Below are 1,153,433 nucleotides of genomic sequence, written 5' to 3' on the forward strand. Positions count from 1 at the left end.
TTCTGCTCTATGACATATTCTTTAAAGTATGCTAGAGCTTACATATGAACTATTGACCCGTTCTATCTCTTTCCTGCTTTTAGAAGCCATTTTCTGCTAGAAAAGTTTTATGGTTGTTATTCCTTATCAGGGAGGGTTACACTGTAGTCAGACCCAGTCCTGACCCAGACAGAAACTGTCACTTAGGCCTGGTGCACACCAAAACCTGCTAGCAGATCCGCAAAATGCTAGCAGATTTTGAAACGCTTTTTCTTATTTTTCTGTAGCGTTTCACCTAGCATTTTGCGGTTTTGTGAAGTGTTTTTGGTGTAGTAGATTTCATATATTGGAACGGCAACTGGAGACTGGGCAATTGTACAAAGAGACCGTGAGACTGTTTTGTGTATTTATATACACTATATGCTTATCACTACTAAGGGTCCCTGTCAAAAGGACCCCTAAAGTAAGATATTGTATATGTGTTACTGTTTGAAGCTTATTAAAATTTATTGCTTTTAATGACAGTGAGTGACCTGTTGGTGATTTTTATCCTTGGTGACGGTCACTGTCTGAGAATATACACTGTGGTGTCTACAGATAACAGTGTGATCGCCTAGCGCTGTGGATATACATTTGGAGATTTCATATATTGTTACAGTAAAGCTGTTACTGAACAGCTTCTGTATCAAAAACACCTGCAAAACTGCTCTGAACTGCCGTTTTTCAGAGTGGTTTGCGTTTTTCCTATACTTTACATTGGAGGCAGAAACGACTCCGCAATCCAAAAAATGCCTCACCCCGGGAGTATGCGTTTCAGCAAAACGCCTCCCGCTCTGGTTTGAAACCACCCCATTGAGATGCATTGACCAAGTGTATCCAAAACGCCGAAAAACCCGCTCGGTGTGCACCAGCCCTTAGGGCCTGTTTCCACTACACGCAGATTGGATGCAGTAAAACTGACTCCAATGAATGCCTATGGAAAAATCTGCATCAGAAAAATTGCGTTTAGTGGAAACGGGCTCATAGACATTCATTGGAGTCAGTTTTTCTGCATTCAGTCTGCGTGTAGTGGAAACAGGCCCTTATATACCTGATGTTTAATTCTTTCAGGCAGAGAAATAAAAAAAGGAACACAGCATAGTTATTAGTGCAGTTGGCACTGTATGTACACATGTCTATCTCATCATCTCATATGTCACCTCAGGTATCCTTTAAGCTATTCTCACAGAGAACTCTCCTCTGATGGGCAACTAATAACCCCCTGGAGGGAACTAAACCCCACCTCGATGGGCAACTAATAACCCCCCTTTGGTGTGTCCAAGATGTTTAAGGACAGGGAAGACTCGGACACACCTCGTTAAATAGACAACATATTTATTCATGCATCAAGGGCCGTTGATACAGGCATCATCAGAGTAATGCTACCGATCATTAGCACACAGCAGATTTTATAGGGTTACAAGTATGCAAAAATATACATGCCTCTGGGCAGTTCAGGATGTCCATCAGTGTTACAAAAACCAATCACAGTTCAATAATCAGTGCAGACATAAAGCAGTTAACATTTAATTCTTAGAACTCTCCACCCATATTATAATGAGTTTCACCACCCACTGTTCTCTTACTCAACCTTCTGTTTAAGGTCACAAGGGGAAGTGGTTCAGTCTGGACAACACATCACTTGTCTAAATCTGTCCGTGGGGCCCCTTTTCCACTAAAAGTCAAGGAAGCTAGGACATTGCAAAATAACAGTAAATCTACTATTAGGACATGTTCAAGAGTAGCAAGTGTCCCTGAGCACGTACACATCATGTGGCCTTTTTCTAACAGAAATTGTTTATATATCACCAAATGGAGCTAATTTAAAACAAAGTGTCCTTTATATAAACCAGACAGGTATCACAGCTTTGTCACTCCCTCCTCTAGTTCATCCCTGTGAACTACTTATATTAAAAAGTTTTTATCACAGTATTCTTGTAGTCAGGGCCTCCAGCTATATCACCTCTGGCTCTATTCTTGTAGTCAGGGCCTCCAGCTATATCACCTCTGGCTCTGTGGTACATATGTTGTAGTGCCATCCTCTTCACCTTAATAAGAGCCACCTTTTTGGCTAAGAACTCATCTTAAGGCAGTGCATCCTCTTCACCTTAATAAGAGCCACCTTTTGGCTAAAAACTCCTCTTAAGGCGGTGCATTCTGGTGGAACGTTTATTATGGGTCCTGCCAGGATGTATCAAATAGATTCCTTTTGATCCTTTCAAGTAAAGCAGGTGATGATGTCAGGACAAGAGTGCTCTTTTAACGATCTGTAGTGATGCAATCGTAGAGCGATGTCTTACTAAGGATTCAGCCGTCTTTGTCTTTCCCAGCTGGGGTCTTTCTTCCCTTGCACCCTTAGGACCTCTTGCTTTTTATTGTAAAACAGTATGAACATGAGGTAGATTTCAAATCAGGAGGTAGAATTCATACCACAGGCCTTAATCCATAAGTGTCTTCTTGGTGATAAGCTGAGGCACAACATGTCTTGTTGAGGTAGAAGGGTAGAACCATAGGGAGATACAACAATAAAGCATAAAGAAGGAAAAAGGTTTTTTTTTTTTTTTTTTTTTTTTTTTTTTTTTTTTTTTACACATTGCAAATGCCGTCTCTTTTAATCTCTTATTATTATTTTTTTTTTTTTATATATATGTTTGTATGATTATTATAAAGTATAACACCAAGTAAGTATAGTAGCAATTAAATCACAATAATAAGTTGATTTAGTAGGGGATTACAATACCTAACAAACCTACCCTTTCATCCATGACAGACTTCTCCCGCCCCTCACCTGGTAGTCTGACCACCAGCTGCATAGTTCAGGATAAGCCTGTATTGATTATATTGGTTTCATTCATACCTAGGTTATATGGTTCTCTCCTTTCATGGAGGGCTTCTTCTACTTCCATTGACTCATTTCCATGCACTTCCTTTTAACTAAGGGAACATGAGAAAGTTTATACTACCCATATAACATTTAGATATATTCTTCATCTTGTGAAACTACCACCAAAACATCCCTGAGTTTCTGTTGTTTCTTACTCATTCTAGCACCTAATCTTTTGACTTTACAAAACACAAGTACCTGGAAAATGTATAGTACACATGTAAGGACAATGAGCACCACTACTGGATGGAGCATGAGGTTCAGAAAGGCACTTGCCTTTGGACTATACCCAAATAGACTTTCCCACCATGATATTTTAGCATCCTGTTCTAGAGCATGTGAGACTTGCACTAGTTTCTCACGATCGTGCTCCAAACGCACTGTTGCTTGCCTTTCTGAAGCTCTGAGTGTTTTTATGATCTCATCTTCCCTCCCAAAATCCAATAACCATCCTTTCAATTCTGCTCCAAATCCTAAAGGAATTTTTTGTAAACGGACAGGTGTATCAGGCTTGATGTCTAGTCTTTTTTTCAGGTGTTATGGGTGTACGTCCCTTCTGCTGTGCCAGATCAACTCCCAGGACTGGGCCAGTGGTACAGTACACCCCTCTGGTCAGTGTTCCACTCTGAGTACAATTGAATGTATATACTGCATAAGAGGTGGCATTTTCCATTTGATACCAGCACCAATAACCCTGTCCTAGGTACTTCATCCGGCTCGGCACCTTCTCTTTTGCATCCATCAAGCATGATCCTTCCTCATCCCAACATTGTTGCCTTATAATCCTGTTTTGCTGTCCTTGACATAACAGTACATTTTCCTTTCTCCAACACCCATCTGTGTCTAACAACCTGGGCTCACCTTCTTCATAAATCATTATGTCATGGTTTACTCTGGGAAGCAAAACTACACCTGCTGACAAAACAGAACCCAAATTTACCACTGTATAAGCTTGATGCTCCTCACCTGCAACTGGCACTAAGGACGAAATAGTGCATGTGAGGTTTTGACACCCATGGAATTGAGTAAGCCACCATTTTTCATGCATCATTGCAAATTTAGGAACAGATCTCTCAGCTTGTCTACGCAAATTTATGGGAAAGTGACCAGCATGCAGTGAGGTTATCATTAGCTTTAGATCCTGTGATAGTTCAGATTGAACCTGTGTACAAGATAATGCTAATTGGACTTCTTCCTGTTGTTTAACCAGACCTGCTACTAACCCTTTAAATTTCTGCTTCATTACCTCTGACAGTGAGGCTGTAGCATCAATGTGATCATGTTGTAGATTTTCTAACACATGATTTATATCTAACTGAGTTTTCACTCCCTCCCCCACATGTTGAGCCAGCCCTCCAAGTTTATTTCTTAATACTTCTAAATCCATAGTGTTTAAGGCCCCTAGACCAAGACCTCCTGCCCCCAGAGCTTTACCCATCAAATCCCTTTTAGACTTATGGTGACTATACCCCGATTCCAACCATCCTTTCAACATGTAGATCTGATTTTTAATATATATACCACACCTCTTGTCCCACATATCTACCCTAAAATCAGTTAAAGTTACTCTCCACGTGTACAAAACAAACTTTGTATCCAACAATACTGCCCAAGGTGAGGCCAGTTGAGGGACTATTAGGTCTGCCATCTTGACAGCTGGGACTTTACATATATTTGGATTCATTTTTACAGGGACCACAACATCCTTTTCTCTTTCCACCCGGACTATAGTTGCACATACCTGGCCTCTCCCTTCCCATGTATACCACCCTCGTTTATTTATTGATGGATTGTTCACACCAGGGACTGGACTTTCTCTGTTCAACTGGACAGATTGGGTAAAAGTCCAGCATCCTTCATCTGATTCGTCGCAGAAAGGCCAAACAAATGGTCCATCCAAGTTTAAATCCAAATCTAACTCATAGCCATGAGGGTCTTTCCAGTCTGTGGTGTGATACAATCCTCTCAATCCTTCAGACATGGGAACCCCATACATCCATTCATTTACCTTTGGTGTGTCTATTCCATTACACAGTACTTCCCATTTCCACGGGTTTGGTCCATTAAAGACAAGAGATTGGTTGGATGCCCAATGTGCTGTGTCAATAATATAGTGCCCCTCAATGTCTGATGTACAAGCTTCTCTCATGATCCTCATCATATACTGTTGTACTGTTACACCTTCTTTTGGAGTGATATGCTCAAATCTCTTATTTTTAGCATCTGTTTGTACGTGCAACACCAGGGTGCTTGCATATGCATTAAGTCTAACTTTCTCATTATGTGTGTACCAAGTGGCCTGTTGGACTATACTGCAGTTGAGTCCAAATATAATTCTCTCTTGCGTCAGGTATGTAAGTGGATCTACAGTTCCAAAGTACTCAGGGGCTCGAGTAAGCAAGAACTCCATGATTCCATCTGCTGGATCATAACATTTATTTAATAGAGTACCTTGCACGGGTTCAGGTTGGTCATAGAATATTTTCCTATATTGTCTTGTCTCACCCACATTATATACCACATATACTATATACCAGTCATCATACCCTCCTCTTGTTGGGTCCTCAGGATGTAACCTGTCTTTCTCACACCTTACTACCATCAAGTCATCTGATCTCCCATTGTCTAAATCAGTAGATAAGTCTTTTAAATCGTCACTGTCAAGTATCTCAGAATCTGGGTTGTCTGTATCTGCAGTAAAAATCCCTGGCATAGTACATGTGTCTATTTCTGGGTCCTCATCTGCCTCACAGTCAGGGACAAGTCTATCTTGAACATATGTCAAAAAGAAAGTGATCTCTGGTTTCCCACCCAGCCTTTTTTTTTAAATGCTCCTGAAACGGAGGAATCATTCTGTGGTACATGGTATTACACAGTTCGTCCAAGGTATGCCAGTATGTGTCTATCACCAGGGGTGGATGAATTGGCCTAGCGTGCTCAAAATAGTGCAGGCTAGTAGGACTCATTCCCTTAGTACCATGTACATGCATATACCCTCGGTAAAAAAGTGGATATCTTGGCACTAGTCTCCCTTGTTTACATTCAACCTTATGCAAGTGGGCAGGATCCCAGCCTTGTGGTTTCACCCCCCACTTACCATATGATGCTGGTGGCACCCAAGGTTGCTGGTGGTGGCTAGAGGTAGTTTGTCCCTCAGCACCTTTGAATGTACATGACAAACAACATGCAAGACAGACCAACATAAATGCCCCTGGTGGCATGTTTGCATTAATCACTTTTGCGTATCTTCTTGCAATGAGAAGCATGGATCCAGGGAATTTTTCCTTCCAATTTTACTGAAGTAGAGGTGGTTAATAGGACTTGGTAAGGTCCGTCAAACCTGCTTTCCAACCCTTTCCTTTGGAATCTTTTTACTACCACCCAGTCTCCAGGTTTCAGTGAATGGGATCCTGTATCGGACTCAGGATCTGGAATAGAGGAGAAAACTTGTCCATGCAATTTTGTAAGCAAATTATGTAACTCTTGTACATACATTTTCAGTGAGCAATGCATCATTTTCATTTCCTGTGGGAAGAATAGACCCGTGGGTGCTGGTCTCCCAAACAAAATTTCATAAGGGGTGAGTTTCTCTGGACCCCTAGGTGTATGCCTCATTGATTTCAGGACCAGTGGCAAAGCATCATCTGCCCCGATCAAAATGTCATCTACATAACTTAGAAGTGTAATTCCCTCTGGGCAAACCCACCTGTCCAAGCATTCTTTCATTGCTCTACTGTATTCATTCGGGCTGGATACCATACCTTGCGGCAGCCTGGTCCACGTGTACTGCTGACCCTCAAAAACAAAAGCAAAAAGGTACTGGCTATCTGGGTGCAGTGGCACAGTGAGGTACGCATCTTTCAAATCGACCATGGTGAAACACCTGTTGGAGGGCCTAATGTTCCCCAAGATGGTATGTGGGTTTGGGACAACAGGGGTATCTTCTTGAATTATTTTATTTACTGCGCGTAAATCCTGAACCATTCGGTACTGGATTCCAGTTTTCTTCTTCACCGGATACAATGGGGTCTGTGCAGGTGAAGTAGTCTTCACCAAGATACCTTCTTTGAGGTAATGCTTTATTTGATCCCTAATCCCATCCATTTGAGCCATTTTTAAAGGATATTGGGGCAATCTCGGGATAGCTGAGTTTGGTTTCAATTTTATTTTAACTGGTGAACTGTTTATCATGAATCCTATCTTTCCCTCCTTTGACCATACCTCAGGGTTCACTATTTCTGACAAATCACTTGGTAAACTTTCTTCTGTCCCTGTACGCTGGACTAAGGAACAAAGGGCAATGATGCTATCCCAGGTTTCTCTAACAGGGTCAAGCTGTGTTTCAGACACTGAGGGTATGGTCACTTCCACTCCATTTTCGGTGAAAGATATTTGTGCTCTCATCTGGGTGAGTAAGTCTTTTCCCAGCAAGTTGCAGGGAACAGAATCACTCAACAATAGGGAGGCTTCAGTATGAAAAGGCCCAATTTGTATTTTTGTGGGCACTGTTTCTAACAATGGGTATGTAATCCCTCCTAGTCCCACAGCATTTGTTGAACCTTGTATGGGTAGTTCAATTTCATTAGATCGCAGCACTGATCGTGAGGCTCCTGTATCTAAAAGACAATTTACAGTTTGGTCATTAAGCTTCATTTCCACATAAGCATTTCCTTTGCCTGTGGTGGAAATGACAGGCAGAGCGGTTAGTCAGTCAGATGAAGAGTTGGGCACTATGTCAGTGTCCTTATTCTTCTGTGTCATGTTATGTTTTCCCTGAGGTGTGTAGTTACACTGTTTGATGAGATGTCCTGGGTCCCCACATCTATAGCACACCCGTGGTCGCCTACGGGGTGGGGGTGGCTCCCTTTGTGTCTCCCTCAATTCATCCCCTCCACTTACAATACAAATTTTCTGAGGCTTTTTTCCCTCTGCATCCAGTATGTTTCTCTCTATGGCTGTAGCCAGAGATAACAAAGAGGAGAGCGGTTTGTCTCTCCAATCTGGATTGGCAATCATCAATTTTTCTCGAATTTTACCTTTCAGCCCTGTCATGAAATTATGCAGTACCACTGGTTTAAGGTCTTCACTAGTGATGTTACACCCAGCTGATTCGATTGCTTGTTTAAACTTATTGTAATAAGCCATGCAATCCTCATTTGCAGCTTGGGTCACAGAGGATACATTGGACCATGATTGAGGAGGGTAAACAGTTTTGATCAATGTGGCAAGGGCACTTGTCCAAAAGTGTCCTTCCTCACTTGAGTCCTGTGCTACCTCCCTTGGGATAAATGTTTTGCTGACTACTTCCTCAAGATCCCCCTCCCCACACACTCGTTTGATAATTTGGAACATGTCACCCCATGTAGCTTTGTAGCATGTCTGAGTATCTACTATTTCCTTTGCAAACTTAGCTGGATCAGTTCTTGGATGGGGTATGGTACTCAGGAGTCCCTTCATTTCTGCGGGAGTCCAGGGTATATGGTGTCTAACAGTACCTGTCTGGTTACCCTGATTATCTGATAGCACTTGCTCTCTAACGGGGAATAAAAGCTCAGGTGAACAAGGACCCTCTTCCCAACTAGGAGCAGCAGGAGATCGTGACAGGTTGACACTGCTCCTTGGCCTACTTGAAGTTTGCTGTATCTGTGGTTGATTAAGGAGACTTATGTCATTTTTAAAAGGGTTAGTGTCACTTACCCTGCATGGCTGGCTGTTGGTGTTGCCTGGCTGTTGCTGCGGTGTTAAAGGGATTGTATTTGGATTTAACTGTAAAGTGCCTTGAAAAGTGCCGCTTAGACCACCAGGGTGGGCCATTTCCATACCTCCATTCCCAAGGATGGGTGTGGGTGTAGATTCAAGATCAATGAGAGGGGGTGCCACCTCCCCTCCTGGGTAGTAGTGGTTCAGATGTTGTTGCCACCCAGGTGATGGCAAGCTTGGTAGTCTCACCATGCTAGTGGATTGTGAGGATAGTGGAGCATGACAGAGACTAGATTCATTGCTTGTCTGGGATGGAAATGAGGGGTAAGCCAGGGGTGACAGTTGAAATTGCCAGGGGTAATTGCTAGCACCATCAATATGAGCTGGCATTCGCCCATAAAGGGGCAAATATGGACTACCATTCAACATATGCTGAAGGGGAAGTGGCCTGTCATATGGGGCTGGGGTATATTCATGGGGAATACTCCCTACTACTTTACTTGTTCCATACGCTGGTGGTGGTGTTTCCTCCCTTAGCTGTGTAGGAGCTGTGGGTTTGTTTAACTCATTAGTCAGTCCTGAATACAACGAGGATTGGCATACAGATGTAGAGTCATCTCTCTCTCTGTCAGGTTGTATGTGGGCCAGCCTGTCACTGCTACTGTGTGTTGTCTCTAATGAGGTCTGCGTTAGCTGTCTGTTGTCGCTGTGTGCCTGTACTTCCTCTTTCTTAGTGAGATCACCTGGTGGCTGTGTGTCAGCACTGTCATCAAGAGCTTCTGCAGCAGCTCTGTGTTTCACATGCTGAGACACGGCCTTATCAGTCCGCCTACGAGAAGACCCGGACATAAGTGCTGTCCAAGCCTGGTGTGCTCCCATATCCAGCACATCAGTGTCTTCAGTCCCCTCATCTTCTAGCCGTGGTGACCCTCCTGTGCCTGATTGTTTTATTGTCATGATGGTGACGTCTTCGGATCGGCGAATAGCCTCCATCATCCACCTACTCCATGCTTCTCGCTCGTTTGGGCGAGTCATCCTCACCCTGTGGACATCCCACAAATTTTCCCACATCTTTGGTTTAAAAGTTCCCTTTCTGGCATATTTCTGGTTAGTCCATCGCTCCCAGTCCTCCAAGTATCGGGAGACCCACGGTCCATACTTGCTACACATCTCTTCTCGCGGCGTCAAATGCTGCGGCTCACCGCGATTTGACGCTCGCTTCTGAGCAATTGAATTCCCCATAGTATGGACTATGTGTTCCCCTTGAATTCCAAGCAATTCTCACACCAGAGATGGCCAATCTCTGGTTTCGCCTGGGAGCAACTTGAGCAACAGGTTCTCTCCCTGTTGCTACCGTGTGAACCACTAAGCACACTGGAGTCAGCCAATCCCGTCACCCCTCTGTTGATTTTCACAAGGGTCAGCAAGGTTTTACTGATGTTATTCAGCAATATTGTGCTCACTCCAGCACGTAGTAGAGGGAGTCACAATAGTCACACTGTCTCACGTGGTCTGGCAAGTAGCAAGGTTTTATGTTTGTCCTTGCTGCCCAACAGGTCACCCGATCCTTTACTGTCGCCCAGTAGGCATTGGTCTGGTGAACATTGCCAACCCTGAAAAATCCAAACTGCAATAATTGTGCGGGTGACAAGCACTTAGATCTGGCTGAGTGGACCCTTCACTGGCTTGGTCTGACAGAGGGTCCCCTCCCGATGGACTAACCTCAACACCACCATTTACAACCTCTATTGAATGGCAACTGACCGAGTCTAACTGATTGGGCTCGTTTCTGAAGTGGCACTGAGTTTGCTCTCCTGATGCCCTGATACCAAAACCGAACCTCAATGCTCTCTCTGACTCAGCCCTGGTTCCGTATACTTCAACCAAATCAGGACAACATAACTCCCTCCAGCGACAATAACACCAGGAAACCACTAGAAACACCACAGCGCAGGCTGCAACAGCAAACCCATAAGTCCACACACCACAGCCTTGCTCAGAATAGGGTGTATATTCTATGGTCATTTAGTCAAAGGAAGAAACCTGCTAGTGGCATCACCAGTCTAGCCAGTAATTTATGCAAAATTCATATTTACAGATTTTCGGGTTTTTGAATTATTTGAGCCCGTCTAGCCCTTAGGTAGCGCTCAACACTTTCCTGCACCTGTGGGATAGGGTGGTGGCAGGGAGCAATTATTGGCAAACTCTCAAACTCGTCAGATTCCTCTGAGCTTTTTGAGTCCTGTGCTTGTTCTCCAGGTATCTGGGGATTGGATAGGTTCCAGGGTGCATTCAGCACTTGCCAAAATTTAATGCCTAATTCGCTGCACTCCCAGGGCGCTGAATACAAAGAGAATGTATAGCTGACTGGTGGCTGCAGCGAGCCAGGTGGCTTGTAAGATTCTATCACAACTGGCTTACGTTTATCTAGAAAGGTGTTTGGGATACCACAGGTTATTCTTCTTCTGACCAAATAACCAACAATACTAAATATTTTTCGTAACGGTGTGTCACTGTCAATATGTTCACATCCTCTGATCTCCGGATGGACTCCTTCATCCATCTACTCCATGCCTCTCTCTCATTAGGACGACTCATTCTCATTCTGTGTGTGTCCCACAGATTTTCCCAAATTTTTGGCTTAAAGGTACCCTTTTTAGCAAATTTGTGGCTCGTCCACCATTCCCATTCCTCTAAATATCGTGACACCCATAGTCCATATTTGTCAGACATTTCCTCTCGAGGGGTCAAATACTGTGGCTCTCCACGATTTGACTCTCGTTTCCGGGAAATTGAGTTCCTCATAACAAAGACTATGTGTTCACCCTGAATTCCACGCAATTCTCACACCAAAGGTGGCCAATCCTCTGGTTTCGAATGGGAACAACTCAAGCAACACTCTCTGTGTTGCTTCTGTGCAATACACTTATTGACACAAGGGTCAGCCAATCCCGCCAATCTTCTAGTGACTTTCACAATAGCCTGTGATGCCTCACTTAGACCCCTTCAGCTACAGTGAAGGCCTATAAAGCTCCCACTGTGCTGCCTGGTTAGCCTGCAAGACACCAGTACCAGTGAGGTTTCACAAAGGCTCACTTGTCTGCTTGAGTGGCCTGGGGAGCAGCAAAACCCTTAGTTCGGCTGCACTGCCCACCTGGTCACCCAATTATGTCTAGCAGGCAGTGGTCTGGTGTGCATCACAATCCCTGTGAAGTCCCGACTACAGTCACAAAAGTCTGCAATGCCCCACTTAGACCCTCCAGCCCCAGTGAGAGCTTACAAAGCCTCCACCTTGCTGCCTGACTGGCCCGCAAGACACCAGTACCAGTGAGGACTCACAGAGCACCCACCTGTCTGTTTGAGTGGCCCGGGGAGCAGCAAAACCCCAAGTTCGGCTGCACTGCTCACCTGGTCGCCCAATTGTGTCTAGCAGGCAGTGGTCTGGTGTGCATCACAATCCTTGTGACATCCAGTAATCTATTGATCGGCAATGAATTGGATCTGGCTGAGCGGAGACTTCTCTCTCGTGGTCGGGAAGCTCCTCCCCCGGTGGACAAACCTCAAAGCCAAACCTCAAAGCCTCCTCTAAGGCAGCTTGAGTCTCACATATATATTAGCCAAATCAGGACAACACAAATTCCTCCACCAGATATAACACCACTAGACTATCAGAATGATTATACTGTTAACTGTAGCAATGAGCCCATAAATCAGTGTCTCACAATCCCTCTCAGGGCAAATAACAGCACCCTGTGAGAAATTTACATTTATTTGATCAGGATAAGACCTTTTGAGCATGCGGTCACTCCCTCACTCATCCAGGGGTGTGCACAGGCTATACTGTCTCAGATATGTAAGCCATCAGAGTCATCTGAACACTTAGAACCCTCAGGTAGTGGATCCAACCTCTCCACTAACTGAGGGATTGGATAATTTATTCCAGATCCTCAGAATTGTCTGAGTCTTCTGAGTTGTCGAGTCCCTTCCCCACCCTCTCTTAATAGTTGAGGGATTGGGAGGTCCCAAGGGGGCGACTAATTTTGACAGAAAAAAAATATAATGCTGAGCGACTATTTCAGGCTTTGGCTGGTATTCAAGACCCAATTTTGCACACTCCCAGGGTGTTGACTATAAGGGGAATTGAGTGCTGCCTGGGAGGCGTGGCACATAGGGCCTTATTACAATTGGCCTGTATCTGTCTAGAGAGATATTGGGGATGCCGCAGGTCACTCTCCTCCTGATCAAATATTCAACTATACTGGGTACTTTTTCCAATGATATGAGACACTCTGGGCACACTCTAAAGTGTTTGTAGAGGTTAGTACAAAAACAGCATAGTTCAGGCAAGTTTAGTTTTCTCCCTTCCACACGCCAATTAAGTAGGCCCCACCGATGAGCCCCACTATACTTTATGTATTGTGACGTAATTTAATGTGTATTCCACCTTGGTGTTTGTTGGGAAGGAGAAAACAGTTGCCTACACATATAAGAGAACACTTAGTCAAATACAGTTATCTCTGAGCTGCACACACTAGGTACCTTGCAGACAATAAAACACCATTAACATCACCATAAGTTTAAACATATGTTCAATCTCCCTGCTACAAGTATCCCATCCAACGTTATGTTGTCTCAGGGGAGAGCCAGCCTACAAGTTCTCTGCTTTAAAGGAAGCGAATCTCCCCTCTGTCTATGATTTATGACCACGGTCTAGATTTTCAACCTGTGGTTTCCTTCTGAAAACTTTCTCCACAGTGTGTATCCTGTGTGATAACTGCATGTTGCAGCACCCCAGGGCTATGCACACAATAGTATGCTGACTCACAGAGGTTATAATCTAGATTGGCTCTCCACCATTGACTCCCAATACTCAGGATACCACATAGAATGTTCTCTTCAGAAATATGACATTACTCAGCATGAATCCACATATCATATACCATTGTAATGAATTCTAGTTACTCACACAACACTATACTCCATACAATAGCAACTAAGTCAGATTCCATGCACTAAGTTAATCACAGCAGACAGACGGCATGAATAACACATGTTAAATCTCAAGCGACAAGTTAATCAGAAGAAAGAGACGGTATGCATACAGGGTACAGAGTAAGAAATAGAAGATGACATACCACATATCAGGAGACCGTTGTCATGGGAGATCCTCACGGAAACCCTGCTGAGCGGAGTAGGGTTGCAACCAGCAGGGAGGTGCAAATATCAAGTAGGTGATCAAGTCTCACCTGGTACAGCGCTGTTTAAGGATTTGATATCTGGACCTCTCCACGGCTGTTTCTCCAAGGTTCCGCTCCTCAAGATGTCCAGGGTCCCTCCAGAGGTGTGCCACAAAGTCAATCGTTCATTGCCCGCGTTTCTCCACCAAAACTGTCCAAGATGTTTAAGGACAGGGAAGACTCGGACACACCTCGTTAAATAGACAACATATTTATTCATGCATCAAGGGCCGTTGATACAGGCATCATCAGAGTAATGCTACCGATCATTAGCACACAGCAGATTTTATAGGGTTACAAGTATGCAAAAATATACATGCCTCTGGGCAGTTCAGGATGTCCATCAGTGTTACAAAAACCAATCACAGTTCAATAATCAGTGCAGACATAAAGCAGTTAACATTTAATTCTTAGAACTCTCCACCCATATTATAATGAGTTTCACCACCCACTGTTCTCTTACTCAACCTTCTGTTTAAGGTCACAAGGGGAAGTGGTTCAGTCTGGACAACACATCACTTGTCTAAATCTGTCCGTGGGGCCCCTTTTCCACTAAAAGTCAAGGAAGCTAGGACATTGCAAAATAACAGTAAATCTACTATTAGGACATGTTCAAGAGTAGCAAGTGTCCCTGAGCACGTACACATCATGTGGCCTTTTTCTAACAGAAATTGTTTATATATCACCAAATGGAGCTAATTTAAAACAAAGTGTCCTTTATATAAACCAGACAGGTATCACAGCTTTGTCAGGTGGCAACTAATTGACCCTCAGGAACATGGTTTGTGCTGGACTATTACTGCTACCTCCACACAGAGGACACACAACTTGCTTCATACAAGCGTAGATTGCCACTCAATGGCTATCATTCATAAAGCATTTCCGCATGCGGAAATGCTTAAAACAGCTGACTTTACCGAACACTCGGCAAAGTCAGCATTCATAAAGGCTCTTACCGCATGAAAAAATGACACTACCGAGCAGAGTGATAAATCACCGCCTTGTGCGGTGATTATCGGAACAAATGTAGCAAAATGTTAATTCATGAAGATCACCGCAAGCGGTGTGAGTTAGGGAAGTACCGCTCACTCTGATGTGGCGATAACAATGTAAATGAATGGAGACACACAGACCTCCCAGGCAGTTGCAGCAGAGCCGAACACGGAGAAATGTATTAACTCGGCAGCTTCCGTGTCTCCGCAAGCCTACCGCCTGCCTACCGCCAGCCTAGTTCGGGGAATCTCCGCACTGCTACCACACATGGATACTTTTTTATGAATGCCCACCCAGAAGTCTAAAACACCGCCAGTGGTGTTTTCCCGCATTGATTCCCCTTACAGACAGCTCCTTTATGAATGATAGCCAATGTGGTAATCAGATCGATAACCTCTGATCTGAATCTGATTAGGGTCCTTGCCCTCTAGCTAACATGCACAGATCCGACTTCGTGCACGCATTACGCATTGCAACACACAGCGTGTCGGCGGGCAGTTGCTTTTTAGTGCGAATCAGCGGCGCTAGTTCTAATTAACGCCACAGGAAATCACTTGCACCATGCGATTAAATGTTCTTGGAGGCATTACATTGCAACGCACAGCTAGAAGTGAAAGGTAAAATTAAAGTCTGTGGACTTTTAGCTTACCTTGGATATCGCACACGATACACGTTGCATCAAAATGGGCATGATCATGCCTGCTATGAAAGGGCCCTTAGAGAGTGAATAAATCCTCCACGCACTGTAATCTATTGAACCATAGCATTGCACTGTTCAATACAGTGCAATCCTGTGGGCCATCAATCTGCTGTTGCTGATTCGTTCAATATTTTCTTTCTGATCACTAATTTAGATTTTTTCACAAAGTGAATGAGAAAATTGATGTATGTGTGGATTATGTGCATTATGCATTCTCTAACCCAGAGGTCCCCAACGTTTTCGGGCAAGGGCCAGGTCAACATACTTCAGACTGCTGGAGGGCCGGAACATACATAAAATGATGTTGAAAAACATTTAATTGAATCTAGGTATTGATTCCCCCCAGTTATACCCAGAGGAGAACTCCCAGCAGCAGCCATTCAGTCATGTGGCGCCCAAAGAACATCTTTGTGCACCAGACAGTGAAGCATACCCAGGTGACAGCCTGCCATCCAGTTGGAGCAGTGTCACCTGATGCAGAATTGGATTGGAAGCCAGCAAATTACGGCTCACTGGCTTCTACAGTATGTGGATGGATGGGGCCAGCACTGCTATTCTATATGCGGGCCACCAATATTTAAAGATGCAGCTGGTCACATCTATAAGTTATACATTTTGTGTTTGAGGGGCCAGTGAAAAAGCCTCGGCGGGCCGTATTCGGTCCACAGGCCTTAGTTTGAGGACCTCTGCTCTAACCTGTGCAGGGCCAGTGCTTCCATACATAGGGTCAACCTGGACTGTTCCCCAGGGGCATAGGTCCCCTCTAGTAGCATTGCAATGAAGTATAAAGAGGTTATAAATAATGGAAGGGTAAATGGACTCCTTATCATTGAATGCAATGTGATATAGCTATAAGAGCTTGCTTTTGTCCTGATATATGTTTATGAGCCGGCCACCCCATATTGCAGAAAGAACAAAATGGAGACACCAAGAGCCCAATATAGTGTAGTAAGTACTGGTAAATGGATATGACAAGTAAGTATGTATTTATACTCACAAACATGGGTTACCGTCCAGGTAACCACTATATCAGCAAGTGAGGAGATTAGACCTGTCCCCACTCAGGATTAAGAAGTCGCTCTCTGTAGATAGGAAGTAAGGGGCAACACCCCTCCACCAAGGGTGGACTCAGGAACTATGTAAGCAGACAGAGGCGCCAGAAGAATAAAATATACAAAACATTTTAAAACGAGAAGAGGCAGTAGTGGGCCCCCCTCCTCCAAGCAGACACATACGAATGTTGTGTAAATTCAAATAAAAAAGATTTATTTGTATACTCCAGAAAGGCCAACCCATATTGGTTATGTAAACCAATAGGTCTAGGGATAGGATTTCGCTAAACAGAGTTTTAACAAAAATGTCTTGTCCAGAAGGATTTGATGGGGTCGAGAACCTTACACTGTGGTTAATTTTTAAGATATAGAGCAAATGCAGTGTACGTGTAAATTGTGCGATAAGCACATCCACTCAAGATGTGAGCGAAAGCTCTTGCACCATTCACTCTGGCCTCTGCATTAGCATCGCCACCAATCTGCTCACCTGTCTTCTGGTACTTCTTCCACTTTTTTCATCGTCCACGCCATCGCCACTTGTCCGCCACTCACCCGGAGATCAGGAAGCATAGGGCTTCCTGTTGGTTTGTGAAAAAAAAAAAAATTATGTGAATCCTACCTAGCAACAGGGAGGATTCTTATTGGTCTACATGAACCAATGAGAATTGTCTCTGCTGCACGAGGATTCCCATTGGTTTTTTAGCAAACCAACAGGAAGCCTTACACTTCCTGGTAACCGAGACGAGCAGGGACGAGTTGGGACGGCATAGCCGGGACAGGTAGCATTTTTCGTGTTGCGCTAAGCCTAGTGGGAATTGACACTGTTCCCATAGGATTGCATTGTGTCCAAATGCGTAATTGCGGTTGGCGTTTTGCATTGTGGCTGTGGAAAAATGCAGCAGGCCGGGACCTTTCAATTGCAGTTCGACGAGCACATTTTACATATGCGTTTCGTTTAACTGTGTAAACGCATCATATTAATAACATAGGATGCATTTACCATCCCGACTTACGAACGCCCACCAATACGAACCGCTGACCCCCTCCCGCTTGATTTCAGGGACTCTGTATTGTCCCCGTTTCCTCCTCTGCTCTCCCTCTGAATAGGTGAAAGCAGCGGAAATAAAATAGAAATTCACAGAAGTCACCTGCCACAGTAAAAAAATTAGAGCGTTAACCCTCTGGGTTAGCGAGCTAACAAGCAGCACGTCTACTAAGTTTCATAGAACAACATAGCAAATAGCTGTCATGGTAACAAAAAATATCAGCCCTTGACTATATACATTTTGTATAATTTTTAAGTTAGCCAAGCTTTTGTACCAAATTTGGATGGCAGCACCAAGAATTCTCAAAGGTCAGGTACAAAGGTACAAAACTGGAAATCACATTTTTAAAGTGTTAATTGCAAGGTTTTAAAGCTTAGCTCCTTTGTTTTATTTATATATGCGTAATATATTTATTTTATAAGTTTATATATTTATCGTTATATTTTGTTGGGAGGGCAGAGAGCAGAAGAGATTGGCGAGTTTGGAGTTAGCTATGTTAGAAATTAGTTATGTTGGCACGAGCAGCTAATCATTGTAAATTGCTAGGGGATGTGGAAGGCATCTGCACCTGGTTTATTTTAAGTGCTCACCTTTGCCAGTGAACAAGAAGATGTGTTTTCCAGTTATCAACTCTCCAGCTACACTGAACACTTTCATATTTGACACTTGCAACAGTGTACACCAGAAGCTCTAGTACTTGTGCACACTCCAGACAACGGTCCATCTTATAATCCCTGTAGTCATGGAGTCTTCTTCCTTGAGGTTGTTGGTATCCAAATTGGATCCAACATACTTGTTGACCATTGATATGCTTAAATTACTACCAGACCAGGCCAGCTGTTGCCTGAAGAAAGTTTGTAACGGCTTTCACTGCTGGTGGTAGTGCTATTGCTTCCTGCTTGTACACCATGGGTAGGTTGGGGCAATAAGTAGAAGAGACATCCCTGCAGCCAAGTTTAATATCTACATGTAAATGTTTTAGGTTCTGATGTACTAAATAGCAGTAAAATTAGTAAGGTGTGTTATGACAGCAATGCTTGCGTTACCCGAGTACCACTGGTCACTCTAATAGCGTAATTCGTGGTACACTGCTGCGGTAGTACCAGTAATATTGCTGTGCGGTTTCTCTGCATGCCAATATTACTGCTAGTTAGTGCATTAAGCCCTTAGAATCTTATCTCTGTTTTTATTAATTTATTCATGTATGCATTCTTTTAACTTTTAAAAAAAAAAATACTGTAATAATAGCACTTTTTATATCAAAACTGTATTTTATCGTAATCAATAGTGTCAGAAATAGTCACTAGTGGAATATCGGTACATTTTACCGATATTTAAGTAAAGCTAAACCTAATCCTATTCTCACACAGAATCTTCCCTCTACTGATGCCTAATCACCACCCCTGCCGATGCCTAACCCTAACCCCTGCACCCGATGCCAAATCTTATAACCCCCCCCCCCCCAATGGCCACATAGAGCTTTGACTCAGTAACCACTTGACCTGTTGGTAGTGGTTTGCACGTGTAAAAACACAATTTGGTCCCATTGGCTTTTTTTTAAATATGATTTGGGATATGTTTACACGAGTGAACATGTAGCCTTTGATTGGACTAACCAAGGACATTTTGGCTCTGCTGGTCCTATTATGGATATTGGATAAGTGGATCTAATAATGGATATACAGTGGGGTGTGGAAGTTTTGGCAACCTTCTTAATCATCATGATTTTCCTGTATAAATCGTTGGTTGTTACAATAAAAAATGTCAGTTAAATATATCATATAGGAGACACACACAGTGATATTTGAGAAGTGAAATGAAGTTTATTGGATTTACAGAAAGTGTGCAATAATTGTTTAAACAAAATTAGGCAGGTGTATACATTTGGGCACCACAAAAAAGAAATGACATAAATATTTAGTAGATCCTCCTTTTGCAGAAATTACAGCCTCTAAACCCTTGCTGTAGGTTCCAATGCGAGTCTGGATTCTGGTTGAAGGTATTTTGGAGCTTTCCACTTTACACAAAATCTCTAGTTCATTCAGGTTTGATGGCTTCCGAGCATGGACAGCTCTCTTTAACTCACACCACAGATTTTCAATTATATTCAGGTCTGGGGACTGAGATGGCCATTCCAGAACGTTGTACTTGTTCCTCTGAATGAATGCCTTAGTGGATTTTGAGCAGTGTTTAGGATCGTTGTCTTGTTGAAAGATCCAGCCCTGGTGTAGCTTCAGCTTTGTCACTGATTCCTGGACATTGGTCTCCAGAATATGCTGATACTGAGTGGAATCCATGTGTCCCTCAACTTTGACAAGATTCCCAGTCCCTGCACTGGTCACACAGCCCCACAGTATGATGGAACCACCACCATATTTTACTGTAGGTAGCAGGTGTTTGTCTTAGAGTGCTGTGTTCTTTTTTTTCCATGCATAATGCCCCTTGTTATGCCCAAATAACTCAATTTTAGTTTGATCAGTCCACAGCACCTTATTCCAAAATGAAGCTGGCTTGTCCAAATGTGCTTTAGCATACCTCAAGCTTCCTCTCCTCTGCATCACTCTCACATACAGCAACTCCTTGTGTAAAGTGCGCAGAATGGTTGAACGATGCACAGTGACTTCATCTGCAGCAAGATGATGTTGTGGGTCTTCGGTGCTGGTCTGTGGGTTGACTATGACTGTTCTCACCACTCGTCGCTTCTGTCTATCTGAGATTTTACTTTGTCTGCCACTTTGAGCCTTAACCTGAACTGAGCCGGTGGTCTTCCATTTCCTTAATATTTTTATTTATTTATGTTTATTTATTTAAAGAGACTATGTAACAAAATTTTCATCCTTATTTCTTCTATCCTATAAGTTACTATACCTGTTCTAATGTGGTCTGTCTTACTGCAGCCTTTCCTACTTGCACAGTGGCTGTATTATCTCTGTTATCTAATCTTCTTTCCTCTGAAGGCTTTGTGGGGGTCAGGCACTCAGGCTGGAATGTGCTGTTCTGCTTGTGATAGGATATAAGCTATACACACCCTCTCCAGGCCCCCTGCAGTCTCTGTGTGAGTCACCCACTGAGCTACTCTCAGCCTATCACATGCTGTTAGCAGCCATGTCTTGTGTTTGTAAACACTGCCTAAAACTGGCAATTACAAGCCAGGATTTCAGCAGGGAGTGGCAGAAACGGCACAGAGGGGCCCAGGAGAACATAATGAATAGAATGGTATGCTTTTTATTGTAAGAATTTTAGAGTACAGATTCTCTTTAAGTAATTATCTATGTTCCATAACTGTGGAAACAGACAGCTAAAATCTCTGAGACAGCTTTCTGTATCCTTCCCCTAAACCATGATGGTGAACAATCTTTGTCTTCAGGTCATTTGAGAGTTGTTTTGAAACCCCATTTTGCTACTCTTCAGAGAAAATTAAGAGGTTTGAAACTTACAATTGACCCCCCTTAAATACTCGTTCTCATAATTGGATTCACCTGTGCATGTAGGTCAGAGGACACTGAGCTTACCAAGCAAATTTGAGTTCCAATAATTATTTATAAAGGTTTTTTAATCAATAAAATGATTAAATATTTGCACCTGTCTAATTTTATTTAAACAATTATTGTGCACTTTCTGTAAATCCAATAAACTTCATTTACTTCTCAAATATCACTGTGTGTGTCTCCTAAATGATATATTTAACTGATATTTTTTATCGTAACAACCAACGATTTATACAGGAAAATCATGACGATTAACAAAGTTCCCCAAACTTTTGCACCCCACTGTAAGCACCAATGGCCCTGTAAAGGATGTTTGTGCAGACGGCCCTGTCGTTAGTCAGTCATATTGTCGCCCATGGTTAGTCATTCATATTGGGCTTGATTCACAAAGCCGTGATAACTCTTATCACGGTCGTGCTAGCGTTATAGCGCGTGTAACGTTTTCACGTTTGCACTCGAAATTGCAGCCGGCTGTGATTTTTGCGTGCAAATTTGCGTTTGCGCACAAAAACGTTACGCGCGTTATAGCGTGCGCAAACCACTAGCGCGACCGTGATAAGTTGTCAAAGCTTTGTGAATCAAGCCCATTGTCCTCATTGGCCTTACATTATTGTTTAGAAATCCTAAAATTGTCTGTGAACAATTCACAATTGGTATATATCAATGACCTTATTTTCTGTTTCAAAGATTTTATATTAATTTCTTTTACAACAATATGTCATGGAAAAACATAACAAATGTCACCGTTAAGTATCGTCATATACATTAATTATAGAAAATAACAATGTAACATGTATAAGTATAAACAAGGGTCGGAACAGTTCTGCCAACGTGAGCTTAATTTATGCTCCAGAGGACTACAGCCTGCTGTCTGGAGCATGTAGTGGGTTAGGTAGGGGAGCTAGTCCAGCGTGAAATGGACAAGTGTGTTCTGCCTACTGCAAATAGGCAGAAAATCTACAAGAAGGTGGGTCGTCCAGTTTGGTAATGGAGTAAAGACATAAGAGAAAGGAAGTAGGAAAGAAAGAAAGAAAAGAAGTGTGTGTGTGTGTGTGGGGGGGGGTCTATCTCACAGCATCCTCCAGTGAGGGGTGTTCCAGTTTAACCCTCCTGGCGGTTTGTCGAAATCCGCCAGGGGGCAGCAAATACGTTTCTTTTTTAAAAAAAAATGTCTTCATGTAGCGAGACGAGGTCTCGCTACATGATAGCCACTGCTCAGCGGCATCCCCCCAGCCCCTCCGATCCCGTTCCAAGAACGGGATCTCCTGGAGGGCGTATAGCGGCAGATCGGCGGGTAGCGGCGGCGATCGGGCACTGCGCGCAGCGCAGCAAAAAAAAAAAAATGATGCAAATCGGCCCAGCGGGGCCTGAGCGGTGCCTCCCGGCGGCATAGCCCGTGCTCAGCACGGGCTTACCGCCAGGGAGGTTAAGCCAGGGATCCCAGATTTTTTCAAATTTCTTATTAGGCCTCTTTCACAGTAGGACGTTGCGGTTTGATGTGATGTTAAAGTTGCAACGCAAATTACAGCACAAAGCCCCCATAAAGTCGCAACACAACTTAATGCCCCGTTACGATCACATACAGTAGAGCATACAGGCAATGAAAAGTATGTTTACAAGTCATTACTGAGCATGTGCAAACAGTCCATTGCATCTAATAACGTAATATAATGCACTGCATGCAGTACTTTCATTTAACGTGCAGCATTAGTCACCAACGCAACGTGTGCACTGTGAATGGGGCATTGATTTTTCATTGCAGTCAGTTATTCTGCGTTAAATGCTGTTTTAACGTGCGTCTTTAACGTCGCACTGTTAAGGGGCCTGAGTCTCTTTCAGGATGCTGGTCAGCTTTTTATTGATCATAAAGGAATTTATCCTGGATTTAACTTCCCCTGAAATAAAGGCCCCATTCACACCTAAAAGCGCGAAACGCTGGCGTTTACCGCTAGCGGTTTGTGGGAGTGATTTTTCCGGAAAATCGCTGGACACTGCAGCATTTTGGGAGCGATCGCGATTAGCGGTGCTATGCAGGCTATACGCGATTGCTAATCGGAAATCAGCAGCAAAACGCTGCATGTTACGCATTTCCGGTTAACGCTTACTGCAAACGCAGCAGTAAGAACACTGCCATAGGTTTACATGGGCTAGCGGTTTTTAAAAAACGCTAGCGTTTTGCAGTGAGCGGGAATCATGCGATTCCCGCTCAAGTGTAAATGGGGCCTAACTGAAGGTATTTTCCAGTTCCTTGCAATGGTCAGGGTAGCTGCCGAGAAGATGACAGAAGCCAATTTATTCTGTAATTCTGTCAGGATCTCTCTGTCAGGATTTTCTCATGTAACAACTGTATTTTGATCTTTACAGTGAGAAAAAATTGGTCCACCAATGTCTATGGGAAAGATCTAACCTCGGTTGGCCCATATATTTTTTTTTATGACAAATGGGTTAACTGATGAAATGATAACTTCAAACTATGTAAAGACCTGCATTTATATTATATCATAAAATACATATGCTATTTTTTTAATGTTATAGATGGTAGATGTTATACAAGGTATTTTTTAATCTAGCTCTAGTTATGATGATCTGTGGGGTAGAAATGTGTATATCGATTATCATAAATAGAGAAAAAAAAGGAAGGTGCAGAAAAAAACAAGAGGGATATAAATCACAAGCTATACAATGGATTATAGACCATTTAAATTAATGGATTCCTATTGCCAAACTAGGTTGTCCCTTGTCCCCCATATTGTTTAATCTTGGCATCGAAACAATTATTCAAGCCATTCAGCAAGATGATGAAATTAGAGGTATAAAAACTAGGCAAGGCGAAGTGAAGATTTTGGCCTATGCCGACGATCTACTCTTAACTTTGACAGACCCACTCAATTCAACTATAAAATGCCGAGATAAACTTAATTTTTTTGCAAAACATTCAAATTTTAAATTAAATAAAGAAAAAAACGGAGATCCTAAATATAGGCTGTTCAGTAAAACTCATGGAGGAGATAAAACAGGGCAGTGAATTTAGGTGTAATAATTATGCAATTAAATACTTAGGTATTAATCTTACCAACAATCCCGATTTTCTTTTTAAAAGTAATTTTTTGAAAATAGTGGGTGAATGTAAAAAAAGTTGAGATCTTGGGACCGGCCGTGCTTCAACCTAATCGGTAGGATCAACATTATTAAAATGTTGATCCTCCCGAAGCTTATTTTTTTGTTGCAGAGCTTGCCAATAGCCATCCCTAATATATGGTTCCAGAACTGGCACAAGATATTCCAGAATTTTATTTGGAACAATGCTAAGCGCAGAATAAATTATAAACTAGTTATGAAAAGAAAAGACCGGGGCGGACTTGCCGCTCCAAATTTATACAACTATTATAAAAGTGTACATCTGGCAAGAATCCTGGAATGGAAAATAGAGACCACTACTGTTGTAGAGAATAAGATATGGCCGCGGCTAGAGGAGGAGGAATCAGATTTTGATCTTGTTTTTACGTAGATCATCAAGAATATCAATAAAGTATATAACTTATCGTCCCATCCGTTGATTAAACCAACCCTAAAATCGTTACTCTGGATAATTGAAAAATGGCAAAAAAAAAAACAGGGTTTTCCCCCTTAACAACCCTACGAGATAATCCAGACTTCCCCCCAGGTCTGGACCCAGCTTGGTTTGGTAAACACAATATAAGTCGCGAAACACGGGTCGTTAACATTGGGGGAAACCCCACTCTGGGAATTAGACCGATTTCTGAGTGTGATGACCAGATTAGTTCATGGGGTTCCTCCCAGATACATAGTTTCTTCCATAAGTTTATTGCGCGGTTTGCTCAGAAGAGGGATTTGAATAATTTTGAGAAACATTTTTATCTGGGAAAAAAAATGAATAAAACAATTTCTAGTTTGTACTCAGATATCTGCGCGACAGAGTGTGACCAGGACTTTCCTGCGTACTGCAGGAAATGGGAAATTGAGCTGGGGTCCAGCCTGGAAGGGTTATGGCCACAAATCTGGGTAAATGCCTTTAAAATCCAAGATCCAAGGTTGCAATTGACACAATTTAAAACAATTAGTAGATGGTACATTACACCACTCCGTGTTGGTAAGTTTGCAAATCGCAAGGTGATGTGCTGGAGGTGTGGACAGGGGGACGGAGGTACTTTACATATGTGGTGGGGGTGCCCGATAGTGAAGAAATTCTGGGATGATTTCATTCTCCTGGCTGAGAGATTACTAAAAGAAAAATTTGAACTTACACCGAATGAAGCAATCCTTAGTTACATAGCTAAAAAAGAAAGCCCTGGATGCTCCATGATTAAAGAATATGGCACGATAGTTGCTAAAAGTATTATCGCTAATAACTGGAAAAATCCGGCTAGGTTAGATATAGGAGAATGGCTTGTTAGGATGGATGAACTGTGTAAGAACAGGGATCTGGGAAGGGCGGCTGGAGTAGAAGAAATATGGAGAAGCCTTATAGCTAACCTCAGTTAGGTCTACCTTGGGGAGATGCCGGAGCTGAGAGTTGGGAGTTGCTGGCGGGGGTTGTTTGGGCTGGAGGGAGGTGGTGTTGGTTGGTGATAGAGGGAGATGGTGGGCCTCTGGGAAGGGGCGGATGGTGGGATGACTGTGTTGGGTCTGTTTGGGGTTACCTGCTGTTTGTTGGATGACTCTGTAGGGTATAGGTTCTCTTAAAGAGAGAAACTGGAGATATGAGAGGATGTTGATGGTGTAAATGTATACGATTGTGGTACGAGAGGGATAGGTGGATAGTTGTCTCAGCAACAGTCGTTTAATTGGGGTGGAATAGGGGTTTAATGGTGAAGACAGTCACAGATATGCATATTTAGCTCTTACCAAACTATGACGAAAAAACTATGATGAATAAACTATGATGATCACACATTTCAGTTCAGGGGTATGGCAAGAAAAGAAACTGCTAATGCCCCAGGTAACTGATTACTCATGAATTTGGGTCTGTGTGCTGAGTTTAAAAAAAAAACAAAAAAAAAAAAAAACTAGGCAATGCTTCTGAGATATCTCCACCATTAGGCACAATTACAAATATGTTATGTGATACTTATGAGCTGCCATCAACACACAAGGCCATTGTTCCCCTCCTAAACCAGTCCTATGAAAATGCACTTTGTAAATTCCAGCAGCCTGCTTCCATAAAGAGACAAAATATCATGAGATTGTGACATGCACAGAAAAGCCTATTTCTGTGGAGCAAGAATGAGCACAGCATTACAGAAGTTAAGGTTATTATTAAAACATCAATACTGCTGTAATGTGCATATTCTGTACTTGGAAAACAAAGGAGGCTTTGCTATACATGAGGAAGTGAGGCTTATAAGTTTAACACCCACCAACACCGTTGTAAACACTCACCTCTCCACACTGGGACACTAATGATCTGCAATACAGGGAGTCCAGTCAAAGTATCTTTGATCCTCCCAGTGAGACACGCCATTTGGTCCACGTTCTGATTCAATAATATTCTTCCCTGAGGATGATTGCTCATTGCTCCACAACGTGGACCAATGGGAGGCCCCAGCAGGACAATCAAAGATGCTTTGAAGGGACTTCCTGCACTCAAGAGTAAATTTTAAATGAAGAAAGAACAAAGCTTTAAATCCCTTTTTATAATTCAAACCACGAGTATGATGTATAGTAAAATCCATGTTTGAACAATTTATATAATCACAGGATACCCCAGGATTAAAAAAAAAATGAAGATTTATTTAAAACTACAAATTGAGCACTTGTAACGATTGGTGTAGCACACAGACGTCTGATTATTGTGTGATCTGCAGAATCACCAATAATACAGACTCTATACCCGATTATGTGGTGATTTGCAGTATCACCAATAATACAAACATAGAAGGCTGAGAAACAGAGGTGTAAAGTGTCTGGTGCAACAGTAGAATAAATGGATAGATCTCACCAGAGAAGCTGGTGAGTACTATCTGAAACAACAGTGCTAGACCTCACCAGGGGAGCTGGTGGGTACTAGCTGCAACAACACTGCTAGCCCTCACCAGGGGAGCTGGTGGATACTAGCTGCAACAACAGTAGTATAAATAATAGGTCTTACCAGAGAAGCTGGTAAAGTACTAACAGCAAGAGTGACAACAAAGTTTGGCTGAACCTTACCAGGGGAGCTGGTAAGGTACTATCAGCACAAGCGACTGAATAGTTTAACTAGACCTTACCAGAGGAGGTGGTAAGGTACTATCAGTCACAGGAGCTGTATAACGTAAACTAAACCTCTCCAGAGGAGCTGGTGGGTATTGGACAGAAGAGCACCTCACCAGTGGCAAGGGCCCACTGGTGAGCGGAGGGGTCAGACAGGCAAGGTTCGGCAACTGAGAGGCTAATACAGAACAGAAACGTGAGGCAGAAGAATAGTGAGTTATCAGGCAGAGGTTCAGCAACTAAGGTCAGATAGGCAGAAGTACAGAATCGATAAGCAATAGCAAGGTCAGAGTATAGCCAGAATCATACACAGGTTATCAGTAATACAATATAACAATAGTCCTAGTCTTGTGTGAAATCCCTGGTTTCCTCCCAGATTAAAGCACACCGGATACTAGTCTAAGGTCTGAGCGCTAACACGAGTGTATTCGCAACAGCAGACAAGTTGCAAATGACCAGTGAAGGCTTAAGAAGCCGAGGAGAGCTCACAGCCGCGCCCCTTACCAATCAGCCAATCCGAGTGGCTTGAATCAACACCGACGTCAGCCGACCGGCAGGTCAGCTGATGGGCCTTCTACCAGCATAAAGGTCCTGTCTCCGCGATACAGCGACCCTATGAGCACGAGACAGTACCGTTCCCGGGGTGCTAGACGCCAACGGAACGGATGAGGCCTGTGAACAGGGAACAAAGGCGGCTGCGGGTATACCCTGCGTGTCCGCAGCCGCCAAAGTTGCAGATGTTACAGCACTGTTTTTATTTTTTATTCATGTTTTTTTTTTTTTTTTTTTTTTTTTGGGGGGGGGGGTGGGTACTTCAGCTTGTTTTGGCCAGTTCAATATTGCATATTTAATAAACATTTTAGAGAAAATCTCCAAGAGAAAAATCTGGATTTGGCCAGCTAACAAGGGAGAGCACTGGGAACTTTTTAATATGGTTTTGTACATTGTAAAGTGCACATGGCTGTCCTCATGTAGTGTTACTGAATAACCTTGGCCATTATATTCCCTCCCATACAGCAGTGTTTGTGCTTAATCTCAGACAAACCCAATAGCAACATTTGTTATCTTTGTCACCTCCCTCTTCCAAATATCAATACTAGGTTTTCATTATCTACCAAACACAAAAGATATCGTTTCCATGGTTGCCCTTTTTTTCCTTCCTCATAACTGCAGAGAGCAATGGCAAACTTCTTATCTACAATGCCCTTTGCCATATCAACTCCTTTCTTCACCAGCCTGCTAGAAGACAGCCATCTTGCAGAAATGAGGAAGTCACCACCATCCAGAAATATGCACTCCCTTGCTCTCTGCATTTACTCCCGGTAAGTCAGCCTTTGCTGTTGACATATAGTATATGCTGTACCCCCACACCCCTGCTATGCCTCTCTTGGGTATCAATAAAGGGTATCAATTAAGAGGCCCCAGAAATCTCTAATGCCCTGTACAATTGTCAAGGCTCTAATTTGCTTTGTGTTATTTTCCTGGTTGTTCAAAATGAAGTGCCAAGAATGACTAGTCTTCTATAATAAAACCTATCTGTCCCTGCTTCATCCTCTTTCTCTGTCTGTGTGTCTGTGTTTTTTTGTACTGCGCATGTGCGCAGTACAGTCAACCGTTGGGACAGGAGGACGGGCCAGGGAGCAGGGCAGGCGTGTGCGCGGTGGGCGGGTGCGCGTGCATGCGCACTAATATGCAGCGGCAGTGGCGGCGGTATCACTACCTAGAGCCCCTTTTAAAACGGGCTTAGGTAGACTAGTGATGACTATTTTGCCTTGGAGGCAAAATTAACAGTTTATAATCAACTTGATTTATGTATTTTCAAGGATCAACTGTATGTTTTTCGAGGACAACAGTTTAAAAATGTATATTTTAGTTTATATTTTCATTGTTTTTAGGTAAAGGGAAAAAAGATAGTTTGTGACCCACTGGGACATGAAAAGAGACATACGGTAAGAGAAAAGTTCTGACTAATTTGATGTAAGTTAAACATTAGAATTAGCTTTTAAATTAGCATTTTCTGATTTAAATGTAATCTGTATTTTGTTTTCTGAGGAATATTGAAAGCATATACAGGTGAAACGCGAAAAGTTACAATATTGGGCAAAAGTCCATTTATTTAAGTAATTCAACTTAAAAGGTGAAACTAATATATGAAATAGAAACCCTTTGCAGGGGTATTGGATTACCATAATTAGCTGATTAGAGTCTGACACACTGAGCCTAGGATATTGATCATTTTACTAATATTCTAATGGTCTGAGATTTTGATGTTGGGGTTCTCATAAGCTGTAAGCCATAATCATCAAAATTATAACAAATACAGGTTTGAAATATGTTGCTTTGCATGTAATGAGTCTATTTCATATATTAGTTTCACCTTTTAAAGGGAACCAGAGATAAATAGGGGAAAAGATTTTATACATACTTGGGGCTTCCTCCAGCCCCATCTACCTGGATCGCTCCCACGCCACCATCCTCCGCTGCCCGCAGCTATGAGAACCGGGTCTCGTCACTGATGTCATCGGAGCCAGCCTACGCAGGAGAAGTGCGCCCTCTACGTATCTCTCCAGCAGCTGCTGGAGAGATACACAAACAGCGCACTTCTCTTACTCTAGACTGGGTCCAACTGACAGAAGTGCAGGGACCCAGTTCTCCTAACTGCATGACGGCATGGGAGCGATCCAGGCAGATGGGGCTGGAAGAAGCCCCAGGTATGAATAAAATCTTTTCCCTTATTCATCTCTGGTTCACTATAAGTTGAATTACTGAATTACAATCCATCCTGGTGAATCTGGGCTCTGCTGGTGGCAATGTCTCAAGGCAAACAATCCACTGGGCACTGCACACTGCTGGGTTCCACAGATGCAGACCAAGGAGGATGCTGCTTCTCCAGATAAGGCACCCAAAAGCTCACTTCGCCTTTGCAAATGCCCATCTGGACAATGAAGAAGACTTCTGGTCTTCTATGTTATGGTCAGATGATACAACAATTACATTATTTAGTTACAATGATGTTTCCTTCATTTAGCATAAAAAATGAGAAACTTTCAACCCAAAGAACACAATCCCCACTGTCAAACATGGAGTTGGGAACCTAAGCCCACACACACAGCTGAGGGAGAAGGAGCCAGGAGGAGGAATAATAGATGGCTGGGCCAATTAGCAGGGGAGGGGAGTGACTAGCAAACAGTTACTGCTAGCTACACCCTCCCCAGTGAAATGAATTCGGTTCAAATGATTCGGTTCATGATCTGGTTCTTTTTAAGGAATTGAATTGAATGAATCAATTCATTGAAATGAACCAGACTTCCCATAACTAGACTGAAGTGTCTGAAGAGAGCAGAGGAAACTTATCCTTATAATAAAACCTAACTGTCCCTGCGTCATCCTTCCTGTCCCTGGCTGTGTGTCCGTGAGTTTTTTGTACTTCGCATGTGCACAGTACAGACAGCCATTGGAACAGGAGGATGGGCCAGGGAGCCGGACAGACGGTTGCGTGTAGGTGGTTTAGTGTGCGCGGCAGGCGGGTGAGTGCGCGCACTGTCTGGCGGCGGCATGAAGAGACCTAGAGCCCATTTTTAAACGAGCTTAGGTCAACTAGTTTTATATATTTTTGGATGCCTCCAGCCAACTGTACCTTTGAATTGGGATTTAGGGCCTCACAGAGCTTATCCATCCAACATTGCTTAAAAGAAGATAAGCAGTTGTGTCACGTACGAGAGATATCGGCGCGGGAGACTTGGGCGCAGGATACAGCCGTTATATGGCTGATCCTGCTGCTGCACAAGTTCCCAGCCGTGGTAAATACTATTCCCCCTCCAGGCTGCCATGGATGGTGGGGAATGAAATAATTTGGCTTCCAGCTATTGCTGGAAGGTGAATTATTGTGTTTTAAAAGTAACTTCAGCTCCGTCTTCTGACGCCGCCGAAGTTATTCCCTGTGCACTGCTATAGCCGTAATTCCTATTACGGCCTATGGTGGCGCCGGCTGCGCCCAAGTCTCCAGCGCTGGTTTCGCCGTGTTCGTAAGCAGACCTGTAATTGGTAGCACATGGTCAGAAGGTAAAGTGTCCTCTCTGAAATTGGGGGGCTCCATGAGTTCTCACCACACTTCTATGTGAACACCTGAACTTAAATACAAGATATACAGCCTCTCACGTTCCATGCTGAGGCTTTTGTAAAAGAGGCTCTGAGCGTATCTCACAACACAGGTATGACTCTCACATTTATGAGTATCAAAGAAGTAGAACAGCATAAGCTGCTTATTCAGGGAGAATGTGTTTTGATAGTAGGAATTTTAAAATGAAAACAATGACCCCTAGTGGTCAAAATATGCAATTTATCCTGAACTGTTTTCTGGTTTGTCTTCTGTAATGCTGGTGGGTTTATTTATAATATAAATATTTTTACATTTTATTATATAATTAGGTTTTTTGAATAATATGTTTATGTTCCTAATAGAGGTTTTATGAATACTTTTTGTATGTTATTTTGTACATAAGGCTTTAATTTACTAATTGAGCAGCATTGTACAGGTTGCTGTAATTTATTTTAGTAATTTATTTAGGACCATTGTAGTCCCTTACACACTCCAATGAGTTCTGGGTCACCATGAACTTGCTGGTTAGTCTGTCCCTCTCGGTGTTACAAGCCCTACTGCATAGAGCCAAATTAATTCATGCCATGCACTGATGAGGATCAAACAATCCGAAACAGTCTGTATGCATGTTGGATTATTATGGCTCTGTACAAATTAACAAGCTGACACATCATTGCATTCCAGCGGTTCTGGAGGGGTGTTTAGCTTCTAAGGGTACAATGGTTAATTTGCATATATTCAGCAGTAATGCACTGGGAGACATCTCAAACTCACTCCAACCTGAATTATCGCAAATTCTTTCTGTTTTAAGAAAGCAAACTTATGTTTTTCTTAACATCTTAGTAAGGGGGCTTTTAGGACCATTGTAGTCCCTTACACACTCCAATGAGTTCTGGGTCACCATGAGCTTGCTGGTTAGTCTGTTATTCTAGTTAAAGGACTAGGAAATGAACTTTATGTACAATGTGTATAACTTTTCTCATCCACCAAAACCACCTTAGGTGTAGGTAGAAGTAAATGAATAGTTTGATAATAATTGGCACCATTCAAAGATGATAAGTACCACTAAAGCACAAACAAATATCTAATGCAAGTGACTGGAGCAGGGCTCCATGTGGATCTCTTAGGTCCAGGTTGCCTGGAGCTTGTTTGGCCAATATATCCCCTGTGCAACACCACTGACATCTGGTTGCGCGAATCAGCATGTGGACATCCGTATGTTGTTGCTGCCAGAACCATGTAGATAAGTGACCATGGGCCTGATGTACAAAAGGCCAGTCATTTTACAGTTACGAGGGAGCACACAGCAATTTTCCTGGTTCAAGAGCTAAGGAATCACCACCCTACTCGTATTAGCACCACGCAAGTCATTCCAGTTGTTATGGTAACATTCATTACCTTCGCAGCACACACATCCAGGTTACGTCTGTGGCGCTAATAATGTAACAGGCGGTGGTTCTCTGGCATTACCCTTCCGTGCATCAGGCTTCATGGCACCTATTAATATGATGATTTCAGAAATATGATTCTACTCTATTGACTCTACTATGTTTCCAACATAAGAAACTTTAGAAGAGAAACCTGTTGATACATGTTGATGTATGATTAATGTCCACAAATATTACTGAACCTTATGTTTTTCTACTTGTACTGTATAAATCTCATGAGTACTGCATTGCTGCCTATGTTTAAGCATATTTTTGTGTTTTGCCAGTCTTTGCTTTCAGCCTTTCCTCGCTAGTGAACATCTAGTGACTTTTTAAGCTTAAAGGACCTCTTTCGCGAATGAGGAAAAAAAATTAAAAGTGGTTTATGCATAAACTATTAAACACCCTTCTAAAATAGTGTCAAAAGTTTTTTTTTTTTAAATGAATGGTTTCATCAAAGCAACATGTAATCCTCTGTGTTTGTAAACACTGAGGAAAAATCACTGAACACAGCGGCGATTTTTCCGTGATCGCTTTTAGCGCTTCTATAGCACTGAAACACGATCACTGGGAAATCGCATGAAGATGGTGCAGGCAACTCGTTTGCGTTTCGTGATTTTGCCAGATTTGCGGCGATTAGCGCAAATCGCCCAAGTAAGAACGGGCCCATAGGGTTTTATTACACTAGCGCTTTTAAAAGCGCTAGCTTTTGAGCGTTTTGCCGAAATCGTGGCAAAACGCTCTGGTGTGAATGGGCCTTAAAGGTGATTCCTGCCAGCAGTGGATTACACCACTGAAAACTAGGTAGGCAGGAGTTATGTTTGTGAAATGAAAGTAAAAAAAACTACCCCTAACAAATGGATTAGCCTCCCAGTCAGTCATCCGTCAGTGTTTACAAACACTGAGGATTACATGTTGCTTTGAAGAAACCATTAATTCTTAAAAAAAACTTTTTACGCTATTTTGAAGGATGTTTAATAGTTTATGCATAAACCACTTTTTATTTTTTTTCTCATTCGCAAAAGAGGTCCTTCAAAGGACCTCTTTCGCGAATGAGGAAATAAATAAAATGTGGTTTATGCATAAACTATTAAAAATCCTTCTAAAATAGTGTAAAAAGTTTTTTTTTTTAAATGAATGGTTTCATCAAAGCAACATGTATTCCTCAATGTATGTAACCACTGATGGATGACGGACTGGGAGGCTAATCCATTTGTTAGGGGTGTTTTTTTTTTTACGTTCATTTCAAAAACAAAACTCCTGCCTATCTAGTTTTCAGTGGTGTAATCCATTGCTGGCAGGAATCGTAATGGCTCCATATGTGTCTATATTGTTGCCAGGCAACCAGACTCCCGGTCTGTGCAGAGAGTCATCTGTTATCAGCTGCTGGGAGAATCAGCCAGAATCAGCCCCATCTACACCATATGATTCATTGTCTGATTTGATTCGATTAATTTATTCGATTCAATCTGACCTGTCCAATTCATGATTCGATTCAATTCGATTCAAATTGAATCAAATCATGAATTGAACATGTCAGATTGAATCAAATTAAATCAATGACTCGAATCAAATTGAATCGGACAAAAAATCGTATGGTGTAGATGGGGCTGATCCTAGTTGATTCTCCCAGCAGCTGAAAACAAATGACTCTCTGCACAGACCGGGAGTCTGGTTGCCTGGCAACAATGTAAACACATACGGAGCCTATTATAACAGCTGTAACAGCTATTCCCGCCAGCAAGGGATTACACCACTGAAAACTAGGTAAGCAGGAGTTATGTTTGTGAAATGAAGTAAAAAAAACAAACACCCCTAACAAATGGATTATCCTCCCAGTCCGTCATCGGTCAGTGGTTACATACATTGAGGAATACATGTTGCTTTGATAAAACCATTCATTTTAAAAAAAAAAAAATCTTTTTACACTATTTTAGAAAGATGTTTAATAGTTTATGCATAAACCACTTTTTATTTATTTTTTTCCTCATTCGCGAAAGAGGTAGCAAGAATCTAATTGTACTGGCTTCACTTAAAGCGGAACTGTAAATACAATTTAAGCACAGTGTTCCACTTACCTGGGGCTTCTGCAAGCCCCCAGCAACCGCCCTGTCCCGCGCCGGTCCTGCCTGAGCTGCCTTTCTCCCGCCGCCAGCTCCGTTCCGTTCCTAGACTTCAAAGTCGACGCCAGCGCAGCCCTGCCAAGCGTATCCTTTCTTCGCGTTCCCCTCTGCAATAGCAGGGGACGCGAAGAAAGGATACACGTGACCAGAGCCGCGCAGGTGCAGTGGCCTGGCGGCGAAACCAAAACTAGCTGGCGGCGGGAGAAGGGCGGCTCGGGCAGGACCAGCGCGGGACAGGACGGCTGCTGGGGGCTTGGGGAAGCCCCAGGTAAGTGAAACAGTGTGCTTAAATTGTATTTACAGTTCTGCTTTAATCCTAAATTTGCATTTAACATGCAACCAAATATTTTTTACAGGGCTTGGGGTTTTTTTGCTGGCGCGGCCAGAACGTTAGACTTTTTGCACTTATTGTAGTAACTAGTGGCTCAATACAATTCCTTAAATCATTGGGGATAAACGCTGGCGAGTTTGTAGAATAGGCAACAGGTCCATAGCATAAAAATCCGATAAAAGCGTAGCTGCAGATTTGTTGCTGAACACCCTTGTCTTCCTCACCACCGCAGTGCCTCTCTTCTGCTGAGGACCCTCAGCACAGCCACTGCCCACCGGGAGCACCGTCACTTCTCATCAGCTCTTGTGCACTTATAGTATGCAGGGAGCCCCGGCAAAACATGTTTGAGTGTCATTTGGGGTCTCCAATGGTGTAGACCAGTGTTGGGTAAAAATACTTTTCAAACATTACTTTGTTTTTAATGAACTAAACATACTTATTCATACTTATTTATATATAATATGTCATTTTTTGAAACCTCAAGCTCAGTATGATAGACTCACTACAAGTTCAATTACCCCCTGAACTAGAGGCCTGCAATGGGTCGGGTTGCTGCGGGTAACGCAAAATGCAGGTTGCATCTGGGCACCCGCATTGATTCTAAATGGGTTCCTGGTTGGGCGACGGGTAGTTAAAGCAAGCATAAGACAATATTGTTTCTTTTGCTTCCCAAAATCTGTGATGAATGCTGGGACCAGAATACTTATTTGCTGACTTGTTTGCTGCTGCTCATCTTTAATGCCAACAGACTAATTCCTGCTCTCAAGCTGAGACCTCCCTTCCTCCCTCCCATACTAGTACATATAACAGAACATGCCAGTGTGAGATTGAAGATGTGTTTTTTATAGATGGCCAGAAATGCACGCACTATTAAAATGAACGTGGTGGAACGAAAGCTCTGTCTGTTATTGACTGGGGATATTTGATTGGACAATAGCTCAAGAATGTTCTAGGCATGTTCTCTAAAGCTAGAGGGAGGAGGCACAGAAGCACAGGGAAGGCAGAGAAGCAGATGCTACATGCCGCATGGAACAAGATCTGCATCCACCGCCATGTACCACACACAGGTATGTGTTTACATTGCCGCATGTGACAAGAATAATTAAAGACTGACTTTTATTATCAGACAGGTACAAGGCAATGGGGCAGATTTATCAACAAGTGATGCAAGTGCATGGAAAATCCCCATAAAGGAGATTATCTCCAGGCCTTGGAAAGATTTCCAAACAGAGAAACCAGGCATAGCTAATGCATACGAGTAAGCAGACCTGTAATTGGTAGCACATGGTCAGAAGGTAAAGTGTCCTCTCTGAATCTGAGTAAATCAGGAGTATCCAAAGTGACATTGTAATCTCTATTCAGTCCTTCTGGTATTCTTCTGTATTCCTCCGATCATAATCACTTTAAAAGTTTAAAAACATGGCATTGTAAGAACAGCTTTGAATTGGATAGAAGCGCTCATTTCTGTGTACCCCAACTGTTCAGCACATTGCTATTATTGACCTGAGAAAGCGGAATAGACTAGTGAAACACATTGTTCTTTTTTTTGTGCAATAAAAACTGAGATTGTGTCGTAAGTGATTGGCATATATCTTCAAGAGAGTTAAGCCAACAGTAACTTTCTTTTTAAGTTGTTATTGATTATTCTCTATAGCAAAACCTAACTGTCCCTGCGTCATCTTTCCTGTCCCTGGCTGGTTGTCCGTGGGTTTTTTTGTACTGCGCATTTACACAGTACAGACAGCCATTGGGACAGGAGGATGGGCCAGGGAGCCGGTCGGACGGTTGCGTGTGGGTGGGTCGGTGCGCGCGCGGTAGGCGGGTGAGTGCGCGCACTGACTGGTGGCGGCATGAAGAGACCTAGAGCCCATTTTTAAACGAGCTTAGGTCAACTAGTTTTATATATTTTTGGATGCCTCCATCCGACTGTACCTTTGAATTGGGATTTAGGGCCTCACAGAGCTTATCCATCCAACATTGCTCAAAAGAAGATAAGCAGTTGGTTAGATTAAAGGACAAATTACCCAAGAGGGATATAGAGGCTGCCATATTTATTTCCTTTTAAAGAATACCAGTTGGTCTGGCATCCTGTGGATCTTTCATGCATAAGTATTGTCTGAATCACACACCTGAAACAAGTATTTAAGGCATGAGCATTGTTTTCCCCACTTACCCTGCCTGCCGCATACAGTCACTCCTGCGCTGCTCCACCTCCCCCATAGAAAGTAATATGTTGCTCACTTGCAAGTGAGAGACATGTCTGCAGAGCAATGGAAAGGGTCTCAATCCCCATCAGGCAACATTGATTGAGTGTGTGTTTAAATGCTGGAAAAATACAGATGATCACACCTTAGTTTCACACTGTTGCAGACATGAGAGCAATACATGAAGAATGTCTAATGTGAAGCAGGAAATGTGTGTGCCTATTATCGGCAGAAATTTGGGCGCCTCATTGGCACTTATGCAAATTATCATTTATATTGTGAAATTTGGGCACCAATAAGTAATGGGCACTAGGGCAGCCCGCTATGAAATCTGTAGCTACAAATAGTGGACGCAAGCACCTCCTCAAAATTAAATATGCACGTTAATTATGTGACCACCTAATATGCTCATATTAAAGTGGAACTGTAGTGAGAATATCCCAGAGGTTTCATTGTACCCATAAACAAAGAAGATAATGTTTTATTCATAGTTACATAGTTAATTTGGTTGAAAAAAGACATACGTCCATCGAGTTCAACCAGTATAAAGTACAACACCAGCCTGCTCCCTCACATATCCCTGTTGATCCAGAGGAAGGCGGAAAAACCCTTACAAGGCATGGTCCAATTAGCCCCTAAAGGGAAAAATTCCTTCCCGTCTCCAGATGGCAATCAGATAAAATCCCTGGATCAACATCATTAGGCATTACCTAGTAATTGTAGCCATCAATGTCTTTCAATGCAAGGAAAGCATCTAAGCCCCCTTTAAATGCAGGTATAGAGTTTGCCATAACGACTTCCTGTGGCAATGCATTCCACATCTTAATCACTCTTACTGTAAAGAACCCTTTTCTAAATAAATGGCTAAAACGTTTTTCCTCCATGCGCAGATCATGTCCTCTAGTCCTTTGAGAAGGCCTAGGGACAAAAAGCTCATCCGCCAAGCTATTATATTGCCCTCTGATGTATTTATACATGTTAATTAGATCCCCTCTAAGGCGTCTTTTCTCTAGACTAAATAAACCCAGTTTATCTAACCTTTTTTGATAAGTGAGACCTTCCATCCCACGTATCAATTTTGTTGCTCGTCTCTGCACCTGCTCTAAAACTGCAATATCTTTTTTGTAATGTGGTGCCCAGAACTGAATTCCATATTCCAGATGTGGCCTTACTAGAGAGTTAAACAGGGGCAATATTATGCTAGCATCTCGAGTTTTTATTTCCCTTTTAATGCATCCCAAAATTTTGTTAGCTTTAGCTGCAGCTGCTTGGCATTGAGTGTGATTATTTAACTTGTTGTCGATGAGTACTCCTAAGTTCTTCTCCAAGTTTGATGTCCCCAACTGTATCCCATTTATTTTGTATGGTGCTAGACCATTAGTACGTCCAAAATGCATGACTTTACATTTGTCAACATTGAATTTCATCTGCCATGTATGTGCCCATATAGCCATCCTATCCAGATCCTGTTACAATGTACTGTAATAGTTTCCTGAATTAATTTGATAGAATATATCCATGTAATGGAGTCAGAACAAGTAGCATTTCATTGATAATGTCTAACTACCAATAGACTTGATTAGTAATTATATTGTTGCTATATTTGTTGTCTTGCAGATATATCTTTATGAGTTACTTTCCTCAGCAGCTCTAATTCCTCTATCAGGCACTTCTCTAATTTCCCATATCCCTTCTTCCTGGTGTTGCTGCTATTTGATTGGTGCCTCACTCAGGGTTATCACTACTAACCATGAAGATTTGATTTTATGAATGCTGAGATGAGACTTGGGCCCATATGCAATTCACTTTTTCTTCTGAGTTATCTCCTAGGAGATAATTTTCATCTTCCCTTTAAAATAACATGAGTATTTTGCAATTGCAAAAAAAATCTAAAAGTTAGTGAAAAAGTGCTATCAAAATTATTTACTTGCTTGCTGGTGGTATAAAAGACATGTTATTGACAAGTTTGAAAATATCACCTAGGAGAAAACTCAGGAGAAAAAGTGAATTGCATATGGGCCTTGATGTTTTGCATATCTTATGAACAATGTTTAGTTTTAGGAATAGCGCCTAGTAGACCATAAGGTGGCAGCATAACATTGTTTTTGAACTATTACTTCAGAAGTACATAGAAAAAAAGAACTGATATTTTGGGCATGATTCACAAAGCTTTTTCAACTGTTTTCCTTTGTTTTCACTTTATCTATGTTCGATTTTTAAGCTCTTTAAGAGCAAAATTATAATATAATTAACGCAAGAAAAGTAATGTTGAAATTAAGTTAATCAGGAACAACTTAATTTGAGTGATTATTTTGCTTGTAACATGCGCTGAAAGGTTATTTTTAGCAATTAGGTGACAAATAAGTCATTTATGAGAAGTTTTGTAAATAGAGCCCTTTGTGTCAGATAGAAAAGTAGTTGTTTTTCTATTAGGGTTAAAGAGACACTGAAGCAAACATATTTTGCCTATTTTACCTTATAAGTCGCTTCACTGCTCTAATGCCAAGTAATCCACCGTGTCCCTGCCGCTAAACAAGGGCTGCAGAGCCCGCAAATCCCTCTGCAAATATCCACGACCAACTTGGTCGTGGATTTTGCTGCGCTGAGGGGCAGAGCTTCCAGCTGTAGCTCTGCCCCTCCTGACGTCAATCGGCGCACGGATCTCCGCCTCTCCCCGCCCCTCTCTGTGAACGAAGTGTGAGAGGGGTGGGGAGAGGCGCCGATCCGCCACGATTGACATCAGGAGGGGCAGAGCTGAAGCTGAAAGCTCTGCCCCTTCCAGGAAATGCCTGCCGGATTGCCCCCCGGGGATTTGGGGGCTCTGCAGTCCTCGTTTAGCGGCGGGGACACGGCGGATTACTTGGCATTAGAGCACTGAAGCGACTTATAAGGTAAAATAGGCAAAACAAGTTCGCTTCAATGTCTCTTTAAGTATATTGATTCCCAAACCAGGAAGATCTGGCAGCTGTGATCATTCTTTTCAGTAAGTCATAAATTAGCTTTAATAAAGCTGCATATTGTGGTAAGCTAGAGAAAGTAAAAATAAGAAAATTGAATGACAAATAACTATAAAGCATACTAAACGTTTGCACAACTGTCTGCTGGTATAATTCTTACAGGCAGAAAACTCGCCACAGATTTCATTCAGCTAAATGCAACTGCTAGCACAGATAGTTAAAGCAGAATTCCAAGTATAATTAATGTGGTTTGCCTTTTTAAAACAGAAGGTATTTGCGATAATTCAGATGTAATTGTGTATCTGTGGTTATCCATAATGCACCACTACTGAATATGCAAATTATCTCTTTATGCCCTTGAAGCCAGGCTTATATCTAGAACCGCTGCAAGCCTATAGCTTTAAATTTTACAGTACCACATCAATGGACTCAATTCTCCTCAGTGCATAAGAAACAAAAAGAGGGACACATGGAGCCCAATATAGTGTAGTATGCACTGGTAAATGAAGGTATGTGGAAAGAGTATGTGCAATATACTCACAAGTCAGGGTTAACGCATAGGTAACCATTTAAAAGCAAGTGGGGAGATTAGACCTGTCCCTACTCAGGATTAAGAAGTCGCTCTCTGTAGATCAAGGAAAAAAAAAAAGGATAACACCCCTCCACCAAGGGTTGATATGTATAATGTAGTATGGATACAGAGGTGCCAGAATGATAAAAAGATCTTAAAAGTGGGGAGGTAGTGGTGGACTTGAGTAAAGCACAAACAAATCTGTCTGACTCTTGGGTGCATGACTTTAATTACTCAAATTGCATAAAATTGTATATAAACAACAAATAGACGCATCACATATATTTCTAAAAGGCCACATAAATAACCCAGAGGTACTCAGAGGCTGCAGTCCTCTATTAAAGAAACCAACTTGCACGTGCAAAGTACAGTACTGCTGTTAAATGGCATGATTGCAGGAGTCCAGAAAAGTGATATATTTGAAGCTTCAAAAAGATGCATATAAGGTGCTATTCCTGGACCCAATCACAGAACAGGGAAACATAGCACTACACATGTAATTGCATTTAAAGGTAGCACACTGTAGATGTAAATCCAACGGACCCAGTCGCAGTCCGTATAGCTGTACATATAAGAAGTTTTGTGGTATTAGCCAGGTATATAGGGTTCAAAAGCATCCATTCGTTGCACAGCAAAAGCAGCAAAGTTCTCCAAGATATCAGTGGCCAAAGCACAGGCAAAAAGCAGGCTGATTATTAGCTCAGATCAAGTCAGCAAACAATCAAGCAGTAATATAGTCAGCAGCTCAGTGACCACAGTTCATAGTTACCAGACCAGCAGGCAGTTATATTGGTTTCAAAGTCCATAGAGGAATCTCTCTGGGGTATACAGGATCTTCTCAAAAAATTAGCATATTGTGATAAAGTTCATTATTTTCTGTAATGTACTGATAAACATTAGACTTTCATATATTTTAGATTCAAATACACACAACTGAAGTAGTTCAAGCCTTTTATTGTTTTAATATTGATGATTTTGGCATACAGCTCATGAAAACCCAACATTCCTATCTCAAAAAATTAGCATATTTCATCCGACCAATAAAAGAAAAGTGTTTTCAAAACAAAAAAAGTCAATCTTCAAATAATTATGTTCAGTTATGCACTCAATACTTGGTCGGGAATTCTTTTGCAGAAATGACTGCTTCAATGCGGCGTGGCATGGAGGCAATTAGCCTGTGGCACTGCTCAGGTGTTATGGAGGCCCAGGATGCTTCGATACCGGGCTTAAGCTCATCCAGAGTGTTGGGTCTTGCGTCTCTCAACTTTCTCTTCACAATATCCCACAGATTCTCTATGGGGTTCAGGTCAGGAGAGTTGGCAGGCCAATTGAGCACAGTAATACCATGGTCAGTAAACCATTTACCAGTGGTTTTGGCACTGTGAGCAGGTACCAGGTTGTGCTGAAAAATGAAATCTTCATCTCCATAAAGCTTTTCAGCAGATGGAAGCATGAAGTGCTCCAAATTCTCCTGATAGCTAGCTGCATTGACCCTGCCCTTGATAAAACACAGTGGAACAACACCAGCAGCTGACATGGCACCCCAGACCATCACTGACTGTGAGTACTTGACACTGGACTTCAGGCATTTTGGCATTTCCCTCTCCCCAGTCTTCCTCCAGAGTCTGGCACCTTGATTTCCGAATGACATGTAAAAGTTGCTTTCATCCGAAAAAAGTACTTTGGGCCACTGAGCAACAGTCCAGTGCTGCTTCTCTGTAGCCCAGGTCAGGCACTTCTGCCGCTGTTTCTGGTTCAAAAGTGGGTTCATGCTTCCATCTGCTGAAAAGCTTTATGGAGATGAAGATTTCATTTTTCAGCATGACCTGGCACCTGCTCACAGTGCCAAAACCACTGGTAAATGGTTTACTGACCATGGTATTACTGTGCTCAATTGGCCTGCCAACTCTCCTGACCTGAACCCCATAGAGAATCTGTGAGATATTGTGAAGAGAAAGTTGAGAGACGCAAGACCCAACACTCTGGATGAGCTTAAGGCCGGTATCGAAGCATCCTGGGCCTCCATAACACCTGAGCAGTGCCACAGGCTAATTGCCTCCATGCCATACCGCATTGAAGCAGTCATTTCTGCAAAAGGATTCCCGACCAAGTATTGAGTGCATAACTGAACATAATTATTTGAAGATTGCCTTTTTTTTTGTTTTAAAAACACTTTTCTTTTATTGGTCGGATGAAATATGCTAATTTTTTGAGATAGGAATTTTGGGTTTTCATGAGCTGTATGCCAAAATCATCAATATTAAAACAATAAAAGGCTTTAACTACTTCAGTTGTATGTATTTGAATCTAAAATATATGAAATTCTAATGTTTATCAGTACATTACAGAAAATAATGAACTTTATCACAATATGCTATTTTTTTGAGAAGATCCTGTAGAATGGCGGCCAGACGCCTTTATCTGACATGTTTCGCCATTTCCATAACGGTCTCTTCAAAGACTGGCATGTTTTGAAGTCTCTGCCCAACAAAAAACTAGAGAGGGCATTTCAAGATCGCCGTGCAGCCACGCCCACCGCCCCCACACTGCCCTTAGCCAACCGCAAAAGCGGCTGAGCGATGACAACGTCATCCCGCCCAATGCGGAAGTCACGTAGTGGTAGACTTACCTTCTCCGGGCAGACACAAGAAAATGGCAATCAATTTTCAGCAAAACTATTTATTTATATAGTCCAGTAAAATACAATGCGTTTCACGGGAGTGATCCGCTTCCTCAGGCAATAAGATGGAGCATATACAAAAACAGGTCTGGTACTATGCCATGTGCCTCCTCAGTGCATAGCAGAGATTGATATGGCTCTATGGGATATGAGTTGAACCAACCCCTCACCCCCTGAACATTCTGACACTAGTGGTAACAATTAAGAAAAGAGTAAAAGATTTATCTGTCTGGACCACATCTCTTTTTCTACAGGGCTCAGGTTTTTTTTGTTTTTTTAAAGTTTCTTTTTATTGATTTTTGCAAGCATTTTTACAAACCACATTCCCAACACGCACAGGTGTAGGAATGAGAGCAAACAAGACAATGGACATACAATACAGCACATCCTGATTCTTTCCTCCCCCGGCAGCACATAATGAGGCAGCAGAATATAAATGATATCATAATGAAGGCTATGTAAGATACTCTAGGTAGCTTTTAAAATTAAACAGCAGTGTTCTTGTTAGTTATCCATATTTTCGAGATCTTGTCAAAAAAAAATTCCGTGCATCCCCTAACCATATAAGCAGCTTTGTATACATGCAATGAGTTATTAATCAATTTCTTCCAGAATTACAGTGTTAGAGGGTCACCTTGTTTCCAATTAAGAATAATAGCTTTCCTATAGTAAAACAAGAGAAGTCCAACTAATGAGCGGTCCTTGTATGAACCAGTGTAGTTGTGAGACCTAGTAAATACCAAGTGGGGTTTAATGAGACCTTTATCTTGGTCACCTGCTTGACGTAATCACACACCTGTTGCCATATCTGGACCAGTTTCGGGCACATCCACATAACGTGTAAAGTCAGCGTTGATGGCACCTATAGGGCTCAGTTTAAAGTGGACATGAACGCTTGCACAGGACAGAAGGAAAACATAGAGAAATGCACTCTGTATGCATTTAGAGAGTTTATTAGATAAGCTCCTTTGAAAGCACAGGATGTTAACATGTGCATGCCCTTCAATGCAAGGAAAGCATCCAAGCCCTTTTTAAATGCAGATATAGAGTTTGCCATAACTAGTTCCTGAGGTAAGATGTTTCAGATTTTAACTACTCTCACTGTGAAGGACCCCTTTCTAAATACATGGCAAAACTTTTTTCCTCCACCCGCAAATCATGTCCCCTTGCCCGCCATACAACCCTAGGGACAAAAAGCTCATCTGCCAAGCTTTTGTATTGCTCTCTGATGTACTTATTAGAGATGGCCCGAACCTCCGATTTTCGAAACCGGTTCGAGAACTTCCGCAAAAGTTCGTTTTGGCGAACCACAATAGACTTCAATGGGGAAAAGAACTTTGGAAACTAGAAACACTTATGCTGGCCACAAAAGTGATGGAAAGGATGTTTCAAGGGGTCTAACACCTGGAGGGGGGCATGGCGGAGTGAGATAAACGCCAAAAGTCCCGGGGAAAAATCTGGATTTGATGCAAAGCAGCGTTTTAAGGGCAGAAATCACATTGAATGCTAAATTGCAGGCCTAAAGTGCTTTAAAACATCTTGCATGTGTATACATCAATCAGGGAGTGTAATTAGAGTACTGCTTCACACTGACACACCAAACTCACTGTGTAACGCACCGCAAACAGCTGTTTGTGTTGTGACGGCCGTGCTGGACTGGTGCGCACCATGGCAGGATTGCTCTTCCTCAATGATATCGGGTAATGTCTGACTGCCTTATCAACTTTCGATGGTTCTTTCTCTACCATTGTTAAAGCTTACATCTATTTTTTTAAATACTTGTTCTGCTTGCTGTTCAGTACCTGTGAGAATCTGTTATGGAGGGCAAGTCTGCCATTGTGAGTGACCACGGGTAATGGCTGGGGAATCAAGGTTGGATTCCGGTCCAGAGTGGGAGCCTAAAAAACGGCTACCACCACCACACATCAAAGGAAGGCAGCAGGCACCCTGTGGGCAAAGGAGCAGGAATGGCTACCACACATCCAAGGAAGGCATCAGGCATCAGGCATGGCATGGCATGCACGTCCCGAGGTAGTGACCAAAAATAACAATACAGGAGGACTTTCGAGGCCCTGCTGTATATGACACTGATCGACTTTACTACCTGTAACGAGAATCTGTTATGGAGAGCAAGTCTGCCATCCATTCAAGTGAAAGATATGCACTGACTGCCAGGTATAATACAATGTGCAGTCACAGATGCAGTGAAAGGTATGCAGTGACTGCAAATAGCTGTTTGTGTAGTGACGGCCGTGCTGGACTGGTGCGCACCATGATGAGAGTGCAGGTGATGGCGGCTTTCCAGCCCATATAGTCGCCGGGCTGAGGTAGCTGAATGACAGAACAGTGACTGTCCAGCTGATCAAATTTGGTCTGTCCACAATGAAGCAACAACCTTATTATCGTGGGTGTGTTTGTTGTTGCAGCTGCAGTGCAGCCAGAAAAATTAGGCAGGCATGCACAAACACCAGAAAAATCATTATAGCAATTCAGGAATCCACCTGGAGTCCTGGACCCTGTTGGTGGTGGCGGAGAAGGCAGTCAAGTGTCCTGCGGGCAGAGGTGCTGTGTGTGGTGCGACTTAGTCTTGGGGCAGGCAGTCACACGACATGCAGGCAGAGATGCTCTGTGTGGGGACTGACTTAGTCTTGGGGCGGGCAGTAGGCCTCCGGGATCCATGCCTCATTCATTTTGATAAAGGTGAGGAACTGATCAGTTTTGTGACTTAGGCGACTTCTCTTCTCAGTGACAATGCCTCCTGCTGCACTGAAGGTCCTTTCTGATAGGACGCTTGAGGCAGGGCAAGACAGAAGTTGGATGGAAAATTGGGACAGCTCTGGCCACAGGTCAAGCCTGCGCACCCAGTAGTCCAAGGGTTCATCGCTGCTCACAGTGTCTACATCGACACTTAAGGCCAGGTAGTCGGCTACCTGCTGGTCCAGGCGTTGGTGGAGGGTGGATCCGGAAGCGCTAAGGCGAGGCGTTGGACTAAAGAATGTCCGCATGTCCGACATCACCATGAGATCGCTGGAGCGTCCTGTCCTTGCCTGCGTAGACATGGTAGAAGGATTACTGGCAGTGGTACCTTTATTGCGTTGTGGTGTGACATCACCCTTAAACGCATTGTAAAGCATAGTTGCCAGCTTGTTCTGCAAGTGCTGCATCCTTTCTGCCTTCAGGTGAGTTGGTAACATGTCCGCCACTTTGTGCCTATACCGAGGGTCTAGTAGCGTGGCCACCCAGTACAGTTAATTCCCCTTGAGTTTTTTTATACGGGGGTCCCTCAACAGGCTGGACAGCATGAAAGATACCATCTGCACAAAGTTGTATCCAGACGTACTATCCATCTCCTCTTGCTCTTTCTCAATGACGTCAGGTAAGTCCTCCTCCTCCACCAGCCACGAACAATACCATGGGAATGTTGAGTAGCACAAGCCCCCTGCGACGCCTGCTGCGGTTGTTCTTCTGCCGCCGCCTCCTCCTCCTCCTCCAAAGAAACACCTTCCTCATCATCCGAGTCTGACTCCTCTTCACCACACGACTCTTCCTTCCTCCTCCTCCCCCCTCTGTGCTGCCGCAGGTGTTAAGGAAACATCTGGTTCTGATGAGCATTTATCCCACAACGCTTCCTCCCGTAACTGTTCCTCTTCACGCTCCTCCACAGCTTGATCCACCACTCTACGCACGGCACGCTCCAGAAGTAAGTGTACGGGACCGAGTCGCTGATGGTGCCTTCACTTGCGACTCACCAGGTTGGTCACCTCCTCAAACGGCCGCATGAGCCTGCATGCATTTCGCATGAGTGTCCAGTTGTTGGGCCAGAACATCCCCATCTCCCCAGATTGTGTCCTTCTACTGAAATTGTAGAGGTACTGGGTGACGGGTTTCTTCTGTTCTAGCAGGTGAAAGAACATAAGGAGGGTCGAATTCCAGCGAGTCGGGCTATTGCAAATGAGGCGTCTCACCGGCAGCTTGTTTCTCCGCTGAATCTCTGCAAAGTGTGCCATGGCCGTGTAAGACCGCCTAAAATGCCCACACAACTTCCTGACCTGCTTCAGGACATCCTCTAAGCCTGGGCACTTTGACACAAATCTTTGAATGACTAGATTCAGCACATGTGCCAAGCAGGATACATGTGTCAGCTTTCTCAAATTCAACGCGGAAAGGAGATTGCTGCCGTTGTCACACACCACGTTGCCGATCTCCAGCTGGTGCGGGGTCAGCCACTGATCCACCTGTTTGTTAAGAGCAGCCAGGAGAGCTGGTCCAGTGTGACTCTCCGCTTTGAGTCAAGACATGTCTAAGATGGCGTGACACCGTCGTACCTGACATGCAGCATAGGCCCTGGGGAGCTGGGGCTGTGTAGCTGGAGAGGAGATCGCAGCACCAGTAGAGTTGAACTGCCACTCAGCCAAGGAGAAGGAGGATGACGACAGTGAAGAGGATGTAGTAGGAGGAGAGGAGGTGGCAGGAGGCCTACCTGCAAGCTGTTGAGGTGTCACAAGTTGGTCTGCTGCACAGCCACGTACTCCCTGCTTGCCATCGGTCACCAGGTTGGCCCAATGGGCTGTGTAAATTGACAGGAACCGGCCCCGCAGCAAGCCTGCAGATACAGTTCCCGACTGCGAGTTTGACCAGATCGAGAGGGGAAGCAGCCTTAGTCGAACTAACACAAGGCTGTGACCCCTCAAACACTTCTCAGTGCCACCACTAGCTGCCACTAGACACTTCCACTCTGCTGTCGAGTGATCTGCACGCAATCCGCGTTTTGTATTTGGGTCAGCTTTGCGCTTTAGGCCGAATACGGGAACGCCACACACACACACACACAGTACAATCGTACAGTAGCAAGGCACAATCAGGCACTGACTTTGTAACGCAAGTTACACTGCAGACTCTTCTAGGCTATGAGCGTTAGGTTAGTACAGCAGAAGTCAAACTTATTAAATAACGATTAAATAACGATTATACGAATATTCCAGAAAAAAGTGGAACAATGCAGAAAGTAATATATACAAAAGATTTACAAAAACAAAGTAAAAATTACAAAATAAAAGTTACAAAGGTGCACACAAGACAGGTTGCAGAAATAAAAGGGAAATAAACGTTACCAGCGTATACAGAGCGTTGTTTGCGGGAGACCAGTAGTCGGGGCAGCTCTAGCGTCTTTGCTATCTCCGAGGAGCTACCGGTTGTGGAGGACCTGTGCGGGTTCTTATAGGCCCATTTGGGGCCTGGGGGTACAAGTCCAACCTGCCTCCGAAGGTTTGCACAGAATGCTTGTCATATCCTGTGATATGCAAACTTCAAAGGTTTTTCCTGTCCCACTTTTGATCTTTCAGAGATTTCAAAACACTTCCAGCAGGCTGTCATATGTAAACTTCAAACGTTCCTGTGTTAGCTTCCAGCTTGTATTTTGGGCTTGTTTACATATACCCAAAGTTCAAAGCAATGCAACACCTTTGCAGGATGCAGGACAAAAGGCGGAAGTTGTTATGTAATTACCTGTACCCAGAGGAACTGAATGCAAATGTAGTTTCACAGACCATCACATTAGCAGCTTATTTGAGCCAGGTGACAATAGTACATATCTGAGACAGTATTTCACAGCAGATCAAAGGTGACTGGCTAGTGGCCTAATGAGCCATTTCCTTGCCCGGAGCTAGCAACTCAATTTAGCAGTTCCTGCTCTGCTGTTCACAAGAATTCACCTTCAGATGCAAATGTACTATTTCCAGGCGACACCACAATATGTCATAGCCCCACACATGTGAAGTAGACACACAAGATGCAGGCTACCTTAGATACTAATAAAAAAAAACGGTACCCATGTTCTGCATATTATTGTACATATCATCATCACCACATATATCATCACACCTCCCCTCTTTAAAATGGTGCTGGGAGGTGACTCCCATGAATCACCTTTCCAGCGCCTACACTGCCGGCCTGGCCTGGTGGGGTAACTCCTTAGCATTCTCCCGAGGATTCCCCTCCTGGCTGTTAGCTCCAAGCTACATGGCTGGAAAACTAGGCCAGGTTGCTGCAATGTGTCGTTGCCCCCGGCAACCTAACGTAACCAACCAGGGGGATGATGGTCAGTGATGTCCAAAATTCGCGACCATAGAGACAGTGCTGCAGCTGAGGAAGGGTTCCGACAGTCACCAAACGCAATTTCTCTATAGTGGCAGGAGCTATATCTCTGTCCCTTTGGGGAACGATTATCTGCCGGTCTGCCTCCTCCACTTTGGACAGCTCCGAGGGAATAACTTCCCAGAACCCTCTCTGCCTGCCCCTCCCAGCTGGAGACCTGCTGGCCAGCCCCCTGAGCTCTTCCCAGCGGCTGTCAAATCGAACAGCCCCAGAGAGCTCAGTGCTGCCTGTCACACGTGCCAGGGAGGCTGCAAACTTAGAGGCTCCTGGGCCCTCTGGGCCCAGTTCTGAAGCGAATGCCGCTGACCCGGCAACATCTGCCACTTCAGCGGACAGTCCTTCTGCTGTAGACCCGCTAGCGATGCGGGTTACCACTGCAGTGGAGGGAGTGTCCGCATCACACATATCATTGCTCATACATTTGATCTCAAAAACATTTGAAGGGGAAAGGTCTGGCCTGGTGCCGTCTACCCCTTCAGTGGGCACTTAATCTGCTGCAGCCCAGCGAACACTGCTGGTTACTCCTGCATCTGACGGAGTGCCCACATGACACACAGCATTAGGTAGTACAACACATATGATATCAGCATTATCAGCCCTACACATAATGTCATTTAGAACATCACATACAACATCAATATTGTCTGCATCATTGCACCCATTGCTACTCAGCACTTCACAAGTAGCATCAATAGTTCCTGTATTGATTACCTCGATAGTCCGTGCATCATAAATGACATCAGTTTCTGCATTTTCTGTATCGACACGTCCCACTCCAGGCCTAGGCACTGGAGACTCACTAGGGCTGGCTCCTAGTATACAGTCCTTAGCCCCTGGAGACTCACCAGCACCCCCCACTTGCACAGAGTTATCAAACAGTACCTTGCAAGAGTCCTGAACTTCTGCTGGGGAGGCGGGCTCCACGGGGGTTGGAGTAGGCTCATACCGGGCCACTAACTGTCCCAGGTCAGTACCCAACAACAACAAACCTGAATACACCAGAGCTGGACCAGCCCTAAATCACTGAATGAAAGGTGGTCTGGGGGGAAATCGCCCCCTTCCCCCTTGTAATAGATACTTTGCTCCCCCTCTGCTCCGACTCTGCAAATTGCATCTTTTTTGCTGCCAGGTAATACCACAGCGTGTCAAACCAGCAAGATTCACGTCTGAGCATGGCTGTGGCCACGCTCAAGTATAACTTGGGTGATAAAACTAAGGCTAAATGATTATGCTATATTGGAAGAAAAAATAACTACAGATGTACCTGTAGCCTTGGCCCTGGCTAGCAAGTAGTTCTGCTGTTTGTTTTCAAAACATTTTTATTAGTGGAGAACTCTGGACAGAGATCACACAAATAACATTAGCCTGCGTCTGACAGCTAAACTAAGGAGGGGAGGGGGGGGGGGGGGATCCAGGTGGAAACACTGTGTGTATGTGTTATTCTCTATGTTACGGAGAGATTTCCTGAAGACTTTGTTTTTAACGGACCATTAAGAATTACATCAACAGGGGCAATACATCTTTATTGGGGCTGCCGGGGCCCCTGACCTTTCACTAGATTAAAGCAACTGCCTCTGTTGCCTGGTGGATAATCCGGCTCTGCTTGAAACCAATCTACATGAGAGTCACTTGACTCCTCTCACTGCAGTTTTAAGTAACTAGAGAAAAATCCAGAACAACCTTCATACTTCCTACTTTCATCTCTGATCGGAAGTTAACTGAAACTTGTAGTTCCTGTCCTTTGTGTCTTTGCATTTCCCGTGATTTGTATCAGCCATTTGTTGGACTTTTTTGTCCTGTTACCTCTTCAATAAACTGTAGATTTGTTCTTTTTATTTCTGGTGTGCTTTGAGTGTCAATAAGGAAACTACTTAGTGGACTATTCACCACTCTGTCCCACACTTCTGTTACATTTCATCACCGGCCTGCCAAGCGTTTGCTCAGTACATGGCAACCACAAAAGAGAACGTTATACCAGCTCACCCAGTTCTCATTTTAACATATTAACCAGACTGGAATTGCTTCTTTGTCCCAACCCTCATTTTCTACAGTTTCATAGACTATACATAAACAGTTTATTAAAAAGCAAAAATTAAAGAAAAGCTTCCTTCTCAGAGTGTAGTTTGCCTTTAAGGAATCTTACAATATTTGTATTGACTAGGTTCTTGGCAATAAAAGCTGCTGGCAGCAAGATAAACATGCTCTATGGAATTTTTGAGCATTTTATGCCTGGGTCGCTGGTTTTACACCAATAATTGCCAAAAATAAAAAAACAGTCTAATTTAAACCATGTGTTTAAATAGGAGTATAAGTAATTTATGCAAAGTGCTGCATTCTTAAGCTCAAAGGATACCTGGGGGCCTCAGAGCACATTGCAAATTAATACTCTGCAGGTTCTCCTAATGCCAAATGTATCCGTCTATATAGCATATGATTGTAACTGTCCCAGGTTCCCTACAGAAAGTTTAATGATTTAAGATTAAGTAAACACTAACAGCCAAAGTCTCTCGCTAGAGACTTCACAGCAAGGTGAGATTGACTATCTATGAGCTTTTTCCTAGTACTGTACCATACAAAAGAGGACGCACGCATGGATTTTTACTGAAAGAGGAACTCCAGCCTAAACAAACATACTGTCATTAAGTTACATTAGTTATGTTAATTAAAATAGATAGGTAATATAATCTCTTACCCACCCTGTTTTAAAAGAACAGGCAAATGTTTGATTTCATGAGGGCAGCCATCTTTTTGGTTGAAAGGAGGTGACAGGGAGCATGAGACACAGTTCCAACTGCCCTGTGTGCTGATCACCCCTTCCAGTTGCTAGGCAACATGAATAACAACATAGAAAATCCCATCATGCTTTGCACAGCAGCAGGGAAAAAACGCCCGGCAGTTTTCTTTGATAGGTGGAGCTTAGCTAAAAATGCAGATAAAAATGATGCTTTGGTAAGAAAAACAATGTTCTGATGCTGTGAAACTGTTAAAGAAACACCAAGCCTTTTCAGTTCTGCTGAGTAGATTTTTAGTCTGAAGGTTCACTTTAACCTTCCTGGCGGTAACCCCGAACGTAGTTCGGGGTAAGCCGCGCAGGAGGTTTTCTCAGGCCCTGCTGGGCCGATTCGCGTAATTTTTTTTTTGCAGGACACAGCTAGCACTTTGCTAGCTGCGTCAGCATACCAATCGCCGCCGCCCCGCGCCTGATCGCCGCTATCCGTCGCGCCATGCCGGCCCCCCCTCCAGACCCCCTGCACTGCCTGACCAATTAGTGCCAGGCAGCTCTGAGGGGTGGGCCGGGACTCCTAATGACGTCACGACGTCGCTGACGTCATCCCGCCCCGTCGCCATGGCGACGGGGGAAGCCCTCTAGGAAATCCCGTTCTTTGAACGGGATTTCCTAATCGGAGATCGCCGAAGGCGATCGAAGAGGGCGGGGGGATGCCGCTGAGCAGCGGCTATCATGTAGCGAGCCCTGGGCTCGCTACATGATTTAAAAAGAAAAACAAAACAAAAAAAACTGCTGCGCTGCCTCCTGGCGGAATTTTTTATACCGCCAGGAGGGTTAAGAAGCTCCTCACTTGGATGAAGAAAATGATTTGGCAAGGCAATCCTCCAAAACACAGTCAAAGGTACAGCTGTGCAATGCATAAAATAATGCATGATAAAGTTAGAAGCGTCAGTTAAAATTCACATCACACTCCAGAATGGGCAAGTGTGCCTTGGATGGTAAACTTACATGTCGCATGTAACCTCTTGGCCTGGGACATTCCATCAATCTCTTGGTTTGGTAGAATAACAGTGGTCAAGATAACCCTTCTACTCCATTTCAGTTATTTTTTTAGAGTTCTTCCCATCCCAGTTACTGCTCTCACTGCAACAAGCCATTTTTAAATATATTTGGGCCAACAACAACAACAAAAAATCTGATATTACAAGGGCTATAATATGCTTTAATATGCTTAAAGAGGAACTGTAACCAAGGATTGAACTTCATCCCAATCAGTATTTAATACTCCCTTTCCCATTAGAAATCTTTACCTTTTCTCAAACGGATCATCAGGGGGATCTGCATGGCTGATATTGTGGTGAAACCTCTCCCACAGTGTGATGTCAGCACCAGGGTGCTGACATCACACTGTGGGAGCCTTTTTGCATTGTGGGAAATAACAGCTGTTTCCAACTGCCAAAAAAACATAGTCTCTTTCCACAGACATCACCTGTCAGCAGTAAAGATGTCACCATGTGAAAAATGTCAGAATGTAAAGCAGGGAGAGGAAAGATTTTACAATGGGCAACACTAACTAAATCATTTATACATAATTATTGTAAAAATCAAGCTCTTTTTTCATTACGTTATTTTCACTGGAGTTCCTCTTCAAATATTATAAAGCATCCCAGCAACCCCAACTGCTTGTGGAGGTCTCATTCCCCATCTTGAGTATCTATTACCATCACTGTAGGGGGTCGGGGGAAAACGAGTTGAACTTACCCGGGGCTTCTAATGGTCCCCCGCAGACATCCTGTGCCCGCACAGCCACTCACCGATGCTCCGGCCCCGCCTCCGGTTCACTTCTGGAATTTAAGACTTTAAAGTCTGAAAACCACTGCGCCTGCGTTGCCGTGTCCTCGATCCCGCTAATGTCACCAGGAGCATACTGCGCAGGCCCAGTATGGTCTGTTGTCTACGACATCAGCGGGATCGAGGACATGGCAACGCAGGCGCAGTGGTTTTCAGACTTTAACCACTTGCCGACCGCACACTCATAACGTGCGTCGGCAAAGTGGCAGCTGCAGGACCAGCGACGCAGTACTGCGTCGCCAGCTGCAGCCTAATTAATCAGGAAGCAGCCGCTCGTACGAGCGGCTGCTTCCTGTCAAATCACGGCGGGGGGCTCCGTGAATAGCCTGCGGGCCGCCGATGGCGGCTCGCAGGCTAGATGTAAACACAAGCGGAAATAATCCGCTTTGTTTACATTTGTACGGCGCTGCTGCGCAGCAGCGCCGTAAGGCAGATCGGCGATCCCCGGCCAATCAGCGGCCGGGGATCGCCGCCATGTGACAGGAGACAGCCTGTCACTGGCTGCACAGGACGGATAGCGTCCTGTGCAGCCGGATCTCCAGGAGGGGGCCAGGTAGGAGAGGGAGGGGGAGGATTTCGCCGCGGAGGGGGGCTTTGAGGTGCCCCCCCCCGCCACCCACAGCAGGCAGGAGAGATCAGACCCCCCCAGCACATCATCCCCATAGGGGGGAAAAAAGGGGGGCAATCTGATCTCCCTGCCTGCACCCTGATCTGTGCTGGGGGCTGCAGAGCCCACCCAGCACAGATCACTCAAACCAGCGCTGGTCCTTAAGGGGGGGTAAAGGGTGGGTCCTCAAGTGGTTAAAGTCTGAAATTCCAGAAGTGAATCGGAGGCGGGGACGGAGCATCGGTGAGTGGCTGCGCGGGCACAGGATGTCTGCGGGGGACCGTTAGAAGCCCCGAGTAAGTTCAACTCATTTTCCCCCGACCCCCCCTACAGTATCCCTTTAAATCCAAACTAGCTCCTATAACTCATATTGCCCAATTACAGCTTATAAGTTAATTGGCCCTTATCCAATTAACTTTTTCACCTGAGTTTAGTCCCAGGAAATCATATTTCAATATGCATAAAAAATACTCACTTTTCAGCACTTAGTAAATGAAAAAGTCCTAAAAAATTAGGTAAACAAGTAATATTAAACTTATTTTGAGTATTTTTTTTTATTTTATTTTTTTAGCACGGAAGGAGCGTTAAAATTATTTTATTAGAAATGTTGGAATGCTTCTCAGTGGAGACAACCTGATCTCTGTTTTAAAGTTGTCCTTCAGCAAACTGAAAGAAAAATTTCTTATGAATATATTAACTAGTGTTGGGCGAACAGTGTTCGCCACTGTTCGGGTTCTGCAGAACATCACCCTGTTCGGGTGATGTTCGCGTTCGGCCGAACACCTGATGGTGTTCGGCCTTTTAAGTTCGGGTTCGCCCCGAACTACTAAATGGCCGCCGAACAGGGCCCCTGTTCGGCCGAATACTGCCCCCCTATGGGATCGCAGGCATAATAGGGGAGCATGCCCCGATCGCGGGGGGGGGGGGGGGGGTCGGAAATTCCCCCCACCCCCTCCGCTAGCGCTCCCCCCTCTGCCCGCTTCCCCATACAAAAGTTTCAGGAAGTACCGGTCCAGTGGTAGTGTGTGGCTGGCAGTGGGCGGCACTGTGAAGTGAGTGACTGAGGAGGAGGAGTCCGGAGAGTGACACGTTGAGGGAGGCCGGGCAGCGGGCGGTTCAGCAGTAGTACCGTACTACTGCTGAACCGCCCGCTGCCCGGCCTCCCTCAACGCGTCACTCTCCGGACTCCTCCTCCTCAGTCACTCACTTCACAGTGCCGCCCACTGCCAGACACCCACTACCACCAGACCGGTACTTCCTGAAACTTTTGTATGGGGAAGCAGGCAGAGGGGGGAGCGCTAGCGGAGGGGGTGGGGGGAATTTCCGACCCCCCCCCGCGATCGGGGCATGCTCCCCCCTTATGCCTGCGACCCCATAGGGCCCCCAAAAGCGGGATGTTCGGGGAGTTCGGGATTCGGCCCGAACATGCCGAACATTGCGGCCATGTTCGGCGAACTTTCCCGAACCCGAAAATCCAGGTGTTCGCCCAACACTAATATTAACCACTTCCCAACCACAGTTTTTTCCCCTTAAAAAACCAGAGCAATTTTCATATCACGCTCCTTCCATTAATTCGCTAATAACATTATCGTTATTAACCTTCCTGGCGGTAACCCCGAACGTAGTTCGGGGTAAGCCGCGCAGGAGGTTTTCTCAGGCCCTGCTGGGCCGATTCGCGTAATTTTTTTTTTGCTGGACGCAGCTAGCACTTTGCTAGCTGCGTCAGCATACCGATCGCCGCCGCCCCGCGCCTGATCGCCGCTATCCGTCGCGCCGTGCCACCCCCCCCCCCCCTCCAGAGCCCCTGCTGGGACTCCTAATGACGTCACGACGTCGCTGACGTCGGTGACGGCATCCCGCTCCGTCGCCATGGCGACGGGGGAAGCCCTCTAGGAAATCCCGTTCTTTGAACGGGATTTCCTAATCGGAGATCGCCGAAGGCCCCTAGGCTCGCTACATGATTTAAAATAAAAAAAAAATAAAAAAAAATACTGCTGCCCTGCCTCCTGGCGGAATTTTTTATACCGCCAGGAGGGTTAACCACATAGAAATGATCTATATATTGTTTTTTTTCGCCACCAATAAGGCTTTCTTTGGGTGGTACTTTTTGCTAAGAATTCTTTTTTTTGTACATGCATTTTAACAGGAATATTAAGAAAAAAAGGGAAAAATTCATTATTTCTCAGTTTTCAGCCATTATAGTTTTAAAATAAAACATGCTGCCGTAATTAAAACCCACACATTGTATTTGCCCATTTGTCTCAGTTATAGCAACATTTAAAATATTTCCCTAGGTCAATGTATGGCGCCAATATTTTATCTGGAAATAAAGGTGCATTTTTTAAGTTTAGTGATTTCTAATTATATATATCTAATTAAAATCCTTTATTTGCAAAATTAACAGTAATATTACTTCCTGACATTAACATATTAAAAATTCTATAAGTTAACACTTTTTTTTAATTATTATTATTTTTAAATTGTCTTTTTAATTTTTTTTATAAGTGTTTTATTTGGGTAACTATAGGGTAGGAATGTAATGAGTTAAAATGTATTAAAATGTATGTATAACAATATATAAAGTGTATGTGGGTGTATGTGGGTGTATGTTTGAGTGCATTTTACTTTTTGGCCACAAGATGTCACTGCACTTAATGTCAGAGTACGGTAAACAGTATTCGGAAGTAATTGGTGTATCTGTTTACTGAATGAAATGCTGGCGTCAGCGTGATGCCGGCTTTTTATTTATTGCGGGGACAGCGATCGGGACAGGAACAAGCTGTTCCCAGTCCCTGAGCAACTTAGCGGCGGAACTGCAGCGGAAATGAGTGGCGGCAGTGCGGTAATTGTGAGCGACGAGGTAGACAATGCGGGTACGGGTACTTACGCCCCTGCTTGTGAAGCAGTGTGCAGGGGGGCGTAAATACACAATGCGGCGGTGGTGTAGGGGTTAAAGGATGACTATCAAAGTTAACTAAAATTCTAAATGCCACATATATTTCCATTAATTACTAGCAAACAGCAATACAAAGGCTTTTTTTCATCTTTTTATGTTTTATGTGAAGAAAATATGACATTTACAGAGAGCAGTTTTCACTGTGGGCATTACTATGGAGAATTGTGTCAAGCACATCCAGCATACAGAAACAATCTTCACTGACTGTAATACTATGAGTAAAATGTGTTCAGAATTATAGATAGCAGAAATATAGCTGCAAACGTATGTAGATAATCATCAGCTGCAGCTCCGTGTTCCTGATCCTGTGTGTCTCTCTCTCTCACAGCGTAGAGTAAACAGTTTCCAACCAGGGAGATCTCATTCTGAATGGGGAGAGGGAGAAGTATCAAAGTAAGGAAAAAGTACAGGTCCTTCTTTTCAGATCCTTCTCTGTATCTAAAATTCCCACAGCTGGTCTCATGATCTGTCAGAAAGCAGGTAGGGCAGAAACAAATAGTAAATCATTCCTTTGTAAATAGTGACAGAAAAGTGTAACCTAGCTACATGGTATAGCTCTAGCATCAACGCCCACACAAACTGTTACAAACAGCTAGTAAACAAGGCATTTTTTCACATAGGCTGTATTGAGATACCTCTGAAAAGCTTTCTAGTGTTGCTGGCTAAAAGCTATATAGGTATGTGGGGTTTACAGAAGAACAGTTTCTTTGATAGGTGTTCCTTAATGCTAGAATCTCAGACACTATTGCACTCAGACACTCATTTTGAAAAGGTATGGAGACCATGAATAGGTTACAGAGGGCCGTTCAATGTTTTTTTAATTAATGGATGGACATTTAGGGTGGTGTAGAATTGTGCCATATTGACTTATTATCATATTTACAACTGGAGTTTCCCATTAAAGCTTCTTGTCTCAGGTTCCATACTTACTTGGGGCTTCCTTAAAGGGATACTGTAGGGGGGGTCGGGGGAAAATGGGTTGAACTTACCCGGGGCTTCTAATGGTCCCCCGCAGACATCCTGTGCCCGCGCAGCCACTCCCCAATGCTCCGGCCCCGCCTCCGGTTCACTTCTGGAATTTCCGACTTTAAAGTCAGAAAACCACTGCGCATGCGTTGCCGTGTCCTTGATCCCACTGATGTCACCAGGAATGTATAGCACAATCCCAGTATGGTCTGTGTCTGCGCAGTACGCTCCTGGTGACATCAGCGGGATTGAGGACATGGCAACGCAGGCGCAGTGGTTTTCTGACTTTAAAGTCGGAAATTCCAGAAGTGAACCGGAGGCGGGGCCGGAGCATCGGTGAGTGGCTGCGTGGGCACAGGATGTCTGCGGGGGACCGTTAGAAGCCCCGGGTAAGTTCAACTCATTTTCCCTGGACCCCCCTACAGTATCCCTTTAAAGAGAATCTGTATTGTTAAAATCGCACAAAAGCAAACATACCAGTGCGTTAGGGGACAACTCCTATTACCCTCTGTCACAATTTCGCCGCTCCCCGCCGCATTAAAAGTGGTTAAAAACATTTTTTAAAAGTTTGTTTATAAACAAACAAAATGGCCACCAAAACAGGAAGTAGGTTGATGTACAGTATGTCCACACATAGAAAATACATCCATACACAAGCAGGCTGTATACACCTTTCCTTTTTAATCTCAAGAGATCATTTGTGTGTTTCTTTCCCCCTGCAGCTCTCATGCACTGAAGTGTCAGGCTGCTCATTTCTTTTTCTTCCTGCAAACAGCTCTGCCCTTGTCTGCAATTCTTCAGTATGTGAAAGCCCAGCCAGCTCAGAGGACGATTTATCCAGCTTGTAAAATATAAGAGAGAAAAGAGAAGCTGCCGTAATCTAAATAATACACAGGCAGTGTGCATAGAGGGGACTGGAGGGGGTAGTGCATAGCAATACCACAACACTGAAGAACTTGGCAGCCTTCCAGACACAGGGCGACAAGTCCGACAGGGGAAAGATAAGCTGATTTATTACAGAGATGGTGATAGTAGAAAGTGCTGCAGTAAACCAGAGCACATTACAATAGGTTTTGGAACTTGTAGGATGATAAAAAACAGGATGCAATTTTTGTTATAGAGTCTCTTTAACATGGATCCGAGATGAACTTTTATACAATGCACAATTGTGTTCCTTACATATAGGTTATAGGGCATTCTTCAAGCCAAATACTTTTTTTAAAAATGTTGTTTTAATACCCTAATTCCCTATGAACTAAACAAGCCTCGCCCACAGCTTCTCCAAAACACCAAGGCACTGAGACCCATGTAGCAAGGGCTTATGGGAGCTCAGTCTGGGCAGGAGGAGGAGGAGGCAACTAGCCAGAGATTTCAGATGCAGAGGGGAGGGGGGGGGTGAATTTTTCACAGGCTGAGGGGTAGAGATGCAGTTGCAGATTGTCTGTGTAATGATGACAAACAGAACATCGCTGCTCTCATTGTATCACAGGAATAAATCATCTTAAACTGTTGAAACTGTAAGCAGCCAGATTTTACATAATTTTACATAATTACAGATTTTACATAAGATACATCAAGTTGATTCTGATTCTGATAAATAGACAAGTTACTTGTTATAGTTAGTTTTTCATCTCGTATCCGCTTTAAGCCCCCTTGAGGCCCCTTATCCCTCGCCATCTCCCAGGGTGACTTCTGTCACCCGCAATAGTGTCCGGGTGTCTGGCCGAGTCGTGATTCATCGTACATGCATGGCCCGGCCAGGCGCGCTCCCATCCCTGCGACTGGTTTGCGCCTGCACAGAAGTACTGTGCACAAACACAGAACGCACCGAGCCCATCCATACTTATATACTTATATAGGGCTACTGTTTCTTTGCTCAGCAGGCATCTGTCAGAATTTAATCTCACTGTACTAGTAATGATGTGTGTTACTTTCTTCATCTCACTTGACTGTTTTGTGAAAAGATTGTTGTACCATTTTTTTTACCTGTTGGCTTATTAACTACTAGGTAACCACTATTTCCCCTTATAGGCCAGGGTAATTTTCACATTTCAGCGCTCCTCCCTTTCATTCGCCAATAACTTTATCACTTTATCACTAATTATCACAGAAAAATGATCTATATCTATTTTTCCCACCAATTAGGCTTTCTTTGGGTGGTACATTAGAATGATTAGAATTATTTTATTCTAACTGCATTTTAATGGAAATAATAAGAAAAAAATTGAAAAAATTCATTATTTCTCAGTTTTCTGCCATTATAGTTTTAAGACCCACACATTTTATTTGCTAATTTGTCCAGGTTATTACAATCTTAATATGTTCCTAGTACAATGTATGGTGACAATATTTTAGTTAGAAATAAAGGTCTATTTCTTTATTTTGCATCCATCACTAATTATAAGCCCTTATTTGGAAAAGTGAGTGTAATATACCCTTATGACATACATATTAAAAAAGTTGAGTCCTTAAAGGACCTGTGTCGTGAAAATCTTAAAATATAAAATACATGTAAACATATACAAATAAGAAGTATGTTTCTTCCAGAGTAAAATGAGCCATAGATTACTTTTCTCCTTTGTTGCTGTCAGAGTAGTAGAAATCTATTAGGGCCCGTTCACACTGCACGCGTTTCCAGCCGCGTTTTGGAAACGCGTGCAGGTGGCCAAAACGCACGACATCAGACATTGCATAGAGTGCAATGTCTGATGTTCACACTGCATGCGTTCCGGACCTGTGCGGTCCGGGAACGCATGCTGCACGCAGATTTTGCAAAAACGCGTGGCTGTCCCATTCACTTTTCAGTGATGGGATCAGCCACGCAACGCACACAAACGCGGATGGCCATGCGTTCGTATGCGTTGCGGTCCGCACGCGTTCCGCACGCATGGCCATCCGCATTTCTGATCTGAACGGGCCCATACCGACAGATTTAGACTAACCCATCTTCTCATGGAGGGTTCTCAGGGATTTCTTTATTTTTAAAAGCATTAGTGAATGGCAGGTGCTCCGTCCAACTGCCAAATAAGTGTGCAGCGAGCAGGGAGGCTGGCCAGCATCTTTGTATAAATCTTTTTCAGGGAATGTCTTTATAATGAATAAAGGCCATGCCGAGAATCCCCCATGAAGATATGGACCAACCCAAATCCTGTCAGTAATGTCAGATTTCTACTACCTACTGTAACTGACAGCAACATAGGAGAAAAGTAATTCATAGCTCATTTTACCCTGGAAGAAACGTACTTCTTATTTGTATGTGTTTTAAATTTTAAGATTTTCGCAACAGTTCCTCTTTCACCACTTAAGCCTTCAGTCATTTTTCACCTTATGCGTCCGAGCAATTTTCACCTCCCATTCATTCACCAATAACTTTATCACTACTTATTAAAAGGAATTGATCTATGTCTTGTACATTTTGCTAACAATTATTTTTTTTTGTAAATGCATTTTAACAGGAATATTAAGAAAAAAAGGGAAAAATTATTATTTCTCAGCTTTCAGCCATTATAGCTTTAAAATAATACATGCTACCATAATTCAAACCCACGTACTTTATTTGCCCATTTGTCCCGGTTATTACACCATTTAAATTATGTCCCTATCACAATGTATGGCGCCAATATTTTATTTGGAAATAAAGGTGCATTTATTTAATTTTGTGTCCATCACTTTTTACAAGCTTATCATTTAAAAAATATTAGTTGTATATACCCACTTCACATGCATATTACAAAAATTCAGCCCCTTAGATAATTTTTTTTTTTTATTGTAATTTTTTTTTTTTAGTTAAAAATTTTATTTGGGTATTTTTGGGATGTGGGAGGTAAAAAGTTAATTTTAAATGTAATCTATTGTGTCTTTTTGTATTAAAAATGTATGTGCATGTAGTTTTACTATTTGGCCACAAGATGGCCACAGTGAGTTTTTGTTTTTCTATCCTACAAGGAGGACATGATTAAGCCGTTGGTTTTTCTATCGGGGACTTAGATCGATGAATGTTCCCATTCATTGAAAACCGGGCTTCCGGGGGTCGGCACGGGAGCGCGGCAGCGCACGAACGTGCACAGCAGCCATTTGGACGTGAAAGTCACGTCCAAAAGGCGAAAATAGTTAAGGTAACTATATATGTTTTTTGTTTTTTTTTAATTCATTTTTTTTTATTAGTGTTTTATTTTGGTAACTATTGGCGAGTAGGGGAGGTAAGGGATTAATTAATGGGGGATTTTATGTATTTTTATTTAATTTGATGTATGTAGGTTTAATTTTACTATTTAGCCACTAGATGGCCCCCACTTTATTCCTCCTGTGTACTGTGAACAGTGCACAGGAAGTGGTGTGTGTATGTTTTACTTTCACTTTGACAATGACCACTGCATCTTATTGATGTCAGTGATCATTGATCATAGGCGCTTTGATTGGTGAATGGCAACTGTTTTCCCATTCACTGATCAGTGTACAAATAGGCAGTGACAAGAATGCACACGGGAGCGCACGCTGCTGCGATCTCGACAAGATACGTATATCTATACCCCTGGGACTTTAGATGCAGTCCAGCGGGGTGTAGATATACTACCTGGTAAATGGTAACTAGTTAATAAAGAATCATTTGAATTCTAAAAAAAGGGCATTTACTACCCTAACTGGCATGCTTGAGAAGTGAATGTGTATGTGACAGATGAGATCTTCTTGATCTAGAACACCTGCCTGTTAACGTCAGTGCAGCTAGGGGTACATTACTATACCACATGGTCAGCAAGGATGAATTTAAAGAGTATTCATTTTAAGGGTACATAAGACCACCAGAATTGGACCATATTTGAACCATATTTGAACCATACAAGAACACAGGAGAACTAGCATAAAATTCTGCTGCTGTTCATCTGCTGATGACCTTGGTATACCTGTTTTTTCTTGATACAGTACATACTTTTGTTTTGCCTGACTTCTTCCATCGTATGGTCTTCTGCATTATATTAGTTCATATCTATTTAACCTAGAAATACTACCACTGCCACCTTCAACATACACTAGATAAATTCTCATAATTTATATTACATCCTTTATGTTTGTCACATAAGATCCAGTATCCGATCAACAGTTATCTCTCATGTGAATCAAAGTATGTCATATACCTGATATCATACCCCTGCCGGCTCCAGTACGTGGGGCGGACCACCGAGACGGCACGTAGCAGAATTGGTCAGCACAAAAGGAGTATTATAAATAAATTTCCCCTTCTCAGCGTTTCACGTCACTTCTGCGCTCATCACAATCACGACCCTGACTTCTTCCAAATCACACTCATTGATTCAGTGCGTGCACTCCTTCCGGATGCCTTTGATCGCCTCAAAAAAAACGAGATGTATTGGATCCAGGCAGGGCCGGGCCGGGCCGAGGCAGAGGCTGGTGAGGCTCCAGCCTCAGGGCGCAGTGTAGGAGGGGTCGCACAATTCATTGAGCAGTCATTCCCAATTGTGTTTGAAGCAGAAAGAAATAAGAAAAGGGGATACATTACAGTGACTGCAAGCCAGATAACTAGAGATGAAGGTGTTGGGGAGGTTGGGGGCCCTGGGGCACCTATTAGTCTAATAGCAATCAGTGTGTGAAGGCTGGGGTGGGAGGGATGGAGGGGCGCACTTTGCTGTCTCAGCCTTGGGTGCTGAAGGACCTTGTCCCGCCTCTGGATCCAGGTGTTGAGGACCCTTGTTCCGGAGGGCCTCAACGAGCAACTGGAAAAAATATACTAACTAATTAACATTTCCTATCCGTTATTTTATTCCTGTCGCTCTCTTTTAAAATAATTCCCTCATCATACTTTTATATTTTTATAGTTATTTTGTTGTGACTGTCATATCAATTATAGGTCTGATGTTTGTAGAAAGGCTGCACCCCCCTTTTATATTCGATTAGATCCATGTTTTTAATCGATAACATATAACATGAACTATGACCTAATAATAATACATCATAGCAAAAAGTCTTATAATGCTAAAAAATGGCCTATAATTTTGAACCGCTGTGCCTATATATATATATATATATATATATATATATATATATATATATATATATATATATATATATATATATATATATATATATAATATATTTGTTTATGTATTGTTGTTCTAATATTCTACCTGTTCTTCTTGTGTATATATATAATTCTGTAAATACCCTCTTGTACTATTCACAGATGCAAAAAGATGCAATGTTTATTATAGCCACTAGATGGCAGCATCACACTGATCAATAGATAAATCGCCCCTCCGTGGCTTTAACACCTTGAATTAAAGCGGATCCGAGATGAAAAACTAACTATAACAAGTAACTTGTCTATATATCTTATATAAAGTTTAGATAGTTTACACAGTAAATCTAGCTACAAACAGTTTTAATAGAATATGATTATTTAATCATGTGATACAATGACAGCAGCCATGTTGTTTGTAAACATTACACAGAGGCAGGCTTATCTGCATCTTGAGCAAAAAAACCTAATCCCCCTCCTCCTCCCTTCTCCTCTCTGCCTCTGAAATCTTTGGCTAGTAATACCTCCCCCTCCTCCTGCCCAGACTGAGCTCCCATGAGCCCTTGCTACTGTCTGAAAGTGCCTTGGCTCTCTGAAAACCTGTGGGCGTGGCTTGTTTAGTTTATAGGGAAATAGAGTATTAAAACAAAAAAAAAAGTATTTGGCTTGAGGAATGTGCTATAAACAATAGAAAAGAAGCACAATTATGCAATGTGTAAAAGTTCATCTCGGATCCACTTTAAGGTCCTTTAACGACATGGCCACTCCTAGGGTCCCCCTCCCCTAGTAGCATTCTATTACCCACAAAATAGTATACTGATACAGAAATTTGCATCCCCCCGTCCCCCTTCCCAGCGTTCTCTCACATTTCCCATACTCCTTGCCCTCAATCAATATGGCCGCCCCGGGCGCTCCCGCTGTACTGCGCATGCGCTCGTTTATTGTTCATGTACATCCGGCCTCATCAGCGGCACAAATGTATAATTTACATATTGTCATTCCTACGTTGGATGCGCCGTTTGGGACGCATCATCCACATCCCTTTCAGCAATATATGGCGAAGAACAGATCGCCGTTATCGGCGCACACGCGGCACGCTTTTACACATGTCAGCAGCCGATTGGCTGCTGACTCTTCCCTGCCCACCACTACCCCGTTCCCTCCACTGATTGGGAATCCTGCTACCAGATACTACACTTAAGGCACATAGCGTCCTCAGCTCTACACAGAGGTGCTATATATGCTGTATGATAGCTACTGGTAAGTGATTTTGCATTTATCTATTCCTTCCCTCTCTAACAGCCTGTCATTCTGGCCCATTAAAAACACTGGCAAAATAATCTGATCTACAATTATTGTTGTCCCAGCACTCTCCCTCTCATATCTATTGTCCTCTGGAATGTCCACTTCATAGTCAACAAACTGGCCCACATCTGTCATCTGTTTATCACTAACTCCTTAACCTTGTTGGAGCTCACTGAGAAATGACTAACTACAAATCATACTGTGTTGTGTGAAATCATTCACCTCCTCCTACGACCTCTCCCGGTGATCCTCTATTTTCACCCACATGGATGGCCACACTCTAGACTTTGTCTTTACTCAACTTTGCTCACTTTCAACCTTTAATAACTCTCCATTCCTCATCTCAGATCACAATTTTATAACTTTTGTAATTTGTCCCTCCCTGTCTCTTTCAGCCGCAGTACTGCAACCTACCCACTTATGCAGGAAATATTGCAACTTTGACCTCTGCTTCCTGGATGATTCTTTGAAACCCCTGAGCTCCTTATCATCCCTCACTGACCCTTAGACAGCATCCACCTACTACTCCACCATAGTCTTTGCTGTCATGAATTCAGCAGCCCACCTCACCAACATTTGTCCCCGCCACATCAACAGACAGTCCTGGCTGACTGAACCCATTAAACAACTGAAAAGTCGTGATGGAGGAAAAACTCCACTGCAGATGACTTCCTATATTACAAAAATGTGCTGCGCCAGCTCAGGGATGCTCTTTCGCTTGAGCAGTCATACTTCTCCTCACTCAGTTTCGAGCATTTTTTTTTTTGTTTGCTGGTGGATTAAAGGGCATTTCATGACACGGTGTGACAATATCACCTAGGAGAAAACCCAGGAGAAAGTTACTTGCATATAGGCCCATCCCTACTGTCATGTTCCTTTCTTCATTTAAACAAGTAATCATAACACCGCTGATAAAAAAAAACCCTCCTTGGACCCTACAGCCCTCCCTAATTACCATCCAGTCTCACTTTTCCCCTTTGCTTCTAAACTGGTGGAACACCACATTTATTCAGAACTGTCTGACTTTCTCTCTGCCAACTTCCTGTTGGACCCTTTACAGTCTGGCTTTTGCCCTCGTCATTCCACAGAAATAGTCCTTACTAAGGTTGCTAATGACCTCCTAGTTGTTAATTTCAAAGGCAAATTTTCTGTACTAATACTTCTCCATCTTTTCTCTGCATTTGACACTGATGATTATTCTGTGCTTCTCCAGACCCTCTCGACACTAGGTAACAAGGGCCTAGCACATTCCTGGATCCGATCTTACCTGTCTGGTGGCTCCTTCGCTGTTTCCTATTTCATTACCAACTCCTTTCCATGCCCATTGACTGTTGGAGCACCAAAAGGCTCTGCCCTTGGACCTCCCCTCTTTTCCATGTACACTCATGGCCTGGGACAGATAATAAGGTCTTTTGGTTTTCAATATCACCTCTATGCTGAAGACAAGCAAATCTTTTTTTCAGCCCCTGACCTCTCCACACTATTATCTAAAGTCCCTGACTGTTTATCCGCTATATCTGCATTCATGTCATCCTGTTTCCTTAAACTTAAAGTGCGACTGTCAGGCATAAAATCAAAAATCAATTCTTTATTTTTATCTGGTAAACAAGTAATAAGTATGATAATCAGGCAATCCATAAGTTAAATTAACTCTTACTTTTCTTCTCCATAAAAGATCATTCCCCAGTTTTCCTGGCTCTTATCTGGTACATCTGCCACACAAAGGAAGTTGCAGGGCATGCTGAGTTTTTTTTTTCTTTTTTACTTTCCCTTCAGACATAACTAATGCACCCTGATTGGCTGAAGTCCCTTTCCCTCCCATTTTCCCCTCCCACACCTCTGTTCTAGAGATGGCCCAACCGGTTCGCACGAAAACTTATTTACGCGAACTTCGTGGTTCGCGTTTGCGGTGAACCGCAAACTATATGCGAGTTCAACCCGCCCCCTATACTACATAATTAGGGTCAACTTCGACCCTTTACATCACAGTCAGCAGACACAGGGTAGCCAATCAGGCTACACTCCCTTCTGGAGCCCCCCCCCCCCCCCCCCCTTATAAAATGCAGGCAGTGTCAGCCATTTCACTCACTCGTGTGGCTGCAGTAAATAATTAGAGAAGGGAGAGAACCTGGCTGCTGACATAGGGAAAGCTTAGTTAGGCTCTTGTGTTAGGCTTGCTAGGTTGCTCCTTCTTGCTGATCTTATTGCTAAAAAGCACTCCTCATCCTCAACAGCTCTTTTGAGAGCTAATGTTGTTCTTGTGATCTTTTTTTTTTTTTGTGTGTGTGTGTGTCCCACAGACACTTGTGTTGCATATACAGCCCTGTCAGTCAGTCGCAGCTGCTGGCGGGACCTTGGCCCCTTAGTAATTCCTACTGTGCTACTGCCAGGCCCAGCACATTCAGTGACTACCTGTGTGTGTGACAGCTGCACATTTGTAATACCAATCACTGCATACCCACCTGTTCAGTGCACCTACCTACCTATGTGAGCGCACGCAGTGTCACTGCACCTGTTTACGGTACCTGTGTGTGTGACAGCTGCACATTTGTAATACCAATCACTGCTTACTCACCTGTTCAGTGCACCTACCTACCTACGTGACCGCAAGCAGTGTTATATACCAGTCACTGCACCTGTTCACGGTACCTGTGTGTGACAGCTGCACATTTGTAATACCAATCACTGCATACCCACCTGTTCAGTGCACCTACCTACCTACGTGACCGCAAGCAGTGTTATATACCAGTCACTGCACCTGTTCACGGTACCTGTGTGTGTGACAGCTGCACATTTGTAATACCAAGAGGCAGGCCACCCAGCAGGTCTGTTTGAGGTCGTGCTGATGTGATTTCGTGCGGCCCTGGCCCAAAGTATAGTGCTCAGAAGAAGGCACGTCCCATCAACTCCCAAGATTGTCAGGACGTGGTTGACTATTTAACATAGAACATATCATCTTCCGCAGCCATCAGCACTACTACAAGCACCACATCCGCTGCAGGAGTTATTTGGTGGGTCAATTAACTGATTCACAGACATTATTGTTACAACACGATGAAGGCACTTAGCAAGTTACACCACCTCATACGTCTGAGTTAGGCGACACTATGGACATAACGTGTGAGGAGGAGGATGATGAAGTACCTGCTGTTGGTGCAGTTTATGAGGTGTCTGAGGCAAGCAAAGCTGGGGAGGATGATTATGATGATACGGATGCCACGTGGGATTCTAAGAGAAAAGATGACCAAGGGTCAGTTCAGAGGGTGAGTCAGAGAGGAGTAGGAGGAGACGAGTTGCTGAAAGAAGCAGGGGTAGTTCGTCTTTAAGAAACAGCTGGTGGCAGTGTCCGGCGCCATGTATCGCCACCTATGGACAGCTAAGCCAACATGCCCTTCAACGTCAGCTGCTGATGCCACCATAGTGCCATCACCCCAGGGGGGCTAAGCGGTTTGGAAATTTTTTTGTGTGTCTGCCTTAGATCAGAGCAATGCCATCTGTTCTCTCTGCCGCCAAAAATTGAACCGTGGAAAAGCCAACTGCCGCGTGGGGACAACTGCCTTATGAAGGCACATGGAGAAAAGGCACAAACTGCAATGGGAAGAGCACCAGAGGAAAAGCAGCACACAAAAGCAAAGCCACCCTCCTTCTCCTCTTCCTCCTTAAGGTGCATCATCTTCAGCCACTTTCTCCATTACACCTTCACAATCACAGCCACCCTCCTCCACTCCGCCTCTCACCTTGAGCGGTTCCTGCTCCTCTGCACACAGCAGCAGCCAGGTGTCTGTGAGGGATATCTTTGAGCGGAAGAAGCCAATTTCGCCAGTCGCCCCCTTGCCCGGCGTCTGACGGCTGGCTTGACGGAACTGTTAGCTCATCAGCTGTTACCATACCAGCTGGTGGACTCTGAGGCCTTCTGAAAATTTGTGGCCATTGAGATATCGGAGTGGAAGATACCAGGCCGCAATTATTTCTCAAAAAAGGCGATACCCAAAATGTACAATGAAGTTGAAAGGCAAGTGGTGTCATCTCTGGCACACAGCGTTGGGTCAAGGGTCCAACTGACCACGGATGCCTGGTATGCCAAGCACGGTCAGGGCAGGTACATTATTTACACAGCCCATTGGGTCAACCTGGTGACCACTGGCAAGCAGGGAGTATGTGGCTGTGCAGCGAACCTAGTCATGACACCTCCACAGCTTGCAGGCAGGCCTGCTGCCACCTCCTCTCCTCCTGCTACATCCTTTTCGCTGTCATCCTCCTCCTTGGCTGAGTGGCAGTTCAACTCTACTGGTGCTGCAATCTCCTCTCCAGCTACATAGCCCCAGCTCCCCATGGCCTATGCTGCATGCCAGGTACGACAGTGTCACTCCATCTTAGACATGTCTTGCCTCAAAGCGGAGAGTCACACTGGAACAGCTCTCCTGGCTGCTCTAAACAAACAGGTGGATCAGTGGCTGACCCCGCACCAACTGGAGATCGGCAACGTGGTGTGTGACAACGGCAGCAATCTCATTTCGGCTTTAAATTTGGGAAAGTTGAGACATGTACCCTGCATGGCACATGTGCTGAATCTAATAATTCAGAGATTTGTGTCTAAGTACCCAGGCTTACAGGATGTCCTGAAGCAGTCCAGGAAGGTGTGTGGGCATTTCAGGCGGTTTTACACGTCCATGGCACGTTTTGACAATATTCAGCGGAGAAACAAATTGCCGGTGAGACGCTTGATTTGCGATAGCCCGACTCACAGGAATTCAACGCTCCTGATGTTCAACCGCCTGCTACAACAGGAGAAAACTGTCAAACAGTATCTCTACAACTACAGTCAAAGGACACGCTCTGGGGAGATGGGGATGTTCTGGCCGAAGTACTGGACACTCATGCGAAATGCCTGCAGGCTCATGCGGCCGTATGAGGAGGTGACAAACCTGGTGAGTCGCAGTGAAGGCGCCATCAGCAACTTGATCCCATATGCTTTCTTCCTGGAGCGTGCCATGCGCAGAGTGGTGGATCAAGCTGTGGAGGAGCGTGAACAGGAACAAGAACAGAAGGAAGAGTTCAGAGTGAAGTCAATTCTCAGCAGAAGCAGATGATTCCTCAATACCTGCAGCAGCACAGAGGGGGGAGAAGGAGGAGGAAGAGTCATGTGTGGAAGAGGAGTCCGATGATGAGGAAGGTGTTGTTTTGGAGGAGGAGGCAGCGGAAGAACAACCGCAGCAGGTGTCACAGGGGGCTTGTGCTGCTCAACTTTCCTGTGGTATTGTTCGTGGCTAGGGGGAGGAGGAGAATTTAGCTGACATCACTGAGGAAGAGCAAGAGGAGATTAATAGTATGTCGGCATCCAATTTTGTGCAGATGGCGTCTTTCATGCTGTCCAGACTGTTGAGGGATCCCTGTATAAAAAAACTCAAGGGGAATGAGCTGTACTGGGTGACCACGCTACTAGACCCTCGGTATAGACACAAAGTGGCGGAGATGTTTCCAAATCACCAGAAGGCAGAAAGGATGCAGCACTTGCAGAACAACCTGGCAACTATGCTTTACAGTGCGTTTAAGGGTGATGTCACAGCACAACTGAATAAAGGTGCTACTGCCAGTAATCCTCCTCCTCCCATGTTCACGCAGGCAAGGACAGGGCGCTCTAGCGATCTCATGGTGATGTCGGACATGCGGACATTCTTTAGTCCAACGTCTCGCCTTAGCCCTTCCGGATCCACCCTGCACCAACGCCTGGACTGGCAGGTAACCGACTACCTGGCCTAAAGTGTGGATGTAGACAATGTCTGCCATTCAACTTCTATCTTGCCCTGCCTCAAGCGTCCTGTCAGAAAGGACCTTCAGCGCAGCTGGAGGAGTAGTCACTGAGAGGAGAAGTCACCTAAGTCACAAGTGTTCAGTTCCTCACCTTTATCAAAATGAATGAGGCATGGATCCTGGAGGGCTACTGCCCGCCCGAAGACTAAGTCAGTCCCCACACACAGCATCTCTGCCTACACGCCGTGTGACTGCCTGCTCCAAGACTAATTCGCTCCCACACAGCATCTCTGCCTGCAGGCCGCTTGACTGCCTTCTCCGCCACCACCAACAGTGTCCAGGACTCCAGGTGGATTCCTGAATTTTTAAGGCTGCTGCTAGCAGCAGCCACTATAATAATTTTTCTGGTGCGTGTACATGCCTGCCTAATTTTTCCGGCTGCACTACAGCTGCAACAAAAGGAATGTACATGTGTCAATTCCCCTTCGTGATCGTTACCTTGCCGCGGTGAAGGGACTTGCGTATCACAATGAAGCAATGACCACCGGTTATATGAATGTGGACAGACTAAATTCGATCAGCTGGACAGTCGGTGTTCTGTCATTGAGCTACCTCAGCCCGGCGACCATATGGGCTGGAAAGCCGCCATCACCTGCACTCTCGTCATGGTGCGCACCAGTCCAGCACGGCCGTCACTACACAAACTGCTGTGTGCGGTGCGTTACACAGTGAGTTTGGTCTGTCAGTGTGAAGCAGTACACTAATTACACTAACTGATTGATGTATACACATGCAAGATGTTTTAAAGCACTTTAGGCCTGCAATTTAGCATGCAATGTGATTTCTGCCCTTAAAATGCTGCTGTGCATCAAATCCAGATTTTTCCCCGGGACTTTTGGCGTGTATCCCACTCCGTCATGCAAAAACTCAGATGTTAGACCCCTTGAATCATCTTTTCCATCACTTTTGTGGCAACATAAATGTTTCTAATTTTCGAAGTTCGCCTCCCCGTTGAAGACTATTGCGGTTCGAGGAAGTTCGCGCGAACTGAACTGTTTGCAGAGGTTCACGTTCGAGGTTCGCGAACCGAAAATCAGAGGTTCAAGCCATCTCTACTCTATTCCTCTCTGGCCAATGTTTCTCATGCTGAAAAGCTGCAGAGTCACACAATGACAATGTACTTTCTAATTCAGAGCTGGATGGGAGTGTCTGAAGACTGGGATAAACAGAGTCAAAATGGAAAATCCTAAGAAGGATTTTCTCTTTTTTACTATAGAAAAATCACTAAAATAAAAAATTGGACAGCGCAATACATATTTTATGTAAGTAGAGCAAGAATTTATCTACTTATATATGTGTTTTTTTCTAAAATAGAATGGTTGACAGCTCCTCTTTAACATGAACATGGAGATTGTGATATTTTCACCTTCTTTCTCTGTTCCAACCCCTATAGTCACCATCAATGTAGAAAACTCCCTACTAACCTCAACTTGTAAAGCTCGTTGTCTGGGGGTAATTCTGGACTCTGAGCTCTCATTTAGACCAAAAATTATCATAATTACTACCTCTTGTTACTTCCATCTCGAAAACATTTCCAGAATTCAGCCATCCTTTCACATGAAGTGGGAGGGTGAGGAATGGCACACCTTACCATATCAATTTGGGTGCATAACCATGAATGCAAAGTAACATCCCATGTCAATCAGGTAGTCGAAAGGATTGGTGAGCACACCAGCTTCTCATCTATTATTCTTCAATTCATGTGTGAATACACCAATAAGTTCATAATTGTTTTGAATCGGGGCCACATAGGGTCCCTATCTTCCGAACAGTGCAGACATACAGTATAACGTTATATGTCTGTTCTGAAGATGGGGACTCTATGTGTCCTCGAAACAATTATCAACGTATGGTTTTGACACATGAATATACGATAGCGATTTGATTTTCAGCTTCGATTTCTCTCTCATCTAATTTCTTTTTTACAACTTGTATTGCACTCCTTATAATTGCTTAATGCAGCCTCGGTCCCCTCCTGTTTTTGGACCTTATAGGCATTCTTTTTTCACTTCATTTTATCTCTAACCTTTCTATTCATCCATAGAGGCCTTTTTTTTATTCCTAGATGTTTTATTTCCATATGGGATATATTTACTACAATATTTACTACAATATTATTTGAGAATAATTTTAAAAGTTTTCCATTTCCCTTCAGTGTCCTTCCCTTGTAGTACATTATCCTAGATCACCAAACGTAGTGCCTGCCTGAGTTGATTGAACTTTGCTCTTCTAAAATTCATAGTTTTAGTTGTCCCGCTGCTCCGCAACCTATCAGTCACCAGATCAAATGTTATCATGTTGTGATCACTATTTCCCAAATGCTCTTGAAACTGCACATTAATACATTATCTGTTCTATATGAAATGATCACATCCAGTAATGCATTTTCCCTAGTTGGTTCAGTTACCATTTGAGTCAGGTAACTGCCCTGTAGTGTTGCCAGAAATCTGCTGCTTTTACCAGAATGGGTAGCCTCAATACTCCAGTCAATGGGCTTGATTCACAAAAGAGTGCTAACTTTTAAGCACGGCCGTTTTCGCACGAATTTTTGGCGTTTTCGCGCGAATGTGCGCGTTTGCGCGCAATTAAACGTTTTCGCGCTGAATCGTTATCGTTTTCGCACGCTAACGCGAATTTTCGTGCGAAAACGGTATCGATTTCGCGCGAAAATTCGCGTTTGCACGCGAAACCGTTTAATTGCGCGCCAACTCTGGAAAGTTGAAGTTACACATAACTATGACCTCATTTTTACTTGCAGCTTTTACAATCTGCTTTAGTTATTGCAGTTTTGCAGCTTCATGAATATGTGGTGGCCTGTAGCACATCCCAATAAGCAATTGGCAACAGTTATTTCCACCATGAATATTTACCAAAACGTCCACATCTTCACAATCTTCAACCATCTCATCGTTCATGGCATCTGTAAAAGAGTTCTTAACAAAGAGACAAACCCCTCAACCTTTTCTCCCTGCTCTATCCTTCCTAAGTGGTAACAGGAGAAACAAATGAGAAGTCCGGGCACCAGCCAACAGGATACGCTGCACACAACACCTTTAATACATCCCCAAGAGTCCTGACAGATTATTGCAAAGCCTAACAGCCGTTTCACAGATAAAACTGCTTCTTCAGAGGCAACAATAACTTTAACCGTTATTGTTGCCTCTGAAGAAGCAGTTTTATCTGTGAAACGGCTGTTAGGCTTGCTTCTTCAGAGGCAACAATAACTTTAACCGTTATTGTTGCCTCTGAAGAAGCAGTTTTATCTGTGAAACGGCTGTTAGGCTTTGCAATAATCTGTCAGGACTCTTGGGGATGTATTAAAGGTGTTGTGTGCAGCATATCCTGCTGGCTGGTGCCCAGACTTCTCATTTGTTTCTCCTGTTACCACATTGTATGCTGTTCGATCTGGAGGCACAGCTCCTAACTCCTGCTACCCCCTTGGGTCTGCCCACCAGGGCATTTAGTGCCACCCTACGTGTCTACCTTCTACTCTATCCTTCCTAAACACAATGTATCCCTCTAAATTCGCTATCCCATCATGGTTTTCATCCATCCATGTTCCTGTTATTCCTACAATGTGAATAACGACATAAAGTTTGTCCATTTTATTTGCAAGGCTCCTAGCATTGGTTACCGTGCACTTTATATTTTTACCACTACATTTTCCAATTTTGGTTACATGAAATGGGCTACTTGAAGTTTTACCAACCTCCTAATCTTTACACTGCCCCCCCCCCCTTCCCTTTTCCACCCCCCATAATTTTAGGCTCCCACTGTCTTTTTACCTTATCTTGTCCACGTAGTGAGACTTCACCCTTCGCTTCCCTGAGATTCTAGTTTAAAATCTCCTCCAACCGTTTAGTCATCTTCTCCTAATTGTCATCTGATATCTAATTAGGGAGCTTCTCACTTACCAGTGATACAGTTAATGGAAAAGAGATGAAAGTAATCTAATCTCTGCTCCACTTTCCTCAGTTTTAAAGGACCAATGAGCTTGTGTCTTAAAATTTGCTAATGCACCCCTCAGCACTGCTGACTGAAAAAGTAAATTGCAGTCCCTTTATTACAGCTGCTGAGTTGGCCATTCACCACATCCTATATCCCTATATAAGCAGCGGGGTACCAGCTGCTTCATGCCCTGTCTGAGCCCTGGGAAAGTAGGCAGGTGGCAACATAAGCATACATGCTCCTGGCTTTCATACAGTGCCATTAGCATGTGATTATATGTGCTTTGTGACTGATCACTCAGGACTGCCTAAATGGTGGGATGGGATGAAGGAGAAGAGCGGACAGTTCAGCAGCTGCCAGAAAGAGTAGATAAGTGAAATTTTAGTTACAAGTTAACATATATTCAAATGTCAAATCAAGTGGATCATTACATTCTTTTACAATTGATATAATAATTAATGTTAATATAGTACCGTTGCTGTTTACATTTTGTTTTAAAAAGTGCCTAGTTACATGAAATTGCAATGCTTTGACTTTAAGTGTTGCTCCTTCCAGACTGACAGTGACAGAATTGGCTTGGCTAACATGGGTGTATATGTGATTCACTGTTCATAGAAATACATAGTTTGTGTACACAAAGGTCCACTGGAGTTATAAATAATCATCACTGGAGTTATAAATAATCATATGTTTAGGTAACAACATCCTCTTGCCTCCCATTCATAGATATTCTGATTCTATTTCTGAAATGGGAGAGGTTTACGTGAAAATATATGTATGGAAGTATACATTCCTTTAGTCCTGTAGTATGTGTTCCCTGAGGCAGATATTCCCATGACATAATAACCGGAAGTGGTCAGGGAGGTTCCTGAGTATGACAAGCATTTTTGTATTATGTTGCTGTGGATACTGTAATACAGCATAATAATAGGACCAGTCTACTAAATTACTGTTTAGCTGAAATAGTTGAGGATTTCATTTACATCTATAGTACAACAAATTCCCCGTTATCCGAAAGTCTCAACTAACAGTCATGCTTGACTGGAATAACAGGGGCAGTTGCAGTGCATTGCAGGGCAGAAACTACTTACCAATTGTCTGGGTGCCATCTTCTACCCAACCTGCAGCTCCCAGCGGCTTTCCAGTGTCCATGCACGGCTCCTGGTGTGTCACCTGACCAGATGTGTGTCAGGCGTCACTTCAGGAGCCATGCACAGAGGCCGCCGGTAAGCCGCCGTGAGCTACAGGAGGTGTAGTGTGAGAAAACGCGGAAAAGCCGCCGCGAGTGTTCAGAGCAAGGCGGCTGATTCCGCGTCCAACGCGGCAGGTTGCGCGCATGGGCCTGCATCTGCTGGCATGACTGAACGCGGAAAAACCGCAAGGTGGCGATTTCCGCGTCTGACACGGCAGTTTGCACGCATAGGCCTACATCTGACAGTATGGCGGAACGCGGAGGAACCGCCGCATGCTCTGATAGCGGTGCGGCTGGTTCCGCGCCCAACACAGCGGATGGTTTACAGCATAGGTCTGTTGTGGCTGGGACTGATAGTCCACACAGGTTTAGAAGGACACGCGCGCGCGCTGAGAGGCAGAGCTTTTATGACAGCCAGAAGGGAGTCAGCTGACCAAGCCGGTCAGCTGACAATTCCACCATTTCCCATTGGTCCAGCACTTAGGGGAGGCACTGGAGAGCGCCTTGCTATATATACTGGGTGCTGGTCATTCTCTGGTTGTCTGCCGTTGCGATCACTACGTGGTAGCACTCAGACCTTGCCAGTATCTGTGATATTATCTGTGTTATTATCTAGACCAGTTCCTGGGTGTTGACGATCAAGGACCTCACACCTCAGTCTATGGAAAACTGTATATTATCTGTGTTATTACTGAGACTAGTTCCAGGGTGTTGATGATCAAGGAGCTCACACCCAAGATTAGGCATTGTTGATTATTTGTTATGACCTTCTGCTTTCCTGACTACTCTTCTGATCTCTGATTAGGCACTTCGCTATTTCTGATACTCTGTTGCCGATCTCTGCTTGTCTTAGGATTTCGCATCTGTCTCCTGTCTCTGTCCCTGATCTGTCTGTCTGTTGCCGACCCGGCTTGTCCGACCTTGAGAGCTAACTCCCCAGATTAGAGATAGCTCACAGACCTGGGGGTGACACCCTTCCTTGGTGTCACTCACACTCTGTCCTTCCTATTCCTAGCCTGACCCCTCCCTCGGGAGAGTCTCAGGCTTACGGAAGGAACGTGTTACTGTGCAGTACTCCTTACTGCTGTGCACCTGCTCCTCAGGTGCAGTCCTCAAAGTATTTCTGTTGCACCAAACACTCTTATTATTCCGGAGTCCAGAGGTTAGAGAAATATCTGATTATCGGTGATACTGCAGATCATCAATAATCGGGTATATATCTGTATTCTCGGGGGTGATACTGCAGATCATCGGTAATCAGACCCTCTCTGTGTTACACCGATCGTTACAGAACGGCAGACCAAAAAATGCAAATGGACGCACACACCGACCGTCTGGGTGCACTTACCACTTCGGTGGATACCATCAACCAAGTGCTGGGTAATCACCGGGCGTTAATTGACGCTTTGTCCGGGTCTTTGCAAACCCTCCAGACGGCTGTGGATGAAGTGCGATCTCCTCCTAGCACAGACATACGTATGCCTGTACCTGAAAAATTTTCCGGTCACAGATCTGATTTCCGAAATTTTAGGAGTAGAGTGTTATCATACTTTGAGTTGAGACCTAGATCTTCAGGAACTATGGCCCAAAGGGTCACATTTATTAAGACGTTGTTATCAGGCGATTCTCAGACTTGGGCGTACAGTCTACCCGCTGGAGACTTAGCCCTAACCTCTGTAGATGAATTTTTTAAAGCTATGGCAATCATTTACGACGATACAGACATTGCCTCGACTTCTGAGCGAAAGCTCAAGTTGTTACGTCAAGGCAAGAGTCCGGTCGAGGAGTATGCTGCTGAATTCAGAAGGTGGTCAGTCTCAGCCAGGTGGGTCACCTTTGCCCTGTTAGATTGTTTCCTATCAGGGTTGTCAGATGAGGTTTCTGATCTTATGTTAAGTCAGCCTGAACCTAAGGCCATTGATGAGGCCATTTCATCGGCCATCAGGATCGACCGTAGGCTACGCTATCAGAGACAGACCCGAGGTAGAGACCATGTAAGGATGGTGTCCTACGCTGCGCCTCCTGTGACTCCACCTCCTCCTGTTTCGCCTCCACCCGAACCAATGCAGATTGGTCGGTCAAAGTTGTCTCAAGTGGAACAGAGACGCAGGATTTCAGAGCAGTTATGTCTTTATTGTGCAGAGGGGGGTCATAGAGTACAGAATTGCCCTAAAAAATCGGGAAACGCTACTGCCTAGGAGTAGTTGGGGGTAATACCCTAGGCGTACAACTTTTACCCCTAGATGATAAAAGGTTGCTTCTTCCTTGTACGATTACATGGGAAGATAAATCTGAAGTCACTGAGGCTTTCGTTGATTCAGGCTCAGCGGCTAATTTTATGGATTACGAATTTGCTAAGAAATTGGGTATTCCGCTCACCCCGGTAACACCACCTATCCAAGTTACGGCAGTGGATGATTCCCCTCTGCAACGTAACCGTCCTCTGTCTCAGACACCAGAGGTGGGAGTCACTATAGGGGTGCTGCATAAGGAGAAGTTGTTTTTTTTGTGTTACACATGACAACCTCCACTATCATCCTTGGCATGCCTTGGTTGCACCTTCACTCCCCTCAGATTAATTGGGCCACTGGTCAGCTAACAAGCTGGTCAGCCCATTGCCTTCATCATTGTTTAGTGAGGGTAGCCTTGGGTCAGACCAGGATTCATGTGGAGGGAGTACAGGAACAATATTCTGAATTTTCTGATGTGTTTTGTCCCAAAGCTGCAGAGAAACTGCCTCCACATCGCCCTTTCGATTGCCCCATCGATCTCCGATCTGGTTGTATGCCCCCTAGAGGTCATCTTTACAATTTGTCTGGGCCAGGAAAAGTGGCCATGCGAGAGTACATCCGTGAAAACTTAGCTAAGGGTTTTATTCGCCCTTCCCGGTCGCCTGCTGGAGCAGGTTTCTTTTTTGTAAAGAAAAAAGATGAAGGCCTTCGGCCATGCATTGATTAAAGGGGCCTGAATAAAATCACAGTAAAAAATCGCTATCCATTGCCTTTGATAGACGATTTATTCACCCAGGTCACCAACGCCAAGATTTTCTCGAAATTGGATTTGCGGGGTGCATACAATCTGGTGCGGATCAGAGAGGGCGATGAGTGGAAGACGGCCTTTAACACACCCGATGGGCATTACAAGTACCTGGTGATACCCTTCGGGTTGTGTAACGCCCCGGCCGTCTTTCAGGAACTCATTAATGAAGTATTCAGGGAGGTGTTGGGTACATTTGTTCTGGTATATCTGGATGATATACTAATCTTCTCAGATAACCTCTCTGAGCACAGGGCTCATGTCAAATTCGTGCTGCACAAGTTAAGACAGAACATGCTTTATGCTAAATTGGAGAAATGCATTTTTGAGGTAACATCTGTCACTTTTTTGGGGTACATAATTTTCACCTCGGGCCTTTCTATGGATCCTGCCAAAGTCTCTGCTGTCCTGGAATGGCCTCAGCCTGTGGGACTAAAATCTCTCCAGAGGTTTTTAGGATTCGCTAATTACTATAGAAGGTTCATAAATGTCATGCTTACCGTCCTGGTTCTCTCCAGCGTCTCCGCGGGCGGGCTCTTACGCGCGCACGCGCGAGCTCGCTGGGATTTGTAGTCCCTGCTTCCTGTCATAGCGCGCACGGCATTGGGCGGTGCGCGCGCAGCGCCTGTGCGCGTGCGCGGTGCGCACACAAGGTTGTGCGCATGCGCGCACAAGGTTGCGCGCACGCGCCCTCTGCACGGCGCGCTGCGCGCATGCATTAATTTTGGCGCCCAAGCCTCTATTTAAACAGCTCTGCCCCTTAGAGCAGTGCTGTTTGTTCTTGCAGCTTGTACCAGTGAACCTGCTAGTTATTGTTGTCTTCCTGATATCGACCTTGGCTTGTGACCCCGACTACTCCTGATTGCTGCCCGTCTCGACCCTTGGCTTGTGTTACCGATTACGTCTGTCTGCAGCCTGCCCTGACCTCCGGCCTGTCTCCGATCTTCCTGACCTCCGCTTGCCCTGACCTTGGCTTGTATTTCTACCTCAAGACTCAGTTACCTGGCTCTCCACATCGAGTCATCCCCTGTTCTCCAAATCACTGTGGGGCTATCCCGAGCGCAACCTGGTGGGCACTAGGCAGCGAAGTTCCACTTCCCTCTCAAAGGGTCGTGGTCCTGCTTCCCCCTCAAGGGGTCGTGGGTGAAGACCCGTGGTCACTTAGATCCTGTGCTTGGGTGGTCCGTCAACATAGTGGTGCGGTCAACAGCTCCCATCCCGCAATCCTAACAGTAACAAACAGCCATTATGGAAGGCTCTGGAGAGCGAACTCCGTTTGATGCCCTTTGTGATCTGGTGCAGCAACTGACCCAGTCTGTGCAGAGTGTCCAGAGAGACTGTGCCGAGATTCGTGGCCAATTTGCAAACCTACCGGCCCAAGGAACCGCAGCTGACTCTGCCTCGGCTCCAACTCCAGCTCCAGCTCCTGCCGTCATTCTTGTTCAGCTACCGGCAATCCCTGAGCTACCTGCTCCTGAACCTAAGTTACCTCTTCCGGAGCGCTTCTCTGGTGACCGAAGCAAATTTCGACTTTTCAGAAGCGCTTGCTACCTACACTTCTCCTTACTGCCCCGAACTTACGCTGATGAAGGTATTCGAGTTGGAGCCATCATCTCCCTTCTTCAAGGAGAACCACAGGCCTGGGCCCTTCGATTGATAGAACAAGGTCATGTGTGTTTGCAGACTTCCGTGTCATTTTTTGAAGCGATGGCTGAATTATATGATGACCCTAGTAAAGAAGCCTCAGCTGATGCCGCCTTACGTGCCCTTCGCCAGGGTCGAAGATCCGTAGAGGAATATGTCCTTGATTTCCGTCGTTGGTCTGGTGATCTGGACTGGAACGACTCAGTACTCAAATCCCAGTTTCGTTTGGGTCTGTCAGAAGCGGTAAAAGATGAACTTGCCCGTGTGGGAATTCCAGCCACCCTCAAAGAACTTATCCAGCTCTCCATTCAGATCGACCGACGCTTGAGGCAGAGACGACAGGAAAGAGCCGGAATGTCTCGCACCTCTTGGTTTCCTCCCACTCCATTTTCTTCTTCCCCTTCCTCCGCAGCCTCTAACACCCTGACAATGGATGAGCCCGAGCCCATGCAATTGGGTCTTGCCCGTTCTCCGCTGACTCCCGAAGAGAGACAACGGCGTCGAGCTGCCAACCTCTGCTTGTACTGTGGAGCTACAGGACACTTTCTTCAGGATTGCCCTGTCCGCCCTCTAAGTAAGCCTGATTCCTCTCATCCAATGGAGCTCCACAGTCCTTTAGCCTCCTCGGCTCACATTCCTCTTTCTCTCCTTCTACAGGGTCCCAGAAGAAGGAACGTTAAACTCAAGGCCATCGTTGACTCTGGAGCCTGCTCCTGTTTCCTCGACCTCCACCTTGCTCAAGAACTTCAACTACCCATTCGCCAAAAGAACAAACCTTTACTGGTCCAGCTTGCCGATGGATCAGCTATTCATTCCGGTCCAGTTACCTTAGAGACATTCCCTCTGCTAATCACTATCAAGGATGATCATCAGGAATACCTCTGCTTCGATTTGATTCCTTCCCCGCTGTTTCCTGCCATTCTGGGAATGCCGTGGCTCAAGAGTCATAATCCACTGATTGATTGGGCTTCCGGGGAGGTGTTTTTCAACTCCTCCTACTGCTCCCGTTTCTGCTTTCCAAGCATCGGCCGTCTACTCTGCACTAACTCTGAGAAGGCCTCCTTGATCCCTGCAGTCTACCATGATTACTTAGATGTGTTTGACAAGAAAGGGGCCGATTCTCTTCCCCCGCATCGTATTTATGACTGTCCGGTGAACCTGCAGCCTGGAGCAGCCATTCCTTACGGCAGAGTCTATCCTCTTTCTGAGCCAGAGTCACAGGTACTCAAAGAATACATCGAGGACAATCTCAAGAAGGGTTTTATCAGACCCTCCACCTCCCCAGCGGGTGCAGGTATCTTCTTCGTGGAAAAAAAAGACGGCTCTCTCAGACTGTGTATCGATTACCGAGCCCTCAATGAGATTACCATCAAGGATCGCTACCCACTGCCTTTGATGTCTGAACTATTCCAGAGGTTACGGTCTGCCAAAGTCTTTACCAAACTTGACTTAAGGGGAGCCTATAATCTAGTGAGGATCAAGGAAGGAGATGAATGGAAGACTGCCTTCTGATCCCGTTACGGACATTTCGAGTATCTGGTCATGCCTTTTGGCCTCTGTAACGCTCCAGCAACTTTTCAACGTTTCATCAATGACGTGTTAAGAGACTTTATTGATGATTTTCTCGTGGTTTATCTTGATGATATCCTCATCTTTTCTTCTTCATTAGAGGAACACCGGATCCATGTCAAACGAGTCCTCTCTCGTCTACGCATACGCGAACTTTATGCTAAGCCCGAGAAGTGCGAGTTCGAGCGAGACACTATCCAGTTCCTGGGTCTTCGAATTTCTGCTGAAGGTATCGAAATGGATTCCAAGAAAGTGTCTGCCATCTTAGACTGGCTAGTACCTTCAGACCGCAGGGCAGTTCAACGTTTCATAGGATTTGCCAATTTCTATAGGAGATTCATTAAGAACTTTTCTAAGACTGTTGCTCCTATTACGCTCCTGACTAAGGTCAATCTTCCGTTTAGATGGACTTCTGAAGCTCAGTTTGCCTTTGAGGAATTAAAGTCGTTATTCACCTCTGCTCCCATCCTCAAGCATGCAGATCCTTCCCGAGCATTCGTCCTGGAGGTAGACGCCTCGGAGGTTGCAGTAGGGGCCATTCTCTCCCAACGATTTGGCCCAAAAACCATCCTTCATCCGATAGCTTTCTTTTCTAGGAAACTCAGTCCTTCGGCGAAGAACTACAATGTTGCTGACAGAGAACTTTTAGCAATCAAAGCAGCCTTGGAAGAATGGCGCTATCTGTTAGAAGGGGCGATGCATCCAATCCTTATATTTACTGACCACAGGAACTTGGAATATTTACGTTCAGCTAAGCGATTGAGGCCTCGACAAGCCCGCTGGGCCTTGTTCTTCTCCAGATTTCGTTTCCACTTAACTTTTCGTCCTGGTGCCAAGAATGCCAAAGCGGATGCACTCTCACGCATGTTCCCTGACGATCCTGCAGCCACTTGTGCATCGGATACCATCCTCTCAGCCAATCACTTCCTCCTTCTCCAGACTGGGTTATTGGAACGAATCAAACAGATCACCTCTACTTTACCTGCGCAGGAAGTTCCTTCTCACCTAGTTTTCTAAGATGGCCTTTTTCTTCACGAAAATAGAATTTTCATTCCTTCCGAACTCCATCAGGCTGTGTTGGCCAGCTGTCACGATCACAAACTAGCAGGTCACTTTGGAGTTACAAGAACTTTGGAACTTCTCAGGAGGAGCTTCTGGTGGCCAACCATGTCCAAGGACTGTAAACAGTTTATTCATTCCTGTGAGACTTGTGCCAGATTGAAGAGTTCCAGGTCCAAGCCCTGGGGTCTACTTAACCCGTTACCCATTCCAGAACGACCTTGGGACAAGATAGCCATGGACTTCATAGTCGAGCTACCTCCATCTGAAGGGTTTACCACCATCTTGGTAGTGGTGGATCGTTTTACCAAGATGGCCCACTTCTTGCCTTTAAAGGGACTCCCCTCCGCTGCAGTAACGGCTCAAGTGTTCCTAAAAGAGATTGTCCGTCTCCATGGACTCCCTTCTGAAATTGTGTCTGATCGAGGAACACAGTTCACCTCTAGGTTCTGGAAGGAACTTTGCAGACTTTTGAACATTAATTCTTACCTTTCTTCTGGTTACCATCCTCAAACCAATGGCCAGACAGAGAGGACTAACCAAACACTTGAACAATATTTACGTTGTTTTTCCTCTGCTTCCCAGGATGATTGGTCAAATCTACTTGCCACAGCCGAGTTTGCGTATAACAACACCGTCCACGCTGCCACAAAACAATCTCCATTTTTTGCTAATTTTGCCTTTCATCCTGTACACTTACCTGGAATCATAGCTGAATCTTCAGTCCCTACTGTTCAAGACAGGCTAATTTTTTTAGTAGAAAATTTCAAAAAGATACAATCTGTTCTACTGGAATCGCAGGAAAGGTCAAAATTTTGGGCTGATAAGAAGCGTGAAGAAGGTCCTAGTCTTTCCCCTGGTGACCTGGTTTGGTTATCTACCAACAATCTACATCTCCGTTGTCCTTCCAGGAAACTGGGCCCTAAGTTTGTGGGTCCTTTTCCCATCGAAAGAGCCATTAATGCAGTGGCCTTTAAGCTGAAACTTCCGAACTCGATGAACTTACACCTAGTTTTTCATATCTCCTGTCTTAAGAGAGTGGTCTCTGATAGTTTTAATCGCTCTCCTTCTCCTCCTCCCCCCGTACTACTTGATGGTCATGAGGAGTATGAAGTAGAAAGGATCTTGGACTGCAGAAGAAGAGGGAGATCTCTTCAGTATCTGGTAAAATGGAAGGGTTTTGGTGTTGAGGAGAATTCCTGGGAGCCCTCGAGAAACATACATGCACCAAGACTAATTAAGCAGTTTCACACCAAGTTTCCTGGGAGACCTCGTCCAGAAGGCACCCAGAGGTTGCCTCTAGGGGGGGGGGGGCAATGTCATGCTTACCGTCCTGGTTCTCTCCAGCGTCTCCGCGGGCGGGCTCTTACGCGCGCGCACGCGCGAGCTCGCTGGGATTTGTAGTCCCTGCATCCTGTCATGGCGCGCACGGCATTGGGCGGTGCGCGCGCAGCGCCTGCGCGGTGCGCACACAAGGTTGTGCGCATGCGCGCACAAGGTTGCGCGCACGCGCCCTCTGCACGGCGCGCTGCGCGCATGCGCAGGCGTTAATTTTGGCGTCCAAGCCTCTATTTAAACAGCTCTGCCCCTTAGAGCAGTGCTGTTTGTTCTTGCAGCTTGTACCAGTGAACCTGCTAGTTATTGTTGTCTTCCTGATATCGACCTTGGCTTGTGACCCCGACTACTCCTGATTGCTGCCCGTCTCGACCCTTGGCTTGTGTTACCGATTACGTCTGTCTGCAGCCTGCCCTGACCTCCGGCCTGTCTCCGATCTTCCTGACCTCCGCTTGCCCTGACCTTGGCTTGTATTTCTACCTCAAGACTCAGTTACCTGGCTCTCCACATCGAGTCATCCCCTGTTCTCCAAATCACTGTGGGGCTATCCCGAGCGCAACCTGGTGGGCACTAGGCAGCGAAGTTCCACTTCCCTCTCAAAGGGTCGTGGTCCTGCTTTCCCCTCAAGGGGTCGTGGGTGAAGACCCGTGGTCACTTAGATCCTGTGCTTGGGTGGTCCGTCAACATAGTGGTGCGGTCAACAGCTCCCATCCCGCAATCCTAACAATAAAGGGGTACTCCACAGTCCTAGCACCCCTCACCAGTCTTACTAAGAAAGGGGCAGATGCCCACCACTGGTCACCCGAAGCTCTGGCTGCTTTCTCTACTTTAAAAGAATTGTTTTGCTCAGCACCCATTTTGAGACACGTCGACACCTCCTATCCCTTTATTGTGGAGGTGGACGCCTCGGAGGTCGGGGTAGGGGCTGTGCTGTCTCAGCGTTCTGGGTTGCAGGGAAGATTACACCCATGTGCCTATTTCTCTCGTAGGTTTTCACCAGCAGAGAAAAGCTACGATATAGGCAACAGGGAGCTCCTAGCCATTAAATTGGCCTTCGAAGAATGGCGTCATTGGCTAGAAGGAGCAGAACATACGATTACCGTTTACACTGATCACAAAAATTTGGAATACATTGAGGGGGCTAAGAGATTGAGTCCCCGTCAGGCGCGGTGGTCACTGTTTTTCTCGAGATTCAGATTTGTAATTACGTACAATCCGGGTAGTAAAAACATTAAAGCGGATGCTTTGTCCAGATTCTTTGAGCCAGAGACAGCACAGCCCTCAGACCCAGAGACAATTATCCCACAGAGAGTAGTGTTGGCAGCCACAGAGACCTGGAAAAACTGGATGGAGACTTTAAGTCCCTTCCAGCAGGATGTCCCTGAAGGAAAGCCTGAAGGGGTGATGTTTGAACCCCTGCCATTTCATCTCCAGATATTGCAGATGTTCCACTCACACTTCCACAAAAATGCTGGACATCCTGGGGCCACTACAACACAGGACCTTGTTGCTAGGTGTGCTTGGTGGCCTTCATTGGCAACTGACTGCAAGGAGTATGTTAGAGAGTGTGCAGTATGTGCAAAAAGCAAACCCTCCCGTCTGGCACCTGTGGGAACGTTGCAGCCTTTGCCCACCCCGAGTGAACCATGGACCTATTTGTCCATGGATTGTGTGGGTGAGCCTCCGAGGTCTGAGGGCATGTTGGTCTTTTGGGTGGTAGTCGACCGTTTCAGTAAAATGGCCCATTTTGTGCCCCTGAAAGGACTCCCCTCAGCTCAGGAGTTGGCCGATCTTTTCATCATCCACATTTTCCGGCTACATGGCATTCCAGAAAACGTTGTGTCAGATCGGGGAGTCCAATTTGTTTCTAGGTTCTGGAGGGCATTTTGTCATCAAATGGGCATGGAACTGTCATTTTCGTCGGGATTTGACCCACAGACCAATGGTCAGACTGAGACAATTAATCAGTCGTTGGAACAGTTTCTAAGGTGTTATGTTGCGGATGCGCAAAATGATTGGGTCAAATTCTTGCCGTTTGCGGAATTTGCGCACAATAATTTGAAAAGCTCCTCCTCTGGATTTTCGCCATTTCAGGTGGTAACTGGAAAGTTGCCTAAGTTCTCCCCACTGCCAGTAGCTTACACTCCGTTTCCAGCTTTGGAGGCTTGGCAAAAGTCATTTAAGAACATTTGGGGGATCGTGAAAAATAATTTGGAGAAGGCTTTTCAGAAAGGTCAAGCTGACAAAAAACGCTCCTTAGAGTGGAAGTTCCGGCCAGGAGATTTGGTCTGGGTGTCAACATGTCATTTGACCCTGAAACAGCCCTCGCCCAAGTTAGGACCCAGATTTGTGGGCCCTTTTCCAGTGACCAGGAAGATCAACAATGTTACTTATGCCATTGATCTCCCTGCCAGCATGCGTGGTGTAAGATCCTTTCATGTGTCCCTGCTTAAGCCAGCAGTTCATGTAGGTTCCACTCCTCCTCCTCCTGTGATGGTAGATGACCAACCTGAGTACGAAGTAGAAAAGACTTTAGACTCACGTGTTGTACAGAACTCAGTGCAGTATCTAGTTCACTGGAAAGGGTATGGTATTGAGGAGAGAACATAGGTACCTGAGTGCCGCATGCATTCAGATCAATTGAGGAGGGAGTTTCACGCTTTATATCCTGAGAAACCGGGTAGGAGTTGTCCGGAGGCCACTCCTCGGGTGGGGGGGGGTACTGTGAGAAAACGCGGAAAAGCTGCCGCGAGTGTTCAGAGCAAGGCGGCTGATTCCGTGTCCAACGCGGCAGGTTGCGCGCATGGGCCTGCATCTGCTGGCATGACTGAACGCGGAAAAACCACCGCATGTCCTGAGAACAAGGCGGCGGATTCCGCGTCTGACACGGCAGTTTGCACGCATAGGCCTACATCTGACAGTATGGCGGAACGCGGAGGAACCGCTGCATGCTCTGATAGCGGTGTCGGCTGGTTCCGCGCCCAACACAGCGGATGGTTTACAGCATAGGTCTGGTGTGGCTGGGACTGATAGTCCACACAGGTTTAGAAGGACGCACGCGCGCGCTGAGAGGGAGAGCTTTTATGACAGCCAGAAGGGAGTCCGCTGACCAAGCCGGTCAGCTGACAATTCCACCATTTCCCATTGGTCCAGCACTTAGGGGAGGCGCTGGAGAGCGCCTTGCTATATATACTGGGTGCTGGTCATTCTCTGGTTGTCTGCCGTTGCGATCACTACCTGCTACGTGGTAGCACTTGAAAATTATCATAATGCATATGGAGCAGAATATGTAGCACAAAGCACATACAAATTAAAAAGAAAAACATAAAGGTACTGTACTCTGCCACAATTAATAGTAAATCTCATTCCAGCAGTCGATAAAGTGAAAACAGTGCTGCATGTGCAATTTATTCAAGTATTACACACCCAAGCAAGTGAGAAGTAAAAATTACATATAATTATACCCTATGAAGTACCCAATATAAATATTCCCTATATGATTATTTATATGATGTCTCCTAAAACCGCTCAAGCAGATTGCCAACAGTAAGAGTAATATAAAGTACTACTTTTGCGTACATTAAAAAGCGCTGCAAAATAATTTGCGTGCGGGGATGAAACCCCCCTAAAAAATCGTTTTAAAGGGTGCAGGAAATAGCGGTAGTAGAATATCAGTAAATTTACATATAGTCTACTGCTTAATTCATATAGGGAAATATCAGTAATATAATTTTTCACTATAACCTAACCTCTCCCTACTTTCTCACAGAGCCGCCTAACACTTAACCCTCCCTTGGTGGGCAACTAACTTTAAGTCCCCCGATGCCCAACCTTCACCCCTTCAGTGTTGCCTAACCATAACCCCCCACTGATGCCTAACCCTCAGCACCCCCGTGGTGCCTAACCTTAAGCACCCCCCTGGTGGGCACCTAACCTTCATCTCCCTCCACCAAGCAACTAACCTTAACCCTGTGGCCACTCTCCCAAACCCTGTCTAACCTTAACCCCTGAAACAAATGTGGGTGCCCACTTTAGTGGCACCATTTATAGCATGCCTCTTTTAGTTGTTCCGCAACTTGTCCTTAGAAAGCTCAGCTCAGCGGATCGTTCAGAAACAGCTTTATCAGTCTGCAGACAGACTGTACACACGCACTACTGTCGGGAGAACGGCCGCCCAGCGGGAGGGTCTGACGGACCCGTCGTTCTCTGTAGTAGTGCGTGTGTACACACCTTTAGACCACAGTCAGGAAAACCCATTCTATGTCGTGGCTGGAGTTTCACCTGGGATTCTGGGGGAGGGGTTTGTTTGTGTGACCCTGAGGAGGTGGATAAGAAAAATAAACTCTTAGCCATCATTTTAAAGTACAGAAATCTATATACATTGCAGTTTTTCATTAATACATTTACCATATATTAGTTTAGGTTCCTTAGATTCAGTTACATAATTTTTGAAGGGATTTTTGGGATATTGACAAGTAAAACCGTTGACTATAAATGTTTAGGCAAACATGATAAAAGAGCATTGTAGGTGATGACAAATTGCTATTTTATCATGTTTGAGTCAGTACACACCTTTATTCAGGCCATGAAACAATTAACAGCTGCATAATAGTGGCAATTATTTTGATTGTTACAAGAAGTAGAAGTAGGGGGATTATTTGTACTTGAAAAAATTCCTAGTTGTGCGTGGTCCGATATAAGTCATGCAGAAAATACAAAGACATAACAACAAGAGGTGTTTAGGTGGTACTTTAACTGCTTCTGGACTGCGCTAATTGAAATCTACACCTTCTTTGGAAGCTGTTATTCCTGCCGGTGGCAGACGTGGATTTCAAATAGCCCGCCACACGCTCTCACCGCTCTCACCACTACCACCTATTATGGTGCTCTCCCTCCGCTGAAGCCCATACGCTCTGCTGTCAGTATGACAGCAGAGCTCTGTGAGTCGGTTAACAGACGATTTCATTGGCTCCTAACCCCATTATCACTGTGAGCCAATCTTATTGCTCACAGGGTCAGGAGCCAATGTAATCGTGTTATAATTTGCATGGAGTTTGTGCGCTGCACCTGGAGCAAACAGAAACCAACGCACAAACCCGCAACCAGGCAGAGATGTCACTGTTTAGGAAAAGACTGCCAAACCAGGAGTAAATGAATAATAAGGATTTATTATTAAATGAAAATAAAGAAATACTGTGCATTCACCTCATGCACAGAAACAATCAGTATCAACTTGCAGGCAATGTATTCTACACACATACAACACACTGCATCAAAGAATACTGGCAGATATATACAATAAGCATACAAGGTATGAAAATCAGGGTTTATACAAGGACCTCTCTGCATAAGCGAGCTATGCAGAGTAGATCCAGTGTATAGAATTGTGTGCACACAGACCCTGGATCCAGAATAGTAATACAACATAAACCTAGGAATATATATACAAAATACAGATTACAATCGAGGAGGAGACACACGGATAGTCGGCAAGCAGAGGTCATACACAGGAGATCAAACAGTACAGTAATCGCTAGGCAAAGAGTAGTCGGTATACAAGCACAAGGTCAAAACACGGGAGATCAATACAGCAGGGAATCAAGGAACAAGGTAATCAGGAACAGGGAACTCCGGACAGGATGGCTAGGATCAGGAACAAAGAGCTAGCAACTAGCCAGTTCACAGGTGTGGCTTAAATGCCATGCTGAGAGACCATGTGACAGTCCAGGCCTCCTCTCTGTCTGTGGAGAGATCTCTAGAGAGTCCACCCTCTGCTGGTGGGCAGAGGAAAGTTCAGGCTGTAACTTCATAGAGGCTGGTGACATCTGCTGGTGAAGCAGAGGTAGTACATACAGGAATCTACCAGCAGATGCAGATTGTAACATTACCCCCCCCTCAAGGAGCAGCCTCCGGATGCTCCATTTGGACTTATGCCCACCTGGGTCCCAGAAAATACTGGCAAAGAGGCAGGCCATAAATCGGTCAGCACATGAGGCCACAACCCGGGTATTACCAGGCTGACTGGACAAAAGGACCCAGAGGCAATAGGACATGTTGCAAGTCCCTCTGAAGACCTTTGGGTGAAACAAAAAAATGAAGGACACCAAGAAGAGCCATAGATTGGACATCCACAGGAGCAGGGCATCTGAGGTCATCAAATAAAACAGAAAACTGGATGCCATCAGGAAGGGATGCATAATGGCCATAAACAGGAGGAGCAGGATACCACCAGGAGAGGCACCAGACAGGAACTCATCAGGAGAGGTACCAGACAGGATCTCATCAGGAGAGGTACCAGCAGGAGCAGCAGATGGGAGGGCATCGGCAGAAGCAGCAGACGGGAGGGCATCGGCAGCAACTGCGGACTTGCAGGCAACAGGAGCAGGAACTGCAGACTTGGAGGCAACAGGAGCAGGAACTGCAGACTTGGAGGCAACAGGAGCAGGAACTGCAGACTTGGAGGCAACAGGAGCAGGAACTGCAGACTTGGAGGCAACAGGAGCAGGAACTGCAGACTTGGAGGCAACAGGAGCGGGAACTGCAGACTTGGAGGCAACAGGAGCGGGAACTGCAGACTTGGAGGCAACAGGAGCAGGAACTGCAGACTTGGAGGCAACAGGAGCAGGAACTGCAGACTTGGAGGCAACAGGAGCAGGAACTGCAGACTTGGAGGCAACAGGAGCAGGAACTGCAGACTAGGAGGCAACAGGAGCAGGAACTGCAGACTTGGAGGCAACAGGAGCAGGAACTGCAGACTTGGAGGCAACAGGAGCAGGAACTGCAGACTTGGAGGCAACAGGAGCAGGAACTGCAGACTTGGAGGCAACAGGAGCAGGAACTGCAGACTTGGAGGCAACAGGAGCAGGAACTGCAGACTTGGAGGCAACAGGAGCAGGAACTGCAGACTTGGAGGCAACAGGAGCAGGAACTGCAGACTTGGAGGCAACAGGAGCAGGAACTGCAGACTTGGAGGCAACAGGAGCAGGAACTGCAGACTTGGAGGCAACAGGAGCAGGAACTGCAGACTTGGAGGCAACAGGAGCAGGAACTGCAGACTTGGAGGCAACAGGAGCAGGAACTGCAGACTTGGAGGCAACAGGAGCAGGAACAGCAGACTGTGGGTTATCAGGAGCAGGAACAGCAGACTGTGGGTTATCAGAAGCAGGAACAGCAGACTGTAAGTCATCAGGAGCAGAAACAGCAGACTGTAGGTCATCAGGAGCAGAAACAGCAGACTGTAGGTCATCAGGAGCAGCGGACTGGAGGCCATCGGGAACAGCGGACTGGAGGCCATCAGGATGGATAAACTGAAAGTCATTTTTCAATAGAGCAGGCAAAGCAGCAGACTGGACAACAGTTTGTAAATGCAGGGTATCTGGAAGAATCTGTGGGAATTGAGTACCAGAAAATGTCTTTGAGGACAAGCCATCAGCAGAAATGAGTGTGCGCTTAGCCTCAGCAGAAGACTGTGGGAGCCCTCTTTCAGCCGAGCATTGAGGAAGCTGGATCTCAGCAGGAGTCTGTGGAAACAGGGCATTAACAGGGGTCTGTGGTGCCTGAGTGTCAGACATCTGTGCGGGTTGAGCCTCAGCATAAGTCTGTGCTCTAGCAGAAGTTGAAGGGCAAAGGGCATCAGCAGAGACTCGAGAAAGCTGGACCTTTGGCTGAGCGACTGGCTGGACCACTGGCTGCATAGCTGACAAGACCCTTGGCAGAGCTATTAGCTGAACCTCAGATCGAGCAACTGGCAGACCAACTGATCGAGCACCCGGCTGGGCCTTTGGCTGAGCTGTGGAGTACGATTCTGCTGGAACGGCAGACTGAGACTTTGCCGGAGCAGCTGGCAGGAGACTTGCTGAGACGTCTGGAGGACCCACTGCCGGACCAACTGACAGAGGTTCTGCCAAGCTGTCTGACTGGGTCACTGCCAAACTGACCAACAGGGACACTGCCAAGCCGACCGACAAGGATACTGCCAAATCTTCTGAAAGGGAAAACATTGGGCCGACGGACACTGGTACTGCTGAGCTTACAGACACTGGTACTGCTGAGCTGACTGGCACAGGCAGGGCTGAGGAGACTGGCACAGGCAGGGCTGAGGAGACTGGCACAGGCAGGGCTGAGGAGACTGGCACAGGCAGGGCTGAGGAGACTGGCACAGGCAGGGCTGAGGAGACTGGCACAGGCAGGGCTGAGGAGACTGGCACAGGCAGGGCTGAGGAGACTGGCACGGCTGAGGAGACTGGCACGGCTGAGGAGACTGGCACGGCTGAGGAGACTGGCACGGCTGAGGAGACTGGCGCTGGCACGACAGGAGTAACTGGCACGACTGAGGTAAGTGGTACAGGCAGAGCTGAGGTAACTGGCATAACAGGGACAGCAGGCTGGAGTGAAGATGGATTATGTTTCGGTAAAGATACAGTTTGTGGATCTGCGGAAACTGGCAACATAACTGTTGGAGTCTTTGCGGTGGTAACTGGAAGGATGGAGGCTGTAGGAAAATATTTCCGTTTGAACTTAGATTTTTGACTCAGTCTGGAAGCAGGGGTGAGTTTAACAAAGTCCTGATGTGCAGAAGAACAGGGCAGGTATGATGTAGGTAGCTGGAATGACCATGGAGTGGATCTAACCGCAGTTTGTAAAGGAGCAGTTCTTTTATGATTTTTGGATACAGGTAATTCCAAGTCCGTGGAACAGGTTACTGAGGACAGAGAGCAGGTCTCTCCCTTGATGCCTGGGGCAGAATTAACAGGTGGTGTGCTCTGATAATCATAAGAATGAGACAAAATTCTTTGCCAAGCGATTACTAGACCAGAACCTGATTCATATTTACAAGTCTTGTGATCAACCATAGACTGGACAGCACGCATGCATGCAAATATATATGAATCCCCTTTTTCTAGATAGAACTCAAGAAACCGATCCCAGTCACTCTTAAGGTAACCATACATCTGATCAATCTGTTCAGGATGGAATACTGGATCAAAGCTGACAAACTTATTGCTGGAACTGACAGGGTTAACATTGGCTGCTGAATGCTGCACAAACTGACTACCAGAAAACTCAGAAGGATCTTTTTGATGCAAAATCTTTTTCCATTCATCAATCAAAGGAAGTACACGGTCAGACTTGCAAACATTCAGGTTCATCAGAGAAGTTGCAGATTTTATACATGCATCCAAAAATGTCTTTTCTTTTGTGGAATAGAATTCATTAAATGATTCCCAATCATACTTTAATTCATCATTTAGTGCATTAATTTCCCATCTACTGAATGGGGGATCCCAATCACTCTTAATGGGAGCTTGCAGATTACCCTGAGCATAATTGCAGGACTGAACTGTCTGTTTGGAAGTGACAGGAATATGATTAGTTTTAATTGGCTTGGTTTGGTTTATTACTGAAGAGGAGTTGTTATTGCAATAGACAGGCAGGGATCTAACTTGAGTCCAGGAGGTAGAAGGGTCTCTTACTGCAATTAGGGTTTGCAGAATCTGCAACAATGCTTGCATCTCAGATTCTGCAGAGTTGCCCTGCTGCATAAAAGATTTAACGTGCATAACAATTTGCATTAACTCTTCACGGGAATATGCTGACAATTCCTTATAACACTCATATTGGTCTTCCTCTGCTAGCAAGGAGTAGAAGTTATTGTGCTGAATAGTCCAATCAACTTCCATAGCTGAAACAAAAGAGATTCCAGTATTAATGGAAGTAGCAGGATTATGAGTGGGCTTAATTGATTGAATCTGGTTAATTACTGGCCAGGATTTGGCTTGATTCAAAGGGGCAGCAGGACAATTAATGGGGCCTGATAAATTACCCGGAACATGCATTCTGGAATAAGCAACTGAATTTTGTTGGGCTTCAGAACAACATTCATGCAAAACCGACAAAAAGTCTTTTAAATCATAAGGAAAGGTTCTTTCATTACTCACAGACTGAACCCATGAAATCAGCTGCTGCAGATCCTCAAATGAATCGTCTGCAAACGTATAATAGCAAAGTTTCCTTTTGTCTCTTGCTAGAATAGCATATTCAGACAGGTGCTTTAAATCCATGTCTATCATGGCTGGAGAAACAGGATCTCAGACCTTTTCCTAGTGACAAATTGTTTGGCTAGCTCTTCTGTTATAATTTGCATGGAGTTTGTGCGCTGCACCTGGAGCAAACAGAAACCAACGCACAAACCCGCAACCAGGCAGAGATGTCACTGTTTAGGAAAAGACTGCCAAACCAGGAGTAAATGAATAATAAGGATTTATTATTAAATGAAAATAAAGAAATACTGTGCATTCACCTCATGCACAGAAACAATCAGTATCAACTTGCAGGCAATGTATTCTACACACATACAACACACTGCATCAAAGAATACTGGCAGATATATACAATAAGCATACAAGGTATGAAAATCAGGGTTTATACAAGGACCTCTCTGCATAAGCGAGCTATGCAGAGTAGATCCAGTGTATAGAATTGTGTGCACACAGACCCTGGATCCAGAATAGTAATACAACATAAACCTAGGAATATATATACAAAATACAGATTACAATCGAGGAGGAGACACACGGATAGTCGGCAAGCAGAGGTCATACACAGGAGATCAAACAGTACAGTAATCGCTAGGCAAAGAGTAGTCGGTATACAAGCACAAGGTCAAAACACGGGAGATCAATACAGCAGGGAATCAAGGAACAAGGTAATCAGGAACAGGGAACTCCGGACAGGATGGCTAGGATCAGGAACAAAGAGCTAGCAACTAGCCAGTTCACAGGTGTGGCTTAAATGCCATGCTGAGAGACCATGTGACAGTCCAGGCCTCCTCTCTGTCTGTGGAGAGATCTCTAGAGAGTCCACCCTCTGCTGGTGGGCAGAGGAAAGTTCAGGCTGTAACTTCATAGAGGCTGGTGACATCTGCTGGTGAAGCAGAGGTAGTACATACAGGAATCTACCAGCAGATGCAGATTGTAACAAATCGGATTCTGACCTGCTCATGGAGGTCTGCCGCTGAAGCCCACTTGCTCTGCTGTCGGTATGACAGCAGAGCAAGAGGGCTTCAGCTGTGGATCTGTGTTGCGTGATGTTGGTAGGCCCCGTTTTTTGGTCGTTAAGGGGCCAGAGACTGCTGGTACCAACCTGGTTAATGACTAACAAGATTTCTTTGCACGCTTTCTAAACTTTTTTTCTTCTTCAGGTATGTTTCATGGTTCAGATCCATTTCTGAAACATGCCTGAAGAAGAAACTTAAAGAGACTCTCTAACAAAATTTCAGCCTTATTTCTTCTATCCTATAAGTTCCTATACCTGTTCTAATGTGGTCTGTCTTACTGCAGCCTTTCCTAGTTGCACAGTGGCTGTATTATCTCTGTTATATGGTCTAATCTTCTTTCCTCTGACGGCTTTGTTGGGCTCAGGCACTCAGGCTAGAATGTGCTGCTCTACTTGTGATAGGATAGAAGCTATACACACCCTCTCCAGGCCCCCTGCAGGCTCTGTGTGAGTCACAGACTGAGCTCCTCTCAGCCTATCACATGCTATGTATTTTGTTTGTAAACACTGCCTAAAACTGGCAATTACAAGCCAGGATTGCAGCAGGGAGTGGCAGAAACTGCACAGAGGGACTCAGGAGAATATAATGAATAGAATGGTATGCTTTTTATTGTAAGAATTTTAGAGTACAGATTGTCTTTAAAGTTTCGAAAGCTTGCAAATGGTATGGAACTGAAGATGTTACTCTGAAGGGCTGATTAAACATCTAAAACTGAAATACGTATCCAGCTTGAAGCTGCATTATTTTTCTTTGGATACCACCTACAGTACATTCTCCAGTGTCCTCCACTGTCCTCTAGCCTTAGTCAATCAGGGTCCCAGAAAGGTTAGTGAAATGACTACAATCACATCCACAGACCTACAGATAGAATTTACTTTTAATACATCCGGGAATTGTATTTGCTTTAGCTGCTTCTGCTTGACATTGACTATGGTTGCTTAACTTACTATCAGCAAGTATCCCACGTCCTTCTTAGTTACAGATTGCTCAGCAAGCTCACGGTGAACCGGAACTCCTAGGAGTGACTAAGGGGCAAAAAAGGACCAGAAATCCCTCTTAATAAAAACGCTATGCAAAACAGAAATTTGCCTTCTTAAAACAGATTAGTGATTGTGATTAGTGATTTGTGATTAGTGATTTGTGATTAGTGAGCTATATTTTTGATTAGTGAGGTTCTAGTGAGCATATGAGGTCTCCCACAATGCATCACTGCTGAATATGCAAATTGTCCCTTTTCTGTCTCTGTAAGCTGAACACAGCTCCAGAACTGCTAGAATGCAATGAGGTGTCAGCTTGTTAATTGTACAGAGCCACACTAATCCAACATGCATACAGACTGTTTCAGACTGATTGGTCTTAATCAGTACATGGCATGTATTAATATGGTTCTATGAGGCATGCCATGTACTGATAAGATGCTACATTTTCCTTCAAGAGAACTGGACCCAGTACTGACTCTTATAGGGTGCCACAAACAGTTACTCGTTTTGAGTATGATCCAGTTACTGCCTCTCTTTGCCTTCTGTCTCTCATCCAGATCTTTATCCATGTGCACACAAAGTTTTGTGGGGAACAGTGTGAAGTCTAAAGGTGCGTACACACGCTGGACTTTTCCAAACTACGGGTCGTTAGACCGTCAGTCAACATCCATCTTATCAGTCTGATGACAGCTTGTTCTCACGTGCAACTGTCGTCAGTCTGACAACCCGTAGTTTGGAAAAGTCTGGCTGTATACGCGCCTTTTTAGTATACTATGTTTATTGCTTTCACAGTATGTAGATTTGCATTCACATATTCATAAAAGCTGAGCATACTGATAAGACCTATCTTTTGTAAACCCATATTGATTACGTAAGAGGAGATAATTCTATAATTTTGTATAGTTTTATCTTAGGATACCTTCAGTTTATATACAACTGATGTTAAGCTGGCAGGTCAACAGGTTCCCAGTTCTGAAACTTTTTGGAAAAAAAAGCCAGCTAACCAGTCATATGTAACTAACCTACTTGAAACAGAGTCACAAAAACTAAAGTGGCTGGTCAATGACTAAACGTTCCACAAGAAAATTCCTTTTTTTAATTATAATCCTATATTCTTTCTTTTTGAATTGAAGTGCGTCTAGGAGGGTCATTTGGAAAGTAACAACTGTTGTCATTTATTAAGCACCATATTGTTGTAATAAATAATAAATGTGGGTTCAAAGGAAATATTTTTTTATTTTATTTTAGACACAAATGCCCTTATTCAATTCGTTTTCTCCTTGGAGATAATTTTCTGTTTAAAATAACTTTTCACCACTCTGCAATTGAAAAAGTACCAAAAAGTAGGACTGTCAAAATGATTATTATTCATTGGATTTATATTGTATAGCGCCAACATATTACGTAGCACTGGACAATAAATAAGGTTATGAATAGTGATAATAGAGGTGAAAGACAACGCAATACAGGTAATAAGCATTAACATACACAATGCCAGATCGTGCACTGGAGAAGTAGGCCCAGTAATTTAAGTTCAGGTTATTCTGTGGGCTGGATGCATAATCAAGTATGATACAGAAGGAGGGAGGGCCCTGCCAAAGGCTTACAATCTAAATGGAGGGGGACTGCATCAAGAGGTTCTTAGCAGAGAGAGTTAGGGCATCTGTAAGGTTGGGTAGGCCTTCTTAAAGAGGTGAGGTTTGAGCGCTTGATTGAAGGAGTGGGCAAGCCTAATGGACACTAGAGTGTGAGATGCATGGTGTGATTAGGAGCAGGTCGTTGAAGGATCGGACTGGGTGGCCAGGTGTGTATCTGTTGACCAGATTGGAAATGTAAGTCAGGCAGGACTTGTGTATAGATTTGTAGGTCAGGGATAGAATCTTGAAGCTGATTCTGAAGCGGACCAGGAGCAAGTGGAGGTATTTGCATAAGGAAGCTGTGGAGACAGTGCATTGGGAGGAGTAGATGAGTCTGGCTGCTGCGTTCATGATGGATTATCAGGGGTGAATGTGGTTCAGAGGGAGGCCTGGCAGAAGGCTTTTGCAATAGTCCAAGTGGAAAGGTATGAAAGCATGGTCAAGTGTCCTGGGTCAGGAAGGGGAAGATCTTGGAGATGTGCAGGCCCTAGTAATGGTTTTGATGTTGGGAGTGAAGGAGAGGGCTGAGTTTAGTTTAGGACACCCAGGCAGTGGGCCTGTATGATTGGGCAGATGGTTGTACTATTGACAGTGACATTGATACCTGCGGCAGGTGAGATAGCATTGGGTGGGAATATTCCATTCAGTTTTATCCAGGTTCAGTTTTAGGAACCTGTCTGACATCCAGGATGAGTAGAGATGGCCCGAACCTCCGATTTTCAGTTTGCAAACCGCGAACGTGAACTTCCGCAAAAATTCGGTTTGCGCGAACTTTCACGAACCGCAATAGACTTCAATGGGGAGGCGAACTTTGAAAACTAGAAACACTTATGCTGGCCAGAAAAGTGGTGGAAAAGATGTTTCAAGGGGTCTAACATCTGTGTTTTTGCATGGATGAGTGGGATAGATGCCAAAAGTCCCGGGGAAAAATCTGGATTTGATGCAAAGCAGCGTTTTAAGGGCAGAGATCACATTGAATGTTAAATTGCAGGCCTAAAATGCTTTAAAACATCTTGCATGTGTATACATCAATCAGGGAGTGTAATTAGAGTACTGCTTTACACTGACACACCAAACTCACTGTGTAACGCACCGCAAACAGCTGTTGTGACGGCCGTGCTGGACTAGTGCGCACCATGGCGAGATTGCTCTTCCTCAGTGATATCAGGTAATGTCTGACTGCCTTATCAACTTTCAATGGTTCTTTCTCTACCATTGTTAAAGCTTACATCTATTTTTTTAAATTACATTTTCTGTTTGTTGTTCAGTACCTTCAAGGAGAATCTATTATGAAGGGCAAGTCTGCCATTGTGACCACGGGTAATGGCTGGGAATCAAGGTTCGATTCCTGTCCGGAATGGGAGCATGAGAACAGGCTACCACCACCACACATCCAAGTAAGGACCCATTTCCTGTATAAGTAATGTACCTGCCCTGACCGTGCTTTGCAGACCAGGCATCTGTGGTCAGATGGACCCTTGACCCAGTGCAAGACGAACCAAATCGAAAGCATTTGCCAAGAATGTGTTATGGAGGGCAAGTCTGCCATTCATTTAACTGTGTGAAACTTTCAATGGTACTTTCTCAGTACCATGGTGACCACGGGTAATGGCTGGGGAATCCTGGTTCGATTCTGGTCCGGAGTGGGAGCCTAAGAAATGTCTACCACCACCACACATCCAAGGAAGGCGGCAGGCATGCTGTGGGCAAAGGAGCAGGAACGGCTACCACCACACATCCAAGGAAGGCAGCAGGCACGCTGTGGGCAAAGGAGCAGGAACGGCTACCACACATCCAAGGAAGGCAGCAGGCATGGCATGCACGTCCCGAGGTATTGACCAAAAATAACAATACAGGAGGACTTTTCGAGGCCCTGCTTTATATGAGATAAATCAACTTTAAATCCTTTAACGAGAATCTGTTATGCAGGGCAAGTCTGCCATCCATTCAAGTGAAAGGTATGCACTGACTGCCAGGTATAATACAATGTGCAGTCAAAGATGCAGTGAAAGGTATGCAGTGACTGCAAACAGCCGTTTGTGTAGTGACCGCTGTGCTGGACTGGTGCGCACCATGACGAGAGTGCAGGTGATGGCGGCTTTCCAGCTCATATGGTCGCCGGGCTGAGGTAGCTGAATAACAGAACAGTAGGAGAGATGTGTAAATTCCTGCGCTGCTGGGACACTCAGTGGTTTTGGAAATGCTCCCAGGTGCTGCTCCGAACGCTGGGTGGTGCCAGCAATCTGTGCAAAATTAAGAGAAGAGACAGGAGCGTCTCTCTGATGCATTAACCATTTAATGTATAAAAAGCGCATTAAAATTACACTTACAGTGTATAGAAGAAAGTTAGGCATTTCTCAAAGCCTGCCGGCAGCTCCTCTCCTAGCTCTCTCGCTTGGCCAGAGCGAGGAGATCGATGGTGCAATGTGGAGCGGGTCTGGTGGGCGATGCCTCGTCACGCTGTTGCCGTCTGACGTCACTACGCGTTTCAGCATTAACCACACCTTCGTCAGGTCACGAAGGCGTGGTTAACGGTGAAACGCGCAGTGACGTCAGACGGCAACGGCGTGACCAGGCCCCGCCCACCAGACCCCGCTCCACATCGCACCATAGCTCTCCTCGCTCTGGCCAAGCAAGAGAGCTAGGAGAGGAGCTGCCGGCAGGCTTTGAGAAACGCCTAACTTTCTTCTATACACTGTAAGTGTAATTTTAATGCGCTTTTTATACATTAAAATGTTCATGCACCAGAGAGGCGCTCCGGTCTCTTCTCTTAATGACAGAAGAGTGACTGTCCAGCTGATCAAATTTGGTCTGTCCACAAGGAAGCAACGACCTTATTATCGTGGGTGTGCCACCCTCAAGACACTCATATAGCCGGCAGTCATTGCTTCATTGTGATACGCAAGCCCCTTAACCGCAGCGAGTTAATGATCACGAAGGGGAATTGGCACATGTACATGCCTTTTGTTTTGTTGTTGCAGCTGCAGTGCAGCCAGAAAAATAAGGCAGGCATGTACACGCACCAGAAAAAGTATTATAGTGGCCGCTGCTAGCAGCGGCCTTAAAAATTCAGGAATCCACCTGGAGTCATGGACCCTGTTGGTGGTGGCGGAGAAGGCAGTCAAGCGGCCTGCGGGCAGAGATGCTGTGTGGGGAGTGACTTAGTCTTGGGGCAGGCAGTCACACGGCGTGCAGGCAGAGATGCTGTGTGTGAGGAGTGACTTAGTCTTCGGGCAGGCCTGAGCGTGCTTTGCAGACCAGGCATCCGTGGTCAGATGGACCCTTGACCCAACACTGTGTGCCAAAGATGTCACCGCTTGACTTTCAACATCACGGTACAGTTTAGGTATCGCGTTTTTTGAGAAAAAATTGCAGCCTGGTATCTTCCACTGCGGTGTGTGGCTTTGCTTTTGTGTGCTGCTTTTCCTCAGGTGGTCATCCAATTGCCTTCATAAGGTAGTTGTCCCTATGCGGGTCTTGGTCTTTCCACGGCTCAATTTTCGGTGGCAGAGAGTACAGATGGTATTGCTCTCATCTGAGGCTGACACATAAAAAATGTCCACACCGCTGAGCCCTGGGGTGATGGCACTTTGGAGGAAGATATGTCACGCTTCCGTGCGGAAGCTGAAAAAGATGAGGTGTTCTGTGTTAAATAGTCAACTACGTCCTGACAATATTGGGGGGTGATGGCACGTGCCTTCTTCAGAACACTGTACTTTGGTTGAGGGCCACACGAAATCACGACAGCGCAGCCTTGAACAGACCTGCCAGGTGGCCTGCCTCTGGCTCTGCCTTTTGTTTTGTCCATATTGGGGGGGATGAAGTGAAAGGTATGCATTGACTTGACTAATACAATGTACGGTTACACAGGTGCAGTGAACAGGTTGCAGTGACTGTTATTATAAATGTGCAGCTGCCTGTCACACACACACACGTACGTACGTACCCTGAACAGGTGCAATGACTGGTGGTATTAACAATGCGTGCGCTCAAGTAGGTATAGGTAGGTAGGTGCACTGAACAGTGAACAGGTGCAGTGATTGGGATTACGAATGTGCAGCTGCCTGTCACACACACACAGGGACTGCAATGACAGGTGCAATGACTGGTGGTATTAACAATGCGTGCGCTCACATAGGTATAGGTAGGTAGGTGCACTGAACAGTGAACAGGTGCAGTGATTGGGATTACAAATGTGCAGCTGCCTGTCACACACACAGGTAGTCTCTGAATGTGCTGGGCCTGGCAGTGGCACAGTAGGAATTACACCAAAGGCCAGCTGCGATTGACTGACAGGGCTGTATATAATGCAAGTGGGCCACACAAACAAAAAAAATAGATCACAAGAACAAGATTAGCTCTCAAAAGAGCTGTTGAGGGGTGCTTTTTTAGCAATAAGTATCAGCAAGGAGCAAGCTAAGAAGCCTACAAGAGCTTAACTAAGCTTTCCCTATGAGAGTCTGCAGCAGCTCTCCCTTCTCTAATTACTGCAGGCACATGAGTGATTCCAATGCCTGACGATGCCTGCCTTTTATAAGGGGGGAGGGGCTCCAGGAGGGAGTGTAGCCTGATTGACTACAATGTGCCTGCTGACTGTGATGTAGAGGGTCAAAGTTGACCCTAATGATGCACTATGGGGGCAAATCGAACTTCCGGAAAAGTTCGTGGTTCTCCGCGATCACAAACCACGGAAGTTCGCCGGCTAACCGTTTGGGCCATCTCTAAGGATGAGATGGTTAAGAGGCAGAGTATACCTTCTCCAATGTGGTTCTGTAGGATGTCTTTGGTAATATAGGTAGATCTGGTTATCATTTGTGTATAGGTGCTTATGTAAGCATTTATCATATATTACTAAGTTTCCAATCCCTTTGTTTTAGTAGCATAGCATCCTACTCCTCACCTATGAGTTGGAGGGATTGGGGATGGGAGGTTTATATTAATGCTGCTAAACAAATTTCTGGCATTCTGCAGTTCTGTGACAAGCAGTGCACAGAGAGAAGAGATTAACCTGATGGATACAAGTTAAATTACATTGTAAGAATACCTTCCATGGCAGATAAGAGCAACGGTTGTTACTTTCTGGATGACTCTCGTGTTTTTGTTAGTCTGATTACTTCTTTACAGTTTTGCAGATTCTGTTGTCTCCTGTTTTAGAGCTCTAAAACATTTCTTTTACACATGTTTAAGGCATCTGCATTTATCTATAATGGCCTTTTTATATTTATATTTTTCCCCATGAGGGAGGTACATAATACAATGCTCATTAAAAATGTGTTTTAAAGTTTAACATTTACTTTCAGTACCCTCGCTTTGTAATCCGCTATTTCAGTCTACAAATCTTAGTAAGTCCCTGAGCTGTGTAAACGTAGCTTTTTTTTAATTCAACGTTTTATTTGTTCCCTTGCTATAAACTCTACTAAATGGTAAGTAAAAAGTTACTATATTGTACTGAGCTGAGATCTGAAAAAAGAAATACAAAAAAAGTTGCTATACTGTGGTCACTACTCCCCAAGTGTTCCTGAACTTATATGTGGTCTAATTATCAACAGGGATATGTGAGGGATCAGGCTGGTGTTGTACTTTGTTCTCTGGTTGAACTCGATGGATGTAAGTATTTTTTCAACCCAAATAACTGTGTGTAAATAAATGTAACTATGTAGTAAAGCAGAGGCTTTCCCCTGGTTGGTTCACTCATCATTTGAGCTAAGTGATTGTAGTGTTGAAAAATTCAGTCACTTTTCTTAGAGTGAGAAACTGAAATCACCCATAAATATGGGCCAATATTTAGTCTGTTGTAATTAGAATTAGAATTTGTCATGTATGAGTGAAGGAGTATAACACACTTCAGTAAGCAACTGACATCCTTTGCTTTCACCATGACTATTTACCCATACCTACTCCAAACCATCATAGTGGTCAGCCATTTCTTCATTCATAACAGATGGTAAAGAAGCTTTAACAAACATAAAAAAATAAAAACTAATAATCTCTGCTTAGCAAAGTACTCTTGGCTTCATCAGCATACTGGACATTGGCTACATCATTGTTGGCTTAGTTCAATTGCTCATTTTTATTTATCAAATCCACAAATCATACAAAGCAGAAATGAAAAGGCTCTGTCAATCATCAAGGACACACAAGACACACAGAAGGTTACCGAGGAGGTAGAAATTGGGATAGCTCTGGAGGAGAGGGAAAGAATGGTTAAAGGACACTTGAGATGACGTGATATGATGAGATAGACATGTGTATGTACAGTGCCAAGCACCCAAATAACTAGGCTGTGTTCCTTTTTTACTTTCTCTCCTGAAAGAGTTAAAAATCAGGTATGCAAGTGACAGTTTCTGTCCAGGTCGGGACTGGGTCGGACTGTAGCGTATCCCTCACTGATAAGGAATTACAGAATTAAACATTTTCCTGGCAGAAAATGGATTCTGAGAGCAGAAAAGAGATAAAAAGGGAAATTAGTTCATAGATTTTAACTCTGGCATACGTCAATGAATGTGTCATTGAGAAGAGGCCATGAAACAGTAAAAACTTAAAAATTATATTTAAATATAAAATAAAATTGTGGGATAACAAAAAAAGTCATTTTTAGGAGAAGGATGATAGCTAAAATTGTCTATCTCATCATTTTTTTTTTCACCTTGGATGTCCTTTAAACAAAGATTCCTTTTACTAATTAGCCCCTGGTTGCAAGACTGGTTGCAAGGGTCAATTGTGGGTTATTGGAAAGCCCCTGCAGTAATCTAAGTTTGCTGCTAAAGAAATCATACATCAGATTCATCCATTCAATGAATTCTTGCAAAGTCCAGCTCAGCCAAAACATTGAGTTTTTTTAGTGAATAGTGTGCCCACCGGGGCCGGATTTCTGGCAAGGCCACATAGGCCATGGCCTAGGGCGCCAGAAATTCAGCTCTGCTTGGGGCGCCTAAAGGGAAGAAAAGTATGTTCTGGCAGGCAGAGAGTTAACAATAATGGGTGCCCAAGTAGTACAGAGGCGCCAACAGGGTAAAAACAATATTTCTTTAAAATGGATAAAATGAAGTAGGTAGCGGTGGACTTACCCCTCCAAAACAGACACAAAAATTGCTGTTTTAAGCAAAAATCAGTTTATTTACATACTCCAAAAAAGGTGCAACGCGTTTCGCGGGTATATCCCACTTCCTCAGGCAATAAATAGGAGCATATCACCAATGCGGTCCGGTACATAGCCTGGCGCCTCTGTGTCACACACAGAGGCGCCAGGCTATGTACCGGACCGCATTGGTGATATGCTCCTATTTATTGCCTGAGGAAGTGGGATATACCCGCGAAACGCGTTGCACCTTTTTCGGAGTATGTAAATAAACTGATTTTTGCTTAAAACAGCAATTTTTGTGTCTGTTTTGGAGGGGTAAGTCCACCGCTACCTACTTCATTTTATCCATTTTAAAGAAATATTGTTTTTACCCTGTTGGCGCCTCTGTACTACTTTTGCAGTTGTTTCCACCCCTGGTGGAGGGAAATTCCTCTTTTTTCCCTATCTACAGAGAGCGACTTCTTAATCCTGAGTGGGGACAGGTCTAATCTCCTCACCTGCCTTCATAGTGGTTACCTGGACGGTAACCCTTGTTTGTGAGTATAATCTACCTATACTTACCTTCCATACCCAATTTACAGTACATACTACACTATACTGGGCTCTCGGCGTCTTCCTTTAAATAATGGGTGCCCGTCCTTATTCATTTATGCCCGTACGCGGCTCTCCGGGCCGCCAGTTTCAGCCTGTACGCTCTCTCCCCCGCCCCCTGATTCCTCTCTGCTCGTCTAAGTTACCTCTCCCCCTCCCTCCTCAAACAAATCCTCGCACTCTCACAACAGTGTCTGTTTCGTCCTCGGCCGCATCAGACAGTGGCTGGCAGCGGGGACGGCCGCAGGCAGGCTGAACTTAACCTGTGTCGCCTAACTGAAAATGTATGGCGTCCATCCGACTATGGACAGAGCTGCTCTCCCCTCTCCTGCAGTATTGCAAGTGGCAAAGCACAGCAGCCAGAGAGTGCTGTGCACAGGGGGGTCAGTCTCAGGCAGCGACACAGCTCATCAGCAATCATTGCTGGTAAGGTATTAACAAGATTGATTAGGACATGGGCAGCCACCCAGGGATCAGTGTTTGGGGAGCTATGGGGACGGAGGTTTCACACTTTAGATGGCCAGGTTGGGACAAGCAAATAAACAAACAGATGCAATATACTGTCCGTAGCTGACTTGGCAGCTGCAGCTAAATGCTTTGTCTCAGCCTGGCTCTCTGATTTATTCTATCTGCATGAGAAGAGTCTCCTTTTTTCCTCCACTTTTCTTCACACACTCCCTCTCTTTTCTTATCCTATCTTGTTTTCTCTCTATCTCTTTTCCTTCCTTCTAATCTCTCATTTCCTTCTGTTTTGCTTCTCTTCCTTCCTGTCTCACCTTTCCTCTCAATGTTGTGTTTGGGGAGCAGGAAACACATAGCATCAGCTAAGAAACTACCCTGATATCTCCTCTCGCTCTCTGTCCCCCACCCCGCTCCTCTCTACCACTGTCCCTCCTTTCCTCTACTCTGTGTCATTCTTTTCCTCTCTCACTCTCCTTTCCCTTAGCTACCCTCTTATTTGCGATAATTGTCCCCTCTCTTGTACTTTTTGTATTCCTCCCTTCTTGTGATCTCTCTGCCCTGTGCTCCCCTATATTGTCCTTCACTTCCTTGTCTCCACTATTTTGTTCTCTCCCTATCTCTCCCCACTTCTATCGCTGGAACCAAGCTGAGTAATGTTTGTGAAGGGTGCTAAACTATTTTGCAAGGATTACACGGAACCCTCATACACGCAAAAAAATATTCCCGTAGTGTTATTATTAAGAACATAATGCTTTATCTAGCTTCCAAATGCAGTAACAACAGACAGTATATCTCTGCACATGCCATGTTTACACATTACACTGAAAAAGCAAATCTTTGTTCACAGATGCATCTAATCTCAACATACTGTGAGATCTAGAAGTTCTTCATATCTAAACATTATAAAATAAATCCAATGCAGTGTAAATGTTGTTCTTTAGTGTTTGAGAAAAGTCTGACAAATATTAGTGCTGCAGGATGTCACTGTTCTTTTAGAAAGTACACTTTTCAGGTCACCAACACAAACAATTATCTCATTTACACTAAACTCCCTGCCCCAATTATCTGCAGATGGTAAGCTATTGAGAACTTTCAGCTGACATATCATCTGCAAAAACGCCCATTGACTCTCTGGGGGTGAAACAGTGGGAAGTGGGAAGGGGTGGGTAGTCATCAGCTTCTGTTGGGGGCATTCATATCATTCCTTGCCCCTGTCATGGTGCTGAAATAACAGGACCGTGCAGATTACATGCATGTCTGGGGTCATACACTATGTAATTATATAAAATAATATATATCAAACGTAACCGCTTGTTGAAATACCAACGTTATATCGACGCCCCGCGGGAGGATTGTTCCCATTCCAGGGGCATAGATATACGTCTCCTGCTGCATTTGGCTGCCGTGCCCGCAGTGGCGTAGCTAAGGAGCTGTGGGCCCCGATGCAAGTTTTACAATGGGGCCCCCCAAGCACTCTATACATAACAATTGATATGGCGCACCAAAACCTGCCAATGGCAACTACAGTGTCAGAGGTCCAAGAAGGGGATGGGGAGCAGTTTGATAATGATTCCCACTATAGAAATGATTATTATGAGCACAGGACTAATAGAGAGCTAATACTGCAGTTGAGGGAGGGCCCTTCGGGGCCCCTCTGCCCCAAGAGCCCTGATGCGGCCGCAACCTCTGCAACCCCTATTTCTACGCCCCTGCGTGCCCGCTCCCTTGACATTTTCATTGCTGGCCGTTAGTACACAGATCAGTGAATGGGAACACAGTTCTCATTCACCGATCTAAGTGCCTGCGATCAATGAGGTCCCGGTGGTCAGTGAGAAAAGTGAAAGTAAAGCTTACACATGTTACTTCCTGTAACGTGTGTATGCTGTAAACAGAACACACTAGGAATAGAGTGTGTGTGTGGGGGTGTGGGGGGGGGGGGCATCTAGTGGCGAAATAGTAAAATTACACCTAAATACATCCCAATAAATAAAAATACATAAAATACCCGATTAATTAACCCCTTACCTCCCCTCCCATTGTTACCAAAATAAAACACTTTTGTGTAAAAAAAAAAGTGAAATTTTTTACAAAATACATAGTTACCTTAGGGACACAACTTTTTTAATATGTATGTCATGAGGGTATATTACTGATATTTTTGAAAATAAGGGCTTGTAATTAGTGACAGATGCAAAGCTGAAAAAAATACACCTTTATTTCCACATAAAATATTGACGCTATACATTGTGATAGGGACATAATTTAACCACTTTAGCGCTCTTCCCTTTCATTCCCCAATAACGTTATCACTACACATCACAACTAAATGATCTGTAGCTTGGGTTTTTTTTCACCACAAGTTAGGCCTTTTGTGGGTGATTTTTTTTTGTTATTCTCTTTGCATTGTTAAGGGAAAAAAGAAAAAAATACACCATTACTCCATTACCATCCACTATGGTTTTAAAATAAACAAAGATACCATACGCACATATAAACCCAGGCATTTTATATACCCATTTGTCCTGGTAATCCCAACATTTAAATTATGTCCCTAGTGCAATATATGGGCATACTATATTATTTTGAATATTTTTTCTATATTGTGTTTTTCATTTTCTCATTGTTCCCTAGCAATAACTGTAAGCCTTTATTTGCAAATATAACAGTTATATACCCTCATGGCATACCTATTTAAAAAGCTGAGTCCCTAAGGTAACAATTTATTTATTCTGTTTTAAATTCTGTCACTTTGTTTTATTTTTACAAGCTTTTTATTTTGGTACTAAATATATGGAAAAAAATGCCTTTGCTTCAGTTTGTCACTAAAGGTAATTCACAAGACATAGGCCTCAACCCAATAAACCCTAAAATCTATTCTACAACTTGTCATGGTTAAAAGGATACCAAATATATGTAATCTGATAACTATCTGGGCATCTAGAATGCCATTAAAGGAAACCAGAGCTTTCCTGTAAATAATTACATAGTTACATAGTTATTTAGGTTGAAAAAAGACATACATCCATCGAGTTAAACCAGAGAACAAAGTACAACACCAGCCTGCTCCCTCACATATAGAGATGGCTCGAACCTCCGATTTTAGGTTCGTGAACCTCGAACGCGAACTTCTGCAAAAGTTCAGGTTCGTGCGAACCGCAATAGACTTCAATGGGCAGGCAAACTTTCAAAGCTTCAAACATTAATTCTGGCCACAAAAGTGATGGAAAAGATGTTTCAAGGGGTCTAACACCTGGAGGGGGGCATGGCGGAGTGGGATACACGTGAAAAGCCCTGGGGAAAATTACGGATTTGACGCACAGCAGCGTTTTAAAGACAGAAATCACATTGCAATGCTAAATTTGAAACATAAAGTGCTTTAAAGGGAACCTAACCTGAGAAGGATATGGATGTTTCCTTTTAAACAATACCAGTTGCCTGGCAGTCCTGCTGATCTCTTTGTCTGCAGTGGTGGCTGAATCACAAACCTGAAACAAGCATGTAGCTAATCCAGTCTGACTTCAGTCAGAGCACCTGATCTGCATGCTTGTTCAGGGGCTGTGGCTAAAAGTATTAGAGACACAGGATCAGCAGGAGAGTCAGGGAACTGGTATTATTTAAAAGGAAAAATCCATATCCTTCTCAGTTTAGGTTCCCTTTAAAACATCTTGCATGTGTATACATCAATCAGGTAATGTAATTAGTGTACTGCTTCACACTGACAGACCAAACTCACTGTGTAATGCACCACAAACAGCTGTTTGTGTAGTGATGGCCGTGCTGGACTGGTGCGCACCATGGCGAGAGTGCAGGCGATGGCGGTTTTAAAGCCCATATGGTCGCCGGGCTGAGGTAGCTTAATGACAGAACAACAGCGGATGTCCAGCTGATCGAATTTGGTCTGTCCACAAGGAAGCAACGACCTTATTATCTTGGGTCAGGTGTGCCGTTCAACACACTCATATAGCTTCCGGTCACTGCTTCATTGTGATACGCAAGCCCCTTCACCACAGCAAGGTAATGATCACAAAGGGGAATTGACACATGTACATGCCTTTTGTTTTGTTGTTGCAGCCGCAGTGCAGGCAGAAAATTAGGCAGGCATGTACACGCACCAGAAAAAATTATTATTGTGTCTGTTAGCGGCCGCTGCTAGCAGCGGCCTTAAAAATTCAGGAATTCACCTGGAGTCCTGAACCCTGTTGGTGGTGGCGGAGAAGGCAGTCAAGCAGCCTGCAGGCAGAGATGCTGGCTGGGGACTGGAAACTGACTTAGTCTTGGGCAGGAAGTCACACGGCGTGCAGGCAGAGATGCTGTGTGTGGGGAGTGACTTAGTCTTCAGGCGGGCAGTAGCCCTCTGGGATCATGCCAAATTAATTTTGATATAGGTGAGGTACTGAACACTTTTTTGACCTAGGCGACTTCTCTTCTCAGTGACAACGTCTCCAGCTGCGCTGAAGGTCCTTTCCGACAGGACGCTTGAGGCAGGGAAAGACAGAAGTTGGATGGCAAATTGTGACAGCTCTGGCCACAGGTCAAGCCTGCACACCCAGTAGTCCAGGGGTTCGTCGCTGCTCAGAGTGTCTACATCCGCAGATAAGTCCAGGTAGTCGGCTACCTGCCGGTCCAGGCATTGGTGGCGGGTGGATCCGGAGGCGTTGGACTAAAGAATGTCCGCATGTCCGACATCACCATGAGATCACTAGAGCGTCCTGTCCTTGCCTGCATGGACATGGGAGGAGGAGGAAGATTACTGGCAGTGGCACCTTTATTCCGTTGTGCTGTGACATCATCCTTAAACGCACTGTAAAGCATACTTGCCAGCTTGTGGTGCAAGTGCTGCATCCTTTCTACCTTCTAGTGATTTGGTAACATCTCCGCCACTTTGTGCTTATACCAAGGGTCTAGTAGTGTTGCCGCCCAGTACAGGTCATTCCCCTTGAGTTCTTTTATACAGGGTCCCTCAACAGGCTGGACAGCATGAAAGACGCCATCTGCACAAATTTGGATGTCGATGTACTATCCATCTTCTCTTGCTCTTCCTCAGTGATGTTAGGTAAGTTCTCCTCCTCCCCCCAGCCATGAACAATACCACTGGAAAGGTGAGCAGCACAAGCCCCCTGCGATGCCTGCTGCGGTTGTTCTTCCGCCTTCTCCTTCAGGACCTGCTTCAGGACCTCCTGTAAGCCTTGGTACTTAGACACAAATCTTTTAATTATTGGTGCAGGATGCATGTGTCAACTTTCCCAAACTCAAAGCCGAAATTAGAATGCTGCCGTTGTCACACACCACGTTGCCGATCTCAAGTTGGTGCGGGGTCAGCCACTTATCCACCTGTTTGTTCAGAGCAGCCAGGAGAGCTGCTCCAGTGTGACTCTCAGCTTTGAGGCAAGACATGTCCAAGATGGCGTGACACCGTTGTACCTGGCATGCAGCATAGGCCCTGGGGAGCCAGGGGTGTATAGCTGGAGAGGAGATCGCGGCACCAGTAGAGTAGCACTGCCACTCAGCCAAGGAGGAGGAGGAGGATGACAGCGAAGAGGATGTAGCAGGAGGAGAAGGAGAGGAGGTGGCAGCAGGCCCACCTGCAAGCCGTGGAGGTGTCACGTACTCCCTGCTTGCCAGCGGTCGCCAGGTTGACCCAATGTGCTGTATAAGTAATGTACCTGCCCTGACCGTGCTTTGCAGACCAGGCATCCGTGGTCAGATGGACACTTGACCCAACGCTGTGTGCCAGAGATGACACCCCTTGCCTTTCAACTTCATGGTACAGTTTGGGTATTGCCTTTTTTGAGAAATAATTGTGGCCTGGTATCTTCCACTGCAGTGTCCCAATCGCCACAAATTTTTGGAAGGCCTCAGAGGCCACTAGCTGGTATGGTAACAGCTGGCGAGCTAACAGTTCCGCCAAGCCAGCTGTCAGACGCCGGGCAAGGGGGTGACTGGCAGACATTGTCTTCTTCCGCTCAAAGATTTCCTTCACGGACACCTGGCTGCTGCTGTGGGCCGAGGAGCAGGAACCGCTCAAGATGAGAGGCGGAGTGGAGGAGGGTGGCTGTGAAGGAGCAAGGAAGAAAGCGGCTGAAGATAATGCACCTGAAGGAGGAAGAGGAGAAGGAGGGTGGCCTTGCTTTTGTGTGCTGCTTTTGCTCAGGTGGTCTTTCTATTGCAAAAGAAAAAAGCAAAACAATCCTGCGCTCGTCTGACCAGTGTAGCCCTTTAAAAAAAAAATATATGTATGGCTCTATTCACTTGGGTGCTGCTCTCTCAACAGGGTGGTGCCAGTGGCTACGTAGGGAAGACAAGAAGGAGGGGGGAGAGAGAGCGCTCCAATGGTGCATTACCTTAAATAAAAATAAAAACATGCTATGTGTTACACTTATTATTTGGGTAGTAAATGAGAGCGCATCCAAGCCACCGCCTGCGGGTCTCCTCTCCCTGTGACAGCCTGGCCAGGGGTGACAGTGTGATGGAACGATGAGCGGAGCTTCTGCCAGAAGAAGGGCAGAAACCGGTAGTGATGTCAGACAGCAACCACGCACCACTCCCCGCCGACAGAAGTTCCGCTCATCAAATAAAAACACATAGCGTGTTTTTATTTTTATTTAAGGTAACGCACCATTGGAGCGCTCTCTCTCCCCCCTCCTTCTTGTCTTTCTATTGCAGTTTGTGCTTTTTTCATCATGTGCCTTCTTAAGGCAGTTGTCCCTACGCGGGTCTTGGTCTTTCTACGGCTCAATTTTTGGTGGCAGAGAGTACTGATGGCCTTGCTTTCATCTGAGGCAGACACACACAAAAATTTCCACACTGCTGAGCCCTGGAATGATGGCACTGTGGTGGAGGCGTCAGCAGCTGACGTTGAAGGGCATGTTGGCTGGCTGTCCATAGGTTGCGATACATGATGCTGGACACTGCCACGAGCTGTTTCTGATGACAGCACAGAGCTCCCCCTGCTTCTTTCAGCAACTCGTCTCCTCCTACTCCTCTCTGACTCCCCCTCTGAACTGTCCCCCTGGTCATCATGTCTATTAGGATTCCACGTGACATCCATGCCAATATCATCATCATCGTCATCATCATAATCATCCTCCACAGCTTCGCTTGTATCAGACACCTCATAAACTGCACCAATAGCAGGTATTTCATCATCCTCCGCACACCTTATGTCCATAGTGACACCTAACTCAGAAATATGAGGTGGTGTAACTTGCTTAGCACCTTCATCTTGTTGTAACAATAATGGCTGTGAATCAGTTAATTCCCAACCAAATAACTCCTGCGAAGTGTCCAATGGAGCGGATGTGGTGCTAGTAGTAGTGCTGGTGGCTGCGGAAGATGAGGTGTTCTGTGTTAAATAGTCAACTACATCCTGACAATCTTGGGAGTTGATGGCACGTGCCTTTTTCTGAGCACTGTACTTTGGTCCAGGCCCGCACAAAATTACATCAGCACGACCTCGAACATACCTGCCGGGTGGCCTGCCTCTGGGTCTGCCTCTGCCTGTTGTTTTGTCCATATTGGGGGGGAAGAAGTGAAAGGTATGCACTGACTTGACTAATACAATGTGCAGTCACATAGGTGCAGTGAAAAGGTATGCGGGTACTGGTATCAATACAATGTGCAGCTGTCACACACACAGGTATTACAAATGTGCAGCTGTTACACTTACAGGTACTGTGAACAGGTATGCAGTGACTGGTATATAAAACTGCGTGCTGTCACACAGGTGCAGTGAACAGGTATGCATGGACTGGTATCAATACAATGTGCAGCAGTCACACAGGTCAGGTGCAGTGAACAGGTATGCATGGACTTGTATTACAAATCTGCAGCTGTCACCACACACAGGTGCAGTGAACAGGTATGCAGTGACCTGTGTATAAAACTGCGTGCTGGCACACAGGTGCAGTGAACAGGTATGCACGGACTTGTACCAATACAATGTGCAGCTGTCACACACACAGGTGCAGTGAACAGGTATGCACGGACTGGTATTACAAATGTGCAGCTGTCACACACACAGGTACCGTGAACAGGTATGCAGTGGCTGGTATATAAAACTGTGTGCTGTCACGCAGGTGCAGTGAACAAGTATGCACAGACTGATATTACAAATGTGCAGCAGTCACACAGGTCAGGTGCAGTGAACAGGTAGGCACTGAATGTGCTGGGCCTGGCACAGTATAGCAATTAGCAAGGGCCAGCTGCGACAGACAGGGCTGTATATGCAAGTGTCAGTGGGCCACACACAAAAAAAAAAAAACACATCACAAGAACATTAGCTCTCAAAATAGCCTTTTTGATGTGCTTTTTGCGAACAAATATCAGCAAGGAGCAAGCTAACAGACATCCTAACTATTGCTTTCCCTATATCTCCAATGTCTCTCCCTTCTCTTACTAATACAGCACACAGAGTGAGAACATGGCCAGTGCTGCTGCCTTATATAAGGGGGGGGGGGGCTCCAGGAGGGCGTGCAGCCTGATTGGCTACCACGTGTCTGCTGACTGTGATGTAGAGGGTCAAAGTTTAGCCCAATGAGGTAGTATAGGGGGCGGGTCGAACTTGCATAAAGAAGCTATACACACCCTCTCCACGCCCCCTGCAGGATCTGTATGAGTCACAGACAGAGCTTCTCTCAGCCTATCACATGCTGGTTAGCAGCCATGTCTTTTGTTTGTAAATACTGCCTAAAACTGGCAATTACAAGCCAGGATTGCAGCAGGGAGTGGCAGAAACAGCACAGAGGGGCCCAGGAGAACATAATTAATAGAATGGTATGCTTTTTATTGTAAGAATTTTAGAGTACAGATTCTCTTTAACTGTGAAATTTTAACACATTTCCACTTTAGACTGTGGAAAGTTTGTGGCTGAATTTAACCACAGATTATATATATATATATATACTGTATATATATATATATATATATATATATATATATATGTCCAAGGAATCAGCAGCTCCACAAGCTCACCCCTATAAATGGGGTATGGTGTGCAGGCAAACAGAGGATTCCCCACGTCCTCAAGGATACAACAAAAGTCCACTGGGTTTGCAGCACACAAACGTTCTTTATTTGAGCCAAACAGCAAAAGGTATAGCAACAGTTTCTGGTGACCACACCCTTTGTCAAGCTAACACATGATCGGAAATCAATGAATACTTATAGCCACCCCTACAGGAAATGACATCACAGTTGCCTGGGCAACAGGCTAAACAAAACAATGAAAATAAATGTCCAATGCATGAATGCATTACAATAAAGCGCACTTATCTGTGCGTTCATGCAAACAGTCAGTCCCAATCATATCTTGCGAATCCATGGCGGTGCGATACCAGTAGAGACCTATAAATCACAAAAACAAATGTAAATCAAAATCCCTATTTAAACCTGAAGGAAATAAAGTCCCTAATTTATTGATCCAAAACACTTCACGTTGTTTCAATTTTGTGATCCTGTCTCCACCTCTCCGTGGTTTTGGAACATGATCAATGATCATGAATTTTAAGTCGATATCTTTGTGTCCCATCTCGACACAGTGTCTAGACACAGGAATTTCACTTCGTGGATGCCGAGCCGAGCTCCTATGTTGTGAGATCCGATCGCGCACTTTCTGCGTCGTTTCGCCAATGTAATACAACCCGCAAGGGCATCGCAACAAGTATACAACATAGGAGCTCTGGCATGTAAGAAAGTGCTTAATTTTATATTTTTTGCCCGTACGGTGATCTTCAAACCATTGACCCTTGATCAGATGTTGGCATTCACTGCAGCAAAGACAGGGATAACACTCGAGCCGTGGAGTACCCAGAAAGGTAGTATGTTCTCTCTTATCTGGAAGGAGATATGATTTCACCAATCTCTGACAAATAGTGGAATTTTTGCGATAAGCTGAAATGGGGGGGGGGGAGGCAAAATCATTAATCTCTGGATATGTATCGGCCAGAATATGCCAGTGTCTCCTGATGATAGAAAAAATCTTCTGAGACTGGTCATGGAACTGGCACACGAATGGTATTCTCTTGCCTCGATCTGGTCTCGAATCTGGGACGGCTATAGACTGGGGTTCAGTGCTAGAAACCGTCTCAGATAAGAGATCCAGGGGATAGCCCTGCTCCACAAATTTCTCAACCATCTGTGCTCTTCGAGTGGTGGCAATCTCTGGATTAGAAACAATTCTGTTGATCCTCAACAATTGACTTTTAGCCACAGACCGGAAGACCGCAGGTGGGTGGAATGATTCAAAACGGAGTAATTGGTTTGTTTAATCTGTGTACCCGAAAGGACATTGTCCTGAAGCCGGCTGACAAGGGATCTCTTATCTGAGACGGTTTCTAGCACTGAACCCCAGTTTATAGCCGTCCCAGATTCGAGACCAGATCGAGGCAAGAGAATACCATTCGTGTGCCAGTTCCATGACCAGTCTCGGAAGATTTTTTCTATCATCAGGAGACACTGGCATATTCTGGCCGATACATATCCAGAGATTAATGATTTTGCCTCCCCCCCCCCCCCCCCCCCCCCCCCCCCCCCCATTTCAGCTTATCGCAAAAATTCCACTATTGGTCAGAGATTGGTGAAATCAGATCTCCTTCCAGATAAGAGAGAACATACTACCTTTCTGGGTACTCCACGGCTCGGGTGTTATCCCTGTCTTTGCTGCAGTGAATGCCAACATCTGATCAAGGGTCAATGGTTTGAAGATCACCGTACGGGCAAAAAATATAAAATTAAGCACTTTCTTACATGCCAAAGCTCCTATGTTGTATACTTGTTGCGATGCCCTTGCGGGTTGTATTACATTGGCGAAACGACGCAGAAAGTGCGCGATCGGATCTCACAACATAGGAGCTCGGCTCGGCATCCACGAAGTGAAATTCCTGTGTCTAGACACTGTGTCGAGATGGGACACAAAGATATCGACTTAAAATTCATGATCATTGATCATGTTCCAAAGTGGTGGAGACAGGATCAGAAGAGAGGTGGAGACAGGATCACAAAATTGAAACAACGTGAAGTGTTTTGGATCAATAAATTAGGGACTTTATTTCCTTCAGGTTTAAATAGGGATTTTGATTTACATTTGTTTTTGTGATTTTTAGGTCTCTACTGGTATCGCACCGCCATGGATTCGCAAGATATGATTGGGACTGACTGTTTGCATGAACGCACAGATAAGTGCGCTTTATTGTAATGCATTCATGCATTGGACATTTATTTTCATTGTTTTGTTTAGCCTGTTGCCCAGGCAACTGTGATGTCATTTCCTGTAGGGGTGGCTATAAGTATTCATTGATTTCCTATCATGTGTTAGCTTGACAAAGGGTGTGGTCACCCGAAACTGTTGCTATATCTTTTGCTGTTTGGCTCAAATAAAGAGTGTTTGTGTGCTGCAAACCCAGTGGACTTTTATATATATATATATATATATATATATATATATATATATATATATATATATATATATATATATATATATATATATATATATATATATATATATATATATATACATACACAGTGGGTTGCAAAAGTATTCAGCCCCCTTGAAGTTTTTCACATTTTGTCACATTATTTATTGGAATTCCCCGTGAAAGACCAATACAAAGTGGTGTACACGTGAGAAGTGAAATGAAAATCATACATTATTCCAAACATTTTTTACAAATCAATAACTGCAAAGTAGGGTGTGCGTAATTATTCGGCCCCCTGAGTCAATACTTTGTAGAACCACCTTTTGCTGCAATTACAGCTGCCAGTCTTTTAGGGTATGTCTCTACCAGCTTTGCACATCTAGAGACTGACATTCTTGCCCATTCTTCTTTGCAAAACAACTCCAGCTTAGTCAGATTAGATGGACAGCGTTTGTGAACAGCAGTTTTTAGATCTTGCCACAGATTCTCGATTGGATTTAAATCTGGACTTTGACTGGGCCATTCTAACACATAGATATGTTTTGTTTTAAACCATTCCATTGTTGCCCTGGCTTTATGTTTAGGGTCATTGTCCTGCTGGAAGGTAAACCCCTGCCCCAGTCTCAAGCCTTTTGCAGTCTCCAAGAGGTTTTCTTCCAAGATTGCCCTGTATTTGGCTCCATCCATCTTCCCATCAACTCTGACCAGCTTCCCTGTCCCTGCTGAAGAGATTCACCCCCCCGAGCATGATGCTGCCACCACCATATTTGACAGTGGGGATGGTGTGTTCAGAGTGATGTGCAGTGTTAGTTTTCTGCCACACATAGTGTTTTGCATTTTGGCCAAAAAGTTCCATTTTGGTCTCATCTGACCAGAGCACCTTCTTCCACATGGTTGCTGTGTCCCCCACATGGCTTGTGGCAAACTGCAAATCCCTTCTTATGCTTTCTGTTAACAATGCCTTTCTTCTTGCCACTCTTCCATAAAGGCCAACTTTGTACAGTGCATGACTAATAGTTGTCCTATGGACAGATTCTCCCACCTGAGCTGTAGATCTCTGCAGCTCGTCCAGAGTCACCATGGGCCTCTTGACTGCATTTCTGATCAGCGCTCTCCTTGTTCGACCTGTGAGTTTAGGTGGATGGCCTTGTCTTGGTAGGTTTACAGTTGTGCCATACTCCTTCCATTTCTGAATGATCGCTTGAACAGTGCTTCGTGGGATGTTCGAAGCTTTGGAAATCTTTTTGTAGCCTAATCCTGCTTTAAATTTCTCAATAACTTGATCCCTGACCTGTCTTGTGTGTTCTTCGGACTTCACGGTGTTGTTGCTCCCAATATTCTCTTAGACAACCTCTGAGGCCGTTACAGAGCAGCTGTATTTGTACTGACATTAGATTACACACAGGTGCACTCTATTTAGTCATTAGCACTCACCAGGCAATGTCTATAAGCAACTGACTGCACTCAGATCAAAGGGGGCCGAATAATAATGCACACACCACTTTGCAGTTATTTATTTGTAAAAAAAAAATGTTTGGAATCATGCATGATTTTCATTCCACTTCTCATGTGTACACCACTTTGTGTTGGTCTTTCATGTGGAATTCCAATAAAATTGATTCATGTTTGTGGCAGTGATGTGACAAAATGTGGAAAACTTCAAGGGGGCCGAATACTTTTGCAACCCACTGTATATATATATATATATATATATATATATATATATATATATATATATATATATATATATTAGATATCAGGCATTTAAGAGAAATATGGTCAGCTGAAGCAGTACAGACAGAGAATATGATTTCAGAAAAGACTGTTGTATAATTTAATAAATTACATGTTGTCAAAATGTGGCTTGAAAATTGAGTATGGCAAATATTTTGTTACGGAGCTTCTTTTGCTATAATTCATGCATATTAATTTCCATTAATAAGCAGTACTTCAATGCTCAGTAGGAAATTGAATATCATCTTTCATCAGTTTCAAGTTGTCAGAAAATAAAACCTCAGGGCTCATTGATTGGTTCTGGTTTGCACACATTGCACATAACTTTTATATCCCCACATGGGAATGCATGTGTACACGTAATAATGCAAATACTAGCACTTAACTTATACTATAATTTCAGACACCCACACACTAAATTGGCATTAACAGGCCTTTACAGGCCCTTTGTCTGTTGGGGTTTTTTAAAACATGATCTAAAATATAATAAACCAATATTATCCAACCATACACTTGACACCAAGACCCTGGTCACATGACTCTAGCAGCCACCATAAGTTACCGCAATAAAATTCACCATCAGGATCCTCAAACTTCAGTGGGAGACATTAATCAACACTATCCACCCACTTTAGTCAGACCTTACGCACTATGAAATAAGTGAACTGGAAAAAGTAAAAAAATCATAATTGAAACAAATGGGAGGGAGGGTGATAGCTGCTCCAAACCTCCGAAATCGATGTCACTGTGTATATGTGAGAGTGATATGAGGTAACTTAAAGAGAATCTGTATTGTTAAAATCACACAAAAGTAAACATACCAGTGCTTTAGGGGACATCTCCTATTACCCTCTGTCACAATTTCGCCGCTCCCCGCCGCATTAAAAGTGGTTAAAAACAGTTTCAAAAACTTTGTTTATAAACAAACAAAATGGCCACCAAAACAGGAAGTAGGTTGATGTACAGTATGTCCACACATAGAAAATACATCCATACACAAGCAGGCTGTATACAGCCTTCCTTTTGAATTTCAAGAGATCATTTGTGTGTTTCTTTCCCCCTGCAGCTATCTTCCACTGAAGTGTCAGGCTGTTTCTTCCTGCAGAGTGCAGACAGCTCTGCCTGTATGTAATTCCTCAGTATGTGAAAGCCCAGCCAGCTCAGAGGAGGATTTATCCAGCTTGTAAAAGATAAGAGAGAAGCTGCTCTAATCGCTGCTCTAATCTAAATAACACACAGGCAGTGTGCATAGAGGGGCCTGGAAGGGGGAGTTCATAGCAGAACCACAACACTGAAGAACTTGGCAGCCTTCCAGACACAGGCTGACAAGTCTGACAAGAGAGATATAAGTTGATTTATTACAGAGGCTGTGATAGTACAAAGTGCTGCAGTAAGCCAGAACACATTAGAATAGCTTTTGGAACTTGTAGGATGATAAAAAACAGGATGCAATTTTTGTTACTGAGTCTCTTTAAATCAATTGTGATTGCAGGAGCACTTCTGGAGGGCAAATTGGATCACCCAATCACAGGTTACCACTTCTCAGCTGCCACAATAGCTCCTCCTCCTGCAGTATCTGCCAGCTGATGAGAATTTTCACCTGAAATATAGAAAAGGAAGAGCGAGAAAACAGCACACGACCTTATCACACAAAACAATTAGGTCCACAACATTCATATGTGTACTGCAGCCCTATGTCAGACTGCAGTCCTTCCATTCTGCTCCTCAGATTGGCAAGTAAGGGTCACAGAGTTTCTTTTGTGGCATTTTCCTGCATATAGGATGTTTTAGTTTTTTTGAAGAGTTGGAAATTTTCATCACATTAATGATCAAATGATCAAGGACTGAAGATATATCACTATCACATTCACTGTATATGAAATTGTGCAATACTTATCTAATGATGTATGTTCTGTATTATTCTGACAGTGGACACATTTACAGAATGTGACTCAGTCATGACCCTTTTCTTTTGTTTTCTGACTTCCTGTTCCTTGTTAAACATTTTTTTCTGTTAACACCCGAGGATTTCCCCTTTCCTAAATGGTAAAACAAATTAGGCACCAGCCGCCAGAAATTAGTCATCATAATCACAGAAACATCCAAGTCATATAAAGGATAGAAGAGTTCACCCTACGTCACAGGAAAGTTTCTCTTCTCAGTGTGTCAGGTTGTGGCGTGACTATGGGCTGAAAGCAGTTATTTGCTGCCTACTAGTTATTTTTTATACAGGACAATAAAAAGTAAAAAAAAATGTTTTATTAAAGAAAACTTTTCAGAAATTAAAAAGCACAACTCCAAGCACAAATGTTTTCCTGGTTGTGTTTTTATCTGTGCCAAAGTTCATTCCTTCTAATGTATGTCAGATCACTTTTGAACTACCTGGTCAGGAGGCCTTCTAGCAATTGGGTACTTACGTATTATACCGTCTACCAAATTTGACTGACCCCTCTTTAAAAGATATTTACTCCCTTTTGGAAAGCATATTGTTTGGAAAACTGAGAATCTTGGCTTTAATTTGCACTATGCTCTGTCGGTACGATAAACCATTGCTGGGTTAGGGGGTGTTAAATGAGGGGTGTCCACTGCACTTGGCTGCCAACGGCACTAACCTGGTAACCCAAAGCCCAGCAAGCAAAGTGGGCAGACAAGGGTACTGGTGTGCAATGTCCACTTTCCAAGCAGACATAGGGCCTGATTCACAAAGCGGTGCTAACAGTTAGCACCCTGGTGAAAAGCCCTTTATCACGCCTAAACTCTGTTTAGGCATGATAAGTTTAGGTGTGATAAGTTTAGGTGTGATAAGTTTAGGCATGATAAGTTTAAGCACCAACTGGGTTAGCACCACAGTGCACAGCTGATCAAAAGTTTTGCACTAGCAAAGTCTGGTGCACTTTGCATAGAGTTTAATGGCGCTGCTTTGCGTGCGGGACTTTGCATGTGATCTAAACTTATCTAAACTTAGCATGCCTAAACTTAGCATGCCTAAACTTATCACGCCTAAACTTATCATGCCTAAACTGAGTTTAGGCATGATAAAAATGGTTATCACACCTAAAGTCTTTAACTGGGTTAGCACTGCTTTGTGAATCGAGCCCATAGAGTTAGAATAAAAAGATTTCCAAGCGAAGCAAGGACCAAGACCAAAGCCTAGCGAGAGAAGTAAGTTGGCAAGGGGAAAATGATTACATTAAAGTAGGTAACATCACTTTAAAAGGAGTGGACAACCCCCATTTAACACCTCCTAATTAAGGAACGATGCATTGCACCAACCCAGGGCATAGTGCAAATGAAAGTCAAGATTTCTAAAGGGGAGTAAATATCTTTTAAACAGGAGGCAGTCAAATTTGGTAGATGGTATAATACATAAGTACAAGCCTTAGTGCATTGCAACACAGACTTCGAAAGCTGCTGGCAGTAATCTTCTCATAAAATCTCTGTCTTACCCTGGGGTCTAGCAGTCTGAACAACATTGAAGGTGGAGAGCCAAACAGTGGCACATCCCATAAAGCCTACTCTTTAGGCCTTTTTCACAGGGGAGGTTGAAGTCGGTGACTGCCTGTCTGCTGCCCCCACGCACTGTCCGCCACTTGCTAGCGCTCAGCATGGGTGCTGGAGAGGCTGTCCCCCTTTGGGGTCATACCTGACTTTATGGGTGAGGGCTCAGCTCTTTGCCACTGGGTAATGCCACTGTGTATCACAAGATGAAATTCATGGGGTTGCTAATGCTGCCATTTGACACTGCAAAGCAGGAGTGCATCTACTATGCCACCATGCTTTTAGTGGATAATATAAAATAATAAATATAAAAATAATAAAGATGGTAAGAAAATGCTTCATAAATAGGGCATAGCATATCACCGTGTGCTAAGCCAGGATTCCAAAGAAACCATTTTCCAGTAAAAAATTAACATTTGTATGTTGTTTTATTCTTATTTTTCTTTATAGTCAGCGAAATTTACTCTGTTAGCAGTACAATTCCGTGTTGAGTAAATGGCAAAATATACTCCTGAAACAGCAAACAACTGTGTGGAACTCATTTTATGTGTTGTGTTGTTTGCTCAATACATTTCATAACCTACTTGTCTAACATAAAGTAGTTTGGAAGTATTAAAACAAAAACATATTCTTGCTGTGATGTCCTCTCCCGGAGAGACGTGAATGGTGGTTTGATGTGTTTGGGGGCAAAGACTACGCCAGGGTGAACACGGTAACATTTTCATTAAAAAAAGATGACAGCGGCCTGCATTCTGTTGCTCTTATTGTTTGACCTTTCCCACATATTATTTACAGTCTGTTGTTTGTTGTAAAAGCAATAATTTTTTTTTTTACTTTTATTTGTTGTTTGGAACTTTTGTTGTAATGGAAGTTTGGCCTGACTTAAGTGAACAATGCAGAACACTTATGAGAGTTGTTCCATGAAGAGCACTTAAATTTCCTTCCCTTATAAAAAGTGAATCAATGAGGAGGCTCAAATTTAAAACATATTGCGCATCACCTTGTTTTATGACAAACGTTTTCCCAGATGTGGCTTATAGAGAATTTTCTGAAAGGGAACCAACAACATTTGCAGATAACATACCTGCTATGTAACCTAAATAATTATATGCTCAGTCTTTTATTGAAATTCAGCATCCAGTAAAAAAAAACCTGTTATCGTACATGATCAAATATTTCATTAATATGCAGTACAGAACAGACTGTGTGTCCCCTAATATAAGACACTGACTTATTCTTTTTGGGAGAAAAATATGTGCTAAGGCTTATTTTCGGATGAGGAAGGCTTATATTTTCAGGAGTGGTGGACGCTGTGAGTGTATGGGGAGGTGTGCAGTCTCTTACCGCATCTCCCTTTTGGCTGCATCCCCCCTCCATTCACATATAATGGCTCAATTATCATAGCTAAGATACTGAGATGGTAAGAGACTGCACACCTCCCCATACACATAGCGTCCCATTCAGCTAGGGTTTATTTTTGAAGGTGGGCTTATATTTCAAGCATGCTTGAAATATAAGCTAGCCCTTATTTTCGGGGAGTTCTTATTTTAGGGGAAACACTGTACAAACCACAGCACTGTGAGTCAAAGATGATATATAAATACCATAAAAAGTAAATGACAATATGAGTGATTCTCTTTATAGAACACTAATAGCTGTTTACAGGATCAAGTTATGCAACTATAAAACCGGGGCCTGAATAACAAATTAATACATCTAATACATTTCACATAAACGTTTAATATCATTTTTAGCAAACCTATTCAATTTGCAAAGTCCCAGTAATCTATTTCCTAGACATATGATGGAAGGCAGTGCCTTAGGAGTATGTAAGCTAAATTGTGGACTAGAAGTAGAAAGCTACTAATGAAAGTTTTTTTAAGTATTTCCTCTGCAGCCAAAGAGGAATGAAGAGTCTGCTATCTTTATTTCTATACAAACAATGCCAGTTGCCTGGTCCCTTAGTTGTTTTTGAGTTCGTGCCGGTTCACACTTGTTTTAAAAACGTATCCGTGGGATATGTTTTTAAAGCTCTGCAGAAACGCTGGAAGCAGATCCTATGTTAAAAATAGGGCCCGCTCCCACACGTGCAGAAACACGGATCAGACACGGATCCATGTTGCACGGAAAGAAAACGTTGCGGAGAGTCCGGATTTTACACTTCTTACTGGACTGGACGGGAAAACATGTCCAATGCAAGTCTATGAGAATGGACACTGTCCGCTCTTACTAGGCTAGTCACGGCATCCGTGTCTCTCGTTTTGGACGCATCCCGTTGCCGTCATGATGTCATACTCACACGTCCCACTGTCCATCGCCACCGCTCGGCCCATTCTGAAGAGCCCAGAGCCGACAGAAGCATGGGGATTCTCCACTGGGCTGCAATAGACCAATGGGAATCCTCAGCAACAGAGAGTATTCTCATTGGTTCATGGTGAACCAATAAAAATTCTCCATCTTCCTGTAGCAGTCTATAGAGAGCCACGCTTCTGCTGGCCTCCAGGCTGTGGAAGGGACTGAGCGGCAGGACCAACAGCGGGATGAGTGGTGGTGGCGAGAGGTGAGCAGCGACACGTAAATACCAAAGTGATCGACGGAATGTGCCCTACCATCCAGATCAGATCTGTGTCAAATGGATCCGTTTTTCAGAAAAACTGATCCGTTTGACACAAATCCGATCTGGAACAGGAGAAGTGTGGACCGACCCTTACACACCTGCTACAAGCATGCTCATTTTGGGCCAGCAACTTAAAATATTAGAGGCAGAGCATCAGCACAGAAGGAAACTGGCATAGTTTATTAGAAAATGAAGAATGCAGGTTGAGTATTCCTGGCTCGATAAGGCCACTGTGTATTCATGCACTTGACCAACTCCATATTATTGTACATGGTACCTGATTTATCAAGCAGAGGGACAGCAATTTACAATACATTGGCTTCATGCAGCTACAATAACCTGGCTGACTGTGATAGCTTCCTAGCTAATGGCACATATGTTAGAAAAATAATTTATAGTTGTAATCTGTAGTCCAGTGTCTATCTTCCAGAAATCTTTTCTACTGCTCTACTTATGTAACTTTTCTATCTTGACTGCAAAATGCCAATTTCACCATTTCCTACCTTTTGTAGTCTGCTGAACACTGACCACAGATTACAACTGCCTTTTGCACATCAGGAGCAATACCCTGCTCTCACCTGGTCCCATTATAATGAACAGGGTAAACTTACGTAGTAATGTTTCCCTGTTCATTGCCAAGTGTTGCACTATTTGGTGCACATGTCATTTGCCTTATTTATCAAATAAGTTGTATTTTTCAAATTTAGTTTAAACAAATAAATAAAAACAGTCTGCCCCCCCCCCCTCCTCTCCTCCCTCCCCAAATCCCAGCTAATCCTTGTGCAATGGCCAGCAATGTTGCCATGGTGAGAGGTGGCCTGCTTTTATTTTATAAATCCACAATCAGGATATTACCGAATTGCAGATTTCTGCAATTTTGATTGGGGTATTCAAGATGTGAAAAATATTTTTACTGAATATGATTTCGCTATTTCTATGCTGTGAAAACAATTATTGTTAAAATAAAAAGAAATACAACAAAAAAACAAAGAAGAGACTACTTAAACTATCACCTTTTTATCCACCAAAAAGTAAGAAACGTCTTGTTTTTAAGATTATAGTAGTTAAATAATATAAATAAATGCATAGAGCACATAAGTACTGTAGTTATAGTCAATAAAGTTTTGGAAAAATGAGGAGACCTTTAAGTATATTTGAACAGCAACTGTATTTCCTGTAGTGCAGCAGTTCTGCCCTACTGAGGAAATCTGCCTAGACACGAATAATAAGCGAGTAAACAGTGTGCTAGGTTTGGCAGAGCTTGTGTCTAGCATAAATTTCAAGTCATTCTCAGCAGTGAAAGCAACAGCTAGTATAAGATTTATGACAAGTGCTTCCTTTTATTAAATGATCAGTTGTCTGATGAGCTGGCCAAAGAAAAGAGGAAAAGAGGTATATATTCTGCCCTTTATTTGTCTGGGAGTCCTGGGACATCACGGAGTGTGGACGTCATTTTTTTTTCATGTGTCTAGCATGTCATAAAGCTGCTTACCAGCCTTTTTTCTGACATGTTGCACCACACTGCATTCTTGTGAATGGGTGCTCTAGATCTGAATAGAAAACTCTAGCCAGAAGCCTACAGTGCCTGCTTGTGACAATACCGTTGAGTGCAGTGGTCCTATTAACTCCTTTGGCTAATTATTTCCAGAAATAATCAGCCCCTCAGTTTAGGTAGCCAGAGAGAACCCTCCAATTTAGGTAACCAGAGAGTACCCCGTTTGGGTAGCCAGAGAGCACCCAGTGTAGGTAGCTAGAGTGCTCCATGCCTCCCCATGGTTATGGCTATTCAGAGATTTCCCCCCAGTATAGGTAGCTAGAGAGATCCGCCAAGTATTGATAGGCAGAGAAGGCCTCCCCCCCGCTACAGGTCGCCAGATAATGTATATGTACTTACCCAGTGAGCCGGTTACAGGGTGAGCTGAATGACAGTTTACCCTGCTTCTACTCAAATCCCCAGCAGTGTAAAATACTGTTCCCTCTCAGAGTCGTCACAACGTGTAGTTCGGAGTCTGGCGCACCCAGTATAATATTACTGCTAAGTTGACATCTAGTTCCGGCAAAACCATCTGCATTGCCTCCCCCACCCCTCACGCATCACAGTCTTTATTTTGTCAAATTTTAGTAATTATATATTAATGCTATTTTTTGTCTGTACTAGAAGTATATTGTATATTTGGGAAACGTTGCCATTTACAGGAAGTAGATGTGAGCAATTTAAATTCCTCAATTGTAATATGAAATAAGGTACACAACATGCATTTTCCCATCAGATCAACAGGTCGAATCAAATATTTCCGACATGTCCGATCTGCACCCGATCAATAATGGTATCGGTTTTCAGAATACTACTGCACAAAATCAATCCTATTATGAATCAGATCGGAGCAAATCAGACATGTCGGAAATAATCGATTCAACCTGTCGATCTGATGGAAAATTGCATGGTGTTTACCTAGCTTCAAGTCTGTATAGCTACATAGGTGCTGGAAATACAGCTACATTATAGCTTAAAAAATATTGAGCTACCTAGCTAATATTTCTAATTTACACAAATTAATGTTTGCGTTCAGGATTTGCAGTGTACAATGCTGGGTTTATCCTGGGTTTTAATTACATGTAATTTCTGACAGCAAGTAACTGTATTATTTTTAAATCTTATGGATTTGGGTCTTATTTTGGTCTGTATCCCTGTTTGGGAGCATTTCCCTCACTCTAGTGTCTTGACACAAGCAGGCCTGGTCCACCTATGATTTCAAGTGAGGCGACTACTTCAGGCAGCAGAAGTCTGGGGGCAGCACCAGGCAAAAACAGGAAGTGAAGATAGTGCCTGTCCAACCTATACTGGGGGCAACTGTACCTGTCTAACCTATACTGGGGGCAACTGTACCTGGCTACAAACCCTGGGCGTACCTATACCTGGTTACCTACCTATACTGAGGGTGTTTTGGGGGGGCTCACTGCAGCCATAACGTGTGGTTCAAATTGCCAGGACGCATCTACACAAGTTTGCCTCAGGCAGGAAAAAGTCTTCAACCAGCTCTGGACACAAGCTGGATACCTCTTCAACAGATGTAGAGGCAATAACAAATAAAACATGACGTGAGGGGAAATTTCCAAAACATCTGCTTTCAAATTGATATCTAAGTTTAAAACCAATATATTAAGTAATTCATTTACATAATGCAGCATTACTATTGTGCCAAGTACAGTAACCAGATTAAGATGAACATAAACTACTGCTTTTCCATAATAAAATGTAATCAGTACACCTTTGGGACCTGGCAATGAAATGGTTAAAGAAAAGTTCATATTTTCAGAGCAGCATCATTTAATTGTGCTATTTCATGTCTGAAGTATGAAGAGGAGGATAAAAGTATTTTAATAAAGTTTTCAGGAATGGGGGAGGTTGAAGACTGACGCCAGGGAAAAGCTATGGATTTAGAAGATCCTGTTTTATCAAAATATGGCAAGTACATGAAAATAAATACACTATATTGTGCTGAAAAAATGCATTTCTTAAAAGAGGTGATTTTCTAGCTGATATAATATAATGGAATGCAGTAAATTATTCAGGATACCCACTTTTATGGTAATTTTCCTGCTTTCAGTATCAGAAACACTACCTATATCTACAGTATATATATTGCTGTGTATTTAATGCAGCCTTCTGCCAGGCATTATTTTTTACCGGCTTCGGAACCTTCAGTAACCATTTTGCAGAGATCACCTGACAGGACTAAAGATTTTGCCACCTGTCATAAATTCCAGATTGTAAATCAGGGTGAGGAAAGATTTCACAATGGGCAAACACTCACTAAATAAATTATAAAATAAGCAATTGTATTCATTACATTATAAATAACTATGCAATAAAGGTTATTTTCAAATAAGCACTACAAAAGGTCTCCAGAATTACCTTTTTTGATTTTCCTCTCAAACACTCTTGATAGCACTCCACATGTTGTATGCACTCCTTTATCTTCTCAGGCAGACCCGCGCCTGCAGCAGTTTGAAGTACCTGTTGTGGTGTCACAAGCCACGTACTGCTAGCGAGTTCAGTGATTGGCCCAATAACGGGCACAGTGGTCCAGCCGGACACAACATCGCAGCCAATCAGTTAGCTGCAGCCATGACTAACAGGGCTGCCCACTAATCAGCAGCAGTACTGTCAAGAGCCTCTCTCTTCCGGTTTGCCTGTTCAAATTGCAGCCTACCCGATACCGCCCTAGCAGAAGACCACTGCAGGTATGCGCCTTGTGACATCTGAGGACATGGAAAGACAGAAGGGGACACAGCGAGACAGAAGCGAACATAGAGGGACAGAAGGTGACATGAAGGGACAGAAGGGGACACGGAAGGACAGAAGGGGACAGGAGGGACAGAAGTGGACAGGAGGGACAGAAGGGGACACGGAGGAACAGAAATGGGCACGGAGGGGCAGAAGGGGACACAGAGATACAGAAGGGGACATGGAGCGTCATAAGCAGAAACGGAGGGACACGGAGGGACGGAAGAGGGCATGGAGGGACTGAAGGGGACAGAGAGATAAAAGCGGATGCGGAGGGACAGAAGGGGACACAGAGGGACAGACAAGGGACAGAGGGGGGCACAGAGGGACAGAAGGGGACAGAGAAGGAGTCACAGAGGGACAGAAACATAATAGTTGGGGAAAGAAACTTCACAAAACACCCCTGCACAATAGACGCACCAGGTTTAGTATATTTTTTCACCCTTATATTTGTCCTCTAAATCTAGGTGCGTCTTATGGTCCTGTGCATCTTATGGTCTGAAAAAAACCGGTAATTGTTTCTGCTGATGTAGGCTCTCCTTGTGCTCCAGAGAAACTATAGCCTTCAAATAGTGTTTCAATAACACTGCCCTCTTAACCCTACCTTCAGCTTCCCTTCCCGGGAAGAACCCTACCTGGTCCCTGTGCACCAGGGTCGCGAGGACACCAATTTCTCACAGAGCCAGAATTTTACATAATAGTTTAAAATGTATTTTTATAGTTTATTTATTTTAATAGTTTACAATATTTTTCCAAAATTGTGCATAGTTGCCTTTAATCATCAATGCATGTGCATTGTGTGTCTGTACATTTTGTAATATTTTAATTATCTGCTGCTTTCATCCATGCTGCCAAATATTGCAAAGGGGTGTCATATTTGCTGGCTAAGTAAAGTGGCTAGAGATCACTAAAAGCATAGCTAAACACCCTGCTCATAAGATTTGTCTTATTTCATATGTGTGATCTGCAGAAAGCACTGCCACTTCAGACCTGGATTGCAGGCCAAACCTTATAATTTATAACTAGACTCTGTGGTGGTGAATCACCACTGACTTTTCAGGCAAGAATTTTCAATATTTTATATATATTTGTGCCAGTGCAGTCAACATTTCTAAAATCCAGGTGTATAGCTGTGAAAATCTATCTAGCCTAAAAGAGAACTTAAAGTGTAGTAAAAAAAGAGGCAATTTTACTTACCTGGGGCTTCAACGGGGCCCTGTGCCCATGCCGGTACTCAGGATCCTCCGGTCCTCCGCTGCAGCTAAGTTTCAATTTCCCCCGACTAGCCAGTCAATGGCCACTTTGCCTGCGTTCACACTCCCATTGCCAGGATCCTCCTGCACAGGTGCAGTAGTGATTTTCTCATACTGTACAGGATGCTCCCAGTGATGGGAGCATAAACGATTATGCGCACAGCCGAGGACACGCCCATCTGCACATGCGCAGTGGCCATCGACTGGCCAGTTGGGGGAAATTGAAACTCAGCCACGGTTGGGGCCCGGAGGATCATGAGCATCGGCGTGGGCAAAGGACAAATGCAGGGGGCTGGTAGAATTCCCAGGTAAGTAAAACTGCCTTTTTTTTTTTTTACTACACTTTACGTTCCCTTTAAAGCCATTGTTACCCGATATAAAAAAACAAAAGTCAGATACTCACCTAAGGAGAGGGAAGGCTCTGGTCCTAATGAGCCTTCCCTCTCCTCTCCCGGTACCCTCCGTGCTGCGCTGGCTCCCCCGTTCCAATCCCCCGCTGTGGGGGACTTAGGAAGTCTTTGGGAGCACTCGGGCTCCCGAAGACAGACGGCTCCCGAAGACAGACGTCATAGAGTGCTCTCGCGCATGCGCAGCCCGAGTGCTCCCGAAGACTTCCGAAACCTCCCTTCGGTGGCGGAAGTGGCAGTATTTGACTGAACTGGTCGAATGATGCTACATGGGATTCTGAGCGGGACCGGGCACCAGGAGAGGAGGGGGAAGTCTCATTAGGATTCAGAGCCTTCCCTCTCCTTAGGTGAGTATCTGACTTTTGTTTTTTTGATCGTGTAACATTGACTTTAAGACAGTAGTTTATTGTTTAGTTCTCTTTTTCTATTTCTTATTGATGTTTTCATTTGGATATAACAGTCTAGTCAGCTGTACACAACATTCTGAAGGAAGAATGCTCAAAAATGTTAGCACTGAATAGCACAACAAAAGTATATGCAATAAATGGGCCTATGCGAAACACTCATCAATGTTCAAATATAACTTTTAATAATAAATGTAACAAACTGACATTGAATTTAGACACAAACATGATTAAAACATTGCATGGGACAGAACATCATAGAACTAGCGAGTACAGTAGATCGATACAAAAAAGGGGTAGGTACCGTTGGTATGACCATAATCCAGGATGTTCATGTGAAGAAGGAGGAAAAAAGCAAAGCAGGTAAAAAGAGCTGTTAAAAGACAAAATTAGCGACTATAAATGGTAATTTGGGCATCTAGATGTGCCCAATAAAATAGCGGGCGTTAGACATTTATAGTTTACATTTATATTCATAACTGCTATTTACCAGTTTATAGCCGCTATTTACTGTTTATAGCAGCTAATCTCCTGTTCTAATGTTAGGAGTGTGTGTGGGTACTTAGGCGTTACGATTAAGCACCATCAAGGAAGGGGGGTGTCATAGGGTTAGGCGTCAGTAGAGAGAAGGTTCCGTGTGAGAATAAAGATATATTAGGTCATAGTAAGATACTGGTAAAAACTACCTATTTTACTAATGGCTAAATCCAGGCGTACGAGAGATAACTGCGCCGGAGACTTAGGCGCAGGACACAGCCTGTATATGGCTGATCCTGTTGCCCCACAAGTCCGGGCCGTGTTAATTACTATTCCCCCTCCAGGTCGCCATGGATGGTGGGGAATGAAATAATTCGGCTTCAAGCAATTGCAATTGCTGGAAGCCGAATTATTGTTTTAAAAGCAACTTCAGCTCTATCTGCTGACGGCGCTGAAGTTACTCCCTGTGCCTGCTATTGCGGTAGTTCCTATTACGGCCTATGGTGGCGCCGGCTGCGCCCAAGTCTCCAGCGCTGGATTCAGCGTGTTCGAACTCCAGAGCTCTTTTCACCGGGCGCCTTTTTTAACTGTATGAGGAGAAAAAGACTCCAAACAAAATTATATATAACAGCAAATAGAAAGAGTCTGTAGCAAGCTGTTCAAATTGAGCTATTGATTTTGACAGTGCAGGGCCCCCACCCTTCCTTCTCAAATAAAATAATATACTAGATATATCACAGATGTGTCAGCCTTCACCCACCAGGCAGACATAGAAAATGTCAAAATATAATAAAAATGTCAATAATTATCATCATATTTATCAGAAAATCAACTGGAATGTGTGGAGTCACCAGACTGCCAGCTGCAGTGAAGAACCCATGCAGAGTGAAAAAAAATATAAAAAAGAAAGAGAGCAAAATTGATACTCTTGCCTCTTTCACATCAGGACGTTGCGTTTGATGCAACAATAAGGTCGCAGAACGTGCCCCTAACGCAACGCATTGTGCACTATAACTTGGACGTTATAGTGCATTCTTTAGCCCTGCATTTGGTGCGCCATTTTCGTCGCACAGTGATAGAACAAAAATGGCGCATGCGTTACATTAAAAAAAAAAACATTACTGAGCATATGCAGTCTAACGCAGCTAAAAATGTGTATAATGCATAGCATGCAGCACTTTCATTTAACGTGCAGCGTTAGACACCAACACTGTGAACAGGCCATTGATTTTTAATTGCTGTGAGTTCTGCGTTACATGTAGTTTTAACCTGCGACTTTAACGTTGCACTGTGAAAGAGCCCTCAACATAGCAAAGCTAATTTAGTGATTAAGTCCTGAGGGTCTTGTTGCTGCTAAATAATGTATAAATCAGCCTTCTTTTTGTAGAAGGGTACAATCATCATTGTTTCTAGCCATCCCTCCCCATATTGGAACATTTAGTGGCATTTATAATGATAATGTGTTTTTTTATGGTGCCTATCAAAATGCAATTATTTGTTGATAGAGATACCTGTGCTTATTTGGTGAAAGCGTAATTAACCCATGTCAAGCGGAACACTCACATGTTTGAAATTGCAAGTAACAGAAAAAAATGGTTAAACTTCAATCCATGATTGCAAGATCTTTCCACACCTAAATAAACACAAACACCTGTAAAGCCAATTATCCCAACCATTACGGCGCCCTGAAGTGCTTTCAAGTCTGGAATATGCACTCACATCAAAATTTACACTATAAATGTGTGTTTGTATTAACCTCCATAGCGTTCTGAACGAGCTGAGCTCGTCCAGTAACGCCGGAGGGCACCACTCCGATTTGAATATTTTTTTTTTAAACACATAGCTAGCACTTTGCTAGCTGCGTGCTTCTCCACTCACCGCCAATCTGCCGCTACCTGCCACGTAATAGGGATCCCCCGGAGACCCCGTGCGCAGCCTGGCCAATCAGTGCCAGGCAGCACTGAGGGGTGGATCGGGACTCCCTGTGACGTCACGACGTCGATAACTTCATTCTGTTCTTCGCCATGGCGACGGGGGAAGCCCTTAAGGAAATCCCGTTCAGAACGGGATTTCCTGATGGGCATGATCGCAGGCGGCGATCGGAGGGGTGGGAGGGACGCCGCAGGGGGGTATCATGTAGCTAGCGCTAGGCCAGCTACATGATTAAAAAAAAATTAGGTTAAAAAAACCACCCGCAGCCGCATGGCCGCGGGGATTCAGAACGCCAGGGAGGTTAAACATGATAGAGGGTATATACTGTATATGATGTCCACATCTGTACATATGAGATTGATAAGGAAAATATATGGGATTCTTTTATCCTTCCATGTGCCATGCTGGGCTCCCCTTATATGCTTTATTGGTTGAAATTACGGTACACACGAAAACACCTTAGCGTTTATAAGAACACAATCCACTCTGTGGGGAAAGTCATAAGTTATTGTGTGCCGTATACGATGCTGGCAAGCAGCCAGTTTGACAACGCAGTTCTTTAATGCCTTCCAGATTTTAGACATAATGCATAATACTCTTAACTTCAGTGTTAGCAGACAATACACATAAACCCTAAGTATTATAAAGGCAGAATGATGATCAGGGAGTATACAATTTGCCTGGGAACCTCACATGTATTCTTCTGCTGTAGGCGGCTTCAAACACCATCTTCTGCTTGGCTCTTCTAACATCTATTTTCCAGACTGGGTTGTTCGAGTCTCGGCTCTACCTGTTCAGTAAGCCAGCACCTATTCAGTAGGAGACCTTGGGCAATGACTCCCTAACACTGCTACTGCCTATAGAGCGCGTCCTAGTGGCTGCAGCTCTGGCGCTTTGAGTCCGCCAGGAGAAAAGCGCGATATAAATGTTCTGTGTTTGTTTGTTTGTTGTTTTGTTTGGTTGTGCCTTGCAGATTTAAACATGCACCTCACATTCTCAAATGCATGTTAGCCAATCTTCCATCATAGCTGTCATAGAAAACCTGTGCACCATCTCCATTGCCTGTGAAGAGATCTGTTTCAACACCCCACATAGTGGCCTAGCTGCACAATCTGGGAAGACATCAAGCTCTCCTCCTGGGTTATCTCTACTTTGTCACAAAGTCATCATACAACATGGGGTAACTCAGCATAACCCTTGCCCTGCCTTTAAAACAGACTAGAAATTGCAGTTGCCATATTTTGAGTTCTGAAACGTTCTCCCCTTCAACAACTGTACATACTGGATGTAGGCAAACAACAATAAACTGTCTGATTTAAAAATATCCTCAATTAGTCATGAATTAATTAATTAATCAGTTTTTAGTGCGTTATTATTGGGTTTTTGATATTTTGCCTGTAATAACACAATGGGCTCGATTCACAAAGCGGTGCTAACCCAGTTAGAGACTTTAGGCATGATAACCATTGCACCACGCTGGTGAAAAGCAAGTTTAGGTGTGATAAGTTTAGGCATGATAAGTTTAGGTGTGATAAGTTTAGGCATGATAAGTTTAGATAAGTTTAGATCGCTTGCAAAGTCCCGCACGCAAAGCAGCGCCATTAAACTTTATACGAAGTGCACCAGACTTTGCTAGCGTAAAACTTTTGATCATCTGTGCACTGCGGTGCTAACGCAGTTGGCGCTTAAACTTATCATGCCTAAACTTATCACACCTAAACTTATCACGCCTAAACTTATCACACGTAAACTTATCACACCTAGGCCTCGATTCACAAAGCGGTGATAACCCAGTTATCACGCCTAAAAGACTTTAGGCGTGATGACCTTTTCACCACTGAGTTATCACCGATTTTTCCTGCTCTTCGCGCGAAGTTACCGCGCGTAAGCGCGTTCGGGCGTACGCGCGTGAGAGCGCGCGCAAAGTCCCATAGGGCTTAATGGGAGCTTTGCGCGAAGCGTCGGGTGTTGCGCGCGCACTTACGCGCGTACGCGCGGCAACTTCGCGCGAGTTTCTTCTTATCATGCCTAAAGTGACTTTAGGCGTGATAAGGGCCTTTTCACCACGGTGCTAACACTTTGCACCGCTTGGTGAATCGAGCCCCAAAACTTATCATGCCTAAACTGAGTTTAGGCATGATAAAGGGCTTTTCACCAGCGTGCTAACTGTTAGCACCGCTTTGTGAATCAAGCCCAATATCTGTATTAGCAAAAATGTTTCATACATAATCAATATGATTGTTTAATTATGCAGCATGGTGGCCCTCTTGCCTCACAGCACTGAGTCCCCAATTCAAATTTTTTCTTCCACCTTTTATCTTCCGGTCTTCCAGCACCAATCTTTTTTCAATACTTCCTGTGTATAAATGGAAAGACTAACATGCAGTGTGATATTTTGGCTTACCTTTTGCTGTCTTCTATCCTAATCTTCCTTCAGATTACTGCATATTTATTTCTTGTACCTTCCAGCTTGTCTCTTCCGATCTTCCAGTGACAATGTTTTTCATTACTTTCTGTGTATAAATTGAGAGACGAACATGCAGTGTGATATTCTGGCTTACCTTTTGCTAGAGTGACCAGACGTCCCGGATTGCCCGGGACACGTCCCGGATTCGGGGTCCGCTGTCCCAGGCTTAATAAGGTCCCGGGAAACGTCCCGCTTTCAGCAGCGGGACGTCCCGGCCTCGGGACTCTGGCCACTCTCTCCTCAATGAACTGGCAGCGGCGTCTATAGACGCCAGTTCATTGCCTCCTCTTCTGGTGTCTGCTCCGACACCGGCAGGCGAGCAGGGCTACGGCAAGATGGCTGCCGAAGCCCTATTTGTGTCTCCAGTACAGGGCTTCGGGTGCCATCTTGCCGTAGCCCTGTCAGCGCGGGAGAGAAGAGCAGGAGGAACAAGACGGTCCCGGGACGGAGCAGCGCGCCAGAGGCCAGACACTTCTGCCAGGTGAGTAAATGCTTTCTTTTCCAGGTGAAATGTTTGCCCGCATTAGGTTTCTTTTCCAGGTGAAATGTTTGCCCGCATTGTTTCTTTTCTAGCGAAATGTTTGCCCGCATTGCGTTTCTTTTCTAGCGAAATGTTTGCCCGCATTGTTTCTTTTCTAGCAAAATGTTTGCCCGCATTGTTTCTTTTCTGGTGAAATGTTTGCCCGCAGTGCTTTTATTTTCTAGCGAAATGTTTGCCCGCATTGTTTCTTTTCTAGCGAAATGTTTGCCCGCATTGTTTCTTTTCTGGTGAAATGTTTGCCCGCATTGTTTCTTTTCTAGCGAAATGTTTGCCCGCATTGCGTTTCTTTTCTGGTGAAATGTTTGCCCGCATTGTTTCTTTTCTAGCGAAATGTTTGCCCGCAGTGCGTTTCTTTTCTAGCGAAATGTTTGCCCGCATTGCGTTTCTTTTCTGGTGAAATGTTTGCCCGCATTGTTTCTTTTCTAGCGAAATGTTTGCCCGCAGTGCGTTTCTTTTCTGGTGAAATGTTTGCCCGCATTGTTTCTTTTCTAGCGAAATGTTTGCCCGCAGTGCGTTTCTTTTCTGGTGAAATGTTTGCCCGCATTGCATTTATTTTGTACCGACATGTTGCCCGCATTGCGTTTATTTTGTACTGACATGTTGCCCGCATTGCGGTTATTTTGTGCTGACATGTTGCCTATTGCGTTTATTTTCTGGTGTCCGGGGTAACTGTTACTACATTTATTATTTAATGGTCATAGATGGCTATGTTTGCTGCTTTGTGGTTACGGTATACTATTAGCATCACACAGTTTCTGCACACCCATGATGCAAAGTCTCGTTTGTCCACATCATGGCGTAAACACTGCTTTCTTATGCCTCGCTGTTACATCATTACGTTAGCTCCGCCCATACAATGTCATGGCCACGCCCATTTGGGCGCGGCAACACCCCCCCCCCAGTCTTCGCCGCTGCGCGCTCAGTCCTCCCCACTTTTCGGCGCGCACGCGCGCCGCCCCCCCCATGCCCCCCCCCCCCACGCCCCCCTCCCCGTCCCAGGTTGGACCCACAAAAATATGGTCACTCTACTTTTGCTGTCTTCCATCCTAATCTTTTTTCAGGTTTCTGCATAAATGTTGTCTTCCACCTGCCACCTTGTATCTTCTGATCTTCCAGCAACAATCTTTTTCAGTACTTCCTACATATAAATGGAGAGACTAACATGCAGTGTGATATTCTGGTTTACCTTTTGCTCTCTTCCATCCTAAGCTTCCTTCAGATTCCTGCATATTTCTTTCTTGTACCTTCCAGCTTGTCTCTTCCGATCTTCGAATGTATAAATGGAGATGCTGGGAATACACAGTACGTTTATTCCCGCATAATCAAGCCACTGATGGCTCGATTGATCATCTCCGTCGTGTCCGATACCCCGCCAGATCTATTCCGCGCTCGATACCGGCGGGCAGGACAAAAGAAGAAATGAGCGGAAGATAAGGAAGCGCCAGCGGGGACGAGCAGGAATCGATCCGGGGGCGCCCACGGGGATGAGCGAGGACGCGCCGGAATCGAGCCAGCGGCCCGATTATGCAGGAATAAGCGTACTGTGTATTCATAGCATAATGCTGGTATTACACCATATCAATTTTCTGTTAGATTTTTCTGTTAGATTCTCTAAGTTCAACATGTTGGAAATTTATTTATCTTACCATCTATCTGCCGAGCAATTAGGCATTGTTCTACTCAGCAGGAGATGACCAGAAGACAATGCACCAGAGATAATGACCATTCTCTACAGAAAATAATCTAATTATGCATTCTAACAGAAAATCTAACAGAAGAATCTAACAGAAAATTGTATGGTGTAATCCCAGCATAACATGCAGTGTGATATTTTTGCTAACATTTTGTTGTCTTCCATCCTAAGCTTCCTTCAGATTCCTGCATATTTCTTTCTTGTACCTTGCAGCTTGTCTCTTCCGATCTTCCAGCGATAATCTTTTTCAGTACTTCCTGTGTATAAATGTAGAGACTTCTGGCTTACCTTTTGCTGTCTTCTATTTTAATCTTTTTTTTTTTCAGGTTTCTGCGTAAATTTTGTCTTCCACCTTCCAGCTTGTATCTTCAAAATTTTCCAGCGCCAATTTTTTTCAGTACTTCCTATGGATAAATGAAGAGACTACCGTGCAATGTGATATTCTGGCTTACCTTTTGTCCATCATCTCCCTTCTGATTCCTACATATGTATTTCTAACAGCATCCACCTTGCATCTTCCTTCCTCTTTGCGCACAGTGTGAATCTGAATATCACTTGTAGAGTTCCAGCTTGCTGTGAGTGTGTTTTCAGTGCAGACGTTTAATTGTTGTATGTAAGTTGACCACTCTCCTCAGCACCTGTGCTCCTTTTTAAATGGGCATGGCTACTCCGCAAAGGTTAGCATGCGCCATTTGGTAATGCACAGCATCCAACGTGTTATTCTGATGGAATCTGCCACACCATGCCACTAACGCGCAGATTTGAACTTACCATTGCAATATAATAGTGTCCGTTGCACCGCACCACAGTGGGGTACAGTGTGAAAGGACCCTTACAGTTACTTTACTGAAAATAATTCTGTGATGTTAAGGTGCATACACACATCCAATTTGTATTGGCCAATTTTACCACTTCTATGTAGTATGAGAGCTTACCTACACAATCAATTCATAGAAATCAAAATCTGTTGGCCCTCCTACTACGTAATAGTGGTAACATATCAAAATTGGATGTAAGTGGCAGGCTTGAATCTACTGATATGTTACAGCATTAAGCCTGGTACACACTTCCAACTGTTGGCCCACTTTACCATCCCCATGTTGTATGAGGGACAACAGATTCTCAATAACATGAGTACATTGTGTAGGTAAGCTCCCATACTATATGGTACTGGTAAATTGGTTTATTGTTGGTAAATTAAATTAAAGTTTAAAGTGAACCTTAAGTCAGAAAAAAAATGAGTTTTACTCACCTGGGGCATCTACCAGCCCCCTGCAGCAGTCCTGTGCCCTCGCAGCCACTCACTAATCCTCTGGTCCCCCGCTGCCAGCTAGTTTCGTTTTTGCCGACAGGCCCGTCAGGACTGGCCACGTGTAGCTTTTTCCCCATTCCCAACTGTAATTAGCTCTATTGCGGGCCGCAACGCGTACAAAAATACACGTTGCCGCATATCTATGCATTTGTAATGCGTAATGCGTATTTTTGTATGCGTTGCGGCCCCGCAATAGCGCTAATTACAGTCGGGAATGCGGAAAAAGCTACGCGTGGCCAGTCCTGACGGGCCTGTCGGCAAAAACGAAACTAGCTGGGAGCGGGGGACCAGAGGATTAGTGAGTGGCTGCGAGGGCACAGTACTGCTGCAGGAGGCTGGTAGAAGCCCCAGGTGAGTAAAACTCTTTTTTTTCTGGCTTAAGTGTCTCTTTAAGGCATGTACCAGGCTTTAAACTGTTAATAATGGTAGAATGAGCGAGTGAGTGAGCGTGTGTGTGTGTTTGTTTTGGGATGGGGGGTTGAAGGGTGTCCTTCTGCAAAACAGTGCTTGGCTGAAGGTATTAAACTGAACAGATTGCTGAATATCAAGGACGACACCATTAGGGGACACCTGTATTCATATTAGACTGTCACCAGAAATGATCAGGAATAATGCTTTCATGTAGTAAGAATCTAACACATGCTTGCATGGCCATATCTGAAACAGACCACGGCCTTGGCCTAGAGGATCTAGTTCCCAGAGGAGGAAGGTTGGCCATGGAAAAGGGAGGATGCAGCACAGACAAGGCAGAATATAGAAATGGAAGGACTACATATGGAAAGGAGGAACTACTAAACTGCTAAGGTGAGTACATGGAATGCAGGGGGGTCTGATGCTGCACAAGAAATAGTGTGTGTGTGTGTGTGTGGGGGGGGGGGGGGTGGCTACACATAAATAGGGGGTGGGGTTGCTACTACAGCATATCTTAATATTTTGGATTGGATCAGGGGCAGAACAAAATCACTGAAGCTGGACAGTGTCACTGACACACTTTCAGTTATAAATCTGTGTGGTTTATGATTCATTTTAGGATATCTAGAATATGTTTTTAAAAAGCAAAGAAATAATTTTAAAATATGACATGAGGTTTTCACACTTTTTCTATTTAAAGGGGAACTGAAGTAAGAGGTATACGGAGGCTGCCATATTTATTTCCTTTTAATCAATACCAGTTGCCTGGCAGCCCTGCTGGTCTATTTCTCTGCAGTAGTATCTGAATAACACCAGAAACAAGCATACAGCTAGTCTTGTCAGATCTGACTTTAAAGTCTGAAACACCTGATCTGCTGCATGCTTGTTCAGGGGCTATGGCTAATAGTATTAGAGGCAGAGGATCAGCAGGGCTGCCAGGCAACTGGTATTGCTTAAAAGGAAATAAACATGGCAGCCTCGAATACAGTACCTCTCTCTTCAGTTCCCCTTTAAAAGGCCAATTTAATTGCCAAGATGTGTGCAAACTTAAAGAGGTTCTGTGGCCTTTTAAAAAACAAAACAAAAAGTGTCCTATGCTGTCACTGAAGCCCCTTCCGTTCCTCGCCGCAGGTCACCTGCCAACTATTCATCCAACTAGATGAATAGTACTGTGACACGCGTCATTTGGAGCTTACTGCGCAGGCGCAGTATAAGAAAACTTCGTACTGCGCCTGCGCAGTAAGGTCCCGTTCAGATCACAAATGCGGATGGCCACGCGAGCTGTACGCGTGCGGACCGCAACGCGTACGAATGCATGCCATCTGCGTTTGTGTGCGTTGCGTGGCTGATCCCATCACTGAAAAGTGAATGGGACAGCCGCGCGTTTTGACAAAATCTGCGTGCAGCATGCGTTCCCGGACCGCACAGGTCCGGAACGCATGCAGTGTGAACATCGGACAGTGCACTCTATGCACTGTCTGATGTCGTTCGTGTCGGCCTCCTGCACGCGTTTCCAAAACGTGGCTGGAAACGCATGCATTCTGAACGGGCCCTAAGCTTCCGGAGACATGAGCAGGAACGAGAACGCGCACAGCCATGGCCTTGCAGCTGCAGTGCTATTCTTCTAGTTCAGGGGTTCCCACACTTTTTCAGCTCGCGAGCTACTTTGAAAATTGCCGAGTCCAAGAGATCTACCAACAATTTAAATGCTAAACTTAGCATTTATAATGCTGGTATATTACTATATAAGTCTTATATAGTAATATACCAGCATTATAAATGCTAAGTTTAACATTTGAAATGTTGTTAGATCTCTTGGATTCGGCAATTTGAATTGCACCACAACCATAAATATTGGCATATACAGTTGTGGAATCTCCCCCTTCCCCTCCCCCGGACCCACCACTGAAACCAAAAATGTGCCCACCTAGAAAGCTTTCATTCTCTCGGTTTCCCCTCCGGAGTTTCAAGGAAGCGCAGGACCTGGGAGGGAGTGGCCACATCGCTGTGCATGTCTCACACAGCGTGAAGAGGGAGGAGATGCTGCCTCACCATTTGCTCCTCTCCCCTTCAGCCACGCCTCTACCCTTTGGCCGCGACTCTCCCCTCTCCTCGATGCAACCAGGCATTGAATTCCAATAGCTGCGGCTGCTAGGTAGCATATTTTGACAGGAGCGGCTACATGGTGGTAGCAAATTTTTACAGACGCAGCTAAGCGCCATCAAAATTTGACAGGATGCAGCCTCGATCTACTCAGGAGACGGTTGCGATCTACAGGAAGGCCTGTTTTAGTTAGATGAATAATTGGCAGGTGACCCGCGGTGAGGAACACAGGGGGCTTCAGTGACGCGCGGGACTTGTTAGCTGCAGGGGGCCTGTAGAAGCTCCGGGTAAGTGACACTTTTTGTTTTTTTTTAAAGGCCACAGAACCCCTTTAAAGTGTACCTGTAAGGAAAGTCCCAGCTGCTTACCTGTAGCCGTGTTTCGGCGAGTCCTCCAGAATGGCTGCTACTGAGATATTGATTGGTCCCTCCCCAAACGGAAACATCTGAAAGAGTATAAACTAATTAATTAACTACATAATCCCAATAAAAGGATACCTCCTCCCTATCTCTCCAGTTTAAGAAGAGAAAAAAATATCCCATTTCTCCATATCCACTCCATAATTAATAGGGCTGGGACGTAGGCAGCCATCCTGGAGGACTCGCCGAAACCCGACTACAGGTAAGCAGCTGGGACTTTCACCCATCGTCCTCCAGGATGGCTGCTGCTGAGACCAGTGAGAAATTTACCTTAGAGGGGATGATGTTCTGTAAAACTTTTCGCCCAAAGCTTTGATCTTGGCTTGGTTCCACTCTGTAGTGTTTCATAAAAGTTGTATGTGGAGACCAGGTTGCTGCCTTGCAGATTTGTTCTAGGGTAGCCCCTGATCTTTCTGCCCAGGATGCTGCCAGAGATCTCGTAGAGCATGCCCTAACCTTGGAAGGAGCCATTTTGCCTAAATATTTTTAAGCCCAGGTGATAAGTTCCTTAACCCACCTAGCTAATGTGCCTTTTGAAGATTGCAAACCCCTTGAAGAACTGCGCTGTTCTTTCCAGGTATGTAATAATAGCTCTCCTAACATCTAGCTTGCTCCATTCCCTTTCTCTATCATTCTGAGGATTCGATAAAAAGAGGGTAGAACTATCTCCTGCGTCCAGTGGAAGGCTGAAGATACTTTTGGAAGGTAAGCTGGATCTGGTTTAAAGACTACCCTGTCAGAATGAATCACCATATAAGGATCTTTTATCAACAAGGCCTGGATCTCACCTATCCTTCTGGCTGATGTTCTAGCAACAAAAAAAAGCAACTTTTAGCGTTAAGTTCTTTAAAGGAGTAATCTCAATCGGTTCAAACTTATCCGATACCAAAAATTTCAAAACTAAAGGTAGATCCCAAGGAGGACACAACTTTTCAGGTGCTAGTGGGATCTAGAAACTGAAATTAAACAATTCTTAACCCTCTGGGCGATACAATTATATCGCCCAGGAGGTGGCGCAGCACTATTTTTAATTTTTTTTTATTTTTTAAATCATGTAGCGAGCCCAGGGCTCGCTACATGATAGCCGCAGCGCAGCGGCATCCCCCCACCCACTCCGATTGCCTTCGGCGATCAGAGTAAGCAGGAAATCCCGTTCAGAACGGGATATCCTGCTGGGCTTCCCCGGTCGCCATGGCGACGGGGCAGGATGACGTCACCGACGTCATGGACGTCGTGACGTCAGAGGGAGTTCCGATCCACCCCTTAGCGCTGCCTGGCACTGATTGGCCAGGCTGCGCAAGGGGTCGGGGAGGGGGGGGGGGCTGCGCGGCACGGCGGGTAGCGGCGGATCGGCGGCGAGCGGCGGCGAGCGGAAGTTACACACAGCTAGCAAAGTGCTAGCTGCGTGTAACAAAAAAAATAATTATGCAAATCGGCCCACCAGGGCCTGAGAACTCCTCCTGCGCGACATACCCCGAGCTCAGCTCGGGATTATCGCTCAGGAGGTTAACCAAAATTTCTGTAGACAGACGCCTGTTCAAAAAAATGGATAAAGCAGAGACATGGACTCTTAGGGTACTTATTGACAGTCCCATGTCCACCCCGCTCTGTAAAAATTCCAAAATTACTTTAAATCATTAGTAGTTATGCAATTTTTTTCTTTCCAGGAAGAGTAAGCTTTCCAAATCTTTACATATTTACATCTTGTGGACAATTTCCTACAACTGACCAAAGTGGACGCCAACTTCAGTGAAAAACCCTGTTTTACTAACATTTCTTCCTCAATATCCAGCAGGTTTGGGTGATGGGCCCACCCCTGGACTAATAGATCCACCCTGTTGTCTAAATGCCACGGACCCTCCAGGACTAGGGATTGTAGATAGGGAAACCATGACCTTCTCGGCCACCAAGGACCTATGAAGATCACAGTTGCTTGAGCCACCTCTATCTTCCTTAGAACCTTCGGGATGAAATTGAATGGTGGGAAGGCATAGAGTAACCCCGCTGGTCATTCTACTCCATTTGGTTTACTGGAACTGACAGGTGAAGAGAGCAAAAATCCTTCGTTTTCACATTGGATGGGGTTGCAAATAGGTCTAGGATTTGACAACCCCACCTGGACACAATTTGGAGGAATACTTCCTGATTTAGTTGCCACTCTGACTCCTTGTGCTGAGATAGTCCGCCCATACGTTGTCTTTCCCCCGTATGTGGACTGCTGTGAGGGAGAGGAGATTTTCCTCTGCCCAAAAGGAAATTTCCAGAGCTAGGTCCCTTAATTCCTGATTCCGGGTACCCCCGTTTCCTGACATATAAAACTGTGACCATATTGTCTGAAAATATCAGAACTTCTTTCCCTACAATATGGTCTCGTAGTCTCTGAAGGGCTAATTTCCCTGCCAAAAGCTCCCTGAAATTCGAGGATCTGTGAGTCATCTGTGGTCCCCAAACATTCTGAACCTGGTATTCCAGATAATGGGCCCCCAACTCCATGCACTGGCATCTGTGTAAATCTTTGCTGGATCCAGCTGGTTCCAGAGCCGACCCTGTGACAACTGGTTGGGGAGTATCCACCAATGTAAGGAGTGGAGGATATAAATTGGGGGAGCTACTAGACTGTCCAGAGAATTTTGTTTCCTGTCCCATATGAACAGGAACCAAGATTGCAGATTCTGGAAATGGACCTGAGCTAATTGGACTATGCCTTGTAAGGGGTTTTCACCTTCCTCTGGATCAACAGGGATATGTAAGGGAGCAGGCTGGTGTTTTACTTTGTTCTCTGGTTGAACTCGAAAGACGTATGTCTTTTTTCAACCCAAATAACTATGTAAGTAGGGACATCACCTCTCTCAATGTTACTTGAGCTGTTGAAAGGAAGTGTTGAATTTTCCCCACTAACTTTGCAATTTTGTCCTCTGGCATATACACCTTTCCACTTACCGCATCCCACAGGAGACCCAGAAAAATTATTTGTTGGGCAGGAACCAGTTGTGATTTTTCTGAACTTATTAGCCAACCCAGCCTTTTTAACATCTGCAGAGAAAAATCTAGCTGCCTTTCTAAAGCTGATAGATTGTCTGCTAGGAAAAGAAAATCGTCCAGGTAGGGTGGAACCCTCACATTGTGGAGATGCAAAAACACACTTACTTCTAAAATTATCTTGGTGAAAATTCTTGGAGCCGACGATATGCCCGAACGATAACGCTTGATATTGATAATGACAAAGCACGTCGCTGAACCGAACTGCAAACCTCAGATATTTCTGATAGGCTGGATGAATTGGAACATGGAGATGCACATCTTCCAAATCGACGGTGGTGAGAAAGGACCCTGGCCAGATTAGATTTCGCACTGAGGTGACGCTCTCCATGTGAAATTTCTTCTCCACAATGTGAGGGTTCAGGTGCTTTAGGTTCAATATCATGCGATACTTGCCCGATGGTTTCCTGATCAGGAACACTCTTGAATAAAACCCCTTAAACAATTCCTGAAGTGGAACCCTCTTTATCACATTTTTCTGCAGTAGTGACACTATCGATTCTGAAGCCTCGAGATCCTATTGGGGCTTCCCTCCTTGCTCTCATGTCCCCCGCCGCTAAACACCCCCCCTCCCCCAGGAAGATTAGCAACAAGGTATTGTCGCTAATCATATTGGGGCCGTGCAGCTCCTGTCCCTGCATTATGGCTGGGCTCCGTCCTACTGCACATGCGTGGATAGGCTTGAGTGGCTATTGCGCAGTCATGATGCAGGGACAGGAGTTGTGTGGCCCCGATGTGGATGGAGAACACACTAAGCAATAGAGGGCTTCTGACAACCAAGGAAAGCCTCAATAAGATCCTGAGTCTTCCCTCTCTTAAAGCTAATACCTTTTTTTAAAAAACCCGAGCTTCAGTTTGGGTTTGCTTTAAAGACTGTGTTCCATAGCTACCCCAGGGTAAATATACTTTCAATTACTGTATTTTAACATTTAATACAGAGTTCATGATACGTATATAGAGTGGGGTATAGTATTGTATTAGCTAGGCTTATTTTTAAAGAAAATCTGTATTGTTAAAATCACACAAAAGTAAACATACCAGTGCGTTAGGGGACATCTCCTATTACCCTCTGTCACAATTTTGCCGCTCCTCGCCGCATTAAAAGTGGTTAAAAACAGTTTTAAAAAGTTTGTTTATAAACAAACAAAATGGCCACCAAAACAGGAAGTAGGTTGATGTACAGTATGTCCACACATAGAAAATACATTCATACACAAGCAGGCTGTATACACACTTCCTTTTGAATCTCAAGAGATCATTTGTGTGTTTCTTTCCCCCTGCAGCTTTCTTCCACTGAAGTGTCAGGCTGTTTCTTCCTGCAGAGTGCAGACAGCTCTGCCTGTATGTAATTCCTCAGTATGTGAAAGCCCAGCCAGCTCAGAGGAGGATTTATCCAGCTTGTAAAAGATAAGAGAGCAGAGAGAAGCTGCTCTAATATAAATAACACACAGGGAGTGTGCAGAGAGGGGCCTGGAGGGGGGAGATGCATCACAGAACAACAACACTGAAGAACTTGGCAGCCTTCCAGACACAGGCTGACAAGTCTGACAAGAGAGAGATAAGTTGATTTATTACAGAGATGGTGATAGTAGAACGTGCTGCAGTAAGCCAGAACACATTAGAATAGCTTTTGGAACTTGTAGGATGATAAAAAACAGGATGCAATTTTTGTTACGGAGTCTCTTTAATACTGAGTCAAACAAACTGAAAGCACACTTATCTGGCATCAGCTGATCCCCATCAGTGGCGGGTAACCGAGACTCTATTGTAACAGGAATTTAAAAATTACTGACAACAGCACTTCTACTACTAAAAACACCATGGGGTTGATTAGCAAAATGTATCATGTGAATTATCTCACATTATTTGTTTTTCACATCATCTATATAATGTATATTATAATATACACAGTGCAGCCCATAATTATTCCTACCCCTGGCAAATTTTGACTTAAAGTTACTTTTATTTAACCAGCAAGTAATTTTTTGACAGGAAATGACATAGGTGTCTCCCAAAAGATAATAAGACGATGTACAAGAATCATTATTGTGGAAAAAAAACATTTCTAAGCTTTTACCTACATTTGAGCAAAAAATGTTCAGTCCAAAATTATTTATACCCTTCTCAATAATCAATATAAAAGCCTTTATTGTCTATTACAGCAATCAAGCGATTCCTATAATTGCAGACCAGCTTTTTGCATGTCTCCACAGGTATTTTTCCCATTCATCTTTAGCAATAAGCTTCAAATCTTTCAGGTTGGAGGGTCTTCTTGCCATCACTCTGATCTTTAGCTCCCTCCACAGATTCTTAATTGGATTCAGTTTAGGACTCTGACTGGGCCACTCCAAAACGTTAATGTTGTTGTCTGCTAACCATTCACCACTTTTGCTGTGTGTTTTGGGTCATAGTCATGCTGAAATGTCCATTGGTGGCCAAGGCCAAGTTTCTCTGCAGACTACATGATGTTGTCGTTGAGAATCCTCATGGATTACTCTTTTTTCATGGTGCCGTTTACTGTGATTAGGCTCCCTGGTCCATTGGCTGAAAAAACAACCCCAAAGCATTAGGTTCCTACCACCATGTTTGACAGTGGGGATGGTGATCTTTGGGTTGAAGGCTTCTCCTTTTTTACACCAAATGAGTGAAACATCATAGTGACCAAACAATTACATTTTTGTTTCACAGAAGACCAGAAGTCGTCTTCTTTGTCCAGACGAGCATTTGCAAAGGCCAAGTGAGCTTTTGTGTGCCTTATCTAGAGAAGTGGTGTCCTCCTTGGTCTGCATTCGTGGAACCTGTGGAACCCAGCAGTGTGCAGTGTCCGTTGAATTGTTTGCCTTGAGACATTGCCACCAGCAGAGCCCAGATTCACCAGGATGGCCTTGGTGGTGATCCTTGAATTCTTTATCACCTCTCTCACTATCCTCCTGGCCAGCACAGGTGTCACTTTTGGCTTCTGACCACGTCCTCTGAAATTTTCCACAGGGCAGATCTTGTATTTTTTAATACTACTTTGCACTGTAGCCACTGGAACTGGAAAACATTTAGAAATGGCCTTGCAGCCCTTTCCTGAATTGTGAGCAGCCACAATGCGCAGCTGCAGATCCTCACTAAGCTCCTTTGTCTTAGCTTTGACTGTCCACAAACCAACTGCATAGAGCTGCTGTTTTTTACCTGTTGAATTGATTAAAACAGCTGTTCCCAATTCATCAGGGTAATTAGGATGCTTTAGAACAGCTTGGACTATTTGGAATGTTATAGAACTTTGAATTTTCCCATAGACTGTGACAGTTAGTGAAGGGTATAAATAATTTTGGACTGGACACTTTATGCTCAAATGTAAATAAAAAGTGAGACATGTTTTTTTTCCACAATTATTATTATTATTATTTAGTTATATATAAAGCGCCAACATATTCCGTGGAGCTGTACAATGTAAGAAAACAAACAAGGGATACATAATGATACAGACAATGATATACAGTACATCAAATATGAACACTGATACAAAATACAGAACTGCTGATTACAATAGCAAATTTAACATGATGACTAAAATGTATAAATGTCTAACAGAGTGCAAGCAATTAAATAATAACATTCAATGACACAAAAGGGTGAGAGCCCTGCCCTTGTGAGCTTACAATCTAAAGGAATGGGGGGGGGAATGCCTTTTGTACATTGTCTTATTATCTTTTGGGAGAAACCTGTGTCATTTCCTATCAAAAAATTACTTGCTGGTTGAATAAAAGTAACTTTATGGGTAGGGATGGTCGGAATGCCAATTTCCGATTCCGCGGTAAATCCGCATTCCGTCATTTACCAATTACCGATTCCGCTTTCCGCTACCAATTTCCGCATTCTTATGCGGAATTTCCGCCGGAAATCGCGGAAATTCCGCCCAACTTTAACATCGATTTTCTCAAAAACTATAAGGTCTGGGGGGCGGAGTCAGCCATGGCCGCGTGAAGACGCTTTCTTCAGAGCTCCTCGCCCAAGATCACAATTTAACGCTGACTGAAGTGCTCCTACCCTTCTACTAAGCCATAAGGGGATGGCCAGTGGACCCCGGAGAAGCAAGAGACACTCTAAACACACTGGCAAGGCACATCGGCGAACTTCCACCGAAAATACACTCCCGCGGGCCCTCAATCAGACATTAACCAAGATGGCCGCCAGCTCTCCACCCAAAGATGCGCCCGCCAGAGAGGAAGACTCGGCTGCCATGATCTCTAGATCCCTGAAGGAGATATGGGATTACCTGCATAATCTTCCCACCAAAGAAGATCTATCTGATCTGGCAGATAAAATCACCTCTGCCACGAGGGAGGAAATAAGAGGGATCCAAGACGATCTTACCGTCCATGACGAGCGGCTCACAGCACTGGAGCGAGACATGGGCCTACTCCAGACCGAGGTAGGGAAACTAAAAGAAGCAAACTCGCAGCAGCGCTCACTGAACATTGCGCTGCGGACGGGAATGGAGGACCTCCAGAATCGTAGCCGCCGGAATAATATAAGGCTCCACGGCCTACCAGAGACGGTCTCTCCACAACAGCTTGAACCTACCCTGGTAGCCATCTTTAATGGCATCCTCCGGAGACAGGCGGATAATCCCCTGAAGATTGACCGGGTCCACCGCGCCCTGAAGCCCAAACCAGCGGTTGATGAACCCCCAAGGGATGTCATCTGCCGCATCCACCATTTCGCAGTAAAGGATTCCATTATGAGAGCGGCACGCCAGTTAGACTCCATCGACCATGAGGGATCTGCACTCCTGCTCTTTCAAGACCTGGCGCCTAGCACCCTGGTACAACGCCGTGCGCTCCAACCTTTGATCAAGATGCTACGGGACAAAGAAGTCACCTATCGCTGGGGCTTCCCTTTCCAACTCACTGCGACAAAAGATGACAAATCAGTTACCATCAAATCTCCGGCTGATCTCCCAGAGCTCTTCCAGACACTGGGCCTACCGACGGTTGAAGTGCCTGAATGGCAGCCAGACGCAATCTTCACTGGCTTACCCCAGTGACCTAAACAGCGGAGACAATTCCGCAATCAACGATGACTCCTCTCCAACGCATCGTGATTCTTACCGGGACTATACCCTTCACTCCAGATAAGTGATGAATAGCTTTAAGTTGTCCTTTTGCTACGAACATGGATCCCCGTTTAAAAAATTATACTTAAAAGTTCTGATCTATAGTACGTGTTGGTGACTCTCTCCGGGGCGGCAGTTGCTCGCGGGCCTGTCTATGTTGATATGCTTATCTTTACTTTCTCTACAGTTACCTACTATTTAGTTCTGGCCGGAGGACATTAACTGTTTACATATACGTTCGTGGTATGTGTGAGGGGGGTATGTGGGGCGGTGATCGATAAATGGGTTAATGTGCGATACTTAAACAAATGCATGTATATAGAGGCTGTTGCTATTTATATGGTTACCCCTCAATAGGATTTTACTACGCATTAGATATCTAGGGAATGCTGCTGATGAGGTTTAACTCTTGGTGTATGCTTGCTATACTTCTAACAAAAGGTCTTTAGAGCCTATATGAGAGGCTCCCTGAACCTGCGCACAGCCCCCCTTCCCGCTCATCCTTGTGTTAGTTTCACGCGCCCAAGCCCCCTGACACTGATAATATTTGTGTGAGGTATTGATATTGCTAATAATGATTTACAGGACTAATAATGGTATTCTCCGTGAGAATGATATAAATAATTTTGTGTTTCCCACTATGTGGGACTACCCCAACTCTGCTGCCGGAGATATAGCCTGTGTCCACCCACATATCCCTCTCCCAGGTGTATTACTGACGCCATGCGTAGGGTGTATGCATCGACATGTGACTCGCTTGCGAGTTAATTTCATATCATAGCCTTTCCCAGCCGGGCCTGTGGATGTACGCGCTCTGTGATGATGTGCGCATAGGAGGCCTATAGCGGGGAGAGACAACCTCTGACACCCTCAGACTATACTGCTATAGCTAAACAAGCACATACATACGTCCTAAACTACCCTGCAGCATACCCGCACACTAACAAACAGGTACGCAGAATGCTTGACCCTATGGCCTTAATAGTGAGACCGTGGCTTTGGTCCTTTCGCCCACCTATTATTCTCTTTTCCCCCTCCCCTCCCAGTGAGGACATCAGACGAAGGGTTTCTACATTCTTAACTGTATAAGCGGAGTCTGTGAACATCACTGGTGAGGTATTGCCGGTTTTATATTCTTATCCTCCGTGAGGAGTAGGCTAAAAGCTACATTATTCCCACTATGTGGGATTGTCTGCCATGCGCTGCCATGGGTGTAGTGCAAAACATCCCTATACCCCCCCGGACCCCGTATGTGCTGCTACCCTTAATGGGGTGTAGCGTAGACGACCCGTGTTATATGGAGCTGTAGTACTCCAACCCTCAAACAATGCCACGCCACACAATCTATAATTCTTTGCTAATCCAATGCAGTAGAAGGTGGATTTACAGTGATCCGCGCACTGCTTGCTGCTGCCTCCGGAGAGAGTTCACACACTCTGCTTTAACTAAAGCATCAAAGCTACTCTATACTAAAGGGGATCCACCAAATTCGTGTAATCTGGACCATGGTTATAGGACGGATCCCGGGGGTCACTGATATGAGACATGAGGCACCTTCTTTCCTGAAGTAGGGTAGGACACTCCTCTTACTTAGATATCTGATTGGGTGGGGGGAATCTGGGCTCTTTGGCGACAATGGTTCCCTCGCACCCACATAGGATAGTCCCTAGGGCTAAGTACCTCCCCAAGGTAATACTTAGTTATGGGTGTGACAGTTTCACACCTATGCTTTTGTTTATAATGTTTCTGTTAAGTTTTAGGGTCTGTTGTGGATGTCCGACATACGTTCTATTCACTCCAAATCAATGGTGTCCTTAAAGGTAGTATCCATTAACGCTAGAGGGCTTAATATCCCGGAGAAGAGGTCAATGTTATTGCATGATATGCATAAACAACGAGCAAATGTTGTGTTAATTCAAGAAACTCATTTCAGAGGGGCTAACCCCCCCAAATTAAAAGATAAACACTATCAATCGATTTATATGAGTAATTCCCCTGACTCCAAAACTAAGGGTACAGCCATATTACTGCATAAGGACCTTCCGGTCAGCGAAGTGGAAACAAAAACAGATGGCAAGGGTAGGTTTGTATTGTTAAAATGTAAGATTGCCGACACAAGATATACTCTCTGTTCCGTATACGCCCCCAACACAGACCAGGTATCTTTCCTGCTACATTTCCTCTCGACACTAGATGCCTTTGTTGATGGCAGTGTCATCATTGGAGGTGACCTTAACATCCCATTAAATCCAGCCCAAGACACCTCCCATGGTAAATCCTCCATCTCCTATAGCAAGCTCAACAAACTTAAAAAGGCAATCCATGAGCGACAGCTGGTAGATGTGTGGAGACTCCTTAACCCGACAGCGAAAGACTACACTTTTTTCTCCTCAGTACACGCAATCTATACTAGACTGGACTATATCCTCATCTCCCATAACTTGCTCTCTGACTCGCCAAGTGCAGACATAGGGATAATGACATACTCTGATCACGCACCCATCTCATTGTCGTTAAACTGTAGATCACGTAAACACCGCCCCTTTAACTGGAAATTTAATACCTCTATGTTGGAGGATGCTGGGGTGGCCTCCAAGATTGAAGGGGAAATCGAAAGATATTTTACTAACAACAACAGTGAAGATATATCCTCACCTATTCTATGGGAAGCACATAAATGCGTGCTACGGGGATACCTAATACAGCTAGGTTCAAAATTAAAACGGGAAAGAGAACAAAGACTGGCAGACCTCTCCTCGGAAATACATATACTAGAACTTAAACATAAACGCTCCCTAAACCAATCAGATTTAGACAAACTCACTGAAGCCAGAGAGTCGATAAAAAAATTCTGAGTGATAGAGCCCGACTTGCCGCACATAGATGCCAAAACTTATTCTATACACACGGAAACAAATCTGGTCGCCTACTGGCCAGGGCCTTGCGTCAACAGCAGCGTAGGAACTATATACCTCAAGTCATAGATACTCACTTAGGAAAACATATACGCAGTGAATCCATTGCCAATACATTCAGGGGCTTCTATTCGTCACTCTATAATCTTAAAAGCAATCCTACAGAAGATCCACACGCGATGAGGGGAAAAATACGGGATTACCTGGCAGAGTCTGGAATGCCTCGCCTCCTCCCTGAGACAGCTGAAACAATAGATGAGCAATTCACCGAAGCAGAGGTGCTAACGGTGATAGCACAAATTAAACCAGGCAAGGCACCGGGCCCAGATGGCCTGCCCATCGAATACTATAAAAAATACAAATAGACCCTCCTTCCACACCTATGCAGAATGTTCAATGATATTCTGGACCCTGACAAAGTAGCTTCCTTTACCCCTCAAACTTTAGAATCGCACATCTCGGTAATACATAAGCCCGGTAAAGACCCCAATGCCTGCTCAAGTTACAGGCCTATATCCTTGCTCAACCTAGACTTGAAAATCTTCGCTAAGCTGATAGCCAATAGAATAGCGCCTTTAATAGGGGATGTGGTAAACTGGGACCAAGTGGGATTTATTCCCGATAGAGAGGGACGTGACAACACTATTCGAACATTGGATCTGGTCCAGTTTGCCCGGTCGAGGGATATTTCATGTATGCTTTTATCTACAGATGCGGAGAAGGCCTTCGACCGGGTAGACTGGACGTGGATTAACGAGGTCCTCGGGCATATTGGCCTGGGCCCTAAGATGTTACGTGGTATATCCGCCCTCTACTCTAGGCCATCGGCACGTGTTAGGACCAATGGGGTCCTCTCTAACTCCTTTCAAATATCCAACGGCACCCGGCAGGAATGCCTCCTCTCCCCGCTCATCTTTGCATTGTCGCTGGAACCACTCCTGTGCCATATTAGAGAAAATCCAGATATAAACGGGATAACAATTTCCCCAAAAGTACAAAAAGTGGCCGCATACGCGGATGACTTGCTCTTTTACATCACGAACCCCTTGATTACCTTACCTAACTTATTGTCTGAATTTAAAAAGTATGGAGACCTAAGTCTATTCAAAGTCAACTATGATAAATGTGAAGCTCTGAATATATCCCTCCCACAGGGATTACAGTCGCACTTGGCGACGCAATTTCCCTTTAGATGGTCCTCCACTCATATTAATTATCTAGGTACGAAAATTACCCCAGACATAAAAGATGTTTTTCAAATGAATTTCCCACCCATACTCGAGACCCTAAAGGCAGACCTGACTAGATGGAACTGTCCACACTTTTCCTGGATGGGCAGAATTGCGATTTTAAAAATGAATATTATGCCCAGGCTCCTATATCTATTCCAGACTCTGCCAGTACAAGTCCCTAACTCCTTTCTGAAATCTGCTCAAACGACTTTTGGTAAATTCATTTGGAAGGGGAAACCCCCTAGGCTCAGGAGACCCATCTTACATAGACCTAAACAAATGGGCGGGCTAGCTGCGCCTGACATCAAAAAATATTACTATGCAGCAGTGCTTACCAGAATAGTAGACTGGCACAGACATCGTACTACTAAACAATGGGTCGATATTGAGCATCACATTTCGGAGTATCCCCTTACTAATCTGCCCTGGTCCTCTCCCACTCCGCAACGCGACTGGACGGACTCACACTTAATATATAATACCCTCAGAGTGCTTTCTGTCACCAGGCAAAAGGAAGACATTTTACCATGGCCTCCCCCCAGAATACCCCTATTTGACAACCCTGAATTTAAGTTGGGCTGTCATGCTAACCACTTTAGTAACTGGAAATTGGCTGGTATTTTGCTAATAATCTTTGGAGCCAGGGAAATTGGCTAACAGTTAAGGAATTGAGAAATAGTTCCGGAGTGCACACCTTGGACTGGCTGGGTCTGGCGCAGCTTCGTTCTCTGTGTAGAGCGCGTGGAATCTCGCCGGGTCTCTCTAGATCTAAATCTGCCTTCGAACTGCTATGCGGATCAGTAGGCCCATCTCGGAAGACTTTATCAGCAGTGTATTCCTTACTGATTAGTCAACCACTTGGCTCACTCTCATACTTCAACAAATGGGAAAGAGACCTTCGGTGTACATTCTCTGACGCTCAGAGAGCCAAGATGTGCATACTCACCCAGAAATACTCGATAACGGTTAAGCTGCAGGAAATTAATTTTAAGATCCTGTCACAATGGTACCTTACTCCACAGAAATTACATATTATCTTTCCAATTAGAGACCCTCAATGCTGGAGGGGCTGCTCCTCTGTAGGATCCCTATTACATCTGTTATGGGAATGTCCCCTGCTTATCCCCTTTTGGAGGAAAGTAGAACACATAATCAGGAAAACGACAGATAGAGAGGTCCTCTTTACACCACAATTCTTTCTCCTTCACTGCAATAACTGGAGTATAAGGGCTTGCAAAAATTCTATAGTAAAGCATATCTTAAATGCAGCTAAGCTACTCATAGTACGTAAATGGGGAACTCCTATTATACCTACCTTAAAGGAACTAGATAAGGAGCTATGCCACACTAACGGGATGGAAAACACAATAATGACCCTTCAAAACCGAACTGAACAATATGTCAAGACATGGAGATTCTGGAACTATTATAGAGAATCTGAGGAGTTCAAACTTCTCTTGGTGTAGTCCTTAGAGTTTCAGGTAGCGACCACCCTTCTCTCTAGCCCTCTAGCGTTGATTAATTGACAACTGCTTATACCTTAAATTTAAAGCAGTGTCGGATGCTCCACAACTAGACCCTACGAGTTCAATCCTTTCGTTATCTTTCTTCTCTTCATTATCTTTCTCTGTCTTCTTCCTTCCAGAGCTATTGTATAGCTCTGTCTCTTTTCTCTTCTTTCTATAAATTCAATCTAGTGTACTGTCATATTGATAGATACTTGATGTGTTATCTAGAGCTACACACTGAATATATCTCACTTGTGAGATCTGTCTTATAATATATGGAATCTAGCACTGCTATATGCCAACGTGATATAAGAAGACATTCAATGGACACCACCTCTAACAGACTCTAATCTTATACTCACTCCTGATACTTCAACACCCTGTTGGACATGGCGGGCCCTAACAGGGAGATTTCATCCCACAAGATTGTATATACCCTCCTTAGTCTATGTGTACACTCCTTTGTGTGACTACATGATGACACTATTATCTGATTGTAAATATGTATCCATGTGACGACACGATGTTCTCTTCTTCTTTGTTGTGTATAAAAACTTTTGTACAAATAAAAGTATTTGAAAAAAAAAAAAACTATAAGGTCTTTTTGAAAACTTTTTTCTGCATCTTGTTAAGCAGATTCTGTTTAAGAAACCTTAAAAATATGGTGTTTCTAGGACTTACTGGGGCTTTGCTATTAACCGCTAAATTTGGCGGATTTTTACTGTAATGTAAAATGCAGAAAATAGGCAGATGCAGATTTTCTGCATTATATTACAGTAAAAATCAGCCGACTTTAGCGGTTAATAGCAAAGCCCCCTTAAGTCCTAGACACACCAAATTTTCAGGGTTTATTAAACAGAATCTTGTGAACAAGATGCAAAAAAAGTTTTCAAAAAGACCTTATAGTTTTTGAGAAAATCGATGTTAAAGTCGGGTGGAATTTCCGCAATTTCCGGCGGAAATTTCCGAGATTTCCGGCGGAAATCCGCATACGGCACTTGCATTACCGATTTCCGCATTCCGATGCGGAAATGCAATTTCCGATCGGAATTTGCGGAATCCGAATGAGCATCCCTATTTATGGGCAACAAGTGCTAAGCATCTCTGGGAACTCCTTCAAGACTGTTGGAAAACCATTTCAGGTGATTACCTCTTGAAGCTCATCAAGAGAATGTCAAGAGTGTGCAAAGCAGTAATCAAAGCAAAAGGTGGCTACTTTGAAGAACCTAGAATATGACATATTTTCAGTTGTTTCACACTTTTTGGTTATGTACTATACTTCCACATGTGTTAATTTATAGTTTGGATGCCTTCAGTGTGAATCTACAATGTTCATAATCATGAAAATAAAGAAAAAAAAAGTATCAAAGCTGAGTTAATCAAAAACAAATCACTTTTTTCATAATTTTGTTGCTTTAAAAATGCTGAATAATTATTTTATAGATGAAAAGAGAACATAGATAAGGAGAGATAAGTTATGGCTGTCGGATCTTTAGGCATGATCAGGGCTTCTTTTACACTTGCTAGATTCTTCCCTATGTAGTCTTTATCAAAGCAAGTGCTTTCGGTGCACACTTGGGCGTGCGTCAGAGCGTGCGTCAGAGCACGGGTACATAAGGGTTCAGTCAATTCTCAGACCCTGAATTACTTCTCCCTCTGAGTTGCTACGACTTATAGGGGAAATAGTATTTTTCGCTCCTGGGAATTTGACCGGCAGCGGCTCACCCTGCACCCAACTCATCAGCGGCTTACATATATGTACGCATCTTTGAATCTTTATCGGCTGCCCTGGCAGAGTTTAACACACACAAGCAATAGAACACAGCAGTACATGCATCCAGCTACATTTAAGTGGTCAGCAGGTGCTCGTCAGCCAATCAGGATGCACTGTCATACACCCTTTACCTGCCATACCACATCTAGCAGCCATTAGCATTCAGGTGGGAGGCTTCAGTTGGACGCCATCGCAAGATTGCGTCGCTAGCAGGACCGCCCCGTGCAGGCATCCCTCCCACAGGGGTCCCTCCCTAACCGCTCACCTGTCCACCATGTCCTAGAGCTGAAAGAAAACATTTAAAAACACACGATTGGTTCGCACGATGACCAGGGGCCCCCGGACCTCTCTCACTGGCCGGGGCCCCAAGGCCAACATGCGATACCTGGAGGGGAGTGCAGGTGGGCCTGGACCTCTCACACCCAGGCTCTGGACCTCTCACATCCAGAAAACCCACCAACACTGCCTCCATACAGAATGCTAAATTCAACACACACAAGCAATAGAACACAGCAGTACATGCATACAGCTACAATGAAGTGGTCAGCAGGTGCTCGTCAGCCAATCAGGATGCACTGTCATACACCATTTACCCGCCATACCACATCTAGCAGCCATTAGCATTCAGGTGGGAGGTTTCAGTTGGACGCCATCGCAAGATTGCGTCGCTAGCAGGACCGCCCCGTGCAGGCATCCCTCCCACAGGGGTCCCTCCCTAACCGCTCACCTGTCCACCATGTCCTAGAGCTGAAAGAAAACGTTTAAAAACACACGATTTGTTCGCACGATGACCAGGGGCCCCGGACCTCTCTCACTGGCCGGGGCCCCAAGGCCAACATGCGATACCTGGAGGGGAGTGCAGGTGCATCCTGATTGGCTGACGAGCACCTGCTGACCACTTAAATGTAGCTGGATGCATGTACTGCTGTGTTCTATTGCTTGTGTCTGTTGAATTTAGCATTCAGTATGGAGGCAGTGTTGGTGGGTTTTCTGGATGTGAGAGGTCCAGAGCCTGGGTGTGAGAGGTCCAGGCCCACCTGCACTCCCCTCCAGGTATCGCATGTTGGCCTTGGGGCCCTGGCCAGTGAGAGAGGTCCGGGGCCCCTGGTCATCGTGCGAACCAATCGTGTGTTTTTCTGGCAGAGTTTAACCCAGCATTTGTACATTGCTTTAATTTAATTTAATTTTTAGTTTAGGTTTAGACCAATTGAACAACTAAGGCTGGTTTCACAGTGGGACGTTACAGGCGCACGTTAGAGCAGCCTGTAACGCACCCAAACGCACAGCAATGAAAAATCAATGGGCTGTTCACAGTGCCCACGTTGCGTTACATTGTAACGCAGTACGTCTACATAACGTACTGCATGCAGTACTTTACACGCGGCTAAGCAGCGTTAGACCGTTTGCACATGCTCAGTGGGGGGCAAGAGGAGGCAGGGAGATGCCGCTACAGTAGCCGTGCACATGACTACTTAATATGCACTGCACTGGCGGCTGCTGATTGGCCGGCGGGACCACGCGATGCGGAGTGTCTCACTCCGCATCACGAGGTCCCGCCGGCCAATCAGCGCCACTCTGGGAGACCTTATGTGGATAGAGCCGCGTTAGGCGGCTCACTCTAACATCCTCTCCCGCACCACCAGGCGTTGCGTTAGGGGCGCGTTATGCAACCATAACGTCCCCTAAAACGCAACGTCCTGGTGTGAAACCAGCCTAAAGGTTGTAAAAACAAAACTTTAACCTATTGCATTATGCATATGTTTGCTACTGTATACACATTTGTTCCTCTTTTTTGCGATCAAGTAGATGTCAAAAGTGTGTGTTGAGGAGGGAAATGCTATTTGTTATGTAGGGGTGTCTAGTAGGACGAGATCTGCATAGAACTCCCGTGGCTGGAAAGAGAAAAAGACCAGCAGAGAGAGCAACCAAGAGCACCAATAGTGTAGTATTTAATGCCAAAGGGATTGTAAGTACCTAAATTACCAGGTTGCAATTAGGCAACCACAGTTGTGAGCATGTGGAGAAATCCATTTACTTTCGGATGGAAAGTCCTCTCCCAGACTTGGGTTGCACTACTAAAAAGGGTTAACTGGAACCAATAGGCTGCAGGGATAGCCACTAGAAACGGAAATTGAATTATACTGGGAGGGAGTAAGTGCCCCATTGATGTGTCAGGATAATGGCTGGTATAATAAAGAACAGTCTTACCTTGTTTTTTTACAGAGTAATTGGACACCACAAACAAACTGACACATTTTTGGGGAATCACCTGCTTCTTCAGGTTAATAATAGTGTTTTAGTAATCACAGCAACAAGCCAGGAGCGCCTGCCAGGTGTTCCTGGGTAATTACTGTGATCACTAAGACACAGTATTATTAACCTGAAGAAGCTGGTGAATCCAGGGAAACGCGTTGTGTGTTTGTGGTGTCCAATAAAACTCTAAAAACCTCCTGATGAGGTAAGTTCTTTAGTATACATGCCATTATCCTGACATATCAGTGGGGCACCTCCTCCCTCCCAGTATGCTATTTGTTAGCTTTTGCTTGTTTGCTTTAGATCAGAACACTGTAGCTTAATTAGGATGGTTGGGGGTCTCAGTTAAATTATATCAGAATTACTGTTTGATTGAAGGCATATTTTGCACAAATTACTCCTCTATTAGAATGTGTTTGGTAAAATTGCATTGCTTTCATTACTTTTAGGGTATCAACATGAAAGTGCTTTATATGTCAGTTTCAAATTTGAGTTTAGCTTGACATCAGTTGTTCCCCAATTCTCCATTCACTGAAATTGAACTGATGTGAAAAGCCATGTATTTACTCCTTGAAGTTATCTCCGCTGTCACCAGTATCTTATTGAGTTCAAGTGAATCAAGAAAGTCACATTGAAATCCAGTCCAAACTACTTTCATGCACCTCACAATACATAACTACTGCTAGATGTCTGCATTGGTACAGATGTTGTTTAAATGCATAGCCAGGGGTAAGGCCGTTACATAGCATAGCTATTGCCAAATGAAAACATGGCTATACTGTATAACCATATATGGAAGTCCAGCTAAATTTAGGAACCTGCTGGAGCACAAGAGGCTGGCAGCAGGGAGCTCCTGGGTTACATTGATTTTGAGTGGCCCACTACTCGCGCACTTGAAGATGTTGTTCATTTGTTCTGACAAATCGCCATTAGTAAACAACCCATTTATGATCTCCTTCATCCATCATACAGATTCCATTCCATTATAGAGCTCCCACTCTTACCTGTAGCTTCATAATGAGTAGTTTTCTCTTTCCCCTAAACTCCACCAACCCAGCAGGGATGGCCATCACTGTGTCACTATTGGCCTCACTGATTTTTAGGCGTGACTCTGGTTTTAGTATAGCATTTTTCAACAGCTGTTACAAACATAGCCAGCAGCATCTGATATTTCACATTAGTCCTGTCCTGAGGAGACTGCTGTACCGTACAGGAAGATGCAGCTGTCACAGACACCACAAAATAGTCTCATCCATAGGGTATTTCTTTGCGGTAAAACAGCTTTATTTTTACACAGAAACTTGGCCCACGAGCAAAATGAGGTGTGATGTCATGAATACAAGATGTGAAGCGGAAGAGTGATGTAGAGCATAACATATAAATTATAACTTTACATGGTCTCATTCACTTACAGCTTCTTAACTTGGCTTGCTGCACATAAAGAGTGATTTCATTGTTACTACAGCTGTGTATTTCTTAACTGCAGACAGCCATAACACCAGGATGATACGTCACTCCTGCAAAATATCAACACCCCAATAGGGTTATAAATAAATTCTGACAGACTGTGGGGAGTAAAGAGAAGCATGTGCTCAATGACTGAATTACAACTCTTATTCAGTTTCCATCGCTTAATTCCCCTTTCTTCTGCCTGTGCTTTTAATTTAATGAAATAAAAATCATTGCTGCCCAACACCCACCTCAGCTGTTCCTATGTGCTAACCGGTTGTTAGTCTTGGTTTGTTGCAGAAAACTAAAGTCTAAATATGTGGACATAAATTAAGGCTGAGCATGTGGAGGGATCCTCTTATAAGGTGACCACCAGCAGGTGGTGTTACCTCACTCAGTTTTCCCCAGACCTCTCATAGGACGACAGACTAGTGAGCCTCATGGACACTGGATATTTTGCTGCATAAAGCTCCTTAATCACAGCCCCTGAGCTTACCTAAGAAGAACAGGTGAGACTGCAACGTGGTATGGAAACAGAGGCACTAAAAGGATAAAAGTATCTAAAATGTTTAAAATCGAGGAGGCAGTGGTGAACTTACCGCCTCCAAGCAGACACAAGATAATGCCGGTGTATCTTTAAATAAAGCAATTTATTTACACACTCCAGAGAACAATACAATACATTTCGCAGGAGTGACCCGCTTCCTCAGGCAATAGGTTGGAGTATATACAATGCAGGTCTGGTACTAAGCCAAGCGCCTCTGTAAACTGAGACTGGGAAGAGCACAACTGAGGCAGAACAAGATAGTAAGATAAAGAAGGTTCAGTAGCAATTAAGCAGACTACAGAGGAAGGAAACAAGCTGGGTCAGTAGGAGAAAAGAAGACTAGAACATGGTCAGTCAAGCCAAATGAGGTGTAGCGTTGTCCATGCTGTTTGTTACTGTGCATGTGCGCGGTGGAGGGAGGCGGGCACGCGCGTGGCGGGTGGCGACAAACTTAGAGCCCCTTTTTAAACGGGCTTAGGTCTACTAGTAAGATATAATTGTTAATAGAGCCACAAAGGAGGACAAGGTTGCCACACTTTCCAGCTTGAGAAGAGAAAGGACACCTTCGATTACAAACATGTTAGCGCACACCTCTCTATCACACATCCAGTCACAAACCGTATCACCCTACAATGAGGCACATTATGAAGACTGCATGAGCAAAACACTATAGGATCAGCCAATAAATTGAGTGAAATGTAGGGGCAATAGAGAACTCATTGGGAGTTTTCAAACACTTAAGGTGGCCACACAGCATACATTTTTTTAAAATATCTGTTCAATTCAAGAATAGCAATCAATTTTTTTGACTGTAACAATTCAAAAATATGATCAATGTACCACACACCTATGTTACATTTTTCCCCAATTATAAATATAATAATTCAAAGCTCAGAAAAAATTGATTGGAACTGTACATCAAGTAATTGACAATCCATCACACACCATACAATTCTTGATAAAGTAGGTCTGAAATTTCCAGCATGTCCAATATCTTCAAAAAAACAAACAAACAAAAAAAAAAAACAGGAAATTTCGATTGGATTTATCAATCAAAAAAACAAAAACAAAACAAATCTCGGTTTTTCAGGACAACTGATCGAAATTATATTATCGAATTGGTGAAAAATGTTATCTTTTAATTGTATGGTGTGTGACCACCTTAACAGTTGAATCAGGCGCCTGATTTATTTTTATCCTTATACCTACTTTGTCTTTTATTTTTATCTAGACTAACTTCTACTGAATTGAATAAGAGTGGCAGTGCAAGTGGTGTGTGGTACTGTGCTTTTTGATTAATCTGTTAGATCGGTTTTAAATTCTGTATTTTCAAACATACATTTGACCAAAAATTGTTAAATTGAGTACTCAGGGATATCTATGGATAATGTCAGTTAAAGATCAGTCCACCAGATATCACCCCTTTGTGTGCCCTGCCATCAATCCTCCTACCTGACCCATAACAACAGTATGCATCATTACAGTGTTCATTCCCCACAGTATCCCCTGCAGGATTGAGCTCAGTCCTGACAGGCAACAAACAGTATTGTTACTTGTGTACATACCTTACTTGGGCACAGTGGTTACTGTCCGAAGGGATTCCTCAAACCACAGTTACAGGGACGAGTTCTGTACAAACACCTCACTCTGCTTTCACAGAGCAAAGTATCTTTTATTATAGGGGAAATAAAAGAGGCAAGAGGATGGTGAACAATGGAGCAGCAAGGAGGGAAACAATGCACTTGGGTGTCGCTGTTGTTTACATATCCAACAATCTGCATCTTTAAATGAGCTTGGGGACAATTGTTATCATGCTCGATTTGTGGCTGAGGTAGCCACAAATGGCCAGTCAAGTTTGATATAGGTAGTGTATGTACCTTTAGAATCAGTGACCAGATGAGGTACTTCTTTGTTTTCTTATACACAAAAAGCTTAGCTACTCAGAATCAGAATCTTTTTATTTCGCCAAGCATGACTGGGTTATGCCCGGAATTGGGTTTGGCACAATACCGAGCGGTACATATACAGAAAGGCAGGGAATAGAAGAAAAAACGTCAGAATATGACAGTAATACAAAAAGTCATACTCAAATATACATTCACAATATACATTCAGCGTCAAATATATGAATGTGCATTCAGCATCAGTATGCATCCTTCTGAAACACTGCTGAGGTCAAAACGTATTGTTTTCCAGTCTGCTACTATGCAGGTGGTAGTAGGGCACTGATAGAGGGTGGGAGAATGTTAAGAGAGTTTAGGAGGCTAACGGCCATAGGGAAGAAAGAGTTCTTGGTTAAGGGCTCTGCCTCTGACACAGGAGACCTGGGTTCGAATCTCAGCTCTGCCTGTTCAGTAAGCCAGCACCTATTCAGTAGGAGACCTTTGGCAAGTCTCCCTAACACTGCTACTGCCTATAGAGCGTGCCCTAGTGGCTGCAGCTCTGGCGCTTTGAGTCCGCCAGATGAAAAGCGCGATATAAATGTTCTGTGTTTGTTTGTTTATTTGTTCTTGTGTCTGGTGGTCTTGGTGGGGATAGCCCGGAGTCTCCGGCCCAATGGAAGTGGGGTGAAAAAGCAGTGGCCCGGGTGTGAGGGGTCACTTGATATCCTCAGTGCCCTGGCACACAGTCTTGTATTATGCAGGAGGTCAAGTGTAGCTTGTGCCTGTTGCTGGCGGTGGCTTTTGCGTACCAGACCAAGATGGCGGAGCAGAGGATCAATTCAATGGTGGCAAAGTAGAAACATGTAAGAATCTCCTGCGCTATGCCGAACTTCCACAGTTGACGGAGGAAGAAGAGTCTCTACTCCTCTCCCTACATCAAAGCAACAGTAAAGCCTTCTGCTCATGCCATGGTGAACTCGGCTGAAGGAGCTTTTAGGTGCTGTGTCAGCCATGATCTTATGTGGTGACCCATGAGGTCCCTTAAATAGACTATAAAGTCTAAAATAGACATGGTATGCATGGTATTCTTCTAAAAAATTATGACTTCAGTGGTGTTTTCAGTCTAACTCACCCTCTGAGATCACGTATGTGCTGACTTCACCCTGCCTCCTTGCATGTTGTGGCACTCTGTATCTCCAACACCGAGAGTGGCATGGCACTCGTCTGCAAGGGGGCAAGGTTAAGCACCAGACGTTGGCGCACATGTGATCTTGAAAGGTGAGTTAGACTGACAACACCACTGACGTCATTATAACTTTTTAGAAGAACACCATGCATATCATGTCTATTTTAGCCTTTGTAGTCTCTTTAAAGACAATATACAGGGAGTGCAGAATTATTAGGCAAATTAGTATTTTGACCACATCATCCTCTTTATGCATGTTGTCTTACTCCAAGCTGTATAGGCTCGAAAGCCTACTACCAATTAAGCATATTAGGTGATGCGCATCTCTGTAATGAGAAGGGGTGTGGTCTAATGACATCAACACCCTATATCAGGTGTGCATAATTATTAGGCAACTTCCTTTCCTTTGGCAAAATGGGTCAAAAGAAGGACTTGACAGGCTCAGAAAAGTCAAAAATAGTGAGATATCTTGCAGAGGGATGCAGCACTCTTAAAATTGCAAAGCTTCTGAAGCGTGATCATCGAACAATCAAGCGTTTCATTCAAAATAGTCAACAGGGTCGCAAGAAGCGTGTGGAAAAACCAGGGCGCAAAATAACTGCCCATGAACTGAGAAAAGTCAAGCGTGCCGCTGCCAAGATGCCACCAGTTTGGCCATATTTCAGAGCTGCAAAATCACTGGAGTGCCCAAAAGCACAAGGTGTGCAATACTCAGAGACATGGCCAAGGTAAGAAAGGCTGAAAGACGACCACCACTGAACAAGACACACAAGCTGAAACGTCAAGACTGGGCCAAGAAATATCTCATGACTGATTTTTCTAAGGTTTTATGGACTGATGAAATGAGAGTGAGTCTTGATGGGCCAGATGGATGGGCCCGTGGCTGGATTGGTAAAGGGCAGAGAGCTCCAGCCCGACTCAGACGCCAGCAAGGTGGAGGTGGAGTACTGGTTTGGGCTGGTATCATCAAAGATGAGCTTGTGGGGCCTTTTTGGGTTGAGGATGGAGTCAAGCTCAACTCCCAGTCCTACTGCCAGTTTCTGGAAGACACCTTCTTCAAGCAGTGGTACAGGAAGAAGTCTGCATCCTTCAAGAAAAACATGTTTTCATGCAGGACAATGCTTCATCACACACGTCCAAGTACTCCACAGTGTGGCTGGCAAGAAAGGGTATAAAAGAAGAAAAACTAATGACATGGCCTCCTTGTTCACCAGATCTAAACCCCATTGAGAACCTGTGGTCCATCATAAAATGTGAGATTTACAAGGAGGGAAAACAGTACACCTCTGTGAACAGTGATTGGGAGGCTGTGGTTGCTGCTGCACGCAATGTTGATGGTGAACAAATCAAAACACTGACAGAATCCATGGATGGCAGGCTTTTGAGTGTCCTTGCAAAGAAAGGTGGCTATATTGGTCACTGATTTGTTTTTGTTTTGTTTTTGAATGTCAGAAATGTATATTGAAGAATGTTGAGATGTTATATTGGTTTCACTGGTAAAAATAAATAATTGAAATGGGTATATATTTGTTTTTTGTTAAGTTGCCTAATAATTATGCACAGTAATAGTCACCTGCCATCACAGATATCCCCCTAAAATAGCTAAAACTAAAAACAAACTAAAAACTACTTTCCAAAATATTCAGCTTTGATATTAATGAGTTTTTTGGGTTCATTGAGAACATGGTTGTTGTTCAATAATAAAATTATTCCTCAAAAATACAACTTGCCTAATAATTCTGCACTCCCTGTACAGAACATTAATATTTTGCCCCACTCCTTACTGTTTTGCATACTGGTTTGAGCTGGCATTCGAATCCTGTTCAAGGGCTCAAACCCTACATCAACGGAAACAGCCTTACCAGTATGCTATTCAGCTTTGGTCTAGGCTGCTGTATCTTTCAGTGGTGGCAATGGCTGAGTGTGCTGTTCTCTTCCTTACCATGTCCAGTAAAAGCAGCTCCATCATCTGTCCACCCCTCTCCATAGAGTACGTTCTGAAAAAATTCATCTGTATGAACTCATAGCCAGACTTGCCACCCTATGTATTGTGTCCCAATCATAATGGGTGACAGATACAGTGCACATGTACACACCTTAAGAAGGGCTGTGTGTGGCACAAACATAATCATGCGATATGGCTACCAAGAACTCGAAAGTACAGCAGTACAACTTTAGATATTACATCTAAGTACTCTATTCTTAGATGTAATAATATTGTGGAACATTACTGATGGAGGAGAGAAATTTTGGGGTGTAATTTTGCTTTAAATATTTTAAAATAAATCTGTACTTGCAGATTCATATCAATCTTATTTTTCAACATAAAATAAAATAAAAGTTCAATTAAATCTTAAGACACAGATATTCTAAAAACAATATATATATATTTTTATTAGAGCAGAAGTGAAATATTATTTAGTATTTACAGAAGATTTTTGTTGGTGCCAAAAGAAAACAAAAAAGTAGACTGCACACATGTAGACTGCGTTATTAAATACAACAGCAATGGAAAACTTAGGATAGTTAATGCTTAAGTGTTACAAACCATTCCACAATGCTCTCTATGGATACTGTGCTTAGCATAATTCATTTAGGAAGTACAAGAAATATTCTGAAGCTATTTTATAGTCTTTTTGCTTTGATTTTATGGATAGGATTTGAGTAATGTCTTGTCTTCGACATGTGAACCACTTAATGCGTTAATTGCAGGAGGGCTTCTGAAAATATTGCATGGTAAGACGTGATAGTGCTCTCCAGCGTAAGCTCTCGATTGGTTAGTAAAGTTCAACTTTAGCGTTAGGATACACGGCCACAACGTCGTATCCCTCAGGAGGCTTGACTCTCTCCTTAGCATGAGTCTCGCAGTACAGCTGCTCTTCAATGAAGAAATATCCTCTCTGTTTCAGATTGAGCCCGCAGTCATCACACATGAAGCATTCCGGATGATAGAGCTTGTCTCGAGCCTTAACTATTGTACCACTGTGGGATAAAAATAAGGCAATGACTTATATACAGGCACTCTAAATAATGGTCCTACAAACATATGACTTGTTTTTTAAAGGACAACTGTAACCTCCTAAAACAAGTTACTCGCCTAAGAGAAGAGAAGGCTCTGGATCCATTAGACCCTCCCCGTTCCTCTCTGCATTCCCTTGTTCCACCGCCGGGGCCCCTTTCACATCTGCTGCTGGCTGCATCTTTGGATCTCCTGGGAAGTACTTGAGTCTCCGTACTGTGCATGCTGTGGCTGAAACAGGGGGCCAGCGGTGGAATGGGTAGGGATCCAGAGCCTTCCCTTCTCTTAGATTAATATCTAACTTTTATTTAAGGAGGCAACAGTTGTCCTATAACTGATTCAATCTTTGGGTGTAAATACTGTAAAAAAAAATATACTGAGGGGAAAAAAACAGTGATGGTACAACTGAGGAGGAAAAGCTTAATAAAGCAATTAACTAGTTAAAATCTTTTTAGTAGTGGGAAATGTTAGAAAGGTACTGATTAAAACTTAGTTTAGGGTTACCTGACTAGCCTAGGTAAGGCATGATGATAAGGGTATATTATAGAAATTAACCTACATGCATTATTTGTTCTTTGGACAAACGTTGACCTTCATAAATGTGGATCCTGATTTGTGCGATTTATTGCAGAGTGCAGTGGTTCTGTAGCGGCTGTGTTCGTATGCTCCCTACAGTAACCTGAAAGGGAGAGCCGCTGTGAGAGCTGCTGCACAAAGCTTGGGGGAGAGCCACTGCAGAAGCAGAAGCTTGGATGGAGAGCTGATGCAGACCCGAACGTAGCTGATATCAGGTGCCCAGCACCCAAATTTCCTGCCTGGCATTGCCATATTGGATAATTACATTGTAGACTATGGTGGCTCCCAAAATAACAGGTGCACTGTGCACTCTTTTTAACCGCTTCGTATCCAGCAAGTCAAACTTTCTATTTTCCCAGTAAAAATGGCACCACCATAGACAGCAATAGTAAAAGCTGCTATTGGTGGCAATGAACAGTAATTAAGGTGCCTGATAAATAGCGGGTGCCATAATTACTGTTCATTGCTGCTAATTGCGACTTTTACTATTGCCATTGCTAGGTGGGGGGATTAAGGTTAGGCAGCTGGGGTGGTTAGGGTTAGGTACCAGGGGGTGGGGTTAAGGTTAGGCCACACCAGGGGGATCTTAGTGTTAGGCAAAAGTAGAGGGAGGGTTCTATGTGAGGGTAGGGTTAGGTTAAGTTATAGCAAAATATTGGTAAAGGGTACCAATATTTTACTATAGTACTTAACTGGTAGAATATCAGTAATTTTACTACTGGCCATCTCCGGCAACTGTTTGTCTACTACCGGCAATCTCCAGCTCACATTACTCTCATTAAATTTTCTCCAGTCCTCCACCGCTAAGCATTCTTCAACTAAGTGTTTTTCAAAGCAGTTTTCACAGAGGATCTGTGACTGTGTATATTTTTCATAATTTCTTCATTTTCACTTGTTCATATTTATTACAGGTGTGTTACCACAGATATGTTTTCAAATACAAATAAACAAAAAGTCTAGAAGAAAATTTATATTTAATTTCTGTGCGTTAAAATACTTACACAATTCCATTTCCACATCTGGTGCATTCTGGGAGCATCTGTGCGCCACTCATTGGACTGCTGAGTTTAGAAACTGGTGATCGGACATTTCTAGAGCTGGCTGGTCTCTCTGACTTCTCACCTGTCAAAAAAGAAATGAACAAGCATAAATAATAAATTGTTGCAATATGGGTGCTGCTCACTCACATACTGGTTGGGGCTGCTAGTAAGAATCTACTTATGAGGCTTGTCAGACGGCACAAACATTTCTGAAGGGTCTCCTGAGGTGATGACATAAAACTCTATTGTTTCAGATCACTTTTACCTGCTTAGATTCACTAAGCTGCATATTACTTTCTAATGCTACAGTTCATAATCAAAGACATACTGTCATAAAAATGACATTTCAGGGCTTCACTCCAACAGTGTCATATGATACAATAAAGTATTTTGCATTACAGACTTGGTGGATATCAAGCTCACATCTACTGGAAGTGTAGAAAATGACATTAATATAAACATTACTGGTGAGGGCTGTCAGCAAAATATGCAGTAGCACAGAGGTCTCAGCACTTTAACATGTTATGTTATAACAATATAAGATACAGAGACAGGATCAATAGACTTGAATCCAAAGCAGTTTAATAAAAAAATAAGTTCTTACTGCCTTTGAGCATAAAGCTTGCTTACCGATACCAGGCTCCCCTGGTGCTGGGCACCCACACTTTAGGTTCCTCTCAGAGATGTGAACACAAGGGTGAGCATGGAAGTTAGAAAGGGGTTCTATATGGGAATGGATCGGAGGATAATGACTGTACCAGTACAGTGACTCCTATCGTCTGGAAGCAGCTACGCACACACACTTCTCAGAGAAAAAGGAACTGTAGAAGTGTAGGAAGTCAGTGTCCGGCAGTCACAAAGTTAGAAAGCTTTTGCCCAGTAGAGGTAAAGTTATACCTATGAGGCTGATTGGTAATACAGTAGTGATTTAAAGAGGCACTGTAGAATGCAGTTAATTATTCAAGATAGCCACATTTATGGTAATTTTCCTGGTTTGAACATCAGAAACACTTCCTATATCTATTGTTGTTAATTGGTATGTAACCCCCCCCCCCCCCTTCCAGTGATGCTACGCCTAGGCTGTTTACTCATGCAGAATTCTCCTCCCAGAGCATTGTGGGGAAAGCAGGCACTATTTACACTGGCTTCAGAATTCTCAGAAATGAACAATCCTGTGGAGGTGCACCTGACAGAACTAAAGATGTCACCACCTGTGAAATTTCTGAATGTAAATCAGGGTGAATAAAGCTTTTACAACAGTCAAACACTGACTATAACATTCATAAATAAATAAATAAATATTGTTTAAAAACACAATTTTATTAATTATGTTGTTTTCACTACAGTTCCTTCTTAAACTACTACCTAATTTTAAACTGCACACACATGGTTATGTGATGTTTCTACACGTGGTTTGCTGAAGTTAATTCTGTAATACAAAAAAATGACAAGATAGAATGCATGCATTTCTTAATACAGAGCAATGTGCCTTTCTAGAAATGTGACTGAGAAACTGACTTGGAGAATCAGAATTCATCACCCTTATCTGTTTGTAAAAACTTTTATTTACTTCTTTACCCTAAAGGTGCAGACACACCTTCGCCCATCGGCAGTCAAGATCCAATTACCTTGGGTGACTCCGCTGGGTCGGGCTGCACAGAGGTGAGTCAGCTGTGTTGCTGAAGATGCACTTTGTTACTTTGTGGTGAGTTAGAGGGATGACAGAGTGGCGCATGCATGACGTCACACGGTGGGCGGGGGGGCGGGGGGGTGGTAGTGTGCACAAAAGAATCGGCTCATGCTGGGGGTGAGTTGATCCACTAGGCGGATCACTTGCAGGTTGGGGGCCTCTGTACACACATCTGAATATCGGCTGAGGCGGTCATTATCGGCCGCCTCATCTGACTTTAATCAAAACATGACAAGTAACGTTTATATTGCACTTTTCTTCTGGCAGACTAAAAGCACTTGAGCTGCAGCCACTAGAGCACACTCTATAGGCAGTAGCAGTGTTAGGGATTCTAGCCCAAGAGCTCCTTACTAAAAAGATGCAGCCTTACTGAACAGGAAGAAGCGAGAATAACACCCTGGTCTCCTGTGTCAGAGGCAGAGCCCTAGCACTTAACCAGTAAACTATCCAGCCACTAATCAAGCATGTGTATGAGGCTTTAGACCCACATCACACTAGTGATTTTGCTGTAGCAACTGGTCAATAGGGGATATGATTAATAACTAGCAATAGTCTTGCATTGGGAGCATCAGTTGCTAGTCTTCAGATGCTACTGGTAGTCTGCCACTATATGTCAATGTTATAAGAAGCAAAGCTGATGATAAGACTATAAGACTAGAACCAAGCTAGATCAGCTACAAAGTCTACAGACTACTTTCATACTATCAGCCACAGCATCTAGCTTCCATAACTAAAGTGGGTGCACATGCACTTTTACTGCCACCCACAGGAATCAGGACTCAATCCTTATTGTGACAGTTCTGGCCTGGAACGCATATAGACACTTCCTTCAGCTACAGCCAAATGATGGGTGCTGCAGCTGTGGGGAAAAGAGTTAATGGTGCAGTACACGATGGAGCCGCTTCCAGTGGGCATGGTTAGTGGTTAGGTGGGGAACAATGCATTAATTGCCAATGCTTTAAGATCCGGCTTGCCAAATTTTATTTCAAATTTGATTTGTCACCTTAAAAAAAAAAAAAAAAATACGTTACACTACACAGCTTCTGGCAGTTTGTGATGTTCGGTCATTGCTCCCACCTTAACATGTTTTGCAATTATTGATATATAGTGATTTGCTACAAATCTTTATAAGACCACCCAAAGGCAAAAACTCACAGCATGGTAACATTTCAAACTTGTTGTAATGTTTTTTTCCTGGTTGAACTTGATATACAGATGTTTTGATAGCTTCAGAATATCTCAAACAAAAAGGCTATGCTGCAGAAAAAGCATACCTCACCCCTCTTATGTCTGCAAATTATATAAAACAGTAAAAATAATGATAAGGGGATTCATCTAAATGAAAACATTATGATTACAGTAATGCTAAGTGGTTTCATCTGAATGAACAAAATTGTGATGACTCATCTTCAGGCAACGTGATTGACAGGAACAGAAAATATATTCTTTATACTGCATGATATGGTTTCGGTTTCATAGGTTTATTTGCACACATTTTCTGACATGGGAAGCAGGAAATGGATTTGCCACAGTAACAAACAAGCAGACAAACATGCTCCAAGCTCTTTTCAAACAAACTTACTCATTCGAATCAGACTTACAAGGTATAGAAACCTGGAACACTTTAAAGCTGAAAATTAGAACTTTGAGGCTAGGGACACACTAGGCATTGAATAGAGAAATTAATGGAAACCGCAAACATGAAACAAGCACAAAAACGCATGATTTCCTGTACTGCCTAGTCTGCTCCCAGCCTCATTGCTACCAAAATGCCAAATATTATTCCCATTACTCTGTTTGGAATTTATGCAATAATAAAGGGATGGCATTTCCATTCAAATTTTATTTAAAGTGATATAATTATTCAGATACTGTAAATAGTAGTTATTCAGATGTCAAAAATTACATGATATCTAAGTCATTTAAAAACCAACAAAGAAAACAGAAGCTATGGATTCCTTTTGCATTTTCAATCTCTTAAGAGTAATTATGATTTTTTTTCTTTAATTCTAAATATATTTTGGGTGTGCTATGAAACAATTCCAACCAACAGGGACGTATCAGTAAGCATGTTCTGCCCGTGAGAAAGCCACTTTGCCACCTTTGCAAGCCTGTAGTTCTTTTGCATTGTTCAAGATGCTGCAGAAGGACCAGAAGTGTAAGTACAACCCATGTAGACCCTCCCCCGGAAAACTTTCATGCCCCCCCCTCACTTTCCCACCCCCTTCCTCTGCGGTGATCTGAATAAAAACAACAGGAGGTTCCAGGATTGCTGGTATACCTGAGTGGAGTCAGGTCAAGATACTCCACCTGCTTAAAGTGGTCGGTTGCCCCTTGTGCAACCCACCTTTTTGAGTATTCCTTTGTCGAACCCCCCTTTACCCTATTTTCTCATCCTTTCGTGACATACTGCACCATTTGGGCTCCCGTTGTCTTTGTGTTTTTTTCTCCAGTACTCCAATCTGAATAGAAAAAACAACTACTAAGCGCTCCCATTGGCCAGCAAGATTTTAAACTGATTAATTCATTACTTGTATAGTTCCTATTTAAGGAGCAGTTGTTCTTTTGTTTGTGTATATGGCTTCTGGCTTTGAGAAAGAGCAACTGAGCTTGAAACAGCAGGCTGTCAGCCGCTACAGCCATTTTTACTCATGACTTGTAATTTTTAATGACTTTTCTAATAAAGAGCTACTAAATTACTGAAGGTGGTGCCTGCTTTGCTTGGATTGTGATTTGAATAGAGGCTTTGCTCCAATTATGACTATAAATGGTAAATGATGTCATGAGGAAACACCAGCACATGTAGATGTGGCAGAAGAGATCCCTGTTAGTTGCAGGTTGGCTGCAGAGTTTAAAGAACCTGAACCGAATAAAAGTATTTAAAATAAACACATGATGTAGCTACAAAGGGATATTACATACCTATTTCACCTTCAGTTAGCTCACCATTTTCTTCTTACAGTGATCCCTTCCAGTTCTGACAATATTTTGTCAGAACTGAAATATACCTGCTGTCAGTTATATTTCAGCTGCTGTCAGTTACAACTGAATGTGCAAGGTAATGTCCATGTTTCCCTATGGCTCAAGTCCGGTATAGGTGCCCACAGTACAGTATAGGTTAGCTAGGTACGTGCCACCAGTATAGGTTAGATAGGTAGGTGCCAGCAGTATAGGTTAGATAGGTAGGTGCCCGCAGTATAGGTTAGATAGGTAGGTGACTGCAGTATAGGTTAGATAGGTAAGTGATTGCATTATAGCTTAGATAGGTAGGTGACTGCAGTATAGGTTAGATTGGTAAGTGACTGGAGTATAGGTTAGGATTTAAAAGAGTGGAGGGCGCTACTGTAGGTTGGTGTCAGAGATTCCTATTTCACCTGCTGCTAACTGGTCACGTGTGGGGTCCCACTGACCCACACGAAGCAAGAAACACCAATATAAAACAATAGACTAGTTGCGCTGGGTATAACTAATCAGTATTTTGGATCCTCAATAATTTTAGATGCCTATTCATAGACTTGGTACTTAAAAGTATAAGGTTTTATTTTTATAAAACATGTATCAAAAAATTGTATTCATAAAATATACACATAAAATTGTATTACATCAGACAATATCGGTACCCATCTAATCAATAAGATTGCTTTAACATAAAACATTCATCCATTCAAACACACTCAGACCTTCCAATGTGTAAAAAAAGAAGAGGATGTGTGAAATGGATAGGTATGGGGTTATTTGGGATAAGTACGCCAAGAGGGGGAGGGGTTTTGGCGCATACAACTTCTTGAGTACTAATATATTGTGCAATAGATATGGATGGTGACCAATGACTATATGATGGAAATTCAGTAGATTGGGGAGTATCAGTATCCGTTGCACAATGTTCCTCTTCGATGATTTTACCGTTCCCCTTGTAATTAGTCCTATTGGGTAGTAGAGGTGCTGATTCACTAGTCAGCACCGTGGCATACTGTTTTTTCCCCGTACTAGCGCTGTCCAATAGGTATTTCAGGAGCGGTAATCCGTTTAGATGTAGTTTTATATATACTCACGCTCCCCTTTGCGATGCCTCTAGATATAAGTCCAGTTCACGCGTTGGAGCTACGGCCGGCTGCTCTACAACTTGTGACAGTTCGCGTCTCCCGTGTAATCCTCTGCCTCTGTAGCGGTGAGGCGTAGTGGCAGTTCCGGGAGGCGGCTAGTTCAGTTCCGGTGACGTCACCTGTTGCCTGCGTCTCCTATTGCAAGGTTGCGTGGTTAACACTATACAGCTGCAGTGCACGGACTTGATAAGAGTCGTTTTCCGTGCGTTTTTAAGTAGTGTGCTGTATTCCTTAATGCAATTCGGATCCCCAGGTGGATTTACTGAAGTGCTGACGCATTTCAGCGGTCCACAGCCGCCTTTATCAAAGCCAGTAAAAAGTGAACTGCCGCCTGGGGGATGTTATAGTCTAGATGTTCCCTCCCATATTGATAGAAGTTTCTCCTGGGTCTTAGAAGGTGAATTGTCCATCAACATAGATCTCATATGAAAAGTTTATTCGTGCATATATTTTGTTGAACAGCGAGGAGAACGCCAGCGCATACCGCTAAGGCTGCATCTGAAACGTTTCAGATGCAGCCTTAGCGGTATGCGCTGGCGTTCTCCTCGCTGTTCAACAAAATATATGCACGAATAAACTTTTCATATGAGATCTATGTTGATGGACAATTCACCTTCTAAGACCCAGGAGAAACTTCTATCAATATGGGAGGGAACATCTAGACTATAACATCCCCCAGGCGGCAGTTCACTTTTTACTGGCTTTGATAAAGGCGGCTGTGGACCGCTGAAATGCGTCAGCACTTCAGTAAATCCACCTGGGGATCCGAATTGCATTAAGGAATACAGCACACTACTTAAAGACGCACGGAAAACGACTCTTATCAAGTCCGTGCACTGCAGCTGTATAGTGTTAACCACGCAACCTTGCAATAGGAGACGCAGGCAACAGGTGACGTCACCGGAACTGAACTAGCCGCCTCCCGGAACTGCCACTACGCCTCACCGCTACAGAGGCAGAGGATTACACGGGAGACGCGAACTGTCACAAGTTGTAGAGCAGCCGGCCGTAGCTCCAACGCGTGAACTGGACTTATATCTAGAGGCATCGCAAAGGGGAGCGTGAGTATATATAAAACTACATCTAAACGGATTACCGCTCCTGAAATACCTATTGGACAGCGCTAGTACGGGGAAAAAACAGTATGCCACGGTGCTGACTAGTGAATCAGCACCTCTACTACCCAATAGGACTAATTACAAGGGGAACGGTAAAATCATCGAAGAGGAACATTGTGCAACGGATACTGATACTCCCCAATCTACTGAATTTCCATCATATAGTCATTGGTCACCATCCATATCTATTGCACAATATATTAGTACTCAAGAAGTTGTATGCGCCAAAACCCCTCCCCCTCTTGGCGTACTTATCCCAAATAACCCCATACCTATCCATTTCACACATCCTCTTCTTTTTTTACACATTGGAAGGTCTGAGTGTGTTTGAATGGATGAATGTTTTATGTTAAAGCAATCTTATTGATTAGATGGGTACCGATATTGTCTGATGTAATACAATTTTATGTGTATATTTTATGAATACAATTGTTTGATACATGTTTTATAAAAATAAAACCTTATACTTTTAAGTACCAAGTCTATGAATAGGCATCTAAAATTATTGAGGATCCAAAATACTGATTAGTTATACCCAGCGCAACTAGTCTATTGTTTTATATTGGAGTATAGGTTAGGTAGGTAGGTGCCTGCTGTATAGGTTAGGTAGGTAGGTGCCTGCTGTATAGGTTAGGTAGGTAGGTGCCTGCAGTATAGGTTAGGTAGGTAGGTGCCTGCAGTATAGGTTAGGTAGGTAGGTGCCTGCAGTATAGGTTAGGTAGGTAGGTGCCCGCAGTATAGGTTAGGTAGGTAGGTGCCAGCTGTATAGGTTAGGTAGGTATGTGCCTGCTGTATAGGTTAGGTAGGTAGGTGCCTGCTGTATAGGTTAGGTAGGTAGGTGCCTGCTGTATAGGTTAGGTAGGTAGGTAGGTGCCTGCAGTATAGGTTAGGTAGGTAGGTGCCTGCAGTATAGGTTAGGTAGGTAGGTGCCTGCAGTATAGGTTAGGTAGGTAGGTGCCTGCAGTATAGGTTAGGTAGGTAGGTGCCTACAGTTTAGGTTAGGTAGGTAGGTGCCTGCTGTATAGGTTAGGTAGGTAGGTGCCTGCAGTATAGGTTAGATAGGCAGGTGCCTGCAGTATAGGTTAGGTAGGTAGGTGCCTGCTGTATAGGTTAGGTAGGTAGGTGCCTGCAGTATAGGTTAGGTAGGTAGGTGTCTGCAGTATAGGTTAGGTAGGTAGGTGCCTGCAGTATAGGTTAGGTAGGTAGGTGCCTGCAGTATAGGTTAGGTAGGTAGGTGCCTGCAGTATAGGTTAGGTAGGTAGGTGCCTGCTGTATAGGTTAGGTAGGTAGGTGCCTGCTGTATAGGTTAGGTAGGTAGGTGCCTGCTGTATAGGTTAGGTAGGTAGGTAGGTTCCTGCAGTATAGGTTAGGTAGGTAGGTGCCTGCTGTATAGGTTAGGTAGGTAGGTGCCTGCTGTATAGGTTAGGTAGGTAGGTGCCTGCAGTATAGGTTAGGTAGGTAGGTGCCTGCAGTATAGGTTAGGTAGGTAGGTGCCTGCAGTATAGGTTATGTAGGTAGGTGCCTGCAGTATAGGTTATGTAGGTAGGTGCCTGCCGTATAGGTTAGGTAGGTAGGTGCCTGCTGTATAGGTTAGGTAGGTAGGTGCCTGCAGTATAGGTTAGGTAGGTAGGTGCCTGCAGTATAGGTTAGGTAGGTAGGTGCCTGCAGTATAGGTTATGTAGGTAGGTGCCTGCCGTATAGGTTAGGTAGGTAGGTGCCTGCCGTATAGGTTAGGTAGGTAGGTGACTGCAGTATAGGTTAGGTAGGTAGGTGCCTGCTGTATAGGTTAGGTAGGTAGGTGCCTGCAGTATAGGTTAGGTAGGTAGGTGCCTGCAGTATAGGTTAGGTAGGTAGGTGCCTGCAGTATAGGTTAGGTAGGTGGCTGCTGTATAGGTTAGGTAGGTAGGTGCCTGCTGTATAGGTTAGGTAGGTAGGTGCCTGCAATATAGGTTAGGTAGGTAGGTGCCTGCAGTATAGGTTAGGTAGGTAGGTGCCTGCAGTATAGGTTAGGTAGGTAGGTGCCTGCTGTATAGGTTAGGTAGGTAGGTGCCTGCAGTATAGGTTAGGTAGGTAGGTGCCTGCTGTATAGGTTAGGTAGGTAGGTGCCTTTTGTATAGGTTAGGTAGGTAGGTGCCCGCTGTATAGGTTAGGTAGGTTGGTGCCTGCTGTATAGGTTAGGTAGGCAATTGACTGCAGTGGCGGTGGGAGCGAGCATAATATTAATAACTCACCTTCTTTCAGCCGATCTCACGCTGCTTCAATGTACTTCCTTTCTCAGCATCTGTCTCAGTAACAGCGCCCCCTGTGTTGACACAGTGCGGTACATCATCACAGGGGGCGCTGTTACTGAGACAGATGCAGAGAAAGGAAGTACATTGAAGCAGCGTGAGATCGGCTATCCGGCTGAAGGAAGAACGTGACTACGTGAGTTATTAGTATTATGCTTGCTCCCACCGCCACTGCGCCCTCTCCTGCAGCAAGAATCCAGCGCCCCGGGCGATTGCACGCATCGCACGCCCATAGAAACGGGACTGTCATCAATTGTATGGTGTGTGATGGATTGTCAATTACTTGATGTACAGTCCAATCAATTTTTTTCTGAGCTTTCAATTATTTAATTCATGATTGAGGAAAAATTGAACATAGGTGTGTACATTGGCTAGACTTTTAAATTGTTACAATCAGTCAGAAAATTGATTGCTATTCTTGAATTGAACAGATATTTAAAAAATTGTATGGTTTGTGGCCACCTTAAGGCCACTTTTACACTTAAAGGGGCACTATGCCGAAAAATTGTAAAATGTAAAATATGTGCAAACATATACAAATAAAGAGTATGCTTTTTCCAGAGTAAAATGAGCCATCAATTACTTTTCTCCTATGTTGCTGTCACTTACAGCAGGTAGTAGAAATCTGACATAAGCGATAGGTTTTGGACTAGTCCATCTCTTCATGGGGGATTCTCAGGGATTTATTTATTTTCAAAACCACTTAGTGAATGCCAGTTGCCCTGTCCAACTGCCAAAAAACTATGTAGCGAGCAGGAAAGCTGGCCAGCATCACTGTTTTAGGGCTGGTGCACACCGAGCGGCTTTTTGGGCGTTTTCAGATCCGCTTGCGGCTGCGGATCTGCTTGGTCAATGTATCTCAATGGGGTGGTGCACACCAGAGCGGGGGGCGTTTTGCAGAAACGAAAAATGCCTGGGTGAGGCATTTTTTGGATTGCGGGTGCGTTTCTGCCTCAATGTTAAGTATAGGAAAAACGCAAACCGCTCTGAAAAACGGCACTTCAGAGCGGTTTTGCAGGCGTTTTTGTTACAGAAGCTGTTCAGTAACAGCTTTACTGTAACAATATATGAAATCTACTATACTGAAAACCGCAGCAGCAATCCGCAAAACGCTAGCAAAACGCCTCATAAAAATAAAAAAAAGCGTTTAAAAATCTGCTAGCGTTTTGCGGATCTGCTAGCGGGTTTTGGTGTGCACCAGCCCTAAATCCTTTTTAGGGAATATCTTTATAAAGAATAAAAGCCTTGCTAAGAATCCCCTATGAAGGGATGGACTAGTCCAAAACCTGTCGCTTCTGTCAGATTTCTACTACTTACTGTAAGTGACAGCAACATAGGAGAAAATACTTTTATGGCTCATTTTACTCTGGAAAAAAAGTACTTCTTATTTGTCTGTTTGCACATATTTTAAATTTTAAAATTTTTCGCCATAGTGCCCTTTTAATCAGTTGCTCTCAGTCATAACTGAAAGAAAACTGATTTTAAAGTAATGTACATGTTCCCACTATAAGCGTTTTAACTGAAATCTCTTTCACAATGCACTGCTATGGAAAAGATGCATAGCAATGCAGATTAATGCACACTAACACATACCAACGCATTAAGTGTAAAAGGATCCTCATGCTACATAAATAGGGGTGAGAGATCTGTGCACCAATTAGTAAACAGATCAATGAAAAAACGTGCTACGGTACAGTGATGCTAACGATTATGTGACATTTCATGTAAATTTTCACTATTATGCCCATACATAATTATGTTTTGTAAATTCAATTGATTTTGTGTTATCAGTCGTAATTTTGCGTAATTTGCACATAATTTTGTGTCGATTTTAAAAGAGGTAGAGCCACTCAGTAGATCTGTGCTCTACTAAGATGTGCATTTATGTAAAATAATGTCATTCTACCTTGTTTGTCCTGGGATATGTGGCAATAAATAATATGTTTTGCTAAACATTCTATGTATAAAAAAAAAAAACTTAAAAAAACATTGATGTAATGTGCAGTGTAACATTATAATTGACAACTCTCCCAACATAGTGGAATGGTTTCCACTCTGTTATTGACTAGAATATGCCACATGTTGTTATCCTGTCCTCTTATTGTAAACTTTGGATGTGAAATTGAATTTTTCTCTCCCACTCCCCTTAGATTATAAATCTATTTGGTGGGGCCCTCCTCCCTGTGTGCACTATCCTTGCTCATCACGACTTCGTGATCATGAGTCGCTTTTTGCTATCACGAGGCTCTTCATCACGAATGCCGATCAGGAATGCACTTGTGATAGCACTGGTGATTGCACTTGTTACCCGACTCGTGATCACGAGTTACTCGTGATCACTAGTCGTGATTCGTGATTAAAAACCCGCTGATTTTAATGGTTAATAGCAAGGCCCCCTTACATGCTAGAAACACCAAATTTGCCAGATACGTTAAGAAGAATAGTGGGAACAAGAGGAAACATTTTTTTCAAAAAGACCTTGTAGTTTTTGAGAAAATCAATTTTACATTTTCAAAGGAAAAAAGTATACATTTAAATGCGGTAAATGACAGTTAATGTATTTACCACATTTAAATGTATAATTTTTTTCCTTTGAAACTTTAAAATCGTTTTTTCTTGTCCTCTTGTTCCCACTGTTCTTCTTAACATATCTGGCAAATTTCATGATTCTAGCATGTAAGGGGGCTTTGCTATTAACCGTTAAAGTCGGCGGGTTTTTAATCACGAATCACCACTCGTGATTCGTGATTACATGCAGTTATTTGACTCAAAACCGCACTCAACTCGGATATCTGTTTCTATTCGTGATCGTGATCACGAGTCAATTTGTAAGTAGGCGGAGTCGAATTCGTGATCACTCGAATTTGTGATTGGGGGTATCCGAGCATCACTGGACTATGGAATCCGTGACTTGTCTGCTACATTTATAACCTACATTGGTATGTACCATTTTTTGTTGTTACTGTGACGGATTGCGGTTTCCCCGCAGCAACATGCTTCTGGTTTGTCTGGACCTAGTAGTGCACACAGCTGGAGAGCTACGCGCGCGCGCGCGCCGCAAGACAGGCTCTTTATGCCAACAGGAGAATGGTCAGCTGATCGAGGCGGTCAGCTGATCCCATCTCAGCAGGTGATTGGTTGATGGGAGCTGGGCGGCGCTGTGGAGCGCTTTACTATATATATCTTTGCTGTTCAGTTGCTGGTTGTCTGGCGTTGCGAATACCTATGTGTTAGCACTCAGACCTTAGTCAGATCCTTCAGTGTGGTGGAACCAGGTGGACCTGGGAATCCACACTTAGCCAGTTTACTGTGTTATTCTTTAGACCAGTTCCAGGGTGTAGAGACCACGGACCTCACACCCCAGACTAGGAATACTGTGCATCATCTGTGTTATTCCTTAGACCAGTTCCAGGGTGTAGAGACCACGGACCTCACACCCCAGACTAGGAATACTGTGTATCACCTGTGTTATTCCTTAGACCAGTTCCAGGGTGTAGAGACCACGGACCTCACACCCCAGACTAGGAATACTGTGTATCATCTGTGTTATTCCTTAGACCAGTTCCAGGGTGTAGAGACCCCGGACCTCACACCCCAGACTAGGAATACTGTGTATCATCTGTGTTATTCTTTAGACCAGTTCCAGGGTGTAGAGATCACGGACCTCACACCCCAGACTAGGAATACTGTGTATCATCTGTGTTATTCCTTAGACCAGTTCCAGGGTGTAGAGACCACGGACCTCACACCCAGACTAGGGAACTTGTGTTATCATTCTGTTATACATCAGACTAGTTCCAGGGTGTAGAGACCACGGACCTCACACCCAGGCTAGGCATTGCTTGATATCTGTTATGACTTATTGCTTTCCTGACTTTCCCTCTGCTTTCTGATTCGGTACCTTGCATTTCTGATTACCTGTTGCCAAACCCTGCTTGCCTTGGATATCGAATCAGCTTCCTGTCTTTGTACTTTATCTGTCTGTGTGTTGCCGACCCGGCCTGCCCGACCTTTCTGGCTGTCACCCACCCCTTGGGTGCTCAGCCTTCCTGCAGGGGCCCCCTGCTCCTCAGAGGGGGCACTGCTGCAAAATCAGTCAGGGTCTCCTTCTCCTGGAGTCCTTGACTGCAGTAGAGTCTGTCTCTACTCATTGGACCACCTGCTACCTCGGTGGTCCAATTTCTACTGTTACATCAAAAACTTACAGGTGTCCAGAGTTTAGCAATATATCTGTATTATCGGTGATTCTGCAGATCATCAATAATCAGGTATATATCTGTATTCTTGGTGATACTGCAGATCACCAATAATCAGATTCTCTCTGCGTGCTGACACCAATCGTTACAGTTACATCACTATTTTGTATTCTGTTGTTTAACGCTGTAATGCCCCTGTGTAAAATAGTTCAATGTTGTAATACCCCTTCTATCCATTGTACTGCATATGTTAGCGCTTTATAAATACAGTATGATAATAATAAATCTAACATATAGGAAGTATCTAAATGTGTTCCAGCATGCACCAAATTGTAAATACATGGAATCACTGTAAGGATTGGCTTGGGTATGCACATTAAAGTAAAATAATCTAATCACACGTATAAAACAATAAAAAAGTTACTGTATGCTGCTCGTCTGACAATAGTAATAACCACAACCATACAGTGCTATAGACTTCAAATGCCAAATACACAAATGCCATTAATCAACTTGCCAACTTGTTTATATAAATAAAGAGCGTAAGGACTGGCTTGAGTTTGTATGCTGAGATTTAATAATCTAATCCTACATATAAAACTATAAAAACACTTTATCGTACTCTAAAGTAGTAATGATCAAAACCATATAATGCAATAAACTTAAAAATCTGCAAACTTCCCAGGACATATCCAAATACAAAGATTAACCAGATCATAGACTGATCCTAGATACAGAAATCAGTTCTTGTAATAACAACGGTTTTTGCAATAACAGATTTAAAGGACCGCTATCACAAAAAAATTGCAAGATTCTGAAATATACAGTAGATGTATGCATATGTATAAAATGTACATTTGTCTCAGACAAAATGCACTAAAAGTTGCTTTTTCAGTATTTTGCTCTCACTTACAGTAGGCAGTAAAAATATGACAGGTGTTGGACCAGTCCATCTCCTCACAGGGGCTTCTCAGGATTTTCTTTATTTTCAAAATAATTTAATGAACAGCAGTTGTTCGGTCTAACTGTAGGAAAAGTGAGCAGCAAGCAGGGACCCTTTCCAGGGAATGCTTTTATAGAGACTAAAGCAAATGCTGAGAATCTCCCATGAGAAGATGGACTTGTTCAAAACCTGTCAGATTTTACTATCGTCTGTAAGCGACAGTGACATAGGAGAAAAGTAATTTATAGTGCATTTTAATTTGGAAGAAATGTGTAATGATCTGCTCTGCTGTCTGCACAGGCAGACAGCTCTTTGATCATTTTGTAGGTCTGAGTGCGGCAGGTCCCTGGAAAAGAGACCTGTCTCCACTCTGCAAGCTGCAGAGTTGCTGTTCTGGGGAGGAATTTGCATCCACTTGTCATGCAAATTGCTTAGCTGCTTCCTCTGATGGCTTGCAGTATAAAAGCCATTTCTTCCCAGAATTCCTTGCTGGTCATGATGGTTTGTTCCTGCTAACTTACCTGGAGTCTCAGCCTTTGCTAACTGTTTGCTAAGATTATTTTAGAGTAATTCCTTGGGAGTGCACTAGGCATTCCTGCTAGCGTAGTCAGGTTGTTTTATCTGTACTGCCTTGTATTGTCTATCTCTTGCGATTGTCTTGTCGCCAGCGGCGGTCGACAGGAAATCGTTCTGTCTGTGGGGATCGCATTCGCCCTAGCGGTACAGGCGGTGGTTCTTTCTGTACTCTGTCTTAGGGGTACAAGCCAGAGCAGCGGTTGCTATTCGTTTTCGTGTTTCATTGGTTAGTTAGGGTTGGCGTGGTTTGTCTCTGTTGCGCTTTTCGTGTGGAGACCGCGCTTAGCGAGTGCGTTTGTTATTTTCCTTGGCGTTCTGATCATTGTTATTTGCTGTGCCTTTCTTGCTACACTTGTGCTCTGTCTTACTCTGTCTTGTGTCACTGTTGGCAATCGCCACTCTTGCGGTTGCGTTCTCACTTGGTTTCCGCTGTTGTGTGTTCACCGTCGCCGGGTGGCGACTAGATTGGTTGACACACATACATTCTGTCTCTGTGCTCACTTTCTCTCTACAGGTGCATTGCACCATAGCTGGGTTCTATTATTATTTTATACGCTTGTGGCAGATTTCCGTAGTGTCAGCGCGCATCTTGTGTGCTGACCACGGAAATAATTCCCCAATCGTTACAAAATGTTTTTTTCTTTTAAGCATGTGTCCACAGATATTTTTACATTTTTTTACAATAGTGGTCCTGTAATAATTATAATGACCCCCATTTTTTTTGTTTTATGAAGCCTTTGCTCTGGGCTTAGCTGGACTGTGCTCAGACATAAGATTCATACTGCACAGTGAGCTATTAGAAAGACTTCATGAGGCCAAGTCTATGGCCTGGTCAAACTATAAATATAGTAAGCAAAACCTGGATGATGGCTTCACTGCTGCTATTAACTCACAGTTTTCTACAAAACAAACACATCACAGAAGCTTTTAAAAAGAAATGGCAGGAAAATTTAGATTTTTTTTTCAAACGTAATGCTTATGTTAATGCAAGAACTGGGAATGATAAAGTTAAATGAAATTTGATGACAAAAATATAAAAATACGTTTACCCTTCTTGAGTCCGCACGGAAATACATATGAAAATACAATTGAGATCTGGCCAGATTTGACATTTTTGTGATCTGAAAGGATAGACCAGTATATAAAGTAGGCTTTTCAAGTAGATGGAGCGGAAAGCTCAATCAAATTACTGTAACAGATGACAACCCACTGAAAACTTAAGTACAGCTACTCAGAAAGATAGTGAAAAGTGAGATTCTGATCCATCCGTTATTGCGTATAGCAATAGCTAAAGAATATCAGTCCAGACACATCAAAATCCAGCAGTCAGACCCAAAACAAGATCACAGATGTGTAGAAATAGGAACAAGCAAAACGAATTATCTTCTTCCATTCACAACAGTTTGGCTATTGGCTAGTATGGCTGCATGACATTATCAGGATACCTATTATTTTGCTTATGTGGCTTTTACTAATCCATTGAGAGATTAGTATTTTGGAAAATCTATGGGCATCAGGCACTGTAATTTGAAAATGCCTAAGCATTTTAATCTGCAATAGGAGGGGACATAAAATCCTTTAGATTTGTGGTCTTGGATAGGGTGCATAGAAGCCAGAGGCAGGGACACAGATTTCATTTGTAAGCAAAAGTAATAGTAATGGATCTCCTAACTCGAATTAAACACACAACATACACTCTAGTGCTGTGAGTATTCCAATCTCTGCCTGTCTAGCCATAACTTCTTCTCCGCCACTTTTCAGATGCAGACTTTAATGCAGGTCTCTGATTGGTGGCCGTCGGGAAATCATTTAATGCAGGTCTCTGATTGGTGGCCGTCGGGAAATCATTAAACAATTCATGGGGCTTTCACAAGCTTTTTAAGTATATAAGAGACTGTAAGGGCTTGTTCACACTACAAGAGCTTTTCTAGGCGCTTTGTGATTTTAAAAGCTCTTGCTAATGTTGTCATATGTGAGTGTTCTCACTGGAGCGATGTGATTTTGTAAAAATCCCCCATAGCAATGCATTAGCAAGAGCTTTTCAAATCACTGACATTTAAAAAGCTCTTGTAGGCCTAGTGCACACCAGAGCGGTTCGGCTGCGTTTTGCGATCCGCTTGCGGCTGCAGATACGCTTGAGTAATGTATTTAAATGGGCTGGTGCACACCAGAGCGGGAGGCGTTTTGCAGAAACGCATACTCCCGGGGTGAGGCATTTTTTGGATTGTGGATGCGTTTCTGCCTCAATGTTAAGTATAGGAAAAACGCAAACCGCTCTGAAAAACGCCTGTTCAGAGCGGTTTTGCCGGCGTTTTTGTTACAGAAGCTGTTCAGTAACAGCTTTACTGTAACAATATATTAAATTTACTACACCAAAAACGCTACACAAAACCGCAAAACGCTAGCTGAAACGCTTCAGAAAAAGAAGAAAAAGCGTTTAAAATCTGCTAGCACTATGCGGATCTGCTAGCGGTTTTTGGTGTGCACCAGGCCATAGTGTGAATGGACCCTTCGAAGTTACAACTGATGTGTTTGAATACACATACCATCTAGTTTTTCCTCTTTTTGGAACCCCTTGCTCCTTTATTCTTCATCTAACCTATTTATAGCTGATTGAGTAGCGATTAAAACTATTTACCATTCTTAGTCATTTTAGAACTATATAAATGTGTGAAAAATAATGAATGATTGTGTAGTTTATTTTTAAACACTAATTAAAAAAAAGTATTGAAAGAACTGACCATTTTGATTTTAAAATTGAAAAATGTATTTTTCATAAATTCTTCACATATGTGTTACCGGAGGTGTGGTAAAGGTGGTTTGTCTACTACCCCAACATATCTGTGCTGGAAAAGTCAGGTCAGATATTTTTGGGGGTGTAGAATGCAGAGTTGCAGTTCATGAGGACAGCTTTGGTGATGGGAATCCCCTCCTACTCTCTTCCACCACTAGAAGCCGCTAATGTTAAACAACATGACAGGCTCTCTTATTATATAACTAGCTGCTTGCCCGGCGTTGCCCGGGTATGTATTTGGCTGGTGTTGGCTCCACCCACTTTTTCTAACCCTAACAATTACTCAATGACCAAGTTTGTGAGCTTTGTGGTCTTTGGCATCAATAATTTGTATTGAATTGAAAAAAATCTGATGGGTTGTTTGTGGCTCCACCCCCTTTTTCTGAATTTGAACCCCAGTCACCCAATGATCAACTATATTAGGTTTGAGGCCTGTACCATTAACAGTGCAAGAATGGTAGCAATTAAATATTCCCTTGAAAAGCAATAGGTGAAGCTTTATACACTTTTGTACGCTCCACCCACTTTTCTAAATATTAATCCCATTCACTGAGTGACCAACTGTGCAAAGTTTAAGAACCCTCCCATTAACAGTGTAAGAATGGCTGCAGTTTACATTTTGTATTTGTCTCCACCCACTGATGACCCAGCGTTGCCCGGGTATGTATTTGACTGATGTTGGTTCCGCCCACTTCTTCTAACCCTAACGCACAAACACTCAATGACCAAGTTTGTGAGCTTTGGGGTCTTTAGCATCAATAATTTGTATATTCCCATAGAAATTAAACAAATCAGATTGGCTGTTTGTGGCTCTGCCCCTCTCCAGCATTTGAACCCCAGTCACCCAATGACCAACTGTAGCAGGTTTGAGGCATCTGCTATTACCAGTTTAAAAATGGCAGCAATTTAAATATTCCCCTTGAAAATCAACAGGTGAATTTTGATTGGCTATTATAGGCTCCACCCACTTCCCTGAATATTAATCTCAGTCACCCAGTGACCATCTGGGCAAACTTTGGGAACCTTGCCATTAACAGTGTAAGAAGGCCTGAAGTCTACATTTTCCCAGTGAAATTTGGTTTTGGCTCCGCCTATTTTTTGTAACCTGGACATACAGTCACTCAATGACCAAGTTTGTGAGGTTTGGGGTCCTTGGCATCAATAATTTTTATTTTCCCAAGAAATGAAACTGTTTGTGGCTCTGTCCCCTTTTCTGAATTTGATCCCCAATGACTAACTGTACCAGGTTTGAGGCTTGTGCCATTAACCGTGCAAGAATGGCAGCAATTTTAATATTCCCTTTGAAAATCAACAGGTGATTTTGATTGGCATTTTTAGGCTCCACCCACTTTTATGAATATTAATCCCAGTCAACCAGTAACCAATTGTGCAAAGTTTGAGAACCCTGTCATTAATAGAAGCGCTGCAGTTCACAATTTCACAGAAAAATCTGTTTTTGACTCCACCCACTTTTTGTAACCTTGACACACAGTCACTACTCAATGACCAAAGTTAAAGAGAAATCGAGAGCCCAATATGGTGCAGTATGTCAAAATTGATTGGATAAATGAAACAGTGAGATGGTAATACTCACAAACACGGGTTACCACCTAGGTAACCACTCATTAGGCAGGTGAGGAGATTAGACCTGTCCTCACTCAGGATTAAGAAGTCGCTCTCTGTAGATAGGAAGAAAGGGGGTAGATCACCCCTCCACCTGGGTTGATCTCATATAAATTGGTAGGTGAACAGAGGCGCCAGAAGGATAAAAGTACATACATTTTTTAAAAAAATTGCTGGGAGGAAGTGGTGGACTCGCCTCCGTTAAAGCAGACACCAAGGACTGTAAATATATAGATATACACATTTATTGAAAATACCCCAAAGATGCAACGCGTTTCGCGGGCACAGCCCACTTCTTCAGGCAATAAGCAGGGGATAAACAACAGCAATTCAGTTATAGCAAGCAGAGGTGCTCCACCTACTTTTCCGTATATTAATCCAAGTCCCCCAGTGACCAACTGTGTCAAGTTTAAGAACCCTGCCATTAAAGCGGAATATAACCCTGCATTTCAACTTTGCTTTAAAACATTATTTACAGCATATTATATGCAAAAAGCATTTTTTTTTTTTACTAGACCAGCATTGGAAGGGTTAAACACAGAGGTTTTAAGTTCCATGTAGACGTTCAGATAGTTACATTCTATTTAGTTAGATGTATCTATTGATAAACAGTTACACACTCCTTGGCTGTCCTCCAAGCTCCTTCTCAGTGAGAGAGATGAGTCACAATAAACACTTAAAAGATACATATTTGTAAACAAAAAGTATCTAACTGAAGTTCGGATGCCTCTGCAGAAATCTCTAGGGACTTTAAAGCCCTGTGTAACCCTTCCAATGCTAAAAAAAAAAATGCTGGTTGCATATAATATACTGTAAATAATGTTTTAGAGCAAAGTTGAAATGCAGGGTTATATTCCGCTTTAACAGTGTAAGAATAGCTGCAATTTATATTTTACTATGTAAAAAGTTGTTTTTGGCTCTGCCCACTATTTCTAACTTTGACATACAGTCACTCACTGACCAAGTTTATGAGCTTTGTGGTCTTTGGCATCAATAAGTTGCATTTTACCATTGAAATTAAACAAATCTGATTGGCTGTTTTTGGCCCACTCCCTTTTCAGAATTTAAACCACCAGATTTAAGGCCTCTGCCATTAAGAGTGTATGAATGGCAGCAATGTAAATATTCCCCTTGAAAATCAAAAGGTGAATTTTGATCGGCTGCTGTAGGCTCCACCCACTTTCCTGAATATTAGTCCCAGTAACCCAGTGGCCAACTGTGTCAAGTTTGAGAACCGTGCCAATAACAGAATGGCTGAAATCAATCTAAAAAATTTGATTGGCTGTTTGTGGCTCCACCCACTTTAGTGAATTTGGACCCCAGTCACCCAATAACTGACTGTATCAGGTTTGAGACCTCTGCCATTAACAGTGTAAGAATGGTAGCAATGTAAATGTTCCCCCTTGAAAATCAATAGGTACATTTTGATTGGCTGTTTTTAGGCTCCACCCACATTTCTGAATATTAATCCCAGTCACCCAGTGGCCAATTGTGTCAAGTTTGGGAACCCTGCCATGTAAAAAATTAAGTTGTTGGCGCCGCACACTTTTTCAAACCTTGACATACAGTCACTCTATCAAGTTTATCAGCTTTGGGGTCCTTGGTATCAATACTTTGTATATTCCCATTGAAAAATAAACACATCTGATTAGCTGTTTGTGGCTCCGCCCCCTTTCTGATTTTGAACCCTAATCACCCAGTGACCAACTGTACCAGGTTTAAGGCATCTGCTATTAACAGTATAAGAATGGTAGCAGCTTAAATATTCCCTTTGAAAATCGAAAGGTGAATTTTTATTGGCTCTTGTAGGCTCCACCTACCTTTCAAATTCTTAATCTCATTCACCCAGTGACCAACTGTGCAAAGTTTGAGAACCCTGCCATTAACGGTGTAAGAGTTATATTTTCCTAGTCAAAAAATGTTTTTGGCTCTGCCCACTTTTTGTAAAATGGACACACAGTCACTCAATGACCAAGTTTGTGAGCTTTCAGGTTCCTGGCATCAAAAATGTGTGAATGGAAGCAGTTTATCCACCAAGAAATCTGATTGGCTGTTTGTGGCCCCGCCCCTTTAGTGAATTTGGACCCCAGTTACCCAAAGACAGACTGTAGCAAGTTTGAAGCCTCTGCCATTAACAGTGTAAGAATGGCAGCAGTTTAAATATTCCCCTTGAAAATCAATAGGTGAATTTTGATTGGCTGTTGTAGGCTCCACCCACTTTCTTGAATCTTAATCGGATTCACCCAGTGACCAACTGTGGCAAGTTTGAGAACCCTGCGATTAACAGTCTAAGAATGGCTGCAGTTTACATTTTCCTATTTAAAATGAATGGCTGAAATTTGATTGGCTATTTTATGCTCCGCCCACTTTTCCTGGATTTGTTACCTCGGTCACCAAGTGACCAACTGTGCCAAGTGTGGGGATTCTGGCTTGATTACTGTGAGAATGGAAGCCTTTTACATTTTTTCCATTAACTTGAATGGGTGAAATCTGATTGGCTGTTTGTAGCTCCGCCGACGTGTGAGGGGGGGGGGGGGGGGGCGCAAGACCCCCAGAACATACCATCCCAGGTAGTAAGGGATCTGTATACCAAGTTTCGGTCAAAGTGTTTTCGCGTGATCGCGGCACATACATACATACACACACACACACACACATACATATACACACACACACACATACATCCGGTTTTATATTATATATATATATATATATATATATATATATATATATATATATATATATATATATATATATATATATAGATGTCAACATATGTCAGCCTTTTGTGTCCAAAGAAGAATATGACCTTTATCTCAAGTCTGCAGGCCTCATGGTCTAGAAAAACAGAGATGCTTCAGAATAGGTAAGCTATCTAATTCAATATTATGCTGCTTCCGCCACACAAAGTAATTCAAATCATTAAAAAATATATACCTTCAAATTACATACATTTAAATGAAAATATTAAAGGAAAAGGCTGACAGGCAAGAGGTAGAAGAGTTTGAGTAGTTGACATCTTTGACCTTCATTTTTATTTTATCTCCAAGAACATGATGTGATACAAAGGTCATGTGAGCGTCTCATGAGATAATGTCTGGAAATGAACCAGCTTCTAATCTGTTGCTGTGCTGGACACTAGACTGAATGTTTACAATGAACTGGATGGAGAAGGCCATAGAAACATCCCACGCATCCTTGTCCATTGTTTTTAAAGAATATGCATTGCATGGCTACAGCTATCTACATGGAGTAATATAAAGGCAATTCTTCATAAGGTTTTTGTTAAAGCAGCAGCAAGGTTCCATATTGGACGCTGGCAGAGAGTTCGGAGAAGTATTGATGTTGGCAATGAAGTTATTATCACTGTACATAATAGTTACAGCAAGCTATGCAGTTCTTTCTGAGTTATCAAATCTTTGCCAAAATTTGTTCAGAGTCTTGTAAAGATCTGAAAATAATTAGGAAATGCTTTTTTTGTGAAGCAGTTCAAACTTCCACATGGTTGAAGTTTACATTTCCTGATACAATATTCTATTTCATTCTCTCTGCTAAAAATAAAACCTCAGAACTCCTGAAAACTGTTAACTATCCATTCTTGTAGTGGATAAGGAATTTTAAACCTGTATCTATATAATCTACAGCCACATATATGCTCACATATCAGGGCTGTACTAATATCAGGGAGCAACACTCATTAGGCAGTGTTTCTGTATTCTGATTTACCAGTGCTGGTACCTGTGCTAAAAAACCACACACTTAATATTTTTCAAATAATTGTCTATTTAGCAACACTCATTAACCTGTTAGTGGGATTTGTGTGAACTGTCAGGGGAGTTTAGTTTTAATCAGGTGGACTTAAACCAGCTACTACCCTCCTATATAGGAGGTTGTTCAACTTTCAACCGCCTACTATCCCTGGAGGATCTGTGGAATTGTTTACAAAGAGGGTGATGGAGGACTGTAAAGGTGCGTACACACGCACTACATCCGGCAACGGCGGGTCCGTCAGACCCTCCCGCTGGGCGGACGTTCAGCCGACAGTAGTGTGTGTGTACACGCTGTTGGCAGACTGATAAGGCTGTTTCTGAACGATCCGCTCCTTCTATTGCAAGCTACTTATTAACTATTTGTGTCAACGTGCATTAATGGGGGAACACGCTTATTACTACTGTGATGTGCGTTACACTGCAAGTTACCATAGCAATGTATGCATTATCCTGGTAATGCATGTGTCACTGTTAGGTTAACGGATATGCCACCTCGGGGTTAGTACCAGTAAAACTGCCACAGTTAAGTACATCAGGGCCCTTGTTGCTAGTGGAATACATTTTCCATACCAACTTTATTTCTATTCTGGCTCTGATAACCATTATTGCTTTTCTTTTCTCAGTAAAATCCATGAACCATTATACCAATCCATATAAAGTAGATGAGGAACCGTGTCCTCAAACACACTTTTATTTCAGTTGGGTGATAAATTGAGTGGTAGCGGTTGGCCTCTGATGAAGCAGAAACGTAGCGAAACAGCTGCTAAGGTACTCTGTTCACCCCACGGCTACCACTGTATCTATCACACAGATTAAATAAAGCTGCATTTATGGCACAATGGGCCATATGCAATTCAGTTTTTTTCTGCTTTGTTTTTTCCTAGGTGATAGTTTCATAACTTGCCAATAAAATGCCTTTTAAGCAACCACCAAACAAAAAAAGACTGAAAGTAGTGTTGATATTACTTTTTCACCTACTATTTGGTAGTTTTTTAACTGCAAAGTGCTGATAAATTATTTAAAAGAAAAGATGAGCAATTATCTCCTAGAAGAAAACACAGGAGAAAAAATGAATAGCGTATGGCCCCGTGGCCCTTATCCAGTTAACTTTTTCTCCTGAGTTTTCTCCCATTAGATATTTTTTCATCTTATTTAAAAAACAACTTTTCAGCTCTTATCAATTAAAAAGATGCTTCAAAGTAGGTAATAAAATACCAAACTGATTTTCTTACATGGTGGGAGCTTTAACCACTACAGGACCACGTCATGGCAATGGGCGTGAATGCGGTAGCTCCCCAGGACTGCAGTCCTGGGGAAGTATTTTGCAGGGGATTGCGTGCGCCGATGCGCGTGCATCCCCGCTTGGATGATGGAGCTCCACTCCGCCTTCAGTCTCACAGCGGCGTCGCCGTCTTTTATGCCCGTACAGCGCTGCGATCTAAGGCAGCGCTGTACTGAGGACAGCCGTGTGACACAGCTGTCCCCTCCATTGGCTCGGGGCTGATCCACTGTCAAAGGCTGAAGCCTATGACAGCCGATCACAGTGAGTGGCTGGCAGGGGGAGGGAGGGCAGTAGAGAAGAAAAAAAAACATACAAATTTATTACAAAAATAAATAAACATCTGGGGAGCGATCAGACAGGAGAAAAATTGGGGGGAGGGGAAATCGCTTCTGTGCTGAGTTGTGCGGCCTTGCAGTGAGACCTTAAAGCTGCAGTGGCCAATTTAGCTAAAAATGGCCTGGTCTTTAGGGGGGTTTAACACTGTGGTCCTCAAGTGGTTAAAGATATTTTATTGGTAAGGTATCTCCTTGGAAAAAACTCAGCATAAAAGTTAATAGGATATTGGCTAGTGCCTCATCTACTCTTTGATATGGATTCAGAAGATTGTGGAAACATTCTTTTGAGATTTTGGTCAATGTTGACATGATTATATCATACACTTTCATCAGATTTGTCAGCTGCACACACATGCCATGAATCTTCCATTCTACAACTCACAAACTACAACATGTTTGGACTGCTGACAAACTGCAGACTGGATCCAGGGGTTCCTGCTTATGTTATTAATTATAATCTTCACATCTCTTAACCTCAACAGCCTCTTTGGCTATCCAGTTTCGGAATGCTTGTACTTACTGCAGCTTTAGTGTTCTGTTCTTAGCTGACAAGAATGGAAGCGTATGTGCTCAAGCGTCATGCTGCACATTATGAGTTGCTTTTCTGCTTTTCACAGCTATAAATGTGTTGTTTTGAGATGCTGTGGCCTTTGACTGTACAGTCTTACAACTTCTATTTAATATGAGGGCCTACCTAAAGAATCTATTCAAAGCATATTTAATCAATTTACCTTTCTACTACATAGATTTGATAAGATTGTACAATCAAAATTGTATACTTATACCCAACTATGCAGCAGCCAAAAGCTGTTGGAGTGGAAGGCAATGTGTTTGGAGTTTGTATGGTCTCCCTGTGTCTGTGTGGGTTTCCTCCGGGCACTCCGGTTTCCTCCCACATCCCAAAAACATACAGATAAGTTCATTGGCTTCCCGTGAAAATTGGCCCTAGACTATGATACATGCACTACACGATACATACATAGACATATGACCATGGTAGGGATTAGATTGTGAGCTCCTCTGAGGGATAGTTAGTTACAAGACCATATATACTCTGTACAGCACTGCGTAATATGTTGGCGCCATATAAATACTTAAATAAATAATAAATAAAGCATCCGTTTAAATTTGCTTGATTTTTCTTTGGATAGTCTTTAACCACTTATGCCGCACGGACGTAAGCTTCACGTCCGCAGCAGGAGCTGCTAGAGCCACAGGGACGCGATAGTCACGTCCCTGCAGTTTGGGGAGTTTGCAGGTGAATGTTCCCATTCATGAATCTCCGAACTGTGGTTGCAGGCTTCCGAAGGAAGCCTTATGTCACTTCCCTAGTTACAATGTAGTGATACATGGTATCCTATGTAGCGTGTTTTCTATGCCAATAGGATTTTGCTCAGCGGGGACATCTTGTGGCCAAATAGTAAAATAACACCTACTGACATTAGGAAATTAAAAAAAATGTATATCTATGTCAAGAGGGCATATTATTATTAAATAATGGGCTAAAAATTAGTGATGGATGTAAAACTGAAAAAATGCACCTTTATTTCCAAATAAAATATTGTCACCATACATTATACTCGGGATACAATTTTAAAAAGAAATTCCGACCAAGAATTGAGCTTTATCCCAATCAGTAGCTGATACCCCCTTTTACAAGATAAATCTATTCCTTTTCACAAACAGACCATCAGGGGGCGCTGTATGACTGATATTGTGGTGAAACCCCTCCCACAAGAAACTCTGATTACGTACTCCTGGCAGTTTCCTGTCTGTGAACCTTGCTGCATTGTGGGAAATAGCTGTTTACAGCTGTTTACAACTACCAAAAAAAGCATGCATCATCTGCCAACAGTAAAAATGTCACCATGTAATAAATGTCAGAATGTAAATCAGGGATTTAAAATGTTTTCCAATGGGCAAACACTGACTAAATCATTTATACATAATTATTGTAAAAATGAAGCACTTTTTTTATTACATTATTTTTACTGGAGTTCCTCTTTAACGTTGCAATTACCGGGACAAATGGCCAAATAAAATAAGTGGATTTTAATTATAGTAGATTAAATTATTTTAAAACTATAATGGCTGAAAACTGAAAAATAATGATTTTTTCCCATTTTTTTCTTATTATATACATTATAATGCATTTAGAATAAAATAATTTTTAGCATAATGTACCACCCAAAAAAGCCTAATTGGTGCCGGAAAAAAACAAGGTATAGATAATTTTGTTGTGATAAGTACTGATAAAGTTATTGGGGAATGAAAGGGAGGAGGGTTGGAATGTGAAAATTCCTCTCGTCCATTAGGTGTAAAATACCCGCGGGCTGAAATGGTTAATGACTATAAATTATAAAATATACTGTGTACCATATATAATGTGCTGTATGTTTCAAGATATTGTAAATTAAAATGGAATCACACTTTAAAGTCATTATCATGAAAAATTGTAAATACATACATATAAGATGTACATTTGTGCCAGAGTAAAATGCACTATAAATTACCTTTTTCCTGTGCTGCAGTCGCTTACAGTAGGCAGTAAAAATCTAACAGATCTGACATGTTTGGACTAGTCCTTCTCCTCATGGGGGATTTTCAGGGTTTCTGTGTTCTACTAAATGCTCTCTGTGGAAAGGATCTATACAAAGATACTAGCCAGCCTCCCTACTCAACTGCACACTATTTTTTTTGTAAGCTGGACTTTGCAACAGAAAATAAATGTAGCAGCGAAAAATCCCCATTAGAAGATGGACTAGTCCAAATCCTGTGAGATCTGTCAGATTTCTACAATTTTTTGTAAGTGACTGCGACATAGGAAAAAAATAAATTTATAGTGCACTTTACTCTGTTTTTTACACATGCAAACATGTGCTTTTTACAGTTTTCAATGTTCACGATAGTGGTCTTTACAGGATTTCCGATGTGAGAGTGATTAAACAGATTTTACTTACCTGGGGCTTCTTCTAGCCCCTAGCAGCAGTCTCAGTTTCTCATTGCAGCCCTGGTCCTCTGTGCATACTGCGCCTGCGCACAATTACGGCGCAGGCGCAGTATGCGCCTGATGACATGGACGCATGGGCACAAATGCCCATGCAGACGCAGAAGAGCCGACCCACCGGTGGGGTCCCGATCTGTACAGGCGGCCAGCGGGACAACGCGGAGGACTGGGGCTGCAGCGAGGGACTGAGACTGCTGCTAGGGGCTGGAAGAAGCCCCAGACGAGTAAAATCTGTTTTATCTATCAGGCTCTATGTCTTTGTTATCCTGCTGGTGGCAGCACTGGTCAACTTTGGTGCAGACTTCTTCTGTCCACCAGCAGATGGCTCTTGTCTTGCTGGGAGTTGTGCAGATAGAACTATAAGGGCTCTTTCACATTAGGGCAGATTTTTTGCGTTTCAACGCAAAGGGTAAAGTTTGCGTTACCCAAGGTGAAATGAAAGTCCATAGACTTTCATTTTAGCTTTCACATATAACGCAGCCTTTTTGTGCGTTGCGTTACACTGCACCCAGGCGCAGTTTTTTGGCCGACGCTAGCTTTATGCGTTACAATGTTAGTCAATGTAAAACGCACACTATGCGCGTTTTTAATCCGTTAACGCAGGCAATCAGTCCCAGAATGCAACAGAGGAACAATGTAGTAAGTTGAAAACTAAAAGAAAAAAAAATTACCTGCGTTTTTCTATGTGCTGTAACGCATTGAAAACGGATTAAAAACGCACACTCACTGCAGTGCAACGCATATCAAAACGCACTAAAACGCATACAACAAAACGTATGCTTTGAGCGTTCTCCAACGCAAGCTCTGATGTGAAAGAGCCCTAAGGAGATTCTGGACGGCCACCTGATCAATGTGCTGCAAATTTAATGGTGGACTTCCTAGCAGCACATTGCTAGATCATTTTGCAACTTTGCAGTGCTGTGACTCTGGCCATTTTCTCTGTGCTCCTAGATCCTTGTCCTGAACTCTGATCTCCCGGTATTGACCCTTGCTAATCCGACTATTCTTGCCTCGTGTTATATTCTGAATTCTGATTGTCTGGTTGATTATTGCCTGTCTGACTTATCTCTTGCTAGCGGATTTAGTTTTTCTGCTTCTGTATATATTTGTGTTCCTGTGTGTGCCATTATATGTATTGTACGATCTGTGTTATTGCATATTTGTTGTATATACGGTATCTGTATAGTTAGTCAGGGGATCTGGTATTTGTGGTTTTTCGTATCACTGATTGTATGATTGTATGTGTATTGTAGTTGTACATTTGAATTGTTGCACCTTTGTAAATAAACACCTTATTCAACTTCTAATCCAACCTGTGCAGACCTTCAGCATTTTCATTTATGTGATTTCTTGCTCCTGCCTTGTCTTGATAAGAATCTACATATGCAGAACCTTACATTATCATTCTCGCATCGGAAGTCCTTTAAGTAATCACTGGTTAGGTAACAAATGTTTTGCGTGCCAAATTGCTGCTCTTACCATTCTCTCCAGCCTCTAGCATGTCTTGAAGGTACTTGAATGAGCCAGACTGCTTGGGCTGCGACACAGGCTCCCCATAATCTTGAAGCATCTTGTACACATCTGACTCAACATCAATTCCATTTCGGCTTCTTGGAATGCTCCTCAGTGGTTCAGCACTTTAAAGGACAAAGCAAAAATAAACAGTGAAATGAAGATTAAAGTGGAAAAGCAATCTGCTAGTAATACACACTGTTATTATTTTACAATTATTCTGGATTATTTGTATAGCACCAACATGTCTCACAGCACTGTCCACAAGAACAATGTTCTGAAACTTGGCTAATCAGAAAGAGTAATCTAAGTAATGGATGTTGATATTTAAAACAGTAAGGGTTTCTCTTTCCATATTTTATATGCATACAGAGTCATTTTTTCCAGCACAGCTTCATGCCAGTTTGTAAAATCTTATTAGACACCTGGGTCTGCAAGAAACCACCATAACCTTTCATTTAGATTTTGTGTACAGAAATAAATGAATCGTTCACTTCTGTGACAATGGGCCTGATCCAATTCACTTTTTCCCCCAAGTTTTCTCCTAGTAGATTTTTCATCTTCTGTTTAAAATAACTTTTTTAGCACTCTGCAATTGAAAAAGTACCAAAAAGTGGGCCTAAAGGTACTGTCAAAATTATTATTTTCTTGCCTGTTGACTTTAAAGGCATTTTATTGTTAAGATGTGAAAATATCAGCTAGGAAAAACTTGGAGAAAAAGTGAATTTGGATCAGGCCCAATGTGTGGTGTTTAGATTCTAAAATATATAACCATATTGAATTTTGAAGAAACAAGTTACAAAGATACTATAAAATTTGTGTACTAAATTGTGATATACAGTAGCAATAAAAGTATGTGAACCCTTTATATGGATTTCTGCACAAATTGGTCATAAAGTATGATCTGATCTTCATCTAAGTTACAACAATAGGCAATCACAGTCTGCTTAAGCGGAACTGTAGATACGTATCAAACACACTGTTTCACTTACCTGCGGCTTCTGCAAGCCCCCAGCAGCCGTCCTGTCCTGCGCCGGTTCTCCACGAGCCTTCGTTCTCCTGCCACCAGCTATTTTCGGTTTCGCTGCTGGGCCGCTGGGCCACTGCGCCTGTGTGCTCTGGCCACGCGGATCCTTTCTTCGCGTTCCCCTCTGCAATAGTGCTATTGCAGAGGGGAACGCAAAGACAAGTTACTGTTGGCTGGGCTGTGCTGGCCTCGAGTTACAAGTCGAGGAACGGAATGGAGCGGCGGCGGGAGAACGAAGGCTCGTGGAGCAGCGGCGTGGGACAGGATGGCTGCTGAGGGCTTGCAGAAGCCCTAGGTAAGTTAAACAGTGTGTTTGATATGTATCTACAGTTCCGCTTTAAGCTAATACCACACAAATAATTAAATGTTTCCATGTTTTTATTGAATACACCATGTAAACATTCACAGTGCAGGTGAATAAGGTATGTGATGGTTGAACCTCCTTTGGCAGCAATAACTTTAACCAAACGTTTCCTGTAGTTGTAGATCAGATTTGCACAACAGTCAGGAGTCATTTTTGACCATTCCTATTTATAGAACTCTTTCAGTTCAGCAATATTCTCGGGATCGCTTTCTTGAGGTCATGCCATAGCATCTCAATTGGGTTGAGGTCAGGATTCTGACTGGGCCACTCCACACCTGGCACAGACACTCTGCTATGAGCAGATCCTGATCTCAGAAGAAGATATCGGCAAGAGTGCACAGTAGAGCTGATTCTTCTTCGACAGATACAAAGACGGAAACAGTGACCATCTTGAGGCATGAAAACCAAGGACACACAAACTGAAATGGAGCGTGAACAACCTGACTCTGCTGCTCTCATGGCAGCTTTAACGGCGATGGATACAAGACTGACCTGCAAAGTGGATAAAATCCAGATAGATATTGGAATTGTTCGTCAGTATGTGTCAAAATATGCTTCAGGATTACTACTGTAATGAATAGCGGAGACACCGCCGTGCGGGCAAGCGGCAGGGCGGCTGTCTCCGCGTTCAAGCCGGCGTCTTTTTCTGCGCAGCAACATGTCCCTGGTTCGCCTGGTCCTTCTAGTGCAAACAGATGGAGAGCTATGCGTGTGCGCGCCAGGCGACAGGACCTTTATGCCAGCAGAAGGGGAATCAGCTGATCAGGCCGATCAGCTGATCCCAGCTGGACTCTGGATTGGCTGAGTGGCTGAGGCGGCGCTGCGGAGCGCTGCAAGTATATATAGGACTTGCTTTTCAGTTGCAGGTTGTCTGCCGTTGCGAATACTCACGTGTGAGCACTCAGACCTCAGTCAGATCTTACAGTGTGTTAGAACCAGCCGGAGCTGGGAATTCACACTTAGCCAGATTCCGCTTTAGGCTCTGCTGTGTTATTATTGTTATACTTCAGACTAGTTCCCAGGTGCTGAGACCAAGGACCTCACACCCAAGACTAGGGGATTGCTGTGTTATTATTGTTATACTTCAGACTAGTTCCCAGGTGTTGAGACCAAGGACCTCACACCTAAGACTAGGAGATTGCTGTGTTATTACTGTTATACTTCAGACTAGTTCCCAGGTGTTGAGACCAAGGACCTCACACCTCAGACTAGGATTGTGCTATACTGTTACCTGTTATGATCCCTGGCTTTGCTAACCACTCTCCTGCTTACTGATTCGGTACCTTGCCTATCTGTCTACCCGTTGCCAACCTTGCCTGTACCCGGATACCGTATCAGTCTTCTGTCCCTGAACTTTATCTGCTCGTGTGTTGCCGACCTGGCCTGTATGACCCTTCTGGCTGTCACTCATTCCTTGGGTGAGCAGTCTCACTGTACTCCTTGTGACACCAACTCTCTAGGTGTCCATTAGCTGTAAAGGCTGCCTGCTCCACAGGAAAACCTCCTTACAGTTCAGTCAGGGGACTTTACCTATTGGAGTCCACTGGCTGCAGTACAGTCTGATTCCCAGCCCATCAGGGAATCCTTGGCTGCAGTACAGTCTGATTCCCGATCCATCAGGGAATCCCTGGCTGCAGTACAATCTCCACCTCCTCCTCTTAAGGAGGTTAGTGTCTACACAGTCAGAGGTCACCTGCACCTCAGGTGTCCACTGGCTGCAGTGCAGTCCAATTCCCTGCTCTTCAGGGAATCCTTGGCTGCAGTAGTGTCTGTATCTTCCGCTCCTCGGGAGATAACCTTTCTTACTGTTGCACCAAATACTCACACTACATTAGGTGTTCTGTGTCAAGCTATACTTGTATTATTGGTGATTCTGCAGATCACCATATAATCAGGTATAACATCTGTATTATTGGTGATACTGCAGACCATCAATAATAAGATACACTCTGTGTGCTGACACCAATCGTTACAACTATGCTTGGAGGAGCGGGTTACTGCTGCTGGAGGACATGATAACCAGATAAGTGACATGGCCTACTCCAGGCTTGAGGTCTGAGCCAAAGATGCTGAGAAACGATGCAGACGCAATAATCTGTGAGTTATTGGCCACCCAGAGGGAAAGGAGGGAGACAAACCCATAACGTTCACAGAGGGACTTATCCGGCAGCTCTTACCAGAGGCAGGCCTCTTTCCCCACTTGGTAGTAGAAAGGATTGCAGGCCGCAAGCCTCTTGGAGCCTCGACGAGGGTGCTCACTTTTCACCTGTTAACTTACAGGGATCGATATATTATCCTGATAGCAGCAAGGAGAGAGGACGAGCTACGCTTCCAAGTTGCATGTTTAATAATATTTCCTGATTTTATAGCAGAGACACAAAAGCTTTGGAGATTGTTTGACAATGCCCGATCCAGGCTGAGGGCTAAAGCTATATTCTACTCTATGCTCTTTACTGCATGGCTTAGAGTGGGTCTTGACAATGCCATGATGTTCTTCTCATCACCTGAACAGTGGATCAACTCCGTTAATCTTAGTCGACCCTGAGGATCAATGAGTATATACTCATTATATTTGGTTATATTCTATATGCAATTGGTCTCGGTAGGCTTATCTGAAGAGTTCATTTTTGTTATGCAAACCTGTGGAGAGTCTTGGCTTCCCTTGCTCTGCTGAGGGACTAGAATCCCTGCTGGATTTACAATTGTTGATTACTGTTGCTGTCACACTCAGCACACAGCTGGGGGTGTTTAGGGTTAGTTATCTGATACTTAGAATAGGGAGGGATGGTCTTTCATGGTTCATTTCCAAAGCTTGTGCGGATTGTAAGCTTCACAACTGTAAGATGAGTGGTCTATTGAAGTACTATGGTACTACAGGCTGAGGATACTACAGGCTGAGGATTGCAAGATCCTCTTACAGAAGGTGATAAATTTGCCATCCCTAGTTCTAAATTATATTCAATTACACTACCCTGATATCTGTATACTACAAGAAACGCATCTTACAGGAAGTAAAGTGCTAGCTATTAAAGGGAATCTGAAGTGAAGATAAACTTATAAAATAATGAATTGTATGTGTAGTACAGATAAGAAATAGAACATTAGTAACAAAGATATGAGTCTCATATTGTTTCCAGTACAGGAAGAGTTAAAAAAAACTTGACTTGTTATCTATGCAAAAGAGCTTCTCTGAGCTCTTCGCTAAATTTAGTAAGAGAGCATTGCTATTTTCTGAAGCACTTATACAGCAAAGAAACAGTGAAAGACATCTTCAGATAAGAATTTACTGCAGGGAAGTTCAAAGGGTTATTCGCTCTGCTCTCTTTCATAGTTTAAATACCTAACGACCGCGTCACGCCAATGGGCGTGAACGCGGCGGCAGCACCAGGACCGCCTAACGCCAATTGGCGTCAAGTCCTGGAGCTGCAGTTTCCCAGGGAACGGCCGCGTGCATGCCCGATCGTTCCCTGCCCGTTTACAGAGCGGAGTTGCGTGATTAGCCTGCTAGCCGATCGTGGCTCGCAGGCTGTTTGTAAACGAAAGGGGAAAGAAATCCCCTTTGTTTACATCTGTACAGCGCTGCAGTCTCTGGCAGCGCTGTACGAGATCGGCGATCCCCGGCCTCTGTTTGGCTGGGGATCGCCGCCCTCTCATAGGCTGATGCCTATGAGAGGTGGAACAGGACGGATTGCCATCCTGTTCAATGCAGGATCTCAGAGGGGAGGAGGGAAGAGGAGGGTGAAACAGACTGATACAGGCTGGAAAAAAAAAAAAACTACGGCCACAGCGATCGGACACCTCAGGTGAGTCCGATCGCTGGGCTCCATAGCTGGGCTGTGCACAGCCCAGTGCAACAAAAAAGAGCCTGGTCGGTAGGGGAGTTTAACACTGCGGTGCTCAAGTGGTTAAAGTGTATCAGAGACAATTTACAATAAAAGTTTTATACATACCTGGGGCTTTCTCCAGCCACATGCACATGGATTGCTCCCACACCGCCGTCCTAAGCCTTATGTATCACTGGTACCGGGTCCTGTAACTTCGGCCAGTCGCAGCCAGTCTGCACAAGAGAAGTGCGCTCTCTATGTATCTCGCGACTGGCGGAAGTTAGGGGACCCTGTACCGGCAATACAGAAGGCTGAGGATGGCAGCGTGGGAGCAATCTGTGCACATGGACTGGAGGAATCCCCAGGTATGTATAAAACTTTTATTGTAAATCGTCCCTGGTGTCCTTTAAAGTGCAGCGTGTAGTTTGTTATCTAGTTTGTAAACTACAAATATTAGAGAATGATGCAGTTATAAAAAAAATGAGCTATATAACTGAAAATACAAATATTAGACTCTTTTCTTTGCTACTAATGGTCTATTAATTATCTGTACTATTAATTACCTGTACTACACATAAAATTCAGTATATCATAAGTTTTAACTCGCCTCAGAACAGAGTGGGTCCCTAGAGGCTCATTTTACTGCTGAGGAGGTTTCTACAGCAGTCTCACTCCAGTCTAATAAAATGCCTGGAGTAGACAGCATACCTGTGGAATCTTACAAACAGTATGAAGAGCTTCTGACTCCCCAGCTCCTGAAGTTATTCAGGAATCAGGAATATTGAAGGGAGCTGAGAGGCTGAACATTCTGCCTGAAACAATGCAGGAGGCAATGATTGTGGCTATCCCCCAAAAAGGAAGGGATCCATTACTCTGCTCCTCCTACCGCCCAATATCTTTGATCAATATGGATTCTGAGATCTTTGCCAAGGTCCTTGCAAATCAGTTAAGGCGTCTTTTGGAGACATTGGTTAACATGGACCAAATTGGTTTTATGCCAGGAGGGGTGATAAGAAGCTTATTCAGTAACTTATATATACAACATTCAGTAACTTATACTCCATTGAGTGGATGTACCTCTGGTCTGTATTAGAGCATTTTGGTATTGGGCCTAGATACATACACTGGAGCAGGCTCCTGTATGCCTCTCATTGGGCCAGAGTTATGACTAACTTCATAATTTCCTCCTCCATTGCTCTCAATAAAAGGACTTGGCAAGAGTGTTCTCTTCCCCGCTTCCTATTTGCCCTGGCAATAGAACCTCTTGCAATTACGTTTTTGGCAAATGGGACATCAGGGGACTACAGATTGGGAATCTAAATTGTCCTCTGTAAGGATCCCTCCTGTGACGTATTCTGTCTGTTGCAGTGGAGCTGCAAACAGACAGTTCTGGCTTATCTGCTTGCATTCGGTGGTGCATTCGCAATAAGTCTCATTGTTCTCTGCAATCGCTCTGCAGTTCTGGGCAGCTCAGGATGCTGTAATCATTCCACCAATTGCTTGTTGCAACTGAGCTGTGGCCAGATAGCCCTGGATTTCCTGCATGCATGTTGTTACATAATACTGCATGAATTTCTTATTGGAGTCCTTTGCATTCACAGCCAGCTAGCAAATGGTAATCAAGCCAGCTCAGGATTGAATGATTACCATTCAGCTGTGTGGAAATTTGCATACTTGCATCCATTGGCTGATGCCGGTTTAAAAGTCTACCTCCCATTTTAGACCCTGCCTGTCATAGCGGTCAGTACGCTGGTCTGCTGGGCACCTTGTTACTCTGTATAGTTCTGTTATTGTAGTTCTATGCGACCTTATTACTTGTGCTTTAGCTAGTTTCTTGATAAATATATATGCAGACTTGCTAATATATATTTATCTGTTAGTTGAGCCGTTTGTTATTTTTCTTATATTTGTGTATTGCCTAGTTCCATGCTTGATGGACATTCGCTGCATCCGCGGTGGGTCAGTGAAGTCCATTATCCAGATAGCTTGGATTCTGCCATCACCACGTTGGTGACTGGTAGTATTCCTGCTACTCTAGTTTTTGTGAACGTAACTATAGGCTGCAGTTGCTATTAGTTGCGTTCTATCCTGTAGTTTTGCCTGGGTGGATGCTTGCTGGTGACTGTTGTTAGCCTGCTTGCTCTGCTTCTGTGGACGTGACTGTGACCTGCGGTTGCTACTAGTTACGCTCCAATCTATAGTCCTGTCTTGTACCCGTCTGAATGCTTGCTATCGCTAAGGCAGCACAGTGCGAACTAAGGCAGCGCAACATCGCACTGGGGTGCCATTGTGTTTTATTTGTAGTGATATCAGAAGCCCAGAGCTGCAGTTGCTCTGGGCAGCCTGTGTAGCCTCTTCCATTATTCAGCTACCAGCCTCATGCTCTGGGTGGTCAAAGTATAACCCCCAAGCATTACATCCTCTATGCAGACAATCTCCTTCTCTTGTTGGGGGATGCAAATGTTCACTATGAACTGCGCTTTCTTTGATAAATAGTTTTTGGGGATACTCTTGCCTCAGGGTCAATTGGGAGAAGTCCTCCCTGTTCCTGATTGATGAAGGGACAAGGGCCTCGGCCACTACTTCCCCGCTTCAATGGGTGACTACTTTTAAATATCTGCAAATTCAAATTCAGGTTCCTTTGTTTGGGCATGTCGATCCTAGTGTCCAATAGAGATGGCCCGAACGGTTCAACCACGAACTGATTCGCGCAAACTTTGTTTATGGCCTTTCGACCCGCGTCCTATACTACATCATTAGGGTCAACTTTGACCCTCTACATCACAGTCAGCAGGCACATTGTAGCCAATCAGGCTACACTCCCTCCTGGAGGCCCTCCCCCCCCCTTATAAAAGGCAGGCAGCATCAGGCATTGGACTCACTCGTGTGCTTGCAGTAATTAGAGAAGGGAGAGCTGCTGCAGACTCTCATAGGGAAAGCTTAGTTAGGCTCTTGTAGACTTGTTAGCTTGCTCCTTGCTGATTCTTATTGCTAAAAAAAAGCACCCCTCAACGGCTCTTCTGAGAGCTAATTTTGTTCTTGTGATCTTTTTTTGTGTGTGTGTGTGTGGCCCACTTGCATTATATACAGCCCTGTCAGTCAGTCGCAGCTGGCCTTTGGCCCCTTAATTCCTACTGTGCCACTGCCAGGCCCAGCACATTCAGTGACTACCTGTGTGTGTGAGAGACAGCTGCACATTTGTAATCCCATTCCAATCACTGCACCTGTTCACTGTTCAGTGCACCTACCTACCTATCTACGTGAGCGCACGCATTGTTAATACCACCAGTCATTGCACTTGTTCACGGTATGTGTGTGTGACAGGTGCACATTTGTAATACCCATCACTGCATATACCTACCTGTTGTTCAAGTCACCCACCTACCTACGTGAGCGCACGCATTGTTAATACCACCAGTCACTGTAGCTGTTCACGGTACGTGTGTGTGACAGGTGCACATTTGTATTACCCATCACTGCATATACCTACCTGTTGTTCAGTGCACCCACCTGCCTACGTGAGCGCACACAGTGGGCTATTTAATACCACCAGTCACTGTACCTGTTCACGATACGTGTGTGTGACAGGTGCACATTTGTAATACCCATCACTGCATATACCTACCTGTTGTTCAGTGCACCCAGCTGCCTACGTGAGCGCACGCAGTGTGATATTTAATACCACCAGTCACTTTAGCTGTTCAAGGTACATGTGTGTGACAGGTGCACATTTGTAATACCCATCACTGCATATACCTACCTGTTGTTCAGGGCACCCGCCTACCTACGTGAGCGCACGCAGTGTTATATACCACTCCGTGCATACCTGTTAACTGCACCTGTGTGACTGCACATTGTATTAGTCAAGTCAGTGCATACCTTTCACTTAATCCCCCCCCCCCCTGATATGGACAAAACAGGTACAGGCAGAGGCAGGGGCAGACCCAGAGGCAGGCCACCCGTCAGGTCTGTTCGAGGTTGTGCTGATGTGATTTCGTGCAGCCCTGGACCAAAGTACAGTGCTCAGAGGAAGGCACGTCCCATCAACTCCCAAGATTGTCAGGACGTGGTTGACTATTTAACACCTTATCTTCCGCAGCCACCAGCGCAACTACAAGCACCACATCCGCTGCATTTGACACTTCGCAGGAGTTATTTGGTGGGGAATTAACTGATTCACAGGCATTATTGTTACAACAAGATGAAGGCGCTAAGCAAGTTACACCACCTCATATGTCTGTGTTAGGCGACACTATGGACGTAACGTGTGAGGAGGAGGATGTTGAAGTACCTGCTGTTGGTGCAGTTTATGAGGTGTCTGAGGCAAGCGAAGCTGGGCAGGATGATTATGATGATGACGATGATACGGATGTCAGGTGGGATCCTAAGAGACAAGATGACTAAGGGGACAGTTCAGAGGGGGAGTCAGAGAGGAGTAGGAGGAGACGAGTTCCTAAAGGAAGCAAGGGGCGCTCGTCCTCAGAAACTGCTGGTGGGAGTGTCCGGCGCCATGTATCGCCACCTATATACAGCAAGCCAACATGCCCTTCAACGTCAGCTGCTGATGCCACCATAGTGCCATCACCCCAGCGGGACTCAGCGGTTTAGAAATGTTTTAGTGTGTCTGCCTTAGATCAGAGCAATGCCATCTTTTCTCTCTACCTCCAAAAATTGAGCCGTGGAAAGGCCAACAGCCGCGTAGGGACAACTGCCTTATGAAGGCACATGGAGAAAAGGCACAAACAGCAATGGGAAGAGCACCAGAGGAAAAGCAGCACACAAAATAAAAGCCACCATCCTTCTTCTCTTCCTCCTTTAGGTGCATCATCTTCAGCCTCTTTCTCCCTTGCACCTTCACAATCACAGCCACCCTCCACTCCGCCTCTCACCTTGAGCGGTTCCTGCTCCTCTGCCCACAGCAGCAGTCAGGTGTCAGTGAGGGAAATCTTTGAATGGAAGAAGCCAATTTCTGCAAGTCATCCCCTTGCCCGGCGTCTGACAGCTGGCTTGGCGGAACTGTTAGCTCGCCAGCTGTTACCATACCAGCTGGTGGACTCTGAGGCCTTCCGTAAATTTGTGGCCATTGGGACACCGCAATGGGAAATGCCAGGCCGCAATTATTTCTCTAAAAAGGCGATACCCAACCTGTACCGTGAAGTTGAGAGGCAAGTGGTGTCATCTCTGGCACACAGCATTGGGTCAAGGGTACATCTGACCATGGATGCCTGGTCTGCCAAGCACGGTCAGGGCAGGTACATTACTTACACAGCCCATTGGGTCAACCTGGTAACTGATGACAAGCAGGGAGTACGTGGCTGTGCAGCGGACCAACTTGCAGGCATGCCTCCTGCCACCTCCTCTCCTCCTGCTACATCCTCTTCGCTGTCGTCCTCCTCCTCCTCCTTGGCTGAGTGGCAGTTCAACTCTACTGGAATGAAATCTCCTCTCCAGCTACACAGCCCCAGCTCCCCAGGGCCTATGCTGCATGCCAGGTACAATAGTGTCATGCCATCTTAGACATGTCTTGCCTCAAAGCGGAGAGTCACACTGGACCAGCTCTCCTGGCTGCTCTTAACAAACAGGTGGATCAGTGGCTGACCCCGCACCAACTGGAGATCGGCAACGTGGTGTGTGACAACGGCAGCAATCTCATTTCCGCTTTGAATTTGGGAAAGCTGACACATGTACCCTGCATGCCACATGTGCTGAATCTCATAATTCAGAGATTTGTGTCGAAGTACCCAGGCTTACAGGACGTCCTGAAGCAGGCCAGGAAGCATTTCAGGCAGTCTTACATGGCCATGGCACGCTTTGCCAATATTCAGCGGAGAAACAACTTGCTGGTGAGATGCCTACATTGCGATAGCCCGACTCGCTGGAATTCAAACCCTCCTGATGTTCGACCGCCTGCTATAACAGGAGAAAGCCATCACCCAGTATCTCTACAACTACAGTAGAAGGACACACTCTGGGGAGATGGGGATGTTCTGGCCCAAGAACTGGACACTCATGCGAAATGCCTGCAGGCTTATGCGGCCGTTTGAGGAGGTGACCACCCTGGTGAGTCGCAGTGAAGGCGCCACCAGCGACTTGATCCCATACGCTTTCTTCCTGGAGCGTGCCATGTGTAGAGTGGTGGATCAAGCTGTGGAGGAGCGTGAACAGGAACAAGAGGAAGAGTTGTGGGATCAATTCTCATCAGAACAAGATGTTTCCTCAGCACCTGCGGCAGCACAGAGGGGGGAGGAGGAGGAAGAGCCGTGTGGGGAAGAGGAGTCAGACTCGGATGATGAGGAAGGTGGGGTTTTTTTTGGAGGAGCAGGCGGCGGCAGAAGAACAACCGCAGCAGGCGTTGCAGCGGGCTTGTGCTGCTCAACGTTCCCGTGGTATTGTTCATGGCTGGGGGAAGGAGGAGAACTTAGCTGACATCACTGAGGAAGAGCAAGAGGAGATGGATAGTACGTCTGCATCCAAATTTGTGCAGATGGCATCTTTCATGCTGTCCAGCCTGTTGAGGGACCCCCGTATAAGAAAACTCAAGGGGAATGAGCTGAACTAGGTGGCCACGCTACTAGACCCTCGGTATAGGCACAAAGTGGCGGAGATGTTTCCAAATCACATGAAGGCTGAAAGGATGCAGCACTTGGGGGCACACCCAAGATAATAAGGTCGTTGCTTAATTGTGGACAGACCAAATTCGATCAGCTGGACAGTCACTGCTGTTCTATCATTGAGCTACCACAGCCCGGCGACCATATGGGCTTGAAAACCGCCACGGCCTGCACTCTCATCATGTTGCGCACCAGCGCGGCCGTCACTATGCAAACAGCTGTTTGCAGTGCGCTACACAGTGAGTTTGGTGTGTCAGTGTGAAGCAGTACTCTAATTATACTCCCTGATTGATGTATACACATGCAAGATGTTTTAAAGCACTTTAAGCCTCCAATTTAGCATGCAATCTGATTTCTGCCCTTATAACGCTGCTTTGCGTCAAATCCAGATTTTTCCCCGGGACTTATGGCGTCTATCCCACTCATCCATGCATCCCTCCAGATGTTAGACCCCTTCAAACATCTTTTCTATCACTTTTGTGGCCAGCATAAATGTTTTTAGTTTTCAAAGTTCGCATCCCCATTGAAATCTATTGCGTTTCCCGAAAGTTTGCGCGAACCGAACTTTTGGGAAAGTTCGCGTTTTAGTTTTGCGAACCGAAAATCGGAGGATCGAGCTATCTCTAATGTCCAACACATAATACATTTATTGACTAGACATTGCCAAGTGTGGTCCTCTCTTACACTTATGGTTGTCGGCCAATCTAAACTTGTCAAAATGCTATATTCGCCTTACGTCAATTACGTCTTCAGACAATTTCCGGTCTAAGTCTTTAAAAAACTGTTCACTAAGATAGAAAAGATCATTACTACTTTTTTGTGGGTTGATGGGATACCATGTATTTCCCTGACAAATAAGATGCAACAACAGGATTGGCTCTTGGGTGCATTTGGGTATAAATACAGACATTTATTAGATCATTCTAAAAAGTTTACAAATATCAAGATGTAACACTACAAAACTCCAACACTCCATCAAATTCTAAAACATATGAACCCGCACACCTCCCAGATGATGATAAATGCAGTGTGGCTGCAGTCCACACTGTGCAATTGCATGCAATTCCTATCCAAACTTTCCATGTGGCTGCATAAAGCAGAAGTCCTTCCGCAGTGGAGTAAACCCCAGGGATGCTCATCCGGATTTCGGATATCCGGGTAACCCGGATATCCGACCATTTTTACCCTATCCGGCCGGATCTGGATTCCGGATAGTTGGGCAGAAATCCGGATAGCTATCTGCAAATAGTTTCACGGCCGACCCGGATATCCGCGGATTTCTCCCAGATATCCAGATTATAGGTTAAATGGCAAAAAGGACCACCACCACCTCTCCCTCTCATCTTCCAGGGATTTTTAGTATGTCAAAAGCAAGCTCACATACCTTGGCCGGGAATTGAACCCAGGTCCACTGCTTGGAGGGCAGCTATGCTCACCACTATACCAACAACCACCCACACAGCAAAGGACAGCACTTTGAAGTCTGGAAGATTCCAGGGCAAGGGTGGGAAGGATGAAAAGCTAGGTGGCCATGCAACCATTCCTGCTAACCTAAAGCTTACTTATAGACAGTCATATGAGACACATGCCAGGTGCAGGGCTGTGTGGTGAGTCAACACATTGGCTTAAGACTTTACCAACTCCAATGCTCCAATATGGGGAAGCTTTGCTGTTTATTTTTGTTTTTAAGTGTGGTGTCACAGTTCACTCATCTCTTCAACCACAAGAAAAGCCCAGGAGTAGTCTTAGCTACCGTAATATCTATGTTACGGCAGGGCCCTTATAACACTTTCTCTTACAGGGCTATGGAAACCATTTTGCCCATGCGATAAAGTGAGGTGCAAAAAGGAATCATACCTAGCAGAGGATGGTTTTGATCCATCAACCTCTGGGTTATGGGCCCAGCACACTCCTGCTGCGCCACTCTGCAGTCTGCTTACATTTGTATACAATCTTCAAGATTAAGAAGGGTAGCAGTGGAACTAATTTATAGCAGTCTACAGTACTTAAATAATGCTACTCCTCTTCCTTCATATTGGTTGTAGTGTGATCTGCGTAGAAAGGCACCTTGTCTGCTAGAAATTTGAATTGTATGTTTGAAGAATCCTATGTATGACTCCACTGCAGATAGGACACTATCTGCCTAGAGTTGCATGTGAATCTTGTGCTGGTATAGGCTTCCTTCCATAAGCATACTTGTACTTTCATTACTGTCTAACCAAACTAGCCATAGTATTTCTGGATAACTGTTGTACAGGCACTAGTCTGTTAAGTCCTTTACAGCGAGGAATTGATGTGAATGGTTGTTGTAATCAGTAAAGCGCTACATAGAATGCTAGTGCTGTATATAACTACAGCAAATGAATATCACTATAAAGATAAGGTCTATGGTTTATAACTTTGAAAGGTGTTTTTATGAGATATCAGGTTTTACGTTTCTTATAACTCACAAAATAATGAATAGAAGATGTTTTATGAGATTTAAACAGGAATACCAAAACACATGTGAATTACATATTGAATGTACTGGCTCCAAAAGTGGTCCTTTCTGCTCTGATAAGTCTTGCCAAATGTTATTGCTGCTACATGACACCTCTAAGCACATGGACATTAGTAATGTATTTCTCTAAAATGTCAGTTTATAAAACATGCTAAGTGTAGTCTTGGATAGGAGAGGAATATTTGGTTTGGATATTTTATTTTCCTTCTGTGTTTCATCATGTCGAACTTCACACTCATGCAGATACAGTATGTGCAATTCAGATGCTTAAATCAATCCTCTGGTAGACAATTAATAGTTGAAACCTTACTTCTAGACCATGGAGATAAATCTGACCACTCTTTAATCCGCGCAGTGGTGCAGGGACTTAGTGGAAGGAATGTCAATGACTTTTATTGACTAAACGTAACACATGATCTCATGTGAGCAAATAAAATGGCTTGACCCATGGACATGAGAAAGCTATAATTGCATATTAATTTTCCAGGTAACAGCAGTGGTCCTTATACTGGACGGATGTCCGACAAGCGTTACATAGGTACCGGGCCAGGCCTCTTTGTGTGGACACCAGCATATGCAGGGTAAGTGTTCATTTATTTAACTCACTGCAGCCACACAGATTCATTATATTAATACCAGCCAGTTGGCTATGTATCACTGTATATACCATACTTCTGTTTCTTGCTGCAGTTCAGATTGAATGACTGACTATATTATAGAGGGGACTGTCCTTCTTACCCTGTGTTAGATATTAGATCTATGTATTGAGTATATGGCCCACACTTTGTGGCTTGACCTGTGTACAACTTTTTAATTGTTTTTAATAAGCATTCTTCTCCAATAAAGATTATTGATATTTAACATGGAGCTGGAGATATGGTTTATTTTTGATGTTGTGGACATCTATTTATTTTTATAGTATGTGTAATTGTCCATAGACATGGATTTTTGTTGCCTTTTGTTTGTGCTCTACTGTTTCTGTTCTCCACTGCTGGTCTTCACACAAGAGTGGGGTCCAAAGACTCTTAGGGCCCGTTTCCACTTGCAAATGGGGGCCTATGAGGCTACATATCACTTCCACATCTCCTGATGTGGAAGTGTAGTGGAAGAGACGGTGGGCAGATGCAACCAAAAAAGAAATGAATTCAATATTTAGTAGATCCTCCTTTTGCAGAAATTACAGCCTCTAAATGCTTCCTGTAGGTTCTAATGAGAGTCTGGATTCTGGTTGAAGGTATTTTGGACCATTCCTCTCTACAAAACATCTCTAGTTCATTCAGGTTTGATGGCTTCCGAGCATGGACAGTTCTCTTTAACTCACACCACAGATTTTCAATTATATTCAGGTCTGGGGACTAAGATGGCCATTCCAGAACATTGGACTTGTTCCTCTGCATGAATGCCTTAATGGATTTTGAGCAGTGTTTTGGGGTTGCTGTCTTGTTGAAAGATCCAGCCCCGGCGCAGCTTCAGCTTTGTCACTGATTCCTGGACATTGGTGTCCAGAATTTGCTGATAATGAGTGGAATCCATGTGTCCCTCAACTTTGACAAGATTCCCAGTCCCTGCACTGGCCACACAGCCCCACAGCATGATGAAACCACCACCATATTTTACTGTAGGTGTTTTTTCTTGGAATGCTGTGTTCTTTTTCCTCCATGAATAATGCCCTTTGTTATGCCCAAATAACTCAATTTTACTTTCATCAGTCCACAGCACCTTATTCCAAAATGAAGTTGGCTTGTCCAAATGTGCTTTAGCATACCTCAAGTGGCTCTGTTTGTGCTGTGGGCAGAGAAAAGGCTTCCTCTGCATCACTCTCGCATACAGCATCTCCTTGTGTAAAGTGCACTGAATGGTTGAATGATGCATAGTGACTCCATCTGCAGCAAGATGATGTTGTAGGTCTTTGGTGCTGGTCTGTGGGTTGACTCTGACTGTTCTCTCCATTCCTCGCTCCTGTTTATCCGAGATTTTTCTTGGTTTGTCACTTCGAGCCTGTGGTATTCTATTTCCTCAATATGTTCCTAACTGTGGAAACAGACAGCTGAAATCTCTGAGACAGCTTTCCGTATGCTTACCCTAAACCATGATAGTGAACAATCTCTGTCTTCAGGTCATTTGAGATTTGTTTTGAGGCCCCCATGTTGCTACTCTTCAGAGAAAATTAAAAGAGGAGGGAAACTTACAATTGACGCCCTTAAATACTCTTTCTCATAATTGGATTCACCTGTGTATGTAGGTCGGGGTCACTGAGCTTACCAAGCCAATTTGAGTTCCAATAATTGGTTCTAAAGGTTTTGGAATCAATGAAATGATTTATGCACCTGCCCAATTTTATTTAAACAATTGCGCACTTTATGTAAATCCAATAAACTTCACTTTCACTTCTCAAATATCACTGTGTGTGTCTCTTATATGATATATTTAACTGACATTTTTTAAAGTAACAACCAACAATTTACACAGGAAAATCATGACAATTAACAAGGTTGCCCAAACTTTCGCATCCCACTGTGTGTATATATATATATATAGGCCATTTATATTGATACACCTTAATAAAATGGGAATGGTTGGTGATATTAACTTCCTGTTTGTGGCACATTAGTATATGTGACAGGGAAAACTTTTCAAGATGGGTGGTGACCATGGTGGCCATTTTGAAGTCAGCCATTTTGATCCAATTTTTGTTTTTTCAATAGGAAGAGGGTCATGTGACACATCAAACATATTGGGAATTTCACAAGAAAAACAATGGTGTTTACTTTATTCTTTATTCTTTCATGAGTTATTTACAAGTTTACGACCACTTATAAAATGTGTTTAATGTGCTGCCCATTGTGTTGGATTGTCAATTGCACCCTCTTCTCCAACTCTTCACACACTGATAGCAACACTGCATGAGAAATGCTAGCACAGGCATTCCAGTATCTGGGCAACACGGTGGTGTAGTGGTTAGCGCTCTTGCCTTGCAGCGCTGGGTCCCCGGTTCGAATCCCAGCCAGGTCAACATCTGCAAGGAGCTTGTATGTTCTCCCAGTGTCTGCGTGGGTTTCCTCCGGGCGCTCCGGTTTCCTCCCACATCCCAAAAACATACAGATAAGTTAATTGGCGTCCCCTCCTAAATTGGCCCTAGACTACAATACATACACTACACAATATAGACATATGATTATGGTAGGGACTAGATTGTGAGCTCCTCCGAGAGACAGTTAGTGACAAGACAATATACTCTATACAGTGCTGTGGAAGATGTTGGCGCTATATAAATACTAAATAATAATAATCTGTAGTTTCAGGTGCTGCACATCTCGTATCTTTACAGCATAGACAATTGCCTTCGGATGACCCCAAAGATAAAAGTCTAAGGGGGTCAGATCGGGAGACCTTGGGGGCCATTCAACTAGCTCACGATGACCAATCCACTTTCCAGGTAACTGTTCATCTAGGAATGCTCAGTATTGTAAGAACTGGAGGCGCCCGTGCACTCGACAACACGTTTCACGGTAAAAACCGCTTCCTCAGGTCAGTAATGTGCCTAACACCAGAGTGGTCCTGTTTCCGGGCGCATGTTACTGACCTGAGGAAGCGTTTTTTACCATGAAACGCGTTGAACTTTTTATCCGAATCCTGATTTATATATCTAGAATAGGAACCCTAAAAGGTAGGATACCATATAAGCTATATATATATATATATATATATATATATATATATATATATATATATATATATATATATATATATATATATATATATATATATATACATATTGCTTGCGCTTCTGCACTGGCTCTGCTCAGCATGGCATGCAGTATAAACATTTTGTATAGGAAAACTACCAGTGTTTCCCCAAAAATAAGACATCCCCTGAAAATAAGCCCTAGAACATCTTTTGGAGCAAAAATTTATATGAGACAGTGTCTTATTTTTAGGAAAACATGGGTATACTGTAGCTTTCTAAGGTAACAAGAGTAACCTACTCAAACTACTCAAAAATGAAATATGGGAAAGCTACACAAGATAGGGTCATTACCCATGTAGGAGTTAGAAGAGAACAAATGTGCTTGCACCCCAAAATGAAAAGTAGGGAACAGGAAGAATCAAAGAGATGTTATGGGTCTATTTTCTATAAGGCATACCCTGTTTGACCAGTGAAACTTGCTCATTGGTCAAACTGGATTCTAGCCAAATGTCATTGTGTTCTCTGCCATGGGAAGCCTCCTGCTCCTCTTGCATCCTGTTTCCATGGCACAGTACATTCCACCCAGTAAATGATTGTCTGTTCAGCAATTCCTTTACAATCTGTCGATTATAGTTAGATAATGCTTCTTACAGCTGTATTCTGTAGGCTGTAGTGACAAAACGCTAACCACCTGGCTTCAGGGATGATCAGCCATCCAAGAATTTGAACTGCCACAATTTACTATGGCTGAAGAACGTAATATTCAAGCAATTGCCAGTAAAATATTGCCTCTCTTAAATAGATCACAAAAGACTATAGCAAAGCTTGCAGACAGGTAAGTGAAATAGAAGTAACCCAGGTTGTCCAGTACTTAGTACACAAAGTTCTGAATGCAGATGCACACATGTAGCTGCAGTCACACAACTGCTATTTCACTAACCTGTTAGCAATCACCATTATGGCAACAATCTTATAAGATCCAGGTGAACTTTGTTACCTAAATGCAAATACAGTAATGTTTACCGTATATACTCGCAAGCAAGCTGAATTTTTCACCCCCCAAAAGTGGCCCAAAAGTTGGGGGGTCGGCTTGCTTGCGAGTCATGGGTAGGTGGGTGGGTAGGTGGTGCCCCTCCCCGCTCCCCCCGCGGCCGCCGCTGCTATTACCTTAGGCGGCGCCGCTTCCTCTATCCCCGTCCTGCTCCGATAACTAACTCATTCACAGCAGTGCGCCCCTCGCTGCTGTGATGACAGAGGAAACCATAGAGAGCGGCTTCCTGTAGCGGCGATGCCGTTACTATGGGAACCGCTCTCTATAGTTTCCTCCGTCATCACAGCAGCGAGGGGCGCGCTGCTGTGAATGAGTTAGTTATCGGAGCAGGACGGGGATAGAGGAAGCGGCGCCGCCTAAGGTAATAGCAGCGGCGGACGCGGGGGGAGCGGGGAGGGGCACCACCTACCCACCCACCTACCCACCCACCTACCCATACTGGGGCACTATGCTAGCTATACTGGAGCACTATGCTAGCTATATTGGGCACTATACTAGCTATACTGGGGCACTATACTAGCTATACTGGGGCACTATACTGGCTATACTGAGCACTATACTAGCTATACTGAGCACTATACTAGCTATACTGAGCACTATACTAGCTAAACTGGGGCACTTCACTAGCTATACTGAGCACTATACTAGCTATACTGAGCACTATACTAGCTAAACTGAGCACTATACTAGCTAAACTGAGCACTATACTAGCTAAACTGAGCACTATACTAGCTATACTGGGGCACTATGCTAGCTATACTGAGCACTATACTGAGCACTATACTAGCTATACTGAGCACTATACTAGCTATACTGAGCACTATACTAGCTATACTGAGCACTATACTAGCTAAACTGGGGCACTATACTAGCTATACTGAGCACTATACTAGCTATACTGAGCACTATACTAGCTAAACTGGGGCACTTTACTAGCTATACTGAGCACTATACTAGCGATACTGGGCACTATACTAGCAATACTGAGCCCTATACTAGCTAAACTGGGGCACTTTACTAGCTATACTGAGCACTATACTAACGATACTGGGCACTATACTAGCTATACTGGGACACACTAGGGGAATAAGGCGGCCAGCATTTCCTACCCCCGGCTTATATGGGGGTCAGTCATTTTTCCCTGTTTTTTCAGGTGAAAGTTGGGGGGTCGGCTTACATGCGGGTCGGCTTGCTTGCGAGTATATACGGTAATACATCCAGGTCAGGTTGGCTGAACCACATAGGTTCTCCACTGTTTTTCAACCCTAAATAACACTATATCATAGCCCATGTGACCCCATTTGTTTTTTTAAATATACTGTATATTATTGTAAGTATATTTTTTTCCTAGGGCTTGATTCAGCAAATGTCTTTGGTTCCATTAACGCCTGTTTTAGCTTTCTTTTAATGATTTTTGTGCCTTCACCTTATCTCCAAAATTTTTGTAATGAATAGCGATATGTCAGCTGCGGTGGATGGCATTACCACCGCAGCTACTTCTGCTTCTCTGCCTACCAGTCTCTCCGCATCTCGGGCGTCTAGTACGCCGAGGACGGGGTCTCTGCTGCTCACAGGGGTGCATTAGCGCGTGCGCGCGCTCACCGGCAGGATCTTTATGCCAGGAGGAGGCGCGTCAGCTGACCGGCCGGTCGGCTGACGTCAGAGGGCAAGCTCGTCGCTGCTGATTGGTTGAGGGAGGTGGGCGTGCCTCGAGGGTCTCTTCCGCTTCTTAAGCACGGCGGATTCAGTGGCAACTCGTCTGCTGTTGCGATCACTTCGTGCTAGCGCTCAGACCTTAGTTAGATCGGGTGTGCTTTGATCCGGGAGGAAACCGGGGATTTCACACAGTGTTAGGATTGTGCATTATTACTGTATTATTTGTATATGACTCTGGCTCCTTCTGACTATTCTTACTCTTAGTGATTCTGTACCTTTGCCCATCTGATCTCGTTGCCTACTCTGCCTGAAAACTGTTATCTCTCTCTGCTCAGTGAATCTGTACTTTAGCCCATCTGATATTGTTGCCGACCTTACCTGTTATACTGACTCTCCTCTGCCTTACGATTCTGTACTGTATCTGCCTGCCTATTGCCAACCCGATTAGTCTGACCATTCTATCCTCACCAGAGAGCCCTTGTCTCTGGTGAGGGGCTCAGTACTGTTAGTACCCACCAGCTCCTCTGGTGAGGTAGTGTTAAACCTATCAGTACTTACTGTTTGCACCAATCACTACACACAGTGCAATAAAGTGTGACAGTTTTACATTTATTTAGTGCCCCCAACTATGCATGTAAATTAACCCACTTGTGTAATTAATGCATAGATGTACTTACTGAGTGATTTCACAAGAAAGAAGCCATACTGGAAGGCTTTTAATAAAGACAGAGTCCAAGAGAATAACCTTGAATATACCTACATATTCCTTTATAATGGCAATCATTTCAAAAACACAGTCTTCTTCCACATATATTTCACAGCCGTCTTAGGCTTTTACACAATAAAATACTTGTTCTGCACTTTACATTCTGGTCTTCACTGACCATTATTTTTTATAAAACCATAAAAAAGTAATAGATGTCATGAACTAGACCTGAACCTAAGGGGAGGCCAAAGGAGAGATTTTATGATTTGTCAGCTTAGAATACCAAGAGTATTTTCTGGGGAAAATAGATGTTCTGTCTCTGGAAAACGTGGACACAAGATAACTATCATATTGAAGCTAAAAGAAAAACAGTTTAATGGAAAAAATAAAATGTCCATGCAGATTGTTTGGATTAAATGGAAATCAATTCTGCACAGCTGTGCTGAGTCAGATGTATGTACACATGTGAAATGAAGGGAGAACATTGTTTACATAAGATTACTTCCAAATATGGTTTGGTAAATTTAATTTGTGCATGCATTCCATACACATTTATCAATAGAAATTTGTGCTGTGTTCTAAAACATGGACAGCTTTTCCATAGCACAAATAAACAAGCAGAAAGCAGATTTCAGTAATTTTATAGCCAAAACTATTCTTTTATTTTATATAGACAAACAATAAATTACAATTTTGCTGTAGAATAGCAAACATGTCTTGGAGATTCCAGCTTCTCTGACCCGGCCACGTTTGCTCTTAATGTAAACCTATTACCTGCATTCTAAGCATATACTACAAATTGCTTTCATATCATAATTTATGCTAGTGTTTTTTAATTCTTTCTGTAAAACTGGAGAAAGGGAGTGTGGCTGAAAAGTAGAAGAGGTCACATGTAGCAAATATAGTGTACAGGTAGTCCCCGGTTAACGAACGAGATAGGGACTGTAGGTTTGTTCTTAACCTGAATCTGTTCTTAAGTCGGAACATTGTGCCATCTCTGTCCCCTGTACCTCCTCTGTGACCCCCTGTGCCTCCAGTGTTCCCCTCTGTGTCACCTCTGCCCTTTGTACCTGTTTATACAAATTTAAAAGTCATTGTTTTTTTGAATTTTTTTAAATCGATTTTCTCAAAAACTACCAGTCGAAATAGAATTTTTTTTTTTACTTGTTCGCATGGAAACACAGAATCCATTCCATTCGTATCGGCGGGTCGTTCGTAAGTCGGGCGTTCGTAAGTCGGGGACTACCTGTATTGAAACGCCAGCAGTAATTGGTATGAACTTTCCGGTGTTCTCAAACTTTGTCACTGCTCTACTCATGGAGTTTCCACAGCTTTGTATACTTGACAGCTTTGCACTGCTTCCTGATCACTGACAGATTTTGTTCACTGTCAATGATTGGGACAGCCTGTGACGATTATGGGCCCATTTTAGCCATCTAACAGATAGTTGTAACGATTGGGTGCTGCAACTCAGACGTCTGATTATTTGTGATCTGCAGAATCGCCGATAATACAGACGCTATACCTGATTATGTGGTGATCTGCAGTATCACCAATAATACTAGTATAGCTAGCAGAGAGTAAGGTGTGATGTTTGGTGCAACAATAGATTAATTGGATAGATCTCACCAGAGGAGCTGGTGAGTACTATCTGCAAGAACAGAGCTAGACCTCACCAGAGGAGCTGGTGGGTACTAACTGCAACAACAGTGCTAGACCTCACCAGAGGAGCTGGTGGGTACTAGCTGCAACAACAGTGCTTGACCTCACCAGAGACGCTGGTGGGTACTAACTGCAACAACAGTGCTAGACCTCACCAGAGGAGCTGGTGGGTACTTCCAACACAAATATCAATACTTTTACCAGAGGAGCTGGCAAAGTACGTATAAAGAGAGAATTAAAGAAGTTTGGCTAAACCTTACCAGAGAAGCTGGTAAGGTACTGACAGTACAATGACTGAATAGTGAGCAAGACCTTGCCAGAGGAGCTGACAAGGTACTAACAGCACAAGTGACTGGATAGTTTAGCAAGACCTTGCCAGAGGAGCTGGCAAGGCACTAACAACACAAGTGACTGAATAGTTTAGCAAGGCTTTGCCAGAGGAGCTGGCAAGGTACTAATAGCACAAGTGACTGGATAGTTTAGCAAGACCTTGCCAGAGGAGCTGGCAAGGTACCAACAGTCACTTAGAGTGATACTACTGAGTCTGAACCTCACCAGAGGGGCTGGTGGGCTCCAATAGCTAGAGTCTCTCACTAGTGGCAAGGGCCCACTAGTGAGTAGAGTAGTCAGACAGGCAAAGTTCGATAACAGGCAGGAAGAGACAGTACCAAAACGGCAGGCAAGAGAATAGTAAATATCAGGCAAAGGTTCAGCAACTAAAATCAGAAAGGCAGAGGTACAGAATCGTTTAGCGATAGCAAGGTCAGAGAATAGCCAGAATAGCCAGAATCATACACAGGTAATCAATACAATAACAATTCCTAGTCTGGTGTGAAGTCCTTGGTTTCAACACCTGGATACTAGTCTAAGGTCTGAGCGCTAACACGAGTGTATTCGCAACAGCAGACGAGTTGCCAATGATCTGTGGCGGCTTAAGAAGCCGGGGAGAGCCCAGCGCCACGCCCCCTAGCAATCAGCCAATCCGAGCGGCGCGAGTCACTCCTGACGTCAGCCGACCGGCAGGTCAGCTAACACGCCTTCTTCCAGCATAAAGGTCCTGTCTCCACGCGCGCACGCGCGATACAGAGACCCTATAAGCAATAGACAATGCCGTTCCCGGCGTGCTGGATGCCGCCGGGACGGATAAGACCTGTGAACAGGGAACAAAGGCGGCTGCGGGTCTATCTTGCGTATCCGCAGCCGCCATAGTTTCAGATTTTACAATAGGGCAGATCTGAAAACTGCTTGGACCGGCTGTTTGAGGTCAGCAGTGACTGTTTAGTAGATCCTGCTAAGGCAGTAGTGCCTACTAACAGAGATTTCCAAAGAGCATGATGACAGACAAGGGGTGCAATCTGCCTGCTGAAAGCAATGTGAGACCATTGGTTGCTACAGAGATGAGACCCATGGTGACTAAGTACAGAGATGGGATGCCCAAACTGACTGCTGATAAACGAATGGGGCTAAAGTGAGTGATGATTTACCTGTTAGAAGGTGGCTACATTGTGCTAAATTTTATGATCATCGATTTAAATTATTAAAGCAAGAATGACAATGAAATAGAGGAAAAGTGTGATTTGCAAAAAGGAACATAAATTATATCTATAAAGGTGTCACTAGAGGTGTAGTAGGGTGTTTTTGTCTAAGTATGTTTGCGCTAAAAATCATGTTTGAAAGTTGGGAGGTAACGAAACTTTCAGCTTTTATCTCAGCTGAACTAACGTGTCTACTGTGTAATCTAGTTATCAGTGGGAATATCTGCAAATGCCACTTTCCTAAAGAGAGAAAATAAATTGGCCGACATGCTTTGTACAGACACATTGCCATGCTATTGATGCCTATATGAAATTATATTACTGTACTTACATGATCTATCTATGAGATGCAATATTCCTGATACCCATGGAGATAACATACAATGTGAAATAGAATCAAACAAGGGCTTTAGCTGCAGCGTTTGTTTGGCTCATTTCCAAGGTGCAATCATCACTCACTTTTTCCATGCAAACCTGGAATATTTGCAGCTCATCAGTCATTTCTATGTAGACAGTTATTCACAACCAAAGAATATATGGTACAGACGGAGAGGTCTCTCACTCACATCTATTTGCCTTTACTTAGAGGCAAGTAGCCGAGCCAGCAATATGCTGATGATTGCTTGCCAGTAGACTAGAACAGTATGGGGAATGTTTACAGCACTCTTCCCTTCCATTCGCAGCTCTGTCTTATTCCTGGTATCTGAGTCGTGTAGCCATACTGACAGCTAAGCTGCCAAGTCTTCATCACATCCTGTATTCAAACACGTTACTAAGCGTAGAAACACCTCAATCTATCTACACAGTACATAGTTCTGCCAGCTAAGGAGGAGTGTTGCTACGTTCACTGCTGTGTTTAATTGGCAGAGCAGCTGTAAACAGTATAAACTCTGACAGAGGAAGCCCCTTAAAACCTTACAAAATGTTAAAGCCAGTACCCACAACACGATTTTTCCAACGATATTGCCGATGACCTGCGATACTTTGAGCGAAGTGCTATCATTTCCGCGATCTCGCAGCATGGGTACAGGCACACTATCACAAGAATGAAGTTTAGCGCAGCGATAATGACCATCATGGCGCATCGGATCTTCAAGATCCCCAATGACTCTGCGCAAAGTGACTGCACCCCTTTTATTTTTTTAAAAAAAGGGGTTTAATGGAGTCCACCACTATAATGAAAAACAAATGACAAACTACTACTGCTGTAGTGAGAATACAAGTGGAGGAAATAATTATTTGACCCCTCACTGATTTTGTAAGTTTGTCCAATGACAAAGAAATGAAAAGTCTCAGAACAGTATCATTTCAATGGTAGGTTTATTTTAACAGTGGGAGATAGCACATCAGAAGGAAAATCGAAAAAATAACCTTAAATAAAAGATAGCAACTGATTTGCATTTCATTGAGTGAAATAAGTTTTTGAACCCTCTAACAATAAAAGACTTAATACTGGAAATACCCTTGTTTGCAAGCACAGAGGTCAAACGTTTCTTGTAATTGATGACCAAGTTTGCACACATTTTAGGAGGAATGTTGGTCCACTCCTCTTTGCAGATCATCTCTAAATCCCTAAGGTTTCGAGGCTGTCTCTGTGCAACTCTGAGCTTGAGCTCCCTCCATAGGTTTTCTATTGGATTAAGGTCCGGAGACTGAATAGGCCACTCCATGACCTTAATGTGCTTCTTCTTGAGCCACTCCTTTGTTGCCTTTGCTGTATGTTTTGGGTCATTGTCGTGCTGGAACACCCATCCACGACCCATTTTCAGTTTCCTGGCAGAGAGAAGGAGGTTGTCGTTCAGGATTTCACGATACATGGCTCCGTCCATTTTCCAGTTAATGCGATTAAGTTGTCCTGTGCCCTTAGCAGAAAAACACCCCCAAAGCAAAATGTTTCCACCCCCATGCTTGACGGTGGGGATGGTGTTTTGGGGGTCATGGGCAGCATTTTTCTTCCTCCAAACACAGCGAGTTGAGTTAATGCCAAAGAGCTCTATTTTGGTCTTATCAGACCACAGCACCTTCTCCCAGTCACTCACAGAATCATTCAGGTGTTCATTGGCAAACTTCAGACGGGCCTGCACATGTGCCTTCTTGAGCAGGGGGACCTTGCGAGCCCTGCAGGATTTTAATCCATTGCGGTGTAATGTGTTTTCAATGGTTTTCTTGGTGACTGTGGTCCCTGCTAATTTGAGGTCATTCACAAACTCCTCCCGTGTAGTTCTAGGATGCTTTTTCACCTTTCTCAGAACCATTGACACCCCACGAGGTGAGATCTTGCGTGGAGCCCCAGAGCGAGGTCGATTGATGGTCATTTTGTGCTCCTTCCATTTTCGAACAATCGCACCAACAGTTGTCACCTTCTCTCCCAGCTTCTTGCTAATGGTTTTGTAGCCCATTCCAGCCTTGTGCAGGTCTACAATTTTGTCTCTGACATCCTTGGACAGCTCTTTGGTCTTTCCCATGTTGGAGAGTTTGGAGTCTGCTTGATTGATTGATTCTGTGGACAGGTGTCTTTTATACAGGTGACTAGTTAAGACAGGTGTCCTTAACGAGGGTGACTAATTGAGTAGAAGTGTTTAACCACTCTGTGGGAGCCAGAACTCTTAATGGTTGTAGTGTAGTGGGGGTGTCTCAGCACCTTGCAGGAAAAAAATATAGGAGACAAATACGGGAGCCCAATAGTGTAGTATATTAGTATGCAATTGAAAAAAGGAATTTCAATAAATTACTACTCACAAAAGGAGGTTGCAAGGGCTCCCTTTGCCATATCGACTTGTTCATTTGGCACTTTTATTGGCCTGATGAAGCGGGCTTGGACCCGTGAAACGCGTTGCCTGTGCTAAATAAAAATCTTTTGTCATATACAAGGATTTCGTTATTGAGGTAAGCCACCTCATATTATTTCCTCGATTTTAAGCTGTTTTTAGATGCTTTTATTTCAACCAGGGCGCCTCTTTACCTTCAATTGTGCTCTTAATGGTTGGTAGGGGTTCAAAAACTTATTTCACTCAATGAAATGCAAATCAGTTGCTATCTTTTATTTAAGGTTATTTTTTCGATTTTCCTTTTGATGTGCTATCTGCCACTGTTAAAATAAACCTACCATTGAAATGATACTGTTCTGAGACTTTTCATTTCTTTGTCATTGGACAAACTTACAAAATCAGTGAGGGGTCAAATAATTATTTCCTCCACTGTATATGGTCATCATTGATACAGTAACTAGCACTTATATTTATGTATCCTTTTCTAGCATTAGAATGTGTGTCCATGTGAGAGATCATAAGTAGTGATGAGCATAAACTATCCTAGCAAGTTCCTAGGTTTTGGGAATGGAAATAAACTAGGCCATTCCATCCTAGTGGGTACAGAACAATTAGCAGGCTTTTAGCAAGCAGATAGATGAATGCTATTCACACCCTGGGTCAGTGTAGGTTTGCATATTACGATTTTGTGCTCATCGCTACATTTGGGCATTTGGTTCAGGTAGAACATTGCAACAATTACAGAAAACCACTGCAAATTCAAACATGCATCTTATCTTCATTTAGCAAAAACAGCTCTCCCAGCAGGACCCCTGTGCCATCTTTCTGCACAAGTGTTAACTACATATGCTTAAAAAAGCCTTTTGAGGGCAGCAAACATCCATCGTAGTGTCCTTACCTTTGTGGTGAGGTAATGCTCATCCGGCCCATGTGTGAAGGAAGGTGACCATCTACGCTGTTATTGTTGGAATAGAGTCTAGAGGGATTGTTGTACTGGGCATTAAGCATCGGTCTGATGTCACTGGGGCTGCCTCGGGGAGAAATTGTGGTGGGTCGTCTGTGATTGGTACTCTCTGATGGAAATATATCCTAGAACAGAGCACATAGCATATAAATATGTAAAATCTCTCCATCACAACTTCAATATTACAATTTTTAAATCACAAGTCACAACATAACGCTTGTATGTATGTATTGTGCTATTGAATCCTATTAAGCCTTGTTAGCCTGAGGTAAACAGAACTGCATATCTGGTAAGAAAGATGCTGTACATTTCTTATCATACCATCTTCATTTTAGTGGCATTGTCACATCATCTCCACCTCAACATCATCATCTCTCATTCTCGGGGATAAGCAGAAATTCTCCTAATATATGAAAATACAACTGACCCAGGAAACTGATCCATGTTAGGCCCGGTTCACATTAGCGTTCACTGTCCGGATTCGCCTGATCGGACCCGGACCGTATACTGTACAAACGGAACGGACGTTCCGCATTGCAATGCTAAGTCTATGCGGCCGTTCACATGCGTCCGTTCCGTACGGAACGGAGCCGGATCGGATTCGGACTCCGGACACTTTTCCAATATGCTCCATTTTTTGGGTCCGGATCATCCGGCCGACGCACCCGTACCGGAGCCTGACTGCACCATCCGTGCATAGAAACCAAAGGGAAACGGAAAGCACAGAACACACTGGCTATAAAAACCTGACGTTCTACCCCACTTCCTATGCGTTTTCTAGCGGCCATTTTGGATGGGGACACATGGGCCCAGCATTTCTGGAGTGGAGCAGCAGTGACTTTGTGCTGGAGCTGTTTGGCAGTATGTCGGACATGGAGGTGAGGCCCTACACAGCGGAGGACCTGATTCTACAGGTGCACCTTCTGCTGACCTCCCAGACCCCAACAATATTATATAGTTTGTTATCTCTTTTACCAAAAGGATCCGGATCGCAGCCGTATTCATACCTGATGCAAACGGACCGGATCCGGATCCGATCCGATCCGGATCCGGTCCGGTCATCCGGTTCGTTCTTTACTCTTTACAGAAACGCAAGTGTGAACGGGGCCTTAGCAAATAGATGCACTAGCTGTTGATCAATTACCTGTCAGATAATACATTAATTCAGCTGCTGACAATTTAGTTAACAGCTAGTGACTTTCATTTGCTAATAGCTTTCATATTTGGTAATAGCATAGTTCTACTTCCTGGGTAGGGAGCGTTTGCTTGTTGGGCGAGATTTCCATTCATCCCTTCATTGTTGATTTCATACTAATCTCCACCTCATCATTATTATTACCACCCCCATGTCATTAGCATCATCAACTCTATCTCGTTATCATTTACATATTTTATCACCATCTTTCATCATCATCATCGTCTTCATCTCATATTGTTGTTGTTTTTTTGGAGGGGGGGCCATAGTTATATTTTAGTGTGAGGTTTTAGCAACAAGTGAAAAAAAAATATGTTCACTACTTTGCTTATAGGAGTTATTGAAATTATTATGTAATCTATGAACTGTTTAACAGTTTATTGTTCCGTCACCACAAGTATAACAATCCAGCCAATTGCAAACATCTTCTGTCCTGTGCCTTGAGAAGATCCTTATGCTAGGTACGCACGATACAATTTTCTGACAGATTTACTGTCAGATCGATAATTTCTGATCCATTCTCCATAGAAGTGAACGGAAAATCCATTAGAAAATTGATCAGAAATCAGATTGAACCTGTTGGAAATAATCGATCTGACAGTGAATCTGTCAAAAAATAGTATAGTGTGTACCTAGCATTGTTGTACTTGTGGTGATGGAACAATAACCTAGACAGTTTTTGAATTAATGTGTGTATTCTTTGAATAATTTACAAATACTTATAAGGGTTGCCCCCAAAAGTCCTCCCATGGGACAAAATAGTCCTGTTTCCTTTATGATGTGGACCGTGCAGGAGTAATCTTCCCGCTTGTTAAACATGTACTGTGACAGGTTTAAGTGCAGCAGAGTGATGTTGGTTACACCACATCACCCAATTCTTTCATAGCACAGGTGGTGGTGCTGCTGGAGGATCGCTGCTTCCTGCTCTTACAGACAGGGAGTCTAGAGGCTGCCGGATACAATGGAAAGTGAGTATGGTGTCTTCTTTAAAGGTACCAATGATTTATAGGGTATCATTTAATGAAATAGCAGCCATGCAATTGCAAACAAATTCACACATGTGAAGTTAGACATTTTGTGTAATCATTTTTAGTAAAATATTTACTACACACTAGGAAACTGCATAGGGGGAGGTGCCCACTAGACACCAGGGGACTGTATAGGGGAGGAAGGACCACTAAACATCAGGGAACTGTATAGCAGAGGAAGGATGCATTAGACACCAGGGAACTGTAAAGAGGAGGGAAGAGGGTCACTTGACACCAGGGAACTGTATACAGGAGGGAGGGGGGGCACTAGACACTAGGGCCCATATACAATTCCATTTTCCTCCTCAGTTTTCTCCTAAGTGATTGTGAGAATCTGCTCAGCTGCCTGTGCAGACAGGCAGCTTTTTGAACACTGTTCAGGTCTGCATTCTGCAGGTCTCTTTAAGAGAGACTTTTTGTCAGTATTGCAGCTTGCTGCTGAGGAATTTGCATACATTCATTATGCAAATCCCCTACCTGCCTCCTGTGATGATTGGCTGTATAAAGGTTGGGATTACCCACAGTCCTTGGCTGGTCATTCCTTCAGGGTTTGTAGTAAACACTCCTAGAGAGTGTCAGCCATGCTACTTCTTGTTGAAGTTATCTTAGAGTAATTCCTGGAAAACTGCACTAGGCAGGTTTCCTTAGTGCAGTTAGGATTGCTTATCTGTTTGTTTGTTCTGTTGCGATTGTCCTGTCCCAGCGGTGGTCGACAGGAAATGATTCTGATCTCTGTTCTTGGAGTATAGCTGGTGCAGCGGTTGCTACCAGCTATCTCTTCTGATCTGTCTCCTTGGATCGCGCTAGCCACTTTCCGCTAGTGCTGTGGATACTTCTGTTCTGCTACTCTGTACCTGGATCGCGCTAGTCACTTTCGCTAGTGCTGTGGATCCTTCTGTTTTGCTACTCTGTACCTGGATCGCGCTAGTCACTTTCGCTAGTGCTGTGGATCCTTCTGTTCTGCTACTCTGTACCTGGATCGCGCTGGTCACTTTCGCTAGTGCTGTGGATCCTTCTGTTCTGCTACTCTGTCTGCCTGGATCGCACTCGCCTAGTGCTAGTGCTGTGGATCCTTCTGATCTGTCTTCCTGGATCACACTAACCGCTAGCGGTAGCGGCTGTGGATCTTTCTGATCTGTGTTTCTGCTTGGATCACACTTGCTCTGACGGAAGAGCGGTGGATCCTTTCTGCCTAGTTCCTGTTTCACGTTTGTCTGTCTTGTCTGATACGAACGCTTGCTGTAGGCTCGGTGAGGTAACCGTTAAGCAAGCGCTCTCGTTCTCTGTTTCGTGTTTGTCTGTCTTTGGTTAGTTAGGCGTGCTTGTCTCTGTTGTGCGTAACACACGGAGACCGCACACAAACGCGTGCACTGTTGCGAATGAGTGCGGTGTTCGCGTTCAGCTAGCGTTTGTTATTTTCCTTATCTTTCTCTTTGTATGATTTGCTGTGCCTTTGCTACCCTTGTGCTCTGTCCTGCTCAGTCTTGTGTCGCTATTGGCAATCGTCATTCTTGCGATTGCGTTTCCTACTTCGTATCCGCCGTTGTGTGTTCGCCGTTGCTGGGTGGCGACTAGTTTGGTGGGCACACATTGGTTCTGTCCCTTTGCTCTGTTCCCTGTGGGCTATCCAGCCCTGCCTGATTGTACCTTGTCCTGGATCTGTACAATTCCCATTTGGCATCTGTGGCTGTGCAGCGGCTGTGTTCGCCTGCACTCCACAGCACCATCTGCCGGTGGGAATTGCCCTCTGCGGGTGCATAGCACCTAGCCTGGGTGTCCTCAATTATACGCTTGTGGAGGAAATCTGCCGCGTCAGCGCACGTCTGGTGCGCTGACCACGGAGACGATTCCACAATCGTTACAGTGATGTTTTCAAACTTGTTAATAAAATTACTTTTAAATCACCAGCAAGAAAGAAAATAATTAAAATAGTTTTGACAGTTTTTTCTTCCTACTTTTTTGTGCTTTTTCAATTGCAAAGTGCTGAAAAGTTATTCTAAATAGAAAAGTATCTCCTAGGAGAAAACTTAGGGGGAAAATGTTAATTGCATACCAACCCATGGAACTGTATAGGGGAGGGAGCTGGAGCCATTAAATACCAGGAAACTTCATAAAGGAGGTGTAATGATCGCTGCTGCAGCAGCTATTGCTGGAAGTAGTGCTGCAGCTCAGGCAGTCCTGATGTCTTTCCATGCAAGTTGCATAGCTTTGTCTGTCTTTCCCTGCTGTCAGCTTGTGACTGATTATCATTCACCTGTGTGGGAATCTGCATGTCTGCTCCCATTGGATGACCTCAGTATAAAGATCTGCTTCCTGCAGGGTTTCCTTGGGTTTTCATAGCTTCAGCTTAAGCCAGTCTTGCTGTCGCTTTAGCCCCCGATCGTGTTTCTTGTTAAAGATACTTTGCTGGTCTTTGCATCATATATTGGTTCATTGCCAATATATATGCATACCAGCACGTTTATTATTTTCCTTGTATTTGTGTTACGTTGATATATCAGTGTTGCTGATATATACGTACACGAACTGTTTATTTCCTGTGTTCAGTTAGTCAGTTTTCCAGCACGTTTTGGTAGTTTGCGCGTACCGTGAACACCCGTGCTGAGCTAGTTATCCTGTTCCTGGTACCGTTTGTGGATTGCGTTCATCTCTGCGAAGAGATAACGAATCCTTCTGAATCCTGTTCTGTCACTGTTTGTGGATTGCGTTCATCTCTGCGAAGAGATAACGAATCCTTCTGAATCCTGTCCTGTTACCGTTTGTGGATTGCGTTCATCTCTGCGAAGAGATAGCGAATCCTTCTGAGCCCTGTTCCCTGTTTTGCTCCAGTGTTAGTCAGCGTTCCTGCTTATGTCATATATCGGTTCATTGCCGATATATACATATGTTAGTCAGAAGTTACAAATAGTTTCATTGATAGCTGTAATTGTAATACGCTAGGAAAACATACTTATTGTATATTTATCTGTGTTACGTTCTTCTATCTCAATCCTGCTATTTTCTGACTATCCTGTCCTGTCTTTGTGAGGCACGCCATCGCCGCATCGCATTGGCTGCCTCATTCCAGTCTGTCTGGTTTTGGACGCTTGCTGTCGCTAAGTAGCCGCTAGCTAGCAAGCGTTCATTCTGACTACCTGTCCTGATCTCCTCAGTTCTGGTTTATGCGCTCAGCGCTACTTTGCGCTGAGACGTTATAACGAAAGCATTGTTTGTGGCTGTCAGATCTGCACTGGCTCTGTGCGCCACAATCTCCTATTGGAGTCAGTCCTCCCCTCCACTATACTAGGGATAGCCTGTTTCCTGGTGCTAGTGTGTGTACCTCCTCCACGCCAGCTCATGCGTTGCATGCTGACTGTGGAGAATACACCACCAAGCCTTACATTATGAAAACCCCATTACCAATCCCCATTGTGGGGGGGATTCCCAGAAAGTATGACACTGTTAATTATGGTTCCTGTTCCTTTAAAAAATTTGAAGAACTTAGCTCTGAAACAGAAAATGAGTTTTTCTCTGAATGTGCCAGGTTCCTGACCAATCCTGATCTCCAAGCGACTCCTGTTTCAACCTGGGCACTCCAACTAAGTTATATTTTGTTTAAAGGGGAATTATTCCAGTGGGCATTTGATGTTCTCAATCATTCCGATTTGAAAGATAGACCGCTGGAATTTCTAGCGTTTGTGATCCATAACTGGTTGCGCATAGATCCATTGCCTTTTCCTCTTAATGAACTCCTGGCAGCAGGCCAATCAGCTGCTCCTTCAATTGCTTGCAAGAATGAGCAGCAAGCAGAAAGTGTTACTGATAATTTTCCTGCAGCTTTGAATAAATCACCAAAAACCGCAAGGTCAAAGGCAAAACGCAAACGTTCTAAGAAACGTGTCCAATCTGCAGAATCATTATCCTTAGCGACTGAGACCTATAATGAGATTCTGCCATTAACAGATAATGAAATGCAATTGTCTTTCAGGGGAGTTAAATGGACTTCTGAAACTACTAATGAACTTTCCTCCCTGGCTAGGGAAAATAAAGATTTTTGTTTAAAAGAATTATCTGAGTATGATTATGATGAGATATTACAGAGTATTGAACAAATCAACTTATTTGTGAACCAAGGGAAGTTTGCATACACTACAGTTCAACACTTGCTACAGGTATTGGAAATTCTTAAGAATAAGGAATCTGCCAATCACCTGCTAATTAACCCTATACATGTGCCTGCCACAATCATATCTGCAGACTGTGATCAGCCTAAATGTTTCGCTGTTAAGTATGCATGGGATCCTCCATTCGAGAGGGGAGAGATGGAAGCCCTGGTCTGTGAATGGAAGAATGATTCAAGTTCATTTTGTCAATTTTACAGTGCAAAAAGTGAAATGGTATTGAACGCATGCATTAAGTCAGCCTATAACCTAATAGAGGCTGGTGTGTGTAGGTATGACTGTGTGGCTCCCTTGATTGATGTGTGGGAACTGATTTTGGATGATTTTTTTGTGACTCCGAATTCGCAAATTTGGCGTTCTGACCCGCCTGCTTCAGCACCTTTGGCTGATTCAGCAGGTGATTCGGAGCTCTTTTTGTGTGAAATTGAAGTTCCTGCAATTCCACCCTGTACCATGGATAACTCAGTGTTACTTCCCAGTAAAACAGAAGCCACTGATACATTCTTAACCTTGCCCTGCGCAAATTTCTCAGCAGAGAATCCAGAGGTCCTGCTGACTTCCGAGTCCAGCCTAGCCAGTACTCATGACTCTTTGTTTAGTGAAACAGACACCAGAAAAATCTTGCCTGTCTCTGCAAACACTTCTGCAGAAATTACCTGTGTTAATAAAGTTCAACTCCTGTCTGATCCAGCAGATGCGCAAACATTGTGTCTTGATCTTCCTGTTTCTACACCTCGCTCTAGTTTCGTGAATAGCTCAGAGCATCTGCTATGTGAACCTGAAATCGCAGAATTATTACCTTGTTCAGAAAATTTTCCAATAAATTTGCCCTGTACCATGAATTGTGCAGTAGATCTCTCCAATGAAACTCAGGTCACAGAATCATTATGCTGTCCAGCAGGTGCTTCCATGGTTTTGCCCTGCAATATGGACTGTTCAGTGATCCTGTCCAGTGAAGCTGTGGTCGCAGAGTCTTATGCTTCACCCAGTACTTTGGATACTTTAAACCCTCTAGCAGAGGAGGCTGAAGCAGTGCTTACCTCAGTTGGTGTTGCAGTAATATTCACTTGTCTAGCAGCTGTTTTGGAATTAAAGTCTGCTCTAATAAAACTTGATGAATTTCTGCCCAGCAAAGCAGAAGCCATTGAAATATTGTCCTCGTCAGCAAGTGTGTCAGATACCTTGCCCTGTACACAGTCTGATTTAACCAATGTTGAGTCCCTCTCCAGTGTTGTAACAGCCGAGGAACTCCAGCCCTGTCCTCTGAATGTTTCAGAAGTCTTGCCCTGTAACATGGATAATTCTGATTCTCTGGTCAAAATAATAGAAATCTCAGAATTTCAGTCCGGTCTGATGAGTGTTCCTGAAACCCAGCCCTGTATCCTGAAAGATTCTGGTTCTCTGGCCGCTGTGGCAGAGGTTCCAGAGTTCCCTTCCTGTCCAGGGAATTCCTCAGTTTTGCCTAGTCCAGTGGGGGCTGCTGCAATACTGACTTGTTCTGCAGCGCCTCATGAGCTCCAATCCAGTGTATTAAATGAGTCTCTGTCCAGTCCAGAGGTAGTTGTGGAGTCCCTGTCTGGTTCAGTGCATACATCAGAAGATTTGTCCTGTCTTGTTAGTGCCCCTGAATCTGATTTGTTACTGACTTTGCTGGAATCAGCGACATCTAAGTCTGATCCAGCATTCTCGTGTAAAAGTCCAGTAGTTGCGAAGTTTAGTCATGATGATTTTTTTTTGGCCAGTCCTGGTTTTGGTCCTGTCTTGGCTGACCCTGAGGCTCACAGTTCCTTGACATGCCCAGAGGTTTCTCTTGTGCCGGTGTGCCCAGATGTTCTTTGTGTGCCAGAATGCCCAAGTGTGTCTAAGGTGTTAGCGTGCTCTGATGCTTCCTTAGTGGGAACACGTTCTGATATTGCCAGTCTGCCTGCATGCCCAGAGATGGTTCTGGTCCCTGAAAGCCCTGATATTGATGTTTGTCCTTGTGGCCCTGACTCGGGAATTGCCCTAGGTTCCATAGGGGTTCTTGATAGTTCTCCATGTGAGCCTAAGGGGCATTCTGACCTATGGGGATCTCTTTGGAGCTTCAAGGTGTTCTGGGAGGTCTCTGAGAAAACTTGTCCTGGTGCCTTGGACTGGTTCAACAGTGGGTTTTGTGTTGGTAAAGACAGTACCGGTGGGCATTGCAAAGGCTTTGGCGTTTCTGAACTGTTCCTGGAAGGCGGTGGGTATCGCTCAGGGAGTTTCGGAGGGCTTTCTTCTGGAAATCATGGTTCTGATGGGTGTCACACTGGGGCTTGTAGTACTGATGGGCATGGTTCTGTAGGTTCTGGTTCTGATGGGTCCAGTCTTGTGGGGACTGATTCTGGAATTCGGTCTTGCCGGGCTGTCCCGGTCATCATGAATTATCAGTCAGACTGTTTTGTTGGAAATTTCAGTTTTGAAAAGCGTCTGGAATCCGCTTTTAAAGGCGGGGGTACTGTAATGATCGCTGCTGCAGCAGCTATTGCTGGAAGTAGTGCTGCAGCTCAGGCAGTCCTGATGTCTTTCCATGCAAGTTGCATAGCTTTGTCTGTCTTTCCCTGCTGTCAGCTTGTGACTGATTATCATTCACCTGTGTGGGAATCTGCATGTCTGCTCCCATTGGATGACCTCAGTATAAAGATCTGCTTCCTGCAGGGTTTCCTTGGGTTTTCATAGCTTCAGCTTAAGCCAGTCTTGCTGTCGCTTTAGCCCCCGATCGTGTTTCTTGTTAAAGATACTTTGCTGGTCTTTGCATCATATATTGGTTCATTGCCAATATATATGCATACCAGCACGTTTATTATTTTCCTTGTATTTGTGTTACGTTGATATATCAGTGTTGCTGATATATACGTACACGAACTGTTTATTTCCTGTGTTCAGTTAGTCAGTTTTCCAGCACGTTTTGGTAGTTTGCGCGTACCGTGAACACCCGTGCTGAGCTAGTTATCCTGTTCCTGGTACCGTTTGTGGATTGCGTTCATCTCTGCGAAGAGATAACGAATCCTTCTGAATCCTGTTCTGTCACTGTTTGTGGATTGCGTTCATCTCTGCGAAGAGATAACGAATCCTTCTGAATCCTGTCCTGTTACCGTTTGTGGATTGCGTTCATCTCTGCGAAGAGATAGCGAATCCTTCTGAGCCCTGTTCCCTGTTTTGCTCCAGTGTTAGTCAGCGTTCCTGCTTATGTCATATATCGGTTCATTGCCAATATATACATATGTTAGTCAGAAGTTACAAATAGTTTCATTGATAGCTGTAATTGTAATACGCTAGGAAAACATACTTATTGTATATTTATCTGTGTTACGTTCTTCTATCTCAATCCTGCTATTTTCTGACTATCCTGTCCTGTCTTTGTGAGGCACGCCATCGCCGCATCGCATTGGCTGCCTCATTCCAGTCTGTCTGGTTTTGGACGCTTGCTGTCGCTAAGTAGCCGCTAGCTAGCAAGCGTTCATTCTGACTACCTGTCCTGATCTCCTCAGTTCTGGTTTATGCGCTCAGCGCTACTTTGCGCTGAGACGTTATAACGAAAGCATTGTTTGTGGCTGTCAGATCTGCACTGGCTCTGTGCGCCACAATCTCCTATTGGAGTCAGTCCTCCCCTCCACTATACTAGGGATAGCCTGTTTCCTGGTGCTAGTGTGTGTACCTCCTCCACGCCAGCTCATGCGTTGCATGCTGACTGTGGAGAATACACCACCAAGCCTTACAGGAGGGAGGTTACCGCTAGACACTGAGGTTGGCCAACAACTTGGTCCCAGTGTTCAATTTCAGGCCCACTTTATTTGAGTGTGACACCCCAGTTCTAGAGAAATATAAGCATGGTTCAGCTAGACAGCTTTTTTTAAAGCGTAAATGTATTGTAATAATAACTTCTACAGGTGTGTATGCCTAGCTGTTGTCATAAAACAATTAATACAGGGATCTTTATCACTGTTCAATATGGTTTGATATTGCTAAGAAAAAGGGATGCAAACTCTAATCACCTCATAGTAGACAGTTTTTAACAACCTCGCGCCATATTTGCTGGGCCTCTTATTTTGTTTAGCCCTGGAAAACCTTAGTATGTCATATCAACAGCATCATACATTACAGGTGGAAAACATAGCATTAGAACAGCCGTGGAGAGGTGATACATGATCCTTGTGGCCACAGCACGTAAATCTGTCAAAACGCATTGCACAGAGACTACTGGTCTGAGCTTCTCACCCGCTCCAAAACGAAAACTTTTGGCCTGGAGTTTAATTTAAAAAAAAAAAAAGGCTTATGAGAATATTTCATAAGCAGCTCTTATAGTGTTCCTCGTCCTAGCAATTTGTTTATATAACCTTATAAGAATTGGGATTTGGTGACCCCACATCCCATGAATCTTAACAGTTATGGTAACTTCTTTAACATGTTTTAAGGGTCATAATGCATCAGATGTGCACTTTTATGTTAACTCATACTGTTATGCATTATTGTACTTTACTTGAATTTTGCTTACTTTATGTATTTTTATAGTTAACTTATCTGAAACATTTGTAATTGCTCACCTTGTTTGTGTACAATTCAATTTGTAATATGTTTACCAATTCATTCATGGATATTCAACAAAATGATTGAAAAACAAACAAACAAAGGCTTCTCCTAAACCTACTGGTAAATAAGCAGTAAAACAGGATAGCAAAATCTAAAGCTTGCTTGTACAATTGTACAGTGAATTATTAATAATCTACCTTCTAACCATAATAACACTAGTTGCCCTTTTATGAAGTGATTTTTAAAGTATAACATCAACATGTCTATTCTCTTGTTTCGGATGAAATGGATGATGGTTTGTTTATAGGGTGGGAAATATAGTACCATTTGACGTTCGGTGAAATATAAAGTAGCCATACAACAGTAGACTTGGTGGCCCATCACCCAGCCAATTCAATAATTATTATCAAATAGGATGAAGATCAGTGAGCATGCCAGATCGATGATTCAACCAATTTCAGGACAAAATCGGTTGCATGTATCGAATGGACATACTGCAAAATCTCGGGCCAACATGTTCAATTGTGTGCACAGCAGTAATGGCATGCAATAATCGTGAACCACGAATGCAAAAGAAACCATTTGCATCTACCCAAATGTAGATGTACCCCCTTCCCTCAGTTTCCAATACTAATACTTTACCTGTCTGGTGTCTGCCACTGTGTCGGCACTCTTCTTCCTCATTCACACCCCATGTGGTTGCCTGCGTATTGTATGTGGGACACTTGTGTAACATGACGTGTGGGACACACTTGCCCCACGTGTAATACGCCGGCAACCACGTGGGATGCCAATGAGTAAGAAAAGTGTTGAGACAGCAGTGAGCAGGTAAAGTATTATGTTATATTATATATTATAAAGTATTATGATTGAGCACCGTGGGTGTATATCTACATTTGGGGGGGACGTGGCTGTGGTTTATATTGGTCAACAGATCACTCTCTGATGAGATTAGATCATAGAGAGAGATCTCGATCGGCCACCAAAACCTTTAACTTACTATATTGTATACTGAAGGAGCGGTATTTGCAACAATATTTATTGCTTCTTCTTACCCTGTACAAGCTGTCATTTTCCATATCCAGCTAGCTGAAACCTATGCCGAAATTAAAATACGGCACAGTCAGATCTCGAAATTTTGCACAGTTTTCCCCTTCACTCCTTCTGTTGACTCAAGTTATCTGTTCTCTGTGTGTAGAGACAAAACAGCTGCATTTTGTGTTTACTGTTGTCCAAGTGGAACGCTGAAAAGAGCAGAGGACTCTACACACCACAACAGATAGGATGATTCATCGGGGAAGGTAGTTTGCAGAGGGGCTGTGCAGAAACTGCAGGAAGATCTGGGACAAGGTTTCCCAGTGACTATTGCAGAGATAAATAAGTGAGCCTCCCGGCCTTCAGACCTCAATTATTTGCTTAGACCATGGGTACCCCCGCCTTCCCCCCAACCTCCATCAGTTCTACTCAGAGCAGGAACAAGGTCCTCCAGAACCCAAGGCTGAGACATCAAAGTGCGCCCCTCCATCCCTCCCACCCTAGCCGTCACACACTGATTACTATTACACTTATGGTGGCCATACATGGTACAATTTTTTCATACAATCTTACCATTTCTATGTGGTATAAAGGTAAATTAAGTGAATATACTGAAAGGATAATTTAGGCAGTTCCCTTATATTACATAGAAAGGTATACATGCCAGCAGTATAGGTTAGCCAGGTCTAGTTACACTCAGTATAGGTAGCCAGGCATAGGTGCCCCAGTATAGTTGCCCCCAGCATAGGTTAGATAGGTAGGTGCCCTCAGTATAGGTTAGTTAGGTAGGTGCCTCCAATATAGGTAGCCAGCATAGTTGCCACCAGTATAGGCTAGGTAGGTAGGTGCCCCCCAGTATAGGTTAGATTAGGTAGTTGCTCCCCAGTATAGGTTAGATTAGGTAGGTGCAATCCCCCCCCCCCAGTGTGGTTAGATTAGGTAGGTGCCCCCCAGTGTGGTTAGATTAGGTAGGTACCCCCCAGTATAGGTTAGATAGGTAGCTGCCCCCCAGTATAGGTTAGATAGGTAGCTGCACCGGAATCCTCCGTGTAGCTGCAACGAAACCTTGGTAGACGGCTTAGTCAGGCTCAGTCTGACTGAGTGACATCAGCCGGGGCCTTCTGCGCTTGCGCAGAAGGTCCACTCATGCGAAGTAGGCACCCTGCTGATGTCACACAGCCGCTTACCGGAGCAGATTGCGGCTTAACGGAAGACTGCAGGTGGACGGTGAGGGATGCATCTGTGCTTCTGAAGCTGGAGGAAGCCCCGGGTAAGTGAAAAAAGGGGTTTAATTCATCTCTGGGTCACTTTAAATAGTCCAGGTAATTAGTGACAGGAAGCAGCTGGTGGTGTGCTTCTGTAACAAGTGTTCCTGAACGGGAACTGAAAGTCCTTGTAAGAGGACAGCCACCTGCTGGTGGATTGTAAAAATTCAGGGCTGCTCAAAGTCCACAGAGCCCTCTGCCGTTGACACAATGAATGTCCATGGCAGTTCATGCCAATACTTTACATGAGAAATAACAGATGAATCATCTCATGGTGCTATTTTTTATATTTCTAAAGATTTTCTATGTGAAAGGATATTCTTAATGATAGGTTATGACTCTACTGGTCTATACTTGTGCTCCATGCCTGATATCCCTACTTACGCATACTTCACCCTTATATACACACCCGAAGAAGGGATTCTAATATTTCCTAAAAGATTGGAAGTGTAATTACATCATCCTATCCAATAATAAAAGGTAATAAATGCTACAACTATATTTCTTCTGCAGAAAACACAAAAGCCAAATGAAGTCTAATTTACTGGAAGCACAGCCCACTGAACACTGTACAAGCTTGGTACAGTAAAACTTGATTTTAAGGCTTTAAATTTAGTTATGAGAAACACAAGTCCCAAATATTCACACGCCTTGCTGGGCTTTCTCGGGAAACACATTAATGGAGTAAACACCACTTGTGAAAAGGCTGCCCATTCTCTAGAAAGAAAAATGTTACATTGACATTTATTCCAGATGCCTCTTATTACTTGTTCCTCTGTGGCACTGAGAATATGTCAAATGTCACTTTGAAAAAAAAAACCTATGTTATTTGTCCTCAAAGCGTGAATCAATGTTAAAGAGGAGCATTTCAAAAGAACTGAAACTATGAAAGAGGTGATCAGAACAAGCATGTTTCCCAGGCTTTGGACAATAAGGATGCATCAACCATAACTGTTCAGGCCACATGTGTCATACTCTTACTAGGTCAATCTAATTCCCACCTGAATACACACTGAAAGCTGCACATACAGGATGTTGCAGTACATACGGCAAAGTCCCCATTATTCGGAACTCAGGCAACCAGAAGTCTCAACTAAACGGCATGCCTGAGGGATAACAGGGACCTCTTTTGGGAGGCTTTCTGTGGGTGCTGGCAGGCTGTTAAATACTTACTGAGCCTCCAGCAATGGCTTGCAGTCTCCCTCTATCTTCCCATGGGCTCCTAGCGGCTTCCGGCATCTGTGTACGGAAGCCAAAGTGTCACATGACCCGATGCGGGTCAGCTAACACTCCGGCTTCCATGCACTGGGAAAGCCGGAAAGCCAATCTGAGCCCACAGGGAGGTAGAAGGAGACTGCCAGACATCGCTGGAGCCTTGATAAGTATTTCATGGGGGAGGTTTGTGCTATTTTGGCCGGTGAGCAACCTGCAAGCACATGCATTCGGCATCATGCGATCCCCAGTGATGCCGAATACATGCTGTATTCAGTAGAAAGGAGTTTACTGAGGAGCACTCAGTCAGGTAAATTATATAGGAATTGCCATTGCTGACTAGTTTAGAAGTTGATGAGGGGTTTCCAGTCAATGAAATTTCTGTGACGAAACTAAAAACTGGGAGAGGAAAAAGGAAACAGAACACACCAGGAACACCAGATAGTGTAGTATTTCCAGGCAATTAATGTATGTGTGAAATATATACTACTTACAAACCTGGGTTATACTTAGTCAACCACAATATTGGGCCCCTTGGAAAATTCTGTCTCCACACGCATTGGATATCCTCTTCAGGATAGGTTTGGGCTTGCTCCAGAAAAATGACCACTGGATAATTATCACAGGGGACACCCCTAGGGGAATGAAAAACTGTACACATAATGGGAACAAGCACCCAAATGTAGTATGCAATGGGTATAGTGAGTGATGAAACAATCTTACCTCAGGTAGGAAGTTTAAAGATAATAATTTTATTGGACACAGGAAAAGAAAGCACATTTTGTGAGACCTGCCAACTTCCTCAGGTCTACAGCACCGAGTCTTATTCAGCTGCACGCATGGACTGGGAACGCCTATTAATTTATAAGGTACTTACTTTTGGCTTTAAAGAGAACCCGAGGTGGGTTTGAAGAATATTATCTGCATACAGAGGCTGGATCTGCCTATACAGCCCAGCCTCTGTTGCTATCCCAAACCCCCCTAAGGTCCCCCTGCACTCTGCAATCCCTCATAAATCACAGCCACGCTGCTGACAAACAGCTTGTCAGAGCTGGCTGTGTTTATCTCTATAGTGTCAGTCTGCTGCTCTCCCCGCCTCCTGCAGAACTCCAGTCCCCGCCTGCATCCCTTCCCTCCCTGCTGATTGGAGGGAAGGGACGGGGCAGGGACCGAGCTATGCAGGAGGCGGGGCAGCAGCTGAGACTGACATTACAGATGTAAACACAGCCTCACAGCATGGCTGTGATTTATGAGGGATTGCATAGTGCAGGGGGACCTTAGTGGGGTTTGGGATAGCAACAGAGGCTGGGCTGTATAGGCAGATCCAGCCTCTGTATGCAGATAACATTCTTTAAACACAACTCGGGTTCTCTTTAAAGGACACCTAAAGTGAGATTAATATAGACTGAGCTGACATATGTATTTCCTCTTAAACAATACATCATGCATCAGTAGTGTTTTAATTACACCTGAAACAAACACGTGGCAAGAGCAGTCAATCATCTAATCCGCGTGTTTGTTTAGGGTCTATGGATAAGAATATTAAAGGCAAAGGATCAGCAGGACAGCCAGGAAATGAGCATTGTTTAAAAGGAAATAAATATGGCAGCCTTCATATCCTTCTCACTTCAGTGTCCTTTAAACAGAACTTAAACCAAATTCCACTGTTTCCAGCTGAATGCCTGAATACATAGACCAAGTGACAGTAAAAACGTGCCCACCATTTTGTTTGTATTTCCAGTGTTCTCTTGCCTCTGTAGCCAGATTTTTTTATGCTTGTTTGTTTTGCATATTATGGTTCTTAGCAGGTTAGCTATATATCTGCTCTTGGACAGTATTCGCCATACATACATTATTTTCTTGGTGATTTCCAAAAGACGCCACAGTCCAGAAATGCAAATGTCTATTTTGCTTAGCAGCAAGTACAGCATTAGTTAACTGATAAGTGGTCAAAGGGGTTCATGTGCCAGTTTACCTTGTAGGAGGGTATTTTTTAAAAATAAATAGAATTTACCAGAAGGGGAACCAAATTTTATGCAGAGAAAAGCTGTGTGCTTCCACTTTACAGTGTATTAGGCAGAGCATTACTGTACTGGTAAAAGGTGCATATGAGATTCAGTTTTGGGCACCACACTATAGGAAGGACACTGAAGTTTTAGAATAGGTAAAAAGACGGGCAACTTAATTAATCAATGTGATGGAAGGTGTCACTAACCAAGAAAGGTTGGGTAAACTGGGCTTATTTAAATTGGAACAAGATTACTTAATTAAATGTATAAATACATCCAAATACATAAAATCTTGGCAAATTAACTTTTTATCCCAAAGTCTGATCTAAGGACAAGAGGATGCGATCTACGTATGGAGGAAAAAAGATTTTACCAACTGAGTATAGAGGGGCTCTTCACAGTAAGAGTTGTTAAGATGTCGATATCTTACCACCGGAAGTACCCCAATTCCCATGAGATCTATTCTCTTCTATGTATACCTCACTATAAATAGATAAGTGGACAGATAGATAGATAGATAGATAGATAGATAGATAGATAGATAGATAGATAGATAGATACTTTTGTTTTGTTCCATACTTAAACCAGTGCAGGATATATATACATGACTTGTCATAATCCTTTTCTAAGCTAAGCTATGACTGAAGTGTGACCTAAGCCTAGACTAAACACATAAACATTGCATTTCCATTAACAGATGTGAGGATGCTGTCCTATGAGCTGTTCACATGCAGCTGTGTTCAGTAAAAAAAAACTTCAGCATGCAATCCCTGTGTGTGACAACACCTCCATAAATAAATAGCTGGAATAATTTTAATATCCTTATAGATCTGGTGTACATAGCATTAAGGGACTCAACTATGTCAACTATATCTTTGGCCAATGGAAGAGGGGGACTGTTATGAATGTACTCTGGCCTGCCGGTTACATGCTATGTTTATGTAATAGAATGTAAAGTGATGACTCTAGTGGAATCTTATCCTCTGGGGATCAGATAAACATGGATTTACTTGAACTACTAGAGCAGGAGATTCTGAATTTATGCCAGGGTTGTGTAGAAAAGCAGCTTTTGTAAGTCAAATTTTACATACGGTATATTAAACAATAATGCCTAACTGAAAGCCGTAGTAATTGCTACAGTTACCATATATATTTTGGCTCCTTCATTACCCTATAAGGCTTAAAAGCCTTCTCGTTTCAGATTTTCCATCTTATAAAGGATACATTTCCTGCTGTTTCAATGGAAACCCCCATATGCATGATATTTACTCTGCTTATGTCATGTAGAAGGAAATATTGAGACCTGTACTAATTTAAATGTGTCTGCTAACATTGGTCAGATTGCAGACCAGGCTGTATTGAAAAACCCCATAATGTGCAGCTGACACAGAGCCAAACCACAAGACACATTGGCTGGCAATATGAAATCTCAGTGACTGTAACTTTCAGATCGCATATATATATATTTCTAAATTAAAGTTTACCTGTGAGTTAAGCAGCAAAAAGATAGATACTTACCTTAGTAGAGGGAAGCCTCCCCCCATCCCCCTCAAACTTACCGTTCCAGCGCTGGGACCCTGTGAATCTATTTGACTACAGCTTGTTGAATAGGTTCACGCTCCCATCTATGTAGGAGTGCATCCACACTGTGCAGGCACATGGATGGCCTGCGCATTAGCAGGGAGCTGCTTGTGCATGGATTTTTACAGTGGTGATTAGTCACAGATGAGGGGGGATTAGACCGGCTAAACTCTCTAAATACATACAGAGTGCATTTCTCTATGTTTTCCTTATGTCCTGTGCAAGAGTTCAGGTCCACTTTAACCTATTGCTTCCTGCTTATTTTTGCTACAGTATATGTTCTCACATAAATCTATGTGGAAGTTTAAGCCTGGCATGTAGGGCCGGATTACCGACCAGGCAACAAAAGCAGTCACTTGGGGCCCCATTCAGAGTCAAAGGGGCCCCATCAGCACATAAACCAGCCCTCGCCATCCTGTCAGCGGTGGCTGGATGGTATAATGGTTAAAGGGACTCTGAGCAATGCAGTAACTATGGAAAGATGCATATCATTTTAAAGCTCTCTTTCTCCTCTTTCCAATGATATATAAACCTCCGTCATATGCCTTTTAGTTTTCGCTATTTTCGCGATCGAAATCGCGGCCACTGCAATTTCGATTGCGAAAATAGCGAAAACTAAAAGGTGTAGGGTGGAAGTTTATCTATCATTGGAAAGAGGAGAAAGAGAGCTTCAAAATGATATGCATCTTTCCATAGTTACATTGTATTACATAGGACGACTTTTCTCCAAAGTCGGCAGCTCGATTCAGCACAATGCAATGAAATATAAGGAACCTAGGGGGATATAATTACAAACATCATGCTGGTAGGTGTGAGGATGTAATTAATTAGTTGTGGGTATGCTTAAAGGCATACCCACAGGCACTGCTTGGAGTCCCTTTAAATGCTCTGCCTCTGACACAGGAGACCAGGGTTTGAATCCCGTTTCTGCCTGTTCAGTAAGCCAGCACCTATTCAGTAGGAGACCTTAGGCAAGTCTCTCTAACACTTCTACTGCCTATAGGGCGCGTCCTAGTGGCTGCAGCTCTGGCGCTTTGAGTCCGCCAGGAGAAAAGCGCAATATAAATGTTATTTGTCTTGTCTTGTCAAATGATGCCGTGCGCTGCTGATTGTCTTCCGAGCCAGGCTCTCCTCCTAGGCCCCCCTCCTGCTACTGTGCACTCTGCCGCTGCCCACTCCTCCCTCCCTTCCCACAGAGAACCACAGCTGCAGCAAGAATGATAGCAGCAGATGGCAAACGCTCACTCACCTATCCATGATCCAAGCGATAGAGATCCCGTCATCTGAAACCCATCTGTCTCTTCTACAGTGCAGCTGCTCGCTCTGAACTTTTTGATTCTCAGATCAGACAGGAAGTAGAAAGTAGTAGTAGTAGTAGTAACAGAGCGGGACCTCTATTGCTTGGATCGCAACAGGTGAATGTGAGTCATCTGGTGCTGTCATTCTCCCTCAGGTCTGTTAAAGCCTTGGGACACTTCGGGCCGTCCGCCACCACACCAAAAGGGACCTGTCACCTCCTTTTCCTCTCACAGCAGACGTATCTCCATATTCATATGCCCCGGCTGGCACTTGTAGTTTCACTTTCACTTCCGCCCCCAACATCACTTACATGTTCCGCATCACTTACATGTTTCGTCTATATGACTCATCAGAAGTCATATAGACGAAACATGTAAGACGGGGCCTAGGGTGCGGAAGTGAAAGCCGAGACCAACGTGGGTGGACGAGACGTTCAGGCTTGTGGCAAGAGTGGAGGTGCACGCCATTCTATCTTCTGCCAAGGAACTACAAGTGCCAGCCGGGGCACAACTATACGGGGGAGAGCTCGTGAGCAAACTCTACGCTGTACCTTAAAAGAAGGAAATTTGTGAGTGCAATAGATTTTTATATTCCAATAAATTTTTATGGTTTTACGCTATGTGAGGCATTTGTTTTGAGGTCATATGAATATGGAGATACATCTGCTGTGAGAGGAAAAGGAGGTGACAGGTCGCTTTTGGTGTGGTGGGGGACGGCCCGAAGTGTCCCAAGGCTTTAACAGACCTGAGTGGAGGTCTTCTTATCTGGTGAGTGTCTGCTCACAGGGTGCTGGGGGAGGTAGTAGGAAGAGATAGCAAGTCACTTTGAAGATTGTCCAATCAGTGGCAGATGTGGATCTTATAAAGACTATATGAACTTTTTAAAACGTATATTGTACCATAGCTTGAGTTGTGTATGCGCTACCTTCTCTTGGAGACTGTATCATATATTTAGAAGGAGCTGCTCCAACTGTCTAAGTGCATATAGCACCTTGTATTGCGGTGTAGCGCTTGTCTCCTTGGTTGCCTATAACCCACAAGCAAATGGAGAGACTAATGGCCCATACTCACGGGCAACTTTTTGGCCTGTCGCCAGCACACTCGTCGCCAGGTCCCTCCGCATACACACGGCGGAGGGACCTGGCAACTGATGCGGCGGAAGCTGGCGCTGTTGCGCCTCCCCCCGCCGGAAGCCCAATGTATACTTATCTTGTTGCTGTCGCTACTCCGCGTACTCACGCGGACTAGCGACAGTTGCGGCGGAGTTGCGGCGGCGACTGTCGCCAGGCGATTGAGCGGTTCAATCGCCCGGTGACATCAGCGACGAGCGACAGTTCGGGGTGCGTGCCCGTGCAACGCCACATACTCACGGGCGACCTGTCGCTGCAACACGCGCGCGCCGCGTGTTGCGGGGACATTTGTAACCCGTGAGTATGGGCCATAAGAGATTCAACAGAAGTCTCAGGCAGGGAACACACTTGTCTTTCAGTTTTCTGCGCGCGTTTTCCTGCATACTTCTTCTGCACAGCAAGTGTGTTTCTATGCAGGAAAACGCGCACGTTTTTTTCACAGCAGCTGATGTAGTTGATAGAGAAAACTAACAAAATGTGCAGAATCAGGATGCAGAATGTCAGTTTTTTTTCTGCGCGTGAACAACATATTAACCACTTGCCGACCGCACGCTTATACCGTGCGTCGGCAAAGTGGCAGCTGCAGGACCAGCGACGCAGTATTGCGTCGCCAGCTGCAGGCTGATTAATCAGGAAGCAGCCGCTCGTGCGAGCGGCTGCTTCCTGTCAATTCACGGCGGGGGGCTCCGTGAATAGCCTGCGGGCCGCCGATGTAAACACAAGCGGAAATAATCCGCTTTGTTTACATTGTACGGCGCTGCTGCGCAGCAGCGCCGTAAGGCAGATCGGCGATCCCCGGCCAATCAGCGGCCGGGGATCGCCGCCATGTGACAGGAGACAGCCTGTCACTGGCTGCACAGGACGGATAGCGTCCTGTGCAGCCCGGATCTCCAGGGGGGGGCCAGGTAGGAGAGGGAGGGGGAGGATTTTGCCGCGGAGGGGGGCTTTGAGGTGCCCCCCCCCCCCCCGCAACACCCGGCAGGCAGGAGCGATCAGACCCCCCCAGCACATCATCCCCCTAGTGGGGAAAAAAGGGGGGCGATCTGGTCGCTCTGCCTGCACGCTGATCTGTGCTGGGGGCTGCAGAGCCCACCCAGCACAGATCAGCTAAGACAGCGCTGGTCCTTAAGGGGGGGTAAAGGGTGGGTCCTCAAGTGGTTAAGTGCGTACCAGCCCATTGATTAACATGAGTTCTCAGTTTTTCTGTGCAGAAAATGCGCACGAAAACAGACAAGTGTGTTTCCTGCCTCAAAGAAGCACTAAAAACTGCAAACCTTATTGTGAAATCCTGGAAAGTTTTAACTGCAGAATTCTTTGATAACTACAGAGAAACTTTACATGCAACTACCCAGGAATCACCAGCGAAGCTACTACATTGCAGGTTGTTTAATACCAACAAGACAGAAGCAGATGCATAACAATCATAAGTGCATAGCTCCTAACTGTCCCTTTTTTGGAAGGACAGTCCCGTTTTGGGAACCCAGTTTGTCCCTATTTCTTCATCATGTGTCCCTCTTTCAGGACTGATGTACAGGTCTATGTAAATATATGTATTTTTCTATTGAAAAATATGTTTGATTGACTCTAGCAAGCTCATGGTGACCCAGAACTCATTGGGGTGTGTAAGGGACTACAATGGTCCTAAAAGCCCCCTTACTAAGATGTTAAGAAAAACAAAAGTTTGCTTTCCTAAAACAGAAAGAATTTGCGATAATTCAGGTTGGAGTGAGCTCGAGATGTCTCCCAGGCACCACTGCTGAATATATGCAAATTAACCATTGTACCCTTAGAAGCTAAACACACCTCCAGAACCGCTGGAATGCAATGATGTGTCAGCTTGTTAATATGTACAGAGCCATAATAATCCAACATGCATACAGACTGTTTCGGATTGTTTGATCCTCATCAGTGCATGGCATGGATTAATTTGGCTCTATGGAGTAGGGCTTGTAAATCCGAGAGGCACAGACTAACCAGCAAGCTCATGGTGACCCAGAACTCATTGGGGTGTGTAAGGGACTACAATGGTCCTAAAAGCCCCCTTACTAAGATGTTAAGAAAAACAAAAGTTTGCTTTCCTAAAACAGAAAGAATTTGCGATAATTCAGGTTGGAGTGAGCTCAAGATGTCTCCCAGGCACCACTGCTGAATATATGCAAATTAACCATTGTACCCTTAGAAGCTAAACACACCTCCAGAACCGCTGGAATGCAATGATGTGTCAGCTTGTTAATATGTACAGAGCCATAATAATCCAACATGCATACAGACTGTTTCGGATTGTTTGATCCTCATCAGTGCATGGCATGGATTAATTTGGCTCTATGGAGTAGGGCTTGTAAATCCGAGAGGCACAGACTAACCAGCAAGCTCATGGTGACCCAGAACTCATTGGGGTGTGTAAGGGACTACAATGGTCCTAAAAGCCCCCTTACTAAGATGTTAAGAAAAACAAAAGTTTGCTTTCCTAAAACAGAAAGAATTTGCGATAATTCAGGTTGGAGTGAGCTCGAGATGTCTCCCAGGCACCACTGCTGAATATATGCAAATTAACCATTGTACCCTTAGAAGCTGACACATCATTGCATTCCAGCGGTTCTGGAGGTGTGTTTAGCTTCTAAGGGTACAATGGTTAATTTGCATATATTCAGCAGTGGTGCCTGGGAGACATCTCGAGCTCACTCCAACCTGAATTATCGCAAATTCTTTCTGTTTTAGGAAAGCAAACTTTTGTTTTTTCTTAACATCTTAGTAAGGGGGCTTTTAGGACCATTGTAGTCCCTTACACACCCCAATGAGTTCTGGGTCACCATGAGCTTGCTGGTTAGTCTGTGCCTCTCGGATTTACAAGCCCTACTCCATAGAGCCAAATTAATCCATGCCATGCACTGATGAGGATCAAACAATCCGAAACAGTCTGTATGCATGTTGGATTATTATGGCTCTGTACATATTAACAAACTGACACATCATTGCATTCCAGCGGTTCTGGAGGTGTGTTTAGCTTCTAAGGGTACGATGGTTAATTTGCATATATTCAGCAGTGGTGCCTGGGAGACATCTCGAGCTCACTCCAACCTGAATTATCGCAAAATCTTTCTGTTTTAGGAAAGCAAACTTTTGTTTTGATTGACTCTAAACTTTTATTTCCATCCTTTAAATTAATATATTTCTTATTTTAAGTCACCTGAAGCGAGAGGTATATGGAGGCTGCCATATATATTTCTTTTTTAAGAAATACCTGTTTCCTGGCTATTCTGCTGATCCTCTGTTTCTAATACTGTTAGCCATAGACCCTAAGCAAGCATATGCAGATCAGGTGTTTCTGACATTGTCGGATCTGATAAGATTAGCCGCATGCTTGTTTCTTGTGTATGATTCAGCCACTACTGCAGCCAAATAGATCAGCAGGGCTGCCAGGCAACTGGTATTGTTTAAAAGGCAATAAATAAGGCAGCCTTCATATACTTCCTGCTTCAGGTTAGCGTTAAAATATTAATATGAAGAAAATGGAACCAGGATAGAAAGGAGTAAGGACCAATGTGGTTTGAATTATACAACATAAGTTAGCATAAGTGTTCCTGTTTTTTTAACTCAAAAAGTTGGGAGGTATGGAAGTATTCTCTGGTTAACAAGCACAACTCAAATTTACTACTAAAAGTGATGAGGAAATGAGGCCCTGCACTTTCTAACATATGCATGTCAAACACCAGTCAAAACTATTAGGTAGGATCAGATCATTTTGGAATCCTCAAGTGTGAACTACGAAAAATGTCGTGTAAACAAAAGCATTGTATAATGTTTTTGTCTCGCTGTCATAGACTGTTGCCATTTTGTATAGTGCTTTTTGTTTAGTTTTTTTGTTTTTGTTTCCAGAACTAAAAAAAACTTCCAGCCAGCAGGTGTTACCAATATGTATACTACATTGTACTCAGTATCAGAATAATTTCTAGTCCTTGTGTTGTTGTCTATCCTTACTTGTCTATCCTTACTCGCATAATTCAGTTTATTAACCAATTTTGGACCAAAGACTCTGGTCCCTTTAAAGTGGAGCTGTTAGGTATAAGGTCTCAGAGAAAATAAACACATATATCAGTAGCTAAAGATTGGCTGTACTTACATTACATATGCATTTCACTGTCCACGTTTGGATTTCACAGAATTTGTATATAGTATATGCAGAAATAGATGCTCCTGACAGCTCATGGCAGGCTCCATGTTTTTCTGTCAAATGTGTCGTCATGTCCTGCCTGCTTCCTGATCACAGAAAAGCTCGTACTAAATAACAGTGTGCAGTGAATATTAATGAGCCATGTGGCTAGGAACAATAGCTGACTCCTGCAGTGTACTCTGCCCGGAGATTTATCAGTGCTACGCGCTGGACTGATTACAAGCTGCTGTAACGTCTCATTAGCAGCCGAGGGGAGGGCCCCAGAATGCTTTGCAGTATAGTATGCGGCTTGCGTCCTGCTTGGGTCTAACAGCTTTTCTGATAAGCACACATCAAAGGTAAGAGAGATTTTTATCTTCACTAATGCCTTTTTGGCTTCCTTCTAAACTGTTTAATGTTATAATTTAAGTAGGCCTCAGTTATTTGGACTGAGTTAGTCAAAAAGGCTTGATGAGCAGACCTGCCCTTTAAGGGGATTTTCTCTGAAGAGAGAAAATCTGCAGTTCTGTCAGCAGAACTAGAACATACCAAGAAGCTGTTCTGATCAAGGCCGCAGGTCTCCCTGACCTGGGCCTGGAACAATAAACATCAGTCATGTTTTGTAAATATTCACATTCCTGCATGTATGTCAAATGTCTCATCGATTATTAATCGAGTAGGCGGGTATGATGACACCATGAGTGGGTCCACCAATAGACTGATATAGGGGGTGGCGAAGATGATGTCATATTTAACTCTTTCCTAGCCGGTATTAAAGCTGGAGCAAGCAATGGAGAACTCACTTCTGCTTCTTCCTTCTGCACTAGCTCGCAAGGCCGACTGGGACCTAAGCATGTTCGTCCTTTCTGTAATCTGATATAATGTATGCTGTACATATGTAGCTTAGTGTAACGTAGTTAGGAAGAAGGTACCTGATTGACTTCAAGAGGGAGTCTAATCATGAGCTTATAACGCAACATGAAGATTGGCATGGCTAGGATATGATGAATGTATCTATCTGTATTCCTGTGACTTGAATAAATAACGGAAACATTGAAGGAAGCCTGAGCAAGTCTATATCCTGTTTGCTGTGTGGAGAGTCAAGTGATCTCACAGTTTGTGAGACGATGGTGTCGAAGCAAGGTGATAAGAACAGTTTATAACAGTGGTGCCTGAAATCCTTCCCTGCCTAACTATACAGGCAGACGGGGCCGGGGCCGACGGAAAATGGTTTCAAGATATTCCACAGCAAAACAAGCGGAATAGACGGACACGGACTGTAAAGCTTATCACGCTGAGACTGATAAGCTGGTGTGAGTAGTGTGTGGGAGCCGAGCACACACGGGCTACAATTCGAGAGAACCAGCGGCGACACTCGTGGATGTTAAACTTAGACTGACAGTGCACATCAGTCCTTGCCAAACCGGGTCACAGGTGTCTGGAAGCTCCGAGGCCGGCTGGCAGCTGCCGCTGGAGATGATCCGCTGAGCCAGTGTGGGTACACAGAGCTGACGCTCAGTAGTTCCAGAGATCCACTCAGTGTCGTGGAAAGTTGCCAAAAGCTGGTCGAATTCGCAGGCTTACAAAGTCTTCTGCTCAGGCAAGTATGTTTTACGTTGTTGTGTTGCATTATCTTTATTGTATGAGAGGAGGGTAATGTGTTAATGTGTATATTCTGTGTTAATTGCAGTGGGGAGGCTGCGGGCTTCCCATCTCTCCTGTGCGTGGAGAGAGGGGTGAGGAGAGGGGCAGCTCCGATGTAAATACAGAATGTGTTTTCAGAGTTTATGTGCTTGGTTTTGTTTTTCCTCCCTCTTCAGATTCAAGCTTCCTGTGTTGTATATTTACGGAGTGGTTATCTCTGCATTTGTCTCAGGCATGTTTGTGCTGGCAAGAAGTTTTTTTCTCTTCTCTTCTCTTCCCGTCTCTACAGAGGCTGGGAAAAAGGGGGGGGTCCCCTGCGGCAGAGGTAGCAGAGTAGACAGGAGAGAACAGTTGTGAAACTTAGAAGTACGTTTTTCTCGGGGAGCTGGGTGGACAGCCCTTGTCTCTGGGTAGCTTGTGTGTCTTTCCTCCGCGCGTTAACATTGCTAACATGCTTGTAAATATCTGCATCTGTTATGTTGTTCAGCCAGCTCGTCTGTTGTTCGTCTCAGTAATAGCGCTGTAATAGTTCCGAGTTATGGCTGAGATGAGCTGCAGATGAGTTGGGGAGAGAGGGGATAGAGGGAGAGAGGAGGAAAGCGAGTGTCTTTCTGTTTGTGAGATGTTCTGCACGTTTCTCGCATTTCCAGTCGGTTACAGTGGTTGGGAGTCGTATAGCTCGCTCGGGCGGTTCTTAATTATGTCTGTGATAGAGTGAGAAAGATTCCTACGTCTCTGGGGATCCGTATGTTTGATTGCAGTTCGGATTACAGCTGAGACGTGAAGGAATGCTGAGGCTGATTTTTGTGCACTGTGGATAGAAGCTGTGTGTAACGATGCATAAAAAAAGTATGTTCTATTTGTGTTTGCTCTCTCTCCTAGGTCTATAGGAACGAGAGGCTGCTATGGGAGCAGCCATCTCAGCTGGCAATCCAGGACTCAAAATGGCGGCAGTGGAGAGAGCCCGCCCCCGTGAGTCATGGCCCCCACACGTCATGGCAGGGGGGAGGAGGGGCTGGGGGATCCACGTCACGTCAGGCTGTGCTCGCGGCTCCGGGCAGAGCAGCTGGAAGGGAGGGGGGGAGAGATACAGAGACATGCTACTGTGTGTCTCGGGTTTCAACGTATTTCCCCAGAGTTTTTCCCAGAGTCCATGGACAGGAATGCCAGAATAGGAAGTGTTTCCCAGCTCGGTGCAGGGACACACGGAGCAGTACAGATCGGAAATGGGTCTGTACTGTGTTGCTTATGGGATTATTCCTGTAAGTGAGGCACCTTAATGGGTGGTGCAGCATGAGTTCCCAATAGAAGGAAAGGGGGACAGCGCATCAAAGGGGGTGCCAGAGTTGGAAAAAAGGTAGTTGACCAATTCGGGTTTCCGTCGCCGCTTCTGCAGAGCGGTAACGTTTTTTCCGGTTTTGTCGTGAACAGGGCCAGAGCTGGACTGAGAGGTCTATGCTGGGCTGGAGCTGTTTTTGTGTGCGTTTTTTTTCGTCCACTGATTGGTCAAATATGTTTTTTCCAGCTCCTATCAATTGTAGCACGAAGAACAAGGACTGACAACAGTTCATGGGGCAATTATACAGATGATAGAATTGCCGTTTACAGAGTGACAGTGTATCAGTACGCTGTTTGCCATGTGACTACCTTCCATGTGGGCATTCAGGGATCTGCATACAGGCATGTGACGCTGGTATGCTTAGCCCTGCACCCTGTGTAGTTTAAGTGCAAAGTGCTCCTTCCTACAGGGAGGCAGCCAGTTTTTTTTGGTAGTTTAGGTGGTGGCACGGCAAACATTGGTCAGAGGGTACAACACACAGAACTTCTAGCAGAGCTGGTATCGCGATGAAGTTCTAGATAAGTAAATGCGATAATGAGTAAGAGCATTGCAGGCTCACCCGCAAAGCAGCATCAGGTGTGGCATCCGTAATCTGTGCATGCGACGGCCGCGCATGGACAGATAAGGGGGGATGTGGAGTGAGCTGCAAGGGGGTGAGAGCTTCCAAAGGTGAAGCGAGCTTCCATAGGTGAAGTCCGCGGGAGCATATTTTAAACAGGTAAGTACTGAGGATAGTACTGAGGTAGGGGGGTGAAGTTTAACTCCAATCTACCAATAAGAGTAAACAGAGTTCATGAGAACCATAAAGCAACGAGATCAATTACGGTATATATTGATCAATTTAAAGTGTAAAGAGTACAAGCCGCAGGGCGAATCCCAAATCATTGATAAGAATTGATTTGTTTGTATTTCGATTTCAGGTGTTTGGCAATATGGAATTGAGACAGCTGCAGTGCTGGCAGCAAAGATGGAGATGTCAGTCGGATAAGCGAAAGGTTCCAGATGCCAATCTAAGCTTGGAGGAACACGAGATTCCTGAAATCGGAAAGAGACTAAAACACGAGATTCCTGAAATTGGAAAGAGACTAAACCACGAGATTCCTGAAATCGGAAAGAGACTAACAAAACTGTCGGAGCAAAGCATAATGCAAAGTGCTAATGTTTTTCTTTCCCAGGGTGGTGCTTTTATAATGAAGTGTACCATGCTGATGGTGATCCTAGGTTGCCATTCCGTCCTAGGAGAACGAAGAGAGGACATTCTCATGTATAATAAGGGGTTAATGAGAATGCAAGGCCCAAGCATGTTAATGTTGGGTGACAAAGGTACTGATCCTTTCACACCTCCCTCCGCTTGGCACAGATGGACCATGCAGGGACGGAGGAAAGGAGCACTTGTGCCAGGAGAAAGCAAATTTCATGGCACAACGTGGGTGAAAGGTCTGAAGGGTCAAGTGTGCGGGCAGTGGGAATTTAATGGCAGTGTAAATCTGCTATTGAATGCCACACTCCCAGAATCAATGCACCGATCCAAAGGTTTGTTAAAAGGTACATTGCAGTACAATGGGTACAGGCAAAAGGTGGAGTGTGTGATTCAGGGGTACCTTGTCTTGGTTATGCAGAGTGAGATGGTTCCAGATTGGAGAGGAACGAGCAGGAGGCGTCAATTCTCTTATCAGAGAGACGCAGGGGACAACATCACACTCTGGAGCTACCAACAGAGAGTGCCTCTGAAACAACTATACACACGTAAAGGCTGGAAAGCCAAGGGTGGGAGGTTCTCGAAACAAGAAGTAAAAATCGAGATCAAGCCACATTTCCAGGTGACAAAGAGGGTGGGGAGAGCGGTCCCGGGGGAGGGAAAGCCCACACAGGGAACCCCATTCACACCACACGGGTCACAACAGGGGACGATATTACACAGTCCATATGCAACAGCTTATCCTCATGAGAGTTGGGTAAGTGAAGAGGTACACTTAATCGAAAGATTGCAGAGAGTACAGTCTTCCCGACCTCAGGTACATATTGTGCCTCAGGACGTAAGGGGGGAAGAGGTCCAATCAGGACAGCTGGGGACATATTGTGTCAGCGAAAGATTGGACAAGGGGAGGTATATTAATTTTTCTGGAGAAGGATCTTTTGCATGGCAGCTTCGAGATGTTTGGGTGAACAAATGGAAACGGTGCAACATTCCTTTAGGCACCGCCACTTCCTTAGTTCCCACCTCAACCCATGTCTTACACCAGGACCTGAGAGGTCAACCTTTTTTGGTGCTAGACAGGGAGGTGAAACAAGTAGAGTTGTCCTCATGTGGGCAATTCTTGCAGAAGTACCTGCGTTGGCCGGGGCAAGTCAAATTTAGTGAAGATGCCTGCAGGCTCAATAACGCAGAGTGCGAGGCTACCATTCAAAAGATCCACCCTGAAGCCCAACCGATAGTTCCGGTGGCGGAAGGAAAGGTTTGGTTTTTTAACATAAGGTCTAATGATACATTCAAGGTATATTCTCATAATTGTTCCGATAAGGGGGAGTTTCCAAGGGGAACATATTGTGTGAGTGGAGATCCCATATGGATCCTGTCATCCAGGTTTGATGACGTTGTTTCTCAAATTGTTAAGAGAACTCTAAAGGTCAAAGTTTCACGGGTAGTTCCCGTCCTGAAAGAGAACACGACATGGGACAAAGGGGAACAGGGTTTGATCCAAGACGGCCACATGTTGTTACAAAGGTTAAACAAACAGTACACTAAGTTATAGGTAAGATTTCACCATGATACAGGTGATCTTAACGAGGTAGAACACAAAAATGAGCAGGTGAGTTCCAGTCTGCCCTGGTGGACAAAGGTTCCGGTGATGTTCCAGGGACACTCGGACGGGGCATCTGCAGTTCCAAAGTTCTTTCTACACCCACTGGTCGTCTGGATGGGGATGACAACTTTAGGCATCGTTATCCAGGTGAGGTTGCGGGTTAAAATTACGTAAAATAAATTAACCTGGTCCAGAGATTGGTGCCTCATAAACAATCTCCGGAACCAATAGTTTAAATTAAGGGATATACAGGGTTACGGGTATAGGTTTAGTAGTACCTAGGAGCTGATTGTATAAAGGCGCTCTTTTAGAAGGCACCTGGCACTGCTCCGTTTTGTAACAACCAAACGAGTTTCACTTTTCTGTGGTCATGCAAGTTTGTGAGTGATACGCAAGTGACGCAAATGCTGAGCATGTGGTGTTGAGGGACTTAGAAGTAGGGCTTCCCCAGAGAGCCTGGTTACAGGAAGACCAAGAGGTCTTGCTCTCTCTCTTCCAGGGGTAACCACCGAGAGCAGAGAAGTTGTGTGAGCACGAACATCGAAAAGTGAAACATAAACGAAAGAAACCAGGTACTGGGAGGTTCAGACGCTGGGATCTGCGGGTCAAGCCGTTTTAGGGGGGATTGTTATAATTTAAGTAGGCCTCAGTTATTTGGACTGAGTTAGTCAAAAAGGCTTGATGAGCAGACCTGCCCTTTAAGGGGATTTTCTCTGAAGAGAGAAAATCTGCAGTTCTGTCAGCAGAACTAGAACATACCAAGAAGCTGTTCTGATCAAGGCCGCAGGTCTCCCTGACCTGGGCCTGGAACAATAAACATCAGTCATGTTTTGTAAATATTCACATTCCTGCATGTATGTCAAATGTCTCATCGATTATTAATCGAGTAGGCGGGTATGATGACACCATGAGTGGGTCCACCAATAGACTGATATAGGGGGTGGCGAAGATGATGTCATATTTAACTCTTTCCTAGCCGGTATTAAAGCTGGAGCAAGCAATGGAGAACTCACTTCTGCTTCTTCCTTCTGCACTAGCTCGCAAGGCCGACTGGGACCTAAGCATGTTCGTCCTTTCTGTAATCTGATATAATGTATGCTGTACATATGTAGCTTAGTGTAACGTAGTTAGGAAGAAGGTACCTGATTGACTTCAAGAGGGAGTCTAATCATGAGCTTATAACGCAACATGAAGATTGGCATGGCTAGGATATGATGAATGTATCTATCTGTATTCCTGTGACTTGAATAAATAACGGAAACATTGAAGGAAGCCTGAGCAAGTCTATATCCTGTTTGCTGTGTGGAGAGTCAAGTGATCTCACAGTCTGTGAGACGATGGTGTCGAAGCAAGGTGATACAGTTGGCTGATGGTGTAATGGTTAAGGGCTCTGCCTCTGACACAGGAGACCAGGGTTCGAATCTCGGCTCTGCCTGTTCAGTAAGCCAGCACTAATTCAGTAGGAGACCTTTGGCAAGTCTCCCTTACACTGCTACTGCCAATAGAGCGCGCCCTAGTGGCTGCTGCTCTGCTCTGGCGCTTTGAGTCCGCAAGGAGAAAAGCGCAATATAAATGTTATTTGTCTTGTCTTTGTCTAAGAACAGTTTATAACATTTAACACAGGAGAATAGAGGTTTAAATTAGCTTCTGCAGCCTGACAGTTACTCTTTAAAGCAAACCCGAACTGAAAATGAAAAGTCAAAATAAGCTAAAGCCCCATCTACACAATACAACTTTTTGTGCGATTCGATCGGATCGAATTTGATTGATCGAGTAAATCCGACATGCCTGGGATTGGAGTCGATCGCTAGAGTAATTGATTTGTCGTTGTTTTGCAATGTCATTCGACCACACTATCGAATCGAATCCCGATCGCACATGTCGGATTTATTACTCAGAGATTTCCACAGCATGCTTTTATTAAAGTACCATAGATATACAGACAAGCACATCTTTTTGGTCCAGAGACCTTTTTCAAGCACTTGAAAAAAGGTTTTTAGACCAAAACGTTGTTTCTGTTTGTATATCTATGGTTCTTTAATAGAAGCACACTGCAGAAATCCAGGTTGAGACCAAGATCTTTCTTTGGAGATTGGACTTTGCACGTTTGGTGGATCCAAGTGCTTCGGGTTGACTCCCTTGTATGATTGATTGGATAAGAAGACTGCTGCACTACTTGATTACAATATGCAAGTTACCTTCAGGTTCTGTATATAGATACTGTGCACCTAACAGCAGAGACTAAATATTATTATCATTATTTAGTATTTATATAATGCTGACATTTACCACAGTGCTGTACAGAGTATATATTGACTTGTTACTCAGAGGGGCTCACAATCTAATCCCTACCATAGTCATATGTCTGTGTATGTATCGTGTAGTGTATATATCATAGTCTAGGGCCAATTTAGGGGGAAGATAATTAACATAACTATGTTTTTGGGATGTGGGGAGGTAACCAGAGTGCCCAGAGGAAACCTACGCAGACACAAGAAGAACATACAAACTCCTTGCAGATAGTGTCATGGCTGGGATTCGACATGAGAACCCAGTGCTGCAAGGCAAGAGCGCTTTCCACTATGCCATTGTGCTGCCCAGGAATAATAGCATTCTATGAAAATGCTCCAGTATCACTAATGAACTGCCATAGGACCAGCCAAGCAATAGTTTAGGAAATCCACAAGAGGACATAATGCAATCCATAGCTTTTATGATTACAGGTGAGGAGTTTGAATGTTGAATGTTGTGTTGATATGCATACGAGAGAAATGTTTTTTGTTTTGTTTTTCCCCCCAAGGAATGGTAATGTGCTAGATACATTACCATGACTGACTCAACATTATATTGAGACAGCTATTCTTTATATAACTTTTCAGCACATATTGTATTCACTGGCGGTGAATTTGCGTGCTTCACTATCAATGCTTGTGCTGTATATCAGCACTTGTCAGAAGACAAAAAAGAACTAATCAAATATCTGAGTTTAAATACATCAATTTTACACAAATCAGTAAGGAGGCCCAACCTTTTAACCATTCATCAAATGTGTCAGACTTTTTTAAAGCACAAAGTTCCAAGATGATAAATGACTCTGAAGTGACCAGCAATGGTACCACTAGCAGCCTTGTACAGAGCACTGCAATCTTTGAAGCGATAAATGTACCAGTTTCACAATTGTATTTAAAGTGCACGTCGCCATAGTTTTTTTTTCTCTATTTACTGGAAGGATTAGACAGAGCTGGCACATGAAGACTTGTCCTTAGCTGTGTGGTAGGCGCTGAGTGTGTGGCAGACATAGAGTGTCTTTGTGCGCTTCCTGGCTGTGCTTACCCAACTACTGAATAACACAGAGCAAGTCAATGCTGGGAATTAGGCGTCTGACAACACTAGATTCAAAAGAGGACACTTTCAAATTATATCCAAATGTTACCGTAAGGGCCTGTTTCCACTACAGGCAGATTGGATGCAGAATGGATGCAGAAAAACTGACTCCAATGAATGCCTATGGGAAAATCTGAATCAGAAAAATTGCGTTTAGTGGAAACAGGCTCATAGACATTCATTGGAGTCAGTTTTTCTGCATCCATTCTGATTCCAATCTGCGTGTAGTGGAAAACGCCCTTAGTCTTGTCATGTTTGACATACATGCAAACAGTTTTCATGTATTGTTAAAATGAACCTGTAATGTCCCGTTCACAGTGGTCAGTAGCGTTGCAGAATAATTCTGCATGTCAATACACCGCCCATACAATTCTATGAGCCTGTTCAGAGAAACAGATCGCATTATTCTAACTCGCTGCAGGCAGGAATTGTATTAAAATCTATTGCTAGTCTCCAATGCAGTTCACAGTCATTATAACGCATGAGTTATGCAACTGGCTACTGTGAATCTAGCCTAAACGCAAAAACTGTAAAACTGGAGCTGTTGTCTGAATGACAGACATTTCAAGATGCCACCAGATACCTGTATTACATAGCAAAGATACTTTGGTGCACCCAGAGGCCCTCATATCTGGCCTTGTGCAACATGCAAATTGCAACTTGCAGCCAAGTACTTCAGAGACTAATATTACATTGTAAAAAAGGGTGGGTGTAATCAGGCCACAATTTACGTCACAAGAGCCTATAGGCAAAGATGTCCTGGCACCTTAGACTTTGCCCTCCATGAACCTACAAACACCCGATGAACCGCCCCACAAGTGTGAATTCTGGCTAGGCTGTCACGTCTCCCTTACTTCTCTTGCCTATCATAGGTAGCTACATGTGCCCCTTAGTTTTCAGGTAGCCAGAAGTACCCTCAATATTAAGTAGCTAGAGGCAGGGATGCTCATCCAGATTTCGGATACCCGTGTAACCCGGATATCCGAACTTTTTTAAGCTATCCGACCTCTTGGGCAAATCCGCATAACTATCTGCGGATAGTTTGACGGCCTACCCGGATACCAGCGGATTTACCAGATATCCGAATTATAAGTTCCGTGGCACAAAGACCATCACCATCTCTCTCTCTCTCTCTCTCTCTCTCATTTTGTCTTCCAAGGATCTGTAGGCTGTCAAAAGCCAGCTCACATCCATTGGCCAGGAATCGAACCCAGGTCAACTGCTTGGAAGGCATCTATGCTCACCACTATACTACCAGCAGCACTACATGCTGAAGCCAGCCTAGCATGTACCATTGTGATGTACCCAAGAGAAAAATGAGCTTGCTTATTTGCCTAATTTGCTAGATGAAAGCAGTGGGACACATGGTGATACTGCTTACTGGCTTCAATTCAAGACTTCAGAATCAGAAAGATCATGTCCCCCCTGGATGATGCTGGTGTAACACACACAGCAAAGGACAGCAATTTAAAGTCTGGAAGATTCCAGGGCAAGGGTGGGAAGAATGAAAAGCTAGGTGGCCATGCAACCCTTCCTGCTAGGGACGGCCTTGCCTTTTGTGTTCAACAGTTGTCCAAAGAGAACCCCAGATAGCCATTTAGCAGCAACTGTGTGCACAGTGTCTGTGGCACAATCGGTTAGCACATTTGGCTGTTAACCCAAAGGTTGGTGGTTCAAGCCCACCCAGGGACGACCTTGCCTTTTGTGTTCAACAGTTGTCCGAAGAGAACCCTAGATAGCCATTTAGCAGCAAATGTGTGCACAGTGTCTGTGGCACAATCGGTTAGCGCATTTGGCTGTTGACCGAAAGGTTGGTGGTTCAAGCCCACCCAGGGACTGCCTTGCCTTTTGTGTTCAACAGTTGTCCGAAGAGAACCCCAGATAACCTGGCACAGATTTCATAAGCTGCTACATAAGTACTGCAGTCCCTGCGTAGAGTGGGCCACCAGACGTGACGCATCAAAAGTTCTAAGGTCTTTGTCTCTCCAGGATGACCTGCCATTTTAGTGTCATGGAACTGTCGAAGGACTTGAAGATGAAGGTGAAGAGGAACAAAAAAGGCTTCCGGTGGTTTCGCTAGCGGAATATCAAACTGGAAACTAGACAAAGAATCAGCGAGATCAACCATTTCCTGAGTGTCTGTAGAAACGAGAACACAACTTCTGGGTAAAATAAAATCAGGAATGGTTGGTCGTGAAATCTCGGAAGCAAAGCATCTAGATAAGGCGTCAGCTTTCACATTCTTACTTCCAGGTTAATAGATAATAGAGAAATTGAATCGGGAAAAGAATAATGACCAACGTGCTTGTCTGGAGTTTAATCCGTGACAAGATGTTCAGCCCCCTCCAGCCAATGCCTCCACTCCTCAAAAGCCATCTTGACGGCCTACAATTCCTGATTACTTATATCGTAATTCCGCTCTGCGGATGAAAACTTCCTGGAGAAGAAAGCGCATGGATGCAATCGCTCTGGATGACCTGAATATTGTGAGAGTACTGCTCCAACCCCTACCTCAGAGGCATCAACCTCTACAAAGAAAGGTAACGAGACATCAGGATGGGTCAGAACAGGAGCAGAACAAAATGCTTTCTTAAGAGTTGCAAAAGCTTCCTCAGCGGGACCAGACCAGTTAGAAGGATCAGCTCCCTTTTTGGTTAGGTCAGTCAGAGGAGCGACCAGAGTAGAAAAGCCCCTGATGAATTTACGGTAATAGTTTGCAAAACCATGAAATCGCTGTAGAGCCTTTAAACCCACAAGTTGAGGCCATTCTAACCCCGACGCAACCTTCTTCTAGTCCATAGAGAGACCGGAAGCGGATATGATATATCCCAGAAAGGGCACTTTGGTCACTTCGAACAAGCACCCGTTTGGCATACAAGGAGTTTTTTCTGAGTTTTCTCAAAACAAACTTCACATGTTCCCTGTGTTCAGGTAAAGAGTTAGAGAATATGAGAATGTCATCTAAATAGATCACTACAAACTTTCCCAACACATCTCTAAAGATGTCATTGATGAAATCTTGGAACACTGCTGGAGCATTACAAACGCTGAATGGCATGACCAAGTACTCATAGTGACCGTCTTGTGTGTTGAATGCAGTTTTCATCTCATCTCCTTGTCTAATCCTAATAAGGTTATATGCCCCCCTCAGATCTAATTTAGAAAAAGATTCTGTCCCCTGACACTTGAGCAAACAGGTCGTCAATAAGAGGTAGAGGGTATCTGTTCTTAACCATTATTTTGTTAAGACCTCTGTAATCAATGCAAGGACGGATCCTTCTTCTCAACGAAAAAGAACCCCGCCCCAGCCGGAGAAGTGGAAGGACGTATGAAGCCCTTATCCAAATTTTCTTTAATGTACTCTTTCATGGCCAACTTCTCGGGCACAGCTAACTTGCATAAATGTCCCCGTGGCGGCATGGTTCCAGGCAATAAACCAACAGGACAATCATAGGGTCTGTGAGGTGGCAGTTTGTCAGCAGACTGAGGAGAGAATACATCGGAAAATGCGCTATATGCAGATGGTAACTCGGCAAGCTCTATCTTGGAACTATGCAAAGGTAAGTTCCTGAAACACAACTTTTTGCAATGAGGAGACCAACAGGTAAGTTGGCCATTTACCCAATCAATTTGCGGGCCATGTTTCTGCAACCAGGCATAACCCAAAACAAGAGAGCAAGAGGACATCTTGAGTATGTAAAACCGTATGGTTTAAAAATGCAGTACTCCCACTTGACAAGTTACCTCCGGAGTAATGGTAACAGGTAGCTTATTCTGAAGTGGAGAATCATCTATGGCAGTCACTATCAATTTTTTTTGCATAGGTAAGGTCGGAATACCCCACTTAATAGCTAACTCAGAATCAATAAAATTTCCAGTGGCACCAGAATCAATAAATGCCAGCGTGGAAAAAATCTGATCATTCCAGTAAATGTTTACAGGTAATAATAATTTTTTGACTTCCAGGGGTGAACACTGATCGCCGAGGAGAGACCCCTCAACTACTCCTAGGCGTAAGTGTTTTCTACCTTCTTCTTAATAGGGCAACTTTGTGCAAAATGCCCCTTTTCTCCACAGTACATACACAGACCTTCCTGACGTCTTCTGAGTTTCTCAGAAGAAGACAATTTAGAGTGACCTAACTGCATAGGCTCTTCCGTGCAACTGGAACCACCACTACCCCTCCTAGTAGAAGTGTTGACCGGAGGATGTGTTCTACTCTGACAGAGATGTCTAATTCGCCGATCTACTCGTATGGCGAGAGTGATAGCCTCCTCAAGAGTCTTAGGCTCCGGATGACTAACTAAAGCATCATTAACTGCATCCGACAAACCCAATAAAATTGATCCAGCAAAGCTACAGTATCCCACTTGGTTGACACAGCCCACCTCCGAAACTCTGCAGCATACTCCTCAGTGGAGTTGCGGCCCTGACGGAGGTCCCTAAGTTTACGAACTGCAGTGGCAGAGATGTCAGGATCGGCATAAATGATAGCCATAGCATTAACCACCCTGGTGGTATGGACGAGCTGAGCTCGTCCAGCAAAAACTTGCAAAAAAAGTTAATGATGAGCTGAGCTCGTCCATGCCAACAGGGAGATTTCCTGTTTCTCTGCTCTGCCGGCTGCATTTTTTTCTCATCAGAGGGATTCCCCAGGATGGCTGGATGCCTGTCTGCACGCTGTGGGTAGCGATCTGTGCTACCCCAGCGTGCAGAACAAGCATCCAGCCACCCTAGGGAATCCCTGGGCAGCGGATCGGTGGGCAGAGAATGTGCGGGGGTTCCCCCTTGTATGCGGCGGCTGTGGCAGCTGTGCGGGTGGGGGATCCCCCTCTGTGCGGGCGGGGGGAACCCCTTTCTATGGCAGCTGTGCAGGCGGGGGGATACCCCTTTGTGCGGGCGGCGGGATCCCCCTTCTATTGCGGCTGTGTGGGTGGCCTATCCCCCTCCTCCCCCCTCCCTCCTGATCCCCCCCCCCCCATCTCAGCCCGTTGAGTAAATAGATCTACTCACCCGAGGGCTTTCTCTAGCGACAGCTGCGGGGCACACCCTCCTCCATCTCTGAAGTCTTGTTCTCTGTTCAGTTACATTACGAGGCTTGGTGACGTCATTCTCTGCACATTCTCTGCCCACCGATCCGCTGCCCAGGGATTCCCTAGGGTGGCTGAATGCTTGTTCTGCACGCTGGGGTAGCACAGATCGCTACCCACAGGAGAGGAGGGGAGTGGATCGGGAGGGGGGGGACATCTGGCTACCTATACATCTTGCTAAACACCTGGCTCACTATATATCTGGCTGCACATATGGCTAACTATACCTGGCTGCACATCTGGCTAACTATACCTGGCTATACATCTGGCTACCTATATATCTGGCTATACATCTGGGTGTTATACTCAACATTGGCGTGCTGATCCCTCGTCGCGTACCTCTGATAGCTTCCCCAGTGTCTTCTTCAATGTCCCTTGGCGCATTTTGCTTCTCCCTCGGCGATCACATGTCCCCCATCGATCGGCGTTGATGACACCAGGGTCACACAGCTTCATCAACATCTTGCAGCAAACACTTTTTTTTAAGTGAATTCAATACAATAACCTGTATTGAATTCAATATAAAAAAAAATTGATTGCAAAAAAAAAAAAATGGTTAAAAATTATTGGAAATTAATTTAAACACTTTTTGCACGGAAATCCTGGGGAAATTGAATGCCAGGGTGGTTAAAGAAATTATCCACTGAGGTTAAGGCTTCATGCTCAGGGGAAAACCTGTATGCCCATGTCTGAGAGTCTCCATGTTGCAGAGTTTTAATAAGAGAGATTATTTGTGACTCTGTACCAGAGGATATAGGCCTGACTTTAAAATATGACATACAGCGATTCATAAAATTACTGAAATCAGCCCTGGAACCTGAAAACTTTTCTGGAAGTGGCATTTTAGGTTCTGCCAATGTATGTCTGACTGGGGCAGGTTGTGGATTCTGATCCACAGATTGCCCGGCACGTGAGGACTCGAGTAACTGATTCAGTTGAGCCTGCTGAGTCGCAACTGTTTCATTCAACTGACCCATAGCAACCGCCAGAGTCTGGATCTGAAGTTGTAATTCTTCCATTTAGGAATATCATTTTTTTTTTAAATGGTCCATTATAATGTAACGCTGAGTGGTGACGTATTACTAGCGAAACAGACAATAGACTGGAACTCACGAATGAGACCAGAGCAATACAAGAAAATAATAAAAACGCCTCCCTAGACCTAAGAACTGTGTTGCAAGTACTAACTACTTGCAAGAACAGGAAAAAGAAGAATAGTCAGAACAGGCCGAGATAAAACCAGGAATCAGATGACTGAAAGTACAGAAGGAATAGGCACAAGTGTAATCTGGAACGAGCAGCATCAGGTATGTTTGTTACAGAATAACTGCAGAAAAATAGAAGCTCTTTAACATTAGTTACCTAAATAAAACATATGAGGTACAAGGGAAGCCAATGGTGGGTAGTTCATTCCATTGACTTTTAGTAGAAATCGTCTCATTCTTTTGATTCAGTTTGCCCACATGTTAAGCCTTTGCTCATTATGTAATGGAGCAAGAGGCTTTGGTGGTGCCCACAATTTGACCACTGACAGTATTGTTACAATGCAAAAATAACTATTTTAATAGTTGCAGTTCTATGAAGCGTGATTGTAAAACATGTGCCTGAACTAGGATTTAAAAACCTCCTATTAACCATGGCATCAGCCAACAATGGAATAACCACTAGCCAATGGCATAGGCATCACAAGGGCAAACTGTTCGAGGTAAGTGTCTACAGATTTTTCCAGACCCAGGTCATCTTTTCCCTACCACAGTAGGTCCAGGGGCCACAGTCTGTATATATGTGATGGTGGAGGCTTTCATGAAGCACCAGCTGTGACTTGCAGTCTTCTGAATTGCTGTTAGCCCAGAAACATTTGAGGTTGCCTCTGACATTCACAATGGTGTGTTGTCGAGCCTCTGCCAAGTACAGAAACGGGACTGCCTAAAATATCCATTCAATATATTCACTCAGTTTACCCCTCTACTACATAGATTTGGTAAGATTGGACAAAAAAGATTCCATCATTATGCTGGGTACACATGTTACGTTTTTTCACCCGATTTCCCACGTGATCGATAGTACGAATCGAATCTCAACCAAAAATTGACAGTAATTTTATCGTCTGCCTGCTACACACGTGTACATTTTCTGTTCCCTTTTTATTATGTTCTAGACTGATTACGCCCACTATTGATGACACTGCACTCTGATACGGCCCCCTGAACGCCTCTATATAGTACACATAATCGAGCCGCTTCAGCGAACGCGCCAACACACGATAAGATAGTAGTCATTTTGACCATTTATTTTCAATATGTCCGATACTATTCCAATTGAGAACACACTCAATTCTGCCCAAAAAAATCGCTCAAGTGTGCTAAAAAATGTTTCCGATTTTGGTTGCGATTCCGATTCGTACTATCGATCGCACGGGAAATCGGCTGAAAAAACTTAACGTGTGTTCCCAGCATTAGTGGCCACCATTACACAATGTCACATCACACTCTATCATATGAAATATACTGGAGATATAGAGACCTGACATTACAGGTGAGGTGTGACCTTGTGGAGTTATTTGGTGACCTATGGCTTCTGGGACTGATACAGTTAAAAGAGATTTCCATTCCTAATCCATTTTATGCCATCACACTCTGCCAGCGTCTATCTGTTCATCCACACCTGGTTTCCAATAGTTTCATCTAATGTCCGGTTACCTTAATGAAAACTCCCCAGAGGGAAGCGTCTGTGTCACAGTCAATGTGTAACTTGATTCAGGATACAGATGTTCCTGTCAGGACACATGCTGCATTTAGCACCAGATACAGTAACACGGTTTTGTTGTCCAAAGAATTCCCTTTATTCCCCTGAGCCTTCCTTAGACTAAACAGCGAGTGGGCAGCATAAAAAACCGGACTCTCTGTTCAAAGTACTTCAGGCAGTCTTTCCATTCACTCCCAAGCAGAAATACATTCATTGACTTTGTGAATAATATTTTCCAGGAGCTGACATCTTCCATCTTTCCTGAATAACTTGCCCTTTTCCATCATGCTGTACTGTCTACAGCTTCATCAACACTGACACACTTCAGCAGCTTAAAGGCAAGCAAGATATGTACGTGACTGTAAGAAAGTGCACACATTATAAATACTGCATAGATATAATGTACTGTATATTGACAAAAAGATGAATCATTCTTGTATAATTGTTATTTAACTTTATGGCTGAGGTACACTGTAGCCTCTTTGGACTGTCAGAATGAAGGATTTTTTTATCTGAAAGGATTATTTTATTATTATTATTTTTATTGATTTATAAAGAGCCATGATGATACAGACAATGATATACATGAAATATGGACACTGGTACAAAATACAGAACTGGTAATTACAACGGATGTAGCATGAATAAAATGTATAACAAAGTGAGAGCTATGAAATGAACAACAAAATCCAAAGACATATAAGGGTGAGAGAGGCCTGCCCTTGTGAGCTTACAATCTAAAGCATTATTGAAGTGTATAGTACAGTTACATTTAACTGACATAACATTGATGCATTAAGCAAGGTGCCCCCCCATCCCCCAAGAAATGAAAACACTTCAAGAAGCATGTCAGGTCAAGATGCAAGTCTCCATAGACTTGCATGTCCCGGCGCAAGTCTATGGAGACTTACACACAAAGCAATGCGACTCGGTGCGTCGGAAGTATCCAAACCATCACATTCCTGACCTGACGCAAAGTCTACAGCGTGTTGCCGCCTGATCTGTGCCTACCTACCGCACAGATTATGAAGCAATGCAAGTCAATGTGCAATACAGTAAGTATAGACAACGGAGCATGGTGCTACATGGCACGCATGTGTGGACTGACGGAAATCCCAGTGATGTACTTTCTGCCCAGCAGGTAGTACGTCACTGAGCCTGGGGCTTTCTGCGGTGCTTGCATCTCATTGCACCATTAGTAATCGGTGTGAAACCGGCCTAAAGGATTGTAAAACTATCACAACATAAAGCACAACTTTTTGGTCCTACAGAACACCAGCTGGGCCGAAATATTGTGCCATATGTTGTGATATTCGTACGATAAATTAACAGCATTAGCAATTTGACTAAATTCAGGTGCAGTTCCTGAATCCACCAAATACCGCCCTATTTGGTGCCAGACTGTGGACAGTATCTTCCAGGATCCTTCTGCCTACTCGGGAGTCAGATCACTTTCTACAGAGGTGTTTAATCCTCATACACTGTTCTCTCTGTAAGACATAGTTCTGAAGATTACGCCTCTGCAGCCTACAAGGCGCTCTCTTTGCATTCTTTATTTTTTTCTCCAAAAACACCCCCTGTGTTATCTTTAAATAAAAGAATCTGGAATGACTATAAGCATCTCTTTCTAATTATATCGGAAACATTTATCTTAGCAGTTGACAGAAAATGTATCAGAAAAAAATAACTGAAATAGTTTCCCTCAAATACACGATACAGGACTTCATCTCACAGCCATGTTTAATGTGTTTTCTGGACACGATCATCTCTCATAGAGATTTAGTGATAATAAATTATACCTAAAGTGGCATAGACGTTTCAGATCACTAGACACAAACTTGGGTTAAAAAGTGAAAGTTATGATTTGATATTTAGGAAATGTACCTATTAGGAAATCTACTACAGGCAATACAGTATTCCTTAGAACTAAGGCAAAGGCGTGACAACAAAAATGAACGTCTTTTCTGTCTACTTTCCAATTTGCTCACTGGCTGATATGCATTGACGTATTTTCCGCCGTACAAGAAGCACTTTTTCTCCCCTAAAAATGGCGAGAAAAAGTACCTATGGATACGGCGAATGCAGGGAATCCCCGACTAACGCTCTCCCATCGATATGAACCGCCGACCCACCAACATGTCAGGAAGTTACTGCATATGTCTCCCGTTTTGTTCCAGTGTTGTTTCCGCTCCCCCTGTGCCTTCGCTCGCTACCCTGTGCCTCCACTCCCAGTCCCCCCCCCCCCCCCTGTGTTTAAGTAGCAAGTGTAGCAGCATGTCTTACCTAATCCATGGCGCCCGCGAGGATCACAGACCTCTTCACTTCTGCGCGGCTCCCCCTATTGACCACTTCTGCTGATTGTGTCATCAGCTGAAGTAATCACTAGGGTGAGATGGGCGGAAGTGATGAGGTCTCTGATCCCCGCAGGCTCCATGGATTAGGTATGACATGCTGCTACACTTGCTACTTGTTCAAGGGGGTAACAGAGACACAGGCGAGGGAAGCACGGAGGAAGCTGGCACAACACTGGGGACAGAGCAGACACACTGGAGGCAGATGCTGGGACAGAAGGGGACGCACTGAGGACTGAAGGGGACAAACTGAGGATAGAAGGGGACACAGTGGAGACAGAAGGGGACACAGGAGGACACATGGGGGACAGCATGTACAATACACTCCTAAAACATGGACACACCAGATCTAATATATATATATATATATATATATATATATATATATATATATATATATAAATAATTTTTTTCCCCTGGTTTTTGCCCTCTAATCCTAGGTGCATCTTATATTTCGGGAAAGTCTTATATGGTGGCAAATATGGTACTTGGTTAAGAGCACTGCCTCTGACATAAGAGACCTGGGTTCGAATCTTGGCTCATCCTGTTCAATAAGCCAGTACCTAAGTACCTTAAGTAAGGAGTTTGTGGGCAAGACTCCCTAACACTGCTACTGCCTGCTGAGTAGGCCCTAGTGGCTGAAGCTCTGACGCTTTGAATCCGACAGGAGAAAAGCGCTATACAAATGTTGTTTGGTTTTTTCACTTCTCACTTGCTGTTGTGTTCTAACTGCAAAAATATCATTAGGAAGAGTCAGAGCATATGGCTAAAGGAAGGGTCTATGCAGCAGTGAATGTGGAGTTATATCTGCCTGTTTCACATTTTAATAATAACTACAGCAAAAGCAGAACAGTACACAGTGGGTCCGTCAAGGTCATTGCAAATGTACAGTATATGATTACAGTAATGCAGACTCTTCTCAATGTTCCTAGAGATACACATACTGTGTGACATACTCACATATGAATGTACAATGAGCTGCTGTGTCTGCAGTTTTATATACAGTGTAATGTTTTAATGAAACACACAAAAATGTATATCCTCCAAAGAATATTTTGTGGGTATACACTATAGTATATTTTATACTATGGCCAACATAAACTCTTGCCCACCCAGTGGCATAGCAATAAGGGATGCAGAGGTTGTGACCACACTGGAGCCACAGGACAGGAGGGGCCCATAGGGGGCCCTCCTTCAACCATCTTATTCGCTTTTAATTAGTGCTATGCTGGTAATGAACAACTCTATATGTGCATTGAATTGTAGTAATCCTTAATTAACTGTTTCCTAACTTTGATTATACCTCTCTGATACTGAAATTGTCCTTGGTAGGTTTGGGGACTTCATATGCCTGGGGTCCAAAGAAAAATTTGCACTGGGGCCCCAAGCTCCTCAGCTACGCCACTGCTCTTGTCTCTTACTTCAGGACTGAATTCTGTTCTGAGAATGTTAACTATGACTGTTAGGGCCGGTTCAGATGGATGACTACAAATATCTCATTTGGATGATGCTAAACACTTTCCTGCTACCGAACAGAGAAGCGGTTGGATTTGGTTCCCACTGTTCCGTCATCGTGTCATGTTTTGAGATCCTAATGGGATATGGAGCTGCACATGCAAACGAGAATAGAAGCTACATGCAGCCTCTTGGAAAATGTGATCGACCACGGTGCTCGCGCAGTTGGCATCAATCGATCCCATTTATCTCAATGCAGGACATGGTAGATCCCAGGGCTGAATGACGGGGAGGGGACACTGACAGCCTTCCATCTGTAACAACCCTTAAAAGGAACCCAAGGTGTGAGACACATGGAAGCTGCCATATTTATTTCCTTTTCAACAACACCAGTTGCCTGGCAGTCCTGCCAATGTTTCTGGTCAGTAGGGTTTAAATCACACACCTAAAACAAGTGATGCAGCTAATCTTGTCAGATTTGTCATAGACATCTGATCTGCATGCATGTTCACAGTCTATGGCTTAAAGGCGCCGAACCGGAAAAAAGGGCGACGGAAATTAACTTTTCAAACCGCGCCTGGAGATTTTTAATGTTTACGACGTTTGTGATGATTTAAGTTTACAAAATGCGCTCGTGACGAATAACGTTTACAAAAATACTAAACATATTTATCATATTTAACTAAAAGATTATTTAAAATTTTATCCCTTACTGTTTGTAAAACATTATTATTCACAAAATAAAGCGATCAGTACGTAACATAAATTGTAATATATTTTTACAGTCACTATTTGTAAAACATTATTCTCCACACAATAAAGTGATCACTAAGGGGGGGTTTTAGGGTGAGACACCACCAGGGGGGTCTTAGGGTTAGGCACCACCAGGGGAGATTTAGGGTTAGGCACTACCAGGGGGGTCTTAGGGTTAGGCACCACCAGGGGGGTCTTAGGGTTAGGCACCACCAGGGGGGTCTTAGGGTTAGGCACCACCAGGGGGTCTTAGGGTTAGTCACCACCGGGGGGGTCTTAGGGTTAGTCACCACCTGGGGGGTCTTAGGGTTAGGCACCACCAGTGGAGATTTAGGATTCAGCACCACCAAGGGACATTTAGGGTTAGGCACCACCAGGGGGTCTTAGGGTTAGGCACCACCAGGGTGGTCTTAGGATTAGGCACCACCAGAGGGGTCTTAGGGTTAGGCACCACCAGGGGGGGTCTTAGGGTTAGGCACCACCAGGGGGGTCTTAGGGTTAGGCACCACCAGGGGGTCTTAGGGTTGGCACCACCAGGGGGTCTAAGGGTTAGGGATAGGTACAGGGAGGGTTCTGTGTGAGAGTAAGGTTAGGTTTAGTTGTAGTGAAATGTTAGTAATATTTACTAATGATTTAAAATAGTTATTACAAACACACTTATATATATTTTTTTCATCGTTATAAACAATATTTTCAGATTTTATTATATGAAGAAAGCATAAATGAAGGTTATTCACAATAGGGATTAGATTGTGAGCTCCTTTGAGAGACAGTTAGTGACAAGATATATATATATATATATATATATATATATATATATATATATATATATATACACTGTACAGCGCTGCGTAATATGTCGGCGCTATATAAATACTAAATAATAATAATAATATACAATTATAACGATTAAACATATATTATCGTTTTTTTAACAAACGTAATTATAAGTTTCACTTTTAAAACAGGGAAGATGATCGTTTTCACAATTTGTGAATTCATACACATTATTAAATATGTTTTAACTTCTAAAACATTATTTGTAAACGAAATACAACACAATATTTTTATAAACGCTATTACCGCTTATCGTTTACACCCCGCGCCCTTTTTTCACAAGGCCCTTTTTTGCATGTACACCTCTGACTTCCCTGACTGTGGTTGCTCTCACACTGTTATAACAGTGTTTTCACTTACCACAGTACCAAGGCATGCAATTTTTGTGTTTTCTGTCATGAATGTGTCGGTGTCATTAATGACTACTGCACAGAAGAAACAGAAGTATGTACTTGGACCAAGCAGCACCTGTCTTTTAATGGCTGCAGAAATGAGGGTTGTTGATCCCAAGTCATGCATTTTGCATACTTTTGCACTTGGATGTTATTTGCAGTCAACAAGCATGCTTGGGGCGCTGCTAGATCTGTTTCCCTTTCTTGGGGGCATAGGATGCCTACATGCTGCGCCCCTGTTGAGATGCAAACTATTTTGCGTCGGGTAACTCCTGCAGGGCACAGCAGTATAGTTAGTTTAGGTCCTTCATATTCTTGAAAACAGATGTAATTTGCACATGCTGTGCCTTTTAATTTGTCAATAGCTATTTCTGCAGCCACATATAAGATATGTGCTGCTTGCTCTGATCACGCACCTCTGTTTCTTTTGTGCGACTGTCACTAATGACCCGGCTGGTTAAATAAATGGAACCTAAAGTAATACGTCACAAGTCATTATGCCGCATAACTCTCACTGATAAATAATTAAAGGCTATAACACTCCCATGTAGCTGAGAAACACTTCTGAGTGCAGAGAACAGGTAAAATGGTGAGTAGCTCAAGAATTGTGAGTCTGAGAGCTGAATAAAGTTATAAAACTACCCTTATTCGCCCAAGACAGTCAAAATGTTAAACCTAGCTGTTGAGAATCAATAGCTACTGTATTTGTTGAGCAGGGCCGGCCTTAGGTTTCACAGCGCCCTGAGCGAAACCTGATTTTTTTGCCCCCCTTCATTCTCTTCACTCATGCGCGCACACACACGCACGAAAAATACTATTAATAACCACGAATGGATGGAAAGCGTGCATTATCCTGAATATACTTAAAAATGAAGACTAGAACCTTTCAGGAATATTAATAAAAACAGTTAGTGGGACAGTTAGCCAAACCCCCCCATTTAAAATGATAGCACAGCACCGCCAATTTGCACCACGCATTATATCCACAGTGCGCACCCCCCTATTTAGAATGATAGCACAGCACCGACAATTTGCCACACGCGTTATAGCTGCAGTGCGCCCCCCCAAAACCACCCCCTGATCTCACGTGTAGGTGCCCTCAATATAGGTTGCCAAGCATAGGTGCCCCCAGTATAGGAAGTCATTGGAAGGTCTCCATCGCCCCCATAGGTAGCCAGGCGTAGGTGCCTCCAGTATAGGTAGCCAGGTGTTGGTGCCCTCAGTAAAGGTAGCCAGCTATAGCTGTCCCCAGTATAGGAAATCAGGTGTAGGTGCCCTCTGTATAGGTAACCAGCTATTAGGCGCCCCCTTGGAAGCCGGCGCCCTGAGCGACCGCTCTGGTCGCACAGGTCAAAGGCCGGCTATGTGTTGAGTTTCGAGTAGATCGACAGCTAAGGGGGCATGTGGCCCAGAGTTTTCAAACCAACTTCAGAATGAGCTCATTGAATGGTCGAGTACAGCCTTCAATTGATAATTTGTGGTGAATTTGGCAGATATTGACTACCTTGTGTGGAACACTGATCGATATCCCCTTGATTGACCTTGATTTTGGTCAGTCATTGAATTGATAATCGATTAAGCATGCCCAGGCTTAAGAGATTCTAAGTTGACTTTAAAGAAGAGCAAGATAACAAAAAGTACAGCAGTCTGACTGATAAACACATGCCAAGTCAGATAATAGCTACACTGTGAAGAGTTTTCTGACAATAGATCTATTTGCGTTGGCTACATCACCCTTGAAATACAAACAGTTCATGAACAATAAGAACTTATGTGGAAATGGCAAAAGGACAAACGAAAGGTAAAACCAGTTATAGCAGGAAAGTAAGGAAACCACAGCCTTCGATGGCCATGTTAAATAAAATGATGCTTCTGACGTATCAATCATATTAGCACACCTGGCTGCTTTTGTTCAGTTCCTGGAATGCTTCCAGCTGAGAACGCTGCATTTTGCCAGTGTGCCCATGTTATTCCTTGCCATCATCACAGCATATTTGTACATCTGCCAGAAGCTTTCATAGAACTATACAAGACAATTCCCACACCTTTCAAGGGAACGTCTGATTACTGGAATATACCTCATATAGTTTTAGAAGGATGTGGAATCACATAATTGGTGTAAATGTCAAATTACAATTACTGGCACATGCAAAAGTACAAAATCTTTGTTCTAACTCAGTTACATCTAGCTTTTATTTTTGCAGGAGCACCACTTAAAGATCCAGTAGACTCTTCTGCACCTGCGTCAAGTGTGGGTATTCATGGTATGTTAGGAATGGAAAGTATTTTTTAATTACATGTCATATGAAGAGTAAGCCCTTTGCTGTCCAGGAGTTCTACCTGGTTTAACATGGTTTCACGACGATTTATTGGTGTGATTATGTTGACATGTGCAATTTGCTATAGATTTTGGGGAGTTATCTGTCTTGGATGTTTGTTTTTAGCACACAAATGCTTTCCTCCTATAAATCATTAAAGGAATGTAAAAGGTCCAACATCTAAGGGAGATCCTTCAAGGAATGTTATGCTGTGTAGTATCATACACATTACCTTATTGTGATGAAACGCGGAAAAGCCGCCGCGTGTACTAGCGGCGAGGCGGCTGATTCCGCGTCCAGCGTGGCGGTTTGCACGCAGCAGCGTGCGTCTGGTGTGGCTGGGCCTGTTAGTTCACACAGGGTGAGGAATACACGCACGCGCGCTGAGAGGCAGAACCTTTATGACAAACAAGGAGGGATCAGCTGACCAGGTTGGTCAGCTGACCTCAAAGTAAGTGGCTATTGGTTGATCGCTGATGGGTGGCGTCGGAGAGCGCCGCGCTATATATAGTCACTGCTAGTCAGTCTCAAGTTGTCTGCCGTTGCGAACACTTACATGGAAGCACTCAGACCTTAGTCAGATCTAGTGTTGGGCGAACAGTGTTCGCCACTGTTCGGGTTCTGCAGAACATCACCCTGCTCGGGTGATGTTCGAGTTCGGCCGAACACCTGATGGTGTTCGGCCAAACCGTTCGGCCACATGGCCGAACTAAGAGCGCATGGCTAGCGCTGTGATTGGCCGAACGGGTCACGTGGTTCGGACCCGAACGCGCTCTGATTGGCCGAACTGTCACGTGGTTCGGGTAAATAAATACCCGAACCACGTCATATCTCCGCCATTTGTCTGTGGGTTTAGCTTTGGGTAGGCAGGCAGGGTAGTTCGCGCTCCAGCCACGCTAGCCAGGGTCCCCCCAGTCATTGTGTCGCTGCTGGGAATAGTAGTACACCGCTCGCTCAGCCACACTATATAGCATTCTGTTTACTGCCACTCTGTGTACCTCGCTCAGCCACACTATATAGCATTCTGTTTACTGCCACTCTGTGTCTGCTGGGAATAGTAGTACACCGCTCGCTCATCCACACTATATAGCATTCTGTTTACTGCCACTCTGTGTACCTCGCTCAGCCACACTATATAGCATTGTGTTTACTGCCACTTTGTGTCTGCTGGGAATAGTAGTACACCGCTCGCTCAGCCACACTATATAGCATTGTGTTTACTGCCACTCTGTGTACCTCGCTCAGCCACACTATATAGCATTCTGTTTACTGCCACTCTGTGTCTGCTGGGAATAGTAGTACACCGCTCGCTCAGCCACACTATATAGCATTCTGTTTACTGCCACTCTGTGTACCTCGCTCAGCCACACTATATAGCATTGTGTTTACTGCCACTCTGTGTCTGCTGGGAATAGTAGTTCCTTTGAAACTTTACAATCAATTTTCTCAAAAACTATAAGCTCTTTTTCAAAAAATTTTTTTCCTCTTGTACCCACTCCCAAGATGCACATACCCTGCAAATTTGGGGTATGTAGCATGTCAGGAAGCTTTACAAAGCACGAAAGTTCGGGTCCCCATTGACTTCCATTATGTTCGGAGTTCGGCGCGAACACCCGAACATCGCGGCGATGTTCGGCGAACGTTCGCGAACCCGAACATCAAGGTGTTCGCCCAACACTAGTCAGATCCTACAGTGTGTTAAAACCAGGAGGACCTGGGAATTCACACTGAGACAGATTACTTCTGTTTATCATTGTGTTATACTTCAGACTAGTTCCAGGGTGTCGAGACCACGGACCTCACACCCAAGATTAGGGGCTCTGTGTTATCATTCTGTTATACTCCAGACTAGTTCCAGGGTGTCGAGACCATGGACCTCACACCCAAGTCTAGGAATACTCTGTACCATTATATTATACTCCAGACTAGTTCCAGGGTGTAGAGACCACGGACCTCACACCCAAGTCTAGGCATTGTTGATATCTGTTATGACCTATTGCATTCCTGACTATCCCTCTGCTTTCTGATTCGGTACCTATGCATATCTGATTATCTGTTGCCAAACCCTGCCTGCCTGTGGATACCGAATCAGCCTTCTGTCTATGTACCTAGTCTGTCTGTGTGTTGCCGACCTGGCTTGCCCAACCTTGAGAGCTATCTCTCTCCTTAAGAGATAGTCTCCAGACCTGCTAGTGACATCCACCTTTCAGGTGTCACTCACTCACAGGTTCTTCCTACCTTCAGCCTGGGACTCCACCCCTTTGGAGGTCTCATGCTGTTGGACGGTTTTTGCACTTCTCAAAAGGCAGTATCGCCCATACTGCCAGAGACCACCTGCTCCTCGGGTGGTCTTACTCAAAGTCATTACTGTTGCACCAAACACTCACATTATAAAGGTGTCCAGAGGTTAGTTATACTTAGATTATCTGTGATTCTGCAGATCATCAATAATCAGGTATAATCTGTATTCTTGGTGATACTGCAGATCACCAATAATCAGATTCTCTCTGTGTGCTGACACCAATCGTTACACTTATAGAATGGAAAATAAAGCATAACCCAATAGAGTAAAAACCGAAACTAACCCTTCCAAACCAAAATGCTTCCCAAACAGTCTAAATATGTTATTAAGGTGGGTATAGACATGATAACTTAATATACATAGGGTGCAGCAACTAGTACTGTTGGCTAGCCAACCATTTTAATAGCCTAAGACATTACAATGTCTGCTGAAAGGGGTCTTCTGGTTGCGGTTAACAAACAAAGTCTATATGGAGGTTTGGCAATGCAGCAGTAACCACCATCCACTGACATACTACACTGCTATAGTAACATGATATTTTCTTATGACAAATATATTTAGTTGGTGCAATGTTCAATGTACAAAGCAGCAGAAAATGTATCTTCACTAACTAAATAAATGAGTGGTAATTACAGATATAGCAAACAGTTAATAGGACACTTTGAAAACCATATATGAAGGCAAATTGTGGGCATTTATAGCTAGAAGGTAACCAGAGGACAGTAGGTAGAGCAGGAGATCTAGAGACCTTGGTTTTCAATATGCAATATGTGTATACTGGTGGTGGGGCTGTTCCAAGAGTAGCTATTAGGCCCAAGAGTATTGCAAGCCAAGTCTGTCCCTAATCAACCTACTGCTCTTTATATTTTTGTGGTCCTCCCTCTGACCACCAGACATTTGTAGAATCAGGGTGATAGGTAAGCAATGTATGTAGCTTGGTCTGTAGGAATATTGAGTGATACTCAATGAAGCAGAGCCTGCAGGGCCGGTAGTGATATTACTGTTCACAAGACTACGCAGCTGAGTTTCTGTTATTTCTTACAGTGAACTAAATACAGGTATTTAGCACATTTTCTTTATAAAGCATTTCCATGCATTTATTTACTTGTCATATAGTTGCTTTAATCATTTCAATTCTAATGGTGCCTTTTAGCACACAGTAATTTTACTAGCAGAGTGAGTCATGTGCTTCTTTTGTACATATTAACCACTTTACCCCCGCGCGTACGTATTTCTCCGCCCCTTTTTCCATCCTTTAACAACCAGGGACGGAGAAATACGTACTTTCCGCGTTCCCGACGCTGTCCGCGCTCCCGCTCGTAAACACGCCGCCCGTCGCTAGTAAACACGCCGCCGCCCGCTCGCCCAGAGATCAATGAACGGGAAAATCCATTCCCGTTCGTTGATCTAAGCCCCGCAATGATCCGCTGCTCTCCTATGGGCAGCGCGATCATTGTGAGAAAAAACTCACGTGTCCAGCCTCCTTATACTTCCTCCAAGCTTCCGGAAGGAAGCTTGGAGGTCGCATTAAAACAAAAAGTTACTGTGGCCATCTTGTGGCCAAATAGTAAACTACACCCTACACATTTTTCACATACAAATAAATTACTTTTACACATAAAATTAACTCATTACCTCCCACACTCCCCATTTTTTTTTTTTTTGTAATTAAAAAAAAAATTAAAAAATTTACAATTAAAAAAAATACATAAATAGTTACCTTAGGGACTGAACTTTTTAAATATTTATGTCAAGAGGGTATAACACTGTTACTTTATAAACTATGGGCTTGTAATTAGGGATGGACGCAAAAATGAAAAAAATGCACCTTTATTTCCAAATAAAATATTGGCGCCAAACATTGTGATAGGGACATAATTTAAATGGTTTTATAACCGGGACAAAAGGGCAAATACATTTCATGGGTTTTAATTACAGTAGCATGCATTATTTAAAAACTATAAAGGCCGAAAACTGAAAAATCATTATTTTTTTCCCCACATTTTTCCTATTTTCCCATTAAAACACATTTAGAAAAAAATAATTCTTGGCATAATGTCCCACCTAAAGAAAGCCTAATTGGTGGCGGAAAAAACAAGATATAGTTCATTTCATTGCGATAAGTAATGATAAAGTTATAGACGAATGAATGGAAGGAGCGCTGAAAGGTGAAAATTGCTCTGGTGCTCAGGGGGTAAAACCCCTCAGTGGTGAAGTGGTTAAAGTAGGTCTGGCAAGTAAGTACAATCCGTTAATCATCACTTCAAAATTATAAGAGGTTTTCAATTAATTTTCTAAACTGCTCCTTTGCTAAAGCCATCAAAATGTTTCAACCACATGCCACAAATCTTTATTACTTAAGATTACCTGCCAGAAAGCAGGTCAACGATTTAGCCATTGATGACAAAAAGAAACACAAACAGACTCACACAGCAAATAAATAAATAAGATGCATTTTTAAAGCTTCAGGCAAAACTTCAAAAAGCATAATGAAAAACTGTATACAAGAATACACTTATGGGTACAAGTACTAATACATATAGCAATACAAGTGTCCCTACCTTAACTAGGGGTGACCTTGCAGAGGCTATTTGGCTTCTGATATGAAATAAGATATTATGTTTGGCAAGGAGATCGTGTAGTGCAAATATATTCACCTTCAAAGCAATTTAAGCCTAATATAATTTATTGTTTTACAGGAATTACCTAAAGGCACTTGTACAGAGAATAATTCTGTCTAATGGTTTGGATGGGGTCTGCTCCATAACGCCTCTGACCTTTGTGGCTCTGAGTGGAGCCAGTAGAACAGAGCGGCGCATGCTCTGTTTACAGCCTACATGGCTGTGCACAGCAGGAGCATTATAGCATTATGGGCATGCATACTTGCCCCTTGTGCACAAATGGATATTCTAAAGCACATATGCCCAGAACTCTCCAGGCCCCAGCTGCTTTGCACAGCTGGGAGGGAGTGCGAATTTACAGGAATTGCCACTTGGACAGAGCATGCACCACTCACTGTTCAACTAGGGGCAGAGCAGCACAACAGAGGGAAACTATCCAAACCTATGGATAGGTAACATTGTAAGCACCACATACTATACATGCTGGCGTGTGTAGTTTATAGATTTATTTTTAGTACAGGTGCCCTTTAAACTCCCGTAGACTGTAAGCCCAAGTGGGCAGGCCTCTACTTCCCCTTATGTGTTATTACTGCTTACTTATTAACTGCTTACTTATTACGTATGTGTTATTATTTTCCACCTCCATGCATGATGCATTGCTGACCAGTTCAATTGTCTTTTATTTGTAGCTCTATCTAGCTGTCTGTATTTTGTATCTTTGATTGAGAATGGAAGGGCAATCCCAAAGTGCAATCACTACATCCACTTATTGCAACAACAATTTGAGCGTGATACATGCCAGTGCAAAGGGATGAGGGCTTCAACCTCATGCTGCCTGGGTAAGCAGTCTGTGCCAAAGTCTCTCTTATTCATTTATCTAGGAGTCTAGTTGGCACCTCTAAAGGGGGTTCCCCTTTAAAAAAAAAAAAATCTAAATATGAAATGAAACAATTTAAACATGACACAAAACAAAGTCACAACAAGGACACAGCCAAAAATTTTGAATCGGCAGACGTTTTGATTCTTTTACGCTTGCCCAACACTATGCAAAACAAAACAAGGTGTGTTGACTAAATCTCTATTTTAAATGTGTAATATTTGTGCCATAGTCTATATATTATATGTACTGTGCCCTGAATTCTAGATTAGTGCACAGCCTGCTGTGGACTAAAATGTATTTATATGAAATCCATGTTTATGACTTTTTAATGTTTGTGGATCACAAACTGTAACATTATGTGAAACAGAGGAATAATGTGCAGCCATCTATTCACGTTTCAAAACTGTTCCCTTTTCACTTAAGACTTCTAAAATGCCCATTCATCAAATAATTTCACTAGACTCCCAGGAAAGGGCTGTAATTGTTTTTGCTGTGTTGAAGCCAAGCAAGCTGAGGAAATTCTAGTTTACCTTGAACTTCCCTCCAGCAGAGAAAGTACAGATTATTTTCTTAGTTGTCTGCCTCTGACAATAAATGCAGGTCATTACCAGAAACAAAGAGTGTATATTATGCTTGGAAAGCGATTTCCCTGAACCTGTTTGCATGATATGCTTATACTACCTCCTCCTTTTCATGTCAGGGTTGCTTCTCCTTCACTCCCACTGGCTGAATACTATCAGATCAGGAAACTAGCAGCCAACAGTTTTATTGAAAAACAGGAACCAATTAATAAGACGTGAGTGCCTTTTACCAAATAAGTAATTTTCGGTCTTTGTGGCACCAATCTGACTTATTTCAGACATTTAAGGAGTGTGCAGTTTTGTTAACCTGCTTACAGCTGAAGAGGGTGTTTTTCACTTTTGATTACAGAGAACAGATAAAACAGATTAAACAGTTCAACATTTGCCTCTATAGAAGCTGAATAGCCACTAAACACCGTTTTCCTTCACATAAGGTTAGGCTCACACTTGGATGCAGTGGCGTAGCTAAAGAACTATGGGCCTGGTGCAAATTTTACATGCCCCCTCCCAGCACTCTATACATAACAATTGATATGGCGTACCAAAACCTGTCAAGGTTATTCAAAGCATCTATAGAAGTGATTATTACCAGCACAGGACCAATAGAGAGCTAATACTGTAATAGAGGGTGGACCCTTCGGGTCCCCTCTTGCCCAAGGGCCCCGATGCAGTTGCTATCTCTGCATCCCCTATTGCTACACCACTCCTTGGATACATGAAAACTGTGCACAAATTTTGCACACATCTTTTTGGACTCCACACACATTCATATGCAAAAATATTTTTTTGTCCATAGCAGCACAATGTAAAATATAGAAAGAATGCACGCAATGTCCCCAAAAAATTAAGCCAGCTGTCAGAATTTTAATCACGCAGGCAGCACGAACAACAAAAATGCACACATTGTGAATCGACTTGTGATGCCGGGCGACGCCCAGTCGTCCGAGGATTCGCGGCCGATTGTCCGATCGCAACCGTGATCGGAAAACTGACATTCTTTATTTTTAAAATAGAAGTTTTTCCTTCCTGCCTTCCCCCCCCCCCTTTTGCCATGAGGGCTGAATGGGCCTGCGTTAGCATATGGCTAAAGCAACCTGGTTTAGCAAGAAATCCTGTTAAGGCTCCCGGAAAAGCTCTGGTGACACTAATGTGCTAATTGGGCAGAGCTGAAATACCAACAGAGTCTATTCAACAGGGGAAGCTAGCACAGCATGAGGTCTATTGACACCTACATTCCTCCCAGTCTTGACGGCACCGACTAAACTGAGTATGGAATGCATGGTGTTGATAACTTTGTCACATTTTGCAAATACCATCCATGGGAGGAATATGAAAATTACATAATTTTGTTTCCCTAATTCTGTAGAATATGGTGATACTAGACATAGCCAGGTAACCCGAGCAGGGGCTGAGATATGAATAATGGGGTCCCCGTGCGCCCCAAATATTGCAAGTTTGATGTCCTATGAACGTGTATTCTCAGCCCAATCTGAATATGAAATCGGTTTGCATGTGCGACAAAACCCCGGCGGGGTATGAAATTGGACATATTTTGTGGATGGCTGGAAGTTCCTCCCCTGAGAACTCACTGCCTGACACGCCCCTGGGCTGAGCTTGAGACTCCGCCCAGAAATGTCAGTGCTCAAAACTGATTGCATGAGGACCCCCAGCCAATTTCCCCCACTTTCCATCATACCGAAAAGACTGCCACTGCTTGGGGAAATAGCAGTGGCCATCTTGCAGGCGGAGCAACGGCCATGTGGTTCGGCCATATTGCGAACTAACTGCAACAAAGGAACTTTGTCTTTTCCCGAACGGACTTTCCACAGAATCATAAGTATTCGTTCTTTTTATCCCTTTTTCTTTTATGTACTGTGTTATCACTGTCTCTCATCGTTTAATTGTTCACGATTGTCTGTATATATTAATTATTTATATTGTAACAAATAAAGGCTTTTTAAAAGGTCTTTACCTCTCAGTAAAACCTTCTATTCAGTATACACAGACGAGACCTAAACTTCCGAAGGGACGCTACTGTTTTGATAGATAGATAGGAATTGCACAGTTTTAACCGGTTGTTTGTTTCACAGGTCTATAGCCAGTTAGCAGTTATCTCTGGGCTGATAGAAAACAGAGATGGTGGCAAATCTACCCCTGGGTTGGAGTAAAAGTGTATTTTCGTAACCTCACAGGCTCCCTACTGCGTCGTGACGCTCAAACTCCGCCAATTCTACGCAGATTGCGTCCATAGCTCTCAATCTGTGTGCTAGAATCGGATCGGACGGTTTTGCGTGTTCACGGCCAGTGGGGCTCGTGTGACAGTGGTCGGCAGCGTTTGGGATCTGTGTGTGCTGATAGTATCTCAGGTAGGGCTATCGAATTAGCCCTATCGAGAAACGAACTAATTCGTTGGTAGTGACTGAGTGCAATATATTTTTCATATATACAGAGAGACTGTGTAACCAGTACCCCTCCCCTAAGTTTTCTTTTATTTGGCATGGAAATGTCCGGGAATTACAAGGTCATGGTCCTATCCGACCTGCAGAGTCTGTGCGAGGCGAGAGGCATGGACATCCGCGGCAAGAAACAGCAGGACCTGATAACGGACTTGTACCGATGGGATAGCCAGAATCTGCGGACGCTGGAGGTGTCCACTGTGGAGGACACCGGCTCATCTAACGCAAGTCGAGGGGAACCAGAGACTGAAGATCCTGTGCGTACCGAGGTTGAGCAACCCGCGGGCAATGCGGCAACAGATACGCAGGAGGCTGTCAGTGTGATCCCCGACCCCAGAACCCCTGAAAGTACTCGCCTGGAACCGGCCAGTACTGGACTGTCCAGTTATGTTGATCCAGTAATGCAGCAGGCATTGCAAAAGCTGATGGAAACTGATGTGGACAAGTACCTGCAGTACATGGCGGAGCAAAAGCGAGAGGAACGCCAATCTGCAGAGGCGCGGGAGAGACGACAGCATGAGCTGAACATGGCGAAAGTGCAGCAAGCCAGCCGGAGTTCAACGCCCAGCCTCCCTGCTGAAGGGACTGCCGCTCCAGTAAGTGCAAAATTTAAATTTGCTATTATCGAAAAAGACACTGACATTGACTTGTTTTTGAGGTCTTTCGAAAAGGCCTGCCGTCAGTATCGTCTGTCCCAAGACCAGTGGGCCAGACATCTGACACCCTTGCTGCGCTACAAAGCGCTTGATGCTTTCTCAGAGCTGCCTGTGGAAAAGGACAATGATTATACCGCTATAAAGGAGGCTATAATCACTAAGTACCAGCTGACGCCAGAAGCCTACCGGAAAAGGTTCAGGTCCTGGCAGAAAAAATCTACTGATTCTTATCAAGATGTGGTCAGCAGTCTGCTCACCACACTCCGCCAGTGGACGCTAGGCCTCACTAAAGGGTCTTACGGTGTCCTGGAGGACTTAATCGTCCTGGAGCAGTTTCTGAACATTTGCCCGGCTGATGTACGCCAGTTTGTGCTGGAGCGCCGACCGGCGTCAGCGACGGTCGCTGCAGACCTCGCTGAGACCTTTGCAACGACCAGGGTGCCGGAGACCCGCAGGACTGCCCCATCTAGCTGGAGAGGAGGTCAGTCCCACAATTTTGCAGACTCTCCTACCTCTGTGAGCCGTGCGCCCCAGAGGCCCTCCAGCGCAGCTGCTGCGTCCAGGCCTGCAGTAACAGAGGGCATCACCTGTCACTTTTGCCGCAAGCCCGGACACATGAAGTTTAACTGCCCGGAGCGGAGGCAGACCGCGCCAGCTCCTGCACCACCTACACCTCGCCCACGGCAACTGCCGCCAGCCAGCGCACCCCAGCCGGGAGCACCCAACAACGTCATGTTCGCAGGTGGGAGAGGGATCCACTCCGCTACGAGCAACCACCAGCTGGTTACAGTGAACGACCAGCTTGTTACCGGTTTCCGCGACACTGGAGCGGATGTCACCCTGGTGCGTGCGCACCTGGTCCCGACGGAAAATATCCTCCCTGACAAATACCTTACCCTCACTGGAGTGGGGGGCACTCTTTCTCGCATTCCCCAGGCTCGGGTGTCCATCGATTGGGGGGTGGGGGTTCAAGAGAAGGTTGTTGGGGTCCTGGACCAACTGCCGGTCCCAGTTTTGTTGGGGACCGACCTGGGCAAGCTTGTGTCCTATTATGAACCTGCCCCAAGCCCCTCAGACTGCCAGGAGGGAGACGGACTCTCCGCCCACACTAAGGTACTTTGCACCAAGGGGCAAGAACAGGGGGGAGGTGGGTTGAATGTGCCCAGTCCAGGGGTACCGAGTCCAATAGTACCTGTGTCACAGGTACCTGTGTTTGATATACCGATTGTTTGTGATGAAAATGTTGTTGTACCTGTCACTGTAATTCATGCATGCAGCCAGGATGTGAGTAATGCCAGTATGTGCCAGTCTGAAGGTGTACCTGTACTGGCAGTAACACGCAGCCGCGCTGCTCAGAACCTGGGCTCAGAGCAGGTGGAAGAGGTTCCGGCCTCCTCCCCCTCCTCTGACCACAGGGATGGTAGCCTTCAGCCACTAACTGCATATGCCACGGGCCAGCTGGCTGAGAGCGAGAGTGCTGCATTTGTGCAAGCACTCCAGACTGACCCTAGCCTCGAGGCACTCAGAAGGCAGGCTTCGGAGCCCCTCACGAATGAAGATACCTTCAAGGTATATTGGGAAGGTGGTAAGCTGTACAGCGAGCCTGTACAGCCCACCGAAGGTGAAACAAGTGTGGGTACCAAGTTGCTTGTGGTACCCAGTGCCTTCCGGGGGCATGTGCTGAAGTCCGCACATGACATTCCCCTGGCAGGGCACTTGGGAATCCACAAGACACTTGACCGTATCCAGGGTCATTTCTACTGGCCCAGGATGCGGATCGATGTGACCAACTATTGCCGCTCATGTACTGTTTGCCAAAGGGTAAAACGGGCTGGGAACCCCCGCAAGGCTCCCTTGTGTCCACTGCCAATCATAGGTGAGCCCTTTCACAGAGTGGCAGTCGACATAATTGGACCATTGCCCACTCCCAGCAGCAGTGGCAAAAGGTACATCCTGACGGTGGTGGATTACGCCACCCGCTATCCTGAGGCCATGGCGCTTTCCTCCCTGAGGGCGGACAAGGTAGCAGACGCGCTACTTAACATTTTCTCCCGAGTCGGGTTCCCTGCGGAGATGCTCTCCGATCAGGGATCCCAGTTTATGTCCGAACTCATGGAGGCCCTGTGCAAAAAGATACACATGACGCACATTGTCTCCAGTCCCTACCACCCGCAGACCAATGGACTGTGTGAACGGTTCAACGGGACGCTGAAGCAAATGCTGACCACGTTTGTTGAGTCGCAAGGTGGGGACTGGGAACGATACCTGCCTCATCTGTTGTTTGCGTACAGGGAGGTGCCGCAGGAGTCAACCGGGTTTTCCCCGTTTGAACTCCTGTATGGGAGGAATGTCCGAGGACCCTTACAATTGATGCGGGAGACATGGGAGGGCAAGGGCGACCCCACTGATGTCTCCGTGGTCGATTACGTCCTCAAGTTCAGGGACAAAATGGAGTCCCTGTCCGCAGTAGTGACCAACAACCTGGCCCAGGCTCAGGCCAAACAAAAAGCATGGTACGACCGCACTGCTGGAGAGCGGTCATTTGATGTGGGTGACAAGGTATATGCCCTTCTTCCCGTGAGGCAGAACAAGCTGCAAGCAGCCTGGGAGGGGCCTTTTACTGTAGTGCAGCGGTTAAACCCTCTGACGTATCTAGTGAACATGGGGGGCAGGAAGCAGAAGAGCTTTCATGTAAACATGCTGAAGGCCCACCATGACAGGACCCAGTATGCGCTGCCAGTGTGCAGCCGGTTAGAGCAGGGAGAGGCAGACCCCCTGTTAGACCTGCTGGCTGACGTACGAGATGTGGACGGCGACCTAAACGTCAATCCACAGCTCGCCTCAGCCCAGCAAGAGCAGTTACAGAAGGTGCTGGGCCAGTACCAGCACACCTTCTCCGGTATCCCGGGGCGGACCAGTATGGCGGTGCATGGGGTAGATACAGGTACCCATCCCCCCATCAGGCAATCCGCTTACCGTGTCTCTCCCGAGGTACAGGCGGACATGCAGAAGGAGGTGAGGGAGATGCTGGAGTTAGGGGTGGTTCAAAAGTCCAGTAGTGCCTGGGCAGCCCCTGTTGTCCTGGTTCCCAAGAAGGACCAGACAACTCGGTTCTGCGTAGACTACAGGAAACTGAACGCCATCACCACTACAGACGCCTACCCCATGCCTCGCATTGATGAGCTGCTAGATACACTGGCATCAGCCAGGTACCTATCAATCATGGATCTGAGCCGGGGGTATTGGCAGATACCACTTGCACCTGACGCGAGGCAAAAGTCGGCCTTCATCACCCCTTTCGGCCTCTTCGAGTTCACGATGATGCCCTTTGGGATGAAGAACGCCCCCGCCACGTTTCAGCGGGCCGTGAACGACCTGCTAGAGGGAATGCAAGGGTTCGCTGTAGCGTATCTGGATGACATTGCGGTGTTCAGCCCCACCTGGGAAGAACACCTCAAACACCTGTCCCAGGTACTAGAGAGGCTGGCCATGGCCAATCTGACGGTTAAACCGAGTAAGTGTCAGATTGGCATGACCGAGGTGCAGTACTTAGGTCACCGGGTGGGGGGTAACACCCTGAAACCTGACACGGGAAAGGTGGACGCCATCCTGGCATGGCCTCGACCTATCACGAAAAAGCAGGTCCAGGCGTTCCTGGGGACCGCCGGCTACTATAGGAAATTTGTTCCCGCCTATAGTACACTGGCGAAGCCCCTGACCGATGCCACTAGCAAGAAGCACCCCAAGGTTGTTAGCTGGACCCCCGCTTGCGAGAATGCCTTCCAGGCCTTGAAGCAGGCCCTCGCAAGCGCCCCTGTGCTTCAGGCCCCAGACTTCAGTCGTCGGTTTGTGGTGCAAACCGATGCCTCTGACTACGGTCTCGGCGCAGTCCTCAGCCAGGTGGATGGAAAGGGGGATGAACACCCTATCCTCTACCTGAGCCGGAAGCTCCTGCCCCGAGAGGTAGCCTACTCCACAACTGAAAAGGAGTGCCTGGCGATCGTGTGGGCCCTACAGAAACTGCAGTCGTATCTGTACGGCCGCTCCTTCACGATCGTCACTGATCACAATCCCCTGAGTTGGCTAAACCGTACTGCTGGAACCAACGGCAAGCTCCTACGGTGGAGCCTGTCATTGCAGCAGTACGACTTTACGATCCAACACAAAGCAGGCAGCCGACACCAAAACGCTGATGGGCTGTCGCGGTGTCAGGGGGAACCCGACCCAACAGCGCCAATAGCTGCTACGGAAGGCGTCCTGTTGACACCTCCCTGAGCAGAGCTCGGGAAGGGGGAGGTGTGACGCCGGGCGACGCCCAGTCGTCCGAGGATTCGCGGCCGATTGTCCGATCGCAACCGTGATCGGAAAACTGACATTCTTTATTTTTAAAATAGAAGTTTTTCCTTCCTGCCTTCCCCCCCCCCTTTTGCCATGAGGGCTGAATGGGCCTGCGTTAGCATATGGCTAAAGCAACCTGGTTTAGCAAGAAATCCTGTTAAGGCTCCCGGAAAAGCTCTGGTGACACTAATGTGCTAATTGGGCAGAGCTGAAATACCAACAGAGTCTATTCAACAGGGGAAGCTAGCACAGCATGAGGTCTATTGACACCTACATTCCTCCCAGTCTTGACGGCACCGACTAAACTGAGTATGGAATGCATGGTGTTGATAACTTTGTCACATTTTGCAAATACCATCCATGGGAGGAATATGAAAATTACATAATTTTGTTTCCCTAATTCTGTAGAATATGGTGATACTAGACATAGCCAGGTAACCCGAGCAGGGGCTGAGATATGAATAATGGGGTCCCCGTGCGCCCCAAATATTGCAAGTTTGATGTCCTATGAACGTGTATTCTCAGCCCAATCTGAATATGAAATCGGTTTGCATGTGCAACAAAACCCCGGCGGGGTATGAAATTGGACATATTTTGTGGATGGCTGGAAGTTCCTCCCCTGAGAACTCACTGCCTGACACGCCCCTGGGCTGAGCTTGAGACTCCGCCCAGAAATGTCAGTGCTCAAAACTGATTGCATGAGGACCCCCAGCCAATTTCCCCCACTTTCCATCATACCGAAAAGACTGCCACTGCTTGGGGAAATAGCAGTGGCCATCTTGCAGGCGGAGCAACGGCCATGTGGTTCGGCCATATTGCGAACTAACTGCAACAAAGGAACTTTGTCTTTTCCCGAACGGACTTTCCACAGAATCATAAGTATTCGTTCTTTTTATCCCTTTTTCTTTTATGTACTGTGTTATCACTGTCTCTCATCGTTTAATTGTTCACGATTGTCTGTATATATTAATTATTTATATTGTAACAAATAAAGGCTTTTTAAAAGGTCTTTACCTCTCAGTAAAACCTTCTATTCAGTATACACAGACGAGACCTAAACTTCCGAAGGGACGCTACTGTTTTGATAGATAGATAGGAATTGCACAGTTTTAACCGGTTGTTTGTTTCACAGGTCTATAGCCAGTTAGCAGTTATCTCTGGGCTGATAGAAAACAGAGATGGTGGCAAATCTACCCCTGGGTTGGAGTAAAAGTGTATTTTCGTAACCTCACAGGCTCCCTACTGCGTCGTGACGCTCAAACTCCGCCAATTCTACGCAGATTGCGTCCATAGCTCTCAATCTGTGTGCTAGAATCGGATCGGACGGTTTTGCGTGTTCACGGCCAGTGGGGCTCGTGTGACACGACTAACTTTGGGTGTATGGAGGTTTGCACCTGTGATGCAGAAATATGTGCTTGGACTTGGCTTAGTATGAACCTTGGGACCATGGAGACAATCCAATTTGGCACACAGGTTAAGCTTAGTTCCATGAAATTAATCATACAGATATTAATTGTCCAAGTTGCACTGCTGAATGTGCGAACTCTTATTGAAATATGTATATTATGTTTACAAAACTGGTGCTACAAAACTTTTTTAGGGTTTTTTTTCCCCAATAGGACTTAGATGGCTTTTTTCACCAATTGTGAATGAGAAGATCTCTCAGTAAATGTGAATTTGATAGTATCCCCAATGGTGTCCTCTTTACTATGAAAAGTATGTCTTTAAAGTGGAAATATATTCCCAAAACTAAAATTTCCGTAACTACTCTTAGTTATATACTGTATAAAAAACATTTGAAAGCTTTCCCAAGCATTCCCTGAGTATAAAGTATAAAAGTATAAAACCTTTTATTTTTTTATTACAGAGAGCAGATGTTTTCTTATCTCTTGTCATCAGCAAAGGTGCATAATATGTCGGCTCTTTATAAATACCATAAATAAATATGCATATGTCATCACTCCCCTCCCTCCCTGAATAGACACATCATTCTAGCAACAGCTGAGTCACTTCAGCAGAAAAGGAGGGGGCAGAGTGAAGACACAGACACAGTGAGATTCTTGCCTTTGCTGATGACCAGAGATAAGCAAGATTCTACTGCCCTCTGCGTAAAAATACATGTTTTTACTAACAGGGAATGCTTTGGAAAGCTTTCAAATGTTCTTTTAAGCCGAAAGCTAACTGCTTTTCTTCTCAGTTAGCCAATAAATTGTATCCTGATTCAAACTTCTTCCTTTTTATGTTATGTAAGTAAGAGTAGTTTTTGGGAGTGTAATCCCACTTTAAAGAGAAAAAGTCCTGTGGAAACCAAATTACTCTTTAGATGGTTAAAATGGGGCCAGTAAGCACTAGGCAGAGGCATATCATTAGAAGTGTGAAAGTTAATGTAAGTTGAAACATGTACTGGAGGGGTAGAAAAAAGGGGGAACGGGAAAACACCGGGAGCCCAAGGTGGTGTATTATCTCAAGCGTATTGGATCAACAAAGTATCAAGTAATCAGATATACTCACAAGGCCGGGTTGCATGTAAGGCAACCACTTTAAGTAGCATGTAGGGAAGTACCGTCCCCACTCGGCCTTGTGGTGTAACTCGGGTGGTCGCTGCTGCTTAGAAAAGACCACCTGCCAAGGTGGTGTCCCCTAATCCCAGGGGAGAATCAGCATAAAACGGAGGTAGGAGGCGCCCAGGTGGGTACTCGTAACTTACTTTATAGGATCAACAAATATGCGTATAACTGTAAACTGATTGTACATCATGTTTCATGTATGTTGCAAATATGTTAGAAGTTTTTTAAATATTAGAATATATACATACTATTATGTATGTGATGTTATTTAATTGGAAATGTTGCCATGTCCTTAGCGCCTTGTCCGTTGTTTTTTTCTCCTAAGGGACATTACACGACCTGATGAAGCGGTTTACACCGCGAAACGCGTTGTCATTTTAAGTGCCCCAATAAAGTAATTTTCTTTTGATTTGATGAATGACTACTTACTAAGGTAAGACCTCTTCTTACCTGTGTGTACATGTACAATCAGTTTACAGTTATACGCAAATATGTTGATCCTTTAAAGTAAGTCATGAGTACCCACCTGGGTGCCTCCTACCTCTGTTTTATAATGTAAGTTGAAAGGATGGGATAGTTCTAGGACTTCAGTAAAAAGCTGTAACCAAAGGCAGGGGCTTATGCTGAGGGTTACAGGATAGAACATAGCTCAGGTGTGAGGATTACAATCAGGTCAGGTTTGCACATCAGGCACTGGAGGGTCAGTAAGGGTGTTAAATAAGGCAGTGTCTCAGTACTATACATGAAGGTGTGACTTGATCTAGTTCATTATTATAATACAAATATCCTCTCTTATCCAGTTTTCACTTAATGGCAAAATGTTTAGCTACATGACCTTACAATTATTCCATCATTCAGAACATATTATGAAATGCAAATTAAGGTGTTTTTACATAATTCATAAGTTGCCAGTTTTAATCATGTACAACACAGTAGTGAGTCCTGAAATATTTGGCTCAGTTGCATGTTCTAGCTTGTGTATTAAGGCATACAAGCAGAAATCTGACCTCAGCAAGCATCAGAAATAGTCTAGACTAGTGATATGTGACTTGAACATGCTAAATAAATAGCTTGTAAATGTGTGGTTGGCTTAAATTATTGTACCAGTAGCTTCAAGTCAGCTATCCGACAAAGCGTAAACTGATCTCAAGAGGCTGGTAATTGCAAGTGATGCCAACACATGAGGTCATCCATTGTGCGAGTCACCTTCCAATGCATTAAACACATTTTCCCTTATTAATATGAGGTTTTGAAAGCTGGATCCCAAAATAAAAACCCCATGGAAAGAACATTTACAGCCCCTCCCCCCCCCCCCCCCCCCACACACACACACACACACACTGACACACCAGCAGCACCCAAATCTTACTTTGGTTAAGCATGAGAAGCATAAAGAAAAAATATTCTATAAACAGACGGGTCAGAGTCTGGTGATTATTCTAAAACGCCTACAGATATTTTATAAATAAATGCCTCGTGAGGATACAGGGATGGAAAAAATGACAATTTGGTGCATTAAGACAGTAAAGTTCCAAAATGTTGTAAGCACAGAGACTTTGTGCAGTTTAAGCTGTTTCTGTAGAAACACTGAGGGTACAGCAACAAAAAGTAAAGCAATCTTCTTCACTTGCTATAATAAGTGATAACCATCAAAACCCCTATGACAAGCATGCCCATCTAGCTCAATATATTCATATATCTAATTCAGTTCCCTGTATGGATTGTGATGGTGGTGGTCGGTGGTGGGGGGCGGACTCTTCACACAGCCAATTGCATAGTACTTTACTCAGGCGGGTCTCCTTTTCTTTTTTATGCACCCAGTTGTGTAGGAGCTGTGACATTATCCCTGTGTGACGGTGAACCAGAAGCGTGGCCAGCCACTAATCTTCCTGCTTTTTTGATACTGTAAATGCAGGTGTCCCTCCATAGGCATAGCAACATGTACACATGCATGTGAAAGAGAGGTCCCCTGGGCTCATCTTGTCCTTCAATAAGCCCCCCCCCCCTCCCCCATATCTTCCTACCCGTCACCCTCCTCATCACCTATTGTCCGCACAATGCCTGGGGCACAAAAGCAAAAATATGGGCTGGACAGGTCCCGTCAAGCATCCCCAACTTGGTATCCTTAATCCTTTTCCTCCTCCTCCAGTTGAAACTCATGATGCTTGTTATGCAGTATGGAGTGGAATGTCACCCTCATCCTCTTCCTCCTCCCTCTCTCTTCCCCTCCTCTTGTCACTTTCCATCAGGCCACAAAGGGTATCATCAAGCAGAAAGATGATGGGTATGACGCTGTTGCAGCCTGACTGCTCTTGACTCACAACGTTTGTGGCCTGCTCAAAGGGTACCTTGCACAGCATCTCCATCTGCAGTCACGGAGAAATAGGCTAGCTGTGTGGCTGTACCATGGGCCCTGGGGCATCCATGCATCATGGTAATCAAGTAATGATGGGTGGTAAGCTTTTGCTCACATAGACGGGTGAGCATACGCAGGGTGGCATTCCATCTAGTTACAGTGTCCCATGTAATTGTATGTGGTGGCTCTTCTGTTGGCGTTGAATTTTGCTTTACACTGGGGCAGCAGTAGGAGGATGGTGGAAATGGCTGAAGATGGAGGGAGCCTGTTTCACTAAGTCCTCCAATCCTGGGGACGTACGGAGGAACTGCTGCACCACCAGGTTCAGTACGTGAAATAAGCAGGGTACAGTAAGCCAGCAGGGCATCAGCCAAGCTTCAGCCTCTTTCTGCAAAGCTGCCAAGACTCTGGCAGTGTGACTTCTCTTCCCCAAGGACACTAGTTTCAGCACTGCTTAGCAATACATGTGCATTGGTAGCCGTAGTGTCGTGCCTGCTTAACCACAGCTTGACACATCCATGTGACAAACTGTTGAAGATAAGCAAGCTATAAGATGGGGTCACACTTGCCAAAAATCTTGTGTGCTTTTTGCAATGGGAAAATGCAGATGATGCTTCCCAACACACAACTGCAGTTGAGTGGGAGCAATGTGCATTTTCTCACAGCAGTAAAAAAAAATACCAGCACTGCTGCTTTTTTTTGCACATTGCGTGCCATTCCTTATTGCCATGAGTCACCTGAGAGCAAGCTGGGACTCAAGTGTAGGAGCAGTTCAAAGGGCGCAATACGCACTGTGGCTAAAATATGTTGGCATAACGGGCACCCTTTTCAACAGAAGAACACCGGGGGTTAAGGTTAGAGGCCCATGGGGGGGGGGTTAAGGCTAGTTGGGTTAAGCTTAGTTATCCACCACGGGTTAATGTTAGGCACCACCCCTGCGAGAGTAGGGAAAGGTTAAGTCATAGTAGAATATCAGTAAATATTAATGATATTTTACTACATGAATGACTTCTGGCTATTTTGTGTGTCAACTGGAACCTTTATCAAATGTACACCTCAAGTGTGACCCCTGCCCTCTGAATCCTGAATTTTAACTAAAGGAATAGCTTTTTTTTCTCTCTCAACAAAGTAGAAATTCACTGTTTCCTGATGATTAACTGATAGAGATGATAAGTGGATGCAGCTGAAGCCATCATGTTTGACAAGAGCGTGGGGCAAAACGAGCCCTCAGGCACTGATTTAAGAATGGTCCTGCTCTGCATTACTGACATTTTCTTTGCAGATTTCTCCACATACATATAACATATTGACCGTGAGAGGCAATCAGTACAATCAGATTGCCATAATGAAACATTAACACATACAAACAGAAAAGTACCCTGCGGCAGGCAAATGCCAGATGGAGTTCAGATTCATGACCCTGGTTACATGAGAGCAGTAAAGGTTAACGTGTTTGATCTGCCATCTGGGTACATAATATTTGCTATCAGCTACAAGCGAGCAAAAAGAAACAGAAAATAAACTTTTTTTTACATCTGTATTCTTAAGAATATCGTAAATATTTTAATGCTGTAGCTTACTTTCCCCTGTTTATGTACAAGTATTGTATAGTGACTTATAGCAGTGACGTTATTTGCAGTAGTTTACAGGCTACACATTAAACAACCACATCAGTCCCAGGACAAAATAGGCTTTAATGTCCTAAAGTGTGTTAAATTATAGCATTGACTTAATATGCTGTGTTTACATATCAATTACGACATCAGTCCAGGTCCAATCACATACAAGTCTATGTTCTTATCAATGTATCCACAGCCCTGAGAGTTCACCTTAGTAATCCATTATGCTTACAAACACAAATGTCTGAGTATTATAAATAAATCTATTATTTTGTGCTGCACACAATCTCCAATTTCAATAAATATCACACTCAGAGAACGGAATCTGTTATCAAATGCAAAAGCAGTGGATGCTGGCAGGGATATTTTCCTAAACAAGGGATTGGTGCAATATTTGGGGAACAGGATTGTTTTATATTGTATTGAAGGTGGTTTTACTAATACAATTGCATTTGATAACAGATTCCGATCTCTGAGTGTAATATTTATTGACAAATGTCTGATTGTTGGTGATTCCTAAAGTAGAACCCCAGCTTGTTGTTTATTTGCTTTATATAGATGGGTATAGCTCCCAAATGCCCCCATTTTTTGGAGGGACAGTCTCACTTCATGCCGGGCACAACACACATGCATCCTCTGTAGTTGTGGGTGATGCCGAGTTGCCAATAGGGTCTTTAGGTCTGTAGAGAACCGTGGGTATGGGTTCAAGGAAATGAAAGAGTTTTAAGCCACTAAGGACACTCAATACGAGGCTCCCCTGTTCTCTGTTGAATCGCCAGTAATATGGCCCTGGAGTGTGTGTGTGTGTGTGTGTGTTTGTATGTACTTGTGTACTGGTCCTGCCTATCCTCTCTGCATACAATGACCCAATACAAAAGTCACAGCAGACACTTAAAGTGGTATAAACCATAGCCCTTTCAAAACAGTCACTGCCAGGGGCGTAGCAATCACCATAGCAACCATAGCGTTGCTATGGGGCCCGCCCGAGCCTTATGTCACAGGGGGCCTGCAAGGACCTGGAGGGGTGGCAGCATGAGGGGAGAGCTTGGTGGCACATCGGTGGGGAGGGGGGATGGGCCCCTTCCCCCTCCCTCACCTCGGGCTCTCCCCTCTGCGCTCCCCTCCAGCACTGATTATGCAGGCGGCAGGCAGCGGGGCAGCGGCGGGAGATACATACCTTCCGTGCGCTCCACCGATGCTCTTCTCTCTAGCCTCTGACGCGACTTCCTGTATAAACAGGAAGTTGCGTCAGAGGCTAGAGACAGGAGCATCCGTGGAGCACACGGAAGGTATGTATCTCCCGCCGCTGCCCCGCTGCCTGCATAATCAGTGCTGGAGGGGAGCGCAGAGGGGAGAACCCGAGGTGAGGGAGGGGGGGCCTGTCCCCCCTCCCCACCAATGTGCCACCAAGCTCTCCCCTCATGCTGCCACCCCTCCAGCACCCCAAAAATGGCCCTGAGTGGGCCCTAACCTAACCTGGGGGGTGCTGTCTGTCACTCACTACCTAACTGGGGGTCCCTGTCACTCACTACCTAACTGGGGGTCCCTGTCACTCACTACCTAACTGGGGGTCCCTGTCACTCACTACCTAACCTGGTGGTCCCTGTCACTCACTACCTAACCTGGGGTCCCTGTCACTACCTAACCTGGGGTCCTTGTCACTCACTACCTAACTAGGGATCCCTGTCACTCACAACCTAACTGGGGGTCCCTGTCACTCACTACCTAACTGGGGGTCCCTGTCACTCACTACCTAACTGGGGATCCCTGTCACCTGTCACTCACAACCTAACCTGGGGGGCGCCTGTCACTCACTACCTAACCTGGGGGTCCCTGTCACTCACAACCTAACCTGGGGGGCGCCTGTCACTCACTACCTAACCTGGGGGGCTCCTGTCACTCACTACCTAACCTGGGGGTCCCTGTCACTACCTAACTGGGGGTCCCTGTCACTACCTAACCTGGGGGTCCCTGTCACTCACTACCTAAACTGGGGGCTCCTGTCACTACATACACTGGGGGGTCCCTGTCACTACCTGAACTGGGGGCTCCCTGTCACTACCTGAACTGGGGGGTACCTGTCACTACTTACACTGGGGGGCTCCTGTCACTGCCTGAACTGGGGGGCTCCTGTCTCTACCTGAACTCGGGGGCTCCTGTCACTACCTGAACTGGGGGACTCCTGGCGCTACCTTAACTAGGGGGCACCTGTCACTACCTAAACTATCCAGGCCAGCCAGCCCAGCATTACCACCAGCCAACCAGCCCAGAATCCCTGTCAAAAAGGCCACAGCATCACCACCAGTCAGCCACAACATCACTGCCAACCCAGCCACAGCATCGGCCACAGCATCACCCCCAGCCAACCCGGCCACAGCATCACCACCAGCCAGGCCACAGCATCACTGCCAGGCCTTTCAGCCCACACATCACCCCCAATCCAGCCAAAAACAGTATTGCCAGGCCAGCCAGACACAGCAGCCAGTAGAGGAGAATTCAGAAGCCAGGTGAGAGGTGTCTACCATATTAAGGGGGCATTCTGCCTATTTATGTGAAATGCTGTCTATTTATGTGCCTCATGACTGCTGAATTTGTATTGTTGGGGACCTCATGATTGCTGAATTTGTCTTGGGGGCCTTATGATTTGTTGGGGGCCTCATGATTGCTGAATTTGTCTTGTTGGGGGCCTCATGATTGCTGAATTTGTCTTGTTGGGGGCCTCATGATTGCTGAATTTGTCTTGTTGGGGGCCTCATGATTGCTGAATTTGTCTTGATAGGGGCCTCATGATTGCTGAATTTGTCTTGTTGGGGGTCACATGATTGCTAACTGCAAGACTATGGGAAAAGCTGAATCATAATCATATGAGACAATAGCATTAAACCTACTTTTTTAGCTTTTTAAAACAGAAAATAAAACTGGGAGGTTCTAAAAAAATGAATATATTTTTCAGGAGTAGGAAGGATGAAATTGTTTATCTTCACAGTTTATTTTCAACTTGGATTTTCCATAATGTTCATGTATGAGTTAAAACTTTTGTACAGTATTTAGATTAAATTGCTGTTGCCACAAGGGGGCCCAGTGATTTCTAGTTACGCCCCTGACCACTACCTAAACTGGGGACACCTATAGACCTGGCTACTTATACTGTACTTAGAGGGGTGTGGGAATGTTGGGGTGGAGGGTCCTAAGTAATGTTTGGGTGGGAGGTCCGAGGTCCGTGGGGATGGAAGGTTGTGGGGGGGGGGGGGGCATAAATCTTTTTTGCTATGGGGCCCAGTCATTTCTAGCTACGCTAAATTAATTAACTTTCCAGTTTCTTATAATTGTCCTCATTGCTAGGGCTATATGTCCATGTCAGCTCTCAGTTCACAGCACTGCTACAAAGATCTGTCTATCTCTATTTTTGAAAGGACAGATGTGGGTCAGATCGTGGAAAATTAAGAGGTATTTATTATGTTAATAAACCCTATAATATAAATGATCAAACTATGTTCGCACTACAAACACAGCTACTTTTAATATTCGTATATATTTAGCTTGTATTGTTATTACATTTTGTCTGCTTATACAGATGGAAATGATACACTAAGTAGGGGGATAGAAATGTGATACACTTAATTTTGTTAGTAGTTTCAAACACTCTTAAACTTAACAACCATGCCTAATGTCGGTGAGAATGTTTTTCATGCCCTAAGAAAGAGCTTACCTAGTCCTTGCCATCAATCACACAAGTACTGCTTAGAATTTCCTCTGTCAAGGCAAAGCTTGTATACAATATATTTCCACTCTGATTATGGCATCCTAAGGGAACCAGCAGATTGGAAAGATATGTGGTATGTTACAAGAAAGGTCCTGTTCAAATTTCATCTGACAGTCAGATAAATGGCTATCGTGCTCTTAGATCCTTGTTGCTACTTGACCCAGAGTAAGTGAATGGCAACAAGTCTGCTGCCACATACATTATACCATCTACACTAAACTCTGATTAACAAACCTTCCAGTAGCCGCTGGGAGTTACTGTGACAGATGGTTTTCCAGATATTAGGCCAGTTTCTGTAACCATAGTGTTTCTGTCTTGGTTCTGCTACGAATCACAACATTACTAATAAATTTACAAAAAGAAAAGTTGTGAGTAGGAAATTATGTGTAATATCTGTTATATAACTTATTTTGGGTTTTCACTGTTGTCTCTCCCTTGAGAGAGGTTTTGCGTTCCATCCTGTGCCTGGTCACTCTGTGAATTTTAATGTGAGACCTGGTGGTCCTGGTCAGGAAATAATGAACAGCAATAAAACCTTGATGGAGTGTTAACTCTTTCTCACTACTTAAAAAGGTTCTATTTGAGGCTGTCTCTGTTGTGTAGAGTTACCCTGTATAGGCATGAGCAATATACAATATATTGCCAAAAGTATTGGGATGCCTGCCTTCACACACACATGCACTTTTAAGCTATACTATGGAGTTGACCCACCCTTTGTAGCTATAACAGCTTCTGCTCTTCTGGGAAGGCTTTCCACAAAGTGTGCTTTTGACAATTTTTAACCATTGTTTCAAAACAGCATTTGTTGTGGGGTCAGGTGCTGATGCTGAATGAGAAGGCCTGCCACCAAGTCTCTGCTCTTATTCAACCCAGAGGTGTTCTATCGGATTGAGGTCAGGTTTTGTTCAGACCAGTCAAGTTCCTTTACACCAAACTCACTCATTCATGTCTTTATGGACATTGATGTACTGGTGCGCAGTCATGTTGGAAAAAAAAAAGGAGCCACCCCCAAACTGTTCACACAGAGTTCAGAGCATGAAACTATCAAACATGTATTGGCATCCTGAGGCATTCAGTGTTCATTTTGCTGGAACCTATGGGCAAAGCCCAACCTCTGAAGGACCCTACACCATAATCACCACTACACCAAACTTTACACTTTGCACATTGTCATCAGGCATGTACCTCTTTCCTGGCATCTGACAGACCCAAACACATCCATCAGAATGCCAGAGAAGTGTGAAAATGGAAAAAATGAAGAGTGTCTTTATAAAATTGCCATAGAAGTATGAAATGGAGGGCTTCTTTAAAAAAAATAAATATATACACACACACACACACACACACACACACACACACACACACACACACACACACACACACACACACACACACACACACACACACACACACACACATACACACACATCAAATCAAATCAAATCAAAATTGGTTTGATTTTGGTTTAACTGCTCCAGGACTAGCACCAGACCATACCTCACTTAATAACAGAGCCTGTAGGTGGTACAGTGTGCTGGAGCGTTTGTTTAAAACTACTTTTCTTATGTTCCAAGTTGCCAAGCTCATCTCTCAACTGACACACTTCCTCCTTTTATTGCTGCTTATAGCCACTGTGCCCTGCATTGTAGATCCAGGGCAAGTCTGAAGACACAGTGAATACAGACACAGCAGCTGATGGAGGAGGAAAAACGGCATAAGCTGAGCCTGGAGTTTTGTGACTCAGGACTGGTAGCTATACACTATCACCCCAGCACACTTGACTGCCTATAGACTTGTGAGGAAACGCGGAAAAGCTGCCGTCTCTCAGGGTGAGGCGGCTGTTTCCGCGTCCAGCATGACGTCACAACGCGGAAAAACCGCTGCATGCCGCATAGGCAGAGCGGCGGAATCCGCATTGGGAACGGCGGAATCCGCATTGGAAGCGGCGGAATCTGCATTAGAGGCAGCTCCCACGCTCGGTTCACTGGATACATTGCAAGGCTGTACTGGTGTGGCTGGGACTGATAGTCCTCCAAGATTCAGAGTGACACGCGCGCGCGCACTGAGGCAAAGCTTATATAGCAGCCAGAAGTAGGTCAGCTGACCAAGCTGGTCAGCTGACAATTCTGAGCCCTCTCATTGGTCCAGCACTTAGGGAGGGGCTGGAGAGTGGCTGTGTATATATACTGCTGGCTGTTCAGTTGCTGGTTGTCTGGCGTTGCGATCATTACGTGGTAGCACGCAGACCTGAGTCAGATCCGAAAGTGTGCCGGGACCAGCTGGAGCTGTAATCCTACACTTAGCTAGATTTGTTGATAGTTTAAAGTACTAGTTTGATTGTGATTATCTGTAATGACCTTCTGCCTGCCTGACCATTCTCCTGAATTCTGATCCTGTACTTTGTCTTTCTGATACTCTGTTTCCGAACCCCGGCTCGTCCTTAGACTCTGCATCTGCCTTCTGATTTTGTACCTCGATATTTCTGATACCCTGTTGCCGAACCCTGCTTGTACTTCAGACTTTCGCCTCTGCCTTCTGAAACTGTACTTTATCTGTCCGTGTGTTTACGACCTGGCTTGTCCGACCTCGAGAACCGACCTTACTGTTAGAGGTGGTTCCCAGTCCTGATAGTGACACTCCCTCTTGAGTGTCACTCTCGTTCTGTCGTTCCTTCTCTCAGCCTGACTCCTCCCTCCGGGAGAGTCCAGAAGGAATTGGGCAGTACTCCTTACTGCTCTGAGGCTCAGTCCTCTCATTATACTGTTTGCACCAAACACTCTGCTTAGGTGTCCAGAGGTTAGCTTGTATATCGGATTATCGGTGATACTGCAGATCATCTATAATCTGGTATATATCTGTATTTCCAGTGATACTGCTGATCACCGGTAATCAGATCCTCTCTGTGCTACACCGATCGTTACAAGACTCCATGGGTGAATCCTTTATGTAATCCAATGGCGTAAAAAGAAGGAGCACACCTGAGCTCTATGTGCCTAAATACAGGGAGAAGGTGACTGAGAAGCATGGCTCTGCTGCACACACTGTAACAGTAGACCTGTAGGGAGGACCATCCATCTAATGACATAGTCAGCAAGATGGAAATGTTTTAAATTTGAAGTGTTAGTTCACAAAAGACTACAGAAATGTGTTGATGCTTTTAAACTATATTAAGGATCTTCCTTTTCAAGTCCTTAAAATAACTATGTACCGTGCACAGCACTGCATGCAGAGCTCACAGCTCAATAGCAGAATACAAACGCTATTTCTCAAAGGGAGACAAAAGCCACCTAATACTGCTACTTGGAGGGTGTTGGGACAAAGGCCACCTAATGCTGATATCTGAGGGGTGGGGGACAAAGGCCACCTAATACAGCTATGTGGTAAGGAGGCACAAAGGCTGCTTAATACCACTATATGGAGGGGATGGAAGAATGCAAAGGCCACCTAATACCACTATTTGGGGGATGGGGGGAGTGAATGTTTATTTTTGCCCAGAGACTCATTTCACCTAAACCAGGCTGTGGATTATCCATCTAAAGCCACATGGTTACCGGCTGTGACTCCTCCAGTGAGTGCAGTCTTGTTTGTTCGCAGCAAATATTGTTAAAGTGTACCAGAAGTGATAGGACTGTTCTGTGCATACCTAGCATTATTTTTCTCCTTTGTATTCCTATGTTGACAGTCCTACTATCAGAACAGTCATGCTTAGCTCAGCTTGGAGATTCCTGTCTACTCCTCTCCGAAACACTCCTGCGTGAACCATATCTCTACCCACTTTCAATTTATCTCTTATGCAGGAGAACAGAGGCGCCAAAAGGATAAAAGGAAGCTAAATGAGCTTAAAAACCAAATTCTTGGTAAATAGAGGTTTGATCCCGCTTCCTCAGGCAATAACAACGGAGCAATAGCATATGTGGTCAGTAGAAGGTGCCTGGCTCTTCTACTGACCACATATGCTATTGCTCCGTTGTTATTGCCTGAGGAAGCGGGATCAAACCTGCGAAACGCGTTGCATATTTGGAGTTCATAAATAAAATATATTGACTGTCTTTACTACAGTCGTTGTGTGTCTACTTGGAGGAGGTAAGTCCACCACTACCTCCTCTATTTACCAAGAATTTGGTTTTTAAGCTCATTTAGCTTCCTTTTATCCTTTTGGCGCCTCTGTTCTCCTGCATAATATTGAGTCCACCCTGGGTGGAGGGTTGAACCCCCTTTTTTCTCATCTACAGAGAGCGACTTCTTATTCCTGAGTGGGGTCAGGAAAATCTCCCCACCTGCCTTTACAGTGGTTGCCTAATGGTAACCCTGGTTTGTGAGTACTAATATTTACTCTATCTAGTAACCATTTACAAGTACATATTACACTATTGGGGCTCTTGGTGTTCCTTGTTTTTTCAATTTATCTCTGCTTATCCTAAAGCCACATACACACGCTCAATAAAAGCCTTTTAAATGCACGATTATCAAACAACTTGAAAAAGTTGGACAAGACAACTTCTGTCAAGATGACAAGGCGTTATCACTGATAAAAGACGACCAACAACTAAGACGCAGCTCAAGTCAATCCAACAGTTGGATTGACTTGAGATGCATCTTATCAGTCGTTGTTCACCTCTTATAATTGATAACGCCTTGTCGTCTTGACAAAAGTTATCCGACTTTGCTTGACAAACGTTGTCCAACTTCTTTAATTTGTTTGATAATTGTGCCTTTAAAAGACTTTTGTTGAGCGTGTGTATGAGCCTTTACGCTGTAAAGGAAGATAGGTGGAATGTCACATCACAGAGGGACATTTCTGGGAGGAGCAAACAGCAGCATTTGGGCTGACATAGCCAATACTGTGATGACGGTCTGATTCAACTAGACTTTTAAATTTAAAGTGACACTGAAGTAAAAAAAAAAAAAAGTTATGATGTAATCATTATCATAACTTTTGTTTGTACTATATTATTATTATATTATAATGAATTGTATGTGTAGTACAGATTATTAATAGAACATTAGTCGCAAAAAAAGGTCTATATTTTTAGGTTAATTTATATAGCTATTTTTATAATATTGCATTATTCTTTCATATTTGCAATTACAAACCACACACTGTATTTTAAAATATGAGTCAGAGCTAATGATCCTTTGAACTCCCCTGCAGTAAAAGCTTATCTGAAGCTGTGTCTTACTGTTTCTTTGATGTATAAGTGCTTCAGAAAATTCTGATTAAGTTAGTCGGAGAGCTCAGAGAAGCTCTTTTGCAAAGATAACAAGTGAAGTTTCTTAAAGTGTAACTGTCGGGCATAAAATCAAGAATCAATTTTTATCTGGTAAACAAGTAATAAGGATGCTAACCAGGCAATCCAAAAGTTAAAATCAGTATTACTTTTCTTGTTTATAAATGATCATCCTCCAGTTTACCTGACTCTTATTTGGTACACACAAAATTTGATACACAAAGAGGAAGTTGCAGGGCATGCTGGGTTGTCCTTTTTTGCTGCTTTACTTCCCCTCAGACTTAACTAATGCAGCCTGATTGGCTGAAGCCTCTTTCCCTCCTGTTTTCCCCTCCCACACCTCTGTTCTGTGCATGACACCTCAAATGTATTCATTTTTACATTACTTCATGTTAACTTTAAAGAACAAAATATTAAAAAAAGGGTTAAAGTTAATATTAACATTCATAGTTTGCATGATTCCACAAGCCTTCATGAATCAATTCTGCCGTTTGGGCTATAAACTGACAAGCACTGAAGTAAACCATATATTGCGTCAGTCATTAATTATACAGAAGATTTATTATTACTGTTCATTGTTTGTAACAGTCTTTGGAAATAATTGTGCACCCCCCTCCAAAAAAAATACTGTTATTGCTTTAGTAAATCACTACTGCTAACCGCTGTTTACCTGTAGCTCTGACTCCAGACTATACTTCCGAGGCTGCTGCCTTAATTCTTCTGTTGGCGACCAGGCCCTTCCCTCACACCTGCAATTAGAAGGCAAACTATAGTCACTTATTAGTCACCAACATCAGTCAGAGGTAAATAAGACCATTCTTGGCAGATAACAATGCAGTGAATGAGTAACACCACTTCATATTTAGATTACATGGTACTGATTACATTGGTAGTGCTTATCTGCAGGTAAAATCTGTGTCATTACTATTGTACATCTGAACACCTGTGTTCCTTCAGGAGCAGGCCGAATATAAAAAGAGAATAAAGTGTGTTCCACTTAAGACCAACTTTATTTGGTTTGTAAAAAGCTAGTTGGAATTATTGGAATTAGGTATTGTGCAATGAATTTAAGTGAGCCAATTTTTCTGTTTGTTATTCTTCAACTTTAAGGGTGCATACAGTAGTTGCAGTCTGACTGACTGCTTCCTTGTAGACCAGGGATGTTGCTCTCCAGTTGTCAAGGGCCATGGTCCTCACACATTTTTGCACAGCTCAAGTTAGTTGATGGGACTGAATCAGGAAAGGTGTGGTTCATCAAGAAGAACCTAAACACTGGTATGAGTATGGCCCTCAAGGACAGGAGTTCAACATCTGTGCTCCAGACCAATGGTTTCCTCACATCATCCATGAACTAGAGATCACCCATATGGGCGGGCCTGGTCTGTTACAAAAAGGACATGTGAAAGACCATCCCACAGAAAACCAGTATTTTGTTTTTATGGTTGCAAGCTGAATCACATTCAGGATTCTTACCATTCAATCAATATCTCCAAGATGCTTATTTGCTTCCACACTTTTTAAACTGTCTTTAAACATATCTGTGGTTTTATTTTGTGGGAGGGGCAAAGACATAACCACCAGTTCTCTGATATTAGAAGCCACTGGCTGATCTGAAGCCTCGGGTTACCACCCAAATGTAATATATCGTTTGGCCTTTAGTTAGATTTGGCAAATGAACCTGCTTTACTTTGTAATTTTTTCATACCTCTCAGGGTCAACAATTGGGGTTTCTGCAGGGTCCACAGGCACGAAACCTGCCATCTGTCTTTTCTTCCTGTAAATAAATCATAATCTGATTATGGGAGGTGCCCAAAAATTTTAAAAACAGCATAAGAAAAATAAACCTACCTCCTGAAAATGCCCACGCAAGCTTAAAAACCCACAACATTTGGTTCAGCAATATGATAGAGGTATGTGTATATGGTAGTGATCGTGTGGCTTAAGCTTGTGTAGTCTGTTCCAGATGGTGAGTTTATTTTGCTTACATTATGTTTTAATAATTGTATTTTCGGGCACTTCCCACACTTATATTATGGTTCATTTGACACCTACTTTAACAATTAGTTTTTATCACTTTCTGTTTTTATTAATAAAAATATTTTTGGAAGAGTGACCTCACCACCCCTGGCATCTGCCAAAAGTAGTTATGGGCTTTTATTTACATGCCTGCTAAGTGGTTTCTCAACGGTGACTCACTTTTGTAAGTACAAATTCTTATTTTTGTTCTATTGCCACTAATTGTTCCCAACATACCATACTATATTAGCGCCTGAAGATTGCAATATACTACGCCATATTGCTTATTAGTACTGTACAAATTTTAAAGGACCAATTCTATAATATTCTTGTCATGAAAATAGAGGAAGATCTCAAATACATGTATGTTTGCTTACAAATATTGCTGCTGGCCAGATTCACGTGAAAGCTCAAATTATCTGACATCAGTATTCACTTCAGAAAATTCTACACTAAATAACTGATGTTCAAGGGAAGGGTTGGTAAGCTCAGCAGGCAGTCCCATAACTTGTCCATAACCGCTGGTGGAGACTTTGAATGCATGATTATTTTCTTCTTTTTTTTTTGGTTAGAACTTCACTTGGTTTCCCAAGGTGCTTACTAAATATCTACCTTAAAGGGTACATGCGGTGACATGTATGTACATTGCCAAGCATACAAATATCTATGCAGTGGTCCTTTCCTTCTTTTTCTACCTGACAGAATTAAACATCAGTTATGGAAGTGACAGTTTCTCTCCATTGGGGCCCTAGTTGGGCTGTAATGTAATCCCCACTGATAAGGTCCAGCCATAAAACTCTTTCCTGGAAGAGAACAGCTTCTGAGTGAGGAGGACAGACAAGAAAATTAATAGTTCACATATTTTATCTTCTGGAAAATTGAAATACATCTTTTTTTAAGCTGACACAGAAAAAACTGTGGGAGTCAAAAAATGTTAGGCATAAAAGGACAGATTCAATTGTTTATCTCATTGGTTAATTTTAATCTTGGGGTTCCTTTAACAATGTCTTATTTACCTAATTAAAGGCTGTAGTACTAAATATATCATAAAAATAAAATTATTAGGACTATAGATTTCTTTTAAGCTTTTGGAATCTTCCCAATCCTGCCTCCAGCATTTCTCGCTCTTTAATCCAACATTATTTATTTGGTTGTGAATAGTGTGGCAACATGATAAAAATTGGAGAAACCTTATGGCCTTGAGAATGCAATGCAGATTTATAACTTTAATATGAAATCTAGTGGTGGCGGGTACCATAAATAGAGTATAGAAACAAAAGAATGTTGAGAATTCTTTACTCAATAAAATTGTTTTATTTCTTGCCGTCTCTTACACTTTTGGAGATTTTTTCCCACTTCCTGTCTGGACAGAGACACAGTAGGACATCCACAAAACATTTTACAGAGGTCCCAACCCCTTGCTGCACATTATGCCATTATTAAGCCCCATCTACACCATACAATTTTTTGTCTGATTCGATTCATTGATTTGATTCTATTCAATCCGACATGTCCGATCGTGATTCGATTCAATTCAATTTGCCATTGCAAAACAATGGAAAATGGAATTAAATCCCGATTGGACATGTCGGATTGAATCGAATCAATGAATGGAATGGAATCAGACAAAAAATGGTATTGTGTAGATGGGGCTTTAAAGTCAGGTGAATTGGGCATAAATGCCCTTTTACAGTGAAATTGATTTATTTCCATTAAAGCTAAATAAAAAAAATTTCAGCAGTTTACAAATGATTAGTCGCCAGTCTGTGACATAATTAACATGGTTTTTACAGGATACCTATGAACTATCTGGCTTAACATTTGTTTCCCACATGAAGAGAATTCCTAAACACTGGAGTAATTCTAGCCCAAGTCACAGTATAATGAATCTGATGGTGTGTGCATTTCAATCCAGCACATAGGAGAAAGTGCTATTTCTTACACCTACTCTTGAAGTGCAGAGGAATGTGCATATGTCAAGATTTCATATGTTCAAAGATTTGTGTTCAAGGTATAAACAACATTTATTTAATCGTTTTCTCTGAGGGTGTAAGAATAACATGAAATAGCCTCTGCTGTTTAAGCGTATTAAAATACATAAGGATGGGCATATGAAGAAAGGCTTAAAGTGTACCTGTGACTTTAAAAAGGATAAACGATAGATTCTTACCCTTGTAGGGGGAAGCCTCTGACATCCCCCATCCTCCTCGAACTTGCTGTTCCAGCACTGGGACCCTCTAATCCTATTCAACCAAGGTTTGTTGAAAGGGTTCACATGGCCATGCTCCCTTCTGTGCAGGAGTAGAGATGGCCCGAACCTCTGAATTTAGGTTCACGAACCTACCACGAAAGTTCGGTTTGTGCAAACTTTCACGAACTGCAATAGACATCAATGGGGAGGCGAACTTTAAAAACTAGAAAAATGTATGCTGGCCACAAAAGTGATGGAAAGATGTTTCAAGGGGTCTAACACCTGGAGGGGGGCATGGTGGAGCGGGATACACACCAAAAGTCCCCGGGAAAAATCTGGATTGGACGCAAAGCAGCGTATTAAGGGCAGAAATCACTTTGAATGCTAAATTGCAGGCCTAAAGTGCTTTAAAACCTCGTGCATGTGTATACATCAATCAGGGAGTGTAATTAGAGTACTGCTTCACACTGACACACCAAACTCACTGTGTAACGCACCGCAAGTAGCTGTTTGCGTAGTGACGGCCGTGCTGGACTGGTGCGCACCATGGCCAGAGTGCAGGCCGTGGCGGTTTTCAAGCCCATATGGTCACCGGGCTGTGGTAGCTCAATGGTAGAACAACAGTAACTGTCCAGCTGATCAAATTTGGTCTGTCCACAATAAAGCAACGGCCTTATTATCTCTGGTGTGCCACCCCCCGAGACACTCATATAGCCACCGGTCATTGCTTCACTGTGATACGCAAGCCCCTTCACCGCGGCAAGGTAATGATCACAAAGGGGAATGGGCACATGTACATGCCTTTTGTTTTGTTGTTGCAGCTGCACTGCAGCCAGAAAAATTAGGCAGGCATGTACACGCACCAGAAAAATTATTATAGCGGCTGCTGCTAGCAGCGGCCTTAAAAATTCAGGAATCCGCCTGGAGTCCTGGACCCTGTTGGTGGTGGCGGAGAAGGCAGTCAAGTGGCCTGCAGGCAGAGATGCTGTGTGGGGAGCGACTTAGTCTTGGGGCAGGCAGCCAGTCACACGGCGTGCAGGCAGAGATGCTGTGTGTGGGGACTGACTTAGTCTTCGGGCGGGCAGTAGCCCTCCGGGATCCATGACTCATTCATTTTGATAAAGGTGAGGTACTGAACACTTTTGTGACTTAGGCGACTTCTCTTCTCAGTGACAATGCCTCCAGCTACGTTGAAGGTCTTTTCTGACAGGATGCTTGAGGCAGGGCAACACAGAAGTTGGATGGCAAATTGGGACAGCTCTGGCCACAGGTCAAGCCTGCACACCCAGTAGTCCAAAGGTTCATCGCTGCTCACAGTGTCTACATCCACACTTAAAGCCAGGTAGTCGGCTACCTGCCAGTCCAGGCGTTGGTGGAGGGTGGATCCGGAAGCTAAGGCGAGGCGTTGGACTAAAGAATGTCCGCATGTCCAACATCACCATGAGATCGCTGGAGCGTCCTGTCCTTGCCTGCGTGGACATGGGAGAAGAATTAAAGGCAGTGGTACCTTTATTGCGTTGTGCTGTGACATCACCCTTAAACGCATTGTAAAGCATATTTGCCAGCTTGTTCTGCATGTGCTGCATCCTTTTTGCCGTTCTGGCGAGTTGGTAACATGTCCAGCACTTTGTGCCTATACCGAGGGTCTAGTAGCGTGGCCAGCCAGTACAACTAATTCCCCTTGAGTTTTTTAATACGGGGGTCCCTCAACAGGCTGGACAGCATGAAAGACGCCATCTGCACAAAGTTGGATGCAGACTTACTATCCATCTCCTCTTGCTCTTCCTCAGTGACGTCAGGTAAGTCCTCCCTTGAGCCACAAACCATACCACGGGAACGTCGAGCCGCACAAGCCCTCTGCGATGCCTGCTGCGGATGTTCTGCTGCCGCCTCCTCCTCCTCCAAAGAAACACCTTCCTCATCATCCGAGTCTGACTCCTCTTCCCCACACGACTCTTCCTCCTCCTCCCCCCTCTGTGTTGCCGCAGGTGTTGAGGAAACATCTGATTCTGATGTAAATTTCTCCCACAACTGTTCCTGCCATAACTGTTCCTCTACATGCTCCTTCACAGCTTGATCCACCACTCTACGCACGGCACGCTCCAGGAAGTAAGCATACGAGATCAAGTCGCTGATGGTGCCTTCACTGCGACTCACCAGGTTGGTTACCTCCTCAAACGGCCGCATGAGCCTGCATGCATTTCACATCAGTGTCCAGTTGTCGGGCCAGAACATCCCCATCTCCCCAGATTGTGTCCTTTTACTGTAATTGTACAGGTACTGGGTGACGGCTTTCTCCTGTTCTAGCAGACGAGAGAACATGACCAGGGTCGAATTCCAGCGAGTCGGGCTATCACATATCAAGCGTCTCACCGGCAAGTTGTTTCTCCACTGAATGTCCACAAAGCGTGCCATGGCCGTGTAAGACCGCCTGAAATGCCCACATAATTTCCTGGCCTGCTTCTCTAAGCCTGGGTATTTTGACACAAATCTTTGAATGACTAGATTCAGCACATGTGCCATGCAGGGTACATGTGTCAGCTTTCCCAAATTCAAAGCAGAAAGGAGATTGCTGCCGTTGTCACACACCACGTTGCCGATCTCCAGCTGGTGCGGGGTCAGCCACTTATAGACCTGTTTGTTAAGAGTAGCCAGGAGAGCTGCTCCAGTGTGACTCTCCGCTTTGATGCAAGACATGTCTAAGATGGCGTGACACAGTCGTACCTGGCTTACAGCAAAGGCCCTGGGGAGATGGGGCTGTTTACCCGGAGAGGAGATCGCAGCACCAGTAGAGTTGAACTGCCACTCAGCCAAGGAGGAGGAGGAGGACGACAGCAAAGAGGATGTAGCAAGAGGAGAGGAGGTGGCAGGAGGCCTGCCTGCAAGCCGTGGAGGTGTCACAAGTTGGTCCGCTGCACAGCCATGTACTCCCTGCTTGCCATCGGTCACCAGGTTGACCCAATGGGCTGTGCAAGTAATGTACCTGCCCTGACCGTGCTTGGCAGACCAGGCATCCGTGGTCAGGTGGACTCTTGACCCAACGCTGTGTGCCAGAGATGACACCACTTGCCTCTCAACTTCACAGTACAGTTTGGGTATCGCCTTTTTAGAAAAATAATTGCGGCCTGGTATCTTCCACTGCAGTGTCCCAATGGCCACAAATTTAAGGAAAGCCTCAGAGTCCACCAGCTTGTAAGGTAACAGCAGGCGTGACGGAACTGTTAGCTCGCCAGCTGTTACCATACAAGCTGGTGGATTCTGAGGCCTCTGAGACACGGGCAAGGGGGTGACTTGCAGAAATTGGCTTCTTCCGCTCAAAGATTTATTTCCCAGACACCTGGCTGCTGTGGGCAGTGGAGCAGGAACCGCTCAAGGTCGGAGGCAGAGTGGAGGAGGGTGGCTGTGAAGGTTCAAGGGAGAAAGTGGCTGAAGATGCTGCACCTGAAAGAGGAAGAGGAGAAGGAGGGTGGCTTTTCTTTTGTGTGCTGCTTTTGCTCAGGTGCTCTTTCCATTGCAGTTTGTGCCTTTTCTCCATGTACCATCATAAGGCACTTGTCCCTACGTGAGTGTTGGCCTTTCCATGGCTCAATTTTTGGAGGCCGAGAGAACAGATGGCATTGCTCCGATCTGAGGCAGACACATTAAAAAATGTCCAAACCGCTGAGCCACCCTGGGGTGATGGCACTATGGTGGCATCAGCAGCTGACGTTGAAGTGCATGTTGGCTGGCTGTACATAGGTGGCGATACATGGCACCAGACACTGCCACCAGCTGTTTCTGATGATGAGCTCCCCCTGCTTCTTTCAGGAACTCGTCTCCTCCTACTCCTTTCTGACTCCCCCTCTGAACTGTCCCCTTGGTCAGCTTGTCTACTAGGAACCCATGTGGGATCCGTATCATCATAATCATCATAATCATCCTGCCCAGCTTCGCTTGCCTCAGACACCTCCAAAACTGCATCAACAGCAGGTACTTCATCCTCCTTCTCCTCACACGTTACGTCCATAGTGTCGCCACCTAACTCAGACATATGAGGTGGTGTAACTTGCTTAGCGCCTTCATACGGTTGTAACAATAATGGCTGTAAATCAGTTCATTCCCCACCAATTAACTCCTGCGAAGTGTCAAATGCAACGGATGTGGTGCTTGTAGTAGCGCTGGTGGCTACGGAAGATGAGGTGTTCTGTGTTAAATAGTCAGCCACGTCCTGACAAACTTGGGAGTTGATGGTACGTGCCTTCTTCTGAGCACTGTACTTTGGGCCAGGGCCGCACGAAATCACATCAACACGACCTCGCACAGGCCTGCCGGGTGGCCTTCCTTTGGGTCTGCCTCTACCTCTACCTGTTTTGTCCCTTGTGTCCATATCGGGGGGGATGAAGTGAAAGGTATGCACTGACTTAACTAATACCATGTGCAGTCACACAGGTGCAGTTAACAGGTATGCACGGAGTGGTATATCACACTGCGTGCACTCACGTAGGTAGGTGGGTGCACTGAACACAACAGGTAGGTATATGCAGTGATGAGGTGGATGCACTGAACACAACAGGTAGGTATATACAGTGATGGGTATAACAATGTGCACCTGTCATACACAGACAGGTAGCGGACAGGCACAGTGACACTGCGTGCACTCAACTCACGTAGGTGGGTGGGTGCACAGTGAACAACAGGTAGGTAGGTATATGCAGTGATGGGTATTACAATGTGCACCTGTCACACACAGACAGGTAGCGGACAGGCACAGTGACACTGCGTGCGCTCAACTCATGTAGGTAGGTGGGTGGGTGCACTGTGAACAACAGGTAGGTAGGTATAGGCAGTGATGGGTATTACAATGTGCACCTGTCACACAACAGACCGGTAGCGGACAGGCACAGTGACACTGCGTGCACTCAACTCATGTAGGTAGGTAGGTGGGTGCACTGTAAACAACAGGTAGGTAGGTATATGCAGTGATTGGTATTACAATGTGCACCTGTCACACACAGACAGGTAGCGGACAGGCACAGTGACACTGCGTGCGCTCAGCTCACGTAGGTAGGTGGGTGCACTGTGAACAACAGGTAGGTAGGTATATGCAGTGATGGGTATTACAATGTGCACCTGTCACACAGACAGGTAGCGGACAGGCACAGTGACACTGCGTGCGCTCAGCTCACGTAGGTAGGTGAGTGCACTGTGAACAACACTTAGGTAGGTATATGCAGTACTGGGTATTACAATGTGCACCTGTCACACACACAGGTAGTCACTGAATGTGCTGGGCCTGGCAGTGGCACACACACAGTATGAATGATCAAAAAAAAAATAGATGACAAGAACAAGATTAGCTCTCAAAAGAGCTGTTGTGGGGTGCTATTTTAGTAATAAGAATCAGCAAGGAGCAAGCTAACAAGCCTACAAGAGCCTAAATAATCTTTCCCTATGAGAATCTGCAGCAACAGCAGCTGTCCCTTCTCTATTTACTGCAGGCACACGAGTGAGTAAAATGGCCGGCGATGCCTGACTTTTATAAGGGGGGAGTGGCTCCAGGAGGGAGTGTAGCCTGATTGGCTACAATGTGCCTGCAGACTGTGATGTAGAGGGTCAAATTTGACCCTAACGGTGCATTATGGGGGCAAACCGAACTTCCGGAAAAGTTTGCGGTTCTCCGCGGTCGCGAACCCCGGAAGTTCGCCGGGAACCGTTCGCCGGCGAACCGATCTGGCCATCTCTATGCAGGAGTGGCTCTGTGCTATTATTCAGGTGTGGGCAATCTTTGCACCTGTGCAGTGTTCATACTGTACATGGATGGGAGTGCGGATGTGAAGAAGAAGAGTTAGGCTGGAGGAGGCCTGGAGAAGCCTCTGCATCGTCCAGGGGCTTCCCTCTACCTGGGTAAATACATCTAACTTTAGCACTTCTTTTTCTCACAGGTTTACTTTAAAATCTTTTTATCCTTTTAAGCACTACTCAAGAGACACCTCAAGCCAAAATGAGCGGCAGTGTATATAGAATTGCGCAGAAAAAGTGAGAGTTGCAGTGTATATAGAATTATTAGAAGAAACACTGCAGTTTCAACAGCTATACAGATGATGGTTTCGGGAGTACAATCCCTGTTCAGACATGATGCTTAACTCTCTACTGAGTAGCCTGCTCTGCCCTATCAAGAAACAATAAACAGGAATAATCTTAAATCAAATCGAAAATGGCTTTATTGGCATGACCAAGATGCATACAAGCATTTCAAAAGCAAGGGGAAATGGGGGACATGTAAGGGCACCAGTCATGGGGGTTGGGGGTGGGAATGAGGTTTAGTGGATAAGTAGTTTGTGGACATTATTTCTATTTACAATTCATTTATGCTTCTCTCAGTATGTGGCATTCTGTCGATTCCTCCTCTCCCAGTAGAATGTAGAGTTTTCTCTCATCCTCTAATGAATAAAAGTCTTGAAATAGTTCCATCCATTTCTTAACCACTTGAGGACTGCAGGGCTAAACCCCCCTAGTGACCAGGCAATTTTTAGCTAAATTGGCCACTGCAGCTTTAAGGCCAAGCTGCAGGGCCGCACAACTCAGCACACAAGTGATCCCTCCCCCCTTTTCTCCCCACCAACAGAGCTCTCTGTTGGTGGGGTCTGATCGCTCCCCCCATGTTTATTTTTTTTTAAATAAATATTATTGTTTTGGTTTTTTTCTTCAAAACCCCTGTTTCTTTAAGTTTATTCCCTCCCTCCCTCCCTCCCCACAGCCAGCCAATTATGACGATCGGCTGTCATAGGCTTCTGCCTATGAGAGCCAATCGCTCTCTTGTCCCCCATGGGGACAGCCGTGTCACACGGCTGTCCCCAGTGCAGCGCTGCTGCTCATCGCAGCGCTGCACCTAGTAAATAGACGGCGTAATCGCCGTCTAACAGTCTCCCGAGCGGCAATAGCCGCTCGGAGACTGAAGGTGGGGCGGAGCTCCGCCCTCCGAGCATGAGATGCGCGCGCACCATGCGCGCGATCTCATGCAAAACAGAGCCCAAGGACTTTACGCCAATTGGCGTTAGGCGGTCCTGGGGCTGCCGCCGCGGCCACGCCTACTGGCGTGACGCGGGCGGCAGAAGTTTAAAGAAGGTGTTCCTGGCTGAGACATTTTTCTGTATCTCCCACACTCGATTTCAAGGTTGTGAGCCCTCAATCTGAAGACACTCAGGATCTGCCTCTCTCTCAACCTGCTTTATTTAGCCCGAGCCCCTGAAGCTTGGTGACAAAATGTATAGGGAAAACCTGTCTACTGAAGACAAAGGGGGCCACGTGAGTAGTGGGGAAAGCTTTTCCAACCGATACTCTGTTGTGAATCTTTGCATTTTTTATTATGTGTATGGAGTGAGACTCAAGACTCCACAATGTATCAATAAAAGTTGGAAGCAGAACAAATATTTCAAGGGAAATATTTTCACATACACCAAAGTATTAAAGCAAACCTGAGCTGACAGGAAAAGCAAAGAATATATACTCAGCTAAGAAGAGGGAAGCGTATGGATAGCCCAGAGGCTTTCCATGTCCTCCTCGACCGCACTGCCATTGGCCAGGGCCCACTTTTAGTTTGTTTCCATGCTCCCTTCATTGAAAGAGCAAGGCTGTACTGTGCCTGTACAACCACCCTTGCGCAGTAGCACAAAGCCACTTGTTATAGATCAGCTTTGGTTTATAGTGCAGCTGTGGCCGTACTCGTGCATGCGCAATATGGTCTCACTTATACACAGTGGGAAGTGCAACTTGTTGGATATGTTCAGATTGACTATGCAATGGTGGGGTTGAGGAAGACACGGAAAGCCTGTGAACTATCAAGAGGCTTCCCTTTACCTAGGTAAGTATCTAACTTTTATTTTTTATGTCAGCTTGGGTTCACTTTAAGCGTTTTTTTGACACAAATTTTTATGAAAGCAATGGGGTATGTGCTTCGTCTTTGTTTCCACTGATTTTAGTGCAGCTCTGCATTCTCTAAACAATACATCAGAAAAGAATCATAAAAGATGGATTAAGTGCTTCCCAAAAACGTTACCCATGTTTTCCACACATTTTTCATGCTACTGACAAGAATTTTAGTAGGGATGACATCTTTTCCTCCATGTGCTTCAGGCTGGTGTTTTTGAAGTGAGTAAAGCCTGTGTCTAATGCATGAGTAATGCTATGAAAATAGGAACAAAGCCGAATTACCCACAATGCAATCTAGGCAGGAACCTAGAATCTAGTTGGTATTCAAGGGCCTGGCTGCCATCTTGTCTAATTGCCTACCCCAACCTCATCTTACCAATAAGATGATCAAGTCAAAGTGAACCTCCAGACTAAAAATCTACTCAGCAGAGCTGAAAAGGCTTGGTGTTTCTTTAACCTGCCTGGCGTTCTGATTCCCATTCTGATTTTTTTCTTTTTCATGTAGCTAGCCTAGTGCTAGCTACATGATTCCCCCCTCCCTGCGGCGTCCCTCTCACCCCTCCGATCGCCGCCGGCGCAATGGCCCGTCCGGAAATCCCGTTCTGAATGGGATTTCCTAGAGGGCTTCCCCAGTTGCCATGCCAACGCACGTCGGCGACATCGTGACGTCACAGGGAGACCTGATCCACTCCTCAGCGCTGCCTGGCACTGCATTGGCCAGGCAGCGCACGGGGTCTCGGCTGGGGGGGCGCTCTATCGCAGCGGGTAGCGGTGGATCATGGCAGGCGGCGGCGATCGGGTAACGCACGCAGCAAGCAAAGTGCTTGCTGCGTGTTTTAAAAAAAAATTATTCAAATCGGCTCAAACCTAGCTCGTCCAGAACGCTAGGGAGGTTAACAGTTTCACAGCATCAGAACTTTGTTTTTCTTACCAAAGCATCATTCTTAGCTGCATTTTTAGCTAAGCTCCACCCGTCAAAGAAAACTGCCCGGGCTTTTTTTCCCTGATGCTGTGCAAAGCATGATGGGATTTCCTATGTTGTTATTCACGTTGCCTAGCAACTGGGAGGGGTGATCAGCACACAGGACATTTGAAACGGTGTCTCATGCTCCCTGTCACCTCTTTCAACCAAAAAGATGGCTGCCCTCATGAAATCAAACATTTGCCTGTTCTTTGAAAACAGGGTGGGTAAGAGATTATATTACCTATCTATTTTAATTAACATAACTAATGTAACTTAATGACAGTATGTTTGTTTAGGCTGAAGTTCCTCTTTAAGCAGGGGCAGTTAAAGTTGTTGCCCTGCCTAGGATCCTATTTAGTTTAGTCTATATCTGAATTCAAGGCATATTTGAGCCTTGAAGCCTGCACAGGGACTGTGGATATATTTCGGGTCAGTGATTATAGCACTGGACTTGTAAACAACAAGTTTTAGAGAGCAATTGTAGGATATAAGAAGAACAACTTCAGAGGAACCTTAGCAATATATATTAAAAAGCAGTAAATTATTCAACATACCCACTTTTACATTAAATATCCCGGTTTTAGCATTTGAAACACTTCTTATAGCTAAATATTGCTGTATATTTGTATGTGGCCCTGCTGTCCCACTGAGGCTTAGACTAGGTGGTTTATTATGCTGAATCCTGGAAGACCAGAGATCTTTTCTACTGGCTTTAGAACTATCAGTGAATTAACATTTCACAGAGATCACCTGCCAGTACTAGAGATGTCACCACCTGTGATACAGTTCAGAAAGTAAGTCAGGGAGAGGAAAGCTTTTACAATGGGCAAACACTAAACAATCTATAAAATAATATTGTAAAAAGATAGCAATTTTATTAATTTTATCTTGATTCTAGTTCTTCTTTAAATTTCATGTCCATGGCAGCTTATATGAGTGCTTTAAGATGATTAGAGATACACATTACCAGTTAATGCATCCTTATTGCTCTTTTTACTTTTGAACATTTATAGTATTTCACATCAATTTGTAGTTTTTCATCATGCATGCAGAGAAACTGTGATTTTTTTTTTCTTTACCAAGAACTGGAAACACAGAACAAATAATTTACAAATGGTTTATACAGTGGGCAACAGTATAGAGATGAGAACCTGCATAAGTCTGAATGTTTCCAGTGCCTGCTGTCTCCTAATTAGAAAAGACTCAGACCTACAGAATGTATGACGAGGGTTATACTGGAATGTGGGCAACAAGTTCCCTGTTTCCATTAAACTAATCCTCTCCTGAAACTTCCTTAATAAATTGTCTAGCAGCAGCAGCTTTGCATATGGTACATGTAATTGTCAGGCACGCAGTGTGTGAGATGAATAATGCTGGGAGGAGTCAATGTAGAATATTTATAAGACACATGGTCCTACCATGGCTTAACTGCATTTATGCCAGCCAGTCTGCCCTTATCAAAACCTCAATCATTCTCCAAATAACCTTTCTATTCTCTAATAAATGAGTTTCTAATCTAATAAATAGCATTTTTTTCTACTTCAACTAAGCTTGTTAAAAAAACAACACCATGCAAATATTAGTAAGGTAAGTAATTTAAAGGGATACTGTAGGGGTTTCAGGGGAAAATGAGTTGAAGTTACCCGGGGCTTGCAATGGTCCCCTGCAGGCCTCCTGTGCCCGTGCAGCCACTCACCGATGCTTCGGCCCCGCCTCCAGTTCACTTCTGGAATTTCAGACTTTAAAGTCTGAAAACCACTGCGCCTGCGTTGCCGTGTCCTCGCTTCCCCTGATGTCACCAGGAGCGCACGACGCAGGCACAGACCATAATGGGCCTGCGCAGTACACTCCTGGTGCCATCAGCGGGAGTGAGGACTCGGCAACGCAGGCGCAGTGGTTTTCAGACTTTAAAGTCTGAAATTCCAGAAGTAAACCAGAGGCGGAGCCGGAGTATTGGGGAGTGGCTGCGCAGGTACAGGATGCCTGTGGGGGACCATTAGAAGCCCCAGGTAACTTCAACTCATTTTCCCCTGACCCCCACTACAGTGTCCCTTTAAGAAATTAAAGCTAAGGTCTTCCCAGTAGTAACATATGGCTGTGAAAGTTGGATTATAAATAAAGTCATGCATAGAAAAATTGATTGTGGGTGTTGTGATAGCTACTGAAGGTTCCCTGGAGTGCTAGACGATCCAACCAGTCAATACTTAAAGGACACCTGAGCTGCGGGGATTAATTTTCCTCACCTGGGGCTTCTTCCAGCCCCTAGCAGTTTATCAGGTCCCTCGCTGTAGTTCCACTGCCCTCCAGGGTGCTACTGCCCCCTCCCAAAGATCCCTGACCACAGCGTTGGTCACGGGCTACTGTGCATGTCCACTCGTCTCTCTCAATTACGTTCCCACGGATCATTCTTTTCTTGTGCAGTCTTTGTGAACTGTGCAAGTGCAGAATGCTCCACAAAGCACGATTGAGATAGGTGGACAGATGTGCCCTTGCAGTCGCTCTCAACCACAGCCTGGTTGGAGATCTTTTGGATGGTCCAGCAGCACCCAGGTGGGCAGCAGAACTGCAGCAAAGGACCTGATAAATTTCTAGGAGTTGGAAGAAGTCCAAGGTAAGTAAATCTAATCTCCCATGCCCCTCAAGATCAGATATCCTTTAAAGAAATAAGGCCATGTTTATTAGAAAGGGTTGATATTACTATTTAAACTCAAATACTTTTATCACATAAGGAGAAGACCAGAGTGTTTGGAGGAATCCTTGATGCTTGGAAAAATTGAGGGCAAAAGTCAAAAGAAGAAGAGGACGTAGAGGCTAAAATGGATAGATAGCATATGTGAAGCTATTAACATGTCTATGCAACTGCTGAAAGTACCCGTGTTTGACAGACATATCTGGCATTAAAAAGTACATGGTCCTGAAGAGTCGGAGTAGACTAAACAAGAGAGAGACAGAAATATAGCAAGAAAAATTAAGAAATGGGCCAAGGAGGACTTTAATGGACAGGAGTATAATTGTAATGTCTCTGAAAATTATTAAAAACTACATAAACTAACATTTATTAGACCAAGTTATTAAACATATACAAGACCTAGTAAAAATAGACAGTACATTCTATTAATAATACAAGACAATCCAGATTGGTAATAATATGTCATCACATGACAGTTAAGGCATCAACAGGATAATCTGACAAATTTAAAAATCATACAAATTGTAGAAATAGTGGAACTCTTTAAATTTTAGAAGGAATGCTGAATATTTGTAGCTTACAGTATATATACTTTCACCCCAAGACACCAGACAAACTATCATATATAGCCAGGCTACCAGATACCACTGTTATTTTCTGACCCACAGGATCTTAATTAATGCCTTAGGTTAGGTTTCAACTTCTCATGGAAAATATGCATTAGTTTAGTAACAAATGGTAGTGAATAGGGCGATTTCCATTCAATACGAATATGTATAATGCTTTGCAATGGCATTGCATAGCAATGCCAATTTTCCCATTAAATGCATGGATACAGGAAGTTGTCAGCAGTCATGACTAAGCTGCTATTCTGCAGATTATGTTAAATTTGACTAATGCAAATTGTCGCATACGAAAATTCGCATAGAAACATGTACAAATTTACATGCGGTTTTTCACCAATCAGAAAAATCTTGTACGATTTTTTTGGGCTTAAAAATTCAACACTACAGTGGAAATGAAGCCTAAGGGAGTTGGCAGAATATTTCCAACAAAAATGATACAAAATCAGAACTATCAACACAGCATAAATACAGCATTATTAGCCAGGAGGCAGATGCTATTGTAACAAAAGGTAGCTACATCCAATTCAAGGCTACAAGAAATACACAAAATCCTTTAGGCCCCCTTGACACAATACACGTTGCAGTACCATTTCAACAATATGTATAATGTGCGATGTGCAAAGCCATCAGTGCCTAGACTGCATATGGACTATTTTCAAAAGCATTCCTTGAAATACAGTGGAGCAGTCCAACTGCCAGAGTTGTGCACCACGAGTAGGGGGTTCAGCCACAATCTTTGAATAAGTTCTTGAGAAGCATAAAGGAAACCTTGAGTATCCTCCAAGAGTAGATGTACTGGTCAGTAAGAGGGTCAGAGCCGTCAGATTATAATACCTGCTGTAAATGACAGCCACATGCAATGTAAAAGGATTTACAGTGAGACAAATATGAATGTGTACACATGTATTTGACATTCTATATATTTTTTGCTGTAGAGCCTCTTTAACCACTTGCCGACCGCGCACTCATAACGCGCGTCGGCAAAGTGGCAGCTGCAGGACCAGCGACGCACATCTGCGTCGCCGGCTGCAGGCTAATTAATCAGGAAACAGCTGCTCGCGAGAGCGGCTGCTTCCTGTCAATTCACAGCGGGGGGCTCCGTGAATAGCCTGCGGGCCGCCGATCGCGGCTCGCAGGCTAAATGTAAACACAAGCGGAAATAATCCGCTTTGTTTACATTTGTACAACGCTGCTAACAGAAGCAGCGTTGTACTAGATCAGCGATCCCCGGCTAATCGCTGTCACATGACAGGCAGGAGCCTGTTAGAGGCTGCACAGGACAGATCCGTTCCTGTGCAGCCTCCGATCTCCGGGGAAGGGAGGGAGGAGAGGGAGAGGGGGAATCCTGCGGTGGAGGGGGCTTTGAGGTGCCACCCCCCCCCCCGCCAGCCACACGCAGGCAGGAGCGATCAGACCCCCCCAGCACATCATCCCCCTTAGTGGGGAAAAAAGGGGGGCGATCTGGTCGCTCTGCCTGGTGTTTGATCTGTGCTGGGGGCTGTAGAGCCCACCCAGCACAGATCAGCGAAATCAGCGCTGGTCCTTAAGGGGGAGTAAAGGCTGGGTCATCAAGTGGTTAACAAAACCTTTGGAACTTTTCCTTTTAGTAATAAAGAAAATGTAAATTGTTCATTTGGTGCCAGTTATGGGAAATAAATGGGAAAGCACACACTGTGGCTTGCAAAATACAATGCTTTGAAATCTTCTGCCTCTCCTCCGTTTTTAATCATTTGATATTAAGTCAAAATCTTATAGTGGACTCACATTTTTGCACAGCGTGCAATAAAAAGTCTTCATTCCACATATAGTTGCTGAAGAAATTCAGCTGTCAGTGTTTTGTGTCTGTTTAGGCAGATCAATAATTCTTATCAGCAATTGTGAATAGACTGCAGGAGAGCTCTGCCAAGGCAGATCTCCATATAGTAAACACTAAGGCCTAACCCTTTCAGTGCCTTCTGCAAAAGTGAAAACAAATAAAATTTCAGGTTTTTTAAGAATTTCCATAAATTGTAGTGAATATTTTTCTCATAAAGTTTATCATGCTTTGACTAATACAATACAATACAATAATATTTGTAAAGCGCTTTTCTCCCATAGGACTCAAAGCGCACCTTCTAGAGCAAGAGAGAAAGTTCTGAGTTTAGTTTCCCTTTCACAACAGTATTTATTATTTATTTATTGTATTTTTAAAGCGCCAACATATTACGCAGCGCTGTACAGTATATTTGTAAAGCCTAGGCACCTACAGTATAATGCATACAACTAGAGAGTTTAGCATTGTGTTATTTGTACCCTACTGAATGAGTCCTATAGGAAGGTCTGAAATGGTTAACACTATTTAAAACTGTATATACACCATTGAGGGCTAAACCTAAAGACTTTAGGTGTATCCTTAGAGTGCCGATGTCTGATGACCAGTGTCAAGTGTATCTTAAATTAGCTGCCTATTATTACGCAAACTTTACAGCTATTTTTCCTTTGTTCTGAAACTGAAAACGGACATCACTGAATTATTTTGGGTGGTTTCTCTCCATTTTCCACATGAAATGGAACTTTCCACTTACACAGGCCTGGCGCTTGCAGCTACATTTTTTGGAAAATCTATTTTATTAAAAGGCCTGTGTAGTGGCTGCTAGCACTCCCACTTTCTCACGATTATGTTGCTTGACAAGCTTATGCACTTTGAGTCCTACGGGAGAAAAGCGCTTTACAAATGTTTTGTTGTTGTTGTTTAGATTCAGTTGTGTGCTGAAAAATATTCTCACATTCAGTCCTTTTCTACATGGTTAGGGGAATTCTACTGAATATTTAATAATAATTTAAGAGCAAAGGAACATACCATATGTGCAGACATATTCATGTCATATGCCTGAAGATATTTTGAATGTCTATCATACAAAATGGATGTATCTTTAGAAATGGCAGTTTTAGAAAAAAAGCCATAGAATTGATCAGTCACTTAGTAAAGTATGTACGCATTTCGGCTTTGTAGCCTTCGTCGGACTTAAATCCTGTTTGCTTGCAGGATGATGGTACAGACAGCTTTATACATGCAACATCAAAAGGGGATACATAGATTTTTTTCAAGCATAAATAGATGTCATTAAGATGCCTTAAGTGAAACAGAACATCTAAATGGGGTGGGAGGTTGTTTGCTGAGATAAGAAACCTTGTTTACACCATGCTCACAGACCTGGGAGTTGGATTGTCACAAAGGCATCGTAAATTCTGAGTTCACAAGTTTAGCTATATAGGCTGAGAAAGAGTTTTTGGCATTAAATATCCTCAGCCTTATACCAATATAAAAAGTTTTTGTCCTCCAAATTCCATCGTCATAAAGGCATGCTGTTGCTCTGAGGACTGAGCAGCAGCCATATTTGTTTGCACCTTGCTCTGGAAACAAAGGAACTTAATGTGCATACCCAGAAGGACATTTTCACCTGAGCTTAAGGGCTCGTTTCCACTATAGCGTTGTGGAATCGCCGGCGAATCACCGCAGGCAAATCGCATGCGGGTGCAATTCCGCATGCGTTTTTTCCCGCGATTTCGCATGCAATTTCGCATAGGTAAAGCTGTAGGCGAATTTAACCATGTCACTGCCTGTGTAAATTAACATTAATACCTATGCGAAATCGCATGCGAATTCGCGGCAAAAAACGCATGGGGAAAACGCATGCGATTTCCCTATTAAATACATTGCGTGCGATTCGCCTGCATTCCACACGCAGGCGAATTCTGAGGGCCCTACCGTGCAGATTTTTTCTGCACAGAAAAACGTGCGGGGAAATGCACAAGTGGAAACAGTCCCATCCACTTGTACTGACTGTGCGAATCCGCATGCGGGCAACGCATGCGGATTTGCGATAGTGGAAACGGGCCCTTAGAATCTGTTTATTTTTTCCCTTACTTTTATTTTTATACTGCGCTACTATTGTCTCTATAATTATTATTTTAATGATTTTCTGTATATATTAATTATTTATATTGCATTCATAATAAGAGACTTCTAAAAGTAATTTATTTGTTCAGCTACCCCTGCTATTCAGCCACACAGAAATGATCCTAGCGTTCCAAAGAGTCGCTACTACTGTTCATAGCTAGATAAAATAGAGTGTGTTTTAACCGTGTTCAGCGCTGCGTAATATGTTGGCGCTTTATAAATACAACAAATAAATAAATAAATAAATAACCATTTTATCCGCAGGTCTTTGAATCAGTTAAAGTAGGCCTGCTGGGCAGACAGTCGGGTGAAATAGGGGTCCAGGTCCCCTAAGCCCTGGAATGGACTGTATTACTCATGCATATTAACAATCAGACCAATACACTTGTTCAGCCTCCTTGATTGACATATTAGAAATAAGTGCAAGTCACATCAATTCTCATCCCATATAACCACCACTTAGTGCCATTATTTCACTGAGTGAAAGCAGATAATAAAGACCAGGGAATTAAAATAAGCAATCATTCAGAGAAAATCGTTTTGCACACATCTGGAACAAAATGTTTCACAGTAAGCAAAAATCATGAGTTTTACTCATGTATCATTTTCAATCTCCATAAGTATTATGACATTAAAATATCCATTTTGTGTAAAAATCTGTCATTCTGTCTAGATTGAGCTCCACCACCAAACAAGCACCATGCCCTGCATTGTGTCTGCGCTATAAACACAGGCTTCGCAGATTCCCATGCAAACCATAAGTGACAGCTTAGGTTTGCTGCTCCATTCTTTTTAGCATAACAGAGAGACAAGAAAATTGACAGCAGATGTGTTGTGTGTTTTCTTATGGAGAAATCACTTCATCTGTTAGTCTTATTGCCAGCTTCCTATTAAAAAACTGATGTAGACAGCCAAAGTTAAGCATTTTTTTTCTGCCTTAGGCTCTAACAAAGCATTTATCGCAGCTACAAAGTGGATACAGTATTTAGAATTTATAGACGTTTTCTCAGCCACAAAGACAGCAGCATGGCTACAGAGCCATAGACCCCAGTGCAAATTTCACACTGGTCCCCCTCCACCCTACACACACACACACCCACACACACAACCCAACACTGTGTTTCCATTCATGCAAGAACAGTCATTTTTAGACATGCCTGAGCACAGAGTGCCAAAGAGTTTATCCATGAGTAGCGCTATACTATTGATTAGCAGCATGGTGGCGTAGTGGTTAGTGCTCTTGCCTTGCATCGCTGGGTCCCCAGTTCAAATCCCAGCCAGGTCAACATCTGCAAGGAGTTTGTATGTTCTCCCCGTGTCTGCGTGGGTTTCCTCCAGGCACTCCAGTTTCCTCCCACATCCCAAAAACATATGGATAAGTTAATTGGCTTCCCCCTAAATTGGCCCTAGACTACAATACATACACTACACGATTCATACATAGACATATGACTATGGTAGGGACTAGATTGTGAGCTCCTTCGAGGGACAGTTAATGACAAGACTATATGTACTATGTACAGCGCTGCGGAAGATGTCGGCGCTATATAAATACTAAATAATATTAAAAATAATAATAATTAGCATTGTAACCCCAGTGATGGACCCAATAAAAAAGTGGTTGTCATAGGACCCTTGGTGAGCCACCTGCAAAAGTAACTGGTTACAGTCTCAGCCTCTGAAATCCCTATGCCACTGCACACAGGAGTGTATTACTATACCAGACCATAGCAAGAAAGTTAATGTAAGGTTAATGAGCAGCACAGTGGTGTAGTGGTTAGCCTTCCTGCCTTGCAGAGGCCACACTGCCTCTGAAGACGCCGATTTAGTGAAACGATCGTCAGCCGGGCCGATTCCCCCCACACTTCCCTGTAGCCTTACTGTGAGTAGGAATAGAGGTGTATGATGCGTGTTACTGGTATCATGCTGGCAGCCTTCTATCTGTTGTAAGATGTAAGCCGACACAATAAAGCTTTTTTATACTGCAGATTAACGGAGTGCTGGGGGAATTAATCTATTACTAAGGTAAAAATGAATTAGACAGGTTTATCTGCCTAAACAAATGTGGAACACAGAGAAGTGAATTTTTTTCAGCAACTTTATGTGGAACAAAGACTCTTCATTGTGTGCTGTGCAAGAGTTTGGGTCTGTCTTAAAGGGACTTCGAGCTCATCTTAAAAATGAAAATTGTACTCACCCGGGGCTTTCTCCAGCCCAGTGCTGGTCGGGAGGTCCAATGACGGCGTCCTGGCTCCTCTTCTAGTCCCCGCTCCGGAATGGCTGACCCGCGGCAGCCCGGGCGACACTCGGGTGAGTGTCAGGCTTCTTCTTTCGCGTATGATGCGGCTGACGTCACACGCCGGCCGCCTCACGTCATCACGGTGGCCGGCGTGGCAGTACGGCGCATGCGCGCTTTAATCTCGCATGCACAGTACTTTCATGCTGGCCGTCGTGATGACGCGAGGCGGCCGGCGTGTGACGTCAGCCAGTAAGGCGACTGTTTCCGCGTCCAACGCGGCGGTCTGCACGCGTGGGCCTACATCTGCTAGTATGGCCGAACGCGGAGAAACCGCCGCATGCCTTGATAGCGGTGCGGCGGATTCCGCGTCCAGCACGGCGGGTGGTGCGCAAGACATGTCTGGTGTGGCTGGGACTGATAGTCCACACAGGTTCAGAAGGACGCGCGCGTTGAGAGGCAGAACTTTTGTGACAGCCAGAAGGGAGTCAGCTGACCAAGCCGGTCAGCTGACGATTGTACCAGTTCCCATTGGTCCAGCACTTAGGGGAGGCGCTGGAGAGCGCTGGGCTATATATACTGGGTGCTGGTCATTCACTGGTTGTCTGCCGTTGCGATCACTACGTGGAAGCACTCAGACCTTATTGTCAGAATCTGTGTCATCATTCTGTTATACTTCAGACTAGTCCCAGGGTGTTGATGATCAAGGACCTCACACCCAAGATTAGGAATCTGTGTTATCATTCTGTTATACCTCAGACTAGTTCCAGGGTGTTGATGATCAAGGACCTCACACCTCAGATTAGGGACTTGTGTTACCATTCTGTTATACTTCAGACTAGTTCCAGGGTGTTGATGATCACGGAGCTCACACTAGGCATTGTTTATTATCTGTTATGACCTTCTGCTTTCCTGACCACTCTTCTGTTCACTGATTTGGTACTTCGCATATCTGATACTCTGTTGCCAAACCCTGCTTGCCTTAGGATTACCGAATCAGCCTCCTGTCTTTGTACCTTGTATGTCAGTGTGTTGCCGACCTGGCTTGTCCGACCTTGAGAGCTATCTCCCCAGTTAAGAGATAGTTCACAGATCAGTCAGTGGCATCCTTCTCTTGGTGTCACTCACTCTCTGGTCCTTCCCTGTCCCAGTCTGACTCCTCCCCGTGGGAGAGTCTCAGGCTGCTGAAAGGTACTACTCCAGCAGTATTCCTTACTACCTTGTACCTGTCCTCCTGGTTTTGTTCTCAAAGTATTACTGTTGCACCAAGCACTCATATCTCTCAGGTGTCCAGAGGTTAGTAATATATCTGATTATCGGTGATACTGCAGATCATCAATAATCGGGTATATATCTGTATTCTTGGTGATACTGCAGATCACCAATAATCAGACCCTCTCTGTGTTACACCGATCGTTACACAAACATAGTATTCATCCACCCAAGCTAACTCTGAACGTCCTGGGGATGATTAAGTACTACTGTACTGAATTAAGATCTGGACAATTGAATGTGAAAAGGCAATGAGGTTGATTTACAAAGGTAGGAGAGCATAAATCCAGAAACCCTACAGCGGATTCTTAAGAAAATGTCACTAATTAGGTGGCAAACGATTACAACCATAGTATGCGTGTTCTTTAGAATAAATAAGCCTTGCTGAAAGGTTAGAAAACTCGCAGCTGTGTGCAGTCGGTGCATGTCTCACAGCAAAGGCCGTCATTAGGCCTGATTTAGCAAAGATAAATTCTTGCTGCATCTGACTACAATGCTAAAAACTGAAAGTTGCTCACATTTCAGCAATTTTCACTATAGTGAAATGTGACCGAGGCTAGCGTTGAAATCTTTTGCCAGTGAACAGCCAACAGTTTTTTTTTATTAATCCAATCCAGGTTTGCTGGGTCACTTATGTTCTGTACAGTTTTCCAAGCTTAGTAAATGAACCCCCTGGGGCTCTCAAATTCTATCTCTATGTAAGCTGTTGCATACATTTTTCAGTAGCCAAAAATTAATGCACACTAAGCAGGGGCCTGGACTGTGCTTAGCTAAGGGAAGGCCAACATGGTGGGGTTTTGCTGTTCAGTGCAAAAGGGAGGGAGGGGGGGGGGGGTTAGGCAGGCAGTGCTTAATGTGTCTGCATCATAGGGGCTGGCTTTAATGTTTAGGATGAGAGATTAAGGAAGTGCAGGCAGTGGGGTTAAGTCTTTGGGGAAGTGGGAGGGCCAGGAAGTGGTGAGGATTAGGTAGGATTGATTATTGTATTTAGGAAGTTGGTTAAGGAAGACAGGAAGGGGTGCAGTGTCCTTGGCCAACAAGTGTCCCGCCCAGCCCACTCAATCTTTTTCTCCTCTCCTGCATCCTATTTGTCCACTGTGATCAAGTGATTTCTCCGTCTTCCATTTTAAAAATGGCCATTACCCCCTAACAGCTTCCTGGTCAGCACACTTTTAAACTGTAATATCACCCACATGAGCCATAGGGAAACATGGACATTACCTTGCACATTCAGTTGTAACTGACAGCTCCTGATATATAACTGACAGCAACTGGTATATTTCAGCTCTGACAAAATATTGTCAGAACTGGAAGGGATCACTGTAAGAACAAAATGGTGAGCTTCTGAGAGGAACTAAGGATGAGGTAAGTATGTAATATTCATTTTTAGCTACGTCATGTGTTTGTTTTAAATAATTTTACTCGTTTCAGGTTCCCTTTAAGAGCACACACTTGTCCCTGAGTAAGTGTTTGCATCTGGGGGTCGGTTGTTGGCTGTCCACTTATAGTCTTGGTGATCTCTGTATCCCCTCCCTCAGGTCTTTTGGTATTTAAATTCATTGTTGATATGTTTATATTATTGTATGTTATGTTTTAATATTTTGCAATAAAGGGCTGCTTGGCCGTTTTTATCCAATCTGGAAGTCCTTGAGGATGATTCTTTAACGATTTCAGCTGCCTGGACGTGATCCTCATGTCCAGGTGGCTACTCTGCTGCAGAGGCGCGCTTCGTGCCCCCTTGTCGTTGGTTCCCGCTCACTGATCTAAGTCCCCAGCAGAAAAACCGATGGTCTATTATAAGAGGCCGCAGTCTTTCTGCAAAAAAAAGTTTCCCCATCCTCCTTGTGCTTCTGGGAAGCAAGAAGCACAAGGTTAAAAAAAAACTCAAGGTTGCCATCTTTTGGCCAAATAGTAAAACTACATCTGCAAACATTTTTCAAGCCAATTTACACACATTATAACATTAAAAATTAACTGTTTATTTCCCAACACCAAAAAATTACCCAAATAAAATTTTGAATGGAAAAAAAAAATTACAATTAAAAAACAAACAAACCATAAATAGTTACCTAAGGGTCTGAACTTTTTAAGTATGCATGTGAAGGGGGTGTACTACGAACATTTTTTAAAATATAAGCTTGTAAATAGTGATGGACACAAAACTGAAAAAATGCACCTTTATTTCCAAATAAAATATTGGCGCCATACATTGTGATAGGGATAAAATTTAAATGGTGTAATAACTGAGACAAACGAGCAAATAAAATACATAGGTTTTAATTATGGTAGCATGTATAATTTTTTTTATATTCCTGTTAAAATGCATTTATAAAAAAAATTCTTAGCACAATGTACCACCTAAAGAAAGCCTAATTAGTGGCGGAAAAAACAAGATATAGATCAATAAGTAGTGATAAAGTTATTAGCGAATGAATGGGAGGTGAAAATTGCTCTCATGCATAAGGTGAAAAATCCCTGCGGGCTGAGAATATCGCGCTTGTTAGCACTAGTTACTTTTAGCACAACCATGCTATGTGCGGTCCTACACCACAGCGTGTGCTCCTAAGTTCAGGCGACTGTTCTGTGTGCGGTGCGCGATACTTGTATGGCAACTGCGATACTTCACAAGCAGGCCGCTACTACATTTATTGGCGCAGTAGCAGAAATGCACATGGCGTGCATGTGCTAGAACCTAGAAGTAGCGTAATATTCTTTAATAAATCAACCTCCTTGTGAGTAATTTAATTGAGGAGGTCAGTGGGATTGTGTTATATATTAATGTGGTGTTAGCCAGGGCTCTGAACAAATACTCAAATCATATCATTTAACATATAAATCTATTTATGAATTGCATGTGAAGTGACCAAGTACAGGGAGCTGACATATAAAACATACATGCTGATGCTTTCTGAATACATTTTGGGTACAAAATGGGGTTAACTGGTGAGATGACGTCTTGCCCTTGAAAGTACAGTATACGCTGTTATTTTAATGGGTATTATATACTATGTGTAAAATTTGCTCTGTGTTGTATTATGTAGATGAGTAGCTAAATGTGACCACTGTATACAGAGCCTCAACAGTTGCTCATGTTTGGGAACGTGAATAGATGAGGAGCATGCAAGGAGACAAAGTAGCACTGCAAACTTTTGTGGTAGGTTATGCTGGTACAGTCAAGCACAATACAATACAAACATTGTATAACCTTACATGAACCCATACCAGTTTATTTCAGTGATGAGTTCTGCATGTTTTCAGGAAAAGTCCAAGTTGGATAGTTCCCATCTGTTATGTTCTGTTGTTTTACATGATATGAAACATACTAATGTCACACCTGGAGGAAAAGCCTGTTAACTTCAGATTAAAAGACTGACTTCATGCAGGATCACAACCATGCAAAGCCAATCTCAGTTTCATTGCATCACTGACCACAAGTGAGTCACCAGAGACGCAGCCCTCATCACAGGGCTAATGAGGTTTTCCTCTATGGTTGACTGCTCTGTTAACAAGCTGCTATGGAGAATTTTATAGGAATCTTCCCCCTTGCTATGTCAGTGTATGAATGCTCCTATTCATAAAGCATACAGACTATTTTTAATAAAGGCACAAGCTGTATACAGCTATGTCTGTCAAACTATTAGAACACCTATTCAAATTCCAATATTAATTTCAAAGCCAATTTACAATATAGACATCGCTGAGCTTTTTGGCAGAGTTTTAAAACTGCTAAAACAGACAAGCTGTAGTCCAATTTTCTAGGAGTGCATATGTAGTTTGAAGCAGTTAAAAAGGGCACCAGAGGCACCAGTTACAAATGGCGGCACCATAGGTGGTAATGTTAATATTCACAATTAGTTATAAATGGTGCATCCCTTCCAAGACCTTCAAGGCCTTCCCCAATAACAAGCCTTGGTTCAACAACAAACTGCGACAACTTCACAAGCGCAAGGAGCAAGCGCACAAGTCCGGTACCCCAGAAGAGTACAAAGAGGCCAGGTATGACCTGAAACGGGAACTACGAGCTGCGAAGAGAGCCTATTCCGATAAGCTAGGACAATGCCTTCAGTCCAACAACTCGAGGGAGGTGTGGCAAGGTCTCAGGGCGGTCACTAACTTCAAACCCTCTCCTCAACGAGTGACACCGAGCACTAAACTGGCCGAGGAACTCAACGAGTTCTACTGCAGGTTCGAGAAACAGCCCCAGCAGCCCGGGGCTCCAGGGTCGACGATGAGAATGGCACCCGCCGCAATGAGAGATCGTGATATCGCTGCACTGGTTGTAGTCCAGGAAGCAGAAGTTCTTAGGCTGCTTCGCAAGCTCAACCCCAGGAAGGCCTCAGGCCCGGATGGTGTGTCATCAAATTGCCTCAGGACCTGTGCAGATCAATTGGCCCCGGTGTTCACCACTCTGTTCAGTAAGTCACTTGCGGAAGGCACTGTCCCCTCCTGTCTCAAGAGGTCCACAATCGTACCAGTCCCCAAAAAATCGGGCAGTACAGACCTCAACAACTTCAGACCCGTGGCTCTAACACCTACCATCATGAAGGTTCTAGAACGGCTTGTCCTGGCTCACCTCAAACGCACCACTGATGCACTGCTTGACCCACTCCAATTCGCATACAGGGCCAACAGGTCCATAGAGGATGCCATAAATGTCAGCCTGGCGTACATTATGGAGCATCTCGACAGGACTGGCTCCTATGCCAGGATCCTATTCCTGGACTTCAGCTCGGCCTTCAACACGATCTGCCCAGACACCCTGGTCGATAACCTGGCGCAGCTCGGCGACGACCCCTCACTTCGCACATGGCTCAGGAGCTTCCTCACAGGCAGAACGCAACAGGTTAAGCTGGATAACTGCTCCTTGGGCGTGAGAACTACCAACACAGGGGCACCTCAAGGGTGTGTACTGTCCCCGCTCCTGTTCTCCATGTACACCAACAACTGCACCTCCGCCTCGGACTCCATCAAGGTTATCAAGTTTGCAGATGACACAACAATCATCTGTCTCATTGGCGTTAACGGAGAGGGAGACTACCGCAGTGAGATAGAGAGAATCTGCAACTGGTGCAAGAACAACAACCTTGTCCTCAATGCCGCAAAGACTTTTGAGCTGACTGTTGACTTCAGGAGGAACCCTCCCACTCTCCCACCAGTCTACATAGGTGACACCGAAGTCTCCAGAGTAGCATCAGTCCGGTTTCTTGGCACAACCCTATCCACCGACCTAAGATGGGGACAGAACACCACCAAAATTCAGAAGAAGGCACAACAAAGGCTATTTTTCCTGCGCCAACTTAAAAAATTTGGAATGCCTCGGGAGCTGCTGACCAGTTTCTACACCGCCACCACAGAGTCTGTACTTTGCTCTTCAATAATCGTCTGGTATGCCGGCGCAACAGCCAGCGACAGACATAGACTGCAAAGAGTCATTAGTGAGGCAGAGAGGATCATTGGACTGCCCCTACCACCTCTGGATCTCCTCCACACGGCTAGGATGAGGAAGAGGGCCACCAAGATCTCCTGCGACCCCTCCCACCTTGGCAGCCGCTTCTTTGAGCCTCTCCCGTCCGTCCGGCGCTTCCGAACCATCCAATCCAAGACTACCAGGCGCAGGAACTCCTTCTTCCCCCAGGCTGTTCTACTGCTCAACAACACTGACGCCTGACTATTCCCTCCTAGCCTGCAATCAGCATGCATGTCTGCATCCAACTCCCACTAGCACAATGATCCATGATGTCATTGTATCTGTTAAGGGTGCTTGGACTCCATCAAGGTTATCTACTAACGCAGCAGCATGTAAAAATGGTAGAAATTGCAGACGTAAAATGTAAAATGTACTGTTAATCCTTTTAGTTTAGTCTAGGTACTCGTATCTGTACTTGTAGCCATATATGTAAGATAGACAACTGTTGTCGTGTATTTTGCCTTGCCATGTATACCACAAGCAATTCCGAGTACGGTACCCCCGCACTTGGCGAATAAATCCATCTTGTATCTTGTAATTTAGGTGCCCGAAGCACATCGCTTCTGCTTACCGTTATAGCCACTTACAGTATAGCCCCTAATCATGGCTTTTACTGTAATTAAGTAGTAGAATAATAATAATCATGTTACCAATATTATAGCAGCTATATCCGGCACCCTCTTTACTGGACGCCCTTTTTACATGTACGCAATGTAGTTGCCTGATTAGCTTAAAAAAGTAGTAAGACCACCAACTTCAACCACTACATATAAAAAGGCACAACATATAAAAAAGAAGACAGAGAACACTGTTGCACTTCCTCAGAATCCTCAGTAAATCCGAAGAAAGGGGGAAACCCCTTGCAAAGCATGGAACAATGTGCTTTAAATGGAAAAATAAATCATGACAGACTTCACATGGCAATCAAATGGAATTCTTGTTTCAGCATCTTTATTTATTATTGGAATTATACTGTATGTAGTTCTTTTGAGAAAACAACTGATTCTTTATAGAAGTTATCTCTAGTGCTGTTTGGGTTCAGGCTTTTTTTTATTATATCAGCTTAAGAATGACCACTATAAAACACATTGCGAGGCTATTTGCTGAACTGTATTGAGAGGAGAAGGAAGAGATGAAAGTTGAAAAGATGCCCTGATGCAGGAACTACCATTTCTTCCCTGTCGTCTATAAAAAATATGTAAACCATTTTATGGCTAGCTGCTACCAGGTATACATATTCCTGTTTGTTAATTAATTAGAGGCTAGGGTCCCTTTAAAAAAAATGGCCTCTTTGCGGTGGAAGGGTCCAGTATGTAATACTTTGCATGCAAATTGTTTTGGAAGCTAATATCCTCCCCCCAAAAAAATAATGTTCTTTTGGTGAATCTGTTTTGAATGCAAAAGGTGTACCATACCTATAATTAGGCTCTGCACACCTATGCTGGTAGTCATTCAGATGCAGCCTGCTTTGGGGAGTGCTGCCACCTCTCCCTGCTGTCTAAAAAATGTAGTTTACCTTATAGCTAGCAGCTCCCATTTGATATTTTTGTTTGCATTTCATTTCTATTAGAGGGACTTTAGTGTCAGTCATTTACCTACAGGACTGAAAGCAACTAAAGGGATTCAGTGTTTTATTTCCTGTAATAGAGTCGAGGTGAACCAAAGTACTCCTTGCTAAATACAGACGGCTTGCAGCAATGAGGTTTACAATTCTGTACTAAAATAGATTTAAAAAGTAAAGCACTACGCTGGCAAAGGGGGATGAGTTATTTTATTTAGTCAGTGCTTAATTGGCAGTATAAGAGGCTTTCCAATCCAAATAACTATATATTCTTGTTGCATTTTTATTTATTGCTGTCAAAACATAATGGTCCTGTAGTCTACGTAATAAAGATGAAGTGAACTGTGAATTATTTCTTGGGATTGGTATGATTTACTAAAACTAAGGGAAGCCACATCATGATTGAAGAAATGTAATGACTGCTACTGACAGAGGCATGAAGAAATATCAGGCTTTATATACTGACAACTGTCCCACTTAGGCCCGGTTCACATTAGCGTTCGCTGTCCGGATTCGCCGGGCCGGATCCGGACCGTATACTGTACAAACGGAACGGACGTTCGGCATAGCAATGCAAAGTCTATGCGACCGTACACACGCGTCCGTTCCGTACGGACCGGAGCCAGACCGGATCCGGACACTTTTCCAACATGCACTATTTTTAAGGTCCGGATCATCCGGCTGACGCACCCGGACCGGAGCATGACTGCACCGTCCGGCAGTAGAAACCAATGGGAAACGGAAAGCACAGAACACACTGGCTATAAAAACCGGACGTTCTACCCTACTTCCTATGCGTTTTCTAGCGGCCATTTTGGATGGGGACACATGGGCACAGCATTTCTGTAGTGGAGCAGCAGTGACTTTGTGCTGGAGCTGTTTGGCAGTATGTCGGACGTGGAGGTGAGGCCCTACACAGCGGAGGACCTGATTCTACAGGTGCAGCTTCTGGTGACCTCCCAGACCCCAGGGATTTATATAGTGTGTTATCTCTTCAAAAAAACGGATCCGGATCACAACCGTATTCATACCTGATTGAAAACGTATGCAAACGGACCGGATCCGGATAGGAACCGTACGGGTCCGGTACGGTCCGGATCCGGTCCGGACATCCGGTCCGTTTTTCCCAAAAATGCAAGTGTGAATGGGGCCTAAGGTTGTGTTTGTTTATCTTCTAGACAACTCAGAGGAGAGCAACACTACACAGGTGTCAGTGGATGAATTTCAGACTTGTTTCAACTTCAGTTTTACATAGGACTCCAAATCAAAAAATGTAGCAGGATATTTAGAAAGGAAGTAAGTTTTTTTGTATTGTACTATGTACATAGTGTTAAGTTTTTTTCATTCTTGTTCTCAGCAATAACACAGGAGTGAAGGGGAATCTCCCCAGTGGGTATAAAAACAGCAATGAAACACTGACAGTGCATTTGAAAATCATATATTAACACTATGTAATGTACATAAAGGTTCAAGATGGCTCGAACCTCAGATTTTGGGTTCGCGAACCTCGAACACGAACTTCCGCAAAAGTTTGAGTTTGCGCGAACTGGGCGAACCGCAATAGACTTCAATGGGCAGCCCAACTTGAAAAACTATAAACACTGTTTCTGGCCACAAAAGTGATGGAAAAGATGTTTCAAGGGGTCTAACACCTGGAGGGGGTCAGTGACTACAAGAGGACATTTTTTTTTTCAAAAAGACCTTATACTTTTTGAGAAAATCAATTTTAAAGATCTCGTACTGAGTATGAAAAATGTTCCGACTGCCACTGAATTTAACGGTTAATAGCAAAGCCCACTAAAGAGAAACTCCGACCAAGAATTGAACTTTATCCCAATCAGTAGCTGATACCCCCTTTTACATGAGAAATCTATTGCTTTTCACAAACAGACCATCAGGGGGCGCTATATGACTGAGATTGTGGTGAAACCCCTCCAACAAGAAAAAAGAAAAGCACGTACTCTTGGCAGTTTCCTGTCTGTGAACCTTGCTGCATTGTGGGAAATAGCTGTTTACAGCTGTTTCCAACTGCCAAAATAGCATGCAGCAGCTACATCACCTGCCAACAGTAAAAATGTCACCATGTAATAAATGTCAGAATGTAAATCAGGGATTTAAAAGATTTCACAATGGGCAAACACTGACTATACATAATTATTGTAAAAATGAAGCACTTTTTTAATTACATAATTTTCACTGGATTTACTCTTTAAATGCCAGAAACACCAACTTTGAATGGGAATGTTAACAAGAACAGTGGGAACAATAGGACATTTTTTTTTCAAAAAGACCTTATACTTTTTGAAAAAAATCAATTTTAAACATCTCATACCGAGTGTGGGAAATGTTCCAACGGCTGCCGACTTTAACGGGTATTAGCAAAGCCCCCACCAAATTTGCATGGGAACGTTAAGAAGAACAGTGGGAACAATAGGAAACATTTTTTTTCAAAAACACCATATACTGAGAAAATCGATTTTAAAATGTCAAAGGAAAATAGTATACTGTACATTTAAATGCGTAAATGACAGTTCTTAGAGAAACAATTCCCGCCGAATTTAGCAGTTAATAGCAAAGGCCCCTTACATCCAAGCAACACCAAATTTGTAAAAAGATAGCGGGAAACAATATTTAAAAAAGATATATTTTTTTTAATGTGAGTGTGGAAAATCTGAAAAAAAAAATGATGTGGGGCCCCCCCTCCTGAGCCTCTTTAACCCCTTGTCACCCATGCAGGCTGGGGTAGCCAGAATGTGGAGCCCCGGCCGACTGGGGCTTCGCACCCTGAGCTATACCAGCCCGCATGGTCCATGGTATGGGGGGGCTCCGGGGGAGAGAAGCGGCCAAGCCTTCCCCTCTCCGCCCGAGCCCTTGTCCAATCCAATTCAACAACTCCCTGGGGGGGTTCATGGTGGCATCTGGGAGTCCCCTTTAGGAAGGGGACCCCAGATGCCCACCCCCCTCCCAGGAGAAATGAGTATAGGGGTACAAAGTACCCCTTACCCATTTCCATAAAGGGTTAAATGAAAAAACAAAAACACAACTATGAGAAAAGTCCTTTAATGTTCTTAATTAACCAGAAATACTTAAAATGTTCCCTACGCCAATATCCTCAGAAATGTCCTATGCCAATATCCTCGGAAAAGGTCCCACACCAATATCCTCTAATCTTGCAATCTTCTTAAGTTGATTGAAGATCTCCGCCGGCCGCCGCCACACACGTCGCCCCCACGCAGCTCTCAGCTATACCAATGGGGAGCCTTGGAGCCAAAATTTAAAGATGCTTTTGCTCAGCTATACTTATTATAGCTGAGAGAGCATCCGCCTAGGACACTAATACCGCTGTCTCTCGCTGTCCTCCCTGCCCCCCCACCTGTCAACCTCACCCATGCTGGAACCCAGTGCACCCAGCATGGGTGAGGGTGACAGCAGGTGTGAGGCAGGGAGGACAGCGGGAGCCGGCGGTATTAGTGTCCTATGCGGACCTGCGCTTTTGTACCCTCAACACCTAGGTCCCAATAAAAGCCTATGGGGGATTTTAGCATGTTTGCACCCCTATAACTCTGGTTTGCAGAATTGTAAGGAACCCAAAATTGGAGGACAAGTACAACAATATGCCTTCTACCTGCATGCCAAATGTTGTGAGCCTCAGACTTTGCTAACGGCCAGGGCGACGATTTACATTCGTCACCGGCACCATTGCTAAAAAAACAAGCTTTTGTGACCCTAGGCTATGACCTCTTTAGCCTAGGGGCCCAAAACTCACCAGTCCTGAGCCCCCTAAGAGTCCCTACAATGCTAGAAAATTTGCCACTGCTGAGCTATGGTCCTTTGAAAAAATTTGAGATTTTTTAAAGTGAAATAGGAAGCACAATGAAAGCCAATGGTAAAATTCAGCATTTTTGCACCCCCATAACTCTGGTTGATTATCACCCGCTGACTTTAGCAGTTAATAGCAAAGGCCCCTTACATTCTAGCAACACCAAATTTGAAGGATATGTTAAAAAGATAGCAGGAAACAATGTTTAAAAAAAATAAACATTTTTATTATTTTTTTATGTGCTGAGTGTGGGAAATCTGAAAAAAAAATGACTTGGGGTCCCCCCTCCCAAGCTCTCTTGTGTGGGTAGGTGGTGGAGCAATCCTTAGTCTTCTATCAATGATGTGCCTTGGCCGATCCAGCAACACTTCAGATCCAAATGTAGCGAAGAAGCAATGGCCGGCAAGCTCTCTGTAACCCCTTGTCCCCCATGCAGGCTGGGATAGCTAGAATGCGGAGCCCTGGCAGTGTGGGGCTTCGCACCCTGAACTATGCCAGCCCGCACGGTCCATGGTATGGGGGGGCTCCGGGAGAGGGGAGGCCTCCTGGCCGCAATAGCAGCATAGGGGGCGATATTGTGGCTGGGAACGTGAAGAATCACTCGCGTTCCCATGCCTGTCGGGTCCTGACGCGAAACTGGAAGTGGTCGCCGGCGAGGACGGGAGTATCTCCGAGACACGGCGAGGGCACCGATCGGCTGCAGGGGGCTGAGGGAAGCCCCAGGTGAGTAAATGTCATTTTTTTTGCCAGACTTAAGGTTACCTTTAAGGGGGCTTTGCTATTAACCGCTAAAGTCGGCGGCGGTTGGAACATTTTCCACATTCAGTACGAGATCTTTAAAATGTATTTTCTCAAAAAGTATAAAGTCTTTTTGAAAAAAAAATATGTTCCTCTTCTAGTCACTGTCCCCCTGCAAATTTGATGTTTCTACTATGTAAGGGGGCTTTGCTATTAACCGCTAAAGTCGGCGGGCGTTTAATTTTCCCATGGTCAGAAGGAGAATTTTAAAATCGATTTTCTCAAAAACTATAAGGTCTTTTTGAAAAATGTCCTCTTATACCCACTGTCCCTATTTACACACCCTGCAAATTTGACGTTTATAGCATGTAATGGGGCTTAGCTATTAACCGTTAAAGAGAAACTTAGACCAAGAATTGGACTTTATCCCAATCAGTAGCTGATACCCCCTTTTACATGAGAAATCTATTCCTTTTCACAAACAGACCATCAGGGGGAGCTGTATGACTGATATTGTGGTGAAACCCCTCCTACAAGAAACTCTGAGGACAGTGGTACTTCTGGCAGTTTCCTGTCTGTGAACCTTGTTGCATTGTGTGAAATAGCTGTTTACAGCTGTTTCCAACTGCCAAAAAAACATGCAGCAGCTACATCAACTGCCAACAGTAAAAATGTCACCATGCAATAAATGTCAGAATGTAAATCAGGGAGTTAAAACATTTTACAATGGGCAAAACACTGACTAAATCATTTATAGATAATTATTGTAAAAATGAAGCACTTTTTTATTACATTATTTTCACTGGAGTTCCTCTTTCAAGTCGGCGCCATTAAAGTCTATTGGAAAAATGCGAACGCAAACTTTTTTGAAAAACCGCTGTGACTTGCACGAACAAGTTCGGCGGCGAACTGTTCGGGCCATCTCTAATAAAGGTACATACAAACGTCTGATTGTGTGTATGTTCGATTGTTAGACTGATAGCAGCAGTTTTGGCTGATCTGCTTAGCAGATCCATGGACTAACTATCGTTCAAACGACAGTTAAGTCCATACATGTGTGCAAACTGCTTGTTGTTTGAAAGTCTATTAGATTGACACTAATAGACAATCAAACAACAAGTCGTTTGATCAGTCATTTAATCTAGTCCATTGTTCTATCCAGTCCATTGTCCATTATCAAGTTGGTTAAACGACATGTAAATTAGGTAAATTAGCATATTAAACGACTTGTTGCTCAGTGTGTACATGATGTCTGAATGACTTTTCATTTTGAACTGGAAGTCGTTCAAACGACCTGTTTAAACAACAATCAGGCATATAGTTGTAAGTGTGTGCGCACCTTTAGACTGCATCTGCCTTGGTGATACACAGAGAGGTCAGAACATAGGACATAAGTTCCTTTTGTCCTCAATGCTATTAACCCATTAGCAGTTTCAAATGAATTATCTTCATTGAGATATGCACTGCTTCTGACCTCAGAAGGCAAAGCTCATTGTGCTGTAAATTATTAGAATGCTTTGATGTCTCTCTGCTAGCAGAGGATATGGAAACTGAAAGCAGAAGTCCTCTGTTATTGTCAGGCTATCACTGCTCGGTGTTGTGCTGTAAAACTGCAGAGCCAGGATTCAGATGCACATCAGGTGTTTTGTGTCCGTCACCTGCATGCTTAATCCAGGCATGTCACTAAATCTACTGATGCCAAAAATGAACTTGCCAGTCAGCCAGCTATCACTGTTTATAAGCTTCCATGCTTCTCTCACTTTCCTTAAAGTGTATTGATGGCGAATTGCACTAAAACTGTGAGGCTCATGCACATAGATCATCTTATTAGAAGCAAAAAAACTTCCCTTTCTGTGAAAATTTTCACAAACACATCACCACAAATGTTTTATTTTTTCAATTTAAGGTAATTAAAATTGTCTTTGGATTTCAATTTGCAGTCAGGCGGATCGCTCAGGAACAGCCGTATCAGTCCGCCGACAGACTGTACACACGCCGGACTGTCGCTGGAACGCCCACCCAGCGGGAGGTGACGACGGACCCGTCGTTGCCTCCAGTCCGGCGTGTGTACGGGCCTTAAGTCTGACTACATCAGACATCGGACCTATGGAGGAAAAGGCCAATGTCTGACATAGTCCAACATAGGATTGGAAAGAGTTAAATGTATCAGTGATAACAACATCTTTACTGCTGGCAAGGTGAATCGCTGTGGAATGTTTTCTTTTCCCCTCTGTATAGTGAGCAGGAATGTCAGATAAACTCTCAGAGTGCTCTGGGGCAGATGTTTATGTGATATCGAACCTAGATTAAACATCTTTGGGAAGGTGTAGTTGGATACCAATATTCGGCAATATATAGTTATAGGTTATGTTCATTTTATTACCCCCAACCCCCACCTCAGGGGCCTCCTGTCAACCTAATTCTGATAACCTACATTTTTCCTGCTTTACTGTTGTAGCTTTATGTTTGTTTTTACATGATTTGATAGATGAGCTCATTAGCCACCTAAGAGTGAAAAAGATTTCTCTGAAGTACTCTAGCTTAAATATTTACACACGCCTAAGCATAGACACAGCTTTATATGGTGGTTATTTATTGAACAAACATTATTACTAGCCCAAAGACAAGAAACCTGTGTTTGGAATTTGTTCACTGTAAAAACATTTTATCTCCACGACTTCTGGTACATACACAATGCTAATTGAAAAGCTTACTTTGGGAAAAGATGACATTGACAATTTTTGCATGCTATTCTGTCTATACAGCAGAGGAAGGTGCGGCTAACTGTACTGACATGTAGCTGAAACATGCAGTAGAAATGCAATACTTCTGAGGATATGCCATGGACACACACTCATGTCATACAAAAGTTACTTAATAACAGAAATTAAACTGACTAGAGTTTACCAAAAGGCACAGTAGGCATGTCCCCACAGGTGGTTGGTGCTAAAGAAATGACTGACTATGCCCAACCCAATTCCACTACTTTCTGCTATATGCATCCTCTTTCCACCTCCCAATGCAGAGTTTTCACAAAGAAAACTACACAATCACTTTATTCTCCTATAAAGTTCATTTGTTCCACCATAAAGGTGTCCATTAATGATACAATCTTGATTATATAGTCTAACCATATTTATGTAGCAGAATGATAAATTGAGTGAAAACACTTTGATTAGATTGCTTTAGCTAGCTCATCATATTACATAGATGTGGTAAGATTTTACAATCAAGATTGTATAATTCATGGGCACCTTAAGGGGTGTGTGTCACAGAGAGTGTGGCACCTGCTGATGGGCAGAGTTTAAGGTGTTACGAGTTCAAGGACAACTGTAGTGAGAAGTGTAAAGATATGTGTCAGCAAGTAACAGAGTTCTGATTATTAGGTGATCTGCAGTATCACCTATAATACAGATATATACCTGATTATATGGTGATCTGCAGAATCACCAATAATACAATTATACCAAACAGCTAATGTGATAGCAAGTATAGTGCTTGGTGCAACAGTAGTACTGATAGGTTTAGCTATACCTCACCAGAGGAGCTGGTGGGCACTAACAGTACAGAGCCCCTCACCAGAGACAAGGGCCCTCTGGTGAGAGTAGAGTGGTCAGACTAATCGAGTTGGCAACAGACAGACAGATACAGTACAAAATCAGAAGACAAAGGCAAGAAGGTATTAACAGGCAAAGTCGGCAGCAAGATCAGATGGGCAGAAGTACAGAATCACTGAGCGGAAGAGTAGTCAGAACGAGCTAGAGTCATACACAGATAATATACAGTATTTCAATTATAATTATAGCTATCAACAATCCCTATCTCTGTGTGAAATCCCTGGTTTCCTCCCGGATCAAAGCACACCGGATCAATCTAAGGTCTGAGCGCTAACACAAAGTATTCGCAACAGCAGATAAGTTGCGAGTGATTCGGCAAGGCTTAAGAAGCAGAGGAGACCCCTCCGGCACCCCCACTCCCATCAACCAATGAGGAGCGGCGAACGTCTCCTCTGATGTCAGCCGACCGGCCGGTCAGCTGACGCGCCTCCTCCCCGCATAAAGGTCCTTTCTGTGTGCGCGCACGCGACAATGCGACCCTATGTGCTGCTGACAAACCCGTCCTCGGCGCGCTAGACGCCTGAGGCACGGATAGATCGCTAGGCAGGGAGATGGAGGCAGCTGCGGTGGTATCGCTGTTCACCGCAGCTGTCTCTTCCACGTTTGTTACAAGAAGAATATGGAGGCTGCCATATTTATTTCCTCTTAACCACTTGAGGACCCACCCTTTACCCCGCCTTAAGGACCAGCGCTGTTTTAGCTGATCTGTGCTGGGTGGGCTGTGCAGCCCCCAGCACAGATCAGGGTGCAGGCAGAGCGACCAGATTGCCCCCCTTTTTTTCCCACTAGGGGGATGATGTGCTGGGGGGGGTCTGATCGCTCCTGCCTGCCTGGGTGTTGTGGGGGGGGGCACCTCAAAGCCCCCCTCCGCAGCGAAATTCCCCCCCTCCCTCTCCTCCCTCCCTTCCCCGGAGATCCGAGGCTGCACAGGAACGGATCTGTCCTGTGCAGTCTCTAACAGGCTCCTGCCTGTCATGTGACAGCGATCCCCGGCCGCTGATTGGCCGGGGATCGCTGATCTGGTACAACGCTGCTACTGTTAGCAGCGTTGTACGAATGTAAACAAAGCGGATTATTTCCGCTTGTGTTTACATTTAGCCTGCGAGCCGCGATCGGCGGCCCGCAGGCTATTCACGGAGCCCCCCGCCTGATTAATTAGCTTGCAGCCGGCGACGCAGAACTGCGTCGCTGGTCCTGCAGCTGCCACTTTGCCGACGCGCGGTATGAGTGCGCGGTCGGCAAGTGGTTAAACAATACCAGTTGCATAACACCAGAAACAAGCATGCAGTTAATCTTTTCAGATCTTACAATAATGTCAGAAACACCCGATTGCTGCATGCTTGTTACAGGTCTATGGCTAAAAGTATTAGAGGCAAAGAGATCAGCAGGACATCCAGGCAACTGATATTGCTAATAAGGACATTAATATGGCAGCCTCCATATGCCTCTCACTTCAATTGTCCTTTCAGTGCTCTTGAGATGTGAATCTGATCGTGTTTACTGTATGGAAATAACTTTTACATTGCTGTTCTGACATTCACACTGACTGCAGAGCTATCTGTTCCATCTTCACGATCATACAGTATATGCAACAGGCTTTCTGCTCTACTTTCCCTAAGCACATCACACTCACTAAGAGCCTTTATGTAATTGTAGCAAAAGATGCACATTGTACCACTAGACCAACAAAAAATGTATCATTGTGGCAACACTACGTCTTACCACACTGGGATCGTAGTTTGAAATTTTAAACTACAGCTGCAAACTAATTATAAGCTTGTCTAAACATTTGAGACAAGAACATACATACTATTCTGCTTGAGTGAATTTGATGATAAATGGGTTTAAATGTAGCAGCTTAAGAATTGTAGCTATTGGATTCCTGTAACGTCAACAAAATATTGTCATCCAGCTGTTTTTTTAAACTGGAGTGGTGAATTTAGGCAGTCTGTGTAAACAGTGTACTCATAAGGATGGTGGCGCACAAGTCTAAAAATATATAAACTTCTAACAGTTAAGAATAGAATGAGAGGTAAACTCTTACCTCTCCTGAAGACCAAAACACTAGTAATACTGGAAATGTGTTAATCCAAAACACAAAGTAGACAACACGTTTCATGGGTACTAGCCCGTTTCCTGGGGTCAATACACAGTGTCTTGCAGCAAGGTGAATAGGATATGGGCACCTCTGATCTGATACTACTACTGGTGTTTTTACCTTCAGGAGAGGTAAGAGATTACCTCTTATTCCAATGTTAACTATTAGAAGTTTATATATTTTAGCACTTAGGGGCCTCCATCCTTGCGAGCTACTAGTTAATCTTCCTTTGGAGGTAATTGAAAAACGACATCCCTAGGAGAGCGACCATCCACCTTCCGGTAGGACCTGTAAAACTGAGCGGGGATGGTTAATTTCCCACTGCTTATACAGTGGTTGCAGGGATCTGCATGGTGGGGTGAAAAGCGGACTGTCATGCCAGCAAGAGCAGGTAATGTATAACACACCACTGCCACTTCTGCTCTGCTTTATGCACAGGAGCCCCCAGGCTCTCCTATGACAGGGGTCATGGAGGCTATTGTTACACCCCTGCATTAGGGGGTCCATTTCAAAGTACACTTCATTAGAAAGCTATTGTGGCTGCCATCTTGAACTCCTTATATTTGATTATCATACAGCACTGCCACCTTTTCTGAAGCGCTCTACAAATTGTAATAAACAATTCACAATGTCTCTTAAAGTACTCGTCATCTAGAGTCCTTAGCAATGTCTAGGGTCAGTTTTAGGGAAAAACCAATAAAACTAGAAGTTTATATTTGCTGGTTATAGTGTAACGGCTCAGAATGAAACCCATGATTGTTAGTCACCATCCGGCCCAGATCAGATGAGATACACACAGATCATGGATCATATACAGAACATGTAGATCAGGTACATACAGATCAGGTGATCTAACTTTCCTGATAATCTTTCCTGCTCCAGTGGAAATAATCATGAAAAACCATAGTATTAGCTAGAAAACTCTTTTTTTTATTTGCAACAAGATCAACACAGGAAGCAGATAGGTTTGGTAGAAGGAAGCATTGGAATCACGTGAAACACAACATGACATGCAAGGCAGTGTACTCCTTCTGACCCTGTCCATTTGTTTGGTGTGGAACAGAGGCAGTCAGGAGTATTCTGGTGTAATGAATTTGCTATGTCGTAACGCTAGTGAATGGATCCTGAATTCTATAAAACACTCCACCAAGAGCAACAAAACACCAGAAGACAAATTAAGGGAAAACAAATATAATGCAAGTGATCTGTTGTCCCACACATATTATTAATTATTGCCGCTATAACGATGGCATGTTGTACGCATAGCTGAAACCCAGATTGGTAATAGGTGCCAGATGAAAACTGCCTGCTGTCATTTACGATAAATTGGCACTTACATTACTTTTATACAATTAAAGTAGCAATGCTAAGCTAACTTATATTTCCTACTTAGAAAATAAACTCACTTAAAGAGGCAAATTAAATTGTTTGGCTGTTATATAAAGATACAAGTGAATTTGTTTAACCACACAATAAACATGTCCTCTGAGCAAATACTTTCATGTTATCATCATCACTATTGCATTAAGTAATGCATTACACCATTATAAACAACTGTGAGCTCCATGCAATCATATCCATTACTTGAAGCAGATTGCTCTTTGTACTGCTTCCTGGAGAGAAAAAAATAATGTTTATTTGTCAACTAGTGTTGTGTGCTTGTTGCTAAGAGATGCATTGTTCTTAAAGGAAGTGGAGAGTGAGAACATGGGGTTTAAATATCCCTTATATTTATCGCAGTTATGTCTAGGGAGGGCGGCCCATCGGACCTCTTGTGTGGCCTCTGCATATCTGGCCTGGGACACCTGAGATCTATTAGAGAAATACACATTTCAAGATGGGAAACAGGAGTGGCACAGCTGGAGATTGATGTCTTCTATAAATACACATTAAAAGTTCAACGTTACATTCTTGAATTTTAGAGAGTGGAATGCAACATATTATTCAGTGATGGGGCATTTAAACTGATGCACACATCTTTGTGTTTCCTTTCAGGAACCTAAGCTGTCAAAAATAGAAAAAAAACCCATGGAAATTTTCTTGTACTGTATATTTGGCAATGTCATCCCATTGGATATGGTACTATAGTAGGGTTACTGCTTCTCCCATAATGCTGGCCTCCATTACAGCTGTGTAGGCTATTATGGTAGGAACTGTACAACAAGTATAACTTTAAAGAGAACATGTAGTGAAAGGGACACAAAGGCTGCCTTATGTATTTCCTCTTAAAGTGTGCCTGTTCCCTGGCAAACTTCCTGATGCTTTTGGCTGCAGTAGTGTCTAAATCACACACCAGTAGATAATTACCTTAGGGTAGAAGTACTTGCAAGCTACTTCAGATATTACAAAGTCAAAATGATCTAACAGGTAGAGTCTACCTACCTTGCAGGATATGCACAGCGGCAATCTAACAGTACACTGATTACCACAAGCCGCCAGTCAATTAAATGCATATCATAGCGTCCTCCTCAGTAAGCCAAACAGAACAGTGCTTGACCAAATAGAGTCACAATATCATGATCACAATATCAAGCTCAGTGTTTGGCAAAACTGTAATCAGCAGAAGCACATAATGCTTCTAAATGTATGGCTTACCACATTGCAAAGCAGTGGAGAGGATTCTGATGTTGCAAATTCATGGACGGCCCATCACACTAAGCTCATTCGAGTAAAGCCTGGTACACACTTACAATTATGATTGGCCAATCACTGACCAATTTTACCACCTCCATGTAGTATGAGGGTCTACCTACACCAGCGATGGCGAACCTATGGCACGCGTGCCAGCCCCGGCATGCGTAGCTTCATCTGCAGGCACGCCATCGCTGCTTATCTGGCCACCGTATGATTGCATTGAACTGGCCTATTAGATGCCGCGCCAATTCATAGCCCGCAGCCCCGCTCCAACCTGCATAGTCTTCCGGCAGGCAGAGCTGGGCTACGGGAAGATGTTGTCCGAAGCCCTGCACTGGGGACTATTTGTGTCTCCAGTACAGGGCTTCAGGGGCCATCTTCCCGTAGCCCTGCTATTCCATTCAGCGCGGAAGATATGCAGGAGGAGCGTCCGGGGAGCTGCACACCAGAAGCCGGCCGGGTGAGGAGACTTCTGTCAGGTGAGTAAATTCGTTTTTTTTGCAGGTGAAAAGCTGCCCTCATTGCGTTTATTTTCTGGTGAAAAGCTGCCCTCCTTGCGTTTATTTTCTGGTGGAAAGGTTCCCCTTATTGAGTTTATTTTCTGGTGAAAAGCTGCCCTCATTGCATTTATTTTCTGGTGAAAAGCTGCCCTCATTGCGTTTATTTACTGGTGAAAAGCTGCCCTCATTGTATTTATTTTCTGGTGAAAAGCTGCCCTCATTGCGTTTATTTTCTGGTGAAAAGCTGCCCTCATTGTATTTATTTTCTGGTGAAATGCTGCCCTCATTGCGCTTATTTTCTAGTGAAAAGCTGCCCTCATTGCGCTTATTTTTTGGTGAAATGCTGCCCTCATTGCATTTATTTTCTGGTGAAAAGCTGCCCTCATTGCGTTTATTTTCTGGTGAAATGCTGCCCTCATTGCGTTTATTTTCTGGTGAAAAGCTGCCCTCATTGCGCTTATTTTCTGGTGAAAAGCTGCCCTCATTGCGCTTATTTTCTAGTAAAATGCTGCCCTCATTTCCTTTATTTTCTGGTGAAAAGCTGCCCTCAATGCGTTTATTTTCTGGTGAAAAGCTGCCCTCATTGCATTTATTTTCGGGTGAAATGCTGCCCTCATTGCGTTTATTTTCTGGTGAAAAGCTGCCCTCATTGCGCTTATTTTTGGGTGAAATGCTGCCCTCATTGCATTTATTTTCTGGTGAAAAGCTGCTCTCATTGCGTTTATTTTCTGCTGAAAAGCTGCCCTCGTTGCGTTTATTTTCTGGTGAAAAGCTGCCCTCATTGCATTTATTTTTTGGTGAAATGCTGCCACATTGCGTTATTTTCTGCTGAAATGTTGCCCACATTGCGTTATTTTCTGTTGAAATGCTGCCCACATTGCGTTCATTTTCTGGTGTCTGGGGTAACTGTTGCTGCATTTATTATTTAATGGTCATAGTTGGCTATATTTGCTGCTTTGGGGTTATGGTATACTAATAAATAGCATCACACAGTTTCTGCACACCCATGATACGAATCCTCGTTTCACTACATCATGGCGGAAACACTGCTTTCTTATGCCTTGCTGTTACATTATTACGTTAGCTCCGCCCATACAATGTCATGGCTACGCCCGTTCCCCCCGCCCCGTGTTGAACCCAGAAATATCTGGTCACTGTAGGTTTGAGGGCCTGGTATTTGTCATCTCTTCTGAGGGGGGGGGGGGGGGTCATTTTGTTAAAATTGGCGTGTTGGCACTTTACGAGAGACAAGAGACTTATGAGTTGAAGTTTGGGCACTCAGTCTCGAAAAGGTTTGCCACCACTGACCTACACGTTCTGCTCATAGTATTCAATATCTGTTGACCCTCATACTACATGGAGGTAGTAAAATAGGTTAATGATTGACCAATCATTATTGAAAGTATGTACATGGTTTTAGCGAGTCATTTTGGCTCCTGCGAAAAAAATGCACTTCCCACGCTAACTGAAAAACTGCATCATGATTCTAAAGGGGCCCATAAACCTAACGATTTTGCCGGCCGATATACAGCAGATTCGATCACTGTGATCGAATCTGCTGTGAAATCGTCGCGCAAACGCTGACAGAACGATCAATTTCCGTCCGAAATCAATTGTTCCCGTCGATTCCCAAAGATCCATCCATGCAGAAGATTTTTCTCGATCGCCGGTGGGTCGGGAGTGCGTCAATAGCGACGTTCGAATGCCCGACGACAGCGGATATACATTACCTGTTCCGGCTGGCGTGACTCCCTCGGTCTCTGCTGTCTTCTTCTCCGCTCCGGGCTCCAGGGCTGCAGCTTCACTGAACTTCCTGTCACATTAGGAAGTTTAAACAGTAGAGCGCCCTCTACTGTTTAAACTTCCCCTGGACAGGAAGTTCAGTGAAGCAAGCCAGCCAGACTGGAGACCAGCGCGGAGAAGAAGACAGCGGAGACCGGGGGAGTCTTGCCGGCCAGATCAGGTAATGTATAGCTGGCCGGCAGGGCCGGCCTTAGGTTTCACATCGCCTTGAGCGAAATCTGATTTTTGTGCCCCCTTCATCCTCTTCACGCATGCGTGCACGCACTCACACACACAGGCCCATATGCAATTCACCTTTTCTCCTGAGATATCTCCTAGGATAGTGGTTAGCAACCTTTTTGACGTTGTGACACATCATGCCAAATGCTCAGATCTCTGTGACACTTAACATATGTATAATTGTATAATAGGAAAAATACTATTAATAACCATGAATGGATGGAAAGAGTGAATTATCCTGAATATACTTAGCAATGATGGCTAGAACCTTTCAGGAATATTAATAAAAACAATAAGTGGGACAGTTATCCACCCCCACCCCCATTTGCAATGATAGCACAGCACCAACAATTTGCACCACGCGTTATAGCTGCAGTGCGCCCCCCCCCCAAAAAAAAACACCCCCGATAGGTGTCTCCAGTATAGGTAGCCATGTGTTGGTGCCCTCAGTAAAGGTAGCCAGCTATAGCTGCCCCCAGTATAGGAAATCAGGTGTAGGTCCTTGCAGTATAGGAAATCAGGTGTAGGTGCTCGCAGTATAGGAAATCAGGTGTAGGTGCTCGCAGTATAGGAAATCAGGTGTAGGTGCTCGCAGTATAGGTAACCAGCTATTAGGCGCCCCCTTGGAAGCCGGCGCCCTGTGCGACCTCTCTGGTCGCACAGGTCAAAGGCTGGCTATGCTGGCGGGAAGGCGGCAGCAGAAGCTCCACAGATCGTGATCGGTTTCATGCTGAAATCGATTCACAATCTGTTTGCAGTAAAGGCAGCCATACGATCCCTCTCTGATCAGATTCGATCAGAGAGGGATCTATCTGTTGGTCGAATCTGATGGCAAATCGACCAGTGTATGGCTACCTTAATACTGCAATCTCATTAGATTGACACACTGTGGTAAATCTTTTGGGGGTGTGGGGGAGGGAGAATCTTGTTTTTCAGACACAGTGACATCTACATTGAAAAGATTAAAATAAAATGTGTGATTCCTGGAGATCTGCTACAAGCTAACATAAGTCTTCCAGTAAAGTTTATATAAATGCATTAATGAGTCATTGTCCTCCCAATGCCTGTCATCAGCCTCGGGTTCATGTTCCAGATCAGTATCTCTTCTAACTTTAATCTGGTTAATTAAGGAAATTGCTGGATATTCTATTGCAAACACTGCAAGTATGCCATTGCTGTTAAAAGATAATTAGTGACAAAGGAAAAATCAAGGCAGAACAATAATGCATAAATTTCTCCTAAGTAAACAAGGGAAACCATTTTACATTAGATTATAAATCTTGTGAGTAAGCGAACAGTTTAAAAGGCATAAAATTGGTTTAGAAAGGTGAAGTATTTGGAACCATTCTCATGCAGAATGGTATGTAAAATATCCCTGACAATTACTTTTCTCCCACTAACATACTTCATTGCTGTGATTATTTTTCTGCCTTCAAAAGTGATTTAAATGTATTTCTCATATTTTGAACTGTCCAAGATATTTATGTCTGGAGAAACCAAGGACTTTCATTTTTCAACTCTGAATATATTTTTTTAGCATTGTGCAATGCTTGCGTTTATTTCTTTCTGCAGAAGCAAGGATTGTTTACACATGAGCTTTTCAGAATGCTTAACACATTGCCAAGTGCTCTGTAAACTGAACAAATGGGCTATATATCTGTTCACACTAAAGATGGACCTACAGTACATCATGCGACTTGGTGGCCGATCGACCATTCGGTTTGATTATTCTAATCAAATCAGATGTAAATTGGTGCCGCCAAGTACATGCCTGATCGACGATGCAACCAAAAGCCGATTCCGGATTGATTTCAGCATAAAATTAATCGGGAATCGGCCTGCGGTGTATGGGCAGGCAACAGATTGCTCTCTGATCAGATTTGATCAGAGAAAGAGCTCTCTCTTTATTGATCTGCCCATACATCATTTAATGTATGGGCACCTTAACTTCTTAAATAGCCATGCACTTAAAAAAACAAAAAACAAACTGATTTCAGGTTTTAAACACAAAATAAAACTGTTGGATTCCAGGAAAGTCCTATTTACAAGTAGAACTATAGATACAGCTGTTTATCTCATTGGTTTATTTTCAGTCCAGGTATGTTTTAATTTGCAGATGGAAACAAAATGATTATAACTCTTGCTCAAGGTACCTCCCAAAGGTCATAGTCAAAGGTTATCTGGCATTTTACAAACTAGATCCTACCTACTATATTTGTGTGCTTACATATCTTGAGTATAAATAATAAGTTCCAGGAGTGATAAATAGTTAATTTCCTAAGAATCTGCTACACTAGCAATGATGGAGTCATGCGACAAATACCCACCAATAGTGAGACTGAATGGTCCTGAGTAATCTGTACAGTTCTTACTAAATATTTTAACCTCCCTGGCGGTCTATTTAAAACCGCCAGGGGGCAGCGCAGCCGTTTTTTTGTAATTAATTTTTTTCTAAAATCATGTAGCGAGCCTAGGGCTCGCTACATGATACCCGCTGTGCAGAGGCATCCCCCTACCCAAAATTGTGCAAATCGGCCCAGCAGGGCCTGAGAACACCTCCTGCGCAGCTTACCCCGAACTACTTTCGGGGTTTCCGCCAGGAAGGTTACGAAAAGGATGGAAATAGTTAAGCAGCCAGAACTCCTTTTGAAAATATAAGAGAAACACATAGCAGAGTTAAATGCCTATATCCTTGGCGACTTGTGATCATGCAAACAAGTAAAACAGTTTCATTTATGGGGTTACAGGGTGTATCCATAACACTTAAACCTGTTAACATTCTGCCATACTTCTTACATGACTGAGATAAGCGAGGTAGGAATGACCATGAAGACCATATATTTTTTTCCACTGTTGTCAATTCAAATTGTCTTGAACTGATACAGTCAATTCCAACTAAAAAGAATGACTACAGTATTTCCATGTAAGACATCATCACACTTCCTCCATCTTCCTTGTTACTCATACTTCACATCAGACAAGGACATCTGGATCTGGTTGAATAAGCTTCTGTATTGTATAATATGTGGCAAGAAATAAATAGCAGAACTACTGTATGCATATGGTTTATTTTCCTTCCAGTGCTAAAACCACCCTAATCAGCTTGGTGAATGATTGAGGTCATAGAGATGAAATATACATTACTTTCAAGACATTATTTATACTTGTACAATAAGCACTACTTATTTCATTTTTCTCCAAGATTATTGGGCAGGAAAAAATTGACAGTGCTCCTAATCAGGCTGCAACTCAAATGAAACCAACAGAGGTTTGCAACGCCCCCCCCCCCCCCCCCCCCAGGGACTTAAATACACACCTTGAATACAAATAAGATACACACTATGCACTAAACCCTAATCTAGAAAAACTGCATGCAGATTGCTACACGTGGATGCAGCTAGCCATAAGTAGTTTGTTTTGTACAACAGGAGATATTGGCAGTGCTTCTAAATGCAGGCTGCACCCAAGTTGACCAGGTGCATAGATGTGCAGAGCCCAAAACACGGGCAGATTACACAACTTGCATTCAAGACAGATGCAGCAAATGGAGGACGTTAGCTTCCGAAAACAGTTTGCGCACAGATTGTTCAGTAGGCTCTTCCACGGCATTGATGTGCCCTCACGGAGGAAACCTAACCACTAGCTAACAATTAAAATAAGATTATTATTCTAATAAAGTGTCTGTTATTTTTAAAGAGGAACTGTCGCAAAAATCTTAAAATTTAAAACACATACAAATAAGAAGTACATTTCTTCAAAAGTAAAATGAGCTATAAACTACTTTTCTCCTATGTTGCTGTCACTTACAGTAAGTAGTAGAAATCTGACATTACAGACAGGTTTTGAGTTAGTCCATCTCTTCATGGGGGTTCTCAGCTTGGCCTTTATTCTTTATAAAGACTTTCCCTAAAAAAGATTTATACAAAGATGCTGGCCAACCTCCCTGCTCGCTGCACACTTTTTTGGCAGTTGGATGGAGCAACTGCCATTCACTAAGTGCTGTTAAAAATAAAGAAAACCCCGAGAACCCCCTAGGAGAAGATGGGCTAGTCCAAAATCTGTCGGTAATGTCAGATTTCTACTACTTACTGTAAGTGACAGCAACACAGGAGAAAAGTATTTTATGGCTCATTTTACTCTGGAACAAACATACTTCTTATTTGTATATGTTTACATGTATTTTAAATTTTAAGATTTTCGCGACAGAGGTCCTTTAACCACCCTGGCGTTCTATTAAGATCGCCAGGGTGGCTGCGGGAGGGTTTTTTTTTAATAAAAAAAAAACTATTACATGCAGCCAACTGAAAGTTGGCTGCATGAAAGCCCACTAGAGGGCGCTCCTGATGCGTACTTCTGATCGCCTCCGGTGATCAGAAGTAACAAGGAAGGCTGCAATGAGCGCCCTTCCTTGTTTCGCTTTCCTCGTCGCCATGGCGATGAGTGTTGTGACGTCATGGACGTCAGCCGTTGTCCTGACGTCAGCCGCCTCCGATCCAGCCCTTAGCGCTGGCCAGAACTGTTTGTTCCGGCTGCGCTGGGCTCGGGCGGCTGGGGGGACCCTCTTTTGCCGCTGCGGCGGCGATCAGGTAGCACATGCGGCTGGCAAAGTGCCGGCTGCGTGTGCTCCTTTTTATTTGAGCAAAATTGGCCCAGCAGGGCCTGAGCGCCAGCCTCCGGCGGTAATGGACGAGCTAAGGAGGTTAAGTACCGGTAAACCATATCTACAATGCCACCGTTTGAAAAACTGATGAATGCTCAAAAGGTATAAAAAGTAGGGATCGTCAATGAGAATCAAATAATTTCAAGTTGATGCAGCATTATGCAAATTTTGTATGGAAATGTATGTAGCTGAACAATGAACCAATCAAATACTGCTAAAGTAAAATCTGATTGCTCCATTTTCAAGCTGCATAAATTTGCATACATAATTTTCATAATCCTGCATCAACTCGAAATTATTTGCATGTCACTGACTATTGCTAATCAGAAATATATAAAATGTTGGTTCCATGCTATGAATACCAAAAGATACCCAAATAAAGCTGTTATTTTAAAATTTGGTATAATGTTATTCCTCTCTGTAATACATTATATTTCTTATGGACACTAATGAAGGGCCTCCAATCTTGATGTGCATTTGCGCTCACACATCTGCACACCTATTTCACGTCTAATCAAATCTTTGGCCTTTTTATTAACTTTATATAATACAGCATTAGGAGTGAAACTCCAGGGTTAATTGGTCAGCCGACAACTATAATTAAAATTCTCACTGCTGGAATATAATATAGTTGATTTTCCCTATCAGTTTCCACCTGTAACTAAAATATTAATTTTTGGCTGGACTCACCCTTTCAACACCCTTTTTAAGAGTAAAGGCTCATACACACATCAGACTATAGTCTTTGGAAAATGAAAGATCACAGACCAATCTTCCCACCCTTCATGTAGTATGAGAGCCATACCTTCACAGCCTATTCTATGGAGCTGAACTCCCCATCAGATAGAAATGTTTGCAAGATGCTGCACACACAGATGCTGTACAGACACAACAGATCAGTATCTTCAAAAGATCTGTTCCTGCCAAAGATCCGTTCCTGCAAATTGCATTCATAGTCTATGAGATCTGCAGATCATCATACACACCTTGTTTAACCCCTTAGCGGTAACCCTGTGCTGGACACGGGGTAAGCCGCTCAGGAGGATTTCTCAGGCCCCGCTGGGCCGATCTGCATAATTTTTTTTTATACACGCAGCTAGCACTTTGCTAGCTGCGTGTTACTTACGATCGCCACCGCCCCGCGCCGATTCGCCGCTACACGCCGCATCAGAAGGTGCCCCCCCGAGACCCGTGCGCTGCCTGGCCAAATAGTGCCAGGCAGCGCTGAGGGGTGGATCGGGACTCCCTCTGACGTCCCGACATCGATGACATCATCGCGCGTGTCGCCATGGCGACGGGGAAAGCCCTCTGGATGGGCATACGCGCCGGCGGCGATCGGCGCGTACTGGGGGACGCCGCAAGGAGGAGGGAAGCATGTAGCTAGCGCTAGGCTAGCTACATGCTAAAAAAAAAAGTGAAAAACACCCTCCCGCGGCCGCGCAGCCGCATTTATCATACCGCAAGGGAGGTTAACTGACATTCACCTGCAGATCAGACAATCATCTGCAGATCTGAAAATCCATCCTGGTGGATCTGTTAAATAAGGTGTGTACGAGGATCTGCAGATATCATAGACTATGAATGCATTTTGCAGGAACAGATCTTTTGCAGATACTGATCTTTTGAATGTCTACAGCATCTTTGTGTGCAGCACCTTGCAAAGATTTCTGTCTGATGGGGAGTTCAGCTCCATAGAATAGACTGTGTAGGTATGGCTCTCATACTACATGGAAGGGGGTAAAATTGGTCTGTGATCTTTCGTTTTCCAAAGACTATGGTCTGATGTGTGTATGAGCCTTTATTCTTACACAGGTTATCAAATGGTTGCAATACTGGGAATTAGATGCACTTGCAAACAGGGCCATTTCTGGCCAATTTGGTGCCCCAGGAAAGGCACCTTTAGCCTTCCCCAATCTTTTGAATAGGAAGATCTAAGCTTGCATTACTTAATTTTGAAGCCACCAGTAACAAATCAGTAACACATTCTTAGGGTATATACAAAAAGTTAAGAAATAAGTCCACGAAAAGTCTATAAAGAATACACATATTATTACCAGTCCAGATACACCTCACCAGCCCAAACGACTGAACCCACATAACAAACCCTTCCTATGAATTTTATAAGGGGATGTAGCCACTTTCAACATTTTATTGTTTATTTAAAACCTGGGTTTTTACAGACTGGATTACTGACCTGGAAATCCAGAAGAGTTGCTACAGTCAATAGAGACCAAATCTAAAACAGTCACAGCTTAATTAATACTAACCCTATCACTGTTATGCTATTAAAGTGAACCAGAGATCAAAATAACGAAAGATTTGAAACTTACCCGGGGCTTCCTCTAGCCCCATAAGCTCGTCTGAGTTCCACGCCATCCTCCCGCAGTCTGCCAGGAAGGAAGCCCCGGGTAAGTATCAAATCTTTAGTCATTTTAATCTCTGGTACACGTTAAGGCCTCCTTTGTTATGCAAATTAGAAGTGCCCATTTAGGTGTCAAAATTACCATCCACTCCTTTCTTAATGGAACTGTTAGTTATGCATAAGAACCTTAAAGGGACTCCGAGCAGTGCAGAAACTATGGAAAGATGCACATCATTTTAAAGCTCTCTTTCTCCTCTTTCCAATGATATATAAACCGCCACCCTACGCCTTTTAGTTTTCGCTATTTTCGCGATTGAAATTGCCGCGGCCGCGATTTCGATCGCGAAAATAGAGAAAACTAAAAGGCATAGGGCAACGATTTAGGTGTCGTCAGAAAGAGGAGAAAGAGAGCTTTAAAATGATATCCATCTTTCCATAGTTATATTGTATTACACAGGGCGACTTTTTGTCAAAGTCAGCAGCTGCATTCAGCAGAATGGAGCTGCTGACACTCTGGAAAGTGTCGTCCTGTGTAATACAATATAACTATGGCTTGATGGATATCATTTTAAAGCTCTCTTTCTCCTCTTTCTGACGACATCTAAATCGTTGCCCTACACCTTTTAGTTTTCTCTATTTTCGTGATCGAAATCGCGGCCGCGGCAATTTCAATCGCGAAAATAGCGAAAACTAAAAGACGTAGGGTGGTGATTTATATATCATTGGAAAGAGGAGAAAGAGAGCTTTAAAATGATATGCATCTTTCCATAGTTTCTGCACTGCTCGGAGTCCCTTTAAAAGGCATAGTGTGCTAAGAGTAGCTCTGCAAGTGCCTGGTTTGCCCAGGCCTAAAAACAGCTCTGCTGGCAATTATTTATCTATAGCAGAAATACGGTACCTATTTATCTGAGAGTAGCTGTGTTGGAGTCAATGGAAAACAATCTAAACACAAGCAGACTGAGAGAAGCCATCATGAGAGGGCGTTCAAATCACACACTCTTTTACAAACTCCTGTCTGCTTTTAAAAAGGTTTGTGTCACTCACTTCCAATCCCAGACAGAAATGTACTAATTTACCCATGACATTGTTACATATTTTATTGACCAACTAGAAAATATGGTACAAAAAAGCTGCACCCTTCCATATCACAGTTAATCCAGAGGAAGGCAAAAAACCCTTACAAGTGTTGGACCAATTAGTCCTGAATGGGCAATAAAATCCTTCCTGACTGCAGATGGCAAGATCAACACTCCCTGGAATTACAATACCTAGCAATTATAGCTATGGATGTCCTTCAATGCAAGGAAATTATTCCTTTAAAGAAAACCTGTACTAAAAAAAAAAATCCCCTGTTGGGTACTCACCTCAGTAGGGGGAAGCCTCTGGACCCTATCAAGGCTCTCCCCGTCCTCCTGTGTCCCACAGAGGTCTCGCTGCAGCCCCCGGAACGCACAGGCGACAAATCCGACAGCCTGTGCAATATTTACCTTTTCGGGCTCCAGTGGGGGCGCTGTTGCAGCTCTTCTGACAGAGATAGGTGAAAATAGCCGATCTCCGTCGGGTCCACTCTACTGCACAGGCACAGGAGACTTGTGCCTGCGCAGTAGAGCAGCCCAACGGAGATCGGCTATTTTAGCCTATCTCCATGGGAAGAGCGGATACTGCGCCTGCGCTGGAGCCAAAAGGTAAATATTTACATCGCCGCCGCACCAGGAGGATTTTTTCCGCCGCCGTGGGATCGAGGAGGACTGGGGAAGCCTCAATAGGATCCGGAGGCTTCCCCCACCCGAGGTGAGTACCCCCCAGGGGAGTTTTTTTCATTACAGATTTTCTTTAAATGTAAATATAGAATTTGCCATAACTACTTCCTATAGTAATATATTCTGCATTTTAACCACTTTTACTGTACACAACCTTTAAACTAGTATCAAAAAGATGCCAATTAAATCTCCTCTAAGGTGTCTTTTTCCATACTAAATAAGTCCAGTTTATCTAACCTTGCCTGGTAAGTGAGACTTTCCATCGCTTTGATTAATTTTATATCCATCTGATCAATTTTGTGGCATTGTGCTCTAAAACTGTAATGTCCCTCTTGTAATGCGGTGTCCAGAACTTTATTCCATATTCCAGATGTTGCCTAACAAGAGATCTACACAGGGGCAGCATTACAGTATTATGCTAGTATCTTGATTTTGTAAGGGCTTTGGGGGAGACGAGGAGGTTTTGTCACTCCTCTCTTCCAGAGTCCACCAGGCAGGCTGGTATAGCTCAGGCTGTAGAGTCCCATGTGGTCCGAGTTCTGAATTCTGGCTATACCAACATGCATGAGTGACAAGGGGTTAACCCTCCTGGCGGTCAATTAAAACCGCCAGGGGCAGCGCAGCACTATTTAATTTTTTTTTTTTAAATCATGTAGCTAGCCTAGCGCTAGCTAGATGACAGCTGCTGTGCAGCGGCATCCCCCCACCCTCTTCGATCGCCTCCAGCGATCAAGCCCGTCCTGAAATCCCATTCTGAACGGGATTTCCATTAGGGCTTCCCCGTCACCATGGCGACGTCAAAGGGAGTCCCGATCCACCCCTCAGCGCATGGGGTCTGGGGGGGGGCGCGGAGCGGCGGATCAGCGTGGAGCGGCGGCGATCGGGCAGTACACGCAGCTAGCAATGTGCTAGCTGCTTGTACCAAAAAAATTATGCAAATTGGCCAAGCAGGACTTGAGAAATCCTACTGCGCGTCATAGCCTGAGCTCAGCTCGGGCTTACGGCCAAGAAGGTTAAAGAGGTTTTGGAGGGGGAACCCCACACCATTTTTTTTATGTTAATAATAGGTACATTTGCCAGGGATCTTTATACAGCAGTATTGCGGCTGTACAGCAATCCCTGGCAACTGGCCCAGCAGGAAATTCAATCCTATTTCAAGGGAAATATGTAAAGTTTCAAAATACATTATCAGTCATTTAACTGCATTTAAAACTTTTTTTTTCTATCGTTACTTTAAAATCAATTTTTGAGAAATTTGTTGAGAACCCCAATCCCTTTTCCCACTATTCTCATTATCATACCCAGCAAATGTGTTTGTTTTTTATTATCATAGCATGTATGGGAGCTTTGCTATTAACTGAAAAAATCAGCACCATTAACTTCAATGCAATTCCCAAAACTGCGAAAATCCAAGGATCCACCCAAGTTTGAGGAAATTCTTGTGAAATTGTCAGAAGCGTTTTTGCTCATTTCTAGTATAGTAGTATACCATATGTATAGCAGAGTACCTTTTGACATTGGGCATTATGATTCTTTTACCAAAAGCATTATCCTAGATATGAAGGGATTATTATCGTAACGGTCGAGCATAAAATCAAAAATCAAAAATATTTTTTTTTATTTTTATCTGGTAAACAAGTAATAAGGATGCTATCCAGGCAATCCAAAAGATAAAAATCACTATAACTTTTCTTGTTGATAAATGATCTTTCCCCAGTTTACCTGTTTGGTGCATTGCCGTACATAGGAAGTTGCAGGGCATGCTGGGTTGTCTTTTTTGCTTCTTTACTTCCCCCTCAGACTTAACTAATGCAGCCTGATTGGTTGAAGCTTCTTTCCCTCCTGATTTCCCCTCCCCACACCCGTGCTAAACAGTTAGCACGGCTTTGTGAATCAAGGCCATTGTCTGCGAATTGCTACAATTCTAAAAATTCTAATACTTGGCTTACCAAGCCATTTTTGCACAGAATATTATATAACTGGAGTAAGAATTTAGGTTTCACAATACAAACAAGCCAGATTAGATAAACTGCTGATTCTGTATCAGAGTACACACTATAGCATAGATTTCCCACAAAAGCATGTACCGCAGGTTTATAGAAAAAAGAAGAAAGTTTTGTATTCATGCCAGTTCTAGACTATGCTATGTGAAAGGTTAGCAAAATGCAAAGAAAAGAAAACCAAGCTCTGCTTTATAATTACAGTAACCACATTCACAAAAAGTATGTTTACTAGTATTTTAAATCTCAACAATTCAACAGTGGGCAGAGGGCAACTTAAAAAAAATCAAAAGCAAAAAATGCTAGGGCCTAGAAATTGATACAGACATGGCAATCTTACATATATGGTCAGCATTCTTATTTTGAAGAGGAGGGCATATAAGATTCTATAAGTGCTGCAAATCTTTTTGGGGGAACAGAAGCAATCAAGGTGTTTTCAAAACTGCCTGATATAGATTGTAGTTCAATGCACATACCATAGTATCATGAGATCAGTCTTTTTGATAATCCTTTGATTTGTCTACTATCATGAACCACACATCTCAAGCTTAAAGCGGATCCGAGATGAAAAAACTAAAGGTAGCCATACACTGGTCGATTTGCCATCAGATTCGACCAACAGATAGATCCCTCTCTGATCAAATCTGATCAGAGAGGGATCGTATGGCTGCCTTTACTGCAAACAGATTGTGAATCGATTTCAGCCTGAAACCGTTCACAATCTGTGGTGGTGGTGGTGCTGCCATACCCTCCCCCCCCCCCCCCCGCACACATTACCTGCTCCGCCGGCGCGACTCCCCCGGTCTCTGCTGTCTTCTGCTCTGGTCTGGTCTCCTGGTCCGGCAGGCTTCACTTCCTGTCTGGGGGAAGTTTAAACAGTAGAGCGCCCTTCACTGTTTAAACTTCCTGCCGGGACAGGAAGAAGTGAAGCCTGCTGGATCCGGAGCCCAGCACGGAGACGAAGCAGCGGTGACTGGGGAAATACTCGCTGGCGGAGCAGGTAATGTATTGCAGCTGTATTGCCTTGGTCGTCGGGCACTCGAATGCCGCTAGCGACGCGCTCCCTACCCGCGGGCGATCGACGGTAATTTCCCGCACCGAGCGATCGACGGGACCGATCTATTTCGGGACGAAATAGATTGAAATTTAGCGTTAACGATTTGACAGCAGATTTGATCCCAGTGATCGAACCTGCTGTCGATCGGCAGGGAATCGACCTAGTGTATGGCCAGCTTAACTATAACAAGTAACTTGTCTATATATCTTATCTAAAGTTTAGATAGTTGACTTAGCAAATCTATCTGCAAACAGCTTTAATAGAATATGATTATTTTTTCCTGTGATACAATGACAGCAGCCATGTTGTTTGTAAACATTACACAGAGGCAGGCTTATCTGCATCTTGAGCACAAAAAAAAACAATCCCCCCTCCTCTTTCCCTCCTCCCCTCTGCCTCTGAAATCTCTGGCTATTAACCACCCTGGCGTTCTGATTAAATCGCCAGGGTGGCTGCGGGAGGGTTTTTTTTAAATAAAAAAAAAACTATTTCATGCAGCCAACTGAAAGTTGGCTGCATGAAAGGCCATTAGAGGGCGCTCCGGAGGCGATCTTCCGATCGCCTCCGGCGGCAAGGAATAACACGGAAGGCCGCAATGAGCGGCCCTCCGTGTTTCGCTTCCCTCGTCGCCATGGCGACGAGCGGAGTGACGTCATGGACGTCAGCCGACGTCCTGACGTCAGCCGCCTCCGATCCAGCCCTTAGCGCTGGCCGGAACTGTTTGTTCCGGCTACGCTGGGCTCGGGCGGCTGGGGGGACCCTCTTTCGCCGCTGCACGCGGCGGATCGCCGCGCTGCAGCGGCGATCAGGCAGCACACGCGGCTGGCAAAGTGCCGGCTGCGTGTGCTGCTTTTTATTTGGTGGAAATCGGCCCAGCAGGGCCTGAGCGGCAGCCTCTGGCGGTGTTGGACGAGCTGAGCTCGTCCAGACCGCTCAGCAGGTTAATACTTCCCTCTCCTCCTGCCCAGACTGAGCTCCCATGAGCCCTTGCTACTGTCTGAAACTGCCTTGGCTGTCTGAAAACCTGTGGGCGTGGCTTGTTTAGTTTATAGGGAATTAGAGTATTAGAACAAAAACAAAAAAGTATTTGGCTTGAGGAATGCCCTATAAACAATAGGAAAGGAACACAATTATGCAATGAGTAAAAGTTCATCCCGGATCCACTTTAACTGAGACAATGATATTAGGATATATGGGTAATTTTGATAAGCAATTGCTATAAAAGTAAGATGATGTCTTAAAATGGACATTAAAATCTGTGAAAATTCAGTGAGATTCTCTAATATTCATTTTGTCTACCTTCTGAGGCCTCATCAACAATGGATTATTTTATTTTTAAATTGAGGTCTTTGTTATATTGAGGTCTTTATGGCAACACTGTAGGTGCATGGGAGGGTGATAGGAGGGAACATTGCCATAAGCCTGCCATCGTCCTGTCTGAAAATTCAACTGTAGTTGAAAGTCAGCTTTTTCAAGGAGTGACAGAGTCCAGGAGAATGAGGAGAGGGACGGACAACACACAGTGGTATATGGATCCAGCATGAGCCTACATACAATACAATACAATACAATACAATAACATTTGTAAAGCGATTTCTCCCATAGGACTCAAAGCGCATAGCTGTGTCTCAGATTAATACAGGGTTTCAGGCTGGGTTGTGTTACAGAGGAGATAGTCAGATGTTCATGAATGCCAGACTGAAAAGGTAGGTTTTCCGTTTAGACTTAAATGTTTCCAGGGATGGGGCTGTCCTGATTGGGTGTGGCAGGGAGTTCCAAAGTGTAGGGGCAGCATGACAAAAGGCTCTGTCTCCAAAGGTTTTGAGGTGGACTCTGGGGGTGACCAAGGTGTTACGTCCTTTTGATCTAAGATTGTGGGGGTACATCTGTGCTTACCTTAGGAAGCTGTGCCATTGGTCAGGCATATTTAAATGACAGACTGACATTTTAGAATTATGAAAGACAGACACAGTAAAAAACAAAATAATTTCCACTCTTTAGTTATTACCAATTACTTAGTGGGCTACTTGTATCTAGATGCTCCCTATTGTATCTCTGTTTAAACAACTGCTTTGTCTTTTGTGGCTGGTTTTAAAGTTATTAATAGTGGTGCAACTAGCCTTCATATGAACCTGCGTCACCGTGCAGCGACTGGGTCATTTGCCCCTTGCTCAGTGACATACTACCTGCTGGGCAGGGAGTACATCACTGGGATTCCCGTTGGTTCATGCATGTGCACTGCGTCAGACCGCACTCCCGTTATTTACACTTACTGCATTGCCCATTGATTTGCATTGCAGCATAATCCATGCAGTAGGCACGGACCATGCGGAAACGCACTGCAGACTTAGTATCAGGAATGTGGCAGTTGGGATACTTCCGGTGCACCGCATCACATCAGTGTGTAAGTTTTCATAGACTTGCATGGCCCTTGCAGTAGGGATGCAGTGGGGAAGCGTAATTCGGGGCGACGCAGTGGGTAAGTGTAAAAGGGGCCCCAATGTATTTCTTCTGTTCAACCACTTCCCTACTGAGGGGGTTTTCCCCTTCAGTACCAGAGCAATTTTCACCTTTCAGCGCTCCTGCTATTCATTCGCCAATAACTTTACCACTACTAATCACAACAAAACAATCTATATCTTGTTTTTTTTCACCAACAATTATGCTTTCTTTGGGTGGTACAATTTGCTAAGAACTATTTTATTGTAAATGCATTTTAATGGGAAAAAGATGAAAAAAATTGAAAAAATGCATTACTTCTCAGTTTTGGCCATTATAGTTTTAAAATATTACATGCTACCGTAATTACACACATATTATTTGCCCATTTGACCCGGTTATTAAAATGTTTAAAATATTTCCCTAGTGCAATGTATCGCACCAATATTTTATTTGGAAATAAAGGTACATTTTTTCAGTTTTGCTTCCATCAACAAACCCATAATTTCATACAAAACATGAATATACCTTTTTGACATATATATAAAAAATGTCAGTCCCTAAGGTAACTACTTATGTATTTTTTTTTTTATTTGTCATTTTTTTTTAATATGCACATCATTTATTTATGTAACTCTGGGAGAGGAAGGGAGGTAAGTTTTTTTTTATTAAAAGAAAATGAATGTAGGTGTGATTTTACTATTTGGCCACAAGATGTCCTCGCGTATTATTTCCTATAAATGTACTGAAAGTACACTAAACAGGAAATAATGCGTGGACGTGTTACTCCGGAAGATGCAATGACGCAGGCATCTCATTGATGCTGGCGATCATTGACACTGGGACTTAGATTAATGAATGGGAACTGAGTTCCCATTCATTTATCTCCCCACTAACGGGCTGTGGTGAGTACCCGAGTGAGTGTATGCGTGTGGGCAAGCGGCTTCTATCTGCAGCCATTGACGAATATCTACGTCCCTGGACAGGAACTGAAGTCCTACGGGATGTAGATACACCGTCGCTAACCATATAAGTGGTTAATGTGTGAAATATTACAAAACTGCATTATAATTTAATGTTCTCTTTATTGCAAAAGTAAAGTTAAGACATCATATCTGCAAACCAACCCATGCAACTAAAAAGAGTACAACATCAAGTGTTTCCCCTAATGTAATTAAGTTTTAGAAAGAGTACTTTTTAAAGGGATACTGTAGGGGGGTCAGGGGAAAATGAGTTGAACTTACCCGGGGCTTCTAATGGTCCCCTGCAGACATCCTGTGTTGGCGCAGCCACTCACCGATGCTCCTGCTCCGCCTCCAGTTCACTTCTGGAATTTCTGACTTTAAAGTCAGAAAACCACTGCGCCTGCGTTGCCATGTCCTCACACCCGCTGATGTCACCAGGAGTGTACTGCGCAGACACAGACCATACTGGGCCTGCGCTGTGTGCTCTTGGTGACATCAGCGGGATCGAGGACATGGCAACGCAGGCGCAGTGGTTTTCAGACTTTAAAGTCTGAAATTCCAGAAGTGAACCGGAGGCAGGCCGGAGCATCGGTGAGTGGCTGCGCCAACACAGGATGTCTGCCCCGGGTAAGTTCAACTCATTTTCCCCTGACCCCCCTACAGTATCCCTTTAAGGATTTAAATGATTACCGTATTTTATAATATCCAGTTGGTGTGGTGGTTTATCTCTTTTTGGGAGTAATATATTTTATTCTTTATACTTTCTCAGTTGACCATCATTTTAAAGGCTTCCACTATTAATCTCAGCTCATACCAAACAGACAATCTGGATGTACAGAGAGAAACCCTGCATTTATTGTACACTTTAACACAGGATGTTTACAAAAAACAATGGGCTGGCTGTTTATTGACGGATATTAATAGTGACTGGCCTACGTGCTCTGGAAAGATAACCGTTGCCTAGTTCCTATCACAGGTAAAGCAGACTTTTCTAAATATAGATAAATGAGGTCTGTAGTGGAGGGATATGGAGGCTGGCATCTTAATTTTAAAATGATGCTTCTTTGGCTATAATGCTGATTCTCTGTATCTAAAGAGAATCAGTATAGAGATTTAAAAAAAATCTTACTTCACTGATAGTGCTGTCACGATCAGCTTCTTCAAATTCACAAGCTGTGATTTCTTCCGATCAGATCCTACATGCGGACAGGGCCAGGGGGTGTTAACTTTTATTTAGTCACTTTTCTTATCTTTTATGATGAAAGTAAGGGCCTATTTCCACTACACGCGGATTGGATGCAGAATGGATGCAGAAAAACTGACTCCAATGAATGCCTATGGGCCTGTTTCCGCAAAACGCAATTTTTCTGATGCAGATTTTCCCATAGGCATTAATTGGAGTCAGTTTTTCTGCATCCATTCTGCATCCAACCAGCATGTAGTGGAAATAGGCCCTTAAAGGACTCTAACTGGGCTTCCTTTATTGCAAACAAGCTGCCAGACAGCACTAACCAGCTAACATGTTTCGCACACGCTTTGGGCCTTAGGTCTTAGGTCACAACTAACCTGAACAAGAAGATAATTACATTCCTAATACCTTAATTATGAAAAGGGGTATAGTAACATCACTTGCCAGGCTGTGCATTGTTGCAGGAGTGTGTGAAAGCCTGTGGGACATCAAAAATAAAACATCTAATGTGTACTCTACAGAGCTTGCTTGGTAGTTGGAAACAGCCATTATTTACCGCAATGCAATAGGATTACACAGTAAACTGTCAGGACCTTGGTCCTGACATAATACTGTGGGAGGGGTTTTACCACAATATTAGCCATACAGCTTTGCTTGATGATGTATTAGAGTAAAGGAAAATACTTCTCGGATTATAGGGGGTATCAGCTACTGATTGGGATGAAGTTCTAGTCTGGGTTAAAGTTCCTATTTAATGATCTTGAATGTTTCAAATTCATTACTATAGCAAAGTGTATTTTTAATCTAATTAGTTTAATTATAGGAAATGGTATTGTTGTACATCACGCTTGTACTACCAAAAAGGTGTCAGTAAAACTGACATGCTCGTAAAGTTATATATTTTAAACCCCTTGAGGGTTGTAATAAACGGGTTGTAATATATATCCAGGCTGACCTGAAAACATAGAGCAGACTCTGTTAATAGTTTTCTTTTCTTTCCTATTTTTATTTATTTATGCTTGCACAGCAATGTATTGCAGTTTTACAGAGTCTAAGCTACAGTGGTTAGAAGTAACCAAATAACAGCCTGCCCTTGCATTTATGGTCAACATGTGCTACTGGGGATAAAACCAGGAATGACAATCAACAATGCAATTTAACAGGAAAATCTTTGCTCTATTAATTGAAGCATTGTGAAAATAAAGTCCAGGAAATCAGCCAGGAAAATCTGATTTAGTGAGTATCAAACAGAGTTCACTCCATAATGCAGCCTACAGAGAGTCTCACAGCTCAAAAATGATTCCCTATTTCCTTATACAAGTCAGATTTTGTGTAATTCCAACCTACTAAATACACAGGTGTCTCCAACATAGTATGCAGTATATATAGACCAGTCTTTGTGCAGCTGGTGCAAAACTAACAACATAGCACAGCTGTAGGTTAGGAACACTACAAAACATAAGTGATCCAGAAAACCTGGACAGAATATTCAATCAGTTGCCTCCAATGAGGTTGCAGATGTTTGCATCTACATAGCCACAGCAGGAGCTTATCATTAACCCCTTGCTTTTCAAGTGTGCATTGCGTTACCCTGTTTTACTGCAGGATAATGCAACAACAATGCAACACCTAGCACACTTAACGCATCTGGTTGATTGGCCGCTGACCCGCCACAAAGTCGACAATGTGTTACCATCCACGGCGACACAGCACCAGAGGAAGTAATGTAAGTCAATGGGCAACGCAGGGATGAATACTTTGTTTGCGTTGCAGTGTAATGGGGGTGGAGTGTCACACATTAAACGCCATGGCCAGGTGTAAAACTGGCCTTAATAAATCCAGGGCAGCCTAGATTAAAAAAAAGAATTTCCACAGTGTGTGTGGGCGAGAAGACCTAACTGTAGTCACACAGGTCTCATCTACACTATGTTCTGATATGTTTCTGGTTAGGCATGCAAACATTTGTCTACTAGTAGTATTCTTTTTTTTTTCTAGTCCACTCCAGGTTTGCAGGATCACTGAGTTTCTATACTGTTCTCCAGTCCAGACTTTATAGTTCACCCCTTATGTATCTCTAAGTTTGTACAAGTCTTCCATGCGTACATCACAAAAGTGTGGCAGGGAAATTTGGGCTCCAATTGAAGCCCCCTGTATAATATTGGCAATGCTGGGGATATTCTACAGTTTCCCTGTGGTTATAAATGCTGCCATTCAATTGCAATATAGAGCTAATAATGGGTAGTTTTTTTTTTTGGGGGGGGGGGGGTCCAGCCAAATGTCCAAGTGAAGGAGACCTCAATGTACAATGCTGATGTCATAAGACGCTTTATTCACATGCTTGAGTCTGACACAGCTTTCTATACCTTTCATACATGAAAACAGCTGCTCTGGATGACAGTAGCATCAACTGCAGCTGGGTGTTTTGCAGTTGCGACTACTGTGTGGCATATAATGAATTCACAGTACAGTTCTCTTTCAGGAATCTATGCCTGGACAGTAGTTCTTTAAATGTCAGTTCTTCATCCTTAGCACTCTATAATTAAGTTTCTTTATACATTGAGGTTATTTCCCTCAGCAGCTCTGCAGATTTCCCTTTTCTCCAGTATTATATTGTGGTCTCTGAATACCCACTAACTAGCATAGAGTTCCTGAGCTATGGATTTATGGCGTTTGCTCATGCTGAGATCGCTGCAGCAGGGCAGTAGAGAGCATGGGAAAGCAATGTCATGCAGATTATACTGGGCACTTGCCAGCATGGTAAATCCAGGTCTGGGAAAACAATACAATTATTTTTTTATTTCACACAATAGTTAGTCACTTTCTCCCATGATGATTATTTTGCTTTGTTTCCCATAAATGGGTTGTATAAAATATCAAATACATGAGAAGCGGAAAGGTGTTTCATCAAGGACTGCCGGATTGATGGTCCATCAATGATGACTGATACTGGTCTGCAAACACACAAAGGACAATGGTTGAAGCTAATCCTCATTGATGATATGAGTTGATGTAGCTTTTTGTTACATTACAGGAATGGCAAAATTTTACTGGCATCGTCAACAGCAAACAAAGGGTGTGAAAAATTCTTGCAGCAAATGAAATATATAATTATATGCAGGGGTTAGACAAAATAATGGAAACACCTTGAAAATCAACAAAATATATTTTAATATGGTGTAGGTCCACCTTTTGCGGCAATTACAGCCTGAATTCTCCGTGGTATTGATTCATACAAATTGTGAATTGTTTCCAAAGGAATTTTAGCCCATTCTTCAGTTAAAACACCCAAAGATATCCTGCACTCCAAGTCAAAGTCACACAGCCAAATATGGTTCCCCTTTAAAGTTCAAACACTGCAGCGCTCCAGAGTAGGGTGGTTTGCAGAAAAACTAAAACAAGATGGAGCGCGCCATAGTGCATTAAACGTTTAAGGGAGTTTTATTAGCAATAAAAAGTTATACTCACAAACAATAGTTGTATAGTTCGCATATCAGCGGACAGATCTGACGAAGGCGCATATCAGCAGACAGATCTGACGAAGGCGCAGTGCGCCGAAACGCGTAATGACGTCACACGCTTGCTGTATTCCAGCCACGCCCACCTCCCAGTGAGACGGAGCCCAGGACATCGGGATTCGTCATCCTCCACTGTCGAGGCAAGCGGTTGGCTGTCCGCTGATATGCGAACTATACAACTATTGTTTGTAAGTATAACTTTTAATTGCTAATAAAACTCCCTTAAACGTTTAATGCACTATGGCGCGCTCCATTTTGTTTTAGTTTTTCAGTTAAAACACCCTCCAGTTCTTTTAGAGACGATGGTGGCGGAAATCGACTTCTTACTTGAATCTCTAATAACGACCATAAATGCTCAATAATGTTGAGATATGGGGATTGTGGTGGCCAGATGAGATGCTCAACTTCATTAGAATGTTCCTCGTGCCATTCTTTAATGATTCTAGCTGTTATGTATTGGGGCATTATCATCTTGAAAGATGGCATTCCCCTCCGGAAACAGTTCTTGAATCATAGGATGATTTTTTTTTCTTCACGCAAAACTCACTTTTTCTTTTTTAGACAAGCATACAGTGGCCTCGATTCACTAAAGGGTGCTAAATGTTAGCACGCTAGTGAAAAGGCACTTAGGACGTGAAAAAATAGCCTGAAAAGCTATTTGACACGCGAACGGTGTGACGTTTCGCGCACACCAGTGCGACATTTTGGGGCACACCAACTTAACGCGCGATCAGTAACAGCTTTGGATGTGCAAACTACTTAGCACCCTAGTTTGCACGTCCAAAGCCTTTAGGCATGCTAACTATGTTACAACCCTTTTGTGAATCAAGCCCCATATGTTCTACCTTAGGCCATTCCCGTTCAACTACAGGCCAAGTTGTGTTTCTTACTAAATGTAGCCTAAAATACACTGGCCCTTATTCAATACACCTTTTTTCTTCTAAGTTTTCACCTAGGTGATATTTTCACACCTTATCAATAAAATTCTTTTTAATCTACCAGCAAGTGATAGCATAATTTTGACAGTACCTTTTTACCTGCTTTTTGGTACCTTTTCAATTGAAGAATACTGAAAAGTTATATTAAACATAAGATGACAATTTTTCTCTTAGAAGAAAACCTAGGAGAAAAAGTGAATTGCATATGGACCACTGTCTCTGCTTATAGGCCAATTCACTTTTTCTCTTTAGTTTTCTCCTAGGAGGTAATTTTTATCTTCTGTTTAAAGAGAACCCGAAGAAGTGAAAATATCACATAGTAGAAAATTTGGAGAAAAAATAAATTACAGTAGCCCCAATATATATTAACCCACCTCTTGTTTCTTCTGTACTCCTTTAGATTGTACGATCACAAGGGCAGGGTTCTCTCACTCTTTTGTGTAATCTTGGATGATACAGCAGTTATCCAACACTAATATTATGTATTAGAAAAAAGAAGATGTCCCCTTAAACTTAACTGGTTGTATCATATTTAACAGCAATGACTGCAATCAAACATTCCTATAATTTAATATCAGTCTTTCAAATTATGTTGAAGAATTTTAGCCTACTCCTCTTTGCAGAACAGCATTCCTTTCTTTCCAAACATTTTTTAAAGAACACAGAAATAGTTTGGAAGGTTCACTAGCTAGTACACACAGAATCATTAACCTTTAAAACTTAACTTATAATCCAAAGTTTGTTTAAATCACTTCCCAAAGACATAGGCAGTCTTTACACCACATGTGAGCAGTGGTAGAAAGGAGAGGGGTAAAAACTATCCTATACTATTGGGGTAATTGGTATCCTGTGGTACTGTATACGTAGTTCAGTAGTTCTACTTTAGTAACTTATTATGACATAATACCATCGCAGTCCCCTTTAAACAACATAATCCTCCTCCCCATCAAACAATATTAAGTATATAAAGTGATAAAGAAGCAATTCAACATGTTTCACCACTATTGCAATGCTAGTGCATAGTGCTAACATATACTGTAAGTGTGAGCAAATAAACTGTGTGATATGATCAGTTACCGCAGGCTACCAATTACCCCAATACTATAGGATAGTTTCCTTGTCTATATTATAGCCCTCTCCTGAAACCAATGACCAACTACAAATGGAAATTTGGGCACCAGAGGCACCCAAAGACAATAGCAGTCACTGGAGGCTCCGGTGCAAAATACTAGGGGTGGAACTCTGCGTGGCTGTGGGGGAGGGGTGGTGATATTGAGCGGGTATATAGCTGGTTGCTGGGAGCAGTAGTGCACTGGAGTTTGCCTTTTTGATTATTGGGCTGGCTGTGGAAGCTAAATACTGGATTTAGTGTTAGTGTTTAAAGTAGGTGGAAGAGGTTACTGTTAGGAGTAGATAGGGGGAGGTTTGTAATAGGAGTAGGTGGGGCAGGTTGGGCATAGACAGAGGAGGATTAGGGTACAGATGTTGACAGTAGAATATCAGTATAATTAATATCATGAAAACTGTATATGCAATTGCATAGCAATTTTAACATACTTAGATTTATAGGTTAATTTGAACACATAGAATGGAACTGTGAGGAAACGCGGAAAAGCCGCCATCTCTCGAGGTGAGGCGGCTGTTTCCGCGTCCAGCATGGCGTCACAACGCGGAAAAAACGCTGCATGCCGCATGGGCAGTGCGGCGGAATCCGCATTGGTAACGGCGGAATATACATCAGAGGCGACCCCCGCATTAGATACATTGCAAAACAGTACTGGTGTGGCTGGGACTGATAGTCCACCAAGATTCAGACTTACACGCGCGCGAGCACAGAGGCAGAGTTTAAATAGCAGTTAGAAGGGTGTCGGCTGACCAGCTGGGTCAGCTGACAAATTCCACTGCTCCCATTGGACCAGCAATTAGGGAGGTCCTGGAGAGGTCCTAGAGTATATATACTGCTGGTTGTTCACTTGCTCCTGGTCTGGCGTTCTGTAACGATCGGTGGGCGCAGAGAGTATCTGATTACCGGTGATCTGCAGTATCACCGGAAATACAGATATATACCAGATTATAAGTGAACTGCAGTCTCACCGATAATCCGATATACAAACTAACCTCTGATCACCTGAGTAGAGTGTAGTGTTTGGTGTAACTGTAACACTAAGAGGACAAGGCCTCAATGCAGTAAGGAGTACTGTACAGATTCCTTCCGCAGACCTGAGCTCTCCAAGACGGGAGGAGTCAGACTGACAGTAGGAAGGGATATCTGAAAGTGACCCTCAGGAGGAAGGATCGCTAACAGAGCGAGGAACCGCCTCTAACGGTAAGGTCAGTTCTCGAGGTCGGACAAGCCAGGTCGTACACACACGGACAGATAAAGTACAGGATCAGGAGGCAAAGGCAGAGTCAAAGTACAGGCAGGGTTCAGCAACGGGGTATCAGAAATATCGGGGTACAAAATCAGGAGGCAGAAGCAGAGTCAAGGAACGAGCCGGGGTTCGGCAACAGAGTATCAGAAATATCGAGGTGCAAGATCAGAGTTCAGGAGGATAGTCAAGGCAGGCAAAAGTCATAACAGATAATCACAATCAAACTAGTACTTTAGCTATCAACAGAATCTAGCTTAGTGTAGGATTACAGCTCCAGCTGGTCCCGGCACACTAACGGATCTAACTACGGATCTGGGTGCTCCCACATATGTGAACGCAACGCCAGACCAGGAGCAAGTGAACAACCAGCAGTATATATACTCTAGGACCTCTCCAGGACCTCCCTAATTGCTGGTCCAATGGGAGCAGTGGAATTTGTCAGCTGACCCAGCTGGTCAGCCGACACCCTTCTAACTGCTATTTAAACTCTGCCTCTGTGCTCGCGCGCGTGTAAGTCTGAATCTTGGTGGACTATCAGTCCCAGCCACACCAGTACTGTTTTGCAATGTATCTAATGCGGGGGTCGCCTCTGATGTATATTCCGCCGTTACCAATGCGGATTCCGCCGCACTGCCCATGCGGCATGCAGCGTTTTTTCCGCGTTGTGACGCCATGCTGGACGCGGAAACAGCCGCCTCACCTCGAGAGATGGCGGCTTTTCCGCGTTTCCTCACAGGAACATAGCACCACTTTCAAGAATACTTATGTCTGGTACCTGGGCGTGCTATAAGCCAATAGGCAGTAAAGAACTAAACAGAAAGATAAAGGGGCCATGCAAGCACCACTCAGGACTATAGTATAGCAAATATAAACAAATCCATCTGTATTAATTATCCAAATGATTAAAAACATGTAAAAACAACAGCGACATGGGTCTGGGGTCCCAAATATAATAATCTATACACCTGCACTGATACATCTGCAATAACCGTAGTGCAAAGATGTACACAGAAAAATGTATATTAGATAAACTCAATAATTTCTGAAAAATAAATGCCAATTGCCTCAATTATTCTACAATATAGACAACAGTAAGGATGATATATATACATAAATAGATGAATGAGGCAACTCCTAGTACAATAAAGTGCTAACAACAAAGACCAATGAGGTAGAACATTGAACAAAGTGACTATGTGCAAAGTATAAGTAAAAAACGTAATAGATACAAACAGTGAATAAATCAGACAGCCAGCTGATGGCTGAGGCCTCCTCAGAAGCGGGCGGTGTTTCCCGCGAGGTGCACTAAGGCTTTCATGTGAGCCTGGGGTCCCGTTTTCTCTTGCCTCTTGCCTCCCTTTTGTAAGTATTGCTTCCCAGGCTGTCTGTGCTCCTTGGTACATCCCATGCACGTTGCTAGTGTGGTTGTTCAGCCATCAGCTGGCTGTCTGATTTATTCACTGTTTGTATCTATTACGTTTTTTACTTATACTTTGCACATAGTCACTTTGTTCAATGTTCTACCTCATTGGTCTTTGTTGTTAGCACTTTATTGTACTAGGAGTTGCCTCATTCATCTATTTATGTATATATATCATCCTTACTGTTGTCTATATTGTAGAATAATTGAGGCAATTGGCATTTATTTTTCAGAAATTATTGAGTTTATCTAATATACATTTTTCTGTGTACATCTTTGCACTACGGTTATTGCAGATTTATCAGTGCAGGTGTATAGATTATTATATTTGGGACCCCAGACCCATGTCGCTGTTGTTTTTACATGTTTTTAATCATTTGGATAATTAATACAGATGGATTTGTTTATATTTGCTATACTATAGTCCTGAGTGGTGCTTGCATGGCCCCTTTATCTTTCTGTTTAGTTCTTTACAGATTTATAGGTTAGTTTTACAGGTGAATAATTTTGTGTGATTAAACATAAACTGCTTGTTTCAGGTTCTGCCATTGCATCCCTGCTGAAATGAAACCATTGCTTTTAATTAAATCAAGCTAAAACACAAATGTGGATTTTAGTCAATTTGCTTTTATCCTCCCTAGCAGTATGATCCTTCCCAAATTTTAGCTTCTAGAAGCGGAACAATGTTTTCTCTGGAAAGAATCAAAACGCTAAGTATAGGCAGAAAGAGAGCGCCACCCCCCAGTTTAGGCAAGCAAAGAGTGACAACCCTATTGTAGGTAGTCAGAGAGTGACCTCAGTACAGGAAGCCAGAGTGTGCCCCCATTATGGGTGGCCAGAGAGTGCCCCCCACTTCCCCAGTGTAGATAGCCAGATAAGTGCTCAAAGTATAATTAGGTGGAGAGTGCTTCCTTTTATAGGTAGGCAGACAGTACAACCCCCCCACCCATTTTGGAAGTCAGAAAATGCTCCCCCCCCATTATAGGTAGCCAATAGCCTGCTCCCCCAGTGCAGGTAGCCAGAGAGTGCTCCCCCTTCCTCAGCAGCCCCCCATGCACACACTTTCCCCCCTGTTCAGTATAGGTTGGCAAAAGCCCATCCTCTATGCAGAGTGCGCAGTAAAGCCTGTAAATACCGCCAAGGGGGTGAGTGATCAAGATCTCCTCTGCGCACTCTGGACCTGGCACGTCTTCACAAGTGTAGCTTAGGTTTACCGCTAATTGTGGTGAAAGGTAACCAAGAGCTACACTCAGGAATACTGCCAGGGGGTTTTGAATCACTGTATTACTGCTTAAACTAGTAGTAACCAGGGTAAACTAGTCACACTGATTTAAAATCTAGCATTGCTTTCCCTGCATTTTGCTTAAGGTTAAAGAAGGTAAGAGAGAGAGAAGGTAAATCACCTACTCCCATCCATCATGAATAACTGAACTCATGTTCACTCCATAACCAGCTCCTGCCATCTCCAACTCAAAAACATATCTCAAATCCAACCTTTTCTCACACAAAACACAACTAAAATGTTAATACAGTACATGCTCTTATAATATCTCGTCTGAACTACTGCAACATACTACTTTGTGGACTACCTTCTAACAGACTGGCCCCGCTCCAGTCGGTACTGATCTCAGCTGCTCGTCTCATTCATCTTTCTTCTCGATCTTCAGCTAGTAATAATAATATAGTACACCACACCAAATTTACCACTTAGAAGCATTTAACAGAAGGCAGATATTCGAACAACAAATATCCTGGGTATGAAGAAGCAAAATCACTATACAGTGTGCAAGTCTTGTGAAAAGTACAATCCTGTCTTAAGCTTTGCGTACACATCTGATAATTATTACCATTGGAGAGCTGGAAACTATGCCTCAGGCGGTAATTCGGGGAACAATGTCTTACAGACACATCCCTAGCATGTAGGCTAACAATGTGTTCCATTCCTATTGAAAGGGTTGAAGGGGTGGAGGGATGACGATCGGCAGACGAAGGAGCAGCTTAAATTGGTGAAGAAGGGGGGTGGTAAAAATAGCATTGTGATTGACCTGCCGCCATGCTCTGGCATTGAGTCATTACGGATCTGATAGGATGGTTCCTTAACGATGCTTGAGCGGGGTCAACCGGCAGCCGCTTACCCACAAAATAACCATTTCAGCTGACGGTTATCAAATGTGTCTATGTACCTAAAGGCACAGTGGTAAACAAGACACAACTAAAATGTTAATACGTGCTCTTATAATATCTCATCTGGACTACTGCAACAAACTACTTTGTGGACTACCTTCTAACAGACTGGCCCCGCTTCAGTCGGTACTGAACTCAGCTGCTCGTCTCATTCATCTTTCTTCTCGATCTTCCTCTGCTGCCCCTCTCTGTCAAGCTCTTCACTGGTTGCCAATTAACCAGAGGATCCAGTTCAAACTCCTAACCCTAACCTACAAATCTCTCCACAATCTCTCTCCTGGGTACATATCCTAACTAATTTCCAGATACAAACCCAATCGCAATCTTAGATTAGAGATGGCCTGAACGATTCGCCGGCAAGCGGTTCCCGGCGAATTTTGGTGGTTCGCGTTCGCGGACGAACGTTAACTTTTCCGGGAGTTTGGTTTGTCCCCATAGTGCATCATTAAGGTCAACTTTGACCCTCTACATCACAGTCTGCAGGCACATTGTAGCCAGTCAGGCTACACTACCTCCTGGAGCCCCCCCCCCCCCCCCCCCTTATAAAAGGCAGGCAGCGTCAGGCATTGGACTCACTCGTGTGCCTGCAGTAATTAGAGAAGGGAGAGCTGCTGTGCAGAGACCTATAGGGAAAGCTTAGTTAGGCTCTTGTAGGCTTCTTAGCTTGCTCCTTGCTGATTCTTATTGCTAAAAAAACACCCCTCAACAGCTCTTTTTAGAGCTAATCTTGTTCTTGTGATCTATTTGTTTTTTGTTCGTGTGTGGCCCACTTGCATTATATACAGCCCTGTCAGTCAGTCGCAGCTGGCCTTTGGCCCCTTGGTGGTATAATTACTACTGTGCCAGGTGCACATTATAATACCCATCACTGCATATACCTACCTGTTGTTCACAGTGCACCCACCTACCTACGTGAGCGCACGCAGTGTCACTGTACCTGTCCGGTACCTGTCTGTGTGTGACATGTGCACATTATAATACCCATCACTGCATATACCTACCTGTTCACAGTGCACCCACCTACCTACGTGAGCGCACGCAGTGTCACTGTGCCTGTCACTGAGAAGTCGCCTAAGTCACAAAAGTGGTCAGTACCTCACCTTTATCAAAATGAATGAGGCATGGATCCCGGGGGGCTACTGGCCGCCCAAAAACTAAGTCAGTCCCCACACACAGCATCTCTGCCTGCACGCCATGTGACTGCCTGCCCCAAGACTAAGTCGCTCCCCACACAGCATCTCTGCCCACAGGCCGCTTGACTGCCTTCTCCGCCACCACCAACAGGGTCCAGGACTCCCGGTGGATTCCTGAATTTTTAAGGCCGCTGCTAGCAGCAGCCACTATACTACTTTTTCTGATGCGTGTACATGCCTGCCTAATACTTCTGGCTGCACTGCAGCTGCAACAACAAAACAAAAGGCATGTGCATGTGCCAATTCCCCTTCGTGACCATTACCTTGCCGCGGTGAAGGGGCTTGCGTATCACAATGAAGCAATGACCGCCGGCTATATGAGTGTCTCGGGGCGGGGGGGGGGGGGGGGCACACCCAAGATAATAAGGTTGTTGCATCATTGTGGACAGACCAAATTTGATCAGCTGGACAGTCACTGTTGTTTTATCATTGAGCTACCACAGCCCGGCGACCATATGGGCTTGAAAACCACCACGGCCTGCACTCTGGCCATGGTGCGCACCAGTCCAGCACGGCCGTCACTACACAGCAGTTTGCGGTGCGTTACACACTGATTTTGGTGTGTCAGTGTGAAGCAGTACTCTACACTCCCTGATTGATGTATACACATGCTCACTAAACAAAAGAACAAAGCTCCTCCTCAAATACCATATAATTGACACTATAGAGCAAATGGTCAATCAATAGCCTGAGACAAAGGTATCAAATATGAAAAATCTTTATTCTATAGCCAACTCAAAATTAAAAACAATTAAAACCAAGCAGCCCACCTAGGTCACAGGCCCCTGAATAATAAATATTATAAATAGCTGAGTCATATGTCAACCTAATGTACACTAAATAATTCAATTGCTTGCCTGGGGGATCATGTGGAAAAATAAAGGTGGTGTCCCCTATGTAAAATAACAATAATTATGATTAGAGACATCCACCCCACATCTTGACCCACAGGGAAACAAGACAATAAAACAAATAATAACTCTCCTCACGAATACTCACTAATAAAGTGCTAGTGCTAAAATGTGATCACCAATAAGTACTGATAATAAACATCATAACTGACAAAAATAACCAATGACATTAATACAAACAATGTGCAAATATGCAAATGAGGTAGATAACCATATATCGTGAAAATGCAGATAAGGTGAAGAAAATAACGCACAAATAACCATGCAGGTAAATCAGGCATATGCAGCAGCATAGGGAATATGGCGACATAAGAGACGCCAATGAGAAAAGTAAGTGAAGTTCAGGGTGGAAACCCAGAGTCAGAGAGGAGAGGACATGGAGACTCACCCAGTGAAAGAAAGATGAAGGACCTAGGAAGGCTGCAATAGCGCTTCCCGCGCTATCCCACTAGTTCCGCCGAAGCTGCCAAGGGACCATGGCAGCTTCGGCGGAACTAGTGGGATAGCGCGGGCAGCTATTGGCGTCTCTTATGTCGCCATCTTCCCTATGCTGCTGCATATGCCTGATTTACCTGTATGGTTATTTGTGCGTTATTTTCTTCACCTTATCTGCATTTTCACGATATATGGTTATCTACCTCATTTGCATATTTGCACATTGTTTGTATTAATGTCATTGGTTATTTTTGTCAGTTATGATGTTTATTATCAGTACTTATTGGTGATCACATTTTAGCACTAGCACTTTATTAGTGAGTATTCGTGAGGAGAGTTATTATTTGTTTTATTGTCTTGTTTCCCTGTGGGTCAAGATGTGGGGTGGATGTCTCTAATCATAATTATTGTTATTTTACATAGGGGACACCACCTTTATTTTTCCACATGATCCCCCAGGCAAGCAATTGAATTATTTAGTGTACATTAGGTTGGCATATGACTCAGCTATTTATAATATTTATTATTCAGGGGCCTGTGACCTAGGTGGGCTGCTTGGTTTTAATTGTTTTTAATTTTGAGTTGGCTATAGAATAAAGATTTTTCATATTTGATACCTTTGTCTCAGGCTATTGATTGACCATTTGCTCTATAGTGTCAATTATATGGTATTTGAGGAGGAGCTTTGTTCTTTTGTTTAGTGAGTGTTATAGTTGGAGGTCGACGACCTCTTTCCTCCTAGTTATTTAACCTATTTTAGGTATTAATAAGGTTACTATATACATTTTTGCCTGAAATATGTCTGCTCGCTCGTTGTGGTGTCAATGATGTATACACATGCAAGATGTTTTAAAGCACTTTAGGCTTGCAATTTAGCATTCAATGTGATTTCTGCCCTTAAAACGCTGCTTTGCATCAAATCCAGATTTTTCCCCGGGACTTTTGGCATCTATCCCACTCATCCATGCAAAAACTCAGATGTTAGACCCCTTTGAAACATCTTTTCCATCTATTTAGTGGCCAGCATAAGTGTTTCTAGTTTTCAAAGTTCGCCTCCCCATTGAAGTCTATTGTGGTTCGCGAACCGAAAATCGGGGGTTCGGGCCATCTCTATCTCAGGTCTGCAGATGATCTTCTGTTGTCCTCCTCTAGAATTACCTCCTCACATTCACGTTTACAAGATTTTGCACGCGCTTCACCCCTCCTCTGGAATGCCCTCCCACAACACATCCGTCACTCGCCAACCTTTGTTACCTTTAAACGCTCTCTAAAAACTCATTTGTTCTGACAAGCATATGCACTACCTTAGGCCACTTCCCTTTGTCCTAAGACTAAATTGCACTCCTACTAGATATCCTAAAACACACTGCCTCTATATATTTGTTGTATACTACCCCTCCTCTTGTCCCCATTCCCTTTAGATTGTAAGCTCGCAAGGGCAGGGCTCTCTCCCCCTTTTGTATCTTGGAAATCATTATACATTTTATTTATCATGTTACTTTTATCACTGTCATTACCAATTCTGTATTTTGTATTCTGTATTTTGTATCATTTTTGTATTTTGTCACTAATTATGTATTTTGTATATTGGTGTACACCACTGTCTGTATTATTATGTACCCCATGTTTGTTTCTTACTTTGTACAGCGCCAAGTAATATGTTGGCGTTTTATAAATCAATAATAATAATAATAATCATAACTCCATTATTGGAATTTATCAGTAGCCTGGAAGCTCCACCACACACAACAATTTACCTATGTTTCTTTTTGTAGAGATCCAGTGTAAATGCACTCTCACTCACTCACACAAAATAATAGAACCTTTACTAGAGGCACAGCTGATCATTCACTTGATTTCTCCCTAGTAAAGACAGGCCCTATGGAACTGTCCACTTTAGATGGCGTGGATGAGATACCTGCTTTTCCTTGTTTAGTTGTATTACTGCGTCTGTTAATACAGGAAGCTAGTTATTATATTTATGATGTTATTCATCATTGTTTATACACTGTTATGGTAACCAGAACTGCCAGTACATATTAGTCAAATATTTTTTTTTCTATCTTGGGTTACCACAAGTACTAGAGATTTTATTAGTATATAGGTCAGAAATAAGTTTATTACGTGAACTCCTTGGTGTGATATAGTTATTTTGGTTGAAAAAAGTTCACTTGCATAACTCTGCAGGGAGCTAATTTTTCATTAGGTCATTGTCCTAAGTACTTAAAGGGTCAGTATGTATCATAAAAAAATTACAATTGCAAATACATACAGTATAGATGTACATTTGTCCCAGAGTAAAGTGCACTACAAATTATTTTTTTTCCTATGTAGCTGTTACTTATAATAAGTAGTTACACCTGAATTTAGTCTGTTTTTTGATTAGTCCATCTCCTCGTGGAGGAATCTCTGCATTTTCTATATTTTCAAAAGCGCTTACTGAATGTGAGTCCGACTGCCAATAGTGTACAAGTGAATAGGGAGGCCGGACAGCATCTTTTAAGATAGTGATTTTGTGAAGAATGAAGGAAATATTGACAATCCCAACCTCCGTTCAACCAACTCCAACTTCCCGAACTCTGTTTTGTTCAAAGCTTTTTGCAGAGTTGGAAAAATTCTCTTCACCTCATTCAATTCTTGCAGGTGATATAAATGAGGCAAACCACAATACTGATCATAATAGATATTCCCTTTTTTCTTCAAACATTTCCCAAGATATTGTCCAAATTTCTGTACAAACACATTTAAAGCGGACCCAAACCAAACATTTTTTTTAATTCAAAATATTTAGTTGCACCACTCTGACACATACAAATATAAATAAACACTCTTACAAGCCTATGAGCATTTCAGTGCATGCTTTTCACCCTTCTCTTTTCATAACTAGGGTTATACAGGTGGCAGCCATTAGCAATTCCTCCTTTGCTGGACACCATCTCCTCCATCAGTTTGCCGGATTCTGTTCGGCAATATGAAAGGAAGGGAGGAGTTCCTCCAATAAATGTAAAATATTTTATATTTGTCATCATGCCGCTGAAAAAAGGAAGCTATTTATTATTATAAGTTAGAAAATAGATTTTATTTCTGAAATCTTGTATTTTTAATTTGGGTCCACTTTAATAGATGTATGTGGATCCTTGAATGAACAGGGAACACTGAACGTAATAGTTTATGCCAGATTTGATTACATGTTTGCTATCACTTTTCTAGATAATTCATCTACACTTAGCATATAAAAAAACTTTCTACTTGACCCAATCATTGTAGGGTGGACATAATAATACTAACTTTGTACAGGAAGTTGCAGATTCCCTATTTACGTATTTTTTACTAATTCCACCAATCTCTACACCATGGTCTGCCCACAAACCTGTAACAGAAGGCAATAGGCAACACCAAAGTAACAAATACATACATAAAATGACTTTTATAGAGACCACGACAGTCTTTACATACATGATATCTGCACTCATGATCTTGTTCTCCTAACTGCAATTTTAGCGAAGATGAACTCTAAATACTCTGTAGTAAAACACTGTCAATAAAGCGTTAAAAGTGAGTAAAACTAAGTTCATGCTGTACAGAGAATGATATAAATTGCAATTTTCTAGTGAACTGAATCAAACCTCTGTCTATCAAATGTTTATGAACTAAAAAGCCTTAAAGGTAGCCATGAGTTACACCTGAAAAAAAAAACCCACAAGATAAATTTAAGCAGAGTGAGCAATTCCTGATACCTGGATGGAATTTTACCTATTCCCCAAATTCCCCTTGAATGAAAAAAACATTTAGTGCCTATTACAGTTGAAAAAATTAACAATACAATAAAGTCCACGAGAGTATCTAGCACACCGGTTCCTGATGGATTCCTATCTAATTTTGTTAAGCTCAAAAGATTATTATTATTTTTTTTTCCAAAACCAAGCTTTATTGACAGTGAAGTAGATATGATATATTAACATGTACATCATCATACATTAATGCAACAAAACTTTGGTCAAGATTAAGGCCTAGTTCACACTAGGTCCGGAAACATATCCGTGGCTCCATTTTTCAGCCCTGATGAAAAACGGAGCCCCGGATACTAATGTTAAAAATAGCAGCCGTCCTCACCCAAGAAAAAAACGGATCCGTCTGCGTTTGCAGGGACCGTTTTCAAAACCTGAACGGAAGGTCTGGATCTGCTGCATTTTCACACAATGGAACAGGACCCGGATACACAGAGGGGTAATGTCAGGCACTGGTAAAATGGATTTCCCTCTACGCAGGAAAATTTTGACACAGAAACGCAAAAAGTTGTGGTTCAAACACAGTCCTATGTCAAGGATACGGGACACATCCTGCAAATACTAAAGAAAATAGAGTGGCAAGAAGGAGACATATTGTGTGTAGCGGACATTAGTTCACTATACACGATAATAGATCATGAGAAAGGGGTTGAGGCGGTTTCCTATTTTTTGGAAAGATATGGGAATGTCCCTGAGGACCAGGTGGATTTTATTAAGGAATCAATTTTATACATTTTGACTCACAATTATTTTATTTATGGGTCTGATTATTATCTACAGAGGGTCGGGACAGCTATGGGGACGAGGTTCGCACCGGGGTTCGCCAATCTGTATATGGCCTATTGGGAGGAGTTTGTCCTGAGGGGCCCTGGGGGCCCTGGTGCGGACCTCGTCCTGTGGCGGAGGTTCATAGACGATACGTTTTTTATTTGGAGGGGAGGTGAGGACAAGTTGCGTATATTTTTAGATTGGTTAAACGTAAAGAGTGAGTACAATTTGGTCTTTACGAGTGAATTTAGTACCAACCAGGTTAATTTTTTAGATTTAACTATTTTTATTCAAGAAGGGGGAATCAAAACAAAGACATTTTTTAAGAAGGTGGATACTAATAGTTATATTTTTATGGACAGCTGTCACATGTTGAAATGGCTAACGAACATTCCAAAGAATCAATTCACTCGTATTAGGCGGAATTGTACCGACCTAGAGGACTTCGATTTGCAGGCAGACATCTTAAAGGATAGGTTTTTAGAAAAAAAGTATGAGGAAGAACTAGTTGAACATGCCTTAAAGGAAGTAAGAAATTGTCCTAGAGAAAGGGTACTAGAAAGCAGAAGGAAAGAAGATTTGACTCCACCATTAAGCATTAAAATGCAATATAACCAACAGTCTAGAGATATCAAGAGGGTGGTGGATAAATATTGGGGTATTCTCCAACAGGATAGGACCCTAAATGGGATTTTAACCGAAAAACCAAGGTTTACATTTTGTAAAGCAAATAATCTGAAAAATATGATTGCACCAACTGTTGTTGAAACCAAGAGAGTAAAGAAACAGAAAGGGTCTTTTAGGAGGTGTGGTTTTTGTGTTCCATGCAAAAGCACCAAGTACAATGCACCAATAAAACAATTTAGATCAGCAGTGACCCAGGAAGAATTTGATATTTATGGTAATTTAAACTGTAACAGCAAAGGTGTAATATATATCATAGAATGCGGTTGCAATAAGCAATACGTGGGAAGAACAAAAAGGAAACTCTCATCTAGAATTGGAGAGCATGTGAACAGTATTAAAAAAAGAAATAATAAATTGCCACTAAGCAAACATTTCTGGGAATGTCATGGGGGAAGCCTGCAGACTTTTAGATTCTATGCAATTCAAACTGTCGAGAAAGATTGGAGGGGAGGAGACTTTATTCAAAACATGTCAAGAAAAGAAACCAATTGGATTTATATATTGAACAGTTTGGCTCCGCTGGGATTGAATTTAGATGTGGAACTGTTCGCTTTTACATAAGGAATGTTCTTATATGTTTTCATGCAGATCTATGGAGAAAAACACACTGCAGGCATTTGTAGCAAATAGCATAGAGACAGGGGTGGAGCTATGACATAAAAAGAGCTGAGAAGCAAACGAGAATACGCCCTGAGGAAGGTAGGCGTATCCTACCGAAACTAGTCGGCATTGGGTTGTCGGAGTGGTGACGGTGACGTCACCTCTACAGTTCCAGATTGAATCTGAGGAACGATTTTTCAGCAAAGTGCTTAACATCCGCGGTAGACGTCAGGTTAACACGGGAGCCACCGGCCGGGGCTCATGCTGCCAGAAGACATAGCGGAACCGTAAGCATAAAGGAATCAGTTATCTACCCCTTAAAGTGAACCTTAAGTGAGGAAAAAAAATTGAGTTTTACTCACCTGGGGCTTACCTCAGCCCCCTGCAGCTGATCGGTGCCCACGACGAGTCGCTCTGATGCTCCGGGTCCCGCCGGCGGCCACTTCCGGTTTCGCCGTCAGGACCCGTCAGGCTGGGGAACGCGGCTCATGCTACGCGTTCCCAGCCAAAATAGCACCCCCTATGCGGCCATATGTCCGCATAGGCACCCGTATGCGGACATATGGCCGCATAGGGGTGCTATTTTGGCTGGGAACGCGTAGCATGAGCCGCGTTCCCCAGCCTGACGGGTCCTGACGGCGAAACCGGAAGTGGCCGCCGGCGGGACCCGGAGCATCAGAGCGACTCGTCGTGGGCACCGATCAGCTGCAGGGGGCTGAGGTAAGCCCCAGGTGAGTAAAACTCAATTTTTTTTCCTCACTTAAGGTTCACTTTAAGCTGCGTGAGTTATTTGAACTGTCCTTTGGACCCGCAGCACGCTATTTTGCTTGAATGTTATGCAAAGAAATGGAAGTTTGAAAAGTCTGCAGGACGTTTTCTGTTTTTGAAAAGTTTTGAAAAGTTCTGCTTTTGTAAAGTTCTGCAGGACGCTATTTGTTTCTAGAGGTCTGTGCAAATGCAATCTGCCTATATAAAATCCTGCAAGATCTAATTTGCATACCAAGGAATGCGGAATTAGCCAGGACATTATCTGTTTTTGAAAAGTTCTGCTTTTGTAAAGTTCTGCAGGACGCTATTTGTTTCTAGAGGTCTGTGCAAATGCAATCTGCTTATACAAAATCCTGCAAGATCTAATTTGCATACCAAGGAATGCGAAATTAGCCACTTTACTCCTGGTGGATGTATATGAAATTGTATGCCTAAAGCTTTGCAAGACGAGATCCAAGCTATTTAACATGAACTTTTTCCTGTTGGATTTATGAATTATACCTTTGTGAGCTCACAGGACGTTATTTTTATTTTTATTTTATTGATTTTTGAACAAGAAAGGCTATTATTGCCATTTTTAAGGTGCAAAAACACTTTTTAACATTGGAAAGGTGCTATAGGGATTGGTGCAATTTTATGCTAGAAAACGAAGTTTACTCAGCGAATCAATCTATAGGTATATGTTGTGGCGTGTGCCAGACTGTTTACCATAGGGAGGTGGGACTGAGAAAGTTGGCTAGTGTTTGCTTGCATATTAATGTAATATATATGAATTTGAATTTATGAATTGAATAAAACTGTATATGTGATGGTATATATAGGCGCATGAGTGATTTTTAAAACTTTATGAATGCTTGAATGGTGGGGGTGTGAGTAACCCCATTTATTACTGACTGCAGCCAATTGAATTCATTTTATATTGAGTGGGCGCAAATCTACCTGTTTACATTTTTTACAGAAACGCATCCGTTTCTGTGTCAGCCTGGGGGGGGGGGGGGGGGGCGCCATGCTGGAGGGTGTTAACAGGCAGGACGGGAATGGCAGCAATCGGCGGGGAGGGGGGATACCCCCCTCCCTCACCTGGGTCCCCCATCCCCGCTACCCCTCCAGCTAGTTTCAATCATTTAAAAATAGTTTAAAATGAATATAATGTAGCAGGCGGCAAGCGGAGTCCTTACTTCCTTGCGTCCCACCGCTGCCGCGTCACTTCCTGTAATGCCGTCCTCTGATGTTCATTGGATGGCATTACAGGAAGTGACGCGGCAAGCGGTGGAGCGCAAGGATGTAAGTTCCCCGCTTGCCACCTGCTACATTATATTGATTTTAAACTATTTTTAAATTATTGAAACTAGCTGGGGGGGAGTGGGGAAGTGGGGACCCAGGTGAGGGAGGGGGGGGACTGACCCCCCTCCCCACCACTGCCCCCTTCCTGTCTGCTCTCCCCCTCAGCATGGCGGTCCCCCCACCCATGGCAAGGGCTGGGGACGTTTCCACGGACTGGAAACGTCCCTGCAAAATAGCTATTTTCTCTCAAAACGGAGAGAAAAAAAAATTATTTACAAAAACGGATTGTGAACAATTGTTTTAAATGGATCCGTTCTGCAGGGCACAAGTGTGGACCTAGTTTAACATCAGAAAACAACAACATAATAATAACAAAAAAACAACAACATTAGCACTGATGTTCAATGGGAATGCTGTTGTATTGTATATCATTAAAGGAATAAATGCATCCTTATATTAAGTTGCAGATTAAGTAACATGATACTTCGCCAAGCGTCATTTATAAATAAGTAAACAGCAGCTACTTTAAGAATTTTCAGATAGAGTTTATATTTTGATTTTAATAGAGGAGAGCCAGGTTTCCCACATTTTGTTGAATTTGTGTTGATATATTTGCCTTGCGAAGTGGTAAGACCTGGTTCACAGCTTTTATAAAGTCAGAGCAATTAGGGACAGTAGCAGAGATCCAATGCTTGGTAAGGAGTTTATGCGCAATGTGCATCACTTCTAGTATAAAATATTTAGTGAATTTATCAGTTAAAGAATCAGGAAAGATACTCAGAACTTAATAGATACTCAGGTCACGTAATACAGGGCATCCCATATGATCATTTAGAAATGTAATCACCTGCTTCGAATATAAACCTCGCAAGACGTATTGGTGTTAGATACGTGCGATGTATTACATAAAGGTATAATAACCGATCTGGTTTGTGTTGGGGAAACTTTAACCACTTTTTCAAGTGTTTCCCTTCCTCCCAATCCTCCTCATCTAGAGATTATTTAATTCAGCTTTATAAAGTGTCATTTTTCCCAATGATTCCCTGTGAGCTTGTCCTTAATCCCAAATCCAATACATTCCACATCTTAAAGTATAGGCCAATTTCCAATTTTTAGAAATGATGATTTAAAAATGTTTGTTAAGGCCTTAGCAAATGACTAGCCCAAATAATACCTACACATATATCTTCTATTCAAACAGGGCTTATTCCTACACAATAAGGTACTACTGATAATGTTTATTTGGATATGAACATCATCTAATACACAGCTTTAACAGACTCGAGACTCAAAGCATATTCAGGTTACCTATATGTTACCTAGATATTATTCCAGCTACTTCACAGACAGAGGGGTACCTGGTATGGGTGTTACCCAAATTAGCTGTTAATGGAAGCAAATTATTCTTGTATTTGAGAAATGTAAACTAACATATTCAAATAACATAAAATGCCTTCTCACTAATGGGACATCTTTCATATCTCATGACTAGGCAGCTAACCGCACTTTTTATCACAAATATCAAAAATATTCTTCTTCTTAGCATTACCTTCTTACCTATTTATTATATCCCCGATAATAAAATTTTGAAAATTTCGAGGAAGCTAATTAAATACTGTATATTTGGTAAAACAAGCCTTCTACATTTGAAGAAAATACTTCATTTTGTCCCCCTTTTAATGTAGGTTGGGTTTCCCTAATATTTAAATATAGATTTCAGCAAGATTATCACTGTTATTTGGTTCTGTGGTTTCTTGGATTCGATTTAAACATGAGGCATTTCATCTTTATCACCTCCCTTCTAATTTATCGCTAAACCTGAAACGTACCAATAGCTAAACATTTGGACTTAAGTAAATAAAAAAAATGAATGAATCTCTTGAAATTCCCCATATCTGTCTTCAGGGGTAAGCCAAGGAGATGTATGTCATACATCTGTTAGGGTAACATTACCAAAAACAAAATATAATTATAGTAAAAACACAATCTTTATTAAACCTTCAATATAAAGAAAGCATATAACACATCAAAATATATACTGTAACTGGAAGACATGAGCTTTATGGACCTAAAAGTGCAAAGTAATAATGGGCGATTTGGAACATGTAGCACACAGTCCACATATTAATACTTAGTGCAGGCAGTCTAATGATCTTCAAATCAACCAAGTACTTAATATAAAAGGTAATTCAGATTTCTTATCCGATTTTAATAACGTTGTTGGCGGACTTAATAATCACTAAGTATATTATTATTATTATTATTATTATTTATTGTATTTATAAAGCGCCAACATCTTACGCAGCGCTGCACAATAGATAAATGGGTTAACATACAGGTAGACCATACGGAAACTCACAACAAAACAAGATCATGCAAATGATTTGATAACAATACAGTGTCATAGGTCAAAATAGAGACTGTTCGAGTCTACAAGAGGGGTGGTTGCGAGTAAGATTGCATAATCAAGCTGGATACGTTAGGGAGGAGGGCCCTGCCGGAGGCTTACAATCTAAAGGGTGGGGTGGAGACAATAGGTGCGTCTTTTGAGAGGGGGTCTAACAGAACATATTATGGTGCTGGTGTAGGGGGGTATGCGAGCGTGAAGAGGTGAGTCTTGAGAGCTTGTTTGAAGGAATTAAAGGTGGGGGCGAGTCTGACGGCTGGTGGGAGAGAGTTCCAGAGAGTAGGGGCGGCCCTGGTGAAGTCCTGCAATCGTGCGTGTGACTGAGTTATGCGTGGTGCGACTAGGCGCAGGTCATTGGAGGATCGGAGGGGGCGGGCTGGTATGTGCCTGTGGACCAGATCAGAGATGTAGGTTGGGCAGGTCTTGTGCACTGATTTGTAGGCAAAGCACAGGATTTTGAAATTGATCCTAAAGCTGATGGGGAGCCAGTGTAGTGCTTTACAGAGCGGAGTTGTAGAGGCGCTGCGGTGAGAAGAATGTATCAGTCTGGCTGCCGCATTCATTACCAATTTAAGTGGGTCAGTACGGTTAGAGGGGAGGCCAGATAAAAGAGAATTGCAGTAGTCTAGGCGGGAGATGACAAGGGCGTGGATAAGGAGTTTAGTGGTGTCAGGGGACAGGTAGGAGCGGATCTTGGAGATGTTGCGGAGGTGGAAGTTGCAGGATCTGGCAATACCTTGGATGTGGGCGGTAAAGGAAAGTTCAGAGTCCAGAGTAACGCCTAGACAGCGAGCTTGGGAGGTAGGGTGGATTATAGTATTTTCAATAGTGACGTGCAGATCTGGGAGGGGTGCAGCTGTGCGGGGTGGGAATATTAGAAGCTCAGTCTTGTCCAAATTAAGCTTCAGGTACCTGGCAGCCATCCAGGAGGAAATGGATGTGAGGCAGGCAGAGACTTTGTCCATGGTAGAGGAGGAGAGGTCTGGGTGTGGAGATATATCTGGGTGTCGTCGGCATACAGGTGGTAATTGAAGCCCATGGAGGAGATGATTTTGCCAATTGAGGCAGTATAGAGTGAGAACAGTAGGGGTCCTAGGACGGAACCTTGAGGAACACCAACTGAGAGGGATGTAGGAGTGGATGAGGAACCATTGAAAAATGTTGTAAAGGAGCGGTTGGAGAGGTAGGAGGAGATCCAGGCTAAGGCTAGGTCCTGAATTCCCATTAGCTGCAGGGAGTGGAGGAGGAGGGAGTGGTCGACAGTGTCAAATGCCGAGGAGAGGTCCAGGAGGAGCAGGATGGAGTATTTACCTTCGGCTTTGGCAAGGGCGAGGTCATTTACCACTTTGGTGAGGGCGGTTTCTGTAGAATGGGCTGTGCGAAAACCAGATTGCAGGGGATCGAGAAGGGAGTTGGAGTTAAGGAAGTTGGTCAGGCGTTGGTGGGCCAGGCGTTCAAGAATTTTTGAGGCAAAAGGGAGGAGAGAGATTGGGCGGTAGTTGGATGGCAGAGCAGGGTCAAGTGAAGATTTCTTTAGTAGGGGAAGCACAGTGGCCTGTTTGAATACGGAGGGGAAGATGCCGGTGGAGAAGGAGAGGTTGAACAGATGGGTGAGGACAGGGGCCAGATCAGAAAAATGTGGGCACAGAGAATCAGATGGGACCGGATCTAGGGGGCAGGAAGTGGCAGGTGAAGTTGCCAGCAGCTGGTTGACTTCCTCCACCGTGACAGGATTGAAGGAGGTAAGGGAGGAGAAAGAGGAAGGAGTCGGATGTGGTGGGGAGGCGGGGGCGATAGAGTGGAGGAGAGAAATATCCCTCCGGATGGTTGTAATTTTGTTGATAAAGTAATTTGATAGGTCAGTGGCTGAGAGGGTGGAGGTTGGGGGGGGAGGTGTGGGGTTAAGTAGGGCATTGAAGGTGGCAAAAAGACGACGTGGGTTGGAGGCTTGGGTAGCGATCATAATGAAACAACTATAGCCGGGGAAATGTATTGAGACTCAAGGGAGATTTAGATATCTGAAATTGCCCCATCCCATAGATCTAGAAGTCATTATGTAGCCTTTCTGCAACAAACCAATATACATATGTACAGGGAAGTCATGGAATAAGATCTGCAAAGCAACATTCTGGGTCAGTTGTACCTAAGGATGCTTGTATTAAAGTGCTGAAGTGTGCCTACATCTCTATACTCACCTGGGGTGTCCTTTAGCCCCCTTAAGGCCGCTCTGTCCCTCCCCATCTTCCAGGGCCATTCCTGTCCTCCTCATGCGCAACGAAGCGCGACTCAGCCCCAGCACTGGGCCATCCAGCAGGGGACAGGAGCAGCCAGGGGAGTTGGCAAGGGACCAAGCAGCCCCAAGGGGGCTGGAGAAGCCCCAGGTGAGTTTGGTGGAGCAGGAAAAAATGGCGCATGCGGCAAGTGTACAAATTGAGCGCCGACATAGGACTCAATACAATTTATCATTCTTAGGGCGCTGGAGTGGAAACTTTGGCTTCGTGGGTAGGACATTTAGTAAATCTAATGCCTAATTTCCTTAAGCTCAACACACACCATACAATCTTGGTTGTACAGATTTACCAAATCTATGTAGTATAAGGGCCAACAGATTGAAAATACCTTGAATGATTTATTGGATAAGCTCTTATAATACATGAAAGTGGTAAAATTGAACAACCAAGATTGTATAGTGTGTGTTGACCCTTAAGCTGGGTACACAAGGTGCAATTTTCCGTCGGATCTATTAGAACATTTCTGACTGGTCCGTTTGCGTGCAGATTGTTCAGTACTGGACTCTTCCACGACATTGCGTGCCCTCATGGAAGAGACCTAAGCACTAACTATCAAGTGAAAATTAGTTTAAACCTGGGGCTGCTAGCCACAAATGGTCTTGCTTACTTTATTGTTCACCAGAATTGAAAAGAGCTTCTCCTTATGTCTCTTACCCAACTGTACCCCATTAAGTGCATGAAACTATGTTGGAGTGGACAAAATGAAGCATTAGTCACCACCTGAGCTATAATTCTGTAAATCTGCAGTTACGTTAAAATCCTATATTATTGGAAAGTCCTATATGCCATTCCCATGTGAAAAGGCCAAACGCACAAACATAAAACACATTTACAGCCTTAAGAAAAATATTCAGAATAGACTTATACATCAAGGGTAGTTTACAAACCTATAAATTTCCTTGTATAAATTCCACTGGAAATATCTGAGAAACAGACTCCTAATGTCACATGAGTCAGTGATTGGTACTGAAAATACTGCCTAGTCATAAGGCAAATGATTATATAAGATTTAAAGATATTCTGATTAGAAGTATTATTTATTAAGCTAAAGTGGCCAGATGTTGGTTCATTATAGACTTTATATACAATGCACAGAATCTCATATACATTTACTTCTTCGAGGCGAAAAAAAGACACCAACATGCATCCAATACATGCAAAAATTAAGTTACATTATTTGAAACTAGCGAATAGAAATAATTACAAAAATGGCATCTATTTTTACAAGCATTAGTAAAGGAACATCTACAAACCAAACTGTGTATTCTCACGTACTCAAACACTGCTTGGTTGAGAAATATTTTTCTTACAAGGGCGTGACACAAGGTCATCTCTCCGGCACCGAAGTCGGATTGGTGCCTCTGACACCACACACATTTCTGGATTCACAGCTTGGGAATATCCTTCCCATAAGTTGTAAAGCCAAAAAACACTTAGAATTGCCCTGTGGTGCTTCATATTATTAGTTATTGTATGTTGTAAGCAGCATATTGCCAACTGTGAGAAGGAAAAAATCTTATACATACTGCTCCAGTATCATGACCTGGCTTCTGGGGAAACAGTCTGAGAGGTATGAACCGTGCCTTAATCAGAGATTTGATCGTTAGACCATTCATTCAACATTAGTTTTAAACAGTCAACATTAGTCAGGTTTTTTTTTTACCATGTTATGATTGAAAGTGGTGTTTTAAACATATGTTGTCTCTTTAACCATTGAAAAGGCTACGGAACAACACTAACCACAAAACTCAAGCCTAAGCCGTGTAGACTAAAAACCTCTAATGTGTACCAAGAAACACAGAAAATCCTGATGAATGGGTGTTTTGTAATTAATTATTGAATATATTATTGAAACTCTGAAAACATTTCAGTCCACAAATATTCCCCTCTTCTCTGCAGTGATTCACCCAAGACCCCAGGTTTATGTAAGCGAAACACCAACACTGTCACTTTATCCATCTGTCAGCTCTCTGGAATTTTTCATTGAACCAAAAGTCACAGGGGAGGTCAAGACACATTTTTCTTACATTCTAACATGTTTATGTTTTGCTAAACAGATTATTCTTACACACTATCACATATTAATAGGTACAGACTAACCAGCAAGCTCATGGTGACCCAGAACTCATTGGAGTGTGTAAGGGGCTACAATGGTCCTAAAAGCCCCCTTACTAAAATGCTATGGAAAAAAAAAGTTTGCTTTCTTAAAACACATTAAAAGTCTATAGGATTGCTGTGACCTGTCTGCCAAACTGTGAGTGTGTGTTTCCAAATAGTGACAGCCTAATAATTTTGTTTGACATTGCTTCACAGATAAAACTCTCTATGTACTGTGAATATTTTAATAAATAATGTTATTGAAACCAAACTTCATCTATATGGGTTTGTTTTTGCAGCATAGGTGTCATTGTAATTATTCCCAGATCCCACTTAATAAAGCCAGATATGGGTTCCCCTTCAAAATTAAGTGATATGTTTATGTATATGCAGGGCCGGGCCGAGGCAGAGGCTGGAGAGATGTGAACCTCTGGGCGCAGAGATGTATGTCTATAATAGGGAGGGGGGGGGGTACCTCATACCGGGGCTAGATCTCCTGGCTAACTATGGGGGGGACCCCTAACTTAACCACTTAACGACCGCCTAACGCCCATAGGCGTCGGCGGGTCGTTAGTGGTATAGCATGGAAAAGGCCGCTCGATCGAGCGGCCTTTCCATGCTAGTTCACGGAGACTGCCTCCGTGAACAGTGTGCGAGCCGCCGATCGCGGCTCACACGCATAATGTAAACATCCGGGGAAGAAATCCCCGCTGTTTACATCACACGGCGCTGCTGCGCAGCAGCGCCGTGACGTAGATCGCAGATCCCCGGCCTCTGATTGGCCGGGGATCGCCGCAATCTGATTCGCCGGCATTCACTCTAGGCGGCGCAGGACGGATCTCCGTCCTGCGCTGCCCATAGGAGGAAGGGGAGGGACGGAAGGGGACGGAGGAGGAAATTCGCTGCGGAGGGGGGCTTTGAGGAGCCCCCCCGCCGAACGAACAGAGCCGGCGGCGATCAGACCCCCCCAGCAGGACATCCCCCTAATGGGGAAAAAAGGGGGTAAGTCTGATCGCCCAGCCTCCTTGCTGATCTGTGCTGTGGGCTGTAGAGCCCACGCTGCACAGATCAGCGAAATCACCCCTGGTCCTTAATACTAGGGGCACATCTGACTACTATAGTAGGGAGGGGGCTACCTTATGCTGGGGGCATATCTGGGTACATATACAGCGGGATGTGAAAGTTTGGGCAACCTTGTTAATCGTCATGATTTTCCTGTATAAATCATTGGTTGCTACGATACAAAATGTCAGTTAAATATATCATATAGGAGACACACACAGTGATATTTGAGAAGTGAAATTAAGCTTATTAGATTTGCAGAAAGTGCGCAATAAGTGTTTAAATACATTTAGGGAGGAGCATTATTTTGGGCACTGTTATCATTTTATTGATTCCAAAACCTTTAGAACTAATCATTGGATCTCAAATTGGCATGGAAAGCTCAGTGACCCCTGACCTACATACACAGGTGAATCCAATTATGAGAAAGAGTATTTAAGGGGGTCAATTGTAAGTTTCCCTCCTCTTTTATTTTTCTAAAGAGTAGCAACATGGGGGTCTCAAAACTACTCTCAAATGACCTGAAGACAAAGATTGTTCACCATAATGGTTTAGGGGAAGGATACAGAAAGCCGTCTCAGAAATTTCAGCCGTCTGTTTCCACAGTTAGGAACATATTGAGGAAATGGAAGACCACAGGCTCAGTTCAAATTAAGGCTTGAAGTGGCAGACCAAGAAAAATCTCGGACAGACAGAAGCAACGAATGGTGAGAACAGTCAGAGTCAACCCACAGACCAGCACCAAAGACCTACAACTTCATCTTGCTGCAGATGGAATCGCTGTGCAAAGTTAACCATTCGGCACACTTTACACAAGGAGATGCTGTATGCGAGAGTGATGCAGAGGAAGCCTTTTCTCCGCCCACAGCCGCTTGAGATATGCTAAAGCACATTTGGACAAGCCAGCTTCATTTTGACTTTTGCACCAGACTTTTGTGGGGAACAGTGTCTAATGCCTTTGCAAGTCCAAGTATATCACATCTACAGCACTCCCAATATCCACGTTAGCATTCACTACCTCATAAAAGCTGAGCATGTTAGTCAAACAGGACCTGTCTTGATAAGGTGCTGTGGACTGATGAAAATAAAATTGAGTTATTTGGGCATAACAAGGGGTGTTATGCATGGAGTAAAAATAACACAGCATTCCAAGAAAAACACCTGCTACCTACAGTAAAATATGGTGGTGGTTCCATCATGCTGTGGGGCTGTGAGGCCAGTGCAGGAACTGGGAATCTTGTAAAAGTTGAGGGATGCATGGATTCCACTCAGTATCAGCAGACTCTGGAGACCAATGTCCAGAAATCAATGACAAAGCTGAAGCTGCGCTGGGGCTGGATCTTTCAACAAGACAACGACCCTAAACACTGCTCAAAATCCACTAAGGCATTCATGCAGAGGAACAAGTACAACGTTCTGGAATGGCCATCTCAGTCTCCAGACCTGAATATAATTTAAAATCTGTGGTGTGAGTTAAAGACAGCTATCCATGCTCGGAAGCCATGAAACCTGAATGAACTAGAGATGTTTTGTAAAGAGGAATGGTCTAAAATACCTTCAGCCAGAATCCAGGCTCTCATTGCAACCTACACAAAGGGTTTAGAGGCTGAAATTTCTGCAAAAAGAGGATCCATTAAATATTGATTGAATTTCTTTTTTGTGGTGCCCAAATGTATGCACTTGCCTTATTTTGTTTAAACAATTATTGCACATTTTCTGTAAATCCAATAAACTTAATTTCACTTCTCAAATATCACTGTGTGTGTCTCCTATATGATATATTTAATTGACATTATAAATCGTAACAACCAAAGATTTATACAAGAAAATCATGACAATTAACAAGGTTGCCCAAACTTTCACATCCCACTGTATCGGGTGAGGGGCCTACCTAGTACTGGGAGCACATCTGGCTATCTATATAGGGGCAGGCACAATTCAGAGGGGGGAAGGGGTGGGCGCACTTTAGCATCTCTGCCCCTGTTGCTGGGGAACCTTGCCCCAGCACTGTTTACCGTATTTTTCGGACTATAAGACGCACTTTTTCTCCCCCAAAAGAGGAGGGGGGGGGGGGGGGGAGTCAGTGCATCTTATAGTCCAAATGTGTAGCAAGGTTTCCCCTCCACAAGCAAGTGCAGGACACAGTGAAAGCCCTTACCTACACAGCCACGGGTTTCGAGTCCTGCATCCTGCTTTCTGTATCCTCCAGTGGGCGGTGTCCAGGTCACTAACTCAGCCCCCTCTGCCTGCTTCCAGTGTGCTGGCCGCCACTCTGATGGACTCCCGCCGTGCACGTGGCCAGTGTTCTTACTCCTTCTGGTCGCTGATGCTGGGGTAAAGCTGTACACATTCTTGCTTTCCGTCCCGCTTGTCAACGCCGCTGCCCTCTAGCAATCCCGCTCCTCGCCACCACTCTGATGGGCTCCCACGCATGTGGCCAGTGTTCTTACTCCTGCTGGTCGCCGCTGCTGGGGTAAGGCTGCACACATTCTTGCTGTCCCTCCCGCTTGTCACCGCCACTGCCCTCTAGCAATCCCGCTCCTCGCCACCACTCTGATGGGCTCCCACGCATGTGGCCAGTGTTCTTACTCCTGCTGGTCGCCGCTGCTGGGGTAAGGCTGCACACATTCTTGCTGTCCCTCCCGCTTGTCACCGCCGCTGCCCTCTAGCAATCCCGCTCCTCGCCACCACTCTGATGGGCTCCCACGCATGTGGCCAGTGTTCTTACTCCTGCTGGTCGCCGCTGCTGGGGTAAGGCTGCACACATTCTTGCTTTCCCTCCTGCTTTTCACCACCGCTGCCTTCTAGCAATCCCGCTCCTCGCCGCCACTCTGATGGGCTCCCGCGCACGTGGCCAGTGTTCTTACTCTCGCTGTTCGCCGCTGCTGGGGTTAGGCTGCACACATTCTAGCTTTCACTCCTGATTGTTTTTGCCGCTGCCCTCTAGCTATACCGCTTTTCCCTGCTGCTGCCCTCTAGCTAGCCTGGTCCTCAGCCAGGATAAAGGGGTGCCCTGTTGTGCTGAAAGCAGGATACAAACCTTGTACAGCGATGTAGCTTCCTCCATAATTGCCCTCCATTCCAGCTTACTGTGCCTGTGCAGCTGCAATGTATACCTCTGCAAGAATGTTGTAAATGAGTCACAAAGGCAAGGTTGTCTGTGAGTGTCATTTCTAATGTTTGGGGAATTAAGTGATAGAGTGGGGTGATTGTTCACTGACCCTTCTTATACACAACAACCTGCACACACACACACTGGTAATGCCCAACCATCTGCAACCCTTTTAAGTGTAACCAGTATCTGGTGGGGGCAATGTAGCTTAGTGTAGGAGTTGGTGGGTGCAGCAAGGGTTAGTGTAGCTGGACAGTGAAGCTTAGATAGGGACAGCTTGGAGGGAAAAGCTCCACAAGACTCCCCTACATCACAGATGCACCAGGTTTAGTATATATATATATATATATATATATATATATATTTTTCTCTGTTTTTTGTCCCCCGTAACCTAGGTGCGTCTTATGATCCGGAGCATCTTATAGTCCGAAAAATACGGTATATGAAATGTAGTCTATATGGAGAAGTCAATAGAGTTGTAACATACTCCAGCTTAGTCACAAGTGCAAGACACAAAGTGAATATTAATTGAATAAGGGTCATTATATCACCACTCAAAGCAATGAACGAGGATGGTAATGGGGGGATATGGAATGTCTGGTTGACTCCAGGCACACATCAGTGGTGTCTTTTAACAGCCTGGAGATAATCAGCAGCTAGCGACAGGTTCCAGGTACAAGTCAAGGGCCCTTTTTCAATTTACTTTTTCTTCTTAGTTTTTTCCTAGGAGATAATTTTGTATCTTCTGTTTAAAATTACTTTTCATCATTCATAAAACATAGCTACATAGTTATTTGGGTCGAAAAAAGACATACGTCCATCGAGTTCAACCAGAAAACAAAGTATAACACCAGCCCGCTCCCTCACATATCCCTGTTGATCCAGAGGAAGGCGAAAAACCCTTACAAGGCATGGTCCAATTAGCCCCAAAAGGGAAAAAAATTCCTTCCCGACTCCAGATGGCAATCAGATAAAATCCCTGCATCAACACTACTGGGCATTACCTAGTAGTTATAGCCATGGATGTCTTTCAATGCAAGGAAAGGATCTAAGCCCCCTTTAAATTCAGATATAGAATTTGTCATAACTACTTCCTGTGGCAATGCACTCCACATCTTAATCACTCTTACTGCAAAGAACCCTTTCCTAAATAAATGGCTAAAACGTTTTTCCTCCATGCGCAGATCATGTCTTCTAGTCCTTTGTGAAGGCCTATGGACAAAAAGCTCATCCGCCAAGCTTTTATATTGCCCTCTGATGTATTTATACATGTTAGTTAGATCCTATGAGGCGTCTTTTCTCTAGACTAAATAAACCCAGTTTATCTAACCTTTCTTGGTAAGTGAGACCTTCCATCCCTCGTATCAATTTTGTTGCTCGTCTCTGCACCTGCTCTAAAACTGCAATATCTTTCCTGTAATGTGGTGCCCAGAACTGAATTCGATATTCCAGATGTGGCCTTACTACAGAGTTAAACAGGGACAATATTATTCTAGCATCTCAAGTTTTTATTTCCCTTTTAATGCATCCCAAATTTGTATTAGCTTTAGCTGCAGTATCTTGGTATTGAATATGATTATTTAGCTTGTTGTCGATGAGTACTTCTAAGTCCTTTTCCAAGTTTGATGTCCCTATCTGTATCCTGTTTATTTTGTATAGTGCTAGACCATTGGTATGACCAAAATGCATGACTTTACATTTTTCAACATTGAATTTCATCTGCCATGTATGTGCCCATATAGCCATCCTATCCAGATACTGTTGCAATATGTCACTATCTTCCTGAGAGTTGATGATTCTGCACAATTTTGTATCATCTGCAAAAATAGCAACATTGCTTTCTACTGCATCTACTAGATCATTTATAAATATATTGAAGAGCACTGGACCCAGCTCGCCTCTGACCCCTGTGGGACCCCACTGCTAACAGCCACCCATTTTGAGTATGATCCATTGATCACAACTCTTTGTTTTCTGTCCATTAGCCAGTTCCCTATCCATGCACACAGACTATTCCCCAGTCCTTGCATCCTCAACTTTTGCACCAGACTTTTGTGGGGAACAGTGTTGAAGGCCTTTGCAAAGTCCAAGTATATCACATCTACAGCATTCCCAATATCCACATTAGTGTTCACTACCTCATAAATGCTGAGCATGTTAGTAAAACAGGACCTGTCTTTAGTAAGCCCATGGTGATGCTGAGAAATAAGATTATTTTCTACTATGAAGTCTTGTATAGTATCTCTTAGTAACCCCTCAAATAGTCTGCATACAACTGATGTTAAGCTTACAGGTCTATAATTTCCTGGATCTGATTTTTTGCCCTTCTTAAATAATGGGAAAACGTGGGCTGTGCGCCAATCTACTGAAACTCTGCCAGTTGAAAAAGAGTCATTTTCTGTGTATTTTCTTGCTTGCTGGTGTATTGAATGACCTTCTGTTGATAAGATGTGAAAATATAACCTAGGAATAAACTTGCCGCTGTGCACTCCTGCTCGCTCCTGCACTCACTCCCACGCTCGCTCCTGCACTCCCTCTCACCACTGATAAGTTCTCGCAACCAATAAGTCCTCAGGTGAATAATAACCGGCATCAACGAAATGCCGCGTCATTCACAAAACTCGATACTTATACGTCCATGCATTGCATCCTGTTTGTGTACTAATAGTACGCACAGGAAAGTTATGCGCAAGGATATCTTGTGGCCAAATAGTAAAATTACACCTACACACACTTTTTTAAATAAACCTAAATTTACATTTAAAATTAACCCCCTACCTCCCAGACTCCCCAATAGTTACCACCAAAAAATTGTACAAATATATATATTTATATATATACATAAATACATATGTAATGGATTGCGGAGATGCCGCCGCGCGGTCTGGCAGCGGGGCGGCTGTCTCCACGTTCAGACCTGCGGTTTCCGCACAGCAGCATGCGTCTGGTTTGCCTGGGCCTTCTAGTGCACACAGATGGAGAGCTACGCGCGCGCACGCTAGGAGGCAAGCCCTTTATGCCAGTAGGAGAGCGATCAGCTGATCCCATCGCGCTTACTGATTGGCTGAGTGGCGCAAGGCGGCGTGGAGGAGCGCTGCAGTATATATAGATCTTGCTGGTCAGTCTCAGGTTGTCTGCCGTTGCGAATACTTGTGTGAGCACTCAGACCTCAGTCAGATCCCACAGTGTGTTAGAACCAGGTGAACCTGGGAATTCACACTTAGCCAGATTACTGCTGCGTTATACTTTAGACCAGTTCCGGGGTGTTGAGACCAAGGACCTCACACCCAAGCTTAGGATCACTGTGTCATTACTGTTATTCTCTAGACTAGTTCCTGGGTGTCGAGACGAAGGACCTCACACCTCAGACTAGGACTGTGCTTTATATCTGTTATGACTATTTGCTCTGTCGACCTCTCTCTTGCTTTCTGATTCGGTACCTCTGCATATCTGCCTACCTGTTGCCAAACCCTGCCTGTACCCGGTTACCGAATCAGCCTTCTGTCTCTGTAACTTATCTGCTCGTGTGTTGCCGACCTGGCCTGCCTGACCTTCCAGGCTGTCACTCATCCCTTGAGTGCTCAGTCTATCTGTACTAGCTGTGACACTATTCCACCAAGTGTCAGTTAGCTGTTAGGACTCCTGCTCCTCAGAGAGTCCGGCCTGCTAGCAGCCAATGGCCTCTACTCCTCTGGAGTCCCCTGGCTGCAGTACAGTCTATTATCTGATCACCAAGTATCACTGGTTGCCAGGTTCTATCTATTCCCCCTCTCTCCTGAGGGGCAGATGGCCCTGCACAGCCGAGACCACCTTCCCCTCAGGTGGTTCTTGGCTGAGCTGCCTGTGTCTCCCGCCTCACGGGAGATAGCCTACAGCTACACCAAAACACTTACACTTCATTAGGTGTCCAGAGGTTAGTCATACTTGTATTATTGGTGATTCTGCAGATCATCCATAATCAAGTATACATCTGTATTGTTGATGATTCTGCAGATCATCAATAATCAGATTCTCTCTGTGTGCTGACACCAATTGTTACAACATAGTTATCTTAGGGACTGAACTTTTTTAATATCTATGTCAAGAGGGTATATTACTGTTACTTTTTAAATTATGGGCTTGTGATTAGTGATGGACGCAAAACTGAAAAAATGCACCTTTATTTCAAAGTAAAATATTGGGGCCATACAGTACATTGTACTAGGAAAATATTTTAAACGTTGCAATAACCAGAACAAATGGGCAAATAAAATGTGAGGCTTTTATTCACAGTAGAACGTTTTATTTTAAAACTATGATGGGCGAAAACTGAGAAATAATGCATTTTTTCCATTTTTTTCTTATTATTCCCATTAAAATGCATTTGGAATAAAACAATTCTTAGCAAAAATGTACCACCCAAAGAAAGCCTAATTGGTGGTGAAAAAAACCCAATATATAGATAATTTCAGTGTGATAAGTGCTAATAAAGTTATTGGCAGATGAATGGACACAGCGCTGAAAGGTGAAAATTGCTCTGGTTTTTAAGGGGAAAAACCCTTGGAGGTGCAGTGGTTAAACCACCAACAAGCAATAATACACTCAAAATAGTTTGGATAGTACTTTATCACCTATTTTTATTACTTTTTCAATTACAAAATGCTGAAAATGTATTTTAAAGGGCAGAAGAAAAAATATCTTCTAGGAGAAAACAAAGGAGAAAAAAGTGAATTGCATATGACCCCAGATATCAGTGAGGATGTGGCCTATGCAGTTCTTGAATCCATAAAGAGAACCCATACTTGATGTAAAATATGTCCCACAATCAGCAAGTGAAGCCACACCAGTGAGGCGTGGAACTCACTTCATCAAACAATGTATAGAAATACAAATTATGTTTTTATTGCCATTACATAAACCATTGATGTCATTGTTATTCTATTTTAATGCTTATTTCAGATTGACAAGTTTTATTCATGGTCACCTTTGTTGAAGACACAAGAAGCATACATATTTCTTCTTAAAAAAGGAATAATAGTAGAAATTGTACAAACCTGTTCAGGAGGACCAGTGTCAGGTGGCTGGAACAGGCCTTAATCTTGTTCTGCGCCTGGAGATGAGTCATGTTTTCTGTGCTTTCTCCATTGATTTCCAAGATAACATCTCCTGGGCATAAGTTAGCCAGTGCAGCCTTGCTTCCCGGATTAATCTGTGGAGGGAGATGAACAAAAGGCAGGTGGTGTCAATGCAACACACACTACACTGCAAACAAAGAAAAAACACATCCTATTGTACTAAACAAATAATGAACATGCTTGCAAAACCTGAACTGTTCTTATCCTATACATTCATTCACATGGGGCTCTGACAGGCCTTTTATTAGAATAACATGATTTATATGGAAACATCTGAATTTTTACTTCTGAAGTCCTGACTTTTTTTTAATACAGTACACTAAACATTTAGAATAAGTCAATGCAAGGGACAGGACTTAAACTTTCATAAAATCTTATTCTTGCTGCAAGTTCATGTATTTGGACCACATTGTATATTCATTATATTTTCAACACTGCTGATCATCTACTATGACTCTGGTAAGTGTTACAATCTCATTACTCCGGTTCATGTTGCAATCTAATTTTCTTTTATTGTTTAATAATCCAGGCCAGGTCTGCTGTATTACTTATATCAGTGTTTTTTAACCGCTGTTCCGCGGGACACTAGTGTGCCGCGAGATGTTGCCTGGTGTGCCGTACGGCAGGGGTCCCCAATCACCGGGCCGCGGCAGGTCTGGCCTCTCGCTCCTCTCCTCCCCGCGGCTGCCGCTCCTGTTACCTTATGAGTGGGCGGCCGCTTGTCCGATTAGATTCCCCTGTAGCCGCTCTCCTCAGTGGCATCTCCTATGATGTGATGAGCAGGAAGCCGTACAGCGATTCCCATGGTAACGGCGATGCATATCGCCGCTACAGGAAGCCGCTGTACCGCTTCCTGCTCATCACAGCAGCCGGCGAGCGCGCTGCTGTAATAGGAGATGCCACTGAGGAGAGCGGCTACGGGGGAATCTAATCGGACAAGAGGCCGCCCGCTTATGATAAGGTAACAGGAGCGGAGGGGGAGGGGCATTACCTACCCATACTAGGAAGCTATACTGGGCACTATACTGGGGCACTACCTACCTATACTGGGCACTGTACTAGCTATACTGGGCACCATACTGGGCACTATGCTAGCTATACTGGGCACTATACTAGCTATCTGGGCACTATACTAGCTATACTGGTCACTACCTACCTATACTGGGCACTATACTAGCTATACTGGGCACTTTACTGGCTATACTGGGGCACTACCTACCCATACTGGGCACTATACTGGGGCACTACCTATCCATACTGTGACTATACTAGCTATACTGGTCATTATACTAGCTATACTGGGGCACTATACTAGCTATACAGGGGCACTATCCTAGCTATACTCGGGTAACTATACTAGCCATACTGGGGCAACTAAACTCCCTATACTGGGGCAACTATGCTAGCTATTCAGCCGCACCCCAGCCCCCCTCCCCCCCATAACCCGCTGCACACGACACTGTCCACTAGGTCGTGCAAACACCCGCGCTCCCGCCGTTCCCCGGAGAAAAATTTTGTCAGAAAGTGGTCCCCGGGCCGGAAAAGGTTGGGGACCACTGACTTATATCCTCCACTGATCTCTAGCCCCAAATAACCTTAGTAAATCAGGTATCTGAAGTGTATTAGAAACAAATGAGTGCAAAACTAAGGCTGTGGAAAACATTTATAGAAAAACAAAAGTTTGCTTTCTTAACCACTTGCCGACCGTACACTCATATCGTGCGGCGGCAAAGTGGTAGCTGGAGGATCAGCGACGCAGATCCGCGTCGCCAGGTGCCTCCCTAATTAATCAGGAAAGGCCGCTCCTGTTAGATCACGGAGTGAGTCTCCGTGAATAGCCTGCGAGCCGCTGATTGCGGCTCGCAGACTAAATGTAAACGTAGGAGACATTTGTCTCCTTTGTTTACATTGTACGGCGCTGCTGCACAGCAGCGCTGTAAGGCAGATCGGCGATCCCCGGCCACTCAGTGGCCGGGGATCGCCGCCATGTGTCATACTCACCATCGGGGTCCTCCTCGGAGCTCTCGGGGGCGCCCTCTAGTGCGCACGCGCGGGGGCTCTCTGGTCCTTGTAGTCCCTCTTCCTGCACGGCGTTTGGCGCTGCGCGCAGTGCGCATGCGCACAGTGCCGTGCGCGCGCGCGCGTCTGCGCGCGCATAACCATATGCGCGCGCGCATGCGCAAACGGGGGAGCGCGCTCTGCGCATGCGCAGAGCGCTAATTTCGGCGCCAATTCACAGTATAAAAGCAGCACTGTCCCTAACTGCAGTGCTGCTCGTTCTGATCAGTTTGGCTAGCCTGTTGGTGAACCGTTGTTCCAGTTCTGCTGATTTCCTGATTGATCTCCTGTTGTGACCCCGGCTTGTGACCCCGACTACTCCTGACCTCCGCCTGCCCTGATCTTTGGCTTGTCTTCTGGATAACCGTTGTCTGCTGCCTGCCCTGACCCCTGGCTAGTGACCCCGACTACTCCTGATCTCCGCCTGCCCCGACCTCTTGGCTTGTGACCCCGATTTGTGCTGATCTCTGTTTGCCTGGACTTCCGGATCTCGTCTGACCACTCCTGCTCCACAATTAGTGTCTCTGTTCTCCCAACCACTTGCTGAGACGATCCCAGTAGTGACCTGGTAGGGCACTAGGCAGCGAAGTTCCACATTCCCCTCCTGGGAGTGTGGTCCTGCATCCCCCTCAAGGGGGTGTGGGTGAAGACCCGTGGTCACCTAGACTCCACTACTGGGTAAAGTCTCTTCCATCGTGGGAAGGTCAACAGGGACTGAAGAGAATATCCAGTCAGTTCCTAACAGTAACGAGCAGCCAAGATAGACACTAGTGGAGCTCGTACCCCGGTGGAGATCCTGTACGACTTGGTTACCCAACTTCGAGTCTCGATGGACGAAGTACAGAAGGGATACCAGGAGATCCGCGACCAACTGCGTGCCCCTGCTCCTGTCTTGGTTCCTCCTGCAGTCCCTGCTCCAGCAGTTGTTCCCCCGGCTCATAACGAACCCACTCCGGGCCTAGGAGAAGGAGCCGCAGCATTGCTTCCAGAGCCCAAGTTACCCCTACCGGAACGGTTTTCAGGGGATCGATCCAAATTCAGATGGTTCCAGAGTGCTTGCCGGCTTCATTTTTCGCTTTTGCCTCGCACCTTTGCTAACGAGGAGATCAAAGTGGGAGCAGTCATCTCCCTTCTGCAAGGAGAACCCCAGGCATGGGCCCTTCGCCTGGTGGAACAGCGGCACCCATCCTTACTGACCCTTGACACCTTCTTTGAGACCATGTCTGAGGTCTTCGATGATCCAGGAAGAGCGGCGTCAGCTGAAAACGCGCTCCAAGCCCTGCGACAAGGAAGGAGACCTGTCGAGGACTATGTCTTGGACTTCCGTCGCTGGGAGGCAGATGTCGACTGGAATGACTCCGCTCTGAGCTTTCAGTTTCGCCAGGGTCTCTCAGAAGCCCTTAAAGATGAACTAGCCAGGGTTGGGGTACCAGGCACTCTAAAGGAGCTTATTCGTCTCTCTATTCAAATAGACAGAAGACTGAGGGAGAGACGAGCCGAACGCTCCGGTTCAGTCAGACCGGCCTGGAATCTACCTACTCCCAAGACTCTTTCTACTCCAATACCTCCTGTTCCTGTGTCTTCAGATGAGCCAGAACCCATGCAGATTGGCCTTGCCCGACCAGCTATTTCACAAGAGGAGAGACAACGTCGGAGATCATCCAACTTGTGCATGTACTGTGGGGCTTCCGGACACTTCCGCAACAACTGCCCAGTCAGACCGTCTGGTGAGCCTGAATTAGTGGGATGTGCTAGTGGTTTTCCTGTTCCTCCACTGGCCTCCTCTCATGTCCCGCTTACTCTCTCATTACAGGGCCCGCACGGAAAGACCGCAACTATTGAGGCCATAGTGGATTCTGGAGCCTGCTCTTGCTTCCTGGATGTTCAACTGGCACAGCAACTACTCCTTCCTGTCCGCCGCAAGAGTCAACCTTTATCCATTCAGTTGGCAGATGGATCTGCTATTTGCTCCGGTCCTATCATCTCCGAGACACTACCACTCCTTGTTTCCATCCAGGGAGAACATCAAGAATACTTGAGTTTCGACCTTCTGCCTTCTCCTCTGTTTCCGGTCATCCTGGGGATGCCCTGGCTAAGGACTCACAACCCTATTATTAATTGGGCTTCTCGTGAGGTTTCCTTCAGTTCCAACTACTGTCTTCGTTCATGTTTTCCTCGAGCTGGGTCCTTGTTCTGTATGGACTCACCCAAGAAGGACATTATCCCAAGGGTCTATCACGACTTTCTAGATGTCTTCGACAAGTCCAAGGCGGATGCTCTTCCACCACACCGCCCATATGACTGTCCGATTGACCTCCAGCCAGGTGCTCCCATCCCTTTCGGCAGAACTTATCCACTTTCGGAACCCGAGACCCAGATCCTCAAGGAGTACATAGAGGAAAATCTCCAAAAGGGGTTCATTCGACCTTCTACGTCTCCCGCGGGGGCCGGGATTTTCTTTGTGGAAAAAAAGGATGGCTCCCTTCATCCTTGCATCGATTATCGGGATCTGAACAAGATAACCATTAAGAATCGATACCCTCTACCATTGATGCCTGATTTGTTCCAGCGACTTGGATCGGCCTGTATCTTCTCCAAGCTTGACTTAAGGGGGGCCTACAATCTGATCAGGATCCGCAAAGGGGATGAGTGGAAGACGGCTTTCCGTTCCCGGTTCGGACATTTCGAGTACCTTGTGATGCCTTTTGGCTTGTGTAATGCTCCAGCCACGTTTCAACACTTCGTCAATGATATCTTCAGGGATTATATTGACAACTTCATGGTGGTCTATTTGGATGACATCCTTATCTTCTCCCCTTCTCAGGAGGTCCATTATAGTCATGTAAAACGGGTCTTGGCCCGTCTTCGAACCCATGGACTCTATGCTAAGCCCGAGAAGTGTGAATTCCATAAGACTAACATCCAGTTTCTGGGCCTAAAGATTTCTCCAGGAGGAGTGGAGATGGATCCCCAGAAAGTCTCGGCGATCCTTGACTGGCCGGTACCTGCTGATAGGAAGGCCATACAACGTTTCATTGGATTTGCCAATTTTTATAGACGCTTCATCAAAAATTTCTCGCGGATTGTTGCACCCATCACTCAGTTGACCAGTACCCGTCAGTCCTTCCGCTGGACCCCAGAAGCCCAGTCAGCTTTTGAAAAGTTAAAATCGTGCTTCACTTCAGCACCCATCCTTAAACACCCCGATCCTACCAAAGCCTTCGTCTTGGAGGTCGATGCCTCTGAAGTTGCTATTGGAGCAATCCTCTCCCAACGCTTCGGTCCTAAGGCGGTCCTCCATCCAGTTGCCTTCTTCTCCCGGAAGTTGAATCCTTCAGAAAGGAACTATGACGTGGCGGATCGGGAACTCTTGGCCATTAAGGCAGCTCTGGAGGAGTGGCGATACCTTCTCGAAGGTGCTGAACATCCCATACTGGTACTCACAGACCATAAAAACCTAGAGTACCTCAGGACTGCTAAGAGACTCCGACCACGTCAGGCTAGGTGGTCACTCTTTTTCTCCAGGTTTACCTTCCACTTGACCTACCGTCCAGGATCCAAAAATATAAAGCCAGACGCCTTGTCCCGCATGTACCAGTCCGAGTCAGGCCCTGAGTCATCACCTGAGAACATCCTGTCTCCACAGCACTTCCTGTTCCTGCATTCCAACCTGATGGATTCTATCCGACAAGCTTCTGCGGGCTTGAGCTCGCCTCCGGATTTACCACTTAAAGAAGGACTCTACCTGTTCCAAGGGAAGATCTTTGTTCCCTCCGAGACTCGTTTGTCAGTCCTGCAAGCCTGTCATGATAATCAACTGGCTGGCCACTTTGGGGTTCATAAAACGCAGGACCTAGTACGGAGGAACTTCTGGTGGCCTGAACTATCTAAGGACTGCAAGTCATACGTGGCCTCTTGTGAGGTCTGTGCCCGTTCTAAGACCACTCGGGGCCGACCATGGGGTCTTCTGAAACCTCTTCCAGTGCCAACACAACCTTGGAAGGCCATCGCAATGGATTTCGTGGTGGATCTGCCACCTTCAGAGGGGTTTACCACTATACTGGTCATTGTCGACCGTTTTTCCAAAATGGCTCACTTCCTGCCTTTCAAACAAGTTCCGTCCGCTGCAGAGACAGCCCAAGCTTTCGTAAGGGAAATTGTCAGACTCCACGGTCTACCTGAGCACATCGTATCTGACCGGGGCACCCAGTTCACTTCCAAATTCTGGCGAGAGCTCTGTAGGGGTCTGGGAATTAGGGTCTCCCTTTCTTCGGGTTACCATCCACAATCCAATGGACAAACTGAAAGGACAAACCAGACCCTGGAGCAGTATATAAGGTGCTTTACTTCAGCCTTTTAGGACGATTGGTACCCACTGTTGGCCACGGCAGAATTTGCATATAATAATTCCATTCATACCTCTACTCAGCAGTCATCGTTCTTCGTCAACTACGGTTATCATCCTTCATTCTTACCTGATGTGAACTTTACCTCTGTCTGTCCCGGAGCCCAAGAAAGGATTTCTGCCATCCACGACAACATTAACACTGTCCATATTACTTTAAAACAGGCCCAGGAGAAGGGAAAAAGGTTTGCTGACCGTCGACGGAAGGAGAGTCCAGTCTTTGCCCCTGGAGACCTGGTCTGGCTCTCCACCGCAAACCTTAAGTTGCGTTGTGCCTCCAAGAAGCTGGCGCCCAGGTACATTGGACCTTTTCCAATATCTAAACAAATCAATCCAGTAGCATTCAAACTTACTTTACCTACTTCACTCCGGGTGCATCCCGTGTTCCACGTCTCTAGTTTGAAGAAAGTGATTCCAAATAGCTTCCCAGGCCGCTCCTCGGATCCACCACAACCAGTTGTGATTGACGGGATGGAAGAATTTGAGGTGGAGAAGATACTGGACAGCAGAAGAATTAGACAGTCGCTTCAGTATCTCATCAAATGGAGGGGATTTGGTCTGGAGGAAAACTCATGGGAACCTGCCCGGAATGTACATGCCCCTAGATTGGTCAAACAATTCCACAAGAGATTCCCTGGCAAACCTGGTCCTAGGGGCACCCGGAGGTTGCCCCTGGGAGGGGGGCAATGTCATACTCACCATCGGGGTCCTCCTCGGAGCTCTCGGGGGCGCCCTCTAGTGCGCACGCGCGGGGGCTCTCTGGTCCTTGTAGTCCCTCTTCCTGCACGGCGTTTGGCGCTGCGCGCAGTGCGCATGCGCACAGTGCCGTGCGCGCGCATAACCATATGCGCGCGCGCATGCGCAAACGGGGGCGCGCGCTAATTTCGGCGCCAATTCACAGTATAAAAGCAGCACTGTCCCTAACTGCAGTGCTGCTCGTTCTGATCAGTTTGGCTAGCCTGTTGGTGAACCGTTGTTCCAGTTCTGCTGATTTCCTGATTGATCTCCTGTTGTGACCCCGGCTTGTGACCCCGACTACTCCTGACCTCCGCCTGCCCTGATCTTTGGCTTGTCTTCTGGATAACCGTTGTCTGCTGCCTGCCCTGACCCCTGGCTTGTGACCCCGACTACTCCTGATCTCCGCCTGCCCCGACCTCTTGGCTTGTGACCCCGATTTGTGCTGATCTCTGTTTGCCTGGACTTCCGGATCTCGTCTGACCACTCCTGCTCCACAATTAGTGTCTCTGTTCTCCCAACCACTTGCTGAGACGATCCCAGTAGTGACCTGGTAGGGCACTAGGCAGCGAAGTTCCACATTCCCCTCCTGGGAGTGTGGTCCTGCATCCCCCTCAAGGGGGTGTGGGTGAAGACCCGTGGTCACCTAGACTCCACTACTGGGTAAAGTCTCTTCCATCGTGGGAAGGTCAACAGGGACTGAAGAGAATATCCAGTCAGTTCCTAACACCATGTGACAGGGGACAGCCATGTGACAGGGGATAGCGTCCTGTGCAGCCCGGATCGCCAGGGGTGAGAGGGAGGAGAGGGAGGGGGGGAATTTCGCCGCGGAGGGGGGCTTTGAGGTGCCCCCCCCGCAACATGCCAGCCAGGAGGAGCGATCAGACCCCCCCTGCACATCATCCCTATAGGGGGAAAAAAAGGGGGGCGATCTGATCGCTCTGCGTGCCAGCTGATCTGTGCTGGGTGCTGCAGAGCCCACCCAGCACAGATCACAAAAAATAGCGCTGGTCCATAAGGGGGGGTAAAGGCTGGGTCATCAAGTGGTTAAAACTCTGTAATATTAACAAGCGAACACATAATTGAATTCCAGCGGATCTGGAGGTGTGGCTAGCTTAGAGACAACAATGGATAATTTGCATATTTCAGCAGTGGTGCACTGGGAGACATCTCGGAGCTCACTCCAACCTGAATTATCGCAAATACTTTCTGTTTTAAGAAAGCAAACTTTTGTTTTCCATACCATTTTAGTAAGAGGGCTTCTGGGTCCATTGTAGCTCCTTACACACTCCTAGGTGAGCACGTCTATTAGAGCGCAGGAGATTTGGGTGCAGCCTGCGCCACCATAGACCGTAATGGGAGTTGTGGCTATAGTGGGGCACAGTGAGTAACTTTGGCGCCGTCAGAAGACAGAGCTGAAGTTACTTTTAAAGCACTGTAATATGGCTGCCAGCAACAGCTGGAAGCTGAATTACATCATTACCCACCATCCACGTGGACCTGGAGGGGGAATAGTAATTAACGCCGCAAGAACTTGTGCAGGAGCAGGGTAAGCCATATATCAGCTGTATCTTACGCCCAAGTCTCCCAGGCGGCAATTTCTCTCATACTCCTCCTAGGAGTTCTGGTTCACCATGAGCTTGCTGGGTACTCTGTGCCTTATAAAAAAGGATTCCCCAATTTATTGACCGAAACCTTACACTGCACAAAAAGGTAAAAAAAAAGACTTGTTCTCAAATAAAACTGTAAAAAAAAAAATCTTTTAGCCCTGGTTCACGCTGGACGGATGAAAAACTGACGTGGTAAGAACTGATCTATTTTCCTTTTAAACAGAACAGTTTTTACATTGGGCATCAGTTTTTACTTGGTTTCATTGAATTCCGTTGCACCCGCTTGGTACCTGCCACCATCCATTCAGATTGTCCACCGCCTCTGGCACCAATGTTGGCCTGCAAAAGAACCATTGGTTTGCAAAAGACAAATGGGAATCATCCATGAGGATGTATGATTCCCATTGGTCTATTGCAAACCAGTATGTGATGCCTATACGATTTTTTCAATGTCGAATTCAATATAGAATGCATCATATTTCAATTACAATATCAAAGCAGCAAGGACAGAGTAATTAGCTTTTTAGCTGTCAGCTCTGACCAAAAGGACTTCCTGAGCTTAACAGCACGCTGCTGACAAAAAGCATCAGTCAACTTTAAAAGCTCGTAAACCCAGCTCTCCTCTAAACTCAGTGGCTGCAAGATTCAGAACTCAACACTGCTGGCTAGAGTTCAAAGGAGATGACCATACATTTGTTTCCCTCTACCCAGCATTGTAACCCTAAAATTCATATTTGTTCATATTTCGAGCATTTCTAACTGTTGGGAATATTAAACCTGAACCATTTGTTTACATAACTAAGTTGTTAGCTCAGTCTGACACACACACTAAAGTGAGTTCCATGCAGATCTCATAAAGACGATAAGCAATACATGTTCTCAGTAAAACGTGACAGCTTAAAACATTTATTGAGAGGACTTCTGTGCACAGAGAAATCATTCTCTGCCTGATTTTGTCCTTTCTTAAAGGGGGCTGGAGTTTCCCCCTCTGGCACGGAGGGCATCAGCTCTTATGTCAGCCCCTGCCATCAGGATGAGGTTTTTAAGAGTCTGGTACAAACAGAGCTCTGGGCCTGTCCCTTGTTCCTCGATTTGTTGAATTCCAACTATCGACAAGCCAGCCGGACACTAGAACTCTGTCTTCAAAAAAAGACACACTACCGCTTTGTCTTATCTTTATAAATTGTTGATTGCCAGTCAGGTTGCAAATACCTGTTTTTCTTCCTTTTAGAAATAGCTAGTCCAAAGTCTCTCCACCTCGTTTCAATTTGAAGAGTGGTGGCGGCAAATTAACAGATTTCCAGCATGAAATCAATAACATTTTTGTACCGATTGTACATGCAATCAAGATTGTATGATGTATGGGCACAATCTTAAACGTTTACTTTGCTCACATTGTATTCGCCTTCAGAAGCCTCTAATGGATGAGACCTGGATAGCAATCGTGGCATAGTAAGACTGAATTGGTCGATGTTTGTCACACAATGGGAGCCTGATGCTTCTGCCGTGGCTCTGGATCGGTATCCCGATTCAGTGCAGGGACTCAAATGGATGGCAGCAGCAGTGGCAGAAGATGCAAATGGGTGGCTGAGTATCTTCTCAAATGCATGCAACGAGCTGCCTAGTGAGAACCAACACTGTGTTCTCATAGGCTAGTGTTAAGTCCATCAACCTTTGCCATGTCTTCTTCATCCATAAAAATTAAGCAGGATCCAAACTTGCATTCCATTAAGCAGAACAGACTGAACTGATCCGTTTCAAATGGACTAATGTGAACAGATCCCATTAATTAACATAGGATCCGTTCACATCCATAAGATCCCTTCCGCTAAGCAAAATGTTTTTTTTTTAGAACAGTGTGAACCAAGCTTTATTCAGTTAATTGAGGAAAATATACAAAGCACAAGGAAGTTGCATCAACTGGAACTGGATCAACTTTTGGTATAGTCAATTTAGATGTCAGCATCATTTCGGGTTATGTGACATATTTTATGGGGATGCTTTTATTGAGCACGGTGCCATAATGCACTAGCCTTGCTGCACTGGGTGCCCAGGTCATATCCCAGTCAGGGCACTATTTGCTTGGCATCTGTATGTTCTCCCCAAACCTAGATGGACTTCCTCTGGACACTCTAGTTTCTTACTATATCCCAAAAACATACAGGTAATTGGCTTCACCCCTAAAAAATTGGCCGTAGACTGTGATAGGCATATGACTATGGTAGGGATTCGATTTTGAGCCCCCCCTAAGGGACAATTAGTGACAAGACTATATATATAAAATCGCTGCAGTAGATGTCGGCGCTATATACCTAAACACTACAAAATAATAATAATTATCCTTGAGCATTCAACTACTGGCTACCAATCCCAGAATCCAGTACAAATTTGTATCTCAGTCCATTCTTTAGTGATGGATATGGAAGACAATAAAACCATCCAAGTTATATGAATAGCAATGCAGAATTTGTGAATTCTCATATGAGTGTCACCCATCAATCATATTTACAATGCAAAACTCGATTCATCAGTATACCAATTTTTAAAGGGAGTCTGCAGAGGCAAGCTAATTATCTTATCCGATAAACAAGTGTGTCTGTGCATTGTGGAAATCTGGCCTGTGGGAATGGAAAATGCTGTGTGTTTACCAAACAATGAATGCTCCATAACACATTTACATACTTGGAATATCTATCCTCCAGGCCATGCACATTACTCCACAATACTCACAGTGCTAAATTCTGTAACTGCAAAAAGGAGGCCATTCAACACCAGAGTATACAATGGAGGACATCTGGTTCCGAAGCTAGCTGAGCCATTTTTACCATGTGACATGTACATCATGTGGATGATGACGCTCAGTTCACACAGGTTACTGCATTTGTTTACCTAGCCCAAATCAAATTTGATGAGATTGCAACCAGTTTAATTAGGTGGCAATTGTTTTTATTATTGTCTGAAATCTTGACTTGTCACCTGTCTGCCTCTGCAAACTGAAAGACTACACACAATAAAGAAGCAGTATTTCTCAAACCTGTCCTAGTGACTCCCACACTGGGTATGTTTTGTAGGCAACCTCACCTATGCACAAGTGGGGTAATTAGTGTCTCAGCTAGGTGGATTCCTTGTAGGTGAGATACTAACTACTTCACCTGTGCATAGGTGAGGTTGCCTGCAAAACATGCCCCGTGTGGGAGTCACGAGGACAGGTTTGAGAATCACTAGTCTATAGTACTAACAGAACTGGCTGGCCATACACATAATGATTTTTTTGGAGGGCCTGGATTCATTTGGTTTCATCAGATCTCAGAGGGATCAATTGCCCTTAACATGTCTAAGGCTCAGTGCACACCGGGCGGATCCGCCGGCCGCATCTGCCTGAAAATCCGTGTGGCTAATGTATCTCTATGGGCTGGTGCACACCGGCGGTTTGAAGTTTTTAGCAAACCGCAAACGTGCCTCTTGCTGCACGTTTGCGGTTTGCTAAAAACCTCAAACCGCCGGTGTGCACCAGCCCATTGAGATACATTAGCCACGCGGATGCTCAGGCGGATGCGGCCAGCGGATCGCTTCCAAATCCGCTCGGTGTGCACTGGCCCAAATCTATGTCATCCGCACCCAAAACCGTTACCGTTTTGTGGATCTGCTAGCGGTTTTGGTGAGCACTGGGCCTGATTGATCATTTTCTGATCAATTTCTGCCCATTTATTAATTGAACAAGAGATTGAGCATGTCGTAAAATCTGCAAACAGCAGACAAGTGAGTAAGTGCAGAATAGCATCAAAGGCCATATAGCTTTGCACTGCATTGTAATGTACAATACTAGTGATTTTTGCAGAAATCCAATAGAGATCAAGTGGGCAAAATGGTAATATTGTTCACTATTACCCACCTAATCTTGGAACAGAGACTAACCAACTGCTCTCCAGATTGCACCACTATTAATCCATGTATAGCTAACAAAGACCACATTGCACAAGAGACTGAGTCACAATAACCACTGCCGTTACTTATAACAACAACTCTTTGCTACAAGTAGTCACTGGCACTAGCAACAATTCACTAACAGCTTTATGAAAATGTATTCACTTAGTCACTGCATCTAAGTGCCCCATGGTCCTTAAAGCAGCAGGCACAGCCATATTATTCCAGGAAAGAAAACACAAATATAAGTAAATAAATACTTGTACTATTTACATAACATACAGTATGTATTGTTGTACTGCCCATGTTTTGATTTCAGTGAATTTTATTTAGCAAACAAAAAGAAAACTGTACCGGGCATTTTCCATCTTTACTTCTTCTGACTGAAGCCACTCCTGCTATCTTCCCCCTGGACTCTTTTTGTCTCCTAGAAACTGCACTGTCATACCTAGCTTGCTTTATAAGCACATGTGAGCACATCATAGATCATATACTTCTCAGCCTTGTGTCACACTGAATTGCCCTCAGCCAATCAGTGAGGAGCAGTATTGTGTGTGTGTGTGTGTGTGCGTGTGTGTGCGTGTGTGTGGGGGGGGGACAAGCTTCCTTCTCGTTGGCAATGTACCAAATAGAGCCAGGCTGATTTTAGGTAAGATGTATTACAGCAGAAACATTTATGATTAGATTGGAATGCTTCCAATGCAGGGTAAGGATGCATAATAAACACAGAGCAGCGGGTAAATGGAATTTGATTTTGTGGCTGACAATCCCACTTTAATGGAGAACAGATCTGGAAATCGATCATATTATATTGCATAAATGTGAACATATGCATATGCTGCTCAGGCAAAGGAATCACACAGTTATGCAGCTGAAATTAAAAAAAAAACTGCACATCAAAAGCATCCAAGGGAAACATAACATAATGATTATTTTATGCTTGTGAATACATTAAAATACAACACATGCAGATTGCCAAGTTAGAAGCTCTACTTTTTGGCATCATGCATACACTAGGAAATAGCTGGGCAATGTTTACATTAACAAAACGTGATATAAGGTATTTACCGAGCAGTGTCACCCATCAATCATATTTACATTATGGTGAAATGTGGGATGGCTAAGAAAGTGCCTGTCACCAATACTGTGATATCAAATTCACAGGGCTCTGTTCTAACCACCAAACGTTATGCTGCACTCAAAATATCACACTGCACTCAAAACAAAACTGCCCAAATGCAAATAATAATAACAAGATCATTATAAATACAAGTGCCGACAAATAACACTCACATTCCTTCGATGTCAGCTAGACAACCCGATTTCTGCCATTTAATTTGAACTGACTGTTCACGATTAGGGATTAACAAATGTAAACTCAAGTGGCAACGAGACAACACTGATATTGATGACAAAGACCGGGAGGAGGATGACTTTATTAAATTAACAAAAAGGAAAAACGGGATATCTGAAACCATGCATATGGTGCCCGTCTCACCCGTGGATAATCTTGAGAGCAAAAAAGTGGATTTGGGGAGCACTAGAGCAATATAATTCGAATTGGCTTTATTAAAGACTCAGTAGCAAAAAAGAACATACATATATAACACATATCATATAAAACCCCCCATTAAAAATTGACAGAAGCACCTGTTTAAATGGCCATATTAGTCCTAATTGGAGTGCACTCCTTTTGTTAAGAACCAATTTGTGTACACATTAATCTTCAGGCCCATATATAGGTATGCTTCAGTTGTAACAACCAGGAATCCAGTGCGCAGTAATCACCTCTGTCACCCCGTTTGCAAAATATAGCAAGCCTCTATGACACATGCATATACGCATCCATTACAGGCCCTCTTGGGTCTAACCTCAATCCTAATGCTGGCTTAATCAAGTGTAACTCACGTAACCTCAGGTGAACCTTCTGCTGGAAAGCATCGTGGTGGGGTACCCTGGAGTTGGGTTTCTCAACCGCCACTGGCGTTTGTATGATGTCCGCTCGGATCACTTTGGTTATCGGCTATAAGGTAGAGCTCATCGGGTTCCGTATCTGTATATGACTAGTCGGTAGGAGAGGAAGGATGCGGAGGCACGGGGGACGCTGTAAGGCAGCTTCCTGGATCGGCGTCACACAGCACGTGACGCGTTTCGTCACTCTGGACTTCCTCAGACGTACTGCGCATGTGCGGAGCTTTCTTTTATAGCCACGCTGGGACGCATAGAGATACGCTTATACGCATGTCTTTACTTGAATGACATCTTATGGGCAAACTTGGAACTGCAGCTCAAGGGACCAAAAGTTCAATATAGACTATAAGAATGATTTTATATTCAAATCCTTGTTCAGGCCGTTTGGATATAGGCTTCCACATTGGTAGATCCACATGGATTCTTTTCTAAGCAGTTGTTTGTCAAAATCTCCTCTTCTAGGACTTATATTTAATTTGTAAATACCTTTTACTTTAAAGTTTGAAACATCAGAATTATGTACCGTTCTAAAGTGCATTGCCAAGGGATTCAATTTTTTCTTATCAATAGTGGTGCTTCTAATATTCGACAGATGTTCACCGATTCTTGCATTCAGTGGTCTATATGTCTTTCCAATATAGCTTAGATTACAAGGGCAGCTTATTTTATATATTACTTTTGAAGTTGTACAAGAAATAAAATCATTTATATAAAAAGACTTAGTGCCATCATAATTGGAAAAAGTATCTCCTGTTTCGACATGTCTACACATAGTGCAGTCACCACATTTGTACATGCCATTTCTCGCCACTTTTTTCTTCTTTGCTGTTACACTCCAGCCATATTCGCTTTTCACCAACAAGTCGTTAAGGTTTACACCTCTTTTTGCCGCTATGTGCGGGTAATCTCCCACAATTTTAGATATAATTGGGTCACGTTGAAGTAAGTGCCAATGATTTTGGAGAATCCCCCTTATTTCGTTATAATGAGCCCCATAGGTAGTCACCACACGACAAATTGGGTCCTGTTGATTGGCTGGAGTGTTGGTTTTATTGGTGGCTCCCCTTTTGAAAATTAATTCTCTTCTATCTCTGGTCAGTGCCTTTTGATATGCGGTATCAATAATTTTGTTGGGGTACCCTCTTGCCCTCAGTCTGCTCTTTAAATCACCTGCTTCTTTGATGAAGTCATCTAATCTGTTGCAGTTCCTTCTTAAACGAAGGAACTGACCTGTGGGCACCGCCCATTTCTGTGAAGGTAGGTGAGAGCTGCTGGCGGACAAAAGGGTATTCCCTGCTGATGGTTTTCTGAAAGAACTTGTAATCAGGGTGTTATTGTTCTTACTAATCGTTAAGTCCAGGAAGGAGATTGACGTAGAGCTGCTTGTATAGGTAAGATATATATTTTTGTCATTTTTATTTAGGTCGTCCACAAACATTTCAAGTTCCCAGTCTGATCCCTTCCATATCATGAACACATCGTCCACATATCTGATCCAGAGGGCGACGTGCTCGTCGTACCCACGCATGTCCCTCACCACCTCCTGCTCCCAATATCCTAGGTGGAGGCAGGCGTAGGCCGGTGAGCACGCCGCCCCCATGGTTACTCCTCTTTTCTGTCTATAGGTTGATCCGTTAAATTCAAAGTAGTTGTTATTTAGAATTAGTCTCATTAAGTCCAGAACAAAGTCAGCATGTCCTTCATAATCTTCATAATATTTAAATAGATAATATCTAAGGGCTTCTAGGCCCTTGTCGTTGGGAATAGACGTGAACAATGATTCAACGTCCAGTCCAACAAGGGTCCATGTTTCTTCCACATGCATACCCTCGATGCCACTCAGCACGTCCCCGGTGTCCATAACAAAGGAGGGTAAATTTTGTACTATTTCCTTAATTTTAAGGTCCACATATTTTGAGAGTTTTTCTAAGGGGCCGTTATTTCCTGATATAATTGGCCTCCCAGGGGGGGAGGTCAAATTTTTATGCGTTTTGGGCAGAAAGTAAAAAGTAGGGACTGTATATTCAAAAACGGTGAGGTATTTCAGTTCCTTCTCTGTAAGAACTCCCTCCAAGTATCCCCATTGCAATTTAAGGTTAATTTTATCCACTAGCTCTTGGAATGGGTTTGATCTTATCCTTTCATACGTTGTACTGTCATTTAATAGTCTTCTAGCCTCTTTTTCATAATTTAATCTAGTCATCACAACAACATTGCCTCCTTTATCGCTTCTTTTTATAACGATCTCTTTATTTGTCTGTAGTTCTTGTAGAGCAGAACGTTCATCTCTGGACATATTGTCCCTGTTTTTATGTTTCCAATCAATCATTTTTAGGTCTTCCCCGACTAGATCCATAAACATGGATGTATATCTATTGGAGCTTAGAGGGGGCATGTAGTTTGATTTTGGGCGCAGTTTGGTATGTATCATTTTTGGCTGTGACTGATCAGTTTGTTCAAACAGTGTTTCCAAATCGTAATCATCTACATCTATTGGGGATTTGGGGGTATTGGCTACCGGGGACGTGCCGGGGGCATCCGGGGCGTACATGCGCCTCAGCAGTACTCTGCGGAGAAATAGTTGTATATCTTTGAAGGTTTCGAACTCGCTGCCCCCCTGCTCAGGGCAAAATCCTAGACCCTTTTTAAGGACTTGTATCTGTGTTTCAGACAGTGGACTGCTTGTTAAATTAATTACGTCAAGTGAAGTTGTCTGGGTATCCGTAGTTGTCATTAACTCTTCTGGGCTCGTCTCTGTCTCGTCTCTACTCCTGTGCCTATTCCCTCTTCCTCGCTTTCCTCTACGTCTGTGTCTTTGCCTAAAAAACGGGGATCATTCTTTTTATCGTTGTTTTTTCTATTCCTGTTACGTCTATTTCTTTGTTTTCTAAGGATGCCTTTCCTTTTATTAGTGTTTCTATCTGTGCCTGAAGTATCACCTCCTGATTCCTCTGAGTTGCTGCCCCAGCCGACACGTCTACCAGTCCCTCTTTTTGAGCCATATTTTTGTCTTCCTAGATTAAATATGTCTCCTCTTTTATAGTCTTCTAAATCTCTTGTGAATTTTTTATCTTTAATTTCTTTTATTTTTTCCTGTTCTTTACTTACATCCACCTTTAATTTCTCATTCAATTCATCAAAAGCATCTTGCTCTTCATATTCATTTAATTTTTGCGTGCTAATTTCTAGTTCCTTCTCAACATCTTTGAATTGAATTTTCTCTTCTTTAACGAAGATTTTCATTATTTTTAAACCATGGGCTTTACATTCCTTCTCCCATTCCGGGAGCATTCTGAGTGTCTGGAGATGTTCGGCTGGGGCTACCCTTTCTCTAATCCCTCTGGGAATTATATTTTTCTCTATATATCTATCCATACTTAGTATTTCGTACTTCTTCTTTATATATTTAATTGAGACCCGCTGATGTTGCCTAAAAAGTCTAACCAGGAATAGTTTGTCCTCTGAAGCTACATCCTCCTCCAACCCTTCGAAGTCATCTTGCAAATCTTGCTCTGAGTCAAAAATAGGGACATAAGCCATATTGAAATTCAGGAAAGTGGGATATCACCGTAGAAAGTATTGCAAATTAACAAAAAGGAAAAACGGGATATCTGAAACCATGCATATGGTGCCCGTCTCACCCGTGGATAATCTTGAGAGCAAAAAAGTGGATTTGGGGAGCACTAGAGCAATATAATTCGAATTGGCTTTATTAAAGACTCAGTAGCAAAAAAGAACATACATATATAACACATATCATATAAAACCCCCCATTAAACAAATTAAATTAAATATACAAATTAAATATAAGTCCTAGAAGAGGAGATTTTGACAAACAACTGCTTAGAAAAGAATCCATGTGGATCTACCAATGTGGAAGCCTATATCCAAACGGCCTGAACAAGGATTTGAATATAAAATCATTCTTATAGTCTATATTGAACTTTTGGTCCCTTGAGCTGCAGTTCCAAGTTTGCCCATAAGATGTCATTCAAGTAAAGACATGCGTATAAGCGTATCTCTATGCGTCCCAGCGTGGCTATAAAAGAAAGCTCCGCACATGCGCAGTACGTCTGAGGAAGTCCAGAGTGACGAAACGCGTCACGTGCTGTGTGACGCCGATCCAGGAAGCTGCCTTACAGCGTCCCCCGTGCCTCCGCATCCTTCCTCTCCTACCGACTAGTCATATACAGATACGGAACCCGATGAGCTCTACCTTATAGCCGATAACCAAAGTGATCCGAGCGGACATCATACAAACGCCAGTGGCGGTTGAGAAACCCAACTCCAGGGTACCCCACCACGATGCTTTCCAGCAGAAGGTTCACCTGAGGTTACGTGAGTTACACTTGATTAAGCCAGCATTAGGATTGAGGTTAGACCCAAGAGGGCCTGTAATGGATGCGTATATGCATGTGTCATAGAGGCTTGCTATATTTTGCAAACGGGGTGACAGAGGTGATTACTGCGCACTGGATTCCTGGTTGTTACAACTGAAGCATACCTATATATGGGCCTGAAGATTAATGTGTACACAAATTGGTTCTTAACAAAAGGAGTGCACTCCAATTAGGACTAATATGGCCATTTAAACAGGTGCTTCTGTCAATTTTTAATGGGGGGTTTTATATGATATGTGTTATATATGTATGTTCTTTTTTGCTACTGAGTCTTTAATAAAGCCAATTCGAATTATATTGCTCTAGTGCTCCCCAAATCCACTTTTTTGCTCTCAAGATTATCCACGGGTGAGACGGGCACCATATGCATGGTTTCAGATATCCCGTTTTTCCTTTTTGTTAATTTGCAATACTTTCTACGGTGATATCCCACTTTCCTGAATTTCAATATGGCTTATGTCCCTATTTTTGACTCAGAGCAAGATTTGCAAGATGACTTCGAAGGGTTGGAGGAGGATGTAGCTTCAGAGGACAAACTATTCCTGGTTAGACTTTTTAGGCAACATCAGCGGGTCTCAATTAAATATATAAAGAAGAAGTACGAAATACTAAGTATGGATAGATATATAGAGAAAAATATAATTCCCAGAGGGATTAGAGAAAGGGTAGCCCCAGCCGAACATCTCCAGACACTCAGAATGCTCCCGGAATGGGAGAAGGAATGTAAAGCCCATGGTTTAAAAATAATGAAAATCTTCGTTAAAGAAGAGAAAATTCAATTCAAAGATGTTGAGAAGGAACTAGAAATTAGCACGCAAAAATTAAATGAATATGAAGAGCAAGATGCTTTTGATGAATTGAATGAGAAATTAAAGGTGGATGTAAGTAAAGAACAGGAAAAAATAAAAGAAATTAAAGATAAAAAATTCACAAGAGATTTAGAAGACTATAAAAGAGGAGACATATTTAATCTAGGAAGACAAAAATATGGCTCAAAAAGAGGGACTGGTAGACGTGTCGGCTGGGGCAGCAACTCAGAGGAATCAGGAGGTGATACTTCAGGCACAGATAGAAACACTAATAAAAGGAAAGGCATCCTTAGAAAACAAAGAAATAGACGTAACAGGAATAGAAAAAACAACGATAAAAAGAATGATCCCCGTTTTTTAGGCAAAGACACAGACGTAGAGGAAAGCGAGGAAGAGGGAATAGGCACAGGAGTAGAGACGAGACAGAGACGAGCCCAGAAGAGTTAATGACAACTACGGATACCCAGACAACTTCACTTGACGTAATTAATTTAACAAGCAGTCCACTGTCTGAAACACAGATACAAGTCCTTAAAAAGGGTCTAGGATTTTGCCCTGAGCAGGGGGGCAGCGAGTTCGAAACCTTCAAAGATATACAACTATTTCTCCGCAGAGTACTGCTGAGGCGCATGTACGCCCCGGATGCCCCCGGCACGTCCCCGGTAGCCAATACCCCCAAATCCCCAATAGATGTAGATGATTACGATTTGGAAACACTGTTTGAACAAACTGATCAGTCACAGCCAAAAATGATACATACCAAACTGCGCCCAAAATCAAACTACATGCCCCCTCTAAGCTCCAATAGATATACATCCATGTTTATGGATCTAGTCGGGGAAGACCTAAAAATGATTGATTGGAAACATAAAAACAGGGACAATATGTCCAGAGATGAACGTTCTGCTCTACAAGAACTACAGACAAATAAAGAGATCGTTATAAAAAGAAGCGATAAAGGAGGCAATGTTGTTGTGATGACTAGATTAAATTATGAAAAAGAGGCTAGAAGACTATTAAATGACAGTACAACGTATGAAAGGATAAGATCAAACCCATTCCAAGAGCTAGTGGATAAAATTAACCTTAAATTGCAATGGGGATACTTGGAGGGAGTTCTTACAGAGAAGGAACTGAAATACCTCACCGTTTTTGAATATACAGTCCCTACTTTTTACTTTCTGCCCAAAACGCATAAAAATTTGACCTCCCCCCCTGGGAGGCCAATTATATCAGGAAATAACGGCCCCTTAGAAAAACTCTCAAAATATGTGGACCTTAAAATGAAGGAAATAGTACAAAATTTACCCTCCTTTGTTATGGACACCGGGGACGTGCTGAGTGGCATCGAGGGTATGCATGTGGAAGAAACATGGACCCTTGTTGGACTGGACGTTGAATCATTGTTCACGTCTATTCCCAACGACAAGGGCCTAGAAGCCCTTAGATATTATCTATTTAAATATTATGAAGATTATGAAGGACATGCTGACTTTGTTCTGGACTTAATGAGACTAATTCTAAATAACAACTACTTTGAATTTAACGGATCAACCTATAGACAGAAAAGAGGAGTAACCATGGGGGCGGCGTGCTCACCGGCCTACGCCTGCCTCCACCTAGGATATTGGGAGCAGGAGGTGGTGAGGGACATGCGTGGGTACGACGAGCACGTCGCCCTCTGGATCAGATATGTGGACGATGTGTTCATGATATGGAAGGGATCAGACTGGGAACTTGAAATGTTTGTGGACGACCTAAATAAAAATGACAAAAATATATATCTTACCTATACAAGCAGCTCTACGTCAATCTCCTTCCTGGACTTAACGATTAGTAAGAACAATAACACCCTGATTACAAGTTCTTTCAGAAAACCATCAGCAGGGAATACCCTTTTGTCCGCCAGCAGCTCTCACCTACCTTCACAGAAATGGGCGGTGCCCACAGGTCAGTTCCTTCGTTTAAGAAGGAACTGCAACAGATTAGATGACTTCATCAAAGAAGCAGGTGATTTAAAGAGCAGACTGAGGGCAAGAGGGTACCCCAACAAAATTATTGATACCGCATATCAAAAGGCACTGACCAGAGATAGAAGAGAATTAATTTTCAAAAGGGGAGCCACCAATAAAACCAACACTCCAGCCAATCAACAGGACCCAATTTGTCGTGTGGTGACTACCTATGGGGCTCATTATAACGAAATAAGGGGGATTCTCCAAAATCATTGGCACTTACTTCAACGTGACCCAATTATATCTAAAATTGTGGGAGATTACCCGCACATAGCGGCAAAAAGAGGTGTAAACCTTAACGACTTGTTGGTGAAAAGCGAATATGGCTGGAGTGTAACAGCAAAGAAGAAAAAAGTGGCGAGAAATGGCATGTACAAATGTGGTGACTGCACTATGTGTAGACATGTCGAAACAGGAGATACTTTTTCCAATTATGATGGCACTAAGTCTTTTTATATAAATGATTTTATTTCTTGTACAACTTCAAAAGTAATATATAAAATAAGCTGCCCTTGTAATCTAAGCTATATTGGAAAGACATATAGACCACTGAATGCAAGAATCGGTGAACATCTGTCGAATATTAGAAGCACCACTATTGATAAGAAAAAATTGAATCCCTTGGCAATGCACTTTAGAACGGTACATAATTCTGATGTTTCAAACTTTAAAGTAAAAGGTATTTACAAATTAAATATAAGTCCTAGAAGAGGAGATTTTGACAAACAACTGCTTAGAAAAGAATCCATGTGGATCTACCAATGTGGAAGCCTATATCCAAACGGCCTGAACAAGGATTTGAATATAAAATCATTCTTATAGTCTATATTGAACTTTTGGTCCCTTGAGCTGCAGTTCCAAGTTTGCCCATAAGATGTCATTCAAGTAAAGACATGCGTATAAGCGTATCTCTATGCGTCCCAGCGTGGCTATAAAAGAAAGCTCCGCACATGCGCAGTACGTCTGAGGAAGTCCAGAGTGACGAAACGCGTCACGTGCTGTGTGACGCCGATCCAGGAAGCTGCCTTACAGCGTCCCCCGTGCCTCCGCATCCTTCCTCTCCTACCGACTAGTCATATACAGATACGGAACCCGATGAGCTCTACCTTATAGCCGATAACCAAAGTGATCCGAGCGGACATCATACAAACGCCAGTGGCGGTTGAGAAACCCAACTCCAGGGTACCCCACCACGATGCTTTCCAGCAGAAGGTTCACCTGAGGTTACGTGAGTTACACTTGATTAAGCCAGCATTAGGATTGAGGTTAGACCCAAGAGGGCCTGTAATGGATGCGTATATGCATGTGTCATAGAGGCTTGCTATATTTTGCAAACGGGGTGACAGAGGTGATTACTGCGCACTGGATTCCTGGTTGTTACAACTGAAGCATACCTATATATGGGCCTGAAGATTAATGTGTACACAAATTGGTTCTTAACAAAAGGAGTGCACTCCAATTAGGACTAATATGGCCATTTAAACAGGTGCTTCTGTCAATTTTTAATGGGGGGTTTTATATGATATGTGTTATATATGTATGTTCTTTTTTGCTACTGAGTCTTTAATAAAGCCAATTCGAATTATATTGCTCTAGTGCTCCCCAAATCCACTTTTTTGCTCTCAAGACTTTATTAAATTACCTATATCTGCTAGAGATCGATTTAAGCAAACCTGAACTGAAAATTAAAAAGTCAAAATAAACATACACACGTAAAATGTAAAACCGCCCACTTGAGCCATAGGGAAACATGGACATTACCTTGCTCATCAGTTGTCCTTTCAATTATAACTGACAGTAATTGATATATAACTGACAGCAACTTATATATAACTGACAGCAACTGATATATTTTAGTTCTGACAAAATCTTGTCAGAACTGCAAGAAATCATTGTAAGGAGAAAATGGTGAGTTTCTGAGAGGAGCTGACGGCGAGGTAAGTATGTAATAATATTCATTTGCAGGTATATCGTGTTTATTTTAAATAATTTTACTAGGTTCAGGTCCACTTTAATGCAGATGAAGTTCCTGCATAGGACATACAGTACTACACTCCAGTAACCTGAGAGCTGAAGCACAGCTAGGACGAAAAGGGCATGACCGGGCGGGCCCTGAGACAGACTGACCAGGCACGATTGGGTTCTCACTTCTCAGGTGTGAAACAAAGGCGGAGTGTCTTGGTTAACCCCAGGCACTATAAGACAACTGGACCAAGGGGGGTTACCTCCTTTTTAATTCATCTAGGATACAGGAAATTCTACCACCCACCCTCCCGTGCGTCACTTGTCAGAAATTCGCAAGTGGCAACTTGGGTGTTGGGAACACAACCTAACTTTGCTGTTTCTTGTTGTATCCCAGCAGATTCGTCACAGCAGGAGGCGGGTCCGTGACAATGCCGGCCTGTAGGACATCGAAGGAGAAGTACCCACCGAGCTTGTTTCATTGGATAATGCATTATGCTATGAGTGTATAATGCAAATTATGGTATATGGGTGCCATTAAGGAACTTAATGGTACAATGGTGGTTGTCATTAACAAAGTTAATGGCATTATGGTTGTTGGTTGTCATCAGCGAAGTTGATGGCATTATGGTTGTCATTAATTAATTTAATGGCATTATGGTTGTCACTGGCGAAGTCAGTGGCATAATGGTGAACTGAAGGCTGGTGGCTGGTACGGTGAGATTCACGAAGATCAAAGGCATTGTCATGGCACCTGGCAGAGCGCGGTTGCACATGTTATTTCATAATTTTGATGTGTTATTGTTGTATTATCTGAATTCTGTAATAAAGCTGTGGCCTTTAAACTCCAATTGGGTGTCACAGCTTTATTTAATGTAGATGGTAAGGTCGTCTCGTATGGGCTTTGCCCCGGTCATGAGATGCTACACAATGTGAACCCCTCATATAGTGACATGTGCTGGAGATGTAATGCTTCAGTGGGTACAGAGGCGGCCTTTGGGGGTGGCAAGTGGGGCGATCGCCCCAGGCCCCGCACATGATGAGGGCCCCGCATGTCATTCCCGCCATATTATGCTCATTTTGGTGGTGGTGAAGGAAAGGTCTACAGAAGTCTAGCTGTTTGTGATCTGAGCAGTGTGTCATTTACAAATACTCAGATCTTCCTTTTTTGTTTTATGCACCTTATATTTCGCACCAACCCCCCTTTTATTGCTCAGGTTTTTGTCTTCAACATGCTTTACTGTACTATGCCGTTTGCATTTTTGTAATGAATTTCTGCACTGACATGAAGCTTGCCAAATGTCAGATTATGGTAACGTGCAAGAGCCTCAGCCTGAGGGCCCCAGGGGCATTTAGGTTAGTCAAGCATGGACTGGAGCTAGAGGGGGCTCAGGCTGGAGCTTCCAGACTGGCTGAGGATTGGTGCTAGGTTTCATGGGGAGCTAGGGATAGGTAGAGGCTGTCTGGGGAGCTGGGGATAGGTACAGTTTGATTACATTACGTATTGTAATTGTTCCTATATTGGTTGGCTTAGTTTTTAAACAATAATAAGGCATACTGCTTTAGAGGTGGACAAGCCCGTGACTGTGGTGGTACGGTACATGGCCTACACTTATGGCTCTAGGCCCCGCATATGACACTCGCCCCAGGCCCTGCATACTCTAAGGCCGTCTCTGAGTGGGTACCTTCTACCACATCTTCTGGGAATGCTCAGCTATTGCTAGTTTCTAGAGGGAGGTTTTTTGTGTGCTAATAATAAGGTATTTATCACCCCACGTCTCTCACTCTCTGGGTGGCATTGCTGGGTCTGCTGTATTGGTCTTCAGCAAAAACACAGCCAACTTTCTGTCCAGTATCAATGCTACTATGTACTTTGAGAAATTATACTGCACTGGCAGTCTACAAGAAGCCCTGATATAAATAAATGGATTACTTCTGTTAATACAGCATTACCTCTCTAGAGACTTACCTGTAAAGCTTGCAATTGCTTCCAAAAATTTGATAAAACCTGGTCGAATTGGATGAAAAAACCTGAGACGCATCCAGAAAAATTAAACTAAAGATTGAGATCTTATACAATCTCGATCTTCCATATTTTTATACGAGAGATGTACTCTGTAATTAACTGCACATCCTTAATGGTATGGATAGCTGGTGACTAATCTCTGTTTACATTAAAAAACACTCACAGGCTGTCATAGATAGGCTGTTAGACGAAAAAAAAAAAAGACAGCTATGCTAGAAATGTCGTAGCTGTGCATAATGTTTTTACGAACAGCTGATTTATAATAGTAGATAATGCCTGTCAGATTTACTGTATCAGACCTTGATATGTACATTTTATACAAGATCTCCCTGTCTTGTGAGTTTCTAATCTCGTATCTGTTTTCCCATTACAAAACTATAAGCAGGTTAAAAAAAAATAATATATCATTGCCAGATCCTGATGTCTGGCTACTTCAGAATCTCAGGTCTTGCCAGCCAATGTACAAAGTGGCCGACTGATGTGGCCAATACGGGAAGAGCTAATCTTTCTGGGGCCTTTTTAAATCACTGGCTGGTCAAAATGCAAAATGACTGGACCTGGCCGGCCAGGGGAAAAATTTTGGTCTGTATACAGTGCATTATTATGCATGGATTTTTGAATAAACAGCAATGAGGACTTTGATTCATTGGTGTGCAGAATGCATTCTACTACCTGTACCTATGGATGTAATTCAGCTGCTCAGCACTGCTGGATAGGTATGCAACTGGCAAACTTTGGATGACTTTTGCTTGTAACAGTCCAGCTCTGTGGTGAGCTCCAGTCTGTGGAGGTATGCACATGTGCATTGAAGCTGTCATATTGTTTATTGAATGAGGATTGCTGCAGAGAACGCTTCCTTAGTTTGGTGTTGTATTTGAACTATTTTTGAAGTATATAAATACTGCATAAAAAATCAGTATACTGACTGATTTATGTTGCAGGCTGTTGAAGTAATGCATGACATGTGTGACAGTCCCAGATTAATATTCCTGCTGTTTATTTTCTTAATCTTATCACATTCGTTGAGTAATGGTTCTTTCATGTCCACAGGCAGTGTTTATATTTGGTAAGATAGGGCGAGGAGGTGGATCACTTCCTCTTGAGGCGTTTGACTGAAACATCTGTTTATGGGTGTAGCACAAGTTTATCTACTGTCCTTCAGCATGGTGAATGTTCCTTCACACTGTGCTCATCATAGCTTCTAACACTGTATTTCAGAAGCAATGTTCCATTTCTGGAGGCAAATACTACTGTCCCTCTTTATTCAGCAATTGTCCCACTATTTGGGCTGAAAAGTATACAGACTGGTTAAACCTTTACAATGGTATTTAAACTTTTGTGAAATTATACAATTCCTTCCAAGACAACATGGCAAGAAAGTTTGCCTCAGTCTTCTGCTTAGTCTGTCTCTAGAGCAGGTGGATTAGTCGTTCTCTACACTGCTCAGTAGCGATAAAAGGTACTGTCAACATATAGACAAACGATGGCTTGTGGAACATACATTTCAAAGAATAAATTTAGATATGCACAGTAGAGATGTAGCGAACAGTTCGCCGGGGAGCGGTTCCAGGCGAACTTCGTTGGTTCGCGTTCGTCAAGAGCAGGTGAACTTTTGCGGAAGTTCGATTTGCCCCATAATGCACTATGAGGGTCAACTTTGACCCTCTGCATCACAGTCAGCAGGCACATTGTAGCCAATCAGGCTACACTAAGCCCTGGAGCTCCACCCATCGCCGGCCATTACACTCACTCGTCTGCATGCTATTAGACAGACTAGGGCGAGCTGCTGCAGATTGTTCTCCTAGGGAAAGATTAGTTAGGTTATTGGCTTCTTAGCTTGCTCCTGGATGATTATTATTGTTTTAATAGCACCCCTCAACAGCTCTTTTCAGAGCAAATCCTGTACTTTGTTTTTTTTTCTGTGTGCCAAACTGACACTTTTGTTGCATACACAGCCTTGCTATAATTCATACTGTGTGTGCCACTGCCAGCAGCCCAGCACATTCAGTGACTACCTGTGTGCCTGTGTGTGTGACAGGGAGTTGCACATTGTGTTACCCAGTACTGCATAGACCTAGTACCTGTTGTGTTTACTTAACCCACCTCATCACTGCATATACCTAGCTTTGTGTTGAGCGAACCCAGCTCACTGCATCTAACTACCTGGTGTTGTGTTGAGTGAACCCAGCTCACTGCATCTAACTACCTGTTGTGTTGAGTGAACCCAGCTCACTGCATATACCTAGCTTGAGTGAACCCAGCTCACTGCATATACCTATACCGACTACCTGGCCTTGAGTGTGGATGTAGACAATGCGAGCAGCGACGATGAACCCTTGAACTGCGCAGGCTTGACCTGTGGCCAGAGCTGTCCCAATTTGCCATCCAACTTCTCTCTTGCCCTGCCGCAAGCGTCCTGTCAGAAAGGACCTTCAGTGCAGCTGGAGGCATTGTCACTGAGAAGAGAAGTCACGACAGTGTTCAGTACCTGACCTTTATCAAAATTAATGAGGCATGGATCCCGGAGGGACACTGCATGACCGAAGTCTAAGTCAGTCCCCACACACAGCATCTCTGCCTGCAGGCCGCTTGCCTTCTCCGCCACCACCAACGGGGTCCAGGACTCTAGGCGGATTCCTGAATTTTTAAGGCCGCTGCTAGCTATACTAATTTTTCTGGTGCGTGTACATGCCTGCCTAATTTTTCTGGCTGCACTGCGGGCGGCTGCAACAAAAAAACAAAAGGCATGTACATGTGCCCATCCCCCTTAGTGATCATTACCTTGCCGCGGTGAAGGGTCTTGCGTATCACAATGAAGCAATGACCGCCGGCTATTTGGTGTCTCAGGTGGGGGTGGCACACAAAAGATAATAAGGTTGTTGCTTCATTGTGGTCAGATCAAATTTGATCAGCTGGACAGTCACTGTTGTTTTATCATTGAGCTACCACAGCCTAGCGACCATATGGGCTGGAAAACCGCCAGGGCCTACACTCTGGCCATGCTGCGCATCAGTCCAGCACGGCCGTCACTACGCAAACAGCTGTTTGTGGTGCGTAACACAGTGAGTTTGGTGTGTCAGTGTAAAGCAGTACTCTAATTACACTCCCTGATTGATGTATACCCATGCAAGATGTTTGAAAGCACTTTAGGCCTGCAATTTAGCATTCAATGTGATTTCTGCCCTTAAAATGCTGCTTTGCGTGAAATCCAGATTTTTTCCCGGGACTTTTGGCGTGTATCCCACTCCGCCATGCCCCCCTCCAGGTGTTAGACCCCTTGAAACATGTTTTCCATCACTTTTGTGGCCAGCATAATTTTTTCTATTTTTCAAAGTTCGCCTCCCCATTGAAGTCTATTGTGGTTCGATACCGAACCTTCCGCGGAAGTTTGCGACATCACTAATGCACAGTCCCTAACCAAATAAATAGTCCCGACCTTGAAATAAATACAGTTAATAAAAAAAAATCTGATTTTTTTCCTATCACAGAAAAAAATGGTTTTTGCAGCAATGATACAGTATATGCTATTCGATTTTTTTTGTATTGCATATTTTCAAACGCCACAGTAAAGAAAAACAAGACAATTAGCAAACAGAAGCTGTGCCTAAGATTTGTTCGAGTTTCCCTGAATTTGGCTGACACAGATATCAGTGTCTAAAGGTGGCCACTAAAAGTCCAATTTCTAGTGAAAAATCATTAGAGCGATCAGAAATTCTGATCGGAAGTGAAATTGTTCACTACACCATCAACGAATCAATATTTGCTTCCTATCTATCACAACCAACAAGAAAATCAGATGACTGTTTTACTTGTTTGTAACTGATTGTGCCCATCAACAGAGATTATTTACAACCAATCCGACCAGAATTTCTGATCTGATTTTTCGCCAATATACACACACACACACACACACACACACACACACACACACACACACACACACACACACACACACACACACACACACACACACACACACACACACACACACACACACACACACACACACACACACTATATATAGTCTGGCCTGCAGAGTGAGCATCTGTTTTGCTCTGTTGTATTTCCCTTCATGTGTCCAGATGTGGGGGATATCAGGTATCACTTATGAAATTCTTCAGGAAAACCTCCTTAAAGGAAACCCGAGGTGAGAGGGATATGGAGGCTTCCCTATTTATTTCCTTGTAAAGAATGCCAGTTGCCTGGCTACCCTGTTGATATTCTGGCATAAGTAGTGTCTGAGTCAAAACCTTGAAACCAGCATATGTCTGAGTTAAAACCTTGGAACCAGCATATGGCTAAAACCTGAGTCAGATGAGTCAGAGTACTGGATCTGCTGCATGCTTGTTCTGGGTCTATGGCTTAAAGTATTAGAGAGACAGGATCAGGAGAATTGCCAGGCAACTGGTATTGTTTAAAAGGAAATAAATATGGCAGCCCCCATATCCCTTTCACCTTGGGTTTCCTTTAATACTGTTAGGAAAGGGAGTAAAACAGCATCAAGCTGCAAGTATGTGCATTTCAAATATCAATCATAGATGTCATAATTACAGAGAATTATTATTATTTAGTATTTACATAACACCGACTTTCACAGCACTATACAGAGTATATATAGCCTTGTCACTAACTCCCTCAGAGGAGCTCACAATCTAATCCCTATCATAGTAATATGAACATTGGATGTGATCACGAAGACATGAGTAATAAAATGTTATTGCTGTATCAATAGCGACATAGTTGAAATGCCAAAATTATCAAGAATCTCAAGGGGTAAAAACCTAAGAATGCAAAGTGATTAGCCTTCACTTTTACCATATACCCAATAAAGGTTATATTTTAGGTATTCTAGGGCCTAGGTTCTCAACGTGTGGTACCCCAGGGGTACTTTTGATGGTTCCAGGGGGTACTCGGGCTTGATAAACTTAAACAAGAGTAACAAATGTAGAAAGTGATAAATCATGTTTAAAGAACACCAAATTAATGTTTTAGCTTATTAAAAGGACTTTAAGACTCACTTTTTCTCCCCTAAAAGTTTGTGTGTGTGTGGGGGGGGGGGGGGGCGGGGGGTCACTGCATCTTATAGTCCCAATGCAGGGAGTTCCTAACTTGTGAGCGCCTGCCAATAGCATCCTCCAACCTGCTACAATGTTGGGGACTCCCTGTACTGTGCCCATGCAGAGGAGAACACAGGGGGACCAACAGAGGACACGGGGGGACACAAAGAGGTATAGAGGAGGACACAAGCTGGACAAAGGAGGACACAGGTAGATACAAGAAGTACAAGGGGGGCATGAGGTATAAAGGGAGCATAATCCACAAGATACCTCTTCCCCATGGATACACCAGGTTTAGTATATATATTTTTACCCTGGTTTTGTCCTCTAAACCTAGGTGCGTCTTATGGTCAGGAGTGTCTTATAGTCTGAAAAATATGGTAAATGCTTGGAAATTGTTTAGAATCAATATCATGTACTACAATTAAATATATATTTGTCAAGGGGTACTTCTGATAATGCTTACTATGCTAGGGGGTACTTGTTGAGTACAAGGTTTTAGAAGGAGTACATACCAATAAAATGTTGAGAACCACTGCTCTAGGGTACTAACAGTATGGCGCCTATAAAAGATAGTTTGCACCATGTTGTTTCATAATAATAATAATAATAATAATAATAATAATAATGGTAACATTTGTATAGCTATTTTCTCCTGTTGGACTCAAAGCCCTCAAGAGCTGCAGCCACTAAGGGCGCGCTCAAGGGGACACCCTGCAGTGTTAGGAAGTCTTGCCCAAGGAGAGCTCTTAACCAATACACTATCCCACCACTACTTTGTAGAATCCTCCCATTTATAAATCTGCAACATGGCATTCTCCTCTTCACAAGCAAAACGTCCACATTTCCAAGCCGAACAAAACTTGTCACTGTATAATTACCGGTACATTAATAAGGTTGTTAATTTAATAATATCAGTAATGTCTGCAATTTATTGTTAACAAGCAGCTGAAATTGAGCCAAGAAGAGGACCATTTACCAGCTCACAATAATGTCTTTGAGAATAAACATCTGTGTTTGCATGAAGTCCCTGCCATCCACAGTAACTTCAGGTCATCCTGCACACTCTTATTGCCAGCTTTTGTAAGGACAGGCCGATGAATTCCCTGCCATAGCACTGGTCATTAGCAATCTTATACTTACAAAAGCTGAAATATTTGGCAATGTGATGCAGTAAAACCGCTGACAGCCCATTTACTCAAAATTTTAATTGCCACTGTGTGCCCAAGCACTCTGCAGATTCGCAATCTGTGTAGAAGATCTATCTTTCCACATTGCTGAATCCAGTAATAATCATATCTTATTATTTTAAATGCTGTGTTTAGTCATTAATATTCATTTTAGAAATATAATTTTCTTACCCCAGCAGTTATTTCAACATTTTTTAACAACATTTTGGTAAAAATGTTTTTAACTTTATTGTTAAAAAAATGTATTGTTTATTGTTAAAAAATGTTTTTGACATTCATAAATAGATGCTTTAAAATCACTTATTAAAGCCAGCTAAAGTAAAATTTCCCTTCTGCTCCCATAGAATAGTCAAGCTATTTTCTGCATAGAAAAATTGAGAACCAATGTTAATCAATGGGCTAGTTCACACTTAAATGCATTTTTTAGATGTAGAAAACTAATTAAAGCAATGCAGCACTTATGCAGAAAAATGCACAAGACAAGTGTGAATTCAAGCTGAGGGCAGTGTTGTCAACCGTCCGTAAAAGAATGGGCAGTTCGTACTTACTTCACTAAAAACCCCCTGTCCGTAGTGTACGTCTTTTTTAGATAAGCATCCGTTCAAATAGGTGCTTATCGCCGCGATTCTTACTGCGCATGTGCGCATCGCGGCAAAGCTAGGCTTGTCCCCAGGCGGCTGAGCTAGGAAATGAACAGCCTTCATCTGCCTCCTTTGTCCCGCCCTTCCTCCAATCAGTTGACTCCTGCACTCAGGCACCTCTCCCCAGCCAATGAAGAAGAGAGGCTGCCCAGCAAGCCCGCCCACGCACAATCCCCGTCCAGACTGCTACTGACTGGAGTGAGCTGTGCACAGCGTGGGTGCAGGAAATTCACTCATTATTTGTCCTCCTCTTCTAGGTTTTCTCCCCAAGCAGCAGGTATTCATGATGCACTATAAATGTAAGTGGGTAACGAGTTGCAGCCACATGCAGATGCAGCCCAGCTGGGGTGAAACACAGCAGGAGAGGGCTCTACACTTTTTCTTCACTTTGTTTGGTGACTCTGTTTGGTGAGGAGAGACGAGCAGTGCACAACATGCTTGCCTCACAGACAGCCTTTCACTCACCTGCACTACTTCTCTCTCCTCTACCTCTGATTCCTAACTGAACATGAAAAAAGTGCAGAGCTCAAATCATCTCTCCTACTGTGTCTGTGTAAACTCCCTAAAGCTGGAATCTGCATGTGGCTGGCAAGTCATGATCTTACCAGTCACAGTGCTCCCGGTTTTATAGTGTTATACCGTGAGCACACTGCTCGAGGGACTTGAGTACCATAATTTTGTTTGTGTGCATGTTTTCAGAGGATGATCTCTAGTGTCATCTTGTGGTTTATTCAGGTGCCCCTATGTTGCTTGTACTGTTGTTCAAAGCATCTGCAATGATATTGTGCACCCTTGACCAGCCCCTGCAATAATGCATGCTGGGAGATGTGGTCCATTAATGTGACTATATGTACTGGCTAGGTTTGTGCCCACATTAATGGACTACGTCTCACAGCATGAATTGTGGCGGCTGATGACACACGACATCACTACAGCTGCAACTGCTTTGAACTGCAGTCATGTGGCACATAAAGTTTATATAAGATATAATTAAGGAGGAAATAAAATATGGCTTTGTATTCTGTAAAATGCTGTGGAAGATGTCAGTGCTATATAAATACATAATAATAATAATAATAATAATATGGCAGAACATTAGACTATGACTGTGGTAGGATTAGATTGTGAGCCCCTCTGAGGAGAGTCATGGCTATGTACTCTGTAATGTGCTGCAGAAGATGTCAGTGCTATATAATACATAATCATAGCTCACAACTGTCCCTTTTTCGGAGGGGCAGTCCCTTTCTGGGAGCCCTGTCCCTCTGTCCCTCTTTCACCCTCATTTGTCCCTCTTTCAGGACTTTGTCCCTCTTTCTATGTAAATATATATATTTCTATACTAAAAATGTGTTTGATTGACTCTAAACTTTATTCCCAACCTTTAAATTCATATATTACTAATTTTAAAATGTTACTATGGAGGAAAATGAACCAGGATAGAAAGGACCAGTGTGGTTTGAATTATAAAACAACATATGTTTCTTATGAAATCTTTATGGTATGCGTGACTAGAGGCATGGTGAGGGTGTGGCCAGGGGTGTGGCAGGGGTGTGGCTTAAGTGTCCCTTTTTCTCATCTCAAAAAGTTGGGAGGTATGCATAATAATAATATGGCAGAACATTAGACTATGGCTGTGGTAGGGATTAGATTGTGAGCCCCTCTGAGGAGAGACAGTCACATGGCTATGTACTCTGTAATGTGCTGCAGAAGAGGTCAGTGCTATATAATACATAATAATAATATGGCAGAACATTAGACTTTGACTGTGGTAGGGATTAGATTGTGAGCTCCTCTGAGGACAGTCACTACATGGCTATGTGCTCTTTAAAGTGCTGAAGAAGAGATCAGTGCTGTATAAATACATAATTATATGGTAAGACATTAGACTACGGCTATGGTACTGATTAGATTGTGAACTCGTTTGAGGACAGTCAGTGACCTGACTATGTACTGTAAAGCACTGCGGAAGATGTCAGTGCTATATAAATACTAAAAAATAAAATTGCCCACAGCTTATCCCCACCCACAATTCTACTTAAAAGTGTGCTTCTGACTCCGCCCACAGTCCAAAAATGTCCAAAATATTGTGTGTCCTCCTTTTTTGGGCCTTTTGTCCGTCAAAAATCAGAAATTAGGTTGGCAACCCTGGCTGAGCGTCAATTTATCCTGGACGTCTTAAACCAGAGACGTTGTGTAACTAAGATTTTTTACTTACCTGGGGCTTCCTCCAGCCCTATAAGTATGCGCAGAAGACCCAGACTAACGCGTCTAAGCGAGTTACTGGGGCTGATTGCGGCTGAATGGAGGACCGCAGGAGGGCGATGAGGGACTCAGACATGCTTATGGGGCTGGAGGAAGCTCGGTTTAAGTGAAAAAATCTTAGTTACACAAAATCTCTGGTACACTTTAAAGGGAACCAGAGAGGATGAAATATACATACCTGGGGCTTCCTCCAGCCCCATACGCACGGATCGCTCCCACGCCGCCGTCCTGCGCTGCCTGGATCCGCCACCACCGGGTCCCGTCATTGGCGCGAGTCGGCCAGTCGGCCGTCGGACGGAGCCAATTCTCCGCATCACAGGGTGCTCTCTCCATACAGATACGCATGTGGCTTCCTACTGCGCAGCCGCATGCATACGGGTATGGAGGGAGCCCCTGTGATGCGGACAATTGCCCGCGTCCGCCGGAAGTGACGGGCCCGGTACCGGCCGATCCAGGAAGCAGAGGACGGCGGAGTAAGAGCGATTCAGGCTAATGGGGCTGGAAGAAGCCCCAGGTATGTATCAAATCTTTTCCTTTTTTCACCCCCCATTCCTCTCTGGTTCCCTTTAAGTGTGCCCACTGAACTGCAGTGAGCTCTCCATGCTGCCAGGAAATTGTTCTTTCATCTCAGAATGCAAAAGATAAGACATGATTCACAGCAGATAGTTTTTGCGCGCAGTTTATTCTGATACTAACTTTATTATCCTGACTTCACAGATTTCTGATTGAATTGGATATTATATTATGATTTAAGATGTTAGCTTATACACTAGCTGCAGGTGGGGGTTTATGACTTTCACAGATGACATTACTTTGGATCAAAGGCAGGTAGGATGATTTGAAAGATAATGAGGAGTTGAGAGACAGAATTTAAATATTAAGTTATCCTAGACTTACGTGTATACATGTAAATTTAAAGCATGTAACATGATAAATCAAGCATACATTTTAATTATTTAATATAGCACTTTTTGACGGAGTCCATGCAATTCTTTGAGACTTTCTAAGTTCTAACCAAAACCCACAGGATGTGTAAATAAGCACATACACATACTGATGGCAGGGTGAGTGGCCTGTGGTGGGGACAGAGCGGCACGATTGGCGGGAGAGGCGATGTTGAAATCTATGTCCTGTCATAGCCGCACAGCCACCAGCAGGACATAGATTTCAACTAGTGCGGTCCGGAAATGGTTAAAATACATGCATGCCACTCCTATTGTTTACATTATTGTTTACACTGGAGACAAATGGTAGGATAGTTGTGCTCATTACCACATTTATCTATCAAGTGATATGGAAAACGAAGACTGAACAAGGTCTTTAAATAATGTAATGTTTAAGCAGTAGGAGAAATATACTATGGGCTCCTATGCAGTGCTGAAAAGTCCTCCCAGCTGTGCACGTGAAAAACATTAATACTGACCTGTCAACTTTCAGCTGTATTTCACATTCTCGCCAGTCTTAAAACAGTACAGCTCCATGCCTTTTATGGCTGAGACACTGTAAAGCTTAACCATGCAATATTTATACAGTAGATTTAACTTACTGTAGAAACAATACCTTGTACAGACTGAATAAATTCCTTTTGCAGAAATGTGACAGTATTAATCAGTGTCAGTTAACTTAAAGCCCATCTCCAGGCATTAATATAAAATACACAATATAAGCTAAATGTAAAATTTTTGTATGTAAAGTTATACTTCTGCAGAAAAAAAAATATACTGTCTTAAAATTCTGGTCAAGAGTCAAAAAAACTGTTTTGCTGAGGATGCAGGTTTCAGGCTGTGTGGGGAGCTGCTGCTGCAACTGCTACTTGGATTGCACCAACCTGCTGTTCAAACTATAAAGGAGCAGGCACAATCTGAACTTCTCTGGGATGATTGCAGCCAATAGCAATAATGGTCTGTTGTGTGAGAAGTAGCTGCTGTCTGATCTGTAGCCCAGGTTCTGTAAGAGATACCCGAAGTAACATGTAGCATTATGAGAGAAATATACGTATATATAGGACAAGCCCCACTAACAACTTGCCTGTGTTCCCCTTTTTCTTATAATAACCCAGTACTATAAATCACAGTCTCTATGCAGTCAATTAGATTACAGCACAATGCCCTGGATAAAAAAGTTAGGTAGTTACCACTGTAGAAGGTAGATTCTGGATGCTCCAGAGGCTTCTACTTTGTCCGCCACACCTCCACTGCTGGCCGGTACCCCCTATCTCTTCACGGCCATGCTCTCCTCAGTGGATAAGCATGGTTGCACAGCGCAGGTGCCTGTGGGGTTTGCACCTGCATAGTAGCATGGAGTTGCTCCATGTTACTGTGTGGGCGTGGGCCATACTTTGCACCTGTGCAATGTGGCTGCAGTCATACATGGAGGGAAGCGTGCCTGCGACCACAATAATCAACATTAATGTTGAATATTTTTGGAGGGTGTAAGCGGAGGAATGGGGGGGGGGGGGCGTAGGAAGATTGGGGAAGTCTCTCCACTATCCAGAGGTTTCAACCTACTATCTACCTTTTTTTTGTAGGCATCGGGTACCCTGTAAATTTTGTTCAGTAAAGTAACAATGATTAGGCTTTTGTGAGTTCAGAAAAAAGTTGGGTCCACTTTGGAAATTGGGATTTGACTTTTAAGGAAAATACATGCATTAAATGACTAATCTACTTATTACAATTTAAATCATATTATTGTGGATATAAATAGCATTTCTGCTAGTTTCAATGCTCCTGAGAGTAATTCACAATCATTAAAGTTTTTTCTCTATAATGCTAAACCATTCAACTACAGCCAAAGCGGGTACTTCCTCTACAGAACGTTTCCAGTCTGTCCTGCTGGAGGCAGATGTGACTATATTCGTATTTAGCTTGCTGGGTCTACATCTGCAACGTCTCAATTCTTCAACTGTGATTCTTTATGACAGACGCAATAAAAACTTTTCATTATGTCACTGTTTCATGAAGTGTAATTTCATCCGCCTGCTGAATGAAATGTTATAAAGTGTGTCAGTACTGGCGTTACAGGATTCTGCAGTTTTGGAGATCCTGCACCGCACAGAATTAATCAAATTGGGTTAAAGTGTTATTCCACTTTTGCAAAAGAAAGACAACAGTAAGGGCTGGTTCAGATGGGCATCATAACCAACAGCCCACAGCAGCGCAGCGTCTCGGCCAAATGATTTCTGCTCGCAAGCAAGCAGAAAAGCATTTGGCAACCTTTGCTGGTGATCCGGGAAATCCGTTGTGTTTTGACCCCAAAGGGGGACATGGAAGTGCAGCGGTTAGCTGATCCGGGACACTGCAGGTAGAGTGGCGTTTTTGCAAATGTCGGTAACCGGTTCATGTAGGTTACATGTGCATGAATGCAGTGGCTTAGCTAAGGAGCTGTGGGCCCCGATGCAAGTTTTACAATCGGGCCCCTCAAGCACTCTATACATAACAATTGATATGGCGCACCAAAACCTGCCAATGGCAACTACAGTGTCAGAGGTGCAAGAAGGGAATGAGGAACAGTTTGTTAATGGTTATCACTATTCAAAATATCTGACAAAGTGATTATTATGAGCACAGGACCAATAGAGAGCTAATACTGTAGTTGAGGGAGGGCCCCTCTGGCCCAAAGGCCCCGATACGGTCGCAACCTCTGCAACCCCTATTGCTACACCCCTGCATGAATGGATGAATGGACAGCTTTTAACCGTCGAGCGCCATGCCTCTCAATTACCGCCGTGTATACGTCTGCCTGAAATGGCCCTTAGAAGTACAGGACTAAAGCGACTACAGACCAGGACCTCTGGCTCAAGAGGTGACACTGCATTGGGCACACTGCATTCCACTAGTATGTTTTCATCACACTGGTTAATAAAATGTAAAGTATATAATATATATACTATGTAAAAGAAAAACCCTTATAACTTCATACATGTTTTGAGTTCTGCTTCACTGTATTGAGTTTTTCTTTGTATAATATCCTATATTTGGTGCATCACAATATTAGCATTGCAAGTAAGTGGTACAAATACAATAATCTGTTTCTGGGGCACAACCAAACTTACTCTCTGCAGTTGTGTCAGATGCTCATTGCTCATTTTCATGGTGGGGTCCTAGAAAAAAATGTATGGCAGTCTAGGGGAGCTATACATCTCTCCAGAGCATGTTTAATTTATACATTTTCGTTTCACTTGCAGTACACTTTAAATTACCAAAAAGAAGAAGGAAGAAGTGTGGAAAGCATCTGCACTGACTTTTTGTATTCTTCTAACCATGATTTGTTAATATTAAATAGCATGAAATGACATCCTTGAAGATGAATGTTGAGCTGCATTACTGGTGGTGATACCTTAATTGGCTACCTCTGTGCAAGGATGTTCATGCAGGTTACAGTAACACATTACAGATTACAATAATGTATCTGTTCAGTGTATATGCATATGGTTACTCTGTCACTTTAAAATGACATTGTTTGTATTTAAGTATCATGTGCCATTAAGACAGGAAAGCAGTGCACATACTGCAGAGGATTTAGCCAAGGGATTGAAACCCAGTTACTTGGGTCAGGCCTAGGATACCAGCCTAGTTCTGGGTTTGACAATAATCAGAAATAGCCATCCGACAATAATCAGAAAGAGCCATAGTGCAGAAATGTAATAGTCCTAAAGTACATCAAGTGCAGTTGATTGAGTATTTTATTGTTTTTTCTTTGTTACCAGAAGTCACTAGAATGTTTCCGTATTACCCTTCAGATAGAGCCCAGATACAATAACATCTTGCTGTCACAGAAGAGTCATAAATTCTCCCCTCCAGTTGTAGTTGTTCTACACCTGCTCTGTAATAAGTCAGTATTACAAAGAACAGATATGTTCTTCTCCAACATTTTCACAGTTTCTGGCATGTACGAAATGTAACAATGGCTTGCCCATATTTTGCTAAGTACAGCTCTTGGAACTGGGAATTACTCCATCTTTTTAAAATGAATTGGCCACAGAGGAGATTAACCATTGCAGAACCAAAGTAAACTTTGCATTTTTAGCGGTGCATTCATTTAACCGGCAATATGATCCCCATCTTGAAACCCAATTCCAGGAAAACATTTTATTTTAGTGTTGAATAGTGTAGAACAGGTTGGGAACTTCATTCCCCCTGCTTCCTGTCCCTGTGACCATCATGAAGCTTTGTAGCTATAGTACAAATCCTGGTAGTCTCAGGAACAGGAAATGGGGGAGCACAATAAAACTAGTCAGTGTTTTAATGTCTTGCCCTGTTAATATATTATATTACTATCTGATTATTCATTGGCATATTTAAGGTAAGACGAGCAAAAATGTAGAATATTAAGTTCAACACACTACAAATGATCTCTAAAGTAATTCTTTTATATTCTCAGATGAATGCCAAAGTGTACAAAAATCACCACTTGAAAGTAAGAATAAATGCACATGAGACAACGTCATGCCATGAAGGGTGGCTGAGGACTGCCATTGGGTGTATCAGTCTCTGCATCAATAATGATCTCTAAACAACACTGATGAGCAAGCGCATTGTTCTCGCACTTCCCCACCCACCAGGAACTGTTCTATCATTCACTGAACCATCATTCCTCCTCTCCAAAGTAACAGTATATGCCACTCAGGTTTGCATGAGTAATGTCATCATAAAAGGAAAAGACAGTACCAACACTCAAAGGATTCTAAAAATGCAAAACACTTTACGGGTCGCTACAACTCTCCAAACTAGGTATATTAAAAAGTCATAGAAAACTAGAGAAAACTTAAGGGCTGGTTCAGACGGACGTTTGGAGGAGTCGCGTTCATTGACGTCGCGGCGGCAATTCGTTCGGGCTTTCAGCAGCGTTCGCGTTGCGTTCGGATGCGGTCGCGTTTTTTCTTCCCCTGGTGGGACATTACCCGTAGCGGTTAACCGCCCCTGGAAGCTACATGTAGCTTCCAGGGGCTCCTTGAAGGCCAGGGAAAATCGGGACCCGAACGCCGCGTTCGTGCAAACGCGCATGAAAGCTTGGTACAAACGCTCCCATTCACTTGAATGGGAGCGTTTAACGCCAAGCCCCGAACGCTGGCTGTAAACGCTCTGCAAGCGTCCGTCTGAACCAGCCCTAAATCGCCATCACACGTGGACATTCACACCACTGAACCATAGCAAAGAACACAAACTCTTGTACATGTGGACAGTTACCACGTCACAATAGAGTCAATAGCAGCAGTATACCTGATGAGATGTTTAAAGCAAAACAAGGACCCTCAAAGGTAAGTAAAGCAGCTGGCAATACAGACAGGGTGACTAAAGGCAAACAAGATTCCAGGAATAGGTAGATCGGGACAGAAGTCCAATTGCAATTGGTAACTTCATTCAGGTCTCCCAGAATACACAGAGACACTGCACTATCAAAGACAGACACAAGCAAGGCTCAGAAACCCAATTCCAAAAGAAAATAAACAATATAGCTACTGTAATGTCACCCACATGGATAAACAGAGCTCACCACTCCCGCAATGGTGGAAAACCAGGTTGTCTGTCTCAACAGTCCAAGTTTGTATGTAAGAGCAGATAGTGGCTGGAGCGGGCTCCGTGGTGAATGCAAACACTTCCATGTGCTCAGGTGTGGGCTCAGCTACCTATGCGTAACACTTATCTAATCTGCTTTGTCAGGGTATACACAAGTAATGTGTCTGTATACCATGTATTGCCCAATGTGTAGCCCAAAGGATCAAGCATGATCCTTATGAGTAGGACTAATAGTGTGAGTGTGCAAACTTTTAGTGTGCTTACATGTTTAAAGCCCAGGCATCGGGTGAGAAAATAAGGAAATCTCCCTAATGTCAACCCTAATAAAATCAGTGCAAGGCAACCTGGTGCAAAAGTGATGGAAACAGGTTTATAACTATGACAGTTGCTGAGAGGGACCAATCACAATCCTTGATCTAGGTACTGTATCTGCTCCACATTTGCACCTGTTTTGTACCCAAATTGCTCCAGTTTTCCTTGCACTGCTTTTTTATAAAACTGCTCCAGTGTTTTTATTCCTTTGCAACCTTAGAAGCAAACACAATAGGTTTTAAGGAAAATGAACTATCTAGCTATAGGGAACTCTTGTATGCAAAGCAACAGAAGTGTTCTGTATTCTACATTAGCATAAATAAGTCTGTACAGACAGTGGGAAGACAATGTCCAAGTGTTTGGCTTCCTTTGTCTTGCCTCACATAACCCTTGTAAACATTATTCTTGAAAGCTTTATGGTGTTTCTTTCAGTGCTAACATTTCTCAGATGATCACTCTTTTGAGACTAAACATATGTAATGAATGTATTCCTCTGTCATACCCTTCTGCTTTGTCCAATGATTCTCAGTTATTGCAGACTACTGTTTGCAGAGGGGTATTTATCTCTTTTGGATTCGCAATGCAACATTGCCTACAGATTTTTATTTTTAATCACAATATTTAAAGCCTGACCTGCTCTTTAGCAGTACAAGCAGGTACTGAATATATTAAATAATAAATAAAATTACTTATCCTCTATAATAATCCCTAAGTGTCTCAGCGTCCCATGTCCGTGTGTGTGTCCCTTTCATAGGCAAACGCAGGGGGGGGGATTACAGCTGCCCAGAATCCCCCCTCAGACCAGGACCAGTGCAGTGTCAGGGGACAGGCACAAGTTGAGACAGCAGAATATCTGCAGGTATCCTGCAGCTCACAGCACTGCCCCTTTTCTTTCCCAGCTACAGTTGACTTTGGATGGAGCAGCAGTGTGTGTACAGAGCATGGAGCAGCAGTGTGTGTAGAGCATGGAGCAGCTCTAGGGAACTTAACAGAGCCAGGTATGAGCACAGCCCTGTGCCCTGCTGTGTGAATGCTTCGCTTTCCCCTTCATTACCAATGTTGACTATCCTCATTATTATTTGTATCCAAACTGCTCTTGATCGATCCCGTTGTCGGTCGGACGGGAAATTGCAATATGTGTACCCAACATGATGTCCTACCATATTATTATATTATATTGTGCGTGGCTGAGGGGAACCTTTCAGGAATCCCCCCCTTGAAAATCCTGGGTTTGCCCCTGCCTTTTGCGTTCTGCGCATGTGCACAGACACAGAGACACTGAGGGGGAGTGACGCGCGGCAAGGGATGTCGGGCCAAGGGAAGGGCGGGCGGATGTCCGCCCTCGGCGGGCACATGCGCAGTAACAGACCTAGCCCGTTTTTAAATGGGCTAAGGTCACTAGTTTGTACAATATTTATAAATTATTTATACTAGCCCATTGTAAAATAACCTTCATTTACATTCTTAATTTATCAATATGGCAACATGTTTACTGCTAACGCTGTACCACAATATGCTTACACTGTACCTACCCAGCATACATTTCTACCACTCTTCCTTCAAAACCAATAATACCCAAACTATGTCTTTGAAACACCAGACCACACTTTCCTGGTTTCAAAACAAAATAAATAGTTATGGATGCAAACATCTATAAACTATATATGAATGCCCGGTGTAACCCTGTTCTATGGAGTAAGAAACTATTTCAGGTCTGACTGTGTATTTGGTTTTAAGTCTCAAGCGACTTTTTTGCTTGAAAAGTAAGAACTGGTCTGTGTGTATCAGCACATGTCTATGCACAGCACAGTGGCAATGTCATCATGTCAGCTTGCTATCACACCAAAAAATTCAAGATATCAGTTACTTCAACAACACAAATTATGTGGCTTGTTAAATAGAAAAGCTTAAAGATGATTGATGTATTCTGAGCATTGCCAAAACCTCCAACAACCGTCACAGTTCCTGACATAAATGGAAAATGTGTGTGTGAGTCTGTCACATGCTCCGCATCCAACTTCAAGTGACTTAACAGCTTTCCACAAGGATCCTTCTGTCAGCAAAAATACTGAAAACCCTTCCAGGACAGAATGTGGTAGAATGATGCAGGCTCATAAAATAATACTGATTTTGCTCTTGACAAAATCAAGACTTTACCTTAAAATTGCAACGAGAAGAAAATACTTTAAAAAATTGTAGCAAAATAAACCAAACATAAAACTGGAGATGAAAACAAGATACTGTAAACCCCCCATAAAAGTCACCAAGGGCAAAATTGACTGTTCTGAAACCGTACATGAGATACGTTTACAATGAATGGATACATCAAAATACCGTATTTTCCGGCATATAAGACGCTCCGGCATATAAGACGCACCTAAGTTTAGAGGGCAAAAATTAGGAAGAAAAAAAAATAACTAAACCTAGGTGCGTCTGCAATGCAGGGGCATCTTATGGACCTTTCACCTCCTAAAACTGTCTCTAACCTACTCTATCTACACTACACTATCCCTTGCTGCCCTACCAACTAAGCTACATAGCAATTCACTACACAACACTGCACTAACACACCACTTCAATACACTTCACTACACTATCCTGCACTAACACACCACACCACTTCAATACACTTCACTACACTATTACTGCACTAACACAACACACCACTTCAATACACTTCACTATACTATCCTGCACTAACACAACACACCACTTAAATACACTTCACTACACTATCCTGCACTAACACAACACACCACTTCAATACACTTCACTACACTATCCTGCACTAACACAACACACTTTACAACACTATTCTGCACTAACATAACACACCACTTCAATTCACTTCACTACACTATACTAACACTACAACACCATCCATACTACACCTGATCCTGCCGCAGCGCTCCTTTCCCCCTTCTCTCCAGCTGCGATCCTCTTCTCCCTCTGGAAGTCAAGTTCGTTGAAGCTGCTGTCGCCGCTGGGTCCTCTGTTCCTCCTGTGATGAAAATAAAGATAGGTACATCAGCGGCACGTTACCGATAGTTTATGCGCATCGCAATCCCCTTCCATGCAGCTCACGGAAAGCTGCCCCCTGCCGCTACACGCTGGGTCCTTCTCGCTGACCGCCTCCTTCCCCGTCTTCACTGCACGTGCGCCGCGTCATGCGTGACGTCATGCATGACGCGGCGCACGTGCAGTGAAGATGTGGAAGGAGGCGGCCAGCGGGAAGGACCCAGCATGTAGCGGCAGGGGGCGGCTTTTCGTGAAGGGAATTGCAATGCGCATAAACTATCGGTAACATGTCGCTGATGTACCTATCTTTATTTTCATCACAGGAGGAACAGAGGACCCAGCGGCGGCAGCAGCTTCACCGAACTTGACTTCCAGAGGGAGAAGAGGATCGCAGCTGAAGACAAGGGGGAAAGGAGCGCCGCGGCAGGACGGGTAAAAGCTTCCATGCGAACTCTGCACCCATTTTTGTATCTTTGGCATATAAGACACACCCACTCCCCCCCCTGTTTGGGGGAAGAAACAGTGCGTCTTATATGTCGAAAAATACTGTAGGCTGAAAAAAAATGATATACTTTATTTGTGAGACAAATGCTATAGAATTAGCTACTGCAAAGCTGGAAGCTACTACCAGCTCAGTGATGATTCATATGATTTAATGAAGGACTCCCAAAACTAATCCTATAACAATTTTTTGTTAGTGCAAATAAAAAGAATATTACATCACATTTAATACTCAGGGTTTTTCTATGTTATTAGTACTATGATCCTGTTATGTGTAAAATGGACATAAAATGGACAATAATATTTTTTTAAGAAAGTGAATTGTTTGTAAAAAAAATGTTTCTTTTAACATGTTGCTTTTGTAATGTGCTAGCTTGGTAAGAGGTGCAAGGAGACAGCATACAACCACATCCTGATAAAAGGCATGGGGCCATATGCAATTCACTTTTTCTCCTGAATTTTCTCCTAGGAGATAATTTTTCATCTTTGATTTAAAATAACTTTTTAGCACTTTGCAATGGAAAAAGTACCAAAAAGTAAGTGGAAAAGTACTGTCAAAATTATTTAAAGTGTTTTTTGCTTGCTAGTGGTTTAAAAGGCATTTTATTTACAAGTTATGAATATATCACCTAGGAGAAAACTCAGGTGAAAAAGTAAATTGCATATGGGCCAAGCTGTCTTATCCACGGTTCAGTAATCCTTGTGATGTCAACCAGAATCCCCTGAATAAAAACCGCCCTGATTGGTGGACACGGTTTCCTCTTATCAGGACGAGAGTACACTTGCTGCCTACATGCACCTGCACTCCTTTTAACAATATCAACGTAATATCCATAGATGTCTACTGGGTTGCTAAAACAAGTATAGTGAAAATATATTTTTTCATTTCTATATTTTTCAACTAGTTTCTAGCAAATAATTACTTTCACAAAACTGGAAAATGTGGCTTTAGTTTCCTGTTAAAATAGCTCACACAATTATGAGATTAGATATGTTCCCTCTAATCTGTTGTGCAGGCCAAGACAATTAAATGTAAGTGCATGTCCCAAATCTGGCAATACAAATTTGGCCTGTGATGAAAAATAAGTAATCAGAGTTTATCTTCAGCAAAAACATTATTACTTCACATTTTACACAGGCATATTTTATGCAACACTTTAGATATAACTGTGAGCAGTTCTCATCACTATAGGCCGATTAACACTTGTTTAAAAAACATACCCGTTCTGGATGTTTTTAAAACTCTGCTTAGCTCAGGAAGTGGATACTAATGTTAAAAATAGTATCCACTCGATAAAAAAACTGATCAAATTGCCATGTTGCAGTAAGCGGAACATAGAGTCCAAATTTTGCACATTTTTATTGGACTGCCCAGAAAAATGTATGCGTTAAAAGTCTATGAAAATGGAAATTGTCTATTCTCACTAGGTTAGTCAATGTGCCTGCTTCGCTCAATTCGATCATCGCCATGATGCAAATACTCATGTGACTCCATGCTGCGACTCCTCTGCTCGGACCCTGACACAGATCGGGGCTGTGCCGAACCATGGGGATCCCCATAGGGTTGCAAAAGACCAATGGGAATCCTCAGCAACAGGGGGTTTCTCATTGGTTCACAGTGGACCAATTAAAACTCTCCCTGTTGCTGGAGAGAATTGGTCTATTTTCTCCTATGGGGAACCCAATGCCCCTGTTTGCTTCCAGGCTGTGTACCGAGGGACACAGTGGCGGGACATGTGGTAGAATGGACGGGCGGACACGGAGAGGACAACAAAGATTGCTGCAAGCGGATGCAAAATGGAAGGAACCTTACTGTCAGGAACCGGCCCTGCGGCACGCCTGCGTATACGGTTCCCGACTGCGAGTTTGACCAGATCGAGAGAGGAAGCAGCCTTAGTCAAGCTAAAACAAGGCTGGGACCCCTCAGAACACTTCTCACTGCCACCACTGGCTGTTGCTAGACACGTCCACTCGGCTGTCGAGTGCTCAGAGCGCAATCCGCGTTTTCGTATTCGGGTCAGCTTTGCGCTTTAGGCCGAATATGGGAACGCCACGCACAAACACGCACAATTGCAATCTTACACTGTAGTGCAGCAAAACCACTAACAGTCGTTCCGAACGATACTGTTAGCCACTCTGCTGTCGAGCTACTCGCACTGGAATTTTCGTACGATGGGTCAGCTGCGCGCTTTAGGCCAACGTATGACAAACGCCCCCACACACAATGCAATTACAATCTTATACGGTAGGGTTGCTCAATCATACAATCAGGCATGGACTTATACACAGTTACACTTCAGTGTCTTCTAGGCTATGAGTGTTAGCTTAGTACAGCAGAAGTCAAACTTATTAAATAACGATTTAATATTCCAGGAAAAAAAGTGGAGACAATGCAGAAATAATATATACAAAAGATTTACAAAAACAAAGTAAAAATTACAATGATAAAAGTTGCAAGGATAAAAGTTACAAAGATACACACACGGCTATTTGCTTACCAAAATAAACAGGGAAAAAATAAACGTTACCAGCGTTGTTTGAACGTCATTGGCGGGAGAACGCCGCTTCGACCAGTAGTCGGGCAGCCCTAGCGTCTGCTATCTCCAGAGAGCTACGAGTTGTGACTATCCTAGCTGCTGTTTTATAGCACGATTTGGGGCCTCGGGCAATGGATGTTTCATCCCCCAAGCTAATGCAATTTCCCGTTTGTGACATCATGGTCTGCCGAGCCACTTGTCACATCTGGGCTAGCTGTGACGTGCAAATTTTAAGGCTTTTCCTGTCACACCTTGCAGACTCCAAAGCAATTCAGACCACAGGTAAAATTGTATCAAAAGGACTTCAAACCACTTCACCCACTTCCAGGTAGGCTGTCATCTGAAAACTTCAAACATTCCTGTGTTAGCTTCCACTGTCCAGTCTGGATTGAATTTTGGCTTGTTGACATATGCACAAAGTTCAAAGCACGGCAACAAAAGACAAAATAGGGGCTCGTTATCTAATTACCTCTTTCCCAATTAGAAGCAGACAATGGCTCCCCCTGCTTGCCATTGAATGCAGAGTTAATTTACATTATATAAGGAACTCCAGGAAGCCAGCTGCCAGCCTTCAAAGTCAGACTGGCTAGCAGACAATCCCATATGATACAGTCAGAAAAATGAAAGAAATATGTTCCTGTATTATCCTTAACATTATCAGCATCATAACTAGCTGCTATATTCCTGACACTTACCATTAGTGGTGCTCGGATACCCCCAATCACGGATTCGAGTAAATCCGATCATGGCAGTATCGAAATCCGGATACAGCATGATTGTGATACGGGCTTGATTCCCAATTCCGAATTCACGGCCGTGATCACGATTTGACTTTAACGGTTAATAGCAGAGCCCCCTTACATGCTAGAAACACCAAATTTGCCAGATATGTTAAGAAGAACAGTGGGAACAAGAGGGAATTAAAAAAAAAAAAAGACCTTTCCGTTTTTGAGATCATTGATTGTAAAGTTTCAAAGGAAAAAAATATACATTTAAATGCAGTAAATACATTACCTGTCATTTACCGCATTTAAATGTATACTTTTTTCCTTTGAAACTTTACAATCGATTTTCTCAAAAACTATAAGGTCTTTTTGAAAAAAATGCATGTTGTTCCCACTGTTCTTCTTAACATATCTGGCAAATTTGGTATTTCTAGCATGCAAGGGGGCTTTGCTATTAACCACTAAAGACCTCGTGATCACGAGGTCGTGACGAGCACCACTGCTTACCATCCCCCGTTTTGCATCCACTCTAGTGTGAACCCGCCCTTACTCTTCTGTCATCATCTGAGAACAACCAATGACCCGAAGCCACACTATTGGAAAGGAGAAATAATTAGAGAAATAATTGGCTGGTATCAGAATTTAGGACTTTTGTCTGCACTGCTTATCCCCATTGTTACGCCCTGAGTATGGGAGTATGGACTAGTGATGAGTCATTTCAATATGTCAATAGCTTTAGTGACATGCCAGTCACAGAATGAAAATCAATAATGCATGTTTTCTGCATTATTAATCCTCTTTAAACAATTTAACCATGCTTAAACATAAGTAAACACTTTGAATTCCATGGAAATTGCTCAAGGCCAACATAAAAGAGACATACTCATTAGTTTGTGTTTTAAGAATGCCTTGTTTCCATAATTTGTAATGAATGTGTTACATGACAATATGGTTCAGGTTCAGGTATTACAAAGTTGTTGTTGTTGTTTTTTTTGTTTTGTTTTTTTCAAACAAAAATAGTGTTTTCCTCCACGGCAGATTCTGAAAGGAAGGCTTCAAATTATACTTCAAAAGCACCTTGCTAACCTAATGTTGCACCCCCACTCTCTAAAACCGTCCTTCATCATCTTCAGGATTCTGTAACCTGACCACTCATCTGGCCAGTTTATGGAGATGACATTTGTGCTACTTTGGCTTCAACTGACACATATCCTACCATTACAACCCTCCATGCTTCCAAGGACCCCATTTTGCTCCAACATTGCAATAATTCTGCAGTGTCACATTGCCACAGCTAAAACACTGGGAGAGAACTGCGATTGTAACAGTCACATCTTCTCTTCATCCTAGGCTAAGGGAAGGGTGATTGCCACAAGCAGCATGTCCCCTACCAGAGGTCACTATGGCCAGGGTCGGAGTGACCATAGAGGCAAAGGGGGCAATCGCCCAGGGCACCTGAGTACTGCAGGGCCTTCAAATCTCCATAAACACTGTGGTACATCAGGTGAACAGCTGCTCAGGTCTATTGAGGCCTGGACATATGCCGGTGCCGGGTCTCAGCTGGAGTGCTCACAGCTACAAATTGCATCTACAAGAAGAACGAGACGGCACACCACTGGCTGCAAAACGTTGATGTGTATTGCGAGCAAGACACCTTCAAATCTCCCTCTGACTTGTGCCCCCTGTCCTGATTTGCCAGAATAGCAACTCACTTATCCCGGCGCTGCTCCATTTATGCTCCCTGTCTTCACCCCTGCTGGCTGCCTCTTCTCCATAACCAGTCATTACGCAATAACAAGCACAGAGTCACAGAGAAGAGACAGCCAGAAGGGATGGAGACAGGCAGCATGGATGAGCAGTGTGCCAGGATAGGAAAGTTGCTATCCTGACAAAGACAGTGTAAGGGCCCTGTGGGACACAGTAAAGTTGAAGAGGTATAAAGAACCTGCCTGTTTATGATCTTATTCTGCCAAGACCTGGCCGGAATCCTTTACTAACGGGCCTCGGCGCTTGTTTTCCGCACATGTAAACAATAGTCAGCTGACTCCGGTCAGCTGACAGCACGGTGTCAGCTGATGTTACAGCTGACACCTAGGTAGGTGTTTTGGCTGTGTGATTGGATGTGCGGATGTGGCTGGCCACTGACTGGATGTAGAGTTGTATTTAAACTTGCAGAGTGCTCCCAGTCGTTGCCCGTGATAAGCATAGCTTTCACCATACCTCCCAACTTTTTGAGATGAGAAAGGAGACACTTAAGCCACGCCCCTGCCACACCCCTAATCACGCCCCATCACACCGCTAGTTACGCATACCATAAAGATTTCATAAGAAAAATATGTTGTTTTATAATTCAAACCACACTGGTTCTTTCTCTCCTGGTTCATTGTCCTTCATATTAACATTTTAAAATTTTTAATATATCAATTTAAAGGATTGAAATAAAGTTTAGAGTCAATCAAACACATTTTTTAGTAGAGAAATATATATATATTTACATAGAAAGAGGGTCAAAGTCCTGAAAGAGGGACAAATGAGGAGGGAAGAGGCACAGTGGGATGTGGTTCCCAAAGAGGGTCTGTCCCTACAAAAGAGGGACAGTTAGGAGCTATAGATTGGCTAGTTGCTGGGTGCGCTCTGACTTTATTGAGGATTACTGTATACTCTTGTCTGCTGCCTGAACCGACTACTGCCTGTTTCCTGGATACTTTTGTTTGCTGCCTGGACCGACCACTGCCTGTTTACTGGATACTCTTGTTTGCTGCCTGGACCAACCACTGCCTGTTTTCTGGATACTCTTGTTTGCTGCCTGGACCAATCTCTGCCTATTTACTGGATACCCTTGTCTGCTGCCTGGACCAATCACTGCCTGTTTACTGCTCTTGTCTGCCACCTGGACTTATCAATGCTTTTTACTGGATACTTCTTGCATGCTATCTGAACTGGACGATAAGTATACTAATATTATCCCTGTCAGTATTGAACAACTTTGCATGCTGTCTTAGATTAACTATGTCACATACACTTGCATGAACTGTCTCGTAACTTGGATCATCTATTATCTGTTGAATAACCTTGCATGGATGCTTGCATGAACTGTCTCATATCTGGATTACCCATTACCTGTGGACTTGCTTGTCATCCCTGCTACTACTGACACACGACATTGATAGCCTCATCCGTCTGAATCAAGGCAATACTCTGTGTGATACTGTTGAACTGTGTTACTAGCCTCATGCGGGCTCTAACAGGTTATTCCTCTCTACTCCAGTCTGTAAGTTTTACACGTTATTGCGGCATAGAGACTGATTGGGGACATAACCTGTCAAGCCTGAGAAGGGGGAGATCTGGGGGGCACGAAGCTGGCTCAGGTGCCCTGGGGGGCGAATATGCTGGGGGAGGGGACCTCCAGGTTAACACTGACCCAGGGCCCCACTGTGGTTTTAACCGGCCCTGACTATGGGAGGCTGGACCACTGGGGTGAAATGGCAGCCTGCCTCCAAATGTTAACCATGGAATCGACTAGAAGCCCTAGAGTGATTTTTTGAAATTTCAGTGAGTATGAGGCCACACTTTAAGTTTTTTAGACAATAACATGTGTCTGCCAAATCTTTTATATATATATATATATATATATATATATATATATATATATATATATATATATATATATATATATATATATATATATATATATATATATATAAATATTACACTTAATTCTGTAGACCAGAGTTCAGAAATGCTATAGGCATTGATCGTCTGGGTGACCTCTGAGTAACACTCACACAGTCTCAGAATGGTTCTTCTTTTTTACATTCCCACACAGTAAGGACAAAAACTGTAGTATTATCCAAATCCCAAGTGGAAAAATAAAAAGCCAGGCTTCAAGAGTTTTGTAAAAAAGTGATTCCACAGCAGCAGCAGCTGCCTGTGAGTTTTATCCTTTGCTGGCCAATTTCATCAGTCACAGAAACACAGCATACACCTCCGCTCTATTGTTCTCTTGCAGCAGCTCAATGTATTCACAACACCTACTTTATATATACAAATGAAGAAAATAAATTATTTCATGAGAGCAGGTACCAACATTTACCAGCAGGAAAATTATATTAAGCTGCCAAACAGTAAAAAAAGCACTATCATTGGCGAGTCAGGAGAACACAGTGCTGGAAATTTAGGTGCTCCAGGCGCCACCATAGTCCGTAATGTGAATTATGGCTATAGTGGCGTTCAGTTATTTGTTTGATTTATGCGCCGCACACCTGGTAATAGTGGATGCTGGCGATGGATTCTTAGGCATTGGTACAATCCAATTTCAAAAGAAGGGTCCGCACATAGTGGAACTTGTGTAAATTTATTGTACCATTACATACACATGTGATGATTGTTTGGGGCCAAAAGGGTCCCTTTTGTCAAGCTACATGGCAGACTAACATGTAACCACAACATGCAACAAACCTCAATAAAAAGCCTCTATGACACAACTTAACCTCAATTATCCATTCATTCAAAAAAATCAAAAGACGATACCCAATTTATGATAAAAACAGCATAATTCCATGGCAGCCTGGAGAGGGAGTAGTAATTACCCTGCTCTCATAATTTCCCGGTCCTTTAAATGCATGTAAACATCACTGGACACTTATTCATCAACCCCTTAATGGCTGTTTAAAATTAGCCTACGAAGAGCCCCAGGGAATAGTCATAGGATTCAGTAATGTGTCCCCTTCCCGCCTCTGATGTGACCATGCTCCGTAAGTCCAGGAATTAAAACCCTTGCAACCTGAATGAAGGGGGGAGGGGTAGACTCTTTAGCACTGCTATTGCCTACTTAGCGTGTCCTAGTGGCTGCAGCTCTGGCACAGGAGAAAAATGCGATATGAGTCTTGTCTATTATAGCACCGACCCAGATCTGACCATCTATCCCACAACGTTATATTTTCTGAAAAATGTATTAGAAATATTGACTTATATCGAAACAAAATTCAGATTTTTTTTAGTCAAATAAAAAAAAGCCTTTCAATTTTTCAGATCAAATGATTATTTTTATCAAAAAATCGGAAATTGAATCTTTTTATTATATCGTGTGTGACCACCTTAAAGAGGAACTCCAGTGAAAATAATGCAATAAAAAAGTGCTTCATTTTTACAGTAATTATGTATAAATGATTTAGTCAGTGTTTGTTCATTGTAAAATCTTTAGTCTCCCAGATTTACATTCTGACATTTATTACATAGTGACATTTTTTACTGTGGGCAGGTTACGTACCTGCTGCTAGCTGTTTTGGCTGTTAGAGACAGCTGTCAACAGCTAATTCCTGTCTGTGAACCTTGTTACATTGTAACAAAATGCCAAAAGTATCGCTGTCCCAGAGCTTCTTGTGGGAGGGGTTTCAGCACAAAATCAGTCATACAGCGCCCCCTGATGGTCTGTTTGTGAAAAGCAATATATTTCTCATGTAAAAGGGGGTATCCGCTACTGATTGGGATAAAGTTCAATTCTTGGTTGGAGTTTCTCTTTAAGTCTGCCTGTTACAGGTGTAGAAGTAAATTCTGTGTTTTTACAGGTTGACAGTTTAGCCTCTGACCAATGCTCTGTTTCAACGGAACAGCCAAAGAAACACAGGCAGTCATTCCAAGCGGTTCACATTGTACAAGTTTGCATCAGGTTAATTCATGCGTTATGCTGGGGTTTTCCCCTGACTGCAGCTTATCTTCAGAATGTAATGTGTGACCTGGCAGAGACAGCACTGCAGCCAATTGTTCTGCCCTCTGAGAGAACCATCCGGCTTTTCTTCATTTCTGACAATCATTTCACTTGGCTAGTGAAAGTTTCTTAGGCCTTACAAGAAGAGGAAAATGCGATTAACATTCCACATCTATTGTTATGTAAAACCTAGTTTCACACTGATTGACTTGTTTTGGCCATAATCTGCTGTCACTGGGGAACCATGTGGAGATTACAGATCTATCTGAGCATCTGGAGTAAGGAAATCCCCTTCACTTGTATAAACAATATAAATAATGCAGATTTGTCTCAGTGTCATCTGACCGCTCTCTATCTGTTCACTTTTCAGCACTATTATTTACATAATCCTCTGTCCAATGAGGAATGTAGCTAGAAATCCTGCGGGCCAATACAGAAAGAGGCAAGAGAAGACTCTAATAAAGCTATGATATACAAGAACACTCATACGTAGTCCCCAAAGTGCCATTGTGGAACAACATCGTGACTAAAATAGATTTTCCAACAAGCAAAATAGCAAAGAAAACTCAGCTGGTCCTGGTCTAATATGGGAAATCTTGACTTGCTCCAAAAAGTAAAGAAGATTTTAAAAATAGAAATATGACCAATTTTTTGCAACTTCTACATAACATATCTGCAAGCAATCACTTTTCTAAGATAATATAATATATCTTAAGAATATGTTTTTGTGTACATGCCTATTGGTTAACGCTACAACCTTATTTATAATAAGCATTTCTCAACGTGACTGTTCACAAATGATCATATCTTTGCACCATGGGACCATGATTTTTCCTAAGCTAGTGTGGATGCTGTATCTCCCGAAACTGGTGTTTTAAATAACTTTATTTTAGGGCTCGTTCCCACTGTTGCGACGCGATTTCGGCCGCATTCCGACGCTTGTAAAAACGCATGCGGATGCGTTTCCACATGCGTTTTTACCCGCGATTTCGCATGCGATTTCGCATGGCAGGGTGCCATGCGAAATTAACCATGACACTGCCAGGGCTAAATAAAATTGAAAAAGGTGCGAAATCGCACGCGAAATCGCGGGTAAAAACGCATGTAACAAACGCATGCGTTTTTACTATTAAATACATTAGCGGCGATTCGCACGGATTCCCGACGCAGGCGAAATCGTTGGCTCTTTTGTGCGTTTTTTTCACGCTGAAAAAAACGCACCTCAACAACGCTACAGTGGAAACAGGCCCATCCACTTGTATTACATGTGCGGATCTGCATGCGTTGGACGCATGCAGATTCGCGATAGTGGAAACGAGCCCTTACACTCATGAAAACAAAGCTGGCAGGAGATTTTGAAAAAGTCACTATGTTAATTCACAAGGTAAGAGATCATAATCTGCTTTTCTGCAATCAGTGCAGGCAGATAGCAGTATAAACACAGCCTTTAATTACCAGGCATAACCCCTGGGCCAGTGAAATGAAAAATACTTGTAGAGCTCCTACCTGTTGTCAGTGTATTGTGACAGGAGGAAGGATTTACTGCCTCCTGTAGCAAGGCACCCCTCCCACACAATGCTATCAGGAACAGCTGAATAATAAGCAGGAGGGACACTTGTTCACTTTACGCACCTGGGCAAAGACATTGTGAATCTAGTGTAGATATATTTTAAACCAAAATAATGGCTTCTTTTTACATTGCCAAACATGAAGTGACCATTTTGCAGCATTTTCAACACAGTGGAAAGCTCCTACTATGCAGTAACTGAGCCAATATACACAGCTGCATCAAGTAAGTGGTGATATGGGTAGTACCACTCTAAAGGCTCATACACACATCAGACCATAGTCTTTGGAAAATGAAAGATCACAGACCAATTTTCCCCCCTTCCATGTAGTATGAGAGCCATACCTACACAGTCTATTCTATGGAGCTGAACTCCCCATCAGACAGACATCTTTGCAAGATGCTGCACACAAAGATGCTGTAGACATTCAAAAGATCAGTATCTGCAAAAGATCTGTTCATGCAAAAGATCCGTTCCTGCAAAATGCATTCACAGTCTATGAGATCTGCAGATGATCATACACACCACACAGACATTCATCTGCAGATCAGATCCACCAGGATGAATTTTTAGATCTGCAGATGATTGTCTGATCCGCAGATGAATGTCATTTAAACAAGGTGTGTATGATGATCTGCAGATCTCATAGACTATGAATGCAATTTGCATGAACAGATCTTTGGCAGGAACAGATCTTTTGCAGATACTGATCTTTTGCGTCTGTACAGCATCTGTGTGTGCAGCATCTTGCAAAGATTTTTTTCTGATGGGGAGTTCAGCTCCATAGAAAAGACTGTGAAGGTATGGCTCTCATACTACATGAAGGGTGGTAAGATTGGTCTGTGATCTTTCAGTTTCCACAGACTATAGTCTGATGTGTGTATGAGCCTTTACACTTACTTCTTATTTGTCTGTTTGCACATATTTTACATTTTACAATTTATCGACATAGGGCCCCTTAAAATGTTTCTGAAAATCCACAAAGTAAGATGATTCAAGGGTCTTATATTTGTCTCAGATTATCTAATACTTTTATGACCACATAGTCATCAATAATGATCGAAAATTACGATGAGAATAATCCACTTAGCACACTTTGAAAAATTAGTGAATCTGGAACCACATTGGTTTACTAAGTAATAATAAAATGATCCTTTTTAATGAAGAGGTTAGATGTTATTTTTTATTTAATTGCTATAAATGCTCTATTGGGAGGTGGGAACAGCTGGCTCTGGACTTTAGGAATATTATTGGCAATCATACTAACTATTGCAGTAGCGTGTTCGCTTTTCAGGGCAAAAGTTAAACCCACCCATCCTACCTGCTGGTAATTATTTTACTATCCAAAAATATTCCTAAAAGTTAATTATCTTTCATCCAAGTTGTCATTGCTGTGTGGGTCTCTGTGACGGGGAGGCTATAGTATAAGCAGCCTAAAGGTACAGGTCTAAATGAGGTGACTCGTTCTGTGAAGTAATGTGTTAGAAATTGTTAGTACTGTACTGTATTTAAGTAAATAAGGTTATTTGCTGGACAAGTTTGTAAACAGTAGATCTGTGACCAGGTTTTATATTAATAGCAGGATGTCATAGCACAATGGAAAATAACCTATTATATCTATGAGCAGCCAGGTGACTGTGTTTGGACATACCTTTGTAATGTCACAATGTCACATTGGCATTATGTAAACACTGACTTTATACTTTATGCATCTCTCAGCTCATTGTCACAAAGGACACTATAAAGGCTCATACATAGTAGTTTCATCATCTGAAACGATTGCGATAATTGTTGTTGTCATTCCAATGGTTGGGAAGGTATCCCCCATACAACCACAAACTGCTTGCAGGCATTCAGCCAAACTGGAAAACCTCACCCATCCCTAATTGCTTATTTATACTGTAGCTTACTTCTGGCCATTCCCTCTCCCCCAGAATAGGCCAGAAAAGGCTGCTCCACAGAGAACCAAGCAGGGTGAGTGTTTGTATGGGGGTCTGTCACCTGAAACAATCACGCCAAAGTTACAGGTGTGTATTGGGCTTAAAGGGGTACAGTTAAAAGATGCGCTGCGCAAAAATGGCGCGGGGTGATGTCGATAATGGCATCTTGCTAATAAAGTTATTCAACGTTTCAGAAATGTCCTGAAACGTTAAATAGCTGTAGAAATAAGAGGTCATTAGCGGCATCTTTGATACATTACCTGGTCTTGGCAATCCCATCTTCTCTCCACTTCCTGTTTAGTTTGCAAGAGTCCTGCAGCCAGCCAATCACCATGTGGGGACTAAAGCCACATGGTGATTGGCTGGCTGCCGGACTCATTCAAACTAACAAGAAAGTGGAGAGGAGACGGGATCATCAGGGATCAGGCAATGTATTCAAACCCCCTGCCTGCTCCGCTCTCACACTGAACCCCCTACCTAACCCTCCACTGCATAAATACCCCCCCCCCCCCCCGCTGCCTAACACTTATCCCCTGTAAACCCCCTGACTCTACCTACCCCCTGCCACCATAGGCGGCAACAGTACAAGCCACGATTTGCGGCAAGGAGATTAAATTATGGTGCCGGATAAATAGTGGACACTAGACATCCGCTATTTGTCGGGCGCCATAATTTAAACCTTCTTGCCGCTAATTATGACTTGTACTATTGCCGGCTATGGTAGCGCCATTTGTCCTGCGCCATTTTTTTCTGCTCAGGCTTAAAGAATACACAAGGTGACATGTGACATGATGAGATAGACGTGTGTGTACAGTCTTCAATAAACAACAATAGACGGGGTTTGCTGCAATTCAAAAGTGTATTATCAAATTGTACATAAACACACCGAAATACCATCCCATATTATTGCATTCGCCCATAACCCCCAATTTAACTAAGCATGCATGCCTGACAGGACATAGTCTGTTACCAGCGCTGGTTGCCTTTAAATGATTATACATCTTGATAAATGCTATTGGATCAGCCAAACAAACATTTTCCTGTATGTGGATAAAGCATTTTAAATATACAAATATCCACTGGCCAGTTTTAACAATGCTCATATGGGGATGATAGTCTCAATAAAAACCAATTGCCACTGCGTAGTGAACAAGCGCTGGTAACAGACTATGTCCTGTCAGGCATGCATGCTTATTTAAATTGGGGGTTATGGGGCGAGTGCAATAATATGGGATGGTAATGCAAGTATTTAGTTGTGTTTATGTACAGTTTGATAATACACTTTTGAATCGCAGCATAACCGTCTATTGTTGTTTATTGAAGTTATAGTTAGTTGTGCTAGGCATGGAAAAAGAATGTTGTATAGTATGTGTATGTACAGTGCCAAGCACACAAATAACTATGCTGTGTTCCCTTTTTTTCTTTCTCTGCCTCATAGAGTTAAAAAATCAGGCATGCAAGTGACAGTTTCTGTTTGGATCAGATAAGGAATTACAGCCATAAAACACTTTCCTGGCAGAAAATGGCTACAGAGCGCAGGTAAGAGATAAAAAGGACCAATAGTTCATAGATTTTAGTTTTGGCATACTTCAATGAATGAGTTATTGAGCAGAGAAAATTAAATAGTAAAAACTTAAGAAGTAGATTTAAAAATAAAATAAGACTGAGATATCTAAAAAAAAAAGGTCATTTTTAGTAGGAGAATAGATACAATTGTTTTAGCTCTTCAGTTTATTTTCACCTCGTGTTTCATTTAAGGCTTGTGACAGACTATTGACAATATTCAGACCAGTCTGTGGTTCTGTCTCATTTGTAAGCTCTTTAGCCATGTGTACAGAGTAGATTATTGTCGCCCAATAATCTACTGTTCATGATATTTTCAGATGAAAATCTAATCTGAATGTAAGTGTCTTCTGTCATAGCAACATTCCTTTCAGCAATCCACCAAGCCAAAATACTACTATACCGATTACTATTGTAATTATTCCCACTTTAGTCTCTGCTTGTCTCCTCCCTTCTATTCTCACACAACAAAAAGCTGAAAAGCCCACCTGGAAAGTGATTGGGGGTAAACTTGTTACCCAAACTGACATTTATTCCAGGTAGAGCAGCTCCATCCCTGGACGTGTTTAAATCCAGACTGAAAACCCACCTGTTCAGTTTGGCATTTGCAGAAATATAACTTTTGTTGTGTGAATACTTCATCCTACTACCAATTACTGAATCTGAGAGAGCCTAAGCGCTTTGAGTCCTATGGGAGAAAAGCGCTATAGAAATGTTATTGTATTATTGTATATGTGGCACTTTAGTTCCTGGCAATGAAGAAAAGAGCTGGAAAGCCAGGAACTGCAAGCACAGACTTACAGACTGTTACATTTGAAGAAGGGATAGCGATTAGTCATGGATGTTATGCTTGTCAATTTGATCTTCCTCTTGTGATGTATATCCAAGGCCAATAATGTGTGGTGGTGCTGAGAAAAATCACTGTCATCCTGATCCAGACAAATCCAACTAAATATGGGTGGCTATGATCAAGTGTGCTTTAACATTTCAATTGTGTGTATTTTGATATAAAGATAACTTGGGGGTAATATGGTGTCCTGTACCCAGCAAAATTAACAGTAAAGGTGACCATGAATGAGTCTCAACAATTGCAAGTCGTTTCTGCTTAAGTTTTGTAGCATGGGCTTTTCCAGGTACCCTATCATCTTCCTCTACAGCTCAGCCAAAACAGATGCAGCATACAAGCAGAGGCGTGTATCCAAAACCTTCTTGTAACATATATAACATGTATACTCTGTAAAGTGCTATGGAAATTTTCAGCGTTAAATATAAAATAAATTAAACTTCACATTATACTCAGTACAGTACTTTGTGTATCAGCAGTCTAGAGCAGCTAGATAATTGGATAATGAGGCTAATAAAAATAAAAAAAATGTATATTTACCCAAAAAAGGGAAAGCCTCTGGATATGAATAATAGATACTTATCTAAGAAAAGGGAAAGCCTTTGGATATGAATAATAGATATTTACCTAAGAAAAGAGAAAGGCGCTAGAGCATCTATGCGAGAATGGTTGTGCCTGCATCGTAAGCCGAAGCCGTATAAGGCCACGTTTGTGCACTAAGTGCTCTTTCACATTAGACAACACGTGCAGGAGCCTTTCTCCTGCACGCGTTTTCTGCCTGCAGCGTGTCGTCGGGTATCTGCGGTGTGACGCAATCAGCGGCGGTAGCTGGTAATTAAACCCGACGGAAAACGCCGGCTCGCGGGTGCGTTGGATGAAAAACTGCGCCCGGGTGCGTCGGAACCGCAACGCATCGAAACGCAGCGTCGGGTGTGAAAGGTAAAATGAAAGTCTATGGACTTTCATCTTACCTTGGTTAACACAAACGGCTGCCGTTTGCGTTAACGCACAAAATCTGCCCTAATGTGAAAGAGCCCTAAGAGGAGGGAATTAAGTCATGATCATAAAGAGGGTCGTGGGCAGCCTCCAGGAGGACATGGGAAGCCCCTGAAAGAGGTAAGTATCTATTTTTTTTTTCTGGCACTTCTGGTTCTTTTTAAGGACACTATCTGTGGCAACATTGAAGTTGCAGAAGCTCTCAAATGCTTTTAGTCAGATGGGAGAAAAGTGTTATACAAATGTTATCTACAGAGCATTGCGTTGGTGAGACTTGAGAACAGGTTTGGGAAACCATGGGTTAAATATAAGCATAAAGTACATTCTTCTTTGTATGCAGGTCTTCCTCCTCTCCACAATGTTCCTATTAACTAATAGCACTATACTGTGTTCCCTTCAGTTAGCAGCAGACATTTAATATACTTCATTAACCACTTAAGTACCAGCGGTCTCTGCCCCCTTAAATCTGTACTCTAAAATTCTTACAATAAAAAGCATACCATTCTATTCATTATGTTCTCCTGGGCCCCTCTGTGCTGTTTCTGCCACTCCCTGCTGCAATCCTGGCTTGTAATTGCCAGTTTTAGGCAGTGTTTACAAACAAAAGACATGACCTCTAACCAGCATGTGATAGGCTGAGAGTAGTTCAGTCTGTGACTCACACAGAGCCTGCAGGGGGCATGGAGAGGGTGTGTATAGCTTCTATCCTATCACAAGCAGGGCTGCACATTCCTGCCTGAGTGCCTGAGTCTGACAAAGCCGTCAGAGGAAAGAAGATTAGACCATATAACAGAGACAATACAGCCACTGTGCAACTAGGAAAGGCTGCAGTAAGACAGACCACATTAGAACAGGTATAGGAACTTATAGGATAGAAGAAATAAGACTGAACATTTTGTTACAGAGTCTCTTTAAGGACCAGAGACTGCTGGTACAATTACGACGGAATACCGACGAATCGCTGCACATACACGCTGCAACAGCCATCCACGCCGCACGCCGTGATCCTCAGGGTACCCACTCTGCCATCTCTATGACGGCAGAGTCATGTGAGCTGGTCAGGAGCTGCTTTTATTGGCTCCTGACCGTGTCTATTAATGTAAGCCTATGGGAGTTGCTTACATTGATAGACACGGCCAGGAGCCAATGAAATCGGCTCCTGACTGGGTCACAGGGCTCTGCAGTCATAGAGACTGACAGGGCAAGTGAGCTGCGTTGGGAGATGGCGGGGAGACAGCTTCGAGATCGTCGGGAGCGAGGAAAACGGCAGATGCGTGCTGTGGGCGGTGAATTGAAATCTACGCCCTGGCAGCCAGATCAGCATCAAAACAGGGCGTAGATTTCAATAAGTGTGATCTGTAAGTAGTTGAAAAAAAATTGCTACTCCTTCTGACCACAAGGGGGCATAACCTGTCAGTTACAAGCTACTTTGTGTATGGTCTCCCACTGATCCTAATGGAGGGGCTGTACACACAGGATTGTATGCAGCATCTGGAGTGCTCAAAATGAAGCTAAAAGCAACTAAGATCTCTCACTACTGAAATATATCAAAGGGTACCTATATTACCTTAATAAATAACATTATTGTTACTCTTTGCTGCTTTCCCAACTTCCAGTTGTTCTGAGTCCTCAACAGCCACCCCCTACCTTTCCACTATGGCGTCAATTCATCAAGGATTACCGCACTTGGTAATGCTGAAAACAGCTCAGTTTTCTGAGCATTTAGTAAAAATTCAATTCATCAAGGCTGTTACCGCATGACAAGCTAAATTACTGAGCAGTGAGGTAAATTGCCGACTTGTGCGATAAACATCTCCAACACATGTCAGCAAATGTCAATTCATGAAGATCAGAGGCATGCGGTAAAGTCCAGGAACATGTTCCCTAATTACTGGTAGCTCTTATCTGTCAAAAAACAGCTACAAATGCCTTCCCTGTGGATATCCCCATGACTGACAGGAGTAGAAAGCCAAAAAGAAGAGCCTCTCTCCTGCTACTCCCTTTGACAGGCTGTGATAGCGTCTCAGGTGGAGCAAGCATTTCTAACCCCCAGACAGCTGAGCAGGGAGAACAGAACAAAAGAGGTTTCCCCTGCCTGTTTGAAGATGTGGAGGTGCAAGTGGGGAAATCACCTCAGCATGGCCAGTGTAATGTTTCTTGGAGTTCATCTAAGCTGTGGCAATTAAATAAAATGTTAAGAAAGACTAATAGATGGATTCAGAGTGAGCAGAGGCAGTATAACAAACAAGTACATTCTAAAGGGATGTCGGGATGCCTCTCACTATTGTAATGCCGTCACTGCACGGAACAGCATGTAACAACACAGAGACAGCTCCACACTCTACATCTGTTACCGAACAGGTTTTTGTGAATTGAAGCAACTTATTTGGTTAAATTACCAAAGTTCTACCGCACCTGTGAACATATTGATGAATTCGCAGAAAAAAGTCTAATATACTGAATGGGGTATTTTCCCGAATTGCTTTTTTTTTATCGTACAGCCTTTGATGAATTTAACGCCTATGGTTGTATGCGCAGGCTCTGAGGCTTATTCTATGTGGCACACTCTAAGGCTTCCACACTATGGGCACTTCCACCTACAGCTTTGGAACCAGTTAATGATGGGAACAGGGAGCAAAAGGAGGGGGGCACATTGGGTATATTGTCTAATGGGGAGAGGGCTGAGTAAGCACAGCACTCAAGATCAGCCCACAGCATAAAAAAAAATGGTAAGTATGTCTCAAACACAAGCAAGCAGGAGGAGTAGAGAAACTATTTCAGTATATAGTGTATTATAAATAAAAGAATGCTTTATTGGCAAGTTCATTTCTACATAGCAAAGGGAATAGTTAGTAATCAATCAAAAACATTTTCAACCTTCATTGTTAAAGTATCTGTGTTTAATATTTTTTCTGTCTATCTGAATAAAAACAATGTATCTAAAATGATGCATCTATCGTAAAAATTTTTTCAATTTTCTGCATTTAACTGACATATCCTTTGTCTACTGCATCTTCCTGTATATCATTAATCTTGCTTTTCTTCTGTGCCTTTTAGTCATGTGTTTCATATAATCATTGAGAGATGATCAATTTAGTTGCATTGTAATGCAATTCAGTTAAACTATGCAATCTGAACTAAATCAAATTAATTCCAGATTAAAGAGACTCCGTAACGAAAATTGCATCCTGTTTTTTATCATCCTACAAGTTCCAAAAGCTATTCTAATGTGTTCTGGCTTACTGCAGCACGTTCTACTATCACCATCTCTGTAATAAATCAACTTATCTCTCTCTTGTCAGACTTGTCAGCCTGTGTCTGGAAGGCTGCCAAGTTCTTCAGTGTTGTGGTTCTGTGATGCATCTCCCCCCTACAGGCCCCTCTCTGCACACTGCCTGTCTATTATTTAGATTAGGGCAGCTTCTCTCTTCTCTCTTATCTTTTACAAGCTGGATAAATCCTCCTCTGAGCTGGCTGGGCTTTCACATACTAATGAATTACATACAGGCAGAGCTGTCTGCACTCTGCAGGAAGAAACAGCCTGACACTTCAGTGGAAGATAGCTGCAGGGGGAAATAAACACACAAATGATCTCTTGAGATTCAAAAGGAAGGGTGTATACAGCCTGCTTATGTATGAATGTATTTTCTATGTGTGGACATACTGTACATCAACCTACTTCCTGTTTTGGTGGCCATTTTGTTTGTTTATAAACAAACTTTTAAAAACTGTTTTAACCGAGGAGCGGCGAAATTGTGACAGAGGGTAATAGGAGATGTCCCCTAACGCACTGGTATGTTTACTTTTGTGCGATTTTAACAATACAGATTCTCTTTAAGCTCAAATCAGATTTACCAACTGAAGGCACATTGTTAGTGAAGACCTGAGGATATGGGTGTGCTACCAATTAGTAACCATAATAACCAATTATTTCCTATAACTTGATTAGTTATGTTTGCACACCTTTAGTAAATAATATGCTTTGCTTTGGATCCCTGTGTATATATATTACAGACCATAATTAAATCAAACCACTGAACTTGGTCTGTTACCTATTTTGGAAGTAGAATCTCGTTATAGTAAACTATGATATAGTAAACCTTTGGATATAGTAAACTCAGTCATCCCAGCAAATGCTTATAAATATACGTCTGACCAATTCTGATTTAAAAACAAAACGTGCTGTCTAAAAGGGATCACAGCAATCACTTGTGTTAAATAATGAAACCTAGAAATCCTCCCCACCTCAGCCCCTGAAACTTAGTCATCCTATACCATGACCTATATCAACTATGGCCTATATCAACCATGAATTATATCAACCATGACGTAGATCAGTGTTTCTCAACATTTTATTGGTATGTACCCCTTTTAAAACCCTGTACTCACAAAGTACCCCCTAGCATAGTAAACATTATCACTAATACCCCTTTACAAATATATATTTAACCACCTTGCCGTTCCAATTCTGTCGGCAAAGGAGCAGCGCAGCACTTTTAAAAAATATATATTTTTTTATTCATGTAGCTAGCATAGTGCTAGCTACATGATAGCCGCTGACAAGCGGCATCCTCCTACCTACTTCGATCGGTAGTGGCGAATCGGCGGCGATCGGGATATGCACGCAGCTAGCAAAGTGCTAGCTGCGTGCAATAAAAAAAATTGTGAAAATCGGCTCAGCGGGGCCTGAGAAATCCTCCTGCGCAGGTTACCCCGAGCTGAGCTCGGGATAACTGGCAAGGAGGTCAATCATTGAACATTTGGTGTTAAGATTTATCATTTTCTAAAACTCTAAATTTGCTATTCTTATGTTAAGTCTATCAAGCCCAAGTACCCCCTGGAACCATCAAATGTAACCCCTGGGGTACGTGTACCACACGTTCAGAACCTAGGACGTAGAAAAACCATACCTATATGAACCATGGCCTATATCAACCATGACCTATATGAACATGAACTATGGCTTATATGACCCATGGCCTTTATGGACTATGGCTTAACAAATTAAACAAATTGTAAAGCTCCAGTTTAGGTACAGCTTTTTATATGCATTTGATAGAACTTTAAATTAATTTGCACAAAATGTTTTCTGAAAACGTCACATAGTTAGTTTGGTTGAAACCCCCCCCCCAAAAAAAAAAAAAAACTCCTCTGTCTATCAAGTTCAAGCAGAAAATTGTTCAGCTGATCCACAAGAAGGTGAAAAACATCTACAAGGCTTTGGCCAATTAGCCATCAAAGGAAAAAAAATCCTTGCTGACTCAATATGACAATCAGATAAAATCCATGGATCAACACTGCCAAGAATTATCTAGTAATTATAGCCAAGATGCCCTTCAATCCAATGAATGCATGCAAGTCCCTTTTAAATGGAGACATAGATTTTGCAATAACTACTACCTGTGTCAAAATATTTCACATTTTATGTTATTTTAACAACTCTTTCTAAATAAATTGCAAAACTAAAGGAAACGACCTGCTCCATCCATTCACAGTTCTTTTCATAGTTGCCCACTCACTCCCAGCCAGCTTGAAACACACCTCTTTAGTCACATGTACATGAATCAGGGATAGTGATTAATCTTTCAGCTGAAGCTATAAGCCTGCTGATAATGATAATAGCGGATCATAACTGTCGGTCTCTATTAGGCTCTGTTCAAACAAGAAACTAACAGTTTTTGTCCGTTTTACAAATCACAAAATGGACATAGATGGATCCCATGTTATTAATGGAATCCAGAAAAAACACATACATTCAGGCACATCGCCTCAAGTTAGGACATTTAAATACGTTATTAGGGAGGTGGTGTGGCCAGCATAGATGTCCTAACGCTTGCCCTGTAACATGCATAGTTTAGACATGCATACATCCATTGCATCAAATCTATCTAAAGATAAGGAGCACATATCCTGACATCGTCTCCTGGGACAGATAGTGCATCAAACTAATCCCACGAGGGAGCTAAAATATATCTATGTGCACCATGCACACACCAGCATAAACTGTGTGCATATTGATAATGGTCACAGAGGGGAAGGAGGGAATACACCAGTAGAGGATTTCCCATTCATATATTAGATACAGTCTTGAATATCATCCATTATTGAACACAAAAGGGATCGACATCCACTTATTGCTTTGAAAGGAGACAAGCCAACATAAATGCTACTAGCGAAGCCTGAGTATACATATATATATATATATATATATATATATATATATATATATATATATATATATATATATATATATATATATATATATATATATATAAAACCAAGTGCACTGCTGAAATATCATTGTCCCACCCTAAGTGTGTAATTGTATCTCTCGGCATCTGTGGACCAACCACCCAGCATACTCCATATGTGGTGCCACTGGAAGCTTGTAGCTTTCTTCAGTGCAGTGTGATAATGGAGAACATGCACGTAACAGCGTGAACAAATGCACATACTGTGTGGAAAAATGCACACTGCAGGCCCTAATTGAAATTTAGTCTACTCTCTTCTGAGTTTTACTGCTTTGTGAGTTCCCTGTGAGAAGGCTTACATTCAGTTCCAGTTCTTGTATAGCTGTAATTTAATAGTGTGTTGTAGACAGGTAATTAAAGGATAGCAATACAAACATGATAGCGACTCAAACTGTTATTTGTTGTTCTCCCTCTTCCAATTCACCCACTTCCAGTCAGGACAGGAAGCTTGGGAAATTTCCTAAAAGGGGGGCAAAGATGGCAATAAGAACCAAAGAGAGGTTTAACCTATTTCCACATATCCAAAATTAGGAGAAGTTCTTGAATTTGGACTATAAATTGCCATGTAGAATAGGTGATTTGGTGGCTGAATGTATGTTCCTGACTGCAGATTTCCTTGGCATACACAGCTTAGCATTTCCCTTACTGATCTTCAGAAAAATGATTGTTATTATCAAACTTTTTGGGTTTTATAGAGAGATCTACCCAGCTTTAGATTTCCTAAAGTAAGAACTTCATCTGAGAGCTGCAAGTCCTTTGTTCTTTGTACGGGGATCTGCTGTTAACCCTACAACTACCGGTTCCCTTGCTGGGTGCGTGACCTTTCCTTCCTGGACTTCTTTCATATCACATCCAGTGAACTTGAGGGAAAGTTTTAGGCCGCAGTGGAGTCTGGCAGTCAGGCAGTAATTGGTTGCAGATGTAGACGGAGCGCAGTCTGCTTTCAGTATATTTCATCAAATACGCCCCTCAATCATTAATCTACCTGCTTTAATAAATGTGCTAAGTCACAGATACCAGCAGTTCCTACATTCTCGCTGAAAACACAGAAACACCATTTCTTTCTATCCTGTAAAACAGGATAAACCCAGACATTACTCTAAACTTATATAACAGCATAACTAAAACTGTTCCTGTTTGCTGTAATCGACTTGCACCTGTGACCAAACAGATTACCAAAGTCAACAATGGTATAATGTGTCTTTTGTTATTCTCCAGCTCTGTGAAATGCTCTGCTAGTTGACACTCCTTTGCAGGGTGGGAGCTGAAAAAAGTGAAAAAAAAGTGCTCCAAGACTTGTGAGCCTACAGATTCTTCATGATAATGCCACAAGAGTCACGGTCATGGCAACTAAATGGCTTGAGAAGGAAAGCAGCTGTCAAAATCTGTATTTATAATGTAATTAAATGCAAGTTTCACTGTGCATGTGAGGAAACAGTGATGCCAAACATTTGCTAAGGGTGAATCATCATACAAATGTGTGGGCATTACAGTTCTTGCCATTCTTCGCATGAAATCTGTTTGAGGAACACTGCACTGTGGCAAACTTTCTCACTGCTATTCAGGACTTCTAAGCAGAGGCAAGGCTTATGGAAAGGGCGGAGTGGAATTTCCATAACAGCATAGATGCTCAGAACACAACTGTCTTTTAACAGAGGTTTGCAAATAAAATTGCTTTATACACATGCTAAGTGGTTCTCACTTAAAGAGGAACTCCAGCCTAAACAAACATTCTGTCATTAAGTTACATTAGTTATGTTAATTAAAATAGATAGGTAATATAATCTCTTACCCACACTGTTTTAAAAGAACAGGCAAATGTTTGATTTCATGATGGCAGACATCTTTTTGGTTGAAAGGAGGTGACAGGGAGCATGAGACACAGTTTCAACTGTCCTGTGTCCAGAGCACCTCTCCCAGTTGATAGGCAACGTGAATAACAACATAGGAAACCCCATCATGCTCTGCACAGCATCAGGGAAAAAAAGCCCAGGCTTTTTTTCTTTGATGGGTGGAGCTTAGCTGAAAATGCAGCAAAAAATGATGCTTTAGTAAGAAAAACAAAGTTCTGATGCTGTGAAGAGTAGATTTTGAGTCTGGAGGTTTACTTTAAGGTGGGCAGTCAGGGCTGCCACTGGGAAAAACCTCTCGTGTGTACAGTGGCCCCAATGCGAGAGATCTGGCCTGTTGCACTCATCTTCTATGAGTGCATGTTGAGTCTATTGTTTTCCTCCTTACCCCTCTTGCTGCAAGCTGCTCCATTGTCCATCTGGCCCCTCCATAGCAACAGAACACCTTGCTAGCTTGCAAGCTGTACAGAACTTCACCCAAAGGACTAGGTCCTGATCCTTGTGGGGTACAGTCCTTGTATTTATGCACAGTAAGAGGCTTTAACATAATATTTAAGGTGTATAAAGAAGTGTTTAAACAAAGTAAGCAAACTGAACATTATCATATTTACACAAATATAAGCAGACCTTTGGGACTAATAAAGTGTCCCAAAAGTGGGGAGATCAGGTTTTATTTGAGTCAGGTGCGTAGAACCCCATATATAGTGCTCGCAATGGAAGGGTGCTTGTATCTATAGTTAACTCTCCTTGTTTTGTGATGTGACCTCAGTGAAGTAAAGGGATGGCTGCCCAGAATGAGAAGACAAGTCATGCCTGGACCAGTAACAGCAAGTACACAACTGCACAGGAGACAGGAAGATGGCTGCCCGGATTGAGAAGACAGTGAAGCCTGGACCTCTGGCAGGGAGTACAAAGTTGCACGGACAGGACTATGCGAAGATGGCTGCCAGGAATGAAGAGACGTAACTATAGATACAAGCGCACTTCCAATGCGCACACTTCCTGACATACACAGGGGTAAGATAGGGGGAAACATTGGGGGTTCGGCTTATAATCCGATGACACATTCTCAGGGTTTTTTTGAGGGGCAAAAGTTGGGGGTTGACCTATACTTGGGACGGCTTATACTCTAATTTATGTGGTAATCAGTTAATCATTTGTTCTCACTCTAGTTATCTACTGCTTCTAGTAGTACAAGGTCAGCAGTGACCGCATTTTGATCAATATTCTACTGAAATCTGGTCGATATTGAGTGGTACGAGGAAGTAAGGTGAATTATAGATATCATTGAGACACAGACTACTTACCAAGTGGAGCATATATCTAAAATAGTGCATGACAAGCTGAAGTCATAAGTCAGTACATTGAGTGCAACTGAACTAATTGCATTTTTCTCAGTAAAAGAGTGTAGTTTGCACCAGTGTAAAGCAGTATTCACAACGGACGAATGGGAAGTTGGGAACTCATAATACAGTTCTTGCTAGAGAAACTAAAAGTATGTATTTGTACCTGCGGTTTTTATAATGTCACCATCACTTACATTCTGTCCTCATTCAGACAGGAATGTGAACCACACCAAAAATAACTTGTGTCTGCTTATTCTTCGACCAACCCTTATAATGTCAACCTGAACATTTTTACATCACACGGTTAAACAATTATGTGTAATAGACCTATGACATATTGGTACATTTTACTGTATACATTTCTATGAATAATAGCCTTAAGGTAGGCATACACTATGCATTAGTAGACATTAAATTGGGAATCCCCAAACAAAAGTGGATGAAATATTGACTTAATATTGTTCAGACATGCCTGATTTTCCCCAACTAATACCGGCAATAGTATGGGGAAACCAGTACATGAACAACAGAGATGGTTGAAGCAATTTATTAATATAATATAGAGAGCTTGAATACAGATCCAGTACAGAACTGTCTAACGATAACGTTCAGGAATTACAAGAACCCATAAGGGACATAGCACTGTCTGACCTGTCATAAGAGATATATGGTGGTTGCCTAGGCTGACCCGCTTCTAAAATATTCTGGATTCCCATCTTTCCTGATCTACCTATCATGTATAAACACCAGCTCTCCAGACCAGAAGTAACACCATCAGTGGTAGGTAAGTAATGGCATACTTCATCAATTACTTATTCATTTAGCTGCTCCTTTGTCCTTGGGTTCTAGGCCTCTCCTCTCACTGCCGCTGCTTCATCCTAATGGCCCCCAGGCCTCCCAGCACCTCCTTTCATATACTAGCAGCTCTTGTGACACCATAACGGGCTTTTACATCATCTCAGACATCTTCAGTGGCATAAAAAAATAACATTAGCCCCCAAGACCATGTGTGTGGGGCTGTCGGGGTCTGTAGAGGCCTGCTTCATCTCCTCCCCTCTTGTGCAGAATAAGCACAGGGAGCACTATTATATTTACCAAGTCAACACTCTATTGGGTATCCTCCTGGCATCCGTGCACTGCATGCTGACATCTGCTGACTACTGGTGCATGTCAAGTCATCAGGAGCCTCAGTGTGGCAGCATAGAGCACATGGCTCCTAGGAGAAAGAGGAGACATGCATCAGGAGCCTCAGGGTATCAGCATGCAGCGCACAGATGCCAGGAGGAGACAAGATGTGGACTTGGTAAATATAACAGCACTCCCTGTGGTTACTCTGCACAAGAGGGGGGAAGACAAATGGAACAGCTGGCCACTATGGGGTTTAAGGATGTCCAGCCAAGACGTGGGGAAGGCACCACAATAATTTTGCTGGGGTGCCCGGGCCGCTGATATTACGCCTCTGGACATGTGATGTAGGTGTGGCTGCATGATGGGTATCACTTAGGATGGGGCCATCACTTTACTGTGGTACAATGAAAAGTCTGTGAGTAGAATGAGAAGGAATGGAGAGAAGCAGAATGGAATAATGGGCATATACCTCACAGTCTCTGTCCCCGCAGTGTTTTCAGTTCTAACCGATAACACAGTAGACTCCCCCCAATTAGCATTTCTATTCCCTGATCACCATCTTATCCTCTGTGCATCTCTCAGGGAGAAGTGCACCTGTCATGTGAAAAGTAAGAAGGCTGCCACTGTCTTAAAATGCTTATACTCTACCTGTAATGCATCTGCATTCTGGGTCAGAAAAAAAGCATCTCTACTGGTTTCTAAAGATGGTAACTATTTCAAGCTGATGCAGATTTTATGGTACTTGCATGCAAATATATGCAGCTTGAAACAAAACCAATTAAAATGACACAATGGCGCCATCCTTCAGTCCTCAAGCGCCCCCCCCCCCCCCCCCCCTCCCACCTGCATACCTCAGCCTCAACCCCTAGCCTAGCCAGCACTGCACAGCTGCTCACCTCCTTCCCAGGTGATGGAACTCAACACTTTTCCACCCAGTCAGCATTTATAATGGCTCTACGACATCTTCCAGCTTCCTTCTCCCCCATTTTACAATCACTACGGATCTGAGTAGGGGATTGGAGACTGGCAGATGGCAAGTAGTGTAGATGAATCTCGGTTGGGCTGAAGAGTATCAGAACGCATGAATGGAGGCACTCTGTCTCAACCACAGCGACTGCAAGTGGGAGTCTACAGGAAAGGTGTTGGGTTTTTACTGGGGTACTATCTACTACTAGTGAGCTAACATCATAGGGTGCTGTTTGCTACTGAAATCTCTCTCATGGGGTTCTGTCCGTTACTGGGGTCTGTCATGGCGCACTGCCTCTTACTGGGGTCTGGCCTTGCAATGGGACTTGTTGACTAATTATGTTAGTTGAGAGAAATGCCTGCCAAATTTTGCTATTTGAGATTATGCCTAGTTATCATTTGGGTGATGTACTGTTGTCTAATTCTTTCTTAGGGAGAGTTGTATAAGCTGACCTATTTATTTGTCCCTGTATGACATAATGACATAATTAAATGGCCATGACACATTTCACAATGGTCATGCCCACTTCAAACCACGGCCTTGTCACGCCCTGGGGTGCAGTTTAAGTGCTTGCCTTAATTGCTAATTTCCCTAGATACACCATTGGCTACATAGCTTTTGTATTGTATCAGGTAGGCCTAGGCTTGGTGGTGGTGGCAGAGGTGGTATGATCAATAGTAGACAAGATTTCTGCTGAACTATTGTCTAACTTCTACTGGTGAAGAGTGGTACATCAGATAAACGATCAATATCAGGGAAATATTGACCTAACCTAATCTGCTACAGACATCTATAAAACAGACCTGAGAGTTTAGTATAAATATCTGAGGGACAATTACAATAGGACAGATGAGTTATTATTCCAATACTGAATATAGTTACAGATAAGTCACAGCTATACAATAAAAAAACCTTTAGCAGCTTGAGCCGCACTTTGGTTCTGGTATTTGCAGCGATGGCTGTATTGCATTTTAATGCAAGACAGATATCTTTCCGTTGAAGCATAGCACAAGTTCATGTCATACATACTGATAGGGATGGCAAAGCTTAGGAAAACTCATGGAGGAGCAAGTGATCAGTTTGATCAGCTGATAGATTTGTAAGGTTTTGATTTGCTGTGATGGCTTCCTGCTTTAGCACATGATCATGACCAGCAAATCAGAGCCTTACAAATCTATCAGATGATCACACTGATCAGATGCTTCTCTGCTTGACACATTCATAACAATTCATTTTGCACCCTCCACTATACTGTACATTGTGAATGCATGAGAACATGACCTAGGTGTTTCCAATTCATAACACTCAGCTCAGTGTGCTTCAGTCCAGATTCAATAAGATAAAAATCTTTAAGTATACATCCAATTTACACTTTTAGTAATCATTCATCGGCAGTGGTCCAGACACAAAAACAACATTGTTACATTTTTTTTGTGTTCTTTATATTCCTAGTCCAGTCATCCAAGTATTTCAAAAACTTCACTGGAACTTTTCAATTGTACATAATTTTATCTGAATTAGGGTATATATTCTTGCATAAAGTGAATGCCAGTAATTGTTGGTAAACTGTTGATATGAATGAAAACAACAAGCTAGAGTCAAGAAAATAACAAAATGGAACAACCCTAACAAAAATGTTAGACTCCAGACTTCCAGGAACAGCTCTACAGTGTTCCTGGATATTACTGTCCTTGGAAAAGTCCCTATTTCTGAAGCTTATTTCACAGAACAATGCTTTCACTTTTCAAATGAGGAAGTTACACTCAATTTCTTTTCACATAATATGAGCCTCATTGTCATTATAAGTTCATAAAAATGGTCTTACATAGATGGGTGACGATTATCATTAATTGTTGGTTATCATGACTCATGGGTATGGTGAGACCACACAAACATTGCAGAATAAGGGCTCTTTTCCATCATGAAATGCGATCGCGTTTCAATTTCCACCATGCGATTGCGATTGAGCTACTATACTCATTATAGTCCAGCTCAATCACATACAAAACGCGGCAGGACGACGATTGCGCTTTGACCAAAATCGCATCGCAATCGCATCGCACTAATGGAAATTGCTGCTGCAGTTTCCATTAGTTGAATGTACCTTGCGATTTGCGATCAGAAGCAAATCGCAAATTGCAGGCTAGTGGAAAAAGGCCCTTAGTCTGGGAGCCCTTTGGTTTGCCACAAGCTGTTTAAAATAACACAAGCTTTGCTGCAGTATTGGGGATGTTGGAATGTGGGGAAAGGTGATGACACACAAGAAGGTCTAACCTTCAATAATTATACTGCTTACTCTGCTTACAAAGATTCACTGAGATTTCCCACTGTACAGAGCTTCTCAGTGAGATTTATTATACCAAATAGATCTGACCTGCTTAGCACCACATCATAATGAACATCTACAGAAGTATCCACTGACTGCAGAGGAAATCTGTCTAACCAATGTTAAATTATACCTATTTCTAGAATGCAACCCTGGTATAAACTGAACAATGTGCAAGAATATTCCTTCTGTCATTTACTGTACTGTTATCAAACTGAGTATATTGAAGACAAGTATAATAATTACTGTGATTTTTAAAGCAAAACCATGGTTCAATGTATAAATCAGCGCTGCGTAATATGCTGGCACTTTATAAATACAATAAATAAATAAATAAAAAGATTTGGAATTTACATCATGTCGGAAGTCAACTTTCATGTAAAATAAAACTTCCTTATATATCAAATTTATTAAAGGACCACTACAGTGAAAAAAGTAAGCAGTTAAATTTGACAGAACCGACAAGTTTTGGACCAGTCCATCTCCTCATGGGGGATTCTCAGGGTTTTCTTTTCAAAAGCATTTCCTGAATGGCAGTTTAACTGCCAAATAGTAAGATAACAGGCAATGGCCTCAATTCACTAAGCTTATCTCCTGTCTTTAATAACTCTTCTAGAGTTGTTACCATGGTGATAAGGCATGTAGTATTGAGGAAACATTTTACCTCAGGCAAGCCTAAAGTTAACTCTTCTGTCTTTAAATTAACTCTCCAATCCTTAAAATAACTCCAGAGTTAAAGACAGGCTGTTAATTAACTGCGTGTGAAAATAACTACAGAGGAGGTAAATTAACTACAGAGGAGGTAAATTAACTACAGGAGAGGTAACTTAAGGAATGAAGAGGTAAGATAACTCTCTCACGTGTGGAGGTAAGTTTTCTCTTGCTTTATTATCTCTAGCATGATCTTAGTGAATTGAGGCCAATGTGGAGCGCAGCGGGCGAAGGTGGTGAAAAGGGTGACTTAAAGTAAGTGTCCAAGGAATTTTTTTTAAAAAAATCCACTTACCTGGGGCTTCCTCCAGCCCGTGGCAGCCGTCCTGTGCCCTCGCCGCAGCTCCGGAGGCTCCCAGTCTTCTCCGCTGCAGAACCTGACCTCGCCAGGAACCTGACCTCCACGGCGCGGGTCACGTGGTCCAGCCAACGTCATCAGGACGGTACTGCGCAGGCGCAGAACTACTGCGCCTGCACAGTACTGTCCTGATGACGTCGGCCGGAAGAGCTGCCACTTCCTCCCCACACATATTTGACAGCAGAACGGGGCCACAGGGGGTGCTGGAGATGGGAGGATGGTGCTGTGTCCAAGTCACAGCATGTAATAAAAAATTATTAAAAGTTTCAAGGACCAGATCAGGCGTCATGGGTACTTTAAGGTAGACTTCTCACTTGCACACTATTTTGGCAGTTAGACTTAGTAACTGGTGTTTAGGAAAAGCTATTGAAAACAAAGAGAATCCCCCATGAGGAGATGGACTAGTCCAAAACCTGTTGGTTTTGTCAGATTTAAACTGCTTACTTTTTTCACCTTATTGGTTCTTTAAATTTGAGCATCTTGTCTTTCTTAGACATCATGCCAAGTAACATGAATGACTAGCTTAGATGCACTGCTTCAGTGTCAAAGTACCCCTACAAATTAATGTGGAAACTAGGCAACTTTTCATAATGCAATAAAATAACCTCTCTCAAATAATTTCTTATTTACAATCAACGTTTTGGAAACAAACTAGATTAGTCACATCTTTTGTATAGAACCTGTAAACACCACAATTCTAATAAAAGCTACGGTAGTCATAAGAAAACAGCCAACATGATCAAAGGGGAATGAGCAGGACTGTCATTATGTCATTAATGGGCTTCAGCCTCATCCCAAGCACTTCTAACTATTGTGACCCAACAAGTCACTGATGCAACTTCATAAGGTGTCAGCCTCGGATGACATTACCCTTCTCTATACTGATGCTGCTCTGTCATGCACAGTGCATTTTACAGGAACAACTCTCAATAAAGTATCAAGAAGTTCCCATAACTGCATAATATTAGTGATGATGTTTAGATAACTTACTACTAACTGGAAAATAAAAAAAAGAGGCTGAATCGATCACAACCTAAAAAAGTACTGAAAGAACTGACAATGGACATATAAGTAATGATTTACACACAATTCACACAAATATATAAAGTTACTCACTCTGGAAATAGTGAGAGGAGTGCTGAAGTCCTTGCCTCCCACTAGTCTAAATCCCCAGGGAGAAGGACCATTGAGGGTAACAGTCTGTGCCATAGCGCGGTGTAGTGATCCCAGCAGCAGCTCAGCAATGACTTCTATCTACATTGTGCTGCTCACGGCTACTTCTCAGGCACCGGATCAAAACAAATAGCATCACTAGCATCCCTGCAGACGTGTACTCTACTTGATGACCTGTAGGTGGAGATGTATAGAAGGAAACCATCTCCACTCGCAGGCTTTCAGGTGCTGTATTCATAAGGCTGGGACTATTGAGTCCGTCTGTCATGGCTTCAAGTATTATAAATGCAATTCTTGCTGCTTTGTCTAACATACTAGAAAAAATGTACCTTGTTAATTATGATTCAGGAAAAAATAATTTGCAGGCAGAGAAAAGGATGAGAAATGCCGGTGTGGTGAAATTTTTTGCAACTTTATCAGATTTTCAACCGGTTGCACTTATGTATAGGTATAGCTATCAGAAAGTGCAACCTAACCATTGAATTTAACCTATCTGTATCAGAAAATGCAACCCAACCAAACCCTATTCTCACACAGAACCCTCCCCTCTTGCTCAACTAATAACCCCCCCTGGAGGGAACAATCCCCCCTCTTGCTAAACTAATAACCCCCCCCCCCCGGGAACAATCCCCCCCTCTTGCTCAACTAATAACCCCCCCTGGAGGGAACAATCCCACCTCTTGCTCAACTAAGACCCCCCCCCCCCTGGAGGGAACAACCCCCCTCTTGCTCAACTAATAACCCCCCCCCCCCCCCCCCCCGGGATGACAGGGAACAATCCCCCCTCTTGCTCAACTAATAACCCCCCCTGGAGGGAACAATCCCCCTTCTAGCTCAATGGGATCTGTGGTTGCAAAAAATTACAGGCGTGTTAACAGAAAGGAGCCACGCCTACACAGTCATACACTGTCCTTTATGGCAAGTTGCAGAATATGATGGGTAGCAAAATTTTTCACTACACCGGCACTGCTGTAAACTGCTTGTTTATTCATAACACATGGTGCAACATCTTGGATTCAAATGTATGCATATTGAGACGTAACATACCGTTTTAATGGTAAAGCTGTGCGGTGGGTGCTGGGGGATGAGAGCCTTACAGCCGTTTCGCGCAGATGCGCTTCTACGGAGGCAATGCTACCGACACAGATGGGCTTCGATAAAACACCACACTTCTATGCAGCTGTGAAAATGTTTATGAATTGGCACACAAAGGTCTAAAATACTGCATGTGTTATTTTCCCGAGCAGATTTTTTTTACCGCACATGCTTTTATGAATGATAGCCAATGTTTCAAATGTGACACACGTGGTGTTACCTAAACATTGCCATTTGTGCATGTAATTGCACAAATTGTATGCAAAAGCTCCAAAACTCACCTTTTTTTTTGCAATGTCCCAAAATAGTGTATCCATTTAAAAGAGGCATGTGCTAATTTGGGGACTGGAATTACTGTTAATCTGAATATTATTTTTGATATTCTGATAATGGCATTGCATAAGGAATTCAGCTATCAGCTACTGACGCTGCTTTAAATTAACACTAGCCTCCTAACACTATCAAACCTCCCCCTACCCTATTCCCTGACACTAACCTCTAACCCTATTGCCTAAAGGTGCCCATTAACGGTACAGTTTTTCACTAAATGCGATCTTTCGATGCAATTTGAAAGATTGTAACTAATTGGAAGGCAATTATCGATTGTTCACATTTGCCGAACGATTCTTTCTTCAAATTCGATCATAAAATCCAACTTTTAGATCAATTTTATCCAATTTAGCAATTGACCAATGAGTTGTTCCTTATCGATTGCCTACATAAACGGCTAATTTTCTATACAATTTGATAGTAAAAATCGCATCAAAAGATCACATTTGGTAAAAAATTGTACCGTTAATGGGCACCTTTAACCTCTTAAGGACCGTAGGCTTACACCCCCCTAGTGACCAGGCTATTTTTTACAATTTAAGCCACTGCAGCTTTAAAGAGTAACTGTCAGGCATAAAGTCCATAATCAATTGTAAGTAAAAAAAAAAGATGCTAACAAGGCAATTCAAAAGTTTAAAATCAATTTCACTTTTTTTTTTTTTTTTTTTATAATAGATTATTAGTCCCCATACACCCAGGCTCTTTACTCATATGCTTGCTGCAGAAGAGAAGTTGTAATGCATGCTAATCAAGCCTGCTTGGCTGAAGCCTCTGTCCCTCACCTCTGTTCCTCACCTCTGTTCCTTACCTCTGTTCCTCTCTGATTTGGCCGCCTGTTTTTGGACACTTGCAGCTCCTAGGACGCAGGGAGGGGGGCCAGAAGCTGTCCTCTGTCACTGTCCTCGGCCCCCTCCTGTTGTGTGCCCCTCTCCGCACCCCCTGCCGCATCCCCCCTCGCCCCGCATCCCCCCTCCCCCTGCATCCCCCCTCGCATCTTCTGTCCTCCTCGCACTATTAGGCTAGTTACACACCAGGACGTTGCGTTTAGGGGACGTTATAGGGCACATAACGTGCCCCTAACGCAACGCCTGGTGCTCTCTGGTGTGGACGTCGGAGTGAGCCGTGTTGTGCAGCTCACTCTGGCGTCCGTGATGCCGCTATGCGTACTCTTGGACGCATGCGGCATCACGTGGTCCCGCCCGGCCAATCGCCGCACAGAGCGGCCGCTCCAGGAAGTAAACACTGCACGTCACTGAGTGCAGTGAATATTAATTAGCCATGTGCCCGGCCGCTCTCCCCTCCTGCCCAACATGACTGAGCATGTGCAAACAGTCTAACGCGGCTTAGCCATGTAGAACCCACAGCATGCAGCACTTTGCTGCGTTACAATGTAACGCAACGTGGGCAGTGTGAACAGCCCACTTGTGTTACATTGCTGTGCATTGGGGGAGCATTACAGGCTGCACTAACGTGCGCCTGTAACGTCCCTGTGTGCAAGAAGCCTTACTCAGCAAAGCAGGGAGGAATAGAAGCAGTGCACATAGACTCCATATGGTTCCACGCGCTGGAGTTCCTGTCTATACACTTTGCACTACCGCCGGCGGTACTGCAGAGTGTATAGACACAGGGGCGTAACAATAGACCCTGCAAGGGATGCCTCCGCAGGGGGGCCCAGAAGCCACAGGGGGCCCAAGGGGGGAAAAGTTTGAGAGACTGACAGCTAAGGGCATGGAGAGAAAAACTGTATTTTGCTCTCGCACCATTGTTATATTGACTGCATGTGTCCACAACACAGATAAGGACTCATACACACTTTGGAATTTGTACACTGTCCCTGCTCCCTAGGGTTCATAAAAAAAAATCTGTCTCTCACGGCTGCAAAGTTCTGATGACTTAATGTACAACCTTACAAACGAAGGAGTCACATTTTGAAAAAAAGTTGTAGACTTTCCCTTTTCAGCAAGGATTCCTAGATTCTTATCACACACAGGCTAATGACCTTATGGCATCTGATTACTTTTACAACACAGTGGAGTGGAGATTGATGTCTGACTGTTGCTGCCTCATTGAGAGCTTGTTGTCTCACATGGAGTCCAAGATCTTGTAATAACAGTATCAATCAGTGACATTCTGAATGTTTTGCCAAAGTTACAGTAAATACTATATCTTATGTTCAGCATGTCATTGTTGTTCCTCCATAGAGCATGTGCTCTCATGTAGTAAAGTAATATGGCTGTGTGTGTATGTATATACTGGGAGCAGAGCTGCGAAAAGGGACTTGTCGGCAGCAAGGGGCTGGAGGAAGCCCCGGGTAAGTAGATCTAGGGGTAGCATAGATTGCCTGACGTTTCCTTTAAGTCTAAGTGTTTTATCTGCATGGGGAAAACACATTGGTCCTCAGTTTTCCTGTGCAGAAAGCGAGGGGGGCGGGGGGCCCCATCCTAAGTTTTGCTGGGGGGCCCCATCCAAAGTTTCGCAGGGGGGCCCAGTGATGTCTAGTTACGCTCCTGTATAGACGGGAACTCCAGTGTCACCCTGAGCAGATGAGTCTGCGCCCACTGCCTTTATTGCTCCCCGCTAAGCTCTATAATAGTGCGGGGAGGAGAGGAGATGCGAGGGGGGATACGGGGGAGGCGGATGCCAAAGCCTGTGGGACCGAAGACAGCCCCTACCATGGACAGAATTATGGCCATTTCACTATATAAAATACACTGAAATCAAAACGTGGACAGTGCAATACATCTGTTATGCAAGTAGTGGAGCAAGTATCTACTTAAATATGTGATTTTTTCCCTGGCATAATATGGCTAATAATTGCACTTTAAGGGCTCGCTGCAGGGTCGTACAACTCCGCACACAAGTGTTCCCTCTCCCTCCCTTTTCTGCCCACCAACAGAGATTTCTGTTGGTGTGCTCTGATCCCTGTTGCGATGTTTGTTTATTTATCTTGTTTGTTGTTTTTTTCTCAATAAATATTACTTTTTTTTGTTTTGTTTTTTTAACCCCTCCCACCCCGCCAGCCAATCCCAACGATCGGCTCTCATAGACATCAGCCTATGAGCGCCGATCGTTCTCTGTGCCTCCCAGGGGGACAGCTGTGTCACAGGCTGTTCCCAGTACAGCGCTGCCTTAGATTGCAGTGCTGTACATTGTAAATAGACGGCGCTGGGAGACTGATGACGGAGAAGAGATGCACGCACATCGGCGTGCACGAACTCCTGCAAAACCCCGCCCCAGGACTTCACGCCAATTGGTGTTAGGCGGTCCTGGGGCTGCCACCACGTTCACGCCCATTGGCGTTACACGGTCGGCAAGTGGTTAACACTAAGCCGATGTCCATAACAATACTCGGCTATATAGTCGGCAACATTACTCAACTATACTTGCGCCGCAGCTAATCTCAAGTTTGGTTATACCGCTGCATAATACATCAACCTAACCCCAACATCGATTTTTCAATCTCACCGCAATGTAAATCCCACAGCATGCTGCATTGTTGTAGTCAAACTAGGACAACCAATTTAATCACTCAGTGCTTTTTAGCCACAAATTTACATGTATGGCGATGTAATTAAAGATTTTGCAACACCCATTATATTTTGCAACTTGCCAATAGAGGACAGCGTATGGCTGCATAGGCGTGACTTCTCTCTGTTAACACGCCTGTAATTTTTTGCAACCACGGATCCCATTGAGCTAGAAGGTGAATTGTTACCTCCAGGGGTAGGGGGTATTAGATGAGCAAAAAGGGGGATTGTTTCCTCCAGCGGAGAAGTTATTAGTTGAGCAAGAGGGGGGAATTGTTCCCTCCAGGGGGGGGGGGGGGGGTTATTAGTTGAGCAAGAGGGGGTAATTGTTCCCTCCAGGGGGGTTATTAGTGGAGCAAGAGGGGGGATTGTTCCCTCCAGGGGGGGGGGGGGACTAGTGGAGCAAGAGGGGGGATTGTTCCCTCCAGGGGGGGGGGGGGTTATTAGTGGAGCAAGAAGGGGGATTGTTCCCTCCAGGGGGAGTTATTAGTGGAGCAAGAGGGGGGATTGTTCCCTCCAGGGGGGGTTATTAGTTGAGCAGCAGGGGGGGTTGTTCCCTCCAGGGGGGGTTATTAGTTGAGCAACAGGGGGGGTTGTTCCCTCCAGGGGGGGTTATTAGTTGAGCAAGCAGGGAGGGTTCTGTGTGAGAATAGGGTTTGGTTGGGTTGCATTTTCTGATACAGATAGGTTGAAGTCAATGGTTAGGTTGCACTTTCTGATAGCTATACCTATACATATGTGCAACCGGTTGTAAAATCTGATAAGTTGCAAAAAATTTCTCTACAGCGGCACCTGAATCAACTGTACATCTAAATTAGGTGTCTGATGCTGGGTACAGACGTGGCGATTTTCCCGCTCGATTCGCGGGATCGAACGGATCGATTCGATCAATTCAAACATGCTCGATTGGATTTCGATCATTCCTGCCGTCGATTTTGCATACTTCATAAATCGACGGCAGGAAATCCAAGCGGGAAATCTCAACGTGTGTACCCAGCATAAGAAATAGCACAAGCTCTGAGCAGAGCAAAGTACAGCCCCGGCTGCGAGCCTTGCAGCCAAACTACTGTGTAGTAGAAGTATCATGCACGTCTGGGCAGACGCTAGGGATGCTGTATTACAATGAAACAGTGGGCTGCCCTCAGTCCCGCTGATCTCTGTTCGAACGTCATGTGGGCAGGACCTGGTCCCAAATGCCGACTTGGAAAGTTGCTAGGAAACGTCATCTTCTACTTGTTCAGCCCCTGGGTCAGTGCTTCGGGTCATCATCAGCAGGTTCACACCCATGGTCAGTGCAGCGATGGCGTCTCAGAAGGTGGAACAAAGCAGGCAGAAGCTCACACAGCCCGAATGGTAATAAACAGCAGGCCTGCTACAAACTACTAAACTGGCCAGATAATGCTAAACTCAGTACTGCAAAAGTTGATCTGGCAACATTAATGTGCAATTAAGGAAATATGCCTCTACAAAGATCTACCATTGTAACCATCATTTACAAAAACACACAATGATTTATGTGAACGTAGACCTAAAGTTTTAACGGTTTATTGTAGCTGTTAAAAAAGTGTTCTGCTCACTTTTTATGAATATACACACAAAAACCTTAAAAACTTATAACTGTAGATGGAGGGATAGGGAAGTGGTATCAGAACAGGGAGTGTCTGGTAAGTTGGGTGGAAAGTACATTCACTGTCTTTGTTAGCAGCATCTGTACACCTGCTTATTTATACAATTACCTATCTAGCCAGTGATGCAGTGCATAAAATCATACAGACATACATTTAGGCTTCATTTACATTAGACAACCCAGATGTCTGTGCGATCATCAGAATGCAACGCACACGATGGCACGCCATCTGTGTCGTTGTGGCTGGATGGTGTAATGGTTAAAGGGAACCAGAGAGGATGAAGAAAAGGTTTTATACATACCTGGGGCTTCCTCCAGCCCCATACGCACGGATCGCTCCCACGCCGCCGTCCTCTGCTGCCTGGATCCGCCGGTACCGGGTCCCGTCATTGCCGCGAGTCGGCCGGTGGACGCGGCCGATTCTCCGCATCACACGGAGCTCCCTCCATGAACGTACGCCTGTTCAGTAAGCCGGCACCTGTTCAGTAGGAGACCTTAGGCAAGTCTCCCTAACACTGCTACTGCCTATAGAGCGCATCCTAGTGGCTGCAGCTCTGGTGCTTTGAGTCCGCCAGGAGAAAAGCGCAATGTAAATGTTATTTGTCTTGTCTTGTTATACTGATCCAATTCATTACATTACTTTGCTGAAAATGTGTGCAGTGCATATAGTCTGAACATCAGAAGTGCTGTCTATACACTTCTGACGTTCATGGGTGTCGCACACCATACACACTGCCGAAATTAGCACGGCTGCGTGTTTAGTGTGAACAAGGCCTAATGCTGGATACACACGGTGCACTTACGCACTCGATGTGTCCATCGATCTTCGTCGACTCGATTATTTCTGACATGTCCGATTCGCGTTTCGATGGATCGTTAGGTCGATTTGGCATACTTTACATGTAAATCGACCTAACAATCATCGAAATACGTGGAAATAATCGAGTCGACGCGAATCGACGGGCGCATCGAGTGTGGAAATGCACCGTGTGTATCCAGCATAAAAGATGATCAATGCACACACACACACTGGCGCTTCTACGTACACACGCTTGATAACTATCGTTCGAAAATGAACAACCACAGACAAACGGCTGGCATAACAATGATGGTCTAGCAATCGATCATTAGCGGAAGTTCAAAACTGAGGAACCAAAAGTACATAACACAAAGGTTTTGAATAGAATGAACATCATCGTCTGATACCTGTGTTTTCTACTGACTGCCACTGATTATCTTAGACCATTATCAAAGTTGCCATTATGTACTCAAAGGGAAGCAAAGCCTCCATTGAAGCAGCTGTGCTTCTCCAATGCTCCTCTGCTCGCTGATCCCACTTCTGGTAAGCCTCTCGAAATAAAAAAGTTTTTTACATGCACATGGATCGCTCCCACACCGCTGTCTGCTGCTCCGGTATCGGGTCTCGTTAGTTCTGCCAGTCGCGGCCAGTCTGCGCAAGAGGAAGTGCGCTCTATGTATCTCTCCTGCGGTTGTCGGATAGGCGTGATACTTTTCAAAGATGGCATAGTTCTCCAAAAAGACATTCAAAATTCATATGTTATCCTATCTTTCACTATTTACTAACATTCAGTGTTGATATATGCAGGGCTGGTTCTAGACTATAGGTATCCAGGTATAGTTGCCCAAACTATAGGTTAGCCAGGTATAGTTGCCCAAACTATAGGTTAGCCAGGTATAGTTGCCCCCAGTATAGGTTATCCAGGTAGGTGCCCCCAGTATAGGTAGCCAGTATAGTTGCCCCTGTATAGGTAGCCAGTATAGTTGCCCCCAGCATAGGTAGCCAGTATGGTTGCCCCAGTATAGGTTAGTCAGGTAGGTGCCCCAGTATAGGTTAGATAGGTAGGTGCCCCCAGTATAGGTAGCCAGGTAGTTGCCCCAGTATAGGTAGCCAGTATAGTTGCCACCAGTATAAGGTAGCCAGTAAAGTTGCGCTCAATATAGGTAGCTAGTATAGTTGCCCCCAGTATAGGTTAGGCAGCTAGCTGTCCCCAACACCTGTTTACCTTCTGAGTCAATGGACACCTCCTCTAGGACAGTGCCTGGGGCCCCTCGCAGGTCGCTATAAGGCCTAAGATAAGCGGTGACCCATTACGCCGCATGATGGAGAAACAGGAGAGCAGTTCCCCTGGAAACCTCGCATATACAGGAAGTACCTGTATATTCTGGCGTATGACTACTTTTTAACCCTTGAAAATCTTCTGAAAAGTCGGGGTCATCTTATACGCTGGGTGTCATTGATGCCGAGTGATACGCCGTATCCTGTTACCGCCTCTCAGATCTCGCTGTTGAGTACTGTAGTGAAGCGGTGCAGGCACACGTGCGAGATCTGAGAGGCAGAGAAGGAGGTAAATAGGATACAAGGGTGGGCCAGAAGGGTGAAGCAGGTGTGTTTTATGGGCACAGCGCGATCTATTCTTCCATACCGTTCTGATAAACAGATAGACAAGGAGAGCTGACCAATCCACTAAGGCTCAACACACACCATACAATCTTGGTTGTTCAATCTTACCACTTTCATGTAGTATAAGAGCTTATCCAATCAATCATTCAAGGTATGTTCAATCTGTTGGCCCTTATACTACATAGATTTGGTAAATCTGTACAACCAAGATTGTATGGTGTGTGTTGAGCCTTAGGGAGAGGGAGAGTTCACCAATCCAACCAGTCAATTGCCTGTATACTGTTATATACTAGGTACCACATACAGTACAGCACCAGTATCTGTTCGTACATAGCACCAGTATATGATTTTTTAAATATTTTTATTTGTTGTGCGTTGGAAGTGGGTTAGTCTTATCCGGCGAGTATATCCCAAACTCTATATTTTAACTGGCAAAGTTGGGGGGGTCGTCTTATACGCCGAAATATACGGTACGTACATCCCGTGTTTGCACCTCTACGTGAGCCGCTCTCCTGTTTCTTCAACACGCGGCGCAGCAGGTAGCCGCTGATCTGAGGTCTTGTAACCACTATTGAGGGGGACTGTCCTAGAGGAGGCGGCCACTGACACAGAAGGCAAAATGAGTAGGGGGGGGGGGTGATTTGCCGCTCTCCTTTCACTGTCGCCTGACGAATGCCGTTCTGGCCGCGTCATGGGCGAACGTCACCTGGATATGCGGGTGGTACAGGAAAGGATTACCCCTGTCAAAATTTATAAATCGATTGAAGAGAGCAGACACATACAGTTGCTATGAATATTTTTTATCCATTTATTTTTTGGAGAAAATTTGTATCTTTTTATTTGTTTATTTTTTTTTGTATCTATTTATTTACAGGGAGTGCAGAATTATTAGGCAAGTGGTATTTTTGAGGAATAATTTTATTATTGAACAACAACCATGTTCTCAATGAACCCAAAAAACTCATTAATATCAAAGCTGAATATTTTTGAAAGTTGTTTTTAGTTTTAGCTATTTTAGGGGGATATCTGTGTGTGCAGGTGACTATTACTGTGCATAATTATTAGGCAACTTAACAAAAAACAAATATATACCCATTTCAATTATTTATTTTTACCAGTGAAACCAATATAACATCTCAACATTCACAAATATACATTTCTGACATTCAAAAACAAAACAAAAACAAATCAGTGACCAATATAGCCACCTTTCTTTGCAAGGACACTCAAAAGCCTGCCATCCATGGATTCTGTGTGTGTTTTGATCTGTTCACCATCAACATTGCGTGCAGCAGCAACCACAGCCTCCCAGACACTGTTCAGAGAGGTGTACTGTTTTCCCTCCTTGTAAATCTCACATTTTATGATGGACCACAGGTTCTCAATGGGGTTCAGATCAGGTGAACAAGGAGGCCATGTCATTAGTTTTTCTTCTTTTATACCCTTTCTTGCCAGTGATGGATCATTGTCCTGCATGAAAATCATGTTTTTCTTGAATGATGCAGACTTCTTCCTGTACCACTGATTGAAGAAGGTGTCTTCCAGAAACTGGCAGTAGGACTGGGAGTTGAGCTTGACTCCATCCTCAACCCGAAAAGGCCCCACAAGCTCACCTTTGATGATACCAGCCCAATCCAGTACTCCACCTCCGCCTTGCTGGCGTCTGAGTCGGACTGGTGCTCTCTGCCCTTTACCAATCAGGCCACGGGCCCATCCATCTGGCCCATCAAGACTCACTCTCATTTCATCAGTCCATAAAACCTTAGAAAAATCAGTCTTGAGATATTTCTTGGCCCAGTCTTGACGTTTCAGCTTGTGTGTCTTGTTCAGTGGTGGTTGTCTTACAGCCTTTCTTACCTTGGCCATGTCTCTGAGTATTGCACACCTTTTGCTTTTGGGCACTCCAGTGATGTTGCAGCTCTGAAATATGGCCAAACTGGTGGCAAGTGGCATCTTGGCAGCTGCACGCTTGACTTTTCTCAGTTCATGGGCAGTTATTTTGCGCCTTGGTTTTTCCACACGCTTCTTGCGACCCTGTTGACTATTTTGAATAAAACGCTTGGTTGTTCGATGATCACGCTTCAGAAACTTTGCAATTTTAAGAGTGCTGCATCCCTCTGCAAGATATCTCACTATTTTTGACTTTTCTGAGCCTGTCAAGTCCTTCTTTTGACCCATTTTGCCAAAGGAAAGGAAGTTGCCTAAAAATTATGCACACCTGATATAGGGTGTTGATGTCTTTAGGCCACACCCCTTCTCATTACAGAGATGCACATCACCTAATATGCTTAATTGGTAGTAGGATTTCGAGCCTATACAGCTTGGAGTAAGACAACATGCATAAAGAGGATGATGTGGTGAAAATACTAATTTGCCTAATAATTCTGAACTCCCTGTATGTGTACTGTACATTAATTATTTTATGACTTTTTACAATGAATTCACTTTACAACTGTTTAGAAATCAAGCATGACATGGTAGATCGTAGTCTATACTGCACAGTTTTATCACATTATCAGCCTGTCACATGACTGTATAAGAAAGCTGTTTTCTGTTGCTACTTAGATTAGCTTTTTACCAAGGCTGTAGGACTTGGTCTGCTGTTGGATGCACTTAAATGAAATTTCATGGCCGCAGAACATTGGAAACAGTGTGTCAGGATCTGCTGATCTCGGAATTAGGAGAAGGACCAAGTTAACAGGTGCTGACAAGGCAGCGGGACTGTCAGGCTGAACAGGCTATCTGGACTGTCAGGTCAGACAGTGTAACAAGGCAGCCTAATCAGTCGAGGAGGGTCCAGAAAAAGTAATACAGGTTAGAACAGGGGCAGGTTGCAGGCTGAAGTGGAAGACAGGCATGACCGCGTATCAAGGTTGACAGGCAGGACAGGAGTTGGTTGTGGACTTGATAGGAATGCAGGCAGGACAGGGGTGCAGGGCTGACTGGCTGACAGGACGGGGTAAGGCCTGAGTCCTGTAGCAGGGAGCCAGGAGCAATGTGAATATAATGCTGGAGCTGCTCAAGCACACAGTACAGGGCAGAACTAGAGGGAATGAATGAACATGAACTCTTGTGATCACTCATTTCTCTTATCAGCAGTTGTGTAACCCATATGAGATGGATGTCAGGGCCTCTTTGTTTCTGATCTTCACAACTGACCGGTGATATTTCAGGGGTCTAATTAGACTTTTTGTGACCAGTTACTCTGTTCTGCCACGTAGGGGCTATGACTGCCGCTAGTGGCAGAGAAAGAAGTGAGAAAGTAAATCATTTTACAATAATGTTAAAACAGGCCACTTCATTAAGCATTATTTATGCAAGAACCATGTGACATACATGATTGACAATACTAGATTTTATTCAACAGGCTTTCTGGTTTCAGAACATATACAGTGTGCGGAACTTTCAGTCTTTAATATGCATGTGAAAAGTGTCTTGGGCAGCAGGGGGGCAACTTGGTTTGGACACATGAAAGAGAATGCACACTGAATGGATAATATGTAAGGGATGCATTGTTGGAAAAGACATCTAACCTATAACTAAGTCTATTTTTTAATATTTTTATCAAATATTCTACGAATCCAGTTCACCCTTTTTACATTTGAGCACCTTCGTCTTAAACATCCTCTTCACGGCCCTGTAGGATTGTGTAGCGGGCAATAGAATGGACCCCCTGCTCTCCTACAGATGTCCATTGCATGTTGTAATTCCCTGTTCCAGATGCTGAGTCAGTTCACCTTTGTGGGTATTCCTAGTCAGGTCAAGTAAGGTAAAACCATTGACCAGACGCTGTACAAGGGATCTGTTTACACACCATCTGGTAAGATAAGCCTATAATGCCAGCTGCCTGTAAGGGCTACACAGACTAATTGCTATAAGGTAATTACTAACTATTTTTCCCAGAACGTCCTCCTGACAGCACCCCTCCTATGAGACTTGTCTCCCTCCCAAACTTTGGACAGGAAGCTAGAAGATACAAATTTGCATAACAGGCAGGCAGGAGTAGTATATAAAGATGTTACTCACAAAAGGTATTCAGTTGTTTTTCCTGTCCCGGACGGGACGCTTTGAGAGGTCTCCAGGTGCTACTACGTCAGGCGGCGAGTGCAGCGTGCAGCACGGGCATAGTAAGGCTGAGCAGGGGACTCAGCTGGTCCAGCGCACAGCGTGGAGGAGGCTTCTCCTAGAGATGCGGAAGCTTTATGGCGGCAGGAGCGCGAAACCGGAAGTTCCGGGTGGAAGTGACGTCATGCGCATGCGTCCCGCATGACGAGTCAGCTGACGGCATAGCGGCAGGGGCCGCGGCGGTGTTAAGATTGACTTCAGCTGCAGGTAATTAACAGGGGTATATATATGTGAATGTTAGCCACGATCACCATTGCTGTCGGTGATCATGGAGGACGCTGTAGGCCCTTCTCCTCTGACTTCTGCGGAGTCTGGCGCTATCCCCTCTCTGGTGAGCTGTAATTTTTCAGACTTTGAGGGAGTTGATTTGTAATCATAGGTCCACCTTGTAAGGCTGACAGTCTGTCTTTATTTCTTTTTAGCCTAAAGCCCCAAAAGGTGATAAAGACAAAGACAAGGCTGTGTCTCAGCAAGGTCAAGGGGGACAATCTTCTGGTAGAACTGAGAAACGCTGTGTTATGTGCAACTCTCGCTTCTATTCTTCCTCTACGAAGAAACTGTGCCAGTCTTGTAGAGAGAAGGTGGTAAAGGAGGAATCCCCAGTGGGCCCCGGTGATTGAGGGGCACAGTCAGTTAGAGGCTTCACCTCATCAAGTTGCAGCTAAACGTAAAAGAAAGGATAATGAATCAGGGGATTCAGATTTATCTGGAGAGGAAGGAGAGATTTCATCTTTGGAGGAGATTTCTGGGGAGGAGGAGGAAAACCCAGAGGTTACTCAGAAGTTTGCTTTCGCACCCAACTTAATGAAAGACTTGTTGTCGGCAATGCAGAATACTATGGGGATAACAGTGGAGCGGAAATCTTTGACCCCCTTGGATCAGATGTACGTGAGTTTGGCGGAACCCCAGAATTGTTTCATCCCAGTCCATTCCTCTCTAAAGTCAATGATTGGGAAGGAGTGGGATGACCCTGAAAGGAGGGCATTTTGGCCCAAGTCTCTTTCTCGTCGTTATCCTTTCAGTCCGGAAGATCAAAAATTCTGGGGTCCGGTTCCCAAACTGGACCCGTCGTTTTCAAGGGTGTCGAGAAAATCCGATTTGCAGTTTGAGAACTTTGGGAATTTAAAAGACCCCATTGATAAAAAGATGGACAATCTGTTGCGTAGAGCTTGGGAGTCAGCATCTTTAACATTTAAACCAGCAGTGGCATCCACGGCAGTGGGACGATCCCTTAAAGCTTGGCTCACGCAGACTCAGTCTAAGATAGCTTCGGGGGTGCCCAGAGAAGAAATTTTAGAGGACTTTCCAGATTTGTTTAACGCTACTAATTACTTAACTGATGCAGCGGATGATACGGTTAAATTAACGGCCAGAACAACTGCCCTTGTCAACTCGGCAAGGAGAGGTATATGGGTAAAAACATGGCAGGGGGACAATTCGTCTCGCTCCAAGTTGTGTGGTTTGCCCTGTGAAGGTGAACTGTTATTTGGTTCAAAGCTAGACCAGACGCTAGAGAGAACCTCAGATTATAAGAAAAATTTTCCGACCAAAAAGAGAGCTTTTCAGTACAGGGGCCCAGCTCGCAGCGGCAACAAGGAACCTGAGGCAAAGATCCCACCTAAAAAGAAGTGGATTCCAAATAGAAACCAAAAAGGGAAGGCTTTTTTTCCCCGGTCCAACCAACCCAATAAGCAATGACGCCAGTATTCCAGTAGGGGGAAGGCTTTCCCACTACTACGAAACATGGTGCCAGCGGTTCACAAGTCAGTGGCTCTTGAAAATAGTGTTGGAAGGTTACAAGATAGAATTCGAGTATCGCCCACCCCTGCAGTATGTGGTAACTCCACAGCCAAAGTCACCAGACCAAAGGAAGGCATTACAGGAGGAGGTTGCTTCCCTTCTGAAAAAAAGAGTGATCCGAGAGGTACCATCCTGCCAGAGAGGCCAAGGGTTCTACTCACCAGTTTTTCTGATAAAAAAGCCTCAGGGAGCCTTCAGATTTATTCTAAATTTAAAGGGGTTGAACAGGGCCGTAAAATACAGGAAGTTTCGAATGGACAATGTGAAGTCTGTAATAACCCTGTTGCAAAAAGACTGTTTTCTAGCTTCTCTGGACCTCAAAGATGCCTACCTGCATGTACCAGTTCATCTAGAGTCCCAGCAATTCCTAAGATTTGCAATTCACCTACAAGAAGAGGTAAGACATTTCCAATTTAATGTGTTACCTTTTGGGCTAGCTTCATCACCTTGGCTGTTCACAAAGGTGATGGCAGAAGTTTTGGCAGTCTTGAGGTGTAGGTCCATTAACATCATTGCTTACCTAGATGATTTATTGATTTGGGGTAATTCTTTACAGTCTGTAAGTGATCAGGTTAAGATATGCATTGATAGTCTAGAGTCTTTAGGCTGGTTAATTAACTGGTCAAAATCGGCGCTAATACCCAGCCAATCTATGGAATATCTGGGGTTTATTTTTTCCTCCCGCCAGCAAAGAGTATTTCTCCCAGAAAGAAAAGTTTCGGCAGTACTTAATTCTGTTCTTTCTTTTCAGAAATCAAGGTCCATCAGTATAAGAAAAGCCATGGCACTTCTCGGTCTGTTAAGCTCAGTCTTCCCTGCAGTACAATGGGGTCAATTCCATGCCAGGAACCTGCAGTTGTGGATACTAAGGAGCTGGAACAGGAACATTTCAGCACTAGAAAGGAAGATTCTGATCCCATACGGTGTGAAAGTGTCGTTAAACTGGTGGCAGGAACTGTCTCACCTATCGGAAGGCCGCATGTGGTTTTTTCCAGTACAAAGAATCATAACGACGGATGCCAGTACGTGGGGGTGGGGCGCTCACATGGACTCTCTACCAGCACAAGGACAGTGGTCCAGGGCTATGGCAATAAGATCCTCCAACAGCAGAGAACTGGAAGCAGTATGGAGAAGCCTTCAATTCTTCAAGGATCAAATCAATCAGTGTCATGTCCTGATCAGGTCCGACAACAGCAGTGTAGTGGCTTACCTGAATCATCAGGGAGGAACAAGAAGTCGTCGGTTGTGGTCTCAGACAGCAAGGATTCTGCATTGGGCAGAGAGCAACTTAACATCCGTCAGAGCAGTTCATTTGAAGGGGACTTGCAATGTTGTGGCAGACTATCTCAGCAGGTCAGCGATATTACAAGACGAATGGTCTCTGAATCCAGAAGTATTTGTTCAGATCAGCCAGGCATGGGGCACCCCTGCAGTAGACTTATTCGCAAGGAGACAAAATTCAAAGTGTCTAAAGTTTTGCTCCCTGTATCCAAAGGACAATCCGTGGGAAATAGACGCTTTCTCGATAGAGTGGCGGTTGAACCTGATGTATGCATTTCCCCCAATACCTCTGATATCAAGGGTTCTGAACAAGATTATGCAGGACAGAGCACAAGTAATTCTCATAGTACCTTTCTGGCCGAAAAGACCGTGGTTTGCTCTGTTACAGAATTTAGCGATGTGTCAACCAATAATGTTACCAGTCAGAACAGATTTGTTGTCGCAGGGCCCAGTTCTTCACCCGGACTTCAAGCGTCTTCACCTTTCAGCATGGAGATTGAGTGGGGAATCCTGAAATCAAAGGGGTTTTCGGATAAACTTTCTGAAACGTTAATACAATCCCGCAAGAAGGTGACGAGGCAGATTTATCAGAAGACATGGAAAATTTACTGTGAATGGTGTACAAGGAAAGAGAAGGATTCTAGACTTTCCGCCTCAGCTCTGGAATTTCTTCAGGATGGATTTCAGATGGGGTTAAGTTCCAGCACTCTTAAAGTTCAGACAGCAGCTTTGAGTGTATATTTAGAGAGAAGATTAGCTCAGGAGGAGTTTTTTCTTCGGTTTTTTCAGGGAATTAAACGTCTCAGGCCTGTGGTGATATCTAAGGTGCCCCCTTGGGACTTGAATGTGGTGTTACAGAGTCTTTGTGAACATCCCTTTGAGCCTCTGGATCAGATTCCAGATAAATTTCTGACGTTGAAAACGGCCTTTCTTCTGGCAATCACCACAGCCAGGAGAGTCAGCGAACTTCAGGCCTTATCCATTAAGCCACCTTATTGTACCATCTCGGAGGATAGGATTACTCTACGTCCAGACTTTGCATTCCTTCCTAAAGTGACTTCAAAGTTTCATCGATCTCAGGAGATCTTTCTGCCATCATTCTGTGATAAACCAACTAATGAAAAGGAGAGGAAGCTTCATTGTTTGGATGTTAGAAGGTGTATCCTTCATTATCTTGAAAGGACTGCATCTTGGAGAAGATCAGATGCCTTGTTGGTGCTGTTTGCGGGGAAATTCAAGGGGAGGCAAGCCTCTAAGACATCAATTGCAAGATGGATCAGACAAACTATCACCGCGGCTTATCAGACTCAAGGGAGGCCTTTACCGACCTCAATTAAAGCTCACTCCACAAGAAGTGTATCAACATCTTGGGCAGAGAGGGCAGGCGCCTCGATAGAGCAGATTTGCAGAGCGGCCACCTGGTCCAGCCAAAATACGTTTGTCAAACATTATAGACTAAACTTATTAGCCAATACTGATCTAGCATTCGGAAGAAAGGTGTTGCAGGCAGTAGTCCCTCCCTAACTTATAATGTTCTTGTTTATCGTCTCATAGGAGGGGTGCTGTCAGGAGGACGTTCTGGGAAAGCCAAGCTTACCTCGGGTAATGTCTTTTCCAGTAGTCCGAGTGACAGCACCCCTCCGGCCCACCCTAATAAAGGGCATAATTAAATTAATCGTTTCAGCAGCATTTGGTGTCCGTGTCTTTTTTTATAACTGAATACCTTTTGTGAGTAACATCTTTATATACTACTCCTGCCTGCCTGTTATGCAAATTTGTATCTTCTAGCTTCCTGTCCAAAGTTTGGGAGGGAGACAAGTCTCATAGGAGGGGTGCTGTCACTCGGACTACTGGAAAAGACATTACCCGAGGTAAGCTTGGCTTTCAGTCAGAAACTTCATAAACAAGACCTTACAAGATTGAATTCTCATTAGAAATATATTTAAGAGAGTTTGCCAAGACTGTCTTCTAAGCGTGTTTTTCACCCATAGAAGGAAGGAATATATTTCACTGCTACTTCCATTAACAAACATAATCCTCCTAAGGCCAAATTTAGAACAAGAATCACTTATCCCACTTCTAATATACACTCAATAAGGCACAGCTTCACAGGCTTGTTTGTATTCTAACCATCATAGAACTCATTTTTTTTCTTTATAGAAAATGTATTGCTAATGCAATAAAAGAAAAGCTAAAAGTATTGGCCCTAGACTATGATAGATACATAGACATATGACTTGGTATGTATTAGATTGTGAGCCCTTTGAGGGCCCTTTCACACTTGCCACACTGCTACCGAGGCCTAATGAAACCCTGTGGGGAAGTTCATACTTCCCAATTTTGCAGTACGCTGCGCCGGAAGCAGGGCTGTGGAGTCGGAGTCGAGGAGTTGGAGCAATTTTTGGGTACCTGGAGTCGGAGTTGGGAAAAAAAGCACCGACTCCTAATGAATTTAAACTGTAATTAAAATAGAAAATATGATAAAATGTTCTATTTCTCAGATAATAATCATCATAAATGATTTATACATACAGTAATACCTCTGCTTAGTCCACAAAAATGAAATAAACCAATCAAAAAATAGTTACTTGTGCTGTTTCAATAAAGCAGTCCCCGTATTTTTAAAGTCAGATATACATATCTGATTGTGACTGTATATATGATGTGTACACCGGTATCTCTTATATATACTAAATAACATCTATGCTGTAAGAATAAAGCCTGATGTGTAGCTGTGTCACTAATAGAGATGGTCAATGAGATGGAAATAATTCTGCGCTGATGCTGGTTTATGCAAATTTATGCACTCCCTTTGCTCATGAAATTAAATAATTTTATATGTTGTTAAAATTTGGTTTGACTGTGAAATAAAGGGTACCTGAGACGGATGAAAAGAAAAATTTTAAACATACCTGGGGCTTCCTCCAGCCCCCTTCAGGCTAATCAGTCCCTCGCTGTCCTCCTCCGACACCTGGATCTTCTGCTATGAGTCCCGGTAATTCAGCTAGTCAGCGCAGTTTGGCCGTGTACTGCTCCCACAGCCAGGAGCATTCTGCACCTGCGCAATGGTGCTGCGCAGGTGTAGTACGTTCCCGGTGGTGGAGTATGTGCATGCGCACTACGCCCGACTGACTCAAGTACCTGGACCCATAGCAGAAAATCCAGGTGGTGGAGGACGACAGCGAGAGACTGATTAGCCTGAAGGGGGCTGGAGGAAGCCCCAGGTATGTATAAAACTTTATTTTCATCTGCCTCTACATTAGCGATGTCGCGAACGGTTCCCGAACCGTTTGCCGGCGAACATCTCTGTCATGAGTAACGTCACTCTCATGCACAGAGAGTGCCCGGCAACAGGAGCGCGATCTAGGACGCGCATCGCCGGGCCAGCGCAGGCGTACTACTCCAGGTCATAGCGACCCAGAAGTAGTACAGGGCACATAGAGATTCGCCTGGCGAACGGTTCGGGCCATCTCTACTCTACATATGCAATCCCCACAGAGCTGCAGGAAATCCACTGAGATTGTTGTGCACATTGAACACAGAGGTGTTGCCTATCACCCATAAGCCTGGTTCAGATTGTACCTGAAGAATGTGTAATAGAGGAAGAATCCCCTCATTCTCCTGCAGAGTACCTACACATCACTCTTACATGTACCCACAGCTACATTGCCTATTGCCTGACCCATGTTCAGATTGTGCATGAAGAATGTGTAATAGAGGAAGAATCGCCTCATTCTCCTGCAGAGTACCTGCACATCACTCTTACATGTACCCACAGTTACATTGCCTATTGCCTGATAGAGATGGCCCGATTCGCCGGCGAACGGTTCCAGGCAAATTTCCAGGGGTTTGCGATCGCGGAGAACTGCAAACTTTACCGTAAGTTCAGTTTGCCCCCATAGTGCACCATTAGGGTCAACTTTGACCCTCTAGGTTCGGGAACCGTTCGCGACATCGCTAATGTAGAGGCAGATGAAATTGAAGTTTTATACATACCTTGGGCTTTTCATCCAGCCCTCTTCAGGCTTATCAGTCTCTCGCTACATCACAGTCAGCAGGCTCATTGTAGCCAATCAGGCTACACTCCCTCCTGGAGCCACTCCCCCCCCCCCCTTATAAAAGGCAGGCATCGCTGGCCATTTTACTCACTCGTGTGCCTGCAGTAAATAGACAAGGGACAGCTGCTGCAGACTCTCTCATAGGGAAAGATTAGTTAGGCTCTTGTAGGCTTCTAAGCTTGCTCCTTGCTGATTCTTATTGCTAAAATAGCACCCCACAACAGCTCTTTTGAGAGCTAATCTTGTCTTTTGATCTATTTTTTTTTCTGTGTGTCCCACTGACACTTGTGTTGCATAGACAGCCTTGATAATTCATACTGTGTGTGCCACTGCCAGGCCCAGCACATTCAGTGACTACCTGTGTGTTTGACAGGTGCACATTACCCATCACTGCACATACCTACCTGTTGTTCACTGTGCACCCACCTACGTGAGCGCACACAGTGTCACTGTGCCTGTCCGCTACCGGTCTGTGTGTGACAGGTGCACATTGTAATACCCATTGCTGCATATACTTACCTGTTGTGTTCAGGGCGCCCACCTACCTACGTGAATGCACGCAGTGTGATATACCACTCCGTGCATACCTGTTAACTGCACCTGTGTTACTGCACATTGTGTTAGTTAAGTCAGTGCATACCTTTCACTTCATCCCCCCCAATATGGACAACAAAAGACAGAGGCAGGCCACCTGGCAGGTCTGTTCGAGGTCGTGATTTCGTGCGGCCCTCGACCAAAGTACAGTGTTCAGAAGAAGGCACGTGCCATCAACCCCTACTATTGTCAGGACGTAGTTGACTATTTAACACAGAACACCTCATCTTTCTCAGCTTCCGCACGGAAGCGTGACATATCTTCCTCCTCCTGCTCTGATTCTGGCACCCCACTTATCACTCAGTCGGCCGCCACCACCAAAGTGCCATCAAACCAGGGCTCAGCGGTGTGGACATTTTTTTTGTGTCTGCCTCAGATGAGAGCAATGCCATCTGTACTCTCTGCCACCGAAAATTGAGCCGTGGAAAGACCAAGACCCGCTTAGGGACAACTACCCTGCGAAGGCACATGATTACAAAGCACAAACTGCAATGGGATGACCACCTGAGGAAAAGCCGCACACAAAAGCAAAGCCACACACTGCAGTGGAAGATAACAGGCCGCACTTTTTTCTCAAAAAAGACGATACCCAAATTGTACCGTGATGTTGAAAGGCAAGTGGTGACATCTCTGGCACACAGCATTGGGTCAAGGGTCCATCTGACCACGGATGCCTGGTCTGCAAAGCACGCTCAGGCCTGCCCGAAGACTAAGTCAGTCCCCACACACAGCATCTCTGCCTGCACACCGTGTGACTGCCTGCCCCAAGACTAAATCAGTCCCCACACAGCATCTCTGCCCGCCGGCCGGTTGACTGCCTTCTCCGCCACCACCAACAGGGTCCACCAGGACTCCAGGCGGATTAGTGAATTTTTAAGCTGCTATAATTTTTCTGGTGCGTGTACATGGCTGCCTAATTTTTCTGGCTGCACTGTAGCTGCAACAACAAAACAAAAAGCATGTACATGTGCCCATTCTCCTTCGTGATCATTACCTTGCCTTCTACAAGCAGTGCTGCTTGGATACCCCCAATCACAATTCAAGTGATTTCGAAACCGGGTCTGATCGAATATGAATTCAGCCATGATCACACTCACGCAATCTGATTCAAATTCGAGTCGAAATCATGTATTGAATCCGGATCACAAGTCGAAATCACAAATGGCCGTTGAATTTCTTTTAAAACTTCTTTACAGGTGAATGAGGCATGAAGCATCATGTTTTTTTTTTAAAGAAAAATCTCAATTATTTATGTGGAGGTAGTAAAAACATTTTGGGAAAGAAAAACATTTGTTTTATGTATTTTTTTTTAATCTTCACCATCTTCTCCATCTTCTTCTTCTACTCCATCTTCTTCTTCTTCACCTGGTTCTTCTTTTTCTTCTTCTTCATCTGGTTCTTCTTCTTCTTCACCATCTTCTTTTTCTTCTTCTTAACCTGACTCTTCTTCTCCTTCTTCTTCTTCATCTGGTTCTTCTTCTTCACCTGGCTCTTCTTTTTCCTCTCCTTCTTTTTCTTAGTCACCATCTTCTTTTTCTTGTTCTTCTTCTCTCCATCTTTTTCTTCACCATTTCCTTCTTCATTTTCTTGTTCTTATTCTGCCTTCTGTACTCAACCTTATTTATTTTTTCTTTCTGGCTCTTTTTTTTCTGCAACAGCATAGCTAAATTTGTGGCGTAATTGCTGGTGGCACATGGCAGCAGGCCAGTAGCACCTTATTCTGTGGACCCTGGCTGTTGGACGGTTGGAGCACAGACTGCAGGAGGTAAAAGCAGGAGGAGAAGGAGGAGTAGCGTGTGACAGCAGCAGGCAGCGTAGGCCATGGCACCTAGCGGTGGTACCACAGCTGTAAAAATTATATAACAACATAGCAGGAGGTTCCAGACAGTCATGAAGCCCACATTGTGTCCAATACACAACTGGGACAGCACAGTTTTCAACCGAGACACCTCAGAAATTGTTTTTTTTGTACAATGAAATATAGCTATTGTAGTGGCGTAATAGCGGTTAAAAGCAGCAGCAGGAGGAGGAGTAACGTGTGGCAGCAGCAGGCAATAATAGGCCATGGCACCTAGCAGTGGTACCATGGCTGTAAATATAACACAGCAGGAGGTTCCAGACAGCGATCGTGAAGCCCACATTGGGTCCAATACACAACTGGGGCAGCTCAGTTTTCTACCCAGACACCTCAAAAAAAAAAAAAAAATATATATATATATATATATAGCGTAATAGCTAATGGCGCATGGCAGCAGCGCATAATTCTGTGGACTCTGGCGGTGGGAGCACAGACAGCAGGAGGTTAAATGCAGGAGGGGGAGTAACGTGTGGCAGGCAGCATAGGCCATGGCCCCAGCAGTGGTACCACGGCACAAAAAAAACCAAACAACCGTGAGGTTCCAGGAAGTGGTCGTACAGCCGCAGTTGGGTTCTCCCCACAACTCGGACAGCACAGTTTTCATCCCAGACACCTCAAAATATAGCTATTTTGATGGCGTAATAGCTAGTGGCAGCAGCAAATAACTGTATGGCACCTAGCGGTGGTACCACAGTACCTAAAAAAAAAAACAAAAAAAAAAAACGGGCCGAATTAGCCAGAGATTCCCAGCCACATCATGTCCCCCTCTCATCGACAGCAGGGGCCAGGAACTCGCCTTCAATCCAGGCCTGGTTCATCTTCAGGAATGTGAGTCTGTCCACAGACTCTGGGGACAGACCGGAGCGCTTCTCGGTGACCTCGCCACCGGCCCCACTGAAGCACCTCTCGGGCAACACGCTGGAGGGAGGCATGACAGGACTTCCAGAGAGTACTGCGCCAGCTCCCTCCAGATCTCCAAGCACTTGACCCAGTACTCCATGGGGTCAACAGGGGCCTCGATGTCAAGCCCGCTGAAGCCCCATGTAGTCTTCCACCATCCAGGTCAGGCGCTGGTTCTGACTTTGAGAGGAGGATGCTGCTGCAGGCACCTCCTCTTTCGGTAGCTCTACCATCATGTAGAGTGCACTACATGGTTGAAAGAGGCGCCCAGGTTGTAGATAAAAGCGTTTAAAAGCAGTTTAAAACCGGAAACAGGTTTGAGTTTGCTTACCTCATTGATGACAAATCTGTGCATAAACAAAAGATTTTATTGGTAGCACAGGTGGCGATGCGTTTCGCGGGTCTAAGCCCGCTTCCTCAGGCCTATAGCAGTGCCAAACATAGCAAAGAAATGAACAGCGCTACTTAAAAACAGATGAGTGCTTACCTGCAAAAAAGTGCACACCCCACTCATGGGATTCAAATACACAATGAGCATACACATGACCTGTCTACCACTTGGAGGATGTTAGTTTCACTAACAATTTGCAATTTGTTAGGTACTTGTCCCTCCCACTGTCGAAGAAGTCTTTCCTCCATGGGAGGGGACCTAACACTAACTAAATTCTACCTATGCATATGCATAGCCTGGGCGCGCTACCAGTAAAATTGAGAATTGCGCAAAAAAAGTGGGATCAGCGCATCACCAGGCCGCCTCTGAATGGCCTCAGCTCAGAGATGCGCTGAGCCCCCCCAGAAATTGCAAACGCACCTTGAACCCAAACAGAGGCTCTGCATATACACCAAAGGAAAACTATTAAGTGGGAGCAGCTGACCAGAAATAAGTAAATCAAACATAGCAAAGAAATGAACAGCGCTACTTAAAAACAGATGAGTGCTTACCTGCAAAAAAGTGCACACCCCACTCATGGGATTCAAATACACAATGAGCATACACATGACCTGTCTACCACTTGGAGGATGTTAGTTTCACTAACAATTTGCAATTTGTTAGGTACTTGTCCCTCCCACTGTCGAAGAAGTCTTTCCTCCATGGGAGGGGACCTAACACTAACTAAATTCTACCTATGCATATGCATAGCCTGGGCGCGCTACCAGTAAAATTGAGAATTGCGCAAAAAAAGTGGGATCAGCGCATCACCAGGCCGCGGTTCAAGGTGCGTTTGCAATTTCTGGGGGGGCTCAGCGCATCTCTGAGCTGAGGCCATTCAGAGGCGGCCTGGTGATGCGCTGATCCCACTTTTTTTGCGCAATTCTCAATTTTACTGGTAGCGCGCCCAGGCTATGCATATGCATAGGTAGAATTTAGTTAGTGTTAGGTCCCCTCCCATGGAGGAAAGACTTCTTCGACAGTGGGAGGGACAAGTACCTAACAAATTGCAAATTGTTAGTGAAACTAACATCCTCCAAGTGGTAGACAGGTCATGTGTATGCTCATTGTGTATTTGAATCCCATGAGTGGGGTGTGCACTTTTTTGCAGGTAAGCACTCATCTGTTTTTAAGTAGCGCTGTTCATTTCTTTGCTATGTTTGATTTACTTATTTCTGGTCAGCTGCTCCCACTTAATAGTTTTCCTTTGGTGTATATGCAGAGCCTCTGTTTGGGTTCAAGGTGCGTTTGCAATTTCTGGGGGGGCTCAGCGCATCTCTGAGCTGAGGCCATTCAGAGGCGGCCTGGTGATGCGCTGATCCCACTTTTTTTGCGCAATTCTCAATTTTACTGGTAGCGCGCCCAGGCTATGCATATGCATAGGTAGAATTTAGTTAGTGTTAGGTCCCCTCCCATGGAGGAAAGACTTCTTCGACAGTGGGAGGGACAAGTACCTAACAAATTGCAAATTGTTAGTGAAACTAACATCCTCCAAGTGGTAGACAGGTCATGTGTATGCTCATTGTGTATTTGAATCCCATGAGTGGGGTGTGCACTTTTTTGCAGGTAAGCACTCATCTGTTTTTAAGTAGCGCTGTTCATTTCTTTGCTATGTTTGATTTACTTATTTCTGGTCAGCTGCTCCCACTTAATAGTTTTCCTTTGGTGTATATGCAGAGCCTCTGTTTGGGTTCAAGGTGCGTTTGCAATTTCTGGGGGGGCTCAGCGCATCTCTGAGCTGAGGCCATTCAGAGGCGGCCTGGTGATGCGCTGATCTCACTTTTTTTGCGCAATTCTCAATTTTACTGGTAGCGCGCCCAGGCTATGCATATGCATAGGTAGAATTTAGTTAGTGTTAGGTCCCCTCCCATGGAGGAAAGACTTCTTCGACAGTGGGAGGGACAAGTACCTAACAAATTGCAAATTGTTAGTGAAACTAACATCCTCCAAGTGGTAGACAGGTCATGTGTATGCTCATTGTGTATTTGAATCCCATGAGTGGGGTGTGCACTTTTTTGCAGGTAAGCACTCATCTGTTTTTAAGTAGCGCTGTTCATTTCTTTGCTATGTTTGATTTACTTATTTCTGGTCAGCTGCTCCCACTTAATAGTTTTCCTTTGGTGTATATGCAGAGCCTCTGTTTGGGTTCAAGGTGCGTTTGCAATTTCTGGGGGGGCTCAGCGCATCTCTGAGCTGAGGCCATTCAGAGGCGGCCTGGTGATGCGCTGATCCCACTTTTTTTGCGCAATTCTCAATTTTACTGGTAGCGCGCCCAGGCTATGCATATGCATAGGTAGAATTTAGTTAGTGTTAGGTCCCCTCCCATGGAGGAAAGACTTCTTCGACAGTGGGAGGGACAAGTACCTAACAAATTGCAAATTGTTAGTGAAACTAACATCCTCCAAGTGGTAGACAGGTCATGTGTATGCTCATTGTGTATTTGAATCCCATGAGTGGGGTGTGCACTTTTTTGCAGGTAAGCACTCATCTGTTTTTAAGTAGCGCTGTTCATTTCTTTGCTATGTTTGATTTACTTATTTCTGGTCAGCTGCTCCCACTTAATAGTTTTCCTTTGGTGTATATGCAGAGCCTCTGTTTGGGTTCAAGGTGCGTTTGCAATTTCTGGGGGGGCTCAGCGCATCTCTGAGCTGAGGCCATTCAGAGGCGGCCTGGTGATGCGCTGATCCCACTTTTTTTGCGCTATAGCAGTGCCAAGCCAAATAGGATAGTGAGCTAAGGGAGCCTTCGCTCACTATCTTATTTGGCTTGGCACTGCTATAGGCCTGAGGAAGCGGGCTTAGACCCGCGAAAGGCGTCGCCTCCTGTGCTACCAATAAAATCTTTTGTTTATGCAAAGATTTGTCATCATTGAGGTAAGCAACCTCAAACCTTTTTCCGGTTTTAAACTGCTTTTAAACGCTTTTATCTACAACCTGGACGCCTCTTTCAACCATATAGTGCATCTCAACCCCTACACATTCCCTGTGTGAGGGGTGGTGACAGAACACACGCGGTTAAACACTGCGGTGGATATCTGTCCCCTTTTCTTTTCCTAAGGAGTGCGACCACACCAGGTCCCCAGGGACCACCCCGAGTGGAGTCGAGTTAATTGTCTCCACCTGCTTCCTGTGGTCGGTTGCCCTTCTGCAACTCACCTTTGTGAGTAGACATTTTTCTTATACATCTACCAATCTGTTTCTACATACTACACCATTGGGCTCCCGTTTTTTGTCTCCTGTGTCGCTTTTTAGAAGGTGTCTTCACACCCACTACCCACTATCATGTAGAGTGCCTTCATCAGAGACAGCAGGTCTCCTGGGTGCCTGCTTCTACTGCTGGCCACAGGCACTAGCTGCTGTGCTGGTTGGACAGGGACAGAGGAGGTGGAAGGCTTCCTCTGTCAAAAACCTGAGTGGTTCTTGCCTTTTTCATGATCGCTAACTCAGTAAAGGACCAGCCTTTAAAGCGTTGCTATCATATAAATCCAACATAGCGGGGTCTGAACCCTCTATAACAGTAATTTATAGATTGACGGTGTACCTTGAAATGAACCAGAGCACTCGGTATTTAAAAGTAAAAATTGTATTTGCTTATCATACAGCATATATACAAAATATAAGTAGTGTTTCCTTCTAACAGTATTCCACCTCATCAAGGCTTTAGAGCCAAGCAGAGCTGGGACAAGGTCCTCCAGCACCCAAGGCTGAGACACCAACGTGCGCCCCTCCATCCCTCCCACCCCAGCCGTCACACACTGACTGCTATTAGACTAAGAGGCGCCCCAGGGCCCACAACCTCCCCAACACCTTAATCTCTAGTTATCTGGCTTGTAGTCACTGCTATGTATTCCCTTTTATTATTTCTTTCTGCTTCAAACACAATTAGGAATGACAGCTGAATGAATTCTGCGCCCCCTCCTGCACTGCGCCCTGAGGCTGGAGCCTCTCCAGCCTATGCCTCGGCCCGGCCCTGGAGCCAAGCAATCATCAATCTTCTAAGTATGTTCAAAAAAGAATATAACAGTTGTGTTATGTAGAATAAGATCAAAAGTAGTCTCATCTGTATCAATAGCTGTGTATCTAGTAGCTCTGTAAAACTTGTAGTAATCTTAAAGAAATAGCATAAAAAATAACTTCTAAAAAAACTTCTTGCTAACATCTTAACAGAACTTAATGCTGAAAAATTAATAAAGTAAATCACCATAATATTAAGCAAATTACCCCTTCTCTGTCATCTCTTCAGCATCTAGAACCGCGTGTGGGAAGGTAGCTACTGCCTCGTGTGTCTTCTCAGGAGATTGGTAGGCTAGTACAAACTATGAGCTTTCAGCTCCTACTTTTATAGGGATAGGATGCAATATGGCTGCCTAATCTGGACTTACCCTAAATCCCAGGTTATGATTGGCTAAAACTTCCATGCGTAGCTCGCTATCTTTGTTTTGAATACTGTAAATAGTTGACATTTTAAAATAACCATAACGGATTTGTTTATAAACTCCTTAATTACCTTATCTTGTGAGAATTAACGTCATTTGGAATGTTTACACATTCTGATTAGGTCATTTCTGACGCAGCTAATTAAAAATGGACGTCACCAGCCATCTTGTCTGCTGGTTGACTTATTTGACCCAGACATTTGGGGCCATATGCAATTCACTTTTTCACCTGACTTTTCTCCTAGGTGATATTTTTAAATTTGTCAATAAAATTCAGTTTAAGCCATCAGCAAGCAAGAAAATACTCAAAATAATTTTGATAGTACTTTTTCAATTACTTTTTGGTATTTTTTAGTTGAAAAGTGCTGTAAAGTTGTTTTAAATAGAAGATGAAAAATTATCTCCTAGGAGAAAACTCAGGTGAAAAAGTGAATTGCATATGGGCCTTGGACTTTAAAACATTAAACAATAGCCTCAGTTCACTAAGCTTGTCTCCTGTCTTTAATAACTCTTCTAGAGTTGTTACCATGGTGATAGGGCATGTAGTATTCAGGAAACATTTTACCTCAGGCAAACCTAAAGCTAACTCTTCTGTTTTTTAAGTTAACTCTTTAATCCTTAAAATAACTCCAGAGTTAAAGACAGGCTGTTCATTAACTGCGTTTGAAAATAACTACAGAGGAGATAACTTAACTACAGAGGAGATAACTTAACTACAGAGGAGATAACTTAACTACAGAGGAGGTAAATTTAACTACAGAAGAGGTAACGTAAGGAATGAAGAGATAAGATAACTTACTGTGTGGAGGTAAGTTTTCTCTTGCCTTTTTATCTCCAGCATGATCTTAGTGAATTGAGGCCATAGTCATTTATGATAGTCATTTATGACGCATTTCTGATAATGTTTCCTTCTGCTAATTAGTTTGGAATGTTTCTGTCCTTTCCCAGACATAAGATTGGTCAGGTTGACACTGTAACACTGTAAACAGTCTTCAGCAATTTAAGGCTTATTGAAACATACAGGGCTTCTAATATACTTATTTAAAGATAAAGGTTATTATATAATTCTTCTTAAAACAATTAATTATATAAGATATAATTGCACATTAAAATGTAATAATATAAAATCATGTTCTATATATGTCTTTCTGATGAATAAATAAATATAATACTTTCATCCGGCAGATGTCAGCATTTCATCATGTAAATATCAAGCTGTATTAATAATATTAATTTTATAAGACTATAAAACCGCCAGGTGGCATAATTGTCCTAAATACGGGACAATAGAAAAAACCTTGTAAACTTGTATTGACATTCCAAAGGACAATACTAGTCAAAACAACTTTGTGGAACACAGCTAATGTGTTTTGAAACTTTCACTGCAGAATACAGAATTTAAATGTATTTCAAAGTAATACATTGTACTATAGGTTTTAACAATAATTATTTCTTTCTTTGGAAGGACAGTATTGATTATGAATATTTAGATTAATAATATTTATGTGTAATAATAGAGAAAATGTGTATATATATATGACTGCTGCAGTAATGTGAATTTTAAACGTGTTTCTTTCCAGTCTTCAGTATTCTTATCTGCAACCTTGACATTTGAAAGAAGCTTCTAGCATAAATAAGAATGTTTTAGTTTCTGTAACTAAAATAATCTTAACTATCACAGCCTGGAATATGCTGAGCTGTCTCAGAGCAATATTTAAAGAAGTACTCTAACTTTACAGTTTACAATAAAAGTTTGCATAGAACATTAAAACTTAAAACATACACATATGACAGCTTTTCCTGCATAAATAAACCACTAGAATTCTGACACCTCCAATTGCCGAACAAGGACCCGCTGCATCTCCCTTGTTTGGTGCTCAGTGTCTTCAACAGGCAGGAACTGTCCCACCTTCCCCTTCAGCCGTGAGTCCAGGATCATGCTGATCCAGATGTCCTCCCGAGCACGCATCTGGATCACTCTGGGGTCTCTGCGCAGGCACCGGAGCATGTGCACTGCCATGGGGAACAGGTGAGAGACAGCAGAGACATCAGGGTCGTCGGCACCCCCAGAGCCGACATCACTGTCCTCCTTCTGTGGCCCCTGATCCACGTCCTGTCCTCTCCACCCTCGCACCACTGCAGCTGCGCTCTGCTGTCCCCCCCTCATCACCAAGGTCATGGACCTCTTCTCCTCCAACAACTGAAAGTCCTCCTCAGAGGTGGACTGCGCAGCTGCCTGCTGATCCAGCTGGGTCAGGGCCTCCTCTCCCTCTTCCAGCAGATCAAACAGGGCCCTGTCCAGCAGACAAACCATGGGCACCCACTCGCAGAGGGATGCCCATTCCTGGCTCACCATGTTGGTTTCCTGCAGGAAGGGAGCCAACACCAAGCACACCTGCTGCATCTGCCCCCAATGTGCGTTGGAGAGGACCTGGAGGTTGGTGGTGCCGGAAACATTGGCGTCAACGATGTAGCGGCTGACAGCCCTACTCTGCTCAACCAGCCACTCCAACATCGCCAGGGTGAAATTCCAGTGAGTTGGCACATCAATGACAAGCCGGTGTCATGGCAGGCCCTCAAACTGCTGCACGTCAGCCAGGTTTGCTGAAGCAGCGGCGGAAAAGGCGCACAATTTTCCTTGCCGCTTCCAATAGATTGTCCATCCCACATGAACGTCTGCACCACCAGGTTCAGGATATTGGCCGAACAGGGGACGTGTGTCATGTGTCAAGTGTCCCATGCTGATGGCAGCCAGCAGATTGGCCGCATTGTCGAACACCACCAATCCGACTGTGAGGCCTCTGGGGGGTCAGCCACCTCTGCTCCCTGAGGTTGATAAGAACATTAACTGCCTTCAATTTTGTCTTCCCCAGGCTGACCATCTCCAGCAGCGCTTTGCAGTGGTGGGCCTTCAGGCTGCTTCTGAGGCAGGGACGCTTGGTGGCGTGTGTGCTGGAGGAGGGAACTGGATCAGAGGAGCCTGCTGCAACTCCCCTGACCCCGTGGGGTGGCACCACCCACTGGGCTGCTGCTGTGCCCAATGATGGTCTTGCTGCTGCTTCCTCACCCACTTTCACCAGGCTGACCCAGTAAGCTGCGAAGGACAGGTAGCGGTCTGTCCCAAAATGGCTGCTCCAGGAGTCCATGGTGATATGGACCCATTCGCTCACGGCGTGATCGAGCAAACGGGCCACGATTGCCAACACAAACTTGTGCAGTGCTGGGATCGCCACTCCAGGATCCCATACTGCAGGAGCACTCTGTCACTCCCCTCCTGCACAAGGGAGTACAGCAGGAGCAGGTAGCACATGGCCCGGGCAAGCAACCCATTCAGTGTCCGGATGCACCTGTGGCCAGGAGGCAGAGCCTTGGTCACACCCGGAAAGGCCTTGCTGAGCAGGGTCTGGCAGTGTTTTCCTGCACAGGAAGATGTGGAGGAGAGGACTGTGGAGGGAGCAGAGGAGGCCTGGCTGCCCGAACCAGCCTCAATCACGCTGGGAGTGATAGTGTGGACCGGGGAGGCGGGAGGTTGGGACAGTGGTGCGTTTCCGCATTCCTCCTGCTGTTGTTGCTGCTGCAGGCTGTGCAGTGGTTTTCCTGCTCTGACCACTGCCAGCGCCACTCTCCTTCAGCCTCTGAAAGTCGTGAAAGTGCTTCGTCCGCAAGTGGGTCTGCAGGCCTGCGGTACCCATCTTGGACGGATCACGACCTCTGCTCACTTGGGCGTTTTTCAGCTGTTGCAAACTGCAAAGCTAGCATCCAGAGTGGAGACATGGAAAAACTGCCAGATTGGGATGTGAACTGGCCCTTCTGGCATTGAAGAGGGTGCTTGTCTCCCTCTGGTTGGGGGTTGACTGGTGGTGGTGGTAGCAGCTGAAGCAGCAGGCTATGGCTCCTGCCTTCCACGCCCACTGCTGGCCCTGCCCCTGGCCTCCATGCTGCACCTCTGTGCCAGATACTCCTCCTCCTCCGAGCTGCCTTCACACAACTGTGGCACATAGGGACGGTCCCGCACCTCATCATCATCATCCTCAAAAAGCTCCTCTGAACCCCCAACCACTTCTTTTGCCCCAACATCCCCTTGAACAGGCCCCTCCTCCTCATCAAAATCAGGTTGTTGTTCGCCGACAACAACCTCCTCCATCCCAAACTCCTCCTTGCCTGCCCCTATCATCTCCTCCTCAAACTCCGTCACAACGGCCCTCAAGATGCTCGTGGTCCTTGGGGTAAACAGCAGGCTTAGTGAGGACAGGCTGGCCGCTGGGGTCGACGTAACCTTAAGCGGTGGTGGCGGGCGGCTGCTGCTGCGAACCGGAGTGCTGGTGGTGGTCTCGGTGGAGATCTGGCTGCTGGAACCGGTGGCCTCCTGCTCCGCCAACCGTTTTCACGACACCCTGTGCCTGACTCTTGTCAATGGGCCGGCAATGCCGACCCGCGGCAAAGATGGGCGCAACACACTGGCGCTGCTGTGCCTCTGCTTCCTTCCCCACAACTGTGCGGCTAGTGGCTGGTGGCGGACCAGTCACAGACCTGCTGGCAGTGGCTACGGCAATAGCGCTGCCTCTCCTGATGCCTCTGCCAGATATTGCGCAATACAATATTATACAATCAAAAATATATATATATATAAAGGGCGGGAAGATGTGTACTTTAATAAAGTGAGTGACTGAGTGGTGGGTGGGTTGTGACAGAAACATTTTTAAAAAAAATTAAATTGCACGTAAACGGTCAGTGACAGTGAATGAACTACAAGCGCAACACTCTCTTAACTGAGACAAGAGTGACAGACAGTCAGTGACACAAAGACTGTCACACTCACAATACAAACACCAGAGGTCACAAGGCCCAGCCCTATAGGTATAAAGATTAAAAGCTGATAACTTTATTTATAAAAATATATGTATATACATAACAGGAGTGCATGTCATACACCTTTGATAGCAAAATAAATGTATAGTGCCGTGTTGGTTCACACTATGTAATTTGGGGGTATGTTATGGGGTGTCTTTGCTGATCCCCCACCACTCCATATGTACATGGAATGGGGTGTAGCTAGCCCCAATACAATCCACAATGTATTTTGGTGGATGCTGTGATTAGAGGTGCTGTGTGCAGCCACCAATAAATCACTTCTTCCACAAAGTGTTAGCAACACAAACACGAGGGTAAGCAAGGTGGACCGATATACCAACTAGATGGGTGCTGTACACATATTTACAGTTCTCCTATAGATTTGACCGGTTTCACCAACAAGGCTTCTTTAGAAATTACATAGTGCAAGTGCTATATTACAACATATATACATATATACATATCCCCCACCAGCTGTACAATTGGACAGAGTGTCCCCGTGCAAGCCTCCAAATATCCCAAGTCAGAGCTCTGACTTGGGCTATTTGGAGGGTTGCAGTGGGACACTCTGTCCAATTGTACAGCTGGTGGGGGGATGTGTATATATGTTGTAATATAGCACTTGGACTATGTAATTTCTAAAGAAGCCTTGTTTGTGAAACTGGTGTGAAACCAGCCTGAGGGCCAATTAAGTGACAAAACAATATACTCTATACAACATTGCAGAATTTTTTAGCAGTATATAAATACTAAATAATAATATAATAAAACTACTTGGTGAGAGTTCTGTGTGTCATCATTTTTTTTCCTCTTTTCTTTTCTCTTTTTTTCTTCCTTTTTTCCGGTTTTTGTCTCTTCACTATTAAAGCGGAATGAAACCCAGTATTTCTACTTTGCTCTAATAGATTATTTACAGCATATTATATACAACCAGCATTTTTTTTTTACTAGAACTGCATTCAAAGGGTTAACACAGGCTTTAGAAGCTTCCCTTCCAGCAGAGCTGGCCGCTTCCGAACTTTACATAATGTTATCTTGTGTTTAATTGTGAGAAATGTAAACAAAGCCTTCTCTCACACTGCCGGGTCCCCTGAACAAAGTCAGACAAGCATAAATGCTTTCTGATGCTTTTTGATTAAGTTAGAGGATGAATAAAGCAGTTATAAATAAAATGCAAAGTCGGCTCTCAGAGTAAAATAAGTGTACTTTAGGAACATATAATTTCTAAATGAATAATAATACTTATGCACAAAAGCAAATATGCTAACCGTATGGCATATAAAAAGTAGGAAAAAATGTTTTTATTGAATATTATGTCAGGGTTTTATACCGCTTTAAGGAAGATTATGAAATTGAATGCATTATGCATACTGATGTACATACTAATGGAGGGTAACAATTCTAAAATATATTTATAATTTAGTGTTTGACAATAATTTCAGTCACCTTTCTGCAGACATTCTAAATATTTTCACCATGTTTTTCCTGTGCTGTTTACTCCAGTTCTTAAAATTTACCTTAATTATAAATTGGCCAAAAGTGTTTTCCACAGAAAAAAAATTGAAGCAGTTGTGCAAAATTACATCACAGATTAAAGGGGAACTTCAGCCTAAACAAACATACTGTTATTAAGTTACATTAGTTATGTTAATTAGAATAGATAGGTAATATAATCTTTTACCCACCCTGTTTTAAAAGAACAGGCAAATGTTTGTGATTCATGGAGGCTGCCATCTTTGTCATGGGGGCAGCCATCTTTTTGGTTGAAAGGAGGTGATAAGGAGCAGGAGACACAGTTCCAACTGTCCTGTGTCCTGATAACCCCTCCCAGCTGCACACACTAGGCTTCAAATGTCAAATTCAAAATGTAAATAAAAAAATTTGCACCAAAACAGCAGAACGAGAACAACATCAGAAATCCCATCATGCTTTGCACAGCATCAGGGGAAAAAAGCCCGGGCAGTTTTCTTCTGTGCAGCTAAAAATGAGGCTTGTATAAGAGAAACAAAGTTCTGATGCTGTGATACTGTTAAAGAAACACCAGGCCTTTTCAGTGCTGCTGAGTCGATTTTTAGTCCGGAGGTTCACTTTAACAGTGTCATAATAATCCTGAATGGTTTTCTACAGTGAAAATCTCAATTTTCATGTTACATGGTAATGCCTTTGTTATTGCCCTTTGTTATAGAGCAAAATACTCTTGCATCAGTGTTTATTACTTTTGGTACTTTATGTATTTGTATGCGCAGTATTTCAGCTGCAATACCTTGGTGTTATGCATTTATGTATGGAGGCTGGATGATTATTTTTATTATTTTATAATTATGTCATTTATAATTATGATATAGTAATTCATTCTATATCCATTACAGTGGAGTTCTGCTGCAACTTTGAACTATTTTTAATACATTTTGGGGGGTACGCCCTTCACTAAAATCAGTTCCACAATATCTAGTGTAGATTTTATTAAACCGACTCTTCTTATTGATCATATTTTGGAAATGCAGCTTAAAAGACCACTATCATTAAACATTGTAAAATTTAAAATACATGTGTACTCATACTGTGCATGTAAGACATTTCTCCTACAGTAAAATGAGCTAGAACTTTTCCCTTCACCCCCCCCCCCCCCCCCCGGTCACTTACTTACAGCAGGTAGTAGAACTGACTGGCTTAGGATTGATCCATCTCTGAATGGGGGATTCACAGCATTTGCTTTGTTCTCCGTCAAAAACACTCCCTGGAAAGGATCTATACAAAGATGCTGGCCAGCCTACCTACTAAGATGCACTTCTTTGCAGTTATACTAAGCAACTGCTGTTCAATATGTGCTTTTGAAAATAAAGATCACCCTGACAGTACCACATGAGGAGACTGACAATACAAAACTTTTCATATCATTGGATTTATATTATATTATGTTATTGGAGTAAGAATACATGTTGAATACCTTTTAAAGATACATTATTGTTGTGTCATCTATGGGGAGGTAAGTCCACCAGTACCCCCCATTTTAAACGGCTTTTAATATATTTTATACTTTCTGGCAGCCTCTGTATACACAAGTCACCTTACCATATAGTAATAATTACTATAAGTGACGGCTACATAGGAAAAATAAATAACTCCATAGTGCATTTTCATCTGGGACAAATATTCATTTTATAGATGGGTGTACACATTTATTTAAAATTTTACAATTTTTAGCCATAGTGGTTCTTTAACACACAGGATTTTTTAGGTAGAAACCATTAGCAATACTAGCCCGTATATCTATGGCGCAAATATTTCTTCAAATTACCACCCATTGGTAGGAACAAATATGTTAAACCATTAATTCATGTTTATGGTTTGTGTCATTCTTTTCTGTTGTGCATAGTTGGGAAAAAACTCATGCACAAATACTACATGATGCAGTTAAAAGCAAATACTAGGGTTTGCTACTGTATGTGGGAATGCATTTACCATCTCAATTTTAAGAAGAATGCTAAGGTTCTGTCACACTGTTTTTCCATAACCTGATCCACCATCAGTCAGCTCCTGGGTTCCCCTAACACAGACATATGATTAAGCCAGGCTGTCCTATTTTTCCAGCGTCTCTGCTTTTTGTCTGAAGTAATAATAATATATCATAAATTGTTAGTTTGACAGAGGAGAAACTCTAGGCACAGCTCAAAGTACAACTCTGAGTATATACACTTTCTTGTACATTATATACACTACCATGCATTATATACAGGGCTGAATGTTAAATTAGCTCTATGTCCATCCTCATAACACTATGTCAAACAAACCAGTTCCCACAATAAACACTATTAAACCAACAGACCTTTTGAAAACTCATCTTGTTTTTGAGAGATTTTAGTACTGGATAAATGTTTTCTGGAGGCTGGATGATATTTTGACTTCAGATTTCTGTCCCATTAGTGATATTAGAAAGCTACCCCAAATGTGTCTTTAGCTCTACTAAAAAAAATAAAAGTGCCATCTTTGTGAGATCATAATGCCTTGTACAACGGCAGGACAAGATCGAGGACATGATACTTCTGTCTAACATGTGAAATCAGAAAGTCACCATGTTGTGGATGTTGGAAAACCTTTTTTATACTCTATGCAATGACATTTTATGACCACTGTGATATCACATTATCGTCTTTGACAACAGAAACAGCACAAGGACCCCACAATGTTCTCAAATGTTGGATATCATAGTAGTTCTCTTTTGTCAATATCATAAATAATTCTCAATGTAATGTAATATTCCATTATTGTAATATCACAATGTTTCCTTTGACATCACAATGCCTACCCTGATATAACAATACAGTAATGATTTTTACATCACTGTTTCTTAACTCAGTATCACAGCCACTTGGGTAGGGCTGAGGGATCTAGATACCATTTTTTTTTTAAGAATTGCCTTTTTCAGTGAGGATAGGAAAATGCCAGTTGAAAGGGATAGGTTAGAGAGATGTTAGAGCAGGAATAAAGGAGGATGAGAGCTGTAGAAAGGAGGTAGGAGGGACTAGGATCCAGAGCAAAGGTAGTGAGATGAGATTTGGAGTTTAGAGAGAAGAGTTTGTATGTGTGGGTTTTCTCCAGAGTCCAGGCGCTCTTGATTTCCTCCCACAACCCAAAAACACAGATAAATTCATTGGCTTCACCCAGACTCTAGACTAAGATGGACATATGACTATGATTGGGGGGGGGGGGGTATAGACAGGCAGTGAGGACTACGGATTTTGTTGATTTTAATCACTGAAGTACAATGAAAATTCATCTGCTCATAGACAGGGTGATGGAGAAGAGGGCAGGGGACAGAGAAGATAATTAAAAGTACTAAAAAAAATCATTTGGAATTGTAGGATTAAGAGGCTATAATGGGTGAGAAATAAGACTGCTTTGCAGATGAAAGTTGGTTCCTAAAGTCACAAAGAGCATTTTTGTAGGACAGGAAGTCCTCTCCAGTTTTGCTTTTTCACCAACGCTGCTCAGCTGTTCTAGAGCACCTTTTCAGGAATTTTGTGTTTTCAGTCACCCAGGGTTGGTAGTTGATTCTGCGCAGGTGAATGTTGGTGAGAGGGGCAAAAGTGTCAAAGCTTATGTAACAGAGGTGTCTTACAGTATTAAGCCCAATCTACACGATACGATTCTTTGTGCGATTCAATTAAGATTCTATTTACGATCCGATTAAATCCGACATGTCCGATCGGAATTCGATTCAATTCGATTTGCCATTGCAAAACAATTGCAAATCGAATTTAATCGAATCCCGATCGGACATGTCGGATTTAATCGGATAAATAGAATCGTAATCGAATCGCACAAAGAATCATATCATGTAGATGGGGCTTTAGACTAGTAAAAGAATATGATGAGAAAAAGGATTCTAGAGGATAAAGTGAATGCAGGTCTAGATTGCAATAGTTTCTGTATGAGTGTGTGTACTTGGGCTTGTATAACATGAAGCGAGGGGAGGGTGATTTGTAACAGGTTGTGGTCAGAAAGAGGGAATAGAGTAGACAGTTAGTAAATTCTGTGACAGAGCTGACACAATTGAATATGAGATTGAGTGTGTGGCCATAATTGAGGGTAGGGTCACTGGACCACTGAGATATACCATAGAAGGAGGTTAGAGAGGGAGTTTGATGGCAGCAGAATTGTTAGTGACCATGGGAATGTTGAAAGCACCCAGATGATAGTAGGGATTTTAGTAGAAAGAAAGCGGAGAAGCCAAGCAGAAAAGTGATCTTAGAAAGATAAAGAGTGAGAGAGAAGGAACAGGACTGAGTGGTTTATAGGTGCAGCAATCATAAAAGATAATGCCCACTTCGCCACCCTGTCTGCTCCCACTTCTAGGGGTATTACTAATGTGTAACCACCTGTAAGCCAGTGTGAGATGTAGTCAGCTATGTTTTCACGATCTCAAGGAAACTAAAGGCATTAGAAATGAAAAGATAATGGATGTAGAGTTAATTACTTTCTGAATGGGCATTCCAGAGGGCAACAGATATAGACGGGGAGGGGGGTGAAGTGCAATATTAATAAGGTTATCAGACTTTATACTCTATAGTACTCAAAACATTCCTATTCTTAGGTAAGGATTAAACCTGAAGTGAATAGGTTAACTATATCAGAGTTTACTAAAATGAGATTCTACTGTAATTAAAAAATAGAAAACAATAAATTCATGCATATGGCGCCACATAATATGTTGGCGCTTTTATAAATTAATAATAATAAAATAATAATATAGGAGTTTTCTAATAGTTTATTATGAGAATAAGCTGCTTTAACAGGATCAAACCATGGATTCAAGCGAGTCACTGCCAAATACATTTTCAGACCTTTAAAATGGGGAGTTAACAACATCTCGTGAATGACTTACATGCTTGGGGTGTATCACGAACTATGTTCTGCCATTTCCTGCCTGCTAGTGGCAGTATTGACTTGAACTATCCTGGACTTCCACTAACCACCAGCAGTTGGCTGTATTCTGTTTTTGCCAGCTTTGAACTTCCACAATCCACTAGCAGGTGGCCTGTTATTATTGTTACAAAGACTTGCAGTTCCCTGTTTGGCCTGCGGATGGCTTCAAGTGAACGCTCAATATGATTGCTCCCCACCAATTGCATCCTGTGTTTTCTAATCACATTGAATATTTAAGGGGAATATCCGAGCAATTTAAAAAAACAAACAAACATCTACTTACCCGGGGCTTCCTCCAGCCCCTTGCAGCCAACATGTCCCTCATCGCAGTTCCATTCCCAGCCGCCGGCCCGGGGCCCCGACTTCGTGAGGTCTTCCTCTACTGCGCCTGCGCGAGCGCCGCTGTCAATCAAGTCCACATTGTCCGGAGTGTACTGCGCAGTTCCTTGATACTGTGCATGATTGTATATATCTATATGTTGTATATATTTGTATATATATCCTGTATATTGCCTTGTAAATAGTTAGATAGGGTGTTTGGTTAAATGTGTGTACACTGCATTTCCTGGTTTGTTGGTGATTCCTTGTATATAAAGTGCTGTGCATGTGGTTGCATTTAATTTGCATTTATATGCATTATTGGGTTTGCAATAAACACTTTATTGTGGATAGGAATGCCAGCGGAGCGGGGGAGAGTTTTGAAACCAGCGAAGCTGCCATCGGGTCTGCCTGACCGCGTGGGGGAGAACCTGCTGACAAGAAAAACTCTATGCCTGATAAACCAAGCTGGAGGATGTGAGTGCAATTGTTGAATAAATTATTGTTTTTAGTGAAACATGTATGCGCTACGATCCTTGTTATTGCTCTGAGGTACTTACATTCTGAAAGTGCAAGTGACAACACAGGAGAGAGGAAGACTTGACCGAGTGGCGAGGGGAGCCCATTGAATGCCACACAGGCGATATTGGCCACTGTAGTGATGGTCATGAATACTCGGTGAATCGTTCACCAATTGGGTGTTGGTGGTGGAAATAAGTCTTGCTATAGCTGTTGAGCGCTAACAAAGTAAAGAAAGTATACTTTATCGTACCTTATTTCCGGTCTCTGTGTCATTAATCCTGCAAACTGTGGTCATTCCCTGATTACTTGTCTACTAACCGTGACAGAGTGTGGTGATGCCTTCTGGTCATAAAGGAAATTTACAATTTATGGCCTGACTTTTTATGGATTTTCACTTCTATTGAACTTTTACATTTTGCACTATTGTTTTACCACAGATTTATAAGCCTTTTATTTTTCAGGTTTCAACATAAGTATTAGTTGTGTTCTTCCAAAGTATAGATGAAAGCTGTATGCGTATGTGTGTGTGTACAGGTCAACCACAAAGCATGGAGCTGAGGATTTATGCAATCCTGAAACCCTCTCACCTGCATGGGCATTGAATTTTGCATTAAAATGGGTCAGATTCAGATTTACATCACAGGAACCTATAGGCACAGATGTCTATCACCCTAGACTTTGCCCTCCACGACCATACAAACCTCCGACAAACCGCACCGCAAGTTGCCCAGCTGTCACTTTTCTCTTACTTCCCCTGCCCATCATAGCTACAGGTGTCCCTTAAAGAGAACCCGAGGTGTGTTTAAAGAATGTTATCTGCATACAGAGGCTGGATCTGCCTACACAGCCCAGCCTCTGTTGCTATCCCAAACCCCACTAAGGTCCCCCTGCACTCTGCAATCCCTCATAAATCATAGCCGTGCTGTGAGGCTGTGTTTACATCTGTAGTGTCAGTCTCAGCTGCTCCCCCGCCTCCTGAATAGCTCCGGTCCCTGCCCCCGCCCCTTCCCTCCAATCAGCAGGGAGGGAAGGGATGCAGGCGGGGACTGGAGTTCTGCAGGAGGCGGGGAGAGCAGCAGACTGACACTATAGAGATAAACACAGCCAGCTCTGACAAGCTGTTTGTCAGCAGCACGGCTGTGATTTATGAGGGATTGCAGAGTGCAGGGGGACCTTAGGGGGGTTTGGGATAGCAACAGAGACTGGGCTGTATAGGCAGATCCAGCCTCTGTATGCAGATAACATTCTTCAAACCCACCTCGGGTTCTCTTTAACATTAGGTAGCCAGAGGTACTCCCAGTGTTAAGTAGCTAGTGGTGCTCCCCTCTGAAGGGAGATCTCATAAGTGGAATGCCAAGAGCTAGGTGAGTAACCTCTGCTCTGCTCAGAACTCTGCATAGGGAAGGAGGGAGGCACGGGGGGAGTGAGCCACCTTTCCATCATCAGGCGCCTGTAGGCACATGCCTATAGTGCCTTATGATAAATTCGGCCTTGAAAGGGGTATTGCTTGCATTTCAACTATTCACCAGTGTAGGGATTTATGGAACCTGCTGATGCTTAGCTAGGATCAGTTTAGCAAGCAGATGCAAAGAACTGGCAATTAAAGTTGAGTTTCATTTATTGTTTCTTTAACCACTTCACCCTTCAGTCGTTTTCACTTTATGCATCCAAGCAATGTTCACCTCCCATTCATTAGCCTATAACTTTATCACTACTTATCACAATGAACTGATCTATATCTTGTTTTTTTCGCCACCAATTAGGCTTTCTTTGGGTGGTACATTTTGCTAAGAGCCACTTTACTGTAAATGCATTTTAGCAGGAAGAATAAGAAAAAAACGGAAAAAATCATTTTCTCAGTTTTCAGCCATTATAGTTTTAAAATAATACATGCCTCCATAATTAAAACTCACGTGTTGTATTTGCCCATATGTCCCGGTTATTACACCGTTAAAATTGTGTCCCTATAACAATGTATGGCGACAATATTTTATTTGGAAATAAAGGTGCATTTTTTCCGTTTTGCATCTATCACTATTTACAAGTTTAAAATAAAAAAAAAAATTATACAAATATTTCATCTTTACATTGATATTTAAAAAGTTTAGACCCTTAGTTAAATATTTACATGTTTTTTTTTAATTATTATTGTAATTTTCTTTTTTTTATATTAAACAATTTATTTGGGTATTTTTTGGGAGGATGGGATGTAAACAGTACTTTTATAATGTAAATGTGTGTTGAGTTTTATTTTTTTTACTTTTAGTTGTAGTTTTACTTTTTGGCCACAAGATGGCGGCTATGAGTTTGTTTACATTCGTCACTCTAAGTGTAACATATGCTTAGAGGGACGCATGGGGGACACAACAGCCAGAAAAAGTGGAGCTTCTGAGAGAAGCTGTCGCTTTTTCTGCGGGGGAGAGGAATCAGTGATCGGGCACCATAGCCCGATTCACTGATTCGTGGGCTAACGATCCGCGGCCGGGAGCGCGCGGACGCGCACATGGCTTCCTGGGCGTAGCTAGAACGTCCAGGAGGCCAAAGTAGTTAAAGGGAACCTAAAGTCTTGTAAGAAAAAAAAGCCAGTTTTACTTACCTGGGGCTTCCACCGGCCCCCTGCAGTCGCCCTGAGTATGTGCACTCAAAGATCCTCCGGTCCCCCGTCGTGGCTCAGTTTTGATTTTTCCAACTGAGCCTGTCGCTGGCCATGTGTCCTCGTTCGTCCTCCCATCGCCAGTAGCGTTCTGTGCAGGTGCAGTATGAGAAAATCTTGAGAAAATCTCTACTCAAAACGGCCGTTAGGAAGGACAACACCTGGGTGGTAAGTGTCCTATGCTTGCTGCTATTAGCTGCAATATACCACGTGTTTTGTCCAGATGGCAAGACATAAACTGCATGCTTTATTGTGGCATTGAGAACTCTACTCTATCTGCATGTCTTCAATAGCGGTAATGCTGGTATGAAATATATTGCATTATTTAGTCTTTGATGAAGAGTGAAGGATTTGCTATGATTTGGATTAAAGAGCACAGATATTTTACACTTGGTGCCCTGACCATTAGCTCTTTAGTTGGCATGGAATGGGTAGTAGTAGACAAAAACACTAAGGTACAGGATCAACTGATTGGAAAATAGTCATGGGCAAGTTGCATTGAGGGGCTGAAGGGGTATCTAGATACCTATACTGGTTGGGGAGGGGGCATCAGTCTATCTGTACTTGGGGGACATCTAGCTACCTATACTTAGGGTGGATCAGTCATCTGGCTACTTATAATGGGGGTGATGTCTGGCCACCTACACTGGGAGGGAAAACTAGCTACCTATACTAGATGGGGGGGGGGGGGGGGGCATTGAGCCACCTAACGGAAGGGATCATCTAACTACTTTACTAGGGGGGGGACATCTGGCTACCTATACTGGGAGGGAGTCATCTGGTTACCTATACTGGGAGGGGGACATCTGGCTACCTATACTGGGAGGGGGTCATCTGGTTACCTATATTAGGGGGACATCCAACAACTTATATAGCAAAGTACCTGTTATCCAGAGCTCAGGCATCCAGAAGTCTCAACTAACCAGCATACCCGAGGGGAATAAAGGGGGTGAAACTTACCGATCCTCCAAGCATCACCTTGTGTAGATCCTGCAGCTCCCAGGGTCTTTCCAGCTTCCATGCACGGCTTCAAGGGTGTCACCTGATCCAATGCGGGTCAGGTGACACACTGGTAGCTTTAGACGGAGGGCACAGGAAAGCCGCTGGCCCTCATGCTACATAGAGTTGGTAAAATTGGCCTGTGATTGGCCAATCAAAGTTAAATGTGTGCACCAGGCTTAACGCCCTGGACAATTTACAGACTGGCTTATATAGAATGAGAACACACATCACAGAGGGTGAGATCTATGGGTTCTCTGCATGAGTTTCTTGTAAATCCAAAATAGTCTTGTTAAAAGCAGTATTTCCACTGTAACTATGTTCATCCAAATATGGGATTAGAAAGTTACACTCAGCTGTTGTTTATTATCTGTGAAAGGAAAACTAGCTACTTATTTCCCTATATTTGAATAGGGAACAGAACAGACTTTTAGCTGGTATTGCAGCCATAAACAGTGGCACAGACATAAATGAATTCCTAACAATAAATGTTTGTGCATGGGCCATGGACCACAGACTGCAAACAACTGGTGTCGATTAAGCGCTGCATTCCTAAATCGTGCAGGTCAGGGAAAGTTTGGCTTTTATCAGTCACACAGAAGCTGAACAATTACAGAGTGTCTGTACAGGCACACTTACAGTGGAACTGAACTCAGAACTCCTCTCTGCTTTAAAAGATACACAACACCATAATAACCTTTAAAGGCATACTGTAAGGGGGTCGGGGGAAAATGAGTTGAATTTACCTGGGGCTTCTAATGGTCCCCCGCAGACATCCTGTGCCAGCACAGCCACTCACCGATGCTCCGGCCCCGCCTCTGGTTCACTTCTGGAATTTAAGACTTTAAAGTCTGAAAACCCCTGCGCCTGCGTTGCCGTGTCCTCGCTCCCGCTGATGTCACCAGGAGCGTACTGCGCAGACACAGACCATACTGGGCCTGCGCAGTATGCTCCTGGTGACATCAGCGGGATTGAGGACACAGCAACGCAGGCGCAGTGGTTTTCAGACTTTAAAGTCTGAAATTCCAGAAGTGAACCAGAGGCGGGGCCGGAGCATCGGTGAGTGGCTGCGCCAGCACAGGACGTCTGCGGGGGACCATTAGGAGCCACTGGTAAGTTCAACTCATTTTCCCACGACCCCCCTACAGCATCCCTTTAAACAAAAACATTTCTTTGTTATAGCTGATACAAATCCTAAAATAAATCTGCAGTTTCTACTTCCTGATTCATGGAAGCAGACATATTGTTTACAGCCTGTACTTTCAAATGGGCTTATCTGCTTATCTGCCATCAGTCATGTGACACATGGTGAAAATCAAATTACAGCTAGTGATTAGACACAAATTAGGGGGAATTACACAGGCTAAACTCTTTAAATACATGCAGGGTGCATTTCTGTTATGTTTTCCTTGTATCCTCTGCAAGAGTTCAGGTCCACTTTAACACCGCTCAAGCTAGTTTTCAGACTGAAATCTAAACACACCACATTTATTTTTTTAATTAAAAAAGTAAACATTCCTTTTTGAAAACAACCAAAAGCCATGAATTACCAAGCTCAATCAATCAGTCAATCAATCAATCAATCAATCAATCAGCTGTTCCAACAGAAATATATATTTGCAGAGAGGCATGGTGATTGTGTATTTTTTCCCTTTAGTGCAAATCTTTTGGCCTCGTTTATTAACCACTTCCGGGTTTCGGGTGGTTTGGATGATCTGTGCTGCGGGGGCTCTTCAGGGGGATGTCCTGCTGGGGGGGGGGGGTCTGATCGTCGCCATGCTGCTGTGCCTATCGGGGGCTCCTCAAAGCCCCCCTCCGCAGCGCTATTCCTCACTCTGCCTCCTTCCCTCCCTCCCCTCTTCATTATGGGCTGCGCAGGACGAAAATCCGTCCTGCGCCGCCTCAGATAGGCTTCAGCCTATCAGATGCCGGCAATCCCCGGCCAATCGGAGGCCGGGGATCGCCGATCTCCTCTACGGCGCTGCTGCACAGTAGCGCCGTATGTATGTAAACCGGGGAAGATGTTCCCCGCGTGTTTACATTTACCCTGCGAGCCGCGATCGGAGGCTCGCAGGGTGTTCACGGAGACACCCTCCGTGAACTGACATGGAACGGCCGCTTATACGAGCGTCCGTTTCCATGGAAACCGCTTCAGGATTCAGGGCCGTACTTATGCGTACGCAGAATCCTGAAGTGGTTAAAACCCTAGTTCAGCCTCTCTTTTTCAAATGTGTATGATTATTTGCATTACCTTATTTTTCGGACCATAAGACACTTTTTTCCCCAAAAATGTTTTATGGTCCAAAGGATAAAAAAGTGCAGAGGTGCTTACCCATCCAGCGCCGCGCTCCTCTGTCCGTCTGGCTTGTCTAGGCTTCCCTCTTCTCCTTGGGCATCTTCTTAAGCATCCCTCTTCTACTGCGGCTTGGGTGGCATCTCCTGGCATAGCTGTATACAGCGGCCGCCTGCTGCTGTACAACTCCGGGTCCCCACGTGACCTCCATCTTCTTCCGCATTGATCCGGCAGCTATTGTTACATGAGAGGCCCACATGTGCCGGGGTCATGCTGACATCTACCTCCCTAGACTGGGTGTGTGAAGACAATAGTAACGACTAATCATAGTTTTATTTGGCAATAAGTTGTAGCCACCTAATGTTTATCCCTAATCCACCCTTTCCCCCTTAACTGGTCACTCCTATATTCCCTACCTTCCTGCCTAACCTTATCACCCTTTATTGATGTCTAACCATATTATTTGATTCCTTACACAATAACTATCACTCCCTCTACCCTTCTTCCAACCTTAAACCCTCTTCCCTGCATATCTAAGCCTAGCCTTCTAAACCATTCTGAAATTGAGCAGGGTACCAAACCTACCTGGTAAAACTCACCCTCCATGGCATAGAAGTTCCTCTATGGCTGTAGCCAGACATGGTACTAATTTATTTCAGAAATATGTTACTGCCATATATGTACCAAGCACAGGCAATGAATCTAACAAAACCAATTTTACAACACTCAGAATTTGAATGGTATTGATCCTTGACTAAGGGATCACAGAAAGTTGACCTATTAGCTATATGTCACATGTCTTGACCTATGATCCTACATGGGTGGGTCGGTTTATGTGGTAGAACAGTAACCAGTGACTATAGTCCGTACATTGAAAATTATAGATTTTAAATGCCTATAACTTCACTAATATGAAGTGCAATATACCTCCATCATGTATATGACAAGCACAACCATTTCAATGCACAACAAGCTATAAACGGTGAATCTAAGTGATCTGTTTGTATAATGCTGGTAATACACGATGCGTTTTTTTGGCCGATTTTCCATCCGATTGATTTTCAATTAGTTTTTCCGCTCAATTATTTTATCTTTTCTTATCTATTTCCATTCACTTCTATGATAAATCGATATGAAAAACATTCAAAAATATGGTCACAGATCTTGTAGAGTGCGCTACCCTCTTCCATATACTACAGGTTAGATAGTTCCTACTATTTAGTCCTCATATATTGCATCCTCCTACGCTCAAAAGCGGGCGGAGCAAGGAAGGGAAGCGACCAACAGCAGGAGGAGACGTCCCCTGAGTCTTTTTAACTTTTACATGCGTTTTTTACTCTATGTTTGTGAGTATAATTCATCATTTTTACTGAATAAATTGAGTGGTTTTACACTATTGGAGGTTTTTTAGCCCTAGATTTTACTCGATTCTGTCTCAAGATATAAAATTGCTGGAGTAGCATACCATTGGCAAGCACTGTGGAGGTGTTTGCTGTACAAGCGAGGACAGCTGTCTGTGAGGGTGGGCAGCAGCAACAAAGGGTGAGCAGGAAACAATAGGTGTGGACTGCTGTGATAACCCAGTGTTGTAAGAAGTTGCTACACTATTATGTTTTATTGTTTTATTTGAGATTGAACACACAAAAGATCGGTGGAAGAGAGCCATTGTAACAACATAAGAGCAGTTGCTGTCTGTAAGATGGGGCAGCCTTGCAGCAAGGTGAGCGTGCCATTTGTTGGTCACTACAAAGGGTAGCAGAGGTGATCCCGCAATAGAACTTGCACTGCTGGGCCCCCTTAGGGTGATGGTCCCCGTGTGGAAATAGTACAAACAGATTGCACTATGTTGTCTTTTTTGTCTCTTTTCCTTTTTTGTTCCGTATGACCGATTTCCTTGGAGCACCCGGACAACCAGTGGCTTTTGAGCGGAGGAGGATGCAATATATGAGGACTAAATAGTAGGAACTATCTAACCTGTAGTATATGGAAGAGGGTAGCGCACTCTACAAGAACTGTGACTATATTTTTTGGACGTGCATGTAGCGTAACAAAGAGTTGCAGCAGGCCTATGTTTAGAGGGTATGGGGTGTAATAGGGGAGCGCAACTGCTAAATTGATATATTCAAAAATATGATTGGACATGTCAGAAATTATCTATCGAACCACCTATCTGCCGAAAAAAATTTATGGTGTATTCCCAGCATAACAAAGTGCATTCAGCAGAGTTCCTACAAGTTACTCTAAATGAGTACAAAGAATAATGTGACTTCACTTTGTGTTATTCATCAGCAGATAGAGCAGTTAATCAATGAGATTATGGGAGTATGGGATAAGAGACAGTCAGAAACATAAATTATTTCAACACAAAAACTCTGAATGAAGTATTCGGCATTTGTTGTGACACAGATGAGTCATGTATCAAAAAAGTTCTCATGTCCATCAGTCAAGTTTAGAGACATTTATTAAAGTGTACCTGAACTCTTGCACAGGAGAGACGGAAAACAAAGAGAAATTTACCCTCTGTGTGTTTACATAGAACAACCTGTCTAATTCTCCCTTATCTGTAATCTATGAGGAAGTATAATATGAGCTGTCAGCTCTTCTGAATGATGTGCTAACGTAAACACAGGAGGTTGACCCCTTCTGTGCTCCCAGCAAACCAGGAAGTAACCACCCTGCGGCATCTCTGTGGAAGTTCTGTAAGCTGTAAAGAAGAAACGTTTTTCTTGAAAGGTTATTATGCTGTTGCTTAACTTTTAGAGCGGAGAGGAAGTTTTGAGTTCAGGTTCGTTTTAACCATGAGTCCTGAGAATTCTAACAGTTCCTGCAATCATGAACCAACAACCACTTATGTGTCTCTTATAGTACTAAGAGTCCTGCAACAATTCAAGAGGACATTATTTTTTTTCTGAGAGCAAATGTTTTTGGGCTTATTTTGTAGCATTTTTTTTCTCTTAATAGACAACTAAAGTCAGTGGAATATGGAGGTTTTCCATATTATTACCTGTAAGCAAAAACATACACTTTGAAAATCTCCATGTTCCTGGGCACATGAGCTGTCAACATTGGACTCTTTTATTGTCAGTATCAGGATTATTGGGCTCATACAATGAATAAGATGTTACAGTGGTATTAGCTGGTAGAAAACACAATGAAGTGTATAATTATTTTGATAATGGTATCATAACGTCATCCTTTAAAGTTGGATGAAGCCCAAACGCTATCTATGGGCTTAAAGGATACCAAAGCTGGAAGCAATTATAAAAATTGGGGGAGCATGCATGTATGGAAAGCAGGCCTCATGCCCACCACTTTCCCTGTTCTCCTTCTTCCCCCTCCTTTGCATCCTCTTCCGGGATGGCGAGTCGCGCAGCAGTGACCAGGAGCACACTGTGCATGCACACAGCGTCACGTCTTCTTTTCTTCTTGGCTCCTTCCTTTCATCTTCAGTGCTACTGCCATATATGTGTCTGGTGCTTCCCACAATTCTGTCTTCCTTCACTCATGTCCTCCCATGTGATGCACACAACCCACCCTTTCCCTCCAAGCAATTGGTTCCTCACCCTTGCACCTGGTATGTTTGAGTTAGCCACTGGTGGATTTGGTGTAGAAAATGGCAGTGCAGCTGTACATTGTCCCGTACCGTACTATTTAGTACTTGCATCACTGGTTTTGTCATTGTTTTGGCATGTATTTCCAGTTGATTGCCTAACCTTCACCAATCCCGTAGATGACAAATCCCCTTCCTGATGCCAAACCTTCCCCTAACTTTAACCTTTTCCTGGCACCTTACCCTAATCTCCACTCTGATATTAAAGTCATACGGAAGCAAAGATTTAAAAAAAATTCATATTCTCCTATGGAGAGGGAAGGCTCTGGATCTTATAGAGCCTTTCCTGTCCTCGCTCAGTCCCCTCGTTTCAGCGCTGTCATCCCCTTTCCTGGTACTTCATCGACATGTGGAAGAATTCAGAAGCACTAGTGCTTCTTGAAGGTGTGTGGCTCTGTACTGTGCAGGCGTAAGCACGTACGAGTGCACACCTGCGCATGTGCAGTATAAAGCCTTCTGTGTTAGGAAGCTCTCGTGGCCAAGAGTACTTCCAAAGCCTCCCAATGGTAAATTTGAAGCAGTGACAATACTGGAATGCAGACACTGGAACAGTGTCAAGCTCAGGGATAGCTCTTTGACAGGGGTGTAATCTACAGGCAAGCAAAGGGGGTGGCAGAACGACGACACAGGGTGGCCCCCTACATGCCACATTGCAGCTATGGACTGCAGGCCCCATGGAATTAACAACTGTTGAGAGCTTTGGCAGCCACCAGAAAAGGCTCAGTGTGCTGCATTTGGCCCCTGAGATGGACTTTTGGCATGCCTTTTGTGTGAGATCCAGAGCCTTCCCTCTTCACAGGTAAGTATCTGACTTTTTTTTTAATTCGCTACAAATTTGCTTTAACCCCTCCTTGTTGCTAAACTTTAACCTCACCATTAACATTAACCCATTTCCTGTGCCTAAAACTGATACTGTAACCCTAACTACAGCTAAACTCTGTCTACCCTATTCTCTAACTCTAACCTATCTAATCTATACCTAACCGTAACTGATAATCACTTTCCATTCTCCATTTTATCTACAGCATTGAGTGTCCATTGCTTACTTCTGTAGCCACATTTTGTCTGCTGGAGTTTCTACATGGTGCTTATGACTGTTTCTCTGAAGGAGCTGCCTGTATGATCTGAGGATCTAGGGGTAATTCATAAATTATAATAATGTTTACTTGTCTCATTGAGTATAGCGGCGGTGAAATATTATTTATTTATGAGGAATATGAATAGGAACACTAAGTGTGCGTGTGCATATTTTCCTCACTTAAATTATTTTTGTGATGTGACTTCCAAGGTTATTGGGCTGAAGAAAGCTAAAATACAGTAGTCGGTGGTTTTACAGGCACTCAACTCACAAAAGGTTACTGGAAATTGTTGCTGTGTCATCAGTCTTCACAAGCAAGAGGTCCCATTGGGCATAATTTGCACATATGTGAGCACCACTTACAGAAACAAAACCAAAGTTATTCTTTAGAGTTATGAAGGGAAGTTGCAAAAGCATTCCAAATTGCTTCAATATGTCATGTCTACCTCTGTTCTTATATGCAATTTAGAGATCACTGTTAGCAGTCCTAAATTCGTTTTGACCTTGGCCTCCGGTTAAATTGAAATCTTGTCCATAATATTCCCAAGCGTTATAATGCTTAAATTGTACAACTTATGATAGTGTGTATTTGTTTAAAAGCAAAGCTGAAGTGAGAAAACTGATTTCAGGTTAGATAAATACCTATTTAGAGAGAAGGCTCTGGATACCATAGAACCTTACTGATCCTCAGTCTGTCACATCGTTCCAGTGCTGTCCCTCGATAAAATTCCTAGATGTCTGTATCTTCAGTAGTCCTTGGGCAGCCTTTAGAAGTACTTGAACCCCAGAGTGCTTCCATAAATGGGGACATCTGTACAATGCAGTTGCGAGCACAGACTCTCGTGTTTACAGTATGGATGCGCGCATCTTCAGAACTACTCAGGGATGTGAGTACTTCTGAAACTTGCCAAAGAAGTGCCTAATGGTATTTGACTAAGCAGGTTGAATAACTACAACAGGGGATGGTGCTGGAACAACGGGACAGACCAAGGATTGGTAAGACTCGATGGTATCCAGAGCCTTCCCTCTATATACAGTAGGTACATTACTAACCAGGAAACTCACTTCAGGTTCACTTTAAATGGAGTATAGAATATCCTGTGACTAGAGGGAAGAACATAATTAATATTGCATTGAGTGAAGAGCATATCAATAGGAGCGTATGAGGATGATTTACTAAAGATGGAGAATAGAACACTGATCTAACACTGGTAACCAGCATCTTTCTCCAAGATGGATGTTGGTGCTTGTGCTGATGCGAGCATGCATTCAAACCCGTTAGGGATTTGAATGCATTGTCCGAAAAGAAATACTGTCAGCACTAAATGTTTTTCACGAGTGCAAATTCCCGTTCCAATTTTTCATGCGAAAAAACAATGCAAATCACCCCAAGTGGAAATGAGCCCCTGGTGATCCAGCAGACCTGGACACATTTTTTTCAAAATTGTCTTCTTTTAGGTGGGAAAAGTTTGCAACCCTTCCCTGGATAATAATCATTACTTTATATTTACTTGTATTACTATCACCCGTCTATATTGTGCTGACTTCTGTTACAGGGCTTTAGAGAGTTATTCTGCATTATTCATGTCACCCACTGACCCTCATAATATTTTGAGCCATGTTTTACCATTTCTTTCTCCTCTAGTGGTATTTCCCCTCTTTGTTAACTGCCCCCTTTTTTCTAATTCTCTATTCCCCTCAAAGTGGTTAAAAAAAACACAAAGATGACAGAGGCGCTGAGCTTTGCACCAGACCTGTATGAGTACATGCTCCATTTTTATGTGCCTGGTGAAGCAAGAGATGCCTATACAATGTGGAGTACAAATAAATCCTTGTTGTTTTGAATATATACAGCAGTCTCTTTGTGTGTATGCGTGGGGGAGGTAAGTCCACCTATGCCTCCTCTTATTTTAATGTTTTTAGTAAATGTTATTCTTTTGGCGCCTCTGTCTGCATATACATGGTTAAAAAAACACTCCGGTAACAGACCCCTTCTATTTCAGTGCAAGTCATCTTTAGTGTATAGGTTGTACCCTATGGAAATTGTAGCCCAATGCTTTAGGAACCCAAGTCCTTTTCTCATGTATCAAGTCTTAAGCCATGCAAATATATACCACTACTGCCATTCATGTGAACAGACCCATAGAACTGAATGGGCAGCGATTTGACAAGCAGAATTATTCTGAAGTGCACTGGATCACTGGTGTAACAATAGGCCCTGCAGCCCCTGCTCCCGCGGGGGGTCCCGGGCCCCCCCTGGGGCCCGCTCGGGGCCGTTTTGTAGGGGCTGGAGGGGTGGCAGCATGAGGGGAAAGCCTTGGCCACAGTCGGCGGGGAGAGGGGAAGTTCCCCCCCTCTCCCTCACCTTGGGGATCTCCCCTCTGCGCTCCCCTCCAGCTAGTTCCTCCAGCTAGTTACAGTGTGGGCAGCGGACAGTGGCGGGCAGATACATACCTTCCGTGCGTTCCACCGCATAATCCTCGCACTAGCGGCTGACGTCACTTCCGGAAGTGACGTCACTTCCGGATGTGACGTCAGCCGCTAGAGCGAGGAGTATGCGGTGGAACGCATGGAAGAAGGTATGTATCTGCCCGCTGCCCACACTAACTAGCTGGAGGGGAGCGCAGAGGGGAGAGCCCCGAGGTGAGGGAGGGGGGGGGACTTCCCCTCTCCCCACCGACTGTGGCCAAAGCTTTCCCCTCATGCTGCCACCCCTCCAGCCCCCACAAAACGGCCACAAGCAGGCCCCAGGGAGGGGGGGCGCTCTGAAATTCTGCAGGGGGGCCTGGTGGGGCCTAGTTACGCCCCTGCACTGGATATAGTGTGAATGCACCCATAATCTAATCTATTATTTCATCTGGAAAGGTACCATGTTATAAGTAAAGAACAGTGTCTTATTTTTAGATCTCTTATGATATGAATGGCAGAATAATGCCACTTTATCAAAATCCATGTGATATATTACATAATAACAGCACATTGACAGAGGTACTGTTATTACAGAAAAGTATCACTTGCTACATTATCACTGTGCTATAAAGCACAGTGTCACACTAAAATGGTTTATTATTCTCTTTTATATATAAAGCAAAACCATACTTTGGTATGGTATATATATATATTAGTATGACACAGAAGGATGGGAGGGCCCTGCCCAATCTGGCCTCCAATCTAGGAGATATGTTATGTTGATAAATATATACAGTGGTGTGAAAAACTATTTGCTCCCTTCCTGATTTCTTATTCTTTTGGATGTTTGTCACACTTAAATGTTTCTGCTCATCAAAAACCGTTAACTATTAGTCAAAGATAAAATAATTTAACACAAAATGCAGTTTTAAATGATGGTTTTTTATTATTTAGTGAGAAAAAAAACTCAAAACCTACATGGCCCTGTGTGAAAAAGAAATTGCCCCCTGAACCTAATAACTGGTTGGGCCACCCTTAGCAGCAATAACTGCAATCAAGCGTTTGCGATAACTTGCAACGAGTCTTTTACAGCGCTCTGGAGGAATTTTGGCTCACTCATCTTTGCAGAATTGTTGTAATTCAGCTTTATTTGAGGGTTTTCTAGCACAAACCACCTTTTTAAGGTCATGCCACAACATCTCAATAGGATTCAGGTCAGGACTTTGACTAGGCCACTCCAAAGTCTTTATTTTTTTTTTCTTCAGCCATTCAGAGATGGATTTGCTGGCGTGTTTTGGGTCATTGTCCTGCTGCATCACCCAAGATCGCTTCAGCTTGAGTTGACGAACAGATGGCCGGACATTCTCCTTCAGGATTTTTTGGTAGGCAGTAGAATTCATGGTTCCAACTATCACAGCAAGCCTTCCAGGTCCTGAAGCAGCAAAACAACCCCAGACCATCACACTACCACCGCCATATTTTACTGTTGGTATGATGTTCTTTTGCTGAAATGCTGTGTTACTTCTACGCCAGATGTAACGGGACACGCACCTTCCAAAAAGTTCAACTTTTGTCTCGTCGGTCCACAAGGTATTTTCCCAAAAGTTTCGGCAATCATTGATATGTTTTTTTAGCAAAATTGAGACGAGCCTTAATGTTCTTTTTGCTTAAAAGTGGTTTGTGCCTTAGATATCTGCCATGCAGGCCGTTTTGCTCAGTCTCTTTCTTATGGTGGATTTGTGAACAATGACCTTAATTGAGGCAAGTGAGGCCTGCAGTTCTTTAGATGTTGTCCTGTATTCTTTTGTGGCCTCTTGGATGAGTTTTCTCTGCGCTCTTGGGGTAATTTTGGTCGGCTGGCCACTCCTGGGAAGGTTCATCACTGTTCCATGTTTTTGCCATTTGTGGATAATGGCTCTCACTCAGTGGCATAGCTACAAACCTCTGGGCCCCGATGCGGACTTTAGAACCGGGCCCCCCACCCCTAAACCCTGCCCCTTAGCATAGGCCACACCCCCAGGCCACCCCCATAAAGTGTTCCTCTTATGGCCTACCCCCCTGCTCCCTAAGGACGCTTCTTCCAAGGAGCCCCTGGGATAGGCAATACCCTCTCCCGCAACAACATCCCCCCCTTCCCCAGAAAGCATGCCTTTAAAATCACACACACACACTGATGCACATACACACACACACACACTCTGGCAGACAAATACACACACTATGGATACACACTCTGGCACACATTCACTCTGGCAAACATACACACAAACACACACACATTGTGGATACACACACTGGGACACACACACACTCTGGCAAACATACACACACACACACGCACACACACTTTGGATACACACTCTTCCATGCAGATACACATACTGGCACACACACTCTGATACATACATACTCACACTGTACACAGTTACACACACTCTGTCACCCACTTCCCTCCCCCCACCTCGAAGCAAAGAAGAAGCAAATACTTTACCCCATCAGCCAGCCTTTGAACTTAAAGGAATTGCAAGCAACGTAGTGGGCGGCAAGCACGTCTTCCATACACTTACTCTGGATGTTTCCTCAGCTCACTCGAGGAAGATGGGAGGAGCCAGGCCAGCCAAAGATCAGTGAAGGGCCAACTGGAGCCTAGAGGGGGGCGGTGCGGGAGGACAGGAGTGTGTGACATCATGATGAGACTCACTAAGGCAGCTGTGCAGGAGACCTGGAGAGGAGTGTGATTGTGACCGATAGTCACAATCACACTGAAGCAGCTGCTGCCGTCTGCAAAAAGCAACAAAGGAGATTGGGGAGGAGGAGTCTGGAGACAGTGAGTGACATGACTGCCGTGGGTGTCCGCAAAATTTTTTCCTGGGGGGCGGCAATAAAAGACAAGTGAAACTTGCGGCACGCAAAAAGTGGTCGTGGCAATGGACCACACTTTGCAGAGTACATAGTCATGTCACTGACGCTCACATTCTAATTCTTACCATAGCCCTAGTCTAATGTCCCAACATTGCTAAGTTCATGTAAATTTGGCTCCACCCACGCCCACACCCACTGCAGAAGATGTCAGTGCTATATAAACACATAATAATAATATGGTTGGGCATTAGACAATAATTATGGTTGGATTAGATTGTGGGGACAGTCAGTGACATGACTATGTACTCTGTAAAGTGCTGCAGAAGATGTCAGTGCTATATAAATACATAATATGGTACGACATTAGACTATGATAAGATTAGATCCTGAGCCCCTCTAAGGACAGTCAATGACATGACTATGTACTCTTTAACGAGCTGCAAAAGAGGTCAGAGCTATATAAATACATTATAACTCTAGCAGCCCAAGAAACCCAAAGTACAGGTCCAATGCAACTTTAAGGAAACCAGAGACAAGTAATTGGGCCTTCCCTGGGCCTTCCTGCAGCCCCATGGGCACGGATCGTTCCCACAACGCTATCCTCAGTCTTCTCCTGTTCAGCTGATTCCTGCAGTGCTAAAGAGATGCATAAAGAGCGCACTTCCTATTGCGTAGTCTGGCTGAACTAACAGGACCCCAAACCAGAGCTGAAGAAGACTGAGGACGGCGGCGTGGGAGTGATCCGTGCCCATGGGGCTGGAGGAAGTCCCATGTATGTATAAATCTTTTTTAATTGCTTGTTTCTGGTACATTTTAAAGGAAACCGGTAATTGCTTTTCAATAAAAAAAAGAAAGAAAAGTTTCACTTCCATGGGGCTTCTTTCAGCCCCTGCAGACCTCCTGTGCCCACGCCGTTACCATACGATCCTCCAGTTCCCCGCTGCTGCTCAGTTTCGACTGAGCCTGTAGCTGGCCACTGTGGGACCTTGGCCGTGCGCGTCCTTGTTCACGCTCCTGTCACCGGGACTCGGGATCGTTCTGAGCAGCTGCAGTACAAGGTTTTCACAGGATGCTCCCGTGACAGGAGCGCAAACGAGGATGCACCTGGTCAGGGCTGTGCAGGTAATGTCGACTTGCAAGTCGGCAAAAGTTAAACTGTGGTGGGGGACTGCAATATCGTTCCATGACAGCGCGGGCACAGGGCAGCTGCAGAGAGCTGACAGAAGCCCCAGGTTAGTGAAACTTTTTTTTAAGTCATTCATTACAGGTTTTCTTTAAGAGACAATATATGCTCAAAACTTTGAAAGTGCTCCCAAATTCACTGAAGAACAATAAATAAAACTCCCCATAGGTTATAAACTTCTTAAAAGATAAACTGCTAATTTTTCCAATACTCATAAACAAATGCCAGCGGATTACACAATTCAGTGTCAGTGACACAATATCTCCCTCCAACTACATCTAGCTACAGCCAATTCTCATCCTTACTAGCACCAACCCTTACCACTACAGGTAAAGTTTATCTCATCCCCATAGCCAGATCCTAGATCTCTCACCTGTCCCCCACAACTAAATCCCTCTGCACACAGAGATGTCCATCTCCCCCTCCCAGGCTACACATAAACTTATGCTAGGCCAGCTCTCCCCTTCCCACACATCCAGACACTTGCCTGACTTTGAGAAGCCATCACCCACACAGGCTGAATCTCACCTCCACTCAGTCTCCTGTCCTGTCCTGAATCCTGGAAGTCACAGCTTGACCTTGCTCTCATCCATCACCAGCAGCCTCCGTTATTTGTCTCAGGAAGAAGTGTCCAGAGATCAATCAATCCTATAAAGGGGAGATAAGAGCGTTGGACCTGCAGCTGGCTGCTGCACACATCTCCAGTCTCCTGGTCTCCTCAGGACAGGATCTCCTGTCAGCTCCTCTCTCTCCTCTCCCTCTCAGCTGTTTCCCGCCGAGCCACGCATTGCAGAGAGACGTCAAGTCAGCGTGTGCACTCCTGACGTCTTCCTTATTACCATTAAGAGGGGCCGGGCTAGAGCGGAGGGAGAAACAACAGTGTGGCGAACAGTAAGTTAAAAAAGAGTGGCTGCCTGCACTGCTTAGCCGTCACCTCAGCACACATGCATAGAAGGGGGGGAAACGACCGCCCGGGCCCCCCATCAAGGCTTCAGGAGCCGGGCCCAGTCGCACGTGCGACTGCTGCGACCTCGGGCCCTACGCCCATGCTCTCACTGTGGTTCGCTGGAGTCCCAAAGCTTTAGAAATGGCTTTATAACCTTTACCAGACTGATAGATCTCAATTACAGTACTTTTGTTCTCATTTGTTCCTGAATTTCTTTGGATCTTGGCATGATGTCTAGCGTTCGAGGTGCTTTTGGTCTACTTCTCTGTGTCAGATATCTCCTATTTAAGTGATTTCTTGATTGAAACAGGTGTGGCAGTAATCAGGCCTGAGGGTGACTACAGAAATTTAACTCAGGTTTGATTAACCACAGTTAAGTTATTTTTTAACAAGGGGGGCAATCACTTTTTCACACAGGGCCATGTAGATTTGGATTTTGTTTTCTCACTAAATCAGGGTTGCCAAGCGTCCGTCAAAAGACGGACTGTCCGTACAGAAGCTCTTAAAATAGAGTTGTCCGTACTGCCCGTATTTCCTGGGCAGTCGTCCGTCCAAAAGTGCATAAATTATGCCAATCCTCAGTCTCCCCTCAGCTGCCCTCTCCTGCCCGGGTGTCCCCTCCAATCAGCTAACCTCTTTTTGGAGCTGGTGACTCGCTGCCCAATAAGAGATGCAGGGAGCCGGCCCAGCCCACTCTGAGCAGAGCAGCGAGAGGAGTGTCACACGGGCGGCAGCCAGGTCGGAGCTGAGGTCGCAGCATAGAGACAGCACTCAGGCACACAGACACAGCCGCCGAGCCACGCAGCAGAGCCGAGCAGGAGCAGATCAGCAGCAGCCGACCGAGCACATGCCATCCCAGCTAACAAGTAAGGAAAAGACAGTCCCAGGCTCGCTGAACTCCATGGCAGCAGGCTCTGTAATAGCTTTCCCTCATCTCATGTTTCATTAGGGCTCGCTCCGGTCTGACAGCTGGCTGATTGTGACCACTGGCCACCAGGTCACAAAGTTCATTCATGCATCATGCCTGTATTCAGACAGCAGGCGATGCAGAGGGAAGGGACAGCTTCAGCTTACTGCACTGTAAGGTGAGGAGGGCAACGTAGTTCTTACATTCCTGAAAGTGTTTGTGTGACCTGAACAGGGCAGAAGGGAAGTATTTAGTAATGCACCCTGTATGTATTTAGAGAATTTAGCCTGTAATTCCTCTTCATTTGTGTCTATTTATGATTATTTAGTATTGCTGTAGCGTGACATCTTCTGCAGCACTGTAAAGAGTACATAGTCATGTCACTTAACCGTCCTCAGAGGAGCTCACACTCTAATCCCAACTGTAGGTATGTGTCCTCCATCGTGTATGTCAATACAATAGGCCAATTTTAGGGGAAGCCAATTTTTAGTTATCTGTATGTTTTTGGGGTGTAGAAGAAAACCAGAGTGTCTGGAGGAAACCCACGCAGTCACACTGAGATAATACAAACTCTGCCATGGCTGGGAATGGAACCAGGGACCCAGCGCTGCAACCACTACGCCACTATGCTGTCCACAAGTTGTAATTTGATCTCTCCCTATGTCACCTGACTGCCATGGCAGATAAGCTCATTTGAAACCACAGTATGTTAACAATATGTTTGCTTCCAATAAAGCAGGAAGTAGATACACTGCAGATGTATTGCAGGATCTGTATCAGCTGTAACAAAGAAATGTTTTTTCTTTAAAGGTTATTATGCTGCTGCTTATCTTTTAGAGCAGAGAGGAAGTTCTGAGTTCAGGTCTGCTTGAAAGGGAACCTAAAAAAAGCAAGAGTAACTTATCTGGGGCTTTTACTGGCCCCCTCCCTCCAGCCGCTCTGTGTCCGACTCAGTCCGCACGGTCACAAACAGATCCTCTGGTCCCCTGCAGCGCCCCACTTTTGGTTCCAGCGGGTAAATGGGCCACTGGGCCTGTGCAGCCAGACAGGGTCGCACAGGTGCAGTCAGTGACTATTAACTTGCTGAGTGCCGGAACTAAAAGTGAGGTGCTGCAGGGGACCAGAGGATCTGCCATCTTCTGCAGCACATTACAGAGTACATAGTCATGTCACTGACTGTCCTCAGAGGAGCACACAATCTAATCCTACCATAGTCATAGTGTAATGTCCCACCATATTATTATTATGTATTTATATAGCACTGATATCTCCTGCAGCACATTACAGAGTACATAGTCCTGTCACTGACTGTCCTCAGAGGAGCTCATAATCTAATCCTGTCATAGTCTAATGCCCTACCATATTATTATTATGTATTTATATAGTACGGACATCATGTTTCTTTTATCGGGAAACAAGCCTTCTCGGTTCAGGTGGGCTGTTTCACATGAGCCGTATGCAGTAATCACCTGCTCCAGCTACAGTATGTTTCTTTTCTCCCGAAATTCACAAGAAGTTCCCTAAAAAGCCCGCTACTGACTCCGCCCCCTGTCCGTCCAAAATTTGGGCTGTCCAGATTTTTTGACCATTTTGTCCAGGAAAAATGAGAAATTGGGTTGGCAACCCTGCACTAAATAATAAAAACCATCATTTAAAACTGCATTTTGTGTTCAATTATGTTATCTTTGACTAATAGTTAACGGTTTTTGATGAGCAGAAACATTTAAGTGTGACAAACTTGCAAAAGAATAAGAAATCAGGAAGGGGGCAAATAGTTTTTCACACCACTGTAATAAAGCAACAAGACCATACATACCTTGTTATAACTTACATAGTAGTGCCAGTTGCTACACCTTACTGGTGATTTCTGAAATCGAAGAAAAATAACATTAAAAAGTAGTTTTGGTACCTTACTCGTAAGCCACTCCTTTGAGACCTCTTTAGCTAAAGGTACTATAAAGATTAAAGCTAGCTTTTAAAGTGTACTAGTAGGAAAAAAGTGCTCAAAATTGGTACTCCCCTCCAGAGCTGGGACAAGGTCCTACAGCACCCAAGGCTGAGATCCCAAAGTGCGCCCCTCCATCCCTGCCACCCCGGCCGTCACACACTGATCGCTATTAGACTAAGAGGCGCCACAGGGCCCACGACCTCCCCGACACCTTAATATCTATTTAACTGGCTTGCAGTCACTGCCATGTATCCCCTTTTATTATTTCTTTCTGCTTCAAACACAATTAGGAATGAGAGCTGAATGAATTCTGCGCCCCCTCTTACACTACGCCCTGAGGCTGGAGCCTCTCCAGCCTATGCCTCGGCCCGGCCCTGCTCACCTCAATAGAGGTAAGCCTCTAAACAGTCCAGAGGCTTCCCCGTCCTCCTCAAACAGGCTTTTCCAGCGCTGTGTCCTCTGGAAAACTAGCGACAAGCCCTCGTCAATGGCTCACACCTGCACAGTAACACGGACCAGATTGGGCTGTTTTTCCCCCCCCTGAAGCCTGAGTGGGTCCATGCTAATGTGCAAGCGCAGTGCAGCCGCGCTTATTCCGATATGAGAGTGCAGCCGCAAGCTTTGGGGGTCCCATCGATGGAACAGCGAGGTGGAGAGAGACTGGGGAAGCGTCTGGATCCAGAGACTTCTCTCTTCTAAAGTTCTCTTTTTTAAACTTCACAGGTTTGCCTTTAGCTTTCCACTCAACACTATACAGTAGAAACAAAACAAATTACATAGGGTTACGGTAAACTTTCCATTGTTCTTTGTTTGATGAAAGACTAAATTATATGGGATGTCCCCAAAAAATTCACATTCAAATGCAGAGATTCTCAGTTTAGGGACTTGCTTGTCACTTAAACTGGGCATACTCTACTCGATAATTACCACAGAGAGAGAACATGTGTGCATCAACCAAGTGAACCTGACAAATCTGGCTTTGCAAATTTGGCCTATTGGCTAATCACGAGACATTGCTCATGCAAATAAGCATTTGCTTTCGCATGCCTAAATATGCAGGGTCAAAAACCGCAAAACAATCGCCCTGCGGGAATTAGTTCATGCTATATAGCACTATCCAGGGGCGCCACGAGGAGGCTTCCCATTGCCCCCAGTTGTTTTGCGGTTTTTGGTTTTTGACCCTGCATATTTAGGCATGCGAAAGTAAATGCTTATTTGCATGAGCAATGTCTCGTGATTAGCCAATAGGCCAAATTTGCAAAGCCAGATTTGTCAGGTTCACTTGGTTGATGCACACATGTTCTCTCTCTGTGGTAATTAGCATTGCATTTCTTTTTTCTGAGGACAGGTAGTGAGTGGCTTGTTTTGGGAGGTGAGAGCCCTGGAGCAGGCTATTTGCGCCTGTCCGCCCCTTATGTGTCGCGCCCAGGTTATGCGCATATAGCAGAACGCAATGGACGTTAAGGTAAGTGCCTGTTTTTTTATCTTGGGAGGTGTGTGCGGGCGGTTCTTCCCGGCGCTGGCCATGCTGGGGAGACCGCCTGCACCCCCCAGCCTCCACCTCCGGGGTGCCACTGTGTGGGTTCCAGGCGGTGAGAGTGCCTGGGACCCCCGCGGCCCCCTGGTTGTATGGGAGCAATGGGAAGCCTCCTCGTGGCGCCCCTGGATAGTGCTATATAGCATGAACTAATTCCCGCAGGGCGATTGTTTTGCGGTTTTTGGTTTTTGACCCTGCATATTTAGGCATGCGAAAGCAAATGCTTATTTGCATGAGCAATGTCTGGTGATTAGCCAATAGGCCAAATTTGCAAAGCCAGATTTGTCAGGTTCACTTGGTTGATGCACACATGTTCTCTCTCTGTGGTAATTAGCATTGCATTTCTTTTTTCTGAGGACAGGTAGTGAGTGGCTTGTTTTGGGAGGTGAGAGCCCTGGAGCAGGCTATTTACGCCTGTCCGCCCCTTATGTGTCGTGCCCAGGTTATGCGCATATAGCAGAACGCAATGGACGTTAAGGTAAGTGCCTGTTTTTAATCTTGGGAGGTGTGTGCGGGCGGTTCTTCCCGGCGCTGGCCACGCTGGGGAGACCGCCTGCACCCCCCAGCCTCCACCTCCGGGGTGCCACTGTGTGGGTTCCAGGCGGTGAGAGTGCCTGGGACCCCCGCGGCCCCCCGGTTGTATGGGGGCAATGGGAAGCCTCCTCGTGGCGCCCCTGGATAGTGCTATATAGCATGAACTAATTCCCGCAGGGCGATTCTTTTGCGGTTTTTGGTTTTTGACCCTGCATATTTAGGCATGCGAAAGCAAATGCTTATTTGCATGAGCAATGTCTCGTGATTAGCCAATAGGCCAAATTTGCAAAGCCAGATTTGTCAGGTTCACTTGGTTGATGCACACATGTTCTCTCTCTGTGGTAATTAGCATTGCATTTCTTTTTTCTGAGGACAGGTAGTGAGTGGCTTGTTTTGGGAGGTGAGAGCCCTGGAGCAGGCTATTTGCGCCTTTCCGCCCCTTATGTGTCGCGCCCAGGTTATGCGCATATAGCAGAACGCAATGGACATTAAGGTAAGTGCCTGTTTTTAATCTTGGGAGGTATGTGCGGGCGGTTCTTCCCGGCGCTGGCCACGCTGGGGAGACCGCCTGCACCCCCCAGCCTCCACCTCCAGGGTGCCACTGTGTGGGTTCCAGGCGGTGAGAGTGCCTGGGACCCCCGCGGCCCCCCGGTTGTATGGGGGCAATGGGAAACCTCCTCGTGGCGCCCCTGGATAGTGCTATATAGCATGAACTAATTCCCGCAGGGCGATTCTTTTGCGGTTTTTGGTTTTTGACCCTGCATATTTAGGCATGCGAAAGCAAATGCTTATTTGCATGAGCAATGTCTCGTGATTAGCCAATAGGCCAAATTTGCAAAGCCAGATTTGTCAGGTTCACTTGGTTAATGCACACATGTTCTCTCTCTGTGGTAATTAGCATTGCATTTCTTTTTTCTGAGGACAGGTAGTGAGTGGCTTGTTTTGGGAGGTGAGAGCCCTGGAGCAGGCTATTTGCGCCTGTCCGCCCCTTATGTGTCGCGCCCAGGTTATGCGCATATAGCAGAATGCAATGGACGTTAAGGTAAGTGCCTGTTTTTAATCTTGGGAGGAGTGTGCGGGCGGTTCTTCCCGGCGCTGGCCACGCTGGGGAGACCGCCTGCACCCCCCAGCCTCCACCTCCGGGGTGCCACTGTGTGGGTTCCAGGCGGTGAGAGTGCCTGGGACCCCCGCGGCCCCCCGGTTGTATGAAGGCAATGGGAAGCCTCCTCGTGGCGCCCCTGGGTAGTGCTATATATGAAGAACTAATTCCCGCAGGGCGATTGTTTTGCGGTTTTTGGTTTTTGACCCTGCATATTTAGGCATGCGAAAGCAAATGCTTATTTGCATGAGCAATGTCTCGTGATTAGCCAATAGGCCAAATTTGCAAAGCCAGATTTGTCAGGTTCACTTGGTTGATGCACACATGTTCTCTCTCTGTGGTAATTAGCATTGCATTTCTTTTTTCTGAGGACAGGTAGTGAGTGGCTTGTTTTGGGAGGTGAGAGCCCTGGAGCAGGCTATTTGCGCCTGTCCGCCCCTTATGTGTCGTGCCCAGGTTATGCGCATATAACAGAACGCAATGGACGTTAAGGTAAGTGCCTGTTTTTAATCTTGGGAGGTGTGTGCGGGCGGTTCTTCCCGGCGCTGGCCACGCTGGGGAGACCGCCTGCACCCCCCAGCCTCCACCTCCGGGGTGCCACTGTGTGGGTTCCAGGCGGTGAGAGTGCCTGGGACCCCCGCGGCCCCCCGGTTGTATGGGGGCAATGGGAAGCCTCCTCGTGGCGCCCCTGGATAGTGCTATATAGCATGAACTAATTCCCGCAGGGCGATTGTTTTGCGGTTTTTGGTTTTTGACCCTGCATATTTAGGCATGCGAAAGCAAATGCTTATTTGCATGAGCAATGTCTCGTGATTAGCCAATAGGCCAAATTTGCAAAGCCAGATTTGTCAGGTTCACTTGGTTGATGCACACATGTTCTCTCTCTGTGGTAATTAGCATACTCTACTCGATGTATGGCCAGATCAACCGATAGATAGAGCCCTCTGTTATTATATCTAAACAGAGGTTTCTATTGACTACTACAGCAATTTTCAATAGATTTTAGCATGAAATCTATTGAAAATCATCCTGCTGTCGCCCCCAAGTGTATATGTGACCCCCGTGTGCAATATAGAGGCGTCACGTTGCTGCCATGAATCCTGGTCTACTCTGGTGTCCGGGGTCACAGAGACATAGCGCCATACGCTTGGTGCCATGTGGTACAGATGGCAGGCATGTGAGCCTTCAACACTACAGATGTGCATGCGGTGGGGAACACCTATATACTGGGGGGATTCGGCTGTTATGATATACAACACCATTACCACAGCGCACCTGATCAAGATTTCCAGCTTTCCTGAACAAGAATTTGTGCTGGAAATTGATCAAAAAATCGATTGACCCACAATACAGAGTAATGTATGGGCACCCTTATACACGATACTTGAAATGTCAATCTTTTTGCACACTCTGGTACATCCCTTATCATGTGTAAAATACCCACACCCCTTACAGGTATGAGTAAATTTGTGTAGATATGATTTTATTATTATTTGTATTATTCATAAAGCACCAACATCTTCTGCAGCACTTCACTGAGTATAAAGTCCAATCACAAATATTAAAACAATGAAAACAAAATGGCTGCTTCTTGCTAGTCTAGTCATCTTAAATGTATTTAAAAAACAAATGCGCCCTGAGGATACTTATAGAAAATTGTCTCTGTTCTGCTATGAGAATTGCTGGTGTTTGTTTTAGAAAATCCATTTAACAAGGAAATGAGATATTAGAGTGTTTTATTATACAGGGATATTACAGGGGAGGATTTTGCTGCTAATTGCTACATCCCTACAGCTAAATGATGTATTGTGTACATATCATCTACCAGTTTTACAGCTTAGCATTATTGCTTGGAACAGCCAACTCTGTATCTGCTCTACATCTGTTCAGAAAGCTGTGGAGATTAAGTGTTCACTTTTTACTGTATTCTCATGCCCCAAGTTTAATCTGTGTCACTCCCAGTAACTACTGCTCATCAGTGTGATTATGTGTGGAAAATATTCCAACACGTTCTAAGATAGGTTTATGCATCCATGTCTCGGTATAATTATATCCAGACTGATATTTACTATGCTGTGTCTGCAGTATAGGATTTATTTACCATACTAATAGGGCACCTCCTGTGATTATTGGCTTAATGAAGCTGCTGTAATTACTAGGATTCTGTAGTACATTTTATCTCCTAATTATGCTTTCTTATTTCTTATGTACAAGTCTTCCTAAGTTTCCATATGTTATTAGACATATGAAAGCTGCAGAAATGAAGATATACTGGACCATACTATGTGGCATGGAATGGCTAGTGTGGCGTACATTTGAAAAGGGCTCCTGGAAAAAAGGGCTCCTGATATAGATGAAAAAAGCCAGATTCGGCTACAAAGGGTGCTTGGTGTAGCCCCTATGACAAATTGGGCTACAAAGGGCGCCCGGTGTAGCCCATATGCCAAATTTGGCTACAAAGGGCGCTCAGTGTAGCCCATATGCCAAACTCAACTACAAAGGGTGTCTGGTGTACCCGAAAAGCTAGTTTTAGTTTATAAAAAGGATGCTGTTATAGGCAAAATTTGTTAGGCTATAAAAGGGCTCTGGATATAGCCAAGAAAAGTGATTACTATGACCTAACTTTTCCCTACTCTCACATAGAACCCTCCCCTGGCGGTGCCTAACCCTAAGGCCCCCCCTGGTGGTGCCTAACCCTAACCCCGCTTTGGTGGTGCCTAACCCTAACCCCTCCTTGGTGGTGCTAACCCTAAGACCCCCAGGTGGTGCCTAACCCCTCCTTGGTGGTACCTAACCCTAAGACAGCCCCTGGTGATTACTATGACCTAACTTCTTCCTACTTTCACACAGAACCCTTCCCTAACCCTAACCCCCCTAGTGGTGCTTAACATTAATACCCCCCTGGTGGTGCCTAACCCTAAGACCCCCAAGTCCTAATATGGGCTACAAAGGGGCGCCCTTTTGTAGCCGAATAGAAAACCTTGTAGCAGAAAGAAAACTCGGGAGCACTTTTCACCACCTTGTAGCCCATATCTGAAGAAAAAACATTGAAGTCTATGGATGAGCCCTTTTAATACAGATGGCTGAGGGGCCCTTTTCAACTGATTCCGCTAGTGTGGTGGAGCCCCCCTTGCTGGTTGACTCAGTAATCTTGGCTATAACAGTCTGCATGGGTGAGAAGTGTTATAATTTAAGTAGGCCTCAGTTATTTGGACTGAGTTAGTCAAAAAGGCTTGATGAGCAGACCTGCCCTTTAAGGGGATTTTCTCTTAGAGAGAAAATCTGCAGTTCTGTCAGCAGAACTAGAACATACCAAGATCTGAACAAGGCCGCAGGTCTCTCTGACCTGGGCATGTACCACCACTAGAACAATAAACATCAGCCATGTTTTGTAAACATCCACATTCCTGCATGTGGGTCAAATGCCTCATTGATTATTAATCGGGTGGGTGGGTATTATGACACCACGAGGTGGCCCAACCAATAGTCTGGTCTAGGGGAGGGCAAATATGATGTCACATTTAACTCTTTCCTAGTCGGTATTAAAACCGAGGGGGGCGATCAGAGCTCACTCTGCTCCTTACTTTCGCACTAGCTCGCAAGGCTGACTGGGACCTCTAAGTATGTTCTTCCTTTCTGTAATCTGATATAATGTATGCTGTACATAGGTAGTTTAGTGGAACGTAGGTTAGCAAGAAGTGCCTGATTGACTTCAGCAGGAAGTCTAATCAAGAGCTTGTAACGCAACATGAAGATTGGCATGGCTAGGATATGATGAATGTATCTATCTGTATTTCTGTTTCCTGAATAAACTACGTAAACATTGAAGAAGCCTGAGGAAGTCTATCTCCTACTTGCTGTGTTGAGAGTCAAGTGATCTCACAGTCTGTGAGACGGTGGTGTCGAAGCAAGGTGATATAGAACAGTTTATAACAAGAAGGAGTTAATGAAAGGTTGGTGGGGCAGGGGCTACATTATTTTTTAGCACATTTAACACAACCCCTTCTTTAAACTTTTTTTAACCCCTTCTCACACATGCACACTGGTATAGCCACCTGCGCGGGGCTCCACCATACTAACCATACCAGCCCACATGGCACTGTACATCCACCCTGCTGGATGCTAAATGCAACTGAATTAGGTAACAGTCCTGTTGCCTAATTTTAGAACTCGCCATCGCTAATGAGTTAGTGAATTGCAGGGGGCCCAATGTGTTTTGCAGATTCATTAAAATTATTCAGGAGAGCCAAGCTAGTTTTGAGTCAGGCTTGAATCAAAATATAAGAATTCATCACATTATACATAACATCTTAAGAAAGTGATGACTAATCTACGGGCCTCCAGATAGAAAATCTCTGGGTACCAATCAGGAACCCTAGAAGGAAAAACTAATAACCAATATATGTTCCATAAATGCAAGCTTTTGCAGAGAAAATCAAGGTAATTCAAATGCAAGCATTTGGGGGTGTAGTCTCCTATGGCAGAGCTGGCACCCCACCCCAGCTACAGAGGGAATATGGATTTCAGACGTTTTCTGCCCACTGTGTAAAGAAAAAAAGTTTTTATTTCATGATTTTTTTTTTTTTTTTAACAAAAAATGTTTCATTGTTTTAAGTTTTCTAAATCTAACTATTCATGGAGATGTGTAAGGGAAATAATATTACTATATTAAATAAAATCTACTATTTATAGAGAAATATATAGGCGGAGCACACAGTCTATTACCTGATAAAATTTAACTTTTATTTCTAAAATTCATTGAAAAGGCTTGGCATATCATTCTCTGTGGGATAAACCAATATCATATAAGACACACAGGTGAGTGACAAGGAGCTGCAGGGTCATCGTTTCATGCTGCAACTGGCACTTTGTTAAAGTGTACGTGAGGCGACATGTCACATGTACTGTATACCAGACAGGACCAATGTGTGGAGCTGAACTGTGGGGGCTGATCATTTATAGGCAAAGGTGGACTTTAACTTTAAGAGGGGTATACTGTACTTTGCATTGCTTTTAAGTACAAGGCTTTTAACCTTCCCTGCAACAACTAAAAATACTGGTGATTCTATGGCCTCGAATCATCAAGACTTATCAAATCAATTACCGACAGCTTGGTAAAATACCGAACTCGATAAGTTGATTTCAGGATTCATCAAAGTTGTCTACCGCTGTTAGCGAGCATTCGAAATCATTAGTTAATGATGCGATAAAACGAAAGAAAGTGCAATTCAGGAAAATGAAAGTGGGTGTGGTTTATTAGGATCAGTTATCTCCTTCACTGCTCTGCCGTTATTCCTTCCTGTCAGATCAGAGGCGCCTTAACCTACAGACCACCCAGGTGGTGGCTTGGAGCGCTTTGATGGGGAAAGGCGCAATAAATTACTGTTAGTCTAAGGGGGGGAAAAATCTTGTCCTGAAAGACCGTTGTAAGGGACTGGAGAGAAATAGCCTTCTGCTCTCTTCACAAATAGCCTGCTAAGTCACTGATAAGGAATCATTCAGAGTTCGGATTTATAGACACCTAAGAAGAATGTGTCTTGTTTATAGCTGTTCTCTGCCCCTCCACCCCAAGCCTGAGTGACTGACAACTAAGGGTATGTAGAAAAAGTTTTCTACTCTCACAAGTGTTCTAATGAGTGCATCTGATAAGGATTCATAGAAAGATGTGAGACAGTCCCTCAGTGTACAGCACCCTACCCCCAAATGCTGCCAGTCTGCAGAGCGAGACAAACAAACAGTAAACTTTGCAGACAGCCCTGTGCTCTGCTAGAATGTCAGGCATGTCTAGGTGTCTGGACGATTGCCATGATGAGCAGTATGATCCTTATCCTCTGAACCTCTCCCCTCTCTGGGTCACACAGGCTGCACTTGAATTCACAAGAACAGTGTTTGAAATATGAAATGGGCACAGTGGGGGATGCAGGTATTTTATTGTGAGTGACTGAATAGGAGGGTAAGCATCTAAAGCTCAAACAATGCTAGAGGACAAGTAATGTGTGCAATTACATCCGTCACTATGTATAGTAGAGGCTGGCATAATAATTAATGCTGTCTGTTTGTCCTCTCTCTGATGCTATGTACCCACCTCACGATTTTTCCAACATTTTTCCATCGTCTTTTTTTTTTTTTTTTGAGCGGCGAGTCGTCATTTACGTGACATGAGTACAGGTGCACGATCCCGTAAACATCGCTTAGCAATGCGTGGTGATAATTGACCGTCACTGTGGATTGGATCTTTAAGATCCCTGATGACACCCCGTAAAGTACAGCTGTCGCTTGACTTCTCGTTCACGCCCTTCCTGTAATGTCACGTGACATCACGCAGGAAGATGATTCGCTAGACGCTTGTCATGAAGGACACCGCTGGATCCATCTTCCTGGGTCGTTGCGGTCACTGTGGTGAGTATGTAGCTTAACGTTCTCTGCTCACCCTCACCCTCTGCTCATACTCCCTCTCCCACTGTCTCTCTGACCAACCCTATTACTTGGGGAACAATGTGCACAACTATGTACATTACTCTGAGCACAATTCAGGGGAGCCAGTAGTATTTGGAACTATTATTATGTATTTATGTAGCACTGACATCTTCAGCACTTTACAGAGTACATAGTCATGTCACCGACTGTCCTCAGAGGAGCTCACAGTCTAATCCTACCATAGTCATAGTCTAATGTCCTACTTTATTATTATTATGTATTTATATAGCACTGACATCTTCTGCAGTGCTTTACAGAGTACATAGTCATGTCACTGACTGTCCTCAGAGGAGCTCACAATCTAATCCTACCATAGTCATAGTTTACTGTCCTACCATATTATTATTATGTATTTATATAGCACTGACATCTTCTGCAACACTTTACAGCGTACATAGCCATGCAATGACTGTCCTCAGAGGAGATTACAGTCTAATCCTACCATAGTCATAGTCTAATGTCCTACCATATTATTATTATGTATTTATATAGCACTGACTTCTTCTGCAGCACATTACAGAGTACATTGTTATGTCACTGACTGTCCTCAGTGGAGCTCACAATCTAATCCTTACCACAGTTATAGTCTAATATTTTTAATACAGGATTGTTTTGGGGTAAACCAGTTGACTTATTAGCATGTTTTTAGGATATAGAAGATTATGAAGTGTCTGAAAACAGAAACTCCATGCAGATTTCGCCCTGTCCAATGTGCAATCCTAGGACTCAGCACTAAAATACAATAGTGCTATCCACTATGCCTCTATTCCACTCATATCTATCTGCTCATCCATGTCTTCAATTGTGACCCTCTACTACCCTTCCTTCCTCCATTTTACTTCTCTTGTCTCACTCACAAACACACTGTGCTTATCTCCAGAATGGGTTATCATTTAAACTATTAAACCATCTCACTATGTCAGCCCTTCAATGTCATGATATACCCACTACAGTCCTATCCGAGCAGGTGGTAACATATTTGCATATCTCATAACGTTTGTGAAAATTATTCTGAAATGAAGAACGTCTTGCTTGATAATCTGATCCTGCAATTTGACTGATATTGGAACTTGTAAGGTGGTTGCTGTTTTTATTTGAGGTGCTGGATCATCCACAAGGAAAACCTAGGCAGCGGCCTAGGGTCTAGAGAGAGTTTAGGGGCCTGGTGGATGCTAGCCCCCACCAAATCTAACTAAATAAACCAGGTGACCATCAGTGGAGGGCGAATAGTGTTATCTTGCCCAGGGCCCCATTTCATAGTAATCCTCTTCTGACGGCTTATATCATGTGCGAAGTGTTCTATAACGTATGCGATTTTTAAAAATTTTGTGATGTGTGTGTGTGTGTGTTGGGGGGAAGGGGCACAGGATTTCTTGCCTGGAGTGACAAAAAGGCTAGAAGCGCCCCGGTGTCAGATCTTGCTGACAGAGAAGATGGAGCCATTTGAAGTGGTTATGTATCAGCTGAGAGTGATTCAAAGGCGCAGAAGGGCAAGAATAAGGTCTAGAACCATATCAATTTGCAAGAGAATGGATTTATTTGCTATACCAGGACATGGGCATTTCTCTTGAATCATCTTGTAAGAGACCACAGGCAGTGCCAGGGTTAACTAAATTGCTAGCTGCACTACATGTTTTCAGAAAAGGCTCTGTAAGGATCGGTGTCAGCAAACAGAGAGAATCTGATTATTGGTGATCTGCAGTATCGCCAACAATACAGATGTCACCTGGTTATTGATGATCTGCAGAATCACCAATAATACAAGTGTAACTAACCTCCTGACATCTAATACAGTAAATGATAATAACGACAGTAAAAATTCACAAGATCGTGGAAATATCCACCACACGGCAATTCCTCAGAGGTTACCTCTGAATGGGAACCCCGTGTGTGAGATCCTCAAACCAGGCAAAGAGAGAAATCTCGGCCCCTGGCAGTAATTGTCTGCTAGGGCAGGCATCTTGGAGAGGCAAGCCTCAGAGATAACCCTACAGTGGGAGACGTTCCACTGAAGGGAGAAAGGTCAGACAAGCAGAGGTTCGGCAACAGAGAAGGCGGCAGCAGTACAGAAACGAAAGGCTGATTCAGAGTCGGTAAACAGGCAGGGTCGGCAACTTGAATCAGATAGGCAAAAGTACAAGAGTGATTAGAGTAAAGAGTAGTCAGAGTCAAAACACAGGTAAATATACAAATACAATCCTAATCTAAGGTGTGACGTCCTTGGTATCAACACATAGGAAACTGGACTAAGTTCTGAGCACTAACACGAATGTATTCACGACAGCAGACGAGGAGCAACTGAACACTAGCTCCCTATATGCTGGGAGCGCATCTGCAGCGCCGCCCAGCCAATCCAACAGCTAGTTGGAGTCAGCTGACCGGCAAGTCAGCTGACTCCCCGTCTAGCTGCATAAAGGTCCTGCCGCCGGGCGCGCACACGCACGCGTAATGCGTGCCCTGTTTGTGGCCGAAGGACCTATGTGTGACAGCGAGGCAGGGAATGCCGCCGGCTGACACGTGGAGACGGCGTCCATGCCGCTCTCCGCCGCGACGGTATCCCCGCCGGCTGTTACAGTTCCCCCCCCTTGAGGAGTGGACTCCGGACACCTCCTACATGGTTTCTCAGGATGTAACTGATGAAACTTCTTCCTTAATTTCTCCGCATGCATGCGATCCTCTGGTACTCAAGATCTGTCCTCCACACCATACCCCTTCCAATGGACCAGATATTGCACAGAGTTCTGTACCAGCCGGGAGTCCAAAATTTTCCCAACCTCGTACTCTGTCTGGCCCTCTACTACCACTGGGGGGGGTGGAGGGGGGGGGGGGAAATCCACATACACTGCTGGCTTCAATAAAGAGACATGGAATGATCTCCCACTTCTCATGCTGGCTGGGAGATCGATCACATAAGAGACATCATTGATCTTTTTGGCCACCGGATAAGACCCTATGAACCTGGGACCCAACTTGGTGGACGGTTGTCTGAGTGCCAAATGTCTCGTCGACACCCACACCATGTCTCCGGGAGCAAAGTGCCACTCAACAGACCGTCTCTTGTCGGCCTGTTTCTTTTGATTCCGGAAGGTTACTCCTAAATTTTTCTTCACTTGTCCCCGAAGTTCCTTCAAAACCTTCTGCCAATCTTCCAGGGCTGGGAAGGACGAGGAACACACCGGCAATGGGGAAAATTTAGGAGACCTTCCTGACACAACTTGAAAAGGGGACAAGCCCGTTGAAGAGCTTTTCAGGTTGTTGTGTGCAAATTCTGCAAAGGTTAAAAACTTAACCCATTCAGTTTGCGCATCTGCCACATAGCATCTAAGGAATTGTTCCAGTGCCTGATTAACCATTTCGGTCTGCCCGTTGGTCTGTGGGTGATACCCAGATGAAAAGGACAGGTTCATACCCAAACTACGGCAAAAAGCCCTCCAAAACTTTGATACAAATTGGACTCCTCTATCCGACACCACATCATCCGGAATTCCATGTAACCGGAAGATGTGTTGTACGAAGAGATCTGCTAACTCTTGAGCTGAAGGAAATCCTTTAAGAGGAACAAAATGGGCCATCTTGCTGAACCTGTCTACGATCACCCATATAACAGTCATACCCTCGAACCTGGGGAGCTCGCCTACAGAGTGCATGGACAGGTGGGTCCATGGTTCACTTGGCATAGAAAAGGATTGTAGGTTAAAAAAAACAAAACAATTATTAATTGGCCTCACGCTCCATTTCATCTTGGTTTAAACAATTATTACTTTATTGCACAAACATGAATCAAATCACAAGAGGGCTCCTTTAAGGATTGTAGGTTACCCACTGGAGCCTGGCGAGAAGGTTTGCTCCTGGCACACACCACACACTCTCTGACAAATTCTTTACAATCAGAGGCCAATGAAGGCCACCAAACACACCTCGTGAGTAAATCCAGAGTGCGGGTGACCCCAGGGTGACCTGCGTTCTTATGGGCATGGAACAGCTGCATGATCTGTAAACGGAACGGAAGTGGAACAAAGAGAACCCCCTTGGGTTTCCTTTCCGGGGTATCTAGCTGGTGAGTAGCTAATGTGGCTGCCCAATCCTCCCAGGTCTCAATGGCCGCTAGTACCACCTTGTGAGGTAAAATGCTCTCGGGAAGTGCGGGCTGAGCTGTCTCAGGCTCGAAACATTTGGAGAGAGCGTCCGCTTTGACGTTCTTAGAACCTGGAGTGTACCTAATGACAAATCTGAAACGCGAGAAGAATAAGGACCAGCGGGCCTGCCGAGGAGTTATCCTCTTGGCCCCCTCAATGTACTCCAAGTTCTTATGGTCAGTATATACAATAATGGTGTGTTCTGCACCTTCAAGCCAATGACGCCATTCTTGGAAGGCTAGCTTGATGGCCAGGAGTTCCCTGTTGCCCACATCGTAGTTTCTCTCAGCAGGGGAAAACCTGCGTGAGAAATAGGCACAAGGATGTGTCTTGCCCTGCACACCCGAGCGCTGAGACAACACCGCCCCCACCCCGATTTCCGAGGCATCTACCTCTACCATGAAGGGGAGAGTGACATTGACATGTCTCAGTATGGGTGCAGAACAAAATAGTTTTTTCAGGGTATTGAAGGCTGCCTGGGCCTCCGATGACCAATGATATGGGTCAGCCCCTTTCTTGGTAAGACTGGTAAGGGGGGGCCAGGCGCATGCGCGGCGGATCCGAGATGGCCGCTTAGAGTCAGAGCTCCGGCCCGACCCCGCACTGATTCCGCCGCTCTCAGCCACATCTCCGCATACAAAGCGCGGCGACCACAGAGATCAGAATCGGAGCACATACCCGACCAGATGGCAGCCAAATCCAGCCTCAAGACGGCCCCGCAAACCGGAGCTATGGATCGATTTGTGCGCACCTCTTCCAGCCAAGATGGCGCCGACCACGCTGACTCCCCTGGCGCTGATATTCCATCACAGGCCTCACAGCCACAGCAACAGCCTGGCACATCTCCCCAACCAGCAGAAGGCACCCCGCTGACGGCCACCATGCTAGAGGTAACCCTTGAAAAGCACTATAGATCCCTCCATGACTCTTTACAACAAGTAATACTATCTGCCATTAAGGATCTTAAAGGGGACATTACTTCCTTAGGGGAGCGCACTAATGTTATGGAGGAAAAGATGGAAGCTCTAACAATTAAGCAGCATGAAATAGAGGATGAACAAAAATTCATACAGAATGACTTAAAAGCTATAAGGGCTGCACAAGAGGATAGTGAGAATAGGGACAGGAGGCAAAACATCAGAATCAAAGGCATGGCTATGACAGTTACACCAGATTTACTGATGCCCCATCTCCTTGAGCTATTCAGATCGATTGTGCCTGACCAACCAGATGAATTCTGGCGTATGGATCGTGCCCACAGGTCCCTGGGCGAAAGACAGGCGACTGTACGCCGTCCTAAAGACGTCATAATTAGAATGCACTACTATGAAGCAAAAGAGGCCTTAATGCGCGCTCTTCGCAATACCTCCAAAGTTCCCTTCAAAGGAGATGAACTTTCTATCTTTAATGACCTATCCCTTATCACTCTGACCAAAAGGAGGGCTCTAAGGCCTGTTACGCAACTTCTGGCTGATGCAAAGATTCCATACAAGTGGGGATTCCCATTCCGCTTAATAGTAAATATGCAAGGCCTCCAATATTCGCTTACTGATCTGGATGATGCTCCCCTCTTCTTAAAACAGATGGGCCTCCGTCCACCTCTGAATGTGTCCTCTCAACATACCCTCTCACCATCTGTCAGATCTCCACCACGAAAATTTCGCCACACCTCTGACTGGACTAAACCCCCCGTCCGAAGTCTCACCTACCCGGACAGATCAGAGGAAATGGAAGCTCTTCCAAGCTGACTTTCCTTTTCGGAAAAGCCAACAACTTTATGATGCCAATCTAGATATATGCTTCCCAACTGGCTCCCTACACTATACCCTATCCTATACTGCCAGCACAAAGATAATCTGATCTACATTATTCTATAATCAGTGCCGGACTCTGGGCTCTGAGGGGTTATCCTAAGACCCCCACATGTACCTCCGGATACCTGCCAATAGGTCTGCCTGGCCCTCTCGAGGACCGGTCACACCTTGGCGGTTCGCTTTCTTACAACCACTTTTGGTTGTCCTAATATGTTGCCATAACCTATGCAGTGGCTACTATAAGTTCAAAATGGTTCTTTTGATAATGTTATCGTTCTTAACTATGTTATATGCATATCTTCTGACTTCTCCCTCTTCTCAAATGCTATCTCAAGGTCCTTACACTCATTCTAAAATGGTTACCAATCTACATTCTGACGATATCCTCTTATTGGACAATGGTTAAACTATATACTCTGAATGTTAAAGGCCTTAATGTTCCACAAAAAAGAATGTCTCTTCTGAAAGACCTACAGAAGCTTGATGCAGACTTAGCCTTCTTACAAGAGACACATTTAACTGCACAAGATTCAGTACGCCTAAATAACAGACAATATACAAATGTATATCTGGCCTCTGGACCCAAAAAACGCGCAGGTGTAGCAATATTATGTAAAAAAGATTTACCCTTACTAATAGATAAAATCATACGTGATGAAAAGGGGCACTATCTGATACTAATAGGGTCCTTAGCAGGTAAACCAATCACATTGGCAAATGTGTATGCACCTAATATACAACAGATCCCTTTTTTGTCCTCTTTCCTTTCAAAACTTCATAAAACTGCCAAAGGTGTCATTATCCTGGGGGGGGGACTTCAACTTGGCCTTCTCGTCTACGAAAGATAGAAGTAAAACCCCCCACACATCTACTTTCGCTTCGCATGAACGAAATTCCCGTAAATTCCGAATACTACTTCGAAAATATGGGCTGATAGATCTATGGAGGGTAGCCAATCCCACAGCAACTGATTTCACTTTCTACTCCCCACCCAATGCCTCCCACTCGCGAATTGACTACTTCTTCGCTAAAGCTCCACTCCTCCCTATACTTACTGACTCCACTATAATCCCAACAGCTTGGTCTGACCACCAGGCAGTAATAATAGAACTTGACTGGCTACACAACCCACATAAACCACTATATTGGAGGTTAAATGAATCCCTACTGAGAGACAAGACACTAACTCTAAATTGCTTAGAGGAGCTACGTTCCTTCTTTGAAATAAATACAGACTCTGTTTCATCATTTGGCCTAGTCTGGGAATCGCACAAAGCCTTTATAAGAGGTTTTTTTATAGCACAAGGGTCTAGGAAAAAACAATACACATCCAAAAAACTGACAGAACTGAATACCTCCCTGGCGAAAGCAATCACTTCATATAAAAAAGACCCGACACGAGCACTTTTCAGCTATACAGCAACTTAAGCTAGATATACGCACCCTTCAGTCCTCCCAACTGGAAAAGAGCTTAAAATGGACTAGACAATTATTCTTTGAAAGGGGCAATAAACCACACACCATACTAGCCCGAAAACTTAATCCACAGAGTAGTCAGCAGATAATTTATTCAATGAAGGACGATCAAGGAGTCACACATTATAATCCAACCAAAATAGCTAACATTTTCACCTCCTTCTATGAACAATTATACAACTTACCCGACCCTTCTGGAAACCCACAGTACTCAGAGAAAGTATCATCTTTCCTAGAACAGCTTCACCTCCCTAAACTAACAGATGAAGATCGAGCCACCCTTAATGCCCCTATAACCTCAACTGAATTATTAGAGGTCCTCAAAAAACTACCATCATCCAAATCACCAGGACCAGATGGTTTGCCATACTCCTACTACAAACACTTCCAATCAGTCCTTATCTCACCCCTAGTAAAACTAGCTAACAAAATTATGAAAGGTGAGAATCCCCCGGATTCTATTCTTAAATCTCTCATCACTGTTATTCCTAAAGAAGGCAAGGACCCCCAGATACCCCAAAGCTACCGGCCAATTTCCCTTCTCAACTCAGATCTAAAAATCATCACGAAATCAATAGCCAACCGCCTTAACCCCATATTAATTAGACTCATAAATAATGACCAGGTAGGCTTTATTATGGGTCGCCAAGCGGGAGACAACACCAGGAAGGCCATTGATCTAATATCACTGATGGGCAGATCCAACAGACCTTCTCTGCTCTTAAGCTTAGATGCAGAGAAGGCCTTTGACCGTTTACATTGGCCCTTCCTGCTTAAAGTCCTTGATCACCAAGGCTTTACAGGCCTATTTCTCCACTTAATCAACTTCCTCTACTCCTCACCAACAGCCTCAGTTAAGCTCCCCTTCGCCCCCCACTCACCTTTCAATATACATAACGGCACACGGCAGGGATGCCCCCTCTCCCCCCTCCTATTCGCTCTGAGTATAGAGCCACTAGCCTCAGCCATTAGGCAAAACACTAACATCAAAGGGGTTATTCAAGGCAAACACGAACATAAAATATCCTTATTCGCGGATGATATCCTATTGACCATCGTCGACCCTCTCACCTCTCTTCCAGCCCTGCATGTTACTCTAGCCCTCTATGAATCTCTATCTGGTTTCAAATTAAATCAGGAGAAAACTGAAGCCCTACCAATAAAAATTACCCCTGATCTCCTCATCTCCCTGAAATCAAGTTTTCCCTATAAATGGCAATCCCACTCTATAAAATATCTAGGAATCTTTCTAACCCCCACGTATAATACTATATATAAACATAACTTCCCATCTCTTATACAAAAGATCCTACAGGATTTACACAAGTGGACTGCCTATAAGATCTCCTGGCTAGGCCGAATATATGCCCTAAAGATGAATATCTTACCACGCCTCCTATACCTATTTAAAACCCTACCAGTCCTAGTACCATCTTCCCAATTCAAAATTCTACAATCGGCTTTCTATAAATTTATATGGAATCATAAAAGACCAAGAGTCCACAGGACCGTACTTCTCTCCCCTAGAGAACAAGGCGGCCTTGGGCTTCCACACCTACGCTCCTACTATTATGCCGCACACTTAAGACAACTTCCTGAGTGGTCTAGCCTAAAAGTCTACACAAAATGGGGTCTCATAGAAGCTACCAGCCTGCTACCAATTTCATTAGCATCTTTAATCTGGTCTCATTCCACTCTAAAACTCCCCCAACAGCAAATGTTACCTACCATCAAATTTACCCTACACATATGGCGTATTACGGCCAATATGGCCAAGTTAAAGTCCTCCCCCTCACCATTATGTCCAATATTGGGGAATCCTGGTTTCAAACCGGGCCTTTCCGAATCCTTTATGGCCACCTGGTTCAAAATGGGTTATTTTAACCTCAACAACTGGACACACCCCCTTATAGGCAAAATTTATACCAGAACTCAACTTGAGGACAAAGTACCCTTCACACCTCAGCTAATTATGGGTTACAACCAAATTACGCATTTTATACGCTCCATTATACGTGAGCCTGTCTTAACACCCAGACCTTCACCATTTGAACGACTATGTGGTCAGGGGGGATACCAAAAGGGCCTAATCTCCCAAATCTATACACTACTTCTTACCAAATCGGGATCCTGGACACCAGACCATCATTACATGACAAAATGGTCAACTTCACTCTCTACAGTGATATCTATGGAAGACTGGGAAGAGATTTGGGAAAACGCCAAACATTCTTCTATGTGCACACAAATTAAGGAAAATATTTACAAAATTATCTACCGCTGGTACCTCACCCCCGAAAAACTATCAAAAATTTACCCGGGTACATCAGACTTGTGTTGGAGAGGCTGTAACAACAAAGGCACTCTAGAACACATATTCTGGAACTGCCCCTGTCTACTCACTTTTTGGAATGGAGTTCAAGAACTCATTATCTCTACAACTGGTATTACAGTCCCAATAGACCCTCTATACATGATACTAGGCAAACCAGTCCCAGAAGTGAATAGACATATGAATCGCCTAATCACCCATATACTAACTGCCTCTAGGCTAACTATTGCCTCAGCCTGGAAAAACATTGCTCCTCCAAACATCTCTGAAGTCATCCTCAAAGTCAACTGGACTAGGTCCATGGAACAACTTACAGCCTCACTCAGGGACAATGAACGCAATTTTCATAAAATCTGGGATTCATGGCCCTACACATCACCTATTTATCACCCCCCTTGACCACATAAGACTGTCTTCCTTAGCCTACCAACATTAGGCCTTTACCTACCTACCTACTTGCCCAAGCTGTCCATCCCTCTCAAAAGTATTGGCTAACCTTTGTGAAACTATGCAACTCCATACACAGGACCACTAATTTTTCTATTTCTGCTCTATATCTGGTTATCCCTCTTTACCCCTTTCCTTTCCTCACTACTCCTACACATACCTTTCTAACTGCTCTTCTTAACTACAACTTAATACTATTCTGGACGCATGTCTACTCAGATACTTCAACTGTTTGATTTTTCTGGGGCTATAAGAAAGTAGATATACTAAGCTTGTTGTCTTTACCCTTTTGTCAAGTAACAACACAAGGATCCCTCCACCTATAATCTAATTATGAGATGTCTGTACCGTCTGTAAACATAATATTGCTCATCCATATGTTTTACTTGACCCTTGAACTGTGTCCATTGATCCTTCTGAAATTCCTTTTGATTGTTGTTTCTTCTTAAAAACTTAATAAAAACAGTATAACAAAAAAAAGACTGGTAAGGGGGGCTACTACCGAAGAAAATCCCTTGATGAATCTCCGGTAGTAGTTGGCAAAACCGAGAAATCTCTGAAGTGCCTTCAAGCCCACCGGTTGAGGCCACTCCAAGACAGCAGATACCTTTTCTGGGTCCATAGAGAGACCTGCAGTCGAAATAATATAACCCAGGAAAGGAAGATTGAGTGACCTCAAAGAGACACTTCTCTAGTTTTGCATACAGTGAATTCTGTCTCAACTTCTCTAGAACAAACTTGACATGCCTACGATGCTCTCCCAGGTTTGGAGAGAAAATCAGTATATCATCAAGATACACTAAGACAAACTTTCCCAGTACGTCCCTAAAGACCTCGTTTATTAACTCCTGGAAGACGGCCGGAGTGTTACACAACCCGAAGGGCATAACCAGGTACTCGTAATGCCCGTCGGGCGTGTTGAAGGCCGTCTTCCACTCCTCACCGTCCCTGATGCGGATCAGGTTGTATGCCCCACGTAAGTCTTATTTTGAAAAAATACTGGCATTGGTTATCTGAGCGAAAAGATCATCTATCAGAGGCAAAGGGTAGCGATTCTTTACGGTGATCTTGTTTAGACCTCTGTAATCAATACACGGTCTAAGACCACTGTCTTTCTTTTGTACAAAAAAGAATCCGGCCCCGGCCGGTGATCGGGAAGGACGGATAAAACCCTTTGCCAGATTTTCTTTAATGTACTCCCGCATGGCTAGCTTCTCTGGCCCCGACAAATTATAGAGATGCCCTCTAGGGGGCATACAACCTGATCTTAAGTCTATGAGACAGTCAAAACTCTGATGTGGTGGGAGTTTATCCGCTGACCTAGGACAGAATACGTCAGAAAACTTAGCGTATTGTATCGGGACCCCTTTTACCTCTAGCTTGGTGGCACAGATAGCAATTTTCTCTAGACAATGGCTATGACAAAAAGATGACCAACTGAGTAACTGGCCAGATGCCCAGTCTATCTGCGGGGAGTGGAGTTGCAGCCAGGGCATTCCGAGGACAATGGTGGAGGTTGCCATGCGCAGAACAAGGAACTGTAACTTTTCTTTGTGTAGAATGCCTATAGTGCAGGACAACATCGGAGTCTGAGAAAAAGGTTGTCTGTACTGTAATGGGGAATCATCAATAGCGGTAACCACTATTTGTCGAGCCAAGGGATGTATTGGAATTCCCAGCCCCTTCACAAACTCATAGTCTATGAAGTTGGCCGCGGACCCTGAGTCTATGAAGGCCTGAGTGCAAGTGGTCAAATTCTCCCAAGAAATGGAACACGGGAGGAGTAACCGATTATTCTTATTTAGAGGTAACCTCTGCTCGTCTAGGGTATTACCTCTAACTACACCTAGACGGTAGCGTTTCCCGACTTCTTGGGGCAATTTTGAGCAATGTGGCCCTCCTCTGCACAATATAAACAAAGTCTCTCAGCCCTTCTGCGTTCTTTCTCGGCCCGTGTCAGCCGAGAATGTCCGATTTGCATCGGTTCATCAGTAGGTGTGGTAAGCGAGGAGGACGCATAAGAGAGTGCCCTTACTGCATTCCTTCCTCTTGATTGTCGCTAATAACGTAACCGGCGGTCCACTCGCACCGCCAATGAAATAGCGTCATCGATGGACTTCGGTTCAGGATGTCCAACATTAACTCAGAAACTGCGTCTGATAAGCCTGAAAGAAAGCAGTCTAACAAAGCGTAGGACCCCTACCTAGATGACACAGCCCACTTTCTAAATTCTGCCGCATAAACCTCAACCGTATCTCGACCCTGCTTGAGAGTTTTGAGCTTTCTCTCAGCAGCGATCGAAGCATCCGGGTCGTCATAAATGATGGCCATTGCTTTAAAAAATTCCTGGACGGAAGTTAATGTCGCATCTTCAGGCGGGAGACCAAATGCCCAGGTTTGTGAGTCCCCAGACAATAAAGTCTTTATAAACGTCACCCTCTGAGACTCGGTACCCGACAAGTTGGGTCTCAACTCAAAATAAGACAACACTCGGTTGCGAAAGTTCTGGAAGTCAGACCTGTGTCCTGAAAATTTCTCAGGTACTGAAAAACGCAGATCTGTGACTGGAGGGGATTGCATAGTAGCAACAGCCGTCTGGAGGACCTGCACAGATCCAGACAGTTGAGTGATCTGGGTCTGTTGCGTATTAACCACCTCGATGAAGTTATTTACTGAGGTGGTTAAAGCCTCAACCTGGCTGCGTAATGCATCCATAATATCTGGTCTGCTGTTCTATAAGGATCGGTGTCAGCAAACAGAGAGAATCTGATTATTGGTGATCTGCAGTATAGCCAACAATACAGATGTCACCTGATTATTGATGATCTGCAGAATTACCAATAATACAAGTGTAACTAACCTCCGGACACCTAATACAGTAAATGATAATAACAGTAAAAATTCACAAGATCGTGGAAATATCCACCACACGGCAATTCCTCAGAGGTGTGGTTACCTCTGAATGGAAACCCCGTGTGTGAGATCCTCAAACCAGGCAAAGAGAGGAATCTCGGCCCCTGGCAGTAATTGTCTGCTAGGGCAGGCGTCTCGGAGAGGCAAGCCCAGAGGCGTAGCTAGGATTTTCAGCGCCCGGGGACAAAGACTATTAATGCGCCCCCCCCAAAGTCAAGGTTGCAGCGCTCCGCGCCAAAAAGGGGCGTGGTCACATAATAATTGTGGGCGTGGTTATGGGTGGAGCCAAATGTATATGGAGGTTAGCAGGCTCACGCTCACCCACCCTCCCTCAGTATGTACCTTCCAGCATGTTCCAAGACAAATTCAGCAATTATGAGCCCCCCCATCAAGACAAATTCAGCAATCATGAGGCCCCCAACATAACCAACTCAGCAATCATGAGGCCCCCAACAAGACAAATTTAGCAATCATGAGGCCCCCAACAAGACAAATTCAGCAATCATGAGGCCCCCAACAAGACAAATTCAGCGATCGTGAGGCCCCCAACAAATCATGAAGCCCCCAACAAGACAAATTCAGTAACCATGAGGCCCCCAAAAAGACACATTCAGCAGTCATGAGTCACATAAATAGACAGCATTTCACATAAATAGGTAGAATGCCCCCTTAATATGGTAGACACCTCTCACCTGGCAGCAGTTCTCCAAAATACACTCAATCTGACGTGGTTCCCCAAAAATAGGTAGCCCCAGGTCTATAGTTGTCCCCAGAATAGGTGGCCAGCAGTATAGATGTCCCCAGAATAGGTGGCCAGCGGTATAGATGTCCCCAGAACAGGTAGCCAGGGGTAGAGATGTCCACAGAACAGGTAGCCAGGGGTATATGTGCCCAGTATATGTAGGCAGGGGTATGTGTGCCCAGTATATGTAGCCAGAGGTATATGTGCCCAGTATATGTAGCCAGTGGTATATATGCCCAGTATATGTAGCCAGGAGAATAATATGTGCCCAGTATATATAGTCAAGCGTATATGTGCCCAGTATATGTAGCCAGGGGTATATATGCCCAGTATATGTAGCCAGGGGTATATATGCCCAGTATACGTAGCCAGGGGGTATATATGCCCAGTCCACGTAGCCAGGGGGTATATATGCCCAGTATATGTAGCCAGGGGTATATATGCCCAGTATATGTAGCCAGGGGTATATATGCCCAGTATAAGTAGCCAGGGGGTATATATGCCCAGTATATGTAGCCAGGGGTATATATGCCCAGTATATGTAGCCAGGGGGTATATATGCCCAGTCCACGTAGCCAGGGGGTATATATGCCCAGTATATGTAGCCAGGGGTATATATGCCCAGTATATGTAGCCAGGGGTATATATGCCCAGTATATGTAGGCAGGGGTATATGTGCCCAGAGTAGGTAGCCAGGGGTATAGGTGCCCAGAGTAGGTAGCCAGGGGTATAGGTGCCCAGAGTAGGTAGCCAGGGGTATAGGTGCCCAGAGTAGGTAGCCAGGGGTATAGGTGCCCAGAGTAGGTAGCCAGGGGTATAGGTGCCCAGGGTAGGTAGCCAGGGGTATATGCCCAGTATATGTAGTTAGGGGTATATGTGCCCAATATATGTAGGCAGGGGTATATGTGCCCAGAGTAGGTAGCCAGGGGTATATGCCCAGTATATGTAGTTAGGGGTATATGTGCCCATTATATGTAGGCAGGGGTATATGTGCCCAGAGTAGGTAGCCAGGGTTATATGTGGCCAGAGTAGGTAGCCAGGGGTATATGCCCAGTATATGTAGTTAGGGGTATATGTGCCCAATATATGTAGGCAGGGGTATATGTGCCCAGAGTAGGTAGTCAGGGGTATATGTGCCCAGAGTAGGTAGCCAGGGGTATATGTGCCCAGAGTAGGTAGCCAGGGGTATATGTGCCCACAGTAGGTAGCCAGTAGCCATGGGTATATGTGCCCAGAGTAGGTAGCCAGTAGCCAGGGGTATATGTGCCCAGAGTAGGTAGCCAGTAGCCAGAGGTATAGGTGCCCAGAGTAGGTAGCCAGGTGTCCCCCTCCCCAGCAGGAGGGGAGCAGCGCAGAGAAGAGGAAGAGCTGCTCTCTCTCCCTCGCTGTCCCCTCCAATGTCTGTCCGGTGGCTGGCAGCGGCGGGCGGAACTTACCTCCGTCTCGTCGCAGCGCCGGATGGATCTGCCGCTACTCTGGTCTGGTCCAGACCAGAGCAGCGGCTGCGCACCCGAACTTCCGGCCGGCGCTGGAGCGAGACGGAGGTGAGTTCCGCCCGCCGCTGCCAGCCACCGGACAGACATTGGAGGGGACAGCGAGGGAGAGAGAGAGCACCTAAGGTGAGGGAAGGAGGGGGGAGATGGCCCCCCTTCCCCACCGTCCGCACAGCTCTCTCTTTTCTCTGCGCTGCTCAGCCACGCAAAAAAAAAAAACCCCGAAGCTCAGCTGGGCGCCCTTGGGGACCCGGCGCCCCGGGGCACTTGTCCTACCCCGACCCCCCCTAGCTCCGCGCCTGGGCAAGCCTCAGAGATAACCCTACAGTGGGAGACGTTCCACTAAAGGCAGAAAGGTCAGACAAGCAGAGGTTCGGCAACAGAGAAGGTGGCAGCAGTACAGAAACGGAAGGCTGATTCAGAGTCGGTAAACAGGCAGGGTCGGCAACTTGAATCAGGCAAAAGTACAAGAGCGATTAGAGTAAAGAGTAGTCAGAGTCAAAACACAGGTAAATATACAAATACAATTCTAATCTAAGGTGTGACGTCCTTGGTATCAACACCTAGGAAACTGGACTAAGGTCTGAGCGCTAACACGAATGTATTCACGACAGCAGATGAGGAACAACTGAACACTAACTCCTTATATGCTGGGAGCGCATCTGCAGCGCCGCCCAGTCAATCCAACAGCTAGTTGGAGTCAGCTGACCGGCAAGTCAGCTGACTCCCCGCCTAGCTGCATAAAGGTCCTACAGCCGGGCGCGCGCACGCGTAATGCGTGCCCTGTTTGCGGCCAAAGGACCTATGTGTGACAGCGAGGCGGGGACCGCCGCTGGCTGACACGTGGAGATGGCGTCCATGCCGCTCTCCGCTGCGGCGGTATCCCCGCCGGCTGTTACAGGCTCCTATCAAGCCGTAGCTGGCGAAATTATGGGAATGTCCCAAGCCACTTCCAGAATCCTGGTCCAGGTGTTAAGCCCTATTCAGAATGTTGCTACGTGGTGTTTAAAGGACTGCCTTTTTACCCACAATTCCATGGGAATCTTATGGCCTTGTGTTAGATTACTGCTGTAAAATGGAAATATCGACACATTACCGAATGGTTACCACATTGTTATCGAAGTCGCACCGAATGCGGAGAAACCTTGATGAATATATCTAGGAATCAATAAACTTTGAATTCGGTAATTTAACGAACTGGAAAAAGTTATCGCAAAGACAATGAGGCCTATGTCTCTTAACTGGGTACCCCAGTAATGAGCAGGAACACTGAAAAGTCACAAAGCTCCCTGTCCTAGAAAATATTTGTAAAGGTTGAAAACTATTCCGAGTTCATTTAATCTTGCGTTTTATCTCTATTATGTTTTGTTTTTTCCCTAGTGGCATAGAAATAGGGGATGCATAGGTTGTGACCGCACTGGGTCCCTTGATTCAGAGGGGCACACTAGTGACTTTGCCTCAGCCATAGTATTAGCTCTTAATGGCTCTATGCTGGTAATGATCATTTATATATATGCTTTGAATAGTGGTAATCATTAACAAGCTGATCCCTTCCTCTGCTTACACCTTTCTTACTGTGAATGTTCTTGGCAGATATTGTTGCACCATAAGAATAATGAGGGCTCGTTTCCACTATAGCGAATCTGCATGCGGGCACTGCATGCGGATTCGCATACTCAATGTTAGTGGATGGGGCTGTTTCCACGTGTGCCGCGGCGGCGTTTTTCGGTGCGGGAAAAATCTCGGGGTCGTCAGATTTCGCGTGCGGCAGGAATGCGGGCGAATCGCCGCTAATGCATTCAATAGGGAAATCGCATGCGGCTTTGTCATGCGGATTTCCCCGCGATTTCGCAGGTGATTTCGCATGAAAGGCAATGGAACTTTACACAGGCAGTGACATGGTTAAATTCGCCTGGCTCCTTGCCATGCGAAATCGCATGCGAAATCGCGGGTAAATCCGCATGGGGAAACTCAGCCGCATGCGATTTCTTCAGCGGTGGAATCCAGGCGATTCCGCACCGCTACAGTGGAAACGAGCCCTGATGTATAGAATGCTTGTGGGCTCAATGTAAAACTTGCACTGAGATCCAAAGCTCCTTAGCTATGCTACTATTGTTTTATATTATGATTGCTGGCTAATATTGGTTTTCATTTAGCATTGATCATAACCTAAAGCCAAAAGGCATGGAGAAAAATTAGTATAAATATTGCAGCGATAGAAGTAGCTTGTTTGAAGACATGCAGACCACTGCAATAAATACAAATTCTTAGTTCCTTCTTGACAGCCTCATTGGCACACTTCGTTTCATTACTGGATCTAAAATATATCAGAGCTTTTGCAGTTTGGCTTTCAATGCCTCAAATCAAATTTTGCATATAGCAGCCTTCAGCATTACAAAACCATGATCTATTCCAGATGATTCTCATTATGGAGCCCTACAGTGTTTCTGGATCCTGACAGGTATCTTTATGGAGAAATATGATTTAATAAATGTAACACTGCTATTGAAGTTTGGAGGAAAAATGCAAAACCCCATTAATTTACTCAGCTGCAGAACTATATTCTCTTGCCCAAATGCAACATACTTAACACCTTTCATTGCCCTTCTTACTACCAAGCATGTGGATTTATTATTATACTCTAATCTGATGGGAGCAAGGTTTTACAATCACATTGTAAATCTGGAAACACCACAAGCTTATAAGAGAAATAGCATTTCCAATTGTGCACCAAATGAAAAGATTATCTTTCTTGAACATATGCAAGTAATTTCTTGTATTCAATAAATAAAATATTTAGAGACATAATATGAGGAATGGTTATCGTACAGGTCTACTTCCAAAAAGATATAAAACATTAAAGGAGAATTCAGTTTTTTATAAACGCCCTGGTTGGTGGTGAAGCATTTAAACAGTGATGCAGCTGTAGAGCCAGGGGTCTGCACAAAGCGGTTTGGACCCCTCACCAGCATTGTATGTATAACCAGGAAATCCCTGATTCTCAAAAGAATTACGCGCCGCACTAAGGCATTCCCCACACTAAGTCTCCACCCACAACTACAGTACACCGCCTACACTAAGCTGCCATCCTCACACCTGCATGAGCAACCGCTACACTATGCTGCCGCCCAGACTAAGCTGTCTCCCACAATTGCCCTGCCCACACTAAGCCACTATTTACAGGTCCTGTGCATACTTAAAACTTTTAGTTAGTATATAGGATTAGAGATGGTCCCAACTGTTTGCCGGGCGAATAGTTCACACCGAACAAGTGTTGTTTGCATTCGCTACGGCAGGCGAACACTTGGCGTGTTTAGTTTGTCCGCTATACATTTTAATGGAGCCAAACATTTACCCCTCACCCTAGAGTCAGCAGACACATGACAGCCAATCAGCATTCCCTCCCACTGGACCTCCCCCCCCCCCCCACACACACCTATCAGAAAGCCAGCAAAGCAGCCATTTTGCAGTCTGTGTTTGGCTTCTGTGCAGTGCCGATCAGGGGGAGTGTGCTGCTGTCAGGGAGAGCATTAGGTAGGCCTGTGTTCTGTGTCCTCAGTGCAGATTCTTGCTGCTACCACATTGTTCTGAACAGCTAAGCCCTTCTTAGGGATGGTACATTGTTTTCCTTGCTATTGTATTGCTGTTCTGTGTCCAGCGCACATGTTAGCTTTTGGAGACAGGTCTGCTGGTACTAGTAGTGCACCGACCATAACCACCACTACTGGCATATAGTATCCACTACTGCCCCCCGTATAAGGCCTCAGTGCACAATCCGTGTTTTTTTGGTAACTTAACTGTCAATGAACTACCTCAGACTGACCATAGAGGCTGAGTTCCCTGTTTGTGCCGAACCCAATTCCGGGCATGTCCCAGTCATGCTTGGCGATATAAACTTGATTCTGAAAACCGCGATCTCCTGCACTCCCATGAATGTGCTCACAAGCACAGCGGGCGCTACGCACCACTACACAAAGATTGCCGGTCGAGAGGATTAACATGTCCTGGAGTAAACTAACTAGTAAAAACAATGATTTGCTCACCTGACATTATCACTAAAGTGCTTTACTGTTGTTTGCGGTGCGTTCATATGTCAGTGTGAACCGGGCCTAACCCTGATAGACGTGTACACACACGGGACGTTTTAAAGCACTTAATTCCACAAATTTAGACTACACAGGTGGTAAGTATGACCTGTGTATGGCTATATTATTTAGTTTTAATTCAGGACTTTTTATTTTCAGTTCAGGTTCTCTTTAAAGGACAACTATCAAAGTTAAATAAAATTCTAAATGCCACATATATTCCCAGTAATTACAAACAAATAGCAATTCAAAGGCTTTTTTTTTCATTTTTTTATGTGAAGAAAATTTGACATTTACAGAGAACAGTTTTCACTGTGGGCATTACTATGGAGGACTGTGTCCAGGAGATCCAGCATGCAGAAACAGTCCTCAATAACAGTGTAACTAGAATATCTTCAGAATGATAGAAAGCAGAAATATAGTTTCAAAATAACTCATCAGCTATTCCTGTGTCTCTCTCTGTCGCGTACGTTAAAAAGGGGCGCTGGGAAAAAAGGGCGCGGGGTTTTAAACGATAAACATGGATAACGTTTAAAAATATAATGTACTATATTTCGTTTAAAAATAATGTTTTATAAAGTTATAAATCATTAAATAATGTTCATTAAATCGTGAATTGTGAAAACGTTAATCTTCCGTTTTAAAAGTGAAACGTATAATAACGTTTAAAAAAAAATTAGTAAGTAACCCTCCCTGTACCTTCCCCTAACCCCTAGACCCCCGTATTGGTGCCTAAACCTAAGACCCCCCTGGTGGTGCCTAAACCTAAGACCCCCCTGGTGGTGCCTAAACCTAAGACCCCCCTGGTGGTGCCTAAACCTAAGACCCCCCTGGTGGTGCCTAAACCTAAGACTATTCACAGAGGAGTGATAAATACTGTTTTTTACTGCCCTGCTTACACACACATTGCTTTCTCTCAGATCACAAGAGAACAGCTAAGGGATTTTTAGGGCTACATAGAAGGATCTGAAGAGAAGAACCTGTACTTTTTCCTGTTCTCGGATGCTTCCCTCCCCCATTCAGAATGAGCTGTTTCTGGCTGCAATCTCTGATTACTAAACCTAAGACCCCCTGGTGGTGCCTAAACCTAAGACCCCCCTGGTGGTGCCTAAACCTAAGACCCCCTGGTGGTGCCTAAACCTAAGACCCCCCTGGTGGTGCCTAAACCTAAGACCCCCTGGTGGTGCCTAAACCTAAGACCCCCCCTGTGATAAGCATTAATAACGTTTCAAAAAAATATTGTGCGGTTTTTCGTTAAAAAATAATGTTTGAAAAAAATATTGTACTGTTTTTCGTTTAAAAATAATATTAAAAAATGTATAAATCATTAAATAATGTGTAATCATGAGAAGCAGTTATAAAACATTAAGTCTCCGGGCGCCGCTTTTAAAACGTTATTTTTCTCCGCCGCCCTTTTTTCCTGTCGGGCGCCCATTAAACGATATTTATTATGGGAGTGAATGGCGGCGCCCGATTTGTCCACTAGCCTCCTGCGCCCTTTATTACTGTTACCCTCTCTCTCTGCCTCACACAGTTCTACAGTAATCAGAGATTGCAGCCAGAAACAGCTCATTCTGAATGGGGGAGGGAAGCATCCGAGAACAGGAAAAAGTACAGGTTCTTCTCTTCAGATCCTTCTATGTAGCCCTAAAAATCCCTTAGCTGTTCTCTTGTGATCTGAGAGAAAGCAATGTGTGTGTAAGCAGGGCAGTAAAAAACAGTATTTATCACTCCTCTGTGAATAGTAAGAGAGAAGTGAAATCTATCTACATGGTACAGTTCTAGCTTTGATGGTGACACAAGCTGTTTCAAAAGTTGATAAAGCATTTTTTTCCACACAGACTGTGAACAGAGACTTCTGAAAAGCTTTCTATTATTGCTGGCTAAAAGCTCTATAGTTATGTGGCGTTTACAGAGGGACAGTTTCTTTGAAAAGGAAAGATAAAGAGGCGCCCAAGGTATATAAAACACCTTAAAATCAATAAAATAAAAAAGTTGAGGCGGCCTACCCCTCAGATGACAAACTCACTTTAGTTAAAAAAGTTACTTCCTTAAAGGGGAACTTCAGCCTAAACAAACATACTGTTATTAAGTTACATTAGTTATGTTAATTAGAATAGATAGGTAATATAATTTACCCACCCTGTTTTAAAAGAACAGGCAAATGTTTGTGATTCATCGAGGCTGTCATCTTTGTCATGGGGGCAGCCATCTTTTTGGTTGAAAGGAGGTGACAAGGAGCAGGAGACACAGTTCCAACTGTCCTGTGTCCTGATTACCCCTCCCAGCTGCACACGCTAGCCTTCAAATGTCAAATTCAAAATGTAAAAAAAAAAAATTGCACCAAAACAGTAGAACGAGAACAACAACATCAGAAATCCCATCATGCTTTGCACAGCATAAGGGGAAAACTGCCCGGGCAGTTTTCTTCTGTGCAGCTAAAAATGAGGCTTGTATAAAAGAAACAAAGTTCTGATGCTGTGAAACTGTTAAAGAAACACCAAGCCTTTTCAGTGCTGTTGAGTCGATTTTTAGTCCGGAGGTTCACTTTAAAGGAATACTGTAGGGGGGTCGGGGAAAAATGAGTTGAACTTACCCGGGGCTTCTAATGGTCGCCCGCAGACATCCTGTGCCCATGCAGCTCACAGATGCTCCGGCCCCTCCTCCAGTTCACTTCTGGAATTTCAGACTTTAAAGTCTGAAAACCTCTGCTTTGCTTTGCTGTGTCCTCACTCCTGCTGATGTCACCAGGAGCGTACTGCACAGGCGCAGACCATACTGGGGTTGTGCTAAACACTCCTGGTTACGTCAGTGGGAGCGAGGACACGGCAACGCAGGCGCAGTGGTTTTCAGACTTTAAAGTCTGAAATTCCAGAAGTGAACTGGAGGCAGGGCCGGAGCATCTGTGAGCTGCATGGGCACAGGATATCTGCGGGCGACCATTAGAAGCCCCTGGTAAGTTCAACTCCTTTTTCCCCGACCCCCCTACAGTATTCCTTTAACTAAAGTAAGTTTGTCGTCTGTGGGGTAGGCCACCTCAACTTTTTTATTTTATTGATTTTAAGGTGTTTTATATTCCTTGGGCACCCCTTTCTCTTTCCTTGTGCCTTACTCCCCCCACCCGTCCGAGAGGGGAGTCTTGCGCACCTGAACCAGGGTGGAATCCCACTAACTATGGTAATCAAGGTACACAGAAGTTTTGCTAAGGGAGCGACCTAATCCAGGACTGCTGGTATATCTGAATGGAGTCAGGTTAAGATACTCCATGTGCTTGAAGCGGTCAGTTGCCCCATGTGCAACCCACCTTTGTGAGTACCCCTTTTTCAGAAGTATTTTTGAACACTCATTGTTTGTAACGTGCTGCACCATTTGGGCTCCCGTTGTCTTTGTGTTTTTTTCCCCTCTAGTATTGTAGTTTCTTTGATAGTTCCTCTTTAAGGGGCCAGAACCGTCCAGTATGAAATTGGTTAACTACTATTATTCAAAACAAATACGGATGCAATCCATAAACTTTCATGTGTCTATAGTTGAATCTAGTGCTCACTTCACCTGTAACAAAGGTATCTTAGATTAGATAAATTTACTGGCGCATTTAACTGGCTAGAGCTGGACTAGTTGCAGAAGTGGCTGAATGAACATTTCCCATTTTATAAGGTTATGTAAGGTTGGAGAAAAGCAGGTATTCCAAGTGATCCTGCAAACTTGGCTTGGACTTATTTGCCTATTAATACTGGGAAACTTTCCCTGGGTCATACACCGTAGGAACGTTTGCTATGATCAGTGAGATTGCATCTGTGCAATTGGATTGCATTTTCACCCACCTCTGATATACTATTTGTAACAAATCAAGGTTCTTACTGTAGGTGTGTGCATGCAAACTCAATCGCCAACATGTATTTTCAATTGTTTTTATCAAATCTTGCTGTGGTCTGATATGACCCACCAAAAGTTTGCAAACCTTTGCACCTATTAGCAAATAATTTTAATGCAAACAGGAAAAAGTTTGCTGGATCATATAGGTTCTTGGTTAACTTAAAGAGAAACTCCGACCAAGAATTGAACTTATTCCCAATCAGTAGCTGATACCCCCTTTTACATGAGAAATCTATTCCTTTTCACAAACAGACCATCAGGGGACACTGTATAGCTGCTATTGTGGTGAAATTCCCACAAAGAAATTCTGAGTACGTACTCTTGGCAGTTTCTTGTCTGTGAATCTTGCTGCATTGTGGGAAATAGCTGTTTACAGCTGTTTCCAACTGCCAAAAAAGCATGCAGCAGCTACATCAACTGCCCACAGTAAAAATGTCACCATGTAATACATGTCAGAATGTAAATCAGGGTTTTAAAAGATTTTACAATGGGCAAACACTGACAATCATTTATACATAATTATTGTAAAAATGAAGCACTTTTTTATTACATTATTTTCACTGGAGTTCCTCTTTAAGTAGTTCAAGTCCTGGTATGGCTGTTATTTGCATTACCTGGATCAAAGGTCTCATGAGTAGTTCATCTGTGGAGCTGCTACTGCCCCCCAAGTTCATGTACACTAAGGCCCGTTTCACACCTGCATTAAAAAAAAACTGTCCATTCCCAGATCGGAACGGAACAGATACTGTACAAATGGAACGGATGCAAATGATCCAATGTTAACCTATGGAACTGTTCACATGAGTACATTTGAACAGATCCGTTACGAACGATTTGTTTGCTGCAGCACCTATTTTTCTGGACCCCTGAGGCCAGCGGACCAGAAACGGAAGATGAAGCGCTGCATAGCGGGCAATGGGAGAATGGAACGTTTCTTCACACTAGTGAAGAAACTGACCATTCAGGGACAAAATCCAAGGAGGGGATGGATGTGGGGACACTCCACTGGGGGTAGGGGTCTGGGAGGGATGTTCCATTGTGGGTGTTGGTGTGGGGGTGTTGGTCTGGTGAGATGTGGGGACGTTCCACTGGGTGTGGGGGTCTGCGGGGGATGCAAGTGTGAGCGGGCGGGTGAAGAAGGACTTCTTACCCAGGCTTCCATTCATGTGCGTCCCACGTCACATCATGTGACTACCGCGCTTCCTCCTTCCTGGTTGACGGAAGCCTGGGTAAGTGAATCCTCCCTTACCGCCCGCTCATTGAAAGAACAGAGTGGCAACGGAGTGAAAACGGATCAGCTCAACCGGTGATCAGATCCGTTTTCACGGATCCGTTTGCCAGTGTGAACAAGCCTTATGGATCCGGTGAAGCAAAGCGGTGCACCGTTTGGCTTGAAAATGCCAGTGTGAAACGGCCCTAATAGTTTCCTTTGCTTGTACAAGGTTTCTGCTAGTTTTCACTCTTCTTTACAAAATGGATTGTATCATGTTGCACAGGCAGGGCTCTTTCTGGAGTAAAAATAATTTGTACTAATAAGCAGATCACAAACAGGCTGTTTACAGCTGGAGCTACTGTAATGTGCTTCTGACTCACAGAAGGCTGTTAATTTTCCATTTATGTAATATCAATCACAATGCAGACAACTGCTTGTCTCGGTTCTGTGGTTCGGGTATCTGCACTATATCCAATGTTGTTTAAGTGTTGGTTAGGGTTAGTAGTTATGGTTAGTCAACCCCACCCTCACTGAATCCACTGGCCCCGCATTTACATGTACTCTGTCAGCCTTAAAGGAGTTATCAGGCTAAATAACAAAAACGAGGTTTACTCACCTGGGGCTTTCTCCAGCCCCTTGCAGCCAACTGTCCCACACCGACCGCTCTGCTCCCCGCCGCTGTCCTGGTCTCGCTGCACGGTGCAGAGGCCGACCGTAGGGTCGGCCTTACTGCGCCTGCACTGTCAGTCATCGCCAAGTGGTCCGCGTCGCACTGCGCAGGCGCAGTAGTTGACTACATGGCTGGTTTGCATGGAATCATCTCTCCTTAGAAATATTGTTTTCTCTGTAACCAATACAAGTATAATAGGAAACTATAACAATCTGTGCTATTCATCCATGGAGATAACAAACTTCTCATAACATTGCATGCTGAGAATTAACCAATGTGCACAGAATTCTCACTATGAACTCTTATTTGATCACAGCTTAGTAGAAAAGAAAGTCTTCTATTATTAGTTATTGGCAGTGTTAAATCCCAACAAATTGTTTCCTTGCCTGTGTCAGCACAGGCAGAGAGTGTTTTTACCTTTGCTTAAAGGAATACTGTAGGGGGGTCAGGGGAAAATGAGTTGAACTTACCCGGGGCTTCTAATGGTCCCCCGCAGACATCCTGTGCCCGCGCAGCCACTCACCGATGCTCTGGCCCCGCCTTCGGTTCACTTTTGAAATTTTCGACTTTAAAGTCTGAAAACCACTGTTCCTGTGTTGCCGTGTCCTCGCTCCCGCTGATGTCACCAGGAGCTTACTGCACAGGCGCAGACCATACTGGGCCTGCGTAGTATGCTTCTGGTGACATCAGCGGGAGCAAGGACAGAGCAATGTACATACATACGGTGTACATACGGTACACATAGGAAGTTTTACTGATGTTGAAACCAGGACCTTAAACCTTGCACCTGGCACCTCATCGTAATCACTTCAATTCCAGGAATCTAACTCAAATCTCCCTTACTTGTATAACACTGCTTAGCCCTAACTCTCCTAAAGAGCTGTCCAACTTTAATACTTTTTAAAACTCTAGCTGATTAATATAGTTTAACCCTCTCCCACCCCTAAAAGATCCAGAAAGTCTCTTGCTAAATCCACTTATACTCTTACCTTTCCTAAGGCCTAAATCTAGTAACTTCAATAGTTACCTATCACTATCTGATTCATTAATATATTCATGATATTTACTGGCTTTGCTGTGAACTCCAACTTCCAGAAGCAAATGCTACCTGTTTCCCCCAAACACATCTTGTGTACAACTGCCCACTGCTCTTTGCATCCAGCAATCAGATGGAATGAGACAGCAGAAGCCTTTTTTTTGGGGGGGGGGGGGGGGGGTGCTGAAACTCTGAGGCAGGGAACACACTTGACTTTCAGTTTTCCGCGCGCGTTTTTCTGCATACTTTTTCTGCACACTAAGTGTGTTTCCATGCAGGAAAACGCGCGCGTTTTTTCACAGCAGCTGATGTAATTGATACAGAAAACTGCCAAAATGTGCAGAATCAGGATGCAGAATGTCAGTTTTTTTTCTGCGCGCGAACAACACAGTAAGTGTGTACTAGCACATTGATTAACATGAGTTCTCAGTTTTTCTGTGCAGAAAACGCGCACGAAAACAGTCAAGTGTGTTCCCTGCCTGAGAGCATAATTTCATATAATATAAGTACACATATTCTTTCCAACACAATTCTATCTGTCTTGCCCTTTTCAAGCCTGCTGATACAAAGTCATACAACGGCAGCCCTACTAACTCTGCATAAAGTAGAGCTTAAAATAAAGGTTCTACCAGCGCATTAGAAAATGAAATTTTATTTTTAAGACACAACATGACAGCAGAAGACCACCGATATAGATCTCAGCAGTGGTTGCATTAAGGGATGTAGTATCTAAATATTCTGGGACTTTTATGGCCATCTGGAAATGTTTATATCAGAGCCATGTAGTAGCCTCGTGGGTGGTGGTCTGTGTATTTGTGCTGACCTTACACTCTGAACTGGAGCTTTCTTCAGTTGAATTTGTGGTCATCCTGCAAATTGCAAGTTGCTAATGTATAGAACTGTAGTTCTTGCCTTTGTGTGCTTAGAGGCATAGGACATCTGAATATGTAGAACTTACAATAACTAGAATGCTGTGGACAGAAAGAGCCTCTGCTGCAATGGCCTGTCTTCACATCTGCTGATTCCTAAGGCATACACTTTCCATATAGCCTTGTAATCTTCACCTCCTTCTGAAAAACCTAAAATGCAGTATGTGGTCTTTGCAAAAATGGCTGGAGGATGGCTTCTATGAAAAAATATGCTTCCTTGCAAAATACACTGCTTACAAATATGGATGCTCAAATAAACAATTTAGAACATCGTTTTTATCTCATATATATATATATATATATATAGTATAACAATAAGTAGCAATAGAGACTTAGGGCATGATTCACAATGCTTTTTCACTCATTCTCCTCTGTTTTCACCTTATCTATGTTACATTTTTAAGCTCCCAAAGAGCAAAATTATAATATAACTAAGGTAAGATAAGTAATATCGAAATTAAGTTAATCAGGAACAACTTACTTTGAGTATTTTGCTTGTAAAAGTCCTGAAAGGTTATTTTTATCAATAGGTGATAAGTAATTTATGAGAAGTTTTGTGAATAGAGCCCTTAATGTATTTTGAACATTACATAAGATTCCATAACTTATATCTTGCTTAAAGAGATACTGTAGGGGGGTCGGGGGAAAATGAGCTGAACTTACCCGGGGCTTCTAATGGTCCCCCGCAGACATCCTGTGTTGGCGCAGCCACTCACCGATGCTCCGGCCCCGCCTCTAGTTCACTTCTGGAATTTCTGACTTTAAAGTTAGAAAACCACTGCGCCTGCACGCCCGTGTCCTCGCACCCGCTGATGTCACCAGGAGAGTACTGCGCAGACACAGACCATACTGGGCCTGCGCTGTGCGCTCTTGATGACATCAGCGGGATAGAGGACACGGCAACGCAGACGCAGTGGTTTTCAAACTTTAAAGTCTGAAATTCCAGAAGTGAACCGGAGGCGGGGCCGGAGCATCGGTGAGTGGCTGCGCCAACACAGGATGTCTGCGGGGGACCGTTAGAAGCCCCGGGTAAGTTCAACTCATTTTCCCCTGACCCCCCTGCAGTATCCCTTTAAAGAGAACCCGAGATGGATCTTTGGGGGGCAGAGGCATGTTCTCTGCCTAATGACATGGCTCTGTGGCCCCCACACTGCCGCGCTATTCCCCCTCCCCCCCCCCCCCCCCCCCCGATTTTAGCAAAAAGATTTGTCGCTAACTGGGAGGTAAACACAGGGGAGAGGAATTCCCTGTTCAAAACGCCCAACAGGGTCGTTCCTGCAGGGTTTCCTGAGCTGCCATTGGGCAGCTCTCTCTCCCGGTCTCTCTCCCTGGCCACGCCTCCTGTCTTTCCCCCGCCTCCCTGCATGCTATGAGAGACACACAGGCTCTCAGTGCAGCATCGTGACCCAGAGGTTATGAAAGTAAAAGTGGGCCATTGCGACTCACGGGAGCGGTGGTTTTTGCTGCTACCTGATCCACTCAGCTCAAAACCTTGGGCTCTCTTTAAAAGCAATATAAACACAGCTGTGAGCTTAAATTTTAGGAACAATAAAGGAATACAATGTACCAAACTGTTTGATCAGTAATAGAAATACATTTTAATGAATGGACTCTTAAGAGATATATCTAAATTAAAATTACGGTAGATAAGATAAAAAAGGAAAACAAGTGATCAAGCAAGCAACCAAGAAGTTCAAAAACTTTTATTCAATCCAAGAACAGATTTCAACATTTCAGGGTCACTGAGGACAACTTCGTCAAGGATACACAGTAACGGCTCAAATAAGCAGAGGATCGTGCCCCCATACTCTCTGTAGGACATTTATGAAGAGTGTCTGAGACAAATTTTGGTACGTTTTTAGAAATCTGTGCAGAACTGTCTCAAACATTTTAAAAAATCACTATATAGTGCAGGTTCCTTCTTAAACTGTTCTAAAATAGGATGAGCTAGGAAGGTCTCTCAGACAGTGCAGTGTGTGAGGGATAATTGCTGTTGCTGAGGTAACTAATACTTCTGCTGTATTGATATAGAAAAGAGAAGTTATAATAGCATAAATACCAGTATATTATTTACGGTAGATTATTTTAGGATAACGGACAAGATGTAATGTAAATACATATTTAATATAAATGTATTAGAGCTGGAAAAAAAAACAAGCTTAGGAATTTGCAGCATTAGATTTTGTTTTCCTGAACTGCACAAGAGAAACGAAGAAGGTGTGTTCTACCACACCAGGTACCACCTGACTTATAAACTTGCTGTATAAGTGTCTCAAACGTTAAGGACTTTGGAGTAGGCGACAGCACTCTGTTTACTCACCTGGAGTTTCTTCCAGCCCCTAGCAGCTGAGATGGTGGGTCGGCTTGTCCACGCCTGCCATCTTGCGCATATTGGTCCTCCGTAGTAGTTGTGTGCAGGTGCAACACATGGCTTTAACTCCCTGCTTGATCAGTTCCAGTTTGGCTTTAGATCTAACCTCTTACCACTCCACAGAAACAGCTCTTACTAAAGTGGCCAATGATCTTCTTACTGCTAAATCCAAAGGCCATTATTCCATACTCCTCCTTCTCGATCTGTCATCAGCGTTTGATACTCTCCACCTCACCTTACTCCTACAGATACTTTCATGTGTAGGCATAAAGGGCCTTGCTCTCACCTGGATATCTTCCTATCTCTGGAAGGTCTTTCACAATCTCTTACTAGTGATTGGATCTCCTCTCCACATCCTTTGTCTGTGGGGGCGCCTGGCGTATCTTGGACTAAATACTGTTGTATGTTCCCCTACTAAATTGCATGAGGAAGCAGGAGGTTGCCTGCGAAACGCATTGCAACCTATTGTGGAGTATGCCAATAAATTATTTATTTCATTAATTGACAGTTTCTAGTGTCTGCTTATAGAAGGTAAGTCTACCACTGCCTACCAAGAATTTTTAACAACTTTAAAGCCTGTTTTTATTCTTCTGGCGCCTCCGTTCTTTTTCCTAATTCTATATATTGTACCAACTCTATATTTTGTACCAGTAAGGTACTTTTTCAGGTTTTTTATTTAAGATGTGTTCATTTTTTAACCTTAAAACTTATTATAATGAACCTCTAAAACAAGTTAAAGCACGCTCTACATGCATACCCTCTGGGTATATGGAATGCATATTAAGTATCTACTTACTAGAAGACATCTCAGCACTCTAAAGCCTGGTACACATTTCCAACTTATTTTCTGGTTGAACTCGATGGACATATGACTTTTTACAACCTGAATAACTATGTAACTATATAACTTTGATTGGCCTTAGACTTACCTATAAATTTTACCACCACCATGTAGTGTGAGGTCCAACAGATTTGACTACAATGAACAAATTGTGTAGGTAAGCTCTCATGGAGGTGGTAAATTTGATCAATCCTTGACCAATCAAAATTGAATGTGTGTACCCCCTGTTACAGTGCAACATCCAATAACCCTGTGCATACAGTATAAGTATCTACATAACTTTCTCATTTTAAAAGAACTAAAGAAGCCAGTCTGTAAGGATAATAAAACTTCTAACACAAAAACCTGTCCCATTAAAACTACCGTATTTTTCCTTTGGCAAAATCATGAGATTGTCATCTAATTTGGCACAAAATCTCCATATTTGGGAGCTGTTAACTCTGTACACACGTATAATTATCAAAAAATATAGTTACTGGAAGTCAGAACTTTCCCGTAAAAATTGGTATGGGACTCCTGACGTTATATAGTTTTCCTAAATGGGAAGCATCATGTTTGTCACACATGGGCCCATATGCAATTCACTTTTTTTCCTGAGTTTTCTCCGAGGAGATAATTTTTCATCTTCAATTTAAATTAACTTTTTAGCACTTTGCAATGAAAAAAATACTACAAAGTAGGTGAAAAGTACTGTCCAAATAATTTTGAGTATTTTTTTGCTTGCTGGTGATGTGAAAGGCATTTTACTTACAAGTTGTGAAAATATCACCTAGGAGAAAAAGTGAATTGCATATGGCCCATGAGCTCTTATTGAATTCCCTTTTTCTCCTACATTTTTTTCTAGGAGATACTGTTATTGTTTATTAGGAGGATATAAACCAGAGGCGCCAAAAGAGTAAAAGCATAATGAATAAAAATGGGGGGAGATATATTCACGACTCACCACCCATAAAAACCAGATTACACCTCAATGTTTAGTAAGATCAAAACAATTTATTGGTACTCCCAGGTGCTACGCGTTTCACGGGATTATCCCGCTTCCTCAGACAATTAGACAGGAGTACAAGCTATAAAAAAACACACAGAACAATATCATATATCACTAAGGGACCCCGAAAGCTTGTAGTTAAATATACACAGTCTAGCAAAATGATCAATGTCCTAAAAAGACAACAATACGAAGTACATTGTAACCATATATCATGTCAAAAAAACCTCATTAAGACCAGAGTTCATTTAGAACTACTATTGCAGTTGCATTAATAAACATTGATCAAAAGCTGTCACTTTGTTATAAAAGTACATCAAAAGGAAATATGCTGAAGTACATTGACTTATATGTCAAGTGCACAATGTCCTGCTCATAAATCAACGGCTCATAACGTAATTCTATGCGGAATGGTGTAAAAGGGACTTACCACTTCGGGGTCTGGTAAACATTTAACGCCTCAATGCGGAGTGAGGCGTACTGAGTGCTACATATAGGGGATGTATTCGCGGAGAACGCCGTCTCCGCGAGGTGCTGTGTTACTTCCGGTAGGCTGAACGGAAGTGACGTAGGTCACGCATGCGTCTGAGGCCGTGGGCGCCATGATGGATATGGGTACATAGTCATTAAGCGGCAAGTGGTCAGTTAGGTGCGTCAATTCAGACGCCTATACGCGTGCGTCAGGCCAAAGTAGATGAACATACGTAGTGCTGGTACGCGTTAATCCAGCGGTCATAAGCGTACATTAGAACGCCCATGCGGCTATAGGGCATGTAGAACAAGATTGGCATAAGAGCGTCTGACTGACTATTTAAGTCGCATGAAGCATATAGATGCGTGTATCTGGATGCCAATAATAACCCTGATCTGGACTGGCCAAACTGATTAGTGTAGAATTGTGGTGAACTATAGGCAGGTATAAGGGAGTACAGAAGCGACAAAGGGAGGGGTTTTTGGGATGATATCAGCATGCAAAAGATTAAGAACGGGGGGAAATATATCTAGGGAGAAATTAGTTTAAAAAACCTGAATAATATTAATATTGAATGCATACGTTAGCATTTCCTTAAAATTGGGAGTACCAAACACTGAACATACATAATATATACATGTAAACACAATAGAAGCAATAAAAAGGTGTGTATGAACAGAGCAGTGTACATAAAATATAAAATGAAAGTATAAATACACCCACAACACGGAATATGTATATATAATATATATATATATATGGATGAAGACCCCACGAATGGAGGTCCATATATCATGATGTAAACATAGTTCAGATCAAATAAAATAAAAGAGAGGACAAGGATAAAAAACATTTACTCGTTATCAATTGTGGGCCAAATATGGCGCACGGATGTTTTAGAGCATAACTCTGTATTCATTTTAGGTATTTAAAAGGCCTTTTCCAAAACTTCATTAACCACCTTAGCGGTATGGACGAGCTCAGCTCGTCCATTACCGCCAGAGGGTGCTGCTCAGGCCCTGCTGGGCCGATTTTGGTCAAATAAAGAGCAGCACACGCAGCCGGCACTTTGCCAGCCGCGTGTGCTGCCCGATCGCCGCCGCTCTGCGGCGATCCGCCGCGAGCAGCGGCGAAAGAGGGTCCCCCCAGCCGCCTGAGCCCTGCGCAGCCGGAACAAATAGTTCCGGCCAGCGCTAAGGGCTGGATCGGAGGCGGCTGACGTCAGGACGTCGGCTGACGTCCATGACGTCACTCCGCTCGTCGCCATGGCGACAGGAGAAGCCAAACACGGAAGGCTGCTCATTGCGGCCTTCCGTGTTACTTTTGGCCGCCGGAGGCGATCAGAAGAACGCCTCCGGAGCGCCATCTAGTGGGCTTTCATGCAGCCAACTTTCAGTTGGCTGCATGAAATAGTTTTTTTTTTATTTAAAAAAAACCCTCATGCAGCCGCCCTGGCGATCTTAATAGAACGCCAGGGTGGTTAAGACCATTGGGGACCAGACTTTTAAGAATAGTAATCCAATAAATCTCCTTCTGGCGCAAGACTTCAAACGTATTTGGGATGTGTGGTGAAATGGCTTCGATGAACGTAATACGGAAAAGTTGAGGGTTTTTTTCATGGTGTGTGCCAAAGTGTCTGGAAACACTATGCAGTGCCAGGAAATTGATAATGTTTCTCTTATGTTGGCCGACCCTACTGCGGGCCTCCTGAGTAGTACGGCCCACATATTGAAGGCCGCATGGGCAGGAGATGAGGTAAATGATGAAACGGGACTCACAGTTAATGAATTGTTTAATAGGATAGATACTGGATGTGGTAGCCGAGTGAAAACTATTGGTTTCATTTACAAACTGGCACGCCGTGCACCGGGGTTTATGACAGGGAGAAGATCCGGGCCTGACATTACTTTTGGAATTTAAACTTCTTAATCGACTGGGGGCTAGCATGTTCCGCAGGTTTGGGGCTCTTCTATAGGTTAAGGATGGTTTGTCGGGTATTGCAGTTTTCAAATAGGGGTCCTGAAGTAGGATATCCCACCTGTTTTGCAAGATAGATCTAATAGTCTTGTGTTGAGCGCTAAATCGGGTAATGAACCGTGGGAAGGGGGAATCACGGGGAATGGTTGTTGTGGATGGGATGGGTTCTATCTGAGTTGCTCGGAATTTAGCGTCCCTAAGTAGTTTATTGGGGTACTTGCGTTCAGTGAATTTGTTTGTTAGAATTGTGGATTGTGAATGGAAGTCCTTGTGGTCGGTACAGTTGCGGAAGATACGTTTATATTGACAGTAGGGGGTGTTGGTGGTCCAGGGTCTGTGGTGGTGACTATTGAAATGGATATAGTTATTTGCATCTACTTTCTTGAAGAAAGTTTTTGTTTTGATTCTATTACCGTCCGTGAACAGAGACAAATCTAGAAAATCAATAGTGTTATGATGGTGTTGAGCTGTAAACTGAAGACCTGCTGTATTATGGTTTAGAAAGTGAACAAAATGTGTGATACTGTTGAAATCTCCTTGCCAAATAAAGATTAAATCATCAATATATCTCTTGTAGAAGATAATATTGTTTTCAAAAGGATGTTGGGGGTGGAGTTTGAGATGTTCCAGCAGGCCCATGGACAGGTTAGCGAAGGACGGTGCAAATGAACTGCCCATGGCCGTCCCGGTGTGTTGATGATAATACTTCTCTTGGAAACTGAATGAATTATGTGTAAGGATGAATTCGGCACATTGTGTAATGAAATTCCTTTGAGCCTGGGGCATGTGGGGATTATTGTTAAGAAAAAAGTCAATAGCTGTCAGACCGAAATTATGAGGTATATTGGTATATAGGGAAGTTACGTCACAAGTAAGCCAATAGTAGTGTTCTTGCCAGGTGATATCTTTTAGTAACTGTATAAGGTGCTGTGAGTCCTTAAGATAAGATGGAAGTGATTGAACATGGGGTTGGAGGTGTTGGTCAACAAAAACAGATAGATTGCTAGTGACAGAATCAATGCCCGATATGATCGGTCGACCAGGTGGTTTGATGAGTGTTTTATGTATTTTGGGAAGGTAATAAAAAAATGGGGTTCAGGGGTGCTGATTAATGAGCAAGGTCCTTTCATTTTTTGTGATAATGCCCTTGAAAAAATTATCATTTATAAAGGATTTGAGTATTTTATTATATTCTTCTGTTGGATCATGGTCGAGGGTAGCATAATGTATAGGGTTGTCTAGTAGGCGTGAGGCCTCTTCTAAGTAATCAGCACGATTGAGGAGGACTATACCACCCCCCTTATCGGCAGGTCTAATAACGATATTGTGTGTTGATTTGAGTCTGTTGAGAGCCAGATGTTCTGCATATGTGAGATTGGTGGGGGGGCGGTTCTGTAAGTTAATCTTTAGGAGGTCTTCTAGGACTAGATCATGAAAAGTCTGTAGTAGATGGCCCTTTGATGCTATGGGGTTAAACCTAGAGCGTCCTTTTAATTGGGTGGTAATGTATTTTTCAGTGGCGACTTCCACTAAGTTGACTGTTACAGGTGGTATGGTGGGATTGTCTGTGATGATCAGACTATTGTCATGATTGGTGTGTTGCTCCTTGAGTTTCTTCATAGTGAAATGTCGCCTTAATGTAAGCTTTCGTACATAAGTATTCAGGTCAGTGTATAATTCGTTCAGATTGGATGTATTTGTGGGGCAGAATGATAAGCCTTTCTCTAATAGTTTTGTTTCTTGGTCAGATAGTAGATGATCGGATAAATTGAAAATGCTTCTTAGTTGTGAGTCGGGACTGGTAACCGTTCTGGTGTTTTTTTGGGGACGTCTGTTCTTGTGTGTCACAAGGAGAAAAAGTGAATTGCAAATGGCCCATGAGCTCTTATTGAATTCCCTTTTTCTCCTACATTTTTTTCTAGGTGATACTGTTATTGTTTATATTCTCTTTAAAGATAATTTCAGCATTCTGTATTTGCTTGCTTGTTGTTGGCTTAAAATACATGATATAGTAAGAAAATATCACCTAGGAGAAACCTTAGGAGAAAAAGTTAATTGGATAAGGGCCATGGGATTTTTCTCCTTGGTGAAATTTTCAAACTTGTCAATAAAATGCTTTTTAAACCACCAGTATGCAAACAAACACTCAAAATAATTTTGAGAGCACCTTTTCACCTACTTTTTGGTACTTTTTCATTACAAAGTGCTAAAAAGTTATTACCGTATTTTTCGGACTATAAGACACACTTTTTCTCCCCCAATAGTGGGGAGAAAAAGTTACTGCGTCTTATAGTCTGAATGTAGCAAACCTACCTATCATGGAGCAGTGGGGATGCAGCAGTGCGATCAATAGTGTTTTCACGCGGCATTGAAACAGCCGTTGTAATCACCCGCAGTGCTTTTCCTTTGATCGTCCTCTATAATTATGCCCAGCATCAGCCCCGCAGCAGCACGATCCAAAGTGCTTCAAAGTGGCATAGGAGCAGCCGCTGTAATTATCCGCGATGCTGGCCCTTTGATTCCCCTCTTTCTTTATGTCCGGCATCAGTGTGATCCCAGCTGAGAAGTGCATCTTCAGCCGCTATAGCGGCAGAGTCCTCAGAGGCTTCCATACTGCCATGTTTACTGGCGCCCTCTCATGATGACGTGCGCCGCAGGTCATGAGATTGCCGCGTGAAAACACTATGGATTGTGCTGCTGCCTCCCCACTGTGCACCTCAATAAAATCATTTGCCACCCAGACCGGCCACCCAGACACAGCTACTGCCACCCATGCTGGTGAGATAACCTCAAATCTAACTGTTGTGATTGATAAGTGTAGCTGGGGTGTATGGGGGGTGTAGTATAGTGTAGTACAGTGTAGCTGGAGGAGACATCTTGGGTGGGGAGGAAGTAGCCGACGGCGGGGACAGGACGATCGGAGCGGGGCTGCGAGGGCACCATCCAGCTTCAGGGGGCTGAGTCATGCCCCGGGTGAGTAAATGTCATTTTTTTTTTTTTTATGACTTAACCTCCTTGCCGGTTATCCCGAGCTCAGCTCGGGGTAACCTGCGCAGGAGGATATCTCAGGCCCCGCTGGGCCGATTTGCATAATTTTTTTTTTGTTACAAGCAGCTAGCACTTTGCTAGCTGCTTGTAACTTCCGATCGCCGCCGCTCGCCGCCGATCCGCCGCAATCCGCCGCGCCGAGTCGCTCCCCCCCGCCCCAGAGCCCTGCGCTGCCTGGCCAATCAGTGCCAGGCAGCGTTGAGGGGCGGATCGGGATTCCCTATGACGTCCCGACGTCCATGACGTCGGTGACGTCATCCCGCCCCGTCGCCATGGCGACCGGGGAAGCCCTGCAGGAAATCCCGTTCTCAACGGGATTCCCTGCATACTCTGATCGCCGAAGGCGATCGGAGTGGGTGGGGGGATGACGCCGCTTAGCGGCTATCATGTAGCGAGCCCTTGGCTCGCTACATGATTTAAAAAAAAAAAAAAATTAAAAAAATGTGCGCCGCTGCCTCCTTGCCGGATTTTTTAGACCGGCAAGGAGGTTAAGTATTCCTATAACCTCTTAAGGACTACGGGCTTAAACCCCCCTAACGCTGCAGTTTTAAGGCCAAGCTGCAGGGCCGCACACAGCACAGCACACAAGTGATACCCCCCCCCCCCCCTTTTTCTCCCCACCAACAGAGCTCTTTGTTGGTGGGGTCTGATCGCACCCCTAGTGTTTATTTTTTTAAGTCTTTTTTAGTCTTTATTTTTTTCTTTTCTCAAACCCCTCCCTCCCCCCAGCCAGCCAATCCTGGCGATCAGCTGTCATATGAGAACTGATCGCTCTCTAGTGTCCCAGGGGGACAGCCGTGTCACACGGCTGTCCCCAGTACAGTGCTGCTGCAGAACACTGTGCTGTACAAGGTAATTAGAAGGTGGTTTCGCCGTCTAACAGTCTCCAGAGTGGCAATCGCGATTGCCACTTGGAGACTGAAGGCGGAGCGTAACTCTCCCTACCAACAGGAGATGCGCGCACAGCCTGCGCACGATCTCCTGCACTGTGAGCCCCAAGGAACTTATGCTGATCGCCGTTAGGCGGTCCTGGGGCTGCCGCCGCGGTCACGCCCGTCGGCAAGCAGTTAAACCTAGGTGCGTCTTATAGTCTGGAGTATCTTATAGTCCGAAAAATATGGTATATATCGAAGATTAAACATTTTCTCCTAAGAGAACACTCTGGAGAGAAAATGAATTGTATATGGCCCATGGTGTTGCTTGTGGATACATACCTGTAAACTGTGAATATTTATCATCATAGAAGAATTTAGAATGTTAAATGTACTCTTGCTGTTTCAGTCTGAATGGGTTGCATTTCAGTTTGAGTTATACCCAGACAAAACACAGAGCCATGTACCATACAACCCTTGTTTAACATAAAAGGAATAGTTTCCAGTGGCTGTGAGCACAATCTATAAATGTCCTTGAGCCTCTTTCATTTTTAGCTTTTACAGTAGTTAAAGCAATGCATGTGTTTCTTTTTGCATAGATGTAATTTCAAGGTTTTTTCATCTCCAGTTTCCGTATATTAAATATATATCACCTTATTTTATTTCCACTCAAAGCATAAATAGTGAATGTCTATCCTTTGATATTTACACCAGTCCAATAATTTAACTCAGAAAATTCTTTCTGGTGAAACATGTGTGGTGCATGTGGACAGCATATCTCTGTTGTGGGAGCAATGTCATTATATTGTGATCTCCACTGAGGGACAGTTAGTAATGTAAAGTGGTGTTCTTAGGCATGACTCACACCAATACTGAATGTTGCAGAAGCTGGGTTTATGCTTAGCTGGAGCTAACTGATTTTTCTCTGTATTGGTTGTCTAAGTACCCAAGTTGAAAAGGAAGTTTGTTATTTTGCAGATAGTTTGCTGACATTTTAAAATATGGTTTATGTCAGCATCACCAATGAATGCCAAAAGATGTATATGTTTATTGAGGGGTTTGAGTTTTCTTACTGGGAATGGGTGAAAACATGGCTGATGTGTTCACAAAAATGTCCTTAATTTTCTTGGTTCTGAAAACTTTAGGCAAACTAATTTTGCGAAATTACATTGAAGCAAAGCCCCCATATATGCTCTCATTACCCTATTCGATTCTAGGAAGATTAAATCTGTTACAACTTTTACTTTTTTCTCCATCTATGTGTAGGTTGTTCATTAGAGCAGATTACATGATTTTAGTTTTCTTGATGTTAAGCAGTAGACCAGCTTTGGCATTTTCTTGTTTGACATTCATGATTGGGCTCTTCCTCAGTTTCAGCTATCTGAGTGGTGTCATCGGCATTTCTCAAATTGTTAATATTCTTGACAGATATTTTAATTCCAACATGTGACTCAAACCAGCTTTCCTCACTACATATTCAGCATATAAATAACTAAAAATACAATATGGAATCTGGTGCACTATGCCAATTCTGGACCAGTCAGTTCAGTGTGTGTATTCGAAGTATAGGTACAATCTATGTCCTTCTTGTATAGCTGTTCTGTATCTTTTGCTTCTATATTGATAATTCCAAGGATGTAAACGTTTAGCCTTGCCATCTCATGTTTGATCACGTCCAACTTTCCTTGATTCCAAGTTTGATACTGTATTGTCTTTTGCAGCAATTGACTGTACTTTTGATACATCTGAGCACCTCAACATTTGGTTGTCCTCTTGTCTTTAATCCATCAGCATCATTAGCTCTTGCCCTACTCGTACTAGCCTTCTGCTCTCCCCCAGTAACATGTTGGGCATCTTCAGATCTGGGGGACTCATCTTTGGATGCCATATCAACATAACTAACTGTTTCTGCTCATCTAGTTTTCTTGACAAATGTTAACTGGAGTGAGCTGCCAGTACCTTCTCCAGCGGATCATATTTAGTCTGATCTCTCTGCAATGACCTGCTTGTTTTGGATGGCCCTACACCATATAGATTACTTCTGCATTGAGATACACAAGCCCCTTCACCACTACAAGGTGACAATCCAGAAGGGGAAATAAAACTGCTGGCAACAAAGTGAATACACCCCTACACAAAGAATTTCAAAACTGTGCCCAAAGTGTCACTATTTTGTGTGCCCATTATTATTTTCCAGCACTGGCTAATGTGTAATCCTCTTCCACTTCTCCATGATAAGGCTGGTGGACTTTGTGCTCCTCCACCTTCCCCACCGATGCTCAATAAGTTTTAGGTCTGGAGATATGCTTGTCCAGTCCAGCATCTTTCTTTAGCAAGGCAGTGGTTGTCTTAGAGGTGTGTTTGGGATTATTATCATGTTAGAATACTGCTCTGCAGCCCAGTTTCTAAAGGGTATGGATGATGCTCTACTTCAGTATGTCCAAGTACATGTTGGCATTCATGGTTTCCTCAATGAACTATAGCTCCCCAGTGCTGGCAGCACTCATGTAGCACCAAACCATGACACTACTACTGATGGACCTCACCGACCTGTGTCGGGTCAGCTATTTAGGTGATGGACTTGCTCAGGGCTGTAAGGCTTTGGAATGTTTGGTTCTAAGTGGTGTTTGAGGTGTCATGGGTGTACTTTATAACAACAACTGGTTTGTACATTTATATTTAAACACCCCTTCTCCCCAACAAAGGACTGTTGCCATTTTCTAGCATTCAGTTCAAAGGAAAGTTTAGGGGGTGATTACTGGTGCCCAGAATCCCCCCCCCCCCACCAGGGCCAATGCAACTCACAGCATCAAACTGATGCCTGCACCATGTGCTGCCCTGCCCTCTTTTCTTTTCCAGCTGCAATAGACTTTGGATGTAGCAGCAGCATGTGTACAGAGCATGGAGCAGCTCTAGGGAACATAACAGAGTATAGAAGCAAGGTATGAGCACAACCCTGTGCACCTGCTGTGTGCTAGTAATGTAGGAGGTTGGACCCTTGCAGAAGGCTTCACTTCCCCCTTCATTACAGATGCCAGCTGTCCTCATTATTATCAGTATTCACTGGCTCCTGTAACACCAATCTGAATATGCTGCAGAGGCGAGTGGATGCAGATAACAATGCTTACAATCAGCTGACTTCTGTATTGATAGTAGAAGAAGCACTGAGGGAGGTCTGGATGGATATGCCAGATGAATACCTCCTGGTCTCAGGCTGCTCATGTGATAGCCCTCTTAAATCCAATCACCTCTATTTTTTACTGAAGTGTGTGTGCCTCCCCCTCCCCTCTACAGTGCAATATATCTGTGTGTTATGTCAGTATGTCCTTGCAAAATAGAATATTGTGGATCGGGTATCTCTCCCCCGTTTCTGTGTTGCCTCCCATTCCCTTTGTCCCGTACCTCCTCCTCCCTTTTACTTTGTTCTGAGTGTGTGTCTCTCTGTCTCTCAATTTCTGTCTCTCACTCTTTCCCTCGCCTCACTCTCTTTACCCCACAGACACACTGACACTCACTCATGTCTCTTTCCTTTTACTGTCTTCCACTTTCCTCTCTCTACCTTTCCCCCACTCTCTTTTATATCTTTCTCCCACATCTCCTGTCTTAGCATCTCTTCCCCACCCTCCTCCCCCTAAAAAAATTAAAAATTGTCTCATTCTATCTACTACTGTATTATGTATTTATATAGCACTGAAATCTTCTCCTGCAGCACATTACAGAGTACATAGTCATGTCACTCACTGTCCACAGAGGAGCTCACAATCTAATCCTGCCATAGTTTAATGTTGTACCATATAATTATGTACTTATGTCACTGTCACTGACTTCAGTGAGAGGAGGTCACAATTGAATCCCTACCATAGTCATACTCTAATGTCCTACCATATGAATATATTGTGCATGGGTGAGATCTTCCCCTTGAAAACCCAGTGTTTGCCCATCCTGTTGTAACGTTATTTATACATATTAATGAAGTTATTTTTATTTGTTGTAGGTGGTAAGTATGGCGTTTTTTTCAGCAGCATGCACAAACAGGAAAGGCATCACATTTTACCATCAGTTCATACTCTTACGGCTGTTAACAGATGTTGTGTAAATTTATTTCAAAGCCACAAAAATTGGATAGCTTTAATGTTCAATGCCAAATTGCTAACTTGATAACAATCCAACAGTCATACTCTTACTGGGCAACAAAGCGGAGATCTAAGACTACTCAAGACATGTATTGGCCTAATCCAATTAAAACCTCAAAAAACCCATAAACTGCTTTCCTTGCTTGATGACATTTGCTTTGCGTTTCCACAGGCTTTCCTGCTTGGCAATTTAAGGATTCAGCTGTTGAAAACAATTTTGCATGGTTACATGATCTGCAAAACGTGTTAAGGGAATGGCCTTTAACATGTAAAGAATGTGATTTTGATGAAGTAATACGTGTTTCATAAAAATCCTCCATTCTGTAATTAACAACTAGAATAAGTTTCATTCTTTTTTGCAGTTGGGACCTTGAAGTAAAATGATTACAGGATTTCATATTTCTTTCTACTATTGAAATATCCCAGCTGTATGTATCCCATCTTATTCTGCAGGTTAGTAAGATTTTAATTACATTAGGCAGCTGTTTGAGCACTCAGAATGAAGGAAACCTTTTTTAAAAAAAAAACAACAACTAAGGCCTGGCAAGCTACTTATATGCCCCTGCTGTGGCGTAGCTAAGAGGCTGTGGGCCCCAGTGTAAGTTCTACATTGGGCCCCCCAAAGCACTCTATACATAACAATTGATGCGGCACACCAAAACCAATCAAGGACAACCAGTGTCAGAGGTGCAAGAAGGGGATGTCAAACAGTGTGTTAATGATTCCTACTATTCAAAACATCTATAGAAGTGAATATTATCAGCACATGACCAAATAAAGAGCTAATACTGTTGTTGAGGATAGGCCCCTTGGGGCCCCTCTTACCCAAGGGCCTCAATGCGGTCACAACCTCTGCACCCCCTATTGCTACACCACTGTGCCTCTGTTATAATGAAATCAATAGTGTTATCATCGGCAGCAGTCCTGCATCATATTGACTGTTAGCTAATGACAGTGAATGGAACCCAAGAATAGTGGAATTCAGTGGGTATTACACTCGCTTTTAAGCGATGGGTCCCCGGGTTTGAATCCCAGTCATGGCACAATCTGCATGGAGTTCGTATGTTCTCCACTTGTCTGCGTGAATTTCTGTATGTCACTCTGGTTTCCTCCCATATCCCACAAACATACAGATAAATGAATTAGCTTACCCCTAAATTGGCCCTAGACTACGATAGACATAAGACTATGGTAGGTATTTGATTTTAAGCCCCTCTGAGGGACAGTTAGTGGCAAGAGTATGTGCTCTGTAAAGCCCTGGGGAAGATGTCAGCACTATATAAATACTTAATAATATTAATTCAGGCTCGAAATCCCAACACTATGGGAGGGCCAACACTGACAAGGCGGAACCACAGCTGCAGTGCTGTAAGCGTATTTCTTTACAACAGAGGTAAATAGGCAGGTAGAAATCTACAAGTTCCAATGCCATGGTTTTATTTAAAGAGGAACTGTAGTGAAAATAACATCATGAATAAAATTGCTTATTATTGGAATGAAAAAAGGGCTATATGTATAAAAGTATGATTGTGACCTATTCAGGTATAAGCAGTTAAATCAAATTCGGACCGCCTCAAGTCGTTCTTCTTTCTTCTTTTTCCTTTGCCTTCAGAAGTTATATTTTTTCATTTTTGTCTTTTTTCTTTTTCTTTTTTCAAACATCCTCTATACAGATTTTTCAGTAAAAACACTTCCCTAAAGATGAGCTTTAAGAAAATATGAAGTACATAACTTTTTTTATTAGCATACGAAAACTATTTTTTCAAACTATGATGCTAACACCCCTGACACAAGGCCTCGAGGGCAAAAAAAAGAATAAGAATGGGAATGAGGCTGGTGAAAAAGTCGGGTGACAACCTGGATGGTTATGCTGAGTTTGAAAAAAAAAAAAATGCTTATTAAATAGTTACATAGTTATTTGGGTTGAAAAAAGACATACAGTACGTCCATCAATTTCAACCAGAAAATAAAGTACAACACCAGCCTGAGCCTTCACATATCCCTGTTGATCCAGAGGAAGGCAAAATACCCTTACAAGGCATGGTCCAATTAGCTCCAAAAGGGAAATAAATTCCTTCTCGACTCCAGATGGCAATCAGATAAAATCCCTGGATTAACACCACCGGGAATTACCTAGTAATTATAGCCATGGATGTCTTTCAATGCGAGGATAGAATCTAAGGCCCCCTTAGGGCCGGTTCACACGGACGGCAGGCGGCGTTGGGGTGGCCAGGAAGTCGCGTCGTCCTGCGACGTCCCGTTCGGTGGCGGCGGTACAGAGATCGCCGCGATCGGCGTTTCTCGTCCCCGCAGGGGGACATATAGCCGCGCCGGCTAGCCGTCCCTGGACGTTGCATGCGGCTTCTAGGGACGGCCGAAACGATGCGTTAAATCGGGATCAGAACGCCGCGTTTATGCAATCGACGGTAATCGACGGTAACCACGCAATGCTAAATGCTCCTATTCACTTGAATGGGAGAGTTTAGCCGATGGGTCCCGAACGCTTGACGGTAGACGCCGCCAAGCGTCCGTGTGAACCGGCCCTTAAAGTGAACCCGAGGTGAGAGTGATATGGAGGCTGCTATATTTATTTATTTTTAAGGGCCGGTTCACACGGACGCTTGGCGGCGTCTACCGTCAAGCGTTCGGGACCCATCGGCTAAACTCTCCCATTCAAGTGAATAGGAGCGTTTAGCATTGCGCGGTTACCGACGATTGCATAAATGCGGCGTTCTGATCCCGATTTAACGCATCGTTTCGGCCGTCCCTAGAAGCCGCATGCAACGTCCAGGGACGGCTAGCCGGCGCGGCTATATGTCCCCCTGCGGGGACGAGAAACGCCGATCGCGACGATCTCTGTACCGCCGCCACCGAACGGGACGTCGCAGGACGACGCGACTTCCTGGCCACCCCAACGCCGCCTGCCGTCCGTGTGAACCGGCCCTAAACAAAACTAGTTGCCTTGCAGTCCTGCTGATCTATTAGGCTGCAGTAGTGAACTGAATTACACCAGAAACAAGCATGCAGCTAATCTTGTCAGTTCTGACAATATTCTGAGAAACCCCCGACCTGCCGCATGCTTTTTCAGGGTCTATGGTTGAAAGTATTAGACCCAGAGGACCAGCAGGGCAGCCAGGCAACTGGTATTGCTTAAAAGGAAATAAATATGGCAGCCTCCATATTATTTTCACCTCGGGTTCCCTTTAAACACAGATATAGAATTTTACATAACTACTTCCTGTGGCAATACATTCCACATTGGAATCCAGGGGCGCTTTAAGGCATAGGCAGTACACGTTATTGCCTGGAGTTCCATTGATCCTGGAGGAGCCATGTTGCTGTATTAATCCCCGCCCCCGAACGAAGCTCCATCCCCTGACTAAGCCCCGCCCGTGGGTGTTCTATTGCTTGCTTCTGCTGCATCTGCTTAGCGTAAGTTGCAGGCAGCTACCACTGTGTCCCTCTGTTCCTTGTGCATCCTTTTTGTCCCCTTTTTCTGTCCATTTTGTGCCTCATACTGTCTCCTTGTGCCTCCTTCAGTCCTTATGCCATGTCTGACCCCAGTGTTTGTCCTTCTGTCTCCCTTTATGCCTCTTTCTGTCTCCCTTTGTGCCTCACTCTGTCTCCATGTGCCTCTTTCATTCCCCCTGTGCCCCTTTGCGCCTCCTTCTGTGCCCTTTTGTGCCTCCTTATGTCCCCTTGTGCCTCCTTATGTCCCCTTGTGCCTTTCTTTGTACCCTTGTGCTACCTTTACACCCCTATTCCTCCCTCAGTCCCACTCTGCCTCCTTCTGTCCTCCTGTGCCTCCTTCTGTCTCCCTTTGTACCTCATTCTGTCTCCATGTGCCTCTTCAGTTCCCATGTGCCACCTCTATCCCCTGAGCCTTTCTCTGTCCCCCTGTGCCTCCTTCTGTGCCCCTTTGTTTCCCTGTGGCTCTGTCTGTCCCCTCTGCCTCCTTCAGTCTCCCTGTGCCTCCATACATCCCCCTCTGCCTTCTTCTGCCCACCCTTTGTGCATCCTTCTGTTCCCCTTTGTGCCTCCTTCTGCCACCCTTTGTGCTTTTTTCTGTCCCCCATTGTGCCTCCTTTTGCCTCCTTCAGTCTCCCTGTGCTTCCTTCTTACCTCCTGTGCCTCCTTTTGTTCCCCTTTGTGCCTCAATCTGTCCCCATTCTACCTCCTTCTGCCCCACTTTGTGCCTCCTTCTGTTCCCCGTGTGCCTCCTTTAGTCCCTCTGTGCCTCCTTCTGTCTTCTTTGTGCCTCCTTCCTGCCCTCATGCCTTCTTCTGCCCCTCTGTGTACCTCCTTCTGTCCTCCTGTGCCTCTTTCTGTCCTCCTTTTAGTCTCGCATTCTGTCCCTTTGTGCCTCCTTCTGTCCTCCTTTGTGACTTCTTCTGACCCTTGTGCCTCCTTCTGCCCCCCTGTGCCTCCCTATGTCCCCCTGTGTGTCTTCCTCAGTCCCCCTGTGCCTCCCTATGTCCCCCTGTGTACCTTCTTCAGTCCCCCTGTGCCTCATTATGTCCCCCTTTGTGCCTCCTTCCATCCCCCTTTGTGGCTCATGAAAGTGGAGCCCTGCCTATGTGTATTTTATGGTGAAACACTGCCCACATTACGTGTATTTTCTGGTGAAACGCTGCCCGCATTGCCTATTTTCTGGTGAAACGATGCCGCATTTACGCTGCCACAATCATTGTAATTTTTGGTGAAACGCTGCTGTATTGCGATTATTTTCTGAAGTAACATTGCAGCATTATGATTGTTTTCTGGTGAAACGCTTCCGCAATACGTGCATTTTCTGGTGAAACGCTGCCGCAATACGTGCATTTTCTGGTGAAACATTGCCGCATTACGATTATTTTCTGGTGAAACGCTTCCGCAATACGTGCATTTTCTGGTGAAACGCTGGCGCATTATGAATATTTTCTGATAAAACGCTGCTGCATTATGATTATTTTCTGGTGAAACGCTGCCACATTACAATAATTTTTGGGTGAAAAGCTGCTCCATTACGATTATTTTCATGGGGGGGCTTCTGAGGAGGTATGGGGGTGCCACAGGTTTTCTCGCTTGGAGTGACAAAATGGCTAGAGTTGCCCCTGTTTGAATTACTCTTATTCTAAATAAATGACTAAAACCTTTTTCCTCCATGCGCAGATCATGTCCCCAGTCCTTTGTAAAAGCCTAGGGACAAAAGGCTTATATTGCCCTCTGATGTATTTATGCATGTTAATTAGATCTCCTCAAAGATGTATTTTCTAAAGACTAAATAAGCCCAGTTTATCTAACCTTTCTTGGTAAGTGAGACCTTCCATCCCTCTAATCAATTTTGTTGCTTGTCTCTGCTAGGCATGAGCTTTCGAGTCCAGACAGACTCGAATTCGGAATTCAAATGAAGTCTAATAACTTCAGGTGTGACCGCCAGATTGGGGGGGGGGGGGGGGGGGGGGTGCAGGGTTAACTTAGCCAGAAGTCTTCAGAACGTCTGCGTTCCATTATGTCCCATAGGCGTAATGAAGGCCGCATTCCACCACTCACTTCCTGAGCTTCCTCCTTTTAAAGAGGAGGCGCGGTAGTGAGTAATGCAATGCGCAGGGCCATTTCTTGGGCAGTGCGACTGCCTTGGGTGCAGACCGGAAGGGGAGCGCAGGCAGAAGGACATAACTTCTAGGGAGCTGGTGATGCGCTGTGCAGCCAAGTGGAGGAAGAAAGAAGATTACCAGCGCAATCACCTTCCTCGACTCCTCCTGGGCTGCCTGCGCGTCCAACGTCACGTCATCATCATGTCACCACCGCGTATGACACCTGATGTCCTGTAGCGGTACTGCAGGCTGTCAGTGCGTGGCCCCCATGGAGGAGTTGGCTTTCCGGGCTCTCTTCGCCTGTGTGTTTTCCTGGTTCCTGCTTCCCCCTGGATGAGCGGCTAGTCACTAGTAAGTAGGCAGATCTACTTGTGACCTGTGGCTGTGTGACTGTCCCTAAAGAGTAAGGGGTTCACGAGGGGGGGGGGGGGGAACAATTTTTACACCCTCATCCTGGGTGCAATTTAGCCTAGAAACTTCCCCGGCAACGGGGCTTTCATTACATCTTTGACACGTAGTGAAACGCAGGGCCGGATTTGTACTTTTTACCGCCCTAGGCCTACTATCATCAGCCGCCCCTGACCAATGGGGTCCTAGCAAACCCATCCCCCCCCCCTTCCCATACACAAACCTTTTCCCCAGCAAACATACAGTGCAGCAAATTGCTCCCAATCATTGGAGTCAGGTGCTAAAAAATAAATTGTGCTCCCTTGAGTTGTACCCCCTCCCAAATACAGCACATCCCCCTCCAAGGACAAGAATTAGGGCCCTTTTCCATGAGCAGTTGATAGGCAGTGAAATGCCTCACAAACTCTCACAACTGCTCACGGCTGCCTGGTAACTGCTTGCTGAGCATACAGTACAACTGTTCTTGAAAAACGGGCCTTATGCTGGGCATACACGGTTAGTTTTGCGCTGGTATCAAGCCAGTGGCTTGATGCGCGCGGATCGATTCCCGCTCATCCCCGCAGGCGCTGCTAATCAGCCGCTCGTTTCTTCCCATTGTTCTCCCCACCGGTATCGAGCGCAGTATCGATCCGGCGGAGTATCAGACAGGTTGGATCTTATCAATCGAGCCTTCAGCAGCTCGATTGATAAGAATTATCTGACCGTGTATGCCCAGCATAAGACAGTAAGCTCCTCTGAGGATAACTAGTGACATTACGGCAGGAATTAGACTAAACTTCTTTGAGGACAGAGACATGATGGCAGGGATTACATTGCAAGCTCCTCTGAGGACATTTTATGTGGCCATACATTATGCGACCAGGCAGTTGATCGACCATCCGATTCGATTATTATAATTGGATGAAAATCAGTGCCACAAAGAGGCCAAAATTGCTTGCATGTGTCGAATGAACATGCTGCAACAGGTGGTTGCCGGTGTATACGTGGGTGCGTGTGTGATGTGTGTATGTGCGGAAGAGTCCAGAGATGGAGCCAGCGTGGGCCACAAGGGGGCACATTTTTCACTGGGGGAACAGCTCCGGAGGCGGTGTAACAAGGGTGATTCCTGAGAGATTTCATGCTGAAATTGATCAGGAATTGGTCTGCAGTGTATGGGCGGCTGACAGATTTCTCTCGGATCAGAGAGAGATCTGTCTCTTGGTCGAACTGCCCATACATCGTCTGATGTATGAGCAGTGGGCACCTTTAACCACTTCGGTACCAGCAGCCTCTGCCCCCTTAAGGACCAGAGGGTGCTGGTACAGTAAACCGCCGCTTCCCGACGAATCGGGGCTAAAATCCGCCGCTCCCGCCGGTCACGCCGCTCCGTCCCCGCCGCAGGCTGCTCTCTCTGCCGTCTATGAAGGCAGAGCGCTGTGCGCCGGTCAGGAGCCGCTTTCATTGGCTCCTGACCCTGTCACTCAATGTAAGCCAATGGGATTGGCTTACAGTAATGACAGGGCCAGGAGCCAATGGGAACGGCTCCTGCCCGGCTCACAGTGCTCTGCAGTCATAGAGGCGGCAGGGCAGCACATTGCGGCAGGGACAGAGCAGCGACAGCAGCGGGGACGGGCGGGGGCACGCGGTAAATGGGACGTAGAGTTTACGTCCGGTCAGAACCGCAGTGCCACCCGCCCACCGTAGATTTAAAGAGAAACTCCGACCAAGAATTGAACTTTATCCCAATCAGTAGCTGATACCCACTTTTACATGAAAAATATAATGATTTTCACAAACAGACCATCAGGGGGCGCTGTATGACTGATTTTGTGCTGAAACCCCTCCCACAAGAGGCTCTGGTACCGTACGGTACTCTGGGCAAACTGCCACAATGTAACAATGACACACACAGGAAATGGCTGTTTATAGCTGTCTGTTAAAGCCAGAACAGCTACATAATCTGCCCACAGTAACAATGTCACCATGTAATACATGTCAGAATGTGAATCTGGGAGAGGAAAGATTTTACAATGAGCAAACTCTGACTAAATCATGTATACATAATTATTGTAAAAATTAAGCACCTTTTTATATTAAATTATTTTCACTGGAGTTCCTCTTTAAACTGCGTCAGTCCGCAGGTAGTTAATGACATGAAAGCAGGGATTTGATTGTAAACAAGAAATGTCTGTCTGTTTTTAACTACAGTATAATCAGATAAATCATGACCTGGTGTGAAACTGAAAACACTCATTTACCTATTTCCAGCATGTGTTGTGGTTTGCTATACATTGTGTGATTTGCAGCTTATGTACATCACTGACACTATGGACAAAAGTGAAAGAGAGCTCAAGTGCTGCAGAGATTGTAGAAAAGCCTCTGATAGTGACAATCAAGGGCTGTGCCCATCTCTGTGAAGATCTTCACATTAGCCTTTCCAACTCTGCAGTTCAACACCCACCCCTTACTGCATGCTTCTGTCCCTGTTTTTTTAAATAGTAACTACAGGAAGCAGGAGGGGTAGGCTACTCATATCTTAGTACAGATGACCCCTATCAATCATGGGTGCTGTCTGAAGGGACAAGGTTTCTATGCCTGTGGCTCCCATTCCCAGGCGATGGCTCCGTTGCTTTATCTGAGGGCTTAGATCTCTGATAAGACGAGGTGGAGGTAGGGCGGCTCTGAACACAGCTGGACGGAAAGCTCCGTGGAAGGAAAGCTTCAGGTTACCTGTGTTGTACTTTGGCATTCCTGAGAACTCACAGGGGGTAGCAGGCTAGAAGCATACAGATGCACTCCAGGCACGAGCATCTTGCAGTCAATAGTCCCGCGAAACAACCACAGCCAGTCAGCCATCAGTCATATTCAGTGACGTAATCAGCAAGTTCTGCACCTCCTCCTCCCTCAGTGTCAGAGTGGAGAGGGGAGGGGCGCTTTCCTCTGTGCAGAAGTGCAGATCTTAGCAGAGCCTGTGGACAGCGCGCAGCAGAGACAGCTGACGTGCTGCCTTGTGTACAGTCACTGTGCGACAGCCGCCCCAGCTCTCCTGTCGGCAGGTTTCCGCCCTAGGAACTGGCCTAGGTGGCCTGTGCGGAAATCCGGCCCTGGTGAAACGCAGAAGTCCTAAAGTAACTTAACCCCCCATCCCCATCCCACAGTCACACCAGAAGTCATTAGACGTCATTTGAATTCCGAATTCGAGTCCGTCTGGCCTTGAAAGGCCATGCCTGGTCTCTGCACCTGCTCTAAAACAGCAATGTCCTTTCTGTAATGTGGTGCCCAGAATTGATTTCCATATTCCATTACTTACTGTTTACAATAATAATTTATAGATTATTTAATCAGTGTTTGCCCATTGTAAAATCTTTCCTTTCTCTGATTTACATCCTGAAATGTATCACCGGTGGTGACATCTTCAGTTATGCCAGGTGATCTGAATGAAATATTTGTTACTGAGAGTTCTATGCACAGAGGGAGATATTGCTTACTTGGCAGTCGGGAATCGCTGTTATTTCCCACAATGCAATAACAGACAGCAAACTGTCAGGACCACATCACACTGTGCGAGGGGTTTCACCCCGGTCACCCCATGAAAAATAGATCTGCAAGTAGATTTTATCAATGCTATATCCAATGCTGAGTAAAGTGTTTTTACTCAAACACCCATGTTAAAAAATCAGTTAGTCGTATGTATTTCTGGTCTAGTCATTAGTCCCAACTGGCTCGTGGATCTTAAGGTTTATGTATACTTAGGATTGTGAAAATATTACTGTTCTGATGCCACTATTGCTAGTCATGACATAGGATAGGCGCAGCATAGAACCATCAATAAACCATCAATAAACCTTGTATTGAAATAAAATACTTAGAAATACCAATTTCAGTATGTGATACCTTCTGTACTATCTGTAACGGCTGTCAAATTTCTTTCCAGTTGCCCTCCCACTGTCATTCATTTCCCTCTTTTTTCCACACAGGCCCCACCCACTGTCAAACAGATACCCATAATCTTTCAGAGACATCTACAGTGACAATTTAAAGCTGCCAAAAGCAATCCTAGAAGATTAGGTGTGGCAGTTCAACAAGTGGCAGAGCTGGAGCTTGTGGCCACAGTGAGGTTGCATTAAGCCTCATCTACATGGTACAATTTTCCATCAGATCGGTTCAATTAGACGGATCTATTAGATATTTTCCAACTGGTCCAATCGGATTGCGTTCGATTTTGCAATAGATTTGGGGTACTTATCAAAGCAAAATCTATCGCAAAATTGATCTGAAACAATTTGGACGTCTACAAACGATGCAATTTCTTATTAGATCCATCTACAGTGGCGTGCAAAAGTATTCGGCCCCCTTGAAGTTTTCCACATTTTGTCACATTACTGTCGCAAACATGAATCAATTTTATTGGAATTCCACGTGAAAGACCAATACAAAGTGGTGTACATGTGAGAAGTGGAATGAAAATCATACGATTCCAAACATTTTTTACAAATCAATAAGTGCAAAGTGGGGTGTGCGTAATTATTCAGCCCCCTGTGTCAATACTTTGTAGAACCACCTTTTGCTGCAATTACAGCTGCCATTCTTTTAGGGTATGTCTCTACCAGCTTTGCACATCTAGAGACTGAAATCCTTGCCCATTCTTCTTTGCAAAACAGCTCCAGCTCAGTCAGATTAGATGGACAGCGTTTGTGAACAGCAGTTTTCAGATCTTGCCACAGATTCTCGATTGGATTTAGATCTGGACTTTGACTGGGCCATTCTAACACATAAATATGTTTTGTTTTAAACCATTCCATTGTTGCCTTGGCTTTATGTTTAGGGTCATTGTCCTGCTGGAAGGTGAACCTCCGCCCCAGTCTCAAGTCTTTTGCAGACTCCAAGAGGTTTTCTTCCAAGTTTGCCCTGTATTTGGCTCCATCCATCTTCCCATCAACTCTGACCAGCTTCCCTGTCCCTTCTGAAGAGAAGCACCCCCAGAGCATGATGCTGCCACCACCATATTTGACAGTGGGGATGGTGTGTTCTGAGTGATGTGCAGTGTTAGTTTACCGTCACACATAGCGATTTGCATTTTGGCCAAAAAGTTCCATTTTGGTCTCATCTGACCAGAGCACCTTCTTCCACATGTTTGCTGTGTCCCCCACATGGCTTGTGGCAAACTGCAAACGGGATTTCCTATGCTTTTCTGTGCACAATGGCTTTCTTCAGGGGCATAGCAATAGGGGGTGCAGAGGTAGCGTCCGCATCGGGGCCCTTGGGCCAGAGGGGCCCCGAAGGGCCCTCTCTCAACTACAGTATTAGCTCTCTATTGGTCCTGTGCTCATAATAATCACTTCTATAGATACTTTGAGTAGTGGTAATCATTAACAAACTGTTCCCCATCCCCTTCTTACACCTCTGACACTGTAGTTGCCATTGGCAGGTTTTGGTGCACCGTATTAATTGCTATGTATTGAGTGCTTGGGGGGCCCCATTGTAAAACTTGCATCGGGGCCCAGAGCTCCTTAGCTACGCCACTGGCTTTCTTCTTGCCACTCTTCCATAAAGGCCAACTTTGTGCAGTGCACGACTAATAGTTGTCCTATGGACAGATTCCCCCACCTGAGCTGTAGATCTCTGCAGCTCGTCCAGAGTCACCATGGGCCTTTTGACTGCATTTCTGATCAGCGCTCTTCTTTTTCGGCCTGTGAGTTTAGGTGGACGGCCTTGTCTTGGTAGGTTTACAGTTGTGCCATACGCCTTCCATTTCTGAATGATCGCTTGAACAGTGCTCCGCAGGATGTTCAAGGCTTTGGAAATCTTTTTGTAGCCTAAGCCTGCTTTAAAATTCTCAGTAACTTTATCCCTGACCTGTCTGATGTGTTCTTTGGACTTCATGGTGTTGTTGCTCCCAATATTCTCTTAGACAACCTCTGAGGCCGTCACAGAGCAGCTGTATTTGTACTGACATTAGATTACACACAGGTGCACTCTATTTAGTCATTAGCACTCATCAGGCAATGTCTATGGGCAACTTACTACACTCAGACCAAAGGGGGCTGAATAATTATGCACACCCCACTTTGCAGTTATTGATTTTTAAAAAAATGTTTGGAATCCTGTATGATTTTCGTTCCACTTCTCACGTGTACACCATTTTGTATTGGTCTTTCACATGGAATTCCAATAAAATGGATTCATGTTTGTGGCAGTAATGTGACAAAATGTGGAAAACTTCAAGGGGGCCAAATACTTTTGCAAGCCACTGTATCTGATGGAAATTTGTACTGTGTATATGGGGCTTAACCTCCCTGGCGGTATGATTATTTCCAGATTTTAGGGTCTTTTCTGAACATTTCAGACTCTAAAAACAGGAAAAAATCATGCTGCCAGGAAGCCAGCAGCAGCCCCTGCTCTCACTCACCTACCTGGGCTCCAGCGCTGCAATTGTATCTGTAACACTTTACCTGTAACACTTTGAGATCAATGACGGTGATCTCACCAGAGGGACTCCAAGGACAGGAAATAGAAGGGCTACAGACATCTGGATCACCCGGGAGGTATGTAAAAGCTCCGGGCTGGCTAGCTTGAGCTCAGCTCAGGATTACCGCCAGAGAGGTTAAGATACAGCCAGTGCTATAAAGGTGAATGTTACCAATGGCTATTCATAGCTTCGCTGAGCATCCCACATGTGAATCGAGTACCTGTCAGCCCTGTCAGGGACAGCCCTTCCATAAGGGCAAACTGGGCAATTGCCCAAAGCCCCCAAGCTGGCTGTCTGGCCCTTTCTCAGTTCTTTCTCTAAGTGTATTGTAGTCCCTGGGGCCTCTGCAGTGAATTCAGCAGCAGTGGTACCCACCTGTCTGGCCGGGGAACTCTTCCATCATTCTGCATGTTCCCTGTCTTCATCCTCACTGAGGATGGTGAGGACCATTCTCCATCGTGTAATGTGGTTTCTTTGTTGATCCAGTGATCCAGTTGCTGTTTTGCTCTAGAGTAGTCTATCCTGGCTTGATCTTGTTCACATGTGTCATATATCCTTATTGTTCACTTATTTATGATCTGCTGCTCAGATCTATATTGCATTAAGTCCTGGAGAAGGGTTACTTAACCTAAAACAACAAACATTGGTTCACACGGCAGTCGTGAGCCCCAGGCTCTCCCACAGGCCGGGACCCCTAAAAAAAAACATGCGATACCTAGATGGAGGTACAGGTGAGCCCTGGAACTTTCACCACCAGGGGAATCGCCCACACTGCCTCTAAAGTTAATGCTGACTGCAAAACACACGAAAAGCAAATGCACACTCCTAACTCTAGCAATTTCCTACCTTTATTTGGTCAGCAGGCTCTTAACAGCCAATCAAGTATACAGTTATACACCCTTTGCCTGCTGTACCAAATCTAGGCAGCATTCAGGTGGGAGGCTTATCATAGATTATGTCACTAGCAGGGACGCCCCATGCAGGCACTGCTCCCACAAGGGTCCCCTCCCTAACCACTTGCTTATCAACCACATCCTGGAAGCTGCAACAAGCTGATGTTGTTGCCTAAAGAATAATATAAGAACATTGAATAAATATCGGTATGCACACCATCTAAAATAACAAGTGTGATTAATACTGAAGGGTGCTCAGTCGATTAACCAGACCTAGAAAAAGGTCTTACACAATCCTGTCTATATACAAAATGACTGGCACACCAAAACGTCTGTGATGCTTAAATCAATGATATTGTATTGTATATATCAAAAGTACATACAAAAAGTGACATATAAAATACCAAAATGGGCTCTGGGTTACAGCATGTGGCCCAAACACAGTTAGCAGTCCATCAATAATACACAATGCATAAAGAAAATGTGGGCATTTACAGCAATGGAGTAACAAAACAGAAAATCAGTACATCAAGCAATACATCAAACAAATAGCTGCTGCCAGAAACCACATCTGCAAGGCAGTGTATCAGATAAAGTAGCAACTAGCAGCGCAATGGCAAGTAGAGTGATTGTCCATTACAACAATATTTACCCTGACAGCGCTGTTTCGCAGAAGCTTTCTCAAAGGGTATGAATTGGATCCCCAAGTAGTGCTGCACCTAACAGATGAACAACCGCTAGTTAAATAGCGGTGAGCGCCCTCTCCTCACCACGCCAGACACCGTGGGCCGGCCCATTGACATTACTGACGTCACACGGCTTCCTGCCGCGGCGCCAGAACGTCACTTCGGTCCTCCTACATAGGGAATGGACATTGCCAACCATGCGAGGCTGAGAATGCCAGCCACAACATGAGGCGAACGCCCCCTTTCCCAATGGTGGGACCAGGTACTGCAATGGAGCACATTAAAGAGAATCTGTCTTGTTAAAATCGCACAAAAGTAAACATACCAGTGCGTTAGGGGACATCTCCTATTACCCTCTGTCACAATTTCGCCGCTCCCCGCCGCATTAAAATTGGTTAAAAAATGTTTTAAAAAGTTTGTTTATAAACAAACAAAATGGCCACCAAAACAGGCAGTAGGTTGATGTACAGTATGTCCACACATAGAAAATACATCCATACACAGGCAGGCTGTATACACCCTTCCTTTTGAATCTCAAGAGATCATTGTGTGTTTCTTTCCCCCCTGCATCTCTCATGCACTGAAGTTTCAGGCTGCTCTTTTCTTCCTGCAAATAGCTCTGCCTGTATCTGAATTTCCTCAGTATGTGAAAGCCCAGCCAGCTCAGAGGACGATTTATCCAGCTTGTAAAAGATAAGAGAGAAGCTGCTTTAATGTAAATAATACACAGGCAGTGTGCACAGAGAGGCCTGGAAGGGGGGAGTTCATAGCAGAACCACAACACTGAAGAACTTGGCAGCCTTCCAGACACAGGCCGACAAGTCTGACAGGGGAAAGATACATTGATTTATTACAGAGACTGTGATAGCAGAAAGTGCTGCAGTAAGCAAGAACACATTAGAATAGCTTTTGGAACTTGTAGGATGATAAAAAACAGGATGCAATTTTTGTTACGGAGTCTCTTTAAGCTAGGGAAACTAAATGCAATACCAGATTGTGCTGGCAAGCTGCAGAATGTTGCGGTGTCCGGTTTGTCTGTTGAAAGCAGTGTCTGGTCATGGGGGTTGCAGTTTCACTATAATATAAAGAAAAGAAGATAGATTAAAAACAAGCAACCAGCAGAATCACCTAGGAATCATCAGTATCAGATCATAAATAGTAGGGGCATGATAGCAGGGAGCATAAGCAACTCTCCATATAGACAAGTTATGACAGCAGTTGCCCCAGTAAACACACACACCTTGGATGAAAATAGAAAATGGATATCAGGAAAGGTATACCAAAAATTTTTACAAAAATACTGGAAAACAAAAATAATGAAAAACAAAAATTAATGTCACATGGGTCATATCAGACCAACATGGTGGCAGAAAAATGTACATATACAAGTGTTAAAAATATGGGCAACATTAGGATCAGGATAAAGTAGATCAACGCATGAAAGGGGCCAGGCTGACATCCTCGTTCATGTCTAAAGGGACTTTACTCTGTAATTTATATATCCAATAGAGTTCACTTTGCAGCAATTTGAGTTCTATATCCCCACCCCTATACGATGGACTCACAAGTTCCAAAACTCGAAACCGCAACTGGGATACACTGTGACCTGCCGTTACAAAGTGTTTCGCAACTGGTGAATCCAGATCAACACATCTAATATTGCTCAGGGGCTCGCTAATGCGGGTGCGAATGTCTCGTGTGGTTTGTCCCACATAGACTTTGCCACACGGGCAATTTAGACAATAGATTACATTTTTTGAGGAGCAATTTGCAAAATCGTTTAGAAATATGGCTTTACCGGTTTGTGGATGAGGGAACGATTGACCCCGTCTCACATAGCCACACTGGACACAGTGTCCAAACGGATACATGCCTTTCGGCCGTGATACATTGGAAAGCCAATTATCTTGATTCGTGTCTGAAGTAATTTTATTTCTGGCATGTACCAGAGAATCACGGATGCTCCTAGGGCGCTTAAAGGCGCAAATTGTTTTTTCTCGAAACACTCCGGCCGTAGTAGGGTCAGTATTCAGTATATGCCAGTGTTGGCGAATAACCTTTTGAGCCTGCAGGGATAAGGGAGAATACGTTAACACAACAGGAATACGATCTTGTGGTCTATTAGGTCTATGTTTGAGAAGCTCAGTCTGACTCTTGGCAGCAGCACGCGATAGGGCCCTTTTAAGGAGACTGGTCTTATACCCCCGTTCTCGAAAATGGTTGAGCATCACCCCTGCCTCCTTGTAAAAGGCTTCATCATCGGAAGAAATGCGTCTAATATGCAAAAATTGGCTGTAAGGCAGGCCCTGTTTGAGGCGTTCCGGGTGAAAACTTTTAGCTGACAGATAGGTGTTTTTATCTGTAGGCTTTCTATAGGGGGCAGTTCTAATAGTACCATCAACCATCTGGACCCTTACGTCCAAAAAATGGACTTCACTCGTGCTGTAATCAAGGCTAAAGGAGATTGTGGGGAAGCAATGGTCCAAATCCTCTTTAAAGGAAAGTAATTGGGATTCCGAACCGTTCCAGATGGAAAAAAATATCATCTATGTACCTCAGCCAGCACAAAGTCTGGCCGAGGTACAGATGGTGCGTGTAAACAAAAGTCTCCTCAAAAAATTCCATAAAGAGATTTGCATACTCCGGAGCGACATTGCTCCCCATTGCCGTGCCCTGCAGCTGCTGGTAAAATGTCCCCTCAAAACAGAAATAATTGCACTTTAAGACCAGGCTCAATAGGGCCAAAAGAAACTCTGCCAATGCTGGTTGTAAAGACAACTTCTCAAAATTCCGTCGAATGACCTTAATACCTATATCGTGTGGAATAGAAGTGTATAGACTGGTGACGTCCATGGTACAGAGGAAAACAGGAGACGGAAAGAACCCAAAACCTGAAAGTTTAGAAAGAAAGTCCGTAGTATCCAATAGGAAAGAACACATAGCTGTCACCCGTGGTCTCAGTACCTGATCAAGCAGGATTGCCAGTGGTTGAGAGATTGAGCATGTGCCCGCCACAATAGGTCTGCCAGGAGGATTTACCAGTGATTTATGTATTTTAGGAAGAATATAAAAAAGTGGAATAAGTGGAAATGGAGTACAGAGAAAATTGGAAAGTTTATCAGAGATAATGCCCACCTCAGAGGCACTTGTAACAAGGCTATCGATGTCCTTTTTGATGGAAGCTGTAGGATCACCTGAAAGTTTGAGATATACATTTGCATCATTAAGCTGTCGCAACACCTCACGTCTGTAGTCTGTGGCATTCATAATCACTGTGGCCCCGCCCTTGTCAGCCGGTTTAAAAACCAATTGGGAATTATTACTCAAAGACTTGAGCACATATCCTGTCGTGATAAATTACTATAAGATTGGTGACCCTGCCGGCCGACAGAGGCTAGGTCACGTTGGACCATGTTGATAAAGGTCTCGACCGCTGGTGAGGAATTCGGTGGCTGCCACTTACTTTTTGATCTACACATGGTGAGGTCAACGTCTGGTGGGAAGAGGTTGATGGTCTGGGAAGGCTCGGTATGTGCAGTAGATGGTTTGCTGAAAAAGGCCCTGATGCATTGTGTCCTGAAAAAATTGAACAGGTCAGAGTCAAGTTCAAGCAAGTTACCAGGGTGGGTGGGAACGAATCCCAAGCCACGCCCTAGTACCTTGCTTTCTGCTTCGGTGAGGGTATGGGAGGACAAATTGACCACTAGGTCCTCTGTGTGTGGCTCCTCAGCACTCTCGAGTCTGCTGGGGCGCCGTCTGCCCCTCCTCTTCCTCTTCCCCCTCTGCCCCGTGGGCGTGTTCCTAAAAAAGCCCCTGAACCTGAGGAACCTTCTCCTGAGCTGGATTCTGATGGTGGATTACCCGGGGCCTGTGGGCGGCGTCTAGGACGCCTATCACCACGCCACGAATAAACGCGATCCTCCTGGTAATCAAGGGTATCGCGACGGAATTTGTCCAGTTTTTGGGTCAGGACCTCCTGTCTGTACTTTTCAAGGGCTGCATTATGCTCCTCTGAGTATATGTCAAAATCGTCCTCGTTAAGAACTGATTCAAGTTTTGTACACAAATTGGATGCTAATGCCTCCAACCTGGTGATCTAACCCTGAATACCTTGAATTGTTAGCGTGATAAGATCTAGACTACATTTATTCAAGATCTTATACCACTTGTCACAATAGTCCCTATTGTTTCTACAGAATGAGGGGCGAATGTTCAGTCGTAGTCCCCTAGGGATACGTTTGGCACGCAGATATTCTACCAAGGTATCAGAGTGTAGTTTATACTCAATTACTCTTTTCTCCAGATCCTTGTATTGTCTCTTTAAGAAAGATACATCTGTGGAAATATTACTATTTAACTAGCGGTTGTTCATCTGTTAGGTGCAGCACTACTTGGGGATCCAACTCATACCCTTTGAGAAAGCTTCTGCGAAACAGCGCTGTCAGGGTAAATATTGCTGTAATGGACAATCGCTCTACTTGCCATTGCGCTGCTAGTTGCTACTTTATCTGATACACTGCCTTGCAGATGTCGTTTCTGGCAGCAGCTATTTGTTTGATGTATTGCTTGATGTACTGATTGTCTGTTTTGTTACTCCATTGCTGTAAATGCCCACATTTTCTATATGCATTGTGTATTATTGATGGACTGTTAACTGTGTTTGGGCCACATGCTGTAACCCAGAGCCCATTTTGGTATTTTATATGTCACTTTTTGTATGTACTTTTGATATATACAATACAATATCATTGATTCAAGCATCACAGACGTTTTGGTGTGCCAGTCATTTTGTATATATGTTATGGCCAAAACCAGAAATCGGCCAATTCTAGAATTGGCCGGTCGTTTCTAGAACTGGCCGATTTGACGTCGGCCAAAGTCCAAAATGCTGGGAATTTCTGACATTGGCCGGCCAGTTTGCAAAGTGGCCAAAGTCAACTGGCCAAAGTCCAAAATGTACAAGTCCCGGGTCCTTTCAGACAGCATGAAAGGCACTCAGAACTTCGTCTCTGCTCTAAAAGATACGAAGTAGCAGAATAACCTTTAAAGAAAAGCATTTTTTTTTTACAGCTGATACAAATCCTACAATAAATCTGCAGTGTGTCTACTTACTGCTTTCATGGAAGCAGACATATTGTTAACACCCTGTGTTTACCAATAAGATTCCTGAGCCGACCCAGCTGACAGATCAAATTTCACTAGTGATTAGTCACAGATGAGGAGGAATTACACAGTAAACTCTCTAAATACATACAGGGTGTGCATTTCTGTATATTTTCCTTCTGTCCTGTGCAGAGTTCAGGTCCACTTTCTAAATATATTTCTATAAGTTTAAATGAATTTCTGAATGTTTTCCTGTCCTGTGCAAAGAGTTCAGGTCCACTTTGTAAATACATACAGGGTGCATGTTGTACGGTTCCATCCATCCTGTGCAGAGTTCATGCGCGCATTAATGAGGTGGCAGGGGGCCCGGGGCAGCCGAAGGGAAGCAGACGAAAGGTGGCAGAGTTGCAGGCAGAGGGCAGATGTGTTGGAGGGCAGAGAGCTCGTAGGGCCATGCTGGATAACAGTTGACGTGCAGGGGAGACGGGAGTTTAATAGCCGAGGAGGCATCGGAGGCGGGGGTGAGCCGACAGGAGGCAGCAAGGAACAGCGTGGAGACGGAAGGCGGGGAGAGGAGTTGCTGAGGAGACGGAAGGTGGGGACATGAATTGCCGGGGAGACAGTAGCGGAGGAGGCGGGGTGAGCTGACAGGAGGCAGCGGGGACTCGGAACTTCGGGACTTGGCCGGCCACATCTAGTCAGAATGCGTTCTGGCCGGCTAAAGTCCGCAAACAGCCTCCGTTCCGCAAACTGGCCGCTTCAGCCGGCCATTTCTAGCTTTGACCGGCCAGAACCCGAAGTCGCCAGACTTTGGGTTCTGGCCGTAACATATATAAAGAATAATATAAGCCTTTCACTATTCTAAAGCTTTGGTGGGCCATATTCTCCTATTTGTGTTACTGGTTAGATGTATTTATCACTATTGAAGACTTCTTTTGCCAATTTGTTTTACATTTTTGAATATTAAATATATAAAGATTGTTTTTTTTAGTTTCCAGAGTTCTACTTTTCTCAATGTTATATCCTTTTATCATTTTTATGAGTCTATTTGGTGCAGTGGAACATCACTAAGGATACATTAGTTGTGTTAATCTCCCATAATTTTTTTCTATTCTTTATCCCCACTGGCCACATCTTCTGAGTGACTCGGCGGGTTACATGCGTCGGGACACTGAGAAGAGGTGTCATCGGGGTGAAGACGCAGACTGATGGAGGAGCATGCTGGCCAGACCAATGAATTGCTTCACTGCCAAATTATCTGAAGGGTCTCAGGAAGCACTGTACACCTGGAGGGAGGGGGAGGGGGAAGATCTTTGTGCCCAGGACCCCATTGAGCCTAGAACCTGCCCTTAGCCCTGTGCATTGTCTTTCACTTCATACAGACCTTAGCACATCCATTAACCCTGATAAATAAATGTAGTTGTTAGACAGTGTGAACATTGTCATTTTGCTTTGCAACACAGATGGGCGAGTGTTTTACAAATGCGCATGACTTCTGCACTGCTCTCCGTTTCAGAGCTGACCCCGTTTAATTAGTCTGAATGGGACAGCTCTGCGTTCTGCACAGAAATGTATGCAGCAGTACGTTGTTATGACCCTCAAAAATCTTTAACCAATGATTTGGTTTAACCATTAAAGTCGGCAGGTTTTTTTTGTTTTTTTTGCATCTGAGCAACTCTCACCTCCCATTCATTTGCCAATAACTTTATCACTACTCGTCACAATGAATTGATCTATATCTTGTTTTTTCCTCCACCAGTTAGGCTTTCTTTAGGTGGTACATTTTGCTAAGAATTAATTTATTCTAAATCCATTTTAACAGAAATATTAAGAAAGAAATGGAAAAAAATCATTATTTCTCAGTTTTTGGCCATCATGGTTTGAAATTAATACATGCTATCGTAATTAAAATCCATGTATTTGATTTGCCTATTTGTCCCGCTTATTACACCATTTAAATTATGTCCCTATCACAATGTATGGCGCCGATATTTTATTTGGAAATAAAGGTGCATTCAATTTGCGTCCATCACTATTTACAAGCCCATAATTAAAAAAATTATATTAATATACTCTTTTGACGTGCTTATTTAAAAAGTTCAGACCCTTAGGTAACTATTTATGTTGGTTGTTATTGTAATTTTTTTTTTTCTATGAAAATTTTTATTTGGGTAATTTGTGGTGTGGGAGGTAAACAGCTAATTTTAAATGTAAAATAATGCATTTGTTTGATAAAAAATAGATGTGGGTATAGTTTTACTATTTGGTCACTAGATGGTCACAGTGAGAAAGTCCTGGAAGCGTACAATCACACATTAGGAGTACGGGAAACTTTTTGTGAATCAGAAAACAGCAACCTCTGATAAGAGGCTGTCGGTTTTTCTGCGGGGGGCTTCGATCACTGAATGGGATTGTAGATCCCATTCATTGATCGCTGGGCTAACGGCCGGTCGCGGCGGGAGTGCGCACAGCCTGTCTGGGCGAGAATGTTCATCCAAAAAGGCTTAAAGGGAAAATCCGCGGTAGAATAAAAAAAAAATCCAAAACCACTTACCTGGGGCTTCCTCCAGCCTGTGGCAGCCAGGATGTGCCCTCGGCGCCGCTCCGCAGGCTGCCGGTCTTCTTCGGTGGCCGACCCGACCTGGTCGGGCTCTTCTGCGATCCAACGTGCGCCTCAAAAATTAAAAAAAAATACTCATCACTTAACAACATAAGGATGGAGGAGCACCCATGTAGAGGAAAAAAGGTTGTGTGCCCAAGCCTTAGATCCCAGTACCATAGGGACCTTTAATCCAATCCACGACAAGAGGCTGGCACCACAAAAGTCAAAGTTCAGCTCTTTTATTGATTAGTCATTAGAATGACATGAAGATCAAAGGATGATAAAAATGGCAATAGCAGCGACAGCCCGCTGTTTCAAGCCTCCTAGCTCTTTCTCAAGCCACTCAGCCATACTTAAAAACATCAATAGGAAATTCTTATATACATGCATATGCACAAATCAACCAATCAATTCAAAATGTCTTAGACCAATGAGAATGCACCATGCAGTGAGCGGACCTGATGGGGGACAAGCATATAAAAAGTTCAGCTTACCTACGGCAGAGTCAGGGTAATATATTCAGCAGCAGTGCGGCCAGCACAATAGCGTAGACACATAGCGCGGCGCCATCCAAGGACGGCAGTGGAGAGTGACGTCACAGTCACATGGGCCACCGGGCCAATGAGCGCTGCGCCCAGCCGCCCTCCAATCCCAACACACGCTGGGAATCAAAATAGAGCAGCGTGCAAGTATCGCAGCACACTGTGACTGCTAAGGGAGACGGCACCGCCCACCGCCGCCATGGAAACGCCATAACACAAAAACAGGGCTATACCAGCCCGTGTATTGTCAGAAAAAACAGAGCTTACCACTCCTGCACTGAACAGAAACCCCCACATCAGCCAATGGGCATTGCTGAAAAAGAAAGAGAATAAAAGTTAAAGCAAAACTCCCCAAAAGAGTTGCAACCGCAATGATACATAAATATTGTTCACCATAAACATACACATTAAGGATCCAGACTTACAGGAACATAGCCAAAATGTTTGGCTTCCCCAAATTTTAGATGCAAAAGCTTAGATCGTATTCACGATTCAGGCCCCCATTCCCCATAGCGTTCAATTTCTTAATCCACCAGGCTTCCCTTCTAGCTAGTTCCCCAGATCTACTAAGTCTACCTCTCCAGTTAGGGGGCACGCTATCAATAATCTGAACTCTCATTTGGGACAAATTATGTCTGGCTTCAGTAAAATGACAGGATACAGCCTGAGTAATGTCTTTGTTACGAATAGCAGTTTTATGCCCTGACATTCTAACCTTCAGTGCCTTGGTTGTCATTCCCACATAAGCCAAGCCGCAGGGGCATTTGATCAAATATACAACATAGCTCGAATCGCACGTGTAACGACCCTTAACAAAAAATCGTGTACCCCGAGATGGATGCGTAAACGAGCCCCCCTTGACTATGTGACTACACAAATGACAACCAAGGCACGGGAAGGTACCTATCTGCCGCCTACCGTGGGCCCCCCCCATCAACTGGAGGCTCACTCACTTGCGCTTTACCTGGGTTAACCTTAGGAAGTTGATGATGGAACACTTTGTCTCGTATGGTGGGAGCCCTTTTAAAAGACATCATTGGTGGGTACCTGAATTCTGGTACCCTAGGGAAAGCATTCTGCAACAAATGCCAATGTTTCCGAACAACCTTACTGACCAATTCACTACTAGTATTATAAGTGGATACAAACGGCATCCGAAATTGTTTGCGTTCAACCCGTCGATTCCGACGTGTGGTGACCAAAGTGCGCTCAGGATAACCCCTTGCTAAAAATTTCCCTTTCAGTGTATCCTTTTGTGCTTCAAGGACACCATTGTCCATAACAATTCTCTCAATTCGAGTGAATTGGCCAGAAGGTATGGAATTTTTGACGGAGGGAGGGTGGAAGCTGTTATAATGTAACAGGGAATTTCTGTCAGTGGGTTTTACAAAAAGAGAAGTGATGAGGTTCTCCGCCTTTTTTGTGACACAAGTATCAAGGAATGTGACCTCACACAGGCTGGCATGTACCGTTAACTTAATCACTGGACAACTGGAATGCAGCGAGGAGATGAATTCCATCAGGGTCGAATGTGGCCCCGCCCACAAGCAAAAAATGTCATCTATGTACCTCCACCAGCACTTAGCATGCTGGTGGAATAACGGATGAGTGTATACAAAAGAATCCTCGTATAGGCCCATAAAGAGACCCGCGTAGGAAGGGGCCACATTCGACCCCATTGCCGTTCCTCGCTGCTGCACAAAAAATGACCCCTGGAATGAGAAATAATTCTGTCTCAGAATAACATTAAGAAGGTCAATAACAAACTTTTTCTGGCTAACAGACATGTCAGAAAACTGCATGAGGTACCACTCAATTGCCTCCACACCTCCATCATGTGGGATGGAGGTGTAGAGGCTTTCCACATCAAGAGTAACCAGAAGGACATCATCGCCGATGTCACCCATTGATTTCAATTTAGACAAGAACATATTAGTATCCTTGATGTAAGATTCTAAGGAGGTAACAATCGGTTGCAATAAACGATCAACATACTGTGCAAGGGGCACAAAGACAGAACCCACGCCGGCCACAATGGGACGCCCAGGTGGCCGGCATGGGTTCTTGTGAATCTTGGGTAAAGTGTAAAATGAAGGGGTCCTAGGTGAATCCTGTTGAAGGAATTTGTACAGATTATCGTCAATAACATGATTATCTTTTGCATCATCAAGAATAGCTTTAATGTGTGTCTGTACCCTCCTTAATGGATCACCCTCCACCTTAACATATACATCCTGCTGGGTCAATTGAGATAAAATCTCTTGTTCATAATATGCAGTGTCTAATATTACTACTGCACCCCCCTTATCCGCCGGGCGAATGGTGATTTCTGTACGCTGACCCAATCTAGTCAATGCCTCCTGCTCCTCCCTAGTGAGATTGAACTTGATACTCAGTCCATCAACTTGAGATTCAATATTACTAATGTCCTCCTTGACCTTATCTATGAAAATATCAATAACTGGATGACTCGGAGGTGAAAAATTACTCCTGTTTCTCAAGCCTGTGTCCTTCAAGGTGAGAGTCCCGGTATCCTCCTGTGCCACAGGCGGTAACCCCAAATTTGTGCTGAAAAAATGCTTTAATTTAATATTCCGGAAAAATCGGAAGAGATCCTGATCCAATGAAAAAAAGTCGGGTTTATGTGTTGGACAAAAAGATAGACCAAAGTTCAATACTCGTTGTTCGATCTCCGTCAAGGGGAAACTAGAAATGTTCACCACTAACGGTACGATTTCTGCTCCTTCCGTTGTCTCAAAGTCATTTGTCCTTTTCTGCTGGCCCCGCTTGTACCTGCTACCTCCTCTCCTCCTCCTCCGTCTCTGGTGTGCGGGCTCGAAACAGCGGGCTGTCGCTGCTATTGCCATTTTTATCATCCTTTGATCTTCATGTCATTCTAATGACTAATCAATAAAAGAGCTGAACTTTGACTTTTGTGGTGCCAGCCTCTTGTCGTGGATTTCATCACTTAACAACAAAATATGGGACTAGGTAGACTTTGTTACGGGTAAGTATAGCTCAGATGATGTAAATATTTAGTGGTAGTAGTAGAGTTATGCTAGGTGCACATGATGCAATTTTTGACAGATTTACTGTCAGATTGATTATTTCTTACATGTTAACAATTTTCTGTTCACTTCAATGAAAAATCGTTTGAAAAATCGATCGGAAATCAAATCAAACATGTTGGAAATAATCAATCTGACAGTAAATCTGTCAGAAAATTGCATCATGTGTACCTAGCATCAGTAAAAACAAGAAGTTTTGAATCAGGGTGATACTATTTATTGTCTAAATCAAAAGAAAAAGAATAACGTCCAACTCCACGACATGAGCGACCCCACGACATGTATTTTCCATGCACCAACCAACTAAACGACCATCTTATTTATATACTGCTTGCACAAGCAAAACAACTGACTGCACGACATGGCTTCAAAACAAGTGCACGTTGCTTAAGCGACTTTTACACACATGGCCAACTATATAATATCAGCCCAACGGTCATATCAGTTGATCCGTCAGTTGAATTGGGCAAATCGGCAAACATTAACAAAACACACATTACTACCCCACCAAACAATCCAACATGTTTCAACACTCTTAAAATAGGGGCTTTGTCAATATAGATCCAGTTTTACTAGAACAATATTTAAAGTTATATTTCAACAATAAATAATTATTATATCCTCTTCTAAGTGGCATTCATTGTGGAGAAACTTCAAATGCCCCCAAAAACTATGTCACACCTTCAGATATACAAAAAAGGAAAAAAAATACCTCTAATATAACCAACACTCACTTTTAAGGTTTCTTTCTGAGGATGCAGAAATGTGGGAGATCAGCACCATCTAACTGTGAAAACTGGTCCTGCAATTAAGCTCAGCAAAATAAGAAAGTTATTTTCATAAGATAAGTACCAGGTTCGTTTCAATTCTGCCATGCCCCTGACCAACAGCATCCTAACCGCCCCCTCCCCAACATATACACACTTCCCCCCAGCAATCAGACTCAAAGTTAAAGTGACACAAGATACAAAATACTTACTTAAATACTTAAAAGTGCCCACTTTTCCAGTGCCAGAACCCTCTGAGCATATTCCAACCTCACCATTGCTGCCTTCCACTTAGTGGCTGTGCTCCCGTCTGTGTGCAGACGCAGCCATAGTGGGTATGCACGAGTATGGTCCGCACATGCCCAGTAACACAAAGCCACTTATGCTTAGTGGTTTCCTCTGTGTACAAGTGGCTTCATACTACTGGGTATGTGAAGACCATACTTGAGCATGCCCAGTACAGTTGCACTTGTATACTGAAGGGAGCACAGCCACGAAAAAGAATAGGGTCCCAGGCAGCAGTGCTGGGTTCTGAATATGTTCATCTTTTAGTGTAGGTAGCCATATTCCCCCCCCCCCCCCCTTGCATCGATAGCTATATGCCTTCCCCTGTCTCTGACCCCATCCCCATGCCTTTTGTATAGGTAGCTATATGCCTTCCCCTCCCCCCCCCCTTTTGTATTGGCGAAGCATTGAGAAATACTCTGAAGTGATCCTCTAATGCAAGGGTAGGGAACCTATGGCTTGGGAGCCAGATGTGGCTGTTTTAATGGCTACATCTGGCTCACAGACAAATCAGTAGGGGTTGATTCACTAAGCTACACTGCTCAAGCAGCACAGCTTAGTGTGGCAGCGCCAGTAAAATTATCAAAGTAGGCACACTACTGCTGTAGCGTGCACTACTAACTTACTCACGCTCCCCCCAAAATGAACAGCTGCTCTATTTGTCCCAAATAGGACAAGATCCTCGCACTTTGATTGGCCCAATAGGCTGCCTGTCACTTGACAGGCAGCCTATTGCGCCAAAGTGCGGTGATCTCGTCATACAAAGTGAATCAACCCCAAAGTCAGCTAGCTAATTGTACAAGCTGTTAGTCAGTATTTCTCCTGTCTTGCTCTCGGGGAAATTGCTGATGTTGCTGAAACTCAAAAGAAGCTGAAGACGTGTCAACTGCCGGATCAACTATATACACATCACTATGGCAACAGGGACATGAGCCCTCTGCTGCACATGCGCACTGTCCCAGTTTGAAACATATTATATGGCTCTCATGGAAATACTTTTTAAAATATGTGGCGTTTATGGCTCTCTCAGCCAAAAAGGTTCCTGACCCCTGCACTAATGAAAGAATTGAGTGCCCAATCTGATAGCCAAAAGAGCACACTAACTCAGAGCGGGTGGCAGCGAGCTTTTTAGTTTCCTGTCTGGGCAGCTGAATTGGCTTCTTCTCTCCTCCACTGCGGCGGCAATGTAACCCTGACACGGGTTCTCATTTTTGATCATATGACATGTGATCGGGATTCCATGTCAGCATTACAGTGCCACCCAGGGAGAGGAAGAGAAGAAGCCATCTGGAACAGGTAATTATAACTGCTCCCTGCCGCCTGAGATTTGCAAGCAGAGGTTTAGGGTGTACAGCTGTTTTCAAACTAAATACAGTACTATGTTTGAAGCTGCTACTGAGTTAAAGAAAAACTTTTCTTTGTTACAGCTGATACAAATCCTGCAATAAATCTGCAGTGTGTCTACTTCCTTTTTTCATGGAAGCAGACATAGGGTTAGCACCCTGTGTTTACAAATTAGCTACTCTGCTGAGGCAGCCAGCTGTCACAGCTGAGAGATCAAATTACACGTGTGATTAGTCACAGAGGAGGGGGAATTAGACAGGCTGAACACTAATGAGGAGTGACAGTTCACTTTTGGTGTTATTTACTCTAAAGCCCCTTTGGAGCCCTATGGTTTCTATGAAACGAAACACCTTAAGGAAATCTTCTTTTGGATTGGCCAAGAAAATCAGTATGTCGTCTGCGAAAGCAGCTTGAGTAACCACCTTGTTCCCTATCTGTATTCCTTGTATTTGTGTATTTAAAACCCTCAATAGTGGCTCTAATGCTAAGTCAAGTACTGTAGTAAAGGGGAGAGGGGGCACAACTGGCGTGTCCCTTTGGTGAGAGGAAAGCTGGATGAAATGAAGCCTGGTGTGTACATATGAGCTGTTGGGTTTACATGCATGGCCCGTATTAAAGAGAAACAGTAACCAAGAATTGAACTTCATCCCAATCAGTAGCTGATACCCCCTTTCCCATGAGAAATCTATTCTTTTTCACAAATGGATAATCAGTGGGCTCTGTATGGCTGATATTGTGGTGAAACCCCTCCCACAGTGTGATGTCAGTGCCTCACAGCACTGAGGTCCTGACATCACACTGTGGAAGCCTTGTTGCATTGTGGGAAATAACAGCTGTTTCCAACTGAAAAAAAAGCTAGCAGCATCTCCTTCCAGTGACATCACCTGCCAGCAGTAAAAATGTCTCCATGTGATAAATGTCTAAATGTAAATTAGGGAGACGAAAGATTTTACAATGGGCAAACACTGACTACATTATTTATACATAATTATTGTAAAAATTACGCACTTTTTAAATTTCATTATTTTCACTGGAGTTCCTTTTTAAATATAGGAAGGACCCTGAGAAGTTTATTCTCTCAAGGACTTTCAAAAGCCATATCCAGCGCACATTGTCGAACGCTTTTTCAGCGTCTAAAAGTAGTATTGCTTGGTTACGACAAGTAACTGGATACGACTTTGCATAGTCTAAAACTTTTAGGACTTTTCTAATATTCATAGTGGCTGATCTATGTCAGATGAACCCTGACTGCGAGGGGCTTACTAATTTGTGCATTATCTGTGCTAGTCGGTCTGCCATAATTCTATTTAGAATTTTGATGTCCTGATTCATCAGGGAAATGGGTCTGTACACTTCTAGGAGTAAGTGTGAGAAAACGCGGAAAAGCCGCCGCAAGTACTCAGAGTAAGGCGGCTGATTCCGCGTTCAACATGGCAGCTGGCGCACATGGGCCTGCATCCAATAGCCTGACGGAGCGCGGAGAAACCACCGCATGCCCAGTGAACAAGGCGGCGGATTCCGCGTCAGACACGGCGGTTTGCACGCATGGGCTTACCACTAGCAGTATGGCTGAACGCGGGGAAACCGCCGCATGCTCTGACAGCGGTGCGGCTGGCCCCGCGTTCAAACCTACAGATGCATTACAACACATGTCTGGTGTGGCTTGGACTAATAGTCCACAAAGGTTCAGAAGGATGCGCGTGCGCGTTGAGAGGCAGAGCCTTTATGGCAGTCAGAAGGGTGTCAGCTGATCCAGCCGATCAGCTGACAATTCTATCAGTTTTCATTGGTCCAGCACTTGGGGGAGGCGCTGGAGAGCGCGTGGGTATATATACTGGGTGCTGGTCATTTCTCTGGTGTTTGGCATTGCGATCACTACGTGGTAGCACTCAGACCTTGTCAGTATCTGTGATATTATCTGTGTTATTATCTAGACCAGTTCCTAGGTGTTGATGATCAAGGACCTCAGTCTAGGGAAAACTGTATATTATCTGTGTTATTATTTAGACCAGTTCCTAGGTGTTGATGACCAGGGACCTCACACCTCAGACTAGGAATTAGCTTTACCATCTAGTTATACTCAGACCAGTTCCAGGGTGTTGATGATCAAGGAGCTCACACCCAAGACTAGGCATTGTTGATTATTTGTTATGACCTTCTGCTTTCCTGACTACTCTTCTGATCTCTGATTAGGTACTTCGCTATATCTGATACTCTGTTGCCGAACTCTGCTTGTCTTAGGATTCCGCATCTGTCTCTTGTCTCTGTCCCTGATCTGTCTGTCTGTTGCCGACCCGGCTTGCCCTCAGTCAAGAGATAGCTCACAGACCTGTGGGTGACACCCTTCCTTGGTGTCACTCACACTCTGTCCTTCCAACTCCTAGCCTGACCTCTTCCTCGGGAGAGTCTCTGGCTTGCGGAAGGAACGTGTTACAGTGCAGTACTCCTTACTGCTGTGCACCTGCTCCTCAGGTGCAGTCCTCAAAGTATTTCTGTTGCACCAAACACTCTTATTACCCAGGTGACCAGAGGTTAGAGATATATCTGATTATCGGTGATACTGCAAATCATCAATAACCAGGTATATATCTGTATTCTCGGTGATACTGCAGATCACCGGTAATCAGACCCTCTCTGTGTTACACCGATCGTTACAGTAAGGGATCTTTACCCGGTTTGGGGAGTAGTTTGATGTGAGCTGTTTGGGAAGTGCGTGGCATGGCCCCTTTTTTGAGAATTAGGTTGCACATGGATTGAAGAGTTTGGGCTATTTCTGTACATAGCAATTTCAAAAATTAAGCCGAAAGTCCGTCTAGTCCTGGGGATTTGTGGTTAGATAGATGCTTGATGGCCTCATTGATTATGCCAGGGAAATTCAGGACGTTTTTGAAAAATCGCAGGTGCTTAAAAAAATCCCAAAACGCCTTCAGTGTGAACGAGCCCTTATCTTTCAAAATGGACTGATTTTGTACTGGAGCAATTCCACCGGATTGAGGCTCCCTCCTTCTAATCATTCCCTACTCCCATGGGCAGTGCCAGGGGGGTGCTGAAGCATCCCCAAAAATATTCCAAGCACTCCTCGCCGCTCACCGCCCCGCTCTGTAATTAGAGCAGTGCTACAAAAAAAATTGCCACCTATGCTCACAAATACGAACATTGGCTGCCATTTTCTTGTAGCTAACAAGAGAGGAAGAGGAGGCTGGGAGCGCCTGTGACGCAGGAGAGGAGGCAGCGGCGCCAGCTCAGAAGGATACACAAGCGGCAGCTGTGGGAACGGGGGGGGGAGGGATGGGCTTGGGGCAGCTCTACTACCTACACTGGGGCAGCTCTACTACTTACACTGTGGCAGTTCTTCTACCTACACTGGGGTAGCTCTACTACCTATACTGGGGCAGCTATACTACCTATACTGGGGCAGCTATACTACCTATACTGGGGCATCTACAGTGGTGTGAAAAACTATTTGCCCCCTTCCTGATTTCTTATTCTTTTGCATGTTTGTCACACTTAAATGTTTCTGCTCATCAAAAACCGTTAACTATTAGTCAAAGATAACATAATTGAACACAAAATGCAGTTTTAAATGATGGTTTTTATTATTTAGTGAGAAAAAAACTCCAAATCTACATGGCCCTGTGTGAAAAAGTGATTGCCCCCTGAACCTAATAACTGGTTGGGCCACCCTTAGCAGCAATAACTGCAATCAAGCGTTTGCGATAACTTGCAACGAGTCTTTTACAGCGCTCTGGAGGAATTTTGGCCCACTCATCTTTGTAGAATTGCTGCAATTCAGCTTTATTTGAGGGTTTTCTAGCATGAACCGCCTTTTTAAGGTCATGCCACAACATCTCAATAGGATTCAGGTCAGGACTTTGACTAGGCCACTCCAAATTCTTCATTTTGTTTTTCTTCAGCCATTCAGAGGTGGATTTGCTGTTGTGTTTTGGGTCATTGTCCTGCTGCATCACCCAAGATCGCTTCAGCTTGAGTTGACGAACAGATGGCCAGACATTCTCCTTCAGGATTTTTTGGTAGACAGTAGAATTCATGGTTCCATCTATCACAGCAAGCCTTCCAGGTCCTGAAGCAGCAAAACAACCCCAGACCATCACAATACCACCACCATATTTTACTGTTGGTATGATGTTCTTTTTCTGAAATGCTGTGTTACTTCTACGCCAGATGTAACGGGACACGCACCTTCCAAAAAGTTCAACTTTTGTCTCGTCGGTCCACAAGGTACTTTCCCAAAAGTCTTGGCAATCATTGAGATGTTTTTTTTAGCAAAATTGAGACGAGCCTTAATGTTCTTTTTGCTTAAAAGTGGTTTGCACCTTGGATATCTGCCGTGCAGGCCGTTTTTGCCCAGTCTCTTTCTTCTGATGTAGTCGTGAACACTGACCTTAATTGAGGCAAGTGAGGCCTGCAGTTCTTTAGATGTTGTCCTGGGGCAGGGGCGTCGCTAGCCCTATTTTGGGGGGGCACGTGCCCCCAATCTGTCCTGGGGTGCCACGGATCTCTTCGCGCCGCCACCCTAGTACTACTGGTCGGGTCGCCGCTGATCTTGAGGTCTGACTACACTGCCAGATGTGGGGGGAGCGGCGGCGGCTAGAGGGGGGCCTTCCTGTCACTCACTCACTACCTAAAGGGGCTCACTGTCACTCACTCACTACCTAAAGGGGCTCCCTGTCACTCACTCACTGCCTAAAGAGGCTCCCTGTCACTCACTCACTACCTAAAGGGGCTTCCTGTCACTCACTCACTGCCTAAAGGGGCTCCCTGTCACTCACTCACTGCCTAAAGGGGTTCCCTGGCACTCACTCACTACCTAAAGGGCCTCCTGTCACTCACTCACTACCTAAAGGGCCTCCCTGTCACTCACTCACTACCTAAAGGGGCTCCCTGTCACTCACTCACAACCTAAAGGGGCTCCCTGTCACTCACTCACTACCTAAAGGGCCTCCTGTCACTCACTCACTACCTAAAGGGCCTCCCTGTCACTCACTCACTACCTAAAGGGGCTCCCTGTCAATCACTCACTACCTAAAGGGTCTCCCTGTCACTCACTCACTACCTAAAGGGGCTCCCTGGCACTCACTCACTACCTAAAGGGGCTCCCTGGCACTCACTCACTACCTAAAGGGGCTCCCTGTCACTCACTATCGGGGTCCCTGTCACTCACTACCTAACTGGAGGCGCCTGTCACTCACTAGCTAACCTGGGGGTCCCTGTCACTCACTACCTAACTTGGGGGGCTACCATATTAAGGGGGCATTCTGCCTATTTATGTGAAATGCTGTCTATTTATGTGCCTCATGACTGCTGAATTTGTCTTGTTGGGAGCCTTATGATTTGTTGGGGGCCTCAAGATTGCTGAATTTGTCTTGTTGGGGGCCTCATGATTTGTTGGGGGCCTCATGAATGCTGAATTTGTCTTATTGGGGGCCTCATGATTTGTTGGAGGCCTCATGATTGCTGACTTTGTCTTGTTGGGGGCCTCATGATTTGTTGGGGGCCTCATGATTGCTGAATTTGTCTTGTTGGGGGTCACATGATTGCTAACTGCGAGACTTTGGGAAAAGATGAATCCTTATCATATGAGACAATAGCATTAAACCTACTTTTTTAGCTTTTTAAAACAGAAAATAAAACTGGGAGGTTCTAAAAAATTGAATACATTTTTCAGGAGTAGGATGGATGAAATTGTTTATCTTCACAGTTTATTTTCAACTTGGATTTTCCATAATGTTCATGTATGAGTTAAAACGTTTGTACAGTATTTAGTTTAAAGAGACACTGAAGCGAAAAAAAAATTGATATTATGATTTGTATGTGTAGTACAGCTAAGAAATAAAACATTAAGATCAGATACATCAGTCTAATTGTTTCCAGTACAGGAAGAGTTAAGAAACTCCAGTTGTTATCTCTATGCACAAAAGCCATTCATTTCTATGACTTTCAAAAGTCGTGGAGAGGGCTGTCTTCTGACTTTTATTATCTCAACTGTTTACTTTTTCTCTGCCAGAGGAGAGGTCATTAGTTCACAGACTGCTCTGAAAGAATCATTTTGAATGCTGAGTATTGTGTAATCTGCACATATTAGAGAATGATGCAAAGTTAGAAAAAACACCATATACCTGAAAATAAAAATATGAGAATATTTTCTTTGCTGCTAATCTTCTAGTAATTATTCATAGTACACAACCAATTCATTATATCATATTTTTTTTTCGCTTCAGTGTCTCTTTAAATTGCTGTTGCCACTTTGCGATAGATAAATGACTTTTGGGTTGCAGTTTGGGCACTCGGCCTCAAAAAGGTTCGCCACCACTGTCATAATCTAATGTCCCACCATTGCTAGGTTCATGTAAATTTGTCTCCACCCGTTACCACACCTATATTCTGGTCCGTGGCCCACCCATTTTTAGGTGCGGCGCGATAAGCACGCTGCACAACGTGATCCTCATATTTTTGGCACGCTAGCTGCAGTGTGCTGAATTCTGCTGCCTACAGTATGTACAGTATACGCTGTTCTCTAGTGCCTGCACTGTGTGCTGATTTACCTCCAGTGTGCACAGTGTAAGGTGTTACTCTGTGCCTTTACTGATTGTAAACCAGCTATATTGTATGCTGATCCCTGCTACTTTCAGTATGTACAGTATTAGCTGTAAAGCCTGGTACACACATACAATTTTGATTAGCCAATTTTAGCTTTGTTCATAAAATTCATTGTCTGTTGGCCCACTTACTGCACGGGGGTGGTAAAATTGGGGGTCAGTGATTGACCAATCAAAACTGTATGTGCGTATACATCTTTGATCTATGCCTATACTGATTGTAAATTATCTAAATAAAGGACAGGGGGCTCCATCCAATATTTTGATGGGCAGGCCCATTATCTGTAGCTTACACCGCTGCCAAGTTCATGTACATTTGGCCCCACCCATGGCCACGCCCACTCACCTCATGGCCACGCCCATTTTTGCCACCTGGTGCCCACAGGTGCCCCTGATCTCCAAGGACCCTAGAAACGCCCCTGTCCTGGGGTCTTTTGTGGCCTCTCGGATAAGTTTTCTCTGTGCTCTTGGGGTAATTTTGGTCGGCCAGCCACTCCTGGGAAGGTTCATCACTGTTCCATGTTTTTGCCATTTGTGGATAATGGCTCTCACTGTGGTTCGCTGGAGTCCCAAAGCTTTAGAAATGGCTTTATAACCTTTACCAGACTGATAGATCTTAATTACAGTATTTTTATTCTCATTTGTTCCTGAATTTCTTTGGATCTTGGCATGATGTCTAGCTTTTGAGGTGCTTTTGGTCTACTTCTCTGTGTCAGATAGCTCCTATTTAAGTGATTTCTTGATTAAAACAGGTGTGGCAGTAATCAGGCCTGGGGGTGACTACAGAAATTGAACTCAGGTGTGATAAACCACAGTTAAAGCGGAATATAATACTGCATTTCAACTTTGCTCTAAAACATTATTTACAGTATATTATATGCAACCAGCATTTTTTTTTTACTAGACCAGCATTGGAAGGGTTACACAGGGCTTTAAAGTTCCTTTAGATTTCTGCAGACGCATCCGAAGCTGAAATAGATACATTTTGTTTACATAATGTATCTAAGTGTTGAATGTGACTCATCTCTCTCACTGAGAAGGAGCTTGGACGACAGCCAAAGAGTGTGTAACTGTTTATCAATAGATACATGTAACTAAATAGAATGTATCTATCTGAACTTCTGCATATCTCTCCAGGACCTTTAAACCTCTGTGTTTAACCCTTCCAATGCTGGTCTAATAAAAAAAAATGCTTTTTGCATATAATATGCTGTAAATAATATTTTAGAGCAAAGTTGAAATGCAGGGTTATATTCCGCTTTAAGTTATTTTTTAACAAGGGGGGCAATCACTTTTTTACACAGGGCCATGTAGATTTGGAGTTTTTTTTACTCACTAAATAATAAAAACCATCATTTAAAACTGCATTTTGTGTTCAATTATGTTATCTTTGACTAATAGTTAACGGTTTTTGATGAGCAGAAACATTTAAGTGTGACAAACATGCAAAAGAATAAGAAATCAGGAAGGGGGCAAATAGTTTTTCACACCACTGTATACTACCTATACTGGGGCAGCTCTACTACCTATACTGGGGCATCTATACTACCTATACTGGGGCAGCTCTACTACCTATCCTGGGGCAGCTCTACTACCGATACTGGGGCAGCTCTACTACTGATACTGGGGCAGCTCTACTACCCATACTGGGGCAGCTCTACTACCCATACTGGGGCAGCTCTACTACCCATACTGGAGCAGCTCTACTATCCATTCTGGGGCAGCTCTACTACCTACACTGGGGTAGCTATACCACCCATACTGGGGCAGCTCTACTACCTATACTGGGGCAGCTCTACTTCCTATACTGGGGCAGCTCTACTACCCATACTGGGGCAGCTCTACTACCTATATTGGGGCGGCTCTACTACCTATACTGGGGCGGCTCTACTACCTATACTGGGGCAGCTCTACTACATATACTGGGGCAGCTCTACTACATATACTGGGGCAGCTCTACTACCCATACTGGGGCAGCTCTACTACCCATACTGGGGCAGCTCTACTACCTATACTGGGGCGGCTCTACTACCTATACTGGGGCGGCTCTACTACCTATACTGGGGCGGCTCTACTACCTATACTGGGGCGGCTCTACTACCTATACTGGGGCAGCTCTACTACATATACTGGGGCAGCTCTACTACATATACTGGGGCAGCTCTACTACCTATAATGGGGCAGCTCTACTACCCATACTGGGGCAGCTCTACTATCCATACTGGGGAAGCTCACTACCTATACTGGGGCAGCTCTACTACCCATACTGGGGCAGCTCTACTACCCACACTGGGGCAGCTCTACTACCTATACTGAATTCATGATCTTCCCACCCCGGCCATCCACGAAACCTCCCAGATGTGCATGTCACTGTTAACCACACTACCATTCGCCCTACCTCTCAAGCCCGCTGTCTGGGTGTCACCCTGGACTCCGCACTCTCCTTCACTTCCCACATCCAAAACCTCACTAAGTCCTGCAACTTCCACCTTCGTAACATCTGTAAGATTCGCCCTTTCCTGACCTCTGCCACCACCAAACTCCTCATCCATGCCCTCATAATTTCCCGCCTTGACTACTGCAATGCCCTGCTGTCTGGTCTCCCTATGACCCGAACAGCCCCACTGCAGTCCATCATGAATGCGGCAGCCAGAATTATCCACTGCTCCCATCGCTCCACCACGGCGGATCCGCTCCTAGAATCCCTCCACTGGCTTCCTATCCAGTCCAGAATCAGATTCAAGATACTGTGTCTGACCTACAAATCTGTCCACAAAACCTGTCCAACCTACATTTCCGATCTTACTCAGAGGTACACACCTAGCCGCTCACTCCGCTCTTCCAATGAACTTCGCCTAACCGCCCCCCCGAATCACCCAGTCCCATGCACGCCTCCAGGACTTCTCAAGAGCTGCTCCAACACTATGGAACTCCCTACCTCCACCCATTAGGGCAGCCCCCTCCTTCAACATCTTCAAGAAAGCCCTCAAAACTCACCTTTTCACTCTGGCCTACCACCCCTCACAAGTGCTCTAAACCTACAGCTGAACTCTGGTCCCCTACCATTCGTGTCCTTACCTCTCCCTCTAGATTGTAAGCCTTTGGGCAGGGTCCTCCTCCTTTTGTGTCCTACCTGATCTTGCACCTCCATTACTGTGCACCCATGCTATGCATCTGAGTGAACCTAACCTGCCTAATCTCCATGCTCCATCCAGTGACTGACTAAGCATTACCTTGCACTCATACTATGGTGTGTGATCTGGTTTTCTTGTATTCCTGTATTGTCATATTGCTGTATGTCACCCCTAAATATTGTCTGTAACCTAAATTAATGTTCAGCGCTGCGTAATATGTTGGCGCTTTATAAATACAATAAATAATAATAATAATAATAATAATAATAATATACTGGGGCAGCTCTACTACCCATACTGGGGCAGCTCTACTACCCATACTGGGGAAGCTCTACTACCTATACTGGGGCAGCTCTACTACCTCTACTGGGGCAACTCTACTACCCATACTGGGGCAGCTCACTACCTATACGGGGGCAGCTATACTGCCTATTCTGGGGCAGCTGTACTACCTATACTGGGGCAGCTATACTACCTATACTGGGGCAGCTATACTAGCCATACTGGGGCATCTATACTACCTTTACTGGGGCAGCTATACTACTTATACTGGGGAACGACACTACCTATACTGGGGCAACTGTATTACCTATACATGCCCACTTTCCAGTGCATAGACATGCCTTTTTTGGCCATGCCCCCTATTTAGTTCACACCTACCCTTAGAAGAGATCCAGCACCTGCATAGCACCCCCTAAAAAATTCCTGGAGCTGCCCCTGCCTACTTCACTTATGCAAAACAGTAAGCAAGTGAACACTTAATGCTCTTTAGCCTGAAAATCAGGCTGAGACCATTTCTAGTTCGACCTTCAAACAAAGAGGAACACACACATGCACACAAATTAATCTAATTTCTCAGACAAACTGCATCACTCAATCCTTTAACGAAATGGGCTGTACTTGTATAAGCTGTGCTGGCACAGGGGAAAGAGAGCTACAGTCTGCTACAACACAAACAAGACTAGCCTTGCTCACCCTGCTTGAAATTAAGGGAAATGTATGTCTTTCAGGCTGGGTTCACACGTTTGCAATGCATTTTTCAAGCATTTTGCATGCATTTTAATGCAATTGTAGTTCACATATGTGTTTTTTCAGCCAGTTTTACATTTCCATGTATGCAAATCACTAACAAGACAACAGGAAGCAGAAATACAGCTTAAAAAATTATTTTTGGAAAAAACGCATATAAAAAAAGCATGGAAATGCATGAAAAACGCATACCATTGCGTTCCCATTGACTTTCATTATGTGCGTTTTTGATGTGTCAATGAATATTATGCAACAAAACCAGCATTTTTTAAAACACAGGTTTGAAAACGCATATAAAACACATGTGCGTTTTTTCCTGCGGCCCATAGATTTACATTTGCGGCAAAAACGCAGCGTTTTACGCAACGCTAGCGTTTCTGCTATGTGTACACCCAGCCTCAGGATTCATCCCTCCATTATCCTTTTCGCCATTTCCTCATTCATGTATAATAACCTGCATTTGATATAAGAAAAAGACACAGAGAGCCCAATATGGTGTAGTATGCTCAGGACAATAGTGAATAATGTAATGTGAGAAGGTTATACTCACAAACAAGGGTTACCGCTGAGGCAACCACTGTGAATGCAGGTGAGGAGATTAGACCTGTCCTCACTCAGGGTTAAGAAGTCGCTCTCCGTAGATAGAAGAAAGGTACGGGTGGGTCCCCCTTCCACCAAGGGTGGACACTATAATGACTTTGATGAACAGAGGCGCCAGCAGAATAAAAACAATAATTAAAAGTTTTAAAATATGCTGGGGAGGCAGTGGTGGACTTACCTCCGAAAGCAGGCTAGACTACTTGTGTGACATAAATAAACACTTTATTAGTACCCCAATAGATTCGCAGGACCAAGCCCGCTTCATCAGGCAATAAAACAGGGGACAAAACAGTAGCTCTCAGGTACTCCCTCTGGGAGGCGCTATATGTGCTACCTGAGAGCTACTGTTTTGCACCCAAGTCTCCTGCGTCGCCCTCATACGCGCAGTGAAGCGGCGCAGGCACTTGTGCTTGATCTGAGAGGCAGAGAAGGAGATAATAGTATTCAAGGAGAGCTAGACGGGTGAAAGAGGGGTGTTTGCGCTACTGCTCTGATAGTCTTGGAAACAGGGATAGCTAACCAATCCAAGCAGGGTTTGCATACAACAACCTAAGGTACATCGCTTGCCGGTTGGTTGTTGTATACTGGGTACCACATATAGTACAGCACCATTATCTGTACCTGTTTATACAGTATAGCACCAGTACATACAGTACAGTATACAAATGTCCAAGAGTCAAGAGAGGTTGTCTTATAAGGCGAGTATATCCCAAAATGTATATTTTAACTGGAAAAGTTGGGGGTCATCTTATATGCCCAGTTGTCTTATACGCCGGAATATATGGTAGTTACGTTAGGGACTCAGCTTTTTTACTATGTATGTCATGAAGGTATATTACTGTTATTTTTGCAAATAAGGGCTTGTAATTATTGATCAGTTTAAAAAAAAATACAAAGCAGAAAAAATACACCTTTATTTCAAAATACTATATTTTCATCATACATTGTACTACAGACATAATATAAACATTGTAATAACCAGGACATATGGGCAAATAAAATGTCAGTTTTATTTACTGTAGCATTATGTTACAACTATAGGGAATCAAATTAGAGAAATAGTATTTTTTTTCTCTTTTTTTCCATTAAAATGCATAGAAAATAAAGTAATTACTAAAAACAAATATAACCCCCTAAAAAGTCTAATTTGTGGTGAAAGAAACAAGATATAGATTATTTAGGTGTGATAAGTAGTGATAAAGTTATTGATGGATGAAAGGGAGGAGCGCTGAAATATGAAAATTGCTCTGGTTATGGTCCATAAGGGGAAAACCCCTTTGTGGTGAAGTGTTTAAACAAACTTTTTGGTGATTGGCTGCCCCTCTCGCCAAATGTTCAGATTTTTATGAGACACTTCTGCTGGCACAACTAATGCTGCTATGTGCTGCTGAAGATATCTCCGTAGTCACGGCTCCTACCCTCCCCAAATTTTGAGGAGATGGAGTGGACCCCTCCTCCTCCCTGATCTACGTTTGTGCCAAATTGCAGCTCCCGTGCCCCTACTTACCATATACTTTTGCTGGTATTACTATGCTGCATATGCTGTAACTGACACCTACATTGTATGAATAAAAGGACATGCTTGTTGCTCCATTTTGCAGCAATGCCAAAAATCTGTTTTAGCCATAGTCAAGCCACTTTTTACTGTCTCAGAGCACACTGCAAGGAGTATACTGTAACTTGCTTCCACTAACGTTGTCTGCTTGCATTGGTAGTGCGGACTTTTCCTACAGCACATCAACAGTTATAATGATGCGATCCGCATCACTTCGTCTCCATGAAGTTGTAGCTTTCCCTCTGTGCCAACACCCTCCGCTCTCCCATAGTGTTCGTTATATAACTTCTGGCCCACAGGCCGTTGATGCAGAGCACATTGCTTTCCAGGAAGTGGCTGCTCTCCCTCACCCACAGTCATTGCTCTGCCTCCCCCTCCGCTCTCTGTAGCTCCGTATTTGATATAGGACTACAAAAAAAAAAACACTGCGAAAATCTGTCTGTGAATGTGACTCCGGCGGCCATTTATTAGTAGTCCTATAGTGAAAAAGGGACTCCAAAGAGCAGAGGGGGGAGGCAGAGTGACTTCAGGTGAGAAAAACTGGCGACTTCCTTTAAAGCAAATAATGTGTGCTGCAGCAACCACCTGCAGGCCTCAAGCAATTAAAACTAAAGAAAATGTAGCTTTGGGAGCCACTAGAAAAAGCTTGGTGGACCGCAGATGGCCTGGGGGCCAGACTTTGGACACCCCTTCACTAAACTAAATGTTGACTGTAGTTATCTATCTCATGGTGATTATTAACACTTTTCAGAGTTCCATATTCCATTCTGTATATATTTCAGTTTAAAAAAAAAATAAAAAATAAAGAGAGCACCAAATGATCTGTATAAAAGATGTAAATCTTATTGGATTTTTACACTATGGAGGGTTCAGAAAGTCTGAATCAGAACATTGTGCTTGCCGACTTAAAATCTAAACTGCCCTCATCTTTCTACCGGTCCTTCTAACCCTTGGACATAACAACCCCTCCCTTCCTCCTTTGGGTTTCACCAATTGTCCATACATCTACTACTCACCCAAGTGCACACACTCATATATATCATCAGACAATTTAGGCATTAATAAATATGTACATTTTTATTTAATACTAATATCAACCCCATTCATGATTCCAAACACGCACAGATTTCCCTACATGCCAAACCTTCTCTATCTTTCCAACACCCCCTCCCCTCTGCCTTCCATCTTTACCTACAACTAAGTGCCCAAGCAATTGTACTACATTCAATCTATCATCTCTTTATGCTCGGATTATTCACTGCGCATACTTCAATCCCTGAAGGCTGACCTCCAATGACAAGAACCTCAGTTTTAGTTTAACCACCCTGGCGTTCTATTGAGATCGCCAGGGCGGCTGCGGAAGGGGTTTTTTTTAATTAAAAAAAACTATTTCATGCAGCCAACTGAAAGTTGGCTGCATGAAAGCCCACTAGAGGGCGCTCCGGAGGCGTTCTTCCGATCGCCTCCGGCAAGCATAAGTAACAAGGAAGGCTGCAATGAGCAGCCTTCCTTGTTTGGCTTTCCTTGTCGCCATGGCGACGAACGGAGTGACGTCAGCCGCCTCTGATCCAGCCCTTAGCGCTGGCCGGAACTATTTGTTCCGGCTGCGCAGGGCTCGGGCGGCTGGGGGGACCCTCTTTCGCAGAGTGGCAGCGATCAGGCAGCACACGCGGCTGGTAAAGTGCCGGCTGCGTGTGCTGCTTTTTATTTGAACAAAATCGGCCCAGCAGGGCCTGAGCGGCACCCTCTGGCGGTAATGGACGAGCTGAGCTCGTCCATACCGCTAAGGTGGTTAAGCTAGTTGTCATTCATCCACTCAGCTAAGCATGTGTTTATTTTTAGAATGGGGTCTGTAATGTCGGGTTTGAATGACAAATATTGCTGGGTGTCATGAGTATAGCAGTGGTATGTCAGACCGTGATTTTGGATGATTTTTCCGAGCGGCAGAATGTGTATGGTGAACAACAGAGCTGATCGTATCGAGCCTTGGGGCACACCATAGTTTAGTGCTAAAGGGTTGGACCCGAAAGGCCCCAAGGCTACACTTTATGTTCTGCCAGCCAGGAAGATGGAGAACCATTGGAGGACTAAACCATTAATGCCAGAATACTCTTGCAGCCTGTTAAGCAAGATTCATGATCATTAATAATTGATCCAAGATATGGTTTACATTTTAACATATGTTTAATATAGGTTACCTTCCAACTCCATTATAGTTTGTTTATATTGCTGCATGAATAGTACATTTGATTTACTGTTTATTTTACTAAAATTCTTTCTAGGTTGATTTGTGTTTTTATCAGTCAAATAGCAGATTTGTCTGTCCTTTTAAAGCAGGACTGTTACTATAAAAATCAAATTTAAACAGCAACTGGTCTGAGTGTATTAAGTGATAAAAATGCTAATCCTGCATTCAATTTTTTTTAGGAGCACTGGCCCTTTAATTGCCATTGCCATTGGCTGGCAAATCAGTTGCATGCTGGGGGTCTTTTTGTCTATAATATATTCCTCCTCTTTCCTTTATTTTCCACTCCTTTTAATGACATAAACAGTGCACTTCCTAATATAGACCTCAGTGGGAGTGTCTGTAGACTCTGGTAGGAGGGCGGGTAACAAATACACAATTAGCAAGAGGAGAAAAAAGAGTAAGGATGAAAATGATTTCAGGATTAGCTTCATTCAAATATAACCAAGATAGAACATGTCTAGAATAGGGTTCTCTGCTTTTCCTTTATAAAATTCACAGGAATCATAACATGGAAAGTGCAATACACCTGTTATGTAAGTAGAACTAGTATTTATGTACTTAAATGTGTTTTTTATTTCTAGGTTAGCATGGGTGTCACTTGTTCTTTAAAGTGTAACTGTCGGGCATAACATCAGAAATCAATTCTTTATTTTTATCTGGTGAACAAGTAATAAGGATGCTAACTAGGCAATCCAAAAGTTAAAATCACTATTACTTTTCTTGTTGATAAATGATCATTCCCCATTTTACCTGACTTGTATTTGGTACACACAAAATATGGTATGCAAAAAGGAAGTTGCAGGGAATTCTGGGTTGTCCTTTTTTGCTTCTCTTCTTTACCCTCACACTTAACTAATGCAGCCTGATTGGCTGAAGCCTCTTTCCCTCCTGTTTTCCCCTCCCACACCTCTGTTCCTCTCTGATTTGCCAGTATTTCTCATGCTGAGACAATGCACTTTCTATAGTGGAGGGTGGGCAATGCATACACAATCAGGCAGAGAAGAGTAAGGGAGGAAATTACATCAGGATTGGCTTCAAAATAGCCACACTTAAAATGGAAAATGCTAAGAAGAATTGTTTCTTTTTTTTTTACTGTAGAAAAATCACGAAGATCAAAATGTGGACAGTGCAATACATATGTTATGTAAGTAGAGCAAGTATGTATCTACTTATATATGTGTTTTTTGTTTTTGTTTTTCTGAGATAGTATGGCTGACAGCTCCTCTTTAAGAACTTCTCTACATAAGAAATACCAAAATATAACCAGCAGAGGGAGCTCTAAACCCATTTTTCCATTTCATGAATGCTCACTTGTTCACATACAATTTACTATTTATTTTAAACTCTGCCATTTGTCTAAATGTTACTTATTATAAGACCAATTAGCCTTAGCTAATTAAACTGGCTTCATTAGCAAGCTCCAGTGCCTAGGCAGTATTGTTTGTGAAGTAGAGGATGTATCTACAAGTATTAATATACTACAAATATGTGGTATCCACTAACCCAGGTGCAGATCTTGATCTCAAAGAGGGTGTAGCGGCAGCCTGGAGAAGAGCTAATCTGTGGCATGGGTACTGATAGACATCTGGGGATTGAAGAAGCACCAGGTGAGTAAATCTTTTTTTTTTTTTTATAGTCTCTATGTTATAATGAATTACGGTAGCCGTAATTCTATTTACTTACCTGCTCTGCCCTAAGGTACACCATATAAGGCAAGGGGGTCGGGTGACACAGATTTTCTTGCCTGGGGTGACAACAAGGCCAGAAATGGCTCTGTATGGACAGGCTTGCAAAGATTTTAGATTCCAAGTAGGATGACATCCCAGATATTCAGACAGATAGTCTGTAAGCAGTTGGCTTTCTCCAAATCTCAGCAATTAGCTTTCGTGCATTTAATGAAGGAATAGTTGACTGCTCAGTCAGTACCCCCTCTTAAAGTGGACCCAAATTAAAAATACAAGATTTCAGAAATAAAATCTATTTTCTTAATGATAATAATAAATAGCAGCCTTTTTTCAGCTGCATGATGACAAATATAAAATATTTTACATTTATTGGAGGAACCCCTCCCTTCCTTTCGTATTGCCGGGATTTGTCCGGCAAACTGGTGGAGCAGATAAAAAACAAAAACTAAACACAGTCTGCTGCTACTGATAATGTCACAGGGGAGGTGATCTCAGCTTGTGTGAGACTTCACATAGACGACTGTGTGGGAGGGTAGCTGATGACAAACACACCCATGATCTAAAACCTCCTACTAAGCTCAGAAGCAATGGCTGCCACCTGTATAACCCTAGTTATGAAAAGAGAAGGGTGAAAAGCATGCACTGAAATGCTCATAGGCTTGAAGGAGTGTTCATTTATCTTTGTATGTGTCAGAGTGGTGCAACTAAATATTTTGAATTAAAAAAATGTTTGGTTTTGGTCCGCTTTAAGCATGGAGGGGAGAGAAGCCACCAGCAACATATTCGATGATGTAGAATATGTTGAAAAGGATCCTAAGGGAGGGGTGTAAGAAGATTAAAGAGGTTTAGAATGCCTCTTGTGGTAAGGTAAGATTTTTTAAATAGGCAAAGACTGACTAAATAATTTACAAATGAATAATTCAAAAATAATCAATTTTATTCACTAAGCTATATTTATTAAATTTCCTCTTTAAAGGGACTCCAAACAGTGCAGAAACTATGGAAAGATTCATATCATTTTAAAGCTCTCTTTCTCCTCTTTCCAATGATATATAAACCGTCGCCCTACTCCTTTTAATTTTCGCTATTTTCGCGATTGAAATTGCCGCGGCCGCGATTTCAATCGCGAAAATAGAGAAAACTAAAAGGCGTAGGGCGACGATTTAGATGTCGCCAGAAAGAGGAGAAAAAGAGCTTTAAAATGATATCCATCTTTCCATAGTTACATTGTATTACACAGGGCGACTTTTTCTGCTGAATGGAGCTGCTGACACTGGGGAAAGTGTCGCCCTGTGTAATACAAGTAACTATGGAAAGATGGATATCATTTTAAAGCTCTCTTTCTCTTTCTGGTGACACCTAAATCGTCGCCCTACACCTTTTAGTTTTCTCTATTTTCGCGATTGAAATTGCGCTCGCGACAATTTCAATCGCGAAAATAGCAAAAACTAAAAGGCGTAGGGTGGTGTTTTATATATTATTGGAAAGAGGAGAAAGAGAGCTTTAAAATGATATGCATCTTTCCATAGTTTCTGCACTGCTCGGAGTCCCTTTAAGTCATAGACAGCCATATCCACCATAGTTTCTGTGTAGAGCCAAAACGGTGAAATAAACTCTTTAAAAAAAAAATATATATATATATATAGATACTATTTTCATTTTAAAAGACAAGGAATTGCAGTTACTCCCATAATGCATTGCTTTTACAAATTGAATGAATATGCCAGTAATTCCTGACCTCACTTGTGCATTCCTTCATTTAATTACTGTCATTATATTCTTTATGAATTAATATTTGTTACTTAAAAATGTCATTTAGAATAAAAACTATAATGTAGAATGTATGTTTAGTGTAAAATTATTTTCTAACACAAGATGGCAGCATAAGACACTTTTCTGATCTATTTTGAGCAGAATATACTTTGTGCCACTAGATGGCAGGAAATCAATGCAACACATATCGATGAAAACTTAGTTTCACTATTGAGAACTTTGATACAGTAATTTTTATGTCTAAAAGCCTAGTAACAACAGAAGCTAACAACTAAAATCAAATTAAAAATGTTATTAAACAACACAATTTGAATGTACAGACAATCAAATGGCACAACATAACATTGGAAATATTAAAATATTGCTCAACATTGCACATTTTACCTCCTGCTCATCTTCTCCAGTGTGCCCAGACTTTTATATCTGCCTTTTGTTACAGTGCTCAATTACACTGAAAAGGATTAGGGGAAATGCATTCATCAGCAGGCACATCACAGATTTTAAAGAGACTCAGAGATGAAAAAATAAGAAGAATCCATACTTACCTGGGGCTTCCTTCAGCCCCATAAACACGTGTGAGTCCCTCGCCGTCCTTCCGCAGTCTGCTGTTCAGCCGTGACCAGCCCCGGTAGCTGGCTCAGTCGGGATCAGTCTGGGCCTTCTGCGCATGCGCTGACCTACTGCGCATACGCAGTAGACCCGGACTGAAGTGACTGAGCAATCTACCTGGGCTGATCATGGCTGAACGGCAGACCACGGGAGCACAGGGAGGGACTCGCACATGTTTATGAGGCTGAAGGAAGCCCTGGGTAAGTATCGATGATTCTTAGCTTTTTCATCTCTGATTCTCTTTAAAGAGGAACTGTAACGACAAAACGGCCCCTGGGGGGTACTCACCTCGGGTGGGGGAAGCCTCAGGATCCTAATGAGGCTTCCCACGCCGTCCTGCGTCCTTCGGGGGTCTCGCTGTAGCCCTCCGTACAGCCGTGACGCAATATTTACCTTCCTGGCTCCTGTGCAGGCGCTCTGATGGCTGTCGGCGCCGAAGTAGGTGGAAATACCCGATCGCCGTCGGGTCTGCTCTACTGCGCAGGCGCAAGTTTCCGGCGCCTGCGCAGTAGAGCGGACCCGACGGAGATCGGGTATTTCCGTCTATTTCCGTGCCGAAAGTCGCCACAGCGCCCCCGCTGGAGCCAGCAAAGGTAAATATTGAAGCTACAGTCGGCTCTGTCGCCGGCTGTTCGGAGGGCTGCAGCGAGACCCCCGTGGGACAGAGGACGGCGTGGGAAGCCTCATTAGGATCCGGAGGCTTCCCCCACCCGAGGTGAGTACCCCCCAGGGGAGGTTTTTGTTGTTACAGAGTCTCTTTAAGGTGAAATGGTCTTTGATTGCTCCATTAAATTTCTATTATTGTGTATTTATACAGCTCTTACATCTTCTGCAGCACTTTATACAATTTATAGTCATGTCCTTAACTGTCCCTCAGAGGAGCCAATCTCTACCATAGTCATGGTCTAGTGCCTCTATAATTTTCTAAGACAATTAATTTATAAATATGTTTTTGGGATGTGCAGGGAAACTGGAGTGCCTGGAGGATACCCAGACATACTCAGAGAATCAGGGCTGGATTTCTGGGAAGGCCACAAAGGCCATGGCCTTGGACGATAAAAAATCAGATAAAATCAGAAAGGCGGCAGGACTTGGAGAGAGAAGAGGTCACATGTCAAAGTGAATCATCTCTTCTGGTCCACAGCGCAGCTGCCCTGCTTTACACTGATGCCTGAATTTCAGAGATACCAATACTTTTACCTTTACTTCCTGGTGTGTTATGAAAGTCAGCATCTGCTGTCACCTGGTGATTATCCCATCCTCTCTATGATGGAGCTGTTTCCCCAGTCACCTCCTATGATGCCACATCCAGGGCTGATTCTCTCATGCAGCAAGGTGAAACATTTGCATCAGGCACAGAGATTTCAGGGGCAGCATTTTTTTGGGAATGTAGTGGCTGAGGGTGAGCAGTTTGTTTGTCACAGACTCACAGCCAGCGTGCTATTGTGTTGAGCTGCAGCATGTCATGTGAGAACGTTAAATGAAGCAGAGTAAATTGTCAGGTGCTGTGCGATCATTCCAAATCGGGGGGTGGGGGCGCATCCTCACAAGTTTGCCTTAGGCGGCAAAAAGTCTAGAACTGGCCCTTGCCACATCTGTTAACAGGTACCTACACTGAAAATGCAGACCAACATAGTGGCATATTTAGAAGAGAAGCTATTAACCCTTTTGGGTGTGCTGTGGACTGCGGGTGTAAGGCCCTAAGTTACAGTGTCAACTCACACTGCTGGACAGGACACAACATCATTCCACTGGAAATCTTCACAGATGCCCCAAAATCTGAAAGACAAATGTACATCACCATAAATAAAGGGGAATGAAAAATATTTTTATAAAATAAGTAAAGCATGGGATTAAATGACAAAACGTTGATAAAACCCAGTTGCAATGCTACACTACGAAAACACAACAGTCATAACTTCTAGTATTGTGCCTCATATATATATATATATATATATATATATATATATATATATATATATATATATATATATATATATATATATATATACATATACATATATATATATATATACATATATATATATATATATATATATATATATATATACACATATATATATATATATACATATATATATATATATATACATATATATATATATATATATATATATATATATATATATATATATATATACATATATATATATACACATATATATATATATATATATATATATATATATATATATATATATATATATATATATATATATGGTATAGATCATACTCCATATTTAACCACTTGAGGACCACAGTCTTTTCGCCCCTTAAGGACCAGAGCCTTTTTCTCCATTCAGACCACTGCGGCTTTCGCGGTTTATTGCTCGCTCATACAACCTACCACCTAAATGAATTTAACCTCCTTTTCTTGTCACTAATACAGCTTTCTTTTGGTGCTATTTGATTGCTGCTGCGAGTTTTACTTTTTATTATATTCATCAAAAAAGACATGAATTTTGTCAAAAAAATGACTTTTTTAACTTTCTGTGCTGACATTTTTCAAATAAAGTAAAATTTCCTATACATTTGAGCGCGAAAGTTATTCTGCTACATGTCTTTGATAAAAAAAAAAAAAACATTCAGTGTATATTTATTGGATTTGGTAAAAGTTATAGCGTTTACAAACTATGGTGCCAAAAGTGAATTTTCCCATTTTCAAGCATCTCTGACTTTTCTGCGCACCTGTCAGGTTTCATGAGGGGCTAAAATTCCAGGATAGTACAAATACCCCCCAAATGACCCCATTTTGGAAAGAAGACATCCCAAAGTATTCAGTGAGAGGCATGGTGAGTTCATAGAAGATTTCATTTTTTGTCACAAGTTAGCGGAAAATGACACTTTGTGACAAAAAAAAAAAGTTTCCATTTCTTCTAACTTGCGACAAAAAAAAATGAAATCTGCCACGGACTCACTATGCTCCTCTCTGAATACCTTGAAGTGTCTACTTTCCAAAATGGGGTAATTTGTGGGGTGTGTTCACTGTCCTGGCATTTTGGGGGGTGCCTAATTGTAAGCACCCCTGTAAAGCCTAAAGATGCTCATTGGACTTTGGGCCCCTTAGCGCAGTTAGGCTGAAAAAAAGTGCCACACATGTGGTATTGCCGTACTCAAGAGAAGTAGTATAATGTGTTTTGGGGTGTATTTTTACACATACCCATGCTGGGTGGGAGAAATATCTCCGTAAATGACAATTTTTTATTTTTTTTTACACACAATTGTCTATTTATAGAGATATTTCTCCCACTCAGCATGGGTATGTGGAAAAATACACCCCAAAACACATTATACTACTTCTCCTGAGTACGGCGATACCACATGTGTGGCACTTTTTTGCACCCTAACTGCGCTAAGGGGCCCAAAGTCCAATGAGTACCTATAGGATTTCACAGGTCATTTTGAGAAATTTGGTTTCAAGACTACTCCTCACGGTTTAGGGCCCCTAAAATGCCAGGACAGTATAGAAACCCCACAAATTACCCCATTTTAGAAAGAAGACACCCCAAGGTATTCCGTTAGGAGTATGGTGAGTTCTTAGAAGATTTTTTTTTTCTTGTCACAAGTTAGCGGAAATTGATTTTAATTGTTTTTTTTTCACAAAGTGTCATTTTCCGCTAACTTGTGACAAAAAATAAAATCTTCTATGAACTCACCGTACTCCTAACAGAATACCTTGGGGTGTCTTCTTTCTAAAATGGGGTCATTTGTGGGGTTCCTATACTGCCCTGGCATTTTAGGGGCCCTAAACCGTGAGGAGTAGTCTTGAAACCAAATGTCGCAAAATGACCTGTTAAATCCTAAAGGTACTCATTGGACTTTGGGCCCCTTAGCGCAGTTAGGGTGCAAAAAAGTGCCACACATGTGGTATCGCCGTACTCAGAAGAAGTAGTATAATGTGTTTTGGGGTGTATTTTTACACATACAGATGCTGGGTGGGAGAAATATCTTTGTAAATGACAATTATTTGATTTTTTTTACACACAATTGTCCATTTACAGAGAGATTTCTCCCACCCAGCATGGGTATGTGTAAAAATACACCACAAAACACATTATATTACTTCTCCTGAGTACGGCGATACCACATGTGTGACACTTTTTTGCAGCCTAGGTGCGCTAAGGGGCCCAACGTCCTATTCACAGGTCATTTTGAGGCATTTGTTTTCTAGACTACTCCTCACGGTTTAGGGCCCCTAAAATGCCAGGACAGTATAGGAACCCCACAAGTGACCCCATTTTAGAAAGAAGACACCCCAAGGTATTCCGTTAGGGGTATGGTGAGTTCATAGAAGATTTTATTTTTAAAAAAAGCAAAGAAAAAATGTTTTTTAAACTTGGAAGAATGACAGTTTAAAACCATTTTTCTTTGCATTTGTAAGATCGATTTTTTTAAAAACTACAATGTCTTTTTGAAAAATTATTTTTTTGACTTGTACCCACTATTCTCCCTAACATATGCACCGCTTTCGGTAGCAATAGCATGTATGGGGGCTTTGCTATTAACTGCCAAATTACGCGAAAATTAAGCGGCAAATTACGCAAAATTATAAAATACTACTATAACATACAAAATCAATTACGATTTTCCCTGAAATGTCGCATTACGATGTGAAAATGCGAATTTCAATGCGAAATTTCGCACATGTGAAATTTCGGCCCATCACTGCTTTTTCACCTACTTTTTGGTATTTTTTCCTTGCAAAGCGCTGAAGATTATTTTAAATACAAGAAGAAAAATTATCTCCTAGGAGAAAATGTGAATTGCATATGGACCATAGTCTCCAAATGCCTGATGCATCAGGATTCGGCTGTTAATAATTGTGTATTCCTATCTCCTGCTCTTTTCAGTCTTGGTATTTGTTGTTGTATCTAAAACCGTAGTGATGCTATACCATGCCGCCTTTCAATAGAAAGTCAGGAGACACATGGCCATTCATAATTGCTAATTTATGGGAGGGGATTCTGTCTTTGGCCCTCTAAGTGGTCATTACAATGTAAAGGAAGCCACAAGGGCATTTTATACAGTACACGACAAACCATGCGTTACAGCCGGAAAAATACAACCCTTGCATGGGAATGTGCCAAATTGTCCATTGTTAGCAGCATGAGCTATAATTATTAAGAGCTATGATTACATCTGAATCTTTCTGGCAGATTTTGGCGAAAACTATTCACTACCATTGGATGTGATTGACTTCAGTGTTGGTCACTCCATTTTTTGGGATCATGTCACACAGTACATAAAGTAAGAGGCCATTATTGAGTTTATATTTTATAAAATGCAAGTCTCAGTATTACACTGACCCTGGGGATTTGTTTAAAGAAAATGACTCCAGGAAATTCAAATGTGGAAGTCAACACCATACATCTTGTATTGGTAGTGCTATGGCCATAAAAGTGGTAATCTTACCTAAGCTGTAGTTTTTGTTTAGCAAGTTGCAAATATTATCTATTTCTGAGAACTATCTAGCTAAATTTCAAATATTAAAAGCTCTGGAGGCTTAGGAGGGGAGTGTCACATTTTCTGTGTTATTTTTCTGTCTGCCAGATCTGCACAAATAGCCTCCAGGAATGTGCTATAAGATATTTTGGGCTACATTTGAGATGTCAAGCCTCAATCTGTATTTCTTGCAAGCAGTTTGAAGGCCCCTAAGACAGAAATGTTTTATATATTTCAAATATATATATATATATATATATATATATATATATATATATATATACTGTATATGCAGTGTATATATATATATATATATATATATATATATATATATATATATATATACATATATATATAATATACACAGGGGCATAGCAATAGCGGTTGTAGAGGTTGCAACCGCATCGGGGCCCTTGGGCTAGAGGGGCCCCAAAGGGCCCTTCCTCAACTGCAGTATTAGTTCTCTATTGGCCCTGTGCTCATAATAATCCCTTCCATAGATTCTTTGAATAGTGGTAATCATTAACAAACTGTTCCCCACCCCCTTCGTGCACCGGCTCTGACACTGTAATTGTTAGGATTCCTCCTGTGACGTGTTCTGTCCATTGCAGGCAGAGCTGCAAATGGACAGTTCTGGTGTAACAAACGCTGAAGAGGCAGCCGTGGTGAACAGCGCTACCACCGCAGCTGACTCCAGCTTCCTGTCTAGCAGTGTATCCGGGCCTCAGGCGTCTAGCACGCCAAGGACGGAACTGTCCGTTGCACATAGGGTCGCCTTGTCGCGTGCGCGCGCACAGACAGGACCTTTATGCGGGGAGGAGGCGCGTCAGCTGACTGGACGGTCGGCTGACGTCAGAGGAGACGCTCGCCGCTCCTCATTGGTTGATAGGAGGGGGCGTGCCAGAAGGGTCTCCTCTGCTTCATAAGCCTAGCTGTATCACTCGCAACTTGTCTGCTGTTGCGAATACTTGGTGTTAGCGCTCGGACGCTTAGATAGTTCCGGTGTGCTTTGATCCTGGAGGAAACCGGGGATTTCACGGCGAATACTTGGTGTTAGCGCTCAGACGCTTAGATAGTTCCGGTGTGCTTTGATCCGGGAGGAAACCGGGGATTTCACACAAGATAGGAATTGTTTGACAGCCTTAAAGATTATACTTTACTGTGTTATTATTTGTGCATGACTCTGTCTCGTTCTGACCACTCTTCTGCTCAGTGATTCTGTACCTTTGCCCATCTGATCTTGCTGCCGACTCTGCCTGTTTATATCTTCCTGTCTCTGTCTTCCGATGTTGTACTGCATCTGTCTGTTGCCAAACCCGATCTGTCTGACCACTCTACTCTCACTAGAGGGCCCTTGACTCTGGTGAGGAGCGCTGTACTGATAGTACCTAGTTGTCACATCAGCTTCTGATATTCCAGTATTATAGGTGATTCTGCAGATCACCATATAATCAGGTATATATCTGCATTATAGGTGATACTGCAGATCACCTAATAATCAGAATTCTGTTCCTTGCTGACACAAATCGTTACAAAACACCAGACCAAAATGTCTATGGACACACTGGGTAACCAGGTTGAGGCCTTGACCACAGCGGTGAATGATTTAACCGTATTGGTCAATACCCAACAGACTCAGATCACCCAGCTGTCTGGGGTGGTCCGCACCCTCCAGACTGCAATTGTACCAGTGCAGTCCCCTCCAGTTATAGAGCCTAGAAAGCCTATGCCGGGAAAATTTTCAGGGCACACATCTGATTTCCAGAATTTCAGAAACCGCTGCCTTTCTTACTTTGAGATGAGACCTATTTCATCAGGGACTGGAAGTCACAGGGTAACCTTCATTAAAACACTTTTATCAGGGGATTCACAGACATGGGCTTACAGTCTTCCTAGTGGTCATGAGGCATTAACTTCAGAATTTTTTCAAATCTATGGCTATCATATTCGATGATCCAGATATCGTAGTCACTGCTGAGAGGAAACTTAAAAATCTCAGGCAGGGACAGAACACCGCTGAGACCTATGCTGCAGAGTTTAGACGGTGGGCAGTATCGGCTAGGTGGGGACAATTCGCCTTGTTAGACTGTTTCTTATCTGGGTTATCCGACCCCGTTGTGGATGTAATGCTAAGTCATCCTGAACCCAAGACTGGTGACGATGCGATCTCACTTGCAGTAAGAATAGATCGCCGTATTCGTTATCAAAAGCAAGCTCGTGGTAGACACTCTGTGAGGTCGGTACCCGTCACCTCTCCTACCCCTTCTCTTCCTCAGGATGAACCAATGCAGATCGGACATTCTAAATTGTCAGAGGTCGAGAAAAATCGGAGACGGTCAGAGGGGCTCTGTCTATATTGCGCAGAAAAGGGCCATATAGTACAGAACTGTCCTAAAAAGGCGGAAAACTCTGCTGCCTAGGAATAGCTAGAGGTACTACCCTAGGCTAATCAGTGTTACCTCTACTTGATAATCAGTTACTACTCCCTTGTTCTATTTCCTGGGAAAATCAAGTCCGGTCTACCCAGGCATTTATAGACTCGGGTTCAGCCGCCAATTTTATAGATTATGATTTTGTTAAGAAATTGGGGATTCCGGGGGGGGGGGGGGGGGCGCATGCGCGACGCGCTGAAGGAAGGAAGCAGCTAGATGTAGCTCCGTACTTGCCGGGCTACAAAAACCGCTTGCAGGGGTAATTCGCACAACGCCAGAAGCTAAATTCTTCAGCCACCCCTCCATAAAGCTGCGGTGCATGTCCCAGAGGAAAAAGATCGGGGCTTCCAGGCGCCAGAGAGCTGTGACGGACTACTTTCTAAGGCCACGGGATTCCAGCATGCCTTCCCAAGATGGCCGCGCCTCACCCACGCCATCACAAGACTCCCTGTCGGAAGGAGGCGCGGACTGGACAACTACCAAACCAGAACGGTCACGCACCCTAACTAAACAGGACTTGGAGGACAGTTTAGAGCAAATGTACACCCGCCTCGCAGGCAAATTTCAATCGGAACTCCGGCGAGTGGAGGCCTCCCTCACCCAAGAGATCGCGTCACTCGGTTCCCGGACGGATGTTCTGGAGACCAAGCATGATGAGCTACTGGCCTTGCATAAAGCCCTTCAAAAGGAACACCGAACTCTAAACGCAACGGTACAAGCATTACAAGCCCAGTCAGAGGACCTGGATAACAGAACCAGGAGAAATAACCTCCGTATACGGGGCCTACCAGAATCCTATCAGGAACTTGTACCTCATGTTATGGCCATCTTTCAGAAACTGCTTCCAGACACCGCAACTGAGGCCTTTCTATGTGACAGAATTCACAGGGCACTTAGAGTACAGCCCCCACCTGAAAAACCACCCAGGGATATCGTCTTGTGCCTGAAAGACTTTTTAACAAAGGAACAGACACTAAAAGCGGCCAGATCCACTACCAACTTGCAATATGAGGAACATTCAATACAGATTTTCCAGGACCTGTCACCCACTACGCTGGAAAAGCGCAAGGCGATGAAAAATGTAACTTCAGTGCTCTCAAAGGCCCAAATCCGATATCGCTGGGGGTTTCCCTTTAAGCTGATAGTTACGGAAAACTGAATCACCCATATCGCTCAGTCACCTAGCGATGGCAACAAGATGTTACAAAAAATTGGGCCTACAAAGAGCTCCCTCACCATTAAAAGGAGCAAGTCAAAAACCGCTCTCGCCTATCTGATCTCAACGCTCGCAAAAATCCAACAACCTGCCAGCATCTCGATCCTCCTCTCCAGATCCTCCATGAAGGATGGGTGATATCATCTTAAATTTTGTTTTTTGCATATTATGTCTTTTTGTTACCTAATCGCAGCCCCGAACTTTATATTTTTTGTACACTCCAGGTTCATACCTTGCAGTGACTTGCTACGCACTTTATTTCAAGCATGTCTGGCGGTTTTCCCGAAGCCAGGCTCTGCGCATTTAGCGTTACCCCCCTCAGCCTTCTCTTCTTGGGAGGTTGTTGATTCTCAGGACTCATCTCCCACTAATAAGAGGGGACGCAGCCTGTAGATTTAAAAATTTTGTTGTGTTTTCTATTCATTAATGGACTTGGTCCAGGTTAATATGTTTTACTTGTTTACACTAGTTATGATGTTTACTTCTATGCAAAATGATCAACCTCAGACACCTCATTCCAATAACCCTTTTCACTTAATGACTTGGTACCCAGGACAGCCAATGGATGACATAGCCTCTTGTATTCCCATAATCCGCTTTTTTTACCCCCCATAAAAATGACGCTAAACATTATTAGCCATAACGTGCAAGGACTTAATTCCCCTAATAAACGTAGGACTGCATTTCGTCAATATAAACAGCTGAAAGCAGATATCCTACTGTTGCAGGAGACTCATTTTTCACAATCGAACCCCCCTTCTTTCCTGTGTAGAAATTTCAGCAGACTCTACTATACAACGTATGGGAATAAAACAAGAGGTGTTGCCATCTTAATTAGAAATGGAGTTCAGTTTGAACTAAAAAGGATATACAAATCCTGAAAGTAGGTTCCTTATTCTCCAATGTATTCTCTCAGGCAAGGAGATTACTTTATGCAATGTATATGCCCCACACTTGATGCAAGCTCAATTCTTTAAAGATTTATTCATTAAACTAGAAGGGTTTCAATCCAACCACTTATGTATAGCAGGGGATTTCAATTGTGTTTCAAACGCCTTGATTGACAGAAGCATTACCACTGAGGGAAGTAGAACTTTTCCTAAATCCTTACGTAGAGCACTGAACACAAATCAGATGACTGACCTTTGGAGAGCATTCAATATGGGTGACAGAAGTTATACTTATTACTCGCATCCCCAAAATTCATATGCTAGACTAGATCATATCTTTCTGTCAGCTGTTTTGATGACCAATGCTCAGTCTACTGATATTCTGCCATGTGCTTGGTCAGACCATCAAATAGTATTGGGTTCACTGAAAACATTAGGCACCCCATTTTAACAGAAAATTGGCGTTTGAATGACTTATTATTACAAGATCCGGGTGTGGTGAGCGAGGCCCAGTCCATTCTGGAGGAATACTTTATCTTAAACAATAATGGTGAAGTGTCACATACAACCCTATGGTCAGCCCATACGGCTGTAATAAGGGGAAAGTTTATGCAGCTGGCTTCTAAACGTAAAAAAACAAAGACAAGCGAATATTCTTAAACTTTCTAAGGAACTGGATTTACTCTATAGAAAACACAGTGCTGATCTTGATCACAATACTCTAACCCTAATAAAAGATAAAAGATACGCCTTGAATCAAATACTCACAGAATCCACAGAGAAAGCCTTAAAATTTTCCAGAGCCAAATTTTTACTTTATGGAAACTCAGCAAGCACTATGTTTGCAAGAAAATTATCCTCCTACTACAAACCCCTTCCCCATCTATATAAACTCCAGAATGAACATGGGTCGGTAGTCATTGCCTACCAAAGTTATGGCTATTTTTGAAAAATATTATAGTGCATTATTTTCTCCTGCTGTACAGGATGACCCAGGGATAGACGACTGGCTAAGTTCTCTTCCTATACCTTCCCTCCCCGCAGACAAATTAGAAATACTTAATTCGCCCATCTCAGATGAAGAAATTTCCAAAGCTATCTCCTCTCTAAAAACCTTCAAAGCACCAGGCCCAGATGGGTTTACAGGCCAATATTATAAACTATTTAAGGACATCCTAATCCCGCAAATGAAAAAATTATATAATGACTCCCTACAAGGCAATAAATTTACTCCAGATCTAACACAGGCCTTTGTGTTACTGATACCTAAACCCAATCTAGATCATACCCTTCCACAAAATTACTGCCCAATCTCTTTAATTAATAATAACACCAAGATCTTCTCGAAAATTTTGGCCAGTCGTCTATCCCTGGTTATTTCAGACCTTATTTCTCTTCCACAGTCAGGCTTTATACCTCAGCGTCAAACCACAGACAATACCAGACTGGCATGCAACATCCTCCAGGATGCTAAACTACATAATCAAAGGTACTTAATGCTGAGTCTGGACCTTCATAAGGCCTTTGATTCTGTATTGTGGACATACCTTAATAAGGTACTCTTCAAGATGGGAATTATGGGCCCCTTCTTTAATGGGATATTGGCACTATACAGCTACCCCACAGCTAAAATAAAAATGCCTGGAATCTTATCTAACCCCTTGTCTATAACAAGAGGAACTAGACAAGGCTGCCCTCTATCGCCATTATTATTCTCAATAGCTATAGAACCCCTTTCACTGGCCATATATAATAATTCGGATATTAAGGGCTATATTAAACAAGGAAAGGAATATAAGCTCATTTTATATGCGGATGATGCCTTGCTATTTCTCTCACAGCCGCTCACCTCTATGCCCATACTATTGCCTTTATTGGACCGATTTGGTGCGTTATCTGGTTTAAGAGTGAACACCTCAAAATCATATGCACTACCAGTTAACTTGCCCCCTCAAGTGGTCAAACTATATAAGGCAAACTTTGACTTTAGATGGACTGAGTCTCAATTCCCCTATTTGGGTATCAAAATGACCTCATCCTTTGACTCATTAGTCACAGCTAATTATGTACCTATGCTAAAATCTATGGAACACACCTTGCATGAGTGGACACAAAATAAAATGTCTTGGCTGGGTAAAGCAACCGCAGTAAAAATGGTAATTTTGCCTCGCATTCTATATCTTATGAGAGCCCTTTCTGTAAACCGCTTGAAAACCATGCTTATGAAATTTCAGAAAGCTATTAATAAATTTATATGGGGTGGGAAACCAGCCCGCTTCAAAAACATATATCTATATAGGCAACAGACAGATGGTGGGGTGGGAGTCCCCAATATCTTCTATTACTTTCTGGCAACACGCTTTTCTCAACAGGTTCAATGGTCTAGATCCCCATTGCAGACCCTTTGGGCGCAATTCGAGGCAGATTCGGTTCTACCTTATAATATTCAAAACATCCCTTACCTATCACTCAAACAGGCTAGAGGGTTGCGGGACCTTAACCTGATAGTACACACAGATTTTGAACTATGGCATAAATATAGAGGAAGTATAAAGCTATGCTCACCAAAACCCCCTCGCCTGTCATTCATGGGTCACCCTGGGTTTCCATTAGCCTTTCAGAATAAAACCCCATTTGATAAATGGATCTCTTTGGGACTCACTACCTCAAACAGGTTTTGGATCTCAGACAAATTTTCTGCCTTCTCGCTATTTCAGTATAACTATGGCATACCTACTTGCGAATATTTTCATTATCTTCAAATTCGAAACTTCTTTCTTAAATCTACAGCCCCCTTGGGTAGGTATAATTGCACTTTTTATGAGAATTGGTACTTTAGTAATGAACCACTAACGGGCACTATCTCTAGGCTATATATACATATGATAGGTCTGCAGCAAGAACAAAAAAACTAAGCTAATGACAGACTGGGAGGAAGAACTTCGAATAAACTTAGATCTAACTCAGTGGCGTGCACTAGCACAAAACATGCTGACAGCAACTCGTACTCCAATGATAAAGGACACGGCATTAAAATTATTCACAAGGTGGTACAGATCCCCTGAGAAAATACATAAGCTCTTCCCCGCAGCCTCTCCATTATGCTTTAGGGGCTGTCAAGAAAATGGCACACTATCCCACATTTTCTGGCACTGTAATAAAATTAAACAGATATGGGACACGTTGCAACTTAATCTCTCTGCGGTCACTTCTACTACCATAATTATTGAACCTAAGCATGCTCTTTATTATTTGCTCCCAACCCTGTAGTCCCAAAAAAGTATAGAAGAATCTATTACGCCGCAATATGTGCAGTTCTATGGTCAGTAGCCCAACAGTGGAAGCAAACCACTATCCCTAATAGCCTAGTGATGTCAAGATTAGAGGATATTAGATTAATGGATTATCTATATAGCATAGTACATGACACTAAAATTAAATCCCAAACGGATTAGATGGAGGGGAACAAAATAATTATGGGCTTTAATGTATAAGGTTATAGTATATTAATTGGCTGTCCTGGGCCTTATAGGAAATGATATATGCGTAATATTGAGGTGTCGACACTTGATCTTATACCAATGCTTAATGTTCATTATGTTCTGATGCAGCTTTTGACTGGTTTCATATTCAGTTTGAAGTATTAGTAAATGTACTCGCAGCACTTGGTTTATATGTTTTTATATGATGAAAGTTTAAACCTTGTAATGCACATAATTTTTTGCAAATTGAAAGAAATTGGGGATTCCCCTACTCCCCTTAGACAAACGGATTGTCCTCCCTGCAGTGGATGATTCTCCACTTCAAGGGAGTCATCCTCTGTCTCAGACCCCGAGTCTGTTGTGTCATGTGGGGGTATTGCATAGAGAACAAATACCTTTTTTTGTGCTTAAAGAGGTCACTTCTACTGTGATCCTTGGGATGCCGTGGCTGCAAAAGCATTCTCCTCAGATAGATTGGAGCTCCGGCCAGTTGCTTAGCTGGTCCTCCTTTTGCCATCATCATTGTATGGAGAAAGTTGCTGTTTGCACCACCAAGATTCAAGTAGAAGGGTTACCTGCACAGTACGCAGAATTTGCTGATGTTTTTTGTCCTAAGTCGGCGGACAAACTTCCCCCACACAGAAGTTTTGACTGCCCTATTGAGTTAAGGCCTGGTTGAATGCCCCCTAAAGGTAATTTGTATAACCTGTCCGCTCCTGAAAAACTCGCTATGCAGGACTACATTAAAAAAAATCTTGCCAAAGGTTTTATCCGTCCTTCTAAGTCTCCGGCCGGAGCAGGGTTCTTTTTTGCCCCTGCATAGATTATCGAGAACTAAATAAAATTACCATAAAGAATCGTTACCCACTCCCGTTAATTGACGACTTGTTCTCCCAGGTTACTGATGCATGTGTCTTTTCTAAACTCAATTTAAGAGGGGCATACAACCTGGTACACATAAGAGAGGGTAACGAATGGAAGACAGCACACCTGACGGGCACTACGAGTACCTGGTTATGCCCTTTGGGTTGTGTAACTCTCCTGCCGTCTTCCAAGAGTTGATCAATGAGATTTTCCGAGAGGTCTTGGGACGATTCGTCTTGGTATATCTGGACAATATACTGATTTTCTCACCCAGTCTAGCTAAACACAGGGAGCATGTGAAGTTTGTCCTGAAAAAACTGAGACAGAATTCTTTATATGCAAAGATTGAGAAATGTCTTTTTTGAGGTGTCGGAGGTTCCTTTCTTGGGGTATATCATTTCGACCTCAGGACTCTCCATGGACCCCAAGAAAGTAGCTTCCATTTTGGAGTGGCCACAGCCCATGGGGCTGAAGGCACTCCAAAGATTTCTTGGCTTTGCCAATTATTACAGAAAATTTATCAAGGGATTTTCTTCTGTAGTGTCACCTCTTACTAACCTCACCAAAAAAGGAGCTGACACTTATAATTGGTCACCCGAAGCACACTCTGCTTTTTCATCTCTGAAGAGCTTGTTTTGCTCCGCCCCTATTTTGCGACATGTCGATGTCACTTGTCCTTTTATAGTTGAGGTGGATGCATCAGAGATTGGGGTCGGGCTGTACTGTCTCTACACTCAGGTTTCCAGGGCAGATTGCATCCATGCGCTTTCTTTTCACGTAAATTCTCTCCTGCGGAGAGAAATTACGATATCGGTAACCGAGAGCTGTTAGCCATTAAACTCGCGTTTGAGGAATGGCGTCATTGGCTCGAGGGGGCAGAACATATGATTACAGTCGATACTGACCACAAAAACTTGGAATATATTGAAGGGGCCAAGAGGCTTAGTCCATCCTGGGGTGGCCAGAACGCAGGATTTACTGTCTAGGTGTGTGTGGTGGCCATCACTGGTCCTTGTAAGGAATTTGTCAGAAACTGTTCAGTTTGTGCCAGGAATAAGCCATCCAGACAGGCTCCTGTGGGTACCCTTCAGTCTTTGCCAGTACCTGAGGAACCATGGACCCATTTGTCCATGGACTTTGTGGGCGAACTCCCCAGGTCCGAGCGGAAAACAGTCATATGGGTGGTAGTCGACAGCTTCAGAAAAATGGCTCATTTTATTCCACTGGACGGACTCCCCTCTGCCCAGGAACTGGCGGATCTCTTCATTCAACACATTTTCCGTTCACATAGTATACCAGAAAATGTGGTGTCAGATAGGGGAGTCCAGTTTGTGTCCAAATTCTGGAGAGGCTTTTGTCATCATCTTGGAATTAACCTGTCATTTTCCTCCGGCTACCACCCACAGACCAATGGGCAAACTGAGAGGGTTAATCAGTCTTTAGAGCAGTTTCTTAGATGTTATGTGGCTGATGCGCAGTTACCACCCGGCTACCACCCACAGACCAATGGGCAAAGTTTTTCCTCTTCAGGCTTTTCTCCCTTTCAGGTGGTGACGGGAAGATCTCCCAAATTCTCTCCATTACCAGTGGTGTCTTCTCCTTTCCCTGCTTTAGAAGAGTGGCAGGGAGCTTTTAAGGAGATTTGGACCATGGTCAAAAGGAACCTGGAAAAGGCCTTCCAGACCCAAAAGAAGCAGGCTGATAGAAAGCGATCTGTAGAGTGGGACTTTGTACCCGGAGACATGGTCTGGGTTTCAACTCGACATCTGGAGCTGAAACAGCCAGCAGCAAAATTGGGTCCCAGATTTATAGGCCCATACCCGGTGTCCAAAAAGATTAATAATGTCACTTATGTCATTTCACTACCACCCAGTATGAAAGGTGTTAAGTCATTCCATGTGTCTTTGTTGAAGCCGGCTGTGCATGTGGATTTCTCCCCCCCCCCCCTCCCCTGAGATAATTGATGGGGAACCTGAGTATGAGATTGAGCGGATTTTGGACTCTCGGCGTGTGCGTAACTCGGTACAGTACCTTGTTCATTGGAAGGGGTATGGGCCTGAGGAAAGATCTTGGGTGCCGGCTCATCGCATGCATGCTGAAGAACTTAGGAAAAAGTTTTATGAGTTGCATCCTGAGAAGCCATGCGGGACGTGTCCAGAGTCCACGCCTCAAGGGGGGGGTACTGTAACTAACGCTGGAGAGGCAGCCGCAGTGAACAGCGCTACCACCGCAGCTGCCTCCAGCTCCCTATGTAGCAGTGTATCCGTGCCTCAGGCGTCTAGCACGCCGAGGACGGAACTGTCAGTTGCACATAGGGTTGAGTTGTCGCCTGTGCACGCGCACAGACAGGACCTTTATGCGGGGAGGAGGCGCGTCAGCTGACCGGACGGTCGTCTGATGTCAGAGGAGACGCTTGCTGCTCCTCATTGGTTGATAGGAGGGGGCGTGCCAGAAGGGTCTCCTCTGCTTCATAAGCCTAGCTGTATCACTCGCAACTTGTCTGCTGTTGCGAATACTTGGTGTTAGACGTCAGACGCTTAGATAGTTCCGGTGCAGGGGCGGACTGACCATTAGGGCACTCGGGCACGGACCGAGGGCCCGTGGTCAGGGGGGGCCCGCCAGAGAGCCCTGAGCAGGAGGGGAGACAGCCAGTGAAGGAGGGCGATGGGCATAGCAGCGGAGAAGGGGGGGAAGTCCCCCCCCTTCTCTCACCTTGGGGCCCCCCTTTCTGGCTCTCCCCTCCGTAATCTGTAATGTGTCGGACAGCTGTAAGCGGCTGACAGCGGGCGGAGACACTGTTCAGCCACCGGAGGGATCGCTGATCTGTGTGCAGCTAGTGTGGGCTTGAGAAGCCCAGACTAGCTGCACACAGATCAGCGATGCCTCCAGTGGCTGAACAGCGGTAAGTCTCTGCCCGCTGTCAGCCGCTTACAGCTGTCCGACACATTACAGATTACGGAGGGGAGAGCCAGGAAGGGGGGCCCCAAGGTGAGAGAAAGGGGGGGGGAAACTTCCCCCCTTCTCCGCTGCTATGCCCATCGCCCTCCTTCACTGGCTGTCTCCCCTCCTGGAGACACCTACAAGCCTGGCTGCTTATACTGGGGGCACTTATAGACCTAGCTACATATACTGAGGGCACCTATAGACCTGGCTATACTGGGGAGACCTATACACCTGGCTGCATATACTGGGGGCACTTATACACCTGGCTGCATATACTGGGGGCACTTATACACCTGGCTGCATATACTGGGGGCACTTATAGACCTAGCTACATATACTGGGGGCACCTATAAACCTGGCTATACTGGGGACACCTATACACCTGGCTGCATATACTGGGGAGACCTATACACCTGGCTTCATATACTGGGGAGACCTATACACCTGGCTACATATACTGGGGGCACTTATACACCTGACTACATATACTGGGGGCACTTATAGACCTAGCTGCATATACTGGGGGCACCTATAAACCTGGCTATACTGGGGACACCTATACACCTGGCTGCATATACTGGGGAGACCTATACACCTGGCTATACTGGGGAGACCTATACACCTGGCTACATATACTGGGGGCACTTACAGACCTGGCTATACCGGGGAGACCTATACACCTGGCTGCATATACTGGGGAGACCTATACACCTGGCTGCATATACTGGGGGCACTTACAGACCTGGCTATACTGGGGGGACCTATACACCTGGCTGCATATACTGGGGAGACCTATACACCTGGCTGCATATACTGGGGGCACTTATAGATCTAGCTACATATACTGGGGGCACCTATAAACCTGGCTATACTGGGGACACCTATACACCTGGCTGCATATACTGGGGAGACCTATACACCTGGCTATACTGGGGAGACCTATACACCTGGCTATACTGGGGAGACCTATACATCTGACTGCATATACTGGGGGCACCTATACACCTGGCTGCATATACTGGGGGCACCTATACACCTGGCTGCATATACTGGGGGCACCTATAGACCTGGCTATACTGGGGACACCTATACACCTGGCTACATATACTGGGGACACCTAAAGACCTGGCTATCTATACAGGAGACACCTATAGACCTGGCTATCTTAACTGGGGACATCTATAGACCTGGCTATCTTAAATGGGGACATCTATAGACCTGGTTATCTATTCTGGGGACACCTGTAGATTAGGCTACTTATACTGGGGACACCTATAGACCTGGATACCTGCACTGGGAAAACCTATAGACCTGGATACTTCCACTGGGGATACCTTTTGACCTGGTTACTTATACTGGGGGCACCTATTTTGGGGGAACTGCTGCCAGATTAACTATTTTTGGGGAACTGCTGCTGCCAGATTAAGTGTATTTTGAGAAACAGCTGCCAGATTATGTGTATTTTTGGGGAACCGCTGCCAGATTGTGTATAATGGGGGAACTGCTGCTTCCAGATTCTGTGTATTTTGGGGGAACCACTGCTGCTACATGTATTTTTGGTGATCCGCTGCCAAATTATGTGTATTTGGGGGAACCGCTGCTGCCAGATAACGTCTATTTTGGGGGAACGACTGCCATATTATCTGTATTTTGGAGGAACCTCTGCCAAATTGCATGGATTTTTGGTGAAATGCTGTCAGATTACATGTATTTTGGGGGGAAACACTATGGCAGAGTTCAGACTTCCCCGGCAGACCTTTTACACCATTGCTAAGGTCATGTATATTTTGCCCCACCCATGACAACGCCCACATTCTGTTGCGTGACCACACCCATTTTTTGGCGCGCCGCGCATAGCGCGGCGCACGGATTTTTGTCAGTGTACAATATCTCAATATAACATATTTACTGTTGTCAATAAATTATTATATCTTAGTCTGTAAAAATATAACGTGAAAGGTGGGAAACACTGGTATGGGGGCCCCATAATCTCCTATTGCCCGGGGGCCCCATGAGTTGTCAGTCCGCCCCTGTTCCGGTGTGCTTTGATCCGGGAGGAAACCGGGGATTTCACACAAGATAGGAATTGTTTGATAGCCTTAAAGATTATACTTTACTGTGTTATTATTTGTGCATGACTTTGACTCGTTTTGACCACTCTTCTGCTTAGTGATTCTGTACCTTTGCCCATCTGATCTTGCTGCCGACTCTGCCTGTTTATATCTTCCTGTCTCTGTCTTCCGATTTTGTATTGCATCTATCTGTCTGTTGCCAAACCCGATCTGTCTGACCACTCTACTCTCACCAGAGGGCCCTTGACTCTGGTGAGGGGCGCTGTACTGATAGTACCCACCAGCTCCTCTTGTGAGGTATTGCTAAACCTATCAGTATTACTGTTGCACCAATCACTCATTGCTATTTGTTGTCACATCAGCTTCTGATATACCAGTATTATAGGTGATTCTGCAGATCACCATATAATCAGGTATATATCTGCATTATAGGTGATACTGCAGATCACCTAATAATCAGAATTCTGTTCCTTGCTGACACAAATCGTTACATCTGGTTTGTCAGTCTGCATTCGGTTGTGCATTCGCAGTGAGTCAGTTTGTCATTTGCAATTGCTCTGCAGTTCTGGACAGCTCAGAATGCTGTCATTATTCCACTAATGGTTTGCTGCAGCTGAGCTGCAGCCAGATAGCCCTGGATTTCCTGCATGCATGTTCTTGCATAGTACTGCATGCATTTGTTATGATGGTCTTTTCAGCTAGCAAATGGTGTTCAGGCCAGCACAGGATTGCATGATTATCATTCAGCTGTGTTGAGATTTGCATGCTTGCATCCATTGGCTGATGCCAGAATAAAGGCCTGCTTCTCCTGCTAGACCCTGACCCGTCATAGTCTCAGCTCTGTCTAAGCTGTTACTGGGTCCCTTGATATTGTAAAAGATATTCCTTATCTTAGTTCAGTTATCCTGTGGAGCTACATTATATATTTCCCACGGGGACATATATACGTACTCCTTCTAGTATAGAGATTTTGTATTCCTTAGCCTTGTTCCCTGTATTGCTCCAGTTCCTAGCCAGTTTTCCTTGCTTATGTTCTATATCGGTTCATCGCCGATATATACATATGTTAGTCGTTTGTAGTTTCATTGATAGCTGTAAATTGTAATACGCTAGGAAATCATATCTATTGTATATTTGTCTATGTATTACGTTTGCCTGCCTTTTGGTTCTGCTATTCCCTGACTATTCTGTCCTGTCCTTGCGAGGTAGCCATTGCTGTGGTTGCTATTGGTTACCTCACTCTGGTCTTTGTGAATGCTTGCTGTCACTGAGGCAAGTGACTAGATTAGCAAGCATTTATTCTGTCAGTCTCTGTCTTCCTAGTCCTGTCCTTGCAGGTAGCCATTGCTGTGGTTGCTATTGGCTACCTCACTCCAGTCTGTCTTGTATCTGTCTGAATGTTTGCTATCGCAAGAGCAGCGCAACTTCACACTGCGCTGTCATTGCATCCTATCAGAAGCCCAGAGCTGCAGTTGCTCTGGGCAGCCAGTGTAGCCTCTTCCATAATTTAGCTCTCAGCCTTGTTGTGCTGGCTGGTCAGAAAGTATGACCCCCCAGCGTTACAGTAATTGCCATTGGCAGGTTTTGGTGCGCCGTATCAATTGTTATGTGTAGAGTGCTTGGGGGCCCCAATGTAAAACTTGCATCAGGGCCCACAGCTCCTTAGCTACGCCACTGTATACATAGATAGATAGATAGATAGATAGATAGATAGATAGATAGATAGATAGATAGATAGATAGATAGATAGATAGATGGATACAATCTAGCATCTTAACATTTTCACTTCATACACTCATTGTGAATGCAACCTTATCTACAGCATGTGATCTAAAGACCGCTTACAATTGTGGACAGACTGTGGTTTAACGGTAGGACATAAATTGTTACTAATGCCTAGTGCACACCATACAATTTTCTTTTCGATTTTTCTGTTAGATTATTTTCTGTAGAGACTGGTCATTATCTCTAATGCATTGTCTTCTGGTTATCTCCTGCTCAGTAGAACAATGCCTAATTGCTAGGAAGATAAATGATTAGATAATTTCCAACAAATTATCTATCTGGCCGGTAAATCTAACAGAAATACTAACAGAAAATTGTATGGGGTGTACATAGCATTAAACAGCTGTAGAGATTCTATGGCACGTGTGCCAGAGGGGGCACTTAGAGCACCCTCTGTGGGCGTGCCTGCCATTTCCTACCAGAGAGGTGCTGCACATGAATGGTTTAAGGGGTGAGTGGGGCAGGTCACCATCCAGGGTGAAGTGGCAGTTTGATTCATCTGGCTACTTATACTGAGGGAAGGGAGACATCTGGCTGTATATACTGGAGGCTGGAGGGAGGGGGGACATTTGGCTGTCATTATGGGGGGGGGGGTTATGGGGGGGGGGAATCATTTGACTATCTATACTGGGTGATCATCTGGCTACCTATACTGAGGGGACATCTATCTACCTATACTGGGGTGTTATCCGACTATTGATACTACTGTGGAGAGGAGTGTCTGGCTACCTATACTGGGGGTAGGCATCTTCTAACTATACTATGTGAGGGGCATCTGGCTACCTGGGGGGGGGGGGCATCTGGCTATGTATACTTGGGTGGGTTCCTCTGGTTACCTCTTCTGAGGGAACATCTGGCTGCATATACTGGGGGTTCATCTAAGCAAGTGAAAATAACTTCTTAGTGTGCTTGTGTGCATGTAAATGTACACTAGTAGCACACACTCTAATTTACCAACCATCCAGCAATTATTTGCTACTTCTTTTATGCCCCAAGTAAGGGCAGTAAATATTTGGGCTTTGGCCTATTAGCTTAAAAAGGGGGGAAATTCCTTCCTGACTTCAGATGGAAATTAGATCAAATCCCTGGTTCACCTCTGCTGGGAATTACCTAGTAATTATAGCCGTAGATGTCCTTAAATGCAAAGAAAACATCAAGCCCCCTTTAAATGCAGATAAAGAATTTGCCACAACTACTTACAGTGGTAAGGTATTCCACATTTTAACCACTCAAACTGTAAAGGGTTTTTTCTAAATGGAAGGCAAAAATGTTTTCCTGTATACGCAGATCATGCCCCCTTGTCTCTTGTACAAACCTGTGGGCCAAACGTTTATCTGCCAAACTTTTGTAATGCCCTCTGATGTATTATTTTGTGCTAATCAGGTCACCTCTCTCTCTCAGGAATATTTTATTCCAAGATGAATAAGCCCAGTTTGCCCAACCTTTCTTGGTAGGTAAGACCTCCAACCCACCGGTTCTAGAATGTCAATGTCCTTTCTATAGTGTGGTGCCCAAAATTGTATCCCATACTCCAGATGTGGCCTCACAATTGATTTTTATAGAGAGAGCAGTATACTAGCATCTCGAGATTGTATTTCTAGTTTTATGCAACCCAGAATAGTATTTGTTTCAACTGCTGCTGCATAGCTTTGAATAGGTACATTGGACAATCAAACAGACAGAGATGTTTTTCAATCCTACTGCACATATGAAATGAAGAACAAGACACCCTTTGAAGGGATTCTCTGTTTACAATCCCTAGCAGGCATACAGGAAATGCACATCTGTTCATTCATGCAGTCATAGCCTCCCACTAGTACTGAGCAAAGTGACCTGCAGAATTTTCACAACCAGCTACTACATGAATTTTTTCTGTACTAAGCTCTATGTGTAAACTTAGCGGCATGTGCAGTATTCAAAGACTTTTCACTAGCCAAACTGTCCAGAATATTGGTTGATTTAGAGCTTTTATAAACAGTAACTGTCCATCAACTGATAACTGTAAAGCACACAAAATGAGAGCAGAATGGTAGACCATGGTAAAAGGGAAGAGCTGCCACATGTTTGCAAAGTGCAAATGGATGAGGGCCAAAAATCAAGCATGTGTTTGAAGATGCCTATACTTCTGTAAGTATATCCTGCAGCCTTCCATAAATCAGGATGACAGTGCAGACAGTTGATTTGTTTTTACTGTCACCGGTTATTACATGTTTCATCTGTAACACAAAGCATGGTTGTCAGACAATCACATGAAACTTCATACAAAAAAAAAAAAAAATGATGCACAGATGCTGGCTTAACATGTCTTTAGGAAGGGTGGGTGATTATTGTACTGACAAGAAAGGTATGGAACCATTGACTCAAGAACTATAGAAACTATTGAGGCTGTATACACTCCAGAGGTTGTGAAGAATGTGCAGGCATGTACAGACTGCCAGAGGGCATTTTTACACATGACTGCTTCACCATCAGGAGGAACACTTGATCACTTATCTCTGAGCAGTGATAGAGATCATGGGGCCCCATAGCAAAACTTTCATGGGGCCCTCAGATTTAGCCACTCTTAAAGCGGATCCGAGATGAAAAACTATAACAATTAACTTGTCTATATATCTTATCTAAAGTTTAGATAGTTTACACAGCAAATCTAGCTGCAAACAGCTTTAATAGAATATGATTGTTTATTCCTGTGATACAATGACAGCAGCCATGTTGTTTGTAAATATTACACAGAGGCAGGCTTATCTGCATCTTGAAAAAAACCTAATCCTCCCTCCTGCCCTCTGCCTCTGAAATCTCTGGCTAGTAATACCTCCCTCTCCTCCTGCCCAGACTGAGCGCCCATGAGCCCTTGCTACTGTCTGAAAGTGTCTTGGCTCTCTGAAAACCTGAGCGTGACTTGTTTAGCTTATAGGGAATTAGAGTATTAACCACTTCACAACTGAGGGGTTTTACCCCTTGAGCACCAGAGCAATTTTCACCTTTCAGCGCTCCTTCCATTCATTCGTCTATAACTTTATCATTACTTCTCACAATGAAATGAACTATATCTTGTTTTTTTCGCCACCAATTAGGCTTTCTTTAGGTGGGACATTATGCCAAGAATTATTTTATTCTAAATGTGTTTTAATGGAAAAATAGGGAAAAATGTGGGAAAAAATTTATTATTTTTCAGTTTTCTGGCTTTATAGCTTTTTAAATAATGCATGCTACTGTAATTAAAACCCATGAAATTTATTTGCCCATTTGTCCCGGTTATAAAACCGTTTAAATTATGTCCCTATCACAATGTTTGGCGCCAATATTTATTTGGAAATAAAGGTGCATTTTTTTCAGTTTTGCGTCCATCCCTAATTACAAGCCCACAGACTAACCAGCAAGCTCATGGTGACCCAGAACTCATTGGAGTGTGTAAGGGACTACAATGGTCCTAAAAGCCCCCTTACTAAGATGTTAAGAAAAACAAAAGTTTGCTTTCCTAAAACAGAAAGAATTTGCGATAATTTAGGTTGGAGTGAGCTTGAGATGTCTCCCAGAGCAACACTGCTGAATATATGCAAATTAACCATTGTACCCTTAGAAGCTAAACACACCTCCAGAACCGCTGGAATGCAATGATGTGTCAGCTTGTTAATTTGTACAGAGCCATAATAATCCAACATGCATACAGACTGTTTCGGATTGTTTGATCCTCATCAGTGCATGGCATGGATTAATTTGGCTCTAACACAGCATATAACAATAGCGTAATCTGGCTAAGTGTGAATTCCCAGATCCACCTGGTTCTAACACACTGTAGGATCTGACTGAGGTCTGAGTGCTCACACGTAAGTATTCGCAATGGCAGACAACCAGCAACTGACAAGCAAGCTCTATATATACTTGCAGTGCTGTGCAGCTCCGCCCGAGCCACTCAGCCAATCCAGAGTCCAGCTGGGATCAGCTGATCGGCCTGATCAGCTGATTCCTCTTCTGCTGGTATAAATGTCCTGTCGCCTGGCGCGTGCACGCGTAGCTCTCCATCTGTGTGCACTAGAAGGTCCAGACAAACCAGACACATGTTGCTGTGCGGAAACCGACGGTCTGAACGCGGAGACAGCCGCCCCGCCGCCAGACCGCGCGGCGGCATCTCCGCTATTCATTACATCAGGCTTCATAAATCCAGTATCCACATTCACTGGCTGCTGAGCTCCTATATTCACATCCACATATCCAGTATCCACATCCTCTGGCTGCTGTGCTCCTATGTCCACATCCACATATCCCGCATCCTGATGCTCTAGTATCTGTCTTTATCCAGTTCCTGTTCAATTTGTATAACAACTTGTGTTCCAGCCTCATATTATGATTTGTGCTGTTCCTTCTTCTCCTACCCAGACTCACCAGATGACCTTGGCCAATCCGGCCCTGATGACTTCTGCTACTCCTACCCAGGTTCATAAAATGTTTTCTACTGCTTGTGCCTAGCCTCACCAAATGATGTCTACTGTTCTTGCAAAGCCTTACCAGTTGACTGCTGCTTCTTCTGCCCATCCTCACCAGATTACGTCTGTTGCTCATGCTCCGCCTCCCAGATTATGTCTGCTACTCCTGCGACATTTCCCTTCTGTTGCATTCTGCAATGCAATGCCCACTGTGAACCTAGTCTCCTAGATCAAAACATGGCAAAATTGAGACCAATGCTGTGGCAATCCGGCATTGCACATGGTTGCACCTGAAACATGCATGTAGCTAATCCAGTCAGACTTCAGTCAGAAACACCTGATCCCCAGGCTTGTTCAGGGTCTGTGGCTAAAAGTATTAGAAGCAGAGGATCAGCAGGCAAGACAAGTAGGCAATTTGCAAACTCCATTAACCATTTGCACACTCGCACACAAATACTCCTTCAAACATAATGACAAAGAACCACTATCCCTCCAGCTACTTAAAAGTCAGTGGTCTTGGTTGGCAAAACAATGCATTATTTTATGTTGTCACATTACGCACAGAGGTTTCCCTGTTAAATTGTATCCTAACTTTATCCCTATGACATGGGACTCAATCCCTGTGGTGTCAATGTGGGGCCGAGGCTGTTATTATCTAATCAACAACAGAATGGCATACAAAGTTTAATCTATTGTGAATGATATTTTCTAGATATCTGGATCACCCCACTCAAAATCATTCCTGGCCAAAACGTAGGTGGGTGCAAAGAGCTGCAACACGAGGAACATTCTCACTCCAAGTAATCAAGTAAACAGAAGCCAGCTCTCCTCTCAGATAGACTTTCATTAATCCAAAATTTCAAAGACATGCAGGACACCTTTATCAAGGAGTGCCAGCAGTCACTCTTGTGATGCACCTTGTGCGTTCACCCACAGCATATGATTTCTTCTGGAGTTCAATCAGAATCCTGACCTCAACCTGATTGAGATCCTGTGGCATGACCTCAAGAAAGCGATTTACACCAGACATCCCAAGAATATTGCTGAGCTGAAACAGTTCTGTAAAGAGGGATGGTCAAAAATGACTCCTGAACGTTGTGCACGTCTGATCTGCAACTACAGGAAACATTTGGTTGAAGTTATTGCTTCCAAAGGAGGTTCAACCAGTTATTTAATACAAGGGTACACATACCTTTTTCACCTGCACTGTGAATGTTTACATGGTGTGTGTCACGGAAGAGCCATGAAAAAGGAGAACGCAATCGCAATCGGTTTACTGCACCGATTGCCGTTGACGTGTCAGATCTGAATCGTCTGTCTGTGGATACCAGGCAGGCAAGCCTGGGGTCTTCTAACTTTAGGAAAGTATTTTCAGGAAGCCTTGTGCCTGTGACTTGTTAATTAGCATGTAACTGGAATCTGGGCCTTAGCAGAGGTGTCAAAGGTTGTCCTAGCTGATCTCACTCAGATGCTAATTGAGCACAAAGAGTCCCTTTCCTGGCCAGTGACACCAGGTGTGAAAGCCTCAGCAGCAACCAAATGGCAAGTGTCACTGCCTTTTGAAGAAGCCAGGATAAGCACAGCAGGAGGCCTATTAAAAAACTGCAGTGCCACAGACTTTCCGGAGCCATGTAGAGAGAGCTTAGAAATACATGGAGTTTATTATTTGTTGCCTGTTTAAAGAATACCGTTCATATGAGAGGTGTAGAAGTGATCTCATTCTGCTGGTCCGGATCTGGTGAATATTTTAATATTAAATTGAGGCCACTGACATACCCAGAACCAGAGGTATTCCGCTATTTCGTAACTGGGCATGCAAAAGCACCCGAGTTTGATGTCATATGAACTGTCATATTCTGAGGAACATGAATCTGTGGCCGTTAAGTGTGTGCGGGAAGCGTAAGCTGAGATATGAAAAATGTCATATTTGGTGGGCACAAGGAATCCACCCAGGGGATTAACTGCACCCTGTCCAGCCCCAGGGCTGGACCTGAGACTCCACCCAAAGATGGGGATCAGTCAAAAGTGTTTGCCAGGGACTCCTCCCTCAGTCCTCCAACTCCCATCTTCATGAGAGCATGGCTGCTGCTAGCCAGAGGACCATGTGGTTAGCGGCCATCTTGTCTGAACTTTGATCTTGAACTGAAACAAAGGAACTTTATGAGTTTCCCAGAAAGGACATATTTCCACGAACTTTAAGTATAAGTATTTTTTCCCTGATTTTTATTTTCTATACTGTGCTATTATTTGTCTCTATAATTGTTGAGTTTAACGATTTTCTGTATATATTAATTATTCATATTGCATATTTAATAAACAACACTAACGTCATTTATTTATTCAGCTACCCTGCTATTCAGCCGCACAAACTGAACCTTGACTTCTGAAGAGTCGCTAGAAATAGTGTGTAATTTGTATTGCCATAACTCACAGGCTCCTTTCTAGTCTGTCTGCTGCCAAAATTCCCGCGGTTTTTGCGCACCGATTGCAACCACAGATTGCGTGGTCTGTGTGCTGAAACCGATTGGAAGGCATTGTGCAGTCCGGCCACTAGGGGCCCTGTGACAGTGTGTTCAATAAAAACATGGAAACATTTAATTATTTGTGTGGCATTAGTTTAAGCAGACTGTGAGGTCGGATCTACACTATAAGCACTTTTGTGAGCGCTTGCATTTAATTAGCGCTTGCTGAGCGCTTGTTAAATTGCTCCCATTCACGTTCATTAAAGTTGCGGTAAAAATATCAGCAATTGCCGCGATCGCGTACACAAAAAAAAAAAATCGTACGTGATCACTGTGATTTTTACGTGATATTTACCTTGATTTTAATGAAAGTGAATGGGACAATTTTTTTAACAAGCACACAGCAAGCGCTAATCAAACGCAAGCGCTCTCTAAAGCGCTTATAGTGTGGATCTGGCCTGATTGTATATTGTTGTGACTTAGATGAAATCAGATCCCATTTTATGACCAATTTGTGCAGAAATCCATATAACTCCAAGGGTCAAATAGTTCACATACTTTTTATTGCTACTGTATTGGACATGACGTCATCGACATCGTGCACAGTCCCGATCCTCCCCATAGTGAAGCTTGGAGCTGATTGGGAGGCTGCGCCATTGCGGGATCCCTGGGGGGTATGTATAATGGCGGCAATCGGGGGTGATCAGGGGAAAGCGGAGGGACTTGGGGGGCATTGTTAGCTAGCAAAGTGCTTAAAGGGGTTCTGTGGGGGTTTCTGAAGAGAAAAACTGACACTTACCTTGGGCTTCTATGAGCCCCATGCAGCGGTAATGTCCCACGACATCCTGCTCCCATCCGCCGTTCCTCACAGCCGGCACCGGGCTATTATTCGTCTGACATACAGACGAATAATGCGCATTGCCGTGCCTCCACTCGCGTCATCTGAGGCTTACTGCGCAGGCGCAGTACAACGGAGCCTTGTACTGCGCTTGCGCAGTAAGCTTCCGATGACGCAGGCGGAAGCGAATGGGTGCGCGGCCACTCTAGCGCAGCCGCAGTTGGATCCCATGCCGCTTAGACCGGGGCCGGCAGCGGAGAACGGCAGATGGGAGGAGGACGGCGTGGGACATTACCGCTGCACGGGGCTGATAGAAGCCCAATGTAAGTGTCCATTTTTCTCTTCCACAACCCCCCACAGAACTCCTTTAAGCAGATGAATCAAATTTTATTAAAAAAAAACCTCTGGGGGCCATGTGATCCTCTCCGGCAGGCTAGCCCCAACGTAGGTCGGGCTTACCGCCAGGGAGGTTAAAGAGACTGAATACTTTAATGGGCAATAGTTATTAAATACACTGTGGTTCCCCATTCACTATGCATGGCAGTCATGCACACACCAGTTTATTTGCTTTGTTTGCCTGAATATTATTTTAACATGTTGGCAATAACGACTGTGGCTGTTTTTAATTTTGTACTTGAACACAGTTTTAACAGTGTGTTCCAATAAGTTATGTAATATTCATTTTTGGGGGCTTTTATATTACTTTTTTCATGAAATTTGGCAGATCGTTCTAAAGTAAAATGATAAATGAAAGCATATGTAGTTCGAACTCTTTTATCTAATGTCTGTATGTATGTTGTTGCCATGCAATTCTTTACATGTACATGGTATAATTTAGAGGAGTCTTTGAGTTTAAAATAGGGAAATAATGATTCATGTGAGACCATATGGATTACATCTGCAGGAAATCTACAGGGAGAAAATGAGTTCATCCTGGCTAACGCATTCTTTACTTCTCTGGAACTAAACTGCTCTCTACATGTAATGTCCTCTTTTTGCTGTGCAAAATTCACATCCAGTTGTTATTCTTTTTGTTAATCTGATTTAAAGAATAAGGGCCTTAACATGCGTACTTATATGTACACCACTGGTGAGCTGGGCGCAGGGAATGCCAAATGACAGCTCACCCTGCAGCCGCTCAAATCCCCAGTGGCATAAAATACTATTCTCCCTCCGAGTCCTTGCACTTTGGAGGGAGAAGTAATTCGGGGCCTGGCAAGATGTCAGAGCCCCAAATTACACTTACGCTGTCCACACAGTATAACATTGCTGCTATGGGTGCCTAGTTTCGTCGATCGGCGCTGTGCACTGAAACCACCTGCTTCACTTAACATCCTAGAATTTTTATGAGTTTTCAACCGTTTTCACCTTTCTCTTTATAAAACTTTTTAGCAAAAAAAAACACCAAAAACTCTTGTAAACTTTTTTTTATTTTCTACTGCCTCTATTATAACACCACAATAATAGAAGTGGGTACAGGTTTGATGGTGATCAGACAGGTAGACATTAATTAGCTGGTCAATAATTCCTACTAAAAATCAACAATTCTCAGGGCTCGTTTCCACTATCGCGAATCCGCATGCGGATTCGCACATGTAATGCAAGTGGATGGGCCTGTTTCCACTGTAGCGTTGTTGAGGTGCGTTTTTTTTAGCAGTGAAAAAACGCACAAAAGAGCCGCACAATTCGCCTGCGAGTGGAATGCATGCGAATCGCATGCAATGTATTTAATAGGGAAATCGCATGCGGTTTCCCCATGTGTTTTTTGCCGCGAATTCGCATAGGTATGAATGTAAATTCACACAGGCAGTGACATGGTTAAAATCGCATATACCCTCACCTATGCGAATTCGCGGAAAAAAAACGCATGGGGAATCGCATCCCCATGCAATTTCATCAGCGGTGGAATCCAGGCGATTCTGCACCGCAATAGTGGAAACGAGCCCTCAAATTGTGGAGAGCTAATGCCTCCCATGTGCTTTTATCAGCAAGATGCAAATAACCGCAAAAGTGATGAATAAAAAAAAAATTCCAGGGATTGCTTTTGTAAAGAATAAAGAAGATATTGAGAATCCCCCATGAGGAAATGGAGAAGTCCAAAACCTGTCTGATCTTTCAGATATTTAATGCCTATTGTATGCGACAGCAACACGGGACTATTTTTTGCGATAGTGATCCTTTAATGTGGACATTGGCAGAAAAGAAAAGTTCAATGAAATAAAGGGACATACCAGTGATTCTAAAAGACATAATCATGCAGATTTTAATTTTTATTTTTTGCTATTTTTAGCTGATGACTACTTTTATCTTGGGGGAAATCAAAAACATGATGTCATTTTTAAGGCTTATGCTTGTTTATAAATTGTGCCCTAAAGCTTTGCTACTAGAAACATGCCATTCAACCATGCAGCAAAAAGTATAAAAATAAGGCACCCAAAAATATATGAAATAGTTAAAAACCATTTAAAAAACAACAACAAATATTAGCTTACCTCAATAATATAGACAACCAAATGTGGCCAAAATCAATTTATTGAGCAAAATCAGATGACACATTTTGCGAGAGTAAATCTTATTTCAATACATTTCCTGTGGCCGAAGTGAACTAGGAGCACCATTGGGTCAGACATTAACTATATCAATTTTTGTTTGGAGTGAGTCCGAGTTGGGGACCGAGAGGGGACAGGGAAGGCTCAATAGTATCCAGGACCTTCCCTCTCCATAGGTATATTTTTTTTTTTGCTTCAGATTTACTTTCTCTTACTGCAATCTGGATGTACCGGATTCTGCCTCACTAACGCAAACAGGACATACCAGTATGTCCTGTCAATGAGCAGTGGGTGTGCACACGTGCTCCTACTGCTTGTTCACAGTGAGAGTTACATGTTGGGGATTGGTGAAGGGGAACATGTGTTCTCTGAGTCAATCGAAGTGCCTGGGAATGAATGAACAAGCCTGACTCCAATCAGGAGCCATGTTTATTCATAGTAATTAAAATAAAAGGTAAAGTAAAAAAAAAAAAAGATCAAACACTTCCTGGTAACCCATGTAATGGTCCGCTCTGCTGTCTGCACAGACAGATAGCTTTTTGACCATTTTGTAGGTCTGAGTGCTGCAGGTCCCTGGAAAGGAGACCTGTCTTCACTCTGCAAGTTTCAGAGTTGCTCTGCTAGTGAGGAATTTGCATCCACTTGTCATGCAAATTGCTTAGCTGCTTCCTTTGAGGGCTTGCAGTATAAATGCCATTTCCTCCCAGAATCCTCTGCTGGTCATTAAGGTTTGTTCCTGCTAAACTTACCTGGAGTTTCAGCCCTCTGCTACTGTTGCTAATATTATCTTAGTGTAGTTATTCTTGGGGAGTGCTCCTAGCACTCCTATTTAGTGCAGTCAGGTTGTGTCTAATTTGTACTGCCTATTCTGTCTTATCTGTTGCGATTGTCTTGTCGAGAGCGGCGGTTGACAGAGAATCGTTCTGTCTGTTGGGATCGCATTCGCCCTAGCGGTAGTGGCGGTGGTTCCTTTTGTACTCTGTCTTAGGGGTGCAAGCCAGAGCAGCGGTTGCTACTGGTTGCTCCTTTTGTCTGTCTGTCTGGATCGCATCCGCCCTAGCGGTAGTGGCGGTGGTTTCTTCTGTACTCTGTCTGGGAGTGTGGGCCAGAGCTGCGGTTGCTACTGGTTGCTCCTTCTGTCTGTCCTGTCTGGAACGAACGCTTGCTGTAGACTCGGTGGGGTAACCGTTTAGCAAGCGTTCACGTTCTCTATTCATCTTTGTGTTACATTGGTTAGTTAGGGTTGGCGCGTTTTGTCTCTGTTGCGCTTCTCGTGCGGAGACCGCGCCATTAGCGTGTTTTGTCGCTGTTGCGCTTTTCGTGCGGCAACTGCACTTAGCGAGTGCGTTTGTTGTTTTCCTTGGCGTTCTGATCATTGTTTGCTGTGTCTTTCTTTCTACACTTATGCTCTGTCTTTACTCAGTCTTGTGTCACTGTTGGCAATCGCCATTGTTGCGGTTGCGTTCCCACTTGGTTTCCGCTGTTGTGTGTTCGGTGGACACACATACATTCTGTCTCTGTGCTCACTTTCCCTCTACAGGTGCTTTGCACCAGAGCTGGGTTCTGTTATTGTATACGCTTGTGGTGGATTTCCGCAGTGTCAGCGCACCTCTTGTGCGCTGACCACGGAGATAATTCCACAATCGTTACAGTATGACCAGCCAAACCAAAATTCCCAGAGTAGAGGGAATTTCCGATTTGTACGATTTTGTCGAATATGGTTCTTGTACCTTTAAGAGGCTTAAAAAACTGGACTCTGAAACCAAAGAGGATTTCCTTTCTGAATGTGTAAGATTTTTTCTGAATCCTACCTTTCAAATTACTGATTCGTCCACGTGGGCTCTCCAATTAGCTTATATCTTATTGCAAGGAGATCCGCTTTCGTGGGCTTATCAGATTTTGAAAAGTAATTCCTGGAATGATAATCCTTATCAGTTTCTTACATTGTTTTTTTCCTATTGGTTTAAACTGCCTTGTTTGCCACCTGTTTTTGAGGAGTGTGTATCTGCTAATCAGTCAGCTGTTCTATCCCTTCCATGCAAAACCATTCAGTATGACAATCAGTTAAATGTTCCTGTATCTATAGCTGCTAAAAAGAAAAAGTCTAAAAGACGCAAACACCTAAATGTAACATTTCCTATAGATGTTGACAATAAAATGGTTCAGCCTGTGTCTAGAAAGGCTTCTGAGCTGAAAAAGCCATTGCCCATAGCAACTACAAATAAAGAAATTATTTTTGTAAAGTCTCAAATGTGGAACACACCTGAATGGGATACATCCAGAGAGACTTCTCAGTCTCAGGTTTTATTACCCCAAGCAAAAGCATATGTGGATCCTACGATAGGCAGAATTATTCACTATGTTAAAGGAGTAAGAAAATCTATGCATGTTCCTGATCCCAAACCGTATGAGAGTTACCTTGATACAGGGTTGTTTGAGCCTCCATTTGCTCCGTGGGAGATTGGGGCTTTGATTGAGGAGTTCGAGATTGATTGGAAGGAGTTTTGCGATTTTTTTACATCGCAAAAAGCGAAGAGATTCTTAATGCTTGTGTTGATTCTGTGTACATTTTGATTGAATCTGATGTGTGACGAATGTTTTGTGAATCCGGTGATTTGTGTGTGGCAGACGATTTTGGATGAATTGCACACACACCAACCAATTGACTCCAATAAAGAGACACCGTTATCAGATGATTGTTCCTGCCTTTCTGGGGTAAAGCAAGTGAGTTTAGACACTGTGCGATCTGAAATGAATGGATGTACTACTGTTGTTGACACCAGTGTGAATTCTGAAAGATTCTTTCCTGCTTATGTGGAGTTTGAATCTGTGTGATCTTATGCCTGTTTCTCAGGCGTTCCTGCAGATTATGATCAACATGAATGTGTCAATGATATGTGGGATCCCTTGTCATTTAAAAACAGATCTTTTTCTCCCAGTAATTCTTTAAGATGTTCCATCTCTGATCCTGCTATGGGGAAAATTCCTAAATTATGCAACCTCAAAAGTAATGTTAATATGACTAATAAAGTTTCTCATGTTGTTGTCACAACTTCTGCAAATAAATCTATGTCTCGCTCTGTTCACACCTGTAAAGGCACGTTGCCAGATGACAGTTGCTCCAGTGTTTTTGTCCTGAACACTTTGCAGTCTGGTCCACAGATTGCGGAGGCTTGCGCTTTGGAAGCGTCAGTTTCACAACCTAAAGCGATCTTGGATTAGCAAATTTTGCGTTCTGACTCCTCGGATTCGCCATTGTTAGCTGAGTCTAAGGGTGAGACAGCGCTTTGGTTTTGCGAATCTGATACTGAGGGATCTTTGCTCTGTCCAGAGAATGTTTCTGTGAGCCTACCCTGTACCACAAATGAAACTATGATGTCCACTGGCACTGACATTTGTGAGTCCCTTTTTTGCTCTGAGGAAAGTAATGACTTTCCACCCTGTACTCTGGATGGGTCAATATTGCCTTGCATAAAATCTCCTGCAGTGAGCCCAGAGGCTCGTCTAGGTATTGCAACTATTCTCACCTGTTTTTCTGCTATTTTGGAATTGCAGTCTGGCTTGACTGCTAGGCAGGATTCTGCGTGCAGTGCAACTAGAGTCGAGGAATCAGTGTTTGTTCCACTAGATATTCCTGTGCATCCTGTTCATGAAGAAGTAATTCAGTCTTAGCGTATGGTAAAACCATCCCTGGGACATTTGTTCTGTCCGCAAAATGTATTTGATGTTTTGCCCTGTAACATGGATAGGTCAGAATCCTTGATTACTTTGTCAAAAAACTTGGGAAATGATGCTCCTGAAGTTTTGTTTGATGTTCTGGAGGTCTCCGAGTTCCTCCCAAAGGGTGCAGAACTTTTAGGAGAAATCTCCTGCCCCCCAAGTCCTTCTGAGGTATTGCCCACTTCAGTGGGCATTGCTGTTATGCTGACTACTTTTGCAGCTCTTGTGGAGCTTCAGTCATGCGTAGTCAATGATGAGTTTTGGTTAGATACAAGTACAGTCACAGAGACTTCTAAGTCTGAGTCCAAGTTTTCTTTTGAAAGACCAGTACTTGTGACCACTACTCGTGATGATTCTCTGCCCGGTCCTGGTTTTGGTCTTGTCGTGACTGACTCTGAGGTTTGCAGTTCCTCGACATGTCCTGAAGTTTCTCTTGTACTAGTGTGCCCCGATGCGCTCTGTGAGCCAGAATTCCCAAGTGTGTCTCGGTTACCAGCATGCTCAGATGCTTCCTCTGTGGAGACCTGTTCGGATATTGCCTGCCTGCCTGCATGCCCAGAAGTGGTCCCTAAAATCCCTGATCTTGATGCTTGTCCTGGTAATCCTGAATCCGGAATTGTCGTAGGTTCCATAGGGGTTCTTGATAGTTCTCCATGTGAGCCTAAAGAGCATTCTGGCCTCTTGGGATCTCTGCAGAGCTTCAAACTGTTCTGGGAGATTCTGGGAGAATTTTTTTTGGTACCCTGGATGGGATCAACAGTGGCTTCTCTGTTGATAGGGACACTTCAAATAGGTATTGTGGGAAATTTGGTATTTTTGGACGGTCCCTGGAAGGTGGTGGGTATTGCTCGGAGAGTTTCGATGGGTTCTTCTCTGGCACTCGCAGTTCTGATGAGTGTTACACTGAGGCTTGTAGTACTGATGGGCATGTTTCGGTGGCTTCTGAGTTCGGTTTTGGGAGAGTTGACTCTGGAATTTGGCCTTGTCGAGCTGACCCGAACTTCATGAGTGTTCAGTCAGATTATTTGGGAAATATAAGTTTTAAGACAAGTCTGGAAGCCGTCTTTAGGGGGGGGGGGGGGGGGGGGTACTGTAATGGTCCGACAGACAGACAGCTTTTTGACCATTTTGTAGGTCTGAGTGCTGCAGGTCCCTGGAAAAGAGACCTGTCTTCACTCTGCAAGTTGCAAAGTTGCTCTGCTAGTGAGGAATTTGCATCCACTTGTCATGCAAATTGCTTAGCTGCTTCCTTTGATGGCTTGCAGTATAAATGCCATTTCCTCCCAGAATCCCCTGCTGGTCATCAAGGTTTGTTCCTGCTAAACTTACCTGGAGTTTCAGCCCTCTGCTACTGTTGCTAATATTATCTTAGTGTAGTTATTCTTGGGGAGTGCTTCTAGCACTCCTATTTAGTGCAGTCAGGTTGTGTTTAATTTGTACTGCCTATTCTGTCTTATCTGTTGCGATTGTCTTGTCGCCAGCGGCGGTCGACAGGAAATCGTTCTGTCTGTTGGGATCGCATTCGCCCTAGCGGTAGTGGCGGTGGTCCCTTCTGTACTCTGTCTTAGGGGTGCAAGCCAGAGCAGCAGTTGCTACTGGTTGCTCCTTCTGTCTGTCTGTCTGTCTGGATCGCATCCGCCCTAGCGGTAGTGGCGGTGGTTCCTTCTGTACTCTGTCTGGGAGTGTGGGCCAGAGCTGCGGTTGCTACTGGTTGCTCCTTCTGTCTGTCCTGTCTAGAATGAACGCTTGCTGTAGACTCGGTGGGGTAACCGTTTAGCAAGCGTTCACGTTCTCTATTCATCTTTGTGTTACATTGGTTGGTTAGGGTTGGCGCGTTTTGTCTCTGTTGCGCTTCTCGTGCGGAGACCGCGCCATTAGCATGTTTGTCGCTTTTGCGCTTTTCGTGCGGCGACCGCACCATTCTTGCGGTTGCGGTCTCGCTTGGTTTCCGCTGTTGTGTGTTCGCCGTCGCCGGGTGGCGACTAGATTGGTGGACACACATACATTCTGTCTCTGTGCTCACTTTCCGTCTACAGGTGCTTTGCACCACAGCTGGGTTCTTTTATTTTATACGCTTGTGGAGGATTTCCGCAGTGTCAGCGCACCTCTTGTGTGCTGACCACGGAGATAATTCCACAATCGTTACAACCCACAATAGCGTTTGTAGCACCATTTTGTGGCTAAAAAGTAATATTAAAATACAGAAACAAAAAATGACTATAGTAACAACCCCTTCTAAAGAGAGTAATACCACTACCACACCTAATTTAGTAAAACTCACCAGATGAGGAGACCTATATTACAGGTCTGTTCATACAGCAGGATACTTATAGCCTGTCCTACTGCATGAATAGCCCTGTGTTACATCTGGTGAGGTTTGGCACCTCAGGTGTGGTAGTGGTATTCCCCTCTGACTATTGTAGCATGAAGATTATCAAAGCACATCAGGAATATCTAGATAACGATTGGGACTGTATTGTCACATGATTGTTGTGGATATTGCCATACCAATGCTAGTGTGGACATGGTAACATGTTGTGGAGCGCCATTCTTCTAGCAGAATGGAGTTTGTGATATTTTATAAAGGAGGCGATCCAACTGAAGTCACTTTTGTTAAGTGATCATATCGAAGCATTTAGTGTTTTAGACAATTTATTTGAACACTGCAGAAACATGCAAAGAAACAAATGGTGTGAATAAGGTCTGTATTTACTGCTGATCAAGCTGTGATATTTTTAGGATTGGAATTTAAAAAATGGTTCACTTTAAGACGTAACACCTAAAATACTTGTAATCTGGCAGCAGTGGTCCCCCAACATACACAATCTGGCAGCAGTTCCCCAAGATGCACATAATCTGGCGTCAGCGGTTCCCCAAAAATACAGATCTGAAAGCAGTTCCCCCAAAATAGGTACCCCCAGTATAGGTATCCAGGTCTATAGGTGTCCCCAGTATAAGTAGTCATGTGTATAGTTGTCCCCAGAATAGGTGGCCAGGTGTATAGATATTCCCAGAAAAGGTGGCCAGGTGTATAGATATTCCCAGAATAGGTGGCCAGGTGTATAGATGTCCCCAGAATAGGTAGCCAGGTCTATAGGTGTCCCCAGTAAAGCCAGGTGTCCCCAATATATGTAGGCAGGTGTATAGGTGTCCCCAGTATATGTAGCCAGGTGTATAGGTGTCTCCAGTATATGTAGCCAGGTGTATAGGTGCCCCAGTATAGCCAGGTGTATATGTGCCCAGTATATGTAGCCAGGTGTATAGGTGTCCCCAGTTTATGTAGCCAGGTGTATAGGTGCCCCCAGCAGGGCCAGATTTGGACTTCCCAGTGCCCTAGGCCCGGTACCACCAACCGCCCCCCCCCCCCCCCCCACACACACACACACACTCACACACTCAGGGTGCATACACACATCAGACCATAGTCTTTGGAAAATGAAAGATCACAGACCAATTTTACAGCCTTCCATGGAGTATGAGAGCCATACCTACACAGTCTATTCTATTGAGCTGAACTCCCCATCAGATATAAATCTTTGCAAGATGCTGTACACAAAGATGCTGTACACATTTAAAAGATCAGTATCTGCAAAATGCATTCATGGTCTATGATATCTGCAGATCCTCATACACACTTTTTTTTTTAACAGACATTCATCTGCAGATCAGATCCACCAGGATGGATCTTCAGATCTGCAGATGATTGTCTGAACTGCATATGAATGTCTGTTAAGGTGTGTATGAGGATTTGCAGATATCATAGACTATGAATGCATTTTGCAGGAACAGATATTTTGCAGATACTGATCTTTTGAATGTGTACAGCAAGGGTCTCAAACTCAATTTACCTGGGGACCGCAGGAGGCAAAGTCAAGATGAGGCTGGGCCGCATAAGGAATTTCACAATCACGGCGCATCGCCGCCTCTGCCCGCCCCTCTCACGCTTCCTTCACAGAGAGGGGCGGGGAGAGGCGGCGATCCGTGCGGCGATTGACGTCAGGAGGGGCAGAGCTTCCGGGAAATGCCGGCGGATTGCCCCCCGGGCGATTTGGGGGCTCTGCAGCCCTCGTTTAGCGGCGGAGATGCGGCGGACTACTTGGGATCACTGAAGCAAACTATAAGGAAGCTTATGCCGGCGAGAGCCGCAAAATATTGTATCGAGGGCCGCAAATGGCCCGCGGGCCGCGAGTTTGAGACCCCTGGTGTACAGCATCTTTGTGTTCAGCATACAAAAAAGGAATTCTTATCTGGCAAAGATTTCTATCTGATGGGGAGTTCAGCTCAATAGAATAGACTGTGTAGGTATGGCTCTCATACTACATGGAAGGGGGTAAAATTGGTCTGTGATCTTTCATTTTCCAAAGACTATGATCTGATGTGTGTATGCACCTTCACTCAATATCATTCTGTCCAACACCCTGATTAACGATCACTTGTTTGCAGGAGCAAATGCCTGTTTTAGTGGCTCGTGTATACCTATGAATGTTTTCTCTCTGAAAAATGATGAATGACTGTTTTTCCTGTCAGAGCAATGAGTCCCTAATGCCTAGTACGCACCAGATAGGTGGGTTGAATCGATTTTACGATCACTTATACAAAGTCGATTAGAAAAATGATCAGAAATCAGATTGGACCTGTCAGAAATAATTGATTCGGCCCGTCTATCTGATGGGAAATTGCATGGTGTGTACCAGGCATGAAGTAGCAGAGCAGTGTTCATCTCCCGCTCTGCTCTTCTGTAATCACAGATCTGTTGCATTCATTTTATAATATTTATTGTACTGATTCTTTCACAGGTATTTTTTTACTGTTTGCCAACACAGTACAAATATACATATGTTTTTAATTTTTAGTGTATGTTATTACTTTTGGTATACAAAACAGAATGTAACAATACAAAAGTATACAACAGTACATTTGCAATTATAATTATAGAGGAGTTGTCTGTCTCATACTACTGCAGACAGTTCTGCTGCCTTTAAAATGAGCCAGCAAGGGGTTAAGATTTAGCTTAGAAGGGGCTGTCATAAATCTCTCTAAGGAAAAAAAAACTGTTTAAGATTTACAATCCAGGGGGAGAGAGGAGAAGGAATGGCTCAAGTCACTAACAGAAACACAAAAGTTTGCTTTCCTAAAACAGAAAGAATTTGCGATAATTCAGGTTGGAGTGAGCTTGAGATGTCTCCCAGAGCACCACTGCTGAATATATGCAAATTAACCATTGTACCCTTGGAAGTCATTAACAGAGTCTGACCAGCAATGCATTGTTTAGCCCAGCTTGAGTTGTAAAGTGGAAATCATTCTGTTAAAATGTTTCCCTTACTATTTTAGAAATTGTGTCTACAACAAGAGTCACAGACTGCGCAGCAAGCAGTGAGCACATGGTGATCCACTGGCATTAAACTGAAGCTTGTATGTTCAGAAGATAGCACTGTCTCATCGCACACCAAGAAGTAAGGAAAATACACAGAGCTCTGGAATTACGACTGTGTGTGCAGCAAAGCAGGGCAGCTTCGGAGCAGGAGAAATGATTTATTTTGACATGCAGCCTCTTATCTCTCTCAGGTCCTGCTGCCCTTTTATCCTTCTGATTTTTTTACCGCCCTAGGCCATGGCCTTTGCAGAAATCCAGCCCTGGCCCCCAGTATATGTAGCCAGTTGTATTGGTGCCCCCAGTATATGTAGCTAGGTGTATAGGTGTCCCCAATATAGCCAGGTGTATAGGTGCCCCCAGTATATGTAGCCAGGTGTATAGGTGCCCCCAGTATATGTAGATAGGTGTATAGGTGTCCCCAGTATAGCCAGGTGTATAGGTGCCCCCAGTATATGTAGCCAGGTGTATAGGTGTCCCCAGTATATGTAACCTGGTGTATAGGTGTCCCCACCCCAGTATACGTAGCCAGGTGTATAGGTGCCCCCAGTATAGCCAGGTGTATAGGCGACCACAGAATAGGTAGCCAGGTGTCCCCCCAGCAGGAGGGGAGCAGCGCAGTGGAGAGGAGCGTTGTGCAGAGCAGCGGGAAAGGGCTGACGTCTCCCCCCCCCCTTCCCTCACCTTGGGGCTTCTCTTCCTGGCTCTCCCCTCCAGAACATTTGCAGCGGCGGTGGCTGGCAGCGGGCATCAGTGGGCGGGACTTACCTCCTCCTCATTCTGGCGAGTTGACGCTGTGCGTGCCGCTAGTCTGGTCTAGTCAAGACCAGAGCAGCGGCACAGACAGCGTCAACTCGCCGGCACAGGAGGAAGAAAGTCCCGCCCACTGATGCTGTGGAGGGGAGAGCCAGGAAGAGGAGCCCCAAGGTAAGGGAAGGGGGGGAGACATCCGCCCTTCCCCGCTGCTCTGCACAACGCTCCTCTCCACTGCGCTGCTCCCCTCCATATATGCTAAGGTGGACGACGTCCACTCTCCAAAAAAAGTAAGTGGATGTCGTCCACCCGCATTCACGCAGGACTCAACCCCTGCACAGGAGGTAAGTATGACGTGTTTATGTTTATTTTGACTTTTAATTTTCAGTTCAGGTTCTCTTTAAAGCAGATCCGAGATGAATAACTAACTATAACAAGTAACTTGTCTATATATCTTATCTAAAGTTTAGATAGTTTACATAGCAAATCTAGCTGCAAACAGCTTTAATAGAAAATGATTATTTCTTCCTGTGATACAATGACAGCAGCCATGTTGTTTGTAAACCTTACACAGAGGCAGGCTTATCTGTATCTTGAGCACTCAGTCTGTGAAAAAAACCCAATCCACCCTCCTCCCTCTTCCCCTTTGCCTCTGAAATCAATGGCTAGTAACACCTCCTCCTTCTCCTGCCCAGACTGAGCTCCCATGAGCCATTGCTACTGCCAAGGCTCTCTGAAATCCTGTGGGCATGGTTTATTTAGTTTATAGGGATGTAGAGTATTAAAACAAAAACAAAAAAAGTATTTGGCTTGAGGAATGCCCTATAAACAATAGGAAAGGAACACAATTATGCAATGAGTAAAAGTTCACCTCGATCCACTTTAAGTGAGTTGGTTGTACTTGTCATGTAAACAACTTGTTATGTGGTTGGTCATGTTGTGCGGTTGGTTGTGCAATAAGTTGGACGTGTGTATGAACCTTTACACTGAAGATGTCCTTGGAAAGTTTTGAAGCTTCATACCAATGAAGTGCTTGGGGGGCCCTCATCTAACTTACACTGGGACCCTCGGCTCCTTAGCCACGCCACTGCCCAAAACATTGGAGTTTTTGTTTTGTTTTTTAATCACCATTATTTAAGAAGGACAAAAAATCAGATCCAGGAAATTATAGACCTGTAAGTTTAACATCAGTTGTATGCAAACTATTTGAGGGGTTACTAAGAGATACTATACATGACTTCATAGTAGAAACAGGCCCGGATTTCTGGGAAGGTCACAGAGGCCATGGCCTAGGGCGATAAAAATCAGCAGGGCACAGGACTTGGAGAGATAAGAGGTCACATGTCAAAGTAAATCACCTCTCCTGCTTTGCTCTGGTCTGCCTGAATTCCAGAGATCCCTGCATCTTTCTTACTTGTGCAAAGTGTGTGTTATGGCAGTCAGCATCTGTTGTCACCTGTATGATGAGAGGGGACAAACAATCTGCTGTGAGAAGAAAAATATATGGGCTCAAGTAGCAGAACTCTTGAGTTCCGATTAGTTTTTTTCATGCAGCACGCATTCACGGGCAGGAATTAGCAGCTCTCCCTCTCTGACTGATGGTAGTTTATTACTAGTAGGTCAGTGCTGTTAAAGACCTCAGATCTGTAAAATGTATGGCTTTTTTTTTCTTCCTAGAGAATTACAACAACATTCTTTGTGCTACAGTTTAACTCTTTCCTGGCTTTTTTTGCCAGCAAAGTACTGTGTTAGCCATCAGTGAAAGCAGGATGTTTTGAAACAGAATGACAACTGTGTTACATTTATTTATATTTACAAAACCATCAATGCATCTCCTGCTGACTGTATATATAGCTGTGTGCCTAACATCTTGTATACAGTAACACTGTTTTTCTTTTGACCCCTGTGGGACCCCACTGCTAACGGTCTCCCATTTTGAGTACTATTCATTGACCACAACTCTTTGTTTTCTGTCCATTAGCCAGTTCCCTATCCATGCACACAAACTCTTCCCCAGTCCTTGCATCCTCAACTTTTGCACCAGACTTCTGTGGGGAACAGTGTCGAAGGCCTTTGCAAAGTCCAAGTATATTACATCTACAGCATTCCCAATATCCATATTAGCATTCACTACCTCATAAAAGCTGAGCATGTTAGTCAAACAGGACCTGTCTTTAGTAAACCCATGTTGATGATGAGAAATCAGATTATTTTCTAATATGAAGTCATGTATAGTATCTCTTAGTAACCACTCAAATAGTTTGCATACAACTGATGTTAAGCTTACAGGTCTATAATTTCCTGGATCTGATTTTTTGCCCTTCTTAAATAATGGGAAAACGTGGGCTGTACGCCAATCCACTGGGACTCTGCCAGTTGCAAGAGAGTCACAAAAGATAAGATAAAGGGGTTTAGCTATAACTGAACTTAATTCCCTTAGGACCCGAGGATGCATGCCATCCGGGCCAGGTGCCTTGTCTATTTTTAATTTATTTAGTCTTGCCTTCACTTCTTCCTGCGTTAAGTATTTAATATTACAGTTAGAAGATTGAGACTCTTCTGCCTCTGTAATTTGCAACAGTGCTGTTTCCTTTGTGAAGACAGAAGCAAAGAAAGCATTTAATAACTCTGCCTTACCTTGGTCATCCACCATTGAGTTCCCACCCTCATCCTTTAGGAGTCCTATACAGTCAACCTTTCTTTTTTTAGAGTTGATGTACTTGTAAAACTTTTTTGGGTTAGATTTGATATCCCTAGCGATTAGATTTTCAGCTTCGATCTTTGCCAGCCTAATTTCTTTTTTACAATTTTATTGCACTCCTTATAATTGCTTAGTGCAGCCTCGGTCCCCTTCTGTTTTAGGACCTTATAGGCATTCCTTTTCCTCTTCATTTTATCCCTAACCTTTCTATTCATCCATAGAGGCCTTTTTTTATTCCTAGAAATGTTGTTTCCATATGGGATATACATACTACAATATTGATTGAGAATAAGTTTAAAAGCTTGCCATTTCCCTTCAGTGTCCTCCTGTTGTAGTACATTATCCCAGTTCACCAAACTTAGTGCCTGCCTAATTTGATTGAACTTTGCTTTTCTAAAATTCATAGTTTTAGTGGTCCTGCTGCCCCGTGGCCTATCAGTCACCAGATCAAACGTTATCCTGTTGTGATCACTATTTCCCAAATGTTCTTGAACCTGCACATTTGATACATTATCTGGTCTATTAGAAATGATCAGATCCAGTAACGCATTCCCCCTAGTTGGTTCCGTTACCATTTGAGTCAAGTAATTGTCCTGTAGTGCTGCCAGAAATCTGCTGCTTTTACCAGAATGGGTAGCCTCAATACCCCAGTCAATGTCTGGAAAGTTGAAGTCGCCCATAATTATAACCTCATTTTTACTTGCAGCTTTTTCAATCTGCTGTATTAATCACAGTTCTGCAGCTTCATTAATATAAGGTGGTCTGTAGCATACCCCAATAAGCAATTAGCAACTTTTATTTCCACCATGAATATTTACCCAAACAGACTCCACATCTTCGCAATCTTCTTCCATCTCATCGTTGAGGACAGCTCTATTTAAATTCGTGGTTTTGTAAAGCCACATATATATATGGTAGGCGGTTTCTAATTACGAATAATGATTACTACTGTATAGTCACTTTGTTCTTGTGATGTTGTTTTGGGATGGGATGTGGAACGCTTGTGTCTGTTTGTGCTGCCGCCGTCTGATCCGGCTGCTCTGGCGTCTCCCGCCCCTTCCCCGGGGCCTGCGTGCGGGGGGGCGGGGCTTGGCGGACGCGCCGGGTGTGCTATTGGGCGCGCCCGTCGTGTCTGCCCGCTCCGCCCCTCCGCTCGCATTTGCCCTGGTGTGGGGGCGGGAGGCGCCGTACATGCGGTCGGATTGGACGGCGGCCTGCACATAGGCGCAGCGTGGTCCACAGAGAGACACGCCTCCTGAAGAAGCCGGCAGAGTCCGGCGAAATCGATCGAGGACGCCGTCCTCCACCATGAGGTCTTCCCCTCCGCGCCTCCATGCTGCCTAAACCAGGTGCTGCATCCCTCTCTCTATACCTCCATCCTCAGAGACTCGGCCAGTCTTTCCAGGCTTTATCACAGCAGACCAACAACAGACCGGTGGATACAGTAAGAGCCCTGAGGGCACCTCAACTGCACATGCACATGCGGCCTGTACAGAGACATTGTTAATATTGCCATGCACCTTGTCTGCTTGCTTTGCATTGTGAATTGGCTAGCACTGGATGTGCCTTGCTGCTGCTTCAACCTGACACATGCTGCTATTTGATGTGCCTGTTTGCCAAAAGTTCCCTAGGAATCACACTGCATGTGCTATGCTATGCTATAATACAGGACTGCAATCTGCCATATCAATATACTATACTGAGGTGACCTGTTAGCCTGATGGGACGCTGAGTACTCCATTTATTTTATTGGAAGATCGTATGCACAATATAGGAGGCTATATGACATGAAGGAATCATTATGTACTGGATGAATGCTCTGGAATCCATTTTTCACATGAACTTCCTATGATATCCATAAGTCTTTACTTGTGAGGGATTCGGCAGCATTTTTTCATAACAAGGTTTTGATCTATCTCTATTTTTGCAGGGCTGCGCAGCCATCAATACGTGTACACACGATCCAGAGATATATCTCTGTTCAGGAGGGAGAGAGTACAGGGGACGCCTGGGCGGGTATGTGCATGGATGGGGTGGGGGATGGGCTATATGGTGGGATTTTTATCTTGCAGTTTTTAATAATGAGCATATGTTTGAATAAAGTTTTGTATTTTTGAATAAGACTGATTTGTATTCAATCAGGTCTCACTCCTCCTTTACTCTATCTCATAGTTTGTACTATTGCAATTTTGGAGTGGGGGGCCTGGATGACCACAAATTGACCACACCCCTTTGTGCCCGGCGAGATTAATACCCAGGCAGTGTGGGCTAATTTGATCCTCAGGATCAGGGATTTCACTAGGGGTGTCATTCATAGTCGGAGAGGTGAGATGCTCCAGTGGGATAGCCTTCTGGCCCGGGTGGAGAAGGATTGCACACAGACGCAGGGGGTTAGGGATGCACAGCAATTAACTAATGGTGGCTTTAGAAAGCTAACTAAATTATATGAAAGGAAATCCAAACTGTGGTGGAATTTGAAATACAATAAGATATACTTGGATGATCAGTTTGCTCCTCTTTGGCTACGGTTTCAGATCTTCCCCCATCGTCGGAATCTGACGGAAGATTTCAAAAAACGATGGGAGAGGAACTTTGAGTGCTGTGCAAAAATCTGCCTGACTTTGATGAATGAATTGGATACAGAGGATTTAAAAACAATTGAGGAGGAAATTCAGAGAGTTTCCGACTCTTTAAAACCTTTTGAGAGAGATCCATTATACAAAACCCGTAGTGAAGAATTAGATAAACATATCACTCAATTTAATAAGAATTTGGTCATACATAGGGACCAAAAGGTCCTACGTGATAGAACGGCATATAAAATTGGTTCCGCATATAGGTGGAACAATCCGAGGAGGCGGCCCCCAATTAAACCCAAATCTCCGAGGAAAGACCCTCCAAAACAGCCTCGGGCTGCAGATGAATCAGACTCCTCCATAGGCAGCAGCATTCCCGCCTCGGATAGCTCTGCCTCTGGGAAGGATAATCCAAAGCAATATAATCTAAGACAGAAACAAGCTGGGCAGAACCCTAGTAAAACAGGGAGTAAAAAGAGTAAAGAACAGGACAACACAAGTAAGGATACGGAGTCGTCATGTCAGGAGGATTCAGATGGTGGGTTACCTTCCTCATCTTCGGCCTCGGCTTTTTTAGCCACCGGGCAGAAGGTGGGAAGGTGACAGAAACCAACAGTAGAGGAGCCAAAGCCTCAAATGCAGATCTAGAAGTTATCAACTTGACAGATGAGGAGATCCCTCAGGAATACCTGTCATTATTGTCGAAGGGTTTGGGGTTTTGTCCCACATACAATATAAATGTGTTTGATACAATAGTGGATCTGCATTTGTTTGGACGACGTATTTTATTACAGGCCCTCTACGGTGATAAACCTAAAAAAATCCCCTCAAGCATTTTAGAGAAGCCGTGGTCAGATGAGGATCTTGCTATCATCCAAGCTTTAAAAGAGTTACAAGGAGATACTGAGGCTTGTTCTCAAATTGAACATACAAATGTATATGCATCTTATTTTGTCCCTACCCTAGAGGAGGTGGGACTACGGAACACTTCAAAAAAATTTCCACCTTTTTCTCTTTTCCCTAATTTGAAAACTTTTATGGAGGTGGTAGAAAGGGACATTTCCAAACTAAGAGGACATAAGACAGATGGTGACAATCTGGATTTGTCTGAACGTAACACACTTACAGAGCTAATGTTAAACAAAAAATGGGTCATTAAACCCTCAGATAAAGGGGGAAACATTGTGCTGATGAGGGCCGAGCGTTATAGAGAGATGTGCCTGGATATCTTGAAGAACCAGGATTGTTATGTGAGGGTCTCTCCGTCCAGAGCTGCACGCTGCCAGGGGGAGCTATTTGCAATAATCGATGACGCTTTTTCCCGCACGGTAATTGATTTGGATATAGTGACGTTTTTGAAAGTACTTAATCCGGTTTTGCCAACATTCTATTCACTTCCCAAAGTTCACAAAGACCTCAAAAAACCCCCGGGGCGCCCGATAGTATCGGGTAGGGGATCCCTTACTGAACGGGCAAGCGCATATATAGATAGACATCTTCAGCCGCACGTGTGTGCATTACCATCATACGTTCGAGATTCATCATACTTGTTGCAGATTTTAGAAAATCTTCAGCTTCCTCCTGGTGTGTTGCTTGTGACTCTGGACGTGGAGGCCCTCTATTCAAGTATACCACACGATTTGGGTGTGGAGGCTGTTAGGATATTTTTGGGGGAGTTGAGCATACAGAATACTGCACATAATATGTTTCTGTTGACTCTTCTGGATTTTATTTTGAGAAACAATATCTTTTTGTTTGAGGACACCCACTACCTCCAGGTGCAGGGGGCAGCGATGGGCACCACGTGTGCTCCGTCATATGCCAACCTGTACCTGGGGGCGTGGGAGAGAGAGTTGTTTTCCAATGAGGGCCTGGCAATGTACCTGTGCCACGCATTGGCCTGGCACAGGTACATTGACGACATCTTGCTGTTTTGGACGGGTGGCAAAGAATTATTGCTACAATTTATTACAATTATCAATAAAAACATCTGGAATCTGAGGTTTACTATGCACATGAGTCATGTTGAGGTTCCATTTCTGGATCTTCTGATCTCGGTCTCGGCTGCGGGCCTTGTCTCTACAAGCTTATATAGGAAAGAAACGGCAACAAATGCACTTCTGAGAGCAGAAAGTTTTCATCCAAAACATACCATTAATGGTATCCCTACTGGACAGTATTTGCGGATTCGACGCAACTGTTCAGAGGATGATGCCTTTCAGAGGGAGGCCTTGCAGCTGAGATCGAGATTCAGACAAAGAGGATATAAGAGTAGGACCCTTATCAAGGCTTATAAGAGAGCTAATGCTAGTAATAGATCTGCCCTATTGGATAGAAGTAGATGTCCCACCAGCGAGAGGTCGGAAGCAATCAGGTTCTGTACTAGATTCTCGGCACAGCATAAAGATGTTTCGAGGATATTGGATAAGCATTGGCACATCCTCACTAATGATGCCAAATTGAGCACAGTGTTAACACAAACTCCCCTCTATTCATTCCGGAGGGCACCGTCCCTACGGGATCTTTCGGTTAACAGTCATTTTGTCGATCCTCGGGCCAACAAGAAGCACTGTAAGGTGACCGGTACATATACTTGTGGTGGTTGTTCGGTATGCCGTTACATTCAGGTGGGCAGATCGGTCCGCCTCCCGGATGGCCGGGATTGGTGTTTCCCACACTATGTAAATTGTAGTACTACTCTTGTGGTTTATTTGTTGCTCTGCACTTGCGGGGCCTTTTATGTGGGAAAGACCAAGAATGAATTTCGTACACGCATTTCGCAACATATCACAAGTATTAAAAGTCCAAATTATAATAACCTTACTCCCGTGGCGAAACATTTTAAGTCCGCTCACGGTGGCAGGTTTCAACATGTGCGTTTTGTTGGTCTGGACAGAATTCATAACTCTGCAAGAGGTGGCAACATGGATCGCTTGCTTCTACAACGCGAAGCAAGGTGGATATTTGATCTGGAGGCAACCAAGGAACCAGGCCTCAATGAAAACACAAGCTATGTTCCCTTTCTGCCACCTTAGGGAGTTTTGGCGCAGCATCCTACACCTGAAGGGTCTGTGTTGCTTTTCTAGTGGGAGGGGCTTTGGGGGCTCCCTGCTGGGGCATCTCACATCTAATTTTCCGCATGATGTTTAGGGGAGAAAAAAATCTCCTGATTTGTGTTTATGCCATAATTGGCTTGATCCCCATCTGGACAGGGATGTGCATGCATGCACATCTCTTCCTTTTTTATGGTGGGGGTAGTCAAAATGTAAGAGTGAGCGGAATTATATGTACTGTGATTTAAATTATCTATTTAAATTCGTGGTTTTGTAAAGCCACATATATATATGGTAGGCGGTTTCTAATTACGAATAATGATTACTACTGTATAGTCACTTTGTTCTTGTGATGTTGTTTTGGGATGGGATGTGGAGCGCTTGTGTCTGTTTGTGCTGCCGCCATCTGATCCGGCTGCTCTGGCGTCTCCCGCCCCTTCCCCGGGGCCTGCGTGCGGGGGGGCGGGGCTTGGCAGACGCGCCGGGTGTGCTATTGAGCGCGCCCGTCGTGTCTGCCCGCTCCGCCCCTCCGCTCGCATTTGCCCTGGTGTGGGGGCGGGAGGCGCCGTACATGCGGTCGGATTGGACGGCGGCCTGCACATAGGCGCAGCGTGGTCCACAGAGAGACACGCCTCCTGAAGAAGCCGGCAGAGTCCGGCGAAATCGATCGAGGACGCCGTCCTCCACCATGAGGTCTTCCCCTCCGCGCCTCCATGCTGCCTAAACCAGGTGCTGCATCCCTCTCTCTATACCTCCATCCTCAGAGACTCGGCCAGTCTTTCCAGGCTTTATCACAGCAGACCAACAACAGACCGGTGGATACAGTAAGAGCCCTGAGGGCACCTCAACTGCACATGCACATGCGGCCTGTACAGAGACATTGTTAATATTGCCATGCACCTTGTCTGCTTGCTTTGCATTGTGAATTGGCTAGCACTGGATGTGCCTTGCTGCTGCTTCAACCTGACACATGCTGCTATTTGATGTGCCTGTTTGCCAAAAGTTCCCTAGGAATCACACTGCATGTGCTATGCTATGCTATAATACAGGACTGCAATCTGCCATATCAATATACTATACTGAGGTGACCTGTTAGCCTGATGGGACGCTGAGTACTCCATTTATTTTATTGGAAGATCGTATGCACAATATAGGAGGCTATATGACATGAAGGAATCATTATGTACTGGATGAATGCTCTGGAATCCATTTTTCACATGAACTTCCTATGATATCCATAAGTCTTTACTTGTGAGGGATTCGGCAGCATTTTTTCATAACAAGGTTTTGATCTATCTCTATTTTTGCAGGGCTGCGCAGCCATCAATACGTGTACACACGATCCAGAGATATATCTCTGTTCAGGAGGGAGAGAGTACAGGGGACGCCTGGGCGGGTATGTGCATGGATGGGGTGGGGGATGGGCTATATGGTGGGATTTTTATCTTGCAGTTTTTAATAATGAGCATATGTTTGAATAAAGTTTTGTATTTTTGAATAAGACTGATTTGTATTCAATCAGGTCTCACTCCTCCTTTACTCTATCTCATAGTTTGTACTACTGAGTCAAGTAATTGTCCTGTAGTGCTGCCAGAAATCTGCTGCTTTTACCAGAATGGGTAGCCTCAATACCCCAGTCAATGTCTGGAAAGTTGAAGTCGCCCATAATTATAACCTCATTTTTACTTGCAGCTTTTTCAATCTGCTGTATTAATCACAGTTCTGCAGCTTCATTAATATAAGGTGGTCTGTAGCATACCCCAATAAGCAATTAGCAACTTTTATTTCCACCATGAATATTTACCCAAACAGACTCCACATCTTCGCAATCTTCTTCCATCTCATCGTTGAGGACAGCTGTAAAAGAATTCTTAACAAAGAGACAAACCCCTCCACCTTTTTTTCCCTGTTCTATCCCTCCTAAACACATTGTATCCTTTTAAATTAGCTATCCAGTCATGGCTTTCATCCATCCATGTCTCGGTTATTCCCACAATGTCATAGCCTTTGTCATTCAGAATGAACTCTAGTTCGTCTATTTTATTGGCAAGGCTCCGAGCATTGGTTACCATGCACTTTATATTTTTACCACCACATTTACCAATTTTGTTTACATGAAATGGGCTACTTGAAGTTTTACCAACCTCCTTAATCTTTACACTGTCCCCACCCCCCTCTCCACCCCCCCATAATGTTAGGCTCCCCACTGTCTTTTTACCTTATCTTGTCTACATATTGAGACTTTATCCTCCCGCCTCCCCCCAGATCCTAGTTTAAAATCTCCTCCAACCATATAGCCATCTTCTCCCCCATTAAGGTGCAGTCCATCCCTGCTGTAGAACCTGTAGCCGACTGCAAAGTCTGCCCAGTTCTCCAGGAACCAAAACCCTTCCTTCCTACACCAATTTCTCAGCCACTTTTTTAACTTCTTAAGCTCCCTCTGTCTCTCAGATGTAGCACGTGGCACTGGCAGTATTTCAGAGAACACCACCTTGGAGGTCCTTGCTTTAAGTTTATCTCCAAGTACCTGAAAATCATTTTTGAGGACCTTCCATCGCCCACTAACTTTGTCATTGGTGCCAATGTGTACCATGACAGCTGGGTCTTCCCCAGCCCCACCCAATAATCTGTCAATTCTTTCCGCTACATGCCGAACCCGAGCACTCGGGAGGCAACAGACTGTACGGCATTCACGGTTTCTTCGACAGATTACCCTATCTGTGCGCCTAATAATTGAATCCCCTACCACCAGTACCTGTCTAGCCTTAGCTGCACTCCTATTCCCTTTCTCGTTACAGCAGTCTGCCCCTTGGTTGCTAATCCTGCTGCAGCATTGCTACTCCTGAATCATCCTCCCCAATATTACGCAAACAAGCATACTTATTAGTGAGGGACAACTCGGGACTAGCCTCTCTACCCCTTCTAACTGTGACCCAACTAGCGGCTACCTCTGCTTCTTGCTCCGGCTTTACTCCACCCACCTCATCTTCACCGGTTCCATCCAGTATCTGGATCGTGAGATCCAAGCTCATCTCCATGTTGTGTATGCGTCTCAGTGTTGCGAGATGCTTATTTAGCTCTGCGACTTCCGCCTCTAACTGAGCAACACGCACACACCCAGGGCAACAGTAAACACCCTCAATCCGCTGATCAAGGCATGCATACATGTCACAGGATGTACACTGTACAGCATAGTCCAACATGATGACTATTGTGTGGGGAAATTTTATTTAAAGTAAACTGTGGCGGTAAAAGTTAAAACGGGAGAGTGAGTGAAGTTCGGGAGTGAGTGCAGCTGGGGTGGAAGAGGGGGAGGGGTGGAGGAGGGGGAGGGGAGGAGGGGGAGTGAGTGAAGTTGGGGTGGAGGAGGGGGAGTGAGTGAAGCTGGGGTGGAGTCCAGGGATTCTATCTGATTGCCATCTGGAGTCGGGAACGAATTTTTTTCCCTTTTGGGGCTAATTGGACCATGCCTTATAAGGTTTTTTTTGCCTTCCTCTGGATCAACAGGGATATGTAAGGGAGCGGGCTGGTGTTGTACTTTGTTCTTTGGTTGAACTTTGGTTGAACTTGATGGACGTATGTCTTTTTTCAACCCAAATAACTATGTAACTATGTAACCATACCATCATTAACTTAAAGTAGACCTCAGCTGTAAATTCCAAATATCCAGAATGACACTTACTATGACTGTTGCCCCGCCTTTTTCTATCCAATGCAGCAATGGCCGACGGCTTAATGAATCAGCAGGGAAGCATTGGAATGGAACAAACTGTGGCTGGCAATGCACTACTTACAAACAAAACCTCAATTTTATGGCACAAGTTATTTCTTTAATTTGGTGATAAGAAGCCCAAACTGTTACCTCTCGCCACATAAAGCAGCAGAACACCAGCCCAAACTGTTACCTCTCACCACATAAAGCAGCAGAACACGGCCCACTGACTTCATTGTCGCAGGAGTCCTAATGAAAAAAAGAGCATGGCAATTGGCGCCTGTTATAAAAGCAGAGATTTGTGGCAAAGTAGGGTAATTTGGGAGCGCAGAATCGGCATGCCTTTGCGCCTGCTTTCAGGCACTTCAAGGCATCGAAATGTATTTTCTTTGCTGCAAATTGCGGCTTTTATAATGGGTGTGATTTAAGGCAAAAAGGTTACATTTGGGTGCTAGAAGATGCTATGTAATGCCAATTACATAGTGGGTGTAATTGAGTCTGCTGTGAGATATCACAATTTGCATATCAGCATGCCTTGGCACCCACAACTTTATCAACCACCTCCAAGCATCTAAATTTACCTTCATTGCCACAAATCGCGACTTTGCGGTCAAGGTTAGGAGGTGGGTGGGTAAGTGTTAAGCTCCAAGGCCTTCACTGTAACTGTACTGCTACTTTTTAAAGCACACCTGTACAGGGTCGGTGGTACAAGTAAGACAATGGGGAAATTTCCCCCGGGCCCCAGAGTCCCTGGGGGCCCCCCTTTGCCAGCCAAAGAAGATGTCCACCTGTCTGACTCAGCAGCGGCATCCGCTGGATGCTTTGAAAGCTGCTGCTTGCTCAATGTGTGTGGTCTGACTGTGTGCTGGTGCAGGCGGTGATGAGATTGAGCCAGGGAGAGAAAGACTGGGACCATACGTAACACCTGATTCTTCCTGGTGGTGGTGGCATCCAGTCTCCATGGTTCCCTTCCTGGCCCACTGCTGCGTACATGCAATGCCGTGGGCCAGCTGTAGCAGTGCTCCCACCTCCCGATGTGACGCAGGCATGGACATCAGGACCTACATGCCTGCAAGGAGAGAAGAAGATATGCACTGTTGTTACTGGCAGCACCTGTGTCTGCCTCCCCCCCCCCCCTTTGATGAATGTGCCTGCGCCTGTCTGTGCTGGTGAGTCAGTCAGTCAGGCAATTGTACACTGCTCACTCTCCTCTCTCGGGGTGGGAGGGATGCTCTGCCTGCTTCCTGCTGCATGCTATGTACCAAGGGGGGGGGGGGGGGACATTTCTACCTTTACTGGGAGCAATACTCTACCTATACTTGGGCCAATACTCTACCTATACTGAGGGCAATACTATACTATACTATACTGGGACCAATACTATACCTATACTGGGTGTAATACTCTACTATACTGTACCTATACTGGGAGCACTACTATACCTATACTGTGGGGGCAATACTCTACCTATACTGGGGGGGGGGTAATACTCTACCTATACGGGGGGCACCACACTACCTGAAGAGAAACAACTGGGGACCTAACTACTGGGCTGGCTGCCAGGGAGTTAACGGTGGAGGAGGGGGGTGACTGACTTTGCCTTAGGGTAGGGGCCCCCAGGTTACCTTTGCTCCAGGGCCCACATGCTGGTTAATCTGGCCCTGAAGCTGAAAACAAAACTTTTGAGTTATCTGAGGCCATATGCTACACGGAAGCACTCCCTCTTGCTCAGATTGAAACAAGCTCCTTATTATTGCCTGTGAAGCGGGGGATTGCCCACAAAATGAGTTGCCACTCACAAAATTAGTTGCCCTGGCCACACATATTCTTTTCTGCCTTGCCGGCATCAGGTGCGTCCTGCACAGGCGTACTGCATTTTTGCAGGATGCGCCTTATGGCTGCAAGGCGGAGAAGAATATGTGTGGCCAGGGGCCGACTCCCAGTCGGCTGAAAATGAAACTAACGTGCAGCAGGGACCGGAGGACACTCGAGGAGGGGCGAAGGCACACGATGGCAGCAGGGGACTTGGGGAAGCCCCGGGTAAGTGAAACGTTATTTAGGTGCAGGGTTAAGGTTGCCTTTAACCACCCTGGCGTTCTGATAAGATCGCCAGGGAGGCTGCGGGAGGGGTTTTTTTTAATAAAAAAAAAACTATTTCATGCAGCCAACTGAAAGTTGGCTGCATGAAAGCCCACTAGAGGGCACTCCGCAGGTGTTCTTCCGATCGCCTCCGGCGCCCAGAATAAACAAGGAAGGCCGCAATGAGCGGCCTTCCTTGTTTTGCTTAGATCGTCGCCATAGCGACGAGCGGAGTGACGTCATCGACGTCAGCCGACGTCCTGACGTCAGCCGCCTCCGATCCAGCCCTTAGCACTGGCCGGAACTTTTTGTTCCGGCTACGCTGGGCTCAGGCGGCTGGGGGGACCCTCTTTCGCCGCTGCTCGCGGCGGATCGCCGCAGAGCGGCGGCGATCAGGCAGCACACGCGGCTGGCAAAGTGCCGGCTGCGTGTGCTGCTCTTTATTTGAAGCAAATCGGCCCAGCAGGGCCTGAGCGGCAGCCTCCGGCGGTGGTGGACGAGCTGAGCTCGTCCATACCGCCAGGCTGGTTAAATAAAGAAAACATTATTTCACTAAATATAGACTGATGTGTCATCCTATGGGAGGTAAGCCCACCACTACCTACCCCTTTTAAATGTTTTTTTTACATGTTTTACTCTACACTGGAGCCTGTGATGCAAAAAATCCAGAGCAGTTATGATTATTTTGTATTTCTACAATGCTGACATCTTCCGCAGCCCTGTACAGAGTATATAGTCTTGTTACTTAACTGTGCCTCAGAGGGGCTCGTGATCTAATCTCTACCATAGCCATTTGTCCATTGTAGCCTAGGGCCAATTTAGGGGGGAAGCCAATAAACGTATCTGTATGTTTTTGGGATGTGTGAGGAAACCGGAATGCTGGAGGAAGTCCACGCAGACACGGGGGGGACACACAAAATCAGCACACACAGGGCCTGATTCACTGACCGGCACTAAGTGTTAGCGCCAGTGTGAAAAGCCCTTTTTGGCCGCTAGTGTGCGCAAACCTACTTTGCGCGCGGCTCCGTGCACTGCGCACGCAGCGCGGGTGCGCCGATATTAGTGCACCCGCTAGCCCTTAAAAGTCGCACCCGATGGGACGAAAATGACTCATCGGGTGCCCCCGAAGTGGCGCATCACAGCGCTGCTTAACGGGCACCCGATGCATCATTTTCATTGCATCGCGTGTGACTTTTAAGGACCAGCAATGCGCACTATTATCCACAGTGAGCGGGATTATTTCAACTGTGTGGGCGCAAACCACCTAACGCCGTGGTTTGCGCATACTAACACTCACGGCCTTTTTACACTTAATCAGTTGGTGTGCGTTAGTGCGCGTTGGTACGCGTTTTTTCCATAGCAGTGCATTGGGAAGAAGATTTCAGTTAAAACGCGTTAAGTGTAAAAGGTGCCATAGGAAAACATGGGCTTTACTTTGAAAATCAGTTTTCTTTCAGTTATAACTGAGAGCAACTGATTAAGTGTAAAAGGGCCCTTAGGGCACACTAACCGGCTTAGCGAATGAAGACCTTAGTGGCCTGGCTGGGATTCAAAACGGAGACCCAGCATTACAAGGCAAGAGTGACAACCACTACGCCACCATGCTGCCTGGTTGGTAATTTTTTTCTTATTCCTTTCTTATTCTTATATAATAAAAAGAATGTATTATATATTTTCTTATATAATAAAAAGAGTCAAACTGCAAAAATGTTTGCCAGATCACAAGCAGAAGTAATCAACCAATTTCAACCTGAATGTACCAAATTTCTGACTGGATCATTATTAGTGTTGGTGTTGAATTCGGGACATTGAATTCGGAAACCAGAATTCTTCACAGCTGCACGGTGCGCTCCACGCGACTCCACCGCTTCCTCCTTCCAAGCCGTGGACAAGTAAGTGGACTCCCTGTGGCCCTGTCCACTTGCTGGGGTGCTGAAGTGTGGGATTTGGGGAAATTCGGGTTTCAGTGACAGATCTTTACTCAGATGTGTTCATTTTTGTGGATAACATGGAAAATCCATTGATCAGGAGTGAATATTGGATGGCGCATGCAGATCAATAGACGTGATTTATTTGTGTGGAACAGTATAAAATGGCATAACTGAGAAAGAAATGTTTAAAGCACACCTGAAGTGAGAGGGATAGGGAAGCTGACATATATATTTCATTTTAAACAATGCAAATTGCCAGGCTGTCCTGCTGATCCTCTGCCGTTAGTAGATTCAGCCATAGACCCGGAATACGCATGCAGATCAGATGCTTCCGACTGAAGGCGGACAAGATTAGCTGCATGCTTGTTTCAGGGGTGCAATTCAGACACTACTGCAGCCTGCAAGATCAGTAAAATTGCCAGGCAACAGGTACTGTTTAAAAGGAAATAAATACGGCAGCCTCCATATCCCTCTCAATTCTGGTGTGCTTTAAAGAAAGAAATCGTATTTTGAGTTCATCTTCACTGCACCTCAGTCCAGAGGAAAGAAAAGCCATCTCCCTGGATCAAGGTATCATCACGTTCCCACACCTAGCAATCATAGCTGTGGACTCCCTGCAAAGTTAGTAAAGCAGCCAAAACCTTTATCAATGCAAGTATAGAATCGGCTCTTACTGTGCAGAACCCTTTCCTACAGAGGTGTTCGTATTTTCTTACCCACATACATAGATCTTATTCTCATATCCTATAAACAGACCTAGGGTTCAAAAACTAATTTGCAAAGCTTTAATATTGATCTGGGGGTCACCTCTCAGTCGTCTCTTTTCCAAGCTAAATAAATCTATTTGTCTAACACCTTTTTTGGTATTCAGATCCTTTGAGTCATTTAGTTGTTCATCTTTATCTTTATACCAGTTCTGGCCAAAACTGTATCCCATACTGCAGATAAAACCTTACTCGTGATTTATACACACAGAGTAGTATACTAATGTATCGTGATTTTAATTCTCATTTTGTGCATCACAGGATTTTATTTGATTTAGCTGCTGCTGCTGTTTGGTACTGAATATGATTGCTTACCTTATTGATCAATATTCTCCATGCAAAGATAGCAATATTACTTTGTATTCCTTCCACTAGGTCGTTAACAAGTACATTAAAAAGAATTGGACCTACTACTGAGCCTTGCAGGACGCTACTGCTAACAGTTTCCCATTTTGAGTATCATTTGTTTACTAATAGTCTTTGCCTCCTGTCCTATAGCTAAATCTCTATCCATTTACACACATTTCCCTCTACTCCTTGCAACCTCAGCTTCTACCTCAGGCTATTTTGCTGTATTCACTGCTATTTGTTTCTTAATTTACTGTGAATTACCTTTTAGTTTCATCCTATTTCCAGCTTTCATTTTTCAACCCTGTAAATAGTACTGGACTAATATTATAAGTGTGAAAGTTTGGATGTTTGGATGTTTGTTACTTGATCACGTAACAATGGCTGAACAGATGTGAATGAAATTTGGCACACACATAGCACATTACCTGGAATAACATATAAGATACTTTTTATCCCCATAACCAAAAGTGGGTGGACACAAATACAAATATCACTGGGAAAATGTAAACTGCAGCCATTCTTACACTGTTAGTGAAAGGGTTCTCAAACTTTGCACACTTAGTCACTGGGTGACTGGGATTAATATTCAGAAAAGTGGGTGGAGCCTACAAAAGCCAATCAAAATTCACCTATTGATTTTCAAGGGGAATATTTTATTGCTGTCATTCTTGCACTGGTAATGGCACAAGCCTCAAACCTGGTACAGTAGGTCCTTGGGTGACTGGGGTTCACATTCACAAAAGGGGGTGGAGCCATAAACAGCCAATTAGATTTGTTTCATTTCAATTCAAATTATTGATGCCAAAGAGCGCAGAGTTAATAAACTTGGTCATTGAGTAATTTAGTAATTGTGTGTTAGGGTTAGAAAAAGTGGGCGCAGCCAACACCAGGAAAATACATACCCGGGCAATGCCCGGCCATGAGCTAGTGAATAATATTTCTCTCTATTCTCCTTCCTTTACTTCCCTAAATTGATTACTATAAATACTGTATAAACAATTGAGACCATCATAAAACCTTTTCAATAAATTAAAAATGTACCCAGATGCCACTATTGTTTTGGCGATCAGTGAGCAGCTTACACCCAATTTTACAAAGCCAAATTGTTTTACAACCTGAAAAATGACTGAAATAGTCCCGTACAGTGAGAAACATCACTACACACATTAAAGTAATATTAAAGTAAAAAGATGCAGTGGAGTAGATGGTTTCTGAGCTTTATTGAAGATGTTACATAAAGCTAGCAGAGCTGGTGGTGGTCCTGTGTTGGAGAGGAGCCACCAATGTGACACAAGCACGCAGGAGAGGAAAAACTCCCTGTGGAGGAAACCTCTGGAGGGCCCATGGCAAGTGCACTGCCCCACCTCTCCGGGCATAAAAGCCGATACACACAATTCAATTTTCCCATTAAATCCATGGGTCTATCGATAATGTTTGTTATGTCCAATCTACTCCTGATTGAGAAATGGATCAATTGTCAGATTAGTACTGCACTCAATCCCTTTCTTGATTGAGAGTAGATCCAACATGCTGATTGATTTGATGGGAAAATTGCATTGTGTGTATCAGGCATAAAGGCGGTCTTGTAGCCTTGTAGATGCTCCTCTTTCTGGCGGTGGAAGATGATCTGCTGGTGTTGCTTTGCAGTTATTCTTCTTTCATATCTTCAGTCTTCCACGACGGTCAGATGTTGTAGTGAAGATATGTGCAGCCGCACTCCAGAGGTACAAGCTGCACAATGTGTCTGCCACGGGGCCGGATGGCCAGCCATGACTATGAGGTAAAAATGCCAAGTCCGGTGATGAAGCCATTGTGCGGACTGTGTATGAGTGGCTGGAGTGCCATCTTCATTGGAGGAAGCACTCATACCGTCACACGGGGCATTGCTCCTTGAGGTGAAGGAAGCAATGTTTGTAGCTGCAGCCGCAGCAACAAAATATCCCAATGACTTCATGAAGTCTGATCAGAACATTCTGGTCTGATCTATGCAATGTGGGTCTGAGCCCCACAATATGTCTGCCACGGGGCTAGAAAGCCACTCGTGACCATTCAGTGAAAAATTGTCATGTCCGGTTGTGAATGGCAAATCCAAGGAGGAAAATACAGATGCACTCGGTATGAGTGGATGTTTCGCCATCTGCCCTAATCCAGGAAGCACCCCTACGTCTTCGTGCATCGGTCACATCACCTCCATCGGAAGATCCATTCGGTGTCATAATTGGTGGGTAAAGCCATAGCTGGTGTTTTTTGTGGACCTGTTGGAATTAAAGCTGGGAGAGCAGTAACAGGAGTGTACATGCAAAAAAGGCGCCTGGCAATTTGGGATGAAGCCTATAGTAAAATATTGGTAACGTTACTATTATTCTACTATTGCGGCACTGGATAATGTAAATAGAATATAATTAATATTACCGATATTCCACCATCGCTTTACCTAACCTAACTCTCCCGCTAATCCTCCCTCCCACCTTTCCCTAACACTAACCCCCACCTACCTAGGCCTAATCCCCCCACCTACACCCAACAGTAAACCCCTATCCCGTACCTACGCCTAACACTAACCCTACCACCTTACCTATGCCTAACACTAACCCCCCACTCTCTACTCACACGCCACCTACCTAGACCTAACCCTAACTGCCCCGCCCTACCTACACTAATCTCCGCATTCCCCCTACCGAGGCCTAACAGGAACCCTCACCCTCTACCTACACTAATCCCCTCATGTCCTCTAACTAGACCTATCACTAACTGCCCCGCCCTACCTACACTAATCTCCGCATTCCCCCTACCTAGGCCTAACAGGAACCCCCCACCCTACCTACACTAATCCCCTTTACTGCAATTTGGAGATCGGCTACCATGTACTGTGCACCCCACTGCTATGTTTGATGCTACCTGGAGTGAAGCTACATAGTAGCCAAACTCCATGAGGCGCTTGCTGGTACCGAAGATCTTAGCCAAACTCCAGCACCTCTAGAGCGCAAATTGCCAGAAAGCTGTTGTAACTGCAACTGACATTGAAGTCTATGCAGCACCCAAATTGCCTGCTTCACTCCCAGGATGTCTCTGGCCCTCGCAGCGGCCACACAGCTCTATGTTTATTCATCACTTACCTTGCTGCACCAGCAGCAGCTGAGGAGGCTCCAGATGTGGGAAGCCCAGGATCGGCGGCGGTTGCTGTCATCAGAGTCTGCTAACAGAACGACAGACAATAAACACTCCATTAGACAAAGGCCTATATTGCTGAGAACACATCAGCTGTTAAAGTAAGTCCAGCAAAATATTTATTTTTATTTAAAAAGAAACGGAATGGTTAAAACATATGTCAGGTTCTTATTGTTGTCTGTGTACCCAACGGGAGATTTCCATGAGCAGGACTCTTACCTTGGAGCTGCTGCTCCGTTGGGTGGGATGGAAGCCACGCTCTCTGCAGGTCCAGGAAGTCCTCAAGGGAGATGTCGGGTGGAATCCATACTCCCCACTCGTCCAGAAGGTCCTGGATACACGTCACACGCATCCTAAAACAGAAAAATAACAAACAGGTCTTTTTTTAAGCTGCTTAAATTTGCATTACAAATGTGCGGATGACATGAAACCCCTGAGGACAGAAGGGTTCTGTGATGTTTTTTCCCTTAAAGATTACAGATATCTCCATCTTTGCTGAGGCAGTGACTCTTAAGGTGGCCATACATCCGGCAACGTGGTGGCCAATCGACCATCCAATTCGATTTTTTTAATCGGAACTGGATGAAAATCGGTGCCGTAAAGTTGCATTAATCGGTCGGACATGCTGCAAGATGTAGGGCCGAATTGCTCGGGTGCACGGCAATAATGGTATGTGATATTGGGACGAGGGATGAACATAACAAAACCCTCGATGCTGTCCCCCTAATGTTTAATGTGCCCCCCCAGTGCCCAGTGCACTCTCTACATGACCTGTCCGTGGCCAGGAATGATCTCGTGAGTCATTATGAGTAGCTAGCTACTCGAATTTGTGATTCTTATGAGGCGTAATTGCTGTAGGTGTGCGGCTGGGAGAGAGGGGGTTAATTACACAGCTGCCCGCCGCTTCTATGCCTATCACACAGCCTCGCATGCGTCCAATGGGACGCGTTCCAAGACTCAGTACCGCGCACTTCCTCCTTCCAGCCGACCTGTCATGTTCTTATCCATTCCAAATCTTGTACTTACACGTAGATGGGTGCTCTGTGCATGTCCAGGAGCTCTGGGTGGTCCTGCCACACTCTCCGGATGGGCATATTAAAAGAAAAATACTGTTCGTACAAATAAAAGAAATCACTTGCAGGACTCAAGACCCTGAATACATTTTCAGTAGAAACTCAGTGGTAAGTGTAGCACTACAGACTGCTGCACAGGGTTATTTTCTTTCCTTCTCCAAAATAAAATCACTTATATTCACTCTTTTATTTTAATGATTCCCTTACATCTGTCCATCTTTATAAATTTGATGATTTTGCGGCCCCTTTCACATTGGCACGGTGAGTTGGCCAGTTTTACCGCATGCCAACGCTACATCAGTGTAAGTCTATGGGGAATTTCACACAGATGCATTGCAGCGGAAGTGGAGTATTCGCTGTAAATACGACATGAGTGCATCCCTACGTTGGTGGGTTACTTGCGCAGCAACGTGCAATGGACCGGAAGTCATATAAGTCTATGGTGACTTGTATATTTTAAAACAATTTGCGTGGTAGCATTCCCGTGCGCATGCGCGGAAGCATATTTTTTCAATACACTTCTGCGCAATTTGTTTCTTCAGCCACAGGAAGTGAGCACTTCCTGCTTGGCTGTCAGCCAGAAGGGTATTACTATGCATTACCGCCAAAATCCACAAAGGCTGTTCTTTTTATCGCGGGTCGGGCATGCACTTGGCGGCACCTAATAATTATGATAGTACTTTTTCACCTATTTTTTGGTACCTTGTCAGTTGCAAAGTGCTGAAAAGTTATTTTAACCTCTTGAGGACCACAGTCTTTTCGCCCCTTAAGGACCAGAGCCTTTTTTTCCATTCAGACCACTGCAGCTTTCACGGTTTATTGCTCGGTCATACAACCTACCACATAAATGAATTTTACCTCCTTTTCTTGTCACTAATACAGCTTTCTTTTGGTGCTATTTGATTGCTGCTGCGAGTTTTACTTTTTATTATATTCATCAAAAAAGACATGAATTTTGTCAAAAAAATGACTTTTTTAACTTTCTGTGCTGACATTTTTCAAATAAAGTAAAATTTCCTATACATTTGAGCGCGAAAGTTATTCTGCTACATGTCTTTGATTAAAAAAAAACCATTCAGTGTATATTTATTGGATTGGGTAAAAGTTATAGCGTTTACAAACTATGGTGCCAAAAGTGAATTTTCCCATTTTGAAGCATCTCTGACTTTCTGACCACCTGTCATGTTTCATGAGGTGCTAAAATTCCAGGATAGTATAAATACCCCCCAAATGACCCCATTTTGGAAAGAAGACAAAGTATTCAGTGAGAGGCATGGTGAGTTCATAGAAGTTTTTATTTTTTGTCACAAGTTAGCGGAAAATGACACTTTGTGCCCAAAAAAAAAAATAGTTTCCATTTCTTCTAACTTGCGACAAAAAAAAAAAATGAAATCTGCGACGGACTCACTATGCTCCTCTCTGAATACCTTGAAGTGTCTACTTTCCAAAATGGGGTAATTTGTGGGGTGTGTTCACTGTCCTGGCAGTTTGGGGAGTGCCTAATTGTAAGCACCCCTGTAAAGCCTAAAGATGCTCATTGGACTTTGAGCCCCTTAGCGCAGTTAGGCTGCAAAAAAGTGCCACACATGTGGTATTGCCGTACTCAGGAGAAGTAGTATAATGTGTTTTGGGGTGTATTTTTACACATACCCATGCTGGGTGGGAGAAATATCTCCGTAAATGACAATTTTTAATTTTTTTTTACACACAATTGTCTATTTACAGAGATATTTCTCCCACTCAGCATGGGTATGTGTAAAAATACACCCCAAAACACATTATACTACTTCTCCTGAGTACGGCAATACCACATGTGTGGCACTTTTTTGCACCCTAACTGCGCTAAGGGGCCCAAAGTCCAATGAGTACCTTTAGGATTTCACAGGTCATTTTGCGACATTTGGTTTCAAGACTACTCCTCACGGTTTAGGGCCCCTAAAATGCCAGGGCAGTATAGGAACCCCACAAATGACCCCATTTTAGAAAGAAGACACCCCAAGGTATTCCGTTAGGAGTATGGTAAGTTCATAGAAGATTTTTTTTTGTCACAAGTTAGCGGAAATTGATTTTAATTGTGTTTTTTTCACAAAGTGTCATTTTCCGCTAACTTGTGACAAAAAATAAAATTGTCTATGAACTCACCATACTCCTAACGGAATACCTTGGGGTGTCTTCTTTCTAAAATGGGGTCATTTGTGGGGTTCCTATATATACTGCCCTGGCATTTTAGGGGCCCTAAACCGTGAGGAGTAGTCTTGAAACCAAATGTGTTTTGTGGTGTATTTTTACATATAACCATGCTGGGTGGAAGAAATATCTCTGTAAATGACACATTTTTTATTTTTTTTAAACACAATTGTCCATTTACAGAGAGATTTCTCCCACCCAGCATGGGCATGTTTAAAAATACACCACAAAACACATTATACTACTTCTCCTGAGTACAGCGATACCACGTGTGGCACTTTTTTTCAGCCTAGGTGCGCTAAGGGGCCCAACGTCCTATTCACAGGTCATTTTGAGGCATTTGTTTTCTAGACTACTCCTCACTGTTTAGGGCCCCTAAAATGCCAGGGCAGTATAGGAACCCCACAAGTGACCCCATTTTAGATAGAAGACACCCCAAGGTATTCCGTTAGGTGTATGGTGAGTTCATAGAAGATTTTTTTTTCACAAGTTAGTGAAAAATGACACTTTGTGAAAAAAACAATAAAAATCAATTTCCGCTAACTGTTGACAAAAAAATAAAACCTTCTATGAACTCGTCATACACCTAACAGAATACCTTGGGGTGTCTTTTTTCTAAAATGGGGTCACTTGTGGGGTTCCTATACTGCCCTGGCATTTTACGGGCCCAAAACCGTGAGTAGTCGGGAAACTAAATTTCTCAAAATGACTGTTCAGGGGTATAAGCATCTGCAAATTTTGATGACAGGTGGTCTATGAGGGGGCAAATTTTGTGGAACCGGTCATAAGCAGGGTGGCCTCTTAGATGACAGGTTGTATTGGGCCTGATCTGATGGATAGGAGTGCTAGGGGGGTGACAGGAGGTGATTGATGGGTGTCTCAGGGGGTGGTTAGAGGGGAAAATAGATACAATTAATGCACTGGGGAGGTGATCGGAAGGGGGTCTGAGGGTTTGGCCGAGTGATCAAGAGCCCACACGGGGCAAATTAGGGCCTGATCTGATGGGTAGGTGTGCTAAGGGGTGACAGGTGGTGACAGGAGGTGATTGATGGGTGTCTCAAGGTGTGATTAGAGGGGGGAAATAGATGCAAGCAATGCACTGGCGAGGTGATCAGGGCTGGGGTCTAAGGGCGTTCTGAGGGTGTGGGCGGGTGATTGGGTGCCCTAGGAGCAGATTAGGGTCTAATCTGATGGGTATCAGTGACAGGGGCTGATTGATGGGTGATCAGTGGGTGATTAGATGGCAGAACAGATGTAAACAATGCACTTTGGAGGTGATCTGAGGGTAGGTCTGGGGCAATCTGATGTTGTGGGTGGGTGATCAGATTGCCCGCAAGGGGCAGGTTAGGGGCTGATTGATGGGTGGCAGTGACAGGGGGGTAATTGATGGGTGATTGACAGGTGATCAGTGGGTTATTACAGGGAAGAACAGATTTAAATATTGCACTGGTGAATTGATAAGGGGGGGGGTCTGAGGGCAATCTGAGCGTGTAGGCGGGTGATTGGGTGCCCGCAAGGGGCAGATTAGGGTCTGATCTGATGGGTAACAGTGACAGGTGGTGATAGAGGGTGATTGATGGGTAATTAGTGGGTGTTTAGGGTAGAGAACAGATGTAAACACTGCACTTGGGAGGTGATCTGATGTCGGATCTGCGGGCGATCTATTGGTGTGGGAGGGAGATCAGATTGCCCGCAAGGGGCAGGTTAGGGGCTGATTGATGGGTGGCAGTGACAGGGGGTGATTGATGGGTGGCAGTGACAGGGGGTGATTGATAGGTGATTGACAGGTGATCAGTGGGTTATTACAGGGAAGAACAGATTTAAATATTGCACTGGCGAATTGATAAGGGGGGGTCCGAGGGCAATCTGAGCGTGTAGGCGGGTGATTGGGTGCCCACAAGGGGCAGATTAGGGTCTGATCTGATGGGTAACAGTGACAGGTGGTAATAGGGGGTGATTGATGGGTAATTAGTGGGTGTTTAGGGTAGAGAACAGATGTAAACACTGCACTTGGGAGGTGATCTGACTTCGGATCTGCGGGCGATCTATTGATGTGGGTGGGTGATCAGATTGCCCGCAAGGGGCAGGTTAGGGGCTGATTGATGGGTGGCAATGACAGGGGGGTAATTGATGGGTGATTGACAGGTGATTGGCAGGTGATCAGGGGGGGTAGATGCATACAGTACACAGGGGGGGGGGGGGGTCTGGGGAGAATCTGAGGGGTGGAGGGGTGATCAGGAGGGAGCAGGGGGCAGTTTAGGGTTAAAAAAATAGCGTTGACAGAAAGTGACAGGGAGTGATTGATGGGTGATTAGGGGGGTGATTGGGTGCAAACAGGGGTCTGGGGGGTGGGCAGGGGGGTCTGAGGGGTGCTGTGGGCGATCAGAGGGAAGGGGGGGCAGGATCAGTGTGCTTGGTGCAGACTAGGGTGGCTGCAGCCTGCCCTGGTGGTCCCTCGGACACTGGGACCACCAGGGCAGGAGGCAGCCAGTATAATAGGCTTTGTATACATTACAAAGCCTATTTGACGAAGTACATGCATCGATCCGGTTGCTAGTAACAGCGCGAGGGGGGCGGAGCCAGTCGCCGGCGGCTGATCGCGTCACGAATGACGCGATCGCCGCATAACCACGCCCGCAGCCGCCCCCGCCGATGGGCGTATTGCGGTCGTTTAGGCCCGGACTTTGCCGCCGCCCATCGGTTGGGGCGGTCCTTAAGTGGTTAAAGAGAATCTGTATTGTTAAAATCGCACAAAAGTAAACATACCAGGGCGTTAGGGGACATCTCCTATTACCCTCTGACACAATTTCGCAGCTCCTCGCCGCATTAAAAGTGGTTTAAAACCATTTTTAAAAAGTTTGTTTATAAACAAACAAAATGGCCACCAAAACAGGAAGTAGGTTGATGTACAATATGTCCACACATAGAAAATACATCCATACACAAGCAGGCTGTATACAGCCTTCCTTTTGAATCTCAAGAGATCATTTGTGTGTTTCTTTCCCCCTGTTCTCATGCACTGAAGTTTCAGGCTGCTTGTTTCTTCCTGCAAACAGCTTTGCCCTTGTCTGTAAGGCCCGGTTCACACTTGCGGTGGCCCTCTGGAATCGCCGTGCCGGAGCCGCACCGCTTGCAGAACGGACGGAACGGACGCACGGCATAGCAATGAAAGCCTATGCGTCCGTTCACATGCGTCCGTTCTGCCGAACCGGAGCCGGACCGGATCCGGGCCGGATCCGGACTCCGGCCTCCGTTCCAACACGCGCTATTTTTTCATCCGGCTCCTCCGGCAGCCGTATCCGGGGCGGAGCCGGACTGCACCATCCGGCCAATACAAACCAATGGGAACCGGAGAGCGCACAACACACTGGCTGAGAAATCCGGATGTTCTACCCCACTTCCTATGGGGATTGTTGCGGCGATATTGGATGGGGACACATGGGCAAGCATTTTGGAGTGGAGCAGCACAGCTGGATCCGGATCCGGAGATGTTGGCAGCATTTCGCAGGTGGAGGTGAGTGCTAAACAGCAGAGGGCCTGATTCCACAGGTCCCCCTTCTGCTGACCTCCCAGACCCCAACATTTTTTTTGTTTTTAACGTTACTTTTGCCAAACGGATCCGGATCGCATCCTGATGGACACCTGATGCAACCTGACCGGATCCGGATCGGATCCGGATCAGAACCGTACGGTTCCGATCCGGTTCCGATCCGGATCCGGATCGGATCCGGATCAGAACCGTACGGTTCCGATCCGGATCCGGTCCGGATCCGGTCAGGTCATCCGGTCCGTTTGGCAAACAACCGCAAGTGTGAACGGGGCCTAATTCTTCAGTATGTGAAAGCCCAGCCAGCTCAGAGGACGATTTATCCAACTTGTAAAAGATAAGAGAGAAGAGAGAAGCTGCTCTAATCCTAAATAACACACAGGCAGTGTGCATACAGGGGCCTGGAAGGGGGAGTTCATAGCAGAACCACAACACTGAAGAACTTGGCAGCCTTCCAGGCACAGGCCGACAAGTCTGACAGGGGAAAGATACATTGATTTATTACAGAGACAGTGATAGTATAAAGTGCTGCAGTAAGCCAGAACACATTAGAATAGCTTTTTGAACTTGTAGGATGATAAAAAACAGGATGCAATTTTTGTTACGGAGTCTCTTTAAAAAGAAGATGAAAAATGATCTCTTAGAAGAAAACTTAGGAGAAATTGTTAACTGCATATGTAATAATAATTAGGTGTTAATTCAAATAAGGAGCGATAAATCATGGGTTATATAATTTTAGGAGACATAAATCATGGGCTAAGTCATTTAAGGAGAGATAAATCATGAGATAATAGGTAAGGGAAGATAAGCTTTGTGATTCAACCCCAATATGTTTTAATGGACACAAAAAAAGCAAGTTTAAGGATAGGAACACACTGGGCAGAATCGCATATGCGTTTTCCACTATGTGCTATGGAACTTATACACGATTCTTCCTAGTGTGTTCCTATCCTGAATGATCTTAAATACATATTAATAAAAAAAGAATTGCAATAACTGATAAGCGTGATGAATACTTTTATTTAATACTTCTTTGATTTCATCTGTATGGTATTTACAGGTTTTATAGTGAAGTGATGGTGATATGTTTAGTCTGTTAGAGGGGTCATAGGATTAAGAAACATTTTTACTGACTTAACCTTTAGTTTAGGAAGAGCTTTGGATGTGTGGAAGGCTGAAAAATGATGTACTTACGTCTGTCCATTTCCATGCAGGCCCATCTCGCTGGTGCCTTGGCTGCACATGCTAGTGTTGGGCGAACACCTAGATGTTCGGGTTCGCGAACGTTCGCCGAACATCGCCGCGATGTTTGGGTGTTCGCGCCGAACTCCGAACATAATGGAAGTCAATGGGGACCCGAACTTTCGTGCTTTGTAAAGCTTCCTTACATGCTACATACCCCAAATTAGCAGGGTATGTGCACCTTGGGAGTGGGTACAAGAGGAAAAAAAATATTTGAAAAAGGGCTTATAGTTTTTGAGAAAATTGATTGTAAAGTTTCAAAGGAAAAACTGTCTTTTAAATGTGGAAAATGTCATCTTTCTTTGCACAGGTAACATGCTTTTTGTCGCCATGCAGTCATAAATGTAATACAGAGAAGAGGTTCCAGGAAAAGGGACCGGTAACGCTAACCCAGCACCAGCAGCAGCACACGTGATGGAACAGGAGGAGGCGCAGGAGGAGAAGGCCACGCTTTGAGACACAACAACCCAGGCCTTGCATGAGGACAAGAAGCGTGCGGATAGCATGCTTTGTACCGCCATGCAGTCATAAATGTAATAAAGATAAGTGGTTCAATAAACAGGGACCACGCGGCAACGCTAACCCAGCAGCAGCAGACGTGATGGAACAGGAGGAGAAGGCCACGCTTTGTGAGACACAACAACCCAGGCCTTGCATGAGGACAAGAAGCGTGCGGATAGCATGCTTTGTACCGCCATGCAGTCATAAATGTAATAAAGATAAGAGGTTCCATAAACAGGGACCGGCAACGCTAACCCAGCAGCAGCAGCACACGTGATGGAACAGGAGGAGGCGCAGGAGGAGAAGGCCACGCTTTGAGACACAACAACCCAGGCCTTGCATGAGGACAAGAAGCGTGCGGATAGCATGCTTTGTACCGCCATGCAGTCATAAATGTAATAAAGATAAGTGGTTCAATAAACAGGGACCACGCGGCAACGCTAACACAGCAGCAGCAGACGTGATGGAACAGGAGGAGGCGCAGGAGGAGAAGGCCACGCTTTGTGAGACACAACAACCCAGGCCTTGCATGAGGACAAAAAGCGTGCGGATAGCATGCTTTGTACCGCCATGCAGTCATAAATGTAATAAAGATAAGTGGTTCAATAAACAGGGACAACGCGGCAACGCTAACCCAGCAGCAGCAGACGTGATGGAACAGGAGCAGGCGCAGGAGGAGAAGGCCATGCTTTTTGAGACACAACAACCCAGGCCTTGCATGAGGACAAAAAGCGTGCGGATATAGCAGCAATGCTTTTTGCCACCATGCAGTCATAAATGTAATAAAGATAAGTGGTTCAATAAACAGGGACCACGCGGCAACGCTAACCCAGCAGCAGCAGACGTGATGGAACAGGAGCAGGCGCAGGAGGAGAAGGCCATGCTTTTTGAGACACAACAACCCAGGCCTTGCATGAGGACAAAAAGCGTGCGGATAGCATGCTTTGTACCGCCATGCAGTCATAAATGTAATAAAGATAAGTGGTTCAATAAACAGGGACCACGCGGCAACGCTAACCCAGCAGCAGCAGACGTGATGGAACAGGAGGAGGCGCAGGAGGAGAAGGCCACGCTTTGTGAGACACAACAACCTAGGCCTTGCATGAGGACAAAAAGCGTGCGGATAGCATGCTTTGTACCGCCATGCAGTCATAAATGTAATTAAGATAAGTGGTTCAATAAACAGGGACCACGCAGCAACGCTAACCCAGCAGCAGCAGACGTGATGGAACAGGAGCAGGCGCAGGAGGAGAAGGCCATGCTTTTTGAGACACAACAACCCAGGCCTTGCATGAGGACAAAAAGCGTGCGGATATAGCAGCAATGCTTTTTGCCGCCATGCAGTCATAAATGTAATACAGATGAGAGGTTCAATAAACAGGGACCGGAAACGCTAAACCATCCCAGATGTTCATTGGTCATGTTACTTGGTTGGGGTCCTGGAGTGTTGCGTAGTCGTCTCCAATCCAGGATTGATTCATTTTAATTTGAGTCAGACGGTCTGCATTTTCTGTGGAGAGGCGGATACGCCGATCTGTGACGATGCCTCCGGCAGCACTGAAACAGCGTTCCGACATAACGCTGGCTGCCGGGCAAGCCAGCACCTCTATTGCGTACATTGCCAGTTCGTGCCAGGTGTCTAGCTTCGATACCCAATAGTTGAAGGGTGCAGATGGATTGTTCAACACAGCTACGTCATCTGACATGTAGTCCTTGACCATCTTCTCCAGGCGATCGGTGTTGGAGGTGGATCTGCACGCTTGCTGTTCAGTGGGCTGCTGCTGCATGGGTGTCAGAAAATTTTCCCACTCCAAGGACACTGCCGATACCATTCCCTTTTGGGCACTAGCTGCGGCTTGCGTTGTTTGCTGTCGTCCTGGGTTTGCGGAAGTCATTCTGTCGGCGTACAACTGGCTAGAGGAGGGGGAGGATGTCAATCTCCTCTCTAAAGTCTCCACAAGGGCCTGCTGGTATTCTTCCATTTTGACCTGTCTGACTCTTTCTTCAAGCAGTTTTGGAACATTGTGTTTGTACCGTGGATCCAGAAGGGTATAAACCCAGTAATTGGTGTTGTCCAGAATGCGCACAATGCGTGGGTCACGTTCAATGCAGTCTAGCATGAATTGAGCCATGTGTGCCAGAGTCCTACCAGAATCCTCATCATCCTCTTGTGAGCGTTGTGATAGTTGTTGTGATGCATCATAGTCGTCACCTTCCTCCTGGTCTGCTTCTGCTGACCATTCGCGCTGAATTGTGGAAGTCCAACGTGCACCGCTCTGGCCCTCGTCAGTGGTGGCATGAAATTCCTGCTCCAACTCCAGCTGTTTCTCCTCCTCTTCTTCGTCATAGCTGCTGGGGCCAGCGTTCCCTGAGGCGGATGGCCTGATGTTGGTACCATCACGCTGATCGTTTTCTCCTTCAGATTCCCCCAGTTGCATCATGACAGCTGTTTCCTTGATTTTCAACATCGACCTCTTCAGTAAACACAGCAGTGGTATGGTAATGCTGACTGAAGAGTTGTCACTGCTCACAAGCAACGTGGATTGCTCAAAATTTTGGAGGACTTGGCAGAGGTCCAACATGTTGGCCCAATCGGATCCACAGAAGCTTGGCAGCTGTCCGGATGCACCTCGGTACTGCGCCGTCATGTACTGGACCACTGCACTCTTCTGCTCACAAAAGCGGGCTAGCATGTGCAGCGTAGAATTCCAGCGCGTAGGGACATCACACAGCAAGCGATGATGGGGGAGATTGAAGCGCTCCTGCATCTTGGCGAGTGCCCCCGAAGCAGTACTGGAATTTCTACAATGTTCGGCCACTCGACGCACCTTCAACAGAAGATCGGCCACGCCTGGGTATGTCTTCAGGAACCGCTGAACTACTAGGTTCATCACGTGCGCCAGGCAAGGGTTGTGTGTCAGCTTAGCCAACCTTAAAGCGCGAATGAGATTACTCCCATTATCACACACAACCATGCCCGGTTTTAGGTCCAGCGGTGCCAGCCACAAATCCGTCTGTTCCTTTATTCCCTTCCAAATTTCCTCCCCTGTGTGCTGCTTATCCCCAAGGCAGATCAGCTTCAGCAACGCTTGCTGACGCATGCCAACAGCTGTGCTGCACTGCTTCCACGATCCTACTGCTGCTGGTGCTGGGTTAGTGTTTCCGGATGAGGTACAGCTTTGAGATGCGTTGGAGGAGAAGGAGTCAGAGAGGTAGGTGCTGCTGTTGTTATCCAGTGGGAGGCACGGCGGTGCAGCCGTTTGCGGCGTGGGCAACACCCGCGCCGTAGCAGGTGAGGAATCGCTGCCAGGCTCCACAAGGTTCACCCAGTGCGCGGTAAGGGAGATGTATCGACCCTGGCCGAACGCACTCGTCCAGGTGTCAGTGGTGAGGTGAACCTTGCAGGCAACGGCATTCTTCAAGCTTCGGGTTATTTTGCTGACCATGTGCTCATGCAACTCAGGCACTGCAGAGCGCGCAAAGTGGTAGCGGCTGGGAACCACGTAACGTGGGATGGCCACTGACATCATGCCCTTGAAGCTGTTTGTCTCCACCACTCGATATGGCAGCATTTCGCAGGCCAGAAGCTTGGCTATGCTGGCTGTTACTGCCAAGGCCCGGGGGTCATTTGCTGGCAATTTCCTTTTGCGCTCAAACATCTCCGACAGACAACTGAACCGTAGCACTGCACACGGAAGGGCTGTTAGTTGTTGTGTTTGATGAACACTGGGAGACCTCAAGAGCACTACTCCGGAAAGTGACAGTGTCAGCGTCGTCTGATGTTTGTGAATGTTGTGAACCACGCAATGGCTGGGCTACTGCTGCTGCTGAGGCGGGTCTGGTGGTGAGTCTGGTGAACCCAAGGGAGGCAGTGTTGCTGGTACCCTGTCCTGACGCGTTTGCCCACAGAGTGGGATGTTTGGATAGCATGTGGCGGCTCATGCTGGTGGTGGAGAGGTTGTTAATACTTTTCCCCCTGCTCAGGCGGGTCTTGCACACCTTGCAAATCGCCATGGTAACATCCTCAGTGCAGTCTTCAAAGAAAGCCCAGACTTTGGAGCACCTGCCTTGCTGGCGATTTCTGTTTGCTCCTCTTTTGCCTCTCACTTGAACTTCCACGCTTGTGGTGCCTGAAATTGCGCGCCGCCTACCTTGTGGCACAAGGCGAACTCGTGCAGCAGTGGGTTCTTCAACAGACTCATCTGTGCTGCTGCTACGACGGCAAAGTTCTCGTTCACAAACAAAATCTGGGTCTATGTCCACATTGTCCATACCCTCCTCTTCCATCTCCTGAAACTCGTCATATGTCATTGTGGGGGGCCGCCGCCGTGGAGTAGAACTCCCCAGAACAACCTCTGCGCAGCTCACTCCAACGTCGTTTTCCAGATCTTGTCGGCCGACCTCCTGCAATTGCAACCCCTCCTGCCCAACTTGCTCTGGGATTTGGGTTTCCGAGTCCTCCTCGGACTCGCCTTGTATTTCAGTGCGCGGTGCATTTCCCACAGTTAATGGTTGTGAATCCGGGCACAACATTTCTGGCTGTTCCTCCATTAACCTTTGAAAGGTGGAAGTTTGTTGGGCTGGGAATAGCTCCTGCGAATACCCCATTGTGTCCTGAGGTAATTCATCGGACTGGTTATCTGGCAGTTGTGTGCGTGGTGTCGCTGCCGGTTGTGTCAGCTTTGTGCCCACTGGCTCCTTGTAACTGGCTGAGGACTCGGACCTCGTGCGTGATGTGCTGGTGCTGCTTAACCCACTGCAGGACGCTTGAGAGGTCATCCAAGTAATTATCTGGTCCTGTTCTTTTGGATCTGTGAGGGTTGTTGTCCTGGACAACATGGGCGGTATTGAGTGGGTTTTCTTGGGTGCTCCCCTGTGGCCTGTACGTGAACCGTCAGGGGAAACACCTCTTCCCTTGCCCCTCCCTCTTTCACCGGATTTCTTCCTCATTTCACTTATCCTTACAGTACACGCTGACTGGCAGCAGTACAGTGGCAGTACAGAAATGCTATACAGTGGTGGGTGAGCGGTGTACCACTATTGCCAGCAGCGACACAGAGCACAATGATATACAGTGGCGGGTGAGCGGTGTACTACTGTTCCCAGCAGACACAGAGTGGCAGTACACACAATGCTCTATAGTCTGGCTGAGCGGTGTACACAGAGTGGCAGTACACACAATGCTATATAGTCTGGCTGAGCGGTGTACACAGAGTGGCAGTAAACAATGCTATATAGTCTGGCTGAGCGAGGTACACAGTGGCAGTACACACAATGCTATATAGTCTGGCTGAGCGGTGTACACAGAGTGGCAGTAAACAATGCTATATAGTCTGGCTGAGCGAGGTACACAGTGGCAGTACACACAATGCTATATAGTCTGGCTGAGCCGTGTACACAGAGTGGCAGTAAACAATGCTATATAGTCTGGCTGAGCGAGGTACACAGTGGCAGTACACACAATGCTATATAGTCTGGCTGAGCCGTGTACACAGAGTGGCAGTAAACAATGCTATATAGTCTGGCTGAGCGGTGTACACAGAGTGGCAGTACAAACAATGCTATATAGTCTGGCTGAGCGGTGTACACAGAGTGGCAGTAAACAATGGTATATAGTCTGGCTGAGCGAGGTACACAGTAGCAGTACACACAATGCTATATAGTCTGGCTGAGCGGTGTACACAGAGTGGCAGTAAACAATGCTATATAGTGTGGCTGAGCCGTGTACACAGAGTGGCAGTAAACAATGCTATATAGTCTGGCTGAGCGGTGTACACAGAGTGGCAGTACACACAATGCTATATAGTCTGGCTGAGCGGTGTACACAGAGTGGCAGTACACACAATGCTATATAGTCTGGCTGAGCGGTGTACACAGAGTGGCAGTACACACAATGCTATATAGTCTGGCTGAGCCGTGTACACAGAGTGGCAGTAAACAATGCTATATAGTCTGGCTGAGCGGTGTACACAGAGTGGCAGTACACACAATGCTATATAGTCTGGCTGAGGGGTGTACACAGAGTGGCAGTAAACAATGGTATATAGTCTGGCTGAGCGAGGTACACAGTGGCAGTACACACAATGCTATATAGTCTGGCTGAGCGGTGTACACAGAGTGGCAGTAAACAATGCTATATAGTCTGGCTGAGCGAGGTACACAGAGTGCCAGTACACACAATGCTATATAGTCTGGCTGAGCGGTGTACACAGAGTGGCAGTAAACACAATGCTATATATAGCGTGGCTGAGCGAGGTACACAGTGGCAGTACACACAATGCTATATAGTCTGGCTGAGCGATGTACACAGAGTGGCAGTAAACAATGCTATATAGTGTGGCTGAGCGAGGTACACAGTGGCAGTAAACAATGCTATCTATAGTGTGGCTGAGCGAGCGGTGTACTACTGTTCCCAGCAGCGACACACAATGACTGGGGGGGACCCTGGCTAGTGTGGCTGGAGAGCGAACTACCCTGCCTGCCTACCCAAAGCTAAACCCACAGAGAAATCGTCGGAGATATGACGTGGTTCAGGTATTTATTTACCCGAACCACGTGACCGTTCGGCCAATCAGAGCGCGTTCGGGTCCGAACCACGTGACCCGTTCGGCCAATCACAGCGCTAGCCGAACGTTCGGGGAACGTTCGGCCATGCGGCCGAACGGTTTGGCCGAGCACCATCAGGTGTTCGGCCGAACTCGAACATCACCCGAACAGGGTGATGTTCTGCAGAACCCGAACAGTGGCGAACACTGTTCACTCAACACTATGCACATCCTGATGTCCCTCTTCCAAGTTGCCATATTTTTCTCTTTTCACTTTAGACTTTGTCACTGTAGATATATAAGAAAAATAATGTATTAATATGAGGATATATCAGAATGTGGTTGATTCACAAAGCTTACTTATTTTTCACCTTAACTGTGACAGGAGAGCTAATGGGTGAGATAAATAAAGGGGTTGATGCACATAACAGCGGTTACTACCAGAAGCCGGTTATTAACATTACTAATGTGTGTTATCATAGCAACACTCGCGGTACTAGAGCACCGTAGGTAGTGCTAATAGCTGCCAGTAGTAATGGTAATATTGCAGTGTGCTGTCTGTGCACAACAATATTACTACAGCTTTGTGCATCCACTTCAAGGTCACTTAAAACAGTCTATATGATCATGGCTGGCCTTTGACCTGAGCGACTGGAGCGGTCGCTCAGGGTGCCGGCTTCTAGGGGAGCGCACGTGATGTGCATTCAACTGGCCCTGGCAGCATTTCTACCTGCTGGCTGCCGGCTCAGGGTCCGTCTGTGGCTGCTGCGAGTGGTAGCTCCGCCCCCAGGAACCTGCTGCTGCCTCTTGCTGAGCCTGTGTAAGCCGTGCGTGCCAGTAGCGCCGCCCCTTGCTCACAGGCGATTTCTGCGCTGCCCACTAATCAGAGAGAGACATGCTTGTCACTCCTGGCCCTGTCCCCAGCTACAAGCAGAAAAGTAGGATTCCCCAACAGCCTTCCAGTTGGGGAAGTGGGGGATGCCTATATACGCTAAAGGGGGATCTGCTTGTATACTATACACTATTTATCTGCCTAGCTATATACACTAAAAGGGGATCTGTTTATATATACTAAAGCGGGGATCTGCCTATATACACTAAAGAGGCCGGGGGGGGGGGGAATCTGCCTATATACACTAAAGAGGGGGGGGAATCTGCCTATATACACTAAAGGGAGAGTCTGCCTATATATTCTAAAGGGGGGTCTGCCTATATACACTAAAAGGGAAGGAGGGGGAATCTGCCTATATACACTAAAGGTGGGATCTGCCTATATACACTAAACGGGATCTTGCACATGGGTGTGTGTGTGTGCGTGCGTGCGTATGCGCACGCGAAGAGGATGAATGGTGGGGCACCAAAATCTGGTTACACTCAGGCCCTGTATATGATATAGGAGAGTCTAGCAGACTGCAGGATGCAGCTACACCACCAGCTACTCCTGATATCATAACGCGCTGAAATTCCAATATTTAACACCCATTTATTAATATAATAATAAAATATGGTTCGCTGTCTTTATCAACTATATACATGATTTTGCTTAAAAAAAAACCCCCAAAAAACCCTCCTCCTATGCCTTTCATAACGTAAACCAGCAGCCCTATATAAACCAGTACTGGCCATCCCTATGCCATCCGCCCCTGGTATCAGTTGGGATCAGTTGGAATCAGTTTGTAGTTCACTTACAGAGTCAGGACATGATGAGAAAACAGCATTTCTACAATATTTTGCCATATTTCTCATCATTTCCTGCCCTGTTTATGTCAACAACCTGATCTGTAGCCATCTGACGGCACTAACATCTCTCCCAGCCAAAATCTCCAGCCGAAACCGGATTAAGCCTAGCATATCAACTACTACTACCAATCATGGTGAGTTTACTCTAATATATACACATTTTTCATGAAAAATACGCCAACTTACCAAATGTAAGCAAGAGACAGGTCTTTGTCAGTCGACGGCTGTAAATGCTGTGCATGAGCCAATGCTGTGCATGAGCCTCTGCTGTGTATAAGCCAATGCTGTGCATGAGCCTCTGCTGTGCATGAGCCCCTGCTGTGCATAAGCCAATGCTGTGCATGAGCCAGAGGCTCTGCCTCCAGATGTTTTTTTTTTCCCAACACATTTTTCATCAAACTATGCCAATTGCATGGAATTTTGGTTATTTCTTTTGGCTTTCTTGGCTACATGACTGCATTTTTATGTGGCAACAGGGTCGGCTCTTCCATAGAGGCAAAGAGGGCAATTGCCCCAGGGACCCAGAGTCTGTAGGGGCCCCCAAGGTGTGCATCCCCTCTCCTCCAGCTATGGTGACCCCACATATGCCTGCAGGGAATGAGGAAGAGAAGTCAGGAGCATAGCGCTGCCTCCCGTGTCCTGCCTGAATTAGATAATACCCCATTGTGTGTACACTCAGAATTTTGGTAAAGTGAGGTGTGGACATTAGATAAGATGGCAGCCAAGTCCCTGTAAACATGTCAGGCCCTAGACACCTGCAAATGTCACTTTGTGGGGTTTCGGTTATAGATGCAGGGACATTGAAAATACTAGTTTTCTGCACCATGAAGGGTTAGGATTAGGACATACACTTGGATAGCCTTGGTAGAGACCCAGTCCCCAAAAAACTGCGCTGGTTGTTCTACAACATAAAGAGATGGACAAGTTGGGTGTTATGGTTAGGTATGATTAATTAGGTTTGAGACTTGAAGGTGTTTTTTATATATTGAGTTAACTTTTAATACCATCACTCTCAAACTATTATCTTTTAAATATAAAAACAGGTTGTTACCGCTTTGTGAATGTTTAATAAGAATCTGAATTTTAATAATATGATCCACCATTTGTATTACACTGCAGGTATTTGTCTTTTAGATTTATTGTACGCTAAACATAATTTTTATCAGCTCTGTCTCTTTTGTTATCTTATTTGGCATGTATCTGTTGATTCTATTGGCCGGTAATGACTGGTAATGCTCCTTATCAATCCCACACGTAAATAAAGGAAATACAGGTAAATACAAGTAAGGGAGTGTCTGTAATAAGCCATCTGTCACTGTGCAACAGACGCTACAGAAATATGTTCTGACAGATATGAAATATTAGGAAGCAGAGTGCTCTGCAGCTCAGGCATTTAAATACAATACATTACATATAATTCTATTGACTAGGAGGGTACATTTTGCAAGTGATACAATTGGTTGCATATTTATTCTTGGCTACATGCACAAATAAGAATTTAAAGTTTAACTCCTGCCAAAATGTCTTTAAACTTTTGGATAGTGTTGTCCCTGTGCCATTTGTCCCCAAGACTGAGAGTGGGTCTAGCCTGATTTGTCTGTAACTGTGGCAGGAACTGTGCATGAAATTTCAGGGAGGATAACTTTCAGATGAGTGACTTACTTGTACTTCCCCTTTTTGTATTGGATGGGAGGAGGGGCATGGGGGGAGGGGGATAGCATGACCAGTGGGTTTGGGGCACTCCTATTTGGCGCAGATTTAAAGCAGATCTGTGAGGAACTAAAGCGTTAAAGAGAACCTGTACTGAGTAAAAATATTTAAAATAAACACATGAGGTAACTTCAAATGAACATTACAGAGTTACCTTGCCATCAGTTCCTCTCAGAAGCTCACCATTTTTTTCTGACAATAATCCCATCCAGTTCTGACAATATTTTGTCAGATCTGAAATATATCAGTTGCTGTCAGTAAAATATCAGTTGCTGTCAGTTATAGCTGAGAGGAAAACGGATGTACCAGGTAATGTCCATATTTCCCTATGGCTCAAGTGGGCGATGTTACAGTTTAACTGTGTGCTGACCAGAAAGCTGTTATGGGTAATGGCTATTTTCAAAATGGAGGACGGAAAATTCCCTTGATCATAGTGAACAAATAGGACGCGGGACAGGAGAAAGACACTGAGGAGTAGACTACATGGAAGGTAAGTATGACTTGTGTATGCTTTTGACTTTTATTTTCAGTACAGGTTTTCTTTAAGGCTTACTTTCACACTTAGTGCAGTGCGATCATCCTGGGGCAGGGCGATTGCACTGAGCCATATCCCCTTTTGCACCATCCTGTGGCAGTGCACGGACAGGGTAATTATTATTATTTAGTATTTATATAGCATTGACATCTTCTGCAGCGCTGTATGAAGTATATTGTCTTGTCACTTAACTGTCCCTCAGGGTTCTTTTACACCTAATCCGTTGTGTAGAGCATGCGTTTGCGTTTGTATGAGTTTTTCCCCAAATGTAATAGAAAACCTATTTGTTACAATCTCCACACACTGGCATCCACAACAAAGAGTGCTGTACTCTGTAAACTCCTTGCAGATGGCTGGGATTTGAACCGGAAACCCAGCACTGCAAGGCGAGAGTGCTAACCACTACACCACTGTGCCACCCTGGTAATATGTGTAGTGCTGGCCCCCACTCGGTGACTTATGCCCTGCTGAACAGGAAGCACCTCACTAGTTTACAGTCTCTCTGCGCATGCACACAGTGCCACTACCACAATCGCTTGTGCACACTTTCCACATTGCCATAGACTTGCATTGCTGCCTAAACTGTACGGATCATGTGGCAACACTCTGAAGAGTTTGCAGCGGCCTAGTGTCGGTTTAGCTACTTCTGACGACTTGCAGGTCGCACCACGGGTAGTGTGAATAGTCTCATGGAGACTAATGGCAATTAGAGGCTTTACAGATCCTCCTCGAGGCCACTGCTGCTGGGTCCTGCTTATTCTTTTGGCCATGCTGTCATCCGTGTATGAGCGCATCCATACTAGGCAGGCACGAGTACGGGCGCCCAGTAGAACAAAGCTGCTTGTGCACGTAGGAAAAAGTTATGCACAAGCACCATCATTCTACAAGGCATGCATAGACTGTATTTGCATATGCTCAGTACAGATAGACTTGTATATGGGGAGAGTGCTGCCACGAGAAGCATATGCTACAAGCTCTTGTTTAATTTATTTGCAGGGACCCATCGCTGGAACAGTGGGCTGCAGTAGGATGAGGAAGCCTCTGAACTATCCTGAAGGTTTCTTCTACTGAAGCAAATATCTATATTTGTATGAAAAAAAATCTGCTTTAGGTACACTTTAAGGCCTTGTTCACATTACAAATGGCTAGCGCAATTGCAAGCGATTTGTTAATCAATTTGTTAAGCGCTTTTTCCTGCGCTTTGCGCTTAGAAATGTGCTTTTGTTGAGCGATTCATTTTGGCACTTCCTGAAATCAGTCAGGAAGTGAACTCTTGTACCCGGAAATGAATAAATACATTGGCCTCAATTCACTAAGTTTTATCTAACACTTTATCGAACGTTTGATAATTTACCTCATGAGTAAAATCTAATTTTGAATTCACTAAGGTGTTATAGATTTATTGAACGTAACGATAAAACATTCGATAAATCTATAACACCTTAGTGAATTCAAAATTAGATTTTACTCATGAGGTAAATTATCAAACGTTCGATAAAGTGTTCAATAAAGCTTAGTGAATTGAGGCCAGTGCATTTATTCATTAAAGCGCTCAGGAAATCGCAATTCAATGCGCTTATTCAAACGCTTTGCGATTTCCCTATACTTTCTATTGAACACAAACGTTCAGAAAATGGTGCAGGAACCGGGTTTGCGATTCAGTAGAAAGCGGAGCGCTCATATATGAACACTAAGCAATTTATTTATTGGCAGTTGAATAAAGTTTGTTCTTTATAGACAGACATACTTGGGGACAAGGATTGCAAATTCTTGGCACTTATAGAATTCCAGGCTGGATTTGCGGAATAATTAATGATTTGCAGCTTGAAGGACCTCAGTAAATCAGTCTTTAAAGAGACACTGAAGCGAAAAAAAATATATGATATAATGAATTGGTTGTGTACTATGAATAATTACTAGAAGATTAGCAGCAAAGAAAATATTCTCATATTTTTATTTTCAAGTATATAGTGTTTTTTCTAACATTGCATCATTCTCTAATATGTGCAGATTACACAACTCTCAGCATTCAAAATGATTCTTTCAGAGCAGTCTGTGAACTAATGAACTCTCCTCTGCCAGAGGAAAAGTAAATAGTTAACTAACAGTTGAGATAATAAAAGTCAGAAAACAGCCCTCTCCACGACTTTTGAAAGTCGTAGAGATAATGGCTTTTTTGTATAGAGATAACAACTGGAGTTTCTTAACTCTTCCTGTACTGGAAACAATTAGACTGATGTATCTGATCTTAATGTTTTATTTCTTAGCTGTACTACACATATAAATCATAATATCATAGTTTTTTTTTCGCTTCAGTGTCTCTTTAAAGCAAAGTCAGGCCAGCAGAATTTTGTTGCAATCTCAATTGCTCAGGCAGAGCATCACACAAATGTGGTTTAACCACTTCACCACTGAGCGGTATTACCCCCTGACCAGCAGAGCAATTTTCACCTTTCAGCGCTCCTTCCATTCATTCGTCTATAACTTTATTATTACTTATCCCAATGAAATGAACTATATCTTGTTTTTTTCGCCACCAATTAGGCTTTCTTTAGGTGGGACATTATGCCAAGAATTATTTTATTCTAAATGTGTTTTAATGGGGAAATAGGAAAAAATGTGGGAAAAATTATTATTTTTCAGTTTTCGGCCATTATAGTTTTTAAATAAAGCATGCTACTGTAATTAAAACCCATGAAATGTATTAACACATTTGTCCCGGTTATAAAACCATTTAAATTATGTCCCTATCACAATGTTTGGCGACAATATTTTATTTGGAAATAAAGTTGCATTTTTTTCAGTTTTGCATCCATCCCTAATTACAAGCCCGCAGTTTATAAAGTAACAGTGTTATACCCTCTTGACATAAATATTTAAAAAGTTCAGTCCCTAAGGTAACTATTTATGTTTTTTTTTTTTATTGTATTTTTTTTTTTTATTACAAAAAAAAAATAAAAATTGGGGAGTGTGGGAGGTAATGAGTTAATTTATTGTGTAAATGTAATGTTTGTGTATGTAAAATGCTTTTAGGGTGTAGTTTACTATTTGGCCACAAGATGGCCACAGAGTGTTTGTTTACATGCGACCTGTAAGCGTCCGGAAGGACGCTTACAGGAAGCAGGAGGAGGCTGGGAGATTCACAATGATCTTGCTGTTTCTGAAAGAAGCAGCAGATCATTGCGGGGGCTAGATCAACGAACGGGAATGGATTTTCCCGTTCATTGATCCCCGGGCGAGCGGGCGGCGGCGTGCACGAGCGGCGGGTGCGCGCGCACGAGCGGCGGGAGCGCGGACAGCGGCGGTAGCGCGGAAGGTACGGATTTCTCCGTCCCTGGTTTTTTAGGGGGGAAAAAAGGGACGGAGAAATTCGTACCACTGGGGGTAAAGTGGTTAAGGCATAGTGAGGCTCTGTGCAAAACTTAACGTGTGGCACCTTATATTGAAGTAGTGTTCTAACCGTCAAAGCAGGGCCGTATCTCTTAAGAGGCACCCGTGGGCCGGTGCCATGGGCGGCCCCTGGGGGAGGGGGGGGGGGGCATCTAATGCGTATTCATTTTATTTTTTTATTTTTATTATTTTTTATTTTATTCCCAGCCAGGGAAGTTTCCCGACGCTGGAGGAAGACTCTGCATGCCGCTGGCTGGTCTGAGCAGTGACGTCACTAGACCAGCCAGCGGCATGCAGAGATGAGATTCCCTCGCGCGCCGGGAAGAGGAGGTTAGATGTTCTCTGGCCTCTGCCCCTGGACTCGTCTCTGGCTGCAGTGTACAGTGCACTGACTGGAAGGGGGAGCGGGAGCTCCAGGTGAGGGAGGGGGGGGGGGACTTCCTCGCTACTCTGTGCCTGTTCCACCTTCCAGCCAGGCTACCTAAAATGGGGGACACTTGTATATCTCCGAGTCCTACCTAACTGGGGGACACCTATATACCTATTACCTAACTGGGGGACACCTATATACCTATTACCTTAACTGGGGGACACCTATATACCTATTACCTAAACTGGGGGACACCTATATACCTATTACCTAACTGTGGGACACCTATATACCTATTACCTTAACTGGGGGACACCTATATACCTATTACCTAAACTGGGGGACACCTATATACCTACTACCTAAACTGGGGGACAGCTATATATCTACTTCCTAAACTGTGGGACAGCTATATATCTACTTCCTAAACTGGGGGACACCTATATACCTACTACCTAAACTGGGGACACCTATATACCTATTACCTAAACTAGGGGACACCTACATACCTATTACCTAAACTAGGGGACACCTACATACCTATTACCTAAACTGGGGGACACCTACATACCTATTACCTAAACTGGGAGACACCTACATACCTACTACCTAAACTGGGGGACACCTACATACCTACTACCTAAACTGGGGGACACCTACATACCGACTTCCTAAACTGGGACACACACACACACACACACACACACACATATATATATCTATACTACCTAAACTGGGGGACACCTATATACCACCTTCCTAAACTGGGGGGACACCTATATACCTTTTTCCTAAACTGGGGGACACCTATATACCTACTACCTAAACTGGGGACACCTATTATTTTGTGGTGTTATGCAGCCCTCTGTGCGATTTTTCTGCTGAAATGCTGCCCACGTTGCGATTATTTTCTGGTGAAATGCTGCCCACTGTACGATTATTTTGTGATGAAATGCTGCCCAGGGTGCGATTATTTTCTGGTGAAATGTTAGCCAGGGTGCGCTTATTTTGTGGTAAAATGCTGCCCACTGTACGGTTAATATCTGGTGAAATGCTGCACTCATTGCGATTATTCTCTAGTGAAATGCTGCACTCATTGCGATTATTCTCTGGTGAAATGCTGCACTCATTGCGATTATTCTCTGGTGAAATGCTGCCCACTGTATGATTATTATCTGGTGCATGTTGCTGAAATGTTGTACTCATTGCGTTTATTTTCTGCTGGAATGTTGCACTCATTGCATTTATTTTCTGCTGAAATGTTGCACTCATTGTGTTTATTTTCTGGTGAAATGTTGCACTCATTGCGATTATTTTATGGTGAAACATTGCTGCATTACGATTTTATGGTGAAATGCTGCCCCATTACAATTATTTTATAGTGAAACGCTGCCCCATTACGATTATTTGGCACCTATGGGAGGGCCCCATCCAAATTTTTGCAAGGGGGCCCAGTGATTTCTAATTACGCCCCTGACTACTACCTAAACTGGGGATTCCTATAGACTTGGCTATCTAAACTGGGGACACCTATAGTATGTCTATATTGAGGACACCTATAGACCTGGCTACTTAATACTGATACTAATTATTTAGCGCCAACATATTATGCAGCGGTGTACAGAGTATGTATTGTCTTGTCACTAACTGTCCCACAGAGGGGCTCACAATCTAATCCCTACCATAGTCATATGTATATGTATGTATCGTAATCTAGGGCCAATTTTTAGGGGGAAGTCAATTAACTTATCTGTATCGTATGGTATTGGGATGTGGGTAGAGTGACCAGACTTTTGTAGGCTCAACCTGGGACGGGGGGAATTGGGGGGGGGGAGGGTAGCTGCGGCGCGCGTAGCGGGCTGCGCCGAAAACGGGGTGCGGCTCGCTCAGCGCGCCGCGCCGAAAAATGTGGTGTCTGCAGCGTGCGCGAAAAATGGGCGTGGCCATGACATTCTATGGGCGGGGCTAACGTAATGATGCAACAGCGAGGCATAAGAAAGCAGTGTTTACGCCGTGATGTGGTCAAACGTGGATTCACATCATAGGTGTGCAGAAACTGTGTGATGCTATTTAATAGTATGCCATAACCCCAAAGCAGCAAACACAGCCAACTATGACCATTAAATAATAAATGCAGCAACAGTTACCCCAGACACCACAAAATAAACGCAATGGGCAACATGTCAGCACAAAATAAACGCATTGCGGGCAACATTTCAGCACAAAATAAACGCACTGCGGGCAAACATGTCAGTACAAGATAAACGCACTGCGGGCAAACATGTCAGTACAAGATAAACGCACTGCGGGCATACATGTCAGTACAAGATAACCGCACTGCGGGCAAACATGTCAGTACAAGATAAACGCACTGCTGGCATACATGTCAGTTCAAGATAACCGCACTGCGGGCAAACATGTCAGTACAAGATAAACGCACTGCGGGCAAACATGTCAGTAAAAGATAAACGCACTGCGGGCAAACATGTCAGTAAAAGATAAACGCACTGCCTGCAAACATGTCAGTACAAGATAAACGCACTGCGGGCATACATGTCAGTACAAGATAACCGCACTGCGGTCAAACATGTCATTACAAGATAACCGCACTGCGGGCAAACATGTCAGTACAAGATAAACGCACTGCGGGCAAACATGTCAGTACAAGATAAACGCACTGCGGGCAAACATGTCAGTACAAGATAAACGGACTGCGGGCAAACATGTCAGTACAAGATAAACGCACTGCGGGCAAACATGTCAGTACAAGATAAACGCACTGCGGGCATACATGTCAGTACAAGATAAACACACTGCGGGCAAACATGTCAGTACAAGATAAACGCACTGTGGGCAAACATGTCAGTACAAGATAAACGCACTGCGGGCAAACATGTCAGTACAAGATAAACGCACTGCGGGCAAACATGTCAGTACAAGATAAACGCACTGCGGGCAAACATGTCAGTACAAGATAAACGCACTGCGGGCATACATGTCAGTACAAGATAACCACACTGCGGGCAAACATGTCAGTACAAGATAAACGCACTGCGGGCAAACATGTCAGTACAAGATAAACGCACTGCGGGCAAACATGTCAGTACAAGATAAACGCACTGCGGGCAAACATGTCAGTACAAGATAAACGCACTGCGGGCAAACATGTCAGTACAAGATAAACGCACTGCGGGCAAACATGTCAGTACAAGATAAACTCACTGCGGGCAAACATGTCAGTACAAGATAAACGCACTGCGGGCAAACATGTTAGTACAAGATAAACGCACTGCGGGCAAACATGTCAGTACAAGATAAACGCACTGCGGGCAAACATGTCAGTAAAAGATAAACGCACTGCGGGCAAACATGTCAGTACAAGATAAACGCACTGCGGGCAAACATGTCAGTACAAGATAAACGCACTGCGGCAAACCTGTCAGTACAAGATAAACGCACTGCGGGCAAACCTGTCAGTACAAGATAAACGCACTGCGGGCAAACATGTCAGTACAAGATAAATGCACTGCGGGCAAACATGTCAGTACAAGATAAACGCACTGCGGGCAAACATGTCAGTACAAGATAAACGCACTGCGGGCAAACATGTCAGTACAAAATTAACACACTTTGGGCAAACATGTCAGTACAAAATGTACACAATGTGGGCAAACACTTCACCTGCAAGAAAAAGCATTTACTCACCTGGCAGAAGACGTCCCCTCACGCAGCCGGCCTCTGGTGCCTCTCTGGTGTGTGCAGCTCCCCCTGGCCTGCACGATCTTCAATCTCCCGCTCAGCCTCTCACAGGCAGAGCAGGGCTACTGCAAGATGCCGTCCGGAGGCGGAGCCCTGTACTGGAGACACAAATAGTCTCCAATACAGGGCTCCGCCTCCGGACGCCATCTTCCCGTAGCCCTGCTCTGCCTGTGCCTGCCGGAGGAGGACAATGCAGGCTGGAGCGGGGCTGCTGGGAATGAACTAGCGCATCGTCTAGTAGACGCTGCGGCTAGTTCATTGTACGGTGGCCAGAGTCCCGAGGCCGGGATGTCCCGCTGCTAAAAGCGGGACGTTTCCCGGGACCTCATGCAGCCTGGGACAGCGCCCCCTGAAGGCAGGACGCGTCCCGGGTAAAGCGGGACGTATCGTCACCGTAGATGTGGGAGGAAACCAAAGTGCCTGAAGGAATCCCACACAGACAAAGGGAGAACATACAAACTCCTTGCAGATGTTGACCTGGCTGGAATTCAAACCGGGAACCCAGCGCTGCAATACGAGAGCGCTAACCACTACGCCACCATGCTGCCATACTACTGTACTATATTGTACTGCCATCTGCAGCAGTACTTCACAGAGTATGTAGTCATGTCACTGACTATCCTCTGAGGAGCTTACAATCTAATCCTGCCATAGTCTAATGTCCTACCATATTATTATGTAGTTATATAGCATCCTCGACTCCAACTCCGACTCCACAGCCCTGCTGGCATCTTTTGCAGCACTTTGCAGAGAACATAGTCATGTTACTGACTTTTCTCAGGGGAGCTCACATTCTAATACCTACCACTATTTTGTGCGAGAGAACACTGGCTAATGTGTGTTTTTTTGGGGGTGGGAACATTTCCTACTTGCTTTTTTAGGGTCACTTTACTCATACCCGGGGAGAAAACATGGCCCCCACCGACTTTGGGCTGCACTCTTACTAGGAAATTTGAATTGACCACACCCACTGTAGGTTATGGACACGCCCACTGCATTCTGTGGCCACGCCCATTGCCGCCAACACCCTCCCGGGGGGCGCCATGAGTTTGGGGTGCCTAGGGGGGCCCAAACCCTAAATACAGCCCTGCGTCAAAGTACACCTATAATCATCAAGGAAGCCTGCAGCACAACGTGGCGTAATACTTCAGGAACTTTATTGGCACAATCAACAAACACAATAGGCAGCTGACGCGTCTCAGACTCACAGGTTCTTAGTCATAGTCCAAAGGACACTTGTAAATTAAAAAAAAACTTAGTAGGAAGAAGCCTTTGGATGGTCCAGAGGCTTCCCCAGTGTTCCTTCACACCTTTGTTCCTCTGCTGGACCCCTCTAAACCAGGGCTTTTCAATCTTTTCACTAATTGTACCACTTTTATCACCTGAAAATGAACAAGTACCACCCGTGTGCCTGCGCAGTAGAGCGCACCCAATCATGCTCGGCTGTTTCCACCAGAATTCAAGCGAAGAGCTGCTACTGCGTATGCGGGTATGCTGACAAAGAGATATTTGGGTGTCCTATCACTGGACCCCCTCTACTGTGGAGGAATGGGGAAGCCTCTTTAGCCCCCGAGGTCCTTACTGTGCTGGCCTGCAGAATAGTTCAGACCTCAGATCAGCAGTAACCCGACTGACACTATGCACCATTCACCTGGCTGTCTCTTCACCACTGATCTGAGGTCTGAAGTATGCCACAGGGCAGCACAGTGAGGAGCGACCGTGGGGGAACTAAACTTTGTGGAGGCAAGATGGGACCAGGACAAGTGGCAGCAAACCTGAGGTGTACCACCTGGCCAACAGCAAAGTACCACTGGTGGTACGCGTACCACAGGTTGAAAAGCCCTGCTCTAAACAATGTTTGACTTTAATGTCAAAGTTTGATGCAGTCGCACTCCCTTCTGTTAACAAGCACGGACGCACTGTGCAGTAGCATGGAGCTGCTCATAAATGGCCGTTTTCCTCCATGCACAAGTGGCTCCGTGCTACTGCACAGGTATGAACCCATTGGAGGGGAGCGCAGCCACAAATATGAAGAGGGAGCATCCAGAGGCTTCCGCCTACTGACTTATTATTATTATTTAGCATTTATATAGCACTGACAGACATATTCCGTAGCGCAGCACAGAGTATATTGTCTTGTCACTAACTGTCCCACAGAGGGGCTCACAATCTAATCCCTACCATAGTCATATGTCTATGTATGTATCCTGTAGTGTGGCCAGATGGTGTATTGGTTAAGGGCTCTGCCTCTGACATAGCAGACCAGGGCTCAAATTTTGGCTCTTCCTGTTCAGTAAGCCAGCAACTATTCAGGTGGAGACCTTGGGCAAGACTCCCTAGCCTTTCTGAATTGCATTTTCTTAACATTTCTTGAGGCAATTACCGCACCAGTCTGTAATTTACCTCACTAGTTGGTCATTCTAATTGTATGGCCTGGTGCACACCAAAAACCGCTAGCAGATCCGCAAGATGCTAGCAGATTTTTAAACGCTTTTTGTTCTTTTTCTGTAGCGTTTCAGCAAGCGTTTTGCGGTTTTGTGTAGCGGTTTTAGTGTAGTAGATTTCATATATTGTTACAGTAAAGCTGTTACTGAACAGCTTCTGTAAAAAAAACGCCGGCAAAACCACTCTGAACAGGCGTTTTTCAGAGCGGTTTGCGTTTTTCCTATACTTAACATTGAGGCAGAAACGCATCCGCAATCCAAAAAATGCCTCACCCCGGGAGAATGCATTTCTGCAAAACGCCTCCCGCTCTGGTGTGCACCAGCCCATTGAAATACATTACCCTAGCGTATCCGCAGCCGCAAGCGGATCGCAAAACGCAGCCGAACTGCTCTGGTGTGCACTAGGCCTATGTGCGGTAACAGGTTTAGTGAATTGGAATTTGGGAAGGTGAAGGTGATTGGTAAAATCAACTGTTTTCAGCATTAGTGCTTAGTGAATGCTGCCCAATGTGTCTGTGACTTGAGGTCCTCTAAGTAACTGGATGCTTTGGGCAATTACACAATTTGGTGTTATGGAGGCTTCAGCCAGATGTGGGTTAAGAAGCTGCACAGTGACAGCAGTATGTATAGCTTGGCACAGCTTTCAGTGTAATCAGGCTCTAACACAGCAACAACCATATCTGTGGCCTGGCATGACCCAGGTGTGGATTGCAAATTCGTGGTACCTAATAGCAGACAGTTTATAAAGAAATCCAAGCAACAGGATTAAATATGCATACCTCCAATATTCTTGAATTGGAAATCCTCCACAACAGCACTATTTAAGCAAAGGACACATTTGACAAAACATCTTCATCTTTGTGGACCATAAAGAATAAATGGGCAATAATCAGTTTTTCATACCTTTTGTTATGATGCATTGGTTACAAAAAAAAAAGACTAAAAAAAACCCAAAACATACAGCACCACAATATAAACAGAATGAGGTTTCATGTGAGATAGTAATTATTTTTATTATTGATTTATAAAGCACCAACATATTCCGTGGTGCTGTACAGAGTAAGAAACAAACACGGGGTACATAATACAGACAATGGATACACCAATAGACAAAAATACAGAATTGATACAAAATACAGAATTGATAATTACAGTGACAAAAATAACATGATGAATAAAATGTATAATGAATTCCAAGACACAAAAGGGTGAAAGAGCCCTGCCCTTGCAAGCTTCCAATCTAAAGCAAAGGTGTCAAACCCAAAAACCGGGAGCCAAATGTAAAATGTTAGACCAAGTCGAGGGCCAACAATCATATTTATTGAAACGCACCATAAAAAAGAGAAAAAAGGACAGTGCTCACGGAGTGCGAGTATAGGTGGCCTGTGGCCAAAAGCAATATTCTCACATGATACAGTGGGGCTGTATATTATAGTAGACAGAGCTTGTGAGCGTCCCTCTTAATACCAGGGACCCAGCGCTAGTAGGTAGCATGCAAGGCTTCACTCTGCCGCTCCAGCATTAGATCCTGGATGAATTGCTTCTTCAGTATCTTGTGAGCAGCTTCATGCACAACTGACAGAGCCATCCATCCTGGATCTAATGCTGGAGCAGCAGAACACACTACCTACCAGTGCCCAGTCCTTGGTGTTAAAAGGGATGCACTGAAGCTCTGGCTGCTAAAATATACAACCCACTCACAGTGTACTAGGTAGTTAGACTATTCCATATGGCCACAGGTCACCATAGCTGGACTCAGCGCTGTCCTGACTCCTTTCTCTTTTTTTTATGTTGAAGACATGCCACCTGTCTCCTCACGCTATTCACCCATGTGGCCCATCTTATTTGTGGTGGGGAGTCATGTCCCATCCCCAGTGTTTCCAGTGCTTCTCCATGCGACTCTCTCTTATTCTGGAAGGGAAGAACAACATGTCGCCCTTACCCCCCCCCCCCACACACACACACCCCACTGTTTTACCCCATGTGACCCATCTGATTTGTGGTGGGAAGTCATGTCTCATCCCCAGTGTTCCCCATGCTTCCACATGAGGCTTACTCTTATTTCGATGGGGGAGGGGGGACATGTCACCTGTCCCCCTGTGTTCCCCCTGTGTTCCCCCATGGTTGCGGTTGCTAGCTCACCGCTCTCACCTCTGCTGCATTGGCCAGGCAGCAGCACAGAGGTCAATTATATTGAAATCTGCTCCTCACATTTATGAAGCAAAATTTCTAATGTTATTGGGCTGTTAAAAATTTCAGCTTAGGCACACTGAAAGCAATTATGCTCTATTGCTGTTACTGTAGATCCATTCAAAATAGATTCTGCTTCTTGTAAATGATACTTTTCAATCCTCTTGATGTCAATATGCCAATTCAGTAGAATCTCGTTATAGTAAACTTTGATATAGTAAAACTTCGGGTATAGTAAACTAATTGTTCAGGTCTTGGCAAAGCACTATTATAAGTTTATGGGAGTAACTCCTGGTATAAACCCGGATATAATAGATCTTGTGTTCTAGTAAACCTGCGGTATTCTGTATCCGGCTATAGTGGAAAGTGGGTGGGAACATGCGTCATGTGTCAGTCGGAGACTCATGAGATGTGGTCAGTGGGCGGGCTGGCAGCCACTTGTAACCTGCTTGCTGTTGGCACACTACTCTGGGCTTGCGTGGATTACCTCAAAAGCACCAGCCACAGCCGGTGAGACTTATGCTTCATGTGTAAGCTGCTGCCTGATTACTGAGGGAATTGCCTGTCATCTGTGACTTGCTTGTGCATAGCTGCAACGCTACAGTATCATCAAGGATGCACAGAAATGTGGACAGAGGAACACACTATCTGTGCTGTACCTGTATTAACTGGTGAGACTTACTGTATGCTTTCTGTGCATGGCGTTGCCTGGTTATGGCATGCAAATCCCTGCATATTGAGCAATGTGCATTTTGATTTAGCTTAGACACTGTGTCACTGTACCCTGACCTGTGAAAATAATCGGAATTGGTACTTACCTGGGGCTTTCTGCAGCCCGCCGTAGGTCGGGAGGTCCCACGGCAGCGTCCTGGCTCCTCTCCCAGTCTCACTGCACAAATGGCTCCCGGCGACACCGGGCCCTCTCTTCCTGGAAGATGACGTTAGTCGTCATCACGCCGGCCGGCGTGACTGTACTGCGCATGCGCAATTAAATTTCGATTATTTTTTGAGCTCGGAGTCCCTTTAAGCATTGAAAGGAAAAAATTACTCCCAATTATTTGCTGAATTAAAGTGAGCCTAAATTGATGAATAAAAAAAGGGTTTAACTTACCTGGGGCTTTTACCAGCCCCCTGCACCGGTACTGTACCAACGCCGTCACAAAGCGATCCTCCGGTCCACCACAGCACCCTACTTTCATTTTAATGCACGGCCCCAGTCCATGTGTCCCCTGATCACGCTTCTGTGGAAGGGAGCGCTTTGTGCATGTGCAGTATGAAAAGAATCTCTACTGCACGTGCGCAGAACACTCCGGGTGATGGGAACATGATCGAGGTCACCTCGACAGTTGGAGAGAGTCGCTGCAGGGGGGGGTCCCCTGGACTGGAGCTTTGCTCAGTGATGGCATGGGCACAAAATGCCTGCAAGGCGCTGGTAGAAGTCCCAGGTAAGTTAGACTTTTTTTTTATTCATCAGTTTAGGGTCACAATATAAGGCTTCGATGATCTTCTTCACAATGGAGAAAAAGAGGATTAATATGGAAGTGGTGGAGAGGGTTCTTCGCTATGAGGACCCTGAAACTGTGAAATAGTCTTCCATCAGAACTGGTTCTAGCTTACAGTAGATGGTTTAAAAAAATAACTGTGTTTTTTTGTGGGAACCTAAAGCAAACCTTAACCTCTTTGCCGGTTATCCCGAGCTCAGCTCGGGGTAACCTGCGCAGGAGGATTTCTCTCAGGCCCCGCTGGGCCGATTTTCACAATTTTTTTTATTGCACGCAGCTAGCACTTTACTGGCTGCGTGCATATCTCGATCGCCGCCGATTCTGCGCTACCCGCCACACCGCGCCGCCCCTCCTCCAGACCCCTTGCGCAGCCTGGCCAATCAGTGCCAGGCAGCGCTGAGGGGTAGATCAGGATTCCCTCTGACGTCCCGACGTCCATGACGGGGGAAGCCGAGCAGGAAATCCCGTTCTGAACGGGATTTCCTGCTTGCAGAGAGCGCCGGCGGCGATCATGATAGGTAGGGGGATGCCGCTTGTCAGCGGCTATCATGTAGCTAGCGCTAGGCTAGCTACATGAATTAAAAAATAAAAAAAAAAGTGCTGCGCCGCCCCCTTGCCGAAATAATTGGAACGGCAAGGGGGTTAAAAAGAAAGTGTTTCACTTACCTGGGGCTTTGACCAGCCCCCTGCAGCCGCCCTGCGCCTGCATGGGGACAAAACGATCCTCCGGTTCCCCACAGCCACTCAATTTCGATTTTGCCAACTGAGCTTGTCACTGGCTACTGCGCCTGCCCTGCACTGACTGCACGCGTCCTCGTTTACGCTTCCGCCGCCGGGACCATCCTGCACATGCCCAGTACGAGGACTAGGAACAAGGATAGACACAGCCAGGGCCACGCAGATGCTGCTGCCGGCAACAGGCTCAGTTGGCAAAATCGAAATTGAGCAGCTGTGGGGGACCAGGGGATTGTTGTGTCTCGAAGCGGGCACAGGGCGGCTGCAGGGGGCTGGTTGAAGCCTCAGTTATGTGAAACTTTTTTTAATGTTTGCTTTAGGTTCCCTTTAACCACTTTGCATGCCTAATTGGACTGTAATTCTTTGGCAGGGTCCTCCCTTCCCTAGAGTAGTCTACATGATCGTGTGCTCCTTTCCTATGACAGCCTCGTACTTGTATTACAGGGCCTACCTAACCAGCCCATATCTCATGATTATGTATTTTGTACCGTTTGCCTTGTATAACTTTGTCCTATCATGTGTAACCTTGTTACGTTACATCAGTCATCCTTTGTATCATTGTATGTATTTATTGTCCAGCGCTGTGTAATATGTTGGCACTTTATAAATATAATAAATAATAATGCCTGGGTTTTTACTCCTTAAGATTTCTGACAATTTGGCCATTTCAGCTGTGTCACTTTGACACAGCAATAAGCACTGGTTTTTTTTTTTTCAGGACAATCTAGGCTTTCTTAGGGTAATATTTGTTTACAATTATTATTTAATTTTTTAGGGAACAAAATAGGCATAAACACAGAAAATACACCATTTTTCACCCTTCATAACTTTCACGACACATGCCACAGTTCTAAAACACATCAAAGTATATTGTCTTTGTCCAACTTAAAATGATACCCTATATGCCATATTTCATCACTAGTTTGGAATGTGGTGTACCATTATCGCCAGCCTGTGCATCTGTAGAAATTGGGTTTGATCGCTAAGACGCACCGCTTGGGGACCCCAGTGCTGTTCAGATACATTGCTAGGCAACAGCGTAGTGATGTATCTGTACAGCGTTGGGTCCCTGAACTGTTGTCATAGTGATTGCATCCAATTACACCCCATCACAAGGGTCCACTAATGTTAAAGGAGTTATCAGGCTTTTTAAATGAAAATAAGTGCCACTTACCCGGGGCTTTGTCCAGCCCCAAGCTCCCAGCATATCCCTTGCCACAGCTCCGCCGTCAGCCGTTCACCGCCACTGCCTCTCGGTGCCCGGCGATGACATCAGGCCGACCTCCAGGTGCTGTCAATCATCACCACGTAGATCGGAGCGTACTGCGCAGGCGCAGAACTACTGCTCCTGCACAGTACGCTCCGATCCACGTGCCGGTTGCACAGGCGCAGTACAGGCCAACCTGGAGGTCGGCCTGACGTCATCGCCCGGGACCAAGAGGCAGAGGTGGCGAACTGCTGATGGCGGAGCTGCGGTGAGGGACATGCTGGGAGATTGGGGCTGGACGAAGCCCCGGGTAAGTAGCACTTATTTTCATTTAAAAAGCCCGATAACTCTTTTAAGGTTAAGTATAGGTTACACAAGGGGTTAATTAGTAAGGTAGGAGTTCATACTTTACTACAGGAGGGGGGGGGGCATTTTATTATTTCGGAGTGACATTATCACTTAAATACTTTTTTTCTTAACTATTAAACTATTAAACTTTTTTTTTTTTCTGTTTTCATGAATGAGTGCTGCTTTTAGCAGCAGTCGTTTCCTTGTGAACAAGCACGTGTACCAGCGGGAATGATGGGAGCGACAATGCAGTGATTTTAAGTGGAGGACGTGAATTTCACGTCCACAGTAGGGCCAATTAGGACGTCAAATTCACAACTTTAAATGTTAAGAGGTTAAAGAACAAAACATATGTAGAGGTAGTGGCGCAGCAATAGGTAATGCAGTGGTAATGATTCACAAACCATTTCTTTCCCTCTGCTTTCATCTCTCTCACACAGTGAGTATCCATGGAAAGCTGTTTTTGATGGTCTGTATAATGTGATTATCATGCATACAGTTCTGGGGGCCCCAGTGTAAAATGTGCATAGTGCACCATGGGTCTGTAGCTACTCCTCTGCATAGAAGGTTACCCACATATCCAGAAATAAAAAGTACAATATTGATGCAGAATAATCTGATAATCATGTGGATTCAGAAAGGGTTTTTTTCTGTGTTAAATCATATTGGCATATGCTTTTCAAGAATTTCTATATATTCCAAGTGGATCTTGCTTCTTAATAGTGGTTGAACATGATGGACATACATCTCTTTTCAATCATATAAATTAATGCTCTGCAGATAAAAATCCTGTTTTTAAATGTTGTTCATATAACCTGAAGCAGCCCAGGGGGTAAGCATTAACATCAGAATCTGTAGGTGGGGCCACTGCTTTTTGGTGTTGCCTCATCATGCTGTTCAGAGTGCTGTGGGGCTGGGCACAGACAAGGCTGTCTGAGAAGACTGCAGTTTGCACTCTGGCAGTCTGTGCTCCAAGAAACTATTGATGTATGGTCTCCTGATGGTTTATTGATGGTCTCCTGACCAAGTACTTTACATTTACTTGACAGCAGCTAATAAAAGAGCTTGTACATAGATAAAGATAATGTTATCATTCATTAAAGCGCTATACAACTCTGACATAATATTCAATAAAAACATGTTTTCCTACTTTTTATATCCCATACAGTTATCATATTTGTTTTTGTGCATAAGTATTATTATTCATTTAGAAATTACAAGTTCCCAAAGTACAATTTTTTTGCTCTGAGAGCTGACATTGCATTTTATTCATAACTGGTGTATTCATATTGTAATGTACCCAGAAATGCTTTCTGAGTATCTGACTGTGTTCTGGAGTGTCTGAATTGCCAGAGAATGTTTACATTTCTCACTTGATACAATTAAGTAAACACAAGATAATGTTATCTCCAGTTCGAATGCGTAAAGCTTTCCCTGCAGGGAGCTTGTAAGTCCTGTGTTGAACGCTATTCTAGTAAAAAAAAAAATGGTGGTAGTATATAATATGCTGTAAATAATATTTTAGAGCAAAGAAGAAATGCTGGGTTTCATACCACTTTAAAAACATGTATTTATCAGTCCGAGTGATTTGTGATTCTTTCAGGGGATACGTTTCACTCACACTTCCTTTTATAGTTAATATATTTATTCCTGCAAAACTTCCAACTTCAAGTAGTCCTGCTTACTTGGGCAGTAAACAGAGGACAATAAAAAGTCTTGTATGTATACAATTGAACCTGAGGCAAGCCATGGATCAATAAACAGATACTTACTTACCAAACAAAATGGAACAATCTGGATCCTGTAGAGTCTTTCCATGTCCTCCTTGCCCCTGCTGCGACTCGTCAGAACTCTGCAAAAATTTGGGCCATGCTCCAAGCAGTAAGTTCTCCGGAGCATGTTTCATTTACAAATGTAATTTTCATCTTAGATGTAATATAGTTTGGTTGAAAAAAGACATCTGTCCATCAAGTTCAACCAGAAAACAAACAAACACAAACCAAATTGTCCTGAAGCGGCACATATCCCAGTTGATCCAGGGGAAGGTGAAGAACCTTACAAGGCTTGGACCAATTAGCCTTAAAGGGACTCCGAGCTCAGAGTAAAAATAATATTTGAACTTACCCGGGGCTTTCTCCATCCCAGCCCTGGTCGGGACGTCCCACGCCGGCCTCCTGGCTCTTCTCCCAGCGGCTGTCCGCATAGCGCGGACAGGCCGATCCCCCGGGCGACACTGGCGAGTGTCGGGCCTTCTCCTTCCGTATACGTCACGAATGACGTCACGCCGGCCGCCGCGCGTCATGACGGCGGCCGGCGTGACAGCACGGCGCATGCGCGATTAAACCGCACATGCGCCATGCTGTCACGCCGGCCGCCGTCATGACGCGCGGTGGCCGGCGTGTGACGTCATTCGTGACGTATACGGAAGGAGAAGGCCCAGCACTCGCCAGTGTCGCCCGGGGGACCGGCCTGTCCGCGCTATGCGGACAGCCGCCGGGAGAAGAGCCAGGAGGCCGGCGTGGGACGTCCCGACCAGGGCTGGGATGGAGAAAGCCCCAGGTAAGTTCAAATTTTATTTTTACTCTGAGCTCGGAGTCACTTTAAAAGGGAAAAATCTCTTCCAGACTTCAGATGGCAGTGAGATAAATTATTTTATATTTAAATCTAGTTTTTAAGTTTTTACTGTTTCATTGTCTCTGCGCAATGATACCTTATTGAATATTGAAGTATATTAGAGCTCAAATCTATGCATTATTCACCCATTTTATCGATTTCCTGCTCTCAGAAGCCATTTACTGTCAGGAATGTATTTTATGGCTGTAACTACTTATCAGTGAGGGTTATGCTATAGTCTGACCCGGTTCCGACACGGACAGAAACTGTCACTTACAATACTGATGTTTAACTCTTTCAGGCAGAAAAAGAAAAAAAGGATCGCAGCCTAGTTATGTGTGTGCTTGTCACTATACATACACATGTCTACCTCATCATGTCACATTGGTTGTCCTTTAACCACTGTTACTGTGAATGACCCCTTTCTAAATACATGGCAAATACTCTTTTTAACCACATGCAGATAATGTCCCCTTGTCTGTTGTACAACCCTAGGTACAAAAAGCTAATCTACAAAGCTTTTGTATTGCCTCTCAGTTGCTTTTTTCAAAGCGAAATAAGCCCAGTTTGTCCAACCTTTCTCGGTAATTGAGATCTTCCATCCCTCTGATTAATTTAGTTGACTGTCTTTGTACCTGTTCTAGAAGAGCAATGTCCTTTCTATAGTGTGGTGCCGAAAACTGTATTCCATACTCCAGATGTGACCTCACAAGTGATTTATACAGAGTGAGTAGTTCACTAGCATCTCAAGATTTTATTTCCTGTTTTATGCATCCCAAAATGTTATTTGCTTTAGCTACCGCTGCTTGGCATTGTATATGGTTACTTAAAGAGGAACTGTAACCAAGGAGTGAACTTCATCCTAATCAGTAACTGATACCCCCTTTCCCAGGAGAAATCTTTCCCTTTTCTCAAATTGATCATCAGGGGGCTCTATAAGGCTGATATTGTGGTGTAACCCACCCCATAGTGTGATGTCAACACACAGTGTGAGAGCCTTGTTGCATTGTGGGTAATGACAGCTGTTTCCAACTGCCAAAAAAGCAGCATTCCACAAATATTACCTGCCAGCAGTAAAGATGTCACCATGTCATAAATTTCAGAATGTGAATCAAAGAAATGAAAGATTTTACAATGGGCATACACTGACTAAATCATTTATAAATAATTATGGAAAAAATTAAGCACATTTTTCATTACATTATTTTCACTGCAGTTGCTCTTTAACTTGTTATCAACCAGTATTCCCAAGTCCTTCCCCAAATCTGATGTTCCCATTAGCATGGCATTTATTTTGTATGGTGCTCTACCATTGGTATGTCCAAGGTGCTTGATTTTGGAGAACTTCTTGTAGAGATCCGCACTGCTTCCAATATTAATATTAGTTTATTAAATACTTAAAAAAGACATACAATTAAAAAAGCCGCAAGGTAGTTGTGCCTTACAGCTCTTTTAATTAAACTAAGAATAATATTGGAAGCAGTGCAGATCTCTACAAGAAGTTCTCTATTGAAAATTCTGTGATACCTGGGATACGGTGATCTGAATGCTTCACACATTTTTGGGATCAAGCTAGAGAGTGCGGTTTCATTGCTTGCAATACACAAGGTGCATGATTTTACATTTATCACCATTAACCACTTGATGATTGACCCACCCTTTACCCCCCCCCCCTTAAGGACCAGCGCTGTTTTTAGTGATCTGTGCTGGGTGGGCTCTGCAGCCCCCAGCACAGATCAGGGTGCAGGCAGAGTGACCAGATTGCCCCCCTTTTCTCCTCCCTATGGGGATGATGTGAAGGGGGGGTCTGATCGCTCCTGCCTGCCTGAGGTTTGGGGGGGGGGGCACCTCAAAGCCCCCCTCCGCAGCGAAATTCCCCCCCTCTCTCTCCTACCTGTCATCCCCGGTGATCCGGGCTGCACAGGACACTATCCGTCCTGTGCAGCCAGTGACAGGACGTCCCCTGTCACATGGCGGCGATCACCGGCCGCTGATTGGCCGGGGATCGCCGATCTGTCTTACAGGACTGCTGCGCAGCAGCGCCGTAGAATGTAAACAAAGGAGACATATGTCTCCTACGTTTACATTTAGTCTGCGAGCCGCAATCAGCGCCTCGCAGGCTATTCACGGAGACCCGCTCCGTGATCTGACAGGACTTTCCTGATTAATCAGGGAGGCACCTGGCGACGCAGATCTGCGTCGCTGGTCCTCCAGCTACCACTTTGCCGCCGCACGGTATGAGTGTGCGGTCGGCAAGTGGTTAAAGTTCACCTGCCATGTGCCCGCCCATATGATTTAAACCAGGGGTCTCAAACTCGCGGGCCATTTGCAGCCCTCGATTCAATATTTTGTGGTCCTCGCCGGCAAAAGCTTCCTTATAGTTCGCTTCAGTGCTCTCAAGTAATCCGCCGCATCCCCGCCGCTAAACGAGGGCTGCAGAGCTCCTAAATTGCCCGGGGGGCAATCCGCCGACATTTCCTGGAAGGGGCAGAGCTTTCAGCTTCAGCTCTGCCCCTCCTGACGTCAATCACCGCACGGATCGTCGCCTCTCCCCGCCACTCTCTGTGAAGGAAGAGGGAGAGGGGCGGGCAGAGGCGGCGATGCGCCGCGATTGTGAAATTCCTTATGCGGCCCAGCCTCATCCTGACTTTGCCTCCTGCGGCCCCCAGGTAAATTGAGTTTGAGACCACTGATAAGTACACACTCTCAAAAATTGTACTGTAAGAAACATTATTCTGGGAGAAATCATTGAGCAATCTTTGTACAGACACATTGTTCAGCTTCCTGTTCTGTTCTACGAAGAGAGCAGGGGACAAGCGTGAGGTGCCACACTGCAAAGAAGAAAAAAAGAAGAAAAATAGAGGTTGATGGACACCTGTACACACACTACACACACTAGATTTCTGGATATCTTTCCAGCTTCTGAAATTATGTATGTAGCTTAAAATAAATGGGAATCGATCTAAAAAAAATGAGCTGCTCAAAGATCAAGAGAAATTTTAATATTTCACCAATCACAGCTATTTTTTGGTATCTCTGTTCAGAAAGAATCCCATGATTTTGAAAGAAATAGGCTTCCTAATTACCCATTGGATAAAAGCAAGACATTGGAGAGAATTGGTACCTCTAAATTTCACTGATTGGGTAAAAAGGGTATGGATGACTTATGTGAGAGCGATATAGAGGGTACGGATGAATGGTGGTCGTGTACAATCCAATGCTGGAGGGAGAAATGGAGGGCTCTAAGGGATGTATGATTTTAAGCAACTAAAAGGAATGAAAGAGTAACCTTGGTTGGTGTATGTGGAGATATGAATGAATGAAAGGTAGGTATGAGTACGACAAATATTTGGCAGTTGGATGGCTGAGAGGAAATTGGCCCGCATTTTCTTTCTTTTTTCTCTCTCTCTTTCGTTCCCTGCCCATTATCGAGGCGTTTGTGGGTTGGGTTGGCACTATTCTAGGAGGGTGGGTTGATAAATCCTAATTTAGGATAGACTTATGTACAAACCATATATTCTTGAAATAACATGTTAAATAAAATAAGAAATAAATATCTTTCTCTTTCTTTTCAAACTATGATGCTAACACACCCGACTTTGGAGCCTCAGGTGCAATGAGGAATGAAGCCTGTTAAATATGTCGGGCCAAAACCTGAAAAGGAGTGCTGAGTTTGAGAAAAAAAAAAAAAGAAAATAAGCCAGATCCTTACCTAAGCAGAGGGAAGGCGCTGGGTCCTATTGAGCCTTCCCGCTTCTCACTTGGCCCCTGTTCCAACGCTGGCTTCCCCGTAGCAGCCCCCCGTAGCAGCTGCTCTTTCCGGCGCCAAAGCTCGCAGACTTTTGCATGCGCAAAGGATCGCGTACATTTGCGCGCGATAACGCAGACTTTTCTGCACGATCGGGCAACCGTTATCTTAATGTCTACGATCACGGGGCTTTGCGCGTGCAAAAGTCAGCGAGCGGCACTTCTCATGTTAATTGTTTAGCATGCCTGTGCTAACAGTTAGAACCGGTTTGTGAATCAAGCCCATTGACTGCTTAAAAACAAACAAACAAAGAAAAACCTTACCAGCAAAACTGCTTATTCTACAACTGTCTGAAAAGATTTTTTTTGATTAAAGATCATTTCTTTAACGTGGCAAAAAGTTAATTATGGATGCAGAGGATATTTGTGTCAAACAATTTACACTTCAAGGCATGTAACTACAGTTACATACTTTACAATGAGAAACTGCAGCTAACTGTAGGGGACTAAGCAGGTTGTCTAAGGTTCATGGCATGTTTCTACAGGATTTTACATGACCTCATGGGAGAAATGTGCTTTGTAACGCTAACGTAATTTCACTTCACAATAAAAGATCCTACAGTAGAATATTTAGGCCTTAAGGCTGAACAGGTTTATTGATATCTCTGCTAATATTTGTTCTATAACTATTTTCATTTAAAAGAAATGTATGCAATGTGCTATATTTGCTAATTGTTCCTGATTGCAATGGAAAGTCCCTGGCTTTTAAGGTAGAATTAGATTACAAATGGCTCCTCTTGTACAGAAGTGTAACTACAAATCATGGGGCACCCTACTAAAACTTTGTTTCTGATCCCCTTTTCCTATGGTGACCTCTACCGTTAGGGACCCCATCTGCCAAGTGTTATATAAAAAGTGTGTCCACTACAATCCTTGCCTATAACAATGTGGCCAACATAACGCCCTCCATCCACAGCAAGAGTGACCACAATAACACCTGCTGTGGTGGGGAATGGGGAGGGACAATATTGGAGGGAAAGAGGGTGAGTATTTATGGCCTTGTATTGCTTAGTCCTTCTGCACTTGTCCACGAGATTTGCCACACTAGGGTGGTTACTGAGAAAACACTCCCATTAACAAAAATGTCTGAATTGATTAATAAGACTTAAAGTACCCCTGAACGGGGGCAGGGCCGGATTTAGGCCAAGGCCACCTAGGCACCACAGGAGGCCTAGGGCCTAGGACACCACAGGAGCAAGGGCACCTAAGCAGGCAGGCTAAACTGAGCTTGCAAATGCTGCAGTGTGAAGTGATCAGGCGAGCACCTGACCGCGATATTCTGCTGCCAGCCACCTGTGCAGTGGCCGCTTGGAAATGCTGGCTTGCAAATGCTGCAGTGTGAAGTGATCAGGCAAGCACCTGACCGCGGTATTCTGCTGCCAGCCACCTGTGCAGTGGCCGCCCTGCTCTCTTTGCACGTTGGCGTTGTGGCCAGGGCCCGACTTGTACTTTCCAGTGCCCTAGGCCTGCTTTTACCAAGTGCCCCCCCCCCCCCCCCCCAAAAAAAAAAATATATATTCTGTCCAACACTCTGACTAGCGATCATTGGTTTGAATGGGCTCATTTCAGTTGTGTTGCTCTGCCCCCCATTCAACAAATAATTCCTGTAATTTGCGCTCCTGCCCAAATGTGCACAGCAGCCGATAGTGTTCTGGGCATGCATACTTGAGAAATGACGCTGATGTATGACCGGTACTTGTCAAGAATGCGTAACACTGTACCGGCCATAGGCAGGAGCGAGAAACTACAGGGAGCGCGAGTGGACAGAGCATGTGCTGCTTCTTTGTCCTCTGTGCGACTGGCTGCAGTCGGAGCCACAAACAGGTGGCAGGGCAGTGCAATGGAGAGAAGCCCATCCAAAACAGAGAACAGGTAAGTAGCAAACATCCTATCTGTTGTAATTATAGTGGACCTGAACTCAGAACTTCCTCTCTGCTCTAAAAGATACGCAACAACATAACCTTTAAATAAAAACATTTATTTGTTACAGCTGATACAAATCCTGCAATAAATCTGCAGTGTGTCTACTTCCTGCTTTTATGGAAGCAGACACATTTTTAACATCCTGTGCTTTCAAATTAGCTTAGATGTTGTGGCAGTCAGGTGACACAGTGTAGAGATCAAATTACAACTTGTGACACAGAGGAGGGGGAATTGGTCAGGCTCTCGAAATACAGTGGGTTGCAAAAGTATTCGGCCCCCTTAAAGTTTTCCACATTTTGTCACATTACTGCCACAAACATGAATCAATTTTATTGGAATTCCACATGAAAGACCAACACAAAGTGGTGTACACATGAGAAGTGGAACGAAAATCATATATGATTCCAAACATTTTTTTACAAATCAATAACTGCAAAGTGGTGTGTGCATAATTATTCGCCCCCCTTTGATCTGAGTGCAGTCAGTTGCCTATAGACATTGCCTGATGAATGCTAATGACTAAATAGAGTGCACCCGTGTGTAATCTTATGTCAGTACAAATACAGCTGCTCTGTGAGGGCCTCAGAGGTTGTCTTAGAGAATATTGGGAGCAACAACACTGTGAAGTCCAAAGAACACACAAGACAGGTCCAAGACAGGTCAGGGATTAAGTTATTGAGAAATTTAAGGCAGGCTTAGGCTACAAAAAGATTTCCAAAGCCTTGAACATCCCAAGGAGCACTGTTCAAGCGATCATTCAGAAATGGAAGGAGTATGACACAACAGTAAACCTACCAAGACAAGGCCATCCACCTAAACTCGCAGGCCGAACAAGGAGAGCGCTGATCAGAAATGCAGTCAAGAGGCCCATGGTGACTCTGGACAAGCTGCAGAGATCTACAGCTCAGGTGGGAGACTCTGTCCATAGGACAACTATTAGTCATGCACTGCACAAAGTTGGCCTTTATGGAAGAGTGGCAAGAAGAAAGGCATTGTTAACAGAAAGCATAAGAAGTCCCGTTTGCAGTTTGCCACAAGCCATGTGGGGGACACAGCAACCATGTGGAAGAAGGTGCTCTGGTCAGATGAGACCAAAATGGAACTTTTTGGCCAAAATGCAAAACGCTATGTGTGGCAGAAAACTAACACTGCACATCACTCTGAACACACCATCCCCACTCTCAAATATGGTGGTGGCAGCATCATGCTCAGGGGGTGCATCTCTTCAGCAGGGACAGGGAAGCTGGTCAGAGTTGATGGGAAGATAGATGCAGCCAAATACAGGGAAAACTTGGAAGAAAACCTCTTGGAGACTGCAAAAGACTTGAGACTGGGGCGGAGGTTCACCTTCCAGCAGGACAATGACCCTAAACATAAAGCCAGGGCAACAATGGAATGGTTTAAAACAAAACATATCTATGTGTTAGAATGGCCCAGTCAAAGTCCAGATCTAAATCCAATCGAGAATCTGTGGCAAGATCTGAAAACTGCTGTTCACAAACGCTGTCTATCTAATCTGACTGAGCTGGAGCTGTTTTGCAAAGAAGAATGGGCAAGGATTTCAGTCTCTAGATGTGCAAAGCTGGTAGAGACATACCCTAAAAGACTGGCAGCTGTAATTGCAGCAAAAGGTGGTTCTACAAAGTATTGACTCAGGGGGCCGAATAATTACACACACCCCACTTTGCAGTTATTTATTTGTAAAAAAATGTTTGGAATGATGTATGATTTTCGATCCACTTCTCACATGTACACCACTTTGTATTAGTCTTTCATGTGGAATTACGATAAAATTGATGCATGTTTGTGGCAGTAATGTGACAAAATGTGGAAAACTTCAAGGGGGCCGAATACTTTTGCAACCCACTGTACATACATGGTACATTTCTCTGTTTTCCTTCTGTCCTGTGCAAGAGTTCAGCTCCACTTTAAAGCATCTGAATGACATTTATTTCTATTTGCTGAAAAATCTATGCATCTGTTTTGAATGTTGAATGTATATGTGGTGGTCTGCTCTAACATATTGACAGTATACGGGAACAAAGTCTGAAAAAGGCTTATTAGCAGAAAGCTTACTCTTTTTCTTTTAAGCCAATAAATGGTATCATCCTAATTTAAAACTCTCTGCTTTCGCTGATGGCTAAGATGGTACAATGCTCTACTGCTACAGGAAAGTAAAAGAATACCAAATCATACACACTAGCATATAGGTAGTAACAGTTCAGGTGCAGTGCTGCTCGGATACCCCTTTTCAAAATCCGGATTGAATTCGGATCTGGATACCTAGATATCCGATCCGACTCGGATATCCGAGTTTGAAATTTTGGAACCTGAATCCGAATCGGATATCCGAACCCAGTATCCCAGATATGTGCCCCGGATTCGGATATCCAGGTTGAAAACCAGAAGTGGGTTTTAAATTACCTTTAAAACGTTTTTGGGGGTAAATGAGGCATGTAGCATCATGTTTTTTTTAATGATGTGGGGACTTAAAATCCCCCTTCAAAAAAAAAAAATCTCTCTCTCTCAGATGGGAAATCCGAGTTTGCTCGGAAAGTGCTATTCGGATTTTAAAAAATATCCGAACTGCTATTCAAAGTTCGGATAGTGGAAAAAGTTCGGATTATCTGGGTAGTTCGCACTACTGCTCAGGTGTCCTTTAAAATGACAGTTTAGCAATGACATAAAAGAAAACAGCATTTTTATTCCTGCAGTTCTCATAGATGGTAGGAGCTGGAGGACAGAAAATGAGTCAGCAAAGAGTTAACTAAAGAAGAGAAGAGACCACTGCTAGCTAAGAAAAACAGTCATAAATTAAGATCAGATAAATTAATTAACAACTGCTGGGGTCAGTGTCAAAGCTGTAAAAGAAACTAGCAGAGCTCACTGATGTTTGTGAATTCCTGCATTAAAACTCAGCAGAACTTAGTTCTATCTGCTTTGTAATGTAAATCTCTGGTATTTCTCACATCGATCTGTATGTCCTTCATACAGAGGAATGGATTCTCAGTGACAGTTATGATTGATCCTGATTGTTTTAACACATCAGGAAGTGAGAGAGAGATGCAGGGATTGGGGAACTCTGGAATTCAGCTATTAGTGCAGAGCAGGGCGCTGGATGGCTGCGCTGCGGGACCAGAAGAGATGATTTATTTGACATATGACCTCTTCTCTCTCCAAGTCATGCCTCCCTTCTTATCTTATCTAATTTTACGCCCTAGGCCGTGGCCTTCTGGCCTTCCCAGAAATCCGCCCCTGGTTGTGGCCGGTGGCTATGGACTTGGGCAGCATTGCAGAGTTACAAGCTGAGGATGTGGAATAGCGACCGCCAGTCCCTCACATCTCCGCTCGTCTCCAACGTAGAAGCTTCCTCTTCCCGTCTGACTCGCTGGTAACATGCTGGCAAGTCACAAGTGAGAGATGCTGGTTGAAGGGACAGATGTACAGCAGTGGCTGATGGAGACGGAGGGGAAGAGAAAGCTTCTGCGCTGGAGATAAGCGGAGAGGTGACACTGATGGCTGCTGAGGCGTGGAGGCGAGCTGGCTACTTATACTGAAAGGTAGGAATGGGAAAGGGAGGGATTAAGGGAGTCATCTGGCTACCTATACTTGAGGGTGAGGGGTCATCAGGCTACCTATACTACAGGGAAAGGGGGAGGGGTCATCTGGCTACCTATAATGAAGTGGGGCGCCTGGTGACAGTAGCCTTGGGCGGTAAAGAGTACAAATCCGGCCATGCCGGAGGGGTGAATGAATGAAGATCATGGTGTGCTAGATAAAATCTACCTGAATGTGCAAATCCTGCTTATTGTCATCTGGGTCCCTCCCATTACCCACTCCTGGTTCTCAAAGTATTTAACGGGATCCTCCATTCAAATGCTTTTCCAGGAAGGTCCCCCTAAGTGGTGCAGAGTGATTCAAAACTGCATAGGTGTGAATTCCGAACTGCATGTGCCCAGCAAAATCTGGGTTGTGGGTAGGAACACACTAGGCAGAAACGCTAGCTTTGTGGAAAAAGCAGTGAAAAGGCACATAATGCAAGTCAATGGGCAGCATAAAAAAACGCATATGTTTATGTTCTGTAATGTGCGTTTTTAAAAACGGTGGTCTTGCTGCATGTTTTTCTAAAATGCATCTAAAATGCACATAATGAAAGTCAGTGGCAGCGCAGAAAATCAATGGTGACCCCGACTAGGGGTCCTTTAAGTCATATATACGTACTTCAGATTTTCCTCACAACACAATAATCAATCCTGAAGCAAAGCCGTGATTTTATTCAGCAATCGTTCCAAAACCTTACTTTAGAGTATCAATAATTGATGCCCCTCAAACCGATAGGATTATAGGTCCATTTACAAACAATCCGGAGTCCATCATTCAACAATGAGAAATATTATTCACAAGTGGAAATGATTTAATCTTCCCAGATGTGGACATCCCAACAAATTCACCCCATGTATATATAGTGTGTATCTATATATATATATAAAATCGTGTGTGTGTGTGTGTGTGTGTGTGTGTGTGTGTGTGTGTGTGTGTGTGTGTGTGTGTGTGTGTGTGTGTGTGTGTGTGTGTGCGCCGCGATCACGCAAAAACGGCTTGACTGATTTGAACGAAACTTGGTACACAGATCCCTTACTACCTGGGATGATATGTTCTGGGGGTCTCGCGGCCCCCCTGCACATGTGGGCGGAGCTACAAACAGCTAATCAGATTTCACCCATTCAAGTCAATGGAAAAAATGTAAAAGGCTGCCATTCTCACAGTAATCAAGCCAGAGTCCCCACACTTGGCACAGTTGGTCACTTGGTGACCGAGGTTACAAATCCAGGAAAAGTGGGCGGAGCATAAAACAGCAAATCAAATTTCAGCCGTTCATTTTACATGGCAAAATGTAAACTGCAGCCATTCTTAGACTGTTAATCGCAGGGTTCTCAAACTTGGCGCACTTGGTCACTGGGTGAATGCAATTAAGATTCAAGAAAATGGGTGGAGCCTACAACAGCCAATCAAAATTCACCTATTGATTTTCAAGGGGAATATTTAAACTGCTGCTATTCTTACACTTTTAATGGCAGAGGCTTCAAACTTGCTACAGTCAGTCAGTGGGTGACTGGGGTCCAAATTCACTAAAGGGGCGGGGCCACTTACAGCCAATCAGATTTCCTTGGTGGATAAACTGCTTCAAATCACACATTTTTGATGCCAGGAACCTGAAAACTCACACACTTGGTCACTGAGTGACTGTGTGTCAAGGTTACAAAAAGTGGGCGGAGCTAAAAACAAATTTCACTGGAAAATATAAACTGCAGCCATTCTTACACCGTTAATAGCAGGGTTCTCAAACTTTGCACAGTTGGTCATTGGGTGACAGATTAGGATTTTGGAAGGTGGGTGGAGCCTACAACAGCCAATAAAAATTCACCTTTTGATTTTCAAAGGGAATGTTTCATCTGCTACCATTCTCTTATACTGGTAATAGCAGATGCCTCAAACCTGGTACAGTTGGTCACTGGGTGACTAAGGTCCAAATTCAGGAAGGAGGCGGAGCCACAAACAGCCAGATTTGTTTGTTTTTCAATGGGAATATACAAAGTATTGATACCAAGGACCCCAAAGCTGATAAATTTGATGATTGAGTGACTGTATGTCAAGGTTAGAAAAAGTGGGCGGTGCCAACAACTTCATTTTTTACATTGCAGGGTTCCCAAACTTTACACAATTGGCCACTGGGTGACTGGGATGAATATTCAGAAATGTGGGTGGAGCCTACAACAGCCAATCAAAATGTACCTATTGATTTTCAAGGGGAATATTCACATTGCTACCATTCTTACACTGTTAGTGGCAGAGGCCTCAAACCTGATACAGTCAGTCATTGGGTGACTGGGGTCCAAATTCACTAAAGGGGTGGAGCCACAAACAGCCAATCAGATTTGTTAGATTGATTTCAGCCATTCTGTTATTGGCAGGGTTCTCAAACGTGACACAGTTGGCCACTGGGTGACTGGGACTAATATTCAGAAAAGTGGGTGGAGCCTACAGCAGCCAATCAAAATTTACCTTTTGATTTTCAAGGTGAATATTTACATTGCTGCCATTCATGCACTCTTAATGGCAGAGGCCTCAAATCTGGTACAGTCATTCACTGGGAGACTGGGGTTTAAATTCTGAAGGTAGCGGGCCAAAAACAGCCAATCAGATTTGTTTAATTTCAATGATAAAATGCAACTTATTGATGCCAAACACCCCAAAGCTCATAAACTTGGTCATTAAGTGACTGTATGTCAAGATTAGAAATAGTGGGCGGAGACAAAAACAACTAACTTTTTACATGGGGAAATGCAAACTGCAGCTTTTCTTACACTGTTAATGGCAGGGTTCTCAAACTTCACACAGTTGGTCACTGGGTGACTAGGATTAATATTTGGAAAAGTAGGTGGAGCCTACAAGAGCCAATCAAAATTCACCTATTGATTTTCAAGGGGAATATTGAAACTGCAGCCATTCTCACACTGTTAATGGCAGAGGCCTCAAACCTGCTACAGTCGGGCGTTAAGTGTTTGGGGTTCAAATTCAGTAAAGGGGCGGAGCCAAAAACAGCCAGATTTCTTTGCTGGATAAATTGCTTCCATTAGCACAATTTGATGCCAGGAACCCAAAAACTCACAAACTTGGTCATTGAGTAGTGACTGTGTGTCAAGGTTACAAAAAGTGGGTGGAGTTAAAAACAGATTTTTCTGGGAAATTGTATACTGCAGCCCTTCTTCACTGTTAATGGCAGGGTTCTCAAACTTAGCATAGCTGGTTACTGGGTGACTGGGATTCATATTCAGAAAAGTGGGTGGAGCCTTTTCTGGAGAATATTAAAATTGCTGTCATTCTTGTACTGTTAATGGCACAAGCCTCAAACCTGGTACAGTTGGTCATTGGGTCACTGAGGTTCAAATTCAGAAAAGGGACAGAACCACAAACAGTTAATCAGATTTGTTTCATTTCATGGGAAAATACAAATTATTGATGCCAAGGACCCCAAAACTCACAAACTTGGGCATTGAGTAGTGACTTTGTGTCCAGGTTACAAAAAGTGGGCGGAGCCAAAAACAAATTTCACTGGGAAAGTGTAAACTGTAGCCATTCTTACACTGTTTATTTCAGGGTTCCCAATCTTTGCCCTGATGGTCACTGAGTGACTGAGATTAATATTCAGGGAAGTGGGTGGAGCCTATAATAGCCAATCAAAATTCACCTGTTGATTTTCAAGTGGAATATTTAAATTGCTGCCATTTTTACACTGTTAATAGCAGATGCCTCAAACCTGCTACAGTTGGTCATTGGGTGACTGGGGTTCAAATGCTGGAGAGGGGTGGAGCCACAAACAGCCTATCTGATTTGTTTAATTTCTATGGGAATATACAAATTGATGCCAAGGACCCCAAAGCTCACAAACTTGGTCATTGAGTGTTTGTGTGTTAGGGTTAGAAAGTGGGCGGAGCCAACACCAGTCAAATACATACACAGGCAACGCCGGGTCATCAGTGGCTGGAGACAAATACAAATTTCACTGGGAAAATGTAAACTGCAGCAATTCTGTTAATGGCAGGGTTTTTAAACGTTGCACAGTTGGTCACTGGGTGACTGGGATTAATATTCAGAAAAGTGGGTGGAGCCTACAAAAGTGAATCAAACTTCACCTATTGCTTTTCAAGGGGAATATTTAATTGCTACGATTCTTGCACTGTTAATGGCACAGGCCTCAAACCTGGTACAGTTGGTTATTGGGTGACTGGGGTTCAAATTCAGAAAAGGGGGTGGAGCCACACACAGCCAATTAGATTTGTTTCATTTCAATGCAAATTATTGGTGCCAAACAATGCAAAGCTCACAAACTTGGTCAGTGAGTAATTGTGTGTTAGGGTTAGAAAAAGTAGGTGGAGCCAACACCAGCCAAATACATACCCGGGCAACGCCGGGCAATCAGCTAGTATATATATATAACTTAACCACTTCACCTCAAAGGGTTTTACCCCTTAAAAAAACAGAGAAATTTTCACCTGTCTGCGCTCCTTCCATTCATTCACCTATAACTTTAATTCTACTTATCACAACTAAACAATCTACATCTTGTTTTTTTCGCCACCAATTAGGTTTTCTTTGGGGGTTATTTTTGCTAAGAATTATTTTGTTCTAAATGTGTTTTAACAGAAAAAAATGAAAAAATTCATTACTTCTCAGTTTTCAGGCATAATAGTTTTAAAATAATAAATACTACCATAGTTAAAACCCACACATTTTATTTGCACATTTGTCTTAGTTATTGCAACGTTTAAAAATTTTCCCTAGTACAATGACTGGCTCCAATATTTTATTTGGAAATGAAGGTGCATTTTTTCAGTCCACAATTTATAAAGTAGTAGTAATAATATACCCTCTTGACATACATATTAAAAAAGTGCAGTCCCTAAGGTAACTATGTATTTTTTTAATTGTATGTATATATATATATATATATGTATATATATATATATATATATATATATATATATATATATATATATATATATATATATATAAAACAAACTTTTTTTTGTGGAACTATTTGGGAGTGTGGAAGGTAAGGGGTTAATTTTAAGGTCGCATTCACAGTGGGACGTTATGGTCACACGTTATAAAGTCTTATAACGCAGCTTACCGTACTGCAATGCTAATCCTATTTATAGTTCACAGTGCGACATTAAAGTCGCATTAAAAAAATGTTGCGTTGTGGTAACTCACTGCTTGCAGTACGTTACCTCTTAACGCAGACATGTTGCGTATTGAAAAACACAACGTCCCACTGTGAATACAGCCTTCATGTAAAAAAGTATGTTAGTAAAAAAAAAAAGTTTTTAGATGTAGTTTTACTATTTGGCCACAAGATGTCCTCGCACACAACTTCCCTATACGTAGTATTACTACACAAACAGAAAGCAATGCCTGTACTTGTAAGTATCGGCTTTTGTGAATGACGGTGCCGTCTCATGGGTGGCGGCAGTCATTCACACAGGGACTTAAAACAATCAATGGGAACTGTGTTCTCATTCATTGATCCTCCAGCTAATGGCGGCAGTAACGAGTGCAGGAGCACGTGGGGGGGAGGGGGCGAGCAGAAGTGCGCGGCGGCGAGGGACTTAGTAGCTACATCCCTGCAAGGAGATATGAAGTTTTGCAAGGACGTAGTTACTCGTCCCGGGGGAGGGGAAGTGTTTAAAGGGGTTATTTCGCGAAAAAAGTAGGCAGTTAAAAAATGTGACAGATGACAGGTTTTGGGCCAGTCCATCTTTTTAAGGGGGATTCTCAGGGCTTTCTTTGTTTTCAACAGCATTTCCTGAACAACAGTTGCAAACTCTAACTGACATAATAGTGTGCAATTGATTAGGCAGGCCAGCTGGTATCTTGCTAGTTTGGCAGTTAAACTGTTGTTCAGGAAATGCTGTTGAAAACAAAGAAAGCCCTGAGAATCCCCCTTAAAAAGATGGACTGGCTCAAAATCTGTCATCTGTCACATTTTTTAACTGCCTACTTTTTTCGCGAAAGAACCCCTTTAAAGTACCGCAAGTTCCTCAACATCAGCAAGTCAGGAAATACAAAGTGAATAAAGCAAAAGTAGTCTATCTGCAATTCACAAAATGTGAACGTGGGCTTTAAACTATATTTTTTACTAGTAATTATGCCCCTTCCATTAACTGGCGCTAGGTGGTCACATACCACACTCCGTGTACACAATTGGCACTGGTGCATGCTCACTTGCCCGAGGCCCTGCACATCCACACTACGGTGTTGGGGGGATGGGGGTGGCACACATGGATGCAGGTGGTTAAAGGGAACTTAAAGCGGATCCGAGATGAAAAACTAACTATAACAACTAACTTGTCTATATATCTTATCTAAAGTTTAGATAGTTTACACAGCATATCTATCTGCAAACAGCTTTAATAGAATATGATTATTTCTTCCTGTGATACAATGGCAGCAGCCATTTTGTTTGTAAACATTACACAAAGGCAGGCTTATCTGCACCATCATCACTCAGACTGAAAAAAAACCTAATCCCCCCTTCTCCTCCCTCCTCCCCTCTGTCTCTGAAATCTCTGGCTAGTAATAAGACAAAGACAAGACAAATAACATTTATATCGCGCTTTTCTCCTGACGGACTCAAAGCGCCAGAGCTGCAACCACTAGGGCATGCTAGTGCAGTAGCAGTGTTAGGGAAACTTGCCTAAGGTCTCCTACTGAATAGGTGCTGGCTTACTGAACAGGCAGAGCCGAGATTCGAACCCTGGTCTCCGGTGTCAGAGGCAGAGTCCTTAACCATTACACCATACAGCCACTACCCCCCCTCCTCCTGCCCAGACTGAGCTCCCATGAGCCCTTGCTACTGCCAAGGCTCTCTGAAAAACTGTGGGTGGGGCTTTTTTAGTTTATAGGGAATTAGAGTATTAAAACAAAAACAAAAAAGTATTTGGCTTGAGGAATGCCTTATAAACAATAGGAAAGGAACACAATTATGCAATGAGTAATGCTGGGCATACGCTGGCTCAATGCCAGCGCCTCCCCGCTCGTCCGCGCGGATCAATTCACGCTCGTCCCCGCGGGCAATTCCTTATCTGCTCTTCGTTTTTGCCCATTGTCCGCCCGCGGGGATCGGACACGTCGAAAATTATCAACCCATCCATCAGCGGCTCGATTGATAAGGAGCAGTCAAGCCGTGTATGCCCAGCATAAAAGTTTATCTCGGGTCCACTTTAAAGCCTGAACAAGTAATCAAGTCTCATGGGTTGGTGGAAACACTTTGGCATCTCTGCCCAAAGCAGGTAAAATTAGTGCATCCTGCGCTTGGGCATTGCCAAAGGCTGCCATGCAATTAGCAGTAATTTGGGCTAGAGTAGTGGTGATTGCATGGGGAGTATAATTTCTGTGTCTGGGTTCAGCTATAGGGGGTGGAGCTTCAGGAATAAGAATAAGCACTGGGCTACATATAGTATAGCAAGTTAACGGAGCCCATAGTTTGGTAACAGGGGACGAAGCTTCAGCATTAACAATGGCCGCCTGGCTGTGGTATAGCCGAGAGCTGGGGAACAAATTTATGACACTTGGTGTTCGGCTACAGAGGGTGGAGCTTCACCATTAACAATAAAGTGGTAGTTACAGCACTAGGATAAAACTACAATAACAGAATCCAATTTTACGGCAATTCGAGAAATATGATCGGATCTCCCGAAAAAATCAAAAGCTTTTTTTTAATTTGACTGAAAAATCATCTGTATTTGGATTTTCCGTTTTTTTTTCTTTTTGATTCTTATTGATCCGGAATGCTGGAAATTTTTTTTTCAATTTTTCTAAAGATTGGATGGTGTGTGTTATGGTGCCCATACATGATACAATAAAAATGTTCAATTTTCTTGTTTATTCAATCTAAATGATCGAATCGAATGAAAGTTGAAAATATTTTTTTTCGATCAAGAAATTCGAACGATTATCCTGTTTTTTTTCGAGAAAAAGCTGATCGGACATGCTGGAAAAATCTTTATATTCGATCTAACGGAATAATCGTACTAAATTATCTAATCGAAAAAAAATGAAAAATTGTACTTTGTATGGCCACCTTTAGGTTGCCAATTTATTAATATACACATCCTAGCAATTCTCTCAGAGTTTCCAATCATTTTAACATAATTGGGGAAAAGTGAACACGTGTGTGGTACATTGGTCAGATTTTTGAAAAGTTACAATCAGTCAGAAAAATTCATTACAATTCTTGAATTGAACAGATATTGAAAAAATTGCATGGTGTGGCCACTTTTAGGTTTGTCATACTTCTATATTTTGATTGGATGGTTCTTGATTTTGCACGATGCCTAGTTGGGGCATTGCAGTGTGCATAACCAGTGACGTAACTAAGGAGCTATGGGCCCCGGTGGGAGTTTTAAAGTTGGGCCCCTAAAGGACTCTATACATAACAATTGCTACAGTGCAACAAAACCTGCCAAGGACCACCCCGGTGTCAGAGGTGCCAGAAGGGGATGAGAAGCAGTTACTGCTATTCAAAGTATCTATAGATTATTACCAGCATAGGACCAATTGAGCGCTAATACTGCAGTTGTGGGTGGGCCCCTCTGACCCAAGGGTCCTGGTGCAGTTGCAACCTCAGCAACCCCTATTGCTACGCCAGTGGCGTGTTGCGGTGCGGCATATTGGCCACATTGTAACACAGCTTGCAGCACCAGAGCCGGGACAAGGTCCTCCAGCACCCAAGGCTGAGACATCAAAGTGCGCCCCTCCAACCCTGCCACCCCAGCTATCACACACTGATTGCTATTAGACTAAGAGGTGCCACAGGGCCCACAACCTCCCCAACACCTTAATCTCTAGTTATCTGGCTTGCAGTCACTGCTATGTATCCCCTTTTCTTATTTCTTTCTGCTTCAAACACAATTAGGAATGACAGCTGAATGAATTCTGCGTCCCCCTCCTACACTGCGCCCTGAGGCTGGAGCCTCTCCAGGCTATGCCTCGGCCCGGCCCTGTGCAGCACTACAATTGCACCACCGATGTAAAGTTCAGAGTGCGACTGGTGCATTGTAATATATATATTGTATATAATGCACTGCATGCAATTGCTGCAGAACACGTACAATAGACCGTTACAGTGAAGCATACTTTTCATTGACTATATGCTGCACTAACTGTATAGGACGCAGTGTGTGGATAAGGTGCAGTGACCCTTTCCCAATCCGTTGCGTTCCTGCTGTGGCAAGGAACAGCAGCACAAGGTTCACTGTGTGAACCTGGTTAGTGGAAACAGCATTCTAGGCAGTACGAGCATCACACACGTACATATTCAGAGTGCAGTACAGGATCTCTCCAGGCTGGGACTCGCAATAATTAGTTTATGCAGTTGGCAGCACAACAGAGGAATGGGAGGCAAGCCCACCACTCCACACACGTGTGCATATGTAGCAATGAGGAGTGACACGTATCTGCAGAATACATGAGAGCCGTGACTCTCAGCACGGGCTACATGAGGAGAAGGCTGGGCAGCCGTGTGAGAACATGGCATCCCCGGCTCCCCTCATGATGTGCATGTTCATCATTTCGCTATAGGAGAAGAACTTCTGCGCATGTGCACACCTTGTGCTGCTCGTTTATTCCCTTGTATCCTAGATCCTGTATCTAATGCAACAGCAACACTGTAGTGAGGGGAATCATTTTCTAAAATCCCTTTTTTTCCAGCCAGAAACACAGGATAAAATAAGGACAGTTGAGGCAATGGGTCGAGTTCTTCTTCTTTGTCGAGTTGCAGTTCATAACAAACTAATATTGACTATGTTTAAAGAGAAACTCCGACCAAGAATTGAACTTTATCCCTATCAGTAGCTGATACCCCCCTTTTACATGAGAAATCTATTCCTTTTCACAAACAGACCATCAGGGGTCGCTGTATGGCTGATATTGTGGGGAAACCTCTCCCACAAAGAAATTGTGAGTACGTAACCTTGGCAGTTTCCTGTGAACCTTGCTGCATTGTGGGAAATAGCTGTTTACAGCTGTTTCCAACTGCCAAAAAAGCATGCAGCAGCTACATCACCTGCCAACGGTAAAAATGGCACCATGTAATAAATGTCAGAATGTAAATCAGGGATTTAAAAGTTTTTACAATGGGCAAACACTGACTAAATCATTTATACATAATTATTGTAAAAATTAAGCACTTTTTTATTACATTATTTTCACTGGAGTTCCTCTTTAAGGATTTCAGATTATATGTGCATTGATTTTTGGATTGAAAAAAGGACAGACATCCATCCATTTCAATCAGAAAATACTTGAGACCCTGAGCAAAAATTTATATTAAATGCACTAGAATGTACTTTAGGATAAGTGGTCACTTACAATGCAGATATGTTCATATGTGTCAGCACAGTGCATAGTATGGTGCATAGTATGTATCCAGCCTCATGGGTTTGAATGAGTGCATGAGAAGTGTATATTTATGGGGATAATTATCAAGTGTAGTGATGAGCAAAATTTTGGGTTCTTTTCCGTTAGCCGGGCGCAACCACTAGCAGAGTTACATCTTTCCATACTATTAGGGATGGGACGAATCCACAATTTCTTCGAATCCGAATTCGAATCTAAAAAGGTTCTCGAATATATCGAACCTTTCGAATCTCGAATCTAACGAATCCTGCAGATAAGAATTGTGCGATCCGTAGAATAGTTGCCAACAGTATAGGTAGGCAGGCTAGGTGCTCACAGTATAGGTAGCTAGGTAAAGGTGCCTGCAGTATAGCTAGCTAGGTATAGGTGCCTGCAGTATAGCTAGCTAGGTATAGGTGCCTGCAGTATAGCTAGCTAGGTATAGGTGCCTGCAGTATAGCTAGCTAGGCATAGGTGCCTTCAGTATAGCTAGCTAGGCATAGGTGCCTTCAGTATAGCTAGCTAGGTATAGGTGCCTTAAGTATAGCTAGCTAGGCATAGGTGCCTTCAATATAGCTAGCTAGGCATGGGTGCCTTCAGTATAGCTAGCTAGGCTTAGGCGCCTTCAGTATAGCTAGCTAGGCTTAGGTGCCTTCAGTGTAGCTAGCTAGGCTTAGGTGCCTTCAGTATAGCTAGCTAGGTATAGGTGCCTTCAATATAGCTAGTTAGGTATAGGTGCCTTCAGTATAGCTAGTTAGGTATAGGTGCCTTCAGTATAGCTAGTTAGGTATAGATGCCTTTAATATAGCTAGCAAGGCATAGGGGCCTTTAGTATAGCTAGTAAGGTATAGGGGCCTTCTGTAAAGTTAGTTAGGTATGGGGGCCCTCAGTATAGCGAGCTAGGTATAGGGGCATTCAGTATAGCTAGGTATAAAGGCCTTCAGTATAGCTAGTTAGGTATAGGGGCATTCAGTATAGCTAGGTATAAGGGCATTCAGTATAGCTAGTTAGGTATAGGGGCATTCAGTATAGCTAGTTAGGTATAGGGGCATTCAGTATAGCTAGGTATAAGGGCCTTCAGTATAGCTAGTTAGGTATAGGGGCATTCAGTATAGCTAGGTATAAGGGCATTCAGTATAGCTAGTTAGTTATAGGGGCCCTCAGTATAGCTAGTTAGGTATAGGGGCATTCAGTATAGCTAGGTATAAGGGCATTCAGTATAGCTAGTTAGGTATAGGGGCCCTCAGTATAGCTAGTTAGGTATAGGGGCATTCAGTATAGCTAGGTATAAGGGCATTCAGTATAGCTAGTTAGGTATAGGGGCAATTAGTATAGGTAGGTATAAGGGCCTTCAGTATAGCTAGTTAGGTATAAGGGCAATTAGTATAGGTAGGTATAAGGGCCTTCAGTATAGCTAGTTAGTTATAGGGGCTCCCAGTATAGCTAGTTCGGTATAGGGGCATTCAGTATAGCTAGGTATAAGGGCATTCAGTATAGCTAGTTAGTTGTAGGGGCCCCCAGTATAGCTAGTTAGGTATAGGGGCATTCAGTATAGCTAGTTAGGTATAGGGGCCCTCAGTAAAGCTAGTTAGGTATAGGGGCATTCAGTATAGCTAGGTATAAGGGGATTCAGTATAGCTAGTTAGGTATAGGGGTCCTCAGTATAGCTAGTTAGGTATACGGGCTTTCAGTATAGCTAGGTATAAGGGCATTCAGTATAGCTAGTTAGGTATAGGGGCATTCAGTATAGGTAGGTATAAGGGCATTCAGTATAGCTAGTTAGGTATAGGGGTCCTCAGTATAGCTAGTTAGGTATAGGGGCATTCAGTATAGCTAGGTATAAGGGCATTCAGTATAGCTAGTTAGGTATAGGGGCATTCAGTATAGCTAGGTATAAGGGCATTCAGTATAGCTAGTTAGGTATAGGGGCATTCAGTATAGCTAGGTATAAGGGCATTCAGTATAGCTAGTTAGGTATAGGGGTCCTCAGTATAGCTAGTTAGGTATAGGGGCTTTCAGTATAGCTAGGTATAAGGGCATTCAGTATAGCTAGTTAGGTATAGGGGCATTCAGTATAGCTAGGTATAAGGGCATTCAGTATCGGAGCAGTGCTTTTCAGCGCTGCTAGATTTGGGCGCAGCCGGCGCCTCCATAGACTTCAATAGGTATCATTCCTATTGAAGCGCTCAGTGAGTAACGTCGGCTCCGTCAGAAGACGGAGCCGAGGTTGCTTAAAAACATAATAATTCGGCCTCCAGCAATCGCTGGAAGCCGAATTATTTCATTCCCCCACTATACATGGCGGCCTGGAGAGGGAATAGTAATTAAATCGGCCCGGACTTGTGCAGAAGCAGGATCAGCTATATACCGCTGTATCCTGCGCCCAAGTCTACCGGCGCCGATTTAAAATGTACTCTTCAGTATAGCTAGTTAGGTATAGGCGCCTTGAGTATAGCTAGGTATAAGGGCATTCAATATAGCTAGTTAGGTATAGACGCCTTGAGTATAGCTAGCCAGGGTACCCCTCCCTCTGTGTGCCTCCTCTGCTCACCCCCTACATAGAAAAAAAAAGCATCGGCTCACCTAACAAGGGAATCCAGAGCAGAGCCGCAGACCTCTTGCTTCCTCCTCTGTTCCCCCTAGTGGTCGGCTTTTGCAAACGCGTCATCACTGAAGCGCCGGGCGGTTACTAGAGGGAACAGAGGAGGAAACGAGAGGTCTGCGGCTCTGCGCTCTGCCCTGGATAGGGAATCCAGGGCAGGTGTTAGGTGAGCCAATGCTTTTCTCTATGCAAGAGGCGAGCGGAGGGGGCGCGGGGAGGTCGGAACGAGCGGGGGATCGGCGGTTGCGCAGGGATGCAGTGTCGGGATTCGGCGGATTCGTTAAGCGGGAAATGGCGTCGGGTTTTGAGTCACTTGAGTTTCAATAGACTCACCTCTGGAATCGAATAAGACGGGAGATGTGGATCACACCAAGATGGAAGATGTGGGTCAGTTGGGGACAGGGCAGTAGCAACAGTAGATCGACAGCCCATAGCATTGCACTGCATTGGTTCCCTGCAGGAATCTATTGAATATCAATGTGCAGTGTGTGATAGGAGTCAATTTCCTGTGAATCGATTCTTTTCAGAGAAGAATTGATCATTTTGCCACATACGGTGGAAATCTATTAGGCCCAGTTCACACTGGCATTAAAAAACATTCCATTGCTGGATCAGAACGGGTCCTAACGGATATGAATGGATCCAATGTTAACCTATAGATCCATTCACATCCGTCCCTTCAAACAGAACCGTTCTGCACGATCCGTTGAATGTTTCCTGCAGCACCAATTTTTCCGGACCGCGGCGCTGAGCCCAGAGGAACGGAAGCTGAATTGCTGCATTGGGGGCAATAGGAAAAGGAATGTTTATTCACACTAGTCAAGAAACGGACCGTTCTAAATAGAAAAATACACTTTGGAGGTGGAGGTCTGGGGGGCATATGGAGAAATGGAACATAAGCAGGGGAACAAAAACGGATCAGATCAACAGCTGATCAGATCTATTTTCACGCATCCGTTTGCCACTCCAACGCAAGTGTGAACCGGGCCTTAGTATATGGTCAACCTAATAGTGCCTATACATGGTACAATAAAAACGTTCGATTTTCCCATTCATTTGACCAAAACAATCGAATTGAGTGAAAGTGGAAAACAATCTTTTTTTTTTCGATTAAGAAAGACAAACTATTATCCATTTTTTTCAATAAAAGTCCGATTGGACATGCTGGAAAAATCTTTATATTCGATCTAACTGAATAATCGAACAAAATGATCTAATCGGGAAAAAAATGAAAAAGTTATACCATGTATGGGCACCATAAGTGTATGGCCACCTTTAGTAACTTTCTCAGCGTAATGTGTAAAGCTCTGCAGAAAATGCCCATACTATAGTAGAATCTAATTATAGTAAACTCTGATATAGTACCTCTGGCTATAGTAATCTCTGTCCCTAGACCTGTATGAATATACAATATATAACCAATCTTGATAAAGTAAACTTCTGATATCCGGTCGTAAGCTACTTTGCCAGGCCCCTTGAAGTTTAATATAAAGGATTTACTGTATGAAATGGGTAAACATCATCAATCAATCTTTGTACACGCAAAGAGAGTGCACGTCTGTGGAGACGTTGGGGATGCCGAATTACTAAAAAACCGGATAACACGTCAAAACATAGGCTGTGCTGTCTGGGTGGGAGGGACCCCCTGATTACGTCCCCTTGTAAGCTGCCTGCCATAGCTTTACAACAGCCTTCCAGGTTGTGAGCACTTGTGATTTGCTGTGACAGAGCCATCCCGGGATCTATGAGAGGCGAGCACAGCATCTTCTAGAGCTGCAGCCTCCTGTTATCATCAGCCCAGAGTGAGGGGTAAGCAGCTTTATGTGACTACTGCGCCGTGGGGAGAAATTCTTTCCCACAGTATAATATTGGAAATTACTAGAAGTGGGGTGGGAACAGGGAACTCCCTTGTAAAGAGGAGAAGTTGGAAGGGTAGAGCTTCTTGTCCTGCTTGACCCCATGCACTGTGCTATATGATACTGCAATAAACATCCAGTCCAGTGCACTGCCAAGGAACATGCTTCTGCTGTGCTGCTCTTTATGGATCACTGTATATACTGTACTGAAACACATCTTAGGAATGCCTGAATGCAGTGCAGTGTATTTTTGGACTGACTTTAGTTTAGTATTTGCGTTCCGTATTAGCCTAACCCTGGATAAGACACTTTTTGGGAACTTTTTTTTTCTTTCCTTTAGAACAGTTTTAGAACACCCACGGCTTTTTTTTATCTGTAGGATTTTTAACTGCGAGAACTTTATTAGAAAGTGCAAATCTAAAATGGCAAGTAACTGCTTACAGTGATTGAATTGTGGTAGCCTTGTAAGTGCCCATATATATGGGTCAGTTTTCTTTTCTTTCTGAGATGTCCATGTATGTGTGAGCAATCTATGTTTGTGAATCATATGTATATAAATATCCTACTTGTACAATATTTATTTGTAGAGCACCACAGAATATGCTGATGTTGTATAAATCAAAGCCACTAAAACATTGAAATGTATCTCTTTAGTAGGATAAGATTGAAAATATATTTGTGCAGTGTGTGGCATGAATAGACCCCTCTCTGGTCCGATTTAGATAAAAGGGAGCAATCTTTTTGCCACTTTGAGTGGTAATCTATAAAAGTATGAGCGCGTTTAGGCTGGATTTAGTGCTCGTTCACACAAGGGGCGTTTTCAGCCTTTTGTCAAGCACTGGCGATTTTTTAAATCGCCCACAAAACGCTGGTGCAATGAATCTCTATGAGAAGGTTCATATCAGCACGGTTCGGCACTGTGCGTTCATTAAAGCGGTGCCTGTACCATTTTCAGGGCGTTTTTACTATACTGGAAGGCATAGGAAGAGCGATAAATTAATATTGAGATAAAAAATACATTTATTGTATTTATTCTTTTCCGGGTCAAAGAGTTCACTTCCTGACTTGCATTAGGGCGTGAATTACAAAACCGCTCTGGAAAAGTGCTTAGAAAAACGCTTTTACCAGAAATGCAGCGAGCAGTGGAGCGCCGGAAGGGGGAGAATAAAGTACACAAAAACGCAAAACGTTTGCGTTTTTGATTTTTATTTTAGGTGTAAATGAGGCCTCACAGTGGTCAGTTGCATAATGCACATCTTAAAATGTGTGTGAACTACAATATAGGGCTGGTGCACACCAGAGCGATTCGTTTCTTCCACAACTGCAAACTCGGGGGGCTGCAGCATTTTTCAGATTTCTGAGGCGTTTCTGCCCTTAAAGAGACTCTGAAGCGAGAATAAATCTCGCTTCAGAGCTCATAAATAGCAGGGGCACATGTGCCCCTGCTAAAACGCCGCTATCCCGCGGCTAAACGGGGGTCCCTTCACCCCCAACCCACCCCCCGCAAAAGTGTGTCGTAGAAAAAGTCGCTGGCTGTCTCTTCCTGGAGGCAGGGCTAACGGCTGCAGCCCTGCCTCCAGTCGCGTCTGTCAGCGGCGCATCGCCGCCTCTCCCCCGCCCCTCTCAGTGAAGGAAGACTGAGAGGGGCGGGGGAGAGGCGGAGATACGCGCTGACAGACGCGCGTGGGGCAGGGCTGTGGCGGTTAGCCCTGCCCCAACCAGGAAGCGCTCCCCCGGTGTATCGAGGGGGATTTGGGGGTGAAGGGACCCCCGTTAAGCCGCGCTATAGCGGCGTTTTAGCAGAGGCACACATGCCCCTGCTATTTATGAGGTCTGAAGCGAGATTTATTCTCGCTTCAGACTCTCTTTAATGTTAAAGTATAGGAAAGTGGAGAACGTCTCTGAAAAACGCAAGATCAGAGCGGTTTTCCAGGCGTTTTTGTTACAGAAGCTGTTCAGTAACAGCTTTACTGTAACAATATATGAAATCTGCTACACAAAAACGCTCCAAAAAATGCTAGGCATGTTTAGAAAATATCCCTAAACATGCCTAGAATTGCTCTGAAAGGGCTGGTGCACACCAGAGCGGTTCTGGAGCATTTTTTAAAACGTTTGCAGGGGGAAAACCGCTTGGCTAATGAAAGTGAATGGGATGATGCACCAGAGAGGTTCGTTTTTTCCACAAATGCAAACTTGGGGGCTGCAGCATTTTTTAGATTTCTGAGGCGTTTCTGCCTCAATGTTAAAGTATGGGAAAGTGGAAAACTGCTCTGAAAAACGCAAGATCAGAGCGGTTGTCCAGGTATTTTTGTTACAGAAGCTGTTCAGTAACCGCTTTACTGTAACAATATATGAAATCTGCTACACAAAAACGCTCCAAAAAACGCTAGACATATTTAGAAAACTTCTCTAACCACATGTCTAGAATCTCTCTGAGGCCTGGGGCACCTCAAAACCCGCTAGCAGATCCGCAAAATGCTAGCAGATTTTGAAACGCTTTTTCTTATTTTTCTGAATCGTTTCAGCTAGCATTTTGCGGTTTTGGGTAGCGGTTTTTGTGTAGCAGAATTCAGATATTGTTACAGTAAAGCTGTTACTGAACAGCTTCTGTAACAAAAACGACTGCAAAACCGCTCTGAACTGGCGTGTTTCAGAGCGGTGTGCGTATTTCCTATACTTTACATTGGATGCAGAAACGCCTCCGCAATCCAAAAAATGCCTCACCCCGGGAGTATGCGTTTAAGCAAAATGCCTCCCGCTCTGGTGTGACCCACCCCATTGAAATACATTACCCTAGCATATCCGCAGCCGCAAGCGGGTGCAAACACGCTCAAAAAGCCGCTCTGTGTGCCCCAGCCCGGAAATCTGGTTCAAAAACTTCTAGCGTTTTGCAGATCTGCTAGAGGTTTTTGGTGTGCACTGGGCCATAATCTGCTTCAAAAACCTCTAGTGTTTTGCGGATCTGCTAGAGGTTTTAGGTGTGCACTGGCCCGAAGACTGGACTGCCTGCATGCAGAGAGCTAGAATAAAGCATTCCTTTACAACACACTACTATGAACATGCCCATAGAATTGTATGGGCAACTGATCACTGTGAACTACATGGCTGTGGAGTCGGTGTCAGAGCAATTTTAAACAATGCCAGTTGCCTGGCAGTTTTGCTGGCCTATTTGGTTGCAGAAGTGTCTGAATGACACCAGAAGCAAGCATGCAGCTAATCTTGTCAGATCTAACAATAATGTCAGAAACACCTGATCTTCATATGCTTGTTCAGTGCCTATGGCTAAAAGTATTAGAGGCAGAAGATCAGCAGGATAGCCAGGCAACTGGCATGGCTTAAATGGAAAATAATATGGCAGCCTCCAGGGGTGTAACTAGGCCCCACCGGGCCCCCCTGCAGAATTTCAGAGCGGGCCCCCCCAACCCCCCTGGGGCCCGCTCGTGGCCGTTTTGTGAGGGCTGGAAAGGTGGCAGCATGAGGGGAAAGCCTTGGCCACATTCGGCGGGGAGGGGGGAAGTTCCCCCCCCCCTCTCTCCCTCACCTCGGGGCTCTCCCTTCTGCGCTCCCCTCCAGCTAGTTACAGTGTGTGGGCAGCGGGCAGCGGCGTGCAGATACATACATTCTTCCGTGCGTTCCATCGCAGACTTCTCGCTCTAGCGGCTGACGTCACTTCCGGAAGTGACGTCAGCCGCTAGAGTGAGAAGTCTGCGATGGAATGCACGGAAGAAGGTATGTATCTGCCCGCTGCCCACACACTAACTAGCTGGAGGGGTGGAGCGCAGAGGGGAGAGCCCCGAGGTGAGGGAGAGGGGGGGGAACTTCCCCTCTCCCCGCCGACTGTGGCCAAGGCTTTCCCCTCATGCTGCGACCCCTCCAGCCCCCACAAAACGGCCCGAGCGGCGCAGGGGCTGCAGGGCCTATTGCTACACCACTGGCAGCCTCCATATCCCTTTCACTTCTGTTGTCCTCGTTGCTTTGAAATTCCTAAACATTGGCAGTGAGGAGATGCCTTTTACAGTGGTGTGAAAAACTATTTGCCCCCTTCCTGATTTCTTATTCTTTTGCATGTTTGTCACACTTAAATGTTTCTGCTCATCAAAAACCGTTAACTGTTAGTCAAAGATAACATAATTGAACACAAAATGCAGTTTTAAATGATGGTTTTTATTATTTAGTGAGAAAAAAACTCCAAATCTACATGGCCCTGTGTGAAAAAGTGATTGTTAAAAAATATAACTTAACTGTGGTGTATCACACCTGAGTTCAATTTCTGTAGTCACCCCCAGGCCTGATTACTGCCACACCTGTTTCAATCAAGAAATCACTTAAAGAGACTCCGTAACAAAAATTGCATCCTGTTTTTTATCATCCTACAAGTTCCAAAAGCTATTCTAATGTGTTCTAGCTTACCGCAGCACTTTATACTATCACGGTCTCTGTAATAAATCAACTTATCTCTCTCTTGTCAGACTTGTCAGCCTGTGTCTGGAAGGCTGCCAAGTTCTTTAGTGTTGTGGTTCTGCTATGAACTCCCCCTTCCAGGCCCCTCTATGCACACTGCCTGTGTGTTATTTAGATTAGAGCAGCTTCTCTTTTCTCTCTTATCTTTTGCAAGCTGGATAAATCGTCCTCTGAGCTGGCTGGGCTTTCACATAGTGAACAATTACAGACAAGGGCAAAGCTGTTTGCAGGAATAAACAAGCAGCCTGAAACCTCAGTGCATGAGAACAGGGGGAAAGAAACACACAAATGATCTCTTGAGATTCAAAAGGAAGGCTGTATACAGCCTGCTTGTGTATGGATGTATTTTCTATGTGTGGACATACTGTACATCAACCTACTTCCTGTTTTGGTGGCCATTTTGTTTGTTTATAAACAAACTTTTTAAAACTGTTTTTAACCACTTTTAATGCGGCGAGGAGCGGCGAAATTGTGACAGAGGGGAATAGGAGATGTCCCCTAACGCACTGGTATGTTTACTTTTGTGTGATTTTAACAATACAGATTCTCTTTAAATAGTAGCTATCTGACAGAGAAGTAGACCAAAAGCACCCCAAAAGCTAGACATCATGCCAAGTTCCAAAGAAATTCAGGAACAAATGAGAACAAAAGTAATTGAGATCTATCAGTCTGGTAAAGGTTATAACGCCATTTCTAATGCTTTGGGACTCCAGCTAACCACAGTGAGAGCCATTATCCACAAATGGCAAAAACATGGAACAGTGATGAACCTTCCCAGGAGTAGCCGGCCGACCAAAAGTAGCCCAAGAGCGCAGAGCAAACTCATCCTAGAGGCCACAAAAGACCCCAGGACAACATCTAAAGAACTTCAGGCCTCACTTGCCTCAATTAAGGTCAGTGTTCACGACTCCACCATAAGAAAGAGACTGGGCAAAAACGGCCTGCATGGCAGATATCCAAGGCGCAAACCACTTTTAAGCAAAAAGAACATTAAGGCACGTCTCAATTTTGCTAAAAAACATCTCAATGATTGCCAAGACTTTTGGGAAAATACCTTGTTGACTGACGAGACAAAAGTTGAACTTTTTGGAAGGTGTGTGTCCTGTTACATCTGGCGTAGAAGTAACACAGCATTTCAGCAAAAGAACATCATACCAACAGTAAAATATGGTGGTGGTAGTGTGATGGTCTGGGGTTGTTTTGCTGCTTCAGGACCTGGAAGGCTTGCTGTGATAGATGGAACCATGATTTCTACTGTCTACCAAAAAATCCTGAAGGAGAATGTCCGGCCATCTGTTCGTCAACTCAAGCTGAAGCGATCTTGGGTGCTGCAGCAGGACAATGACCCAAAACACACCAGCAAATCCACCTCTGAATAGCTGAAGAAAAACAAAATGAAGACTTTTTGGAGTGGCCTAGTCAAAGTCCTGACCTGAATCCTATTGAGATGTTGTGGCATGACCTTTAAAAAGGCGGTTCATGCTAGAAAACCCTTAAATAAAGCTGAATTACAACAATTCTGCAAAGATGAGTGGGCCAAAATTTCTCCAGAGCGCTGTAAAAGACTCGTTGCAAGTTATCGCAAATGCTTGATTGCAGTTATTGCTGCTAAGGGTGGCCCAACCAGTTATTAGGTTCAGGGGGCAATTTCTTTTTCACAGAGGGCCATGTAGGTTTTGAGTTTTTTTGCTCACTTAATAAAAACCATCATTTAAAACTGCATTTTGTGTTCAATTATGTTATCTTTGACTAATAGTTAACGGTTTTTGATGAGCAGAAACATTTAAGTGTGACAAACATGCAAAAGAATAAGAAATCAGGAAGGGGGCAAATAGTTTTTCACATCACTGTATGTTACATACTTTCAATCAACACGATTGTAATATGCAAATTAGAGGAGTCAGAGTCGTGGAATCCTAAACTGAGAGGTTGGACTTGTAGTTGAAAGGCCTTTTGGAGCCGAGTCCAGGACATCCGAGCGTCTTGCGAGGACGGTGAAGGAGCAATCATACGTCATGGGGCTAGAGGAAGCCCAGGTAAATATAAATATGCCTAGTGTCCTGATCTCAGGTACACTTTAAGCCTGGTACACACTTTTAATTATGATTGGCCAATTTTACCACCTCCATGTAGTATAAGGCTGGTTTCACAGTGGGACGTTACAGGCGCACGTTAGAGCAGCCTGTAACGCACCCCACCGCACAGCAATGAAAAATCAATGGGCTGTTCACAGTGCCCACGTTGCGTTACATAGTAACGCTGTGCCACCAGACAACGTACTGCATGCAGTACTTTCTAAGCGGCAGAGCCGCGTTAGATTGCTTGCACATGCTCAGTAACGTTGGGGAGGAGCGGAGAGCGGCCAGGCACATGGCTAATTAATATTCACTGCACTCAGTGACGTGCAGTGTTTACTTCCTAGAGCGGCCGCTCTGTGCAGCGATTGGCCGGCGGGACCACGTGATGCCGCATGCGCACAAGAGTACGCATCACGGCATCACGGACGCCAGAGTGAGCTGCACAACGCGGCTCACTCTGACGTCCAAAGCAGGGAGCACCAGGCGTTGCGTTAGGGGCACGTTATGCGACCACAACATCCCCTAAAACGCAACGTCCTGGTGTGAAACCAGCCTAAAGGTCAACAGATATTGAATACCAATGCACCAATGGAATGGATCCATTTTGGCACCATTGCAGCGTTGCCATACGATTATATTTAACTGTATAATGCAACATGCATAGTGTAAACACACCCTTTCATGGTGGTTTTCTGCTCTGTGAGGTCCCATTTATTAAGAAGTGCAAAACAGTAGCGCTTAGCACTACCGTTTTGAGCGTGTGATCACTGGACAAATACGCGTTCTTGGAGCGATCGCAATTAGTGCTTCTATATGATCCCTCCCAAATCGCCAAAAAAATGCTACATGCAACGCGCTTGCCGCTAATTGCAAAACGCCTGCGATCGCCAACAATCGAGACAGTGAGATGACTACCATATAGTTACAATTGCACTAGTGCTTCGGCGATTTGCGGTAAACAGCCGCAAATCGCCCTAGTGTGAATGGGTCCTCAGAGCAGCTTTTAGACTTCGGCTAAATTCACAGTGGGAGCTGCTGGGAAAATCATAATGGACTGGAAAAGTCACATTGCACGTTATGCGATTGTTGTCTCATTCAGTGAAGCAATGATAAATATGCTTTACTACCAATGTTAAGGCGTGTGTGTTATGTGGTAATGCACTGCATGCGTTGCGTTGGGATACTGTAGTCCTTTGGATTGCATCACATTGGATGCACTCTGAATGCTGCATAGACTACTATTGCGTTAAGATGCTTCCATTACGTTACACCACAGTCCCCACTGAGAACTTAGCCTTAATCTGCATATCAATATGTTCTTATAGTGGTAGTATTCTAAATTGTCAATTTATGCACGACAGCTTACACTGTTTTCTAAAACTGGGGCTGCTTGCCACAGTGAAGTTATAATTTTCAGCAAGTGCTCCTTCAATAGCGGTGAACAGCAAGTCCTGCTGGTTCCGGTTAGTTATCCATTCCTGAATTACACTTGTAAGAATTTTTTTTTTTTTTGTACGTGCCACTGTTAGACAAATTTCTTGACTTCAGAAGGTAGATCTATCATTGAGGAGACAGATAGGAATAGCGCCCTGGGATAGGTTGTAACCTTCCTGTGTGGTAACTATCCAGTGTTCTGTTGCTGTTTTTCCCAGGAAATAATGATGAATTGTGTCTTCATTTGCACCTCCCCTGCCTGGTGCTCCTGCTTTGGTTGAACAGCTGAAAGCCTGCAGCTGTATCTGAAGCTGTCACATCTGGCTAATCTAATTCCATCAGTGCAGTGTCTATAGACAGTAACTTTGTGTATTTACAAAAATAGAAAGCCAACCAGTTTATGAAGATCCCACACATGGGTGGCAGTTTTCTCTCCCCCTCAACTATGTAAACATTTACTTAATCCTATGTGCTTCATGAGCAATCACAGCTTGTACATTGGATTCATTTTGCTATACCCTTTCCTGCTAGGTTTGATCTTGTGAATGACGCAGGGCAGCCTTCATAACAATGCAGGAATTGCATAGTAACATACAAACTATTAAAATAGAAATAGAAGCTCTTATAATAAAACCAGTATTCTCCCTGATTCTTTAGATTTCCACTGTATCCATTTTTTTTACATTAGTTTCACTATATTCATTTATTTAACTTACTTTTTATTTCATTTTATATGTTCAAAGTCCATGCTTCTCACCTGACCAAATCCACATCCTTCGTGGGCTGAGAGGGATTAACTATGTAGCCAGTCCTACATCTAAATCTCTTTCATGCTCATTGTGTATTAAAGCATTTAAAATGAACCAGAGGTGCGAGACCTATGAAAGCTGCCATATTTATTTTCTTTTAAATAATATCAGTTGCCTGACAGTCCTGCTGATCTTTCTTGTTAGAAAGGGACTGAATCACACTCGTGAAAAAAGCATGCAGCTAATCTTATCAGATATGTGACAAGTAGGCTTAAGGGGCCCATACACTCAGCCGATTAGTGGCCGATCAATCGCAAATCGATTGGCTGATCGATTGATTTGCGGCCGATTTCGAACGATTTCAATCGATCTGACATGCTGGAAAATCTAGGTCGACCTGTTGAGATGGCTTATCAGTTTGCATTGGACCTAATGGAAATCTGATGGCAAAAAAATGCCATCAGATCAATTTTCAACAGATTTCATACTGAAATCTATTGGAAATCTGTTCCTAGTAAAAATGGTTCTAAACACATCAGATAGATCAGAAATCTATCTGATGATCTATCTGCTGCTAATCTAACGAGTGTATGGCCACCTTTAAAGGGACTCTGTAACAACATTTTCAGCCTTATTTCTTCTATCCTATAAGTTCCTATACCTGTTCTAATGTGGTCTGGATTACTGCAGCCTTTTCTAGTTACACTGTCTCTGTAATATATCTAATCTTCTTTTCTTTGTCAAACTGTGTCGACCCAGGGAGTAATGAGCTGCCTCTGTTGTAATGAATAGTTACAAAGTTATGTACGCCCCCTCAACGCTCTATGTGCTGTGTTTATTCCTCATAGACAGTGTCTCTGCTCTCAAATTCAGCTTGACTGTGATGCAATTTGTGAGGCTGAGGGAGCTGCCTGTCACATGCTGAGAAACTGAGAGAATCCCAGAATGGAGTGCAGATAATTCACTATGTAATAAAAAGTGTAGTATACTGTAACATAATAAATATATATATATATATATATATATATATATATATATGTATATGTATCTCACACACAAACCTCACTTCCTGGTTAGCGGCCATGTTTTTTGTCTGTGAACACTGCCTAAATCTGGCAATTAGAAGCCAGGATCGCGGCGGGGAGGGGCGGAAATGGCAAAGAGGGATCCAGGAGATCACAGTGACTCAATTGGTATGTTTTTTTTTTTTTGTACAAATCGGACAGTACAAATTCTCTTTAACCACTTAAGCCCCGGTCGTTTTCACTTTATGCATCCGAGCAATCTTCACCTCCCATTCATTAGCCTATAACTTTATCACTACTTATCACAATGAACTGATCTATATCTTGTTTTTTCCACCACCAATTAGGCTTTCTTTGGGTGGTACATTTTGCTAAGAGCTACCTTACTGTAAATGCATTTTAAAGCGGTATCGTCACCATAAAAATCAAATTTCAACAGCAACTGGTCTGAGTGTATTAAGTGATAAAGATGCTAATCCTGCATTCAAAACTTTCAGAACTTTTTCTGCTGTTATGGTTTGGAGTTATCACATACTTAAGGAGCACTGGCCCTTTAGTAGTCGGTGCCAAAGAATTGCATGCTGGGGGTTCTTTTTATCTATAATGTATTCCTCCTCTTTCCTTTTATTTCCCTGCCAGCTGCTTATCTGAAACCTAATCCCCTACTCACTTGTGTTTACAAGCAAGGCTGAGGTGACTCACCGATTGGAGGAGGCAAGAAAAAAAGTAAAGGGCAGAAATGACATCACGAGTTAGCCTTAACTGTGGGCAAAAGACATGGCCCCCACCACTAACAGAATTCTCGTCATTTACTATATAACATTTACTGAAATCAAACCGTGGACAGTATAATACATGTGTTGTGTAAGTAGATCAAGTATTTATCTACTTATACATGTGTTTTTTCCCTGGCATAGTTTGGCTGATCCTACTGCTTTAACAGTAAAAATAAGAAAAAAAACTGAAAAATTCGTTTTCTCAGTTTTCTGCCATTATAGTTTTAAAATAATACATGCCTCCATAATTAAAACACACGCATTGTATTTGCCCATTTGTCCCGGTTATTTCACCGTTTAAATTATGTCCCTATCACAATGTATGGCGACAATATTTTATTTGGAATTAAAAGAGCATGTTTTCCATTTTGCATCCATCACTATTTACAAGCTTTTAAAAAAAAAAAAAAAAATAGAAATATTTCATCTTTACATAGATATTTAAAAAGTTTAGACCCTTAGGTAAATATTTTTTGTTTTTTTTTATTTATTGTAATGTTTTTTTTTATTATTAAACATTTTGGGCTCGATTCACAAAGCAGTGCTAACCCAGTTAGAAACTTTAGGCGTGATAACCATAGCACCACAGTGGTGAAAAGCCAGTTTAGGTGTGATAAGTTTAGGCGTGATAAGTTTAGATAAGTTTAGATCGCGTGCAAAGTCCCGCACGCAAAGCAGCGCCATGCGAAGGGCACCAGACTTTGCTAGCGCAAAACTTTTGATCAGCTGTGCACTGCGGTGCTAACCCAGTTGGTGCTATGGTTATCACGCCTAAACTTATCACACCTAAACTTATCACGCCTAAACTGAGTTTAGGCGTGATAAAGGGCTTTTCACCAGCGTGCTAACTGTTAGCACCGCTTTGTGAATCAAGCCCTTTATGTGCGTATCTTTGGGAGGGTGGGATGTAAATAGTATTTGATTTGGGGAAATATATGTGTATTTTAATTTATTTTACTTTTAGATGTAGTTTTACTTTTTGAGTTTGTTTACATGACGTCATTCTAAGCGTAACATGTATGCTTAGAGGGCCATAGCTTCCAAGAGAAGCTGTCGCTTTTTCTGCGGGGGTGAGGAATCAGTGATCGAGCACCATGGCCATTGATTCCTGGGCTAACGATCCGCGGCCGGGAGTGCACGTACACACGTGCGATCGGCTGCGGGAGCGCACATGTCCTCCTTGACTTAGAACTACGTCAAGGAGGACAAAGTGGTTAAAGAGGCACTCCAGTGAAAATAATGTAATAAAAAAAGTGCTTCATTTTTACAATAATTATGTATAAATGATTTAGACCCATTGTAAAATATTTCCTCTCCCTGACATTTTTACTGCTGGCAGGTGATATCAGTGGAAGGAGATGCTGCTTGCTTTTTTTGGCAGTTGGAAACAGCTGTTAACAGCTGTTATTTCCCACAATGCAACAACGCTCCCTCAGTGTGATGACAGAACCACTTGATGATCAGTTTGTGAAAAGGAAAAGATTTCTCATGGGAAGGGGGGTATCTTCTGATTGGTTACGGTTTCTCTTTAAACTACAAGAGGCAGATGTTCAGCAGGACAGCCAGGCATTGTGCATCATTGAAAATGAAATTAACATTTCAGCCTACATATCCCTCTCATCTCCGGTTCCCTTTAAAGAGTACTTGAGGTCAAAATGGCAAAGCCTGTCATGACAGGCTCTGTCTTAATGATAGGGGGTGGGGTAAATACCTCTCTTGACATCTTCCCTCCAAGAAGGTAATCGCTCTGCTCCCCTCAGAGACTGGCCCTGGCAATTTTTTCTTCTTTTTTTTTATTTTTTTTTTATTTATTTTTACCTAGCCGCCGAGTATCTGACCATGCCCCCAGCTGGGCAGACGTGGTCTGATTGGCAGGGCATGGCCACGCAGGCGGAGGTTTCCAAACCGCTCACCATCCTCATTCAGACAGAGCCTGTCATTTTGATCTCAAGTACTCTTTAACCCTTCCCACTTCCACAGTGTGTTTATAAATAGAAACCATAACTCGCATCCTCTTTATTTAAAGTATACCAGAGTCCAAAAGAAATTTTAAAAACGGGGTGAGCAGGCATGTGTAATGGGCTCTCCTCATGCCCACCGCTCCCCCCGTTCTCGAGCACCCTCCGTTACTCTGTACCGACCTCCTGAAGCTACTGCCTGGTCGGGAGGGTCAGGGAAGACTGCGCAGGCGCACTTCGCTGGTCAGCGCCGTCTTCCTGACCCTCCCGACCAGAAAGTAGTTTCGGAGGGTTGGTGCAGAATAACGGAGGGCGCCGGAGGGGAATAGGGGTGTAGTGGTGGGCATGGGTAAAAGCCCACTACACATACTTGTCCCCCCCCCCTCTTTTTAAATTGTCTTTTGGACTAGGATATCATTTAAAGCTTTTATAATGACACAGAGGAAGGTGTGAGGAGTTTTTTTTAATGCTTTTTACAGACTGACACTATAGACACAATAAAAAATGGTATTGTTCCACCCCGAAATATTTCAGCAAAACAGTTCCAAGCAAACAAACAATGGATTTTTTTTGAACCAATATTCTCTTATTTATTCTTCTTTGACAGTTTCTTCAAATTGCGGACAAGACGTATGGGTACAAATTCAGAGTTCCAATTCACATAAGAGATTGCCTAACACGTGTTTCACGGCCGAAAGCCGCTTCCTCAGAGGCACACCGTATACAAACATCATATGAGCCAAAGGCAGGTACCACCGCAATCTGAAATTCATACAAGAATTGTGCTCAATGCCAGATACATGAGTAGATGGGCTGATACACATGTATCTGGCGTTGAGCACAATTCTATTAACTATTGACCCTTTTTATCCCTTTCCTGCTCTCAGAAGCCCTTTATTTGTTGTTGTTGTTGTTATTGCCAGGAAAAAGTTTTATGCCTGTAATTCCTCATCTCTGAGTGCCATGCTTTAGTCCGACTCAGTTCCGACCCGGACAGAAACTGTCACTTGCATACCTAATGTTTAACTCTTTCAGGCAAAGAAAGAAAAACAGGAACGCAGCATAGTTATTTTTGTGCTTGGCACAGTACATACACGTCTATCTCATTATGTCACGTGTCACCTCTAATGTTCTTTAATGGAAAATGCCACTTTCAGTTTAAGTATTCATTTTGTTAGGATTAATGGCACACATATTTTTTTATTTTTTTTTTAGTTTATTTTGTTTTTGCAGTCACTGATGGGTAGCCAGAGAGGCCCCCCCCCCCCCCTGTATAGGTGACCAGAGAGCTGCCAAGTATATATGGTGAGAGAGTACAGATCCCCTCAGTAATCGGTGCAGCTAGTATCTGTGCAAAATTAATATTTTCACATATCACAAGTTATTAGTAGTAAGCAAAAAAGTATAGTTTGATGTGCATTACATAAAAAGGAAAGAAAAAAACAACAACTATGCCTTTATACAACCAAATCAAGGTAATATGCTGTATAAAATAACTCTGAACATCACATTAAGAACACAGAATTAAGAGGAAGGCTAGGTGTTTGTGAGGCTTGACTTTTTCCAGTGTAACTAATGTCGTCAAACTTTGTACAGTGTTTATAAATTAAACAAACAAACAAACAAACACAGAACATTTATATCACGCTTTTCTCTTGGCGGACTCAAAACGCCAGAGCTGCAGCCTCTAGGATGCTCTCTATAGGCAGTAGCAGTGTTAGGGAGACTTGCCCAAGGTCTCCTACTAAATAGGTGCTGGCTTACTGAACAGGCAGAGCCAAGATTCGAACCCAGGGCACCTGTGTCAGAGGCAGAGCCCTTAACCATTACACTATCCAGCCACCACTGCATTTTGCCATAATCTGAATTATGCCATAATCTGCATCATGGCAAAATAGTTTTCCTTAAAAAGGGAAGGGCTTACAACAGTAAAGCTTTATGCTAAATTCATAGTGGTCCATTGCATAACGCAGGTGTTATGAATGTGAACTGCTATAGAGACAGGACATTGACTTTAATTCAAAGCCTGCATGCAGCAAGTTAGAATAATGCGATCCATAGCCGGCCTTTGATATGAGCGGTCGCTCAGGACGCCAGCTTCCAAGGGGGCGCCTATAGCTGGTTACCTATACTGAGGGCACCTACACCTGATTTCCTATACTGAAAGCACCTATAGCTTTACTGAGGGCTCCAACACCTGGCTACCTATACTGGAGGCACCTACGCCTGGCTACCTATGGGGGGGGGGGATGGAGACCTTCAACTGACTTCCTATACTGGGGGCAGCTATGCTTGGCAACCTATATTGAGGGCACCTACACATGAGATCCTATACTGGGGGCACCTATACCTGGCTACCTACCTATACTGAGTCTGAGGGCGGGTTTTTTTTTGGGGGGGGGGGGGGCGCACTGTGGCTATAACGCTTGGCGCAAATTGTCAGTGCTGTGCTATCATTCTGAGGGGGAGGGGGGGCGGCGGCTAACTGTCCCACTGATTGTTTTTATTAATATTCCTGAAAGGTTCTAGCCTTCATTTTGAAGTGTATTCAGGATAATGCACTCTTTCCATCCATTCATGGTTATTAATAGTATAGTATTACTAGTATATTTTCTATTAAACATACGTGACACAAAGATCTGAGCATTTGGCGTGATGTCACAATGTCAAAAAAGGTTGGGAACCGCTGTCCTAGGAGATATCTCAGGAGAAAAGGGGAATTGCATATGGGCCTGTGTGTGTATATGTGCGTGTGTGTATATGCATGTGGGAAGAGGATGAAGGGGGGGCACAAAAATCAGGTTTCGCTCAGGGCGCTGTGAAACCTAAGGCCAGCCCTGATGCGATCATTTACAACGCGGAGATATGAACTGGCCCATAGAACTGTATAGGCAGTGAGTTGACCTGCAGAATTATTTTGCAATGAAACGGCGCACTGTGAACAGGGCCTTTGATCAAGAAGGAGATTAAAGTATCCCTGAGCTGTACATGATTAGATCTTTGCCTAAAGAGCGGGGAGCCTCAGGATCCTATTAGAGCAGGGAGCCTCAGGTTCCTATTGAGACTTCCCTCGCTTGTATGATGTCCCTCGTCACTGAGCGCTCCTGCCCCGAAGATTAGTGACAAGGCATTGTTGCTGATCATATGGGCGGCTACTGTGCGGCCATAATACAGGAAGACAAGCTGCATGGCCCCAATGGCCATCATGTCGGCTTGCGTGAGAGTCCTCGGTGGCCTGTTTCCCGCCCCCCCCCCCCCCCCCCCCCCCCGTTGCTGAGCACAGCACTCAGCAACGGGGGGGATTCAGACCACCGAGGACTCTCACGCAAGCCACCGTGGTGGCCCGTAGCGGCCGGCTTGATGACGTGTAACATGCGCAGCGGGGGGACTCGTACTGGCAACTTTGGGCAGAAGTCGCCAATTAACGGAGTCGCCAGTGGGACCGGGAGAGGAGCCAGGAGGATGTTGGGGGACCTCGCGGCCTACAGTGGGCTGGCTGCTGAGAGAGAGGGGAGAGAGAGAAGCGGGCATCCACCACACCTATAAGTGAGAAATTAAGTTCTGACTCGTAAATAAGTCGACCCCCTATACTTTTCATTAGGGAGTTGGATTTAAATTTTTCAACCTATAGCCCAGGATATATGGTAAATGACAAAACCCTTTGCCTTGCACAATTATTCTTGCACCAAGGTGGGAATTTCTGCACAGCTCTACTCCTAATAGGTAATGAGTACTGTTGTTAAACCCCAGCCAGGAATAATTTAAAGAGACTCTGTATTTAAAAAAAAAAAAAAAGCCTATTGCTGGCGGCTGAATTACAGTGTTTTAAAAGTAACTTCAGCTCTGTCTTCTGATGGCACAGAAGTTACTCACTGTGCTCCGCTATAGCCATAATTCCTATTACGGTCCCTGGTGGTGCCGACTGTGCCCATATCTGCGCTGGATACAACGTTTTTGATAGACAGCACCTCTGCACTTTTACAACAGCTCTGCAGGGAGTGCATATGTAGAGTATAGAACTACTGTGTAACTTAATTTGTAGTCCCGAACCCCAGATTTAACATATCAAATGAATTGATTTTTACAAGCAAAGGGAGTGCCTTAATTTGCATACAACGTGTGTGACTCAGAATCAATGCAGAATTATTTACATCTCATTGATCATCCCTACTAGTGACACTACACATCAGGCTTTATTCTTACAGCAGATATGCTATTTATTGTATAAAATATTCCTGTGTACACATCAGATATAGAATCACAATCTGATCTGTTATATCTGACTTGAAAAATACTGTGACTGCTTTATTGCAGCACCACAAGTAACTTGTTTTTTGATTGGTTTAATTCATTTTTGTGGACTAAGCACCGGTATTATCCTCTATAATAAAACCTAACTGTCTCTGCGTCCCATCCCTGCACTTCCTGTTTGTGTGTGTATCCGTGTGTCCCGTGTATTGCGCTACTGCGCATGTGCAGGGATGGACGCAGAGACTGAGGAGGGTGGGCGCGGCAGGCGAGCGGTGTGCACACGTGGCGAGCAGGCGATGTGCACACGCGGCGAGCGGGCAGCGTGCGCGCGCAGGGGGTGCGGGGCGGGTGTGTGCGCGGGCGCACGCATGCGCGGTGACTTCGGCGTTTACGAGGAGAGGGGAGGGGATTCAACACAGACCAAGAGCCCATTTTGAAACGGGCTTAGGTCTACTAGTCCTCTATAATAATCCCCTACTGTCGCTGCGTCCAGCAGCTGTCCCTGTTATTTTGTTACTGCGCATGTGCGCAGTAACAAACAGCTGGAAGGGACCAGGGAGCGAGGTGGGTGGGCGTGCTGTTGTGTGCGGGCGAGCGCAGTGGGTACGCGGCGGGCGCGCGTGGCTGGTGTATGCGCATGTGCAGTGACCGGCGGCGGTAAAAAAAAAAAGACCTAGAGCTCGTTTTTAAACGGGCTTGGGTCTACTAGTCCTATATAATAATTTGCAAGTGTCTCTGCGTCCCATGTCCCTGTTTGTGTGTGTGTGTGTGTGTGTCTGCTTCCAGAGCTGACAGTTTGCTATCTGTGAACCTCATTGCATTGTGGGAAATAACAGCTTTTTCCAACTGCCAAGTGAGCAACATCTCCCTGTGTGCATATACTTTGGACAGCAATGGTGGATGGGCAGTCGGGATGTGTACACACATTGCTGGGGGTCGGGGACGTGTCCTAGCGCCCGGTTTTCAACAGGCGCGCCTTTTTACTAGTTAATATATATAATTCCTATTTTCTGAGAAATAGAACAGTTTATCATATTTTCACTTTTAGGCTGCTTTCACAGTGGGACGTTACAGGCGCATGTTAGTGCAGCCTGTAACGCAGCCCACCGCACAGCAATGAAAAATCAATGGGCTGTTCACAGTGCCTACGTTGCGTTACATTGTACGCAGCAGGTTAAAAGAAAGTGCTGCATGCAGTGCGTTATACGTGCGTTATAGACTGTTTGCACATGCTCAGTGATGTTGGAGGAGGTCTCCCCTCCTTCTCCGCGGCCAGCCACATGGCTAATTAATATTCACTGCACTATGACGTGCAGTGTTTACTTCCTGGAGCGGCCGCTCTGTGCGGCGATTGGCTGGCGGGACCACGTGATGTGGATCACGTGGTCTCCGCATCACATAGCACAAAAAAGGCGCACCAAGAGCTGCATAATGCAGCTCTTGGTAGCGTTCCTTCTCCAGCACCACCAGGCGTTGCGTTAGGGGCACGATATGCAACCTATAACGTCCCCTAAAACGCAACGTCCTGGTGGGAAAGAAGCCTAAGGGCTGGAACCCACAGGAGCGCTTTTGGCAGCGTTTTGGCAGCACTGCGATACGCTAGCAGTTTGCCAAAACGCTGGGCTAATGTTAATGGATGGTGCAACTTCCACAGGAGCGTTTGCGTTTCTCAGAAACGCAAACGCAGGACGTGCAGCATTTTGGGAGCGTTAGCACTTCAATGTAAAGTATTGAACCGCTAGCGGAAACGCTCAGCAAAACCTAAACTGAGCGGTTTTGCTAGTGTTTTGCGGTTCAGCACACTGTAACAAAATGAAAAATAATTCACAGGACCAATCAGGATAAAAACGCAAAACGCTAGGCACCCGCTGGGGAAAAAAATACAATGTTGCAAAACACGACCCAAAACGCGCATGAATCCGCTTGCAAACCGCTCAGACAAAACGCTAGCGGTTGCGTTTTGCGTTTGCGGTTTTCAGTGGGTTCCAGGCCTTAAAGTGTACCTGTGACTGCGAAATAAAAAGATTTTATACCCACCCGAGGGTACCTCCTGTCCCATGAGCTAATGTGCGTCCAAACGGAGGCACTTGGGAGGATGGCAAGGGATGCATATCCCTTGCCGTCCGCCCAAGTGCCTCCGTTTGGACGCATCCAGCCCTGGTAATCTGACTCCGTCGCAAGAGTTGACTCTTTTGCACATGCTCAGCCCCTCCACGCATGCGCAGAAGAGCCATCGGAAGTAGATTACCGGGGCTAATTGCAGCCGAACGGTGGCACTCAAGGGAAGGCAAGGGACGCTTCGGTGCTCATGGGGCTGGAGGAAGCCCCGGGTGAGCATAAATGATTTTCATTTCGCCGTCACAAGTTTACTTTAATTATAGTTTACATTTAATTGAAGTTGGGGTTGGTGTACTTTTTACCGACTCCAGGTACCCAAACATTATTCCGATTCCATAGCCCCTCTATATTTTTCCCACATGACCCTACCCCCTTAGTGAACTTCCTAGATCATCTTGGCCACTGCACTGGGATCACACTGACCCAATGCTGCATCCATTCCTCTTTTTTTTGTTTGTTAACTTTGTCTTATATGTTCTCTAGAAAGCTGTAATAATGTAAGGCTAATGTGAGAATGAAATGTGGTTATATGGTAAGCCTCAGTGTCTTTACTTAATGCTCATGTGAAAGGAAAAAAGGTTTTCTTTAATTTTTTCAGCCTATAATTAATAGCAGAATTGAAAATCTTGGCTAGAACTTTGGTGATGCAGGCAGTTTATGCTTCCCAGATGGTGATTCTCAAGATTGGAGCTCAAACATTATCAACAAAAAGTTACTCTTTATAGTGAAACTGAACAGCTTTAAAGTACTGTGCAAGCTTCAGTAAAATACTGATTCTAATTGGGACAGCTGCAATATGTTAAAAGATGGGCTAAACCTTGTTTTTTTCAGTGGATATAAACATGTATTGAACATGTAGTGCTTGCAGTCGTGCTTCTCTCTGTGTATGCAGGCACAAAGTATGGTCGGTGGAGGATCGTTGAAGCCTCTTGAGTAGCCAGAGGCTTCCCTCTAAGTGTTTTTTTTTATTATTATTATTTTCGTTCAGATTCGGTTTAAAGGATACCACAACTGACATGTGGCATAATGAGATAGACATGGGTATGTACAGTGCCTAGCACACAAATAACTATGCTGTGTTCCTTTTTTTCTTTCTCTGCCTGTAAGAGGTAAATATCAGGTATGTAAGTGGCTGACTCAGTCCTGACTCAGACAGGAAGTGACTACAGTGTGACCCTCACTGATAAGAATTTCCCCCTTTTTTATCTCTTTCTTGCTCTCAGAAGCCATTTTCTTCTAGGAAAGTGTTTTATAGTTGGAATTTCTTATCAGTGAAGGTCACACTGTAGTCACTTCCTGTCTGAGTCAGGACTGAGTCAGCCACTTACATACCTGATATTTACCTCTTTCAGGCAGAGAAAGGAAAAAAAGGAACACAGCATAGTTACATACCCATGTCTATCTCATTATGCCACATGTCAGTTGTGGTATCCTTTAAGTAATTTAAGATTTTTTTTTTTTTTTTTTTTTTTTTTTTTTACAGATGGTCTTTATTTAGTTACTGTTTGTTGTGGTGTCCTTACTTACAGTTACTATCAACTGCAGGGACTCGATTCCTCTGGCAATAGTTCAGGGCCGAGTTCTTTACAGATGCGTCACTAGCCTACAGGCAAATCTGTTATAAAACCAGATATTATTATTAACTTTAAAATATGGTTTAAAAATCAAACAGGGCTTTGTGAATTATAGCAAATGTTAAAGGGAGTCTGAAGCTAAAAAAAAACATACTTACCTAAGGAGAGAGTGCCTTTTTCTCCTCTTCTCATCGTTCCTGTGCTGGCTCCTCTGTTAGCAGACTGCTCTCTTCCACTGTGGGTGGGCTTCTGAAGTTTTCTCGGGCTCCTGAAGACTTCCAAAGCCTCCCACGGTGGGAAATTTGAACGGAGGAGCCTGCGAGGGGATGAGAGGAACGGGAAAGGACCCCTTTCCCCTATGTGACCACGTTGGAACTCAGCCACTAAGCATCATGTAGTGGTGTGTACTGGCTGTGATTAGATGTCAAGAGAGGCCCTTTATATAATTTATTTTTTCCCATGATGCATAATTACTAAATATGCAACTAAGTTATCCGGCACTGGCAGTGATCGTCTGATGCTGGATAACTGTTCTTTGTGGTTGCTTGAGACTCAATGTTAAAAAGGGCCTAGCTAATAAAGTACTATACCTCACTCTATATACAAACCATGAACTTTGTGTTAAATGTTAAAATACAGTAATTGAAAGTATATCAACCTTGGGGGAGCCATTGAACCCAGTCTTTAATCACAGCAGAGGCCACAAACACCCTAAGAAGTTGGCCTTTACCATTGTGAGTACTGCCGGCGATTTGTGCTAGTTAGTTGAGCTCTGGGTAACCGGGACTCTTCTGCATTCCTAAAAGCTGTACATACTTTTAGGGCCACTGGAGTGCAAAGTGTGCCTACAGCCCATTGATTTTACTGAGCCATGCTAATCCAACGCACATGCAGCTGTTGTGGACTGGTTGGTCCTTTTATGTAGAATTGTTTTTCTGTAAAAAATGTTTTACACAACATGAATTTTCATATGCTTAAAGGAAGCCTGGGGAACCTATTTTATATTATTGTACCTAGAAATGGACATAAATTTACTAGAGGCTGAAGGGAGAAGAAGGGAAAGACAGCGAGGGACCAGGACAGGTATAGGGCGCTGAAAGAAGCCCCAGGTAAGTTAAACTGGTGACCTTAGTGTAACTTTCTCCCACTTGTAAACGTATGCCTTGTGCTTTGGCAATAGGTGATATGTTACTTTTATGCATGGCTTTCACTGGTCCAAAGATGCTGTTACTGACAGTGCGTTTGGTCTGTTAAGCAGTGGTGTGTCAGCTGTTGCCATGGGCTATGTGTCACTCCCAGGGCTGAGGCAGGGGAACAGTGGGGGAAGGTCGTTGGCCAGTTCATACACATTGAAACTCATCAGGGGTGTAACTAGAAATAACTGGTCCCCCTGCGAAAATTTGGATAGGTGCCAAATAATCGTAATACGGGCAGAGTTTCACTATAAAATAATTGTAGTGGGGCAGCGTTTCACCATAAAATAATCGTAATGCAGCAATATTGCACCATAAAATAATCGTAAAGTGGACAGTATTTCACCAGAAATTAATCGTAATGTGGGCAGCATTTCACCAGAAATTAATCGTAATAAGGGCAGCATTTAAATAGAAATTAATCGTAATGTGGGCAGCATTTCACCAGAAATAAATAGTAAAGTGGGCGGCATTTCAGCAGAAAAAAATCATAATGTGGGCAGCATTTCAGCAGAAATAAAATCGTAATGTGGGCAGCATTTCACCAGAAAGAAATCGTAAAGTGGGCAGCATTTCACCAAAAAATAATGCACCTGCAAAAAAAACAATTTACTCACCTGGCAGAAGCCTCCTCTTCCGGCTGGCCTCTGGCGCGCAGCTCCCCCAACGATCCTTCCGCAGCAAATCTTCAGCGCTGAGAGGAATAGCAGGGCTATGGGAAGATGGCGCCCAAAGCCCTGCACTGGAGACACAAATAGTCTTCAGTGCAGGGCTTCGGATGCCATCTTCCTGTAGCCCTGCTCTGCCTCCCGAAGACTCCTGCAGGCTGAGGTGAGCTGCAGGTGGCTGGGAGAGAACTTCCGCAGCGTCTATTAGACGCTGTGGCCTGTTCAACACCCGAGGGGTCCACAATCGTTCCCCTGCACACGTCGCTTCTGCTCCTTTCCCCCCTGCACTGCAGGGCTCTAAAGACTGGATAGTGTGCTGATTAAGGGCACAATCTCTGACATAGAAGACCAGGGTTTGAATCTTGTCTCTTCCTATTCAGTAAGGAGTCCTTGGGCAAAACTCCCAAACACTGCTAGTGCTTACTGAGCGCGCCCAGAGTGGCTGCCTTACAAAGTACTTTGAGTCCAAGAGAAAATCCCCATACAAATATGATTTTTGTTTTAATGAGGTCTCTATAGAGGAGAAGGAGGAACATGGAGTGGCTTCTGCGGGCAAGGCAAAAAGGGGGTAGAGTAGACTCAGCCACTGATTATTGGCTAAAAATCTGGAATGTTGGATGATCAATCGACCTTGGCATACACCTGCACTTACGCTAGACTTTTGTCTGAGACGGCTCCAACCAGCCACTCGACCACAATCTCATTAATGTTTTAGTACTGGCCCCATAGTCAGTTGGACACACTTTAGATATCTGCACATGCATCTTTATTACTGTCTGCACTTCAGCTGTTAAAGTGTCTTTAAAATTCAATATTCTAATGTTATGAGTACATAAAACTTTTATCCTAGTATAACATACATTTATGGCCATTGTAAAATGGCACATTTAGTTTTTAACCTTTGTAGTATAGCACTACAGCTTTTGGCTATGCTATTAACAAAAAGTTACAGATTACCCAGCAAGCTCATGGTGAACCAGAACTCATCAGACTGTGTAAAAGGCTACAAAGGACCAAAAAGCCCTGTTACTACAGTCTGTATTCATGTTGGATTATTGTTGCTTTGTACTATTAACTAGCTGACATATCATTGTATTCCAGCTGTTCTGGAGGTGTGGTTAGCTCACAGGACAGCAAAGGATTATTTGCATACCCAGCGGTTATGCATCGTCGTAGACATCTGAGTAATCGCAGATACCTTCTGTTTTAAAGTGTACCAGAGCTGCAAAATTAAAAAGATTTTATACATACCTGGGTCTTCCTCCAGCGGATGCTCGGATCGCTCCCACGCCGCTGCCCGCAACTTCGGAAACCGGGTCCTCGCACTTCCGTCAGTCAGAGCTGACGTGAGAGAAGTGTGACCTCTACGTATCTCTCCAGCAGCTGCTGAAGAGATACGCAAAGAGCGCACTTCTCCTTCGTAGCTGGCCGTGACTGATGTCAGCGACGGGACCAGGTTCCCGAAGCTGCGGGCGGCGTGGGAGTGATGGGACTAGTTACAGAAGGACCAGGTTTTATAATGTCAGCCTAGACTGCTTGAAACCTGCAATGCCAAATGAAAAGCAAATCTTACATTTTGTAGAAATACCGTAGAGTAGAACGACATATTCACTTTCTCCTTAAAGGGAACCAGAGATGAATAACCCTTGTGTATTTTACCATATATATCAGTAAGAACATTAGAGAAAACCCTTACCATGCTCTCTGTTTCATCCTCACTGCTAAAAGTGTCTGTTATCAGCTGTGATAAGAATCCCGGACTGAGCATTCAGTCTGGCTTTGCAGGGAATAATTATAGCTGAGTCATTATAGCAGAGCCACAAGGGGGCAGGCTTGAGCTTGAAAAGACACAAGAAAAGACAGACTCAGCTATAATCTTTCTGTAGCAAAGCTAGACTGAGTGCTCAGTCAGGGATTCTTATCAGAGGTGATAACAGTCAGATTAAACAGAGAACAATGAAACAAAGCAGATTAGGTGTTTACTGTCATGTTCCCACTGATATATAAGGTAAAATACAAGAGGGTGATTCATCTCTGGTTCTCTTTAAAGAGGAACTCCAGTCAAAATAATGTAATAAAAAAGTGCTTCATTTTTACAATAATTATGTATACATGATTTAGTCAGTGTTTGCCCATTGTAAAATCTTTTAAATCCCTGATTTACATTCTGACATTTATTACATGGTGACATTTTTACTGTTGGCAGGTGATGCAGCTGCTGCATGTTTTTTTGGCAATTGGAAACCGCTGTAAACAGCTATTTCACACAATGTAACAAGGTTCACAGACAGGAAACTGCCAGGAGTACCACGGTCCTCAGAGTTTCTTGTGGGAGGGGTTTCACCACAATATCAGTCATACAGCGCCCCCTGATGGTCTGTTTGTGAAAAGCAATAGATTTCTCATGTAAAAGGGGTATCAGCTACTGATTGGGCTAAAGTTCAATTCTTGGTTGGAGTTTCTCTTTAACTGACTTATTACATGGATTGTAGGTTCACAGTTCAGTTTTTTTTTCTCAGGGAGATAACTGTTTTTAACTATCAATGGTTAAACATCCTGTAGCTTTATAACAACTGCATGTAGTCACAGATGATTAAGCGGAAAGCCAGCATGAGGTGAAGTCATAGAGAAATGAACATTTTACAGCTGTGGTTTTATATACTTACTCTTCCAAGTTTGTTCGTGTTTTTAGTGTTCAGTCTTGGCATAGTTTCTTCTCCTAGATGTAGTTTGCTCCTAAAATATAATGGTTTGACAAGTTCCAGAGTCCAGTAAAGTGTGTGGCACACATAGTATTTGGTGTGGAGCCACTAAGGCAAGCAACATTTTTCCGCGTGTTGCGGCGACAGGTCGCCCGTGAGTATGAGCCGTTGCACGGGCGTGCACACCGAACCGTCGCTCGTCGCTGATGTCGCCAGGCAGTTGCCGCCGTAACTCCGCCGCATCTGTCGCTAGTCCGCGTGAGTATGCGGACTAGCGACAGCAACATAATTGCAAATAGACGGCGCTTCCGGCGAGGGGGGAGGAACGTCGGCGACAGCTTCCGTCGCACAGCTGATTCCTCTTCTGCGTGTGTACGCGGAGGGAGCTGGCGACGAGCTGTCGCAGGCCTGTCGCGAACACGCTCACGTGTGCTGGCGACAGGCCACTTATGTAGTCCATGAGTATGGGCCATAAGTCTCCACATGTTGCTCCTTGTGGGCATCAATGATGATGATTTATGCCTGACTTTACCATGCCAAGTTAGAGGAATGTGACAAAAGGACACAGCGGTCATGGGACATGTGTAGAGAGTTTCACCTCTGGAGGAGACACAGAAGTACATCAGAGGTATGTCTTCAACATAAAATAAAGTCAAATACTATAATACAAAGGATAAAAATGGACAGTTATAGGATCTACTTGAATGAAAGGCAGCCAATGGATGACTGATTTCAGCTTTTTTGGGACATGCAGGCTGCTCAGGTCCATTACTTTGACACATTGTGGTCATTCGCACAATTGCAAAGGTGAAAAAAGTAATCAAAATGTCAGCCTTGTGCAGAATGTTCCAAATGTATAAAACTCGTGATGGCTGTGAAAAAAAAATCCAGAGCTATTTGTTGCTGATCACTTCAGCCTTTATCTAGAGCTTATTATTATTATTATTTGGATTTATATAGCACCAGCATATTACGCAGTGCTGTAAAATACATAGGATTACAGATAATAGCAGAGGTGACTGACAAAACAGTACAGGTTATGAGTAATATGATACACAACACAATACTGATAGTAATACAATGCCAGATCATACACTGGAGTGGTAGTCCCAATAATACAAGTTCACATTATTCTGGGAAAGTAATAATACTCAAGGAGAGATGGCCCTGCCAAAGGCTTACAATCTAGAGGGAGGGGATGGTGATACGAAAGGAGGGGGCTGCATCGAGACGTTCTCAGCAGAGCGAGTTGAGGCAACTTTGAGTGGGGTAGGCCACCTTGAAAGGGTGAGTTTTGAGAGCTTGTTTAAAGGTGTTGAAGGAGGGGGCAAGCCTGATGGTCAGTGGGAGAGAATTTCACAGGATGGGGGCAGCTCTAGTGAAGTCCTATAGTCGTGCATGGGAGTGCGAGATGCATGGGGTGTTTTGGAGGAGCAAAGTGGGCAACCAGGTGTGTATCTGCTAACCAAGTCAGAGATGTAGATCGGGTAGGACTTGTGTATAGATTTGAAGGCCAAACATGATTCTGAAGCGGATTGGAAGCCTGGGTTCTCAACAGGTGGCATGCGTACACCAGGGGTACTTGGATTGGTTTCCGGAGGCACTCAAACTTTTGGTAGTCAATCTTGAACTGTGGGTTCTGGATTTTTTTTTTAAATAATGCATAAATAAGTCTAAATATGTATTTTTAGTTCAATAAAAGCATGAATGAATGTTTAAAAAGCTTTCATACAGAAATATTGAATAACAAATATGTATGTGTCATTTGGGTACTTCAGATAATACTATTCACAATAGAGAATTACTCAGTCTTTCATACAGTGTTACGTGATGTAGTGATGTTGAGAAACGCTCATCTAGACTAGCATACAGCTCCATAGCAGTGGCTGGGAAACACATAGTGAACACCCAGTGTCATTGAAGGCTCCTGAGTGCAGCCTGAAGTTCACCTTGCAGTAAATCAACTTCTGGAATTTATTTTCCTGATAATAGATAATTAGTGCTTGCCATGACTTGGCAGGACAAACTGAAGCTGAAATTGTTCTACATACAGTACTGCAGACATGCATTTCTAGACACTTACTCACAGCACAAACCAAAAAGATAAAGTGACTGTGTGCAGTTTACCATTTCAGCTTGGTATGGTCTGGTTTATAACTAGAACCTTGTTTTTAGAAAACCACTACAAACCAAAGCTCCAACATTAAAATGGTATTTTAAGAACAAATGTCGGTTAGTGCAATGGAACAGACAGCATCTTGACTTTTAGAAGGAGGGAACACATATTTTTCCTAAAATTGCATTGCAAAATGCTGTGATATTTTTATGCTGGACTGGTTTCACTGTATTAATGGTGCACTGGTTAACATGCTAGTGTTAGAAGTGCAGAAATTAAATATATAGCTGCTTAGAAATAATGGGATCACATTTTAATTAGGGTACTTTCTCATGTTGTGCATCCTGAAAAGTAGGATCACAATCATGTTTAAAAGCCACATCAAGTTTTATGACTGCAATTTGACACATACAGTGAAGCATACAGTACACAGAAAATATGCTTCACTGCAACTGCAATCATGTAAGTTGTCTGATAAATGCACGTCACTCCAATGGAATCCACCAATGCCGCACCACTAACGTGCAGATGTGAAGCTACCATTGCAATATAATTGCATCACATTATGATGTGATTGTATTGTTCACCATACCGTCCATACCGTAATGGATGCAGTGTGAAACTATCATAAGGCCCTAAGACAGGGGTGTCAAACTCAAATATAGAGTGGGCTGGTATTGCACACTGAAACCAAGTCGCAGGCCAACTTCAATGTCTAGTGGCCACCTCCCTCCCTTATAAAGTCCCCTAGTGTTTAACCACTTAAGGACAGCAGTGTTAAACCCCCCTAAAGACTAGGTACTTTTTCTCTAAATGGGCCACTGCAGCTTTAAGGCCTCACTGCAGGGCCGTGCAACTCAGCACACAAGTGATTCCCCCCTTCTCCCCACCAACAGAGCTTTCTGTTGGTGGGGTCTGATCGCTCCCAGGTTGTTTATTATTATTATTATTATTTTTTTTTTTTTTATTTTTTTTTATTATTTTACTTTTTTTTTTCTTCTCAGATCCCTCCCTCCCAGCAGCAGCCTATGACAGCGGATCGCTCCTGTCTCCCCCAGGGGGACAGCCGTGTCACACAGCTGTCCCCAGTACAGCGCTGCTTTAGATCGCAGTGCTGTACAGACTTATTAGACATCGGAGTCTAACTCCGCCTTCCATGCGGAGATGCTCGTGCATTGGCGTGCGCGATCTCCTGCTAGACCCGCTGAAGGCCATTCACACTAATCGGCATGGAGTGGTCCTGGGGCTGCCTCCGCATTCACGCCAATTGCCGTGGAGCGGTCGACAAGAGGTTAATGGTGCTTCCTCCCGTACAGTTCCCTGGTGTCTAGTGGCCCCCTTCCTCCCTTATACAGTTTCCTGTTATCTAGTGTTTTCCTGGTTATCTAGGGCTTTACCTCCAGTATTACTTACCTTGGTGGTCTAGAGTGGGCCAAAAATAATGCAAAGTGGGAAAACCACTTGAGGGACACATTTTATGGTTTTGCATGTAAGATTTGGGTCCCGGGCCAGAATTTGACATGTATGCCCTAAGACTTGAAGAAAAACTTAAATTTTACCTGAGAAACCTCCTGGATCTTCTGAAACTGGCCCAGAAATGTCCTCCAGTTGGCACAGGTGCAGTCCAAGAGCATTCTGCGCCTGCACTGTAGTACTGCACAGCCGTAGAACGCTCCTGGCCACAGGTACGCAATGGGGGCGTGTGCAGCCAGGCCGTGCATGTGCAGTACACTGGGACCGGAGGACTTTCCGTGGCCAATTTTAGAAGAATCACACTCAGCAGATCGTTTAGAAACAGCCTTATCAGTCTGCCGACAATGCGTACAAACACGCTACTGTCGGCTGAACCCCGCGGGAGGGTCTGACGGACCCGTCGTTGGTGGAAGTAGTGCGTGTGTACGTACCTTTATAGTCAAAATGTATATTGGTGCAGAGTGTGCAGGGAAGCCCTTACTGAGCCAGCCTTGCTCCAGGTCCCTATGTTCCACGCTCCGTCCTGCTGCCCTCCATCCTGGCTCCATGCACCATCCTTAATCTGGCCAATAGCAAGAGACATGAGCACACCCAAGGTGTTTTTGGCACCTATTGGAGGGAGTGTGGGCTCATGTGCCTCAATGTGATTGGCGCAGGATGGCGCCAACCACGCTACAACTCTTCCACCCCCTGCCCAAAATCAGCCCACCCGAGGTGCTGTCGGCACCTATTGAAGGGAATATGGGCTCATGTGCCTCAATGTGATTGGCATAGAATGGCACAAATCCCGCAACAGCGCTCCCATCCCTGGACAAACCCGACAATGACACCAGCATCCACATGGTCAGTGCAAATACCAGATTACATGTGGAGTCTGTGCTATGAGGCAGACAAAAGGCCGGAAGCAGCATGGTGGCCTCTCTGATCCCCCAACTCAAGCAATCCACAGAGCAGGCACTGCTGGTGGCTGTGGGAGCTTCGGAAGTGTGGGAAAGCCTTGCTGTGATTGGCTGCTGTGCAGAGTGCTTGAGCAGCAGTGCTGCACAGCCAACTCCAGCAAGCAGTGACAAGTTGGAATAGGTCCATAAGACGCCCCAGCACTATAGACGCACCAGGTTTAGTGTGTTAGGTTTTTCCCTGATTTTTTTTTTTTTTTTGTCGTCTATACCTAGGTGCGTCCTATAGTCTGAAGAATATGGTACTTTGCAGGGACACTAGCATATAGGACTTAAGACTAACACACACTATATATGTTCTGTTTCTTCCTTATAAGTGGTTAGCGCTCTCTCCTTGCAGCGCTGAGTCCCCGGGTTCTAATCCCAGCCAGGTCAACATCTGCAAGGGGTTTGTATGTTATCGCCGTGTCTGTGTGGGTTTCCTCCGGGCACTCCAGTTTCCTTCCACATCCCAAAAACCTACAGCTAAGTTAATTCGCTTCCCCCTGAAAAAATTGGCCCTAGACTATGATACATGCACTTCGTGATACATACATAGACACATATGACTAGGTAGGGACTAGATTGTGAGCCCCTCTGAGGGACAGTAAGTGACAAGACAGTATACTCTGTACAGCGCTGCGTAATATGTTGGCGCTATATAAATACTTAAATAAATAACAATGTTTCTAGAACACTTAGTAAACTATGGTTTACAGTATTTCAGTTTCTTAGCTGGTCATAACAGACTTTAGACCTCCTCGAGGATTTCTAACAGAAAATGCCAATGGGAATTCCAGCTTACTGTAATAAATTAATTTTGCCAGTGCTGCACTAGTCATTTTATTACTTATATAATTTTCTTTCCATTTAAAACTGCGGCCAACTGTTATTTTGTATAATTGCCTGGATGTTCTCTGTTCTATTTCCTCTTTGCAATTTTGGCAACAGAAACTCCATCAAAGAAGGGAAAATGTAAGGTCTCACAGATGCTTTTGAGGGTTAAGTTGTTTCATTGTTTGTAGGATGATTAAAACACACATGCATAGAATGTGCAACAAGAAAAAATAATTACTTTTAATCTTATTCTTTTAAAACATCTGTTTTGATAGAAAACAAAGTATCTTCAGAACACTTTATATAAAAAAGTATATTGGTTGTCATTCATGTAGACATCTGTGGACCCCATACAACTGTTCCCACCCATGTTTGTTAATAACGTCCTTAAGTCTGTCCATACACTGGTCAGTATGGCCAACAGATATATCCCACTCTGTTCCTTATCCGATCAGGTGAGGGATCTGCTTGAATCTCTCTCCCTCCCCCCCCCCCCGTGATGGAGTTAGCGGTACGTACTGGAGTGCTAGTATCAGGTTCCTCACTGATGTAGGAGGAGAAACATGAGGTTCAGCACTGACATTTGAGAAAAGCATGGGATCTGGGGAACCACAAGCTTGATTTGGTGGGCAAGTGCTGCCATGCCAGTCCTTGCATACCTATCACCACCTGCCTAACTATCAGTCAGTTACTTCCTGTCACTGTCTGCCTGTCATTGGTATATGCATGTCATTGATAGCTGCCTGCATTGGTGGTAATATCTGCACATCTTTTCCGTTTTCCTGTCAAACTTGTTTAGTAAATTATGAGTATTCATTGTGGGGTTTTTTTGTATCGTTTTTTTTTCTTAGAGGCGTTTGTGTTACTGTGACATGAGGAGCTTTCTTTTTCCCAGTAATATACATGGTCTGTTGATACAGTGCCTTCAGTGTAACTGAAGTTCAAATACATTTGTTAGTCCATTTTCTGGCTCACGGACAGTGTGTTCGGCCACGTTTTACCATGGCACAATGCACATAGAGCCCAGATGTGCCCCTCATCTTCTGGAACCTTAGCAATGCCCCTGATTAGTGTCCATTTGAAAACTTATACATTTGGATATAGAACAGATGTGGGGAAAATATTTTTTTTTCTGTTCTCACAAAAACTGGTATACCTCATTATACACTACCGCTCTCAGACTGGATGATTTTCATGCAAGAGGAGAGAACTGGGGGATGGGTGAACCCGGTCAAAATGACTCTCTGTTCTGTGTAAACTCTTCTGCTTCCTGCAAAATGTCAAAAAAAGCCTTCCCCCTCACACTTAAGGAAGGCAGGTAACATGTACAGTTTAGTTACTGCAGGCCTCTTTCTGCATGATGATTTTTGTACTACAGGGTCTGCATTCATCATTGTTTATCACCTAAAATGAACAATTATTTGAACAGACGATGGCTAGTAATGTCGTCTGTAACCTGTTCAAAGTGGTTTTCCTGTAGGCTTCTTCTTGCATAGGGGCATTCAGATATTCCAAGCCAAGTCTGAAATGCATTCATTGTGCATGAGATCACCGATTGAGCAATTTTTGCATATGATTCCTCTCCCAAACATAAAAGCAACAACTTATTTTATGTGGAAATTGTTAGATTTCCCATCCCTCTTCTTTTTCTTTACTGCCTGATGAATTATTTGAATCCCCCATGCACGTTTACAGTTACAGTGAAGCATTTTTTTATGTACTGTATGCTTCACATGCTGCTATTGATTTATATAGCGCCAGCATCTTCCATGGCACTGTACAACAAAAGTCAGGGTATAAGAATAAAAAGTAAAGAATACAACAATTAACAAGACAATGGGGATTACAGATGATGCTGTTTACAAATGAACTACATATTTTCACATGGAAGATATGCACACATGTTAGACAGCATTGTGAGACAAAAGGGGAAGAGAGCCCTGGCCAAAAGGCCTTACAGTCTTAAAGTGGTCTGAAACTCCAACATAACATTCAATAAAAATGTGTTTTCCTACTTTTTATTACTCGTACAGTTATCATATTTGCTTCTGTGCATATGTGATATTGTCTGTTTACAAATTACAAGTTTCCAAAGTATAGTTTATCGTGCCTTAATAGCTGTCATTGCATTTTATTCAAAATGCTTTTATTATATATTAACATATTTTAATGAGCTATTCTGAACTGTGTGTGTCTCTGAAGCAATATGAAATAAAACACACAAGGGGCAAGCACCATCAACCACACCCTAAAGTATTTGGGTAATCCAAAATGAGTGTGCAGAAAGGAACTCATAAACCAAAATGTAAACATACAAAGAACAGTAGTTCCCTAAATAGACTGCACCACTCATATAAATAAATATATAATCATCTTTATTCACAAAATAGTTTAAAAACAATAATGATAACCATGCATGGAAATAAACCAATATATATACATAATCAACAAAAACATGTGTTTCCACTCCACATACTACAAATGATAGCAAAATACATGAATGGCAATGTAATGGAGTAAAATCCACTGCCAGTAAGGTAATATGAATGTATACCAGGAAGCCTCAGCAATACAGTGTGAATATATCCATAAATAACAGAAACATGTGAGGTAGATTCCCAAAAAGAGGGAGAAGATAGTGCAATATAGTGCAGAAGGTGCAAGTAAGCAGCATGCAATTGCTGTAAATAGGAAAGTGCATGAAGAGCAATATCATGTGACAAGGGATGCCAAAGAAGAAAAGAGCAAAAAGACAGCGTGTGAACGCTGGAGCAAGATGCTGGTGCTTACCGAGAGTATGAATCAGCAGGGGATGTGGGGCATGGTCACCTAAGAGAGCCTCTTAGGTGACCACACTGTCTTTTTGCTCTTTTCTTCTTTGGCATCCCTTGTCACATGATATTGCTCTTCATGCACTTTCCTATTTTCAGCATTTACATGCTGCTTACTTGCACCTTCTGCACTATATTGCACTTTATTGCTTTTTTTGCACTATCTTCTCCCTCTTTTTGGGAATCTACCTCACATGTTTTTGTTATTTATGGATATATTCACACTGTATTGCTGAGGCTTCCTGGTATACATTCATATTACCTTACTGGCAGTGGATTTTACTCATGTACATTGCCATTCATGTATTTTGCTATCATTTGTAGTATGTGGAGTGGAAACACATGTTTTTGTTGATTATGTATATATATTGGTTTATTTCCATGCATGGTTATCATTATTGTTTTTAAGTGTTTTTATACTATTTTGTGAATAAAGATGATTATATATTTATTTATGAGTGGTGCGGTCTATTTAGGGAACTACTGTTCTTTGTATGTTTACATCTGAAGCAATTTGAAGCACACATTGTAACAACATTGGAATGTAAACAAAGATACTGTTATCACTAGTTTGGATGCGGATTTGAAGCTGAATAGTAGGACAAAGTGCTTTGTTTAACCATTTCAGTAATGTTCTGCTAAAAAAAAAAAAAAAAAAAAAAATTATGGGTAAGTAGCTTTCAAGCTGTGAGGAATCTTTTAGAGCAAAGTAGAAATGCTGACTTTCAGACCACTTTAAGGTTTAAACGGTCGCTTAAGGCTAGAAAAAAAAGTTTTACTCCTAATAAAACACATTAAAAACACTTGGACCTCAAGGATTGACCTGGCATCCCCTGCATCCCACGCACGCATCACATCCATCCATACATGACATTCATCAATTGAGAAGCAATTGCATGCATTTGAAAACAACCTCAGAGCTCTGGGTGAGGAACTAATATTGACACAGCAGTCCAACACTAAATCCGATCTGAACTGAGAGAAAAATAGATGAATAGCTAGCCAGCTTCAAGACTCATTTTTGTGCAGGTTTCATAGGAAGAAAAATACAGTCCATTGCATATGTGGGTTTGCAGACTTCACAAATCAACCACTTGAGACAACAGTAATAACCAGTTATATAGCACAGCAGCGTCTATTATTCAGCCGGTATCTCTCATCAATGCCAGTTATAGAAAGCAAGCAAGTTAGTAAGCTGTTATAGCAATGGTATTAGTTTCATCAGCCAATTTGAGCACTGCATGATGCACTCTATACTGTCCAAGGGGAGAGTGCCCCTGTCTCTTACGTGTCCCAGTGGATCTGTGCCGGGTATTAGGACCATATGCATGCAAGCTTGATCATTTCAATGCTGGTGATGAACATCAGTGGCGCTGGATCGGCCATCCACGCCGCAGCAGCGGCAATGGCGGCAAGGAGCAGTAGAAAACGCTCTCAGAGCGGCGTGGGCTCATACCAGTGGGCGAGGCCGGCCTCCTGTAGCTCCTCCCACCTACATGTTTCGCCCAATGGGCTTCATCATTCACCCTGATGAAGCCCATTGGGCGAAACATGTAGGTGGGAGGAGCTACAGGAGGCCGGCCTCGCCCACTGGTATGAGCCCACGCCGCTCTGAGAGCATTTTCTACTGCTCCTTGCCGCCATTGCCGCTGCTGCGGCGTGGATGCGCCGATCCAGCGCCACTGATGTTCATCACCAGCATTGAAATGATCAAGCTTGCATGCATATGGTCCTAATACCCGGCACAGATCCACTGGGACACGTAAGAGACGGGCACTCTCCCCTTGGACAGTATAGAGTGCATCATGCAGTGCTCAAATTGGCTGATGAAACTAATACCATTGCTATAACAGCTTACTAACTTGCTTGCTTTCTATAACTGGCATTGATGAGAGATACCGGCTGAATAATAGATGCTGCTGTGCTATATAACTGGTTATTACTGTTGTCTCAAGTGGTTGATTTGTGAAGTCTGCAAACCCACATACGCAATGGACTGTGTTTTTCTTCCTATGAAACCTGCACAAAAATGAGTCTTGAAGCTGGCTAGCTATTCATCTATTTTTCTCTCAGTTCAGATCGGATTTAGTGTTGGACTGCTGTGTCAATATTAGTTCCTCACCCAGAGCTCTGAGGTTGTTTTCAAATGCATGCAATTGCTTCTCAATTGATGAATGTCATGTATGGATGGATGTGATGCGTGCGTGGGATGCAGGGGATGCCAGGTCAATCCTTGAGGTCCAAGTGTTTTTAATGTGTTTTATTTGAAGTTCTCTGATTCAGTCTGTGACTGCTGTGTTTTTTCTACAATAAAGTAACCCTTTACATGTGACTAAGCGAGGCCTCACTTTAACTTCATTTGGTGGGAGATTTTTTAGATTTAGCAATCTAAGTTTAAGGCCCGCAAACATCTGACACACCTGTGCATGGAATATGGCTTAATGCATGTCACAGGAAGATAGCCAGATGAAATGTCACTTGAAGACCGCTGATTTAATATAAGTAAAAAAGTTTTACTCACCTGGGGCTTCCACCAGCCCCCTGCAGCTGTCCGGTACCCATGCAGTCTCGCTCGGATCCTTCTGGCCCCGCCAGCAGCTACTTCTGTTTTCAGTAACAGGCGCCAGCAGGCCTGGGAACGCAAGTGATTCTTTGTGTTCCTGGCCGCAATAGCACCCTCTATACTGCTATTGCATCCAGGAAGGTGAAGAAATACTCGCGTTCCCAGGCCTGTCGACACCTGTCACCGAAAACAGAAGTAGCTGCCGGCGGAGCCAGGAGGATCAGAGCGAGACTGCATGGGCACCGGACAGCTGCAGGGGGCTGGTGGAAGCCCCAGGTGAGTAAAAGTAATTTTCTTTTTCTAGCCTTAAGTGTCCCTTTAAGGGATTGGGCAGTACGTGAAGGGAAGTGTACTAGTTAGGGGAGTGTGCTTACCTGAAGATTGCACCTAAAAGGGTAAGTGTGGGTGAGTGATGGATGTGTTGAGGGGGAGAGTGTTCCAGAAGCAAGGAGTGGATTGAGAGAAGGCCTGTAAGCACTAGTGAAAAGAGATGACCAGAGAGGAAGACAGAAGAATATTGATAGTAGAGCAGAGATTGCTTGTAGGATGGTATCTGGAATAAGTTTGTTTGGATAAGATGGAGCTAGGTTGTAAAGAGCTTTGTAGGCGAGAGTCAGGATTTTAAATTGTGTCCTTTTGTGTAAGTGGCAGCCAGTTAAGGGACTGACAGAGGGGGATAGGGCTGGAGAAGCGTGAGGAGAGGTGGATGAGTCGTGCAGCAGAGTTGATGGACTGTAGCGGGGCTAAACGTTGTGAAATAATCAGGGCATGCACCAAAAGTTTGGTAGTGTCCTGTGTAAGAAAAGGATGGATGCGGGAGTTGTTTTTTTAGGTGAAGGCAAAAAGAGGAGGATAGTTTGTCAATGTGTGGTTTGAATGAGGGACTCAAATCCAGTACTGCACTTAGGCAGTGAGCCTGGAGGACAGGCGTTATTGAAGTGCCATCAACAGAAATGGGCATTGAGTTGTTAGGTGGAAAGATTACTATTTCAGCGTTGTTCATATTGAGATTTAGAAAACAGGAAGACATGAAGGAGGAGATTGCATTGAGACAGTCAGGGACACAAGCTTCTATTATTCTAGTGAGTATTCTAGTCAGGAGCTGAAAAGTAGATTTGGGTATCATCAGCGTATAGGTGATATTGGAAGCCAAGGGAACTGATTAGCTGACCAAGACCATAAATGTAGATAGAGAAAAAGTCAGAGGACTGAGCCTTGGTGAACTCCTACAGTGAGGAGTTGTGAAAAAGAGGTGGTGGCGGAGTGAGTGACTCTAATCTGTGAGATAAGAGGACAGCATGGAGATTGCAAGACCCTGAGGGCCCATTTCCACTGCTGCGGAAATCGGGCTGAAACCGCAGAGTTTATCCGCAAGCAAATTGTGCGAAGAAACTCTGCAGTAAGGGATAATGCTGTCGCGGTCCAAATCGCAGCATTTTTCCATGCGGGCAGCAGCGAATCTGATAGCTGTGCATGGCATGGCTTCTGAAATTAATCTGCGTATTCGGAGAGTATTCGGAGGGTGGTGCACTGTGTCAAACGTGTAAGAGAGATCGAGGTGGATGAGAATAGAGTAGAGGTCTTTAGATTTAGCAGTTGCCAGGTCATTGGTTACTGAGTTTTGGATGAATGGCTGGGGTGGAATCCAGAATGGCGGTTGTCAAACAGAGAATTAGTGATAAGGTGATGGACAAAGTAAAACTAGACGTGGTACTCAAGCAGTTTGGAAGAGAAAAGGAGGAGAGAGATAGGGCGGTAGTTGGGCAGGGAAATGGGGTGAAGAAAAGGGTTTTTTTTTTAGTATAGGTGTTAAAAGGGCTTGTTTGAGTGTGGGTGGAAAGCTGCCTTTGGTGAGAGAAAGAGAAGGGTTAAAGAGGAAGGTTAAGGCAGCTGAGTTGGTAGAGAATAGGTGAGTAAAGAGGTGAGAGGGAATGGGGTCAAGTGAGCATGTAGTGGGACGAGATTTAGAGATGAGAGAGGAGGCGGTGAGTTTAGATAGTTGTTAGAAGATGGTTAAAGAGGATATAAGGTTTGGGGTTTGTTGCGATTTCTGTTTTTTTCAGGGAGAGCATTGCAAGCCACCAGTATGAAAGTAGCCTAAATGTCATAATCTTATGACATGGTATGAATAAGGGTACGTGTAGTAGTGTTAAATCCAACTTTCTTGCATTCTTATTTTCAATTAAAGGGCTGCAATTCTAAAGCCCCATACACACAGTAGGTGTAACTTGGTGTAACTTGGCTGAGGTGGCTGTTCAGTGACTTCTCGAATGAGAATCTACCTTGTGTACAGGTGTCCTACAAGCTCTGCCGGAGACCTGGCACACTGGATCTGTACGTAACACCACTGAAGGTGCAGATTGTTTCTTTCCTAACCCCACCCGCTGGAAGCTGCTCAAGCTTGTTATGTGCCATTGTTCCTCTTCCTGGTCCATAATGGACCTATAGAATCTCACCAAGGTGAAATTCTGTTGGTCTGTTTCAAACTGCATACATGCAGGATGCCCATTCCTAGGGTATGTAGAAATGATGCTGAATTTCTGATGTTTGCAGCCCATCTTCTGAATATTGGTTTGATGGAAAGGCAAATGCTTTTAGAAATCATTTGCAACCCCTTCTAGTTTAAAGTGTAACTGTGATTAAAAAAATGAAAGGATAGTTGGTTAGCTCAGAAGAGGGGAGCCTCTGGATAGTGATCTTCATTCTTGTTCATGGTCTGTGGCTAAATGTATTAGTAGCAAAGGATGTACAGGACAGCTATGAAATTTGCATTCTTTAAAAATAAATAAATGCCTCCATATTCCTCTCATCTCAGGTTCCCTTTAAGTGAAACTTGTTTAAATAAGGACGTGTAAACTTAGATGAGGATCAGAATATATTTTAAAGGCCATTCATGCGGCAATCTACTCAATGCCGTAGGGTTCACAGATTGTTCCTTAGAACATACTTGTACAGATTGCAGAATTACTTGCTGACGTAGAGTCTGAGCCTGGGTTATGGGCAATGTGTCTTGCAAATGTTCAAGAAAGAAAAGATTTATATGAAGAGCTGGCCAGATTCCCAGTTGCTCATCTGCAGTGCAGGATTATCTGTTCTGGCAAGTTATATTTCCCTCAAGGCAAAGGATGTTCCACACTGCACTGCACTCTGTCACCAGCTGTAGATTATAGCTAATAAGTGATTAGTCCATGTATATCTAAATAATGGAGTGTGTGTGTGTGTGTGGGGGGGTGGGGTTGTTCTGTAGAAAGGGTGTAAGGCCCGGTTCACATCAGTGTTTTTTCCGGAACGTAAGCGGAACGTATACTGTACAAACGGAACGGATGTGAATGGATCCAATGTTAACCTATGGATCCATTCACATACGTCCTTTGGTACGGGTACGTTCCGGCCCCCGGATCCCAAAAATGCCGCAGGCCCTAATTTTCCAGGCCGTTCTGCCTAGCGGAACGGATCCGGAAAAAAATACTGCAGCATTGGGGGCAATGGGAAATGGAATGTTTCTTCACACTAGTGAAGAAACGGACTGTTTCACGGGGGATGGGGGCATGTACCGACGCGATCCTGAGCGAGGGGAGGGTGCAGCAGCCGGGCGGGTGGGCTATGGAGGCTAAATACATACCTAATCTTGTGCAGCAGCCGGCGGTAGAGGCTTCCGTCTTTTTTTTTTGACTAGTCACATGACGTGCTGTGTAATCAGAGCGGAAGAAGAGGAAGCCTCTACCGCTGGCTGCTGCACAAGATTAGGTATGTATTTGCTGAGTGAAATCAGATCCGATCAACCATTGATCAGATCCGTTTTCACTATGTGAACAGGCCACGGACTGAGCCATCCGGATCCAGTGTCCGGATCCGGTGAAGCGGACACCGGATCCGCTCACCGGTCCGTTTTGGCCCAAAATGCAGATGTGAACCAGGCCTCAATAATACAGTATATTTAAGAATTATCCCAAAAACATACATAACTTTGCCCTAGACTGTGGTGAACATATGACTTGTGGGTGCTGTGGGCCCCTCTGAGCGACAGTTAGTGACCAAACTATGTACTCTGCAGCACTTTGCATGGGGGCTACCGCGGCACATTGGGGTGGTTGGCTAATAGTTGAGCTGCGGCTTTCGGCCTATTTTCTAGGCCAAAAGTGTGTTGGAGGGGGAGGCCTGGGCTTATGTGCGGGGCAGCTTATGTGCATGTATATACAGTCTTTTATTATTAATATTTACTTCCTATACATTCATGAAGTGCTGACATTTTTAGTGGTTGAATAGTGTACTGTTTAAGGGCTCTGCCTCTGACACAAAAGACCAGGGTTCAAAGCTTGGCTCTTCTGGTCAGTAAGCCAGCACCTGTTCATTAAAGGGAACCTAAACTGAGAAAGATATAGATTTTTCCTTTTAAAATAATACCAGTTGCCTGACTCTCCTGCTAATCTTGTGTCTCTAATACTTTTACCCACAGTCTCTCAACAAGCATGTAGATCAGGTGCTGTGACTGAAGTCAGACTGCATTAGCTGCATGTTTTTTTTTCAGGTGTGTGATTCAGCCACTACTGCAGCCAAAGACCAGCAGGACTGACAAGCAACTGGTATTGTTTAACCACCCCCCCAGGGATGAGTATCTATGCCCCTGCAAAATGCCATATCTCCGTGCAGGGACGTAGCTACTATGTCCCTCGCCACCATGCGTTCCGGCTCGCACCCCCCTCGCATTCCCATGCTCGTTACCACCGTCCGATCGTTAGCTGGGAACACGAATCCCATTAATTGATCTAAGTCCCCGCGTAAATGAACGCCGCTGTCTGTGAGACGGCACTTTTCTTTAGGAAAGCCGATACTTACATATCCATGCGTAACTTCCTGTTTGTGTTCTAATACTATGCATACGGAAGTTATGTGCAAGGACATCTTGTGCCCAAATAGTAAAATTACATTCACAAACTTTTTTTTTTTTTCATGAAAATACATTTTTATTTTTTTTTACACATAAAATGGACCCCTTACCTCCCACACTCCCCTATAGTTACCCTTTTTTTAATATATATATATATATATATATATATATATATATATATATATATATATATATATATATATATATATATATAATTAAAAAAAAAGTAAACATTACAAAAAAAATACATAAATAGTTACCATATGGACTGAACTTTTTTTTAATATGTATGTCAAGAGGGTATATTACCATTACTTTATAAACTCTTCGCTTGTAATTAGGGATAGACGTAAAAATTGAAAAAAATGAACCTTTATTTCCAAATAAAATATTGGCGCTATACATTGTGCTAGGGAAAAATTTGACACGTTGAAATAACGCGGGACAAATGAGCAAATAAAATGAGTGGGTTTTAATTACGGTACATATTATTGTAAAACTATAATGGCTGAACGCTGAGAAATAATGATTTTTTTTCTTGTTAAAACACACATTTAGAATAAAATAATTCTTAGCAAAAAGTACCCCCCAAAGAAAGCCTAATTGGTGGTGAAAAAAAAACAAGATATATATTGTTTCGTTGTGATAAGTAGTAATAAAGTTATAGGCAAATGAATGGAAACAGTGCTAACAGGTGAAAATTGCTCTGGTTTTTCAAGAGGAAGAACCCTTAGAGGTGAAGTAGTTAAAAGGAAACATCCATATCCCTCTTAGTTAAGGTTCCCTTTAAGGAGACCTTGGGCAAGACTCCCTTACACTTCTACTGTCTACAGAGCGCACCCTAGTGGCTGCAGCTCTGGCACTTTGAGTCAGCCGGGAAAAAGCGTGATATGCATTTTTGGAGTCTTGTGTTTTCCATGGAGCTTTACAGAGAACATTGTACAATGTACGCTCCAGGAACATTTTGTTTCTCCCATCTAAGGAAGAGTGGGGTGGATGTCGACCAGTATGTAATAGCTGCCTGCAGTGTATTTTTTAGCCTTTGACATGTTGTCAGCTACATCGCAGACATGAACTCATTCACTTATTTGTGGCATCTCAGCTATGAGGGCTCGTTCACATTAGGGACATTTTTGAGATTTTTTAAGCGCTGGCGATTTTCAAAATCGCCCTGAAAGAGCTTGTGCAATGATTCTCTATGAGAGAGTTCACATCTGAGTGGTTCGTTTCCGATGCGCTCAGATAAGCGGTGCATGGGCCATTTTTGAGGCAATTCCACCTTAAAGGAAGGTATAGGTAAAACGCAAAACACGCACAAAATTGCTTTGTGTAGCGATTGCGTGAGCGTTTGTAAGAATAAATACATTGTATTTATTTTCCGGGTCAAAGAGTTCACTTCCTCACTTGCGTCAGGGAGTGAATAAAAAAAAACGCTCGGGAAAAGTGCTTTTAACAAAACTGCATCGCCCACCCAAGCGCCGGGAAAGGTAAAAAAAAAGCTTCTAAAATAGCCCAACGCAGACAGACACTCGAGCGGAACACAATTTTGTTTTCTTTTTATAAAGTATTCACATATCAATGCAGGAAGTACCGTAAATGTTATTTGAGTTCTTTTCACCAAACTGCTTTGTTGAGTTACTACAGTTGCTACAGTCAGATTTTTGTTCAAAACCTCTGATCTGCATGCTTGTTCAGGGTCTATGGCTAAAACTATTAGAGGCAGAGGATCAGCAGGACAGTCGGGCAACTGGTATTGTTTAAAGGTGCCCATACACTTACTCAATTTGAAATCGATACGCAAATGCTGACCGATCGACCGATTTCCATCTTAAATTGATCGATCCCGTCGATCCGTCCGTGCGGAAAATTTTGCTTGATCACCGGCGGGTCGGGAGTGCGTTGATAGCGCCACTTGAATATCTGACGACCGACGCTAGCGGCAATACATTACCTGTTCCGCCGGTGCGTGCCCCCGCGGTCCCTTCTCCGCACTGGGCTCCGGGGTGGCTTCGCTTACTTCCTGTCGGGGGACGTTTAAACAGTAGAGCACCCTCTACTGATTAAACTTCCCCGACAGGAAGTAAAGTGAAGCTGAAGCCCAGAGTGGAGAAGAGACAGCGGAGACCGGGGGAGGTGCGCCGGCCGGATCAGGTAATGTATGCGGGGGGCGGCAGCAGCTCCACAGATTGTGAATCGATTCAAAATCTGTTTGCAGTGTAGGCAGCCAATAGATCCCCCTTTGATCAGATTCGATCACAGAGGGATCTATCTGCTGGTCGATTTGGTGGCAATCGACCAGTGTATGGCTGCCTTAAAAGATAAATAAAATATAGCAGCCTCCATATCCCTCTCACTTTGGGTTCTCTAAATCCATTAGGTCATTTCAAAGTCCCTTGTGCAAAGAAAGAGCAGATAACAGTGGCTTCTGTCTGGTAGATGATGGCTTGCAGGGACAGGCTAGGATTAATGTAAAGAACAGAAATGGCTAAACTCTCCTTGTGTTATGCATAGAACTGACTTCACTAGCCAGATTCCAGGCCCCTTTCAGGCAAAAAACAGACATTAGAACTCAACTGAAAATATTGGTTACAGCTTTGCAAGCCAAAAAAGCAAACTTGTGAGGAAATATCAATGTAGAAGGAAGCTTCTGGACGATTCAAAGGCTTCTCATGTCCTCCTCGACCCCACTGCTGCTTGCCTGGACAAGACCACTGCGCCTGCACGATTCCTGTGTGGGCAGTAGCACAGAGCCACTTGTATTCAGCTTTTTTCCACCATGCATGAGCAGCTTTGTGCTGACAGAACTGGTGCAGGCGGATTGCCGTTGTGATTGTACACGGATGGGAGCACAACTGCAAAAGCAAATCTGACAAGCTCTTCTTGGATTTGCTCAGACAGCCTTAGCGCTGGATCAATGGGATCAAAAATGATGGGGAAGCCTAGGAACTATCCAGAGGCTTACTTCTAAGGTAAGTACTGTATGTAACCTTTTTTTTTTTTTTTTTCAATTTTGACTTCTGGTTTACAAAATTTACGAATGTATATTCACAATTCTCATCCTGACTTAGTTCCTACATGGCCTTGGAGTTTAAACAGGAACTCCAGTGAAATTAATGCACTAAAAAAATGATGTATAAATGATTTAGTCAGTGTTTGCCCATTGTAAAATCTTTCCTCTCCCTGATTTAGATTCTGACATTTATCACATGGTGGCATTTTGACTGCTGGCAGGTGATGTGAGTGGAAGGAGATGCTGCTTGCTTTTTTGGCAGTTGGAAACAACTGTAAATAGCTGTTATTTCCAACAATGCAACAAGGCTCCCAGTGTGATGTCAGAACCATGGTGCTCACATGACACTGTGGGAGGGGTTTCACCACAATATCAGCCATACAGAGCCCCCTGATGATCTGTTTGTGAAAAGAAAAAGGTTTCTCCTGGGAAAGAGGGTATCAGCTACTTATTGGGATGAAGTTCAATTATTGGTTACAGTTTCTTTTTAAATATTATTATTTTAATCGAAAAGATCAATACCGTACAAATACACCTTTTATTAATTTAGTAGAAAATGTGACACACTAAAGGTGGCCACTAACTGTCCAATTTCTAGCGAAAAATCGTTCGAGCGATCAGAAATTCTGATCGGATGAAAAATCGTTCACTACACCATCAACTAACCAATCTTTGCTTCCTATCTATCACGACCACCAAGAAAATCCAAATTTTCTTTCGACGAAAATTCATTCGGGCGACATTTTTTTCACTCGTTCATAATCGATTGTGTCCACCAATGGAGATTATTTACAACCAATCCGATCAGAATTTCTGATCGCTCGAACGATTTTTCGCTAGAAATTGGACCGTTAGTGGCCAGCTTAACATTTCAGTGCTCCATTTTCAAATTGGTGTCAGTTGTGGTATCTGATGAGACGGCAATCCAGGAATGACACGTTTACCGAGTGAACTTCCCCTGACTGTTAAACTGTCACATGTTTGGACAAATTCCATGTAATTTATAGGCTATAATATTAAGAGACAGAGGAGTGCTAAATAAAGCTTTTATGTGGAAACTTGCCAAAAATAATATACACACTACTTTGTTTCCAGGTATTTTTCAGCCTGTTGAGGCAAATTAATAATTTAGTATCTACCATAATACTTTTTCGTTTTGCATCTGTCAGCAGCATTTAAGGCGTCCTTTTATAGATCTTTTTTAATATGTGACTTCAGATCAGTTAGGATCAAAGAAGTTATTCTTGGGGTCTGTTTGTTTATAAAGGGCTGAATAATCAGTCTCTGATCCTTCCTCCTTTTATTTTACCAGTAATTTCTTCTCATCTGTAAATCCAGGACACACTCTTCAATTAAAGAAGAAATGTATTCAGTATTGAACCGGCAAGATCCAGTAATGAATATATGCAAAAGCTGTGGGCAAAGGACCAAATTAATTCACAGAAGACAGTATAAATCATCAGGCTTTGGATTTAGTGCTTTGTCCACATCTGTTGCATATATTGATTTTTGGATCTTGCAGGTTCAGCCCATTATCGGATTAAAATATCAACTCCTATGTTCTCCCTTTATTTGCTGAACATTCCAAACCACCATAGTACAAACAGTTGCTTTATTCTGGGTGAAACATTTAATTTACAGTCTAAACTATTTGATGAGGTGACAGAGCCAAACTATACTTCCATAAGGAATTTGAGATTTGATTAGTGCACTCGTGGAGCCTTTTGAGGTTTGAAAAAGCAAAACTCATCCAGAAACATGCATCAGGCACCTCTGCAAGCTTTTTATAATGTACACATTGCATAACTTTGAACTTCATTTGTTATGAGTTATAGGTCATTATATAGTCAATCAATACAAACTGTAAGAAATATTCTTCTTTTGTAAAAGTTCCATGCCACTCCCATCCTGTATCTACTGTATATAATGATACAGTATTTAGCTCTCTTGTAAGGCCGCATCTGGAGTATGGAATACACTTTGGGCACCACATTACAGGAGGGACATTGCAGTTTTAGAACAGGTGCAGAGACAATCAACACAGTTGGTCAGATTTATGACAAGACAGGTTAGATAAACTGGGCTATAGTCTGGAGAAAAGACACCTTTGGACTGGGGCCCACTACGGGGAGCGCTGTAAAAACAGTGCAGGAGATTTGGGTGCAGCTGGTGCCACCATAGGCCGTATTAGGAATTACGGCTATAGCAGTGTTCAGTGAGCAATTTGAGTGCCGTCAAAAGACGAGCACAAATGACTACAAAAACACTGTAATTTGGTCGCTAGCAATAGCTGGAAGCCAAATTACATCTTTCCCCCACTATCCATGGTGGCATGGAGGGGGAATAGTAATTAATGCCACCAGGACTTGTGCAGGAGCAGGTTGAGCCGTTTATCAGCTTTACCCTGTGCCCAAATCTCCTGGCAGCTGTTCAATAGGTACGCCACTATAGGTGCTTTGCATAATTGTGGAGGTGCTGCAATTTCCCTGAATAATCACAATGTGGCTACTGTAGCCACTGATGCGATCACTACCAAGCTGCTGCAAGCAGCATTTTGCAATCGCAACTCTGCTATTGGGACCACCATCATCGGGATCCACTGGCAAAGCACTTTGCCAATCAGCAGGTGCTGCCAAAGCACAACTAGTGGGTATCAGCCCTCAGATTAAATCTAATTGACATGTGTAAATACATCAGAGGGCAGGGCTTTACGGACTAGAGGATATGCTCTATGCATGGAGGAAAACGTTTTTACCATCTACAGTGGGTTGCAAAAGTATTCAGCCCCTTTGAAGTTTTCCACATTTTGTCACATTACTGACACAAACAGGCATCAATTTTATTGGAATTCCACGTGAAAGACCAATACAAAGTGGTGTACACGTGAGAAGTGGATCGAAAATCATACATCATTCCAAACATTTTTTACAAATAAATAACTGCAAAGTAGTGTGTGCATAATTATTCAGCCCCCTTTGATCTGAGTGCAGTCAGTTGCCTATAGACATTGCCTGATGAGTGCTAATGACTAAATAGAGTGTGCCTGTGTGTAATCTAATGTCAGTACAAATACAGCTGCTCTGTGACGGCCTCAGAGGTTGTCTAAGAGAATACTGGGAGCAACAACACCATGAAGTCCAAAGAATACACCAGGCAGGTCAGGGATAAAGTTATTGAGAAATTTAAAGCAGGCTTAGGCTACAAAAAGATTTCCAAAGCCTTGAACATCCCACGGAGCACTGTTCAAGCGATCATTCAGAAAAGGAAGGAGTATGGCGCAACTGTAAACCTACCAAGACAAGGCCAACCTCCTAAACTCACAGGCCGAACAAGGAGAGCGCTGATCAGAAATGCAGTCAAGAGGCCCATGGTGACTCTGGACGAGCTGCAGAGATCTACGGCTGGGGTGTGCGTAATTATTCGGCCCCCTGAGTCAATACTTTGTAGAACCACCAGCTGCCAGTCTTTTAGGGTATGTCTCTACCAGCTTTGCACATCTAGAGACTGAAATCCTTGCCCATTCGTCTCCATCCATCTTCCCATCAACTCTGACCAGCTTCCCTGTCCCTGCTGAAGAGATGCACCCCCGAGCATGATGCTGCCACCAGCATATTTGACAGTGGGGATGGTGTGTTCAGAATGATGTGCAGTGTTAGTTTTCTGCCACACATAGCGTTTTGCATTTTGGCCAAAAAGTTCAATTTTGGTCTCATCTGACCAGAGCACCTTCTTCCACATGGTTGCTGTGTCCACCACATGGCTTGTGGCAAACTGCAAACGGGACTTCTTATGCTTTCTGTTAACAATGCCTTTCTTCTTGCCACTCTTCCATAAAGGCCAACTTTGTACAGTACATGACTAATAGTTGTCCTATGGACAGAGTCTCCCACCTGAGCTGTAGATCTCTGCAGCTCGTCCAGGGTCACCATGGGCCTCAATAACTTGATCCATGAACTGTCTTGGACCTGTCTTGTGTGTTCTTTGGACTTCATGGTGTTGTTGCTCCCAATATTCTCTTAGACAACCTCTGAGGCCCTCACAGAGCAGCTGTATTTGTACTGACATTAGATTACACACAGGTGCACTCTATTTAGTCATTAGCACTCATCAGGCAATGTCTATAGGCAACTGACTGCACTCAGATCAAAGGGGGCTGAATAATTATGCACACACCACTTTGCAGTTATTTATTTGTAAAAAATGTTTGGAATCATGTATGATTTTCGTTTCACTTCTCATGTGTACACCACTTTGTGTTGGTCTTTCATGTGGAATTCCAATAAAATTGATTCATGTTTGTGGCAGTAATATGACAAAATGTGGAAAACTTCAAGGGGGCCGAATTCTTTTGCAACCCACTGTATATAGGAAAGGATTCTTTACAGTAAATGTGATTAAAATGTGAAATGCATAACCACAGGAAGTAGTTATGGCAAATTCTAAATCTACGTGTAAAGGGGGCTGGGGTGCTTTCCTTGCACTGAAGAACATCCATGGCTATACTTACTAGGTATTTCCCGACACTGTTGATCCAGGGATTATATGTGATTACCATCTGGAGTCGTGAAGGAATTATCCCTTTTTTGTGCTAATTGGCCCAAGCCTTGTAAGAGTTTTTCGTCTTCTTCTGGACCAACTGAAATATGTGAGGGTGCAGGCTAGGGCTTGGTTCAACTCATATTATCTGGTTCAACTCGATGGATATTTTTTTTTTTTTGTACAATTAACATTGTACATTCGAAGAGAGAAACAATTATCCAAAGGAGCATATGGGAAATAGAACAACATCCAAAGAGTAAGCACAACAATTTTGTAGTACCATATTTTTGTAAAATAGATACTCATCATTCAGTCAAGGTTCTGAATCCAATGATAAATCGCCCACATATATATTCTAGAATCACATTACAAAGCTTTGATGAGAGTAGCTTAACAGTATACAGTAAGTGAGTAATAGAATGGGAAAATTAAAGGAAAGAATATGTGGAAAGATGGGAGCAAAAAGAGAAAGAGGGAGAAGGGAAAGGAAGTGATTTACTTAGAAGTTGATACATATTTATCCCATTATTTAGGTGTACTCAGCAGAGGACCTGATCTCATGCCAACAGGGCCAGATCTGCATGATTTTATCATCCTCGTCCTGATGATCAATTCCTCCAAGTCTTATTTTCTCCACTTGTTTCAGCCACATTTTCAAAGTGGACCTAGTTCAGGTTTTCCACAAAGCTGCAACCTCTGACTCCAGAACCAAGTGGGGAAGAATACTTTTCTTGCAAGCAGTAGGAGAGAGAATGAAATCATGCGGTTTTAAGCCTGAAGTCTGCTGGACTAACCTGTATGTCTATCTCCAGTAGGGCTCAATCATAGGGCATTCCCATGCAATATGTGCAAGAATACTTGGTGCAGTTTCCATGCAATATGTATAAGGCTACCTGTTGCAGCCTGGTACCTCCAGCAGCAATCAGGAACACTCAAATAGAATTTGTGCTTCAGGTGTACGATACCATAACATCTGGACCTTAAAGTTCCACTCTCTAACACTTGTGCTATGAATAGATTTGTGTGTGCTCAGGAAGATCCTGTAGCACTGCTACTCTGGAGAAGGACTATAGGCTATTACTGGTAGTTTGTATAGCATTTTTCAACCCACAAATTATGTAACTTAAACTTTACCTCACCACAAGGGGGACGTGTGGTGTGATTCAGAATTTAACCTTCTTAAAATACAAGGTATTTGCAACTATTCAGGTTGGAGTGAGCATAAGGTGTCCCACAATGCAACACTGCTGAATATGCAAATCATCCCTTTGTTGTCCCTAAAAGCTAAACGAAACTCTAGAACTGCTGGAATGCAATGATGTGTCAGCTTGTTAAGTGAGATTGTGACACTTGTAGCTACTGTAAGTATGGAGTTTCTAATCTGTGCCAATATAAATGTATGTACTTTTTACATAATGAGACTTAAAACAACCGACACATTAGTGTAAGTTTGCTTACAATTCAGACAAGGAGTTGTAAAACCACAGACTCAGTGAAACTGTGGGTATACCAAGCCCATAATTGAATTGGTCAATGCTTGTATAGTATCAGGAAAAAAAAGAGGGCCAGTGCACACCAAAAAGCACTAGCGTAATCACAAACGCTCAGTGCTTTTTGAAGTGATTTTTCAAGGCGATTCTAGGCATGTGCCTAGCGATTTTTTTAATACACCTAGTGATTTTTTTAAAGGGCCTCCGAGCAGTGCAGAAACTATGGAAAGATGCATATCATTTTAAAGCTCTGTTTCTCCTCTTTCCAATGATATATAAACCGCTGCCCTACACCTTTTAGTTTTCGCTATTTTTGCGATTGAAATTGCCGCGGCCGCGATTTCAATCGCGAAAATGAAGAAAACTAAAAGGCGTAGAGCGACGATTTAGGTGTCGCCAGAAAGAGGAGAAAGAGAGCTTTAAAATGATATCCATCTTTCCATAGTTACTTGTATTACACAGGACGACACTTTCCCCAGTGTCAGCAGCTCCATTCAGCAGAAAAAGTCGTCCTGTGTAATACAATGTAACTATGGAAAGATGGATATCATTTTAAAGCTCTCTTTCTCCTCTTTCTGGCGACACCTAAATCGTTGCCCTACGCCTTTTAGTTTTCTTTATTTTCGCGATTGAAATCGCGGCCGCAGCAATTTCAATCGCAAAAATAGCGAAAACTAAAAGGCGTAGGGCAGCGGTTTATATATCATTGGAAAGAGGAGAAAGAGAGCTTTAAAATGATATGCATCTTTCCATAGTTTCTGCACTGCTCGGAGTCCCTTTAAGCATTTTTGTGTATTTTTCTTTTAACCACTTTACCCCCCATAGGTGCGGATATCTCTGTCCCTTTTTCCATCCTTTCACCCCCAGGGACGGAGATATCCGCACCTCCCGCCGCTGCCTGCGCTCCCGCTCTTTTGTGCGCACGCTCCCGCTCTCTTGTGCGCGCGCTCTCGCTCGTGTGCGTGCTCTCGCTTGAGCGCGCACTCCCGCTCTCGTGCACGCCACCGCCTGCTTGCCCGGAGATCAACGAATGGGAAAAACCGTCCCCGTTCGTTGATCTAAGCCCCCCGCAATGATCGGCTGCTTCTATGAGAAGCAGTGATCATTGTGGAAAAAAAAAAGTTTCCCAGACTCACAAGACTTCCTGCAAGTGTACTTCCTACGCTTGCAGGTCGCATAAACAAAAAGTTACTGTGGCCATCCTAAAGCATTTTTCATATACAAATACATTAGTTTTACACTAAAAATTAACTCATTACCTCAAACACTCCCCAATTTTTTTATTTTTTTTTGTAATAAAAAAAATAAAAAATTGCAGTAAAAAAATACATAAATAGTTACCTTAGGGACTGAACTTTTTAAATATTTATGTCAAGAGGGTATAACACTGTTACTTTATAAACTATGGGCTTGTAATTAGGAATGGACGCAAAACTGAAAAACATGCACCTTTATTTCCAAATAAAATATTGGCGCCAAACATTGTGATAGGGCCATAATTTAAACGGTTTTATAACTGGGACAAATGGGCAAATACATTTCATGGGTTTTAATTACAGTAGCATGCATTATTTAAAAACTATAATGGCCGAAAACTGAAAAATAATAATTTTTTTCCCCACATTTTTTTCCTATTTTCCCCTTAAAACACATTTAGAATAAAATAATTTATGGCATAATGTCCCACCTAAAGAAAGCCTAATTGGTGGCGAAGAAAACAAGATATAGTTTATTTCATTGCGATAAGTAATGATAAAGTTATAGACGAATGAATGGAAGGAGCGCTGAAAGGTGAAAATTGCTCTGGTGTTTAAGGGGTAAAACCCCTCAGTTGTGAAGTGGTTAAAGTACAGTACAACTGCTAGTGTACTTGTTTTGTACCAAAAACGCTTGGAAAATCGCTCTGATCTAGCGCTTTTCAGAGCGATTTTCCGCTTTCCTATACTTAATATTGAGGCTGAATCGCCTGAGAAATCAGCAGAAATGCTGCGTTTGCGTTTGAGAAAAAAAATCACATCCCTCTGGTGTGATCCATCCCATTCAAATACGTTAGCGGCTAACGTATTTGAATGGGATGGATCACACCAGAGGGATGTGATTTTTTTTAGCCAATCGTTTTTTAAAGCACTAGCGGTTTTTAAAAGTGGCAACTGGAGGCAACTATACTGCTACATACTGTATACTGAAGGCACCTACCTGAGTAGCCTATACTGGGGGCAACTATACTGGCTACCTATACTGGAGGCACCTACCTGGCTAACCTATCCTGGGGGCAACTATGCTGGCTACCAGTAGTGGAGGCGCCTACCTGACTAACCTATACTGGAGCACCAATAGCTGGCCAGTTTGGGTATTGGCCGGCCAGATCCCAAAGCTTTCGGGTTCTGGCCGTAACATACTTTAACTTTAAAGTGTACCCAAAGCTTGGGTACAAAATCAGATACTTACCTTAAAGAGACACTGAAGCGAAAAAAATATATATGATATAATGAATTGGTTGGGTACTATGAATAATTACTAGAAGATTAGCAGCAAAGAAAATATTCTCATATTTTTATTTTCAGGTATATAGTGTTTTTTACTAACATTGCATCATTCTATATTATGTGCAGATTACACAACACTCAGCATTCAAAATGATTCTTTCAGAGCAGTCTGTGAACTAATGACCTCTCCTCTGGCAGAGAAAAAGAAATTTGTTCACTAACAGTTGAGATAATAAAAGTCAGAAGACAGCCCTCTCCACGACTTTGAAAGTCGTAGAGCTTAATGGCTTTTTTGCATAGAGATAACAACTGTAGTTTCTTAACTCTTCCTGTACTGGAAACAATTAGACTGATGTATCTGATCTTAATGTTTTATTTCTTAGCTGTACCACACATACAAATCATAATATCATAAAAAAAAAAATTCGCTTCAGTGTCTCTTTAAAGTGGTCTGAAAGTCAGCATTTGTTCTTTGCTCTAAAACGTTCCTCACAGCTTGAAAGCTACTATCCCAGAAAAAAATTGTAGCAGAACATCACTGCAATGATTAAACAAAGCACTTTCTCTCTGAGAAACTGTCTCTGGTTCAGGCACACACAGTGTTCAGAATAGCTCATTAGAAGATTTTAATATATAATAGAAAGCAGTTATAATAGAAAAAGAAAAAAGGCAATGCCAGCTTTCAGGGCAAGAAAAACTAAACTTTGGAAACATGTAATTAGTAAACAGAATATTACGTGTGCACAAAAGCAAACATGATAACTGTACGAGTAATAAAAAGTAGGAAAACACATTTTTATCGAATGTTATGTCAAATTTTCAGACCACTTTAAGGGCTCGTTTCCACTAGTGCGTTACGGAATCGCGGCGAATCACCGCAGGCAAAATCGCATGCAGGTGCAATTCTGCATGCGTTTTTTGCTGCGATTTCGCATGCGATTTCGCATAGGTTAGGGTAATGCGAGTTTAACCATGTCACTGCCTGTGTGAATTAACATGGGTACCTATGCGAAATCGCATGCGAATTTGCAGCAAAAAACGCACCTCTGTGCCTAGCTCTTCTACTGACCACATATGCTATTGCTCCGTTGTTATTGCCTGATGAAGCGGGATCAAACCTGCGAAACGCGTTGCATATTTGGAGTTCATAAATAAAATATATTGACTGTACTACAGTCGTTGTGTGTCTACTTGGAGGAGGTAAGTCCACCACTACTTCCTCTATTTACCAAGAATTTGGTTTTTAAGCTAATTTAGCTTCCTTTTATCCTTTTGGCGCCTCTGTTCTCCTGCATAATATTGAGCCCTAAGTTAAGGAAGCCTCAGGATCTCCATTACTCCATTGTCCCCGTCGCTGAGCGCTTTCCTGGTGGGGAGAGGGGGTACGCTGCTGTGCCTTTTCAAATCCCTAGGAGGGGTCTCTTAGGGAGAGGAGACAAAGAGAATCGGATTCTCTGGTGGGGGGTGTTCTGAGTGGACAATTGGGTCGTTTTGCCTTTTTGTTTGTTGTTGGATGTTATTTTTTCTTTGTGGTTGTTTTTTTTTTTTTATTCACCTTCTAGTCTCCTCTAAACAATCAATGAAGTTTGTATTTGATGTCTCAGAGGGGTGATAATTTAAGCATCCTCTCGTATAATGTAAAGGGTCTTGGTTTTCCAGTTAAGAGGGGAAAATTATGGATGGAGTTGCATAGACTCAAACCCCAAACTCCTTTTCTTGCAGGAAACTCATTTTTGTGGAGATAAGATGCCTGGTATGCCCTTGTCCATATTTGAGAAGTGTTTTTTTTTCCGAATTCTCCAATTAAAAAGGCTAAAGGAGTTGCAATAGCAGTAAGTAAGGCGTGTCCGTTCGTATTTTTGGATAAAAAGTGTGATAAGATGGGTAGATTTATCTTTTTGAAAGGTCAATTAATGGGAGAAGTATATACTTTTGTTAATATCTATGCGCCTAATGAATAACAGGCTACTTTCTTTAGATTAGTGCTTGAACAACTTGAGAGGGTTCAGAGAGGGATGTTTGGTTTTTTGGAGGGGATTGTAATTGGGTCTCTGAGCCTAAAACAGATGTGTCATCTGGTTCCAGGAGTATTACGGCAGTAGCTAATAAATCTATCGAAAAGATTTTTCAGAGTGTCCATCTTATAGATTTATGGAGAGCATTTTTTTCTTCTGTGAAGGATTATTCCTTTTTTTCGCATGTGCACAAAATATATACAAGGATAGACATGCTCTTTTTGGGTCAATATTTTTTGGATAGAGTAAATGAAGCGGGTATTGGGAATATAACCAATTCAGATCATGGGCATGTGTGGCTTGATTTGGATTTGATGGTAAGAAATAGGCGTGATTGGCATTGGAGACTCAATTGCAACCTTTTGGATGATATAGAAGTTAAAGATGAGATTAAAAAAAAACTTTAGTGGAGTATTTCGAGGTCAATGAATTGAATGGTATGGACAAGGGCATAGTATGGTCAGCCCATAAGGCTCTGGTAAGGGGGAGTCTTTATTTCCTTGGGAGCCCCCCCAAAAAAAGAGTATAATGGTAAAATTACAGAATTATTATCGGAAATAGGAAATTTGGAATTAGAACATAAGGGTTAATTAGATCAGAAGGCACTAGATAGTTTGGATAGGGCAAGTATCAAATTGTTCGAACTATTAGGGAAAAAATAGAATTTATTCTGCCAAATGGTTTGAACATGCAAATAAAAGTGGGAGGTGGTTGGCAAGGGCATTAAAAGGTCAAAGGAATAGTGCATATATTCCTAAGATTAATGATGATGGGGGGGGGGGGGGGGGGTCGAGCTGCAGGCACACAAAATAGCAAATGTTTTTAGGGAGTATTATACTTCACTGTATGGCCTTCCGAAAAATGGATCTAGGGATTTTGATAAAGGGATGTGGAAATATTTAGAGGGATTGGGAATGGTTAAAATATCACAGGAAAACCGATATAATGGAAAAAGAGATTAGTGAGGAGGAGGTGTTAGCTATGATAAAAGCCATGAAGGTGGGTAAGTCACCTGGTCCTAATGGTTTTATAAAGCAGTACTTTTCCAATTTCAGTGATGTGTTAGTGCCACCTATGTGTAGATTCTTTAATTCCCTTAAGGAGGGTAGAGTAATGCCCAAAGATGTGTTAGAGGCCCATATAACAATCATCCACAAGAGTGGAAAAGATCTGGCTTTATGTCAAAGTTACAGGCCTATATCATTATTGAATTTGCATATAAAGGTTTTTGTTTAATTTAAAAAAAAATTTAGTTGAGAGAATTAAGCCATGGTTAGGATTAGTAGTTAAAGGAGATCAGGTAGGTTTTGTGCCAGTGAGAGAAGGGAGGGATAATGTGGCAAGGGCGATGGCATTATTTAAGTGGTCTTTGGTGAAGGGGGTTCCTATGATGGTGTTGTCGATGGATGCGGAGAAGGCATTCGACAGGGTGAATTAGGATTTTATTATGGCCACTTTGAGATTTGTGGGATTGGGAGAGAGTATGTTAAAATGGGTAGGTGCCCTTTATTCTAATCCAACTGTGAGAGTTAGAGCGAATGGTGCCCTGTCGGATGCCTTCTCCTTGTCAAATGGAACGAGACAGAGTTGCCCCTTGTCGCCGATTATTTTTATTTTGACCTTGGAAGTTTTTTGTGTACTGTTAGGAGGTCGGGAATATTCATGGGGTTAGAGTTGGGGGTGAGGAGCATAAGCTATCGCCGTTTGCAGATGATATTCTATTTTATATTTCGGAGCCTCTGGTGTCTTTGCCAAATTTGGTTAAGGAAATTGAGAGAGATGGTAATTTTTCAAATTTTAAGATGAATATGAATAAATCTGAAGCACTGAGTGTGTCATTGACAGCAGAAGTTTTGAATTTGGTAGAAAGTAACTTTTCATTTCCTGTTATATTCCCTGAATTATCTTCCATTATTAGGTTTTATTAAAAAAAGACTTGAAGGGACGGAGTGGAAAGGGGTTTTTATGGTTTGGGTGTATAGATATTATTAAAATGAATATTTTGCCTAGGTTGGTGTTTCGTATGTCCATGATTCCAATTTGTGTGCCTGCAGCTTTTTTTCAGATCTCTTAAATCAATCTTTATTAGGTTTGTTTGGCAGAAGAAGCCTTCAAGATTATCTTAGATTAGATTAGGGGTTGGGGCTTCTGGATTTGAAGCTTTATTATAGAGCATGTGTATTGGTAAGACTTTTTGATTGGACGTATGGAGGTGGAGTTAAGAGGTGGGTAGATATTAAAAAGGAGTTGGTGGGATTGGATTTGGCAAAAGTTTTTTTGGCTCCACGGAAAATTTAGAGATTTACCAAGATGGACACCCTCGTAGGTAAAAAATGTTTTGTAAGGTGTGGGATGTAGTTAATAAAGGGGGGGGGAGGGTCTGAGGGAATTTCCTTGATGACTCCTTTGGGGGGATTCTTCTTTTTTCTGCCAGAGAAAGAAAGGGTTTTTTTTTCTGGATCATGGAGTGGGAGGGGAGGTGTGATCTTGAGAGATAATAAAACTTTAGTCTGGCTGCGTGAAAAATACGGTCAATTTCCTTTTGATTTTTGGAGGTATAATCAATTAAAACATTTTTTGGCGACGAAGGGGAGAAATCTTTCCATTTGTATTGAATTATCAGAATTTGAGGAATTATTTGTGAAGGAGGCTCCTCCCATGCATCTGGTATCATTTTTGTATAAAGAGTTGAATAAATTGAGGGAGGGAGAATTTCCTAAGTATTTGAATAGATGGGAGTAGGACACTGGCATCTCTTTAGATGATGGGTGGAAAAGGAAAATATGTATTTTGGCTCATGCTACATCAGTTACCGTAGTTCTAGAATTAAGGAAATTAATTTTAAATTATTGACTAGATGGTATAGATTGTTTCTCAACATTTTATTGGTATGTACCCCTTTTAAAACCTTGTACTCACCAAGTACCCCCTAGCATAGTAAACATGATCACAAGTACCCCTTGACAAATATATATTCAATCGTAGTACATGATAATTGGTTCTAAACCATTTCCAAGCATTTACTATTGCTTTTAATTAGCTAAAACACTAATTTGTGGCTTTTTAAATAAGATTTATCTTTTTCTAAAACTCTAAATTTGTTATTCTTGGTTAAATATATCAAGCCTGAGTACCCCCTGGAACCATCAGAAGTACCCCCTGGGGTACGCGTACCACACGTTGAGAACCTAGGGTAGAACACCGGATAGGCTGGCTACAATGTTCCAGGGGGAGAGTGATAGATGCTGGAGGGAGTGTGGAGAAAGGGGGTCTTTATTGCATTTAGTATGGGATTGCCCAGTATTATCGGGTTTTTGGAAGGGTTTGTTGGATTGTATTAAGAAACTATGGGAAGATTGTGGAGATTGGGACCCAGTAAAGGTATTACTGCATGGATCATGGATCTAATGGTAAATATAAGAGATCTTTTGTTCCTCAGCTCCTGATTGCGGCTAAAAGTTTAATCCCAGTTAAGTGGAGATGAAAGGGTTCTGTGGGTTAATATGGTGAAGAGTATGGAGAATCAGATTGCTTTGCAGCAGGACAGATCGAAAGCATTTAATGTTAAATGGGGAAAATGGAATGGATTTGAAGATACTAAGGAATATGGAGATATGGTGGCGATGTAGGGGAAGGAGCTTTCTATAATTTGAAAAAGAAGTGTTTATAATTTTTTGTAGTACTTTGGAGGGTAATGGAAGGGGGGGATCTTTAAGAAAGAATTCTTATAATGTGGATTTTTTTTTAGAGATACGGATTTGAGGATGGGGAAGTGTAGAGGGTGGTTTTTCTTTTTCTTTATGAGTTTTTTTTTTTAGTGTATTTGTAAAATTGAAAAATGAGGAAGAGAATATGATGATATGTTGTATTGGAATTGATATAAGGCCTCTTTCACAGTGGGACGTTAAATTCGGACTTTATAAAATGTTATAACGTAGACTAACGCACAGCAATACAAAGTCTGTGCGACATTAACAGTGCACACATTGCGTTGTGTGTAGCGTGTAGCAATATTTAGAAAATGCTGCATGCTGTGCGTTTAGCAATACATTTGCTGTGTTCTGTGTGTTGCACATGCTCAGTAATTTTATTTTTTTTAAGGCTGCTTTCACAGTGCGACGTTACAGCAGCCTGTAACGCAGCCCAACTCACAGCAATGTAAAATCAATGGGCTGTTCACAGTGCCCACGTTGAGTTGGATTATAACGTTGCACGTTAGATGAAAGTGCAGCGTTCTGTGCGTTATACTCTGCGTTAGACTGTTTGCACATGCTCAGTAATGTGTTTTGTTTTTTTAAATGTGCCGCATGCGCAGTTTTCGTTCGATCCGTATGCGTCAAAAATTACGCATCACGTACGCATTAGGGGCACGTTATGCGACCTTAACGTCGCATAAAACGCAACGTCTTAGTGTGAAAGAGCCCTTAATGTAACACATGCACCGTTTTCATTCCATCAGTATGAGATAAAAACTGCACACCAAGAGACACATAACGCAGTGCAAAATAACGTCTAATTTCATAACCTACATGCGCTGCGTTAGGGGCACGTAGTGCGACTTTAACGTCACATCAAATGCAACGTCCCACTGTGAAAGAGGCCTTAGAGTTGGAAATATTCTTACTACTTCAATAAATTATATGAAAAAAAACTGCTTTATTCTCCAGAAGCTCAGGGGTTCAGGCAAGTGGTGTTCCTTGTCATACCTGCATACCTAGCCTGTGGTAGGGAAAAAATAAAAACACCTGATATCTGTAGAGTTCCACTCTGAGAAGGATTTATGAGCGTGAGTGTTGGAGTTCAGCTGGAACTGTGCCTGAATAGCACAGTTTCTTCTATAGATGTTCTGAACTGCCAATTGAGGGAATTTTTTCACCACTATAGATTCACTACTGTACATGTTCATATTGCTTAATATACACACGTTTTGTACATACTTAGTATGCATGTATCTAAATAGTGTGGCACAGCAATAAAATAACAATACAAATGTTCGATAGTTCAGAACTTCTATACAGTACTTCCATATGTACTTCCATATGTACACACGTGTATCTCCTTATGTCACACATCAGTTCATGTGTACTTCAAAATTTCCTAAGATGTTTTTTGTTTGTTTTTGATCCTTAAAAATTATATGACTTGAGTGACACCTCTAGAGACATTAAGGTGGGTGGGTTCCAATTAGGTATAATTGCATTGCATTGCTGATATTATATACAGTAGGCAGGAGAAGCCTAATTCAGGCCTTTTAAAACCCATGAAACAGTAAACCATAATTACAAGATCAAACAGCCTTCAGCCACCTTTCAAACCACATTACAAAAAATACACTGTGTGTGTGTGTGTGTGTGTGTGTGTGTGTGTGTGTGTGTGTGTGTGTGTGTGTGTGTGTGTGTGTGTGTGTGTGTGTGTGTGTGTGTGTGTGTGTGTGTGTGTGTGTGTGTGTGTGTGTGTGTGTGTGTGTGTGTGTGTGTGTGTATATATATACAGTGTATGTATATGTGTGTGTGTGTGTGTGTGTGTGTGTGTGTGTGTATGTATGTGTGTGTATATATATTTATTATTTTTTTAACAGATGTACATGCCACTTTGCATAAATTACAGAATGAATTGATTTGTAATACTGTGGATCTATAAAGTGCATGATATATTCCTTAATCCAGCAGCCACACACATGCTTAATTTGTGATACCTGTTATCTTTTCCAGCCATGTAATCATTATTTTACGTGAATATTTTTCTAGATTACATTTGTATTTATGAAGATGACAATCATTGGCATATCTTTGCTTCTCACAAGCTTTTCGTGCACATGGCATGTCCAAGCAGAGTTCTTCACATCTATAGGTAAGTGTTTACCTGCATAATCAGTATCACTGTGGCTACATACACACTTGCATCATAAATTGTATGTGTGGACCTTTATCTACATTTGTCCTAAGTGGCAGGTCTTTAAAGAGGGACTTGCTTGATGTATAGTATGGAGTAAATTATCCAGGATAGCCACTTTTATGTTAATTATCCTGGCGTTTGCATAAGAAATACTTCCTATATCTTTATATTGTTGTATAGTATACGGTATATATTGGTATGTAGCCCTGCCCTCCCAGTAGTATTTAGCCTAGGCTTTTTATTATGCAGCCGCCTTCTCCCAGTGTACTCTGGGAGACCAACCATTGTTTTGGCTCTTTTCGGAACATAAAAGAATCCGTTCCACAGTGATGCACCTGCCAGCAGTAAAGATTTTGCCACCTGAGATAAATTTAAGAATGTAAATCAGGGAGAGGAAAGGTTTTATAATGGGTAAAAACTGACTAATGTATAAAGTAATATTGAAAAAAGTTTAATTTTAAGTTCATTGTATTCAGTAAAGTTCCTTTTTATTACCAAAATAATATTAAAGACCTTGTTTCATGATACTTTTTGCAGACAGTCCATAACCAACATCTGGCATCTAGTGTTCTTTGCTCTTACCGTATTTACTTGAGATTGCAAGTATACCAGTATACAGCATCAGGATAGAAAGTACTTGTAATGTTTACAGTTATGTGCAATACTAAAGCTGTATATGAAATCCTTCCTCTTAAAAGGCCATTACAGTGATCAGAAAGCAAACTCTAGTCACCTCCTTAATTTACCACCTACCTCCTTACATAAAACATACGCCATTTCTTTAGAATCATGATTCACAGAAGCAAGCTCGGTAAGGATAGACAACTGCAAACAAGCTTATATTTATCCCAAGACTACTGTGTTGCTTCTTGTCTCAGTTTGGATGGTACTACAGATCTGTACAGACCGGCCCAATGATGTTGCCCAAAGGGATTGGGTCCCGATCCCCGATGGGCGACATACATTACATCTGTGTACGCACGTTAAAGAATGTAATCAGGAAGGCCACAGGCTCAGTTCAACTCAGGTCTGGCAGACTACAAATAAAATCAGGAGAAGCATATGTGAAGGATTTTGAGAATGGTTATAGGCAAAAACCCACAGATCACCTCCAAAGCCCTTTCTGCACTCACACCACAAACAGTCCCTTGTAAGCAAGGGTTATTTGGTCACAACAAAAAGCGCTTTGCGTGGCAGAAGGAAGGAAGTTGCTACTTTGAAAGTTCATCCCATGATGCACAAAAATCTTAAAAGGCATTCTCATACTTTTTTTTTATATAATTATAACTTGCAGGTTCAGTGGGAGTGATGGTTGTAGAACTTTTTCTAAAGAACTTAGCAGGACCTTCACAATTTAACTCTACAAGCTCATCTATATAATTTGCAGTCTATTCTAGAAAACCTAAATATTGATTATTGGTCATCTTAACTTAATATGAAATTTGACCGGGTAATGTCTAAATTAAATTGGAAACAACCACGTAAGACAGTAACGTGGCAGATATTTTTATATCATATATGCCATATTGGAAGAGTCACAAGGATGCTATTCCAATGTAAGCTTTATTTATTCTGGCTCACAGTGCAGTGAACTGGCAGTGTGTTGACCAGTATCATTCACCACATTTTACTTTGTGAATTATTTTTAACATTTTCCTAAATCTCAGCCTGGGCTTATATTGCATTTTCTGATCAAGTTCTTCTAAGCTGTGATAAATTACAGGCATAGTAATGCAGCAGGTGGTTGTTTTATATTGGACATAGGCTCATTATATGCATCTGTTTATGACTAAGTACATTGCTTTAGGACAAAACATTTCTTCTTACATTACTAGTTGGAGATGTGGGGCCATATGCAATTCACTTTTTCTCCCAAGTTTTCTCCTAGGAGATAATTTTTCATCTTCTGTTTAAAACAAATATAAAGTACTCTGCAATTGAAAAGTACTAAAAAGTAGGTGAAAAATGTGCTGCCAAAATTATTCAGAGTATTTTCTTGCTTGCTGGTGGCTTAAAAAGCATTTTATTAGTAAAGTGTTATATCACCAAGGAGAAAACTTAGTAGAAAAAGTGAATTGCATATGGCCCCTGGTGTCTCACCCCGATTTCCTGCCCATTAATAACGATGTAAGCCGGATATTCAGCATGCTGACCTGAGGTGGTTATATATATATATATATATATATATATATATATATATATATATATATATATATATATATATATATATATATATATACACACACACTCAACTAAGTTGCTGCCATTGTGTAGAGCAGGGTTGCCAAGCGTCCGTATTTGGACGGACAGTCCGTCCTAATGACCCCCAAAACTCAGTGTCCGTACTTGTCCGTACTTTGCAACAGGCGTCCGTTTAAAATGTGTAATTTTCTAAGATATCCTGATGTGCATGCGCACTTCGCTTTAGAAAGCCGCAGATCACTGAGCAGCTGAGCCAGAAGAGCTGCTCTGTCCCTCCCTGAGCTCCCTCCAATCAGTGACAGGCAGCCTTGCATGACGTCTCTCTCCTGCCAATTGAGGCTGTGCACAGCCAGCCCACCCCCCCACACGCTTCTCAGCGCGCACTTGAATTGTGGTCCCGTCTGAAGCAAGCACAGCAGTGCTGAGCCTGGACTCTGATCACCAGTCTTTCTGTGGGTGCAGAGACTCCTCCAGGGAGACTGCACTGCAGGAGGAGCTGCTGTGACTTATCTCCCCGGGGAGACAGGCAGCTATTCTCCACGTCTCTGCCTGGAACGTGTGTGTTTCAGAGATTCCCGCCCTCATCAGCCATCCCTCGCCCCTCAGACTCAGTCATTCAGGTAGGCTCCTCCATGGCTCCATCACTCATAGCAGCTTGGAAAGTTTGTGCGTCTGAACTGAAGAAGAATGTGGCCTGGCATGCTGAACTGCAGATAAATGAAGGAAGGGTCAGGGAGTCGGTCAGGACAGGGTGTCAATTAGTCAGGGAATGTATGAGGTTTTCTCCATCTTCCTCAGTCTCCCTTCTTCCCCAGGAAGCAGGTAACTGGAATAATGTAAGTCAGAGTAGGAGAGGTGATTTACTGTCAGAGCAATGCACTTTTACTTTCTGCAGCAGAGCATATGTGCTGCCTCAGAGACATCCTGTCACTGGTTGCTGTGCACTGCTTCTCTGTTCTGATGCTGAATCAAATCACCTCTCCTACTCTGCAGTTTCTCCCCCAGCTGGATCAGAAAGTTCCTATTAAGTTATATTTGCTGTAGAAGCTGGGGTCGGCATCACTGAGCTCCTGTAGCCTATCCTCTAATCACAGTGTAGTGCTCCCCCACACACAGGCACACTTGACCACTATAATTTGAAGCAAGCCTCTCCTTAAAGGAGAACTGTAGTGAGAGGCATATGGAGGCTGCCATATTTATTTCCTTTTAAGCAATACCAGTTGCCTGGCAGTCCTGCTGAGCTATCTGCCTGCAGTAGTATGAATCACACCAGAAACAAGCATGCAGCTAATCACGTCAGACCTGACAAAAATGACACAAACACCTGGTCTGCTGCATGCTTGTTCAGGAGCTATGGCTAATAGTATTACAGGCAGAGGATCAGCAGGATAGCCAGGCAACTGGTATTGCTTAATAGGAAATAAATATGGCAGCCTCCATATACCTCTCTCTACAGTTCTCCTTTAACCACTTGAGGACCCACCCTTTACCCCCCCTTAAGGACCAGCGCTGTTTGTTGTGATCTGTGCTGGGTGGGCTCTGCAGCCCCCAGCACAGATCAGCGGGCAGGCAGAGCGATCAGATCGCCCCCCTTTTTCCCCCCTATGGGGATGATGTGCAGGGGGGGTCTGATCGCTCCTCCTGTCTGGCTTGTTGCGGGGGGGGGGGGGGCACCTCAAAGCCCCCCTCCGCGGCGAAATTCCCCCCTCCCTCTCCTACCTGCTCATCCCTGGTGATCGGGGCTGCACAGGACGCTATCCGTCCTGTGCAGCCAGTGACAGGAAGTCCCCTGTCACATGGCGGCGATCTCCGGCCGCTGATTGGCCGGGGATCGCCGATCTGCCTTACGGCGCTGCTGCGCAGCAGCGCCGTACAATGTAAACAAAGCGGATTATTTCCGCTTGTGTTTACATTTAGCCTGCGAGCCGCCATCGGCCATTTAGCCGCAAGCCTTTATTTATGTACAGGGGATGATCTCTATGACTATGGTAGGATTAGATTGTGAGCTCCTCTGAGGACAGTCAGTGACATGACTATGTACTCTGTAAAGTGCTGCAGGAGATGTCAGTGCTATATAAATACAGACTAACCAGCAAGCTCGTGGTGACCCAGAACTCATTGGAGTGTGTAAGGGACTACAGTGGTCCTAAAAGCCCCCTTACTAAGATGTTAAGAAAAACAAAAGTTTGCTTTCCTAAAACAGAAAGAATTTGCGATAATTCAGGTTGGAGTGAGCTCGAGATGTCTCCCATATTTTCAGCAGTGTTGCTCTGGGAGACATCTCGAGCTCACTCCAACCTGAATTATCACAAATTCTTTCTGTTTTAGGAAAGCAAACTTTTTTGTTTTTCTTAACATCTTAGTAAGAGGGCTTTTAGGACCATTGTAGTCCCTTACACAACTCCGCCCCCTGTCCGTCCAAAATTTTGTGTGTCCTGCTTTTTTGGGCCTTTTGTCCGTCAAAAATTAGAAATTGGGTTGGCAACCCTGGTGTAGAGGAACAACTGCACAGCCTGTGGGCTAACCTCCCCCAGGTCCAAATGGGAGATTCAATAGAAGGTCATGGAGAGTGTCAGGGCTTAGATCCAGGGGACTTTTAAAGTGTACCTGAGAACAGTCTAAATAAATAAATATTTATAAATACCTGGGGCTTCCTCCAGCCCCCTTCAGGCTAATCGGTCCTTCGCCATTGATAGATACCCCATTAGTCCGGCCGCGTGGGCTCCCCCTGTCGCGATCCCACGCCGGCGGCGGGAGCGTGGCAGTGACCGATCTCCGGTTTACTTTAAATCCAGATGAAAATGCATATATTGGCGAGTCTACTATATATCGTGATAGCAGACAAGCACTTGAAGCCAGTAATGATGACACAACTCCATATCTGAATAACTTGGGATGATGTGTAAAATGTAAATAATAATTCTACAATAATAATTATTCAGACAGTTGTATAGTGCTTTTCTCCGGTCGGGCTCAAAGCGTTTGAGAACTGCAGCAACTAAGGGTGCGCTCAGTAGGCTTCCCTGCAGTGCTAGCAAATCTTGCCCAAGGACTCCTTACTGTTAAAGGTACTGGCTTACTGAATAGGGAGAACCGAGATTCGAACCGTTACTAAAAAATAGAACAAAGGTTCCATATTAAATTTAGAAATTGAGAAATCTACAGTAATTTTTTTAAATTAAAAATATAAACTCATTTTTAATTTGATGACTGCAACATTGCGGATAAATATATACATAACCATTATATAGACCTTTTTCACCTGACTGTGTTATACCTTGGGGCAGCAGTTGTCTGATATTTGTGTCCCACATAGTACAACTCTTTCTGAGAGAGTGCAGTGTATTACGTTACTGACACGTTTTAATACTGGTTTTTACCAACAATCCCTTTGTATATCAAACAAGTGAAGGGGGATCAGAAAATAACCCCCCCCCCCCCCCCATTTCTTTGATTTTATTGTTTGACCTTTGTTAAAGTGACTAATAAAAGTTCTATCTTATACTATTGTACAGATAGGGCTTGTCTTCTGGACCTTTATTTATTTATTTATTTATTTGTTGTATTTATAAAGCGCCAACATATTACGCAGCGCTGGACATTAATTTAGGTTACAGACAATATTTAGGGGTGACAAACAGCAATATGACAATACAGGAATACAAGAAAACCAGATCACACAGCACAGTATGAGTACAAGGTAATGCTTAGTCAGTCACTGGATGGGAGCATGGAGTTAGGCAAGTTAGGTTCACTCAAATGCATAGCATGGGTGCACAGTAATAGAGGTGCATGATCAGGTAGGACACAAAAGGAGTGAGGACCCTGCCCAAAGGCTTACAATCTAGAGGGAGAGGTAGGGACACGAGAGGTAGGGGACCAGAGTTCGGCTGTGGGTTTAGAGCAATTGTGAGGGGTGGTAGGCAAGAGTGAAAAGGTGAGTTTTGAGGGCCTTCTTGAAGGTGTTGAAAGAGGGGGCTGCCCTAATGGGTGGAGGTAGGGAGTTCCATAGTGTCGGAGCGGCTCTTGAGAAGTCTTGGAGGCGTGCATGGGACTGGGTGATGCGGGGGACGGTCAGGCGAAGTTCATTGGAGGAGCGGAGTGAGCGGCTTGGTGTGTATCTCTGAGTAAGATCAGAAATGTAGGTTGGACAGGTTTTGTGGATGGATTTGTAGGTCAGACACAATATCTTGAATCTGATTCTGGACTGGATAGGAAGCCAGTGGAGGGATTCACGGAGGGGAGCCGCCCTGGTGGAGCGATGGGAGGAGTGGATAATTCTGGCAGCCGCATTCATGATGGACTGCAGTGGGGCTATTCGGGTCTTAGGGAGTCCAGACAGAAGGGCATTGCAGTAGTCGAGGCGAGAAATTATGAGGGCATGGATGAGGAGTTTGGTGGTGGCAGGGGTCAGGAAAGGGCGAATCTTACAGATGTTACGAAGGTGGAAGTTGCAGGACTTTGTGAGGTTTTGGATGTGGGGAGTGAAGGAGAGTGCGGAGTCCAGGGTGACACCCAGACAGCGGGCTTGAGAGGTAGGGTGAATAGTAGTGTGGTTAACAGTGACCTGCACATCTGGGAGGTCCAGGGATGACCGGGGTGGGAAGATCATAAATTCCGTTTTGTCTAGATTTAGTTTTAGGAACCTAGCGGACATCCAGGAGGAGATGGCAGATAGGCAGGAGGAGACCTTGTCCATGGTAGTGGTGGATATGTCAGGGGTGTGGAGATAGATTTGGGTGTCATCTGCATACAGATGATAGTTAAAACCCATGGAGGAGATAACCTTGCCAATGGAGGATGTGTATAGGGAGAACAGTAGGGGGCCAAGGACCGAGCCTTGGGGGACACCCACTGAGAGGTGGTTGGGGGTGGACGAGGACTCATTGAAGGAGGTCGTGAAGGAGCGGTTGGAGAGGTAGGATGAAAGCCAGGTCAGGGCGAGATCGTGAATGCCCATGGATTGGAGGGACTGGAGGAGTAGGGGATGATCTACTGTATCAAAAGCTGCTGAAAGGTCAAGGAGGAGGAGAATGGTGTATTTACCTTCAGCTTTAGCTAAGGCAAGGTCATTGACCACTTTGGTGAGAGCCGTTTCGGTTGAGTGGGCAGGCCGAAATCCAGATTGCAGTGGGTCTAGTAGTGAGTTGGCATTGAGGTACTGGGTCAGGCGTTTGTGAACCAGACGCTCAAGGAGTTTTGAGGCGAAGGGGAGGAGGGAGATCGGGCTGTAGTTGGAGGGTAGCGAGGGGTCGAGGGAGGGTTTCTTGAGCAGAGGCAGTACAGTGGCCTGCTTGAAGTCTGAGGGGAAGGTGCCTGTGGATAGGGAGAGGTTAAACATGGTAGTAAGGACTGGGGCCAGATCCGTGAAGTGAGGCTGAAGTAGATCAGAAGGGATAGGGTCAAGGGGGGAGGTAGTGGTATGGGAAGTCTGCAGTAGGTGGTTGACCTCCTCAGTGGCAGTAGGAGTGAAGGAGGTGAGGGGAGGATAGGGTGGAGAAGGAGTAGGTTGTGAGCAGGTGGGAGGTGAAGATTGAAGATTGGATATTTCCTGACGGATGGAGACTATTTTGTTGGTGAAGTGGGTGGCTAAATCTGTGGCAGAGAGGGAGGAAACAGAAGGTGGGGGGGTGGGTTTAAGCAGGGAGTTGAAGGTGCTAAAAAGACGCCGGGGATTGGAAGCTTGTGCTCCGATGAGCTTGGTAAAGTATTCCTGCTTCGCATGAGCAAGGGCAGTGTGGAACTGCTGCAGGTTAGTCTTGTACTGTAGGAAATCCTGGTTTAGTCGAGTTTTCCGCCATTTTCGTTCAGTGGCGCGTGTTTCCCTCTGGAGGTTGCGAGTATGGGTAGTGCGCCAGGGCTGGGGGTTAGGGGGTCGGTTGCGGCGGAATATTGGTGGAGCAGCTTTCTCTAGGGTTGATGAGAGAATTTGGTGATACTGAGCTGCAGCAAGATTAGGACAGGTTAGGGTGGGGAGAGTGGAGGATAGGCCATGGAGGGAGTCAGCAAGGACGCCAGGGTTGAGCTTGCGTAGGTCTCGCTGCCATCGACCAGGTGGGTGGGCGGGTAGTTTGGAGGTGCCTTCCGTGAGGAGGTTGAAGGCGAGAAGGTAATGGTCTGAGGGTGGAAATGGTGCGATGTCGAGGTCTGCAATGGTGGTGGATTTAGTGAATATAAGGTCGAGAGTGTGACGTGCAGTGTGAGTGGGGGCGTTGGTGTGTTGTACTAGGCCATGTGAGTTGGCTATGGTGAGTAGCCGGGTCGCAACAGAGTTCTTGGGTTCATTGATGGGTATATTGAAATCCCCGAGGATGATGGTGGGGAGGTCAGAGGAGGACCTTTATACTGCAGTTCTTGTTTGAAGTCAAATATGGGACAAGGGCAACAAAACACTTAGAGCCATATTCAGTTCAGAGCGATAAGTAGCTCTCAGCGGGTGAGCTAATTATCACTTGGCCACCACATAAGGTTTGCCAGCTTCACTCATGCAATGATGGAGCATAAAGCTATTCGCCTGAGTGATGCGTCTATGTGTTGGGAGATGGGGAGTGAGGTTTTTTGCTGTAATGCTGTCCTTCAGCGCCATGGCACTGCTGTCTTGCTCCCCGGGAGATCTTTTGCTGTTAACTGAGCGATGGCCGATAGCTTTGTTCTCGCAGCTCACCCCGTCCGCCACATGGCATCACCTCTGCACCGCTCCGTTGGCCCTCCGCCCCCACACATTGCCAAAGAACATCGTTCGACTGTAGGTCCCAGTCCCCATTGTGGGACATCAACATAGCGTGTGCACGGGCCTTAAAACTGCAAGATATTTAAGCAGGTGAACGTACTAGATCTGTTTAGGACAACACATTTCATGTGTCTATCAGTAGGGATTTAACACCACTTCCAAAATTGTCACACCACAAATTATATGACGTTTTATGGCAAGCACAGTTGTAACAGGCTTCAAAATAGCTAACAGTAGCAGCTCCCAATGTATTAGCTTCTTATATCAATTTTATGAAGAGGTTACCTGGCTAGACCCCATTTAATTTGCATTTTTTTTATAGGGCCGTGACATAGGTTATCTTTAGGGCAGTGATTTTTATGTATTTCCTAGAACCCTCCTCCTAACCCTTAATGGGCTGTCCACTTTAGTACACTCATCTTCAGGGTAGAGTAAAACTACTGCTGCTAATAATCTATAAAGTTTTTCAGATGTTGCTAACAGTGTCCTTATTATTTAAATTGGATTCCTTTGGCTTCACATTTTTATTGTTGCAAAAAATGTGTCATCGCTGTACACTGACAGTGCCAGTGTAATCCCTCCCCTTCCTTGTTGCTTATATTATGGTGATATTAGGTATTTACAGTATATTACACAGACAATTTCTGCAGAAGAACACCAAACGATTCATGTCTTCAACTTTCCTACAGGAGCTCACAATCTAATCTCTATTATGGTCATAATCTTAATGCAGGGTGCACATCATGCAATTTTCCTTTCAGATCAAAGGGAAATTTACTGTTATTAGATCATTTCCAGCATGTTTGATCTGCTTCCAATCAAGAAATTGGATTGATTTTCGAGATTCAGTAATGCGCAAAATTGATCCCTTTATTGATTGGAAGCAGATCGGACATGCTGGAAATTACCGAACAACGGGAAATTTCTAGTTGATTTGACAGGAACCTTACATGTATGTCAAGGTGAGCATTACATTGTGTTAACCAGGCATAAGGTCAGTTTTGGGGGAGGGTGGGGGATGCGGGACATCTTAACTTACTAGTATTTGGGGGGGGGGGGGGAAGTAGGAGGAAACCCACACAAACTGAGTGAGCACATGCAAACTCTATGCAGATAGTGTCCTGGCTGAGAATGATAACTGGGACCCTAGTGCTGCAACAGTGTTAACCATTTAATACAGTGGCTTTAGAAGGTATACATCAATGTACAGTTTCTCTTCTTGGGATTGTAATGTATGTACTTTGTTAATGCTACAGGTCAAATGACAGACCTATTATACAAGGAAAGAGATCTTGTGCAGTCTCTGAAAGAATATATTAGAGAAGAAGAGGAACGGCTGGAAAAAATAAAAAGGTAAATGAAACATTTTCTATCCCCAGACACACACCTACCGTATGCAGCACGTTTCTTGTGGGACACTGATATCTCGGAGATTTGTTCTGATTCAGTGACTGTAAATGCAGCATTTTCCTGTTCAGCCATTTATTTGAGGTATCCCGTGCATGGGTTTTATGTTTGGGGGTTTGATCCCAATGAATCATTCTGCTGTAGTAGGGCTGTAATTTTCACTAAGCCCTAGATTGCACAGCTGTGTTGTATGAATATGTAACATCTGATTTTCTTAATAGAACCGGAGGTGAATCTGCAACGTATAACCCATTTGCATCACATTAGGATGAAAACACTTGATTTTCCATGCACCGTATTAGGATTGATTTTACTATCCCCAAATTGCAGTTGGCTTAATTGAATTTCATATTGTTGTCTGAAGCCTATCTCTTATGCTATCAAAGAGCTAAAGGACCACTCTACCCAGAAGTGACATTTCACTGATACATGGATGTTAACTGTAATTATTCATTGCCTTTTTTTAACTCTTGGGAGTAGTAATTGGTGAGTTCCCCATTCTGATGTTTCTATTCAACGCACCATGACTGCTACAAAACAAAACCGAGAGTCTTTCTTATTCTGTTGATCCTCTTTTATGCAAACCGATGAAAGCTGGAAAGTTATGCTCTTGAAAATAGTCCCAGCATGTAGCTGCAGGAATTTCCTGTTCGTGTGATACGCCAATAACTAATATAACCAGCTGCTATCTACTCAAAGCTCAACTGTAACTTTCAGGACTACTAATAAAGGCTTGTTTTCATATTTTCAGCTGGGCATCCCAGGTAGAACATCTTACGGTTAAATCTACTCATGATCCGGAGGGGTTTCTTGGACATCCTGTAAACGCTTATAAGCTTGTTAAGAGGCTCAACTCAGAATGGCTTTCCCTGGAGAACTTGGTTCTGCAAGATTCAACCAAAGGTAACTTGAGTAACTTTAATCTGGTAGTGAATACTGTCAAGTCATGTGTGCTGACAGCTACATGTTGGTTATTCTCATCAATATGCGTTTCATGTCAATAAGCCAGTGTTAGGACTGTCCATGCTTGTGGGCCATTAATATAATACATATAATAATAAAACAATAACATTTGGAAAGCACTTTACAGGAGAGAAGTGCTTGTGTGTGTGACATTTTAAGACGTAAGCTGAGCTGAAATACAAACAGAAGCAATGCTCCTTTGGACTCTCCAACACTAAAACCATATCAGAAACATTGGCTCACTCTTTCAGCTTCTATTTACTTCAGATAATGTGATAGAATTCCACAAGGTGTTGGACAAACTCATTTGCATAGATAAGAGCTGTGTTTTTTTTTTGTTGTTTTTGTTTTGTTTTGTTTTTTTCCTTTTTAGCAATTGCTGTGCTGGAAAACAGAAAGGGGCTGCAGACCAGACCTAATTTGCATATTAGCTGTTTTGTTACATTACAGTGCAAAAAAACCAAATAAGGTTATATTAGATAACTGTCCTCTCCTGTCTGTGGAAGCCCTGTAGGAACTAAACTAAATTACTGATCACCACTAGAGGGAGCAAGATGTACTTGTTTATGTAATAAAAATACAGGAAATAAAATTGTCACAGTATAACCAACATTTGTATGCATCATTTAATGTGTTTAACAAACTATAAATCTTAATTGGCCATTGTATATAAACCAGCTTTAACTGAAGTTTGCTGGCTTTTAAAACAATGTGAAAATTTGATCTTGATGGCTCAAGCAGGATTTTCCAGCCATGAATAAATTATAAGATATCTTCTGGGATTCTGTGCTACTCCAGCTAGCGATGTTTCTTGTGTTGTTGGCTGTCATAGTGTGTAAGAGCATTGTAGATTGTCAGAACAGCACTGATGACTTTTACACAGATTGGTGTATGTTTTCCCTGCAGCTTCAGCCTGTATTCGAGTTAAGGACTTTTGTAAACCGCCAAGAGTTAGCTCATGTTCTCTGCAGAACTGGCTGGAAACTCGTTGTCACTGCCATACTCTACCACAAGAATAATTCCTGACCTTCTCATCCCACTTCTATGTTCTGTAATGGAATGTGAGCCAGTTTTCTAAACTTGGAACCTACAGCTGGATTTAAATTGATTTCAGCTGTAGCATTAATTTGACTACAGCACAATCCTGATAGATGTATTTTACAGACTTAAGTTTTGACATGTAAGCACTTGAATCCTGTAAAAAAAATGTAAGGGGATTCCCATCAGGAGATTCCTGTATACGTCAAAATTAAAGTTGCCGTGAAATGAGGACAAATGCTCTGTAAACATTTTTTTTTTAACCTGATATTAAGTTATATTAACTGCAGACCACAGAAAATGTGCAGTGTGTATACATTAGATTGTTAAATTATGTAAAGCTCTTGAAAGTGTTGCAGGTCAGCTCCATCAGGTCTTGGCTGTGATAGATACTTTACTGCTGAAATAATCCACTGTGTTATCACTCTTCCCAGTGTAGCATATTATTTCAGAGTATTATTGAGGTATACTACCCTGTATTCCAGTAGTAGCAGCATTACCTTTAGTACTGGATGGATTTGTGCACTCCACCATTAGGAAGGGCTAGGGCTCTGGCAAATCCACTATGTCTGCACCACAAAGTTTTTTATTTTTAGCAGTTGTCTTTCACAACCATTAGGCAGATAGCTGGATGGAATGTACAAGGTGAAAGAAATCTATGGCAATCTTGCTGTATCTCTTTTTTTTTTTTTTTTTTTTTTTTTTTTTTTTGCATCTAGTGTTTTAAATGTTTTATTGATGGTTAGATTTTGCTGCATTTGCACAGGGCAGGAAAATCTGCCTAGATTATATGAAGTAAAAATGAAATTAATGATGAACAGGAAGAAAGAAAGTGTGGTGGCAGTATAGGAAATGTTGCCTTGCTGCTAAAAATAAGGTGTGAATTGCAGTATGTCTTAACACCATTAAGAAGTCTCAACTCATCATTGCCTATATACTTCTACTACCAGCATTTGACACAAAGTAAGGCCATCTTTGTGAAAATCATAGTTTCCCTCTACTAAACAGCAGTTAGTACTGGAAGAAGCCATCTTGCATAATAATGTTATATACAGTCCAATCAGAAGGCTTTGCAGTCAGGAAAATAGTGTGTCTAATCTATTAGAGCAGAATGGACATTTTGACTGTATTTCCGTTTTAAGCTGGTATGCTATCCTTGAAATGTGATTGTTGTTTGTGATTGTGTCCATGCCCCTACACTAAAGAGTTTTTCCCTGTAAAACAGTTACCAAGCAGCTCGGGGTTACCCAAACCACTAGGAATGTATAGGGGGCTAAAAGAGACTGAAAAGCCCTCCTACTAAAAAGCAAAACTTGGTGTGATTTGCCTTCTTCAAACAGAAGGAAACTTGGAATAATTCAGCTTTAAGTGAACATTTGTGGTTACCCACAATGCACCACTACTGAATATGCAAATTATCTTTTTATGCCCCTGTAAGCCAGGCTAGCATCCAAAACCGCTGGTGTATAGCAAGTCTGTAGCTTTAAATTTTACACAGCCATATCAACCCCACATGTAGACAGCCTGTTTCAGACTTTTGGATCTCATCAGTACATGGCAGTGATTGATATTGCTGTATGGGTAAGGGCTTGGACCAGTACAGCAGAGTTACCAAGCAGCTCGGTGTGACCCAAACCACTAGGAATGTTTAGGGGCTAAAAGAGACCGAAAATCCCTGTGTGATTTGCCTTCTTAAAACAGAAGGAAAGTGTATTTCCAGATTTTCAACATATTTTTGGATGGTTTGAGGGCCCTTTTACACTATGGCCTTGTGGGTAAGCAATTTTACTGCAAGAGGCAGCTAAGTCAATGAAAGTCTATGGAAATGTCATACTTAATATGATGCACTGCAATGGAAGTAGTTAAATTGCCGCACCCCTGCCGTAAAGTCATCTGTGCGTTATGCAGAAATGCAAGTCTGTCACGACACAGTAAGTGTAAACGACGGCGCACAGTGGGACACGATGTGCATGTGTGGACTGACAGGATTCCCAATGAAGTACTTCCTGTCAAGCAAGGAGTACGTTACTGAACGGTGGCGGGCTTATGCATATGACCCTGTTGGCGCACTCTGCTGCAGGGTCATATGAAGTGCAGATTCGTGCTCTGTGATGATCCCCTGGCAAGCTACCCTGCTGTGGGACACAAGTATAAAAGCAGCCTGAATGTGTTAGTAATATGCATTTAGTTTTTTTTTTTTTTGGGGGGGGGGGAAGGGGTTTTTTAAAGTTCATGCCCCCACCTCTGCATGCCTGTTCCTTTTCTGGATGAAATTAAGTACTTTTATGACTCTTGTTGTACCTGACTTTCGTTTTGTTGGGGATCCAGATATTTACACAAATGGTTATTTAAGATGTCACAGTATCTGTGCTTTTGTCTTCTGGTTTCTTTCTGAATACATCATTGTCTGTAGCCCTTCTGTGGTTTCAGTAATACAGCACTTCTCTGTATAAAGTACAGGCTGTGCAGGTTTTGGTTGAGAGGAATCGCATTATAATCACAGTACAGTGGGATAGAGTTGCTCAGTCAGCAGAATGGATTGTATCCCTGATCACAGAATAAGCTAGGCTAGGTTCACAGTGGGACGGTGTGGAGGGGCATTAGGGAGGCATTGCAACGCTGAAAGACGCACTGCTATGTTAAGTCTATGCAGCGTTAGCGTTGTGGTGTAACATGTTGCGTTATCGTTACGGACTGCTGCATTGAGTTACCGTTAAACGCACATGTAAACTGGTACATGGAAGCATACTTTTCAATGTCTGTATGCTTCACTGTATGCAGAGTAACGTGGCTGTGATGTGTGTTACAATTTTTTTGTTCCATTGCATTGTGTTCCTGTTACACACGGAACACAACGTCCCACTGCGAACCTAGCCTCATGGCTTTTTTCCACTGACCGTGTTTTTGATCCTATTTTACATTGCATATGATTAGCATTGATTCTCTGATCGCAAGGGCACCATGATTTCAATGCTTACCGCTGTGCCTCTTTTCCACTAATGTGATTTTTTTTTTATTTTTTTTGGTCCCACCAAATGCAGTACATGCAGCATTTTACTGCATTTGTGTCAAATGTGACAAAACATTAGGAAAATGCAATCGCACTGTGAAGATGACCAGTTGCTTGAAAATAACAGTTAATAGACTAACATTTTAATCTGCTATCATGCTTTTCAGAGTAAAAGAGTCCTTATAAAGCGTTTTGCCCATATTAGTTGAACTTGTTAAAGGAACTCTGAACAATATGGAAGCTGGCATATTTATTTCTTTTAATGAATTCCACTTGCCTAGTATCCTGCTGATCTCTTTGCCTGCGGTACAATTTTGTATTAGCCAAACATGCATGTTGCTAACCCAGTCAGCCTGCATATGCTTGTTCAGGGTCTATGGCTTAAAGCTGGGGGCCCCAAACTTATTCGGTCAAGGGCCAGAACAACATAATTCAGACTGCTGGTGGGCAGGAACATACATAAGATCATGTTGAAAAACATCACATTGAATCTAGTTATTGATTCCCCCAATCATGCATGGAGAACTCCCAGCAGCAGCCATTCAGTCATGCGGTGCCCAAAGAGTCTTTTTTTGCACCAGACAGTGAAGCATACCCAGGTGATAATCTGCCATCCAAATTGACAGCAGTGTCACCTGATGCAGAATTGGACTGGAAGCCAGTGAATAACTGCTTTCTGGCTTCTACAGTATGTGGATTGGTGGGTGCCAGCACTGCTATTCTATATGCGGGCTGTCGATATTTAAAGGTGCAGTGGGCAACATCTATAAGTTATACATTTTGCGTTTGGGGGGCCAGTGGAAATGCCTCGGCAGGCTGCGGGCCTTAGTTTGAGGACCACTGGCTTGAAGTATTAGAGGCAAAGTATCAGCAGGGCAGCCAGGCAATTCTCAGGAAATAAATGCCAGCCTCAATATTCCTCTGTTCAGGTGTCTTTTAAGTATTGCTTGTATTTTGGAAGACTTCAGTTTACATTTAGATTGTATAATTAAAGAGTCAGCATATTTCCCTTCCAACCTAGTAAATTGTTCATGGAGTTCCTTCAGTGCTTTCTGCATTGGAAATATACACATCAGTGGGGATAAATGAGGAAAACTTGTGCGTGATCCAGAAGGGCTTATATAGTTAATACAATGTTTCAGGCTCAGAAGAGCACATGCACATTTTTCCTAAGCAATGGAAGTCCCTAAGCTATTTTGTTACTATAGAAACAAATTAATCCTCCCTCTACTTTACCTGAGAACACTGCGTCCCAGTCAAGTCTGGGACTAGCTCTGATAACTATATTTCCATGAAGTGAAGAACAGATAAAAAGTAAATTACTTTTACATTTTTACTTACTTTATCTTGGTCAGTACCTGTAGCTTATGGAGGTTGATTATTATAATTCATACAAGTGGTGCACATAGTCCCTTGCACACAAAAGTACAACTGAATAATACTTGTGCATTAATCTCTTCTGTGCCTGATTTCCTTAGACAAGTCTGTTGCCCCACATATTTAGGCTCTCAGAAGGTAGAGTATTATAGAGAAATCTAGTACAACAGAACTCTGATCTAGTACGTAACTGCATGAGGCAAGACCATTGCTCCACTTGTGATTCCCAGAAGGTTGAGTATTGTAGACATTTCTTAGGTCAAATCTAATACAACACTGTGTTCTCCTCAGAATTTTTTTCCATCTGGGTGGCATGAAAAAGTAGCTGGGTGAGGCGCAACCGGGAAAATGCGGGACTAGTGCAACTCTGCTTACAGCTTAGGAGGATGAGGAGGCAAGCAGATGACAGCCGGGTGCTCCTCAAAATTAGCAATGACAATTAAACTGGACACAGCAGCTTGCTGAGACTGTCACCTTGGGCAAGAGAAGACCTCACTCTGAAGGATAAGACATGCTGACGGCCTCAATTTAGTTTATTAATTTTCTTTTTCATTTAAATATGTGTTTTTTTTTTAAATTACGTGACTTCTTCGCTTTTTGCTCTTTTTTGTAGAAGTTATACTGTATTCTTATGATGTTTTTGCCTCCCAGGCTTTTTTTAAGTTTCCACTCACTATGGCAAATTAAAGCTACGGTCTTTGGGGATGTCCAAAGTATGTTAATTACTCAATGCCATCTGGGTATTTGTCTCTGTCTTGTAACATAAGGAGCTTCATGGTATAGTATCTATAGCTGCAATGTCTCACGTAATGGAGTGACAGCCATGCTATGCACGTGTGACTCATCGCTGTCTGTTCCTTCTGGGTTTCAGGCTTCATTGCAAACCTCACTTTTCAAAGGGATTTTTTTCCAAGTGAAGAAGATGAGAAGGGAGCAGCCAGAGCATTAATGCGTCTCCAAGACACTTACAAACTGGATCCTGATATCATAGCTAAAGGAGTATTGCCAGGTTAGTAGTACAATATATGTTTCTAATAAAACAATATAGAGTGTGTTCTGTGTACATTTACATGCATTTGTGATACTATCAAATTTCTACACCTATAGCAAAGTCCCCCTTATCCAGAACTCAGGCAACTGGAAGTCTCAAGTAACTGGCATGCCTGAGGTATAATGGGGACTTTGTTTTAGGGTGGTTTGCAAGCTTGGAAAATACTTACCGAGCCTCCAGCGATGTCTAGCAGCCTTCCTGTAGCACCTATCAGGCTTATAGCAGCCTCCGACATTCGTGCACGACTCCTGGTGTGTCACATAACCCGATGTGGGTCAGGTGACACACCAGCTTCCATGCACAGAGGAAGCCGGAGAGCCACTAGGATTCGGCTAGGTGCTGCAGGAAGGCTGCTAGACATCACTGAAGGTTCAGTAAGTATTTGGGGGGGGAGATTTGTGCTTTTTCGGCCGGTTGCCAAGGAATCGGCAAGCACATGTATCTGGCATCAGGCAATTCCTGCTGATGCCAAATACTTGGGTCTTCGCCGTATTTACTATACAACAGTCTGTAATAGGTTGGTTTATTATAATACTGGGAAACTGTAACCATAATTTAGAGTTTGCTCATGGTATCCAACAATTTTGTAGTATAATTTTACTTAGAAAGCTTTGTACTTTAGACCATGTATTATGCAGTCTGTAATAGACAAATGGTAACATGCTTGTCACGTGTATCATTACCTCTAGCAGCAGTGTTCACTTAATTTGCATTATTTATTTATTGTATTTATAAAGCGCCAACATATTACGCAGCGCTGAGCCCTTGCATCACTATGGGGTTAGTAAAGGATCAGTGCATGTGTTGTATTATTACTTTGCTTTTATATTCCAGGAACAAAATATGTTTCATCTTTATCTGTGGAAGATTGCTTTGGCATGGGAAAAATAGCCTACCATGACAGTGATTATTACCATACTGTCCTATGGATGCAGGAGGCCCTAAAATTGCTGGATGAAGGGGAAATTTCCACGGTCACCAAAGTGGATGTTTTAGACTACCTCAGTTATACAGTCTTCCAGTTGGGTGACATCCATAGAGCAGTTGAGCTTACCAGGAGACTATTATTATTGGGTAAGTTAGAAACTCCAAGACATCCATTCTAACTTATGAAATATTTGCAAACAAGCTGTCTTCAAAGTGGTCTAAAGTGCATGACATGATTCACCCATGTATTCAGCATACTTTAAAGTGCATGATTTACTGCTGTTCAGTTGAATTATGTGGCATAAAGTAACAACCTGAATGTGTTTTGTACCAGCCTTAATAATGCCTTTCAGTGTCAGTTCAGGTGTTCACTACATATAACGTGTGCTTCCTCTTCAGAGGCATTATGTTCCCCCCTAGGACGCCATGGTCTAGTTATGCCGCTAGATTACAGTGGGATGCGAAAGTTTGGGCAACCTTGTTAATTTTCATGATTTTCCTGTATAAATCGTTAGTTGATACAATAAAAAATGTCAGTTAAATATACCATATAGGAAACACAATCAGTGATAGTTGAGAAGTGAAATTAAGTTTATTGGATTTACAGAAAGTGTGCAATAATCATTAAAACAAAATTAGGTAGGTGCATAGATTTAGGCACCACAAAAAAAAAATGAAATCAATATTTAGTAGATCCTCCTTTTGCAGAAATTACAGCCTCTAAACACTTCCTGTAGGTTCTAATGACAGTCTGGATTCTGGTAGAAGGTATTTTGGACCATTCCTCTTTACAAAACATCTCTAGTTCATTCAGGTTTGATGGCTTCCGAGCATGGACAGTTCTCTTAAACTCACACCAAAGATTTTCAATTATATTCAGGTCTGGGGACTGAGATGGCCATTCCAGAATGTTGTACTTGTTCTGCTGCAAGAATGCCTTAGTGGATTTTGAGCAGTGTTTAGGGTTGTTGTCTTGTTGAAAGATCCAACCCCGGGGCAGCTTCAGCTTTGTCACTGATTCCTGGTCTCCAGAATCTGCTGATACTGAGTGGAATCCATGCATCCCTCAACTTTGACAAGATTCCCAGTCCCTGCACTGGCCACAGAGCCCCACAGCAAGATGGAATCACCACCATATTTTACAGTAGGTAGCAGGTGTTTTTCTTGGAATACTGTGTTATTTTTCCTCCATGCATAACGCCCCTTGTTATGCTTAAATAACTCAATTTTAGTTTCATCTGTCCACAGCACCTTATTCCAAAAGCAAGAAGTTTTAAATCCGGATGATACCATTTATTGGCTAACTAAAAATGAATAAAAATAAGCAAGCTTTCGGCCTTGCAGCCTTCGTCGGGCTTATATCCTGTTAGTTTGCAGGCTGGTGGTACAGACAGCTTATATACATGCAACATCTGTCACGGACGGTTGTGGGGCCGCAGACGCGTCCTGGAACCACCCGTGAAGAAAAAGCAATCGCACTCAATTCTCTGCATCGATTGTGCTTCAGATCAATAGAATCTGGATTGATTGTGTAGGAGCATCTGTCTTTTCTCAGCAGAGAGAAGACATCAGCTTAACTGCAGGATACCTCTTTTGATATGCTAATGAGCAGGAACAAACCCTTGAGTTCAGGAAGCTAATCTCCACAGGGGGGCCATAAAAAAGCCAGCCGAAGCGGCTCCGACCAGGCCAAATATGAATGCATGTGGGGTATTGTCTCCTGACGATTATATGGCAACCATACCTCGCACAGCTATAAAATTCATATCGTCTTGTTCAGTAAAATCTGGCCATCGTGCTGATATGAAACTCATTGTGATAGTCCGTCCGGTTATTGAGGTATGACCCTTCTCAAGAACTGGACCCGCTGCCCTAGCCATGTCTGATGTCATATTAATTCGTATTTTCCGACAAGTATGAATCATAATAAGTTTAGCCCTAAAATCTCTCAGAGGGAATGAACTGTCATTGGTGGGTGACTCAGAGGGGCCCGGCATTGCCACACCCCCAAACCAGCTTCATCAAAAGTGTTTGCAAGGGACCACTCCCTCAGTCCTCCACATTCCATCTGTACAGAGCTGTCTGGTGCTAGCCAGAGGACACATGGCTAGCGGCCATCTTGATCGACCATCTTGTCTAAACTGAACAAAGGACATTTTACTATACTGCTTGGATTTTAAACTTTGCTGAACTGAACAAAAGGAACTCTACAAGTTTTCCCAGAACAGACATATTTCCACAAACCCTAAGTATTTTCGCCTTTTTATATTTCATACTGGCTATTACTGTTTTAATAATTGTCTGTATATATTAAGTATTTATATTTCAATAAACCGACGCTATCGTCAGTTGTTGTTCTAGCTACCCTATTACTCAGCATACACAGAAACTGATCCCAGGTCTCTGAAGAGACGCTACTATTGTTTGTTTTTGGCTAGACAGAATACAGCATGTTTTAACCGTTATTATTTGTAGATCTAGGCTCAGACAGTCAGCGGGCTCCTCTGTCCCATGGTAACAGAGGTGGTGGCAGTTATACCCTGAACTAGTGTGTAAGTTGTAATTACCGTACCTCACGGGCTCCCTTCTGGTTTGTCTGTGGCCAATTCCCAACGGTTCCTGCACATTGACTGCGACCAGAGCTCGCACGATCCGTGCGCTGGCACCGTTTGGAAGGCCATTTGCGGTCTGACCACTAGGGCTCCTGTGACAGTGGTGGCAGCGGTGGGATCTGTGTTGTACTGAAAGTATCTAAGATAGTGCTAGCGCTATCCAGAAGTGAACTAATTCGTTGGTGTAGCTGGAAGGCAATATGTTTTTTATATATACAGAGAGACTGTGTAGCCAGTACCCCTCCCCAAAAGTTTTATTTTATTTGGCCTGGAAATGTCCGGGAACTACAAGCTCATGGCCCAAGACCAGTGGGCCAGACATCTGACACCCTTGCTGCGCTACAAAGCGCTTGATGCTTTCGCAGAGTTACCTGCGGAAAATGATAATGATTATGCTGCTATAAAAGAAGCTATAAATATCAAATACCAGCTGACGCCAGAAGCCTATCGCAAAAAGGTCAGGGCCTGGCAGAAAAAGTCTTCTGACTCTTATCGAGATGTCGTCAGCAGCTTGCTCACCATACTCCGCCAGTGGACTCTAGGCCTCACCAAAGGATCTTATGATGTCCTGGAGGACTTGATAGTCCTGGAACAATTTCTGAACATTTGCCCTGCTGATGTACGACAGTTTGTGCTTGAGCGCAAGCCTGCATCAGCAACTGTCGCTGCAGACCTCGCTGAGACCTTTGCCACTACCTAGGTGTCTGATACACGCAGAACTGTCCCATCCAGCTGGAGAGGAGGTCAGCCCAATACCCCGGCAGACTCTCCTGCCCCTGTGAGCCGTCAGCCACCGAGGCCACCCAGCGCAGCTGCTGCACCCAGGCCTGCAGCCCCTGGAGAGGTCACCTGTCACTACTGCCGCCAGCCCGGACACATGAAATTCGACTGTCCGGAGCGGAGACAGACACCACCAGCACCTGCAGCACCTGTATCACCTGTACCTCACCCACAGCAGAGGCAACCCGCCAGCGAACCACAGCCTGGATCATCAGATTTTGTTCTGTTTGCCCGCGAAAAGTAAAATCCGAGACCGAACCGACCAGCAGCAGCCTGTTAGAGTGAACGACAAAGTTTTCACCGGATTCCGAGACACCGGAGCTGACATCACGTTAGTTCACTCACACCTTGTGCCAAAGGAGAGCATCAGCTCCAGCCAATCCCTTGCCCTTACTGGAGTAGAGGGCACCCTTTTACACATAGCCCACGCGAGAGTGAAGCTCGACTGGGGAGTAGGGGTCCAAGAAAGGGTTGTTGGGGTTGTGAACGATCTCCCAGTCCCTGTGTTGCTGGGGACTGATTTGGGCAAGCTTGTGTCCTACTACGAACCTGCCACGACCGCCTTCTCGCTCACGGAAGGAGACAAACTCTCCACCCACCACCAGGTACTTTATACACTTGGGGGAGCACCATGGGGAGGTGGGTTGAATGTGCCCAGTTCAAGGGTACCAGGTTCAATAGTGCCTGCTTCAAAGGCACCTGAGTTTGATGTACAAACTGCCTGTTGTGATGATGATGTAACTGTACCTGTGTTTAATGTACAAACGGTCTGTAATGAAAATGTGTCTATGCCTGTCACTGTCATTAATGCATGCAACGATGATGTGAGTAATGCTAGTCTGTGCCATTCTGAAGGTATACCTGTGCTAGCAGTACCACGCCGCTGTACTGCTCAGAACCTGAGCTCAGAACAGGTGGAGGGGGTTCCGGCCTCCTCCCCCTGCTCTGACCATAGGGATGAGACCTTTCAGCCGCTGGCCTCGTGTGACATGAGCCAGTTGGCTGAAACTGACAGCGTATTCACAGCAGCTCTACAAAGGGACCCAAGCCTGGAGGTGCTCAGGCAGCAAGCCTCTGAGCCCCTCGCAGACGGGGCCGCTTTCAAGGTGTACTGGGAAGGTGGGAGACTGTACAGCGAGTCTGTACAGCCCCCTACAGGTAAGCCGCGGGCGAATACCAAATGGCTTGTGGTCCCGAGTGCGTTCAGGGGACATGTGCTGAAATCCACACATGATAATTCCCTGACAGGTCACTCTGGTGTCCGCAAGACACTTGCCTGTATTCGGAAATTAGTTTTATTGGCCCAGGATGAACAGGGATGTAGCAAACTACTGCAAAGCATGTGCCGTCTGTCAGGAGCTGGGAAAGTCCAGGGATTCCCACGGGGTTCCCTTAGGTCCACAGCCACTTAGCAGGGAAACCCTGCTTGGGCTGGCGGTTGACTTAACCAACCTACTGCCCGTTGACAGCAGTCCTGGCAGACGCCCCATCCGAACGCAGTGGCGCAAACGCCCTGTCCGGAACGGTCCATGTCGGGTCAAGCCTGAGGGTAGCGGGCCGTGACCTGTCCAGGGGAACCGAGCTGCAGGCTCCAATGGGTTTTCCCGCCGTACCGGCAACCCGAGACCCGTCAGCCCGGTTACCAGGGCCACCACACATCTTGCGGGTGCGTGTCTAAGCCGCAGACAAGAGGGGGGGCTGTCACGGACGGTTTCGGGGCCGCAGACGCGTCCTGGAACCGCCCGTGAAGAAAAAGCGATCGCACTCGATGCTCTGCATCGATTGCGCTTCAGATCAATAGAATCTGGATTGATTGTGTAGGAGCATCTGTCTTTTCTCAACAGAGAGAAGACATCAGCTTCACTGCAGGATGGCTCTTTTGATATGCTAATGAGCAGGAACAAACCCTTGAGTTCAGGAAGCTAATCTCCACAGGGAGGCCATAAAAAAGCCAGCCGAAGCGGCTCCGACCAGGCCAAATATGAATGCATGTGGGGTATGGTTTCCTGACGATTATATGGCAACCATACCTCGCACAGCTATAAAATTCATATCGTCTTGTTCGGTAAAATCTGGCCATCATGCTGATATGAAACTCATTGTGATAGGCCGTCCGGTTATTGAGGTATGACCCTTCTCAAGAACTGGACCCGCTGCCCTAGCCATGTCTGATGTCATATTAATCTGTATTTTCCGACAAGTATGAATCTGTTATCCCCCTAAAAATAACGTATATCGTTCATGAGTTACGGCATTTTATACGTTTAGCCCTAAAAGCTCTCAGAGGGAATGAACTGTCATTGGTGGGTGACTCAGAGGGGTCCGGCATTGCCACACCCCCAAACCAGCTTCATCAAACGTGTTTGCAAGGGACGCTACTATTGTTTGTTTTTGGCTAGACAGAATACAGCGTGTTTTAACCATTTTTATTTGTAGATCTAGGCTCAGACAGTCAGCGGGCTCCTCTGTCCCATGGTAACAGAGTTGGTGGCAGTTATACTCTGAACTAGTGTGTAAGTTGTAATTACCGTACCTCACGGGCTCCCTTCTGGTTTGTCTGCGGCCAATTCTCAATGGTTCATGCGCATTGACTGCAACCAGAGCTCGCACGATCCGTGCGCTGGCACCGTTTGGAAGGCCATTTGCGGTCTGACCACTAGGGCTCCTGTGACAACATCAAAAGGGAAAACAGATATTTTTTTCAAGCATAAGTACATGTCATTAAGATGCCTTAATTCAAACAGACCATCTAAATGGGGGTTAGAGGTTGTTAGCTAAGATAAGGATCCTTGTTTACTCGATGCTCACAGACCTGGGATTGGGATTGACCCAGAGGTATCCACCATCCTGATTTAAAACTTCTTGCTTTTACTGATGGCTAACACGGTACAATACCCCTCTGCTACTATTATTCTAAAATGAAGCTGGCTTTTCCAAATGTGCTTTAGCATACCTTAAGCGTCTCTGTTTGTGCTGTGGGCGGAGAAAAGGCTTCCTCTGCATCACTCTCGCATACAGTATCTCCTTGTGTAAAGTGCGCTGAATGGTTGAACGATGCACAGTGACTCCATCTGCAGCAAGATAATGTTGTAGGTCTTTGGTGCTGGTCTATGGGTTGATTCTGGCTGTTCTTACCATTCGTCGCTTCTGTTTATCCGAGATTTTTCTTGGTTAACCACTTCAAGCCTTAACTTGAACTGAGCCTGTGGTCTTCCATTTCCTCAGTATGTTCCTAACTGTGGAAACAGACAGCTGAAATCTCTGAGACATCTTTCTGTATCCTTCCACTAAACCATGATGATGAACAATCTTTATCTTTAGGTCATTTGGGAGTTGTGTTGAGACCCCCATGTTGCTACTCTTCAGAGAAACTTAAAAGAGGAGGGAAACTTGCAATTGACCCCCTTAAATATTCTTTTTCATAATTGGATTCACCTGTGTATGTAGGTCAGTGGTCACAGAGCTTACCAAGCCAATTTGAGTTCCAATAATTAGTTCTAAAGGTTTTGGAATCAATACAATTACAACAGTGCCCAAATGTATGCACTTGCCTGATTTTATTAAAACAATAATTGCACACTTTCTGTAAATCCAATAAACTTCATTTCACTTTTCAAATATCACTGTGTGTGTCTCCTATATGATATATTTAACTAGCATTTTTTATCGTAACAACCAACGATTTATACAGGAAAATCATGACGATTAACAACGTTTCCCAAACTTTCGCATCCCACTGTATATACGTAGGTCACCAGTTGCATAATGCTAGTGAATGCCTCGGTGCTGCACATAATAGGGGTCATGAAATCATCTGCTTTGCAAGTCTATGATGGTTCTAGCACACAGGCGTCAAACTCCAGGCCTAGAGGGCCAGATCCATACCAGTGTTTAGGATGGACTGAGAAAGAGAGGAATGTGTTCTACCTGATGGACCACACAGGAGGAGATGTAGTTTTCCACCTTAGTGCAATATAATTCTGTGTTTACTCCTCGAGCAGGTGATGTAACCCTGCAATTTAATGGAAGGGCAGTCATATTGAACTGTCCTCATTCTAGGTGGCTGCCTGATTAAAGGACCCCAATGCGAAAAGAACAATGTTGTACAGGAATGAAACCTGAGACTTTGAGGGATCAGTGAGACTCTATTTCTTGTGACCATTTTTTCTTTAATTCTGGGCAATAAATTATAGAAAGTTTTGAGGCGATTAATATTTTTATAGTTATTCTAAGTATCATATTATTTTTAGTTCATGAATTAGGAAAATGTTACTTTAAAAAACATTGGTTGTTACAGGTTTCTGATATTTACATTTTTTCCAACAGACTCAAGTCATGAACGAGCAGGAACTAACCTTCAATACTTTGAGAAAATATTAGAGAAGCAGAGAACTGAAGAAAAAGTTAACAAAACATCAGATTCCAAGCCACAAAAGTCAATTTCTGGCATCTATGCCAGACCTCTAGACTACTTACCTGAACGTGAGACCTATGAAGCTCTGTGCCGGGGCGAGGGAGTGAGAATGGTAAGTAAGGCTATTACTTATTGTTTTATATGCATAGTTTGTGAGTACCCAATGCAAATGTTGTAACCCAAGAAAAGGACTATAGGATCTTGTGGAAATATTATTATGTAGAATGATTAATTTATTACTTAAAATAGCAATGTACTTTTTTTGAAAAATGCACCAAGCATAGGTCAGATGACTTATCCTTCCACATTAATTGGATGCCAGCTATACATTTCCAAATATGGCTGAATCTGAAATTGGACTTTATTTAAAATCTGTACTCTGTGTGGAATATAGACTGCCTAGAAATTTTCTAGTCCTGTTGCATAAATAGTTCTTACATTTTTGAATTTTAAATGATTTGATTTTTTATGTTTCCAGTCCTTGGAATTGGGGGAAAAAATGATATTGACTTTTACATTGCTACATGAAGGTATGTGCACACCTTCACATTCTGTTGTTGAGACTGCAGACTAGCAACGCGTTTTGTTGCCATGGAGTTGGGGTCGAAGATGCATTGCAAGGCAGAATGGCACAAAGTAGGTTGGGTGGGAAGGAGAACAATGCCCTTTGCCTGTGCTCAGAGAGCAATTATCAGAGTCAATTTGCCGGTTGGATTGATTGCCGATGCATCGCAGGCTGTTGGGGACTGTTGTACAAATGTTGGATGTTTAGCAGAGCTGAACCCAACTTGGCTTCCTTTGCTAAGAATCATCTAGCATCTGTACAAGGCTTTACATTCCAGTTTTATAGCAGTGCTTAATTTTCATGCTTAATTTTTTTTCTTTTTGTTTTAGACTCCCAGAAGGCAAAAGAGGCTTTTCTGTCGATATCACAATGGAAATAAGGACCCAACCTTGATCCTGGGTCCTGTTAAGGAGGAAGATGAATGGGATTCTCCTCGCATTGTTAGATATCTTGATGTGTTGTCTAGCGAAGAGATAGAGCGAATTAAGGAGTTGGCAAAGCCCAGAGTAAGTAATATCTATGTGCATTTACTGTCATACTTATTAAGGTCAGAGTGGGTATGGGCCCTTTTCCACTAGCAAGCGCGATCACAAGCACAAATCACTTATGATTGCGCAAGCTGTATTTTCCACTATCCGCTTTTGCGCCGTACAGCCGTCGGCCGGCGATTGCTATTCAGCAAAAAAAAACGAATCGCGGTAGTGAAAAATGAGCACCGTGATTTACATGTTATTGTGGTGCTCTAGCAATCAGCAAAAAGGCTGTGATCCGCTTTTTGGATTGCAGCCAGTGGAAAAAGGCCCTAAGAGCCTTTGTGATATTGTGATTTACCCCTGCTCACTCCAGTCCAGTATGCTAAAGCTTTGTGGCATACACTTTTAGTCATGGGTCTGTCTTCTGATTAGTGGAAAAGGACATAGATGGAGAATTCTTTAAAAAAAGGCGCTTCATAGCAGAGTGAATGTGGAAACTTGAAAGCCTAGGATGATGGAAATCGAAAAGCTTAACTTAGTAGACAGAATTATGTTAGGAATAGAATAGCTATTACCTGGAGCAGCTTAGTTTCCAGTGTCATGAAATAGGAATTTTTCATACTGTACTTTATATAAGAAAGTGTTTGCAAAGCCATTTTGCTGGTGATATGCACGTATTTTATTCTCCATTGTTGTTTTACTGCTAGATGACAGAATTACAGCAGGATAAGCCTTATAGGTTTTGCGGTAAAAAATAAATACATAAATACATAAGAGCTTGGTGTGGGAGTGTTTGCTAATACATTGACCATTTTAGCTTCCTCTATCAATGTATTTTGCTCTAAAGTGGATTTTCTCTGTTGCTAAAAATTTTATATATACCTGTGTCAGGGTTGCACATATCGTAGGTATTGCAATATTAATGTGATTAAAAATGCAATTCCTCTTTTAATTTGCAGCTATTAATCCATTTCCAAAAGAGACTGTGGGATCATGGTGGGAGGGCTAGGTAATTGTGTGCATATAATGAAGCAATGCCTACTGAAATAAATGGTATTAGTCATGAGAGTTTTGTAGACAAGCTGCGCAAGGAACACAGGATCCTGGCCATTAGACAGATGGTCAGTTACCCAAACAAGAAATAGAATAATACATTTCACATTTACAAAATGTTCTGCTAGCAGTTCATCTCGTTTCACTTACCAGTAATTTCAATTACTTAAAACAGATCATACTATGTTTACTCCTAATAATTTATTCATATACACTAGATGTTTTACATAATTATGCACATTTGATTTATGCATTTTTGAATTCATAAGGTAAATTATTAATAATTGAATCATTTAACTAGGCCTAAAGAGAACTCTAGGTGAACCTCAGGTAAGAGAGCACGTAATTACCTAAGAAGAGGGTAACCTTAGGATCCTGTGGAGGCTTCCTGTGTCCTTCTCACCGCTCTCAGGGCCCCTCTGGAAGATCCGGGCCACACTCCTCCATGCATGGGCATGGCCTTACTGCGCACGAGCATGGCCTTCTGCACAGGCGCGCCCACTCTTGCAGGTGCACTATGGACGTGCTCGTTCCCCTTTCGCGGGGGCGGGGGGGGGGGGAGTTCTGTGAACAGTAATGGAGGACCGGAAGATTGGGGAAGCTTCTACAGGATCTAGTAGCTTCCATCTTTTTAAGTAAGTATGTGGTACCTTGGGTACGCTCTCTCAGGCGAAAAATGCACTCACATTGAAGGTGTTCATCTCCCGGCATGCAATGCGGCGGAACGCTGGGTCTCTGAAGATGGAGGGACAGCATATACATGGGGGCCTAGGGAGAAGTCCTCAAAGGTAAATAATGCTCGCTGCCCCCCAGCAGCTCTCACCATTTACGAACCTGAGGTTCATTTTGTACACCGTATATTCGGGCGTATAAGTCGACTGGGCGTATAAGACGATGCCCCCATTTTTCCGGTTAAAATATAGAGTTTGGGATATACTCGCCGTATAAGACTACCCCTCTTCCAACACACACCAAATACAAATTAAAAAAAATCATATACTGGTCCTATGTATGAACAGATACTGGTGCTGTACTGTATGTGGTACCCAGTATATAACAGTATATAGCGATTGACTGCTTGGATTGGTCAACTCTGCTTGTCTACCTGTTTATCAGAGCACTATGGAAGAATAGATCGCGCTGTGCCCATAAAACACGCCTCTTTCTCCCTTCTGGCTGACCCTTGCATCCTATTTACCTCCTTCTCTGCCTCTCAGATCTCGCACATTTGCACCTGCTCCACTTCACTACAGTCCTCAGCAGCGATATCTGAGAGGCGGTAACAGGATAGGGCGTATCGCCAGGCATCAATGACACCTGGCAGATAAGATAACCCCTGACTTTTCAGATGATTTTCAAGGGTTAAAAAGTAGTCTTATACGCAGGAATATACAGTATTTAAAACAATATGTTCTCAAATCACTTTAACTATAACTTTGAACAAATGTAAACTGAAATTGTTTTGCAATAATAGGGTCTGTGCACTAAATTGCTAAGCATAATTACGTGTGTATAGTCTTACCGCACAATGCAACAAGCGTAATGCACTGCATGTAATGGATTGCATTCTGCTCTGTTCATCATGCGGTAAGACTTTACACACGTTGTTTAGTGCATACGCCCCATGATACTGAAAGGCTATTGGGACACTTTCAGCGCATAGTGGATAGATTTCTTTGTATAGTATGGTGGTGTATTGATTTGAGGTGTACCTGAGATGAATGCCAACTCAGGAACCATACTTGGACTACCTTACAGTGTACCAGAGATGGTATACTGGCCCTTATTTATATTCCTTATTCCTCCAGCCCCATGAGCAGCGTGGCTTCCCTTGCCGTCCTCTTTGGCCATCCTCAATCTTGGCAGTACGAGTCCTGGTAATCTGATCAGTCGCTGCCAGTCATCAGCGTCTGAGCGCGGGCCCCTGCCGTGCTCTCGGCCCTTGGAGCATTCTGCGCTTGTGCAGTACTACCACGCAGGCAATGAATTCTCCAGGGTGCAGGAGTGCCACGAGGGGTGCGTGCACGGCCGAGCCGCACATGCGCAGAAGCCCGCGACTGCCTGAATTATTTGGACTTATTGCGGGAGAATGGAGTGACCAAAAAGGATGGTAAGGGTGGCCGTGGTGTTCATGAGGCTTCGAGGAAGCCCCAGGTAAGGTTAAATACGTTAATTTCAATACTTCAGCACTGACTCAGTGTTCTGCCACCACACCAATGCTCATGGACATACCAGAAAACTGTAGAACTGAATTACAGGGTCTGTTATCGCTCTAATGGACCAGCAGCTGTCTCCCCTCCTGTCGGACACCCTCTGGGTACAGCGTATCCACAATGGTTCCAAAGAGGATCCCAGGAAAAAATACAGAATTAAATGCCTCTAAGGGTATCAATCTCTACCATTTATTAGTTAAAACATGAAAAATTTTAAAACATTAACTCACATAAGGGCCCTTGCTACAGGAACCCAGGTGAATACACAGCGTATCAATAAAAGTTGCAGGACACCGTCCAACCGTCAATTCGCCACGCCCAACCGGTCCCATTATAAAAGCTTCCTCAGGGGCCACATGGAGACTGTGTTGGATCGGTGTATAAATAAGCTTTATTCAATGGGAAACGTCACGTCCCGGCGAAGCGCCAGGTAGCGTGACGTAATTTCCTGTCTACGGTGACGTAGCGCACCAGCATCTAACCATAGATGTTAGATATCTGAAGCAGACTTCTGCCCTCAATTATGTATCGCCATCATAATACATCAAGATGGCGACGTACAATAGTCATGCGGCTTACCCCGTTTCACTTCTGCCCTTAATGTAAAAAAAAAATAATAATAATTGAAAAGTGGGATTTAGGGACACTCTGTTTCAGACAATTTCCGGTTAAAACATCAAAAAGATCCCTAAGGGTTAGTGTTTTGTGGTATACAAAAGTTTTTAGGTAATTGGAGGGAGTCGAATAATATTAGAGAGACATCTAAGTGGATTCTTGAATTAAATAGTATGAACCCAGGAGGTTTGAATATTGAGCTGGTTGTTTTGCTTTTAATGACTAGTTTTTTATGTGGAGGCATTCTCTACTATAAACACTAGATGGCAGTGATATGGCTATCTGGATGAATTGTATTACAATTATAAGCAGGACACCCTTTAAACCTAATGTCTGTTTATTTTTAACTTATCTTGTATGTGGTTTAATCCATATCCTGTTTATACCTGGAGATTAAATGACAACTGAAGTGGGAGTGGTATGGAGGCTGGATTTATTTAATTTTAAAGTTCTAGGAGGGGGGGGGGGGGGGTGAAAATAAAAACGGACACTTACCTGGGTCTTCTATCGGCCCCCTGCAGCTGTAATGTCCCATGCCGTCCTCCAACGATGCTCCGTTCCCCGCCGCCGGTCCCGGTCTAATCTGCTGTCTAATAAGACTTTCAGCTGCATCGGGAGTTTACTGCACTGGCGCAGTACAAGAAAACTTCATACTGTGCCTGCGCAGTAAGGTCCCGATGACGCGCGAGAGAGCAGGCACTATTCGTCTTCTTAGATGAATATTAGACTGGGACTGGCACACTTTAGTCCCCTTAGTGCCAATTGGGCATCGTTTAAATGCCACGGGCTACCTGAGCATTGTTTCTGACCATGTCCATAACTTCATGACCACCATGTACCCATCCTCTGATGGCTACTTCCAGAAGAATAAGGCAACATGTCACAAAGCTCGAATTATTTCAAATTGGTTTCATGACAACATGACAATGAGTTTACTGTACTAAAATGGCCCCCACAGTTACCAGATCTTAACCCAATAGAGCATCTTTGGGATGTGATGGAACGGGAGCTTTGTGCCCTGGATGTGCATCCCACAAATCTCCATTAACTGCAAGATGCTATCCCATCAATATGGGCCAACATTTCTAAAGAATGCTTTCAGCACCTTGTTGAATCAATGCCACGTAGAATTAAGGCAGTTTTGAAGGCGAAAGAGGGTCAAACACCGTAGTATGGTGTTCCTAATAATCCTTTTCTTGAGTGTGTGTATGTATATATATATATATATATATATATATATATATATATATATATATATATATATTTACGCGTTAGTGGATCAATGCGTAAAAATGTACGCATTAAACCACTAACGCGTAAAAATGTATGTGTTAATGTTTCTGCATTAGCGTGATTGCGTACAAATGTACGCAATGCGGCCCGCGGACCTCCGAGGTTGGCATGCTGCCAGTGGGGGGACTGGAGCAGCAGTGAGTGACCACGAGGGCACAGGATGGCTGCATGGGGCTGGTAGAAGCCGCAGGTAAGTGAAACTCATTTTTTTTTTTTTGCTTGGACCTTCCCTTTAAAGGCTGGTAAAATGACCAGACAGGAAGCATTTTGCAAATTTAAATCCAGCAATGGCATCTCCCATATTTTTTTTTTTATTCAGATTTACTTCAAACCTAGCATTAAGAAACCTTGGCATTTTCAAATTTCTAAGAAATGTGATGGGTGTTACTGGCAGTGAATTGTACCTTTTCATTATGAGTGATTTTTCTGGAGCACAAAGCCCTTGGTTAGACAGTTCTAGTGTACAGTATGTTTATTCACCATGGAAACTGATGAACATGATAAAAAGCATAAGTAAAGTTTTAAAGTCAGGTGATAATTTGCAAGACAAACAGTATTTTACACAAGAGTTTTTTTTACAAACTAAAATAACAATTTCCTGTGTTTTTAATGTTCAAGAAATATTTACTTTGTTGCTTTTGTGTGACTATTGCTATACACTGCATTGACGCAACTGTTTTAGCCTTCCAGCAGCAAACAAAACCAAGGCATAAAATAAACCAAGTCCCATCTCTGCTGCAGTAGTAGCCTTTACTATTCTGGGGAGTACTTCCACTAGATCAGAGGTGTCAAACTCCATTATAAAGTGGGCTGAAATTGAGCACTGGAACCAAGTCACTGGCCAACCTCAATATCTTGTTGCCACCTCACTCTTATGATTTCCCTGCTGTTAAATGGCACCTCTTCCTCCCCTATACAGTTCCCTGGTGTCTAGTGGCCCTCCTCTCTCCCCTATGCAGTTCACTGGTGTCTAGTGCCCCCCTCCCCACCCCTATACAGTTCCCTGGTGTGTGGTGCCCCCCTACCTTATGCAGTTCCCTGGTGTCTAGTGGCCCTCCTCCCTCCCCTATACTGTTCCCTGGTGTCTAATGGTCTTCCCTCCCTCTCCTATAAAGTTGTGTGATTTCTAGTGGCTACTAGCACAAAAAACTTACAGAGGATGTCTTCAAAACAGTATCAAAATTTTATTGAAAAAAGTATCATAAAAAAACCCATTAACTGACCCTTTTCCCCCCTGAAAAACACTGCCATGAATAACCAAGTCAGCTGACTTCACACACACTCACCCACAAAGCTCACACAACACCGATTGGGGCTTATGCATTTGGGAGTCACCCCATTAACACACAAAGTTCCAAATTTGAACAATCCCCAATTGGCTAGCTAGGCTTGTTGATGGTTGCTTATGCCAACTCTATAATGATGGATTCATCGCTCCCCATACACTAAAGTTCCAAAAGCAGAGTGTCTATAGTAGGAGATTAGTTGGGTGAATTAACAGAGCACTTTTTCAAATTCCACATAGCCACAATGATGTCAGTTCTGTAGCAACCTTGAGACCAGATCAACAGTCAATATTTCAGCCGACCGGCACAAGCATGACTTAATGTTCAAGCTCTAAACAGATAGAAAAAAGTTCCTTATGCCTCTGTATCAACAAAGTGCCAGGTACCACCAAGCGAAACATGTCACCTGACACGGACGTGACCAACGGCTGACTCGGCACACTGTACAGCGTTCCACGCTGAGCGCCAACTAAGTACCCTGCAGTGAGTTCCGCCTGACAGAGTGTGCTGTGAGCGCGGAGGAGTCAGGAACGGTGGATCAATATCGAGCAGCCAAATGAGGAGAGAACATTGCAACCAGCGGTGGTGAGAGCCCGACTGGGCAATGCTGTGAACCCGTTGTTTGCTTCACTAACACGCATGGCATTTGCATCTATGTGGCAATGATTTAAGGCATACATATGGAGGTGTGGTGAAACAATACCACTGCTTAAAGCTGCGATTGAGCTTTGCTCCTGGGAATGCCGTTTTTGATAAATGGACTACCTGGCACTTTGTTGATACAGAGGCATAAGGAAGTTTTTCTATCTGTCAGATTAGGTCCACGGGACATCTGATTTGGTCAGATTTAGTCCACGGGACAGGATTTCACATGTATGCACTAGATGATTTTACAGGATACCCAGCTAAGTTATGGGGACCACCCCTCCCGTACTTACACAGTTTTATAGTAGTTTTTTTGTTTGTTCTTTTATATATTGTGTAAAATTTATTATTACTGTATTTGTAATAAACAGTTTTTTGGGTTGTTTTTTTTTTTACTTGACAGACATGATTTGCAAAGCTGACTTCTGCATGAATGTCAGATGGAGTTTAAATTATCTGTTCAGCAGGCTGCTCTGTCCAAACTCCTCCCTCATACCATCATCACCCACATGAGGTAGAAATGCCTGCTTTGCCTGCTGCTGGCGAACGGAAAGCGCTACAGGAAGCGTTTTAGTGGGTCCCCGGAACTTACTTTGTACACAGATTTCTGGGTCATGTGACTGACTTCTCCAAAGGGAATTTCTCTGGAAATGTTACATAAAAGGGCATAGTCCACTATTCCCCTTTACTAACCATGACAAGTCTTGAAGGTTGAACTAGTGATTTAAAACCAAAGTTATTTACAGAACCCTGATAAGCAGAACCAGAACATTGTTTCTCCTCCAAATCGTATAGTCAATATTAGGTTTTCCATCTGCTAGGCTTCTGTTGGCAAACTCAGACTCTTCCACTAGACATCCAGATGGTGAAGTGTATTTCATCACTATGGAGAATACATTCCACTTCTCCTGAATCCAATAATGTTTGGCTATAGCAACTCCTTGGGGATCCATGTTTATTATATTGAATATCTACTTTCATTGAAAAATGCTACCAGTTTATGAGATTTAATCCAATGTCTGTAATGTAATGTTATTAAAAAGATCTTTGTCTTAAAGGCATAATTGGCTGCACAATTTAAAGAGGCACCGTAGTGACATATACTGTAGTAAATTAATCAGGAATCCAGGATAACCACTTTTACATTGATTGTCCTGGTCTCAGCATCAGAAACACTTCCTATAGCTTTATATTGCTGTATATTGGTATGTAGCCCTGATCTTCCGGTCACAGCTTAGGCTGTTTAGCTATGCAGAACTGTCCTCTCAGAGCCTTCTGGGAGACCAGGTATTATTTCTACTGGCTTTGGGACAAAAAGTAAACATTACGCAGAGATGCATCTGACAGCACTACAGATGTCGCCGCCTGTGATAAATTAATGAGGAAAGATTTTACAATGGGCAAACAGGGACTTTATAATTTATAAAGTGATATTGTGTGTATTAAAAAAAAAAAAAAAAAACAGTAATTCCTCTTTAGGAGCTTGTTACTCATTTTCAGTATGCAGTAGCTGACTTGAACACGCCCACATCAGTTCCTGTTAAGAATCTTGTGGAACAACCATTGTTTGCTCACACGTTTTACGCAGTTAAATGTAATAAGGCTTTCCATTATTCTCTACTACGTACGGATCTATAATGAAAGAATTAGACGTCACACCTGGTGATAACAGGGTAATATCCTAAGGACACATACGCTGCTTTTTTATGTTAGTTTTTCACATATGTTTCTCCTATGAAAATGCTTATAGTCCTTTTCCAATATATGCATTTTGAGAGTCAGTTCTTGAAACCACACAACATATGTAAATTTGGCTTGGCTCTCACTATAGCCACTGCCCTGCGTTTTGATGGCACCAGAATTAAAACAGGTGGCTTGAGACAATGATTTGCCATAGGGGTGCAGAAATAATTTTACCCGCTGCTGTTTGACTAACAGAGGTACTAACAGAGGTACCCAATTCCTCTAGATAGCACTGAGTTGTTAAAATAAACTGCAAACTGTGCAGGGTTGTTGTAATTAATAATTTGTATATAGCTTTAATAGATAAACCTGTTAATACATAGAAATCACTTTGCTAAAATCAAGTCAATTGCAATTCAATTGTGTTGACAACTGTTGTCCATAAGTAAATTTTACATCCATAGTAACACATGCATCAGATTGCATAAAATTGCATATACACATTATTCATTACAACAACCCTGTGCAGTTTGCATTTTATTTTAACATTTAAGTACACATTACCCTTTTCAGCTGAGTCCATTGCAGAAAAATACAACTCAACGCAGTTTCCGGACAGCAGATTATGTTGCCTTTTATTTGAAGAATCACACAGCTTCACTGTACATTATTGCTGACAGTGTCTGTTACTCCTACAAATTACATATTACAGGTGCCATCTGGTATAGTATGGATTTATCAATTTTCTGCGCATCTCCTTTGAGTAGGCTGAAAACTGGAACAAAGATGGTCACAAAAACTGATATTGCTTTGCACTTTCCCATCAATGTTTTTATTGTTTTTTTTAATGTGTATAGTGTGCGTGAAGCCTTAATTCCCAGTAGCACTTGGGCTTTCACAGACACACCATGTGATTTAATGATCAATTTGATATGCATAGCATTCAGTAAAATCTTCAAACAATTAAGTCAAAAAGCATCAGGAAGCACAAGATGGATAGTAAATCAGTTAGATGAGGAGGCAAAGGTCAGGGTTGATGTACATTTCACACATACCGATGTACGTTTCACTTGAAAAGGCACATTAGCCCTGATCCTTTACCTCCTTACTTATCTCCAGTGCAGGCAGTATTTACCATACAGAGGTTTGCATAGGTATTCGGCCTCCTTGAAGTTTCCCACATTTGTCATATTACTGCCACAAACATGAATCAATTTTTATTGGAATTCCACGTGAAAGACCAATACAAAGTGGTGTACACGTGAGAAGTGGAACAAAAATTGTACATCATTCCAATCATTTTTTTTACAAATAAATAACTGCAATGTGGAGTGTGCGTAATTATTCAGCCCCCTTTGGTCTGAGTGCAGTCCGTTGCCCATAGACCTTGCCTGATGAGTGCTAGTGAGTAAATAGAGTGCACCTGTGTGTAATCTAATGTCAGTACAAATACAGCTGCTCTGTGACGGCCTCAGAGGTAGGGATGCTCATTCGGATTCCGCGGAAATGCAATTTCCGAAATTCCGATCGGAAATTGCATTTCCGCATCGGAATGCGGAAATCGGTAATGCAAGTGCGGTAGGGGGATTTCCGCCGGAAATCGCTGAAATTTCCGCTGAAAATCGCGGAAATTCCACCCGAATTTAACATCGATTTTCTCAAAAACTATAAGGTCTTTTTGAAAACTGTTTTTTGCATCTTGTTCACAAGATTCAGTTTAATAAACCCTGAAAATTAGTTAAGTCCTAGAAACACCAAATTTTCAGGGTTTATTAAACAGAATCTTCTGAACAAGATGCAAAAAAAAAGTTTTCAAAAAGACCTTATAGTTTTTGAGAAAATTAAAGTCGGGCGGAATTTCCGTGATTTCCGGCGGAAATTCCGCATGGGAATGCGGAAATTGGTAGCGGAAAGCGGAATCGGTAATTGGCAATATCGGAATGCGGATTTACCGCGGAATCGGAAATTGGCATTCCGACCATCCCTGCTCAGAGGTTGTCTAAGAGAATATTGGGAGCAACAACACCATGAAGTCCAAAGAACACACCAGACAGGTCAGGGATAAAGTTATTGAGAAATTTAAAGCAGGCTTAGGCCTCTTGCACACTGCAAGCAATTCAGATTCAGATTCCGCTTTTTAATCAGTTTTTACCTCCGATTCAGATTCAGATTTGTAGTGTGCAAGGAGCAAACTGCAAATCTGAATCTGAATCGGAAGTAAAAACAGATTAAAAAGCGGAATCTGAATCTGAATTGCTTGCAGTGTGCAAGAGGCCTTAGGCTGCAAAAAGATTTCCAAAGCCTTGAACATCCCACGGAGCACTGTTCAAGCGATCGTTCAGAAATGGAAGAAGTATGGTACAACTGTAAACCTACCAAGACAAGGCCGTCCACCTAAACTCACAGGCCGAACAAGGAGAGCGCTGATCAGAAATGCAGTCAAGAGGCCCATGATGACTCTGCACGAGCTGCAGAGATCTACAGCTCAGGTGCGGGAATCTGTCCATAGGACAACTATTAGTCGTGCACCGCACAAAGTTGGCCTTTACAGAAGAGTGGCAAGAAGAAAGCCATTGTTAACAGAAAAGCATAAGAAGTCCCGTTTGCAGTTTGCCGCAAGCCATGTGGGGGACACAGCAAACGTGAAAGAAGGTGATGAGACCAAAATGGAACTTTTTGGCCAAAATGCAAAACACTATGTGTGGTGGAAAACTAACACTGCACATGACTCTGAACACACCATCCCCACTGTCAAATATGGTGGTGGCAGCATCATGATCTGGGGATGCTTCTCTTCAGCAGGGACAGGGAAGCTGGTAGAAAATTCTTAATTCCTAGTAAATAGCGGCAGTTTAGTGTGAATTTCTAGAACCATTCCAGTAGTAAAACCACACACCAAAGCGTGTGGATGCTGGTGCCGTGCTCCCAGGCTGCTCAATACAAGAATATGAAGGAGGAGTCCGCGCACAGACTTGCAGGAACAACAAGTGCCAGAATTTATTGTCCCATCACATACATGTGCAATCAAATGTAAGACCTGCAAGGCCATTGCAGATTTGACATTTGATTGCACATGTATGTGATGGGGCATTAAATTCTAGCACATGTTGTTCCTGCAAGTCTGTGTGCAGACTCCTTCTTCATATTCTTAAAGGGGAACTGAAGAGAGAGGTATATGGAGGCTGTCATGTTTATTTCCTTTTAGACAATACCAGTTGCCTGGCAGCCCTGCTGATCCTCTGCCTCTAATACTATTAGCCATAGCCCCTGAACAAGCATGCAGCAGATCAGGTGTTTCAGTGGTTCAGACTTATAAGTCTGATCTGACAAGACTAGCTGCATGCTTGTTTCTGGTTTTAATCAGATACTACTGCAGAGAAATAGACCAGCGGGGCTGCCAGGCAACTGGTATTGATTAAAAGGAAATAAACATGACAGCCTCCATATACCTCTCTCTTCAGTTCCGCTTTAATTTCTCGAACTGCACTACAGTTAAGAAAAGTGCAAATCTATTCCTAAACTGCAGCAGATTAAGAAGTGCTTAATAAGCACTTCTGCACATTTTGTACATTGAACACTGGGAATTATAGTGAAGGGCTCCCCCCCCCCCTGCTGCCAGTTGTTCTGTGCTTAACCCTTCCAGTACTGAGCATTGATCCACTGTTTCAGTTCCATCCAGCAAATCCATTTCTAAACTGCAACAGATGAAGAAGTGCTTAATTGCATTTCTACAAATTGTGCAGTGTAGATTAGGCAAGATTTGTGAAGTGCTTCTTCCCCCTGCTGAATCCTGTGAAGCTGTCCTGTGCTCAAGGGCCTGGTTCCACTAGACGCAGTGCGATGCAGCTACATAGCCGAATTGCACCGTGGTCGAACTGAAACCAATGCACCGCAATGGAACAGTTTCCAGAAGAGAAAGCTGTCAGTAATGCTTTGATAAATCTGGCCCAATGACTTGTTGTAAAATTGTCATGCTTCCCAGTGAATATTTTCATACAGACGATTATACAATTAAGAAGATTGCATAGTAATCTTGTCTACAGTTGTCTAAATAGTAATGCTTCTTGTCTACAGTTAGCAAGAGCGACTGTCCGAGACCCCAAGACTGGAGTTCTCACCACAGCCAACTACAGAGTTTCCAAAAGGTAAGAAATAATTTTTTCTTATGTTTGCTGATTTTTGCAAAAGATTTTTAACATCTATCACAAGGAGGACATCATCTTAGTAATGGAAGATGCAAAGTTCCCTAAGACGAAGAAAGGCTATTACCAATATAAAGACCTTGGTAAAAGTCCTGGGGTGGTGGTGGTACATGGTACCCAGGAAAACTGGAACTGTTGGTTACTGCATAATGTAGGAATTTTTGGAAATGTTCCTGAATGGCCACATGGAGGTATACGTCCTCCATGTCCACCATGGTTACTAATATGATTTGGTGTAGCAACTCCATCTTGAACTCCTGGGGCTTGAAATTATTAAGGAATTTCAGATCTAATGCCGGACCAGGAATGCTGAAAGTGTACTTCCATGTTCTGGCTTAAAGCACAGGGAGACACATAGGGACAATTGTACAGCCAGAGGAGGAAATTAGATTTAAATGATATATGGACCTAGAGGTTGGGGGGAGGAGGGGGGTGAGTCACTAGCCATGTGGTGTCATGGAAACATTAGGGAATCTATAATATGTATAAAATGTCCTTATAATGTAATAAAGGAACACTAATGGAATCCTTTTAACTATATCTTTGAAGGGTTATACTGCCTTCCTTGATGCCTGAATAGGCTTTATTTTGCACTCACCTAAAGGATTATTAGGAACACCATACTAATACGGTATTTGACCCCCTTTCGCCTTCAGAACTGCCTTACCTTAACTGCCTGCCGTGGCATTGATTCAACAAGGTGCTGAAAGCATTATTTAGAAATGTTGGCCCATATTGATAGGATAGCATCTTGCAGTTGATGGAGATTTGTGGGATGCACATCCAGGGCATGAAGCTCCCGTTCCATCACATCCCAAAGATGCTTTATTGGGTTAAGATCTGGCGACTGTGGGGGCCATTCTAGTACAGTGAACTCATTGTCCTGTTCAAGAAACCAATTTGAAATGATTCGAGCTTTGTGACATTGTGCATTATCCTGCTGGAAGTAGCCATCAGAAGATGGCTACATGGTGGTCATGAAGGGATGGACATGGTCAGAAACAATGGTAGCCCGTGGCATTTAAATGATGCCCAATTGGCACTAAGGGGCCTAAAGTGTGCCAAGAAAACATCCCCCACCCCATTACACCACCACCAGCCTGCACAGTGGTAACAAGGCATGATGGATCCATGTTCTCATTCTGTTTATGCCAAATGCTGACCCCATCGAAGACTCATCAGACCAGGCAACATTTTTCCAGTCTTCAACTGTCCAATTTTGGTGAGCTTGTGCAAACTGTAGCCTCTTTTTCCTATTTGTAGTGGAGATGAGTGGTACCTGGTGGGGTCTTCTGGTTGTGCGTGTTGTTGTTTCACAAATGCTTTGCTGCATACCTCTGTTGTAACTAGTGGTTATTTCAGTCAACATTGCTCTCCTATCAGCTTGAATCAGTTGGCCCATTCTCCTCTGACCTCTAGCATCAACAAGGCATTTTCGCCCACAGGACTGCCGCATACTGGATGTTTTTCCCTTTTCACACCATTCTTTGTAAACCCTAGAAATGGTTTTGCGTGAAAATCCCAGTAACTGAGCAGATTGTGAAATACTCAGACCGGCCCGTCTGGCACCAACATCCAATTGCTAAAATTACCTTTCTTTCCAATTCTGACATTCAGTTTAGAGTTCAGGAGATTGTCTTGACCAGGACCACACCCCTAAATGCATTGAAGCAACTGCCATGTGATTGGTTGATTACATAATTGCATTAATGAGAAATTGAACAAGTGTTCCTAATAATCCTTTAAGTGAGTGTATATGGTGAGAGGATTTGTGGTATGCTTATCAAGTGTTGTGGGGCCTGGTACTTGTAATTACATATAGCTTTAGTTGCAAGGAAATGGGAAACTAGTACTGTGAGTCCTATTGTTTGTGTTGTTTACAAATTAAATGCTCTTCGAGCCAAGAAAACAAGTTTCGTAGGGAAAAAGAGGACAGGGGGAACAGGTAGGATTGACAGTAGTTTATTCCATAACTGGTGCATTGAGAAACATAGAAAGATGGGTGCTGCAAAAATTGTTGTCAATGCTGCCTGCTCTAATCTGTGAAAAACTAAGAATACGAGTAAAGTCAAGCGGGGTTCCAGACTGATTACTTCTGATTACTTTTATATAACCCATTGTCTAGTCATTGTTACTGATTATATTTCAATCGTGTTTTATTTTATTGTTGTCTAGTGCCTGGTTGGAAGAATATGATGACCCAGTTATTACTCGAGTGAATAAGCGCATGCAGGCAATTACAGGACTGACTGCTGATACTGCTGAGCTGTTGCAGGTAAACCAGATCCTCATACTCGAAGGTGTAAACTCATCTAAGAGCAGTTACTTACTGTACTTTACAATAGCCATTAGATGTCTTTGTACTGCCTAAACCAAACCAAGTCAAGTTGTCATTTTCATCCTGGTTGGTGAGTCAGTAACCTGGAACTGACATGTATCCCCAGGCCATAGGCTCACTTATGTAATAAAGCCAGAACCACATTAGTAGCCTCAAGTGTTAGGTTTTAAATCCATTTCCTAAATGTTGACTCATATTTTGCTCTCCAGATTAACTTTAAGTGAACATCGCCTTATATGTCACCCTCATAACTATCTTCAGGGCCTTTTTCTTTTTTACTCATTAAATCCCAGCATACAGGGACGTAGTTACCATGTATGGGGCCCCCTGCAAAAAAAGATTTCATGGGGCCCATGGCCTCTCCCCCTACCAAGGGACTAGGCAGAAAGTCGGTAGACAAACATTCCCGCCACCCTCTCCCACCATGCACAGTATCGCAAGGAGCGTTATATTTAGCAGCTTCCAGCGCAGCAGATCTCCATGCTTCACAGCAGCAGCAGCACTCTCTGCTGCCATTCGCCGAGATCCCGATCACATGACTCGCACATGACAGCCCTTATATATACCCAAATTTATCCAGATCGCTTAGGGCCCTGTTTCACACTGAAAATCACAGCTAAATTGCTGTTTTTTTGCCATCATTGCAATTCTTGTTAAGGAAGCGATTCTCACTCCCTGAACAAGATGCGCAGTCGTTGCAAAACTAGTTTTCTGCCTTTAGGTTTTGTTATTTCTGTCTGCTATTGCTCTCCGCTAGGCTACCATACCAGAACTGCGTCTGATCCTGTGCTGCCACATTTTCTATTAGGTTATACTGCTGATATGTAAGGCCCGATCTCTCCATACTTGGCACAGAGGTAGTTCCGAAGATCCCTCCCTACCCTACCCTTAAAATTTGGTGTGTGTAGGCGGTATAACTGCGGAGATATCGGGCCTTCAATATCAGCAGCATAATTTATTCTGAAACCAAGGAGGAGCTTCATGTATGTGATGTCATTACCTAAAAGCAAGTGCATCCAAGGCTGGACACATTAATCAGCCTAGATAAACGTCACTGAGTGAGAGTGATTTCACCTTTCCAGCTGGATTTCCATTGGCTGCAGGATTTTTTCCTTGAGAACTGGGTTTTCTCTGACAAATGTGCCATCGGCTTAGCACTGGTGGTGAGTTTGTTTCCACCTTACAGTTCCTCTTTAAAACCCAATTCATTAGTAGGCTGAAAGTAGTGTTCCACTCCTAGCAAAACCTGAGGGCTTTGTGACTTAACTAGGCTGCGTGTAATTTGCCTTTTTAAAACAGAAGGTAGTTGCGTTAATTTAGGTGAGTGAGCAACTGTGGTTACCCATGATGCATCACTCCCCAAAAAGCAAATTATCTGTTTATGCCCCTGAAGCTAGGCTTACATCCAGAGCCTATAGCTTATACATTTTACAGAGCCACATCAACCCAATATGCAGACAGCCAGTTTCGGGTTTTCTGGTTCTCATCAGTGCATGGCAGGAATTGATATGGCTCTATTCTGTGTGACTTGTCCAGGGAATCCTTATTGTTGCTGCCTTGAGGAGCCACTACTAATGTGTGTACATTTTAACTGCCCCTCCCATTTGTCCTTTAGGGAGAAGTCCTCTGACACTCTAGTTTCTTTCTTATGTTTGATGTACCAGTATTTTTTTTCACAGGTAGCCAACTATGGCATGGGAGGCCAGTATGAACCACACTTTGATTTTTCAAGGGTAAGTGTGCTGTGAAATGGGTGCACTGCATGCTGCTTTACACAATCCCGTTTTAACAGGATTTCAGTTGATAACAATTGTGTATTTCATGATCATGAAATGAAGTTCATCCTGCACAATGTAAAATCGTATCTATAAGAAATAATGACGAGAAAAAAAATCTGCATATGTTGACTATCACTTCTGATGATTTATCATTGCTTGTAACAACCTTCTACATGGCTTGATGTTTGCAGATGCTGGAATGTTTTGCATTGCTTGCTTCTACTTGGCTGCGTATTCCTAGTTGCAAACGTTCTCTAGACTAGCTCCCACACTTGTGTTTTATGGATTAGTTCTTTATATTTATGCAGTTATTAAAAACAGATAAAAGGTGTAATTCCTTCTCCAGTTTGTTCAGTACACACATTCATGACTGTTTACATACGTTGAGGCTTAGTTATGAAACGCATTATTTAAGTTCCTTATATTTTTGTCCACTCCTCTGCACATTTGCTGGCAGTCTGTGAAATCTGCCTTTATTTCCTGGCATTCCTCTGGCACAACTAGCTATCCATTTGGCACGGTAACTCTCTTTGAAGTTGGCATAAAGAACAACAGCTGTTCATGCAGTGGATTTAAGCGCTAGTTCAGTTTCACATTTAGTAATGCACTGGATAGTAAATTTGCATTAATTAACAGTGCACAACATTTTGTGCATTGCATATCAGTGCTGTTTGCAATAAATATATTTTAAATATTATTATTATTATTAATAATAATAATAATACATTTTTAATAAATATTATTATTTCATTATTTATTTGATTTTTATAGCGCCAACATATTATGCAGCGCTGGACAATAAATAAGGTTACTAACAATGATAAATGCCAGGCAATAAGCAGTAAGACGCACAATGCCAGATCATACACTGGAGTAATAGTCCTAATAATACAAGTTTATGTGATTCTGTGTGCACAATAAGGTAGGATACACAAGGAGGGAGGGTCCTGCCAAAGGCTCAAAATCTAAAATACCTTGCTGATTGCCTTCTACCTTGGTCTCTGAGCTCTTTTTTGCAAGCAGAATTGGAGTTCCTTTCCCAGCACAGAGCACATCACCTTACCACACCCACCTTCTCACTGTGCTGAGATTTAAGCTTTCTGGCCAGCACTGAAACTACAGTACTTCCTTGCTTAGTGTTTATTAAAACATTTAACCCTTCCCACTCCCTTCCTGGGGCACCACCTATACCGGGCTACTTATACTGGGGCACCACCTATACCGTACTACTTATACTGGGGCACCACCTATAACGGGCTACTTATACTGGGGCACCACTTATACCGGGCTACTTATACTGGGACACCACCTATACCGTACTACTTATACTGGGGCACCACCTATAACAGGCTACTTATACTGGGGCACCACTTATACCGGGCTACTTATACTGGGGCACCGCCTATACTGGGCTACTTATACTGGGGCACCACCTATACTGGGCTACTTATACTGGGGCACCACCTATACTGGGCTACTTATACTGGGGCACCACCTATACTGGGGCTGGACCCACCTATACCTGGCTACCTATACTGGGGCACCACCTATACCTGGCTACCTATACTGGGGCACCACCTATACTGGGCTACTTATAATGAGGCACCTATAGCTTGCTACCTATACTGATGGCACCTGTACCTGGCTAACCTATACTGGTGCACCACCCATACCAGGCTACCTATACTGGGGGCAACTATACCAGGCTACCTATACTGGGGCACCACCTATAGTTGAATACCTATACTGGGGCACCTGTATCTTGCTGGCCTATACTGGAGCACCAGCTATACCAGGCTACCTATACTTGGGGACTCTACACCAGTCTACCTATACTGGGGGAATCTACACCAGGCTACCTATACTGGGGCACCACCTATAGCTGGCTACTTATACTGGGGGAACATATACCTGGATACCTATACTGGAGGCACCTATACCTGGCTAGGGCATGGGGACAAGCTGAGACAGAAGGGGATAAGAGGTGGCACAGGGGGGAACAGAGGCAGACAAAAGAGGCACAGGGAGAAAAGAGATGAGACGGGAACATGAGGTCACACAGAGGGACACAAAAGAGGTACAAACTGAGGTGAGACAGAGGGGGACAAAAGAGGCACAGGAAGAAAAGAGGGGGACAAAAGAGAACGGATAAAGGATAAGAATGGACATATAAGTCCCTATCTCATTTGTTAACCGGGGACTACCTGTATTTTGCTAGTATTTGGCTCCACTCACAACATGCCATGGCCACGCCCACTTTTTGCCGCATCACGCTGTGCATGCCGTTATCTTCAGTGTCGGAGTCATGCACATTTTCGCCGCAGCGTACTTTGTGCATGGACATGAGGTGGGGTGGCTAGTGGGTGGGCCTAGGGAATGGGGTCCCAGGCCTGATATGTGAGGGGCCCCAAAATTTCTGATGGTGGCCCTGCATACACAGACTGACCACAGCTGTCCTAAATTCCCACCCCAACGGCATACTCTATGTGCACAGTTCGTGCAGTCTGCCTTCAGTCTGTCAACAGTTTTATTGTTCATTAAAAGTAAATGTTTGTGGGCAATTTCTGCTGAAGATTCCATGATTACATTCACCCCAAATCCCCCCCCCCCCCCAACGGCATACTCTATGTGCACAGTTCTTTTTAACCCTTTTATAAAGACAATGGGTAGGGATTGGGAAGGGTTTAATTTCTTTTTATAACACTATAATCAGGAACTGAGAGAGAAGATTGTGCTTAGTTGTAGTGCTGCAGTACTGGCAGAGGGAGGAAGTAGGTGAGGACAGGTGATTTGTGCATAGAGGGAATTGCTGGCGGCCAGCTTTAGGGCTGGTTCCGACGGGCGTTTTTGTGGCGTTTAACGCGGCGTTTCAGGCGCAGCGTTTTTTGGGATCTACCGCCATCCCATGCAAGTGAATGGGAGCGTTTAGAACTGGCTTTTGCAGGCTTTCATGAAAGCCTGGCGGTAGATCCCAGCGTTGTCTAGTCTCAAAAGCAACATGCTGCTTTCAGAGGCGGTAAACGGCAGGAAACAATAGCAGAGACCAGAACTGCTAGCCTTGATCGCTTCCCAAAAGCCTTCAAAAGCTAGCTTTTAAACGTGGCTTTTAAACGCTGGCGTTCAAACGCAACGCCAAGCAAAAGCTCAGACGCCCGTGTGAACCAGCCCTTATGCTCAGAATCTCATGTGGGTGTTGAGGAGGTTGCACCTCCAGTCATGTGACAGCAAGAGAACAGAGCTTCTTGGCCTGTGTGTCTGCAGGGGATAGAGCTAGCAGTCCCCAAAGACAGCAAAAGGAATCAGAGGCACCATGCTGAGGTGGGCAGAGGCTGTGTACAAGCCATGTCAGAACATCTGCCACCTCACACTTCTGTGTTCACAAAAGTATGCAATTCCTGAGGTGGGTCCAACATTCCTCCTGCACAGGCCACTTGTGGTCTTAAAGTAAATAAATACGTCACCGCCTGCTGCCTAGTAAATAAGCTTTGGCTTGCACTGTGAGGAGTTGTGCCCTTACATTTTAACTGAAGTAGAAAAATATGTTTGGAGCAGTGTTTTACAGATCTCCAACAGAATTTGTGAGTTGCACTGACCAGCTACGATATAGTCTTACATCCCCCTTCCACATGTGGACCATGTTTCTTGTGGTCACATGACCTGGGAGTTTGCAGATTTAATTAGGATACAGCCAGATGGGAGAAATGAACAAAATAAATCACCTTAAAGAGACACTGAAGCGAGACTAAATCTCGCTTCAGCTCTCATATATAGCAGGGGCACGTGTGCCCCTGCTAAAACGCCGCTATCCCGCGGCTGCACGAGGGTCCCTTCACCCCCAACCCACCCCCCGTTGGGGTGGGTTGGTCGGAAAGTTGGTCGTAGGATTTGTCTTCCTGGAGGCAGGGCTAACGGCTGCAGCCCTGCCTCCAGTCGCGTCTATCAGACGCGCATCGACGCCTCTCCCCCGCCCCTCTCAGTGAAGGAAGACTGAGAGAGGCGGGGGAGAGGCGGAGATACGCGCTGATAGACGCGCGTGGGGCAGGGCTGCGGCGGTTAGCCCTGCCCCAATGCGGAAGCGCTCCCCCGCATTACGGAGGGGATTTGGGGGGACAGGGACCCCCGTTAAGCCGCGGGATAGCGGCGTTTTAGCAGGGGCACACGTGCCCCTGCTATATATGAGGTCTGAAGCGAGATCTATTCTCGCTTCAGACTCTCTTTAAATCGTGCAGTCTGCCTTCAGTCTATCACCAGTTTATTGTTCATTAAAAGTAAACGTTCGTGGGCATTTTTTGCTGAAGATTCCATGATTACACTATATTGCATTTATACCGAACATCCGATTTCCTTGTAGCACCAGGCTACAGTCTTAGTTACTCTGTCTTGCTATATATTCCAGGGCTGCGGAGTCGGTCCAAAAATCCACCGACTCCAACTCCTCAGTTTAGGATTCCACCGACTCCGACTCCTCGACTCCGACTCTTCTAATTTGCATATTACAATTTTGTTGATTAAAAGTATGTAACGTGAAATTCGTCTCTTAACTGCCAACGCTTAGGAATTTTACAAGACAACTGAAGTGAGAAGGATATGTAGACTACTATATTTATTCCCTTTAGACTAAAACTAGTCCTTGGTAAGAGTACTTGTAAAAGGTACAAACCGGAACAAAGAACATCTATCAGGCCCTAGGCAATGTAAGTGTGGGAACATGTAAGAATGATGTGCAGGTACTCTGCAGGGGAATAAGGAGATTGTAAACAGACAACACCTCTGTGTTCAATGTGCACAGCATTCTCAGTGGATTCCATGCAGCTCTGTGGGGAGTGCATATGTAGAGTATAGTACTACTGTGTAACAAAGTAAACCTGAGACTGATGAAATTAAAGTTTTATACATACCTGGGGCTTCCTCCAGCCGCCTTCAGGATAATCCATCCCTCGTTGTCCTCCTCCACCACCTGGATCTTCTGCTATGAGTCCAGGTACTTGAGCCAGTCGGGCGTAGTGCGCATGCACACACTCCACCGCCAGGAGCATACTACACCTGTGCAGCACTATTGCGCAGGTGCAGAATGTTCCTGGCTGTGGGAGCGGCATGCGGCCGGACAGCGCTGACTGGCTGAATTACCAGGACTCTTAGCAGAAGATCCGGGTGGTGGAGGACAGCGAGGGACTGATTAGCCTGAAGGGGGCTGGAGGAAGCCCCAGGTATGTATAAAACTTTACTTTTCATCCGTCTCAGGTACCCTTTAATTTGCAGTCACTAAACCAAATTTTAACAACATATCAAATTATTTTATTTCATCAGCAAAGGGAGTGCATACATTTGCATAAATCAGCATCAATACAGAATTATTTCCATCTCATTGACCATCTCTATTAGTGACGCAGCTACACATCAGGCTTTATTCTTACAGCATAGATATTATTTAGTATATATAAGAGATTCCTGTGTACACATCATATATACAGTCACAATCAGATATGTATATCTGACCTTAAAAATACGGGGACTGCTTTATTGAAGCAGCACAAGTAACTAATTTTGATTGGTTTATTTCATTTTTGTGGACTAAGCACAGCTATTACTGTATATATACTGTATATATACATTATTTTTAATGACTATTATCTGAGAAATAGAACATTTTATCATATTTTCTATTTTAATTACAGTTACAAATTCATTAGGAGTCGGAGTCGTTTTTTTCCCGACTCCGATTTCAGGCACCCAAAATTGCCCGACTCCACGACTCCGACTCCACAGCCCTGATATATTCTGCATGCAAAATTCACATGGATAAGTGTGATTGCTGCCTAATAAAGTAGTACAAATGTCCGCTTGCACTTTAAACATTACATGTTCTTTATGAACTCGTGTGTTTGGCAGTTTGCTTATACAGTACATGCAATTTGCCTTTGAATCCCATTGTGGAGGTTGCACTTGCACAGTGTTTTTTAAACTGCACTACTGAAGCGCAAGTTGAAAATAGACTAGTGGCGTGGAAACTCGTACGGACATTTAACACCAGGTAGTCTGATTTTATTCTAAGTTTTGTCAGTATGCAGGATTCAGTCTGACGAAGGCTTCATAGCCGAAAGCTTACTGCTTTTTTTCTACCTTAGCCAATAAATGGTAACATTCTGATTTAGAACGTCTTGGTTTTAGTTGTGTGAAAGGAGCCCTTTTTTTAATCTCTGGGATTTGTCGGTTTATTCCATTAATGCATTCCAGACCAGAGAACAAGGAAAAAAATAAAATCCTTACAATGCTAAAAAAAATTCTTATTATTAAATGGGGAGCATGGTGGAGGGCACAGCGGCCCTGTCCTGTATTCATAGCTTTCTTTATCTATTTTGTAAAGCTTTTCTTAGTTCCTCTACCTGCAGCTAATTTACATTTATTTAACACTGTATGAAAGGTGGAGAGATGAGAATATTCCAGTTTTTTTGTTGCATTGTTGAAATTACAAGTTGGATTTGTTTGGATGGTAGTTGTAATATTAACTACAGCTAAGTAGTGCCACCTAGTGAATATTTTAAAATACACAATTTTAGAATTCTATCTTCTCGTGCAATTCAAGTTCTATTTAATTAATGCTATTTAATTTAGAGGAAAGATTAACTGTGAAAATTATGTAGGCTATCCTTGTTGGCAATAGTATGATTCTTAAAATGCTACTTATACTATCATGCATGTGGTCTGGATTTACAAATCTGAATCCGTGATATGAAAACTCATACAGCCTGTTAAATCAGAGTGAGGACAGACATGTGAAAAGAAAGTGGCGACACACAACTGGTTGCTAAGATGCTTTGTATTGTGGAACAGATACACTACATGTTACGCATCACCCTGGTTCTGTACACCTGATGAAGGACCAGGGCGGTCAGTTACCTGTAGTGTATCTGTTCTGCAATACAAAGCATCTTTGCAGCCAGAGCTGTTCCACCTCTTTCTTTTCATTGGTATTCACTGAGGTCATGCAAGCAATCTGACTGAGATTTGGCACCGGCATAGTCTATGGTGTAAGCTACCTGGGTCACTGTCTCTGGAAACGTGTATGTAGATTGCTGAGGTCAGACCTGTGGCTGCCTTGCCAGTCATTAAGAAATTGTCAGGCAGACGCATAGTATTCTCTAGATTATTTGACACAAACCAATTGGCCTACAAAGTAAACATTAATTAATGTGACCGTGTGGAGAGCTCTAATTTTTCTCTCAAGTCTGTGAGATTATATGACTACTCAAGAGTGGGGGAATCTCTCCACTAAAAACGTGGACCACCACAAAAAATCTGGCAGTTGGTTTTAATCAATCCCCATACTATTCAAAATTACTATCCTGCTTTGTGTGCCACACTTGATTTCTGACTACTTCTTCTTTTCACCTACATCCCATAACCCCTCCCCCCCCCCCCCCCCCCCCAAAAAAAATAATAATAATAATAATAACAAAAAAATAAAAATGTGCTTTTAGACTTGTAAATATTGGATAGTAATCCCTGTCATTGCTGCCCCCATCTTTCCTCCATGGGTTTAATAGTCTTCCTATAAAGGCATCAAATCTCTTTGGTGATCCTGGGGACGGGAAGTAACGGAAAATCTATTCATCAGTTACAAAGATAGCTATGGAATCCCAAACATTCCTAACCACCTTCCATGCTACTGAAAACTCAAAAAAAATCCTGCAGTTTTGGTAAATGCATACTAAATAAAGGCTGGCCCTCTGCCTTTAATTCATTCTGAATGTACAGTGCAGAACAAGAACACAGATCAGGTGTTGTGACTGCACCAGTTGCTTGTTCTACATGTGGGACCTAAAACTACTGACTTAAACAGATCAGCAGCCAATTACCATATTTGTTTTTAAACAGAAATAAAAATAACACCCTCCATATTCTCTGTTTAGTTGTCCTATAAAGACAAGGGATCAGTAAGGACTAGCAACTATAATTTCTTAAGGTGGCCACTCTAGCGAAAAATGGTTTGAGCGATCAAAAATTCTGATCGGAAGTGAAATCATTCACTACACCATCAACCAACCAATCTTTGCTTCCTATCTATTACAACCAACAAGAGAATTCAAATCTTGGTTCGACGAAAATCCAATCCAATAGTCTGTAATTGATTGTGCCCATCAACAGAGATTATTTACAACCAACTGAACGATTTTTCGCTAAAAATTGGACCGTTAGTGGCCACCTTTAGAAGGTCTGCAGGAACAGCATCCATATTTCTCTCAGGATAGGTTTCCTTTAGGGGAGGAGTTTAATGTGTTCTCTGAGCTAGTGATACCTGACAGAAACATGATCTATGTTTACCTGGAACTCAAAAAAAAAGTACAGTATACAAAATATAACGGTTTTCCTTTACCACATCTTCACACTCTTAGATATCCTAGTGCAGAGGGTACACAAGGTACTCCTCATAAAAAAAAAATAATCAACCCTTGCTTACAGAATAAGCGTTCATACCATATAAGGTTCATATCATACAAAAACTCTCTCTATATCACTGCTGATTAACCATTGTGTGTGAATTTATTCTTGTGTATGATTTTGTACCCCAATTTCTGTGTATTTTCATAGTGACGTTAAGTTTAAAATATATTGCAAGCTATGTAAAGTGAAAACATCTGTTTATGGTATTAAAAAGCTTTATATTTTGGAGCCTGCTACATCAAAGGGACTCTGTATCAGGAACAAAGCCTCATCCATTCTTACTTTGCAGTAATTTTTGAGATTACCCTTGTTGAGCTATTATCATGTCTTTGTGAGTAACTATGTGAAAAATAAATGAGCAGATGCTTATTCATGCTGGTGGTGGTGGGTGAAGCAAGGTGCAATTTTGCTTTGCGCATTAAACTGTCTAGCTTTTTACATTATTTATGCATTTTTTGTTTTTTACTGTTTGGTCATTTTTTTGATCCTAAGAAAAGTAATATTTGAATGGGAGTTCAACAGGACTGATTATATAATTTGAGTGTTACATACCTATGCAGCACATCTCTATGCATAGCTTCATCAAAGTCATTACTACATTTCATACACCAAAATGACCAGATGCGCTTATGCAAGCTTTTCTGTTGGCCATGCTCTTTTTTTATTTATTTATTTATTTGTTTTTATATCTTGATTTTTGTTAGCTTCTTGCCTGTTCTTTTTTATCCATGCATGTTAAGTAGCTGTATCTCAAATAGGAAAAAAAGTCAAATGGAATGTTTTCTTAAAGGCATTAGGCCCATAGTTTCAGTATGTCTGTGTAATGGTCTGCACATGCTGTAAAATGGGTACACTCCATGTTTACAGTGGCTTTTACACCAGGCAGCTTTGATTGTGTACAGTAGCATTGCCTGTGACTAAGGGCCCTTTTCCACTAGGTGCGTTTTGATCCAAACATCGGATCCCACCCATTTCACTTGTCACTATAGCACCATGATTAACATGTAAATAACTGTGCCGTTTTCCACTAGAGCAATTCTATTTTTTTCCCATATTGCAATTGCCGGCCTCCTGCATTTTTGGTGCGTTTGCATGTCTATGCATTTATATAGGAGCAGAGGAATATTGTGCCGCTATGCGATTTTTCCCGCAACACGGCGATTCAAACTATTTTCCCACCATTTTTTTTCCCATTGGAAATTGCAAGTGCAAGTATGTGGCAATCATGCCGTACACCTGATGGATCGTAGAGAAATTGCGTTAGTGGAAATAGAAGGAAATGTGATCGCTAGTGGAAAAGGGCACTAACCTGCTTCCAACACTGAGGGCTGAAAAAAGCATCTTTTCTAGCAGAGCAGCAGTTACTATTTAATAACTGCAAGTATAGATAGATAAATACTGTAAAATCCCAGCTTCAAGATTTTTTTTTTAAATTTGTTTTAATGTTAGGTACTTTGTTAGAAACCCTCATCATAGCTCCTCATTCCCTGTCCCTGGGACAACCAGTTTTCATATTAAAGACACTAAGCCTTGTGAAGGTGTCTAGGACAGGAAGTTGAACTCGGGCAGCTTTAATAACTATTTAAATGTTTATATTCCCTTTCTGTGCCAATCAAAACTTTAAACAATACTGTACTTAGGCTTTGTTTTGTGGTGATTTATCCCACTGCTGTTCACATTGAAGCTAGGTTATCAGATCTGGAAGGACATTTTTAAGATCATATAAACTGTAAAAACATCCAGTTAAAAATTTGACAATCTGAAAATTGTTATAGTACATTTAGACCACTGTGGGTTAATCTACAGCTATATCTAAGCTTAGCATACATGAGATATAATCACTGGAAATAATCTTTTGGGGGGACTTGTCACACAAATGTGACAAATGGTTTCAGGAGTGCTGTAGTGCTGTGCTGCTTAACGTAGTAGTGCTTAAAGTCTAGTCCAACTAAACCCGTGACGACAAGATAGCTGCAAGGGCTCCCACCAGACACTGAGGCCCATTGCCTATTAGCTTTTTCCCATTAGATATTTTCAAGCCTTCTCAATAAAATATCTTTAAAGATTCTACCAATCAAGAAATTACTAAAAAATAAGTTTATATCATTGTTTGGACTACTTTTTAGTCCTTTTGCAATTGCTAAGTGCTGAAAAGTTGTTGGGTTTTGTTTTTTTTAAGATGAAAAATTATCTCCTGGGAGAAAAGAGTGAGCAGATTTTATCTGACAAATGGGCCCATATGCAATTATTTTTTCACCAGAGTTATCTCCTAGGAGATAATTTTGATCTTCTCTGTAAACTCAATTTTCAGCATTGTACAATTGAAAAAGTACCCAAAAGTTGGTGAAAAAGAACTATCAAATTTATTTTAAGTGTTTCCTTGCTTGCTGCTGACTTAAAAGGCATTTTATGATAAGTTGTAAAAATATCACCTAGGAGAAAACGTGAATTGCATATGGCCCTTGATGTTCTTTTATAGTATAAAATATCTTGAAGTATGGTAGAATGTGCAGCAGGGGGAGCTGTTTGCTGCAGAGACAGCTGCTTCTGTCTGGCTGAAGATTGTTTCTCTTCCCATTGTCAGTTTGCATTATATACCAGATTAGTGGGAGCAGGACTGATCATCCCTCAGGTAGAAAAAGTGTGTCACTGAGCAGAACAGTGCTCAGAACAGGAGCATCTGCTGCTGCTGCTGCTGCACACCATACCAATGAGATTTTACACTACAAACAAATGATACATAAGATCTGCTTTAGAAGCTATAGTATGGGGTGATGGAAAACCCTACAACAATCTTGCTGCCAGGGTTTAGTTGGTCTTTAAAGCTAGCTCAAGAACTCCTGATGGAAAAAGCAAATGGCTTAGCTTGCTTACAGTAGTGCAATACTTTGCTTGCTTTACTTTGCATTTTAAGAAGTGTAATCTCACAAATATACCTTGATGTGCCTCAACTCTCAGAGACTTTTGTCTTTGGATAAGTTGATGTACCTTGACATTCGCTATGTTTTTGGCTGGACATTTTACGCAAAGTAAAATTGTATTGTGCACCAGTTATTCATTAAGTAGTTATGTTTTTCCTAATTTGAATTTGGGTTAAAGTTATTATCTGTTGCAGCGTCCCTTTGACCCCAATCTCAAAACGGAAGGAAATAGGCTTGCAACATATCTTAACTATGTAAGTACCTTGGTAAATGTCTCATACCCCCTACAGGTCTGCAGTTTATTTTCACATTTAATTTTATAGAAAGAGGAACCTGATGTGTTCAAGCGTTTAGGGACTGGCAATCGTGTGGCAACCTTTTTGAATTACGTAAGTATGGCATCTCAAGGATGTAGACAATTTAGCATGACAGAATTGGCATTCAGAAGAGAAGAAAGAGGAGTTATGGTTGCCGTACAGATAAACATAACAAAGGTGGGAAAATATGTGGTAAAAAGGTGAAACAGCCCTTGTTACGAGTATAAATCTGTAAACCCCTTTTTACACTTAATCAGTTGCCCTCAGTTATAACTGAAAGAACTGATTTTCAAAGTAATGCCCATGTTTTCCTTAGGCACCTTTCACACTTAACACTAGCTAGTGGCGCTTGTTAATACTGTAACAGCACCTTTTCCCCATGCATATAACACTTCCATCTCCTCTCAGTGATGCTGTGCACCGATTCAAATGTTCAGAATGCCATGTGCCACTGCACTTGTTCCTAGAAGCTTCTCTGCCATAACTTCTTGTTTCCAGGTGTTAGTGTGCCCTGCTGATCTGCCAGTGCTGATGTACCTGTAGCGCCCAGGCGCTGCTCTGCTCTCCTTCCTTCCTCCGATCATGATTCTGTCAGCAGATGTATGGTGTGCAGGCAGGCACTCACCCTCCGATCCACTGCTAAGTGCTCAGCATTTTACCGGCAGTGTTCCTCTGTATTGTAAATCGTTTGATGACCTCATCAAGCACGGACCCTTAAAGATACAATACAGAAGAATGCCACCAGAGTCATGCTGAACAGTGGATCAGAGGGTGAGTGCCTCTGCCTTCACAGTGCATACCATCAGCATGATGATCGGAGGAAGGGAGAGGAACAGAGTGGCAGCTGGGCACAACAGCTACATCAGCACAGGCAGATCAGCGCAGCGCTTGGGGAAAAACAAGTACATTGCAGGGAAGGAGCGCAGCAGCAGCAGCTCTGTATCGGGAGGAGTGGGGGGGGGGTCACCTATCCCATAATAAGGCACCTGTAGGCACGTGCCTACAGTGCCTTATAGAGAACCCGAGGTGTGTTTAAAGAATGTTATCTACAGAGGCTGGATCTGCCTATACAGCCCAGCCTCTATTGCTATCCCAAACCTCCACTAAGGTCCCCCTGCACTCTGCAATCCCTCATAAATCACAGCCGTGCTGTGAGGCTGTGTTTACATCTGTAGTGTCAGTCTCAGCTGCTCCCCCGCCTCCTGCATAGCTCCGGTCCCTGCCCCCGTCCCTTCCCTCCAATCAGCAGGGAGGGAAGGGATGCAGGCGGGAACTGGAGTTCTGCAGGAGGCGGGGAGAGCAGCAGACTGACACTATAGAGATAAACACAGCCAGCTCTGACAAGCTGTTTGTCAGCAGCGTGGCTGTGATTTATGAGGGATTGCAGAGTGCAGGGGGACCTTAGGGGGGTTTGGGATAGCAACAGGCTGGGCTGTATAGGCAGATCCAGCCTCTGTATGCAGATAATAATCTTCAAACCCACCTCGGTTTCTCTTTAAGGCAAATCCGGCCCTGACCAACTGATTAAGTGTAAAGGGGCTTAACTGGAGATGATTATCATAGATAGCCTTACATAGAATGATAGAGAGTGTAAAGCTTCATGGACATAAGGTGAACATTTTTTGGTTATTTGCAAGTCATTTAAAATTCAGTTTTATCCTCCATATTATTTTTATATACAGGATCAATGGAAATGTTACATGCAAAAGTATCTTCAGTAATGCGCTACAGTAGTGTAACCCTATGAGGGTGTTCTCACTGTAGCATTTTAATTTTGACAAAATCGAAAACCTGCTGCCTGCACCATTTCAGATCGATTTTTCTTAAGGACTCTGCAAAAATGCACATTCCTTCAAAAATTGGTCTGTAAATTGCTTTGCAACATCACAAACACTAAGCACTTAGTGATTGCATTTTGTAGTGTGATCTAGGCCTAAGTCCTCATGGGAATCCTTACTGATTAAAAAATCATGTTTATGTGAGACGATTTTGCATTAATATTCCTAACCTAGGTTTGTTTGTTTTTTTCTTTTGTTGAATTTTTGCTTGTTTATATTTTCCATACATGTCAATAAATTGCATATTAAAATGTTATAGTATATGGATAAAGACTTTGACTAAATCACCTTCACAGATTACTGTATAAGTGCTTTACACCATCTGAAAAGTGATTAAATCCAAAGGCAGTTCTCTTATGTATGCCTTCATGTTGGTAACTCTAGAAAATAATTGGATTCAAGTCATTTGAATGTTAAAAAATGCCAGCGGTGCCCCCCTACAGGAATTGGGTGATGCCAGAGTACAATCACCGTCTTTTCACTTCCAGAGTCCTGGTCTTTATGGGTCCAGCTGTGGCTCACAGTGCATAAACAGCATGTGATGAGAGGTGTCGCTGGTGCCATGGAGACTGGGATAGTGAAGAGGGAGGACGGTGATCTCTCATCCTGGAGAGGTACTACACCGCTCTGCTCACTCTCTACACCACTCTGGTCCCCCTCTGCACTTCAGCGGGCCTGTTGCAGATCTCTGAGCTTGTGATTGACCTCTTACCTCTGCACAGAGGTCTACAGCTGCAGATATGCAGGCTCCAAATCCCTTCCAACTTTTGAGCCATACTTTGGTTGCTCAAAAGTCTGCTTATCTGCGCTGATATACGGTAAGTGTTTACATTTTTTTATGATAGTGGTCCTTTAGGGATACCTTTGGAAGTGAGAGACAAATTGAAATTAAAAGATCAGTTTTAATTTACAGAAAGACTGATGCAGATCTTAACCATTTTTTTGCCAATTTTATAACTAAAGTGAAATCTTTTTAAAAAAAAACTTTGGAGAGATTTTTACTGACCCATTCTGTTCATAAAATGTGTAACTTTAGATTGTAAGCTCGCAAGGGCAGGGTCCTCCTCCTAATGTTCACTGTTTTTGTCGCAATATTTGTGCTGCTTGAGACTCTGCTGTACATTTTTGGTTGTATCTATGTTCCCCTTGTCGTCTTATTGTACTTTGTAAAGCGCTGCAGAATATGTTGGCGCTATATAAAAAATAATAATAATAATATTAACTTAGTTGTAAAGTACAGTCAGTAAAAGTACAGCTACTGCTCTTAGATAAAGAAGTTTTACGTGACTTACTGTAGACAATATTGTAGTGCAACAGCAACACAATATTGCACCAGCTGAATGTCTCTGACATCTTGTAGATGCCAGGGATGCCAATCTAGCATGCATGTATGAATCTGTCTCATATTTGGAAAATGAGAAACAAAAAAGTTAGGATTTCTTTGTATTGGAAAAGGTAGGGTATTTAAAAATACCTTAGTCCTTTTTAAAATCTAAAAATGCCCTGTGTGTGTGTGTGTAGGGAGGTGTGCATAGGCTTACAACACTGGTGCCTACATTCACCCGATATGCCTCCCCGTTGTCCTCGGAGTCGTCGGCAACATTTGCTCCGGACATACTGTGCTGTGCATGCGCAGTATGTCCTCTTGGGGTGGCTTGTGTGCACCGGTTATGTCATGACGTGGACGTGCTGGTGTACAGCACACTGGGTCCATAGGCAGCGTGGTCACAAGCCGCCCCAAGAGGACATACTGCGCATGAGCAGCATAGTATTTCCAGGGCAAAGGTTGCCGACCACTCAGAGGACAACAGGAGGTATAGCGGGCAAACTGAGACAGGCGCCGAGCCATAGGAGGTGCGGTAAGCCTATGCCCAACTTCCCACACACACACACAGGGCGTCATTTTTAGATTTTAATAAGGACTAAGGTATCCTTTAAAGGCACATAATAGCAACATTTTGTTAAGCGTCTACAGATTGACGGATGTGTCCCTGTAGCCACAGTTAAATATCTAAACTAAGCACAGGAGGTTGTAGCACAATGATAATACTTAGTTGGTGCTGGTTTTGTTGTTGATCTACATTCATGTAGTGCAGTGATCTGCAAACTTGGCTCTCCAGCTGTTAAAGGGGTTCTGTAGGGGGGTGTTGAAGATAAAAACAGACACTTACCTGGGGCTTCTATCAGCCCCCTGTAGCATTAATGTCCCAAGCGGTCCTCCTCCGATCCGCCGTTCTCCGGCCCCGCTCTAGCGTCCAATCGACGGCTGGGCAGCCGTGGCCATGTGCCTGCTCGCTCCCACGCGCATCATCGGAAGCTTACGGTGCAGGCGCAGTACAAGAAAACTTCGTACTGCGTCTGCGCAGTAAGCTTCCGATGACGCAAGTGGGAGCGCGCATTATTCCTCTTGTTAGACGAATAATTGCCTGGCGCCGGCGGCGGGGAACGGCGGATCGGAGGAGGATGGCATTGGACATTACTGCTACAGGGGGCTGATAGAGGCCCCAGCTAAGTGTCTGTTTTTATCTTTAACACCCCCCCCCCCCCCCACAGAACCCCTTTAAGGAACTACAAGATACACAATGCATTTGCCTTTATGAATCATGACTGTGGCTGTCAGACTCCTGCGATGCATTGTGGGACTTGTAGTTTCTTAACAGCTGGAGAGACAAGTTTGCAGATCACTGGTGTAGTGGAGCATCTCCCATTCTGTGCAAAGGCGACTGTTGGCGCAGTCACTGAATCTTGATCTAGATATAGTGGCTGCCCCCATACCTCTCTGCCCATATTGTGACGTTATTTCTTGCCCCCCTTCCTCTCATCTATACCATTCACACTGGGGAAGGTGACGTAGGAAGGGAGTAATGTCACAATTTGGGCTCCTTTGCATGGAGCTTGACTTTGTAGATACTGTACTATATTAAAGTTGATCTGCAAACAATCAGCACGTACTGTAAAGGTGGCCATACACTGGTCCTATTTGCCATCAAATCGACCAACAGATAGATCCCTCTCTGATCAAATCTGATCAGAGAGGGATCGCATGGCTGCCTTTACTGCAAACAGATTGTGAATCGATTTCACTATGAAACCGATTCACAATCTGTGGAGTTGTCGCCGCCCCCCCACATACATTACCTGATCCAGCTGGCGCGAGTCCCCTGGTCTCCGCTGTCTCTTCTCCGCTCTGGGCTCCAGGGCTACAGCTTCACTGTACTTCCTGCCAGTGGAAGTTTAAACAGTAGAGGGCGCTCTACGTCGGGACAGGAAGTAAGTGAAGCCAGCTGGAGCCCGGCGTGGAGAAGGGACAGCGGAGACCAGGGGACTCGCACCAGCGGAACAGGTAATGTATTGCCGCTAGCGTCGGTCGTCGGGCATTCGAACGCCGCTATCGACGCACTCCTGACCCGCCGGTGATCAAGCGAAATCTTCCACATGGACGGATCGACGGGAACAATCTATTTCGGACAGAAATCGATCAGTCAGCATTTGCGCTACAATTTCACAGCAGATTCGATCACAGTGATCGAATCTGCTGTATATCGGCAGTAAAATCATTAAGTGTATGGGCCCCTTTAGTCAGTCAATGTGCCACTTGCTGCTCTGCTTAGTTTGATTTACTTTTTCACTACAGGGTCACTTTATGAATGTTTTCCCAGTGAAACTATTCAATGAGACAAGAAGTAGGGATAAATTATACAGCAGTTAAGTGCCTGACAGAGCTTTTAAACCCACCTCAATCTATTCAAAAGGTAAATACACGATTTTTCTGCTTTATTGAATATGCTAGTCCAGTACACTCTAATAAAGGCACATTAGTTCAGCCATACATCTGTACAAGAAAACATGCTCGCTGACCACAAAAAGTATAAATGTAGTTTGGGCACAATATAATAATGCACATGTGCACTGCGCCCACTCAGCCAGTTATCTGGAACAGCTTGCTGATCAATACTGCAACGTCATTACACCCTTTATTCAGTTTTTGTCGCCTCTAATCTTGGTGCGTGAATAATTTTAATAATTAAAGAATTTTTGGAAATCATAAAAATGCCCTGTTCAATCTTAGCATTTCTGTTTACTTTCTATTTGTAGTCACATGCAACACAAACTTTGATGTGAAACTATTTTCTTTTACACACAGGCTATTTTTTTTTACTTGACTACACAATAGCATAGACCCAAGAAACAGGTTTCTGAGTTTTCCAACAGAAAGTGTTTACTTGCTTACAAATTGCTTTTTATCACTTTGCAAATTAAAAGTACTAAAATGTAGTCAAGGAAAGTGACTATCTCTCGTTGAGAATAACCACTGTTTGTGGCTTAAATATTGGTTAATCAGATTGGGGGTATGCAGCACTGTGGGAACTGGCAGGAAATGGCCTAGAACTAAGGCTTGATTTTAAAAAAAAGAAAGGTTCATTTAAAGCATACCTAGAGCCAACAGTAAATAAAAAGAAAATACAGTACTTACCTCAGTAGTTGGAAGCTTTTGTATAGTTTAGAGGTTTCCCTGATCCTTGTGTACCCCACTGTTCCAGCACTGGGTCCCTCTAAACATATTCAACAAAAACTTGCCAAATGATAGCCTATGCTTCTCGCGGATATGCTCCAGTGTGGGGGCAGCACTGAAGCTTATCTGTACAGTAGTAGAATAGAGCTGCACTTTCATGGCTTTTTTCCTCTATGCTTCCTCTGGGCATGCCCAGACCTTACTCATCCATGCCCATTATGAATGCACTGGTACATAGACGGAAGTGCAGCCAAAAGAAGGGGAGGGTCCTGGGTAGGGTTGCTCATAATTAGCACTTCCTGTCCATGGAAGGGGGGGTTAACTTACTTATGCCGTGCCTATAGCCGATGTGCTCCACTTGCGTTCCCGACGTCACTCCCATAATTCCCTCTTCCAGGTTAAAGGAAGAAGCATGGGAGTGACGTGGAAGGCGAGTGGAGACAATCGGCTGAAGGTGGCGGCATAGGTAATTTTAGCGCCCCACCACCACCTTCCTGCGGGCAGGAAGTACTACTCCTAATTTTAATTACAAGCAAACCTAGTCCTAGACAGCACCGAAGGGCTGGTAAGTCTCTGGACTATCCAGAGGCTTCCCACTACTGAGGTAAGTATCTAGATTTTAATATCTTTCTCATCACAGATTTGCTTTAAAAAAACAAGATTTAGCGTAAAGGTGGCTTGAAAATATTTTTTTTATGTAAGCTTACAATAGTTCATAGGCTTAAAGAATACATGAGGCAAAAAAAAAATCAGATTTATTTACCTGGGGCTTTCTCCAGCCCCTAGAAGCCTATGTTTACCTCACTGCAGCTCCGTCCTCAGCCATTCTCCTCAGCTGCAGCAAAGGAAAACATAGGCTTCTAGGGGCTGGAGGAAGTTCCAGGTAAGTAAATCTGAGTGTTTCTTTTTTTTTTTGTCCCATGCATCCTTTAAAGAGAATCTGTACTGTTAAAATCGCACAAAAGTAAACATACCAGTGCATTAGGGGAAATCTCCTATTCCCCTCTGTCACAATTTCGCTCCTCCCCGCCGCATTAAAAGTGGTCAAAAACAGTTTTAAAAAGTTTGTTTATAAACAAACAAAATGGCCACCAAAGCCAGAAGTAGGTTGATGTACAGTATGTCCACACATAGAAAATATATCCATACACAAGCAGCCTTCCTTTTGTATCTCAATAGATCATTTGTGTGTTTACCCCCTGCAGCTCTCATCCACTGAAGAGTGACAGGCTGATCGTTTTTTCCTGCGGACAGCCATGCCCGGTGTCAGTAATTGCTCAGCATGTGACAGCCCAGGCAGCCAGCTCCTTTCACAGCCTAACAGAGGACAATTTATCCAGCTTGTAAAAGATAAGAGAGCAGAGAGGCTGCCTAATCTAAATAACACACACAGGAGTGTGCATAGAGGGGCCTGGGGGGGGGGCATGCATAACAGATCAACAACACTGAAGAGTTGGCAGCCTTCCAGAAACAGGGCGACAAATCAGACAGGGGAAAGATACGTTGATTTATTACAGAGACGGTGATAGTAGAAAGACCTGCATTAAGCCAGAGCACATTAGAATAGGTTTAGGAACTTGTAGGATGGTAGAAAACAGGATGAGATTTTTGTTACAGAGTCTCTTTAAGGAATACAGGAAAAAAATAGACAAGTCAAACAGTTAACCAGCTGTGTGCACACCAGTTAAACAGTAATATGACAGTCCATGTGTACTATTTCACCTAATAAAATGGAGAGACCGAGAGCCCGGTATGGTGTAGTATGTATTGGATGAGGTAGGGAAAATGAAAAAGTAAGTATTATACTCACAAGCATGGGTTGCCGTCCAGGCAACCACTATATAGGCAGGTGGGGAGATTAAACCTGTCCCCACTCAGGATTAAGATGTTGCTCTCTGAAAGAAGGAAAAAGGGGGCAACGCCCTTCCACCAAGGGTGAAACAATCGATGTAGCGAAGTACAGAGGCGCCAATAGGACACAATGCTGTCAGTATAGTCAAACAATTTATTCGTATACTGGAGTATACGAATTGTTTGACTATACTGACAGCATTGTGTCTGTTTTTGGGCTGGTCGGTCCACCACCACCACCCAAATATTTTTAAACTTTTTAGTGTGTTTTATCCTATTGGCGCCTCTGTACTTCGCTACTATTTCACCTGTTCACTTATACAGGTATTTTCAGATACTTTTATTTTTACAAAAGAATACTTTGATAATTCACATATTAACATCTAAAAGAAAAATCCTCAGAGTTCACGTCCGTTTGTAATGCAGTATCTTCAACACTGATATTAATGTCCAGATGTGAAATAAGTCCGTAAAACCAATCCATACACCCTGACTTCTTAAAATGGTGACCGAATTGAACAGAATATTACATCGCAGCCACAACTGATTTTGAACTGGTCAAGCCAGTACAAAGAGCAATGTGAATGTCCGTTGTGGACTACACTTTTTTTTTTTTTTTTTACATTTTATCAAATGCTGTTTGTTGGTTGACTGTAGCTGTAGTCTTGAGATAAATACCTCACTTCCCACTGGGTTTTACAGAATGCTCTAATTTTTGTGAATTGACGATTCTTGGCATTTACAGAGTAATTTACCTCACAGGAGGGGAACATTTAAATCTATCTTTACTTACCTATGGGTTCTTCCAACCCCTAGAAATCTTCTGGGTCCCTCGCCGCAGCTCTGGTGCTCCCCAGTATCCCACTGGGCACGCCCACCCAGCGGCGGGTCAGCACTTCTGCACGGATGCACGTCACCCACGTCACTGGACACGTACTGCGTCTGCACAGACTACTGCACAGTTGCTCATAATTGAAATTATGAGTAGCACTTCCTGTCCACTGAAGTGGGGGTTAACTTACACATGCCATCACTGATAGCTTATGCGCTCCACTCGCGTTGTACGTCACTCCCATGATTCCTTCTTTTGGGTTGAAAAAGAAAGCATGGGAGTGACATGGAACACAACATGGAGCGCATCGGCTATAGACAGTGGCGTGGGTAATTTTAACGCCCATCCTGCAGGCAGAAAATGCTATTCCTAATTTTATTACGAGCAACCCTAGTCCTGGGCAGTACTGAAGGGCTGGTAAGGATCTGATAAGTCTCTACTCAAGAGACTTTCCAATACTAAGGTAAGTAAGTACCCAGGAGACTGGCTGAGAGTCGATTTGCAGCGAGGGACACATAGGCTTCTATGGGCTGGAGGAAGCCCCAGGTAAGTAAATCTAAAATGTTTTTTGTGGTCTCATGCATACTTTGAGGATTTTTCTTTCAGATGTTAATATGTGAATTATCTGTATTCCTTAGAGTCTGTAAATCATCCCCAGGTAAATAAAGATAGATTTAAATGTTCATCTCTGGAGTCCTTTAAAGGGGAACTGAAGAGAGAGGTATATGGAGGCTGTCATATTTATTTCCTTTTAGACAATACCAGTTGCCTGGCAGCCCTGCTGATCCTCTGCCTCTAATACTATTAGCCATAGCCCCTGAACAAGCATGCAGCAGATCAGGTGTTTCAGTGGTTCAGACTTATAAGTCTGATCTGACAAGACTAGCTGCATGCTTGTTTCTGGTTTTAATCAGATACTACTGCAGAGAAATAGACCGGCAGGGCTGCCAGGCAACTGGTATTGATTAAAAGGAAATAAACAGGAGAGCCTCCATATACCTCTCTTTTCAGTTCCCCTTTAAGCTTGTCATGCGGTAACAACCTTAGTGAATAAACATTTGATAAAATGTTTGGTAAAATCAGCTGTTTTCTGCATTAGTGAATGCTGTAATGCTTAGTGAATTGAGCCCCTAGTCTGTTAAAAATGCCTGATATTTTATTGCAACTTTTAACTGGTTGTCATTCAGACAGTACCTAGCATTCCACCTACTTCAGAATCTACTTTTTTTTTTCCTTTCTTTTTCTTTTTTTTTTTTTTTTTTTTTACCATATTTTAACCACTTCACCCCAAAAGGGTTTTTACCCTAACAGACAAGAGTGATTTTCACCTTTCCGTGCTCATCCCTTTCATTTACCAATAGCTTTATCACTACTAATCACAATATAATGATCTATACCTTGTTTTTTTTCACCACCAATTGGGCTTTTTGGGGTTAATATTTGTTTTCAGTAATTACTTTATTTTCTATGCATTTTAAAGGGAAAACCAGGAAAAAAATGAAAAAATACACTTTTTCTCCAATTTCATCCCCTATAGTTTTAATATAAACACTGATACTGTGCATAAAACAACACATTTTATCTGCCTATTTGTCCTGGTTATCACAAGATTTTATTTATGTCCCTAGTACAAAGTATGATGACAATATATTATTTGGAAATAAAGGTGTATTTTTTCTATGGTGTTTTTTTTCACTATTTTCGCGTGCACGCGCGGGAATGCACGCGCACTGCGGCAGCAGCACTGTCTGACTTCTAAAAATGTCTTGGAGCCGTTAAGAGCAGGACGTTTTTATAAGTCAGATTGTCATTAAGTGGTTAATATATACTTTAATATTCACAGTGGGACGCTAACCAAATTTCTTATTGCATGGAAGAGATTGCTTTGCTTTTTGAAAGTAGAAAATAAGTGCAAGGTTGTCCTTGTAGTGCAACTACTGCAAACATTACTTGTTTTACCATTTAACATGTGTCACCTGCTTTTCCTTAGATGAGTGATGTGGAAGCCGGAGGAGCCACTGTGTTTCCTGACTTTGGAGCAGCAATTTGGCCAAGGAAGGTAATTTATTTGCATGACTGTAGTCTGGTCTTCCATTTGTTGTTAATAGCATATCTCAGGTAGGAACAATTTAATGCCTCTTTCAGATGGGCAGCTGCTCTCCTGCACCTGCACCAGCCGGTTGTTGCTTGTACTCGACACAAGCGCCCCCCCCCCATGAGCTAACATCTGAGCACAGCCGTGCCCAGTGTGATATGTTGCGTTTCTCTGCCACCGAGTAACGCCGCCACATGTCAATCACTGATACACGAAAGATCCCTTAATTATATGAATATTTGACTATAAATATAATAACTATAAATTGTGGAGCATTTTGCCAGAGCCAGAAAATGTAGCATCAAATTCTGCTTGTACAGAACTTTGTATCTACACACTAATGTGGTGTCATTTTTGCTACAAGCCACACTTTAAAACATTCTGTAGTGCAGGGATATAAAGGGCAAGATTGTGCATGACTGCTGCACATGTTCTTTACCAATAATACTTTATCTTTGACGTGAGGAAGATTACAGATACATGCTTGTTAAAGCATGTGGCTTAAGGCTTGTGTACACCCTTGATTAAAAATTGGCTGAGGCAGCCATTACCGACTGCCTCAGCCAATAATCAAGCATGCATACGGCAGCCCCTAACCTGCGAGCGATGCACCCAGTGGATCAACTCACCTGACAGACAGACAACTTTTTTGAAGATGCCGCTTAGCTGCCTGCCACGTGATGTCACACATGCAACGTTCTGTCGTCCCTCCGCCCCCCACCCACATAGCAACATTACACAGCTGACATACATCTGTTCAGGTTCGCCCAGTGATGTACGCACCTTTAGACAATGCGAAGTCCAAAATGTTACAATTTCCTTATTCCATGACTTGTTTTTAACCACTTCACCCCAAGGTGTTTTTACCCTAACGGACCAGAGCAATTTTCACCTGTCAGCGCTCCTCCCTTTCGCCAATAATTTTATCTGCCACCATTTAGGCTTTCTTTGGGTGATACATTATGCTAAGAATTATTTTATTCTAAATGCATTTTAACAGGAATAATAAGAAAAAAAAATGGGAAAAAATCATTATTTCTCAGTTTTCCACTATTATAGCTTTAAAATAAAGCATGCTACTTTGGATAAAACCCACATATTTTATTTGCCCATTTGTCACGGTTATTACATTTAAATCATGTCCCTAGTACAATGTATAGCGACAGTATTTTATTTGGAAATAAAGGTACATTTTCTCAGTTTTGCGTCCGTCACTAATTACAAGCCCATATATGAAAATATAACAGTAATATACCCTCATGCCTTACATAGTAAAAAAAAAAGTCCCTAACGGAACTGTTTATGTATTTTTTTTAAATGCTGTCAATTTTTTTGTAACTATGGGGGGGGGGGGGGGGTCAGGGAATTTTTATTTAATTTACAGAGTGTGAGATCTAGTGTAAAATGTGTATTTTTTACTTGTTTATGTATTTTTTTTTATACCACTAGATGACCTCACTTGATTTCTCATTGAAGTCATGATCTTTGTCTTACAGGCACTTTGATTGGTTCAGGGAAGAATTCTTCTCTTTCACCAATCGCGGCTCTCTGGGTTCCGATGGCTACCTGCAGTGGGGGGTTAGCAAGCGTACACAGTAGCAGCGTCAGGGAAGGACATTTTAAAATGTCCCATGGTCCATTAAGAGGTACCAAAAGGACGTTTTAAAACAGCGGACGGGTAATGGTTAAGCATGTTAGATGATTAGTGTTACACCCCAGTATTCCACAAGCTAATAAAGCAAATACAGATTCAAGAGGCACTGTAGCAATATAAATTAGAGTAGTAAATTATTCAAGATACTCACTATTATATTAATTATCCTGGTTTCAGCATCAGAAACACTTCCCATATCTATATATTGCTGTATATTGGTATTTAGCTCTGCCCTCCCAGTGATGTCACCGTGTAGGCTGACCCGACTAGAGCAATTTCGGCCACATTTTTTGGATCCCAGCAATTGGCGGTGATTCAAAGAAAAAAAATGTTTTGCCAATGAAAGCGAGAGGTGGTGATTCCACTAGAGCGATTGTGATTAGGGCTAAACGCAATTGCAGGATATGAGCATTTTGGGCACATTTGTTTTGTCTTTAAGCAGTGGTAACGTAGCAGTAATACAGCAATAACCACTAGAAAAAGGGTGACACCTGTTGGCTATCATTGAAATCACCACTATCAGGTCAGCAATTTCAGTCAGCACAGTGATAAAATAGTGAAAATCAGAAAGCAGCAATACCATCCACTGACTCTTTCCCATGAATTCTCATTTGCTCTTGTTTGTGCTGATGTTCTAGGGCACTGCCGTGTTCTGGTACAACCTTTTCAGAAGTGGAGAGGGAGATTACAGGACGCGCCACGCAGCTTGCCCAGTATTAGTTGGCAGTAAATGGGGTAAGTTACTAACCGTGTGCATTACTCATTTGTGTATTCTGTCGCTGAAGGTAAAAACATTCAGAATATATATAACCTTACAATACTTTTTTCTGAGCAGTGGTGTGAATGCAGGGTAACAAAAAATCAATTCATGTTATTTTTTGTTAGAACCTTATGAAATATTATAAGTAAACATTTCATATTTTTGAAAGTTCACTTTCTGGTTTGAATGGTTATGTGAGCAAAACTGATGGGTAGCGTTGGGTGAAGAACGAGAAACAAAATTGCACATAGAAAGACCATTATGGAATTCTTTAGCTATGAAACCTTTTTTTTCACCTGATAGTAACAGCAGTTCCTTTTAGTTTCAGCTCCCTGGTTCTCATCACTCAATTTGGAAAAGAAAAACATACAATAGTAGGGTAAAGACAGCTCTATAACATCTTATATGGACATTGACACACACTCTAATTGATTAAAAGTACAGACACAGAGGGGTTACTTTTTGATCACCCTTATATTTCTGGGCATCTTTGTATAGCGTAACAGCATAATATAGACAATAGTAGCATAATATAGACAAGCTACAACTAAAATTAACAAAGGAACAAAATTAATCAAAAGAAAAGAAAATGTCCCAGACACACATAGTTACATAGTTACATTAGTTATTTGGAGGTTCAGATTTGCGAGATTCGAGAAGCAACCGCACAAAGAGACCAACTTTAACCAGTGTTCCCATAGTGGAAGAAAAAGGAAGAGACTGCTCTCACTCCCCGCCCCCCTCCCCCTCCCCAACCAGCTCCCATCACCCACCGAGAAGATCTAAACTTCATCCCCAGGCATGCAGGCATTTGTTTATGCACAGTTCTCTTAAAGCACTACGGCCGCCAACGACGGGTCCGTCAGACCCTCTAGCTAGGTGAACTTTCAGGCGAAAGTAGCGCGTGTGTATGCATTGTCGGCAGACTGATAAAGCTGTTTCTGAACGATCCGCCGGGCGGATCGCTCAGAAACAGCCTTATCAGTCCGCCGACAGTGCGTACACACGCACTACTGTCGCCCGAAAGTTCGCCCAGCGGGAGGATCTGACGGTCCCGTCGTTGGCGGCCGTAGTGCGTGTGTACCACCCGGCTAGATTTTGTGACCACCCGGCTGTCATCGGCTCACCTCCTCCTATGCTGTAAGCACAGTTGCCCTGCATTTTCAACTTGCCCCACCCGGCTACTTTTTCATGCCACCCGGCTGGGAAATAATTTTTGGGAGAACACTGTGCATTTTAACTCTTCCCAGATAGATAGGTAGCAACAATTGCTTCTATAAGTCTCTGATTGGCATTAGTTTAACAGAAACCAGAAAACTACTACTTATCTTTACCTTTGGTCATAATATTAATCAAGTACAGTATATTTGATTAGCAGGACCTGGATGCTATTTACCCTCTTATCTCTTGAGGAAGTTTTTTCCCACACTCCTTTTGAAATTTGACTTAGTATTTGCTAAATAATGACACAGTGTAATATGTGGCGGTATTCTTCTGAGGCTGTATTTACCCAATTTTAAGCCCTACTAAGGACCAGGCCTTTTTTATATCGTGCTATGAAAAACCTTAGAACTGAAAGAGGGTTAGCATTATTTTTCTCATGATTGAACAGAACAGTCATGTATTTACTTCAGATTAGACCTAACCTGTAATTCCAAACAAGCACTGGAAAATGATGCTTGGAAACTAACATTTTAGGGGAACTAAGAGTAGTTCTCACGTACACTGATGGACATGCTCACATACACTGATTCAGGCACCCACATATAGCTAGGTTCAAACATGAATCAAAAAGCCTACTGACCACAGAAAAGGAAATCTGGTGCCAATCGCTCACTAAATCTTTATATGGTCAAAAGAAAAGAAAATAGTTTCAACCTGTGTTCTAGAAGGAATACCTAGGTGTTTATATGCACAGATAATTTTCTCCAAACAACAAAGATTATAGCCTAATTGATACTTATGCATATACTATTTAGTTGGCTTTCTTGGCTAAAGCTGTACACTTTATGAACAACGCGAAATGGTGGTAAAACAGCATTTTTTTGATGATTAACCACTTCAGCCTTCAGTGTTTTTCACCTTATGCATCTGAGCAATTTTCACCTCCCATTCATTCGCCAATAACTTTATCACTACTTATCACAATGAAATGATCTATATCTTGTTTTTTCCGCCACCAATTAGGCTTTTTTGGGGGGTTTTACATTTTGCTAAGAATTATTTTTTTCTAAATGCATTTTAACCGGAATATTAAGAACAAAATGGAAAAAAAATCATTATTTCTCAGTTTTCGGCCAAATACACCAGCACATCTGGGTGCAAGCCTGGCTTCAAGAGCATAAAGAGATAATTTGCATATTCAGTAGTCGTGCATTGTGGGTAACCACAGATGTCCACTTAAAGCTGAATTATCGCAAGTACCTTCTGTTTTAAGAAGGCAAATCACACCAAGCTTTGCTTTTTAGTGGGAGGGCTTTTCGGTCTTTTTAAGTCTCCTATACTTTTTTAGTGGTTTGGGTAACCTCGAGCTGCTTGTTTACTCTGTTTATCCGACGAGACAATTGACACCCTTGAAGTTCACTATGCTGGGTACATCAATATTCCAAGGACTTTTAATAGGGGGAATGATGGCTGAAGCGTTGATCAGACCGCTATAATAGATTTTTATTTTTTTTAGAATGCCTTTTCAAGAAAGTTTCTTTTTTTTTTGCACACCCAGGCCCACATGCAATTCACTTTTTCTCCTTTGTTTTCTACTAGGTGATGTTTTCTCACCTTGTCATAAAATGCATTTTAAACCACCAGCAAGCCAGAAAATACTTGATAGAACTTTTTCACCAATGTTTAGGTACCTTTTCAATTGTAAAATGCTTAAAGTGGATCCGAGAGAAACGTTTACTCATTGCATAATTGTGTTCCTTTCATATAGTTTATAGGGCATTCCTCAAGCCAAATACTTTTTTGTTTTTGTTTTAATACCCTAATTCTCTATAAACTAAACAAGACTCGCCCACAGCTTTTCAGAGTGCCTTAGCATTTTCAGACAGTAGCAAGGGCTTATGGGAGCTCAGTCTAGCAGGAGGAAGGGGAGGTGTTACTAGCCAGAGATTTCAGAGGAGGAGGGAGGAGGGGGAATTAGGTTTTTCACAGGCTGAGGGTTGGTGATGCAGATCAGCTTGCCTGTGTGTAATGTTTACAAACAGAACATGGCCGCTGTCATGGTATCACAGGAAGAAATAATCATATTCTGTTGAAGCTAGTTGCAGCTAGATTTGCTGTGTAAACTATCTAAACATTAAAATAGACAATTTACTTGTTATAGTTAGTTTTTCATCTCGGATCCACTTTAAAAAAATGTATATGAAAATTATCTCCTAGGAGATAATGCATGAGAAAAAAATTAATTGCATATGGGCCCCTGTGTGAGCAGGTGTATTGATTTCAAGTTCCACTTCTGTACTTTTCTCTGTTTACTGTAACCATGCTGCAACAGTTTGAGTGCCCAGATCTCTATCCTGTAATCTACTTGTGGTTTCCTCTGAAGTTTACTCTTCTAGATGTCTGCCTGCTATTCTGACATTGAGAGCCTGCCTCTCTTCTTCTACACAAAAAGTTGCACTTTTTTTTTCTCTTGACAACTTGTTATGTATCTTTTGATTTTGTTCACCTAAAGTGGGATTGTAATCTAAACAGTGTTTTTATTGATGTTTAAGTATCTGTTGACGTTTTACCTCTTTTATTGTTCAGTTTAGTTACAGGAGATGTTTTCTTGGGGACACAGAAAGCAATTAAAACTTTTACAGAAGTTGTGGCTATCTACTTTATCTCAAAATCTGAAAAATAAGTTTTGGTTTTGTGCTGTAAAGTAACTGGAAAGAAATGAGACATATGTAGAATTACACATTACTGTGCAGAGATGGTGTTAGTGATACAGCAGTCTCATCTAATCAGTGACAACATATCAGAAGTGTTGCCTGGCTGTTGAGATGGAGTTTAGATATGTCAGTTGCATGTGATAGCTCATGTATTAGCATAGAAGATAAACATTCTGTAGTTACATAGTTTAGTTGGAAAAAAGACATCCGCCCATCATGTACTAGCATAGAAGATAAACATAGTTTAGTTGGGAAAAAAGACATCTTCCCATCATAACCTACCTAATAATAGGCTAGTGTCTCTGCGTCCCATGTCCCTGTGTCAGTTCTTTTTCAGTTCTGTGCAGGGACGCAGAGACACTGCCAAGAGCTGGAGGGAATGACGCGTGGCAGAGGAGGACGGGTGCAGAAGGGTGGCGGGCCTGTGTGTGCGCGGTCGTGCGTGGAGCGGGTGCACGCACGACGTGCACGGCGCACGGGATATGCGCGTGGCTAATGAGGGAGAGTGGTGCGGGGGGGGTCGCGGCCACAGCCTAGCCCCCGTTTTTAACCGGGCCTTAGGCCTAGTGTTATATAATAGGATGACTCTGGAGTGAAGTTTGCACTTATATGTCTTATTACAGCATCCTTCACAGGTTATCTTACTGTCCTTTTTTTCTCCCCCTCTGCAGTGTCTAACAAATGGTTCCATGAAAGAGGGCAAGAATTCCTAAGGCCTTGCGGATTAACAGAAGTTGACTGATGTGCTTTTTTTTCCCTTACATTCTATTTTTAGAGGGTTTTTTTTTACTGTTTCAATTTCACTACTGGTATCCAGTGCAATGAAGTCAAGAAAACTTGCCAAAACCAAAAAAAAAAAATTTTTTTAAATCTGATCTGTGAACACTAGCTAAAGTTTATATTTAAATAAATAGAAAACTCAATTGAATAAATTAAATTTTGTGTGGAATATGCTGTTATTTCATTTTCACTTCTATGGATTTACCAAATGTGGAATGCAGCAATCCATTGTAATGGTTGTTCAGCCTGGTCATTTAATAATTTATAAGTGTCACCTCCAGAAGGCAGCACAAGCTCAGAATTGTACTTCTGCTGTATCCAAGAAAGAAAAGTTTGTCTATGCCAGGTCAATGCCAATTGCTGTACTTTATTTATTCCCCTGGTGGGCCTATAGGCATACATAAATTAATTGTGCTAATTATGCCATTTGTACAGAAAGCACCTTAGATGTTCTGCAAATGCACATCACTGTTAGTTCCGGTTCACCATGAGCTTTCTGGGCGATCTGTAACTCTGTGTGTTTCAAGTCCTACCCAATAGTGCCCCATTTAATCCATGCCATGCACTGATGAGGATCAACCAATCTGAAACAGTCTGTATGCATTTTAGATTATATTGACTCTGTACAATTAACAATCGGACACATTGCATTCTAGCGGTCCTGGATTTACAGGGACAACAAAGGAAGATTTTCATTATCAGAAGGGATGCATCATGGGAGACATCACTACAACTTGAATAATCACAAATACCTTCTGCTTTAAGAAGGCAAACTTTTGTTTTGCCACTGTTAAAGTGCCCATACACGGTACAAAAAAAAAGTTAAATATTCCCGTTTATTCGACCAACACAATTCAATCGAATGAAAGTTTAACCACTTCTGTACCACAGGGTTTTTTGCTGATCGGTGCTGCGTGGGCTCTCCAGCCCGCAGCACAGATCAGGTTGCAGCCAGGGCGATCAGACTGCCACCCTTTTTTCCCCACTAGGGGGATGTCCTGCTGGGGGGGTCTGATCGCCGCCGGCTGCTTGCGCTTGAGGGGGGGGGGCTCTTCAAAGCCCCCCCTCCGCAGCGCTTCCTGGCCTCCTTCCCCTTCCCTCCCTCTCCCTTCCTCTGTGAGCGGCGCAGAATGGATTTCCGTCCTGCGCCTGATGGGATAGGCTTTAGCCTATCAGATGCCGGCGATCCCCGGCCAATCAGAGGCCGGGGATCGCCGATCTCCTCTACGGCGCTGCTGCGCAGCAGCGCCGTATACATGTAAACACCGGGGAAGATCTTCCCCATGTGTTTACATTTACCCTGCGAGCCGCCGATCGGCTCGCAGGGTGTTCACGGAGACACCCTCCGTGAGCTGACATGGAACATGGAATCCACTTCAGGATTCAGGGGCGTACTTAAGCGTACGCAGAATCCTGAAGTGGTTAAAATAATCTTTTTTTCTATCAAGAAAAAAGAATCGATGATCCTGTTTTTTCAATAAAAATCAGATCGGACATGTTGGAAAAATCTTTATATTCGATCTAACAGAATAATCAAACAAAATGATCTAATTGAAAAAAAAAATGAAAAAATTGTACCATGTATGGGCACCATTAGCAGATCAGTGCTGCATCAAAGTACAGTATATGGTACATATAGATGGATCTTACATAATCCAAGATGTTAAGTCCAATCTACACGATACAATTCTTTGTACGATTCTATTTACGATTCGATTAAATCCAACATGTCCGATTGGAATTCGATTCGATCCAGTTCGATTTGCAATTGCAAAACAATGACCAATCGAATTGCATCGAATCGAATCCCGATCGGACATGTCAGATTAAATTGAATCGTAAATAGAATTGTAATCGAATCGTACAAAGAATTGTATCGTGTAGATTGGGCTTTAGAGAGGGGATAAAATTCAACCCTTGTGATCACAGTGCTTATAAAGTATACCATACGTTAAATATCTTCAATGCCAGAGGAAAGGACTAATACTGTAAATTATCTTTGCTTGAAAAACTTTATTCATTATCTGACAAAATAACATCAGCACTACAGGACCAAGATTTTACATGGATCATACTATCCTTTGTTGAACTTTCAGCTACATACACAGCAGACACTGTCAAAATACACTACTCATTGCACAATTATCACTGGGCACAGTGTTTTGTTGTCCTGTACTGGCTTTTGCCCACCTAATCAGTAAAGTTTTTAATGTGAAGAAGCTTTGTAATTCTATAGTTGTATTGATAATTTAATGCACTGCTCCTACAACCTTTAATAAGCATCTGTGGTAATTGAGAGAACATAGTGTTACATATGTACATACATTCCATAGATGGTGATGCATGATAAGCAGGTGGAAACTGTAGTGGTTAAGAAAATGTTCCACAAAGTGTTTCTGCTTGTGCTCTGAGGCTTATGTTATGTGAATGGTATTTTTATCATCAAGTTCTGTCCATTTTTTAACCAACGCCATTCCATGAGAACCTGCTGATAAAATATGGAGTGGAATGAAATAGGCGACAGGACTCAACTCACATTGTCACAACTGGTCACACAACCACTCCCTCTGCCCCACCATGCGCAGATTTTCCAGTGTTTAGGACCACAATTTATGTATTGTAAGTCCATTCAAAATTCCCAACTGGTCATACAATCACCACCTTCTCTGCCCCACCGTGCACAGATTTTCCAGTGTTTAGGACTACAATTTATGTATTGTAAGTCCATTCAAAAAGTACACCAGGCATGTTACCACATTAAGTACAAGTAGAAGAAAGTTGGTTGCAAGCAGGTACAAAAGAATCGGTCGTGGTGGCCGACAAGTCCCAAGACTCTTGGTCATGTGCATTAGGACTAGTATTGGGCGAACAGTGTTCGCCACTGTTCGGGTTCTGCAGAACATCACCCTGTTCGGGTGATGTTCGAGTTCGACCGAACACCTGATGGTGTTCGGCCAAACCGTTCGGCCATATGGCCGAACTAAGAGCGCATGGCCGAACGTTCCCCGAACGTTCGGCTAGCGCTGTGATTGGCCGAACGGGTCACGTGGTTCGGACCTGAACGCGCTCTGATTGGCCGAACGGGTCACGTGGTTCGGGTAAATAAATACCCGATCCACGTCATTTCTCCGCCATTTGTCTGTGGGTTTAGCTTTGGGTAGGCAGGCAGGGTAGTTCTCTCTCCAGCCAGGCTAGCCAGGGTCCCCCCAGTCATTGTGTCGGTAGTACACCACTCACCCACACTATATAGCATTGTGTTTACTGCCACTCTGTGTACACCGCTCACCCACCACTGTATAGCATTGTGTTTACTGCCACTCTGTGTCTCTGCTGGGAACAGTAGTACACCGCTCACCCGCCACTGTATAGCATTGTGCTCTGTGTCGCTGCTGGGAATAGTAGTACACCGCTCACCCACCACTGTATAGCATTGTGCTCTGTGTCGCTGCTGGGAACAGTAGTACACCTCTCACCCACCACTGTATAGCATTGTGCTCTGTGTCGCTGCTGGGAATAGTAGTACACCGCTCACCCACCACTGTATAGCATTGTGCTCTGTGTCGCTGCTGGGAATAGTAGTACACCGCTCACCCACCACTGTATAGCATTGTGCTCTGTGTCGCTGCTGGGAACAGTAGTACACCGCTCACCCACCACTGTATAGCATTGTGCTCTGTGTCGCTGCTGGGAACAGTAGTACACCTCTCACCCACCACTGTATAGCATTGTGCTCTGTGTCGCTGCTGGGAACAGTAGTACACCTCTCACCCACCACTGTATAGCATTGTGCTCTGTGTCGCTGCTGGGAATAGTAGTACACCGCTCACCCACCACTGTATAGCATTGTGCTCTGTGTCGCTGCTGGGAATAGTAGTACACCGCTCACCCACCACTGTATAGCATTGTGCTCTGTGTCGCTGCTGGGAACAGTAGTACACCGCTCACCCACCACTGTATAGCATTGTGCTCTGTGTCGCTGCTGGTAATAGTAGTTCAAGAGGGCGTGAAACCGTTAGCGTTACCGGTCCCTTTTCCTGGAACCTCTTATCTGTATTACATTTATGACTGTATGGCGACAAAAAGCATGTTACCTGTGCAAAGAAAAATTACATTTTCCGCATTTAAAAGACATTTTTTCCTTTGAAACTTTACAATCAATTTTCTCAAAAACTATAAGCTCTTTTTCAAATATTTTTTTCCCTCTTGTACCCACTCCCAAGGTGCACATACCTGCAAATTTGGGGTATGTAGCATGTAAGGAAGCTTTACAAAGCACGAAAGTTTGGGTCCCCATTGACTTCCATTATGTTCGGAGTTCGGCGCGTACACCCGAACATCGCGGCCATGTTCGGCGAACGTTCGCGAACCCGAACGTCCAGGTGTTCGCCCAACACTAATTAGGACAGTAAACAGTCGTCATGACTAGTTAGTTTGTGCAGCCTGCACCCAGTTCTCTGAAGGAGGCGGTTGTGGCGCACAGCACTCAGTGCCGAAACTAGGCGCCGCCATATCAGTAATGTCATACTGTTTGGGGTTCATAAGGGTAATTCAGGGTTCCAGCGATCGCTGGACCCTGAATTACATACTGTTCCCCTCTGAGTCATCGCAACGCAGAGGGGAATAGTATTTGACATCGCTAGGGATTTTAGCAGCTGCAGGGCCTGCGCTCACCGGCAGGGTACATATATGTGCGCCAGCTCTCTCCCACTTGTACACCTATTGATGTAGTGACATATACTTCATGTACTTTTTTGATTAATCATTTGTTGCAACATTGCACGCAGTGCCCATCTTTGCATCACTTCAGTCCAGGGCTGTGGAGTCGAGAAGTCGGAGTCTGGGCAATTTTGGGCACCCGGAGTTGGAGTCGGAGTCGTTTATTTCATAAACTGAGGAGTCGGACTCGGATGATTTTTGTACAAAATCCACAGCCCTGTCAAGTATTAGACAAAGGAGTCGAGGAGTCTGAGTCGGAGCCATTTTGGGTATCCGGAGTCGGAGTTGGAGTCGTGGTTTCATAAACTGAGGAGTCGGCGTTCCAGTCGGAAGATTTTTGTACCGACTCCACAGCCCTGCTTCTGTCCTTGAATCTTTCATGACATGACATTCTCGCTTCTTGCGACTGACTTGAGGAGTCAATAAATGAGACCTGATCTGCTGAAACCACTTGCATAATATTACTCCAGTCTGCATGCTTCACTTTGTTTTTTTCTCTTGCGTACAGCCACTAACTACTGTATATACCAGCAAGCTTATAACAGGAACACAGATAACAGTTTTTTGCCACCATGCATCTTGTTAGAAACAAAACCAATAAAATACACACCTTTGCAAATTTATATTCCTTTACCCAAAGCGGAAAGTTGTGACTGTTTCTGCCTGGCTACTGCAGTCTAACACAGTGTTGCAAACACACAATATTTTTTTTGATTGCACAAATGTAGACTACTCAGAACAGGAGAAGGCCTAAATTATTTTATATTTCTTAAAGAAAAGAAAAATCGTGCATTAAGGATTACAGAAAAATTTACAAAAATGACTAACAAATGACATAGCAAATACTAAAATATAAAAAAATAAAAAACATAGAACAATATACCTAAAGCACATCTGAACTAAACTGAAAAAAGCGCTTTTAGTTATTTGTGATTCTACGTGCCGATTGTAGTGTGTCTGGTCCCTCTGAGCCTTCCCGTTGCACAGCTGAAAGAAAGAAGTCTCAGGTAAATTAAAATCCCCAGTTTTGAATCCTGTTAGGGCGTGCTTCTATTTTAGTCTTTTTGGGGAGTGTGCATCAGTCCACTGGAATTAGAGTCCCCTACAGGCTTCGTGAGACTCTACATCCAGCTCCCTGCTTGCTTTGGTAGTGGTATAAAATGGCAATTGGCCACCACCCACTCTTTAAAGACTCCAAACTGTGCAGTCATTGGGTGCATTTGTAATTGCTTGTACATGCAAACGCACTGCAATTGCAAATTTTGCCAATTGGATCTGATTTTATGAATGTACGTGATTTGCAGATCACAACGATACCAGCAACAAAATTAAAACTGTGGTGCGCCCTTTTTATTTATGTGGTATGATTATTCCCTAAAGCAACCATAGTACAAGCTGCATTAATCTTGCATTTGGGGCAAAGTAAGTGGGATTGCACAAAAATTACATACTATGCTATGCGATTTTCTTACCTATGCCAGTGTTCCCCAACCCTGTCCTCAAGGCCCACCAACGGTGCATGTTTTGTGGAAATCCACAGAGGTAGTTAATCAGCTCTGCTGCAGCACTAATTACTCCACCTGTGCATGTGTGTGGTTTCCTGCAAAACATGTACTGTTGGGCTGAGGACAGGGTTGGGGAACACTGACCTATGCCATGCAAATGACATACCATGTGATGCGATTTTCTTTATTTAGTTAATGTGTCATTGAAAAACGAAAGTGCAGTTGCACCATGAAAATTAAAGATCATACATAAATCATGCTGATATGCATGTGATACCAGGGCTGGCCCGCTCATGAGGCGGGGTGAAACTTTTGCCTCAGGCGGCAAATTTCCAGGGGCGGCATCCGCCCGTCCGTGCGGGGAGCCGGCCGCCGAGCTGGAGGGGTAGCTGGCAGGACGGGGGTATTGGGCCTAGCGGCGGGGAGGGGGGGTCGGACCTCCCTCGCCCGGGTCCCCCGTCCTCCGCTCCCCTCCAGCCTTACATAGAAGCAGCCGCTATTTGTAAGAGGCACGGGCGGGGAGGACTCACCTCTTCCTCGATCCAGCGTGCGCTCCACTGACGTCACTTCCTGCAACGCTGCAGGAAGTGATGTCAGTGGAGCGCACGCTGGGAAGAGTTGAGTCCTCCCCGCCCGTGCGTCTTACAAATAGCGGCTGCTTCTTCTATGTAAGGCTGGAGGGGAGCGCAGTTCGGGGGACCCAGGGGAGGGGGGGTACGACCCCCTCCCCGCCGCTAGGCCCAATACCCCCGTCCTGCCAGCTACCCCTCCAGCTCGGCGGCCCACCAGAGCGCCCAGGCGGCAAAAAGTCTAGGGCCGGCCCTGCGTGATACAAAACATAAAAATTATCTTCTGTGATGTGGTGTTAAGTGTTGGTGCTAGGTTTCCCTTTATATTTCCCTTTTTACTTCTGGGCATTCATTTAATATTCCTACAGGAGATGGAGCCAGCGCCACAGATACAGGTAGCGACGGAGTCAAGAAAGCCCAGCTAAGCTGCTGGGAGGAGCAGTGCTGTGGTGGCATGAATCAACAGAGTGGGCAAATGAGCTCCTGGTGGCAACGTGCAGCTGCAGTCGTTTTGTAATCGGGAAGATTCTACTATCAAGAAAAAAAAGAGAACCAAACAAGAAATTAACCTCTTCTCACCCATTGAGGTTTCTCACTTATGCAAGCTGCTCATCCAGCCTTCCCCTCCAGATTTCTAAACTTTGGGCTGGTGGTGACATCAACATGGTTCCGGGATTGTAAGCAAGGGTACATCAAACAAGGGAAAGAGGGGAGATGTCAAAGTCAGGGAACAGGTGGCCTGCACACTTGCGGTGCGGTTCAGTGTTTGCTTCAGGATTTTCAGGTTCAGCAGAGCCTAATCCACCACAACTTCTGTGCCTATAGGCTCCCGATATGTAAAGCTGGCCCTGATAATCGGAAAGATTTGACACCTTTACTTCAGATTGTGCACTGCCTATATAGTGCCTATGCACCATTTCAGCGATTCTTAATGTCTGCTGGCAATTTGGGTGCTACATGACCATACATCTCTTTCTGGGCCCACTTTTATATGTGTACAAGTACGCATATAGATCTTGACGCATTTGTGCAGATACATTGCATTATGGACAGTATGGATTTTTAATGGATTTCTTTCAAGAGGAAGTATATGAGAGCTGAAATGGGATGTGGAGGGCAGTGCACAGAGTAAATTAACACCCCCTGCTGGAGTGTGCATTCACTTCACTAAGATTCAGGTTCAGATCAGCAAAATTTGGAGCAAGGATCCAAATTAGAATATGCAGAATGCACCAACACTAAATATTGGCCAATCAAAATTGGATGTGTGTATGCACCTTAAGAACTCTTAAGTCATGACAGCTCCTCATTCACATCAGTGATTCTTGGACACACATGACCGTGTTGCCAGTAGACCTAACTTACACTACTGGTAAGTGGTAGGTGCAACTGCATACTACAACACCTGCAGGGAAATTTTGGTGCAACATGCGCCTCCATAGGCTGTAATGTGAATTACGGCTATAACAGACAGTAATTTGAGCAGTGTCAAAAAAAAGGAGCTCAATTTACTTTAAAATACAACAGTAGCTGGCAGCCAAATTACTGCTTTCACTCTGAGCCCATGGCAGCCTGGAGGGGGAATAGTAATTACCACCGCCAGGACTTTTGTAGGAGCAGAGTGAACCTGCGAAATTTCATGGGGCCCTAGAATATACCTATAACTGCCAATCCTTCCTGCACCCTTTCCTAGCTACATGCGTTTTCACCAGTCCCCTTCTCCTAATACAAAATAAGTACTTACCTCCCCAACTCATAACATGCGTGGCCAACATAGCTCCCCTTAACCCCCCCCCCCCCAATAAGCACCCCCTACCCGAGTGTAGGTAGTATAGTGCATGTTCCTCCTCCCACTTTCCACACAAACACTGGGAGTTCCCCCAATATTAGGTAGTCCACCAGTATATGGTAGCCAAAAAGTAGTAAGCAAGTGCCTCTAGTATTAAGTACTATATAGTAGGAATGAAGGAGGCACTTAATTGAAGAATAAACTTGCGTTTATGTCAAAGTAGCAAACACGACATGTTTCGGGGCGAACCCCTTTCTCAAGTGTACATGCAACCTCGTGAAACACAACATACTTATGAGCTGTAATGCACCACACCCTTCATTAAGGGCCCACTCCCTTTGGTCAGCTGACCATTGTGACATCATATGTCCAAGTTAACCCATTTAGGGTAAGTCCAAAGTACATATAACCCCTCAGGGTAAGTTCATTCTTGCTGGGCACTACACACCAGATGTCTACCCACATAAACACCTGAAAAATCATAAGTGTAAGCAAACATTAGGCATCCTAAATACATAACAGACTAATAAGCCATTTCTGCACAGAATCACTGCCCCAGGGATGCGATTGTTCCCTCTCCAGCCACCCACTATAGCGATGACAAGTCATCACGACCTGGAAGAGAAAACAAAGTAATATACAAGGTATTAGTTACAGGAAACATTTCATACTGAACATTTCATTCAAACCTCTTGGTGCAATGGAATAAAGCTTCCTCATCCACCGTGCTTCCTTCTGTAACAATAACCTGCCCCTATCTCCTCCCTGTCTAGGTGGTGAAACATGATCCAAGACCATCCATTTAAGCTGCCACACTCCATGTCCACGGGCAAAAAAATGCTTACCCACCGGAGTATGGCTGCTCAGTACGGATGGCTTGAACCCACGGATCGAGCCTCTGTGTTCCTGTATTCTTGTTTTAACATCTCTGGTGGTCTTTCCAATATATAACAGGCCATAGGGACACTTCAGGGACACTTCAACTGGAGTTTAACTCTTCCTGTACTGGAAACAATATTAGACGTATGTCTCTGCTCCCAATGTTTTATTTCTTAGCTGTACTACACATACAAATCATTATATCATTTTTTTTATTTATTTATTTTTTGCTTCAGTGTCTCTACACTATCGATAAATTGTTTTTTGTTTTTTTTCAATTGAGATAGGACATATTTGGGAAGTGCTGCTAAGTACTGGTGTATATACTTGAATCCTTAGCTCTTTGATTACTGTTATCTTATTCATTGCAGACTTTTCTGGCAGTAACCACTTAAGGACCAGGGGAATTCTGGCTGATCTGTGCTGCGTGGGCTCTCCAGCCCACAGCACAGATCAGCAGGCATGCAGGGCGATCAGACTTCCCCCCTTTTTTCCCCACTAGGGTATGTCCTGCTGGGGGATCTGATCGCCGCCAGCTGTTTGTGGGTAGCGGGGGGGCTCCTCAAAGCCCCCTCCGCAGCATTTTCCGCCCTCCCTGTCTTTCCCTCCCCTCCTTTCCCTGGGCGGCGCAGGACGGACATCCGTCCTGCGCCGGAACTGACAGGCTTTAGTCTATCATATGCCGGCGATCCCCGGCCAATCAGAAGCCGAGGGTCGCCGATCTCCTTTACGGCGCTGCTGCGCAGCAGCGCCGTATGATGTAAACAGCGGGGATTTACAATTAGCTTGCGATCCGCGATCGGCGGCTCGCAGACTGTTCACGGAGACACCCTCCGTGAACTGGCATGGAAAGGCCGCTCGAGCGGCTGTTAGGCGGTCGTTTCTGACGCCAGAGTGAGCCATGAGGGGAGGGGAAATTCACTCACAGCGCATCTATTAACTCTGTTTGTGCAGAGAGCTCAGTCAGAGACAGGCAAAGCTTTCTCTCAGAGATCAGAGGAAATGTATCTTATGTGCAACATAAACATTTGTAATTGTGTGAAGCGTGATACCTGACAGGCTTTTGTTTTCATATAACTCTGCTTCAATATTACACTGTTCTTAGCATGTCAGACTGCAGAGATTCATACCTTTGCAAATGAGACATACCAAATGTAGCAAAAATCTACACACAATGAATTACAGCTTTTGCCTGTGATATTTAACATGAAAAGTAGGAAAATATTTACACAGCTACTTGGACATTATTTGTACATTCTCATTTTAGAACACTTGGGTATTGATAGTGTTCCTTTAAGCTTCCTCTCCCTTAGCTGCAGCCAGCTATCTCACATGATACTGCGGATGGGGTAGTGATACCACCAGAGCCCAATGTAATGACGCTTCCTATATTATTCCTAAGCAATGCCCAGTCGAGTTGCAATTCATGGAATTCTTTAAAGGCAAACTCCAGGCACAAATGCTTTTCAATTCCTGCCTTGACATTTTAGTGGCCATAATTGTTTCTATTTGAATATAATCTCCTAGACTATTTGATGTAAAAATAAATCAATTTTGTTACCTGATCTAGGACACCTTTTACAAACATTTTCTGCAACTCAGATTTCACATGATGCAGTTCTGTCAAAAGTCTACAGGGTGCAGCTAAGATTTTGGTGGCCCCAAGAATCTTATAAATCTTATAACTTGACCCCCCCCCCCAATAGGAGCGGCGTGAGAAGCGTACTGTGTGGAAAAGTGGGTGTGGCCAACCATACATGATGTGTGTGGAGCCAAATACTAGCAAAATACAGGTATTCCCCAATTAATATATGAGATAGGGTACAGGTGGTGCCCTTAGAATAAGTAGCCAGCTATAGGTGCTGCAGTATAGATTTCTAGGTACAGGTTGTGCCCCAGTATAGGTAGCGAGCTATAGGTGCTGCACAGAGATGGCTCGAACCGCCGATTTTCGGTTTGCGAACCTCGAACGCGAACTTCCACAAAAGTTCGGTTCACACAAACTTTTGCGAACCGCAAAAGACTTCAATGGGGAGGCGAACTTTGAAAACTAGAAACATTTATGCTGGCCAGAAAAGTGATGGGAAAGCTGTTTCAAGGGGTCTAACACCTGAGTTTTTACAGTGACTACAAGAGAGAAAATCAATTTTAAAATTCTCCTTCTGACCATGGGAAAATTAAACGCCTACCGAATTTAGCGGTTAATCGCAAAGCCCGTTTAAAAAACACCAAACTTGCTGGGAATATTAAGAACAGTGGGAACAAGAGGACATTTTTTTTCCCCAAAAGACCTTATAGTTTTTGAGAAAATCGATTTTTTGAAGTTTCAATGTAAATTCTCCTTCTGGCCGTGGGAAAATTAACCCCCGCCGACTTCAGCGGTTAATAGCAAAGCCCCTTTAAAAGCCAGAAACACCAAAATTGCTGTGAATCAGGGCTGCTCATCAGGATTCCGGGTAACCCGGAAATCGGAACTTTTTTACGCTATCCGATTCGGATTCTGGATGTTTGAAAAAAAAATCCGGTTAGCTATCTGCGTATATCTGGCCGCAGAACCCGGATATCCGTGGATATTGCGGATATCCGGATCCGAAATACTGTAACTAAGGACATGACGTCCTGGAGCCAATCAGAGGGCTCCCAGCAGAAGCCCTAGCAACCAATCACAGAGGAGAACCCTGGCCAGCCCCACCTGAACCTCATTGAACCAATCAGAGGGCTCCCAGCCTAAACCCTGGCAACCAATCACAGAAAGGAACACTGTCCAGCCCCCCTGTATAATAAGGAGGGCTGCCATGATGAGACATATCGTGTTAGCTTGCTGAATGCTCACTGAGAGACATGCTCCAGTGCTGGTGGCCTAACAAGGGCTGTACACAGTTATAAACCTAAAGCTTTTAAGTGATTAACCCCTTCACTGCTATCACTACACTATTGTTAAATCGTTAATTAGCTTGATTGATGTCATAGTGTGACAGTCAGAGTGTGTGCTCCAGTGCTGCTGAGCCAAGAGCTGTACACAGAAATAAGCTGTTCCATGATTGACCCCTTCACTATCACTACACTATTGTTAAATAATTAATTAGCTTGATGTCATTTGTGTGACAATAAGAGTGTGTGCTGCAGGCAGCTGCTATGTGTCTCTGTGTGTGTGTGCTGTGCACAGGCCAGCTGCTGCCTACTGGCCAGCTATTAGCCTTAGGTATAGGTTAGGTTAGGTATTAGGGGATAGGATTACTGTGTTATTAGTACTGTAGTACTGTAGTCAGTGTGCTAGTAGTTGTTAGAGTAGTAGTAGTACTACTGTGTTAGCTTTCTACAGAACTGCTATGCTGTGAGCAGTGGCAGTGTGACAGTTAGTGTGCACTAGTGTCTTCTCCTCTGCAGTTTGACTGTCACTCGGCACGTGTCAAGTGGCACTTGCCATGTGTCAAGTGGCACACTTGCCAAGTGTCAAGTGGCACACTTGCCAAGTGTCAAGTGGCACACTTGCCAAGTGTCACATGGCACTTGGCAAGTGCCACGTGACAAGTGACACGTGGCAAGTGACACGTGACACTTGGCAAGTTCCACGTGGCAAGTGACACGTGCTAAGTGCCAATTGCAATGTGCCACATCCGGCATGCTCCTTGGACACATTACACCTGCTGCTGCTGTATTGCCCTGCTCCTGCTGCCTGTGCAGCTCCCACCACCAGGGTGCCACAGGCCACTGATACCACCTATATTTAACCCAAAACACAATTGCTGCATACTTTTTTTGGGAGGTGTCTTGGCTGAAAACTGTCATGTCCCAGTTGTGCAGTTGGACTTTGGACACAATGTGGGCTGCACGACCGCTGTCTGGAACCTAGGCCTAATGTTAATTGACAGCCATTGTTTTTTTTTTTGGGGGGGGGGGGAGATTTTAAGTCCCCACATCATTAAATTAAATTCCCCTTTAAAAATAATGATGTTACATGCCTCATATACCCTAAAAACCATTTTTAAAGCAATTTAAAGGGCAATTCCGTTTTTTCTATCCTGATATCCGAATCCTGACAGATATCCCGGATACTAGGGACGGATATCCGATTCGGATTGGAAAATTTTGAAATCGGATATCCAACCCAGATCGGATACCTGGGTATCCGGATCCAGGTCAATCCGGATTTTGAAAAGGGGTATCCGAGCAGCACTACTGGGAATGTTAAGAAGTACAGTGGGAACAAGAGGAAAAAAAATAATTCAAAAAGACCTTATACTTTTTGAGAAAATCGATTTTAAAGTTTCAAAGAAAAAAGAGCCGATTCATTAAAAAGAACTGGATCATTCATGAACCGTTAGTATAGCTTAGAATGCGTCCTGTGCAGGACGTATAGCTACCGGCTCACGCAGTCTCTCCCCACCTGCCTTCACCTGTCACCCTCACCTAGGCTGGCACCCGGTGCACCCATGGGTGTACCAGGTGGCAGCCTAGGTGAGGTTGAGAGGTGAGGAGGAGGAGGCAGGGAGGACAGCGGGAGCCAGCAGCTATGTGTCCCAAAGGACGCATCCTCTGCTATGTGGGGGGCAGCGGAGGAATTGAAGATCGCAAGATAAGAGGATACTGTATTCGTGGGATCATTTACCGAGGATATTGGCGTGGGAAATTTTTTTAAGGTACAGGTAAGTATTTCTGGTTAATTAAGAACATTAAAGGACTTCTTTCGTCATTGTGTTTTTATTTCATTTAACCCTTTGTGGAGATGGGTAAGGGGTACTTTGTACCCCTATACTCCTTTTTCCTGGGAGGGGGGTGGGCATCTGGGGTCCCCTTCTTAACACTAGATTTACCATTCTTGTGCAGATTTGCGTAAATTCCCTTGAGTTCACACTTAGTAGCACCCCTGCTGAGTTTTTTAACATGCCATCAGCTCCATTGTTCTCTTTCTTTTGTTCTGAAAACAAGCACATTTCAATTTGTTTGCTTGAACTAAATCACCTTGGGTCTAAGTTACTCTATTTGCCCACCTCCTATCCCCCACAACCAGAGGATTCTGTCCTTTGTGTGAGCACAGTAAGGCCTGGTGCACACCAGAGGAGTTTTTTTCTGAGCGTTTATCCTATGTGTCTGTGCACACTGGAGCAATGAGGTTTTGTAAAAAAAAACATAGCATTACATTGGGAAGAGTTTTTGAAACCTCTAAAAGCTCTTCCCAATGTAATGCTATGGTTTTTTTTTTACAAAACCTCATTGCTCCAGTGTGCACAGACACTCACTGCTGTCTGGTAAATGCTTGTTGCTGCCTAATAACTGATCACTGCTGCCTGGTATCTGCTTGCTGATGCCTGGCTACTGCTCGCTGCTGCCTGGTAACTGATCACTGCAGCCTGATAAATGCTTGTTCCTGCCTGGTAACTGCTCACTGCTGCCTGGTAACTGCTTGTTGCTGCCTGGTAACTGCTCACTGCTGCCTGGTAACTGCTCACTGCTGCCTGGTAACTGCTCACTGCTGCCTGGTAACTGCTTACTGCTGCCTAATAACTGATCACTGCTGCCTATTAACTGATCACTGCTGCCTAATAACTGATCACTGATGCCTGGTAACTGCTTGCTGATGCCTGGTAACTGCTTGCTGATGCCTGGCAACTGCTCGCTGCTGCCTGGTAACTGATCACTGCAGCCTGGTAAATGCTTGTTCCTGCCTGGTAACTGCTCACTGCTGCCTGGTAACTGCTTGTTGCTGCCTAATAACTGATCACTGCTGCCTGGTAACTGCTCGCTGCTGCCTGGTAACTGCTCGCTGCTGCCTGGTAACTGCTCGCTGCTGCCTGGTAACTGCTCGCTGCTGCCTGGTAACTGCTTGCTGCTGCCTGGTAACTGCTCGCTCGCTGCTGCCTGGTAACTGCTCGCTCGCTGCTGCCTGGTAACTGCTCGCTCGCTGCTGCCTGGTAACAGCTCGCTCGCTGCTGCCTGGTAACAGCTCGCTCGCTGCTGCCTGGTAACAGCTCGCTCGCTGCTGCCTGGTAACAGCTCGCTCGCTGCTGCCTGGTAACTGCTCGCTGCTGCCTGGTAACTGCTCGCTGCTGCCTGGTAACTGCTAACAGCTCGCTCGCTGCTGCCTGGTAACAGCTCGCTCGCTGCTGCCTGGTAACCGCTCGCTCGCTGCTGCCTGGTAACAGCTCGCTCGCTGCTGCCTGGTAACAGCTCGCTCGCTGCTGCCTGGTAACAGCTCGCTCGCTGCTGCCTGGTAACAGCTCGCTCGCTGCTGCCTGGAGACTGCTCTCTACAGCCTGGTAACTGCTCGCTGCTGCCTGGTATCTGTTTACTGCTGCCTGGTATCTGTTTACTGCTGCCTGGTATCTGCTCGCTGCTGCCTGGTATCTGCTCGCTGCTGCCTGGTATCTGCTCACTGTTGCCTGGTATCTGCTCACTGTTGCCTGGTACTGCTCGCTGCTGCCTGGTAACTGCTTGCTGCTGCCTGGTAACTGCTTGCTGCTGCCTGGTAACTGCTTGCTGCTGCCTGGTAACTGCTTGCTGCTGCCTGGTAACTGCTTGCTGCTGCCTGGTAACTGCTCTCTGCTGCCTGGTAACTGCTCGCTGCTGCCTGGTAACTGCTTGCTGCTGCCTGGTAACTGCTTGCTGCTGCCTGGTAACTGCTTGCTGCTGCCTGGTAACTGCTCAGACACAGTGCACAGACACATAGGATAACATTAGCAGCAGATTTAAAAACTCAAAACGCTCAGAAAAACTCCTCTGGTGTGCACCAGGCCTATGAGTACAAGGTAATGCATAGTCAGTCACTGGATGGGAGTCTGCTAAGGTTTGTCATTGCCATAATACATATGATATTTATATAAACCCACGACGGACAATTTCTTTACTTCACTGTCACTGTCGCACAGACTGCTGCAGCGCAAAACAATGCTATTGGGCACGGTGAATAAAGTCCGGTGTGAACTTCCTCCGCTTGCAAAAGACACTGCACAGCGAGAGGTATTATTATTATTTATTGTATTTATAAAGCGCCAACATATTACGCAGCGCTGGACACTAATTTAGGTTACAGACAATATTTAGGGGTGACATACAGCAATAAGACAATACAGGAATACATGCAAACCAGATCACGCAGCACAGTATGAGTACAAGGTAATGCTTAGTCACTGGATGGGAGCATGGAGATTAGGCAAGTTAGGTTCACTCAAATGCATAGCATGGGTTCACAGTAATGGAAGTGCATGATCAGGTAGGACACAAAAGGAGGAGGACCCTGCCCAAAGGCTTACAATCTAGAGGGAGAGGTAGGGACACGAAAGGTAGGGGACCAGAGTTCAGCTGTGGGTTTAGAGCAATTGTGAGTGGTGCTAGGCCAGAGTGAAAAGGTGAATTTTGAGGGCCTTCTTGAAGGTGTTGAAGGAGGGGGCTGCCCTAATGGGTGGAGGTAGGGAGTTCCATAGTGTTGGAGCGGCTCTTGAGAAGTCCTGGAGGCGTGCATGGGACTGGGTGATGCGGGGGACGGTCAGGCAAAGTTCATTAGAGGAGCTGAGTGAGCGGCTTGGTGTGTATCGATAACATTTATAGATATTGGTTTCGCGCGAAAATTCTCGTTTCTGCGCAAAAACGGTATCGTTTCACGTGAAAATTCACGATCGCGCAAAACCAAAAATTCTGTTTTATTTTTCAGTGTTTCAAACTTTACAGAGTTTACAGCGTTTGCAGACCCAGTGTCCATCGTCCCTGCATTTGGCACAGGTGAATTTTTTACATGTTGCACAGGTAAACCTGCTGCGATTCCTGTTGCAGCTCTCTTGCACCTGGCACTGTGTTGTCTGTACAGTCCCTGGCACAGCAGCTGCAACAGCTTCACCAGCCCGCCTTTGTGCCAATATTTCCTTGTGCTGCATGAATCGGCAACGGAGTTACTTAGCTAGAAGACTCAGAAACAATCTTCTTTTGCCTGTTCACCCTGTACATGCCTTGTACAAAATGTAGGCATTCACCACCGCCAGGTCCAGCATATTGTAAAAAACTGCTACTGGCCACCTGCGTGTTGCTGCTCTTACGGAATACATCCGTGCCATTTGGTCCAACACGTCTACACCACACTGTAAGAGCAGAGAGAGAGAGAGACATGAGTATATGTGCTTTTTTCTATAGGCCTGTATAGTACACATCAGAAAACATTGTAGCACTGGCAGGGGCGTTCCTTGGGTCCTTGGAGATCGGGGCACCTGTGGGTGCAAGCTGAGGAAGTTCACGCCGGACTTTATTCACCGTGCCCAATAGCATTGTTTTGCGCCGCAGCAGTCTGTGCGACAGTGACAGTGAAGTAAATAAATTGTCCGTCGTGACATTTCTCCCATCATCCAAAAATGGCTCCATCAGATTCATGACCACGTTCTTTGCCAGCCTCTCTCCCTCCGACAGGACAGCATCACACCTTTTGGCCACCTCTACAGCATTCATATGTTGTGAAAAGCCAGCCTAATTGCATTACAGTATCTGCCATACTGCCATCAATGCCATGGCAATGGAATGCCTCAGTCTGTCATCATTTGTCATGTCAATGGAACACTGCCAAAAGTGCCAATTGCCCTCTGATTGCATTTTGCTGCATGAATCGGCAACAGAGTTCTGTGTCTGTGTGGGTTTCCTCCGGGCACTCCGGTTTCCTCCCACATCCCAAAAAATACAGATACGTTAATTGGCTTCCCCATAAAATTGGCCCTAGATGACGATACATACACTATATGATACATACATAGACATACTGTATGATTATGACAGGGACTAGATTTTGAGCCACTCTGAGGGACAGTTAGTGATGAGACAATATACTCTGTACAGTGCTACGTAATATGATACGGCAGGCATGTCTGAAGGTTTCCATCCAAGTCTCACACAGCTACTTTGTGTAAAGAAATGGAAATGTGGAGGCCTTAGGTAATGGGTGGTTTGCACAACAATAGATTGAAGATAATCAACCCTGAAGACCTGTGAACATCTCAGCAGGAGTGAATAACACCTCTAGCCTTGCAACAGAAAATAGAAAACTCGGTAATTCTAGTGTTAAAGGGGACTCCCAGATGCCACCATGAACCCCCCCCCAGGGATTCGTTGCGCCACCTCCTCCTGGGGCACCGGAGGTGGGGAAGAGCCCCTTGTCCATGGATTGGGCAAGGGCTCTGGGGGAGAGGGGAAGGCTTGGCCGCCCCTCTCCCCCGGAGCCCCCCAATACCATGGACTATGCAGGCTGGTATAGCTCAGGGTGCGAAGCCCCACGCGGCGGGGGGCTCCGCATTCTGGCTATCCCAGCCTGCATGGGGGGGACAAGGGGTTACAGAGAGTTCAGTAGGGGGGACCCCCACATCATTTTTTTTTACATTTCCCACACTCAACACAAAACATTTTTTTATATTGTTTCCTGCTATCTTTTTAACATATCCTGCAAATTTGGCATTGCTAGGATGTAAGGGGCCTTTGCTATTAACTGCTAAAGTTGGCGGGTGATAACCAACCAGAGTTATAGGGGTGCAAAGGTGCTGAATTTTGCCATTGGCTTTCATTGGGCTACCTATTTCACTTTCAAAAATCTCAAATCTTTTCAAAGGACGATGGCTCAGCAGTGGCACATTTTCTAGCATTGTAAGGACTTTTAGGGGGCTCAGGACTTTTGAGTTTGGGGCCCCTAAGCCTAACAGGTCATAGCCTAGGGTCACAAAAGCTTGACTTTTAGGGGGCTCAGGACTGGTGAGTTTGGGGCCCCTAGGCCTAACAGGTCACAGCCTAAGGTCACAGAAGCTTGTTTTTTTTTTGGCAATGATGGCGGTGACGAACGTAAATCACCACCATGTCCGTTAGCAAAGTCTGAAGCTCACGCCATGTCGCATGCAGGTAGAAGGCATATTGTTGTACTTGCACTCCAATATTGGGTTCCCTACATCTCTGCAAACCAGAGTTATGGGGCTGCAAAAGTGCTAAAATCCCCCATAGGCTTTCATTGGGGCCTAGGTTTTGAGGGTGCAAAAGCACAGGTTTCTGCCGAACAGTAAGGTAAGGGCCCCGAAACTCACCAGCCCCGAGCCCCCATAAACTCTGTGCAAAGCCTGAAAATTTGGGGCCGCTTAGCCTTACCGTTTGGCAGAAACCTGCGCTTTTGAGATTTTTGAAAATGAAATAGGCAGCCCAATGAAAGCCAATGGCAAAATTCAGCACTTTTGCACCCCTATAACTCTGGTTGGTTATCACTTGACGACTTTAGCAGTTAATAGCAAAGGCCCCTTACATCCTAACAACACCAAATTTGCAGGATATGTTAAAAAGATAGCAGGAAACAATATTTTAAAAATATATATATATTTTTTATTATATTTATGTGTTGAGTGTGGGAAATCTGAAAAAAAAATGACATGTGGTTCCCCCTACCGAGCTCTCTGTAACTCCTTGTCCCCCATGCAGGCTGGGATAGCCAGAATGCGGAGCCCCGGCCGTGTGGGGCTTCGCACCCTGAGCTATACCAGCCCGCATGGTCCATGGTATTGGGGAGCTCCGGGGGAGAGGGGAAGGCTTGGCTCTTCCCCACCTCCGGTGACCCCTGGGGGGTTCATGGTGGCATCTGGGAGTCCCCTTTAAGAAGGGGACTCCAGATGCCCACCCCCCTCCCAGGAGAAATGAGTATAGGGGTACAAAGTACCCCTTACCCATTTCCACAAAGGGTTAAATGAAATAAAAACACAACGATGAAAAAAATCCTTTAATGGTCTTAATTAACCAGAAATACTTACCTGTACCTTAAAAAAAATTCCCACGCCAATATGCTCAGTAAATGATCCCACGAATACAGTATCCTCTTATATTGCTAACTTCAATTAAGTTGATTGAAGATCTCCGCCGCCCCCCACATAGCAGAGAATGCGTCCTTTGGGACGCATAGCTGCCGGCTCCCGCTGTCTCTCCCCACCTGCCTTCACCTGTCACCCTCAGCTCTTTTTTAATGAATTGACTCTTTTTCTTTGAAACTTTAAAATCGATTTTCTCAAAAAGTATAAGGTCTTTCCTCTTGTTCCCACTGTTCTTCTTAACATTCCCAGCAATTTTTGGTGTTTCTAGCTTTTAAAGGGGCTTTGCTATTAACCGCTAAAGTCGGCGGGGGTTAATTTTCCCACGGTCAGAAGGAGAATTTTAAAATCGATTTTCTCAAAAACTAAAAGGTCTTTTTGAAAAAAAAATGTCCTCTTGTAGTCACTGCCCTCCTCTACATACCCTGCAAATTTGGTGTTTTTACTACGTAAGGGGACTTTGCTATTAACCGCTAAATTAGGCGGGCATTAAAGTCTATGGGAAAAATCGAACACAAACTTTTTTGAAAAAAAATGTGTGGTTCACCGCGAACGCGAACCACCGAAGTTCGCCGGCGAACCGTTCGGGCCATCTCTAGTGCTGCAGTATAGGTAGACAGGTACAGGTGGTGCCCCAATATAGGTAGCAAACTATAGGTGCTACAGTATAGGTAGACAGGTACATGTGGTGCCCTCACAGTGAATTTCATAATCCCCATCCAATGCAGACTCCTCTCACTGCGCTCTGCTGCTCTCCCCACGCTCTTCTCCTCTCGCCACCTCGCCACATCCTATCACCATGGTTACTTCAGTTCCGGCAGCACCAATGATGTCATGAGATGCGCCGCTGGGTAACCATGGAAATAGGACGTGAACCCAGCGAAGGAGAGAGAGGGCCCAGCAAAGGAGAAGAGCGAGGGGAGAGGAGTCCACACTGGAATGGGTTACGTAACTTACTAAGGATCCCTGGGGCTGCACAGAGCAGGTCAATGGCCGCCAGCAACAAAGCGAGGCCCCCCTGTAGAGTAAGGTCCAAAGCAGGGGTGTGCCTCGTTTGCATGCTGCTGATGCCCCTTTAAGTCTACGCCCATTCCCTTGCAGTCTGAGAAGAATAATGATGCACGTCAGGTGCAATCACTGCCAGCAGAGCCTGCCTTTAATTATTTTCTCTGTTCAAGTCATGCTACCAATTGCTTACAGGAATTTCAGGATTAGGAACCTATTTTGCAGCCTTCTTACTAAGCTATCAGATTGTATATTTACATCTGTTCCTAGAGATGCACCTTGAAGTGGAACTGACTTTTTCCCCCTTTCTTTTCTGCAGCTTTTAGACTTTTTAAATCTATGTTATAAGTGTCTGTAACCTGTGTGGTTTCAGGAGGAAGTATTGTTGTGTATCTGATTTCCTCAGCGTATGTAAGACTGTAAGTTTTGGTCTCTTTGAAATTCTGTTTTTGTTTTCATGTTGTAAAATCTTTGTTTGGAAGCCACAGGGATGTAACTAGACTTAATATCCCCCCCCCCCTGCAAAAATGATAGCATGGGCCCCCCTTGGTCCCTGAACCCCATGTGGGTCACATGATTGGGAGCCAGTGAATGGCAGCAGAGTGTTCTGCTGTGAAGCAGCATCTGGAAGCAGGAAAAAAATTACACATGGTTTTTGTTTTGTATTTTGTGTGCTAATTGGCAGCACTTGCAGTTGCGGAGAGGGAAAAGAGGGGCCTCCAGAGCCTCCGGGCCCCCCTACTATGGCAGGGGTCGGAGGGGTGATTTTTACGACCATGTTGGCAGCAACACTTTAAAGGACCAGTGTCATGAATCTTTATTTTTTCAAATAGCTACCTTAAGTGCTGGTATAATAAGATTAGAGATAACCAGCAGTTATTTTTTTATAATGTGCAGTATGAGTAATAAAAACTTACATTATTCATTCAGTCCCCCCTACTGTATAGGTAAGTAGGTGCCCCAGTAGTTAGATAGGCATAGGTAGGTGTCCCAGTATAGATAGTTAGGCAGGGCCTGGCTGGCACAGTAATAGCAATTACCAAGGTCCAGCTGCAACAGATAGGGCTGTATAATGTCAGTGTCAGTGGGCAACACAAGAAAAAACACATCAGGAGAACATTAGCTCTCAAAAGAGCTGTTGAGGGGTGCTATTTTAGCAATAACAATCAGCCAGGAGCAAGCTAACAAGCCTACAAGAGCCTAACTAATCTTTCCCTATGAGAGTCTGCCAGCAGCTGTCCCTTCACTAATTACTGCAGGCACACGAGTGAGTGTAACAGCCAGCACTGCCTGCCTTTTATAAGGGGGGAGTGGCTCCAGGAGAGAGTGTAGCCTAATTGGCTACAATGTGCCTGCTGACTGTTATGTAGAGGGTCAACGTTGACCCTAATGGCGCACTATGGGGGCGAACCGAACTTACGCAAAAGTTCGCCTTCGCTGGCGAATGCGAACCACCGAAAGTTCGCCTGGAATCGTTCGCCGGCGAACCATTCGGGCCATCTCTAGATAAAACTCATGGGCCCATATGCACTTAACTTTTTCTCCTCAGTTTTCTCCTAGGTGATATTTTCACACCTCATCATAAAGGGGTTCTTAAACCACCACCAAGCAAGAAAATACTCAAAATAAACGTGATAGCACCTTTTCACCAACTTTTGGGTAGTTTTTCAATTGTAAATTGCTGAAAATTTAGTTTATAGAGAAGATGAAAATTATCTCCTAGGAAAAAATTAATTGCATATGGGCCATTGCCTCAAAAAAAGGTGATGGACAGCAGGCACTTTTTATTACTTGGCATATATTGGTACATGTACTAAAAGCTGGTACGACATTAACGTTTTTTTTCCATGGACGAGCGACTTAATAGTACTGCACAGACCCACTGGCGCCTTTGAAGTGCGGCCACATTTGTACATGGAGGGGAACGCAGCAGTGAAGTCACAGGCCGGAAGTGGAGTGGTCACAGAGGATTGGGAAAACCTCTGGAGCATCCCCGTACTATCGTAAGTATGTAACTTTAAACAAAAAAAAAATTTAAGGTAAGGGTTTACTTTACAGAGCATCTCTAGTAAACAAGTCATCATTAGTGAATAAAGGTTACAGTCTTCAGCAGAATGATCTGTTTGCACAGATACAATTCACAAGTTAAAGTGATCATTTATTTTCATTGGCTTCCCTCATTGTAATCTTCTTGCCATATATGCACATCTTTGTAATTGAACAGAAAAGAAAATCAGTAAGCTGGCATAAAGGTCACTTAAAAACCACACACGTGGTATTTTTTTCCATATCGTTAAAGCCTTAGCATTAAGTGTTCCCACACTTTCCCACTTTCATAGATATGGCTGTTTATAAACCCGTGGGAGTTTCTTCTCCTGAACATCACTTTTTTTTTAATAGAAACTAGCACCTTTACCATACTGTCAATATTCTTAGAAATGTGATGTAAAAATATTATCAGAAGTCTTGATGTGGTCGATGGTGCATTTGGGACTGTTTTTGCAATTACATTCTAGGTAAATTATTCTACACAACAGTATGTAGGACACTGTCAGAGTGGTGGCAGCCATGTTCTGTATTACATTGGTACGTGAACAATACATGATATATTGTACATGAATAAAACTTGCTATGTATACTGTTTTTTATATGAATGTTTTAGGAACTGACAGTTAACCTGAAGAACTGGATCCTATGCCCAAAAACATTTTGTGTCATTTTTTAGGTAAGCCACAACCTCCTTTCTTTTAAATCAGGGATAGGGACTCTACGGCTTAGGAGCCAGATGTGGCTTTTTTGATGGCTACATCTGGCTCACGGTTTGGAGTTTATTCACTAAGCTACACTGTTCAAGCAGCGCAGCTTAGTCTGGCAGCACAAGTAGAATTTTCAAAGTAGGCTACTGCTGTAGTATGCACTACGAACTTACTCCCACTCCCCCCAAAACGAACAGCTGCTCCAATTGTCCCAATCTGAACCCTGTCAGGTCCAGTGACTTTGTAGGACGAGATCCCCACACTTTTATTGGCCCAATAGGCTACCTGTCACTTGACAGGCAGCCTATTGGGCCAAAGTGCAGGGATCTCATCCTACAAAGTGAATCAACCCCCAAGTCAGCTAGCTAATTGAAAAAGCTGTTAGTCTGTATTTATCTTGTCTGGCTCTCAGGCAGGGCCGGTTTAAGCAACAATGGGGCCCCAGGGCAAAATAAATCTGCCCCCCCCCCCCCCAACAGATACCCCGGAGCAAAAATTGGCATTAAGGGACCTTTTTTTGCAGCTGGTATAGTCAGGGTTTGAAGCCCCAATCGGTCGGAGCTCCACATTCTGGCTACCCCAGCCTGCATGGGGGACAAGGGGTTAAAAAGTTTTAGGAGGGGGGACCCCACATAATTTATAAAAAAAAATTCTTACACTCTAAACATAAAAAAAAAAAATTGGGAAAATAGGAAAAAAATGCCAGGGATCTTCATACAGCCATATTGTGGCTGTATAGCGATCCCTGGCCAAAGCGCTGCGGCTGCGTATGGACCCCCTGGAAACCCCGTCAGGAAATTCATTGCTCTTTCTTTTGATGCATGTAAAATTACACTACCGTTAGCTTTGCTACTAAAAGTGACATTTACCGCATTTAAAAGTATATTTTTTTCCTTCGAAACTTTAAAATCGATTTTCTCAAAAACTATAAGGCCTTTTTGAAAAATAGTTTTTTCTTCTTATTCCCAATGATCTCCTTAACATATCCTGCAAATTTAGGGTTTCTAGAATTTAAGGTGGATTTGCTATTAACCATTAAAGTCGGCTAGTTTTAAATGTGTATTTTTTCCTTTGAAACTTTAAAATCGATTTTCTCAAAAACTATAAGTTCGATTTGAAAAAATATGTTTCCCTCTTGTAGCCACTGGGGGCCCCTACAAGCTCTGGGGCCCTGGGGCAGCTGACTCCTTTGCCTTAATGGTAGCGCCGGCCCTGCTCTCAGGGTAATTGCTGATGTTGCTTAAAGAGACTCTGAAGTCTCTTTTTTTCACTGATTTTCTCATATCAGCCTGTTAAGAGTAAATACCTAAGTGAAATCACTGCATCCAAGTGGCAGATGACTGATTTAATACACAGAAAGCGACCTGCAAAGTTCTACGACTTTGCAGGTTGCAGATCATGCTGCCCTGGCTCGCCGGGCTTTTCTTCCTGGCAGGGGCGTAACTACAAATCACAGGGCCCCCCTGCAAAACTTTGGATGGGGCCCCCTCCCACCCAGGGACGGATCTAGACCAAGTTGCGCCTGGGGCAAGGTCAGGTTTTGGCGCCTAAACTGCCATTCCCCATCCAGTTTTGGCGCCTAAAGGTCAGGTTTTGGTGCCTAAAGACCAGGTTTTGGCGCCTAAACTGCCATTCCCCATCCAAATTTTGCCGCCTTTTTAAGAATTCAACAAACTGCGCCTGGGGCAAGAGACCCGTCTGCCCCCCCCCCCCCTAGATCCGTCCCTGCTCCCACCTTCTCACGCTGCCCAAACTCCTCAAGCATCACTACAGGACACAGCACTTGTGGAGGGGTAGAAAGGCTGGAGGTAGAACAGGCTGTACACAAGACCCTGCTACACACTGAATAGGGACTGTCTACAAATCTTTGTCTACAAGACTTTGTATAATTCCTTATCAGTGGCTGAACAGATGCAGTCATTAGAACAACTAAGCAAAGAGCAGAAAGTTTTCTCAGGACGGGGCCCCCTGTGGCTTCTGGGCTCCCCTGCAGCTGCATCCCTTGCAGGGTATATTGTTACGCCCCTGCTTCCTGGAGATTCTGAGCTTTGAGTTCTAGCTCTGCCTCTCCGCAATCAATGTCCGTGGGTCTCCGTCCCTCTCAGTGAAAGAAGACTGAGAGGGGCGGGGAGAGGCGGCAAAAGCTCTGCCTCATTGAGAAAGCAGAGTCCTGGAGCTTTACAGGGCTAATCCTCAACCATAAATCTGTCATCTGCCGGGGGAATGCAGCGGTTTCACTAAGACATTAACTCTTAACAAGCTGATATGAGAAAATAAGGGAAAAAAGAGACTTCAGAGTCTCTTTAAACCCAAGAGAAGCTGAAGACGTGTCTGACACTTCCACTACCAGGAGGACCAACTGTATACACATAACCATGGCAACAGGGATGTGAGCCCTCTGCTGCGCATGCACACTGTGTCAGTTTGAAACATATTCTATGGCTCTCACAGAATTACATTTTAATATATGTGACGATTATGGCTCTCTCAACCAAAAAGGTTCCTGACCCCTGGTTTAAATAGTTTTTAACATAGTTTTATCATATCTGGGAATTTTTTCCCACTGTTCGTGTTATGGAAAGGAAGTCTTGTTAAAGGGAATCTGAAGTGAAAATAAACTTATGAGATAATAAATTGTATGTGTAGCACAGCTAATGCTAGGTACACAAGATGCAATATTCTGACAGATTTACTGTCAGATCGACTATTTCCAACATGTCCGATCTGATTTCTGAATGATTTTTCAATCGATTTTCTGTTCACTTCTATGAACAATCGTTCGAAAAATCTAAGCTCAGTGACCCCTGACCTACATACACAGGTGAATCCAATTATAAGAAAGAGTATTTAAGGGGGTCAATTGAAAGTTTCCCCCCTCTTTTAATTTTCTCTGAAGAGTAGCAACATAGGGGTCTCAAAACAACTCTCAAATGACCTGAAGACAAAGATTGTTCACCATCATGGTTTAGAGGAAGGATACAGAAAGCTGTGTCAGAGATTTCAGCTGTCTGTTTCCACAGTTAGGAACATATTGAGGAAATGGAAGACCACAGGCTCAATTCAAGATTTGAAGTGGCAACCAAGAAAAATCTCGGATAGACAGAAGCGACGAAAACGAGAACAGTCAGAGTCAACCCACAGACCAGCACCAAAGACCTGCTTCATTTTGGAATAAGGTGCTGTGGACTGATGAAACTAAATTTGAGTTATTTGGGCCTTATGTATGGAGGAAAAATAACACAGCATTCCAAGAAAAACGCCTGCTACTTTAAAGGGAATGTCCAAGCAAAATAAAAAAATTAGTTTCACTTACCTGGGGCTTCTACCAGCCCCATGCAGCCACCCTGTGCCCTCGTAGTCACTCACTGCTGCTCCAGTCCCCCGCTGGCAGCTTGCCGACCTCGGAGGTCGGCGGGACACATTGCGTACATTTTTACGCATTCCCGCTAGTGCAGGAACATTAACACATACATTTTTACGCATTACTGGTTCAATGCGTAAAAATGTACATATTGAACGAGTAACGCGTAAAAATATGTGTTAATGTTCCTGCACTAGCGGGAATGCGTAAAAATGTACGCAATGCGGCCCGACGACCTCCAAGGTCGGCAAGCTGCCAGCGGGGGACTGGATCAGCAGTGAGTGACTACAAGGGCACAGGATGGCTGCATGGGGCTGGTAGAAGCTCATTTTTTTATTTTGCTTGGACATTCCCTTCAAGTAAAATATGGTGGTGGTTCAGTCATGCTGTGGGGCTGTGTAGCCAGTGCAGGGACTGTGAATCTTGTCAAAGTTGAGGGACACATGGATTCCACTTAGTATCTGCAGATTCTGAAGACCAATGTCCAGGAATCGGTGACAAAGCTGAAGCTGCCCCGGGGCTGGATCTTTCAACAAGACAATGATCCTAAACACTGCTCAAAATCCAGTAAGGCATTCATGCAGAAGAATAAGTTCAACATTCTGGAATGGCCATCTCAGTCCCCAGACCTGAATATAACTGAAAATCTGTGGTGTGAGAGCTGTCCAGGCTCGGAAGCCATCAAACCTGAATGAACTAGAGATATTTTGTAAAGAGGAATGGACCAAAATACCTTTAATCAGAATCCAGACTCTCATTGGAACTTACAGGAAGCGTGTAATTTCTGCAAAAGGAGGATCTACTAAATATTGATTTCATTTCTTTTTTGTGGTGCCAAAATGTATGCACTTGCCTAATTTTGTTTAAACAATTATTGCAAACTTTCTGTAAACCCAATAAACTTCATTTCACTTCTCAAATATCACTGTGTGTGTCTCCAATATGATATATTTAACTGACATTTTTTATTGCAACAACCAACGATTTGTACAGGAAAATCATGACGATTAACAAGGTTGCCCAAACTTTCGCATCCCACTGTAATTGATTCTCCTATTGTTTCCAGCACAGGAAGAGCTTCTCTGAGCTCTATGACCAAGTTGGTCAGTTACAGTGTTATTTTCTGAAGAACTTATACATCAAAGAAACCGTAAAAAAAACAGCTTCAGATAAGATTTTACAGCAGGAAAGTTCAAAGGGTCATTAGTTCTGCTCTATTTCATAGTTTAAAATACAGAGTATGGTTTGTAAACTGCAAATAGGACTTATGCAATGTTATAAAAAAAAAAAAAAGCTATATATCTGAAAGTATAAATAACAGATACAATTCATTATGTCATATGGGGTTTTTTTTCGCTTCAGTGTCACTTTAACCCTGAAAATGTGTTATGCTGTGTATGCACTATTTGCCATGGATGCATGAAAGCTTACCCATATATACTTGCATATAAACCGACCTGTGTATAAGCTGACCTGTGTGTATAAGTTGAAGTATGCACTTTTCCCTCACAAACCAGGAAAAAGTGATTGACTCACGTATAAGCCTCCTCCACAGTATAAATAGCCAGATGTGCCCTTAGTATGAGGCATTCTCATACCCAATATAAATAGCCAGATGTGCTTTCAGTATGAGGCATGCCCTCTCCCCATAGCCCGATGTGCACCCAGGTGTAAGGCAGCCCTGCTCTCCATAGCCAAACTAACTTTTCACTACCCAGTGGGCAAATGCCAGTATTCAAACCAAGAACCTTAATCTTTTACAGTACTTGTGTCTTCTTCAGCATAAGCTAAAGCTTATATTTGCAAATTGCGTGAACAGTGCAGAAAGTGCCAATACCAATGTGAAAGAAAATTACAAAGGGATTATTTTAATTATAATTTATCTCCACGTAATGAATAGAACTAAAGCGCATGAATGTTCAGCTGCCAGGCTTTCCTAGTTATTAAAGCTTGGTTTACACAGATTTCTCAAAGCTTTAATGTGATGAAATAAACCAAATCAAGGCAAATATGATACAGTTCTTCTGACCAGGGATGCTCATCCGGATATCCGGGTAACCCGGATATCCGAACTTTTTTACGCTATCCGACCGGATTCGGATTCCAGATGCCTGGGCCCGAATCCGGATAGCTATTTGCGGATATTTGGCCACATAACGCGGATATCCGCGGATATTGCAGATATCCAGATCCGAAATACTGTAACTAAGGACATGACTTCCTGGAGCCGATCAGAGGGCTCCCAGCAGACACTCTAGCAACCAATCACAGAGGGGAACCCTGGCCAGTCCCACCTGACCTCATTGAGCCAATCAGAGGGCTCCCAGCCTAAACCCTGGCACCCAATCACAGAAAGGAACACTGGCCAGCCCCCCTGTATAATAAGGAGGGCTGCCATGATGAGCCATATCGTCTTAGCTTGCTGAATGCTCACTGAGAGACATGCTCCAGTGCTGGTGGCCTAGCAAGGGCTGTGCACAGTTATAAACCTAAAGCTGTTCAGTGATTAACCCCTTCACTACTATCACTACACTATTGCTAAATCGTTAATTATCTTGATTGATGTCATAGTGTGACAGTCAGAGTGTGTGATCCAGTGCTGCTGGGCCTAGAGCAAGGGCTGTACACAGTGATAAGCTGTTCAGTGATTAACCCCTTCACTACTATCACTACACTAGCTTGATTGATGTAATTGTATGACAGTCAGAGTGTGTGCTCCAGTGCTGCTGGCCTAGCAGTGATAAACCGAAAGCTGTTCAGTGATTAACCCCTTCACTATCACTGCACTATTGTTAAATCATTAATTAGCTTGATGTCATTTGTGTGACAGTCAGAGTGTGTGCTGCAGGCAGCTGCTATGTGTCTGTGTGTGTGCTGTGCACAGACCAGGCCAGCTGCTGCCTGCTAGCCAGCTATTAGCCTTAGGTATAGGTTAGGTTAGGGATTAGGGGATAGGATTACAGTGTTATTGTGTAGTTAGTACTGTAGTACTGCACTCAGTGCTAGTAGTTGTTAGAGTAGTAGTACTACTGTGTTAGCTTTCTACAGAACTGCTGTGCTGTGAGCAGTGCCAGTGTGACAGTTAGTATGCACTAATGTCTTCTCCTCTGCTGTCTGACTGTCACTCGGCACTTGGCACATGCTACGCGGCACGTGGCAAGTGGCAAGTGCCACGTCACACATGCAAAGTGACACGTGCCAAGTGACAAAATAATGATGCTACATGCCTTATTTACCCTAAAAAACGTTTTTAAAGCAATTTAAAGGGCACTTCCGTTTTTTCTATCCGGATATCCGAATCCACCCGGATAGCCCAGATAATGCATAGAGCATATTTTTGTTTGTCAGCCCGGATAATGTGTTCAGATATCCGCACGAACGCGGATATCTGAAGGTTCAGATTCGGATATCCGATCCGGATATCTGGGTATCCGGATCCGGATCAATTCGGATATTGAAAAGGGGTATCCAAGCACCCCTGCTTCCGACAGGATAGTGAGCAGCAGGCATGGCCGTATGCAGCTCTGAGCATGACCACAGTGTGCAGCCGCCTGTCACACAAAGCACATGTCTGGGCACCAGCACAGCCTTTCTGCAGGGGATACAGCAATTAAAAAACAAGTGCACATTTCCTGGCTGCGGAGGGAGGGGGAAGGGGGTTAGCGGGGGGTGAATTACATCCAAAGAATTTATTGCAAGAAGGGGCTGTGTCTTGTTCTGCTATGCTCCAGGATAGACCAGTCTGCGCACTGCCACACTCACCATGTTGCGGGTGGATGGGGGTACGGACTCGGGCAGGGAGCACAGCGAGCTGACTCGTATAAGCCAAGGGAGGGACTTTTCAGCACATTTTTTGTGCTGAAAAAATGTGGCTTATGTGCGAGTATAGTCGCAACTAAAACATCTAGGCACAGAAAAAAATTCTTCCCTCCGGCAGTAGCCATGCTTAATGCAGAACCACGCTAGATCTGCTGGGATTTGAAAGCATTAGAGCATAAAACTGAAATCATCACTTCTCACCCTTTTTACTGCCACTATAACTTACATACTGTCCTTCACTTGGTATAAACTGTCTGTCCTTGTATTGTATTGTAAACTGCCTAAACAAAAATTCCTTGTAAGTGCAAACTTATTGGGCCAAATAAATGTATTCTGAATTCTATCTTAAAATTATGTTTTCAAGAACTCTGTGCAAAAAAAGTGGTCCCAGTGTTAAGTTTTTTTTGTTTTTTTTACCAAAAACTTGTAAAGAAAACAATTGGGGCATGTATCTTCTTTGGGAGTGGTGAAAATGAATATTAAAAATACACTCTACATCAGTACCATTAGAAATCTCACAGCTCATTTACCTTCTTTTGTTAGCCGAGGCACATTTGTATGTTGAAAGTTCATGAGAACATATTCCTCTGCTCTTCCTTAGTAAAAAAAAAAAAAAAAACTCAACTGAACCAAGTTTTTCATCGTTTAGAGGATGAAGAGCCATTTGTTGTGTGGTAAGTTGAGTTTTAGTGCTTTGTAATAGTACTGGTAATTATGCAAGGTAAATTTGCCTGCCTTGGTGTGAACATTTGGGAAGATCTCCTGAGACAAAATTGAAAACTGTTGGGTATCAAATAGCAACCTACCCCACCCAAAATGATTGGTCACACCCCCTGCTTAGTCCACACCTGAGACTACCAGGAATGTACTTGTAGTAGTGGGCAGAGCTTTTATATTTCCCTGTGATGTATTAAAATCAGCCATAAATCAGCCCAGTTTATGTAACCTTTTCTGGTAAGTGAGACCTTCCATGCCTCTGATGAATGTGGCTTGTCTCTACCCCTGCTCCAAAACTGCAATGTCCCTCCTGTAATGTGGTGCTCAGAACTGTATTCCATATTCCAGATACAGCCTTACAAGAAAGCAAAACAGGGCAATATTATGCTAGTATCACAAGTTTTTATTTCTCTTTTCAATGCATTCCAAAATTGTATTTGCTTTATCTGTAGCTGTTTGGCATTTTATATGATTATTTATCTTTTTGCCAAGCAGTACTCCTAAGTACCTCTTCAAACTTTATTCTCCCATCTGTATCACCTTCATTTTGCATAGTGCTAGACAATTGGTACGACCATGATGCAAGACTTTATATATTACAACTTTGAATTTCATCAAATTCATCTGCCATTTACTTGCCCTTATAGCAGGGGTGTCGAACTCAAATACAAAGTGGGCCGAAATTGAGCTCTGGGACCAAGTCACGAGATGACCTCAATGTCTAGTGGCCACATCTCTCCCTTATAAAGTTCCATGGTGTCTAATAGCCCCCCTCCATCCCCTATACAGTTCCCTGATGTTAAGTGGTTTTCTGGTGTTTAGTGGCCCCCTTCCCTCTCCTACACAGTTCCCTGTTATCTAGTGCTGCCCTCACCACATGGCTTTCCTATTAATCTAGGGCTTACCTTCCAATATAGCTTCTCTGGCTGACTAGAGTGGGCCAAACATAATGCAAAGTGGAAAGTCCACCTGAAGATCAAATCTGATGGCTCCAATGGGCATATTTGGCCCTCAGGCTGGAGTTTGACATTTATGCCTTATAGCCATCCTATCCAAATTATTCTGCAATATGTAAATATATGTATGTGTGTTGATAATTATGCACGACTTTGTATCTGCAAAATTAGCAACATTGCTTTCTACTTCATCTACAAGGTCATTTATTAATGAATTGAAGAGTAGTGGATCCAGTACCGACTCCTGTGGACCCCACTGATAACAGTCACCTATTTTGAATATAATCCATTGAGCAGAGCTCTTTGCTTTCTGACCATTTGCCAGTTGCTTATCCATGCACATAGACTCTTCCCCAGTCCTTGCATCCTCAACTTCCGCATCAGACTGTTGTAAGAAAAAGTATCAATGGCCTTTGCAAAGTCCAAGTACCGGTATATTACATCTACAGCATTCCTAATATCCACATAAGCATTCACCACCTCATAAAAAGGTGAGAATATTTGTCAAAGACATTTTCTTAGTAAGCCCATGTTGATGCAGAGAAATAAGATTATTCTCTGATGAAAAGTCTTCTGTAGCATCTCTTAGGATACCCTCAAATAATTTGCACACAACTTAAGCTTAGAGGTCTATCATTTCCCAGATCTAATTTTTTGCTCTTCTTAAATGATGGGAAAATGTGGGCTGTGCACCAGTCCATTGGAACTATCCCACTTGAGAATCAGAAAAGATAAGATAAAGGGGTTTATTAACCACTTCCCGACCGCCTAACGCACAGGGGCGGCCAGGAAGTGAAGCCCGCAAGGACCAGCTCATGCCCAAAGGCGGCGGTCCTTTTAGGGGCATGGGCGGAGCGATCGCGTCATCCGTGACGCGATCCTCCACCGGCGCCTGACTCCGCTCACCCGCCGCAACATCCCGCCGGCCATACGGAAGCGCCGGCGGGATGTTAACCCCACGATCGCCGCACGGAAAGTGTATAATACTGTAATGATCTGCTCAGCTGCCTGTGCAGGCAGGCAGCTTTTTGACCATTGTTTAGGTTTGCATGCTGCAGGACTCTGGAAAGGAGAGCTTCTGTCAGTTTTGCAGCTTGTGCTTGCTGAGGAATTTGCATACGTTGTCATGCAAATTGCCTGGCCACATTCATTGGAGGCGTGTATTATAAGTAGTATGTGTTTCCCACAATGCTTGGCTGGTCATAAGGATTCCTTCCTGTGAAACACTCCTGGAGGAGTGTCAGCCTTACTCTTTGTTTGAAGTTCAGCTTAGAGTAATTTCTGAAACTGCGCTAGGCAGGTTCCCCTAGTGCAGTTAGGATTGCTTATCTGTTTTGTTTGTTCTGTTGCGATTGTCTTGTCCCAGCGGTGGTCGACAGGAAATCTTTCTGATCTCTGTTCTTGGAGTATAGCTGGTGCAGCGGTTGCTACCAGCTATCTCTTCTGTTCTGTCTCCTTGGATCGCGCTAGCCTCTTTTCGCTAGTGCTGTGGATCCTTCTGTTCTGCCTCCCTGGATCGCACTAGCATCCTGCGCTAGTGCTGTGGATCCTTCTGTTCTGCTACTCTGTACCTAGATCGCACTAGCATCCTGCGCTAGTACTGTGGATCCTTCTGTTCTGTCTTCCTGGATCGCGCTAGCCACTTTCGCTAGTGCTGTGGATCCTATCTCTCGCTTGTCCCTGTTTTCGTGTGTCTGTCTGTCTTGTCTGCTACGAACGCTTGCTGGAGGCTCGGTGAGGTAACCGTTAAGCAAGCGCTCGCGTCCTCTGTTTCATGTTTGTCTGTCGGTGGTTAGTTAGGCGTGCTTGTCTCTATTGTGCTTATCAGGTGGAGACCGCGCATGAACGCGTGCACTGTTGCGAATGAGTGCGGTGTTCGCGTTCAGTTAGCGTTTGTTATTTTCCGTATCTCCTCATTGTATGATTTGCTGTGCCTTTGTTATCCTCATATTCTGTTCTGATCTGCCTTGTGTCACTTTTGGCAATCGCCTTTCTTGCGGTTGCGTTTCTGTTTCGTATCTGCTGTTGTGTGTGCGCTGTCGCGGGGTGGCGACTAGATTGGCGCACACACATACAACCTGTCCCTTTGCTCGTTCTCATTCGCAATCGCTTCTCTTGCGATTGCGTTCTGCGCTTCGTACAATTCCTATCTGGCATTTGTGGAGGTACAGAGGATTGGTTCCTCTGCACTCCTCAGCGCCATCTGCCGACAGGAATTTCCCTCTATGGGTGTGTGCGCTTGTGGAGGATTTCCGCCGTATCAGCGCACACGTTGTGCGCTGATCACGGAGAAAGTTCCACAATCGTTACAGTATGACCAGCCCAACCAAAATTCCCAGTGTAGAGTGAATTTCCGATTTGTACGATTTTGTCGAGTATGGCTCTAGTACCATTAAGAGATTTAAAAATCTTGAACCTGAGTCAGCAGACAAATTTTTGTCTGAGTGCACTAAACTTTTGGCGAACCCTGAATTCCAATGCACCCCAGTGTCTACCTGGGCCTCCCAAATTGTGTACATTCTGTTGGGGGGCGAAATGTCAATGTGGGCTTATGATGTGTTAGATCATACCACCCTGAGTCAAAGACCCCTGGAATTCTTGGCCTTTTTAATTCACAATTGGCTGAGATGACCTCAATTACCATACCCCCTTAATGAGTTGTTGTCAGCAGCTCAATCAGCTATTCCATCTACTCTTTCATCCAAAAAGCAGCCATCCAGAGCTGCTAAGTCTAAACGTAAAAGATCTAGGAAGACTTCCCAGTGGAAAAATCCGTTGGCCATAGCAACTACAAATAAAGGAATTAGTTCTGTAAACTCTGAAGTAGGGAAAGCACTTGAATGTGATGATTTCAGAGAGACTTCTCTGTTCTTGTTCCTGATCTCCACCCATATGGAGATTTTCTGGATACTGGCCTGTTTGAACCCCCATTTGCTTCCTGGGATGTTGGGGCCTTGCTCGAGGAATTTGATTTTGATTGGAAAGCCTTTTGCGATTTTTACATCGCAAAAAGCGAAGATGTCTTGAATGCTTGTCTCGATTCTATGTACCTTCTAAATTGATTCCGATGAATGTGACAAGGATGATGTGGATCTGGTGATCTATGTATGGCAAACCATTTTGGATGAGTTGCACACACACCAACCGATTGATTCCAATAAAAAGACATCGTTCTCGGATGATTGTTCCTGCCTTTCTGGGGTAAAGCATGTGAGTCTTGACTTTGTGCAATCTGAAATGAATGAGTGTGCCGCTGTGGTTGATTCCTGTGCGAATCCTGAAGGATTCGCTCCTGACAGTGTGCAGTTTGAATCTGTGCGATCTGATGCCTGTTTCTCGGATGTTCCTGCAGATTGTGATCGGCATGAGTCTGCCGGTTTCCTCAAGGATGTGTGGGATCCTTTGTCATTTGGAAACAGATCTTTGAGATCTTCCGTCTGTGACCCTGCTATGGGGAAAATTTCTCGACTATGCAGCGTCAAAAGTAAAATTAATATTCCTAATAACGTTTATCCTGTTGATGTCGCTATTTCTTCTGCAGATGAGTCTCTGTCTCACCCTGTTCACACCTGTAAGGGCCCGTTGCCTGGTGACAGTTGCCCCAGTGTTTCTGTCCTGAACACCTTACAGTCTGCCCCGCAGATCGCGGAGGTTTGCGCTATGGAAGCATCAGTTTCACAACCTAAGGTGATTTTTGATTCGCAGGTTTTGCGTTCTGACTCCTCGGATTCGACATTGTTAGCCGAATCTAAGAGTGAGACAGCGCTTCGGTTTTGCGAATCTGATGCTGAACCTTCTTTGCCTTGTTCAGAGACGCTTTCTCTGAACCTGCCCTGTACCATGGATGAAAACATGTTTTCCTTTCACACTGACGTTTGTGAGCCCCTTTCTTGCTTTGAGGGAAGTGCTGATTCTGCACCCTGTACTCTGGATGAGTCAATGTGGCCTTGCTTAGAATCCCCTGCAGTGTCCCTAGAGGCTCGTCTAGGTATTGCCACTATACTCACCTGTTTTTCTGCAGTTTTGGAGTTACAAGCTAGTTTGACTGCCACACAGAATTCTGGGTACAGTGAGAATGAAGTTAGGGAGTCAGTGTGTGTTCCAGTAAATATTCCTGTACATCCCGCTAATTATGATGAAGTTCAGTCTCAGGTTATGGTGGAACCATTTCTGGGACATCTGCCCTGCCTGCAGGAGGTATTTAATGTTCAGCCCTGTAACATGGATAGTTCAGAATCCTTTTTAGAAAACCTGGAAAATGATGTTCCTGAGGTCTTGTTTGATGTTCTGGAGGTCTCCGAGTTCCTCCCAAAGGGTGCAGAACTTGTAGGAGATGTCTCCTGCCCCCCAAGTCCTTCTGAGGTGTTGCCCTCTTCCGTAGGCATTGCTGCCTTGCTGGCTACCTTTTCAGCTCTGGTGGAGCTTCAGTCATGGGTAGTCAATGATGAATTTCTGTCAGATACCATTACAGTCATTGAGATCTCTAAGCCTGAGACTGAGTCTCCTTTTGAAATACCAGTACCTGTGACCTCTACTCGTGATGATTTTCTGCCCGGTCCTGGTTTTGGTCTGGTCGTGCCAGACTCTGAGGTTGGCAGTTCCCCGACATGTCCTGAGGTTTCTCCTGTGCTGGTGTACCCAGAAAGCCCAAGTGTGCCTCGGTTACCAGCGTACTCAGATGCTTCCTCGGTGGAGACATGTTCTGATTTAGCCTGCCTGCTTGCATGCCCAGAAGTGGTCCCTGAAAGTCCTGATCTTGATGGGTGTCCTGCTAATTCTGAATCTGGAACTGTCATAGGTTCCATGGGGGTGCTTGGTAGCTCTCCATGTGAGCCTGGTGAGTGTTCTGGCTTCTTGGAATCTCTGCGGAGCTTCAAAGCGTTCTGGGAGATTCCGAGAGAAGTTTTGCTTGGTACCCTGAATACGATCAACAGCGGCTTTTGTTTTGAAAGAGACACTTCGAACAGGTTTTGTGGCAGATTTGGTATTTTCGGACGCTCCTTGGAAGGTGGTGGGTATTGTCTGGAGGGTGTCGGTGGCTTATTCTCTGGTATCCACAGTCCTGATGGGTGTTACGCTGAGACTTGTAGTGCTGATGGGCATGTTTCGGTGGCTTCTGTTTCCGATGAGGTCGGTTTCGGGTGGACTGACTCTGGAATTGGACCTTGTCGGGCTGTCCCGACCTTCATGAGTCTTCGGTTGGAGTCTTTTGCTAATAGCAGTTTTGAGGGTCGTCTGGAATTCGACCCTGGAGGGGGGGGGGGGGGTACTGTAATGATCTGCTCAGCTGCCTGTGCAGGCAGGCAGCTTTTTGACCATTGTTTAGGTTTGCATGCTGCAGGACTCTGGAAAGGAGAGCTTCTGTCAGTTTTGCAGCTTGTGCTTGCTGAGGAATTTGCATACGTTGTCATGCAAATTGCCTGGCCACATTCATTGCAGGCGTGTACTATAAGTACTATGTGTTTCCCACAATGCTTGGCTGGTCATAAGGATTCTGTCACGATCTGTTCCTGCTGGTGACATTTGTGGACTTCCTCTGTTCACCAGCAGATGTCCCCTCTCATTTCAAGAACATTGCAAAATCTTCATGAAGTTCCCTCTGTCCACCAGCAGAGGTCTCTGCATTCAGGAACTGTCTCTGCAGCCTTGTAGGATGTCACATGACCGTCCTGCACAGTATATAAGTCCAGCTCCAACAGAACACCTTTGCTAGTTCATTGGTGATGATAGCCCTAGAGCCTGTGTTCTGGTCTTTTCCTGTTACCTAGTACCTGATTCCTGTTACCTGATTCCTGCTACCTGTAACCTGTCTTCCTGTTACCTGATTGTTTGACTCCCTGGTGTATATCGGCTTGTCTGACTATTCTGTTGTTTATCGATTGTATTTGCTTGACTTCCTGGTATCTGATCTCGGCTTGTATAACGTTCCAATTGCCTGCTGCATTATGTACTATGCCTGAATGTATATCATTGTATATATTAGTTAGTTAGCTTAGTTTAGACAGGGTCCGGGGTTCACTGTGTGTACACTGTATATATTATATTTGGGGTGTTGTATGTCTGATTGCAAGACATTGCCTACAATCGTATTGCCAGTTGTTTGCAGTCGTATTGCTATTTGTACAGTTGCTTGAATACGCTTGTATATATGTTCATACACCGATTGCATTTTCACCTGTATATATCTGGCACTTTGTAAATAAACCTTTACTTTATTTCACCTTATCCCTGGTTTGGTCTTCAGTATTTCTACATTAAGTGACATTCTGCATTCAGTGCAAATCCGCATGCACTGCACGTTACAGATTCCTTCCTGTGAAACACTCCTGGAGGAGTGTCAGCCTTACTCTTTGTTTGAAGTTCAGCTTAGAGTAATTTCTGAAACTGTGCTAGGCAGGTTCCCCTAGTGCAGTTAGGATTGCTTATCTGTTTTGTTTGTTCTGTTGCGATTGTCTTGTCCCAGTGGTGGTCGACAGGAAATCGTTCTGATCTCTGTTCTCAGAGTATAGCTGGTGCAGCGGTTGCTACCAGCTATCTCTTCTGTTCTGTCTCCTTGGATCGCGCTAGCCACTTTCCGCTAGTGCTGTGGATCCTTCTGTTCTGCTACTCTGTACCTGGATCGCACTAGCATCCTGCGCTAGCGCTGTGGATCCTTCTGTTCTGTCTCCTTGGATCGCGCTAGCCTCTTTTTGCTAGTGCTGTGGATCCTTCTGTTCTGCCTCCCTGGATCGCACTAGCATCCTGCGCTAGTGCTGTGGATCCTTCTGTTCTGCTACTCTGTACATGAATCGCACTAGCATCCTGCGCTAGTACTGTGGATCCTTCTGTTCTGTCTTCCTGGATCGCGCTAGCCACTTTCACTAGTGTTGTGGATCCTATCTCTCGCTTGTCCCTGTTTTCGTGTGTCTGTCTTGTCTGCTACGAACGCTTGCTGGAGGCTCGGTGAGGTAACCGTTAAGCAAGCGCTTGCGTCTACTGTTTCATGTTTGTCTGTCGGTGGTTAGTTAGGCGTGCTTGTCTCTATTGTGCTTATCACGTGGAGACCGCGCATGAACGCGTCAGCTGTTGCGAATGAGTGCGGTGTTCGCGTTCAGAAAGCGTTTGTTATTTTCCGTATCTCCTCATTGTATGATTTGCTGTGCCTTTGTTATCCTCATACTCTGTTCTGATCTGCCTTGTGTCACTTTTGGAAATCGCCTTTCTTGCAGTTGCGTTTCTGTTTCGTATCTGCTGTTGTGTGTGCGCTGTCGCGGGGTGGCGACTAGATTGGCGCACACACATACAACCTGTCTCTTTGCTCATTCTCATTCGCAATCGCTTCTCTTGCGATTGCATTCTGCGCGTCATACAATTCCTGTCTGGCATTTGTGGAGGTACAGAGGATTGGTTCCTCTGCACTCCTCAGCGCCATCTGCCGACAGGAATTTCCCTCTACGGGTGCGTAGCACCTTTTGCTGGGTTCCTGCAATTATACACTTGTGGAGGATTTCCGCCGTATCAGCGCACGCGTTCCACAATCATTACAAATACACTTTGGAATGTTTACAAAGTGTATTATACAGGCTGCCTCCTGCCCTGGTGGTCCCAGTGTCCGAGGAACCACCAAGGCAGGCTGCAGCCACCCTAGTCTGCACCCAAGCACACTGATCTGCCCCCTGATCACCCACAGCACCCCTCAGACCCCCCCCCTGCCCACCCCCCAGACCCCTGTTTACACCCAATCACCCCCTTAATCACCCATCACTCACTCCCTGTCACTATCTGTCAACGCTATTTTTTTTTAACCCTAAACTGCCCCCTGGGGACTCCTGATCACCCCCCCCACCCCTCAGATTCTCCCCAGGACCCCCCCCCCCCTTGTGTACTGTATACCTCTATCCCCCTGATCACCTGTCAATCACCTGTCAATCACCCATCAATCACCCCCTGTCACTGCCACCCATCAATCAGCCCCTAACCTGCCCTTTGCGGGCAATCTGATCACCCACCCACACCAATAGATCGCCCGCAGATCCGACGTCAGATCACCTCCCAAGTGCAGTCTTTACATCTGTTCTCTACCCTAAACACCCACTAATTACCCATCAATCACCCATCACCACCTGTCACTGTTACCCATCAGATCAGACCCTAATCTGCCCCTTGCGGGCACCCAATCACCCGCCTACATGCATAGATTGCCCTCAGACCCCCCCCTTATCAATTCGCCAGTGCATTAGTTACATCTGTTCTTCCCTGTAATAACCCACTGATCACCTGTCAATCACCCATCAATCACCCCCTGTCACTGCCACCCATCAATCACCCCCTGGCACTGCCACCCATCAATCAGCCCCTAACCTGCCCCTTGCGGGCAATCTGATCACCCACCCACACCAATAGATCGCCCGCAGATCCGACGTCAGATCACCTCCCAAGTGCAGTATTTACATCTGTTCTCTACCCTAAACACCCACTAATTACCCATCAATCACCCCCTATCACCACCTGTCACTGTTACCCATCAGATCAGACCCTAATCTGCCCCTTGCGGGCACCCAATCACCCGCCTACACGCTCAGATTACCCTCAGACCCCCCCCCCCCCTTATCAATTCGCCAGTGCATTAGTTACATCTGTTCTTCCCTGTAATAACCCACTGATCACCTGTCAATCACCTGTCAATCACCCATCAATCACCCCTGTCACTGCCACCCATCAATCAGCCCCTAACCTGCCCCTTGCGGGCAATCTGATCACCCACCCACACCAATAGATCGCCCGCAGATCCGACATCAGATCACCTCCCAAGTGCATTGTTTACATCTGTTCTCTCCTCCAAACACCCACTAATTACCCATCAATCACCCCCTGTCACTGCTATCCATCAGATCAGGCCCTAATTTGCCCCGTGTGGGCTCCTGATCACTCGGCCAAACCCTCAGATCCCCCTCAGACCCCCTTCCGATCACCTCCCCAGTGCATTGATTGCATCTATTTTCCCCTCTAACCACCCCCTGAGACACCCATCAATCACCTCCTGTCACCCCCCTAGCACTCCTATCCATCAGATCAGGCCCAATACAACCTGTCATCTAAAAGGCCACCCTGCTTATGACCGGTTCCACAAAATTCGCCCCCTCATACACCACCTGTCATCAAAATTTGCAGATGCTTTTACCCCTGAACAGTCATTTTGAGACATTTAGTTTCCAGACTACTCACGGTTTTGGGTCCGTAAAATGCCAGGGCGGTATAGGAACCCCACAAGTGACCCCATTTTAGAAAGACACCCCAATGTATTCTGTTAGGTGTATGACGAGTTCATAGAAGATTTTATTTTTTGTCAACAGTTAGCGGAAATTGATTTTTATTGGTTTTTTTTCACAAAGTGTCATTTTTCACTAACTTGTGACAAAAAATAAAATCTTCTATGAACTCGCCATACACCTAACGGAATACCTTGGGGTGTCTTCTTTCAAAAATGGGGTCACTTGTGGGGTTCCTATACTGCCCTGGCATTTTAGGGGCCCTAAACCGTGAGGAGTAGTCTAGAAAACAAATGCCTCAAAATGACCTGTGAATAGGACGTTGGGCCCCTTAGCGCACCTAGGCTGCAAAAAAGTGTCACACATGTGGTACCGCCGTACTCAGGAGAAGTAGTATAATGTGTTTTGGGGTGTATTTTTACACATACCCATGCTGGGTGGGAGAAATCTCTCTGTAAATGGACAATTGTGTGTAAAAAAAAATCAAACAATTGTCATTTACAGAGATATTTCTCCCACCCAGCATGGGTATGTGTAAAAATACACCCCAAAACACATTATACTACTTCTCCTGAGTACGGCGGTACCACATGTGTGGCACTTTTTTACACCCTAAGTACGCTAAGGGGCCCAAAGTCCAATGAGTACCTTTAGGATTTCACAGGTCATTTTGCGACATTTGGTTTCAAGACTACTCCTCACGGTTTAGGGCCCCTAAAATGCCAGGGCAGTATAGGAACCCCACAAATGACCCGATTCTAGAAAGAAGACACCCAAAGGTATTCCGTTAGGAGTATGGTGAGTTCATAGAAGATTTTATTTTTTGTCACAAGTTAGCGGAAAATGACACTTTGTGAAAAAAAACTATTAAAATCAATTTCCGCTAACTTGTGACAAAAAAATAAAAACTTCTATGAACTCACCATACTCCTAACGGAATACCTTGGGGTGTCTTCTTTCTAAAATGGGGTCATTAGTGGGGTTCCTATACTGCCCTGGCATTTTAGGGGCCCTAAACCGTGAGGAGTAGTCTTGAAACAAAAATGACCTGTGAAATCCTAAAGGTACTCATTGGACTTTGGGCCCCTTAGCGCAGTTAGGCTGCAAAAAAGTGCCACACATGTGGTATCGCCGTACTCGGGAGAAGTAGTATAATGTGTTTTGGGGTGTATTTTTACACATACCCATGCTGGGTGGGAGAAATACCTCTGTAAACGACAATCTTTTGATTTTTTTTTACACACAATTGTCCATTTACAGAGTTATTTCTCCCAGCCAGCATGGGTATGTGTAAAAATACACCCCAAAACACATTGTACTACTTCTCCCGAGTACGGCGATACCACATGTGTGGCACTTTTTTGCACCTTAACTGCGCTAAGGGGCCCAAAGTCCAATGAGTACCTTTAGGATTTCACAGGTCATTTTGAGAAATTTTGTTTCAAGACTACTCCTCACGGTTTAGGGCCCCTAAAATGCCAGGACAGTATAGGAACCCCACAAATCACTCCATTTTAGAAAGAAGACACCCCAAGGTATTCTGTTAGTAGTACGGTGAGTTCATAGAAGATTTTATTTTTTGTCACAAGTTAGCGGAAATTGATTTTTATTGGTTTTTTTCACAGTGTCATTTTCCGCTAACTTGTGACAAAAAATAAAATCTTCTATGAACTCACTGTACTACTAACGGAATACCTTGAGGTGTCTTCTTTCTAAAATGGGGTCATTTGTGGGGTTCCTATACTGTCCTGGCATTTTAGGGGCCCTAAACCGTGAGGAGTAGTCTTGAAACGGAATTTCTCAAAATGACCTGTGAAATCCTAAAGGTACTCATTGGACTTTGGGCCCCTTAGCGCAGTTAGGGTGCAAAAAAGTGCCACACATGTGGTATCGCCGTACTCAGGAGAAGTAGTATAATGTGTTTTGGGGTGTATTTTTACACATACCCATGCTGAGTGGGAGAAAAATCTCTGTAAATAGACAATTGTGTGTAAAAAAAAATAAATAAATAAAAAAAAAAATTGTCATTTACAGAGATATTTCTCCCACCCAGCATCGGTATGTGTAAAAATACACCCCAAAACACATTATACTACTTCTACTGAGTACGGCAATACCACATGTGTGGCACTTTTTTGCAGCCTAACTGCGCTAAGGGGCCCAAAGTCCAATGAGCACCTTTAGGCTTTACAGGGGTGCTTACAAATTAGCACTCCCCAAAATGCGAGGACAGTAAACACACCCCACAAATGACCCCATTTTGGAAAGTAAACACTTCAAGGTATTCAGAGAGGGGCATGGTGAGTCCGTGGCAGATTTCATTTTTTTTTTTGTCGCAAGTTAGAAGAAATGGAAACTTTTTTTTTTTTTGTTTGTCACAAAGTGTCATTTTCCGCTTACTTATGACAAAAAATAATATCTTCTATGAACTCACTATGCCTCTCAGTGAATACTTTGGGATGTCTTCTCAACTTATCAACTCCTCAGTGTATAGTTTAATAATCAAGACAAGACAAGACAAATAACATTTATATTGCGCTTTCAAAGCGCCAGAGCAGAGCAGCAGCCACTAGGGCGCGCTCTATTGGCAGTAGCAGTGTAAGGGAGACTTGCCAAAGGTCTCCTACTGGATTAGTGCTGGCTTACTGAACAGGCAGAGCAGAGATTCGAACCCTGGTCTCCTGTGTCAGAGGCAGAGCCCTTAACCATTTTACCATCAGCCAACCTTTCATCACAATCACCTTTCTGAAAGAGTCTTTCAGATGGTGGTAAGGGGTTAAAGATTCCAGCAATGTGTGTTTCTTGTCTTCTGTTCTCTGACTGATAAAGATCCTGATAATGCCTTTGTAAACAGTATCTCTCCCTCTCAGCAGCCTGGGAAGTAGATGCAGCCTGGAATGTATCATCATCACAAGCCAGTCAGTCAGGAAGGGTAAACACATCTTCCTGCTAGTAATATTTCAGCAATATTACAGCTCATCTAGTTACCTGTTACCACCTCAGATCAGCCTCCTCCTCCTCATGTCTCCTGCATTCTGTGACACAGCGAGGTATATATGTGAGCTGTGTGAGGAATGAAGGATGATTTTTAAGCAGGGAGAGAGGGAGAGAGAACTGGGTGAATAAATAAAGTTCCCCTAGCACTAGTGGTAATGTGTACCCTAATATAGAGTATTAAAAATAAACGTTGTTTTAATCGATAGTATTCATTTAAGAGAATATTTTTGCCATTTCGTTTCAGTGTCCTTTCCTTGTAGTATACTATCCCAGTCCATCAAACTTAGTGTACCCCTGAGTTGATTAAACTTTGCTTTTATAAAATTCACACTATTCCCCAAATGTCCTTGAACTCACACATTAGATACATTATCTGAATTATTTGAAACTAGTCTACCTAAGCCCATTAAAAACGGGCTCTAGGTAGTGATACCACCGCCACCGCCGCTGCATGTTAGTGCACATGCGCGCACACACCCGCCCTGCTCCCTGGCCCATCCTCCTGTCCCAACTGTTGACTGTACTGCGCAAATGCGCAACACAAAAAAGCACTGACCCACAGACGGAAAGAGGATAATGCAGGGACAGTTAGGTTTTATTATAGAGGATTACCAAATCCAGTAGTGCATTCCCTCCAGTTGGTTCCCTTACCATTTGAGTCTAGTAACTGTCCTGTATTGTTACTATAAATCTGCAACTTTTGTCATAATAAGTAGCTTCAATATCCTAATTGATATCTGGATTTTTGAAGTCACCCATAACTATAGTGGCTGGTTAGTGTAATGGTTAAAGAGACACTGAAGCGAGACTAAATCTCGCTTCAGGTCTTATATATAGCAGGGGCACGTGTGCCCCTGCTAAAACGCCGCTATCCCACGGCTTAACGGGGGTCCCTTCACCCCCAACCCACCCCCCGCAAAAGTTGGTCGTAAAATGGTCGTAGGGAAAACTCTTCCTGGAGGCAGGGCTAACGGCTGCAGCCCTGCCTCCCAGCGCGTCTATCAGACGCGCATCGCCGCCTCTCCCCCGCCCCTCTCAGTGAAGGAAGACTGAGAGGGGCGGGGGAGAGGCGGAGATACGCGTCTGACAGACGGGCATGGGCAGGGCTGCGGCGGTTAGCCCTGCCCCAACCAGGAAGCGCTCCCCCGCTGCACGGAGGGGGTTTGGGGGGACAGGGACCCCCGTTAAGCCGCGCTATAGCGGCGTTTTAGCAGGGGCACGCATGCCCCTGCTAGCTATGAGGTCTGAAGCGAGATCTATTCTCGCTTCAGACTCTCTTTAAGGGCTCTGCCATAGGCGACTTGGGTTCAAATCCTGGCTGGCTCTTCCTGGTCAGTAAACCAGCATCTATTCAGTAAGGAGTTCTTTGGGGGAAACTCCCTTACACTGCTACTGCCTACTGAGTGCACTCTAGTGGCTGCCTCACAAGCACTTTGAAACTGGCAGGAGAAAAGCGCTATACAAATATAGGAATTAATATTATCTCACTTTTACTTGCAGCTTTTGCTACCTGCTATAGTAATTGCACTTCTGAAGTATCATGATGAATACAGTGATGTGAAAAACTATTTGCCCCCTTCCTGATTTCTTATTCTTTTGCATGTTTGTCACACTTAAATGTTTCTGCTCATCAAAAACCGTTAACTATTAGTCAAAGATCACATAATTGAACACAAAATGCAGTTTTAAATTATGTTTTTTATTATTTAGTGAGAAAAAGAACTCCAAATCTACATGGCCCTGTGTGAAAAAGTGATTGCCCCCCCTTGTTAAAAAATAACTTAACTGTGGTTTATCAAACCTGTGTTCAATTTCTGTAGTCACCCCCAGGCCTGATTACTGCCACACCTGTTTCAATCAAGAAATCACTTAAATAGGAGCTATCTGACACAGAGAAGTAGACCAAAATCACCTCAAAAGCTAGACATCATGCCAAGATCCAAAGAAATTCAGGAACAAATGAGAACAAAAGTAATTGAGATCTATCAGTCTGGTAAAGGTTATAAAGCCATTTCTAAAGCTTTGGGACTCCAGCGAACCACAGTGAGAGCCATTATCCACAAATGGCAAAAACATGGAACAGTGATGAACCTTCCCAGGAGTGGCCGGCCGACCAAAATTACCTCAAGAGCGCAGAGAAAACTCATCCGAGAGGCCACAAAAGACCCCAGGACAACATCTAAAGAACTGCAGGCCTCACTTGCCTCAATTAAGGTCAATGTTCACAACTCCACCATAAGAAAGAGACTGGGCAAAAACGGGCTGCATGGCAGATATCCAAGGCGCAAACCACTTTTAAGCAAAAAGAACATTAAGGCTTGTCTCAATTTTACTAAAAAACATCTCAATGATTGCCAAGACTTATGGGAAAATACCTTGTGGACCGACGAGACAAAAGTTGAACTTTTTGAAAGGGGCGTGTCCCGTTACATCTGGCGTAGAAGTAACACAGCATTTTAGCAAAAGAACATCATACCAACAGTAAAATATGGTGGTGGTAGTGTGATGGTCTGGGATTGTTTTGCTGCTTCAGGACCTGGAAGGCTTGTTGTGATAGATGGAACCATGAATTCTACTGTCTACCAAAAAATCCTGAAGGAGAATGTCCGGCCATCTGTTCGTCAACTCAAGCTGAAGCGATCTTGGGTGCTGCAGCAGGGCAATGACCCAAAACACATCAGCAAATCCACCTCTGAATGGCTGAAGAAAAACAAAATGAAGACTTTGGAGTGGCCTAGTCAAAGTTCTGACCTGAATCCTATTGAGATGTTGTGGCATGACCTTAAAAAGGCGGTTCATGCTAGAAAACCCTCAAATAAAGCTGAATTACAACAATTCTGCAAAGATGAGTGGGCCAAAATTCCTCCAGAGCGCTGTAAAAGACTCGTTGCAAGTTATCGCAAACGCTTGATTGCAGTTATTACTGCTAAGGGTGGCCCAACCAGTTATTACCGTAGGTTCTTTTTCACACAGGGCCATGTAGGTTTTGAATTTTTTTTCTCACTAAATAATAAAAACCATCATTTAAAACTGCATTTTGTGTGACAAACATGCAAAATAATAAGAAATCAGGAAGGGGGCAAATAGTTTTTCACATCACTGTATGTGGCGGACTACAGCACAACCCAATGAGCATTTGACAACTGTTATTTCCACCATGAATATTTACCCAAGTAGACTCCACATATCTACAAGCTTCATCCAGTTCTTCATTCAGGGCAGCTGTACATGATTTTATATTTTAACAAAGAGACAACAAACCCCTCCACCTTTCCTTATTGCTCTATCCTTCGTAAAAACATTTTAATCCTCTGAGTTTGCTATCCAGTCATGGTTTTCATCCATCCATGTTTCTGTTATTCCCACAATGTAATAGCCTTTGTCAATCAAAACTAGCTCAAGGTCATCCATTTTATTTGCAAGGCTCCTAGTATTGGTTACCACACATTTTATATTTTTACCACCAAATTTTCCAATATCCGTTACATTTAATGGGCCACATGTTAGTTTTATAAAGTAGAACAAAAAGAAAGTACAGTATATAGAAATAATGGCACTTTTCTAGGGAACAGAATGTTTGCCCTTTTATACACTGCCTTCTTACTGTTTCTTGGCAAAACAGTTTTGTTAGAGCATGTTGTTATTGTTGTTCCTTATGTGATAGGAAATTACGTGTACACAAGGAATGTACAGTAGGCGATAGGTCTGCTTCAAGTTATTAATTGGCTCATAACTCAATGACCTTTATGTAACCACTAAAGCCTTGGTGAATCATACAGCTATACTGAGAAAACTGATTCTATGCCTGTTTTTGTGAGTTTGTTTGGACCAGTGTAAATTCAGGTGAACAGCAATTGTACAGAGGATATTTGGCTGAACCTCTCAAATGTACATTTCAGCATTGGAGAGCTAGCATTTAACTAAAAAAATATGCTACTGAAGCTGATAACTTTAATAAGCAGATTGCCCTACTGACCGTGACTTCCCTTTAGCAAAGTTAAAGGAATACTTAAGTGAAAAAAAAAATGATTTTTACTCACCCGGGGCATCCCTCAGCCCCCTGAAGCTGTATGGTGCCCTTGCAGCCCCGCTCCGATCGTCCTGTCCCCGCCAGCGGCTACTTCCGGGTTCGGCGACAGCCGCCGACAGGCTGGGAACGCGAGTGATTCTCCACGTTCCCAGTCGCTATATCACCCTCTATGCTGCTATAGCAGCCGAACCCGGAAGTAGCCGCCGGCGGGGACAGGACAATCGGAGCGGGGCTGCGAGGGCACCATACAGCTTCAGGGGGCTGAGGGATGCCCCGGGTGAGTATAAATCATTTTTTTTTCACTTTAACATTGATTATTTCCCTATGTTTAATCCTATCCCATTTCTTCTCTCTAGCCACACTAACAATAATCCTTGCCATCAATGCCTTAGCTTTGCATCCAACCTTAAAGAGACTCTGTAACAAACTTTTCAGCCTTAGTTCTTCTATCCTATAAGTTCCTTTGCCTGTTCTAATGTGCTCTGGCTTACTGCAGCCTTTCCTAATTGCACAGTGGCTGTGTTATCTGTGTTATATGATCTAATCTGTTTCCTTCTGTCGACTCTGTCGGGCTAAGGCTTGAATGTGTGGAATGTGCAGGGCTGCTTGTGATTGGATAGAAGCGATACACACCCTCTGCAGGCCCCCTGCAGGCTCTGTATGACTCACACACTCTGCTTATGTGAGCCTATCACAAGCTGGTTAGTTTGTTTGTAAACACTGCCTAAAACTGTTAATTACAAGCCAGGATTGCAGCAGAGAGTGGCAGAAACAGCACAGAGGGGCTCAGAAGAACATAATGAATAGAATGGTATGCTTTTTGCTGTAAAAATGAGTACAGATTCTCTTTAAAAGTGGACCTGAACACTTGCACAGGACACAAGGAAAATGAAGAGAAATGTATCCTGTGGGTTTTTTTTTTAGAGAGAAAAGCTTGTCTAATTTCCCCCTTACCTGTAAGTAATCACAAGTGTAATTTGATCTTTCAGCTGTGTCAGCACAGGAATTCATCAGCCCATGGCAGACACAGCTAATATGTAAACATAGAATGTTAATCATTTGTCTGTTTCCATGAAAGCAGAATTATGAATTATTTCCCTTTTTATATGTCCCTTGCACTCAGAAGCTGTTCTCTGCAAGAGAAGATTTTTATGGCTCTAATTCCTTATCAGTGAGAGTTATGCTATAGTGTGTCTAGGTCCCAACTAGAGAGAACATACATAGCTGAATGTTAACTTTTTCAGGCAGAAAAATAAAGAAAGAAACACAGCCTAGTTATTTTCATATTTGGCACTGTACATGTACACATCTATCTCACCATGTGACCTAAGGTAAATTAACCATGACCTTTAAAATACACTATGCATGAGTCACCTAGTTATATGTCGTTAACAGCTTACTGACCTCCTCCAACTCCCCACATATCTACTGTGTTCAACCCTTACCCCCTTGGACTGTACGCTTACATGGTATGTAGGTAGAGAAAAGTATCCGGGCACTAGTCGCAGCAATGATGCTTAAACAACCTTTAATTCATCCCCATAGTAATGACAGACAGAAGTGGAGGCCTGACAGTTGTTTCACAGGATTAACCTGCTTCCTTAGAGGCAGCAGGTTAATCCTGTGAAACGGCTGTCAGGCCTCCACATTCTGTCTGTCATTACTATGGGGATGAATTAAAGGTTGTTTAAGCATCATTACTGCGACTGGTGCCCAGATACTTTTCTCTACCTACATACAATTTGTACTTTACTGGTCTGTAGGCACGACTGTTTCAACCTGCTACCCCCTGTGTGTCTGCTGTCAGTAGCATCTGGTGCCAATCCACTCTATCTACTATTGTACGCTTACATGGGCAGGTCCCTTTCTGCTGTTGTATCTTGCTATGGCTGTACTTGTTTCCTGACATAATTATGTCTGCTTAGCACAAGATGTGATATACAACTACATTAGTCCATATTGCCCTTGTTTGTCTATATACCTTGGTTGTAAAAATATTTATCTGTAGAGCACCATGGAATATGTTCGTTCTGTAAAAATCAATAATGATAATATTTAATTATCTGTTTCTAGTAACAAATCAGTAAAGTGTAAATACTGCAACTTAGCACTTTTGTCCTCTGTAAAAGAATGAAAAACAACCTACATCAATTCACTGGGCTCTACCAGAATTTTTGCTTGCTCTGTAAATGCTAATGGATAATACTCCCACCTCCAAGTGGAAAACGATTCAAAACATGACCTATTCTTTCCTGATGAGGAGGAAGTGGTTTCACGTACGCCTACAGCGATCAACAGTGCATGTGCACAATGCTGTAAGTAACATGACTTAGCACTTGGTCATTAAATATGTCAAGCTGTTTCTGCCGTGTTAATGAAGAACGGTATTTGTTTTCCACATTGCTGCAGAGAAACATGTTAATGCACCTTCCAAGAATCTATGTTAAACATACAATTCTATTGACGTACTCTCATCCAACAAGCATTTAATAAATCGGTGACTTGAAAATCTTTTTTTTTTTTTTTTGTTGGTTATATTTAATCTGGCAGTATCTAATGTGTATGTTTAGCTATGTAATGCAGGGAATACACCATACAATTTTCTGTAATGCTGGATACACACAGTGCGTTCCCGCACTCGATGTGCCGCTTGATTCCCGGCCACTCGATTATTTCCGAGCATTTCTGAGCGCATTTCAATTATTGTTAGGTCGATTGTCATGTAAAGTATGCCAAATCGACCTAACAATCCATTGAAACGCGAATCGGAAATGTTGACAATAATCGAGCGGCCGCGAATCGACGGGAATCGAGCGGCGCATCGAGTGCGGGAACACACCGTGTGTATCCAGCATAATGCTAGGAATACACGGTATGTTTTACACCGTGTAATCGAGCCACTGGATCGTTTATGGCGCGTCCCCGCGGAGGCCTGGATCGATTCCCACTCGTCCCCGCGGGCACTTCTTATCTTCTCCTTGTTTTCTTCCATTGTCCTGCCCGCGGTATCGAGCGCAGAATCGATCCGGCGGGTGATCGGACACGTCGGATTTTAGCAATTGAGCCATCAGCGGCTCGATTACACGGTACAAAAAACTTACCATGTATTCCTAGCAATAAAGGTCTGTATACACGCCGGACTGGAGGCAACGATGGGTCCGTCGTCACCTCCCGCTGGGTGGGCGTTCCAGCAACAGTCCGGCGTGTGTACAGTCTGTCTGCAGACTGATACAGCTGTTTCTGTGCGATCAGACTGTACACACGCCGGACTGTCGCTGGAACGCCCACCCAGCGGGAGGTGACGACGGACCCGTCGTTGCCTCCAGTCCGGCGTGTGTACGGACCTTTAAGCCGCATCTACACACGTAGATGCGGCCGCGATGCTCCTTATCAATCGAGCCGCTGATGCGGCTCAATTGATAAGATCCGACAGGACGGATCTTAGCACCGCCGATTCCCTGCTCGCTCCCCGCGAGGGGACAATGGCAGGGAATCGAGCGGCAGATAAGCGGCGCGGCGAAAAGCGGGAATTGAGCGGGTATTGATTCCCGCGCACGCGCGCCGAGCGGGGACGCGGCGGGCACGCGGAAGAGGCGATCCGGTGGCTAATCAAGCTGCCGGATTGCCACGATCTCTCCCCGTGTAGACGGGGCTTTAGATTCTCTGTAAGATTTACCTGCCAGATATATAAATTCCAACATGTTAGAAATTATCTATCTAACCATCTATCTGCCTAGCAATTAGGCATTGTTCTACTCAGCAGGAGATAAGCAGAAGACAATGCACCAGAGATAATGACCAGTCTCTACAGAAAATAATCTAATTATGCATTCTAACAGAAAATCTAACAGATCTACAGAGAATCTAAAGGGACCCATACACCTCACGATTTTCCCGCCGAAATACGGCCGTTTTGATCACAGTGATCGAAACGGCCGTGAAATCGCCGTGCACACCGCTGACAGAACGATGGATTTCCGTCCGAAATCCATCGTTCCCGTCTATCCATCTGTGCGGGAGATTTTTCTCGATCGCCGGCGGACCGGGAGCCGATGGGGAGAAGATGCCGGGACCAGGCGGAGAAGAAGACAGCGGTGGACCAGGGAACTCGCGCCGGCCGGAACAGGTAATGTATGCAGGGGGGAGGGGGGGCACCAGCAGCGGCAGCTCCACAGATTGTGATCGGTTTCAGGCTGAAATCAATTCACAATCTGTTTGCAGTAAAGGTGGCCATACGATCCCTCTCTGATCAGATTTGATCAGAGAGGGATCTATCTTTTGGTCGAATCTGATGGCAAATCGACCAGTGTATGGCCACCTTAATGCTGGGCATACAGGGCGAGTTGCGCTGTTATCAATCGAGCCGCTGATGGCTCGATTGAAAATATCCGACAGGTCCAAAGACCTTCCGGATAGATTACCCGCTCGATCCCCGCGGGTGGACAATAACGGCGAATCGAGTGGCTGATAAGGGATGCCCGCGGGGATGAGCGGGGATCGATCGCGCGCACGCGCGGACGAGCAGCTCGATCCGGCACATAATTGCATCCGTGTATGCCCAGCATAACAGAAAATTGTATGGTGTATTCCCAGCATTAGTAAGCTATTATAGATAGGTCTTTGTGATTTTCCCTGCAATAAATTCTTTAGCTCACTATGTTGTTTATCAGGAATGTGCATACAATTGCCCTAAATCAAGAAAGTGCAAAACACTTAAGCCATGTTAGGAGGGAGTTTGGAAACCTCTTCAGCCTTTTGGAGTTTTTGCATAAATAGCTCCTAAAAAGTGATGATTTCCATGCAAGGCATAAAGGTAAGCAGAATTATTCTTATTTAAAGTGCAATTCCAATGAAATGTACCATTCTCGCAAACAAAACAGGTATCCTGTAGAGTAGGCCGTGAGTAGTGATGAGCACATATTTAGCGTAATCGTAATTTAACATTATAATTTGCAATTATGATGCAAAACTGCAATGCAAAGTTTGGGGGAAAATCATAAATTTTGCATGTAAATGTAATCGCAATTACACGCCGACTTTCTGGCCTGGAACCCACTGCACAACGCAATCGCTAATCGCAAGCGCTAGCGTTTGGTATGCGCGTTTTACCAGCGATAACTGAAGCGTTTTCCGGCGTTTTTTGGAGCGTTTTTTGCAAAATGATGAGCGTTTTGTCAGCGTTTGCGATTAGCGATTGTAGCAAAGCGTTTTGCTATTTCATTGATTGTTTCAAATGATGTCAGGTTTGGCCAAGATTTAAAGAGAAACACAGACCAAGAATAGTACTTTATCCCAATCAGTAGCTGATACCTCCCTTTACATGTGAAATATATTCCTTTTATCAAACAGACCATCAGGGGGAGCTGTATGGCTGATATTTTGGCTGATATTGTGGTGAAACCCCTCCCTCAAGAAGCAAGAAAAGTAGCTACTTTGTGAAGTTTACTGTATGTCAACCTTGCTGTATTGTGGGCAATATCTGTTTAATTTTCTTTGCAATGTGCAAACAAAAAAGGATTAGGAACATCACCTACCAGCAGTGAAACTGTCACCATGTGAGAAATGACATAATGTAACTAATGGAATAAACACACTTGACAATGGTTACTCAATATATGTCATCAATATATCGTATAATTTAGCTGGAAATACACTCAAAAAATAAAACAGGCCAATATGTTATTCTTCTTTTTAATGTCATGTCAACTAACACAATCACTAAAACAGGAGTTCAGTTTACTGTAACAACTGTACAAGAAAAGTTGTAAACAAACCAGCAGTTTGTGGCCTTACAGGAAGTATAACATGCATGCTTACTTGCATACTTGCATAAAGTAGTAATTGTTGTTCATATCGATTGTTCATGCATAATAGAAAGAAAGAGTATGTTTTCACATATCTGTTTAACATTGCAACAGTAATAAAGGTGAAATTAAGTGAGAGGTATACGGAGGCTGCCATATTTATTTTGTTGTAATCAATACCAGTTGTCTGGCAGCCCTGCTGCAGTAGTATCTGAATAACACAAGAAACAACCATGCAGCTACTGTACTGAAGTCTGATATTAAGGTCATCAACCCCTGATATGCTGTTTGTGTGTTTATGGGCTATGGTTAATAGTGTTACAGGCAGATTATTAGCAACTGGCATTGATTCGTTTACAATAAAAATGGCAGCCTCCATATCCCTCTCACTTCAGTTGTCCTTCCATGTCAAACATTGTTTTGTGTACCAATATGTACGTTAACATATGTTACTTTTTTATAACCATGGCTTTCAAGACACTAATTATTGTGCCCGATGTCATATATACAGTATTGATTGGTATTACAATGTTATATTAATAAATAATAGAACAGTAACATCCCCAAAAAAAAATAATCATGGGCGTCATATGTACGCCCATGAAGGCCAAAGCAATAACATTGTAAACACATAGTGATTGTGTCAAACTCCTTACACATAACTAATTTTCATCTCGTGATAGCAAATCCATAAAACATGGTGCTTTTGGGCCAGTATTGTCACTTGTTGGTTGAGGCCTTCTTGGTGCAATATCTGTATATAACAGTGGTTCTTGGGTTGGCTCATTATTGGTTGGTTGTCCCTGGTAAGGGGGGAAATAGCCCATGTTGCTTTGGGGCCTATATGGATAATTTTGGTAGGCATACTCATTTTCAGGCGGATAATAGGTGTGATGGTATGGAAAGGTGCCATATGGTGCTTGCTTGTGATATGGTGGAATTGCCACTGGAGGGGATGGTGAGGGTGTTGAGGATGAAGAAGAGCTCTGTGATTGTTCAGCAGAGGTAGAGGGTGTATTTTTGATAGCTTTTTTAACTAGATCTATGATCACCTGTCTGAGATCTAAAATTCTATCCTCTGGTACTTTTTTCATGTATGGGACAAGACTTACAGCAAAATTGTAGTGATCGCAGCTAGCATGATGTAAAACACCTACAGCTTCCTGCATAGAACTTAATACACCACTTTCAAAACTGCTTTGTGATCTGCCACCTCCACCTTGTCGCCTTCCTCTGCTTATTTGTTTTGTCTGTTTTGTAGTGGAGGTAGTAGGAGGCGCAGGAGACAATACAGTAGCACTGCTACTATGAGACATATCATCACTTGGTGTGTCTGAGGTGCTTAATAAAGATACAGTAGTATTTCCCCTGTCTTCTTCTGCATCTTCGTCATCAACTGTCACCACAGGATCAGCCGGCATGTTATCTTGTGTCCTATGGAAGGACAAAGGTTGTTAAGTATTGCAAGTGTAAACAAGAAATGTGTTGAGAGATGGGTGTGTTGGCCTGTACAGAAAGTGAATGTATGTTAAGAATAGTCAAAAATAATTATACACTTACTCGTCCAATTCCATACATGGTCTTAAGAATGCTAGTTCTGCAGTGAAGCTATATTTTGTCCTATTGGATGCCCCCGAACCACTTTTGCTTTCCACTTTCTCTTCCAGCAGCTCCCTTCTAAAGTTATCCTTTATGGACTTCCAGCGAGTTTTCACTTGTTGTACTGTAAAATAATATAAAAACAGTATTAAAATATGTTAATTTGAGACAGGTTTCGCGCTATTGTACATACATATGTGTCATTGCACTACCAGTATCGACCGGGCAGGACAACCATTATAACACTGCAAATGCTGTGACAATTGTAAAGGCTGCATGTGTCCTACATAATTGTGTGCGGGATAAAGAGGACATCATTGTGCATGAATAACTTCCACCAGCTCCATTACAACCTCATACAGCATCCCAAAAAAAAGGCAATGTAACATCATCAATCGATTGTGTGTGTGTGTGTGTGTGTATATATATATATATATATATATATATATATATATATATATATATATATATATATATATATATTTATATATATACAAACAGACAGAGAGAGAGGGACTCTTGACATCATTTATACATACAAAAGGTACTCACTTTTTGTATCCTGAAGTTTGGGTGACAGCATATTCCATGTCAATCCAGCCTCCTCATGCAGCTCCTTTGCTATTTTTGCCCATAATTCGTTGGCTAGCTGGTTCACTTTGTAGTCTCTGCTCGTTTTCTTGTACAGGACTTCATGTGGCTGCACTTTGGAGATGACATCCTCCGTTGTAAACCATTTTTTTCGAGACATTGCCCTGAAGAAGCCACTTTCCACACAGCCTGCAGCTCTGTCGCACTTCCGTTGTACCACAAGCCGTCAACAGGAAACAGAAACCTTATCTTATAGCATTCTGGGAAGCTGTAAGCCTTCTGGGTACTTTCTGAATTTTGAAAACGCTCACAAAACGCGCGCCATTGCGTTTGCACAGCGATTGCGCAGCGCTTACATACTTAACATTGAAGCGCTAACGCTCCAAAAATGCTGCATGTCCTGCGTTTGCGATTTTGGGAAACGCAAACGCTCCATCCATTAGCATTAGCTGAGCGTTTTGGCAAAACGCTAGCGTATCGCAGCGCTGCCAAAATGCTCACAAAACCGCTCTTGTGGGTTCCAGCCCTCATGGTTAATAGCAAAGCCCCCTACATGCTATTGTCATCAAAATTGCTACACATGTTTAGGGAAACTGTGAGAACAAGACAAAAAAAAGTTTTTGAGACAATCGATTTTCAAAATGCAAAGGAAAAAAGGTTTTTAAACTGTCATTTTTCTCAGGTTTACAAAACATTTATGCATTGCATTTTTGAAATGGATTTCCTCAAAAACTACAAGGTCTTTTTTGAAAAGTCTTCTTTTTCAGTATTTATATGGCGCTGACATCTTCCGCAGTGCTTTTACAGAGTACATATTCATGGAACTCACAATCTTATCCCTACCATAGTCATATGTCCATTGCAGTGTAGGGAAAATGTAAGAGGAAAGCCAATAAACTTATCTACAGTGGGATGCGAAGGTTTGGGCAACCTTGTTAAATGTCATGATTTTCCTGTATAAATCTTTGATTGTTACGATAAAAAATGTCAGTTAAATATATCAAGTAGGAGACACACACAGTGATATTTGAGAAGTGAAATGAAGTTCATTGGATTTACAGAAAGTGTGCAATAATTGTTTAAACAAAATTAGGCAGGTGCATAAATTTGGGCACCACAAAAAAAGAAATGAAATCAATATTTAGTCGATCCTCCTTTTGCAGAAATTACAGCCTCTAAATGCTTCCTGTAGGTCCCAATGGGAGTCTGGATTCTGGTTGAAGGTATTTTGGACCATTCCTCTTTACAAAACATCTCTAGTTCATTAAGGTTTGATGGCTTCCGAGCATGGACAGCTCTCTTTAAAGGGGCCCATACACCTAACGATTTTCCTGCCGGTTCGATCACTGTGATCGAATCTGCTGTGAAATCATTGCGCAAACGTTGACTGAATGATCGATTTCCGACCGAAATCGATCGTTCCCTTCGATTCCCATCGTTCCTGTCCGTGCGGAAGATTTCGCTTGATCGGCGGCGGATCGGGAGGGCGTCGATAGTGGTGTTCGAATGTCTGACGACCGACGCAAAACATTGCCTGTATTGCCGGGGGAGACCGGGGGACTCAAGCCGGCCGGATCAGGTAATGTATGCCAGGGGGGAGGGGAGCGACGACAGCTTCACAGATGGTGAATCGATTTCATGCTGAAATCAATTCACGATCTGTTTGCAGTAAAGGCAGCCATACGATCCCTCTTTGATCAGATTCGATCAGAGAGGGATCTATCTGTTGGTCGATCTGATTGCAAATCAACCAGTGTATGGCCACCTTAACTCACACCACAGATTTTCAATTATATTCAGGTCTGGGGATTGAGATGGCCATTCTACAACACTGTACTTGTTCTTCTGCATGAATGCCTTAGTGGATTTTGAGCAGTGTTTAGGGTCATTGTCTTGTTGAAAGATCCAGCCCTGGTGCAGCTTCAGCTTTGTCACTGATCCCTGGACATTGGTCTCCAGAATCTGCTGATACTGAGTGGAATCCATGCGTCCCTCAACTTTGACAAGATTCCCAGTCCCTGCACTGGCCACACAGCCCCACAGCATGATGGAAGCACAACCATATTTTACTGTAGGCAGACGCGTATCTAGAGACGTACAGGCGTGGCTAATGCCCTAGGCGCCGCCTCCTACAGGCACTTAGGGGGGCGCAGATCTCTCCTTCTTCCTTTGCAGTGCACAGAACACAGGAAGAAGTGCAGCGTTATCTATTTGAAGGGGCAGAGCAGCTTCCCTCCCCCCTTTCCCTTCAGCTGTGCGATCCTATTACCGTACGAGCTGCAGTCAACAATGATCATCTGTGCTTAGCAGTGTGATGGCTGCAACTGGGCTCTGGTGTGTAATAGCTCAGGGCTTCTCTGCTGGGGAATCCTGCAGCTCGGTTTTGCCTGCTCTCCCTCCCTTCTCCTCAACTGCTGTGGACAGTTCCAGCAGCAATTTCCCCACGACGGGTAACACAGAAAAGTTCAGTGACAGGCAGATCTGCATCTCTCCCCTTCTGCAGCTGCTCTGCAATCCCCTGGCTGGTCTTCCTGCTTCTCTGAAGAGACGCAGCCAGACGATTACAGAGTGGCTGCAGGAAGGGGAGAGATGCAGATCTGCAGGTCACAACTTCTGTGTTACACGTGGTGGTGAAATGAGTGCTGGTGGATAATCTGGCCACAGGCTCCGAGGTAGGGATGAATGGACCTCTCCCTGAAGTATAGGTAGCTGTCTATTCTTCCCCCCCCCCCTCCCCCCTGTATAGGAAGCCTCTCTCTCATCCTTATACCTCATCCCGCCTCTACCCCCTCCACTACTCATCCCTCTCCTCAACCTCTCGTTTCCTCCCCCAAAGCCCATTCTTCTGCTCATTCCCCCTCTCCCCCACCCCATCTTTACTCCTAATGCTGGATCCACACCATACAATTTTTTGGCAGATTTACCTGCCAGATCGATTATTTCCAGCATGTCCAGTCTGAGAATCGGTCAATTTTTTAAAGTGATTTTCTGAGCAATTTCCGTTCGTTCCTACGGAAATCGATCTGGATGGTAAATCTGCCAAAAAAATTGTATGGTGTGGAACCAGCAATACCCCTCATTCTCTCCCCCATCCCTCTCTTTCCTTCTTAGCCCTCACTCAAAACCCCAGTCCCATACCCCCCCCTCCCCGGCAGCTGTGGGGTTTCTCGAGGGGGCGCAGTTACAGTGCTTGCCATAGGCGCCATCTTCCCTAGGTACGCCACTGACTGTAGGTAGCAGGTGTTTTTCTTGGAATGCTGTGTTCTTTTTCCTCCATGCATAATGCCCCTTGTTATGCCCAAATAACTAACTTTTAGTTTCATCAGTCCACAGCACCTTATTCCGAAAGGAAGCTGGCTTGTCCAAATGTGCTTTAGCTTTCCTCAAGCGTCTCTGTTTGTGTTGTAGACTGAGAAAAGGCTTTCTCTGCATCACTCTCGCATACAGCATCTCCTTGTGTAAAGTGCGCCAAATGGTTGAACAATGCACAGTGACTCCATCTGCAGCAAGATGATGTTGTGGGTATTTGGTGATGGTCTGTGGGTTGACTATGACTGTTCTCACCATTCGTCGCTTCTGTCTATCCGAGATTTTTCTTGGTCTGCCACTTTGAGCCTTAACTTGAACTGAGCCAGTGGTCTTCCATTTCCTGAATATGTTCCTAACTGTGGAAACAGACAGCTAAAATCTCTGAGACAGCTTTCTGTATTCTTCCCCTAAACCATGATGTATGTAGGTCAGGGGTCACTGAGCTTACCAAGCCAATTTGAGTTCCAATAATTTTTTAGTTCTGAAGGTTTTGGAATCAATAAAATGACAACAGTGCCCAAATATATGCACCTGCCTAATTTTATTGCGCACTTTCTGTAAATCCAATAAACTTCATTTCACTTCTCAAATATCACTGTGTGACTCCTATATGATTTATTTAACTAACTTTTTTTATCGTAACAACCAACGATTTATACAGGAAAATCATGACAATTAACAACGTTGCCCAAACTTTTGCATCCCACTGTATATGTTTTTGGGGTATGGCTGGAGTTCAGAGTGCTTGGAGGAAACTCACGCAGACACGGGGAGAACATACAGACTCCGTGCAGATAGTTCCTATTTAAGCAGTCCATTGATCTTCATCACTGAGACGTAAGATAAGTATGTCTTCTTGGTTGCACTATTTGCATTACCTTTTACTTTGCTGTACCATCAGCTAGAAGTATATACTTGAATTATTGTTTACAAGATATGCTGGTTGCTGTTTTTTTTTAATCAATTTCATATTTGTTTATTGCACAGATTTACTTAACCACTTGAGGACCTAGGGCTTTCTACCCCTTAAGGACCGGCCAATTTTTTTCCATTCAGACCACTGCAGCTTTCACGGTTTATTGCTCGCTCATACAACCTACCACTTAAATTAATTTTGGCTCCTTTTCTTGTCACTAATAAAGCTTTCTTTTGGTGCTATTTGATTGTTCCTGCGATTTTTACTTTTTATTATATTCATCAAAAAGACATGAATTTTGGCAAAAAAATGATTTTTTTAACTTTCTGTGCTGACATTTTTCAAATAAAGTAAAATTTCTGTATACATGCAGCGCGAAAAATGTGGACAAACATGTTTTTGATTAAAAAAAAACCCATTCAGTGTATATTTATTGGTTTGGGTAAAAGTTATAGCGTTTACAAACTATGGTGCAAAAAGTGAATTTTCCCATTTTCAAGCATCTCTGACTTTTCTGACCCCCTGTCATGTTTCATGAGGGGCTAGAATTCCAGGATAGTATAAATACCCCCCAAATGACCCCATTTTGGAAAGAAGACATCCCAAAGTATTCACTGAGAGGCATAGTGAGTTCATAGGAGATATTATTTTTTGTCACAAGTAAGCGGAAAATGACACTTTGTGAGAAAAAAAAAAAAAAAAAAGTTTCCATTTCTTCTAACTTGCGACAAAAAAAAATGAAATCTGCCACGGACTCACCATGCCCCTCTCTGAATACCTTGAAGGGTCTACTTTCCAAAATGGGGTCATTTGTGGGGTGTGTTTACTGTCCTGACATTTTGGGGGGTGCTAAATTGTAAGCACCCCTGTAAAGCCTAAAGGTGCTCATTGGACTTTGGACCCCTTAGCGCAGTTAGGCTGCAAAAAAGTGCCACACATGTGGTATTGCCGTACTCAGGAGAAGTAGTATAATGTGTTTTGGGGTGTATTTTTACACATACCCATGCTGGGTGGGAGAAATATCTCTGTAAATGACAATTTGTTAATTTTTTTTACACACAATTGTCCATTTACAGAGATCTTTCTCCCACTCAGCATGGGTATGTGTAAAAATACACCACAAAACACAAATTATACTACTTCTCCTGAGTACGGCGATACCACATGTGTGGCACTTTTTTGCACCCTAACTGCGCTAAAGGGCCCAAAGTCCAATGAGTACCTTTAGGATTTCACAGGTCATTTTGAGAAATTTCGTTTCAAGACTACTCCTCACGGTTTAGGGCCCCTAAAATGCCAGGGCAGTATAGGAACCCCACAAATGACCCCATTTTAGAAAGAAGACACCCCAAGGTATTCCGTTAGGAGTATGGTGAGTTCATAGAAGATTTTATTTTTTGTCAAACGTTAGCGGAAAATGACACTTTGTGCAAAAAAAACACAATTAAAATCAATTTCCGCTAACTTGTGACAAAAAATAAAATCTTCTATGAACTCGCCATACTACTAACGGAATACCTTGGGGTGTCTTCTTTCTAAAATGGGGTCATTTGTGGGGTTCCTATACTGCCCTGGCATTTTAGGGGCCCTAAACCGTGAGGAGTAGTCTTGAAACGAAATTTCTCAAAATGACCTGTGAAATCCTAAAGGTACTCATTTGACTTTGGGCCCTTTAGCGCAGTTAGGGTGCAAAAAAGTGCCACACATGTGGTATCGCCATACTCGGGAGAAGTAGTACAATGTGTTTTGGGGTGTATTTTTACACATACCCATGCTGGGTGGGAGAAATACCTCTATAAATGGACAATTGTGTGTAAAAAAAATCAAAAGATTGTCATTTACAGAGGTATTTCTCCCACCCAGCATGGGTATGTGTAAAAATACACCCCAAAACACATTATACTACTTCTCCCGAGTACGGCGATACCACATGTGTGGCACTTTTTTGCACCCTAACTGCACTAAGGGGCCCAAAGTCCAATGAGTACCTTTAGGATTTCACAGGTCATTTTTGTTTCAAGACTACTCCTCGCGGTTTAGGGCCCCTAAAATGCCAGGGCAGTATAGGAACCCCACTAATGACCCCATTTTAGAAAGAAGACACCCCAAGGTATTCCGTTAGGAGTATGGTGAGTTCATAGAAGTTTTTATTTTTTTGTCACAAGTTAGCGGAAATTGATTTTAATAGTTTTTTTTCACAAAGTGTCATTTTCCGCTAACTTGTGACAAAAAATAAAATCTTCTATGAACTCACCATACTCCGTACAGAATACCTTTTGGTGTCTTCTTTCTAGAATGGGGTCATTTGTGGGGTTCCTATACTGCCCTGGCATTTTAGGGGCCCTAAACCGTGAGGAGTAGTCTTGAAACCAAATGTCGCAAAATGACCTGTGAAATCCTAAAGGTACTCATTGGACTTTGGGCCCCTTAGCGTACTTAGGGTGTAAAAAAGTGCCACACATGTGGTACCGCCGTACTCAGGAGAAGTAGTATAATGCGTTTTGGGGTGTATTTTTACACATACCCATGCGGAGAAATATCTCTGTAAATGACAATTGTTTGATTTTTTTACACACAATTGTCCATTTACATAGAAATTTCTCCCACCCAGCATGGGTATGTGTAAAAATACACCCCAAAACACATTATACTACTTTTCCTGAGTACGGCGGTACCACATGTGACACTTTTTTGCAGCCTAGGTGCGCTAAGGGGCCCAACGTCCTATTCACAGATCATTTTGAAGCATTTGTTTTCTAGACTACTCCTCGCGGTTTAGGGCCCCTAAAATGCCAGGGCAGTATAGGAACCCCACAAGTGACCCCATTTTAGAAAGAAGACACCCCAAGGTATTCCGTTAGGTGTATGGCGAGTTCATAGAAGATTTTATTTTTTGTCACAAGTTAGTGAAAAATGACACTTTGTGAAAAAAAACCAATAAAAATTAATTTCCGCTAACTTTTGACAAAAAAAATCTTCTATGAACTCGTCATACACCTAACAGAATACCTTGGGGTGTCTTTTTTTCTAAAATGGGGTCACTTGTGAGGTTCCTATACCGCCCTGGCATTTTACAGGCCCAAAACCGTGAGTAGTCTGGAAACCAAATGTCTCAAAATGACTGTTCAGGGGTATAAGCATCTGCAAATTTTGATGACAGGTGGTCTATGAGGGGGCGAATTTTGTGGAACCGGTCATAAGCAGGGTGGTGTCGGATCTGCGGGCGATCTATTGGTGTGGGTGGGTGATCAGTTTGCCCGCAAGGGGCAGGTTAGGGGCTGATTGATGGGTGGCAGTGACAGCGGGTGATTGATGGGTGGCAGTGACAGGGGGTGATTGATGGGTGGCAGTGACAGGGGGTGATTGATGGGTGATAGGTGATTGGCAGGTGATTGACAGGTGATCAGTGGGTTGTTACAGGGAAGGACAGATGTAAATATTGCACTGGCGAATTGATAAGGGGGGGTCTGAGGGCAATCTGAGCGTGTAGGCAGGTGATTGGGTGCCCGCAAGGGGCAGATTAGGGTCTGATCTGATGGGTAACAGTGACAGGTGGTGATAGGGGGTGACTGATGGGTAATTAGTGGGTGTTTAGAGGAGAGAATAGATGTAAACGCTGCGCTTGGGTGGTGATCTGATGTCGGATCTGCGGGCGATCTATTGGTGTGGGTGGGTGATCAGATTGCCCGCAAGGGGCAGGTTAGGGGCTGATTGTTGGGTGGCAGTGACAGGGGGTGATTGATGGGTGATAGGTGATTGGCAGGTGATTGACAGGTGATCAGTGGGTTATTACAGGGAAGGACAGATGTAATTAATGCACTGGCGAATTGATGAGGGGGGGGGGGGTCTGAGGGCAATCTGAGCGTGTGGGCGGGTGATTGGGTGCCCGCAAGGGGCAGATTAGGGTCTGATCTGATAGGTAACAGTGACAGGTGGTGATAGGGGGTGATTGATGGGTAATTAGTGGGTGTTTGGAGAAGATAACAGATGTAAACGATACATTTGGGAGGTAATCTGACGGCGGGTTTGCAGGCGATCTAATGGTGTGGGTGGGTGATCAGATTGCCCGCAAGGGGCAGGTTAGGGGCTGATTGATGGGTGGCAGTGACAGGGGGTGATTGATGGGTGATAGGTGATTGGCAGGTGATTGACAGGTGATCAGTGGGTTATTACAGGGAAGAACACATGTAATTAATGCACTGGTGAATTGATAAGGGGGGGTCAGAGGGCAATCTGAGCGTGTGGGCGGGTGATTGGGTGCCCGCAAGGGGCAGATTAGGGTCTGATCTGATAGGTAAAAGTGACAGGTGGTGATAGGGGGTGATTGATGGGTGATTGATGGGTAATTAGTGGGTGTTTAGAGGAGAGAATAGATGTAAACAATGGATTTGGGAGGTGATCTGATGTCGGATCTGTGGGCGATCTATTGGTGTGGGGGGGTGATCAGATTGCCCGCAAGGGGCAGGTTAGGGGCTGATTGATGGGTGGCAGTGACAGGGGGTGATTGACGGGTGATTGACGGGTGATTGACAGGTGATTGACAGGTGATTGACAGGTGATCAGGGGGATAGATGCATACAGTAAACAGGGGGGGGTGGTCTGAGGGGGGGGGTCTGGGGAGAATCTAAGGGGTGGGGGGTGATCAGGAGGGGGCAGGGAGCAGGGGGGGGGGGATAAAAAAAAATAGCGTTGACAGATAGTGACAGGGAGTGATTGATGGGTGATTAGGGGGGTGATTGGGTGCAAACAGGGGTCTGGGGGGTGGGCAGGGGGGGGTCTGATGGGTGCTGTGGGCGATCTGGGGCAGGGGGGGGAGAAATCAGTGTGCTTGGGTGCAGACTAGGGTGGCTGCAGCCTGCCCTGGTGGTCCCTCGGACACTGGGACCACCAGGGCAGGAGGCAGCCTGTATAATACACTTTGTAAACATTACAAAGTGTATTATACACTTTGTATGCGGCGATCGCGGGGTTAACATCCCGCCGGCGCTTCCGTATAGCCGGCGGGATGTTGCGGCGGGCGAGCGGTGACAGGCGCCGGCGGAGGATCGTGTCACGGATGACGCGATCGCTCCGCCCATGCCCTTAAATGGACCGCCGCCTCTGTGGGTGAGCCGGTCCTTAAGGGCTCCACTTCCCGGCCGCCTCTGTGCGTTAGGCGGTCGGGAAGTGGTTAAAGGGACTCCAAGCAGTGCAGAAACTATGGAAAGATGCATATCATTTTAAAGCTCTCTTTCTCCTCTTTCCAATGATATATAAACCACCGCCCTACGCCTTTTAGTTTTCGCTATATTTGCGATTGAAATTGCCGCGGCCGCAATTTCAATCGTGAAAATAGAGAAAACTAAAAGGCGTAGGGCAATGATTTAGGTGTCGCCAGAAAGAGGAGAAAGAGAGCTTTAAAATGATATCCATCTTTCCATAGTTACTTGTATTACACAGGACGACACTTTCCCCAGTGTCAGCAGCTCCATTAAGCAGAATGAAGCTGCTGACTTTAGGAAAAAGTCGGCCTGTGTAATACAATGTAACTATGGAAAGATGGATATCATTTTAAAGCTCTCTTTCTCCTCTTTCTGGCGACACCTAAATCGTCGCCCTACACCTTTTAGTTTTCTCTATTTTCGTGATTAAAATCCCGGCCGCTGCAATTTCAATCGCGAAAATAGCGAAAACTAAAAGGCGTAGGGCGGCGGTTTATATATCATTGGAGAGAGGAGAAAGAGAGCTTTAAAATGATATGCATCTTTCCATAGTTTCTGCACTGCTCGGAGTCCCTTTAAAGAGACTCTGTAACTTGAAAAAGATCCCCTGGGGGGTACTCACCTCGGGTGGGGGAAGCCTCCGGATCCTAATGAGGCTTCCCACGCCGTCCTGCGTCCCACGGGGGTCTCGCTGCAGCCCTCTGAACAGCCGGCGACAGGCCCGACTGTAATTTCAATATTTACCTTTGCTGGCTCCAGCGGGGGCGCTGTGGCTGCATTCGGCTCGGAAATAGACGGAAATACCCGATCTCCGTCGGTTCCACTCTACTGCGCAGGCGCCGGAGACTTGCGCCTGCGCAGTAGAGCGGACCCGACGGCGATTGGGTATTTCCGCCTACTTCGGAGCCGACAGCCATCAGAGCGTCTGCGCAGGAGCCAGGAAGGTAAATATTGCGTCACGGCTGTACGGAGGGCTACAGCGAGACCCCCGAGGGACGCAGGCTTCCCCCACCCGAGGTGAGTACCCCCCCAGGGGACGTTTTACCGTTACAGTTCCTCGTTAATTAGACTCTTAATTAGAGCACATACGTATCTAATCCTGAGTGTATCACCATAACAGCCCTTTATGTTTATAAAAAGGATAATTTAGAGAAAAGAGACAGAGAATTCAAGTCTGACATTTAGTGATCATAAAATGGCAACATGTCAAATTTTTTCATGTTTGCTTTACAGGATGGGTTCACTTTTTTATTTGTTTGCCCTTAAAACAAACCTGTGAGGAGAAAACATTAAACATTTAAACACTTATCTAAGTTAAATTAAGTGTAATGCTGAAAATACGCAATGAGTTTTTTTGGCAGAATTACTTTCCGATCAATTTTCCAATCGTTTTTCCGATCAATTTTCCAATCATATTTCTGATTGATTTCCATTAACTTCTATGACAAAAACGATCATAAAAATGATCGAAATCAGATCACAACTGTCAGAAATTATCTATCGAACCATCTATCTGGCAAAAGAACTCATGGTGTATTCCCAGCATAAGTGTCACACCCTCTACGAGCCCACCGCTGCTGGACCATCTTCTTCTTTGTGGGTGTGTTCTTGTCCATGTATGATCATGACGTTACTAACATGAAGCTAGTGCATTATTTTGCTTCAGTTTCATTTATCAAAGAATATATACATACATATAACTCTGCTACTGAGTACCTACACAAAACTGGAAAAACAATTCTGCATGGATTTAAGCCTGAAAAAAATCCATAAATCTTCACAGTTCGCAGATGGGCTGAATACTTAATATGTTTTCTTTGAGAGCATTACTTTTTTATTTTTCCTTTGTAATTGATCAAATATTCCATCTTCTAGCTTTACTTCGCTGACAGAATATTGATTTACTGGTTTGGAAAATATCAATTGGAGGTTTGTAAACATGACAACATAAAATATATTATATAAGACACAGTAAGCTACTACACAAACAGTAGCTTGATCTGTACCACAGACTTGCTGATTACCTCCACCAAGACTATGGTTTCAATCTTGAAAAGCAGCTTACAGAAGGAGGTATTTCAGACGAGAGGGGAAAAACTGGTCCATGTTCTGCCACTTGCAAAAGTAAATAAAGAAGACACTAAGAGCTATCTTTGTGTATATGGTATGTATTAACATATGTATGTATATGTGTTGTTTGTTTGGGAAAGACATATTTAGTTTTGTTTCTGTATTAGAAAGATCCAAGTGGCTGGATAGTGTACTGGTTAAGGGCTCTGCCTTTGACATGGGAGACCAGGGTTCGAATCCTGGCTAGGTCAAGTACCTATTCAGTAAGGAGTTCAAGGCAAGACTCCCTAACACTGCAGGGTGGCCTCTTGAGCGCGTCCCAGTGGCTGCAGCTCTTGAGCGCTTTGAGTCCGACAGGAGAAAAGCGCTATATAAATGTTCAGATTCTTCTTCTTATTATTATATCCATGCTACAAGTTAATTAGATGAAGATCAGATCTGTGAAACTATTAACATATTTAACGTTAAGATTACATTCACAATGGCGCATTGTGGTGCAGCTTAACAGCCGCATTCTGACGTGGCTTACCGCAATGCAATGCAGCATGACGTTCATTGTGTGGCAGGTGCAATGTGGTACAACGGCGTAAGACATTGTAATGCACTATATGCGGTGCATTACTGTAAAATGAGTACTGCTTTCCTGCTGTCAAAGGGAGTGAAACATAAAGCCCATTGTGAACGTAGCCTTCAGTCTGTTTATTTTTTTAAATAATGCATATCTGAACTGTCATTAAATGAATGTTCATTTTTTTTTTAAAGAAAACTTGAAAAACTAAATGTGTTCACTTTGGTTTAAAGTTTGGCTCCTTTTCCACTAGCTGTAATCTGCTACAAAAAAAGCAGATTGTGGCCATCGCAATAGCACTGCGAATAATCCCAGTACTGTTTTTACGGTGAGAATTGTTTATTGTTGAAATAAAAAATTGTTGGCCTGTACAATTTTTCATGCAATCATGCTCCTACACCCGATGGTTTAAGGCCCAATCACAGCAAAATTGTGGTAGTGGCAATTAAAGGAAGCACGATCGCAGCATGATTTACATGTGTTCACCCTTGCTAGTGGAAAAGCACCCTCATTGTCAATGCCAAACATTCTCTTTAGGTGGCCACGTATCATACATTTTGTTATATTTCTTTTCAATTCGAGAATTGCAATCAATTCTTCTGCTTGATTGTAACATCAGAAAAATCTGACCAATGTTTCACACACATTTTTCCCCAATTATGAGAATGATTAAAAAATCTGAAAAAAATTGCTTGGGTCTGTATGGGTCTGTAAACCTACCTGAATCTAAGCATAACACTAACCTACACCTACCTACTCCTAATACTAACCTGGTACCTAACTTACCTACCTTACTGTCACTGCTATCCATGATGCAATTTCTGCTGCTTTTTGCCGCCCCAGCACTTTGGCTACAGTCGTCCTAAATTATCCACTGGGTACCGGTATAGCCAAAATTACTATTGTGGTCTATGCAACGCCCAAATTTCCTTAATCAATTATTTGAAACTTTTTTAAATTGCAAATTACTGAAAAGTTATTTCACCGCTTTTCATTCCAGGACATAGAGTCTACGCCCTAATTAGTGCTGCTGTAGGTTTCAGATCGTAGAATCTATGACCTGCATTAAAAACTGCCACCCATTCCTGCATGCACAAGCATGCATGGGGATGTGCACAATCCTGTTAAAAGTGAATGATTGCTGATAGCAATAGCAACACTCAGTCATAAAGTTAAACAAAAAAATGAAAAAAAGAAAAAAAAAGTGACATGGTTAACCCCCCCCCCCCCCCCAGTTTTTTTTAAATCCCCAGTGTGGTTTTAAACCCAGCCTAGCCTATTAACTCATTGTCAACCCCTGTGATACCTATAACTGTTTATAAACTTTTAATGACTGATGCCTGTAGCGATCGGATGCGATCGCGAGGGTGAAAGTTCCCCAATGTAATACAGATGTATCACCTGATGAAGGGCGTTTGCATTAAACTGAACCTATGTTCAAGCCTGTGGCGTGATTTCTTCTGTGAATTCAATCACGCGGCTGTTGCCTAACAATGCATCTGTACAGGACTTTGGCCCTAAAAAAACCCTAGCGAACGTATTCAATAGCCACAGACACGCAGGCTTGAGATAACGGCCGCCACATGCTCATCTATTAATAAAATATGACTTAAGGGGTATCATTTTAACCGGGAAAGGCCAAAGAATTCATTTTACTGTGTTTTATAACTGTGGGACATGTCATGTGACAATTAGGTAGGGTGGAACATTAAAACATTTTTATTTTCTGCATTTACTCCCAATTTTTCCCCATAAAATGACTATAAAATAAAACAGTTTAGGGAAAAAATATTACCCAAATATTACCCAAAGAAAGCCTAGATTGTACTGAAAATTGTATATATATATATATATGTATATATATATATATATATATATATATCACTAAGATATTATATTATATCCCCGATCTTCCTGAGGCCCCTCCTTCCCACCCTCAGTTGTTGCTACATAGCCGCCCCCCCTTCCCCCAGTCTTCTTGGGGGCAGTCTGTCTTTCAGTTATTTGAACTTTTACAATTTTTCTTGGAGCGTGCACCTAATTGTGGCTGAGTTTTTAGTTGCAGCCACTTTGTTAATACCACTATCAGTTGACTGGAATATTTAGAAGTAAAAAAAAATTAATGAAAGGACTTATGACACAGGTTGCATCCTGTACCACGCTGGAATGTGCTGAGTTCTTGAAAGTGACCCATTTTACTTGTAAAAGTAGTCTGCATGCCTAAGTGTTTTTATGCCTAAAGCCACGAAAGCGAATTAAACACCTGAATTCAATGATTTAGAAGTGCATTCTAATACTTTTGGCTTAATTGTGTATCTAGTTTTGCTGCACAGTTCACATTCATAAATACCTTTGTTTTGTATCACAGTATCATCCACAAATGATGTTTGCCTAACGTGGTTGTCTGTGGCAGAGGAGGAAATTAATCTGAAATATGAATCCAGGAGTTCATGGTTTTTGAAAAATTTGACACTAATTGATGGAATTGATCATTCTCAGGTAAGTGTGTTAAAGTACACCTGAAGTGAAAATGATATGGAGACTGGCATATTTATTTCCTTTTAAGAAATACCAGTTGCCTGGCAGTCCTGCTGATCCCTTTGGCTGGAGCAGTATCTGAATCACACCTGAAACAACGATGCAGCTAATCCAGTCATACTTCAGTTAGAAGCAAGAAGCAACAGATCTGTGTGCTTGTTTAGGGTCTATGGCTAAAAGTATTAGAGGCAGAGGATCAGAAGGAAAGCCAGGCAATTTGCATTGTTCAACAGGAAATAAATATGTCCGCTTCCCTATTTCTCCTACTTCCGGTGTGACACCTCCGGAAGCACGACAGCTTAGTGTACCATAACTGCTAAAAATCATGCTTAGGGCTGGTTCACACGGGTGTCTGCTCGACGCTTCCCACTGTCCGTGGCACTTATATCGCTGTCCATTCAAGTAAATGGCAGCACCTGTACTGTAGTTTTTCCGTAGTTTGCGCAAACGCGATGGACTGATGGAAACCAATCAAAAGCTGGTAGAAGATGTTAAATGCTTTTCTGCATGCTTGCAGAAAATCATTTGGCTGACAGGCCGGCAGACACCTGGGCCTTAAAGGGAATCTGAAGTGAAAATAAACTTATGAGATAATGATTTGTATGTGTAGTACAGCTAAGAAATAGTAGCTCGGATATGATTCTCATATTGTTTCCAGTACAGAGAGAGGTAATAAACTTTGTTTGTTATCTATGCAAAAAAGGTTTCCTGAGTTCTCCAGCTAATTTAGTGAGAGAGCAATGCTATTTTCTGAAGCACTTATCTCAATCTGTCTCTCACTGTTTCTTGTTTAAGGTTTTTCTGCCAGGAAGTTCATAGAGTCATTAGCTCTGCTCTTTGCCATCATTTAAAATACAGAGTGTAATTTGTAAACTGCAAATATTAATATATACAGTGGTGTGAAAAACTATTTGCCCCCTTCCTGATTTCTTATTCTTTTGCATGTTTGTCACACTTAAATGTTTCTGCTCATCAAAAACCGTTAACTATTAGTCAAAGATAACATACTTGAACACAAAATGCAGTTTTAAATGATGGTTTTTATTATTTAGTGACAAAAAAAGCTCAAAACCTACATGGCCCTGTGTGAAAAAGAAATTGCCCCCTGAACCTAATAACTGGTTGAGCCACCCTTAGCAGCAATAACTGCAATCAAGCGTTTGCCATAACTTGCAACGAGTCTTTTACAGCGCTCTGGAGGAATTTTGGCCCACTCATCTTTGCAGAATTGTTGTAAATCAGCTTTATTTGAGGGTTTTCTAGCATGAAACGCCTTTTTAAGGTCATGCAACAACATCTCAATAGGATTCAGGTCAGGACTTTGACTAGGCCACTCCAAAGTCTTCATTTTGTTTTTCTTCAGCCATTCAGAGGTGGATTTGCTGGTGTGTTTTGGGTCATTGTCCTACTGCAGCACCCAAAATCGCTTCAGCTTAAGTTGACAAACAGATGGCCGGACTTTCTCCTTTAGGATTTTTTGGTACACAGTAGAATTCATGGTTCCATCTATCACAGCAAGCCTTCCAGGTCCTGAAGCAGCAAAACAACCCCAGACCATCACACTACCACCACCATATTTTACTGTTGGTATGATGTTCTTTTGCTGAAATGCTGTTACTTCTACGCCAGATGTAACGGGACACGCACCTTCCAAAAAGTTAAACTTTTGTCTCGTCAGTCCACAGGGTATTTTCCCAAAAGTCTTGGCAATCATTGAGATGTTTTTTAGCAAAATTGAGACGAGCCTTAATGTTCTTATTGCTTAAAAGTGGTTTGCGCCTTGGATATCTGCCATGCAGGCCGTTTTTACCCAGTCTCTTTCTTATGGTGGAGTCGTGAACACTGACCTTAATTGAGGCAATTGAGGCCTGCAGTTCTTTAGGTGTTGTCCTGGGGTCTTTTGTGGCCTCTTTGATTAGTTTTCTCTGCGCTCTTGGGGTAATTTTGGTCGGCTGGCCACTCCTGGGAAGGTTCATCACTGTTCCATGTTTTTGCCATTTGTGGATAATGGCTCTCACTGTGGTTCGCTGGAGTCCCAAAGCTTTAGAAATTGCTTTATAACCTTTACCAGACTGATAGATCTCAATTACAGTACTTTTGTTCTCATTTGTTCCTGAATTTCTTTGGATCTTGGCATGATGTCTAGCTTTTGAGGTGCTTTTGGTCTACTTCTCTGTGTCAGATAGCTCCTATTTAAGTGATTTCTTGATTGAAACAGGTGTGGCAGTAATCGGGCCTGGGGGTGACTACAGAAATTCAACTCAGGTGTGATAAACCACAGTTAAGTTATTTTTTAACAAGGGGGGCAATCACTTTTTCACACAGGGCCATGTAGATTTGGAGGTTTTTTTTCTCACTAAATAATAAAAACCATCATTTAAAACTGCATTTTGTGTTCAATTATGTTATTTTTTACTAATAGTTAACGGTTTTTGATGAGCAGAAACATTTAAGTGTGACAAACATGCAAAAGAATAAGAAATCAGGAAGGGGGCAAATAGTTTTTCACACCACTGTAAATATAATATCTTAAACTGGCTTTATTTAACTTGGCTGCAGTGAATTTTCATCCACATAACAGTGCTCATTTGCCAATTTGTGAATACACCAAGAGCACCATTAACAAGCCGCAGGAAATTGATATCAACTGTACTGAACTCATAGCTCAATGTACATGTTGTGCCATCTGTCAAGAACCAAGATCTGGGAAGGCATTTGGACATAACTAATTTATTTGCAGACCTCAAAGTCACAAGTCAGAGGAAGTCAGTACCCATTCACACTAGGGCAATTAGCGGGCAATTCCCACTAATCGCCAAAGCACTACTGCTATTCTAACCTATGGCAGTGATCTCACTGCCGCGATTGGCGCCGATCGCGGGCATTTCGCGATTAGCGCCAATCACCAAATGTGTTACCTGCAGCATTTTTGCTGTGACTCTGGAGCGATCGCGGTACAGTGCTTAAAGCGGTATTGTCACCCAAAAAAAATCTAATTTCAACAGCAACTGGTCTGAGTGTATTAAGTAATAAAGATGCTAATCCTGCATTCAAAACGTTTTTCTGCTGTTATGGTTTGGAGTTATTACATACTATAGGAGCACTGGCCCTAGTGCCAAACAGTGCCAAAAAGTTGAATGCTGGGAGTTCTTTTGAATGCTGGGAGTTCTTTTGAATGCTGGGAGTTCTTTTGAATGCTGGGAGTTCTTTTTATCTATAATATATTACTCCTCTTCCATTTATTTCCCTGCCTAGCTGATCACTTGTGTTTACAAGCAAGGCTGAGGTGACTCAGTGATTGAATGTGTAAATAAAAAAAAAGACTCTGGGCAGCTAATGAATACACAATGAGCAAGAGAAGGGAGGGGGGAAACAAGAGTCAGGGAGGATATGATGTCAGCATTAGCTTTGCAAGATGGCCACTGCCTAGAAAAGGATTTTCTGCTTTTCCTTTGTAAAATTCACAGGAATCATTACGTGGATAGCACAATACATCTGTTATGTAAGTAGAGGTAGTATTTATCTACTTATATATGTGGTTTTAATTTCTAGGTTAGCATGGGTGTCGCTTGTTCCTTAATAAAGCGCTGATCGCAATCGCTCTGAATATCGGAAGTGTACAGAAATTGCGCTTTTTAAGTGTGAACGGGCCCTGAAGGTAGGCCAGAGGTTCATACAGACTCTTTGGTAGGGTTGCTACCTTTTCACATTCTTCAAACTCTACCACTCTATGGATAAACCAGGGTCTTCCAAAAAGCTACAGCCGTTTGCTTTTATCTACCACACAAGGTATTCTTTCTATGTATTGTAGACTTGCATCTATCAGATTAACAACTCTCCCTGTACCTCTTGTAATGTGAATGCAGAATGCCCATAACTGTTAGTTCAGGAGCATTAACATGAACCCCTTCCTATCTCGAATTCCTCCAATCCATCAATGAGTAGTGTGAGTTACTACAACAAAGGGATTGGAATCTTATGCTGGGCATACACGGCTCGTCTTTTCCGCTCGAGTCTCCCGTTTGATCGTTTTGCCGCTCAATTCCGCAGTCAATTCTCTTATTTTCTGCTAATTTTTCTTATCTTTTTCCATTCACTGCTATCTGGAATCGAGCGGTGAAACGGTCGGGCGAGAGATCGGACATGTCGGAAATTAAACGAGCCGTGTATGCCCAGCATAAGTCAAAAGATATGATAAAGGAGGGGATTATGTGGAAAAATCTGAAAATACACTGGCCCTTTTTCAATTCACGTTTTCTCCTAGGAGATGCTTCATCTTCTGTTTAAAATAACTTTTCAGCACTCTACTGAATTATGCTGAGTGTTTTCTTGCTTGTTGCTGGCTTAAAAGGCATTTTATTCATAAGGTGTGAAAATATCACCTAGGAGAAAATGTCAGAAAAAAAGTGAATGAAATGAGGGCGAGTGTGTCTAAAATAAATAAAATGTTTCCTTAAAGGACCTCTGTTGCAAAAATCTTAAAATTTAATATATACAGGGATTGGACAAAATAATGGAAACACCTGGAAAATCAACAAAATATATTTTAATATGGTGTAGGTCCACCTTTTGCGGCAATTACAGCCTCACTTTTCTGAGGTATTGAGTCATACAAATTGTGAATTGTTTCCAAAGGAATTTTAGCCCATTCTTCAGTTAAAACACCCTGCAGTTCTTTTTGAGATGATGGTGGCAGAAATCAACTTCTTACTTGAATCTTTAATAACGCCCATAAATGCTCAATAATGTTGAGGTTTGGGGATTGTGGTGGCCAGATGAGATGCTAAACTTCATTAGAATGTTCCTCGTGCCGTTCTTTAACAATTCTACTGTAGCTGTGCACAGCGGATTTCCAAAAAAACAGCACCCCAGATCATCACAGAACTCCCTCCATGTTTTATGGGTGGGAGAAGGCAGTCTGGATAAAATGCTTCTTTCGGCTGTCTCCAAACATACACTCGGCCGGAGGTCGGAAATAAGGTAAACGATGATTCGTCAGAGAAAATCACATTTTTCCACTGCTCGAGGGACCAATTCTGGTGGTTTCTACACCACTCTAAACACTTTGAAACATTTGTCTTTGAGAGCAGAGGTTTTCTAATTGCAATTCTTCCGTGAAATCCAGATTTGTGAAGCTCCAGACGAACAGTTTTTGTGGAAACTGGGTTCTGTAGGTGTTCATTCAGCTCTGCAGTGATTTTAGGAGACGTGGTCTTGCAAGCTTTTCTAACAATTCGATTTAGAGTCCAACGGTCTTTCTCAGACAACTCCGACTTTCGGCCACAACTGTGCTTTGATGAGGACGTTTTTCCTTCTCTTTCAAAGGCAGTCATTACTTTTAAGACAGTACCTCTTGAAATGCCAAGCATTCGGGCAGTTTCTGTTACAGTAGCGCCTGCCATACGAGAACCAACAATTTGGCCTCTTTGAAAGTCTTAGAGATCTGCCATTTTTATAAATTATAACCAACTTTGGTTTAAATATCTGTAAAAAACTATTATTTTAATGAAACATATCAACTAACAATCAAGTTTTGATTGCTTAAAACATGATCAAAGAGTATGATGCCAAAATGTTAGGTGTTTCCATTATTTTGTCCAACCCCTGTATGTAAACATATACAATTAAGAAGTACGTTTATTCCAGAGTAAAATGAGCCATAATTACTTTTCTCCTATGTTGCTGTCACTGACAGTAAGTAGTAGAAATCTGATAGAACCAACAGGTTTTGGACTAGCCCATCTCCTCATGGGGGTTCAATGGATGTTTTATTTTCAAAATGCACTTAGTGAATGGCATTTGCTCCGTCCAAATGCCAAAAAAGTGTACGGTGAGCAGGGAGGCTGGGCAGCATCTTTGTATAAATCTTTTTCAGGGACTGTCTTTATAAAGAAAAAAGGCCATGCTGAGAATTCCCTATGGAGAGATGGACTATCCCAAAACCCGTCGGTAATGTCAGATTTCTATTACGTACTGTAAATGAAAGGCAACATAGGAGAGAAGTAATTTATGGCTCATTTTACTCAGGAAGAAACGTACTTCTTATTTGTATACTTTTAAATTTTAAGATTTTCGCAACAGTTCCTCTTTAACTGATTAATTGAAAACAGCTGCAACTTTCCGGATGACCCTTGCATACAGTTTATCTAGTTGATCTCTATACTACAATCCTTTATATTAGATTATATGTTCAGATCCTTGTAGAATAGTACTTATTGTCATCTCATTCTCATCACAGCAGAGGAGACTAGTTGACGTTCTAAATTTGGATTAAAGTGGACCCAAACCAAACATTTTTTTAATTCAAAATATTTAGTTGCACCACTCTGACACATACAAAGATAAATAAACACCCCTTCAAGCCTATGAGCATTTCAGTGGATGCTTTTCACCCTTTTCTTTTCATAACTAGGGTTATACAGGTGGCAGCCATTAGCAATTCCTTCATTGCCGGACACCACCTACTCCACCAGTTTGCCGGATTTTGTCCCGGCAATATGAAAGGAAGGGAGGGGTTCCTCCAATAAATGTAAAATATTTTATATTTGTCATCATGTAGCTGAAAAAAGCCTGCTATTTATTATTGTAATTTAGAAAATAGATTTTAAGGCTGGGTTCCCACATGAAAGGTGTCCAGTCCTATCCTGTCAGTTTTTGACAGTTAGCATCAGTTTTGTATGAGTTTTCTTTGACTAGGTTCACAAATGAATCTGCTAAATATAATGAGTGCCATCACTCACAGGATACATGCTTAATTAGGCAATCTTAGAAAAAAACGACCACAAACACATATAAAACCATTTAAAATGAATCGTGAAGTGCTCCTTTCCTATAATATACAATTTTGGGAAACTTCACTATGAACGGGTCCTGTGGACTTCTCCTCATTTAAAGCAAGGAGAGAAGTGGAGTTCTTCCTCAAAACAGTGTGCAGCAGTTATTCTTGCTGGGGACCAGGGGCGGCTCCAGGAATTTTTTTATCTTTTGTAGGGGTAGCAGTGAACTTGCGCCGCCGAAAGAAATCAGCTGCGTGGACAAAACAGGGGCATGTCCGAAAGGGGGCGTATCTATGCACTGGGAAGTGGGCGTATATAGATAATAAAGGTTCCCCAGTATAGGTAGTATAGTTCCACAGTATAATGCATCAGTGGGCGGGGTTTCCATGGGGTTGGTGGAGCGCTCCCCAGCAGTGTTAGCCGACAGAAGATTACAGTGATCAGCGTGCATGTAGACGGCCTTCACAGTTCAATAGTAACTATTGAACTGTGAAGGCCGTCTACAAGTTCAATGTATCTCCCCTCAGATGTTATGTGTGACCTGGTTGAGCAGCTGTCTTAAAGCCGCAGCACCGTTGGGTGAGTTTGAGCGCAAACGAGTCCTGCTTGTGCAAGTGAAGATCTCTGCTGACACAAGCACCCTGAATATTGGTGAGATGCATCCATTGTTATCTACACAATAAGGCTTATTGGTTCACTGCCATTCCACAGCCTATGTGCCTCTCTCTCCCTGCCGCCTTGAAGACACCGGAGCATGTGTGTTGCCGATACTGGTGTTAAGGCGAACGGTTTGGCTGCTGGCTGTGCGTGTGATGTTGTGGAGCGCTCCACTATTCATTTTAAATTGTTTTATATGTGTTTGTGCTGCATCCCAATAAATATTGCCTAATTAAGCATTTATCCTATTAGTGACGGCACTAATTAAATGTATTAGGCTCCTACTGTATTGTTGATGTCACTCCTGCAGCTTTCTAGTTTACAGGTGCATATGCAAGGTTGAGTTTGTGCATAATATTTAATTCTCACTCACACATGAAACTGTACATTTCCGGAAAGTCCTGTCCTCTCCGTTTTGTATTACTTGGTTCACACATAAATCTGTACATTTCCGGTCCAGTCCTGTCTATTTTGCAGCAATTTTGCATGAGTTTTTATGGTTTGGTTCACACATACATGCTAAACATTTCTGTTCCAGTCCTGTCAGTTTTGTTTCAGATTTCTATGGGTGTGTTCACACATAAAAGGTGTACAGTTCCAATCCTGTCAGGCGAAACTGACAGGACAGGACCGGAAATGTACAGAGTTATGTGTGAACCAAGCCTAAGGCCACTAGAGCAGACACAGCTGTGACTCACCGAACTTTTAAAGCTCCTTTCACAATGTGTCCGTTACATAACATTGCAACGGACAATATTACCGCATCACAATGCAATGCAAGGATATTCCTATGGGGCTAACACATTGATTGGGGTGTGGCGCATTCCATAGGGAAACTGCACCACATGAAATGTGTTTACAGGGCAACATGCGCATTTACAGTGACAGTGAGACATATTTTCATTGTATTGTGAGCTTCACTGTACAGTCGCACCTCAACGGTACCACGTGACGCAACTTTTTAGTTACTTTGCATTGCAATCTTATTGCAACACAACATGCTCAGTGGGAAAGGACCCTAGGGCTGATTCACACTGCAAGAGCTTTTTAAACGCTAGTGATTTAAAAAGCTCTTGCTAATGCAATGCTATGGTTGCTTTTTATAAAATCCCATCGCTCAAGTGAGAACAAACTCATAGCATCACTTTAGCAAGGGCTTTTAAAATCACAAGCACTTAAAAAAACTCTTGTAGTGTGAACCAGCCCTTACTGTGTCCTCAAAACATGGATTAATTACTTTAGGGAAAAGGAACAATTGCAGAGACAATAACCAATAGGTTGGTTTCAAATATGTAATGTCTACCATAACTGTTCTGCTTTTTCTGTGTGTTTTGTTTACAGTATTTCTTCTGTATTTATATAGTAACATCTCCTAGCATTGTTTACTTTTTAAACATTATTGTTTTAGTTGTTCATGCATTATGCAGCAGATCCACATTCCTGAAAGCCTAAGGGCCTGTTTCCACTAGGGCCAAATGTGGCCCGAACCTGCACCGAATTGGCAGTGTTTCGCGCTGGCGAGTCAGGCAAGGGGAACTTTGCATATACTTTCAGTTGTTTGCCCTCTGAATTGCACTGTTAGAGACAGCTGGGAAGTGTGCTATAGGGGTCAGTGAGCTGCCCTGGCAATTCTTTTTTTTTTTTCTTTTTTACAGAAACTGATATTTTTTCTTTATTCTAAACCTGTAGCCTTGACAGAAACTGTAATAATACAACACTGGAAGATTCATAACAAATTGTACTTCAAAGATAAAACTATAATATGTTAATTTTTCATAACTTTTTTTTCTTGGATTGTAGGATAATGCCATTTTTAGCTTGCATTTTACTACTGGACTCTATACCTTTGAAGCCTGTAGCACTGCAACGAAATACAGCCTCCTTCGTTGTCTACGCAAGATGAGTGCAGAATATCTGCAGCAAGACCTTCAGTGGATGCATTATGATAGTGATTTTGTTGGAAAAAGCTCACTGATGGTTCCTGATGATGCAGTGCTGTACATGACACTGTGCCTTAAAGCAATTAGCTGTGCCTGTCTTTGCAGCTGCTTTTAAGTTTCCTGCATGTGTAACGTGAAATGTCATAAGGTTGTACAACACTGGTCGCACAAGACAATTATCAAATAAAGGTAACTATACATACATTTTCTTTTGTTTGTGAATCAGTTTGTCCATACAAACAGCAATATGTAATGTAATAAGATTAATAATGTATGCCCTGTTTCCCACAACAACCACTAGAATCTTAGATCATATTTAAACTAGCACATCCAGACAACAATTAGGCTATATGTTGCTCCAAAAACAAAAATCACACAGTATAGTCCCTCCAACGACATACATAGACAGTATGTAACCCTAAATAATATAATTAGGCATATTGTCCCCAAACATAATTAGTCAGGATCCTTGAAATATGTTATTTAGAAATGTCCACCCTAATAACCTAATTAGGCAGAGTGTTCCCCAAAATAACAATTACCAGTATACTCCACTAATTAATATATCACTGCTAAGTATATGGGGCTCCAGCCCCCAATACTTAGCTCTATCAATGCCATTGCAGTGCAGTTTTACTATTTCTCCATTGCTTATTATTATTTTTTTTTAAGGCTGGACAGGAACAACCTTTTAGCCCTTGTTCACACTTTCAAACGCAGATGGCCACGCAATGCCCGTGATCACATGCCATCAGCACTGCCATGCGTTGTACTGCTGATCCCATTAAATGGGTCAGCGCTGCATTTTTTCCCAAAAAATGCACGCAATAGTGCGATAGCGCATTGCATTGCTGCACAGCGCATATGGTCTGAACATCAGACTGTGCAGTCTATGCACTTCTGATGTTTATGTGTGTCGCACACCACATGCTTTGCTAAAATGCGCATGGCAACACGTATAGTGTGAACAAGGCCTGAGATGGCTGCTGTTCTTATAACCTCACCTCCGCTACTCGTTTGTGTGCTCATTTCTTGTGGCACCCATGCTATTATGTAATCAAGTATAAAAGAATGGCTTGGTGCTTCAGCATCATTTCCATCTTGTCCTTGTACAAATGCATATGCAAGGGAATGATGATACATAGGGTGAAAGTGTTCCACACAAGTCCATCATTACCAAAGACAAAGCAATTGGGGACAGTAATAGCTACATATAGGCGATTTCGGATATCGCGGTAATTCCACATTCCACTGTAATGAAATTCCGCTTCCGCTACATTCCGGCTGATCCCGGCTGATCCCCTCCACAATGTTAAAGGGAACCTAATGGATGTTTCCTTTTAAACAAATACCAGTTCCCTGGCAGTCCTGCTGATAACTTTGGCTTTAAGCTAGATCTAGACGGAGCGATACGGCGGCTCGATTAGCCCGCCGCGTCCCTGCTCGCCCGCGCGTGCGTCGGATTCGATCCGCCCTCGTCCCCGCCAGCGCTGCTTATCTTCCGCTCGATTCCCTGCCATTGTCCCCTCACGGGGAACGAGCAGGGAATCGGCGGTGGCGAAATCCGACCTGTCGTATCTTATCAATTGAGCCGCATCAGCGATTGATAAGCCAAATCGCTACGTGTAGATGTAGCATAACTGGTGGCTGAATCACAATCCTGATTACAATTTTTTTTGGGGAGCAGCAGGAGTTGTCGTAGGCCATGGGACCTAGAGGTGGTTTCACGGCGGTCATCACAATTTATTTTTTTTTGGAGCAGCAGGAGTTGCAGAAGAAGACAATATTTGTTTGTTTGTAAGTATAGATTTTACCTCCTATGCATCACCAATGCCCCTTTCTGGAACTAGACTTAAAATGAAATCAATATGTTACATAGTTATTTAGGTTATAAAAAGACATACGTCCATCGAGTTCAACCAGTATAAAGTTCAACACCAGCTTGCTCCCTCACATATCCCTGTGTTGATTCAGAGAAAGGCGAAAAACCCTTACAAGGCATGGTCCAATTAGCCCCAAAAGGGAAAAAATTCCTTCCCGACTCCAGATGGCCATCAGATAATATCCCTGGATCAACATCACTGGGCATTACCTAGTAATTGTAGCCATGGATGTCTTTCAACGCAAGGAAAGAATCTAAGCCCCCTTTAAATGCAGGTATAGAATTTGCCATAACTACTTCCTGTGGCAATGCAATCCACATCTTAAGCACTCTTACTGCAAAGAACCCTTTCCTAAATAAATGGCTAAAAAGTTTTTCCTCCATGCACAGATCATGTCTTCTAGTCCTTTGAGAAGACCTAGGTACAAAAAGCTCATCCGCCAAGCTTTTATATTGCCCTCTGATGTATTTATACATGTTACTGTATTTTTTGGACTATAAGACTCACTTTTTCTCCCCCCAAAAGTGGGGAAGAAAAGTCACTGTGTCTTATAGTTCCTGACTTGTGAATGTCTGCCAATACGAACCTCCAACCCGCCGCAATGTTGGGGACTCCCTGAACTGTGCCCATGCAGAGGAGGACACAAAGGGGCATAGAGGAGAACACAAGGAGGACAGAGACAGACACATGGGGGACACAGGACGACGCAAGGGGGACATAGGAGGACACAGGGAGACACGAGGTACAAGGGGGCATGAGGTATAAAGTGGGCATAATCCACAAGAAACCCTTTGACCATGGATGCACCAGGATTAGTATATATTTTTTTCCCTGGTTTTTGTCCTCTAAACCTAGGGGCGTCTTATGGTCAGGAGCGTCTTATAGTCCAAAAAATACGGTAATTAGATCCCCTCTAAGGCGTCTTTTCTCTAGACTAAATAAATCCAGTTTATCTAACCTTTCTTGGTAAGCGAGACCTTCCATCCCATGTATCAATTGTGTTGCTCGTCTCTGCACCTGCTCTAAAGCTGCAATATCTGTCCTGTAATGTGGTGCCCAGAACTGAACTCCATATTCCAGATGTGGCCTTATTGTGTTGAATGTGTTGAATCAATCAGAAATAAGTGTATTATTTAATTTTACCTAGCTTTTAATTCATTAAAAAAACAATCAAAAAAACCCCAACACATTTTAAAACTATTCCAGCACATGTCATGCCTCCCAGGGCTCAACCCACTAACTACGCCAGCTTTGACAGCTGAAACAAGGAGACGATGATGACAAACACATTTGCATATGATGCAATATAAGTGGTACCCCTTCTAGCACCAAGAAAATGTGAACAAACAGCTTGTTAGCTTCTACAGACTCCAGTTTTCTGTTGCTCTGGTCTAACCTATAGGTTGCTAGAGATCAATTTGTGCCATCATTTTATAGACAGAAAAATGGCGTTTTAAGAAAAACAAACATCTTTAAATTAAATGTGATTTGTTTAATAAATAAGGTATATAATATGCAATATCAACATATACATAAATAAATAATAAATACATTATAAGTAGAAATTAAATAAATAACATAGGCAAAAACAAGTAAAATATAAGTATGACGATAATTTAAAGCCCAAGTTCAGGCTCAGATCCTTAAACTGCATAGGATAGTAAATTGGCATTAATTAGCAATGGACAAAGTTTTGGGCATTGCATATCTGTACTTTTTCAATACATATAAGGAAAGTTTCTGCCTGACATCACATAGTTCCTTATTGCAGGCAGATTGGGAGCTCAGTCTCCAGCAAAAATCAGATCACCTGACCAAGCCCCCCTCACCCCACTTCAGCACTACACTTCTGCTGTTACAGAGTGCTCAATGTGTAATGAAGATGTATTCTCACAAGAATTCAGTGGGGGACATTGATCAAGAGTGTCTGAGACAAAATATAAGTACGTTTTTTGAAATCCGTTCAGAATTGTCTCAGACATCCTACGAAATCACTAAATAGTGCAGATTCTACTTAAACTGTTAGGAATAGGAGAAGTTAGGAAGGTCTCTCTGGCAGTGCAGTGTGTGAGGGAAATTTCTGTTGCTGAGTTAACCAATACATCTGTCAGCAGGCTCTGAGTGAGGGGGAGGAGCCCTTCACAAATCATGTCTAGCCCGCACTGCTGCACTATCTGGAGAACTGCTATGAAGCACTTCTTAATCTGCGGCAGTTTAGGGATGGATTTGCACTTTTCTTAACTGTAGTGCAGCTGTAGAAATCCACCCTAAACTGCCGCTATTATGTAGGCTTTGAGAAGTTTCTTACTATCATGCAGAACAGTTCCCCCTGCTGGTTAGAACAGTTTTAGAAGAAAAAACTGTCAGTAATGCTTTGATAAATCTGGCCCAGTGTGTTTATAAGCCACACATGCTTTCATTACCCAGCCCTTTCTGCAATAAGAAGCCATTTCTTGATGCATTTTACTTAATTTATTTAAATACACTGAAGAGGGCGTGGGGGTTGATGATTAAACTGAAAGGAAGACGGTTGGGTCACCATTCTACCTAACAGTTAAAACAAAAAAAACCTGGCTGGTCTTCCTTCCCACCTTCTTCATTCCTACTTCATTTGGGTGATGATGGGATGTGGGAGAAGTTTGGACAGTTCACAGTTCAGTTTTGCAAATGCAATAAGCTACATTAAAACATATGACTAGTGCAAAAATGGTGAACGTGCCATATAGGACACTTTGTATATTGCAAAATAAGACAGCCCAATAGCAATTAAAAAAAAAACACACACAAAAGCCTGAACTAGGGCTTTAACTGTACCTGTACAGCACATGGGTTCTTTAACCTGAAAACAAAATATCTGGTTGTCCAAGAACAAACTAATGGTGGCCATACACGGTACAATAAAAACGTTTGATTTTCCCGTTTATTCAATCTAAATGATCGAATTGAATGAAAGTTGACTTTTTTTTTTCGATCAAGAAATTCGAACGATTATCCCGTTTTTTCGGGAAAAATGATCGGACATGCTGGAAAAATCTTTATATTCGATCTAATGGAATAATCGAACTAAATTATCTAATTGAAATATTGTACCATGTATGGCCACCTTTAGATTCCATTTTTAGCATTCCAGAGAGAAACCGTGATCTGCTGTGACAGTGATCCCTGCTCAGACTGCAAGTTTATCTTCTTTACTGCATAAATGTGTTGTGTTTACATACATACACTCACAACATCTCTCTGGTAAGGTGCCTATTAATGGTACAGTTTTTTATCATATGCAATCTTTCAACACAATTTTAACTATCGAATTGTACAGAAAACTGCACAGTGTGTGGCGAAAATCGATGATGAAAAAACTGTACCATTAATGGGCACCTTAAAACATATCTTCCCATCAAACTGCAGATTTCAGTTAAAGAGGAAATGTGATGAAAATAATGTAATGAATAAAAGTAATCATTTTTTACAATATTAATTTACACAATTTTTAGTCAGTATATGCCCATTGTAAAATCTTTCCTCTCTCTGATTTAGACTCTGAAATTTATCACAGGTAGTGATATCTCTAGTCATCCTTGATGCAGCTCTGCAGAATGTTTGTTTACTGGAAGTTCCAAAGCCAGTACAAAATATATCTGGTCTCCCAGAATGCTCTGGTAAGCAGAGTGCCGCATCGCTAATTACCTTAGGCTAAACATCACTGGGAGTTAAGGGCTAGATTCAATATACAGCAATGCATAGATATAAAAAGTGTTTCTGATGCTAAAACCAGGAAAATTCCAATACAAGTGGGAATAAATTGCTACATTTTCCTCAGTCAATACAGTGCCTGTTTAAGATATCTTGATCAGATGTTTGGAGTAAGTTAATGAGTTAATTAGTCCACAGCCGAGTGTTATACTTTATCTTAGTCGTTAAAACAGGTAACAAACATGTTATGTTGTTTTGACATATTGTGAATCCTAGTAAATGTTATCCAATTATCTGTGTGTTGCATTTTCACAACTCTCCCCTTCTTCATACACCGACTTTAGCTCACGAGCCGCTGCTCCAAGAAATTTGTCTAAGATGGTGTACAGATGACCTTTTTTTGGCGAATGTACATCAGTATTACACTTCGGGATCTGTTGAGGGGGAAAAAAATATCCAGAGTTGCTGACATCATTCTTCATCATAGATCCAAAATCAAGTGGTAATAAATCTTTTTTAGTTTTTTTTACTGCCATACATTAGCCCACATCATTGCACACGGCAAAATTCAATGTTAAACTGTTCATGAAAGTGCAAAGTAATTTTGCAAAAAAAAATGGAAAAAATACTATGATGCAGGGTTAGAATATATTGTCTATTTCAAAAGCAGGCAGAGGATATGATTGTTGTCTAAGATCTGGCAGAAGGTAATTTTCCTGAGTGGGAAGATCTTGTACTTGGGGTATTTTGGTAGCAGTACCAGTGGTATGGGTGCAGGTGCAGAATATCAAACTCTACTGCTTTGGATATTTGATGTGGTTTTTGTTGGTGTTTCCATACCAATCCCCTGTCTTTAGTCTGCCCCTAACAGCCCCCCTTAACATCAAATTCACTTCCTGATCCCTATCCTTAACCTAAGCCCTAATGTTCCTTTCTTTCTGATTCTTATCCTTTGCCTTCCCCCCAATGTTATCATGCTCCTCATGCCAACACACACCTAACCCTAATTTCCCATTCAACAGTTAGCCCATCCAGACACCAAAACTCCACTTTGTATCCCTTACAACTGCTCTACAACCTAAACATAACTGATACCCATCTTCCATCATCTTCATTGGTAGTGTCCCCCCATGTTGGTGTACCCTCTGCCAAAAATTGTTCGCTCCCTTCCCAAAAAAGCAGGCTTTAGCTATATATAGCCTGTGTCCTGTACTAAAAGCAAGCAGTTGCCACTGTAAACTCCTCCCACCTCTAAACACAGGGCTTCAGGTATAAATAACCAAAGGCCTGTGCCCAAAGTCAACACAGTTCCCATTCACCAATTGTAAGTGTTCCTGTCAATGATCACCGGCATCAATGATGCAGTCATTGTAACAAATGAATTACACTTACACGCATTACTTCCTGTTCGCGTACTATCCCTATGCGGCAGGAAGAAAATGTGAGGACATCTTGTGGCCAAATAGTAAAATTACACCTACACACATTTGATTCAGGTAGCATTCTCAGTGGGACGTGTGTTGTAATGCGACATTGAAGTTACAATGCAGCATTAAAACAGAATTCCAAAAAAGTGGTAAAGCACATTAATGCTGCGTTACCATCGCATTCAGTACGTACAGTAAAGCATACAGGCAATGAAAATTATGCTTTCCTGTACCTGGGAACGTGTGCATTTGGAGATAATGCACTGCAAGCAGTGAGTTACCATAATGCTACAAGTTACAATGCAACGCTATAATTCACACTGTGAACGTTCCCATAGGATTACCATTGCAGTGTCAGTAAGCTGCGTTATAAGACTTTATAGCACAGCTCCACAACGCCCCACTGTGAATGCGACCTTAATAAAAATAACACATATACCATTAAAATTAACCCCTTACCTCCCCCACTTTCCCATAGTTACCCCCCCAAAAACTGCATATAAAAAAAAATTTTACAATTACAAAAAAAAAAACATAAATAGTTACCTTAGGGACTGAACTTTTTTTTAATATGTTTGTCCTGAAGGTATATTACTGTTATTTTGAATTGCTCTGCCTCCTCCGCAGTCAATCTCTGAGGATCGCCACCTCCTCCCGCCCCTCTCAGTCTTCTTTCACGGAGAGGGGCTGGGAGGAGGCGGAGATCCGTGGAGATTAATTGCAGGAGGCAGAGTTACAGCTCAAAGCTCTGCCTCTCCAGGGTAGCACGATCTGCGACCTGCAAAGTCGTGGAACTTTCCAGGTCATTTTCTATATGAAAAAACACTTGTTTTGTGGCGGGATTGCGGCGACTCAACTGAGGCTATAATGCTAAACATGATTAAATGTAAAAAAATGGTAAAAGATGAGACTTCAGAGTCTCTTTAAGTTCATATTTTGTGCCAATGACAGGCTGCCAGTGCCAAAGGGCTTGCAGCCTGAAGCATTATGCTCTGCTAGCAATGTCTTATATTCCCACGATGCATTGAATGGAATATTCCCAGACTGACAGGTGAGCATTCTTGAATCTTCTATTCATACACCCCTCAGCCTGACCATCATAAAATTTGTCTGAACACAAAATCTAATCATGATCAAGCTTAATGACTGCAGTATTACTATGTGCTACTTACCTTGCAGTTATGTGGCATACACCTCAGAAGGTTATAAAATGCACATTTCTCGGGATGGTTATCCCCATCCTGGAATGAAAGAAAAATGTGTCCTTTTCTAGTGTAATTTTTTAATATCGTACACAAATTGTCAACCACTTTTTTGCATTGCTGCAATTACCACAAGGTGGCAAAAAAAATAAAAAAAACATTAACAAACCAAATGCAATAACTGAAAAATCGAAGTCCTTGTTTTAACATATTGCAAAAATATGCTTGCTGTTCTTGGGCTTTGCATGGCTCAAATTAGTCACTGACATAAAAGGAATTTAAAATTCCACCCCTAGCCCTGCAATTTTATTGCTGGAAGAGTCAAAACTTCTGATTAAGTAACACAGTGACCCATATGCAATTCCCTTTCTTTCCTGAATTATTTCCTATGAGATTGTCATCTTCTCTTTAACCACTTAAGGACCGCCCACTGCACAGAGGCGGTCGGAAAGTGGATGCCGCAAGGACCGCCGCATGCACAGAGGCGGCGGTCCTTTTACGGGCATAGGCGGAGCGATCGCGCCATCCGTGACGCGATCCTCCGCCGGGGATCGATGGCCGGGGATTTAGCCTCCAGCCCGCCGGCCAGTTAGCAGCGCCGGCGGGTGGAGGAATCCAGAAATCCGGATAATTAAAGCGTATAAAGCACTTTGTTAGGTAAACAAAGTGCTTTATACACGCTTCCTCCTCGCCTCGTGGTCTCATTGTTCCAGAGACCACCAGCGAGGAGGAAGCAGTAGTAAGTATGCACCACACTTTTTTTCCCCACACACTCCCCCTGATCTCCCACCTCAGCCTTCAGACCCCCCCTGCCCACCCCCCAGAACACTGTTTGCACCCAATCACCCCCCTAATCACCCATCAATCACTCCCTGTCACTATCTGTAAACGCTATTTTTTAATGCCCTAAACTGCCCCCTGCTCCCTCCTCACCCCCCTCCCCACCCCTCAGATTCTCCCCAGAAACCCCCCCCTCCCGTGTACTGTAAGTCTCTATCCCCGTGTAATAACCCACTGATCACCTATCAATCACCTGTCAATCACCTGTCAATTACCCATCAATCACCCCCTGTCACTGCCACCCATCAATCAGCCCCTAACCTGCCCCTTGCAGGCAATCTGATCACCCACTAACACCAATAGATCACCCGCAGATCTGACGTCAGATCACCTCCCAAGTGCATTGTTTACATCTGTTCTCTACCCTAAACACCCACTAATTACCCATCAATCACCCCCTATCACCACCTGTCACTGTTACCCATCAGATTAGACCCCTGTCTGCCCCTAGGGCACTCAATCACCTGCCCACACCCTCAGAACACCCTCAGACCCCAGCCCTGATCACCTCGCCAGTGCATTGCTTGCATCTATTCCCCCCTCTAATCACACCTTGAGACACCCATCAATCACCTCCTGTCACCCCCTAGCAACCTACCCATCATATCAGGCCCTAATTTGCCCCGTGTGGGCTCCTAATCACTCGGCCAAACCCTCAGATCCCCCTCAGACCCCCTTCCGATCACCTCCCCAGTGTATTGATTGCATCTATTTTCCCCTCTAATCACCCCCTGAGACACCCATCAATCACCTCCTGCCACCCCCCTAGCACTCCTATCCATCAGATCAGGCCCAATACACCCTGTCATCTAAAAGGCCACCCTGCTTATGACCGGTTCCACAAAATTCGCCCCCTCATAGACCACCTGTCATTAAAATTTGCAGATGCTTATACCCCTGAACAGTCATTTTGAGACATTTGGTTTCCAGACTACTCACGGTTTTGGGCCCGTAAAATGCCAGGGCGGTATAGGAACCCCACAAGTGACCCCATTTTAAAAAAAAGACACCCCAAGGTATTCTGTTAGGTGTATGACGAGTTCATAGAAGATTTTATTTTTTGTCAAAAGTTAGCGGAAATTGATTTTTATTGTTTTTTCTCACAAAGTGTCATTTTTCACTAACTTGTGACAAAAAATAAAATCTTCTATGAACTCGCCATACACCTAACGGTAAACCTTGGGGTGTCTTCTTTCTAAAATGGGGTCACTTGTGGGGTTCATATACTGCCCTGGCATTTTAGGGGCCCTAAACCGTGAGGAGTAGTCTAGAAAACAAATGCCTCAAAATGACCTGTGAATAGGACATTGGGCCCCTTAGCGCACCTAGGCTGCAAAAAAGTGTCACACATGTGGTATCGCCGTACTCAGGAGAAGTAGTATAATGTGTTTCGGGGTGTATTTTTACACATACCCATGCTGGGTGGGAGAAATCTCTCTGTAAATGGACAATTGTGTGTAAAAAAAATCAAACAATTGTCATTTACAGAGATATTTCTCCCACCCAGCATGGGTATGTGTAAAAATACACCACAAAACACATTATACTACTTCTCCTGAGTACGGCGGTACCACATGTGTGGCACTTTTTTTTACACCCTAAGTGCGCTAAGGGGCCCAAAGTCCAATGAGTACCTTTAGGATTTCACAGGTCATTTTGCGACATTTGGTTTCAAGACTACTCCTCACGGTTTAGAGCCCCTAAAATGCCAGGGCAGTATAGGAACCCCACAAATGACCCCATTCTAGAAAGAAGACACCCAACGTTATTCCGTTAGGAGTATGGTGAGTTCATAGAAGATTTTATTTTTTTGTCACAAGTTAGCGGCAAATGACACTTGGTGAAAAAAAACAACAATTAAAATCAATTTCCACTAACTTGTGACAAAAAATAAAATCTTCTATGAACTCACCATACTCCTAATGGAATACCTTGGGGTGTCTTCTTTCTAAAATGGGGTCATTAGTGGGGTTCCTATACTGCCCTGGCATCTTAGGGGCCCTAAACCGTGAGGCGTAGTCTTGAAACAAAAATGAGCTGTGAAATCCTAAAGGTACTCATAACAGCGCAGTTAGGGTGCAAAAAAGTGCCACACATGTGGTATCGCCGTACTCAGGAGAAGTAGTATAATGTGTTTTGGGGTGTATTTTTACACATACCCATGCTGAGTGGGAGAAATATCTCTGTAAATGGACAATTGTGTGTAAATAAAATCAAACAATTGTCATTTACAGAGATATTTCTCCCACCCAGCATGGGTATGTGTAAAAATACACCCCAAAACACATTATACTACTTCTCCTGAGTACGGCAATACCACATGTGTGGCACTTTTTTGCAGCCTAACTGCGCTAAGGGGCCCAAAGTCCAATGAGCACCTTAAATAAGGCTTTACAGGGGTGCTTACAAATTAGCACCCCCCGAAATGCGAGGACAGTAAACACACCCCACAAATGACCCAATTTCGGAAAGTAGACACTTCAAGGTATTCAGAGAGGGGCATGGTGAGTCTGTGGCAGATTTCATTTTTTTTTGTCACAAGTTAGCAGAAATGGAAACTTTTTTTTTTTTTTCTTGTCACAAACTGTCATTTTCCGCTAAGTTGTGACAAAAAATAATATCTTCTATGAACTCACTATGCCTCTCAGTGAATACTTTGGGATGTCTTCTTTCCAAAATGGGGTAATTTGGGGGGTATTTATACTATCCTGGAATTCTAGCCCCTCATGAAACATGACAGGTGGTCAGAAAAGTCAGAGATGCTTAAAAATGGGAAAATTCACTTTTTGCACCATAGTTTGTAAACGCTTTAACTTTTACCCAAACCAATAAATATAGGCTGAATGGGGTTTTTTTTAATCAAAAACATGTTTGTCCACATTTTTCGTGCTGCATGTATACAGAAATTTTACTTTATTTGAAAAATGTCAGCACAGAAATTTAAAAAAATCCTTTTTTTGACAAAATTCATGTCTTTTTTGATGAATATAATAAAAAGTAAAAATCGCAGCAGCAATCAAATAGCACCAAAAGAAAGCTTTATTAGTGACAAGAAAAGGAGCAGGTTGGTAGGTTGTATGAGCGAGCAATAAACCGTGAAAGCTGCAGTGGTCTGAATGGAAAAGGCTCTGGTCCTTAAAGAGACTCTGTAACATTAAAAAGATCCCCTGGGGGGTACTCACCTCGGGTGGGGTAGGCCTCCGGATCCTAATGAGGCTTCCCACGCCGTCCTCTGTCCCACGGGGGTCTCGCCGCAGCCCTCCGAACAGCCGGCGACTGTGCCGACTGTCAGTTCAATATTTACCTTTGCTGGCTCCAGCGGGGGCGCTGTGGCGACTTTCTGCACGGAAATAGACGGAAATACCCGATCTCCGTCGGGTCCGCTCTACTGCGCAGGCGCCGGAAACTTGCGCCTGCGCAGTAGAGCAGACCCGACGGTGATCGGGTATTTCCGCCTACTTCGGCGCCGAGAGGCATCAGAGCGCCTGCGCAGGAGCCAGGAAGGTAAATATTGCGTCACGGCTGTACGGAGGGCTACAGCGAGACCCCCGAGGGACGCAGGACGGCGTGGGAAGCCTCATTAGGATCCTGAGGCTTCCCCCACCCGAGGTGAGTACCCCCCAGGGGCCGTTTTGTCGTTACAGTTCCTCTTTAAAGAGACTCTGAAGCGAGAATAAATCTCGCTTCAGAGCTCATAGTTAGCAGGGGCATGTGTGCTCCTGCTAAAATGCCGCTATCCCGCGACTAAACGGGGGTCCCTTCACCCCCAAACCCACCCCCACAAAACTTGGTCGTAGACTTAGTCGTGAATTTTTTTCTTCCTGGAGGCAGGGTTAACGGCTGCAGCCCTGCCTCTAGCCGCGTCTATCAGACGCGCATCGCCGCCTCTCCCTCGCCCCTCTCAGTGAAGGAAGACTGAGAGGGGCGGGGGAGAGGCGGAGGTATGCAACTGATAGACGCGCATGAGGCAGGGCTGGGGCGGTTAGCCCTGCCCCAATGCGGAAGCGCTCCGGCTGCACGGAGGGAATTTGGGGGTGAAGGGACCCCCGTTAAGCCGCGGGATAGCGGCGCTTTAGCAGGGGCACACATGCCCCTGCTATCTATGAGGTCTGAAGCGAGATTTATTCTCGCTTCAGACTCTCTTTGAGGGGGGTAAAGCCCGCGGTCCTCAAGTGGATAAAGTAGCTGCTCAGCATTTTACAATTGAAAAAGTACCCAAAAGTTGATGAAAACGTACTAACAAAATAATTTTGAGTGTTTTCTTGCTTGCTGGTGGCTTGAAAGGCATTTTATGACAAGGTGTGAAAATGTCACCTAGGAGAGAATGTGAATTGCATATAAGCCATTGACTTGTATTTTTAATTTTAATTAAAATAGTAGATAAAAATTCAGAAAATCCCATTTATACCATCTGTTTTGAAAGTCATGCAAGAGTAAGGGCTCGTTCACACTGAGGACATTTTTGCCCTTTTTTCAAGCGCTGGTGATTTTGAAAATCGCCCTAAAAAGCTTGTGTAATGATTCCCTATAAGAGTGTTCACATCTGAGCGGTTTGTTTCCAATTCGCTCAGCAAAGCGCTGCTTGTACCATTTTCTGAGCATTTTTGCTCAATGGAAGGTATAGGGAAATCGCAAAGCGCTTGAAAAAGCGCTTTGTATTGTATATCAATTTCCCCAGGGCTTTTAAGAATAATTATACATTTTATTTATTATTTTCCGGGTCAAAGAGTTCACTTCCTGACTTGCATCAGAAAGTGAAAAAAACTAACCGCTTAGCAAAAGCTCTTAGAAAAGCGCTTTATCAAAAATTGGAGCGCGCAGTAGAGTGTCGGGAGGGGGAAAAAAATCGCGCACAAAATCACAATTTGCTGGCGTCAGCGATTGCGATTTTAGATGTGAACAAGGCATAAGGGTGTGCCCACACATCCAATTTTCATTGGCTAATGATTGGCCAATCTAACTTTCTCTATGTAGTATGAGGTACAACAGATTTTGAATACTATGACTAGACTGTGTGGATAAGCTCCTTAAGGGCCCGTTTCCACTACAGCTGAATCAAAGCCATTTCCTTGCATGCAATTTCAAATACAGACATGCAGCCTACTGAATAGAGATGTAGCGAACGGTTCGCCAGCGAACGGTTCCAGGCGAACATTGGGGGTTCGCGTTCGCCTGCGCCAAGCGAACTTTTCCGGAAGTTCGATTCGCCCCATAATGCACTATGAGGGTCAACTTTGACCCTCTGCATCACAGTCAGCAGGCACATTGTAGCCATTCAGGCTACAGTAAGCCCTGGAGCCCCACCCCCCCTTATATAAGGCAGGGTCCAGCGGCCATTACACTCACTCGTGTGCCTGCTAGTGAGAGGAAAGGGACAGCTGCTGCAGATTTGTTCTTCTAGGGACAGATTAGTTAGGTTCTTGGCTGCTTAGTTTGCTCCTGGCTGATTGTTATTGCTTTTATAGCACCCTAGCTCTTGTCAGAGCTCATCCTGTACTTTTTTTTTTTTACTGTGTGTCAAACTGACACTTTTGTTGCATGCACAGCCTTGCTAATTGATAGTGTGTGTGTGCCACTGCCAGCAGCCCAGCACATTCAGTGACTGACTGCCTGTGTGTGTGACAGGGAGCTGCACATTGTACTACCCAGTACTGCATATACCCAGTACCTGTTGTGTTTACTTAACCCACCTCATCACTGCATATACCTAGCTTTGTGTTGAGTGAACCCAGCTCACTGCATATACCTACTACCTGTTATGTTTACTTAACCCACCTCATCACTGCACATAAATACCTGTTGTGTTGAGTGAACCCAGCTCACTGCATATACCTACTACCTGTTGTGTTGAGTGAACCCAGCTCACTGCATATACCTACTACCTGTTGTGTTTACTTAACCCGCCTCATCACTGCACATAACTACCTGTTGTGCTGAGTGAACCCAGCTCACTGCATATACCTACTACCTGTTGTGTTTACTTAACCCACCTCATCACTGCACATAACTACCTGTTGTGCTGAGTGAACCCAGCTCACTGCATATACCTACTACCTGTTGTGTTTACTTAACCCACCTCATCACTGCATATACCTAGCTTTGTGTTGAGTGAACCCAGCTCACTGCATCCTACTACTACCTGTTGTGTTTACTTAACCCACCTCATCACTGCACATAACTACCTGTAGTGTTGAGTGAACCCAGCTCACTGCATATACCTACTACCTGTTGTGTTGAGTGAACCCAGCTCACTGCATATACCTACTATCTGTTGTGTTGAGTGAACCCAGCTCACTGCATATACCTACTACCTGTTGTGTTTACTTAACCCACCTCATCACTGCACATAACTACCTGTTGTGTTGAGTGAACCCAGCTCACTGCATACACCTACTACCTGTTGTGTTGAGTGAACCCAGCTCACTGCATATACCTACTACCTGTTGTGCTGAGTGAACCAAGCTCACTGCATATACCTACTACCTGTTGCGTTTACTTAACCCACCTCATCAGTGCACATAACTACCTGTTGTGTTGAGTAAACCCAGCTCACTGCATATACCTAGCATCCCCCCAAGACGGACAAAATGGACAAACCAGGTAGAGGAAGAGGTAGAGGCAGACCCAGAGGAAGGCCACCAGGCACCGGCAGGTCTGTGCGAGGTGGTGTTGCTGTGATTTCGTGCGGACCTGCCCCAAAATACAGTGCTCAGAAGAAGGCACGTGCCATCACTTCCCAAAATCGTGAGGAGGTGATTGAGTATTTAACACAGAACACCTCATCTCCCGCAGCCACCAGCGCTACAACAAGCACCACATCCGCTGCATTTGACACTTCGCAGGAGTTATTTGGTGGTGGTGGTGGTGGTGAAATCACCGATTCACAGCCACTACTGCAACAAGAAGAAGAAGGCGCAGGTACACCACCTCCTACGTCTGAGTTAGGTGGCGATAGTATGGACGTAACGTGTGTGGATGTGGATGATGGACCACCTGAAGTTGGTGCAGTTGAGGAGGTTTCTGAGGAAAGCGCAGCTGGCCAGGAGGATTATGATGACGATAATACGGATACCACATATGTTCCCGGTAGAGGAGATGACCAGGAGGACAGTTCAGAGGAGGATTCAGAGAGGACTAGGAGGAGACGACTCCATGATAGAAGCAGAGGGAGCTCGTCCTCAGAAACAGCTGGGGGCAGTGTCCGACGCCATGTATCGCCCGCTATGGCCAGACAGCCAACATGCCCTTCAACGTCAGCTGCTGATGCCACCGTAGCGGCATCAGCCCAGGGGGGCCCAGTGGTTTGGAAATTTTTTAACGTGTGTGTCTCAGATTGGAGCAAAGCCATCTGTTGTCTCTGCCAGCAAAAATTGAGCCGTGAAAAGGCCAACTGTCACGTAGGGACAAGTGCTTTACGAAGGCACCTGGAGAGATGGCACAAACAGCTATGGCAAGAACACCTGAGGAAAAGCAGCACCCCTCAAAAGACAAGCCGCGGAGAACAACCGCGACAGCCGTCACAGGGGGCTTCTGCTGCTCCACGTTCCCATGGTATTGTTCGTGGCTGGGGGGAGGAAGGATGGATACACTTTTAAACAATTTAAAAATACAACCATCTAAACCTTCAAACAATTTAAAAATAGAACCATCTAAATTTTCAAACAATTTAAAAATACAACCATCTAAACTTTCAAACAATTTAAAAATACAACCATCTATCATTTTCAAAAAATTGAAAAAAAGGGCAAAAAAACTTGCCCTCCGTAAAACATTCTTGGCAAATGCTTTCGACTTGGTTTGTCTTCCGCTGGCTCAAGGGTCCATCTGACCACAGATGCCTGGTCTGCAAAGCACGGTCAGGGCAGCTACAGCATGGGTCTCAGCAGGCTCCCACTTCGGGCCGGAATCCAACCTTCATTCCCCACGGTGACAATGGCAGACTTGCCCTCCATAACGGATTCCCGTTAAAGGATTTAAAGTGAATTCATTTCAAATACACAGCAGGGCCTCGAAAGTCCACCTCCTGTATTGTTATTTTTGGTCACTACCTTGGGGCGGGCGTGCATGCCTGCTGCTGCCTTCCTTGGATGTGTAGTGGTAGCCGTTTCTCAGGCTCCACACCGGATTCCATCCCTCATTCCCCGGCCATTACCCGGGGTCACAAATGGCAGACTTGCCCGCCTCCATATGATTCTCGTGAAAGGAATGTGGTGTCATCTTTGCCCGCCATAACTGGTTCTCGTTAAAGGATTTAAAGTACATTCATTTCAAATACACAGCAGGGCCTCGAAAGTCCTCCTCCTGTATTGTTATTTTTGGTCACTACCTCGGGGCGGGCGGGCGTGCATGCCTGCCCGCTGCCCTCCTTGGATGTGTAGTGGTAGCCGTTGCTCAGGCTCCACACCGGATTCAAACCCCTCATTCCCCGACCATTACCCGGGGTCACAATGGCAGACTTGCCCGCCTCCACAGGATTCTCATTGTAGTGGTACTGAACAAGTACACAGCAAGTAGAAAATGTAATTTAAAAAAAAACGTAAGCTTTTTAACAGTGCCATGGAAAGTTGAGAATGAAGTCATACATTACCTGACATCACTGAGTGAGGAAAATCAATCTCGCCATGTTGCGCAGTAGTACAGCACGGCCGTCACAACACACAACAAACAGCTGTTTGTGGTGCGTTACACAGTGAGTTTGGTGTGTCAGTGTGAAGCAGTACTCTAATTACACTCCCTGATTGATGTATACACATGCAAGATGTTTGAAAGCACGTTAGGCCTGCAATTTAGCATTCAATGTGATTTCTGCCCTTAAAACGCTGCTTTGCGTCACATCCAGATTTTTCCCCGGGACTTTTGGCATGTATTATACCACTCCGCCATGCCCCCCTCCAGGTGTTAGACCCCTTGAAACATCTTTTCCATCACTTTTGTGGCCAGCATAATTTTTTCTATTTTTCAAAGTTCGCCTCCCCATTGAAGTCTATTGCGGTTCGCGAACTTTTCCGCGAACCGAACCTTCCGAGGAAGTTCGCAAACCCGGTTCGCGAACCGAAAATCGGCGGTTCGCGACATCTCTACTACTGAAATAAATAGGTTGCAATTCAATCACATGTGGGGAAAAAATGCTGCAGTTTTCTGCAGATTGGCCTCAATTCTGGTAGTGTTAGTGGCCGTTTTACTGCATATATGGTAATTTAGCACATTTGCAATTATGATAGATTTTAGTCATAAATTGCTGAATGTGGTAAATCAGGTCATAAAATGTTCGGTATTTTGCGCTATTTTATTGAAAATCTGAATTCTCATGGAAATTAGTGCGCATTTTAGCAAATTATTTTGAGTTTAGTTTAAGACCTGCCTGTACCTGGCGGTAAAGTCAATTTTTGTGTGCATTTTGAAGTTTTTAGGAGAGTTCCTATTCAGTTCTTATTACTATTTTAGTGGAGTTCCTATTCAGGCTGTGTAATAGAAAAGAATAGTAGAAATAAAAATATAAATATTTAATGTTTTTTTTTTTTTATAGTGATGCTTACAAATATACTTTCCATAGGTAGCTACGTTATTATTTTTATTTACCATATGCCCACCATTGAAATGCTGCAATTTTACCACATTTTTCACTCTTTTTACCGCATTTTTTGAAAATTACCAAAAAATGGTTGCATGTGGAAAAATCTTTTAGAATTGCCTAAAAAATAATTGCAGTATTTTCCCAACAACAACAAAAACAACACAGCTACCAGAATTGAGGCTAATGCATCCGAATCCCTATAGCCATGCATGTCACGGCAAAAGTGATACAGATGCAAAGTCGCATCAGCACAGGTGCATCGCCTGATTCGGTAACCACACCTTATGGTCCACCAGGAGAAAAAAAAATTATCTCCTAGGAAATTATTTTTCATCTTCTCTTTATACTAAATTTTCAGCATTTTACAATTGAAAAAGTACCAAAAAGTTGGTGAAAAGGCACTATCACATTTATTTTGAGTATTTTCTTGCTTGCTGGTGAATTAAAATATATTTTATGACAAATTCTAAAAATACCGCCTAGGAGAAAACTTAGGAGAAAATGTTTTTCTCCCCATATACTATGGGCAATATGGTAATTAATCTGCCTTCAGTTTACCTGTAATAGTGTGATGATTTGCTCAGCTGCCTGTGCAGGCAGCCAGCCTTTTGACCATTGTGTAGGTTTGCATGTTGCAGGACTCTGGAAAGAAGAGCTTCTGTCAGTTTTGCAGCTTGTGCTTGCAGAGGAATTTGCATACGTTGTCATGCAAATTGCCTGGCCACATTCATTGGAGGCGTGTACTATAAGTACTATGTCTTTCCCACAATGCTTCGCTGTTCATAAGGATTTCGTCCTATGTAACACTCCTGGTGGGGTGTCAGCCTTGCTCTCTGTTTGAACATCAGCTTAGAGTAATTCCTGAATCTGCGCTAGGCAGATTTCCCTAGTGCAGTTAGGATTGTATTATCTGTATTGCCTGTTCTGTCTTGTCTTGCCTGTTGCCATTGTCCAGTCCCAATGGTGGTCGACAGGAAATGGTTCTGATCTCTGTTCTTGGAGTATAGCTGGTGCAGCGGTTGCTACCAGCTATCTCTTCTGTTCTGTCTCCTGGGATCGCGCTAGCTACTTTTCGCTAGCGCTGGGGATCCTTCTGTTCTGTCTCCTGGGATCGCGCTAGCTACTTTTCGCTAGCGCTGGGGATCCTTCTGTTCTGTCTTCTGGGATCGCGCTGGCCACTTTTCGCTGGCGCTGGGGATCCTTCTGTTCTGCTACTCTGTACTTGGATCGCGCTAGCCACTTTTCGCTAGTGCTGTGGATCCTATCTGTCGCTTGTCCCTGTTTTCGTGTGTCTGTCTGCTACGCTTGCTGGAGGCTCGGTGAGGTAACCGTTAAGCAAGCGCTCGCGTCCTCTGTTTCATGTTTGTCTGTTAATGGTTAGTTAGGCGTGCTTGTCTCTATTGTGCTTATCACGTGGAGACCGCGCATAACCGCGTGCACTGTTGCGAATGAGTGCGGTGTTCGCGGTTAGCTAGCATTTGTTATTTTCCGTATCTCCTCATTGTATTATTTGCTGTGCCTTTGCTAACCTCGTATTCTGTTCTGATCTGCTTGTGTCTCGTCTGGCGATCGCACCTCTCGCGATCGCGTTCCTATTTCCTATCTGCTGTTGTGTGTGTGCGGTTGCGGGGTGGCGACTGGATTGGCACACACACATACAACCTGTTCCTTTGCTCATTCTCATTCGCAATCGCCTCTCTTGCGATTGCGTTCTGCGTTTCGTACAATTCCTGTCTGGCATTTGTGGAGGTACAGAGGATTGGTTCCTCTGCACTCCCCAGCGCCATCTGCCGACAGGAATTTTCCCTCTACGGGTGCGTAGCACCTTTTGCTGGGTTCCTGCAAATTATACGCTTGTGGAGGATTTCCGCCGTGTCAGCGCACGCGTTGTGCGCTGATCACAGGGAAAGTTTCACAATCGTTACAAATAGATTTCTCTCTGATCAGATTTTGATCAAATAGGGATTCATCTCTTGGCTTAATCCGATGGCCATTAATGAATGAATGCCACCTTAATGGTGTCCATAGATTTATCAATCTTTACCACTGGTTACTGGGAAGATTCGATCACTCAAATCAAATCTGCTAGAAATCTATTTTGGCTGAAAATCAATCAAATAGGTGAATCACCCTGGATGAAAACTATCGATCAGCTCAGGGTCATGAGTGGTGGCAGATTAAAGGGCCCATAGCGTTGCAATGCACTGAACAGTGCAATGTTACGGTTTGATAGATTTTTTGTTAACGTTCATGCTGAAATCTATTAGTAGAGTAGTGTGTGGAAGGATTCCATCCCTCTCTGATCAGATTTCATCTGAAAGGAATGGATCTTTTGGATTCAATTGGTGCTCATCTCTAAAGGTCCACACCTGATCACGTACCATCATTTTAACGACCGCCATGTTGGATTAAATCGTGAAGGATTATTGACTTTCACGTTAATTTGCCGGGATTGTGTAAACGATTATTTACATGAGCGTTCATTTCTGATGATGCCAACTATGCTTGCAGATTTGTTCGTCCTGCATCAGAAATCCCCAATCCATCTGGATGTGGGTACATAGCTTAAGTGTATGGGCACCTTTAGGCTACACAGAAATTGTAAAAAAATAAAAAATGGACGCATGCATACTGAAATGCTGTTTTTTTTTAAATATGCCTTTGCAAAATGAATCTTAAATTCAAGATATTATTCTTTAAATAGGGAACCATGTATATATCATTGCAGCACAGTAACGTAGTGAATAGCACTCTCACCTTGCAGCCCTGGGTCCCTGCTTTGAATCCCATCCAGGGCACTATCTGCACGGAGTTTGTATATTCTACCCAAGTCTACGTGGGTTTTGTCCCATACCCCAGAAACATACAGATAAGTTACTTGGCTTCCCCCTAAATTGGCCCTAGACTACAATGGACATATGACTGTAGTAGGGATTAGATTGCGAGCTCCTCTAAAAGACAGTTAGTGACAAGACTATATACTCTGTAAAGCGCTGCAAAAGATGTTAGCGCTATATAAATAATAATAACAGAAAATGTAATGAATCATAAAGGAAAGAATAGAAAATGTTAAAGCTAACATAACAGATTACTTGATTATGTAAATCTTGGCAAACCTCAAGAAATACCGTAGGTATTGTATAATATGAGACTAACATGGGTGCATCTGGAATGCACTACACAGGACAGGATGATGGTCAGTTTATACTATAAAGAAAATCTCAAAAATCAAAAACCTTACCATACAATTCCATCTTGATTTCAGCTCTTTTAGAAAAATGTTCAGGTTGCAGCCAATCTGAAATGAATAATTCATTGATTTGTTAAAAGAAAAAAAAAATAGTTTCAAGCTTTTCCTTCCACTGTGTTTTCATTGCACATTAGTAAAGTAGCCACTATTTGTTCCTAGAAACACATCAATAATAAGAGCTTCTTATGCCATCTGATGTTTTAAAGATGAAGATAAAAACAGTGTTTACTCTCCTCGACCAGTCTTGTGCTGGGATAGTATTTATTCATTGTTTTTCCTGTCATTTGGGCCCATATGCAATTAACTTTTTCACCTGAGTTAGCTCCTAGGAGATAATTTCCATCTTCTCTTTAAACTAATTTTTTTGCATTTCACAACTGAAAAGGTACCCAAAAGTTGGTGAAAAGTGCTATCAGATTTGAGTATTTTCTTGCTTGCTGGTGGCTTAAAAGACATTTTTAGAAATGACCCGAACCTCTGCTTTTCGGTTCGCGAACTTCCGCAAAAGTTCGGTTTGCGCAAACTTTCGCGAACCGCAATAGACTTCTATGGGGAGGCGAACTTTGAAAACTAGAACCACTTATGCTGGCCAGAAAAGTGTTGGAAAAGATGTTTCAAGTGGTCTAACACCTCGAGGGGGGCATGGCGGAGTGGGATAGACGCCAACAGTCCCGGGGAAAAATCTAGATTTGACGCAAAGCAGCGTTTTAAGGGCAGAAATCACATTGAATGCTAAATTGCAGGCCTAAAGTGCTTTAAAACATCTTGCATGTGTATACATCAATCAGGGAGTGTAATTAGAGTACTGCTTCACACTGACACACCAAACTCACATTGTAACGCACCGCAAACAGCTGTTTGTGTAATGACGGCCGTGCTGGACTAGTGCGCACCATGGCAAGAGTGCAGGCGGATTTCAAGCCCATATGGTCGCCGGGCTGTGGTAGCTCAGTGATAGAACAACAGTGACTGTCCAGCTGATCAAATTTGGTCTGTCCACAATGAAGCAACGACCTTATTATCTTGGGTGTGCCTCCCCCCTCAAGACTCTCATATAGCCGGCGGACATGGCTTCATTGTGATACCCAAGCCCCTTTACCGCTGCAAGGTAATGATCATGAAGGGGAATTGGCACATGCCATGCTAGCAGCAGCCTTAAAAATTCAGGAATCCACCTGGAGTCCTGGACCCTGTTGGTGGTGGCAGAGGTGCTGTGTGGGGAGCGACTTAGTCTTGGGGCAGGCAGTCAAGCGGCGTGCAGGCAGAGATGCTGTGTGTGGGGACTGACTTAGTCTTGGGTTAGCCCTCCAGGATCCATGCCTCATTCATTTTGATAAAGGTGAGGTACTGAACACTTTTGTGACTTGCGCTGAAGGTCCTTTCTGACAGGACGCTTGAGGCAGGGCAAGACAGAAGTTGGATGGCAAATTGGGACAGCTCTGGCCACAGGTCAAACCTGCGCACCCAGTAGTCCAAGGGTTCATTGCTGCTCACAGTGTCTACATCCACACTTAAGGCCAGGTAGTTGGCTACCTGCCGGTCCAGGCGTTGGTGGAGGGTGGATCCGGAAGGGCAAAGGCGAGGCGTTTGACTAAAGAATGTCTGCATGTCTGACATCACCATGAGATCGCTGGAGCATCCTGTCCTTGCCTGCGTGGACATGGGAGAAGGATTACTAGCAGTGGTACCTTTATTGCGTTGTGCTGTGACATCACCCTTAAACGCATTGTAAAGCATAGTTGCCAGCTTGTTCTGCATGTGCTGCATCATTTCTGCCTTCAGGTGAGTTGGTAACATGTCCGCCACTTTGTGCCTATACCGAGGGTCTACTAGCGTGGCCACCCAGTACAGCTCATTCCCCTTGAGTTTTTTTATAAGGGGGTCCCTCAACAGGCTGGACAGCATCAATGACGCCATCTCCACAAAGTTACAAGTCTGACTCCTCTTCCCCACACTACTCTTCCTCCTCTTCCTCCTCCCCCTCTGTGCTGCCGCAGGTGTTGAGGAAACATCTGGTTCTGATGAGAATTGATCCCACAATGCTTCCTCCCGTAACTGCTCCTCCACAGCTTGATCCACCACTCTACGCACGGCACGCTCCAGGAAGTAAGCGTATGGGATCAAGTCGTGGATGGTGCCCTCACTGTGACTAACCAGGTTGGTCACCTCCTCAAACGGCTGCATGAGCCTGCATGCATTTTGCATGAGTGTCCAGTTGTTGGGCCAGAACATCCCCATCTCCCCAGACTGTGTCCTTCTACTGTAGTTGTAGAGGTACTGGGTGACGACTTTCTCCTGTTCTAGCAGGCGAGAGAACATAAGGAGGGTAGAATTCCAGCGAGTCGGGCTATCGCAAATCAGGCGTCTCACCGGCAACTTGTTTCTCCGCTGAATGTCCGCAAAGCGTGCCATGGCCGTGTAAGACCGCCTGAAGTGCCCACACAACTTCCTGGCCTGCTTCAGGACGTCCTCTAAATCTGTGAATGACTACATTCAGCACATGTGCAATGCAGGTTACATGTGTCAGCTTTCCCAAATTCAAAGTGGAAATTAGATTGCTGCCGTTGTCACACACCATGTTGCCGATCTCCAGCTAGTGCGGGGTCAGCCACTGATCCACCTGTTTGTTAAGAGCAGCCAGGAGAGCTGCTCCAGTGTGACTCTCCGCTTTGAGGCAAGACATGTCTAAGATGGCGTGACACTGTTGTACCTGGCATGCAGCATAGACCCTGGGGAGCTGGGGCTGTGTAGCTAGAGAGGAGATCGCAGCACCAGTAGAGTTGAATTGCCACTCAGCCAAGGAGGAGGAGGACGACGACAGCAAAGAGGATGTAGCAGGAGGAGAGAAGGTGGCAGGAGGCTTGCCTGCAAGCCGTGGAGGTGTCACATGTTTGTCCGCTGCACAGCCAGGTACTCCCTGCTTCCCATCGGTCACCAGGTTGACCCAATGGGCTGTGTAAGTAATGTACCTGCCCTGACCGTGCTTGGCAGACCAGGCATCCGTGGTCAGGTGAAACCTTTACTCAACGCTGTGTGCCAGAGATGACACCACTTGCCTCTTAACTTCACGGTACAGTTTGGGTATCACCTTTTTAGAGAAATAATTGCGGCCTGGCATCTTCCACTGCGGTGTCTCAAAGGCCACAAATTTACGGAAGGCCTCAGAGTCCACCAGCTGGTATGGTAACAGCTCGTGGGCTAACAGTTCCGCCAAACCAGCTGTCAGATGGCTGGCAAGGGGGTGACTGGCAGAAATTGGCTTCTTTCGCTCAAAGATTTCCTTCACAGACACCTTGCTGCTGTGGGCAGAGGAGCAGGAACCGCTCAAGGTCAGAGGCGGAGTGGAGGAGGGTGGCTGTGAAGGTGCAAGGGAGAAAACGGCTGAAGATGCTGCACCTGAAGGAGGAAAACGAGAAGAAGGGTGGGCCCAGTGGCGTAGCTAAGGAGCTGTGGGCCCCGATGCAAGTTTTACAATGGGGCCCCCAAGCATTTTATAAATAACAATTGATACGATGCACCAAAACCTGACAATGGCAACTACAGTGTCAGAAGGGCAAGAAGGGAATGGGGAACAGTTAGTTAATGATTACCACTATTCAAAGTATCTAAAGAAGTGATTATTATGAGCACAGGACCAATAGAGAGCTAATACTATAGTTGAGGGAGGGCCCTTCGGGGCCCCTCTGGCCCAAGGGCCCCGATGCGGTCGCTACCTCTGCAACCCCTATTGCTACGCCCCTGAGGGTGGCTTTTCTTTTGTGTGCTGCTTTTCCTCTGGTGCACTTCCCATTGCAGTTTGTGCCTTTTCTCCATGTGCCTTCGTAAGGCAGTTGTCCCTACGTGGGTGTTGGCCTTTCCACGGCTCAATTTTTGGAGGCAGAGAGAACAGATGGCATTGCTCTGATCTACGGCAGACATACTAAAAAATGTCCAAACCGCTGAGCCCCCCTGGCGTGTTGGCACTATGGTGGCCTCAGCAGCTGATATTGAAGGGCATGTTGGCTGGCTGTAGATAGGTGGCGATACATGGAGCTGGACACTGCCGACAGCTGTTTCTGTCGACGAGCTCCCCCTGCTTCTTTCAGGAACTCGTCTCCTCCTACTCCTCTCTGATTCCTCTTCTGAACTGTCCCCCGATTCATCTCCTCTATTGGGAACATACGTGGCATCCGTATCATCGTCATCATCGTAATCATCCTGCCCAGCTTCGCTTGCCTCATACACCTCCAAAACTGCACCAACAGCAGGTATTTCATCCTCCTCCTCCTCACACAGCTAAGCAAGTTACACCACCTCATATGTCTGAGTAACTCAGACATATGAGGTGGTGTGACTTGCTTAGCGCCTTCATCTGGTTGTAACAATAATGGTTGTGCATCAGTGATTTCCCCACCAAATAACTCCTGCGAACCGTCAAATGGAATGGATGTGGTGCTTGTAGTAGCGCTGGTGGCTGCGGAAGATGAGGTGTTCTGTGTTAAATAATCAACCACGTCCTGACAATCTAGGGAGTTGATGGGACGTGCCTTCTTCTGAGCACTGTACTTTGGTGCAGGGCCACACGAAATCACATCAGCACGACCTTGCACAGACCTGCCGGGTGGCCTTCCTCTGGGTCTGCCTCTACCTGTTTTGTCCGTTTTGTCCATATGGGGGGGGGGATGAAGTGAAAGGTATGCACTGACTTGACTAATACAATGTGCAGTCACACAGGTGCAGTTAACAGGTATGCACGGAGTGGAATATCACACTGCGCGCACTCACGTAGGTAGGTGGGTGGGTGCACTGAACACAACAGGTAGGTATATGCAGTGATGGATATTACAAATGTGCACCTGTCACACACACGTACCATGAACAGGTACAGTGACTGGTGGTATTAAATATCACTCACGTAGGTAGGTGGGTGGGAAGGGAACAACAGGTAGTAGGTATATGCAGTGATGGGTATTATAATGTGCACCTGGCACAGTAGTAATTATACCACCAAGGGGCCAAAGGCCAGCTGCGACTGACTGACAGGACTGTATATAATGCAAGTGGGCCACAAAAAAAAAAATTTACAAGAACAAGATTAGCTCTCAAAAGAGCTGTTGAGGGGTGCTTTTTTAGCAATAACAATCAACCAGGAACAAGCTAACAAGCCTACAAGAGCCTAACTAAGCTTTCCCTATGAGAGTCTGCAGCAGCTATCCCTTCTCTATTTACTTCAGGCACACGAGTGAGTCCAATGCCTGGCGCTGCCTGCCTTTTATAAGGGGGGGTGGAGCTCCAGGAGGGAGTGTAGCCTAATTGGCTACAATGTGCCTGCTGACTGTGATGTAGAGGGTCAAAGTTGACCCTCATGATGCACTATGGGGGCGAACTGAACTTCCAGAAAAGTTAGCTGTTCTCCCCCAAACCCCGGAAGTCCGCCTGGAACCGTTTGCCGGCGAACCATTCGGGCCATCTCTAGACATTTTATGACAAAGGGCTGTATTCACAAAACTTCTCAAACATGACTTATGTATCACCTAATTAATAAAAATAACCATTTAGCACATTTGCAAGCAAAATAATCACTTAACCACTTGCCGACCGCCCACAGACCATGGGCGGCGGCAAAGATCGCAATACGCCCATCAGTAGTTGCGGACTAGCTGGCTGGGGATCGCGTGCTGCATGTCCGTGCAGCCGCCGGCAATAGGTTCCGCCCACCCGCGACCTCAACCCGCCGGCCAATTAGCAGCGCCGGCGGGTTGTTGACCCCCAATCTGCCGCGACATAAGCATATAATTCGCTTTGTAATGTACATGAAGCGTATTATACAGGCTGCCTCCTGCCCTGGTGGTCCCAGTGATCGAGGGACCACCAGGGCAGGTTGCAGCCCCGAGAGTGAAGCACAACACAGCACTGATCCTGCCCCCCCCCCCGCCCTCTGATCGCCCACAGCACCCTTCAGAGCCCCCTGCACCCAATCACCCCCCTAATCACCCATCAATCACTTTCTGTCACTATCTGTCAATGCTATTTTTTATATTAGGTCCTAAACTGCCCCCTGGGGGCTCCTGATCACCCCCTCCCCCCCACACACACCCTCAGATCCTCCCCAGACCCCCCCCCTGTTTACTGTATACATCTATTCTCCCCTGTAATCACCCACTGATCACCTGTCAATCACCCATCAATCACCCCCTGTCACTGCCAGATCGCCCGCAGACCCGCCCTCAGATCACCTCCCAAGTGCATTGTTTACATCTGTTCTCCCCTCTAATCACCCACTGATCACCCATCAATCACCCATCAATCACCCCCTGTCACCACCTGTCACTGCTACCCATCAGATCAGACCCTAATCTGCCCCTTGGGCACCCAATAACCCGCCCACACCCTTAAATATCCCCCTAGACCCCCCCCCCTGATCAACTCGCCAGTGCATTGCTTCCATATATTCTCCCCTGTAATTACCTACTGATCACCTATCATTCAACCTGTCATCCCGTCACCACCTATCACTGCTACCCATCAGATCTGCCCCTTGCGGGCACCCAATCACCCGCCCACGCCCTCAGAATGCTCTTAGACCCCAGCCCTGATCACCTCGCCAGTGCATTGCTTGCATCTATTCTCCCCTCTAATTACACCCTGATCACCTATCAATCACCCCGTCACCCCCTGTCACCACCTGTCACTGCTACCCATCAGATCAGACCCTAAACTGCCCCCTGCAGGCACCCAAATACCCGCCCACACCCTCAGTTCACCCTCAGACCCCGCCTGAACACCTCTCCAGTGCATTATTTACATCTGTTCTCCCCTCTAATCACCCACTGATCACCCATCAATCACCCATCAATCACCCCCTGTCACTGCTACCCATCATACCCATCAGATCAGACCCTCATCTGCCCCTTTGCAGGCACCCAATCACCCGACCATACCCTCAGATTGCCCTCAGACCCCCCCCCCCCCCCCCCGAATCACCTCCCCAGTGCATTGCTTGCATCTATTTCCCCCTCTAATCACACCTTGAGACACCCATCAATCACCTCCTGTCACCCCCTAGCACACCTACCCACCAGATCAGGCCCTAATTTACCCCGTGTGGGCTCCTGATCAGTCGACCAAACCCTCAGATCCCCCTCAGACCCAGGGGCGTAGCAATAGGGGGTGCAGAGGTTGCGACCGCATCGTGGGCCCTTGGGGCAGAGGAGCTCCAAAGGGCCCTCCCTTAACTGCAGTATTAGCTCTCTATTGGTCCTGTGTTCATAATAATCACTTCTATAGATAGTTTGAATAGTGGTAATCATTAACAAACTGTTCCCCATCCCCTTCTTGCACCTCTGACACTGTAGTTGCCATTGGCAGGTTTTGGTGCGCCGTATCAATTGTTATGTATAGAGTGCTTGGGGGGCCCCATTGTAAAACTTGCATCGGGGCCCACAGCTCCTTAGCTACACCACTGCTCAGACCCTATTCCGATCACCTCCCCAGTGCATTGATTGCATCTATTCTCCCCTCTTATCACCCCCTGAGACACCCATCAATCACCTCCTGTCACCCTCTAGCACTCCTTTCCATCAGATCAGGCCCTAATCTGCCCCCTTCAGGCTTCTGATCACCCGGCTGTACTCAGGAGAAGTAGTATAATGTGTTTTGGCGTGTATTTTTACACATACCCATGCTGGGTGGGATAAATCTCTCTGTAAATGGACAATTGTGTGTGAAAAAATTAAATAAACATACCCATGCTGTGTGGGAGAAATATGTCTGTTTTTTACACACACAATTGTCCATTTATAGAGATATTTCTCCCACCCAGCATGGGTATGTGTAAAAATACACCCCAAAACACATTATACAGTACTACTTCTCCTGAGTACGGCGATACCACATGTGTGACACTTTTTTTGCAGCCTTGGTGCGCTAAGGGGCCCAACATCCTATTCACAGGTCATTTTGAGGCATTTGGTTTCTAGACTACTCCTCACGGTTTAGGGCCCCTAAAATGCCAGGGCAGTATAGGAACCCCACAAATGACCCCATTCTAGAAAGAAGACACCCCAAGGTATTCCATTAGTAGTATGGTGAGTTTATAGAATATTTAATTTTTTGTCACAAGTTAGTGGAAATAGACACTTTGTGGAAAAAAAAAATCAATTTTCCGCTAACTTGTGACAAAAAATAAAATCTTCTATGAACGCACCATACTACTAATGGAATACCTTGGGGCGTCGTCTTTCTAAAATGGGGTCACTTGTGGGGTTTTATTTATGATGTACAAGGTAATATTCTGTGTCTGAAAACGTTTTCCTGTCTGCCTAGCTGAAGATACTGGCCATAGAGAGTATACTTAGGGTTGAGCCTCATACATGTGGTAGACGGTTCTCAGCCATCTCTGCTGAGAATCTGCCTTGTACGGTGGCTCTATTACTCCCCAATGCATCACGGAGAGGTATGAAGTGCCCGATCACATCGGCCAAGCACAGACCAAGCACATTATTTTCCTTCTTACCCCTCCTTTGTCCACCACTCCATAGTCCCTCCTCAGATTCACTAAAGCCTACTATAGCATGTAAACTAAATGTCCTTAATACTGGATAACTCCAAAGTTAAAGATTATGCATGGTTGTTTGTGAGAAGGAAGGCAAGGATTTTCACCTCGCACATTAAAAGCACCCCCCCCCCCCCCCCCAATGTTAAAACAAACGTAATGCCAGATACATCCAAAAGCAAAGACCAGTGCATAATTCTTTGTGAATAAGGAGGGGAGCATCTTTCACCTCGCACAGCTCCAAGCACCTTCCCACTGTTAAAACACATTGGGTTTGTGAAAACTGTGTGTGTGTGTTAGGGGCAGAGGGGGAGGATTAGCAGTGTTCTTGCTGACGCCTCACCTACTGGCCACAAAGCCATGTGTGAGAAATTGAGACTTGGGTTGCTCCAAATTCCAATACACTCAGCCCCCCCCCCCCATACAGTACACATGCACAGTTGCATACGCACAATTGAAGTGAGAAAATAAAATACAGGTACAACTTACTAGAGTGCAGTTGGTCACATTGCTTGCGCGAGTTCCTGTATTCAGCTGTAACAAGATATATGCATAATAATAATTAGGAAAGGTTAACCACTGCTCTTATATTGTAACAAGCGCTAGCTGCAGTAGTATTTATCAGAATATGTAAGAAGATGGGGGTTTACTATAGGACCCTGAGGAGACTATAAGGACTTGACTTACAAAAAATGTGTTTTATCCTAGCATGCTTATCCCATGACGTTAAAATAGCTGAGTAAAGCTACACAACGTCAGAGACTTGACATATTATAAATGTCTAGTTATTAATCGATGCACCATTGTCTAGACTACATCAATGTCAATGTTAAGGTGGCCACATGCGACAAAATTATTTTATATTTCTTTTCAATTCGAGAAAAACAATCAATTTTTCTGATTGTAATATTTTCAAAAGTCTGACCAATATATCATAAATCTGTGAAAAAGATGACAACTCAGAAAAAATAAATTTCCACCACTACCAATCAAGTTTTATTGAAAAAAAAATCAAAATGTAATCAGATTTCTTACTCGAATAGAAAAAAAATCTTTTTGAGTTTTCTGTACAACCGATCATTTTTTATTGAATTGCTTTTAAATCACATCTTTTTCTTGTATCATGTTTGGCCACCTATTCCTTTACATCTTTTGACCATCCCAAGACTATTGCTTTAAAAATGAACTAAAGTGTACCCGAGGCAACATGTGACATAACGAGATAAACATGTGTATGTGCAATACAAGACATATTAATAACCACGCTGTTTATCTTTTTTTATTTTTATTTTATTTAGTTTATAAAAGAGTACTTTTTTGGACATGTGACCGTGTCTGTCTAACTTGCTGGGAATATAGTGAACCTCACTGATAAGCAAATTACAGCAATAAAAGTTTTCCAGGCAGAATACAACTTCTGAGGGTAAGGAAGAGATAGAAAGCCAATAGTTCTTGAATTTGAACTCTGGGACACTTAATAAACTGCCATTGAGCAGAGACAATAAAACTTGCAAACTACTTTGTCAATGTTTAACCACTTCCCGACCGCCTAACGCACAGAGGCGGCCGGGAAGTGGAGCCCTGAAGGACCGGCTCACCCACAGAGGCGGCGGTCCTTCTAAGGGCATGGGCGGAGCGATCGCATCATCCGTGACGTGATCCTCCGCCGGCGCCTGTCACCGCTCGCCCGCCGCAACATCCCGCCGGCTATACGGAAGCGCCGGCGGGATGTTAACCCCGCGATCGCCGCATACAAAGTGTATAATACACTTTGTAATGTTTACAAAGTGTATTATACAGGCTGCCTCCTGCCCTGGTGGTCCCAGTGTCAGAGGGACCACCAGGGCAGGCTGCAGCCACCCTAGTCTGCACCCAAGCACACTGATTTCTCCCCCCCCCTGCCCTAGATCGCCCACAGCACCCATCAGACCCCCCCCTGCCCACCCCCCAGACCCCTGTTTGCACCCAATCACCCCCCTAATTACCCATCAATCACTCCCTGTCACTATCTGTCAACGCTATTTTTTTTTATCCCCCCCCCCCTGCTCCCTGCCCCCTCCTGATCACCCCCCACCCCTCAGATTCTCCCCAGACCCCCCCCCCCCCCCCAGACCACCCCCTGTTTACTGTATGCATCTATCCCCCTGATCACCTGTCAATCACCTGTCAATCACTTGTCAATCACCCGTCAATCACCCGTCAATCACCCCCTGTCACTGCCACCCATCAATCAGCCCCTAACCTGCCCCTTGCGGGCAATCTGATCACCCCCCCACACCAATAGATCGCCCACAGATCCGACATCAGATCACCTCCCAAATCCATTGTTTACATCTATTCTCTCCTCTAAACACCCACTAATTACCCATCAATCACCCATCAATCACCCCCTATCACCACCTGTCACTTTTACCTATCAGATCAGACCCTAATCTGCCCCTTGCGGGCACCCAATCACCCGCCCACATGCTCAGATTGCCCTCTGACCCCCCCTTATCAATTCACCAGTGCATTAATTACATCTGTTCTTCCCTGTAATAACCCACTGATCACCTGTCAATCACCTGCCAATCACCTATCACCCATCAATCACCCCCTGTCACTGCCACCCAACAATCAGCCCCTAACCTGCCCCTTGCGGGCAATCTGATCACCCACCCACACCAATAGATCGCCCGCAGATCCGACATCAGATCACCACCCAAGCGCAGCGTTTACATCTATTCTCTCCTCTAAACACCCACTAATTACCCATCAATCACCCCCTATCACCACCTGTCACTGTTACCCATCAGATCAGACCCTAATCTGCCCCTTGCGGGCACCCAATCACCCGCCTACACGCTCAGATTGCCCTCAGACCCCCCCTTATCAATTCGCCAGTGCAATATTTACATCTGTCCTTCCCTGTAATAACCCACTGATCACCTGTCAATCACCTGCCAATCACCTATCACCCATCAATCACCCCCTGTCACTGCCACCCATCAATCACCCCCTGTCACTGCCACCCATCAATCACCCGCTGTCACTGCCACCCATCAATCAGCCCCTAACCTGCCCCTTGCGGGCAAACTGATCACCCACCCACACCAATAGATCGCCCGCAGATCCGACATCAGATCACCACCCAAGCGCAGTGTTTCCATCTATTCTCTACCCTAAACACCCACTAATTACCCATCAATCACCCCCTGTCACTGCTACCTATCAGATTAGACCCCTATCTGCCCCTAGGGCACTCAATCACCCGCCCACACCCTCAGAATGCCCTCAGACCCCAGCCCTGATCACCTCGCCAGTGCATTGCTTGCATCTATTCCCCCCTCTAATCACACCTTGAGACACCCATCAATCACCTCCTGTCACCCCCTAGCACACCTACCCATCAGATCAGGCCCCAATTTGCCCTGTGTGGGCTCCTGATCACTCGGCCAAACCCTCAGATCCCCCTCAGACCCCCTTCCGATCACCTCCCCAGTGCATTGATTGCATCTATTTTCCCCTCTAACCACCCCCTGAGACACCCATCAATCACCTCCTGTCACCCCCCTAGCACTCCTATCCATCAGATCAGGCCCAATACAACCTGTCATCTAAAAGGCCACCCTGCTTATGACCGGTTCCACAAAATTCGCCCCCTCATAGACCACCTGTCATCAAAATTTGCAGATGCTTATACCCCTGAACAGTCATTTTGAGACATTTGGTTTCCAGACTACTCACGGTTTTGGGCCTGTAAAATGCCAGGGCGGTATAGGAACCCCACTAGTGACCCCATTTTAGAAAAAAAGACACCCCAAGGTATTCTGTTAGGTGTATGACGAGTTCATAGAAGATTTTATTTTTTGTCAAAAGTTAGCAGAAATTAATTTTTATTGGTTTTTTTTCACAAAGTGTCATTTTTCACTAACTTGTGACAAAAAATAAAATCTTCTATGAACTCGCCATACACCTAACAGAATACCTTGGGGTGTCTTCTTTCTAAAATGGGGTCACTTGTGGGGTTCCTATACTGCCCTGGCATTTTAGGGGCCCTAAACCGCGAGGAGTAGTCTAGAAAACAAATGCTTCAAAATGATCTGTGAATAGGACGTTGGGCCCCTTAGCGCACCTAGGCTGCAAAAAAGTGTCACACATGTGGTACCGCCGTACTCAGGAAAAGTAGTATAATGTGTTTTGGGGTGTATTTTTACACATACCCATGCTGGGTGGGAGAAATTTCTATGTAAATGGACAATTGTGTGTAAAAAAATCAAACAATTGTCATTTACAGAGATATTTCTCCCACTTAGCATGGGTATGTGTAAAAATACACCCCAAAACGCATTATACTACTTCTCCTGAGTACGGCGGTACCACATGTGTGGCACTTTTTTACACCCTAAGTACGCTAAGGGGCCCAAAGTCCAATGAGTACCTTTAGGATTTCACAGGTCATTTTGCGACATTTGGTTTCTAGACTACTCCTCACGGTTTAGGGCCCCTAAAATGCCAGGGCAGTATAGGAACCCCACAAATGACCCCATTCTAGAAAGAAGACACCCAAAGGTATTCCGTATGGAGTATGGTGAGTTCATAGAAAATTTTATTTTTTTGTCACAAGTTAGCGGAAAATGACACTTTGTGAAAAAAAACTATTAAAATCAATTTCCGCTAACTTGTGACAAAAAAATAAAAACTTCTATGAACTCACCATACTCCTAACGGAATACCTTGGGGTGTCTTCTTTCTAAAATGGGGTCATTAGTGGGGTTCCTATACTGCCCTGGCATTTTAGGGGCCCTAAACCGCGAGGAGTAGTCTTGAAACAAAAATGACCTGTGAAATCCTAAAGGTACTCATTGGACTTTGGGCCCCTTAGTGCAGTTAGGGTGCAAAAAAGTGCCACACATGTGGTATCGTCGTACTCGGGAGAAGTAGTATAATGTGTTTTGGGGTGTATTTTTACACATACCCATGCTGGGTGGGAGAAATACCTCTGTAAATGACAATCTTTTGATTTTTTTACACACAATTGTCCATTTACAGAGGTATTTCTCCCACCCAGCATGGGTATGTGTAAAAATACACCCCAAAACACATTGTACTACTTCTCCCGAGTATGGCGATACCACATGTGTGGCACTTTTTTGCACCCTTACTGCGCTAAAGGGCCCAAAGTCCAATGAGTACCTTTAGGATTTCACAGGTCATTTTGAGAAATTTAGTTTCAAGACTACTCCTCACGGTTTAGGGCCCCTAAAATGCCAGGGCAGTATAGGAACCCCACAAATGACCCCATTTTAGAAAGAAGACACCCCAAGGTATTCCGTTAGTAGTATGGCGAGTTCATAGAAGATTTTATTTTTTGTCACAAGTTAGCGGAAATTGATTTTAATTGTGTTTTTTCACAAAGTGTCATTTTCCGCTAACTTTTGACAAAAAATAAAATCTTCTATGAACTCACCATACTCCTAACGGAATACCTTGGGGTGTCTTCTTTCTAAAATGGGGTCATTTGTGGGGTTCCTATACTGCCCTGGCATTTTAGGGGCCCTAAACCGTGAGGAGTAGTCTTGAAACGAAATTTCTCAAAATGACCTGTGAAATCCTAAAGGTACTCATTGGACTTTGGGCCCTTTAGCGCAGTTAGGGTGCAAAAAAGTGCCACACATGTGGTATCGCCGTACTCAGGAGAAGTAGTATAATGTGTTTTGTGGTGTATTTTTACACATACCCATGCTGAGTGGGAGAAAGATCTCTGTAAATGGACAATTGTGTGTAAAAAAAATTAACAAATTGTCATTTACAGAGATATTTCTCCCACCCAGCATGGGTATGTGTAAAAATACACTCCAAAACACATTATACTACTTCTCCTGAGTACGGCAATACCACATGTGTGGCACTTTTTTGCAGCCTAACTGCGCTAAGGGGTCCAAAGTCCAATGAGCACCTTTAGGCTTTACAGGGGTGCTTACAATTTAGCACCCCCCAAAATGTCAGGACAGTAAACACACCCCACAAATGACCCCATTTTGGAAAGTAGACCCTTCAAGGTATTCAGAGAGGGGCATGGTGAGTCCGTGGCAGATTTCATTTTTTTTTGTCGCAAGTTAGAAGAAATGGAAACTTTTTTTTTTTTCTCACAAAGTGTCATTTTCCGCTTACTTGTGACAAAAAATAATATCTTCTATGAACTCACTATGCCTCTCAGTGAATACTTTGGGATGTCTTCTTTCCAAAATGGGGTCATTTGGGGGGTATTTATACTATCCTGGAATTCTAGCCCCTCATGAAACATGACAGGGGGTCAGAAAAGTCAGAGATGCTTGAAAATGGGAAAATTCACTTTTTGCACGATAGTTTGTAAACGCTATAACTTTTACCCAAACCAATAAATATACACTGAATGGGGTTTTTTTTAATCAAAAACATGTTTGTCCACATTTTTCGCGCTACATGTATACAGAAATTTTACTTTATTTGAAAAATGTCAGCACAGAAAGTTAAAAAAATCATTTTTTTGCCAAAATTCATGTCTTTTTTGATGAATATAATAAAAAGTAAAAATCGCAGGAGCAATCAAATAGCACCAAAAGAAAGCTTTATTAGTGACAAGAAAAGGAGCCAAAATTCATTTAGGTGGTAGGTTGTATGAGCGAGCAATAAACCGTGAAAGCTGCAGTGGTCTGAATGGAAAAAAAGTGGCCGGTCCTTAAGGGGTAGAAAGCCCTAGGTCCTCAAGTGGTTAAATATAAAATAAAACCATGGGATATTTTAAAAAAAGTATTTGGGGGGGGGGGGGGAATAGGAGGATAAATACAATTGTTTATCTCATCAGTTTTTTTTTTACCTTGACTTCACTATAAGACATTTCTGAGATCCTTGAAGATAGATCGCTGCCCTTGAGGAATCAGAAGGCTGAAGATGAACAGTGCCGTGAAGCATACAGTCAATAAAAAGTATGCTTCACTCTTACTGTTAGCATGCGCTTTTAGCAGTAATGCACGCATGCAGTGCATTACCATACTGCAACATGCCATACCGCAACACACCCACCAAGCTGTGAACATTGCATAGGTGGTGCATTGCAGTGCAGTAAGTTGCGTTATGAAGTCACTGTTACACTGCAATACACCACTGTGAATGTGGCCTTACAGTCATTAATGTAATAGCAACAGAAAAACCCACAGCAAGTCTCAGAAGAAGGTGAACATTTAATTATGTCAGCTTCTCATTGTTTGATCTCTTTCGCCTGGTGATGGTAACAGGAAAAAAAAGGGCGCAGGCAGCTAGTGGACAAAAAGGCCGCCGCCATTCACTCCCATAATAAATATCGTTTAATGGGCGCCGAACAGGAAAAAAGGGCGCCAGAGATTAATAATGTTTTACAAACGGCGCCCAGCGATTTTTAATGTTTTATAACTGTGCTTGTGATGATTTAGGTTTAGAAAATGCACCCGTGACGAATAACGTTCATAAAAATACTAAACATATTTATCCTACCTATTTAACTAAAACATTATTTAACATTTTATCCCTTACTGTTTGTAAAACATTATTATTCACAAAATAAAGCGATCAGTACGTAACCTAAATTGCAATATATTTTTTACAGTCACTATTAGTAAAACATTATTATCCACGTAATAAAGCGATCACTAAGGGTCGTGGTTAGGGTTAGGCACCACCAGGGGGGTCTTAGGGTTAGGCACCACCAGGGGGGTCTTAGGTTTAGGCACCACCAAGTGGGTCTTAGGTTTAGGCACCACCAGGGGGTCTTATGTTTTGGCACCACCAGGAGGTCTTAGGTTTAGGCACCACCACCCCTGGTGGTCTTAGGGTTAGGCACCACCAGGGGGGTCTTAGGTTTAGGCACCACCAGGGGGTCTTAGGTTTAGGCACCACCAGGGGGGTCTTAGGGTTAGGCACCACCAGGGGGGTCTTAGGTTTTGGCACCACCATGAGGTCTTAGGTTTAGGCACCACCCCCCTGGTGGTCTTAGGGTTAGGCACCACCAGGGGGGTCTTGGGTTTAGGCACCACCAGGGGAATCTTAGGGTTAGGCACCACCAGGGGGTCTAGGGGTTAGGGATAGGTACAGGTAGGGTTCTGTGTGAGAGTAGGGTTAGGTATAGTTACAGTACAATATACACCACCAGGAGGGTGGTTACGGTTAGGCACCACCAGAGGGGTCTTAGGGTTAGGCACCATCAGGGGGGTCTTAGGTTTAGGCACCACCAGGGGGGATCTTTGGTTTAGGCACCACCAGGGGGGTCTAGGGGTTAGGGATAGGTACATGGAGGGTTCTGTGAGAGAGTAGGGTTAGGTATAGTTTTAGTACAATTTTAGTAATACTTACTAATGTTTTACAACACTTATTATGAACGTAGTTATATTTATATCATCGTTATAAACAATATTTTCAGATTTTATTATAAGAAGAAACAAAAAATGAAGGTTATTCACAATAATATACAATTATAACGATTAAACATATATTATCGTTTTTTAAGAAACGTAATTATAAGTTTCACTTTTGAAACAGGGAAGATTAACGGTTTCACAATTGCCGATTTCATACACATTATTTAATGATTTAAACATTTGTAAAACATTATTTGTAAACGAAATACAGCACAATATTTTTATAAACGCTATTAATGCTGCCCTTTTTTCCCGACGCCCTTTTTTGACGTACGCCCTAGTGACTGCAGAACAGAAAATGGCCTCAATTCACTAAGCTTAACTCCTGTCTTTAATAACTCTTTAGAGCTGTTATACAGTTATCACCATGGTGATATTTGTGATAACTGTAAAACAGCTCTGAAGAGTTGTTAAAAGACAGGAGTTAAGCTTAGTGAATTGAGGCCTATGTCTCCTTACATAGCTGCGGACTAGAATGCATGTAAAAAGTTTTATGAAGTGGAAGACAGGAAGTTAAGAAGCGCACCGTTGGTAGAGGAGTTGTCACTTGCTGAAAAGTAGTACTTATGCGTTCTTTTATTTTTTGTTCACAAAGTATATTGAGGATTTTATTTTGTTGATATTGCATGAATTATCTTTGGTACTAACAACGTTTTCTGTCTGGTAGTTATTAAATACAGCTAGCGGGTACTCTGTGGTGGTGAGACAGGAAGCTACTTTATTTCCTCTGTCGTAGTAAAAAGTACTTCAGCGCAGCTACCTATGCAGGAAGCTAGTGATGAGGAAAAGACCACTTTTGTCTGTTTTAGATGAAATGACAAACATACAGGCATGTTTACTAGAAGACTAAAGAACAGTAATCCACAGTATCCAATTTTGATTGCCCAACTTTACCACTTCTATGAACTATGAGAGTTTACCCTGCAAAATCTGTTTATACAGTAGTATTGAAAATCTGTTTCCCCTCATTATACATAGAGGTGGCAAAATTGACCAGTTGTTTTTTAAATTCCTTTTTTATACCCGGCAAAGGGTGAATTGTGGCAATTTTTTCCCATTTCTTATTTATTAGCACCCCCATATTTCAACCCAAAGTGGGTGTTGCACCACCCCCTTTGCTGAGTGCCCCCAATTCCCGCACTGGATGTCTAGGACTAGTGCACACCAAAATCACTTTAGCAACCGCTAGCTCTTATCGATTGAGATTTTGTGAAGCAATTTTCATAGTGATTTTTATTGAATGAGCATTTTAGTTCATTCATTCAAGCTGAGTCGCTCCAAAAAATGCTACATGCAGTGCATTTGCGATTTTGAAAAAATCACAACGCTGCTGTGGAGACACCCTCACAAGGTAACATTAGCCAAGTGATTTTCAAAGTGCTTTGGATTTGAAAAGTGCTGCTGCGGTCTTTGTGCACCAGCCCTTTGTCAGAAATGCATTGCATTAGACTTACCAAAAGTCGATGTTGGAATTTGGTCTGAAAAGCCGGACAAAATCAAAAGATGGATGTTTGCAATTTTGTCTGCCTCTTTTCAAAGATTACTAAAGTGGCTACAGTAAAAAGACCTATGAACTTTATTTCGTGTTTGCTTTTACATTTATTTACTGAATCAACTAAAAGGGAATGTAGAATTCCACATAAATGGTACTGCCAAAATACACCTAGAAATTAGAACCTAAAAGAAACACACCTGAGCACAGAATTTAAAAGGAACACTGTGCAATAATAACAAAACACTTCTAGAAACACCTAGTAGATAACTACAGGTATTGTGTTTACTTCTGAAGACAACAATGGTCAAAAACAGAACTGCACGTGCATGCAAAACTTTTTCAAATAAAATATTATTAACACATACATTTTCATTTAAGTTTTCAGACATCTGTAATTTTGAAAACTTGCCAAAGCTGAAATCACACACCTTCCTGATCAGTCTGATCTCTTTGTGGATAACCAACAGCCCAGAAAACTTTCCATTTTGCTGCATAAGAAACTAACTGCAAACAGTAGGAAGTTTCTGCTCATTTTCCACTCCTTGACTAATCCAATCACTCAACTAATACATTCCCGTAGCACAGTCTCTGCAAAGAATCTTGTGCAATTAATTGCAATTTCATGCAAATTTTGCATGCTTTAGCCAAGTCGAAGGAAGATTTGTCAATAATCCCTAAATGTATAAAGCTAAAATGTAAGAATTGTTTGGTTTTTTTTCCAGCTACAGTAGAGTTTCACTTTAATCATTATGAAGAAGGGCACATACCGTTTTATATTCTAAATTTTCCATCATCTTCCAAATGTGATTTACCAGCAAAGGACAAGACATGCCTGGGCATGTATCGTAGGCTTTGTGAGGTGCAGAATATGCTCTCAGGAAACAGACCAGCATCACGACAATGGCATACTGTGACATGGTGAAGAGTGCTGTCCGATCTCTCAACTCACTATTGGTTTGCAGAAAAGTGCACCAGCGAAGCATGATCTGCAAGGTCACTTTATAGCCAGTTTTTATCTTAAGAAGTCAGGAAAGAATGAGTAATGGAGGTATGGTTGCTTTCCATGCTGGACGATTTAGGCAGGGACTTTCTATTTCTTCAGTAATTGGAGGTGGAACTTCCAGATATTAGTCACTTATGTATATTAAACTAACAAAAATGCTGCTCTTTTTAACCACACATACTGACCACAGTGACGGTTTCAGATGATCTGATAAAAAAAAGAGATCTGAGGTATGAAAAAGGAGGAAGCTATTTTATCTTCTTTTAGAGAAGGTTGAGTAAATATATCCTTCTCAGTGTAAATCGTCTTGCTGCAGGCATATTATGTGAGTGTGAGTGTGAGAGAGAAAAAAATGGAGACTGGTTAATTGGTTAAAGGAAAAAGGTTCCCCTATTTGGTCTAAATGCTTATTTACAGTATGTATGGAGGGCTGTGGTGGTGGGAGGGGGGTTCTTTGTTTGATTTAAAGTTGGTGGACATCATTTTAACCATTTCAGCCCCCGGGTATTTTTCACCTTATGCATCAGAGCAACTTTCACCTTCCATTCATTTGCCAATAACTTTATCACTAATTATCACAAAGAATTGATCTATATCTTGTTATTTCCGCCACCAATTAGGCTTTCTTTGGGTGGTACATTTTGCAAAGAATTATTTTTTTCTAAATGCATCTTAACAGGAATATTAAGAAAAAAATGGAAAGAATTAATTATTTTTCAGTTTTTATCCATTATAGCTTTAAAATAATACATGCTACCATAATTAAAACCTATGTATTTCATTTGCCCATTTGTCCTGGTTATTACACCTGTAACACTGGCTGTGATGCAGGCTATGAAGCGTACACTGAATATATGATAATCGAGGTCAGATCGTCAACTGAGGTCATACACAAAGTCAGAGATTTGCGGTACACAGGGACTGAGGCAGAGCAAGGTCAATAACAGACTAGGATCATACACAGGTAATCAGATGGCTAAAGTACAGTAGGCTAAGACAGGTGCGAAATTGTTATACAGGCCGAAGTCATACACATAGGTCAGATGTCAGTCGTATTGGAAGGATCAAACAGGAGCGAAGTCAGGGACAGGCCGAGTCATACACAGATATCAGATGGCAGTAATACAGAGGGGCTAAGCAGATTCGAGGTCAAGAGGCAGACAAAGGTCGATACACAGAACAATATACAATATTACAATAATACAATACTGACTGACTAGAGTACATATATATCGCGCTGATGCACAATATATGAAATGTAGCTCTCCGAAACTTTAAATAGCCTATGTAGTAAAGCAAGGTCCAGTCCAAATTTTATTTGGAGAATTTTTGGTGTAGGAGGTAAACCGTTAATTTTAAATGTAATAATGTGTGTCTATTTTATTAAAAAAAAGTATGTAGATGTAGTTTTACTATTTGGCCACAAGATGACCACAGTGATTTTTTTTTTTTTTTAGTCCTGGAAGCTTCCAGGAAGTATAAGGAGAACGGGAACCTTTTTTTTTCTCAGAAAGACTGCAGCTTCTGTAAAGAAGCCATCGGTCTTTCTACCAGGGACTTAGATCAATAAATGGGAACTATGTCCCTATTCATTAATCTCTGGGCTAACGGGGGGCGGCATGGGAGAGCGCGCAGGCACACAATATCACGCCTCAGCACAGCAGCAGCCGCCTGGACGTGACAATCACGTCCGGGTGGCATAAATGGTTAAATACTGTAATGGTAGCTGGAAAATCTGGTCCTTAGGGATGGCTGAGCTCTTCATGTTCATGAACACATTTTGAAATTTCACCGTAACATTTTGTGAACGAATGTTTCGTTTTGACTTTAATAGCAGGTGGACTCTTCAGGGCATCTCTGCGGAGGAGGATCAAGTGCAAAATAGTTGCCAAAAAATAAGTATTTTACGCAAACACTTTTTTAATGATTATTTTGAAATGTCAATGGCTGCTGATTTAAACAGTTGATAGAAAAGCCCCCATACATGCTAGAATCACCAAATTTGTAGGGTATATTAACTACTGGATGACCGCGTTATGCCGATGAGCGTGATCGCGGCTGCAGCCCCAGGACTGCCTAACGCCAGTTGGAGTCAAGTCCTGGGGTGGGGTTTTGCAGGAGATTGCAAGCGCGGATGCGCGTGCATCTCTGCGTGGATGACGGAGCGATCGCCCCTAGGAGACTGTTAGACGGCGAAACTGCCGTCTATTTACACTGTACAGCGCTGTGATCTATGGCAGCGCTGTACTAGGGACAGCCGTGTGACAAGGCTGGGGGAGACAGGAGCGATCCACTGTCATAGGCTGATGCCGATGACAGACGATCGTTGTCATAGGTTGGCTGGCAGGGGGAGGGAGGGTTTACAAAAATAAAAGTAAAAAACCTTTATTTATTTTAAAAAATAATACAATAAATATTTGTAAAAAAATAAATAAACATCCTGGGAGTGATCACATCCCACCAACAGAAAGCTCTGTTGGTGGGCAGAAAAGGGGGGGGGGACACTTTTGTGCTGAGTTGTACGGCCCTTAAAGCCTAATTACTGAAAAACAGCCTGGTCACTAGGGGGGTGTAAGCTCACGGTCCTCAAGTGGTTAATGAGAACAGTTGGTACAAGGGAAACATTTATTTTCAAAACAGACCTTATCGTTTTGGAGAAAATCTATTTTAAAATTACGATAGGAAAAAAGGTTATTTTTTTAATGTGGTTAAATGACAGATAATCTGTAAACCTATCGGTAGTGTAAATTTACATATGTCAAAAGATTGAGACGTGAATTTCCATGTGGAAATGAGGCAATGCTTTGGCCAGGGATCACTGTACAGCTGCAATATTGGTATAGCTGAGAGCAAAAGCATATTTAAAGGATGACTGTAAGCTGTAGAAAAAAAAAGTGTTTAACTTACCTGGGGCTTTAGGCACCAAGACGTCCTGTGCTAGTGCCGGGACAAAACGATCCTCTGGTCCCCTGCCGCAGCTCACTTCCATTTTTGCAACTTTAATGTCGCGGGCCACTGCGCCTACGCGGCCCTGGCCATGCGTAATCCCACTCCTGCTCACATCACCAGAAGCGTACTGCGCCTGCGCTGGATGCCCCAACAAGGTACTAAAAAGTAGGTGAAAAAATTATTTCAAGATTGTCTTGCGTATTTTCTTGCTTCCTGGAAATGCAAAAGGCATATCATTGACAGAGTGTGAAAATATCACCTAGCAGATAATTCAGGAGAAAAAGTTAATTGACTAGGGGTCTCTACTGTGCGTACACCTGGATGACCAAGAAACATGACAATAACAGCTGTCATCTAATCCCTGTTTCGGATCTGCTACATTAAAGTAAACCTGTGGCATGCAGTTCAACCTCTGATCTCACACTGACACGAAACGCTTTTTTACTTCAATTTAAAGCGAATTTGTAAGGATAGAAAATATTTAAGTAGATACCTCAGAAGAGGAAAAGCATGTAGATAGTACAGAGGCTTCCCATGTCCATCATTCCCACACAGATTCCCTCTGAACATTTCTGTAGAGAGCTTGTTGGATATGTTGTGGCTAAGCTCCTCTGTGTATGGGTACAGCCGTACTTGCGGAAGTGCAGTATGGCCATGCTAATAAATGAATGGTAGTGCAGCTGCAAAGAAGAAAAGAGTTAAGGAGAACATAGGAAGCCTCTGAACTATGCAGAAGATTAGGAAGGTATCTTCTTTTTACTTTTTTTTGCTTTAAATTGAATCCCAAAAGGTGCTCCATGTCCATGTCAGATCTGAGACAAGCACACAGTTTAGCCTTTTTTGTGTGAAAGGGGTCCAAACAGAGTTCTATGGGCAGCACGGTGGCGTAGTAGTTAGCGCTCTCGCCTTGCAGCGCTGGGTCCCTGGTTCGAATCCCAGCAAGGTCAACATCTGCAAGGAGTTTGTATGTTCTCCCCGTGTCAGCGTGGGTTTCCTCCGGGTACTCCAGTTTCCTCCCACAGCCCAAAAACATACAGATAAGTTAATTGGCTTCCCCCTAAAAATTGGCCCTAGACTGTGCTACATACACTGCACGACATAGACATAGGACTATGGTAGGGATTAGATTGTGAGCTCCTCTGAGGGACAGTTAGTGATAAGACTATATTCTCTGTACAGCTCTGCGTAAGATGTCGGCGCTGTATAAATACTAAATAAAAATAATAAAATAATAATATGAAATGGTATAACATGCTGCTACTCCTGCCATTGATTGAGGAAATAAGTAGACACTCAGAGCCTGTAGAAAAGCAAAGCTGCACTGAACAAATAGAGGTCCTGTATTTCCTCTGAAGAGAATTATATAACTGGCACAAGTAACAACAACAGAGGATAGGTAGCACCCATCAAATCAAATGAGATGTGCCAATGGGTTCAGACCCGTTCTCTCAAAGAGGTCAAATCTCCAGCATAAACAGCAAGGGACCCAGCACCATCTTCTTAATGTCCTTATATTAATTAGTAAACAGTTGCATAACAGGAGTTTTAGAGTGGGCCATCTTTTTATCTTCAAGCTCACCAGCCATCTGACATACATTGCCAACATGGAACTATTTATAGCAGGCCAAAAAACTTAGGGCCAATCAGAATATACCTATGCAGCTGCGCTGGCCAATCAGCTTAGTGAGTGGCCCTAAGTTTTTCGGCCTGCTATGAATAGTTCCATTTTGGCAATGTACAGTATGTCAGATGGCTGGTGAGCTTGAAAAAGAGAAGATGGCCCTCTCAAAAACATTGCTACTAAACCTAGCCTATATTTTGTCCTGTTATGGTGCTGGGTCCCTTGCTGTTTCCTGTCCAGAATATACTAAAATAAAATGTATCTGGCAGACGTGAAAGCTGAGATAAAAGCAGCGTGCCAAATCCTTTTCTTCTCTTAGAATTCATTGCTCATAGCTGATACAAATGATGTACAGTAAAGATGCTTTCAAAAATAATGCATAAAGTATTTTTTCTTATCTTTCAATTCGCAACCATCAAAGTACATAAACAAAAAACCCACAAACATTAAATCAAACAGAATTTGCTGTGTAGGAGGAATGAAACTAAGTGATAAAAATCCATATCTAAAGCCGATACCACAAAGATATTTATAGTGCAAATAATCCAACACAATTTACTGATTAAAGGAGTACAACACACAGACACACACAAAGTCCAGAATGTTGCAGTTCACAATTGCTATCCTTTATTGGAAAGCGGGAAAAAAGGGCGCAGGCAGCTCGTGGACAAAAAGGGTGCCGCCATTCACTCCCATAATAAATATCGTTTAATGGGCGCCGAACAGGAAAAAAGGGCGCCAGAGATTAATAATGTTTTACAAACGGCACCCGGAGATTTTTAATGTTTTATAACTGTGCTTGTGATGATTTAAGTTTAGAAAATGCGCTGGTGACGAATAACGTTTCTAAAAATACTAAGCATATTTATCGTATTTAACTAAAAGATTGTTTAAAATCTTATCCCTTACTGTCTGTAATTATTATTATTATTATTCACAAAATAAAGCGATCAGTACGTAACGTCAACTGCAATATATTTTTTACAGTCACTATTTGTAAAACATTATTATCCACACAATAAAATTATTTAAAATGTTTATTCCTTAAATGTTTGTAAAACATTATTATCCACATAATAAAGCGATCAGTAAGGGGGTGGTTAGGGTTAGGCACCACCAGGGGGGTGGTTAGGGTAAGGCATCACCAGGGGGGGTGGTTAGGGTTAGGCACCACCAGGGGGGTCTAGGGGTTAGGGATAGGTACAGGGAGAGTTCTCTGTGAGAGTAGAGTTAGGTATAGTTACAGTACAATATACACCACCAGGGGCGTGGTTATTGTTAGGCACCACCAGGGGGGTGGTTAGGGTAAGGCACCACCAGGGGGGTCTTAGGGTTAGGCACCACCAGGAAGGTCTTAGGGTTAGGCACCAACAGGGGGGTGGTTAGGGTTAGGCACTACCAGGGGGGTCTTAGGGTTAGGCACCACCAGGGAAGGTTCTGAGTGAGAGTAGGGTTAGGTATAGTTTTAGTAAAATGTTAGTAATACTTACTAATGTTTTACAACACTTATTATGAACGTAGTTATATTTATATCATCATCATAAACAATATTTTCAGATTTTATTATAAGAAGAATTGATAAATGAAGGTTATTCACAATAATTATTACTATTGATTTATAAAGCACCAACATATTCCGTGGCACTGTACAAAGTAAGAAACAAACATGGGATACATAATACAGACAATGGTGTACACTAATATACAAGATACATAATTAGTAACAAAATACAAAAAAATGATACAGCACACAGAATACAAAATACAGAAGTGGTAATGACAGTGATAAAAGTAACATGATGAATAAAATGTATAATGATTTCCAAGACACAAAACGGGGAGAGAGCCCTGCCCTTGCGAGCTTACAATCTAAAGGGAATGGGGGGAAATAAGAGGAGGGGTAGTATATGATAAAATATATAAAGGCATTGTGTTTTAGGATACCTAGTAGGAGTGCAATTTGGTCTTAGGACAAAGGGAAGTGGCTTACGGTAGCGCATATGCTTGTCGGAACAAATGAGTTTTTAGAGAGTGTTTAAAAGTAACAAAGGTTGGCGAGTGACGGATGTGTTGTGGGAGGGGATTCCAGAGAAGGGGTGAAGCGCGTGCAAAATCTTGTAAGCGTGATGTGAGGAGGTGATTCTGAGGGGGACAACTGAAGAATGTGTGCAGATCTGAGATTGCGATTGGGTTTGTATATGGAAATTAGTGAGGATATGTACCGGGGAGAGAGATTGTGGAGAGCTTTGTAGGTTTGAAATGGATCCTCTGGTTAATTGGCAGCCAGTGAAGAGCTTGACAGAGAGGGTCAGCAGAGGAAGATCGAGAAGAAAGATGAATGAGACGAGCAGCTTAGTTCAGTACCGACTGGAGCGGGGCCAGTTTCTTAGAAGGTAGTCCACAAAGTAGTATGTTGCAGTAGTCCAAACGAGAAATTATAAGAGCATGTATTTACATTTTGGTTGTGTCTTGAGTGAGAAAGGGACGGATGCGAGATATATTTTTGAGTTGGAGACGGCTGGAGCTGGTTATGGAGTTAAGATGAGGAATAAAAGAGAGAGAAGAGTCGAATATTACCCCCAAGCACCGTGCTTTGGGAACTGAAGTTATGGGAGTGTTATTAACATTTATAGTTACTTCAGGCAGAGAGGTGGCCAGAGACAGTGGAAAAATTATTAGTTATGTTTTACTCATGTTAATTTTTAGGAAGCGAGACATGAAGGAGGATATAGCAGACAAGCAGTCAGGAACACGTTTGAGGAGGGAGTTAAGGTCTGGGTCCGAGAGGTACAGTTGTGTATCGTCTGCATACAGGTGGTATTGAAACCCGAATGAGTTGATTAAGTCACCAAGACCGTGCATGTAGATGGAAAAGAGGAGGGGTCCAAGGACAGAGCCTTGAGGAACCCCGACAGACAAAGCATAAGGAGAAGAGATCTGATCTGAGTAGGAGACTGTAAAGGACCTTCCAGAGAGGTAGGAAGATAACAATGTGAGAGCGAGGCCCTTTATTCCTACATTTGAAAGCATTTGTAAGAGTAAGGTGTGGTCGACCGTATTGAATGCTGATGACAGATCAAGAAGGATGAGTATGTAAAATTGACCTTTGGATTTAGCTGTAAGAAGGTCATTGGCCACTTTGGTAAGGGCCGTTTCTGTGGAGTGGTTGGAGCGAAAGCCAGACTGGAACTGATCAAGTAGGGAGTTAGCTGATAAATAATGGCTTAATTCTGCATGTATGTGGCGTTCAATTAGTTTGGATGCAAATGGGAGAAGTGAAACTGGGCGGTAGTTGGCGAGTGTGGTAGGATCTAGAGATGGTTTTTTAAGTAGTGGTGTCACAACAGCCTTTTTGAGTGGTGACGGAAAGATGCCAGTGGAGAGGGACAGGTTAAATAGCGATGTTAGTGCAGGCATGAGAGATGAGGATGGCTGCGGAATGAAATGGGAGGGAATAGGATCCAAAGAACAAGTGGTTAGATTAGCTTTGGATATTATAGAGGAGAGAGAATGTTCAAAGAGTGTAGAAAAGGCAGTTAGAGAGCAGTCAATGAGAGGTGTGGAGGTGGGATTTGAGGGCTGCGTGGAGAATTTACTTCTGATTTTGTCAATTTTATCAGTGAAGTATGTTGCAAATTCTTTAGCTGATAAGCAAGTTGAAAGAGGAGGAGGAGGGGGATGGAGAACGGAGTTGAAGGTGCTGAACAAGCGTTTTGGATTGTGTAAATGGGCGAATATTAGGGAGGAAAAATAGGACTGTTATGCCACAGAGAATTCGTTTATGAAGTTGTTCAAGGCTATTTTATATGAGATGAAGTCCTCACTTGTGTTACTTTTCCTCCAACGCCTTTCCGCTGCTCTAGAGCATCTTTTTAACTGTTTAGTGTCTTTGGTCATCGAGGGTTGGCGACTGACACGGTGAGGGCGGACATTGACGAGGGGGGCGAAGTCATCCATGACTTTTGTAATGGAGCTGTTGTAGTGTATAGCAGCTGAGTCTGGGTCAGTGAAGGATTGTGTGAGGAGAGGTGCCAGGGCATCAGAGACAGATTGCATGTCTAGATTGCGATAGTTTCTGTGAATTTGTGAGCGTGCTTGTACCAGGGTGGTAGGAAAAGAGGAGGAGAGATAGAAGGTAAGTAGGTTATGGTCAGAGAGCGGTAGTGGATCATTCGTAAAGTCAGTGACAGAGCAGAGACGAGTAAATACGAGGTCAAGCGTATGGCCATCAGTGTGGGTTGAGTTAGAGGACCACTGAGACAAGCCATAGGAGGAAGTGAGTGAAAGAAGTTTGTTAGAGACAGCATTCTTGGTGTCAATAGGAATGTTAAAATCACCCATAATGATGGTAGGGATGTCAGAGGATAGGCACTGGAGAAGCCAGGCAGAGAAATGATCTAAGAAAACAGAAGCAGGGCCTTGAGGGCGGTAAATGCCTGCAATCTGGAGGTTCGAGGGAGAGTATAGTCGGACTGTATGGACTTCAAAGGATGGCAGGGAGAGAGAAGGAATAGGAGTGAGAGGCTTGAAGGAGCATTTGTCTGAGAGAAGAATGCCCACCCCTCCACCATGTTTATTCCCACTTCTAGGAGTGTGGCTAAAGTGGAAACCTCCACAGGAGAGGGCGGCAGGTGAGACTGTGTCAGAAGGGGTCAGCCAGGTATCAGTGATCCCAAAGAATGTGAAAGCATTGGGAATGAAAAGATCATGGATGAAGGGCAGCTTGTTGCAGACTGAGCGGGCATTCCAGAGGGCAGCCGAGATAGGAGGGGGAGTAGGGGGAAGGAGTGGAATATTAATAAGGTTACAGTAAGAGGAAGGGAAATTTGATTTGTTGCAAACAGTGTTATTAGCAGGGGGGAGTGGGGGTCCAGGGTTAGGTGAAATGTCCCCAGCAGCAAGGAGGAGGAGAAGGCAGACAGAGCGGAGCAGATGTTGCGTTATAGACTTATATGTAGATGTAGTGCGACACGGAAGGTGAGGCTGTAAGTATGAGAAAATTTCATGAGAGGCGAGCTAAGGAGTGGATATGAGGGATGGTGAAATGTACAGCATATTGCTGACAGCAGGGGGATGTAGTGTGTGAAGAGTTTTGAGGATGGCTGGGGAGAGCAGGCAGATAGTGAACACTAGATTAAACATTTTTGCAACTAACCAGAGAAGCAGAGTTTTATGTCAGTTCCTTCTGTTCCCTTCTTGTTCAATTCCGGTCTAATTCTGGTTGTTGTATTTTCTTTACACTTAGAGTTACAGATGCACTTTGAGTTCAGATGCTCAAAACTGACCAGTGGTCAAAATTGACCTTACTCATGTTTTTACACTCCCTACATGACAAACAAGTGAAAAAGCCTAGTCTCACTTGACCCCACCTGGGAGGGTTGAACAAGGATTTTGACATTCATCTATTGTTATGATTTATAGGGTAGATCACCACTTGCAATAGGGAACATGCACCATGGAGTCTGACATTGTTCATCTTTGGACTTTTAACAATTAAAGGGACTCTGAGCAGTGCAGAAACTATGGAAAGTTGCATATCATTTTAAAGCTCTCTTTCTCCTCTTTCGAATGATATATAAACCGCCGCCCTACGCCTTTTAGTTTTCGCTATTTTCGCGATTGAAATTGCCGCGGCCGCGATTTCAATCGCGAAAATAGAGAAAACTAAAAGGCGTAGGGTGACGTTTTAGGTGTCGCCAAAAAGAGGAGAAAGAGAGCTTTAAAATGATATCCATCTTTCCATAGTTACTTGTATAACACAGGGCAACTTTTTCCTAAAGTCAGCAGCTCCATTCTGCTAAATGGAGCTGCTGACACTGGGGAAAGTGTCGTCCTGTGTAATACAATGTAACTATGGAAAGATGTATATCATTTTAAAGCTCTCTTTCTCCTCTTTCTGGCGACACCAAAATCGTCGCCCTACGCCTTTTAGTTTTCTCGGCCGTGGCAATTTCAATCGCGAAAATATCGAAAACTAAAAGGCGTAGGGTGGCGGTTTATATATAATTCGAAAGAGGAGAAAGAGAGCTTTAAAATGATATGCATCTTTCCATAGTTTCTGCACTGCTCGGAGTCCCTTTAAGTGTGATGACAACACTATTTGATAAGTGGATTGTTTACCTTTGGTTACTATGATAATGATGTAATGTCCTGCAATGTGAAGGATACAGTATACAGTATAGGTGCATTGATTACGTAATGTATATATAAAGGGAAAGCATACCTGAAACAGTTGTTTTGTTACTTTTGTTCTGCTCAATAAACAAGCGCAATTGTGTGCTGCAACATTCTGGACTTTTGTTTATCTATATATCTTAAATATAATATACTGTACGTACATATACATACTTTTTTTTTTCCACAATAATGCCTCTTGTACATCATCTTGTTACTGTATCTTTTCAGAGATACCTATGTAATTTTCCATAAAAAAAAATACTTGCTGGTTGAATAAAAGTAACTTTAAGTCAACATTTTTCAGGGGTATGAATAATTATGGGCAGCACTGTACATACATACAAACAAACACACATACAGGGCTATGCAGAGGATCCTCAAGAGGAGGGGAGTACACAAATTAAAAAAAAAGGGGGCACTATTTAAATTGTGAAACATTATGTATGTAATTCTCAGCCCCCAGAAAGCATTATTAGGCAGTCTCCCTCCCCACCCCGACAGCAGTGTCAGCCAGATTTTGTGTCCGCTCTGAATGACCTTTACAGTTGAAACTCAAAGAATTAGAATCAGGGGCGTAGCAATAGCCATAGCAGCCATAGCATCTGCTATGGGGCCCTGGAGAAGAGGGGGCCCGGGTTGTACTTGATGTGTTCACCAGATTTCCTTTGTTTCCCCACCCTCTTACTTTGTCTCTTAGCCCAAGGACTATACACAGTGTACATTGCATGGGGAATTCCAAATGCCCAACCAACTCATATCCATAGGGTGGGGGCAGGTGACATTGCTCAGGAGTGCCTAGTTATAAGGGGCCCCATTAAAATGTTGCTATGGGGGCCCATAATTTCTAGCTACACCACTGATTAGAATATTGTTGACTTTGATGCAAATGTCCATTTATTTCAGTAATTTAACTTTAAAGATGAAACCAATATATGAAATAGGAACCATTTGCAGGTGTTTTGGGTCAATTAGCTGCTTAGAGTCTGACACTTTGAGCCAAGAATATTGTACATGTTCACAATAATCTAATGATCTGAAATTTTGATTGTGGGGTTCTAATGAGCTGTAAACCATAATCATCAAAATTATAGCAAATAAAGGCTTGAAATATCTCACTTTGCATGTAATGAGCCTATTTCATATATTAGTTTCACTTTTTAATTTGAATTACTGAAGTAAATGGACTTTTGCACAATATTCTAATTTTTTGAGTTTCGCCTGTATACCAGTATTAGGCGGCTTTTTTTTTTCACCGCCCTATATCAGCAGTAATAGGTGGCCACTATTGGAGTGGGCACAGTGGAGCCTGATGAAGGCCCGGACTCCCCTATCATGACTGGCATCTCTGTCCCTCTTGATAAGTTCCCAGGCTATATTTCAGGCAAAGAGGTTGCCAATATACACTGTGTGCCAAGCATCAGTAGGTGCAGTGGGTGCTGAGGTGCTAAGGTAATAAGTTGCAGTGGGTGCCATATGAGTGCTATTTGTGTACAGGGTGCCATCTGAGTGCTGGGTACAGGCCAAAGGTGGATACTAGGTGCATGTAGGTGCTGTTGATAAGACATGAGTGGGTAGTGTCATGTGAGTTCTGGATGTACACCATGGGTGGGTACTGGATGTCATATAGGTTTGGACCATGGGTGGGTACTGCATGTATGTTGGTGAAAGCCATGGAAAGGTACTAGGTGCATAATGACTAGGTACTGGGTGCTATGTGGATACAAACCATGGTTGGTCATGAAGGTGGGCCATGAAGGTTATTTGGTGCCATGTGGGTCTGGCATAGGTGGGTACTGGCTACTGGGTGCCATACGTGAGCTAGTTGCTAGGTATGGAAATACTAAATATTAAATCCCATGTGGGGGCTGAGTGCTGGCTATGGGGAAAACTTGGTGCCATGTGATTACTGGGTGCTACTTATGGGGTGTATTGGTCATTAATATGGATGAAGAGTGCGGGTACTCAGTGCCATGTGGGTACTGGGTGCAGGTACTACGTGTAACGGGGGTTCTAGGTGTAAATACCGGGTGCCATGTGAAGGCTGGGTGCAGATGAAACTATTAGGTGCCATGTGGATGGTGGTTACAAGTACTGCATGCCATAGGGTGGCTAAGTGTGAGTACTGGGTGTGTGTACTGGGTGCCACATGGGTGCAAATACTTGGTGCCATGCTTGCACTGGGTGCAGGTTATGGGTGGGCATTGGGTACTTTGTGGGTGCTGAGTCCAAGTATTCAGATCCATGATGGTTCTGAGTGCATGTGCAGGTGTAAGTAGGTGCCATGTCAAGGCTGGGTGCAGGTACTGGATATCATGTGGGTGCAGGTGTAAGTACTGGGTGCCATGTCGAGGCTGGGTGCAGGTACTGGATAGCATGTGGGTGAAAGTACTGAGTGCCAGATGTGGGAGGAAATGGTGCAAATTCTGGGTAGCATGTGAGTGTTTGGTATAGAGAGAGGAAGGGAGCCCCTGGTTCAATGTACAGTGGGTGCTTAGTATGGGGGTATCATTATGAGTGCAGGGGGAGGAAGAGGTCAGTGTGGGTCATGGGTGCTGTGTGTACACACACACACACACACACACACACACACACACCTTGTAAATTAATAGACACCCTGATTTTCACACAGTGTTGTGTTTATTGTAGTACCCACTTAATACAGTACCCAAACACAACATATTAGTATAGTATTTCCTTTGTATAGCTCAATTGAGAATAACCCAGATCCAAGAAACAGGACAGATGACTGACTGAGCTTCTGGATGCCATGTTTCGCTGCCAGGCCTGGGTGTGCTTAGCATGATGACAAAAGCTTCATCTTCCGGAAACAGTGAATTTTTTCAGAAGCAACCCAGCAGAAAATATTGGCAGCAAACCCTTCTGCAAGATAGCAAGAATGTATCTTTGTGGTGTTGATAATGTCCAATCCAGTAACTCTGTTTGCACCTTGCTCCAAATAGAACCCCATACTATCAGGCTAGGTGTACTACTTTCTCCGCCCACGCGATTCAGCCATGCAGTCTCAAGATGGCCGCAGCTCACCCACAGGCTCTCAAGAATCCGTAGCTGACTCGGGCCCAGACTGGACAACCTCCAGGCCAGAGAGACATAGAGGCCTTACGAAACAGGACCTTGAGGACAGTCTGGACAACATGTACACTAGATTAGCAAGTAAGTTCCAGTCAGAAATTCATAAGCTTGAATCCTCACTGACGCAGGAGATTACATTACTGGGGGAGCGGCTTGAGTCTAAACATGACACACCTTTAAAAGCACATACAGAGCTCCAACCAGATCATGACCGCATGAAAGAGACTGCCACAGCCCTGCAATCGCAATCAGAGGACTTAGATAAACGGAACCGTCGCAATAACTTGCGAGTCTGAGGCCTACCTGAAACTTATGTGGAGCTTGAAAAGCATGTTTCTGCTATTTTTTCGGCACTGGTTCCTGATGCCCAAGATGGCGCCTTCACGTGATAGGATTAGAGTTAGCTGTGATAAAACGCGGAAAAGCCGCCGCGTGTACTGCAAGGCGGCTGATTCCGCGTCCAGCGCGGCGGTTTGCACGCAGCAGCGTGCGTCTGGTGTGGCTGGGCCTGTTAGTTCACACAGGCTGAGGAATACGCGCGCGCGCTGAGAGGCAGAACCTTCATGACAAACAAGGAGGGATCAGCTGACCAGGTTGGTCAGCTGACCTCAAAGCAAGTGGCTATTGGTTGATCGCGGATGGGTGGCGCCGGAGAGCGCCGTGCTATATATAGTCACTGCTGGTCAGTCTCAAGTGGTCTGCCGTTGCGAACACTACGTGGAAGCACTCAGACTTTAGTCAGATCCTACAGTGTGTTAGAACCAGGAGGACCTGGGAATTCACACTGAGCCAGATTACTTCTGTGTATTATTGTGTTATACTTCAGACTAGTTCCAGGGTGTTGAGACTACGGACCTCACACCCAAGATTAGGGACTCTGTGTTATCATTCTGTTATACTTCAGACTAGTTCCAGGGTGTCGAGACCACAGACCTCACACCCAAGATTAGGGACTCTGTGTTATCATTCTGTTATACTTCAGACTAGTTCCAGAGTGTCGAGACCACGGACCTCCCACCCAAGATTAGGGACTCTGTGTTATCATTCTGTTATTCTCCAGACTAGTTCCAGGGTGTCGAGACCACGGACCTCACACCCCAGTCTAGGAATACTCTGTACCATCATATTATACTCCAGACTAGTTCCAGGGTGTAGAGACCACGGACCTCACACCCAAGTCTAGGCATTGTTGATATCTGTTATGACCTATTGCATTCCTGACTATCTGTGAGAAAACGCGGAAAAGCCGCCGCGTCTACTGAAAGCAAGGCGGCTGATTCCGCGTCCAACGCGGCGGTTTGCACGCATAGGCACGCGTCTGGTAGTGTGGCAGAACACGGAAAAGCCGCCGCATGTTCTAATAGCAAAGCGGCTGTTTCCACGTCCAAGGTGGCAGTTTGTACGCAGCAGCGTGCCTTTGGAGTGGCTGGGTCTGTTAGTCCACATAGATGGATGAAGAGCTACGCGCGCGCGGGCCAGAAGTCATGACCTTTATACCAGCAGGGGAAGTGTCAGCTGATCAGGACGATCAGCTGATTCCTGCTGGACTCATGATTGGCTGAGTGGCTCGGGCGGGGCAGCAGAGTTCAGCTACTATATATTCTGCTTGCTTGTCAGTTGCTGGTTGTCTGCCATTGCAAACACTTTGTGGAAGCATTCAGACCATAGTCAGATCAAGATCAAGACCCTCACATCCAAGACTAGGGAACTGTTTTGTCTTTGTGTTATATTCCAGACTAGTTCCATGGTGTTGACGATCACAGACCTCACACCCAAGACTAGGGAACTGTATTGTCTTTGTGTTATATTCCAGACTAGTTCCAGGGTGTTGACGATCACGGACCTCACACCCAAGACTAGGGAATTGTATTATCATTTATGTTATATTTCAGACTAGTTCCAGGGTGTTGACGATCACGGACCTCACACCCAAGACTAGGGAATTGTGTTATCATTTATGTTATGCTCCAGACTAGTTCCAGGGTGTTGTGACTACGGACCTCACACCCAGACTAGGATTGTGCTATTTCTGTACTACGTTAGCCCAGTCCAGGGCAATACCTTTCATATTAGCTGCAGGGCTTCCTGCAACCCAGCCTCGGTCCCTCGCCCAGGGGTCCACAGGCTACAGGAATATCACCCAAACCTTTCTCGGTTTTAAACTGCTTTTAAACGCTTTTATATACCACCAGGGCGCCTCTTTAAACCATTTAGTGCATCTGTTGCCAAACCCTGCCTGCCTTTGGATACCGAATCAGCCATCTGTCTATGTACTTTGTCTGTCTGTGTGTTGCCGACCTGGCTTGCCCGACCTTGAGCTATCTCTCTCCTTAAGAGATAGTCTCCAGACCTGCTAGTGACATCCACCTTTCAGGTGTCACTCACTCACAGGTTCTTCCTACCTTCAGCCTGGGACTCCACCCCTTTGGAGGTCTCAGGCTTTTGGACAGTTTTTGCACTTCTCAAAAGGCAATATCACCCATACTGCCTGAGACCACCTGCTCCTCGGGTGGTCTTACTTAAAATCATTACTGTTGCACCAAACACTCACATTATAAAGGTGTCCAGAGGTTAGTTATACTTAGATTATCGGTGATTCTGCAGATCATCAATAAGCAGCCAGTATATTCTGTATTCTTAGTGATACTGCAGATCACCAATAATCAGATTCTGTGTGCTGACACCGATCGTTACATTAGCACTCTTTTGTGAATCAAGCCCATAGTGTTATGCCTGAAGGACTTTCTCATTAAAGAATGTATTCTAAAGGAATCTAGGGAAGCATCTTCACTGAAATATGAAGGCCATCGTATTTCTATATATAAGGACATATCTCCGGTGACTTTGGAAAAACAAAGGAAGATGAAGGACATTACAGCAGTCCTTCAACAAGCTCAAGTAAAGTACAGATGGGGATTTCCATTTCGCTTGGTGGTAAGCACTGGAGTAACAATAGGGGAAGCAGCCCCTGCCCCCGTGGGGGGGCCTGGGGCCCACCTGGGGCCCCCTCATAGCCGTTTTGGGGGGGCAGGAGGGGTCGCACCATGAGGGGAGAGCTTTGCACATCAGCGGGGAGGGGGGACGGTCCCCCCTCCCTTACCTCGGGCTCTCCCCTCTGCGCTCCCCTCCTGCATCTATCTAAGCGGCAGCAGCGGCTATAATTACCTCCATTCACCATGGAGGTCTCCGATCTGCAAGGGCTTCACATTACTTCCTGTTAAAACTGGAAGTAATGTGAAGCCCTTGCAGATCGGAGACCTCCGGTGGTGAATGGAGGTAATTATAGCTGCCGCCGCCGCTGTTGCCACTTAGTTAGATGCAGGAGGGGAGCGCAGAGGAGAGAGCCCGAGGTAAGGGAGGGGGAGGACCACCCCCCTCCCCGCTGATGTGCAAAGCTCTCCCCTCCTGCTCCCCCCCCCAAATACGCCATGAGAGGGCCCCAGGGGGGAAGGGGGCCCGCTTAAATTCTTGCAGGGGGGCCCAGGGACTTCTAGTTACGCCCCTGGTGGTACAACAAAATGGTGTCATTTACTCTGCTATTACACCTAAAGAAGGTCATTGCCTTCTGTCCAAGCTAGGCCTGGAAGCTCCGCCACTACCTCCCAATCCAGCTAAGATCAGTGGGCGGCCTCTTTATCCAATCTGGACCCCTCGGCGATACCCAAAAAACAGGGATTGCAGATTCTCAGACGACTGAGATCTCTTGCTTGTATGGATATATTCATATACATGTGCTTTTAATTGCATTTTTCCATCTTATACACGGTTTGTTAATTTTAGCTTTTATAGCGGTATGATTCTCCGACCTCGCACGTGCCTTATTGCCACCCCCTTCAGTTGTTAGTTCTTACTGCAACTGGAGTATTCCAGGTACATCCAGTCCTGTTTTGGACTGGACCTGGAAGGGATTTCAATTTCTGGTATAGCCATTAGCCAGTCAGGCTATTTTCTTCTTTTTCTGCTGACCATGCAAAACAGTTGGTTTTATATAAGTTTCCTTTTGGTTTTAGTTCATTTTATTGTTTTACTGAAATTATTGCTGTCCACCCGGAGATGTCCAATTCTTTTTCTATTTTTGAACAGGAAATTTGCATTTGGGGGGGGGGGGGGGACCTCCTCTGCCTTGGTGAGATACTTTTATGATTATGCTACGGTTGAATATATTGTTAGTAGAATATGGCGTTGAAATTTATCTCTCATAACGTTCAGGGGTTTAAGCCCCCTCAAAAAAGACGTAAAGCCTTCCAGCAATATAAATCTCTGCAGGCAGATATTTTGTTTCTGCAAGAAACACATTTTGCTCGGGTAGATCCTTTACTGTTTATAGACAGATCATATCATAGAAGTTATGCTACTACATTTTCCAGCAAGGCAAGGGGGGGTCGCTATTCTTATACATAATAGTGTTCCTTTTGAGCACACTCAGACTTATAAGGATCCTGATAGTTGTTATATTATAGTGAAAGGCTCTCTAATGGGTAAGGAGGTTACTTTGTGTAATGTATATGCTCCTCAATCTTCTCAGGCACAATTTTTTAAAGATCTGTTTGCTAAGCTGGAAAGCTTGTTATCAGGTCACCTACTCCTTGCGGGCGACTTTAACCACTTCACCGCCCGGGTACAGTATATCTACGCTCCTTTGGACTTCAGTTCCCAGCCCGGAGCGTAGATAACGCACCCCCCGCCGCTGCCGCCGCAGCTGTCCGCGCTCCCGCTCGCACGTGTGCGCACTCCCGCGATTGTGCACGCCGCCGCCCGCTCTCCCGGAGATCAATGAACGGGAAAATCCATTCCCGTTTGTTGATCTCTGCCCCCGCAATGATCGGCATGCTTCTATTAGAAGGAGCGCGACCATTGTGAAAAAACTCAGTTTCCCAGCCTCCCTTCCTGCAAGCGTCCTTCCGACGCTTGTCGGACACCTAAAAAAAAAGTGGCCATCTTGTGGCCAAAAAGTAATACTACACCCAAAAACATTTTTCACATACACTTACATTATTATCACTATTAATTTTAACTCATTAACTCCCACACTCCCCAATTGTTACCATTGTTATTTTTTTGTTTTGTAATATTAAAGTAAATTAAAAAAAACTACAATAAAAAAACTTAAATAGTTACCTTAGGGACTGAAATCTTTAAATATTTATATCAAGAGGGTATAACACTGTTACTTTATAAATTATGGGCTTGTAATTAGGGATAGACGTAAAACTGAAAAAAATGCACCTTTATTTGCAAATAAAATATTGGCGCCAAACATTGTGGTAGGGACATAATTTAAATGGTGTAATAACTGGGACAAATGGGCATATAAGTTACATGGATTTTAATTATAGTAGCATGCATTATTTAAAAACTATAATGGCGGAAAACTGAAAAATAATGTTTTTTTTTCCAAATGTTTTCCTATTTTCCCATTAAAACACATTTAGAATAAAATAATTCTTGACATAGTATCCCACCTAAAGAAAGCCTAATTGGTGGTGAAAAAAACAAGACATAGTTCATTTTATTGTGATAAGTAATGATAAAGTTATAGGCGAATGAATGTAAGGAGCGCTGAAAGGAGAAAATTGCTCGGATGCTGAAGGGGTAAAACCCCTCAGTTGTGAAGTGGTTAACTGTTTTAGCAATTCATTAATTGACAGAAATTAAACTTCTACCCAAGGTAGAGCTTTTCCAAGAGCATTAAGGAAGCTGCACAGGACATATCAATTAACTGATCTTTGGAGAGCCTTTCACATGGGAGATAGAAGCTCTACCTATTTTTCTCATCCACAACAATCGTATGCCGATTGGACTACATAATGGTTTCTCCAATTTTATTGGCTAATGCAACAAACGCTGACATTCACGTTTGTGTCTGGTCCGATCATCACTTGGTATCTGGTAGCTTTAAGGGGTTTGGGGTCCCATTCTCTCCATTATCATGGCGCTTAAATGGTTTGCTCCTGCAGAACCAGTCTAATGTGAATGAGATCCAAGATACCTTAGAAGATTATTTTATCCTTAACAATAATGGGGAAGTCACACCAAAGGTTTTATAGTCAGCTCACAAAACTGATACGAGGCAAGTTAATCTCCATGGCAGTTAAAAGGAAGAGGGAACGCCTGGCAAGGATTCAATTACTATCCACTGAGTTGTACGATCTCTTTAGCAAACAGAGCTCCACTATTCTGTGTTAACAGGACAAATCCGTGAGAAAAGAATAGAACTAGACAAATTGCTATCAGAGAAAGTGGAAAACCTTTAAAATTTGCTAGAGCTAAATTTCTTTTATATGGCAATACTGCAAGCTCGTAGTTTGCTCGTAAGTTGTCCCACTTTTACAAACCCCCACCTGTATATAGGCTACAATCCAGAACGGGTACTCTTGAATCCTTGCCAGGGAAAGTTATTGAGATTTTTAAAAATTATTACACTAAGCTTTTTGCAGTCCCTGAATAGGTTAATTCATCCAAACTACAGGATTGGTTAAATTCAGTTTCACTCCCCTCTCTGTCTCTATCTCATTTGGAAAAAAACTGAATGAGCCTATTAAAGCATCGGAAGTGATTGAGGTAATAAAATCTTTAAAAGCGATGAAATCTCCTGGCCCTGACGGCTTTTCAAGACTGTATTATAAAAAATGTTCGCAAACTTTGGTGCCATATATGGTAGAAATGTTTAATAGGATCCTTGCAGGCCATACATTTCCAGATGATATGACTCTGGCAAATATGACCCTAATCCCAAAAACTAACTTGGACCATTCTTTATCCCAAAACTTTAGACCCATCTCTCTTACCATTAATGATTCCAAAATGTTTTCTAAAATTTTGGCTGTATGCCTCTCTAGAGTTATACCATTGTTAATCTAGGCTGACCAGGCGTCCTCTTTTGCCCGGACAGGTCCACTTTTTCAGACCTGTCCGGGCCGTCCTGCCGGGATTTTGAATTGTCCGGTGAGAGAGCCGAACAGGAGCTGAACACCAGCGGCAGAAGAGCCGCTTGCAGAGAAAGAGAGCCGAACTGGAGTCAGAAGAGCCGCTTGCAGAGACAGAGAGCCGAACACGAGTCAGAAGAGCCGCTTGCAGAGACACTGTCTCTGCAAGCGGCTCTTCTGACTCCTGTTCGGCTCCCCACACGGCTCTTTGGCAATCAATCCCTGCTGCACTGCTCTGCTCCGCTCAGGGGTGGACTGGAGAATTCGCTGGCCCAGAGGAGGAGAAGGATGGAGGACAGAGGAGGTTGGGTCGGGTCCACTCCACTCCAGACACAGCCAGCCAGTGAGGAGATGCGGAGATAGCGTGGTGCATCTATCCTCATTTGAAATGGCAGAGACTGCCAGAAGAGTCCAGTCCTGCCTCTTGTCTGCAGCGTTCTTGTAGAGTGCCAAGTGTCTCCCTCAGCTCAGTCCCAGCATCCTGGCTCTTGAAGCTCCGATGGGACAGGGACACTGGCCGTGCAGACACCACAGACACCACAGACACTCTAATTGGTAAGCCGACACCTCTTCTCTCCATTTGTCTTCTGTGCATTGAACAGGCAAGCCCTGCTAGCACAGCACACATCTGTCTCCTGTAACCCTTTCATTGTTGGTATTAGCTGACTGTATCAGCTTGTTGCAGCACTGGTACATTGCATTTAAAGGAAACATCAAGGCTTTTTATAAAAAACAAACAGATCTTATCTGGGGCTTCCTCCTGCCCCTTGCAGCCTATGTGTCCCTCTACTCCCTGACGTTATTCTGGGGTCCCCTCCGTAGCATTTGGCGACCTGGTGTGGCCGGGAGCATTATGCGCAGGTGGCATGGCTGTGTGCAGTTGCAGAACTGGCCAACCTCACCAGGTCCCCGGCTGCTATGGAGGGGACCTCAGGATAACTCCTGGGAGCAGGACTGAGGTGAGGGACACATAGGCTGCCAAGAGCAGGAAGAAACCCCAGATAAGATCTGTCACGCTGGTGCTGTGTGGCCTGTGGGAGCAATTCTCATTGCATTAGTGGGGAAATCTGCTGCCAATCTTATAGCATTTGTGGGGAAATCTGCTGCCAATCTTATTGCATTTGTGGGGAAATTTGCTGCCAATCTTATTGCATTTGTGAGGAAATCTGCTGCCAATATTATTGCATTTGTGGGGAAATCTGCTGCCAATCTTATAGCATTTGTGGGGAAATCTGCTACCAATCTTATTGCATTTGTGGGGAAATCTGTTGCCAATCTTATTGCATTTGTGGGGAAATCTGTTGCCAATCTCATTGCATTTGTAGAGAAATATGCTGCCAATCGGATTCCATTTGTGGGGAAATCTGCTGCCAATCTTATTGCATTTGTGGGGAAATTTGCTGCCAATCTTATTGCATTTGTGAGGAAATCTGCTGCCAATATTATTGCATTTGTGGGGAAATCTGCTGCCAATCTTATAGCATTTGTGGGGAAATCTGCTGCCAATCTTATAGCATTTGTGGGGAAATCTGCTGCCAATCTTATAGCATTTGTGGGGAAATCTGCTACCAATCTTATTGCATTTGTGGGGAAATCTGTTGCCAATCTTATTGCATTTGTGGGGAAATCTGTTGCCAATCTCATTGCATTTGTAGAGAAATATGCTGCCAATCGGATTCCATTTGTGGGGAAATCTGTTGCCAATCTTATTGCATTTTGTGGGGAAATCTTCTGCGAATCTGATTGCATTTTGTGGTTGGTCGGCCCTCCACCATGTGGTCTGGAAAAAAAACTGCCCTCCATGCCCGCGAAGTTGGACAGCAAACTGCTAAGGTCTTGTATATTTAGCCCCACCCATGACCACGCCCCCATGCTGTTGTGATCGTCCTCTTTTTTGGAAATCAAAATATGGTCACCCTAGTTAATCTCTAATCCGTAGGCAGGATTTATGCCCAATAGACAAACAATTGACAATATTCGCTTGGCATGTAATATTTTACAGGATGTTAAACTTAAGGATAACAGATTGCTTATGTTAAGCTTAGATTTACACAAAGCTTTCGATTCTGTTTTGTGGCCTTATCTATACCAGGTAATAAAGAGAATGGGCCTCACGGGTAATTTTTTAAGAGGGGTACAAGCATTATATAATAATCCCAAGACTCTAATTAAAATACCGGGGATGTATTCGGACCACATACAGTTGTGTAGAGGCACTAGACAGGGGTGTCCTCTTTCTCCTCTTTTATTTTTATTGGCGCTGGAACCACTGTCATTGGCAATTCAGACTAATGAAAATATTAAAGGATATGAGATGAATGGATCTGAGTTTAAGGCAAGCTTTTATGCAGATGACTCCCTATTATTTCTCTCGCATCCTTTAACCTCTCTACCCACCCTGCTCCCTTTGTTGAAATCTTTTGGTGAGGTTTCTGGATTAAAAGTTAATGTTGAAAAATCCCAAGCACTACCAATCAACCTCCCCCCTGCAGTGGTAAAGTTATATCAGGCAAATTTTGACTTTAAATGGCAGGAGTCTTCAATTTCTTATCTAGGAGTTAAGCTTACATACGCATTTTCTTCATTAGTTTCTGCTAATTATTATGACCCCTTACTACTTTCTATCACCCAAACCTTACAAGAATGGTCTAAATATAGAATATCTTGGCTAGGGAAGATTGCAGCAGTGAAAATGGTTATCTTGCCAAGAATATTGTATTTTTTTTTTAGCTATCCCCCTTACTCCTAATAGGAAAGTCATCAATAAATGTCAGAAGGTGATAGATAAGTTTATCTGGAACCAAAAGAGAGCTAGATTTAAATCATCAATTTTATACAGATCCACCACTCAGGGAGGGGCAGGAGTGCCCCACCTGCGGTCATATTTACTGGCACCCAGACTATCCCAAATAATATGCAGGCCTGAACTGAATATTCCATGGATTCAATTTGAAACATTGTCGGTTGAACCATATAATATTCAGTCTCTTATATACTTACCTGCTCATTATTTGAAACAGATTCATAAATGCAACCTGATTGTGGCATATTCATTGCATATCTGGTTTAGATACCACAAAAAATTTCAGTTGGGCTCAAAATTTGGACCTAAAATATCATTTGTAGGACATCCAGAATTTCCTCCAGCATTCTTAGATAACAGAGGCTTTCATTGGTGGATTTCTCATGCTTACACTACTGCTAATAAATTTTGGTTAGGAGATAAATTTTTACCATTTGAGCTGCTTCAACTTAATAGGCAGATTCCTATATCTGAACATTATAGATATTGTCAATTAAAACATTTTTTTGTGTGGAATTCAACTTCAGGGGGCTGTTTTGAATGCTACTTTGTTTTGAAAACTTTTATCTTTCTGAACAGATTCCAAAAGGGATGATTTTCTCTCTATATAATTATTTGAGAAGTTTCTCTGATAAAAACAAAACAAGTAGCATGGGTGGCCTGGGATTTAGATTTGGCACAAAATTTAGATATTGTACACTGGAATACATTTTTTTCAAATATTAAAACTGTTACAAAATTTGCAGCAGTTAGAGACACTGCGTTGAAAGTTTCTCCACCTTGGTATCTAGTCCCAATCATGTTGCATAAGATGTTTCCTCAAGTATCTCCAAAGTGCTTTCGGGGTTGTCAGATAGATGGCTCTATGATACACATATTTTGGGAGTGTCCAAAGGCGGCTTTATGGTCACGGGTGGGTTCTCTCTTAAGCAAATTATGTGGAAAACAAGCTTTATTGTTAACTCCTAATGCTTTGGTACTGAAAATTTGGAAGAGAGTATATTACGTAGGTTCTCTCTAGGATGGACAGCATCATGTTAACTGATTTTATTTTCCATACAATGTTTGATACTATGGAGAAATTTCATCTACATTGGGATGACTGGCATTCCCAAAGAACCGATAAGCAATCTTCATAGTTCAGTTCATAGTTCTGTTTCTTATGTATGTTACATGTAACTGTTTTATTCCAGATGGACATTATGGTAGATCTTTATTCCTGCATTTACGCTGAGTACATTTTCTGTATCTTTGTTCCTATTTTGTACATTTGAAAAAATGTTCTTGTACTTTTTGATATTTGTATATGCTCAATAAACCTTTAGAGCCCTTTTCCACTAGCAATCGCTAGCGTTCACGCTGAACGCTAGCGATTGCTGAATAGCAAAAGGTAAAAAATTACCGGCGATTTCCCGACGTTTGCGATCGCGATTTTGCTATGCTATGCACTGCATAGCAAAATCGCGGCAATAATCGCTCCTCCGCGCGATCGCGATCAGGTCAAAAACGAATCGCGGTAGTGGAAATGACCTACCGCGATTCCTATGTTAAAAGCAAACTGTAGCGATTTGAAAAATCACTAGCGGTTTGCGGTTTTGCGATTTAGCCATCGCAAACGCCGTAGTGTAAAAGGGCCCTTAGTGAAAGAAAAACACATCTGCGGTGAAAAAAACTCAAACGCACCAAAAACTCAGTAAAAATTCACAAAAACCGCACACAACATAAAATGAAAACATGACATAAAATGCAGCATTTCACATTATGTTATGTGTGCACCCAGCCTCAGGAATATGTAGGCAGTTCAAGTGGAATTCTTGCAAGTACAAGTATTATCAGCACACCAGTTTTAAGTTACAGCACACTATTTATTGTGCCAGTTTCCACAGAAAAGTCCAACAATTGTTTTGGGAGCCAAGAAGGGTCCCCCTTTATCAAGGTGTGTGCCCACTCCACTTTTGAATGGTGTGCTCACTCCACTTTTGGATTTCAAATGACTGAATTGCTGCCACACCCATGTGCATCGACTGCAAAAACACTGGGCAAATGTGGACTCATCTGAGAAAATTACAGGCTGCCAAAAGTTTACATCCTGCTTTTCCATCTCTGTGGCCCACTGTTTTTATCCTTTTAAATGTTGGCTGTGATTCGTGCTTGTTTACATCGTACAGCTCTCCCATGGTAGTTGAAGCTGTGCTTCGATTCACTTACAGGTTTTCTACCATGTGTGTAGCTGTGCAACACAGGGACATTGTACCAGAAACCAGGAGCGTTGCTAGGATCCTAAGAGATCTGGGGCACTTTTGGGCACTCCAGGTGTAAAATGGATGTGGCCACGCACCAGAATGTGGGTGTGGTCATTGGTGGAGCAAAATTTAAATGAACTTAATGGTGGTCTAAGTAGGCCTGCCCAGCAAAATGTTGGATTAAGCCCCCCTCTCCATTAAAACAAACAAAAAAAATGCAGCATATCACATAAATAGGCAATGAAGGCTTGTTCACACTATCAGCTTTTGCTGATTTTTTTTAAGCAAATTGCAAATTACCTTAAAAGTGCTTGAGTAATGATTACCTATGACAGTGTTCACATGTGAGCATGTCACTTTTATTACAATCGCGAACACGCTACACGTACCATTTTCTGAGCCTTTTTGTTCAATGGAAGGTATAGAGAAATCGCAAAGCGCTTGAAAAAGCGTTTTGTATAGCGATTTCCAGAGCACTTTTAAGAATGCAAACATTGTATTTATTCATTTCTGGGTCAAACAGATCACAAATCTTAATTGCTCAGCAAAAGTGCTTACAAAAGCACTTTTCTAAGCGCAAAGCGCAGGGAAAACCTTTAAAAGAAACTGTATAAATCGCTCATCGCTTGCGATTTATGTGAGCAAAGCCTGAGAATTACATGCTAGGAGATCTAACATCTGATGAATTCTCGGACACTAGGGAGAGAAGCCCAGAAGAGAAGATGTCTGCAGAATCTGGAGACCAAGCAGGCGAAGGTGAGGGCCGCCCACTGCCGGACACTGCCTGGGGGACATTCGGGGCCCCCCAGAATAGATCCGTGGCACATGCCACTGTTCTTTGGTGCTAGCAATGCCCTTGCCAGGAACACTTTGCCAGCCCTCATTTGTCATGCTGCTTGGCCCAATCGACCTAGACATGGATGATCAGTTTCCTCATGTTCCCTTTTGAACTAGAGAATGATCTGATGGGCAATGGGCAATGTAATATGTACGTCACAGGCTATTTTCATTTAGCTTCACTTAACCTCCTTAGCGGTAATCACGAGTTCAGCTGTAGGTGGAAAAAACATGCCAGGAGCGGTATCCCCGAGCTGAGCGAGCGAGCGAGCAAGCAATGCATGCAGCGGGCGTTTTCACTCACCTCCGGGGGATCCGGACGTCGACCACCATTCTTCTTCCTCTCCTCTGATGCTCTGCTTCCCCCTGGTGAGATCGCTGGTTGTCGTCATGACAACAGGCGCTAATCTCACTATAGGATTACAGCGCCACCCGGAGGATGGAGGGAAAACTGCAGCACTGGATCGCAGGGAGGTGAGTGAGTGCTGGGCTGCTGCAGAACTCCCTGGTTGCATGATTTTTTTTCCAGGTTTTAGGATCTCAAAGCATGCAAAAAATTGCACTGCTTTTAGACCCTAAAATCCGGAAAGAATAATAATGCCAAGGGGGTTAAATAGTCCAAACACTGCACCAAAAGAGTATGAACTCACCAAATATTTACACTCAGAAAGTGCAATTCAGAAAGCACTCAAATCAAGCAATTATGCTCCAATATCAGGGTAATCAATCCAGCGTATCCACCAATCTCAGAATATTTACCCCAACAGCTAGTATATATAGATCCACATAACATGAAAAAATATTTCTCATATAGTGATGGCCGAACATCATGATTTTGTGTTCATGAACCAGTTCACAAATGTTACCGAGATCATTTGCAAACCAGTTGTTTGCGGTGAGCCACATTGACTTCAATGGCAGGTGAACTCCTGAAACTTTCAGGGCATCTCTGCAGCCACAATTACTTTTAAAAAAGGTATAGAAAGTATGGAGGTGGATCAAAGGCAAAATATTCTGCGAAAATTATTTTACGCAGAGGCTTTCTTTCATGTGCAAATGCTAAAAATCACATGTAGTTTCTAGATGTTTCAGATAATGGCCGGCGTGGTTACCTGTCTCCGACTGGGACACCGTAATTTTGTTTTAAAGGAGACACTGACTGTCTGATATCACTGTTGGTGACAGTAAACTCACAGTAAGGTTCAGTGACAAAGCTGTGTTGATGTAAGGCTGTACAATAAACACTTAGTGACACAAATGGCTGACAGTGACACTATTTTTTTTCAAAGGATACAGTGACTCCGAGCCGGGACAAAGTCCTCCAGCACCCAAGGCTGAGACACCAAAGTGCGCCCCTGCATCCCTGCCACGCCAGCCATCACACACTGATTGCTATTAGACTGAGAGGGCCACAGGGCCCACAACCTCCCCAACACCTTAATATCTAGTTATCTGGCTTGCAGTCACTGCCATGTATCCCCTTTTCTTATTTCTTTCTGCTTCAAACACAATTAGCAATGACAGCTGAATGAGTTCTGCGTCCCCTCCTACACTGCGCCCTGAGGCTGGAGCCTCTCCAGCCTATGCCTCGGCCCGGCCCTGCAGTGACTGTCTGATATCATCAGCAGTAAACTCATGGTAATGTTAGGTGACACGGGTGGCGCTGTTTGGGGGTCAGTGACAATCTCTTATGCACAATGACAGCGGGCTGGAACGGTGACATAGCTAGCCACACACTACACTATATATGGGTGTTGTATTGCTAAAACACACACCGCATCACAATGCAACAACAAAATATCAGTACAACAGGGTCAATGTCAGTCCAAAAAATGACTTTTGTGGTCAGGGTGAGTCCTCAAAGGGACTATTGGGGGTTCCCTAGCTGGTGGACTACAGGAAGCAGATGACCTAGGAAGTAGCTACACAGCACAATATCACAATACAGCCTATTTAACACTGTTCCTGTATCAGCAGGGGGGAGAGTGTCCCGGGTGGTGATCAGTTCAGATTGATCGTCCTTTCCCACCAGACTTCAGGGTGAAGGGACGAAAAGTAGCCCTATGGGAAAGTATTGGGCGGGCGTGAACGGACCGTACTGTTCAGGAACTGTTCTCCTGGCAAACTGTTCTGCCATCACTAGTCTCATAGTTCATGCAAATAAAAAGATTATTTATTACAAATTGCATGAAAACTTACATTAAGGACCCAGTGTAACAGACACCAGGGCTCCTCATCCAGTAAGCACAACAGATCAGCCATGACAGTACACATCCATGGCTGTTTTTCCTAAGCTGCCCTGCTGGTTTCTTCTTCAACAGGGGTGTTTTGACTCTCACAGCATTTTGATGTTTTAGATTTTTTTTACTGGGGACAATGTTTTACATGCAAAAATGTGTCACTGATAGAGAAAAGGGTGGTAGTTACTGGATTAAACAGACTTTATTGTGTGACATTAAATTAGTTGCATGTAGTGTACTGCTTAAGGATAGTGTACTGGTAAAGGGCCCTGCCTCTGACTGCAGATGGCCCAAACCCCCGATTTTCGGTTCGCGAACCGGGTCTGCGAACTTCCATAAAAGTTCTGTTCGTGCGAACTTCTGCAAACCGCAATAGGCTTCAATAGACTTCAATGGGGAGGCAAACTTTGATGCTTATGCCTATGCTGGCCACAAAAGTGATGAAAAAGATGTTTCAAGGGGTCTAACATCTGAGTTTTTGCCCGGAGGAGTGGAATAGATGCCAAAAGTCCCGGGGAAAAATCTGGATTTGACGCAAAGCAGCGTTTTAAGGGCAGAAATCACATTGAATGCTAAATTGCAGGCCTAAAGTGCTTTAAAACATCTTGCATGTGTATACATCAATCAGGGAGTGTAATTAGAGTACTGCTTCACACTGACACACCAAACTCACTGTGTACCGCACCGCAAACAGCTGTTTGTGTTGTGAAGGCAGTGCTGGACTGGTGCGCACCATGGCGAGAGTGAAGGCCGTGGCGGTTTTCAAGGCCATATGGTCGCCAGGCTGAGGTAGCTCAATGACAGAACAACAGTGACTGTCCAGCTGATCAAATTTGTTGTTATTATCTTGGGTGCCCCCCCCCCCCCCCCACATACACACGAGACACTCATATCACCGTTGGTCATTGCTTCATTGCGATACGCAAGCCAGAAAAATTATGCAGGCATGTACACGCACCAGAAAAAGTAGTATAGCAGCCGAGGTAATGATCATGAAGGGGGATTGGCACATGCCATGCTAGCAGTGGCCTTAAAAATTCAGGAATCCACCTGAAGTCCTGGACCCTGTTGGTGGTGGCGGAGAAGGCAGTCAAGTGGCCTGCGGGCAGAGGTGCTGTGTGGGGAGTGACTTAGTCTTGGGGCAGGCAAGCACACGGCGGGCAGGCAGAGATGCTGTGTGTGGGGACTGACTTAGTCTTGGGGCGGGCGGTAGCCCTCCGGGATCCATGCCTCATTCATTTTGATAAAGGTGAGGTACTGAACACTTTTGCGACTTAGGCGACTTCTCTTTTCAGTGACAATGCCTCCAGCTGCGCTGAAGGTCCTTTCTGACAGGACGCTTGAGGCAGGGCAAGACAGAAGTTGGATGGCAAATTGGGACAGCTCTGGCCACAGGTCAAGCCTGCGCACCCAGTAGTCCAAGGGTTCATTGCTGCTCACAGTGTCTACATCCACACTTAAGGCCAGGTAGTCGGCTACCTGCTGGTCCAGGCGTTGGTGGAGGGTGGATCCGAAAGGGCTAAGGTGAGGCGTTTGACTAAAGAATGTCCGCATGTCCGACATCACCATGAGATCGCTGGAGCGTCCTGTCCTTGCCTGCGTGAACATGGGAGAAGGATTACTGGCAGTGGTACCTTTATTGCGTTGTGCTGTCACATCACCCTTAAACGCATTGTAAAGCATAGTTGCCAGCTTGTTCTGCAAGTGCTGCATCCTTTCTGCCTTCTGGTGATTTGGAAACATGTCCGCCACTTTGTGCCTATACGAGGGTCTAGTAGCGTGGCCACCCAGTACAGCTCATTCCCCTTGAGTTTTTTTGTACGGGGGTCCCTCAACAGGCTGGACAGCATGAAAGATGCCATTTGCACAAAGTTGGATCCAGACGTACTATCCATCTCCTCTTGCTCTTCCAAAGTGACGTCAGGTAAGTCCTCCTCCTCCCCCCAGCCACGAACAATAACACGGGAACGTTGAGCAGCACAAGCCCCCTGCGACGCCTGCTTCGGTTGTTCTTCTGCCGCCGCCTCCTCCTCCAAAGAAACACCTTCCTCATCATCCTCCTCCTCCCCCTTCTGTACTGCCGCAGGCGTTGAGGAAACATCTGGTTCTGATGAGAATTTATCCCACAACGCTTCCTCCCGTCTCTGTTCCTGTTCACGCTCCTCCACAGCTTGATCCACCCCTCTACGCACGGCACGCTCCAGGAAGTAAGCGTACGGGATCAAGTCGCTGATGGTGCCTTCACTGCGACTCACCAGGTTGGTCACCTCCTCATAAGGCCGCATGAGCCTGCATGCATTTCGCATGAGTGTCCAGTTGTTGGGCCAGAACATCCCCATCTGGAGAAGACTGTGTCCTTCTACTGTATTTGTAGAGGTACTGGGTGACGGCCTTCTCCTGTTCCAGCAGGCGAGAGAACATAAGGAGAGTCGAATTCCAATGAGTCGGGCTATCACAAATCAGGCGTCTCACCGGCAACTTGTTTCTCCGCTGAATATTGGCAAAGCGTGCCATGGCCATGCAAGACCGCCTGAAATGCCCACTCAACTTCCTGGCCTGCTTCAGGACATCCTCTAAGCCTGGGTACTTTGACACAAATCTTTGAATGACTATATTTAGCACAAGTGCCATGCAGATGCAGGGTACATGGGTCAGCTTTCCTAAATTCAAAGCAGTATCATCGTCATCATCATAATCATCCTGCCCAGCTTCGCTTGCCTCAGACACCTCCAAAACTGCCCCAGCAGCAGGTACTTCATCATCCTGCTTCTCCTCACACGTTACGTCCATAGTATCGCCTAACTCAGACATATAAGGTGGTGGTGTAACTTGCTTAGTGCCTTCATCTGGTTGTAACAATAATGGCTGTGCATCAGTGATTTCCCCACCAAATAACTCCTGCGAACCGTCAAATGGAACGGATGTGGTGCTTGTAGTAGCGCTGGTGGCTGCGGAAGATGAGGTGTTCTGTGTTAAATAGTCAACCACGTCCTGACAATCTAGGGAGTTGATGGGACGTGCCTTCTTCTGAGCACTGTACTTTGGTGCAGGGCCACACAAAATCACATCAGCATGACCTTGCACAGACCTGCCGGGTGGCCTTCCTCTGGGTCTGCCTCTACCTCTGCCTCTACCTGTTTTGTCCGTTTTGTCCATATGGGGGGGGATGAAGTGAAAGGTATGCACTGACTTGACTAATACAATGTGCAGTCACACAGGTGCAGTTAACAGGTATGCACGGAGTGGTATATCACACTGCACGCACTCACGTAGGTAGGTGGGTGGGTGCACTGAACACAACAGGTAGGTATATGCAGTGATGGATATTACAAATGTGCACCTGTCACACACACGTATCATGAACAGGTACAGTGACTGGTGGTGACCTTCCTCTGGGTCTGCCTCTACCTGTTTTGTCCGTTTTGTCCATACCGGGGGGATGAAGTGAAAGACACTGCGTGCACTCACATATGTAGGTGGGTGCACTGAACACAACAGATAGGTATATGCAATGATGGGTATTACAAATGTGCGCCTGTCACACACACGTACCGTGAACAGGTACAGTGACTGGTGGTATTAAATATCACACTGCGTGTGCTCACGTAGGTAGGTGGGTACACTGTGAACAACAGGTAGGTATATGCAGTGATGGGTATTACAATGTGCACCTGTCACACACAGACAGGTACCGGACAGGCACAGTGACACTGCGTGCGCTCACGTAGGTAGTAGGGATGGCCTGAACTTCCAATTTTCGAACTTTTGCGAACCGCAATACACTTCAATGGGGAGTTGAACTTTGAAAACTTAAAAAATGTATGCTGGCCACAAAAGTGATGGAAAAGAAGTTTCAAGGGGTCTAACACCTGGAAGGGGGCCTGGCGGAGTGGGATACATGCCAAAAATCCTAGAGAAAAATCTGGATTGGACGCAAAGCAGCGTTTTAAGGGCAGAAATCACACTGAATGCTAAATTGCAGGCCTAAAGTGCTTTAAAACATATTGCATGTGTATACATCAATCAGGGAGTGTAATTAGAGTACTGCTTCACACTGACGCACCAAACTCACTATGTAATGCACTGCTGTTTGCGTAGTGACGGCCGTGCTGGACTGGTGCGCACCATGGCGAGATTGCTCTTCCTTACTCGTTGATGTCAGGTAATGTCTGACTGCCTTATCAACTTTCAATGGTTCTTTCTCTACCATTGTTAAAGCTTACATCTATAACATACTTGTTCTGCTTGCTGTTCAGTACCTGCATCGAGAATCTTTTATGGAGGGCAAGTCTGCCAATGCGAGTGACCACGGGTAATGGCCAGGGAATCATGGTTAGATTCCGGTCCGGAGTGGGAGCCTAAGAAACGGCTACAACCACCACACATCCAAGGAAGGAAGCAGGCATGCTGTGGGCAAAGGAGCAGGAACGGCTACCACACACATCCAAGGAAGTCAGCAGGCATGGCATGCACATCCCGAGGTAGTGACCAAAAATAACAATACAGGAGGACTTTCGAGGCCCTGCTGCATATGAGATGAATCAACTTTAAATCCTTTAAAGGACTTCCGAGGCCAAATCTACAAAAAAAATTAAAAAAGTTAGATACCTGCATCACTTTGGAAGACACGGAGGACGCCGTCCGCACCCTCCGTGCCTTTCCGCCGGGTCCCCGCCGCTCAATAGCCCCCCGATCGGCTCCCGACCGCATGGCCCGGGTCAGGCTCTCCTGCCTGCACAAAGATGGCCGCCGGAGCTGGCCGCAGCTGCGCAGTCCGCATAGCCGCAAGTGCGGCTGTGCAGCTCTAGGGCTATTGAGCAGCGGGGACCCAGCAGAATGGCATGGAGGGTGCGAACGGCATCCTCCGTGTCTTCCAAAGTGATGCAGGTATCTAACTTTTTAAAAAAAAAAGTGTAGATTTGGTCTCGGAAGTCCTTTAACGAGAATCTGTTATGGAGGGAAAGTCTGCCATCCATTCAAGTGAAAGGTATGCACTGACTGCCAGGTATAATACAATGTGCAGTCAAAGATGCAGTGAAAGGTATGCAGTGACTGCAAACAGCTGTTTGTGTAGTGACGGCTGTGATGGACTGGTGCGCACCATGACGAGAGTGCAGGTGATGGCGGCTTTCCAGCCCATATGGTCGCCGGGCTGAGGTAGCTGACTGACAGAACAGTGACTGTCCAGCTGATCAAATTTGGTCTGTCCACAATGAAGCAACAACCTTATTACCTTTGTGTGCCACCTCCCCAGACACTCATATAGACTGCGTGCACTCACGTAGGTAGGTGGGTGCACTGTGAACAACAGGTAGGTAGGTATATGCAGTGATGGGTATTACAATGTGCACCTGTCACACACAGACAGGTAGCGGACAGGCACAATGACACTGCGTGCGCTCAACTCACGTAGGTAGGTGGGTGCACTGTGAACAACAGGTAGGTAGGTATATGCAGTAATAGGTATTACAATGTGCACCTGTCACACACAGACAGGTAGTGGACAGGCACAGTGACACCGCGTGCGCTCAACTCATGTAGGTAGGTGGGTGCACTGTGAACAACAGGTAGGTATATGCAGTGATGGGTATTACAATGTGCACCTGTCACACACACACACAGGTACCGGACAGGCACAGTGACACTGCGTGCGCTTACGTAGGTAGGTGGGTGCACTGTGAACAACAGGTAGGTAGGTAGGTATATGCAGTAATGGGTATTACAATGTGCACCTGTCACATACAGACCGGTAGCGGACAGGCACAGTGACACTGCATGCGCTCATGTAGGTAGGTTGGTGCACTGAAAAGAACAACAGGTAGGTAGGTATATGCAGTGATGGGTATTACAATGTGCACCTGTCACACACAGACAGGTAGCGGACAGGCACAGTGACACTGCATGTGCTCAGCTCACGTAGGTAGGTGGGTGCACTGTGAACAACAGGTAGGTAGGTATATGCAGTCATGGGTATTACAATGTGCACCTATCACACACACAGGTAGTCACTGAATGTGCTGGGCCTGGCAGTGGCACACACAGTATGAATTATCAAGGCTGTCTATGCAACACAAGTGTCAGTGGGACACACAGAAAAAAAAAAAAAAAAAAAAAAGATTACAAGAACAAGATTAGCTCTCAAAAGAGCTGTTGTGGGGTGCTATTTTAGCAATAAGAATCAGCAAGGAGCAAGCTAAGAAGCCTACAAGAGCCTAACTAATCTTTCCCTATGAGAGTCAGTAGCAGCAGCTGTCCCTTCTCTATTTACTGCAGGCACACGAGTGAGTATAATGGCCGGCTGTGCCTGCCTTTTATAAGGGGGGAGTGGCTCCAGGAGGGAGTGTAGCCTGATTGGCTACAATGTGCCTGCTGACTGTGAAGTAGAGGGTCAAAGTTGATCCTAATGGTGCATTATAGGGCGAACCAAACTTCCGGAAAAGTTCGCGTTCACTGGCGAACGCGAACCACTGGAAGTTCGCCGGGAACTCCTCAACAGCTCTTTTGAGAGCTAATCTTGTTCTTGTGATCTATTTTTTTTTTTTGTGTGTGTGTGTGGCCCACTTACATTATATACAGCCCTGTCAGTCAGTTGCAGCTGGCCTTTGGCCCCTTGGTGGTATAATTACTACTGTGCCAGGTGCACATTGTAATACCCATCACTGCATATACCTACCTGTTGTTCACAGTGCACCCACCCAACAGGTAGGTATATGCAGTGATGGGTATTACAATGTGCACCTGTCACACACACACAGGTACCGGACAGGCACAGTGACACTGCATGCGCTCACGTAGGTAGGTGGGTGCACTGTGAACAACAGGTAGGTATATGTAGTGATGGGTATTATAATGTGCACCTGTCACACACAGACAGGTACCGGACAGGCACAGTGACACTGCGTGCACTCACGTAGGTAGGTGGGTGCACTGAAGTGAAAAACAGGTAGTAGGTATATGCAGTGATGGGTATTACAATGTGCACCTGTCACACACACAGACAGGTACCGGACAGGCACAGTGACACTGCGTGCACTCACGTAGGTAGGTGGGTGCACTGTGAACAACAGGTAGGTATATGCAGTGATGGGTATTACAATGTGCACCTGGCACAGTAGTAATTATACCACCAAGGGGCCAAAGGCCAGCTGCAACTGACTGACAGGGATGTATATAATGCAAGTGGGCCACACACACACAAAAAATAGATCACAAGAACAAGATTAGCTCTCAAAAGAGCTGTTGAGGGGTGCTTTTTTAGCAATAAGAATCAGCAAGGAGCAACCTAACAAGCCTACAAGAGCCTAACTAAGCTTTCCCTATAGCTCTCTCTGTACAGCAGCTCTCCCTTCTGTAATTACTGCAGGCACACGAGTGAGTCCAATGCCTGACGCTGCCTGCCTTTTATAATGGAGGGTGGGGCTCCAAAGGGAGTGTAGCCTGACTGGCTACAATGTGCCTGCTGACTGTGATGTAGAGGGTCAAAGTTGACCCACATGATGCACTATGGGGGCGAACCGAACTTCCGGAAAAGTTTGCGGTTCTCCGCGATTGCGAACCACCGAAGTTCGCCGGTGAACCGTTCGGGCCATCTCTACCTCTGACACAGGAGACCAGTGTTCAAATCTCAGCTCTTCCTGTTCAGTAAGTCAGCAACTCAGCACCTAGTAGGAGACTTTGGGCAAGATTCCCTAACACTGCTACTGCCTATAGAGCGCGTCCTAGTGGCTGCAGCTCTGGTGCTTTGAGTCTGCCAGCAGAAAAATGTTCCCTGTCTTAACTGGAGCACCCTTTTTGGCCGTCAGTATGTCCGTAGAACAAAGAGTTATTTCAAAAAGGGCTGTTTAAGCATGAACATAATATAGAAACATACTGTACTTTTCTAATAATTCATTTTCTTCTCACTTTCCCTGTGCTCATGGTTGTAATGCCAGTGTACTGAAATATTGTATTGCTGAACAGGTAGATGTACAGTGGAGGGAGCAACAGAGTCTAAAGTTTGTGCAGTTAAGGTACTTTTTAGGATGTATCATCTTCAGACTCCATCCCCATGTGGTCTAAAAATAGATCTAGACATTTTATAGATAATTCTTGACTTAAAATGGCAGTCTTATTTTGATGCTTATAAGTGCAGCGTTTGACAATTTTTACTGAAATCAGAATTCCCCTTCATGTTCGATTAATTGTAGTAAAAAAAAAATGTTTGCCATTAGATAGCACATTTATAAGAGATTTTTAATACATATTCATGCTTCTAAGCAGTAGGGGGAGCTGAACTTCCTCTGCCTAGATACTGTAGGACCTTTGGTCCTTTGTTGCAATGGTTGGAGGAAGGAATTTGGAAGGGGCAGTTCCTGCTAGCTAGACCATGCGAGTACTGGCTGGGACAGGTGCTCTGTGCTTTCTTGTAGCAAAGGTGTTTGTACATCCGATATAAGGGCCCATGTTGCAGGATGCAATAAGGAAGTGCCCAGAAACACAGAGGTTGGACAACCTGATTAAGGTAATTTTACTTTTGGGCCTCATGCTGTATGATGGCTATGATGTATACATAATATATATCATTTATCCAAAGAAAATGTCTTCCCAGAGCCATATCCATGCACATAGTATATGTATAATTTGTCACCATTACTAATTTAATCATGTCTTTGCAGGCCCTGTTTCACCTCCTTAATGAGCCCATTATTCCATCTCTTAATACTGGGAATACATGTGAATACAGTTCTTTTTGGCAGATTTACTTTCCAATCGTTTTTCCATTTACTTCTGTGACAAAATCGATCAGAAAAACAATCTAAATAAGATCGGACTTGGCCGAAATTATCTGTCGAGCCATGTATCTGCCTAGAAGACTCATGGTGTATTCCCTGCATTAGATCACTTCACTGTTTTTGGAGCTGTAAAACAGAATGATGGGTTCCATGTTTTTAAAACAGATCCTCTGTGCAAACTTATTCAGCTTGTCCACTTTGTCCAGCAGCCTGTCATAGTTGCAAAGAGGCTGCATTTGGGAAACCTGTATTTTAAACTCTTACAAGGACAGCTGCTAGTTTGTTTATACAAAAGACTTACGTAGTACTACATGCCCCTCCTCTGAAGCACTTTGCAAAAGCATAAGATCAGAAACCCATCTTACAGTACCGTTCTCACTCGGGCGATTAGCATTACCGCTAATGACCAAATCCCTGATGATCACTAGCGCTTTTTAAAGCGCTAGCGCACTGTTAACTAACTAAATTGCAGTGATCTCACTGCTGCAATTATTGGCGATTCGCTATAAGTTGTGATCTTCAAACCTGCTGCATGCAGAATTTTATTGTGATTTTAGAGTGATCGCGATTACAATGCTAAAATTGCAGCCTAGTGGCCTAGTGGTTAGCACTCCCACCTTGCAGCGCTGGTTCCCCGGTTCAAATCCCAGCCAGGTCAACATCTGCAATGAGTTTGTATGTTCTCCCTGTGTCTGTGTGGGTTTCCTCCGGGCACTCTGGTTTCTTCCTACATTCCAAAAACATACAGATGGGTTAATTGGCTTCCCCCTAAAATTGACCCTAGACTACGATACATGCACTACACAACATAGACATATTACTATAGTAGGGGTTGTGAGCCCCTCTAAGGGACACTTAGGCCCCTTTTCCACTAGCAATCGCTAGTATTTACGCTGAACGCTAGCAATTGCGATTCAGCAAAAGTTAAAAATTACCCGGCGATTTCCCGACGTTTGCGATCGCGATTTTGCTATGCTATGCACTGCATAGCAAAATCGCGGCAATAATCGCTCCGCCGCGCGTTCGCGATTAAGTAAAAAATGAATTGCAGTAATGGAAATGACCTACCGCGATTCCTATGTTAAAAAGCAAACCGTAGCGATTTGAAAATCACTAGCGGTTTGCGATTCAGCAATCGCAAATGCTATAGTGGAAAAGGGCCCTTAAAGTGGCTCAGAGCTGAAGTAAAGAAAACGGTTTATACATACATGGGGCTTCCTCCAGCCCTATATGCTAGGATTGCTCCTCTGCTAGCAGCTTTGGTACCGGGTCCCTGCACTTCCGTCAGTCGGGGGCCAGTTTTGTACACGTAAAAATGACCTGCGCAAAATGCTAGTGTTAATCACTATTGTTTTGCATTTGCAAGTGTGAATGGTCCCTAAGAGCTTGTTCACACTATGAGCATTTTTAAAGCGCTGTAAGGGCTTGTTCACACCTAGGGCGTTTTCACCTTTTTTTATGCGCTGGCGATTTTCAAAATCACCCTAAAAGAGCTTGTGTAATGATTCCCTATGAGAGTGTTCACATCTGAGGATTTCGATTCCGATCCACTCACCTAAGCGCTGCCTGTACCATTTTTGGGCTGATTTGCCTCAATGTAAGGTATAAGGAAATTGCGAAGCACTTGAAAAAAAACGCTTTGTATAGCGATTTCCCCAGCGCTTTCATGAATAAATACATTGTACTTATTCATTTCTGGCTGAAAGACTTCACTTCCTGACTGATGTCAGGAAGTGAAAAAACAGAATCGCTCTGCAAAAACGCTTAGAAAAGCGCTTTATAAAAATCACAGCATGCAGGTAAGCGCCGGGAGGCACAAAAAAAAAATCGCTTAAAAAATTTAAAATCGCTGGCACCAGCGATTTCGATTTTAGATGTGAACAAAGCCTAAAAGCGCTTGTGTAATGAAATCCAAAGTGAGTGTTCCTCACATGAGCGATAAGCTTTCTTTCCAATCGCAAACGCGTGTCCTGCACCATTTTCTGAGCATTTGTGCTTCAATGCAAGGTATAGGAAAAACACAAATTGCTTTAAAAAGCGCTTGAAACGGCAATTTTGTTAGCGTACTCAAAAGAACTTTAAAAGACATTCAGTTCCAGATTGAAAGATTGCACTTGTTTGTCTGCACACAGAAAATTGCAAATCGCAAAACAAAACCACTTACAAAAAAAATGCAAATCGCACAAAAAAAGCCCACGAAAACGCTTAGCGCTTGCGATTTGTAATGTGAACTAGACTTAACACCTGATACCCTCCCAACATGATTTCGGATTGGGACTGTGCTCAGTTTAGGATGCATGCTGTCCAAGCATGCACCCTGCACTGCCTGAGGGCTGGAACCCACAGGAGCGCTTTTGGCAGCGCTGCGATACGCTAGCACTTTGCCTAAACGCTGGGCAATGTTAATGGATGGGGCAACTTCCACAGGAGCGGTTGCGTTTCCTACAAATGCAAACGCAGGACGTGCAGCATTTTGGGAGCGTTAGCGCTTCAATGTAAAGTATTGAAACGCTAGCGGAAACGCTCAGCAAAACCTAAACTGAGCGGTTTTGCTAGCGTTTTGCGGTTCAGCAAACTGTAACAAAATGAAAAATACTTCACAGGACCAATCAGGATAAAAACACAAAACGCAAAACGCTACGCAACCGCTGAGTAAAAAAAATACAATGTTGCAAAATGCGCTCAAAAATGCACATTAATCCGCTTGCAAACTGCTCAGACAAAACGCTAGCGGTTGCGTTTTGCGTTTGCTGGTTTCAGTGGGTTCCAGGCCTGATGATATGAATTTAAATTATGCAGCTCCTGTTCATTATTCTATTATTGGTCTATTCTGACATTATTCCAGTGCAAAGCGTGCAGGGTGGGGCTCGACTGGGCACTGGGCTGACTGCTGTGTGTGTGGTGCGCGTGTGCAAAGCTGACTGTGGGAGACTGGAGCAAAAAGAAACATCTAATACAGATGCGAAAATCCTGACCAAAATACTAGCGAACAGAGTTAAACCGAATATAACAACGCTCATACATGGGGATCAATCCGGTTTCATGCCCAATAAAGGCACAGACATTAATTTGCGCAGGCTTTTTACGAACATTTCCTTGGCCTCTTCGGGGTCCGGCTCTAGGGTTGTTGCCTCGCTGGACACCGAGAAGGCCTTTGATTCTGTGGAGTGGCCTTATCTGTGGGAAATTTTGGGCAGATATGGCTTTGGAGTTAACTTTATCAGCTAGAATTCGCACTGGTGACACTATCTCGAAATCTTTTCAACTACACCGGGGTACTCGCCAGGGTTGTCCACTCTCCCCATACCTCTTCGCCCTTGCAATCAAACCTATGGCTATCCTTATACGCAGTGTTGCCAACTCATCCCTTTAATTACTGACACATATGAATTATGGTTTCGTGGTTAGGTAGATGCAGTTAAGGCACTGATTATGTATAAGTAGCCCCAGAACCTGTATAACGTAAATGTGTCAGTAATTAAAGGGATGAGTTGGCAACACTGCTTATACGGGACTTTAATCGCATACAGGGAATTCCAGTGGGCTCCATTGAAGAAAGAATATCATTATATGCAGATGATACCCTTCTCTATCTGAGAGATTCTGGTAACTCCTTAACAGCAGCACTCGATATTATCACAACGTTTGGCTTATTCTCTGGGCTTAAGATTAATCAGGATAAGTCTGTCATCATGCCCCTGGATAAACACTCAGCCCAATACATCTGCTAACTCATTACAATGGGTCTCCCAATTGAAATATTTGGGCATCCTCGTAACTAGCTGTGTAAATGATTATTTTGCCCTCAACATTAAACCAGTTGTTGATGCTTTCCGTAAGAAATCCCAGACATGGAAACAATTACCACTTTCACTTATTGGGAAAATAAATATATTTAAAATTATCTTCTTGCCAAAATTTCTCTATGTCCTTCGCAATTCACCAATTATAATTGCAAAAAAATTCTTAAAACATTTTCACTCCTTAATCTCTGCATTTATATGGGCGGGCCAGATTCCTAAGATTGCCCTCAATACTCTACAACTTTCTGTAGACCAAGGTGGCCTGGCACTTCCTAATATGCAATTATATTACTACGCTGCAGTCCTATTCACTGCTCGTTGGTGGTTTGCCCAAGATAGTTACAACCCTGCAGTTGTGACGGAGGCAGCATGTCTGGGATCTTACGAGAGGCTTAAGCTCAACACACACTATACAATCTTGGTTGTTCAATCTTACCATTTTTATGTAGTATAAGAGCTTATCCAATCTATCATTCAAGGTATTTTCAATCTGTTGGCCCTTATACTACATAGATTTGGTAAATCTGTGCAACCAAGATTGTATGGTGTGTGTTGAGCCTTACTCTGTTACCATATAGAGGAACTATAAATGATGAGCGATGTCCCGTACCAAAGCAAACAGTGTGCAAAGTTTGGGCAAAAGCAAATAAGTTTCTAGGCGTTGAAAAGTTAATCTCTCCATATACCCCTATATGGGAGAATCCCAACTTACCTCATTTTATCCAAATTCCAGATCCTAAAATATGGGCTAAAGCGGGAGTTAAAAACTTACAACACATTATTCGAAATAGATCACTTATAACATTTAATGACTTAAAGCAAATGTTCTCCATTCCGAATAAAATGTTCTTCCGCTATCTACAAGTTAGGCACAATTCTCTGCCGGCACACCTGAATTGTTAGTGAACGGCCTTGAGAATATTCTGCTAACACAACGAGAAACCCTTGTCAGTCATATACTCGGCTTTATTAGCTAAGAACAATGAAAAAATTCTTCGTTGCCAAGAAAAATGGAACTTAGACATTTCAGGTTTAGACATTACTGATTGGGAACATATATTAGAAGACTTTGTGAAAACCCCTATCTCAGCTAGAGATAGATTAATCCAGGTTAAATTTCTTCACAGAACTTATCTTACCGCTGTATGAATGCACTGCATTTGTGCCTCTAATAGTGCAACTTGTCCAAAATACACTGCTGGAACTGGCATATTTATCCATATGTTTTGGGGCTGTAGGAAAATTCAGATCTTCTGGGGTGATATTTTTGCCATTATAGATGAAATTTTGGAATCCCACATTGAATGCACGCCTGAACTGGCACTGCTGGGATTATTTGAAAACCAAACGTGTAGTAAACATACACAATATTTATTCCGTATACTTTGCTCTTATGCTCGCAAGGAAGTTCTAAGAGTTCCTCACCATCTATCAATCACTGGAAGCGCACCATCAATACTGCTCTTCCTTTATAGCAAATGACTTATATAAACAGGAATTGTCCACAGAGATTTCACAAAGTATGGTCACCATGGTACAACAATGTCATGACGACCGGCTCTAATTTAGAGCCTTGATTCACTTCCTTGTTATATCCACGCATTGGCTTGGCTCAGAGTCACTCTTTTCTTCTCTTCTTTTCTCCTCTCCTTCCTTCTTCCTCTTCCTTTATTATCCCTTTCCTTCCTTTTTCTCCTTTTCTTTTAATTATTCCTATTCTTCCTTCCTTGTCCTATACCTTTGCAGCTTTGCTCGCCTATTCCACACTTAAGGCTGTGGTTATTGGGTAACGTAAAAAGCTATATGGTCTAAAACTTGAAATTGTTATATACTATGCATATTTGAGTTATTTCTATATTTACATGTTACAATTTCCTCTCTGCAGTTGTTGTTCCCATATTTACATAGTATGATTTCTGTACCATTTATGCTTATTTCACCCATGTTATCTCCTGTATATAGGAGTACAATGCTGTTTCCTGTGTACTGTTCTCTTGTTTTATGTTCAAAATAATAATTGATTTGTTAAAAAAAAAACAAAAAAAAAACAAAGAAAGAAACCATCTCTCCCCACAGGGTCCACTGAGGCTTCTGGCCCCCCTGCGGGTGCATCCTTTGCAGGGTCTGTTAGATACTCTATGCCCCTATTCGATACGCTATAAAAAGATACTTAGTACTGTGGCAAAACCCTTGTAAAAAGGCACAGATTCTCTTCATGAATAATACCGGACCACTAGTGTCACAGAAGTCAGACATTTCTTGTAGTCTGCCATTAGGTTTGCACACATTTCAGGGGTAGGGATGTCTGAACATCGCAATACCTCAAATGTTCGCGAACTGATTGTTTACGGCGAATACCATTTATTTTAATGGCAGGCAAACTTCAGAAATCTTCAGGGCATCTCTGCAGTCACAATTTTTTAAGTGCCCGTCTTCACTAGTTATGAATTCACATCACTGGCGCAAGGAGGGGGGTATTCCGGGTGTCTGGAACACACACCCCCCCCCCCGCACCAAAAGAATGCGTTTGCAGCGCCGCGGGGGCCTCGCTTGCGGCGGGCGGAGGGCGTACGGGCACAGGCAGAGCTGCGGGGAGAGAAGACTTTCCACTTACGGTGCCTGGATCCTGCGCTGCTTCTATGTACTTCCTGTCCCAGCTGGCATCTGTCGCTATGGTAACAGCGCTCCCTGTGATGACATAACCGCATGTCATCACAGGGGGAGCTCTTACCGATGCGACGCGCGCCGGGAGAGGCTAAAGATAGAAGCTGCGTGCAGTAGGAATGCAGGTAAGTGGAAACTCCTCTCTCCCCGCTCCCCCGCCTACCTATCTAACCTATACTGGGGCATAGACCTATCTAATCTATACTGGGGCATATATCTAACAAATCTATACTGGAGCATATACCTATCTAATCTATACTGGAGCATATACCTATCTAACCTATACTGGGGCATATACCTATCTAACCTATACTGCGGCCATATACCTATCTAACCTATACTGTGGACATATACCTATCTAACCTATACTGTGGACATATACCTATCTAACCTATACTGGGGGGCATATACCTATCTAACCTATACTGGGGCATATACCTATCTAATCTATACTGGGGCATATACCTATCTAATCTATACTGGGGCATATACCTATCTAATCTATAGTGGGGGCATATACCTATCTAATCTATAGTGGGGGCATATACCTATCTAATCTATACTGGAGGCATATACCTATCTAATCTATACTGGGGCATATACCTATCTAATCTATACTGGAGGCATATACCTATCTAACCTATACTGGGGGACATATACCTATCTAATCTATACTGGGGGACATATACCTATCTAACCTATACTCAGGGGCAAATTCAGGATTTTCAAGGGGGGGATTCCTGAAAGCGGCATGTGGGCGTGGCCAAAACATGATGTGCGTGGAGCCAACTACTAGCAGTTTCTAGGCTAAATTGCACCCAGGGCGAGGGCGTAAAATGTGCCCCAATGTGGAGACAGGTATAGGTGCCCACAGTATAGGTAGCCAGCCGAGTATAGGTAGCCCATATAGTTGCCCCCAGTATAGGTTAGATAGGTATATGGCTCCAGTATAGGTTAGATAGGTATATGCACCCCCAGTATAGATTAGATAGGGATATGTCCCCCAGTATAGGTTAGATAGGTATATGCCCCAGTATAGATTAGCTAGGTATATGCCCCAGTATAGATTAGCTAGGTATATGCCCCAGTATAGATTAGATAGGTATATGGCTCCAGTATAGGTTAGATAGGTATATGCCCCAGTATAGATTAGCTAGGTATATGCCCCTCAGTATAGCTTAGATAGGTATATGCCCCAGTATAGGTTAGATAGGTATATGCCTCAGTATAGGTTAGATAGGTATATGTCCCCCAGTATAGGTTAGATAGGTATATGTCCCCCAGTATAGGTTAGATAGGTATATGCCCCCCAGTATAGCTTAGATAGGTATATGTCCCCCAGTATAGGTTAGATAGGTATATGCCCCCCAGTATAGATAAGATAGGTATATGCCCCCCAGTATAGGTTAGATAGGTATATGCCCCAGTATAGATTAGCTAGGTATATACCCCAGTATAGGTTAGATAGGTATATGCTCCAGTATAGATTAGCTAGGTATATGCCCCAGTATAGGTTAGATAGGTATATGCCCCAGTATAGATTAGCTAGGTATATGCCCCAGTATAAATTAGCTAGGTATATGCCCCAGTATAGATTAGATAGGTATATGCCTCCAGTATAGGTTAGATTGGTATATGGCTCCAGTATAGGTTAGATAGGTATATGGCTCTAGTATAGGTTAGATAGGTATATACCCCCCAGTACAGATAAGATAGGTATATGTCCCCCAGTATAGATTAGATAGGTATATGTCCCCCAGTATAGGTTAGATAGGTATATGCCCCTCAGTATAGATTAGATAGGTATATTATGCCCCCCAGTATAGATTAGATAGGTATATGCCCCCAGTATAAATTAGATAAGTATATGCCCCCCAGTATAGATTAGATAGGTATATGCCCCCCAGTATAGATTAGATAGGTATATGCCCCTCAGTATAGCTTAGATAGGTATATGCCCCAGTATAGCTTAGATAGGTATATGCCCCAGTATAGCTTAGATAGGTATATGCCCCAGTATAGGTTAGCTAGGTATATGCCCCAGTATAGCTTAGATAGGTATATGTCCCCCAGTATAGGTTAGATAGGTATATGTCCCCCAGTATAGGTTAGATAGGTATATGTCCCCCAGTATAGGTTAGATAGGTATATACCCCCCAGTATAGGTTAGATAGGTATATGCCCCCCAGTATAGATTAGATAGGTATATGCCCCCAGTATAGATTAGATAGGTATATGCCCCCCAGTATAGATTAGATAGGTATATGCCCCTCAGTATAGCTTAGATAGGTATATGCCCCAGTACAGGTTTGATAGGTATATTCCCCAGTATAGGTTAGATAGGTATATGCCCCAGTATAGGTAAGATAGGTAGGCGGGGGAGGAGCCAGGAGAGAGGAGTTTCTACTTACCTGCCTTCATCCTGCACGCAGCTTCTATCTTCTGCTTGTCCCGGCGCATGGAGGGGGGGTATTCAGGGTGTCTGGAACACCCCCCCCCCGCACCAAAAAAATGTGTGTGCAGCGCTGCGGGGGCCTCGCTTGCGGCGGGCGGAGGGTGTACGGGCACAGGCAGAGCTGCGGGGAGAGAAGACTTTCCACTTACAGTGCCTGGATCCTGCGCTGCTTCTATGTACTTCCTGTCCCAGCTGGCGTCTGTCGCTATGGTAACAGCGCTCCCTGTGATGACGTAACTGCATGTCATCACAGGGGGAGCTCTTACCGATGCGACGCGCGCCGGGAGAGGCTGAAGATAGAAGCTGCTTGCAGGATGAAGGCAGGTAAGTGGAAACTCCTCTCTCCCCGCTCCCCCGCCCTACCTATCTAACCTATACTGGGGCATAGACCTATCTAATCTATACTGGGGCATATACCTATCTAATCTATACTGGAGCATATACCTATCTAACCTATACTGGGGCATATACCTATCTAACCTATACTGGGGCATATACCTATCTAACCTATACTGCGGCCATATACCTATCTAACCTATACTGTGGACATATACCTATCTAACCTATACTGTGGACATATACCTATCTAACCTATACTGGGGGGCATATACCTATCTAATCTATAGTGGGGGCATATACCTATCTAATCTATATTGGGGGCATATACCTATCTAATCTATACTGGGGCATATACCTATCTAATCTATACTGGAGGCATATACCTATCTAACCTATACTGGGGGACATATACCTATCTAACCTTGTGATACTGGGGGCATATACCTATCTAATCTATACTGGAGGCATATACCTATCTAATCTATACTGGAGGCATATACCTATCTAATCTATACTAGAGGCATATACCTATCTAATCTATACTGGAGGCATATACCTATCTAATCTATACTGGAGGCATATACCTATCTAATCTATACTGGAGGCATATACCTATCTAATCTATACTGGAGGCATATACCTATCTAATCTATACTGGAGGCATATACCTATCTAATCTATACTGGAGGCATATACCTATCTAATCTATACTGGAGGCATATACCTATCTAATCTATACTGGAGGCATATACCTATCTAATCTATACTGGAGGCATATACCTATCTAATCTATACTGGGGCATATACCTATCTAATCTATACTGGGGATATATACCTATCTAACCTATACTGGAGGCATATACGTATCTAATCTATACTGGGGCATATACCTATCTAACCTATACTGGGGCAACTATACGGGCTACCTATACTGGGGGGGACCTGTAGCTGGCTATCTATACTGCGGGCACCTATACCCGTCTCCACGTTGGGGCACATTTTACGCCCTCGCCCTGGGTGCAATTTGGCCTAGAAACTGCTAGTATTTGGCTCCACCCACATCATGTTTTGGCCATGCCCACATGCTGCTTTCAGGAATCCCCCCCCCCCCCTCGCCCCCTTGAAAATCCTGGATTTGCCCCTGCACATCGCATCAAAACTGAAACCAATGCATGTCAATGGAGTAGTTTTCAATGAATTAAAAGGTTTCATTTGCGATGTGATGCAACCCAGGGAAATTATGGATGGCATGCTGCAGATTTCCACAGCACACATCCGATTCCCCTTAGCAGCCAGTGACAGCCACTTCCAGAAGGCTAGCGGAAGCCACCTCATGGTTGGATTGCATCCGGCTAGTGGAAACGGTTAAAGTGCTGTCTAAAAGGCTCTATTCACAAAGCATTACCGCATTCGGTAATGCAGAAAACAGCTGATTTTACCGATCACCTGTAACGATCGGTGTCAGCACACAGAGAGAATCTGATTGTTGATGATCTGCAGAATCATCAACAATACAGATGTATACTCGATTATGGATGATCTGCAGAATCACCAATAATACAAGTATGACTAACCTCTGGACACCTAATGAGTTAAATGTATTGGATGAACTGGAGGCTATCTCCCGAGGAGCGGGAGATATAAGAGACTCGGCCAAGAGCCACCTGAGGGGCAGGTGACCCCGGGCAGTGCAGAAACTATCTCTTGATAGTGAGGACCTGGTAACCAGGGATAACAGTATTAGATGGTGAACTGTACTGCAGCCAGAGGGAGGGACCACTGGCTGCTAACAGGCTGGACTCTCTGAGGAGCGGGAGTCCTGGTTGCAGCTGACACCTGATGGAATGGTGTCACTGCTAATACTGATAGACTGAGCACTCAGGGAGAGTGACAGCTAGGATAGTCGGGCAGGCCAGGTCGGCAACACACGAGCAGATGAGGTACAGAGACAGAAGACTGATTCGGTAACCGGTACAGGAAGGGTCTGGCAACAGGTAGACAGATATGCAGAGGTACCGAATCAGAAAGCGAGAGAATGGTCAACAGAGCAAATAGTCATAACATATAAATATGGGGTGTGAGCTCCTTGATCTCGACACCCGGGAACTAGTCTAGAGTAACACAGTAATGACACAGAGTCCCTAAGCTTGGGTGTGAGGTCCTTGGTCACAACACCCTGGAACTGGTCTAAAGTATAACACAGCAATGACACAGTATCCCTAAGCTTGGGTGTGAGGTCCGTGGTCTCAACACCCTGGAACTGGTCTAAAGTATAACACCGCAATGACACAGTATCCCTAAGCTTAGGTGTGAGGTCCGTGGTCTCAACACCCTGGAACTGGTCGAACATATAACACAAACGTATTCTGGCTAAGTGTGAATTCCCAGGTCCTCCTGGTTCTAACACACTGTAGGATCTGACTGGTCTGAGTGCTCACACGTAAGTATTCGCAACGGCAGACAACCAGCAACTGACAGGCAAGAAGTATATATATAGAGCAGCGCCGCCCAGCCCCACTTAGCCAATCACCTACTACGCTGGGATCAGCTGATCCCTCTCCTATTGGCATAAAGGTCCTGCCTCCTAGCGCGCGCGCGTAGCTCTCCATCTGTGTGCACTACTAGGCTCAGACACACCAGACGCACGCTGCTGTGCGGAAACCGCCGGCCAGCCAGGCCGCGCGGCGGTGTCTCCACAATCCATTACATCACCTTCCCAAATTACAATTCACTAAACCTATCTCCGCACAGAAAATCAGAGTTTCCGACTAGTGAGGTAAATTACCGACTTGTGCAGTAGCTACCTCAGGAAATGTCAATTCACAAAGATTTCCACGTTTAATTTACTGGCCAAAAGTTTTTGGTATTTTCCTCCAGCTCACAGCAGCCGATAACTCGTTCTCTCCATGCTGTCTCTGTGCAGTGGATTTGACAGACAGACTTTGGGGAGAGCCAGGCAGCCAATAGGGAAAGCCACACAGCCTGCTTCTCACTCTGATTTGATGCAATGGGGTATCGGGTGGGTCTTTCACTGTGTCAAATCAGAGGAAGCTGACAATTCTGAGGGCTTTCCTTCATCCCTTTAGATGTGCAAATCTGTATTCTATCAGACAGAAGAGCTCCCCCTGGTGGCTGCAGCACATCTAAAGGGCATACATTTGAAATCGGCGCAGGATACAGCATAGGTATATGGCTAATCCTGCTGCTGCACAAGTCCCGGCCGTGTTAATTACTGTTCCCCCTCCAGGCTGCCATGGATGGTGGGAAATTATATAATTCAGCTTCCAGCTATTGCTGGATGCCGAATTATTGTGTTTTAACTACTTGCCGACTGCTCCACGCCATGCACAGCGTGAGCTGTGCGGCAGCCCCAGGACTGCTCCACGCAGATTGACATGAACGGCTGTCTATAGAGCTAGCAGGAGATCGCGCGCAGGTTGCGAGCGCATCTCCTGCTTGGAAGGCGGAGCTCGGGAGACTGTTAGACGCAGTCTATTAGGGTAGTACAGCGCTGCAATCTGCAGCAGCGCTGTACTGGGAACAGCCGTGTGACACGGCTGTCCCCCTGGGACACAGGGAAGCGATCAGCTGCGATGGCATGAAGCCTATCACAGCCGATCACGCTGATAGGGTTAGAGAGACCCGAGAGCCCAATATAGTGTAGTATGTTCAGCATAAAATTAGTAAGGATAATTAGTGAGAAGAGTATACTCACAAACATGGGTTACCACAAAGGCAACCACTGTATAGGCAGATGAGGAGATTAGACCTGTCCTAACTCAGGATTAGAGAAGGGCCGAACGGTTCGCCGGCGAACTGTTCCAGGCGAAGTTCGGGTGGTTCGCCTTCGCCGGCGAAGGCGAACTTTCCCGGAAGTTCGATTCGCCCCATAATGCTCTATGAGGGTCAACTTTGACCCTCTGCATCACAGTCAGCAGGCGCATTGTAGCCAATCCAGCTATACTAGCCCTGGAGACCCCCCCCCCCCCCTTATATAAGGCAGGCTCCGGCGGTCATTAGCCTCACTCGTGTGCCTGCTAGAGACAGACTAGGGACAGCTGCTGCAGACTTGTTCTCCTAGGGACAGATTAGTCAGGCTCTTGCCTTCTTAGCTTGCTCCTAGCTGAATCTTATTGCTATAATAGCGCTCCAGAACAGCTCTTTTCAGAGCTCATCCTGCTCGTGTGATCAATTTTTTTTTTTCTGTGCTTGAAACTGACACTTGTGTTTTTTTAGACAGCATTGCTAATTCATACTGTGTGTCCCACTGCCAGCAGCAGCAGCAGCAGCAGCAGCAGCAGCAGCAGCAGCAGCACATTCAGTGACTACCTGTGGTTGTGTGAGACACGCAGGCCCGGGTCTAGACTTTTTGCCGCCTGAGGCAATTTTCAAAGAAATCTCCGCCCCCCGCCCCCCAAGCCGTGGGTGTGGGGGGCCGCCCGAGCTGGAGGGGATAGCGGGCAGGAAGGGGGTATTGGGCCTAGCGGCAGGGAGGGGGCAGGACCCCCCCTTCCCTCGCCTGGGTCCCCCGTCCTCCGCTCCCCTCCAGCTTTAAAAAGTTCTGTGCTGGCTGCAGCTATGTGTAAGAGGCAATGGGCGGGGATCACTCACCTCTTCCTCGTTCCAGGCCAGCCTGCGCTCCACTGACGTCACTTCCTGCTACGCCACAGGAAGTGACGTCAGTGGAGCGCACGCTGGAACGAGGAAGAGGTGAGTGATCCCCGCCCGTTGCCTCTTACACATAGCTACAGCCAGCACGGAACTTTTTAAAGCTGGAGGGGAGCGGAGGACGGGGGACCCAGGCGAGGGAGGGGGGGTCCGACCCCCCCTCCCCACCGCTAGGCCCAATACCCCCTTCCTGCCCGCTATCCCCTCCAGCTCAGGCGGCCCCCCACACCCACGGACGGGCAGGTGCCGCCCCCCCAGAAGTGCCGCCTGAGGCAAAAGTTTCACCCCGCCTCATGGGCGGGCCGGCCCTGGAGACACGTGTGTTGCTTAGACAGCATTGCTAATTCATAATGTGTGTGTGTCCCACTGTCAGCGGCCCACCAGCATTCAGCAGCACATTCAGTGACTACTACCTGTGTGTGTGACAGGGAGCTGCACATTGTACTACCAACCCAGTACTGCATTTACCTACTACTAGTACCTGTTGTGTTTAGTTAACCCACTGCATACACCTACGTTTGTGTTGAGTGAACCCACCTCGCTGCACATAACTACCTTTTGTGTTGAGTGAACTTGCCTCACTGCATATAACTAATTAACTACCTGTTGTGTTCAGTGAACTCACCTCACTGCATATATAACTACCTTTTGGGTTGAGTGAACTCACCTCACTGCACATAGCTACCTTTTGTGTTCAGTGAGCTCACCTCACTGCATATATAACTACCTTTGGGTTGAGTGAACTCACCTCACTGCACATAGCTACCTTTTGTGTTCAGTGAGCTCACCTCACTGCATATATAACTACCTTTGGGTTGAGTGAACTCACCTCGGGGCGGGCATGCCTGCCTGCTGCCCTCCTTGCCTGGATGTGTGGTGGAAGCTGTTTGTTAGGCTCCAACTCCGGACCAGAATCACACCAGGAAGGGTTCCCCCGCCATTAGCCATGGTCAGTGGTCACGATGGCAGACTTGACCTCCATAACAGATTCTCGCCGGATACCAACCTGGTGAATCGCAGTGAAGGCACCATCAGACTTGCCCTCCATAACGGATTCCCGTTAAAGGATTTAAAGTTGATTCATTACAATTAGGGCCTCAAAAGTCGTCCTGAGTCCTGTATTGTTATTTTTGGTCACTACCTCGGGGCGGGCATGCATGCCTGCCTGCTGCCCTCCTTGCCTGGATGTGTGGTGGTATCCGTTTCTTAGGCTCCAACTCTGGAACGCAATACAACCATCTACAGTTTCAAACAGTTTAAAAATACAACCATCTACAGTTTCAAACAGTTTAAAAATACAACCATCTACAGTTTCAAACAATTTAAAAATACAACCATCTACAGTTTCAAACAATTTAAAAATACAACCATCTACAGTTTCAAGCAACTGAGAAAAATGGCAAAAAACTTGCCCTCCGTAAAACATTCTTTGCAAATGCTTTTGACTTGGTTTGTCTTCCGCTGGGTCAAGGGTCCATCTGACCACAGATGCCTGGTCTGCAAAGCACGGTCAGGGCAGCTACAGCATGGGTCTCAGCAGGCTCCCACTTCGGGCCGGAATCCAACCTTCATTCCCCGCCCATTACCCGTGGTGACAATGGCAGACTTGCTCTCCATAATGGATTCCCGGTAAAGGATTTAAAGTTGATTCATTACAATTAGGGCCTCAAAAGTCCTCCTGAGTCTTGTATTGTTATTTTTGGTCACTACCTCGGGGCGGACGTGCATGCCTGCCTGCTGCCCTCCTTGGGTGTGTAGTGGTAGCCGTTGCTCAGGCTCCACACCGGATTCCATCCCTCATTCCCCGGCCATTACCCGGGGTCACAAATGGCAGACTTGCCCGCCTCCATATGATTCTCGTGAAAGGAATGTGGTGTCATCTTTGCCTGCAATAACTGGTTCTCGTTAAAGGATTTAAAGTACATTCATTTCAAATACAGCAAGCCCTCGATAGTCCTCCTGTATTGTTATTTTTGGTCACTACCTCGGGGCGGGCGTGCATGCCTGCCTGCTGCCCTCCTTGGATGTGTAGTGGTAGCCGTTGCTCAGGCTCCACACTGGATTCAAACCCTCATTCCCCGGCCATTACCCGGGGTCACAATGCCAGACTTGGACCATAGGATTCTCATTGTAGCGGTACTGAACAAGTACACAGCAAGTAGAAAATGTAATTTAAAAACAAAACGTAAGCTTTTTAACAATGCCATGGAAAGTTGAGAAGGCAGTCACACATTACCTGACATCACTGAGTGAGGAAGAGCAATCTCGCCATGTTGCGCAGTAGTCCAGCATGGCTGTCACTACACAAACAGCTGGTAACTTGCGGTGCGTTACACAGTTAGTTTGGTGCGTCAGTGTGAAGCAGTACTCTAATTACACTACCTGATTGATGTATACACATGCAAAATGTTTTAAAGCACGTTAGGCCTGCAATTTAGCATTCAATGTGATTTCTGCCCTTAAAACGCTGTTTCGCGTCACATCCAGATTTTTACCCGGGACTTTTGGCGTGTATCCCACTCCGCCATGCCCCCCTCCAGGTGTTAGACCCCTTAAAACATCTTTTCCATCACTTTTGTGGCCAGCATAATTTTTTCTATTTTTCAATGTTCGCCTCCCCATTTAAGTCTATTGCGGTTTGCGAACTTTTTCGCGAACCGAACTTTCCGCGGAAGTTCTCGAACCTAAAATCGGAGGTTCGGCCCATCACTACTCAGGATTAAGAAGTCGTTCTCTGTAGATCAGAAAAGGGGTAGATCACCCCTCCACCAGGGGTGGACACGGTACAGTAAACGGGTAACAGAGGCGCCAGCAGGGTAAAAGTGGATAAAACCTTTAAAATTTGCTTGGAGGAAGCGGTGGACTTACCTCCATAAAGCAAACACGAAAGACTGTCTGTATAATAGTAATTGCATTCATTATATAGTACCCCAAAAGTGCAACGCGTTTCACAGGCCTTGCCCGCTTCATCAGGCAATAAACGTGGGGACAAACAGAATTTCAGAACTAGCAGGAGTAGCGCCTCACTTGGAATCACTTGTGTGCTGAGTTTTACGGCCCTGCAACTTGGCCTTAAAGCTGCAGTGGCCTATTTAACTAAAATGGCCTGGTCTTTAGGGGGGTTGACACTGAGGACCTCAAGTGGTTAAAAGCAACTTCAGCTCCATCTTCTGACTGTGCTGACGTTACTCACTGAGAGCCACTATAGAAGTAATTCCTATTATAGTCTATGGAGGCGCCAGGCTTCCTGCGCTGAAAAGGACTGCTCTGTCTAAAGGGATGACAGGCTGCATTGGACAGAAAACCCCCGAGTCTCACACACACAGCTCCCTGCCTGTCCGCTGCCCTGCTAGAAGGCTGATAAGTGACGCTTACCGAGCAGGGCTTAGTGAATTAAGGCATGTTTGTTCGGTAAATTGCAGGGAAACTTCAGTGAATTTGGAAAAAGTGTAAAATACGGAATGAGGTATTTTATCAACCAAAAAGATTTTCCCGAACTGCCCATTGTGAATAGAGCCCAAAGTGAGTAACTGTTTACAATATTTATGCAACACTGACATCTAGTGGTATTGCACCCATGTGAGCCCTTAGGCTTATTTGTACTCTGTACTTCTTGATTTTGACTAACATTTTCTCTAAGGGCTAGTTTACATTTGATGCACAAATCGCAGCTCAAACTTTTGCGTTTTTACCGCGATTTGCACTTGTAATACCTGTTCAATAGAACAAAAATCACAACGCAATCGCCCCCAAAGCACTGCATGCTTAAATGGATTCAAATTGCAAATGCTGCAGTGCGAATGTATCCATAGAGATACATTAGCAGCAGCGTTTTGCTGATTGATGGCGGACATCAAAACGCAACCAAAGCGCCCAGAGTGAACCAGCCCTAAGTCTAGTGGTTGCTGTATGAATTCTGAGCAATTTACCTCGTCTATAGAGGACAGAAGGATGTAGAAGTAGTATAGTTTTTAATGTTGGATCATTTATCAAAATGGGCCAATGTTTTTTAGGAAGATCATTGCATTCTTAGTGTTGCACTGAAAAATGTATATTAACCACTTGCGGACCACAGTCTTTCTACCCCTTAAGGACAAGAGCTTTTTTCTCCATTCAGACCACTGCAGCTTTCACGGTTTATTGCTCGGTCATACAACCTACCACCTAAATGGATTTTACCTCCTTTTCTTGTCACTAATACAGCTTTCTTTTGGTGCTATTTGATTGCTGCTGCGAGTTTTACTTTTTATTATATTCATCAAAAAAGACATGAATTTTGTCAAAAAAATGATTTTTTTTTTTATTTTCTGTGCTGACATTTTTCAAATAAAGTAAAATTTCTGTATACATTTTTGTCCAAATTTATTGTGCTACATGTCTTTGATAAAAAAAAAATCATTCAGTGTATATTCATTGGTTTGGGTAAAAGTTATAGCGTTTACAAACTATGGTGCCAAAAGTGAATTTTCCCATTTTGAAGCATCTCTGACTTTTCTGACCACCTGTCATGTTTCATGAGGTGCTAAAATTCCAGGATAGTATAAATACCCCCCAAATGACCCCATTTTGGAAAGAAGTCATCCCAAAGTATTCACTGAGAGGCATGGTGCGTTCATAGAAGATTTTATTTTTTGTCACACGTTAGCGGAAAATGACAATTTGTGACCAAAAAAAAAAAAAAAGTTTCCATTTCTTCTAACTTGCGACAAAAAAAATGAAATCTGCCACGGACTCACTATGCTCCTCTCTGCATACCTTGAAGTGTCTACTTTCCAAAATGGGGTCATTTGTGGGGTGTTTACTGTCCTGGCATTTTGGGGGGTGCTGAATTGTAAGCACCCCTGTAAAAGTACTCATTGGACTTTGGGCCCCTTAGCGCAGTTAGGGTGCAAAAAAGTGCCACACATGTGGTACCACTGTACTCAGGAGAAGTAGTATAATGTGTTTTGGGATGTATTTTTACACATACCCATGCTGGGTGGGAGAAATATCTCTGTAAATGACAATTTTTTGATTTTTTCTTACACACAATTGTCCATTTACAGAGAGATTTCTCCCACCCAGCATGGGTATGTGTAAAAATACACCCCAAAACACATTATACTACTTCTCCTGAGTACGGCGATACGACGTGTGACAATTTTTGCAGCCTAGGTGCGCTAAGGGTCCAACGTGCTGTTCACAGGTCATTTTGAGGCATTTGTTTTCTAGACTACTAATCACGGTTTAGGGCCCCTAAAATGCCAGGGCAGTATAGGAACCCCACAAGTGACCCCATTTTAGAAAGAAGACACCCCAAGGTATTCCGTTAGGTGTATGGTGAGTTCATAGAAGATTTTATTTTTTGTCACAAGTTAGTGAAAAATGACACTTTGTGAAAAAACAATAAAAATCAATTTCCGCTAACTTTTGACAAAAAATAAAATCTTGTATGAACTCGTCATACACCTAACAGCATACCTTGGGGTGTCTTTTTTCTAAAAAGGGGCCACTTGTGGGGTTCCTATACTGCCCTGGCATTTTACGGGCCCAAAGCCGTGAGTAGTCTGGAAACCAAATGTCTCAAAATGACTGTTCAGGGGTATAAGCATCTGCAAATTTTGATGACAGGTGGTCTATGAGGGGGCGAATTTTGTGGAATCGGTCATAATCAGGGTGGCCTTTTAGATGACAGGTTGTATTGGGCCTGATCTGATGGATAGGAGTGCTAGGGGGGTGACAGGAGGTGATTGATGGGTGTCTCGGGGTGGTTAGAGGGGAAAATAGATGCAATCAATGCACTGGGGAGGTGATCGGAAGGGGGTCTGAGGGGGATCTGAGGGTCTGGCCGAGTGATCAGGAGCCCACACGGGGCAAATTAGGGCCTGATCTGATGGGTAGGTGTGCTAGGGGGTGACAGGAAGTGATTGATGGGTGTCTCAAGGTGTGATTAGTGGGGGGAAGAGATGCAAGCAATGCACTGACGAGGTGATCAGGGCTGAGGTCTGAGGGCGTTCTGAGGGTGGGGGCGGGTGATTGGGTGCCCTAGGGGCAGATAGGGGTCTAATCTGATGGGTAGCAGTGACAGGGGGTGATTGATGGGTAATTCGTGGGTATTTAGAGGAGAGAACAGATGTAAACAATGCACTTGGGAGGTGATCTGACGGCGGGTCTGCTGGTGGTCTGATGGTGTGGGTGGGTGATCAGATTGCCCGCAAGGGGCAGGTTAGAGGCTGATTGATGGGTGGCAGTGACAGGGGGTGATTGATGGGTGGCAGTGACAGGGGGTGATGGGTGGCAGTGACAGGGGGTGATTGATGGGTGGCAGTGACAGGGGGTGATTGATGGGTGATTGATAGGTGATTGACAGGTGATCAGTGGGTTATTACAGGGAAGAACAGATGTAAATAATGCACTGGCGAATTGATAAGGGGGGGGTCTGAGGGTAATCTGAGCGTGTGGGCGGTTGATTGGGTGCCCGCAAGGGGCAGATTAGGGTCTAATCTGATGGGTAACAGTGACAGGTGGTGATAGGGGGTGATTGATGGGTGATTGATGCGTAATTAGTGGGTGTTTAAAGGAGAGAACAGATGTAAACAATGCACTTGGGAGGTGATCTGACGGCGGGTCTGTGGGCGATCTGATGGTGTGGGTGGGTGATCAGATTGCCCGCAAGGGGCAGGTTAGGGGCTGATTGATGGGTGGCAGTGACAGGGGGTGATTGATGGGTGATAGGTGATTGACAGGTGATCAGTTGGTTATTACAGGGAAGAACAGATGTAAATAATGCACTGGCGAATTGATAAGGGGGGGGGGGGTCTGAGGGAAATCTGAGCGTGTGGGCAGGTGATTGGGTGCCCGCAAGGGGAAGATTCGGGTCTGATCTGATAGGTAACAGTGACAGGTGGTGATAGGGGGTGATTGATGGGTAATTAGTGGGTGTTTAGAGGAGAGAACAGATGTAAACAATGCACTTGGGAGGTGATCTGACGGCGGGTTTGCGGGCGATCTGATGGTGTGGGTGGGTGATCAGATTGCCCGCAAGGGGCAGGTTAGGGGCTGATTGATGGGTGATTGACAGGTGATTGACAGGTGATCAGGGGGGATAGATGCATACAGTACACTGGGGGGGGGGGGGGTCTGGGGAGAATGTGAGGGGTGAGGGGGGTGATCAGGAGTCCCCAGGGGGCAGTTTACGGAATAAAAAAAAAAGCGTTGACAGATAGTGACAGGGAGTGATTGATGGGTGATTAGGGGGGTGATTGGGTGCAAACAGTGGTCTTGGGGGTGGGCAGGGGGGGGGGGGGTTTGAGGGGTGCTGTGGGGGCGATCAGGGGGTGGGGGGGGGCAGATCAGTGTGTTTAAGTACAGACTAGGGTGGCTGCAGCCTGCCCTGGTGGTCCCTCGGACACTGGGACCACCAGGGCAGGAGGCAGCCTGTATAATACACTTTGTATACATTGGGCGGTCGGCAAGTGGTTACACAAACTGTGTTTTTTTTTTTCCTTCATTCTTGAAACTATTACTTTGTAAGCAGTTTCATTGAGTAGTGGCACTGGTTAAGGGCTCTGCCTCTGACACAGGAGACCAGGGTTTCCTGTTCAGTAAGCCTGCACCTATTCATTGAGGAAACCTTGGGCAAGAATCCCCAAACTGCTAATACCTATAGAGCAAGCTCTAGCTCTTTGAGTCCTCCAGTGTGAGAGTACAGGTTAATGCTTTATTTTGTTCAGCTAGATTTGGTGGATTATGTCAAGAAATGTAATTTCCATCTGCTAAAATTGTTAGCGCTATTCCCATAGACAACTTTTCTTTAGTGTAAAACGAAACACATTTCCACCTCCCCGCAGTTACAAACCCCACATATCAAATGTCTCACATGCCATATATCAAATTAAAGGTTAGAGCCTCACTCATCTAATGAAGTTGTCGCAACTCAGAGGGAGATGTAATTCGGGGTCTAGCAGCCACTGGTGCCCTGGATTATCGTTATGCGGGGGGCGCTCAGCGCCGTGCACCAAAATAACCTGATTCATGGTAACACAACTTGTGGCAGCACTCTACAAGTGGTGGAAATAATGTAGCATATGGGTATAACATTGAGGAACAAGTGACAGCCATTCTAACCTAGAAATAAAAAAAACACATATATATATAAGTAGATAAATATTAGTTCTACTTGCATAACAGATGTATTTTATTGTCCACATTGATTCCTGTGAATTTTATAAAGGAAAAGCAGAGAATCCTATTTTAGACAGTTTCTATCTTGGTTACCTTTAAATTAAGCTAATCCTGACAGCATTTCTTCCCTTACTTTTTTTTTTCTTCTCTTGCTAATTGTGTATTCGTTACCTGCCCTCCTCCCAGAGTCTTCAGACATTCCCACTGAGGTCTATACTAGTAAGTGCACTGTCTTATGTCATTAGAAGTAGGGGGAAAATAAAGAGAAGAGGAGGAATATATTACAGATAAAAAGACCCCCCCAGCATGCAACTGTGTTGCCAGCCGATGGCAATTAAAGGGCCAGTACTCCTAAGGTATGTGATAACTCTAAACCATAACGACAGAAAAAGTTTTGAATGCAGGATTAGCATCTTTATCACTTAATACTATCACTCAGACCAGTTGCTGTTGAAATTTGATTTTTATGGTGACAATACCGCTTTAAAGGAGCTGTCAGCCATACTGTCTTAGAAGCACCCCCCCCCCCCCCCACACACACACACACACACACACACACATAAGTAGATAAATACTTGCTCTACTTACATAACATATGTATTATACATTGAGTGTTTTTTTACAGTAAATAATTGATTTCAGTGTTTTTTACAGTAATAAACAGAATTCTGTTCCTGCCTGTTTTCATCTTGCTTCCCTCTGACTGAAGCTAATCCTGATGTCATTTCCTCCCTTACTCTTTTATTTAGAGTGCATACCCACCTCCTCCCCACAGCATAACAGAGCGGCCCTGCTACCCCACAATCCCCCCCCCCACCTGCCACGCAACCCCTCCGCCTCCCAGGAGCATTACGGAGCAACCCCCCTCCCTATGGAGCACAGGAATAAAGGCAGCGCACATAGACTCACCTCCTCCTGGTTCCAGATGATGGAGTTCCTGTCTATGCTCTTTGCACTACTTCCAGCCTTTACTTGCTGCTTATCAGATTGGACACTAGAGCCCAAACTGATAAGCAGGAATTACAGGGCAGCAGTAGTGCAGAGAAGTGCGCGCTGCCTTTACTCCTCCCCGTTGTGCTCCGTAATGGTGCGAAGAGGAGGGGGAGGCGCACGAGTGGAATGCAGGTAGGGGGGCAGATAGTGGCACATAAACTGCAGGAGGGTGGCCGAGGACAGGGACTGAGGGCAAGTGCCAGCCACCCACCCTGCGCCCTAGCAGCCTGCAAGATCTGACCGGCATGGTGGAGTGGAGGAAAATAGAATCTCCTAGGGGACTGGCAGGGAATTTTTGGCCAATCGGAGAGGAACAGAGGTGTGGGAGGGAAAGAGGCTTCAGCTTCAGGCTGCATTACTTGTGTCTGAGGGGAATAACTAATGAAGGGGTGGAAAGTAATGTAAAAAAAGGAGGAGTGGAGAGACTGAGATCGAGCAGAGAGCGTATCTGTATTGCAGTCCCACATCACACAGAGGCTATTTGCCTGTAATGTGTCTCCTGTCCCTGCTAGCCTCTCACACAAGCTGCAGGCAGCCCTCCTGAAGTTTAGGGACTGTCAAAAACTTTTCAACCTGTGAAATGCCTTATGTAGCTGTGCACATGCACTCTTCACAATGGTGAGAGAGCTGAGTTTTTCCCACAAAACATGCAGGAGCCAAGCCTCTGTATATTTACCAACTTGCCCGCTTCAGCGATTTCAGAGAATATTTTTTAAAGGTACAGGAGTCTCAAGGGGGTATTCCAGACATCGGTAACCCCCGGCTAAATGCGATCAATGTCTTTGTCAGCGATCAATGTCTTTTAAAGTAACTTCTTGTATGCACCTGATCCATCTTTAAATTACCTGCAATCTTCATAACGTAAAAGTGTATAGACATGGGGTGATAATTATCTGTAAATTTAAGACCTAGAGTGTTGGCATTGAGGTAAATAATATATTGCAGTAAATATGGTCCTGGCCCATATGCATAGGATATTGTCTGAGCCTGTATGGTTGCAAAGGGACTACAGCTCATTGCAGTTTTTAGTAGGCTGTCAAGACCTAGCTCTTTATTTTCAAGTAGGTGTATCATTTTTAAATCTGGTTTAAAGTTATTGTTCCTGAACCATAACTCTGATTGTGCTGGCCTGAAGTATGGATTCTGCCTATTATAGTAAGGACAAAGAGTCTTATCCTCTTTTTTTTCCATTCTTTTATTTATTGGAGTATCTTACACATCCTTGTTATTGTACCTGAGGAAGGACTGAATGGTCCCCAACATGTAATATGCTTTTTGTACCTCTAATACATGCTCTAATTGGAAAGCAATGGTTTACCACCTCTCGTTTCTCTATTTAGAGGTTTTAGGCCTCGTTCCCACTATATGCGTTGCTATGCGCATCTCGCCAGGGTGTATAGTGTATGACATGCAAGAACGGCAGGAGTGCTTAGACAGCACTACTGCCATTCTCAGAAGTTCGATGCGCTATTGCACTATATTTATAACATCTTTATTTCAATAACCAACGATAGAAAAAATTGAATAAACTAATATAAATAAACACATACATTAAATCCCCCTTTTTTTATTTATAACATAATTGTTCAAATTTAACTTAAATAAAGCATTGATAGCGTTAAATTATTTTGCACACACTAACTTCAGAATATTGGTCAAAATCAAAAATGAGTATTGATCTAATTTTATATAAAGATCAACATCATCTTAGAGAATGTCAAGTTGGAGAATTGAAAACGAATTCATGCGATGACCACATCTGTTTATGAACATCATGTAAGTTTCTTTTACCTTTTCACATTTATGATCTTTGGTAGCAGGGCCGGATTTGCCATTAGCACTGTAGGCACGTGCCTACAGGCAGCATGTTTGTGAAAGGCGGCCCACTAGCAGCCCAAAGTGCCCCTTGTCTCACTTTGCAAAGTGCGATCAAGCGAAGTATCAGACAGACGCAGAGGCTGGAGGTGGAGTCTCGTAAGGGCGCATTCCTCTCCGAGTCCGCTCTGCCCACTGTCAAGTGAGTTTCAAACTTTGCTCCCCAGCCAGTCCTGACCCAGTCATTTTGTAGCGGCGCCGGTGTTCCAACGACGGGTAGGCTATTGGCAACGGCCCATCCTCTGTCAGTAGCCACGTGCAGCATTGTTAGGAAACAACAGGAAGCCGGGTTCTCTCTCCAATGCGGTGTCGCCTGACTTCCTGCAGCGTTGGCGTGAAAGGAAATCTGCAGGGGACAATTTTAAAACTAAGCTCCTCAGCGAGTTCTGACCCCTCATCCCGCAGTTCCCGGAAGTGCCACTGGTCTGCGAGCACTGGTGCAATATCAGATTGTACAGCCAGGAAGCTCCCTACCTCATTGAGTATTATGCATGCTCAGTGGGAAGTCAGATATTATTTTCCTGAAATATCTCCGCTTCCACACCACCTACACTCCAGAAATTTTCAGGGTAGGGAAGGGACCCCCTGTGCCGAATTGCTGCCCCGAGCCCCGCTGGTTCCTGAGACTGATTACAGCAAATCTATCTCGGGACGTAGCGGGGCTCGGGGGCTGCAATTCGGCACAGAGCTAGATCGAGGGGGCCCCTCCTTACGCTGAAAATTTCGGGAGTGTACATGGTGCGGAAGTGGAGATATTTAGGATGTTTTACGTGGCTGCACACTTTAATGGGAGGCAAGCTCCTACTGCGCATGCGGGACTGCCCAATCTGCGGGGCTGCACTTTCTGTCACTACATCGGCACTGCCCTGGCAATCATGTGTTGGCACCCGAGACCTGGCGGTGGCACCCTCCCTGATGTCAGCATTGCTAGGAAAAAAGCAGGAAGCCGGGTTACTCTGCAGGTACTCTGCAGAGGACGGAGATGACTGTGTGTGCAATCAAAAAGGCTGAAAGCAGGCTGGCTCTCTGGCTGTACACAGGTGACAGAATACTGTTAAGGAACTTGTGAGTATTTAGGGTGTGGAAGGGGTTGACAGTGCAGCTTCAGCATCAGTGAGATTGTGAGTGCAGGGCTCATAGTTATTGTAAGTGCTCCACATCACATGGCTGTCAAGGTGATTAGTGATTAGTTGTCTCACTGTAGGTGATTGAAGTATAGATTAGATGGTATTACAGTGCTGAGGTGACATCTAGTCACCTTGATGTCATGGGAGTAGGCAAACTAATCATAAGCCTGAAGCCTGCCATACACTAAAACACCTTCTCTGACTGACATCTGATCAGAGAGGCATCTGTCATTGCCACACATTTTAGCAGGAAATCTATTAAAAATCAATTACTGCTGCTCCCCCAAGAGTCCCTGCTGCTCCCTGGGGCTTCATGCAGAGTATTAGCGCAGTGAAGCTCGCTGCTCACCTCTTCAGACGGTGCTGCTTCATCTATGCTGCTGTCATCTCCTGCTCCCTTTAGTGACCCAGCGGCATGTATGCACTCAGGTACAACGCCAGTTTATGGGGTCACTATGGGCATCGGGAGATAACAGCAGCACTGAGGATTGAGCGCACCAGCTGAAAAGGTGAGTGAGAGTGTTTCATTGCGCTAATACTCTGCATGAAGCCCCCAGAATATCAGCAGTAGGAGGGAAGATGTGCCACTGGCCACCCCAACCCCACTCACGCAAAGATACCGCCACATCTCTGGCCTGCCCCCTATCGACCATCAAAGAAGTCGTGCAGCATGTTGAGGTAACAATCTTCAGCAGATCACAGTGATTGAATCTGCTGAAGAATGTCTTAAAGCGTATGGGTACCTTACGTTTAACATGTACTTAAAGTGTACCCAAGACAGTGATATCTAAGAGGAGGGAAGCCTCTGCATCCTGCATCCCAAGCCCTCCTGGTTCCCATTGTTGCTACGCACGGACCCTTGGGACATATCTGACAAGAGCATGTCGGATATGTTACGTTGCAATGCTCCTCTTCATGCCTGTGCAAGTACACCGATGCCTGTGCAGTAGCCACAGCTGCTTGTCCGTAAGCAGTTCCGTGCTGTTGTGCAGCCGTGCTCATGAAGGTACAGCACGGCCATGCTTATGCATGAAGTGGAGCGCGAACATGATGTTCAAGAGAGTTCTGGGCAGTGGTAGTGATGTGGAGAAGATAGTGGGAAGCCTCTGGAGCATCACTGGGGGAAATGCACTTTGTAATCCATGCCTCTGTTGTAGGAGAACCTTGTCGTGGCACTGACGATAGCAGGAGACTCACCGGCTCCATCATTCCAGCGACTACAGCTTTCCTCTGCAGGACACCCAGCATCCTCGCCTTGGTAACAGCATGTAAGTGATGGTATGTCACATGACCAGAGATGGCGCTGTAACCAAGAAGAGGATGCGGGGTGGTCTGCTGAGGAGAAATGTAATCACTGGAATGTTGAAGCCAGAGAGTCTCCCTGCTGTGCACCTCTAAATAGTGTCCATATAGATTGGCCATTTTGCACCTTATCCTGTTTCCATGTTCTGTTTATTACAGGCCAGATGGTACAGAAATAAGGAGGGATATTCCCTTCTACCTTTCAGCTGTTTTACAGTATAAACACATCTGCAGTCCTGGATAATGACAAAGAGACAGGAACAGGGAGGCCGGACATGCCATCGGATACTGTATACCAGAACGCTCAGAGGAGCCCGCTCTGTGTCATCTGCTGTCTCTGTATGGACGTTGATAACAGGCCCAATTTCAAAGCCTAGTGATCTGTGCAGGAATTATTTTTTTTTGCTTTTTTTTATGACATTTGCCTTTTGTTTTATACCATGTTTATAAATGTGACAGCACATCTGGCTACCTAAACTGGGGGGAGATCTCTAGCCTCCTAATACAGCCTGACACTAGATTTGAATGATCACTGCCAGACTGCCACTAGGATTCACTGATCACTACCAGCTGACATTATAAATAAGGATGGCCTAGGCCAGTGATGGCTAACCTTGGTAGTCCAGCTGTGACAAAACTACAAATCCCATCATGCCTCTGCCTCCCCGAGTTAGAGCTGTCAGAGTATTGCAGTGGTCTTGCCTACAGTCAAGCATGGTGTTGACAGTGTCATGTTTGGGCCTGCATGAGAGTGCTTCTGGCACTGGGGAGCTCCTGTTCATTGAAGGAACCATGCATGCCAACATGTACTGTGACATACTGAACAGGGGCGTAACTAAGAGCCCCCGAGCCCCCCTGCAGAAATTGTGAGCGGGCCCCCCTCCCCCGGGATTTCCCCTCTGTGCTCCCCTCCAGCTTCAATAGCTACATAAGTGCAGCGGAGCGGCGGGCAGCGGCAGGCAAACATACCTTCCGTGCGTCCGGACGCTTCTCGCTCTAGTGACTGACGCGACTTTCTGTTTTATACAGGAAGTTGCGTCAGTCACTAGAGCGAGAAGTGTCCGCGCTGGAACGCACAGAAGGTATGTTTGCCTGCCGCTGCCCGCCGCTCCCCTGCACTTATATAGCTATTGAAGCTGGAGGGGTGCACAGAGGGGAAAGCCCGAGGTGAGATGGGGGGGACCTTCCCCCCCTCCTCGCCGAGTGTGGCCATAGCTTTCCCCTCATGCTGTGACCCCTCCAGCCCCCCAAAACGGCCACAAGCGGGCCCCAGGGGGGGACCCGGGCCCCCCGTGGGCACATGAGCTGCATCCCCTATTGTTACGCCCATGATACTGAAGCAGGGCATGATCCCTCCTTTCAGATACTGGACTGCAGGGGGGTCAGTATTCCAACATGATAACCACCCCAAACACATGTCCAGGACAACAACTGCTTTGTTAAAGAAACTAGAGGTTAAAGTGCTGGACTGGTCAAGGATGTCTCCAGACCAAAACCCTACAGAGCATCTGTGGGGCATCCTCAAACAGAAGGTGGAAGAGTGCAAGACGTTAACATCCACCCGCTTTGACAAAGAGGAGGGAATAGGAGTCTAGTGGCAACCTGTAAAATTCTAGTGATCTTGTGCCCAAGAGAGTTAAGGCAGTGCTGGAAAATAATGGTGGGCACAAAAAATATTGGCACTTAATATTTATATTTAAATGTATTTATATTTAAATATTGAGATGTACTTACTTTAGTGAGATACTGTATATCACAAAATATTGCACTAGCAGAATTTGAACCTCAAGGTGTTAATGGTTAACATAAAAACCAAACCCATATCCATAATTTTTTATTGTTTTAAGTAGGAAGAAACATGTTTTTATGTGTCCCAACTGAATATATATTTATTATACATATACATATTCAATAGACATCCCCTTACTACCTGCCCTGAGACTTCCATGGTCCTTTCTAGTTTTAGTATAACTGGTAGTCCTGGAGCAGTAGGGAATGAAGGACAACAATAAAAAGTAGGTATTCTAACTTTTCCTGTTTTACAAAAATATTTTATTTGTTACTGTCTCCCTCTTGGAGAGATTTTCATACTCTTCTTCTAAATACAGAGTTCTGGAAATCCTTACAGATAGGCACAGAAATAAGCAATGAAAATCCTAGGTTTTAAAGGATACCTTTACTTGCTTTTACTTAACTAGTGCTTCTTCCAGCTCATGTAGTTATGAGTGACCAGGCCATTTTTAGTTAAATAGGTCACTGCAGCTTTAAGGCCAAGCTGCAGGGCCGTACAACACAGCACACAAGTGATTCCCCCCCCCTTTTCTCACCCACCAACAGAGCTCTCTGTTAGTGGGGTCTGATCGCCCCCCCCAGTGTTTGTTTTTTGTTTTATAAATATTTATTTATAATTTTCAAAAAAATACTGCTTTTTTTAAATTAACTTTATAACCCTCCCTCCCCCCGCCAGCCTATCAGTGCGATCGGCTGTGATAGCTTCAGCCTATCACAGCGGATCGCTTCCCAGGGAGATAGCCGTGTCACACGGCTTTCCCCAGTAGGGCGCTGCTGTAGATCGCAGTGCTGTACAAAGCAATTAGACGGCGGTTTAGCCGTCTAAGTCTCCTAAGACTGAAGCTCCGCCCCCGAGCAGGAGATGAATGCGCACGATCTCCTGCTAGCCACATAGACAGCAGTTCACGCCAATGGGCGTGGAGCGTTCCTGGGGCTGCCGCACTGCTCACGCCAATTGGCGTGGAGCAGTCGGCAACAGGTTAAAGAGGCTTGTCGCGGTGTCGGCACATGCACAGTAGGGGCGACTTAGCCAAGTCACGGACTTTTCTGGGCCACAAGCAAATCAACGAAGTGGACCAGGAGGACAGTGAGTGACCTACAAGACTATGGGCCTGGAACAAGCTTTAGTTAAGGTTTAATTACAATTCAGGTATCCTTTAAACTCCTACCATACCGTCCAAACCTAGTATAAATTTCTTTATAAAAAATATTTAAAAAATGTAAACCCATTGACCAGAGATGCCTCAATTTGGGCTAATTTATAACATCATGCAGAGTTGATTGAAAATAAATGTATAACATTTTTAATATTGAAATCTTTTGTACATTTACAGTTTCTTTAAATAACTTTGTATATAATTTAATTTGTTTTAATAATATAGTCAATAAAATAGTCAACAAGTATCCATCTTGTAATAAATATACTGCATAAATAAATACAATACAGCTACGTTATGCAAAACATAAAGCTGATCTAATAAAAGTACAGTATGCTTGCTTAAACGTAGAGCAGTCCATATATAGTAATATTATTTCACTATATCTGTGATACACTTATGATATAATGCAGTTAAATTATAGATTCATTGTTTATAATAATAAATACACTACCTAAGTAAACAAATGTGTGTCATTTCTAATTGAGTGAGACACAAATGAATGGATGCTTCATGCATTGCTTAGTTTAAGAGGTAGTTCACACTCAGCGCTTGGAGCGCTGCTAGCCCGCGATCGCGTTCGGCTCCGCGATCATATTAACTAAAATCTTGCGATTCTGCACCATTTGTGCTTGTGATTCCCGTTCAATAGAATGAGAATCACAGAGCAATCGCCCCCGAAACACTGCATGCAGCGCGTTTGCGATTAATCGAAATCGCAACCACTGCAGTGTGAATGTATCCATAGGGATACATTGTAGCAGCGCATTGCTGATTGCCGGCGATCAGCAAAGCGCTGAAGAATCGCCCACGTTTGAACCAGCCCTGAGGGAGCATTATTGAATAAAAACACACACATGAGGACACTAAGGTGAAATGCCTTTTCAAAGGTGCTTCTGTAGCTAGCAATGTTTATGATGGACCAGTTTTAATTACACTAAGTTCAACATTAAAGAGGAACCCTGAACAAACATTTTATTTCCCCTAGGCGAAGCAGGTAGTTTTGACGCATGGTGCTCAGTACCAAGCACAAAAACTAGGTGTCGCTCAGGTATCCTGTTTCTCCAGGAAACTACTGTACATTGACATATGATAGTTAGCAGAAAGAAGATACAATAATTCTACACGGCAGTTTTGATAAATCAAAATGAGGGAGGCACTCTTGCTCGGCAATAGAACATATATTATTCACAATAGTACGCAAACATTTTCAAGAGGAAGAGTGAAGAGCTTGAAAATGTTTTTGTACTATTGTGTACAATATATGTTCTATTGCCAAGCAAGCGTGCCCCCCTCATTTTACATTTATCTGACCATACTGCTAGGTACACACTATACAATTTTTTGGCAGATTTACCTGCCAGATCGATTCTTTCCAACATGTCCAATCTAAATTTCTAACAATTGTTTTTTTTTAAATTTTCCGATCGTTTTTTCAATCAATTTTCAGATATCAAAATATGTACGCATGCATACATATACAATGTACATCCGTCTTAATGCAAAATGCACTATAGTTTATTTTTCCCAATGTTGCTGTCACTAACATTAGGCAGTAAAATTCTGACAGGTTTTGGACTAGTTCATCTCCTCCTATGTATACAAGGAAAAAAATCTCTTCCTCTGGAATTTTTAGAAATTATTTTATTTTCTAAAAGCATTACCTGAAAGTCCTTTCTATGGAGTGCTTTTTAAAGGAAATACTGAGAATCCCCCATACGAAGATAGACTAGTCCAAAACCTGCCAGAGTTGTCAGATATGAACTACCTACTGTAAGTGACAGCAACATAGAAGAAAAGTACTTCATATAGTGAATGTTACTCTCTTCCAGGTGTACAATTTATATACATGCATAAATATAAACCCTTATAAGACTATTAACTGGAATATGTGAGGGTGCATGACCTATTTTTTTTTTTTTCTTCTTTTTGGTTGAACTTTATTGACAGATGTCTTTTTTTTCAACCAAACTATGTGATCGTGGTCCTTCAACAACAATAATAATACATTCAGGACGACCTGACCATATTTACTCAACCATTAGGTTTCTAACCTTTCAGGCACCTCACTATGCTTTAAAAGTAAACTGAAGTGAGAGGTATATGAAGGCTGCTATATTTATTTCCTTTTAAACAATACCAGTTGCCTGGCAGCCCTGCTGATCTATTTGCCAGCAGTAATGTCTGAATCACACACCAGAAACAAGCATGCAGCTAATAAAGTCAGATCTTACAAAATTGTGAGAAACACCTGATCTGATGCATGCTTGTTCAGGGTCTATGACTAAGGGCTCTTTCACACTAAGACGTTGCGTTTGATGCGTCGTTAAGGTCACATATTGTGCCCCTAACGCAACGCATGTTAGTTTTGAAGTTGGACGTTATATTGAACTGTTATACGTCTCTTGATGCGCCGTTTTCGTCGCATACTGATAGAACGAACACGGCGCATGCGTCACATTTAAAAAAAACCACACAAAAACATTACTGAGCATGTGCAAACAGTCCAACGCAGCTAATACCGCTTATAACGCACAGCATGCAGCACTGTGTAAATATTGCTACACGTTACACACAACGCAACGTGAGCACTGTGAATGTCACACATACTTTGTGTTGCTGTGTATTAGTCTGCGTTGTTACTTTTTATAACGAGCAACTTTAATGTCGCACTGTGAAAGCAGCCTTAAAGCACTAGAGGCAGAGGATCAGCAGGACTGCCAGGCACCTGGTATTACTTAAAAATAAATAAACATGGCAGCCTCCATATACCTCTGGCTTCAGGTTCCCTTTAATACGACTCTAAAGGCAATACTTGGAAACGTTTACTCCCTCAAACAATTCAGTCAAGGTTAGCAGGAAAAATGTTTTTCTTCTGTTCTCCTACCTTAATAAATCACTGTCAATATGATCATTGTTAATAGCCTGTCATTTGAATGTTTTTTTAAAGGGATACTGTAGGGGGGTCGGGGGAAAATTAGTTGAACTTACCCGGGGCTTCTAATGGTCCCCCGCAGGCATCCTGTGCCCATGCAGCCACTCACCGATGCTCCGGCCCCGCCTCCGGTTCACTTCTGGAATTTCAGACTTTAACCCCCTTGGCGGTAATCCCGAGCTGAGCTCGGGGTATGCCGCCGGAGGTCGCCGCTCAGGCCCTGCTGGGCCGATTTTCAATCTGAAAAAAGCAGCACACGCAGCCGGCACTTTGCCAGCCGCGTGTGCTGCCCGATCGCCGCCGCGGAAAGAGGGTCCCCCCAGCCGCCCGAGCCCAGTGCAGCCGGAACAAACAGTTCCGGCCGGCGCTAGGGGCTGGATCGGGCGGCTCTGACGTCAGGACGTCGACTGACGTCCATGACGTCACTCCGCTCGTCGCCATGGCGCTCGTCGCCGCTCATTGCGGCCTATCTTGTTACTTTCGATTGCCGGAGGTGATCGAAAGTACGCTTCCGGAGCGCCCTCTAGTGGGCTTTCATGCAGCCAACTTTCAGTTGGCTGCATGAAATAGTTTTTTTTTAATTTAAAAAAAACCCTCCCGCAGCCTCCCTGGCGATTTTAATAGAACGCCAGGGAGGTTAAAGTCTGAAAACCACTGCACCTGCGTTGCCATGTCCTCGCTCCCGCTGATGTCACCAGGAGCGTACTGCTCAGACACAGACCATACTGGGCATGCACAGTATGCTTCTGGTGACATCAGCGGGAGCGAGGACACGGCAACATAGGCGCAGTGGTTTTCAGACTTTAAAGTCTGAAATTCTATAAGTGAACTGGAGGCTGGGCCAGAGCATCGGGGAGTGGCTGCGCGGGCACAGGATGTCTGCGGGGGATCATTAGAAGCCCCGGGTAAGTTTAACTCATTTTCACCCGACCCCCCTACAGTATCCCTTTAAGGTCTTCTTCCATGGGACATAACTAGATGTTTCAAGCATAGGACTGCTACATTTGACAATGAAGCTACACTCTGTAAGATAAGCAACATTTAGATACTTATTTGCTGAATAAAATTGTCACAAAATATTATTGTTCTGAACATAGTGGACTTCTTCCAATGATCTGCAGATACCTCCCGAATGACACTTGAAATGCTGTTACATTGTTGAGGTTTCTACATTTCTGAAATAGAAACAAATTATATACATAAGCTAGTGAAACCTGACCTCCCACAACAGTATCACAAGTGACAGTACATCAAAGGATCACTCCAACCAAAGATGACATTTCAGTTTTGTTAGCCTACTAGAAAGCTGTCAAGTTCTGCAATCGTGGGTCATGGATGCTTTTTTATAATCTGAAATGATGCCACTGTGATTTTAACACAATTGTTGGTCATTGTGGCTTTACGTGGCTTTAATAAGTCAGGGTCTACATTGACTTTATACTAGTCCTTTCAGGATCTTTGCTATCAATTTGTACAGATGATCCTTTGGCTGGAACATGCTACCAATGAATAGGTATCAAACAATACTAAACACCTCAGCAAATTGTACCAGTATTCTGTTTCCTTTAAATCTGACAACTATTACAATCACTTCCATCGATATTAACCTATCCTGCAAGCAAGTGATGCTGTGTGAGGCCAAGACCGGCTACATATGGAACTCTGTGATATACACAGGTAAAGGCACAAAGTTTGCACCTCAGTACAGGGAGTTTGGGTGTGCTACCTCCTCTGTACTAACTCTTATTGAGCCTTTGCTGGATCAGAGGTACTGCCTTACGACAGACAATTTTTATAGCTCCCCAGAACATTTTAAACACCTGATCCAGCATAAGACTGACGCATACGGCACGGTGAGGGCTAACCGTCGCCATATGCCACCGGCCTTTACTGCCAGGAAGCTAAAGAAGGGGGAGGTTGTTGCCTGGCAGAAGGGCAAAATTATGGCTCTGAGGTAGAGGGACAAGCGGGATGTGTGCGTCCTCAGCATTGTTCACAACGCAGAGACTGCCCGCACCACTACCAGGAGTCGACAGGAGGTTGAGAAGCCCAAAGCGGCGTTGGATTACAACAAAACGATGGGGAGTGTGGACAGGGCTGATGGAGCAATGTCGTTTTATCCGGCTGTCCGCAAACAGCAGCGGAAATGCTAGAAAAAGATTTTTCGCCACCTGCTGGAACAATGTTTGTGGAACTCCTATGTCCTGTACAAACAAAATAGTGACAGTCCTGCACCGCACCACGACTTCATCTGGAAGCTCACAGAAGCCATCTGTGTCAAACACCCCCCACCGGAGTCAGCAGCTAGACCGGGGCGAAGGGCGTCATACGTCGTAAACCCGACACGGCTTTCTGTGCGCCACTTTGCTGAACATTTACCACCGACCGCCCTGAAACAAGCCCCTACAAGGAGGTGCGTGGTTTGCTGCAATAAAAAGGGCAAAGACGGCAAAAAATTAGAAAGGAGACCTGTTTTTATTGCCCAGACTGTGACGTGGCACTTTGTATAATACCTTGCTTCAAGAAATACCACACTAAGGAGGTGTTTTAGGGGTAAACCTCTAGACTGTGTGTACATTTTTCTGCCTTCATTTATTTATTTCTGTGTTTTCTTGATATTTCTGCATTGATTAAAAATGCAAGCTATTTCTGTTTGTCATTAATACATTTTATTTTATTTTTGACAAGAATTTGTGTTTGACACTTTTATTATACTCATAATGTATACTAAACTCTTGCTTGACTCATTTTGGTAAGTTACAGGAAAAAGGTTCTGAAAATTAATTGTACCACTTTTTGCACGGAAATCCTGGGGAATCAGAACGCCGAGGTGGTTAAATCTAGTTTTTAAGTTTTTACTGTTGCATTGTCTCTGCTGAATGACACCTTCATTGAAGTATGCTAGAGCTCAAATCTATGAATTATTTACCCTTTTTATCTCTTTCCAGCTCTCAGAAGCCATTTACTGACAGGAAAGTATTTTATGGTTGTAATGTCTTATCAGTTTGGGTTATGCTATAGTCTGACCCAGTCCGACCCAGACAGAAACTGTCACTTGCAGACCTGATGTTTAACTCTTTCAGGCAGAAAAGAAAAAAAAGGAACATAGCCTAGTTATTTGTGTGCATGGCACTGTACATACACAACCTATCTCATGTCACATCGGTTGCCATTTAATCTGTTATTTTGACAAAGCGATGACTGCGGAAAGGTTAGTGAATTAATATTTGACGTCACCACTAGTCACAATTTCTTTTTTTTATACACCTATTTAGGGATGCTCATTCCGATTGGAAATCCACATTTCTGATCAGAACTCGGAAAACTGAACTCAGAAATCAGATTTCTGCAGAAATACTGCATTACCACAATTTGGTAATTTTAGCCCAGTCACAAAACTCGGAAGCAATGGACCAATAAGAGAATGCAGAGTCAACCTGGAAGTATTTGCGCAATTAGAGAATGCAAAAAATGACAAAAAAAATGTACTCAGAAATCGGAAAATGGAACTCAGAAATCAGATTTCTGCAGAAATACTGCATTACCGCAACTCTGTAATTTTAGCCCAATCACAGAATGTACACTTAAGCCCAGTTACCTGTGCTTACGGCAGAGCCAGAATCGTACACTAAAGGAGATATCCGGGCACTAGGCAATATTCCAGGCAATTTTATTTATCCCATAGGACACATGTACACACAAGGCGAAAGTTACCATACAGTAGGGGCCAAGTCTGCGGCCTTACAGCCGTTTCACGGACTCGCTTCCTCAGAGACCAATGCAGAGTGACTACTTTAATGTCTGAACTCGGAAAACTAAAATCAGAAATCTGCGGAACCAGTAATCAGCATTGGCGGCAATCGGAATTTCTGCAGAATTGGAAATTGGCATTTCTGACCATCCCTACACCTATACTTTTCTACATCCGCTTAAAAAAATTAGACTTGCCGTTGCATTCCATGACTAATAAAAACAATGCACATTTCATTAACCGCTGTGTCAATTACGACAGGTGAGGATTGCAATATTTTATCACCTTGCACCATATTTTTTTTTACATTTATTCCAGGTTTCCTGAATCACTTGTGACATCCCCACTGGAAAAGCTTGGTGTTAAATGAGTAAAACAGTCTGTTAGGTTTGGTGCTGAATTATTTCAAGGTAAACCCAGAGGACCTAAGTATCCGTACTACTAATTGGTATCATAGTATAGGTTTCAGATGTCAGTTCAGTTTTGGGTTACAACAAGACAAAACAAATATTTTAACATGCACTTAGTTTGAGAATGCTAGAGAGGTCCTACAATTTAATTCAGATAATTCATATTCTTGATAACTAAACGTACACTGCTCAAAAAAGATAAAGGGAACACTTAAAGGGAACCTGAGCAGTACCCTACAATCAAAAATTTCACTTACGTAATGTATGATTGTAGGGTACTGCTCAGGGTCCCTTTAAACAATACAAAGTCAATCACACTTCAGTGAAATCAAACTGTCAACTTAGGTAGCAACACTGATTAACAATCAATTTCACATGCTGTTGTGCAAATGGAATAGACAACAGATGGAAATTATAGGCAATTAGCAAGACATTCCCAATAAAGGAGTGGTTCTGCAGTTCTCAGTTCCTATGCTTTCTCGCTGATGTTTTGGTCACTTTTGAATGCTGGTGGTGCTTTCACTGTAGTGGTAACATGAGACTGAGTCTACAACCCACAGGAGGGCTCGGGTAATTCAGCTCATCTACGATGGCACATCAGTGTGAGCTGTTGCACGAAGGTTTGCTGCGTCTGTCAGCGTAGTGTCCAGAGCTTGAAGGCGCTACCAGGAGACAGGCCAGTATATTAGGAGATGTGGAGGAGGCCGTAGGAGGGCAACAACTCAGCAGAAGGACCGCTACCTCTGTCTTTGTGCAAGGAGGAACAGGAGGAGCACTGCCAGAGCCCTGCAAAATGACCTCCAGAGGGTCACAAATATGCATGTGTCTGCTCAAACGGTCTAAAACAAACTCCATGAGGGTGGTATGAGGGCCCGATGTCTACAGGTGGGGGTTGTGCTCACAGCAGGACGTTTGGCATTAGCCAGAGAACAAAATTGCCACTGGTGCCCTATGCTCTTCACAGATGAAAGCAGGTTCACGCTGAGCACATGTGACCGACATGACAGAGTCTGGAGACTCTGTGGAGAATGATCGGCTGCCTGCAACATCCTCCAGCATGACCAGTTTGGAAGAGGGTCAGTAATGGTGTGAGGTGGCATTTCTTTGGGGGGGCGCACAGCCCTCCATGTCCTCGCTAGAGGTAGCCTGCCTGCCACTAGGTACTGAGATGAAATCCTCAGACCCCTTGTGAGACCATATGCTAGTGCCTGTTGGCCTTGGGTTCCTTCTAATGCAAGACATTGCTAGACCTCATGTGGCTGGAGTGTGTCACTAGTTCCTGCAAGACGAAGGCATTGATCCTGTGGACTGGACCACCCGTTCCTCAATCCAATCAAGCACATCTGGGACATAATGTCTTGCTCCATTCACCAACAGACTGTCCAGAAGTTGGTGGATGCTTTAGTCCAGATCTGGAAGGAGATTCCTCAGGAAACCATCTGCAATCTTATCAGGAGCATGGCCAGGTGTTGTAGGCAGGTCATAATGACACATGGAGGCCACAGACACTACTGAGCTTCATTTTGTCTGGTTTTAAGGACATTACATCAAATTGGGATAAGCCTGAAGTGTTTTTTTCTACTTAAATTTTGAGTGCGACTCCAAATACAGACCTTCATGGGTTGATAAATTTGATTTCCATTGATCATTTGTGTGTGATTTTGTTTCAGCATATTCAACTATGTAAAGAACGAAGTATTTAATACGAATATTACATTAATTCAAACCTAGAATGTCTTATTTGTGTGTTCCCCTTTAATTTTATGAGCAGTGTATATTAACCCAAACAAGTATGACTCACCTTATATGTAGGCAAGTGGCCGTTTGCTTTTTGTTCTATATTTTTAAAGAGAGTTCTTAGCTTTTCGAGGTTATTATTTTCTCGTGCCAGCACTTCCAAGTGATTGCTGAATATTGTTGCGCAGTCCTCATTCCGTTCATTCTTAAAAGAATTAAAGATATGATAGGGTTTCTGAATAATAAACTTAGATTATTTTATGAAGCACTGTACAAAATGTCTATTAGGTTAAACCCTTAAATATTAGAAGAGTTTACACTTAAAGCAGAAGTGAAAACTGTGTAAAAAAAAAAAAAAAAAAAGTTTCACTTACCCGGGGCTTCTGCCAGTCCCCTGCAGCCACACTCCTATACCGATTCTCCGTTCCCCCGCTGTTGCCAGGGACGGATCTAGGGGGGGCAAGCGGGTATCTTTCCCAAGGCGCAGTTTATTGAATTCTTTAAAAGGCAGCAAAATGAATGGCAGTTTAGGCGCCAAAATCTGACCTTTAGGTGCCAAAACCTGACCTTGCCCCAGGCGCAACTTGGTTTTGATCCGTCCCTGGCCGTGGCTCACATTTTTTTCCCATATTGGAGTTCAACTTCTAAGTTGACCTTCATTGCGCTCTGGCTAGGCCTATCCTAGTACGCAATACTGTAGCCAGGAGTGCCCTGCACAGATGCAGTACGAGAAAATCTCCACTGCACCTGCGCAGTTTGCTCTGGCTACAGGAGCGTGAAGGAGGAGGTGCGCAGCCAGGGACGCGCAGGCACAGTGCAATGGAACTGCACGAAGTGAAAGTGAGTCGTGATGTGGGACCAGAGCATCGGTGAGTGGCTGCGTAAGAACAGGTCGGCTGCAAGGGGCTGGCAGAAGCCCCAGGTACGTGAAACTCTTTTTTTTAAACAGTTTTCAGTTCCGCTTTAAATTTATACAGCTTAATAAACAATTTTTTTACAGTATTTTTTAATAAATCATTTATTCAATGTTTGCCCATTGAAAAACTTTCCTCAGTCCATTTTACATTTGTAAATGTATCAGAGATGCTGGCAAGGTAAATCATGGAATTTTTTCCCCACTCCTTGAAGAGCAGCAACTTGATCTGGGAGAAAATCGTGCATGACGTCATAAGCCTAGGCTTAACATCACTGGGTGGGGTTACATACCAATATAAGAAGTATTTCTGAAACTGATACCAGGACCAGCATTGGATCCCACTCCACCTTCTGTGGACTAATTCATGCAAGAGAAATGTCTGTGTATGCCTAGTAGAGTAAAGCCACTAATGTACAGCTTCTTTCCTCCATGCACAAGTATTGTTTGGAAACATTTCTCCAATTGTAATAAGAACAGCACTAAAAAAACAAGAAAACTGAAATATTATTATTGTTATTCCATTTGTATCAAGTAAAACTTGTGAAATAACAAATCCTGTTAAATATAAGTCTTAGGGTTAAAATAAGTCATATTTACTTGTTGAGGAACAGGGGCATTGCTAGCCCCAAAGATCAGTGGCACGTGCCCTGGATCTACTCTGGGGTAGTGTTGGGCGAACAGTGTTCGCCACTGTTCGGGTTCTGCAGAACATCACCCTGTTCGGGTGATGTTCGAGTTCGGCCGAACACCTAATGGTGTTCGGCCAAACCGTTCGGCCGCATGGCCGAACTAAGAGCGCATGGCCGAACGTTCCCCGAACGTTCGGCTAGCGCTGTGATTGGCCGAACGGGTCACGTGGTTCGGACCCGAACGCGCTCTGATTGGCCGAACTGTCACGTGGTTCGGGTAAATAAATACCCGAACCACGTCATATTTCCGCCATTTGTCTGTGGGTTTAGCTTTGGGTAGGCAGGCAGGGTAGTTCGCGCTCCAGCCACGCTAGCCTGGGTCCCCCCAGTCATTGTGTCGCTGCTGGGAATAGTAGTACACCGCTCGCTCAGCCACACTATATATAGCATTCTGTTTACTGCCACTCTGTGTACCTCGCTCAGCCACACTATATAGCATTCTGTTTACTGTTCTGTGTCTGCTGGGAATAGTAGTACACCGCTCGCTCAGCCACACTATATAGCATTCTGTTTACTGCCACTCTGTGTACCTCGCTCAGCCACACTATATAGCATTCTGTTTACTGTTCTGTGTCTGCTGGGAATAGTAGTACACCGCTCGCTCAGCCACACTATATAGCATTCTGTTTACTGTTCTGTGTCTGCTGGGAATAGTAGTACACCGCTCGCTCAGCCACACTATATAGCATTCTGTTTACTGCCACTCTGTGTACCTCGCTCAGCCACACTATATAGCATTCTGTTTACTGTTCTGTGTCTGCTGGGAATAGTAGTACACCGCTCGCTCAGCCACACTATATAGCATTCTGTTTACTGCCACTCTGTGTCTGCTGGGAATAGTAGTACACCGCTCACCCGCCACTGTATAGCATTGTGCTCTGTGTCGCTGCTGGGAATAGTGGTACACCGCTCACCCGCCACTGTATAGCATTGTGCTGTGTGTCGCTGCTGGGAATAGTGGTACACCGCTCAGCCACACTATATAGCATTCTGTTTACTGTTCTGTGTCTGCTGGGAATAGTAGTACACCGCTCGCTCAGCCACACTATATAGCATTCTGTTTACTGCCACTCTGTGTACCTCGCTCAGCCACACTATATAGCATTCTGTTTACTGTTCTGTGTCTGCTGGGAATAGTAGTACACCGCTCGCTCAGCCACACTATATAGCATTCTGTTTACTGTTCTGTGTCTGCTGGGAATAGTAGTACACCGCTCGCTCAGCCACACTATATAGCATTCTGTTTACTGCCACTCTGTGTACCTCGCTCAGCCACACTATAAAGCATTCTGTTTACTGTTCTGTGTCTGCTGGGAATAATAGTACACCGCTCGCTCAGCCACACTATATAGCATTCTGTTTACTGTTCTGTGTCTGCTGGGAATAGTAGTACACCGCTCGCTCAGCCACACTATATAGCATTCTGTTTACTGCCACTCTGTGTACCTCGCTCAGCCACACTATATAGCATTCTGTTTACTGCCACTCTGTGTCTTCTGGGAATAGTAGTACACCGCTCACCCGCCACTGTATAGCATTGTGCTCTGTGTCGCTGCTGGGAATAGTGGTACTGTATAGCATTTCTGTACTGCCACTGTACTGCTGCCAGTCAGCGTGTACTGTAAGGATAAGTGAAATGAGGAAGAAATCCGGTGAAAGAGGGAGGGGCAAGGGAAGAGGTGTTTCCCCTGACGGTTCACGTACAGGCCACAGGGGAGCACCCAAGAAAACCCACTCAATACCGCCCATGTTGTCCAGGACAACAACCCTCACAGATCCAAAAGAACAGGACCAGATAATTACTTGGATGACCTCTCAAGCGTCCAGCAGTGGGTTAAGCAGCACCAGCACATCACGCACGAGTCCGAGTCCTCAGCCAGTTACAAGGAGCCAGTGGGCACAAAGCTGACACAACCGGCAGCGACACCACGCACACAACTGCCAGATAACCAGTCCGATGAATTACCTCAGGACACAATGGTGTATTCGCAGGAGCTATTCCCAGCCCAACAAACTTCCACCTTTCAAAGGTCAATGGAGGAACAGCCAGAAATGTTGTGCCCGGATTCACAACCATTAACTGTGGGAAATGCACCGCGCACTGAAATACAAGGCGAGTCCGAGGAGGACTCGGAAACCCAAATCCCAGAGCAAGTTGGGCAGGAGAGGTTGCAATTGCAGGAGGTCGGCCGACGAGATCTGGAAGACGACGTTGGAGTGAGCTGCGCAGAGGTTGTTCTGGGGAGCTCTACTCCACGGCGGCGGCCCCCCACAATGACATATGACAAGTTTGAGGAGATGGAAGAGGAGGGTATGGACAATGTGGACAGAGACCCAGATTTTGTTTGTGAACGAGAACATCACCGTCGTAGCAGCAGCACAGATGAGTCTGTTGAAGAACCCACTGCTGCACGAGTTCGCCTTGTGCCACAAGGTAGGCGGCGCGCAATTTCAGGCACCACAAGCGTGGAAGTTCAAGTGAGAGGCAAAAGAGGAGCAAACAGAAATCGCCAACAAGGCAGGTGCTCCAAAGTCTGGGCTTTCTTTGAAGACTGCACTGAGGATGTTACCATGGCGATTTGCAAGGTGTGCAAGACCCGCCTGAGCAGGGGGAAAAGTATTAACAACCTCTCCACCACCAGCATGAGCCGCCACATGCTATCCAAACATCCCACTCTGTGGGCAAACTCGGCAGGACAGGGTACCAGCAACACTGCCTCCCTTGGGTTCACCAGACTCACCACCAGACCCGCCTCAGCAGCAGCGGTAGCCCAGCCATTGCGTGGTTCACAACATTCACAAACATCAGACGACGCTGACACTGTCACTTTCCGGAGTAGTGCTTTTGAGGTCTCCCAGTGTTCATCAAACACAACAACCAACAGCCCTTCCGTGTGCAGCGCTACGGTTCAGTTGTCTGTGTCGGAGATGTTTGAGCGCAAGAGGAAATTGCCAGCAAATGACCCCCGGGCCGTGGCAGTAACAGCCAGCATAGCCAAGCTTCTGGCCTGCGAAATGCTGCCATATCGAGTGGTGGAGACAAACAGCTTCAAGGGCATGATGTCAGTGGCCATCCCACGTTACGTGGTTCCCAGCCGCTACCACTTTGCGCGCTCTGCAGTGCCTGAGTTGCATGAGCACGTGGTCAGCAAAATAACCCGAAGCTTGAAGAATGCCGTTGCCTGCAAGGTTCACCTCACCACTGACACCTGGCCGAGTGCGTTCGGCCAGGGTCGATACATCTCCCTTACCGCGCACTGGGTGAACCTTGTGGAGCCTGGCAGCGATTCCTCACCTGCTACGGCGCGGGTGTTGCCCACGCCACAAACAGCTGCACCGCCGTCCCTCCCACTGGATAACAACAGCAGCACCTACCTCTCTGACTCCTTCTCCTCCAATGCATCTCAAAGCTGTACCTCATCCGGAAACGCTAACCCAGCAGCAGTAGGATCGTGGAAGCAGTGCAGCACAGCTGTTGGCATGCGTCAGCAAGCGTTGCTGAAGCTGATCTGCCTTGGGGATAAGCAGCACACAGGGGAGGAAATTTGGAAGGGATTAAAGGAACAGACGGATTTGTGGCTGGCACCGCTGGACCTGAAACCGGGCATGGTTGTGTGTGATAATGGGAGTAATCTCATTCGCGCTTTAAGGTTGGCTAAGCTGACACACATCCCTTGCCTGGCGCACGTGATGAACCTAGTAGTTCAGCGGTTCCTGAGGACATACCCAGGCGTGGCCGATCTTCTGTTGAAGGTGCGTCGAGTGGCCAAACATTGTAGAAATTCCAGTACTGCTTCGGGGGCACTCGCCAAGATGCAGGAGCGCTTCAATCTCCCCCACCATCGCTTGCTGTGTGATATCCCTACGCGCTGGAATTCTACGCTGCACATGCTAGCCCGCTTTTGTGAGCAGAAGAGTGCAGTGGTCCAGTACATGACGGCGCAGTACCGAGGCGCATCCGGACAGCTGCCAAGCTTCTGTGGATCCGATTGGGCCAACATGTTGGACCTCTGCCAAGTCCTCCAAAATTTTGAGCAATCCACGTTGCTTGTGAGCAGTGACAACTCTTCAGTCAGCATTACCATACCACTGCTGTGTTTACTGAAGAGGTCAATGTTGAAAATCAAGGAAACAGCTGTCATGATGCAACTGGGGGAATCTGAAGGAGAAAACGATCAGCGTGATGGTACCAACATCAGGCCATCCGCCTCAGGGAACGCTGGCCCCAGCAGCTATGACGAAGAAGAGGAGGAGGAACAGCTGGAGTTGGAGCAGGATTTTCATGCCACCACTGACGAGGGCCAGAGCAGTGCACGTTGGACTTCCACAATTCAGCGCGAATGGTCAGCAGAAGCAGACCAGGAGGAAGGTGACGACTATGATGCATCACAACAACTATCACAACGCTCACAAGAGGATGATGAGGATTCTGGTAGGACTCTGGCACACATGGCTCAATTCATGCTAGACTGCATTGAACGTGACCCACGCATTGTGCGCATTTTGGACAACATCAATTACTGGGTTTATACCCTTCTGGATCCACGGTACAAACACAATGTTCCAAAACTGCTTGAAGAAAGAGTCAGACAGGTCAAAATGGAAGAATACCAGCAGGCACTTCCGCAAACCCAGGACGACCAGGAGGGCAGCAAACAACGCAAGCCGCAACTTGTGCCCAAAAAGGAATGGTATCAGCAGTGTCCTTGGAGTGGGAAAATTTTCTGACACCCATGCAGCAGCAGCCCACTGAACAGCAAGCGTGCAGATCCACCTCCAACACCGATCGCCTGGAGAAGATGGTCAAGGACTACATGTCAGATGACGTAGCTGTGTCGAACAATCCATCTGCACCCTTCAACTATTGGGTATCGAAGCTAGACACCTGGCACGAACTGGCAATGTACGCAATAGAGGTGCTGGCTTGCCCGGCAGCCAGCGTTATGTCGGAACGCTGTTTCAGTGCTGCCGGAGGCATCGTCACAGATCGGCGTATCCGCCTCTCCACAGAAAATGCAGACCGTCTGACTCAAATTAAAATGAATCAATCCTGGATTGGAAATGACTACGCAACACTCCAGGACCCCAACCAAGTAACATGACCAATGAACATCTTGGATGGTGTAGCGTTTCCGGTCCCTGTTTATTGAATCTCTCATCTGTATTACATTTATGACTACATGGCGGCAAAAAGCATTGCTGCTATATCCGCACGCTTTTTGTCCTCATGCAAGGCCTGGGTTGTTGTGTCTCACAAATCGTGGCCTTCTCCTCCTGCGCCTCCTCCTGTTCCATCACGTCTGCTGCTGCTGGGTTAGCGTTGCCGCGTGGTCCCTGTTTATTGAACCACTTATCTTTATTACATTTATGACTGCATGGCGGTACAAAGCATGCTATCCACACGCTTCTTGTCCTCATGCAAGGCCTGGGTTGTTGTGTCTCACAAAGCGTGGCCTTCTCCTCCTGCGCCTCCTCCTGTTCCATCACGTGTGCTGCTGCTGGTGCTGGGTTAGCGTTACCGGTCCCTTTTCCAGGAACCTCTTCTCTGTATTACATTTATGACTGCATGGCAAAAAAAGCATGTTACCTGTGCAAAGAAACATGACATTTTCCACATTTAAAAGACAGTTTTTCCTTTGAAACTTTACAATCAATTTTCTCAAAAACTATAAGCTCCTTTTCAAATATTTTTTTTTCCTCTTGTACCCACTCCCAAGGTGCACATACCCTGCTAATTTGGGGTATGTAGCATGTAAGGAAGCTTTACAAAGCATGAAAGTTCGGGTCCCCATTGACTTCCATTATGTTCGGAGTTCGGCGCGAACACCCGAACATCGCGGCGATGTTCGGCGAACGTTCGCGAACCCGAACATCTAGGTGTTCGCCCAACACTACTCTGCGGTGCCCCAGATGTCCCCCAGGCAGAGTCAGGCAGTGGGCAGCAGTACTCAAGTCCAGCCGCTTGATCTCCAGATTCGGCTGACCTCTTTTCCTCACGGCTTCTCCCCCTAGTGTCTGATTCTCAGACGCTAGGGGAAGAATTGTCAGCTACAGATGATGTCTCCAGACTTGGAGAGCAGATGGAGGAGATCAGTAGTTCCTCCCATTGGGCTACTCTGTTGTCGGAAGAGGGGGGAGGGGACAGTGAGGATGCACACAATGTGCATGCTCCCTATGGAGGCTCCAGGCACCACAGCTTCCAGCATGTCACCACAACACCCAGCATGCCCCATAAAGACATCACAGCACCCAGCATGGCACCATACAGCATGTCCCATAGAGGCATTCAGCTTTGCACAGCAGCAACCAGAATGGCATCAGGGCACCCAGTATTCCCCATAGAGGAACCATAGCACCCAGCATGGCACTATAGCGCCCAGCATGCTCCATAGAGGCACCCAGCATGGCACCACAGTACTCAGCAGGCCGCCATACAAGAAGCAAAACTCCCAGAATGCCCCCATAGAGGCACCCAGAACTGGTGTATCAATGGGGGGTATGCTGTGTGTTGTGGTGCCTCTATGTGGGCATGCTGTGGTGCCTTTATGGGGGCAAGCAGGGACCTGTGGTTCTTCTATGGGGGGGCATGCTGGATGTTGTGGTGCCTCAATGGAAGGCCCATGGGAGCATGGGAGGGGGTCCACTAGAAGGTCAGAGAATGCTATTGGGGGAATGGCCAGACAACCTGGCCGCAGGCAGAAAGCCAGACTAGTCAGCACAGAAGCCAGGCAACTCTGCCTAGAAGTGACAGTGCCTATTTATGTGATATGTTGAATTTTCTTTCTGTATTAATGGAGAGGGGGCTGCATCCAACATTTTGCTGGGCAGGCCTTCTTAGACCACTGTTAAGTTCATGTAATTTTGGCTCCACCCATGACCACACCCACATTCTGTTGCATTGCCACACCCCTTTTCTGGCTGCAGTGCCCAAAAGTGTCCCAGATCTCTTAGGATCCTAGCAATGCCCCTTTTGAGGAATCTGAAAACCATATTGGGGTTTTATAAACCATAGTATACGAAAATTCCGATTACCACGATCAACTATCGGCCCCAAAATTGGTCGCATAGTTGATCATGCATGCTGCAAGTTGTTGGGCCGACTTGCTCGATCAGGTGCGTGGCGGGAACGGCGTGCAATTTTGCGATGATCGAACGTGATGAATCCCCTGGCGCTGTCCCCCCCCCATGATAAATGCCCCCCCCCGTGTCCAAGTGCAATGTGCACGTTACCTTTCCACTTATCCCCGCAGGCTCCAGGCGCATACCACTGTCACGCACGCCCAACGTGGATTCCAAATAAGGGGCACGCGTATGATGTCAGGCGTCATACACGTGGCCATGTTACTAGGCAACCACGTGGCGCGCATGTATGATAAGCAGAGTGCCCTCAGAGCCTGCTGAGACTAGCGAAGGCGGCGGAAAGGTAATTTATATATTGCACCTAGGCCCCAAGGGGACATTATCATTAACCATTTATGCTGTGCGGACGTGAGCTTTACGTCCACAGCGGTAGCTGCTAGAGCCGCTGGGACGCGTTAGTCATGTTCCTGCAGTTTGGGGGTTTGCAGGTGATTGTGCGGGCAGATGTCCGTGATCACAGTGCTGCTGCTAGCAGAAGTCCACTGTGCCAATCCGAGCATGTCCGCTGAGAATAAACATTGTTTTTGTTCAAAAACAGTGTTTATTCTTACATAGAGCCCGCCGCTGATTTCTGCCGGTTTCCGCCACCCTTTCAATAAATTTATGAATGGAAATAATGTTTCCATTCATAATCTCCCTGCCAACAATGTGATCGCAGGTTTCCGATGGAAACCTGCGTAACTTCCTTAGTTACAATGTAGTGATACAGTGTATCCTATGTAGTAAACAAAGTACGCTAATAGGATTTTTGCTCAGCGGGGACATCTTGTGGCCAAATAGTAAGGTACACCTACTGACTTTGAGGGAAGAAAAAAAAAATATCTATGACAAGAGGGCATATAATTATGAAATAATGGGCTAAAAATGAGTGATGGATGTAATACTAAAAAAATGCACCTTTATTTCCAAATAAAATATTGTCACCATACATTGTACTAGGGATACAGTTTTTAACGTTGCAATAACTGGGACAAATGGCAAAATAAAATGTGTGGATTTTAATTATGGTAGCATGAATTATTTTAAACTATATAGTATCAACTTATGCGCCTCTGCAATCAAATGAATTGCTCACATTTATTTGTAAAAATAACAAAGTAGATAAAAATGATCAGAATAATAATGATTAAAATAAACACCAATCCGCATACACACAATAGACACTACTCTCAAAACCACTTCTCCAAAGGTGCTCCACATAGAATCTAAATGGATCCTATTAATACCTCTTAAGATCAGTCTGTTGAGCCGGCTTTAATGTCCACCACATATGCATGCATATAAAATGGTCCTAGAACCAGTGCTGGGCCAAAATTACGCATGAGCGTAATTACGCATCGTAGTTCAATGTAAATTTACGCGTAAGCGCTACGCGTAACTTACGGTCTTACGCGTAATTATTTACGCGTTAGCAGTTAAATGGTATCATAATTACGCTGTCTACCGTAATTGCTAGGTATGCGTAATTTTACGAAGACTTACGCGTAATTTTACGTGTAATTACTAACGTAAAAACTCCCCTTTTCTAAGAGTAGCCAATCAGTCAACATCCTAAGCAACCAATAGTATCTTCTCCCGCCCTTCAGTATATAAGCGTACGTTTTGACGTATACGAATGATGTGTACGCAATAGCTGTCACATTGACGGCTATTGCGTACACATCGTCCGTATGCGTCAAAAAATACGCATTAATGGGTATTACGGCACTACGCGTAACATCGTAGTGTAAGCGCCTACATTACGGTATCCTTACGCGTAACTGCGTAAGTTAACGCGTAATTACAGTGATGAACCGTAGATAATTTCCTACGCCGTAACCGTAATTGCGTAATGCGTAATAGCGTAAAATTTATGCGTAATGATCCATAAGCGTACATTTTTCCATTACGACCAGCACTGCCTAGAACCACTGCCCTCAAATTATTGCATCAGTCAACATTTGATGTATTCAAATAACTCATTAGATAGGAGCGCTCCCATTCAATCTCAGTACAGATTGTTGCATCAATCTGCAGAAAATATATCAAATCCACTCGATATTCATATGTTGTGCGATCCCACACACATTTGAGCACTTGGTCCGCTTCTGCCGCTTAGCGCAGCTAATTGGAGCCAGTCACTATACACTCACTTGAATTCCTGCGGTTTCTAAATGGGACACAAGCAAACAATGGTTGTTCCAAACAAAGCCCACCAAGCCCATCAACACAGGGGAGAACTGTCTACCCGGGCAGCGATTTAAAATAGCCACACTTTAAGTGCTCTTCTGTTCTTTTGTTGTTCTATTGGAAATATTTGTAAGCAGCACCAGTGTGTGGAACATCACCAGATCGCACTTTTTCAAGGGGACCTTCCAGCTCTGAAACTGTATAGATTTATTTGGGTTTTGGTATGTAGGCTCATTTAGTTGTTTCTTTAGAATTATGAGCACAGAGCAATTTAAACAGTATTTTAGGGAAAAAAGAAAATTCTACCCTATTTAATATAAAATAACATTTTGTAAACACAGGGGCAAACGCAGGATTTTTAAGGGGGGATTCCTGAAAGGTCCGGAAGCATGTATGTCCCGAGTGCTTCCGAATACAGGTGGCTCCATACTGCCCATGCACAAAAGTGCGCTGGCGTATTACGGAGCTGCCTATCTTTGGAAGTACTCAAGGACACAAGTGTTTCTGAGGGCTCAGGTAGCAGCAAATTTGAATGGGGGACAGCGCTGGAACACCTCCCTGAGAGAGGAACGGGAGATGGACTTAGTTTGGACAATTCAGTGGAATATGCTACATAGTGTCACATAGCGCAAGCGATACCCATATGATGCAGGGATATGTGCATCTGCAGAAGATGGCGGCGCTATATAAATACTAAATAATAATATTTTGCTTTACCAGAATTGCACTTTTATTTAGCTTTCCTGTATGACAAGAAGACACAGCCAGCCAGCACTAGGGGAAGAGGGAAACAAAGGTGAATGAAGAAGGCTGGTGCACCAAGAGTGCTTCTGAGCGTTTTTCAAATCAACAGTGATTTGAAAAGCGCTTGGCTAACCCTATGACAGTGTTCTCACAGCAGCGTTGTGACTTTTTCAAAATCGCACTTATACTGCATGTAGCATGTTTTTGAGCGATTCATTCAAAAATCGCTCTGAAAATCGCTTCACAAAATCACACTCACAAATTGCTAGGGATTGCTATTGTCATTTTGGCGTTGCACTAGCCCAGAGAGAGGAGTGGAGAAATTGTGTATAGCCTGAGATGGAGCAGAGAACTTATCTGTATTGCAGTCCCACATCAGACAGGCTACTTGCCTGTAATATGACTCCTGTCCCTGCCAGTCTCCCACACAAGTCAGAAAGTAGTCCTCCTGGAGTCTAGGGACTGTCAAAAACTTTTCAACTTGTTTAACACCTTATCCACACATGCAGTCATTATAACAATGGGGAGAGACCAGACAGATGTTTTCCCACGGACCCTCAGGGCAAGCTCTGCAATCATGCTGTGTATATTTACCAGCTTGCCTGCTCTCTAATTGCATCATGTCTGACACTTCTGTGCTGTGGAGAGTCCGGGACTCCAGAATCAACATTCTCTCACTGCAAGCTGCATCTTCTTGTGGGGGAAGCTCGGCTGCCTCTCACATTCTATTAGCTGGAGGGAGGCACCAGAAGTAAGAAGGGAGGGAGAATGAGACTGTTTATATTATGCGGGCTTCCCTGGCTGAATACACAGCTCAGTGCAGGGGGGGGGGTGTTCCAGACACCCGCAATAGCCCCCTACGTTCGCCAGTGAAACAGGTTTACATTGCTGAATAAAACTGAAAAAAATGAATTTGAACATCCAGGATTTATTTAGAGATGGTAGATGATATAGAAAATATTGTTTGTTTCCATGTTCTTTTTTTTATATACTGCAGTAGCAGAAGCAGAAAGCCCTCTTTGACATATAAATAAATTCTCATAGGAAATTGATTGCCATAAAGAATTGAAACAAAATTAAAGTGTAAACTCATGCAATACTTTCACTGCTGAGATTCATATAATTACTGTGAGTGTGTCTTACTCTTTTCATCCAGCATGTATATTGCCCTTATTTTGTCCATAATTGATAAGATATTGCTTGCAGGGGTTCCCTTATGTTGGGAATACATGGGTCAATTCTGGAACGCGATTCTGCGCCCGATCGCTTTGCCTGCTCAATTCTCTTATCTTCCGCTTGTTTTTTTTATCTTTTTTCAATTAACGTGATCAGACATGTCGGAAATTATCGATCCATCTTAACGGCTCAGAATCGAGCTGTGTATTCCCAGCATTACTGTGACATTGGTATGTTACAGTAAGGGTCTAGTACAGCCTTTCTCAACCTTTTTACCCAGGAGGAACCCTGCAAATAGCTTTTGGATCTCAAGGAACCCCTGCATTTATTTTGCAGGAGGCATGGTCTTTAAAAGTATGTGTGGCTGTTTATTTCACTACCCCTATTACACTGCCACTCATTATACTGCCTCCTAATTTAGTGCTTCTTGTTACATTACCACCTATTATAGTGAGCTCCATTATACATCCCCACGATGTGGGAAAATGCCAAGGAACCCCTGCAGAGTACTCAAGGAACCCTGGGGTTCCAGGGAACCCTGGTTGAGAAAGCCTGGTCTAGTAAGATCAACTAAACTTTTGTGACGAGTTTGCACTTTTCCGCACGGGAAGAGTTTTTGGTCAATAATTATTTTTTAAACACTGATACTTAGTAATACATAGATGAAGCTGGGACCCAAGGAAGATCATAGAAGGTAAGTATTAGCAGTTAGGGTTAGACCCAGATTAGGAGTGTAGGGGTTAGGGATACAGTGGATTAGAAGGTTAAGATAAAACATAAGGAAGGGGTTCTATGTAAGGAATTAGGATTGGGCATCACAAGGGTTTTATATTGGTGGGATGGTTAGAGTTAGAGGACTAATGTGGTACTAGCTCCAATACATCTACAAAAATGTTGTCAGATACCTGTCAGTACTCTGTGCTAAAACCACCAACACCATTGTCAAACAAACTCCTTAATAGGGCATTGATCAGGCACATGACATGAGCCTGGCTAGAGCCATTAATTTATTTGGTCTGAATCTGTAATAATACAGCATGAAGACAATTTTAGCTATACATTTCCTAGTAAGCTGATAACATACACGCTTGCATTAAAAGCCATTGTTAAAGTTTTAATTGCGACTAGAGTGGGGATAAATTAAAGCTGTAATTAGTTCAATCTTTATGACTATACATGTTCTGTTGGTTTGAATTTTCCATGCCCCCTGCCCAAGCTGGAAATGGGGTACATGTCTAAGCAGAAACAGACGTAGCAATACAATTAATAATACTTACAAAAAAAATTAAACATTTAATACTTAGGTTTGTTGAGTGTTGAGAGGGTAGATACTATTTTATATTTGATTCCACAAAAGGTAATTGACAACTGTAATTGCGTTTTGTTCACCATAATAAAGGTGGGAGTTCTCACTACATGAAGAAACTTAAAACGTTTAATAGATAAATTTGCTTTTACTTTAAATTTAAGTCCATGGCAAGATATTTGTAAATAAGTAATTTGTCCATAATATAATTTCTGAAAATGACTATCCAATCATCTTCTGCTTTTTTTCTGCTAACCTACTGCCAATTTTACCAGTGTTTGCAGTGATTACACTTTGTGCCTGTGGTTCCTAAAAGCTGCAGGTTTTTTTTATTATTATTACAGAAGAGTAAGCTGTCAGGGTCACCTTAATTAAGGGGCTTTAAAATGTACTTACTCATTTTTAGCCATAAAAAATGGGGAACATTGTGCTTGGATTTTTTTTTCTTTTTCTCATTAGTTTTGGGGTTCCATCTCCTACTTTTACAGACATGTTTTGTAAGTTGAAAAGCAGAAAACTAACAGAGAAATTGTGCACTTGTGCCAGGGTCACACATAATGTGAGACGTACATGCACTGCAGGTCACACAGTAGAGGCACTGTAACCAGGAAGTGCCGAGGACGCTGTAAACAGGGGGGATGGTGTCAGCAGCGCATGTACACCGAAAGGCTGCAGTCTACATACGGAGACTTCAGCGAAGAGGAGACCCAGCGGCTGGGACCCAGAAGAGCTTCCTCCTGGATGACGGGGTGCCCTCGGAAGACCAGAGTGAGGCGGAGTCCAGTACAATAAATAAATATAAGAATAATGTGGAGGAATGTTCAAACTTTACTCAAATTGACTACATAGGATAAGAACTATAAAAATTATGAATTGCCCCTTCCTTGTAAATATTCCATTGTTAACTGCAGGACTGTGGACTTCTCAAGAAAAAGATAAAGTGTACCAGAGACGTTTGAAACTAAACTTTTTATACATACCTGGGGCTTCCACCAGCCCCATGCGAACGGATCGCTCCCATGCCACCGACCTCAGACTTCCTCCTCTTTGGTACCTGTTCCCGTAACTTCAGCCAGTCGCGGGCAGTCTGTGCAAGATACGTTTGCCCTCTACATATCTCTCCGGCAGCCACCGGAGAGATACGTAGAGAGCACACTTCCCTTGCTTCAGACGGCCTAAGTTACAGGACCAGGTACCAAAGAGGACGGTGCCATGGGAGCGATCCGTGCGCATGGGGCTGGAGGGAGCCCCAAGTATGTATAAAACGTTTAGTTTCAAACGTATCTGGTACACTTTTTTTTTATTTTAACAGTTAAATTTTATTAGAAAAATGTTTTAACATATACAGAAGATAAGCCACAAACAGTATGGAGAAGGGCGCAGTTCCCCCAATACAGGCATTGATATTATTATAATAACAGCAAACATTGTAATACATTCAGTTACATTGTCTATAGGAAGTGATATATCGTTGTCTAATTATCAACAGTAATTGGTTTGATTAGCTTGCCACTTGGGGTAGCCGCCTTCCTCCAATGAGTATGCGGAATAGAAGAAAAAGAAAGAAAGAAAGAATGGTCCGTCTCCTCCCCCCACCCCCCAGCACCGTCATCAGCTGTTGCCTCCGGGTCATCGAGAGATCAATCCAGAAGTGGAATGAAACTTGGACTTGTGGGGTCCAGGATTTTTTCTTCCCAGATTCCCCAGATTTTATGATATTTTTTGGGGCATTTCCTGTTTAAATAGGTGGTTTTATATAAGGGTAGAAGCTTATTTACCGATTTGGCCCAGTTACCCAGTGTAGGCATAGAGACTTTCTTCCAGTTTAAGAGTATTTGTTTTCTAGCCTGGAAGCACAGGACCCGTATTAACAATTGTTTATGTTTATTTAGAGAGGTTTCCCCAAGATGTCCCAGTAACATTAAAGCTGGATCCAGGACAAGGGTTATTTGAAGTATGGTATTAACTACGTGCAGTATATTATTCCAGAATGGAATGACAAGGGGACATGTCCAGAAGATATGTATAAAGTTGCCAAGTTGTGTTTGGCACCTCCAACACCTGTCAGAGTTTACATTACTTATTTTGTGCATGCGTTCTGGAGTGAAATAAATTCTGTGTAAGAATTTAATTTGTTGTAAATGGTCTCTAGCTGATACCACTGTGCTCGGATATTCCTCCAGTATCATGTCCCAGTCATCTGTGTCAAGACTAGGAACGTCTTCAGTCCATTTTTGTAGTGAGGAGTCCAGCTTACTGTTATTCATAGTTAAGAGTTCAGCGTATATTGTAGATAGTGTTTTTGTCAAGTTCTTAGTTAGTAATAGCTGCTCAAGGGCATCTGTTTCTAGTGTTAAGTTTAGAGTGCTGAATTGTGTATTATAAGCGTGTCTTAATTGTAGGTATCGAAAAAGATGTTTGTTGGGGAGATTATATTGGCGTTTAAGTTCCTCAAAGGGCAATATAGCATGGTTGCCTTGTATATGTGACAGGTTTTTAATACCATATTGTGCCTATATTATTGGGTCAGGAATGGTAAGAAAGTGGGGCAGGTGAGGATTGCCCCACAATGGAGTATATGGTGACATTGTATGTTCTGCTTCCCATACTTTCCACATCGTTGTCATGGCTGTTGTGGCATCTGGGTTACATTTGGGATCTCTATAGGGGAAGTTGGTGAGTTGCTCATAGGAGCCCAGTATTGCTGCCTCCACATTTACCGCTGTATTGTGGTGATCTTGCGAAAACCACTAACGCGTAGTAACCAGGACCGAAGCCCAGTAGTATTTCTGTAAATTAGGCATCGCCAGACCACCTCTATTTTTTGGGAGTTGAAGAGTCTCTAATGAGATCCTGTGTTGCTTCCCTGCCCAAATAAATTTGAGCATGATGGAGTCAAGTTTATGAAAAAAAGTCTTGGGGAGCCAGACTGGGCGTTGTCTAAAGAAGTATGTAAACTTAGGTAGAAATATCATTTTTAGGAGGTTGATTATTCCTATTAGTGTGAGTGGTAACTTATTCCATGTTTTGCATTTGTCCTCGAGATTACGGATTAGAGGGTCTATGTTTAAGTTTTTATATGAGTTAAGGTTTTTTGTTACTTGAATCCCTAAATATTTAAATTGGGAAACTATCTGCAGCTGCATATTGGAAGTTACAGTAAGCCGAGGGTTGTCATCCAATAGAAATAGAAGAGATTTGGCCCAATTTATTTTGATGCTGGAATGAGAGCTAAATAATGTAAAGAGCCGAAGGGCCTCTTGCAATGATTGTGTCGGGTCATTGAGGTATAGTAATACGTCATCGGCGTATAAGGAGATTTTCTCCTCCAAGTTCCCTATTTTTAATCCTTGTATAGCTTGGGATTCCCTAATATAGGCTGCAATCGGTTCCATTTCCAGGGCGAATAATGATGGAGACAGGGGGCAGCCCTGTCTGGTTCCTCTCTCTAATGTAAAAGAGCGCGAGATAACGTTTCCTGTTTTCACGCGAACACTAGGATTAGCGTACAAGAGGTGAATCCAGGTTAAAAAGTTTTCACCAAAGCCAAACTTTTTTTTAAACAGTCAACAAATATCCCCACTCCACAGAATCAAATGCTTTCTCAGCATCTAATGAAGCAATTGCTCTTTAACCTATATTAGAGTGTGTAGCGGAGATATTTGTGAGCAACCTTCGGATATTTATATCAGTTCCCTTTCCTGGTATAAATCCCGACTGGTCGTGGTGGACTAGTTTATTGATAAGTTTACTGAGTCTGGTTGCTAGGGTTTTAGCCAGTATTTTAGCGTCTACGTTAAGGAGCGATCTAGGGCGGTACGATGTGCAATTTAGTGGATTCTTGTCCGGCTTAGGAATGACAATTATAAGTGCTTCCAGCATGGAGGGCGGCAGATACCCTCTATTAAAGGAGGATTGTAGGGTAGTCTTTAATCTGGATGCTAGGAGTTTGTTGTATTGTTTGTAAAGTTCTATCAGCAAACCGTCAGATCCTGGAGTTTTCCCTGGTTGTAAGTCTGTTATTGCGTCTGAGATTTCATCTACGGTCAGTGGGGCCAGGGCCGGCCTTAGGTTTTACGGCGCGCCCTGAGCGAAAACTGATTTTTGTGCCCCCCCTCATCCTCTTCCCACGTGCATATATACACACACACACACACACAGGCCCATATGCAATTCACCTATTCTCCTGAGATATCTCCTAGGACAGGGGTTCCCAACCTTTTTGACATTGTGACACATCACGCCAAATGCTCAGATCTCTGTGACACATCACGTATGTATAAAAGAAAAAATACTATTAATAACCATGACTGGATGGAAAGAGTGTATTATCCTGAATACACTTAAAAATAAAGGCTAGAACCTTTCAGGAATATTAATAAAAACAATCAGTGGGACAGTTAGCCGCCCCCCCCCCCATTTAGAATGATAGCACAGCACTGACAATTTGCACCACACATTATAGCCGCAGTGTGGCTATCCCCCGCTCCCCCCAAACGCCCTCAGACTCAGTATAGGTAGGTAGCCAGTTACAGGTGCCAACAGTATAGGATCTCATGTGTAGGTGCCCTCAATATAGGTAGCCAGGCATAGGTGCCTCCAGTATAAGTAGCCAGGTGTTGGAGCCCTCAGTAAAGGTAGCCAGCTATAGGTGCCCCCAGTATAGGAAATCAGGTGTAGGTGCCCTCAGTATAGGCAAACAGCTATAGGCGCCCCCTTGGAAGCCGGCGCCCTCATATCAAAGGCCGGCTATGAGTGGGGCTTCCATCATTTTGATATCATCTGCAGTTAAGGTAGGGAGAGTGACGTCCTGTAGGTATCTTTTGTATATCAGATTCAGTTAGAGTAGCTCTACTTGTGTATAGATTTTGGTAGTAGTCTAAGGAGGCATTATTAATTAAGTCTGGGTCAGCAGTCACTGTCTGATCATTAATTTGTAGTAGCGGTATAGTGTAGGTGATCTGAACGTCTTTCGCTAACCAAGCCAACATACTGCCATTCCTATCTCCTTGTTCAAAGATATGCTGTGTTTGGTCTAGTAGTCTTTTTTTGGTGGAGTTTACCCTGTATATATCCAATTCTTGTAGGGCTAATTGCCAGTTTCTATATAACCGTAGTGTCTAACGAGAGGATATACTCTGATTCAAGTTTTAGTGCATTTTGTTCTTTCCATTGTATAAGCACTTGGGCTTGATATCTGGCAGTTTTAATAGCACTCATGTAGTGACCTCTTAAATATGCTTTAAAGGCGTCCCACTCCCCTTGCGGAGAGGCTGTGTTAGTATTGATGGACCAGTATTCTCGACATTTCCTTTTATTGATATCATCTATTGTTGGATCTACTATCCAATGCCCAGATAACCGCCATACCTCATCACTTCTCTTCACACCCGTTCTCAGTATTATCTCTAAAGGAGCATGGTCAGATATACCACGGGCCAGAAAGTCCGAGTTCACCATCATCGGGAGAAGATCTTTGGAGGCTAAGCCCAGATCAATGCGGGACAGGGAACCATGAGTGAAAGAGTGACAGGAATATGCCTTTGTATTTGGGTGCTTCCATCTACAAATATCTACTAGGTTGCAATTCTCTATCCAGTTCCTGAACTCTAAAGTGTCTCTGGTGGAGAGTTTGAGTCTATCTAAAACAGGGTTATGAATTAAAGTGGTCTAACACCCAGCATTTCAACTTTGCTTTAAAAGATTGCTTACAGCTTATAAACTATTATGCCAGATTTTTTTTTAGCAGAAATTCACTGAATGGATTAAACATGACATTTTAGTGCTGCCTTTAGCTAGAAATACTCCTCAGTGCTTGCTTGTTTAGTTACAAATGTATCTATCTACAATGTAACAAACAAACACTGCTTTGAGAGAACAAAGGGGGCTTCCCCAGCAGGCTTTTCAAAGGTCTATTTGTATAACAAATAAAGATACATTTGTAACTAAAAGATAAGAATGGATGCGGTTTCCTAGTTGGATCCAACACTAAATGTCATGTTTAACCCATTCAGTGAATTTCTGCTTAAAAAAAAATCTGGCATAATAGTTTGTAAGCTGTAAGCAATCTTTTAAAGCAAAGTTGTAATGCTGGGTGTTAAACCGCTTTAAGTTGAAGTCCCCACATAGCAATACTTTCTGGGAGGGCATTTGAGTTAGTAGTGTAAGAATTAATTATTAAGTATTTGCATATCTGCCGGAGGAGGTAAATAAATGTTAGCTATAGTAAGAGGCTCGTTATTAAGCGTAGCGTTTAGTATAATATATCGCCCCCCCTGGATCTATTTTGAGATCGTGTAATTGAAAAGGTATCCAAGAGGATGAATACATATTTTTTATATATATTTCTGTATTGCTGCAGGTAAGTCGGCCAACTCAGATGGAGATCCGTACAGATTAATTAATACAGTGTCACCCCCAAGTCGGCACGAGTTTATGTAGTTTGCGTTAAGAGGCCTGCTGACCAGGATAGTGCCGAAATGGGATAAAGCCCGCAGGGACCACGTAGGTCCTCAGCAGGTCCCACCGGCCCCAAGATAGCCAGCAGGTGTCAATTGCTCCAGGATTTAGCAGTCTTTAGCTGACAATCATCGGCAGTAGTAATATACATTTCTTGAAGTGCTTATCAGTAGACAATAGCATATCACATAGAGTTGACGTTGTATTTACTGTATATGACAGCTGGTTTCAATGGTACATAGCTGTACAGGATAATAGTAAAACTGTATACTTAGTATATATATTGTATTAATAACTTCCAATATGAAAGAGAGAGGAGGAAGACCATTTCATAAGGATATATTTAGTGGAGTAATTACTGTAGATCGGGTATTTGCCCCTCCCTCTAGATTGTAAGCCTTTGGCAGGGCCCGCTTCCCTTGTGTATCATACTTGACTGTGTGCACTTTACCCAGAATTTGGAACTGGTAATTTTTTTACCACTACCATTCCAGTTTATGATCTGACATTGTACTATTATCTGCATTGTGTTGCGTATCTTATTGCTATTACCTGTATTGTTGTATCTATGGTCTGTTACCTGTATTGTTCTGTCAACCCTGTTATCATTGTCTGTAATCCTATTTATTGTACAGCGCTGCGTAATATGTTGGCGCTATATAAATCTAATAAATAATAATAATAATAATAATAATATTTGTGGCGACTGAAGGAGTGTGACCTCGCAAGCAAGGCATGTATGAGTGCAGTGTGAAAGTTATCATACCATTTTCTCACTCGATACTGTGCATGAGCGGAGTCAAAAGCAGCAATCACTGGCAATAAATATTAATATTGAAGTGCATCTACTATTGTTAATGCGTTGTAATATTGTTTCGCGAGGTAAGCACAGGTGTTGAAGCCCATTCTCGTAGTATCACCACAATTAGTGAGTAGATATTATATAAAGTTTCCTACTGCTGCTTTGCCTTTATGTTTATGGGTAGTTTGTAAGGCATCTCACGCGTGCAGCCACCTTCGAGTCAGAAAGCTTCATTGTCACAGGATCAACCAGGACTGTAATCCCAGCGAGCATTACTATTAAGCTGGTTATTTAACATAGAGTTCTGGTGCCATCTAGTGGTTGCCACGTTTAGAAGCACATGGGATAATCTATAATTCTAGTTATAGGAGTTTATCTATACTATTGTTGGATTTCCCCCTCTCTCAAACAAACACATATTTAGTGTTCAAACCTCCCTTGCGTTCTATGTCCCACGACCTCAAACCATAAGTTAAACATTTCTCCCCCCAGATTACAGAAATACGATCAGACCGGGATAAAAAAAAAGTCAATTGTATTCACTAATATATGTTAGCGTTTAACCATATAACAGGTAACTTTAACTTGAAACTGATGTAATCCTGTCCGGATAAAATAAAAAAAAAAAGGGGGGGGGAATTGTTTATTAGAAACTGAAGAGATTCTCTTCGCCATATTGGTGTAGATGTGTGGCTAATAGTATAGTTTGTGTCTTCTTGGGGCATGCTGCTCATTTAGTACATGCTGTCTCTGTAGTCAAGGAGTATTCTTAAGCAAGAGAATAGTTTAAGTATGACATATCTTCTATTTAATGCAAAGGGTGTTATTATGTCACATAGAAGATTTCCCCACGAGTAAACAGGAGTTGTGCTGTTGGAGAATGCAGGACAAAATGGTGGCAGCATATTCAGAAGTTTTGTGTGAGGAGAGGGGCGGAGTTGTTCCTCCCGGGCAAAAAACTCTATAGTGGTGGGAAGAGTCATGAAGAAGAAGGGGATTGACGTCATCAACATGGCCGGATAACGGTCCAGTTCCCTCATATTTCCCCGCATGTTACCACATATTGTCAAAAATAACATACCTTTCACGAAGCATACAGGCAGCATTAAAAGTAGTAAAAGTTAGAAGACAGTAGCCCCATTAATAAACTTAACACTTACTTTGCTGGAAGTGACTCCAGCCAGGTCAGCACTTCTTCTGGCTTTTCAAAAAAAATTACCTCCTCGTTATACTGGACTCTGAGACGTGCAGGAAACAGCATAGCGTAGGTTATTTCTTTTTCACTGAGTTTTCCTTTTGCGTGTTGAAATGAGTCTCAGCTTTTGGGTTTCATTGGTGAAGTCAGGGAAGATCATGAGCCGGGTGTTTTGGTACTGAAGGTCACCTACTTTCCTAGCCTCTGTGAGGATGATGTCACGGTCCTTGTAGTTCAGTAGCTTGAAAATCATGGGCCTTGGTGCTATTCCAGGCGGATTTTTCTTCCGGATCGCTAGGCGGTAGGCCCTTTCAATCGCAAAGTGCTTGGAGAACTTGGCGTTTGGTAGTAGGCGGTGCAGGAGTTCTTCCAGGAAGATGGCCGCATCAGAACCCTCCGCACCCTCTGGTATCCCAACGATTCTCAGGTTGTTACGGCGGTTTCTATCCTCCGCATCCACCGCCCTGTCTTCTAACTGGGTCAGGCGCTGTAAGACCCTAGGAATCACAATTCTGTGATGTTGTAAAGTGTCCTCAGCAGTGGATGTACGGGTTTCCAATTCCCTCATCCGGTCTCTGAGCTTGGACATATCATGCCGTAGTAAGCTGAAGCCATTCTCGATGGTATAAATTTTTGAGGGGAGTGTGGTCTGACAGGTGCGGATGGCTTCCATGAGTTCAGCTGTAGTAGGCATTAAAGTAGTGTCATCCGTCCGTTGATCCGCCGCATGGTCTTGTAATGCTGTAGTGGCGGGGGTTTCTCCCGAGGGTTTCCCCTTCTCTCTCGTACCCTTTTCTTTCTCTCCTTTCTCCTTGTCCCCCTTTTTTTTATTGTTTCTGGGTCCTCGTTGCGACATTGCGGGGTAGGGCGAGTATCTGTGAGGAGAACGCTGAGGGCGGGAAGGTCCTTCTAGCGGATCCCAGTTCTGAGATGGGGAGGCCGGGGCACCGAAGAGTTCTGGATCGCTCTCTCCCGGTGGGTCACACTATGAAGCACAGGTGCTCATACGGGTCAGATGATCTTCCAGCGTTTTTTTGTTAAAAAAGGGGAGCCAAAATGTTTAGTTAAGTTATTTTTCTCTGAGCTGGGCAGCGGAGCCTCTGAGAAACACGACCGCTCAGTGCGCCATCTTGGCCACGCCCCCATCTGGTACACTTTAACTGTTTGAATGCAATTTTTTGTATTTCATCATGAAAAGGAATGTGCAGAAATGTATTTAAAATGATTATCCATAAATAATTCATTTTTATATATTTTCTCATAAATTAGAATGTGTAAACATGTATTATCCAGTTTGGCATTGGCAGAAATATAATCTTTTTTTGTGTGAATACTTCATTCTACTACCAACTACTGAATCTGAGAAAGCCTATGCGCTTTGAGTCCTATAGGAGAAAAGTGCTATATAAATGTTATTGTTGATAATATTAATTATTGTTAAATAATGTTAATTTAATCACGAAAATTAATTCGTAAACGTATTTAAAATAATATCCATAAATAATGTACTTACCATACGTTTTTCAGCATCTGCTTTTGGCCATTGAACATCTTCCTGTAACAAAGAAATGTATTTTAAAATGCTATAAAGAAGTGGATAATTTAACCACTTCGCCGCCCGGGTACAGTATATCTACGCTCCTTTGGACTTGAGTTCCCCGCACGAAGCGTAGATATACGCACCCCCTGCCGCTGCCGCCGCTGTCCACGCTCCCGCTCGCACATGTGCGCTCTCCCGCGATCGTGCACACCGCCGCCCGCTCGCCCGGAGATCAATGAACGGGAAAATCCATTCCCGTTCGTTGATCTCTGCCCCCGCAATGATCGCCATGCTTCTATGAGAAGCAGCGTGATCATTGTGAAAAAACTCAGTTTCCCAGCCTCCCTTCCTGCAAGCGTCCTTCCGACGCTTGTAGGACGCCTGCAAAAAAAATGTGGCCATCTTGTGGCCAAAAAGTAATACTACACCCAAAAACATTTTTCACATACAAATACATTATTTTCACTATTAATTTTAACACATTAACTCCCACACTCCCCAATTGTTACCAATATTTTTTTTTTGTAATATTAAAATAAATTAAAATAAATTACAATAAAAAAAAAACCTTAAATAGTTACCTTAGGGACTGAAATCTTTAAATATTTATATCTAGAGGGTATAACACTGTTACTTTATAAATTATGGTCTTGAAATTAGAGATAGACGCAAAACTGAAAAAAATGCACCTTTATTTGCAAATAAAATATTGGCGCCAAACATTGTGATAGGAACATAATTTAAACGGTGTAATAACTGGGACAAATGGGCATATAAGTTACATGGATTTTATTTATAGTAGCATGCATTATTTAAAAACTATAATGGCGGAAAACTGAAAAATGTTTTTTTTCCAAATGTTTTCCTATTTTCCCATTAAAACACATTTAGAATAAAATAATTCTTGGCATAGTGGTGAAAAAAAACAAGATATAGTTCATTTTATTGTGATAAGTAATGATAAAGTTATAGGCGAATGAATGTAAGGAGCGCTGAAAGGAGAAAATTGCTCGGATGCTGAAGGGGTAAAACCCCTCAGTTGTGAAGTGGATAATGGACCACTATCACAAAAAATTAGAAAATGTAAAATACATGTTTATGCACATGTATAAAACATACATTTGCCCAAGCCTAAAATCTACCTTTAAATTACTTTCTTCTTATGTCACTGTCACAGTAGGTTGTAAAAATCGGACCTATCTGATAGGTTTTGGATTAGTCCATCTCCTCATGTGGGGTTCTCAGTGTTCTTTTGATTTTCAAAAGCACTTTATGAACAGCAGTTGCTGAGTCAAACTGCCAGAATAATGTGCAAATGATTGAGGATGGTTGCCATCTTTGTACAAATTCTTTCTATTATGTACAGCATAAAGGAAATCTTGAGAATACGCCATGAGTAGATGGACCAATCCAAAACTTGTCAGATCTGACAGCAACATAGGAGAAAAGTGATAGTTAATTGTATACTGTACATGTATTTTAAATATTTAATGTTTTTTTTTTTTTTTTTTTGAGATAGTGGTCCTTTAGGCAGTTTAGTATAATTCAGAACATACACAGAAAAATATGCATGATGAAAGAAAATAATACATTACCAATAATGTTAAATTATGCTGAAGTTGTGCAACTTCTGTGCACCGTAAAGGGAGAGGTTGACATTGGTATGACCAGAAAGCAATAAGGACAATATGCAGCAGGATCTTCATTATTGAGAGCTCTGAGGAGATCTGTGGCTCAGGACAGTACCCTTTCTCATTTTAAACCTATTTTGTGTATTAGGAAACACCATATATGGTGTTTAAGATAAAGAATTAAAAAAAAAATCTTCAAAGTAATTGCCTGTAAATATGACACAGTGTTTTTTTTGTGGTTTATTTTGCTGATGATGGTGGAATTCACAGGGAATCCACTACAGTTTGTGAAACCAGTTTTTAGTGAAAGGTTTTGTATGACGTTTGTCTAATATTGACAGTCTAAATATCTGCAATTTCGCCTATTTTTATTAATCACAGACTAGAAAAAAATACATTCAAATGAAATTTACCATCTTTTAAAGTACACAAGCGTTCCTTAAAGCGGAATATAACCCTGCATTTCAACTTTGCTCTAAAACATTATTTACAGCATATTATATGCAAAAAGCATTTTTTTTTTACTAGACCAGCATTGGAAGGGTTAAACACAGAGGTTTTAAGTTCCGTGCAGATGCTCAGATAGTTACATTCTATTTAGTTATATGTATATATTTAGAAATGTTACACACTCTTTGGCTGTCCTCCAACTGAGAGAGATGAGTCACAATAAACACTTAGATACATATTTGTAAACAAAAAGTATCTAACTCAACTTCGGATACGTCTGCAGAAATCTCTAGGGACTTTAAAGCCCTGTGTAACCCTTCCAATGCTGGTTTAGTGAAAAAAAAAATGCTGGTTGCATATAATATACTGTAAATAATGTTTTAGAGCAAAGTTGAAATGCAGGGTTATATTCCGCTTTAAGGAAGTTTATTCTTAATTTTAATAACAGTAGGGTATTGTACCGTGTTAGCCATCAGTAAAAGAAAGAAGTTTTAAATCAGGATGATACCATTTATTGGCTAACTACAAATGAATAAGAATAAACAAGCTTTCGGCCTTGCAGCCTTCGTCAGGTTTACATCCTGTTAGTTTGCAAGCTGGTGGTACAGACAGCTTATATACATGCAACATCAAAAGGGAAAACAGATATTTTTTTCAAGCATAAATACATCATTAAGATGCCTTAATACAAACAGACCATCTAAATGGGGTAAGATAAGGATCCTTGTTTACTTTATTGCTCACAGACCTGGTATTAGGATTGACCCAGAGGTATCGTAAATTCTTAGTTCACAAGTTCAGCTAGGGTGGCTGAGACAGTTCATATATCATCAATCTCATACCAATATAGAAAGTTGTTGTCCTTATTCAGACCCTTCTGCACAGCTTTGAAACAATTTATAAATTTTGTTTCTGCTATTAATCGGTCATTTGACGTTTTGAAGCCGCCCTTCAGGGCAGTGACACGAAGATCATCCATGCTGTGTCCGTTGGACCGAAAGTGTGTAGCAACTGGGAGTCCAGATTTGGTATCATTAATAGTGTGCCTGTGTCCATTCATACGTTTGCGCACAGTTTGTCCAGTTTCTCCCACGTACATAACATTGGGGCATTTAGCACACATGATCAGATATACCAGATTGGTGGACCCACAAGAAAATTTACCTTGTATTCTGTACTCCTGTTGTGAACCTGGTATCGTTACCCTGTCAGTGGAGTAAATGTGTCTGCAGGTCCCACATATTTTTTGTCGGCAGGGTGATGTTCCGTTTTGTTGAGGCCTATTCAAAGAGCTCCTGACAATCATCTGTTTTAGATTGTGTGGTTGCCGATATGACAAGAGTGGAGGTTTAGGGAATATCGTTCTCAGTCTGTGATCCTTGTGTAAAATGGGATGAAGTTCCTTAGCAATCCTCCTTAAGATTTCCAGGTGTGGGTTGTAGGTGACAACCAAAGGGACACGTTCCTCTTTCTGGTTTTGCTTATATTTCAGGAGTTCAGTCCTGGGGATGTTGCTGGCTTTCCTGATTTGGGCCTCAGCCATGGGAGGACTGTAACCTTGTTTAATGAAAGTGTTCTTAAGGTGATCCAGGTGCTTGTCTCTGTCCATCCTGTCAGAACAAATCCGGTTGTACCTTATAGCTTGGCTGTAAATTATAGAGTTCTTAATGTGCTTGGGATGAAAACTGTCATATCTTAGGTATGTGGGACGGTCTGTAGGTTTGCGATACACAGAGGTTTGTATGTTGTTACCCCTGATGTATATGGTGGTGTCCAGAAAGTTAATCTCTGTGTGAGAGTAGGTAAGTTTCAATTTGATTGTAGGATGGAAGGCATTGAAGTTCCTGTGGAACTGGAGAAGATCATCCTCACTTGCGGACCAGATGATTAAAATATCATCAATGAAGCGGAAGTAGGCCAAGGGTTTTATGCCACATGCATTGAGGTATTCCTCTTCGATTTTGGCCATGAATAGATTTGCATACTGTGGAGCGAATCGCGAACCCATTGCCACGCCCATCTGCTGTAAATAGAGGTCCTGTCCAAAAGTAAAATAATTATGAGTGAGAATGAATTTGATCAGTCCAGTAATAGGCTTTACAGGTATGCCCTGAACCTGAAGATATTTACGGCAGGCCGCAATACCATCATCATGGGGAATGTTCGTGTACAGGGACTCCACGTCCATCGTGGCCAGTATGGTTCCCTCAGGTACTGGGCCGATGGCTGACATTTTGTTCAGGAGGTGGGTGGTATCCTGTAAGTAGTTGGGTCTTTTACAGACAAGAGGTTTCAAGATGTTTTCCAGCCACCCTGAGATGTTCTCTGTAAGAGTTCCGCTTCCTGAGATTATGGGCCTGCCTGGGTTTCCCTCTTTGTGGATCTTGGGAAGCATGTAAAAGCAGGCTGTTCTAGGCTCTTTAGGGATAAGGGTCCTTACATGTAGTCTGATGCTTGCAGGCAATCTGTTAACCATCCTATTAAGTGCCATCCTGTAGCCTTTTGTGGGGTCCCCCTGTAATTTGGCATAGTGAGCGGTATTGGATAATTGTCTTTGTGCCTCCTGGATCCATCCTATTAAGTGCCATCCTGTAATTTTAATAACTATCTATCTAGCTGCCTGTCTGTCTGTCAATCGATTTTCACTCTTCCCTACTTTCTCTCTTATTATCTAGCTATGTTCATCAAAAGTATGTCCATCAGATGTCTTTCCGTGCCACCTCTACTCCCACAAGTAGGTAGAAAAGAGATTTGAGGGGGTCTGAAAATAAAAAGGTGCATGTATGTATGTGTGTGTATGTATATATATCTATATATGTTACGGCCAGAACCCGAAGTGTGGCCACTTTGCGTTCTGGCCAGCCACTTCGGGTTCTGGCCGGCCAATGTGCGAAGTGGCTGCAGCTCAGCGGCCAATGTAAGAAATGAAGTGATTACACTAAGTTACAATGTATTTTACGGCCGTCTCGCTGCGGCCAAATGTATTAGAAGTTGGTTAATTGAATGAAATATAGCCGGCAGCTATGTAATAGATGAAGCCGCCGGCTTTCGCACTGCCTCCTCTCCTCCCCCCCCCCCCCACCTCTCTCCTCGCCCTGCCTCCTTTACAATACGGAGCAGCCGGCGGGGACACGCGTGTCCCAGAGAGTCGTTCACCGCGGCAGGGGAATCCTGCCTTTCCTGCAGAGCGGGTGCTAGCGGAAGCAATGTCTGCAGCCTCCCCGTTCTACTTCCCCTGCCGCGACGAACGACTCACCGGGACTCGCATGTCCCCGGCTGCTCCATACTGAGTATATATATATGTATATGTGTATATATATATATATATATATATATATATATACATACATACAGAGGGTGCTGCAGAACACAACAGGAAAACAGTGACAGGGGCTCTTATGTGTGTATGTGTGTGTATGTGTGTATGTGTGTATATATATGTATATATATATATATATATATATATATATATATATATATATATATATATATATATATATATATATATATATATATATATATATATATATAGCAATAAAAAGCATGTGAACCTTCGGAATTGTCTTACCATGGACTGACGAACAGCAAGGCTTTTGGCTTTTGGAGATACTTTTATAACCCTTTCCAGCCTTATGCAAGTCAACAATTCTTAATGGTAGGTCTTCTCTCTTGAGCGAGGCATCATTTTTTTTTTTTTTGTAGTCCATACAGGATTGCACATGCTCAAGCTGACTTCTGCAAAAGGTAGATCGGCGCATCACCAGGCTGCCTCTGATTGGTTACCAACAGAGATGCACTGAGCCCCACTAAAGAAAACAAACGCACCTTGAACCCAAAACAGAAGCTCTTCATATGCACTAAAAACAAAACTATTAAATGGGAGCAGCTGGACGAAAAATATACTTAGTTTGTGTACACAGTGAAAAAAACTGCATCCAAATGACTACCTGCACCAAGTGTGTAGAGCCTACTAATAGACAGAATACACACCCTGCATTCAAATTAGATACATCTAACTATCATTGGAGGATGTTGGTTTCCATAATAGCTTACTCAAGTTGACTTCTGAATAGTTGCTCTTTTGGAGTGTATAAGCATTATTTATTGTATTTATAAAGTGCTAACATATTACACAGCACTGGACATTAGTTACGGTTACAGACAATATTTAGGGGTGACATACAGCAACAAGATAATACAGGAATACATGTAAACCAGATCACGGTACAGGGCTCCGGGGGGAGGGGGAGGCTTGTCCGCCCCTCCCCCCCAGAGCCCCCCCATACCATGGACCATGCAGTCTGGTATAGCTTAGGGTGCGAAGCCCCAGTCAGCCGGGGCTCCGCATTCTGGCTATCCCAGCCTTCATGGGGGACAAGGGGTTACAGAGGCTCGGGAGGGGGACCACACATCATTTTTTTCAGATTTCCCACACTCAGAACATCCCCAAAAATATTTTTTTTTTAAATATTGTTTCCCACTATCTTTTTAACATAACCTGCAAATTTGGTGTTGCTAGGATGTAAGGGGCCTTTGCTATTAACTGCTGGGAAATATTTCCCACGATCTGTCATTGACCGGCATTTAAATGTATCATTTTTTTCTTTGAACTTTTTTAATCGATTTTTCTAAAAAAGTATAAGGTCTTTTTGGAAAAAAAATTCTCCTTGCTCCCACTTTTCTTCTTCACATAACCTGCAAATTTGCTAATTCTGGCATTTAAGGGGGCTTTGTTATTAACCCTTAAAGTAGGCGGGTTTTGGGCGACGGTAGCCGAATCCGAACGGGTTAAAATCCGTGATCACGGCCGAATTCGAGAGGCACTATTCGGAAAAAATTCGACTTCGAATTTGGGAGCAGGATCGCTATTCGAATTTGAATTCGGCAACCATGAAAATCTACAGGATAATTTGGGTACATTCTAATTCGAGAGTCGTGGTGAGCAACCCTGGTGGTTGAGTAAATGACACAGCTGGCTGTGTATGGCTCTAAAATATACAACCCAATTAGGTAATTTTAATGGAGGTTGAGGGTATTTGTATGCAGTATATGCAATAATAAAGAGTTGTATTTATAAGCAGATATCTGTGTAAAAATTTGATATAGGATTCACAGAGGGAAGCCCCCGTGGTGGAGCGATGGGAGGAGTGGATCATTCTGGCTGTTGCTGCATTCTGGCTTGTGGAGCAGAGCGTGCAAGCAACGTGTCAGCGGTGCAGTGACCAGGAATTCTTCCTGTGTGGCAATCGCTGTGTCTCATAACTATGACCCCCATCTAATAGTGTCTTAAGTCACAGCTGTATCATCCTTGGGCCACATATGGCTATGGAAAGGGGGATTGACTTCTAATGGCGGCACATCTGGCTACTCTGGAGGGGGTTATACTGGGGAGGGGGCTACAAGTCAATTATTTTTTCCTGATTTCTGAGGGGAAAGTGGGTACCTCGGCTTCAGCTTATATGCGAGTATATACGGTATATACGTCCAGTGTAGTTGTGGAGAGTGCACCACCAGTTTGTTACTAAATGAGGCACATATGGTATCATTTTTATCATGGCGAGTTGTAGAATACATTTTGGTGTGTCTTAAAGCGCAAACTCAATCCAACATATAAAAAATAATTTACAAAATTATGATCCAACTTGGGGAAGTCTTAGCAAAACTACAAGAGACATATGTTGTAACATTTTAACCCTGATAAGTTGTAGAATGGAGTTCAGAGAGTTTTAGGGTTGAGGCCCATGTCTTGTGTGTTCTTTTTAGTCACAAACTGAATCAAAAGCAATTACATTTTCGCATATTCTGTACCAAAATAAAAGACAAAGTGAAAACAAAGTGACAGAATATAAGAGATAAAACATGTTCTTTTACCTTAAGAACTTGGCTTTTTAAATATGTATACCATGAGGGTATGTTACTATTATTTTTGCAAATAAGGTCTCGTAATCATCGATGGTGTACAATGAGAAAGCAAAAAAAAAAAAAACATACGAAACAGAAAAAGGCACCTTTATTTCCAAATACAATATTGTCACCATACATTGTACTAGGAAAATAATCTAAATGTTGTAATAACCAGGATGGATGAGCAATTAACATCTGTGGGTTTAACTTATACTTAGCACTGTTTATTGTAAAGCTATAATGGATGTAAATAGAGAAATTGTGTGTTTTTTTCTACTTTTTACCTTAATTTAGCTTTAAAATGCATAGACAATAAGGTATTTACTAAACAAAATTTTCACACACTAAAAGCCTAATTTGTCCTGAAAAAAACAATATATAGATCATTTAGCTGTGATAAGGAGTAATAAAGTTATTGGTGAATGAATGGGAGCAGTGCTGATATGTGAAAATTGCTCTCGTCCTGAAGTAGTTAAATTGGGAAACAGTCTCTGCTGTATGCAATACTTATTTTACTATTATATTTGCTGTTTTTTTTTTTGTTTTGTTTTTTTTGGGGGGGGGGGGGGGTTCAATTATGGCAGCTGTGGTGAGTTTGAAGAAACTTGAAGACAGTGCTGGGTCAAATTTTTCGCTAGTTCTATTTCTGCCCCTTGAGGCAGAGGGACAACGACCATCGTCTTTTGCTAGTTCGGTGCTGCCTATCCTTTGCCTACCAATAGATATATTTTCTAGACTTGTTGCTAATATTTTAGCATGTATTTTATTATCATTATTAATCAAATAAATAGGTCTGTATTGTGAGCATTCTTGAGCCGCTTTACCAGTCTTAGGCATTGGAATAATTAGTGCATTATTGTTATCCCTGGAAAAGGTGTGTGTAGATAGATAGATAGATAGATAGATAGATAGATAGATAGATAGATAGATAGATAGATATAGATGTGTGTGTGTATGTATGTATGTATGTATGTATGTATGTATGTATGTACTGTATGTATGTATGTGCCGTGATCACTCAGACGCCTTGACCAATGTCAACGAAAGTTGGTATACAGATCCCCTATTACCTGGGATGGTATGTTCTGGAGGTTTCGTGGCCCGTTGCACACCTGCGCAGAACCACAAATAGCCAATCAGGTTTCACCCATTCATGTCAATGGAAAGAATGCAAAAGGCTGCCATTCTCACAGCAATAAATCCAGAGTTCTCAAACTTGGCACAATTGGTCACTTGGTGATCGAAGTGAAATGTTCAGGGGGAAGTGGGCGGAGCATAAAACAGCCAATCAAATTTCAGCAATTCCTTTTCAATGGAAAAATGTGAACTGCAGCTATTCTTACACTGTTAATCGCAGGGTTTTCAAACTTGGCACACTTGGTCACTGGGTAACTGGGATTAATATTCAGGAAAGTGGGTGGAGCCTCCAACAGCCAATGAAAATGTACCAATTGACTTTCAAGGAAAATATTTAAACTGCTGCCATTCTTACAGTGTTAATGGCAGAGGCCTCAAACTTGATACAGTCCATCATTGGGTGGCTTGGGTTCAAATTCACAAAAGGGACGGAGCCACAAACAGCCAATCACATTTCTTTGCTGGATAAACTGCTTCCATTAACATATTTCTGATGCCAGGAACCCGAAAGCTTACAAATTTGGTCATGATCCAAGCACCATTTAACCTACCAAGCAGAAAAGGTTCCCTGGCCTCTGTGTCCTTTTCTACTTTAAAGACCAGCGTTGAACTTAATATAATTGCTACCCCCTGTGTTTTTTGTACATCGTTAGAATTGCAAATCCAACTTTAATATTTTTTCTATATTTACAGTATATATGTAATGGATTGCGGAGACACCGCCGCGTGGTCTGACAGTGAGGCGACTGTTTCCGCGTTCAGACCGGCGGTTTCCCCGCAGCAGCATGCGTCTGGTTTGTCTGAACCTAGTAGTGCACACAGATGGAGAGCTACGCGCGCGCTGCAACGCAGGCTCTTTATGCCAATAGGAGAGGGGTCAGCTGATCGGGACGATCAGCTGATCCCAGCGTGCCAAGGGATTGGCTGAAGGGAACTGGGCGGCGCTGAGGAGCACTTTGCTATATATACTCCTTGCCTGTCAGTTGCTCGGTGTCTGGCGTTGCGAATGCTTATGTGTTAGCACTCAGACCTTAGTCAGATCCTTCAGTGTGGTTGAACCAGGAGGACCTGGGAATCCACACGTAGCCAGATTACTGTCTTACTATTGTGTTATACGTCAGACTAGTTCCAGGGTGTTGAGACCACGGACCTCACACTCAAGACTAGGCCTTGTTTGATATCTGTTATGACCTATTGCTTTCCTGACTATTCTTCTGTTTTCTGATTTGGTACCTATGCACATCTGATTACCTGTTGCCAACCATGCCTGTCCCTGGTTACCGAATTAGCCTTCTGTCTCTGTACCTTATCTGCTCGTTTATTGCCGACCCGATCTGGCCGACCCTTCTGGCTGTCACCCACCCCCTGGGTGTTCAGTCCATCTGCAGGGACCCCCTGTCTCTCAGAGGGACCTCTCTGCAAACCAGTCAGGGACTCATCCTCTTGGAGTCCTTTGACTGCAGTAGAGTCTGACTCTCCTTGGTTAGAGTCATCTGCTCCTCAGGTGATTCTACTCATTACTGTTGCACCAAACACTTACAAGTATTCAGGTGTCCAGAGGTTAGCTATACTTGTATTATCGGTGATTCTGCAGATCATCAATAATCAGGTATATATCTGCATTGTTGGTGATACTGCAGATCACCAATAATCAGATTCTCTCTGTGTGCTGACACCGTTCGTTACAGAACGCCAGACCAAAAAACAAAATGGATACACTTAACAGTCGTCTTGATAAACTCACCACCTCGGTGGAAATTCTGATCAAAGTGATGGACGGTCAGAAGGCCCAGATCTCTGCTTTATCTGGGTCTCTACAGGTCCTTCAGACGACTGTAAATTCAGTGCGATCTCCTCCAGTCACAGACCTGCGGATGTCTGTACCTGAAAGGTTTTCTGGTAATAGATCAGAATTTTAAGAATCGTGTAATGTCATATTTTGAACTGAGGCCTAACTTGTCAGGAACAGAGGCACAGAGGATTACATTTATTAAGACCCTACTCTCAGGAGATGCTCAAACCTGGGCATATAGCCTGCAGATAGGGCATGAAGTGCTAACATCAGTAGAGGAATTTTTTAAGTCCATGGCCATAATTTATGATGATCCGGACATTGCCTCTACTGCTGAGCGGAAGCTAAAGACCTTGCGTCAAGGCAAGGATCCAGTAGAGGTCTATGCAGCTGAATTTAGAAAGTGGTCAGTGTCAGCTAGGTGGGGGGCTTTTGCATTGCTAGATTGTTTTCTATCAGGGCTGTCAGACGCAGTTTCAGAATTGATGTTGGGACACCCTGAACCAAAAACCATTGATGAGGCAATCTCTTTAGCAGTACGGGTTGATCACCGGTTGCAGTATCAAAAGCAAACCCGTGGGAGAAACTCAGTCAGATATGTCTCTTATGCCTCTCCTCCACCCGCCTCGCCTCCGCCAGAACCAATGCAAATTGGTCAGTCCAAGTTGATGCGGATAGAGATGAGTCGCAGGAAAACAGAACAGCTGTGTTTATACTGTGCAGAGGAGGGCCATAGAGTGCAGAATTGCCTCGGGAAACGCTGACGCCTAGGTGTAGTCAGATGTAATACCCTAGGCGCGCAGTCTTTACCTCTAGATAACAATCGTCTGCTCCTTCCCTGTTCTGTCACATGGGAGGGTCAGACTGTTACCACTGAAGCTTTCATTGACTCTGGTTCAGCGGCTAATTTTTATAGATTACGAGTTTGCAAAGAAATTGGGAATTCCCATGCTCCCATTGGATCAGCCGATTCTAGTCACTGCTGTAGATGACTCTCCTCTGCAGAGCAGACATCCCTTGTCCCGTACTCCAAATTTGAGATTCAGTGTTGGGGTACTGCATGGGGAAGATCTGCAATTTCTGGTCTTGCATATGGCAACCTCTACCATCATTCTTGGCATGCCCTGGTTACAACTCCACTCCCCTCAGATAGACTGGGTTTCAGGTCAGCTAACGAGCTGGTCATCCCATTGTTATCATCATTGTTTGGCGAAGGTAACCCTGGGTCATACCAACGTTCAGGTTGAGGGTGTGCCAAGACAATACGCAGAATTTGCTGACGTTTTCTGTCCCAAGTCAGCAGATAAACTTCCCCCCCCCCCATCGTGCCTTCGATTGTCTCATCGATTTGAGATCTGGTTGTATGCCACCCAGGGGTCACCTCTATAATCTGTCTGGTCCTGAGAAACTGGCTATGCAGGAATACATTAGAGAAAACTTGGCTAAAGGGTTCATCCGTCCCTCCCGTTCACCAGCAGGGGCGGGATTCTTTTTTGTAAAGAAAAAAGATGGAGGCCTCCGTCCTTGCATTGATTATCGAGGCCTAAATAAGATCACAGTGAAAAATTGTTACCCTTTACCCTTGATTGACGATTTGTTCACACAGGTGACCAACGCCAAGATTTTCTCAAAGTTAGATCTAAGAGGTGCATACAACCTAGTGCGTATTAGGGATGGTGACGAATGGAAGACGGCCTTCAAAACGCCCGATGGGCATTACGAGTATCTGGTGATGCCCTTCGGGTTGTGTAATGCTCCCGCCGTCTTCCAGGAGTTAATTAACGAGGTGTTTAAGGAAGTGTTGGGGAAGTTTGTCCTGGTCTATTTGGACGATATACTGATCTTTTCATCCAATCTCACTGAACATCGCAGGCATGTCAGGTTTGTGCTAGAAAAGCTAAGACAGAATCCGCTTTATGCCAAACTGGAGAAATGCCTCTTCGAAGTAACCTCGGTTGCCTTCTTGGGGTACATTATCTCCACCTCTGTTTTTTAAATGGACCCAGGGAAGGTTTCTGCTGTCCTGGAGTGGCCTCAGCCTGTTGGACTGAAAGCACTCCAGAGATTTCTGGGGTTTGCCAACTATTACAGAAGGTTCATTAAGGGGTACTCTACCATCATCTCTCCCCTCACCAGTCTCACCAAGAAAGGGGCTGACACTCATCACTGGTCAGCAGAGGCTCATGCGGCCTTTTCCACCCTAAAGAAACTGTTCTGTTCCGCACATATACTGAGACATGTTGATGTCACCTTTCCCTTCATTGTAGAAGTTGATGCTTCAGAGGTGGGGGTGGGAGCTGTATTGTCTCAGAGATCAGGCTTGCAGGGCAAGCTCCACCCATGTGCCTACTTTTCTCGTAGATTTTCACCCGCAGAGAAAAACTACGATATAGGCAACCAGGAGCTCTGAGCCATTAAGTTAGCTTTTGAGGAATGGCGACACTGACTAGAGGGTGCAGAACACACTATCACAGTTTATACAGATCATAAGAATTTGGAGTATATAGAGGGTGCTAAGAGACTTAGCCCCCGCCAGGCCCGGTGGTCCCTGTTCTTTGCAAGATTTAGATTCATAATTACATATACTCCTGGTAGTAAGAACATCAAGGCCGATGCTTTATCCAGGTGTTTCGAACCTGAGACAGTGTAGCCTGCAGCCCCTGAGACCATCCTACCTCAGAAGGTAGTTCTGGCAGCCACTGAGACCTGGAAGGATTGGACAGTCACTTTGAGTCCTCACCAAGAAGATATCCCAGAGGGGAAGCCTGATGGGGTCATGTTTGTGCCACTGCCTTTCCGTTTGCAACTCCTACAACTGTTTCATTCACACAAGAATGCTGGTCATCCTGGGGCCACCAGAACTCAGGATCTATTGGCTAGATGTGCCTGGTGGCCTACATTGGCAACAGATTGTAAGGAGTTTGTAAGAGAGTGTGCCGTGTGTGCAAGGAGTAAACCCTCTCGTCAGGCCCCCGTTGGCACTTTACAGTCCTTGCCAGTTCCCAGTGAACCATGGACCCATATCTCCATGGATTTCATGGGTGAGCTCCCTCGGTCTGAGGGCAAGACGGTCATTTGGGTGGTAGTGGACAGATTCAGTAAGATGGCTCATTTTGTCCCTCTGAAAGGACTCCCCTCGGCCCAGGAATTGGCTGATCTCTTCATCCAGCACATTTTCCGGCTGCATGGCATTCCGGAGAATGTAGTGTCAGATCGGGGAGTCCAATTTGTTTATAAGTTTACGAGGGCCTTTTGCCATCAATTGGATATTGATCTCGCATTTTCATCAGGCTATCACCCACAGACCAACGGCCAGACCGAGAGAGTTAACCAATCCCTGGAACAGTTCCTCGGGTGTTATGTTGCAGATGCGCAATCCGAATGGGTAAAGTTTTTGCTGTTTGCGGAATTTGCGCGCAACAACCTAAAAAGCTCCTCTTCTGGGTTTTCCCCATTTCAGGTGGTCTCGGGAAGATCACCCAAGTTTGCTCCCTTGCCGGTTGCATCTACACCCTTTCCGGCTCTGGAGGATTGGCAAAGGGCCCTGAGGGAGATTTGGGGAATGGTTAAGAGGAACCTGGGGAAAGCTTTTCCAACCCAGAAAAAACAGGCAGATAAAAGACGGTTTGTAGAGTGGAAGTTTTCTCCAGGAGATTTGTTATGGGTGTCCACTCGTCATTAGGCCCTGAAGCAACTGTCACCCAAGCTGGGCCCTAGATTTATAGGACCTTTTCCAGTGGCCAAAAAAATCAATAATGTCACTTATGCGATTGATCTTCCAGCCAGTATGAGAGGTGTGAGATCATTCCATGTGTCTCTTTTAAAACCAGCAGTACACGTGGATTCTTCTCCCCCCCCCCCCCTGTGTTGGTAGATGACCAACCAGAGTATGAGATTGAAAAGATCCTGGATTCTCGTCTGGTGCAGAATTCTGTGCAATACCTGGTCCACTGGAAGGGATATGGCATAGAGATTGTCCCATGCATGCGGAGGAATTAAAGAAGGAGTTTCATGACTTACATCCTGGGAAGCCTGGTGGAAAGTGTCCAGAGTCCACTCCTCGGGGGGGGGGGGTGGTACTGTGATGGATTGCAGAGACACCGCCGCGTGGTCTGACAGTGAGGCAGCTGTTTCTGCGTTCAGACCAGCGGTTTCTCCGCAGCAGCATGCGTCTGGTTTATCTAAACCTAGCAGTGCACACAGATGGAGAGCTACGCCGCAAGGCAGGCTCTTTATGCCAATAGGAGAGGCGTCAGCTGATCGGGACGATCAGCTGATCCCAGCGTGCCGAGGGATTGGCTGAAGGGAACTGAGAAGCGCTTTGCTATATATACTCCTTGCCTGTCAGTTGCTCGGTGTCTGGCGTTGCAAATGCTTATGTGTTAGCACTCAGACCTTAGTCAGATCCTTCAGTGTGGTTGAACCAGGAGGACCTGGGAATCCACACTTAGCCAGATTACTGTCTTACTATTGTGTTATACTTCAGACTAGTTCCAGGGTGTTGAGACCACGGACCTCACACCCAAGACTAGGGATACTGTGTTACTATTGTGTTATACTTCAGACTAGTTCCAGGGTGTTGAGACCACGGACCTCACACCCAAGACTAGGGATACTGTGTTACTACTGTGTTATAATTCAGACTAGTTCAAGGGTGTTGAGACCACAGACCTCACACTCAAGACTAGGCCTTGTTTGATATCTGTTATGACCTATTGCTTTCCTGACTCTTCTTCTGCTTTCTGATTCGGTACCTACGCACATCTGATTACCTGTTGCCAACCCTGCCTGTCCCTGGTTACCGAATTAGCCTTCTGTCTCTGTACCTCATCTGCTCGTGTGTTGCCGACCCGATCTGGCTGACCCTTCTGGCTGTCACCCACCCCCTGGGTGTTCAGTCCATCTGCAGGGACCCCCTGTCTCTCAGAGGGACCTCTCTGCAAACCAGTCAGGGACTCATCCTCTTGGAGTCCTTTGACTGCAGTAGAGTCTGACTCTCCTTGGTTAGAGTCATCTGCTCCTCAGGTGATTCTACTCATTACTGTTGCACCAAACACTTACACGTATTCAGGTGTCCAGAGGTTAGCTATACTTGTATTATCGGTGATTCTGCAGATCATCAATAATCAGGTATATATCTGCATTGTTGGTGATACTGCAGATCACCAATAATCAGATTCTCTCTGTGTGCTGACACCGATTGTTACAATATATAAATATACTTTGGATAATTTACCAGTTTGGAAATGGGTCTCTTGTATCAAAGCAAAATCTGCTTTGTGTCTTATTTACTAATTGATGATTCTGCCTCTTTTGGCGTCCACATTGGCTCAATTTACATTTAGAGACTGTCACGATCGGTGTAGCAGAGAGGGTCTGATTCTCGGTGATCTGCAGTAACACTGGGAATACAGATATATATCCGATATTTGATGATCTGCAATATCACCGATAATCCGATATAACGCTAACCTCTGAACACCTGAGTAGTGTGAGTGCTTGGTGCAACAGTAATACCGTGAGGACTAAGCCTCAGAAACAAGTGCCGTACAGTATGAAGTACTGCAGCAATACAGATTCCTTCCGAAGGCCTGGACTCTCCCGGGGGAGGAGTCAGGCGGAGCGAAGGAAGGACAGAACGTGAGTGACACCTAGGAGAGAGTGTCACTAACAGATCTGGGAACTGCCTCTAACAGTAAGGTCAGTTCTCGAAGTCGGGCAAGCCAGGTCGTAACACACGGACAGATACAGTACAGATTCAGAAAGCAGAGGCGGAGTCTAATAAACAAGCAGGGTTCGGCAACAGGGTATCAGAAATATCGGGGTACAGAATCAGGAACCAGATGCAGAGTCTAAGAGCGAGCCGAGGTTCGGCAACAGGGTATCAGAATGACAAGGTACAAGATCAGAATACAGAAGAATAGTAACAAGCTTGGGGAACCTGAGGAACGAGTTCCCAATGAATACAGGATGGGCCCTGAGGCAGCAAATACAGAGCTGGCCCCGTGGAGCAGGTGCACAACAAATACAGAGCTGGCCCTGTGGAGCAGGTGCCCAGAACATACAAGGCAAGAACTATCTCCTAGCGATAGAGATAGTTCTCAGGGTCGGGAAGGCCCTGGGGAGCAGGTGCCCAGCGAATACAGAGCTGGCCCTGTGGAGCAGGTGCCCAGCAAATACAGAGCTGGCCCTGTGGAGCAGGTGCCCAGCACATACAGAACTGGCCCTGTGAAGCAGGTGCCCAGCACATATAGAGCTGGCCCTGTGAAGCAGGTGCCCAGCACATACAAGGCATGAACTATCTCCTAGTGATAGAGATAGTTCTCAGGGTCGGGAAGGCCAGGTCGGCAACTCACAGACAAACAAAGTACAGGATCAGAAGACAGAGGCAGAGTCAGGGGCTAGCGGAAGTTGGCAACGGAGAATCAGAAAAGCAAGTTACAGAGTCAGATATCAGGAGAGTAGTCAGACAAGCAGGAAGTCATAACAGATAATCACAATCAAACTAGTACTTTAAGCTATCAACAGAATCTAGCTAAGTGTAGGATTACAGCTCCAGCTGGTCCCGGCACACTTAAGGATCTGACTACAGGTCTGAGTGCTCCCACGTATGTGTTCGCAACGACAGGCAACCAGCAACTGACCAAGCAGCAGAATATATAGTTGCTGGACTCTGCCGCCCCGCCTGAACCATTCAGCCAATCATGAGTCCTGCAGGAATCAGCTGACCTTCCTGATCAGCTGACACTTCCCCTGCTGGTATAAAGGTCCTGAATTCAGGCCCGCGCGCGCATAGCTCTCCATCTGCCTAGGTGCACTAACAGACCCAGCCACACCAAGCACACGCTGCTGCATGCAAACAGCTGCTTTGCTGTCAGGACATGCGGCGGCTTTTCCGCGTTCCACCACACAACCAGACGCGTGCAAACCGCCGCATATGACGCGGAGTCAGCCGCCTATCTTTTGGCACACGCGGCGGCTTTTCCGCGTTTCCTCACAGAGACATCATTGTTTAAAACATCCATTTTATTAATTTTTCTTTTCTTAAAGCGGAATATAACCCTGCATTTCAACTTTGCTCTAAAACATTATTTACAGTATATTATATGCAACCAGCATTTTTTTTTTTACTAGACCAGCATTGGAAGGGTTACACAGGGCTTTAAAGTTCCTGGAGATTTTTGCAGACGTATCCGAAGCTGACATAGATACATTTTGTTTACATAAATATATCTAAGTGTTGAATGTGACTCACTGTCTCTGACTGAGAAGGAGCTGGAGGACAGCCAAAGAGTGTGTAACATTTCTCAATAGATACATTTAACTAAATAGAATGTAACAATCTGAACTTCTGCATATCTCTCCACGGAACTTTAAACCTCTGTGTTTAACCCTTCCAATGCTGGTCTAGTAAAAAAAAAAATGCTTTTTGCATATAATATGCTGTAAATAATGTTTTAGAGCAAAGTTGAAATGCAGGGTTATATTCCACTTTAAAATACGGACACGTGGGCAATGCCAGCAATTATTAAGGACCCAGGGGAGTTTTGAAGTCTCTTCTCTTCTTCTATGATCACCTGCCTCCATACACACACGCATGCACACACACATTCTTTAATGGATCAAGTCCCATAGAGGGGTCTTCACGCTGCGCCCAGGCTTGAGACTTCTCAATGGTGAATAACCTTCCTAGGATTAGGTCAGATTTCACCGAGCTGAGGGCACTTGGTGCTGGAGAAACGATGGAATCTGCACCCTATTAAGGCAAGTCCACAATTTAACTAAAAAAAAAAAATATGATTTGGGTTAATTATTCTCATAATTGATATTCTGGAACTGGAGAGGGCACAGAGAAGGGCTATCAGTGTCAGTGTTTATCAGGTATATATAATTCCTGCCTGGGGATACATGTTCTCAGTCTTCATACTTTTCACTTTTGATTTATCCTTTAATAGAATCTAATGTCTGATGCAAGGGGAAAAATAATATATGGACTCTTTCTCCACACACCAGTCCTATTCGGCTTACATAACCTCCTCCCACCATCACCTACATTATTTGCCAGATAACTTACCTCAAGGGAATATTAAACATTAAGTGAAAATCTTGTCATTAACCCTCCTGGCGGTTAATTTTTTTTGCCACTTAGGCAAAAATCCTTTTTTTTTTAATTTTTATTTTTTGTTTCATGTAAAGCTACCAGAGTGGTAGCTACATGAAACACCACTAGAGGGCGCATGTGTCCCTCTAGTGCAGTGTTTCCCAACCTTTTCCGGCCCGGGGAACACTGTCTGACCAAATTTTTCTCCGGGGAACGGCGCGCGCGCGCGGTGGGGGCGATGCGGCCCCCGGTTGTTTGCGCGACCTAGTGGACAGTGCCGCTATGGGGGGGGGGGGGCTGGGGTGCGGCTGCATAGCTGGCATAGTTGCCCCAGTGTAGGGAGTTTAGTTGCCTCAGTATAGTGCCCCAGTATAGCCAGTATAGTGCCCCAGTATAGCCAGTATAGTACCCCAGTATAGCCCCCCAGTATAGCCAGTATTGTGCCCCAGTATAGTTAGTATAGTGCCCCAGAATAGTGCCCCAGTATAGCCAGTTTAGTGCCCCAGTATAGTGCCCCAGTATAGCCAGTATAGTGCCCCAGTATAGCCAGTATAGTACCCCAGTATAGCCCCCCAGTATAGCCAGTATTGTGCCCCAGTATAGCTAGTATAGTGCCCCAGAATAGTGCCCCAGTATAGCCAGTTTAGTGCCCCAGTATAGCCAGTATAGTGCCCCAGTATAGCTAGTATAGTGCCCCAGTATAGCCAGTATAGTGCCCCAGTATAGCCAGTATAGCCCCCCAGTATAGCCAGTATTGTGCCCCAGTATAGCTAGTATAGTGCCCCAGTATAGCTAGTATAGTGCCCCAGAATAGTGCCCCAGTATAGCCAGTTTAGTGCCCCAGTATAGTGCCCAAGTATAGCCAGTATAGTGCCCCAGTATAGCCCCCCAGTATAGCTAGTATAGTGCCCCAGTATAGCCAGTATAGTACCCCAGTATAGCCCCCCCAGTATAGCCAGTATTGTGCCCCAGTATAGCTAGTATAGTGCCCCAGAATAGTGCCCCAGTATAGCCAGTTTAGTGCCCCAGTATAGCCAGTATAGTGCCCCAGTATAGCTAGTATAGTGCCCCAGTATAGCCAGAATAGTGCCCCAGTATAGCTAGAATAGTGCCCCAGTATAGCCAGTTTAGTGCCCCAGGATAGCCAGTATAGTACCCCAGAATAGTGCCCCAGTATAGCCAGTTTAGTGCCTCCCGCCCGTCCCCGCGGCCGCCGCTGTTATTACCTTGTTAACAGCGGCCGCTCTCCCCTCTCCGGCGCGTGTATATTCAAGCAGCGTATCTCCGGCTGCTCTGTGTGATGCACTGATGCGGAAGAAAGGAGGGCAGCGGCTTCCTGTAACGGCGATATGTATCGCCGTTACTATGGTAACCGAGCCCTGCCTCCTTCCGCATCAGTGCATCACACAGAGCAGCCGGAGATACGCTGCTAGCATATACATGGTTTGGAGAGGGGAGAGCGGCCGCTGCTAAGGTAATAACAGCGGCGGCCGCAGGGACGGGCGGGAGGGGGGATAAGAGCACGGCACACCAGGCAACGTTCCGCGGCACACTAGTGTGCCGCGGAACAGCGGTTGGGAAACACTGCTCTAGTGCGATCGTCGCCGGCATCAATAGCAAACAGGGGAACGCGTATATAACGCGCTCCCCTGTTTGGCTTCTCCTGTCGCCATGGCGACGATAGGAATGACGTCATGGACGTCAGCCGACGTCCTGACGTCAGACGCCTCCGATCCAGCCCATAGCGCTGCCCGGAACTCATTGGTCCGGGCAGCGCAGGGTTTTGGCGGGGGGGGGCCCTCTTGCGCCGATGCGTGCGGGCAATCGCCGCAGAGCGGCGGCGATCGAGCTGTACGCGCGGCTAGCAAAGTGCTAGCTGCGTGTACAGCATTTTAAACTGAGCTAATCGCCCCACCAGGGGCTGAGATATCTTCCTGCGCGGCATAGCCCGAGCTCAGCTCGGGCTTACCGCCAGGAAGGTTAATCATGCCCTTCCCCACTATCAGCTAACGTTTGTCTAATTTCAGGAGAACTTTGTGTGGTTGTCCAAGCAAAAGGCAAACTTTTTAGAAAGTTTGCAAACTTAAATATTCACTGGCGAGCCTTATTGAAATCTCTTAGAGGTGAACTTTGGTTTAAGTTCTCCCCATCTTTAGGGAATTAAAGCAAAGTATTATTTACAAACAGACATGAAGAGCTGAGGACAGCCACAGATGGCCGAACAGCTCGACCACCAGACCTGTTCACAGCAAACAAGGACCATTTGCCCGCTCGCACTCAGCGTGAACAGTACATGCTGTTCGTGCCCACCCCATAGTTACCTATGGGGACATTTTTGACATTTCCCTCTGAAGTCAGGTGGTGGAGGACAGCCAATCTAAACTGATCACCACCAGGGCTACTCCCCCTATAAAAGGCCAGCTCCCGTCGGCCATTTTACAGTCTGCCTTAGTCAGTATAGGGAGAGGTGCTGCTGCTGCTGATAGAGGGACAGTGATAGAGAGTATTTATGTTGTGCTGTGTAACTGCTTCCTAGGTGCTCTGTGTACCAGCTAGGGACCCCCAAAAGTCCTTTTCAGGACTCATTCGTTGGTATAGTGTGCTGTGAAGTTGCTCATAAGGTGCTCTGCTGTGCTAAAACTTGTAGTGCACCAGCTAGGGAGGGACACTAGTTATGTGCTGTAGCCTGTATGCTTTATATTGTACTGTGAAGTTGCTCAATGCTCATATGGTGCTCTGCTCTGCTGAAACTTGTAGTGCACCAGCTAGGGAGGGACACTAGTGCTGTGCTGTAGCCTATATGCTGTGCATTGTGCTGTGAAGTTGATCATAAGGTGTTGTGCTGAAACGTGTAGTGCACCAGCTAGGTGCGCTGCAATAGTGTGGTGTATATATATTGTACTGCTGTGTAGCTTCTTTACTGTGTTACTTCCAGTCATATCAGGCCCCAAGTGTGTGTTACCAACTCTGCCAAAAAATAAAACTTACTTACTTACACATCCTGACTGTTAGTAGTGTTATTACCAGTACAGGACAGGTTTCAGCGCTGTGCCGTGTGCATCTGGTCTGTACCAGCAGGCCCATGGTGTCTTACCACCCCCACAAAAAAAACAAAAAAAAAACTGTCTTACACATCCTGATTTTTATTTTTTTTTATAAAGGAAACCTTAAGTCATAAAAAAGGCAGTTTTACTTACCTGGGGCTTCTATCTCTACTGCGCCTGTGCAGGACACTCCTGGCGATGGGAGCGCGAACGAGGACGTGTGTGGCTACGGCCATGCTGGCTCAGTGGCCAGCAACAGGCTCAGTCGCCAAAAGCGAAACTGAGCCACAGTGGGGGGACCGGAGGATCGTTGAGTACTGCCATGGGACCAGGGCAACTGCAGGGGGCTGGTAGAAGCACCAGGTAAATAAAACTGCCTTTTTTAATGACTTAAGTACCCTTTTAACCATTTCAGTACCAGCAGTCTCTGGTCCCTTATGGTTCGGAATTGAGGCCATCTTGTGGCCAAATAGTAAAACTACATCTGCATAACTTTTTTCTAATAAAAATACATACACTTACATTTAAAATTAACTGTTTACCTTCCACACTCTCCCAAAAATACCCAAATAAATTTTTTAATAAAAAAAAAAATTAAAATAAAAAAAAAACATGAATAGTTACCCAAGGGTCTGAACTTTTTTTAATATGCATGTCAAGAGGGTATAATACTATTATTTTTTTTAATTATAAGCTTGTAAATAGTGAGGGACGCAAAACTGAAAAAATGTACCTTTAATTCCAAATAAAATATTGGCGCCATACATTGTGGTAGAGACATAATTTAAATGGTGTAATAACCGGGACAAATGGTCAAATCAAATATGTGGGTTTTAATTATGATATCATGTATTATTTTAAAGCTATAATGGCCGAAACCTGAGAAATAATGATTTTTGTTTAAATGTTTTCTTAATATTTTTAAAATGTTAAATTCTTAATATTCCTGTAAAAATGCATTTACAAAAAAATAATTCTAAGCAAAATGTACCACCCAAAGAAAGCCTAATTGGTGATGGAAAAATAAAGATATAGATCAATTCATTGTGATAAGTAGCGATAAAGTTATAGGCGAATGAATGGGAGGTGAAAATTGCTCGGATGCACAAGGTGAAAAACGACTGAAGTGGTTAAGGGCAACATTGAAAAAAAAATTCTCCCAACCTCCCTTGCAACCTCTTTGTAATCCACCTTGCCTAGTGCTACCGTAGGAACTCTTGCCCATCTAGGGTAATAATATGGGGGGATTTATAGAGGAATCTGGCTGCTAACTTTATTAAGGTGACTTTAAGAGCCAAAGAAGTTAGTATAAAGATTGGAAAACATATCAAATTCCAAAGTGGACTCCATCCTTGCCTCTTACCTGCAGCGTGCCCATTGGGCAGCAATTTACTAGTTTAGTTATAAACATTTCTTTTTGGGTTAAATATCTTCAGAACTACATGAAATATTTAAAATGAAAATACCTGCACTGGGCAACCCCAACTACATCTTTTGATTCGTTTTTAAAGCTGACCTGAATTTAGAATGTCCTCTCTGCTCTAAAAGATACGCAACAGCATAATAACCTATAAACAAAAACATTTATTTGTTGCACCTGATACAAATCCTAAAATAAATCTGCACTGTTTCTACTTCCTGATTCATGGAAGCAGGCATATTGTTAACCTCCAGTGCTTATCTGCCATCTCGCGTGACACAGGGAGAGATCAGATTACAACTTGTGATTAGACACAAATGAGGGGGAATTAAACAGGCTAAACTCTCTAAATAAATACAGGGTGCATTTCTCTATGTATTTCTTCAGTCCTGTGCAGAAGTTCAGGTCCACTTTAAATAACCCCCAGACTGATTATGTGAAAGTTAGACTGTACAAGTATTTGTCAAGTGATCTTTATGGCTTGAATCTAATAAAAACGAATGCAGGAAAGTTTCAGTTCTATATTAAAAAAATAAAGCATTTTTGCATTTTTTACTGCATTATTCATGAATCAGTATTTCTTTAAGATAGTTGGATAAATGTTTAGTGCACATTTTTAGCCTCAATGCTGATCGCAAAGTCTATGGATATATATCCAGAGTTGCGGACTTTTAAAATAAAAAATCTTAACATATTTTTTTAGTGCCACAAAGATATTTATAAATGTGTCTAATTCCTGTAATAATTTGACTGCATATTATTTTCCTGTTTCAATACATTTACTTGTCAGATAATTAAGTCTATAAATTGTGTCTATATTCTTAGAAACAAGCTGTGGTTTAAAATATCTACGTAAAAAACATCTACGCAGATGTTTTCTTTTTAATCTAGACAGATCACAGCAGGAAATGCATAATAGTCTATATTAAGTCCTTATTATTTGATTTGGTCATGATAATCTCACATACCCGCCATCACTGTGTCAGCTTTATGTCTTTGCAATACTACTTTTGGATTACAAGATTTATTGTGAAATGTCATTTTATATATAACCTTGGCAAGTATGATTCACTTAGCAAGGTATCCCTTTCACTGGGTAACTGTCCTTATATCTCCAAATCCCTCACCATCCTCGCACTCACTGAGACATGGCTCGCCCCCTCTAACTCTGCCGCAGAGGCTGCCCTCTCCTATGGTGGGCTTCACCTCAGTCACACCCCCAGACCAGACAACAGGAATGGGGGAGGGGTGGGTCTGCTCCTCTCCCCATCCTGCACCTTCCGTGTCCTCATCCCACCTACCTCCCTACAATTCACATCATTTGAGGCCCACACCATCCGCCTCTACCACCCCCTCCCTACCATTGTTGCGGTCTTATACCGCCCTCCGGGCTACACCCCACAATTTCTTGATGACCTTGCCTCCTGGCTCCCTCACATCCTCTCCCCTGACCTCCCCACCATCATCCTTGGGGATTTCAATATTCCCATCGATGAAGCCCAGAACTCCGCTGTGACTCGGCTACTCACCATTGCCAACTCACTTGGATTAGTACAACACACCAACACCCCCACTCACACTGCAGGTCACACTTTCGACCTTATATTCACTAAATCCACCACCATTGCAGACCTTGACATCGCACCCTTTCCACCCTCAGACCATCACCTTCTCACCTTCAACCTCCTCACGGAAGGCACCTCCAAACTACCCGCCCACCCACCTGGTCGATGGCAGCAAGACCTACGCAAGCTCAAACCTAGCGTCCTTGCTGATCCCCTCCATGCCCTCTCCTCCACTCTCCCCACCCTAAACTGTCCTAATCTTGCTGCAGCTCAGTATTGCCAAACTCTCTCATCAGCCCTAGAGAAAGCTGCTCCACCAATATTTCGCCAAAACAAACGACCCCCTAACCCCCAGCCCTGGCGCACTACCCATACTCACAACCTCCAGAGGAAAACGCGCGCGACTGAACGGAAATGGAGGAAAACTAGACTTAACCAGGATTTCTTACAGTACAAGACTAACCTGTGGCAGTTCCACACTGCCCTTGCTCATGTGAAGCAGGAATACTTTACCAAGCTCATCGGAGCACAAGCTTCCACCCCCCGCCACTTTCAACTCTCTGCTTAAACCCACCCCCCCACCCTCCGTTTCCTCCCTCTCTGCCACAGATTTAGCCACCCACTTTACCAACAAAATTGTCTCCATCCGTCAGGAAATATCCAATCTCCAATCTTTACCTCGCATCCCCTGCCAACCAGCTCCTCCTCCACCCTATCCTCCCCTCACATCCTTCACTATTACTACCACCAAGGAAGTCAACCACCTACTGCAGACTTCCCATACCACTACCCCCCCCCCCCCCTTGACCCCATCCCTTCTGATTTACTCCAGCCTCACTTCACGGAATTGGCTCCAGTCCTCACTACCCTGTTTAACCTCTCCCTATCTACAGGCACCTTCCCCTCAGACTTCAAGCAGGCCACTGTACTACCCCTGCTCAAGAAACCCTCCCTCGACCCCTCGCTACCCTCCAACTACCGCCCTATCTCCCTCCTCCCCTTTGCCTCAAAACTCCTTGAGCGTCTGGTTCACAAAAGCCTGACCCAGTACCTCAATGCCAACTCACTGCTAGACCC

General features: G+C 43.9%; 4 protein-coding genes and 1 long non-coding RNA gene across 16 annotated transcripts; 3 read left to right on the top strand and 2 right to left on the bottom strand.

Annotated features, from left to right (window-relative positions):
* Positions 1-169,981: 169,981 nt before the first annotated feature.
* On the bottom strand, positions 169,982-486,062 carry PDLIM4 (PDZ and LIM domain 4). 2 transcript variants are annotated; one of them, XM_068277459.1, is made up of 8 exons: positions 485,915-486,062; positions 408,490-408,644; positions 310,599-310,667; positions 309,564-309,642; positions 229,738-229,928; positions 201,415-201,572; positions 172,172-172,292; positions 169,982-170,557 (listed from the first exon to the last, which is right to left on the bottom strand). In XM_068277459.1, exons 1-8 carry the CDS (start codon positions 486,005-486,007, stop codon positions 170,353-170,355), a joined length of 1,071 nt encoding a protein of 356 aa, XP_068133560.1. In that variant the 5' UTR covers positions 486,008-486,062; the 3' UTR covers positions 169,982-170,352. The 2 variants fall into 2 exon arrangements, with proteins under 2 accessions (XP_068133560.1, XP_068133561.1); XM_068277460.1 differs by lacking the exon at positions 310,599-310,667.
* Positions 269,670-904,080, top strand: P4HA2 (prolyl 4-hydroxylase subunit alpha 2). Of its 11 annotated transcripts, XM_068277452.1 has the most exons (21): positions 269,670-269,982; positions 279,413-279,472; positions 467,897-467,997; positions 526,403-526,525; positions 599,329-599,419; positions 643,379-643,478; positions 782,411-782,552; positions 829,240-829,342; positions 839,576-839,672; positions 840,478-840,629; positions 846,986-847,123; positions 848,000-848,239; positions 855,811-856,010; positions 856,793-856,969; positions 869,799-869,869; positions 872,102-872,201; positions 873,944-873,997; positions 885,729-885,794; positions 896,747-896,815; positions 899,144-899,240; positions 903,815-904,080. In XM_068277452.1, exons 7-21 carry the CDS (start codon positions 782,538-782,540, stop codon positions 903,883-903,885), a joined length of 1,650 nt encoding a protein of 549 aa, XP_068133553.1. In that variant the 5' UTR covers positions 269,670-269,982; positions 279,413-279,472; positions 467,897-467,997; positions 526,403-526,525; positions 599,329-599,419; positions 643,379-643,478; positions 782,411-782,537; the 3' UTR covers positions 903,886-904,080. The 11 variants fall into 11 exon arrangements, with proteins under 11 accessions (XP_068133553.1, XP_068133552.1, XP_068133551.1 ...); XM_068277451.1 differs by lacking the exons at positions 269,670-269,982; positions 279,413-279,472; positions 599,329-599,419 and adding an exon at positions 537,151-537,263 and having other exon boundaries at positions 467,930-467,997; XM_068277453.1 differs by lacking the exons at positions 269,670-269,982; positions 279,413-279,472; positions 467,897-467,997 and adding an exon at positions 492,145-492,276.
* On the top strand, positions 501,014-503,930 carry LOC137564092 (uncharacterized). The gene is made up of 2 exons (XM_068277445.1): positions 501,014-501,294; positions 501,649-503,930. The coding sequence occupies exon 2, from the start codon at positions 501,723-501,725 to the stop codon at positions 503,700-503,702; it is 1,980 nt and encodes a 659-aa protein (XP_068133546.1). The 5' UTR covers positions 501,014-501,294; positions 501,649-501,722; the 3' UTR covers positions 503,703-503,930.
* A 68,449-nt stretch (positions 904,081-972,529) lies between the features above and the next one.
* On the top strand, positions 972,530-985,156 carry LOC137562364 (exocyst complex component 1-like). Its single transcript, XM_068273701.1, has 3 exons — positions 972,530-972,656; positions 975,499-975,629; positions 984,902-985,156. Exons 1-3 carry the CDS (start codon positions 972,530-972,532, stop codon positions 985,154-985,156), a joined length of 513 nt encoding a protein of 170 aa, XP_068129802.1.
* Positions 985,157-1,006,897: 21,741 nt separating this feature from the next.
* LOC137561614 (uncharacterized) lies at positions 1,006,898-1,026,191 on the bottom strand. The gene is made up of 3 exons (XR_011030070.1): positions 1,026,114-1,026,191; positions 1,015,930-1,015,974; positions 1,006,898-1,006,955 (listed from the first exon to the last, which is right to left on the bottom strand). It is a non-coding gene; the product is annotated as an uncharacterized lncRNA (long non-coding RNA).
* Between the last annotated feature and the right edge of the window lie 127,242 nt (positions 1,026,192-1,153,433).

Source organism: Hyperolius riggenbachi, chromosome 3, assembly GCF_040937935.1.
Source record: "Hyperolius riggenbachi isolate aHypRig1 chromosome 3, aHypRig1.pri, whole genome shotgun sequence".
Classification (NCBI taxonomy): domain Eukaryota; kingdom Metazoa; phylum Chordata; class Amphibia; order Anura; family Hyperoliidae; genus Hyperolius; species Hyperolius riggenbachi.

What these genes read in the sequence shown, in the direction of transcription:
- PDLIM4 (XM_068277459.1), bottom strand. Translation starts at nt 486,007, where the DNA reads ATGGCACAGACTGTTACCCTCAATGGTCCTTCTCCCTGGGGATTTAGA. An exon ending in CTCCTCTCACTATTTCCAGA is followed by an intron (nt 408,645 to 485,914) that starts GTGAGTAACTTT and finishes CTCCCTCCACAG; the next exon opens with ATTAATCCGGGAAGCAAGGC. An exon ending in AGATGTGGAAATGGAATTGT is followed by an intron (nt 170,558 to 172,171) that starts GTAAGTATTTTA and finishes TTTATCCCACAG; the next exon opens with TGGTACAATAGTTAAGGCTC.
- LOC137564092 (XM_068277445.1), top strand. Translation starts at nt 501,723, where the DNA reads ATGGGGTCAATTCCATGCCAGGAACCTGCAGTTGTGGATACTAAGGAG.
- P4HA2 (XM_068277456.1), top strand. An exon ending in AGAGTTCTTCACATCTATAG is followed by an intron (nt 829,343 to 839,575) that starts GTAAGTGTTTAC and finishes TTAATGCTACAG; the next exon opens with GTCAAATGACAGACCTATTA. An exon ending in ATTAGTTGGCAGTAAATGGG is followed by an intron (nt 899,241 to 903,814) that starts GTAAGTTACTAA and finishes CCCCCTCTGCAG; the next exon opens with TGTCTAACAAATGGTTCCAT.
- LOC137562364 (XM_068273701.1), top strand. Translation starts at nt 972,530, where the DNA reads ATGGTTTCAATCTTGAAAAGCAGCTTACAGAAGGAGGTATTTCAGACG. An exon ending in GAGCTATCTTTGTGTATATG is followed by an intron (nt 972,657 to 975,498) that starts GTATGTATTAAC and finishes TTTGTATCACAG; the next exon opens with TATCATCCACAAATGATGTT. An exon ending in ATGGAATTGATCATTCTCAG is followed by an intron (nt 975,630 to 984,901) that starts GTAAGTGTGTTA and finishes CTTGGATTGTAG; the next exon opens with GATAATGCCATTTTTAGCTT.